This window comes from Cydia fagiglandana, chromosome 11 (assembly GCF_963556715.1).
Source record: "Cydia fagiglandana chromosome 11, ilCydFagi1.1, whole genome shotgun sequence".
Classification (NCBI taxonomy): Eukaryota; Metazoa; Arthropoda; class Insecta; order Lepidoptera; family Tortricidae; genus Cydia; species Cydia fagiglandana.
Genome location: NC_085942.1, coordinates 6080211 through 6926563, shown reverse-complemented (window position 1 = coordinate 6926563; position 846353 = coordinate 6080211). Strand labels below are relative to the sequence as shown.

Here is an 846353-nt window from a genome sequence, read left to right as displayed (position 1 = left end):
GAAGGCGCATACTTTTGAAGAGATGTTGGTATTCGAACAAAATGAGAGCGTCAATAATTTGAGTCATAAATTGCCTTAGTCTGAGTTAAGAATTATATTTTTTGTTTGAAATATATGTGTATTTTATAAAACATTTGCACACACTTTCACTAAACGGTCGAGGTAATAATCCCTTTTGTTATTGAATCGGTTGTTACATATTATGTATCAGAATAAAAACTATAAATATAACACAACCATTTTAAACCAAATTATGAATGCTAATCGTAAAAAAAATACTTGGAAAGTAAAACTTACTATTACTTTTAACCAGCTTCATACTACCCAAATGATTTTCACTGGGAACGAATCAGGGCGGCGATTTTTGAATTTCGATCGCTCGATTTCGTCACACGAAAATCGGTGGAAAACGGTGATGTGCTAATTTTTGAAATGACCACTCGTTTTCAATTCTATTAGTATTAATTTAAAGGCCTAGTAGTGGAGATATTATTGAACGAAATACACGAAATCGAGCGGTCGAAATTCTAAAATCGGCCCGTCCGTGGAATCAATTTGGTTCCATCAAACCGAGCTTTAATCAGCTAATTTTAATTACCAAGTGCGTCCGCTAAACGCAGCACATACAGAGAGTTTACCGCGAACCGCGTTCGACTTGTTGCCTCCCTGTCTCACTTAAGTACGAATTAACAAGTCCGACAGAGAGGCAACACGTCAAACGTGGTTCGCAGTAGGCTCTCAGATGTAGTGCATAATTGTTTTCCGTCGTACTTTCTCGGAAACGTTCGAATTTGTCATGCTACTTCAGTCAATCTCAGTACTTTTTGTACCGAGACTGACTGAAATAACAAGACGCGTTGGTCCATTTCCGTGAAAATTCGCTGGAAAATAATTAAGTCGCTTAACTTAAAACTCGGGTAAATCCATCTGGTTTTTGGTACAGTCGCCATCAGATATATCGGAGCGGCCAAGGTGCTCACAAATATCTTAACACGCCTCTATTGTCAATGCGTTAGAGTTCGTGTTCAGATATTGTGAACACCTTGGTCGCTCCGATATATCTGATGGCGACTGTACTAAGAAAAGGTAATAGGGTAGATGTTTGCTGAGAGGGTCGAATGGACTTGCTCGTGTTTGAAGTTAAGCGACACAATTATGCACTACAACTGTACTCAAAGCCTCACATGCAGTATGACGTAGGTAATCAAAGGTCCTTCCCATGCCTGTCCTACGGCAATCGAACGTAGGTGGACCTATTAGCGCGTAACTAAAAGCAACCCTTTTAACCAGAGTACGAATTACGAATGCATGCAGATAACAATGTCAATGGTACTAGAGTTCGACCAAGATAAGTCTGCAACGATTTTGATAGCACACGCAGTGCAGGTGTTCTTTATAAGTCGTAATTTCATAGAAGTTTGACGTTTAAAATAACAATTACTCTTCGTGCGCTATCAAAATCTTTGCAGACTTTTCTTAATCGTACTCTATTAGCGAATGAACTGAATCTAGTAAACATACAGACACACTTTTAAATCCAGCTTTAATGGCGTGAGTTTAAGTTCAAATTTGAATAGTGGCGTCAATGGCTCTAAATGCCGGAAACGCCGAAATAAATGGTGAAATGCCGGGACGACGCGAGGAGGTGAAGATGAGCGGAGTCAGTTGTTTGGAACTGTCAAAATTTTGTTCTAACTGACAGGCCGATACCGTCCGGCGGACTGTTAATCAGTGGGCCCCTTTAGATATATTTTCTATAAAATGTCGCTTGAAATAGAAACGTTACGCATAGTTAGTTACTATTTGAAAATATGTGAATGAAATTTAAATGTGCAGTCGCACTCGATTTTATGGTTATGGAACACAATCGATTGTAATTGAAGGGATGTTTACAAAAACAACATGACTGACTACACTGGTTGACACCTGAAACGATTGACAATGTTCTTAAAAAAGTGTCAACCGCTCTAAGCAGTTATGTTGCACAAGCGTAACTATAAATTTGCAAGTCTATTTAGTCTCCATGATTGAACAATGATTTGGCTCAGTCAATTTAGCTTGTAGAATGTGTTGTTAAATAAATAGGTAAATAAAAGTAAGATAATATCGCTTGTTGACGACTCTGCTTAGGAGGTACACAATAAATACAAAAACAATCGAACGTTGTTTCGTGAGCTTTTACAATACAATTAAATACAAATACTCTTTATTGCACACCTCATTACAGAAAACAATACAAATAGTACAGGAAGAAGAGGTTAAACAACAGGAGGTCTTATCGCTAAAAAGCGATCACTTCCAGACAACCTTTAGGTAGCGGAAATTAATCAGTAGCTTTTGTTATTTTAAAAGTAAATCATCATGAGTTCGGTTGAAAGTACTACACAGACAAGTGGTTAAACAACACCCCACTTCAGGAAAACTGAACAAAGTTAGATACTTTATTTTTTTAGTACGCAAAATCTAAATTAGTAAATTCAGCGACTGCAATAAACTAAAAGTTTAATCTCTGACACAAAACAGAATTATGGACACAAAGTTGTAATTATATTCTAAATTTAGTTGTATATTATTATTCTTTAATCTACTTCTACTGAATACAGAACAATCTATCTCTGAGCTACATTCGTATAATGCGTTAGATTAAAAAAAATATACAGGGTGTTTGGTACATCGTTCGCCAAATTAAAACGGCAGATAGGTTGAGTCATTTGCTATCTTCTCAGGCTTAGGAAAACCAAATTGACCATGGTTTTTTTACTACTATGCAAGTAAAAATTTTTAATGTACGAAAAACTGGCATAGAAGTGAAAAAAAATGTGCGCCAAATTAAAAATGTCTAGGCCTGAGGAGATAGCAAATGACTCAACCTATCTGCCGTTTTAATTTGGCAAACGATGTACCAAACACCCTGTATTTTACGATTTCGGGAGGCCTACTGCCTTAGGACTGGCGGTTTCGGGTTTAGTTCGATAAAGGCAAGTTGGTGCGACGAGCAGTCAATTCCTATTTACCTAAGTACCTGTTTATTTCTGAGATTATTTGATTTACTAGTTAATTCTACTTGTATAATTTTCCTAATTGTGATACTGATGATGTTTTCCTATTATTACCGTAGTAGTATGGGACCTCCTATACTAAGTAATTACTACCACACGTCTGAAAGTAGGGCGCTCCACGGGTTAAAGCCTGCCGGCCTAGCCAAGGTTACAATCGCTATCGCTTCGACAACGAAAAGCATTATGTCTCTCTATCACTCTTCCATATTAGTGCGAAAGTGACAGTTGCGTTTCGATCGCTACAGAGCGTAAGCGATCGGCATCTTGGCTACGCGGCCTGATCCCAATATTTGTGGATGAATATCTTAACCTCCTGAGTCTTGTTGTCATTTTCAAAGGACATATAAAATAAACAATTATGAACCTTATTGGCGTTTTTTTTTTCCTTTACATGCCGGGCCCAGTCCGTACGTACAACTATATAAGCATGACGGACGACTCTGGCTCGCTCCCGAGAGAAAAAAAAAACTCGGACACAATAAGGTTGGAATTTCAATTTCAATTAATTTGTGTCTGGGACTCAGTTAAGTCAGGAGGTTAAACATACTTGTGACAGTGTAACAACCTTTAATTTCCAATTTAATGCAAATTCTATTTGATTAGATTGGTACTCGGATCATCTTCAATTTTACATTTGGTTTAGCGTGTTACTATGTCGTCGGTGCGAATAAAAAAATCGCTATAGTACACATTACTGTACTGTACACATTGTGTACTATTTCTTAAATATGAAAAATAAACAGATCGTTCCGTGTCTTGTCCTAAATTATTAATAATATTAATAATTTAGCCTATTACGTCCTACTGCTGGACACAGGCCTCTTCCCAAGCATAAGAGAGTTTGGGCTAGTCCCCACGCTAGCCCAATAGCCTACATTATATTTCCAAAATAGTAAAATCTGATGCTTTGTAATAAATATAACCCACGTAATATGTGCACGTGTTATGTGCACGTAATATGTGCACGTATTATGTGCACGTAATATGTGCACGTATTAGGTGGGTACCTAAAGGTAGGACATAAGAATGAAAGCAGATTAATTCCAGTTGCATTTAGTAATAAATTAAAATCTAGGAACGTGAACAGAATAATGATTTAGCAGTTTAATATCGGATACGGCATGACTATCGATCAGAAATCATAAATTCAACTACGTGCCTCTATAATGTTGCAGTGATTGGCGATATTAAAAATACGGGAATATACCGGGTGTGGCATGTAACACGAGCAAATAATTAAAACATAGATTACAATCTATCCTCTCCTCTCTTCAAACGGTGACACTTTTGTTCAACAACTTTTAAAAATTTTGAAGTATTTAGACTCCCTATTTTTCATACAAAATAAATATTATCTTCAATGGACGCCATCGCCATGCAATATCATTGTGATTGGCGTTACTTGTCACGCCTAACAAAATTTGCAATACATTGCGTCTTAGAATAAACTTTAAAGTGTATTAAAAATTAAACCACAAGTTATTTTTAAAAGTCGCTGAACAAAGGTATAGGTATTGAGATCAGTTCTGCCCGTTCGTCGACAACTCTTGAGTTTACCTATTGTGAATGTAAAGAATAGAATAGAAAACATTTATTCACAACACAACACAATACAAATAACAATAGGTTACACTAACCGAGTAAAATTAAATACAAAATTACATTGGGAGAAATATAACTACTTATAAAATAAAAACAACTAAAACTAAACCTAACTAAAAAATAAAATTGCCTAAATCCTACCTTCTAAGCCTAGGCCCCTCGGCAAGGTGCCCATAACGCAGGCAACGTTCCCGCGCTGTAGAGAGATATCAATAATTTGCGCGAGAAAGCTGCCGGCTAGCATGGTCAACGGCGCTGGTTTTTTGTGGAGGCAGAGGGATGTGCGGGTGCATTTATTATTTTATTTTAATTAGAAAAAGGTAAGCATATTGCATACTACAGCAGATTTTTATAATGCAGAAAACTGAACAATAGGTAAATACCTAATCATGTTTTAAATGCTATTCTATCTGACAACACGTAGGTTCATACGTATAGGTTTATGTACTTATTTCATTTTTAACAGGTCATAAGTGACTTTACCGTACTCGTAAAAAGATGGTTACTTGGTAATTTGATTTATTCCTATATACGAAGAAAATTTAAATTCAAAATAGATCCGGCTGAATTTTCTATACACCTAGGCGGCTTACACCTTAGTCTAAGGCGAAATTTCTCTCTCAATGAGCAAAAAGATTACCTACACAAATAAGTTTCCAATTTCAACGATGAATCTGAAACTTTTTTATTTCATCACAATAGATTGGGTCGGTCCGTAAGTTGATTCTTCCAATTTGCATAAATATATACTTGTAGGTATCTAGGTACCATAGACTAGGAATCCTCTAGACCGAGTTTAGAGCAATTATTTCATGCAACTGATGATGCCAAAAATGCGGGGGTGCACGGGACGAGGTGAGCGAAGTCCTGCACACTTAGTAACTGATAATTGATCGATCACCGTCGTATTTAGGTGAAACAACCACACTTTTTCCTATTTTGTAACTTTTTGGCGAGGGCAAATGTAATTCTCTACAATCATGGTCACCCTACAAGACCTAATTAATAAACATAAAACCTCTTTAACCGTCATGACAGCATTTTGATTATGAAGAAAATAAACTGTCAAACGAGTGTGATAAGAGTTTACAAAAGTAACCGGACCGTGATGACATTCAATTTGACACAGAATATCGGTAGTTTACTTAGTATTCTAATTGTAGGGTGACCATGCATGTCGTAAATAAATTAATAACTTTTTTTTTCAACACGACTAGAAAATTAACGTTAACCTCACTAATACTGATACGAAACAGTTGCATATAATTTACGAAATGCGCAGTGTTAGTCCTGCTCATGTCTCCTGAATCACCCTGTATATTGAAACCCGTTAAAAACCCCTTTAAGGGGCCCACAAATTACCAGTTCACCGGACAATATCAGCCGTCAGTTGTTCAAAGCTGACAAATTTTGCGTTTAACTGACAGGCTGATATTCATTCATTCCTTTAAAATGGCTTCAGTCTATTGTCTATTTCGCCAGTATAAAGGTATTAGGAGCTAAATACGACGACTTTCGAATTTCGACGACCGGTCTGGCCTAGTGGGTATATAGTGACCCTGCCTATGAAGCCGATGGTCCCGGGTTCGAATCCTGGTAAGGGCATTTATTTGTATGGTGATACATATATTTGTTCCTGTGTCATGGTTGTTTTCTATGTATTTAAGTATTTATATATTATATATATCGTTGTCTGAGCACCCACAACACAAGCTTTCTTAAGCTTACCGTGGGGCTTAGTCAATTTGTGTAAAAATGTGTAAAAAAAAAATACGACGACGATTTTTCTCTGTCACTCTAATTACGCCTTCATTGGAGTAAAAGAGAAAGATCCCCGCAATTTGCGAATTTCGGTTTTCGCGGTAGCCGCTCTATGAGGTCGAGTCTTAATTAGCAGAACAATATCCGCTACGCAAATTAAAACTAAACTAATAAACTCAAGCACCGCTAAGAACAATACCTAGATCCTTATAAAATATATTTCAACTGTAGTATTCTGGCATTTAGTTGAGCGCCGTTGCCCGTTGTAGGTTGAAAGAAAACAACCTCGGGAACGGGAACCAGCCTCGAAGAGAGAGTTTTGAATAAAAACACTATACAGGGTGTGGCCTGTATCTGTAATATGAGCAAAAAATTAAACTGTAGGCTGTACTCCTCATACTGACCAACTTTTGTTCAGCGACTTTTAAAAATAACTTGTGGTTTGATTTTTCATACACTTTAAAGTTTATTCTAAGACGCAATTTATTGCGAATTTTGTTATGTTTAAGGCGTAACAAGCAACGTCAATCACAATGATATGGCATGGCGATGGCGTCCATTGAAGATAATATTTATTTTGTATGAAAAATAGGGAGTCTAAATACTTCATAATTTTTAAAAGTTGTTGAACAAAAGTGTCACCGTTTGAGGAGTACAATCTATGTTTTAATGATTTGCTCGTGTTACAGGCCACACCCGGTATAACAAGTTGTGCGTATCTAGTTAGAAATAACACTTGTCATATTCTACTGCGATCGCACTTTTTACATTTATTGCAGTAAAATAAAATGATTAAAATAAAGTGACATAAAAACACACTAACTTAACTTACAATTTCTCAAAAGTTATTTATAGTTGGGCGAGGTCGCCATGAAATAGTACTAAAATAACACAGTACACAATTTATTTACTTGTTAAATACAAGAATATATCATAAGAACTAAACTAGTGCCATAAAACTCAAGAAAAAGTTTGCCAGCACGATAAACAGTCGCTAATTAAAAATTCAGTTTCAAATTCCTATTCAAACATGAAATATTCATCTAAACTTTTTTTGCTCCTATATTTATGTATACTTGCAGTAAATGTCAGCTAATGAAGCTATGAAATCAAATACTTACACAACGTAAAAGAAACTTAATTGAGTCAATGCATTTGAAGTCCTGCTCAAGCCATAAACAAGACATTTATCAGTTCTAACAAGCTACTTTGTACAACAAAGATGTTATTAAAATTAACGAAATATACTCCATGTTCAAATAATTAAGTACATTATCGAAGAAACCGCATCGTACGGTAAATATTATGCCCATTGCTTACTCAGTGTGGGTGAGGCGAAAGCTCAAACTGACCAGTATAATGTGCACCCTCTGATATCATAGTTATTACGGATCCTAAAAAATCCTTTGACTGGTTTATTCCAAATCTTTTATCGTCCCGTTAACATTGGAATACGAGCTCAGGCCATCAGAAGGAGGCGAATATGTCACCTGGGATAAAATTAAACTAAATGTGCTTCTCAAATTGAATAATTTAGGGGCCATACGCGGGTGATTTTGTTCAATGCGATGTTTTTATTAGCGTAGGAGACGTCTTAAGAGCACTTTTGTATTTTGAAATTATAAATCCTACGTACGAAAATGGTTTATTTCTTATAGGAACGGTCGGTTTCTTATAGGAGTCGGTTACAAAAAAACAACTTTCGTGTACCCTGTACATAATTTGCATTTTCTGCATGACCATGTCACATGGGAGATACCTAGACGGCATTTCTTACTCTAATAGGTAAATTTATATGTACGATCGAGTTCACAGCATCTTTACAAGCCAATGTCCAAAATATATTATATAATTGCTGCAATTATATCTTTAAAAGGCAATGAACGGGTAAATCATATTTGGGTTATAGCCTACTTGGGTGCAAAAACAGAAAAGTACTAAGGTCGCCCCGAAAAAAATTAGATACTCTATACCTATTTGTTTGATATTGACAAGTTTTGTTTAAATTAAATTTACCCATTTTCAATAAAGGTAAATTTCATAAAATCATCATCTCGTTGCGTGTTATATTATTTAGGTATACCTACTTGGAGATTGAGTGCTTCTTGTTCAAGGTTACCTCTTAAAAATTGACTATAAAGCTTACTTTGGCCGTATACAGCGGAGACCAGGGTCTAAAGTAGTCTAAACGATGTACGGCCTTGTTAGCGGTACACGAAACACCACTCCTGAAGTAAATCGGTATCATTTTGAGGGTTAACTACATATACCTAGGTACAGTCTTGCTCTTGGTTTAGTTGCTAACTTAGTGGAAAATAATACTGAGAAACTATGTCCAATTTTGTTGAGAGCAAAATAAACATATAAAGTATCTTTTTTTTTTTAGTTAGCCACCTGTGAATAAAATAGAGAGTTTTCTTTTCACATAATTTACATCGAGACGTTTCTCATGAACCTGCTAACCGCAATGCAAGCATTGACTGCATCATAATATTAGCTTTGCGTTGTGCAAAACAGTGGAATTTAATGTGTGAGAAAATGGTAATACATATTTGAATGAGTTTTCGAATGTAAGATAGGGTATAATGTGCAATAACGCTGTTATATGCGTCTTATTAATACACTAAGTAGTAGTTCAACCCTATTTTCTAATTAATTTCCAAAAAAAACACAGCTTAAAATGTACGAGTATATAGCCTATACGAGTAAATTGCTGAAATCCTTGTCTCTTTTTGTCTACTTAATAAGCCGAATAGCGCTATCTCATAAAAAAATCCATTGCTAACTTATAAATATTTTAGTTTCTATAGCTAAGAGTTCCATTTTCAAAACCATTCGTTTTTGAGATAGCGCTATTTGGCTTAGGAGGGCAGTATTCTGCATCATCAATAAATGGTGTCACGACCTTCTAAGGCTTATGAAGCGTATCGGGAAAAATACTTCGAAGAAACGATACCACCTGAGACTTTAGGCTCGTTTACATGGGGATCGACTGACGCCTTCGATTCACTTTGCTCTAAAATGATCCACCTAGCTCGGCAAGAAGCAGAGAAAAAATCAAAAAAATCTAAAAATAGTGTATATTTTCTTTATAGTAAAAAAAATGGTGCGGGCGTTAACTATAATTTTCAATATACCTGTTTTTAAATCGCCTCCTAAACTTGCCAAGAAGAAAAAAGTGAAAAAAACAGTAATACAGGTGTATTTTCTCTTTGGGATCAAACAAATTCTCAAAATAAGGAATTGTAACTGTATATTTTTCATCTAATTTAATTCTTCAGTTTCAATCTACGAGGCTTGTTTGTCTTCGTGTGCTGAGTCACTCCTGTAGCATTCATTTGTTTCGTAAAAGGCCATCCTTATACTACAGCACCTTATTACAAAGACGGAATGTCTATTATCGATTGAATCAATTGATGCTAATAAACTGAAGTAGGCCAGTAAGAACATAATATTATTTCAGAATATCGGTAATACCGATAATGATATAGTTGGTGTAAACGCGGTCTCCATTATTCCCTCTTTAAACTGGAATATATAATAACTAAGAGTACATAATATATAAATGCCAATGGTAAAATAATACACCTAAATGTAAACATCGAATTTCCTACACACTCCATGTATAAATATATACAGGGTGCTTCCTGTAACAGGAGCAATAAATTAAACTAAAGGCTGTACTCCTCAAACTGACCAATATTTGTTCAGCAACTTTTAAAAATTATGAATCCTTTAGACTTCCTCTTTTTCATACAAAATAAATATTGCCTTCAATGTACGCTGACATCAGTGTGTTTGACGTTACTTGTCACGCTTTTCAAATTACCAAATTTGCAATACATTGCATCTTAGAATAAACTTTAAAGTGTAATAAAAATCAAACCATGAGTTATTTTCAAAAGTTGCTGAACAAATGTTGGTCAGTTTGAGGAGTACAGCCTACAGTTTAATTTATTGCTCCTGTTACAGAAAACACACTGTATATTTGTATTGAAATATACGATATTATTAAGTATATATAAGCCCTTTAACTAAAGTAACTGTCATCGTTATTTCGCTTATTAACTAATAAAGGCGGTTTACATGTGCCTTCTTAATGTAAGTCGATTGAACATTAAACCGCTTAAAGGCTCATTAAGAGTGACATTGTGTCTCCATTATTATCTCATACACGTGAAGATGTCACGATTTGGGCCTCTTATAATATTTACACTATAAGTAGGTAACTACAATAGGTACATAATTAATGACATCATTATTCATACTACCAAACAAAGAAAAAAAATAAAAAATAAAGCTGGCCCCGTCACATCTCCACGGAACCTCTGCGAGGGCGGCAGCTGCTGCGGAGGCGGCCGAAAACACAAAGGTTGGGAAGTATCGCGGTCTCGGCGCCGAATACATTTACGTTCCTTTCGGCGTCGAGACCCTGGGTCCGTGGGGTCCTGGCGCCCTGAGTCTCTTTGGAAACCTTTCATAGAGACTCAGGGACGCAACTGGGGACCCGAGAGCTGGCAGTTACCTCGCTCAACGCTTTAGTCTGGCAGTTCAGCGAGGTAACGCAGCCAGCATCTTGGGGACCTTGCCACAGGGGCCTTTTTTAGATTTAGTTTAGATTAGTTTTATTTTATTTTATAATAGTTTGTATTTAGTTTAATTTTAAGTTATTTTTATTTATTGTTTTTTGACTTGTTTTTGTACCATATATATGAATAACAAAGAATATGTAAGATGTGTAAATGGGCATTTCTATTTAAAGTTGTACCAAAATTGGGAATTTTTTATATTAGTATTTCTACTCAGAATCACAAGCATTTTGCATTTTTACTGAGAAAAAATGTGACGCCAAATTTTTTGGTCCGTTTGGTTACGGTTTTCAATAAGTACAACCTTTTTATGACCGTAACAAAACGGACAACATATGAAATTTTGGGGACACTTTTTTTAGGGTTCCGTACCCAAAGGGTAAAACGGGACCCTATTACTAAGACTTCGCTGTCCGTCCGTCCGTCCGTCCGTCCGTCCGTCCGTCCGTCCGTCCGTCCGTCCGTCCGTCCGTCCGTCTGTCACCAGGCTGTATCTCACGAACCGTGATAGCTAGACAGTTGGTATTTTCACAGATTATGTATTTCTGTTGCCGCTATAACAACAAATACTAAAAACAGAATAAAATAAAGATTTAAATGGGGCTCCCATACAACAAACGTGATTTTTGACCAAAGTTAAGCAACGTCGGGCGGGGTCAGTACTTGGATGGGTGACCGTTTTTTTTTGCTTTTTTTTTTGTTTTTTTTTTTGCATTGTGGTGCGGAACCCTTCGTGCGCGAGTCCGACTCGCACTTGCCCGGTTTTTTTGTCTTGTATTAGGATCTAAAGAGCTCGTGATCTTATGAGTGGAAATAATATAAAAATTCCAAAATAGAAATGCCCAAAACCTAACGACCTGATTCGAAATTGAAGATACACCAAAAAATTGCTAAAGATACGATATGGACCGGATATGTTAGTGACAAAAGGAAAGTTTGAAAAAAGTTACTTTTGAAGCATCGCCGAGGACAAATTCGTATCTAAATGTTTTATTTCCAATTGGGTGACGCAGATAAGACATGGCGCTGTACAACTCTGCTTGTCAAAAGTTGACGTTAGACAATTCAGTGACCACAAGACAAATGTCATCTATTTCGGATGACAAACAAAAGGGATCGGTTTTTTCTTAGATTTTGCTTTCATTATGATCAACAATATGCCTTTATTTATCTTAGGTCTTAGGTTAGGGGTTAGGTTTTATAATATAAATATAAAAGGGAAATATAACAACACAAAACAATAAAAAATACATATAAACACATTATAAAAAACCTAACCTAGGGTGCTGCCGACAACGGGGCAAGGCCCAAGCTGCCGGTGGTCAGGGTTGCAGAGAGAGGAACCGGCGGACTATCCACGCCGTGTCCAAGATCACCGCCTTCTGCATCCGGCCCTTGATCCAACCACCTAGCGAGGACAGATAATAGTTTTTGAGAACGACCCATTAATTAATTTGATTATTAAATATTTTATGGAAGCTGATGCAAAAAGATAAGTGTTATAAGTTTAAAGTCTATTTTTTTCTTTGTCGGTGACAAAAAGATGTTACACGATTTGAATTTGATTTGAATCCTGTGTTGTGTATACAAATACATACATTAGCAATATTATTTTGTTTTACTGTTATAATTCTGTCAGAGGTTTTAAAATTCAAAACGTATTAAGTGTAATAGTAAAAGTTGTATTTGCGTACACAAATAAATACAAAGAAATCAATACAAATGAGTGACGGTTGAATCGGTACGAAATTAGGCTAATTTCCTGCTTCGTACAATAACAAAGTCAAGTAAAGCTAAATTGGGACATCCTGCCTTTGTAATAGTTTCCTATAAAGCCTTATATGTATATTACATCGTATGAAGAGACCAATTCCAACTTATATTATGACATCAAAATTATACAGAGTGTTTGGTACATCGTTTGCCAAATTAAAACGGCAGATAGGTTGAGTTATTTGCTATCTGCTCATATATAGAAAAAAAAATTGGCCATGTTTTTTTTTACTACTGCTCAAGTAAAGATTTAAAATTTACGTTAAACTGCCATAGAACTTAAAAAAGATGTGCGCAAAATTAAAAATTTCTAGGCCTGAGAAGATAGCAAATGACTCAACCTATTTGCCGTTTTAATTTGGCAAACGATGTACCAAACACCCTGTATATTTAATTTAATGATGCCAGGCGCCCGTGCGTCAGTGCGTGCGTACGTGCGTGCGTGCGTGCCAGTAGTACTACGAAACACAGTACAAACTTACAAAGTAGTCGTACGAGCGAAATGCACGCACAATTTAAAATTTTAAAATAAATAGGTAGGTACTATGAATAGATAGGTAATAAATACTTATCATTTTTATGTCACAATGTAATTTTGAATTGGCCCCATGTCTTTGACATTTGATATTTTGCTAACGCAATGTCTATACCTACATCAGTTTTTAGGGTTCCGTACCCAAAGGGTAAAACGGGACCCTATTACTAAGACTTCGCTGTCCGTCCGTCCGTCCGTCCGTCCGTCCGTCCGTCTGTCACCAGTAGGGTTTGCAATCCGGATCCGAAATGTATGAAATTATCCGGATCTGGATCCGGATCCGCGGATCTTCCCATACATTTCGGATCCGTCGTGCAAACCCTAGTCACCAGGCTGTATCTCACGAACCGTGATAGCTAGACAGTTGAAATTTTCACAGATAATGTATTTCTGTTGCCGCTATAACAACAAATACTAAAAACAGAATAAAATAAAGATTTAAATGGGGCTCCCATACAACAAACGTGATTTTTGACCAAAGTTAAGCAACGTCGGGAGTGGTCAGTACTTGGATGGGTGACCGTTTTTTTTTCTTTTTTTTGTTTTTTTTTTGCATTATGGTACGGAACCCTTCGTGCGCGAGTCCAACTCGCACTTGCCCGGATTTTTTACTTGTACTTTTAGGCCAATCAAATTAGATCCAAAAAAGAAATTGTGGAATTAATTCCCAGCAAACTAGAAATAATTTTAATACCTTCATTAAGTAGGTCCTAAATTCGTATAATACGAGTTTGATCCATCCCAGAAGGTGTGGATAAATTTGGAGAGCCTTGGGAGATACATTTTACCTTGAATTGACCAAAACACTCGATGTAGAAGGAACCCACCGTCAAAGTCAATGTCACTACCAGCAAGGTGGCTGTAAATCAGACACTGGTAAAAAAAAACAGATTTTAATTCAAATCAAATCAAATCAAGTCAAAAAATATTTATTGTATGGTTATGGGTGAGGTTTACAAAGGTGGTACAAATTATTTATGTTCTCCATATCCTGCCTTACAAAAGCGTACAATATTAGTAAGTTGTCTTAGAACTAAATACTATTTTTAAACTTCAATAACACTTTTAACAATAAACTATGCTAGATAGACTCAATAATAATGAATAACGTGAACTAGCTCTGTAAAAAGTCATTTATGCTATAAAAGCACTGTTTGATTAGCCAGTCAAACAGGCTTTTTTTGAAAGGTAATGATGCCAATTTTTTAAGGTCTGTGGGAAGTTTGTTAAATATTTTTATACTCATACATATAACACTTTTTGAAAAGAGTGCCGATTTAGGGTTAGCGCGTATTATGTCATACATGTATTTGGTTCGGATTGGTTGAGTAGTAGAGTTTTTTACAGGAAACAAATCTGGACTATTTTTTACAAATATGCAGACTTCATATATATAAAGTGATGGGAAAGTAAGTATTCTGTTATTAATGAAATATGGTCTACATGATTCCATTTGATTCAATGTGGTGGTAATTTTTTACAATATTTGAGTACGACTTCATATTAAGGTATTTTTCGGATCCTCAATATCAATTTTTATATAATTATTTTTTTATAATAACAAAAATATTTATATGATTAGAGATTCCGTCGGACGTACCGTTTTTGAACTACAAGCAAAAAACTGAAATAGAGCAAAATTTTTTCCACTTCTCCTGGAATGGAGTAAACTCGGATTACGCTAATTTAGAACCAAATGAAGATATTAAGACAATTTCCAGCTTGCTGGTAATTAATTTCTGACAAAAAAATCTAATTTGATTGGCTTATTTAGCGATATTGAGAGTAATCTAAAATTAGCTAAAAATGTTGGTCGGTATTGATGATATTTTCAACACTGACCCGGTGGTTATATCAAAAGTCTACCATTATGCAAAAGGTGTTAAACAATTTGGCAATGTCGTAACTAATTACGAAGAGCGGCCTAGTTAGCAGCAAGTTTCGACGCTGAGATTGGTTGGTAATCGCGTTAATGGTTTTACAGGGGCCTACGCACGCAGGCCTATAACTTTATTAGGACTTTGGTGTGATTGATCATATATTATAGTGCTAGGCACATTTGATATGTATCTGCTGATTTTATTTCTCGAATAAAATTAATATGACGCCTCAGGTATAGGTAGAGTCGGACCAAAAAATGTCTGCAGTGGATTTGATAGCCCACGCAGTGCAAGTGTCATTTATACGTCATAGTTTCATAGAAGTTTGACGTTTAAAATAACACTGTCACTGCGTAGGCTATCAAATCCGCTGCAGACTATTCTTGGTCTGACTCTAGATTAAGTCCCCGCCGCCTCACCGATATTCTTAAAAAAGTTGACAGCTACGTTCCATTATACAAGTATATCAAAAATACAGTGTCGAAAATTTAAAGTCAAATGTGTTTTACTAAAATTACTAGTGCTTTAACTGCCATTTAACTATTTAATTAAGTGTTTAAACAAAAGTAAAATAATAAAGACTTGGCTTAAAGGACTCGCATTCCAGGCCATAATTGTAAAAATAAAAAACTGGTCAAGTGCGAGTTCGGACTCGCGTTTCAAGGGTTCCGTACATCACACAATTTTCAAATTTTTTTTTTGTACATGTAACGTGACGTGAGTGAAACGTCTTGAAAAACCCGATTGGGTCAATTACAAACCAGATGTAACATGAAGTTTTCTGGCGTGGTGGCTTATAGGTAGCTCTGCAACTATGCAAAGTAGCTTACATAGGAAGATTAAATGCCGAACAGTAGTACAAGTGTCCAAATACGAAGACTGAAGACCGAGCTCCGCCTAGGGCTAATAGCTCGGAGCGTCCGACGCACATAGGTTGGAAATCGCGATTTAGGCCGCCAAAAGTCAACTTTCTAAAAGTCGGCTTATCGCAAAACTAATTAGTTCTCGAAAAACACCACACTATCACGGAATTAATCCCACCCCACCACCACTCTTATCAGTTACGTAGGTAATCTACCAGGTTCTCAAACCTCAGTCATCACATACGTTGCACGCGCGGTTCTTAGCACTGTTATCCGAAGCAAACATTTCTAAGCCAATATTTATTTTTGTGGAGTTTATTTGTCAGTGAAAGTGATGGATATCAAAAATTCAGGTAAATTTCTATTATTTTAAATTATTTTGAATTAGAAATATTTATTCTATGATATATATATAACCCACTAAACATGACCCTTTTCTTGATGAAAATTTTGTTATTTTTTCTTATTCAATTGTGAAAATACTATACTTCCGGGCCCGTCCCAGTGATATTTTTTATGTCATTCTATAAATCAACTATATCTTTACATTTTATGAAAAAATTGGAGGGCACTTTGTAAAATATCGCGTTTCAAAAAAAAAATCGGAAATAGCAAATTATTACGTTTTTTTTCATTAGCGTTAAAATGTCTTTTCTGTTATTCTAGGTTCATCAAATGCCTCTGGTTTAAAAGTTGTGACTTGAAAATACCTGTCTGATAAGTTAAATGAACAGAATTTTCAGTCATAACTGAAAAATTTGACTTTTTGGAAAATTATCTCCTTATGCGCTCAGGTGACGGAGACGAAGAAAAAAAGAACATGACGAGTAAAATTTCACATTTTGGATCAGAATTTAAAAAGAGATGGATTAGATCACGTCGCATTGTGGAAAATTTTCTGATATCTAATGAATCTTGGTTGGAAAGAAGCGCCGCCGCTCCGCTCATACGCTCTGGAAACGGCAAAGCTTTATATAAATTTCTATGAGATGCATCCGATGATACCGACAATGCACAAAATACTGATCCATGGCAGAATTACGTATTATTGAAAACTTAATAGTTCCCTTTGGACAACTTTCGGACGAAGCTGCAGAAGCCCGTAACAAATAGTTTCGGCCATATCATGCTCGAAAGTTTTCTAGAAAATACTGCAATCTGGACATTTACCATAGGTTGCTTCTAACCTCTGATCCGCTTATCAGCAGTACTGGAAAAATAACGAAACCTCGAGTTAAATTATTTCTGTCAGAAACTATGCAGCTATTGATTTCTGCTGAGCCACATAAGGCGAGAGCGGAGAATGATCAATGCCACCCAAGCGATGAGGCGGATTTTTCTTTAAGATATGATGATGATTAAATGTGGCGAGGGTTTTATTTATTTATGTTAATCTTTTTGAGTAAATGTATCAATCGTATTAATATTAGATAACAACCTTTGTATATTTCTATTAGTTTCTGTAATACATATGTTACTCTTATACCTAAATATAATATATATGTATAAATATACGTGTATTTTATTATTTATATATTCAATGGAAGAAAATAAATATTAATTTACTATAATATATATCATTAATATATAAAATAATCAAGCGGGGGGAGCAAAATCAACATTTTTTGGAAAAAAAGGGCCATAAATTTAAAAATAATAATTGTAATTATCTAAAAATATGTTTTCTTAGTTCGAAATCGTATATAAAGCGCAAAAATGCAATAAAATATTTTTGGCGGCCTAAATCGTGATTTCCGACCTATGTGCACCGCGTGACTGTTCAGTAGAAGCGAAACAACTTAAAAGTACTTAGTTACAGAAAGTGTATCTGTAATTATATTCACAAGAATTACTCGTATAAAGGTATAAGATATATTTATTCGTTGTAAAATAGTTGTATTGCACAGGCAATGACAAATTATGGAGGTGGAACCATAAACGTCAAATGTCTATATGAAATCTACTGTACCTAAGTAGCACTTGCATAAGGTAAACGTACTGGTGCTCGACGCGGACCCAGTACATGTCATCTTGAAACTTAAGTCATTGTCAATAGAGGTGACAGCAAGGTGTCATCTATCGGGCATTAGCATGTCGAGCACTAGCCGGTTACCTTACTTTATCACTAAGAAATCGATGCAAAGTTAGCTTAGACAAACTCTAGAAATGAATTGATTTTTAAGTTTTTGCTGTGTTTCATTTTCCAATTCACAGTCAACTCGTTTTACATTTTTACTCCCAAAATAGACAACGATTCATAATTGAGTCGCTTAACATCAAACTCGGGTAAATCCATCTATCAGAGTATGCGATTTTGGTATTAAGAAAAGGTAATAGGCTAGATATTTGCTTAGAGGGTCGAATGGATTTACCCAAGTTTGAAGTTAAGCGACACAATTTTAACTATCATCAACATCAATGTTTCAAATTTGATGTTTCTCGCCAACTTCTCAGAATTTGAATAATTCCATGACAAGTTCATTAGGAGTTCCCTCACTGTCCTGTGACAAAGTCCACTCCTCGCAGGAAAGAGTCTTTGTCCAACTTGCTGATTGTTTGTATCGTGACAGATAATTATTAAAGGCTGTACTTAACTTTTGAGTTTGAGTGTTTCCCTTAACCCTTAAGGCATAAAATGCTATAAAAGTTCAAATTTAAACAAAATAAATGCTTTTATTACATCCAGTAATAGTACTTAAAACCTATATCATTGTCGTTTTTTCGCCAAAAATGTTAAGTTTTAAGTTAATCCCATTATAAATCTAAGCAAATTAAGTCATGTTAACATGGCTAATTAAAACCTATATGTTTGTTAAGTACACGGGCTAATTATCGGGTTAGTATTAGCCATAGCCGAGGTTCTGATCTGCTTTACGACGGTCTGTCTCGCCACGTGCCAGTTTTATTGTGCAGACTGCACGGTATATGTCCGATGCACAGATAATAAACGGTGGGTGCATGGAAAAATAAAATATTTTTTAATATTAACTGAAACTTATAAAGTTTTTTTTAATTTATTTATCATAAAGTACACAGTTTTAAGTTTTAAGTTTTAAGTTGTTCTATAATGATAAAGGAATATAGGTATACAAAAAAAATACTTACATGTGACTGACGCGTTAGGCCACTGACATAATATCAAAGATTCACGTGGGTTTAAGCGGTTGTCTGAATGAAATAACTTTTTAGGGATAAGACCGCCCAGTGTTTTACCTCTACCCTTAACATTTGTAACTTATAGTGAACTTATTTAATTTTTGAGGTGTGCAATAAACCCTATTTACTTATGTTTGACATCGATGGCTCAGTTTAAGTCTTGCCCACAGGCACAGAATAAATAATAGTACTAGGTACAGAAGACTCACTCTCTAACAAAACGCGTCTGTCACGATCAGCACAGATATGGCCGCTAGGTGGCGACAGCGCCACGCGCGGCTTATGGCAAACCCCAAAATTTGGGTAGAACGGATGGAGTTTTAGCTACCTGTAGCAAAGCGACGAAATCGCGGAGTGAGCCACGCTTGCCACAGGCGTGAATTTGTAAATTTTTCCGTTAATACTCTTCAACTCTTTTGTGGTGCGCGTGCCGCGACCGCTGCAGGGGACCATCGAGTGCGCCGACTTTTGGCCGAAAGGTGTCGTGTTTCGGAGGTTCCGGGGCAAACTGCCCAATCCAACACAAGAGCAACAAGATGCAACGGAGCCACGCGGTTTTGACGACTAAATAGTGTTTAGATTTAAGTTTATTACAAGCTTTTATTTATTTCATCTGTCCCGTTAATACCTACTATGAACTGTAGGTAATATGGGATTTGCTTGATTTAAATTTCTAAATAAATATAATACAAAAAATAGTGTGCCATATCTGTATTGAGCGCACTGTGGCAACATCCAGCCAGCGATGCAATTACACACGGCCAATAAACGCGAATGAACTCGATTACCTGGACATAATGCTCTATTGTTTCCATTTTTAAGAGACCTCATTAGTAATAAGTGCCATTAGGATTGGTTGGTAAGTATGGCCATTGACTTATTAAGTGTGTTTGTTTTTTATTTGCCTTTTGTTAATCATTATTAGATTTATTAGAGGACATAAGTATCATTTTATTTGATAGTATGACTTTAAAAAAAATATGGGCATCGATGTGATCCAATTCAGCACTGATAATGACACATTGTCAATTAAAAGGACAGGCACCTACTGCGATAGCAAAGGACGCTGATTCGATTCCAGCCTGGGGCACTGGAGGCCGTGGTCGCTTTTTCTTAGTAAGTATATAACAAGTATTTCAGTATGAGTCACCATTATTTTTAAGTTTTAATATTTGTACGCCAATAGGCAAAACACAGAGCTTTATTAATTTTTTTATATATAAGACCTTAACTGTACCTGTGTTCCACAAATAAATTTTTACTTTACTTACTTTACTTTAAAATTTCGTTACATATCGGAATAATGCTATCTAAGCAGGGGGCTGACAATCGTACAGTGAATAGTCACCATACCGGATAGGTATGACATTTAAGGTTCTTGCTAAATTAGAAATTCTATAGGTAGCGCAAGAATTGAGGAACGAATTTAGCTAGGACACTAAGGGTCGGTTGCACCAAACTGTTCGTATCGTTAAAGAGTTCGCTAAATTTTTATGTATGGAAAGTTTCATAGTAAAGGCGCGGGGCGCGCCGGCTGACGATGATCAGTCTGTCAAATGTGGTTGGTGCAACTGACCCTTAATGGCGTAACAATTCGCGGAGCGTGATGGTAGGTACATCGACAAATGCCAAACGAAAATAAAAAATGTATCGGACTGTCCGGTACTGTGTACTACGTGACTATATTTACATGTAATGTACAGTTAGCAGCAAAAGTTGATAAGCGGGCGAGGTGTTCAAAATTACCTTGACACGCTCTTATTCTCATAACAATAAAGTCGCGTCAAGATCATTTTGAACACCTCGCCTGCTTAGCAACCTCTGCTGCTGACTGTACATTATTTAAGTTTCAATTGCCGTTTTCTATCAACTATTGTCATGTTGGCTAGGCCTCCAGATCATAAGAAAACAATTCGAAGTAACGCATCCTATCCCAATTTAGTTTTGAATTACCGCTTATAGACAAGACCTCACAATAATTATGAAGAAACATTATTTAGCTTGTGAAAAGCGTAGTAATAAAAATAGGTAGCTAAACAATAAATGTATTTGAACACGACTCATACATTAGCTTTAACATGAACCCGGTAAACTTGTAGAAATTTTAAAAATAAAACCGGTCAAGTGCGAGTCTGCCTCGCGCACGAAGGGTTGCGTACCATTTACGCAAAAACGGAAAAAAATCACGTTTATCGTATACGAGCCTCACGTAAATCTTTTTTTAATTTGTTGTTATAGCCGCAACAGAAATACACCATCTGTAAAAATGTCATCTGCCTAGCTGTCACGGTTCATGAGATACAGCCTGGTGACAGACAGAGGGATAGTTGGACAGACGGACTGCGTAGTTTTAGTAATAGGGTCCCGTTTTTACCCTTTGGGTGCGGTACCCTAAAAACACGGAAACACTTTTCCGGGTTTATGTTCATGAATTGTGGGTGGAAATCGCTGTTTATACAGTAGGTAGGGGAAATTGAATATAAAAAATGTTTGAACATCGACATTTCCTGATATTTTTCAAGGAGCAACATTTTTAGGTTTTAAGTTAGTTAGCCAATACATGTACGGTCAAGCACGAACAAAGTGCACGCGCAAATGATAGCTAACTAAATGACATCATTTAGATACAAAAATGAACATTAAAATGATATCTAAATTGCCCCAATAGGGGCAAACAACCTCTACCTATTTATTCTGTCAAACTATAGTTCGTTTTTTTTAGCATTAGAAAGAACTTGCAAGAAGGTAAGCGATCTTGACATGTCTTTTAAATGAAAAACGCTTAAAAATCAAAAAGTATTACTTATGAAAGCAGAACAATATAAATGATCGTATTAGATTCAGAATTGTTACATATTTGCCGTAATTTATTTTTAAAACGTGTTTTTCAATTAAAAGACACATCAAGATTGTTTACCTTATTTCTAATGCTAAAAAAAACGAAGTATAGTTTATTATTTGAAGAAGCGAGAGGCTCTCATCTCAACCGTATTTTTTGTCATTTCTTAGATATTGTCTTTTATAGTTGTTTTGATCGAGTTTACAAAGATAAACATAATATACAATTTATTTATTGTTTTTTGACTTGTTTTTGTACCATATATATGAATATACTATACGAATTAGACATAAATTACAAATAAAAACATTCTTAATATTATGAAGAAAAAAAATATACAAATTAAAAGTACACTAAACCTATCTTAATAGTGGTCTATATTATAGCTACAAATATCTCCTATTATATGCCGTATTATATTAATCCGTAATATCATGCAGTACCGTCTTTATCATAAGGGCACACGTGGCTCGTCCCCAGGGCCCCCATCCTCAGGGGGCCCCGAAGGACAGACAATAACAGTATATTTTTGATAACTCATAATAAATAGATCATAGAAGAAAAAATGTTAGTTTAGTTCGCTTTCTTTACTTTCCAAAAGAGCCCCAAATTCTTCAGTGCCCAGGGGCCCCAGCATAGTTATATTTTTCCGTAATGATCCGTTTAATTGTGTATTTTAAATGAGGCGCCGCATTGGCGCCGGCGCCTTTCAATAGCATCTATTCTACTTCAGCAGATGAGCCGCTATCAGTACGTTTACTGCCCAATCAGCGTAAGAGCATCGATTAGCCACCAGACAGCCGGCCTAGCCAAAGTGACTAGAATTTTGACTGGACACTGCAAGTTGAACAAACACATGTTCCAAATAGGGAAAAAACAAGCTGCGACATGCAGGTTCTGCCAGGAGTCAGGGGAGACTGCTATGCACATTCGCTGTTCCTGCCGACCACTATGACCAAAAGAAGTACCTACCTAGTGCGACACATACTGGACTCTATGAGGTCCAGAGCAAAAACACCCCAAATATCCCATTATCCAGTCCATCCAACTTGCAAACTTTAAGACGAAACAACAGCTGAGTTTTAAATATTTTAGGTAAATATACCCGTCTCGCTAACGGAAGCGGCTCCTAAAACTAGTGCGATAAGGACAAGGCGAAAAATCCTGCGTAAAAATCTCAAAAATCGAGGTTTCGTACTGTACTGTTTCCTCCTCCAAAACTTAACCAATCCTAACCAAACTTGGAAAATGATTATGAAATGTGTTGAAAAAATCATTGCTCTATCTACTTATAGAGCAATGATTTTTTCAATGATTTTGTCGTTAGCGAGACCTCAAGAGAGATTTACCTAAAATATTTAAACTCAGCTCGCGTTTCGTCTTAAAATTTGCAAGTTGGATGGACTGGATAATGGGATATTTATAGCATCAAAACCCACGGAGAAAACAGTCGAGTACGTTTGTATGGAGAAATGACCACTCCTGTTGGCTCTTACGGCCCAAAGAATCTAGAATTTCCTGGATTTAATTGGCATTAGTAGTGAACTTTACATAAAGGGCCGTCACAATAGATCACAGCTTGGTCGAAGTGGCAATCAAAGCCCCACAACACCCCAATAACAACAAGGTGACAATCGCTATCATTACGGCAACGAAACGCTTTGTGTTTCTTTATCACTCTTCAATATTAGTGCGACAGTGACAGTAGCGCTTCGATCGCTACGGAGCGTAAGCGATTGGTATGTTGGCTACGCGGCCAGATGAGTAGAAGACGGCCAATATTCATGTCGTGCTGATATTTAAGTGTATCGGTGGCCTAAGTATAACTTTTGCATTGTGTAAAATTAACGTCACGAAAATATATAAATTATGAAATTATTTACTACAAAAAGAACTATATTTTAATCAAACATGAAAACAAAACTAAAATAGGTACGGTTAAGTCGCAGCAAAGTTCACGCGCAAATGATAGTTAACTAAATGACATTTAGATATAAAAATATACATCAATATCTATTTACCCCAATAGGCGCAAGTAGTGCGTCCCAGTACTCGTAGTGCGTCTTGCTCTTGCACGGGCAAATTATAACTAAATGACGTTATTTTGATGTCAAAATTTAAGTTTAAATTCGCCTCCAGTTCTTAACACATTCATTGCTAGTAACTGCTACGGGTTACGCTCGTAGCACGTAGTCACGGTTTCGCCGTATACATGTAGCGCGTAGTCGCTACGACCAGTGTACGCGACAGTCGGGTTCTTGGCCCTGAATGTGGTAAAAAACAAACCAGTTTGCAAGCAGGGAATCTGAATAGTGTTCATTTTTAAGACGAACCACAGAAGTCAGCCACGTCGCACCCACCTGGCGTGTGATCGATGTCTTTTCGCGGAAACTGGAAGTTGATTCTGAAGTACCGGTTTAGAAACTGTTTATTTAAGCGTTAACAAGAATAGTATAGAATACGAGTAGGTACTATAACTGATATTCAGCCGTATTCGAACAATGAGATACGTCAAATACTAGATATTGAAACGATATGGATTAGATATGTCAGTATCAAACAAGTGTCAAAAGTGACGTTTTTGTTTGAGGAAACGTCAATGTTGACACTGGTTTGACACTGACATATCTAATCCATATCGTTTCAATAACTATCTAGTATTTGACGTATCTCATTGGTCGAATACGGCTGATTGGGGTTTTTCACTCGATAATGGCGGAACCCCTGTCTGATACTACGAAATTTGTGTACCTATAGTTTCTTTGATATCTAGTAATACATTGAAACTCTAGGCCCAACGGAGCCGACATGTCTCATTGATAAAGGCTTCTTTTAAATATGTAGATTAAAAAGAGTAACTACTAAAGTAAGCCCTTAAAAGACTTAAGAAGAAACCAGTTTTCGAACAGGGGAGGGGAATTGGGTTCATCTTTAAGATACAGCAATCAGCTACGTGGGTCAAACTCAAAACCATGTTCAGCCGGCGTATTATGGATAGCTTTATCCATCTTTATCCACGTGATAAAATAACTGTCACTTTTTAACACCGTGGATTAGAAAGTGACAGACACCGTTTTATCACGCTATCACGTACAAAAGAACGACCATCATATCCGTACAGGTCATTAATAGTAGATCGTTAACCAAGGGATGAAAGACAGTCATTTCTGCTTCGAGGTAGTTTGGCGCTCGAACACAGTGATAGCGCCAATAGTCCGAGGCTGAAGGATAGTTATTTATGGAATGGGGAGATAAATATCACAATGAAAATTGTATAACTAATCCATTTAAACCCAAATTTCAATTGCTTCTCGTAAAGAAACCGGATAAGTGCGAGTCGGACTCGCCCACCGAGGGTTCCGTACTTTTTAGTATTTGTTGTTATAGCGGCAACAGAAATACATCATCTGTGAAAATTTTAACTGTCTGGCTATCACGGTTCGTGACACAGCCTGGTGACAGACGGACGGACGGACGGACGGACAGCGGAGTCTTAGTAATAGGGTCCCGTTTTACCCTTTGGGTACGGAACCCTAAAAATTTATAAGTCGTACTTGGAACGTCTAGTGCAGAAACGTATATCATATTCTGCACACCTTTTAGAACAACAATGACCCTCTTTCAGAGCATGAGAAATGAAAAAATCAATACCTACATGCCCATATGCTGTTAACTATTGGCCACAGGAGAAAAAACTTGTGTGTTCATCCGAACTGTAATGTTTTTTTTTCTCTATCTAAGTGCCCCTTTAGTAAAACTGCCAGAATACGTTCGGTATTAATATCAATGTACCAATAATAAACGCAGCTCACCTGTTGCGTGGGTGACAGCTCATGTGTAAACATTAGCGTTAATTAATCCAGTAATGTTCTCATTTCTTACCGTGGGGCAAAATGTTACCGATCTTCTTATTTGATGCTTACATTTGTAGCAAGATGTAGATAGTATGAACTAACCTAATAACCAGTAACTATAGTACTATAAAAGTCGCACCCAACAAAGTCTGCAGCGGATTTGATAGCCCACGCAGTGTAAGTGTTATGTACCTATACGTCATAATTTCATAGAAGTTTAACGTTTAACATGACACTTGCAGTGCGTGGGCTATCAAAATCGCTGCAGACTTTTTACGGTCTGACTATATGTTCTGTAGCGGTATCATGGTCGCATTTTGTTCACCTGTAATGCGTCACTTTTGCACTTCCATAATTGTTAGTGACAGGCATGGTGACAAAAGATAAAAAGCTAGACTACCATATTAGACCTACATACTGTATAGGGTATATGACTCTAAGTCAAATCAGTTTCTTTTTTCGAACTGTCAAAACGATTTTGCTACTTTAAAATTTATATGAAACAATAGCGTGTGACGGTTCAATCAAATTACCTCTTCTTTATAGTTTTTTAAACTTCATGTGTTTTATTTCATGCATGGTGTAAAATAATTTATTTTAAATACAGTGAAATACCCTATTTTGGATGTTCATGACCTTTATCATCTTTTTAACCTTTAAGTTGTCTACGTCAATATTGTTACGCTTGACTGTAGTACTGGAGTCAGTTATGTAACGCTGCCATACATGACCCAAAAATTTTTTATTAAGCTATGAGCTTCATCACATCTGATATTTGAGTAATTCTAAGCATTTCTAGCCTAGGGTGGGGGGGAGGGTGGGTTACAAAGACGGCCGCCACCCGTCATCTTTAAAAAAAATCTATTCTGATCTTGGTGGATACTAGGGCAAGTTTGGTATCATTTTCGTATAAACCAAAGACGTAGAATTCATTGCTGATATTTGTTTTTTTTCAGTTTCATAGTAATTTTACAAGAAAAACGTAAAAAGGTGAAAAATTTGGTTGGAGATTTTTGCTACCCGGAGCCGAAACTACAAATGATAGAAAGTTGAAATTTGCACACTAGATTACATTTATAAAGTGTACAAGAGATAAGAAGCGATTTTGAGAAATTCAACCCCTAAGGGGGTTAAAAAGGGGATGAAAGTTTGTATGGGGTTCAAGTTTTATTTTAAGCTAGGAATTAGAAACTTCGTAAAACGATATATTATTAAAATAAAAGAAAACTAATTTCAGCGTTTTTGAAAATTCATTCCCTAAGGTGGTGAAAAAGGGGTTGAAAGTTTGTATGGATATCAAAAAAATTTTCGAACGCGGGACTTGAATCTTTGTATTTGGGGATATTATTAAAAGACAGGAAAAGTAATTTCAGCGTTTTGTAAAATTCATCCCCTAACAGGGTTAAAAAGAGGTTGAAAGTTTGAATCCATTACAAATCCGAGTAGACACACATTTCTTATTGCCTCCCAGGCTTGAAATGCTTAGAATTACTCAAGGAACATATGTGATGAAGCTCATAGCTTAATAAAAAATTTTTGGGTCAACTTTATAACTGCTTCCGCTATAGCTTTTCCGGATGCTTCTAGCATTCCTTTGGTTCCGGGTAAGACCCAGGTACCACTGATAAGTGTTGTCATGTACGTAGCCCTGCCGGTGAAGTTTGATACCGTATCTTATCGCGTGTCGATTTCTTATTGTTGCCTTTGAGATTGTCCTAACCTTTGAGAGATCCCACAGGCACGGAGGCTGTGTTCGACAGCGAGACTGAGACTAGCTAGACCACTGTATTGCTATTTAGGACTGCATAAATGGACGGGTTAAAACTTTAATAGGATAGTAAATCAAAATGAAATCATATGTTAGATGTCATCTAAGGAGAAGATCGCACCACTGGATTTATAAAATAATTAATAAATAATTTTGTAAGTCGCTTATCATATTATATAGGTAAATACGGATTTTGGTACTTGGTATTATTATAAAGTTTGGTAATTTTCGTTATAAACAAACTTAAATGTTGAAGTTCGGATGTCAAGAGGCATTAAGCAAATGCCTCCTCTGAAATCAAAACAAGTATAAGAATCTTAACAAGTTTTATTTTTAAACAAAACGAATACCCGTGCTTGAAAACTCGCATATTCGCAATTTATTTCATAAACAAAAAGTACCTACTTAAAAGTTAAAAAACAATAGCAAAGCTGAGAAGAAATAAACTTTTCATTTATTTCCTTATTACATTAGGATTTAGATTGTTATGACATCATGTAAAGAAACATTAAAAGATTTCATAAAAGTTATACAAGAACATAATAACAAAAAAACGAGGAGTAAATAACATCAGAGTAACAATAATTTATCGACTTATGTGAATCAAAAGTAAAAATGTATCGGGATGAAACGACATGCGACGTATTTTAAGTACTTATCCCTTTTGAGCCCAAGGCATTGACGTTAACATATTGACAATGACAAGGAAATCCAATTGAATCTGTCATTGGTTTATTTCCCGTGATTTATATCAGCCAAAACCACCCCCTAAGTAGTTTTGTATTCAAACGCTGGCATTTCTCTCGCAAATTTTAGTAATTTTCGAGAACGAGAAAACACGACACAAATTATGAACTAAATTAATTTTTTTGTGTTGATTATTTATGGCATGATAAGATTATAATTTCCATCGTGACCTTGTTTTAACATACAATAAAACAGTTGTAAATTGGCATTTCTATCTGGCTAACAATATACACCGGGATGGTTTTCACATTTCCTCAAATGCGAATATTTTTGGGCGAGATTAATATTATTAAGCAAGTTACGATGTACAAAATTTTGTGCAAAAAATAAACGGCTGGCAAGTTTTCTTTATAGGCCAGTAAAGTAAGCTCAAAGTTTGCTTTTAATATTTTAAAAGTAATTATTTTTTAAATGCGAGAAGTAAATTCTCCGCGTCTACAAATTATTTAATCCACCTAAATTTTGTTTTGTGATTTTCTTTCGCTGCCAAAAGTTTGGGAGCTAATCTGTCTTTCGCGGATTAAGATTGGATTAATTAATCTGTATATCCTAATTTGTCACGTCAGCTTAAAATGTTTTTATTCTGTCAACAGAGATGTTTCTAAACAAACACTAACTGAATGACGCATCGCTGTTGTTGCTATTGTTTTTGATAAATCACGTGTTTTAATGAAATAAATCAAACCGTTTAAGGTATTAACAGAGATATAATATAACTATAAGAAAAAACGTGCCTAGGAAATCAAGGAAAAGTCATTCTCGAATAGATGGCGCACACACCTTTGGCCTATTCTCGGCTAGATGGCGTTGACACCGTTTCAATTTTAACACATACCAGTGAAAGAACATGGGTCAGTATGGAACAATAAAAATTAAAAATCATTTATCCGTAAACATATTTTGATTAATTTATACATTTTCAATTTTATTTTAAGTTTTAATCGTGTGTCGATAGATGGCAGTAAATGTACCGTGACTACAAAATTTACTTTGGCAATAGCCCTCTATACTATCTATTCTCTTTGGTATTAATAACCTTTTACATCATATTATTTAAAATAAAATAAGATACATTGGGATAGTTTATACGGTTTAGACTCACTTGTTTTTAGTCACTTACGTGACATGTTTCGGAGTGACAAGTGAGTAGGTATAAACCGTAAAATGATTCAATGTTAAGTATGTCTCCGAACAGTTTAAAATCATTGGGGTAACTTCAAAATCGGGGTAATTTTGAAGATTGCTTAACTAAGCATTTTTTACTCTAGTAACAGTTAGGCAATAAATATTGTTAAGTATTACAATACCGTAAGTAGGTACGCTTCCGGGTCACTAACAGGTCTATTCGGATTTTGAGATAATCACAAGATCTAGAGACGATTTAGAGATCAACTAGATCTGCATTAGATATCGACTAGATGTGACTTGGATATCTAAGTCATAACTTGTCGAAATCGTTCAAGAGGACCTCCAGAATCGCGGTAACGTCAAATTTGACATATCTATCTTACAAAATGTCTTTAAATTATCCATATCGTAACTTGTTGAAGTCTAGTAGAAATCTAATTCATTTTCCGAATCGAGCCGTAAAGCCTATTTTTTTATTCCATAGACTAAAATGACATTTCCTAGTATGAACATAAAATGTCATTTCATAGTATGAAATGTCATTTTAGTCTACTGAATAAAAAAATAGGCTTTAATACTTACTTATTAGCGAATTTCGAAATCACTCAGCTAGTTGCCCAATGTATGGCCGAAGTAAAGTTTGCTGAAGTTAGACCAAAAAAGTCTGCAGCGATTTTCATAACCCACGCAGTGCAAGTGTTATTTTAAACGCCAAACTTCTATGAAACTATGACGTATAAATAACACTTGCACTGCGTGGGCTATCAAAATCGCTGCAGGTTTTTCTCGGTCTAACCCTATCGTAAGCGATACAGCAGTATTTATTAGGCTTCAAATTATTTATAGCTTTGTGAATTGAGGATTATTTTTTCCTTTTAAGTTGAAAAGTTACAACTGAATCGCCGCAAAACCAATAGAGAAAGCAGGCTATTATTCATAAGTTAGAAGAACTTAATAACTGAAGAAGTTGGATTGCTGTTGGAGTATTTAAGTAGATACCTACCTATATAATTTAATTTCGCGTTACATTGTAATTATGTATTGCTTAAGGAAACTCTGCTTCACTAAAGTTCTGCAGTATTATGAGTTTAGTAGCTTGTTAACCTTACAAGGGACGAAAAGGTACCCATTTAAGTCGAGGTAGTTTGGAACCAGCACGCGTTGAGAGCGCCAATAGTCTTATTAGTGACTTGACCAGTTAGACCAGCATAATATAACCCATACTATGCTACAGTCACCTGCAATAATATGTTACCCAACAAAGGTCGCAAAAATATCTAACACCATCTTATTTGTAGAGCCATTAGAGCATGTTACATATTTTTGCGGCCTTCGAAGAATAAACATACCTACTATAATATTGCAGGTGACTGTACCATTCGTTGTCGCGGTTGTTGATTACCTACTGATTTTGTTACAAATTACGGATCCGTAGAAGTAAATGAGTATCCCCCCCTCCCTTTTTTTATTGAGAGCATAATATATCATGACTTTGGCTCGTGCCTACGCTTACATCTGTACAGATCTTTCACGAATAAGAGTACATTATCTAATCGCTGACCATCAAAACCTGTTCGTTTTATCTTTCAACGGCATTCAAATTATGTAATGTTGGAATATTCAGTGTGTTTACACTTATGGCTAAATAATGTAATAATAATAAAGTTAAATACCTAAAGGATGACTCACGCTAGACCGGACCGCAGGCCGTGCCCGGGCCGATGTGTCCGACACGTTTTAAACAACATTTGTGTAAAAAAATGTCCTAATATAATATTTATTTATTTATTTATTTTATATTTATAACATCTAGGTATACTAGAAATAATTGCACGAATGAGTGCCCAATGGCCGATGTCACCATGGAATTATTATTTATTTTAATTTTATTTATTAAGTACAACCACATCGTATGTATTACATATGTTGCATTACTATAGAGCCAAAGTACTTCACCTGATACAATACGACTAGGGTTTCTGGTTTCTCGACCTATTTTATTTCTCGAGGCACGGGAATTCTCGACCACGATTTCTCGAGTTTCTCGAGTATCTCGAGAAATTTTGAAAGTTTCAAAAAGCACCTTGTTATTTTAATTTTTTGCTTTAATACAAATCAGACTCATAGCAGTCGTAGATGAGATCAATAATCAAACAAATGGAAAGTTTTTAGCTACCATAAATTGCACTTAATAATCAGAATTCAACAACAAACAAAAAAACCTATAGGTGCAGGCTTGCGCGCCGGCGATGTTAATGCTATAGTGTATTTCTTTAGGTATTTCCTAAAATGTAAACAAACCACAATAAGGTATTTAATAAGGCAGGTATATTCAAGTTTTCTAAGTAATATGAATACTTAGGTACTCAACGTATCAATGAAGCTGCTAATATTGTGCTATTTTGCTAATAGGAATATATCGGGATGATTTGATTTCCCTATCAATAGTAATTTAGTTTTGTAATATTTGTTATTACATGGCCCTATAATTCATTTTTTTAGCATGCGAAAGAAGATAAGCGATCGTGACAAATAAGAAAACACTTTTGAAAAATAAGTCACTGCAAATATGAATCATATACGATCATATTTATGTTATTTGGCTTTCATAAGTAAGTGTTACCAATGTTTTAAAGAGTTTTGCAATAAGGACTCGTCAAGATTGTTGACCTTTTTTCTAGTGCTAAAAAACAAATTATAGTAATGAACCTAAAACAAGACGAATTATTTAGATAGGTATTTGAGGGTAAGAGTTTAAATTTTCAAAACATGAAAATCGATTGAAGCCAGATCGATAGGGGATGGATCAACGCAGTTTTTTATTTGGTTGGTTAATTCAAAATATTTTAAGTTTTTTAACTACATATGTATATTTAACTGCTTATAGAAATACACTAGAGTATAGACACATCACGTCTTTATACGCGTGTTTTTTTGTTACTTATTACAAGAGATTTATTTCTCGAGGCATTGAGATTTTTTTTCCCGTCTCGACGAATTACAAATTTCTCGAGATTTCTCGCCTCGAGAATTCTCGAGCAGAAACCCTAAATACGACAATTATGGAGTACATAGCCGTTGTCTAAGTATAATATTGGGAACGAGATTTTAAACTATGAAACATAAAAAACATTAAATTTTAAAATTATCGATATTCCTTTTATTTTTGCACTAGGTAACGTTTTCCTTCTATATATTGCTTTTTTGGTCGTATCCGACATCCGATTTCGGATCGGATAATGTGAAAACGCGTATAAGATTCAAGATGAATCTTGGTTTTAATCAAGCAGTCAAAATAATGAAGAAACAAGAAATAGCAAAAGATTTATTTGCGGCCTGCCTATTGTCTTTCCTATAGGAATATTAAGAAGTGTCTTACTTTCTTAGAAGGAAACAATACCTACTGTAAATAAATAGTCCAAAAAACAATGCTAAAGCATTTCTTAAACTGTAGGTATAGTGGGCCCTGAAGCTACTAGGGAATCTGAGTGCTACCAATTATTTACATACATGCATTGGGCAGTTTTTGTTTTGTGGGTCTCCGACCCCACTTATTTAACTTTGGGAAGCACTGTCATCTAGGTTATTTTATTTTCGGTTTTTCTTTTTACCTGCCTGCATTCCTGAAAACCTGCTTTATTCAAATTATTAGGTAATAATCACAGATTTAGATTAGATTTGGATTTATTTATTTCATAATATGAAATTACAATATTACGTTAATATTAACCTTAATTTACCACACTTGACCTGCTAGCACGAGTTGCGTTCTTGCGCGCGACTTCAAATAGGTACCTATAGACTGATAGATATGCTAGTCGAATATAATTAGAGTTAATTTTGAATTACAGTTAATTTTATTTGTAATATTTTTAGGTAGGTAATTATACTAATTATGACAAAGAAATAGGGACTTGATAACTTTGAGGTAATTAAATATCTGGCATTATGTTTGTGACATTATTTTGGTACGAGTACCTAATACTTAAGTAACTAGTTCAGATTAAATATTCAATCATTCATTCATCAACGGGCTATTCAAGTTACACGTAATTCGGGTTTTCTGCTATAAAAAAACTCGACATGAAATGACAACGACAACAACAACAACTAATAACAAGCTAACAACAACACACAAGTTGTGTTAACAAGCTAAGCAGGCCAATTCAATAAAAACTTACTTACATATAGACATCAAAATGATTTCATTTTATTCTCATCCGCCATCCCGTCCATCCGTGCGATTCGCTTACGCCAATACATGTACGGACAAGTACGAGCGAATGCACCTGCGAATGATCACTGAATGACATAATAAAAATATACCATTTTAATGTCAAAATGTACGTTCGAATTCGCCTCAGGACCTTTTAAGATCCTACTGAAAGATACACCCGGTCGCGATTTTGTTTGTATGAGAGTTTGATTGAAGGCTCGTATATTATCGATAATTTTTATAACACTCGAACTTTCAAAAACTTACATACTTAGTGCATTAAAGTTAAAGTGCATCAAGTAGCACAATAGACAGTTTATAGGAAATACATACTTATTACCAGATATCGTAAATTTTATAACATTTTTGGTGCAGCAGAGTGGTGTTAACGGAATCGGTATAGATAATTCCAACTGAAATGGTAAATTAAGGTTAATATTAACGTAATTAACGCTAATTAATCATTACGGTTGAAATTGTTTATACCAATTCCGTTGACACCACTCCGCTGCACCGAAAATGTTATAATATTTACGATGTCTGCATATTACCATAGAGTAATTATTACAAAGTGCTCGAGTGGAGACCACGGACTAGCAAGCGCAGCGTAGGACGTCCACCCACAAGATGAACGGACGACCTTGTTAAGGTCGCCGGAAGACGCTGGATGCGGGTCGCTTCCAACCGGTAGGAATGGAGGTCCAAGGGGGAGGCCTATGTTCAGCAGTGGACGTCTCATGGCTGAGATGATGATGATGATGATGAATTATTACAAAGGTGACACGAGCTGTCTGACGTGGTTATCACACTGATGCGTATTCGCGCATCGCTCTGTTGTATAAGCACAGTGGTATGTACGTACATAGCGATGTTCCGCTTGCACGTCAGACGACGTGCGAATTCGCATTCAATGTGAACTTGTGAAGACCGCGTCAGTGGCGAGCGTTGAGCGGAGCGTTTGGCGGGGCGTGTAGCGTGGCGTCAAACTCCTAAATCCTTGGAGCGGCCTGCACTGAGGCTGCTCACATACTTTTGTATAACATACAAATTTATAACATGCATCTTCACCTTCAGATTGAAGAGATAACTAACCCATTATTTGAGATATTTTCTAGAATCGACGCACTGTAACAGTGATGTTGGAAAAACTTAATATCTTTAAGTGTGCTGCTTATCAAAGCGACAACCTTATCGTAGTCAAATTACGTGAAATGAATTTGTTGTCATGTTCAAAAAATTTTCACAAATGTAGTATCTAAGTATGATCGTCTCATCTTACTCGCGTTGTCCCGGCATTTTGCCACGGCTCATGGGAGCCTGGGGTCCGCTTGACAACTTATCCCAAGAATTGGCATAGGCACTAGTTTCTTACGAAAGCGACTGCCATCTGACCTTCCAACCCAGAGGGTAAACTAGCTAGGCCTTATTCGGATTAGTCCGGTTTCCTCACGGTGTTTTCCTTCACCGAAAAGCGACTGGTAAATATCAAATGATATTTCGTACATAAGTTCCGAAAAACTCATTGGTACGAGCCGACGTTTGAACCCGCGACCTCCAGATTGCAAGTCGCGCGCTCTTACCGCTAGGCCACCAGCGCTGTAGTATCTAAGTATGATATTCCATTTAATTATCTAAAGTTGTATAAAGGGTTAGTACCTACAGATTGTAGTGCATAGGTAATTGTTTTCCATCGTATTTTCTCGGAAACGTTCGTATTTATCATGCTCTTTCAGTCAACCTCAGTACTTTCTGTAACGAGACTGACTGGAATAGCAAGACACGTTCGTACGTTTCTCTATATAAATATGATGGAAAATAATTATACACTACATGTGTAAGTACCTATTGTTTATGTTTATTAATTAGGTACTAAAATCCAGAGGCATTTATTTTAGTTTTTAATTTAGAAGTTTACTCAATAAAAGTTGAGAAAATGTAGGTACATAGAAGGTTAAACTACTCCAAATTTTTTAACAAGCGAACGCGTCTGCTTTCTTTAATAGATGTTGCAATATTTTACCTACCTACCAAACTAAAACTAATACTTAAAAAATAAATAAAACATAACATGCGGCCTAGCCCAATAATATTGCATTTTTTTATTTTGCGTTTTCAAAGGACAGAAAACAGAAAAGAAGGTTTTCAGGAAGAAGGAGGGTAGGAGGTATTAAAGAATACAAACAAAATTGGTTAAACTACTATAATGCAAAGGTAGGTACGGTCAGCCAAGAAAGTGGTCTACCACTTTTCGACTCTATTAATCAGATGATAGAGTAGAAAAGTGGTAGACCACTTTCTTGGCTGACCGTACCTACCGTTGCACAATACATCAATGATTACTTGAAGTGGCTTAGGAAAACTGCATTGATAAGTGAGATTATCGTATGTAGGAATTCCCAATTTGTCATTTTAGACAAATATTTGTTCCTGAGTCATGGGTGTTTCCTATGCATATAAGTACCTATGAACTTATCGTTATAAATATGTATATTGTTTACGTTGAATTTACTTACTTTTTATTGTAATATGAAATGAATGTTAAATGGCCTACATTGTAGATTTATTTGGTCAATTATTTATATTGCTTACTTTTGTCTAATAAACTCATATTACCTTGTATATCGTCGCCTAGCACCCATAGTACAAGCTTTGCCTATAGTCAGCATCTTTAGGTACATATTTAAATAAAAAATAAAACACACAATTTGTATATGTATTTTCGGGTAGGTATAACATTTATTGGTTAACCAACCAAATACAAAACCGCCTAGATCAGTCGCTGAACGACCTGACTTTAATTAAACTATAGGTATACATTATTTGATCATGTAATGTTTTCATCTACCCTCAACTGGATTAAGAAGCCATTTGAGGGTAGATTTTGTTTACTTTTATTGAAATACCTAAAGATACAGAGTATATAGTTCGTTTTTTTTAGCATTAGAAAGAACTTTAAAGAAGGTTAGCGATCTTGACATGTCTTTTAATTGAAAAATGCTTTTTATAAATCAGTACATATGAAACTACTACTACTACTTATGAAAGCAGAAGAATATAAATGATCGTATTAGATTCATAATTGTTACATATTTTTAAAATAACTCATAACAGCCGTAACTTATTTTTAAAATGTGTTTTTCAATTAAAAGACACATCAAGATTGTTTACCTTATTTCTAATGCTTAAGAAAACTAACTACTTAAGTTTGGGGCTAGATGTAAAATGTGAATGTGTGGCTACTGTAAGATGGGAAAGTTTATACATACCTACATAATAAACTTATCTTAACTAATATTTTGATGTTCAGATCTGATGTCGGGGCCAAATTCGACATGTACAACTGTCAGATTTCGCATCCACGTCAAATCAACAGTTGATTTTATTGCATACTGAGTGTTGATTCCATCAACGGTGGATATTATCATTTCATCATCATCATCATCATTTCAGCCTATATACGTCCCACTGCTGAGCACAGGCCTCCTCTCATGCGCGAGAGGGCTTGGGCTATATAGTCCCCACGCTAGCCCACTGCGGATTGGGGACTTCACATACACCTTTGAATTTCTTTGCAGATGTATGCAGGTTTCCTCACGATGTTTTCCTTCACCGAAAAGCTAGTGGTAAATATCAAATGATATTTCGTACATAAGTTCCGAATTATCATTTGGTACAACCAAAACTCCACTCTAAACTAGGGGTGGTTCAGTTTGGTTTGCTTGTCACCCTAACTGTGGTTTGTTAATGTCTAATTTTGACATTGTACGTATTCGAGAACTTATGATTTTTTCCCACATCAACGGGAGATCAATACGATACGTCAAACGTCGCTTGTCGAATAGGGGTCCTGTACCTATGTTGTTGTTTTTCCGTTATACTGCTGTACCGTAATCCTGTAAGAGATTTGCTTATGGGGTTGTATGAGCAAATGGGCCCAGCTTTTCAAACATGGCATATTTGCATTGCATTGCATATTTGATTAATTTCTACCGGTATAGTACCATGAGTGCCCAGTAGTTTTAGCATCTGCCGCGAATGCGAAAGATGCTGGTTCGATCTTAGCTCTGGGCACTGGAAGCCTTGATCACTTTTTCATGTGCATTGCATCTATTTCAGTTTATGATATTCTATTATATACTTATTATTTGGATTTAATTATTAAGCAACACACAAAAACAACTTATACCTATATTACGTAGGTATACATCCTTTCATGAATGTATTCTGGTTAATGGATTGCATTAATATGATTGTTGAACAAAAGAGACCTCAGGGGACGGAGAAAACGGAAACACGGGTATAAATAACAGGTTAAAGAAGACGAAGTATATTTTTAAGACGAAACAGGAGATGAGTTTTAAATATTTTAGGTAAATATAGGGTGTCTCGCTAACGGAAGCGGCTCCAAAAACTAGTGCGATACGGACAAGGCGAAAAATCTCCAAAATCGAGGTTTCGTACTCGACTGTTTACTCCTCCAAAACTTAACCAATCCTAACCAAACTTGGAAATCTAAATGATTATGAAATTATCTGTGTCGGACCGTTTTGCTTTTTTGACTAATTGATATCAGTTTTGAATACTACGCCTCTCATTGCGGCATAGTCAATTAGGCCATTTTGGCCATTTTTGACGGGCTCTAGCGTCTTAAAAAACAAAAATATCAAAAAAGTAAAACGGTCCGACTCAGATAATGACAATATTAATCTGTGTTGAAAAAAGCATCTAACATCAAAACTCACGCATCAAAACCCACGGAAGAAACAGTCGAGTACGTTTGTATGGAGAATTGACCACTCCTGTGGGCTCTTAACTCTTTAGACTAAGAGCTAGCCCGCTAGCCCCAAAAAATGCACCGTAAAATCTGGGGTGTTCAACAAAATCAACATGTAAATAACAATAAACAATTTTCAATAATTGGCTATGAATTCATCTATAAAGGTATACACATGGTGTTAATATCTTAAACTTCTTAAAGTTTTAAATTGTGTACTTATTTATTAAGAACTTTGCTTTGCTTTTTTTTTATTACTTGCATATGGTGTTTGCCAGTAATTAGTTTAGATTCAGCATGTTATTATTGTTTGTATGTATATGTATATGTAATCTTCAATGTAGGTAATGTTGGTGAACCTTTGAATAAAATAAAACAAAAATAAAAGAACGATATTATACTTATTACTTATTCCTAATAGTGCTGTGTAGCAGCACCATTCTTATTACCAAATACTTTTCTCTTTCTCTCTCATCTTATCCTCATCCTCTATCTGCTGCCTAAGAACTTATTTTTACTATGAAGGAAATAGTATTTCCCATAGGAAATAGTAAAGAACCCGTTTTTGTTTCTTGTTACTTGTTGGTTATGTATTTATTTAGTAGATAGGTACTTTGTTATTTAAATACTATGAGTTTTCCTTTTTGCTTAAAGCCGAAGAGTAATCGAATTTTCCTAAGAAACACGGCTAGACCTATTCAATCTATTGAAGCTCCTTTTACCTACCTACCTACCTACGTCATGAAACACAAGTTCAAGGAAGTTGAAGTATTAGATTAGGCCGGCTTAACGCCGCTAACGTGGGCAAATCATGTCTATGACACATGATGACTGTATGTCATGATTGCTCCAAGGTCATCAAACTGCGCCTGATGCTTGCACGATGGCCGATCACTGAAATTGGTTTAGGCGGGCGTTTCTTTATTGCGACTTACCTACATGGTGTCACGTTCAGTACAAAGGGATTATTATTTCGTCAGGTGACTACCATACCTTACTTCACAAAAATTTTATCTTTACTCAAGGCACCCTCCGCAATCATGGCCATAATAATGTGCAAGCATAATGATGTGTGAGAAGATTCAGATTTGTTCAGCTTTGTTGTATAAAATATTACATAAAAAAACACAGGTTATTATTTCTGGACGTGGTGTATGGGTTTTTTGTCGAAGTAATCGGCTTGTTGGAAAAGTCACTAAGCTCAAAAAATATATAAAATTGTATTAAAGTAGTTCAAATAAAAAAATACAAAATACACTACATGAAACTTAAGTTCTTACTCAGCGACTTGAATATAATTGGTACAAAAACGCAATCTGATCAACTACAAAGACCAATACCACAGCAACTAATACCGGACGCTAGTGCGTCCTGCTCCACGTGAGTCCTGCTACTAACATTTTAATTAATATCACTATTCATTGCATCGCTGGCTCTATCCAACCTCAGACTTTTACCATCCTGAAAGCCGCGACTTCCGTCCAGTCGCAAAACTACGAAACGGTCGCAACTATTCAGTTGCATTCAGACCCCGGGCTAAACAGATAGCGGTGATCGACAGTATCGGAGTATCTGCTCTGACGTTATCAGCCTCTTGTGATATAATGATCTCGATAAAATTCACCTCCTCCATCCGTTTAGCTTATTTCAGCCGCGGATCGCTCAGGGGTGTATTGCGGTCGAAATGAGTTGTAAGTATTGATTATTTATATTTTATTCACTTTTTAATTTGCATTAGAAGAAAATTGATTACAATAACTTTTATTAAGTGCAAACGGAGAAAATGTTTATTTGGTGCAACGAAACAAGTGGGTAAAACACAATAAAACACTTAAATTAAAACTTATAAGTAAATAAATTTCGTCGGGTGTTCAGAAGTGAGTGAAATGTCTGGGGCACCCCGCACACGAATCCTTTATAAGGCGCTGTGACAACTCCTTATAGAGGCGACGCGTGCTAGGCCTCCACGGCCCCAGGGTTTCCACTAGGGATGCCACGAATAATCGGCGTATTCGGGAATATTCGGCAACTATTCGATATTCGGGCTATTCGGCCACTTTGCCGAATATTCGGTATTCGGTCGAATGTTGGCTACTCCTCACTCGACTCAAAATGTTCACATTTCATGCCGAATATTCGGTATTCGGCCGAGAGATGGGCCGAATATTCGGCATTCGGTATTCGGCCAAATTCACTATTCGGGGCATCTCTAGTTTCAACCCCAAACGCCGCAAATATACATGTAGCTTCTACCAATGATGACATACCTGGTCGCGACGCCTGACGGTTGAACTAAAAGTGAATGCCAGTCAAATTAGCATTTTAAAATTTTATTAACATAGGCTTGAAGGATCCATACAAATTTAGAAATTCGCATCTTTTTCTACTGGCAAAATTGGCTTGCCAGAGTAGGTATATGAATATGTCTCATACCTACGTGAACATATGTGACGTTCCACGACAAAAGGTACTTTATGGCGGCTAGCGCTTACGTCGCATAGCGCCGCAATAATATTGGCGCGACGTTAATAATAGTGTAAGCGCTAACCGCCATAAGGTACCTTTACCATGGGACGTCACATATAGGGTAAAGGCACCAGTGCTCAGCCGTGCACCAGTAGTCAGCCTTTCTTGCCTATTTTTGGTTGTAACTAATAAAGTTTTTCTAATTTTCATGTGAAAACTAGGTAATATTATAGATTGATAAGCTATTCATTGAAAAATACCTTAATTTTTAAACGAATACTCTACGATGATCCACAAAAAAATTTCAAAGTGGTGGTGTCTTCTGACATGAAAGGTTAAGACATATGCGCCATTTTTTTTGGAATGTCACATGGTATTTTGATAAGACGATAGCAGCTGAATTGTGATTTATTTTTAAAATAATATGGACTGCTTTGCCTAATTAATACCTAAACTATCTGAAAAACGTAAAATATTAATATTAATCCATGTGGAAGTAATATTTTTACGGCGGCTGATTATTGGAAACTACTTTTTTGTACAAAATCCAATAGTCAGCCTCCCCTGGCTGACTACTGGGTTTGAAGCAGTAATTTTAAAAAGGTCGTAAACCCAGAAGTCAGCCGGGGGAGGTTGACCATAGGATTTAGGATTTATTATTATTTTAAAATGAAGTGTAAGTCGTTAAATCAAGCCGCTTTAAAAAATTACGTTATTATGAATTTATTTGATTGAAATACATTAAATACCTGGTAGTCAGCCTGTGGCTGACCACTGGTCTATAAGCTTACTCTATTCGAACCCACTAATCAGCCATTAGAATAGGATGGCTGGGCACTGGGTACCTAAAGGCTGTGTATTGGTATACAGGGGGCTGATTACTGGCAAAAATGCCCTTTTATTATATTTAATTAAATATTTCCAAAAGTTGAATTCAATTAAGTTTTATTCTTTACAAAAATTTAACTTTATTAAATTCTTGAACAGAAAAAACATTGATAATACCTATTGGTCCATAAGTGTGCAAATTATACGATTTTGAACATAGAAATTTCGTTATAAGGCTGACTACTGGTGCTTTTACCCTACCTATAGCTAAGTTTTAAGGAATTATGCCCGTTGTCCCCTTGAATATCAAATACTGTCGAATAACTCTCAAATCACTCAATTACTCTCTAAATCGTTCATTATCCTTGCTATCATTATGTAATTCAAAAACAGCCAATACTAGATAAAAGCCGCACCAACTTTGGTACCTATAGTATAGGTACCTACATCAAAATACGCTTTAGAATTCACTAAGTAGGTATTTAGGTACTGTAGGTAAGTAACAAATTGTTAAAAATATCTAAAGGTATTTCACACAATCTACTCGTAGCTACTGTAAGTTTTATCTTTGAAGCAACAATTTCGCATTGTACATATCTTGGCATTTTTTTATCTGAGTGCGTTACATCTTGAAAGAATCGGATGATGAAACAAGCAAAAGTAGGATATTTATGATAATATTTTTTGATACTACTTATTTCTATGTATTTGCGGGTTTACAAAAATAATGTTTTTTCTAATTACCTCAATTCTATTTCCGCTCCAAACCATATCTTTGATCTATCAAAACCACTTCTTTGATCTATCATGTGAAAGATACCATAATAACTTGGCTACTTTGCACTTTGTAACAAACTTCTTGGCATTTGCAAAGCTAAAAGTTTATACTTTCACAAAGAACGTTGTGCTAATTCAGAGGCTATGGTTTACGTATTTTTAATTTACATATTATGGAACTTTAATGTTAAGGAAAATTCTTTCATTCTTATAGTTTAATTAACACGCTTGGTTGCATTCCTACCTATTAACTAGATAAACGTAAATGAGCATACACTTGTTCTTAAATAGTTATTCAATTTTGTTTTTAAGTCTTACAATGGCATGCTTTTATGCAAAGGTATCTTTAAAGAAACGGATGACTTTATCTTCTAATTGTCTCATGTAATTTATTGGCAACTTTATCGGTATTTCTTCGGAGATTTTGTGAAACCTACCGACAAATAATTTAATAATAGTTTGAGGGTTTGAAACCGGACATCTCGCCTTCTCGACAGTGCCCTTCCAAATAAACCGAAGTCACGTACTTAATGTACATATTTATTTAGGGTTGGCTAAGCCTACTCAATTGTTGCCACTCGTGCAAAATATGAATAATAAAGCAATATCGGTGACAATCACAATCTTGAATACCTAAACAGGGTGCCTATGATAGGTGTCAAATTAGGGATACCTATTACCTAAGTTTAAGACCGCCTGTTGTTACCGGGTTCTATTGTTCCACTAAAATTTCTTTGTAATTTTACATGTATGTAAGATGTGTGATTATTGGTGCAATAAAGAATATTTACTTACTTACTTACTTACTTACTTACTTACCTAAGTTTACCTATTTATAACCTACACAAGCTTAGAAAAGCAAAGTGTAGAAAATTTACTTCTATAGGAATGTACACAGGGATAGAAGTTTCCATAAAAATAACGCTACAAGAAACGGGCAAACTCACAGGGAAAAAGCAGTAGGTATTCTTTTTTCTTAGATCATGTTTTCCACTTGACGTAGGTACTTGGCTGAAATTTCAATATCTTTCTTTACAATGTGCAGCAGTACGCGTACCATAGATTAGGTAGTGGTCTCCACAGACAATTAACATATATTATTTTACCTTCCAGTAGCCTTAAGACTAGTCCTGTGCGCTCTGGCGGCGGCCAGCGCCTCCGCTCTCTCAATCACCTTGAGACAAGACCCGGAGACACTATGCGCGGGACAGGAGAACTTCCTACGTATAGCCAGCACCGAAGGCTGCAAGGCCTACTACCAATGCTACGCCGGCCGAGCTTACCTGATGGAATGTCCCGATGAATCCTGGTTCGACGAACAGGAACAGGTATACATGTGTTAATCTTATTCAAATAATGTTGTTGTATTGTTGTTATATTCATGATACCTCTCGTGATTGTTTCACGGATGGTCTCATCGAAAGATCAGCGCTGGAAGTCGCCAGCAACATGCTGAGGTGAGACCATTTCGTGGCACTCTCTCCTATTTTATGATTCTCTGCTTGTATAATTTTCTTTTTTGTGTTTGTGCTCACGAATAAAAATATTTTTATTCTATTCTAATAACCTTAAATTTAATACTTATATAGTATAGCGCAACAAGGAATAAATTGTTAGATTTATTAAAAGATAAATAGAGCCCGTCTGCTAACTTTGCACCGATTTGAACACAACAAAGTAATAACAACGTAAGAGTCATTGTAAATGACATGTTTTCTTAGAAATTTGACTTAAATGATAGAATTGCCACACACTGTAATTGCTAATGCCATGCAAAATTACTTTGGTCCGATTCAACCTAATTTTGATCACTCTTTTCAGGTGTGCGTTTGGTCAGAGCCACCAGCAACCTGCCGGACCGACCCAGAACCGGAACCAGAACCAGAACCAGAGCCAGAACCTCAACCAGAACCGGAACCAGAACCAGAACCTGAACCTCAACCAGAACCGGAACCAGAACCGGAACCAGAGCCAGAACCGGAACCAGAATCTGAACCTCAACCAGAGCCTGAGCCAGAACCTCAACCAGAATCAGAACCTGAAACAGAAGCGGAACCCCTACCAGAGCCTGAACTACAACCCGAACAAGAAAATGAGCTAGAATCTGAAGACCAAGTGGAAGAACCGGGCTCTGGTGAAGATTGGGAAGTAGATGCTATCATCAAATTCTTGAAGGCGAGATTACAAGACGAAACTGAAGAGAAGCTGATCGAAGAAATAGAGGAGCGACTCGATGAGGATGAACATCATCACCACCAGCACGGCCATGACGACGATCACCACCATCATCACGGCCACGGCCATGACTATGATGCCGAAGAGGCACTCAGAGAGGAGCGACTCGACGAGGATGACCATCACGACCACGAACACGACCATGAACATGACCACGCTCCCGATCATGATCATGACCATGATCACGATGGTGACCACGTTCACGATGATGACCACGAGCACGACCACGTTCCAGATCATGACCATGAACATAATCACGCTCCCGAACATGATCATGACCATGCTCCCGATCATGATCATGACCATGATCACGACCGTGATGATCACGATGATGACCACGTTCACGATGATGACCACGAGCACGATCACGACCACGTTCCTGATCATGACCTTGAGCACGATCACAACCACGATGATGTCGAAGACTATGAACGCAACCACGCGCTTAAATTCCAGGAAGAGCTTGACGAGGAATCTGAACAAGAAGAACTAGAGACCTCAATGCGTGCTCAAGAGGAAACTGAGGATGTCGACGGTGAGGATCTTGAAGAAGAAAGCCTTAAAAAATGCCAAGAAGAGATCGAGGAGGAGATTAACGAAGAAGAAGCTCTAAAGAGGCAGGAAGATGTAGAAGATGATGAAGAAGACGAGGAAGCTCTTAAGAGGCAAGAAGAGGTTGAGGAAGAGGTTGAAGAAGAAGATAATCTAAGGAGGCAAGAAGAAGTGGAGAATGTAGAAAACGAGGAAGAACAGGAAGAAAATCGGAAGAAGCGGTCAGCGCAAGAGGAATTAGAAAATGAAGAAGTTGATGATGAGGAAGCTCTAAAGAGGCAAGAAGAGGTTGAGGAAGAGGTTGAAGAAGAAGAAAGTCTTAGGAGGCAAGAAGAAGTGGAGTATGAAGAAAACGAAGAAGAACAGGAAGAAAGTCGTAAGAAACGGTCAGTGCAAGAGGAATTAGAAAATGAAGAAGTTGATGATAAGGAAGCTCTAAAGAGGCAAGAAGAGGTTGAGGAAGAGGTTGAAGAAGAAGAGAATCTAAGGAGGCAAGAAGAAGTGGAGAATGTAGAAAACGAGGAAGAACAGGAAGAAAATCGGAAAAAGCGGTCAGCGCAAGAGGAATTAGAAAATGAAGAAGTTGATGATGAGGAAGCTCTAAAGAGGCAAGAAGAGGTTGAGGAAGAGGTTGAAGAAGAAGAAAGTCTTAGGAGGCAAGAAGAAGTGGAGAATGAAGAAAACGAAGAAGAACAGGAAGAAAGTCGTAAGAAACGGTCAGTGCAAGAGGAATTAGAAAATGAAGAAGTTGATGATGAGGAAGCTCTAAAGAGGCAAGAAGAGGTTGAAGAAGAAGAAAGTCTTAGGAGGCAAAAAGAAGTGGAGAATGAAGAAAACGAAGAAGAACAGGAAGAAAGTCGCAAGAAACGGTCAGTGCAAGAGGGATTAGAAAATGAAGCAGTTGATGATGAGGAAGCTCTAAAGAGGCAAGAAGAGGTTGAGGAAGAGGTTGAAGAAGAAGAAAGTCTTAGGAGGCAAGAAGAAGTGGAGAATGAAGAAAACGAAGAAGAACAAGAAGAAAGTCGTAAGAAACGGTCAGTGCAAGAGGAATTAGAAAATGAAGAAGTTGATGACGAGGAAGCCTTGAAAAGGCAAGAAGATGTAGAGGATGAAGAAGCTGAAGATGGGACAGAAAGTCGCAAAAAGCGGTCTGCACAAGATGAATTAGAAGATGAAGTCTTTGAAAATGAGGAAGTCATGATAAGGCAAGAAGAGGTCGAAGATGAAATCGAAGATCAGGAAGAAAGCCGCAAAAAGCGGTCAGCGCAAGAGGAAACAGAAGATCAAGAGGTGGAGGATGAGGAAGCCTTGAATAGGCAAGAAGATGTAGATGATGAAGAAGATGAGGAAGCTCTAAAGAGGCAAGAAGAGGTCGAAGATGATATCGAAGATCAGGAAGAAACTCGCAAGAAGCGGTCAGTGCAAGAGGAAACAGAAGATCAGGAATTAGAAGACGAGGAAGTCGTTTACAGACAAGAAAAAGACGATGTAGAAGAGACTGAAGACCAGGAAGAAAGCCGCAGGAAGCGGTCCCTACAATACGACTACGACGAACAAGACGAAGAATGGCAGAGGGCACAAGAAGAAGCAAATATCCTCGAGAGCGACGAAGAGGAGGAAATCAAGAGGCAAGAAGAAGTAATAGAAGAGAATGAGGATTCAGAAGAATCTGAGGAAGGTTTCTTCCGACGCTTTTTCTTTTAATATCCTGGCCTTCAAAAGCACTTCCTAATGGAGTGTCCTTTTTGCATGCCGTAGAAAGCTCTATTTAATTTTATTTATTAATGTAAATAAGTTGTGTGTGTAAGTTAAGATCACTTTGTGCAATTTTGTAAATATTACTTTGAGATAGTAAATGAGAACTACAACTACCATGTTTTCGTTTATTTCTTTTCACCATAACTATATTAACATCGAAGGCAAACTACGTAACAAATGTTATGAGATATCTTAGTACTCCAAGAACAGAAATTTTGTTTCGATACTTCAGCCGAAGGCGTACCCATAGTGGTTATATTCTCTTTGGGCGTAACTACTTTTCACTAAAATCTAATAACCTTTTTTTACTCGTCGACTATAATTCTTGAATTAAGATTTCTTATACCAAACTTCAATTGGGTATTTTTAATGTATGGGCTCCCATCTAAACTATAATATTCATATCGATACAGTTTAGTCAATTATAATGAAATTGACATCAGAGCTCGCCGCGGACGAAAGGACGAAACAAAATCATAGATCAAAAATTCAAAATTAATTAATTATTTTAGGTTGTATAGTAGAAACAATTGGTTCATAAGTCAGAAACGCGCATGTGACACCCTTAATATAGCAACATCCATAGACTACGAAAACCACTTGGTGTTGCTTGTTAGTCTCCATAGGCTACGGTAGCCAAAATCGAGAAAACAACTGTCTAAAAATTTAATTTAGCGCAGAGCAAGTACCAGGGCCTCATGAGTTATGAGAAGGTGACGTTGACCAACTCACCGGGCGCGGCAGCCGGGGCGCGTAGTATGAATAAGGTATCGCGGCTGCTCGCGTACCATCTTAGCTGCATACTTTTGGTTTAGTTTGTTTGTATGATTCTACTAGTTTAAAGTATTATTTTTGTTGACTCGTAGAAAAAGTATTGTATACAATAGTCATATAATCAAGCTTTTCAATCTCGTACCTGACTTAAACACGGTACTCGACTGAAAAGCTCTCTATTATATCACGATTTTATAAAATGCTATTTCGGCAGTGTCAAACACAAAAGCTGTCACGCGGACGCCACGTCACCGAACTGTCAAAACTGAAAATAAACTTTATGCATATGCACGTAGGTCTGTGTTGCTCTGTGGTCTGTGACGGATTGGACCTACGGTGCAATATCGGTCAGTGGCGTCCAAAAGGTATACAGTCACCTTCCTTTAACCTTCCGAGTGACAGCTTTTGGGTTTGACACGGCGTCGAAAGGACAATCAAGCCAAAATGTTATCAATGTTATCATATTTTTACTTTGATTTATGCATTGCAGGCTAACCTGTGACAAACTGTTTGCATATTGTAGTTTTATAGTTAGTTGTAGGGAGAAATGTAAAAACACAAATCAATTTTATCAATTTATTACACCATTATTATACAAAATAAATCTCAAATACAATAATAATATTATAAGTAACACAACCAAAGCAAAACATTAAACATTGGATTTGAGAGATACGTCTATGTCACGGTAGGCCCGCAGAGTACCGGCCGTAAATGCATCTGACAATACATGGCGACAGAATATTCCGTAGATCCAAATATGTAGTTCATTAAAGTATGACTCGATCAGAGTTACTCTATTCATTGGCAGAAACCGACTTCATTACAAATACTGGCATATTTTTCAGTCGAGACCCAGTAAATATCACAAGTCGCTCAGATGGTTCACCATTTAAAAATACATTTACGTACGTAATAAAGCTAGATATAAAAAATAAACTTCTAAAATTGTACACAACATAGCAACAGCGTTAAAATTAAAGTACAAACCTTAATCGTTCGAAAGACAAAATTTTAGTCGAATTCGTTTCATTTCGCGCTTTTTGGCAACAGAAAGTCAAATCTACGTCAATGTAATGGTCGAGTACAGTCAGTTAACTACAAGCTAAGCCAAAAGCACGGAAATTAAGGGAACGTTATAAGATTAGTAATATTAAAACGGTTTACAATGGTCCACCTAACAGCACGGTATAAAAGAGTAAGCTAATGAGTAGATTAGATATGTGATGTATTAAAATATAGCCTGCAGGGGCGGAGGCGCGTACCGATATATCAACAATTCGCGGGCGAATCAACGGTATACAAGTTAATATCACAATGCCGAGAGCCACGCCTCCGCCGACGCAGGATCCTACCCTAAAGCGTATAATAGTAGTAGAAATACGTTGTATACCTAGCGATTTATAACCGATAACCATACTTGACCAGAAAAACCGCCTCGTGGTTATGACCGTCGTACGAGCTCAAACTCTTTGGCAAAACGCACTGACACAACGCTAACTTATCGTAAATATCACTGCTAACAATTCGATGCCCTCTCTCGTCGTCGGTTAAACGTAACAATAATTAAGGAATCCGATTAAAAATACTGTTAATCAATTACAAATTCATATAAAATTAAAAAGTGAATATTGCGTTCCTAATAATTCATAATATTAAACAAAATTTAAAAATAAATATGGAATAAAACAATTATTTACACGAAGAGGCCACGACACCGGCCGATAAGCAATTCCGATACAAATCCGTGTTTCAAACCTACTCTACGGTCTACGGCGGTTACATCAAAATATCACGAGACAGAATACATAGTTTTCATTCCATTAGTATAAAATTACGACACTCGGAACTACAGACTTAAAGCGTGCCATTACGATTATTGTATCAAATCCTTCAACGATATTCGGTACGAGTAGAAAAGTACGAAATAACTGTGGTTGTACAAAATTACTAGTCTATTGCGATCGGTAACCTATACATATTTCGAAATATTTTTCTCCAATGTTAACTTTTCAATTTTTTTAAGGTGATTTGTGATCCTTTTGAAAATTTATCTTCCGACAAAAATTGTTCGAAAGTATGATAGGTGACCGCCGCGGTTAGTTTTAGTCCGGCTGGTCGTCCGGGTCCGGAGTCCGGTCCGGGTCCGGTCCGGGACGGCATCAGCCGGCGCGCGCGCCGCCGGGTCAAAACAGGCCGATGTCCTTCTTCAAGTTGGTCTGCTTCCACGCCGGTAGCACAGTGAACTCCTCTTTGGTCATGCCGAAAGCCTCCTGGAATGATAACACGTATGTTACTGTTTAATCTAACTGCAAAGCAAGCAACTGAAAAGCGTGAGAGCGCGGCCACACTAGCGATTTGCGATCGAGTTGAAAGGGATTTCGGTTTCAATAGTAATCGAATCTATCACCAATGAGACTGTTATTCGTCTAGAGCCCGCTTTTCGTGTTCAAGTACGGTGGGGCCAAAGTTAACGTACCGGCAATAAAAATAAAGTGAGAAAGCCGCAAAACACATCGCCACTCGTAACATCCCTCTAACCCGGGGTTAAACGACTACGAGTTACCGTGGTTACCAGTACAATTTGACACTGGGTTAACGCTTTAACCAGCTATCCCCGGGTTAGTGGGATGGTGTAAGTGGCGGTTAATGGTTTACAATGCAAGCACGTCGATTTTGACCCTACAATACTGCCCTACTAAGCCGAATAGCGCTATTTCAAAAGAAAATTCATTGCTAACTTATACTTTAGTTCCTATAGCTGATAGTTCCATTTTGAAAATCATTTGTTATTGAGACAGCACTGTTTGGCTTAGGGCCACTTGGGATGGTGATCCCACTAACCCGGGGTTAAGCGGTTTAACCGTCAACCCAGTGTCAAATTGTACTGGTAACTATGGTAACTCCAGATTTAACCGGTTAACCCCGGGTTAGTGCAATAGTGCAAGTGGGCCATGAGGGCAGAATAGTTAATGTACAAAATATACACCCTGGTGAATTAACTTTTTCTTGTCACTAGTTACCATGGTTACGGTCTCCTGGGTCACTCTTAAAATACAAGTTTTTTCGTATTTAGATGATCCAAACTTGAATTTTATGGTAGTTATAAGGCCTTTCCATTATGGGACATGTACTAAGCACGTTTGTAGAACATGGTACAGCAGTTCTTCTAACAAACTATGCTACTGGCAGGAGACAATCCTGGCTGATGGGACAGAATAACAACAAGAAATAGTTGATCGACCCACCCCCATCCCACCACCGTACATACCAAGAAGTCAGGCGACGATAGATGGCGCTCCAGATGGTGTGGATCCACGTGGTCGGGCAGCGGGCGGCGCTGCAGCGCGGCCAGCGGCAGCTCGGCCTGGCGCGCCTCCAGCCGCGACAGCTCGCCCGCGCCGCGCAGCGCCTCGCCCGCCTTGTAGCCGTGCTGCAAGCGGAGTGCGTGTAGGTACAGTGTGCCAAGCGGGTTAGCCGTGTCTTTATACATGGTGTGATATAGAAGGTTATACGTGGGCCATACTGGAAATTTCTGGATTTAGATATATGAGAAAACTTATTTTTTCCAAGTGGCCAGCCCAGGAATTTTCAGTATGCCCTAAGTAGCCAGCGGTCACCAATTGGTTTTTCCATGGGTCCAGTTTTTAAAATAAAATGATATCGCGGTCCGTTTCTACTTGAGTTTATTAACCCTATGACTGATGAAGACGTCAACTGACGCACGCGGCTCCAGCCCATTATCAACCTACGTGCATTCCGACAAGGTTAGCGATGACTTCTGGCGGACGATAGGAGTGACGTTCAAAAGGTTATAAGCAAACATAATGTACAGTCAATTGTAAAAATATGGGTGCACTAATCATCTCAAAAACATGTCCCATAGCTCTTATATCAGCGAATTAAGAACTATGGAACATATTTTTGAATAACTTGGCTATACCCATATTTTTACAGTTGACTGTACAGCAGAAAATACCGCGAACCGCAATCCGCCATTTGATGACCTCTGGTTATAGCTTTAAGTTTAGAATAGATCTCAACCGACCCCGGCCTATTATCGCCTATCGGTATTTCATAAAGCCCCATTTAAAATTTCGAGAACTCGCATGCGATATTCAATACGTAGATAACTATTATACAGAGTGCAATGAATTTAGACAATCGACCATATAACAGCAAAGTAACGAAAATCACATACGAATTTTTAGACCGTCTAAACGGGGCTTAAAGAAAGCCGGACATTCGTAAGTTTATACAAAAATGTTATATCGAGTCGGGTTTAAAGCATAATATGTACAATGTTTATTGAATAGACTTTTGAGACATCAGCGCCGACCCCTTTACATTTTATCACCTCAATATCACCATAATATACAAACTTATCATCTCAATATACAAGTTTTAAAGTTCTAAGTACCATCACCCTATACAAGCTAACCACCAATAAATAATCGCATTCATCGCCATGCTCGTACTCTGCCTGGGTGTCGAATAATTCTGTAAGGGCTTGAAACTCGAGGCCGAAGGCCTTTTGTTATGAAGCCCTATAAGTTTTACTTTTCACTTATAGGTAGATAGATGAACTGATACTACACTACTGATACTGGTATACTGATAGACATACTGATGATGAAATCATGGGATTAGTTGTCAAGCGGACCCCAGGCTCCTATGTGAGCCGTGGCAAAATGCCGGGATAACGCGAGGGAGAAGAAGAGGTAAATAGATGAACCGAATAAGGTCTTTTTAAGATTTTTAGGTCTATAGGTCTACGCTAGCTACATATCTGACCATCCCTATACTTACATAGCATTTTTCAAACTTGATGGGTAGGGTAACAGGTCCATATAATTTATAACCTAAGACGCCAAATCTAGCAAAATTGTATTGAGATGACATCTGTCAGCGTATGTATACACCGGTTTGAAAAATACTATAACCACCTATGTATACAAAACCACATATGCACTTAAAAGTACCACCACCGTATACAAACATGATTAAGGCTTACCGCAATATTGGCCTCAGCGGCGTCATCGTGCTCAGCCCAGGTGTCGAAGAGGTCGGTGAAGGGCTGCGGCTCGAGGCCGGCGGCCACGACCTTGACGTCAGGTCGGGTGCGGCGCGAGGCCGCCCAGTAGGCCTCCGCGGTGCGCAGGGCCGCTGCGCGGAGCGCTTGCCAGCGCGCTGCGAATGCTCCTACACCTATAAATACAAACTCAACTCAACTTATGTAACTCATAATATGTACAAGCGAATGCCTCATTTCAATTCAGTTTATTACAAGCTTTTGTTTCATCCGCTAGAACTGTGCCAACCAATATGCGGCGTGAATTTCGGGTTGATCAAAAAGTTTGAAAACAGTTCCGATCTAAGATTAATTCTACGGTAAATTAACATATCAGCTACGAAGCGACTATTGTAAGTATTAACCTTTTAGACGCCAATGGCCGATATATTAGCAGCGCAGGTTCAACGCCAAAGACAGATTAATCGATCACAGACCACAGAGCAACAGAGACCTACGTGCATATGCATAAAGTTCAATTTCAGTTTTGACACTTCGGTGACGTGGCGTTCGAGTGACAGCGTTTGAGTTTGATGGAAAAGGTAAATTAAGAAAAAAGGGTGTTTTGAAACACTAACCAGTATTTCGCTCCGCGGGTTCCAGTTCCCCGTCCTCCCCGCGCGGCCACCAGCCCTGCCACAGCCACACCGACGCTCCGTCGTCCATCAGGAACAGGGCTGAAAAATACATTACTATAAGCAAAAACATAGATAGTATAGAGGGGTCCTGTCATAGTAAATGTTGTAGTCACTGTAAATTTACTGCCATCTATCGACACACGATTATAACACAAAATAAACACGTATAAAATTATCACAAAAAAATGAATATATATGGATAAATGGTTTTATTATTTTTATATCATTTTGACCCATGTTCAGTCACTGATATCTATGTGTTAAGATTGTTAAATATGAAACGGTGTCGTCACGCCATCTAGCCGAGAATAGGGTAAACGCGTGTGCGCCATCTATCCGAGAATGACTATTTCTTGATATCCGAGGCACGTTTTTTTCTTACAAGGAAGGGTACCCAACTGTCCGACTCCGATTTGATTTATTTTGATATATATTATAGAGTAGTCTAAAACAACGGACACGTATTTTTTTTAGCTGCCCAAACTCAACCAGTTAGGAGAAAATGGCCTTCAAGGTACTGAAAATTGACCAAACCTTCTAATTTCTATGAAAATCTTTTTTCAAAAAAATTGATAATTAATGACTGGTTTCGTTATATGTTGGAGAACATGAATAAAGAATGGGGACGTGTTTTGTCATTTCACCACAAACTCATTTTTTATATAAAAATATATTTATTATATTTATTTATTATATATATATATATATATATTTTATAGATTACTACCGTTATTTTAGACTACTCTATAACATATATCAAAATAAATCAAATCGGAGTCGGACAGTTGGGTACCTTTCCTTGTTAGACTTTATTCATCTTATACGAAGTTACATATGTCTTTGCTATAAGATAAGTGCCGCCGATTTACTCAGTAAAGGGCTCATTTAGACGATGCGAGAATTCGCATGCAAGCTTCATTACATTGCGGGTTTTGATCGGTCAGTTGCCAAACGTAACCAACAGTCCGCAATGTAACTAAAATCGCATGCATAATTCGCGCGCCGTCTAAATCAGCCCAAAGCAAAAAATGTGTGCTTCAAAAGACGCATTTGGTTATCATTCCGCTTGGGTCGGGGTTGGACTATAATTCACATCTGTGAGAGGTCTTTTGTTATTATATTATAGCGTCCACCAAGTTGTGATTGTGTTGTGCCTGAGGGGTGTTTACTGGCCATTACGGGGTCAAAGGAATTCTGGCCAAGATGGGGCACTCTACACTCTAAAAAATGAAGACCAACTAAGAGCAGTTTCTTCTTAGTTGACGTTAAGTTAATTACAACAATTACGATCTTATATAAATCAATGAAAGCTGATTACTTAAAACAATAAGTGTATCTGTGATTGAACTAATAAAGTAGGTATTGATTAATCCTAACAATTGTATACCTTGCATCTATTATTAACTTGTTGACATAATTATGTAACGTAGGTTGATTCAATAAATATCAAGCTTAGTTGATCTTACTAGGGTCAATTAGTTACCATAATTCTTTTTCATGTATATATTGAACAAGATCTTAGTTGGCTCAGTTACATAGCAATAGTAAGATCAATCAGAATTACCTTATTTGAAATGTCGAAGTCCTTGTTAGGCTCGTATGGAATCAAGATGCTTGATTACGACTATCAAAATATTGATAGGGCCAACCAAATTTTTTTTAGAGTGTAACAACACTAATTGTCGTGTGTGTGGCGAAGAGGAAGAGATAGTAAAACACCTAATGTGTGAATGTCACGCCCCAGCTAGACAAATAATGAAGGACTTTGGAGCAGGATATCTGGAACCAAAGGACTTTAAAATGCTACCCATGAGCTCCATCATCCGGCACATGGATGGTGGGAAAAGCTCTTGAGTAGTTGACGGATATTCTCTAGGGGGTAATTGCACAAAAGATACCCTATTGGTCGAAGTGTATCCGCAAGGGCCCCCGAAAACAATAAGATATAGGTCTGATGGCGACAGAAAAAAATATTTAAAAATATTACCTGGCTGCGACGCCGAATACAACTCCTTTTGTTCAAAAGGGAAGGGTGTCACCAGCCGCTCGTGCCGCAGCGGCGACAGCACCTCGTGCGCATCGAACTGCCCGCCCAGATCCGTGAAATGGAACAATCTAGGGGTCACATCCCCACCCGACTCCTTCCCCCCACTTAGTACAGAGTTATAGTACTGCTTATTCGCTACGCCTAGCGCTTCCAACACCTCTTTTGGTTCCTCGCTCTCTTTAACCTCAGTGATAATCACGTTAGACACATTAGCGCCGAAGAGGTAACTAGATTTTCTCGCGATCAGCTTGTTAGCTAATTCTATGGCTATGCTCTTGGTGTGTTTGAGGCTGCGGGATCCGTGCCAGATGTATAGGCGGCCTTTTTCTGTGTCCACAAGAAGTAGAGAGCCTCGACTGCGAAGCTGTCTGACTGAGCACGGAACTTGAAGTAAGTAAGCTTCGTTGGAGAGGTTTCCTCGTGTCACGAATAGCTTGAATCTGTTTTTATCTGTGTTTTTCTTTCCTTGATGGACCACCAGATTCCCTTGGAAGAGATTCAAGAACGCTGGTGGCTCGTTGCCCTGAGCTACCCTCACTTGGGGTCCCTTTTCTTTATCTAATTCGACTGTAAGCAGCGCGGCGGCACCTTTTTCGTTGGATGACGCATCTTTTCCCTGCCAGCAGAAATAAGCGCAGCGATCTCTCCCAGTCACAGCATGTTTCGACGGTTTCCCATTCAGCTCCCTACCAGAAACTGTAATCTGGTACTCCCATCTGATAATATAACTGTCCCCGGAGAAAAACTCGCCGATTTCAGCCTGGCTTTCAACTTTTTGGTAATCGTTATCTTGGATTAGCCATTTGGAGACCGATTTGGTTTTGATTTCGTAATGTCTCATGTTTTCCTTATCGTAGTATTGCGTGCCGCGGCCGACGTGGGATCCTTCTAAAATGAGATCTGGATCCTGGTACTCATTCGACCACATTTCTTCGGCGTCGCATGGAGTTATTTCTATGCTATTCGTTTTGTTCTCTTGGGGCTTCACTTGGATGACTCTAGTATAATCGGGCCAATCGAGGAATTTCTCTTTAAATAGTATAGTTTCCATGTGCTGAGTGACTTTGGACATGATCGCCCATTCCGGTCTAGTTTTCGATGTTTTCTCTGGACTACTCCTATCTTCTCTAGCACCTTGATATGTAGCTGCGTTTAAAGGATTGATATGGCATTCTTCATAATTGTAGCCCTCATCGAATAACTCTTGGGCGAGTTGGGCAGCGCGTCTCCGGCTTTCTAGCGGGACATTTTTCCCGTACCAAATGTACATTTCTGATCCAAAATCGAACACTATCGTTTTTGATTGGTTCAACATAGCAATCTTCGGCATCTGTCCCCAGTATTCTTTGATAGGTATTAATTCATCGTCAATAACCTCATAGCACATGTTGGTTTGTACAATGCAGGACTCGAATATCTCGTCCTCATCGGGGTGTCCTGTCTCGACAGGTTTGTAGTCCTCGACGCCCTCGGTGAGGCCGAGGAGCGACCAGAACTGGTTCCAGTGCTTGTTGGAGTAGTTCTTGGTCTGCTCGTCGATCTTGATGATGGCTGGGGAGTTCTTGCAACCGAGGTCTTTGGTGTTCTGGATGTGCTGGGCCACGTCGGTACTGCGGTTCCTAGAAAAAAGGTTAATCATGAGAAATTTATAGTAGATACTCAACTCCTAATGGGTTACTTTGTTATGCTTTACGTTGTCTTCGCCATATAAACAAATAGGAAAGACTAAACACAGTCGTGGAAAAAAATTATAAACTGAATGATTTTTCTATTAATAATATCAACTTTTACTATTTAATGGAAACCCGGGTTTAATGGTGACGAGCATATTTAAACAAATGAAATAATTAATAATTTCATTCCACAATTCCAATCACCAATGATTGGTCCAGGCTAGACAATTAGGTACTCTTAAGGCTGATTTAGACGGCGCGCGAAGTCGTATGCGATTTTAGCTACATTGCGGACTGTTGGTTAAGTCCAACTCAACCGACCGATCAAAAACCGCAATGTAATGAAACTCGCATGCGAGTTCTCGCATCGTCTAAATGGGCTTTTATTTTGAAAGCGAAGTCAAGGCCTTTTAGTGGTAACACATCCTTTCAAAGGGTGGTATACCATCTGTCCAATATCTTGGTCCAATGATATTGTATCTCACTTTTTCAGCAAGCAAAATGTGGGACAAAATACACATGCGACTAAAAAATTGGACAGGTGGAATACCACAAAAACCAGCAGAGGAAGGTTAGTTTGTTTTAACATTTGTTTTATTTTATAAAAGTGGCGTCGGCGATAACACAAATTATTTATTACAGTACAGTATACAAATAAACTTACCTCTCAATGACATTGGCATACTGTCCAATGTAGAGGAACAGCTGATCAGGCGTGATTAAGACGAAGCAGTCGCCACGGTTCACGTTCGTGTGGACGGGCTCCACCAATCTTGTCTGCAACAAACATAACATATATTTATACTTAGGTACAATCTTACAAAATTCGACCTAGTTTCACACTGTGTAAAATTTGTAGTACATAAATAATGCATCTTAGAAAATCTATACACATGAGAATAGTCGTTTACTAAATTTAGTTAATTCTTATTTCCATTATTGTTTATAGTTGAGTCCTTAGGGACTTTAGCTCTGTCAAAGTTACAATCCAGCTCGGTTGGGCGCATTCAATAAATTAGCGGACATCCTGAAACCTGGTAACATTCCACAATGCCTGAAGACTCGCCTCTTTAACCAATGTGTCCTGCCCACCATGAGCTATGGTGCCGAGACATGGACGCTCACTAAGTGGGCTGTGCATAAAATCACAGTCGTAACATCATGATCGCGTAGCACAGAGAGCCATGGAGCGCGCCATGCTCGGTATCAAGCTTCAAGATCGAGTAAGAAATGTCGAGATCCGTCGCCGCACCAACGTGCATGACGTGGGTTCCGTCATTACCAAACTAAATTGGGCAGGACATGTTGCTAGGCAGGGTGATGGCAGGTGGACTAAAATGTTAACAGAATGGTGGCCTCTTTCAAATGAAAGAAGCGCCTGGCGTCCGTTGGCTCGTTCTCGTTGGGTGGAAGACATCCGGAAAATTGCGGGTCACTTCTGGATGAGGTTAGCTCAGGACCTGGACAAGTGGCGTACTAGAAAAGAGGCCTATGCTCAGCAGTGGGCGATAAAGGGCTGATATGATGATCATGATGATGATGATGATGATGATGATGATGATGATGATGATGATGATGATGATGAAAGTTACAATCTGAATATATTTCAGCAACATCTAAATGCGCCCTGGCTGGAGATAACGGTGGAGGAGGCGCTTCGAAGCGCCGCGTTTGAGAAGTCCTCCTTAGTTGCCAGGGCCGCTAACGCTTCTGCCGCCAAGCCGCAGTTGGCTGTCACTATAAGTGATGAAGCAGACGTACCTGCACCCGTCGCCGGCCCTTGACGTGCAGCAGCATGACGGACTTGGTGCACTGGCTTGGGATGACGGTGGAGGAGGCGCTTCGAAGCGCCACGTTTGAGAAGTCCTCCTTAGTTGCCAGGGCCGCTAACGCTTCTGCCGCTAAGCCGCAGTTGGCTGTTACTATAAGTGATGAAGCAGACGTACCTGCACCCGTCGCAGGCCCTTGACGTGCAGCAGCATGACGGACTTGGTGCCCTGGCTGGGGATGACGGTGGAGGAGGCGCTTCGTAGCGCCACGTTTGAGAAGTCCTCCTTAGTTGCCAGGGCCGCTAACGCTTCTGCCGCTAAGCCGCAGTTGGCTGTTAGTATAAGTGATGAAGCAGACGTACCTGCACCCGTCGCCGGCCCTTGACGTGCAGCAGCATGACGGACTTGGTGCCCTGGCTGGGGATGACGGTGGAGGAGGCGCTTCGTAGCGCCACGTTTGAGAAGTCCTCCTTAGTTGCCAGGGCCGCTAACGCTTCTGCCGCCAAGCCGCAGTTGGCCGTTGCTGTAAAAAAAAAACATTAATAAGGGTGGTATTCCACCTGTCCAATTACTTTGTCCAATGTGCATTGTGTCTCACTCTCTCGTTAAGCAAAATGTGAGACGCAAATACACATGGGACCAATATATTGGACAAATGGAATACCACCGTTAGTTAATATTATTATTCTTGCTTAAATTGCTTAGCGAACCCCAACCGAAGAAGATACAAAGTGCAATTTTTTCTCTTCAAAATATTTAAAAAGATAATCAGATTAAGTATTTTTTGCATCTCCAGTAAAATTAGGGATTAATCTAACAGTCAGCCCACAAGCCCCACAGTATGTTGATGAACCTAAGATTGACAACTGAAAGAACGCTACGCTAGAGTGGTGCTTGTAACATGGCATGCCATTAACACCTTTAGGTTACCACCTTTAGACTGCCAAACGACGGTTACTGTGCAATTTAAACCTTCGTGAATTCCAATAAGTTTATTGTATTGTATACCCGTATGTCCCTGTCATTTTGACATTTGTCAGGAAAAATAAAAATTTACAAGATGTTTGCAAAGTTTTAAGAATAATGATGGGTTTCGTTCGATACCTCCCTTAAGGAAGGTATGAGTGGCCGGGTCCGCTTTCCGGCTGCGACGGCTGTGGCGAGTCGCTCCCCATCCTGTGGGGAGGTCAGTCATCGTCGATGTATGGACAATTGTGTAGCTGGTGTAAGAGTAATGTGGCTCGAGCGACCATTACTAGCCAGCCTCACCTTTCTCCTTGATGAGTTGGTCCCTGATGTGGGTGGAGGGCGGCGGGGAGTACTCCTGGCGCAGGTCGGTGCGCGCCGCCAGCGCCCGCAGCGGGTTCCGCGACGCCGCGTGGCGCCGCTCCCTCTTCGCTCGCCGAGCCCAGTCGTTGGCCAACCTGCAACAAATAAAGGTACATTTAGAATTTAAAACATCGAACCGATAAAAAAATTATTTGTAAAAAAAATCACTGAATGGTATAAATAATTTATTCCGATTTTTTTTATGAATATTTTTTATTCGTGCATGCACAATGAGCATATTATGTAACAAACTATACAGCCTCGGTTCCCTTAGACCGAGATTTCATTATAAAATTAACCTTAGTACATTTTCATAAAATTTACTAGGTATTGTATGTATTTATAAAATGTTAAACACAACGAGACATTATTTAATTCCTCGGAAATAATAGATGATTTCAGAATTTAAATATGTATGCTAGGATTAAATTTTTCAATTGTTTGAAGTTTGAATAGTACAATGTACTATGTATATATAAAATGTACTACATTTTAAAATACGATAGCTCGTTAATCATTATAATCATTGTTTCAAGGGTCGCGACAGTGAAATGATAAAAAAACAAAAATAAAAAATACAAAAAGTTGAACCACTGGTAGGCCCCGACGAGATTCGAACTCGTGATCTCCTGTTTACTAGACAGGCGCTTTAACCAACTAAGCCACGGCGCCACACACCCATCGTGCGAAATTGTTTACTACCAGCCCCACATAGTTGAAAGTGCTGATAGTGGATACAATGTTGCTTACTCGTGAGTTGCAAGTACGATAGTTTATTCGGATTAATTTTATTATCATATCACAATGAACATGTACAGATTATAATGCTGACTTCAATGAGAACCAAAAATAGTGTTCATTAAAAATAGTTTTAACGAAAATTCTGCTTATTAACTAGCTTATTTAGTGAATATGTAGGTACTGAAAAAATGTGAAATGGTTAGCTTAAATATTATTTTTGCGATGATGGCTACTTTCAAAACATACCGCCTGTGTTCTATTACTGGAGTAAAGAACCTCTGAATAGTTTAACCGTTGGCGCGCGATCCCTCTGAGTAAAATACGAGTATTATAGCCTTTAACTTTAACACAATAAGGTCTAGATTAACAGTAGTTACTCACATCTGCCGCGAGCTGCTATCGATAGCGTCGAGGTCGACGTCCACACCGTTGTCAGCCGTTCGTTCTTTTTCCATTACTGGTGTAAATAACGTCAGGAAAGTTTCATATCGGCGCGCGATCCCCCAGAGTAAAATACGACTATAACCTTTAACTTTAACACAATAAGGTCTAGATTAGTAGTACTCACATCTGCCGCGAGCTGCTATCGATAGCGTCAAGGTCAACGTCCACGCCGTTGTCGGCCGTTCGTTCTTTTTCCATTACTATAGTTCGTTTTTTTTAGCATTAGAAAGAACTTGCAAGAAGGTAAGCGTACATATTTGCCGTGACTTATTTTTAAAACGTGTTTTTCAATTAAAAGACACATCAAGATTGTTCACCTTTTTTCTAATGCTAAAAAAAACGAACTATAGTGAACGAAGAAGCGCTGGTGGCCTAGCGGTAAGAGCGTGCGACTTGCAATCCGGAGGTCGCGGGTTCAAACCCCGGCTCGTACCAATGAGTTTTTCGGAACTTATGTACGAAATATCATTTGATATTTACTAGTCGCTTTTCGGTGAAGGAAAACATCGTGAGGAAACCGGACTAATCCCAATAAGGCCTAGTTTCTCCTCTGGGTTGGAAGGTCAGATGGCAGTCGCTTTCGTAAAAACTAGTGCCTACGTCAAATCATGGGATTAGTTGTCAAGCGGACCCCAGGCTCCTGTGTGAGCCGTGGCAAAAATGCCGGGATAACGCGAGGAAGAAGAAGAAGAGTGTAAATAACGTCTGGAATTTTTTTATATCGGCGCGCGATCCCCAAGAGTAAAATACGATTATAACCTTTAACTTTAACCCAATAAGGTCTAGATTAGTATAAGTTAGTCACATCTGCCGCGAGCTGCTATCGATAGCGTCGAGGTCGACGCCCACTCCGTTGTCAGCCGTTCGGTCTTTTTCCATAATCGGAGTAAAGAACGCGTAGAAGGACACATCGTCGGCGCGCGATCCCCCAGAGTAAAATACGAGTATAATCTTTAACTTTAACACAATAAGGTCTAGATTAGTATTAATTACTCACATCTGCCGCGAGCTGCTATCGATAGCATCCAAATCCACGTCCACTCCGTTGTCGGCCGTTCGTTCTTTTTCCATAACCGGAGTAAAGAACGCGTGGAAGGTCTCATCGTCGGCGCGCGGCACTCGGACCGGGCAACCGGACTTTTCGGCGCCGGGCGATTCTTCTTCTGTTTCAATTAAAAAAAAACTAGTAAAAAAAATGCACGGTTTGCAGGATGATTAATAAAAATAAAGTGAGGAGGACGTAAAATAATAGTTTGGGCACTGAAAGCAGAAAATTCAAATTATTATTTTAATTTCAAATTATTTGTAATAAAGAATCTAGGATCTCCATGATCCAAGGTGGTTTACCTGACAATATTTAAAAAAATACCCACACAAATTGTATCATATAAAATCTACTATAATACAATTTGTGTGGGTATTTTTTAAGAAATTGTCAGGTAAATCACATTTTAAGTTTTCTCCTCCTCCTTCTTTCTCCACCCCGGTTGACATTCTACATATTTAATTATTATAAAAATATGTCAGACGTATCTGCTTGTTTAAAAATTGTTTTAATTATGTATTGTACTCACTCTCATCAAGTCGGCTGCTTATGCTTTCGCTAACGCTGTGACTGCGTTTGAAGGACTCCCGGTCCGGTTTCCTGGGTTCCTCCTTCGGTTGCTTGTCCGGGCAGACGACGGCGCACGACGCGGAACGGAGAGGGCCCGAGAGGAAACCGTTGGTCGGGGAGCCTTGCTTGCGAGATCTGAAATGAGAATTAAAAAAAGTTTCAGGCAAAAAATAAACATTTGTGGTACTAGCTTTTATCGCTGCCTATACTTTTCTTGGTGGATGGCAAGAAGCCGAGAGGACGGTCACCCACCCGTTGGTCCGTTCAAGTAAGAAACATTACCTACAGGACTTACTGTCACTACTGCCGTTAGACAAGCCGAAGACAGGGTGAAATGGAAGCAGCTCGTCGAGGCCTCGGTGAAGGCATTTCAAGACAGGCACGACCTTCAGTAATGAAGAACACGAAGAAGATACTTTTCTTTCCACAATCATTATTGGTACAGTCGACGTCAAAGATATATTTACACTTTTGTACATTGTTCCTTTGTAATATGGCGAATAGACTGCCGTATTGAGTTTGATTGAAACACGACGTACAAAGAAGCAAGCAGTGGAAAACCCTTTATTTTAATCATACGCGAAACGACTAATATAGATATAGATTAGAATAAAAAAATATATAAATATGATCTCACCATGCATAAATGTCATCTAATCTGTACGATATCATCCAATATTTTTATCTACTTTCATTTCCTGCGTAAACACGTCAGAATATACGTAATCATACAGAATCGTCTGTGACTGTAGGAATTATTAAATATTCTAGGGGGATATTGCGCCATCGCTAGGGGGATATTTACGGACGAGCTCCCAAAGCTTAAGCCATATGGCTCAAAATGTTTTTTATTACGCTAAGTATTTCTGTTTTATACAAAACACCCACGGCTCCGCATGGTATGTTGTGGTGCAAAATGAAAATAATCGTGTGTTATGCGACTTAATTTGTGAAAAATATGCAAACTTACCTGAACTTGTTGGCGACAGGGATGCCAGGTGATGACGGCGTCATCCGCGCTGGGGTGGAGACAGGTGGCGGAGTGAGCGGCGGTGTGGTGGTAACTTTATCCCTGCTAATTTACCTGAACTTGTTGGCGACAGGGATGCCAGGTGATGACGGCGTCATCCGCGCTGGGGTGGAGACAGGTGGCGGAGTGAGCGGCGGTGTGGTGGTAACTTTATCCCAGCTAATTTACCTGAACTTGTTGGCGACAGGGATGCCGGGTGATGACGGCGTCATCGGCGCTGGGGTGGAGACAGGTGGCGGAGTGAGCGGCGGTGTGGTGGTAACTTTATCCCTGCTAATTTACCTGAACTTGTTGGCGACAGGGATGCCGGGTGATGACGGCGTCATCGGCGCTGGGGTGGAGACAGGTGGCGGAGTGAGCGGCGGTGTGGTGGTAACTTTGTCCCGCTCCAGCCGGCCCGCCACCGTGAATAGGGACGCATCGGTTTGCGGCACGCGTTTGCGCCATCCCTGAAAATTAAAGAAATTGAAACTAAATTAAAGACAGCGACATATGGAGGATGGGAGATGGATTGTATTGGACCTTAGATAAAATGTTAGGGTTAAATCTAGTTTTATTGGAAATATGGTTGAATTTCTTTTTAGAATGAAAAAGAATCAATGTAACGTAAGAAATGTATTTTTTGTGATTAAGTACTAATGTATTTTTTGAGATTATTTTGACCTGTGTTTATTGGGCCTAAAAATAATGAAATAGAAGGGTAATAAATAACGTCTATATTAAAGTATCAAAAGAGTTTTCTGCCTTTGCGTCTGCAATGACACAAAAGAAGACATAATAGTGATTCATCAGAATGAACAACGTTTCTTTAGTATCGTTAGCATTTGAAGAAGCAGAATTGAAATAAGAGCCTTTTATGTGTACCTAACAATTTCACGTCGCATGATGATTCATAAAAGTAAACACATGAATATAGATACTAAAACTATCATTGAAACAAAACCACAGGTTCAGGGTCCAATGCCTTATGAGTCTGACCCAGACCTACAGATACCTACATCCTCTATGTGACGCATCGGAGAACTTTCTTTGTAAAATGTCATATATGTGGGTAGGTAAGTTTGTGTTGTGTGTTCCACTGTAGCGTCAGAACTACTGACCCGATTTTGTTCAAAACAAATAGTTTTTATGACACAGGTGGCATAGACCATATTTTTAATACATATTGAAAGAGAAAAAAAGCTATTTATGTAAACTTTTTTACTTGTGCTGTTCATTTAAAATCCATTGACGCACCGTTGACCGCATTTTATGCATATGAAGATGCAACTCATAGGACACGTCACAGCGAATACGCTGCGTCAAGTGTAACTCTGAATGGTCCCTTATGCGGTTACTAAGTATTTACGTAAACAATTGACTGCCGGCGCGTCTCAACAAATTCGCGCACTAATTGAATGATAAATGTGAATCACCGGTAGCACTTACTCACGCAACTCCGCATATCCATGGCACTTCCGAGAGCTGAGTGTTGCAAGACTTCTGCTAAAGTATACTTTTGTGGACCTTATCTCGGTGTAGTAAGGTGTATGAACGGTCATATAAGGCATAACAGGTATGTAATCCTATTAAATTACATTCACGGCGAGCTGACATTGCAGCTTTATCAATTGGCTGTTTGCGATTACAGATTACTGGATTACTTATCGGAAGAACTGAATATTCTAATACGAAACGTTCAACAATTTTAAGCACGAACAATCGTGTTAAAGTTGTAGGTCATCATCTTCCTCGCGTTATCCCGGCATTTTGCCACGGTTCACGGGAGCTTGAGGTCCGCTTAGCAAGTAATCCCAATAATTGGCATAGGCACTAGTAGTTTTTACGAAAGCGACTGCCATCTGACCTCCAACCCAGAGGTTAAACTAGGCCTTATTGGGATAAGTCCGGTTTTCTCACGATGTTTTGTTTCACCGAAAAGCAACTGGTAAATATCAAATGATATTTCGTACATAAGTTCCGAAAAACTCATTGTTACGAGCCGGGGTTCGAACCCGCGACCTCCAGATTGAAAGTCGCATGCTCTTACCGCTAGGTACTACGGTGTACGGCTTACGGTAAAATCGCTCAGTTCTACCCAATTGCTTTCTCATAAAGGCTTGGCCACACACAGAGCGCGACGCAGCGCCGCGTCCGCGCCGCGTCCGCGCCGCGTCCACGCCGCGCGACCGCGGCACATGCTAACAGGTTACCGACGTCAAACAAACTGCGTCCCGCCGGTATCACGCCCCCCTTCTGTCGCGCCCCGCGCCGCGCGGCCCCTTGCGTCCGCGCGGCGCGGGCGCAGCGCTGCGCCGAGCGAACGCGGCGGCCCGCCGCGTCGCGCAAGGTCACATCAGTAGGATCGGACGTTAGGCAGCGAGCGGTGCGCCGCGTTCCCGCGCGGCCGCGCCGCGTTCACGCGCGCGATGAGGGCGTGTTGAGAGCGTGAGGCCGGCGCGATCGGCGCGCGCCCTGTTTGACCAGGCATCACGCGGCGCGGACGCGGCGCTGCGTCGCGCTCTGTGTTTGGCCAGGCCTTAATAATAAATCTGTTTAAAACTTGCCCCACTCCATTCGTGTGGCCATGGCCTTAGTTTTTGTCATTTTACCATGACTTAAAGGAGAGCGTGTCACCGTCATAATGTTACGCCCTTTATGCAAAACCGGAAAACCTTTAAGATTTATTGTCATAGTACAAATACCCATTAATTATAGCCCTTGAACTTAAAGAATTACCTTTTAAAGTGGTAAGGATAAAATCATTATCGCTGGAAACGCGTTTCATTGAAAAGCAGGACTGGCTAAGGTCGGTGGTATTAGGGTTGCCATATGAAGTGGAATATCTTGACAAAAGTAGTCCGGATGTCACACTAAAAATCGTGACGTTTCCTACAGGCGAAGTGGATAGCGGACTGATTGAATTCTTTAAATTGTATACTTCTAGGTATATTTACGAAGCTTATATCCGTCAGAGCAGCAGTTGTCCCATTCATACTCTCTCTATCACTCTCGGGTTTGCAAACAAGAAAAGTGAAATCATTTTATAAAAATCTCCTATTTCGTAATTTTGGTTGGTTAGATCTTTAACTACTCATTTCCCTACACCTCCCTTTTCAAACGTCCAGCTAGCTTCCAAGCTTGAATTCTAAAAAAATCTCGCCAGTCCGACCGTAATCCTGACGAATAACCAAAAATCCTGACAGGATTTCTCCTAAACTAAGGGATCTAACTAAACCCTTAGGGCCACCGCACACTAGCGTCTAGTCAGCGGTATAGAAAATGGCGTCGCTGCGCATTTCCGCCAAAGTTGCGTCGAGCCGCAGCCATAGAGGTAAGCAGAAGCTCGGGAGATGCTCGTGTGGCCCTTAAGGGAATAACGTCACAACACCACGTCACACAGTGCAACCGAACCTCACAGACCTCACACATTAGGCGAATACGTGCGCGTACGTATGGCAACCCTAGTGTTAATTCAATAATTCAACTGCATTCCTACTCGACACCGTTTTGTGTTCGACTTGCGTAACTTGGATTTGTAGTTTAATTGCCGCATAAATCGTATTGGATTAGCCAAGGTAAGTGCGAGTACGTTATGCTCGCTATGTTTAGTATCATTTACGTATTTAATTAGCATATCCACCGTAGTGGAGTACAGTTTTAGAAAGATAGTAAACATGCGTCTGCAATGGACAGATTAAAGATTTTTTTATAGCCAATAAAATAATTTTTGATACAAGCTTTTATCACTGACTGTACTTTTCTTTTTCAAAGGGTAAACTATAGGTTCTCATCGTGATAATTCTAAAAAACCCAAAAACTTAATTAGGTTGCGTTACTACTGTTGTTTTATCACAGAGTTCCTATGGCGACCACCTGTGTCCATTATCATATCAGCTCTATGGCATCATAATGTTGCATATTATTAGTTGACTGTTGAAAACCAAACTATAGTCAGTGATAAAAGCTTGCATCAAAAATGATATTCTTGTCAAAAGACCAATTTAATTTGAGGCTTGCAATAAAAAGTTGTAGATTAGGTAATATTTACCTGTGCAGCAGTTTCTAGTTTATTCCTCCTGTCAGCAAGGATGTTGTTCCCAAGCTCGTCGTCTATCGGCACTTTCTTTTTCTCGTCGACAGCGGCGCTTAGAGAGTCCTAGAACAAAAGAAATACCACGATTAACCTCTTGGGGTTCAATGTCCTAATACTAGTACAAATTAGGTACCTCCAATGATATTTAAATCTTAATGAAATGGAATAGAGTTTCTTTTATTTCCTTTCGCTCGAATTTAAAACAAAACAAATTCAACTCTATTTTCTAATACCGTTGATTCAAATTCGATTGCCAATTTTCCTTGTATGGTGGGCCGCTAGAGATTTTACAAACAAAACTGAGAGAGAAATGGAGAATAAACTGTCAGTTCCTCGACTAATTTAATAGCTGTTAATTTAATTAGGTTATGCTGCTTGAGAAACGGTATGATAGTAATCTCTTTGCGCACGCATTAGCTTCTTATATTTAAACGTATACATCCACAAATGAGCGGGAAGTTTATACATACGTAGTAAATAATGTACAAACTGTCTATTATTAATCATACAGTCAACAGTGGTTAAGAATGCGAGATGGTCAAAATTATCCGAGAACAACATTACTGCTGAATAGATAAAAGGGTGTGCAGGGCTATAACCGCGAAAATCGAAGTTCGCAAATTGCGGGCACCTTTCTCTGTCACTCTAATTACGCCTTCATTGGAGTAAAAGAAAAAGATCCCCACAATTTGCGAATTTCACGTTTCGCGGTAGCCCCTCTGGTCATAAGGGTGCTGGGTATAAGGACATCCTTCTCACACGATTAGTTATTTTCAGTCAACTGTCCACATAAAGATAAGGACATAAGTCTGAAAGGTCATAAAAATCCTTGTTAAGTGGTTACATATCATAATAAACAACTTGACCTTTTTTAGAACAGACATAAGTCAACAGGTTCAAGGCAATTATGATACAATACAAATAGCAATACTCTTAATTGTCCATCGGTGGACCTTAAGCCTTTTGTAATAAGATTTACCGATGGACAGTAAAGTTACGAGTAACAGTGTGCGCGATGGTACAACATAAATTATTATTCACTTCGTAGTAGCTATACAGTGTGGAAAGATAAGTCGGGCCCTGGAGGTAAACTACCTTAAATCCTTAAGCTGGCTCATTTTACTTAAAGGAAACATTCCTTTATTTTTAAAAAGAAACAAAACTGCATTCAAAGATTTTCTAAAACTCGCTTTCCTCGCCCGGGACTCGAACCGACTAAAAATTCCAAAAAATAAAATCTCGCAATTTTATTGTACTAGTCGATAAAGTTAATGTTAATGATAACATATCTCCAGGAAACATTAGGTCTTACACTCGTCTGTCGTACAAAATATCCATAAAATCTAATATTTAGTACTCTAGATTTTTTTAAGACGCAAATTTGAAGAAAAAAAGAAAAAATCTTTGAATGCAGTTTTGTTTCTTTTTAAAAATAAAGGAATGTCTCCTTTAAGTAAAATGAGCCAGCTTAAGGATTTAAGGTAGTTTCCCTCCAGGGCCCGACTTATCTTTCCACCCTGTATATTCATTCATTAGAGATATTTTTATATTTTTTATTGATCTCATAACAACATCAATGCAATGGTTGCATAAACTATGAACTTGTTGATTTATGCAAAAAAGTGGCAACGGAAACGAGATCTAAACGGGAGTAAAGATCGTTACGTCTGATATACCAGTCATCTGTCTGTGAAATCAGAACAGAAAATGGTGTGAATTACAATAAGACCAATTTCTTCCTAGCTAGACGCTAACACCTATTGTTACGTAGAGCAACATCTGATCCACATTTGCGGTTCTGTCACGCTATATTGCGTAAGTTGTTATATATTATAACGACGCACGATCAAATGTAATATAAGCATGAGTTATTACAGTTGTACTTAAGTCATAATAGAACATGTACTGAAATAGATGTGATATATTCATTAAAGAAAAAGAGGCCAAGCCCTCCAGTGCTGCAGTGGCAGATGCCAGATGGTTTGGTCACTTTTTAATTTAATAAGTGTAACTAGTAAAAAAAATCAAAACAAAAAATTCCAATAAAATAATTTGATTTGTTCCATATCAGGATTTCGAATGTCATAAGCCCGGTTGCTACTCATCTCAAATTAAGAATCTATCTAAGATTTATATTTAAAACGTGATATTTACCATATACCACAATCGCGTGATGTTATATGTTAAGAAGTATGTAAAAAATGAAAAACTGAAATGTCGAGTAAGTAAACATAAAGAGAAAATCATCTAAGACAACATTAAAAACCGAGGTTTTCGCAAACCGGAAAGTAAACTCGTTAAAATACTTTTATTTTGTTAATTTTGCTCAACTTCCTGCGTCCCTGTATTAAAATAAGTAAAAGTACCTTGAACAAAATTTGCTTAACGTCTTTATTTCATAATTATACGTGCCTTGTCGTTTTCGGCGGCCTCCGGATCAAACTTCCTGAACACAGGCTTCAAACCGCCGTTCTTCGTTTTATTTTTCAGTTCGCCTATAACTGATCCAAAATTAAGACCAGTTGGGAACCCGGATTGTTTTTGTAAACGTTTCAAAAAAGGTTTCTCTTCTAGGTTCACCTCATCACACACATCTTGTTCGATGACAGGCTCTTTAGTCAAATTAATAGTATTCAACTGTTTTATTCTGTCAGATGCTTTGTCAATTGATTCTTGCAATTGTAATGCCCTATCACTTATAGTTGGCTTAACTGGTTTCAAATCTACAGGCGTTATGTTAAAATCCAGTATTTGGGGTTCGTGTTCGGCCTCTGCTTTATCTAGAGACAGGTTTTGTATAATCGTTTGTATTTTGTCATCATTTAAAATAGTTTTCTCGAGGAACTCAGTCAATCGTTCCTTTGGTGGACTCTCGCGCTTGAATATTCTATCGTTAAGAAGTTTTGCTTGTTGTTGCTTTAGTAACGTGCTTGGTGAAAATTTGTCTTCTATCTTCAAACTGGCTATATTTAAATTTTGCAACTGGTTGATGCCATTATTGTTATCTTCTAAATGTGTAACTTCTTCGATAATTTTTGCGGGAGGCACTTCTGGCAGTTTATTTTCACCTTCTTCGTTAATTTTATCCTGGCTTGCCGGTTCGACATCTTGCTCTTTTGGTATTAACGTTGTATTGATCACATTATCTTCAATAGCTTCTTTTATTTCAGGTGGCTGTTTCGACACCAAAATCTTCCATACCATGTACGCCAGCAAGCACAATCCAAGCAACACTTCGTAAAACATTTTGAGCAATCCCCACAAATCACATCACTGACTAGAATTTGTTTTACGTGGCGACACCACAATTAACGCACTATTAACGCTCCATTTGTAATAAAGTTCCAATGAAGCAATCAAAGTTACCTGCAATCTTCACAGTTATGCACCGCACCTAATTCAAAAATTGAATAATCATTAGGCTAAGCAATTGATAGGCTAGCGTAATGGGCGGAACGGAAAACAATAACAAAGCGGTTGATGTTACAGCTGGTCAGACACGCACTGGTTGAACAAGTGCGTTATCACCTGGCAGCGGACACGACTACTCTAGTGACTCACGCGCACCCCGCGCGTGTAAACACAGCCGCGGTAGCCGCAACCTTATGACACATCTCGGATGTATACATTCCGAGTTGTAGGTGCGCCGAGATGGACCTTGACTCGAAAATGTCGAAGCAAAGATGATATATTGACCTTCAGTTTAATTGGCTAGCAACCGACTTTATAAAATCGTAACGATATTGATAGGGTATATTAAACGACCAAACAAAGCAATCGATTACAACGCAATAGTTTATTTATTGATGGCCGCAACACGAATCATAAACTCGTGCGATCTATTCAAGGATCAATTATATAGTAGGTAAGCTAACATCAACAACGCAGAAACTACTTTTAACTCAGACGAAATGACACCTACTTAAAAGCAAACGAACACGTAGTTCATAAAAGCGGATTTATCATGCTAATTAATTTAAGTTTCGACAGCTCGTCAATTATTTAACAGTGTTCTGTTTCCTTATTCGGTTAAAACCATTGTGATATAACATAAACTGTCATCGAGTTTTTAATATTAAATGTAATGTTAAATAAATACAGTAGTTTTCCTCACTCTGACGGCATTCCGTTTATCTGCTTGGATAAAATACGCAACAAAGTCGACTGAGGCTCGCGCACACCAAATATGTCAACCTGTCCGAACCTAATGTGTATACCAGCAAAAACTTATGGAGAGCTTAATTGAAGCTATTCAAATTTACATGAGATGGTTTGGACTGATACTGGCCAAAGCAAAAACATTACAGATAATTATATTAGCATAGGTGATGAAATCATTCCAAACATAGGATGAGGATGTCCATAGTGACGCTTTTTTCATCTTATTGGTAAATTGATTAAAGATAATGACTAACCGACACAAAAAAATATCAAAATACGCTAATTAAAGTGCAAAATAATACCACAGACCATAATTCAGATCAATCAAAGCAAGACGCTAGTCTAATAAGTTTCAATAGAGAACGATAAGGGCGATGCGATGTAGGACGAATCCATTAAATAATTGTAATGTCTGTTAGCACCACGCAATCGGAGATTGAAACGTGCTTGTCATACGCATGGGGACATTAGAAAACGACCTGATTATTGATGACCCTAACTGCTATGCATACTGATGATTGTAGAATGTAAACACTATGCCAAATATAGCAAATGATATAAGAAAGTTAATTCCGACGAGGCTTATAAGAGTTATAATAAGAAACAAGGTCGTGAGATAGATAAATTTGATAAGGAACGATAATGATCCGCTTCAAGCATCTCACGATGTACACTAATATGAAAATCGTTAGTTTCAATTTCAAAATTGAACTGGAGCAAACGAAACACTTGTATAAATCGTAAACAATGAGTCCATGATTAAAGAAACAAGCGAGCAATAAATACAATCTTAAACACGTCACATAATCCGAAAATATCACAAAGATTTCCACTGGTTTACGACGCGTTGCGTCTTAGAGAAAGCGATTTTTCAAATTAAAAATTCGCAAAAGACGGTACGCGCGGCGCGGGCGCAGTGCGCGAGTCTGCCAAAACAACTGACGGTGCCGCCGCGTCTCGTTGACCAGTTGGGTCACTGTCGGGTGCAATGCAAAATAGCTTTTTACCACACCGCGGCGAAGTCAAAAGGCAGGGTTATGATTTTAACAGTCTACATGTGGGTGGAAATGATATGTTAGCGTGAAATCTATTAAGCTGATATTGATGAATGGGTTGTCATCGATTTTTTCTTATGACCTGGGCTATGTTGGAACAAACTTGTCAAAAAGAGTACGGTCTATATAAAAAAAAAAACAAACGTCGAGTTAGTTTTTTAAAGTCGGTTATAAGGAAGCTTCAATGCCGGTTAAAACCTAACTATACATCCTAGTATTTTTGTAAGTATGAATTATTATTTTTATTGGATTACCTAGTGGCAATCACTTCATAAATATGCATTAAAACATTTGTAAAAGCAGCGAACGAAAAATAAACAACAAATACCTATCGATAGGGTAATAATTATATGATATGACTAATTTATAAGTCTCATATGGAGGTGTCAGACAATGTAAACAAAGAATATACTGCGCATACAAAGATTAAGGTAATCAAAATGATTACGCCGCATTACAATGTATTTATGCAAATGCCGGAAGCTAAATCCGTTCGAAGTAATTATAATTCAGCATAGCACTTGAAATGTGAATGTGCGCATTCTATTATAGGCCTTCTAAGTAAAATCGTTCACACTTAATACTGACAGACAATTCGTAAACCTTAATGCAAAGCCATAAGGTTCAACAAAGGTCAGATAATTGTCGATGTTAGTTACAGGAGCGAGCGTAATCAGAAAACTTTATTTCAATATCATTTTCTGATTACGCGATTTAGAGCGCAGTTTTAGGTCTAACTTTTTAAGAAAAAGCGAATCACACAAACAAGTAAAGAAGTATAGAAATAGTTAACCTAAATTGGAAATGCCTTTTACATCTACCTACTACTTATACTGTCTTGATATAAAAAAAATTGGCATAATATTTTGTCATTGCACAAAGGAAAACGATACTGTGTTGAATTTCATGTGAAATTAAGTCTTATTATTACTGGAGTCAGTTATGTAACGCTGCCATACATGACCCAAAAATTTTTTATTAAGCTATGAGCTTCATCACATCTGATATTTGAGTAATTCTAAGCATTTCTAGCCTGAAGTGGGGGGGAGGGTGGGGTACAAAGACGGCCGCCATCCGTCATCTTTAAAAAAAATCTACTCTGATCCTGGTGGGTACTAGGGCAAGTTTGGTATCATTTTCGTATAAACCAAAGACGTAGAATTCATTGCTGATATTTGTTTTTTCAATTTCATAGTAATTTTACAAGAAAAACGTAAAAAGGTGAAAAATTTGGTTGGAGATTTTTGCTACGCGGAGCCGAAACTACAAAAGATAGAAAGTTGAAATTTGCACACTAGATTACATTTATAAAGTGTACAAGAGATAAGAAGCGATTTTGAGAAATTCAACCCCTAAGGGGGTTAAAAAGGGGATGAAAGTTTGTATGGGGTTCAAGTTTTATTTTAAGCTAGGAATTTGAAACTTCGTAAAACGATATATTATTAAAATACAAGAAAACTAATTTCAGCGTTTTTGAAAATTCATCCCCTAAGGTGGTGAAAAAGGAGTTGTAAGTTTGTATGGATATCAAAAAAATTTTCGAACGCGGGACTTGAATCTTTGTATTTGGGGATATTATTAAAAGACAGGAAAAGTAATTTCAGCGTTTTGTAAAATTCATCCCCTAACAGGGTTAAAAAGGGGTTGAAAGTTTGAATCCATTACAAATCCGAGTAGACACACATTTCTTATTGGCTCCCAGGCTTGAAATGCTTAGAATTACTCAAGGAACATATGTGATGAAGCTCATAGCTTAATAAAAAATTTTTGGGTCAACTTTATAACTGCTTCCGCTATATGATACATACTCGTAATGAAATTTTAATATTTTTTTTATTGGTGTCTGTTCCTTGATAGAAGTTGGTTCACAGACATGTGTTACACAGACTCATTAAAGTAATTGATTTAAATCGTCACCGCTCTGGATTTTCTAGTAATTTGTCTATCTGTCTGTCTGATTTGTCTAGTCAGTAGTAGAAACTGTCAAATTTTGCTAGTCAGAATGTGCCATGACAAGTTAAAGTAAAGATATTTGCCATATTTCTCATGGCCCTTCAATTTCATTGAATCAAGGATAAGTCATTTATTTGCTCAATATTTATTCCTTGTCTCCTTTAACACACACAGACTAAAAGCGTATACGACATTAAAAGGTCAATACGCGAACAAAACAAAAGAATCACTGGAACAAGCCGCCAGTCCTTTTTAATAAATAACCGGGCAAGTGCGAGTCGGACTCGCGCACGAAGGGTTCCGTACCATAATAAAAAAAATAAAAGCAAAAAAAAAAACGGTAACCCATCCAATAAGTACTGACTACTCCCGACGTTGCTTAACTTTGATCAAAAATCACGTTTGTTGTATGGGAGCCCCATTTAAATCTTTATTTTATTCTGTTTTTAGTATTTGTTGTTATAGCGGCAACAGAAATACATCATCTGTGAAAATTTCAACTGTCTAGCTATCACGGTTCGTGAGATACAGCCTGGTGACAGACGGACGGACGGACAGCGAAGTCTTAGTAATAGGGTCCCGTTTTACCCTTTGGGTACGGAACCCTAATAAAAGCAATAACCAAACAGAATAAAGATACAGAATGACGATGATAAATCTGACAGACAGATATTTAGTTCAAAAATCATTTTGGTCAGGTGCATTTGTCCAGCGACGCTTCGCGGGGGCCAAATGATATTATTAGACTTCGCTCTAACGCCAATCTTTATGTAGGGCACTTTCATAACTCGCTGGCAACTGTTTTAGCTCGTTCAAATCGTTCAGTGTCATTTAAAATGATTGATCTAATTATCTACCTGCAATTAGCCAATTAGAACATATTTATTTCCATTAAATACAAGGAGAAGCTGGTAGATATTGTTATAATTGGGTCTTTTTCTATAGATACATTATTTAACAGCGGTCAATGAAATAAAATTTACCTAAATCAATTGAATGAACAAGTTTTTACGCTTTCAATTGTTTTTTTATAAAGATTCCTGTTACGTTGAAATGCTTTGACAGGTTCTGTTTAGAATATCTCTAGATACCTATTACAGTATTACATATAATAGAGGTTGTTAATGTAACCTTTTGAATAATTAACCTTCTTAACCTATTCCGGTAGTATTCTCCTTCGATAACCAATGTGCATATATAATTTATAATTAATAATAATTAATCATAATTACGAGTAAACAAATGATAATGCTATCAGGAGTACCCTCATTATACATTGTAAATATTATCAGAATTATGGTCTCGTTTATAGAAATATATCCGTCCTTTTCTAACAAGTAGGGAAGTGAGAAACGGATGCTTTATCTATAACTTAAAATAAAACCACAGTGAACACGTTTAAAACAATAAAAAAACCAGACAAGTGCGAGACCGTACTTTTTGGTATTTGATGTTATACGTATAGCGGCATGAAATATAAAAATATCACGGCTCACAGTGGAGTCTTAGTAATAATAGGATCCCGTTTTTACCCTTTGGGCACGGAACCCTAAAAATAAATAACATACAAAATAAACAAACCAAAAAACATTACGAAGTCATCATTAGGTATATAAAATATTTAAATGCAGAGAAAAAGCTTAAACACCGGTAAATAGGTGATGTTAAAATAAGAAACCGGGCAAGTGCGAGTCGGACTCGCGCACGAAGGGTTCCGTACCATAATGCAAAAAAAAAAGCAAAAAGAAAACGGTCACCCATCCAAGTACTGACCCCTCCCGACGTTGCTTAACTTTGGTCAAAAATCACGTTTGTTGTATGGGAGCCCCATTTAAATCTTTATTATATTCTGTTTTTAGTATTTGTTGTTATAGCGGCAACAGAAATACATCATCTGTGAAAATTTCAACTGTCTAGCTATCACGGTTCGTGAGATACAGCCTGGTGACAGACGGACGGACGGACGGACGGACGGACAGACGGACGGACGGACGGACGGACGGACGGACAGCGAAGTCTTAGTAATAGGGTCCCGTTTTACCCTTTGGGTACGGAACTCTAAAAAAAGACGTTACTTTATGCCAAAATAATTTAGAATTAGTATTTAAACGTATTATTTTCAGTCCGTTGAACATGTGATGAGAGATAAGGAGAAGTATTCGTTTTTTACAATCCATAGTAAGTCTTATAAGCAATTATGCTCTTGCCATGCATTTCGTTAACAGTACAGTGTACGGAATGATAACAGTATGTTAATATATAACACACATATAGCGCGGCAATGCCGCGAGTATTATGGGCACTTTTGCACCAGAACCGTCTAGGATCGGCAGCAATGTTTAGTTAGTAACTTGTGTGTGTTTAGTTTGTAAGTATGACTGACTGTATGTATATTTTGTGCAATTTATATAATGAAACCTATTCAATAGTCGTCTTAAACTGCTTCGGTGCCCTCCATAAAAGCACACACATACATTACGGTTAGGTATCTACTAAGTTTTTGCATAACAGTTTGTTACCAAGTTTTTTGTAAGTACCTATATACTTACAAATATATTCATTGTACTTATTTTTGCATACCATTTACTACAAACCTACCTCCTATTGCATGAGCACCTAATGTATCTATGTATACTTTGGTAATATTTATTACAAATAAATACATACATTAATTTAGACGATGTAGTGCGCTAAATATGTAGACTGTGCGCGCGATGTGCGCCGTATACGCAGATAAGTCGGAGCCTGCGTTGCGTCACGACGCAAACTGGTTTGACCAATGGCTAACATTACATTACGCTGCGCTTTTGCGCTTATTGCATTCCCGTTCCTGTCGGCTGGTGTCGTACTAAAGTTCAATATACAGTATACAGGGTGGAAAGATAAGTCGGGCCCTGGAGGGAAACTACCTTAAATCCTTAAGCTGGCTCATTTTACTTAAAGGAGACATTCCTTTATTTTTAAAAAGAAACAAAACTGCATTCAAAGTATTTTTCTTTTTTTCTTCAATTTGGCTTGTCTAAAAAATCTTAAGTTCTAAATATTAGATTTTATGGATATTTTGTACGACAGACGAGTGTAAGACCTAATGTTTCTTGAAGAAATGTTATCATTAACATTAACTGTATCAACTAGTAGAATAAAATTACGAGTTTTTATTTTTTTGAATTTTTAGTCGGTTCGAGTCCCGGGCGAGGCAAGCGAGTTTTAGAAAATCTTTGAATGCAGTTTTGTTTCTTTTTAAAAATCAAGGAATGTCTCCTTTAAGTAAAATGAGCCAGCTTAAGGATTTAAGGTAGTTTCCCTCCAGGGCCCGACTTATCTTTCCACCCTGTATACTGTATACTGTATGTATATACACTGTATATACACTTAGCGCCACTTGCACCATTCCACTAACCCGGGTTAACCGGTTAAACCTGGAGTTACTATGGTTACCAGTACAATTTGACACGGTTAACTGTTTAACCGCTGAACCCCTGGGTTAGTGGTGTAGTAATCGGAGTTCTATACCGATACATTTGTTTCGGATACTAATACCACAGATATTACAAGTGGGATGGTGGCCCTTAGGAAAATATTCTGAGACATCATCATAAATCCCCTTAAGCCCACTTGCACCCTTCCACTAACCCGGGGTTAACCGGTTAAACCTAAAGTTACCAGTACAATTTGACAATGGGTTGACGGTTAAACCGCTTAACCCCGGGTTAGTGGGATGGTGCAAGTGGGCCTTACCTATTCATAAAACTTAGTACACCTTTGTTAAATTTTGTGTGATTTTGTCTCTTTCCAACAAACGCAAATGTAAAAATGACATATAGGGACGAACAGTACTTTTAAGAAAGCTACTTTGTACTAATGTCCTTAGCGTATGCGTGACTTTTTTAGATCAAAAGATCAACCAAATACCTACGGCGCGATTCGGGAAATGAATTAGAGCTTCACTAGATATGAAATAGTAAAGATATGTGACGTGCCACGGCAAAAGGTACCTAATCTCTAATTCATTTCCCGAATCGCGCCGGTTTTTTGATCAACAGATTAACCAAATAGTCAATCTAACTAAACCAAAATGTACTGGATACTTCCAAACCATTTTCCAAGGCGATTCCTAAGAGGACCTTAAGCGGCAACCTTTTAACTATCCGAGGCTGCAAGCGCATGCGTCGACCTCCTTCCGCGACCGCATATGGCACGGGTTTCGAACCTGACTATTGACGTTTCAATAGCTGCGCGTGATTCGTTCTTAGATAAACCAGTGTAACCAGATCCTTAGACCAGGCCTTTCACAGCAGCCAAGCTATTAAATTAATAAAGTGAACTTATTCCAACCCTTATGACCCGTATCAAGTCGTATAGCGCATGGCACACGAAATGTACTGACTTTATGTCAAGTCAATGGCTGCGAAAAGGTTAATAACAATTGTCTGGCTGTCTGCGAGCCCTTTCTGTGACTAAAAACATTCGAAAGTCAAAATTGTATTGTATGATCAACCATTCCACGTTACTTTTTAGGGTTCCGTAGCCAAATGGCAAAAAACGGAACCCTTATGGATTCGTCTGTCTGTCTGTCCGTCCGTATGTCACAGCCACTTTTTTCCGAAACTATAAGAACTATAATGTTGAAACTTGGTAAGTAGATGTATTCTGTGAACCGCATTAAGTTTTTTTCTAAACTGAATAACTGTACAGACACTTCAACGCCAACGAGGGACGCATTTATGCGTTAGAGGGAGCAAGTGATATTGCTATTTCATTCTACCGCATGGCTGCGTCCCTCGTTGGCGTTGGCCCAACGTGAAGAGGAGCCTTAAAATGTGTGTCGTCGTCGCCCCCCCCCCCCCTGTAACTTCTTAAATAAGAGAATTGATAAAAAAATATATATATGATGTAACATTACCATGCAAACTTCCACCGAAAATTGGTGTTTTGACTTAATACGTCATAAATCGTAAACCGCAATTTTTAATTTATGTTACTTGCTGCTACGGAACCCTTCATGGGCGAGTCCGACTCGCACTTGGCCGCTTTTATTTTTATTTTGTTCAATTTATTAATGACAGAAATAATTAATTAAATAGTTGGCCAGACTAATGTAATGGACGTGTCTCGTCATGCGTACAGCCGGCGTATTATGGATGGCTTTATCCATCTTTATCCACGTGATAAAATAACTGTCACTTTTTAACGCAGTGGGTTAGAAAGTGACGGACATCGTTTTATCTCGCTGTCACGTAGACAAGAACGACCATTATATCCTTACTGAGCTCGGCAAGCGAAGTTAATGGTGATGCCGCGTATGGCAAGGAATGGAAACGGAAAGGTAATGTGGGGCTGTGTGTGAACCGCATGGTTACGAAAATAAGGCCAAATATGCAGCGGAGGCTAGGCATAAGGAAAATGTGGTTAATTGGAAGGCTTTAGGTCGGTGGGCATATGCGAGTGCCCAAAGGAAATAAAATAAATAAATAATAAATAAATATTGGGGACATCTTACACAGATCAACCTAGCCCCAAACTAAGCAAAGCTTGTACTATGGGTGCAAGGCGACGATATACATACTTATATAGATAAATACATACTTATATACATAGAAAACACCCATGACTCAGGAACAAATATTAGTGCAGTGGTCATCACACAAATAAATGCCCTTACTGGGATTCGAACCCAGGACCATATTCAACATATTCGTATTATATTATAGAGGAACATATTCTTGTTTATTTATTTGTTACCCTATTGTGTCCCACTGCTGAGCAAAGGCCCGCGAACCTCTCACTTGCGGCCCGCGAGCCTCCCTGGCTAAGTATTTAGTAGAGGATGTAATATTGATAAATGACAATGTCTGATAAAAGTGATAAATATTAACAAAATGCGGCCCGCGGCCACTTCGTTAACTGCTATGTGGCCCTTGGCTGCTAAAAGGTTGCCGACCGCTGTTATAGAGGAACATATTCTAGTTTATTTATTTGTTACCCTATTGTGTCCCACTGCTGAGCCAAGGCTTATATCTCCCATGTGTCTCGTTCTAGGGCAATATTAGGCCAATCTTTCCGAAAGACATCAAGATTGTGCCGCCATCTCCTTCGAGGTCTGCCTTGAATTAATAAGTAAGTGATGGCTAGAAGAAAATCTAATCTCAAAACTGAAATGGGGCCCACTGATTAATAGTCCGCCGGACGGTATCGGCCTGTCAGTTGTTCGGAACTGTCAAAATTTTGTTCTAACTGACAGGCCGGATACCGTCCGGCGGACTGTTAATCAGTGGGCCCCTTTAGGCGTTTAGAAAAGTAAAATGTGGTATCAATAGAAGCGTTGCACTCGCTTTTTAGTGGATGAGTGTACAGCGAGAGTCCATTTCATTTTATATACTCGTAAAGTGGCTGTGCCCAGAGCGGCTACCGCGAAAACCGAAATTCGCAAATTGCGGGGATCTTTCTCTTTTACTCCAACGAAGGCGTAATTAGAGTGACAGAGAAAAATCCCCGCAATTTGCAAACTTCGATTTTCGCGGTTATAGCCCAGAACAGACCAGAACACAGAAGTGTTCGTATTCGTACTAAGTTCATCATCATCTTCCTCGCGTTATCCAGGCATTTTGCCACGGCTCATGGATGCCTGGGGTCCGCTTGACAACTAATCCTAAGAATTGACATAGACACTACTTTTTTCGAAAGCGACTGCCATCTGACCTTCCAACCCAGAGGAGAAACTAGGCCTTATTAGAATTAGTCCGGTTTCCTCACGATGTTTTCCTTTTTGACGCAGTATTGTGGTAAATTATCTATTTTTGTATAAATACAAGAAAAATTCTTTATTTTCCTTTTGTTATCATAAGAAAGTAATACGAAAGGACTATAGGAAATAAACGCACACATTTTGACGCCATCATGAAAATACTATGGTATATTATTCAAATATACACACTCTTATATTCATATCTTATGCGTTGCGTACATATTATTGCGAGAATAATCGTGTTGCTCTCGAGAAAAAGGAAGACCGAGAATAAAATACTAAATGTAAATAAAGTAAAAGATGGCAGCCATAAGGAAATCCTGGAGGCGACGCTTTATTAACTACTAAAGTAATTTCTTTAATTTACTATTATGATGTCGGTAAGTCGGTATTGACATATATTGTTGATTCGACACGGAAAATATTTACGTATTGAAATAAACTCAACGATTTTCCTGTCAAATAACGCCATCTGCCGCCTCGAGGCGCAACCGTCGACTATTTAATTTCCGCCGTCACACATAGATGGCGCTGTCACCAGATCTAATAAACGTTAGCTCCGGAAAAGCGCAAATCCAATTTCTCGCGCCAATAAATATGGAACAGCTTTTGGTACGATTGGAAGGAAAAAATTGGATGCCTATATTGGGATATTTGTCTAAGTGTGCGGGAATCGAAATCTATTTCGTATTTATGGGAAGTTTGTTTAGGGGTGGATTACTGTTTTTGTTCTCCGTTTTATTGCCTACAAAGGCCCGAGGATTACATTGGAACTTTGTATAAAATAAAAGGCACTCAATGCCGTAATATATAATGTAAAGTGTTATTTGATGTATCTGAACATTTATGTATTTATTAGATTGTTGTCTTCTGGCGGATTAAGTACCTAATAGCCGCAGGGGTCGGACAAAAAGTGCGGATGACGTAAAAATGACGTAATCTTGCACACAGGATGATGTTTGAGTTTGTATTTAAACTTCCGTGTGACATGTAGTAACAAAATAATCGTAAATAAATCCATGGAATTAATAATACAGGTGGTAGGGTGATGTAGTGAATAAAATAAATTTCACGAATATGTAAATGTCTTTTAATATTGCTTACCTTCGTTGCTATATCTTGATTACAGCAAGAGCAGTATACGTGTTTGTCACGTACCTCCAAAAACGGAAAATTGCCACAATATTCGAGTAAAGATGACATTTTAGAGCGTTTTCTTATACATTAGTAAATATAAATTTTAGCTAAATATAATCGTGAAGATACAATAGCTAAACAATAACGAAGTCAATTTATTGTTCATCTGATTGACAATGTGTCAGTCAAAAACGTACTTACTCATTTCAAGTGGCGATATCGTTTAATAAAGAGGTTGATAAATGATAAGTGATAATTGTTTATGAAAATCAAAAATACTATTTGAAATCATCCTATAAGTGGTTTGACGTCATCCGCACTTTTTGTACGACCCCTGCTAATAGGTGTTCTAACTACACTTAACTGAATGCTAAAAACTACTCGCATAGATCTGGCTAACTGCTATCGATGCAGCCTCATTCATAATAGGAATATAGTTTTGAATTTTTGCCTCAAAATATAATACATCATTTCTGAATTAATGTCACAGGTTTCAAGCAAAAGGTCGAGGTGATTGGCATTTTCAGGTTCTTTTTATAGCCGTGTCATTTGGCTAAGAATAGACTAAACTTTCCGCGAGCCGTGCCTTACTGTTGCTACCTTTACGCTATTCGCTAAACATTCTGTCTCTGTTGAATCTTCACCAGCAAAAGAAGATCTTGAAGTTTTTAACAATTTATACATAGATAACCAGTACGGCTACCATCAGCGTTTATGTCAACTGATGGTAGCCGTACAGAATACGAGTACACTTAGAGAGATCTCACACTATTAGCGTCTTACGGTCGATATAAGTCTATTGAAGCTAACCGTGAATCATTCAAAACTAACTCTATGGCTGCTGCTCGACGCAGCGTTGGCGCAACTGCGCAGCGACGCCATTTTTCATAGCGTTGACTACTCGCAGACGCCGACGCTCAAAAGACGCTAGTGTGGGGTAGTCATTAAGCTGGTTTGCTTGAAGCAACGCGCCCGGTAAAGCTTCGTGAATAAAAAACAGATGGGTATTATCATTAGTGGTGCGAGTCGTATTCCCAAACGCCACTATAACGAGACCTCCAGAACTATCACAGCTAAGCTTTATCGAAAAGAGTTTATACTGGTTTTTCTGAGCCTTTTACAATTTTGACATAGGTGAGCAAGTTGAATGCATTTCGGCTGACCAGGCAGCCCTGAACGTGACATTAACATTCTGCCCTTTAGTTACCTGGTGGAAGTTTGAGAGGTCATTCGTATTACTTTTGGATATAGGGTAAGTAAACTTGGAAAGGAGGAAACCCGAAAAGTTGGTAAAGGCCATCAAAATACTACCTGTAATTACCAGGAATCGGAAATTCGGATGCTTTTGTACCTAAACTTCGGCCTCAGTACCTACACCGCGTTGTTGTTGTGTTGTTGAGTAGTATGGAGGCGGATTCAATTTAATTTTGCTAATAAATTTACCGGGATTTCCCGGAATACCGGCAATTAGCATATTTATTACGGCAAATTAAAGTATTTAAATAATATATTTCAGCCGTTTCTTTTTACAAAATATGTGGTATGCGGTAATTTTTTTGTTACACCTTGTTTGTAGTTAAAACTGTTTACCAACGTGTAGGTATGTTAACAAAATCGCTGAAAATAGTCATAAACTAAATATTTTGACAGTTAACACTATTTCGTGATGTTTTATACGATCCCGGAATCCCGGAACTTAAATAATTGAAACAATATTTTTCAGAAGGCGACTCCAAACTTGCTGAACTTATTCCGGGAATTTGCTAAGTTTAGGTATAAAAGCATCCGAATTTCCGATTCCTGGTAATTACACAATTTTTATTCAACTTGTACCGCAGTGTTAAGTTGTGTAAATGTAGTGGTGTACTATTTACATTTCTTTTGTTTAGAAAATCTTCCTTTTTGGAACCAAGTATCGTATTTTCTACAGAGTCTACAGGGAACTTTAATTAATGACGTTTTAAAGAAAACACAAAAAATACACGTGGAGCCCAGCTGACATCAGACATATTTTTTTAACGAATTGCAAAAAGCAAGTAAATGAAAGAAATCAGTAGTCGGGTTATAGTTTTTCTAACGTTTAACAAATCAACAACGCCATCTCTTGTCAATCGGTTAATACAACATCTCCGCAAAACTGCGCTGAAACTACATCATTTAGAGTCACGGCCCTAAATAAAACAAAAACGTCACCGCACTAAGTCTCTTATCATATCACATCGTAACATTCCTTAATTTGGTGCCTACACGGCCACTTCCCTCGTAAACCACACATGGCCGAACTTACCCCTTAAGGCAGGAAAGTAGGTGGAAAATTGCGGCCACTGGACTCGTGTAACGATGACATAGCAATAAAGAGAATTTGCGGGCAGGTAAGTAATAGATGGAATGCTGGGGAATCTTCGATATTGGTTTAGGATGGTCCCTTCGGAGCAAACTAATATTTGGGGGATATGATAAACGCTTGAATATGGGCGAGATTTTTTCGTTTTATAGATCATACAGAGGTTTAGATTCGTGGCCTTCTTGTAGACAAGACATAGGCAAAGTGCTTTTGGCTTTTAGATGGTTTCATATTTACGAGTATCATTATTATACGAAGGTCTCAGATGGAAAAGTGATTTTTTCGAATTTTATGGCTATCTCGTCATGACGAATTTTATCATGAAACATTTTATTGTATGATAAATTTCTTACTTCAACGTTTCCTCCTTTTTTGCTTATAAGTACGTTATTACACTTTCTTCACTTCTTATTACTTAAAGCTAGTAATGAAACGTTCAAAGTGAGTATTTAACATAGATTGATTTGATTTATCTTACAAACTTCTGAAGACAAATTGAAAGCGAACCGTAAATGATCGAGAAACGAAAGCTTTTATCGAGATTTACAAAGCAAATATAATTAATCACTCTTCAATTAATACGCCAATGGTTGGCGACGGATGAACTAAAACAAAAGGGTGATTTAGGTTAACGCGCTCCAGGGGTAGGAATAGGAAACTAGATCGTGACCTGTCAATATTAACTTTTCCTTGGACCTAATCAACTCTTTAATGTACCAACAGCGACCTTAATTAAATAGATATAAAGATTATATTTAAACGTGCATGATAGGGATGTGTGATCTCACGCCATTTTGGTATTCGTGTTAAAGTTAGCAAAGGCGTGGTGTTGTAATTATGTAACACTCCCTGCTGGAAAGCGACATAAAGTAATTTTAGTCAGTAGTAAAATTTTTACGTGGAAATTAAGCCAAATGAATGAAATGTAGTTCAAATAGTAGAACCACAAACTAGACTAGGATTAGTATAGTAAATTCTTATCTTACACACTTTTTATTTAGGTTAAAGGTCAAAGTTTTGCCATTATCACTGTTAACAACTTGCAAAACGGAACAGGAAGCGCCATGTTTAATTGATAAATAATCGTACGTCATTTATCACACTATGTTAAAAAAGTGTTTTTTGGTCTATTAAAAAGTGTAGCGTAGATTTTAGTAATATTTGAATAACGTACTTAGGTACCTACTTCAGCAGTAGAAGCAGAAGCAGCTTCAAACTTTATTGCACTTCAACAAAAAAGTACAAAAGGCGGACTTAATGCCGTGTGGTATTTTCTGGCATTCTCTACCAGTCAACCATAGGGCCAAACAAAATTGTCAAGGTGGGTGCAGTGAAAACCAAAGCAAACAAAATATTACAGAATACATAGCTATTCCTTCACCTCTAAATTACACAACTCGCTTCACTTGTTTCACTTGTTTGGATTTCATTCCGTTGTAAATTTGTACACGCACATTTAAAAAAATGGTCAAATCGTCACGCAACTTTTTCAACTTCGCAGTGAAAAGAGACCAATTTTTGGTGTGAAAGCAGCCAACGAGGTTGTTTAGTGTCAAAACCAAGATTAACCTAGGTCACGCGACGTAGATAAGAATCGACCTCGGAGGGCCTAGCGCGACCCACGTTCGACGTGTTGCCTCCCCGTCACACTTACGTACGAATTTACAAGTGCGACAGAGTGGCAACACGTCGAACGTGGTTCGCGGTAGGCCCTCATCAGATTCGTACGAGATTAGTCACGACATCATTATTGGATGATCATCGCTTGCTAGGGGTGTGGTTAGGTTTGTCAGTGACGTTATGATTATGATAACGCGTTTAACGCAGAACGGTTATAGGATAATATTATGGATTTAACCGAAAATTTAACAATCTACACGTAGCTAACGGTAGATAAAATCGATGAGTCAATTTAACTAAGATCGGTTATATGTATGTTATATGTTAGACCGAAGTACAAGTAATATCAATTTAAAATGTAACAACAAAAAGGGGTTATGTATTATCAATATACGACCGCTTAAACCAAATCCTAGGATAGTAATGTAGGTAAAAGACTTTCCAATTTTTAGCACCGCAAAATTGTAGTTTAATCAACGACGCGAAAAAGGTTGTGAACCCCTGATAAACATACTAGAAATGCGACTATTTTACTATTCGACTCACTATCACCAAAACAAGTCACAACTACTCGTTTAATAGAGCCTTTTCCGCACGCTTCCCTCGAGTTTCGAACTCTGGCTGTCTATTACTTCCCATCGGGCGCAAAGTGACAGGCGGCGATGCTGTGACATCAGGTACGGTGGAAACGGATGGAAAGCTGAAACTTACTGAGCCACTGTTCGTGGCAATTTATTGATTGTTTGAGGTATCTCTGAGTCACCTGCACTTTTCTCGTCGCGAGTTTGAGCAATTTCCATAAGTGTTAATATTTTTTTACCTCCGGAATTTCAACTTTTCAATTTAGAGTTACACTTGACTCACTAGTGTATCGCTTCTGCATCTGTTTAGTGGTTAATTTAACCTTTTAACCGAGCGTGCTCGTGTCGCCACCGACAGTAATTGTACCACGCGGAGTAAGGTTGGCATAGTTACGGGAGTTATAAATGTGCTGTAAAAAACCAAATCAGATCTTTGTCTTATTTATCAGACTTTGGCGAAATGAGCTGGATATGTAATGTCTTATATATCAGACTCTGGCGGTTAAAGGGTTAATGTATTCTCGATGGAATGGATCGGTTGATGTTTATCTTGTAACGTAGACATTTTCTTAGATTTTTAATTAATATTTTTGGGTTGAATTCCTTTTCTTATTTCAACGTTTTTAACAATATCCCAAACTAACTCGATTGATTGCACTTCTTTGCATAATCTGTTGCATTCAGATGCACCTTTTGATGCTTATCTGTTGTCGGGGTTGTCATATGAGTAAAAATAATTAAAACTTGAGATATTTATGTTGTCACTCCAGGAAAACTTTGTATGATTTAGGTGACTTTTTTTAGATAAAAAATAATATTGATGTAAAACAAAACATAGAAATGACAGACTGACAAAGTGGCTCTGAAATGAAACATTATTAGATTTAATGATAAAATATATTTCTTAGGCTCAAGAAAGAGTTCTCTAGATTAATCAGTTCAGAAATTTCGAAGGATTTGTGTCTTCAGGGATTGGCACCCTACTTTTGTTTTTTTGCCTTTTGTTCTCAAGATATGAGGAGGTCATTCTGAGGTGACATGCACTTTTGATGTGTGGACCCCTCCGGGGACGCACGCTCGCATGAGCCCTATTTTGTGATAAGTCCACACATTCCACATGGTGGTCAAAATGGTGGAAGCAGTTCGAGTCCTTCGGTGTGTTCCACTGAGTAAGTATAAATGGAATTTAGTTGTGATCAATTCCACAATGGCGCGAAACATTGTGGGTTTGTTCTTAACCAAGTTTTGGTTCTTTACAGAGTTGACTCCTGCTCGAGGGAAGGGAGCGCTCCGCCAGAAGTCCTAACAGCTTCCAGTGCGGTGAGCTAAATTTCCAATTGTTTCATTTTTTCTCTAGCGGCCATAAAGGGCATCGGCTAATATATCCTTTTCTCGCTTTGCAGGAGCCGGGATGTTTCTAGATGTTTCTAGAAGCTTTTGATGTTTCTAGAAGTTTCAAGATGTTTCGAATTTGAAGTTTTAAAATGATGCTGTGGGATCTGTCCCACGTCATCTGCACTGGCCGGCTCCAACCAGGTTAGCAGTCAGCTTCCCGGGGATAGGCGAGGTCACTCCCCGCTGCTCCAGGTCCGGTAGCAGTTTTTGAGGTCGGTCCGATGCATCTTTAATTTTCAAATTGCGTCTGCGCTCGGCTACAAATTTAAAATGTGATTTAGAGCAATAGTTATTCTAATTTAAAGTTTTGAAAGTTCTGGTGCATAAAACTTAGGTATTTCGAAATTTAGTCTTTAGTAATTAATTAATTGGTGTAAACCTTATGACATGAACCTGTGAAGCGACCCAGCTATACCACTGAGCTTTTACACTATAACTTTAGGTTAATAAAGTTTGTTAGATTTAAATTTGTTTAATTGTTTCTCCTCCTAGCTTTCCTACAGCAAGGTTTCCATTTAGTTTATTTTATTTAATTTTATTTTGTTAACATGGCTGTTTTTATTTTTGACAAGCCGGAGCTTTCCATTCATTTATTTTACCCCCTTTCAAAACACCCGTGTTACAATGGCGCCCAAGGATATACATGTTTTTTAGATATAATTACTTGCTGCAGGAAAAGTCTAGACTTACTTTTATGCACCAGAAAATAATTTTGTTTAACTCACCTTTTGTAGAGTATTTTGTTACATTTCAAAGATTTTTTGGGTATTGCATACCATAATTTGGGCATTTGCTCACATTTATGCTGTTTTCTGCACATTTACATGTAATTATTTTCGAAAATCATAGAATTTTGTGTGATACATTTAGAGGTTATGAAATTTTGCTGACTTGACAGATGTCAATAACACGTGTTGCATTTTTAGTAAATTTGGATACTATTTTGAAGTTTTGGCACTAGTTTTCATTTGCTTTCACATTTAATATTTAATTTAAATTAAAAAATAAGGATTTTGTATTTTGTAACATAAGAGTACACAATTTTGCCACTTGGGATCACTTGTAGTAACCTATATTTAGTCCTAAATTTCATATTCTACGAGAAAAATGTGTGAATTTTAGTAGAATGTTGTTTGTGATTTTTATAGATTTGATGGAACTGCACTTTCATAAATATTTATAGTGAATTTTGTACATTTTTATGTTTTAACAGTTAAGCCGGAAGGCATAATAATTTCACCACATTTCAAGTATTGTTAAGGAAAACAATAGTTATATTAACATAATTTAATTTCATTTTCTTACACAGCACAGTTTTTGTAAACATGAAGCACCAGAAATTTCAATGCAGTAGCATATTTAGTTTATTAAAGTCGAAACGCAACACTCAATTTCACAGCTTATGGATAGGTACATGTATTTAGGGTGGTCAAGCCAATCAGGAGCACATCCTAGGTCCAAGGAGCTGTGGAAGCAGTGTCGGCATTTTATTTTTCAGAACTCTCCGCATAGCCGCAGGGGAAACAGTTTAGTATGGAAGTCTGGTCTGGCAGTAGTGTCCGGCGAGAGGCTTGTGGTGTTTCATGATCATTTAACTTCTTAAAGGAAGATATTCTTCTTCGGCGTGTTAGCGCTTATAGTTCCAGAACAATGGACATGATTTCATTTTCAAATTTAGAAATTCCTGTGATCCGGCAGTCCAGTTGTAGAAATGGCTGGATGCTTTTCGTTTTTGTAGTGGTAATATCCAAATTCAGCACGGTTTTGATGTAATCTGTAACAAGTTCACTTCAATTTGGAGGTATGCAATACAAATTTTTGGTTAGTTTATTTTATTTGAATTTGAAATGAAATTTAGCGTTTAGGTATTTTGAAATGAGAGGGATAATCGGATGAAATAAGATGACCCCTGATCTCATGATTTAGTGTTTTACCTGTATTTTTGGTAGTTTTCGGTTAACTCTGTGTAGTTTTGAGTCGCTGATTTAGCGTTTTTAATATTTACCGTAATTCGAGTTTTTAACGGTACTTCACACAACGTAAGACTTGTTTCATATTAGATGGTAGTTTTCCAAATTAAAATGGTATTTGCAACCAAAGTTTGTTCTTTGTAGTTTAAAGTGCAAAGTAAGGTTAAGTCATGAAATTGTTTTTTTTTTTGACACAGAGTAAGGTGCGTTCGGAAACGCGTAAACATTAGTAGTGTTTTCTTTAATTCGTAACGAGTTCAGCGTTTATAAAAACGCTCGTTTTTGGAAAATCATTTTGTAATTTGTTTAAATATTGATATTTATTTAGTTAAATACAATATTACTATAGTATTTTTGGTTTATAACGTTACGAGATTTGGTTTTTTAGTACTCAAATTTAATGTGATATATTAATTTGAAGTAGTTTTTTTTAATTTAGACCTTATTTCGCCAAGAATACAGTTTGTAATCTCGGTTTGAGAATTGGCGGGAATTTCGAATAAGGCTGGCATGTTTAGGATTTTGACACAAGTTTTGGTAGGTTTTCAAGAAGGTGGTATTTTCCAAGGCCTCGCCTACACGAGAACGTTTTGCTTCACGGTTGTCTCGTATGGAGTGTTGGGTATTATGGTAAAATATCCAATCACGACTTTATGCACGGTACGTGGTGAACAGCACTGACTGTATTCACTACTAATTTTGTTGCGGAGATGGAAGAACGGGATTTGTAATGCGTGAAGTATGGTAGGGGCGACAGATGAGATATGAACGGTATGATGAAGTGCGTGATGTATAAATGGGGCGAAACAACTTGCTCACTTTTCAAGGTCAGAGCGAATCCTTAACATAGCTAAGGGTTTGTATTTCGGTAGTAGGTTTCGAGTGCTTACCACACTCGAGCACGGTTTTGTGCAATTTTGCGTATTTGTGGCTACGCTTTTGGTCGGTATGGGGTGCATACCCAGCAGTTACCATTTTTGAGGGGCTGTTTTAAATTGGGTTCTTGCTTTTTTGGACATATCGACCGCGGTACCCCTTTTGGTTTGGTACCTTTTGTTTATCGTGTTGACGATCCAATGAGCCATTTTTTGAAGGCATTGGAACGGCACTCGGTGTCTCCGCCACCTTTTTCATGCCTGCTACCGCAATGCAACTCAGCCAAATGGTTGAAATTTTTTCGGTTTAGTATGGTTTTAGAGTTTAGGGGAGTTATCCTTGGACGCACGACCCCTCGTCTGGTACCAGTCGTCGTGCCGCCAAGGACGACAAACCACTCACCTGCTATATACCTCGTTTTGTTTAGGTATACCTTGTTTTGTTTTGGTTTTTGATTCCGGAGAGTTGGGGGAACAGGTGTACCTCATCAACTCAAAGGGCCGTTTTGGATTTTTTAGGTTTGATTTGATCATTGTTGTCTACCTGAAGGGTTGGGACAGGCCCTAGTGTCCTCACCGGTAGGGTTACAACAAAGGTTTTCGTTGGAAGCTTATAGTAGGGGACTATAGGTCTCATTTCCGCCCGGTCTAGCTGAGTTTTTTTTAGGAATGCTGAACATCGGTCCTGGCGGTTGGTTTTTGGCTTTTTCAGCACAACAAGCTTTTATCGCGTTGTGCTGAGAAGGCCAACGGTTTGTTTACGGGTTGGAAGGATAGACGGAGGTTTTTTTCTATGTGCAGCACAGTTGGCCGCATAGTTTTTTTTCACCTTCCGTGGTACTGACGTGGGTTCGAGATTATTATTTAGATTTTTTTTTGTTCGGTCAGAACAGCAGTATTTTTAAATTGTTTAACGTTAGTATGATTTTACTTTTAGATTTTTTGGGGGTTAGTTAGAGCATTTTTGGTATGTTTTGAATCTCGAAGTTGCGTCAGAATTTTTGTTTAGATTCTAGGTTTTCTAGATCAGTTTGAATAGGTTAGTTTTCTGGCCTTCACTTTGTTTTAAATTTTGTGTTAGGATGAAAGTCGCTGAGGACAGCGAGCGGTTCACCTACGTTGAACCTTAAAATCGGGAAGGGGGGTATTGTAACGTAGACATTTTCTTAGATTTTTAATTAATATTTTTGGGTTGAATTCCTTTTCTTATTTCAACGTTTTTAACAATATCCCAAACTAACTCGATTGATTGCACTTCTTTGCATAATCTGTTGCATTCAGATGCACCTTTTGATGCTTATCTGTTGTCGGGGTTGTCATATGAGTAAAAATAATTAAAACTTGAGATATTTATGTTGTCACTCCAGGAAAACTTTGTATGATTTAGGTGACTTTTTTTAGATAAAAAATAATATTGATGTAAAACAAAACATAGAAATGACAGACTGACAAAGTGGCTCTGAAATGAAACATTATTAGATTTAATGATAAAATATATTTCTTAGGCTCAAGAAAGAGTTCTCTAGATTAATCAGTTCAGAAATTTCGAAGGATTTGTGTCTTCAGGGATTGGCACCCTACTTTTGTTTTTTTGCCTTTTGTTCTCAAGATATGAGGAGGTCATTCTGAGGTGACATGCACTTTTGATGTGTGGACCCCTCCGGGGACGCACGCTCGCATGAGCCCTATTTTGTGATAAGTCCACACATTCCACATGGTGGTCAAAATGGTGGAAGCAGTTCGAGTCCTTCGGTGTGTTCCACTGAGTAAGTATAAATGGAATTTAGTTGTGATCAATTCCACAATGGCGCGAAACATTGTGGGTTTGTTCTTAACCAAGTTTTGGTTCTTTACAGAGTTGACTCCTGCTCGAGGGAAGGGAGCGCTCCGCCAGAAGTCCTAACAGCTTCCAGTGCGGTGAGCTAAATTTCCAATTGTTTCATTTTTTCTCTAGCGGCCATAAAGGGCATCGGCTAATATATCCTTTTCTCGCTTTGCAGGAGCCGGGATGTTTCTAGATGTTTCTAGAAGCTTTTGATGTTTCTAGAAGTTTCAAGATGTTTCGAATTTGAAGTTTTAAAATGATGCTGTGGGATCTGTCCCACGTCATCTGCACTGGCCGGCTCCAACCAGGTTAGCAGTCAGCTTCCCGGGGATAGGCGAGGTCACTCCCCGCTGCTCCAGGTCCGGTAGCAGTTTTTGAGGTCGGTCCGATGCATCTTTAATTTTCAAATTGCGTCTGCGCTCGGCTACAAATTTAAAATGTGATTTAGAGCAATAGTTATTCTAATTTAAAGTTTTGAAAGTTCTGGTGCATAAAACTTAGGTATTTCGAAATTTAGTCTTTAGTAATTAATTAATTGGTGTAAACCTTATGACATGAACCTGTGAAGCGACCCAGCTATACCACTGAGCTTTTACACTATAACTTTAGGTTAATAAAGTTTGTTAGATTTAAATTTGTTTAATTGTTTCTCCTCCTAGCTTTCCTACAGCAAGGTTTCCATTTAGTTTATTTTATTTAATTTTATTTTGTTAACATGGCTGTTTTTATTTTTGACAAGCCGGAGCTTTCCATTCATTTATTTTACCCCCTTTCAAAACACCCGTGTTACAATCTACAAATACGAACAAGTATATTCCCCTTCAATCGACAAAAGACAGAGATATCTCGGCCTAACACTGTGCCCTTGACAATAGCTATTGATTTTGAGCGCCGAATTTAGTTACGGAAATACCTTGCCTGTATTACCTACCTACTTCTAAATTCACGGTGTATTTCTCATTAAAAAAAAAATACACGTTTTCTTTTTTGGCGTACCTAATTTTTTAATTACAAAATATGTAACGAATTAAAAACTTATCCTCATAAATTATACTAGATTTTTCTTCTACAGTATGTATAGTAACTGTGGAAAATACAGTTGTTACGCCCTTTTAAAACTCTCTAGGGCAATGATAGGAAAAATCCCATATTGGTTCAAGCTGACAGCACCTCGCGCCATTCAGCGACGGGCATAGAGTGGGCTGCTCATATTTTAATTTTTGCGCGATCTTTTAGAAAAAAAGCTATCCGTTGAGAACTTATTTTCTTAAATTTTATTTTCTGTCATAGCAACTCTGTTATGCCACCATCAGAATAACATTACACGTACTTTTGAAGCCCCTCGATACGTAAGGTAATGATAGGAAAAATGCCATATGGTTATAAGCTGACAGCACTTCGCGCCACAATAGTTTTCAAGCAGCACTCACCTAATACGGGGCATAAATAAAGCAGAGTTATTTATTTCTGCGCGATCTTTTGGAAATTAATTATCCGTTAAGAACTAATTTACTTAAATTTTATTTTATCTCATAGCATCTCTGTTATGCCACTATCAGACCAATACATATATACTCACTTTTAAGGCTCTTACTACACTGCATAACGATAGGAAAAATGCTATATGGGTATAAGCTGACAGCACTTCGCGCCACTATAGTTTTCGAGGGGCACTCAGCGACGGGGCAAAACTGCAAGGTCTGCACTCTACTCTAGTGAGCTATTTTTATTTCGACGCTGTTGGAAAATAACGATCAGTTTGGTACCAAAGTTTTTAGTACCAAACAATTGATTTAGTACAAACAGAAAATGGTACGTAAAGAAAGGATCATGTCAAATAATATTTTAACCGGTGTGCATAAGCTCTTCTCAGAATATTTTCTAAGGTTCTTCCATAATGTTTAAAAAAAGAAAACTCATAATCGATTAATGACGTAATTTAGGGGAAAGGATCCTATTCACAATAATCTGTCATTAAAATTTTAACTTTCTGTCAAAAGGCAATAATTTAAATGACATGATGGAGCCCTTTCGTTAAACTACTTCCTATACTTCTAGTGCATAGAATAGTTTAATTTTACACGACAACACAATCTACTTTGACCGCATGACGGCACGAGTGTCGTAGAAGAGCGTAATATTTACATGATTTAAAAAATTTATTGAAAGATAGACAAGCCAATACTTACATTGATCATGTTCTTGGCACGCTCTATGGCCTTCGTATCCTCCTTCTCAGGACTGAGCCGGCATACTCTGGCGCGCCAGTCGTTGGCACCCGCCGCTTGCAGAGCGGCGAGCCTGCAAGCAAACACAATAGTCACTATTATTATTACTTACATGACCACTAAAGGAGTACCTACTTAAGGTGGCACATATTGAGACCTTATGAGGTACAGATACAGCACATTACAGCCCACCGAATATGCAAATTCCTAGATTCAACGGGCATTAGTAATGGACTTTAAAAAGGCGCGACAATAGATCACTTGGTCGATGTGGCCCACTAGGTATTCAATAATAATAAATAAATACTACTCTTTATTTATTTTTCACCTTAAGGTAGGTTGTTTATAACATGAATATAAAAGTAAAATACAAAAGCACATAAAAACAATAAAAAATACATATAAACAAATTATATATATTTATACATATATATAATAAATATTACTTCCATACACCAGTCAATTTTAGTATCATAATCACCACATTATTAACACGTTATTCTAAACATGTTATTTAATCCTTTAACTTGCTACAGACAACAAAAGGTCCCTAGGACCTTTACCCGACTGGGTCTTATCAGCTCATTAGTAATCACTTTTCTTAATTATTTCAAAGGTTAACAAACGTACCTACTGTACCATCTAAACTGGTAGCTGACAAATCGTATGCCTTATCACAAAGCCATAAGATCCATCGCTGGTCAGATAAGAATCAAGTGTTATTAGTACTTCTAACGTAATCTATTCTAGTTCAATATTTGTTATGAATGGAGGTTTGAGCCTAAAGTTTTATTGTTGAATAGAGCTTAGTCAAACGTTATCGTTAGTCAGTCGTCTTTATAAGCTTTAACGAATAACGAACCATGAGAGTGGAATGAATAATTTCACGAGATAAATAGTTTTGTGTTGTCAATCCGCTCTTTATTAACACGATTATAATGTTGACTGTTTTTTAAACAGAGTTCTATTAAATAGATAGAATTTAAATTTTAGTAATGTAGCCAATTTTATAAGTATTCTGCTTCTTGAGGTGAGAGGTCGGCAAACGGCAGGTACAAATGTGACTCTCCATTCTTCAAGCCGCCCAAAAATAAACGAGTTGTTACCACTGAATACCATTTTTGCGTCTATGATATTCCTAGAACTGCTGGTACATATATCATGGTCGTTGGTGTGACAGCGCGATAAAAACATTATTCGTCACTTTCAGGCGCTCGGTGTTAAAAAGTGACGATTATTTTATCACGTCGATAAAATCATACATGATAAGCATGCTGATTTATACAAATTGTTGGGTACTGGGTAGGTCTAATAAAGTATAATAAGTATGAGTATGTTATCATTATAATGAGCAGTATATGACATTGTATAACTACTTAGTGCGAATGACCTAATAGGACGATACGGTATTACGGGAACAATAAGGAAACGACTGTAATAATTAATGTAAGTACCTGCCTATAGGTGCGACGGAGCAATATATGCATTTATTTATGTGTTTTTAGGGTTCCGTACCCAAAGGGTAAAACGGGACCCTATTACTAAGACTTCGCTGTCCGTCCGTCCGTCCGTCCGTCCGTCCGTCCGTCCGTCCGTCCGTCTGTCACCAGGCTGTATCTCACGAACCGTGATAGCTAGACAGTTGAAATTTTCACAGATGATGTATTTCTGTTGCCGCTATAACAACAAATACTAAAAACAGAATAAAAGAAAGATTTAAATGGGGCTCCCATACAAGAAACGTGATTTTTGACCAAAGTTAAGCAACGTCGGGAGTGGTCAGTACTTGGATGGGTGACCGTTTTTTTTTTGCTTTTTTTTTCGTTTTTTTTTTGCATTATGGATGTACGGAACCCTTCGTGCGCGAGTCCGACTCGCACTTGCCCGGTTTTTTTACAGTTGTGTATCTAAGCGCCACTTGAACCATCTCACTAACCCGGGTTTAACCGGGTAAATCATTAACCCAGTGTCAAATTGTACTGGTAACTATCATAGCAACTCCAGGTTTAACCAGCAGTTAACCTCGGGTTAGTGAATGGTGCAAGTGGCCCTTATTAGACTAATTCATTACAAAGACATCAAACATGATGAAATGATGAAGAAAGAAGCGTATTAATAGGTTTATACACCTGATAATGATAAGACAGGATTTAGTAGTGTGTTTATTTTTTTTGCGGATTTTTTGTTTGGATTTTAATGAGGTAAAGAAGCTTGAATCGTGTATTTTTTTAAATCGGGACTGTTATAGGGTTGAAATAAAATATATATATTTACCTTTCGGCAATGGTGCTTCCTCGGTGCGGCATCTCGGCGTGCGTGGCGCTCCGCTGCACGCCGCCGCCGAGCCTGAAAACAAACAACAACAACAATAAGAACTATTGTTTACACATAACGATGATACATATTACATATTGGAGCATTCCATGGGATTGAATCGTGCCAACGCACCTTAACACTTTCAGTGACGGGCGCCCCATTTCGAATTAAATGAACACACCTAACGTGTTCTAAGCAGTGAACAACCTAACGTGTTCTAGGCAGTGAACGTGTTAATGTCTGCGTTATTAATCGGTGACACTACCTATATTTTGTACACAAGTATTTTTTGACATAAATAAATCCTGTACAAATTCTTCATAAAATTCGCAAAAGTACGAGATACAGGATAGAATACCCTGCCGCTGAATACTCATACCAGTATTATCCGTCCATGATTGAATAAAAATGAATATTGTTGTAAAAATTGTTCATCGAGTGCCGGTATTAGATATAGAAGCTCTTCTAAAAGCAGTTGAATGTAAATGCTACCATTCTCAACTCAGTCTCGTAGCTTTTTAACTGCTATTGTAAAAAAATAATCAAGTACGTTATGTAACGAATACTATCAGTTTAAAATTCAGTTACACAAAACTATTGGAAAATCTTTACAAAATAGAGAGTTTATATAAGAATTATTCTTTCCATAGAATGACTCAGAATTATCCTAGTGTATAGATTCAGGTTATAAATACTCCCTTAAGGAGGTCCCACTTAAGGAGCGATAATCTTAAAAAAATAGAGAGTTTATAATAATTAAAGGATTATTCTTCCATAGAATGACTGAGAATTATCCTAGTTTATAGATGCAGGTTATAGGTACTCTTATTAATAGATAACACTTAAGGAGTGATTCCTTCAATACTCAAACAGATATTTAAACATACTCAACCACACTTCAATGTACTTTATTAAGAATTAAGTACGCTTTAATTCTCAACAAAATACTCAAAACAATATTAATGTAATGAACAAAATGTACTTCAATAATGAGGTTACCACAAATGTTGGTAGCAGGAAAACTACATACGGTTCTTTGTTACTACATTTAAATACAAATAAAACAGCAACCAAATTACCTCAGGTGCTCAAATTTTTCTTTCAACGACTTAAAACTATAAAGTCTATCCTCCATAGACCTCACTGATATCATGACCTCCATTTTCGCCACAAAATAAACAAATCTAAAACACTACTACACTTCTAAACACTTCAAACATTCGATTTAAATTGTAAATAAATAAAATAGTAAATTGAAATCGTCTGTGTCCACTGGCGACTGAATTGACAATGACAGAATGACAGATAGTGACAGCAGTACATTTAGAATGCGTTCGGTTCTGATAACGCTTGTGCTTGTAAAGAGGACAAACTAATATCCTGTTAGGATAATAATAGCAAAGATACATTGATAGAGTAAGATGCGTAAAATCTAAGACAATCTCGTGCTTCAAATTTGACAGGTAAACGAGATGGCGCTGTACAGATTCATACATTTTGCGGTAACTCTGATTGTCAAAAGTTGACGTTTGACAATACAGTGACCGCAAAACATATGGCGCGGTACAGCGCCATCTGTTTTGGATGTCAAACTAAGGGGAACGTTTTTTTCTTAGACTTTACCTCTCTATTAAATTCAATTCTCTTTGATAATAGGTAAATAATGTTTGTTGTTGTACTTATTGTGGTGGCTGAGACATGGCTACAAGGAATAGGTAAAAATATTTTGATAAAATATTAAAATTGGGTACATCCTACTTAAGCCGTCGTATACCGGAGCGCGGATCCGCGTACGAGGAAAATATTAGAAAAAAATAATCACGGCACATGAGAGATTAATTCGATTTGCCGATTTCGTGGATAAAATATGACGTCACACCAGGGGGGAGGCGTTTGCCAAATGTGACCAAGTGTGACAATGGGGAGGGCGGGAGGGGTAAAAAAACCTAGAAATTCGTGTGGAGTAATTAATGGACGACCCCTAGAGAGCAATCTTTTTCAGTCAACCTTACGAGTACTTTCTCTAAGTGGATATTTTAAAGCGCGTATTAAGTATAATAAAATTTACATTAAGTAGGTATGATAAGAGAATATATGGGTATGAAACCAATTAACAATAACTTTAACTTAACTTTTCTTACTTCCAATAAAATAATACGAACAAAGAGAAGTTAAGTCCTTCAAAACACGAAAAGTCCATTAAAATTTACGTAATGAAGTTAAGTTTGTCCACTAGCAATGTTATTAAATTAAAGTTATGAAACTAATATTTCATACAAATATTGTTGGAAAGAAAATTAATTAGTTTTTCTGTGATGATGATTTTTTGAGGATTTTATCAATACCCTTGTTTAAAATTTTCAAAATGATTATTACCCATTCCTCAAGATAACTATATTTCACAATACAATTATAAAATGCCGTTAAATATTGTCTAAAAATATTCACGCTCTGTACTACCTACTTATTTTTTTACTAAATTAAAAATATATATTCATTAAAAGCAGTCTCTGTCCAAAGAAAGTGCTATCTTAAAAATAATAATACGAACCGGCAACCGTAGTCCGACAACAAAGAATCCGCAAGGCTTTCGGGGTTTTCAGGAGGCTGTAAGCGAGCGCGCCTAGCGGAGGCCGCGACGCGACTGTAGGGCGGGCGGGCGATGGGCGCTTGGGCGCCTACTACAGAGAAATGCGAGTCGCGTTCGAGTCGTATAGTCACATTCGAGTTGGGGGCAAGATCGCAAGGTGTACCTATTTACATTACAGCGCGTAAAGACACGCCACGTATTTTAATTAAGGTTTTGTAATATATTTTTACCTATTAGAAGAACTTGGAGCTTATTGGGCAGTTCAAGCTGGCAATCGTTTCCCAAAAAGAAAATTAATCAGTTTTCGTTTTCCGTAAGCGACTAGAAGACTAGATTTGTTGGCAAACCACGCACATCAAGCAAAAAAAAGAAAAGGAAAATAAAACAATTTAAAAACGAAAAACAACACGTCTAACTTTCGCTCCTTTCAGAGACTCATACGCAAAAGTTAAAGTGAAAACCTATAGTTCGGCCTGAATGCACCGCACAATGTACATGCGAAAAAGCCACCTTGCAGCCAAACGCAGCTTTTACCGGCTTCACTGTTTACACCGCGCAACCTCGCATTTGTTTATCGCTCGTTTTTCCAATTTCAACTTTATCCCCCTCTAAACTCGGTATGTTTTGCACTGGAGCCAGATAGGAGGTTCCAAAAGTAAAGTGGATGCAATTAATCGTAATCCGACCCGCGGTATTATGTTTCGGTAGTAAGTTTTATTACACAGCTCGCATTACGGGATATAATTGTCAGGAAGTGCTGGAATTAAAACGGAGCACCGCTTAGACAGCATAGTTTACATAAATGTAAAGTGAGATATTACACGATGAAACGGCAACAAAACGGAATATTTGCAGGAAGACAACTCTTCAAAAGATCGAATTTCCTTGCAAATTAGTTTAAAACCTCACGAATTCAGGAGTACTGTGCATTTGCGAGCCAAAGAAGCAAGAACTAAGCTCCTAGAACGAAGGCGAGGAGTTGGGGTAACAGGGCTCCCCTGTGATTTCTTGAAACCTAGCGAACCTATTCGTCTGGCACTATCGCCTCCATTTATACCTAAAGTAAGAGGCTTAACAATATGTGCTAGTTTCCTTGTATATCTAGAACTCTCTCAATTAAGAGGAGGCACGTTATCCCATTAATAGATTCCTTCCTTCTAAAGTTACATAAACATTCCGTGACTCAAACTATTAACTACAAATTTATTGATTAAACTATCAAACAATCAATCAGTTACCAACTTTGATCCTCCTCACTCCAAACTAGACATTTAAACCATCAAACTCGCAATAAGGGCTGCTTACCAACCATCAAACTTGCAATAAGGGTGAACGCTTAACTAACGCTGTCCAAACACAGCTAACAAGGCAAGTTGAGTACACTCAGACTGTGTTTGGGGTAAACAAAGGGTCTGAAAACTAAACAAATTCGAACGACTGTACACCATGACGCGGATTTTGGCGAGTAAAAATCTGGAGAGCGGCAGAGATAATATAATATTCAGAGGCATGACTGGCAAGGTGTACGCAGAAATTCATTCCTGTCTGGTTGTCTCTTGACAGTCGAGCGCCTTAAGGGGCCCACTGATTAACAGTCCGCCGGACGGTATCGGCCTGTCAGTTAGAACAAAATTTTGACAATTCCGAACAACTGACAGGCCGATACCGTCCGGCGGACTGTTAATCAGTGGGCCACTTTATCCATAAAAATTCCAGCGAATTCTGAGAGCCTATTGCCAACATCGAAAATCCAAATTACGTTACATGCCTCTCTATTCCTCTTGCATATTCATACGATAGGGAGGCCCGAAAATAGCTATGTATATGTCATGATATTAAACATAATTCTCCAGCGAGAATGAAGCTGCTAATGACCAAAAACATGCAGGCGTAATTACTAGCTCGTTTAGTTTAGGTTTGGACGAATGAGTTTTGCATTTGGGAGTATTTGAGATAATTATGCAGTTAGGTAAATATAATAATGCTGAATAAGACAATAAGTATTAAGGTAAATTAAATATTTGTTGAAAACGATTCAGATGTAAATCGCGTATGCGTAGATATACTATATTACCTTTTTAACCAAAACCACCTCGAATGTGTAGTCAACGGCAAAAATAGCTAAGCGGTCGAGGCGTTCAAAACAATCTACACGCAGAATGTGTGCAGATAGTTTGAACAACCTATGTCCGCTTAAGTATTTCTGCTATTGACAGTATCCGCTCGTTCACCAAAGAAATATCAGAAATTTTGCCCCATGTTGTAATTCCAAAAAGGCATCCCATCTCCTAGTTTACACATGAACGGCTAGTAGGTACAGTCTGCCGCCATTGTCGGCAAACAAAGGGCGTCGAGCCCGAAAGCCCGCCAAGCGTCGGGACTGACTGTACAATACATGCGCGGTGTTGGCGCGATATTAAAAATAACAATACGATATTAAAAAAAGTGTAGGTTTGTTGTGTTGTGCAAAATATTTAAAATTTTATTGTACGATGTACGTTCTGTATATTTGTGCCTCGGATTTGAATCTATTTTATTACAATCATAAAGGATCTGTAGACCTAAAGGGAAGTCTATTCCTAGGAGTGGGGCCCAATTTAGAAATATATAGACCAGTATCTAATAATACCTAACGAATAGAACCTATACCTATATTTTACGGCATTACGTAGCCAAGCACATTTTCGATTCGTTTAGGATGGAAAATCCAAACAAAATTAAATATAATTCTATATGTAAATGAAATCTCGCTTTTCCAGCTTCATGTTCCTAATTTCTCCTTTACAGATTATATCAGACAGATACGCAAATCAATTAAACAATGTTTACCTACCTATAAACTGCTTTGCAAAAACAAGGCTAAAAATGAAACCGCAGTAAGTAAAAATAAAACCAACCGACGACGTACAAAACGCAGTGAATGCAGAAAACGAAGTAATAAAATATTACTGACGAGCTTTTAAATAAGCAGAGTGCGCACAAATTATCAATAAACGATCGCAGGTATATTCATTCAATATTTATTTCTCTTTGAAGTATTTCCCATAAATAAAAGGACGAGACCCGAGACCTAAACTGCGTTTTCATGTTTCATTCCATTATCGACTATTAGAATTCCTGTTAAACATTATCGACATGATTTTTAAAGTGAATTTAAAATGGAAATGCGAAATCTGCATTTTTATGCAAATTTTGGTAAGAGGTACTAGAAACACTTGGTAGTGCGGTGCAGAGTTTTAGTGATCCTATCAGACCATACCGCAGTCGAATATTGCAACCTGCGCATATATTCTCAACGCTTACCGAGTCCAAACGAATCGAAAGCTCATGAAAACCAGTTTAACGTTTACCCTAAGATCCTTATCAAGAAAGCGCAGTTATACTGGCTTGCCTCAGCCTTCGCCTCTGTAAGCGATTGGACACATTCAAACACACACTAGCGCAACCTCGTATTTCCCTTCGCGGAAATAGCTAAATTTCCACGGACGCACACATGCAAAGCGCAGGACGTCGCCCGTCTGGGGCGATACCTAGAGGCTAAGCTAATGTGCTTAATGAATAGTGTCCACTTGGGTAAGTTTAATCAGCGGACTTTAACAATAATGAGGGTCGGTGAACGCTTCCGCCTGCACATATGTCTGATCAAAAGGAAACCAAGTGGCGAGGAATTGTGATAATCAATTTATAGGACTTAGTGTCGAGAATTTTCGCCAATAAATAAGTTTTTTAAGCGTAAACAGCGTTGGTACCTATTTGGCGTGTTCCGGTTAGATGTTAGATTCTCACAACTACTTCAACATTAGAAACCATGATATTTTCCTACGTTTTATTTCCTCATTTCGTACGCTTTTCTACATCATGACCAAACCCACAGCCTATTTTTCCGATTAACAATGTCAAGGTGTGTTATCATAAATTATCACTTCCAAAAAATCTTTTCCCTGGATTTCATTTTGATCATCAAATCGTAAACCAAAGAAAAAGTTTTCCACAAATTAGCCGTAAGTGGATGCTAGGCTTGATGCGCATATAATCCTTTTCAAAATAATCCCCGACGATCGATATGCCGTACCTAAATAGGGTAGATATTCTCAAAATATGCATATGAAGTGAATTCATATTACACAAACAATAGACCCCACCCGAGTCCCAAAATCGAATTAAGGTAATTAATATGCAGCGAGACTCATCTACGTCGTGACTCAGGTGTTGTAAATTGAGTTAGTTAAAATGATGTTGGACTAACTTTCGGAAATAAGAAAATGTTGGTTAAAGCTTCATGCTGAAAGTTTAGGTAAATAGTTAGTAGTGTCTGGTGATATAATGGATAGTGAAGCTTGTGTATATGTAAAGGTTTGCAACGTTTACAGTACTTACTTCCTGGCATAAACTATGCTTGAAGTTAACTCTATTGAAAAGTGAAATATTTAGAATTACAGTATCGGTTTATTCGAGATGTTGTATGGCAAAAAACAGCATTACTACGTCGAAATATAAACTTTCTCGAGAAGCTCGAAAGATTTTACGAGGAGAAACTTAAATTAATATAATCGTTATTTATATAAACTCCTCTACCATCAGTTTTCAATGACTCATCGTCTGATGTCAGAAAAGCCGTAAATCTAGCGCGGGACGTCCCAAAAGGTTTCGATATCGCTCGGCCGCCGGTAAAGCCTGGAGTTTGCCCATACTTCAGGCTCCAAAGGAAACTCAGCTGTTGTGCACAACTCATAAATACTGTATTTTAAATTAATTTAAACATTTTGTGAGCTCTCCACCAGTTTTCAATGAATGCTCGGCGAATCCTTTATCATCCATGTCCGGGCGGTCGTAAATCTAACGACGTTCCGACCAGTTTCGATATCGGCCGTCCGCCGGAAAAGCCTGGAGTTTGGCCGTATTTCAGGCTCTAACTTACGTATATATAATTGTTGTAAAGCTATGTACTCGTTAATACTGTATTTTAAACTCATCTCAACATTGCTTGTAAGCCTTTCACCGCCAGTTTTCAATGAATTCTTTATAGTCTGATTTCTGGATAGTCGTATATTGAAAGCGGAGCGTTCGGATATGATGGTCGTTTTTGTCTACGTGACAACGTTATAATAATGTGTCGGTCTCTTTCTATTCCGTGGGGTTAAAAAGTGACAGTTTGCTATTTACATATCGGCCTGCGCAGGAAAATCCTCGAGTGTGTCCATATTTCAGACTAAAATTTGGACGCAACGGTTGTACAGCTAGTTAAACACTGTGTTTTGATATATCGATTATGAAGTTCCTGTATTCATGGCGCCTAATCTGTGCTACGTAAGTTACACGGTAGCAACTATAACTTATGGTAATAACGCACATTGTTTAAATACCGTAAAATTAATGTTTTCTGTTCATAACTTTGTTTTCCTTCCCTCCTACTACTATTGTCCTAGGGCTTTGTTTTATCAAACCAGTTCTCCGGCAGATAACAATATTTCAGTGCGCAATTCCCGCCATACATAGACAAATTTGTCCACCAGCCTTATATATCAGCCAGATAGAAACATACCTCCCAAAGAGATCTGAACGAACACAACTGCACGTATATCCCAAGTGCAGAGTGTATGTACTCCTAACTTTATCTAAAAGGGCGCTCTTTATTAATGAAGGATCGACTCTGAAAATAAACAACCAGTCACAAATAACGCAAATAAAAATATATCCCAAACCCTTATATACAGTCCCAATAAAAATGTCGTTAGCGCGATGTAGAAATCGCCGCTCCTGGTGCAGCGCCATCTCTCGTGATATTTAGTAAACATCTTTGTACGAAAGCTATTCTATGGTAGTACGGCCGCGAACGCAGAGTATTCCCGAATTTCTCTCTCCCAACAGTAACTCAACGTGAAGTTATTCGCCCGCACGCGAGCCGTAGATTTACTGGCCTCCGCGCCACTGAACGATAAAGGTTTTGATGAATATGAAAGTGGATGAATGCAGGGGAAGTTTGCGTTTAGCTTTGCTGACGTTGACAGAATATGACAAAGAGCTATTGGAGTATAAATCAATGTCACACACTTTTGAAGTTTGCGATTACTTTCAGATCCCGAAATGGATAACACACCTTTGTTACCATAAGAATAAGGATTGCGATATATTTTTTCACCTTGTCTGTCCCTATCCATTGGTTGCTGATAGTAGCTTGAAACGAGTATACATCAGTTAAAAAAATAACGTTAATATCAATTGAAACTGAAACTACTAGGCGCATGTCAAAAACAAATCATCAATTTTAAAGCGCTTATTTAATGCTGACTTTCGTCAGGAGAAAATGCACTTTGAAACCACTGTATTAAGATTGAAATTGCACAATCATAGCATCCAATAAACATTGTCAGACCATCAAGCGCATTGGTGTAATTGGATCGAATCGGTTACGCGTGTCATCGGATGCGTTCGAAACGTAAATTATAGGACCCTCATTGATTTATACTGATTGTGGTTGTTACATAGGTATAGTACTGAGTAATAGGCAATCATACATACATATTGCGTCGAATAGCAGGGTAGGTATTTAATTCCCATAGACGCCCAAAGTGACCAAATATATCGGAGCACATTATTATTTCTAAGGTAACAATGGTCTGTTACGATATATTTCATGACTGGCCGACACTACCTATTTGATACTGATACTACACAGAGCATGTTCTCCCGAATATTTGGGAGGCGTGCGCCAAACTGAATACAACACGTAATGTTCTTTTCGTCAATGCTGGTCAATGTAACAAAGTAGAAGAGAGTAACATAATATGTATTATTAACAATATTTTTAACGACAGATCCAATCTATAGGCACCTACAAATCAAGATAATGATTAGCAATCGCGATGCATTAACTGTTAATCTATCGAAAATATCAACATACTTGTGCTCAAGTACAACGGATATATTTGATTACTTTATAACAATGCAGCTAAGTGTATGAATTGTAAAACTTTTTCTCAGTAAGAAGTTACACAACGAGTGCATTGGACAAGCCATCAAGTGCAGAGAGCTAACTTTGCCATCGACCAACGCTCGCATTGTCTGGAATTTTAGCCAACAATATCTCTAGACTGCAAAGTACTCCATTATGTGATTGGTATGTAGTCAAAAATATAAAAAAAAATAAAAAAATCGTAACTAAAACTGGCTCAAAATATATACGTTATTAATTATAATGGCATAGAATTAAACGCATTTATTTTAGTATCGCCCGATTTAAATGCTAAGACGAATAAGATAAATTGTCTAAGAAAGGCTTAAATCTAGTTCATTCCAGGGTTTACAATTTTACCAGAAAAGAACACTATTAGACTTCCAATAGAATCTTATTACGAACGCAATATTTCGCCCCTTGAAATGTATGTGACTCAAACAAATGCAAGCCGATTATGACAATTGCATACTACCATTACTGCATCGCTATGGAGACGTTATAGACTGTCACAATGGTAGTATCATTAATAACAATTCACTTACTTGACATCGCCTATCAGTTGTAATGTAGGAGTATTAGTGGAACCAATGCCTTAATATTGTGAAGCAGTGTGAGATGTCTATAATATAACCTCTTCTAGAGAGACTTACCCCCTTATTCATAAAGCTTAGCAAATCTCCTTGAATAGAATACAATAGAAATGTTTTCATTCGTAATAAAAACATAAACGAAATAAATTACAAATATAAGAAAAACGTACAAAGAAAGTGCTACGAAATATTGTATATTTCTAGTAAACACAGAAAATCAAAATGACAGATAAGCACTAACGATTATCAACGACATTATAGATTTGACAAAAATCCATGAATAATGCCATAAATTTACTAAATCTTGATACAGGACCTAAGCACTTATAGCTATTACTAGTATACATACTGTCAACTGGTATAAAAATATGAACCAATATGATTGAATAATTTTACGGTCAAGACTCACTTGTTTTTAGTCACTCGCGCGACATGTTTCAGTGAGCCTAGGTCTCCTTTCTCAAGCACTAACAGTGCGAGCACAACACAACAAGTGAGTCTACGCCGTAAAATTGTACAATGTAAGCATGTCTCACAACAGTTTTGAATTCGAACCAATATGATGTGGGAAAAGGGTAAGCATCATTAGAAAACCGAACGCATTCAAATTAGAGCTCAAAACACATTTACGCAATCACAATTAAACTGTTACATTAAAAAACTGCTACTATTGTAATATTGGCACGATGTCATATCACCACGCGATATACATATTAGACTAAACCTTCAAAACAAAATTAACGCCAGATATTGATAACGATATTGATATTTGATAAGCGGGGAGTACAATTTTTTAGCCAAGTATGTCTTCTGACATTGTATGTATGTATGTAAACACTTTATTGTACATCAGACAGGTTAAATTAGAATGAAACAAAATATATATCATTGTACAAAGGCGAACTTATCCCTATAAGGGGTCTCTTCCAGTCAACCTTTGAGCAATTAAGAGTAAATTAACACACACATTAATTAATTCACATTGTCTTTGCATTTTACGAGTATGTAGAACGAGAAATATTTTGTATGTAAGTATTAAGTATAAATACAATTGATATAAAATATTCTATCGTTACACCTTTATACACTGTGGTAAGATAAAAAAGTAATTAAATTTTTGTATGTTGTGGTAAAAACGTAAACTTTCATAGGACGATATCTTCGTAGTATTATAAAACTGTCAACTGTAGTATTATATATGTATTAAGTATAACTGAAAGGGTACCGAGTAGAGAAAAAAATTGTCTAGGTTCTCGAACACGAAGTAATGTATAAATATCACAAAACAAATTAAAACAGAACACCAAACACAATCTAATGATAATACAATATAATTATTAAAACAATGGAAAGTTTCCACAAACAAACATACTTTTCATTACTCATAGGATGCGCATAATGCACTAAATCTTTGTACGGTTTATCGTAACCTTAATTCAGAACGATAAGTTATCAATTTCCATTAAGAATCGAACGATTAATTTAATTGATATGATAGCCAGTAGTAAAACACTTGTAAGACTTCTAAGTAATAACTAATTATTATACGTAATTTAAAGAATTGTGTGTTACTCAAATATCAAGTGATTTTTAATAATGAACGCCGTGTTTTTGGTTAACGGCCTCATGGAAAAGAGGAAGTTAATTAAAGCGAGCCAAATTAAACTGAATTGCGCTTGAAATGCCAATAATTTGTGATTTACCTAATTACGCTAACGAAGAAAAAAATTCTAGCAAGCTCAGCAACTCAACGAATTTAATATTTAAAAAGTCTTCTTCTTCTTTTTGGAACTTTCTTTAAGGGTATTTCATAGGCACATACTTTACATCAATCTGATGTTATGTTACATAATTTAAAGCCATGGAAGTGGTTTGAACGCCATACAGCGGGAAACAGGGCATTACCGGCATGAAAAGCATAATGACGGAGCCTACCTCCGAGTCTGTATATTCCAGTAACTTGCTAAGCAAACGCAAGCAGTTGTCTCAAGAGAACCATGATTATCATGAATCTAGTCACACATAAAAACTAATATATTAATCACTCGCAATATAGTATTTCCAATAGTAATTAACATACCTATACCTACATGTTTCACAGCAGCCATCCATAGATCTACTTAATATTTTATTGTGTCTAACTGATGATGTGTAATACCTTGAAAATGATTCTTTATTTTTAGAGTTTTCAATTCCTAAAGCTCACGTACATAATTCGTGTCATTATCCACCGCCCTATCCTACCCTACCCTAGTTAGGCCCTCATACCACGAAAAACGAAAAATTTCAATTTTCGTTTTGCACGGTAGTTATGACCTCAGGCCATACATGGGCCCGATTCGGATTTTGAAATAGACATCTATTAGATATCTTTTAGACATCACCGAGATACGATAACGATATTTTTAAGATCTAACCTGTCAAATTTGACATTTGCGCGATTCTGGAGATACTCTTGAACGATTTCCACAGGATATGACTTAGAGATCCAATTCACATCTAATAGATATCTCTATCTAACGTAAAAGTGTCATTGGTTGCCCGAATTGCGCTGCAAAAGAGAACTAGTTGATATCTAAACTATAACGTACCTATCTAGAATGGATCTAGTACGTGTCGTCTCTTGTGAATATCTTGAAGTTCGAATACGGCAGCATATCCTGAAAAATCGGCCCGACTGATGCAAGCACTCGCGCTAGGCAAGCGATGATAAAATACCTCCTAGTAATAACGACGTCAAAGGCATACATCACGTATTAAACACCCCTGTAATTTAGGTGCGTTTTATCGTTCGGAAACCGGCGATACGTTCCCCCACGGACTAAATAAAGGACGGCATAAATAGCCGCCATTATCAACGGTTGGGATAATAACAGGCACTGTAACCATATTTATAGGTTACGGGGTATATGTTTAAGGAAAATTTGAGTTTTATAAGTCTCAGAGGACAGTGACGCCACTTAGCAAATAATTACTGTGCTATTTACACAACAAATTCTTCGTAAATGTAATATTAGAGAATTTACCCAAACAGTAAAAAAGCTTACTGCCATGGCGTTCTTATAAGACTCGACTCAATGTTTGGCGTCGTTACAAAATGTCTAGTGGGCTTTCTTTATACCATTGTATTTTCTAAAAGCAAAAACTCACAATTAACAACAACTCTGTATGCGTTTCACATCTGTTTCGTAGTAGCTAAATGTGTAGGTACATTTAATAATTCTAAAGACTTCAGCCTATTCATAACCTGCCATTTAACGTGAATATTTCCTAGACCGTCTGTCTAAGCTGAACATTGAATGTAATCGCACATCGTTCGGATCCTTCCCAACTTGTGACGAGGGTAACACGTTTGAACAAATAAATAACAACATATAAAACATATCGACAGAACATACTGTGACTGCTTTCCGTTGGAGAATAAGCTGTAATATACGGACGTGTATATGTGTAACATCGAGTAGAAATCATAGCTTATTTTTGATATCGTTTACAGTGTAGCTTTTACTCAAATACTGGGTAGATCAGCATCGTACCTATAATTATACTTAACAAGAGCTTAATGCCCCATTTAGACGGATCGAGAACTAGCATAAAATTTTCATTACATTGCAGTATTCGGTCGATCGTTTAAATTCATTGTACTCTGTATCAAATATTGTACTTACTATTTTTAGTTTGTGGAATGTATCAAATATTGCATGCAAGTTTTCGCGCCGTGTAAAAACAGAACTTGCCGTGACAAGACTGCCAATATGCCAATGTCAAAACGCTAGTCGCCCACAAACATGAAAACACGTTAAATAAAATTGTTACTGGTAAGTATCACATTCTGCACATAAGTTGCACTCACAATGGAATCATTACACCTTCCACCAAACACTCACGTGCTCACTCTCATCATCAATCACTTTTCAACTAAACTCCTTTCCCTACAACATCCTCAACTCCTAATTGGCGTATTTCAGAATGCTCAAACTCGTATCCCCGTCCCAGATAATGTAAAAGCTTTTCCCGCAACTCTCACACACTCCGGTAACTGTTTGCCGACAATGGCAACTGGGACGCGACTACGCTTCCGTACTAACTTCCATGCCATACAGTTGGAACTAATGCACTTTGCTCGTCTAAATGGATTCAAGTCATGTGTGTAACGTATTGAAATAGGACATTTCGAATGAGGGATGAATAGGAGTAAGTTTAGATGCCAAAGTGGTATGTTAAGTGTGACGGGTAAGTGAATGATTGGATTTAGTGAAGAGCAAGCAACGTGCTTACTTTTGGCATTATGTATTTAGAAACACAGGTATTTTGGAAAAGGTTTATTAACCCTCTAACCGCTAAAGACGTGAATTGGCGCGGTTAAAACTCAATATCGAGCTTCGATGCATAGCGAAAAGTTTCATGGTGACGCGCCGCACCGCACTCGATAAGTGAATGGCGTTCAAAGGCTTAATAAAGTTTATAATTTAGCCATCATACCTTATATACACCGTGTTTTTTTTGTTTTCCGTTAATTTCAAGAGTGCATTCCTGAGCTTAAATCAAGTAACTTTCCCAAAGACAACGATATTCTAATTAACTCCATTTCGGAAATAATCGATAAATTATTTTTTTCCTATAAGGCCTCTACAAACGTGTACACTTGTCTTAGGGCGGGTTTACATATTGATTAGTGTTTAGAATGCGTTCATACATTTGCTACTAAACCTAAGTACAATCTCGGTCGATCGATGTTCGAAATGACACTGACAAGTCACAGATTTCAATTGTTTGGTTGAGTTAAATGTAATGCCCGTGTTACAACAACGCTATATGCTACATTTAATTACTTTTAAAACTTAAAATTTTTCAAAAAAAAAAAAACAAAACAAATAGTATTTTTTTTAAATTAACTTAGCCATTTAGTTCTCGTAAACGTACTTAACCATACCCCGAAGTTAACGGAATTCAATATAAACACGGTGTATAAGCTCACCTCAAAGCTAAAAAATACAAAAAACACATGTAAAATTATTATTTTCCCATACAAAGTTAAGCTAACAAAAATACATTGAAGTCACCGGTGGTTTGCCAACCTTGTATTGTCCGGTATAATAATTATATTTGGTTTTTTTTCATCCACATAGAGTACATACACTCACGTTCACACGGATTTTTAATCAACATCCACATCATTAGCACAGCCAAAGCAAAAAGACAACTCATCAAGCACACATTCGTTTGTTTATGTTTACAAGTCTCATCCATCTTCCATCCCCATATGGTAATGCCGGGTGTTAATTACCTCTCCCCATGCAAGCCAATAACTTAGAAAGCACATTTATCCTCTAGGGTTCTTATTTTCTGCTACTTGGTTGTGTGGAGGTTACAGAGGTTTCTAATCAGGGGATTCGGTAGGGTGTGCCTTTCTGGAAGGGTGCAGTATACCTAGTGTAGTTAATTATGGAAAATGACGCGAAAAGATAAAGAGTACAGTACATCACTATTAGAAGAAATGAAATTACTTTTAGAAAATATTCTTCGTAGTAAATATATGTCATTTATTTCAGTTTATAATTTATATAGTACATACATTATTTATATACAAGATTATGCGTAGAATTTTCAGAATGCCTGCGCTTGTAGAGTTTGTTAAAATATGACAGATCTGATCATTTTCACACATCGTAAATATGATATAATAGTCTATTCCTTTAGGCATGTCTTTTCGTTAAAATGATGAAAAGATTTTATTTCCAAAACACAAATTTAGAAAGGAAGCGTGATTTTATTTTTACGTAAACGTTCAACTGCTTTAAGAGATTTGGAAAAAGAACAAGAAAACTTAAGCCGCATAAACCGGCAGGAAACGTGTAATGACGAGGAAAACACGGAGGGTACGGAACATTTTATAAAGCAAAATATAATAATACGGCAACAGCGAATTCAGCAACCAGTCTAGACGGGGGAAAATAGCAAGAATAATCCCTACGCTTTCTTTTATCCGCCAAAACAATCGTTTGAAGTGAGCAACCCACTCCGGTTGAGAAACTAACATGAGGAAAATTGAAACTACTCGGAAATATAGTGAAGTAGCTGAATATGCGAATTATGTCTAACGTGTACATTCCTCGATTGTTCAGCAAGACTGGCTAGCGACAAGATTTCCGGAATATTCCTTGGATTTCAGTTTATTTTACATAAAGCGACGTCAGGCGTTCCCGGCAGTCACGATCGTTATTACTGAGGTATTGAAAGACGTGGTCTGTATGTTGAGGCAACTAATGATACATTCAGACGTTCCTAATGACTGTCTGCCTCTGCACCCTCTGAGCTCTGTAGGGATTTATCGAGACGAGCGGAAACGTGTTTCAATTATGGCTTGACGCCTGTTGCAAAGGTGCACAATATTTTGTGACAGATGACTTATTGCTCTTATATTTTATCAGGCGTTGCTGTTAATGAGTAAGTAAGGGTTTACGGCGCGTAGCAAGCACATTTACAAAGTATATGCATTAGTAATCTTATTTAATTGATTTCGTGTTAAGTAAAACCATCTGAACAATGCTTAGAAATAAAAGAAAGAAAGAAGCCCTGTCTCTGTGAGTTCAAGTCTCGCCAAAGTTTTTCAATTTTTCCATTATTTGTAATCATCGTCTTATTCAATTGTTTACCTTATTCTACAGCAATAGCTCATTGCAGTTATTTTTAAAGCAAATAGTTACGGTAAATAAGCTAGACGCATAAGTGCTCCACTCATGTCTGCATTTGAGCTCCTAATTTACGACTTGTTAAAAGATTCATGGCTCAACGGCTAAAATAGCACAAAAAGACTTGAAAGATAACGCCAAGCTTTAAGGTACGTCTTTACAAAGACCTACAGAGCGTATGTAAGCAAGTCCCAAAGAAACGTAGCGGTGAATATAGGTATATTCTTAAACGCCTACACCTCGGGATGCGTGCCTGAGCACAGGTTGCCCCGAGGGCCCTTGATTAAGATGGCCGCCATCTAGAAAATGAGGAAAAGCAGAGATTAAAAACCCCCAGACGTCTACTCAGCCTCGCAATGAAAGATAAGTCTACTCCTTATATCTTTCGCATTTAAAGAAACCTTATTGCAGTGAAAGATAAGGGTGTTTTTGCTGTATTTTAGAGAGATAGTTGAAAAGGACATGTCTTCCGGACGAAGAGTTGGCAGTTTATTAAAAGTGACAGGTTATTAGTGGGTTTTACTTTAGGAAGCCAGGGAAGGATTGAAAAGGATTTATAATTAAAAACGTCTTGCTGTTTATGATTTAAATTACGCGGTGTGAAAGACGGTTAATTTTAGACAGCAGTAAAAATAATGAATTATGATTATGCGTACGAATGTCATAAAAAAGTTAATGATCGTTAGCGTTCTGATCCTGTATTAAAATTTGAAATCATTCATAAAAATCGTAATAACCAAAGATTTACATTAGTGTGTATATTTGCATACTGCTTGCATAAGTATTGTCTAGGTAGGTATATACAAATACAAATCGTTTGAAGCTGTACAATATAATATTTTAGCGTATTCAAATCTTCATTGTGGAATTACATTCTTAACTTACAGCATACTTACAGATTTAAAAAAAAAACTGTATATCCCAGAATTATAGTCAGAATCTGATTAGTATGAAAGGTTTATTGATTCTTATTTCTTTCGTAATATCTATTCACGTAAAGCGTACATTAATTCACCGATAATTCGATAGGAAATGGAAAGCTGGCATTAAACCAGTAGGGCTTGTTGGCAGCGGGTTGTCAGGGCGATAAGTTGATTTCTAGCGCTCCGCCGCACCGGAAGCCCGAAGGCGTCATTCCAACAACCTTTGGTTAACCATTTTAACCAGTATCGACACAGACCAAGTGCCAAAAATATATGGTATGTATATGGTTTTGTAGAATGATGCTGCCTTCGAGCAACACCGGGCAGGGAGACGTCAACGGCATTCATACTATTTCCCCTCTGCCGAAGCATAGGTACCTACGGCGGTGCGGGTTGTGACTTGTGACTCATCCGTACACAAAAAGAGATCGAGGTCTGCAAGATTTGTCTTTGACGTGTGTCATTTTTTATGTATTTGTGTCGTTATTACAGATTGGATTTTGTATGTAGTGAGTGAGAAGTGCGACTGTGTGCAAAAAATGGCAGAATGATTTATACGGCAAGATATTGCTTGGGCTCCTCCCTTCCGACATGTCGGAAGCCGGCGTTGCTCGAAGGATGCTACCTTCTACCTTCTCAAAGACAGGCGCCTATTATTACGGCAGAACATAGGTATAGTTATCGGATCTTGAGGACACTAATCAAATAGACGGTTACTCTAAAGTCTAAGCGTAAGCGGAATACACATCGAAGCCCTGTATTTTCATGTTTAACGGACGCAGACGAGCGTTCGACTGCGGTAACTAGTCTAACCGCGATTGCAATCCGTAACAGATACTCGTAACCGGAGATCATACTACACCAGTCAATTCGAGGCGAATAAGGACTGTTCAGTTTACTAAGCGGACACTCTTACACCTCTTTTAATCGGCGAATTTAAAATCAATTGACGTACAGCTCATAACAATATAATTAACAATCCCTTATTTATCAATTGCTACATATTTGTTCCCATAATAGTCAAATATTTTTCCCGAAGGACCGAACAAATTTGGAACATAGCAAGTTAGTTCTGCAATAAGGATGCACAGGCTAGTATTCACTGCGAAAAATCGTAAATATGTACAAATTTTCCAAGTTAAACGTGAATAAAATAATTAAAACATTTGCAGAGCATCATATGCTTGAAGATTTTACAAAATCCCGGCACAGAAGCGGCCCGGCCAATCCAGAAACAAAAGTATTGTCATGCGGCTGTTAAAATCAATGAATTACTTATCGGTTCGCGAAATTCCTAAGACAGCAGGCGTTAGAGTAGGCACAGATTAAAATATAAGAAGTATGTACAATAAATGGACCCATAGAAAGAAAAAAATGGACATAAGAATTACAGAACAGCGAAAGCAATTGAAAAATAGAAGCGTCAAACTGTACTACATTTTACATTAAGATAAATTTCGTAGCATTTTAATGAACAACGGAAAATGCGTAAAATGTTGCTGTAGTACGTTACCAAAGGCCCTGATGCTACCATGCCGTTGTAGAAGATCATATATTCGACGAGGAGAGTAACATCAAAATTGACCAATTCATGAAGAAAGTCCTTGTCTGGCAGGCAATTGGTTCCTGTGGCCTTAAAAAGTTTGTTCTATTTTGCGACATGAACTTTGGTTGCGACATTTACAGAAAATAATGCATCTAATAACGAGTACTTTCCGTCTATCAGACGCATAATATCACCTCTTCATTTCGGCCTGATTTGACAAGTGCCCACTATGCTGGTCAGAAAGTGAAGCTACTGAATTTGAAAAACATTGATTTCGTTCAAAAACAAGTCAACTCATCTAATTGCCCGGAGCTCCACTCCATCGAGTGGCACTAGACCAATGTGAAGATGCACTTAAAAAAGGGTAGATGAGAAGCTAAAATATTGAAAGAATTCAAACGAATGTTGTTTACAACTTGTCAAAAAGTGTCAAAAATTGATGTGCAGGCACTTGAACGGCGCAACCGTGTAAAAGTACGAAAATCTTACCGATGTTATTATATTATACTATATTTACATTAAAATGTTTTGCGTTGGTTTCCGTTTTTATTATATTTATCTAAATAAAGCGATTCCAGAATTAGAAAAATGTAATTTATACTTTTTTGTGTGTCCGCTTAATAAAATGAACAGTCCTTAGTAGGTAGTCTGCATTCATTAAAAGATTAAAACACGGGAGTTATAGCCGCGGGCAGGCTTGCTAACCAATTACGTGGCCTGATATTAACTGTTGCGTGTAATAACGTTAGTATAACATTAATTTACCTTGAGAAAACCATAAGGTTTGGAAAATTACGATACGGAAAAGTGTGCTGCAGAAACATTATAAGTATTTTCGGCATGGAACAATATTAAGAACAAATTTCGCAACTTAAGTAAGACTTTATGTACGGTCAGCCAAGAAAGTGGTCTACCACTTTTCGACTCTATCATCTGATTGTGGTTTGTGGTAGACCTCCTGTCTTGGCTGACTGTATCTACACTTAACAAAATTCATTTTCATTAGTTTTCTACGAATTATAGATAAGACTCAACTTGTAGTTGTAGTACCTAACGTAACAATTTGAAATTGCGGACAAACTTTGAAAAGCAGTCCCATAGCGGAAACAACAGACCGTCACAACACCGGACATAGGAACAAAGCGCGTCTCGCCGAGATAGCAGCCGATGCCTATTATACTGACGTTAACATTAACTGACGCTACCGTTTGCATTGTCGTTTTGGTTGGATGCAGTAGATGGTATCAGCTATGGTAAGCGCAGTTGGAATTGTTATGCGATTGCGGATGTGTTATTTGAATATTTGTCCCTAATACACTACTGTTAGTACCTACTGTTAACCTTTGGGTGCAGAAAACAACAACAAGCCCTAATTTCTCCTCTAGGTTCAAAGCTATCTGACGATAACTGTGGCTTTTATAAAAAAACTAGTAGGTATACCGGGTGTGGCCTGGAATATGAGCAAAAATTTAAACTGTAGGCTGTGCTCCTTATACTGACCAACATTTGTTCAGCGACTTTTAAAAATAACTTGTGGTTTGATTTTAAATACACTTTAAAGTTTATTTTATGACGCAATGTATTGCGAATTTTGTTATGTTTAAGGCGTGACAAGCAACGTCAATCACAATGATATGGCGTGGCGATGGCGTCTATTGAAGATAATATTTATCTTGTATGAAAAATAGGGAGTCTAAATACTTCATAATTTTTAAAAGTTGTTGAACTAAAGTGTCACCGTTTGAGGAGTGCAATCTATGTTTTAATTATTTGCTCATGTTACAGGTAGTGATTGCAATCCGGATTATTCGAAGTTCAAAAATCCGGATTTCGGAGCGTTTAAAAATCCGTTTTAAAATCCGGATTTTGAAAAGAAAAAACCGGTTTTTCGGATTTTTTCCCACCAGTACTAATTTGCTCAAAATTAATGCTACTGCGAAATAAAAAGCGGTGCACATGAAGCGGTAACGCGGGAGAGCTATTGCCAGCCGGGCATTGCGCGTCGCGCACTCACTCGCACCTGTATGCTTGCCCCGCGTCCGCCGCCCCTGCCGCCCGCTACCCGCCAAGTCACCGTCATCTGCACCATGGCCGCGACATCGACTCCGACTTCTCCTCTTTCCTCGGTGGCTTCCACGAGTGCAATGACAACTGTTAATGGTAAACTACAGAGACAAGACCAACGAGAGCTAAGTTTTAAAGAACAATTAAATCAGCAGCTGTCTTTGCTCGACCAAAATAATCCAGGAGTTGCCAAGATTGCCTCACCAGATGCCCCGGATTAGCTACTCTAATCCACATAGAGCACGAAGGCGATTCCATTGCAAAGAGGCGTAAGGCAGGGAGACGTTATCTCTCCGAAACTGTTTACTGCCGTAATGGAAGACGCCTTCAAGCTCCTGGAATGGCAAGGACTTGGCATCAACATCAACGGCGAATACATCACTCACGTTCGGTTTGCCGACGATATAGTAGTCATGGCAAAGTCGATGGAGGAACTCAGCATGATGCTCGATGACCTCAACCGAGTTTCACAACGGGTGGGCTTGAAAATGAACATGGACAAGACGAAACTTATGTCAAATGCCAATGTTGTGCCCATCCCACTCTGTTGGGAACTCGGTACTCGAAGTTGTTGACTCGTACATCTACCTAGGACAAGTAGTCCAATTAGGTAGGTCCAACTTCGAGAAGGAGGTCAACCGCCGAATCCAATTCGGTTGGGCAGCGTTCGGGAAACTACGCAATGTCTTTTCGTCCGACATACCTCAGTGCCTCAAGAGGAAAGTCTTTAATCAATGTGTGTTACCAATGATGACTTACGGCTCCGAAACGTGGTCTTTCACTATCGGCCTCATCTCAAAATTCAAAGTCACTCAACGAGCTATGGAGAGGGCTATGCTCGGAATTTCTCTGCGTGATCGAATCAGAAATGAGGAGATCCGTAGATGAACTAAAGTCACCGACGTAAAGATGCTCGAGTGGAGACCACGGACTAGCAAGCGCAGCGTAGGACGTCCACCCACAAGATGGACGGACGACCTTGTTAAGGCCGCCGGAAAACGCTGGATGCGGGTCGCTTCCAACCGGTACGAATGGAGGTCCAAGGGCCTATGTTCAGCAGTGGACGTCTTATGGTTGAGATGATGATGATGAATCCACATAGAAATGGCCGTCCACGAGGGCGGAGGAAAAATCGGTAGCATTTTATCCTCCGTATACAATCAGCTATTATCAATACCACCAACAAGTGTGGAGTCGGAAAGGGAATTTCGGCAGCAGGAGTGTTCTGTAACCGTATGAGGGCGAGGTTAAGTGACGAATCTCTTGATGCGATGATGTTTCTTTATTGGCGTAGCAGTGTACGCATTCTGTTTTTGTTATTTTTAATAAAAACAACTTAATTTGATTGTTTGTTTCACTTTGCTTTTATGCCACATATTCCTTTCTTAAAATCCGGATTGAATCCGAACTTCGGATTTCGGTCAAACCAAAATCCGAAAATCCGGATTTGAAAAAATGTTCACGGATTTGCAATCGCTAGTTACAGGCCACACCCGGCATAACAAAAGGATTTCCCTTTGATGATGGCTATGATGAGGAGACGGTATATTCTGATCGGATTTGAGTATTTTTATGGCTGTCTCAGATCATACCAAAATTAAATATACTGGATAATGGGTACACGCACAGGGATTTAAATGACATCTCATCGAGATACCAGTCCTATTATACTGACATTACTGACGTTAACATTAATCGGTGCTACCGCTCGTTTATGCAGTTTTGGTTAGGTGCAATGTGATTATTCCCCATGGATACGAAACCAAGCATAGAGGAACCAATATAAGTATGACCGCAGTCACACAGGTATTGCAAAAGTAGGGGTTTCATAGTAAGAGACAGAGTCGAGTGTCAGATAGAATCAAACATGTAAGCGCACATAATGGCCCAGATGGAACTATTAAACGAATGATGCATTTTTGAAAATTATAGTAAAAACATAAGCAATTATGCTTTAAATGTGGCATTATGGAGACATGAGTATTACTAGTCGTAGCCTCTATTTTATGCTGAAACTCACTAGGTAAATGGCAATCCCTTCACATATTTACGACAGTTTGCAAGTAGTAAAACAGATATAAAATTGAAGGCTACATAGTTATTACCAACTTTAGAGTTAAAGCTATCTAAAATGAACGCTTTTATGCAAATGTGTGTAAAAGCTTTGCAATACAGATTTTCAGATGCAAATGATTTTTCATACAATCATATTGAAATAGAGCAAACCCTAGTGGACGAGCGTTCATTTTATACTTTAGATTTTTACACAAGGGACATAAAATACCATTTTAACGTATAGCTCGATCCAAGTACAATATTTTTCCTCCGACTTATTTACCAGTTATGTCATCGGTGTAAAAATTAACTACATCACTATCTAAAGAATGTACTTCCTGTGGAAATCTCTTAAAATATGCAGACTTGTGATTGCTATCTTTAGAATTACGCTGATATGTATGCAAATATAAAAGTGTCTTTAAAAAGCCGACAAGAAAATAATATGACACCCTTCTGCCTGGCGGTATCCCGGCATTTTGCCACGGCTCATGGGAGCTTGACAATTAATCCCATGATTTGACGTAGGCACTAGTTTTTACGAAAGCGACTGCCAGCGCTTCAGAAAATAATATGACACAAATGCAGTAAAATACGAGTAAAGTGAGCATGGTAAAATCACAAGCGTAACTAACTCTTAGTATCATAATGATGACATTATTACGTAATGCTGTAATCGTCGCCTTTTAGTCACGCCTCGATCTTTAACTAAGCAGTATTCATTATTTTCTGCACCACATATTTACAGTAAAGTCAGCAGCAGAAGTTGCTAAGCGGGCCAGGTGTTCAAAATGATCTTGACGCGACTTTATTGTTTGTTAGAACAAGAGCGTGTCAAGGTAATTTTAAATACCTCGCCGGTTTGGCAACTTCTGCTGCTGACTGTACGTATCTTGTTATTGAGTCATTTTCGGTTTTTATTAAGGTTTAATCTATACTCAATCATTAACCGGTATAGTTTTCCAATATGCAGAGAAAGTATAGGAACTGCATTCTGGCTGGATTTTCCAGTTTGATTAACTTTTCGATGAATTGGATGGCGATATCGTTGCTTATCATGAACAGTGGTACAACTAAAAATGAAATGCTATTGCATTTAATATTCTATCTTTTACTGGTAAGATTTAAAGTCGAATGGCATTTCATTTTGTTTTGTGTCACTATTCATTATAAGCGTCGATATGTTAAATACTTTCCATACGTACACGCAACAGTATGTAGATATTCAAGCAACAAATCATTTTCTGATTTCGGTTTAAATAATCAATATTGCTTACCATTTGGGAAAAAGATGCAGCATGAATGCTTGAGCAAATCTCGGGATACGAAACCATCTCTCGAGATGTGAGGCATACAGCAATACCAGAAACTACATCTTCGTGGTTTCGTGAAATACTTAACTGCTTATAGGTAAAACTCGGGTATCTGTCAGGATTTTCCCCTGGTTGTAAGCCAGTAAAATGTTTTGGATGCATTTTTCTGGCGCTCAGTATAACTTATTAATATGGTCCTATAGTTTTAATAGCAAATCGTATAATCATGTAATCACGTCATATACTCTAAGTAAAGTATGGTATGAATGCATATCACAGTCGTAATACTCATAATCATAATATTCATAATGCAAAGCAACGCCCAATGCGATTATCGTAATCGGATATAAATGGGTCAGCACTAGTGGGGTTTGATTTATGCGTATGCAATCCATACATGCACTTATCATACCGCCTACAATGTGGTGGGTGAATCTGCATGCGATTTTAACTTTAGACTAGTTTCTTAACGAAAATGTAGGTTCCCGTTTATTCGCTTAGCAACCAAAATCGTCCTTTCAGACAATACATATGTATTACTTACTATACTATAATTTGTCACTAATAGCAGTAATAGCAATTTACATTTTTGACATATTTTACATAAGAAGAGGGTCATATGTATTGTGGTAAAGAATAGGCGCATAAATACTGCGGAGACCGCAGTGCTGATCTTCCGTCAGAACCTTAAATAAACCTACAGTAATGAACGACTACACGTACAGTAATGAACGAATAATTTTTTTTTTGGAAACATATATTAACAGCCTTAACATAATACACTACTGATTATCAAAGTAATGGCATGGTCTGTAAGAAAATTGGTCAGCAGAGAAATCATAGTAAGTTTGAGTTTTGAAAAATCGCCAGTCTGTTGTCATTGTCATGTTACATTTAGATAACCATTTGCTATAAGTAAATCACTAACAAAATACGATTCAGTAAAATCACACAGTATGAGACCTAGATTGACATAAGAATGTATGTTAAACAAGCATGATGTAACGATGGGTCTACGAACCCAGATGTAAACAAGCATGATGTAACGATGGGTCTACGAACCCAGATGTAAACAGCGCCGACCTGCTTCGCCACTAATTAATTTGTATGACCGATGTGTGTACGCCTGTCGATCTGTCATACTCCATTAAGTTGCACAATCGAGGCTAATCGGTGGATCTTCATCAATGTCCATAGTTTTATACATTTGACTTACTTACCTTTCGGACTGAAATGACCACTTAAGAATCTTAAGGAGTAAGAACTGGACATACCTGTAACAATAACAAGGAAACATTATTAATAAAGTAAAAAAAAGTAAAAAGTAAAGTAAAAAATATTTTATTGCACAGAAAGAATACAGTGGTAACATAACAACACGAGTTTCTGATAAGAGTTGTGCATAACCAACTTGACATTCGGAGATTCCAGGAGTCCCCATACTAGGCTAGGCCTGTATCGCAATAGACACAAACATTGTAAACATTAGCCGGATAATCAGATATATCGGACCGGCTAAGATGCTCAAAAAATCTGAACATGCACTGTAACGTTTTAATAATAGAAGCTTTATACAGATATTTGTGGCGACTGTATTATGTACTGTATAATATATTATGCTGTTTATCTAAAGGTGTAGGAAGGTAAATAATTCTTATCGTTAGTGTCATTAGCAGGAAACCTTATGACATGCATATGTTACATCCACACGGATGTCGCACCAACTTAGCGCGTAGCGTAGTGTGTAATATGTTAGGGCGTTTGAGGCGACGACTTATTGCATTCGCCAGTGCTTGCAGTCGTATGGTTTGGCAATAAGAAAACTTAAGCTATGGCATTTTTACTGAATGTAAACGGAATATGTGTAGGTAGCTATACATAAACATAGTAAAATATCACGTTATTATTCATTACAATAGTAGTAAAAGATTACTACTATTGTACTAGCGTACCTATACAATATTAAACATAAATGTCTGTACATTCACTTGCTTGCTAATCGTAAAACGTAAAGATCTGACTGAATGGTAAATATTATATATATGTACAATAAAAATGTACTATATCACCCAAGTATTCAAGATTAATTAAGAACTAATTTCACGAGAATCACGTTTTGCTTCGGTCTTCTTTCGACACGATAACGTAGAGTTATCGATAGTAGAATCGACAGTGCTCAAGTGCCCTAACTCTTCAACACAAGTGCATAGCAACTAAGTCCTTGCACGGTGCCGGCTTCACGATCGGCACCCTGCACTCCGATGCACCGAGAACATGAGACTTTGTCGCTAACGCGTTCATTGTGAATGTAATATGAGGAAACTATACGATGCGAACGTTTTCAGGGTTTTCAGAGTTATTCATGTGAAAGCTAAAGGTCGCAAACTTTCTGATCTAAAATGAATACCTAGTATAAAGTTATAATATGGTTACAAAACCAAGTCGCTTCAAAAATCGTGGCCTAATTATTTTTTGATTGGAAATTTTTGTCATTTCAAGATTCATGACCTCTTTCGATCCTATTAGGAGAAAAAGCTATTTAAAGGTTTTTTGTATACCTTTCCGTTACCTTTTTCCATAGACGGGAAGTATTGGTAATTACAAAAAGACCGCAAATACCGAAATATTACAAATTTTCTACAAGTCCGGAGTAGACGACAGAATTCGTAGCTTTTTATGTATTCCATCCCCGCCCAGTCAGGCGGGGCCTAAAATGTAACAAATGATTCTAAATACTTGGTTTCCCCAAAAAGGTACATAGAAGTTGTATTGTCAGAGATATTCCAATCTCGTGTACCAGTTGCGTCAAGAATGCCCTGCATCTCATCATTATACGAGGGGCGGCTGAATAGTAATCTCCTTGGTCAAAAAAATATTAAAATATGTTACTGGTTGCAATGCAATTTTATTCGTTATTTATTCTTTTTTCAAATTTTGTGACATTCATTTGTTTCCGTAAATGCCATTTGTGTACAATTTTCGAATTTATGCAAGATGTCGGGTGAAAAAATCAAAATAGTTAAAATTGAGCACCGTGCAGTGATCAAATTCTTAACAAAAGAAGGAAATACGCCCTCGCATATCCGAGAGCGTATGTTGCGTGTGTTTGGTGATTCGTGCCCTTCAGAATTCACTATAAAATTTTGGTCCAAGCAATTTAAAATTGGTCGTGAAAGCTTGGAGGATGACCCCCGTAGTGGAAGGCCGATTTTTGCGGTTACGGAGGAAAATGTAGCCAAAGTAAAAAAAATAATTCTAGAAGACCGACGGGTGAAGCAGTGGGAGATAGCCCGAGATGTGGGCATAAGTAAAGAGAGAGTTAATGAAATAATTCATACACATTTGAACATGTCTAAGGTGAGTGCGCGCTGGGTCCCCAGAATGTTAACGCCTTTTGACATGGACAGACGGGTGAAATGTTGTAAGGACTTTTTGAACATGAGTCGGGGGAAAGAAGAAGAAATTATGTCAAAAGTAGTGACGTGTGATGAGACCTGGATCAGACAGTGGGACCCAGAAAGTAAGCAAGAGTCTTTACAATGGAAGTTCAAAGACGAGAAGCCTCCTAGGAAGTTTAAAGTTCGACCGTCAGCTGGCAAACTTATGGCTACGGTGTTCTGGGATATAGAAGGAATATTAATGATTGATTATTTACCAAAAAGAACTACCATGAATGCCGAATATTATTCTAACCTGCTACGCCAGTTAAGGGATGCAATAAAAGAAAAAAGGAGAGGCAAATTAAGCAAAGGAATTTTGATGTTACACGATAACGCACCTGTCCATACTGCCCGCACAACGCAGCTGGTTATGAAAGAATTAGGCTTCGGTACCATTGACCACCCACCGTATAGTCCAGACCTAGCCCCCTGCGACTATTTTCTCTTCCGAAATCTGAAGAAAGACCTCCGAGGCAGAAAATTTTCTACTGATGATGAGATGAAGGCTGCTGTAACGGACTTTTTTGACGACAAACCAAAAGATTTTTTTTTTCATGGGTTAATGTCATTATTTGACAAATGTAATAAGTGCATTTCCCTCGAAGGGGACTACATAGAAAAATAAAATAAAACTGGACACTACAGTCTTTTATTTCATACTTAGGTAGATTACTATTCAGCCGCCCCTCGTAAGTCTGATCTCTGATCTGATCATACACAATTTACGGATCACCAGGTCGCAATTCCACTGGATTTCCTCTGTCTAACGCCTGGGAATGCAGGCCCGGTCAACCACAAGCACGTCGTAACAGCGTCCATTAAATTCAAAATGCGAATTCCCTTTCCCAATTCTCCGTTGATACAATTAGGAGCCGGTGGACCGCGCCGTTCGAACGTGGTATTTGATCATTTCCCGCCATTTTCCCTCGGCCGTTATCCACCCGTATTCCGTTGCCGCAAAATAGATTAGTCGCGTTCCGATTGGAGATTTGTGTTTATGCTAAATTATGTTTACAAAATAACGCTTTATTAAGGTAGGACAATTTTACAAAAAATTACTTCATTCTGTGAACACTGCAAAAGCCTTGGTAGTGACGGATTTCATATTCGATTTACATAAAAAAAGTAGTGTAGCCAAGTATAAGAAGCTATTTAGCTGCCATTAATGTTTTGTTTATTCCAAGTTGGTTTTTCATTAACGGATACCAATCGTTCAATGAATATAAACACTTATAAGTACAACATTGTTCGTTTATGTACCTTGAGGTACCTTCTTACCTTCTTACATTTACAATCCTCACAAAAAGAACACCTTAAAATGCATTCACATAAAGTTATACCGCTCTAATAAGCCACGGATTATGCATATTTTTAATGCAAACTTCAAGTTGGTTTACGTTCAAACGAGATTAAAGTTACATTGTTGCAACTACACGGCAAGCCGCAGCAGGTGCCCGACAATATTCCATGGCAGACATCGCGGTAATAAATAACGAAGGGAATCTATTAACATTCGAAAGCACTAAACTATACATCGAGCCACAAATGCAACGGACATTAATAATCGAACGATAACTATTGCGCATGCGGCCTTGCATCCACTGCAGTTCAAAATTTTACGAACGCTGAAGTTCTTTTGGGCGTTACAGAAGGTTTACAATCCCTTAACCTAAGTGCAATATTTCTATGGTTTTGCCAGTAAAATAGTAAAGCCTACCTAAAATGCGATTAGAGGCTTTATTATCAGGTGCAAAAGGCCTTCCTGCGAGCAATGCATCTGAAAACCTAAGTACAACGTTGGCGCAATGCGGATAAAATGAGAAGTTGTTGTCGCGAATACTTTCAGGGAGTTTCAGGGGTTATTCAAATTAGTCGAAGCAGATTACTCAAGTTGAGTCATAGATTGCGGTAATAGTCACTTAGCGGAGTCAGTTCAAGTGTTGTGATAAGATCAAAGTGGAGTTAAACAGGTTGGGAGATAAGGCTAATGATTTGCGGCTGTTTAAATTCAGAAAGAGCTTAGTCATTTTGCGTGCGTAAGCTACGCAAGGATATCCCCAACCCGGGCTCTGATAAAGTTCAATAAATCCTGCTTCCACCCTCCTTTATAATAAGCTCTTATACCTACATGACGCGCAGTTTAATATAGCACAGTCCTTCGGTGTACTTCGAATTGAAATTTACAGAAAAAGCTCATGTTTAATAGATCGAGTTTCATTTTTAAACATCAAGTTTATTTTCTTTGGATACACCTGTCTCGAATACTGAGAAATGTAGAAATACCAGTTAGTTCCGTGTACGACATCGAGACTTTTAGAGCAGCTATTTGTGTTTGTCCAACGCAGTATTGGGAAACAAATATTTGAACGGGAACAAGTGTCTACTCCGAACACGGGTATACCGGATCCATCCCGATTCGATTTATTTGAAATGTTGAAACGCCACTTTAAAGCTATTTCGTCATGTCAACCGGGGAGTTTTCTCGACGTACGGAAAAATTCAACCATGCAGTATTTCCTTTTGAAGAATATTGAGCCACTACTCTAGAAAGCGGGTTAGGCGTATAAGGAGTATAATGGGAAATAGAACGCCAATCTGGATCGAGTATGGCTGCATTCTCGCACGAGCCCTCAGTTGCGAGATCCTACGCGAATGTCGCAACCAGCTTGGCTCCTTTCAACTATTAACAATTCTATTGACACCTACAGTAATCTTAGGCGTTTGTCCTCGTCCCTAATGCAAAGTACGAGTAAATGGTATTTCAGGAGATCTATAATCATAGATAATATACATCAATAGTATTTACTGCTTGTCTATGTTAGTGTAGTCACTAGTCAGGGATTATGAAGGGTCAGACGACGGTGAAAGCTACTAAGTAAGGACTGGTTATGGTGAAAGGGATTAACGTCGGATGTACTTTGCTTACGCTTGAAGATACCAAGTTGATGCGGCAATTCGTTATTAATTTCAAGAGAACTTAAGTTCTTTTTTATACACAGTTAAGCATTGTGAAGCATAATTACCATAGCAAAAAACCTCATCTTCGTAGAGCAAAAACCTAACACAACATTTCGCACCTGCGATCATTTACGAGTTTATCGCAACCATCTATTCAAATGTGGCATCCATGAGTAACACCGACCATTACTTTCATACATACAGCATTAATTCTTTACCAGTTTATCATATCGCAACCAGCCAGGCTTCACACCTCACCGCAGGTGGTCGGGCTGGATATGATACATGACAGGATATCGAGGTAATGATCCCTTCTTGTTAATATAATACTAACTTTATTCCTCCGTAACAAAGTTGCTTTTGTGATTGGGGAATTGAGCAAGATATGAGGTTTTAAAAGCAAACTGTCGATATCGTGGTAATGATCGGTTAGCAACATTGTTTACGGCCGTAATAAGTGGCCATCTTTATGCTTTCGTTGTTTTATTGTCAACAGTTTAGACGCGCCTGTCCTTTCTCGGATAGAAGCGAAAGCGTCTCGCAATAATTAGTGACATAACCTCCATAGAACAAAAACAGATTCGTAACAGGTTTAATAGCAAAACATTTTGTCATTCAATCACGTTATGGCAGGCAGATGGTGAGTTTATCAACACTAGGTATAATTACCAGTCATTAAAATCACCATGTGTTACTTTAAAAACATCTGATGTCAATTAAAAGAAATTTATGCCATATCAATGGCTATCCCACCATGACGTGAGACATGACGCAATCTAGCGTCCATTTGAGACCTCTTGACTGCTTATTATCCATTCCTTTATGCCTTTTAAACTCAAAGGCCACCTCCCACGAGCCCTTTTACTTCAATATTCAAGTACAACGTCTAGCTTGTTCTAAAATCTCAAATAGCCGTGAGGTGTCGCGCAAGGGACGCTTTTGTCACCGATGCTTCAAAAGCTGTTTTCAAAACAGTTGAATTTCAAATGACCGTTTAAGTATGCGTTGCTTTAGATGTAAGGCACGACAGTAAGTGGAAGAATCGTTAATGACGTACCTAGAAGAGGTGACGATAACGAAATAACTTAACGGGTGCTTGCAATACAATTATGTGAAATGTTTTTTTTGTTTTATTTTGAGATTACGTCTTTGTAACTTTGAAAATCATTAATATCTTCCAAACTAAAAGCACCTTCTACTGCTGCAACAGTAAACAAGATGCTTTATAGGCGTTGCAGTAGCGTGAGTCTTGCTAAAATATGAAGCGTTTTTAGTTTAAAAGATATCACCGATTTTCAAAATAAATCCGTTGTTGAAGCTACCCCAATTACGTTAAAATTTCCTGTGATCCAAAGAAACTGCCGAACAGTTTTAACACCTTTTTCATAGTTATACAACCGTCTTGTTGAAGTACATCTAACTGCTACCTTAATACGTAACCGCCAATGACCACTAACTATTGCTCAGACTCAAAATAATGTTGGTCTTTATAAAGAAAATTATACAGTGGGCTAACGATTCTGACATAACATAAGAAGCGAAACAAAAGACCATATAAGTTAAGATTTGAGTAAATCACACGTATTGTTAATTCAAATGGGATTAGGAACTCTGTGTACTTATTTACGCAATATCACGGGCAATATCTTAAATAATTGCAATTCATTGCGACAGACAACGACAGACACTTCCCAACAAACAATTAGGCGACACTTAGCACTTATGTTATCACCTAAAGACATATAACGGCTGTAGAATAGCTATATACTCTAAGCTTACAGGCTCTGGTGACATCAAGGTCTTTAAGAGGTCCATGTGTAGCTTTAAGATTTACAATAGCCGTTTTGGCCGCTATAATGGATCTTAAGCAGCTAGTGTTATAGCTCAAAGTGAATTCTACCACCTTAACATCTATATGAGTAATAAGCAGCTGCAATTTTCACTTAAGGTTCTAAACAGGCGATAAAAACTCTTTTATAGCTCCGTTACTCGCAATCGCTTCTTAACTCTCTTGTCTCACTTACAGTCGAAATGAGAAGTTATGAGTCACTTTTATAGATCATGTAGTCGCAGACGGGCGTTATTCAATACCTTAGTACATCTTATAGTGTTATTAGAGTCTTACTTACAACCTAAGCCTATAGCGCCATGTTAATATGACCGATGAATCAATAAGCAAAACAAAAACTGTTAATTAGAACGTAAATACTTAATAAAAATCGATACTTTTACTCAATATAGACATAATGTTAGTATTGTTGTATTTAAAACCGGACTTCACGTATATTGTGTAATTTTGCGAAAATTAAATACGGTGGACCACAATTTAAAAAATATTATATTCAGATAAATATGCAAAGGATCAGAGGCCCTTTAAAATTTTGTTAGTAATACATATAGTTATTGACAGTGTAATTAATTTCGCCATCATAAATCCGCAGATAACACCGGCATCGGTGAACTAAAATAATTATTTGCTTTTATTTATCCGCCATTACATTTCACTTCAAGCTGTCACAGTGCAAGCTTACAAATAATAATACAAAATGGAAACATCTGCAACCAAAGCAGGCAGGGCTAAGGAAAAAATGTGCAATTACCTTCTTGAGTGTTACAAATATTGACTTTAAATGCTAATATACCATCTAAAGCTGAAAGTATCATCTATATAGCTCTACACTACTACTCAAACAGTTAGTAGTCGCTTATTTGGCACCCTTTTAAATCCTAAGTTGTTAATCAACGCTATTACAGCACTACTTTAGCGCTCTTCTACTACAACAGTTTGTAGTCACCTATGTGCAACCCATATAGCTCCTAAAGAATTAATTAACACTATTGTAGCTCCACTATACCGCTCTTATGTCCCTTTTTTTATCCGCTAACCCTACTGTAGCACTGTTATAAATCTTACGGTGATAAAATTTGTGCCCAATCCGGGGTTAAAACGGGGTTATAGCCGGCTATAACTCCTATTTTTAGAGTACTAACAACACCTAAAGAGTAAATAGGCCCTTATATAAATCTCTTGTAACCCTTAAATTTAGCGCCTAATGTTAGTTGGGTTTCGTTTTAAAAGCTACATCCACATAACATAAAACACTGAGTATAAATTATAATGAAATTTATAAAATCACTAACAACAAAGTAGAATAGGAAGTCGGTGATTTTATCGGTAAACAAATACTCCAACAATAGGTAGTAACAATCAATAACAATAATACTCAGGAGCAATGAAGAGAATATAAATACTCGTTCTTTATTTGATCTTGTCATAAATTACGAAAGCCCTACATAACAGTATGATGGCAGCAAAATAAAACAGATGAAACTGTTAGATCAGTAAACTATATTAATGTTTATAAATAATACATATCGTAATTTGGTATTTACCTCTACAATACAGGCGACTGGTTTTAATGCTTAAGTAAGTATAATATTCCTTCCGCGTTTTGAATACATATTAACTCACATTATAGACGGGTCTAACGCGAATTATATTCAATTACCTTGATTTACCGACGTTTCGACACAGGTTTCACTGGTCGTGGTCGCGGCTGACTGATGTCCCAGCAAAATGTCAAAACAGAGATTTGTGCATCTACCCGACGAAAAGTGTATGGAAAAGTTTGGGGTTGAAAATGTGATGTCTAATAATAATATTCCTTTATGTCAACAGGACGTATCATTTCTAACAATTCTGACCTAAAATACGGATCAATATTGTTCCGGGTGGCCCGAAATCTTTTAACCAAAGAGATGCTTACTGTAATAGATGGAAATCTAAGAAAAAAACCCTAATTTGCCAGCCAAAAGAGATGATCGTGCCATGTTTTGTGGTCACTGAATTGTCAAACGTCAACTTTTGACAACCAAAATTAGGTATCGCATAATGTATGGAGCCATACAGTGCCATCTCGTGTAGCTGTCAAATTCTTGTCTTAGACTTTCCATATCATTTCGTTTTCAATGAATCTTTGTTATAGCTAATTTCGATAGCTCGTCTATTGGTAAAGTGATTTCTAAATTTTCAAGAGTAAAAGTTACTTGTCTTGGTTCATTGCTTTAATTTATCTCACCTTGTGATCACGGGAAAATGACTCGACCATTTTCTTAATGAGCCGATATAAATTTCGAAGCGGCTGCGAAAATACTGAAGATTGCTAAAAAGACGTAAGAGAGCTTGAGTCAAATGAATAAAAGTTCCTTTTATGGTTTACCTCCAAGATTTATCGTCGACTACGATTTTACGTAACGATTGTAATCGTTTGTAACGAAGTTGGGAAATGAAGACAATTGTAAATGTGATTTATGTAATAATCTTAAAATAAGTGTGAAATAGTGCGTTAGACGTAAATCGTTCTACATGATATGTAGTACATTAAGATTTCATGCATGATACCTCCAGAGAATTCAAGTTTTACATTGTACATATAAGTGATGTGTACTTAAACAACAAACGATATTTATACCTCAAAAAGAAAATAAAACGGAACTCTTATAGCTCGTATGTCTGTCCGTCTATTCGTCCGTATGTTTCAGCCGATTTGCTACGAAACTACTGAGCCGATCAAGTTGAAACATATGTAAATCGGAATCCTAGACGGACGTAACCGTAACATATATTAATACATTTTCAATGTGTCACATTTGGAAGGTTAAATAGTACTTTACGTATAGTCGCCATCAGATATATCAGAGCGGCCAAAGTCTCCACAAATATCTGAACAAAGCTTCTATTATGAAGATGTTAAAGTGCATGTCCAGATATTTTTGAGTACCTATCTTGGCTGCTCCGATATATCTGTACCTACGTGAGTATTTTTATATCAACACCGAAGATATATGCGGCACTCCATGTCAAAATGTACATTATGGTAACTGCATTAGGTACCTTCTCATATAGAAAACCATAGACAATCAACACAGTAGGGGACAGTCGTACGATATAACCGACTCTCCACTAATTAGTTATTGTTATTAGGTAACATTGTTTGCTACAAATAGCATAACAAGATTATCTCCAGTGAGCCGTAAATAATGGACCCTTTGACCTCTCATACAACACTGTAGGTATCAGAGAAAGCGGCTTTCACACGTAGGTACAAGGAATAGACAAAGGCAACACTTTTTATGAAGGCACTGACCGGTATGAGCACAAACACAGATGTCTTACCTTTTAGACGGAACATGTAAGAAATTTTACGTCACGCTACGCGAGGAGAAAATCTCACTTCCTGGCCAAGGCAAGACTTAAAAGTTTAGACAAACCACGGGCGGTATTTCGTAAAGCCCCAGATCGTATACATATTTATGGGCCTCATCTTCGGTTCGGGCCACAAACACCTGCGATCTGGAGCATTCACGAAATCACCTCCCTAGGTATGTAATGTACTATTACGGTCCAGTTGCATACTAACCTTATTATTCATAAAACTTTACGAGCCTTTAGATAAATTATGTTTTATCGCTTTCTTACAAATACATCCGTCAAAATGACAGATAAAGACAAACTATTCATAGCGTATTTAGGCCAGTAACGCGTTTATGAATAACGCCATAAGTATTCTAAGTAACTTAAACTTCTAACCGCCCAGAGGCCTATTAAAATGGTCTTTTACAGTACCTACATATGGTCCTATTTTTCCGCACTAGTGCGTAAAATAGCACTTTTCGTGCGATGTCAAAAGTTTAAAGGGCCATATGTACTGTAAAACGTTGTACGATACACGTGCGAATAGGTAATTCGCAACTCGTGTCGATTTAAAACACTCCCTTCGGTCGTGTTTTAATTTATCGCCACTTGTTTCGAATTTCCACTTTTTCGCACTTGTATCGTAAATAACTATTATTCCGTTATATTTCGAAACTTTATTTTGACAGATCAAAATTGCATTTTCTCGGCACATTTTAATTTGTTGGTAAGTTGGCAGGCTAGAGGATAAGAAAGAGCGTGCCTTGTGCGCATGGCGTAATTTAAAATATCACGAATTATTAAGTTTCATTGAGAAATTCGGGCTGTTGTAGTACATGGTACATGGTGTGGGATGCAACTGCGTACTTTTTGATGCACAAGAATGGCCTATTGATCCCGCATTGGGCGCAAGTCTACGTATACGCTTTATTATGTGGTATCTACGGGAGACGGTCTATGTACACAATGAAATAAACTAGAGCATCTAGCACACAGAGAACAAAAAAACTTTGTTCATTTCAAACAAACTCATACCTACTGGGTTTATGTTATGAGCAATTTTATAAAAATTTCTTTGTTATACCTAGTGTACTTTTATTTTCCTTATATTCGTAGTATCATGTCATGTCACACGTGACCACGTGATGAATTAAGTTAAATTACCTAAGGCGTTTGTCATTGTGGTCATTGTCAAATATGTATTTAAATTATGTTAAGTACTATGTAGTTTTATTTTGTGTCATTGACTCATTGTACAACTAGTTTAGTTTAAATATGGATTTTAACAAAATTCCCAAGGTTGTACTCGTAAAGTTAGCTGACGAAATGACGAAAAAGATCCAGTAATATTTATGATTAAAACAGATAAAGCTCTGCGTTATAAACTTTTCTTATGTGAATAAATGTTTCGATTAAGTAACAAATTAATAATATATTCTTGTTCTTCAATTGTATCCAACGTTAAAATGGATTTAATTACATTTAGATTAAAAATATTCTTGTTGAACCTCCATCACGACCAAAGTAGGGTCTCACTTGAACGTTGCTTCAAGCATCCCAGTGACTGACTGCTGCTAGCTTAAGATCAAGTATGATATGACGTTGCAACGCAGATGACGCATAGGCAATTATTTTGAAAGTTAAACCTTAGCACAGAATAAATAATAGTACTAGGTACAGCATACTCACTCTCTAACAAAACGCGTCTGTCACGATCAGCACAGATATGGCCGCTAGGTGGCGACAGGGCCACGCGCGGCTTATGGCAAACCCCAAAATTGGGGTCGAACGGATGGACTTTTAGCTACCTGTAGCTAAGCGACGAAATCGCGGAGTGAGTCACGCCTGACCTTAGCAAAGAGAAAGAGATCGCATTATGCGTCAGAGGCGCTAAGCGTGATTATCATGACCTTTGCAGTCATAAAACGTTTTTGTTAGACGGATAACCTTCTGTACGTCACTTACAATTACTCCGTGTTTAATACTACCGTTCTCCTGAAGTACCTTCATGTTCTAAGTGCTAAATACTTAGCATTCCGCCTTCTTATCATTAAATAGACTTCCTTTATATTATATAAAGATGGGTGGTCCTAGTCAGGCGAAGTCCATCCCTCGGGTAATAATGGAATCATTGAATGAACACCCATTGATATTTGCTATGCCGTAATGAGGTTATTCTTCTTGAATTATTTTATTCTGCTAAGCGCCACTTAGCAAGCAGTGGTGGCCGAGTGGATATGACGCCCGACTTTCAATCCGGAGGTCGCGGGTTCAAATCCTGGCTCGTACCAATGAGTTTTTGGGAACTTATGTACGAAATATCATTTGATAATTACCACTAGCTTTTCGGTGAAGGAAAACATCGTGAGGAAACCTGCATACATCTGCGAAGAAATTCTTAGGTGTATGTGAAGTCCCCAATCCGCATTGGGCTAGCGTGGGGACTATAGCCCAAGCCCTCTCGCGCATGAGGAGGCCTGTGCTCAGCAGTGGGACGTATATAGGCTGAAATGATGAAGCGCCACTTGCTAAGAACTATATAGGTAACAGAAGAGGAAAGATGCTTGGGCACCTGATACGACACGACGAAATTATCAAGAACATCATAGAAGGGAAAGTTGAAGCAAATAGGAAGAAGGGAAGACCAAGGAGAGCGTATACATAAAGGAAATAAAAGAAAAGATCAACGTCGTGTCGTATCAGGCTGTCAAAGAGAAGGCAGAGAACCGCCAAACATGGAAATTGCTCCACCGACAAGAGACATATTCTTAAATATATGATGATAACCTTACAATAATGAGTATTCAATTTGTTATTGATGTTATTGTATCGCGTGAATGGTAAATGATTAAGTAGGTAAGGTAGCTTCCATTCTTAATCGAATTGACAAAGATGTACTCGTATGCCGCAATTTTGCTAGGTTTTCTAAACATTCGTTTGTGTTGTTTTCTTTATTGAGTTATTCGAGGGCAGTTTTTTGTTATAGAAAAAGAACCGTATAAAACAGCTCAAAACAAAAGCGTACATGCATTAATAGCAATACAGTTTTATTTTGAATGATACGATGGATGTGCATACGATTTTTGTCAATTGAGTCATCATTTTACGACTCCCGTGCTCGTCAAAGGCATGAGTTCGCATCTCTATAAAGTTTGACGCCTGACCTCTTTAACTATACAGCAAGCAACAAATACTCTGGTCAAGCTTGTAAAAACATTTGAACGGGACTCTATTGCAAGGGCCACAAAGGTGAAGTTCACCGTTGTTGCGATATGTTTCGCTTACTGTACACCGTAGTACTCGGGGCGATATTCCAATAGCTCAACCTGTGGAGGCGAACGCTGCACTTCCCATGATCCAGTTTAAAAGTGACATCGATACTCCCAACAGTCATGGGTAGTCGGAGACCAGATTTATATTGGTCGGTATGAAGCCAACGCTTAGTGTTCAATAGTAATGCCTGTAAATGTGGCCCTATTCTCACGTTTCACGTACAAACCGTTACTTTTCGCTCGAGTTGTTTCCGTGCGATTTTCGTACATTAAATAAACTATTTAAATTGAATCACGTTTGTTACAGACAATTAGATGTCGTTTGCTCTCTACTTGTTATGGACCCCTGTTGTTAAGAATAAATGTGTCAGGTCAGGTCGGAGGTCAAACGCCAAATTTGTAAAATGTTTGCATGCATTGAACATGACACAGATGAAAGACACTAAAAGATAAATTGTAAAAATACGAGTATATATCTATCTAGACAATTTTTAGGGTTCCGTACCCAAAGGGTAAAACGGGACCCTATTACTAAGACTTCGCTGTCCGTCCGTCCGTCCGTCTGTCACCAGGCTGTATCTCGCGAACCGTGATAGCTAGATAGTTGAAATTTTCACAGATGATGTATTTCTGTTGCCGCTATAACAACAAATACTAAAAACAGAATAAAATAAAGACACAAAACAGATAAGTACAGAAGTCAATCACATGTATGTACTTTACTTTTCATACCTACGCTCGGCGGTCGCTCTAGGGTTGCGATTGTTGCGAACTATGACTTATGCACAAAAAACTATCGTGGTAGTGGCACTCGTATCCCTCGTATCGTATCTCGTATCTAGTTGTTTGATTTATTGTTGAGGATGAAACGGGAAGAATGGAAATATAAATTAATAATAACATTAATAACTCAAATAGGTATTTTCATTTTAATGTCATTGTTATATTACAAATTTGCCACAGAAAATATCTTGCGATGATTTCGAGATTGGCGAAATGCACGATTATTATCTTTTAAATTGTAATAAATTCGCATTATCATGTACAATGTAATAAATTCGCATACGCATTCTCTCTGAAACCACTGGTAGCTTAAAAAACGACAATTCACCGGTTAATGTTGAATTTAAACAACCGTCCACTGTACAGTTATAACAACTTTTTGTTTTGTTTCTCCATTATTGCACAAAAAAGTTCACAGACGCGTGTCTCAAGCGGATGGCACTCGCGCTCGCACTGGTCCCAACTGGTCCGAGATATCGTGTCCGTGAGCGGTGTCTATGTGTGCGTTGCTCGAGCGCGCTTTGTATGTTGATTGATTTCTGTACCTATCTCTTTTGTGATAAAGATTTAAATGGGGCTCCCATACAACAAACGTGATTTTTGACCAAAGTTAAGCAACGTCGGAAGTGGTCAGTACTTGGATGGGTGACCGTTTTTTTTGCTTTTTTTTTGTTTTTTTTTTGCATTATGGTACGGAACCCTTCGTGCGCGAGTCCGACTCGCACTTGCCCGGTTTTTTACTTCATACTAAATATTTACCTATACGGGGCGGTTTCGCATACACTTTAAATCATATGACAGACATTATGCTTCACATCACATGACAACAAAATTTAAAAAGGTAACCCGTAGCACAAGTCTAAAAAGAAAATGTTTACACTGAAAGAACAAAAGTTAAATTTAGATGCCCTAATAGTACTTTTATGCATCAACAAAAATTTATTATATTAAAACAATCATAAGTACATAGGCAAAGGGTTAGGTAATACATATGTGGGTAGGGTAGAAAAGTGGTTTCAATCGATGTGTGGAAGGGCAGCACCGTCGTCGAACCCAAGCCACCTGGCGGTCGACTTAAAACGGTGGCGTGTGCCTCGGATACACATGCTGGTGGCGCGTATAACGGCGATACTGATCCTACATCTCAGCCAGCCCAGTATGGTGCTTAGAGAACGGTTCCACCGTTGAGATATGGTTTCTGCCATATGTTTTATAAAGGAGGACATTTGGGGTGCATACTGTGCATAGACGCTGTCAACAGATGTTACAAGTGGGGTGAACGTTGCATGTCGCATTTCACAGGCCGTGGAATATTTTCTCTGCTTTTCGTCTTCAGCTGATTTTAGTACAGATGTGACGGGTCGTGAGAGGTAAGAAGGAGCGTCAGTGTCGACGACACGGATATCAAACAACGCCTCCCTCTGCGCATCCCAAACGCCACGACAAGATAGATCTGCACGTAGGCCGCAGTCATTTTCCGAGATTATTGGTTCTTTTGTTACGTTGCCCCACGCGTGTTGACAAAGTTCACAGAATAAATCTCTAATCTCATTGTGCCGCCTTGTGATTAGGCCTCCAGTTTTACAGCAGAGCGCGTGGTCGATGTTGAAGCTGCCGTTGCCACAGCCGTCGCATGATTGCGGCATGGCGTTTGGTGTTCTATGGTAGCGTATTGACAGCGCATCTCTGAATTCGTATGGGGATAGATCGAAGTGATCTTTTTTTGTTGGAATAACCGAGAGCCAATTTGAGGCCTTCGTTTTCATCTTGGCTGCGATGGATCTCTCGATTGCTCGTTTTTTGTTAGGTGTAAATTTTGCTAGGGTAGATTCTAGAAGTTTATTATCAAGGTCTTCTTTTCTTTGCGGCCATCTTTGCGAGCATCTTTTATGAATGTATAGTGATCTGAAAGAACAATCTCTTTATTTTCGATAAGGGCTTCCGTGAGACCTGTGCAGCTTTTTTTCGAAATTTCATAATTTAAATTAGTAGCATTAAAAGGGTCGCTAATAGCCAAACCGCCTTTATTTATAGGTAGGGAGAATACGTCGGCTTCAATAGGGGAGACGTCGCTTCCAAAGAGCGTTGGGAGGAAGATAGTGCGTAGGGCATGTGTTAGTGGTTCAAAGAATTCGTGGGAGTTTTTCAGGACACGTAGTAAGTATGACCATTTGAATTGAATTGCTTTGGTGAGGGCAGTGTAGGCAGCTTGCGGAGAATCCTTGCAGATAAGAGATATTTTTTCAACGGTGGAGACGAATTTATTTACATTATTTTTTATGAAATCCTCTTTTCCTTCACCAATGTAGCTTCCCAGGAAGCGAGATCCGGTGACAATAGTTAGATTAGTACCCTTGAAGATCTGATGAGCTATTTGTTTGTCAGATTCAGATACTATGAGCAATGTCTTTTTGGCTTGCGGAAAGTAGCCAAAGGATGGTCCTGTCATATTTATATTGTTCCACCAATTTCGTAGATTTTTTAGGCTACCCTGTGCTGAGGAATCGTCTGCATACCAAGATTGTATGGTATTTTCATCTTTCATTTTGTTTATGATGGGCAGAGTTGCAAGGGCATACAGAGGCATGCCCAGTGGGTCTCCTTGAGTTACTCCTTCTCTGCTGTATAGTCTCATGTCGGAATCGCGAATAACCAGTTCCGCGTGACCATTGTATGTATTATACAGAAACCGGGCGCAGTGTGGCCAATATATTCTTGCTTGCCAAAGAGCCAGTTGTCTATTGACAGCATTAAATGCATTATTTGCATCAACAAGAAGCATTCCCCAGTTTGAGTTGGGTTGACAATTATTTTGAAAGATGTCATTCATTGCGTGTATTGCACCTTCAATGCCGCTACTGAGGCCACTACAGAGTTGTGACTGGCCACATGCTTCCGTTACCTCGGAGCCGGTAGCTAAGATCATACATTTTGATAAGATTCGACGCAAACATTCGCCGATGCCGATGGGTCTCACTCCTGGGGATTTATCTAGGGCTACGAGACGACTTGACATTAGTGCTTGTATTTGATTCCAAGGAATGTATTCGTTATTCAGTTTCATGGTTAAGTGTGCTACAGAATTTCTGAGATTTAAACTTGCTTCTCCAAATCTTAGGAGGAAATCCTTCCAGTTTTCAGAGGTTGTACCGGTTGGGCCTCCGCCACCATGTAGCTTTCTGGCAACTTGTTCCACGTGATAGTTAGTTATGTCGACTTCGAGTAGTGGCGGCATTTCCTTGAGGTCCTCTGGAAGAGTAAATAAATGAGGATCGGGCGTTATGGAGGGTGGGTGTTTGTCTTTCAAGACATCGCCAACGGTTTTTCCTGTGTTGTCTATTTCATCGTCGGTGTTAAGGATTTTGCTGGAGTCTTTCGTTAATAACCAGTTTACGGCTTCGCGTATTTTGCCTCTTAAAATTAAGCGTGTAAACATTTGTGTTACATCGTCATTATGTTTCTTTCGGTTGTATGAATTGCGAAGAGAGTTGTCAGATTTTGTTGATTCGGCTAGTAAGATCTCGTAGTGTTCATCTGTCCATAACTTTAAGCGGCGCTCAAGCAACCGGTTTATGTCTTTCGTTTGTTTAACAATCTTGTCTCTTTGTAACATGACTGCTATAAAAATTAGTACCCGTTCTGACGGATATACGGAGTTGGTTAGCAGATCTATTTCGTCGGCAAGAGTGTGAATAAATTTCCTGCTAACGGTACTAGAGGAAGGGAGATCGTAAAGCTTGCCGCGGAGAGTACATACTTTGTCCCAACGTGTTTGCCAGATGCCGTTTTTCGCGCCTCTGTCATTGAAGTACGGGGAGTCAAAGGCTTCTTCGAGTGGAGATCTTGGTAACTGTTGTTGTAGTGGAGGCACTTGAGACGAATGTTGTGGCTGAGGTGAGTTTTGAGAGCCGTGAGCGGAGCGTATGTGGCGTTGTAGACCTTTGCTTTTGAACGTTTTGGAGCAGGTTGGGCATGTTGCCATGTCGGCGTTCTCTTCCTGACATGTAGGATTATTGCGCGTGGTATGCATTTTACTAATTTCAATATTACAAAGTCATTTTGTCTGTATAAGTCCACTTGATCCAAAGAATATAATAATATTGTTAATTTTGTAAATGTATCGAAAATGTCACGGATGTAAATATGTCAAAGGAAAATTTATTTTTAAGACGTCAAGTATGGCAAAGCGTTGTCAGATTTGTTGTGGAATTTTATAATTTGATTTTAATTAGGTTTTAGGTAATATTAGTTGAGGAATTCACATACACTGGAAATTTAGAGATTAATTTTAACTTTTTTAAACAGCCTGCCCCGAAAATAGCTAAGTTTCTTGAGAATTAGAATATATTTATGACGACGACAGTAGTGACGTTTCTATTTCTTCTTCTTTTTTCTATAGTACTTTTATGCTCGACATTACTGAGCGCGTTTGGTATTATTTCTTTAAGGTGGTTCTCCTTGCTCGATTTTCATACAACTTTCTTGGCACCCTAGCTCCTATTATATAGGGTTTCTTCACTTGTATATGTAATGTTTGGGTAGTATATATATTTCTGTCTTCGCTTAACGTAAAAAAATACTAGATTTTGATTAAAATTATTAAGAAAAAAGCCTTTGAATATTGGTAAAATTTTGCCTCATTGCTTGTTTGTGTGAGTGATGCTTATAGTATCGGTGTAATTCTAACATGGCGACTTCATTTGACAAGTAATCATTTTTAATTTGTCAAAGGTGTAACAGATGGCACTTTAAAACCGCAACACAGATTACCTGTGTATTTTGTTTTATTTTCACTCAATAGAGGGAGGTATATTTAATGCACAAAGCATGTTACGAGTATACCTACTCATTTAAGAATCTCCTTTCTGATATAATTTCATTCCCAGATTTAATATAACTTAATAATTATTTATAAATATTATTACACAATAAAATACATTTATATATTTATAGAAAGGTCAGTCCAAACAATCATTCGCGTTACGGTCGTCCACCGAAAACCCTTGTGAATTCTGCTTTCGTTTCGGTAGAAATATAAATGTTCTCTGGAAAAGCCTATATTTATTGTAACAATGATTTTAAAACTAAAATACCTAGCTATATTTTTCTCAAAAATATAATTATAGGTATGTGGAGAAAAACGTCATCTTCTTGTAAATAAACAAGATTCTATAATATCTTCTGCTTGTGCATAACAATAACATTATTAGATGATATTTTTAGGGTTCCGTACCCAAAGGGTAAAACGGGACCCTATTACTAAGACTTCGCTGTCCGTCCGTCTGTCCGTCTGTCTGTCACCAGGCTGTATCTCACGAACCGTGATAGCTAGACAGTTGAAATTTTCACAGATGATGTATTTCTGTTGCCGCTATAACAACAAATACTAAAAACAGAATAAAATAAAGATTTAAATGGGGCTCCCATACAACAAACGTGATTTTTGACCAAAGTTAAGCAACGTCGGGAGTGGTCAGTACTTGGATGGGTGACCGTTTTTTTTTGCTTTTTATTTGTTTTTGTTTTTTTGCATTATGGTACGGAACCCTTCGTGCGCGAGTCCGACTCGCACTTGCCTGGTTTTTTTCAAAAATGCTGCCTTTCACCCGAGTTAAAACACTCTACTTTTCATTTCGCATACGAGGAAAGTAAAATGCATGTGTTTTTTTAAATACATTTTTATAGTAGGTATTTTTGAGAGTAGGTATTTTCAGTTAACAATTTGGCCAAAAGTATCGTTATTTATGGAATGGGGAGTCAAATATCAGAATGGAAATTGTATAACAAATCCATTTATACCCAAATTTCAATTGCTTATTGTAAAAAGAATAATAAAATCGTACTTGGAATTGGAACCTAAACTGCTCTAGTGCAGAAACGTATCATTTTCTGCACACCTTTTACAACAACAATGACCCTCTTTCATATATTCGGTCAAATTGTGCTTTTTGAAAAACTAATTATAGCCAGCCTTTTATGAATGTAGTATGATACCTTAGGGTATGGTGCTTTACGCACACTAGCGTCTCTTCCCCTCCCCCTGACGCAACCCCCCCTTTTTGCATGAAATATGTCCCGGTTCACAGTTTTTTAAATTTTTTGAGGAAAGTATACATTTTAGGAAAAAAGTGTCAATGAAAGAAATAATCCTAAATAAATTCTTAATAAAAAAGGTCATATTCATTTTTTTATATGATGCACCTTATTCATGTATTAGCTTGTCAAAATTCGAAATAACATGGTTTTTACTTAGGGTTCGAAACTCATTTATTATACACGGTGTAACATGAGGAAACCGAATAATTTTAACAGCGTATTCCTGATCACATTTTGAGACAAAAATGTCCTATAAACTTTTTGAAATTCGCCTAGTTTCAGAGTTAATACCAATTAAAAAAAAAAACAAGTTTCTAGTGTTACATAGTTCAAAACGCCTTTTTGATGGCGATGTTGCTACTATGGGATTTAGTCTAAATATCCTTATTGATATGTCAAAAAGTGACAAGTAACACTTTGCAAAAACTAAGTTTTACGAAAAAAAAACATTTTAAGTGACAAGTTTACCAATAGCATTTAATTTTTATGTACAAATTCATTCATAAAATTAAAAAAAAAACCAAACAAAAACTTTTTTTTTGGCGAAATTGACCTAAACACATATTACATCTTTTCCTTTTTTTGACCTCATGTATACATTTTAGGATAAAAGTGTCAATGAAAGAAATAGTTCCTTATTAAATTCTTAGTAAAAAAGGTTATATTCATTTTATAACACTTATTATACAAGGTGTCCTCAAGAAATGCGAAAGATTTTATTTCTGAGGTCAAAAGAAGGAAAAAATGTATGTATGAGTTTAGGTCAATTTCGCCGAAAACATTTTTTTTTACTGTTTTTAGGGTTCCGTACCTCAAAAGGAAAAAACGGAATCCTTATAGGATCACTCGTGCGTCTGTCTGTCTGTCCGTCTGTCACAGCCGATTTTCTCCGGAACTACTGGACCAATCAAGTTGAAATCTGATACACATATGTAAGTTTGTAAACAAATGAATTTTAAACATGGGGGCCACTTTTGGGGGTAAATGAAAAAAAATCAAAAATAAAAATTTTCAAACTATATCATGTTACATATCAAATGAAAGAGCTTATTGTAAGGATCTCAAATATATATTTTTTATAATTTTCAAATAAACAGTTTAGAAGTTATTCAAGAAAATAGGCAAAAAATGACTATTCCCCCCCCCCCCCTTTATCTCCGAAACTACTAGGTTTAAAATTTTGAAAAAATACATAAAATAGGTCATACCTATAGATGACAGGAAAACCTATTAGAAATCTACAGTCAAGCGTGAGTCGGACTTAATTACAGTTTTTGATCCGACTCCTACGGATTTTTTAAAGATTTCACTCACGTTTCGCATAAATAATGTTTAGTTTTAAGTTTATAAAATACATATGTATGTTAGTCTGTAAGGTATTTGTAATATGGGCCTTGTTCCCTGAATTAAATATCTAAATAATTAAATAAATAAAATAAAAAATACATTGTTAAAAATTGTGTCATATACGGAACCCTTGGAACGCGAGTCCGACTCGCACTTGGCCGCTTTTTTTTTAATTTTTTGAATATATATGTATGTACATAAAAAGTAAATGTTATTGGTAAACTTGTCAGTTAACATGGATTTTTACTTTTTTTTCGTAAAACAGTTTTTGCAACGTGTTACTTAATTGTCACTTTTTGACATATCAATAAGGATATTGAGACTAAATCCCATAGTAACAACATCGCCATCAAAAAGGCGTTTTGAACTATGTAACAATAGAAACTTGTTTTTTTTTTTAAACTGGTATTAACTCTGAAACTAGCCGCATTTCAAAAAAGTTTATAGGACATTTTTGTCTCTAAATATGATCAGGAATACGCTGTCAAAATTATTCGGTTTCCTCGTGTTACACCGTGTATAATAAATGAGTTTCGAATCCTAAGTAAAAACTATGTTATTTCGAATTTTAACAAGCTAATACATGAATATGGTGCATCATGTAAAAAAATTAATATGACCATTTTTTTTAAGAATTTATTAAGGATTATTTCTTTCATTGACACTTTTTTCCTAAAATATATACTTTCCTCAAAAAATGTAAAAATCTGTGAACCGGGATAATATTTCATGCAAAAAGGGGGGGTTGCGTCAGGGGAGGGGAAGGGACGCTAGTGTGCGTAAAGCACCATACCCTAAGGTATCATACTACATTCATAAAAGGCTGGCTATAATTAGTTTGTCTTCCCCATACATTAGAACACAATTTAACCGAATCAATAGCATGAGAAATGAAACGGATATTTCTTGTTTTCTTTGCATTAGCATTTTTCTCTCGATAATTTAATCAATTTGCAACATACTTATATTAGAAGAATCGTCATAAATTCATAAATAACAAAATATAAACGGACATACATTTATAGAAGGTTTCCCCGCGCGACGTTGCCAATTGGTTTAAAGGGCAACATGCTCGCAACGTTTGGATGTCAATAAGTCGACAATGAAAAATTATATTTCAAATCAATTCAAACTTGATATTTTTGACAGTAATGGGTTACTTAAATAAGAAGGCATTTTTCGCCCGGGTCTACTATGGTCAAATGGTCTAGTGGCTTTTAGCTACTGAGTATAAGTCTAACAAGTTGAACAGCATGACAGGGTTCAAACCACGAACAAAGACTCATTTCTTTTTGTATTTATTTATTTATTTTGTTTCATCTTTTTGGTAATTTTATATGCCTTATTTTAAAAGTTATTTTAAGTAAATGTGTTGTATTTGATTATTTCATGTAGGTATATCATTTCAATAAAATTTTGGAAACTTTTATTTTATACCTGGTCAAGCAAATCTTGTCAGTAAAAAACCGGGCAAGTGCGAGTCAGACTCGCGCACGAAGGGTTCCGTACCATAATGCAAAAAAAAAAAACGGTCACCCATCCAAGTACTGACCACTCCCGACGTTGCTTAACTTTGGTCAAAAATCACGTTTGTTGTATGGGAGCCCCATTTAAATCTTTATTTTATTCTGTTTTTAGTATTTGTTGTTATAGCGGCAACAGAAATACATCATCTGTGAAAATTTCAACTGTCTAGCTATCACGGTTCGTGAGATACAGCCTGGTGACAGACGGACGGACGGACGGACGGACGGACAGCGAAGTCTTAGTAATAGGGTCCCGTTTTACCCTTTGGGTACGGAACCCTAAAAAGGCGCGAAATCCAAATGTTCTATGAACGATATCCCTTCGCGCCTACATTTTTCAAATTTGCCGCCTTTTTCTACTGACAAGATCTGCTTGACCAGCTATACTTTGTCGATAGTTGACTTCTTATGTACCTATTCTGCGATCCTAATTAGCCTCATGCATGACTTTTTTTTAATTATTTTAATCATTATTTATATCCTTTGAAAACCGGAAAATAAAAATACTTTTCCCATAATATTATTAAAAAATAATTAAAATACTGAAAATATTTTACTCACGTAAGTTTAGTTTCGAAGAATAACATACGCTTAAAATAATTCAAAAGAGAATGCTAAAATTATAAAATAAAATAAAAACTGGCATTGTCGGGGTTTGAACCATGTATCTTAGCTACAATCTGATTTTTTTCAAAATAGAGGCTACGGGTGCCACGAGCACATGACAGTTGATGGTCGAAAACATTAGTTGCTTCTGAATGCCTTGTAATTCTTAATCGTTGCTCAAACAAGAATTTATTATTTAATTTCCAATCTTTTTTCAACAATAAACATTTCATCCGCTGCGCCCTCTAGGTTACTTTACTGTAACATTACGAATCTGCTGACATTTGACACTGACTTTAAGGTGACTTTAAGTACGTAAGTGTGCGTGAATGCAAGAAATTGCAATATTTTGCAGTTGGATTCCGGTAATAACGAAATGAGACAATGTTGAGTTGAACATGTCTCGATTTGGATGTAGTATTTTTTATAGTTTTCGCACATATCAACACATCTTATGAAACTTTGTATTTTGGGAGAAATAGTGAAAATCCACAATTCGTGCACAGTGACGCCATCTTTTGGCTGATAATCGGCATCCCATCCCTAGACATCCACCTTAAAAGGGGATTTTTACAACAGACTTAAACATAAATAGAAACATCAAGCCTTACAGACCTTGCACAATGCACAACATGGCACTTAAATAGTTAAGGCCCATAGACATATTGAGTAAGCTTGTGCATTCAACTTAACAAATTGCCTCGCTTGCTTAGCGAATAGTGCTATTAATAAAAGTCTTGCACGTAATAGTATCACTTAGAGTTCAATGCCATCATGGCTGTAGACCTTGAACATGTAGGTACTTAGATTATATTGCGTTATTGACAGATCAAAGTGAAGGTCTTCGTTTCAGATGGGCAAAAATGCTTTAAAGTGTCCGAATGTTCTCGTCTACAGGTCCCATTTTAGCAGAAGTTCTAAGGTCCTGTTTTCTAAGGGGACCTTGCATTTTGGAGACAAAGCAAACCGCTTGGAACAGGTGTTTCTGGGGGTGATCTGAGCCGATTAAGCCCGGTTGCCAAGAGGTTCCACCCAGCAGGTGGGCAGGGGAGGGGGGGCAAATGTGGCTCCGGCGCGCCTCACTCTAAGCTATATATCTGCATACATCTAGCAACTATATCAAGTTTGGTGTCTTTTTCGTGTAATTCGAGGATGAAGAATTCATTTCTGTGACTAAATTTTCAGTCTTCCATACAAAAAAATCGAGAAATTAAAAATTCCAAAAAAATCTTTTCACTTATTTTTTCGAAAATCTTCTACAAAATGAAAACTATGAGGATTTGCTCTAGAAAAAAAATACCTGTGAATAGCCCAGTTATCCTACTATATAGAATAGTAAGCTTGTTAAACATTTTTTTTTCATAACTCTGATAAAAAAAATGTTTTGTGTCGCGCGGCGTACCTGCATTGTAAGAGCGGTATGCAGCGTTTAGGATTTTTAAGTATGTTTCGATGGTTTCTGATAAGTTGTTATTCTTCTGGTTGTAGAAAATTACTTCTGGACGTGATATATATACAAATATAAATTAAACGTATAAATATAGATGTTGGGAAAACTTTCGCCAATAGAGTTATTATAAATGTGATAAAATTAACAAAGCAGATGTTTGATTAAAATGCGGGTTAAAATACGAGTAAGATATATATTGTTCGCAATTGCCACTACATGCCCATGGGTCCGTGCATTTTAGTTTTTTCTTAACGCAGTTGCACCTCCCTGTCCATTTTGTTTTGCAGCGGCAACGAATAAGCTCTAAACAAGCAGCAGCCGCCGCAGGTAGGCTTGTAAATATGGGCTCCCAATAACCATTTTGTTTGGACCAGCTCCAGTCAGCAGGACATGGAAGCTGTTGCTGAGGGGCTATAATCTGTCCCCAAACATAGCCTCCTTGGTAAACTGCACGGAGAAATATGTTTACGTGGGTAGGGCATCTTCCATTGGATGCAGATTCTCTAACTGAAGATTTTTTTTTGTAAAAAGTACTTTTCGGCACTCTTTTGCACTCGTACTTGTACCTGATGTACTCGTAAAATCAGTAACAAAATACTATGCATTTTGTTAAAATAACGTCTAGGGGCCAATTCACACCTCGTAATTCAAATCTGTCCATACTTACTATTGTAAGACTCTTACTTGCCATACAAGACATCCACACAATTTTTATCAATATTGGCAATGCCTGCTCAATATTGCCTTGTTTGCCGTATTTAAACCCCTCCGTTACGGCAGGATATGCGCTCCAAGCTTGAAATACGCTTTTTTCCCTGTCCATACAAAAAAGAAACAGTGTCGCAACCTGAAAAGGTGTGGAAGAATGACAAGACTTCTGACCTTTCTGGTCCTGTAAAATAAATTATATATCTATGCGTTACAAATAAAATCATATATTTAAAGAAAGTTTGCAGCACTTGACCAATTGCCCTGGTGAGCTGTCTCGTATACTGCGGTGACATATTTATTTTATTTACAATTAATGGAGGATTGGCACAGGAAAGAATCACCTGTTCCTCTCGTGCCATGCTATTGCATTTTCTTAAGCTAACGTTTGTAGTTCTTCCATTAATTGTAAATAAAATAAATAAATATGTCACCGCAATAAGAGACAGGTCAACTGGGCTAATGGTCACGTGCTGCAAACTTTCTTTAAATATATGATTTTATTTGTAACTCATAGATATATGATTTATTTTACAGGACCAGAAAGGATAGTAGTCTTGCCATTCTTCCACGCCTTTTCAGGTTACAACACAGTTTCTTTTGTGTGTGGAAAGGGAAAAAAAGCGTATTTCAAGCTTAAAGCGCATATCCTGCTGTAACGGAGGGCCTTCTTCTTCGTTACACTCTTGATAGAGTGGTCGTGGCCATTATGAAAACTTTTGAGCGACTCATTTAACGACACGTCGCCATTCCTCCCGTAGAGCTGCTTTTCGTAAGCATTCGCTTACTGTGACCGACACACTGATTTGGTTTGGTCAGTACATCTCATTAGAGATCTTCCCCTAGCCCTGTCACCTCCTACTCTTTCTTGCACAACTAGACGTTCTGTAGAGGTTCCGTCTCGACGAGACACGTGTCGAAAGAAGTTGAGTACCGAGTTTTGCCCGTAGAAAGCAACCGCTCTTTAATGCCAAGCTCCTCAATAATTGATGCTCAGTCCATGATATGCCCAGCATTCGTCTCCAGCACCACATCTCTAGTGCATTCACTTTCTGTTTTTCGGATGCCCTTAGTGTCCATGTGAGACATACAGCATACAGAAAAGTGGGAAATATGAGGGATCTGACAATCCTGGTTTTAGTGGTCCTTGTAATGTTCCGGAGGGATTTAAATACGGTAAACAAAACAACATTGAGCAGCCAATTTTGGAAAAAAATGTTATTGTCTTGTATGACAAGTAAGAGTCTTACAATATTAAATCTGAACAGATTTGAATTACGAGATGTGAATTGGTCCTTAGACATTATTTTGATACTATGCATTGTGTTACAGTGTTCGGATCAGGTACAAGTACAAGTGTAAAAGAGTGCCGAAAAGTACTTTTTACAAAAAATAATCTTCAGTTAGAGAATCTGCCTCCAATGGAAGATGCGCTACCTACGTAAACATATTCTCCGTGCAGTTTACCAAGGAGGCTATGTTTGGGGACAGATTATAGCCCCTCAGCAACAGCTTCCATGTCCTGCTGACTGGAGCTGGTCCAAACAAAATGGTTATTGGGAGCCCATATGTACAAGCCTACCTGCGGCGGCTGCTGCTTGTTTAGAGCTTATTCGTTGCCGCTGCAAAACAAAATGGACAGGGAGGTGCAACTGCGTTAAGAAAAAACTAAAATGCACGGACCCATGGGCATGTAGTGGCAATTGCGAACAATATATATCTTACTCGTATTTTAACCCGCATTTTAATCAAACATCTGCTTTGTTAATTTTATCACATTTATAATAACTCTATTGGCGAAAGTTTTCCCAACATCTATATTTATACGTTTAATTTATATTTGTATATATATCACGTCCAGAAGTAATTTTCTACAACCAGAAGAATAACAACTTATCAGAAACCATCGAAACATACTTAAAAATCCTAAACGCTGCATACCGCTCTCACAATGCAGGTACGCCGCGCGACACAAAACATTTTTTTTATCAGAGTTATGAAAAAAAAATGTTTAACAAGTTTACTATTCTATATAGTAAGATAACTGGGCTATTCACAGGTATTTTTTTTCTAGAGCAAATCCTCATAGTTTTAATTTTGTAGAGGATTTTCGAAAAAAAAAGTGAAAAGATTTTTTTGGAATTTTTAATTTCTCGATTTTTTTGTATGGAAGAGTGAAAATTTAGTCACAGAAATGAATTTTTCATCCTCGAATTACACGAAAAAGACACCAAACTTGATATACTTGCTAGATGTATGCAGATATATAGCTTAGAGTGAGGCGCGCCGGAGCCACATTTGCCCCCCCTCCCCTGCCCACCTGCTGGGTGGAACCTCTTGGCAACCGGGCTTAATCGGCTCAGATCATCCCCAGGAACACCTGTTCCAAGCGGTTTGCTTTGTCTCCAAAATGCAAGGTGGTGGACCTTAGAACCCCAGCTATTTCTCAACCGATTCTCGTGAAATTTTATGAGCCACTTCACTAGACTTTATAAAATAAAGTCCCTCGCCGCGTTTGTGTGTCTTCGTATGTTCGCAATAAACTCAAAAACTACTGAACGGATTTTCATGCGTAATAAAAATAAGTAAAAGAGTAATTAGGAAGGTTTGCGTAATGGTACGGAACCCTTCGTGCGCGAATCCGACTCGCCCTTGGCCGGTTTTTACTCACAAATAACGTTAAAGCGTGTTTGAATTGTGACGTAACTAATGTGCACAGGTGAACATGAACAAATTAAAAAGAAAATGCCATGTAACAGACCGTAAATATTGGTACAGTTTTTCATACCATTCATAATCTTCACTGGTGCATCAAATTTGAACTTAATTGCTTCGTCACAGGGTTGGAATTGCTTTGGCCTGTTGTGGCTAGTATTTTCATTTGCGGTGTTTGGTGTTTTGAATGGTGCATGGTGTGTGGGAAGGCAGGATGGAATCGTGATTGGACGAAATTGGAATCGTGGGACGATATTTGTATAATTTGACAATATATTCTTACAACCGACACAGTTGTCTGAAACTGGAGCAATTTGTGTCATTATAATGAAGAAAGATTAATACTGTATTACGCCCTTAATAAGCTCCTAGGGAAAGTGCATTAAGTTCTCTTTTATTACAAGCCTTTATTTAACTTCCAATATAAGTATGTATATATCTATGCTTCGGTGAAATCTTGCAAGATAAATTAGACCCACTTTCCCATTATTCGATTCGCTGAAACCTCACCTACATATGTAAGTTGGATGATAACGCAATATTATGGTAACATTGAGCTGATCTGATGATGGACACAGGAGATGGCCATAGGAACTCTGTGATAAAACGACGCTAATTGTGTTTGGGTTTGTTAGATTCGTCTCGAGTATTAGTTGCTTGTTGAAAGATAACTACAGTCAGCGATAAAAGCTTGTATCAATAACGATTTTGTTTTGACAATAAACTTGTATTAAACAGGTCACGTTATTGACAAGTCCGCTTATTACTAATACAAACATATCGCACCTTATCTACAAAGTAAACATAATAACAATACAGATAACTAATTACCATTACCGCCACCGCTACGCTATATCATTATCGTGAATCGATTTAAAGGTGCACTCAATAAGTACCCGTCGAAATGTCGCGCGCAATTAAACTGAAATTACACGAAACCCACAACCCTATCGGGATCTCGGTTAACGAGATGCGCGCACGCCTGTGCTATTCACAAAACCCACCAATCGCAGCGCCTCAATAAACCAGTATAAGTGTATTACCTTGATTATTGGATATAGTTGGATTTCAAGATCAAGTTATGCTAGCGAACATATAGTAGAGAAAAAAAAAGAATTTGGTAGGTGTGGTTCTCAATTCGAATAAACCATTTTTTGCCTTTAAGTGGATCATTAAAGATTCACTAATATTAATTGGCAATTACGCTGGACAGCAAGATACATTGGCCAGTATAAAGACAATAACAGTAAAAGATCGCTTTACTGTTATTTTGTATATAGGGCTGCTACTGTCAACTTTCATTTTCGGAAATGAAAACTGGTTCTGAACAAAAGCCAAGTTACCTTTGAGGTTAATAGTTATTTGTGTTACAAGGGGGCAAAGTTGTTGTTTAACCGCTCGTGCTAATATTGATACCCGAGCAAGCGAAAGATTCCAAAATTGAACCACGAGCGTAGCGAGCAAGCTGGTGTGGTGAAAAGAAAATTGTAGGGTTTAAATTAAGTAGGCCAAGAGTCGTATTGTTTCAGTGTGCATTGTAATTTGTGTGTAGTACTCAAGTATAGGTAACTGACTCAAAACAAAACATTTTGCATAGGTACTAGGTATGTACATTAAATTAAACTAGTATCTACGTGTAGGTACAGTCAACTGTAAAAATATGGGTGTAGCCAACTTATTCAAAAATATGCCCCATAGTTCTTAATTCGCTGACATAAGAGCTATGGGACATATTTTTGAGATGATATGTGCACCCATATTTTTACAGTTGAACATACAACAATATGTGACGTCCCACGGTCAAAGGTACCTTATGGCGGGTATGGAGTTATGCATACCCCAGTAATCTACAATAAATAAGCTATCGATAACACAAAAGATCAACCTCCTAAGTTGCGTAGTTACAGAGATATGATTTTTTGAAAATAATGTTGTGAAATGAGCAACTTTACGATAGAGAAGTTTTAAGTTTAGCCGCCTAAAAAACTATGTTCCTGAAGTAAGTTACATAGTTGACTACAAATAATAATACCTTATATATCTGAGATTAAAAAAATGTTGCGACTTGTTCTGTAATGCAAATAGAAACCTTTGATATCGACTGATTTTTGTGTATACTAACCAGTCTCTTGAAAATAAAGTTTTATTTCATTTTCACGATTGATTGCAATGAGCTCTCAAGATTTAAATTTTATCTATTAGAAAACGACACTGAGAGACAGTTTAAGCAAAAAACAATACCGATTTAGAGGTGAAAATGTATTTTCTGACTTTTTCATATAAAATCAGAAAATTGAATATTTATACTTTTAATGTAACACACAATCAATTTTTCTGAGCACATATGAAAGAAATTCTGTCATTCAAATGAAATAAATCCTAAAACCCCAACTAAATACTATATTTAACCCCTTATGCCACTTTAAACTTACATAACAATAACAGTATTTGCTCCATACATTTACGAAAAGGTACCTTATGGAAATAAATCTAATAATACATCACTACAAAACATCAATCACATTGAAGCTTTTATCTTTTATGAATAGAAAATATTAATTTACATTAAACTGCCACAAATTTAATTGGTTCTTCGTCATAATAATCTTAAAAAAGACCAATAATTTGTATGTAATGAAAAGGTACCTTGTGGTTAAGTTACATGATGAGGCATGATGATGATGGAACAGTTAGGATAAACTAATAATATTTTGGGGTAAAGATGTTATAAATCGTCTATTTCTTATCAATAATATATTTTGGTTGCCATTGAAGACAAGCGGCATTGGGGTTCAATGACCTTAGATATTCCATAAGGTAATGCGTCGGGTATTGGCATTTTTCAGCAAACCAATGGCTGATTTATTGCATGCGACCAAACTAAATGAAGATTATTCTAGTTAAGAAAGACTTGACGAGAGTAACTTTAGTATAATAGCAGGCTACTTGGATTTATAATGTCGGTCGATGTACGGTTATAATATTTGCTAGGCGCCCCAACCAGAACTGAAATTATCAAATTAGTTTTGCAGAATGCTAATACAGTTCTCTACCAAACTTCTTTTCCCGTATTGACTAGTTTTTTTGGAAATTTTCAACCTTTTTTCCATAAGGTACCTTTTTACTAAACTCTGAGACGACGTTACTAGGCTTTTAACTAACTTATAACAAAAATAAAAACAGGTAAACAAACGTTACGCATTAAGGTTTGAGATCACACAATAAAAAAAAATTGAGCATTTTTTCACCTCTTTACAAAACATTTCATATCTCCGAAACTAGAAACCCTCATAAGGTACCTTTTCCCGTGGAACGTCACATATAGGTATACACATGTAAGTAAAAAGAGATGTGGTCACACTGATACCTGCAAATTATCGCTGTATAATACAATACAACAAAATTACACACACACACAAATAAAATTACAAAATTGCAACAAAATTGTCACTACGCGATCATAATATTTCGATCCGAATGAGTCCCCACATTCTGTACTATAGAAGATATTCATAATAATTATAAATATCTGAACATCTACTACATAATATGAGTTTTATAAAAAAAAACTGGCTAAGCACTATGTCTAAATATGAGGCTTTTTCCTGAATTATCAACAAATACCTTAATCGTTTTTGCCACACGTGCAATTCTGACTCACAATGTACTCGTACTTGATAATTGCGACAAAAGTGAAATATTATCAGTAATGTTAGCGATAACTCGATAAGATAAAGTGATAGCGGTTGAGGTAGCACTTTCACTTTTACAAATACTTCATTGTCACTGTCATGCGTTGCATAATAGTATTAAGAGTACGGAAAGAGAGATTAATAAAAACCGGGCAAGTGCGAGTCGGACTCGCGCACGAAGGGTTCCGTACCATAAAGCAAAAAAAACGCAAAAAAAATGCAAAAAGAAAACGGTTACCCATCCAAGTACTGACCACGCCCGACGTTGCTTAACTTTGGTCAAAAATCACGTTTGCTGTATGGGAGCCCCACTTAAATCTTTATTTTATTCTGTTTTTAGTATTTGTTGTTATAGCGGCAACAGAAATACATCATCTGTGAAAATTTCAACTGTCTAGCTATAACGGTTCGTGAGATACAGCCTGGTGACAGACAGACGGACGGACGGACGGACGGACGGACGGACGGACGGACAGCGAAGTCTTAGTAATAGGGTCCCGTTTTACCCTTTGGGTACGGAACCCTAAAAAGCAAGATTGTTTGCAGTGCACATAATGTACAGAGTTAAGAAGTAGTACGACGAGTATAGGTACAGTCGCCATCAGATATATCGGAGCGGTCAAGACACTCACAAATATCTGAACACGCCTCTATTGTCAAGGCGTCAGAGTGCGTGTTCAGATATTGTGAACACCTTGGGCGCTCCGATATATCTGATGGCGACTGTACAACGAAACGAGATTTTGGATTATTATTATAATGTACAAATTAAATAAACCTGTAATTTTAAATGCGAAACTGAGAAGTAAGTATAAATAATATTTTGTGCTAGCTTCTGTTTTGAAATACATATTGAATATCTGGGAATAGTTATTTACGATACAAGTGCGAAAAAGAGGAAATTCGAAACGAGTGGCGATAAATTAAAACACGACCGAAGGGAGTGTTTTAAATCGACACGAGTTGCGAATTACCTATTCGCACGTGTATCGTACAACGTTTTACAGTACATATGGCCCTTTAAACTTTTGACATCGCACGAAAAGTGCTATTTTACGCACTAGTGCGGAAAAATAGGACCATATGTACTGTAAACATATTTCTATCTATCTATCTATCTTCCAACCCAGAGGGTAAACTAGGCCTTATTGGGATTAGTCCGGTTTCCTCACGATGTTTTCCATCACCGAAAAGCGACTGGTAAATATCAAATTATATTTCGTACATAAGTTCCGAAAAACTCATTGGTACGAGCCGGGGTTTGAACCCGCGACCTCCAGATTGCAAGTCGCACGCTCTCACCGCTAGGCCACCAGCGCTTTTTCGTAATATTTACTTATGGAATATAAATAGAAAAGAGTCATTTATTCGATAAAGCACACATACACAGGACAAAAAGATGAAAAACAAAGAAAAAGAAAAGGATAACAACAACAATGCAAAGACAGCAGTAACAATTTTAATTGGCGAAGCAATTCATGTACGACACCTTTAGCAAGAAAATGTCACATTTCGAGTAGGGTGTCCATCATAGAGGTACAATAATATAGAGAAGACACAGGGGAGGGGCCAAATGACCGAACGAGATACACTTATAGAACTTTCAGTAGGAGTAGCAGAGAAAGCGGTACCATTGCTTGTCCTTGTCACAGTCTCACTTTTTGTTTGTTCCCCACCTTTTTGTTAGTATGGGCTATGGTGGGCAACAAATAACCCGACCGAATTACGAAGATTGTTTTTGGTATATTGTCAGGAATGTCAAAACGTGTTTTTAATATTGTCGCATTGCGTATGTTTTGTCCCTAACGGAGGCACGCGCACACCACTTCTATAGGATGCTACTTCTATGGTGTCCATAAATTCCCGCCGCTATTTCGGGACAATCGATCAGCGGTTGGAAATAGTCCCGGAAGCCCCGGGGCTCGCCTCTAATTGCCGTGACAACAACGCAGGCGCTCATTATCCTAAATTTGGACCACACCTTCCCGACTTATTAGTCATAGACTGCCGTTCATAGACACATCATACAAAGGTTGTCCTGCTATCCTATAGAAAGCATTGACACCTAAATAGTAATTAGGGTTCCGTGCCTCAAAAGGATAAAGCGGAACCCTTATAGGATCACTCGTGCGTTTGTTTGTGTCTGTCCGTCTGTCACAGCCCATTTTCTCGGAACAATTAATTTGAAATTTGGTACACATATGTAAATTAGTGACCCAAAGACGGACATGTTACTTAAACAATAGTACATTATTGTCGAGGCTCGGAAGTAGCTACTTGCAGGCTGAGGATTCGTTTTAAACGGACGACCTTGGGAGTCCGTTTAATTGAATCCGAAGCCAGCAAGTAGCCTTCCAGCCGAGTCATATATAGTGCTTTTCTCAAAAATGGTGCAAGAAATATAAATATTATAGAAATATTTTACAAAAGCAACGTTCTTACGTAGGTATATATTTTCACAGAAAAAACCCTTGCCGCCTTTTTATTTTTTTAATAAAAAAATAGAAGTGTATTTTTCTGCCGAAAATGCGCCAACCTATTTGAGACACCTAAATAGTCGCGGTACTAATCATCTGTTTGGCTGTTTAATGGGCCTGTGCCTTCATTTGATATGGCCATTTCAACTTTTAAAAAGTTTGGAACTCTGTCGAATAATGGAATTTGTATGCAACATTGCAGTCCCGAAATCGAGACTGCAATGTTTTTAACTTTTTAATTTTTGACTGACCATAAACTACGCGCTTCGCGACCTATTTTTTAGACGGCAAAGTCGACTTTGCCGTCCATTTTTGAGAAAATGAATTTTAATCATGGGGCCACTTATGGGGGGTAAATCAGAAGTTAAAAGTTATATTTACAGTGAGCTGCGAAATTACTATTGCAGTGCGAAATTACTATTGCAGAAGTGCTGAGCTAATAGTTTTGCTGACTGTACATAAATCTTAGAATTATGGTAACAACACATAGCCGCTTTTAAGGTGGCCACTGACGAGCCTTCCAACAGTCCAAATAGCGTGGCTGCAATCCAAAATCGGTCCGTGAATGTCAAAAACGTACAATGTTTAATATTAGGATGCCGTCCATTTGGATGAATCCATTGTAACGGCATCCGTTTGGAAGGCTCGTCAGTGGCCTGCTTTACACTTATATCTTATTATATGTTGTAAGCCCTGAGCCACAACAATTAATAGCACCGTTTATCTTTGAAAATGTATATACCTACGTTTGCTCTTATAATTTACAAGCGTCAAGCGTCAAGTCGTCAACGTGCATCAATGCAGGTATGTACAAACAAAAATCATAATGAAGGTAAATAAAATGTACACTCTCGTACTATTCAAATCGTATACACGTACTCCATCTAGTAGACTGATCTGTGTAACTAATGGACTCCACTTGAAATATATTAAGGTTAAGATGTTCCTCTTGAGACACTTATAACCTTTAAGTAAATACTAGTGTTTTTGTCCATTCTATATTCAGAAATACCGGTCAAATAGTCTCATTAATTGCTTGGAATTGCTTGAGAAACAATTGGGCTTCAACTGTTTATTTATAAAACTGCATTTATAAATGCGGAACTGAAGATGTGAAAAAACCGGCCAAGTGCGAGTCAGACTCGCGCACGAAGGGTTCCGTACCATTACGCAAACAACGCTAAATAAAAATCACGTTTGTTGTTTCGGAGCCCCACTTAAATATTTGTTTTATTCTGTTTTTATTATTTGTTGTTATAGTGGCAACAGAAATACATTAGGTATCTGTGAAAATTTCAACTGCCTAGCTATCACGGTTCATGAGATACAGCGTGGTGACAGTCAGACTGACGGCACACAGATGGACAGCGAAGTCTTAGTAATGGGGTCCCGTTTTTACCCTTTGTGTACGGAACCCTAAAAAGTCATTCTAAAATAACAGAGTCGAGAAACAATTGCGCTTCAACTATTTACTTACTTATAACTGCATTTATGAATGCGGAACTCAAGAAGATGAGAAAAAAAAGTAATTTAAAAATAACAGAGTCGTAATGGAATTTGCACGAGATAATAAGGGACGTGACAGAGCCTCGCTACGTGGCTTATTATATGCTAGTCACGGCTGACGGTAGATATACCTTATTTCTTCGAAACAAGGGTTATGACCAGTCAGCTAACTGTATCTACATTACAATACTTCTGGCTAACCATTGGTAGACTTAATTCCCTTGCTAATAAGGTTCACGATCGGTTAGTTGTTGGCAGTACATGCTTCTGATTAACCGCAACTGATGCAGCGGTCACAAAAAATGGTGAAGGTCGACAACATACTGCAAAGTAAGAAGGATAGATGAAGAGATAATATATTATTATGCTTTTATAACGAAGGGTATATTTTAGTTTGATTGATTATTTGTTCAGAAAACTAATACTAAACTTAGATCCGAGATTTTTAAGGCAAGAGTGAATAGACATTGTCAGAACCAGTAAAACTACATCGGTCCTAATGTCACTTTCTGATCGTGGTGAATACAATCAGTTGGTATTAAGACAAAAAGTTGCAATAGTAACTCTAGAACACCTGGATTACCTTGTCATGACACTTAAATGAAAGGTATGGCAAACCAATTTTCGGCATAAATTCGCAAGTTAACCTGCTGACACATTGGTTTGTCGGGCTATATGAGAGATATCATATCACTCTTGAGTAGCCAACAAAGAATTTCAATTGGTCTGGTTTACAATATGGCAATCACTGAGTAATGTTTATAGGCCAATCTCTTTACTTGGAGCTTTTTCTAAGATTCTAGAGAAAATAATAAGCAAACGTTTAATTAGCTTCATAGAAACCAATAATATCATCTCAGATTGCCAGTTCGGTTTTCGTAAAAACAAATCCACTGGAGACGCAGTCGAACTCACGACTAACCTAATTTCAAATTACGTCGATAGAAATAAGGCATGCATTGGAGTGTTCCTCGACCTTGCCAGGGCCTTCGATACTGTATCAATTCCGATTCTGCTCAGGAAGTTGGAACTTGTGGGAATCAGAGGAATCGCCTTGGATTGGTTCAGGAGTTATTTATCTAATAGGAAGCAATGTTTAAAACTTGAGAAAAATTTCAGTGACTGTGCGGCTGTGGAGTTTGGAGTCCCTCAGGGAAGTGTGTTAGGGCCAACCTTATTCATTTTGTATATTAATGATATTCGGAGCATCGTTCCCCCCAAAGCGGACATTATATCTTACGCTGACGATACAGCTATCATTTTCCATGACAACTCTTGGCCCGACTTGGAAAAAACGGTAGAATTAGGTATGAGCACAGTGGCGGAATGGCTCAAACACAATTTACTAACCTTGAACATTACTAAGACTAAATTCCTTTGTTTTTATAAAACCAAGGCATCTGCGCCGACTGCTTTATCTAACATTGGCTTACACACTTGTACTCCTCAATCGCAATCGACATTTTCAACTTGTACATGTGCGAAAATTAACAGAGCTTCCGCAGTAATGTACCTCGGCATTATGATCGACGAAAACCTCGACTTTAAAGAAACATATCCAAGTAATGGCAAATCGGGTTCGCAAACTTATATATATATATTTAAGAATCTGCGCAACTCCGCGGAACAACGGTTACTGAGAATGGTTTACATATCTATTTGTCAGTCGGTCATAGCTTATTGTATAACCGTGTGGGGAGGGGCAGCAAAATCACATATGCTCCTGCTGGAGAGAGCACAACGGGCAGTTCTAAAGGTCATCCTTAGAGAACGTTCACGGTATCCAACTGTTCTAGTATATAAGAACATGGACGTACTCAGAGTTCGTGGACTCTTTGTTGTGCATATCGTGTCGAAGGTGCACTCTGAGGTATTGAACTCACCTAACTATGTAAGCCTTACACAAGAATATTCGGGTAGAGAAGCAAAACTCAAATTGGAAGCATGGCTCAAAACCCTTTATTACGAGGATATTGAGAGCTTACTGAGTATAACTCAATAAAAACACAACTCTTACACATACCCACACACAGATACACACACACACACACACACACACACACATACACACACACATACACACACCCACACATAAACACATTTACATACACCCTGCATGGACATTCACTCCGCTTTCCTTGTATTATAGTTAGTGTTAGATTGTTAAATAAGTGTTTTATTAGTTGTATTTTTATATTCTTATACGTATTTTTAGCTTCAATTTTTAACTGTATTCTGTTATATCGTTTATGTAACCTTTTAGGCTAATTTATATTTTCGCGCATTATGTGTAATTTTTTCTGTTGTATTGGTTACCTACGACACAGGCAAGGCCTAGTGTAGGAACCAGCTCTGTATGATAATGTGGAATATGTTGTGTAAATTAATAAATAATAAATAAAAATAATAAATAAACAAATCCCATAAGGAAACAACTGCAGAAACGCGTCGTAGAATCGATTGACATGCGCCCGTCATGTCGTATTTGAATAAAAAACGTAAGTCACGCCCGAGAGCACACGACCATGGAGAACGAGTACTTATACACAAACATGTATTTTGTACCTTATTCCCATAGTGATAAGGTTGTAGTTATAGATATCTAGGATGTCAATTTACACAAACCAAACGATCCAGGCGATCGCAATGTAGATAACGTGGAAATAGTAAGAAATGTAAGCTAACCAGAACAATTGCTTTGAGGAACTAAAGTACCTACAGATAGCCACTGTAAGTACCATCGTGGACAGAGTAAATAGACCATTCGTAGATCTTATTGTAATGGAATAAGTACTACCAATGGTCAATTTAGTTACTATGGTGTTATAACGCGTTCTGACATAACATAACGTTTCCCCAGTGGGCGGCGCCAATTAAACAAGACTAATGGTTACAAGGTACCGAGATGACGGAAAAGTTGACTTCGAAATTTTAAAAATAAATACAACTAGAAGCACTTAATACTTTAGCAATACTTACGCTACTGCAATACCTACCAAAGCATTAGGTATGCTTACTGTTACTAATAAATGCGCCAGAGAAGCATATGCCAGGGAGAACTGGCGTAGAATCGTTCGTCGTTCAACGTGACGACGACTGCTCTGCCAAGAGTAATTCGATGGAGAAGAAGACTGTTACTAAAGTAGAAAGCGCTTTTGGTTTATTAGATATTTGCCATTTTCAGAATTATCCCGCTTTTAAAGTTACAACAATGCACCTAACGTATGTCTTTGCACCTTATCTTCGGGAAATGCACTTTCTTAAGCTAAAGAACGCTTCCCGGAATACAAAAGAAGGTGAAACTAAGAATAAATTCTACAAATCTGACCGCTTTCCGTTGAACGAGTGAAAATAAAAGTAACTTGACGCGTGAGGCGAATGATAATCAATTTCTACTGAGATGGGATATCTGTTGACAGCCAATTTGCGGTAATTGTCTTCTCTTCAACTTACCAAGTAGGTGTTAATACTCGTAACTTTTTATTTGCTATTTATAAAGCATTGAACTTTAAAGAAGATCGATAATCAGTGTTGCTTTCTTTTTCGATTTAATCGATACGCATTCAATCTGTTATGTTACCGGCTTAAATGATAAAGAAGCCAATCCTGAAGAACGAAATGGACCAGTTTTTGGCACTTTGCAAATCGATAGTGAAAGTCCAGACAGAATAGGTACTGTTAGACACAATGTCATTCGACAACAATAGTTCGCAGCTAACAAAACGAGTCCTAGATATTAATGTTGAATAAGTTATTCTAAATAAAACGCAGATGTTACAGACTAATTACTACATATCGATTAAAAGAATTGATATCACCAGTTGGATTGCTTTCGTAATTAAATCGATAAGGAATACACATGAACGGCGCATCAAACGAAATAGTTAAATCTTGTATCTCTCTGACAAATCGTATACCTTATTACAAACGTATAAAGTCTAAAAGCAGTCGAGAGTTGTACAAAAGCGAGATTCACAATAGTGGAGGATGGGCGTCGTCTCCATTCACAGACGGAGGGTAGAGGGTAACGCACCCCCAAGTTCACAGACAGACCCGGCCGGCGAGCAACCCCGCTCAAGGGCGGAACGACAAACCGGGCGAATTGATTTGTAAATAAGTTTGTATCTTAAATTTAATTGTTGATACACAATATTTGTACTACTTACTATGAATTTACGTTGAGACTATTAAAATGCTCAAAGTCGAGGGTTCTTGTTGCGTGTATCCGCCTTCTTGAGTACATCATCAGAGTATTTAACTCCATGGAAGGAGCCCTAATAAATATTGCCACCAAAGGATACAAATATTCAGTTTGACCACCGAGCAATGGTTTAAATTTAGCTTACAAGTTAAGTCAAATATGTAGTGTCAAAATCTTATCTTAAAACACAATCACACACATATACATGATCATAATTTAGTCAGATTAATAATTTTATTGACATACACAATGATTCTCAGCACAATGATAAACATAAACAGGAGGTGCTAGTGTAAATATTATGAGTACTCACTTTACTTAAAACAATGTCGCTAAAGATGCACAACCCGACACCACAGTCAATCAAGGAAATCCATTCTCACGGACACAGCACTTGTAAAACAAACAGTTGAAACTTGTGTAAACTTAAATTTTAATTATTGCAGCTGAGTATTGCACCAAAATATTGAGCTCTATCGCGGGTCGCGCGTTTTCGGGATATCGATCTGTCACGGTGCGATGCAGTCGCGAAATCTTGATTGTACCTCTTCGGTTACCACTGGAAACGGGTTTTAAATTGAGTATGATGTATTAGAGTCATAGTTTTTGTGATGTTTTGTTTATGTGGTACGAAAGGTCGCGATCAGCTGTTGCGTGGTGCGGAGCGACACAGTGCGAGCGGGCGAGCGGGCCGCGCGCGACTGACGGCTGGGGCTGCCTCAGCGGCCGGTGTAAGCGACCCGCGATTAACGGATCACTACCTACATGCCGTACTACGATCATATGTAAACAAACATTCGATTCTACGCTCAGTTTTTAGGCTACAAGCTCGTCTCATTTTAATAACAATAAACAGTGTCTTAGGTATTCAAAAGATCTTGCTACAGTGCCTACAATAGGCAATGTATGTCAGCGATGATCTCATCAACGTAAAGTAGGTACATATTACGTTTACTCTGTTACACCGGAAGGTATAATCATTTATCAAGCTAATACATTTGTAATAGCTAGATTGGGTAATATGGCAAACAATAGCTAAATCTCACGGATTACCGAAAGTAGAAACCTCATTTTCACGGTGTCGCCATATCGGGCACTGTTGGTCTTACGCCACACCAAGTTAAAACATGGTCATCAACACAACGATGTGCCTATTTAGAACTGCGTAATTCTTAGAAACTTTATATTACCAACAATGGTACAATGAGCTCCCAGCAAACATTTTTGGCCAATATTCCGATAAAGGCACCTATTTGCGACCTGATATAGGTGCCTTTATCGGAATATTGACCAAAAATGTTTGCTGGGAGGTACTTATTGTCCTAGTAAAGAAACGATATAAAAACGAAACTAAAAGGTTCAAACGTTATCGGTACGGCAAGATGTATCAATACCAGCTTCCTGGTATTATTATCCCATTGCATCACATCTGCCGATCTATTCACCGACTGACCTTTTATCGTTCCGCCATTGCAGGGCCGAGGAAGATATTATAAAATGGCAGCTCACTGACATTTCATATTGAAAACATGTGTAATTGTGTAGGTATACTAGAATGCTTGACCCGGATTGCGTAGAGATGCTAAATCTCGTTTAGCTAAAGTTAGTGTAATGCAATTATCATGTTTATCAGTGCAAGCTTTAACTATGACGAAATGTGTGTAGCTCGAATACTTGAATTTATCACAATCTCGTTTCTTTAAACAATAACGTCACTTTTTGACACTGAAATACCTATCCGGTCCATATCGTACCCTTAGCGCATTTTTGACGTATCTCAAAGTTCGAATCAAGCCGTATGAGTGTTTTCACACTGTCCGTTCCAATATCGGATATCTGATGATCTTTGGAGAAAAGCAGCTGCTAGAAAGTGCCCTTTAGCATCAAGTCCTTCTTTTCTGGCATATGGTTATCTTTTGAACTTTAAACAATTAACAACTAAGTTTAAAAATGCGCTTTATAAATTTACACTTGTTTGTGGTCGTATCCGACATCCGATATCCGATCAGACAATGTGAAAACCCTCTAATGATGAATATCTGTTGGATAAGTTAAGTTCAACTACCTTCGGTAAGATAGTTTTATTGTAAAATATGGAACAAGTTGGTTTATTTCGGTATCTGAAGAGATAAATGTCAAAACCCTCTAATGTTTAATATGTCGTGGATAAGTTAAGTTCAACTAGCTTCGGTAAGATAGTTTTATTGTAAAATATGGAACAAGTTAACTTTATTTTGGTATCTGAAGAGATAAATAATTAAAAACGTGACTCCAGGAATCGTGGGAAAAATGCGTGGGGACGGCGCAAGAGCACTGTCACGATTGATTTTTTATTGACGCTCGGGTAAATCTGAACCCATAATGGGTCCCGTTTTTATAGCACGGCCGGATAGAACACGGTACTATCAACATTTGTAGTGCTTCGTTTAGAAACGGAATCAATGAATAACTTAATTTTATTATTATCACCTGCACAGTGGGGCTTTTTATGCATTTAACGGTTTGACAGTTATATAAAAACATTTTATATCAAACAACGGCCTTCCGGTAGTGACCCTGCCTACGAAGCAGGTTCCGGGTTTATTCATATTTTAATCATTTACAATAATATATTTCTCGTAGGAGTTAATATTGACGTGTTTAAGTCCTCTCAAATTATTAGTGGCCAAAGAAGGAAATGAAACGATACTACTTGGTTCTATAGTCCGTTTTTTTAGCATTAGAAAGAACTTCGCAGAAGTTCGCTTGTGGTTCTAAATCTGGCACTTTTAGCGGTAACAATTTGAAGTAAATTATATGTATTGACCATGCTACATTAGATAATTCAATAATGCCGAGTTCTTTCTAATGCTAAAAAAAACGAACTATAGCCAGCAGCCATTTCTAAATAAAATAAAATATAATGCTCAGTTTCTAAGCTTCGGCATATAATTATCTCAACGACCAACGACGCCACCATCACTTCGAAAATCAATACCACGCAATATTAAAGGGTCGCGGTAAACCGTGTCTATTTGTTTGTAGGTTACGGATACCTATTTTCCATAAAATAACGCTACTTTTACGCTAACCTATCATATATTTTCGTTGAAGTTCTCCATATAATTTGATTACCGCAGTCTAAGGTGATGAAATAAGTTTAAAACGGTATTTTAAACCTCCCATTCATAAGTAAACACGCGCAGACCCACATAAACGTACAGCTATTCAATAAAACGGCAAGTATAACTAAAGACCGTAGTAAACGCACTAAAATTGCTGGTCCATCAACTGCCACTGTTATCTCAGAAGGCATTAACCTACATATTAATCGTAACTCATAAATATTGCGCGTACGAAATCGAAACGAAACGAAACCGGTGCAGCGGGCGCTTATTTCTGTTGAAAGCGAGCGTTTGTAAAATAATAAACGTAAATTTTTATAGTTATGTTAGAAATTATAGTGTTGCGTAACGAACTCACGCATGTAACTACAGAAAGGGTCAATTGCAGTGCCTCAGATGTTTGACGCATATAAAAAGCAATCCCGACTTTTCAATTGACTTCAAAAAACTCTTCATTCAACTGGTTTATTTTTGTGTTACGAGATATCTCGGTCAGATTTCCTAAGTACTTATTTAATAGACTTCGAGGGAGGTCCCCTATTGATTTGGCCCGAGTCGGATGTTTTGAAAACGATAATTATAAATTTGGAATCAAGTAGGTTATTGCTTATCGAAAAACGAATGTTTAATGTTTACATCACAGCGCTATGACTAAATAAGAATACAATTTAACATCGCTTATCGCATCGTAATGATTATATTTGGTACTTACACACATACTTGCATGCATACTTTAAAATACATAATACAAAGACCAAATTATGTAAAAAAGTTGAACCGGACCCGGACGTAACAGCCAAGAAAATGACCAAATTAGTTTTTAGTACAAAAGGCAATATCGAGCGTTACACATTTCGATAGATCACATTGTGACGTAACTTTAATTCTGGGTTGACCGGCGGCATGGTTTATTGACTTTGGCAGTTTTTGTGACAGGTCCGAAACGGTAGCCGGATTACGAAAAACGAGGTTTTTGGTATCAGATGACACAACGCTGGTCTAGCCACTGGTTTTGTTGGTCAAAGTCAAAACTGTGGTATAAACTGGCGCTTGCGATGTTTCCGGACCGATTCGACATTCAAATCGTCAAGAAAAGAGCGTATTTACATCTTATAGACCTGCAATGCATTTGCAATCCCTCTGGCGTTGCAGGTATCCAAGGCCGCTGGTTTTAATCAAGTCAATTAGGGGATTCGTCGTTTGCCTTCTATCATAAAGCGGAATGCTCAATAAGCGACTGAACATCTCCAATGGAACTGGTTTTTATCTGCTGCTACGTGTAGGTATCTATCGATCTCGACTTAGGACCCTAGATCGTAAACCAGACTCCCCAGTCGTTACCGGAGTCTAGACTAAGTCTAGACTTACTTTATTGTTCCATTCTGCATCTCGGGAAATTGCTTTGCTTAATCCGAAACTTTTTAAAACCTGTAGTACTGCTACATATGTCTGTATCTTTAGGTATTTAAATAAAAGTAAACAAGATCTATTCTCGCTCCTTTAAGATATGAAAACATTACTTCATCAAATAATATAGGTAAAGTCAGGTCGTTAATTCAGTGACTGATCCAGGCGGTTTTGTATTTGGTTGGTTAACCAATAAATGTTATAACCACCCGATAATGTACAAATTATTTGTTTACTTTTATTTAAATACCTAAAGAAGTAAAGATACAGTGTATATGTGAAGGCCTTTTTGCATTAACACAAAGCATTCTTCTCTACGCCTAGATAAATAACAGTATTGTCAGTGTTATTTGTACTTCCTATAGCCCTAAATAGGTATAGCGGAAGCGAACACTGGTTTCTTTGAACCAACATAATTGCCTGTTCACGAACGTCGGTGTGGTTAACGAGCCAGATGGAGTGTAAGGATATTTGATACTGTACCTACTACACTTTATTAGAAGCACAAATAATAGAATGGTAAGTACTTAGTTTAGGGATGAGATTCGATTCTGAAAGCAAATTATTATCTCTAAATAGAGAAAACACACATACAGGGTGGAAAGATAAGTCGGGCCCTGGAGGGAAGGGAAACTACCTTAAATCCTTAAGCTGGCTCATTTTACTTAAAGGAGACCTTCCTTTATTTTTAAAAAGAAACAGAACTGCATTCAAAGTATTTTTCTTTATTTCTTCAATTTGGCTCGTCTAAAAAAATCTTAAGTACTTAATATTAGATTTTATGGATATTTTGTACGACAGACGAGTGTAAGACCTAATGTTTCTTGGAGAAATGTTATCATTAACATTAACTGTATCGACTAGTAGAATAAAATTGCGAGTTTTTATTTTTTTGAATTTTTAGTCGGTTCGAGTCCCGGGCGAGGCAAGCGAGTTTTAGAAAATCTTTGAATGCAGTTTTGTTTCTTTTTAAAAATAAAGGAATGTCTCCTTTAAGTAAAATGAGCCAGCTTAAGGATTTTAAGGTAGTTTCCCTCCAGGGCCCGACTTATCTTTCCACCCTGTATATGACATACCTACAAAAAGGTCATGTCTGTCCGGGAGGGCTAAGATGGCCGGCTCTTTATCATTTGTCACCATGCCAGTCACGTTCTAACAAGTATGTAAGTGCGAAAGTGACACATGACACATGACATGACAGGTGATAAAAACGCTACCTTGATACCGCTGCAGGCAGCGTTTGATAATGTTAATGTAACAGAAAAGCGAATCTTATGACAATGAAGAAAATGTGTCACCGGTTCAAAAATTAAAAACACTCGAGCAATCCTTTTGATTGTGAGAAATTGTCATTAAAAACTTCAAACGTAGTTCTCCGCCTTTGTTAAAATTTTATTTTCCCATACTTTTGAACTTATAGAACAGGAAAATGACAAAAACCCTTTAAACAATGATAAGTTTACAACTTGCCGGTGTCAAAGTATTCAAAGAAATATCGTTGTAATCCATCCATAAGCTGTATAATTGTAGAATAAGTGTTAATTTTGAGCCTGTTAGCATCAACTACAGCATGAATCATTTCAATCTCTGTATACTTATCCAATCCACTACTAAAAGTCCTAAAATAAATGCGTAATCAATACGGTAAGCTCAGGTAACTATAGTCCTATACCTAACACAATTATGTTCCAGTTTTTGACGTTGATTTAATTATTAATAGATACATTATATGTATTACAAATTAAAGATATCTTATTGATACTGTTTTAACAACCCCTGGCACTGATTAAAATAACCGACTTGGTTTCACATTACATCTCAAAACTTTTTAGTAGTAGAAGTGTTGCGAGACTTGCACCTTTTTACATGTAATGTTTTTGATGGGATCTCATCTCTTTTTGTAGACAGTCCTTGTTTTCGGGTACTTACACCCATACTATGAATACATTTATCATAACTAAACACATCTTCATTCATACTCACATCGTACATCGTAGTGTACCTTTACTTTACCTACTATTAGTAGGAACTGCAACAGTAACTTTGTAATAGCATACATTTACATGGAATTACAATCTTACTTATGCAGTTCTTAGATCTTTAAAACGTGACTGATATTGCAATATTTTTAGGTTTTCTATGGCTTAATATGATGAAAACTACCTATGTTTAAAATTTGAAGCTTGTGGGTATGCTAGAAGTACCTTAGAATTATGATGATCGGTGAGTATGTCAGTGTCGAAATTAAGGAACTTTGACGTAAAATAATTTTTAAACTACAAGTTCAAATTGAATGTTTTTGAGATTATATGTAAAGCATGTTAAGCCCTATATGTCACTGAAAATTCAGGGTTCTAGCTTTAGCCAGCACAAAATTACAGGACGTCGAAAATGGCCTGAATCGCTTCGAGAAAAGGATGGTACGGCCGTGCCTCTTTGTTTTGCTCGACTTGGCGGGGGCACTGCCGTGCCCCCAGATACTCAATATAATTTGAAATTATTTTACTAACACCTACTTGAACCATAATTGTAAGTTGTGGACTAAAGTCACCTGATTCTACGGTATCAAAATTTATACGAAAATCGCTTTTTTCGTAATCTTTACCTACGAGTATATTAGTGTTAATTCCACACCCGTTACCAGACAAGTGTAATAACCTCTCGCCTCTTGTTAAAGCGCTTCCGCTGCTGACCTTTGATGCTTGTTTCTTTATTTTAGACCCGTCTCTTATTAGACATGCAGTTACTAAGCCCTTATAGTCTCAACAATAAAGTCAAGTTTTGATTGAACTAGGCGTAGTTAAGATTGCGACGAGTGAGTTTAACGCATGATTTACTGCACAAAAATGTGATAATGTGAAAGAGTTCAGTAGCAGCTGTAGAATTTCTTAATAACATGATAATTGGACATTCGCAGGCAGGATTCCTCCTATATCGTTGACTTGAACTTGAACCGAAAAAGCACTAAGTAAAAAATACATATTTAAAGCAGAATTTGTTTTTATGTCTAGGCAGCATACAGTTTTGAGGACATTAAAATTTGTTATTGACTTTTTATTGTCAACTAAAGATAAAAAATCGACGAATTATACATTGCTAAATAGGTACCATTAACCTCTCCGCTATATTCAGCCAATTTGCATTAAATTGAAAATAATCGTAAACCGTACACAAAAAGCTACGTTTAGGACAAGAATCGAATACATTATCATAGGAATGTGATGATGTGAAAAGAAATAAAAATACTAGACAGTTGAGAAACTTGTTATTGACAGTAAGGATAGATAAGACGAAACAAGACTTGGAACCAAATTCCGAGACGCCAACATTCTTTATGAAAAATAAGTGAGAATGGGAAAGATAACAAAGCAATATGTAATTATGTAGGTACATACTGTCGTATAGATTGTCTAATAGTCAATTACAGACAAACAATATAAAAAAAAAACATTTAGAACGCAAGGTTGCTTTTATACATAAAATTAATTATGTAGTTAAAACATTACATGACAAATAAAATTAGTACTTATGTCTAAACCTATGTCGTGTAGACTTAAACGATAACAGAAACGTTAAAAATTTAAGTTATCGTACCCAAATCTTCTATGAAAAGGTATCCACTGCATTCTCGTCGAAAAAAATAATGATTAAATCTTTGAATACTTCGCGGTTGTTAATTTTTAATACGAAAGTGTTTATACACAACAAAGTCCAACTAACGGTAAGTCCGTAAAGCATCAGGAAATACTCATCACCGCACAACGAAAACATACAAACTAGATGAATAAAACTAGATAATTACACCGATACAAAAGCTAGGTATGTGGGACACCCGCGCGCATACAACTTTGTACTCGCGGTGTGTGTATCTATTGTGTTGTGTTGTGTTGTGTAATGTTTAATTGCACGTTACAGTGGTCTAGTAAAAGCCGTAGTCGAGGTATAAATATGTATATTGCACACATTATAATTTTATTTAAATGGCATAAGATTGACGAGTTTGTGTATTGTGATTGTTTTTGTTTACTTTTACTGATAGGTACTATTTATGCTAACATGACTTTGTTTACCATCGTGATGAAAATTTTGCCACGCACAAGTCACGCAAGCGGTGTGCCATCTCTCTTAAGCATTTGTATATTACAACCTACACGCATCCGATGTGCACATCAGATGAGTATTGAGTTTAATTTACTAACCTATCATACATATGAAGTAACGCAACATTATTAACGATATTCAAATGAACTATTCACGTTCCTATTGACATAATGGAGAGCCACTCGAGAGGAAAGCCCATAGATGACTCATGACCACGTGGGTAGAGAAAGCTCGTGCGTCAGTTCGACAGCAAACAACTATGAATATGTTCATTAAGCAACTTAACTCATCGAGGGACCTTGTGTCTTTGCAGTAAGATTTGTGATCAGTTAATAGAGTAGGTAGATCAGCGGTCGGCAACCTTCTAGCAGCCAAGGGCCAAATAGTAGTTAACCGAGGTGACGCGGGCCGTATTTTGTTAATATTTATGACTTTATGAGACATTGTCGTTTGTCACTATTACATACAAAATAACCAAGGCGGCTCTTGGGCCGCAAGTGACAGGTTCACGAGCCAGGTTGCCGACCGCTGGTGTAGATGATGGTTCATTTAGCAACGTGTGTTGTGCTGTAATCAATGACGCGTTTGAAGTTTCTTTTTTAGTTAGTAAAATTACATCTTTTCCGCAAATGTATTTTTTTTTAATATTATAGGACATTTTTTACACAAATTGACTAAGCCCCACGGTAAGCTCAAGAAGCTTGTGTTGTGGGTACTCAGACAACGATATATATAATATATATAAATATTTAAATACATAGAAAACAACCATGACTCAGGAACAAATATCTGTATCATCCACATCATACAAATAAATGCCCTTACCAGGATTCGAACCCGGGACCATCGGCTTCATAGGCAGTGTCACGGCTAGACCGGTCGTCAAAAGATTGGCAGCAAAAGATGGAATATAGGCAAAAATCAAATAGGTATGTAATTAGCGTACGCGTATTGAATAAATACTGCGATAAGAAGGCCAAGAAGCTAAGCTTCGTTTTCGTTTAACTTTACCTTGAAGCTTGGTTACGTTAAAAAAATCAAAAATATACGTTTAAATAAAAAAAAAGAGCCATCGGAATTGGGTTATAAAAATCATTGTCACAACACATTACCTAATTTTTTTATGAAATTTAAATATGCAGTTTTAAATATGCAATTATAAAATCAATCTATAGTTCGTTTTTTTTTAGCATTAGATTTTAGAAATAAGGTAAACAATCTTGATGTGTCTTTTAATTGAAAAACACATTTTAAAAATAAGTTAAGGAAAATATGTAACAATTATGAATCTAATACTATAATTTATATTCTTCTGCTTTCATAAGTAATCGTTTTTGATTTTTAAAAAGCGTTTTTCAATTAAAAGACATGTTAAGATCGCTTACCTTCTTGCAAGTTCTTTCTAATGCTAAAAAAACGAACTATAGATCCTTTGAAACACTGCTACATGTTTGAAACACCGCTTTCAATACAATATGCATACGTACATTACAAATAAATATACAATGCATAATTAACTCTAAACAATGTAAGCAAAACATGTCTCAACGTTGCTCATAACGAAATATGCAGCAACTGCCATTGCAAAGCTGAATAAAATCCACCACACTGATGTCACTCGTAGATGAAATCAGCAACACAGTTGCTGCACTATTGTGCGGTGAGCATCGAACGAGACGTACTTACCTAGTTGAAATACGGTAATTTCATTAGCAAAATTATACGAAAACGAGAAACGTCATTGTTGTTAGAGCATCTTCAACTTGGTGAATCACTATTCTGTTTATATTATAGCACGCAAACCTATTGCATTTGACATAACAAACCTATACAAACTATACATAGACTGGCTTATGGACAAATACAAAAAAATATTTGCTTTCTAATGTATTGGTAACCTTTGACATTTATTTGCTGGGTTCTCAAAGACTTAAAAGATTGTTTATCCTTTGTCACATAAATAGGAGTCCTTACATCTGCCAATCTTCAGAAAATTCGCGTTTGTACAGGACAAAGGTAGACAATTTCGTGGAATCCTGCGGAGTCCCTTCAATCTTACACTATTTGGACAAATTAACTGATTTAGCTCTAGTTTTTACTAATGCGAATGCCATCTGACCTTAACATCCAGAAAGGGAAACTAAAGCCTTTTTATCACATGTTTTTCTATATACAAAAAATAGAAACTGGCACGTTCTATATCAATTTCATCATCGATACGAATCACACTTTAGAATTAAAAGGCCGCACACAATAGATTGTATTTGCAAATCGCAAAAAGTAACAATAGGTTAGTGTTGGCCAACGTCACATAGCCTGAATTGTTGACTGATATGAATAACATAGCATTGAAATTGAGATATTTAATACCTAGAGTTAGGCTTGACTGGTTTGATCTAATCTAAAAACCACATTTACGTCGAAGGTGAATAGTGGTCGATAAAATTTGACTGCGAAAGTGCGGCATTGAAGATCACTTTATATTACGTTGTATAATTTTTAACTTAAAAGTCTTAGTCATAAGGTCACAGTTTGAATCAGTGTGTAATGGTAAACGCAAAACAAAGTATGCATTCTGTACTTGACCTGCATTTACACCATACATGGAACTTGGCTTCCTATCCGCAAACCAATCTGACGACCGAGATTATATTACCATCTCTTTCATTCCTGCTACGACTAGACAAAGTGTGAATGAGAAGTATTACGATGCCATAAGTCAGTTTGATTTGCGGATAGCCGTTTCGCAAGGAAGCAACTATGCCAGTCGGCCGATTTGCTTCCGGGCACTCGAGATTGAATCTTACAATACATACTCATAAGACCTACCATAGATTGGATCGTAGCACGTGCGGCGGAGTAACGCGCTTCCATTTTTGGTAATATGGTTTTCATGGTAATATATAATAGTAATAACATTACACGGTGATAAACCGCACAAGATGTATAGAACCATTAGAAACGAACTAGATGAGTCTTTATTATATGGTTATGACTGTATGAATGTACTTAGAGAGATAACAATTAATGTGTTCATTTATCGCTGAACTTATGACATGTATTAAACGCAGTCAATTTTTCCATGAATAAAGTTATCAAACGATCAAACCGCAGACACTTAATGGAAATTGGTCCATTATTAATTTCTACTACCATTAGTAAACCAAACTAGCGATTATGCACGATTCTAGCGGTTTCGCCACAAAAGAAAATTTCCCCAAGTGGGCCAGATTTACCGCGTCGTCGGCTCGGTTTCCAGGCATGTTTACTATCTAGTGAGTAATTGATAGCTTTCTTTAACCTCTGCTGGTGTAGAAAAGCTAGCGACAAAATGCCGTTCCAAGGTGCTGATTTGTTGGTGGTCGGGTTGAAGTTACAATAGATTTGCCAAGCAAAAGGAAGGAAGCTACTACGCAGTATTGAATATTTATCATTATTTATCAATAACTTGAATTCAGAAGCGCTGGTAGCCTAGCGGTAAGAGCGTGCGACTTTCAATCCGGCTCGTACCAATGAGTTTTTCGGAACTTATGTACGTTATATCGTTTGATATTTACCAGTTGCTTTTCGGTAAAGGAAAACATTGTGAGGAAACCGGACTAAGCCCAATAAGGCCTAGTTTCCCCTATGGGTTGCAAGGGCAGATAGCAGTCGCTTTCGTAAACACTAGTGCCTACGACAAATCATGGGATTAGTTGTCAAGCGGACCCCAGGCTCCCATGAGCCGTAGCAAAATGCCGTGATATCGCAAGGAAGAACTTGAATTCAGATGAAACATAATCATGCCCCTCCTTTAAGTTTCATACCATATACACCGTGTTTTTTTTTATTTCCGTTAATTTCAGGGGTGCATTCCTGAGCTTAAATCAAGTAACTTTCTCAAAGACACCGATATTCCAATTAACTCCATTTCGGAGATAATCAATAATTTATTTTTTTCCTATAAGGTCTCTACAAGCGTGTACACTTGCCTTAAGGCCGGTTTACATATTGATTAGTGTTAAGAATGAGTTCATGCATTTGCTACTAAACTTAAGTACAATCTCGGCCGATCGATGTTCGAAATGACATTGATATGTCACAGATTTCAATTGTTTGGTTGAGTTAAATGCAATGCCCGTGTTACAACAACGCTATATGCTACATTTAATTACTTTTTAAACTTAATTTTTTTTTTCGAAAAAGCAAAGCAAAAATATTTTTTTTGAAAATTAACTATGCCATTTAGTTCTCTTAAACGTACTTAACCATACCCCGAAGTTAACGGAATTCAATAAAAACACGGTGTATACGTACCTATCATAACCTTCCCTTTTATATTTGCCGTTATATCGGGATAGAGAATCGATCGAAACCATTGAATAGCCATCGAACTTATCTCAGAAGTCTCGTAAAAGTTGAACACGTATTATTTCACAGGACAAAATAAATATCAGTTCCCAACTATCTAACACCGACCATTATACCACGAGTTTTCTTAGAAGCGAGTACGGTCGCCATCAGATATATCGGAGCGGCCAACCTGTTCACAAATATCTGAACTAAGCCTCTGTTACCAAGGCGTTAAAGTGCATGTTCAGATGTTTTTGAAGAGCTCAGCCGGTTCGATATATGTGGTGAGTGTATCGTACGATCGCTGCATCGATAGGGTAAAACACTGTTATTTGCGACACAGAGTACGGAACCTTACATTAAACAAACACTCGGGCCATCAGATTACGTTACTTTGTTTGTAACAAGCTGAGGATGATATCGGAACGATCTTAGGTGTGCATGGGTGTGGGTAAACTGGAATCAACCGGTTTAGTAAAAACATATAGAAATAAGTAGTAAGCTTAGAGTGTTCACTCCATACATTGATTATAATTATAACCCATTTATAATAAATTTTAAGAAAGATGGCATTAATTTAAATATTAACAAATCATCACATATCAGTGAAAGAATAAGGATCATAGTCAAATGGCGTTCTATCAGTTTTAATCTTCTGTCGAAAGATGGCAGTAAATGTACTGTGCCTACATAATTTACCATGACAGTAACTCTCTATACACTCTATTCTCTTTGCCTTCCATACAACTTCTTATTATTACGTAAGGAAACGGCTGTACCTATGGAGTGAGCACTCTAAGCTTAGTAGTTCTCTTTGGTAAAACTAATAAAAAAGAATACGCTAGTACCACGAGTTGACACTTGACGTTTACGTTAGCGACTGCGTCAACTCGCATTCGCAGTCCATCTCGCTCGCACTGATGTATTGGTGCGATAGAGGGAATGAGATCGAGTTCACGCAGACGCTAACGTAAACGTCAAGTGTCAACTGATGGCATCTAAGTATACAGGGTCATTTTGTGACCGTTAGCCATATTGTGCGAGGTGATTAGGTACCTAGGTCATACTGAACAACTTTTTCTATGGGACCAACTCCGAATACCAAAAAAAATTTGGCTTTTCCATAGAAAAAGTCAACATCCACTCGACCAAAATGTATGAAACAGCCAAAAAAAATTTTATGATTTCGGAGTTGGTCCCATAGAAAAAGTTGTTCAGTATGGCCTACCTAATCACCTCGCACAATATGGCTAACGGTCCAAAAATGACCCTGTATATGCTGAGCAAAATAACTAACATGAATTATTAACTGTCGGCGTTTGACAAAAAAAGACGACTCAATTTGATTTCCAAAAAAAATTGAATTATATATAATAAATTGCCTATATATCAATCGCTATAAAACAACGCCGCTACCGAGTCTAAACAGGTACAGTCAACAAAAAAGTGATTGAAGTAACGCAATTGCTTTTAAAGTAGGCGGTTAAGGGGTTAAGCTATTCGAGTAAGTAACCAGTTTGTTTAAAAAGGAAGTACGCCGGGAAAGAACCAGATATGGTAGGGATCGTGGGTTGATCGACGTTGACGTTTGTACATGTAATTAGAGTCAGGTCGACGTCGACGACCGATTTGGCTTAGTGGACCCTGCCTGTGAAGCCGATGGGCCTGGGTTCGAATCCGGGTAAGGGCATTTATTTGTGTGAGGAACACAATTATTTGTTCCTGTTTTGTTTGTAAGTATGCTAAGTGCTAAGTTATAAGTATGCTATGTAGTGTACCTACTCGAGAAACTAAAAACGGTGAAGAATAGAGATACTACTCCTACGACAAATACGAACGTTTCCGAGAAAATACTTACGATGGAAAACAATTACGCACTACATCTGTAATACTGTTTAACCTCCATTACGATTATCATCACTGATTGACATCAATTATTTGGTAACATAAGAATTGCTAAGAAATTCTCGTGTTTGGGTAAACGCGAAACGTCATATTCATTACTGGCGACCTTGGCTGTTATTCCGACTGCTACTGCATTCTCAAGCGAACCAGAATAACTAAATTCCGATTACGTAAAGTTAGTAAACACTAGCATGTGTTACTCCGCAATTTGTGATAAAGATGTAGTGCATAATTGTTTTCCTTCATATTTTCACGGAAACGTACGAACGTGGCTTTCTATAGGCCCCGTGCATTAACTATAGGGGGCAGCATAGGAGCCGTCAGATTTTTGGCGCGGGGCGTAAATGTGACGTTTATGCTTCCGATGTAGCCCACAAGATGGCAGAACCTACTATGCACAAGGAAACGTACCGACGAGAACGTTAGATGGTAGCACATGCTTGGCAATGTACATGTGCACATGTTTCCGATTCAGGCCACAAGACGGCAGACCCTCCAACGCGCACGGTCCCTATTACAAGTACAATCTTCTAACCGGTTGCCTTTCCTTTATAAAGGCAAGGATTCATTGTATGTGTGTAAAATTTCCAAGAAAAATATCCCTCGAGGTAAAAATGAGTGATCCCCGCGTTACACACACACTATTCAAGTTCAAGCGCGAAAATATATAGGATTCGATGGGTCACTTTCAACCCTCGCTTAAAAATCAACAATTTTATCTCAATCTTCGTCTACTTTCAACCGCAAAATTTTATACGCATAAAATAGTAGTTTTCGATATAAGTGCAAGAAGTATGTCATTTTGCACGAGTGAAAATGACACTTCCGTACGTGTGTCGAACAACGTTTTTTAATACAATTGCGAAAAATGTTCATAGACAGCAATGTATAATGCTTTCGATTTTTCCGGTAATATACTGTCACTTGCAACGGATACCTTTGCTTTGTTATCTGGTCGCGTTAAATTCTCTCCAAAATCGTCTGAATCACTCATTTTTATTTAATAACTGATACGTAATATGATACGTTCGTGGCAATTACAAACATAAATCACTTAAATGTTGAATAAAAAAGGCGGGAAGAGAATAAAAAAGTTTTACTTTTAATTGCGATTTTTTTTTCAATGGGGATTCTGTTGTCACTGTTGTCAGCATTATGCAAATTGAAGAGAAATTGTATTATTATTTCAGAACATATAATTTTGGAAAAAAACATGAAGCTTTTTTTATTTCTTTATATTGATATACTATCTAATTAATTACATTTATATTCTTAAGTGCAGTGTACGAACGACAGCTTCATTCAATCGCGCGTTGTTCAAGTAATACTATTTATTGGGTCTCGATTAATACTCCTTTATGCCCAATCGCACGTTGTTCAGGTGGGTCATTTATAAGCGGGTCTCGAATAATACTCATTTATTTAAAAAGTATCAATCAGATTACTTTTTAGCACTAGTGTAAAAAAATCAAACTTTACGCACGATTTGCAGCTACAAAAACTAAACTTTTTGAGCAATTGTATTAAAAAGTGAACTTTTCGAACAGGAGGAATGAAACATCATAGCTGTACCAGCTATTCTGAATTAGGCATAGGGAATATTACGCAAAACTCTGCGTAGGGGGCGCCACTATCCATCACAATCTGCGAGTCTACCGCGAAACAAGTAAATCGAAATTTGGTTATCTAACCTCTCTATCAATTTTCGCTTTTCCCGGTAGGCCCTTGTTAACAAACCGCCTTGATGGATCAATCTTATTGTCTGTGAAAACTTGTCAAAAAACAGTTTTAAGGCACAGTATGTATAAGTTACTCTATGGTTTACCAGAGGCGCTGGTGCTGCATTCTGGCTGCAGAACATTGCAATGATAGCCCCTATTGAAATAGAAATTAGTCACTGACCTGTTATGGCGCACTCTGGTGTTGATGTGCCTGACCTCTCTGCCGCCGCTGCTTTCCCCGTCGCTGCCAGAGCCGGTCAGCTCGATGGTGTGCACTGACATGGACTTGCTCACCTGTTGATTAAATATATGATTGAAGGACAGTTTTGGATGGAAGTATTTTAAATGAATGGATCAACACTTTTTCGTCTATTATAGAACTGAAAAAAAAATGCTAGGATCGCCACCACAATCGCCTCTGCGTCCATTTTGTTTCTTTTCTTTATTCACTTTAGAAATGGAGCATTCCACGGCCTGTCCCGTACAAACGCATTTTATTTCCTGTGTTGCGACTTTTTTCTCGGCATTTAAAGCAGGCGATTATTTTTCTGTGCATATTTTTGACCATTTGTCATAGAAAAGGAAACTCTTATACCTGCAAATGTTCAGAAATTCGCGTTTGTACGGGACAGACGGTAGACAATTTCATGGAATGCTCCGAATATACACGAACGCAAACCAGTACGGATATGATGGTCGTTCTTGTCTACATGACAGCGTGATAAAACGGTGTCCGTTACTTTCTATCTCACGGTGTTAAATAGTGACAGTTATTTTATCACGTGGATAAAGATGGATACAGCCATGCATAATACGCTGGCAGGCAAAGCCTTGCGTGATTGTTATTCGTAATGGTTTTCCACCTTTACGCCTTTCCACCTTTACTTTACATAAGATACGAACAAATCTTATCCGATATATGTTCACGAATCGCATACAGATGTAGTGCATAATCATTTGCCATCGTATTTTCTGGGAAATGTACTTATTCGTCACGAGACCTCAGCATAACACGCTCGTACGTTTCCGTGAAACCACACCGATAAAAGATTATGCACTACATCTGTAAAGCTCTGGTTTAAAAGGATAACGGTGCCGTCATATAGCGTCCGTCTCCATATAAAATACTACACCATCCATATTTAGCCGTAAAATGTTTTATGACTGTTTTGTATCCTAGGAAAACAAAGTTTTACGTTATGAAAATACTTACAGGTGGAATGTATTTCCTAACCGCCGCCGTCAACTCATCAAGACTCTTCTTCTTTGGCTCCAACCCGAAGAACTTATTCTTCGCCTCCTGATTCAAAGCGGATATCTTCAGCACCTGCGGAGGTTTCTGGTCCATCTTCAACGGACTCGTCATTTTACTCTCCGGCCTCCTCAATTTACCTAACTGTATAGGTTCTTCGATTTTCTTCACAAATCTGCTGTACGGTTTCTCGTCTTCGCTTTTCACTTCTACAGATGGTTTTCTACCGAGTTTGCCAAGTAGTGGTTTAGGTTCGTTGTTCATCTGGGTTAACCTCTCCTTTAATTCATTGGCTCCTGGTAATTGTATTTTTCTAGGGTCGTTTGCTGGGACTATTTTTCTCGGGAAAGGCTCCTGAAGGACCTTGGGAAGATCAGAATCAGTCCTGGAGGATTTCAGCTTGTTGTTCTTCCTCTGGAACCGCCTGGGCTTGGGGCCAGGGATCTCGTCAGAGCTCTCCGATGATGAACAGCTTTTTTCTGATGATGAAACGCTGGACGCGGTGGATTCGTCATCGGAGGAGCTGTCGATGCCTTCGTCCTTAAGACCCTGGAATTGAGAAATGAGAAAGATTACAATTGATATCATATATACCTAACTTTGCCGAATATTGCTATGTATGAAGTGCGTAATACGGTGAAAAACATTTAACGAAAACGCAAAGCGTATATAAAATGTGAACGTTCATGGCGTAACATTTGAGATACACAATATTTGTCAGATGATTACAACAATTATACTAAAGAACCAAAAAAATCGGCGAAGTGCGAGTCGGACTCGCGCACGAAGGGTTCCATACCATTACGCAAAAAATGACAAAAAAATCACGTTTGTTGTATGGGGTATTTGTTCTTATAGCGGCAACAGAAACACATCATCTGTGAAAATTTCAAATCACGGTTCTCGAGTTACCTGGTGACAGACTGACGGACAGACGGACCTTTTGGGTACGGAACCCTAAAAAAACCGATTGTGCATACTTTAATATTTCCACTGGGTAGTAATTAAAACCAACTCACCTCAGAACTTTCTCCTTTCGCCAAGGTCTTAGTTTTGGGCACGACTGTCGCCCCGGCCTTGAGGATGCCCCTGACTTCCGGGGTGATCATTCTCTGCGCCCGCTCCGCTGGCGAATCTTCGTCGAGATCTGAAACATTGCCAAAGTGAATTAACCTTTAGTGCAATAGCATTGAAGCTATATTTGTAAGATCGACGTCAAAGATACGAGCTTTAAAGAATCATGGCATTTTTTTTCGTATTTCTGGTTTTGCTCATTATATTTCCGTAAGGTACTTTTAAAATAGGCCAGTTTAAACTATTTTTCCAATATTTTTTTGTTGATAAATTAAGGTATAACTATAGACTGAAACTGACTTTTTATTCGATGAAGCCAAAACAAACTTGTTTTTGATAAAAACTGATGGGGAACTGCTAAGATGGGGATACGTAAAAATAAGAGCCAATCTTTTGCTTAGGATAGTACGAGTATTCTACATTTCTAATTTCTTTGTCCATGTATATTGCGTCTCACATTTTGCTTAATGAGAGACTAAGACGTAATGACATTGGACAAAGAAATTGGACAGGTGGAATACCATCCTTAGAAGTGGAATACTCGAGGCATTCAAAAATGAAATATGAATACAATTTATCTTTCATAAGCTTACCACAATGCTTTATGGTGGAAAAATATCCTTCAACGTCGACCGTACAATGGAAATTTTTGTTAACAATGAAATTCATCACTCTGAAAAATGTGCAATGAAGTTGTTTATGTACATTTTTATAGTTTATGGCAATATCAAGAAAATATGAAAGTTATTGAAGGAGACTAACAGATTTAGTAAGCATGTGAGTAACTGCTCCAAATATAATTTCAAGTACACATTGGTTGTTAAAAGATGATTTCGTTCGTTCGTTGCGCTTGTAAATCCACTATTTGAGAGAAAACCCAAGGTTCAGGTTTTCATTTTTTTTTTAATTGTACACATTTCGGAATTTAATAGTGCAGCGACGATATATACAATGTCCAGTTTTAAGGGTGACTAAATACTTGGTTTGACATGCAGATTAAATAAAATCAGTATTATATTATTTCAGAAGTGCAATTAGTAAGTGTAAATATTGAATCTTCCAATCAATCGGGTAACACCTGTAAACTAGCATCTACGAAATCCAACGCAAGACTTTTAATCTCAGGCACCTCATGCAACTAAGGTTATCACCAACTTACCTTCAAATCTAACAACTACGAAAACTCGAGGATTAGTACCCATGAAGCGGCGACTCAAGCAAAACAACGAACCAAAAAAAGAACAAAATCAGACCTAAGCTCCTAAACTTTGCGTTCTGCCTCATCAGATACTCTAGCGACGTATTCTTGGCGCTCGCTGATCTGAACAGTTCCATTTTCAACGCAAAGTCTGGGTTACGCGGGACCTCATTGTGTGTAAAAGACTTCGTCAGTCTTTCGTTTTGCTCCATCGCCTCTTGCACTTGGCTGGCTAATACTGGCATAGTCTTCAGTCGCGACGTCCGAGGTACTCTTTCCTCCTTGGGTCTAGGTAACCCGGCCACGGGAGGTTTGTGGGTCAGCTTAGAGTTGAACATCTTCATCTTCTCCATGAGTGACATCTTCGCTGGGTCGTCCTCGTCTAACTTAGCTGCCACCGGTGAGTGTGTGCGTATATACATTATAATTGTGCATTTGTGTTTACGATAGAGCCCGGGACATACACATAGTAGAGTAGTCGAGGACATGCAAAAAAGAAACAGCCGACAATCAAAAGAAAGGAAGCTTTTTGAATTTTTGAAACTAATGCAATTTACATGCCAATATCAAAAACTTTGAAGAATTGACGATTTCACAAACTTATTTCAATTTAAAAAACTACACACGTAATAAAAAGGAACAAAAATTGACTTTTGTAGTATGACCAAAAACTAAGAAAGGCTTCTTAAGAAAGATGTTGTATGCTTACCATCTTCGTCTCTGTCCAACACATTGGCGGTGCTTTTGGACTGAGAGAGAGGAGGCAGTTCCTTCGGAGGTTCGGCCGGCGGCGGTGGTAGTGGTGGTTGTGTGGGTGAGAAGGAGATGGGCTGCGTTTTGTACCGATCCGAGATCGAGCCATCCATGTTCTTCGATCGGTTGTGGCGGATCAACGGTTTTGGGGTACCTGGAATTTTCGGAAAACATTATTAGTTACTATGTTGTGGGTGTACACTTAGCCCCTTATTTGTGACGTCCCACGGGTAAAGATACCTTATGGCGGTTGGCGCTTACGCTATTATTAACGCCGCTCTAATATTATTGCGGCGCTATGCGACGTAAGCGCCAGCCGCCATAAGGTACATTTTGCCGTGGAACGTCACATTTATAAAGCTATACAGGCTTGATTTAGGTAAATTATGTTTTATCCCTTTCTTACAAATACATAAATCAAAATTACAGACAAAGACAAACGTTTATTAGCTAATTGAGGTTTGTAGCGCGTTTATGAATAAGAAGGGAGTTAATACCTAATATTAGGTATCGTATCAGATTTACAAATTTTGACGATTAATATTAGTTAAATCCACCAGTGTTATTTATCGCGCAAAAACAGCTTTTTAACATCTCGTTTCCAAGATAAATAATCGACAAACGCCAATCAATAAGAATAAATGTATATCGGGATGTCAAATGCGACCGTAACGCCACGTTATTTACATTCGTTATTTAAGTTTTATTGGCGTTCTCTACAAAAAAATTGCCCCCGATTTGAATAAAATTAAGCATACAGGAGGCGGACGCATTTGAACGAAATAAAAAAATATCAATAACTAGAACTCGTACAGACACATTTCTCAATTCTCTCTAGAAAAATATAAATGCGCAACGGAAATTGTAGAATACAAAAAAATAAACATCAAAAGCATCGCAATTTCAATCAAAATGAGGGACAGGGAATTTCTCATAGGTACCATCGGATGTCGTGAGTGTTATGTGTAGGCAAAGTGACAACCCTAGTGTAGGCACAGAATAAATAATAGTACTAGGTACAGAAGACTCACTCTCTAACAAAACGCGTCTGTCACGATCAGCACAGATATGGCCGCTAGGTGGCGACAGCGCCACGCGCGGCTTATGGCAAACCCCAAAATTGGGGTCGAACGGATGTACTTTTAGCTACCTGTAGCAAAGCGACGAAATCGCGGAATGAGCCACGCCTGGTGTAGGTACAAGTGAATAATCAAGACCAAGTGCGGGTAGTTCGCAAAACCCGCGCAGCTAAGATATTGATACAATTCCTCGCCAGTCTGCCTGTGACCACGAACGTAACGTCACGCTCGAAACGTCAGGCCATAAATAAACGTAAGTTTTACGGGATTAAGTCCCGTGTTAGTTATAAAAGTATGGAAATTGTAGATCTACCTAAGTAGGTATATCAAACGGATCGAGAAAATGTCCAGTCCATCGTTTTATCAAGCGTCCCTGTGACTGTGTCAATGGAATTTAAATCAATTTGTTTGGAGAGAGAATAAATTTCTTTTGTTCTACGATATAAAGGGAAAACAAATGCCATTCTGCTCCTTAGGAGAGAGTTGAGAATTTCTGTTGAAATTGATATAGGTATAAACAGCAACACTCTTAAGTCTTACTGTCCATCGGTGGACCTTATGCCTTTTGTAATAAGGTTTACCGATGGACAATTGGCAGTGTGGACGATGGCTCACTCAACAAAAATTACGTAGTTTTTGTTGAGTGAGATGTGAGATCTCGGTTGACGACAGAGTGATTGAATAAAGAAACGTTTTAAGGACCGACCGCGCCGGTAACTGATGATAAATTACGCAGGGCTTTCGCAGTAAATGACGAAAATATAATGTCCAAGCACTAGTCACTCCGTATACCTACGCTACTTCACAGTATATAGGATCGGTCGATCATTTTATTCATATTGAAAACACTGAAAAAACTGTGACTGATAAAAACTACCGTCGCATCTTTTTTTATAAAAAATACTAAGTTTTAAAAGCTATTATCACAGATATTCAACACAAACACAACCTTAGTATTCAGTTTACCGAATATGATTTGCACGTATTATGGGCACAAGCTATTGCTGAATTGCTGCAAATAACATGGACGCGTTCGGCACGTGTATGCAATACTCTCTTGTCATTTCGATAGCTTCACAAACTTTGCGTGGCGAAAACCTAGGGCGCGCGTTGTCTCAAGGACGTTGGGAAGCTTTTAATTCCACAGCTCTTTGAGCTACGCGCACTTTTACCACAAAAATGGGAACTCTGTGATAGGGTAAAAATACAAGTCGGATCCTCAACTTCTTAGGACACGTGTGTCGGCGAGACAGGACATCAATAGAACGTCTGGTTGTGCAAGGAAGAGTAGGAGGTGGCAGGGCTAGAGGACGATCGCCAATGAGATGGACCGACCAAATCTAAGCCAGCATGTCGGCCACAGTAAGCGAATGCTCACGGAAAGCAGCTCTACGAGAGGAATGGCAACGTGTCGTTAAGCGAGTCACTCAAAAGTTTACATAATGGACACGACCACTCTGTAGAGTGCAACGACGAAGAAGAAGAAGAAGAAAGATACAAGAACTGCATTTACCTTTCGCTTGCTGCTGCAGCTGCTGCCACATGCTTGCTCGGGCCACAACACTGTTGCTCTTAACGAGCCCCAGGTTAAAGCCGGTCTGCTCCCTCTCATCGTCACTCTCAGGGCTCTGCCCTTCGGTCTCTGTCGACTTCCTCTGTCTGTCCATCGCGATCAGGCCCTGCTCGATGGACGATGGAGACCAGTCGTTGCTGCTGTTCGTTGCGTGGTTTTCTTTGATCTCTTGGCTCTCGATTAAGCCTAGTTCTTCGCCTAGAATTTAGAAAAAAACTACGGTTTAACTCACATATATACATACATTTGTTGCCGGTCCCATATAGGGATACCCTACTCCAATTGAGGGGGAAATTTAAATCTTCTTGGCATAGCTTTATTTGACGTTCATAAGCTCATTGTAATATGCCTACTTGAATAAACTACTTATTTTTTATCTTTATCTCTATCTTATACAAACATGAACGCTGAAAACAGTACACTCCTTTTTTTGGCCAGTCGTGTAATAACAGGCACAGTGACCGAGATGAATCAGTACTTTTTAAATGACTAATACACGATAAATGAGATGTCGGAAAAAAATAAAGCAAAAAGTAACAAACACCTGAGATATGACAAACGGAATGTTGTCAAACGTCACATTGACCCAAATACTAGGGCCCGAGGCACGTGCAAGGTTACAGAAAGTGTTTATTTTCAAAACCGTCCCTATATTCATAACGGCGTATCCCCAAATCTAAAATTATCAAGCACAAACATAAACAAACGCAAGTTAATGCAAGCCGGCGCTGGCTGGAACTAGCTCGTGTATACTTTATGACACTGTTGCTATTAGTTTTGATTGCTCCGCTTGCTAAATAAGTCACCGATTACGCTAAACTTCGGGGAGTAAAAATAAACCTATATGACCTCATACAGCATGAGCAAAGCTTGGATTAACATAACATGATGAAATACTAACCTGAATGCGGGCCGGAGTCTCTGGAAGATGCACGGTTATACACGCCACTGTCACAAGAGACGTTCAGACTCCAATTGTCACCTTCCTGACGCTCGTCTTCCAAGTTTTCCAAGGCGCGACTGTCCTCGTCTAATGCAATTTGGACTTTGTTCACTTCCTGCTCGATCTCATCCAAGGTCGACTGCTTTCTTTCGAGGTTCGCAATCGCAGCAATGTTTTCGAAGTCTAGGAAAGTGGCCTCGCCGAAGCTGTCGTCCTTGACTGCCGGATCGGTGAAGCCGTTGAATGTTGTAGGATTGTGGGCACTGAAGCTCGTAAAGGGTGGCGAGTGTGGGGTTGCGAAGGTTGCGAAGTTTGCAAAGTTTGCAAAGGGCCGGTCTGGTTCTCCCGCGCTCCTGGCCGTCAGAGGAGCACCGGACTCGACGGGCTGACTCGGAAAACTACAGCCCGCGGGGCCGAACACTTGGAAACTCGCTTGGCCCGGCTCCAAACTGCAGAATGAGAAAAGAAACGCGTTAATGTAGAACACAGCCGTACACAAGACAGAGACGGTCGCTTCAGTGCGCCTTCGTAAATATCGACGAATTATGGCTCGAGTGATTTGAATTGGCATTGCTGATCTATCGATTAAAGAAAGTTTGACAGAGTCTAAATATAAACGTCTGATAGCGGTGCCCGAGTTATCGATCGGGTTTCAGTCACCTGATGACTCATGGTTGTTTGAAGGGACTTAATAATGTAGACACAATGGCATGTACAGGTCATTTGTTTGTTTTTAGTCTCTCATAACTAAATAAGGTAACCTTCCTAAATAAGTTATTATGGGATAATTACAATATTCGTACATACGTGTTCCAAATCGTTATTCTCAAATAATTACCATTCGACATCGAAAGTTTAACTGAACCTAGAAAAAGTCAAATATATTTTACAAGCCAGCTTTGAGCAGCGGATTTCCAAACCAATAAATACACTGCCATGGAAGGACATTTTAAATAGGTGTAAAAAAAATGTTTTTAAATTAATAATATTCCATATTAACAAGAGCTTCTGAACAACGATCAAAGTTTAAACGCAGCAGATGCGTCCAGTTGCATCGGATTCATCGTAATTAAGGGCATCGAAATCGTATCGTTCGGTCATAACATTTGATGTATGCGAACACAACAGATACAGAAATAGTGTTTGACCCACTAACGGCTGGAGTGTATTTCCGTCATCAAAATGCCGTTTCAGCTACCGTACTAGCGGCGATGTTAATCATGCACTAGATTAATGCAATCGGCTTAATTTAGGACGAATAAATTAATGAGTCTGCGCGTCAGGAACAATACGCAGATACAGACTATTATTAGGCTACATTTAATGCATCCGCATTAATTTATTTGCAGACTGTGGCTACATGACTGGGTTAGTGGGTGTCCTTTCCAACAAATGTGACGTAATTTAACTTATTTGCTATCTACTATTGCACAACACATAACATTTAACATACACACGCACATACACATAACACAACATTTTTGTAACATTTATGTCACCTAATACTATCAAATCGTATACCCTGTCCTGTGCAAAAGCTGAGGATCCAACCAAGATTAATACATAGATAAGATAAATTTCAAATTAAATTTATGTATATATAATTATATATCTCCTCTGTACGCATGTATTTTCCAACGAGTTATTTGTTAGCAGATAATAGACAAACTTACAAATTCTTTTTGCAACCGTTTTCAATGCCGGTTACTGCAAACATTTACATTTGTAAAAAGTTCATTGAAGTCGCATTGTGACACAATAACATTATTACTGCGCTGCCAAAGACCTATTATGCAATTGTATGAAAACAATTCAATCGTAACATGAAATGGAACTCAGTTGGGTTGGCGACCAATTAGTCACCTTGTATTTGGAGTTATTTATACTTTAGCTTCCAAGGTCACATATATACGTATACCCTTTAAGAAAAGCGAACTAGACAAAAGAAATCAGTGTAAAAGACAAACAACTTATAAATAGCAGTAAAAGTAAAACACATTTGCAAAAACTAAATTACCTTTGTCTAGTGAGAACTTGTATGAAAACGTTTACGATAGTTTTTAATACTGTTAATAAAATATTAAGCAAGATACCCAAGTTCGACATGAGTTTCAAAGGTGAAAATCTACACTGGTATGGGTACAGATATCTATTACTAAGACTAATTTCCGGCATCCATAAATCATAAAATATAGATACTATCTACCTAATACTACTACTATAGTAACGCTACACAATGAGCGCCAAATATTACAATGTGTCATAGCAAGACAAAGCGAGCCTCATCTGAAAGCTATCAAGAAAAATCCGCTTGGAAAAATCCCAATACGGTTCATTGTATCCCTTTGTGTGTGTCCAGCAAGTCATTATCCAAATTATTTTCCTGTACACCATTCAGAGGAAAATATCATATTAAAGGAAGATATTTCATTATCTCCACTTGCGATCACAATATCACTTACAATATAATATAGGATAAATATTCATGGAGAAATTACGAGCGCTCATCTTCCTTGTTAAGGTGCTATTAATTTTCTTCGTTCACGTTACAATGTTAGAAGTTAAAAGAGAAATGAGCTTGTAATATGATAAATAAATATATAATGTCACTTACAATTCCGCAAGGTTATGCCGCGATGTGTAACTCATGGTGTTTTATAACGGAAACAGATGAAAGGAAAACAATTTTTATTATTGCCAGTTGGTGTCATTAAACAGAACTGGCCAAAATTAATGCTGACGGTCTCTACGAGCAGCACAATACTAATGCTCTGGCCGGAGATGATATCAGCACACGGGAAATCAAATTAACACAAATTACGCGCGGCATTGATAGATTACCAATTCCGAAAAGAACTTGATCTTAAGAGAAAATCGAATAGAAAATTCTTGTACAAACTAAAGTGTACATTCTAAGAGAAAATTAAAGCAAGAGAAAATGTAATAATGCTAGCGGTTGCAAGAAATTAGTTTCCGTTCTTTGTTACATTTTAAATTTACTCCTGTAACTTGTACTGTACGAATCCGACCGTAACTTAATGTATTAAGCGAAAACCCGGAAGAAAATTAAGGTAATTATTTACATTGAGTATCAAACAAGCCCGCAAATTTACAGAACAAAACATTCAATAGCAGCCCACGCCACGCGTGTGCCCATCAAAATAATGGCAGATAGCCAAAATTCGGCATCCAGCGGCTAAGCGGCCATTACAAAGCACAATCACCTTTACACAAGAAAACTCGTAAATAAAGGACGCCGCACATGTGGGGAAGAAAAATTACCGGCAGTAAACAACATGCGAACTTTCTAGTGACATCATAATCGCATTTTTACAATAAATATAAAATAAACACATGAATTATGTTGCGTCAAAAGCAACTTCCTTACAGTTAGCATACTTCCTATATAACGGGACATTCTTTAAGCGCTTAAAACTCTTCATTCCCGGCTGGCAAAGGCATGGTAAGTTTCGTGTAGACTCGACTGGCAATTTCTCAAATTCTTTTAAAATAATGCAGTAATTATCTTATATTGTAAAGTTTAATAACCAAGATTTACATACCTGGAAGTTATAGACCGCATTTCTTCGACAGTGATGGGCTGCGTCTTGTAACGGTCGCGGTCGCGCTGTTTTGATCTTGACGTCGAAGGCTGGTCTCTGGGAGAAAACTCTTTAGTGAGAGCTTGCTCCATACTTTTTATACGCGCAGCAATTGAAGGAAACGGTTTAGGATTACTACCTTCAACTTCCTGCGAGTTTTCTTGACCCCACAGATCAAAACGTGCGTTTTCACTATTTTCGTCGACTTTTAATCGGCGATTGTTTAATATCGATAGGAGTTCATCGTTGACGTCTCCGATTAAGCTTTTAGATCGAGGGTTCGTTTTCGGTCGGAGATTTCTTCGTCTAAGCACAGCACTCGGGTAAGGATTTTTAGCACTCTCTTCCGGCTCGAGCGAGAGATTCAACACGCGTCGCGGTCCAGCCGCCAACAAGTCGTTCGCATCGCGACTGAAATTCGTGACACTGATGTTCGCATCGTTGTCCGCACAAAATGAGAGCCGTGGGCGCGGCGATTGGCTACGTTCCCTAGTGAGACTCGAACCTCTCTGCTTTAAAATAGGCCTTACAGTAGCTTCACATTCCGACCCAGAATGATCTGACGTGCGTGACCTAAGGAGCGAGGACCGGCGAGAGCTTCTGTCGTCTTCACTGAGATCGAAACTTGAAGTGTGTCCCTCATCACCTGACAATTTTCTGCATGATTTCAAAATTGGCTTTTTCGGAAGTTCAAAGTCATATTCTTCGTGTTCCACCGATTTTTTCTTCAAAATAGGCCTGGGTGTGTCGGAAATAGGTATATCAACACATGGCCGCTCTTCAGAAAAACTCGTTTTCTTTAAGATTGGTCTAACAGTTTCCTTATCATCGTCAACTATCTCGGCGCCGCCAGCGGCTGCCAATAAAACTGCTTGAGCAATTGAAACGTGAGACGACGTTGTGCTGCTACTGGAACTAGAATTTGATTTCCGTTTCAAAATGCCGTGCGGTTCAGGGGAGCTGTGAGACAAATCGTCGTTGACATTTTCTTCTTCTCTGCTCATTTTTCTCTTTAGTATTCCCTGTATTTGTCCATCAGGTGATCTGTTTCTAACAACATCTTCTAAAGATGATCTGCGGTTTTTTAATATTGGTTTGTTCGTGTCCGGTGATCCGTCTTCGGCGAATGATACTTCTGGGCTGCAGGATCGCCTTCTAGCGACCTGAGATTCATCTAAGCTGCGACGCTTCTTCAGTATCCCTTGTCGTTGTCGGTCAGAGCGACATTGACGTGGTTCGATAACGCTCGGAGAAAATGTAACCGGTGGAGAAGCAATCGCGTGATTAGAAGCATTATTAATTGCACTGTCATCATTGATAGATTTTCGTTTCAAAATAGACACAGGTGTATGATTACAGGACGTCGACGTTGCATCAAGACGGCGGAATTGACTAGAAGTATCATTATTGAGATCAGAAAACATTGCACTTTGTTTTTCAAAGTCGATCAACCTCTGAGCTGCCGTGTCAATGTCCCTCAACCTTTCAGTTACACCTCTGTTCTGTGTTAGTTTCTCGCTAGTATGACCAAAAGTGAAAGCAGGACCATTATCTTTGTGTTGAGAAGTCGATGCAAATAACGTTGTGTCAAAACGTGGCTCAGACGAGTCTAAATTTATTTTATTACTATTTAAGTTATTCGATAATTTGTTAACCCTATCTAAAGTTTGTTTCGTCAATGCAGCTAAGCTATCCATCTCCTGCGAAAGTCTAGAGCTACCAGTGTGTGGTCTCATGGTTTCATGTAGTGTCGACATTTTCGTAGAATCTTTGCAATTTTCTAGGCTAGTTCCGACTTTCGCCTCAGGCTTAGCAACTTGTAAATTGTCATTTAATATATTTTTACTAGGCGATGCGTTTTTAGCAACATTCGTGTCTCCTGAAGATTTATTCTCTAAACTAGTCAGTCTTTTCTTTGAATGATATTTTTCACTAAGACTTTCAAATTCTTTTTGAGCTCGATGTCTTCTATCGTTACGATTACTTTCGGTATCACTTTTTGCCTTCTCCGGGCTTTTACTTAAGGACTTGCGCCTCAATGGCTCCGCCTTTGATTTATTTTCAGCTTTCGACGTCTGTTTTTTGGGTTCTTGTTTTATCGGTGATATGGAGGTTCTGGTTTGTTTTTCAACAGATTTCTTGGAAAGAGGTATACAGCTAGGCTTAGTGACGGTTTCAGAACTTCTTCTCCTTTCTGTCGATTTCTGAGTTGAAACGGTAGGAGGAGAGGATTTAGGTGGCGAGGTTTTGATTCCGAAAGATAAATTAAAATTAGTTTTAGGAGATAGTTTGGAAGACGGCAGTGAGTTCTCAGTCTTGGTGGGCGGTGCTTCGAGGGATCGACGGTTTCTTGTTTTCGCGACAGTTCCTGAAACAAGCATAGAATACTGGTTAGATTATATATAAAAAACCTAAACCAGCATGAATAATTCGGATATAGTTGGAGCGGAAGCGGACGTTATTGACCTACACGAGTGTATTGTTCAACGCAAGTTCACTGACAGCTGCGCAAACGCCTATAGCCATGACGTTTCGCGCGATATGGCAACCGGGGGCTATTGTTACAAACGCTATGCCCGTTGTATTGTGTAATACATGTGAGTAGAATAATGCCTACAGGGCAAGATTAACATAAATACCGGTCATGGCCCCATACTTAAATACGGGAAAAAGTATCCACAATGGCAAATAACTAAATACAAATCTAAAACCATTCATTAATAAACGTTTGATTAATAGTTATTGCACTGCATCTCACACACGATTATTCAAATAGATTATTCCAGGATGCTCATAACGTGCAGTAAAAAACAGATATTTCACTGGACATGATTTTTTGCGGCTCGATTGACGCACGAGGCAAACGTGTTTGTAGGTTGGTACTGAAGCGTGAATATATGACAAAAAACAGTACCTATACCTAGACTGAAATCTCCAATAGCGAGAATAAAGCGATTCAATCACGTGCGAATCGTCGAAGGCTGTGGTCTATGTGGTTTTCAACCGCGACCGTGGTGTTCCGAGCGACAACATGATTTCTATTACGGACATTAAGATATCGGATATCAGTTGAGTGCACTTGACATTTTTTTTAGCTTTTTTTAGCGAGAATATGCGATAAAATGCAAGGACAGTTACACGATTGACGGATAGATATTGCGACATTTAGAAGACGAATTTTGCTTATAAAAGTAAACGAATACGACTTTTGTCATCGCGAAAAACGGTCGTTAAACGTAAATACTGTTTTCTTACATTACCTACTTGACATTGAAAGAAATGTCGCAGCGCAATTATCAACAACTATGCCGGAATTTTAATAGTACATTATTGTCGAGGCTCGGAAGTAGCTACTTGCAGGCTGAGGATTCGTTTTAAACGGACGACCTTGGGAGTCCGTTTAATTGAATCCGAAGCCAGCAAGTAGCCTTCCAGCCGAGTCATATATAGTGCTTTTCTCAAAAATGGTGCAAGAAATATAAATATCATAGAAATATTTTACAAAAGCAACGTTGTTACGTATATATTTTCACAGAAAAAAGCCCTTGCCGCCTTTTTATTTTTTTAATAAAAAAATAGAAGTGTATTTTTCTGCCGAAAATACGCCAACCTATTTGAGACAACTAAATAGTCGCGGTACTAATCATCTGTTTGGCTGTTTAATGGGCCTGTGCCTTCATTTGATATGGCCATTTCAACTTTTAAAAAGTTTGGAACTCGACAAATAATGGAATTTGTATGCAACATTGCAGTCCCAAAAAATCGAGACTGCAATGTTTTTAACTTTTTAATTTTTGACTGACCATAAACTACGCGCTTCGCGACCTATTTTTTAAATGGCAAAGTCGACTTTGCCGTCCATTTTTGAGAAAATGAAATTTCAGTAGACTTATACTTTGCTTTTAAATATTTCCTAGTGGGGTCACACGACTTGTCCTACATTCCATCCTAATTCGCCTAGTGAGCCATGACGTCACTACAGTTAATGTAGGGTTGAACTCTCGGGTTGAACTGGTCGATTTTCTAGGTATTTTGTTGACTATAACGTGACTCAGCAATTATCCTACGCCAGTCAACGGAAAAGGTCAACCTTACCTTTTGTTTACTCTAATCCTTTCGAAATTAGTCTATTTTATTTTATTGAATCACTTTGATATCAACCTTAGTGAAATTGATTACATTTCAGATTTCTCCATTAGTTAACAGTAGCATTTACTGCAAAATGGTTTGCTCAATTTCAGCGAAATAATCAAATTACACTGAATATTTAAAAATGACCTCAGCGAGCTAGACTAACAATTACATAAAACAATACAATTCGTGTTTTACTGCGAACTAGCAGTCTGTGAAAGTTATTTCAGCGTGATTAGTTCGAATCAAATAATTAATCGTTTTCTCATTGTTCCAATTGTGCTTCGTTTTTAATGAAATAATCCTACTTTATTGAATTCATGTTTATTATTTTTGTCTTAGCGTTCAATTGCCAATGACAAACTCTCATTATTGGCACTAGACTAGGTATACAAAGATGTATGTTTGTATTCAGTGTGTGTAAGTTTATCAATAGTTTTATATTCATCTATAGTACTGGTTACAATTTCATTTATTTTAAAAGCTATTTAGTTACTTTTGTACAATAACTAATTGTACCAATTCAAACAGAGTAGGTACCACATTGAATACATAGAGAATGCGAATAGAGAATATTTAAAAAACCATTCACAGCTACATATCAAAACACCTCTTTCACACGTACAGAACAATGGAGTGTTATACTAACACGATTCGAGCAATAACAAGTTGCACCGATTGTAATGTAATGACACTAATGATCGTATACCTATGACGAAAATCTACTGTCACTATTTTTACAACAAATTCAAACATGTGGTCACACTATTCAAGCCTTCATCATCATCATCTCAGCCATAAGACGTTCACTGCTGAATATAGCCCCCCCCCCTTTTTTGGGGGGTGAATGCCATAATCGCCACGCTTGGCAGGCGGGTTGGCGATCGCAATCGAGTACACCGAATTTGAAGGACGCTGCTGCCCGTCCACCGGTGGTCTTGGACGTGGTTTAAGGACATACCCGGGTCCCCACCGGTGGTCTTGGACGTGGCCAATCAATTCAAGCCTTACTCTGTGGCAATGATTGTGTCAACATGTTTTTATCCTTGTCAATCAATCCATCTTGATTACTAAACCTTTTGATTGGCTGTTTACACGACACCCTAAGAAAAAAAACTTAACTCAGGATCGCAATTAGTCATAAATTGCGATCTTAAAAAAAAAAATAGAGTTACACCAAGAAAATTCTGCAGAGGTTTTGTCAGATAGTAAGCAAGCTTCCATGAAATTATGACGCACCACTGGCACTACGTGTGCTGTCGAGATCTCTGCAGACTTTTCTTGGTCTAACTCTACTTGTTCCGTACTCAAAATTCGAATGAAAAATACTGCGTGAGAAATAATGAAGGTGTAGGGATGGATTAACTCAAAAACTGGGTAATTTTTGGAGGCTCCTGCCGAACAGCTGAACATTTACCCAAGGCTGAAATTTTCTGAAAGGCTTATATTGTTAAACAAAACAATAAACGACTTATTTCTATTCATAGAATTAGAACTCTTGTAAGTATAGAAAGGTTATCAAGACATTCGCTTAGTTTTAGAATTTTCCCTTAAAGTATTTAACTAAGAATATCTTCCTTAATTTTACCTAAGAATTTGGTAACAGAGAAATATTATCACGAGTCACGTTAAATAATCGCGAATGCTCAAGCCGCCTACGAAATAGTAACCTGAGTATTAGACCTTCTTAGAGTTAATTAAGCAGCACTTGTGAATGTTAAACAGATACAAAGATGGTGATAAAGTTTCAAAGCAGTGTAATCTTTCGTCAACTTACCCTTAATACGCTTTGAACTGAGTGTTTGGAAACATTAACATTATGTTGAAAGCCTCACTGCGGTATACTTAACATCAAAGATCAGGTGATATTACGATAGATAGGGCACTTTAAACGAAAGAGCATCCTAGAATTAGGGTGTCATTCTGAATCCCTAATAACGTTTGTCCTAAAGTCACTTGCCCTAACTGGTTTGTCCTAATGGGCACATGCCCTAAAGATCAATTGTCATAACGATTATTTTCCATAATGTAAGGTTCTGAAAAATGATTAGGTTTTAGAACTTACTGCCACGAAAGTAGGTTAGGTTAGGGTTAGAACTGCGACCCTCGCAAAAAAGAAAATATGCTTAATATAATTAGAATAAGTAATCATTAGGCATTTTGAAATTAGGGTTTTTAGTGTTAGGACAACTGATCATTATGACAATAATATTAGGGAATGCAAAGATAGGAGAAAAGACTTTAGGGATTCAGATATAGATCCTAGAATTATTGTTACAATTCTTTGACCAATGCCATTGTTGGTGCGATTCAGTCAAGTGGAATTTACTTGAAGGTGCAGCGGTAGATTAATAATAACAATAAAATACTACTCAGGTTCTTGTAAACCAATAAACTACCGGGTGTGGCCTGTAATATGAGCAAAAAATTAAACTGTAGGCTGTACTCCTCATACTGACCAACATTTGTTCAGCGACTTTTAAAAATAACTTGTGGTTTAATTTTTAATACATTTTAAAGTTTATTCTAAGACGCAATGTATTGCGAATTTTGTTATCTTTAAAGCGTGACAAGCAACGTCAGTCACAATGATATGACGTGGCGATGGCGTCCATTGAAGCTAATATTTATTTTGTATGAAATATAGCGAGTCTAAATACTTCATAATTTTTAAAAGTTGTTGAACAAAAGTATCACCGTTTGCGGAGTACAATCTATGTTTTAATTATTAGCTCATGTTACAGGCCACACCCGGTATAATAAAGTTAATTACAATTGCCAGCCTTCGTAGGAATTTCTTGTCATAATTAATCCTTCTGATGTTTCGAAGTATTTTAAAAGCCGTAATAGGCGCGACTCTTATCATTATCATTATGGTTGAATTACGCTTGTCAAGTTACTTTCGTTTAAAAGTTTTTATACTGTACTTAATGCTTAGTAATATTAAATGCGAGGATTATAACTTGACGTTGAAAGCCGTCGTAATGAATTTTATAACCAGATTAGTAATTATAGACTAGGTATAAATTATAATGGCATATAATTTCCTATATTAACCATGATAGGATATAAAGTCGTATTACTATAACCCTCTTTTACCTCCTAATAGCGTAATAACTAGCATTATATAACTACGGGATTACTTATACGTTAATTAAGTTCATGATATGTTATTGCGTTGTGAGATGTATATCTCTTACCTTAATATAGGAAACGAAAGTGACGCATCCATACAACGCGATAAGAAACGACAATGTTTTAATAATGTAAGACCGGACAAGTGCGAGTCGGACTCGCCCACCGAGGGTTCCGTACTTTTTAGTTTTTGTTGTTATAGCGGCAACATCATCAGTGAAAATTTCAACTGTCTAGCTATCACGGTTCGTGTGATACAGCCTGGGGGCCGATTTTTGAATTTCGAACGTTCGAATTTAAAAGCGTGTGGTCGAAAATAATCGTACACGAAAATTTGTCACGATTTTTTTCGCATGATCCTAATAAAACTTATTTTTGAAAGTCACCATTCGACTGTGTAGTGATTGACTATCGATATTTTGCATTTCATTGTACGCAGAAAGTCGATAATTACCGGTTATTTTAAATTTACTTAAAAACTAAAATTAAGGGGTATACCCTTATTGAAATTGGTGTTTGGTGTAATATTTGTAATAAATAAACATTTTGGGGTATTTTACGCTTGACAGTACAAAAAAAAACTTATTTTTATTTTATGCTACTATGGAATGAAACGTTTAGTTTCCTTCGTTAATGAGTCTATGGTTGGTTATGGTAAATATTGTGGCGGCCAGTCGCCCCTCTCGGCAGTATTTGGAATTTCATATTAGTTTACTTTGTTTGTTTAGAATTCGTTTGTATTTGCGCCCGCAAAGTGTTCAGAAATGTCTGAAAATAAACATAACATGTCGAGTACCCAAAAAAAAAGGCCTAGCCGATATCATGGCTTCGAGAACAGAGCTGAGATCAGGCAAGTTTACCTCCAGCTTCACACACAAAAAAGCACAAAAAGAATGGGAGGAGATAACAACTATATTAAACGCCATGCCAGGTGCTACTAAGACCTGGCAGCAATGGAGGAAGGTAATAAATTCTATATGATGATGTAGCACAGCAATTTTTTTCAGTCATGGCAAGATCTGTTGAGCAAAACCAAATCTAAAAAAGGTGCCATTAACAAGGACCTACACAGAACGGGAGGAGGCCGGCCTCTGCAAGCTCTAACAGAGGTGGAAACGAACATTGCTTCCCTTATCGACCCAAGAACTATTTCGGGCCACCGAGACTCACAAGAGTCAGAAGTCACCTTCGACTGTAAGTAGTAACAGAATGAAAATACTTTTCGGTTTATAGAAATGGAAATACAGATTTACATCATGTTCATTATTGTTATTGTGGAATTGGTGTTTAAGTTTTCATTGTTTTTTTTTAGTTGATGCACATATGATAAGTCATATGGAGGCAGAGTCAGAGGAAGAGGTGACTACGGTGGTACAAATTGGTAAGTGACAGAAAGAGAAAAGATTTATTATCGTTCAGTTTAGGCTTGCGGCTCAGTGACTACTCTCGGTCAATCGGTCCGGACGGTCGGTATCTATATATTATCGATATTATATCGTCGTCTAGTACCCACAACACAAGCCTTATTGAGCTTGATTGTGTGTGAAGGTTGATTTGTGTAAGAGTGTCCTATAATATTTATTTATTTAAATGAACTAGTTCAGTCTTTTAGTTCCTTTAGTTCAGTTGGGTCATTAAGATCTAGGAATGAATAGGAATATGTTATTCATTGGATTTTTTCCAATCTTTGGTAACTGAATACAATTCACCTTGTACAATAACAAAATTTGCTTAGTTTGTCATTAGGTTGATACAAGTAAGAGAGGTATTCCCTAATATTTGTTATTATTTATTTATAACTAAAGGTTGTAAAATAAATCGTTTTTAGTTTCAGATGATGATGCTGATGCTGCACTGCCCAAACCGAAAGAAAAGGTCAAACAAAAAAAAATAAACCTAAGAACTTTGATGCAACAAAAATTGGATTTAAAAAAACAGGCAGTTGAAGCTGAGATTAATTTTTACAGGGAGTTCCTTGACAATATGAGAAAGCAAACTGCTGCACTGGAGCAGATTGCTTTATCTGTAAGAGGAAGAGAGCGAAGCAATCTGCTCTAGTGGTTAATACCCAAGTACCTACCTGCCGTCCTGACCCTGTTTGTTGAATAATATGGATCATAGTATTATTAAAACATAAGTAAGGCCATATAAGGCTAAGTACTAAGGCTATCCTATGACTGATAATTTTAAATGAGTCCAAAGACTTTTTCAGAGAAAGATTTATTTTATTTGTTAAAAGTTAAATACTTTAGTTGATTTGTTTGTTAGAAGTGTAAACAAAAATCGTTTTTATTTAAGATAGGAATTTTCGGTCTACCACTTATCTCAGGTGGTGGAAGTTGTACAGTAGAGGGTAGCTGAGAAGATAGTGCTAGAAGAGTTTGTTAAGTAGAAAATGTAATACATAGTATGACATACTACATAGACATGTAGTGTACATGTGTAATACCATAGAGAAATATAATAAGACAAGAGTGCTCGCTCCATACATCAGTTAGACTATTAATTTCAGTGTCTACATCTCGCATCGAGTAGCGGAACTATCAGTACTGTTACTTGACAATAGATGTAGCACCGACCGGAAAGTCTTATCTCAACAGCATAAGACTTTCCGGTCGGTGCTACATCTATTGTCAAGAAGCAGTACTGATAGTTCCGCTACTCGAGGCTAATAGTCTTTTTGGTACTAAAACTGATGTATGAGCAATCTATGTATTTTTTTCTCTATGGTAATACACTCTTCTCGGCTACCCTCTAAGTTGATTTTTTGGTTTTGTTTCAATATGTTGGTTCATTATCAAGGAACAAACGTATTACTCATGTAAATTTAGTTATGTAAGCACATTGTTCATGTAAATTTAGTTGTTGACTAATATGGTTTAAAGTATATTTTATTAAAACTAGTACCTATTTGTTATTTTTAGACTGATAATTTAATCAAGCCCAAAGACTTAATTCGTTTGTGTGATTAAATATGTATCTAAGTGTTTTTTTTTAAGAAAATAATTTATACCTAATACTGTTGATTGAATCGTTCAGAGGTTATTAGTATGCATATTATTGTCTAAGTATGCGTCAACTCGGCATCAACAAAACAAGGTGCGATAGCACCATGTTTTCTTACTAATTTAGACATACTAAACTTTGTTCCCGCCTAGTCATTCGTGGTATAGGATCAATAGGACCAAAATTGTTGATTATTTTGTTACAGTAAACTTAGCACGAGTGCACCGCGAGGTAGATAAACTAAACGTCCATTCTAACTGTATTAATAAGAAAGAGATAGTCTATCTCTTGTCGCAGCGCACTAATGCTAAGGCTACTGAATAAAAGGAACCAAACCATTGTTGATTCATCTTATAGGTTTGAATAAAAACTTACAAGAGATTGAGTTTTTTTATTCAAAAGTAATTATTAATTATATAATTCTGCATGGCCTGACCACGCAAAAGGTCTTGGTTTAGCCTTCCTCTTGGATGATTGGGAGGAGGGGGAGGAAGCAATTCCATCCCAAGGTCTCTATAATCTTCTTCCTCTTCGTCTTCATCTAGTGCCACATTATTCATGACGCAGATGTTGTGCAGTACAACACAGGCGTTTATAATTTTTGTGGCCTTCTCTGGATCGTAATGTAGTCCTCGTTCTTTTTTCAAGCAACGGAACCTGCCTTTCAGCAGTCCGTTACAGCGCTCGATAGTTGCTCGAGCAACTTTAAATGTTTCGTTGTAACGGTATGCCGGGGTTCCCTCGGCAGGCTCCGTCACAGGTACATGAAGCCAGGGCCTTAGTGCATATCCACTGTCACCTGTAAATATTTCGGAGTATAAATTAATTACACTCTAAAAAGGTGAGTACAACCAAGACAACATAATAAAGAATAAAATGTAAGTAAAATATTCACCTATGAGGTAGTAACTAGTGTGCCCATTGTTGTGCAACCCTTCCACCAGTGGCAGCACAGCACTTTGGTTCCAGATGTATGAGTCGTGGGTACTCCCCGGAAACAATACATTTACATTTGTAACACGCATTCACAAATCTGAAAAGGCAGTTGTAATTATCAATATATTATTTTACTAACGAGGTAATGGGGTTCTTCTGACATTGTAGATTGTGCATACCAGTTGTGTATTAATAGTGTGCACTCCTTTTCTGTTTACATATGACCTCTCGTCAAATTCGTCACTGTTGGGGGGAACAATGGCCACATGGGTACAGTCGATGCATCCTATGACGCCTGGCAGCCCATAGAGATTGAAAAATCTGTAAACAAATACAAAATACTTATTATCAATTACGGAACTTAACTGGCTCAACTTTAGTGCAAAATTTTCAGGCACATATTAGAAAAGTCTGAGTAGTTATCTATGTGTAGGTACCTTCATTTACATGTATTATTTTTGTACATATAAAAGTGGTGGTAGCGGAGTGGTAGGCAAAGGTCTGCAAATTTCAATCCAGAGGTGGTGGGGCCAAATCCGGGCATATTTTACACTCAGTGTACAATATGTATATCATCTGATATTTACCAGTTGCTTTCGGGTAATAGAAAACATTATGAGGATAGCTCCCTCTGGGTGCTGGAAGGTTAGTTGGCTAACTGCCGACTTATATGCAAGCTGAGATTATATGCAAGAGCCTGATTGCAATACAGTTCAAATTACTAGGTCCTTAGATGTTAATAACATACTACTCACGGTTAAATACAACTTTTTTAAACAAAAAAATATTAATTCTTACTGCTGGGTTATTTGGTTCAACTCTGCTAAATTAGCTGGGAACTTGACGAACTGTCCAAATATATCCCTATGATTGAGTGCTGCAACCACTTCTGATATGGAATTTGACACAGCTGATTGTGATACTTTTCTGGACAAGTGTTGGCCCACGGGTGTTTGGTATGACCCTGTGGCTAAAAAATTCAGCGCAATTAGTACCTGCAAAAAGAAGAAAGGGTACAATTATAACGGTTTATTACAGAAATCAGAATAGCACATTGCACCCTTACTAGGGGCCAATTGCACCATCCCACTAAACCGGGGTTTACCGGTTAAACCTGGAGTTACCTTGGTTACCAGTACAATTAGACACTGGGTTAATGGTTTAACTGGTTAACCCCGGATTAGTGGAATGGTGAAAGTGGCCCTAGGAATCAATTCATGACTAACAAACCTTTATTTCGACATTTAAATCAGATGTCCTTTCGGCATCCTTTATGTAGGGTTTCAATTTCTCTATAAGGTCTCTACACAGCCCCTTTGTAAGCCTGTAGCTTTTCTTGAACTTTTGTTCAGTTTGCTGGAAAGCTGCAATGACTGCTTGAGCCGGCACCTGAGGCCGCCTCGCTAATGGCGCGGGTAAATTGTTCTCATCTTCACTATCTTCTTCACTGTTTAATAAGTTGAATAATAGATATTCCTCTAAACTGGCCATCTTAGATTGGTTGGATATATTATAATGTAGTTGACCCGTAACCGTAAATTGTAATATTATTCAATTAATTTGACACTGACACTGACAGTCACTGTTGTTTTTATCACTTTTACCGCCACTAGAGTAATTTTTCAAAAAAATAAGGACTTAATATAAATATTTATTTTCAATCAAAAACTAGCTAATCTAATAAACACAAAAAATTTAATAAATTAATTCCTTTGAGATATATGTTTTTATTGGCGTCATATAATACAAATGTGACTAAAATTGTGGATTCCTACTTTCTACTGATAGAATTTAATACGAGTGGTCAATACCACTCGATTCTCAAATTCTATCAATAGAATTTCAAAAATAGCATTTCATCGTTTTCCACTGATTTTCGAGTGACGAAATCGAATGGTCGAGATTCAAAAATCGGCCCCCTGGTGACAGACGGACGAACGGACAGCGGAGTCTTATAGTAGACTCAAACCAAACGGACGACCGGGTTCATATCGCTATCTCTCTCACCCTACCTTCGTCTACGCGAGCGCGAATGAGAAGTTTTACGACCCCGGTCGTCCGTTTGGTTTGGGTCTACTATAGTATTAGGGTCCCGTTTTACCCTTTGGGTACGGAGCCCTAAAAATCGACTTTACCGGCTCCAAGGTTTTATTTGAAGGTAAAGATTGCGTTGTGATTTTCTAGTAGAAAGTAGGAGTGTTTTTTAACTAAAAACAATTGTTAGACTTGTTAGTTTACAAAGCCACTCGTTTATTTTAAGTTATAGGTATGTTATTAATAGTCCACTTAATTGCCACATCTGTGATAGTTGTTAAAAGTTCGACTTTTCCAGCCATATCAGGAGCATTCCATGAAATTGTCTACCGTTTGTCCCGTACAAACGCGAATTCTCTGAAGATTTGCAGGTATTGGAGTTTCCTTTTCTATGACAAAGGTCAAAAATATGCATAGCAAAATAATCGTCTGCTTTAAATGCCGAGAAAAGAGTCGCAACACAGGAAATAAAATGCGTTTGTACGGGACAGCCCGCGGAATGCTCTATCAGAGCTCACGATCGTCATTAGCCAGGGTCGCCGTTGCCGATCACGGCTATATATTTTATTATAAGTTACTTAGGCACAGTCAATGTTACGAATGTTTCATTTATTGATTCAAACGTAAACGTAGGCAACAAACACATCGCCACACGAAACCAGAGGAAAGCCGCCAATGTTCGTGACTTATCGTCATTTCAGAGCAGATGTGCTCAAAGTAAATAAAAAGGTTTTACTGCTGTGCTTTTGGTGTATGCTGTTTTTCAATATTTCTTCACAGCGAACGATTATGATGACAAATGTCCTGTACCAATGCCTAAATCAATGGATAGGAAATGAAATATTTTTATGCAGAAAAACTTGATATACTTAAATACCTATTACAAAGTTTGATGGGTACCATAAATTCTAGCATCTAAAGAACAAATGACCTAATATGAATAAATAAAATATATGGACAATTACGTATGTTGTGGTAACATTATGGCACCATAGGTTTCTATGGCACGAAGCCTGATGCTGATTAAGTAGCATTTTTAGACAACTAACACAGTCAGTGCACATGTGTAAACAGTGTGAGGTCTGTAATAAATAAAGAATAAATAAATGTTATTGGACATTCTTATATACACAGATTGACTAAGTCCCACAGTAAGCTCAAGAAGGCTTGTGTTGTGGGTACTCAGACAACGATATATATAATACACAAATACTTAAATACATAGAAAACACCCATGACTCAGGAAAAAATATCTGTATCGTCATACAAATAAATGCCCTTACTGGGATTCGAACCCAGGACCATCGGCTTCGCAGGCAGGGTCACTACCCACTAGGCCAGACCGGTCGTCATAAAGAGTATTGTATTCGCCTTGGTTCTTTACATTTATAAAATGTATATTCTAACTGTTTTATAAAACAAACTTTCAGTGCTAAATAAAAATTTAATTAAAAGTCTGAATTCTCTCCCAACTTTCGTGTAGTGAAACAATTTGTATTAAACAAGGTACGTGTCTAGACGAAGGTATTGTTAGACAAAACTCGTTAGCCACGCTGCGCGGTCCTCAAAGGACATCATATTCGGTCCAGCTGGTTTCTATGCAACCTGTGTGGCAACGATCTATACTACGACGAACGATGACGTAATATGTACATGCCAATGCCAAACCTCTCGGCCTGAGATACCTATACTAATTAATTAATTAAGTACAACGAACTGTAAAAACTTGACACAATATTCAAATTACATCGGTACATTTCGCACCCCTATTTGTACAGTCTGGGGCGATGACATTGCACGTCAATGTGCTAACTCTTCACGCTATGCGTGTCGGATAGTACTAACACCAACAATAATTAACTGTAAGTGGATCTTATACCTTTGAAATAAGGCAGTCAGCGATATGCAAAAACATTCACCCTGTTATTTCAAAACTTTCAAAAGGCGTCACTAATTTATTAATTGTAAACATATTTAATTACTATTTGTTTATTGTGTCTATATATTCGCTACAACATAGTACATAAAGAAAAAGAGGACATAAAAAAAACATAGGACGCTAAAATAGGATCCCATATTAACAAAATAGAATAAGTGACATCGTATTCACTCAAATAAACCGACTCGATACAACCACCATTGATTTTAGTATTCAAACAGTAAGCCCAAACTGAACGTCTGGTTTCAAAATGAATATGTAATGAAATATGAAAGGGAAAGTACGAAAAGAAAAAATGGAGCATTGAAAAGGAAAGAGAATAAGTTGAGTTTGAATAAGAAATAATATTCAACTTATAACAGACTTAGCGGACATTGAAAACAGATGCACAAAGTTACAAAATATTAGCTGAAACCCAGAACTCTGTGAAATGGCTGACGCAGCTACAAAGAAAAAGACTTCAAAAAATCTAGCAAACATTTTTCCGACTTTGATACATTTTGCTGCGAAACGTTAGCTGTTTATTTTGTTCTTTAGACGTCGAAATAAGCAGTCTTTAACGTCTAGCCGAATTAAATAATGGCCACTTTCACTTCGGGTCAACAGTTCGAAGCCCGCGCTTCGACGGCCGACAACCTTTGAGTAATTTAGCAAAGCGTTGTCACCTTAATCCTAATGATATCCTCCTTTTGAAGAAGAAACGTCATTAATTTCGTTAGATTAATTTGGTTCAATAAAAAAAACTACCGGATTTGGACTTGAATGCTTCGGTACAGTCATAAAATAAGAGCCTTTGGGATGAATCTCATTAGTAAACCAATTTCATTAAGACAAACCCCTAGGTCAATGAACTCGAGTTGAAAACAATTCTGGGAACGTCAAGTTCAAATCCTTTTCCAGTAATTTACCTTTATAGATTTTTTTGTGAATAAATTCACAAAGGGAGGCTGATAGATACATTCATTGGCATTTGTGTAAGAGCGCAAAATGACAATGAGATAATAATGTAACGTGAGTGTCGACAATGCAGGCTGACGTAAGTTTATTACGTGATATTATTTCATTTTACTGCGGTACAAAATGTTTCTATTAAAGGTAATGAGATGTTCATCATCATCATCATCAGGCTATATTAGTCCACTGCTGGACATAGCCCTCCCCTAAAGAGCGCCATAGCGCCCTGTCTTCAGCTTGCCGCATCCAGCATCTGCCTGCAGTCTTTCGCAGATCGTCATCCCACCTGGCCGGAGGGCGTCCTACACTACGTTTGCCGAGTCGCGGTCTCCACTCAAGAACACGTTTCCCCCAGCGGTTCAGCAGCAGCAGCAGCCCACTGCCACTTCAGCTTGCTAATTCTTTGAGCTATGTCGATAACTTTGGTTCTCTGTCGAATGTATTCGTTACGAATCTTATCCTTCAGAGAAACTCCGAGCATAGCTCTCTTCATAGCTCGCTGAGCGACTTTGAACTGGTGGACCAACCCTACCGTGAGTGTCCATGTCTCGGCTCCGTAGGTCATGACGGGTAGGACGCACTGATTGAAAACTTTTGTTTTCAAGCATTGCGGTATGGATGACGAGAAGACTCGGCGTAGTTTCCCAAATGCTGCCCAGCCCAGCTGGATCCTCCTCTTGGCCTCCTTCTCGAAATTGTTTTTACCTAACTGTAGAATCTGCCCGAGGTAAGTATATTCCGAAACGATTTCGAGAAGGTGGCCATTTACGACTATCGGTATTGGATCAATGTGGCCATTGATCATGACTTTAGTTTTATCCAAATTCATGCCAAGACCGATGCGTCGCGAGGCCGCAGCTAGGCTGTCCAGCGTCCGGTTCAGCTCCTCTAGCGACTCCGCCACTATGACTAAGGACTGTTCAGTTTACTAAGCGGACACTCTTACACCTCTTTTAATCGGCGAATTTAAAATCAATTGACGTACAGCTCATAACAATATAATTAACAATCCCTTATTTATCAATTGCTACATATTTGTTCCCATAATAGTCAAATATTTTTCCCGAAGGACCGAACAAATTTGGAACATAGCAAGTTAGTTCTGCAATAAGGATGCACAGGCTAGTATTCACTGCGAAAAATCGTAAATATGTACAAATTTTCCAAGTTAAACGTGAATAAAATTATTAAAACATTTGCAGGGCATCATATGCTTGAAGATTTTACAAAATCCCGGCACAGAAGCGGCCCGGCCAATCCAGAAACAAAAGTATTGTCATGCGGCTGTTAAAATCAATAAATTACTTATCGGTTCGCGAAATTCCTAAGACAGCAGGCGTTAGAGTAGGCACAGATTAAAATATAAGAAGTATGTACAATAAATGGACCCATAGAAAGAAAAAAATGGACAAAAGAATTACAGAGCAGCGAAAGCAATCGAAAAAAAGAAGCGTCAAACTGTACTACATTTTACATTAAGATAAATTTCGTAGCATTTTAATGGACAACGGAAAATGCGTAAAATGTTGCTGTAGTACGTTACCAATGGCCCTGATGCTACCATGCCGTTGTAGAAGATCATATATTCGACGAGGAGAGTAACATCAAAATTGACCAATTCATGAAGAAAGTCCTTGTCTGGCAGGCAATTGGTTCCTGTGGCCTTAAAAAGTTTGTTCTATTTTGCGACATGAACTTTGGTTGCGACATTTACAGAAAATAATGCATCTAATAACGAGTACTTTCCGTCTATCAGACGCATAATGTCACCTCTTCATTTCGGCCTGATTTGGCAAGTGCCCACTATGCTGGTCAGAAAGTGAAGCTACTGAATTTGAAAAACATTGATTTCGTTCAAAAACAAGTCAACTCATCTAATTGCCCGGAGCTCCACTCCATCGAGTGGCACTAGACCAATGTGAAGATGCACTTAAAAAAGGGTAGATGAGAAGCTAAAACATTGAAAGAATTCAAACGAATGTTGTTTACAACTTGTCAAAAAGTGTCAAAAATTTATGTGCAGGCACTTGAACGGCGCAACCGTGTAAAAGTACGAAAATCTTACCGATGTTATTATATTATACTATATTTACATTAAAATGTTTTGCGTTGGTTTCCGTTTTTATTATATTTATCTAAATAAAGCGATTCCAGAATTAGAAAAATGTAATTTATACTTTTTTGTGTGTCCGCTTAATAAAATGAACAGTCCTTATGTCATCTGCGAATCGTAGGTGTGAGATGTAGTCGCCGTTTATGTTAATGCCCTTACCTTTCCAGTCCAGCGTCTTAAACATATCTTCCAACGCGCTTGTGAACAGTTTCGGGGATATAACATCCCCCAGTCAATGAGATGTTGCGTACCAATAAGTAAATCTCTTTTCGATTAATAATTAAATAAGTAGGAATACAATTACAATTTTAAAATAAATCTGAATATTTTTGACGATGCCTGTGTCTGGATTTTACATTTGTGAAATATTGGACGAAGTTCGTTACAGGTGCTCTTTGTGCACTTTGGACGAAACCATCGCTGTAGTGTAGATTTTGCTCTGGTTATCGAACAAAGTTTACAAGTTGCAAAGAAAATCAAGTCGCCAAAAAATAAAGCCATAGGCGAAATAGGTACCTAATAATACAGAGTAAGATTGATACCCGAAAAGGTGAATAGGTACCCTTGAAACTTAACTTTTGCGTAGCCATTATCACCAACACCCACATAGACTATTAATCAAAGCCGAGTCAAAGTTAATCCGACCCCCGGCTTTTGTTTGCGACAATTCTTAATTTTACGCACCGTCGCGATCCAACTTTCTTATTATTATTAACTTTTCTGGTCAACTTGTCTATCCGTCTTAGTAAACCCGTGACGACGAGCCGTGGAGCGATAAGTTCTTAAGAGAAGTAAGTAATAACGACTGTTAATTAATGTTCCTCAAAGGAGTGTTCCTCATATTAGTTATAGAAAGCTGGCGTCACGTTAGCAAGGTCTCAGGCACATTTTTATAGTGTTTTTTTTCTTAGCTTAGGTACCTTCATTCTAAACGCCATCTCGTAAGCGTTGTACAAAAGTGAAAAAAGGTCCGCAATACGGTCAACAAACTTATAAAATATATAATGATAACTAATCTACAACGATGTTGAGGGACGCACCTTTATATGAAGCTCCAGTTGTTCATTTTCATTACTTATTTCTGGCTCCCGCAAATTAACTCATTCATTAACATTTGCACCCACTTCCAAGAAAATTACTTCACCATAAACGCACGACGGGTATTTTTCCTAATGCCTGTAACCTAGATTTCCCAAGGGGCTTACGCTGTAGCTCTGCGGGTGCGGGCAAGCCAATATTTATGAAAACATTAAGGTTGATTGATTGAGGAGTCGCGCCAGAAGAGCCTGTAGCAAATTTTCAGAACAAAGTATAATACGTGTTCTGGGAATTTAGGTTCATGACCGCAGTTTGCAACTAGGGTTAACGGACGTTGGGATGTTTCTTGAAATGTCGGAAATTTTGTACCTACGCTTGCAGGTTTTTCAACAAAATACATATTCATTGTACGTTGTTACAGAATAACCGTCTGAAAAACGTACATTTTCCGATCGGTGAGCGAGCTGAGACCACAAAAATTGTTTTGTAACTTTATACGCCCTCCTTTACTTACAATTTTTCTACGTAAAACGTCAATCATTACAAGGGCAATTATGTCAGAATTTTATGATTAAAAAATGGCAACATTAACACCGCTACAAAGGACAGAGTCATTCTTAGAAACACAAATTTTCCGACGCACATCCAACTATAAATAACAAAATTATTCATTTCACAATGACTTCATATCCGCATGAAGAAAGGGTAAGTAAAAGTTATACAGAAACTTCCAAGAACGCGGGCACAACGACCGAAAAATAAAAAGTCCAGAGCAATGAGAACACCAGAAATTTTCACACTAACGGACCTTTTTCAATAGGTACCATTGTGTGGCCATTGGCCAATGGAGACTGCTAGTTTTGTCAAGAAATTTCCATATAGTGACCCGTGCTCATTGGTTTTGTGTGTATTATTCTGTTAACATCGTTATGATTGAAACGATTGTTCAAGTCCTCGGACGTCACAAGGAAAACAACATGGACGTGTGTAAGTGGTGCGACACGACAAACAAAATATCGAGCTGTGCAAACACAGACGGTATTGAATACTTACAGGGATGCTATTGCCATTGGTTACTGATCGCAGGCGAGTCGATGTCACAAACGAACAATAGGAAATTTTCCTATGTACAGTATGTACACCACAGGCCATATTCATTCATTCATTCATTCATTATTTATTCATAAAACATAATATTTTACATGTCAAATAAGGTAGGTACATAGACAATTTGTACATTAGGTCTTAGGTAGATAAGTATTTAACTATCAGGTAAGCAAGTACTTAAGATTACTAATTTATTTATGCATGTGTTGCATTATTTTGTGAGTAAGTTTGAAAACACAGTTCATAACTTAGATCTAAATATTTGGGTCACTACACGCCTCGACAAATTCGTCAATAGTATAGCAAGCAAGGTTTATGAGTAATGTTTTTAGGCGATTTGCAAATACAACGTCGCTTTGTACTAATTTTATCTCCACAGGTAGTGAGTTATATAATCTTGCACCCGTGACACCGAGCGACCCTCGAGTTTTTGCAAATCTGCAACGCGGCACGACCAAAACATTACTTCGCCGGGTACTGGAATGAGTAGTATATGTGTTCAGGTTTGCTCTCACATATTTGCAGGCGTTCAGTATATATGCGCTAGGCAGGGTGATGATTTTCGACTCCCTAAAAAGATCCTTAGCGGGATAGTCGTATGCCTTTCTCATTATAATTCGAACAGCTCGTTTCTGCATCCTAAAAGCCCTGTCTCGATCGGCCGCGGTGGCCCACAAATCGACACCTTGGATTAGTAAGGCGTGGAAATATCCATAGTATGCCTTTTTAACATTTTTAAACGACAAACTCGGTGCAAGTCTCGAGAGCGCATAGCATGCTGACGATAACTTTTCGCATAAGAGGTCAATGTGAGGAGACCATGTTAGTCCGGAATCGATTGTGAAGCCTAAGTATTTTGCCCTGTCAACTTGAGGTACCCTGGTGTTGTTAAGCGTGATGTCAAACTGATTTTTGTTGTGGTGCCTAAGTTGAAAGTGCATTATGTTGGTTTTTTCTAAGTTTAACATCATACCATTTGCGGTAAACCACTGGGATATCTGGTACATTGACTTATTTACCTTCGATTTCAAAATTTCAAAGTTATCGGCGCTCACCAGTAGGCATGTGTCATCCGCAAATGTCACGAATTCAATATCCGAACAGGCGGTCGAGACGTCGTTTACTAAAACTAAAAACAGGCAATTACCCATTGACGAGCCTTGGGGGACAGCAGAATCGCCTATCAGTTCCAGGTTACTCTTTGACGTTAAGACATGCGTACTCTGCTTTCTGCTTTTTAAAAACGAACCTATCGTGTGTAGGAAAGATCCATTTACACCGTATCGCGATAGTTTTCCCAGGAGCAGAGAGTGGTCGATCATAAGTACGGAAACAACGTTATTTTCTCATGTTTCTATTATTATCAAAAACGTGCACAACATAATTTAATTAATACTTCAAATTATAATCTTTACAAACCGATTCAAGTAACACAAAAAAGGAAAATTAAATTTAAATTCACGTTAATGATTATTTCGTATAATTATGTATACGACTCGCAACGGCATATGCCATTGTCTGACGTCATTAGATACAATACGAAATATAATAGGTTAAACCCATGACCAGTCAAATATATTTATATACATATTTGTCCTACTGACACGTGACGTCCGACGACCAACAGGTGTTTTCGCATTACCTTTACGGCGCGTGCTCAAATCGCATGCAATTTTAGTTACATTGCGGATTATTGAGGTTTCATTCAATGCAGCCTACCGATCAAATATCGCAATGTAATGAAACTCGCATGCGAGTTTTCGCACCGTCTTAATGAGCCCAATCGTCTCCTACTATTTCTAGTTGTATCTTGAAGTTACAGATCCACTGGTCGACCTCGCCGTCCGATTTGTCTGCATTCGGTAATCACAGAACGTCACAGCCAGAAAGCACAACACAAAACCAAATTACGCAAGCATGACCCGTGACAGATGTTATCTTCATTGGAGTTTTTCCAACGCAAATTGCGCAGGATTATGAGAGGCATTATGTCCCTGCTTTCCATTTTTATTAAACAATCAGTGTCCGGATTTGGGACCGTTATGAACTTGATTGATTTAGAAAATTCGAGCCTCTATCGAATATTCAACGATTTTTCTCCGATAACCGATAGGGGGAAGACGCGTGGGAAAGTCCCTAATCAAGTCAACGATTAGGTCAAGAATACAGGAAGGAAATCGCTGAATGAGGGCACATTCACGCGTTGTGGTGATCAGGAACCGTAGCCAAGACTACAATAGTTTACTGATAAACTCCAATCATCATCATAATCATAGAAGGGAAAATAAATGGAAGGGAGGGAGGGCAAGACTAAGGAAAAGTTATATGAGCCAAGTAAAGGAGCATGTACCTAGGGGCCGTGTCGTACCAGGACACTTAAAGGGCTGGGTTCGGACCAACCAAGGTGGAGACAACTTCATCACGCTGCACCGATAATAGCCTAGCTCTTAAATTGAATAATGATGAAACTCCAATCGAAAAGTAAAAATGTATCGAGGGAAAAGTCACGTGATTATTTCGATATGTTATTTAAGTTTGGATGGCGTAGACATAAAAAAATCCTTTCCAACGATGGACTTCTTTCGGCTGATATGATAATTGAAGCTGATTGAAGACTTGTGACCTTCGAGCAACACCGGCTTCCGACACGTCGGAAGGGAGGGGCCCAAGCGATATCTCGCCGTACAAATCTTTCTGCCATTTTTCGCGGGGGGAAAGGTGAACACAGTCGCATTTCTCACACACTTACATACAAAATCCAATCTGTAATGACGACACAAATACACAGAAAATGACACACGTCAAAGACAAATCTTGCAAACCTCGATCTCTTTTTGTGTACGGACGAGTGACTAGTGTCACAACACGCACACTAACACATTTTCGTTGAAGTATGTCATTGTATTCTGAGAGATGTGAAGTCGGATTTGTCGCTCGACCGATCCGCAATTTGCACTGAGCGAGCAAAATCGATAAATCCAACAATGTAACTTAACGTATGATATGTAAAAAAAAAATTTACATGTGAAATGTAACACTTTCTTTTTGTAAATTTGATGTCCCCAACCTCTTTTTATAACAAAAAACCGAGCAAACAGGCATTTTTGTGCAGCAGTGTTCACGCGCGCGTCTGGACTCTGTCTAGTGAAAAATCCAAGTGCAACTAGTTTTATTACCCGCGCTAGATTAAATTGACGCGCTAATCTTGTACCTCGGCAGAGGGGAAATAGTGCGAATGCCGCCTCCCTTCCGTGTTGCTCGAAGCTTGTGACAGTCTAAGTTACAAGTAATACGGTAGCTTCTCGAATTTAAACTGCGAGTGACTAAAAACAAGTGAGTCTAAACCGTAAAATTATTCAACGGTAGCTTCTTTCGCGATCATTTAGTCATAGGGCTCGTGATACGTTTCATACAGCCTGTACAGTCACCACACGGGATTGTTATGACATTTAGGGTTCTTGCTAAATTGGAAATTCTAAGTATTAAGCAACCAATTTAGCTAGGACCCTAAATGGCGCAACATTCGCGGAGCGTGATGGTACAAGTGTATATCGGGAATCTACGACGCATCTTTCTCCTAAGGTTATAACAAAATGACCTACCTCATTAAAATGGTGAGGCAACATAAACATGATCGGCGAAATAGCAAAATATTTACATACTGTAGCGTGTTGAATATCAAAAAGGGATATAAATCTATTAATATAACGTTACGCTCACTATAGCAGTTGCGGCGAAGGAAAACATGGTTGTTCATACGAGCTATGAATGCGAGAATAGGGTATTGTGAACATTATGGTATGCATAAAATACACTATATGTATGATTAGTTCTCTTTCACGAGCATTATGGAACCTATAAAAGCCATATGAGATTCAAAACAAGTACCTATTTGCAATACCACTTTAAAATGGAACATTTTCTTACAAACTAAATTGATCGAGACGTCTTAAATGTCTTCTTTAAATGCACCCAACTGGAATATACCTACCATTTAACTAATGTATTTTACTAACGATGAAAGGCCTGCTCTGAAGATGTCTCTTAGGAAAATGTAATTAATGAAAAAGATGTTAGTAGACACGTAAAAACAACTGAATTCTAGCACTTAATTAGAGATAACATGAGCACTGAAGTAATTACTTAATGAAAATTCTACTTTCATTTTAATGAAGCCATCGTATTGTGAATTTTTTGGAACAGTCAGCCGCATTCCTTTTTGTGCTCCATGACTTAAGTTTTAAATCTCCTAGTGAAACTCCGAATGATCCATTTTGAATGATTGAAATCTAAAGTTAGTCTGTTTAATTTTCAACTTAGTTCGTCTAGTAACTTTAATCGTGTCCTGTTCAAATTCCAAGAGGCAAAATTATTCATAAGTCATTACAGTTTCATTCCATCACCAATTCGCCGTCTAGACGCGAAGCTAAGAGCTCAGTAGATGCGACGTCAAGCCGAGTTAAAACATAGTTTGTTACACTTCTGAATGCTCTGTGAAGGAACTAGAGTAACAATTAGAGAGAGTAGTCATAATTGCATAGAAGTTTCACGTTTAAAATAACACTTGCATTGCGTGTGCTATTATCAATATCGTTGCAGACTTGTCATGCTCTAACTCTAGCCTAATTTCAACCGCATTTTCAACCCCTTATTTGAAGAATATATGGTCACAAACTTTAAGATCCTAAATGTTTAAATAATTACATGGTTGAACTGGACGTTGTCGGACAACGCACAGTAAATATTCGTTGTATTTTAACTAGAAGCAAACCAAATAAAAAAGCAATATTATAAATACATTTCGTGAAAACATCGAAGTTGGCAACGAAATTCTATTAATATTATGAACGAATTGATATTTTCCTCGTAATATTTAAGCATTATTGGCTTTCAGATCGTCATTTTTTCTGCTACGTCAAGAGTCTTGAACTTTCAAAGGAAGATATTTCGGTTTTATTTGTCTGAGAAGTTCTCTGGAATTCATAAAAGTTCCAAGAGACCTCCGCACCATCGTTAGAGAAAAGGAAAATTCTAAATAAACTAAGCCACTCCAATTTTCTTTTGTAAAAAAACTTTTAAGGATACGCTCTTTTCGACTGAGCGTTTAGATATTATAGGAAAGATCCAAGATATTCGGCATATTTGAGATCATAAACGTAAATCTTTCTTATAATAACGGATTTCCTATGCATTTAGCTCCGAGGAATCGCATTCCGAACAATCCAATTCGGTATAAAATAAACAACGACCTTTCTTACATTTAATGTAACGTTCAAAAGAAACGCAGCTTGGCGAGAGCATTGAAATGATTTGGTTGTTTATTTTATTAATTAAATCAAAAATGCATGAAACCCGTTCACTCATTCTAAAACGATGCGTAATCATATTACATCAAAATAGGCCAAATATGATCACATGATTTCTGGACGTCTGGACGACCCCTTACAGTGCATTTAAAAAAATGCCATCAAATCGTCCCCACTCTTGAACAAAAAGGGTTTTTGGACATAAATATTGCATGTCCACGTACTATGCATATGCGTCCCGTACCAGGACTAAATAAGGAAACAAAAGTTGGCGTACTGACATTCTCCGATTGGCATGCGCAGCGTTCATCCATTTCAACGTTTTGGCGTACTTTGATATCCAGTTTTAAACCTTATTCCAAAGACATAAGGTCCATCTCCGGTCAGTTATTGTGACGCCAAAACGTGAACTCATATAGCATGCGATTAATTGGAGCTCAGTGTTTTCCCTTTGTGAATGAGTTATTGCTCACAACACAAACGATGTCTGTGTGAAACAACAAGCATGCCAAAACGTCAAGAAGTGCTCCAATCTAACATTGAAATTCGAGATATTCATGATGATAATATGTTCGATAAATACGTTTTATGATTTCATGCTGTATTTTAGAGTGTTAAAATATTCACTGACATATTTTAGGTAGGTACTGGAAAAAAAAGGAGCGAAGTAAATAAGGCCGGAATATAAAAGGTTATACTTACTTTAAAAAACGTACCGTTACTTCTTTGTGTAACTAGCAACATATCTTCGTTATTGTATAAAATCGTTCGTCATTAGGATATGTGCAATAAATAAAATAGCCTTAGAAGTTAAAAGAAAGAGAATAGGTACATAGGTTGGCTAAAATATAACTGCATTCCTGTCCGCAGGGAGGTTTTGGGATTACACTGAGCAACTTTTACTATGGGACCAAACCCGAGATCGCGAAAAATTTACTCTCCCATAGAAAATGGACAAGCCCAAATGTAAGAAACAGCCATTTTTCTTTTTTGCGATTTCGGTGTTGGTCCCAAAGTTCAAGTTGCTCAGTACAATACCAAAACCTCTCTGGCAACGGGAATGCAGTTATTTTCTTGCCACCCTGTATAGCGAAGAAAATACAGTAATGTATGCCTCTCACATTTAGTACCTATACCTACTTCTCAGAATAAGATTGATGCTTATTCTATGATAATAAGCAAACCATAGGTCTGGACGTTGAATAAGTATGAGCCGAAAATACATAGCACGGCAGGAGGAAGCAGAAAACTTCGGTTTCATTCGGTATTAATATCAGATTCATTTCAGAGCGGGACGCAGATATAAATAGCATATTTGTTTATTCTGAATACACCTACAGGAAAGAATAGCGTTACCTATTTAACTTTTTCTTGATAAGCAAGGGGAAACATTATTCATGAAAAAGTTCGCGCACTGAATAATCCGTCGAAATTAAATAAAGTAAAACGAGACCAGGAAAAACATGACGATTTATTAACATAAAAAATTACTACAAGCGGCAACTTGTTTAGTCTTAATTAAAAGTTTTCTTTTTAGGTATACAAATCTGACCGCGGCGGGACTCTATTTAATAAAGTTTCTGGTTACAATTATACCTACCAGTTGAAACTCTCAGCACTAGGTTCGTCGTGCGTCAAATGTTGTTTTAAGGGGCCCACTGATAGTTAGAACATAATTTTGACAGTTCCGAGCAACTGACAGGCCGATACCGTCCGGCGGACTGTTAATCAGTGGGCCCCTAAAAACAAGATTTGACACACGACGAACTTAGTGCTGAGAGTAGGCTAAGACGTCTAAGTAGTCATGTCGCTAAGTAGACATGTTTCTAAGATATAAGTGAAAAACCGAAAAACGAGACCTTCTTACACCCCTCTGCCATGTGATACGCATGCGAGCCCTAACATTGATGGAACATCTCGCGTGTCACAGTAGATAAATACAGTAATCCAATTAACACTTTACGGCACAATAATAACAAAGAGCACGTTTAATCCGCTGCCCATACACGGACGGGTCAATGTCACACAAAACGATGACTAACGGCATGTTTTTACAACATAATGGCCTATGTGATGCGTGGTCGTAGACTATACAACATAGACTGAGCACCGTTTCGGAAGGATATCGAATAATCTAGAAAATCTTGGGAGTTAGAATCACATGAACCTAGCCGACGCCTTACAATGGAAGCTCCCATATACTTATTAAAACGAATTCAACATTCTGCATTAACATGTAATTTGACATGAACATTCAAGTAACATCTATCATTCTCGTATGTCTATATATTTAGGTATTTAAGCATAAGTAAACAAACAATTGGTACATTTTCGGGTAGATAAAATTTATTGGTTAACCAACCAAATACAAAACCGCCTGGATCTGTCACTAGATACAGAGTTAGTTTCCTTTGATAGAAGCACAAATAGTGTTACATGCAATCGCTCTATTTTCTTTGTACTTATATCAATTTTTAGCACCAGACAGATATATGTTTGTTATGTTATGTACATGCCAACTGTCGTTTTAAAATAAAAGCGTAACTTTGATTGTATAGGAGCGCCTTTTTGGAGGTGGGTTTGTGACACTCTTCAGAGGTTGCGTTCAAACTAATACTAATTTAGCACCAATGGGAACGCTAAAGTGTGGTGATTGGTGATCACAAGTCGTCTTATATGCTCCGTTTAAGAGAAGTAATCTGAGTATGTAATGTACAGTACAGACAATAAACATAATTGATGGACAGTTTGAATCCTCAAACTCACTGACTCACTCACTCACTCACTCACCCACTCACTCACTCACTGACTGACTCACTGAGATCATTCGGACTATGCAATCCGAATGTTATGTAACAACAGAGAACAATTGCGATGGGCTTCAACAAAACTGAACAATAAACGTCTTCTGGATTTACGGAATACGGAAAATATCAATTTAAAACGCCTTGAGGTCGAAAAATGATGTTATGCAATATGTTAAGCTTGATAAATTGTTATAAAGACAAGAGCATGAACAATTTATTATAGTAGCAATAAAAAAAAACATTCATTTCATAATGTGCAGTTAAAAATACCACCAATTTTTTTTATCATGCGAACAGCTAAGACACTTCCTGCAAATCTCTTCCCAGTCCACTATAACTTGGATCTCTTTAAATCAAGAGTAAATAGACATCTCTTAGGTAAGCATGTTCCATCCTAGACTGCATCGGCACTTAGCATCAGGTGGATTGTGGTCAAATGTTTACCTTTTTCCAATAAAAAATAATAATTAATGATTTAATCCATAAGTACCTAGGCATAATTACATACTTTTCCTACAAGTGTTATAGATAAATATTTCATTAAAAAGGTGGAATAAATTATTTTTAATAACAATTATAGCTGTTTATTCGAAAAAACTCTTTTTTTACATAATTGTCGTAAAATTTTTTTACTGCAATATTCAACACTGAATTCAGTTTTCCGCGAATTAAGCAGTGTCTTTTCTTAACATCAATATTTATCCAGGATAAGTTAAGTCTGAAAGTGCACAGACTAAAATATTGTAGGTCGTAGTAGAGTAGCGCTCGGACGGAAATGAACTCGAATCGATACTGTGGTCTGCTCTATTTAGAACCTAGTACCTCGTGTATTATGCATGCGACTCCCACATTCTCGAGCTGGTTGTATCAGGTTGAGACACGTTTTGAGGTCATTACCTTCCAATGTAATTTGCACACTTTTACCATGCTAACTTATGTAATTTACATTGTGAGCAATTGCTTATACTGCAAATTATATCGTATCTTGACACTTTGAAGTCGATTTTTATCTATTTCTATATTATCACTGATAATTAATGCTGTCATTTCAATGTGAAAAGCTGACACTAAAGGCCGCGTGCACTGCACTAAACCGTCTATAAACGTTATCATAGTTTATTAAAATGTGCTCGTGTGAAAAATTTTGACAAATGTCACGGCCATATTTAACGTTGTGATCAGATCAAGTTTGTGTGTGACGAATATTTTTCCACCAAAGATGTGCACGCTTTGTCATACGACTTAAGGTCCAAGCAAAGCTCGGAAATCTTTTCAGTGCTAAGTTAAGACGGTAACGATGGTAATGAAATAACGTACAAAGTTCATCTCAAATGTCGCTTCCAAGAATAAAAGGCTGGTTTTTAATGTGTATCCGGAATTGTTATGGAAATGTTAGTTTGTCAGTGTTATAACTGACATTTCTCCAACCAGTAAAGTCTCTTTGATTTGATTGACCCTGAGAAAGCCATAACAGATCTAGATTAAATTCATAACTTGTTTATGACAATCAGAATACTCTTCCAGATTCCACTGACTGGTGAGATTTCGAGTTTTCGTCTATTTTTGAGACGTAAATGATTTTACTAAAAAACAGATTTCAACATAGCAGTAGATAAGTAGATACCTCTAGTAAACACATATTCAAATCGCACCGTACCTATACGGAGGTAGAGTAAATACTTTAGCAGACCCTTTATTCAAATTATCCCAACTTCAATTGGATACAGCCTTTATTTTAATGGGTTCCGAATAGTGTTGGTTAAGACCCAAGTCTTTTGAGTCCTCTGCATTTAAGACTCGACGTTATTCATTGAGTCTAAACTTCAGTTCTTATAGTAGACCTGAGTCTTTTGTAATGACTCGAGTTCATTGGCCAAAATTTTTCTAAAACTCGTTTTCTTCACATGAAATGCATCGGTTAGGTATGTTCACATCATCAGTAACGCCCATTTTCATTAGGGTTCATTTAGACAAAACAATCAAAACATACAACACTATTGACGAAGTCTTTACCTTAAGTCTCGATTCCTTTTTAAGATGCCCTTAAAAGACTCAGTAAAGGAACTCGGAAGTGTTTTAAGCGCAGAGCGCGTAAAAACAAGTCGATGTCTTCAAATTTAGACTCATAAGACTCGAGTTCTATTCCTACCAACACTAATTCCGAGTGAGAATGAACACGAAACTCTCGGAATGTTAACGCGTGCCACACGGGTGGGCAACATTTTCAATATTCGGCAATATTAATCCCGGGTGGATAAACTCGTGCGCTTGGATGATTCGGTATGCCTACTTAACTTACTCGTGTTATGGTTTTGTTAGAGATACGTGCTCTATCACGAGGATCAACGTATCAACGAAACAAAACGATCGAAAAGAAGAAAAATGTTATGTATTTACCTATTGTAGAAATCTTTTGCCATGTCTTGTGCTTTGCATGGGTTAACAAAATACACTTGACTAAACCTTCCTCAAGAATCACTCTATTGATAGGTGAAAACCGCATGAAAATCCGTTCAGCAGTTTGAGTTTATCGCGAACATACCTTTTTACCTAAAGTGGAAGAGCGGTATTCTCTTAATACAAGTATTTACAATACTTAAAAAGAGATACTAGCCCATTACCTAAACATTGTATGCTACCAAATAAATATTGTTTATTATTGTTTATACCAACGAACTGACTGACTGACAGACGCGGCCGGGGACTTCGTTTTATAAGGTGAGTAGTTGTTATACAGGTCATTGACATTAATACAAAAAAATGTTTAGGGATTTGTGTTAACTATTTTTATTGTTTTATTTTTAAGTATTTTGATATCTTAAATTAAAAGACTGGTCATTACTACAAAATTTAGACTAAGCTACGAAATAGCACACAAATCCACTGTATTTTCGAGTATTTTCGTTCCATTTTATTAGAGCTATGCATATAAATAAATATTATAACCATTTTCATAAACCTTTTGGTCCTAATCGCAGGCTCGCAGCCGAAGTGTTTCTAATCATATATACGTTCATCAGCCCGACTTACTAAACGGGACAAAACCCAAACCCTCGGCATATTATCGCAATCCATTCGCGCTTTACCGATTTTGTTAAATGAAAATATTTTCAGGCTTAAAAATTCGAGTATTAATATGTCATGGTTTCCTGCAATTTAATTTATGGGGCTGAGATAAAAAAAATGTTATATTCGAAAGCAATACGTTATCTAAAAATGGTACAGGATTTAAAATATCTTCCTGAAGCGCGGTTTCTAACCGGTCAGTGTATATTTAATTCAAAGAAAGAAAGATTCAGGCCGTAAACGATTTACCGTTACCGAGTCTAGAAACGGACAAAAGAACAGACAGACGAACGTACTTCGTCGCCATAGTAACACCTGATACCCTTTGAATAGGGCTTGCCTAAGTCTAGGCACAGAATAAATAATAGTACTAGGTACAGAAGACTCACTCTCTAACAAAACGCGTCTGTTACGATTAGGACAGATATGGCCGCTAGGTGGCGACAGCGAGTGAGACACGCCTGGACTAGGGTTGCCATACGTCAGGATTCCTCCTGACATGTCAGGATTTTTGGTCCTTTGTCAGGATTACGGGGGGGACTTGCCGAATGTCAGGGTTTACCTAACCGCTAGAAGTTAGTTAAAAGTTTGTGCAGGAAAGAGCAGGTTATGCTAAAGAAGAGACGATTTGCACATAGATGCACGTACATTGACCTGTTGACATCTCTAATTGCACTCGCTTTATATTGCTGTCAAGCTCGCATAGTGACATTGACAACCGGCATCATGGGCGGGACAGCGATATAATTATGCGCGTGCAATAGGGATAGCAACAGGCGGGTCAATGAACGAAAATCCATATAAAAGAGTCTCTGCTTTAGCTACAGCGTATTGTGGCGGAAGATTTTGGATTAAGGGATTCACTTAATGGGCGAATTTTTGAAGAAATAACCGATGATGTCCGGTCTTTTGTCACGACATTAAATTTGAGAACATGTCAACCCTACCTAAGACTACTCCTATTCTCCTACACTGTAAACAGGTAGAAGTATAGAGGAACCAATACCTAGGGACTCCGTGCACATTGAAGGAGGCAGTTAGCAACCTGAAGACACTGCTAGGTTTCATGGAGGAGCTGGGGTGGCTATAGCAGTGCTACCTCTAGGCATAATGATTGTCGACTCGCAGTAAATGCACAGTATAACTAACTAACCTACCTAAGACTGCTTTTTTACTCGTATACTAGATATTCATCATCATAGGCCTTTCAGTCTATAGCAGACTATACAAACAGTGTCGGGCAGGGCGACAACGTTTTTCATATTTTTTTATTTTTTTTAGATATTAGCGAGTTAGTACTTAAATAAACGGTTTCCAATAATGTTAAGCTTCTTTACAACATGGTGGTACCAAATAAGTACACGACCGCGTAATGGTTGGCTTTTATAGGAAGGCATTCAATCAAATCAAATTACGCCTACAAGTTTAGTCTAAGCTTAACCAATTACATCGAGGTTTGACTTTACATTGACACTGACGATCAATTGAAAGTACTTACTTACCTATAGTGGTCAAAGAGAATATTAGTCTCTATTATAATTACTTTATAACTTAATAAATTAGATATCACGCTTCGAATTTTAATTAATATTGAGAGGGCCAATGACTTTTCAATTAAATAGCAAAATTAGTTGTTTTATTATAATACACTTTGATTGCTCACAATTAATGAGATTGTCATGGCTATATTTCGCAATCAATATAATATCATACTTTTGGTTTTAACATATGAAATAACAGCTGACAAATAAATCATCATCATCATATCAGCCTTTAATCGCCCACTACTGAGCATAGGGTTCTCTTCGAGTAGGTACGCCACTTATCCCGGTTCGGTCGGTAGGACAAATAAATACTATTAGCAATCATGTAACCTATAAAAATACTAAAATAAAAGATAAGTATAGAAGCGATCAAGTAGATTATATAAGGAATACCTCGACCGAGCTTAGTTCAAAAGGGATTAAATGAGATGAGATACCGTTCAAAGAAATAGTTAATCCCTTCCCATCATTGCATTTAAAGCTGGTTTTACTTAAATCAATAGTAATTTAAGTATAAAATGTAGGTACTGTACTACAATAAGCCACGTAGGTACCTAGTGGATACATAGGTATGTCTAGTTTCACTTTACGTCAAAGTAACACTGGGTGACTTAGTTTAAAAAAATCAATACAAAGTGAGTGATGTTTTCATAAATCCTGAGTTTAAAACACACCACTACGTTCACGTTAAAACTAGACACACATCAAAATTTTACTTACAACACTTACGAGTTAATAGCATGCCCCTGTTTCACCAACGTGACAGGTGCGACGAATTGTAAAATCACTGTTGCTGACGTCACAGGCATCCATGGGCTACGGTTACCGCTTACCATCGGGCGGGCCGTATTCCTGTTTGCCACCACCATTGTATTATTAAAAAAAACTTTATGATATCGGAAAAAAACAGATATTTCTCTTGCTAAGTTTATGACAATTGTCACAAGAAACACTACAATTGTCACGAAATTCCGACATATAACTCATTACCTGTCAAGAATTACCTACAATTCTTCTAAATCTTTGACAATTGTCAGAAACTTCGCAGGAGAAATATCTGTTTTTTTCCGATATAATAAAGTTTTTTTTAAATAATACAATGATGGTGGCAAACAGGAATACGGCTCGCACGATGGTAAGTGGTAATCGTAGCCCATGGATGGCTGTGACGTCAGCAATAGTGATTTTACAATTCGTCGCACCTGTCACCGATGTGAAATTGGGGCCAGGTGCTACGCCGTCTCCGCTTACATAAAAAGCAATTAGTATAATTACGAAAATACACCTTTGTCGCGCTAGACTACTATTATTACGATTTCATTATACAAATAAGATAAAGTTAATTACGAACGACTAAAATAGTAACGAGCGTAAAGGTTTTGAATGGAAATTAAGTTTTTTAAATAATATTAAAAAGTATGAAACTAATTAGAAGACATTACTTACCTACAATAAAGACAATAAAATATCATCAGGCGTAAAACTTAAGAGTAGTAAGTGCTTTGCGTTATATTATGCCGGCTAGATAAATAATCTTGTACGTCTTTACAAAACTCAATTTTAACGAGTACCTTTTCGACTTGATTTTTGCCGCCGTTGAAATATTCGTTTTCCTTTCCGTTATATTAAATCTCTTCATTAATGAAATCTCAAAAAGGAGCGTCATTTTCCGAGCTCGACCCGCGTGTAACGTCTATGCACGTGTATTGTAACGTCGTAAGAGAAAACAAGGGAGGGAGAAAACATATCGACACGTGTTCTGTAATATGAATTATACACAGACACACTATACAGCTTGACTTTGTCCGATATTACTCAGAAACATGAGCGCTAAAAACATTACACTCCCTTCTGCATTATGTAAAAAGGAAATTATTGTTAATTTGTATCATTTGTAGAAATGTTACACATTGTTATACCACTTTTATATAAACGGAACTTGAATTAAATCTCGAGAATATCATGATTTATGTTCATTACGTTTCAAACGTCAAAGCGTAAATAAAATATATATAAACTAAACTCTATTAGTAGGTACATAATATCCCGTATAACTGAAACAATATGTATTTTAACACATATTGTTATAATGCGATAAAAGCCTTGCATAAAAATGCAGTTTTCACACATATATAGTTACTGTTATAAATACCAAGGGCCAATCCATGGAGAATCAAAGTTAACCTATGCAGTTAAATACAATTAAGTAAATTGACAAATATACTTAAGTACTTGATAAAGTTCTAACAAATTCACAGCTAGTCAAGATAAACAAACTCACCTTAAATCACAAAGCACATCCCGGCATCGAAGAGATTCGAAACTTCCTCAGTGCACTTTTGATTTAAAAACCACACGAGGTTTCCGTGAACTAAAAATATTCGTTCCCTTTTTAGAGATGGGGTCGCGGGCAATAAAAAGGGCGTGCGGCAGCCTCGACGGCTGGCGGATGACTGACTTGAAGAGTGGCAAGAATGCAGCCGTATCAGGCAGCTTGAGCATATAGTGTTTGTATAATATGCATTGATAACACAAGCTAATCAACAGTGAATATGCTTGCCCACGCAGTGTAGGTGCAACGTTATCTCAGTTATGTCATCTATTGTTGCTGGCTTCGATTCAAATTAATTGGTTGCAGATAATAGTTAATTAGATAAGTTTATTTATAAGTCTATTTATATGATTATTTTAAGTTTTATATTCCATGTAGTTTAGTTTTATTATTGTTTAGTTTGTATTTTTTGTCCCAATAAAGTCTAATTTTATTGCATTAGATAAAGGGTTGGAGCTATTAGTAGTTAAATAGTAGCGCTGGCAAATAAATTACTTTAATTTCATTTACAACGAAGAATAACGAAGTGAATAAATTTCCATCGTCATTTTTAGAACAATACAAAAAGTAAGTTATTCATAATTAGACAATTATTTTACAGAAAAGTAACGAGTCAAATATTTAAAACAATGGTTCGTTATAGAAGATTTTTAACATTTTCTTTAGCGAAAAGATAACACAAACCATTTACCTAGTACAGATTTCATTAACCACGAAAGCGTGTGGGCTCCAAAGCTTATAGGGCAGATATAAAGAATAGTAAGCCACAATACGACCAAAAGGACCGGAGTAATGTGTTATCCTTCTCAAAGGGTTACACCCAATTTCATAGAATTAGGGTTACCATATTGTCTATACAGTCATAAAAACGAAGTAAATACTTTTTGTTATCATCTTATACTTATTTAGGAAGATCACATCACAAACTGAAGTGATTTAACCGCGTTAAAATCAGGTACTTAAGACATTTCCTTTGTTTGAACTATAAGTAAACCTGAATGAATGATCATAACAAGATTTTGAAAGCATCTTTAAAGTGGCCCACTGATTAACAGTCCCCCGGACGGTATCGGCCTGACAGTTAGGAAAAAATGTTGACAGTTCCGAACAACTGACAGGTCGATACCGTCCGGCGGACTGTTAATCAGTTAGTTAAGGTTGATTGGTAAATAAATGCGCATGTTTGTTTACTCTTTTTCTTCCTTTCCTTGTCCCACCTACGTGGGGCCACCTCCCTGTCACTGGTAAATTCGTATGTTCACTATGCAAACATATATTAATTTACTTGTTGACGCATTGCCCAGATATTTTTATTCGTAGGCAAGACGAGTTTTTCAGCACCGACGTAACCGAATGCAAAACAAATGAGATTGTCATTTGAAAGCATCCGGGCTCTTTGGAACTTCCACAAGCTCTCATCTTACACAGGAACGCCATTGGAAAACTGAGCTTATTACAACTAGAGAAAGTTTAATTTGGAATCATAACAGATGATCGTATAATGTTGACTATATCTGATGTCAGTTTGCAGTTAATTTACAAACATGATGTAAGAAGGCATGATGTATGATCGACATGATCGTTATTATGTGTCATTCGTTTTAAAAAGGGACTTAAGGGAAATTGGTGCTTACGTCACAATGATATCTGCGTCGCATAACTCGTATCGCATATTACGCGTCTGCCACATGCCACACTAAGCTAGCTTATCATGAAACAAGTATGTATTTATGAACACACTTAGGTTGTTTTACGGTTCATGTTTCATAATGACGACTCTAATTTTGGGGGCGTAAAGTAAATGTCATTATTGGAGGCGTAAAGTTAATGTGATGTATAGTTCGTTTTTAGTAGCATTAGAAAAAACGTAAACAATCATGACGTGTCTTTTTATTGAAAATGATTGATACGCTTTTAAAAATTAGTTTATATTCCTTATGGAAGCAAAAGAACGTAAATAATCGTATATGATTTATAATTGTTACAGATTTGCTGCGACTTATTTAAAAAAATATATTAAAAAGACACGTCAAGATCGCTTACCTTCTTTCTAAAGGGGCCCACTGATTAACAGTCCGCCGGGCGGCATCGGCCTGTGAGAACAAAATTTTGACAGTTCCGAACAACTGACAGGCCGATAATAAAATGGACTACAGAAACGTCACATGAATATGTAGTATCACTGACGTATATCGATGCAACCAGTTTCTACAGCGCTAGTCGTACGGTGGTATCGACTGCCCTAAATATGAACTAATTCTGTTTGGCCTAAAATAGAAAGTTAATTTACTACATGATGGATGTTAATTTTCCGGGCTAACGTTTGATGTGACTTTATACGTAAAAAGTGTGACGTTTATAATTGGTTGGTTTATCTTATAGAGTAAAATTTTAGACATAGAACAATATATTATGAAAATTTCTTTATAACATCTTAGATAAGATAAAACTCCTTTTGATACTAAAAATACTTAAAAATATGCTATGGTTGTATAGACGCAATATGTCATTATCAATAAATCAGATTAAAAATATCTAGTCATGCACATACATATAAACATCCGCGCAGGCAAACTATATTAGTATTCGACTATCGGTACCTACTCCACATCTTTCCTCACATCACATCACACACACACACACATCACACATCACATCTTTCCTGTGGCATAAGACAGTGAAGCCGAGAGGGTAATGCAGGTGCTGGGCATCCCTGCGTTTCCTTAATTCCGTCCCAGGCGGTGTAATGTATGTTACACCATAAATCGTCTGCAATAGACGTAAAGGCCAATGTGTGTGATCGGTACCTACGTACAAAACTTTAGTTCAGTAAAGTAGATTGGTGTTTATACGTAAAAAAAATTGTAAAAAAGGCACCTTAAACTTGGTACACCTTAGTACTTTATCTAGAATAGCCACCAAGCAAGCACTTATACATACTTAATAGCTAGGTAACCCTACCACTGCAGGCTGCAGTAATAACGTGCTGCACCCGACCGTGCCACTTGTGGATTAGTTTTATAACTGCTGTCCCTGAGCTTTAATCGGGCAAGATTTTAACAATAATCATTGTATCCCGATTCTTCATGTCTTAATAGCTACTCCTACTAGGTATAGGTAGACCAAGGACCGGGACCGGTTAATACCGGTTTATCTCGGTGCCACTCCTTAATAGAAAACTCAAACAGTGCCGGTAACCATGGTAACTCCAGGTTTAACCAGTTAACCCCGGGCTAAGAAAATCAAATGATAACCCTATTCATACGGCCGCATTGAGTCTGCAGTAAAAGCTCGTTATTCCGTCCCTGATTAACTTTACAGCGGGGCTTTTCACAGGATTTGTTCAGTTATAATGTGCGCTGAGACGTTTTTTAGTCTCAGTCTGAGCTTAGAGAAAGATAATAGTTAAGTAAATTATATTCTCGGTGGAGAAATATTAAAAACGGAGTCCCGTTTTCAGTACAACTCAGCCGCTTCACCGAGATTGATAGGGATTTGAATGACACTGAGTATAAAATGAATTTATGGGCTTCAGGGCCCTTTACATCGTTTTCTCAGCTCAGTTTTTCCAACTTTATAGCTCAATTCAATAATTAAAAGAAACCGTTTTTTTATCTTCCTACACACACCTTACACAACCGTTTTGACGCAATATAAAAAAATACCGCTCATAATTTACCATTATTCTTGACATATATATCGATATTATATACCTATATACATTACGCTGCAGAAAGTAAAAACACGATTCATACCTGTAACAAAAGAAAAAACATTATTAATAATAAAATCAATCCCAACTATGCGGTACTAACCACATAATGTTCTGTGAATAGAGATGGGTAGTGAGTAAATACTCACGGGTAAATACCGAGTAAATACTCAGTATTTACTCAATATACCCGTATTTACTCGTTTATACCCAAATTGGTGGGTATAAACTATTTAGAGTGCAGAAAGGGGCATATAAATTTGAAATATAGGTGTATTTTGTAAGCCGCTACTGGATTAAGTACTCAAAATTGTAAGAAATTTATTTTTAAGAGGGGCACTCCATACATGTAACTAATTATAGCAAAAAAAAATTTCAGAAACCACCAACGAGTTGCACATCATTAAATGGGTCTTTAAAAATAACTGGAATGTTTCTAAGAACATTTTTGGATAAATTGAATGTTTTTGGAAAAAAAACCGTTTCGAAAGTCAAAATAATGTTTATCTCTCTATAACTTTAGAACCAAAGTTCAGAAAAAATATGAAAACATATCGGGAGATTGGGCTATAATAGAGTACAAAAAACAATATTTTGGACATCATCGGTTGAGCCATTTTTGAGTTTTCTTTAAAAAACCCTTAATAAAAGGTCGTAAGTGCCGCGTAAACACGCACTTTTGCGCGACATGCAGTTATCTAGATCATCGATAGAATTTAAGTACCATATTTTTAAAGTAAATACCTTCTTATTTAAAACAAAATTGTTAAATATTCACTATCACATTTTACCTCTCACTAATAATTACCTTTTTTTCCTAAATTAAGCGTCCTATATGCTTTTTATTTTATAGATATTGTTAATACACGTTAGCACTCTTCAATAAAAGACAATTCTGTTCTTAAATCTCACTTTTTGAATATTTTATAAGCAATCGTTTTTACCCACCTAAATGAGTAAATACTGGTATTTATCGGGTGCTTTGAGTAAATACTCAGTATTTACTCACCCCTACCCATCTCTATCTGTGAATATAAAAACTTTTTACAAAAAAAAGAAAACCGACTTCAAAAAGGATGAAATCAAATATTATCCTTTTTAAGTCTATGCGTTACCAACTGATATGTTTGAAGTCGGTGCCAAGCCAACTTTTGAAGCATACCATGATTTTGGTGCGAATTGATAAGGATGTACGTTGGATTGCCTTACAATGAACGTACTTTCTTTAGGTACAGTCGACGTTAAAAATATGTTTACACTTTTCGTCTTATTACAAAGGAGTAAGGTGCAAAAGTGTATAATACATATCTTTGACGTCGATTGTACCTAAGAACTAAGAACACACCTCAGAACACATGATCAAACCTTCTTGGCACAGTCCGTACCATGTTTGTCGGCACGCAAGCGTGGGATTGGGACTGAAGTTATTTCCCGTCCCTTATTTAGAGGACTACATTTCAAAATATAAAACAATTCAAGGAATTTACGTTCTTGCCAAATTTCACCTAAAGCGGTTCAGTTGTTTAGCCATGAAAAGGCGACAAAGAGGCAGACAGAATTACTTACACATTTATAATAGTTCTAATGGTACAGTTCTAATGGGATTTATAGTCATAAAGCTGATTATTTTTGACGGGTATTCTTTACTACTTGGCTTGGCACCGACTTCAAACATATCAGTTGGTAATGCATAGACTTAAAAAGGATAATATTTTATTTCATCCTTTTTGAAGTCGGTGTTCTTTTTTTTGTAAAAAGTTTTTATTTTTCCATTTTTAGTTTTAACGCATTGTTAATAGCGCGACGCGTGAATGAAAAACAACATCATGATTGACACTAAATTCGTGTATCTACTTTAATAAATGTGTAATCTGGAATTTTCTCGAGTCCGTCTGGGAAATTATAATTCCTGTCACTACACTAAATCCATCCTCCGCCCCGCCACTGACCCAATCCCTCAACCCCCCCCCCCCCCTCTTCAACCACCACTACCCGACCCCTTAACTCCTAACCCTAACCCCCGATCAGTAGCCTTACCACTCTTACCAGCTTACCAAGAGTTTGACATTGATTTATTCGCTAGCGTGTGTGTAACTTATTTTCTTTGCATCTCGCTCGTACTGGCATATTAGTGCGAGCGAGATGCATAAAAAGTAAGTTACGAAGACGTTAGCGTCGCTAACTTAGCGAATATGTCAATGTCAAACTCGTGGTAAGGCTACACTTGCACTACATCAAATTGGCGGTGTTCGGAAGCAAATGCTCGAGTTACTTTAGAAAACACCGAAATCACTTTACACGTGCCTTTAAAAACTGAGGAGTTCCCTCAATTCCTCATGGGTTCCATCATCAGACCAGAACCAAAAATAATACGGAAACACCTTGGAGGAAACTCCTTCCAAACAAAAAAAGAATTACTCAAATCGGATCACAGGTGCCGGAGTAATCGCTGAACATACTACATTTAATAAATCATCATCATTATCATCAAAACAATCATCATCATCAGATCTACTTCATCAAAGTGGTGGTTTTCGGGAGAAAATGCTCGAGTTGCTTAAGAAAACACACAAATCACCATGCATGTGCCTTTAAAAATTGAGGAGTTCCCTCAATTCCTCATGGATCACATCATCAGAACAGAACCAAATTAAAATGGGACCAACTCGGAGGTAGCTCCTTTCAAACAAAAAAAGAATTACTCAAATCGGACTACGGATGTCGGAGTAATCGGTGAACGTACATAGAAAAAAAAAAAAAATAGCCACAACCGAATACAGAACCTCCTCCTTCTATGAAATGGAAGTCGGTTAAAAATACAATAACCACATTCCCAGTACGTATCATCTGATGTCTAGTACATACAGTCAGCAGCAATAGTTGCTAAGCGAGCGAGGTGATCACAATGATCTTGACGCGACTTTATTGTTAAGAGAATAAGAGCGCGTCAAGGTAATTTTGAACACCTCGCCCGCTTAGCAACTTCTGCTGCTGATTGTACATAGGAAAAACACGAGTGAGATTTTAATTATTTTTACTCCTGGTGGTTTGTTGAGTTTTGCGTATTTCTTTTTGCGGTAGGACGGTAATGTTACAACATGCAAAAATTGCAAGAATCGTAAGTAATTGTCTCTAACTAAACATGCTGCTAAATAAAACGGAAAAGCAAAGGCAGAGTGTTTTTAAAGGTATAGGTCATGAATTAAATACCACTGTAGGTATAATCTGATGATGGTCCATACATATTATATAAATCATAGACCTAATACTACGAGGTACATAATTGGTATTTGTGTATTGAGAAAACTTAAAATTAATTTTGATAAAAGAAATTTATCCCAACAAAGAGATAATCTATGTAAATTCCAAAATTATTCCACAGTTTCACTTAGAATATAGTCGTTATTGTTAAGTTTTAAGAGATTACAATTCCTAATGGGATTATTTTCATGAAAACAAAACTAAAAGCATCTACGGAGCTTCGCTTAGTAATCCAAACACCACTCAAGAGATAACCCCGCCATATTCTTTTATCTAGCTAATAGGTAGATTAAGAAAACTAAACCTTACTTGTAGGAATGACATGGATTGTTTTACCACTTGTAACTCGATTCGATAAGAGCTTGAAAGAGCTATCAATAAGGTGTCATATTTCAAGGACTCGGAAAAGCGTTCTAAATACTCCCAATGACACAGATTTCATTGACCTTACAGTACCTACGCGAAAGGCCCAGACATCTGTTGCTGAGGCCCGTAATTCTAACGTTAACCCCTGAAATATTATCTTCCTTGAGTAACTAAAACCAGTATAAATGTGACCCTTATAGTTCGTTTTTTTTAGCATTAGAAAGAACTTCATAGAAGTAAGCTTGTGGTTCCAAATTCGGCACTTTTAGCGGTAATAATTTGAAGTAAATTATATGTATAGACCATGCTACATTAGATAATTCAATAATTATTAACAATTAAAGGGCCAGATAAAAACTGCATGCTTGCTTCTGTGAAGTTCTTTCTAATGCTAAAAAAAACGAACTATAGATCCGTATCAATTGTACGTTATCAGGTACGCATATACTGGTACTCTTTTGCGCTTGGTAGTTAAGTGAAGAAAATAAGACGGGTTTCAATGTGAAGCTCAGCACAAAAACTCGGTGGAGTGTTTAATTTTAATTAGAAATGCGGAGGCCTGGCAGTAATTGAGTGAAAAACAGCTACTTGACAAAATTTACGCATGGAATCGCGAAAAGCGATCTAATTAAGGTTTCTAGGGAATCGGTAAACATCTCAGTGTGGGGATTAACGGGGGATTGTAGACATGTGGTTGAGGACGTTCACTCGAACGATCGCTTTGTCTGTTTCAACAAGTTGCAGAGCGTCTGAGGGCACTCCACTTATCGCACTTGTAAATTTGTACGTAAGTGTGACAGGGAGGCAATACGTCGAACGTCGCGGCAGGCCCTCTGAGACGCTTACGCTACGTCTTACGTAGGCGAACAACGCGTGAACGCGGCGCGGCGCGGCGCGGCGAAAGCGGCCGCCGCCGCGCCGCGCCGCGCCGCGCCGCCTGACATTCGCGTGCAAATCGCGCCGCACCGCGTTCGCAACGAGATCGCTTACGTAGGACACTTCTATGGGCATCAAAGGATTGATTTCGCCGCGCCGCGCCGCGCCGCGTTCGCGCGTTGTTCGCCTACGTAAGACGTAGCGTTATACTATAAACTCTTTAGAGTAAAGCTTGAACACGCCAAAACGTGGGCACATAAAATTACAAATAAATAGAAAATAAAGGTCTAATGGAGCGAAATATATATTGAATATAATTGAAAATATTATAGTTTATCATGCTAATATACTAGACTATCATTTCAGCCTCAGGATTTGACATGTCACAGACTTCGTGATGACCAGGACACAGGCACTTTGCACGACATGATTACTGTATGCTTAAGTAGTCCAAGCCAGAGTTATTTGCGGATAAGTTGATAATATAACTTTAACGGGTGTCTTTTTCAAATATTCATTGATATGGGCCCAGTCCATTGCCATCCGCCTTCATTTATTACCATCCGCCAAAAGTACCCTTTTGGCATTGTCAGCATGTCCATCATGTTAATACCCCTTCGTCACTGTTATAGTGTAATGACAACACGATGAATGCTACCAAAATAGTAACTGTGAGCTGTGGCTTCTTTAAAATAGGTTTAGGTCATTTTCGCAAATGTTTCTTGCATACATTTCTATAGTCAATGTCCCTTATGCGAATCAATTAACGGCGTCGCTTGATGCAATCACAAGTAGCTGGCTCAACCAATAAATAATGGGGATACTTAGCATTATTTTTATCTTGCAATCTTCGGGAATGTATTAGCAACTCATACAAGTCAAACTTTTTATTTTGTGTATTGCTTGAAGTATGTATTTCTATAGAACCATCGTCTAACACCTAACACGCTCAAATACGTTAAAAATGATCAAACGTTTTAATATCCTACATTTTGCATACAAATTTCATTTAGCACCACTATTTTGGGAGCAGATAAGCTCTTGCTAGCTCTTAATTTAACTTGACTTCTCTTTTTGTACATAAATTTGAGATATTTGTACGTTTTTTGCAACAAGAAAAATTTGGTTTCGGTCTTTATGTAAGAACGCTGTATTTTCCTAGTTTCTTTTTTTTTTCTCATTTGTATCTCGTGTTATTCTGCTTTCTGGTTGTCTTTCCATTCATTGACGTCTCCGCAACATTTCAAAAACACAAAAACTAATCGATCCTCGATATATTAACATTTTCACAAGGTTCTTTAGCCTAATCGACTTTTCCAATTCTATTGGTGCAAAGTGATTTCGCTCAGTTATTGTTTAAAGCTCGTTATCATGAAAACGAATCATACAATTGACAACTATTGTGGTATCATATATTCCTCATACTATAGCGATTTTAATTTAAGTAAAGTAATAAAATTTAACCACCCTTTCCAAAATGTATAAGCAAAAATGTGTGCCCACGTTTTGGCGTGTTCAAGCTTTACTATCTAGCTTTTGTTCGTTACATAAGTAATTGAACATGCTGTATTACCCCCTTATTCATAAAACTTTACGGGCTTTGATTTAGTTAAATTATATTTTATCCCTTTCTTACTAATACATAAGTCAATATGACAGAAGAAGACATATAAAGAATAACTAATTGAGGGTTTGTAGCGCGGTTATGAATAAGGGGGTTACTCGTTAAACTCACTCCTGTACTAACTCCTGGAATAACAAGTATATTGTGTATTAATAAAAGGGTATTAAATGTTTAATAATAATCATAATCGTAAAAAGAACAACAATATTCCGAATTCCAAACTTTCGTCCATCAACACTATCACGTTTAGATATAATATTAATAGTAATATTAGCACCTCTTCAAAATAAAGTAAGTACCTACCTAATCCATTTTTGTAGCTACTTCGTCAACACAGTTGTGATTTTTAATTTACAGTTATCTTATCTTATTAGATACAATTAGAAGGTAGGTACATAAGGAACTGAATGCGTATTTTCGAATTGCCCGTTTCCAGATTCGGAGCGGCAGACGAGCGGCAAACACACAAATGCTATTAAAATTTCAGGAATACGGATTCAGAATGCGACGGGAGGACTAAAATATCGTTTCGGATATATCGTCAGCGGCCTGATTCTGTCCGATCACGTTTGATTACAATTCCGTTTCTGTTTTATTGTGCCAAGTCAAGATTAACAAGAATTGGCATCTCACGTTCCTGAACGAGTTCCACGAAATAAAGGGAACACATTGGACTTAACTTTGAACACTTTGAAAACTACACAAGGACTCGGCATAACTATTTCGTTTACTTAAAACAAAAGAGCAAGCCTGGAATCGTTTTATATGTATTTATATCTCCAATAGATACAGACTTACTTAAGTCTAAATTGCGTCAGACCGTTATAGTTAATACCTAAGTAAATACATTAAACTGCGAACAATTGCAGATATTTATTTTATTTCATTTCATTTGCATTGTCATTCCGTTATAACTATCATGAATGGATATCGAAGACTTCTTCAGATAGTCTATAGACTATAGATATTAAAATAGTATTAGCTCTAATGCCTAGACATTTCTAGAAGGCTTTGGAGAGTGCTACTTATTTATTTAATGGAAATTGATGTGGGTAGGAAATCTTACCCTTGACGGAATGAACGGAGCATTAAGCCGATAATGGTCGATAATGAAGCTTTATTCGACCTCTACTCAGCGCCATTTACTTGGGAAGCGATAATTGAGGGTATACCATTATAATTATGACAAAAGATAAATATTGATGACAGTTTATATCGCGTTAAATACTTAGCCGCTTTTGTATTACTTTTATAATGGTTTAGAATTAGATTAGTTACTCAGTTTCAGATTATATGCGAATACAATCTGCACGATGTTTTTGTACGCTGTATTATGGCGCATTTCTATTTAAAAGTTTCTGAATAGAAATAATATGATTATTCCTAATTCTATATAAGACAAAAGTTGGGGATAGACAACTTCAAATAGAAATGTCTTTATACGAAGTTCTACATCGCGCTGTCGAAGTTTCTAAAGTTGATAAGGAAAAAAGCAAATAAAGCAAAGCAAAAAGTAAAGCAGAAGTAAGAAGTAAAGCAGATAAGAGTAGATTTTATTATAGGTACTATGTGAATATTTGGACAAGGTATATCGTGTACGACTGAATAAACTGACTGCATAATGCTTAGTGGAGCAGAAAATGCATGATCATTTTCCAATGCAACCGCTTTATTATTAATGCATTAATGATCATCAATATTCCACTAAACACGGTTTAAACATTGATTCGAATTCGCACGTCGCTGCGGTAGGTATGTTTACGTTATTTAGGGGTTGGTCACATAGTAAAAGTTACTCAGTATGGCCCTCTAAATGGGTTTAGCGGTTTAGGCGTGAAGAGGAATAAAAAAAAGTATTCTTTTTATATTTTATGTGTTTTTACTTCGGAATGGTGTCATTATGATATCATAAATGAATTAGGCATTCCCGATTTATACGAAAACGATACTAAACTTGGCCTAGTAGCTTAAATGACATAGATATCAAGATCAAGTTGAGAGCCCCCCCCCCCCTAAAAAATTACATCAATAATCTCGGTGGCTCCACTTCTTAAATCCATCCTTGGGTCCTAAGGCAACCCATACCAATACCATCTAGCAAGATATTACTATGGTTAATAAACGTTCTGTATTACGCAGTCTTGCTGCCCACTGGAGCGATGAAAAACACTATAAAGCTCCTACCTACAAAAAAGACCGAGAAAGGAGACCTAGGCTTTTCGAAACATGTCGCGCGGTATAGACTCCCTTGTTTTAGTCAAAACAAGGGAGTCTAAAACGTAAAATTATTTAATGTTAATATGTCTCACAAAAGTTTAAATTCGACTATAAAGCTGTGCGCTGAATAAGGACACGAGCGCGTTGACGGCGGTAATCCCTTCATCCTACATGCTAACGGTTATCGTTAACTGGAACACCGTCCACATTGTTGACTGACAATGTTTAATCCTTATTGTAAGGGCATAAGGTACACTGATGGTCAGCTTTGTTACTGTTAGAATTTCGGACGAAATTGGATCGCCACGTCCGAATTGTAAACGTAATTTTGTTCCATTCACTAATGTTTAAAAGTATATAAAATAGACAAAACAGGAGGCTTTATTTATCCCTTCTTCATAAATATACCCCGCCCGTAGCTTTAAGTACCCAGCCATGCATAATTTTCCGTTATTAAAAAAAATATGATTCGTTACTAAAAGTTTATATTGGCTAAAATAAAATTCTAAATGTCTCTACGGCATTACAATATTTGTCCTTGTCAAACTGCACGCTGTACACAAAGAGAATATAACCACTAAGGCTCACTTGCACCATTCCACTAACCGGGGGTTAACTGGTTAAACCTGGAGTTATCATGATTACCAGTACAATTTGACACTGGGTTAACGGTTCAACCGCTTAGCCCCGGGTTATTGCGATGGTGCAAGGTCATTTTTGAGCTCTGAGGCTTCTTTAGTTATTATATGTAGTTGGTTATATAACATTGAAGTCCTGGTGCATTTTCCGCCACCTTATTAAAGTAACGGCACAGAGGTCATTACACGCGGCCGTGTCCATGCGTGAACGGAAATCCTAGACACCCCACACGTCATATGGACCGGTTTATGATACATATGATATAGGTACAGGGTTTATTGCCCGCTATTATTTTCTTTATGGACGGTTAATGATACTTGGCGTATTCGGGAATGTTGGATGAGATATCAATTTGATAATCAATGTTAGTATATCCCGCCGCATATGCTAAACAACAAGCGCTACCCGTTGATATTGATATAATAGGTATATACATATTTTCTATACCGGGTATGGCCTGTAATATGAGCAAAAAATTAAACTGTAGGCTGTACACCTCATACTGACTAACATTTGTTCAGCGACATTTAAAAACAACTTGTGGTTTGATTTTTAATACACTTTAAAGTTTATTCTAAGACGCAATGTATTGCGAATTTTGTTTTGTTTAAGGCGTGACAAGCAACGTCAATCACAATGATATGGCGTGGCGATGACGTCCATTGAAGATAATATTTATTTTGTATGAAAAAAAAAATAGGGAGTCTAAATAATTCATAATTTTTAAAAGTTGTAGAACATAAGTGTCACCATTTGAGGAGTACAATCTATGTTTTAATTATTTGCTCATGTTACAGGCTACACTCGGTATATGTATCGTAAAACATTATGTAATTTTTTTTCTTGCCAACGAATAACGCTCCAAGGGATTCGCTAGAAGCGTGACAGATAACATCTGGATTGACAACAATGGAGTTAACACGTCCTACATTAAATACCTTCACCGGGATTCAAACCCAGGACCGTCGGCTTCCTAGGCAGGATCACTAACCAACTAAGGGCCGGTACAGACGGACTGCTACTTGTATGGGAACTGCACGCCGACGTTGCAGTTGACATGCAGTTCCCATACAAATTGCAGTCGGGTTGCAGTCCGTCTGTATCGGCCCTAAGCCAGACCGGTCGTCGATAAATTAAACGGAAACCAGCCAAAAACCCAAACTTGCAACTTTTCACCAACTCCCAAAACAATAACGCTGTTCCAAGGTTCCGTACAACATTTCCAAGTAAACAATTACATCCTTTTCACACTAAGCCAACATGAAAACAGTCTTTATCACCATCGAATAAGGACCAAGTAATGTTTTATATAACATTATTAAGCTGTTCACGTTCGTATTTGCAAAGTGGTTTATATTTAATAACGTTAATGCTACTTAATGTTACATGAAAGCGTGTTGAAGGACTTTCGTGCTTCAACTACTGATGTGATCGCTATCAAATACACTAAGGGGTTATATACAAAGTTAAGTATATTTGCCATTAACCTATTCACCTATAATGTTATAAGGTAATCAATTTATTGACTATGTGCGAAGTGCGCAGTGAGAGGACTAAATATTTGATTTAGTTGTAGTTTTTTTTTTCGACGGTTTTTGATAAAATTTGGTAAGTTTGAAGAGCTAATACTCATTCTGGGAGGAATAAATACGAAATATCCCTACCAACTTATATATATCCCAATTTGGGACATATATAAGTAATTTTCCGTTGCGTTACGAAAGAAAATGGTATTTTCTTTAGCTGAACGCTTAAGTTACATCACATTACATTCTTTTGAAATCGGAAATTAATTATAGTACCTACTGGATTATCGTTTTATTAATAATGATTTATTCAATTTATAAATAAATAGAGAAAAACACATGTCTTATATTTTACTTCCATTCGATATCAGATCGGGCATAATGTGGAAACGCTCTCATGCGGAACCAATTTTTTTTAGTTATTATTATTATGACATGAATATTCGGTACCTGACTTATAAAACGTATAAAATAAGTACCTACTTCTGTCCATATGCCGAGATATAAAAAGATATAAAATAGTTTAATTCGCGACTAAAAAACTTCAATCCTATTTTGCTTTTTATGATCCGGCCTGGATAGTCGCAAATAAAAGTGCTCCGTGACGGCGTTTCGTGAATGGTTTTAATGCTATTGGTTTAAAACATCAAATGGATTCTGGTGGCACGTGCAAAGTAAACCGAAGCAGAGCTTATGGCCTGGTCATGAAAGTACAGTCGCGCATCAAAGTGCACTTCAGCCGAAACTGGACGAATCGGACCTTCACGAGCCGTCTTTAAAGTTGAAATTGAAATGAGTAACAATATTAAATCTTGCACGATTGCGTTTTGAGTCGAAAATAGCTTACTTTGTGGTTTGATGCTGTTTTGTTTTTTATCACAATGCATAAGTTAGGAGAGCAAAGTACGAGTAAGCGCCAGATGTGCAAGCAAAAGATATTAGGAGTACATATTTAGTGAGTCAAAATAAGGCTACACGTATTTGTTTCATTTACTTTGAGAAACGAATAATATAAATGGATATTTCTAGACTTTGATGTTCTTACGCAAGGGTTTTTTTAACATATTTCAATCATATTCATATAAGTAGACAAGTAACAAGCACGCCTTTACTGCTGTCAGTTGTCATGAAGCTAAATTTGCTGATTATTTTCGTGCCCTCAAAGGATTTTTTCTCTATTCTAGACAGACGCTAGACGTGGTATACGTAGTTCATATATTTCATAATAATCATAATACTAATGTTTATGCGCAGACTATTAGGTAACTATACGTAGTAAACATTTGCGAAAATGTTATTAATTAACGTAAGAAATGTGATATTAAAAGATAGTCTTCAGTGGCGGGGCTAAATCTAAATTAAGTGTCGATAATGTGGCACTTCGCGTGGATCTCTGGAGGTTCCCCCACCTCACCCCATACTCAACCCCGGGGTTGTACTATTGGTACGGGGAATGTTATACTAGTACCGGTACTAGTATAAAATTCGAGGTGTGAGGTCCCTTTGGCCAGTTAGTATTTAGATACATATCTACGTCAGTGTCACCATTTCATATGTCCAAATAGTTACAAGTAATGACATACCTACTTACTGTCTTTGTTTTTTCTGCAAAATGATTATTTTTACTAGAAAATTATCATCAAACCGAAGCTCGCATTAACCGAAGCCGTAAGAAACATAATATAAACCAAGTTTACACTACTCCATCAACTGCATGCCATACAAAATGTAGCCAGTATTTTTAGAGAGACCCATTTAGCTATTTGATACCGGTAGTAACTCGTATAGAGTATTGCATTATTGACAGCGCAAGTTTGTACTGGCAATACTGCTCCACATTCATTATTAAAAATACTTGGAAACTACTGGTACCAGTTTTGAACTAGTAGGCGTTCCAGAATAATATTTTTGTACAACTATTATTTAAGGCGCTCTTATACTGGAGTTTTACGTTTTCAAGGGGGTGAAGCAGACGCAGCGATAGAATAGACAGGGGGGCACCCCGCGCGCCCCACCGCACGATTCCCGCGCAACACATCTACTTCCTTATTCTGTCGCCATCCGTATTCTGGTTTGTTAGTTCCGAAATTTTTTCGGAAATTTATATTGAATATTTTTTATATATTGACGAAATAAATAAAATTAAGATTGTTTATAGGTTAATTCGTATTTTGATGAGTATTTAATGAAATTTACTATGGTGGTAAGTATAGATAATTATATGTAGAGTATTCCACAGTAAAATAATAAAAATCAATCATTTCTAATCACGTTTAATTCCACGTTGTTTTATAATTCATGTATTCTTGTGTGATATAATAAGCTTTAGAAATTGATACTTTTGGGTTCAATTGGCGTAAAGGACATTTTGGCGAAAATGAGTTATATACAGGGTGAAATTTAAATCACTGGCCATATTCATTCCCGGCACTAGGTTACACTTAAGGAATCTATTTAGCGAAAAAAAGAGTACATTTTTTTTTTAATTTTCATTTTTCAATTTTTAAATATTTTCCACGAGTCGTGGTCAGTGGAACGAAGTTTTTTTGTTTTATATCAACGAGTTAGTGTAGCCGAGCTCATGCAATGACAGAAATAATTAAATTACACACAAACAACCACTTCCACTGCTCAGGGATAAATAATAACAGGCATAACATATCCCTGCGCCCGATCAAGCTGTATCTCCGATGAGAATCGGGATAGCGAGGCGATGGGCAGTCGCTTATACACTTGTCTTGTTCTCTTAATCAACAAAAAATGCGAATCAGAAAGGTACAGAGTGTATTATGTACAGGCCAGTATGTTGTCGCAGGGCTATAAGAGATTCCACTGCGAGTAAAATAACGATAGTTGCTGAAAAAATTTGAGCTGAGGTTTCTAAGTTAAAGGGCAAACATTACATTTTAGTAATAAAGGGCCCATAAAACTATTTAATAATTTGGTATTATAGACCTTTACGCCCATGAATAAAGATAACTGCGGAAAAACTCTTAGCGTAAATGCTTTCAAATTTAAGGACATTATAGTAATAAAGGTCCCAGGAAACTTTTTATTTGATATTATACACCGCTACGTCCATGCTATTTGTTTTGAATTTAGAGTTTAGAAACTAATTGGTGGTAGTAAAAGACACATTATCAAAACATAATATTAAGACACATTAATATTAGAAAAGTCCTGTACAACCTGGTTCGCTTCATATACTTATGGTAAAATCATTTTTAGGGCGGGTTGTAAAGGGCAAGTAAAATAATATCAATACTAAAATATGTCCTTTATGACCATCTTGACCATACGATATGAAAAATCATCAAGAAAAATAAAGGGCTTAAAGGACAACAAAAGACATAATGTGAGTCATTTACAACAATATTTATATTTAGCGGTAACCTTTACGATAACATCTATGAACATGTAATTTTTATAAATGTCTGTTCATTTACGGTCTCTGAGCTAAGGTGTTTTTGCAAAATCATAGTAAAAAATTGGATCGTGAAGGCAACTTTTTAAAAGATATCGAAATTTTAACTATGCAGGACGAAAGCGCTTGGAATTCTGAATAAAACTGCATATATATAGACGGTCAAGCAAATCTTGTCAGTAGAAAAAGGCGCGAAATTCAAATTTTCTATGGGACGCTGTCCCTTTGCGCCTACATTTTTCAAATTTGCCGCCTTTTTCTACTGACAAGATCAGCTTGACCAAGTATAACTAATTTTCGCCAAAATGTCCTTTACGCCAATTGAACCCAAAGGTATCGATAGGTATTATGAATGTCACAAATTTTCCTAAAATTAACAATATTTTTATGTACCTATATACAGAATATTCTGAGGTATAATAATATTATATTACTTTTTTTTTTTTATTCACGGGTATATACATCCCGGTCATTTGATAGGCGTGCGTGGGGATACAGATCCAACACGTAGAGGCCCTTTGGAGAAGTTTGCTGTTATGTAATACACCTGCTAGAACCCATTCACGGGTACAAATAGATACCCGTAAATCGGTCCCAACAGGCGTAGGGGCTATTGTAAATATAGTGGAGAAAAAGTGCTGCTTATGGTAATGAATGTTGGCTGGTTAAAAGATTGGGCTATTGCTGAGAGGTCCGGACACCTGCCATAACAATGTTAGTACACGTTATCGAGGCAGGTGGTGACTCGCCGCTTACTAGATGGGCCCCTGAAACTGCCGTCGTAAAGACGACCAGGGGCAACACCGGTGTGAGCGACTCAGGGGTGTCGAGAGGTGTGCGCCGCTTTCTACCCAGTGGCTGTTACCAGCCACTGTGCCAACTCGCGTCTTATGCATCTTTCACTTCCACCCCTGGAGCATATAGCTCTAACGACTCCTCTCTGGACGGCCAATGAAGGCAAGCCAGAGCTGAGAGTCCTGTGGGTCCCCTTGGGGTCCACTCCGACCGACGAAGACACGCCGGAGACGGAGACCCTGACCGACTCTCGGGAGCACTCGGGTCCGTGGGGTCGTTACTCCCCAACAGCTCGCCACAAGCTGCCCTTTATATTATATTATTATACAGAATATTCTAATAAATGTATTGACAGTACGCTGTTATTATGTAAATTTAATGAAATTTATCTCTAAGTAAGTCTCTATGGTTCATTTTATATATTGCTTGAATAGCCCTCTTCTGGAGAACAAAAATGGTATTTAGAGTTAGACGAAGAAAAGTCTGCAGCGGATTTGATAGCCCACGCAGTGCAAGTGTTATTTTAAATGTCAAACTTCTATGAAATTATGAGTGTAAATAATACTTGCACTGCGTGGGCTATCAAAATCGCCTAAAGACTTTTCTTAGTTTAACTCTAGTAACTATTCGGTCGTATCAATGTTACATAGTATCTGAACGGTTGCTCCTTCTGTCTTATGATGACATAATGCTATGGCAGTTATGAAAATATATACTGATCGAGTTGTTTACACATAGGTTAGCAAACGTTTTACTCACTGTAAAAGCTGCAGAACTCAGTCTATTTGAAATAGCAGAAATATGGGGACCCCACTTGAGTTTAGAATCTAGAGTTATACCATGAAAAACTGTAGGTACTATCAGCCAATCGTAATATGGAGCGCTTCAAAAATTGGCAAGCGTCCGACCTCCAACGCGTCCCGCTTGGGACTGAGCGGTGAGATGGCAGCGGGGGCGCGAGTAAATGGTGCCGTGAATTCGTAAATTTCGAGTTTAAAGTTATATGTGTTACGAAATTAACAAGATTAAACCCGACGGACATTACATCTTTACAGACGTTTATTTTGATGTGATTTTCAATACATAAAGTAGTATAATATTTAAATGAAATGAGTTTTAAGGTGGAAAATAAGGGTATGTTTGGATTTTTTTTCTATCGAGCGAAGTTTGTCCAATTATGTTACGAGTACCCGACGTACTTAGATAAAGGTCTCAAAAACAACATATATTTTTTTCACGTGTTTAATCTTTGCCGTTTCTTAATAAAATGGCATTAAAATTACGTTTCTAAGAGCTTACCTCGCCTTAATCGATGTTGCTTGCAACTTTGGACTCCCACACACTCTCATACAGTCAGCAGCAGAAGTTGCTAAGCGGGCCAGGTTTTCAAAATTACCTTGACACACTCTTATTCGCTTATACCAAGAAAGTCGCGTCAAGATCATTTTGAACACCTAGCCCGCTTAGCAACTTCTGCTGCTGACTGTACAATGTACACTGTACCAGGTATAGGTTAGGTAAAGGCTTTTGAGGGTCACCCTTTACAGATATTTTTCGGAATGTTAAAGTCATCTTAGGTGCTAAAATATGTACTAGCGATAGCGTGCTCTTATCTAAATTCGTACATGCTCTTGTGTGGATGAGTAAAAATAACAAACATATAGGTACATTTTGCCATTTAAATATAAGTCGAATCCTTGAAAAGGTGGAACAGGAGCACCTTGGCATTTTGAAACTAGAACAACTCTTCAACGATGACATTGTGTAAAGTTTGATGCTACAAAGTACTTAAAGTTTTCTTTCGTTGACCGTAGGTGTCCGTGAGACTTGCCCAGGTGAGGAGTCTTGAACTGTGTTATAATAAAGTTCGAAAATAACAATATTAGAAACGACAAGACGTTGTTGCCGCTTAAATACTCAGATGCTGGGTGGGATTGTTTGAAAAACGTTGCGCGCTCGGCGCGTTTTCTATACTCGCAAATCGCCGATGTGAAAGGGCCTTACATGCATACTTCAAGAAAAATAATATACTCGGTGGCCAAAAAATTTGTGCATTCCCCTTGCCAGAGAGGTTTTGGGATTATGCTGAGCAACTTTTACCATGGGACCAACCCCTGTATTTTGCAATAAAAATAAAAAGTTCAAGATGGAAATTTTGAAATGATACATCGGTTTATATCTGCCACCCTTTCTATAGTAGCGGCTGAGCATTTTCAGCGGAAAATGCTAAGCGGGCGAGGAGATCACAATGAACTGAACACATTATTGTTTAGAAAATAAGAGCGTGTGAAGGTCATTTTGAACACCTCACCCGCTTAGCTACTTCTGCTGCTGACTGTACCTACACTCTGTATCTTTAGGTATATAATAAAAGTAAACAAATAATCTGTATATTTTCGAATAGTTATAACATTTGTTGGTTAACCAACCAAATAACAAAACAGCCTGGATCTGTCACTGAACGACGTGGCTTTAACCTACATTATTTGATCAGGTAATGTTTTCATCTACCCTTAACTGGCTTAAGGAGATTTTTAGATACAGACTATAATTGTGGTTCTGCCCTATACGTGTTTTATCAAAATGAACCCCCTCGATAATCCGATAGGGGATGATCAATGACAAATTACCGCATGCAGAATAGGTCAAACGCGATCACACGGCATTAAGCATGATATTTTAATGGCCGCTGCAGTTGAACTAGGTCACCTGGTTTCTGAACTAGAATACTATTAAAGTGAAATTAAATGGAGAGCAATATAAAGTACTAAAATATATACAAAGATATTCAAAAGACCGGTTTGCTTAGTTAGTTTATACCCTGTCTACGAAGTTCGCAGATAAAGGTTGGAACCGCGGTAAAGGCAAATGTTTTTGTGATGTATATTTTTGAGTAAAATCTCTGCACACCTTACTAGCAAGGTGTGCAGAGTAATTTAAAGGGCGACAGAGAGGTACTCGTATGGAGGAAAAAATGTTTCACAAGAGTACGATACATATAATGACTTTATTAGTGAGTCCTCAAGTGTCAAAGATTATATTCTAGGTTCCGCTAGCAATATAGCATCCTCGTGGCAAAGAACCCTAACAATACCTACTAGAAAAAATCAGTTACGTACAAAGTATAACAAAGATTGTATTCCCCAGAGGCCGGATTGTATGCCACTCGGACTCCAAAATTTTTCTGTGATATTGTAGTACTAACGAATAATTGACCTTTGTCAGACCTTAGCGTGTTGCAATAATATTTACAAATAATCAATTATCTGGACCAAAAGTGGTTCTAGTTTCGATTCGCTCGATTCCTGTGAGCAGTTGGAATTAGAGTCCTGTCCAATTTTCCACAAAGAGGACGAAACTACAGCCAGAGATATATATAACTCCGTATAAGATAAATAAAGTCTAAGAAAAAAACGTGCCTCGGATGTCAAGCAAAAGTCACTGTCGAATAGATGGCGCCATATACCTTTGGCCTATTGTCGTTTAGATGGCGTTGGCGACACCGTTTGATATTTAACAATTTTAACACGTATCAGTGAAAGAACATGGGTCATTGTGGAACAATAAAAATTAATAATCATATATCCGTAAACATATTTTAATTCATTTATACATTTTCAATTTTATTTTAAGTTTTAATCGTGTGTCGATAGATGGCAGTAAATGTACCGTGACTACAAAATTTACTTTGACAGGACCCCTCTATACTATCTATTCTTTTTGCTACAGCGTAATGATGAATCAAGTGTCACCGCTCGAGCTAGTTCAGTTTTGTGGCAGTTTTCCTGTTCAGGAAAGGCAATTGCGTTTTAAGGTCTAGCTTTGTAACGGTCTGAGGTTCATAATTCTGTATTTTTTGTGAAAGGAAACATATTGGTAGAATTTAATGATGTCTGAAGAAAAACCTACACATCTAAGCGACGCATCACAAAGCAACTAAATCTTGGCGAAGAGTTTTATAAAACCTTTCTTCAATGATGGAGACATTTTGCAAGATAGACAACGATATAATTCAGTCACATTTCACTTAAGTGTCACGCCTAAAATGGTAATGGTATGCATCTGAATCTTCTAAGTACCTATATCAAGATTGAGTCCCTAAAATAACGAAACTAACCAGTACGCAATAAACCATTCAGTCTAAATTCAAGTTCCGTTTATGACTTAAACACATGGCACATAACAATTAGAACGGCACTATACAGTTCCCCAGCAGACGCGGAATATAGGCCAAACTGCTATAAAATGGTTTAACTATGTGCGTCCATCGATTGTAGGGCATTAACTATGTATTGCAGCTTACATTGCTGCTGGGTTATATTTTGTAGTTCAATACCCTACTGAGGAAGAGTATGTCTATGTATATGTGTGTATGTAAGTAAGAGTATTTTGTGTAGGTATGTTTTATTTAGGTATTTATTTATACAAGGAATCCCAAGAGCTACGAATGATACATTTAACATTTTAAATAGCATTGCCAATTACAGGAACTCGCAAATAGAATTATATGTATACCTACAATTTGTTTGTTTATATGTGCCTACTCATTTACTTTGAGACTTCGTATAGCAGCACAGTCGGTGCAGAGCTAGCTTAGACGGATTCTATAAAAAAATTCAAAAAAAAGCTTTTTTATCTGTACATTACAACACTAATGTTTTGGGCTATTCGCGATAACAAACTACAAATTTGCGCCTTTGCATCTGAAACAAGTAATACAAGTTCGTATTCGATTAGTTTTGATTGTGGAACTCAATATCTTTATTTTCCGTCGCACATTTTAACATTATTTTTTAAAAGTACTGTGAAACAAAAGCTTCTACCTAAAACCAGGAATATGAAAATAGTTTTCCGTTAACATGCCTTTTTTGCTGTGAAATAATTTCAAGCGGTCTTCATACGAAGATTTTATTAAGAAATGTTACAAAGTAAGAACGATAACACTGTTTGAGCTAGATTCACGAGGCTTTTAGTGTAAGAGAAAAGTTACCGTTACTTTGTAACCCTCATCACAAGATAATCTGATAGTGGAAAAAATAGGTTATCAATTTTTCAATAGGTTTTGATATTTTATTATGGATTTTCATCTATCAGATTTGAAGGTTTGTATACTTATCTGCAATGTAGTGCCGTAGTGCACCTTTACTTATTCTTACTAATTCTTGGTGTATATTATATATGTATTCATGTGTCCTCCGTCTGTCTGTTACCAACGAGTCCTGAGCTATTTTGGACATATTGCTCGAAGGCAGCCAGATAACCTAGAGAAACTGGTTGCTGTTGGAAAAGTGGATGGCAAGAGGCCGAGAGGACGGTCACCCACCCGTTGGTCCGATCAAGTAAGGAACATAACATGACTTACTGTTACTACTGCCCTTAGACAAGCCGAAGACAGGGTGAAATGGAAGCAGCTAGTCGAGGCCTCGGTGAAGGCATTTCAAGACAGGCACGACCTTCAGTAATGAAGAACACAAAGAAGAAGAGTCCTCCGTTTATGGCGTTTTCCAATAATTGACCACTGAGCCTTCCAAACAATAGGCAGGTACATACTCGTATCTGGACCGTCACACGACTGATACGGGCATGTCAACAATTGACAAAGGTCAACGATGATTGACGTGGAAAAGCATTTTGGTGTAAAAGCACGTCTGCTATACCTAGAGTATAGGTATATACCACGCGTTCGCCTGTAAGGAACACAGTCAGTGTCAAATATATAATATATAAGACTAAGCTCCACGGTAAGGTCAAGAAGGCTTGTGTTGTGTATATAGTATAATATATAGCGACGGGCTGAGAGGCCAAACACATCTTTGTTACCATAGAAATACATGTAATGTTAACGTGTTAAAATAAACATGAAACGTTTGTGCACCCATCTAAAGCAGTAACGAATATTTGACGGCATCAATTAACACTACAATGTAAGAAAAAATACGGCAAATTGTTGAGCAATTTTAGACAAAAACAGCATTAAATAAAAAACGACTATAATGGCTACATTTTAATGATTTTAGTAGTACGTTTACCCAATTTCATTTGAATTAGAACAAATTTACTTAAGTAATTGAGTATCAAACTATCTTCTGACAGTTCAGCTTAAAAACATCGAAATGCCGGGACGTGCCGCTAGCCAGCCTCGTGTTCCAAGTCGAATGTAAGAACTTCGCTTCGCTTCGCTCGCTCGTTCGATAATAATTGTGTGTAGTTTTTGTAAGGTTTTTTTTTTAATTGAAGTAATTATAATTGAATTCTTAATGAGTATGTATGTATTATGAATAATTGTCCTAGTATACACCTAAGCGACTTGGTTTTTATTGACTGTAATGCTTAAATATTTTGTAAATAATATATATTTATTCCATTATCTTCATCCATTCCTTTCATCCATTCATCCATTCCAGGTCCATTATCTGATTTATTAGTCGCAAAAACAATGGAGTGAAAACCGATAACAACGCTTTCCAGCTGTCATCGACAGTACCGGCTTCAATACAATCGCGAGCTTTTGTTTGTCAATAATGAAAACTACATTTTGAAAACGGAATTGTTGAAACGACGTTCTAATGTTTTTCTTTAAAATTCAGGTTACAACGGCACAGCTGTTATCAACATGAGGGTCTAAGGATCCCGTCCATAACCGCGAAAATTGAAGTTCGCAAATAACGGGCACTTTTCTGTGCCACTCTAATTACGCCTTCATTGGAGTAAAAGAGAAAGATCCCCGCAATTTGCGAATTTCGGTTTTCACGGTAGCCCCTCTGTCTTGTTAGTAAATAAGAAATAACTAAGTCGTATCGCACACGAAGGATTCCTCACCATTACGCAAAAACGGTAAAACATATTTATTGTATGGGAGCCCCACTTAAATATTAATTTTATTCTGTTTTTAGTACTATTTGTTGTTATAGCGGCAACAGAAATACATCATCTGTGAAAATTTCAACTGTCTAGCTATCACGGTTGATGAGATACAGCTGGTGACAGACAGACGGACAGCGGAGTCTTAGTAATAGGGTCCCGTTAACCCTTTGGGTACGGAAACCTAAAACCGAGTGAGGAAAAAGAATACCCTCAGCGGCGAAGTAAAGAATAGTGAGAATTTTCAAATTAAAATCAGTGATCAGCGCCATTTTATTCCACTAACATAAACATTCATTCAGGAAGACACCTACTCGTTTCCCGCCATTACATGGTTTCTGCAAATGTTAATGTTTAACTAAAATATGATTATCGGCAAATTGCACATCGAATTCTTCTAATAGTTATTCGGTATAACGTAAAATATCTACTATTTAGTTTACTTTGATTGGTATTTATGATTGAGCCATTTTAATATATAAGGAAACAAACATAAAAGACAATACAATCTATTTTTAGGGTTCCGTACCCAAAGGGTAAAACGGGACCCTATTACTAAGACTTCGCTGTCCGTCCGTCCGTCCGTCTGTCCGTCTGTCCGTCTGTCCGTCTGTCTGTCACCAGGCTGTATCTCACGAACCGTGATAGCTAGACAGTTGAAATTTTCACAGATGATGTATTTCTGTTGCCAGAATAAAATAAAGATTTAAGTGGGGCTCCCATACAGCAAACGTGATTTTTGACCAAAGTTAAGCAACGTCGGGCGTGGTCAGTACTTGGATGGGTGACCGTTTTCTTTTTGCATTTTTTTCCGTTTTTTTTTTGCTTTATGGCACGGAACCCTTCGTGCGCGAGTCCGACTCGCACTTGCCCGGTTTTTTATAACAGGTACCTAAGGTACATTTATGCGTACTTGTTAAAAAATGTCTCAACTTTTGCTTTGCTTATAAGTTACTTACTTTTACTTTATAAGTTACTTAAGTAATTAGTTACTTTTGACTTGTATGCAGATCAATTATTAGCAATTAAAACCAGGACTAAAAACGACAGGCAATTTAACCTAATGGTTATTATACTTACCATATGTCGTCGCACCAATCTGATAATAGCACCTGAATATAAGCCATATAAACACAATCCACGAGATCACTATAGGTCCATCCTGTACCATCAACTCCATCACAGATCGATACACTTACACACCAAACTTGGTACCAAATACCATGTAAATATAACCAAAGATTGTCCCAGTCCAGTATTGGTTTGCACACCCAAAAGAACCAACGAATCCTCTGCCACAGTCCAAAATGATAACCAAGGAATTGTTTTTAGCACCGCATGCCGGACGCGTGAATTTACACTGAATGTATACAAAAGAGCATGTGGGTAGGCATTAAAGCCGGGTCGATGTCATGAGTTGACTTTAGAGACACGCGCGTTTGGCACATGCGCGAGCGGCGCGATCCAATTGAAGATTTATAAAAACTCTTTACGTTAGTAATTACTAAAAAGTCTTAGGAACTTTGTTATTTTGAACACATTTTTATTTACAGACTTATCTTCCTCATATACCAAAAGTCTATTAACAAAATGTTTTTTTTTTCACAAACTACGCTCAAAAACGATTTTAAATATTTGTTTACATTATAAACCGAAATATTTTGCTAAAAACGTAACGATCGATATATAGATCGTTGATCTGTCCGCGCCGAACTCATCGCCCCGACTGACATCGCATGCGCACTGTACCGCACGTGTGTAGGTACAATACTTCTTTAATGATAATCTAAAATAAACACACCTCCCATGGAGTTATAAAAACAAGCTTTCTTATTCTAATTTTAATGGCTCAACATTCAAGTTCAAACATTTGATATTTATAGAACACCTAAAGTACGCCCTGTACGGATATGATGGTAGTTCTTGTCTACGTGACAGCGTGATAAAACGGTGACCGTCCTTGTCTATCCCACGGTGTAAAAAAGTGACAGTTATTTTATCACGTGGATAAATATAGATAAAGCCATCCATAATACGCCGGCTGGAAATATGAGCATAAGTTGGTATTTATTTTCAAAACTGGTTGAAAACAGAGGACCTACCGCGAATATCGAAAAGTCGATGTCTTTATATCTAAATATTGATAGAAGAACGAACGTACGATGTAATTAGATAATACTTTTAGTCTAGTGACCTAACTGCTTAAAGATTCATCGCAATTCGTAGTCATATCTCTCGAAAAAGAAATAAGCAATGTTTTTTTCCATGAACGTGTGGGAATGGTAACATTCTAACATTGATACATCTGTTGTTTGGACAGTAACAGCCAACAGAAGCGGAAAACAAAATAGTTACAAAAGAAAACTGTCTACATTTATTACAACTTACTGATGAGGGTAACCACGATTGTATCGCGGCACAGAATAAATAATAGTACTAGGTACAGAAGACTTACTCTCGAACAAAACGCGTCTGTTACGATCAGGACAGATATGGCCTTATGGCAAACCCCAAAATTGGGGTCGAACGGATGTACTTTTAGCTACCTGTAGCAAAGCGACAAAATCGCGGAGTGAGACACGCCTGATCGCGGTTAGTTAGTACACTAGATTTTGCCCGCAACTTCGTCTGGGTGGAATTAGTGACAGCAGCTAAAGTAGGTATAGCGCCTGGATAATGCTTATAGGAATCATTCAATTCGCACATTGCTTACTTCAATTATTAGGCAATTCATTAACTCTTTCAACCCCCCTTTGCAAGTTTGCACTCTCTTCAGGGATAATTTCCGACATAAAAACTATCCTTTGTCCTTCACCGGGACTCAAACTTTCTCTATACCAAATTTTAACTAAATCGGTTCAGCGGCTTAAGCGTGAAGAGGTAACAGACAGACAGACACACTTTCGCCTTTATAATATTAGTATGGATTTTAGTCTCTAGGTCAGCATATTATATTTACTTATACAGTTTAGTATTTATAAGCTATAGTGTATAATAGTTGCTACCGAGTCCACGGTTCTTTCATAGATTAAAAACTTGGCTACTAGGTATCATCTCTTTTATTCACCGCAACGCAAAGTTCAAGGAAGTGGCTGGGAGTTTCTAAGAAGAGTTCAGAACTATCACCGGGAATTTAAACTTGTAAATCACTTATAAACTTTGCTTCGATGCACTGAATATGAAAAGTTTTATAGTAGTACACGTTACGTTTTCGATGTAGTTTAAAAATTGATATAAAATTTCTCGATATAAAGTCTATTTCTTTCTTTTTTGTTAAAATTTGTATATATGTACGTACAACGTTAGCGTAAATCGATTGACTCGTTAAGTCACCAACTAATGTGAGCTAAGAGTGCGCAATAAACGAGCGTTTTATGTTGTACATGTGCTTACTAGAAATAATAGCTTTCATTGCTTTTTGTATTACAATCTTTACTATAAAACTTTTTCTAGAAAGTACTTTTAAGTATTCTTAACTATGTAGGATAGATTTACAAATGTTAACATTTTTTCGCTTCCTCAGGCATACCATTGTTATCACACAATAACGTAGTTTCACTAGTATAATAATGTAGACTTGAAGAAAAATTGCTAACCCTTTACCACATACAGAATAAACTAATCGGCCGACTCATTAAGCCACCAACTAAGGTAACCTAAGAGTGCGCAGTTAAAGAGCAACCGTTTGATGTTTGCATCCGCTTGAAAGAGCTCGCCAAGTGTGCGCAACCCTTTCGAGTGAATGGCCCTCAAAGTTGGAGATAGGGGCTTGCATTGCAAGTCTGCGAACTGGCGATTTTGTGTACTTACTTTTAAACAAGGGTAAAGGATTAATGAGTGGTTTTTGCAATTTAAACTTACTGCTCGTGTACACTAATTGGAAAATTGTATGGAAACTCGTGTCAAGAGTTCATCTTGTGAACATGACCTTTAAATAATTAAGTGGACGTTTCATAAAGGTAAAGATGTTTAAATAATGTGGCATTATTTAAAAAAATATATTTAATTAACGTTTGGTACGGGTGCATAAAAATAATTTGGTAAATAGAAAAGAAAATTAGTCTTGATCATTTCATTATCTTACAAAATAATGAGGAATAATTATAAAATAGTAGATTTATAAAGGTATATTAGGTACGTACACGAAGTGTAAGTGCTCAAATATTTCTACAAAGAAAATAATAATCATCATCATTATTTTATGCGGCATAAAAAAATATGGATTATCGAAATATACGTATTCATAGACAGACGGATACATCGAAGCCCGGGTGCTCAAAACTGTTTGAAGACGACCTTAAACTCAAGGATTTAGAGTGTATAATTCTGTATACAGATATTATTTAAGTAGCCATTAAACAAAAAGGTTCCATGAAACCTTTTTCCAAGATATTTATTACACAAATCTGCCTACACACGAGAAAAATAAATATTCATCATTGTTTATCTCATAGTTAGCCCCAGGGACCCGAGACGATCTTGACCTCTGTGGAAGGACGTTTAATACCGGATCATAAACAGGATGTTAGTTCAGTCCTTCTAAAATAAATAAGCATTAGCACAGGAACATTTTCATTAATAGGATTCGTGTTAAGGACGGAGGCTGGCCTTGAATGAGCGCTCGGAACTAGGCAAGTGAGGCCTGAAATACAGATTACAGTAAATGTTATTTTCCTCATCTCCTGATCAGTGTTGCCAACTTGGCATAAATGATGCCAGACCTGGCATATTTTCACTCGCTTTGGCACCAAAATTTTCCATTTAGCATCTGGCATATTTTTTAGCATAATTTAGTTTAAGCCAAGTTTGCACCAACTTGGCAGCAACAATATGCGCCATCGCCTTATGTGGTTCATATTTTCATATGAATTTTGACTTTTGCGGACGGATGGACGTCAACGGACTATATAAAGTTGGTCAAGCAGATCTTGTCAGTAGAAAAAGGCAGTAAATTTGAAAAAAGTGTGTGTTTTAAGTGTCTAATTTCAAGTGATATTTTAGCATTTTTTTAGCATAGGTGTTTCAAAAATCTTTGGCATAATTTTGGCATAATCTAGACATTAGTCTAGCATTTTTTCAAAATCCGAGTTGGCAACACTGCTCCTGATAGCTTCGGAAGTAGGTAGTTCAAAACAAAAACGCCGTAATACGCCTTAATAACGCCTTCCAACTACATAATAGGCAGCGTTCTCGACTGTCTCCTAGGCATCTTCAATGATCGTCTACTTGCCCCAAAAATAGAAGATATTTATCAAGTAGTGATCAGCTACAGTTCACATGGCTCTCCACACCGACATGGACAGAAACAGCTGGAGAAAGATAAAAAGATAAGAGAGAAAGGGATACAAAAGGGAGGTCACGAGTCACGACCTCACGACCCTCAATATTGAGGAATGCGATGCAAGGAGGAGGAATGGTCGGCTGGTCAACCTGTCCGTACATGTGTGACATATGACAAGATAGACGATGTAAGCGCAACCATCCTACCCGTATTTTTGGGGAAAACTGGTTTTGACCGAGGGCTTTCGGAAAACTAGTTTAATTAAATAGAGAAAACGCGTTTTCCCTAAAAACGGATAATATTTAACGGTAACATATATGTATCAACAATTAAGAATTAACTTGCATAATATATGAAGCTCCAATTATTAATACCTCCAATTATAAAATATAATAGATACAGGCGTGGCGTAAACTCAGCAAAGTTCTGAAACAACATCAATCAAGACACTTGGGAAGGCATAATTTAATAAGAACACACACGTGATGTTACTGCATAATACTATCCACGAGAGAGAAGACTTTGAGATCTAGAAGACTTCATTAGACGAAGTTGTCAATGAAAGAATTTAATCGGTAAGTTAAACGTGTAGAAACTATACTCAAGGGCAATGCAAGTAGCCCGTTTTCATTGTTGAGGAATGTAAAGCGTGGTAATTTAGGTTGACTATATTTTAGAATTAATTCGATTAAAAACGAAATAAGTTTGTCCCAAGAATTGTGCAAAACTATATCCAATATATTTTTATGATAGACTAGCAACTTTTCCTGTCAGGTCAGACTACAGTCATCCTTCGCTTGCATTCTTACCATGACTTGGGGTCAGCACAGCATGTCCTTTTCCTCCATACCTCTCTGTAGTTCTTCATCACTCACCTTTTTTCTTTTTATATCATCTCTCACACAGCCCATCCACTTTTTCCTTGATTTTAGTTTCTTTTTACATCTCTCCACATTCATTCCTAATGTAATGAGTACAGCACGAATAGATATTTATTTTGAACAAGTGCGATTCTATAGAAACGTTGCTAACCCACCCTAAAGGTTAGCGATGTTAGATAACACAAAACTGAGTTCCAATGTAATATTCAGTCCCCGTGACCGACAAGTTCCATCAGAATTTATATTTGAATAGAAAACACAAACTTGGCGGCGGGGAGCACTAAAATCTTATTCAATCTATACGATTGATATTTGCTGTTGACACGCGGAATAACTGAATATGTATTTGACAGGCTTTGTAGCAGGAAAATAAACAATTAACTTGGCGTTTTATGAACAACTAGACGGGCCCGCAGCTCCGCTCGCGTAAATGAAACAAAGAGTTCGTCTTATGTTTAGTTAAATACCGACATTATTATGTATTCAACCCTGCCATGGTTTAAAACTGTGATAGGGATTTCTTATTTGTAGCCGTTATTTGGATAACTCAATTCGCAAATTTGTCAAAAGATGATGTTATTTGATAAAAGGCAAGATTGTATTTTTTCATCTACACGTATTTATTTAAAACTTGTTTCTAGATAAAATTATTATTTGTTCTTATAAGCCTAGTTGCAAAAACGTTCATTAGATTCATTTTCGCCTTAAGACGAATATGGACGACCACCGCCCTTAAATCGCCTTTTCATACAAACATAGGTAGTCTAGTCCTCTCGGTCTTGCGATAGCTCTCGCCAGTCGCCATGGCCGAGGTTGAGCAGGTCTTGAGCAACTACGTCGTTTCAGCGGTACCTAGGACGTCCACTCGGGCGTCTCCCATTTTGTTGTCCCAAGTACCTGCGCTCTCTTCACGGCACGATCCTCTCCCATTCTCTCTAAGTGTCCGAGCCACCACTGAATTTAGCCGCTTTTGTCTCTCAATATTTCGCTACTATATCGGACCACATCCTTATTTCTATGGCAACAAAATTATATTATGATATTTGGCTGACTGCTGACTGTATATTTGCTTATTTTTATCAGGTCGCTCAATAATATCTGAACATGCACTTTACTCTACCTACATAACTTACTATCAAAGTTTGTATTTTTGGCCCATATCAGCATTCTTAGCCCGTTCCCCGGACGAATGGAAATGTTTGCCGAAGCCGTGAAAGTCAATCTGAATAATATAACTCAAAAATAAATTTAAAACAACAAAATACAAATTGATAACAATAATATAGTAATTACTTTGATTGATAAGAATAATAAGTCATATATGACATAAATCACTCGTATGGGCTCTATAGACTAAGGTTAAGGTTGGCAGCACTTTTTATTTTACTTCGTGTAAAAAAACTCAGAAATACCTGTATACCAACATGACAAACATAATTTAGTTTACTTTAACTTACGGATTTTTTGGTCTACTCTGTAGCACCGCCAAACGAAAGCAACCGAGAGTTGCCGAGAGATGGCCGAATAAAGTTATTTTGAAAATTTCATTTGCTTATTGTAAATTAAATACGCATCGAAAGCGAAAAATTTTATGTTCTAGTTATATTCTCATATTTAGATAATAGATTGGAACAGTTTTTTCTTATCATACGTGCGTCGTATTCGAGAAACGTGTCAAAAACTTTTTTAGAAATTTGTAAGGCGCCATCTCGCTTCTTCTCTCGTTTTTTATCCCGTTCTGGTTTTTCAATTTTATATATATGATGATATTTAATTAAGAAAAATCTTTCAAAGATACAATAAAATCCACAGAAAAAAACTTGTGCTAAAAAAGCTATGTGGAAAGGAATAGGTAACGCTATACGGATATTTGTCGTATTATGGTATAATCTATTCTATGTACTTATAGATATTAACTAATACAACGCTGAAATTCTAGATAAAATAGCTTGCGTAATATTATGTTGTTATGTCAAAAATTCTGTTGCGAAAATACCTTTTGAAGAAGCGTTTAACACGGGTTTTTGTTCACAATTTCCAGACACGACATTTTCTCTATCGCATCACTATAACCTCCAAACTTTCGACCCGCACACCAATATCAGTTAACTAGGAAACCTACCCTGTGGCACAACTTTCCCGAGCAACCTAGCGTACCTAGCCAACCTTGCCCCATATTCCGCAGCCAGGGGCATTTCGTATAAATACCTTATATTTCAGCGCGACGGTTCCCAGTCGACTTGTAAATAATTCATAACGTTGCCTGTAGGTAACCCATAATAAATATAGACAGGATACTGGCAGTGGGAATTTTATTCTCGTTTTACGCAGATCGGAGTAACATTAACATCGAATAAATTGGTAACAACAATACTTGTCCCAAAATATATAAAAATACAGATCGATTCAAATTCTCATATTGCTATTTGTCCATATATTTAAATTGTCTATCACCTGTTAGTGTTTGATCCTTTCGCATTTTCTCAATGGTTAGCTGGAAGAGATCCCTTTTAGGGATAAGTTCGCCTTTGTACATAATATTTTTATTTTTGTTTTGTTTTGTCAATTTCATGTAATAAAGGTCCTGGCCGCGTAGCCAACATGCTAATCGCTTACGCTTCGTAACGATCGAAACGCAACTGTCACTGTCGCACTAATATGAAAGAGTGATAGAGAGACACAAAGCGTTTCGTTATCGAAGCGATAGCGATTGTCACCTTGGCTAGGCCAGCTGATTATGTGCAATAAAGTGACATACATACATACATCAATTTATTAAGTGGGTAAAAAAATCTAGTTACGGAAGGTAAGGCCAGCGAGGGCGAGTCTTATGTGATTATGTGTACCTACTGTTCAAAATTGACATTCTTGACTTAGTTTTACGAGACGCCGCGTTGAAACGACGTCACGTGTCACGTAACGACGACGAGTCACGTGGACATACATTTTAAGAGTCAATCTAAAATAAAACATGGAAATCGTCGTCTTAAAATGTAACGAATTAATGTTTTCTAGAAAAGATTCCTCAAGACTCAAGTTTTAAAATACTCAACCCAATCCTCGACTTAACGACTATCGTAAAAACCTGAGTCCACCCGTCGACAGAATTTATTGTTTATTAATTTATTTAAACTTTATTGTACAAAATATATACAACTATGTACAAATGGCGGACTTAAAGAAAGAATTAGTCATAAAACCAGTACGGTGAGAAGGTATGGTCAGTTTGAGAACGCGGGAGGTACGCAGCGCCCATCCTGGACGAGGAGTATCGAAGACGAATTTACTTTTGAGATATCCAGGAGCAGAATTTGTACATAAAAGAAATTATCCAAACACTGATTTTTTCCATCACTATCTGTGTTACTTTGAGGATAAAGCGCCAAAATAATCTTATCCCCTATTCTCGATTAGTATTTATTTATACGAAGGAATGCCGAAGCTGAAAACAACAATAAATAAATCTCAATCACCATTTCACTTTTACTAGTAACCCGTGCAAAAAGTCAGTTTCACGTTACATTCGATGGCGCTAAGGGCTCATTTAGACGGCACGCGAACTCGTATGCAATTTTAGTTACATTACGGACTGTTGGTTACGTTCAATTCAACCGACCGATCAAAAACCGCAATGTAATTAAACTCGTATGCGAGTTCTCGCATCGTCTAAATCAGCCCTAATTGATACGTCGACGGACCGAGAATAATAGACACGCATTTGATTCCTACCAATTTTATACATTCACTTTTCAGACCAATTATCTTTGACAATTAGTCGGCATCGTTGCCCGGCTTTTGACTTAATTTCATTGCATTTTGTGTCAGAAGTACCTTGACACATAATGTTACGAAGAAAGGACAGTTTTTCAAATTAACTTACCTTATCCCGTCCCAGTGGTCCAGCCTACGGAGGGAAGCTATAGTGGTCGTGTATTCGAATACCAGAAAGGGCATTATTTGTGTGACGAGCACTTTTGAGCACGAATATATGCTTGTACAATGTACAAGCCGTGCAGTAGGGTATGACCGCGGATATATACAATTATACATATCGATATAATAGACAGATACGAGTATGTAACACATTAATAAACTCTCGCGTTTTGTACACATATTTAATTACACAAACGGGTCCACCGCGACCAGTGTACGGATACTGTGAGTGTTGCGTGTCATGCCGTGGACAATAAACATTACACTTTAACGGGTAGCTGCAATTTCTTTGTCTACCCCGAACATTTTTATAAACTAATTTCGGGTAGTTCAGTGTTGCTTTAAAAAGAAACAATTGATTAAATATAAGTTGCATTTAAATTATAATGAATTAATGATACAAGGCCCGTGACACGTGCCAATACCTGCACAGGTGTGTGATATTTCGCAACTCGGTCGCTAAACAAAAGAACAACTATAAATAGGCAAAGGGCGGTCGCAATTTTCATTCATGCGAAGCGAGAGTCAATCTAAAGATGAATGGTTTCAAGGGACGCCCAAAGGCTTGTAAATCTTGCATAACCGAGTAGGACGCGGGAAATGTGAGGATAAGCTGGAAACAGGACAGGCAATCATAAAGGAATATTCCACAGACATTTGTGAAGAAAGGGAATAGGACAAAGATGAAATCTTCACCTGCAGGCGTATTATGGATAGTTTTATCCACGTGATAAAATAACCGTCACTCTTTAACACTGTGGGATTGAAAGTGACTGACACCGTTTTATCTCGCTGTCACGAAGACAAGAACGACCATCATGTCCATGCTGCTGCGGTATCATGATCGCATTTTTATCACTTGTCATGCCATGCGTCACTTTTGCACTTACATACTTGTTACAACAATACAATACAATTTAATCTGGATTTTATATGGATATGATCTGTCAGTGTCAAAAGTGACGTTGAAGAAATGTCAGTGTCACTTTTGACACTAGCTGATCATATCCATAACAAATGCGAATCAAATTCATAACCTGTGATTACAACCAGAATACGCCCCCGTGTGTCTACCCTTCTCTCAAATATTTCAGCTTAAAACGAGCAAAACGACACATTGTTATTGTTTTTTAACCGTTGCAAATGCAAGGTATGAGTAACGTTAAAACCATTCCTGAGGCGAAGCATTCAGATAATTTGGAGAATAACAAAATGATTTATAAAGCAAGTTACTCAACGTTCCATGCGTTTTGTGACTACGGAGCGAATTAACTACAAGCTACAAGATAAATGGTGACAATAAGAATTTGTACAGCGATATTAAGCGCCATTTAACAAGCTAAAGCATTAGAGGTATTCAAAAGTTGGACCAAACTAACTCTACATGGAATTTGGAATGACAAAGTGTGAACATGTCATCATTAATGTCAAATTTCTATGAAAATATGATGTTTATAATGACACTCCTTCGCTTTCTGTTCAAGTTGGTGCAAAGTTAACACAGACTCTTTATACTACGAACTACAAGGATGTTTAGGATTATAATATTTATAATGAGAAATAAATGAAATAAACATTATGCCTTAACTTTCATAATTGCCAGACACCTATTGTTATCGGCCAAATTATACGGCAGCCTTTCCACTAAGATAGAGGAGACGTGCTATTGCTATGCTATATGCTATTGGTTAATTCCTCCACGCCTCATCTCCACCTCAGAGAAAAGACAACCTAATAAGTGTAGGTATAGAATACGCCACTTAAAAAAATATTTTGTGTGAATTTAGCAATAATGTCTTCAATCTATCAATCTTTAACGTCGCCGTGTAGAAATCGCAATGACATAACAGTGATTTACGAACGTGCATGCGCATGCCTCGTCAGCTTTAATAAATAAATCTTCTCAGTAAAAAATATAACGATAAATCCTTAAATCAACGTAATAAAAGCTATTTTTCAGCGTCGGAAATACTAATTTGAAATTTTACGATAATATGAAAGAAAAACTACCGTATAAAGCGTTTTTATGGAGTGAAAATTTTCCAGTCGGTTTGGCAATAGCAGTTCAACTGCTGATGATCACGATGACAATAAACATTATGCAAGTGTTTTAATAGTACATTGTGTATTAATAGCGGTAAACAAGAACTTACGAACGAGTGTGAATTGAAGCCCGAAGCCGAGGTCTTAATTAACACGAGTTCGTAATTCCTGTACCTCCCGTACAAGGGGAATATAAGGTAATTGTCCTTATAATTTGTGCCCTAATGCACCCTTTATTAGTGATAATATGGCGCATATAAGAATATTATTTTTAGCATTTTAAGCCACTACAGGAGGAATTTTTGTTTGTTGGGGTGGAACGCACAAAGTTTGTCATCACACTTGTGAAGAAAAAAAAATGGAAATAAATAAAACTTCTGCCTGATTTCGTGGACATGATGTACATTACAGCCTTAGATGGAAATTTAGGATTTATGGACCGCATCGCCTAGCAAATGTGATCTGATGAAATAGTACATTACGATAGTAGATATCCGAAGTGCCGCTAGTGCGGTAAAGTAACATCTTATGTAGGTACTGTAAAATAATATTTTAACTATACATGCTAATATGTAGTATGTATGAAGTAGTATGTATGTATGAAGCACTGGTGGCTTAGCGGTAAGAGCGTGCGACTTGCAATCCGGAGGTCGCGGGTTCAAACCCCGGCTCGTACCAATGAGTTTGTCGGAACTTATGTACGAAATATCATTTGATATTTACTAGTCGCTTTTCGGTGAAGGAAAACATCGTGAGGAAACCGGACTAATCCCAATAAGGCCCAGTTTCCCCTCTGGGTTGGAAGGTCAGATGGCTGTCGCTTTCGTAAAAACTAGTGCATAAGTCAAATCATGGGATTAGTGTCAAGCGGACCCCAGGCTCCTATGTGAGCCGTGGCAAAATGCCGGGATAACGCGAGGAAGAAGATATGCTAATATGTAGTAGTATAAACCTAACGTCTATGCGTATAACCTTAAGACCTCTAGACCTGTTTCATCGTAAAGTTTCTGAAGGTATGCATAATTGAAAGAAGGGATTCAAAACCCTACGGTTCTCAGAACCCATTTAAAATACAAAAAACATTACGAGCTTATTTGAACTTTTAAAATACTTTCTACAGTAAATTAATATTTAAATAGGAGGAAATGAAAAGTTCTCGGAATGGTAATTAGGGTTCTCAGTGCAATAAGAACTACATTTTACTAGGAGTCAAGGCTGCATTTGACATTTTAAGTCGTGTTATTTAGAGAGTTAATAAATATGTAAAATCAGGGGACCGAGTTTTGTAAAGCGCCGAGTTATGTTTAATATGTATAAAGTTGCTCGTATTATAATTTTAGGCGTTACTACTTGCATTCTATGTGGGATCACAGTGAAAGAATTTTCCTTAGAATGAAACCTACCTAGTTCAATTTGCGTCTTTGAAACGACTCTACATTACCTTTATATATGTATAAATACTACTGTTAACATAATAGAACATGAGAATCGTAAATTAATTGGCATTAGGCATAGTAGGAACAAAACTATACGTCATTTAACTAAATTATTTTTATTCGATCACAACACGTCGGTGATTCACACCGACTGAGTCATCGTAACATAGGTACAACCTTTCTTGAGATGTCTCACGTACGTAATTATGTGTTTCCTGACTTAACATATCAACAATGAAGGTATTGAAGGTACATATATATTATATTACTCACATAACCTTACCTAACATGTAACGAATTAAAGATAAAACGTTTTGTTTTGCAATTTGGTAAAAGACGCGTAATAGGAAAATAAAATACTCCTAAAATGAATTGTCAAGTAATTTTGGGCCACTCTGTAAGAGGCAAGTGGACGATCGATCCTTCTCCTTACATACATAGTCTCCACATTCTTCCTTTTCTATATTTCGTCAATAACACTATCCCCATAGCACGAAAAGGGTTAAAAAACACTATCAATTCAGTCTACTTACCAGCATCGTTGGCGACGACGGTTTGCGCCGGCGCACGCTTCGGCGTGCTGCTGACGCGCGGGGAGAGTTGCGCGCGACGACACGGCGCCGTGCATTCTGGTGGCGACGGCCGCTGGAAACAACACATAGTTGTATAGCTAACTATGATTACATGGGGTTGGCCAGTCGAAGTATTTAGCAGATGGCGCCACTCGCCACCATAGCTTACCCTGTCAATCCCTAGAATTTTTATACCCTGGATGCCAGCCCTTTAAGCCAAATCTCATAGAATAAGGGTAAAGTTATGATGGCGCCACCTATGCAAACCATTGACAGTCGTCAACCGCATTAAACGGGAAGAGTCATATTAAGGGTTTACAGGATATCCTCTAGTCGCCCAGAGGCCTGTAAAAAGGTCTCCCGTTCCAATGTTTCGAATCATTACTTTAACAAATCAAAATTGCATTTGTCTTACAGGTCAATTCGAACGTATACTGACATCAGAATGAATTCTGATGTCAATGTCAGTATACAATCACCTGCGCTCACGGTGTTCCACACTTAGGGCGATACTCGTTTGAACGCCTTGCAAGTAGCAGTAGGTAGTACGGATTAAGGCAATTTTTTTCTTAACTGGAACACCGCGAGCGTAGGTGATTGTACGTTCGAATTGGCCTGTGTGTACGTACGTACTGTAGAAAATAAATAGGTAATAAAATGAGTAGCTCTAAAATAAACGTTTTTTTTAACAGGGTATTCAATTTATTTCAACGAAATTGCACGGTTTAAGTGCAATAGTTTATTTATAGAGTAAATACCTGTTTCAAATAAAACGCTGCATTGAACTCAACAACGCTTTTTAAACACACCCATATGAATTACGTATTTTTAACGTTGAAACTGTTTTTATCGTGAATACTCGATCAAAATCCAACACTGCAATGAAACCTAAAACCCACTGTGTTGAAAATTCCTTTTAGTGGCATTTTGAGCCTAGTAGGTGTTAGTCCCCCAGTTTTCGTAAAAGAAAAGTCGAAGGCAATATACGATGGCACATACGTCCGTTATCTTTTAAAAAGACTCCGATATGACGTTATGAGGCGGAAGGTGAAACTTTCTCAGAAAGGTTGCCACTGACAAGCGTTCCAACAATCCAAATAGCGTGGCTGCAATCCAAAATCGGTCCGTGAATGTCAAAAACGTACAATGTTTAATATTAGGATGCCGTCCATTTGGATGGATCCATTGTAACGGCATCCAAGGCTCGTCAGTGGCCTGCTTAAGGGCCTATTTCCAAAAACAGAATTCCAACTATGAACTGTGATAAAACTTGACTTAGGATTCGTAAGAACTACACTAATTGCAGCCCAATTGGTTGGTCTCTACATGTCCACTTGCTTGTAATATGTACAAGCGCCAAAACTTGCCTCATAGTAACCGGGAATACACAGGCTCAGCTAGCCTACTAGTTTCGACCACAACCGGGTCAAAGCATATTTCAAAGCGCTCCCGGGTCCAAAGATTACAACAATACAAACAGCTCGGCTTAGCGCCATTGTTCCTAGTTCCCAACTGGGAAACACTAGGCTTCTCAGTTCGGTACCTCAGTAGAGAGGTAACAAGGATAAAGTTAGCTGAACCTTTCAGCATAATGTTTGTTTGTGTGTCACATTTACATTGTTTGTGTGTGTGAAAATTTCGAAGACCACAAGTTTTAAAATTGATTGCAGGCAGTAGAAATAACATGAATGATAATGGGGCAAGCAACTGTCAAAGGTTTTTGTACAGTCGCCATCAGATATATCGAAGCGGCCAAGGTGTTCACAATATCTGAACACGCACTCTAACGCCTTGACAATAGAGGCGTGTTCAGATATTTGTGAGCACCTTGGCCGCTCCGATATATCTGATGGCGACTGTACATGGAGCCAGCCAGCCGATGGCTAGCATCCAGGATCCAGGCAATAAAATATGTCAGATAAGTTGGTGTCAGTCATGTGGTCAGTTGTTCGAAGTCAGAAATGTATTGAGAACTTCTTCTATCTAATATGTAAACTAAATATACCTATGAGATGCTTGGGCATAAAACAGTAGCTTCACTGTATTCTATTAAATCCCCACGTGTATCAGCTAACCGTAAAATAATCATAACATAACCCGTACCCTACACAAATACAGAACGGGAGTTATTACATCGACCGTCTATTACCATAGTGATGCGGTTGCCGAAGTGATTTTCCAGGCCCTTAGGGTCACCCCACACGAGCGTCACCCGAATGTCGGCGTCTATAGTCTATTGATTATAGAAATTTGATATTGGCTGAGTGTAATAGCTGTCATAGACAGCGCTTTAATTTTTAGGTTTAGTTCCTAAGTAAAAATGGCCATGTGGCACTAGGCTAGTAGTACGATGGTGGACGTTCGGGCGTATGCGTTTACTTACCGGTGTTATTCGATCTAGTATATTGATTACCTATTTACAAAATTCTTATTTCCTTATAGGGATGGCTCTAAGGGCCACCCCACACTAGCGTTCAGGGTCGGCGTCTAGTCAACTCTATGGTTGCTGCTCGACGCAACGTTGGGGCAACAGCGCAGCGACGCCATTTTCCATAGCGTCGTCTAGACGCCGACGCTCAAAAGGCGATAGTGTGGGGTGGCCCTTACGCCTTTAACCCGTTACCTGCGCTCGTTTTGCGAGTTTATCCGAAAGGAAAACAGTAAAGTTAGAAAATAGAAGGTACCTTTTAGGTCTTTAATTCTGAACCGTTGCCAAGCGATGGACTCGAGCATCCAGTATAACTTTGATATTGAGATCATAATTTATACCTACTGGTAAAACGGTTTTATTAGATTGATATCAGCTGTCAAATAAATAATGTGGCCAATAGCCGCTCCAATATGCACCAAAACAAAGACTGCGCTTTACGAATGGGCCTAAGTCTTGGTTGCCCGCTGCGCGAAGCCACTTGCAGGTCTTACCTCTTGGCAATAAGGTGTACTAGTGGGCAGTTAACAGATCAAAGCCTACCTAAATATTGCTACAGATCGAGGTCATTTTACACTAGTACATTCGACTCTGCTCGTTCGCACAACTTGAGAACACAAGACCAAGAGATAATCGCCTCCCTCACGGCTGGAAGCGTTAGTACTCTCGCAGGCGATTAATTCTTTAGTGGATCAAATGGAAACATGTAGTTCTAGACTATGCGACCTTCTGTTGTATAATAATATGTAGTAGCTTTGTGCGAAGTTCGTGATGAGAAAGCTAAAAGCGATGAACGCGTGGAAAATATATAAATCTACGTTAGCCCATTTTTTTATATTTTTTCACATCTATCAACACACGCAGTAAAAGAACGGGTGAAATATACGTTATGATATATAATATAAGGCAGATAATACGGCTCATTTGTTTTTAGTCTAAAAAACTTCCTTTCGTGGCCTTTTCTATTATTTCATTAATTATTTACGCTTTAAATCATATAACTATACAATTTTAATGATATAGTAGGCATTTGGTACCTATTGTTAAGGTGACTTAGCAAGTTTTAACGGTAAAATAGCGTTTAAATTGAAGTCACAATGAATGTTTTGAACTGAAATGTCATTAGTAGAACCTAGAAATGGGTCTATTGTTGTGGGACAAATTACAAATATACGATTTTCATTATCATTGAACGATGACTGTTACAACGCCAAAACAGCTATTGCAGTCGTATGGTTTGCCTAAAAGTAATAATCAGAATTGGCTAATGTATGACGGCCATGAACGAATTTTCCGAAGAAACACAAGTAAAAAGCAATTTAACGTAAACTTACCACTTTGATTTTGTAATCCTTGAAGTAAATCCGCATGTTGCGTCAACGCAACTGTTCGGCTCTTGAAGTTTATGATCTCACATAAATATCAAGATCGTGCGAATATCAGGACACTTTATTTGTTCTTTTCTTTATAGCAGTCAAATAATTATTTACGATTCGTTGGTATTGTTATTGAAATTAAGAGCAAAATCATGTTAACAGATATATAAATATAATTAAAATATAACATTGAACATCTTCAAAGATTTGTAACGGGCCAATTCGAGTCAAAAGTGACATTAGATTTCTTCAACCAAAAACGTCACTTTTGAGAGTGTCAGATCAGTATCGTATCTAAATCAGATCGCACAACTAAAACTCCAATTGGCCCGTAAGTCTGCATAGCAAATATTAATCAATTTTGTTCCATAAACATCTATATGTATTACTAATACAATCATAAATTTAATCACTAGAAGTGGACCATAATCAAAATCAACCGCCTAATATACGAGTATTAAGTTACGAGTACGTAATCAATGAAGTATATATTCCTTTTGTTTGATATTTACTTCTATATTACCTATGCCTAATATTATAATTACGTTCAAAGTTACCTAATAACATCAAACCTCAATAATAAGCCAGTCGGGCTAGATTAAGATCAAAACTACATTATTGCGAAACTGTGATTTAGGTTCTAAACCTAGATGGTAGGCCGCAAAACGGCCTTCAAGGATAGAATGTCGTCTAGGCAGCCTAAGACTCCTACGCTATGTAAATTCGACAAAGTCAATACATTAATGTCACAGGGACATCGTATATTATGACGGTGGATTATATAAACAAAGTGTTAATTGTGTATATTCATTTTACACCATTGGTTTTTACACTGTGTTTTCTTGTTCGATCATAACGTAACAACAACCTATGGATTATTTTATTAGCGTTAACGGACACGTGGTTAAATCAGATCTATATAGTAGATGTCAAGTCTTGCCAATAATTTTAATACTACGACGATTAAAGTTGTGATCATCAGCAAAAGTAATTCTTTGCGTTTTTTTTTACCATGAAGCCAAATAATCGCTTAGGCGTTACAGTCACCCAAAAAGTCGTTCAATACTGCTTGACATGTCTACAAATGCACCTGTTGATCCAAATACCAATTTACTGTAACTTCTTAGCCATTTACTTACAAGTCGAAATACTGGATAACATCTTTAACATTGTCGAAATTTCTATTTACAATACAATATCGTACGATCTCTGATTCCAGTTGGAATATTATGTCTCGATTGCTGACGGGACGGTGCAGAAGATAAAGCGAAATTCCTAACCATGCTCGATGGAGCGTTCCGTCTAGACTAGGTAAGGAAAAATGTGAAATTATTTCATAAAAAACATAGGTATTACTTCGCAGAAATGAAACTTTATGCTTTTAAAAGCTACCGTGGGAGTAACATTTATTCTTAATCCTGGAGGAGTTATTTTTTATTAAAAATAATGAATAGGTAATTCCTTTTAACGATGTCTAGCCGTCACGAACTTTTTGGATCGACTAAAGTTACCAAGTTTGATATTGTTAAACAGAAATGATGATTAACCTATAGAAATGCCAGATAATCGCTTCGCTGGCGAGTAAGTAGGACACTTTTTTCCCATGTTAATTTTCTACACGGAGCGTCGCATAGTTTTCTCTTGCGAAAAGTAGAGGCTGGAGCGACGTTTCATTAAAAAACCGGCCAAGTGCGAGTAGGGCTCGCCTTTCTAGGGTTCCGTGCATAAGTCCGACTCACGCTTGACTGCACATTTCTAATAGGTTTTCCTGTCATCTATAGGTAAAGAACTATTTTGAGTATTTTTTTCAAAATTTTAGACCCAGTGGTTTCGGAGATAAAGAGGGGGGGAATGGTCATTTCTTGGCTATTTTCTTAAATAACTTCGAACCTATGTATTTTAAAATTATAAAAAAAAATATGTCCATCTTTGGGTCACTAATTTACATATGTGTACCAAATTTCAACTTAATTGGTCCAGTAGTTTCAGAGAAAATAGGCTGTGACAGACGGACAGACAGACGCACGAGTGATCCTATAAGGGTTCCGTTTTTTCCTTTTGAGGTACGGAACCCTAAAAATAATTGCTATTCAAAGTGTCATGGTTATATGTACTTAGGTTTACTTTAGGTATCTACCCCGCAAATGGAATCACATTTCCAAATATTAATGAAGTAAATTCTGGTCATGGTCCGGGCCTTCATTAATTTCGTATGCAAATGCGGGTCTGATAAATTTAATTATGTACTAGACCTCTAGACTGGTTTTAGTAGGTCCCATCATGCGCTGAATAATAATATAATTAGGTCTGTTTTGGACGAGTCAAAATTACATACGTGTATATTTTTGTAACAAAAAATAAAATAAAAAATACGATACTCGTACTATTTATTCCTCAAGGAGATTATCTGAAAGGAGTGAGATTTTAATTACCAGCGGGGGCTGTCACGAAATCTGTAATACAACCGTCTCTTTTTCACTTCTTATGTTAGAAGGGAGTTTTTGAACTACAAAGTTTTTCTATTGTATTGCTCCCGTGCTTTCTCGAATGACACGTGTTTTACTAAACAGGATCGCATATCACTAGCGCTCATTAACATAAAAAACCTAAAAATCAGCTAAAAGTACAATGAGCAACAAATTGAAGACCTTAATTCATTACAATAAGGTCTAGGAATAGGCGGACAGGTCAGACAAGTCTCCATGGACGACGGTACTACATATTAGTATTATCTGATTACGTCCAGATCTATCCAATTTCCCAAGTCACTTAACCAGCATCATCGTGATAAACTATTTCGATAATGATATAGCTTTAGCATGGCTTTTTGTCATATTGAATCTCTCATAATCGCAACCCTTATTAGGTTTTATTCAATCCTGCGAAAGTTTGACATTTCGAATTGAGTTTTTGTATGTATAACCGACGACGGAACGGAGTTTAGGTTGAGAAGTTGTTTATCATACGTTTGTCTACAATTGCCAATATTTTTGAACTACAGATTGATTGTTACTTTGCCAATTTTTGTTAAGGATTTGATACATTGGCCAATACTTAAGCCGCCACTTAGGAAAAATTAAGCAGACGTAAAGTATACCTACCTACAAATTAAGTTCATTGCCCTTTAAGCAATTAAATCATTATGTATTAATTTATACATTATACTCTTTATAGTAAAGCAACCTTGACTTTGACATACGTAACCAATTCTATACAATCTATTAAAAAACCTATTATGAAGTCAGCGTGTGTACAGACTTTTTAAAAGGAAATCGCCTACACAAAATGGCGCATTAAAGGAAATTGACTCATCAATGTAAAAAAAAACTTTTAAACGGCTAAATGGTTACGATTATTAGCTCAGTATTTTTTCTATGTAGTTAATATGATATTTTAATACGTTTGTTAAAACTTTAAAGGGGGTTAAATGTGAGAGACTATCGTCACAAGAATTAGCTGTAGGTAGAAATTGGTCAGTCTATCGAGATATTTTATTACTATTATTTTATTTGATACACTAGAAGCTTTTGGAGCTGATGCGTGCTATCACGGTTCCTGAGATATACCAGACAGACAGACAGAATGACAGACACGGACAGTGGTGTCCTGTTATTATACCCTTTGGGTACGGAACCCTAGAAATGCAAATGCTAGAAGCGTAAATACTAGAAAACGCAATAACCGATAACATAGAAACACTTACTCGTAAAAGCCTATCAACTTCCGATTCTTAGCTATAAATATAAACAACAATTATGAGAGCAAAGGCCTGGCATAAAGGCTGGCTATATAAGGCTCGATCGGATACGAAACACGAGGTTACAGGGCTTATGATTATGTACAATACATATACATATACTGCCGTAACAATGTTCTCCTTTTCTAATTACTTTTAATGAAAAGTACACTTATAATTTCTTACCCACTGAATTAAAATGAAAACACGACTTTAGTGGGATTTTTTGTGGGCATTTCGATTCTAAAAGCGTGTAGCCAATTTTCAGAATATAATTTGTTTTAGCGAAACTCCCTTCTAGGCTTAGGATTACAACATTTGCAATGACGTAAAGACAAGTAACCTACAGTCCTATACTAATGCATTTTTTGAAAAAATAATACCAAGAGAAAGCCACCGTAATAACTTCAAAATATAAAAATTCACACAGTCACGCACTCTTTACAAATCTATCTTAATTACATAACCTTATACAATTTACAACACAACCATTTTGCGGGCTATATATTACATAAATCATATTAGTAACAATATCAATAACAATACCAACACAATAGATCGCGATGCGCGTAAGCAAGCGCGCGTCGTCAATGCAACTGCCAGCCGACGCCGGCGCAACCTTCTTTCACCGATCGATTTCTGCGATAATCTTATTTGGAACCCTGTTGATTCAAGGTTGGCTGATATATGCACGATGTGCAAGTACTTATTGAGAGTAACTTTGAAATTAATTCTGACGTAATGCATTTCACACGGCTACTTCCATGTTTTGGAAGTCATGCCAAGATTTGTCGTGATCAGAAAGTTACACAGCGTAGTGTGCCCTACCACAACAAGTGTGATGGAAAAAAGTAGTACTAGAGAATTGCTAAAGTTTTGATTACGGGAGTAAATGCGTCTTTAATAATTAATCACGTGACAATAAGTCAATACATACACGGTGTAACATGAGGAAACCGAATAATTTTAACCACGCATTTCTGAGGTCAAAAGAAGGAAAAAATTTAATATGAGTTTAGGTCAATTTTGCCAAAAAAAAAAACATTTTTTTGTTTAGTTTTTTCAATTTTTTGAATGTATGTGTACATAAAAAATAAATGTTATTGGTAAACTTGTCACTTAAAATTGATTTTTACTTTTTTTTCGTAAAACATACTTTTTGCAAAGTGTTTGTCACTTTTTGACATCTATCAATTAAGGATATTTAGACTACGTCTCATAGCAGCAACATCACCGTCAAAAAGGCCTTTTACACTATGTAACAATAAAAACTTGTTATTTTTTTAATTAATATTATCTCTGAAACTAGGCGAATTTCAAAAAAGTTTATAGGACATTTTTGTCTCTAAATATGACCAGGAATACGCTGTTAAAATTATTCGATTTCCTCATGTTACACGTGTATATTAATAGGTAAAAAAAACCTCAGTTAAATGGTAGACCCATGTAGTTTGATGTTTTCGTTATTATACTGATTAATTTGAGTATCGTTACTTTTGGTGCCATTTTTTAAGTTTGTGTAGGTTAAACATTTAAAGCACTTTTAACAAGAGAAGTACGTATGAGAGAGAAGTGAGAAGTACGGGTCGTTCTGTGCTAAAGTTTAATTAAGGTGTTAGGATAAAACATACATATTATATGTTCATCATCGCCATCTACTAATATGCAACGTTTTTAGTTACAAACTTGCTAATATTAGTGAAAAGCAATCTTGGAAAGATTATAACTTTACTTGAGCCTGAAGTTGGAACAAACTTTACATCTAGTCTGCGAAGTTTTGATCTTTCGAAAGAATCAAGGAGAAGTAATAACTAAAGCGATTTGCACAATAGACTGTTATGTCGTAGTCAGACATTTGTTAATTATGTGGTTTGAGAAGATAGTTATTACTGGACTAAGTTTTAAATCATATTGCATAATATATCATTCACTGCATTCACAAATCTGTTCGCAATTGAAACTAAGTGCAGTCAACTTTAATATAAGGTAACAAGTTGCTTTCCAAATAAATAAAATAAAATAAACACGGGGTAACACTAACATAGTTTATTGGTGATAGTCTTACCTTACCTTATAGTATTTTATAAGTAATTTATTTGTGGGAACTATCAAAAGAATCAAATGGAGCAATTTTTGACTTAAAAACGTGAGTGACATGTTTTAATATAATATATATATAGAACCATACAATCTATAAGTACCAACAAAAAATATAATTAGAACAGATGACTCTTATTTATTACACATAGGTATAGGTATTTAGAAGTACCATAGAAGTAATTAGATATATTGGGGTAATGGCCGATGTAAATGATTAACACAATGTAATCATGTAGTTAATAAAAAACCGGGCAAGTGCGAGTCGGACTCGCGCACGAAGGGTTCCGTACCATAATGAAAAAAAAAACGGAAAAAAATGCAAAAAAACGGTCACCCATCCAAGTAATGACCACGCCCGACATTGCTTAACTTTGGTCAAAAATCACGTTTGTTGTATGGGAGCCCTATTTAAATCTTTATTTTAATCTGTTTTTAGTATTTGTTGTTATAGTACATCATCTGTGAAAATTTCAACTGTCTAGCTATCACGGTTCGTGAGATACAGCCTGTTGACAGACAGACAGACGGACGGACGGACGGACAGCGAAGTCTTAGTAATAGGGTCCCGTTTTACCTTTTGGGTACGGAACCCTAAAAAGCACAGTAGGTGTAGTAAGAGTAAAAAAGTATGTTAAACAATGGCGTGTTTTTGCCCTCGTTCAATAACACAATTTAATTTTTAATAGCATTGCAAATCAATATTTTGTATGTGGGTTTGGTTGTACATCGAAATACTGTTATACAGATTTTAAAGCGGGGATATAATAATAATAACATAGTAAGTACTGTAGGGCTCTAATATGGTCGGTTTTTAGTGTTCCGTACCCAAAGTGTAAAACGGGACCCTATTACTAAGACTTCGCTGTCCGTCCGTCCGTCCGTCCGTCTGTCTGTCACCAGGCTGTATCTCACGAACCGTGATAGCTAGTCAGTTGAAATTTTCACAGATGATGTATTTCTGTTGCCGCTATAACAACAAATACTAAAAACAGAATAAAATAAAGATTTAAGTGGGGCTCCCATACAGCAAACGTGATTTTTGACCAAAGTTAAGCAACGTCGGGCGTGGTCAGTACTTGGATGGGTGACCGTTTTCTTTTTGCATTTTTTTCCGTTTTTTCTTGCTTTATGGTACGGAACCCTTCGTGCGCGAGTCCGACTCGCACTTGCCCGGTTTTTTTATCATCTGTCATCAGGCCTGTCACGTTCTCACAAGTTTGTATATGTAAGTTTGAAAGATGACGCATGACATGACAAGTGATAAAAATGCGACCATGATACCGCCGCTGTACTTCACAGTGCTGACAGAAATCGACATACGTAAAAGACAAAATGAATTATGTATATTAAGGCCCAGTTGCACCAATCACAGTTGACGGACTGATCAACATCAGTCAGCAGAGAACTATGAATGAAACTTTCGAACTTTTAATCAACGGTGACTGACGGTACGGTATGGTGCAACCGACCCTAAATCTAGCATAAATACCAGAAGTACTTACCATTTTTCGAGTATTACTACATTTACTACATTATCTATTAATAACACTGAAGTATGCGACATTGCGACATATCAGTAAAACCCATATTTAAAGAAATATGAATAAATGGGAGTTTTCAGATAAGTTTTCTCGAATGACTAATCAGATCCAGAATTAAAATAATTTAGGTACTTGCTTAAAAATGCGTAACAACTTCTCGCGAACTGCCTAATTCAGCGCATATATAAATCATTTTAATTACGGTCTATACTAAGCCTAATACTAAGTTAAAATATAATATATTGTCAATTTAATGAAGAATAAATAATAAGAGAAAACTATCGCATCTCTCAGAGGCACTGTCAAAACTAATCCTTTTTCTTCTAATAAATTATATCTATCCTCTCTCTATAACAACATCGCAAGTTCTGTGTCGCATCGCATCGCAAGTACATAAGGCATTTAAAGGCGGTTTTTCCAGTTAATGACAGGACAGTCAAACAGTATAAATAATTGATCATAGCTCCACGCGACATACTTCAAATAATCCGTATGTGTGAGCATTGATTAAAATGCTTCTTTAGACAGTTCTGCTGCCTTAATCGGTGGCGAGTAAAAGTATGGGATGATTGCAGCAAATGCGCATGCGATGGTTTAATAGCAATCCAATTAGTAACTATTTAGATAATCACATAAGCCGTTGGTGTACACATGTTAATCACTTAATCAGCAGCGTAGCTGACATCTTGATATTGAATTTCTTATTAGGTAAAAAATGGCAACTGTCGAAATTAAAATGAGCCATCGTCATCATCTTTCTTGGGTCATTAAAAATTAGCGTTGGCATTAGTATTTAAGAGCCAACAGGAGTGGTCATTTCTCCATACAAACGTACTCGACTGTTTCCTCAATGGGTTTTGATGCTAGAGCAATGATTTTTTCAACACAGATTAATATTGTCAATATTTGTGTCGGACCGTTTTGCTTTTTTTGATATTTTTGTTTTTTAAGCTAGAACCCTTATATGGCCAAAATAGCCTCATTGACTATGCCGCAAGGCGTAGTATTCAAAACTGATATCAATTAGCCAAAAAAGCAAAACGGTCCGATATAGATAATTTCATAATCACTTAGATTTCCAAATTTGGTTACGATTGGTTAAATTTTCGAGTACGAAACCTCGATTTTTGAGATTTTTACCCAGGATTTTTCGCCTTGTCCTTATCGCACTAGTTTTAGGATCCACTTCCGTTAGCGAGACGGGTATATTTACCCAAAATATTTAAAACTCAGCTCCTGTTTCGTCTTAAGAAAGCGACTGAAATCAGCCCTTCCAACTCAGAGGCGAATCTATGGCATATTAGGGTTAGTCCAGTTTCATCACGATGCCGATGTTTTCCTTCACCGAAAAGAAACTATATATCGTAGGTACATATTAGTTCCGAAAAACTCATTGGTAGCCGGGGACCCGACACTTCTGGATTAAAAGTTACACGCTCTTACGACTAGGCTAAGGCTCTCTATCGTACGAATATGGATGAGCCATACTCGTAGGGACGCAGATAACGAAATTCGATTTCCGTTTTTCGCGGTAGACCTTCAGATAACGAGTTATATTGAGCAGTTGACTCTGTAAGCAATTCGCGGTGAGCTTTATCGCTTTATTCATCAGATAAAAAGGATCGAGTTCGCGACGATCATGCCCAAATACGCAGACCAGCCGATTTGGAAACGAGGCCAGCGGCAAGTCAAATACCTACAATGCAACCGATTAATACAGTCCGCTACCAAAATAGTCGAACTTGACCGTACTTATCGATACCTCCGTACACCCGACCAAATACAAAAGGTAAGGTACCTGTAAGAAGCTTCAATAAGATACTGTGTTATTCAACTGGGCAGCACAGCAATTGCACCTCCACCAGAAACGTATTTAAGTAACCCAAATAAGTAACGCTTTTGAGGATTCAGGGTTGCCAGCAAAACCTTTAGCAGCTGGGAGGTCTTAAATTAAAAATAAACATGTAAAGGTCTGCTTAAGGAAAATATTTTTGTTTAATACAGTGTTCTCAATATGTTTACTGAAGGTTTCAGAATCAAGGTAGGCAGCATATGCTAATACTGACAATGGACGTAATAATACCCCGCTGGCGAAGACGAAGATACGGCGTTTTTGCAGTCATAGGGGTCAAGAACGCGGTTGTTTAAGTGTTACCGCATTAAAGATGGATGACTTGACAAGTGTCAGTAAATAAATGACCATGACTACCAGCCGTGCTAAAATTATAAACGCAAAAGTAAATTTGTCTGTCTGTTACCTCTACACACTTACCGAGTTAGATGAAAGTTGGTACGAAGACAGTTTGAGGCACGAGAAAAGACGTCATAAGGTAATTTTAATTAATCATCATCATCATTCTATGCAGACAAAGTTGCGGGCAGAAGCTAGGCAAAACAAACTTGTATTATAAAGATTGAATAGTAGATATAGAATAGTAGGTAATTATAATTATACCTATCATAAGCGCTTAATGGAAAATCTATGCAACGTACTTTTCTACTCAGGCAAGGAATTTAGAAATCAAGCGAAGTTATATAAAGAAGAATTTACGTGTTATAATACAATTTGCACAGCTTATTATCTGACTGATATCTAAATAATTAGCTAAATGCCACACGCGAAAATTTTAATTGAAATATTGTGCAATAGAAAAAACAATTCGCAAAGATTATTTGACGCAAAAATAAGATAATGCCAATAGTCAAATACCAATAGCTTCCATTATCAGTTTTTATATTTTACGTCTAGCCAATATTGTCTTTCTTAGGCTTAATATAGTAACAAAAGGTACATATCTATATCTGTGTAATAAAAAGAATAGATATTTTGGGAAGAGAAGCGACTTGCAATCTGGAGGTCGCGGGTTCAAACCCCGGCTCGTACCAATGAGTTTTTCGGAACTTATGTACGAAATATAATTTGATATTTACCAGTCGCTTTTCGTTGAAAGAAAACATCGTGAGGAAACCGGACTAATCCCAATAAGACCTAGTTTACCCTCTGGGTTGGAAGGTCAGATGGCAGTCGCTTTCGTAAAAACTAGTGCCTACGTCAAATCATGGGATTAGTTGTCAAGCGGACCCCAGGCTCTCATGAGCCATGGCGAAATGCCAGGATAACGCAAGGAATAAGGGAGAGATATTTTGGGAAGACTATTAAACTTTTAGAGAGGACCTTTTGGGTAGGCTCTCAATCCCAACCACACAGTTTGGAGATACTTTTTTGCTACTACAATTACTAAAGTAGAGCCAGGCGTGGCTCACTCCGCGAGTTCGTCGCTTTGCTACAGGCAGCTAAACGAACATCCGTTCCGCCCCAATTTTGGGGAAAGCCATAAGCCGCGCGTGGCGCTGTCGCCACCTAGCGGCCATATCTGTGCTGATCGTAACAGACGCGTTTTGTTAGAGAGTGACTCTTCTGTACCTAGTACTATTATTTATTCTGTGGTAGAGCGAAAATTGCATCCCAATATAGTTAACAGCCTTTTAAAAACATTTCCCATCACAACATTGCACAACTAACCAATTTAACATGCACAAGCACATCCTTCATCGGGACATGACAGCTACACAGTTGATCGATGTTGATTGATGCAAGTTTCGGACATGTACGGAAGCCATTACAATTTGGTACAGGTAGTGATTAACCAATTTGCTTGTTATGGACGTTGTTCGTTAATTAATTACTTGTGACATGTTCTAATGGAGCTATGTATACAAGACACACACTGATACAGTGAACTGTTCGTAAACCTTATTTAAACGAGATATAGTACATTATTGCAGAGGCCGGGAAAGGGCAATTCGTGGATGAGTTTCGATTTTGTCGGACGACGCGAAGCGGAGTCCGACAAAGAAGACGAATCCACGAATTGCTATTCCTGCCGAGGCATATATAGTGCTTTTCTCCAAACATGCGAGGAAATAAGCTAAAATAATTATTATTTAAGCATCAAGCATCACTTAAATCAAACCTTCACATCCAAAATGTCAAAAACAATTTCCCTCTTTAATTAATTTTTAAAAGTTAAAGGCACAAACTTATTCTGCCATTCAGTACCATTCAATATTCGTTCATTCAATATAATTGCGCAATATAGTTGGTCAAACCAACTTTTCAGTCAGTAAGAACCAGGAAAACTATACCCATCCTTTTCTTTTGGGTGCTAGTACTAGTGTAAGACAAAGATAGTATGATTCTCTTTGTCTATGTTTGAAATGAGAAAGTCCTTTGACAAACTATGTAAGCTTTATGAACACGGATGAGATTAAAAAAAAAAAAAATAATCTTTGATTTTATTAAGCAGTATTCGCACGATCATACACGTGAAATGATAGCTGATCGGGTCGTGTAGAAGCAGCTCGCGGCAATAATAATTAGCTGTTTGCGTTTTTTATTATTAAAAAGTAAAAAACACTACAGTTAATAAGTTAATAAGTTATTATGTAGTGTTTTTTTACTTCCCGTCCGCTAGAACAGGACAGCGATAGTTTGATGTTTTTTAGTTAGAGTTTGACATTAACGAAGAACTTCCCGTACTATTTTTGCTACAGTAAGGTGAACATTTCCGAGCATATTGGAGAAAAAGTTTATTATTAGTCAGTTTAATGTGCTTGTGAACTATTCACGCTCAGAAGCATTTGTAGTTTTTCGTTACTACTACTTTTTGCGAGGCAGAGGCAGTACAAAGATGGCGGGACAACATCGACGCATATTTCAGCGATTGGTGGGAGCATGTACCAAACCGTGATGAGTAGCGGACGAAAGGGGAGGCCTTGCCCAGCAGTGGGACAAAGAATACACTATAAAAAATATTTTTTGGAGTTTACCTGGTTGCATTTTGAAGAAACTCTGGGTCCACATGGCAACCCCATTTTATGAAATGGCACTATTTTTTACGACAGTGACAATCTTAGCTTACAACTTAGAGGAAATTCGATTTTCCATACAGACGAAGTGCGGACAGAAGCTAGGAATATACAATACCACTAATAGTTAGTAGCTCAAACTCCTTTGGAATCTAGTAAGATGCGCTTCGAACCAACCTGTAATTCCAAATCATTAAAAAAATCCTAAAATCTCATTTGTCGGAGGCAAGACTCGCGAAGGGTTTTAAAATCGTGCATGTTAAAGCACCCTTATTCATAAAGACCCATTTAAACCATAAATCATTCGGCATGACAAAACGAAATAGCTCGAAACAATGCTATGCCATGTAAGCATTGCCACCGTAAGTGGTATGAAATTGAAGCGCTCGATGTTTTACATACAATATCACGACATCTCCTTATCCGCGGAACTCTTGACCCTATTACATCCGATAAGTTGTACAACAAGTCTTACAAGACTTAGATACAGAGCTGTTTTGTCTAGCCTTCTAAGGTATCGTGTGCAAAAACGTGTACATGCGTAAATACAAAATGTACTTGTCCTTAACTTCTAACATTAAGTAGGAACATTAAGCCGGAAAATGCGTGCCTACAATTTGATATCTAATTTTACATCCTACAATGTCTGTGAAGGTTTTCAGGCAAAACAAACTACTATGTTGGATGTAGTTAACTGGTGAAGGTTAATTTCTAATACACCCTTGAATACAAGACAATGACAATGATGTAACGGTTAGATGATGTGTTCTTCATAGTTGGGTGACGGCCTGACGGGGCGTAGATTTTTCAGCATATGCATAGGCGGGACGACCTGGACACATTTCTCAGCAACTGGACAGATGCTGCACTTAATCGGGAGGATTGGAGGTCTAGGGGGGAGGCCTTTGCCCAGCAGTGGGACACATTATGAGCTTTAAATAAAAATGCTATCCTCAGAGGCTCAGACCCCTAAATTACACCCTACCCCCTAAATTAAAGCGACTGATCTACAAAATACCAAGGTATCTCCATAGCTGTGTACTCTTGACCTAGTTGCATTGCATCCAATAAGTTCTCTGTTCTAGTCTAATTGGATTGGTTGATATAGCACAAAGATTATCTAACATCTAACCCTCAAGAGTACTGCAAACATATTGATTTCAAAACAATCAAAAACGTTTGCAAGACGTTGCGAATGGCCGTGATGTGTGGCCGTTTATACGTCAATAGACATCTTTGTCAAATTAATGAATGGGCAAATTAAGAGGATGTTAAGCCAGAAAACTATGATTTTAAATCGATGCTGGGAAATTAGAAGGGAACAATAGATATGCCGCGCCGATACCGATTTTGGTTCTTGCAAATATACATAGTATTGTTTCCGTGTGTTCCGATATTTTGTGGCTTTTACTCGGGATTAAAACATGTAAGGATTCAATATTAACTACGATTTTGCATTACCTCCTTTACGTCCTATTTACTGGAATACGTCAAACGGCAGTGAAGTATGGAATATCCCATACAAAAAATAAAATTGCGAACGCTTTAACGGTGACAGACGGTTTGATGGTGGAGGGTCGGTACCCTTAGTCGAGAGTAAAGTAGAATAACATCTTTCACCCTCAAGATTTTACGGCAAAATTAAAGCAATAAGCCCCTGCTGCGTCTCCAATATCTTTATTAAAGCCAATAAGACTTTATTGGCAATAATAAATAGCTAATAAAGCGATATTTATTTACTGTGTAACAATCTTTAAAAGATATTGTTGTTGACAGCAATAAAATGCGTTCAATCAGAATAAAGAATTTTCAAACTCAGATTTTTTTAGATTAGTAATATATTTTTGAGAGTAATCATGGATTTCACAAGGGCATGGAAGCACAGAAATAGTACTAGAATTAATCTTATAGTGTTAGGAAATTAATGTTAATTGTTGGTATACAAAAATGAACTTTAAATCCTTTCTTTTTGTCTTGGCTTTAATTGTGCCATTACATTACACAATTTACGTTTAAATTCATTAAATTACGTTGCTATCATTTTTAGATTTTTTTTATGATATTTTAATTCCGACTGGTACTTTCTGGAGATAAAGCCCAATGACAGAGGACAAACAAATATCGGAATAAGTAAGATGAACGTATTAAAAATCCTTAACATTATCATCTCTCAAGGAATAATGTTTAGTAAGTCCTTTAATTCAACTACGCTGCGCCGATATTGCTACAACATTTACGATGTCTGGATATTATTTACCCTCGGTGGCCCCTGTACAAACGGCTGTGTATCATCAAAATAATATCAAGGGAAAAATGGATACATTAACATAAATACCATAGGGCTAACACAAACAAAATATAGCGAAACCCAGGTCACGTATTGAGGCTGTTTATGAAGTCAAACTGTGGTGCATAAAATATCCGCAATGTAGGTATGAACCTTATTTGCTTAAGTAGTTTCACCTTCCGCCCTATTTTTACGTTATTAATACTTCGGCTACTCAAATACAGTAGCGAAGGAAAAGGTTAATGTGCAAATTATAATAAGTAAATAAAATAAAATAAACGACAACTTTTCTCAATTATACCATCACGATATAAGCAAAATTCTGGATCGAAAGTCGTGTGCAGAGCCAAAACCCCTTTTGAATAAGCTAGCGCACAATACAATGGAGTATCAGCAACGAACTCTATGATGCAGTATCGCTGCAAAAAGTCACGTGTACAAGCTCTTAAACGCAATTGACAAATACCTAAGCTTAACTTTAAACACAAATGGATCATGTTTTTTGGCATTTTAGTTTGTCATTTCAATGTTGTATCTGTTGGTAAACCTTAAATAAATAAGAATATTGGGAGCTCAGGATTATTTACTTACCGATTCACCGCCAGAGTCGATCCCGTTTTCAACTAAGATGTCTTCAAATAAAACGTCGGCTTCACAAGGGGAACAAAGATTACTGAGCAATTCACTGAACCGTTCAACTTTACGAACACACACAGCCCCCAACAAACCCCCCACTTCCACATCCTTAACCATTGGCACTACTACACTATCTTCTAGTTTCATAATAACGTCTAACTTCTTAATCGCAGGTTCTTTCATAATAGGAATGTTACTTTTGTGACTATTATTGAGCACATTGGTTAAATTATTATCCAAATAATTATCGTTATTATTCAGCGGTTTCTTCTGAACTTTCTCCTCTTCGACGACACATCTATTAAATAAATCTTCAAATTTTTCCTTTTCCAAACTAGGAGAAATGGTTTTATCAAGTAAAACTTCATTCAAAATTTCCTCTCCGCTGACATGTAAGTCAGTTGTTACGTTTTCTTTACTTTCTACATCACTATCTTTAGATTCAATGTCTTCAATTTCAAATTGAGTTTTTTCTAACTTCAAACCACTGTTTTCGTCAACATTAATTTCTTTAGGACTACTGACTAATAAATTAAGTTTGTCTTTTTCTAAAATATTTTTACTGGAATGTTTAGGTTTCGATCTAATAGCACCAATTTCCTTATCAGAAAGGCATGTGTCAGGAATGGCTTTCTGATTCTCCTTCTGATTACTAGTCCTTTTGTTGGGAGTGGACTTAGTTTTATCTCTATCTATTATTTTCGAGCTCTTGGGCGATTTTTTATTATCTTCTAGAAGAGATTGAACGGAAGAACTTCTCGTGGATTTTCTAGGAGAGGACGAGGAATCAGCATGGTTGGCGGCGGCAGCTCTTAAGCGTGAAGTACGTGTAGTTCTAATAGGCACTGAAGTAGAAATGGAGTTGAGGTTTAATTCTGAAGAGGATTTAAGATTAGCAGCCGGTTCCTCCAAAGGCGTCCGTTCCGCTCTTCTCGGGCGCCTGAAAACAAAGTAATATCGAATGTTAAGTTCATTTAGAAAATAGCTTTGTTATTAACTAAAATAAATTATCACTTCTATTGAGAAAATTCTGATCAGATGAGATGAGGTCAGATGGCAGTCGCTTTCGTAAAACTAGTGCCTACGTCAAATCATGGGATTAGTTGTCAAGCGAACCCCAGGCTCTCATGAGCCGTGGCGAAATGCCGGGATAACGCTAGGAAGAAGAGATTGAGAAAATTCTGAGCAGGGATTCTCAGAATAGACATAAAATTGTGCTGTGGTTGTGTGTGTACTGTGAATGAAACGAGAAACGACAAATAAAATCTTGTCCATTCATAATTGTGAAATGTATGTCTGTGCAAATCAGTAACGGGATGAAATAATAGGAGGTTATGGATATGGATGTGTCATGTGTCCGGCAAAGGCAGATAGTCCAAGTCATATAGAAGTGGACAATGGTCAATGTTCTGTCTACCAACTTCCTAGTCAGATATTCGGCAGATAGCGACTCATGAACATGACTGACAGAAGTGACCAGAAAAAGTGGTCTTTCATATTCATCATCATCGTTATCAGCCTGGATCAAATATACAGCAGGACAAAGTCCTTTATCATGTTACGCCACTAAGGCTTTGACTCATCAACAAGTGCAAGAAGGTCGATATTGAACTCACCTTTGCGTGACATTTTCCGAGAAAAGCGTCGCAGTTCTCGCCGTCAGCTGCTTCCTCCTCTCTTCTTTATACTTCTGTATCCTGGCCGCTCGGGCCTCGTCCTGAGGCTGACTCATGACGCTCGTGCTGTGACGTCACGTGCGCCAACAACCCAGTTTCCTGGCTCGGTCTTTCGATTTAACATGGATCGCGTCTATCATGGCGACATGAAGCGCGTAGGGCGGAATAGTTGGCAGTGATGAATACAGGCTAAGGCTGGAGGTAGGTGAAGAAGGCGCGCGTGGTGATGACCTGGAAAAGACAAAATAAACTTTACATAAAAGTACACAAGTCGTGTTAAGGGTATATATGGGGCTATCCATAAATTACGTCATCGATTTATGACGATTTTTGACCCCCCCCCCCCCACCTAAAATCATTCAAAAATCATGCTTCGAATGACGTAGGAGAAAACGGTCCTACGTCATGCTACCATCAATACCATCATCCGATGTCCAGACCCCCCCCCCCCCCTAGTTTGAAATGACGTAATTTATGAATAGCCCCTATGCTATACGGATAGTGTGGCTACGAAGTAATACGAATTCGATACAACAGCATTGTTCTGTTTATGCAGTTTGATAATTGATATTTCGTCTGATATAAAAACTGACCTGGCAGGGCCACCTCTTTTGTAAAAATACATGATATTAGGTTCAGTGCCACAGACACTTTTTAGGCATACATTAATCTATGTATCGATATTATAAGTGCAGCTTTGTTGAACACAATGCAATATCAATCCTATCTTTAATTGCTTGATATTGGGAAACGATCAATCGAAGTTAAATAAAGCCGGTACGTATAGGAAGTGGATATTCATTACAAACAAGTTACATAAGTTTCCTTTGATTTATTACATTTTCTCTTTCTGCTTAGCATTACTAAGTTTCCGCGAGTTTGCTGGCTGCAGCGTCGCATTCTATAGAAATCTTGCCGTTTCCAACAAAGTTGGTGTGTGACCATATGTGAGAATGTGACACGGTATGCAGCGTACGGGTCATCAGAGACCAAGACCTAAGAATTATGCGTACCTACGGAAATCGAACTTACGGGTATACCAGTTATAGCCGAGCCAGGCATGCAATTTCCAAACCAGTGGTCGAAAGATCGAAGTTCTAAGATAGTTATTACTATCTTGGCTCGGAATTTTAAGTTTGTCTTACTCTTATCATTTGACATTTACCACAAGCTTTTTGCAAAAAGAGATTTTTGTGAGGTAATCCTCTTGTATTTGAGTTGAATAGGATTAAGCAATACTCTTACATAAAATCTAGTGTATCGTATCAGTCAACACTCGGGATTACCCAGAACCTGACCCAGGTTGACTGAGCTCCTATAGAATGCAATCGGGAAATGGCTAAATGATTCCCACTAGAATCATCGCCGTCAGAATCGAAACGAAACGAATGACATTTGTATATCTCTCATGTCAAGACTATTTCGGACAGGCTTTAGACCAGCGGTCGACAACCTTTTAGCAGCCAAGGGCCAAATAGTAGTTAACGAAGTTGACGCGGGCCGCACTTTGGTAATATTTGTGACTTTAGCAGACATTGTAGGTTGTCAATATTACATACAAAATAGCCAGGGAGGCTCGCGGGCCGCTTGTTGCCGACCACTGCTTTAGACGATTCAGTGTCGACAAATGTGGTGAGTAGCAAAGCGGCCCCTTTCCCACGGCCTGGCAAACAAGGGGGCCCCGCAAAGCTTAGGAATACACAATGAAATAAAAGGGCCTCGCAGATGAGACTTCGTCCACGACTAGATTAGTACACGCTACACCGATGACAAACTTCGGACACGGTAAGCGTTTGTAATATCACACACACAGTTCACGTGAGTTTAGAGGTCGAAGGTAAGCTCGCAGAGCGCGAACAATGAATGTTTAATTTATTGACACACGTATAGCGGGACGTTACGATAAGTGAGACATCAAAGCCTTTGTTCCATTGTAATGTTGCCGGTAACCGTAACGAGATTATTAGATGCTTTGAGAAGAAAGGGTGATTACGATGTCTGTTGTCTTACGAGGGTTCGAGAAATTGGTATTACACTATATCCAGAAAGTGCGATATTACGAAGCAATAACTATTGCATGTGTTGCTCCTATTTTTAACCTGGGTTTTAAAAAAATTTATTCATCATAAGGCTCTATGGCTCTAACCATGGGAATGGTGGACGATACATACACAATACACACTAGGTAAAAGCGACTAGCGATTTCCGTAAATTCCAAGTTAATTTTATCAGAGATTCAACCAGTCCGTAGAATCTTATAACATAAACGGTAGAAATTTAATTTTTACTGTTCTACTGAAGAAGACATAAAATTGTCAAGTCAAAACGCTTCAATATTGAAAGTGACAGATGTTCCCGAAAGCTCGCCATTTTCATATAAATGCAAAAGACTTTAGAAGTCTGGAGTTAATCAGCGTACTTTACTACCATCCTTGATTTCAAGCAGTCAGCGCCCAACGAAGTAGATTTTTTGAAATGAACCATATTTTCTAGAGGTAGATAATCTAGAATAATCTAGATCATACGGTTTTGTATACTTTTGGGAGATTAGGTGTTAATCCAGTCGCTTACAGAGGATAGGCGGGTTCAACGCTAAAGCGAAGTGCTATGTGTCTAGCCAATGTGCCTATCGTTCGCTCCGTAGCGAGACATTATTATCTGTCGCACTAATATGGAAGATAGAGAAAGATTACCGCTACGGCGCAAACGATTGGGATCTTGGCTTGGCCCTCTGGTCTTTATAGACAATGAATATAGACTATCGATGGTCAGTCACATCGGTTTTGGTCGATCGTTTACGTTATGCATTAGATAGTAATAACAGTCCTTATGCTGTTCACTGCCTCTGGTGATGACTGCACTCAGAGCATAGATAACGTCTATTAGTTAGTATCCACATTATGAAAAGCATTAATGATTCGCGCTTATCTAACGGTCTCATAAAATACTTGACGCTGTCATAACATTCAGTTGCATCATACCACACTTTATACCATAACTTAATTGAATTTAATTTATACTACGAAAGACTGTTATTTATTCATTTTGTAGACACCTGAGTTTTTCATTTGTGTATTTGCAGCATAATTTGTAAATGTCTATTCTGAACTGGAGCCGCTGGAGCGGTCATACACGAGTGATTTATTTCAGTGCCCGGTATAAAAAAAAAACTTAATAATTAATCAACAAGAAAAACATAACCGAAATATGCTTTGGACTTGGTTATTTTTTCCTTCGTATATGACATTTCTTTCGATTTGTAATTTATTTAGTAATGTGTCTACTTGAAATAACACAAATTAAAACATTTTCATAGAAAGTAATTTATTTGCTCTTAGAGGAAAAAAACATAGTTACAATAGACAAAAGTTACATATGGTCAGGCGTGGCTCACTCCGCGATTTCGTCGGTTTGCAACAGGTAGCTACAAGTACATCCGTTCCACACCAACAATTTATTTGGTGGCTAGCTATAAGCCGCGCGTAGCGCTGTCGCCACCTAGCGGCCATATCTGTCCTGATCGTAACAGACGCGTTTTGTTAGAGAGTGAGTCTTCTAAGTACCTAGTACTATTATTTATTCTGTAATATGGTGAACTAAAGATATACTGCATCTAAAGGGTGATCTGAGACTTTGAGCTAGATCAGAGGCCACATTAGTTATTCACTGCACCAGCTGCTACCTGCTACCGTATAATAAACTTACTCTTATACATACGAAGCTTAGACAGCAATTTGAATAATTAATTGACTATTACAAGAAACTTGTTTCCAGACAATCCGAATACAAATGAGGGTAAAATATTAATGTCACATCTATTATGCATTTAAGTTGACGTTTGACACTTTAATGTTAGTTGTTATATCAATGCCAGTCGTACATAATGGAATGGAATAAATGAAATTTCATTGGAAATTTATATGATGGCTCCTCTACACGATGGGCCAGCGCAGCGCCGACCACTCCAAAGGACGCAGCCATGCGGTAGAATGAGATAGCAATATCACTTGCTCCCTCTAATGCATAAATGCGTCCCTTGAAGTGGCCGGCGCTGGCCCATCGTGACGAGGAGCCATGAAAGGGGCTGTCATCTGACCTTCCAATCAAGAAAGAAAACTAAAGTCTGGCCAGCGAAATGTGATAGGTACCTACTGAAAATAACTGCAAAATCAAAAGAATGTAGAAATGGTATTTTTAAAGCAATTCTGATGCTTTTGCATCTTGATCCATAACGGAACCAAGATTTCATAAAGTTAGTTTATAATTTTACCTTACAACATACATTTACAAACATTACATCTAGTGCCAAATCGCTGATAAACTATATTAGTACATTACGATAAAAGGGCGAAAACTAGGAAATTCGCACACACGACGGAATGGAGGGTTTTAAATCGACACGAGTTGCGAATTATCTTTTCGAATGTGTGTATTGAACAATGTTTTACAGTACATAACTACATATGGCCCTTTAAATTTATGACATCTTAGGCACGTATTGTCCTTAATCCCACCCTAGGCGGTAAAGTAGCACGATATGTACTGTAAACTATATTTGGTTTACAATTTGAAACAAATGTACTTTACGTCAAACTAATTATGTATGCTTCATAATAATCCTAATGGATCGTAGTCAGGGTTCCATTTAGGTCAGATGAGGTTCCATTTAGGAAAGATCTAATCTACCGACATACATCCTTATTCCACTTATTACGTAAACAGCCTCGACGCAAAGTACTTATCTAAACTACATTATATCAGTCGTCAGCACAACGTAAAACGTCTTACATGGTCTTTATACAAATTAAATTATACACAATGTCAATACCAATTACAGTTTGCTATGCAAACAGAAATATTTCTTAAGGCAGGCGGGGGCGGATCAAGTTATATGGCTAAGTAGAACCTTAACATACTTTATTTAGATTCGAAATTACCTTGTACCTTGCTTGTAAAAGAAGCGTTAAGGATCTGTTTAAGTAAGGTATGAATCGTCATTAAAATATATGAGATATTTGAAAAAGTGCTTTATTTTGGCGAGAAGTAATGAAATACGTGATGCGCTCGAATGTTGTTACGGTCTTTATTGGATCTTTGGAATCCTAGACGGGTACGAAAGCGTCAGAATGAATTGTACAATATAACGAGTGTATCTACTGTAAGAAAAAAAAATCTAGTGAGAAGTAAATTTCCCTCTAACATCTGTTGGTGCAGACTAGAGAATCACAGAGATAAGGGTTATCGATTCGTATTTCTCTTTAAAGAGAAAATACTCAGAGACGTCCTTTAGTATTAAAGGAGACGATGTCTTTGTTTAAGAAAAGAAATTTAAGCAATTGGCAATTGTGAACACTTGGACCGCACGACAAAAGGAATCACAAAGTTTGTACCAGAAGAGATGAGACGAAAATTGCAATAATGCTCTGGAGCCCTTAAGGATTTTGTAACAGCTTTTGTTCCTTACCGTAAGTCAGACAGAAGACCCAGTTGTATATTTAGTTATTTACCCTGTATCCGTTTGGTTATATTTTGGATATTTGCGTGGATATGTCGCAAACATGTCGTGGAGTACATGAAGCAATATATGACACCCACAACCCACATATAGAGTTATTTTCTAGCAACGGGATACTTCCCGCCATAAAGGGCAGGCAATTCCCCAACGTGACACAGGAAAGCGTAGGTTTAGTCTAGTCAGAAAGTCAGTGAGTCAAGAAATTAGCTTTCTCATTTTGCCGCGTGGCGTAACTCGTTAGTAAAATTGCATTTCGCAGAAAACAAGATCAGACGATTCTCAGTAATTGAAGTTGCAACAAAAAGGAAATTGGATTGGCTTGACTCCTTTCCTATTTCACAGTGTTATTGTTTTCTATATTAGCTAGTTATTAAGTTGGCTACAAAGTTATATAACGGAGTTATGAGAGAGCGCAATCTTTCTCTCAGATCACAATCGGAAGCGAAGAACTTCCTTTTGAATCGACATGATTTTGACAAGGTAAGTCAAGTACCGCCCTTTAAAACCGGCATAGAATGGAAAGAAGTGCCTGGAGTTCCAATTTTATTAAAGGTAAAACATCTTGCGTGCTCTCGCACTCTGATTCACGTGATTACGTCGAGTTTGCGTCAAGCAACACGATTAACCAGCCAGAGAAATCTAGTTCCTAATAGCATGTATTAAGGTCGTCGAACATCCCATTTTGCGGATACCAACCACGCACGGATCCGCATAGCTAACGCACTGCAAAAACGTTGCGATTAATAGCGCAGAAAATAAAAGTGGTCCACGGTATCGATGTACGAGTATAATTCAGTTGGGACGTTGACACGGTAATTTCTTCTTTATTTCTTTTTCCCACGTTACTTAAGATTTGTCAGTCTAACATTTTTGTACCTGGGTAAGTAAGCTATCTTTAAATAAGTTTAATATATGCAGTAAGAGGACCATCTACTTCGGAGGTTCGGAGGTGCCCTGCCAAAACAATAGCAAACGTGATTTGTTGAATAAAATACCATCCGAGACACACTTTGCAACTCCAAAAAAAACTCACAATGCGTACTTGACATCAGACTAATAGAATTGAAAGTTAATCTTAAACGTATTGGAAATTGAATATCGACACGCCAAGACCACGACATACCCATGTAAGAAGATCTGAATTTATCGCAATAAATTCCAAGTCCCTTTGAAATCGTGGTGATAATCAAATCAGCATTCGATTCGCACCGCCGCTTTCACGATATTCACATTGAGCTAACATGAATTCATCTCGCAGACCGCGTAAACTATTCAATATTTGCGAAGTATAGATATATCAAGTGTTAATATGCAGAATATAAATGTCGATATGATTCGAACTGTTTGCTTTATATAAGCAAGGAACTTTCCGTTTGAGATAAACGATATGTCCCGTGATCGATAGTTTTATTAAAGTCAGGTGGGTCAGGATTTGATGGATACTGATTGATAGTAAATTAGTTGTGATTGTATATGTGCGGTGCTATTTAGTTTGGACGAGACATTATTTGACAAACAAAATATCATGTACTATTTGGTTTTGGAATTTAGGCTTCGATGCATATTTAAATATAATTTGATAGAAGACAAAAGTTCTAGCCCATAAGTATTGGATATTAAATTCTTGGGAGCTTTTAAAATAACACTATAATCAAAAACAACATGGTATCGTATCGTAAGCATGGTATTCTGTACTTCCCTAGTTGATCTGTTCAAAATACGAGAAGAATGACATTTCGGTGTACCGTACCCCTGCTGGAGTTGACGTAAGGGGTCATCCATTAATTACATCACACGTTTAGGGGGAGGGAGGGGGTCAAGAAAATGTGACATATTGTGACATGGGGGAGGGGGGAGACACAAACTTTGTGACGTCACTTTAACTTCAACACTAACCGAAAATTTATTTAAATTATTTTATTCGCTGTACATTTAAATAACAAGTTTTTAAAACGATAATCGTTTTTATTCATTTAATTTTCTTTCCTAAGCAGTTTTGGGTTATAAAATTACTATAATTTATATCGTCAAAAATATTTTGATAAAATATTAATAATACTTAGGTACTTAATTCGATTTGGCGATTTCGTAGAAAAATGTGACGTCACACTAGGGGCGAGGGGTTTGCCAAATGTGACCAAGTGTCACAAGGAGGGGGGGAGGGGTCAAAAAACCTAGAAATTCGTGTGACGTAATTAATGGATGACCCCTAAGCCGATAATTTATTAATGAGGCAACTTTGTTGCAAGGATGTAGCAAATGCTTAAGGTTATCGCGATCACCATTATGTGTCGTTGGTTCAGTACCCTCTCTGTCAGAGACAAGTAAATGGTAAAGACCACTACAAAACGTAACTTCATAAGTTACTGACTACGAAGCAGGAGGTCCCAGGTTCGAATCCTGGTAAGGGCATTTCTTTGTGTTTTCATCACAAATATTTGTTCCTGAGTTATGGATGTTTTCTAAGTATATAAGTATTATATATATGTGTAATATGTGTATATTATGTATATCGTCGTCTAGTACCCACAACACAAGCCTTATTGAACTTACTGTGTAAAATTGTCCTATAATATTTAATATTTATTAATATATCTGTTGCTATAGGAGTATAGGTAGTCACGCTCCGTGGTTGTTGAGCCATTTAGGGTTCTAGCTAAATTCAACATTCCATAGCGTAAGTATTGAACAACCAATTTAGCTACGACTCTAAATGGCTCAACAATTACGGAGCGTGACTGAACATGCAGCCAAATTAGAGGTTTTTGCGATTTTGTGCCACATTTCATTTCCATTCCACATTTCATAACACATTTATAAAAAAAACGTTACTAGTAGTTCTAATATCCCAGATACCTGCGGCATAAGTAAAAACAGTGCAAAACAAAATGTATCTAAGACTTAGATAAGTGGCTAACAGTTGCGTCATCTCCTCATCTCCAATATAGTGACATGTTGTCAGTGTTTATCTTTTCCATGTCGCTGCCTCTATCACGACGAGAAAGTGGTATGTTCGAAATAGCACACGTAACTCGCGATAATGCCCCCGTCAATATTTGCTATGACGCGAACGACCCGGCAATGGACTTTCCTCTCGCTATCTACAGTTTACATGTAAATAATAAATATAATATGTATAACATGTCAACATAATTAAATGGATTCACTTGTCTGCCCAGCTTGATCTTATTATCTTTTTTCTTTGTTGATTTTGAACCGAGCGGAACTGAGGATTTTGAGTCTGTATAATAGTACGTCTTGGTTTTTTAGCCATTATAATGTGTAGCTGTAATTTTTCTGCTATTTTTCTTTTAATTGTTAACTTTCTTTATTTTATTTCTTAGGTAAGGTTATTTATAAAAGTAAAATAAATCAGAAGTATCAAATAACTTTATCGACCAATATATAAACAACAAAGCTGTCATTATGCCATTTTGATTTGAGTCATAAGGGCTCTTTCCATCACTATTTAAAAATGGTAGTCAAAGGTCAACAAACGCTTGACTTTTTCACTTGTTGACTTAACCATGCCTTATTAAAGCTTATTATGATGGTGCTGACATCATCACGCCAAGTATGTTATTGTGAAGTTTATTTCCTAGTAATTGCAAAACCCTGTATATGCTAAACTGAACAATACAAAGTAAACGATCTGTGAGTGACACATAGATAAAGGCGTGACACAAGGTCGTAATGACAATGGAATATATTTTTTTTTTTAACTATTATTATAGTTGTAGGTCCTCGCTTTCAATACGGGCGGCCTATAACTTTTATTACTTAGTTTCATTAGTTTTTATGAATGTATTATTATGCAGTTTATTTAGGTATATAAAATATTATATATAATTATATGTGTATATATATTGGGCACTTTATTTACGTATATAACATATTATATATGTTTATGTGTTATTAAATTTTTTAAGTGTGTTTATTATTTTACTTATAAATTTTTCGAACGATGTTTTTGTTACTTCTTTTTCTATTATTTTAGATATATCATACGGGTCTATTTGATGTAGTTCACAGAGAAACTCGTGGTCACAGCGGAAGTATGAATATTTGGGACAGTGTTTGAGGAGATGGTCGATAGTTTGTGGTGTTGTGTCATCGCATGGGCAGGTATCAGTGTCGGTGATGTGGAAGCGTGCTAGATAGGCTTTGTGATATCCATGACCGGTAAGTATTTGAGTGAGTTCGAAGGTGAGTGACATATGCTTGCGAAGTGTTGTTACATGTGTAAGTGTAGGCAGATGTTGCTTTGTGTGGGTTCCTGTTGTACTGTTTACGTACATTTGTTCATGTTTTCCTACTATTGTATTATGTAGGTTCTTTTTATGAAAGGATAGGGGAAATCTGCAGAAATCAGGACTTCTGTGTAATGATGCCGCGTGTTTGGCGGCTGTGTCTGCTGCCTCATTGCCGTGAAGGCCGGCGTGGGCTTTAATCCAACAAAAATGGATTTCTCCTGCTTGTTGGATTTGGCGTATTAATTTATGGATACTGTTTATTATTCTGTTTGTGCTGCTGCGATTTGCAACTTCTTGCAGCGCAGACTTCGAGCCCGAGAAAATTGTGATTTTTTCAAGGCCCAGTATGATGCATTCATGACACGCTCCTTCTATAGCCACGCATTCAGCCTGAAAAACTGTACAGCTCTTATGTAGCTTAAATTTTTTAGTTCTGTCACTTCCATCAGGATAGTCTATAACGAATGCCGCTCCTACTCCTGCATCGTGCTTGCTTCCATCAGTGTAGATTCTATGCATATCTGACGTATAATAAGGTTCTAAGTCGTTTTCAGTAAGTATGTCGGTTATATTTATAGTAATTCTGTCTGCGGGGTGTAATAAGCCAGTCACTGGTACTCTTTTGTCATATGTTATGTCGTCTGGTAGGTATTCTGTCAGTCTGGTTCGTTTAACAGTTTCGATGGAAGCAATTTCTTGCACTTTCAGCGGAAGGGGCGTGAGTCCAGCTAATGCGATCGATTGTATGGTTGGGAGAGTTCGAAAACCATGTATAATTTTGATAGCGAACCCACGTTGCAAGCTTAGAAGTGCTTTGTTCACTTTTTTATATTTAATGGCGTGATGCCATACCTCAGCCGCGTATGTTATTGTGGGTTCAATGACTTGTCGGTAGATTGTGCTAACATTTTCAGAATGGACTCCCCATGTAGGTCTTACATACATACACATTTTTTTGTAAATATGTTGTGCCTTATTAATTATGTATTCTACATGTTGAATGAATGTTAAACGCTGGTCTATAATTACTCCGAGTAGTTTGAAATGTTTATTAAATGGGATTTGGATATTGTTAAAAAATATTTTGGCGTTTTTGGCTTTCGGATATAATATTTTAAAGCACTTTAAATTATCTTTTTCGGTTGCCGTCTGCTTTCGTAGTTTCGCAGTCATCATGGCTAGTATTTGAACCAGGGAATGAATACCGGTATATTTTTCATACAAATAAGGGGTCATCCATTAATTACATCACACGTTTAGAGGGAGGGAGGGGGTCAAGAAAATGTGACATATTGTGACATGGGGGAGGGGGGGACACACAAACTTTGTGACGTCACTATAACTTCATTAGTAACCGAAAATTTATTTAAATTATTTTATCCGGTGTACATTTTAATAACAAGTTTTTAAAACGATAATCGATTTTATTCGTTTAATTTTCTTTCCTTGGGTTATAAAATTACTAATACAATATTAATAATACTTAGGTACTTACTTAATTCGATTTGGCGATTTCGTAGAAAAAATGTGACGTCACACTAGGGGGGGGGGGGGGTTGCCAAATGTGACAAGGAGGGGGGGAGGGGTCAAAAAACCTAGAAATTCGTGTGACGTAATTAATGGATGACCCCTAAACCGGTATTCAATTTGAGTATCACGGTTGTTTATGTATATTTAATATATTTATGCACTAAATTTAGCCAATGGATCATTATGCTTACCTAGATATGTACAATTCTATAATACCTATCAAAGAAATATTGTGAAAGCTATGGTATTTTGATTTTTAGTTATACCGGTAACGTTCTCTGATTTGAACCTTTGACGCAGCAGCTCTAAAAAGAGATCAAGTTCTTTTTAGGGTTCCGTGCCCAACGGTAAAAACGGGACCCTATTACTAAGACTCCACTGTGCGTCTATCTGTCTGTCCGTCTGTCTGTTACCAGCCTGTATCACATGAACCGTGATAGCTAGACAGTTGAATTTTTCATAGATGATATTTCTGTTGCCGCTATAACAACAAATACTAAATAGTATATAACTGTCTAAAATTCTAAATTCACACGTACCTGTCGACGTAAAGTTTATAATATAAAACGAGAGAATGGATAGCGTAGAAAATCGCAAGTTTCTTCTTAAACAGGCAAGAAGCACTTTATACTTTAGCAACACTTACGTATTTGCAAAGCTTATCAAAGCAACTCGGTAAGGGTTGTTAACTTGTTAGAACTTAACCGCCTTATTCATAAACGTTTACTAAAGTTGACAAGCCGATAATAATAGTTTGTCCCTTTCCATCATACCAATACGTCGGAAAGGGACAAACGATTTTTATCGGCTTGTCAACTTTAGTAAACGTTTATGAATAAGGGGGTAAGAGTATAAAGTGTTATTTATAGGTCGTTTTTTTTAGCATTAGAAAGAACTCCACAGAAGCAAGCGTGCAGTTTTTATCAGGCTCTTTAATTGTTAATAATTATTCAATTATCTAAAGTAGCATGGTCATTACATAAAATTTACTTCAAATTATTACCGCTAAAAGTGCCAGATTCGGAACCACAAGCTTACTTCTGCGAAGTTCTTTCTAATGCTTCCAAAGCGTAACGCTGCAGACATCCTCTGACATACACAAAAAAAGGTTGTTCTTATGAAAGGTATCTTAACAAAAATATCAAAAAAATACGAACACCCCCGACTTCACTAAATATTCCATAGAGTTACCTCATAGACACGTTACAAATATAGGAAATGAACCCGAAAAGAAGTGATCAGATTTTTATAATAGACATTTACCCTAATGCACCGTACCGTACCCTACAAAAACTGCATCAGTGACGTCAGCCGCACAAATGGTGCATTATTCAATTAAGTTTTGTTTGTCAAAAAATGATGAGACATATGTATGTACTGTATGTAACTATTTCAAAAGATCAAATACGATTTGGTCGACGAGTAACGTCAATTCTGTTACCAAAACAATCCGTTCCCTACATCAACATTTAACACCGTTTTGAAACATAAAAATTTCAAGAATTTTCAAATTCATTATTCCTAAGAGCCTGCATGGCTCTTGTCGGTGGAGTAATCGCCATTCCGCTCTTCTCTCAGCCACTGTTTATTATTAAGAATCATATGTAATATTGTTTATAAAACAGAAACATACAAGTGAAGAACAATAAAGGTACGAGTAGAATACGGGTATTACGTAACGTATATAGTATATTTATTCAACATATTATAAACAAGATTAAAACCTACCCACTACAAGAAAGGTTCGCCATGACGTAAGCAACTTGACATTAACGTCCTACGCGTCCTAGTAATGATGATCGAGATGAAACCAAAACCGACAGGCATTAAATAGGACAAATTCCTTTCTTATCGCAATCCTAAAGCCAGAGAGCGCTCAAATGCGGGCGCCCATTTACAGCTGATAAGTGATAAGCCTACGATTCAGATTGGTACGGTATTTATGAAAAAGTCGATAAAATTGACAAAGGTAATAAATACAGGAGCTTCCAACCAGTAGAGTGCCTTAGGAGGGTAATAGAGAGACGGCAAGACGACGTGAACTGACAAACTGCTATCTCGATATTACTCGTAATTGTATATTTATATTACAACTAACATTCTAATTATAACTTGTTTCCATTTCGTTTCGTATTATTCCGCTATGTTCTTTTGTCACAGTACAAGACAATAATTATTAAAAAGGAAAATGTAGGTTCAATTTATGAAAGTATAATAACATAGAACCGCTTTGTGTATTTTAAATGTCAGTTCTAAAGACAGAAGACATTAAAATCCACATCCCTGACAATCCTGACATGTTATGTGAAACAACACAACATCTAGAAAAGGCAGACAGAAAAACCTAGTATCACAATTTCTGTAACTCCAGCCACTTGGCGTGTAAATTAAATTGCGACAGAGTTGTTTAGACTTGTTTGCTAGGTTTTTACTGTGCTCCGAGCCCATTACTTAGATCTATGACCATGTAGGTATAAGGCACTAGTTGAGAGTAGAGACGTAAACAGAGTAACAACAATATAATTTCCTAAGCAGTATTATTTAAAATCAAAAACTAGAAATCTTGTTTTTATTTTAATCACATTTCATGACTTGGTTCAGTTATGCACTTAAGATATGACGTCCAGGACCGCTCTATGAAGACTGGAAAAGCAAGCTCAAGTATCATGTGATGGTACCTACTCTTAATTTTGAGATGTGTAGCTGGCGTCGAATGTCTAAGATCAGTTGGACGGAAGAGAGAACCAACGAAGAGGTTTTACGTATATTAGGAAAGAAAAGAAGTTTGTTGAGAGTTGAGAACCATAGAGAGCAGAAGAGGAAAAATGCTTCGACACCTGCTACGGCAAAACGAAGTAATCAAAAACATTATAGGGAGACCAAGGAGACCGTACATGGATCAAGTAAAGGAATCTTTAACTCAACGTCGTGTCGTATCAGGCTGTTAAGAAGAAGGCAGAGGACCGACGGGGTGGAAAGGGGGATGGAATGTCCCCCATGAACATGAACATGGAAATCGCTCCACCGACAAGAGTAAACTAACTAATAAATACATAATATGATGATGATGATGTACCTAATGTCAAGCCTTAACCTCATCTGCTTTTAGTGGTAGACCTATATAAGTAGTAGGTATGTTCATTAAGTAGTTACTCTAGTTACATTTCTTACTCTTGGTTCGCAGGTTTGCAAATGCTTTCAAACGCAATATGGTGCGAACAAAAACCTAAACACCGTCTACAAGTCGTTTTTGTGAACTATGAGAATGGATGTCAGTTCTAAACAATGTGTACTTAGTTGGACAATGCAGAACAAACAGCAAAAAATTAATGAATACCTAAACAAATAGAATTTGAGACTACTGATTTTTTCTTTTAAATATTATTGTATGAAGTTACGGATCCCTCCAAACTAATCATAAATATTTTAAAGTAAAGTAGGACTGTGCAAGGCACGTCTGCCAAATGCACCCGAAACGCTGGGTCAAACTAACCCCAGGCCAGATCTCAGGGCAGAGGAAGACCAAACGGAGATGGCGAACGACCTTGACGCATTTTGTAAAGAGTGACAGGAGTTTGCTTTGCCAAGCGGGACATTCTTATAGGCTAGTTAAAAAATATATCTTACTCAATAACAAACATAACTCACCTACTAATAACTGCGTATAACTTAAGCTGCATGTTAAATTATTTATTAGATAGTAGGTTTACATAAGAACTCGTTCACTGAACTCGAAGTTACCATAAATAAACGAACTAAATCGAGAAAGCTAGTTCGTTTTTGAAAACTAATTTAATCAAATTGGAATTTCAAACGTCACTGATGGAACTCAACTACTCAGTTACATAGTTTTATTCTATTATTTAACTATTCAAAATTCATTAGAAATAGATGAAATTCATTCATTGCTCTTCGTAGATTTGAAATTGTAAGCATTTTCTGATTTTCTAAAGCAGTCCGAGCATTTCACATCGAACTTCGAACGATTTATCAGTCTAGATTACTAAAACACAGTACTTAAATTACCTTAAGTCAGACCCTAGCATTGCTAGCATTCGGTAGACCTAATGAGCGAACTGCGTTATATACTCAGGTGATTTCTCACCACTAGATGAAGCATTTCAACCCGATCTATAGAGAGCTCTTTAGCTTTCACACTACTATTTGATATTAACAAATGCACGATTTTACACATTCATAGTAAAACTATTTCTATTTGTAATTTAAACACATATTCCATGCCTAGTATTCAAAACACTAAAATATTACCTATACCAATTTGATGTACAGGTGTGATGTGAAGATGTTTTGTGTGTGCAAATAGATTCGCTGATAATGATATTTAAATCATATTCATAACTAAATATGTGCACATCACAGAGCATTCAAATCGCGGCTACCACTCGCGGATGAGTGGCAAGCACAAGTCAAGACTTCACTAATAAATATATTCATACTAATCTTAAAAAATGCAAGATCGGCTACATCAGCCACTTGCGAGCACACCAGCAACAGCAACGGAGTTGACAACAGTCGCCGTGGCAGCAACAGTCTTTAGCCGCACAGAAATCAAAACTTGCCAAGACAAATGCTATTTTGATTTGAGAAAATAAAGATTTAATATCAAACGGGAGACCTTTTTTTAGGCCTCTGAATGGATAGGGGGTAAAAAATACTAAATTAAAGTCTCTCACACTCACAATGTTGTATGTAGTGCATGGTAAATTATATCCGTACATCAGCCTTCTCGCCACCACAAATAAAAGTATGTAAAGCCAGACCGGATTTCAACGAAAGCCAGCTTCGCCTTGCCTCGATTAATTTATACGGCAGATAACTTACACAAGCTCATATAAACAGCCTTGTATGTTGGATTATAAACCTTATTAACGCGTAATAAAGTTGAAGGGAAACGAGACGCGAGCTTGCGATAATTTTCCAGTCTTTAACCATGAGGTGGACACGGCTTTTTTGGCACACGACATTGAAGCCATGGACCTCTAAAGCTTATTCATGGATAAAAAGGCTCAACTCAGAGCAGCCAAGGTGATCATAAATACCTGAACAAACAAACGTCTTAGCAATAGAGGCTTTGTTCAGAAATTTGGCGACTTTCCAGCAGAAAAAGTGTCTTATTCAGTGGTAATATGCGTGTAGAATAAGTTCCTAATGTGACTAAATGCATATTATAAAATCGAATGCTTCAAAAATATTTGTTTTCGTCAACAGACCTCGTATTTGGTTACCCGACTATAAATTAATGGGAGAACCTAATCCATTCACTTACAGGTTCATTCCATTAACCTGGAATTCTCATTTTTATGATAATATATAGGCTATTGAGGTGTTCAAAGCCAATAGCTTTTACAAAATGAAACAGTTTTGTTATGTTAATGGTCTCTGTATTGTTAATGTTGCTTCTTTTCAATTGCGAAATAGATCAAAACAAAAATAGCGATGACAATGAATAATTGCCTCTCAATTATTCATCTGAAAACTACAAGAAAGATCGAGACATTTTAATGACATCATTAGTATATTTAGACGAAAGCCGTTGACGTACTATTAGCAAATTAAATTAATCTTGTGAAAATAATAATAATTAATAAATTATAAACCGAAAGATATGTTATATGTATAATATACGAAAGAATAGAAACGCCGTAAGCCCTAAGAAAATTAGATCGTGGCCTGTGTGGCTGAACGGCCCATACAGGGTGGCCAAAAAACAAGTGATTCCCGTTGCCAAGGAGGTTTTGGGATTATACTGAGCAACTTTTACTATGGGACAGCCCCGAAATCGCGAAATTTACTTATGTTATTTTATTTATTTAGATTCCGTACATCGGTTCTAATTCTAAGAAGCATGGTTATACTTCGTTTTTTAGCATCACAAAGAACTCCACAGAAGTAAGCGTGTAGTTTTTATCAGGCTCTTTACCTATGTTTCAATTTACTTCAAAATTCACTTGTGGTAATGTATTAAGAACAACATGCGGTTTGGCTATAAAATGCTCCAGACAATATATTTTTTGAAATGTAAAAAGTATAATAGTCACAACGGTTTATAATTCCACGAAAAATATAAAACAACACACGTTTTTAAAAAGCGCAACAGACTGGAATGTTTTTGTCTGAGCGCTCCGTAAAACCGTATTACGATAAAGCTTTTATAATTTCTTTACACTAAAGTTATTTGAAATAAATGAAAATGTTATCTTCTTATTTCCACTAAGTGGGACCCATTTTCCCGAGATCTACTGCTCACAAAGTCACTATAAGTAGATAGTTGGTATTAATATGTCCAAAGCAGCTGAGGAGGCTACCCGAAAACCGAAATTCACAAATTGCGGGGATCTTTCTCTTTAACTCCAATGAAGGCGTAATTGAGAGTGACAGAGAAAAATGCCCGCCATTTGCGAACTTCGATTTTCGCGGTCATAGCCCTGTTTATTGTATACAAATTGCACTTATCAGACGATTCAGAAATGACAAAACATCTAATAGTGAAAACTGTTAAACCCAACAGCCTTGAATGAGGTATAGAGGAAGATAGTAGTTGTAAAACTTTTACTATTTCCTCAGACCGTCCTTTGTCTTTAAGTGATAAAAGCATTTATGACGTTTCCTGCTTTCAAGACCGAGGGACCGGAAGTAAGTACCAGCTTGAGATATGTTGGAATAGTGAAAATTGCTGAAAGGAAATGTTTTGGTATCTTTTCACAATATCCTATAGAGAATGAAATTTCCTATTTCGAAAACCTAAACTTCCTTTATATCTTAATACTTTTTTTAAATTTTATAGCAACTTACACATTACCAATGTATGTTGAATTATTTAAAATATGTATATCTGTTCTCAGTATATACGAACATTTAATACCTAATTACTTACGTTAAATTCTGTTATGAACCACAATTTCTGTTTTCTTTTAATTTTATTTTATAATTGTTATTTTCTACATGGTGCATAAAAAATATATTAAAGAAAATGTACTTATATGATTATACCTAAACATTCTCACTATTTACATAAATTTCTATCAAATCAACAATATAGTATTAAAGTAAGCAGCAAGTTGAACCCGCTAGTCTAACAAACCGGAATCATCGATATTTTTAGTCTTGTTACGTCAATAAGTATTAAATTAGTGACAACCGATCGTGTTAAATATCTAATATGACATAGCTATTAAGGTTGCACGTGTCAACCCGATATATTATATATTTTTATTACTCAAGTGTAATTGGACTCTATAATGCTTTTAGCAAAAACTTTATTGCATTATTATTATGAAACTTTTTACCTCGGCAGGCTCAAGGCTCAACTAAGTACATATAAATATGTAAGTACATAACTAGCTTATGCCCTCACGGGCAATACGGGCATGTGCGTAGAATGATGATGACTGATAAAAACGATCTCATGTCCTTCCCCGGGCCTCAAACTATTCCCAGACCTTATACTAAATTTCATTTAAATCGATTCAGCGGTTTAAGCGTCTTCACCGTTAAGTACTTAGGTAACAGACAGACAAGAGTAAATTTCGCATTTATAACATTAGTAGGGAATTAGAAGGAGCCTATAGTGGAGTTGTTCCCATGTTTAATCACTTTAATTAAGATTAATTTCCGTATCTCTCTGGTACATTAAGTTCAATGGCCGTTGGAAACAGTACGGTATTTAGTTTCGCTAAACACAATGCAACTTTCGAGATATTATACCGAATATCTTGCACGCTTTCGACAATATTGTTAATTTACAGATGGTAACAATAAAGATCGGAAGACACGAAGAAAACGGCTCAATTTTACCTCTGAACTATTTTGGAAATTTGTTAAACAAAATGCCACTTACAAAAATAAAACGTGCAAGTTACAATATTTCTACCATTAACAATTTAATCTATGTAGTTGACCATAAACACTGCTGGTTTAAAAAGTAACTCGTTAAATCTGGCAGGCAAGAGCTAATAAGCTTGAGAAATTCGGAGCGGGAAGCGTCAGCGTCAACCTCAATTAGGCTGGAGGGCTTTCGACTAGCTGTCTGAAGCGCTCAAGGGATTACTCAACCGTGGCGTCAAATATAGCGCACTGCACCGTCTGTTATTGTAGTTAGTTTTAAGGCTTGGCCACACACAGAGCGCGACGCAGCGCCGCGTCCGCGCCGCGTGATGCCGACGCGAAGCCTGGTCAAACAGGGCGCGCGCCGATCGCGCCGGCCTCACGCTCTCAACACGCCCTCAAGGCGCGCGTGAACGCGGCGCGGCCGCGCGGGAACGCGGCGCACCGCTCGCTGCCTAACGTCCGATCCTACTGATGTGACCTTGCGCGACGCGGCGGGCCGCCGCGTTCGCTCGGCGCAGCGCTGCGAACGCGCCGCGCGGACGCAAGGGGCCGCGCGGCGCGGGGCGCGACAGAAGCGGGGCGTGATACCGGCGGGACGCAGTCTGTTTGACGTCGGTAACCTGTTAGCATGTGCCGCGGTCGCGCGGCGTGGACGCGGCGCGGACGCGGCGCTGCGTCGCGCTCTGTATGTGGCCAAGCCTTTAATATACTTGTATGGAGAGTTTGACATGCGCCTTTTTTACCAATTCGATAATTCAAATTGTCACCTGACAAAGACAAATACCTGAACATTTCTGGATCGATAAGTAACGAGGAAACGCATCAGCGTCAAGCAATGTATGAAACTTATAAAAGTTAGAAACATACAAAGAGCGCCGCTATTTTAAGCTTCGTCATTTCGCTCGGAAAAAAAGTAACTCATTTGAGTCATGATCTGCCAGGCACTAAATGATCTGAGCGCGGAGCGTCAGCGTCAGCGCCTCACCTCAATTAGGCTTTGGGGCTTTCGACAAGCTGTCTGATGCGCTCAAGGGATTACTCAGCCGTTAGGCGTCAGATTTAGGGCCGCGCTAAATCGTTTGTAATCGTATTACGTTTTAATTTGCTCGTAGACAAAGTTTTATTTCACCGCCTATTTCACCAATTCGTCAATTGCCGTCGATCTATATAAGTAATGATGGTAACCAACAGCAATGTATGGAACTTAAGACACAGCAAAACTTTTTAGCCCTAGCTTAACTTGAACCAAATTTTTGTTCAAGAATCAGAAATTTGGTCAGTACTTTAAGACCGGTTACACAAGAGGCGACTTTTTGCAACGTCTCGACTGCATCACGACATTCGTGCAGCTTAATCGACACTAACGCATGCTTGTATCGATGCAAACACAAGTGTGTCACGATAGTTATTTTTCCTTCAAAGTTAACTTGGCGACCATCTCGCTGCAAAAAGTCGCTATGACTAACTGCCGTTAATAAGTAGTAGCCTCTAGTAAGATTCAGCCATGAGCACCTATCTATCATGACTCGATATAGGAGTTAGACTTCGACATATCATATCAGATATGATATAGCTTACACATCGGCCTAGATTTTCTAACTGTAGGTATATGATTTGAGACAGAACAAAATTGAAACAATCAATGAAAAGAAAGCCAAAATAGATTGAAATGATCATATTCAAATATTCATAAAGTATCTATAGCTTAATTCAAATTGACCACTTAAGCGTAGGCAGATTATTATTAAAATAGACTGACGACCTAGCTAAGCTAACGGTAACAAATTTTTAACACTCCTGCGATATTCAAAATGAGCTTTATGGAATATCTAATATACTTATATTAGATATAAAAGAGAAAGAACTTATTAAAACTTAAAGCCGACCACTGACTAACAGGCTGCCGGACGATATCGGCCTGTCAGTTAGAACAAAAATTTGACAGTTCCGAACAACTGACCGGCCGATATCGTCCGGCGGACTGTTAGTCAGTGGTCGGCTTAAGAAACAAATAGTAACATAGATAAACACTTTCTAGACGATGCTTCATTTAGACAACACTTGATAATGTAATGATCTTAGTTTTATAAATCACATTGGAAACTTCATAAGTACTTACAATCTATCAGTAGCATGTGTTTCAAGTTCAATGACATAAGTTAAATAGACATCGTGTAGCCTTGTTTATCGTAACCATTGGGGCCTGTGCTAGGCTATATTGCCGGCTATAATATAGCGTACATATTATGTACGTTATTCAGTTAACATAGTTTGTTACTCCTTCAATGTAAATCCAATGATGACCTAGGGCACTTTTTTGAAAATGTCTATATTTGCTGAACTGTCTTCTATCTCAGGCGCTACAATAATTTCGAATCAAAAAAATGACAAGGATTGAAATTAATGGAGTTTCCAAGTAATTTAAACTTTTACGTGTCAAATATCTTGAATATAAGTTCTTATTCATAAAAAGAAAATTGACCTGAATGTCGAACAAAGTTATGATAATCAAACGCTTTTTAAATTTATGTTCTAAAATTACTAAGCATCAAGAATTGTTAATTTAAGGTTAGCTTCTTGATTGCTACAACTTTCTCTGAATGAAAAGGGATTAATGCTAATAAACATGCATATAAACAAAGTGTCTACAATGGAGAGGCTTACAAACAATGTAGGTATTGAAAAATAAAAACACTACCTATTTTAAATCCAGACCAAAGCAGCCTATATACAGTATATACAGTTTTTTATAACACACACAAACACAAACAACGGTACAAAGTTTCTCGTTCACGAAAAAAGTACCAGGGCACCAGAATAACGCTAGAGGTACGAGCGCACCTGTTGGTGCGGCGCGAAGAGCATTACTGGCCCGACGCGGCCCATTAGTCGCGCGAACACGTCATGCGGAAGCCGGTTCTGGACACCGATGACTTGGAAGAAATTCGCGGCAACCGATGCATTTCCGAAATACCGTTTCGCGTCTAAGAAAAATGCGAATAAACACTTCTAATGTTAACTTTGCTTCTTGGCGTATAACAGAAGCAACTGGTTAGCCCATCTAAGAATGTTCATGTGAAGAATGAAACTGCTGGTAGAAGTTCATTTTCAGGATATAGAGTTAGTAAGGCCAGTGGCCTACTTTCTAGAGATACATTTTCTTAAGGAACTATAACACCTATCCATATAATACTACTTCCATATTGAACTGCTGAACGTTAAATTTGATAAATGATATTTTTTGACTCTCACAATGTTGTCACAAAAACGAGAGAAGCCCATTAAACTAGGACTACCGTGGGATTCATCGAGCTTACAATGAGATTTTGGAGACAGATTTGCTTTGAAGTGACGATAGACGAAATTGCGATATAATCGCAACCAACAGTTATGAACTTAATGCAAAAGAGCATGCAAGAATAAATAACAACAACTAGTCCATTTAGGACAGGTCAAACGCCGAAATTGCGGATTAAATTGTGGTGAAAGTAGATGTCTTAATGGTCTAAGTTTAGCACAGAAATTATACCTACATGTTATTTAGCAATAGATATAAGACTGGTTTGGATGTGTGGGATGAATGTGCAATAAAACGGTCAAAGTCATTCATTCAAGGTATAAAAGAACTATTGAAGTTCAGGCACGTGATTATAAATAGCGAAAATTATGCTTCGCGAAGAAAGTACTTAAATCAGGTTTGCTAGTTATTAATAATGAGATCATTGTCATCGATTATTAGTAATAAATCGAAGTGTGTCCAGAATTTGGCACTAATAATTATGATATACGCATAAATAAGACAATTGTCTTCTCATCGGCATAAACGAGAGTTATATTATTTAGAGATTAACACGCCTTTTAGATAGAAACAATATATTTGACCTCTTTTCCTTAATTACAGACACTCATATTAGATTCACTGTTAACTTAAAATCTCTTGGTCTTACATTACTAGTTTAATACTGTGACATCATTAAGGAATTTTATGTAGCGCGATGCACATAACGAGGTAAGTTACAGTGAATGCGGGCGCACATTGCAAAAGGTTTCAATGTAGAAAACCTACAGCAGATTGGACGAGGCAATGCTATTTCGTTTCTCGCTTACGTTTTGCATATTGAAACGAGAAATCGCACATTGTTGCGTTTGTGAAACTGACTGGAATCCCCAGAGGGACTCATTTGTAGTGCTAACTGTAGTCCTTTGAGCGTTCCTTGCAAAGAGTTTCATATTTCAGAGCAAGAAATATTCTACAATTTTTATCAGCATATTTGCTATACAGTGTTAGTCCAGTCCATTACAAATATTGGTATTACAGCAGTCTAATATCTAACTCAAACAAGATCTAAAAAAAGCAAATCACGTGTATGACCAAGTATTAGCTACTGTACATGCAATACTAATTAACATAAAGTGTCAAGTTGTGATGACAGGCTTCGTGATAATGTAATAACATGTCATTAAGATTGTGTGTAATCATGTGCACTTTTCTGTAATAGATACAACTAAGTAGCGTAGTGACATCACAATCTATAGGTAAATAACACAAGAAGATCTACCTATACATTCTACGACACTCTCTCTTCTCTTTCCCCACAGACTCTACTAGATGATTCCGAGGTTCATGATCAAAAATGACAAAATGAGGAAGAATATCATACTTGCTAAAAAAAACTAAAACAGCATTTACAAGTGAAAACCCCAAAAGCTCATAAGTAGTAGGTGAAACGTGGGGCGGGGCTAGCGAAACCCTTTTTCGCGGTTTTCATATTGGTCCTAGAAGATAAGTTGTTCAGTCATGATCCGAATGACCCGAAGGATGACCCTGAATAACCCGGTGTCAAAACCAACTCGAGATAAAAAGCCTGTACCTATACATAACATATAGCTGAATTACTAAAGCATCTCACCGCGGCTAGGCAGAAAAAATCGGAGTCAAATCCTTCAAAGTTGATTACTGTGCTTCTGCCCGCAAATTCGTTTCCGTGGAGTGATAATGATGGCTGATAAAATATGGCCTGTCCTTCCTAAATAAGGTCTCAAACTATCTCCATACCAAATGTTACCTAAATCGGTTCAGTGTGAAGAGGTAACAGACAGAAACACGACAAGGGTCACTTTCGCATTTATTTATAATATATTAGTAGGGACTGTTCATCTTTATTCGAACAACAGCTGCAAAGAATCTCAAGATAAGTGTCCAGAAGCCGAATTTGATAAGTAACTTGATATAATCAAACACATTTTTCCTCCGTTACTCTGAAGACGCCTGACCTTATAACCTACTTTCTTCGATAGAATCCGAGAAACAATTGATTATGTTCCCATGCGAAAGACTTAAAGTACATAAACATCTGGTTCGAGGAACGAGGTAATGAGAGCTATGTAATGATCATATTACGGTTCAGATTTAATTCTCAGGTTCTATTAATGAGTTGTAAATGTAATGCCGAAATGCAGATCGCAAACGCGTGTTACGATTAACGCGTTAGCTGACTTTATATGGAACTCCGCAACAGGGTATGGTCTTAGAATGATATAAGCATCAAAAAGAGTACTTATATTGACGTTTGTGGACGTATATTTTATGCGATTACTGCTATTTAACTTTTTGTTCCCCTCCTTTTTACAAATATTTTCACGAAATAATATGACTGTAGACTGTAGGTACTCGTACGTGTCTGGTGCAAGAATCTAAATCTAGAGTTCTGAAACGTTGAAACTGCAGTGAGAGTGTGACTTAATAATACATACTTAAACTAACTAAACTATTAACCCGTTTAAAAAATATGTTTGAATCTCTCTCTATAGTTAAAACTTCTAAAACGACTTAATTAAAATTTCGTAATCTTACATCGTTAACTATTGACAACAAAGTAGAAACAGTGATTATTCTTAAAAGTTGTTGTTATTTAACAAATGCGAAACATTTAAGTTTTACAACGAAGTATACAAGTTACTTTAGTCTGCAAAGTTGTATTGGAATCTTCAAGTATCTGCTCTCTGTCTATTATGGATGCAATTTGCGGTCATTAGAAATCTTGCAAAAGTGATTTGAGCAAAACGCCTTTTATTACGGTGTATGGAAATCACTTTCACGGCGATTAGATAGATCTGAGGCTTTTAGCTGGTGCGATCACACCTTGAGACGCATTCAGATTTTTTAAATATTATTATCAGGTTGATACCAATGCGTCTCGCTCGCACTTACATATTGGTGCGAAAGGGTAGCAGTGAGATTAATAGCAGTGCTATATTGTAATAGTTTAAAAGTTTGAATGTGTCCACTAAGCGATTTGGTAACGCATCCATTACTGTCATGACGACAATTTACGCATTTTACTTTCTCGTTTCAATGATAAACAGAAGACAAAATTGTAGAACACAAATTGTAATGGTCATTACATAAATTAGAAGATATTTCAAGTTTCACTATTCAATATGCAGTGATATAAAGTAGTTCTAAGTGCCGGAGTGAAGTCAACAATATATAAGTGTGATTGGGAGGCAACACGTCGAACGTGGTTCGCGGTAGGCCTTCAGAGCCAATCCGATCCAACCGGACTTCCGTAAAATTTAGAGCATAATTACAAACTGGAGGCGAAACCATAATGGTATAGTATAGACTAATTCTAGCGGTTCGTTAGCCAATTATCACGTGTCTCAAGACCGACGTTTGGAAACTGGTAAACAACGGAAAAGGCAATTATTGCCCAGCGAACAAGTATGAGTACACGGTCCGTTGACTATTGCGAGCGTTGCACTGACCGAAGCTAAGAACCATCGCACACGGCTGTGCAGTCGCGAAACAGTAGCGATGCACTCGAATAGATGTTACAAATCTTGATGTCTAAGCATACTTTAATAGGTGAATATGTCCCTGCATATTCAGTATGACATACTGAACAACTTTTACTATGGTATGGAACCAACCACGACATCGCGAAAAGTCTGCTGCTCCATAGCCCCCTAAATCCCAAGGTCCTACCTATAGTACCTCTTCAGTTCGATGAAATGTAAACCATATTCAATTGGAACAGAGTTGCATTTCTTTTGCTTTGTTAAATTTTCTAAGAATTAAAAATCAACTTATTCCCTGCATTCAAATTCTTCAAACAGTGGCAAATTTTGGGTTTTTCATTTGTACGGCTGAGCCTTACTAGGATATATCGATTGAGGATCGAGGAGGAGGATGGACATAGCGATTTGGATACAAGACCGTGCAGAATTCATTTTTTCTTTACCCATAGTCACCCGGTAGTCGATCCGTCTGGACCACCTGACGAAATTTTTATATAGTTGTAAAATTTATCTACCAATGATTTCATATTTTTGCAAAATGAGCAAAAGTAGCGATTGAAATGCACCATTTGCGTACGAAACGCTGATGAACATCGCTGTGTGCGGTTGCTTAAGCATGTAGCTATAATCTGTAACATCAGTAACATGGCTGTCTCAATCATTAGGGGAATGTTACGGTGTTCGATTTTATTATAGACAGCTGGGCCTAATTTTATAAAGCTACAAGTTACAATTTACAAGCGGAAGTCTCTTTCTAACACATAGGGTCACTAGGTGTACTAGGTTTCTAACACTTTCCGCTTGTAAATTGTAACTTGTAGCTTTATAAAATAGGCCACTGGTTGTAAACAAATTAAGCACCTGACTGGAGAGTGATTTCTCTTAAACAATAAAGTTGGAAAATCGATCAAAAAGTACACGTTTTTAACAATCGGTCGGGATTGGTTTGCGGTTTTGGAAGCTTCTCGAATGAAAAGCTGCTTTCGATGAAGACATGCGTCGCGAGTCGCAAATAAACTGATGTATATTAACCGACTTTAAAAAGGAGGTTCTAAATTCATAAGATTCATCCCCAAGTAATTCGTAATAGTACATTATTGCAGAGGCCGGGAAAGGGCAATTCGTGGATGAGTTTCGATTTTGTCGGACGACGCGAAGCGGAGTCCGACAAAGAAGACGAATCCACGAATTGCTATTCCTGCCGAGGCATATATAGTGCTTTTCTCCAAACATGCGAGGAAATAAGCTAAAATAATTATTATTTAAGCATCAAGCATCACTCAAATCAAACCTTCACATCCAAAATGTCAAAAACAATTTCCCTCTTTAATTAATTTTTAAAAGTTAAAGGCACAAACTTATTCTGCCATTCAGTACCATTCAATATTCGTTCATTCAATATAATTGCGCAATATAGTTTGTCAAACCAACTTTTCAGTCAGTAAGAACCAGGAAAACTACACCCATCCTTTTCTTTTGGGTGCTAGTACTAGTGTAAGACAAAGATAGTATGATTCTCTTTGTCTATGTTTGAACTGAGAAAGTCCTTTGACAAACTATGTAAGCTTTATGAACACGGATGAGATTAAAAAAAAATATAAAGATTATTATCTTTGATTTTATTAAGCAGTATTCGCACGATCATACACGTGAAATGATAGCTGATCGGGTCGTGTAGAAGCGGCTCGCGGCAATAATAATTGGCTGTTTGCGTTTTTTATTATTAAAAAGTAAAAAACACTACAGTAATAAGTTATTACTGTAGTGTTTTTTTACTTCCCGTCCGCTAGAACAGGACAGCGATAGTTTGATGTTTTTTAGTTAGAGTTTGACATTAACGAAGAACTTCCCGTACTATTTTTGCTACAGTAAGGTGAACAATTCCGAGCATATTGGAGAAAAAAATATTACTGAATTTAGCCTTGATATTTTGCACGCCGCTATGTGTATGTTAGATTAGAAGTTTAGAACGCTTTGAGACCACTCTGCGCGCGCGGGCAATGCAAAAACGACATCCCAGTTATATTGTAAAAACCGGGCAAGTGCGAGTCGGACTCGCGCACGAAGGGTTCCGTACCGCAATGCAAAAAAAAACAAAAAAGCAAAAAAAAAAACGGTTATCACGGTTCGTGAGATACAGCCTGGTGACGGACGGACGGACGGACGGACGGACGGACGGACGGACAGCGAAGTCTTAGTAATAGGGTCCCGTTTTACCCTTTGGGTACGGAACCCTAAAAAACACACATAAATAGAGGTTTATCAGTTCTCTAAAAATCTAAATAACGCCAAATTCCAAGGAACGTTCGCTTATCGGTAACCCCGTTACTACTTATGTAGGTATCCATTTGCAATGATTGACATTATCTGCGGGCAATATAGTTTTTGGTGATAAAACTTTGGTTAACGATATTTTCTCAAACATGCAATGAAATATTGATGTTATGTTCCTTATAATAGGCTGCGAAGTATGACGTTTCAGGTGCGGCTAGGACAAAAGGTATTTAATGGAATTTCATACAAATCTTGCAGGCCTAGGCCGGCAAAGTCCTCTTTTTTAATTTTCATTTCACAGATATTTGTGACACAGCATCGTGGCATTCATCCATAAAAAAAAACTAGAGGCAGTATTGGCTTTATGGTTCGTAATGACACTGCCACTACACTACGCCTATAAAAAAAAAAACAAAAAACAATGTTTGCTATAATTTGCAGTTTTATTTGTATAAAATCAACATGAACTTAATAAATAATACATTATTAACCAAATTTTAAATTATAAATTTAACTACACAAATAAAAACATTTAAAATATTTCATCTAAACGTTAGCGGTAAAAAGGTCTACTCAAACACGCGTAGTTATTTTTTTTTAAATTGTTATGGAGGTAAAGTTGAAAAATATTCATTCTGTTTTATTGGATTTATGGTGCGTTGTTGATTTTTTTACTTTAATATGCGTTCCGACGAAATAATGAAATTAATTGTAATCGTAGGTGTTGGAATTGGCAACGTAAGTAGAATTGATTTTAAATAACTTGCTGCCTCTGCCGCCAAGTCAAAGACGAAGTATGTATATGGTTGCTTATGGCAATATTATTATTTGATAAACTAAGAAAATGGCTTACAGTTTATTATAAACAGTTTTGTGGCATATTTTAAATGAATGTAACTACAAATTCGTCAACACTGTGGAAATTATACTTATTTACTCCATGCATAAAGCAACGATGTATGTGAAACATGATATCAATATGAAAGACTATGTAAACTTATGTGACGAAAACGACAGTCAGACGGATACAAGGCGAAAAAATCAAACATACATGAAAATATAAGGGTAGTAAAAATACACGACTCGTGTAAAACATACGCGTGATAATGATATAGGTACGTGTTGGTTATATTTAGGGTGTAGTTTACTTTTAGTTTTTTCTATAAATAAAACTTGGGTTTCGTGGATTTTTTATTTTATTTATTTCATTGCATGTTTGAGAAAAGCACTATACATACCTCGGCGGGAAATGGGGTTGCCCGCGCTCAGACCTATCCAGCCTCGCTTCGCTCGGCCGTCTATGTCTTCGGCCGGCAACCCCTTTTGTCCCGGCCTCTGTAGTAATGTACTATTTTAGCCGGCCATGGCCATCGAAAGGAGGATGCACGATGTAAGGTTTTGGGAGTGTCTAGATGTTTGAATTTTTTATATTACATATTTAGCTATATCATCATGAGGCCTTAACCTAAGGGATCCACTGATTACCAGTTCGCCGGGCGATATTAGACTGTCAGTTAAACGCAAAATTTGACAGCTCGGAACAACTGACTGGTTGATATCGTCCAGCGAACTGGCAATCTGTGGGCCCCTTTTAACATTTTAACAGCATGGTCAGTGGCCTGATAGACTAGAGTATTTGCAATGACAAAGTGAAATGTCATCATTAATGTCAAATTTATATGAAAATTTGTCGTATACAAAGACACTCCCTTACTGTTCAAAAGAAGCTTAAACGGACTCTCCTTTTTCCGATAACAACCATGACACGTAAATACTTTCCTTGAAATAAAAAAAAAAATAAGAAAGTGGACATGTATGTATGAATAAATTTTGAGACATTGTAACTAAACTTGATTTTGCACATATTGGAAACGACGACATCGGAACGCAACTGAATCATCGACAACTATGTTGAGCCAAAGCAATATGATACAAATATTATTTTTACATTAGCTGATATGAAAAATCCTAGTTACTTAACAGACTGGAACAGAAGGCATAAATCAAAGGAAATAACGCAAGAAAAAGCTAAAAGAAATCGATAATTTGACACCGGAAGCATTGTTTCTATATCGTGAACAGCGGGATATAAATTTAGCGTTACCGGTTTCCAAATACCTTTGTAAGATATTTTAAAGCAAAATATTGTTTCTTTTAGACATAAATATGAGGAATGTAGAAGACGTATGCAAGATTTAAGATTGCGAAAAGAAAATTTTCTTTTTAAACTTTTTATTTACAGTACTATAAGCAATAAAAGAGCACAAGCTGCAAGTAACGGTTTTACTGCACGTGACCTTGCAGTTTTGTCGCAAGATGCCGCTTTGGCACGAAGGTTTCTTGGTTTATACAGGAATTCAGTTGATTAAGATAGATCGATAAGAGAGTCGACTTAGATATGGAAATACAGTGGAACCTCCATAACTCGAACCTCGATAAGGCGAAATCCTCGTTAACACGAAATAAAATGCCATTCCCTTCCCTTCAAACCCTAGAACCTCCATAAATCGAAATATCTAACCTCATTAACACGAAGTAACCAACCTGTGTACGGGATAACCCTTCTGTACATTTGTTTTTTACCTCTATAACTCTGTTTAGTTTGATATTCAAATTTCCTAAGAGATGGCGCTGTTACAAACGCAAACTAGATAACAGTAGTCCATCATAGAAAATACATATATGTCAATAAATGATTGGTAATTGGTATTGGTAACTAAGCAACTTATTCAAGCAAAGTGGTCCTTCGAGTTGAGAAGTGAAACGACTTAAGTGACATAGACAGTGCATTCAAAAGTGAACTTTAATCACAGTACAATAGAATCTAAAATCGAACTTAAGTGTCAGTGAGTTAGAACATTTAGAAATATTCCGAGAAGCCGTCAGTCAAAATTGTCATCTAAATTACAAAATTATAATTAAAGATTTCGGGGAGATAAGATAAATAAAATATATGTTAAGACCTACGAGTAAACTCAGAAAATTCGCCGCTATAAATCAGTGCTATTTACAAGATAAGAATTTGTTGAGTTGGAAAAAACAAGATTTCAGAAATAGAACAATAAATAGAACACGTCAAAATTTTTTCCATGTCAAACAAAACAATCATGATTTCGGTGTGAATTTTCATAGTTTCAAAGAATAGTTATCTCAAAAATCTCAAAATGTCTCAAGAATTACCTGGTTTATTAGCCGAGCAAGAAAATATTTGTGGCCTAATTCTCAAAGCGCAAGCGAACTTCAAGAAAACACCAAAAGCGAGATTAACAAGAGGATACATCAAGACAAGAAAAGAATCCATAGAACAATATTTTAGTCAGTTCGTAGAAAACAATCGAGCCTTGATAAAAATATCTACACCGTCAGACAAAGCGAAGTACGAGTATTTCAAAGACGATCTATATTCAGCGTGCGAAGAAATGTTTCTAGATTTGAAAGCAGAGATGACAGATATGCTTGAGAGTTCGACGACGGGTGGTACGAGTACAAGCAGCACTAATCCAACACCAAGCACAAGCAGGGATGACGTGAAGCTACCGAAAATAGATATAGCGAAGTTTACCGGTAACTACCAAGATTGGACTTCGTTTTACGACATGTTTACATCACTCATCCACAACAAAGAGAACTTGAGCAGCGTCCAAAAGATGCACTATTTAAAAAGCTACTTGTCTGGAGAACCTGCTCAACTGTTGGATCACCTAGCCGTCACTGAAACAAACTACGAATTGGCATGGCTCACGCTGCAGAACAGGTACAACAACAAGAGAGTTATAGTTAATTCCATCTTAAGCAAGTTAATGAATCAAAAGAAAATTCACACAGGCACTGCTAAAGCGATTCGAGAGATATTAGATACAACTATGGAGTGCCTTAACAAGCTGAAAGTACAAAACATCAATACAAGTTCATGTGATACACTTATTATACACATCATTGTTGAGAAGTTAGAAACCGAGACACATAAAGAGTGGGAGGAAGAAGCAAGTAACCTGAACCTCACAGAGTTACCTACAATGGTCATGTTCAACAAGTTCTTAGAAAAGAGATTCCGAGTTTTAGAGATGATGCAACCTAGCCAAACAACGAACATGAACATGAAGAGTACCTACCGAAGCACCCAGAGAGAACCTAACGTCACTGTCGTGTCTAAGTCATTTCACGTGTCACCAGCTATCAAGTGTGGTTTTTGCAAGCTAAACCATCATTTGAACCAATGTAAAGAGTTTCAAGAGCTAACACTAGAAAAGAAAACAGAGTTCATTCAAAACCAACAACTCTGCTTTAACTGCCTAATCCATGGTCATGCTGTCCGCTTCTGTAAGAGCAAGTTTTCATGTCAAAAGTGCGGAAGAAGACATCACACACTGTTGCACAATAATACATACCAATCCAAAGAGAAAGAGCACAAAGAAGAAACAAAACAAGAGAGAGAACCCAAAGATTTCAAGCGAGAGAGAGAAACTAAACTAGAACCCAAGCAAGACATGAAGAATAAGAGAGAGATAGTTGCCCACCTAACAACAGGAAGCATGACAGGATTATTATCTACAGCACAAATTAACGTGACGAACCATCAAGGAAGAGAATTCGTTTTAAGAGCCTTGTTGGATCCATGTTCTCAAGAGTCTTTCCTGAACGAGTCTGCAGCCCAAACTATGGGGCTTAAGAGAAAACGCGTAAACGGAAACGTATCAGGTCTTGATCAGATGAGCACACCCATCCGATTTGCTGCAGATATCGAGATTTCATCACGTCATAATCCTGAAAAGAAAATGAGTTTAACAACCTACATAGTAAAGCGAGTAACAAACATCATGCCTTCAGAGAAACTTACCATCGACAACTGGGTTCACCTAAAAGACTTACAACTAGCTGATCCGACTTACCACCAGCCAAGTTCTATAGATATTCTATTGGGAGTAGAAGTTTACAACGAGATGATACAGCCTGGTCTGATCAAAGGCGTTCCAGGCTCTCCCATAGCTTTACAAACACATTTGGGTTGGATAATATCAGGAAAAGTCACAGTCGGAACAGAACAAGAGCGAGAAGAGAAACCATTCATTAGCATGCATTTAAATGTCGAGTTGAACCATATGCTAAAGAGATTCTGGGAGCTAGAGACAATAGATGAAGAAAAACACAAGCTAACAGCAGAAGAGATCAAAGTAGAAGAAATATACGAAAAAACTACCACTAGAGACGAAGACGGACGTTACATAGTAGATCTGCCAATGAGACATGACCCACCAGTTCTACCATCTAACAGCCGAGAGATTGCACTGAAACGCTGGAAGTCTACAGAGAACAGACTTAAGAGTAAACCACACCTATTAGAAGAATACAACAAAGTTCTAGAAGAGTACATAACGCTAAACCACATGAAGAAAATAGAAAACAAAGATGAAGATAATGGTGTGTGGCTAGCTCAATTTGCTGTGATTAAATGGAAGCCTTTTGTAAAGAATAGAGTCTTAGAAATCACAGAGATACTCGATGCTAATCACTGGTTCTACGTAAACACTAAGCAGAACCCTGCTGATCCTGCTTCAAGAGGAGTGATGCCTTCAAAACTTATGTCCACAGAGATATGGTGGAACGGACCTGAAATGCTGAAAGAGAAAGAAATAAGATTAGAAAAAGGAACTCCACTAGACACAGCAATAGAAAAGAGAAAGAATATAGTAACGATGGTAGTAACCAATGAGAATGAGGAACAACTTACCTTATTGAAGAAGTTTTCATCACTGGAGAAACTTACCCGTGTTATTGCATACTGCAGACGCTGGCTGAAAATTATAGATAGAGAGAAAAGTAACTTACCTTCTTACCTGACGTACGAAGAAAGAAACGATGCACTTACAATATGTATAAGGATGTCACAAGAAGTGGAATTTTCAGAAGAGATAGAAGACCTGAAAGGAAACAGAAACTTAAAACCTAAGAGTAACCTACTAGCTCTATCCCCTTTCCTTGACGACAAGAATGTTCTAAGAGTCGGTGGTCGATTGAAGCACGCAGATATGGAATTCATACGAAAACACCCGATCATCATTTCAAAGAACAATGTATTACTACCGTTAATATTGAGAGAAGCTCATGCCAAAACACTACACGGCCCTCCGCAAATGATGATTACATACTTACGAGGCAAATATTGGCTGATTAACGCAGCAAGCCGCGTTAAGCGTTTTGTGCGGGAGTGCGTTACATGTATAAGACAGAATGCGAAGAACAGAGAACAAAAGATGGGAGATTTACCTGATTCTAGAGTCAAGCCATGTAGACCATTCTTGGTCACCGGAACGGACTTTGCGGGACCAATACATGTCAGAATGAGCAAGGGTAGAGGTGCCAAATCCTACAAGGCCTACATATGTTTATTCGTTTGTATGTGCACGAAGGCACTACATATAGAGGTTGTAAGTGACATGACGACACAAGCCTTTCTGGCAGCATTTAAAAGATTCGTTTCAAGGCGAGGCCATGTGGCAGAAATGTGGAGTGATCACGGAACTTCATTCATTGGCACTGAGAAAGAGTTACTAGAGATGTGGAGTCAAGGGAAATCCAGTGTACCAGATGAGTTTATTTCGATGCTAGATAGAGAAGGGACGAAATGAAAATATATCCCTCCAGGCGCTCCCAATTTCGGCGGATTATGGGAGGCAGGTGTCAAGTCGACCAAATACCACCTGAAACGTATAGTTGGAGATACTACACTTACATTTGAGCAATTAAGCACGGTCCTGGCAGAAATTGAAGCTTGTCTAAATTCTAGACCCATTTCACCCATCAGCGATCATCCAGACGATTTGAACCCCTTAACCCTGGCCATTTTCTCATCGGAGAACCCACTAATGTTATACCATCTGAATACCTAGGAGATGTAAAGATGAATAGACTCGATCAATGGCAAGTGACAACCAGAATGGTACAAGATTTTTGGCGAAGATGGCAATCCGAATATTTAAGTAGAATGCAACAGAGACCTAAATGGAGAAAGTCTACTCGAGAATTCCAAGAAGGAGATTTAGTTCTAATAAAGGACCAGAGGCTACCTCCTGGTCGTTGGCCTATGGGAAGAATTATAAAGAAGTACCCTGGAAAAGACCAACTTACCAGAATGTATGACCTGCGAACCTCGTCAGGAGTGTTACAACGTTCAATTTCAAAATTGTGTCCTTTATTATGTGATGTAGAAAAATAGTTTGCGTCCGTAACAAGCTATTAATTTATGTTTGATTATTTGCAAGATTGAATCTTAATTTATTTTATTATTTTATAATGACGTCACGTCATTAAAGGCGGGAGTATGTTTAGTTTGATATTCAAATTTCCTAAGAGATGGCGCTGTTACAAACGCAAACTAGATAACAGTAGTCCATCATAGAAAATACATATATAATGTCAAATATGTCAATAAATGATTGGTAATTGGTATTGGTAACTAAGCAACTTATTCAAATTTGACTTCTACAGCTCGAAAAAATAGGCGTAGGACCGTAGGTACTACTATTTTACCACATTTTTTATCTCTAAGTTATTTGCTAACTAACCTCTTTATGCGTTTGTATAATTACCTCTCTCACAAATTTTCATACGTTTTGCCACAAAATTTAGGGCCCTTTGTAAACAAACCGCCATAATGCATCATCATGTCATATTATCTGTGAAAACTTGTCAAAATAACTGTTTAAGGCACAGTATAAGTTACTCTATGGTTTATTTACGATAGGTACTAGTGCTGCACTCTGGCGGCAGAACATTACAGTAATACCCCCTATTACATTCGTGGAAAACTGGCAAATAAAAAAATAACCTAGATAAACAAAAGCGCATGCCCAAACGAGGAAAAACCCAATGAAAAATAAATAGAGGATAGATTAAATGACAATATTAGGGGCTGGGACTGCAAAAACACAATATCGGAGCGGCCGAGGTGCTCAAAAATGTCTGGACACGCACTCTAACGCCTTGATAATAGAGGCGTGTTCAGATATTTGTGAGCGCCTTGGCCGCTACGATATATCTGATGGCGACTGTACTTTAATTATAAACCCAGCGAAGTTGCTTTGCTCACCTAGAATGAAAAGTAAACAATCGAAGAACATATTAGGATTTTTTTTAAGTGCGTGTTTATTTTGTATATTATCTTGCGACGGCTTATTGGATCCAAAGATAAAGAGATAAAAATGATAATCATAATCCTGTGATGAGTAAGGTAGGTTGTTTTATATAATACGTTGTGTACTGAAATGTGCCCTGATTTTTTTTTAATACCTATCAATTGTACTGTGTATAGCACTTGCGACGCATTACGCAGTATGTTAGGCAAGCCGGAGTTACTCCTTTAAATTAGAAAAAGCCGGAGGGAATCGCGTTCTATCACCCCGCCACTGGTGCATAAGTACTTTTATATAACCCTATAAGATTCTCAGACTGTTCAATCTATTAATAAACCGGTTTCCACTGAACTGAGACGGGCTCTGATATGATTTGACCTTAACATTCGTAACAACAATATTATATGTAATTTGAGGGCAGTAAAAGGCTTGCTACACGGTCGCCGACAAGCCTTCTAACCGTCTGACCTTGGTCTGTCCTTGGTCAGTTTTGGTCAAATTTTGTTGGTAACAACTGTCTACACGGTCCGGGACCGGCCAAGGCCACGCGGTCTGGGGGCTTGTCGGCGACCGTGTAGCAAGCCTTTAATGATCAAATAGATAAAGCCCAGGGGATCAAGTATCAGAGAAGAAAAATATCCGAAAAATTGTATGGCGAGGTTTAAATGAACACCCGTCTCAGTAAAAAGTATAAACTTTTGATTAATCGAGGAGAAGAGGGGGTAGAGGTAGAGGAAGGAGACGATATAGGGGGAGGTTTGTTCGTCTTAGGCCCACTTGCACCATGCCACTAACCCGGCGTTAACCGGTTAAACCTGGAGTTTCCATGGTTACCAGTACAATTTGACACTAGGTTAACGGATTAACGCTTAACCCCGGATTAGTGGGTTGGCGCAAGTGGGCCTTGAAGAGGTAAAAATAATGAAAAAATCGCATTAGAGTAAATTTCGTGCTAACGATTTCGCCTAATCGACATCCTAGTTATCGAGGTTCCACTGTATTAATTACTTTTATCTCCATTTTCCGATGATTTTCTCTTCTATTTCAGGCAAGTGCCCTACCTACAGTTTTATCGCTATCAGTATCAGTATCAGGGGAGACACTACCGAGTTCGGGCTCCGTTCGGCTCAGCATTACTCCGAGCAATTATTTGGGTTGGCACCACTCGACTTCCTTGTGCGTGCACGACCACAGACAAGATAATCACTTGAATTTTGACAACCCTAAATAGCCGAAAGGGATAGTGCTATATATTAGAAAGGGATAGCATGATTCCACCCTGAATCGCAGTCAAACTTCGGGTTTGAAGGAAGCAGTGGCGGCGGGTCCATAAAAGCTGATTCCCACCGGCTTGCCTGTTTTTGGACGTTTGAGCAGAGTTGTAAAGTAAATATGTAAGCCAAATTAGCCCCGGCTTGCCTATGGATATCTTTGACGCGCCGCCACTGGTAGGAAGTATCCTTTCTGTACGGTAGTACTATTATTTTTTCTGTGTCGCTATCGTCGGATTATTCGGATTAGCTTATCGTCTATCGCTGTACAGTAACTGCATAGTGCATGAAAGTGGCTCGGTGTAACGAGGTCTAAAGGTCAAGACTTTAGCGGGTCAAGGCCGATTGTAGAGGAAGTTTGGTTGGTAATAATGGACCTAATGTTGCGTATGACTTGATCTTATTGGAACAAACAGTTGGTCATCCCTGGCGAAAATAATGTAAATAATGTAGTGGTCCCTTGTCACTGAAAGGTTAAGAACCACTGGCTTGTACCTATCGACTCTAATAATACCTTCTAAACTGAAAATCGTAGTTCAAGACCAAAAAAGTAAGACAATGTTGCCACTTATTACTAGCGCGTCTTGTATTTATGTAAAAATAAGTAAATAAAAGTACTTTTTTAAATCGTAGGAGTAAAATTACCAATAAATAAATTGTCTTAGCGTGTTTATTTATAAAAACAGAACTTACTATTTTACAAACAATATACATTGCAGTGGCAGCATTATTTTACTTTTTTTGGTCTTACCAAAGTACGATTTTCACTTTAGTGAGTCTTAATACCTATCCTAAAACCTTTTAATGTCCTAAAGTGGAATGACAAAATAACTGCAGTCTATATCAATCAATCTATCAAGGTTGATTATGATTAGTTGATTACTTACCTCACTCAAAAGTATTTATAGGTATTGAATAAAAATAGGTGTAGGTATGACATAGTCAATGTCATGAGTCATGGATTCAGACTTGAAGTAATATAAAAATAACAACATCTACACTAGGGTTACCAGATGGCAGGAATTTTGGCCTTTTGGTAGGAATGGGGACGGAACACGAATGTCAGGAATTTTTTGAATTGATAGACTTTTTTATAAAGTACCATTTTATTTACTTAAATTAATCCAAAAACATTGTATAAAAATTATAAATGAGATCCACTCAACTTATCAATAACTTCGTTCGTCAACAATATGAATGTCAGGAAAAATATTTGGAAGACAGGAATTTTGTCAGGAAATTCTAAATTTATATCTGGTAACCCTAACCTACACTGACACTGGCCACAACAACAATAATAAAAATTAGCCTTTATCTTATCTGCTGTAATAAAGGCACAAAATTAGTAAATAACCTCACTCAAATACATGTTACAACTTGAAATAAGTCTGACATCACTATTATGTCTTGGAAAAATACTTTAAGGGGGGCGTAAAGCCAGGAAATTGGAAGGGAACAAAAGATACAGCGTGCCGTGAGAGACTTGCGACGGAAGATATGGCTATTCTGCGGGTTTTGATACAGATATCTCTGAAACTATACTTCTGTTTCAAATTTCGCTCATCAGATCCCTCAGGTATAGTTTGCCAAAGGATTGTCTCATTTTAATCATAGACTGAGAGAATCATACTATCTTTGTCTTTCACTAGTACTGGCACCCAAAAGAAAAGGATGAGTATATTTTTCCTGGTTGTTACTGACTGACAAATTGGTTTGACCAACTATACACCGTGTTTTTATTGAATTCCGTTAACTTTGGGGTATGGTTAAGTACGTTTAAGAGAACTAATTGACATAGTTAATTTTCAAAAAAAATTTCTTTTTTGCATTAAAAAAAAATTAAGAGTAAAAAGTTATTAAATGTAGCATATAGCGTTGTTGTAACACGGGTATTACATTTAACTCAACCAAACAATAAAATTGAAATCTGTCACATATCAATGTCATTTCGAACATCGATCGACCGAGATTGTACTTTAGTTTAGGAGCAAATGTATGAACTCATTCTAAACACTAATCAATATGTAAACCGGCCCTAAGGCAAGTGTACACGCTTGTAGAGGCCTTATAGGAAAAAAAAATAATTATTGAATATCTCCGAAATGGAGTTAATTAGAATATCGGTGTCTTTGAGAAAGTTACTCAATTTAAGCTCAGGAATGCACCCTCGAAATTAACGGAAATCAAAAAAAACACGGTGTATAACTAGCTATTTTATTTTACACTAGTTATACCACTGTAGTATGAATGGTCAGATATTCATGCAATTTCTATTGTATATTATTACAATAGAAATTGCATGAATATCTGACAAGTTTTCAAGATTTTCTTCTATTAAACCAACTTAATCTTGTAGTGTTTTGGTTGGATTCTTCCTTAGCAATATAATTTAGTTTCGATGTGAATATTTTCATGGAATTTGCCTTTATATAAATGTGTAACAATTCAATATGAACACTACAATTTTGCGTTAGCCCGGTCTTAATGTACAAAACTTTAGCCGCCCAGAGGCGCGTAAAAAGGTCTCCCATTCTATTAAATTTTATATCTTCATTAAAAACAAAATTGCATTTGTCTTCCAAGTTTTGATATGTGAGCGGATAGAGTATAAAAAATAAAACCGGGCAAGTGCGAGTCGGACTCGCGCACGAAGGGTTCCATACCATAATGCAAAAAAAAACAGAAAAAAAAGCAAAAAAAAAACGGTCACCCATCCAAGTACTGACCACGCCCGACGTTGCTTAACTTTGGTCAAAAATCACGTTTGTTGTATGGGAGCCCCATTTAAATCTTTATTTTATTCTGTTTTTATAGCGTTGTATTTGTTGTTATAGCGGCAACAGAAATACATCATCTGTGAAAATTTCAACTGTCTAGCTATCACGGTTCGTGAGATACAGCCTGGTGACAGACAGACGGACGGACGGACAGACAGCGAAGTCTTAGTAATGGGGTCCCGTTTTACCCTTTGGGTACGGAACCCTAAAAACCACAAACAAACTTAAGAAGGATGTAAACAAAAAACAAGCTTAAATCGACCGCTGACTTCCAAATTGATGCATATGATTTACCGGTCCGTCACATTCAAATCAAACAATTACCGAGTGACAGTCCAGGAAGACCTATGAGTTATATATAGAAGGGGTCAGAGGATAGAGGAAGCGGTCAAGATTCATTTCCTTGGTCTGTGTCCGTGACCTAAAAGAGTTATTTTGTATTTTTTGTAGCAAATGTCGGTTTATCTGCTCGTTTACTGACCATCACATAAATAAAAAAAAAAGAAAATTTTAGTGTGGATCAATGAGGCCAACTTTTCATTATTATTACTACTCTCTTGTGCTCTTTAAGTATTTTCTTTACCCTCATAGCAACTTTTGCTGCTGACTATTATCAGTTTTTTTTATGATTTATGATATAGGGGGCAAACAAGGAAACAAAACCGCCTGAAAGTAAGATTACATTAAAAGGAGTTTAAAAATATCTTGATACAGTTGTTTTTAGGGTTTCGTACCCAAAGGGTAAAAACGAGACCCTGTTAGAAGACTCCACTGTCCATCTGTCTGTCACCAGGCTGTATATCATGAACCGTGATGGCTAGACAGTTGAAATTTTGACAGATGATGTATTTCTGTTGCCGCTATAACAACAAATACTAAAAAGTACGAAACCCTCGGTGGGCGAGTCCTACTCGCACTTGTCCGATTTTTTAATATTAAGCACAACAGTCAAGCATGTTATTAGCTATTAAACATTTTCAAGACAAAGAAATTCATTTTTTTTCAATATACTTATCTATCTCGTTAGAGATTATTTTATGGTTATATGAGTTTAGATATATCATTAACATTCCATGTTATTTATTATACATTGCATGTCCATTGTTGTTTTGAAGCATTAGAAGGTCATAAAACTTCAAGGTATCATTGAAAATGCATCTATCCAATAGTCAAGTTTATCAGCCGGTGAACAAAAACATATTCCACAGGAAGATGAGTCAGTAATGGACAGAACTGATAAAGATTCAGTATCACACAGTCAACAGATTTATCTGGCAAAACTGATACGAAAATGGTACATACCGCGATACTAGTCAAGCACGCACTACGAGATAAGCTTGCTTAGTATAGCGCCCATCATAATTATATTCTAGAATTTTTATTGCAAATCATAAATAAATAAACCGTTACCTTTTTAAAATCACGGTCGAAGCAGGTCAACTCGAACAGGCTGATGTTTCAAATGCTATGCAACAAACGCACGCTGATACAATAGAGTAACATTGGTAAAAACACTAAACACTAAAAATCCCACAACAACGAGGTATCACAAGCCCAAAAATATGAACTAATTCAAAAATAATCAACAATTCGTTTGCAAAATATTCACAACACGCTCGATTCTTACAAATCTTACAATATGACAGTTAATTTGGTGTTGCCATAGCTGCGAATAGGCAGATTAGTGTTGCTATAAAAATAAATATGAGAAAAAAATAATTTGCGAAACATTTAAATATAAGATTACTATGTTGTAACACTTAAAAAGGTTGATTCATCTATTGAATTTATTGATTAATTTTATTAATAATCGTCATTACAAGCATGGTTCTCGACATTTTATATTCATTTTATTGAAGCATACCGTTAGCGCCATCTATTGGGTACTAAGAGGTTTAATTGGCTCCCATGTAAACATCAAGATTGTGTTTTACGACAATGAAACTAATATCTGCATCAATTGATAGGTGGCGCGCAAGCCATAATCTATGTAATACTATCAACAGCTCCTAGATGGCGTGCTTAATCATCTTGGAATTTCTTTAGGACCTAATTTGTTACTTTATCTCATTTTATTGTATGTCTATTATGAACCATTGAACCTTATTGTTATGAACACCTACTACTAGATAACTACTTCATAGGGATTAACCTCTCGAGTCCCAGAGGCCCTTATAAGTAAAGGCGGTATTCCAAAAGTTTTTTTACTTACCAATATATTAAATAAGACAAGGTTCCTAATTCAAAAACAAAACTTAAAGGCTTGCTACACGGTCGCCAACAAGCCCCCAGATCGCGTGGCCTTGGTCTGTCCCGGACATTATCCTATTCGGTCATTTCCTCCCACCCCTCATGCCTGTTCCTGTTATAGGTACTTACCTATACTAGATTCATATGCCAGAATTCCCGATTATGGTAGGCAACAAATAAATTCGACCAATCATAGCGTCGTATTGCGTATGTTTTGTCCCTCACGGAGGCACGCGTTTGTATGTCACTTGTATAGGATTTTACCTTGCACCCTCTATGAGTTCTGGGCTTCTGGGACTTAGGTTAGGAGGATTGGAAAATCGGAATAAAACAACTCAATAATAAAACTGAAACTTTTATTCAACTTATAACTCTCTCATATAAATAACGCTCTTCTTAAAAATAACTGGAAGCCTCTACATACAAAGATAGATTAAAATGTCACTTAATGGGATAGATTACAGAAATAATTTCAAAACATCGACATTATGGTGTGTATTTAAAGAGACAAATAAATAATAAATACTGTCAATGTCCATACTCCATACTAGTAGTATATATTACTGTCCCATAGATGGCGTTGGTCAACCAGTCCAAGGTCCCACTCAGATTGTCAGAACGTTTTGATTTACACTTTTAACACCAAAATAAGCCGTAATCAAAAATCAAAGTATGTAGGTACAATATAATTTAATATTTTATAGATTAACGCATCGTTAATGTGAAAGTACATATTTTTTTACCAAGTACCCGTAGGTAACATGAGTCACTGACATTGTCAACACAAACACACTCAGCACTGACATATACGCCACAACGTCTACGTAATATACTTTCTATACATCTCACTCGCACTAATGTCGGTACGAGCGAGATGCATAGAAAATTAGTTACGTTCACGCTAGCCTTTAAATGTCAGTGCCAAAGTGTACGGCTACCATCAGTTTGGCATTGACATAAACGCTACCGTGAACGTAATTTACTTTCTATGCATCTCGCTCGTACTGACATATTAGTGCGAAAGAGATATATAGAAAGTAAATTACGTTCACGATATCGTTTATGTCAATGCCAAACTGATGGTAGCCGTACTGGTGGTAGCCGCATAGAAGTGTTTATTATTTATTTACCTCTTACAGTCATAACTTTACTGAATTAATGATATACCGAAGTGCTAGTCGGACTGTGGCGAGATCTCCGTACCCATATCACGAGAAATTAATGCAGTGACATTTAAACTAGAATAATTTAATTAATAATATAATGTGGGGATATCGTTTAATAAATGATAGGTAAGTATCAATGCTAAGGGCAGTCATTATAGTTCGTTTTTTTAGCATTAGAAAGAACTTGAAAGAAGGTAAGCGATCTTGACATGTCTTTTAATTGAAAAACGCTTTTTAAAAATCAGTAACTATTACTTATGAAAGCAGAAGAATATAAATGATCGTATTAGATTCATAATTGTTACATATTTGCCGTAACTTATTTTTAAAATGTGTTTTTCACTTAAAAGACACATCAAGATTGTTTACCTTATTTCTAATGCTAAAACGAACTATAGTAGGAATCTGTAGGTTACAGGTCCATTTTCCATTTGAAAGGGACAATTCTCAAATAATTTTACATGTTAGTTCAAAAAAGGGTAGAATAAAATCAATAAAAAAATTTAAATTATTCATTTCAAAATTAAGTGTATAACTTTAGCATCTTCAGACTCTGTCAAGTTACACCAAATACATCAATATAATACACATTTTTCTTTGCAATATAAGCAGCGATATCTCCTATACTCGTCAATCTGTACAACATAAGCTTCAATACAATACAAAATGTTAAGGTAACAAACAATTAAAATTAGACTTTACATTTTGGTACGGAATCTCGTGTGTCTTACAAACTATATGTGCCAAAGGAGTCTATATTATCTTATACGTAAGCAGTTGGCAGAGTTCTTGCAGGCATCAGTTTTCACCTAGAAATAGACCATAAAGTTATAGAAAACTCGCTACTTTTAACTCTCTATTGCTCTTTAGCATTCGAGCGATAGAGAGACAGGGATAGAAATTTCGTTTTTCGTTTTTAGCGGTAGTGCCTCTGACATTCCTAAATCGCGCTATCAATGACAATGAAGACATACTCCTTTTAAGGGCAATAACCAGTCTTTATAGTTACTTGTCTCTTTCGTAGCCAACATTTTTAAATGGGAACTATTTAACGGTTTAGACTGGGATTGAAGTTATATTTTTCTTGACACCAAAGTTAAAGATTTAGGTACAGTCAGCTCAAAAATATCTGCACAGCTCTTCTTTCATTATGTAGGTATGTGTTTACCTGCGTCGTTAAAGAGTTTGATACATCATAAGAATTTTCCTAAACGAAAGTGGCCAAGAGTCACATATAACACATATTATTGAATTTATTAGGTAATCTTAAGTGACATGTGTGGTCGTGTGCTGATCATAAAGGAAGTTAAGGAAGACTCACGTTAGACCGGGCCGTGTCCGGGCCGGAGCTTCCGGCGCATCGTTTTCTATAGCAAGCATCACGTGATCGCCTGTCATGTCATAGAAAAGTAAGCTCCGGAAGCTCCGGCCCGGCCACGGTCCGGTCTAACGTGAGTCATCCTTTAACCCTTTGAACGGCACGGCTAAAATGCGCAGCGCGTCATCCTGAACCTTGTGGGAATGCACGAAAGTTGATGTTGGGCTGTAGTCGCGCGCTTCAGGACATTATTTGCGGTCAAAGGGTTAAAGAGTTAAGGATTGCTTTTATTCTCAGTTTGATGAACTCTTGACCACTGTCGATCAATTAAAAATAATAACATAAATTACATTACCTCAAAATACATGCAAAATACATGCTCTAAAATACTAAAAGCCAAAATCGATATTAAAACTAACCTAGTTTTGATTATAGATTTATCTTGATATTAGGCAGTTAAGTAAAACTAATATTAACACATAAAATTCACTGATACATTCATTAATAGTATGTAAAAGACATCACAGCTAAAATACTAAGTAGCTATAGCTAGGAAAAATAATATAAATAGGTGAACTGAACGAAATATATTATTTATGTTTGATGAACAAATATGTTTAAAAATTAAAAAGAAAATCACGCTTGCAAAATTGTTTCAATTTGATTTTGTTATTAAAATGATAGTATCATATTTTTTTTATATGTAAATTGATGTATTAAATGAATAAATGTTTGGTTAATTAGCAATTACAAAAAAAACGATTAAAAATATTTTGCTTAGCGTCATATTTTAAAGCATTGGTTGGTTAAATGCGTCTAATGATTTTCTATAATATTTGCGTGATGTTCGTATTCATAATTATTGTGTTTTTTTTACAGCTCTATATCTTAAACTAAAGCATTTCATAACTGTTAGATATATATGTTTCGGGGATATTGTAAAATAGTTTTTAAAGTAGCCAACGTGTATTTTTTACAAATAATTAATATGTTTCCAATCAAAAATAGCTTTTTTTTGTAAGTTTTTGACTAAAAAGGAAACAAAACATTTCGTGGTATGACGAGATTAACCCTCTGAACCCCATGCCTATCGCGCATGGCGCGTTATCGTGAACCTTATCGTTAAAAAAATTGAATTGAATGCACGACGGTTGACATTACTCTGTAGCCGCGCGTGTCAATTGACCTCTTGGCGGTCAAATGGTTAAAATGCCTGGTTAAAAGGGTTAAAAGGTTTACAGTATCCCCTAACACTAAATAATTAGCATAGCGATGATAGTGACGACGGCGAGCAGCAATCCCAGCAACGTCAGCCAGTCCAGCTCGGCCAGGTGCTGGGATATCATCAGCGTGTAGGTACAAGCTAACATCAACGTGCCATCGTGCCAATCGCGCTTCTGCGCGTCGCCTGCCAAAACAGAGGGGCTTAGAAAAATCAAAATTGGTGCGGGGATAGGGCTTACCCCACACAAGCGTCTTAGCGTCGGCGTCGCTGGGCAGTTGCGCCGACGTTAAGTAGGCTCTAGATCAGCAACCATAGAGTTGACTTAGACGTCGGCGCTTGGGTGACGCTAGTGTGGGGTCTCTCTATGTAAGTAAGTATCTACAGCGCGTTTTCTTAACGCGACTCGACACGGTTCATCCTCGTCTGCGCTTCATACGTTCATACGGTGTGCTCGTCGAAGGTGCGTTAAAAAAACGCGGTGTGCGTACACGTATAGGACCATACTTTTGCAAGAACCAATACTTTTGACTTTGACTTTAGCAAACACAATGTTTTAGGTGTTGGGATACTTTTTGATACTTATAGATAAATGTATGTCACACGTCGCACTCGATGAACCGTAAAAACACTCAATTACTTACTTAACTATATTATCTATAGTCCAAAAGCTCTCAACTATGGTGCAAAATTAATTTGAAAAACTTCGTTTAAGTGGGACTATTATTTGAATATAGTTCTATGGCTAAATATTTGTTTAAATGGAATAAAAAGCCCAATCGCAACCGGACCAGACCTAATCATACTTAATTAAGACTTCTAATTTTTAGACCATAGTACTGGGTTGGTTGGGTGGTTATACAGAATTTTAGTATAAGACTAATGAGAAACAGTTGGAAAAATAACTGCTACAGTTTTTGAATTAAAGAAGATTTTGTCATTTCGTGATTTCCGTAATTTCATTGTAGTGTTTTGTTTAGTGTGACCTACACGATTATCATCAAAATATCATGCCTAATTTATTTAGCGGTTTTCTTATTCTGCTGGTATGATTGGTGCTTGCGAAAGTTACATCTAATGTGAGACACAAAAAGCGATGGTTAAAATGAAAACCAAACACCATGCATGATAATGGGCCACATACCTCGTGATTCGCTTTGTGAATTGTTTTCCCTCTTTGCTCGCCACGGTACTACGTTAGTTGGCAGGTCTTGGCTCGCTGGCTCGTCTATCCGATCTACGGACAACCGCCCTAATTGCTGATTCATAGTCTGAACTAGTTTTGGTGAGCTTAGCTCATCTCTCACTTTCTCAGGTTCTTTCTGATCAACACTATGCAGTTTTAGATTGCCATCTAAATTGAATATTGTCGCCAACTCTTCGGATGAATTGTATTCAGCAGAATCGGCGGCATCTTTCTTTACTTCTAAATCGTCTTCGTAAATGGATAAATTAACAGATGCTCTATTAGGTACTGGTTTTGGCACTTCTTGAGTCACTTGGCTCAATTGCTTACTAGCCTCAGTTATACCCGTTACTTTGGGTTTATTGCTATCGTCATCTTTTGGTAATTTAGGAACAAATAACTTGTCATTTACTTGCGATATTCCAGCAATCAAATCAGAAATGCCGTCTTTCAATTCCTTGAAGGCATTTATTTCATTAATTTCTTGTAATTTTTCATCTGAATTCAAGAAAGGATTGGTCGATTTCATTTTAGGTGGAGATAATTTTCGCTCATTATTATAATCAAAATCGTTCTGATTCTTTAATTCAACTTTAATAGAGTCATTCTGCACTGTTAATGGAAAAACATCTGGTACCAGCTTTTTCTCTGGAGTCATAACTGTGGTTTCTTGGGCTTTTAACGGCTCTTCGGTTTTATCGATATAACTTGAAAGCCTTAAACTTTCGTCATCAAAATTCAACTCTTTCTCATGGCTATGCTTAAGTTGATCTTCTACTCTGTGTAACTGATTTGATATTGCAAGAAGGCTGACTTCAGTTTTTTGGCCTTTAGTTTGTTCGTTATCTGACTTCACAAGCCTATTAGTGGGTTCACTCACAACCTCAGAGTGTACGTTGACTAATTTTATTTCTGGTTGAGAATTATCATAAGAGTCACTGGTTAGGCCGTTCAAGAAATGTGACCTACTGTCTGATATCCTGGTATTTATATCAGGTCTTTTCTCCGTGTTATTATTCCTATTTTTATCTAGTTCAGCTAAAGCTACACCTAACTTATTACTAGTGTCCATTGCTTCTTGTGCGAGCATAGTGAGGACCTGTTGAAATTCGTCTTTAGATGACCGCTTAGATGCTTGTGGTGATCGATTTGATGGGGATGAACTTTTGGACTTATCACAAGATGCAGGTTTGGGGAGGTATTTATCGTCACTATGAATGCATGAATCGTCTTTTGCGAAATGATGATTTTGCGAGTGCGAGTTATTGACGAAGAGACCAACAGTATTATGCCTTTGCTTTACCTTATTTCGAGGATAGTGCTCTGGCTCGTTGTCGTTGTTTTCGAAAGTGTCCCGCAAGCGCCTCATGACATCACTGTTGCTATGAGTTTTTTGCAACGTTGCCACTTTGCTCATATTAAGCGCGTCGTCGATTTCTTTTTGAATCATAGTAAAAATGTTAGCTGAAAGAGACCTAACTGCTCGTTTCTTTTTAAGATTAGCTGCAGAATCTTTATTGTAAGGATACTCGTTGTAATTGTGATTGTTATTTATGTGACCATAATCCTCTCCGTTAAACAACGATGAATGTCTAGCATCTTTTCTTAAACTTCTGTATGCTAAATCATCTGATACAAGATCCGGTGATCTTCTAGGAATAAAGCGCGAGCGTCCCTTACTTTCAGGTGTCGCGTGTAGATAGTCACTTTGAGGAGCAGGAGATACTGGTCCTAGAGGAATACCAAAAGGTGGTTGGGGTTCAAGAGTTTTCAAACGGTTGTTAGTTTGTTTTATATTTCTGTAAACAACATCGTCATGGACAATATCTGGTTCGTCCCGCCCCGAATATCTTTCGTCATCTGAAGCATAAGGTACGTACACCGGTGAAGCAAGCATGTAACTGATCTGTGCTTGTGCATCCTTCAAATTTGGTTTTTCTTTTGAGAAGGAATTCATTCTACGGAATGCCATATCGTCTTGTAATTTATCGGGCAGTGTTGATCTCCTTGATATCCGCCGAAGCGGCGTTGATGGTTGACTTCTCAACTGGACCTCGTCATCGTTTCCATTCCAGTCATTGAAGTGATCATTGTATTTCGGAGTCATTGACTCTCGTCTTTCAGCCCTGTCTAGCAGGTCTTCGTCTCCTAATCCTAAGCTATTGTAAATTGCCTCAAGTTCGTTGAGAGCGTCATCGAGGTTCGTTGATTTGCGTCGTTCTGAGCTCTTATCCTCGTCTGAAGGTATTTGATAGCTGTTAGTTACAAAGGTGTCAGATTTATGACGAACGTGTGTTTTAGATGTCGGGGAAGTGACCACTTTAGGCGGTTCAACGGTGATCGACCTCTTATACTCGGTCGTTGCTTTCCACATTTTGGAACCATCTATAACATCTCGTGACTGATCAACGCTTGTTGCCCTATTCTTATTTTGCATGTCAATATTCTCTGTATGACTCGGTATACTATTACTTCCCTCTGAATAATGGTGCATTCGTGGTGTATTCCTGACATGCTCACTGTTGCTTCTAGAGTTGGCATAGATGTTCTGTTGTTTCTTCTGCCTTTCGGCATCGTCTAATTTCTTCCAAAATTCAGAAGCGTTTCTCGGTCTACGATAAACACTCTCAGCGACGTTAACTGATGTTTGTGAATCACTAAGGTATTGATTTTCGTAGCCGTTTTGACTAGTTTTTATGCTTATAGGTCTACGAGATCTGGGACTGTGGTCAGCATAGTAGAGGAAATCATTCCTGGATTGGACTGGTTCGGGTTTAACTACATTGGGTTGTTCGATTTTATTTCTCCATGGTGGTGTGAAAGCATAAATTCCATAGTGATTAGGTTCAGCGGAAACTGATGCTGGCCTTCTTGGCTGCTCAGTTTTCTGATATAGATGTTGTAAGTATTCGTTGTTTTGTATAGCAAGGTGATCTTCAGAGTTCGAAATCGGTCGACGTAGTCCATTAGGCCCATGATTATTCGTTCTCTCTTGACTCCGCCTCATTACTCGTTCGAAGTCGTTGTTAGGTACGCCATGCGTAATGTTTTGGTTGCTGCCCATCCTATCGGATACTACTGAATGGTTTTCATAATACATCGATACAGGGGTTGCGACTTTTCTATGCATATCTCGAGGGGGTGGCACTGGTGGAGCTCGCTCTTCCCTTTTAATATTAGTAACATTTCCTAGAGGGAACTTGACGTACATGACTTTATCTGTGTTTTCATCCGGACGCGGCATAGATTTTTCCCTGTTATTATTAGCGTAAAGCGGTTCTTTGACAAAGTTACCTTGAAACGGTATGGAATAGTTAATATGTTCGTTGTTAATTTTGGCATTAAAATTAATAGTTGAAGGGTAACTTTGAGTTGATGGAAATGAAGATATCGACTCGGATTTGATTGGCCGTCGGGTTAAATCATTGCCAAGTTCAGGTTTTTGTTTATTTTGTTCTCGTTTGCAGGTGCCGTAACCACTGCTTTGGCTTGTGGGGGTTCGTGTAAGCATTTCCACTTCAGCTTTCGTGTATCCCTGCTGCAGCAGTTCGGCTTCCTTGTTCAGCTGGTTCTCCTCGTCTCTCGAGAGTCTTTTGATGTAGCGTTCGTTTCGAGCGCTTCGTGACCTCTTACTCAGCGAACTGTCACGAGAACGCATCAATGAGTCGTCGCTCCTGAATCGGACCATTGAAGATGAATTCGACGACTTCAACGATTCTTCGTCGCTGCTCGATTCCCCTCTCATGCTGTTCCGCAACGCTTCAACTCGGGCTTTTAGACGGCCCTTCCTCGTCTTTCTCATAGTAGGTTCTAGACTGACTCTTCCGGACCTGGTAGAAACGTCATCCCTTAAGCTCAGCGACTCCTTTGACGCTTGAACTTCTCTGGTTTTAGGCCTGTAGTTTATAAAGCCAGCGGATGGGTCGGAAAGCACTCCATCGTCAGTGAAATCACGACCGACAGGTTTAGCTAAGCTCTGGGCCCGCCTGGTTTCTCTTATAACTATATGGTCGAAGTTGTTGACTGCAGGTGTCCTTTTCTTCTTTTTATTAGATTTCCTCTTAGACGTGGAGCGCAAAGTGCCGCCCTCTTCGCTTTCTGATGAAGATCCGCTTTCCTCATCCTTCTTTTTTCGCCTGAAGAGCTTCCCGATGGACCACTTCTTGTCTTTCTTCCGTTCTGGGTCGGCCGGCTGAGCTCTGATGACTTGGTTCTGTGGGGCGCCATGGTCGCCGTTGTAGGGGCGGTAGGCCGCCGTGGAAGCCCCCGAGATGTCTCGGTGCGGCACCGGAGGTGAGTTGACTGCCTGTAAAACCAAAAGCAAACGATAAATAAAATTAAATAGGTATCTAAAAAGTTAGGTTAAATAAATGTTCAACAAATTCATGACGATAAAATTGTCTTATGGAAATAACACATAATTCACATAACCAACGACAGTTGTTACGAACTATGAACGAAAAACTCGCCTTGCTGTCTAGAAGATAAATTAGTCAAGGGCAATTGTGTTGGCTGCTATTCAATTTTATGAATTTTATGAATAGTTTCTTTGTTTCTGACGCAGCGTAATAAGGAATTTAATATTGATTTATGTATACCTACTTCCTAAAATGCGATATCATTAGTGTATCGGTGGATATCTGAGGTTAAAAGTTCAAAGTCAGTTTCAGATCCATTTGTTTACGTCTTTCTGCCAGCTAATAAAATGGGCACGGTGACTGACCAGTTAACATAAATCAAGATTTTTGTTCAGTTTTAGGTACATGTAGTTAGACTTCTTTTGTATTAGTTAGACTTATATAATGTTAGAACTCACAGGCAGGAATGATCTGAAAAAGTTGTTATTCGGTCGTTCCGCTACCTCAATCATGGCCACCATAATTCACACATAAGCACATAACACTGTATTCAAAATTAATGTATTCCTAACCCCCACATTATTTTTTTTAAAATCACGAATCAAAATCACGTTTTTATACACAATTTTATTATTGACCAAATTATCTGAAATCAAATTGGCGACACATAATCCTCTGTTAAATTTAACACTATCACGTCACATTTAACACACTGATTAACCTCAGCAGGTTCGATAACTAGTCCCTATTCCAAAATACTACACATTATTTGTTAGAAAAACAAACGCGTAAGTATTTATAGACATTTTCCGCGCGCTTGCTGCGCGTGCGTCTCGGTCCGCTCGGCCCGTCGACTCGTGAAATCTCTACATTATTTCAGTCTCGAATTCTGTACACTTATACCAGATTAAAACAACCTTTATATCTATGGAATACGGGTTATAATGCGTAAATCGGTGGATTAAGGTGCGTGAAATCCATGTTATCCTATATTCCGTAGCTATAATAACACAGACGGCTCCATTGGGCATCGGCTCCACAATCTTAATTATTTATAAACTCACGAGCGGTTATTTATTTTTATTTTGTATGCAATTCTCAGTTGGGAACGCATGGAATCCACAGCTGAACTAATTTATAGAGGTTGGTAATGTTTAGTGAAATAAGAGTGATTTATTCGGTGTGTTTAGTTTTTAATAGATATGTAAATCGTAAACGAGGTTTTATGTGCATTGACAGATGAATGAAGAGTAAGTAGTTGTTTGTCCATTGGTGACAGGACTTGGCAGCTTGACTTGAGTCTGTAATTAGGGAACATTGACATGTTATTATTACCCTTCGTTATTTATATCCCGTTTATTTTTGTTTCGTCAGTAATAAGTTCATTATAAACGATAACTAAGATAGAGTCTGTTCGGAAAGAGAAGAGTCGTAGAATGTATTGGGCCCCATACTCTTCTCTTTCGCACAGATTCTACATTATAATGCATTCCAAATTTTAGGAACAACGTTAACCTGTGCATTTAATTAATTATCTATAAAATCTGCGACATGGTTTTCGACGGATTATGTTCACAACTGTAGATCTTATTTACCTATATAAACGGGTCAAAACAGGACGTTCCAATAGGGATGTTTCATGTACCTACTTAAAATAAATGATTTCAAACCGTGCACGAAATAAAGCACCAGATAATTATTACAAAAACATAGATAGCAGCTATTTTTAAACACAATTTGTAATTAATAAATCGGATTGAAATATAAAGAGTAGGTGAGTTTACCGTGACGTCACTATATTCGTTTTCATATAAATTCCATATTAGCAAATCGTTTTGAAAGTTCTAAAAAAGAAGCTGATTTGTCTATTAGGAATGTAGCGTATTGTTATACCCATCCATGTTGGAATACAGTCTATGTTATTTAGGACTTAACAACTTTTAATTTTTTTTCTAGGACGGTGGTGAATAAGCATACCGCTCATCTGATAGCAATTACTGTAACCTATAGATTGAAACTCCAGAGGTTTCAAATGCGCGTTTTCACCCTTTACCTAGGTACTCGTCAAACTTCTAAGCTCCATTCTTCAGCCCCATCTTTAAATCAGTGTATTATCGTAAAATTAATGTATTTTCTTTCCCACTCTAATCTCCTAATGAGTCGTTAGTGTCTCCCTCTAACTATAACAGCTAATGTGCCACTTCGGCTAATGGCGATGCAAGTTAATGCGAGAAAGCTTTTACAGGAGCGCTGCATTTGCCGACTGTATCGAACAGATCACTCTCACTAGATGGAAAATATTTTTTTATATGTATTATTTTTTATTATTAGCCTACATTGTCCCACTGTTGGGCAAAGGCCTCCCTCTTATTCTTCCACGTATCCCTATCCTCAGAAGTCTCCCACCAATCTCTGTCGAAAGCGTCAAGCTCGTCCCGCCATCTCCGACGAGGTCTACCGTGACGCCTTACAATTTGTGGGAAATATACAAATATTTTATGACATTGTGTTGTGGTTGACTGGTAGAGAACGCCTCAAGGCATTAAGTCCGCCTTTTGTACTTCTTACTTGTTGTTGTGCAATAAAGTTTAAAATAAATAAATAATTGTTAGGTACAATAATTTACTAAGCCCCACAGTAAGCTCAAGAAGGCTTGTGTTGTGGGTACTCAGACAACGATATACATCTATTATATACAAATCCTTATACATAGAAAACACCTGACTCAGGAACAAATATCAGTGTTCATCAGTCATCATACAAATAAATGCCCTTACCGGGATTCCAACCCAGGACCATCGGCTTCATAGGCAAGGTCACTACCGACAAGGCCAAAACAGTGGTCAAGCAAGACGTATATACATAAATAGATAAACGAATCTTCCTAGATATTTAGCATTTTCATTACATTACTCCCTCTGCCTAAAGTTTGTTTGGAAGAGATCGCTCTCCTTTGTCCTTGTACTATGTGTTTCAACAAAATCGGTTTTAGGATATTGATCAACATTTATTGCTTTTTACTTATACTTAACTTCAGTATTTTTTTCTTAATTATACTCAATGAACTCGGCAATTTTTTTTGCGGCGTCTGTATGTGGTCTATGATCGAAGGTCAATCTTCGCTTGACGTATCAAGGAAATGCTCTCGACATTTTCTAAGCCAATCTAAATCTCGTATAAAGTGCATTTCGCATTTCGTTTCCATCTTAGAAAATTCAGATCGAAAAGACGATTTCTAGATTCGAGTAGGTGCGCATTGCATCACGTCACGTTCAATATCTATCCCACCAAAAACATTTGCAACTAAAATAGCCAAGAGGAAACCATAAGGCTCGCACTGTCAAAAAGTTAGATCTCTTGTAGAGCCAAGCTTCTAACTCTAAAAGCCCTAACTTCACAAACCTTACACCTTAGTCAAAATATGTGACTTGGCTGTTTCGCTACCTTCACATGGGCGTAAGGTGAAAAATTTATTCACTATTCATTATTTTTTATCAAACAATAGTTCTTGTAGTAGCCCTTAAGCTAACTCTGCGTCGTTACGTTACGTAAGCGAACAACTCGCGAACGCGGCGCGGCGCGGTGGGCCCAACGCGTTCGCGTTCGCAACGAGATGGCCCACGTAGGACACTTGTATCCACTCACATGATAGATATTTTTCAGTGACCTCTATTATTATGTGAAAATAAGGGTGACAGCTTGTACTTAACTACAGTTGCATGAATCATGTGAGTGGTAATAGGTATCAAAGGATTGATTCGCCCCGCGCCGCATCGCTTCGCCTCGCGTTCGTTACATAGTACGCTAAGTAGACAAGCTCTGTCCGTCCCTACAGTATATCGAGAAAACGGTGTATCAAAGGCTACTCCGAATATAACTCGAGATGAGTCAAGTGCACGTGTCGATTTTGAAACTATTTTAGGGTTCCTTTGTACAGGCGAACCTATTTGTAAGTCTACTGAAATAAATACCGATAAATTAGTCCGAGAGATGTCTAGTTATTATTAGGCGTGTGTAGGTGAAGTAACAATGTAGTTTTGCCATTAATAATATAATGTATATATGTAGTTATGACAGCTATATTTTTGACAGCTGAAAAAGCTCTGCAACTGTAAAGGTGACAGTCCATTTCCAACGACAGCTGCATTACTGTTCATTTTACTATGGAAATTGACAATAACAGCGACGCGTTCAGTACCTACTAGGAGTGCAGCTGCGGTTAGAAATGGAATGTTACCATAATACCAACAACTGAAGCATTGCCTGATAGAATTAGACCAAGAAATGTCTGCAGCGATTATGATAGCACACGCAGTGCAACCGTTATTTTAAACGTCAAACCTCTATGAATTTAAGACGTATAGATAACACTTGCACTGCGTGGACTATCAACATCGCTGCTGACTTTTCTTGGTCTAACTCTACGCTACTTTTAGTATCGACTGCACTCCAAAATTCAGATAAATAAATTAAACAGTCTGTCAATTTTTTTTTTCACATTGAGTGTAAATTTTACTTTTCTTAGCTAATATTGTGGTATTTAAGTATTTAATTATAAGCGAAAAGGTATTCCAACTAAAATTAAAGAGGCATAATCCGTATAATATAAGGATAATATGTGTTATATGTGTATATTAATAAATGTGTACCAAAAGCGCGCGCCTATTAGAGATTCATTTTTAACATCAACAACTCACCTAACTACGTCATTTTAGTCAGCTAAATTAAAACTAAAACCAAAACAACCAAAATATCAGTCTCCAATATTTATAGTTTTAAATAAATAAATCGAGTTTTCCGTGCCTTATAATAGTTACTCATATTTCCTTGAACCGCGAGGACTCTTGGCGAGGGGCCAATTCAGCTATTAGTAATGTGTCGACGCAATACAGTAATTACTGGGTTTCAGTGTAATCTTTCCTTGTTAAAGTGGAAATACTGATGGATAATTTTTTGTAATGTTACGAACCAGAGAGAAAAGTATATTTTTAACTTAATACATATTTAAATAGACTTAAAAAATATTTAGGGACAAGGATTATTTTACCTAAACATTTAAAGATAATTACAAAATACCTTATTAACCATAACTGAGATATATCCTCTATTCTCACCTCTATTAATGGGACCTTCTGTAAATGAGACAGAAATTTATTTGTACCTGGCTAACTGAGAGCCTGGATAAGTGGAATACCTCTTTAAATGAGAGAAATCTGCTCGTCCCTTGAAGTCTCACTTATCCAGTGTTGGCGACTGGCTGGCACGCGGCCTCCTTCGAACGTATTGTTTGTGAAATATTTTAATTTGTGTTTGACAATCAGTCTGCCTGTCACCGCCGATCTATTAAGTTCTTGTTGTTCTTTTATAAATAAATTATTTATAATATTTGTATAAAATCTGCGTGTTTCCATTGTATCATCAATTCAATCATACAGTCCACTTCACTAGCTATCATCCAGGTTTCACTGTATATAATAAATCTTACCAAGCAAGGTGTACAGTCACCTGCAATAATATGTTACACAACGAAGGGGGAAAAATTATCGACACGATGTTATTTGTAGAGCCATAAGAACGTGTCACATATTTTTGCGGCCTTCAAAGAACATATTTTAATGCAGGTGTACAGTACACTAAAATTTATATCAAATTACTATAATATTTTTTTATATTTGTTGTGGCAGAAGGAGATTGAATGGTGACATACTGAAATGACAGTAACTTTCGAAAAAAATTAGTGCTACGCTCGTAGCGCTACACCTTAGCCTGTCGCCATAATGTATCAGCGTCATCCGTAGAAGATTGTAAACAAAATAATTTATACAAAAAAAAATACTGAAAAATAACAATAAAAACTGAAATGTAATCATGTTACTAGTAGTTCTGAGAGCGTCTTCACATTGTAATAACACGGTATGAATTTGATCTGGGTTTGATATGGATATGATCTGTGAATAGTGAGATTGCGTCAACCAGAAACAGAAGCAAATCCATATCAATGTATCACCCGCTATTACAATCAGAATACGCCTCCTGATCTCCATTTTGTCGTCACTTGTTATCCAGGATAGTCCGTTTGCCCGTTCTGAATAAAATTGGCGGCGATTGGCCCGTCCATTTCCTCATTGCCTCATATAACATATAAATTCCCCGTCCCTACCTGTAAAACTTACCGTACATATTGCTCACAAGAATTATACGGAACCTCGTCCACTTTTTAAACGTCTGTGCCACTTAAAAGTTCATACTAACGACGGGAGATACGGCCGAGTGGCAGGGTTCACGACTAACATACTCGGCTCGTTTTTAATCTATTTTCATCCGTGATTGAACGCCCGTACCAGAGCAAATGTAAAAAGAGTAGTTAATCTTCGAACAAAGCTTCGTGCAGGCGTAAAAAGCAAGTGACGATCGTCACGAGGCAGCTGTCCTAAAGGCGGCGAAAAACAATAAGCAATAAACGAAAAAACCAGGCAAGTGCGAGTCGGACTCGCGCACGAAGGGTTCCGTACCATAAAGCAAAAAAAAAACGGAAAAAAATGCAAAAAGAAAACGGTCACCCATCCAAGTACTGACCACGCCCGACGTTGCTTAACTTTGGTCAAAAATCACGTTTGCTGTATGGGAGCCCCACTTAAATCTTTATTTTATACTGTTTTTAGTATTTGTTGTTATAGCGGCAACAGAAATACATCATCTGTGAAAATTTCAACTGTCTAGCTATCACGGTTCGTGAGATACAGCCTGGTGACAGACAGACGGACAGACGGACGGACGGACAGCGAAGTCTTAGTAATAGGGTCCCGTTTTACCCTTTGGGTACGGAACCCTAAAAAAGAAAGAGAGTCATGAAATGTATGGGGCCCAATGCATTCCACGACTCTTCTCTTTCCGAAGAGGCTCTATAAGATAGTTTTCTTTGTGGCCAAAATGTCCTCACCGGCAATCAACGGGCCGCCAGTCGGACATCTGCCAATTGGTACTAGAAACGAGTAGAGGATGCGTGCAAGATGTAAACGTCGAACCTGCCTTACCTGCCTATGTTAAGAGATAGAAGTACTCACATTTATTTTACATATTTATAGACGGGTCTATCGCGAATTTAATTTATTAATTATTACCTATATTTACCGACGTTTCGACACAGGTTTCACTGGTGGAGTTAGCCGCCGCGCGAAAGTTTTAAATATTAGATAGATTACTGTCATTTCCCCTACACTCTGCCAGTATTCTTTAATGAGATGTGGATGCTGTGGTGTGATTTATATTAATGTGCCGTGATAGCGTTGTTTATTGGGTGAAGGTTCAGTTAACTGCTTATGAATATGATTTAAGGACTTGCGAACAATGATTGAATATCATTAACAGGTGCAGACTTAAGGTAAACGTACTAGTGCTTGACATGCTAATGGCCAATAAATCAAACCTTGCTGTCACCTCTTTCCACCACCATAACATGGTGCAACTCAGCTGAAACGTCAGTATTTAAGGTAAAAACAATGAAAATATATCGCATTAGACCCGTTAGTGTAATTAAATATGTGTACAAAACGCGAGAGTTTAAAGAGGTGCAGACTGTTATTAAGGATGACTGTCGGTAGACCCGGCCGTGCCCGGGCCGAGACGTCCCACATATTATTTTCTATGACGACTGATCGGTGATCACGTGATGCTTTCCACAGAAAACGAAGCTCTAGAAACTCCGGCTCGGCCTCGGCCCGGTCTAGCGTGACTCAACTTTTACTTATAAGGGCCCACCACCTTCTTTTGAGCGCCGGCGTTTAGTCAGCGCTATGGAAAATGGCGTCGCTGTGCAGTTGCGCTTACGTTGCGTCGAGCCGCTGCCATAGAATTGACTAAGCGCCGACGCTCAGGAGACGCTATTGTGGAGTGGCCCATAAGGTAAATTTTATCTCCCATTCTGGGACCTATCAGAGATGAAGATGAAAGTTATGGTAACATTCCATTTCTAATCGCAGCTGCACTACCGGTACTGAACGCGTCGCTGTCATTGTCAATTGCCATAGCAAATGAACAGTAGTGCAGCTGTCGTTGGAAATGGACTGTCACCTTTAGAGGCGTAGGACTGCGATCGAGTTCACGCAATTGCTAACGTAAACGTCAACTCCTGGTACGGCCACGGAAGTAAGATTTCAAACGTGCCAAAATTAAATTTAATTCCGTCGACTTTATTACCCAACTCCTGATACTTCGCGACATCCGCGAAACGAACTTCATTATAATGGCCGATAAAATACTCAAACGGGTATTTCATTCACGAGCTAACTTTTAAAGTACCATAATTACTGTTATGAGTAAATATATTTCCGTTTTATTGTGAGCGAGCTCGAATATGATTAAAGCCTGACCAGTACGGCTATGATGGTTGTTCTTTTTTACGTGACAGCGTGATAAAAGGGTGTCTGTCACTTTCTATCCCACGGTGTTAAAAGGTGACAGTTATTTTATCACGTGGATAAAGATGGATAAAGCCATCCGTAATACGCTGGCAGGAATATATGATCACGCGCCATGTTGCGGAATTTCACTGGAACTAATTTTTCCATACTTGAATTGAAGAATTGTTTGTAAAGTCAAGTGTAAAAATATGGGTGTAGACAACTTACTCAAAAATATGTCCCATAGTTCTTAATTCGCTGCCGTAAGAACTATGGGATATATGAAATTATTGGTGCACCCATATTTTTACACTTGACTGTACCTGTTTAAAATAAACAACGACCGAATTGTCCTTAATTATGTCTAACAATTACGAAAGCGAATTTCCTAAAGGGGCCCACTACTTAATGTCCGACGGACGGTATCGGCCTCTCAGTTAGAACAAAATGTTGACAGCCCGATACCGTCCGGCGGACTGTTAATCAGTGGGCCCTTTAAACCGTGGAGCGCCCCAAAATTACCGCATTATGGAACTCCTATACTAGTTACCAGCACACGTGTGACAGTTAAGTAGGGCGCTCCAGGGGTTAACACAATCTCTAACAACACGCAAGATTAAGTGCGAATACGTTTCATTCCCGGAAACATTTTACTCATTAATGTCGATTTAAATAACAATTAATCTTGTAAACCGCGGAATTCCAAGTAAAGCCGATTAACCAACTTATAAAGGCACTGGTCCCACCGCGAGCTAGTAAGCTATGAGCTATCGTCTATAAACACGAACAAAAGATAAGCACTCTCGTGTAAATAAAAGAGACACGGCGATATTTATAGCTCACCGCTGGGCGAGTAACTATAAATATCGCCGTGTCTCTTTTATTTACACGGGAGTGCTTATCTTTTGTTCGTGTTTATAGCCGATAGCTCATAGCTTACTAGCTCGCGGTGGGACCAGTGCCTTAACACAATCTCTAACAACACGCAAGATTAGGTGCGAATTCTTTTCATTCCCGGAAACATTTTACTCATTAATGTCGATTTAAATAACAATTAATCTTGTAAACCACGGAATTCCAAGTAAAGCCGATTAACCAACTTATAAAAGATTCACGTATATTCTTTTGACAGATAACGAATGAGTTTACGTCAGGGCAAACTTAAACTATTTAATTAAAGCTGAAAAATGGTGGGGTTCCGTCATGATATAAATATTATCAACAGTATAAAGACTTGAAGCATCGCGTGTGTTAGAGCTCAACAGAAATCAACCTACATACAAAGCGCGCTCGAGCAACGCACACATAGACACTGCTCACGGACACGATATCTCGGACCAGTTGGGACCAGTGCGAGCGCGAGTGCCATCCGCTTGAGACACGCGTCTGTGAATTTTTTTGTGCAATAATGGAGAAACAAAACAAAAAGTTATTATAACTGTACAGTGGACGGTTGTTTAAATTCAACATTAAACGGTGAATTGTCGTTTTTTAAGCTACCAGTGGTTTCAGAGAGAATGCGTATGCGAATTTATTACATTGTACATGAGAATGCGAATTTATTACACTTAAAAATATAATAATCGTGTATTTCGCCAATCTCGGAATCATCGCAAGATATTTTCTGTGGCAAATTTGTAATATAACAATGACATTAAAATTAAAATACCTATTTGAGTTATTAATGTTATTATTATTAATTAAAATACCTATTTGAGTTATTAATGTTATTATTTTTGGGCTACGGAAATTTGACCATGTCTCCAGCTTCCGGTCTCAGCTCAGGTGGTTACCGATTCGCTTCCGACGTAATGCTCATATCCTTTCTCTTCTCTACAGCATTTTATTTATTCCCAACACTCCTGGTTACCTTAAAAAGCGGTTTAGTTTTCTTTCGTCTGTTAGGTGTTCTCAAAATCTTCTTCTTGCTCCCCCTCGGTCATCTAGTAAGTTTTACATCAAATCGTTTACTTTCCAGTCTGTGCGGATGTGGAATGCTTTGCCCATTGACATAAGGCGTGCTCAATCCTTACCCATTTTTAAAAAACGTCTAAAAGAGCACTATTTATCTCTTTCTTAGTCTTGGTCATTTAATTCATATAAGTTAATTCCCCTTTATATTTTCGCTACCTGGTCGTTACTTCTCTCGCTTGAATGCTTAGCATTTATCTATGTAGTTTATGTAGTGTATTATTGGCAGTTAAATAATTTATGTAGTTTAAGTAGTGTATGTTTCATTGTTTTTAGTCTATAATTTAAAGTAAGCGTATCATATGGATATATAGGTACATATATTTTATTTTTCTGTTGTTGTTTTGCACTGCCCAATAGCTTACTTCTTGCCACTGTTTCGCTATCTGAAGGTTGTCTGGAAGATATCGCTTTATAGCGATAAGTCCGCCTGTTGTTACCTACTCATTTAAGTCCTGTTTTTTTTTCTATTATGTACTTTTCTTTAGTAGTGCACAATAAAGAATTTTATTATTATTATTTGTATGTCTTTTCCATATCTCGGGACCATGGGGTCCCGGTCCTTTGGGAGGCGTACGTGGGGCCGAAGCCAACAGCGCAGAGGCCCTTTAAGACACTTTAATTTAAGAGCAAGGGATACACATGGCGGATACCATCCCCGAACGCACAATGTGATACATCCGGAGATGGTCCCCGCCAGGTGCAAAGACTATTGCAGTGCAGCACTTTTGTACTGCGATGGGAACGAAGGTCATGGGCTATAGATTTGAAAGTTGGATGGACTGGATAATGGGCTATGGGAGAGACTAGCGGACACCTGCCGTGACAATCAGTCTCAAAATTGTATAAGACAGGTGGTGACTCGCCAACTCATTGAGTGGGCCCCGCAATGGCCGCACGCACAGTGCGACAACAGGGCAACACTTTGGAGCGGCTGTGAGGTTGTCGAGAGGTGAGTCTGCGGTAGCCAGATCCCGGTAATCCGTTCAAGGGCCGCCGGCGTTATGACATTTTACACTTCCAACCTGGAGCAATAGGTCCCGCTCTTGCGACTCCACTCTGGCCGGCCAATCAAGGCAAGCACAGAGGCAAGGGCCAGATGAAAGTGCCCTCTGGAATAGGGGTCCGCGGTGTCGCCACTCACCGTCAGCTCGCCACATAATTATTATTATTAATTTATATTTCCATTCTTCCCGTTTCATCCTCAACAATAAATCAAACAACTAAATACTAGATACGATACATGATAGATACGAGTGCCACTACCACGATAGTTTTTGTGCATAAGTCATAGTTCGCAACAATCGCAACCCTAGAGCGACCGCCGAGCGTAGGTATGAAAAATAAAGTACATACATGTGATTGACTTCTGTACTTATCTATTTTGTGCTTATGTGCACTAACTACGACACACATACGCTAAACAAAAAAGTAGTTTATTTTAGGCCTACATAGTACATTTACATAGAGTCAGACCAAGAATAGTCTGCAGCGGATTTGATTCCGCTGCAGACTTTTTTTGGTCCGACTCTTCAACTGTTCAGGAAAACAGGACAAGTTGTAGATATGTCTAGTAATATGTATTAAATGCTGATTAGATGGCCATGTTCAAGTATTATTTAAACTATGATTTTTCTTTATTTTCAATGCAGTTTCTACCAATCTAATCACCTTCCAATAAGACTATTAAAACTAAATACATTTAACCAACATTAGTTTCATAGGATGATGATGATGAGTTTCATAGTTAATTAAACAACAAGGTTGATTTTTGTTGTTACACAAACTTCTTGAAAAATAAACATTTTGTATGTGTGAATATTCTTTGTTCATTACAAATGGAACTTAGTCATACTCACGTATTAATTAATGCATATAAGTAATTTGAATTGTGTAAACAACATATCACTTGTCACATCATCATAGTTTACACAGTACCACAGAATAAATAATAGTACTAGGTACAGAAGACTCACTCTCTAACAAAACGCGTCTGTCACGATCAGCACAGGCTTATGGCAAACCCCAAAATTGGGGCCGAACGAATGCACTTTTAGTTACTTGTAGCAAAGCGACGAAATCGCGGAGTGAGACACGCCTGACAGTACAGATGTTTTTTACATCTATCGAGTTTTAAAATACTGCCGATCATAAAATGGTCGTGGTTACATTGAACGTTGGGGTAAAAATAGCACATCCGTTTTACTTTGGCGGGGTAATTCGGGCGGGGTGACCATTCGTCAAGGATTAATTGGGATATCCGGTAGACGCACCCATTTTTGGAAATATAGGTTAAAACGGGCGGGTTTAATAAGCAGAGGTTAGGCATAAATATACCTGCTGCAAAGCAGTCTTCTTTAGCTTAAAGCATATAATATACATTACTTACACAGTTAAAAAAGCAGACATTATTTTAATTTAAAAATAAATTTAAATTGCATTCATAGATTAAATAATTACATGGTTGAACCGGGAATCGAACCCGCTACACGAGAAAAAAAAACACCCTGTAACTTTATCATACCGATCGAAAGGCTTCATCATAAGGATAATTTCTTGCTAAATAACATAGTGTCAGAAGCAAAAGGAAGACCATGAATTTTAACATTTGATGTGAAATTTAGCGAAACTAGTTTAGTCGCACTAATGGACTGCAAGCCAACAACAGATTTTTATGATAATATTTTTGCCGGGTGACAAACTCGTAAAGTGGTTACGGAGAAGTACCTGTATAGCAGTGGCGGCGCGTCAAAAATATCCATAGGCAAGCCGGGGCTAATTAGGCTTACATATTTCCTTTACAACTCTGCTCAAACGCCCAAAAAGAGGCAAGCAGGTGGGAATCGGCTTTTAGGGACGCGCCGCCACTGCTGTATAGGTACATAATGAAGCCTAGCCACCAGTATTGTTCCTCAACCTAGCAACGGATCGACAGCTGACAGACACAAGGCATCATAATACATTAACAACCTTACGAGTTTTTTTTCTTTTTTTTTTAGTTAGCCTGTTGTGGTGTCTCACTGCTGGGCAAAGGCCTCTCCCCCCGATTTCCATGACTCCCGTTGTAGTGCCTTCTCCGGCCAGCCACTGATGAAGGCGTCCAAGTCATCCCGACGAGTTATAGAGAAAAAAATGCTAGCTAGCTAACAAATACAGAACTTGCTTTTTCTCTTAAAAAATGAACTTTTTTGACTTTTTTGTCATACAATATGTGCCAAAACCAAGTAGGTGTAACAAGCAATAAGTATAACATTTTATCTATTATATCTAACTAAACGGCCAACGCATCTGGCTCGCCATGACGCCCGTGACGAGATTCTGCGGCTGGATGCAGTGACGGCAGAAATAGACTAGACTAATGGTCGAATAATCGTGGTTGGGTTACTGATCTAATTACAGTGCTGTTTAGTAGTTTCATATATTGTATGTTTATGTATGTCTATTTCTATTCTTCTTACATATGTATGCTTATTTACCTTAATTGAGTGTAGGAAAAAAAACGCATAATTCATTCACTAGAAAATAAACGCATAATTCAAAATTTCTATGGGACTAATAACCTACGCACCAATTCTTTTAAATTTGCCTCTTTTTTTCTACTGACGGAAATAGCTTGACAGACTATAGAACCTATACAGTGTGTCTCTGACCATGGGGCTTTAAATCCAGGGCTTGATTTTACTCGCTAAAACTGAGCTACTTTTACTATGGGACCAACTCTAATATCGGGGAAAATTTTTTGGCTTTTCCATAGAAAACGTCGACATCTGATCAGCCAAAATATAATATGAAAAAGTAAAAAAATATTTGGGGATTTCGGGGTTGGTGCCATAATAAAAGTAGCTCAGTTTAGCGAGTACAATCGAGCCCTGGATTTAAAGCCCCATGGTCGGAGACACACTGTATTGGCCCCTCTACACGATTGACCAGCGCCGGCCACTCCAAGGGACGCAGTCATGCGGTAGAATGAGATAGCAATATCACTTGCTCCCTCTAACGCATAAATGCGTCCCTTGGAGTGGCCGGCGTTGGCCCATCGTGTAGAGGAGCCTTATACAACTTGCCACATCATTTAATGTTACAATTTAATTCAATCTTGAAACACTATCCCACGAGCAACATTCACATTCAAAATATGATGTTTCCGGCGCACATGTACAATATCCTTGCATTAGACATTAGACTAAAACATGCATACATTATTGTTTACACATGTGCACAACTTCCTGCAATTAGGGATGAATGTTGTGTATCAATAAAGCTGAATGGCGGGAAATTGTTTTTGTCCAGTGGTGAGGCTTTTTAGGCCATTAAAAATATACTTGATTTTAAATATTTCACTTCATCATTCATAATTTGAAGTTGCAGTTATTACTGCCAGGTGAATCATATATAAAAACCACAAAGAGGCAAACGGTTGTTCCTAAAATTATTTAAAAAAAATTAACCCGAATCAGATTTCTTTGGTAAAAACACCTCCTCCTCTTTCAGATTATGGTAATATTCCATTTCTAACCACAGCTGCACTACCGGTACTGAACGCGTCGCTGTCATTGTCAATTTCCATAGTAAAATTGACAGTATTGCAGCTGTCGTTGGAAATGGAATGTTACCCTTATTTTCTTTCAAAAATATAGCCTTTACAAGTCAAGTCAAAGTCAAAAATACTTTATTCATGTAGGCCTAGTAACAAGCACTTATGAACGTTTTACATAATAATATATTATCTTAAGCTAATTATCAGAGCAATTTATTGAAGTTAATATTATTCCATAGTAATATTGGATTATTATACAGATCAAATTTAATACTAAGAATTTCACAAAAAGATCGTCAAACATAAAAAAAAATTGTATAAAAAATACTAGTCTAGAATGTTTCTAGAATAAAATCTAAATGTCAATAACAAATGTCAATAAAACTTAACAAAGAAGTACATACATTGAATTATCTATTTCGAGTCACAATTAATCCCACGTTGTTTTATCACTCATGTAGTCTTGTGTGGTATAATAAGCTTTAGAAATAAGTTTACGCTTTACATAATTTTTAAATTTATTAATTGATAATTCAGTAATATGGTTTGGAAGTTTATTATAAAATCTTACACAATTACCCATGAATGATTTTTTAATTTTATGGAGCCGTGTGAAGGGCACTGCGAGCTTATGTTTATTTCTAGTATTAATATTATGAATGTCACAATTTTTCCTAAAATTAACAATATTTTTATGTACATACAGAATATTCTCATAAATATATTGACAGTGCACTGTCATTATGTCAATTTCCTTGAATTTATCTCTAAGTGAGTCTCTATGGTTCAATTTATATATTGCTCGAATAGCCCGCTTCTGCAGAACAAAAATGGTATTTATCTCTGAAGCACCGCCCCACAGTAAAATACCATATGCCATAATGCTATGGAAGTAACTAAAATATACTAATCGAGCTGTTTTCACATCAGTTAACTGACGGATTTTGCTCACTGCAAAAGCTGCAGAACTCAGTCTACTCGAAAGAGTAGCAATATGGGGACCCCACTGAAGTTTAGAATCTAAAGTTATACCAAGAAAAACTGTACTATCAACTAATTCCAATTCCTCATCCTTCACAATGACACTTGTTTGCACATGCCTTACGTTACTACTAGTGACAAACTGAATACATTTAGTCTTTTTCTCATTTAACAATAAATTATTAACATTGAACCAATTTACTACCTTTGAAATAGCATCGTTTACATCATTGTACGCTTGTTGCTGTCGTTTGACTTTGAAAATAAGTGAGGTGTCGTCTGCAAACAATACTATGTCATGGTGGGTCTTAACAAGGAATGGCAAGTCATTTATGTAGATAAGGAACAGGAAAGGCCCCAATATTGACCCCTGTGGTACACCCATAGAGACCAATGACCCCGGTGATCGCTGTCCACTCACATCGACCCTTTGTATTCTACCATTTAAGTAGGACTTAAGTAAATTCAGTGCCGATCCTCTAACTCCATAATAGTGTAGTTTCCTGATCAATGTTTCATGACAAACGCAGTCGAACGCCTTAGACAAATCACAGAAGACACCTAAAGCATCTCGTGACTCCTCCCAGGCATCGAAAATATGCTTAATTAGCTCAACTTCATTTGTCACCTTCGTCATAAATATCGATTGACACCTTGAAAATTAACTAAAATGGGCTAACATGCATAAATATACAAACTGCACGACTGATAAAAACATAATCAGAACTATTCTTGTATCTACTCGGGTAAAAGTAGGTATATACAACATACACAGAAAATTGCAACCAAATCGAAACACAATTTAAACACATCGAGAAAAACGAAAGCAAATTGACAAATTCAAACAATACACGGCAAATTGATTTTAGTGCGAAATACGAAACAAGCGAACATCGGGCCGCATAACGAATTGCAGTTTCAAAAGAACGAAACTGAATTTTGCTACGAGTGGTGTCGGTAATGGAAATGGAAATGTGGAAATAAACGTTTACTTTATTACCTCGTGTTCTTATACATATCTATTGTTGTTTTTGTTGGTATGTATGAGGTCTCTTTGCAATTGCCATCCGTTTTATTGTCTTTCTTTTTCCTTTTATCTGAAGTCACAAATATATATTTTCTTTTTATAGGGATTGTAGAAAGTTAGGTTACATCTACATCGAGAAATAATTTTAGGAAAAGTTCCGTATATAATTGAATATCCGATTTCATAACCAAATCAATAGATATCAATATATAGAAGGCTCCGGGAATGAGCCGTGGCAAAATGTCGGGATAACGCGAAGAAGAAGATATAGAAGAAGTTTTGATGAATAAAAATAGTATCTAGTCTCCTAAATTAAAAAAAATATAGGTAACTTAATTTTGTACAAATATAATTAAAAGCGCTAAATTAGCCTAGACTAGGAAACCAGTCATTTATTTAACGAAATGCTACACATTCTTTAACAAACATTGATATCGGGAGGGCCGTCAAAGTCGCAGCGAGCACTGATGGGGCTGACACCGCATCCGTCAATGTGACGTATTGGACGTATGGTGACTGCTCTATAGTTACCGTATATTTCTCTCTCACTTGACAAAGCAAGATCAATTGGCACAAATATATTGCTGTTATTAACTGATTTTTCCCAAAAGCTTTACTTACATTTTTCAATTAACATTGGTGTAGGCAGTGACGGAGGGCCGTCAAAGTCACAGCGTGCACAGCGTGCACCACATCCGTCAATGTGACGGATCGGACGGTGCATCTATGGTGACAGCTCTATAGTTACCGTATATTTCTCTCTCATTTGATATATAAAAAGATTGCATTGGACACCAATTCAAAAATCTTACAATCGAATTAAGTTAATGTAATATTGATTTCCTCAGTGCATCTTGGTAAACTTAGGTACATATACAGGATGTTTGGTACATCGTTTGCCAAATTAAAACGGCAGATAGGTTGAGTCATTTGCTATCTTCTCAGGCCTAGAAATTTTTAATTTGACGTACAAATTTTTTTTTTCACTTCTATGCCAGATTTTCGTAAATTTAAAATTTTTACTTACGTAGTAGTAAAAAAACCATGGCTAATTTTGTTTTTCTAGGCACGAGAAGATAGCAAATGACTCAACCTATCTGCCGTTTTAATTTGGCAAGCGATGTACCAAACATCCTGTATATGTTTCGCCGTCTCGAGAGTGGGGCACACGCACACAATATGTCGTGTATAGACGTAGCACTTTTAACGTCCGTAAAATCCGTTCAGAAGTTTTTGAGTTTATCGCCAACATACATACACACAAACAGTCAAACAGACAGCGCGGCGGGGGACTTTGTTTTATAAGGCGTAGTGGTAATTAATCTATATAAATATAAACGTGAAAGACCTGACTGACTGACTGACTGACTTAAATCAACGCACAGCCCAAACCACTAGGACTAGAAAGTCCAAATTTGGCAACTAGATTCCTTATAAGGTCTAGGGATCCACTAAGAAAGGATTTTTCAAAATTCATCCCCTAAGGGGGTTAAAAAGGGGATGAAAGTTTGTATGGGGTTAAAGTTTTCTTTTAAGCTAGGAATTTGAAACTTCGTAAAAAGATATATTAATAAAATACAAGAAAACTAATTTCAGCGTTTTTGAAAATTCATCCCCTAAGGTGGTGAAAAAGGGGTTGAAAGTTTGTATGAATATCAAAAAAAATTTCAAGTGGTGGACTTGAATCTTTGTATTTAGGGTTATTATTAGAAGAAAGGAAAAGTTATTTCAGCGTTTTGTAAAATTCATCCCCTAACAGGGTTAAAAAGGGGTTGAAAATTTTAATCCATTACAAATGCTTTGAAACTTCGTAGAAAGGCATAATAGCCAATTAGAAAAAAAGTGATTGCAACGTTTTTGGAAATTCAACCCCTAAGGGGGTTAAAAAGGGGATGAAAGTTCGTCTTCGGGTGCAAATTTTATTTTAAGTTAGGAACTTGAAACTTTGTAAAAAAGTATCAAATTCAACTACAAGAAAACTAATTTCAGCGTTTCAGAAAATTCATCCCCAAGGTGGTGAAAAAGGGGTTGAAAGTTTGTATGGATATCAAAAAATTTTTCGAGCGCGGGACTTGAATCTTTGTATTTGGGGATATTATTAGAAAACAATAAAAGTAATTTCAGCGTTTTGTAAAATTCATCCCCTAACAGGGTTAAAAAGGGGATGAAAGTTTGTATGGGGTTCAAGTTTTCTTTTCAGCTACGAATTTGAAACTTCTTTAAAAGATATATTATCAAAATACAAGAAAACTAATTTCAACATTTTTGAAAATTCAACCCGTAAGGTGGTGAAAAAGGGGTTGAAAGTTTGTATGGATATCAAACATTTTTTCGAGTGTGGGACTTGAATCTTTGTATTTAGGGATATTATTAGAAGACAGGAAAAGTGATTTCAGCGTTTTTTAAAATTCATCCCCTAACAGGGTTAAAAAGGGGTTGAAAGTTTAAATCCATTACAAATGCTTTGAAAATTCTTAGAAAGGCATAATAGCCGATTACAAAAAAAAAAGTAATTGCAACGTTCTTGGAAATTCAACCCCTAAGGGGGTTAAAAAGGGGATGAAAGTTTGTATGTATATCAAACATTTTTTCGAGCGCGGGACTTGAATCTTTGTATTTAGGTATATTATTAAAAGACAATAAAAGTAATTTCAGCGTTTTGTACAATTCATCCCCTAACATGGTTAAAATGGGGTTCAAAGTTTGAATCCATTACAAATGCTTTGAAGTTTCTTAGAAAGACATAATAGCCGATTACAAAAAAAAGTAATTGCAACGTTTTTGGAAATTCAATCCCTAAGGGGGCTAATTAGGGGATGAAAATTCGTCTTGGGGTGTAAATTTAATTTTAAGCTAGGAACTTTAACTTTTTGGAAAAAAAGGTAATAAATTAAAAAACATGAAAACTAATTCAAGTATTTTTGAAAATCATCCCCCAAGGTGGTGAGAAAGGGGTTGAAAGTTTGTATGGAGATCAGATATTTTGTGAGTGCGGAATGCGGAACTTGAATCTTTGTATAAGGGCATAGGTAAGTACCTATTATGAGAATACAAGAAAAGTAATTTCAGCAACCAACATCAAAATCCACTTGACTTAAAACTTCATACAACTTGCTAAAAAAGAAAAGTACTTAATTTCAACATTGCTTGGATATGAAAATTATAGGTACCTACTAAAGATGTAAAATGTTGAAGATAAGATTCCACGCGGACGAAGTCGCGGGCAACAGCTAGTAACACTATATTAACACTATAATAGCGTCATTGTCTCCCGACTAAGAATGTTGTCAACATTGTCGCACTAATGTAAGTACGTCGTCCGGTGCATTACGACACATTGTCGTACTAGGACTGCAAAGAGCACCGTGGGAACTCTGCTAGGATGGAACTAACAGACGGTATCTAAGGAGATATATACTCTTTGCATGCACTACTTGTAATATACCGGGTGTTTCCTGTAACACGAGCAAATAATTAAAACATATATTGTACTCCTTAAACTATAACTTTAGATTAACAACTTGAAAAAAATTATGAAATCTTTCGATTTTCTCTTTTTTATACAAATTCAATATTATTTACAGTACATATGGTCCTATTTTCCTGCACCAGTGCATAAAATAGCACTTTTCATGCGTATGTCAAAAGTTTAAAGGGCCATATGTACTGTAAAACGTTGTACGATACATGTGCGAATAGGTAATTCGCAACTCGTGTCGATTTAAAACACTCCCTTCGGTCGTGTTATAATTTATCGCCACTCGTTTCGATTTTTTTTTTTTTTTATTATGCATGGGTTTACTCATGGCCACAGACTAGCCGAGGCGTAGACGTGGCCTACGATGGAGCGAGCTCGCCCAGAAGGTGCCTGTACACTCTTGATTTGAAGGTTGCCGGGTTATAAGAGCACGGAAATATAGACGCCGGCAAGGAATTCCATTCCTTGGCAGTGCGCATAAGGAAAGTAGAAGCAAAGCGCTTAGTGCGAATTGGCGGAATATCTACCAAGTAAGGATGGAAACCGGCCGTGCGTCTAAAAGTCCGATGGTAGAATGGGGACGGTGGAATGAGCTCGTGTAGCTCTTGGGCACACTCCCCGAAGTGCAACCTGTAGAATACCGACAGGCTGGCGACTTTCCGCCGATGGGCCAAAGTCTGAAGCTTAGCCGTTAGCTTCTTGTCGCCAATCATCCTCCTGGCTCTGCGCTCCACTGAGTCCAAAGCGGCGAGTTGGTATTTAGCTGAGCCATCCCACAGGTGGCTGCAATACTCCATACACGACCGGACTTGAGCTTTGTAAAGTGTTAGAAGCTGTCCAGGTGTGAAGTATCGCTTCACCTTATTTATAGTTCGTTTTTTTTAGCATTAGAAAGAACTCCACAGAAGTAAGCGTACAGTTTCTATCAGCCTCTTTAATTCTTAATAATTATTGAATTATCTAATGTAGCACGGTCAATACATATAATTTACTTCAATTTATTACCGTTAAAAGTGCCGGATTTGGAACCACAAGCTTACTTCTGCGAAGTTCTTTCTAATGCTAAAAAAACGAACTATAGGACGCCCAGCTTTCTGGCCGCAGTTTGTGCTTTAGACTCAATGAAGCTGCCGAAGCCGAGGACTGAACTCAGCTCCATGCCGAGGAGTTCCAGGCTGTCGGTAATAGGTACAGATGCACCCCGGAAAGAAGGAGTCAGGTCGAATGGACTCCGTTTAGCGGAAAATAGACACGCCTGCGTTTTGGAGGCATTGAACGTGACCAGATTGTCATCACCCCACTGGGAAACGAGACTAAGGGTCAAGTTTTTCGGTCAACCATGGCCTTTCTCTGTGAACGTATATCCTCCCTGCTGTCCCTTGCACTAGCCAAATATCTCTCAACAACCGTACTGTCATCTGCATAACCTACAATGCTGGGTTGCAGCATGTCGTTAATGTGGAGCAGGAAAAGGGTTGCGGAGAGAACAGACCCCTGAGGAACACCGGCGTCAATGGCCATGAGGTCCGAAGAGCAGCCATCAATAACTACTCTGATCGACCGTTCACTCAAGAAATCAGATAGCCAGCTACAAAAATCAGCAGGGATGCCGTAAGCAGGAAGCTTGCTAAGGAGACTTGCGTGCCAAACCCTGTCAAAGGCCTTCGAGATGTCCAGTGAAACAGCAAGCGCTTCACCGTTCCTCTCGATGGCCTCGCCGCAGCAGTGCGTGACATACGCTAAAAGATCCCCAGTAGACCGACCTCGGCGAAAGCCATATTGACGGTCACTGAGCAGATCATTTGCTTCGAGGTATGGCAGCAGTTTGCCGTTAAGTACCCTTTCCATGACTTTACAGAGCATGGAGGTAATGGCGATTGGTCGGTAATTGCAGGGATCAGCACGACTACCCTTCTTGGGTACTGGCTGCACGTTTGCAAGCTTCCAGGATTTCGGCACCGTTCTTGTTTGGAGAGAGAGGCGGTACAGGCGTGTCAGTACAGGAGACAACTCAGGCGCACACTGCTTTAGTACACGTGCAGGTATACCGTCTGGTCCATTGGCCTTATTCACGTCAAGATTCAGCAGAGCTCGGCGTACCTCTTTTTGATGTATAGCAATTCTCTGCATAGAGGAACTGCAATGAGGTAGCGTAGGTGGAAGTTTTGAGCCTGCATCTAGACGTGAATTGCTCGCAAACAGAGAAGCAAACAAGTTAGCTTTCTCTGTCGCGGAGTGGGCCAGTGTCCCATCAGGTTTCTGCAGAGGTGGCAATGTGGGTCGGCAGAAGTTGGATTCGACCGCTTTCGACAGGGACCAGAACCGCTTGCTACCAGGAGGGTAGGAGGCGAGTTTGGCCCCTATTCGACTGACGTGGTCGAATCGAGCCTTTCGAAGCACCCGTTTGCAGGACTTGGCAGCTGAGTTAAAGGCTTTTTTCTTCGCGCGAACCCTCTGTGCTCCAGCTTTGGTATCGCGGGCTAGTACCCAAGCCTGGTGTGCAGACTGCTTAAGAGCCTCGGCTCGAGCACAGTCCGAATTGTACCATGCTCGGGTCTTGTGATCGAGCGATAGGTCGGAGAACGGAATGAAATATTCCATTCCCTGCCGAATCACATCCGCAACAGCCTCAGCAGAACACGAGGGGTCACCCGAAGAAAAACAGACCTGCTGCCAGGGGAAAGACGCAAAGAAATGCCGCATCTCATCCCAGTCCGCTGACTCGTATCGCCATACTCTCCTCGTGCCCCTAGGGCAGAGATCAGGAGGAGAGTGGATCGACACGGATTTCACCAGACAGTGATCGGACGATCCTAGCGGAGCTGAGACCGAAACCGAGTGCCTGTCTGGATCAGTTGTCAGCAGAAGGTCAAGGCAATTGGGTGTATGGTCAGTAACATCCGGTATCCGCGTCGCAACATTTACCAGCTGCAACATTTCCTCTTTTCCGCACTTGCATCGTAAATAACTATTTCAATGTACGCTGTAATCAGTGTTTTTGACGTTGCCTGTCACCCTTGAAACATAACAAAATTTGCAATGCATTGCGTCTTAGAATAAACTTTAAAGTGTAATAAAAATCAAACACAAGTTATTTATAAAAGTCGCAGAAAAAATGTTAGTCAGTTTGAGGAGTAGGTAGCCTACACTTTAATTTATTGCTCCTGTTATAGGCAACACCCAGTATAAGGGAATGTTAGGACCATATGTCACCACTTCCAAAGACATAATTATTCGCCGATGGTCAATCAAGAATGTTATTCTTAGTTCAGTAAATAAATAAATACTTGAACGTCCACAGTAAATCAAAGAACCATTCTCCAGCGACGACATTCCCTTATGAATTATCCTTTTTATTTTACTACATTTCTCACAACATGGGAACCAGGAAGCCAGGACCATTACAGTGACGTCACAATAATGGCGGCTTCATTCGTCACCTCTGTTGTGAGATTCCTTTCCGTTTAGACGTATTCGTTGCTTTTTATTACGTCATTCGAACGTTTTTAGCAGTGGCGTAGCGAGCAATCTAGCCGTGGGCGAAAACCACATATTCGAGGCCCTTTTCAATGTGTTTTCACAAGGAAAAAAGAGGTTCCCTTTGCGAGGCCGCTAAGTGCGACGCCGTGGGCGAAGGCCCCATTCGCCCACGCCTAGCTACGCCACTGGTTTTCAGCCCCGAAAGAACCGATACGGTATAGAGAAAGCCCGAAAGACTTGCCCAGGTGGGAGACTTGAACCATTTCATAAAATATCTGAATGAGTGGAAGTCTAGGGGAGCCTTTGCCCACTTGCTCAGTAGCGGGATAACTATAAGATATGGGATATGTAAACTTACATACACCCTTAATTTGGCACAAAAAGTTAAGGTAATTCAAGACTCAATACTTCTAATTATTCTGAAAAAATACAAAAAGTGGGTCAGAGGTTCGGTATGCATGTCCTAATATACACCAAAATGCTACAATGCCAAATGAAATGTTAAAAATGTATATTTTTAGGGTTCCGTACCCAAAGGGTAAAAACGGGACCCTATTACTAAGACTCCACTGTCCATCTGTCCGTCTGTCTGTCACCGGACTGTATCACATGAACCGTGATAGCTAGACAGTTGAAATTTTCACAGATAATGTATTGCTGTTGCCGCTAGGACTATAATAAGTATAATAACAAATAGATACCAAAAACAAAATAAAATAAACACTTAAGTGGGGCTCCCATTTAACAAACGTGATTTTTTGCCGTTTTTTGCGTAATGGTACGGAACCCTTCGTGCGCGAGGTCGACTCGGACTTGGTCGGTTTTTATTTTAAAAGTGATAATAACTATAATGAACACATCGTTGCTTGTTGATTTCAGCCTTGTAAGGCTTGTTAATCTAAAAATGTAAAAACTTCAGAGAAATAACAAAAACAACCTATTTCGTTAAAATGTAAACAAAAGCAAGGAAAAGTAGAACACGTAGAGAACAAAGGACAGGAATGAGTTTTGTTTCGTGTGCACCTAAGAGAGATGAGAATTGGTTTCCGTTCAGTACATGAGTTCAAACAAAGTAATGGAAATTGACAATTACTGCACCAGGGAACTAAGAGACGCCTTTTTAGAGACACTTAACGCCACTGCTAAATAATCGTGATTATTTGAATTTAAAAAAGGGGGCTGTTACGTACTGTATTTTGTATTTAAGTACCTTTTGAATACATCAAACTAGTTTTTGTTGCAGGATTCGTCGATCTATGAACTCAAAACAAAAACGGCCGTTTTAACTTTTGACGCATAGATTGACGAATCCAGCAACATACACGTTGATAGGCTCTTAACTTACCTGACTAAAGATTGGACTGAAAGAGATCCTTTATAGGGATAACGAGGCGTATTCTGATTGTATTCTGGATATTAAATGTGAAATTGAAGAATAGGGAAACTGACTATATATATATACACGTTTTTCCAGGGTGGAGACCTGGAGACTTATTGTAAAAAATAAACAAAAACTCCCCTATTGGATTGTGTAATATTATTCAACTGAACATTGTTAAATGAACAATTGAGGACGACTTCGATATACGTTTTCATAAAATATTCATTCCTTTCCAGCGTTACGGAGTAGGCAAACATAAAAACACAAAAAAAAAAACTTTTTTGGCAACGCTAAACGCTATCGTTCTGTAACGGGAAATCTAAAAATAAATTAATTGAAGTTATTTAAAATAGAACTGTCATCGTTCCCCGTCTACCGATTTAAAAACAAAGACCGTGACGTACTACAGCTTCGCTTTTAATTAAACTTCCATGGACCTTATGACTTTGAAATAGGGTTCACAATTTATCAGTTAACAGTATAATGGTATAAACAAAGAAACTTACAAACGGGAGGGCCGGGAATCGAACCTGGATTCCTGGAAGATGGCGACATTGACGCGCTTGGCACTTGGCACTCGGTCTGTTGCCGCAAGGGAACAAAGTCTTTGTTTTGCTTTTAATTCAAGTTTATTGCACTCTGATGCACACTAAGTGCTGTTCAGTCGTTTTTCGTGTTGTTTTTACTACGTTACAGAGATTTATTTTTAAGCAGTATTTGTCCATTTTTCTCTGTTGTATCTTTTTGGCATTTAATAGTAATCATGCAAAAAAGGGGAAAAAGGGTACTTTTTAGGGTTCCGTACCCAAAGGGTAAAACGGGACCCTATTACTAAGACTCTGCTGTCCGTCCGTCCGCCCGTCTGTCTGTCTGTCTGTCCGTCCGTCCGTCCGTCCGTCCGTCCGTCCGTCTGTCACCAGGCTGTATCTCACGAACCGTGATAGCTAGACAGTTGAAATTTTCACAGATGATGTATTTCTGTTGCCGCTATAACAACAAATACTAAAAACAGAATAAAATAAAGATGTAAGTGGGGCTCCCATACAACAAACGTGATTTTTGACCGAAGTTAAGCAACGTCGGGCGGGGTCAGTACTTGGATGGGTGACCGTTTTTAGGGTTCCGTACCCAAAGGGTAAAACGGGACCCTATTACTAAGACTTCGCTGTCCGTCCGTCCGTCCGTCCGTCCGTCCGTCCGTCTGTCACCAGGCTGTATCTCACGAACCGTGAGAGCTAGACAGTTGAAATTTTCACAGATGATGTATTTCTGTTGGCGCTATAACAACAAATACTAAAAACAGAATAAAATAAAGATTTAAATGGGGCTACCATACAACAAACGTGATTTTTGACCGAAGTTAAGCAACGTCGGGCGGGGTCAGTACTTGGATGGGTGACCGTTTTTTTTGCCTTTTTTTGCATTATGGTACGGAACCCTTCGTGCGCGAGTCCGACTCGCACTTGCCCGGTTTTTTCTTAATGTATATAGACTTGTAACAAAGTGTATCATTCCATAAGGCATTATATATTAATTAATACGGGGATTTAAGATTCATTCACTTGAATATTATATCAGTTGGAAAATATCAATCGGCTTAACATTTCCAATTCACAATGTCCTGCTACCTAAAAATGATTAAAGATACTACTCCAAAACGATTTATTGTACCAACGCTAATATTTACTCTCAGTCCACAATTTCCGTCCCTGAAAAGTCTTTCTCAACCTACAATTCATAGGTTCATACTACATTTATCGTCCAATGGGCCGAGGATCTAGTATAGGGTTGAAAATTCTAGAAAAAAACCGAATCGCGTTTTTAGGACGTTTTGAAATTTTCGTTTTTTTTCCGTATTTTTCAGTTGTTTTTGGGAAAGAAATGAAACTTTTTCAAACTAACGACAGCGTCAAAGTCAATAGACATTTTCACAAACGATCGCCAGCCAGCATTTTGCTAAAAGGTTGCCGACCGCTGACCTAAACTATGGATAAAATTTAAATGGAAAAATTCACAAGCTCTTGTCAACTTTTCCGATTTTTTTGTTTTTTCCGGAATAAAAAACATGGCTTTTAGAATAAAACGGGAATATTTCCGGCTTTTTTCCCCTCCGGCCGTTTTGGCAACCAAGTTTCGTAACCAGTTGTCAAAAAAGAATATATCATCGTGTTAGGCAACTAGTTGCCTAAAAAGAAATTCTATTCCTGTTTGACATCCAGTTGCCAACGAAGAATAGAGCTCAGACACTTAGAGAAAATGTGGCTAGTTTCCAAGGCTTCAAAAACAAATGTACATATAAAAGTACTTACATACAGTGTTGGGCATTCAAGAATAAAATCATTATTTGAATAAGAATTTGCAAGAATAAAATCACGGTGATTTTATTCGGGAATAATTCGTCCGGAATAATTTTGTCTGGAATAATTCGTAGATGAGAAAATTTTATGGGAATAAGTTATTCTTAGTCAAATAAAAATAATCATGATTTTTTAGCTAATTTAGCTAAAAACAGCTATATATCTGACTTTAATAATTAAAGCCAGATAAATAAGCTATTCTTAGTAAGCTATAAAGCTTACCTAGGGGCTATTCATAAATTACGTCATTTCAAATTAGGGCGGTGGGGTCTGGACATCGGATGATGGTAGCATGACGTAGGAGGAAACGGGGCCATTCGAAGCATGATTTTTGGATGATTTTAGGGGGGGGGGGGCTCAAAAATCGTCAAAAATCGATGACGTAATTTATGGACAGCCCCCTAGTTGAGTGGTAGTACAAATACCATGGCTGCGATTTACTAAATTTCACAAAAAATACAAAATAACGCGTACAGGTTAATATTTTATAAAAAAATATTTTAGTCCACAACATTGCTTAACATATTTGACACCACGGAATTCACCATCTCTAACGAGAACCTAAGCAGATCAGCAATATCCTGTGCGTGGCGGGCGTCGAAATCGGTGCGGTTGTTGGGGCATATAAATACTTGTGTCCACCCATTTTCCCCTACTCCGCAATGTTGACTGCAAATGTTCGTTCCAGGTGATTTTAGGATATTCTAGATGTCACGTAATGTCTAGCTGTGAAATGAGATATGAAAGTCTTATTTGGTAACCAGTTGTAAACAAAGACATTTAATTCCTTTCCGACAACTGGTTGCGAAACTCCACTGTCATCTACGGTAGTTGTGGATCAGGAATAGAATTTCTTTTTGGGCAACTAGTTGCGTAACAAGATTATTTTATATTTTTCAACAACTGGTTGCGAAACTTGATTGCCAAAACGGCCGGAGGGCTTTTTCCCTCCGGCCGTTTTGGCAACCAAGTTTCGTAACCAGTTGTCAAAAAAGAATATATCATCGTGTTAGGCAACTAGTTGCCTAAAAAGAAATTCTATTCCTGTTTGACATCCAGTTGCCAACGAAGAATAGAGCTCAGACACTTAGAGAAAATGTGGCTAGTTTCCAAGGCTTCAAAAACAAATGTACATATAAAAGTACTTACATACAGTGTTGGGCATTCAAGAATAAAATCATTATTTGAATAAGAATTTGCAAGAATAAAATCACGGTGATTTTATTCGGGAATAATTCGTCCGGAATAATTTTGTCTGGAATAATTCGTAGATGAGAAAATTTTATGGGAATAAGTTATTCTTAGTCAAATAAAAATAATCATGATTTTTTAGCTAATTTTGCTAAAAACAGCTATATATCTGACTTTAATAATTAAAGCCAGATAAATAAGCTATTCTTAGTAAGCTATAAAGCTTACCTAGGGGCTATTCATAAATTACGTCATTTCAAATTAGGGCGGTGGGGTCTGGACATCGGATGATGGTAGCATGACGTAGGAGGAAACGGGGCCATTCGAAGCATGATTTTTGGATGATTTTAGGGGGGGGGGGGCTCAAAAATCGTCAAAAATCGATGACGTAATTTATGGACAGCCCCCTAGTTGAGTGGTAGTACAAATACCATGGCTGCGATTTACTAAATTTCACAAAAAATACAAAATAACGCGTACAGGTTAATATTTTATAAAAAAATATTTTAGTCCACAACATTGCTTAACATATTTGACACCACGGAATTCACCATCTCTAACGAGAACCTAAGCAGATCAGCAATATCCTGTGCGTGGCGGGCGTCGAAATCGGTGCGGTTGTTGGGGCATATAAATACTTGTGTCCACCCATTTTCCCCTACTCCGCAATGTTGACTGCAAATGTTCGTTCCAGGTGATTTTAGGATATTCTAGATGTCACGTAATGTCTAGCTGTGAAATGAGATATGAAAGTCTTATTTGGTAACCAGTTGTAAACAAAGACATTTAATTCCTTTCCGACAACTGGTTGCGAAACTCCACTGTCATCTACGGTAGTTGTGGATCAGGAATAGAATTTCTTTTTGGGCAACTAGTTGCGTAACAAGATTATTTCTTATTTTTCAACAACTGGTTGCGAAACTTGGTTGCCAAAACGGCCGCAGGGCTTTTTTCAACCCTAATCTAGTATCGCACATTTTAATTTGTAGAAATCGATAAACACCAACGGGAAAGGTCGCCACGATCCGTTGGGCCCCCACCGAGCCCGGTTAATTCCAGAGAGTGGACCCAACTTCAACATACAATAAATTGAGTAGGCACAGTTTATAGCAAAATGTTTCTGGGCCCGCTTTGATTTTCCGCTGTAGTATAATCGGACGTAATTTGGGAAAGAGATATGAATCCACTAAAATCTGACAGTAAACTAAAATTTTCTGTCATAAAGATAGGGTCAAAGACGTTCTGGATAACCGGCGTCTTTTCTGTGGACAGTGAAAAAGTTAATTTGGATAGATTTTACGATTATTTCATTAGGTAGGTATTTATATAACTTTTAAGAAAAAGAGGGGTTTATTAACATGCTTATACGTATAAGGATAAAGTAAGAAAATTAGGCTTCAAAGTCCGTTAATTTATGAAAAAGGTTTGGACCCTTAGGCAGGCGTGTCTCACTCCGCGATTTCGTCGCTTTGCTACAGGTAACTAAAAGTACATCCGTTCGGCCCCAATTTTGGGGTTTTCCATAAGCCGCACGTGGCGCTGTCGCCACCTAGCGGCCATATCTGTGCTGACCGTAACAGACGCGTTTTGTTAGAGAGTGAGTCTTCTGTACTTAGTACTATTATTTATTCTGTGCCTTAGGTAGGCAAATACATTTTTTTGAGGACGAATCCTTTTAACTAAACTACGTCGTTGTACCAGGCGTGAAACCAAGTACAATCTACGACTCGTCGTCCTTTTATTACTACATACATACAAAATAAAGAATACACGATAGCAGAAATAAGGTACTTTAACCTGTATTATACCAAAGATATACAGGATGATTTCGGGGTCGTGCAGCAAGAGAGCCAAACATCATACAGAATCCAAAGATGAGCCTAATGATGTTGTTAATTATTGTTTATCAACCAATAATGATGATTATTTTCCAGATGACAAGTAGGAAAAAACATTTTTGCATACAATTTGGTGACCCTACTCAATGTGACGTCTTGTCGCTTTCCATACAGCGTAATGTCAAAAGTCATAGGGTTACCATCATCATCTCAGCCATAAGACGTCCACTGCTGAACATAGGCCTCCCCCTTCCACCATGGGTGACCATAATTACTTAGTATAACATACATTTTACTTGAAAAATAAGAATAATTAAAGTAATTATCTTTTAATCAAATACTACCATATGATAATGTGGATCATTTACAGCAGCAGTCGGCAACCTTTTAGCAGCCAAGGGCCACATAGTAGTTAACGAAGATGACGCGGGCCGCTAGCGAGAGGTTGGCGGGCCGCATACGACCCGCGGGCCGCTGGTTGCCGACCGCTGATTTACAGAGTCAGAAAAAGTGGTTCTTGATCACGACCCAGAAATCACCCTGTATACAGGGTGATTCCGGGGTCGTGGAGCAAGCGATCAAGGCATGATACACAAGCCCATACTGAACAACTTTTACTATGGGACCAACTCCGAAATCGCGAAAAAAAAAATTGGTAGTTTCATACATTTCGGCCGATCACATGTTGTCGTGTTCTATGGGAAGGCCAGTTTTTTTTCGCGATTTCGGATTTGGTCCCATAGTAAAGCCAGCGATCAAGGCATAATACAGTGATCGGCCGAAATGTATGAAACTACCAATGTGATCGGCCGAAATGTATGAAACTACCAATTTTTTTTTCGCGATTTCGGAGTTGGTCCCATAGTAAAAGTTGTTCAGTATGGGCTTGTGTATCATGCCTTGATCGCTTGCTCCACGACCCCGGAATCACCCTGTATAACTCCGTACACTAAGTATATCCTCTCTGATTATACTTAGGCCTTTCTAGGTTATCTCTGTAATAGTGCGGAAAATTCCTGGGATAAATATCTATTTGGCCCAGGAATTTTGGAATGGGACCTGAGATCTCCCATCAGGTCCCATTTCGAGGATAGCGGGAATAGCCGGGATTTTTGTTTACGCATTCCGGACGCGCGGCAGAAATAAAGGTGAGATGATTATTTTCAACACGATGACGGCTCGCGACAGTTTAGTGATGAAACCAGTATCGATAGTTTATGAGTTACATTTAAAGTGAGTACCTACTCGTGTAGATTTTTAGAACATCCGTATGACGCTTATAGGTACAATTAAAATGCTAATTCCGTTTGCGATGAAGTTGCCCTGTTAATTGAAAGAATAGTTAAGTGATATTTGAAGAAGTGAATAACATGAATTATTATGCTTAGACGTATAACATGGTTTGCGCTCAAGTGTAACTTTCGTAGTATTAGGTACTCGTATCAACTGTGGGCGAGTGGTCACCAATAAAGCAATAACACAAAGCCAGTCACGTTCCTTATGAAAGTTCCTGCTTCCACCTACATTTTAAATCTATTTCGGTCCCGTATCTTGGACGTGGGTATGCGTCGTGACCCACTGCACTACGGAGCGCATACTTCAGCTCGGCTAACGAAAGGAAAACTCCATTTATTATTTAGCCCAGGCTTTCCAGTAGGTTAACCTAATTTGCTAGCAAAAGGTAGGTCTCGGGAATTGAATGCGTGTGGGGAACCTAATTGGTTGTTTTACTGTTGACCGTCGGCAACTTGTTAGTAAAAGGTTGGCTTTCAGTGTTTCATTATAAGACACAACTAATGAACGGTACATGTGTGGTATAATGATGAGGTTAAGAGCGCTCTTACAAGAAAAGTCGAAATAATGCAAAATTGATGATACTAGTCGACGAAATTCAGGACTTTGTGCTCATTATTAGAAACAATGAGTACTTGTTCCAGTAAAAGCGTCTTCTTATCTTTTTAAATATCGTTGTAAATATTAGAAAAAGGACTTATTAAATTAGTAATGAATTTTTTTCTGATGGTCGTTTCCGAAAAACCGCGTGAAGCACTGAACGGCAAGCTCTTATTTGGAAATGTTGAGAAGTTTACTCTGCTAAACCTGGCTATTTTGTATTACTAATACCCTGTACTTTAGGCATATCAAACGATATTTTTCCTACATACCTTTGAGAAAGAGAAAATCAAAGTAAAACGAACTCAATTTTCTCTCCGAAACAAGTGTCAATTTCTACGAAAATCTACTTAATATCGAAGTCATTTTCATACTCAAGCAATCTGCAACGTTTGCTTATATTGTTGGTATACATTAGTGTTTATGAAATTCTACTATAATTTTTTGGCAATTTTTTGAAAACTACTCTATATTACCGATGACGCGCGCTCGCCAGCTCAGTGCCGCGGCAGAGCTTGTACAGGCAGGACGTGTGTCGGTCGGCTCCGCACATTTTCAACGGCGACGACGAGGTTTTTTATCATTGTGTGCGGCGGGCGCCGTGTAAAACGCTATACTGTGTGCGTGTAAACCGCAACGAGAGACTTTGATCCTAGCACTGTTTTTATAGTATTATAATTTATAATGGTACAGTTTAATAAACTACCGGACAGAATTAAAAATATTTGAAACGACCTGACATTCTATATGTATTTATTTGACTCAAGATAGTACTCAGGGTCTCATGATGGAGCCGGAAGGTGGTCACCGGTACCAATCAACCATGCAACTAAACCACTTTGTGTTTAGGCTCGTTTTATTCATCTCAACAAGATCTTTGACACAAAATAGTACTCAGGGTCTGATGATGGAGCCGGAAGGTGGTCACCGGTACCAATCAACCATGCAAATAAACCACTTCGTGTTTGGGCACGTTTGATTCGGCTCAACAAGATCTTTGACTTAAGATAGTACTCAGGGTCTGATGATGGAGCCGGAAGGTGGTCACCAGTACCAGTCAACCATGCAACTAAACCACTTCGTGTTTGGGCTCGTTTGATTCGTCTCAACAAGATCTTTGACACAAGATAGTACTCAGGGTCTGATGATGGAGCCGGAAGGTGGTCACCGGTACCAATTAACCATGCAACTAAACCACTTCGTGTTTAGGCTCGTTTGATTCGTCTCAACAAGATCTTTGACACAAGATAGTACTCAGGGTCTGATGATGGAGCTGGAAGGTGGTCACCGGTACCAATCAACCATGCAACTAAACCACTTCGTGTTTAGGTTCGTTTTATTCGTCTCAACAAGATCTTTGACACAAGATAGTACTCAGGGTCTGATGATGGAGCCGGAAGGTGGTCACCGGTACCAATCAACCATGCAACTAAACCACTTCGTGTTTGGGCTCGTTTGATTCGTCGCAACAAGATCTTTGACACAAGATACTACTCAGGGTCTGATGATGGAGCTCGAAGGTGGCGACGGGTACCAGTCTATCACATAACTGAACCACTTCGTGTTTGGGCTTCGTGTTTGGGCTTCGTGTTTGGTTTATCACCTAGTGTCAAAGATCTTGTTGAGACGAATCAAACGAGCCTAAACACGAAGTGGTTTAGTTGCATGGTTGATTGGTACCGGTGACCACCTTCCAGCTCCATCATCAGACTCTGAGTATCACCTAGTGTCAAAGATCTTGTTGAGACTAATCAAACGAGCCTAAACATGAAGTGGTTTAGTTGCATGGTTGATTGGTACCAGTAACCAACTTCCAGCTCCATCATCAGACTCTGAGTATCACCTATATAGTGTCAAAGATCTTGTTGAGATGAATAAAACGAGCCTAAACACGATGTGGTTTAGTTGTATGGTTGATTGGTAATGGTGACCACCTTCCAGCTCCATCATCAGACCCTGAGTACTGTCTTGTGTCAAAGATCTTGTTGAGACGAATCAAACGAGCCCAAACACGAAATTGTTTAGTTACATGAGAGACTGGTACCCGTGGCCACCTTCCAGCTCCATCATCAGACCCTGTGTATCTTCAGTGTCAAAGATCTTGTTGAGACGAATCAAACGAGCCCAAACACGAAGTGGTTTAGTTACATGATAGACTGGTACCCGTGGCCACCTTCCAGCTCCATCATCAGACCCTGTGTATCTTCAGTTTCTTGTAACTTGTTTCTTGTAAATAAGCCAGTAAATAAGCCAGTACCTATAATTTCTTTCGAGTAATATACGTTCATAAGTACGAGTAGGGGGCTATTCATAAATTACGTCGTTTCAAATGGGAGGAGGGGGGAGGGGGTCTGGACATCGGATGATGGTAGCACGACGTTGGAGGAAACAGAGTCATCCGAAGCATGATTTTTGGATGATTTGAGGGATGGGGGGGTCAAAAATAGATGACGTAATTTATGAACAGCCCCTATGTACATTTGCACTGCATTTAGTATTTTCGTACTTACCAAATAACAGTTTTAGGACTTATAAGTTAAGTACAGTTAGTGTTGTTATATTTCAATATGCTTCGCGAAGGATCAAGAATGTTTAATCCATCATTGTAGTGCGAGTGTGGTAGAAGGGATCGGAATACTGAGCTCGCACGGCCTGCCGCAGCGCGTAAAATACCTAAACTCGCTCAACCCCGAAATGTAATAGCACTCTTAAGCAAACATAATAATATACAAGTACTTTTTTTTCTATTTAAAATGTAGGTACATTTTGTTTTGAATTCTCTTTACTGTAGACCTCAAAAATTTACAGTTTCATAAAAACAATGAACAATTTATTTAGGGAGTCGAAACATAATCCTTACATCATCCTTGTTTTTACTTCTTTGTAAAACACTTGAATTATTTTAGCTAATAGTGACACTTAGTCAAAGAAGCTGGCTGGACGTGATAGCCGACATGGAAGAGAACAATCTCACACCTGAGGATGCCGAAAGTGGAGAAGATTGAGTAGGAAAGCGGACCCTGGCACTATAGTCTGTATCTTTAGGTATGTATTTAAATAAAAGTAAACAAGCAATTTTCGGGTAGTTCAAACATTTATTGGTTAACCAACCAAATACAAAACCGCGTTGATCTGTCACTGAATGGCCTGACTTTAACCTACATTATTTGATAATGTAATGTTTTCATCTTCCCTCAACTGGCTAAAGGAGCCATTTGAGGGTAGATTTTGTTTACTTTTATTTAAATACCTGAAGATACAGAGTATAGGCCGTGAAAACGCTAGGTTGAAGAAGAAGAATAGTGGCAATTGTAAATTTTATCGATAATTACATAAATGTTTTCCCATCACTACCAAGATGGATGGAACCCCGTCACTAATGAGTATTACTCGCGTGTCGTGTCACCTGCCCGGGGCTCCATAACATGTAGAAAAATATCAAAGAAAATGATTCAAAGGAAAACGGAAGAGAATTTCGACGCGCCCGTTCTTGTCCCAAAAGGATGACTCACGCTAGACCGGGCCGGGGCCGTGCCGGAGCTTCCAGGGCTTCGTTTTCTATGGAAAGCACCACGTGATCACCGATCAGCCGTAATAGAAAATGATATGTTGGACGCCTCGCCCCGGGCCCGGCCCGGTCTAGCGTGAGTCGATCTTAATGAGACGATAAAGGTTTCTTGTTTACGGATCGTATGCGGGAAAGAAAGAAAATTATAACAAGATTTAATCGAACCTTTAGTAGGTAATAAAAAGCTTCTGCAGTAATGATTATGCCAAATTATATTGGCATAGCTTCAGTCAGTTCAGTCTTTTAAAGCAGATATTGTAGATAATATGACGGCTATAAATGCCAAATTTGATTGTTATCGTAAAATCACCTTTTTCTTTTGGTTGAGTAAATAGGCTACCTCAGTACTTCTGTACCGAGACCAACTGAAATAGCAAGACGCGTTCGTAAGTTTCCATAAAAATACGATGTAAAATAATTATGCACTGTACTACATCTATATTTGATATCTTAAAGTCAATACCTCAATCTCTTCAGTAGTTATATTGAATATCTACTAGGATTATCAAACTGCACAACGGGACTTAATCGCGTATTTAAGTTTTAAGATTTACCTTCGACGTTTCGAGGACGGCGTTGTCCCCGTGGTCTCGGAGAAGACTGGCTCAAGTTGACATCAACATCTTCTAGCCGCGCGAGTTTTTCGAACTACCCGCACTTGGTCTTGTTTATCAGTTTGAACGTTTTGCGCACTAGGGATGTCACTCTGTCGACACACAACACTAACGATATTCGATTTATCGACTGTCGATATTCGTTTCCGCTTACATTTACTAATGACTGGATTCCATGTGTGTGTGTGTGTGGATAATTTTAATCGGGACGAGGGTTTTAAGATCTCATCCACATGGAATCCAGTCATTAGTAAATGTAAGCGGAAACGAATATCGACAGTCGATAAATCGAATATCGTTAGTGTTGTGTGTCGACAGAGTGACATCCCTAGTGCGCAAAACGTTCAAACTGATAAACAAGACCAAGTGCGGGTAGTTCGAAAAACTCGCGCGGCTAGAAGATGTTGATGTCAACTTGAGCCAGTCTTCTCCGAGACCACGGGGACAACGCCGTCCTCGAAACGTCGGAGGTAAATCTTAAAACTTAAATACGCGATTAAGTCCCGTTGTGCAGTTTGATAATGTTTAATAATCGTGAAAGTTTAAATCAGTGATCTACTAGGATTATTTGTAGAGTAACAAAACTGAATATCCCAACCTAAAATATGAAAGTTTTTATGAATAGATGGATTATTCCCAAAAACGCCTAAATAACCCACGCATGGTCCAGGCCATAATTGTTAAAAAAAAAAACCCACGCATGGACTGTACAATAAGAGTACTAAAGCCATAAAGTTATAAAACATAAGAACGCCTCTGGTTCATATGACTTTTTGAAATAGGAACGTTAGAATAAAACGGCCGTTGTCCCACAAACCGTACGTTTAACGTTCTACGTTTAAATTTTGATCGCCCACGCCCGACCTAGAACGTCGATATTCGACGTGTGACAGGAATAAACAAAGAGGGCAATGCCTTGGTATTAATATCTTTTTTATGGGTGCTTTCTCCCATTCAGTTGTAGGGGAAATTGAATTGCTGAAGAAAATATGCGATAGGTTTAGGCAGATTAGGTTCTAGCTGAGAGGTCGCTAAACTACTACGGGTCTCGTCTCAAGAGTAAACTTAAGAGGATACGGGAGCTGAGACTTAAATATTTAACGGAAGCGGCTCCTAAAACTAGTGCGATACGGACAAGGCGAAAAATTCTGCGTAACAATCTCGAAAAAAAACCGGGCAAGTGCGAGTCGGACTCGCGCACGAAGGGTTCCGCACCACAATGCAAAAAAACAAAAAAAAGCAAAAAAAAAACGGTCACCCATCCAAGTACTGACCCCGCCCGACGTTGCTTAACTTTGGTCAAAAATCACGTTTGTTGTATGGGAGCCCCATTTAAATCTTTATTTTATTCTGTTTTTAGTATTTGTTGTTATAGCGGCAACAGAAATACATAATCTGTGAAAATTTCAACTGTCTAGCTATCACGGTTCGTGAGATACAGCCTGGTGACAGACGGACGGACGAACGGACGGACGGACGGACGGATGGACGGACGGACGGACGGACGGACAGCGAAGTCTTAATAATAGGGTCCCGTTTTACCCTTTGGGTACGGAACCCTAAAAACGAGGTTTCTTACTCGACTGTTTCCTCCTCCAAAACTTACCCTAATGTAACGAAATTTTTATATCTAAATGGTAATTAAATTATCTGTCAGACTTTTTTGATATTTAGGCTAATTGATTTCAATTTTTAATACCATGCTTCTCTTTGTGGCTTAGTAAATTAGGCCGTTTTTGCGAATATTTGAAGTGATCTTAGCGTCTTTAAAATCAAATATATTTTTTATTGTTTTGTAAATGTTTATATTTTACTTTTATATTCATATTATAAAGACCCTAGCCTAAGAAGAATAATGAATAAAGAGAATAATCTGTGTTGAAAAAAATCATTACTCTTTAGCTTTTAAAACCACGGAGGAAACAGTCCAGTACGTTTGTATGAAGAAATGACCACTCCCATTGCCTCTTAAGCCCCATTTAGACCGAGAGCTTCGCAAGGTTCGGAATACTGTTCCAAAACTATCTAGATAGAATATTTACCTAAGTATATGGCATTACTATAAGTTATTTTATTATTAGTTACAAAGGTACGTACGTATCTCTCATTTCAACCACGTACAAAAACGGATCATTAGCTAATCCCTATAGATAGCGAATCCAAGATACGGAACTAACTGCCGAACTAACTACCGGACGGGACTAAATACGTTCAAACTAAAACGACAAATATGAACTAAAAAATAAGCCACTTTCGACGTTTTGAATTAGCCGATTGAATTCCGGACTTTCACTGATCAGATTTGATTAAACCTTCAAAGAAATATCCTCCTATCTTCCATACAAATGAAAAATCCAGAATTTACCACTGAAATTTGACACTTTAGTGCAGGGAATAGAGTTGATTTTGGTTTTGTTGAAAAAAATTTAACGAACAAAACAAATGCGACTCTGTTCCAATTGAATATGATTAAAATTTCATCAAACTGAATAAATACTATAGGTAGGACCTTGGGACTTAGGAGGATAGGATAAGTTTCAATGTGTGTACGTTACTAACGGCTCGATTCGGGAAATGAATTAGAGACTCACTAGATATGAAATAGCTAAGATATGTGACGTTCCACTGCAATAGGTACCTTATGGCGGCTGGCGCCGCGATTCGGGAAATGAATTAGAGATTCACTAGATATGAAATAGTGAAGATATGTGACGTTCCACGGAAAAAGGTCCCTTATGGCCGCCGGCGCTTACGTCGCATAGCGCCTTAATAATATTGGAGCGGCGTTAATAATAGCGTAAACGCCAACCGCCATAATGTACCTTTACCCGTGGGACGTCACATATCTTTACTTTATCGTATCTAGTTAATCTCTAATTCATTTCCCGAATCGCGCCCTAAATATCTAGTTAGAGTTCCGTACCCAAAGGGTAAAACGGGACCCTATTAAGACTTCGCTGTCCGTCCGTCCGTCCGTCTGTCACCAGGCTGTATCTCACGAACCGTGATAGCTCCCATACAACAAACGTGATTTTTGACCAAAGTTAAGCAACGTCGGGAGTGGTCAGTACTTGGATGGGTGACCGTTTTTTTTTGCTTTTTTTTGTTTTTTTTTTTGCATTATGGTACGGAACCCTTCGTGCGCGAGTCCGACTCGCACTTGCCCGGTTTTTAAAGAACGTAACGATTGAGATGATGGATTGTGATGAATTGGTAGAGTAACCAATTTAGAGAGTAAGTACTTACTAGTGAAATATGATATGATGATGGATCGACTGACCGGTTTTAATTACTGGATAGTATTTGTAAATGGTCAGCAACTACTGCATTCATAGTTTCATACATACAAAGATTAGTTTATGATTAGATTGGGTTCAGAGCAAAATAAATGAACTAAATGTGGTTTTCCTAGCAATGTACAAGTTGCAGAACATTCTCAAAAATTCAGTAACATTCTCGGGTATTTCCGGAAACTTACACGAGAATTTAAATTACATTTCCAATGAGAACATTCCCTATGAGAGTTATTAAAAAATGTACTACATATTAGTATTATTTTAATAAACTCGTAAATAAGACAGTCAGTTAAAACGGCGGTGTCCACCGACTTCCTGAATAATTTTTATGGTTCGTAAAATTTAAGTTCTGAGAACATTTCGTATGGAAAATTTCGCAACTTTGGAAACTTCTCCTTGGTGCATTGCTAGGTTTTCCTGTACTATATCCGTATTTTTGTGAATTTTCTGAGAGTTACTTGGATTTAATTAAGTGCATTGCGTATATGTTCTTTGTTCTATGGACTTACCTAGGTATCTGAAAATCATGAACAATTCATTGTTTTTTTTTTTTCATAATACATGAGAGGTCTCTTTAGCTAGTGGACAAAACGAAGGATAATATTTGTAAATGTTTTTTTACAGTACAGTAAAAAATTTTACAGTACATCTGGTGCTACATTGTATATTTGGGCCATATGTACTGAAGAATTAGTGATTCGCAACGAATGGCGATAAATTAAAACACGACCGAAGGGAGTCCAACCGATCCTATTTTTCGCACTTATATCGTAATAATGTAATGTACTATTAAAAAAGGCTTTTAAAACATTTAATTTCAATAGAAAAGAATACCATCCAGGAAAATGTCTTCATTTGCTGTGCGGTTAGCTCGTCAAGTGTTTTCACGATGTCTTTATTCCCCTAATGATTCCGGAACGTCAAAGCGGCCCGTATGTTACGCGTAATTGACTTACAGTGCATAAACGTGGTGCTTTTTACAAGAAACGTCACTTTAAGGGGATGCATAGCAGCTTTAACGTAATTATGGAGTCATGTTTTATTACTCAGGTTTACGCATAACTTGTATGCGTAACGAAAAAATATTTTTGGACAAAATAAAACTTTGCCACATGATTATGCCAAAATGGTATTGATCTTGATGGTATTGACGTGATTACTTTTATAGTATTAAACTGAAATACATGTATTACTAAAGAAAAAGCGGCCAATCCGGACGATACTTGCCGGATATGAACCGGCGTCTTCAGTTCACGCGGCGAACTTTAGCTATATCAACATTATCATTATCAACTTAAGGTAAATCTGTTAAACAAAGTCACTTGAAGTCAGTGGTCAATTCTAAACCGCAAGAAAAATTACTATAATTGAAGCGACTTTCATTTTCCACAAACACTCGAATGGAAATCTCGTCGCGTGTCCGCTCTCATCCAGAGATAACCTTCGCAACATTCAAAATGGCGTATGCGTCCTTACAAATGTAGAAAACACACATCAATTTAAATCTTATGCACTGGGCCTACGTTCTAAAATTTATTGTTTAGATTTGCTGGGTTTAAGTTTGAATGACGTTTTCGATTGGACTTTTCGCATTAATGCGGCGACAGCTGGTAATATAATGTGGCTAAAACACGAAACACTCTTGACATAAATTACTATGATTGCGGTAGAGACGAATAAAAATAATGAGTACAAAGTCAACTCATTATTTAGCTAAATAGCGTCAGATATTAACGTCCCGATTCTAACTTTAAGATACGCCAATTAATACAGACGATATGGATTAGATATGTCGGAGTCAAATGTGACGTTTCTTCAAACGAAAACATCACTTTTGACACTGACTCATCTAATCCATATCGTTTCTAGATCTATTAATTGACGTATCTTAAAGTTCGAATCCGGCAGTAAGTCCTCAGTTACATAGAGACCTTAGAGACGAACCAATCTATGCAGACTCAAATAAAGATTTAAAAAAAAAAAAAGGTTACGTAGACGTTTCTCTTCAAAAGGCTATCTAAATCCAATAGAGACGAGGACCGACGGATTCTATTTTTCGGGGTATGAAACCCGGAAGAAAATTTTTATCTTAAATTAGGAATTATCAGAAGTTTTAAGATCTTTTTTTTTACCAGCGTCTATAATCAGTCACTTAAGTAATATCAAAAAGTAAAATCTGTTTCAGAATACACAATCAATGCCATATATGGAGCTTTCATCCTATCTTCTTCTTCCTCGTTCCCTCAATGCTGAGGATCGCGACCACATGCAACATCTCTCCATTGATTGCGGTCATAAGCCAAGTGGACCGCACGGTGCAGGCTGCCGCCACTCGTCTTCTTCATGGCGTCAGACCATCAACACACACCTATTTCATCCTATAGTAAACTGTCAATCTTTATGTACAAATATGCTTGTAATGAATCAGTTCGGTGCAATCGGCCCTTAAGCCGCGTACAATTTCGTCTAAAGGCGAAGACAGATTGTAGGCACAAAAGCAGAATCACAAACGAACCTTTACCCATCTCACGAGCTACCTTCATCAGGTTGAAATTTTAATTTAATTTTAATTTTAATTTTAATATATAATATACCTCTACACTTACATTAGATTACCTACGTAGAAATAAAGTAAATAAACAAACAAAATAAAAAATACGCATAAAAATAAAAATACTGCATAATAAAATTACGGGTAATAAATATTTGTCTCAAACCATCATAAACTGTTCACAATAATCCTAAATAAATAAATAATAATTAACCATTCATTAACTGTTCAGTAAAATACACATACAATATAAAACTACTCAACTTACTAGTTAATTTAACTCGGCAAATGCAATGTACGTACGCACTTATTATTAAGACACTTCCAAACTCCTTATATCCGTGTAAAACTTATCTACTACGCTCGCATGACGCATCACACAGTGCTGAGCGCTGCGCGCGCTCCAAGTAGACAGCGATCGTGTTCACCTTTAAACTTGTTTTGTATGCTTTTATAATCCTACCGGCAAATTGTAACTTTTATGGTTTTGTGATTGTATTAATGTTTACGCTCGCTAGCTTAGATTAAGCATAGATTAAGTATCATAGCTAAAAAATTATGCATGTTGTTTTCTCTTCTCAAATAAGTGAATTATTGTTATTCTTTTGGGAAATAAAGATCTTTAAACCGAATTTGGCGAAGAAAACAAATTCAAATCAGCGCAGTGAGCAGACAAAGGGGCCATTCCCGGCGCCATCTCATTACTAACTCATTGCCGGCCGGCGGTGATGTGAGTACGAGTATTTTACTTTGCGGATACGCATTGCACTTGGTATATACTTTTGGTTAATACTTTTTTATGTAATACTTGTTATTTAAAATATATTTTGACCTCCTTGACCTGATTGGGATAGAAATTGATTTAGGGATCGTAAACGTAGGGGAAGTATGGGATACCTAATGAGATCTATCATAATTTTCATAATAATTTTTTGTATATTGAAAAGCAGTAATGATTTACCTAATATGTTTTTTTTACTGAGTTTTCTAGACTATGTTTCAACATTCTGGTCGTATATTCTAAATGTACAGCAATATTCTTATAGTCAAAAAATCCTTGTTTTGTATTGCGATTTATCTCATCACCTTATTTAACACCTAATCCTAATCTGTATTACACAGTGTAAACGCAATTCATGTGCATAATAAAGCGTAAACGGACGCTAATTAATCTATGCTTTCTAATTAACAATAAATCCGTCACCTCAATCTAACACGCATGACTAGTTCTAGTAGCGAAAGTTGGCCTAAGAAAAACCTGCTCGCTCAACAAATATCGTTTCATTTTGTAGACAGAACAAAAAGAAGACAGTTACTATAATTTAGAGAGAACTTTATTAAAACAACAATTGAAAAACAAAAATTAGGTATAAAGTACAAAAAAAAACAGTGAGAGTTCAAAAGGTTAAATAAAATTGCACGATAAATTTTTAAACAGGGTAGTGAATGAGCTCTATAACTTAATGAATTTAAGTTTGTAGCCATTTTCTCATTTCCCAATGTAGACTTTAATTGAAAATGATAATAAAAACATATATTATTCGATATTCTGACCAACTAAATACTTACGGCGCGATTCGGGAAATGAAATAGAGATGCACTAGATAAGATATAGTAAAGATATGTGACGTTCCACGGCAAAAGGTACCATTGCCCCGACTGAATATTGGAGCGGCTTTAATAATAAGCGTAAACGCCAGCCGTCATAAGGTACCTTTTTCCGTGGAACGTCACATATCTTTACTATTTCATATCTAGTGAATGTCTAACGGCGCGATATCTTAAAGTTCGAATCGCGGCGTTAGTTACAGGTTATATGTGAAATGTAGTAAATATCAAACCACACAGTAACGGTTGTAAGTTAAAATGTGTTTATATTCTTCACTCCACCTAGTATTTTATACCTGTGCCTGCCAAAATTAGCCCCAGCGTTATCTCCTAAAATTAAATTACCCTCAAGATTTACAGCAAGCGTTAGATATAATTAGGTAACAAATTTCAGGGAATAGAGTGGTAACATTGCTATGCTTTTATCTTTTTAACTTTCGGCCCTATTCGAGCTTTAAGATACGTCAGCTAATAGATCTTGAAACGATATGGATTAGATATGTCAGTGTCAAATGTGACGTTTCTTCAAAGAAAAATGTCACATTTGACACTGACACATCTAATCCATATCGTTTCAAGATCTATCAGCTGACGTATGTTAAAGTTCGAATAGGGCAGTTTCCTTTTGTAAAGTAGGTAAGTTGTACGGTCGACGTCAAAGATATGTTTACATTTTTCGCCTTATTACAAAGCAGTAAGGTGCAAAAGTGTAAACATATTTTTGACTTCGACTGTACCAACATGTTGACGTGTAGGCCATTTTATATTTTCTCTTTAACAAACTAACTTTTATCAAGACAATTTAGTACTTAAAAAATTATGTAATGTTCCCTACATTACAGGGGCCAAAAATACATATCCACAATTTCTTGTTTACCTTTTTTTCCTCGTATTCTCGCAAGACGTTCAGTAATGTTACTTACCTGTAACAAAAACATGATAATAGTTAGCATATGTATGTCGGCGGCCGATCGTAAGATCAGGCAGATCGTAATGTTCCTGTATAATGTTTTTACAATAGACACATTAAACCAATATATAGGTAGGATAGGTTCGTTAGGTTGCTTCATATGCCCGAAAGGCAAAGTGCCCAGAAATAGGAGCCCCGCGTAGCGGGGCTCCGTCGACTCAGAGAACCAGGGGTCGGAAACCGGTATTTGCTCCTGTAAGGATCATTATTTATTAATAGCTTATATTTTGATCATTCTTACTTTTGGTTATGATTAATTTATAAAAGAGTATCAATTGATTCATACTTGTCACTGGTTCCCGCCATGTTGAATTATTATAAAAGGCGGGTACCTCAATGACAAGTGGCCAGTTCGAGTACGGACAAGTTAGAGTGAAGACGTCTTGAATAATTTATTGTAAATTGATTGTTATTATGTTTGTAACAAATGAATAAAGTTAAAATATTGGTACAAGTAATAGTTTTCATCATCAACCCGGTAATAGTCCAACAACTCAGAAGTTGGATCCAACAAAAATCGATAGGATTTTTGTCCACGCCGCACGAACGTAAGGTTTTCTTTTCTTATTCGTTTGTATCAGTAAGTAAACTATGTTTACCGGAAAGTGTATTTAATTATGGTAAGTCAGTTCTTTATATTTCTTTTTTTACTCCCTTTTATTTTAAATAAAATTGATAACCTACCGTCAACGTCATGTCTGTATTAAATATACGATATATATCATTAAAGATAATGATGATGATTTGCCCAATTTTGGTATATGTATGTGTAGAAAGAACGTACGAACGGATGACGGGTAATCTCGCTTATAATAAAAATACGGAATATAAAATCTACAGTTGTCATTTAAGCGTTTCTGAATATTACATATGAGTTAGTGAAAATCCGATCAAATGTCATTATAATGCTTCTATCTTATCAAACTCAATTGTATGATGGTGTACCACATCGATTATATCAAACTCAGGCTAAGGACTCATTATTTAGTTTTATTGCGTAGCAAGATAGCATAGTACAACTGTAGTAGCGGACTACAGTAGGATATTGTTTTATGTACATTAAGATTTACGATCTGCTGCACCTTTTGAGGTCAGTTTGCGTTACTAAAATTGTATGAATACACTGGCTTTGTAACCGTGAAACCGATGAGTAAACTAAAAATAAAATCTTGCCAATTGAATACCTCTGAAGTAAACCCCTGATACGTTTGTATTAGCAATGCCTCTAGTACGAAGCTTTTAAACGCGATTTGCGCCAGTGTATAACTTAGTATTGTTACGAATGCATCTAAGAGATTGCTTTTATTAAAATGTTGGGCATTATAATATATGACCTTTCGGAACTCCACTTTAAAATTCTTCTGATCACTATGTAAGTTTATTCATAATATTGGGATTCCATGCGCACAATACCGACAAGATTGATACATTATTTAAAAGAAAGTGACGTGTCGATCTAAGTTCAAATTGGAAACCATAATGCAGGGTTACGTTATGTAACTTGTGTACCTAGTGCTATTAGCTATTAATGTTTTTTTTAACCTAGTGGTTTTATGCTGATGTCGGTTTTCATTCAGCGACGCTGCCTAACGCAGCATTACTTATAAAAGCCTCAATGAAGCTAAATGACTAGAACACGTATTTATAATTATCTCCCTCTTGTATGGAAATACAACATCTCTATGACATGTTGGATGTTAAACGTAATAATAGTATGAATCAGAGTTGGGCACTTATAATTGCAATCTGTGATTAAACTAAAATAAAGCTTAGTCAAATGATTTCATAAGGAGTAAAGTAGCGGTCGTAAAACGAACCTTATTTTAACTGTATCAACTAAAACATTCGTTTGAATAACCATGATAACCATTTGCTCGAATAATTAAAATAATTTCAAACCCGTGATCGATGATAAAATCATAAGTGTCATATCGAATTCAAGCTAATTGATAAACTCATAATAAATTTACAAAATAAGCTGCCGTTATTAAAACTAACGTTACCATTCTCATTTTTTAATTTAACTAATTTTGCCCAACTCTGGTATGGACATACCTACATCTATATTAAATCTCCATGTTATGGGGCGTATGTCGTTTGTTGAATATACGAGTAGTAACTCGTTAACGAATGTACTTATGTAATATGATCTTATTGTTTTTCTATTGCACACTCCTCAAGATACTCGTAACTTTGTGCGCTGAGCATTAAAGTATTTTTTGTGTCAATTTATCAATTAATATATATAGATATCGTGAACTTGAATCTCAATGGATTCAATTTGATAACCGGTCACCTTTTGTTTAGACTGTATAACTGTATGTCATCACGCCTAAATTCTATGACTAACGAATGTAATCAGTTTCATCATAACAACCTTGTAAGGGCCAGTAATTTTGGCACGAGTACTTAATCAATGTATATAAATCTATGTGTTACCATGATGATCATGGAGAAATAAGAGGTCGGTGGGAAATCGATATGCTTAACTATTTGATATAATATTTGATTGCGAGGTACGCATACTTTAAACATTTAGAAACTCATTTACCCCTTTATTTATAGGATGTGAATATTTTGAATGACGTTAAAGTAAAATCATATTCATAATTGCAGTGTTTTATCTGACAGTAACGTTTGCTACATTTTATTATTTTCGTTTGTTTTTATAATAGTAGTAAATCATACTTACCTAAATGAAAAAACAAAGGACCTTAATTGGAATAATAGTGTATTCTGTGGATATCTCTGAAGTTGCGTGTAGTACTGTAAGTGTAAAGTTGTAACTTAAAACTACGCTTATGCATAATATGTAGAGTCATATGTAGAGTCATATGTAGAGTCATATGTAGAGTCATATGTAGAGTCATATGTAGAGTCATATGTAGAGTCATATGTAGAGTCATATGTAGAGTCATATGTAGAGTCATATGTAGAGTCATATGTAGAGTCATATGTAGAGTCATATGTAGAGTCATATGTAGAGTCATATGTAGAGTCATATGTAGAGTCATATGTAGAGTCATATGTAGAGTCATATGTAGAGTCATATGTAGAGTCATATGTAGAGTCATATGTAGAGTCATATGTAGAGTCATATGTAGTCAGAGCTATACATAGCTATACGTTGAGTGGTTTTCATATAAAGAATCGATGACGTATGTGCAGACGCTAGTATCAGTAGATAGGAAGCGCCATGATAATCGATGTGTTTGTGTAGGTATACACAATATGTAACGCACGTGGATGGACGTGTGAGACTTTAATGCACGTGGATGAACGTGCGAGACTTTTAACGCACGTGGATGAACGTGTGAGACTTTGACGCGCGTGGATGAATGCGCTAGACTTTTGTTCCAACTTTCATAAATATATTTACAACAATTTAAAATAATTAGTCAACCATATATCAGTATAATTTAATCATAAAAACATAATCAACAGTAATAATAATAAGCAAAGAAATTTCACACCTCTATTACTAATATGTTGAGTGGTCATCTGAGTGCAGTTTAGATTAAAGCGGTATGAAATATCATATTATGTGTGTTATACACGAGTTGGTAAAATCCTAAGATAGTAATAATACTTTAATATTCACTAAAAAAAGAGACGAAGGAATTAGATACCGACACTTGATTAATAAAAGGGAATAACGATTATCGCTCGTTCGTAAATATAAAATTACATGTAATGGAGATCGATACACTCATAGATTAATGATACCTGTTGTCTTAATGTTTAACTTGAACTTAGCTGGGCGCGTGAGCCATAGAGATTAGACATTCATAATGTAAAATATATATAAAACCAATGGTTATTAACGAGGAATATACGGTAAATTCTCTGCAAAAGAAATAAAAGGTTCTTATGTTTAATTCATAAGTAAAGCTTTTAAATTTACACAGGAAGTCATTTTTCCAGTATTTCGATCACCATAGTCCAACATTATTATGAACTTTTATATATCAAATAATAATTGATAAGGTTATTCGCTTTTAATATACTGTCAAACTGTTCAATATTACTTGACAATTAAACATGATTATTATGCATATGTGAATTTACATATTTCGATAATGAATAATTCATAAGAAAGTCCCATTTATTTGAATGGCAATTTCAATATAAGTTATAAAGTTACAAAAATTAAATATATAGTTTTTATTTAATGAGGCTTCAGAAAACGGTTCTTAATTTGTCTCACATTAATTATTTACGAATATCTCGATCTAATAAAGTAAAATGGTATTATAAATAATATGCAAGATAAACTGTATTCTATATACCCACACTTTATTGTGTTCAGGGTTTTATACGTGAATTATAACAATAATAATATTTTCCTTGTGACTAACGAATTAATTTATTAATAAGTCTTATTTTCGTAAAGCCAGAATAATTTTAATAATAAACATACTCCAAGCATACATACATAATTACATGCATTAATTGTCGAATATGATTTAATTAGTATTATCATTAATTATTTAGATATGTCCGAAGCAATAACGAATTAGGATAACAAAATGCACCGTAATACCTATTAGACTTGTTTCAAAAAAAAAAACACGACTATAGCTGGAAATTAAATATTTCGTATCAACTACAATAATAAACTTGTTAGTTCAGATAAAACCTGTTGAAAAAAAACAAACATAATATTTCTTAGTCACTTGGTAACATGAATATTATCCGATCTAGATTCGCTAAGACTGTTATAATAACCAAATACTTTTTAAAATAAATCACAATGTAGATATTCATCATTCATATGGAATAATCAATTGACTAGTTTATGTCTGATGTTTAAATCCATTTTATGTGATGAGGAATTTGTTCTCTTAATGAAGTTATGAACTTCTGTGATAAAATTATTCATTCGTTCATTTAAATTTACAAAACCTAACGGCTACTTAGTTTATGTTCTTATACCTACTTGATGGATCTTTAATGGCTATATTTATGACCTAAGGCGTGTAAATAGTTCAAATGAGGATTAGTCGGTCGCATTCATATAAAATATAAAACTTTGACTGTTGATAATAGCAGGTTAAAGGACAATAAAACTACCTCTAAAATAAGATTAATTTCTTATCAATTAAACTCTTCAAACGGGTTCAGACATAAATATCTTTAAAAAAAATCGTTGGCAACAGGTAACGTTCGAAGTAATATCAAAAGTTTAATTAAAAGGAAATTATCATATAACCTAATACTGAAACTTCACTTAATCGTGTGCACTTGTGTTTATTACGTTTATGAAATTAAAACGTGTTATTTTAAATCAACATATTATATAATCAGATAATCTGTAGCCCAAACAAAAAAAAACATAATCAGTCACTTATATTATTATTATCAAGATGTTTATATATCTCGGCATAATTATGATTGCATTCATGTCAACTACGGGCTGGGCCCGAAGATATAAAATCAGAACCATGCATTCTTTATAGCCTCTTGGGGTTCAATGTCCTAATACTAGTACAAATTACCTCCAATGAAATTTAAATCTTAATGAAATGGAATAGAGTTTATTTTATTTTGTTTCGTTCGATTTTAAAACAAAACAAATTCAACTTTATTTTCTAATACCGTTGATTCAAATTCGATTGCCAATTTTCCTTGTATGGTGGGCCGCTAGAGGATAGAGATGTGACACTTATGTCCTATTTTCATTATTAAACTTTACTGCGCAATACATGATATAGTGAACTATGGACTATTTTAATTGCAAATATAATAATAATTAATACAACTCAGGTACAATATTTGGTAGTCATGTCGTTTATGTACTAAAATATTTGAAACGTGAAAAATAAATTCATAACATGCTTAAATCGATATAACGATTAAAATATAAAGATGAATAATAATAAAATAAATCAATGAAATAAAACCACGAGTCTTATGCATTCAATAATAATTTAAAAAAAAGTAAGTGTTAATTTCATATATCTAAAGAAAGTCTTAAAAGTTTCAGAACGACCCAGGAGCGTCCAGGTGAAAGGGCCAGGGTTTGGTATTCCATTACCACCCAGGAGTGCCCAGGTAAGAGGGTCGGGGTGTGGAATCACTTCCGACCCAGGAGTGCCTAGGTGAGATGGCCAGGGTGATGACATTCCTGTTCCTTAGCAGAACTAAGGTGCTTCTACGCAGAAATACGATCGTTGACTATACCGCAGAGTCTTAGAATACTGGCATCATGGCAAGCAAAGCTGCGGCTAGTAGCGGCGCGAGATCCGGTGCCCCGTGTTACGCAGCATCAGCGTGGTCGGTGGCACCATTGCAGTTAATGAGAACGTGGCGTCGGTTAGGCAGACGGCGCAACCCGCGGTGACGCAACTATCCTCTGTTGATGAAGTGATCCGTGTATAGCGGTTTGAATATTTACGTGTAAAAGTGAATAGTGTTGTGTACCTATATTATATTTCTTGATCATAGTTATTGAAATTTAACAAGTGTTAAAGAAAATTTAATAATGCTAGATTGCGTAATCTTACTATTACATAATGAATTTTCTGTTGTTTAATATTTTATTATGTTTCTGCAGGTCGAACTAATTAAATTCATTCGTTGCTATGATGACATATAGTTTCTTCAACCTTGATAACAGACTTGTGAAAATTCTTCGAAAACCATAATTTGAACGATTCATAATATGTATTATGTTTTGGTATTGGCCAACTATTTCCTAGTTATCATTAATTATCATTTTATTAATGCCTAATAATTAACGATAATACACATTATAATTATAATCCTATTAATAGTAGATATCGTATTACATGTTTGTAATTTTATTTTCTCTTGTTACTTATTATTATTTAATATGCATATTATGTGCATAAATATCATTCACATAGTAATATTGGATCAGTGAATCTTGGTATGTTTTAATGTATACATTTTAATTTAATTCATTATTTTCATAAATTGGTCTTTTGTTTTTATCATTTTAACTATTTTATATTAAGGTTTGGCGAAGGGTCTCGCCTCGAACAGGATGGCCGAGCTGTAAGGATCATTATTTATTAATAGCTTATATTTTGATCATTCTTACTTTTGGTTATGATTAATTTATAAAAAAGTATCAATTGATTCATACTTGTCACTGGTTCCCGCCATGTTGAATTATTATAAAAGGCGGGTACCTCAATGACAAGTGGCCAGTTCGAGTACGGACAAGTTAGAGTGAAGACGTCTTGAATAATTTATTGTAAATTGATTGTTATTATGTTTGTAACAAATGAATAAAGTTAAAATATTGGTACAAGTAATAGTTTTCATCATCAACCCGGTAATAGTCCAACACTCCATACAAAAATACCGGTATTATTACGTTCGTTTTCGTTCTTTGGTTTATTATTTCATTTTTAATGGGACAATCTAATAATACGAAGTTTTTATCTAAATACATGATTCAGCCCTACATAAAATAAAAAAAAATATTGCATAAAATAATTCAAAATATTGGGCTATTTCGGGGTTTTTTTAAAAATACCGGTTCCGAGCCCTGCAGAGAACGGGTCAAAGATTTTCACGTTTCACGATATGCCTAGGAATTTCACGATATGCCTGATCTTACGATCGACCGCCGACATGTATATGTCACCGTAAAATTGTCAACACTCGTCAGTTTATAATTAATAACCGCGGAGAAATAAAGTATCAGGGTTATTGCTGATGAAATATAATATGCACCAATAGGACATAGGCAACTTTTTTTTGACATAGGCACTAACAAGTTGTTCAAATTATATTTCGTCAGCCATATTGATGGACTACTACATTTTATGAGCACATGGTTTATCAGTTTTATTTTATTTGTCATCAGAGATAATCAGTCAAATGTTCAAAAATTTTATCCGGTAAGATAAATTGAAGGGATGTTTACAAAAACAACATAACTGACTACACTGGTTGACACCTGAAACGATTGACAATGTTCTTAAAAAAGTGTCAACCGCTCTAAGCAGTCATGTTGTTTTTGTCAATTGATATCCCAGTCCAAATCGTTTTCTAGAATTAAACAGTCGTTTATTCATTACCACATTTTAATAACCCAAACAAGCCTGACATCATAATAAGAGATGTGATAGCTTGTTTGTCAGTTCCCGGCCTGAATTCATGAATTGAAACGTTGTAACCAATTTAGTTGCCGCAACGCAATCCAATGCAAATTGGGAACAATCTGCGCGGGCGCCTCGTGTGATTAGAGAGGTCGTTGCCCTTTGAAGAACTGAATCTTTGATTGATATCTTGATATGTTTTATGTTGTTATTTTCAGCGCTTCAAAGCCATCAGTTTTTCGAAAGGCAGATGTCAATTTCTTTGATAAATAGGGAATATTACGCAAACCTCTGCATAGGGGGCGCCACTACCACTATCCATCACGATCTGGGGTCTACCGCGCAACAAGAAAATCGAAATTTCGTTATCTAACCTCTCTATCACTCTTGCATATTCGAGCGATAAAGATATTTACGCTATTTTCGCGTTTCCCGGTAGGCCCTTGTTTGTTGTCTGTGAAAACTTGACAAAAATCAGTTTAAGGCACAGTATGTATAAGTTACTATATGCCTTAATACTAGCTAGCTTAGTGCTGCACTCTGGCGGCAGAACATTTTTATTGCGTTGGTGTTATTACCGCATAACGTAAATTTTACCTTTTTCAGTCTCCGCCCAAGCATCGCTCACAGGCAAGTTAAGTCAAAATAAGATGATTTTGACATCTACCTAGCTATTTTAAGCTCGTATCAGCCCTCCATAGTACCTAGGTACTGGAATAGGTAGTTAGATTATGGTTATTGGTATCATATAGCGATAAGGGAACGACTATGAAAGTACGCAGTTAACGTAAAGGGGTGAGACACCCTAAGTTGGCTGGGTATGATATGACGGAGTAGTCGGAGTAGTATTTACGTAATGGCTCCTCTACACGATGGGCCAACGCCGGCCACTCCAAGGGACGCATTTATGCGTTAGAGGGAGCAAGTGATATTGCTATCTCATTCTACCGCATGGCTGCGTCCCTTGGAGTGGCCGACGCTGGCCCATCGTGTAGAGGAGCCATAAGATGTGCTTAACTTTGTCACATGGTTATCTGAGATATGTTAGTTTTATTTATCTTCGGTATCCAACTATCTATACGACCCACATTGGAAAAAACATAAAACCTTTGCGTTATATTTTTCAGTAATATGTCCTGTTTGTTTCTATTTTGAAGTCAAAAATTATGACTTTGAATACATCCTAACCTCGGCTGGAATCAAAAAGTGTAGGTGACAATTTTGATTCAAAATAAAAATGCAAAAAGATGATCGATGGTGGTGGAAGGCTATTACAGGCAATCTTGCAGAGGCGCTACCGAGTATCTACCTATGTTAAAATATCTTTTTGTACAAGATATCGTAAATAAGTACTATGATTTTATTATATAAAATTATAGTACTGGAATTACCGAATATATTATATTCATGGAACCGGTGCCAGTGACACGTTGAACGTGTAGTACCTACATAACATACAATGCGTAGATAAGGCTACGCCGACGACGGAAGGCTCCGTCCGGCGGCTGACGGCCACGGCTTTCAAAGTAGAATATGTTTAATACGTAAAGTATGTTTATGTTAACATCTTTAGAGTACCTTTTTTTACTGGAGTCAGTTATGTAATGCTGCCATACATGACCCAAAAATTTTTTATTAAGCTATGAGCTTCATCACATCTGATATTTGAGTAATTCTAAGCATTTCTAGCCTGAAGTGGGGGGGAGGGTGGGGTACAAAGACGGCCGCCATCCGTCATCTTTAAAAAAAATCTACTCTGATCCTGGTGGGTACTAGGGCAAGTTTGGTATCATTTTCGTATAAACCAAAGACGTAGAATTCATTGCTGATATTTGTTTTTTCAATTTCATAGTAATTTTACAAGAAAAACGTAAAAAGGTGAAAAATTTGGTTGGAGATTTTTGCTACGCGGAGCCGAAACTACAAAAGATAGAAAGTTGAAATTTGCACACTAGATTACATTTATAAAGTGTACAAGAGATAAGAAGCGATTTTGAGAAATTCAACCCCTAAGGGGGTTAAAAAGGGGATGAAAGTTTGTATGGGGTTCAAGTTTTATTTTAAGCTAGGAATTTGAAACTTCGTAAAACGATATATTATTAAAATACAAGAAAACTAATTTCAGCGTTTTTGAAAATTCATCCCCTAAGGTGGTGAAAAAGGAGTTGAAAGTTTGTATGGATATCAAAAAAATTTTCGAACGCGGGACTTGAATCTTTGTATTTGGGGATATTATTAAAAGACAGGAAAAGTAATTTCAGCGTTTTGTAAAATTCATCCCCTAACAGGGTTAAAAAGGGGTTGAAAGTTTGAATCCATTACAAATCCGAGTAGACACACATTTCTTATTGCCTCCCAGGCTTGAAATGCTTAGAATTACTCAAGGAACATATGTGATGAAGCTCATAGCTTAATAAAAAATTTTTGGGTCAACTTTATAACTGCTTCCGCTATTTAGTTCAAACGTTGCTCAAAGTGAAATGGAACACGCTTTGCGGAGTTTCCCTGCGGCGATCAAAGTATAAATGACACTGACACTGTATAAGGTATTTTTCTATGACATGACAGCGATCACGTGATGCTTTCCATAGAAAACGATGCGCCGAAGGCTCCGGCCTAGACACGGCTCGGTCTAACGACAGTCATATGGAACAAGCTTAGCTGAGTTTCCTTGCGGCGATCAAAGTATTATATGACATAATCATAACAACATGTGACAATAATAATAATTCCCGTGCGTGCGGTTCCGCGCCCAGTTCTTTATGCGATCTTTTTCATGCTGCGTATTACAAACGTAACCACGGCCACGATTTATTTTTTTATCGCTACTATTTATTATTTGTAGCTTTTTCTGCATATTACGTGTATCACATAACAGTAATTTAACATACCCTTGTAAGTACCAACCAATTATCTAATACAATAGTTATCTTACGTAACAACATAAGTTACAATACTTGCCTAACCCAACGCGAGCGTGAGAAACCCTCCTCCCTCCTCCAACTCCTGCTCCCTCCTCCTCCCTCCTCTCGCCTCGGAATGACACTGGTGACTTTTTGAAGTAAGTACTTCAGGGTGAGTCGATCTAACATGCATCAGGGGAACCAGTGGAGGTACTTACTTAGGGGTTTCCTAATCATGCATCATTCGTTATCAGCAGAGGCTGTTTGCTTCATTCTAAGCTGAGGGCCTACCACGAAGATCGAAATAAAGAAATTACCTCTCTATCGCTCGTATGTGCATCGAACTTCTATTTTAGATGTTCGCGGTAGGATGGGATATAGCTGTCATAATCCCCTACGACCAAGGCGGCTATTTACAAAGTTTTGCCACTACGCTACGAGCACAAACTTCATACTTGTTGCGAGTGCAAGGATCAAAATAAACTAGTCACGGCTTTGCAACTTTGTTCCGTGAATAGACAGACAGACAAGTCCCGCTCAAGTTTGTATCACAAAGTTACGAGAGTCATCTGTTGTTACAAAAGAAGACGCAGCTTTATGCGGAAACATGCATATTTTAAACTGCACGTGAGAATACGGGCCCGATTCGGATCTAAAATAAGCCCGGAAATCTAAAATAGGCCCCTGAGGCATTGTACCAAGGATGCTGGCAGCATTTCCTCGCTGTATCGCAATGCTAATACGTTGTGCGATGTAGCCGACAGCTCTTCGGTCACCAGTTACGTCACCAGGCAGGTACCAGACGCTTCGCTTCTGCGAACAACTTATGCGACCCGGGACCCCATGGACCTAGAGGTTCGACTCCAAATGGTACAAAATGGTACTCTCTACCGATGCTCTTATATTTGTTACGTTTTTTGTTTCAAGTGACGTCACATTTAACACTGACATATCTAATCCGTACCGTTTCCAGATCTATTAACTGACGTATCTTAAAGCTCGAATCGGGCCGAGTGAGTAATTTTCGTAGAGTGTGTCGTCAAAACTGGGGGTAAGGTGGTGGAATCTTGCGGGCGCTGCATTCCATTTTTATCGCCTGTCACTATGCCCGTCATTTTCACACGTATATACTTGTTAACGTAACAAGCGATAAAAATGCTACCGTCTTGGCTTATGTTTTCTTTTATCTACCTGCAATGTTGCACCTGCTGCAACATGTTATATCTGTCGGCGGCCGATCGTAAGATCAGGCATATCGTGAAATTCCTAGGCTTATCGTGAAACGTGAAAATCTTTGACTCGTTCCCTGAGTCGACGGACATTTTTGCCTATTTCTGGGCAGTTTGCCCTTCGGGCATCTGAAGCAACCGAACGAACCTATCTTACCTATATTGGTTTAATGTGACTATCCTTAAAACAATACACACACAGGAACATTACGATCTGCCTGATCTTACGATCGGCCGCCGACATATCAACTGCTGACAGCAGACTATAATATTCATTAATAGGTACACTTTAGGAACGTAGCATAAATTTATAAATGATACAGCGAGTTGCAAAAGAGCACATTAATTTTATGAATGGAATTCATTCAAATAGGTAGTGGGTAAGCACTATTGCTGACGCACTTCACGATGACAGCACACTAGCACAGTTTCCATACAAATTGCAACCTGTTATCCGTGTGTACCGGGTCTCAACGGTGTCTTTGATGGTGATTAATTGATTATTAATATTAATTTCGTATGTATCTCTCTCAGTTAATCAAACGTTAGCTGGAAGAGATCCCTTAACGGGATAAGTTCGCTTTTGTACACATTTGTGTCTTCGGTTTGTTTAAATGTATCGGCACTACCCGTTCAAAGCTGTTAAGTAGGTACTTAACTTTCCTGCTACCCAAAGGTTGTCTGAAAGAGATCGCTTTTTAGCGATAAGACCGCCTGTAGTTACCTAGTCTTAAGCTTGTATTTCACTTTTTGTATTTTTTTTTTACTTTATGGTGTAATAAAGAATATTTACTAAACGGTGGGGTCGTCATTTCATCGGTGTTTGACATCACTACGGTAACCGGCAAGGTCACATCACTAGAGGTGGTCGTCCATCTTAGATTGGTTTTACGCGAGAGCGTCCTTGCATATTATTTTCAGAACTATATTCTAATATTTGTGATTCCCTAATAAATGTTGTTATAAAGTGGTGTCTGGTGTTTTTACTCTTACAGCTTCAGAAGTGCGATAGTGATTCCTCGCCTACTATGATATGATTTGTCGGAAAAGTCATTCTTTGTTTCATTGTTGTGAACGTTATCGTTATATAAAATAATTACTCTGATTGTAATGAGTAAACGCATCAACACCACTCATCAGCTAGGGATTAAAATATACAAGGTCTTACCGTCTAAGACCTACAAGGATAAACTTACAAAACTAACCTAACTAAACGAACCTACTAAACTACTGCCGCCTATCTTTTCCTTGTGTTGTGTATGTGTTTACGTTGCATCATGACTGTCAAAAAAAAATACATATGGAGAGTGTAAATACAGCTGACTCCAAGATGATGATGAATGATGATGATGGAGATTACAATATTCACAGCAGAAGTTTACAAGACATAGACTGACAGTATGGTGTAATGTATAACAAAATAAATCCTTGGGATTACAAAGTAAGAATTAAAGTTGACTCAGGTAAGCAGTCGTTGATCCAACACCTAAGAATGCTCCGGGGCCAAAGTGGTAAAATATTCACTGCCTCTCTTATATGTTGTGTTATTTTTGTGATTCATGTGCTTTCAGATACATAACATAATGTGATTATATACACCTGACACATTAACACAATGCTATAATCATTTTCTAAGATTTGTATTCCGGTGTGAGAATTATATTCAAGTAAAAGTCATACAAAACAAATTTGGTAATATAAATTTAGCCTTGATTGATACTATGTGTATGGTAATATTATGCTTTCACAATTAACAATGGGCGCTACTTAATACTTTCCCTTTACAGTCAAATTAAAATAGATTCCAAGTTTTCAAAATACAAACCGGTAAGGAAAGTGAATTGTTGTTTCACATATGTGTGTGTGTGTGTGTGTGCTTATTGCAACTGAAATAATGCTTTCTTAGTATGTTTTTGAGTTGTGTAATTTCCAGAAATTTGACAGCAATGATTCTTGAAGTGAATTACCATACCGTTGAAGGCATTAAAGCGCCTATCAGCTCAGACCTCTATAATGAACCCAAATCGCCATGGATAATATTTCAAAGTTAGTTGGTTATGGATGCCAGTTATATTATGTTCAGGTAATTCATTATATGCAGAAAATGTTGATAAGTGACTAATCTCTGATGTCATGGAAAATGAGGTATTTATTTAGAAATAAAATGATTGTTCATGTTTTACATGGATACTAATGGTTAGTATGTGTTACATGGACTGGGTTGGTAAAATGCGCTTTGTGAATAAGCAAAAGGAGTTATTGGCATCTATTTGTAGCTGGTTAGTATTGTCTGTGACAGGTTTAGTCGCTCCATGTTTCCGGAGCCTCCTCGGGCTGAATATTGTAAAAGATGTTTCATATCTCATATAACCTCATACATCCTTGCGATTCATATTAAGTTGGAGACATACTGATATATATTATAAGGTAGTATCTCAGTAGAAGTGTCAAGAAAATTAACAAGGATAATTTCTGTCTGTACATATTATTTTATTAATTATGAATAAAATGTTTATCCAACCGTTGCATACAACTAGTATGTTGTGTTGTGATTGTTTTGTTCATAGGGATGTTGGTTTATGTTTGCAATGCAAATATTTTTCACAAAATGTCATGTTATAAAATGTACCAAAGACATATATTTAAACAGACTTACCAAATAAAGAGAATGTTATTGCTATGACATTGTCAAGTGTTTGAGTTATTGACAATGATTATCTTTGGTGTTCTAGCAGTATTTTTCAGATGCATTTCCTTATAACAAAACTTGATTGCTGGTGAAGTTTTGACCATAAGTTGTAATCATATACTTGCACTTATGAATTATGATTACAGGAGATTCCAATGTTTAAATCTTATCGAAGAGATGGACATATTGAACTAGATATTTATTTACTGAGCTGAATATGACACTGGTAAAGCCAGTTGATGCTAATGGTAAGCAAGGTGAATTCTTTCAGGAGTCAATATAGACTTTGACGGTCTACATGATGTACATGTCTTTTACATACAATTGCTACTGGACTCTAAACGTACCGGTCAGTTAAATGTTAAATGGATGAATATCAAACGAAGGTAAATAGCTTGGTTAAAGCTTTCTAAGTAACTATTTTAACCCGTTCACTGCTGCTGAACATTGACCGAAGGATATCATGTCATCATGAGCTACTGTTTGAAGTTATTAACGGTTTTCGTCTGAACTTGTAGTGTGTTATGGTACTGTTTGCATTATAAAACAGTACACTTTTATTGCTTCTGGGTTTCATAAATCAGAAGTTAAAAATAATAATAATAATAATGTTTCACAAATTTTGTGGGTTCACTAAGTATCTATTTCATTGTTTTGCAAACTGCATAAATTGTGGTTTATTATGTTATGAACTCATTTACTTTTAAATGTGTGCTTGCATGGCATTTAACAAAATTATTTAGTTTTGTGCAGGTATAAGATGATGTGATGAGTTACCTACACATAAAATGCACATATACAGCTGAAGAAAATCAACCTTGTGTCTTGGGATTGAAAGCTTTATGGTTTAAGCATATGTGCCATTGATTCGGCTGATTGATCATTATCAATATACACTTTCATGATGGTTGAAAATACAAATTTGTGAAACCTCGGTAAGACGAACCTGGGTAACAGAGGAACCTCGATAACGTGAACTTCTGTTCAGGCTCTACTGTAGTTCAACCGTGGTATAGTAAGAGTGTTGCCTTTATTTAGGGGCACGGAAGAGGCACGCCAAGTTGCACATGATCATTTACATTGGTTGCATAGTAGCAACTGCTTATTATTTTATATTTTCCATGTTCACGCCAAATGCTGTTATTTCAGGTACCGTTTTCAGATTAAGAACTGACGACGAGTATATTCTCAGATTAAGAACTGAGATATAATTTTATTAGACACTCGGATTAAGAACTGAGTTATTATATTATTTATATTACTTACTCTCGGATTAGGAACCGAGTTGTGATTTTGTTTTATTCCAGATTTAGAACTGGGTTACTGTTGTCATACTAATGTGTTTTGTTAACGGGTTTGCCGACTAATGAAGGCAAGTGCTGTTATTTCAGGTACCGTTTTCAGATAAAAAAACTGACTATATTTTCAGACTAAGACTGAGTTATACTTTTATTGAATACTCGGAGAACTGAGTTATTATTTATATTACTTACTCTCGGATTAGGAACCGAGTTGTGATTTTGTTTTATTCCAGATTTAGATCTGGGTTACTGTTGTCATACTAATGTGTTTTGTTAACAGGTTGCCGGCTAAACCTAGAAAATAAACACATTTGCGCTTGATTAAATATTGTAGTAACCGTGGTAATGCTTGCGATATGTTATTATATGCCACCTCACTGTTAGCCATTTTAATCGAAAGGCTGGTTCATAATTCTACCGGTTGCTTCAATGTCTGCTATAGAGCTTAAATTATTGTGTGCTCTTTAAGAAGGGCTGTTACTTCGTCATGGCAAGGGATACTATCCTTAAGAGGCTAGTTCCTGGCGCCGGTAATAGCAACAAAGGCTTTAAGGAGCGGTCTGTTGCTTGTCACTATCCTTAAGAGGCTAATTGTTTTTGGTTTCTGCAGTGTAGGCCTTAAGAGGCGGTCCATTGCTGATGACATAATACTAACCTTAAGAGGCTAGTTGTTTTTGGTTTCTGCAGTGTAGGCCTTAAGAGGCGGTCCATTGCTGATGACATAATACTAACCTTAAGAGGCTAGTTGTTTTTGGTTTCTGCAGTGTAGGCCTTAAGAGGCGGTCCATTGCTGATGACAATTATGTCATAGTATTAACTATCCTTAAGAGGCTAGTTGTTTTTGGTTTCTGCAGTGTAGGCCTTAAGAGGCGGTCCATTGCTGATGACATAATACTAACCTTAAGAGGCTAGTTGTTTTTGGTTTCTGCAGTGTAGGCCTTAAGAGGCGGTCCATTGCTGATGACATAATACTAACCTTAAGAGGCTAGTTGTTTTTGGTTTCTGCAGTGTAGGCCTTAAGAGGCGGTCCATTGCTGATGACATAATACTAACCTTAAGAGGCTAGTTGTTTTTGGTTTCTGCAGTGTAGGCCTTAAGAGGCGGTCCATTGCTGATGACAATTATGTCATAGTATTAACTATCCTTAAGAGGCTAGTTGTTTTTGGTTTCTGCAGTGTAGGCCTTAAGAGGCGGTCCATTGCTGATGACATAATACTATCCTTAAGTGGCTAGTTGTTTTTGGTTTCTGCAGTGTAGGCCTTAAGAGGCGGTCCATTGCTGATGTCATAATACTATCCTTAAGAGGCTAGTTGTTTTTGGTTTCTGCAGTGTAGGCCTTAAGAGGCGGTCCATTGCTGATGACATAATACTAACCTTAAGAGGCTAGTTGTTTCTGGTTTCTGCAGTGTAGGCCTTAAGAGGCGGTCCATTGCTTATAACATAGTACTATCCTTAAGAGGCTAGTTTGTTCCTGGTATCTGCAGTGTAGGCCTTAAGAGGCGGTCCATTGTATGTGATATGAGATTATCCTTAAGAGGACCATTATTTCTACTACCGATAACTGTTTTATCTATATCGTACTATTTGTTGTTGACCTTGAGAGGTTGGCTTGAGACTGTTTACAAAAGGATATTTAAATGACCTTAAGACTGATGATCTCAAGGTTACCTTGAAAGGGTTGCTTGCACTAATACCTTCTAGAGATCGCTGGCGCAGTTCCGGATCCAGTAGACGTTGAGGTAGTGCCTGTTCAAGATGCCCAGTAGAACGAGTGCGTGCAATGGGCTCCGTGACAGACAGCCTTATCGTGAAGGGCTGACTTCTACGGTCGTTGCCCCTACAAGGGCAGTGATATTCTAGCCTGCATGTGGTATTTTAACACGGTAATGTTTTCTTTTTGTCCAATAATCAAATCTGTGGTTATATGCCATTAGTCACGATGCTAGAAAGCGGTGACATGAAGTACCTACTTGATTACGTCGCCATTAAGGGTGATTATGTAATTTATTAACAATGTTGCTAAAGAGTGCTCATGAGTTCTGTCCAATCATAACTGCATCTTTCTCATGTATTTACAGAAGTAGACCTTTTGACTGTGATGGTTATTACGGTATAATTTTATGGCTATCAAGCCGGACCTGTGATCAAAGGGTCTAACTGTGCCATTTGCGCATTAATATATCGTCGAAACCTTATCATGATTATTTTGAACAACATTGTGGTATGCTAATGCAAAGCCTATCGATGGCGCTAGGGTGAATTATAACGCCTTAGTTATATTAAGGAACTGAGGCTTTTCACATGTATGTTATAGAGTTTCGTGAATAAGAGTTTGTACTGTTTACATGTGCTGTATCGGAGGGCACCTATGCACATGCATGAGACGTGTCCCACATTAGCCTCCCACCAGTTGAGGAGCCAACTCAACGGAGGAGCCAACCAGTAATGAACTGGTGGAGGCTACCGCCACCTGGTGAAGGCCCAGCTTGCTGCGACTGCGTTGGCTGCGGCAGTCTTCAGTGGCGGCCTTGATAACGGTGACCTGACGGGACGTAGGTCGGGTCAGAAGATGGCCGAGCTAAACGGTGGGGTCGTCATTTCATCGGTGTTTGACATCACTACGGTAACCGGCAAGGTCACATCACTAGAGGTGGTCGTCCATCTTAGATTGGTTTTACGCGAGAGCGTCCTTGCATATTATTTTCAGAACTATATTCTAATATTTGTGATTCCCTAATAAATGTTGTTATAAAGTGGTGTCTGGTGTTTTTACTCTTACATTACTTACTTACATAAAATTAAGCCGATTATTAGATAAATGCCCCTATATGGTAGCGAAACATGTGATAGCCAATTAGGTACATAGATATTATAAAATGTAAGTATTTAAAGAATGATCGTGACTCCATAACGCACGATCTTACCTTATACGGTTCAATCCAACATGTTCATACAATCAATACGCATGTGTATTGTGGTAATGAATGCGCGACGTATGTATAATTCAGCGCACGCTTTATAGATAATCGTATTGGAACTTTCACAATCTCGACTTAATTTGATATTACTATGATATGACACACTCGGTTGTGCTTCATATTAGCAGTGCGCGCAAGACGCTCCGAATAATGTCAACCTCAATATTAATCAAGTTGAGACTTTTAAATTTCGAACGCGGCTCAAGACGTGTGCGCGTACGCATTGCGTTTATATGGGCACGTTATGAGCGTGAGTCGGGGTCCCTTTGTTTGACATAAAGTTTTAAGTCATAATGCATTGTTAGGTTTGTTTTATGGCAATCCTGAAAAGTAACGCGTTTCTGAACCTAACAAATGATGACTAACGAAAATACGGACAAACAATACATTATGACTTAAAACATTTAGGAAACAATAGATCCACGTGAGCGATCCTAAAATAATTTCTTATGAGGCATAACATGCTTTCGACTACAAAGTTTTCATTACTGGGTGGACATAATTGTACCTTCGCCTTTCAAGAGCGCTATCATTATTTTTTATTAATGTGAAATGCTCAAAAGCCCCGCTTCTTTGCGTTTAATAATACCTGCCTTTAAATTTACCTACTCCATAATCATAACACTAGTATTCGTTCAATATAAAATAATCATTGAAAAAAAAATCCACGTTCTAACAATCGTCACAACTCGAAACACTAGGGATTCGATCCACATCAGGTTCCATTGTTCCACAGAATGGCTCGAAAACGAACTGGAAATTTAATTAGTACTGGCTTTCAAATAAAATCCTAAAAACCTAGTCTAGAAATATAGGACAGAAGCTTTGAATATAATACAGAAGTTAATTTAGCATTCAGTTTCATATAATCAAAGAGAATTTGAAATAGAATAATATAGTCAAAGTAAATTATGTAGTCAGTACGTTTACTGCCATCTTTTGACGCACATGATTAACACTTTTAGAACGAATAAGAGTGACATTCCATTTCCAACTGCAGCTGCAATACTGTTCATTTTACTATGGAAATTGACAATTACAGCGACGCGTTTCCATAGTAAAATGAACAGTATTGCAGCTGCAGTTGGAAATGGAATGTCACTTTAAGGATCAAAGTCAAATGGCGTTCTAAAAGCGTTAGTAATCATCTGTAAGCATGATTATTCTTAATTTATTGTTTAAAGCTTTGCTATTCTTATTCAAAACACTGAACATGAACAATAATATTTTGTTTGTGCTAAAATTATGAGATATCTTTTTAAGTAAGTAGAATTAAGAAAAAAAAGGATAAATAATAACAGAGATAAACATTCAAAGAGTGTTAACGAGAGTGTCGTGATCAATTTGAGAAGCCTTTCAGAATCACGACAACGTGTCGTGATTAGAACTGAATGAGCAATTTATTTCGTCGTAAAAAATAAACTAAAGAAAATATACTATAGGTATGTTACGCCTTAGTTAATTATTCTGTAGGTCTGCTTAGTTTTACGAGTACATAATATAGCATCTAACTAAAACGTAAGCGGCCGTAACTTTCTGGTCACTCCCTAATAAACTCCGAGGACTCTTCTTTAATCTTGGTGCAGGAAAAGGATGACAAGCGTGAAGCCATACATTTGTGTCTAGTGAAAACATTTACCCAGTATTTTAAGTTATATAACGCGCATTTTCCCAATTAAATCTCAACGAATCGAATTCGCTCCATGCATGACTGTAGCGCTGCCCTGTCTACTGAGTGTGGGACATATTGCTTATTTGACAGTAGGCAGCTGTCAAATAGTAAGAAGATGTCGTCCCAGGAACTTCGCACATAGCCAATATATAACTGAAGTAGAAGGAACCACAGGAACGCAGACCGAACACAAAATCCCGCCTTAGCAAATCAGAATCAAAATCGCTATTGCAAGTAGTAAATAATAAAGCTAAACTAAAGAAAACAATGATTAACAGACAAACTAAAAAAAAATAATGATCACTTAACATCAATTCAACAATTAACTTGGGCTACAGACGCGTTTTATCATACTTTCAACCGTTGATAATATTCTAAATTTAAATTTAATCAAAATTCCTCGTTCAAGCCACGTTTAAACTTACGAGCATCTATTGAGTCAAGCAACTGTATTAACCTAACCGCGACCAAACACACTAGCTCTAAACCCCGCTCACATTTTCCCTTCTAAAAGATTTTATGTAGCCTTCAGTTGTAAAACATATAAGCCTTTATATATATTAAACTGGGCACCATTACCACGCTGAAAAAGTCGTATGTTTATACAAATCTCAAAGTGACTTAAAACCTTTTGGATAAGAATGACAGTATAATACGGCTCGGAAAAATGCCACCAGCTCTATCACAATTTCCCGCTAATCCAATTACGACATCGGCCCACATGTGAGACAATAGCACGTGGTGTAACATACTATAGTTGGTGCATTTATCCGTAGAGAAATAGAATAGAAACATTTTCATTTATTTCATAGAGGCTAACATAAGCCCCATAAGATTATATAACCAAGAAAGCTTTCTTGAACTTTAAGTATAGTAATAAACATTAACATGTGCTTAATAAATTTATATAAATGTATCTCTGTTGCCGCTATAACAGCAAATACTAAAAAACCGGGCAAGTGAGAGTCGGACTCGCGCACGAAGGGTTCCGTACCATAATGCAAAAAAAAAAAAACAAAAAAAGCAAAAAAAAACGGTCACCCATCCAAGTACTGACCACTCGTGCACTCCCGACATTGCTTAACTTTGGTCAAAAATCACGTTTTTAGCGTAATGGTACGGAACCCTACGTGCGCGAGTCCGACTCGCACTTGGCCGCTTTATTATTATTAATATTGATATTCACCTTTCATATGGAACACACTGGGCGCCCACATACCTATGCCCTATTGGCACAGATTATATAATAGTTCTTACGAACAGATACTTATCTCTCAAACAAAACGCAAATACCTACCGTTTTGATACCTACACAAAAATACAATGGAGTGACCTTCAGCGCGCCGCTCCCCGCACCGCGCGCACCGGCACAACGCTAGGGTTGCTGACGCTTAGAAATGATAAATAAATACCTACGTAAACAGCGGAGTGAAATAAAAGGAAAGCTAAATCTTAAATTATACCTAATATTCCAATTATGCGTTAGTGTTTGCGAAATAGTCTTTTTAAAAGGTCATATGTCCCTGCAGTAACCGCAGTGTTTACGCCGTTTTATAAGCCGCGCAATAATCCCAGCAAGAATTAGTTTTAAAACTTCGTGTAATTTAAAACCAGATAGAGATAAATGTTATACTATAAAGAAAAATAATAGAAACCCCATCAATACAGTTAATTAATTATAAGTTTACCAGAGCAAAAATGAGTAGGCACTTTCCGGTGTAAAGTTAACTTACTGTCGTTAAAATAAACATTTACCAAAATAAATTAAAAAATTGCTACCTATTTCAAATAGATAGATATCTAAAACTATACATTTGTCATACATAATAAACACTACATGTTTAATTAAAGAAATTCAATAGTAGGTAGGCACCTACTACGTGGCTTGTATTGTAACTATCGTAAGAATTTACAGTGCGGTGCGCGGTGACGTGCGTACGTGAGCGCGTGTGGCAACCAACTGGCTTGCCTATCTACCGTGAACGGGAGCCGACTCGTAGGTATTAATCCGAGCTCGCGCGGAGAGTTCCATAGGCCTGCTATTGGCACGTACAGTGTACACATTTAAAGTATTGCACGTCACCGTGACTCACATCTGTCGCACTTTGGGATGCTATTGTATGCAAATGGCCGCGAATTCAAATTCAGGCTGACAAAACTATAATGAGATTTTAATTGAGCTACACAATGTGTGTCCTAATAAAAGATAGTTGGCTGTTAAATATTAATATTCATAGTAGCAATCGAATTATAGTCGCCTGGTACCGAGCCTTATTAAGATTAATGGGATTTTTATTAGTGTAAGATTAACTAGGTATCAAAAATGTATTTATCTCTAGAAATTAACGGGCGCCTTTATCCCGACAATTTACCTAAAATCTGTCTAGTTTTTAGTTCAGTTTTCAAAGGAAACATGACAACTTTGTCTACTTTTCACATTTTATATCAAAATCAAAAATGGGTTCTTCAGACTGCATGGACGCTTTGTCAATATCTAATAAGTTAGGTACGTAATGTTGACACACTTAGTACAAGTTTAGCCACTATTATTATATTTTATATTTTATTCCGTTTTTTTACTAAATTAAAAACTTGACATTGAATAATACACTATAATTTATACACCTAGATTATAATTTTAATATATTTTTATAAAATAGGTCTTAAATTAAACTCTACAGACTCCATGACGACAATTCTGACATAGTCACATTACCAAATGTTCTCTCTTATATGTCTGGACTTCCATGTGGGTGGGTGTGAAGGTCAACAGTTTCATAGAATTTTAATTAGTGTTTCCCACGTGGTTCTTAAACAATCGTTTTAGGTAGTGACGAGGATGGGAACTGCAAACAGAGGAACCCAACTAAATCCTCCTAACTGTTTGCTGTCCGCTTTGCTTATTTAGCTTATAAATATATATTATAGGGACATTCATACACAAATTGACTAAGTTCCACGGTAAGCTCAAGAAGGCTTGTGATGTGGGTACTCAGACAACGATATATATAACATACAAATACTTAAATACATAGAAAACATCCATGACTCAGGAACACACAAATAAATGCCCTTACCGGAATTCGAACCCAGGGCCACCTCTAGGCCAGACCGGTCGTCTGTTACAGGTATTTAATTATTTCAATCGAAAATGTGAGTTCTTAATAAATGTAAGTAATATACTTAATGTGCTTAGAATACTAACTACTTAGGTGTTTCTAATTATTTTTAAATTAACCGTTTTCTTACAAAGGGCCCGATAAGTTACAACCGATTCTACGCAACCGTTCGTCTGTAATGCGTTTTAAATGGTTTTGCGAGGGTCGAATAAGTTTGTTATAATGTCAAAAATATTTGGGTTTGGAAAAATATTAGGGTAACTAGGTCACTAGAGACATATAACCCATTCGGAAGACTTAGGAAGACACCCACAAATGTCAATGGATATTTGTTAGTTTTTAGTTTCAATCTTACTTAGTAGGTTATTACAACCTGTTTCTAGGTGAGTGTGTATGGTAATTACCCTATACAGTTATTGAATTCAGGCTTATTAATGTACTTATAGTATAATATTTCGTTTTACACTACACACTGTTTGCGAGGTGTAATCAAATCAGAGATTTAGCATTCAGCTATCTTCCTACTTGTTTTAAATTGACCATGTTTAAACCTCATTGCTAAGACAAGGATTTTCCAGTAACGGACAGTCGAATACGAATGTTGCTTTACTTTACCTAAGGTCCGTTACGATGAAATGAAGCTACTCTTTACAACAAAAGCGCCTGTGCCCCGCTTCCCAAACTGTGCCATAGCGCACGTAGCAGGGATCACTTATGAAATTCCTCTCAGATTGCCCGCTGCGAACCGAGCCGGAAAAGTTAAACGCTGGATAAATCGCCTATTGGGCCGGAAATACTTGAATTGTTTGTTATTAGGCGTTTTAAAACGTATTTTGAATGTTGAACTTATCGGACTCAGATGAAAGCTATGTGTAGATAGGTCTCTATTGTTTCCCAAATAGTTTTAAGTCATAGTGTATTGTTTGTTTTTCTCAGAAACGATTAACTTTTCAGGATTGCCATAAAACAAACCTAGCCTAACCTAACCTATCTACAGAAAAACCTGCACATTGCATTGCTGCATATTGTAGATGCACTTCGAAGACACATTCGTTTGTGGCAGGCATACCTGTAACAAAAACATAAATATTTAATAAAATGTACGTTTTGTAAAGTAGAATAATTACATTACGGAATGCATTGTTCTAAGTATCGAGCGAATTAAAACTACCTATGTACATTTCACAATAAGTCAGGCAGTTAGCAATCAACTATGTATAAGAATTATAATGGAAGAGATGTTTATTAATAGGTAATAGAATATATATTTTTGCAGCTGATTTGTATACAAAAGCGAAATTCCTCTGAATCTATAGGTAAAAGGAAACAAACAGCCAAGTTGTATGGCCGTAAGAACCGCTGAGTTAGGTTACGAGGACAAACGCAACTTCTCTCAAGACAAAAATGTTATAAGTGCCAAAGAAACTCATACGTATATACGACCGTTTGACTTCAACAGGTAAAAGCTGTTCCAAGCGAAATCGTCGTAAGTCACAAAGAAAGACATGGAGCAAAGGCGTTTTGGAATATCGTGGTAGCAGATGTGCTTTACTATTGTTTTATTGCCTACTGCATACACTTTGAGATTTATTGGACCATACTGCCATTTCGTTCGATACCTATGAAATAATGTTTAATCCCCTAGGGATCGGTTCTGTGACCTATTTATTTTTCGAACATTTATTGAACATATATTATACCGGGTTCCTTTATTTTCATTCAGTGTTATTACGTTTTTTAATATACCCTATGACTTGCTTAGTATTTCATTTTTTTGTCATGATCAGACGTAAGGTGCAAATGGGTAACTCGGAACAAACACAATTTACATGATTTGACACAAAAAATGACAAGAGACAAAAAGAAAGTTGACAAGAGTCAAAAAAAGAAAAGGCAAAGTACGTCACGTAGCACGGCATTTAGTATAGGAGCGGGTTAATAATAGCGTAAGTGCCAACCGGCTTAAGGTACCTTTAGCCGTGGAACGTCACATATACGAAGATCATTAACCTTAATTGACCAAATAAATAAACTTCATTCATTTCTGAAAGACGCAATACCGTATATAAGTAAAAAAATCGGAAAAAATGTAAAAGCAAAATAGGAAGGCGTAAAATTTTATACCCTTGTATCGAGACGTCTCAAATGCGCTCTTTGTATGACTACGGCAGGGTTGCCACCTGCCGACATGTGATACCGGCGAAATGAGATGCCAGTTTACGATTTTCCGGATGTTTTCTTAGGAACTTAGTTGTGCATATGTTGAATGTTGGTTAAAATACGGAGCACACTACCCTACCCTATTTTTTATGTTAGTTATTTCATTGTTGTACTCAAATCACCAAAATGAATGGTAGAATTAGTTGGGGATCTGTTATCAATCCCAAAAATACCTAAAGACAATTGTTAACCCATGTTGAGACATATACAGGAATAGGTATTTCAATTAATTATATTCATATACAGAATGGGCTCAAATCCGATTAACTAATTAACTTTAACCATTGATTTGAATGAGCTAAATAACATTTATTATTATGTAGGTATATCAGTTATATGCTAAAAATAAAGGATTTATAAAGTATCGCCAGAATAGCATTATAGTAATAAAATCTTTATGATTCTTTCATTTTAATCTTACGCTTATCAGTCCATAAAGAAAAGTCAAGACTCAAGACTGAACAAAGTTATTTTTTATTCATGGTCATGAATCCCAGTGGCCGAGTGCCAACCCTAAGTATGGCATTTGGAAGGAAGTCCCTTTTTATACCAGAACGATTTGTAAGTTCGGGACGTGTTTCACGTTTATTAGCCTCTCTCGTCCTTTATTTTATTATAAAGTTTTGTTAAATTATTATGAATACGGAGTTTCCATTTACTTACAAGATTTCGTTACGTTGAATTTCGTTTCTTTTCTATTTGTAAATTTTGTGGGAATGTTTGATTATTTTCTGATTCAACTCTCGAAGTAGAAATATTTATAATGGTCTTCGTGGTACGCAAAAAACATCCGAGCAGATAATTTACTCCCTCATAGAAAAACGACCAGCCATAATGTATGAAACAGCCAAATTTTTTTCACGAATTCGGAGTTGATCGTTGATCCCATAGCAATAGTTGCTCAGTATAATCTCAAAACCTCCCTGGCAACGGGAATGCAGTAATTTTTTTAGCCACCCCGTACTGTATGCTTCAACCTGTGGTGTGGGGTGTCGTGTAGTTCGATAGGTCTTTCAAGGCGAACAGGGGTCTTCGACAATCATTTTAATCTAGACACGCGGCAGCGTGTCAAGCCAAGTTCAAGCAAAGGAACTGGCTAGCCAGCGCCAAGTGTAATATTACACGAACCACTTGGTGCCACTTTTGACCCTTCTATAACTCAAAACATCTTTAACGTAAACACATAAAACTACGTGTGTTTAATTATATCCATAAGGACATCTAGAAGCCCAAATTTCATGAAGCTAGCTCAAACGGTTATAAAGATATGAAGGTCAAAAAGTCGTAAATTTTAAGACTGACTGACATACCTATAGTACCTAAACCTAACCTACTTCCAGATGACCTAGAAGGATGAAATTTGGAATCCAGCTCAGTTATTGTGTGAAAGCGTAGGAAAAAATCTAAAAATTAAAAAAAGTTATAAAATAGGGGGGGTCCCCATACAAAAAAAACATTTTTTATTGTGACTGACATATAAGTACCTAAACCTAACCTACTTCCAGATGACCTAGAAGGATGAAATTTGGAACCCAGCTCAGTTATTGTGTGAAAGCGTAGGAAAAAATCTAAAAATTAAAAAAAGTTATAAAATAGGGGGGGTCCCCATACAAAAAACCATTTTTTATTGTGACTGACATATAAGTACCTAAACCTAACCTACTTCCAGATGACCTAGAAGGATGAAATTTGGAATCCAGCTCGGTTATTGTGTGTAAGCGTGTAAGCGTAGGAAAAAATCTAAAAACAAAAAAACGTTAATAAATAGGGGGGGTTCCCATACAAATTTCTTTTTTATTGTGACTGACATATACTTAGTACCTAAACCTAACCTACTTCCAGATGACCTAGAAGGATGAAATTTGGAATCCAGCTCGGTAATTGTGTGTAAGCGTAGGAAAAAATCTAAAAATAAAAAAAGTTAAAAAATAGGGGGGGTCCCCATACAAAAAACCTGTAATACGCGCTAAACAACCGGCCAACGGTGTGTCGTTGGCGGCGCGCGGCACCACATAATTAATACAAAGAACAGAAGTAAAAAACATGCAGCGGAAACACAAGAAAAAACATTAAATCTCAATACCTGCCTAGTTTTCTTTACAAAAAGTATTGATATCCCATCAAAAACATAAATGTAAAAAAGGAGAGCCAAGTTCAATACAAAAATTATGCTTGGCTGTGGGGTTCGCCGCAAAAAGAATGGAGATTTAAATGAGTGCCAAGTTCTATGCAAAATCCAAATATGTATTTATAGGAACAAAATAACATTATAAACAAGTATTAAACTCTATTTCTTTGCTTTATTGGATACCTATAACAATTGCTGTTATTTAAAAAAAATGTGAGATCTTAAAGTAGGTTAGATTTGGCTTGGCCAGTTTTTATCAGAATTACAAAATATATATGTTGAATAACTTTATAAAATGACTGATGTAATGAAAACTGGCCAAGTCAAATCTAACCTGCTTTAAGATCTCGTATTTTTTTTAAATAACAGCAATTGTTATAGGTATCCAATAAAGCAAAGAAATAGAGTTTAATACTTGTTTATAATGTTATTTTGTTCCTATAAATACATATTTGGATTTTGCATAGAACTTGGCACTCATTTAAATCTCCATTCTTTTTGCGGCGAACCCCACAGCCAAGCATAATTTTTGTATTGAACTTGGCTCTCCTTTTTTACATTTATGTTTTTGATGGGATTCTTTATACCATACTTGCCTGTACATATAAACACACAACCCAGCTGCGTCCGACCCGTATCCTCCCATTTTAGCTTGGGGCTCATTATGCTTAATTTCGTTTAAAAAAACGTCATTAACGCGTCTGTCCCATAAATTTGCAAGAGCCGGGTAATTAAGTCACAGTGCGTCGTGCAAAACAACTGGATTAAGATTATTAAGAAAACTGCCTGAGGCCCTGAAGCTAACCAGGATTTTGTTGTTATTTTGAAAGAATAATTTTATATTAAGGAGCATGTTTCTTAATTAGTTTTTTCTAGTACTTAATGTAAGTAGAGTAGACATTAGGAAAGTTTTGTTTTTAAAGAGTTTTCTACCGGCAACCTTCTTATCGAGCTACTTTTGAAGAAAAAGAATCGTTTGACTCTCGGGAGACCCGCATCAGGTGCAATATGTGATGCCATATGTTTTTGCTATCGGGGCAGAGATGAATCCAACAAACAAAAAAATCATTAAACACGGTTCAGCCATTTTTGAGTAATAAATGTTGTAACTAACTTTGTATTATACACCTATACATATATACCTATGCACATATGCATGTGTGTAAAACTAACGCTCACTTGGTCAGTGGACACTTAATAGTTATAGCGAAGTCACAGAAAGTGGGACATGGGAAAATTAGGGTTATCTTGAGTACGGAACCTTAAAAACGGGTAAAATTTCATAAAGTTAAGTGCGAGTTTGGCTGCCGGCATAAGCTAGGTATTAACTTGTAAAGTCGAGTTCAACTCTAATTAGCAAACTATCCAGAGTTCTTTGAAATGAAAAATAGGAAGCAGAGTTAAAGTTCAGCTAGCTAGATTTATAAAGTTTGAAATATTCGTAGGTATTTCCTTAGTATGTACAGTCGAAAAGTTAATTTTTAACGCAGAATATCACAAAGTATATACCGTACATTGTTTTAGACTTTTTAGTCTTACCTCACCTGATGAAAATAGGCTACTGGCTTAAAATTAAGCTTACTAGTCCAGAAATAATAGCCTATTTACTCTATTAAAAAAAAAGTTTCAATATCAAGAGATATGATATTAAGTTAATACCAAAGTGGAGATAATTATCGGTATAAAAGTACAAATTATGTGTTAAAACTGAAATATTTTCGAAATATATTTTATAGACAACTCTTTAATAAATTAAAACTATGGGTATGTACTTCATTTTATCTGCAGCCGGCATTAGAGAGAGCAATAGATCAATTATGACCGCAGACAGAAATCATAGCTTACTAGCGAAATGGCCGTTCCTAGTTAGAAACGTAATAAATCCTGATTTGCTCACCTTTAGCTAAGTAATGATGTATATCCATTATCTGTTCAATTTCTGCTATAAAATCAACGTAAGGTTTACTCGGGTAATTCCGAATGTCAAAAACTGTCGGATAATTCCGAAAGGAGACTTTTATTATGATGGAATTAAGGGTGATTTTCATCTGAATTTCGGAACTATCCGACATTCGGTATTACCCGAATGCACCTTATCCCATATCTGATCCTAATCTATTTGTCTATGTCGGCGGCCGATCGTAAGGACAGGCATATCGTGAAATTCCTAGGCATATCGTGAAACGTGAAAATCTTTGACTCGATCTCTGAGTCGACGGAGCCCCGCTACGCGGGGCTCCTATTTCTGGGCAGTTTGCCCTTCGGGCATCTGAAGCAACCTAACGAACCTCATCATCATCATCTCAGCCATAAGACGTCCACTGCTGAACATAGGCCTCCCCCTTAACATAGGCCTCCCTCTTAACATAAGCCTCCCCCTTAACATAGGCCTAACGAACCTATCTTACCTATATATTGGTTTGATGTGACTATCCTCAAAACAATACACAGGAACATTACGATCTGCCTGATCTTACGATTGGCCGCCGACATCTATAACTTCTCTCATAAATTCAATAAGACATAAAACTTCATCGATAATTTCATATTTCAATACAGTAAGCAAGTCGTTAAAGTATTGCTCTTTACAATTTCCAAGTTAGACAAAGCTTCTCGAAATCTGAAGAAGTTAATTAAGCCGTAATTAATTAGTACAGTCTTCGCTTGTTAAATTTTTAGAAATAAAATCCAATTTATGTCAGAATACACTTAGTGCTTTGTAAAAAATAAATAATGGCTACCATATTTTTCGTTGACACATAAAAGAAGTGGGAGTTATGATTAAGTGCTTATTATTGTTTTTTCAAAGTTTTGTGAATTAATCATTTGTTGGTAAGTATAGCCTGACTGATTTCTAAGATCAAGTTCGCCGTACATATTTATTATGGCATAGGTACTTGATCTTAAATAAAAAAAACCGGACAAGTGCGAGTCGGATTCGCCTACCGATGGTTCCATACTTTTTAGTGTTTGTTGTTATAGCGGCAACAGAAATACATCATCTCTGTGAAACTTTCAACTGTCACCAGGCTGTAACTCATGAACTGTGATAGCTAGACAGTTGATATTTTCACAGATGATGTATTTATGTGGCCGATATAACAACAAATAGTAAAAACAATATAAATTAAATATTTAAGTGGGGCTCCCATTAAAAAAAACGTGTTTTTTTGCCGTTCTTTGCGTAATGGTATGGAACCCTTTGCGCGCGAGTCCGACCGAGTGGTTTTTGAACTTCACACAAACCTATACGCTCAACGTTGCCGTCGCACGGGCCCATAAAAACAACGGCTCGATATTGCAGCCGCATTAGCACTAATGGGCTTATGCTGTCCCTTCCTTCCGTCCCTGTTCACGAGACTCATGACATGAGCCGGACATTCGCCTCACCGACTACTTCATAACTACACCTGGCGGCAGTATCCATCTTTGCTGCCGGCCTATTATGGATGGTTTTATCCATCTTTATCCACGTGATACAATAACTGTCACTTTTTAACACCGTGGGATAGAAAGTGACGGACACCGTTTTATCACGCTGTCACGTAAATAAGAACGACCATCATATCCGTACTGGGTCGTATTTATATCACCTCACCTGTCATGCCATGCGTCACTTTCCCACTTACACAGTGCCGGATTAACCAATAAGCAAAACAAGCACGTGCTTAGGGCACCACCTACAGGGGGGGCACCAAAATGCCAGGTTGAAAAAGGTAAACAAATTTTAAAATTAGGGACAGACACATCGTTTTTACCACACGATTTTTTTAGCTGTCCAAAAGCTAATTTGCAAAAATAATGGCGCGTAATTCTTTGGGAAACAATCGGTAGCCGAACAGCATAGATTACATGCATAAGATTCGATTTCAACCCACTTTTTTGCGGTTCGGCGTTAGGTCTTAGGGGTCATCCATTAATTACGTCACACCAATTTCTAGGTTTTTTGACCCCTCCCCCCCCCCCCTTGTCACACTTGGTCACATTTGGCAAACCCCTCCCCCCCTAGTGTGACGTCACATTTTTTCTACGAAATCGCCAAATCGAATTAAGTAAGGTAAACCGGGGTTACTTTGATCAATTTTAGAGTTTGGCACCATTTTTTGACGATCCTAATATACGTAAAAATATGAATTAAAAACATAATAATCGGTTTTTTCTCTTCTTTCCGCCTGCCAAATAAAAAAAAATTACGACTTATACTTTTTTCAGAAAAAAATAAAAACAAAGCGATCAAAGGTATATTGAGAATGGGGTTAATTTGAAACCACTTATTTTTTTGCTGACATTCTAAAGTAGACCCGCTAAAAAGCCCGAAAAAAATAAAAAAATAAAAATCGGTAAAGTACTTTTTTAGTTATTTATATTTTTAAGGTGTGGGGTTACTTTGATATCATACAAAATGATACAAATTAGCAAAATTAAGCGCTTGTTTACTATAAATAGGTAACGTAGGAATTTAAGTTATCATCGCACTTAGCAACAGATATTTGAATTGCAAGCTTTTCCGTTTCAGTAAATTTGGTCTGTGCACCCGGGGTTTTGATATGTTGTACCTTTATACTTATTGTATAAAGTTCTATAAAAAATATTGTGTGCTTTCAATGCGGCACGAATAGATTTTGTGCCAATGTTTGCGAATGCATCATTAAGTTGTTCTACTTGGTATTTTTTGTAGTCTCGTTACCCGATATTTTTTTTTGTAATCTATGGCATTATTTCTATAAAAAAACAATGCATATTTATTTATTGTAGAATTAATGTCCTGGTGGGCTGGTGGCCTTACGCACGTATAATAAAACACTTAAAGCAAAGCCGCAGGATAAAATATAGCCAAATTCCACCCAGAAACTTAATTCCATACGACAACGGTATGGAAGAAACGGGTAAAAGAATATTTATAATCAGATAAGCAGTTTCAGAGATCAACTCCTAGATACAAATTTATAATTCTACAACCTCTAACTCTTCCACAGACTCAAACGATGCCTATTTATTACATTACTATTGAAAATAATACATAAAAATTATCGTAAACTGTCAAAATAATTCTTTAATCTTTTGATCAATTTCACCACGTATAAGTGATCAAAGACACCCCGACCCATGGATTCCCCGGCTAAGTGCGCATGAGGAGGTTGTCGAATTCAGGTATTTTTTTATAAACTCTCGAATCAACACTGATTAACGTAAGACACTATAAAATTACATGTATTAATTATTGCCACAAATACAGTCAAAGTTTTTCAACCAATAAAATCAGGAAGAAAAGCGTACCCGCCATTAATATTTTTTTTCTAGACGAAATAATAATATTACACTCGCATCCGCTTACTGCGCGGTGAAACAACTATCAGTGTTGCCAATAAAGAAAAAATTACTGCGAAGTTTTTGTTCAACTCGTTAAAACAAGGACTTTAGTAGCGGAGAGAAGTTGCTATCAAAGTCGACCCGCAAATCAAAGTAACCCCGGTTTACGTACCTAAGTATTATTAATATTTTATCAAAATATTTTTGACGATATACTTAAATATTAGTAATTTTATAACCCAAAACTGCTTAGGAAAGAAAATTAAACGATTAAAAACTATTTTCGTTTTAAAAACTTGTTATTTAAATGTACAGCGAACTAAATAATTTAAATAAATTTTCGGTTATTGATGAAGTTAAAGTGACGTCACAAAGTTTGTGTCTCCCCCTCCCCCATGTCACAATATGTCACATTTTCTTGACCCCCTCCCTCCCCTTAAACGTGTGACGTAATTAATGGATGACCCCTTATGTGAGGCCTTCTGCCTTACGGCAAAGTTGATCTTCTGCCTTAATTATACTTGGGCGTGGATCCAAATCCAAGCTTTCCTCTTTCGCAGCTGGGCCTACTGCCTTGCTCACACTTCGCCAATTCAATTCACTTGGTCAATTCCAAGCTCTGCTTTCTTGCATCTTTTATGCATGAAAACAACCTCGCTGAGACCCTTAAATATCGAGCCCTATTATGCGAAGCTAGGCTGATAGAAAACTGTCCCATCCCTTTTGTATGAAATCCTAGATTCGCGCCTGGTTGGGACTAAAAGTAAAATTGCGTTTTTTATATCGAAAAATTTTCGCGCTCGCTTCGCTCGCGTTTTCAATCATTTTCTAAGATATGATAAAGGTGACATTCGGGTTGCAACATTACTCTGTTGCAACGTTACTGCTGCAGCACTGTCAATTTTCGTGATAAAATGATGTGACTGATTTCCATTCTCAGCTGTAATGCGGCAATGAACTTCTCCCAATTTACCAAAAAAATCAATGTAATCTTGATGACCCTAGGGAGAGGGGGCACCATGGTCTAGAAATGCTTAGGGCATCAAAATATCTTAATCCGGCACTGCACTTACATGTTTGTTACAACGTGATATGACAGGCTTGGTACAAATGATAAAGAGCCGACCCCCCATGCAGCCTCCCAGGTATTTTACTCTACAACACCATGCTATTTTACACCACAGATACTATATTCTAGCTCTGCTATTCTACTCAACCTCCACACCGACACTAGTACGTAGGTAATATACGCGTAGGTAAAGGTTCGCGCTCGAAAGGGGGCTACCGCGAAAACAGAAATTCGCAAATTGCGGGGATCTTTCTATTTTACTCCTATGAAGGCGTAATAGAGTGACAGAGAAAAATGCCCGTAATTTGCGAACTTCGATTTTCGCGGTTATAGCCCAAGTCAAGCAGGTAAAGACAATGCAATCCGCTGAAGTAATGGTTCCATTAGCACTATCTGTTCTGTACATCTCAACGAGGAAATTAACTGTAGGTACACTGGCGTTCAAAAGTGCATGGAGATGTTTCAACCGTCATATTAAGTCATTACGGTCGACATCTATCCATGCACTTTTGAACGCCATTGTACGTACTCACGTCTGTCTAATGTACATTTCAGGGTTCCGTACCAAAAAGGTACAAACCTTATGGTGCGACTCTGTCCGTCTGTCACATCGTTAAATATCTCGAGAACTACTGAAGCTATTTACCTTTTACTTACAAACATTATTTACGTTTTGATTTTTTATTGTCTTCTAACCTAGTCCTCGGCACCATGCCAAAGGGGCCCAATTACTTAGATATATTTTTATTTTATTTTATTTAGTATTCGTTTTTAGTTTTAATTTAGTTTTATTTTATTTTATAGATAAGTTAGTTTATTTTAACCCATCAAAAACATAAATGTAAAAAAGGAGAGCCAAGTTCAATACAAAAATTATGCTTGGCTGTGGGGTTCGCCGCAAAAAGAATGGAGATTTAAATTGCCAAGTTCTATGCAAAATCCAAATATGTATTTATAGGAACAAAATAAGATTATAAACAAGTATTAAACTCTATTTATTTGCTTTATTGGATACTTATAACAATTGCTGCTATTTAAAAAAAATGCGAGATCTTAAAGCAGGTTAGATTTGACTTGGCCAGTTTTCATTACATCAGTCATTTTATAAAGTTATTCAACATATATATTTTGTAATTCTGATAAAAACTGGCCAAGCCAAATCTAACCTACTTTAAGATCTCACATTTTTTTTAAATAACAGCAATTGTTATAGGTATCCAATAAAGCAAAGAAATAGAGTTTAATACTTGTTTATAATCTTATTTTGTTCCTATAAATACATATTTGGATTTTGCATAGAACTTGGCAATTTAAATCTCCATTCTTTTTGCGGCGAACCCCACAGCCAAGCATAATTTTTGTATTGAACTTGGCTCTCCTTTTTTACATTTATGTTTTTGATGGGATATCAATACTTTTTGTAAAGAAAACTAGGCAGGTATTGAGATTTAATGTTTGTTCTTGTGTTTCCGCTGCATGTTTTTTACTTCTGTTCTTTGTATTAATTATGTGGTGCCGCGCGCCGTCAACGACACACCGTTGGCCGGTTGTTTAGCGCGTATTACAGGTTTTTTGTATGGGGACCCCCCCTATTTTTTAATTTTTTTTATTTTTAGAATTTTTTCCGACGCTTACACACAATTACCGAGCTGGATTCCAAATTTCATCCTTCTAGGTCATCTGGAAGTAGGTTAGGTTTAGGTACTATATGTCAGTCACAATAAAAAAGAAATTTGTATGGGAACCCCCCCTATTTATTAACTTTTTTTTGTTTTTAGATTTTTTCCTACGCTTACACACAATAACCGAGCTGGATTCCAAATTTCATCCTTCTAGGTCATCTGGAAGTAGGTTAGGTTTAGGTACTTATATGTCAGTCACAATAAAAAATGGTTTTTTTTGTATGGGGACCCCCCCTATATTATAACTTTTTTTAATTTTTAGATTTTTTCCTACGCTTTCACACAATAACTGAGCTGGATTCCAAATTTCATCCTTCTAGGTCATCTGGAAGTAGGTTAGGTTTAGGTACTATAGGTATGTCAGTCAGTCTTAAAATTTACGACTTTTTGACCTTCATATCTTTATAACCGTTTGAGCTAGCTTCATGAAATTTGGGCTCCTAGATGTCCTTATGGATATAATTAAACACACGTAGTTTTATGTGTTTACGTTAAACATGTTTTGAGTTATAGAAGGGTCAAAAGTGGCACCAAGTGGTTCGTGTAATATTACACTTGGCGCTGGCTAGCCAGTTCCTTTGCTTGAACTTGGCTTGACACGCTGCCGCGTGTCTAGATTTTAATATTTGTATCTACCTTGTATCTACCTTATCAATAAAACGACACACCTGGTCGGTAGTGATCTTAATTTCCTACGAAGCAGGACCCGCGGGTTCGATCGAATGCACCAATTGATTGATTGATTTGTGTGCTTATAACAGATTTGTTCCTGAGTTATGGATGTTTACTACTACTACTACAAAAAATACAAATACAAAATCCTTTATTTCTTTTAAATACACGTGGCCATGGTTTAGGGGATGGAGCCGCCCGGTAAGCAAAGAATTGCCTGTGTTGGGAGGCACCGCTCTTCCCTAGGTTAACAACAAACTTTTTATCTTAACATAAATACCTAAAAATATAATTTCTAAAACTAAAATAACAACAATGACCATTTTTAGCTTACACGTTATATGCTTATAATTAGGTGTTAAATTTTAACAGATTTATTTTATTGTAAGTAGCTTAAATATAATAATAAATGTAAATGCATGTAAAACGCTCGCGCGTGTGCGTGTGTGTGTGTGTGTGTGTGTGTGTGTGTGTGTGTGTGTGTGTGTGTGTGTGTGTGTGTGTGTGTGTGTGTGTGTGTGTGTGTATATATATATATGACAGAGACTATTCTGTCCGATTGCCATTTTTTATTTGTGTTATTTAGTATTCTAAGATTAGTAGTTTTTCCGTTTCCTCATATGATTTCGTTTTTAGCCACTGAGTAAGGAGCGTTTTGCAATCTCGGTGTGACTTTGAGTGGATGTCTAATTCTTTATTTATTTTATTATATAAATAGGCAGACTTTGCGTTAAATTGCGACCTTGCAAAGTGCGATCTTGTACGTGAAGTTGTAGCTACATGAATAATACGTCTATTATTTTTGTAGTTAGGGTTATAAGGTAATAATTTGTGTGTTTTTAGTGTTGTTTGTAATATATATAACTTCCTGACCGAAAGTAGGCCACTAGTTTGATATAATAAGTCGGTGGGGAATCTAATTTTTTTGAAAAACATGACTTTTAACAGAGCACGTTGAGCTCGTTCCAGATCAATGAGACGACTTTTTGCTGCGCCTCCCCACACAGGTATACAATACACTATTATAGATTGTACCAAGGACATATAAATTTCATTTAAAACATTGCGGGAGTTGGTTAAAGTTGTGCTCATTTTACATGGAACAATGTACCTCAGCGTCTTAAATATCCAGATCATTTTCCTAACTCTACTAGTGATTTGGTCAATGTGAGAATACCAGTTCAAGTTTTGATCCAAGAGTACACCTAGGTATTTTGTTTCAGCTACTTTTTCTATAACCGGACAATTACAGACAGAAGAGTTAGATCGTTGGCACGAGTGAATTTTAAGGTCCATTTGAAAGGGAGGCTGAGTGGAATTTGTTATACTAAAGCATATATATTTTGTTTTATTCGTGTTCAGTGTTAACAAATTTATCCTTAGCCAATTCGAGATTTTAGCCATACCAATTTCAGCGTTGACCTTCACCTCATCCCATGATTTTCCAGAAAATATAACAGCTGTGTCATCAGCGTAGGAGAATATGTTAGCTTTAGGAATGGTCATGTCACAGAGGTCGTTAATATAGACTAAAAATAAAGTTGGGCCTAAAACACTTCCCTGGGGCACGCCGTACAGCACGTCCTCATCTTCACTACTATATTCGCCCAGCTTAACCCGTTGCTGCCTACCGTACAGGTAATCTATAAAGAGTGCGAGTGGTGTACCCCTGACACCTTTTTTTTCCAGCTTTTGCACAAGAATGGGAAGAGAGACTGTGTCAAACGCCTTTTTTAAATCTAGAAAGACCGCTAAGTTCTTTTTGTTGCTGTCCAGGTGATCTACAACTATCGAGGTAAGAGAATTTATTGCGTCTTCGGTTGATTTACCGCGTCTAAATCCAAACTGCGATGTAGACAGAAGGTTGAATTTGTCTAAATAGTTCAACAGTCTGCTATTTAGTAGCTTTTCTAAGATTTTAGAGATCACCGGTAGAACTGAAATAGGCCTGTAGTTGTTAACGTTGTCTTTATCCCCACCCTTGTACACAGGCGTTATTAGGTACTACTTACTTACTCGGTTGGCGTGATGACCCAAAATGAGTCCTGGCCTCCAACACAAGAGCTCGCCACTTTGATCGGTCCAGAGAGGTATCCCGCCAGCTTTCGCCGACGCCGAGCTCACGGAGATCTGCCTCCACTCTATCTGCCCAACGGTATTTAGGATGACCAAATGGAGGTGTGATGTCTATCCAATCGATATTTAAATTTTAAACTTCATCATCATCATCATCCCAGCCATAAGACGTCCACTGCTGAACATAGGCCTCCCCCTTTTATGGGCCTTTTATTTTTTTTATTTTTTTTATTAATCGAGTTTAATCAACATGCTCCACTCACAAACATTCTCGATAATCCACTTGACCCACTCCCGCTATTAATTTGCCTCTAATATTTTAGCACTCTTATGACGTCAGCTAATAGCACTCCTATTAAATTTAATATACTTCCCTTGTCCCACGTTTACCTTATTAAAGAATAACAAATACCCTTTACGGCTAAAGAAATAAGATTCATTTTCGCGTGATACTTACCTATAACTGTACGAGTAGAAACAAAAGGTCGTGAAATCCATAATCAGTGACTGCAAAATCCAACTTAATGCCAATAGGGTTAAGGTTGAAATTGCTTTGTTTGATTTGAGCTAAATACCATTTAGTGTCAAAGGTCGACGCTTGACCAGGTGCGTTCTTCCAGTCGCGTACCGAACGAAGGCGACGGTAACTTAATCTATTTAATGTCTTCATTAATGTCAAAATTCAATGAAAATATGACGTTTATAAAGACACTCCTTCACTTTGTTTCACCTTTACTTACTTGTTCAAATCGATGCATAGTTAGCTTGGACGGACTCTAATACGCTCGCGCAGGTCAGTGCGTGAGGTCACGCCCTCGCAGGGCTTCGATATCTAATACTGCACTTCGATTCTGCTGGTCGCTTGTAACTACCTTAAGGCGCACCCTCTGCGTCATTTGACAAATTATGGTAACATTCCATTTCTGACCGCGGCTGCACTATACATCATTACAAGATAAATGATGTCCACTCAAAGTCAGAGTGCAAAGCAACACCAATCTATCCGCGAATCTGACGGGCGGGGCGAATTAGCACGTCTTCAAGTGAGTTATTCCCAGGATTAAGTGATTATCCCAAATCACCCCGCTTTCAGGGGCAACGGCTTGAAAAGGCAACAAAGTGTTTTATCGCTAGCCTCATTCTAGAGATGTTTAATGTACTGTCTGCAAATCTATTAGCTTTACCCTCTTGTATAACCAGTATTGTTGGAGCTTCACACCTCTTTATAATAACCGATAATGAGACTGTCTCGACTGTCGATCGGTATTGGAAATGATCACATCCATTGACGTCAATGGCCACATCCATTGACGTATATATCAGGACGTGCCTTAAGCTGGAAACAAATTATCGGACGCGGCTGACGGACGCGGCTCACAGCCGCGACTTATAGGTATAATGAATATATACTGAACTGTGCAAACTATCGGAGGTAAGCCGTGGACGTAACCTTGTGCTGACCTTGAGCCTTCGGACGTCCGACAGAAATCTGGCGCGCTGGATGTTCCTGTCAGCCGAAAACGTCCGCGGACGGTATGCAGCAGTATGCACGGGGTGCGGGACGCGTCACTGCGCCAGAAGGACGCGGACTACGCGAGAGCTTGGACGTGCGTACGGTAAAAATGGAGGAAAGAATTATCGAGTGTGTTCGCAACAAGGAATTACTACAACAAGGAAGTATAATCTCAAATTAAAGGATTACAAAAATAAGCGTTGTTGCGCGTCCGCAAGCCACGTCCCGAAAACTGTGCACACTTTTATGTCGCGCCCGTCAGCCGCGTCCGTCAGCCGCGTCCGATAATTTGTTTCCAGCTTTACGGCCACTAAAAATGGTACTAGTTCAGCGGTGTCACTCACGAGTTCGAGCCAATCGTGCAGTGTAACGCAACTAGTTGCGACCAATCGCGCGCGTGGCGAAGCAGTGGTGGCCGAGTGGATATGACGCCCGACTTTCAATCCGGAGGTCGCGGGTTCAAATCCCGGCTCGTACCAATGAGTTTTTCGGAACTTATGTACGAAATATCATTTGATATTTACCACTAGCTTTTCGGTGAAGGAAAACATCGTGAGGAAACCTGCATACATCTGCGAAGAAATTCAAATGTGTGTGTGAAGTCCCCAATCCGCATTGGGCTAGCGTGGGGACTATAGCCCAAGCCCTCTCGCGCATGAGAGGAGGCCTGTGCTCAGCAGTGGGACGTATATAGGCTGAAATGATGATGATGATGATGAATCGCGCGCGTGATGCGAACTCATCATCTCATCAACCAATCGCGTAGTAGCCACGGTTGTAGCGGTGTCTTGAGATATAAGTCAATGTTCACATCACTATAGCGCGGCAAGGACTGACAGAAGAGCATCGCCGCAATGGCGGCGTTGTAGTGGAGTTTGCCAAGTTAGGTCTGTTTTCCGTGTTTTAGTATTAAACACTTTATTTGACGATGATTGGTGTAGTTAAACAATACAAATACGTACACTGCCGGCGTATTACAATTACATTTCATCACGTGGATAAAGATGGATAAAGCCATCCTTATCCATCTTTATCCACGTGATGAAATAACTGTCACTTTTTAACACCGTGGGATAGAAAGTGACGGACACCGTTTTATCACGCTGTCACGTAGACAAGAACGACCATCATAACCGTACTGTACAAGTGTACATTCAGCATCAAAAGTAATGTGTCAGCGGGTCAGTAACTCGTCGAAAGTATCTACCATGTTCTGAAACCACAACCAAAATCTATCTGACACAGGTCATATTTATTTATTTATTTTTAAACTTTATTGCACATACAAAAAGTACAAAAGGCAAACTTAATGCCGTCATAGGCATTCTGGGTCTTTTAATTAAACCAATCAGCAAAGTAACGACACTACATACATTTTATCCCAATCACAGTAAACGATCGAGTAAAACTGCGCTAATTGATATACGACTAAGCCCGACCTTTTTGTGCCACTAAATTGATGTAAATGGTCGGCGGCAGTGATTTTCTGACCGTAGTTAACCCCTGATTGAAACAAATTCTCTGGAGGACTCCGCTATTTACAACGCTTGTAAGGACGACGGCCTGTGTTACGTCATTGCTCTATAAATATACTGAGTGGAGTCCCTGATTAAACAAATTAAAAATTAACAAGATACTTCTTATATAATTTAGTAAGTCTTCTTCGTCGTAACCTCATGACTGAGGGTCGTGACCGCCATAAGTTGCGTTTTCTTGGATTGCTCTCCAACCTGGCCGATCTTCTGCCTTCCGCATAGAGCCCTGGAACTTGACGCGTGTGACTGCCTCAATGGCATCAAACCAGCGTGTAGGTATTCTGCCTCTGCCTCTTCTGCCCTCAACCTGGCCACCGATCATCAACTTCTCTAGACTGTCGGGTTCCCGCCGGGCCAAGTGTCCAAAGAAGCCGAGGATTCTCCTGAGACAGATAGTAGATAGACGGGTTTTTATGTTGAGCTCGTTCAGAATAGACACGTTGGTGCGATGCGCTGTCCATGAGATGCCCAACATTTTGCGCCAGCACCACATTTCGAACGCGTCTATTCTTGCCCTTGTGCGAGCTTTTAGGGTCCAAGTTTCCGCTGCATAGAGAAATATGGAGAAAACGAGAGTGCGCATGAGGCGTATTTTTGTGTTGCGCTTGATGTTTCTGTTTTTCCATATTTTCCCCAGCCGGTTGACAGCTGATTTGGCCATTTGCCCACGCCTTATCACTTCCTTATCGCAGTCCCCGTTATTACAAATTAGTGACCCCAGGTACACAAATTCCTGCACCGTATCCAGGTCACGCAGTTCGTAAGTCCTCTGCATCTGGTCCGCTCGGTCCACAAACATAAGTTTGGTCTTGCTCCTATTGATGAGAAGTCCATATTCTGCGCTGACATCCTCGATCCTGCGCAATAACTCCGAGAGTTCAGCTTCATTGGTGCCAATAATGGTGGTGTCATCGGCAAACCGAAGGTTGCTTATTAATTGGCCGCCAACCCTTACACCTCTCTTCCAGCCGTCCAGTACACGGCGCATTATATGTTCTCCGACCAGATTAAAAAGCTGAGGGGAGAGTATGCAGCCTTGCCTGACGCCTCTTTCTGTTTTGAAGGGATGGGAAATGTCGTCATCTAACCGCACTCTAGTGCTACCGTTCAAATAGAGGTTCTGCACTAGGAATACTAGGTGTTCTGGTATACCCATTTCCTTCATTACTCCGAACATTTTGTGCCAGCTGATGCAGTCGAAGGCTTTTGCGTAGTCGATGAAGCAGAGCACCATCGGTACATTCAATTCTCTGCATTTCTCTATGAGCTGCCTAATGTTCAAGATTTGCTCACGCGTCCCTTTGCACTTAACAAACCCGGCCTGTTCTTTCGCGATTTGTTTTTGAATGAAGTGCTCCAGTCGTTTGTTGATAATGCTGAGCAAAACCTTGCCTGCATGAGAAATGAGCGAAATGGTCCTATAGTTTTCACATTTAAGGGTGGAACCTTTCTTGTGCAGAATTTAATCTTTATCTTGTAATTTAGTAAGTAAAGAGGATTAATAAAGCTTGTGCAGCACAGTACAAGTAAAGGACCCCGGACCTAAAGCAAGCGTGCAGTTTTTATCAGGCTCTTTAATTGTTAATAATTATTGAATTATCTAATGTAGCATGGTCAATACATATAATTTACTTCAAATTATTACCGCGGTAAAAGAGCGGATTTGGAACCGCAAGCTTACTTCTGCGAAGATCTTTCTAATGCTAAAAAAACGAACTATAGGGCACTTCACTCCGTCAATAACGCCTACTACGTTCCTGGCTACTCTAGCGCTACTCTGGAGAGATTTGGAACTATTAGATATTTATGGCCATAAGAGATTGTCGTCCTTCCTCTACCGTCCATAATATTAAGTAGTTTCGTCGATTGTTTAAGTTTTATGAATCAAAGATCCGCCTTTGCAGTAACAACCACAGAAATAAGAATAAGGTAACTTTTTAATCTGTTCTGTGGTAATATAGTTCGTAGTTTCGTAACTGAGCCCGAGCTAATCCTATTGTCTATTGTTAAGTAAAACCGCTCGTGCCACGTGCCACAACCACCTGCATGAAAACCTGCGTAATTCGGTTACTAAATGCCGGCGAGTCGAACACTACAGAACCAGTCTAAAATGTGTCATCGAGATGCGTAACAAAGGCGCGTTATCGGAGAGCGCACCTACACTGGTTTTTTGAGCGTTGGACTAGCCGGCGCTCAGGTGCCAAATAGAATGAGTATGACCCTATTTTGCAGGTAAGTAGCACGTGCGGTTTTACTTAACAATAGACAATAGGATTAGCCTCTGTTACAAATCTACGAACTATATAAGCTACTGTTACACATGCTCTAAAATAGCATGCTAAAAAGCGTGCTATTGAGTATGCTCAATACGAGCATGATTATGAGCAATTTACATTTGCTAGCAATAGGCATGCTAGTTTTAAGTATGCTCTTGAATAAGCATGCTCAAAGCAAACACTTCATTTACACATGCCATTTTATAGCGTGCTCTCTCGCTCTCTGTCAGTTCAAATAACGCCATGGACAGTCAAAAAGCTATCCGTAATAAGATCATCCTTTTGCTGGCGATGCAATGCATCCACAAGCTTATATCAGCTCGACAAAAAAAAAAAAGAAAGAGAAAGATTTGGGTCCGTGATTGGATATCTAGAAGACAGGACTTTGGACCAAGTGCTCATTGCTTACAGAAATGCGAGAAGATGCTGCGGATTATAAAAATTATTTGCGGATGCTACCGCATCAATTTGACTTTTTACTCTCTCAAGTTGAAAGCGCTATACAGAAACAAGATAAGATGCTCAATAAGCAAACCTGTTCACACGCGCTAAAAGCACGCCCCCCTCCACCCGCGCTGCAGGTAGCATGACCAAAAATCGCACGACCGTTGATTTTTGAGCAAACTCAAAACGAGCATGCTCATTCTTAGCAATGTTTCGACACACATACTACTAAGTAGCAATTGCTCAATAGTGGCATGCTTTCGTGCTAGAAATCAGCATGTGTAACAGTAGCTTAACAACGATCCTGTCACACCTTTTCGGTTCATCACTTCCCGTTCTCCACACAGACTCTTCAGTTAAGTGCGCTCTTGACCTGACCTGTCTTTACACCTTCCGCGGTTTAACTCGAAAATGTTGACTGAGTTCTAATAATAGATTCAAAAGACATGTTTAAGCAGTAAATTAGACCTAACACCATTGTCGAAACCTGCGAAATTAAAAAGACATGATAACTGAGCTTTAAATCAAAACGATTAAGGGTCATTTTCAAGTAACAGTAAGAAGTTTCCAAGAATACTTATAACTTTAATGGTAAACAATAGTTGTCGTGTTAGTTTAGGTTGTGACCCGCGACTAACGAGTAACCGCTACCACAGTACACAAAACTTTGTTTATATTGACCATGGTCCCATAGTCATATCGCTTTGCTACATTCGTGGGGCACTTTCTACTAACACGGTGGCTAAAAAATAACTACATTCCCATTGCCAAGGAGGGTTTGGGATTATACTGAGCAACTTTTACTACGCCACCAACCCCAAAATCGCGAATCACGCTTTGGCATAGAGAAAACAATACGTAGAGTGCTCACTCTATCTATACCAGTGGCGGCGCGTCTAGTTTGTTCGTAGGCAAGCCGTAGCTGAGTTGCCCTTCCTTTTCTTCAGAAGTTTAAAGAAAATGGCCCAAGAGCCTGAATATCAGACAAGCCGATGGCAATCGAGTTCTATGGACGCTCCGCCACTGCTCTATACATCAGTTTTAGTACCAAAACGGCTATTATGTTCATAGTCGACATCTAGTATCGAGTAGCGGAATTATCAGTAGGTACTGCTACTTGACAATAGATGTTCCACGACCGAAAAGTCTAATGCTCAACAATTTTTTAAGTTGTAAATTGTTGTTCATTACTATTTTCGTGAGTCGCGACACTAGAGAATTCTAGTATCAAGTAGCGGTACTGATAATTCCGCTGCTCGATGCTAGATGTCGACTGCGAAAATAATAGTCGTTTTGTATCGAAACTGATGTATAAAGTGAGCAATCTATTCTTACTATATCTCTATGGCTTTGGCAAGGAAACGTAGTTATCGCAATAATACTGAAATATCTTCGTAACAAGCAAGTAGTGTAGTGTAACCCATCGTAAGTACATATTAGAGCTCCCCCACATCTGGCGTCTTTCGAGCGTCGGCGTCTACAATTCTATGGCCGACGTCAACGCAACGTCGACGCAGCGTCGACGCAACTGCGCAGCGACGTCATTTTCCATAGCGCTGGACCGACGCCGACAGACGCCGACGCTCGAAAGACGCCAGATGTGGGGGGGCCTTATATCGTCTTCCTTAAAATGGCAGGCATAAGAAAATGTATATTCTTGGAAGTATGAACCGTGGATCAAGTTGCGAAATTGTTTACGTTTACGTCGCGATATTTAGCACCGGCGGGTCTTGTTTGCATTCCTGGTGCATGTGCAAGCGCGCCTTGCGCTGGATGCAATATCATATTGATTGACGAAACGCAACATGGGCTCGAAGAAATACCAGCAGAGACATGTAGGTCGTAAAGATTGGCAGTTACACGAATAGTCGCGTTCCTCGCTAGTTCTGTAGATGGCTCCACCACTCATTATCTTCATCCGGCCTGTTAACGAAACCGTATAGAGCCTATATACCATACCCATTTTACTTAAAGTTGTAAACACCGTATTTTTTAAATTTGTAAATTTTTGTTATTTTTACTCAGAATTACACTCTTTCAATGCTAATAGGAGAAAAAATGGGTCCCAATATTTAAATTTTTTATACACTTTGTATGATGGCAACGGAATGGAAAGAATGAAGAATGTATTAAAACTTTGCGTCTTTTTTCCCCCTAACAGGATTGAAAGAGCTCGTGTTTCTGAATAGAAATACCGCAAAAAAAGTCCAACTTTAAAATAAAATGGAACACACCTAATTCTATGTATATTAATAGTTACACTATTGTCTCATAGTTACGCTATCAGGTTTACCTGTAAAAATAGTAGTAAGTGTGGAAATTAATAAAATAAAATATGACCAGTTGCACCGAAGTGTCTGCAATCGTAATAAAATGTAGGTAATATAGACTATTATTGTAGGGAAAATACCATCAGGCCGTCGATTGTGGTTTCTCTTTAACATTATCTTGTCTCTCCATTCGCTAGCACTCTCGGCGCCGACTCGCCGACTGACCGACTGTTACTCAGTAACTTTAACCATTTCCAACTCCAAACTGAACCACTTAGCAACTTCCACCAGCAACGTGGCGGAGTGGGAACGGTATGAATTTGTAATATTGTTATTACCGTTACTTTTCAGCTTCTGACTTTGAACTGGAAAAACGTTGAATCCCTTTCGTCCATAAATTCTAAAATGTTGAAGATTTAGAATTTATGTCTGAGGAACCGGGTTTCAGTTTTCAGTTTCAGTTTTCAGTTTCATTTATTTTGTTAAACATAGGTTACATGAAAGATGGTAGGTACATAAATATACATTGGTCTCTATGTTTTACCCACTATGCAGGTGTACAAAATTGTCTCGCGCGGTTATCAAATAAACGCATGCTGTCTAAAAAACCTACTTATCTGAAAACATAGTCATACATTAACATTAATACTTCTACAAATTTCACTTAAAATACAAACTGAAATATTGTCTTACAATAACACTTATTTACTTATTTATTAATATTAAATACTTTTTTCTTTAGATGTATTTTTTGCTTCTCCTAAACACGTTAAGTTGCAGTGGGTTCAGCCAGCAGTCTTTACAAAATCGTGGTGACTTTTGAGATCATATTACGGCTTTAATAACAAATCTTCCGTGAGACAAAAACATTAAATATATTAAACGGATCACTCACGTAGTTTAAGTCGAAAATCGCTCTACCGAAGGGCATCACAAGCTTTTATAGTGTCACACTTCACACGTACTCAAAAGAAAACCGCAAACCGCAAGGAAATTTTGTCATTTTTCAAAATATTTATTAGCAAAAACTTTAGACACTAGTACAAGTATGAAAACGTATAAAAACCTTTACTTTTCTAACGCAGCAACACGTTACTTTTCTAACGAGATTTTACGGAAATACCGTTTTCAACTAGATTTCAAGGGTAATACCTATCCGATCTTCCATCATGAGTTGCCATGTATGGCCAGTTGCGTTTTTATTAATCCGACACTCAATATCCCTTTTAATTGCGGATTTCCTAAGTTTGAAATAAGTTCAGTTACATTTTATTTCGTGTTAACGAGGATTTCGCCTTTAGGTTCAAGTTATCGGACTTTATTAAGATCGCATGTTCTCGAATAAAGAATACCAGTAAGATAGTTGCGTTTGAAAATCGCTAGAATGCAGGAATGCCACAGATGAGCGGCGAGATGATGTGCAATCGTTTCTTTTAATGAATTCGTTCATTATACTTGGATTCTATCGAATTAAAAAAGGTATTTGAAAAATCATGCAAAAAATTTTTTTATAAGTGATTGATATCATATTTGCTCTCGTTGTTTCTTAGAAAAAAAATATTACTCTTGTGACAAATAGTGAAGTCATATTTAATTCTCTACATAAACGTTTCAATTATAATTTATTGTATTTTTAGGTTTATTCATTGAGACAGAATTTGAATCATCCTTGCCATTGCTTAGGTACCGAAAAAAGTATGAGCATCGGAACATTTCAATTAAAAATGTTACTCATTGTAGTGTAGTCATGTTTAGGTAGATATGCAGCATACCGTATGGTTGTAACACTTTAAACTCTCGCATTTTGTACACATATTTAATTAAGAGTTAAGACTTTTTGGTCATGAGTCTTTCCGTGACCACAGCTGGTGCAACTCAGCTGAAACGTCGGAATTTAAGGTAAAAACAATGAAATTTGAAATTTTGAATTTATGTAATAAAAAATAATTCCCAATTGACCACATGGACCACATCTCTTCTTAAATGAACCCATTTAAAATTTTCAAACACTTATTCTAACCTAAATGGAAACGTAGAATAAAACTACTCATGAGAGGCTTATTTTCATAATGTGTAATGTAATTATGTAAATGTTAGTATCTAGATTGCAATCTATACTCCATTATTTCTCCAACTATTCAAGTGTAACATGCAAATGTGGTCAGTTTATCATTCTAGTTTTTATTATGCAAGTTATGGGAACCTAGGTATAGCAATAACCATGAATATTTATGCTTCAAATTCGTATAATATTTATTTTCATCACTGTTCGTCGTGTCGTACATACTATCTGCAGTGTCGTTATGAATAATATCAAGCACAATTGATTGAAACTGTTTTAAATTTTAAATCCAAATGTTTAGAAGAAAAACAAGGATTTGTCGGTAATATCACTAATATCATTTGGAATGGTAATATCACTAATATCAAGGTGGAGGCATATGTTCACTTGTTCAGCAGTGGACGTCTTATGGCTGAGATGATGATGATAATTTCGAATGTATTTTAATCGTTTCGCAGAGAAAACCTTGCCTTGATCTGGTTACATGTTAAAGTTACTAAAAAAATGTAATCTACTTGTTATTTAACTTTCGAACAGGTTAATTAAGCGCCGTAGGTGGCTGGAAAGCGTGCGCAGACGCACGCTAGACGGTAATTAGATCCGGAGGCGTATTCAGCCCGGCTAGCACATGATTGGCGCGACAGTATCTCGCGGCGAGATAGACTACCTGTCTTTTACTTACTATGTTAACAAAAGAGGGACGGGTAGTCTATGTCGCCGCGAGATAATGTCGCGCCAATCATGTGCTTGAGGTGCAGATTTAAATATAACAATAACTATAATTATATGGATCGTGTGGAGGGATCCATATTCAAATTAAAACCAAAATATTACTTGCTAATCCGCGAAAAGATAACGTGCTAGTCAATCAGTGATAATCCGTTATACTTACTTGCGTATTTTTTACATGCAATTAATGTTCCCACCCCGTCCACCGCAAAAATAAATATAATAACAAACCACCACCAAAAGAACAATACTCGACACGTGTTTCGCCTCTCTACGAGGCACCCTCGAAAAGTAACCAAGTAAATAGTAGTCGAGGGGAAAGTAACGCCTAAATATATACGCTATTTGGATCCACATTCATTTCTAATACCTATCGCGTGATTGTCGGCCCAAGTCGCAAACCTCGTAACTCCTCCGGAGGAGTTACAAGGTTTGCGACTTTAAGTATTGCTATCCAAGGTAGCAATTACTAATTTCCTTGAAATGGAGTTACGAGGTTTGCGACTTAAGCACTACTACTACGCCTATGACTTTCATCCCTCTCTTTATAGTAGGAAACGAGCTTGCGACAGTTATTCCCCAGCACGCTAACATCTTGGTTTAACGTGAGATAGCCAGACAGCTATACTGTATCTAGTCCAAGGTGAAATATAATTTAGCGGTTCCCGTAATAGCAGGTGTTGCGTGCCAATTAGCAACTATCTCGATTTGGTAATTCGTTCAGACCAGCGTATTAGCACCCGTGAATCGATTTAGCTGTTATCTATGATAAAGCTGAATCATAGAGAACAATACCTAGATGTAGCACCGACCGGAAAGTCTAACGCTCAACAACATAAGACTTTCGGTGCTACATCTATTGTCACTTGACAGTACTGCTACTTAGCAGTGCTGATAATTCCGCTATTCAATGCTAGATGTCAACTATGGAAATATTAGTCTTTTTGGTACCAAAACTGATTTACTGATGAGTGAGCACTCTTGTCTTACTATATTTCTCTATGGTTGAATTATTTTTTCTACGCTATGAAGTCTGTAGGTACGGATATTTAAACCAAAATTACCAATCCTAAATGAAGTACCTACCTGCCAAAGTAAATTTGAAAGTAAAAATGTAAAAATTTTGATTATTTGGATTTTTGAATTTTTTGAATTAAAGTTGATTGATGTTGCTTAAAAAAAAATTACCACCAGAGTTTTTACATTAAGTACCAATGTTATTTTTGATAAGCCACAGTTCCGAAAGAAAGATGGCAGGAAGACAATTCGTTTTCACTTTTACGTTGACGGGATAATAACATGGTAAGACAATACTAAATTATATATGTACGTAGCTTTGCAACCAGACTTACACGCAGATAACATACCTAAAGTACAATCTTTCCCGACAGATTTAAAACAATTATATACCTGATGTTATGAGTCTGTGGCATGAACTTGGTGTATGAGGCGTGTTTTATGATAACTATTGACCATGTTGTTGTTTGTTTTTGAGATAAATTTTGCCATTTATGATGTTTTGTTGATTGGTGACATGACATTCGTGCATCGTCTATCAAAGATAACGTGTAATAGAATTCATGTTAAAAAGTGGTTTCTTTGTTGAGAATTCAGGTTTTTTTAAGTGTGGCGCCTAAGGAAGTGTGCGTATCTGAGTTTTACATTATATCAGTAATTGCACTAATTGTATAATAATAAGATTAATAAGGTTCCTGTGTCCTGCAGGCGCAGCACGGTTTCAATTTTATCGCCTATGCGCGTCCTTTCGCACTTACATAAATACTTGTTAGAACGTGACAGGCATGGTGACAAGAGATAAAAACGGGATCGTGCTACGGGGGCTGTGTCCAGCACTGGGACGTATTTATAGGCTGGTGATAAGTGACTAATTAGACAATGCAACGGAAGTGTATCGGCGCCGGCGCCGGCGGTGAGTAAGCTGGATTAAGTCTAGACACCGTATTTATATCGCAACTTTGTACAAGAAATGTGTCATTTTGCGGCTTAGGCCTATAATATTGCTTGGCATTTATAAGTGTCTAGTCGACGTTTACCTACCTAATACTAATTTGCAGAAGTTGACAGTAAGCTGCTTAGTAGTTTAGCAGGTTATAACTTGTAACATTTAGTTTAGGATGCAATTTCACTGAATTAATGCTTTGATTACTTGTACAATGATACCAGAGAATACGTATTATTATTTATTAAGTTTTTCCTCTTCTGTTCCAAAATGACAAGTGTCCGTACCTGTAACAAATAAAAATCAATATTACAAAATTGTTACATTAACATATATTGTATTATCATGCCCTATCTCTAAGATAAAATTAACAGATTGAACTTACAAGTAAATCTTACTCAAAAAAATCAAAATTTAAAGAAATACATCTTGATATAAATCTGGTGCCCCGATAGCGTCAGCGTGATAAATCCATCACTCCTTTAATAAAATCTTCACGCCAACCGCTACCTACTAAATAACTTACACTACACGAACACTAAATATATAACCAAGCTATTTTAGTTTCGACGAGGGTACAGATAAACGGTTAAAGACAACTAATGTAAAGTGTCATTTTACGGCGCTACTCAATCGTTGCAGCTATAATTTAAGTTGGACAAATTAAATGTTGGATACTGAACAGTGATGGTTTTACTGTTGATTTCATTAGGAGGGGAAACGCATTTAATTTTATTGAGAAATATCAAAATTCTAATCAAAATTAGGATCAACTCACGTTAGACCGGGCTTCCGGCGCTTAATTTTCTATGACATGACAGGCGATCACGTGATGCTTTCTATAGAAAGCGATGCTCCGGAAGCTCCGGCCCGGACACGGCCCGGTCTAACGTGAGTCATCCTTTACTACGCTTAAGGGTGCCAGAAATATAATTGTTGGATGATACATGATCATAAGGCTGCGGACTGGAGGCACGCGGCTTTAAGCAGGGGAGGGAATTTTTTTAACATAAATAGGTGAAAAGATAGGATTTGGGCACCCTATACTGCACGATAGTTATACAACTATCCTACCTTTAGGATAGAACGACTATACTATGAAACATTTTTAGTGAATTATTTTCTTTTAATTAATACTTTTCTAGGCAAACACATGTACGAGCATACCTATATACTTAGTACTTACAAGGCACACATTTTAGGATATTTTTTTTGTTATTAATTAATTCTAGCTAGTCCAGTTATGTATAGGTACCTATTGTGATTTATTGGTTCAAGAAAAATATGATTAATTTTGCGTATTAGGTACAATTACAATTTTACAAGTAATTTCTGACGTCTCCCTTGGTCCTTAAGTTACTTCGCGTAGGTAATCAAGCGGTAATAATTAATTAATTATCGGTTATAATTATCAGTAAATACATATAAACTTAATTACAATCGAATCAAAACACAAACTCTGAACGTGCTACAAACTGCCCATTAAACGGCAGAACAATCCCAAATTAATTAAATTACATTGAAATAAATGTCCCGCCCTAATTAAACATTATGGCGATTATTACTGCGCGCGAGAATGGCTTTCGATTTGTTCCGATTTTAATTCGATTCCGAGCGGGTAATCGATTTATATAGCGGATGTTAATTGAAATTAACAAATTTAAAGTACCATTAAATAAGTGAGTAAGCAGAAGGGGAAACACAATTGTATAATTTTGATTATACCTATACACAAATTTAATTATTGAAATTTTTGTTTTTCAAAGTTTATCCGTATAAATACGAGTACAATTAGTCATATGATAAAATACAGACTGTAATGCGAAATAGGAGTAAAAGTAAATAGTTCATCGTTCAGTAACTACCAATCTTATTATAGTATGGTGTACCTACTTATAATTAATATAAATTCATTACTTTACAACATCGTTAAAACTAACTATAAATTAAAGATTTAAAAACTAAACTAAAATTAAAATATAACTACTTAAAAATTAAACTAATACTTATAATATTATATAAAAACTAAAATATACTAATAAAATATATGAAAATAAAAAGAAGTTATAAAGAGAATACACCTTCTAAAATCTCTGCCTGCGGCATTGAGCCCATAACGCTGGCTGCGTTACCTCTCTGTATTGCCAGCGATATGCGCTGGGAGAGGTAAGCACCAGCCCTACGGTCCCCCGAGGCGTCGACCAGCCGTGTCGACAGGTCCCCCATGAAAGTTTTCATGTCCGCCGACCAAGGACCCATTGTTTCCACTGCAAGCGCCGCAAACTCATAATCCTGCAGTAAGGATGAGTATTTGCGGCGCTTGAGTAGTTGGGCCTGGTCGGCAGCAGCGCCAGCTTGTGCCCGGGTAGCCCGGATGTGGGACTGCGCAAAGGTGTCTACGCATGTCGCGTCCCACACCAAAGGCCTACCCAGTCTCCACGGCACCAGTGTGGCTCCGTCCGGTCGCTTACCATCGTCTCTCGCCATACCTGAGGGTTCTAAAGTAGCAGGCACAGAGACGGTAGCAAGCGACCGCCGAACCAAATCATTAATGGTGCCGTGGCGATATAAGCGGCCGGCGCTTTTAATGCAAGAGAGGCCATGTCGACCCAGCTGGTCCACGTCCTTGCCGCAAGCACAGGTATGGGCGGAGCATATTTTGGCCCCAATTCGCAGGCAAACTGATATTCTCAGCGTGTTTTTTTCTAAAACAGTTCCAATATTGCGTGATGGTAAGGCGTTCAGCCAGTGACCCGATTCGTAACTAGAGACAGCTAATAGGCGGGCGCGATCTGAGTCGTCCAGACTATTTTGTATGAGAGACGCGTGAGTGGCTTTAAGGCCGGGGATATCCCAGGCTCTCTGGACATGTTTTGTGGCCGGGACGGTCACCCCTGGGCACTTGTCACACCAAGCGGACTCAGCCTCCGCCAAGCTCGCTATCTCAGCGCCGGAAATCTGAGGGAGATTTAAGATTTTACCGACGAGAGACAGCGAACAGTAAGCGGAAGACAAGAAGGCAGGCAAGGCGACGCTGGTCGAGGAGCGAACACCCAGGCCACCAAATCGAACAGGGAGAACCGCCTGGGTCCATGATCTGAGGTCAAAATTAACATTTAAAATCTTAGATAGAGTGGTTTGGAGACTGTTGTCAATTGATGAAAGTATGGCGGGGTATTTCCATATCGGACAGGATCGTACCTACTTATAATAGTGTAATTACCATTTCAGGACTATTCAATTAGAACATTTAAAAGCCACAGCTAAAAGTTAATCGATTATACCAAGTTCACTCAAAATAAAATCGAATCAAAAATACCAAAAGCGTCGTATTCCCGCTTCTCAGAAAATGATCTTTAATCTGTTTACGACTTTAACAAACCTTATTACTCGTACACATTATAAGTAAGTAATATCGCAGTTTTCTTTCATCTTATAACTATCAACTGTGCTCCGTCTTAATTCTTCATAGAAGCATTAGATGGTGTTGCATTGCCATCACTTGATGAAAATAGGCGAGCTTTAGCCACCAGTATAAGTTGGGCTTATTACCCGTACCTAGTCAACAAAACAGTAACTCGTCAGGTGCTAAGCTGGCAACTTATAAAGAGGTCTAGCATCAAAAGATTGCCACCCTGGCAACATTTACCTTAGTATTCAAAAATATGTCCAAAGAAAATTGACAAAGTTTGCACCGACTTAGTAGTGACACTGACATCATGCATATTTGGACCGTTAGCCAAATTGTGCGAGGTGATTAGGTAGGCCCTACTTAACAACTTTTTCTATGGGACCAACCCCGAAATCCCAAAAAAAAATTTGGCCTTTCCATAGAAAACGTCGACATCCACTCGACCAAAATGTATTTATGAAACAGCCAAAAAAATGTGTGATTTCGGAGTTGGTCCCATAGAAAAAGTTGTTCAGTATGGCCTACCTAATCACCTCGCACAATATGGCTAACGGTCCAAAAATGACCCTGTATAATTAATTATACCATAGGAGCACTTGGCATGGTCGAAATATAGCAACTATTTGTTGCTAAATTGGCATCACTCCTGTTATAAATGTCACTGTAGACTGGTTAGTCTGAAGACATGGGAATAGCAATGTTGGCAATAATGGGGAATCCACGTTGGTGGCGGCTCACACGTTTTTCTGCCACATAATAATGCCACGCTACAATGGATTAGGGCGATAGAAAAGGAAAGTGTGATAAGTAGGGTTCCGTTAAATAAATGTTTATGGCACATAACAGGGTCAACTTTTATTCTTCTCTTTAATTCATAAGTTAAGGGTATAACGTCTTTACTGTTGAGATCATAAAATAAATGTGCTTTCAAAGTCTTATTTTCTTGCTGTACCTACCTACTCTTATAGTTAGGATTGTTCAAACCTTCTACTTCTTAAAAGTTGTAAAGCTTGAAAAATTTACCCAATTGTAAATTTTTCTAATGTCTACAGAAAATATTTACGCCCGTTTTCCAACATTTTTGACCCTATAAGATTATATACAGTGGGCAAGGTTCATAGAAACTAATCGTTACGCTGTTTTTATTTGACACTTTATTTACGATTTTACACTCTCAATAATGCATGTGTTTATAACCGTACATTTGCATTTATCATCTCATCTATCTAGAGAAGAGACGGGTTGTAGATGATCTATAATTTTTTGGGGATGTTGGGTTACTTTAAAACGCTAATTTATATCAGTTCAATTTTAATTTTTAATTTTCGTCTATTACGCATCTATTTTAATAACAGTTTTTATGTGCGGTAATAAATGTAACATTTTAATCGTTCATTACTTTCAGTTCAAAGCGTCATGATTGCAACGCGATGTTTTCAGGTTGAGCGGCGTTCATTGAGCAAGATAAATATATTCACAAACACCGCATTTTAAACGTTTCTGCAAACGACACGGAAATATATGTAAATGAATTTAACTCGTTGTAAAAAAAGTGTTTTTACACGTTTCTTTTATTTTTTGTCATATATATTGTGACCTTTTTTGCTACTTTTGTGTTATTTCTAGTCAGGATCGCGAGCCCTTTTCATCCGTATAGGAGAAAAAGTGTCCTAATATTTCCATATATTTATTAATTTTTGTTACCGCCATACAAAGTATATGGGGAAATGGTAACACAATAGGAAAAAAACTCTGGGACGTTTTTTATCTCATTAGGATAGAAATAGCTCGTGATTCTGAGTAGAAATATGTAACACAAAAGATGGCATAAAAGTTCACATTAAGTATATAAAAATGGCAAAAAATAAAAGAAACGCTCTTCTAATGTATTTACTGGGTACAGACAGAGTTTACACGGGTTATAAATCGATTGAATTCTAATTAATTATTCCTTTTGCTAACGTGCGTGTGTATGTTAGCGAATAGCTATTAATGTTTTATTAGAACATCCTGGGGCCAAATTCGACATGTACAACTGTCAGATTTCGCATCCACGTCAAATCAACAGTTGATTTTATTGCATACTGAGTGTTGATTCCACCAACGGTGGATATCATTTGGTACCTACAGCCAAAATTCAACTCTAAACTAAGGGTGGTTCGGTTTGGTTTGTCTGTCACCCTAACTGTGGATTGTTAATGTCAAATTTTGACATTGTACGTATTCGAGAACTTATGATTTTTCCCACATCAACGGGAGATCAACACGATACGTCAAACGTCGCTTGTCGAATAGGGGTCCTGAATCCCTAAATCTTAAACGCGGTTTCATCTTAGTTTCCAAAGCATTTATAATGCATACGGATTATAATTTGAAATATTGAATATTTAACACAAAATTGCTATTACGACCATCTTGCCACTAACATGAGGAAAATGTAATGAACATATTAAGGGAACCCTAAAATAAGGATTTTCTATGTAATTAGACCTGTCACAGAACGGATTACAATTATATTTCGCGAAGGTATAAAGAGAATGAGGTGTTATTAAGTATTAGCTCAAATAAGGATTTTTCTTATTTTGTAAGATTGCTGAAAGCAACATTTATTTATTGAAAGAGATTTAGAAGTTTAGGATTCTATGCATGGTTTTTAATAACTATTTATCCTTGTATTTGATGATCAAATTATCTATTTGCGATTATACAATATCTGTGAAACATATTTTGCCTTGTAATGCGATAAAATTTGTATTTAATAAGGATCTGAGATTTTACTACACTAACATTTTACATAAGTGGTATTAAGCGTTGGTAATCACGACCCTCAGCAATGAGGATACGACTGGAAAGAAGAACATTTTACATAAGTAATTTAATCTTTTCTACCGGTAGCCGAAAATATCAAAACAAGAACATTCAAAATACAAGAAAGCATAACAATTTTTTTTTAATAAATAGCTAACCGCTAAATATACAGCTGTACAATAAATATTCAACTCTTGTCAGTAATTATTAACACATGTGATTCAAACACCGCCGCCAAATAAGGAGGCATGAGTGCTCAAGGGCATGGCACTCACGCAAAAACTGTTTTGATGGACCATTAATTTTGTTTTTTGCACAACGCGTCACTTACAGGTGAATATTTAACGAATTAATTGTATACGTTAGTTTTATTTATGACTATGAAAATGACATAGTATCGTAGATTTAGAGAGTTGGTGATGTGACAGTAGAAAGTTCTGTTCTGTATTTTATGATTGATAAATTGATAATAGGTATCTAAATCATTGTGTATTCTAATTATCGTTACACCTTAAATTTTGATCAGAATAACGTATCAGTATCATAGTTATTTTAGACAATTGACGCATGGAGTATACAAGGGTAATGTTTATAATTTTGAAATGTAGGCATATATTTTATTATTTATCTATTATCTTTGGTAGGTACGATCTTCAACAGCTCAAACAGTTTCTGTGGGAATGTAAACTTTGTAATATGTGTAATTTATTTAGTTTTTTTTTAAACACTATGAATAACACTTATTGAACTGTTGTTGAAAACATATTTTTGAGACAACTCCGCGCATCGCATGATATTAGCTCAAAAAACACAGTTAAACATATATATTTCCCAGTGAAATATATAAACACTTTTGTCTATATTCTACAGAGCGGTAATTCGAAAGTACTTTAATATTCAATATGTACGTTATCTAGGCGAGAGTGATACAGTTATAGCTCACTGGCTGCGATAATAAGCGAGGCCTTCACCACAATATCTGTTATTTATTGGGTGACAATATTGGCTAATATTCTGTCACTCCTGTCACTTTTCAACTGCTAATTATTTCGCTTTTGTTTATGTAACTGACAACTTTTTAGCACGCTAATTACTTAGAGAAATTGTAGATAATTATAGTACTCATACCTATGTAAATATATTGAGTAGGTAACGAGTTTCTAGTAGTTTTTAGAAAAATATGTCTCAATAATGTCTAATAAGGTACCTACCTACAGATGTAGTGCATAATTGTTTTCCATCGTATTTTCTCGGAAACATTCGTATTTGTCATGGTACTTCAGTCAACCTCAGTACTTTTCATACCGAGACTGACTGAAATAGCAAGACACGTTCGTAGGTTTCCGTGAAAATACGATTCCAAAGAATTATGCACTACATCTGTACATAAGTAGGTACTTTAAATATTTTTTTAAGTAAGTAGTTAAAAGAGCACGATTATTTTGATTTTCCTGGGACCAAAAAGCACCTTGTTTCGTCTTCGTTGTTGATCTAATAAAATACCCTTACGCGTTGTGTGTCCGATTCTAATCATTCTAGAACCTTATCACTCTCACGATTTAGTACGCTCTGACTCCCCACAGTATCTTTATTACTATGGCAAAGGGGGACTTTGACGAGTGAGTAACATTGACTATACCAACATATGTAACAGCCATTGAAAAACCAGTTTGAATTTGGAATTGAACCACTACCACAGAATAAGTAATAGTATAATCATACAGAACGGACACGCTCCGCCCCGCCCCGACTCGGATTACCTCGCCCCGCAACTGAGTTCTGACGGACTCCTGACGTACGCTCAGTTCGGCTAGCGACGCCGCGACGCGATGACGCAACGTTCAAAATGCCGGTGTATTGTGCGATTTACGGGTAGTACGGATACCTACTTATGGTAGAAATGAATAATAATATAGTTTTCCAAAGAGACGAAATATGTATCAGTAAATAAGGCTATATTTTTGCGTAAAAGTAATAATATCATATGAATTAAAACCCGTTCGTTGAATTTGTGAATGTAATAAAAATGTAATGTTAAGCCAACATTTAATATTTAAAGTACCTAAGGTAACTAGACCTTCTACACAGATATTTCTGGTAAATGTTTTTTTTTAGTTTAACACTCTTTTCACAAAAAAGAACTTGTTGGTCGCGGGACATTCGCGTTTGATTTTTAATTTAATTTTAAGAATTTAAGAAATAATTTACATAATTATTTCTTGAAATGTTATATAAAATAATCAATAGGCATCAACAATAAGGTACATTTAATAATGGCGTGTTGAAAGTCAAGTACGTGCAGGACTATAAACTGACAAAGCCAATTCAACAATTGGAGCGAAATAAAACATAAACCTATATTTTGTTTTTTTTACGTATTTCGGTCGAATTATGCAACGCAGCGGGCCGCTCGTCGTGTCCTTCGGCCGGCCTCGGCAAACCTCGGCTTCGCCTTCCCCGCGCGCCGCACGAGTCAGCCCTAAGTAGGGTTTCTGCTCGAGTATTCCCGAGGCGAGAAATCTCGAGAAATTTGTCCTAAGTCGAGACGGGAAAAAATATTCGATGCCTCGAGAACTCGAGAAATAAATCTCTCGTGATAAGTTAAAAAAAAACACGCGTATAACACATGATGTGTCTATAATGTATTTCTTTAGGTAGTTAAATAAAATATATGAACAATGTTTAACGAATTATAGGACCATATAATAAGTGTGATAACAAATATTACAAAACTAAATTACTATTGATAAATTAAATCATCCCGATATATTCCTATTTCGGAAATAAAATTACAACAATATTACATAATGCACTATAGCACATAACACATCGCCGCTGGTGCGTACGCCTGCACGTATAGTTTTCTTTTTTGTTGTTGTATTTTTGATTATTAAGTGCAATTTACGGTGACTAAAAATGTACCATATGTTTGATTATTGATCTCACCTACGATTTCTACGAGTCTGATTTGTAAAAAAAAAATATAGTGTTTTTTGGAGCTTTAAAAATTTCTCGAGATACTCGAGAAACTCGAGAAATCTTGGTCGAGAATTCCCGTGCCTCGAGAAATTAAAAAGGTCGAGAAACCAGAAACCCTAGCCCTAAGCCACTTACTCACACAATGACGCGTGTACAGACGTGCCGTGCACACATAAACGCAAATGATTTTCGATGGCGTGTCCGCCCTGTGCCACTACCACCAGTTTTCACATTGACAGATACGCTCGCGTCTAAGTAACTTTTTTTTTTTTTTTATTATGAATGGGCTTACTCATGGCCACAGACTAGCCGAGGCGTAGACGTGGCCTACGATGGAGCGAGCTCGCCCAGAAGGTGCCTGTTCACTCTTGATTTGAAGGTTGCCGGGTTATAAGAACACGGAAATATAGACGCCGGCAGGGAATTCCATTCCTTGGCAGTTCGCATAAGGAAAGTAGAAGCAAAGCGCTTCGTGCGAATTGGTGGAATATTTACCATGTAAGGATGGAAACCGGCCGTGCGTCTAAAAGTCCGATGGTAGAATGGGGACGGTGGTATAAGCTCGTGTAGCTCTTGGGCACACTCCCCGAAGTGCAGCCTGTAGAATACCGACAGGCTGGCGACTTTTCGCCGATGGGCCAAAGACTGAAGCTTAGCCGTTAGCTTCTTGTCGCCAATCATCCTCCTGGCTCTGCGCTCCACTGAGTCCAAAGCGGCGAGTTGGTATTTAGCTGAGCCATCCCACAGGTGGCTGCAATACTCCATACACGACCGGACTTGAGCTTTGTAAAGTGTTAGAAGCTGTCCAGGTGTGAAGTATCGCTTCACCTTATTTAGGACGCCCAGCTTTCTGGCCGCAGTTTGAGCGTTAGACTCAACCTCAAATTACTTTCTATGCATGTCGCTCGTACTCACATATTACGTGACGCGAGCGTATCTGTCAATGTCAAAAGTGGTGATAGCCGTATTGGTTTCGTTTGGTCCTAACGTTCTAAAGGCGGCAATCATGTGGCTACGACGTGTACGAAATTAACAGTGACAGCGTCCGCTTCAACTCCGCAGCAGGGCCTATGGCGAACCAAATTCGACGTGTTGCCTATGTCACACTTACGAACAAATTAACAAGTGCTACAGAGAGGCAACACGTCGAACGTGGTTCGCGGTAGGTAGGCCCTCAGTAAAGGTGACAGTCCATTTCCAACAACAGTAACGCAGCTGCAGTCGCGACCCAAATGTCACCTTCAGGTCCATTTTCACCATCCCACTAACTGGGCTAAGCGGTTTAACCGTCAATCCATTGTCAAATTGTACTGGTAACTATGGTAACTGTAGGTTTAACCGGTTAACCCTGGGTTAGTGCAATGGTGCAAGTGGGCTTTAGGGTAACATTCCATTTCTGTCGCGTTTCTGTCGTTCATTCCAACGCGTCGGTGTTATTGTCAATTTCCATAGTAAAATGAACAGTAGTGCAGCTGTCGTTGGAAATGGACTGTCACCTTAATGCGTGATGGGGCATTATAGTAGGCTGACCAGTAATAGACCCCAAGGGCACAGTTAACAAGGTACGTCCGATATTAATACCATTCAAATTGCTGAATAGCCGTGTCACTACTATTACGGCCTCCATTATTTTTATGAACTTCACGGTGTGATTATTTTAATTGAACATTTTATATTCGTAAAGGTCTTTTGTCAGTTGAGATTTCAAGTAGCCGAATCGATGTCTCATCAAATTATTGGTATTTCGAATAAGTCCTCAATAAGTCCTATGATTGTGTTGAAAATTAAGATTATTAATGTGAAAATATTAAAATATAATTTGCGTTTCATTTGGTACCTACAATACATCAAAATTCAATATATTAGACTAACATAGTGACTAACCTATTGTAAATCACATACTTGTGAAAAGGATTATTTTTGCCATTAAATGCTACTATAAAGTATTTATTTATGGGCCAAAAGTTGCAAACAAATAACGATTTTTAATTTTTTCATTAAATATCACATCAATAAATCGCATTATGACTAAGTAACTCTAAAAACGACGGAAGAACTAACACTACAAACCATAACAATAAATAACCGTTTATGTAAATGCGACCTTTATTTTTCCACTAACCATGGCAATGGCATTGAAAATCTAGTCTGACCGGTAACACATGACATAATTTTTCCACCAAGAAAACAAAACATTATTGTTACGTCTTATATTTTCGTACTTACGAGTATAAGAGTGGTAGATAACAAAACTTAAATTTTAGAAGTACACTGGTTCTTGAAGATGATGTTGATGTGGTGTTATGTTGGTATTAGTATAAACTAATACTCGGTAGAGCCAACTTATAGATTTTAAGGGCTCATCTAGACGATGCGAGAACTCGCATAAGAGTTTCATTATATTGCTGTTTTTGATCGGTTGATTGAATTGGACGTAACCAATGTTAAGCCTCCTCCACACTCGTGCGCGAATCGCGGCGCGAAGCCGCGAACGCGAGTGTGCCACACTCCACACTCGCGTTCGCGGCTTCGCCCGCGATTCACGCGCATCGTTTGCGAATTCGCGCGCCGTCTCAGTCCTCAGTTACAAAGTCCGTTTTTTTTAGCATTAGAAAGAACTTCGCAGAAGTAAGCCTGTGGTTCCAAATCCGGCACTTTTAGCTCTAATAATTTGAAGTAAATTGTATGTATTGACCATGCTACATTAGATAATTCAATAATTATTAACAATTAAAGAGCCTGATAAAAACTGCACGCTTGCTTCTGTGGAGTTCTTTCTAATGCTAAAAAAAACGAACTAGAGTCTGCCCTCGTTGCCCTCGCAAATATTGTCGAGTTTGCGTGTGAATTTTTCATGGCATTGTACTTAATTAAACCGTGTATAAACTCATACTACAATTTTGTGTTTGCAGAGACCTTAACTGATCATTTGCAAGCCTTATTGCTACGAAATAAGGTCTGCCAAAGATCTATTGACCAAGTTTTGACGGATTCGTGTTGTTGACGCACATCTAGGTGAAGGTTAATGGGGACGCCTACGAAGTTAGTCTGAATTATTTAATGGCAGTTTGTAGCAGGTTGTTCGGCTATTGATTCACTGACTGCCATCAGTCAGCAGCGGAAATGGCTAATGGCTCCTCTACACGATGGGCCAACGCCGGCCACTCCAAGGGACGCATTTATGCGTTAGAGGGAGCAAGTGATATTGCTATCCCATTCTACCGCATGGCTGCGTCCCTTGGAGTGGCCGGCGTTGGCCCATCGTGTAGAGGAGCCATAAGAAGTACCCCAACGTTTTCACATTGTCCGATCCACAAGATCCGATATCAAAGGTCCGATAAGACCAGGAAGAAGTAAAAGTAAAAAAAGTTCCTTTTATAATGTATTTATTTATTACTAGCTGTGCCCGCGGCTCCGCCCGCGTGGAATTCGGTCTGTTCTATTTCTCTCCCTCTCCCCTGGAGGCGGAACTTGAAGTAAAGTTGACAGATGGATATGCTAGAGGACTGTAGCCCAGATAAAATATTTTACAATTAGGTACCACTAAATAAAACTACACTCCAAAATCAATAGCTTTTTTCACCCTTATTTAAATTTTACACGTGATTTAAACGACAGAGTAATAGGTGTATATCGGACGATACAGTAAGGTATACGCGCGCGAGCAAAAGCGAAGCGGCTTGCCTGGCTAAAGCGCCACTCACCGTGGTCTTCTTCAGACTCCTGAGGAAAACCACGTGCCCTTTGTAACCTCAATGCGTTGCGAGACTTTCGCGAATCATTCGATGGGGAAGGCATGGTAATGCGTATTAAATGTGAGTCCCAAATCGTTTGACTCCGCAAACGACCAGTGCCGGATTAAGATATTTTGATGCCCTAAGCATTTCTAGACCATGGTGCCCCCTCTCGCTAGGGTCGTCAAGATTATATTGAATTTTATTTTGGTCAATTGAGTGACGTTCATTGCCGTATTACAGCTGGATATGGAAATCAGTCACATCATTTTATCACGAAAATTGACAGTCCTACAGCAATAACGTTGCAACAGAGTAATGCTGCTGTAGTCGCCACCTGATTATCACCTTTATCATATCTCAGAATGTAATTGAAAACGCGAGCGAAGCGAGCATGAAAATTTTTCAATATAAAAATGCAATTTAATAGACAGTTGGTCATTTTTACTTTTAGTATGGAAATCAGTCACATCATTTTTGCACAAAAATTGACAGCGCTGCAACAGTAACGTTGCAACACAGTAATGCTGCTGCAGTTGCCACCCGAATATCACCTTTATCACATCTTAAAATGTTATTGAAAACGCGAGCGAAGCGAGCGCGAAAATTTTTCGATATAAAAACACAATTTGATAGAGAGTTGTACATTTTTACTTTTAGTATAGAAATCAGACACATCATTTTATCACGAAAATTGACAGTACTGTAGCAGTAACGTTGCAACAGAGTACTATTTTCGATATATAAAACGCAATTTGATAGACAGTTGTACATTTTTACTTTTAGTCCCAACCAGGCGCAAATCCAGGATTTCATACAGAGAAGGGATGTGACAGTTTTCTATCAGCCTAGCTTGGCAATAGGGCTCGATATTTAAGGGTCTCAGCGAGGTTGTTTTCATACTGAAAAGATGCAAGAAAGCAGAGCTTGGAATTGACCAAGTGAATTGTATTGGTGAAATGTGAGCAAGGCAGAAGGCCCAGCTGCGAAAGAGGAAAGCTTGGATTTGGATCCACGCTCAAGTGTAATTAAGGCAGAAAATCAACTTTGCCGTAAGGGAGAATGCCTTGCATATAAGACCTCACGCCGAACTGCAAAAGAGTGGCTTGAACTTGAATCTATGCATGTAATCACGACTCTTCTACTGCTCGCTCTTTGGCTTCACTCGAAAGCGCTACTTGATAGGATGCTTTTAGTTTTCGGCTTTCACGGGGCCCTTGAGACCTAACTGCCAAAGTGTTATCACTTTGACAGTTAGGTCTCAGGATTGCGGCTAAGTAGCAACTCGCCTTGGCCGACAAATCTGCCGTGCAAGAGAGCAAAATTCGCTATAAAATCGGTAACCTATGTCGAAAAAATCGGCTGGCCGCAAGCCCGAAAGCAAGATTTTTTCCATGACTTTAAGGGCGTCCGCGTAAGGTCAAATCGAATGCCTACGTTGGAAATTTTCATACGTACCCTCACTCTCTTACTTTTAGTATGGAAGTCAGTCACATCATTTTATGACGAAAATTGACAGTGCCGGAGCAGTAACGTTGCAACAGAGTAATGCTGCTGCAGTTGCCAACCGAATATCATCTTTATCATATCATAGAATGGTTTTGAAAACGCGAGCGAAGCGAGCGCGAAAATTTTTCGATATAAAAAACGCCATTTGATAGATAGTTGTACATTTTTAGGGTTCCGTACCCAAAGGGTAAAACGGGACCCTATTACTAAGACTGCTGTCCGTCCGTCCGTCTGTCACCAGGCTGTATCTCACGCAGTGTTGGCATCAATCTGAACTAAATCAATCCGGATTGATCAATCGAATTGACGCGTCAATCCGAATTGATCAATCCGGATTGATCAATTCGAATTGAATCAATTCTGATTGACGCGTCAATCCGATTGAATCAATTTGAATTAACGCATCAATCCTCAATTCGGATTAAATCAATTCTCAATCTAGATTAACCATAGTCCCTAAGATTACTTTTCAAAGGTGTAAGTTTTTGGGACTTACTTACTGGACTTAAATTCGATATCTGAGGTTCCCAGAGGTTCGAAAACATGTTCCTGATGTCAGTATTGATTTATTTTATTTATTTTATTTATTTTATTTATTTTATTTATTTTATTTATTTTATTTATTTTATTTATTTTATTTATATTATTTATTTTATTTATTTTATTTATTTTATTTATTTTATTTATTTTATTTATTTTATTTATTTTATTTATTTTATTTATTTTATTTATTTTATTTATTTTATTTATTTTATTTATTTTATTTATTTTATTTATTTTATTTATTTTATTTATTTTATTTATTTTATTTATTTTATTTATTTTATTTATTTTATTTATTTTATTTATTTTATTTATTTTATTTATTTTATTTATTTTATTTATTTTATTTATTTTATTTATTTTATTTATTTTATTTATTTTATTTATTTTATTTATTTTATTTATTTTATTTATTTTATTTATTTTATTTATTTTATTTATTTTATTTATTTTATTTATTTTATTTATTTTATTTATTTTATTTATTTTATTTATTTTATTTATTTTATTTATTTTATTTATTTTATTTATTTTATTTATTTTATTTATTTTATTTATTTTATTTATTTTATTTATTTTATTTATTTTATTTATTTTATTTATTTTATTTATTTTATTTATTTTATTTATTTTATTTATTTTATTTATTTTATTTATTTTATTTATTTTATTTATTTTATTTATTTTATTTATTTTATTTATTTTATTTATTTTATTTATTTTATTTATTTTATTTATTTTATTTATTTTATTTATTTTATTTATTTTATTTATTTTATTTGTTTTATGTTTTATTTGTTTTATTTGTTTTATTTGTTTTATTTGTTTTATTTGTTTTATTTGTTTTATTTGTTTTATTTGTTTTATTTGTTTTATTTGTTTTATTTGTTTTATTTGTTTTATTTGTTTTATTTGTTTTATTTGTTTTATTTGTTTTATTTGTTTTATTTGTTTTATTTGTTTTATTTGTTTTATTTGTTTTATTTGTTTTATTTGTTTTATTTGTTTTATTTGTTTTATTTGTTTTATTTGTTTTATTTGTTTTATTTATTTTATTTATTTTATTAATTTTATTTATTTATTTTTTTTTTTTTTTATTTTTTTTATTTATTTTATTTATCTTATTTATTTTATTTATCTTATTTTTTTTTTTTTTTATTTTTTTTTTTTTATTAATTTTTTTTTTATTTATATTATTTACATTACTTATTTCTTTTACTTTATTTATTTTAACTATTTTATTTATAATATAATAAGATTAAATAATGAAATCATTTATTTACAAACAATATATATACATACAGTGGTACAACTATAAGATTTATAATAAGAAGTAATAAGAACACACCACACAGGTAGATATAAAGATAAACAGAGGAACGGCAAAAAAACTTGTTTATGCCAACCAACCTCGGTTATTCAATAACAACTTGAATTTAAGTGTGCGTAAAGATTACAATCGTTTGAACTGGTCAAAAACTTTATAATGAGGTAACTGAATAGACTTGGTTTTTATTTCGGTTACCGGTAACAGAGGTTAACCGTATCTGATACGGTTACCGAATCAAAGTGTTACCTTATCAGACGGTTACCGTTATGGTAGGGGTTTTTACAACCGCTTCTAAAATAACTCTATGAAAAACCCCGGTTAAGGTAACCGGTTCCTGTCCCTGGTAGAATCTAAATATTGCCATTGAAACCATGTTTTGCACCTTAGATATCGATTTTGAATGCAAGCAATCACTTTCAAAAAATGTTACTTAAATGTCCCGAAACAGGACACCTTTCAATATTGCAGTCGAAAAGATGTTTAGAAACCTCTGGCTACCTCAGATATCGATTTTAAACGCAATCGGGTAATTTCTAGAAATGTCCCAAAAAAGGGCATCTCTCAATATTTCCCTCGGAAACAAGTTTCGAAACCTTTGGGCACCTCAGATATCGATTTTGAACGCTATCGGTTAATTTCAAGGAAAGTCCCGAAAATGTTCCAAAAAGGACATCCTTCATAATGCCGTCAGAAACATGTTTCGGAACCTTTGGTAAACTCGGACACCACTTCGGAACGCATTTGGTCAGTTTCAAAAAATGGCCTAAATAAAAAGGACATTAGGTGTACATACAAAGTAATCGTCAATCCGAATTGACGATTGAGGATTGAGGATTGACCGGTCAATTCGAATTAACGATTAGTCATCGTCAATCTTCAATCAGTAGATTTAGAATTAGTTTCGTCAATCGTCAATCGTCAATTCGAATTGATCGGTCAATCCTCAATCGTCAATCGTCAATTCGAATTGATATTTTGCCAACACTGATCTCACGTAACCGTGATAGCTAGACAGTTGAAATTTTCACAGATGATGTATTTCTGTTGCCGCTATAACAACAAATACTAAAAACTGAATAAAATAAAGATTTAAGTGGGGCTCCCATACAACAAACGTGATTTTATAGACCGTAGTTAAGCAATTTCGGGCGGGGACTTGGATGGAGGACCGTTTTATTTTTGCCTGTTTTTGCATTATGGTACGGAACCCTTCGTGCGCGAGTCCGACTCGCACTTGCCCGGTTTTTTACTTTTAGTCCCAACCAGGCGCGAAAAAGTTTGCCCCTCCTTCCTAAGTAGCGCCATAAGATTCAGGGGCAAACTTAAATCAAGCGAGTATTGTGGCTACCCCCCCTTATATGGGTTGAATTTTTATAGCCTATAACCTGGCCGGAGATTTTCTCGACAGATTAGTAAAGTTTTCATCAAAATCCGTCCAGCCGTTTTCACGTGATGCGCGTTCAAATAAACAGACAAACAGATAAACAGATAAACAGACAAACAGATAAAAATTCTAAAAACTGTTGGAACGTGTTCTGTTATCGATTCTAAGTATCCCCAGCCAACTTTTTTTCAAATATCTTCCATGTACAGACTTTCGACCGTCTACAGCTTTATTATATGTATAGATAGATAGAAGAAGATTTAAATTATGTTGTACAAAAGAAGATTTTCACCCAAAAAAGAACTTACGAAATACCTAAGATACAAGTGTTAAGTTACTTACCTACTTAGTTTAGGTATTGATGTAAAATATTTTAGAGCCAGTTACAATTTTTGCTTACAAGATCTTTTATTTTATGTTTACTTTTCTAAACCATGATTGTACACTTAATAATATTAAGTAACTATTTAAGCGTATTATTATTGTTGTTTTAATTTTTGGATATTATCAATGAAATAAATTTTATCTTATTTTAACTTGATGCCATACTGCATCGGCACTCCGTACGACAAAGTTATGTTTACATTGATTAACACCTCGGCCGCTTAACTGCAGCTTTTAGACCCACCCATGCCTACCACTATGAATAAAAGGAATGACATCACAATTCCCTACTGTTTGCTTAGTACCGAATTAACCTTGACATTAGAGACCCCGCCCAAGGACCCCTAGGCATTCCGCATAGCAAAGCGTACAACAAAAATTAATATGATGAAGCCTGGACCAGCAAAAACGGAACGAGACGTGATCCAGCCGATATTGCGTTTCATACTGCTTTTATTGCGCTCTGTCATAGAGAAAACAATACATAGAGCGCTCACTCCATACATTAATTTTAGTCCCAAAACGACTATTATTTTCGTATTCGACATCTAGCATAGCAATGTACAAATTGCAGAACATTCCCAAAAAGCGGAAACGTTCTCGAGAATGTTCTCAGAACATTCCTGCAACATGGAAATTATTGTTTAAACAAGAGAATATACTTGAAATAAAGTTTAAATAGGCATAACTTAAAACTAAATGTTCTTATGCATATATTATTGTCTATTACAGTTAGCTATTTTGTTGATGTGATAAATTTACCACATCAGAGATGTATATCAGAGAGCATTTCGACTTTGGACAATATTTTCCAAAAATTTTTTTTTGTTTAATTAGAATCTAGAGTAGGGTTGCCATAAATGTGGGGGCCCAGACCGGGACATTTAAAGAAAACCGGCCAAGTGCGAGTCGGACTCGCCTTCCAAGGGTTCCGTACATTACACAATTTTCAACAATGTATATTTTGATGTGAAACGTGAGTGAAATGTTTAAAAAAGACCCGTAAGGGACGATCAAAAACTAAGTAATAAGTCCGACGCACGCTTGACTGCATATTTCTAATAGGTTTTTCTGTCATCTATAGGTAAGGAACTATTTAGTATTTTTTTTTTAATTTTGTAGTTTCGGAGATAAAGAGGGGAAGTGGTAATTTTTAGAATAGAATAGAATAGAATTGAATGTTTTTATTCGTGACAATTTTTTTTGTCTATATACTTAAATTACTTCTAAACTATTAATCTTAAAATTATGAATAAAATATATTTGAGATTCCCACAGCTCTATCACTTGATATATAACACCATATAGTCTGCAAAACTTTGTTTATTAACTGTCTCATTTACCCCCCCAATAAGTACCCCCTATGTTTAAAATTCATTTTATTTACGTTACATGTCCGTCTTCGGGTTATAGATTGACATAATATATGTATACCAAATTTCAACTGTCACAAAATATTAATAATGTAGGTACCTAAATGAAAACGCGAGCGAAGCGAGCGCGAAATTTTTTCGAGATAATAGTAGGTAGATTTTTAGGATTTCGTACTTCAAAAGGAAAAAGCGGAGCCCATATAGGATCACTTTGTTGACCGTCCGGCCGTCTGTCTGTCTCAATGCCCCCTACTAAATAACTATGATTTATAAACCGGGACATTTGCTTATGGGCCGGGACACCGGGACATCATGCTTCAAACCAGGACATGTCCCGGCGTACCGGGACGTATGGCAACCCTAATCTAGAGGCCTCTATCTCCTCCATGCCAAATCTCAGCGCGCTCGGACCAACTTGAAATTTTTTTTTTTTAAAGTCGGCCATTTTGATTTTTTTTAATGCAGATTGTTTTGTCTTGGGGCCCTCTATGACATTTGGTCGAGCACCCCCCACCTATCACGCACCGTTTAAAAGTTGCCATACAAAATAAAAGTGGCCTGTTTTCCCACAATTGTAGCATTTTTCCAAAAAACAATTTTTCATAGGTGTCTAGGGGACCCCGAGATTCCGTGACCAAAATTTCAGCGCGCTAGGACAAAATTAAAAAAGTTTAAAAAAAATGTCGGCCATATTGAAAAAAAATGGCGGCGTCAAAAACTGCCAGGGTCCCTCTATGACATTTGGTCGAGCACCCCCCAGCTAAGTCTGACCGTTTGGCCGGGCCGTCATACATTTTTCTGACCGGAAGCGGACGACCAAAAGTCGGAATTTTCTGGGGGTAAGGACTACACCTAAACTATCGTGAATATTCATGGTATAAACGATAAATAAATAAATTCTCGTTCTCGAGAACATTCTCAGAAGTTACCGAGAATTTCTCATGTGGAAAGTTTCGCAACTTTGGAAAGTTCTCGTGCGTGCATTGCTATCTAGCATCGAGTACCAGATTTACCAGTACTGCTACTTGATGACAATAGATGTTCTGATGACCGAAAAGTCTATTGCTCAACAAATTTCGGCTAGTATAACAACCGGATTAACCGAAACTATTTTCAACGCCTTCTGCTTTTAATATTAGTTGTAAATTGTTGATCAATACAATTTTCGTGACCGTGAGTCGCGGAACTAGAGAATTGTAGTAATAAGTAGCGGTACTGATAATTCCGCTACTCGATGCTAGATGTCGACTGCGAAAATAATAGTCGTTTTGGTACCAAAACTGATGTATGGAGTGAGCACTCTATTCTTACTTCTCTATGGCTCTGTTGACTTAAATATTCAGTATTGCAGATATTATTATAGCGTGGCATTCAGAATAAATAGAGTGAGACTTGTGTTTTTACCTATTTATACAGTACCTACAAATAGGCGACTATTACTTGTATATATACAATGAAAACTGGATTTCTATCCAAAGAAGCACGACGAGTTAAATTCTTGCCGAAGTGCAAATTCATGAGAACCCTAAAGAGTTTTGTTCTACAAAACTGACCAATGTCATTGACCACTAAGATAGATAGCAGTCCTCGACTGTGCGTTTCTCCAGAAACTTCCTATCTCGCACAGCTAAACTAGCTAAACTAAGGATTAAACCTGCAGCATTTCCGGAGCGATACGATCTTCAAGAAAAGAGCGTACTCCGGCCCATCTTAAAGCCGGCAATGCGCTTACAACCGCTTTGGTGTTGCGGGTGTCCATGAGCGACGGTAATCGCTTAACATCAGGTGATTCGTCTGCTCGTTTGCCTCCTATTATCTATATCATAAAAAAAACCGAAAAAACCGAACAAGTGCGAGTCGGACTCAGGGTTCCGTATTTTTTAGTATTTGTTGTTATAGCGGCGACAGAAATACATCATCTGTGAAAATTTCAACTTTCTAGCTATCACGGTTCATGGGATACAGCCTGGTGATAGACAGACGGACAGACGGACGGTGGAGTCTTAGTAATAGGGTCCCGTTTTTACCCTTTGGGTACGGAACCCTAAAAAACATTGAACTTTTTCTTATGACCCAAGTTGCGAATGAGTTTCGTGCTTCGCTCGTCGCAATTCATCCATGTAATTGTAAACAAAAACACAACTTTCTAGGGCAGTCGGTTAAAAACATTCGTACAATGACATTGACACTTAACAGTGTTCCGATTACAATGACGCGCACGTACATTCGTACAAAGCCCCGACGTGAGTGGATTTATTCCCTTCGACGTTCGTGTCGGCGCTCTCACGGTCCTTCAAATTATTCTCGCAAATATGGCACATGAGGTTTGTCAAGAATGTTCCACATAAGTATAAAAAATTGGCACAATCTATATAAAATGCCAAACATATATATACTTATTGGAAATCAAACAGCAGCGTTTCATCAAAACACTGAAGAAGTACAATGTTTACTTTATCACTTCACCGTATAAAACAAAGTCCCCCGCCGCGTCTGTCTGTTTGTGTATATGTATGGTCGCGATAAACTCAAAAACTACAGATTTTTATACTATAAAATACAGACGGTGAACCGCGTGAAAGTTTCCTCAGGGGGGCCATTTATGAATTTCGACCGCTTGGTTTCGTGTATTCATGGTTTCGTGTTTCGTTCAATAATATCTCCACTACTAGGCATTTAAATTCTACTAATAGAATTGAAAACGAGTGGTCAATACATACCACTCGGCTCCAAATTTAGCATTTCGCCGATTTTCGAGTGGCGAAATCGAGCGATCGAAATTCAAAAATCGCCCTCCAGGTAAAAAAGTTTGGAGATCCCTGCATAGATAGACCACCAAACATATGTAGAGCGATCCTTCATGTCACGAAGACTCTAGCATTCCACGTAGGAATCTAGCATCCCTGGTAGAAAGGTACCCTTTACGTGTAGCAGTGTGTTATTGAATATTTATCAGCGTGTTTCGCATTCAGCGCTCCCAAGGCGCATCTGTCACTTCTCATTTATCTGTCGCTGTTTGAATAGAAAAGTGTTCACTACAGTACGGCAACAGCAGATAGCTGAGTGGACGTGAATTTTACTGTCAAGGAGTACACATGTACACACTCTGTATATTAACAGTAATAATCAATTAGACTTATGATGAAATTGCATATAAATAAATAATTTAGCCTATATACGTTGGGACGTATATAGGCTAAATTATTTATTTATTTATATGCGTGGTGGGCCACGCGTACGCGTTATACCCACAGCTGGGCACAGGCCTCCTCTCAAGCACGAGAGGGGTTGGGCTATAGTCCCCAGGCTAGCCCAATGCAGATTGGGGACTTCACATACACCTTTGAATTTCTTCGCAGATGTATGCAGCAATCTCAATCACTTAAGGTGACAGTCCATTTCCAACGACAGCTGCACTACTGTTCATTTTACTATGGAAATTGACAATGACAGCGACGCGTTCAGTACCGGTAGTGCAGCTGCGGTTAGAAATGGAATGTTACCATTATTTATGCAATTGCATATGCTTTTGCATAAATAAGTGATTGAGAATCATATCCAACTTACATCATATTTTGAAAACGGAAATCTCGCAGTTCTATGATAATTTCCAAAATAAAATTAGGCCTCTCCCTCGTTCAAATTCCTCGAGTAAGTACTGTAAGTACGCTGTAACCGGGTGCCCTAATGTTGTTACACGCACTTAACCTCACAGCATGATAGGCTAAACTGATTTATTTATAATTTAATCTAAATAAGTTTCGTTTTAATATTTATGACCTACAATAATCTATGTCTGATTGACTTAACTATCGCGCAACTTATCGTTTGAATACTCGTAACTGTGTCGGCTACCTACAGGACAGGCACAGCCTAGTGTAGGAACCATGTATAATCTACTCTTGGTTTATGTGATTCGAGTACCTGCTTATGCCCGATGTTTAATACTTATGCTCAATATCAAATATGTACTGAAATAAAGATTTACTTTACTTTACTTTACTTTACTTTACTTTACTTTACTTTACTTTACTTTACTTTACTTTACTTTACTTTACTTGGCCATACGTGCCCCGGTTGCCAATGTCTGACCGATTTGCGATTGTTTGTTTCACTAACTTCCTTTATTCTTTAACTTGAGAATCTTATCTTTACCTCGGCTGCACCAAAGTGATGATATAATTGTAGACGTCTACGTGCATCTTCCTCACACAAATTGATGCAAACGAGATGCATAGTTATTGATCTTCTTAGATTTCTTCTTAGGTCTTTTTTATTTAGGATGAGTTGAGGTAATGAGGTAATGTGTCTTTCCTGTGGACATTATAAAATAACTAAACGGACACTAAAGCCTAATTTTCCCATTTTATCTTTTATACGGATGTTACAACCGTCTATTTCTTGTTTGTATAATGAAAATCTTCGATCAATGTACCCAAATCTTTAACTACGGTAATGTTTATCCTTTATTCACCTATGGCATCATATTCTGGGGTAGGTCAGTGCCTCTAATGTGCACATAAATGACGCCGGTTTTCCTGAATGTTTTGACCGATTTACTATACATAGATGCTATATAAATATTTCTGAAGTTATTTGCTAAAGGCGTTAGTGGTTTAAGAAGATTCGCGTTTGAAGCTTTTGAGTTCAAAGGTTGAGGAAGTCTTGGGTAAGGTTGTTAACCTGATTAGCTTTGTTTTTCGACTTGTATGAATATTTTAAGGGTTGGAGGAATTTGATGGATAAAGTAAAGCTAAAGCTCTTCTACTCGTATTTACGACGTTTGGTGAGATGGTTGCGCAGTAGTTTTTTTTTTATGTCTATACTTAAATCAGGCGGTTTGCAAAGCAGCAGTTTACTAGTGAAATATAACTTCAAATTTATTTTATGAATATCATTCAAACGTGCTACGCCAAGGAGGCATATTCTGATTGTAATATTAACAGATTTTATTTAAGTTTCATCTGGATTTGTTATGGAATCTGTCAGTGTCAAAAGTGAGGATTCTGGTTGAAAAATGTCACGTTTGGTCATATCACGTTTGGTTAACCGTAACAAATCCACATCAAATTCATAACCTGTTATAACAATCAGAATATGCCTCAAAGAATTTGCCACAACGCAAAATAAATAAAATTTACAGAAATAGTGAAACGTCCATAATTATTACTAAAACTTCATTTTTTTCCCCAGTACAAAACTGTTTTTTAATTCCTGGTGATGATTTTTCTCTCAGTGTACATCATATTTAACAAAAAAAACACAAAATATAAAGAACAAATGAATCTCAATGCAATAAAGAAACTAATACTTTAATTAAGTCTCAGTCCCCAGTAGAGACGCTCTTTACAGCTACAATTTTTTACTTTAAACTTTTTTCCAAGATAAGAAGTTTCTGGAACAATGAACCAACATACATCGAGGACGCCCTTTACGCGCTGACATTTTCAAATGGCGGTATAAGGCAGACGTGATAAGATTTGGAACTAGCGCGGATTCCAAGGGTGTGGATTTGGTGCTTGCGGAAGAGTTTTTGTTTCGCTTAACTGATAACGGTTCTAATAAAGAGATTAATATTGTACTCGAACAACATATGATATGTGCCTCAATCATAGCAGACATGAGCATGGAGGCCAATTCCAACGTACACTGACATCAAAACGTATTTTCTTTAGATTCGCTACTTTTGATTGATGCTGACTGTACCTTCTTTGAGATGTTCAACTGTCCAGTATTCATCGAATAAAAAACCCAATCAATGTCACGAAGAAGGTCTAGGAAGATCCTTATACACTATTCAGTGTATGTTTCAGCTTTAGGACCTTCTGAATAAACTATGCAAACTGATGCTAAGGTGAAAATTGGATCACATAAGATACATTAGGGTTGGAGCGTGATATTCCAATCCCTTCGTTCCCAAGACAGATATAGCAATATAAGTAGGTACGCTTAAAAGTGACATTCCATTTCCAACTGCAGCTGCAATACTGTTCATTTTACTATGGAAACGCGTCGCTGTCATTGTCAATTTCCATTGTAAAATGAACAGTATTGCAGCTGCAGTTGGAAATGGAATGTCACTCTTAAGATGACATATGCATACTGGTCACGAAGAGCTGTGCTCGTAGTTTCTTTGAAAAAAATTGAGAAATGAGAGAATTAAGGTCGTCGATAACTTGAAACTCAGAGATATCAAACTAAATAAGCAGAATCGCATACCTACTGATAGCCATATTGCTCGTGGAATCGATGGGCAGAAGATTTTTCAGTGACAACTGTGAATCGGAGGAAGATGCTAGACCTCCCAACAATAACAACCGAAATACCGGGTAATCTCGTATGGAATGAGGACAGAGCCACCGGTCGTAGAGATCTTAGGGTTATGTACAGCAGTGGAAGTTTTTGGTGTGCAAGATAAGTGGAAGCTCGAGGTGCATGCGGTATTCATAGCAAACAAATGCATAAGTATGCGAACGGTTTCAGTGCACTACTTAGGGGTCATCCATTAATTACGTCACACGTTTAGGGGGTGGGAGGGGGTCAAGAAAATGTGACATGTTGTGACATGGGCGAGGGGGGAGTTACAAACATTGTGAAGTCATTTTAACTTCATCACTATTCATCAGTAACCGAAAATTAATTTATATTTTTTTATTCGCTGTACATTTAAATAATCAGGTTTTGGAAGTAGGTAATTTTCGTTCCTAATTGGTTTTGTGTTATAAAATTACTAATATTTCTTTTACCAAAAATATTTTTTTATTAAAAAAATAATGCCGAGTTAGTTTTGCCGATTTCTTTGAAAACAAAATTGCCTAAAATGTGACGTCACACCAGGTGGGGAGGGATTTGCAAAATGTGACCAAGTGTGACAAGGAGGGGGGGAGGGGTCAAAAAACCTAGAAATTCGTGTGACTTAATTTAATGGATGATCCCTTAGAACTCTTTGTCGCTTGACGCCACGCTGCCCGCCCCGCCGAACGCTCCGCTAGACGCATGATGATAGTGTACACATGCAGCGCATAATAATTTTCCATCGTTTGTTTACGGAAACGCACGAACGTGTATTGCTATTTCAGTCAGTCTTGGTACAAAAAGTACTAAGGTTGACTGAAGTAGCATGACAAATACGAACGTTACCGAGAAAATACGATGGAAAACAATTACGAGTATGTACTGCATTTTTATACGGCAGGATAGATCATTATACACTGGCATTTGAAGATTGGAATCGCTTGCTGTCGCAGATAATGAATGTAGGTACCCGTTGGTTGTAAGTCGTACCCTTGCCGTAGAGGGTCAAAAAAGGCGTTTCAATGGCCTGAATAAAGATATAGGGGTTTATTCAGACAAATAAAAGACATTACTTTGTGTAACTAGTATATTTATTACGGACTCGAAGGTTCCCTTGGAATATAAGAACGTAATTGGAGTTGAAATATTTGAAGCAGAAAATGTGATAAAATTCGATATTTTTTGTCAACGAACATTTAAATGAATGTAAGCTTTTTTATCAAAAATAATGAGCGTTATTTTAGTTAGGTATTTCATTTTTTTGCACGATATTATTATCAAAAACAATTTAAAAGAAGTAAGATTCATCAATAGATTTTTATTTCTACGCACAGAAAATGAACGCGTATCTTTCATCGTTAACTTAATTTGCCACTTAATTTTTGGTTATAAAATAAATAAATGAATATTATAGGACATTCTTACACAGATTGACTAAGTCCCACAGTAAGCTCAAGGAGGCTTGTGTTGTGCTTACTTAGACAACGATATATTTAATACTAGCTGTGCCCGCGGCTCCGCCCGCGTGGAATTCAGTCTGTGTCAGTAAGCGGCTTTGGTAGGCGTACACTGCGTACAGCGTGGCACGTATCGTACGTCGGTCTATACCCGACTCTTTTAGTATGAGGGCGCCGACGGCGCCCGGCTTTGGAACACGTACAGCGAGCCACGTACGTCGGATTACGCCCGACGCTTTGAGTATGAGGGCGCCCGGTAGGCGTTCAGCGTGGCACGTACGTCGGTCTACTCCCGACTCTTTTAGTATGAGGGCGCCGAAGGCGCCCGGCTTTGGAAAGCAAACAGCGCGCCACGTACGTCGGGCTACGCCTGACGCTTTGGGTATGAGGGCGCCGAAGGCGCCCGGCTATGGGACGCGTACAGCGCGCCACGTACGTCGGGCTACGACCGCCTCTTTGAGTATGAGGGCGCCGAAGGCGCCCGACTTTGGAAAGCGTACAGCGCGCCACGTACGACGGGCTACGCCCGACGTTTTGGATATGAGGGCGCCGAAGGCGCCTGGCTTTGGGACGCGTACAGCGAGCCACGTACGTCGGATTACGCCCGACACTTTGAGTATGAGGGCGCTGAAGGCCCCCGGCTTTGGTAGGCGTACAGCGTGGCACGTACATCGGTCTACGTCCGACTCTTTTAGTATAAGGGCGCCTAAGGCGCCCGGCTTTGGAAAGCGTACAGCGCGCCACGTACGTCGGGCTACGCCCGACGCTTTGGGTATTCGGCGCCTGGCTTTGGAACTGGTACAGCGCGCCACGTGCGTCGAGTTACGCCCGATGCTTTGACTATGAGGGCGCCGACGACGCCCGGATTTGGTAAGCGTACAGCGTGGCACGTACGTCGGTCTACGCCCGACTCTTTTAGTATGAGGGCGCCGAAGGCGCCCGGCTATGGAACGCGTACAGTGCGCCACGTACGTCAGGCTACGCCCGCCGCTTTGAGTATGAGTGCATCGGGCTACGCCCGACTCTTTTAGTATGAGGGCTCCGAAGGCGCCCGGAGTAGGTAAGCGTATAGCGTGGCACGTACGTCGGTCTACGCCCGACTCTTTGAGTATGAGTGCATCGGGCTATGCCCGACTCTCCTAGTATGAGGGCGCCGAAGGCGCCCGGCTTTGGAACTGGCACAGCGCGCCGCGTGCTTCGGGTTACGCCCAATCCTTTGAGTATGAGGGCGCCGAAGGCGCCCGGCTTCGGTAAGCGTACAGCGTGACACGTACGTCGGGCTACGCCTGACACTTTTAGTATGAGGGCGCCTAAGGCACCCGGCTTTGGAACTGGTACAGTGCGCCACGTGCGTGGGGTTACGCCCGATGCTTCGAGTATGAGGGCGCGAGGGTACGTCTAAATCGGTTAAGGCATTCAGAAGTTAATACGTCGGGCTACGCCTGACACTTTTAGTATGAGGGCGCCTAAGGCGCCCGGCTTTGGAACTGGTACAGTGCGCCACGTGCGTGGGGTTACGCCCGATGCTTCGAGTATGAGGGCGCGAGGGTACGTCTAAATCGGTTAAGGCATTCAGAAGTTAAGGCGGAATAAAGAAACTCACATAAATAAATATATACCTACATACACTCGTCTTTCTTTTGGGCAGTCGTGAAGTGTAAAAAGACGGCACTGTGCAATTAGGGGCAATTAATTTGTTTAATTTTGTTGTATTATTAAATCAACATAATTATTCAATTAAATTTGTTGATACCCGGTCTTCTAAACATAGAGTTAATTTGGCAAAATCCTTCCTCGGTGGCTTATTCGTGTCACTACGTATTAAATTCAGCGCCATCTGTTAGTTTTCCAGGGTACTCAATAGTGGTAGCACATATTTGAAAAAAGTTTGCCCCTCTTTCCTAAGTAGCGCCATAAGATTCAGGGGCAAACTTAAATCAAGCGGGTGTTGTGGCGTTCCCCCCTTTTAGGGGTTGAATTTTTATAGCCTATAACCTGACCGGAGATTTTCTCGACAGATTAGTAAAGTTTGCATCAGAATCCGTTCAGCCGTTTTCACGTGATGCGCGTTCAAATAAACAGACAAACAGATAAACAGACAAAAATTCTAAAAACTGTTGGAACGTGTTCTGTTATCGATTCTAAGCATCCCCAGCCAACTTTTTTTCAAATATCTTCCATGTACAGACTTTCGACCCTCTACAGCTTTATTATATGTATAGATAGATATAAATACTTAAATACATAGAAAACAACCATGACACAGGAACAAATATCTGTGTCATCACAGAAATAAATGCCCTTACTGGGATTCGAACCCAGGACCATCGGCTTCACAGGCAGGGTCACTACCCACTAGGTCAGACCGGTCGTCACCTAGTTACTTTTCCCAGCGGTCAGCCTAAGGAGATTACTAAAGAGGAAAACCATGTATTGCGTTGTTTCCGTAGTGTCCAAGAAAATTGACATCCATAATTTTTTCACAGGAAAAACACGTCCGGTAACAAGTACCGTAATTGCTATAGTTGCTGCAATACCAATTGGCGGATTGGTTATAATACCATCTCCTTCACACTTACTGAGACCTGCTACAGTGAAAAAGAGGCACCATTATAACCTCAGTTGTCAGTTGCTATTGAGGCTGCTATAAACAGTACATTAGTATGTTTGTAGTGGTCTTGGCCTACTATTTAGCAGATCATTATAGTACGAGTATTTTTCAAATAACTTGGATACAGGGTTATAACCGCGAAAATCGAAGTTCGCAAATTGCGGGCATTTTTCTCTGTCACTCTAATTATGCCTTCATTGGAGTAAAGAGAAAGATCCCCGCAATTTGCGAATTTCGGGTTTCGCGGTAGCCCCTCAGATCTACGCAAGCAGATCACTAAATATAAATATTTAATTAAATAGTATATAGGTACTCAGTCGTCTCGTATACTTACAGTAAATTGTACGAAATGGAACATTAAACGCCACTTGCACCATCCCATTAACCCAGGGTTATCCGGTTAAACCAGGAGTTACCATGGTTACCAGTACAATTTGACACTGGGTTAACGGTTTAACCGCTTAACCCCGGGTTATTGGGATGGTACAAGTGGCCCTAAGTGGCATATCATATCACAAATCTATATTTATTTGTCGCTGCATATAAATTTAAAAGTAAAACAAACACATGGTCATAAAACGAATTGTTAAAAGAAACGAAAGTAACAACACTCCATTATTGCTTTCTTTCCATTATTGTTTCTTGTTAGCCTTTAACTGTGTTATTATAAGGGTCATAATTGCTTGCAATAAAGTCTAGACGTACTAAAAGGCGAGACCAATTAATTCGAAAACGATCATAAAACCCAAAGAGACAAACAAAAGAGTAACGCTTCATGTCGAACTCATTTCGTTGCGATAGTTGCATCTCGTTCGTCAATATGGGGTCATCCATTAATTACATCACACGTTTAGGGGGAGGGAGGGGGTCAAGAAAATGTGACATATTGTGACATGGGGGAGGGGGGAGACACAAACTTTGTGACGTCACTTTAACTTCATCAGTAACCGAAAATTTATTTAAATTATTTTATTCGCTGTGCATTTAAATAACAAGTTTTTAAATCGATAATCGTTTTTATTCGTTTAATTTTCTTTCCCAAGCAGTTTTGGGTTATAAAATTACTAATATTTATATCGTCAAAAATATTTTGATAAAATATTAATAATACTTAGGTACTTACTTAATTCGATTTGGCGATTTCGTAGAAAAAATGTGACGTCACACTAGGGGGGAGGGGTTTGCCAAATGTGACCAAGTGTGACAAGGGGGGGGAGGGGTCAAAAAACCTAGAAATTCGTGTGACGTAATTAATGGATGACCCCTATGTAAAACGAAAGTGACAACAGCGATATCAAAATAAGCTTGAAAAACATAATGGCTGGTCACGGCTAATAGAAATGAAATGAGCTGCAGTTGTCGACAACCTTTACGAGCAAGGGTAGACACAAGCTTTTGTTATAAATACTCATTTGAAGGTTTTTGTAGGAGGTTTTTCGGAAATAAATATGAATAATTGTAATTTTTAACAAGCAGAAACGTCTGCGAACGATGCTATTAAGCTTAGAATAAATTGGAAAGTGGAAAAATTACTATCTTGGGTGAGACTTGAACTCGAACTGGAGTATCTATCCAGAGGCCGTGAGTTCAAGTCTCACCCAAGACAGTAATTTTTCCACTTTTAAATAAATATATATATATATATATATATATATATATATATGAATATTATTTGAAACAGGGCGTAATCATGTATAACTAAAATGACGTATCGCGTCTTGCAACGTCCATACTATAGTCCCGAGAACGTCAGGGTTCACTGCACGTGCACTCCTTCGAAGAGTTACGGAATGATCACATTGTAAGCAAATAAGTTAGGATTATAAAATCAACTTTTTTTTTATATACCATATCGGTGGCACGCACTTTTTTTTAAAATTATAAACTGATCGGCGATTGGCTCTAGTCACACCTGATGGAAAGTGAAGACAGAGCCTAAGATGGAGCTCACCGGTTCAGTAATAGCCTATTCACTCTAGCTTTAAAGAGACCGAGGTCATATTAATGGATGTCACTTATGGATGAACTTATGTTATTTATATATGTTATATGCGTTTAATACTGTACGATCAGGTCTGTAACATTCTTCTAAAAATTTGGTTAGACGCCAAATGAACTTTAAATTATTCTAAGTTATCTGCATATATGATTTTTCTCTCATTTATATGTCAATTTCTCTATCGGTGAAGTAATATTGAACTGGGTTCTCATATGATTGACGTTACTAGAACACTGTTAGTATCGCACGCGCCGCTTGATCCGACGTCGAGAACAGATGCGGTGCGCCAAGCCAATATGCAAGCCCGATAGTCGCACGCGCAGTCGCGCAGTGAAAGTGCAACCATTGGAAGTTCGCTCATTAAGTTCCATAAATATGTATGTTATGTTATGTAATAAATATATATACTGAAAATCATAATTAGATTCCAAAAAAAGTAAGAAATGTTGCCACTTTTTTACTAGCGCGTCTTGTATTTATGTAAAAATAAGTAAATAAAAGTACTTTTTTAAACAGTAGGAGTAAAATTACCATTAAATAAATTATCTTAGCGTGTTTATTTATAAAAAGGAATTTACTATTTTACAAACAAATTATTGCAGTCGCAACTTTTTTTGGAATCTAATTACGATTTTCAGTTTAGGTGTTGTTACTACAATATGATGAATAATATATTTTACTTAAGTATATTATTATTTTGCGTACACGAATACTCCTTTAGGAAAACAAAAGACTTTCAACTCTAATCACAGTTCATTAGTTCAGAATCCAATGAAACAAGATACATTTGTGCATACTAATTACTTTGTATCATGTTATCAGTCATTATGGACCAATGCACGATAAATTAATCTACAAGGACATACGAGTACACTGCATACAATGATTTAGTATTGTAAATTACTACATGTGGCAAGTTATATATACTTAAGGTCATTTGCACCATCCCACTAACCCAGGGTTAACCGGAACTGTTAACCCAGTGTCAAATTGTACTGGTAACCATGTTAACTCCAGGTTTAACCGGTTAGAAGAGGCGCTTAGAGTATTTTGCGTTAAACCTAGCTTTAGATGCATCCATAAAAAAGTTTGCACTAAATTCACTTGCCTTTAAAGGGAAGTTAATCTAAACAAGAACTCTATAAAAGAAAACAGACAGTCGTTCTGTCTTAACTTCTCTACAGTTTTCTACACATCTATGATCTCAGTTAAGCTTACAACATAAGACTTAGAAAAAACTCAACCAACGCACGTATCCAGCAAAAAACTCCAAGTACCTAAGTACCGAGCCAAGCGGGTTAGGCGGCCGTTCACCTCTCCACCTAGGGGCTATAATATTATATACAAATACGTAATATACTCGGTAGATAACTATACGACTACAGCGATAACAATTGAGCGAGGTGATTACTCCCGCACGCTTTACTTTTGTTTTGAGTAAGAAATTGGAATGTTTGGATGAGGTAGATTTGAGCGGTCAACAGAAAATTCTGGAACACTTCTGATCTTGTCCCAATGAAAATAAATGTTACTGTGACTGTGAAAAGGTACATAGACAATGGACCGAAAGTCAATTTGATTTGGTTCAGTACATGATTAGCTGATAGAATTGTCCTACAGCAGGCGTGTCTCACTCCGCGATTTCATCGCTTTGCTACAGGTAGCTAAAAGTACATCCGCTCGACCCCAATTTTGGGGTTTGCCATAAGCCGCGCGTGGCGCTGTCGCCACCTAGCGGCCATATCTGTCCTAATCGTAACAGATGCGTTTTGTTAGAGAGTGATGAGTCTTCTGTACCTAGTACTATTATTTATTCTGTGCCCACAGTCCTTCCTGTCCGCTAAAAGGATTATATTTAGGTTGTTAGAGTTAGACCCAGAAAAGACTGCAGTGATTTTGATAGCCCACGCAGTGCAAGTGTTATTTATACGTCATAATTTCATAGAAGTTTGACGTTTAAAATATCGCACTATAAAAATCGCAGACTTTTCTCGGTGTAACTCTATCTTAGAATAGAAGTAGAAGAAGAAAATTAATTTAATCAGGATATTGCTAAAAACTAATATAACATTATGGCCGCATGCGGCCCGCGCACCTCTCACTTGCGGCCCGCAAGCCTCCCTGGCTACTTTGTATGTAATATTGACAAATGACAATGTCTGATATTCATAAATATTAACAAAGTACGGCCCGCGTTCACTTCGTTAACTGCTATGTGGCCCTTGGCTGCTAAAAGGTTGCCAACCGCCGCTTTATAGAATACAGAACAAACTGCCGCCTCCAAGGCGTACCTTGTTCGCGGGCCGACATCTGGCCCGTGGCATTGAAACACCGCGTGACGGATGTAATAATCACATCCAGCCAACTTCATTGTAATCATTACGTTTGGAAGCCATTTTGTCTCATAAAACTTTTGGTTTCATCTATAAATAAGAGCACCGTGAACAAAGTTTTGTACGGTGCTCTAAAAATGAGTATAATTTCCATTTACTTAGTTTCCTGAATACACAAACATACGAGTTCCTATATAAATATGTATACTTATGGCTGTTGACTGTATATATATATAAATGCAGTAAATAGCAGAAGTTGCTAAGCGGTGGAGGTGTTCAAAATGAACTCAAACTACTTTATTGTTAAGAAAATAAAATATTTGAGAAAGTATGTGTGCAACTGTGCATGTTATTCAGCGATGTTATGTGATTCTAAGAATTTTGATAAAAGAGATGATGTGACACTGCGTAAATACCTACATATATAGATTAATAAATAAATGTTATAATTTGTATATAGAGTCAAAAACAATGAACACAAATACTTAAAGTTAGCGCAGAAAAGTTAAAAACCCCATTTTTTACCCTTGAGAGTAAATAAATTGCCTCCATGAAACGAGATAACGGACCAAATTACCCACGCATTGTTTTCGCCAATAAAATACTGATAGAGCAGGGATCGCCAATTAGTTTCTTCAGGGGTCCGATTTTTAATGTGACAATCGCGGTCCGTTTCTACTTGAGTTTATTAAATAAGTATTAAAATTATATTGGTGGCGGTCCGCCATTTAGTGACCCCTGTGATAGAGGATATTTACATCTATTGAACCATCGGTGAACCTTTGACTGACATTTTAGATGCTATGCCAGTGTAGACCTTCACCTATGCCTCTATAAGCTTTGAGTAGTAGTATATAAATCATCAATAAGTCCTTATGTGAAGGCCTACCTATTTCATCATTAGTAAATCAACAAAAACAAGCCGTATTTTCTCGTCTCTTTGCAAAATAGATGATAAGTATTAGTTTTATTCTTTTTATAACTTATAAGTATGGTGGACACTACGCCAGATACAATAGAAAAAACAATAGTACGCCTTTAGCCCCCTCCCCCCCCCACACACATTTAGCGTCTTTCGAGCGTCGGCGTCTACAACTCTATGGCTGCTGCTCGACGCAACGTCGACGCAACTGCGCAGCGACGTCATTTTCCATAGCGCTAACCAGACGCCGACGCTCGATAGACGCTAAATGTGGGGTGGCCCTTAGGGGTCTATTGTCCACCAAGGTGTTAACTAATTAACATACCAGTGAACTGATTTATGTATTTATGAACACACGGGAACATACCTGCAACAATAACAGAAGTTATTAATAAAATGCGTTATGATAAAAGTGGAAGATGATGTAATAAGCAAAAGATATACATCATTTTTAGTGATTAACTTTACTGGAGCAAAACAGTAGTATTCAAAAACGTAAACTTTAGGTGCTATGTAGTAGTTCAATTAGATATTTTAGAACTCAATTTATCCCTTTAAACTCTTTAGAAGTTAAATCTTCAGAAGCGATAAAACAAGAGCCAAGGGGTTCTTTTGTTAAACTTAACCCAGGATTTATTTCAATTGCGCGCAGATTACGAGAATCGAACGCAGCCCAACAATTTTAACTTGAAACAACGTATTTTTCTACAATTTACCAAGAAACGTTTCTTTTTCTAATTTACGAGTATATCAAGCAGATACACCTGCGAGCGATACTACGAATTTTTACATGTATTTTTCAGGGGTAGTATTCGACAAGCGACGTTTGACGTATCGTGTTGATCTCCCGTTGATGTGGGAAAAATCATAAGTTCTCGAATACGTACAATGTCAAAATTTGACATTAACAATCCACAGTTAGGGCGACAAGCAAACCAAACCGAACCACCCTTAGTTTAGAGTTGAGTTTTGGATGGTTTTGGTTGTACCAAATGATATTATCCACCGTTGATGGAATCAACACTCAGTATGCAATAAAGTCAACTGTTGATTTGACATGGATGCGAAATCTGACAGTTGTACGTGTCGAATTTGGCCCCAGGATAAAATTAAAAATTCATCGTTTCGGGCAATGGCTCTATCATAAGACGTGGAAACAAAAAGGAAGAAATGGAATAATTTGCACGCTTCTGGTGTGCTTCGGTAGCGTAGTTGGTAGAGCGATCGGACCGGTGTTTCGAAAGGTCACAAGTTGAAGCGATGAATTGTTCCAATTTTCGTTTAATATGAAAAATAAACGTGTCCTTTTTTCATTACCATTGAGTTAAGGATAACTCACGCTAGACCGGGCCGTGTGTCCGACGTGGTGTTTTCCGTAGAAAACGAAGCGCTGGAAGCTCCGGCTCGGCCCCGGCCCGGTCTAGCGTGAGTCATCCTTTAAACGACGTATTTCTGACTAGTTACAAAGACATGCGTCCTTCTGTTATTTGTGTCCGATCGGGTATCGTAAGCCACGGGTGTCATATATTTAGGTCTTTAGCCTTGACCCAACTTTTGTTCCAATGCGGTGATGACTCAAGCTCCTTTAAAGTGTCGACTGACTTTGTTTCAGGATTTTTAATGTATGGTTATACATTAGAGTTATAACATGAAATATATTGGAGAGGCGATATTGTAACTTTGACATGTTATTTAGAAATAGATATACCTCATGTCATTGTATGTGCAAAGTTTAATTTACAACACGTAGTTTTAAAATGAGAATGAAATTCTATTTGTATGGGAAGGTGAAATTAATTAAATGATACGATAAAAATTAAATAACTGATTTACAAAACCGAAGTGATCTTATAAGTGTTCCGTGAATAAAGTTATGCACGGAACACTAAAAATAAAACCTATTAAAAAGGATATTAGTGATTGTCTACAATCTACATAAGCACTGACATGTAAGGGAGTGCCAATCAGCGTATTCTTACCTACTTAATAAGACCCATACGGCCTATGATCGCACAATGTGGAGGCGTAGCATACATGGTCGTTGGTCGCGTTCCTCAGCAATGAGGGACCGAGGAAGAAGAGATGAATTAAATGAATTGAATAAGTAACCATTCTGTTTTACACAATTTGAAGTTGATCATAGTATTGCAATACAATCAGACGTAGCGGTAGGAGAACCCCTGCTTTAGGCACTGAAATGATTAAGTAGATGTTGCAAATTTTCAATCGTGCGAGTTCTTACTTAAAGATTTTTCTCAAGACATCTTTTGTACGAAAGATTCGGTTAAGTTTAAACAGCACCACATAACTCATATAATGCACAATCCGTCATAAAATGCAGCTACGAGCAGTAATAGTAAGTTAAGGAGTAGAACTACTCATGTTGCATATAACCGGCCACCGCCGCCCAAAATACTTCACTACTCTGATACAAATCTCATACTTGTATAACAGCTATCAAAGCTATATCAAAACTTAATTTCAAGCACACGTTCGCAGTCGAGATTAAATTCCTACCTCGAGATACCACACGAACATGACAGCTACCTCGAACGCATGTGACGTATCAAATGGTATCGAAAATGTGATTGAGTGTGCTCGCTCTCTCTGGAGTTAAATGTGTTGGAGCGTGATGAACCGATATTCTTTTTAATTGGTATTAAATGATCGCTACTAAATACGGTCCGGTTCAGAAAATGAACCACACGTATGATGAGATGATAGTCGTGCTGCAGGCGAATTCCACTTGTTTCGACAACAACTTGGGACATGCCGAAATTGTGCATATTGCTATTTTAGCGCCCTTGCTAGCCAGTTACTTAGTTAGCTACCTACTTGGTCGCCCCAAGTGGCCATTCTTATGAAAAGTGACGACTGTGTTCGAGTTTGATGTTTCTCAGCTAGTGCCAAAGAAAACGTAATTACCTAAACGCAGTTATTAAATTTTAGGTGCTATATTTCACATACATGTCGCCGGTGACATTACCATTTTTACATATGCTTGGCTATGTCATAAGTTGTCATTATAAAATGTCGAATTTACCTTCAGTAAACTACAGCGGCGAGAGTTGGACATAACTAGACCATCACGAACATAACTATAATTACAGAACGGCAAATTAAAAATATAAATCAGCTGCCGACGATGATTGATAATTGCTTAGTCATCAAGATTTCACGTCAAATTTGATGGGGCTACCACTAAAAGTGGATGATATTAAACAGAAGTGTGACAACCTATTTAAAAATAGCATTATTTTATTACACGGATTAAAAGTTGTGTTTAAATACACGGACTACTTCGCCTTCGCTTTCCTTGAAAGCAATATTCCCCCTGCCTGTGCCTATAATATCGTCGAGAATGTCATCTCGGGCCATATTCCCAAGCTGACCAGTTCATTAAGTTCTGGTCATCAGAATGCAAGAATGCAATTATACTCTGATACGCGTACCAATAAATGAATGTCGCAAATTAAGCCCGCCCTATATAGTATAGAGTGTATTGTCGGCGGCGCGAACAGGCGCGAGTAGTGGAGAACCAGTGTAAACTGCCCTGCAGGGCTAAGCTAGTCGGCTCTTTATCATTTGTCACCATGTCTGTCACGTTCTAACAAATATGTAAGTGCGAAAGTGACGCATGGCATGACAAAGTGATAACGGAGCATTCCATGAAATTGTCTACCGTTGTTCCGTACAAACGCGAAGTTTCTGAAGATTTAAAGGTATAAGAGATTCCTTTTCTATGACAAATGGTCAAAAATATGCACAGAAAAATAATCGCCTACTTTAAATGCCGAGAAAAAAGTCGCAACACAGGAAATAAAATGCGTTTGTACGGGACAGCCCGTGGAATGCTCCTAACAATGCGACCATGATGCCGCTTCTGGAGACCGTTACAACTATGTGAAAAGGCCATGGCTAGGTAGAAGAAGTAAACTATATAATTTAAAAATGTTGAATATACGAAAAAATTTTAAACTTATGCAGCACAAGAAAAATAAGTTACATTTATGCAATGGTCAATGAAGAAGAGATCGCACTCGCAGTGGTGACAGTTAAATATATGTAACGTCACAGATAGAACTACGCTATGTGTATTCAAAGAGTGATCTTGTATTTTTTTTTTATTATGAATGAGCTTACTCATGGCCACAGACTAGCCGAGGCGTAGACGTGGCCTACGATGTAGCGAGCTCGCCCAGAAGGTGCCTGATCACTCTTGATTTGAAGGTTGCCGGGTATTGGTATTGATTTGTCCAAGTAGTAGTATGATTACTAAGGGATTAAAGGGATAGTCATCCAAAGAGGACGAGCTTCGTGTGACAAGGGTGAACATAAACAGATTAAAGGTGACATTTGGATGACGACTGCTGACGCGGGCATGTCACTGCAGCAGTAATGCCGCAACAATAATGCTGCTACAGTTGTTGACCGAATGTCACTTGAAGAAAGGTTTAAAGTTTGCAGGAACGTCCTCATAGAATTACACGGAAAAAGTAAGACACAGGGCGAAGCAGAATCTGAAGATGTAGTCAGGTTAAACTGTAAACTGTACCTGACATGAAAGAGAGAGCTAAGGGTGTACTTCGCTTTTACTGGTTTGCCTGTACCAAGTTATCGATAGGCCACTTGAATGACAGTCCTGGAAGCAAAAACTGACAGATTAATGTGGGAAAGTGACCCCTGTCCCTTTCTGAACCTTGGAAGACCAAACCGGTCACACCACACACCATACTCGGATGATCCCACGGACCCTCCTACTAGTTTGCTGTAGATTCATTCAAGTTGGTATCTTGTCCTGACAATGATAAGGTCTAATTTAGAATAACAAAAACGAACGGAAAAGAAATTGATAAAATAAATTGTCAGTCGAACGAAAGCGCAATAACAGCTTAAATGCTATCTCGTTTCATTAAATTCGATTTTAAAAAGCCACATCTGCAGTTTTTGCAATTCTAAATGTGCAAATATTGGTCATAATCATATCTGTTTTTTGCGTTAATGCAGTGAAACTCTAACTGCTGGTTTTATAGTCTGATTTTGGTTAAATTCGCCAATCTAACTTTACTAAATAAACTTTCGTTTTCTATAAGCATTATAGAAGTAAGAATATTAAAAACCATTCCAAAGTTGATTATTCATTTCTCGTAATTTCTCATTAAAAATTCTGCCTTCTTCATCTAAAACTAAATTAAATGAATATAAACTATCCTTTAGCTTCGGTGGTTCATACGCCTGGGGCGTTCTGAACGAAAAGTTTGGCTTATGGTTAATTTCGTTTCTATCATAAATTTTTAATTAAAGGCACGATCCAATTTGGGAGTCTGTTAGGAATAGAAATTAAAACTGAACAAGTTTGAGTGAACAATGCAGTTCTAATTTGTGCGGCAAGATACTAATTGGAATCTTAAAAGTTTTTCCTTTTAGTTTAGTTTAGTTCAATTTGTAGTTTTTAGTTTTAACCGACAGTCTTTTACCAAAGTCACCAAGATACATGTATAATTTATACACTGCAGGATATATTGGGACACATTGAGAAAATCGACGGATTTCTATAAAAGTACAAAAAGTTCAACGAAGACTTCGAAACCTACATACATATTAATACAATTCAAACAAGAAAACCTACGGAAAATATTCAAGCATTAAACCCACCTTTTTACGAAAAATACGAGTCCAAAATTTTTAACAGGATAAAACAAATCTCCCCTACCACCTGTTTACAGGTAGCTACTTAATAACCCCCACGCTGAACTCTCATTACCAACCAGCATTTCAAAAATCGAATCCCATCAATCGAAAGTGCAGAAGCAGGTTTCCGCGTTCGATTTAAAAATCCTTTTCGAAATCGATTCGCTGTCGAATTTTTTTGGTCACGTGCGACTGAAATTATCGAGAGGAATTTTCGCCAGGGGTCCACGCGCTTGGAAATAGAGATGAGGACGACTCGAGTCTAATGAGTTTAAAACAGAACTCAAATAAATTTTACGAGACTGTCCTCAAAATGCTTCACAGATTTTGGAGCTCACTTAAATATTTTTAAGAAAGATATATCTCTTCAATTAAATTAAAGACTCCGACATTGATTTGAAGAAATCTGTTGTTTGCAGAAATTGCGAAGCGTCTGGTTGACGTAACTGATGACCGAAGAGTTGACGGCTACGCACAACGTATCAGCATTGCGATACAACGAGGAAATGTAGCCTACATCCTTAGTACAATACGACATTTAGATTTAAGCTAGTTATTAATTAAGCTACGGCACCTTGCCGACAGGTAATTACTGATTATTTATTGTAGTTTAGTTTAAGTTATTATTTAGTTTAGTAGTACCACTGTAAATATCTCTGTAAATAAATGCCTGAAATTTTGAGAATGTTTTCTAATTAAGAGTAATTAAAGTAAAGTTAATAACTATCTAAACTGTGAATTTGAATGGTATGTGATACCAAAAAATTTCAATCAACTTAAGAAAGAATCACAGAAGGTTTAAGTTAACAAGTGAAGTCTCTACATAATGACCACACTCTAAAATTCCAATCGAGTCTACAGATTAATACTCTATTGAAATAGGTACTTTAATTATCTAAACTGTGAATTTTAATGGTCTGCGAATCCAAAAAATGTTAAGTCTTCTTAAGAAAGAATCACAGAAGGTGTTAACAAGTGAAGTCTCTACATAATGATCAGACTCTAAAATTCCGGTCGAGTCTACAGATCAAGACTCTAAACAGTCGAGTCTTTACCAACACTGCTTGGAAATGTAATTTTAATTTATTGGGATGCAAATTTTGGTTCCCCTTAGGCCGTGAATTCGCCAAGATTGGTTTTCGCCCCTTAAGATTTTGGTCACGCCATTATGAAGTTTGTATGGATGTATACGTATATAAGTTAGTTACAGTTTCAAAGACAGTGGAACTTATTGACCGATCGGAGTAAAGGTCTCCGTTTCAGGTTAGATAAAAATGGTTACGAATGTCCGAATTTGAAAATATACTTGTGTTTAAAATTTTACTTATCATATCCCTCGGATATATGTATCACTAGTTACTTTACACTAAAATGTTCCTGCTATGATAATAATATGGGTAATTAATGTCGGTACGTCACTGTGGTATGATATTAGACATGTTATCGTATTTTTTTCTGTCGAACCAACCTTAAACTTTTAAGGTTTATTTGAAGTCTGGCCTAGCAAATAAGTATACACCTAGTTTAGTTTCCACGTAATTTTTCAAGGCATTATCCCGTCTAAAACATGTGAAAATTCAATATATAAACAACTGTACCACTGTGCTGAACAGAATGTCGGCCGCTGTCGATTGCAGACTCAGGGATGAACAGAGTGGATTCAGAACGGGACGATCGTGTACGGATCAGATTAACGTCCTGCGCATGATCCTAGAGCAGTGTCATGAGATGAAAAGCGAGCTCCATGTCCTGTTCGTAGACTTCGAAAAGGCTTTTGATAGGGTAAAGTGGAGAAGCATATGGCGAATACTGAAGCAAAGGGGAATACCAGTCAAGGTCATAGAAATAATCAAGTGCCTTTATGAGGGATCCACTTGTCGAATAATGCACAGGGGCCAATTGTCAGATCCGATACCCGTCACTGCTGGAGTTAAACAGGGCTGTTTGCTGTCACCATTGCTGTTCCTGATTGTCTTGGACGATGTGATGCGCAGAGTTACCAGTCAAGGGGAAAGGGGGCTGCCCTGGGTCAATGGCAAAACCCTTGAAGATATTGACTTCGCTGATGACCTGTGCTTACTCGCTACGACACAAGACTATCTGCAGTCGAAGACCGATGACCTGGCCGATGCCGCAGGAAGAGAGGGATTGCGTATCAACTGTGCTAAAACGAAAGCTATGCGCCTGCACGCCCAGAATGCAACGCCTATTCTAGTAAACGGGGAGCCAGTTGAAGAAGTAACAAAATTTACATATCTGGGAAGTGTTATGAACCCCCTGGGAGGTGCAGAAGCGGATGTTGAAGCTCGCATCAATAAAGCCCGCGCCGCATATGCGCAGTTGAAACCCGTATGGACTTCCACAGTCATCACTCGCCGCACCAAGCTAAGGGTTTTCAACTCGAACGTAAAGTCGGTCCTCCTATATGGATGCGAGACATGGCCCGTCAAGCAAGACATAACCAGTAGACTCCAGGTGTTTGTAAACAAATGTTTGCGGCGAATCGTAGGAGTCTACTGGCCACGGACCATCTCCAATGTTAAACTATGGGAACTGACTGGCCAAAACCCTTTAGCTAAGGAGATACTTCTGCGGAAATGGCGCTGGATAGGACATGTTTTACGAAGGCCAAACAATCACCTATCCAAGCAAGGGCTGACCTGGAAAATTCCCGGAAAAAGAGGACAAGGTCGCCCACGTACCACCTGGAGGCGCACAGTGGAAAAAGAGGCGGCATCAGTTGGCCTCGGCTGGGCGGAGCTGGAAGAGGCCGCGCTGGACCGCGAAGAATGGAAATCCCTTCTGAGAGCCCTATGTCCCTGATGAGGGATAACAGGATATCATCATCGTAATTACGGTGAAACACATGAGATAAAAGAAACATACTAGCGAGGTACACAACTAAATAGTGTAAATACCAACTAAACCTCTAAAATAACCTTACGGTTACAAGAGTTCATGTACCTAAAAATTAGTAAGAAGTTCAAAATTCCAGATGTAATATTTATAAGTATATGTAAGGCCTGTAGTTTAATGTTTATATTACTTTATTAAGTGTCTTGTCTTCGTTACTAACATATTTGTAAGTTTTGTGTAATACTAATAACCCTATGGACAACAAAGTCTGAAATCAAGAAATACAATACAATACAAAATTGTATTCTGAGCTATTTGCTCTCCTTTGTACTAGTTAAACTTATTAAAAACAATAGTAATCGTAGCAAATCTCACAAGTGAAACATGACATTAAAACCGCCAAGTGTTTCTATGAGAAATGTCCCATATTTCGCACAACTATGTCTTATATCATATTACTTAACTTACTTCATACCAATTTACATGAGAAATCCTGAAGCTACCTAATGACACAAATCCATTGCGGTTTTCTACTTGGTTATGCTACACTTTCAAAAAACAAAGCACGCAATGTACTCTGGACATTGTATTGTGTGTATATTTCTACGCGACAAGTGAGTGGAAGTGACAGTATCGTGTTACATGCAGGCAAAGTCCGCGACGGCATACAGTCAGCAGCAGAAGTTTCTAAGCGGGCCAGCTGTTCAAAATTATCTTGACGCGACTTTATCGTTAAGAGAATAAGAGCGTGTCAAGGTAGTTTTGAACACCTCGCCCGCTTCGCAACTTCTGCTGCTGGCTGTACAATGCGTCCAATAACATACCGCGGCCAACACCTTGTTACTATAGGATTATGAGCTCAAATAGCTACTAGAAATAGGAACTAGCAAAATGTACCAGACAGTTTATTTCAAACAACAAGGATTTTATGTACATATGTGTGTTTAAATATGTTTTTCTGGGTTTCTTAATAGGTAAATATCAATATCATGCTACCTATTTAAGTCTATAATGCTCGGAATTAGATTTTTCAATGACTAGGAGTTGAACACTTAAGTAAGTAACTAACATTTATTACATACCTACAACTGAACTGAATCGATTAATAATAATAGGTAGTTACTTCTTTATCATTAGACAAAGGACAAGACAAAAAATTTGTGACTTTTTCGAGAAAAAGTGAAGAGGATTATAGGAACGTCTATATAACTAGTTACGTGTAAATATTGTATAGGTACTTTCGACATATAAAACAAGACTTACGATGCGGCCCGAACCATATAACATTGTGACGTTTATATGACTTCCCGAGTCCAAAAAAATATTCCTTCCATTTAAAAGTGCGTGAATAATTTATTATATAACGTGTAATACGGGTAATACTACTCTTAGTAAGTTCATGCGACTTAGCATATATTTGCATTAATGCCAGCTTGTCTAATCCTGGGTAAGCGCTAGATTACAGCTAGATTAGTGACTGTAACACTAACTTTGCATTTAGGACACCTATAGTAAGAAGCTTCATAATGAAACTATAGGTACTGACATCCATATTTAACAATGACATCAATATGATAACAATGAATCCATTATATAGACATCATTACTTAAATATTGTACCAAATGTCTAAAATAATTGCCGGAGCCAATACTGGGAGCCAAATATAAAATGGCCAAATGCTCAAGTACTTTGAACTGTATCCAATCTAACCTACAATTAATGAGTTGCACTGGCTCCTGGGTGCCGATAAATCGCGATAACGACGCCGCTGGCTCCAGAACACTCTAATAATACACCAGAAGTACACAAATCAGAACACGAACTAGAATTGCTGTACTGTGGGAACTTGCGATGCAATACGAACTACAATCACGTTTCAACACCAGCCTGCGTTCCCATCGCTGGGCACAGGTTTCCTCTTATTGGGCAAAGGGTTTGGGCTACTATTCATTTATAATGCCAAAGCGGATTAAAATCTTCACAACCTCTGAATTTCTTTTCAGATATTTATGCAGACGATGTTATTCATCGTCGAGAAGCAATCGGTGAATTTCAAGAGGGAAATTCATTGGTAAAGTAAATTCAACATTAGTATGTTTTTCGCCTTATCTTAAAGAAGTTAGGTGCATCTTTGACGTGGACTGTACGAACGAGATTTGAACTTTTTGAAATTTTTAAGGTTATACACTAATTACAGAATAGTTTTTACGTAGTGCTAACGTATAATTTATTAAGATCCACTGTCTTACAAGGTCAATAAGCTTAATGAACCGTATCGACGACCCTTCCAAGGTCGCCCTAACATCTATTATTTAAAACTAAGCCCACCTAACTCCATTAAGCCCAACTCCATTATGTAACATTTAAAACTTTAATTCCCGAGCGTGAACTCCAGGCATGTGGGGCGGGTACGCAGTGACATGACACCGTGACGTAAGTACACGTGCATATAGCGTGAAAGTAACGCGTGAATACCTGGGCCAACCCTAGAATAATCTCGTTTGAATTCTTTGGGACATAGCACAAGAATGTACATACAATATGCAGTCGGCATTTGTGTAGAATTTTCTCGGCGAATTATTAATCCAGTAACTTTGTCGAATTTTGTAACCTGGCTCTTTTGCGTCAAATCCGGTAGTTCTGATTTTTTGCAGGCATGTTTATGATGTTGGCCCAATGAATAATCCAAGTTTGTGACCTCGAGCGCCGAACGCAACTTTGTCAAAAATCTAATAAACCGCATTTTTTTTTAGATTTGGGCGATAATAACCCTAAAGTACTAGTTTTTGATAGTAACTTCCTTAGGGCGTTTTTAAAGTAGACTAAATTTGCTACAATAAGACACTAGAATTGTCTCTGTACATCTAATATTTTCCTTTCAAAATTTTATAATTTTACATCAGTTCTTAGCTATAATATAATTTTTTTTTTGGAAAATAAATATTTTGTAGGACGTGGCGGTGATGAATTCCATATAAATTACCTACCTAACCCATATATTATACCTAAGAACTGATGTAAAATTATAAAATTTTGAAAGGCTTTATCTCGGAAAATATTAAATGTACAGAGACAATTCTAGTGTCTTATTGTAGCAAATTTAGTCTACTTTAAAAACGCCCTAGGAAGTTACTATCAAAAACTAGTACTTTAGGGTTATAATCGCCCAAATTAAAAAAAAATTGCGGTTTATTCGATTTTTGACAAAGTTGCGTTCGGCGCTCGAGGTCACAAACTTGGATTGTTCATTGGGCCAACATCATAAACATGCCTGCAAAAAATCAGAACTACCGGATTTGACGCAAATGCAAAATGTATAATTTTACTGTATTATATATCTAAAGTGAAGATTTAAATTTTACTAAAACGAGTCACTAAAGTTTTTTCAGGAAAAAATATTCGATATATTTCGCTCTAATCTAAATGAGTAAGAAAAGCGTCTTTATCCAAGTGGTTTTAGTGGTTGTTATATTTAGTATGCTTAATAACATAATAAGTATGTTATTTTTTTATTGTCGGTATTGCTCTATGCGGCATAATCATTGGGACAGGGGTGCTGTTGATGTGAAAGTAAATATAAATATAAGATAACTTTCTATCAAGACAAAACCGAATAGCATCTTAACATGCTTCTGAAACTTATGTACAGTCAACTGTAAAAATATGGATGTAGACAACTTAAAAATATGTCCCATAGCATAGTTCTGAATTCACTGACATATAAGAGTTGTGGGAAACATATTTTTGAAATGATTTGTACAAACATATTTTTACAGTTGACTGTACAGTGAATTTTGAACTTCCTTATAAATAGAGCATAGCGAGTGCTTCAGTTTTAAAGAGAAGGCAAGCGATCAAACTTTTGCAAATTAAACCGTTTTTTCTTGAGAAGTGGGCACGCTTTAATATTAAAAGTTACTGAATAAGTAACTAAAAGCTACAGAACAAGAAAAGTTAGTAGAATCAAGGCCAAGAAAATTATCTTCTATTAGGTAGGAACTAAAAAAACCGGCCAAGTGCGAGTCGGACTCGCGCACGAAGGGTTCCGCACCATTACGCAAAAGACGGCAAAAAAATCACGTTGTATGGAAGCCCCACTTAAATATTTATTATATTCAGTTTTTAGTATTTGTTGTTATAGCGGCAACAGAAATACATCATCTGTGAAAATTTCAACTGCCAAGCTACCACGGTTCATGAGATACAGCCTGGTGACAGACAGCCAGACGGACAGCGGAGTCTTAGTAATATTACTATTTAGGGATTATACCCTTTGGGTACGAAACCCTGAAAGAAACTTTCCTTCATGTAAAAACCCACTAATTTTTATAATCCTTTTTATAAGGTACCCAAGCATAGCAAGTTAAAGTAAAATGTTACTTTGGAAAACATACGATGCAATTGTTACAAGATATGTGCACGAAAACAAAGCCTGCATTTCTACTAAACATGATAAATGTGTTTTCATAAGACGAGTGAAAATACGTTCAATAAATCACACAACTTTCCTTGAACACGAAACATCCGCAATCTCTAGCAATATGGCGGACTAGAGTTAAAAACTTTAAACAAATAAAATGTTAGACTTCAAAAGTTGAAAGCTTTTTGTTTATTCCGATTCACAATTTACAACGACGGTATACCTACCAGTGGCGGCGCGTCCATAAAAGCCGATTCCCGCCGGCTTGCCTGTTTTTGGACGTTTGAGCAGAGTTGTAAAGGAAATATGTAAGCCAAAGTAGGGGCGGCTTGCCTATGGATATGTTTGACGCGCCGCCACTGATACCTACTTAAATATGTTGCAACTGAGATCCAATTCAGGGCCCGATTCGGATTATGAAATAGACATCTATTAGACATCTTTTAGACATCACCAAGATACGATAACGATATGTTTAAGATCTAACCTTATGAAATTAGACATTTGCGCGATTCTGGAGATACTCTTGAACGATTTCCACGGGATATGACTTAGAGATCCAATTCACATCTAATAGATATCTTACTCTATCTAACGTAAAAGTGACATTGGTTACCCGAATTGCGCTGCAAAAGAGAACTAGTTGATCTAAACTATAACGTATCTAGTACGTGTCGTCTCTTGTGAATATCTTGAAGTTTGAATACGGCAGTCAGTCCATAGGTATTTGCTGAAAAGCGTATACTAAAATGTACGCTTATTTACAAACGTATTTTTGAAAAACATTACCCTCCCAGTCGGGCTAAAGTTACCTACTCAACTTACAACAACACACCAGAAATATAACCATAAACAAACGCACACATACACAAAGTTGTAAGCAAAACAAGGGAGCGGAGTAAAATAGTAGAAACAAAGTATACTTGCCGTATTTTAACGTTAAGTCTTTAAAGCGCGGTAAAATGGGTCATTTTCCGTCGTTTTACATCTAAGTAGGTTCCTAGGTACGTATAAACAGGGTGATATAGTACGACAGGGCCATAAAGTACGCCTGGAAGCCGGGGTTCATTCATAAAGCTGTAACCATGAATGAGTTAGCAGTTGAGAAGTTACGGGCCCCGCTTAAATTATAAGCGATGCAAATCAATGTTTATTTTATTTGAACGGCGTGGGGCACATTTTGTTTAATATTTATGAAGAGTGTTCGGTAATTGGGTTATTTTATGAACATTCCGATTATTTTTGTCATGTCTCCGTTGCTTTTAGGTAAGTGGCTACAATTAGATAAGTGGGATTATGTCTGACAGTATTATATATCACGACGAATAACGAACTTAAAACATAGTACTTTTATTCTCTTTGATCTCGAATGGAATGGCATGTTAGAGCCAACCAACACTAGCGTCTTTCGAGCGTCGCCGTCTAGTCAACGCTATGGAAAATGGCGTCACAGCGCACACTTGCGCAGCCGCGCTAACGTTGCATCGAGCAGCAGCCGTAGAGTTGACTATGACTAGACGCTGACACTCAAAAGACGCTAGTGTGGGATGGCCCTTAGGCGGTCAAATGGTTAATGACTTGCTAACCTAACCTTACAAGTCACAAGCGATCCTGACCGTACGAATCTCTAGATCGCGCTACACTGTTTTTTCAATGTAGTTCAACGCGCTCGCGCAAGTAGCAACGCGGCCTGATTCAAGCCAGTAATCTATATCGTATCAAAGTTAATTATCTGTAGTTACCACTGAGTAGCCTTAATGATCTTGCTGAACACGTGCCAAAGGTCAGAGTAGCTTTCAAAGCAGGTATGTGTATCGATATCTGTAACACTTATCACTTGAGTACTAGGTGTGTAGAAGGTAAAAGGTTTTATGTTTATCGATATTACTTGTCACTTGAGTACTAGATGTGTAGAAGGAAAAAGGTTTTACATATGAATATCAATATTAGGTATCGCTTGAGAGTACTAGGCTCGTAGAAGGTATACAGGTATACATAGAATATGTTGAGCATTTTTACTAGCGAAGCTTTCACTAAAGAGGTGAGTTGTGTTTCCATTGCATTCTCCGCGTAAATCACACCATTAACAATACCATGTTTTATTGCCGACGCAAATGACCCATGATAGCTAAAGTATACCTATGTTACATCTGGGCGTAAAAGGAAACTACGAGAAGTTCATACGATTCCATAGAAAGCGTCGACATCCACTCGACCAAAATGTATGAATCAAACAAAAAAAAATTTGTGATTTCACAACTTTTTCTATGGGATCCACTCGATCCCATAGAACAAGTTGTTCAGTATGGCCTACCTAATCACCTCGCACAATATGGCTAACGGTCCAAAAATGACCCTGTATATTGTCTAAAGAACAAGCACTGATACAAATTCTATTCAGCAGCAAGGTCGAAAGAAAGTGACGGGATCACGCACGCGAACAAAAGCTGTATACATATTATTCAAACATTTAAACTTGTTCCACGTGCGTTTATGCTGTTACCTATAAAACAATATTCTTTCAGTTTAAGAAGACACTTTCCAACAACCTATTGGTGGTATTAGTCAAGCTAATAGTAACATAATGGACTTTGTATGTACCCTTTAGCATACATAACTACCATAATCAGGTTTATAATATTGTTCGTGGTTAAAACACCTCAAATTACCGTCGGATGTATTGTTGGCAAAATACCATAAATGAAACAAAATAAACATAAATTAAACACATTCAAATGTTTTTGATAAACTAATTAATATTTTACTTTCTTTAGGATTATTTTAATAAGCAGAAGAATTCGATTAATAGCTTGGTCAATGAATCACAAAACAATAAATAAGTAATTAGTATAATTAATAACTAATAACTATAAAATAGTTTATATCTATTTTGCTTTTTAAAATTAATTAAGGTAGGAAATCCGCCCAATATGCTCAAAACCAGCTTTTTTAAAATATTGAAGAAACAACGCTAGCAATGTGTTTACTCCGGAAAGCATCTTATCTCAGCCCACTGATCCGCTAAAGGCAGATCGTTACTCCTAACTTTCAGAACTCCTTTGATCATATCACATTTGAGCAGGCGTGGATATAGAATGTCTTCGTTAGTAAGTAATGTTATCTATCGGTAATGTAAATAATTAGGGCCAATTATATAATTTAGATAACTTTTAAAAGATAAAAAAACTATATTATTAAAATCATAAAATTTACATAACGATAAATAAGCCAGGCATTTATCACATTCATTTTTAGGGAATAAATAAAACTCCTCTTTGATAAACTACGATAAACCTACAAGTCCATCCATCACGGTTATCATGAATCTCCCATCATTTGACAATTAATCAAACGTCAAAATGAACGAGACGACAAATTTTCATAGACAATAACAGATAAATTAACGATGGCCTGCCCACACCGCATAAGTCGCTATTACTAAAAAGAATAGATAGTATAGAGGGGTCATAGTAAATTTTGTAGTCACAGTAAATTTACTGCCATCTATCGACACACGACTAAAACTCAAAACGAAAACGTATAAAATTATCAACAAAATGTATGTATATATGGATAAATGGTTTTATTATTTTTATATCATTTCGATCCATGTTCATTCACTGATATCCATGTGTTAAAAATTGTTAAATATGAAACGGTGTCGTCACGCCATCTAGCCGAGAATAGGCTAAAGGTGTGTAGGCACGTTTTTTCCTTAGACTTTATTCATCTTATACGAAGTTACATATGTCTTTGCTATTACTTAGCTACTTACCTATAATACATTTTAAGGTTTAAAAAGGTATTTATTTCATCGGACCTATAGTAATTATAACTATGGAGATGTTAAAGGTAAACACTAAAGCCCTCCGTCTACCCGCTATAACATGATAAGCAAAATGTTAATGTCAAATATGCAGTTGTTTCGACATAATTAAATATGGAGTCTTAATGTATGGTTACCTACCAATAATCCACGACTCTTCTCTTTCCGCACAGCCAAGATGCCGATCGCTTACGCTCCGTAGCGATCGAAAAGCAACTGTCACTGTCGCACTAATATGGATGAGTGATAGAGAGACATTATACTTTTCGTTGTCGAAGCGATAGCAATTGTAACCTTGGCTAGGCCGGCAGGCTCTATAAATAAGTCTACAATATGCATTAGTCACTTTGAAAAGTTTTATGACTTGAAATCCTTCTCGAAATTAACTATTTAAATATCGAATAAATACAATACAGTCAACAATATTAAGTATATCCATTAACAAATAAATGGCAACACAATTTTGTTAATTTCAAGAAAAGAGAGTAAAATTATTTTCCGATTTTACGTAAATATACAAGATTCCCGATATTCGAAAAGCCGCCAAAGCTGAGCAAATATTGACGTCCGGAAATTATCCCTAGCTTGCTCAGGCAGACTATACAGGGTGAGCGTTTGAAAAGTGACAAAATGACAGCGAGGGGAACCCGAAACTGAGAGAGTTGAGATTGGAAACCTGAAACTTGCCTACGTCAGTCAAGAAAATTCCGGTTTTCGTATGGTCGAACAACCTGTATGACGAATTGTTGCAAATTGTATTTCGTCAACTATACATTTTATTTTTGCAAAAGGCATATCTACTTACTGGGAATTGGGATCCACGAGTAGGGTGTCGAAATGAGTCAGTGCTAGTTTTTAACGATATTTTTTAACTTTCTTTATTTGTTGTTCGACGCCTATATTCAAACTTCAAACATTCGCATACTAACAAATTCGCGCTCTTAACCGATCTGACAGTTGGAAGCGACGTCACTAGTGATGTAACAGGGTCTTTATTGTTTCCCAAATAGGTAGTTATAGTCATAAAGTATTGTTTGTCCGAATTTTGGTTAGTCATAATTGGTTTTTCTCAGAAACGCGTAACTTTTTAGGATTGCCATAAAACACACCTATCTATAGAATAACCTTACAAAAATCCTGAAAAGTTGACGGTTTTAGTTTTATGACTAACGATAATAATTATGGCAAACAAATACATTATGACTTAAAACTTTATGGGAAACAAAGGGACCCCGATGTAACACGGAATCATTCCAGCCAATCCAGCCTGTGTTGCAGCCTCTTACTAACTTAATCTTCTTAATTGCACACCCTGTATTTACTAACATTACCTCCTTCTAGGTCCTTTTGAGAGCCGACATCGTGGCTGCTGGCTGATTGACACGGGTCTCCAATCTCAAGGCTTGTGTGGGTTCCGTTCGAGACCAAAATCGACTTAAACATGTCACGTTAAATACAGGGTGGGCCCGGACGGCCCGACCTACTTTTAACCACACAACCCAGGCGGAATCATGAAATTGATGATGTATCATTATATATAACGTCCAATTTTTGAATGTTATTTTTGGGCATGAAATAAATCAGTTCAATCTTCAGTAAAAACGCCTTGCTTTTTAGGGTTCCGTACCCAAAGGGTAAAACGGGACCCTATTACTAAGACTCTGCTGTCCGTCCGTCCGTCTGTCACCAGGCTGTATCTCACGAACCGTGATAGCTAGACAGTTGAAATTTTCACAGATGATGTATTTCTGTTGCCGCTATAACAACAAATACTAAAAACAGAATAAAATAAAGATTTAAGTGGGGCTCCCATACAACAAATGTGTTTTTTGACCGAAGTTAAGCAACGTCGGGCTGGGTCAGTGCTTGGATGGGTGACCGTTTTTTTGCCTTTTTTTTGCATTATGGTACGGAACCCTTCGTGTGCGAGTCCGACTCCCACTTCCCCGGTTTTTTATTAGATTTCAGATGATAATGTTCATATTTCTCCTATAGGTATCCGTTTCAAATACAAGTAGGCTGACATCCTAAAAACAAACCAGACGACATGCGGTTTGTTCTTACTAGTTATATCAATATGTATGAGCATTTACAAAGTTTACATCAAAAGTACCATCTCCCATTCCGTTTTTATTATAATCCTTACATAGGTAACCGTAACGCACCTTATAAAACCGCAATTCCAATTTAAGCCAACTCAGCACTCAGCAATGACCTGCCGGAAACATTTGCCTACCTGCAGTATCGCGAATTCGCGACCAACTTTTTGATTTATTTACCAAGCAAAACTCTCGCAAAATAGCCCTAACAAACCCTAGTTACGCAAGTATGTATCTACCTTTACATCTGCTAAAGTATTCTAAAGCTTAATCTATATAAGCTGTTTCAAAGCTTCGTTTTATGCGTTACGCTCGCTGGCGTTGTAACCGCAGTAACTTTAGGTCTTTTTCATGACAAAAAAACACGTAATTTTAAACCCTATCAACTAAGCATTTAAACTTCTTTTTGCGTGTCTTTACTCTCGTAAATTGATCTTGGTTAGCTCACTGTCCTGTCGTCTCAATTGACGGTTATAGTAAAACTCTTCCTTTTATGATCCCTCGCAAATTGTATGGCACCGAATGTAGCTAAAGTGCGCAAAGTCGAAGATATTGGGGAACCATTCCTCGTATTCGGACCCTGCTGGTAAGAAATTGCCAAATTATGCGACTGTAATTTTATGCGTCTCGTCCCGATACAACTTTTTTGTCCGTGGTCTCTATTTTAACATTTTGCATGTACAGAAAAGAAATTCAGAAAGTTATGATAAATCACTAAAGGATAACGATGACTTTAGAAAGTTAAAAGATTTAGTATAAACGAGAAATCTATATTTATCGTTAATTATATTTGTTCGAGGAGTGGCAGTGGGCTGGCCATATCGCACGAAGAACCGACAACCGCTGGGGGAAACGTGTTCTTGAGTGGAGACCGCGACTCGGCAAACGTAGTGTAGGACGCCCTCCGGCCAGGTGGGATGACGATCTGCGAAAGACTGCAGGCAGATGCTGGATGCGACAAGCTGAAGACAGGGCGCTATGGCGCTCTTTAGGGGAGGGCTATGTCCAGCAGTGGACTAATATAGCCTGATGATGATGATGATGATGATGATATTTGTTCGTTTATTGAGTAAAAGAAAAAGATTAGGTCAGTGTTAAACTTGGTCATATTTAAAATATTGTTTAGGTACTATAAACGATGCGTATAATCAGTTTAATGTTTCATAAACCATTTTAATCGAAACAAATAAATTGTTTACTTTTCATAACAGTGAAACAATAAAGTTACGGCTTATTGGTACACAATACATGAATAAACAAAATAAATATGACAACATTTGCGTAATCAACAGGACATTTCAAATATTCCTTTATCAGATATTCATGATGTCGTAATTTGAAAAAAATATGGTAATATCTCTGTATGCATTTTTCTCCAGCCCAATCTTTTCAATGTAACTTCTGTCACCTTATATGGAAAGCCATGCTATTTTAGTCAGCCTCAGTACTTTTTACTGAGACTGGCTGAAATAGCATGACCCGTTCAAACGTTGCTGAAATAGCATGACACGTTAGAACGTTGCTGAAATAGCATGACCCGTTCAAACGTTGCTGAAATAGCATGACACGTTAGAACGTTGCTGAAATAGCATGACACGTTCGAACGTTGTTGAAATAGCATGACACGTTAGAACGTTGCTGAAATAGCATGACACGTTAGAACGTTGTTGAAATAGCATGACACGTTAGAACGTTGTTGAAATAGCATGACACGTTAGAACGTTGCTGAAATAGCATGACACGTTAGAACGTTGTTGAAATAGCATGACACGTTAGAACGTTGCTGAAATAGCATGACACGTTCGAACGTTGTTGAAATAGCATGACACGTTAGAACGTTGCTGAAATAGCATGACACGTTAGAACGTTGTTGAAATAGCATGACACGTTAGAACGTTGTTGAAATAGCATGACACGTTAGAACGTTGCTGAAATAGCATGACACGTTAGAACGTTGTTGAAATAGCATGACACGTTAGAACGTTGTTGAAATAGCATGACACGTTAGAACGTTGCTGAAATAGCATGACACGTTAGAACGTTGTTGAAATAGCATGACACGTTAGAACGTTGTTGAAATAGCATGACACGTTAGAACGTTGCTGAAATAGCATGACACGTTCGAACGTTGTTGAAATAGCATGACACGTTAGAACGTTGTTGAAATAGCATGACACGTTAGAACGTTGTTGAAATAGCATGACACGTTCGAACGTTGTTGAAATAGCATGACACGTTCGAACGTTGTTGAAATAGCATGACACGTTCGAACGTTGCAGAAATAGCATGACATGTTAGAACGTTGTTGAAATAGCATGACACGTTCGAACGTTGTTGAAATAGCATGACACGTTCGAACGTTGCAGAAATAGCATGACACGTTCGAACGTTGCAGAAATAGCATGACACGTTAGAACGTTGTTGAAATAGCATGACACGTTAGAACGTTGTTGAAATAGCATGACACGTTAGAACGTTGTTGAAATAGCATGACACGTTAGAACGTTGTTGAAATAGCATGACACGTTCGAACGTTGCTGAAATAGCATGACACGTTAGAACGTTGTTGAAATAGCATGATACGTTAGAACGTTGTTGAAATAGCATAACACGTTAGAACGTTGTTGAAATAGCATGACACGTTAGAACGTTGCTGAAATAGCATGACACGTTAGAACGTTGTTGAAATAGCATGACACGTTAGAACGTTGTTGAAATAGCATGACACGTTCGAACGCTTCCAAGGGAAAGCATACGATGGGAAAGGATTATTCAGTAACCTTGAAATAAAGTTTATCTACGGCCGGCCAGCGCACATTTAAGGCTTTTAGTGCTTTTACACATTTTTCGGCATAATTACACATTTTAGAGAATTGTTGGCTAAGAACTAAGAAAGAGCAACGAAATTGCCGCAATGTATTGAAATGGCATGCGAGTATCAGTGGCATTTCGAGAGGCCATTACTCTAAGATGCGAAAGTCACGGCAAATTAGCGAATCCCACCGAACCGGTGTTTCGCAAGAAATCGGAACTTCATAAATATTGATACAACTGCCGACCTTTGCTCGGAACGTGACACATTTTAAACTTGTTTTAACTACGAGTTTTTTTTTTATTTTGCGACCGCTTATACGTGAGGTGAAAATTAAATACAGGATGGACCGAAATAGCCCGATAACCTTTAACCACCTGACGGTATTGGGTACAAGTAATAGGTCAAGTTACAATGAATTTGTAGTTAGGAAGTTACAAAAAATTAGTAGGGAAGGGAGTTAAAATTTTAAAAAATAACATCGGTATAATAAGACACTTAATATAATGCTCGACCAAAACAACAAAAAATATAGAATAGAATAGAAAAAGTTTATTCACAGGAAAACTAGTTAAAGAAAGAAAGCTTTTTCTTTCGAATAAAGTAAAGAAAACATCCCAAAAACTAAACTCTCCCTTTGTTACGTTTTAACGTTAAAACTTTAATGCCCTTCACAGAGCACACAGTATCTATTCATCTACACTATTGAACTTTTAAAGATAATCTAGTTAAGGCGCCTCCCTACCACAACGACCTTGATATAAATTTAGGCCGCAATGCGTCTTTCTGATATCGCTCACCTACCTAATTTACATTATAATGTTACAAAAAATGTGGTTTCTAAATGCGAACACCTTGTTTTACTAAACACTAATAGCTTCGTGCTAAGAGGCGCGTCATCACGGCAATGTACCTATACATCAAGATTATATATTATGTATAACAATAAAACATTAAGCTAGTTCTTTAAAGACTAATTCGTAATAACAACAAAACAACTGAGCATCGGTAGACCATAAGGTTTAAAATAAGGTTTACAAATTATCAGTTAACTGTGTGGACGATGGTATATTATAAGCAAAAAATACGGCAAGCAATAATAGCGTGCTGCAAAACTTCCCTATGTACAACTCCTAAGTCCTAAAGCCGAAGTGCGAACTCTGAATAAGTAAAGTAAGAGCCACCGTTAGGGACGCCGCTTAAAATGGAAATCGCGGGTCAGGCGCAATATATTCAATTCAATTTTAAATATACATTAGAATGCGTTGCAGTTTAAGAGCACGCTTTAGCAAAAGTGAATTTCCTTTTTACTTTCCTAAATATAGGAAGGCCTGGCTGCTTATTATGTACACACCCTCGGTCGTAACTGTAACATGCTACCAACCCTATTTTTATTCTGATCCTAAACCAAACAGTTGTTGAAGTAAACCAGTATTAGAGTGACCTCCTATGGTGCATGGTTTTTACCTATCTCAAGGTCATAATCAGACTGGAGCGCCTTAAGTGATGTAAGCGATGTGAATGAGCATAGTAGATACAGGAAGGGAATTCCTAAACAAATTGTACAAAGAAAACAACATAAGCCAAGCCAGTCGCGGGTTCTGCCACAGACGAGAGAAATACAAAGGGCCTATATTTACTCGTATTATTTAACTGAGTAATAAAACCCAAGCGATTATCAAATTATTTTTTATACTCGTAGTTTCAATGTAAACTATATGTAAATTTTACATAAACGAGGTGGGGCGATTATGATCACGAACATCAGAAAACGATTCACAGAAAGTTACATGTTATTATAGTTGAATTTTTTTTAGCTGAGTTTTTTTTGTTTTATGTGAGCTCATAATTCTACACGATCAGCTTAAAAAAAAATAACTATGCAACATATGTAGATATATAAGATAAATAGTAGTATTTATAAACGAAGTCAACAGAAGAATCAGCCAAATCTACATAGTAACCCTCACAAGAACGTTCTGTAATGCAAAGTTTCTGTGCCAAGCCCTGCCCCGAAGGCGCGGGTAGTATTTTATTCAGCCTGCACCGTTAATGAAATATTCAGGCACAACCCTAATAACGCCCTGACGGGTTTATACTCGACACTATGTTTACAGGAGCACTAGGATTGTTTGCGATAAAAGTAACACTATCATCTAATTCATGACGTCACGACAAGACCTGATAAGGTTAACAAATGAATCTGCTAAATCTACATACGACTATATCACCCGGAGAAACCTTACTGAAACGTTCAGTTATGCGTAGTTTCTGTGCCAATCCCTGCTCCGAAGGCGCGGGTACCTAGTATTTTATTTAGCTTGCTTGATGATTCAGGCACAACACTAATAACGCCCTAACGGGTTTATACTATTCGACACTATGTTTACAGGAGCACTAGGATTGTTTGCAATGAAAGTACAGAAGCGGTATCATGGTCGCATTTTTATCACTTGTCATGCCATGCGTCACTTTCACACTTACATGTTTGTTAAAACGTGACAGAAATGGTGACAAATTATAAAGAGCCGACCATCTTAGCCCTACAGATATGCCGACGGAATGTTTCCGGAAATGCGGAACCTTTCCGTGTCTTTGTTTCTAGTAAAATATAACTGAAATTTTCGAGAAGATTTCTAACTTTTTGAAAACTCCGCAACTTAAATAAGTATCAAGCATATCTATTATGCATCTTTAAATTGATTTGGAAAAAATGAGACTGGTCACAGTCCATTTCCAACGACAGCCGCACTAGCATTCATCAATTTGTCGGTATCCCCGAAGACTTTTGAAAAATTAAATTTTAAAGAAGAGACTTATACAAAATCATTAAATACATTATATTGTAAAAGATATATTAATTTGTAATTAAAAGAAACCATGTTCTGCTAAACCACTATCAGTCCTAATGAACGAAAGAGCCAAAAACCGCATTCCGTCATTTTAAACTAGCCCTTATCGGAACGTTGATTGATTCGCAATCACCAGCATAACCTGGCCTTCATTACTCCACTCTAACTACTCTTAACTTTCCAAGTAAGGGTAACATTTAGAGATGCACTGAATATCCAGTTACTGTCCGGTATCCGGCCTATCCGGCCTTTAATTACTATCCGGCCGGATACTGGATAGTGACCTACTATCCGGCCGGATACCGGATAGTAACGTTGCTTGATTTCGGAGTAAACAAATTGGATTTAAGAATCAGACACGGTCATAATCGTACTTGTTTATTATTTTAAAACAATTTTATCATTCCACTGACTTGCACGCGCACTCATTTCGAATCTAGAAATGAGTCCGCGCGAACGTTTACTAGGAAACAGGTCAAACCATCAGAATGCGCACCTGAAAATCCGAAATGTAGGTATAGTTCCGCTGGCCGAATATTCGGCGGCCTGATACCGGATATTCGGCCGATGGTCAGGCCGGTCCGGTATCCGGCCAAATAACTATCCGTTGCATCTCTAGTAACATTCCATTTCTGACCGCAGCTACACTACTGGTAGGTAGGTACAAACGCGTCGGTGTTACTGTCAATTTCCATAGTAAAATGATTGGTAGCGCTGCTGTCGTTGGAAATGGACTGTCACCTTTACACGCGCAGAGATTCTGCACATGCTAAATGTAGCATTTTTTTTGCGGACGCATTTTTGTATAGAAAAGGTTTCCACGGGTGTTAGATGTCTTTAAAACTTGCTAAATTTAGCACGTCTAAAATGATAGAAGATGCATGCAGAAGATCTGTATGAAAAGAAGTTGACATTTGGGTGTACTACCTACTATGTACCTTTTTAATTACTAAAATATTTGGGGTCCCATCACATGGCATGTCAAAAAAAATTGCTCCTTGGTTTCTATCTGGCTTTAAACTCACTAAATTTTGTACCTAAAATGTTTAACGACACTTTGGGTGCGAAAAAAAGGTTGCCAATTGAGTGTTTGGCGTCTTCAAAACATGCTGAATTTAGCAATTAAGTCTGGTACGAGAATCACGGTCCGCCCGAATTGTAGCTGACAATTTCTCGTAGGTCAGGGTACGATGGTCACGGAATATCGGTCAATAGGGGCAGAAAGGGCCACATTAAATTGTGATTGATTGTTGTGGGCGCCTCGGGGCCCCTTTCGATTGGGGCTTGATAAAAGTGCATTAGTTTTATTAGGGAAAATCGGGCGTGAACTGTTCATCTAAATTAAAGCGTGAACTGTTCATCTAAATTAAACCGTGGAAGTTATTGAGCATATTGATGAAAATGTCAACATGTAAAGGGTTTAATAGTTATTTGTTTTACAAGGGGGCAAAGCTGTTGTTTAACCGCTCGTGCTAATATTGATACCCGAGCAAGCAAAAGATTCCAAAATTGAACCACGAGCGTAGCGAGTGGTTCGAAAAATGGAATCGTAAGCGTTGCGAGGGTTTCAAAGCACGAGGGTTAAACAAAATTTGCCCCCGAGTGAAACACAAAATTTTTCACCACACCAACCCGAGGCAAATATTAAATGTAAAATATCATACAAAATGAAACCAAATCAAATCCAAATGAATGTTATTAAATATTTATCATCCGTAATCATCATTTATAAACGTCAATTCTACTAGCCAACATAAGAAAACAACTCAAAATTTGCATTTGATTACTTTGCCTCACATGTGAATAAAATGCAACTTTGCTATCAGTTCTTGAAGTGCAAAGTAAGCCTTTCCGAGCTGGTGTGGTGAAAAATTGTTTTAAATATTGGTATCAATTTATTTCAAAAATTAGAAGTGCTGGTAGGTACGTATTCAGCAGTTTTAATACTTTTAATAACAAAACTTCCTTGAGACAATTAGATTAGAGATAATAGCTATATTAAAACGGATCACTCACGTATTTGAAGTTGAAGATTGCTGGACATGTTTTTGATGAGCATTCAGCATTTAAACATTTTCAAATAGTTAAAACATGATAGTTTCTAAAACAATATAGCCTACCAAAGAACTTTGTCTACATTTTTTAAATTTGTCTCTTTTTTTCTACAGTCGGAAATAGCTTGACAGACTCATCATCATCATTGGCCTTTACGTCTATTGCAGACGATTTATGGTGTAACATACATTACACCGCCTGGGACGGAATTAAGGAAACGCAGGGATGCCCAGCACCTGCATTACCCTCTCGGCTTCATTGTCTTATGCCACAGGAAAGGCGAGCCAATACGTGTGGAGACAGGTCAGCTGCAGGAATCTGCCGCATATTTCAGGACAGACACACACATACAGACTATGCTACTACATGTACAAGCCCTTATTTTTTGTGTATTATGTCTGAAAATGTCACGTCGCGTCTAGCCTAGATTATATATTTTTAAAAGTTTTTGTGTTTTTTTTTGGCCAAGTTACCTACTGCCTAATGAGTAAATAGAAAAGTACCCATAAAACATTTACAGCAAGGAATGAAAAGGGTACTTTGGTACCATCAAGTTGGAATCAAATATTCAGTACAAATTGCAAAGACAGCAAATATTCGCGTTACGACGGCACTCGAGGGAATTATATTTGGTTAAAAGGACACCCCTAATGAGGGTCCAGAACTCTTAATATCATCACTTACCAGATGTTTTTCTAATGTGACCAGTATAAGCATGAACTTCGATTACGAATGATTGCTACCAATGTCCGGGACATAGATATGCTGGTTTAGTTAGGTGAGTGGTTGGTAAGTGGTAGGCCAAGGCCCAAAGGAACCATTTCACGACCCACCGCCCTTATGGAGTGCGTTAAAATTTAATTCGTTCCGAAGATGTCGACGTCCAGCGTTCTGTAAGTGCTTATTAAGTTTTTAGGGGATATTTATTGATATAAGGTATATGTAGCCACACTTAAGGGTGCCTCTAGATATAGCGAGTATTTGTTTCAGATTATATCTTGAGACTGACACAAACAAATCTGTCGCTAAAAAGCTGATCCCGTATAATCGAAGTTATGTACGCTCCCATTTTAAAAGAACATGCTTATTACACGACCTTGACCATTTATATCCTTATCGTAGTCGCCATCAGATATATTGGAGCGGCCAAGGTGCCCAAGGTGTTCACAATATCTGGACACGCACTCTAACGCCTTGACAATAGAGGCGTGTTCAGATATTTGTGAGCGCCTTGACCGCTCCGATATATCTGATGGCGACACAAGTTTCAGTCAGACAAAGAAGTAATCTGTGAAATAATGCCTCAGACATTTTACAAGTGTTTGTACGGGGTCCCTTTGTTTCCCATAAAGTTTTAAGTCATAATGTTTTGTTTGTCATATTATCGATAGTCATAAAACTGAAACCGTTAACTTTTCAGGATTTTCGTAAGGTTATTCTATAGATAGGTTAGGTTAGGTTTGTTTTATGGCAATCCTGTAAAGTTACGCGTTTCTGAGAAAAACCAATTATGACTAACGAAAATTCGGACAAACAATACATTATGACTTAAAACTAAGTATTTGGGACACAATAGAGACCCGTGCTTGTACATATTGGACAATCGCCAGTTTATCTTCGTGAGTGATATGATATGGGCTTTATCTGACATTATCGATATGAATGAAGGTGTCTGCCTGATTAATCCGTTCAATAACTGTATTTGAACGTTTTTAAGTACTTGAGTTTTTAAGAATTTCTGAAGAGATGTTACAAATAGAACAAACCTATTTTAGTAATAAAAAATAAGTTTAAAAACTAAAACCCGACTACTGCAAATCGCGCTCTAAAAAGTATGAAACAAGATAGAATTTGTGGCAACAATAAATACTTCTTGTTTACATAAAGCTATAGCTAGTCTATGGCCATTGGGACAGTGCTGTCAGTGTTTGAGTTGTCAGTTTATGTTTTGTGAAATAAACGGTCTTGTGTTTTCGAAATGGTGTATTAATTAATTACATCCATAAAAGTACAAATATAACAATCTGGCGACGAGACGACTACGAACAACGTGTGATCACTGATAACATAAATAATAGTAAAAAGTGAATGTGTTGAATTTCGAGTGTTTATTTTTGAGGTTATGAAAAAAAACAAACGCCAAACGGTAATAGGCGAACTTTTAAAATCAAGAGGAACTAATAATAATTGCGAATAAGTTATTGAGTGACGAAGTTATTCAGTATAAATAATAATCCGGTAGAGGAGATTCGACGGTTCTTTCGGGATATTGATGAACGAGAGGAATATCGAGATTGCACTGCAGATAAGCACGCAAATTTATAAAATGTACTTAATTTCGAACCTGGAAGTTTTTACCGGAGGCAGCTGGAATGCATACAAACAACAACTAGAGTGTTTCTTCATTTTAAACGACATTGATGCAAGTAAGAAAGTACCGCTACTTATCACAAAGCTTGGGGCGAGTGTCTACGAGCTTCTTACAATTATATGCACTCCAGACTCACCAGTGACTCTCACATATGAGCAAATTTGTGAAAAATTAGAGAAACATTACCATCCTGTTAAAAATTATGCACTGGAACAAGCTGAATTCAGAAAGAGAGACCAGAAAAAAGACGAAAATTTAGACAAATACATACTTGAACTAAAGAAGTTGTCCAAAAATTGTAATTTTAAAAATCTTAATGAAGAGCTCAAAGAACGGCTTCTAAATGGCACTTTGTATGAAGCAGTGAAGTTCGAATTGCTTAAACACGCAGACCTACCATTGGAAAAATTATTGGAAATTGGAAAAACTGTGGAGACCGCATATAATTTAACCTACAAGATTCAGAAAAAAGAGACCCAACCACAAATGTTCAAGGTAGAAAGGGACGGAGGCTATGGTCCGCGACATGAGGAGACCAAATTTAAACCACAGGCAAGAGAGAGCGCTGGAGTTTGTTTTTGTTGCGGAAAACAGGGGCACATGAGAGCTGAATGCACTTTGCGTGGGAAATTCTGTAGCGAATGTGGTATGAAGGGTCACATTTTCAAAATGTGTAACCGAAATAAAGGTAATTGGAGGATGAAAACCTTAAATATGGCTGATGAGGTGACAACTTACAATTCAACTGTTACTGTTACTCAGGAAAAGTGTGAGCAGAAAAATAACACTCCGGGCCCGGAACTCTATGATATGTTTTGTATTAGTGAACAAGAGAGGATCCCATCAGCAAAGCTAAGTATCCAAGTAAGTGGCAATTCGTTGGAGTTTGAGGTTGATACCGGACCAGATGTAAGTAACATTACCTTTTCTATTAAGGAGCAATATTTTCCAAATTTAGAAATAAAGCAACCGAATGTAATTTCTACAAAATTTGACCAATCAACCTCAACACCATTGAGTGCTTTGGAAGACTTAAGTTTGCCGTATGAAACTGTTAATGTAGAAAAACCAATATTTTATATTGTCAAGGATGGATTACCTAGAATTATTGGAAAAAAATGGCTCTCTGTACTTAAACTTTGTCTTTACTATATTATATTGTGTAACATCATTCAATTCTGTAGAGATGGATGGCCTGAGAGCAATAATTTAGGAATAGAATATGATTATTTTTCTAGAAATAACGAAATTACCATGGACCAGGGGTGTGTGTTGTGGGGTTATCGAGTTATTATACCTTGTTCGCTAACTGATGAAATAATGTTAGAGCTGCATGCCTCCCATCTGGGTATAACTAGAATAAAGGAGATAGCGCGCTCCTACTTTTGGTGGTTAGATTTCGATAAGGACATTAATGAGATATCTAAAAATTGTAAGGTTTGTCTACAATGTAATATACAATGTATAATGTTTGGCAGGGAGCTGAGGTGCCGTTTCTCACTGCTTAGGCCTCACCCAGTAGCTGGCTTAATTGATAAAAGATACTTACAACAGGCATTGAAAAATAATAATGATAGTGAAATATTTCTGTCCGGGGAGAAGGGGTAGAGGTTATGGGTTTAAGGTTATTTATTACACATGTTATTGTTCCTGTTGTAACTGAGGTCGAAGTGGAGGGGCAAAGTTGGAAACGGCATACTAATCAGCTACTAAAATGTAGTCAGCGTTTAGAATAGATTTTTACTAAGTGGGGAAGAGTGTGGCAACAATAAATACTTCTTGTTTACATAAAGCTATAGCTAGTCTATGGCCATTGGGACAGTGCTGTCAGTGTTTGAGTTGTCAGTTTATGTTTTGTGAAATAAACGGTCTTGTGTTTTCGAAATGGTGTATTAATTAATTACATCCATAAAAGTACAAATATAACAGAATTCTTATGTAAAATTATCAAGCAGGAAATATTATAAATGTTACCATTTTTTTTATAAAAATATAACGTAATATAATTTACTGAATTTTTTATATATTCACAGAGATTCAGAGGATCGCCGTGGTCGTATGCCACGATTATAAACTTAAAAGTAATGTGGCATACGACCACGGCGATCTTCTGAATCTCTGTAAATATATAAAAAATTCAGTAAATTATATTACGTTATATTTTTATAAAAAAAATGGTAACATTTATAATATTTCCTGCTTGATAATTTTACATAAGAATTCTATCTTGTTTCATACTTTTTAGAGCGCGATTTGCAGTAGTCGGGTTTTAGTTTTTAAACTTATTTTTTATTTAATTAATTTTGGGGTCATGATTTCGTTACTAACTTTTTGAAGTCACTTTATATTAATTTTGCGAGGGCGTCCTCAGTACAGAAATGCACGCAGAGCGCCGCCTATATCGGGCTACGCCCGACTCCTTTAGTGCCTATGAGGGCGCCGATGGCGGCCGTTTTTGGAACGCGTACGTCGGGTTACACTCGACACTTTTAGTATAAGGGCGCCCGGTTTTGGAACGCGTACGTCGGGCTACGCCCGACTCTTTTGGTATGAGGGCGCCGAAGGCGCCCGGATTTGGAACGCGTACGTCGGGCTACGCCCGACTCTTTCAGTATGAGGGCGCCGAAGGCGCCCGATTTTGGAACGCGTACGTCGGGCTACGCCCGACTCTTTTAGTATGAGGGCGCCGAAGGCGCCCGGCTTTGGAATGCGTATGTCGGGCTACGCCCGACTCTTTTAGTATGAGGGCGCCGAAGGCGCCCGGCTTTGGAACGCGTATTTCGGGCTACGCCTGACTCTTTTAGTCTGGGGGCTAAGAAGGTGCCCGGCTTTGGAACGCGTACGTCGGGCTACGCCCGACACTTTTAGTATGGGGGCGCCAAAGGCGCCCGGCTTTGGAACGCGTGCGTCGGGCTACGCCCAACTCTTTTAGTATGAGGGCGCCGAAGGCGCCCGGCTTTGCAACGCGTACGTCGGGCTCCGCCCGACTCTTTTAGTATGAGGGCGTCGAAGACGCCCGGATTTGGAACGCGTACGTCGGGCTACGCCCGACTCTTTCAGTATGAGGGCGCCGCAGGCGCCCGGTTTTGGAAAGCGTACGTCGGGCTACGCCCGACTCTTTTAGTATGAGGGCGCCGAAGGCGCCCGGCTTTGGAACGCGTACGCCGGCTACGCTCGACACTTTTAGTATGAGGGCGCCGAAGGCACCCGGCTTTGGAACGCGTGCGTCGGGCTACGCCCGACCCTTTTAGTATGAGGGCGCCGAAGGCGCCCGGCTCTGGAATGCGTATGTCGGGCTACGCCCGACTCTTTTAGTCTGGGGGCGAAGAAGGTGCCCGGCTTTGGAACGCGTACGTCGGGCTACGCCCGACACTTTTAGTATGAGGGCCGCCTTCGGCGCCCGGCTTTGCAACGCGTACGTCGGGCTCCGCCCGACTCTTTTAATATGAGGGCGCCGAAGGCGCCCGGCTTGGGAACGCGTATGTCGGGCTACGCCCGACTCTTTTAGTATCAGGGCGCCGAAGGCGCCCGGCTTTGAAACGCGTACGTCGGGCTACGCCCGACTCTTTTAGTCTGGGGGCGAAGAAGGTGCCCGGCTTTGGAACGCGTACGTCGGGCTACGCCCGACACTTTTAGTATGAGGGCGCCGAAGGCGCCCGGCTTTGCAACGCGTACGTCGGGCTCCGCCCGACCGTTTTAGTATGAGGGCGCCGAAGGCGCCAGGCTTCGGAACGCGTACGTATCTTGTAAAAAAATTGACTGTTTCATACATTTTGGCTGATCAGGACTTCTATACCTATTCACGTTATAAAATGTTGCAGGACTTTAAAAAAACACCATGTATAGCGGCCAAACAAATTTCTTTTGCAAAAACCTTCTTGTATCGCCGTAGTCGCGTAACACGCGGATAGAAAGACCAGAGCGCTTGTAGCTAACCGAAAATTTTATGTTTTATCTGGCGCATGCAAGCAAAGACTACGGCAACGCAAAAGGAGGGTTATGATTTTGACCGGTATGTATGTGGGTATGTATGTATGTATGTATGTATGTTCATCTGTTCCCTCATAACTTCTAAAGTACTTATTATAATTTAACAAACGATGTGTCATTCGAATCGTCTTAATCGTCCGCTGGTTATAGGCTATATGGCGTCCCAAACAAATGAACACTGCGCCCTCTAGAGGTCATAAAGTCACGAACCAAAAAACCAAAATTAAGTAATGATGATGTGTTATACATCATTGGAAAGAGCTCAATTAGCACATTTCAAATATATAAATATTGTTAGTGTTTGCACCCGGCTTTGCTTGCATGCGCCAGATAAAACATTAAATTTTCGGTTAGCTACAAGCGCTCTGGTTTCTATCCGCGTGTTACGCGACTACGGCGATACAAGAAGGTTTTTGCAAAAGAAATTTGTTTGGCCGCTATACATGGTGTTTTTTTAATGTCCTGCAACATTTTATAACGTGAATAGGTATAGAAGTCCTGATCAGCCAAAATGTATGAAACAGTCAATTTTTTTTACAAGATACATACGCATTCCAAAGCCGGGCGCCGAAGGCGCCTTCATACTAAAAGTGTCGGGCGTAGCCCGACGTACGCGTTCCAAAGCCGGGCACCTTCTTCGCCCCCAGACTAAAAGAGTCGGGCGTAGCCCGACATACGCGTTCCAAATCCGGGCGCCTTCGGCGCCCTCATAATAAAAGTGTCGAGCGTAACCCGACGTACGCGTTGCAAAGCCGGGCGCCTTCGGCACCCTCATACTAAAAGTGTCGGGCGTAGGCCGACGTACGCGTTCCAAAGCCGGGCGCCTTCGGCGCCCTCATACTAAATGAGTCGGGCGTAGCCCGACATACGCGTTCCAAAGCCGGGCGCCTTCGGCGCCCTCATACTAAAAGAGTCGGGCGTAGCCCGACGTACGCGTTCCAAAGCCGGGCACCTTCTTCGCCCCCAGATTAAAAGAGTCGGGCGTAGCCCGACATCCGCGTTCCAAAGCCGGGCGCCTTCGGCGCCCTCATACTAAAAGAGTCGGGCGTAGCCCGACATACGCGTTCCAAAGCCGGGCGCCTTCGGCGCCCTCATACTAAATGTGTCGGGCGTAGCCCGACGTACGCGTTCCAAAGCCGGGCGCCTTCGGCGCCCTCATACTAAAAGAGTCGGGCGTAGCCCGACGCACGCGTTCCAAAGCCGGGCGCCTTCGGCGCCCTCATACTAAAAGTGTCGAGCGTAACCCGACGCACGCGTTCCAAAGCCGGGCGCCTTCGGCGCCCTCATACTAAAAGTGTCGAGCGTAACCCGACGTACGCGTTCCAAAGCCGGGCGCCTTTGGCGCCCTCACACTAAAAGAGTCGGGCGTAGCCCGACGTACGCGTTCCAAATCCGGGCGCCTTCGGCGCCCTGATACTAAAAGAGTCGGGCGTAGCCCGACGTACGCGTTCCAAAACCGGGCGCCTTCGGCGCCCTCATACTAAAAGGGTCGGGCGTAGCCCGACGTACGCGTTCCAAATCCGGGCGCTTACGGCGCCCTCATACTAAAAGAGTCGGGCGTAGCCCGACGTACACGTTCCAACACCGGGCGCCTTCGGCGCCCTTATATTAAAAGTGTCGAGCGTAACCCGACGTACGCGTTCCAAAGACGGCCGCCATCGGCGCCCTCATAGGCACTAAAGGAGTCGGGCGTAGCCCGATATAGGCGGCGCTCTGCGTGCATTTCTGTACTGAGGACGCCCTCGCAAAAGTAATATAAAGTGACTTCAAAAAGTTAGTAACGAAATCATGACCCCAAAATTAATTAAATAAAAAATAAGTTTAAAAACTAAAACCCGACTACTGCAAATCGCGCTCTAAAAAGTATGAAACAAGATAGAATTCTTATCTAAAATTATCAAGCAGGAAATATTATAAATGTTACCATTTTTTTTTATAAAAATATAACGTAATATAATTTACTGAATTTTTTATATATTTACAGAGATTCAGAGGATAGCCGTGGTCGTATGCCACATTACTTTTAAGTTTATAATCGTGGCATACGACCACGGCGATACTCTGAATCTCTGTAAATATATAAAAAATTCAGTAAATTATATTACGTTATATTTTTATAAAAAAAAATGGTAACATATAATATTTCCTGCTTGATAATTTTAGATAAGAATTCTATCTTGTTTCATACTTTTTAGAGCGCGATTTGCAGTAGTCGGGTTTTAGTTTTTAAACTTATTTTTTTACCCTTTGGGTACGGAACCGTCCGGAAAAATCAACTGCTGCCAACCATCACTTCTCACTCGAAATATGTTTTTACACATTTTTCTCCTCCTTTTAAACACTTTCCTTTAAGAGTAAGTGTAAAAGAGAGAACAATATGAAAACATACGTCCTTCTCACTCGCTCTGAATAATCAATTTGAAATAATCCCGTCAATCCGTCAGGTAGACTCAAATAGAATGTACTGAACAGGAAGCGAGATGAAATATGAATAGACCGCAATTTATACGATTCAATAGGACAAATAAATGTAATTTAATGAAGGAATAATAAATTCACCTTGTAACGCAATGAACTCATTGACTATACAGGATGCAAACGGAGTCGTAATCTTTTTTTCTGCCCGAATTAGAATTGCTATGTCAATATTCTTAATAGGTAGAGTTAGATCAAGAAAAGTCTGCAACAATTTTGGGTAAACCACTTACTTAGTGCGAACGTGACATACAATCAGCTTTTATTTTTTAATATTCAAATTTAAATACCTAAATCACTTATACTACAATAACGGTCACTGTTTTTTTATGTCGCAGTGAAGGAGACAAAATACTATTCAAATATCTTTCTATTTCTAATTTGTTTAAAAAATATCATATCTATAAACATTGAAAATACAAACTTAAAAACTTCCCCTTCTTGTTGCTATTTTTAACCATGTTAAGTTAATTCTGATCACGTCTCAAATGACATCCTGTATACGTACATTAAATAATCCGTTTACGATATTCCCTTTAAGGGGCCCACTGATTAACAGTCCGCCGGACGTTATCGGCCTGTCAGTTAGAACAAAATTTTGACAGTTCCGAACAACTGACAGGCCGATACCGTCAGGCGGACGGCGGACTGTTAATCAGTGGGCCCCTTTATGTGTGCCAATTAGCAATGCACGCACGAGAACTTTCCAAAGTTGCGAAACTTTCCACATGAGAAATTCTCGGTAACTTCTGAGAATGTTCTCGAGAACGAGAATTTATTTATTTATCGTAGTTTATACCATGAATATTCACGATAGTTTAGGTGTAGTCCTTACCCCCAGAAAATTCCGACTTTTGGTCGTCCGCTTCCGGTCAGAAAAATGTATGACGGCCCGGCCAAACGGTCAGACTTAGGTGCGGGGTGCTCGACCAAATGTCATAGACGGACCCTGGCAGTTTTTGACGCCGCCATTTTTTTTTCAATATGGCCGACTTTTTTTTTTACTTTTTTAATTTTGTCCTAGCGTGCTGAAATTTTGGTCACGGAATCTCGGGGTCCCCTAGATACGTATAAAAATTTTTTTTTTGGAAAAATGCTACATTTGCGGGAAAACTGGCCACTTTTATTTTGTATGGCAACTTTTAAACGGTGCGTGATAGGTGGGGGGTGCTCGACCAAATGTCATAGAGGGCCCCGAGACAAAATAAACTGCATTAAAAAAAATTGAAATGGCCGATTTTTTTTTTTTTTTCAAGTTGGTCCGAGCGCGCTGAGATTTGGCATCGCGGGAGACAGAGGCCTCTAGATTCTAATGAAATAAAAAAAAAATTTGGAAAAAATTGTCGAAAGTCGAAATGTTCTCTGAAATACAGTGAGAATTTAAGCAACTTATTGGTAAACTTATCACATCAACAAAATAGCTAACTGTAATAGACAATAATATATGCATAATAACATTTAGTTTTAAGTTATGCCTATTTAAACTTTATTTCAAGTATATTCTCTTGTTTAAACAATAATTTCCATGTTGCAGGAATGTTCTGAGAACATTCTCGAGAACGTTTCCGTTTTTTGGGAATGTTCTGCAATTTGTACATTGCTAGTGCCAATACATTCCAATGCATATTTTCTGGATTCCATCCATCGTCTTGATCTTTGATCGATTTAATGGATCAATAAAAAGTTTCACAGCTTGGAAAAACTAGCCTGCTCGGGATCAGATCTACATCAGGATTTCCTGTTCATTTGCAGAGTCGCAGTTATGAATCCGTGAAAAATTTATTATTATGATATTATTTAGTTTGTATACGCAATGAAAATTATTATATATTTTAGTTTATATGTGTGCCATGTATGCATTTAGAAATAAAAAATAAGTTTAAAAACTAAAACCCGACTACTGCAAATCGCGCTCTAAAAAGTATGAAACAAGATAGAATTCTTATGTAAAATTATCAAGCAGGAAATATTATAAATGTTACCATTTTTTTTATAAAAATATAACGTAATATAATTTACTGAATTTTTTATATATTCACAGAGATTCAGAGGATCGCCGTGGTCGTATGCCACGATTATAAACTTAAAAGTAATGTGGCATACGACCACGGCGATCCTCTGAATCTCTGTAAATATATAAAAAATTCAGTAAATTATATTACGTTATATTTTTATAAAAAAAATGGTAACATTTATAATATTTCCTGCTTGATAATTTTACATAAGAATTCTATCTTGTTTCATACTTTGTAGAGCGCGATTTGCAGTAGTCGGGTTTTAGTTTTTAAACTTATTTTTTATTTAATTAATTTTGGGGTCATGATTTCGTTACTAACTTTTTGAAGTCACTTTATATTAATTTTGCGAGGGCGTCCTCAGTACAGAAATGCACGCAGAGCGCCGCCTATATCGGGCTACGCCCGACTCCTTTAGTGCCTATGAGGGCGCCGATGGCGGCCGTTTTTGGAACGCGTACGTCGGGTTACACTCGACACTTTTAGTATAAGGGCGCCCGGTTTTGGAACGCGTACGTCGGGCTACGCCCGACTCTTTTGGTATGAGGGCGCCGAAGGCGCCCGGATTTGGAACGCGTACGTCGGGCTACGCCCGACTCTTTCAGTATGAGGGCGCCGAAGGCGCCCGGTTTTGGAACGCGTACGTCGGGCTACGCCCGACTCTTTTAGTATGAGGGCGCCGAAGGCGCCCGGCTTTGGAATGCGTATGTCGGGCTACGCCCGACTCTTTTAGTATGAGGGCGCCGAAGGCGCCCGGCTTTGGAACGCGTATTTCGGGCTACGCCTGACTCTTTTAGTCTGGGGGCTAAGAAGGTGCCCGGCTTTGGAACGCGTACGTCGGGCTACGCCCGACACTTTTAGTATGGGGGCGCCAAAGGCGCCCGGCTTTGGAACGCGTGCGTCGGGCTACGCCCGACTCTTTTAGTATGAGGGCGCCGAAGGCGCCCGGCTTTGCAACGCGTACGTCGGGCTCCGCCCGACTCTTTTAGTATGAGGGCGTCGAAGGCGCCCGGATTTGGAACGCGTACGTCGGGCTACGCCCGACTCTTTCAGTATGAGGGCGCCGAAGGCGCCCGGTTTTGGAAAGCGTACGTCGGGCTACGCCCGACTCTTTTAGTATGAGGGCGCCGAAGGCGCCCGGCTTTGGAACGCGTACGCCGGCTACGCTCGACACTTTTAGTATGAGGGCGCCGAAGGCACCCGGCTTTGGAACGCGTGCGTCGGGCTACGCCCGACCCTTTTAGTATGAGGGCGCCGAAGGCGCCCGGCTCTGGAATGCGTATGTCGGGCTACGCCCGACTCTTTTAGTCTGGGGGCGAAGAAGGTGCCCGGCTTTGGAACGCGTACGTCGGGCTACGCCCGACACTTTTAGTATGAGGGCCGCCTTCGGCGCCCGGCTTTGCAACGCGTACGTCGGGCTCCGCCCGACTCTTTTAATATGAGGGCGCCGAAGGCGCCCGGCTTGGGAACGCGTATGTCGGGCTACGCCCGACTCTTTTAGTATCAGGGCGCCGAAGGCGCCCGGCTTTGAAACGCGTACGTCGGGCTACGCCCGACTCTTTTAGTCTGGGGGCGAAGAAGGTGCCCGGCTTTGGAACGCGTACGTCGGGCTACGCCCGACACTTTTAGTATGAGGGCGCCGAAGGCGCCCGGCTTTGCAACGCGTACGTCGGGCTCCGCCCGACCGTTTTAGTATGAGGGCGCCGAAGGCGCCAGGCTTCGGAACGCGTACGTATCTTGTAAAAAAATTGACTGTTTCATACATTTTGGCTGATCAGGACTTCTATACCTATTCACGTTATAAAATGTTGCAGGACATTAAAAAAACACCATGTATAGCGGCCAAACAAATTTCTTTTGCAAAAACCTTCTTGTATCGCCGTAGTCGCGTAACACGCGGATAGAAAAACCAGAGCGCTTGTAGCTAACCGAAAATTTAATGTTTTATCTGGCGCATGCAAGCAAAGCCGGGTGCAAACGCTAACAATATTTATATATTTGAAATGTGCTAATTGAGCTCTTTCCAATGATGTATAACACATCATCATTACTTAATTTTGGTTTTTTGGTTCGTGACTTTATGTCCTCTAGAGGGCGCAGTGTTCATTTGTTTGGGACGCCATATAGCCTATAACCAGCGGACGATTAAGACGATTCGAATGACACATCGTTTGTTAAATTATAATAAGTACTTTAGAAGTTATGAGGGAACAGATGAACATACATACATACATACATACATACCCACATACATACCGGTCAAAATCATAACCCTCCTTTTGCGTTGCCGTAGTCGGGTAAAAAAGCCTGTTGCTTATTTGAGGTATAGCGTCAAAAGGTGGCCTTAAGGATGACTCACGCTAGACCGGGCCGAGGCCGGGCCGGAGCTTCCGGCGCTTCGTTTTCAATGGAAAGCACCACGTGATCACCGATCAGCCGTCGTTCAGTATACCTACTCAAAGTAATACAAAGTTTCATAATACATACTAACTTAAATGTAGTAAATCTTCTCCCCTACTTTGTCCATCTTTATCTAAATCTCACTAAACTATCTAAGCTACTGATTTCATCGAGTCATTAAAATCTAATAACAAATTTAACCCTTCCTCGATGGACATGAGAGGGTTAATGATCCCTATCGGGCCTTCGTATCTAAACCTTGGCCATCAAGTACGTGCTTAGCCGGCTGTGGATATAATAAGGATGATTGAGAAAGTTATAAGTGCTGATAATCGTATTAATTATTTGGAGTATGAACAGGCGTGGCTCACTCCGCGATTTCGTCGCTTTGCTACAGGTACCTAGCTAAAAGGGGATTCTATCTCGTCGCATAATTGATTGTCATAATGTAATGTTACGCATAAAACTCTTTTCGCATATTTTTTCTCCAGCTGAAACAGAAAGTATTTTTGAAAATATTTTGCATAGGTTGTGTAGAATAGGGTAGTTTAGGTTAGGTTTGTATTATAATTTCTCAGAAATGTTAATATTTCCAGCACAGTAACAATTATGCGAAATGAGTTTTATGCGTAACATTACATTAGGACAATCAATTATATGCGACCCAATATGGACCCAGCTAAAAGTACATCCGTCCCACCTCAATTTTGGGGAAAGCCATAAGCCGCGCGTGGTGCTGTCGCCACCTAGCGGCCATATCTGTGCTGATAGTAACAGACGCGCTTTGTTAGAGAGTGAGTCTTCTGTACCTAGTACTAATTATTTATTCTGTGTAGGGTTTCTGGTTTCTCGACCTTTTTAATTTCTCGAGGCACGGGAATTCTCGACCAAGATTTCTCGAGTTTCTCGAGTATCTCGAGAAATTTAGAAAGCTCCTAAAAACACCATGTTATTTAATTTTCTTTTGCTTTTTTTACAAATCCGACTCGTAGGAATCGTAGGTGAGATCAATAATCAAACATATGGTACATTTTTAGTCACCATAAATTGCACTTAATAATCAAAAATACAACAAAAAAAACTATAGGTGCAGGCGTGCGCACCGGCGATGTGTTATGCTATAGTGTATTTCTTTAGGTATTCAACAAAATGTAAACAAACCACAATATGGTATTTTATTAGGCAGCAATATTAAAATTAACTCGATGTGACAAAACTTACAGAAGTTTTACTACGTAATATTAATTACTCGTACTTACTCAACGTAGCAATAAAGCTGCTAAAATTGTAATATTTACAAATTGGAATATATCGGGATGATTTGATTTATCAATAGTAATCTAGTTTTGTAATACATATTTGTTATTTCACTTATTACATGGTCCTATAAGTCGTTACAAATTTTTTAAAGCGTTTTTCAATAAAAAGACACTATTTGAATGTCATGAATCATGATAGTTCAAAAGTTTCAAAACATGAGAATCGGTTAAAGCTAGAACGATAGGGGACGAATCAAGGTAGTTTTTTATTTGGTTGGTAATAAGTGTTTTAAGTTAGTTCCTACCTGAAAATATAAAAAAAGAATATTGTTCATATTTATTTAACTACCTAAAGAAATACATTATAGACACACCATGTGTTATAACGCGTGTTTTCTTTTTACTTATCACAAGAGATTTATTTCTCGAGTTCTCAAGGCATTGAATATTTTTTTCCCGTCTCGACTTAGGACAAATTTCTCGAGATTTCTCGCCTCGGGAATTTTCGAGCAGAAACCCTAATTCTGTGGTATGAAGAAAGGCATTCCGTGAGTATTGAAGTGTTCCATACCAAAAAAAATTAAAACCTACAGGATTCACTCGAAAATTATTTGCCGATCTATGCTCCTGAGTCCCTGAGACCCTTATAAAGGATTTAATCCAAATCAAATTTTGAATTAAAATGGAATTATAGGTACTTGAAGTTTCCAAATTCAGAACTGCAATAATGACGTGCGGGGCACCTTTACGGGAACTTTTCTTCAGAAAACACTTCTAAGATATGCAAATGTGTGCGACTGTCTTTAAGTGCCCGATGATGTTTAGGCGCCATTAAATTGTAATGATTAGTTTGAGAACCTTCTACTTGTATGGTATTTCTAGAAACAGGGAAATGCTCTATAAAGAATAACATTTTTGTATATAGATACTTAAATGTTTTCATTCTTTTATTTCAGCGTTTATTTATTTCAAGTTAAGGGGCCAAGTAATGAAAATTATTTAAAATTCGGTGTCGATGTCGCCGACGTCGACTTGCAGTGTCAACGATTTCCTAATACATACATTCATACTAAATTCTTGCAATTTTAACCATACTTTTTTCATACAGCCTTAGCCTTCTCGTTTACATAATTCAGCTAATACCTTCTTGCTTTTTTACTCTCAGGCCCACTTGCACCATTCCACTAACCCGGGATTAACCGGTTAAACCTGGCGTTACCATGGTTACCAGTACAATTTGACATTAGGTTAACGGTTTAACTGATTAATCCCGGGTTAGCGGAATGGTGCAAGTGGGCCTCAGAGGGCCTATCGCGAACCACTTTTGACGTGTTGCCTCCCTTTCACACGTACGTACGAATTTACAAGTGCGACAGAGAGGCAAGAGGCCCTCAGTTCTCACACTCCTCACGCTAGGCAAACGCGGTGCTAAAAGTACGGACGGAAACGGGTCAAGCATACCTTTACTTTGCGACCCTCGGGATAGGGATGATAGGTATACGGGTTAGCTTTAAGGTGGTGTTACACTTAGTCACTTACCCAACTATAAACGTGTGACAACCAAATGCTGGGTACTAGATGGCACAGATCGGGCGTGGAGTGGGTGTCTACGTTAACCTTTAAGCCATTTGGTTTTATTTAACTTGTAAAAAATAACTTAACCTTTAAATCGCTACTGGCTTAAAAGTATTCAGGAATATAGCGCTAGCTTACTTTGTAGTAGCGATGCATCTTCATAAATGTTTACATACCTGAAACAGAAATATTTTTTTGATTACGTACTCGTATTATACGCACACATACATACATAGGGCTGAATGCATCGAACCAGAAAAACTTTCATTCCCTTTAACTGCTTATTACTGATAAAAGTACTTCGAACAAAGCAGTATTTTTATGCTCAGTGTGCTGTAAAATTGTACCTACACAGATAAAACTCATACAATAACCGTATTTGTGCATTGTTTTCTTTTTCTAAGTTATTTGTGCTAAAACATGCAGTAAAGTGAGACATTAGTGACATTACACTCTATTTCGAGGTTGCGTCCAGGACGCCAATCTAAACTTGATTTTTATGGAAATAGTCACATATTATGTCATCTGACTCATCTGACATCACTATATATTGTTTCTTTTCGTTTGGCGTTTGTCAATGTAGTTACCATTGTCATCTTAGTTACCCCATGAGGGCAAGGCAAGCCTAGTGACTATCTATTATAGAAAACGCTTAACAAAACTTAAACACGTGTAAGAAAATAGTAACATGACTTTTCGTTGCATCGGTCATCTCACACATTCTTAATGTCACATTTTTAATTTTCGAATTGCGACTGTCACGATTGTATCTTGACTACAGCCCTACACATTTCCCTAATATAATTTTACGAGCGTATTTTAGTGACATTCCGGTCAGCCAGCGAGCCGGCTAACCTACATGCGACCAGTTTCGGCGCACTGACCTATGCCATGGATCATAAGTAGCCGAGTAGGTGAGCGTTAACCATTAAAACTGTGGAAATTATTGACGTATTTCCGGTTGTATTTAGTTTGTAGGTTATTAGAATAATCATTAATTCTGTAAGTATATTTCTCTTTTTTATCAGATGGACGAAGACACATATCATATTGCAAGAAACAATTTACAAAAGTAGTCCTTTCACTAATAAAATCCTATACGGTATAATTGTTTTTAATGTACAATGTAAATTACTAATAACTTAATTTAAACTTTAATCTTTATGTAGATTATTTATATATTTAAAAGTAATCATCAATCAATAAATAAAAAACAACACACCTCATATCATTATACATATGTACATAAACGTGCCTAATGTAGCGAGTAATTAGTAGTTTATCTAACTACTCAACATACTAGCACACTTCCTCGCATTGTCTAGTTTCGTTATCGCCCGGTCTGACTTACAATACACTATACAGGACTAGACAAATAATGGACTAAATTTAAAACAAAACTTTGTCACAAACAAAGGATTCAAACTATTGCATAAACAAATAATTTGGATCTTTTTGCTTTAACTAATTTCATAACAAAGCATTATAGAAGAGAGTATTAAAAGATTAAAAGATATTAAAAGGATAAGGATATTAAAAGATTTTTGGATTTCTTTCAACTTCAGGTACATACCTATTTCTAAAAACTACTGCAATTACACTGATCATCATCATCAGGCTATAGTAGTCCACTGTTGGACATAGCCCTCCCCTAAAGAGCGCCATAGCGCCCTGTCCTCAGCTTGCCCCATCCAGCATCTGCCTGCAGTCTTTCGCAGATCGTCACATTGATGCCAATACCTAGAATAAGCCATTTCCGAAGATGTCACCAAAGTCACCCTGTATTCGTACCTGTAATGTATACCTATGTACATAGTATGTATACTTATAGTACGTAGGTATTCCACCGAATGATAACGTATTGGGGACGCGAACACCGAACATCCTCCGTCGTATACGGCCGCAAAGCGTTGTTCCTGGCCTATTTGTAGAGTGATTAATATTCGCATTCCTGACACTAATTAAGCCTAATAAAACTACGAATAGGTATGTGCAGGTCGTGGTTAGTAATGAAAAAATATACGTCGGAGTCAATTTTAAATAAATCATTTTTTAAATTATTAACTGTGCGCACTGCGCATATCCATGCATACATACATACCTATCGGTAATAGGTATTGCAATTACACACATTTGAAATAAATGTAAGAGCTAGTTTACTTCCTTTACTTAAAGCCTATATTTCGGTCACAGATGTATTAGTACACCATTATTTTACATTTTATCCTATCTGTAACTACTCATAAGTAATTTTGCTTTTACTGAAATGTGACGCGGTGGGCAAAGTTATGTTAAAGGGCAAAGTTTTATACTTTTACGGTAAGTAATCGGTGAACCCCAGAATACTCGTTCCCACATCTCATCACGTGTGGCTAAGTGCACTGCACTGTGCAAACTCCCTTATCTCTGTTTGATAATTATGCAAGAGCTTTGCTTGTAACTAGGGTTGCCAGATGGTCGGGATTTGGCGGGATTCTCCCGATTTTTAGCATGTGTTCCCGATTCCCGACAAAGTGAAACTTGTCCCGAAAAACAGCTTCACGTTATAAAACAATAATTTCAAGTTCCGAACTGTCGCCGAGCAAGCGAGCTGACTTAGTGCCAATAATGTGAAATATCGTTGTTTTTAATATAATCACTTTAATATGAATGTATTTTTTTTTTCCCAAATTAAGTCCCAAAATCCCGAAAAATTTATATTGTTTTCCGATATTAGCGCCTTTCAATCTGGCAACCCTACTTGTAACCTACTTAGGGCCATATTTCACGAGACATGTTTACCTTATTTGGAAATTTCTTGAAGCTGGTTTGACATGGTCCCAGCTAGGGCTTTCGTATGCTAAGCATACTTATAGGTACCTAGATCAATTTTAAATACTTCACCGTAACTTATAGGACGAGTTAAGTTACCTAATATACTTAGTTTAACACTGGGGAGACACATAAGTTAGTAAGGGATATCTTGATTCGACCCTGAATTGCAGTCAAACTTCGGTTTTGTAGGATGTATCCTTTTGACCCCCCCCCCCCCAAACCAATTTGAAGTGACGTAATTTATGAATAGCTCCCTATGTCAAACATCGTAATATTGAGTAGGTATTTAGGTCTATTGGTGTCTATATGAAAGATCTTGGAAAGACGTTAGGTGCATAAATAAGACATAAGTGCCACTGATCTTACATGTAGAGCAAGTTGAAATATTTTTTTAATGTAATATCAAAAGTATCTGCACCTGCATATTACAAATGGTACAAAATTGGATAAAAACACAACAGGTGTATAATAAGAAGTCGTACAACTCGTCAGTCGTGACCCGGCGATAAGATCCTCGCGGTATTCGTGTCAATGCGAGCCTCGCTCGGAAACATGCTCTAACATTTGAATCACATTCCATTATGTTCATTCCTTATAAGACATTAAATACTCGTAAGAGCAAGAAAGCTAAGAAGCATACACCGTTGTTACAAACAACAATAATTATTCTGTAATCTCAGACCACCATTGTTCTGGGTACGAGTAAGTACTAGCAAGACATTTATAAATATATTTTGTCTGTAAAGGTAATTTAATAAATATCGTCCATAAAATAATGGCCATTGATGCAGGTAAATCTAGATTTTCTTCGACATTTAAATATATAATATGTACTTTAAACTCTCGCATTTTGTACACATACATATTTAATTACACAATTGGGTCTACCGCGATCTAATTTCATTGTTTTTACCTTTAATTCCGACGTTTCAGCCGAGTTGCACCAGCTGTGGTCACGGAAAGACTGACGTCCCAACAAATGTCAACGGAGATATTAATAAAACACCACCACAGCTGATGCAAAGTCAGCTGAAACGTCGGGATTAAAGGTAAAAACAATGAAATTATATCGCGGTAGACCCGTTTGTGTAATTAAATATTTAAATATATGTCGAAGAGACATTTTAAGATTTTAGGTGTCTGGCATTTTTCGTAGGATTTACGAAACCCTTTCCAAAAGCATCTGTGGGTCCCAGGAGTTAAAGCTCCTCTCAAATCAAAAATCTTGAATCCACCACAGATTTCAACCACGATTACTTAATATCAGGTCAAGACACGGTAGCATTCTCAAGACAAGCTTACCGCACATTATCATTATGATTGCATTGTTCTCCTCACGGTGCAAGTGCAAGACTGCAACCACTTTCGCTCGTAATGACTCCATTCATGCGGCGCCATCAGATCTAACTTCGGACTTAAGTGTATAATTATGTCACTGCGTAAGTGGAGAGAGAGATACTGTATGGAATGGACCACTATGTAAATCGTTAGATGCAATAAATATATATTTTCTCTCTCTAACATTTCTATTCGCAGTAGAAGTAGCTAAGCAGGTTAAAATAGGTCCAAAATAATCTAGGCATTACTTTAGAAATAATTTAAATAAACTTCACAACTTTGGCTACAAATTGTACATAATTATATTAATTATAGTCGTACGTCTTTGGGGCTGTCCAGAAATTACGTCATCTATTTTTGTCGATTTTTTACTTCCCCCCCCTAAAATCCTCCAAAAATCATGCTTCGAATGACCCTGTTTCCTACTTCATGCTACCATCATCCGATGTCCAGACCCCCCCCCCTAATTTGAAATGACGTAATTTATGACTAGCCCCTTTGTTAAAATTAAAATCTGACACACACGACTTATTATTAAGTTAGTTTTTTATTAAGTTTTGACTCATAAACATTATCGTCCATCTACACTAAGTTCGCACATGCTGGCAGTTAGCGCCATATTTCATCATCATCATCATCATTAGGCCTTGTGCATCTTTACAGATGATTTAAGCAGCATCTATGACTTATTAACTAGCGACAGCGTCGCTCGTGGCTATATAACCCGATCCTTGAACGGCACAGTCGCCCACATTTGTGACAAATAAAAGTGCATTGAGGATCCGCATCGAGGCGACCCTCATCGTGCATGTGTTTCATTGCCCGTTTTCGGGCCAAGTCTTGAAACCAGGACCTATCATGGGTTTCGCGACCTCTTAGAAGGCTGTTTCTCCACTCCACGCGGTTTAGATCTAGGTCTTCCCATGAGTCGCAGTTGATGTTAAACGCAACCATGTCGCGCTTTGCGCAGTCCTTAAAGCGGACATATTTGACGTCGTACAAATAGGCATGGTGGGACTTTATAAACTTTAACTAATGAATTACTTCGATGGTTAGCGCCGTACTTGACGTCGCACTAATCGCACTTGGCGTGGTGGGACTTTATTAACTTTAACTAATTAATTACTTCGATGGTTATAGCGCCATACTTGACGTCGCACTTGGCGTGGTGGGACTTTATTAACTTTAACTAATGAATTACTTCGATGGTTAGCGCCATACTTGACGTCGCACTTGGCGTGGTGGGACTTTATTAATTATAATGAATTTCAATGACGTCAGTTTGCTCAGCTGTTCCAAGTGCATCTAACTGCAAACTGCTTTCACTCGCGTGTAATGGCTCCATTCAAGCGGCACCTTATGACTTTACTTGGCTTGAAGCGTATAATTATTTGGAGAACATTCCATGTTAATGAGGGTTTTCGTGAGACATGTGATGTTAAATATGTACTTAAAAAAATTATATGATTAATGTTGGATACTAAGTTTATCTACTCGTTGCACAATGTACCTGTTCTTCAATCAATTTGTGTGTTAATTAATAAGTAATAACTACATAACTCTTTGACTGCTAAAGACGTCAACTGACGCGAGCAGCTGCCAACTACAGCCCAATATCAACCTTCGTACATTACAACAAGGTTCACTATATATTGATTTAAACTAACACAATTTTCACCCATACCTACTTTTTTTAGTCTGCCTGTGACCACGAACGTAACGTCACGTTCGAAACGGCCATAAATAAACGTAAGTTTTACGCGATTAAGTCCCGTGTTAGCAGGTTAGTTATAAAAGCAAGGTTCACTATGACTCGCCGCGCACGATATGCGTGTCGTTCAAAGGGTCATTAATAAGTAATCGTTTGATAATTTCGCTATTGTGAATTACTGTGAAAATATTCGCTACTTTTTATGTTTTTTATACGAAAGTTTCGGTAGGTGCCACTTATACTAATTTTTACAATTGGTTGCTAATTGTCCAGAAGAGTCGAATTCTACCAACAATTGGAATAACACGCTAGGTTGAAGAGCGGTGAAATCGAGCGTTCGTGAAATGATGCATTCAGGATGCACCACAGACATATTTTAATGATTCCACTGACATTTAGAAGTTATACGAGTATGCTGTTTTAACATTTAATCCAAATCGTACACAATATTGAATTAAAAATTCAGACAAATCGAAGGAGACGGATATAAATCACTCACGGTTTGTTGTTTTCCCTCGCATTAATCTTCTCTAACAATCTCGATTTTGCCATATGATAAAATCGATTACCTAATGAAATCGAAATCGCCTATAGAAGGTAAGTATTTAAATATACATATATCTGTGGCATGCCCGCTTCGTGCGGTGCATGGGAGCATGCATACGAAATGCATGCAGGTGTATGCGTCGCATTTCTAGATCGAGCCACGATATATTGGGGTTTAAATCTTTACTGAAGGAAATTTCGATACAATGCTTTGCATTGAAAAGATCCGCATTTTCTTTAATGGCTCCACAGTAACGTATATTATAAATTCGGATGTCATTTACTAAAATACAGGGTGATTCATGAGACGTGAGCAGGACTAATCCTGCACACTCAGTAACTGATAATTGATCGATCACCGTCGTATTTAGGTGAAACAACTACACTTTGTCCTATTTTTTAACTTTTTGGTGAGGACAATTTTAATTCTCTACAATCATTGTCACCCTACAAGACCTAATTAATAAACATAAAACCTCTTTTACGAAGAAAATAAGATGTCAAACCTGAGTGAGATACGAGTTTTCAAAAGTAACCAGACCGTGATGACAGTGATGACATTCAATTTGACACAGAATATCGATAGTTTAGTATTCTAATGTTAGGGTGACCATCCATGTCGTAAATAAATTAATAACTTTTTTTTTCAACACGACTAGAAAATTAACGTTAACCTCACTAATATTGATAGGAAACAGTTGCTTGTAATTTACTAAATGCGCAGTGTTAGTCCTGCTCACGTCTCCTGAATCACCCTGTATAGACCTAGAATGGTTTTTCTATTTAATTACATTTTAAAATTACGCAAGTCAAAATATTTAAATAAAATAATTAACATTTGCCTAAGGAATATGGACTTTGGTTTAGTCTCGAAAAGAATTTGTAGGCGGAAATCTTGAATAGTTCTCAGAAAACTAACAGGAAACATTATAAATGTTAGTTTTATGTTTAAAACCTTGGACACGGACAACTGTATGCCGACCGTAAGTTCTGTTACCACTCTTATATTTGTATATCCCGAAATATATCGTAAAACTTACATGGTAATTACATACATACATTTTGATGAGCTACATCACAAGTAAGTACCTAATGATCGTGTTCTATCGTAGTGGAATACGTAAAATCCACACCTATTTTCTAAAAGGTCAATTAGCAGCCCTAATAATTACACTGCGAAGTCTGTCTGCGCGTTAGTCTGCGGCTGATAATTGAATTGGCACCCGCGGCGAAGTACAAGGGTGCAGCACTGTCTCACCGACCGTTGCACTACTTATAATGAACGGACCAAGATATACTGCCGTGTTCGAACTTCAAGATATACCTACAAGAGACGACACGTACTAGATCCATTCTAGATACGTTATACTTTAAATATCAACTAGTTCTCTTTTGCAGCGCAATTCGGGCAACCGATGTCACTTTTACGTTAGATAGAGTAAGATACCTATCTACTAGGTGTGAATTGGATCTCGTAAGTCATATCCTGTGGAAATCGTTCAAGAGTATCTCCAGAATCGAACAAATGTCAAATTTGACAGGTTAGATCTTAAACATATCGTTATCGTATCTTGGTGATGTCTAAAAGATATCTAATAGATGTCTATTTCAAAATTCGAATCGGGCCCATACTTATGATAATACCTATAACTCTGAGGCGCAGTGGTAGTGACCAGGGGTGGGAAACTCCTGACTTCGGCCAAAGTCGGCTCCGCTCGGCTCAGCTTTGCTCCGAGCAATTATTAGGGTTGACACAACTTGACGTCCTTTTGCGTGCATGACCACAGATATGATAATGGCTTGAAATTTGACAACCCTAAATAGCAGAAAGGGATAGTGCCATATATTAGAAAGGGACAACATGATCCGACCCTGAACCGCTGTCAAACTTCGGTAGGAAGTTTCCTTTCTGTACGGCAGTACTATTACTTATTCTGTGACACTATTTTTTTATGGCCGACAGGGCGCCGGTCGTATTATAGCCACACACAAATCATAATCATAATCGTCCGATGAGTCGTACCGGGCGGGCAAAACTGTCAGTGTCAACGTATAGCTGTCGGCGGCCGATCGTAAAATCAGGCAGATCGTAATGTTCCTGTGTAATGTTTTGACGATAGTCACATTAAACCAATATATAGGTAGGATAGATTCGTTAGGTTGCTTCATATGCCCGAAGGGCTAACTGCCCAGAAATAGGAGCCCCGCGTAACGGGGCTCCGTCGACTCAGAGAACGGTTCTAAGGTTTTCACGTTTCACGATATGCCTTTGCCTAGGAATTTCACGGTATGCCTGATCTTACGATCGGCCGCCGAAATAGCGATGAAGCCGAAATAGCACACACTGAAATAAATATGCAGTGACAATAATATACAGGGTGTTTGGTACATCGTTTGCCAAATTGAAACGGCAGATAGGTTGAGTCATTTGCTATCTACTCATGCCTAGAAAAACAAAATTGGCCATGTTTTTAGGGTTCCGTACCTCAAAAGGAAAAAACGGAACCCTTATAGGATCACTCGTGCGTCTGTCTGTCCGTCCGTCTGTCACAGCCAATTTGCTCCGAAACTACTGGACCAATTAGGTTGAAATTTGGTACACATATGTAAGTCTGTGACCCAAAGACGGATATGTAACGTCAACAAATGAATTTTAAACATAAGGGCTACTTTTAGGGGGTTAAAGATAAAATTTAAAAACCTAGTTTTGCAAACTATATCGTGTTACATATCAAACGAAAGAGCTCATTGTGAGAATCACAAATATTTTTTTTTTATAAATTTATGATAAAAAGTTTAGAAGTTATTCAAGAAAATAGACAAAAAATGACCATTCCCACCCCTCTATCTCCGAAACTACAGGGTCTAAAATTCGGAAAAAAATACACAAAATAGTCCTTTACCTAAAGATGACAGGAAAACCTATTAGAAATCTACAGTCAAGCGTGAGTCGGATTTAAGAACAAAAATGCTGTTTAGGTTTTTTAGGGACACAGCCGCAATGGTTTAAGTGAAACGTGATGTAGACAGCTATTGCGAAGGCCCTAGGCCGATATCCGCATAAGGCCGAAAGCCCGAAGCGTCCCGAAGAAGCGTGCTTTTAGCTTCAAGCGTGAGTCGGAATGACGACAAGAAATGCGACTATAGGCTGTATCTGGCACACAGCCGCATTGGTACTTGTAGTACTGATGGATTAGGCTACTATTGTTACGTGTTTTAAAAAAAGCACTATACACGGTGGCCAAAAAATTAACTAAGTGTATTCCCGTTGCCAACGTGCAACTCCGAAATCGCGAGGAAAAATTTGGCTGTTTCATACATTTTGGCTGGTCTGTTTTCTATGGGAAGATACACTTTTTTTTTTTCGCTATTTCGGGGTTGGTCCCATAGTAAAAGTTGTAAAGCTCAGTATAATGCTAAAACCGCCCCGGCTACGGGAATGTACTTATTTTTTGGCTATCCTGTAGGTATTATCTCTCTTCGACCCGGCGGAGGCGGAGCTCGGTCTTCAGTCTTCGCATTTGGACACTTGTACTTTGTAGTACTGTTCGGCATTTAATCTTCCTGTCTAAGCTACTTTAAATCTTCTCGGGGCAGAGGTGTACGGTTGGAGCCGGTAAAGGTTTATTTGATGTTCATAAGCGCATTGTAATATGCATACTTGAATAAACTATTTTTTATCTTTTCATCTTTATCTTTTTACTTTGCATAGTTGCAGAGATATAAGCCACCACGCCAGAAAACTTCATGTTACATCTGGTTTTTGATTGAGCCATTCGGGTTATTCAAGACGTTTCACTCACGTCACGTTTCATATACTTACAAAAAAAAAGTTGAAAATTGTGTGATGTACGGAACCCTTGAAACGCGAGTCCGAACTCGCACTTGACCAGTTTTTTTTTTACTAAATACTACGCATGTAAAAATTCGAAAATTACCAAAAACTGCCATAGAAGTGAAAAAAAATTATGCACCAAATTAAAAATTTTTAGGCCTAAAAAGATAGCAAATGACTCAACCTATCTGCCGTTTTAATTTGGCAAACGATGTACCAAACACCCTGTATTTACTTAAACAAAAATTGGGACTCTGATTGGGTGGGTTCGTCGCAACAAAATCGGTTATTACTTAAGTTCAATTACTTTTTCAATTTCTCAATGAGTTCGCCTACTTTTTTTTCAGTCAGGTTTGTACAAGTTGTGTACAGTCTCGTTCGGATCATTGATCGTAGCTCACATTATAGTTAGTTTTTTAGCATTAGAAAGAACTTGAAAGAAGGTAAGCGATCTTGAAATGTGTTTTAATTGAAAAACGCTTTTTAAAAATCAGTAACTATTACTTATGAAAGCAGAAGAATATAAATAATCGTATTAGATTCATAATTGTTACATATTTACCGTAAATTATTTTTAAAATGTGCTTTTCGGTAAAAAGACATCAAGATTATTTACCTTATTTCTAATGCTAAAAAAAAACGAACTATAGAATCGGAAACCATGTCTCACCCAGCCGTTAATCCCAAACAAACTGTTTACGCAGTCCACCGTCGCGTCGTCTGTCTGTGTGTGTGTTCCCATTACTTATAACGATCCGATATAGTCCGGTACTTAAAGTGAAAGAGCCCTTGAGGCATTACGGAATAGATTTTTCAATTAAAAAACCGGGCAAGTGCGAGTCGGACTCGCGCACGAAGGGTTCCGTACCATAATGCAAAAAAAAAATCAAAAAAAAGCAAAAAGAAAACGGTCACCCATCCAAGTACTGACCCCTCCCGACATTGCTTAACTTTGGTCAAAAATCACGTTTGTTGTATGGGAGCCCCATATAAATCTTTATTTTATTCTGTTTTTAGTATTTGTTGTTATAGCGGCAACAGAAATACATAATCTGTGAAAATTTCAACTGTCTAGCTATCACGGTTCGTGAGATACAGTCTGGTGACAGACGGACGGACGGACGGACGGACGGACGGACAGCGAAGTCTTAGTAATAGGGTCCCGTTTTACCCTTTGGGTACGGAACCCTAAAAACCGTTGTTTATATAAAAGGGGTTGTTATTCTGTCCCGTAGCCAGGACAGCAAAATGTATAAGATAAATAGTTATCAGTAGCTGAATTATGGGTAGCATATAAAATTATAAAGTGTGGCATCAGAGACATACCAAAAAAAAGTTACTCCGCCCAGAGACAATTATGCAATTAAAAAGTCAAAAATTAAACCTATGAAGACGATTTTTTTTTTCCGTAAGCGATCGGAATGGAATAGCACCCCTGACGTGACGCGTTAATTTTAGCCGCGCACGCGCATCCGTCCGCTTCACACGTCGATGTTTTGGGACATAACCGTGGCAGGAAGCGAGAATTACCATTTTTTTATACAAACATGCATGAAAGTGGTTTGTCAACTGTGCTTGTAACACACTTTGACGTTATGGTGTCAATCACTGGCAATAGTGGCAAGGCAATCTATAAGCCTGAGAGTGTGACACAAAGTTATTCTTCAAATTCTTTCGAACGCGAACTGTAGAGTAGAGATATAACTATTTGGAAATTTATTTCCACTAAATCTATAGTACCATAAAACGGGGTGAGTAGGTTTCGCGGAGAGAGGTGGGTTATGAATGGGGAGAGAAGGTTTGAGAGGGGGGTGAGAAGGGATTTTAAGGCTACTTCTACAAAAATAATGTAAGTATTCCAATTTAAAAAGGAGCTATAGTAATACGCATAATAAAAAAGAATCGATCCAACAATCTTCCAAAATCACCTTTGTATGAAAACCCCTCACCCCAAATACGAGTACGAGGCACTACGGGGTGAGGTGGGTTTTCCTCTTTATCGTCAAAGTTATGAAATGGAACTACCCAAAATAAAATAAAAACTAAAATACAAACGTCCGGAACATTTATTATATACACCATTCAGTTTTCATATGTAATAATTTTTAAGAAAAAAAAACCGACTTCTATGGGGGCCGGTGAAAGATTATTGTAGATGGTACACTATGTAGAAAAGAAGGTAAAACCACCCACTTTTCTACTAGCATTTCGCTTCTGTAAGGGTCGTAGTTCTAGCCTAACCTAACCCACTTCTCTGATAGCAGTTCGGTTCTGTGAGGATCGCAGTTCAAACCTAACCTTAACGGCGCATGCGGTGCGGTGTACGGGGGTTTAAGCGGGAGGGGCTAGTAAGATTGGCATCATCATACTTATATACTTACACATTTTATGGTAGGTAATCATAGTGGTTTATTTAGTTAAGGTATCATAGTGGTTTTACGGGTCAAGGTCCGGGTCCGAGTCCGGGTCTGAGTCCGGGTCCGAGTCCGGGTCCGAGCCCGGGTTCGAGTCCAGGTCCGGGTCCGGGTCCGAACCGGATCCGGGTATGAGTCCGGTTCTGGGTCCGAGTCCGGGACCCAGTCCAAGTCAAAATCGAAATTCGTAATCACCAAATGTGTACTATGCGTTGTTGAAGAGTTCTATTCTGGTCATCATCAGCAGTTCCATTTCATCAAATGCGACAGTTTTTAATGTAAATGCTTGATTTTCTGAGGTAAATACAAAAATCTCTATGCGTATGCCTTTAATATTTGAGGAGTTCCCTCGATTCCTTATGGATCCCATCATCAGAACTCGAGCTTGACAAAAATGTGGCTTAAAAACTTAACTTGCTTAACAAACATAACGAAGAGGAAAAATCGCCAAACGTGAACTATGCGTCGTTGAAGAGTTCTGTTCTGATCATCATCAGCAGTTCCACTTCATCAAATGCGACAGTTTTTAATGAAAATGCTTAATTTTCTGAGGTAAATACAAAAATCTCTATACGCATGCCTTTAATATTTGAGGAGTTCCCTCGATTCCTTATGGATCCCATCATCAGAAGTCGAGCTTGACAAAAATGTGCTTTAAAAACTTAACTTGCTTAACAAACATAACGAAGAGGAAAAATCTCGAAACGTGAACTATGCGTCGTTGAAGAGTTCTGTTCTGATCATCATCAGCAGTTCCACTTCATCAAATGCGACAGTTTTTAATGAAAATGCTTAATTTTCTGATGTAAATACAAAAATCTCTATACGCATGCCTTTAAGATTTGAGGAGTTCTCTCGATTCCTCATGAATCCCATCATCAGAACTCGAGCTTGACAAAAATGTGCATTAAAAACTGAACTTGCTTAACAAACATAACGAAGAGGACAAATCGCCAACCGTGAACTATGCGTCGTTGAGGAGTTCCGTTCTGATCATCATCAGCAGTTCCACTTCATCAAATGTCACTCTTTTGGATGTATATGCTTGATTTGATGATAAAAACCCAAAAATCACTATATGTATGCCTTTAAGATTTGAGGAGTTCCCTCGATTCCTCATGGAACCCATCATCAGAACTGGGTTTTGACAGAAATGGGACCAATCTGTATGCATATACATTCAATCAAAAAAATAATTTTCAAAATCGGTCCAGTAATGACGGAGATATGGAGTAACAAACATAAAAAATAAAAAAAATTAAAATAAAAAACATACAACCGAATTGATAACCTCCTCCTTTGGGATTTGGAAGTCGGTTAAAAATAAAATGTTATCGCGGTTTGAATTTCAGTTTTGACCCTACTCACCATTTTACGGTACCCTGACTTCATTCATCCGCTAAATCAGAAAATATTATGCTCTCTATGCTTCTGCACGGATTTGAACCTCAAAAACAATGTTTTTCGTACCAAGTTAGAAAAAAATTACTTTCTTGTAAAATCATCATAAAGCTTGATCTCCAATATACCTACATTCTACTCCAGTTTTTCTTTGATTCCACTGACTATTAGATGAAGACACGTTTGTTGTTTCCTTAGGTTAATTCATCGATGACCAGGCACTTCTGGCTGCAATGTTAATCGGGCCAGCGTATAAATAGATGCGCCAGATTACATATAACTCATTGTGATGAAAGAGAACTCAGGGCACAACACCGCTATTAACTGATTTAAGGTACTACATTCTAATTAGTAATAATCCATACTAAACAACCTTTAATCCTCTAGCTTCCTTGCCCTTTCAAGAAAATGGGGGGAATACACAAGTACCATAATTCTTCTAGCATTCTTGGTTGCCGCCTTTCAAGAAAATTGGGGGAATACAAAAGTACCATAATTCTTCTAGCATTCATGGTTGCCGCCTTTCAAGTAAATGGGGGGAATAAACAAGTGCTAATTCTTCTAGCATTCATGGTTGCCGACATTCAAGAAAATGGGGGAATACACAAGTACATAATTCTTATAGCATTCTTGGTTGCAGCTTTTCAAGAAAATAGTACACAAGTAATAAAATATCGAGCAGGAGCGTCATCGTAATCTCGCCAATGCTCTACCCTCTTCGATCCTGATTATCATTTCCAAAATTAGGGTTATTTACAAAATTGAGGCTTGAGGCTGTAATTGTTCGAGAGCGTGTCACTCCTCATTTTGTGCCCTTTGGTATGCCAACTGGTCTGGAGCAGGCTTGCCCCTGGCTGTGTGTGGTGCCAATGTTATTCATGCTGTATTTATGCCGTGTGGGGGGGCCACATCTGGCGTCTTTCGAGCGTCGGCGTCTGTCGGCGTCGGTCCAGCGCTATGGAAAATGACGTCGCTGCGCAGTTGTGTCGACGCTGCGTCGACGTTGCGTCGACGTCGGCCATAGAATTGTAGACGCCGACGCTCGAAAGACGCCAGATGTGGGGGGGCCCTTAGTCCTCGATAACAGCTATGAAGTCCTTCCTGATTATCCTGGCAGCTGTCTTTCATATTTTATTATAGATATATTTACATTAGCTACAATTTGAATTATTTATTTGTATACAGTGGTGGACCCTGTTAAAAGAGGAGCGTCTGATAGAGCTTGAAAACGCTCTGGAAAACGTAAAATGGGACATTATAGGCTTGTCAGAGGTGAGAAGACCAGGCGAAGAGACGGAAGAAAGAAATAGTACAATATTCTACCACTTTGGAAATACCGGCGGACAGGGCGGCGTGGGTTTCCTTGTAGCTAAAAAGTGGAAGGATAACATAATAGAATTTTGTAGCTACTCTGATAGGATCGCAATTCTCAAGTTTCAGTTGACAACAAACCAAACCCTGACGGTGATACAGGTATACGCACCTACATCTGCGCATTGCGACGACGAAGTAGAGGACTTTTACGACCTTCTCAATAAGGCCTGTGACGATCATCGAGGATCTTGGAACATTATCCTCGGTGACTTCAACGCCAAGATAGGTCTCAGGCAAGAGCTGGACAACGATCAAATTCTAGGGCCATACGGGTTGGGTAACCGAAACATACGTGGCTCTCGTCTGATCCAGTTCGCGTTTGGTCAAAGCCTGAAGGTTTGTAATAGTTTCTTTCTCAAGAAACAACATCGTCGATGGACCTGGGTGTCACCCGATGGGGAAACCAAAAACGAAATTGATTTTGTACTCGCATCAAATAATGACATAGTCAGAAATGTAGGCATTCTAAATAAAGTAAAATTCAGCTCAGACCACCGACCACTTAGAACTACGTTAACCTTCAATTTCAAACTACATCGCAAGAACATATTTTCAAAACGCTACATAAAACTGGACCGAGCCACATTAACAGCTAATTATGATCGATTTAACTTAGAACTTCAAAACAAATTCAGCACTTTAAAGCTAGATGACGTCGACACAGAGACCCAGTACAACAATATTATAGACGCGGTTACATCAGCAAGTAAAAAAGTCACAGCCACTCGAAAGAAACAGACATTACTATCGACCAATTCAATAAATTTAATAGAGCAACGAACTAAATTCAAAATAGGCTCAGCGGAATATCGTGCAATAGATAGAAAAACTAAACGTAGCATACGAACTGATATCCGAAACTACAACACTAATTTAGTCAAAACAGCATTAACCAAGAACAGATCACTCAGAGTAGCTAGAAATGGAATATCTAAAGGTCAAAAATGGATATCCAGTCTGAAAGATGAAAATGGTAACAAGCATGGCAATAGAAATAAAATAATGGACATATGCACAAAATTCTATACTTCCCTTTACTCCGACCCCCAAACTATACATAGCAATAGCACTGAAGAATACTTCTGTGCTGATACCATCCCTCCTGTAACAGCCGACGAAGTGGCAAAAGTCTTGTCCACAATGAAGCTGGACAAGAGCCCCGGGACCGATGGTATAAGCACAGAGGCGCTTGTTTTTGGCAAACAAAATCTTTTACTCCCTTTATGCAAATTTTTCAATGATATATTAAAAACAGGACAAATTCCCCAGAAACTACTTCATTCCAATATTATACTGCTCCACAAAAAAGGGGATAAAAGTGACATAGCCAACTATCGACCAATTAGCCTGGTGTCTCACATCTACAAGACATTTATTAAAGTGATAGAGGGTCGCATTGCTGGGCAACTAGACCGCCACCAGCCTCCCACACAAGCTGGATTTCGCCCTGGATTCTCCACAGTTGATCATCTCCACACAGTCAACCAGATCATCGAAAAATATACTGAATTTAAACTCCCTTTATACTTGGCATTTGTTGATTATACTAAAGCTTTCGATAGCATCACCCATTCCTCCATAATAACCGCACTACACAACCAAAACATCGAACAGACCTACATTAATCTTATCAAAACCATATATAAGAACAGCACAGCAGACATTAAACTCCAGTCTTCCGGACCAACGTTTCGGGTACAGCGAGGTGTCAAGCAAGGGGACCCGTTATCTCCAAAACTTTTTACGAGCACGCTCGAAGAAGTTTTCAGGAGCCTGGCGGTCTCTTGGGAGGAGAATGGTATAGTCGTCGGCAACAGGAGGTTGTCAAACCTTCGCTTTGCCGACGACATAGTTCTCTTTGCCTCTTCTGCCACAGAACTTCAGCAAATGCTCCAAGATCTGAGCAACGCAAGCCTTCAAGTTGGACTTCAAATGAATCGTGCAAAGACTCAGGTGATGACTAATAGCACGAAACGTACGATCGAGGTAGACGGGCAGATTATACAATATGTCAACGAGTATATATACTTGGGCCAGTTAGTCTCTTTCAGTGACCGGCAAGACAAGGAAGTTGAGCGCCGTGTTCAAAATGCCTGGAAGAGCTACTGGTCCATGAAGGAGCTAATGAAGGGCGACCTTCCTATGTCACTGAAGCGTAAACTCGTTGACATGTGTATTCTGCCTGTCTTAACCTACGGTGCCCAAGCATGGTCGCTCACTGAGGGTCAGAAGTCCAAATTGAAGGTTTGCCAGCGAGCAATGGAGCGCAGTATTCTAGGTGTCAAAAGGACGGATCGCATCCGAAACACCACATTGCGCTCCAAAACACGCATAGCTGACGTGGGGGAGAAGACCGCCAGGCTGAAGTGGGACTGGGCGGGTCACGTCTGCCGCATGCATCCGGATAGGTGGGCTAGTATAGCCACCAAGTGGATGCCGCAAAAGAAGCGCGGACGTGGCAGGCCCAGACGGAGATGGCGGGATGACTTGGACGCCTTCATCAGTGGCTGGCCGGAGAAGGCACTACAACGGGAGTCATGGAAATCAGGGGGAGAGGCCTTTGCCCAGCAGTGGGACACCACAACAGGCTAACTAAAAAAAAAAAAATACAGTGGTACTACTAAACGAAAATAATAACTAGCTTAAATATAAAATAGGCCGTTGAGGCATTGTACCAACGATGCTGGCGGCATTTTCTCGCTGTATCGCAATGCTGATACGTTGTGCGAGTTAGCCGCCAGCGTTTCGGTCACCAGTTCCAGACGCTTCGCGATTTCTGAGAACAACTTGTGCGCGCTAGATTAGATTAATTGAATAGGTAAAGATATAAGATGACATGACGGGAGTTAGGTTTGCCTCTTCTGCTGTCGTGGACTATAAAATAGATTAATTTTACGTTTTAAAACTTCGTTTTCAATATAAACGTCTAAGGAAGAATTCGTTCTTATATTCAGTTTCCTCCTTTGAAAATACTATTAAGTTCCTTATTTCTTTCAAAGCAAAAGTAAACAGACAGCTTTCCGGTTCTTGAATCTTTTAAAGGATCCATTTATTTTCAAATTATAGAAATTCCGATCGGATAGGTACTCTGCGCAAAGGTTACGAAATAGGTTATATATTAGGTATTTCCGTCAGATAATAATAATACGTACAAGTATAACGAGTCATGTCAATCATCAATTTAAAAAAAAATAACAATCTATGTGTATTTAGAGTTAGACAAGATAAGTCTGCAAGTTTGACATTTAAAATACTTAACACTTATTTACACTTGTATGGTTAAATCGTTGCAGACTTCTCTTGGTCTAACTTTAACACGCTGGATGAACACAATATTGATAACATTTAACATAAAAAAGTTATATCCAAATAAGTATATTTGTTTTAGACAAGACTGTCAGATATCGGATAAGTATCGATAAATATTAGGCGGCGTCAAGGACGCGTCAATACAAAATGATTACTGTTTCTTATCGTATCGATAAAGAAATTATAGGTAAACAGTAAACTGAGGCAATACGTTATCAAGTGCATTCACTTTAAGGAAGGATAATGGGTTAATAATGTTTCAATCTATACCTTAAGCAAACAGAGTGTTGAAAGCAATTTCTTACTGACATTTCGTACCACATATATAATATAAAATAGTTTTTTATCTAGAACAGAAATATTTTCCAAATTCCCAAATATTTGCGGGAATGGTAACCAATAATCTTACTTATTTCAAGAAATATCGAGTAATTTATATAGGCCAGTCAAATTGGAGCCAAAGAAAGCGTTTTGAGGAATTAATTCCCAGCAAGCTGGAAATCATTTTAATACCTTCATTGGGTCCTAAATTCATATAATCCGAGTTTTCTCCATCCTAGAAGGTGTGGATAAATTTTGGGAGGCTTGGGAGATACATTTTAACTTGGATTGTCCAAACCACTCGATGTAGAAGGAACCCACCATCATTTCCAATGTCACTAGTAGCAAGGTTGTTGTGCATCAGACACAGGTTAAAATAATTTCGGATTTTAACATGATTTAACATGATGAACCAAAAATAAAGAAAGTGGCGGCCATTTTTTACAATCTTTGACTACAATTCATATTAAGGTACCTTTCGGATCCTCAGATGACAATTTTTATCATGATTAGAGCAAATTTTCCGTCGGACATACCATTTTTGAACTATGTACGAGCTAAAAACTGAAATGAGCAAATTTTTTTGCCTATTTTCAGTTTACTCCTGTAAAGAATGACTTACGTTAGACCGGGCCGTCCGGGCCGTGTCCGGGCCGGAGCTTCCGATGCTTACTTTTCTATGACAGATGACAGGTGATCACGTGATGCCTTCCATAGAAAATGAAGTGCCGGAAGCTCCTGCCCGGCATGGCCCGGTCTAACCTGAGTCATCCTCAATGGAGCAAACTCGGATTACACTCATATAGAACCAAATAAAGGTATTAAGACGATTTCCAGCTTGCTGGGAATTCATTCCTGAAATAATTTAATTTGATTAGCCTATACATATAAGACAAAAGCCAAACCTATAGATATACGCATTTTGGCACGATATTCCGAACAAAAGGATCTGCCTTGCCTTACAAATAGCACATTCCATTGTATGGATCGGATTCCGAACCGTCACATGACAGCCTTGGTGAGACAAAGTCGTAAGAACCGATACTCTCTACTCAGTTAGGACTTTGTTGTCGCAAAGGATAGTATTGTCATCCGAGCTCTTGATAAAGCCCTGGTGTACTGTTTGTATAGATAAGTTTAGAGATAAACTGCCTCGCTCAACAAAAGGTACGAGAAAGGTACCTAATTGTCAGATAACAAGGCAAGACCAAAATGCCAATTAGGCTTGGGCTCAGTTATTCGGTGAGTAATTAGTGCTATTTGCAGAAGGACGAAGGAATTTTAGGGACTATAGTTGTCTGTAAAGTTGGTACAAGAAAAACCTGCGGAGACGAAAGCTATAAGAGTTAAGTGCATTTAAAAAGTTGTACGAGTATGAAATTTGTTTTTCGCCCCAAATTTTTTCACTTATCAAAAAATCGGAAAAAGTCATACGTAGGGGCATAGCTATGGTTAATATACATCAAGAGGAGAATGGGAACTACGTTTGCATTACAATTTCCGGCAATACTAAAAGTTCTCCGACTATAATAAAGTCTCGAATGCTAAGTAAGGCTGAAATATGGATAGATTTCCATATATATAAATGGCAGGTGATTTCGTTGATTCATGATATTGCCCCTCCTCCATATTTCAGACTTACTTCTATTGGGTATGGTCCACTTTATATTCATTCCAATCATTTTATTTTCATCAAATATTTATAGGTGAAAACAAAGAAATGGTTTCCATATTACAGGTAATACATTTACTTATAGATACCTACTGTAGATTATTCCGGCCTTCTAGAATAAAATAATAATTATTGTTATGGGTAAGTATGTATGGACAGTAAAGTATAGAAAAGATCTAATAAGCGTTTTGTTTTTGTAAATATTTTCATATCAATTGAGTTAAGAACGAGTAAATAATTGACTAAATATTGAGTATAACAACGGTCTTTACAGCTGCCAGGCCGCTGTTTCACCACTGTGACAATTGTCATCTGACAATGCCAATTCGCTGTACATTTAAGGTGACAGTCTATTTCCAACGACAGCTGCACTACTGTCCATTTTACTATGGAAATTGACAATGACAGCGGCGCGTTCAGTACCGGTAGTGCAGCTGCGGTTAGATATGGAATGTTACCATTAAGGTCCTATTTATTTATTTATTTATTGTCAGATTCAAGTATCAGGTCAATATATCATATATCAGAGTGGTTAAAGGCGCCGATCCAATAACGTGAACTGATAAAAACAGTTCAATCATTGCATGAGACAATTTAATCTCAATATTATTCGCATGTTTCATAATAGCTACCATCTCCCGTTACAAGCATATCTTATTTCAATATCACTGCAAACAGAATTGCTTATCGATTACCACAAATGTATATCAGTAGGTATGACCAATCGCTGGCCCTGGCCGCGATTTACTTTACTTGAAATGGAATCTTTAACGCCGTAGAAGGAACTGAAGACAGACATTAAAAATGGTTTTTCCTCGTAAACAAATGTTGTAAAACATGAAATATATAGAAATTTTATACGAGTATAGTATGCATGTGTTGTGGTGCGAGGAAAAGCACCCACGAGATGGTCTGATGTTGTGAAGAGAGTGGTTGGCGGCAACATGCAGTGCGTGACCCATATGGCTTATGATCGCACACTGTGGAGACGTAGCATACATGGTCGCGATCCTCAGCAATGAGGGACCGAGGAAGAAGAAGAGAAGAGATAGTATGCATGTGCAGATTATCAGATCAAAATCCCTGAAACATATGACTATTTTATTTTATTTTATTCATTTACTAACTATAAAGATAAATACATTTATTTGCAATAACGTAGTCGTAAACATAGTTGCAAGGTGGTGATACCTAGTTGTATTAATAAATAAACAATTAGCTTTTGTCATTGTCAAAACGGAGTCCAAAGTAACGAATCATACCCGTCACATCCAAGTCGTTTTGGTTCTAATGCGTGCAAAAAATTAGAGATGCAACGGATAGTTGTTTGGCCGGATACCGGATATCCGGCCTGGACACTGGCCGAATTTCCGGTATCCGGCCGCCGGATATTCGGCCGGCGGAACTATACCTACATTTCGGTTTTTCAGGTGCGCATTCTGCAGGTTTGACCTGTTTCCTAGTAAACGTTCGTGCGGACTCATTTCTAGGTTCGAAATGAGTGCGCGTGCAAGTCAGTGGAATGATTAAATTGTTTTAAAATAATAAACAAGTACGATTATGACCGTGTCTGTTTCTTAAATCCAATTTGTTTACTCCGAAATCAAGCAATGTTACTATCCGGTATCCGGCCGGATAGAAGGTCACTATCCGGTATCCGGCCGGATAGTAAAATAATGGCCGGATAGGCCGAATACCGGATAGTAACCGGATATCCGGTGCATCTCTACAAAAAATACTAACTTACAGATGTAGTGCATAATTGTTTCCCATTGTATTTTCACGGAAACGTACGTACGTGTCTATTTCAGTCAGTCTCGGTACAAAAAGTACTGAGGTTGACTGAAGTATCATGAAAATGCGAACGTTTCCGATGGAAAACAATTATGCACTACATCAGTACAAGCATACATGCAAATGGGTAAAAATGTGACTTGTCTACAGCTACACGAAGACACACTCCACTCGTCCCAAATGTACCTACATGTCAAAGTTAGTAAACTGGGCAGTTAATATTCTTGTCCGAGGGGAGAACCTTGCGCGCTCCCTATAATAATTATACATATTGCATATTTTTTGGGTCCCTCGTATTATTAAAGAACCTTTACAAAAGATCGCTCTTCTTTCCATATTTTTTGACACATGTTTTGATAAATAACGAGTGTTAGCGAAGTATTGCATACAGGGTTTCGGTTAACCTAGATATTGCATTTTTTATAGGTTGATTGGCATTATTTTATTAACGTCTGTAGAAACACTTGGTAATCTAACGCTGTACGCAACATTTTACAATTTCGAAGTAAATATCAAACGACTTGATTTTTGTCAGTGTTTATTGGTTTTCCTTAGAACGACAGCAAAGTGAGGACGTACAATAACAAATAATACAAGATAATTACCTATTAATTATAATATAAGCTACCTGCTATGTAAACCCTACCGTTAATCCGAAAGATGCCCCAATATAGTCGCACTATTATTGACCATTCAATAATGTATTATAATACAATACAATACAATACTCTTTATTGCACACCTCACATACACGTAGTACAATAAATGTACAATAACATAAACAAAGACAATACAGGTAACAACAGGCGGTCTTATCGCTTAAGAGCGATCTCTTCCAGACAAGCTTTGGTTATAGGAGACATAAGAATTAGAATATACGGTAGGTGGCGCAAAGAAAAAATATGAAAAGTCGAATTGAATATAACCAAACAATACAAAACATTAATATAGATAAACATACTTTAATAATAACAATGTAATACTAAAGGTACTAAAGGTACATCAGTTATAATATAAAATCTTGACAATACTAGGTACCGATCAGAGGTCATGTTTCCCGGAAAAATCTTAACATGGTGAACTAGGATTTTCCATGCCCGGTACAGCGACATCTAGTAGCTAATTCAAAAACTGAAATTAACTCCTTGCAAATAAAACCAGGAAATACAGATACACACAGAAGTTGGACACCGACTCCATCTTAACGGTGTTTTTATACTCGCAGCATCATAAGGTAAGGTATCAATTTCATTTTCTGGATGCGCGTTATTACCGGGAATACCGGTGCTTTAGGCTGAATTATAAATACATTTGCGCTCCGTTATGCAGGTTCAATTCCCTTATGAGTATGTATTGATAATCCAATTGGTTCTGGTGTATTTACGTTGGTTGCGCAAACGCAGTCGAGTCGAGTTCTTAGTTGTGAGATACCAATGTAACGTGACTTTTAGTCTTTTAAGTCGAAAACTAGGCGTAATCAGAGAACGCATATTGGCATGGTGAAATTGGTGAAGTGCGTGGTGAGGCAAGTTATAACTGCATATAAATTTAAAATTCAAAATCTTGCAATGTAATGAAACGTATTAAGATATTTTGATAAAATATGTCTAACATCGAGCACTAATAGAAAACCTGCTTTAAAATAAAAAAAGCGGCCAAGTGCGAGTCGGACTCGCCCATGATTCCCATGAAGGGTTCCGTAACAGCAAGTAACATAATAAAATTGCGGTTTACGGTTTATGACGTATTAAAAAAAAACTACTAACCAAATCTTGTTCAAACCAATTTTCGGTGGAAGTTTGCATGGTAATGTACATCATATATTTTTTTTAGTTTTATCATACTCTTATTCTAGAAGTTACAGAGGGGGGACACACATTTTACCACTTTGGAAGCGTCTCTCGCGCAAACTATTCAGTTTAGAAGAAAATGATATTAGAAACCTCAATATCATTTTCGAAGACCTATCCCTATACCCCACACGTATGGGTTTGATGAAAAAAAAAAATTGAGTTTCAGTTCTATGTATGGGGAACCCTAAAAATTTATTGTTTTTTTTCTATTTTTGTATGAAAATCTTAATGCGGTTCACAGAATACATCTACTTACCAAGTTTCAACAGTATAGTGTTTATAGTTTCGGAACAAAGTGGCTGTGACATACGGACGGACAGACAGACAGACATGACGAATCTATAAGGGTTCCGTTTTTTGCCATTTGGCTACGGAACCCTAAAAACGCATCCAAATCGGTTCACCACTTTAAGATCTATCTTTTATCTATGTTTTTTGCATCGAGGTTTAAAAATGATATGATTTACAACGGGGTAAAAATATGAACTTCAAAGGGCTTAAATCATCATTATAATAATCACGTGGTAAATGATTTTGTCTAAACTTTCTACTCATACTCGCTTTTGCGGGCGAATTAGCTTTTAGACCAACACTTTTCTCGCCTCTATCTAAATATATCTAGAGTTACCAAGAAGATCTATTATTTTATTAAAAACCTTTAGAATAAAACAGATTAAACAAACAAATTATAAACTAAAATAAACCTAAGAATGAGTAAAACTAACTTAAGAAGATACGTTTCTAATTTAATGATTTGTGTCGGTCTATAAGTTGATCCGCCTCTCTATAAGTTTGTAATGACATCCAACGTATTGCCAAAGCTTACCGAGAGCATGTCAAGCGAACCAACGTGACACTGCATAGTTCTATACAAGACCCTACTGAGCTATATAGACTTTATATCGTTGCAATAAGTTAGATAATTGTGTAATCGTTGGTACGTAGTTCGAGCTCATTTAATACTAAGTTCACAATTTAATGTTTTGTGAATTAGATAAGCACTTCAAGTTTGTGTTCGCTTCATTAGGTATGATAACGTTGGTGAATAAACGTAGTTAGAAACCGTTTAAGGCAAATACTTGCAGGAATACAGACTGAATCTCACAGTTTGGATGCTTATCGGCATCGTTACTAGTATTAGTAGAAGAAAATTTTGCTACGTGCTAGTATAGTTGATATCAGAGATATGATATTGAGTACATTATAGGCCAAATTGCGAGTACCTAGCTATTTACTGTATATAGAGATTATAGTTATGTAAATTTCTGTAATATTACTTTAGTTTAACCGCGTTTAACTTTAAAGGACTGCCACTACTAGTGGTATATAGTCGTATATTTAGCTAGTGGCCCACTAGCTAAATATACGACTATATACCACAAGCTAAATATACTATTTACAACAAAATCGACTCGGTATTTATACCTACGCAAAGTAGGTACTTAAGTTCAGGAATTATATGGAAACATTGGAAACCTAAATTACCTGCATTTACATGTAAAAAACGTTTCTATGGATAAGATTACACCGAAAAAACATAAGTTTTATTGAAAATTCCGAATAGAAGCAAAATACGATCGGAATGTCAATAAAAAGTTACGCCAACAAAAAATCTCGGATCAGTCCTCCGACTCCTACGCCACGGGCCTTGAGTCTTGAGACGTTACGACGGACAAAAAACTATTGTTAGGTTTGCTTTGAACTCATTACTTTAATAGAGTGGGGCCCTGACACGTATTATATATTTGAAACTTTAAATATATTGTAATATGTGTCATATTTGTTTGTAATTTTATTGTAACAATCTAAGGTGTACAAAACTGGGTGTACTTTGACCATACGTGTTTTATAATATGTAGATGTAACGCAAGATTTAACTGTTCGAAAGATGAGTCTCCAAAATAATAAAATTTGTGTCTTTTGGGTGTAAGTGTTAATTTATAAATAGATAATAAAGGAAGTTAAAATAATTTTCCGTATTTTTTTCCTTACAAAGACGGAAGAAATACGCAACTAAAATGTATTTAATTCTGTAGTAAGTAATAGTGGTGTAGAATGTTAGTTTAATTAAACATTAATTATGTAATGACATACTATAGCTATGTCACTAATGAAAACGTATACTTATTTCTTTAAGTTTATCACGTAAACATTAATTAATACCTACACGTAACTAACACGCACATTTCAGTAAGTAGGCATTAGGAAGAAATAAGTTTGAACATAAGGGGTCATCCATTAATTACGTCACACGAATTTCAAGGTTTTTTGACCCCTCCCCCCCTTGTCACACTTGGTCACATTTGGCAAACCCCTCCCCCCCTGGTGTGACGTCACATTTTTTCAGCGAAATCGGAAAATCGAATTAAGTATTATTATTTTTTGTCATAATATTAGTAAATTTATAACCCAAAACTGATTATGAAAAAAAATTAAACTAATAAAAACGATTAAGTATCGTTCCAAAAACTTGTTTTAAACTGTTAAGTAGGTAATTAAAATGATTAAAATAAATTTTGGTTACTGATGAAGTTAAAGTGACGTCACAAAGTTTGTGACCACCCTCTCCCCCTTGTCACAACATGTCACATTTTCTTGACCCCTCCCCCCCCCCTAAACGTGTGATGTAATTAATGGATGACCCCTAAGAAAGTTGATTAAACTTTTTACGTAGGTGTATTGTATATTAAGTGGAACCACAGTGGTACAACAGTATTTTCAGTGTCTAATATGTAATAAGTAGTTCTTGATAAGAATTAGTGCCCATGTAATAGTTCTTGATAAGAAAATTTTTCGACCGTAAAAACTAACATAAGAGTGAGTGATTATGTGTAGGCAAGACCAAGACCATTTCTAGTTACGTATAATTATTTTGTCTGAACATAAATAGGTACCTACCTAAAACAATATCTAGGGGTCATCCATTAATTACGTCACACCAATTTCTAGGTTTTTTGACCCCTCCCCCCCCTTGTCACACTTGGTCACATTTGGCAAACCCCTCCCCCCCTAGTGTGACGTCACATTTTTTTCTACGAAATCGCCAAATCGAATTAAGTAAGTACCTAAGTATTATTAATATTTTATCAAAATATTTTTGACGATATAAATATTAGTAATTTTATAACCCAAAACTGCTTAGGAAAGAAAATTAAACGATTAAAAACTATTTTCGTTTTAAAAACTTGTTATTTAAATGTACAGCGAACTAAATAATTTAAATACATTTTCGGTTACAGATGAAGTTAAAGTGACGTCACAAAGTTTGTGTCTCCCCCCTCCCCCATGTCACAATATGTCACATTTTCTTGACCCCCTCCCTCCCCCTAAACGTGTGACGTAATTAATGGATGACCCCCTACATGTAAACAGTATGTAGGTATGTATGATACAATGCAACACAATGAATCCATTGAGCAGACGAGACGTCGTAAAACTAAATTTGATAGGCATGGTATGTCATAATTTTCAACCGTCAATAAAAAATAATAATAAGGATGAAGGATTATGAGATGGCTTGAAAGAAGTCAGACTGATACGAGCCCCGATGCATATGTTTTCGTCAGGTGACCCCATTTTTTGAGGTTCTCGCGTTTGTTCAAAACTAATGTTTTTGTTTAATAATTACTAATATTTAATGCTTATACTAATGTAATTTAATTTTATATGGTAATACTCTGCAATAACTAAATCAAAATACAAGAAATACCGTTTGTACTGAAAGATAAACAATAATGATTTTATATTTTTTTTTTGACGGGTAGGATTACAACTTATTATGTGAAAAGGGCTATTACCAGGGAAAACAATAGGGCTCTGTCAATGTACTGACAATTTTGTTTCGAGCCCATGCATGCCGCAGTGCTGTAAGAGAGGACAATATGATTTGGACAACGTTTTTGAAAAGTCCTTTTTTTCAGCAATAAAAGTCTTATGCAATTTTATTATACGATCAAAATAAACTACAATAAACATTGCTATTATGGTTCCCATTACTGGGTCATTATATGTTCATGTGTAAAATTTATTAAAATAAACAAAATTGTTGCGCGGTACTAGACGAAAACATATGCATCGGGGCTCGTAGATAAGTAGCTAAGCCGTTGTGATCTTAAAAAAACCGGGCAAGTGCGAGTCGGACTCGCGCACGAAGGGTTCCGTACCATAATGCAAAAAAAAAAAGAAAAACAAAAAAAAGCAAAAAGAAAACGGTCACCCATCCAAGTACTGACCCCTCCCGACGTTGCTTAACTTTGGTCAAAAATCACGTTTGTTGTATGGGAGCCCCATTTAAATCTTTATTTTATTCTGTTTTTAGTATTTGTTGTTATAGCGGCAACAGAAATACATCATCTGTGAAAATTTCAACTGTCTAGCTATCACGGTTCGTGAGATACAGCCTGGTGACAGACGGACGGACGGACGGACGGACGGACGGACGGACGGATGGACGGACGGACAGCGAAGTCTTAGTAATAGGGTACCGTTTTACCCTTTGGGTACGGAACCCTAAAAATATAGTTACAGATCCCATTAAAGTTTCTAAGGCAGTGTGTTTTTAGGGTTCCGTACCCAAAGGGTAAAACGGGACCCTATTACTAAGACTTCGCTGTCCGTCCGTCCGTCCGTCCGTCTGTCACCAGGCTGTATCTCACGAACCGTGATAGCTAGACAGTTGAAATTTTCACAGATGATGTATTTCTGTTGCCGCTATAACAACAAATACTAAAAACAGAATAAAATAAAGATTTAAATAGGGCTCCCATACAACAAACGTGATTTTTAACCAAAGTTAAGCAACGTCGGGAGTGGTCAGTACTTGGATGACCGTTTTTTTTTGCTTTTTTTTTGTTTTTTTTTTTGCATTATGGTACGGAACCCTTCGTGCGCGAGTCCGGCTCGCACTTGCCCGGTTTTTTAATTAAGTCAATAAATTCGTTGGCAAACGGCACAGTTCAAAACAAACCTAATTTCCATTTGTTTTATACCCAGATGTTTGTATGAGACAGAAACGGCGGACGTAATGGGTAGTCGTCACAGCATGGGAACGGCCTTGCACCTGAATGGTGTTAATTCAAACGATTACACACTCGTTACGGATAGAGTTACGGGGCCAGATGTCCGTGGGACGTGTTATATAACTATTCGTAATATGAAAATGAATCTAACTAAACTTATCTAGGTAATAACACTGTAAATTACTAGGAAGTATAACCTACTAGTTTTATTTAAATATACGGACCCCTAAAAAGTTATTGGTGTGATTTTACTCATGGGTAACTTAACTTACTTACTTTTGATATCAGTTTAGTTTGAAGTTTTTTGAATAATTAAGTAGGTACATTATTTACAAATATCGTCTGAGTAGTGGGTACACTTAACGATTACACCCTGTTACAGTGGCGGATTTGCCCTAAGGCACAGTAGGCCCGGGCCTAGGGCGGCAAGATATTTAGGGGCGGCAAATTGTGACAAAAAATTCGCTGATGGTAACAAAAAATAACTCAAAATGTAGTCAATATTATGGGTGCCTTGAAAGGGGCGGCTACAGGGCCTGGGGCCTAGGGCGGCAAAGACTGCAAATCTGCCACTGCCCTGTTAAGGTTTTAGGCTATTTACTTATTTAGTAATCCACAAAGTTTAGTAAGTGCTACTACTACTTGAATTACTAATTGAATAGGTTACTCTTGAACTAAAACAACATTCCTCTTTTATGTTACGTAACTATAGGTAGGGTTAAAGTACTACATATTTAGTAATCCACGAAGTTTAAGTGCTGAGTTACTAATTGAATACGTTACTCTTGAACTAAAACGACATTCTATGTATAGAAAATTAGGTTCCTAGGTATAATTTATTGCAAATGATAAAATTCAGCTGTGTGGATTTCATAGGTACCTGCCTATTGTGCAAACTCGCGAATAGAAAGAAACAACAATGGCATAAACATCCAATACCTAATCCACAGAATAAATAATACTGCCGTACAGAAAGGAAACTTCCTACAAAACCGAAGTTTGACAGCGGTTCAGGGTCGAATCATGCTATCCCTTTCTAACATATGGCACTATCCCTTTCGGCTATTTAGGGTTGTCAAAATTCAAGTGATTATCTTATCTGTGGTCGTGCACGCAAAAGGAAGTCAAGTGGTGCCAACCCTAAAAATTGCTCGGAGCAATGCTGAGCCGAGCGGGCGGAGCCGAGTTTGGCCAAAATCAGGAATTTCGCACCCCTGCCTAAAGTGCCTAATGTTCCAATTCCCACCCTTGTTTTGGTACTAGCGTATCATACGCAGTAGCGTATTTCACATAGGTATAATTAAGTAGGTAATAAATAATTAATAACTATAGAGCAGTGGTTCCTAACCTATTCAGTCCGGTCACCCCTATGACTAACTAGGGAACCTGATTTTACCCCTCCTCCCAACGGTAATAAAAAATAAAACATGTACTTACTTACTTACTTACTTTGTTGGCGCGGTGACCCAAAATGAGTCTTGGCCTCCAACACAAGAGCACGCCACTTTGATCGGTCCAGAGCGGTATCCCGCCAGCTTTCGCCGACGCCGAGCTCACGGAGATCTGCCTCCACTCTATCTGCCCAACGGTATTTAGGACGACCAACAGGACGGCGCCCAGTTGGTCGACCCAGGTAGGCCCATTTGGCTGCCCGATCTTCACCCATCCTTTCGAGATGGCCAAGCCAGCGGAGACGATGCGCTTTGGTCTCACCTATTATGTTCGGCTCGGCTATCAGGTGTTCTATTTCGGCATTCTTTTGGATCCTCCAACTGCCATCGTCTCTTTTGACGGGTCCCAGAATCTTCCTTAACACCTTACGTTCTGTGACTAAAAGGCTGTTCTCCTCCTTGAGTGTTAGTGTTCAAGCCTCACACCCATACATCAGAATGGGGCGGATCACGGTCTTGTAGATCCGTAGCTTAGTACGTCTACTAAGAAGCTTAGACACCAAAACCTTATGGAGCGCAGCACTGCAGCGTAAGGCGTTATGAGTTCGGATGTTGATTTCGTCCTCCCTTGTGTATGTATCCGTGACAGTGCAAAACATGTACGTTTGTTGTATTGTTATATGAGGTTAGCTTATACCCCCGTAAAATAACAGTTTCACCCCCACGGGGGTAATTACCCCCATATTAGGAACCACTGCTATAGAGGCTTCTAAAGTCTATTTCAATAGAACTTGCTAACTATGTAAACAAACCGCCATATTGAAATTGTCTCTGAATGATCAATTTACTAGTGATGGGCAAGACCCCTACTTACTACTTTACTAATGTCAAACCATATCAAATAATAAAATACCAAAAGTAAAAAACAAGTATTTACTTATTTTTAATTTGTTTAATCACGATCAGAAGACAAATTAGTACTTAAGAATGATGTATTGATGTATTTTATATCCGTGACGGTAGATACAGTGCCTGGGTTGGGTAGTGTGTAGCGGGTTTATATTACAAACTTTACTCACAACACTACCCATCATAGACAATTGTAGAATTTAAAAGAAACAAAATCGCCATTCCATCAGGTCCTAATAACCTAACTTATGGAACCATTTTAAACTTTTAATTAAATATCCAAGATACAGTTACATATTTATGTATTTTACGGAACGGACCGTTTCAATAGTGTGTATGTGTATGGTTTCAATGGTATTTGATGAGATAGTGTGAAAATTCAAAGAGAAACAGTGATAAAACAAAATTACGTTGTTTGTTTACAAAGTTAGCAAGTTCTATTGGAATAGACTTTACAGTAATCTGAGACGATGGTAGAAGTAGTTGCCCACTTTCAAGTGTTGTTCCAAGTTATTGCCTGTTATGCACGTACGTTCGTAATATGTGCCTCGCCTATGCAATTTAGTACATTAAGCACCTGTATTATTAAACAAGTTTTCATATTTCTAAAGCTAGGTATAGGTACCTAGGTATAGGTGTCTAGAAAGTTTGCGGATCCGGTTAAGGAACCTAGGTATTAAGGAAGACATGAGTGCTTACCTGTACTCTGTACCTATCTCCTTTTGGCACCTATGTGTACATACCTATTAATGTGTATTTTAAGGGTAAGTAGGTACCTACCCACACAGACACAGCAATATGTACAAATGGCGGACTTAATGCCAACAGGCATCCAAGTAAATTAACATTCATCTACAGTCAGTTAAAAAACTACAATGCATATCAGAAAATTTACATACGGTACTTTACCTAGCCTGGAAAACAGTAATTACCTACTGCAATTAGACATGCATTTTAAAAGTAACCTACTTCATTGTTTACTTATTCTAACATGCCGATAACTATTGTTGTGCGAAGAGATCCCTTATATTACGAGTATAGGCTTATACAATAGGGATAAGTTCGCCTTTGAACTTCCATTACTGTAATTTATTTTAGTAAACCTGTGTTGTGTACAATAAAGTGATTACTACTACTATTACTACTACTACTACTATTGTTTTAGCCACATACCATCATCATAGACGTGTGCATCGTATCTCAGCACCACAGCATCCTCGGGAACAACCCAAGACCTCCGGCGGCTTACATCACTCAACAATCAACACAAGGTTGCACCACACTCAAATTAAAACAATAAACGAACCAAAACAAACGAGAAAACTTATAGAAACAAATCACGAACGTTTCCACATTTATGCGTTCCGCACTTGTTTGAATGTTCGCGTTCCGTTATCAAAACATATACGATAAAGTTTGTCAATATACGTTTCTTTGAAAAGTCGTCGACACGTCCGTCCGCCACTGCGATACTACACTAACTGAGGTATTACGATACGATACGCACACCGCACAGTGCGTCGAGCAGAAACAAAAACCAGTACGATAAAAAGAGACGGTTATATAAAAACTTGATCCGCCTGCGGGGCTGCATTCATTGCACTTGGAAATTAATACGACAGGGTTCTAAGTAAACTTAGAGTTAGAACTACCAGTTAGTAGAGTTTACGTTGTGGTTGCGACCCTGTCGGTTTACGGTCGGGTGTATTTTGGGAGATTACCGGCTATCAAGCCGGCCGGTTATTTTGAAAGATCCGCGTGCCTCAATTAATTATAAACGGGATTTATTGTTTATGGCGTAAAGTGAGGTAGCTCGCGGTTTGGTTATTAGGTTAGGTCCCGAGGTGTTAAGGTGACGTTCGGATTAAGACTGCCCCAGCGTTACTGCAGCAGTATGTCAATGCAGTCAGTAGTAGTGCCGCACTGCAATCTGCATTACTGCAGGAAACGTCAGAATATCAATTTAACGGGAAATTTATTTTAAATTTCACGTTGTCTTCAGTAATGTACCTAAATATCCAGCTGCAATAAAATTCTGCTGCTGTCGCCTGCAAAGGGTGATAGAAGAAAACAGATAACGTGACCTAACAGTTGGCGACTTAAGGATGACCCACGCTAGACCGGGCCGGGGCCATTCGGCGCTTCGTTTTCTGTGGAAAGTACCACGTCATCACATATCAGCCGTCATGGAAAATGACATGTCGAACGCCTCGGCCCGGTCTAGAGTGAGTCCTTTAAGTAGTCATCGTTGTGGATCAGAACTTCCCCAGAGGAACCTGGCTACGGGGCTGCGTTGTTGCATTCCCTAACAAAGATGGAGTGGTCATAGGGCCTACCGCGAACCACGTTCGAAGTCCTGCCTCTCTGCCGCACTTGCCAAATTCGTACGTAAGTGTGACAAGGAGGTAACACATCGAACGTGGTTCGCGGTAGGCCCTTAGGAGCTCAGGACCCGCACGGCCGGTCGGTGGAAATACCCTTACTCTCCCCCACAGCTCCCACCATCGACTCTCTGTCCATAGGATATAAGTATAATACATACGATTAAACAGCAAACTATATGTACCAATTTATTTCTTAAACAATATTACTTGATACATATTAATAACACATTTGTATTTTCCATTTCAGACAACACAAACACCGCTACTGTAACCTTTCCCCTTACATTCTGCGTCGCACTTCGCATTACGACGATGCTTCAAGGAGGAGAATCCCTGGAACTGGCGGCAAGTGCATGAGGAATCACTTCATTCACTTCAACATCCTTCGGTGGCTTGGCTGAAGACTCCGGCAATGTCGCGATGACTAAAAATGCCACGCAAACTATCAGGCACATCTTTATTTTGTTCATTTTCACGTAGTTCACGTAACTCTTTTCTATTACGTACTTCGGTTTTTAGGCTTCCAAACCAAAAAGGTACAAAAGGAACCCTTACTTAAGGAACGTTACCAGTACTGTGTCAAGAAATGACTGTGGCGCAAGTAATGGTAATTCGGCATTTATATCCTAAAATTTTAATTATGTTTCTCGAGATATTTTAAAGAAACCTGTTTGGTTATCATTTTCGATGTAATTATAGCTTCCCTTCTTTAAATATGTGTTGATAATTACGAGGATTTTAACGAGCTTTTTTATCATTTGATAAAAATAATATGGCGATGAGGAAATGAAAATGTAAGTAATTAAAGGAACAATTAATTGGCGTTGCTTTGATAATGTAAACTTGGTAGGTACCTACCTAATGTTTTTTTATGGATCACCTGATACAAGTTGCTGTCATAAATAAGTTACATTACAGGTAATGTCTTCAATGAACGTTAAAATTAATACAAAACACCTGTAAAGAGTATTGATAATTGAACCATAGAACAAAATGTACACCTACAATTAAATACTGCAACAGTAAAATTCAGCTGCAGTTTATCAACTGCAGCTGAATTTTCCAAACATCATGACGTTTTTTTGGTCCACGCTGTAAAGAAACAATATTGGTACCATTTTCCAAAACGGTACTTCTTCTTCTTTTACGTCGGTCCCTAACTGCTGAGGATCGTGACTCCGCTTGCTAACTACTCCTATGGCAGCTCTCCACTTCTCCCTGTCGGTTGCTTTGTGGAAAGCGTTGCTTAGAGTGATATGTCCATCTGGGCGGATATTTGGTCACACCATCTTGTTGGACTTGGTCCTCTAGGCCATCTACCGTGCACCTACGGCGGACACGGTACTTAGACAGAAGCCATGGATTTATTTTACGAGTAACCATAGGTTGATTAATAAGAGCAGGCTTATGATTAGTACCATCGCCCACACTGTTACATAACAGTTCGTAAACCTAGAGGCATAAGATAAGATCCACCGAAGGACAGTTAAGAGTGTCAGAACATAAGCAGATGGGCAGGATTTATTCCTGACTTTAATAAATAAATAATAAATAAATATTATAGGACATTCTTACACAGATTGACTAAGTCCCACAGTAAGCTCAAGAAGGCTTGTGTTGTGGGTACTCAAACAACGATATATATAATATACAAATATTTAAATACATAGAAAACACCCATGACTCAGGAACAAATATCTGTATCATCATACAAATAAATGCCCTTACTGGGATTCGAACCCAGGACCATCGGCTTCGCAGGCAGGGTCACTGCTAGGGTTGCCAGATGGTCGGGATTTGGCGGGATTCTCCCGATTTTTAGCATGTGTTCCCGATTCCCGACAAAGTGTAAACTGTCCCGAAAAACAGCTTCACGTTATAAAACAATAATTTCAAGTTCCGAACTGTCGTCGAGCAAGCGAGCTGACGTAATGCCAATAAAGTAAAATATCGTTGTTTTTAATACAATTACTTTAATTTGAATGAATTTTTTTTCCCGACTTAAGTCCCAAAATCCCGAAAACTTGATATTGTTTCCCGATAATAGCGCCTTTCGATCTGGCAACCCTAGTCACTGCCCACTAGGCCAGACCGGTCGTCAAAATGACTTTGAGGTAATAAAGCTCGGGATCATGATACCCAATACTATTAGAATGAGATGGAATGACAAAACATTCATAGAGCATAACCTGCAGAGGTATCATGATTATGATGATGGTATCCTGTTATCCCTCATCAGGCACATAGGGCTCTCAGAGGGGTTCTCCGCTGTTGGCTGCTTTTTTTTTCTGAAAAAATCAGATCTGTCTGTCAATCTGAAAAAAACAGATACAGGCCAATAATATTTACATGCAAAATTACTAAATTTTGATCTAGCCTACATCCTAAGACACTTCCCACTAGGATGTACGACAATAGTTTTGGCTGTTGTTGTTGGTCTGTTGTTGTCCAGAGGTATCATGGTAGCGTTTTTATCACCTGTCATGTCATGCGTCACTTTCGCACTTACATACTTGTTAGAACTTAACAGCATGGTGACAAATGATAAAGAACCCGGCCATCTTAGCCCTTCTGCATAACCGATACTTCTTTATTGTACGAGTCTACAACTTAACACCTTTTATACATTTTAATTATAATAAATGGCGCGGACGTCTTTTGAAAAATACGGGTATTCTTCTATTCATTCAATGCAAATAGGCAATGTATCTAGCCAACCCTTTTAATGCCCAGCTGCTCAATCTCTATCCGGTTGGAAGGACCAGAATATTTTTTATAAAATATTCTTAGCTATTACAGAATTGAATTTAATATTTATAAACTTCATGGGCACGAAAAACACAAATTAAATATTAAAAGAAACGGTTATGTCTTACAGCGGATATTAAGATAATATTTTCATTTTTATCCGTTTAACGAAATTGTTATAATTATATTTAATCGATTATACATTATACTTATGACACATACAATAACTTAGGCAAGGCATTGACGTATATACTTCAGGACTGGCCTTACGGGTAATAAGAATGGGGCCAGTACAGTCATGGTATATGTACATATACCATGCAAGGTGCAAGGTGTATGCATAGGTATATGTTGTAAAAAGAGGTGACCATTGCAAACATGAAGATATCCTAGACCACTCAAAAATAATACCAAATTTCTTTCACCTGTTAAATAATTGGCCCAAAATTGCACGAAATAACCGAGGTCACATCAGCTATGCTTAACTAACCAACTGTTTCTCGTCTGTATTATTTTAAAACATGGACCTTTTCCTCAAAGTAGTTAGGTTGATTTTCCACTGGCATTATTTTTCAAGATACGAGGTTTGGAAATGAAAGGCTGCAATATCCTGAGCCCACCGATTCATTCCACTTTGCCACGCGACACAAAGCATTTATTTTCTCCATGTAATTTAACACATAACCTTACATCCTGTGTGCTTTTCTTTTTATGTAAGCGCAAAACCTACACAAAGGTTTTGGTGAATCTATACTTTCGCTGGTTACATACCTACATACATAGAAATATTTGGTGAAATGAACGCGTGAATAGCAGCTAACTGATATGATTCCAATATGATTCAAATATCGGTTTGACGTCGGTGGCAGCATGGTTGCATTTTTATCACCAGTCTAGGTCTGTCACTTTCGCACTTACGTATAGTTGTCAGGACGAGGGCGTGATGGTGATAGCCGATAAAAAAACGACCGTCCTACCGCCGGTGTATTTCGAGTTAAAGGACTTATGCGAAGTCTGTGTCAAAACAACAAGCTAATATCCACTCTCATCTCCAAAGGTTTCGGATACAAAAAGATACCAGATACGCCGCAAGTGTGCCGAAACAAAAGCCGAGCGGCGCGGGCAAATACGACGCACTAAAATAACCGCGTTTCGTAACGAAACGTAAATATTTTAACTTTTTCACGGCCGACCCGTAATGAGCCCGGAGCCGGGTTTGAGCCGCATTTACACTTCAGTGCTGATGGGAGAACTGAAGTTTTCAAGGCTTAGCGTCTGCTAATCGATGTCTTATTTTATCCCTTTAAGAGTTACAGGAACTTTTTTTTCAGCCTACTTTTGTGTCCCACTGCTGGGCAAAGGCCTTCCCTCGTTTTCTCCACTCGACCCTGTCATCGGCATATATGATGTACTTACAGGAACTTACATGTAGTATTTTCTAAACTGGATTCGAGTAGGCGTTATGTAAGCTGGACTGTAATTCAGACCTGCCTTTTCTTTGAAAATTACAAGATGAAGTGAGTGACTGGTGACAAGACAAAACTTAAATTTCATGATCCACGCCCAACGGAGAACGCAATGCTACATGTTACAAGCATACCTATAGAATAAATTATAATAAGCTACAGACCAAAGGACACAGCGACGCTACGACTCAAATTAGATCTGAGTTTCTAATAAAAGCTTTCAGTAAAAGCAACAAATACCGTACCGTGTATAGTTCGTAGGTTTCTAATAGAGCCCGACGGCTAATCCTAATGTATATTGTTAGGTAAAACTGCACGTGCTACTTACCTGCGAAAAAGGGTCAAAAAAAGCGGTTTTACTTAACAATAAACAATAGGATTAGCCCTCGGGCTCTATTAGAAACCTACGACCTATATCGACTCTGTCGATCGGCAGTGTTCTAAACTCGCAGATTCCCAATACTCCCACAAAAACAAAAGACTTGATAAAGTAACACACGCAGCATAAAATTTGGGTAAACGTACCGACGCGGGGAAATTGAATCACCCAAGTAGCGTATTTAGAGTTGTACAATATGATTGCAATTTGATTTTGAGGCCAACCCACTGTGAACATAAGCACTTTTGTAAAAAAAAACTTCCTAATGGTAACATTCCATTTCTAACCGCAGCTGCACTACCGGTACTGAACGCGTCGCTGTCATTGTCAATTTCCATAGTAAAATGAACAGTAATGCAGCTGTCGTTGGAAATGGACTGTCACCTTAAGTTCTAACTGCTACAAGTCCTGGGTGTTAAGTCGTGACAATTTTTCACACAATCCGATTAAATTGTTAGTTTAATTGATATCAAAGACTGAGCATGACGCACTTGTATTGAAGTCAAATTGGGATGATATTGTAACAATCTGGATTCGCATCCATAGCCAAACGTGGCTCGTTTAAATTCTGAAGACGACGGTTAGTTATGACACCTTCGCAGCTAGTAGCATATAAATCGAGTATATCGGAGAGAAAGAAATACGAAATGTATGGATTAGCAAATTTTTGACGTACCTTAGTTATAGTTCGAATGAGGCCGAGATTTCTTCGCTCTCTTGCAAGTAGGTACTTAAAGTATACATAACACAGGCAAAGATAAACAAATTCTAATCTTCCATGTTTGTTTAAGAGCCTCTGTCCATCCAGACAGGATAATTTTAAGTACAGTCGACCAGTCGACGTCAAAGATATGTTTACACTTTTGCACCTTATTCCTTTGTAATAAGGCGAAAAATGTAAACATAATTACGTATCTTTGGCGTCGACTGTACATTCATACACGTAGATAACTGATATGTAGATGACTTGGTAACAATTTTTATGTGTACTCCGCCCCGCAGTCCAAAAACTGCATCCTTGGCAGTTTTCTGGCAACTTTGTATTACTTAATCCTTGCTTTTAACATATTAACCATCCCAACCCTACTGTCAACGTTCAACAGTGACACATGGGGTGTTGTTTGTCTCAGTTTAAATGTCCCACAGATGGGTCCATGTGGCTAATTTAACACAATGCCCTTGCGTCGGGACGTATGATGTCAACTCAGTAGGGGCTGAATTGACATTATTTGAACTAAAAAAACTTTCTACTGAGAGAAGGGACTTAATAATGAGTGTTGGTTTCGGTGCGAGTATTAGATTTTGAAGGCCTTTCCGGTTATTTGAGTGTTTCTTGTATTTTTTGCCATTCTTATATATTGTGACCTTTTTTGCCACTTTTGTGTTATTTCTAGACAGGATCGCGAGCCCTTTTCATTCTTATACGAGAGAAAAAAAGTGTTCCAAAATTTCCATACATTTTTCAAACTTTCCTTTTTACCGCCATTCAAACTATATGGGGAAATGGTAACACAATAGGGAAAAACTCTGGGACATTTTCTATCCCATTAGGATCGAAAGAGCTCGTGATCCTGAGTAGAAATAACACAAAAGTGGCAAAAAAGGTCACTATAATTATATAAAAGTGGCAAAAAAAAACAAAAGAAACGCTCATTTGATAGAAGTACCTACCAAGTCCATAAGTAAGTCGCATCGTTGGAGGGACTGCTCCCAGTTCTCCCAGAGAGTTAACAATACATAGATATTTTTATTTATTATTCGGCCTAGACGGCGGCATCGTATCCGCTGGGATCAGAAATATACCCTGAATCTAGCTTGTAGGACGTGTAAATATTTAGACAAGAAATTATTGGTTCACTTTCTCATATGTCATGTGGGTTGGCAATCTAATAAAACATATTTTTATTTACTTTATGAATAAGTGCAATGCATATTGGACACATATTGGAAAAACGATAAATAAAATATAGTCTGTTAAGCCATTTCCGTCAGTAGAAAAAAAAACGGCAGATTTAAAAAATGTAGGTGCGAGCGAAGGGTAATCGCCGTTCCATAGAAAATTTTAATTTCGCGCCTTTTTCTACTCACAATGTTTTTAGACTCGATATAAATACTTTCAACAGCAAATGAAATTATTGGCATTTTACAGAAGCGGTGATCAACTTTTTTGTTGAAACATTCATGTATGTACCTACTTAATTGTACATACTTAATCGTAAAATGTTCATGGTTTGTATCATGATGGCAGAGAAATTGTTGTAGTTACACTTCGCATTAATTTCCAACACAAATACTTGTAACATCGCCATTTTCACAACCTTTTTTTTTGGCTTTTTTGTTTTTGTTTTCTTTTTTTTATTGTTATCTTATTTTTTTATCTATCTCAATTTGACCAGCAATTGACCCCAAGTGATGACAGAGCCAAAGCTCTAGGGCACTATTTACTTTGTCTTAGAGAAACCTAGATCTAGAAATCTAGATAAATCCCAGCTTCACTAGTTCGATTGCCCCGGTTGTACCTAAACTTGAGTTTTCTTCGGATTTATTACATCCTCGGGACGCATAGCCCCGCTGAATTATGTGATGTGACCGAGCTAGGTAAGTGGCAGCCTGGTTTTGTGTCTAGGATACTTTAACGAAAACTGTGGGAGAATTTTGCCCTCGTCGACAATTTAGCTAAAAGTATCCTTACATGAATTGAGGTTTTGCCACTGACTAAAGCTAGTTTTTTTTAGATAAAATGCTTATTCTAGAATACCTGTATTTTTCACTGCAGTGAAAATAAGTAGCCGGGCAGAAACACAATATTGACAGCCGGTCACAACGGCGGAAAGATAACTGGATCAGTCGATGACAAAAACACAGCTCACAATGGAAAATAAACGGGTGGAAGACAGAGAATCCGAAAACCGACTTGGTAGCTGGTAGCTGTCGATTACAGAGCCAAATTACACAGTCTGTAAGGCATGCAAAGGAGAAGCCAAGAAGGCAAACGACTCTGTAAATAATACTCTCAATATTTTGGCTGTTTGCTATTTGAGCTGGCTTTGGGTTTCGTGTGAGCTATTTGTGATCCATGCGGGCTATTTGTAACTTGGAAGTCGAAATATGTACTTAATCTGAATATTTTTCACCATTTACCTAAATATTTTCAATGGCATAATCTATGTGATCTCACATCATTTAGTTCTCGAAATTCCAAATGGCTTCAAAAGTCTCCGACTGCCTTACGGTTGTTAGTCGGTTCCCTAATAACATAAGTATCCACTTTTCTATACCAATAAGTATAGCAACTTGGGTACTTAAGTTGGGGCACCGACCGTACCTTCATTTTCAAATGTTCGTACAATGTGTCTCGATCAAAAAGGCTTGTATATGCCAAATGCTAACTTGTAAGAACCAATATTCAAAATTTGTTTTCTCTCCATAAAATGGTAGGCAATCAGTTACGTTTAGCGCTGCCGTAGCGGCTAAGAGCTTCCTAGGGACCTGGCTGTTTATTAAACAGATACTTTATTTACCTGAATAAACTCCTTTGGTACGACAAAGACCTATCTGGCTACAACCATCAGATAGAGATAAGCCTTTGTGTGAGGAAAAATAAAAAGTGCCCGGGTTTTGTGTAAGTTGTAGCGGCAAACGAGAAATATAGCGAACATTTATTTTTTTGTACTTCATTTTGTGGTCTTAAGAGAATAAAGGATGTAGCTATATTATCAATTTATCATATGTAGAGAAATATAAGTAAAGAAGAGAAGAGGTAACTCCAAACATCAAGTTTACTTACCAAAACGCGTGTTATTTCGTCAAACCGGTATTACAGATTTGGTGCATAATTTTTTCCATCGAATTTTCTCGGAAACGTTCGTATTTGTCATACTCTTCCGTCAACCTCAGTACTTTTTGTACCGAGACTGACTGAAATAGCAAAACACTTACGTAAATACGTTTCCGTGAAAATACGATGGAAAATAATTATGCACTAACTTCTGTGTGTTGAAAACTTGATAAGGCTTGTGAAAAGCCAAGGATTAGTTGATGTATCAAGTATTGTTAATCTTCCGTGTTGTTCACATTCAACGAAAACGCAAATGCAATTTTCCAACACAATTTATTTGCCATAAAAAGAAGACATCTATTAAAAGTACAATCTTATTATATCTAATTAACAAAGTAATGTCGTTATCTAGTTTGTAACCGGTACAACGACATCTAGCGATAAATTAGAACATTAAAAATAATATTAAGCATGCTGGTACATTTTTCGATAACAGGTCGTTAGCTAGTTTGCCGGGGGAACAGCGACATCTAGCGAACGATTAGGGCAGGGATATACCTTGTAAGCGCCAGTTTGTGGCTGGTACAGCGACATCTAGCACAGGATCTTATTACTAAACAATCATTAATCTTAACACTTTAACATTCCGCCCACCAAGGACAGAATGTCCTTCTTTAGAGAGACCGCCCACCGTGACGGTCTTCTTTTAGGGAAATATTTAGTTTGTGTAATAAATCATATTTTAGTTTTATAAACATGCAGAATACAAGCAGTTAACTAGAGACAGGTAATACACACAATTTAGAGGTAGGTCGTTTAATTATAGAGTTCCCACATTTCAAGGACACGACTCTGGTCAGGTTATCTGACCCGGGGAACTTCTGCACGATTCTACCAAATAGCCATTTGGTTGGCGGCAAATCATCCTCCTTCACTAAAACGATATCCCCAACTTCTGGCTCAGGGGTTTTGAACGCCCATTTATAGCGATGCAATAGATGGACTAAGTATTCATTAGACCATCTTCGCCAGAAGCATTGCAGCATTCTCTGAGTCAGCTGCCATCGCTTTAAAGAACTGACATTAGACTCTTCATAGTTAATCTCTGGTATTGTTACTAGAGCCTCTCCCACAAGAAAATGGCCAGGAGTCAATGGACTTGGATCATTGGGATTGCTAGGTAGCACTGATATTGGCCTAGAATTCAAGCAAGCCTCAACTTGGCTAAGAAGAGTGGCCATTTCTTCATATGTTAGAGTTGACTCACCGATGACTCGCTTTATATGAAATTTGGTGGATTTTATCCCCGCCTCCCATAATCCACCAAAGTTGGGCGCTCGAGGTGGTATAAAATGCCACGTTGTTCCTTGCGTGGCCAGGGCTTCCGAAATTTCTTGAACCATGGCTGATTGTTCTGACCGAAATAAGTCTCTCAACTCTTTTGAGGCACCCACAAAATTCGTGCCATTATCACTATAGAGTTCAGCACAATAGCCACGACGCGCAACGAAGCGTTTGAACGTCTCGATGAAGCCTCTAGAAGTTAAATCACTAACAACATCAATATGCACGGCCTTTGTTACCATGCATACAAAAAGACAGATATAGGCCTTATAAGCTTTGTGACCTCTGCCTTTGGACGTCCTTAAATGAATAGGTCCAGCATAGTCTACGCCGCTCCGGTAGAAGGGTCTAGCTGGAGTAATTCTAACTCGTGGTAAGGAGCCCATAAGTTGTGTTTGTGCATTTGCTTTGTTTCTTACACATGTAATGCATTTATGCACATAGGCTTTTACTAGATTCTTTGCACCTGTGATGCAGTATGCAGCTCGTAGATAATTAAGCATCAACCGCTCTCCCCCGTGCAGAGTTTTATTATGTGCATCGGCAACTAATAATTTTGACAAGGGTGACGTATGTGGCAGGAGAATTGGATGTTTGATATCCTCTTCATCCAATTTTGCTAATCTGCCTCCCACTCTAAGCACTCCCTTAATGTCTAAGAACGGTGTGAATGACAAAATTTTTGACGTCTTAGTTTTAATACAACCGTGTTTCTCTATTTGAGAAATTTCTAATTTAAATTCATTATTTTGAGCTATTTTAATGCAGGTGCTTAGAGCTTCGTTCAATTCGGAAGCACTTAAATGATTACGTCGCTCTCTCGACTTCTCCGATTTCTCACTTCTTGGTCTCAGAAATCTCCTGCAATAAGCTATTACTCTTATGAGTTTTTGAAGTGACGAATATTTACTAAGTATACATTCATCAACCAAACGCTGAGCGTAATGAGATTTAATAGTTTCCTCCAGGTGTGTTTCGTTGTCAGTTGGCTTGTTGTATATAATAACCTGTTGTTGTAAGAACTGAGGACCATTTTGCCATAACGAATTGCTGATTAGTTCTGCTGGACGAACTCCACGAGATGCACAATCCGCTGGATTCTCCTTTGTCGAAACATGGGACCACTGACAGGGTTCAAGCAGACACAGAATTTCGGAAACTCTGTTGGCAACGAATGTCTTCCAGTGGCTAGGGTGCTTATTTAGCCATGCAAGAACGACGGTTGAATCCGTCCAGGCTCTTAGGTTGCTCTTCGGAACGTTTAACACCTGTGCGACCTCCGTTAACAGTTTAGCTAGCAGTACGGCACCGCATAGTTCTAAGCGCGGTATGCTGACTTGTTTTACTGGAGCAACTCGAGTTTTGGCCGCAACCAGCTGAACTTTAATATCTCCTGATCTATTGATAACTCGAAGGTACACTGCAGCAGCGAACGCCTGCTTAGAAGCATCTGAAAACCCATGCAACTCCACTCGGGTATCACCTGCTTGCGTGTTAAGCCATCTAGGAATGATGAAGCCAGACAATTGACTCAATTCCTCTCGGTAAGTATACCAATCATGTAATATTTCTCTTGTTGGTTCTTCGTCCCACCCTGTACCGGCTAACCATAACTGCTGAATAAATATTTTTGCTTTTATAACACATGGGGTGATCCAACCCAAAGGATCGAAAAGTCGTGCGACGTCTGATACAATCTTCCTTTTGGTTACAGGAGCAGATACAGGCGGCAGCGTGACTGAGTACTGAAACTCATCCTTCTTTTTATTCCAGGTAAGTCCTAAAATCTTAACTATATTATCTTGTTTTATTTCCAGATCCCTTTCTTCCCTTTCCAGCACTCTTTCTCCCTTCTCATATAAATCTATAGTTCTCTGTACGTCCTCCTTATTACTTACCCATTTTTGTAAAGTAAAACCTCCTTTCTTAAGTAGAGCCTTCATTTCTTTATAAAGTTCTATACCCTCTTCTATAGTTTCACATCCTGTCATTAGGTCATCCATATAAAAGCTACCAGCAACTCTCTTTGCTGCCATTGGGTGTTCGTTCGCATGGTCAATGGCGACCTGATTAAGTGTTTTCACAGCGAGATATGGGGCCGATGCTGTTCCAAACGTTACTGTCAGTAATTTATAATCCTGTATTTCTTCGGTTTGGTTATCTCTCCATACAATACGTTGGTAGTCAGCGTCCTGATCAGTCACTCTTACCATGCGATACATCTTCACGATGTCTGCAATCAGACATACGGGATGTATCCTCCATTGCATAATGAGATGACGCAATTCCGGCTGTAGCGTAGGCCCAACCATTAAACTATCGTTTAAGGATATACCTTTCTCATTTTTACAGGACGCGTCGAATACTACCCGGACCTTGCTAGTTGACTTATCCTCCCTAATAACAGCGTGATGGGGTAAATACACAGACTGGTTTTCACTTTCTCTAGCCGCAGGTACTAACACCATGTGGTCCAACTGTAAGTATTCTTTTACAACCGCTGTATACTTTTCTTTTAGATTGCTGTCTTTAGTAAATTTCCTTTCCAGTGACTTTAACCTCTTAATAGCAATTTCTCTTGAATTTCCTTCTTTACAGGCCGGATTCTCGTCACGAAATGGCAATTTAACTACGTATCTGCCCAGGCTATCTCGTGTAGTCGTAGCTGAAAAGATGTCTTCACATCGCTGTTCTTCGGTCGTCAACATCTTTTTTGAGTTTAAATAAGGTTCTTATTCCATCTCCCAAAACCATTTTATTATTTCGTTGTCCGTGTCCACTTGTGCATGCAATACAGTTTTCCTTTCGTTATGATCTGCTGAACCTCCAGACAATATCCATCCGAAACTAGTACACTGCGCTATTGGAGTTCCAATAGGACCCTTTTTTACACCCTCCTCCAGTATCTGGCCATATACTACTACTCCCAATAAAATATCAATTTTATTTGGTGTGTCGTAGCCAGGGTCAGCTAGAACTAAATTCTGTAAATGTGGCCATTCCGACGCGTCTACCTTGCGTGCAGGAAGATTCGTTGTAATTTTTGGTAACACGTGTGCCATCAACTGCACATTGAAATCCGGATTTATCAATGATTTTAGTTTCAGTAATACCATGTAACCTGTCGTTACCGTCGCTTCCTCTAACATTGTTATTGTGGACTTGATGGGAATCTTTTTTAGGCCTAATCCTTGTACTGTAGCCTCGGTGATGAATGAGGATTCAGACCCTGGATCTATAAAAGCTCTATAAATTTGAGATTGACCTGTTTTAGACTCGGCTTTCACCAAAGCTGTAGCTAAGAGAACTTGCTTCTTTACCTTTCCTTTTGCAAAAAGAGTTACTTGTGGTGATTGCGATGTAATATCATTAGATGAACTACCAGACTCAGTCTCTATCTCAGCGATTTCCTCAGAGGATGCTGCAACTGCTTGATCTACGTTCCTTACATGAGCAGTTGTAGTTGAAATCCCCTTCGGATGAAGGAGTGAATGATGCCGTTTATTACAAATGCGACAATTCATGGTATTTTGGCAGAACCGTACAGAATGATTGGCCCCTAAACAATTATAGCATATACGATTGTTTGCTACGAATTCGTGTCTTTTTTCATAATCTTCTGCAGCAAATTTCTTACAGAAACATAATTTATGATTCTCACTGCAGAATTCACACACTAAATTTACAGAATCGTTAGTATAAAACGTTTTCGAGCTGATCGTATTCGAAGTTGATGGCTTGACATACATGTTTTTCCCTTTACTTCCAGGCTCAAGAAACTCTAAAGCTCGATACCTACTAGCCAAAAAATCTTTGAATTGTGTGAATGTGGGCAAATCATTAGGGTTTAAATTCGACGTGACACTTAATTCCCATTGCTTACGAGATTCTGGGTCCAATTTTGACGATAATAAATATATAACAATAATATCCCAAGTAGATACATCAATCCCTAAATTAGTCAACGCGCTCAAGCAATCGGAAGACGTATCCAACAGTTCTTTTAAGTGATTAGCCGATTCCGTACTAGCGGTACGTTGGTTTAATAAACGTTTCAAAATGTTATATGAAAGGTACTTTTTATTACTATATCGCTCTTCCAATAGCTTCCAGCACGTCGTGTAATTTGCTTCTGTTGTCGGTGTAAACCTAATTATTTGTTCTGCCTCCCCGGTCAAGTACCCCTTGAGATAATGCAACTTTTGAACGTTATCTAGTGCTCTATTGTTGTGGATTAAGGATACAAAGAGATCTCTAAATGTTATCCACTCGGTGTACTTGCCTGAGAAGTTTGGTATACTAATCTTTGGTAGACGAATATGACTTTGGTCATTATTCACAACACTAAGTTCACTTGATTTAATTATGGTTTCTGGCTGAAGTTTAGCCAAAACAAGTTTTAACTCACACCTATATTCCATATAAATCTCTTCGGTTGTATCATAAACATCCTTCTTAATGTAGTCTTGAGATTTTAACAACGTTTTGTCTATTGTTTGTGATAGTTCTTTATGCCCAACTCTAAATTCTGACCACAATTGTTCTAACAGTTCTAATCTTCCTTCCACATAAATTTTTGTAATCCGATCCTTTGGTGACTTTTTGAAATTAACCTTTGCCTTAGAAATACGGTCTGAGATTTCCTCCTGATAAGAGATTAATGACTCCATAGCAAACACCAAATGTTTAACTTAACTTACAATTTTTAAATATAGCAATTCTCAGAACTTGCAAACAAAACGCCACCAATATACCTAATAACATAGACGTTCTAAGTACAATTTAAAATCCGCAAATTTTACAAGTGTTTAAACCCATACAAACAACTCTAAGTTCAATTCAACCTATCTAAATTTTACAAGTGTTTAGGACTCTGTATAAAATCGGGCATGGATTCCCCGTACCTCCGTTTTTACTGTAACTATTCTAAGTCCTTAAGTTAAAGTTAGTAAATTTTCTAAGTCCAAATAAATTATCAAGAAATAGTTAAAGTCCCAAATTCACTAGATGTTAAAGTTGAAATTAGCTTGACACTCTTCTTTTTTCTCTAAGTTTTAATCTTCACTGAATTAAGGTTCAATTTTGCATAATATTATGATAATCTAAGAGTACTCACGGTTTTCACTATGGAAGGTAGAGATGAGGAAAACAATCTTCATGTATTAAAAAGTGTCCCTCAAAAACATTAAATAGGCCGCGCCGCGGCGCCACTGTGCATCGCGAACCAATTTTTGACGGTCTTTTAGCCTTGTCGGTAGTGACCCCGCTTATGAAGCAGGAGGTCCCGGGTTCGAATCCCGATAAGAGTATTTATTAGCTTTTTATTATTTGTATTTGTAGGTATTTAATACCAATATATAAATTAATATTGATATACATATGTAAGTTGAAAAAGATAGAGAACAGAAATTGTGATGACCAGCATCACTGGAGGAGGCCTTCACCCTCACAGGAGGGGTTGTTGCAGAATAAATTACAAGAAAAAAATATAATTACTTACTACTTATTACATAACCAAGCATAATAGAACATTGATTTGAGGAATATTAAATATTATTGTAATACTAAACCTAATGTAAATTTAAGTTTATAATATTGTGTTTGTTTTACCGGCGAGAAATAAAAGGCTCTTTTTGTTTTTCGTTTTTAATATTAATATAAAAGTAAAATATAAAAACACTTACAAAACAAAAAAAAACACCCGAACACATTTTTATATATGTATAATGTAGTGGCGGATTTGCAGTCTTTGCCGCCCTAGGCCCCAGGCCCTGTAGCCGCCCCTTTCTCAGCACCCATCATATTGACTACATTTTGAGTTATTTCTTGTTAACATCAGCGAATGTTTTGTCACAATTTGCCTGCATCTGACCCTTGATCCAGTCTCTAGGTGTTGGTCGAGACTCTTCGCTATGAGACCGTCCGCTGAGACGACTATCGCAACAATGATCGTCGAGTCAACATCCCACATGGCGGTAATCTCGTATATAAAGTATTACTTACCTAAGTATCACTAGTGAGATTGAGTTGGAAATCAAAACCTGAGTGTGCGCGCTGCGCGGTAGTTTTCAGCGAATGCGAGTTCTTAGTTCGGGGCGAACTATTAGTAATTAAGACAATAACTTGGCATTTTTCCTATTCATTTTAGTTTTGGTTTTGGCTGCGGCGTAACGTTTATTTTTATATTTTGCCAGAAAGTGGGCTCGCATAACTACGTACATATCGATAACATTTTTTAATATATGTTTGAAATGGTCGACACATCCAACTTTTATCAATGCTCCTTTTAGTCATTCTTGCGTAATTTCACTGATCGTCTCCATATTGGTTAAAGCTTTGCTTATTACTCTTAACATACATTTCTCTATCATTTTGGTCAGATTGAATAGATCGTCACTAGCATAAATTAACCCGCCGTATAAATCCATTTTATCGATTACGTCGTTTCTCACTAACAGTTTTCCCTCATTAGGACTCATTTGTATGAGTTTTAAACAATTATTGCATTTTACGATTTTTCGCAATTTGCGGACGATGTACCCAGCAATGTAAGACTGAACCGCGTCACTGGTTTACAGCCTCGTTGTAATCATGGTCTTCATAACCATGAATCAATGGTTACCAGATCCTTCGCTCCTAGTAAGTTCTTCAGCAAATCCTTGCCGGAAACATTACAACCGGGCGTATTAGGGAAAAACGAGACGCCAATCGGTAAACTTGTGCAAACATTTTGGGATCAGGGTGATCGTTTCCTCCACACGAATATCTCATGACGGAAAAAAAACCGAGACGACTATCGCAACAATGATCGTCGAGTCAACATCCCACGTGGCGGTAATCTCGTATATAAAGTATTACTTACCTAAGTATCACTAGTGAGATTGAGTTGGAAATCAAAACCTGAGTGTGCGCGCTGCGCGGTAGTTTTCAGCGAATACGAGTTCTTAGTTCGGGGCGAACTACTAGTAATTAAGACAATAACTTGGCATTTTTCCTGTTCATTTTAGTTTTGGTTTTGGCTGCGTCGTAACGTTTATTTTCATATTTTGCCAGAAAGTGGGCTCGCATAACTACGTACATATCGATATTTTTTTTTGATACTTGTTTGGAATGGTCGGCACATCCAACTTTTATCAATGTTTCTTTTTGTAATTCTTGCGTAATTTCACTGATCGTCTCCATATTGGTTAAAGCTTTGCTTATTGCTCTTAACACACATTTCTCTATCATTTTGGTCAGATTGAATAGATCGTCACTAGCATAAATTAACCCGCCGTATAAATCCATTTTATCGATTACGTCGTTTCTCATTAACATTTTTCCCTCATTGGGACTCATTTGTATGAGTTTCAAACAATTATTGCATTTTACGATTTTTCGCAATTTGCGGACGATGTACCCAGCAATGTAAGACTGCACCGCGTCACTGGTGACAGCCTCGTTGTAGTCATGGTCTTCATAACCATCAATCAATGGTTCACCATTATCTAGTATATGGTCGAGGCTTTCCAGCCATGCTTGCTTAGCCTCGTTTGAACCAGTTACCATATCCTTTGCTCCTAGTAAGTTCTTCAGCAAATCTTTGCCGGAAACGTTACAACCTTTCGGAGGGCGTATTAGGGAAAAACAAGACGCCAATCGGTAAACTTGTGCAAACATTTTGGGATCAGGGTGATCGTTTCCTCCACACGAATATCTCATGACGGAGAAAAATCTCTGAAAACAAGTCAAAATTATTATTCAATAAAAAATATAGGACCTCGGGTCTCAAACTATCTCCATAATTTTATCTAAATTGGTTCAGCGGTTTAAGCGTAAAGAGGTAACAGACACACTTTTGCATTTATAATAGTACTAATATTTGTATGGCTATGTTCGTTTTTTTAGCATTAGAAAGAAGGTAAGCGATAAAAAACGTCCACAGCCCAAAGTTACGCCTCATTTCAAAAGAATTAAACCCAAAAACACCAGGAAGAAATATATTGATGGGTACATTAAGTATATGGACTAGGTAGGAACTGTATCCTAAAAAAATATGTGCCACCTGTCATGCTTAACGGAGCTCTCTTAGACAGAGTACAGAGTTTCAAGTACCTAGGGCATATTGTTACTGCGGACCTCAAGGATGATGTGGATATGGAGCGGGAGCGGAGGGCGTTGTGCGTAAGGGCGAACATGTTGGCTCGCAGGTTTGCTCGTTGTAGTAGTGACGTGGAGATAACGCTTTTCAAAGCGTACTGCACGTCGCTGTACACGTGTGGCCTGTGGGCGGACTACACGCAAAGAGCGTACAACGCGCTCCGCGTCCAGTACAATAACGCATTCAGGGCGGTGTTGGGGCTGCCCCGCTACTGTAGCGCTTCGGGCATGTTCGCGGGGGCCCACACGGCCTGTTTCCACGCCACCATGCGCGTGCGCGCAGCTGCGCTGGTGCGGCGCGTGCGGGCCAGCGCCAACACTGTCCTGGCGATGATCGCAGATCGGCTTGACTGTCCTTATATTGTGCACTGTTGCAACAGGCATGTAAGGACAGGTGTAGGTTAGTTTTGTATGTATTGTTGTGTTTTTGTGTATATATTGTATATCATTATTCTTTAATGTGATTTGTAAATTTTTAAATTTTATTGTTAATTTTAGTAGATTATATTTAAATGTAATGTTATTAATGTTGTGTAATCAAAATGTAAATAATGTAAAAATATGAGTATAATTAGCTTGAATTAATGAATTTTAATTTATTTTTTATTTTTAAAAAGGCTTTCTGGACTTTCTCCAAAAGTAAGGCAGCATACATGATGCAGATTCCATACAAGCAGATTCATATTCATTGGATTACATAATTAGTAATTATTAATTACCTCCAACGGATCTTGAGATAGGGTTGCTGTCATCAAATACTTGTAATCACATGCAACATTCAGCATATCCAAAATTTTAAGTGTTGCCCGTAAAGTTACTTTTAATCCAGTTAACGTGCTCCTTGACACAGGTATTTTTTTTTCGAGCTTTTCCCAGTCTGCAAGGAATTCTAAAAATTCCTGGATTGCCTGAAAAAAGTATTTCTTCATTAAGTAAACAAGCTTCAAAGCTATACAATGAAATATTAAGAGGAAAGGGGACGGCCGCTTCTCTACACAAAAGTATAGTCAGTAGATTAGATTTATGGTGATATTAGAGCCCTCTACATTGAAAAAATCCAGAAATGGTATCCAGACTGGCCTCACAAATTGGTATTCTTGCATCTGCACTTCATTTTATCGGTAATATCGGTCATTATCGGCGGTTGAATTCGGCGAGCCAAATTGGTATTTGCATCCGCACTTCGATCCTGATTCGATCGGGCAATTGAATCAGATTGGCGAAAAATTTACTAATCTGGATACGCCTTAAGGGACTTCGAAATGATTTCGAAAAATATGTATGAAAACTTCTTGCTCAAGTTTCTTTTTGTATTATTTTACGTCTTCAATTATACAAATACAGTATATTATAGCGTCGCCTAGTACCCATAGTACAACTTTTGCTTAATTTGGGGCTAGGTTGACCTGTGTAAAGGCCAATACACAATGGGCCAGCGTGGGCTAGTCTGGGGGACGCATTTATGCGTTAGAGGGAGCAAGTGATATTGCTATCTCATTCTACCGCATGGCAGCGTCCCTTGGCCTGGCCGGCGCTGGCCCATTGTGTACAGGGGCCTTTAGATCTTGTTAATACAGGCTACGAAGGCATGTATTCCCCTATTATATAAATAGTTATTAAAAGATGTATGTATACTTATCGCTATTCTGCTTTGTGCTGTAATTAATGCTTATTGCCTTTATATAGGGTGGTTGACTGTCAAGTCAAATCAAGTTCTCTTTTTTTTTTTGCGACGTGTCGGAACGGTTAGCGACTATGGAGTGTATATGAACGCACACACGACACGATGTCACGTTAAAATTACATTCTCCTTGTATATCTCGTTAATTAAATATATTCTATATTTTATATACAGTCAACAACCCTATCGGACTTTAACCTTATAATGTAAGCTGTAACCTTTTTTGTTTTCTCTTTGTTCGATTTGTTGCTGTAAGTTTTGTTGCGACAATAAATGACTTTTTATTTATTTATTTATTTAGATGTCCCCTAATATTTATTTATTTAATATGTTTTTGATAAAAAGCCGTAACAGACTACCGCACCATACCGCGACTTTAGTGCGGTGCGGCGCACGTATCGATAGTCGTAAGGTGGTCGCCGTACGTGCGTTAAGAGCCCCCTCCAGACTATGCGCGTGAATCGCGGGCGAAGCCGCGAACGCGAGTGTGGAGTCCAGAACGCAGACCTGCGAAATCGACTCCACACTCGCGTTCGCGGCTTCGCCCGCGATTCACGCGCATAGTCTGGAGGGGGCTAAGGATGTAGCTATAATTTGGAGCGTGAAAGAGATATTTTAACCGCACCATCAAGGTCGTGGCGCGGTGCGGTAGTCTGTTACGGCTTTAATGCCGGCTACATACGTAACGATAAATCGTTGCGATAAAACTGTGCAGTCCGATTGTCCGATTGTCGATTATCGTAACGATTTGTCATACACACGGTTCGATTTATCTGCACAGTCGGACTGCACAGTTTTATCGTTACGTATGTAGCCGGCATAAGACTTACCGTCCTCTTCAGACGCTTGCATTTATGTACAAGATTTGAAGCGCGCCGTTTAGCTTCTGCCATTTTTTGTAATAGAGTTGAAGTGGAATTACGGTTCTGCAAACGATTTCGTAATATTCGACAAGATTTACATCTTGGGTACTGTTGATTTCTTTCGTAAGTATCATCACCAATAATCACACCTTTACAAAATCTGAAAATTGATGTAATTATTAGATAAATTCGTTTTTATCTTTTATTATTCTCCTGTACCATTGTTTATGTATAAATAGTGCTTTAATCTACAGGTACCTACATAATAAGGGTTCTTAAAATACACATAAAAGTCGAGTTTTAATAGGATAGGTTCAAGAATTAAGACCTATTTAATGTACCGTTACATACAATATTTTTAATGACAAAAATGTTAAATAAAATCAAAGTTAGGCTTACGAGTTATCCTTTTATTTTAAATACAACTGTTACATTATGGTATATATATTCATAAGACGACTGCAAACAGTTGTATTATCGCCTACACCCATAGTACAAGCTTTGGGGCTAGGTTCCTCGTATTCGAAATGAAAAGTAGAGTGTTTAACTCGGGTGAATGGCATCATTTTAGCCTCGGACTATACTCTCACTGCGTTCATCCCTTGGTTAACAATCTACCAAAACTTACTTATTGTCGTCAATCTGAGTACCAACGCACAAAGGCCATCTTTCAACCGATTTTAAGTAATCGTAGGTGTTGTCATATGAATTAATTTTCTCCTTTAGTGGCAATTGTTCATTATTGGGAAAAATTACCTGCAATTAAATAGCAATTATGTTTCGTTACAAATTCAAATCATGCCAACCGAATTTTATTGTTACATTAATAAACACTTACAGTGACAGTTAGATCATCGTTTAAACGTATATGATGTTTAATCTTCTGAGTTTTTGGATCCATTCGCATAAATTCCAGCCCATTAGGATTTTCTGCATGTAGCCAAAAAGGCGGCAACAACGAAAATGCCCGAAACTTACTTTTAAAATTCTCTATTGGATTTATTGTTACATTAGTATCCTGATATTGACTAAACAATGGTTCCGCAAAGTCCTGTTGTATCATTTCATAATCCATTAAATAATTAGAATCATTTTGATCTTCTGATAATTCCTGTTGCTCGGCATTGATTTGTTGTTGCTGCTCGTCCTTAGGTTGATTGGGGTATGGTTCGAAAGATTCCTCTATGTGAATAGTATTGGCTTGGAGTTCATGTTCGGGAATGGGAATAAACTGATGCTCAATCGTGGGCACAGCTTCTTCCTTAAGCGTTTTTCTTTGTGTAGGAATATATTTGAGCTCTCCTTTAATAGTTAACTTTTCGTACATATTTATATTTTCTTCTTTAAAATGAAGATGGCAAATATAATCATTTGCTTTTAATGCAATTCCTAACGACTTTTTCCAACTTTCCAACCGTGCCGGAGTCTGAGAATTAATAGAAAAATGAAGAATTGTTGAAGTGAAATTGTGAAATATATAAGAAAAATATAAAAATCACAATATAATATTTTATTAAATAACTAGCGACCGGCTTCGCACTAGTCAACAAATTATATAAGTAAACCTTCCTCAAGAATCACTCTATTGATAGGTGAAAACCGCATGAAAATCGAACTGAAACCGTCCAGTAGTTTGTTTATCGCAAAGATACATTCAAACCCACGAACAGACAGTCGCGGCGGGGGACTTTGTTTTATAAGGTGTAGTGAAAATTACATACTTACCGTTGGTTGGAAAAAAGATACGGATTTCGTAACATTTTTCTGTTTTTTCCTCTTACGCCCACTTTGGCAACTGTTTACGATGCAAACTTTTCCCATTTTTACTATAGAAAATATATCCTATAGCGGTGGATTTGCCCTAAAGCCCCACATTCACACTCCTACCTTGTAGGCCGCCTCGTAGTCCACGTCGTTGGGTAGGATTGTGTATGGGGGTTGCGGACTACGAGCCGTCCTACCGTTTAGCCGTTTGTAGGACGGCTCGTAGTCCGCAACCCCCATACACAATCCTACCCAACGAGGCGGACTACGAGGCGGCCTACAAGGTAGGAGTGTGAATGTGGGGCTTAAGGCCTGGTAAGCCCAGGCCCGAGGTGGCTAGATAACAGAGGTGGCAGTCTATATGATGCGTACTGAGACAGGGGCGGCTAGTTTTACTACACAAGGAAATCCTAAATTTAATAAATCAATTTATGAAAATTTTAAATAAAATTTCAAAAAACTGACAGCGCACTTCACTCAGTCAATAAGGTCTAAATTCATGTTAGTTCCCAGTACTACCTACTAGCGCCACCGGAGAGATTTCGAACTATTCTTTATACTGACAGCTGGACACTTTTACAACCGTCTTATCATAAAAGATAGCTCTCCTTTACTTCTACACTCCATAGTTTTCACTTTACATCACTCAACTGAACATAAACAACACTGTGACGTAGGAGCTCCTTCCTCGATGACCTCTCCTGACGAATGCGTCCTTGCCGCACCGCCTGTGACTCAGCCTGGACACCGCTAGATGGCGCCACTGCACGCTGCTTCACTGCACTAGTTCTCGTCTTCGTCGTATCCCTCTGAACAGCGATCCACTGCTACTATGGGAACGAAGCGAAGAATGGCTCCACGCACTGACTTTAATTTAGTCGCAACTAGCGCCAAACTGTCCGATTCGTAGGACCATGTTAATCTTCCGTGTTGTTCACATTCAACGAAAACGCAAATGCAATTTTTCAACACAATTTATTTGCCATAAAAAGAAGACATCTATTAAAAGTACAATCTTATTATATCTAATTAACAAAGTAATGTCGTTATCTAGTTTGTAACCGGTACAACGACATCTAGCGATAAATTAGAACATTAAAAATAATATTAAGCATGCTGGTACATTTTTCGATAACAGGTCGTTAGCTAGTTTGCCGGGGGAACAGCGACATCTAGCGAACGATTAGGGCAGGGATATACCTTGTAAGCGCCAGTTTGTGGCTGGTACAGCGACATCTAGCACAGGATCTTATTACTAAACAATCATTAATCTTAACACTTTAACAAGTATGTAAATCCGAGCCATTTTTCAGTCTACGTGAAGCACTGAACTTCCGTCGTTCAATGTAAACTTTGCTCGTAAAATTTCGCGGTCCCAAACATGGAAGGTTTACTTATTTACCTATTTTACGTTTTGGGTAATATGTGGCTGGTGGCCTAGCAGAGCCTGCGACTTGCAATCCGGAGGTCGCGGGTTCAAACCCCGGCTCGTACCAATGAATTTTTCGGAACTTATGTTCGAAATATCATTTCATCTTTTCGGTGAAGAAAAACTCGTGAGGAAATCGGCCTGATTCCAATAAGGCCTAGTTTACCTACCTTCTGGGTTGAAATGGGTCAGATGGCAGTCGCTTTCGTAAAAACGCATATGCCAATTCTTGGGATTAGTTGCGAAGAAGACCCTAGGCTCCCATGAGCCTGAGCGTGCGTAGAGTGGCATGGCGTAGTGGCGAGTCAATATTCGAGCCAACAAACATTGCAAGCCTGAATATTTCTATAGAAATATGAGAAAATATTGAATGTAAATCTATATTTACATTCAATATTTTCTCATATTTCTATTGTTCAATTGTTCAATTTTGCAAAGATTGTTATTTATTTACTTGTACGATCATATACTAGCGGACATTGGATTGTTTCTATAAAATTGAACAATTCGATATCGCTACCAAGTTTCCAAAGTCGTAAAATGAGATTAAAAAGCGGAGTTTGGTACATATTGCAACGTCTGATGTCACAACAAGGATAGGTACGGTCACCATCAGATATATCGGACCGGCCAAGGTGCTCACAAATATTTGAAGTCGTCTTTTGTCAAAATAAAACTTCTGTAAGTTTTGTCATGCCCAATCAAATACCTAATTGTGGTTTGTTAACATTCTTTTAAATACCTAAAGATATATACAGACAATGTTTAATATCCACACAGGCGATAGGACTCGAAATAATCTCCCAGACTCCACAAAACGCAATGCATGTTCTCCATAAAATGCAAAACTGCATTAACAATGGCATTGTGTCCTTGGGGATTAGCCAACAAGTGCAGAGTAAATTAACCCTCGCCAGCCGATGAATGGATCTGAACACATGCGAGTTTTTTGTACCCAGCCGGCGGCGGAGGGGTTAAGTCTGAACAAATAAGTAATCATACAGAAAGTCCGTTTGATGCAACATGCGTTTTAATTAAAGCAGATAGATGTTAAAAACTGGCTGGCGACCGATTTTTTTAAAATCCTCTAAGGACCTGATGGAGTTGTCAGTGCAATTTGACACTGGGTTAACGGTTTAACCGGTTAACCCCAGGTTAGAGGGATGGTGCAAGTGCAAGTTTGAATACCTACAAAACCCAAGTTGCAATTTCAATCTTAAACAATATTGTTCACACCATAGCGATTAAAAATATACCGTAAAACCTTACAAATCAAATCCAAATTTTTATCATTCAAAATTATCACTTATTAGTCAAATCCACCAAAGGAAACAATTAAAAATTTGCACCAAATTACTGTGTCACTCTTGTGGATAAAATGCAACTCGTAATAATTGTAAATAAAATAACATGTCCCTTATTTAAAGTTCGTTTTTTTAGCATTAGAAAGAACTTCGCAGAAGTAAGCTTGTGGTTCCAAATCCGACACTTTAAAGCGGTAATAATTTGAAGTAGCTACTTACTTAAATTATATGTATTGACCATGCTACATTAGATAATTCAATATTTCTAATGCTAAAAAAAACGAACTATAGGTATAAGAATAATGAATATCGCATATTCAATGAGTCTCTTTTCGTACGCAACGGACTCTCTGTACATAGTTACATACACATGTTCTACCGAAGTCGGTAACTAAAGCCAAAAGACCAATACACTCATATGGACCCTAAACGGAATTACATCATTTTTGCTCAGCAGGCCAATCTGGGGTCCATACAATGGTTCTCACAATAATTTCTGAGCGTATTATTTAACACCCTCCAGCGACCGATTTACGTTTTCTTTTGTTTCGTAAATCTCGGTCGATTATGTAACTTATTATAAAGTGATAAGGTATATAATTGAATGAGATTTTAAAGGTAGATACGTCGGATATGCTTAGGGTTGATGCCTGGGGCTTAAGAACATTGTTATGGCATTATTTGTTTCTAATAAAAATGTCGTTTAATCGTACGTAATGTTTATTATTATTTGTGTTCGTTTTATTAATAAAATCCTTTGTTGGCTTACCGATTTAATGTAAGTCTTAGCGGATATATATAGGGTGACTAAAAAATAACTGCTTTCCCGTTGCTAGGGAGGTTTTGGATTATACTGTGCAACTTTTATACTATGAGACTAATAGGACCAACCTCGAAATCGCGAAAAACATTGGCTGATTCATACTGGTCCATTTTCTATGGGAGGGTACCTAAATATTATTTTCGCGATTTCCGGGTTCGTCCCATAATAAAAGTGGCTTAAGGACTGTTCATTTTATTAAGCGGACACACAAAAAAGTATAAATTACATTTTTCTAATTCTGGAATCGCTTTAAATATAATAAAAACGGAAACCAACGCAAAACATTTTAATGTAAATATAGTATAATATAATAACATCGGTAAGATTTTCGTACTTTTACACGGTTGCGCCGTTCAAGTGCCTGCACATCAATTTTTGACACTTTTTGACAAGTTGTAAACAACATTCGTTTGAATTCTTTCAATGTTTTAGCTTCTCATCTACCCTTTTTTAAGTGCATCTTCACATTGGTCTAGTGTCACTCGATGGAGTGGAGCTCCGGGCAATTAGATGAGTTGACTTGTTTTTGAACGAAATCAATGTTTTTCAAATTCAGTAGCTTTACTTTCTGACCAGCATAGTGGGCACTTGCCAAATCAGGCCGAAATGAAGAGGTGACATTATGCGTCTGATAGACGGAAAGTACTCGTTATTATAGATGCATTATTTTCTGTAAATGTCGCAACCAAAGTTCATGTCGCAAAATAGAACAAACTTTTTAAGGCCACAGGAACCAATTGCCTGCCAGACAAGGACTTTCTTCATGAATTGGTTAATTTTGATGTTACTCTCCTCGTCGAATATATGATCTTCTACAACGGCATGGTAGCATCAGGGCCATTGGTAACGTACTACAGCAACATTTTACGCATTTTCCGTTGTCCATTAAAATGCTACGAAATTTATCTTAATGTAAAATGTAGTACAGTTTGACGCTTCTTTTTTTCGATTGCTTTCGCTGCTCTGTAATTATTTTGTCCATTTTTTTCTTTCTATGGGTCCATTTATTGTACATACTTCTTATATTTTAATCTGTGCCTACTCTAACGCCTGCTGTCTTAGGAATTTCGCGAACCGATAAGTAATTTATTGATTTTAACAGCCGCATGACAATACTTTTGTTTCTGGATTGGCCGGGCCGCTTCTGTGCCGGGATTTTGTAAAATCTTCAAGCATATGATGCTCTGCAAATGTTTTAATAATTTTATTCACGTTTAACTTGGAAAATTTGTACATATTTACGATTTTTCGCAGTGAATACTAGCCTGTGCATCCTTATTGCAGAACTAACTTGCTATGTTCCAAATTTGTTCGGTCCTTCGGGAAAAATATTTGACTATTATGGGAACAAATATGTAGCAATTGATAAATAAGGGATTGTTAATTATATTGTTATGAGCTGTACGTCAATTGATTTTAAATTCGCCGATTAAAAGAGGTGTAAGAGTGTCCGCTTAGTAAACTGAACAGTCCTTAGTATGATCCCAAAACCTCCCTGGCAACAGTAATGCAGTTATTTTTTAGCCACCGTGTTTAAAAATATAAACGATCAATCTTATTGCTTATATTGCAGGTTTCAATATACAAACTAAAACCAAACAGCGCATTACTTTACTCCAGTAATCCAGTAATACGACATTAACTAGCACAGACCCACAATACCCACATGTTACTTGCTGAATTTTGACTTTAGAACAGGCACAGTCAAAAGGAGTAAAGTGTAACCCGTTTTTAGGGTTCCGTACCCAAAGGGTAAAACGGGACCCTATTACTAAGACTTCGCTGTCCGTCCGTCCGTCCGTCCGTCTGTCACCAGGCTGTATCTCACGAACCGTGATAGCTAGATAGTTGACATTTTCACAGATTATGTATTTCTGTTGCCGCTATAACAACAAATACTAAACACAGAATAAAATAAAGATTTAAATGGGGCTCCCATACAACAAACGTGATTTTTGACCAAAGTTAAGCAACGTCGGGAGTGGTCAGTACTTGGATGGTTGACCGTTTGTTTTTAGTGCTTTTTTTTGCTTTTTTTTTTGCATTGTGGTACGGAACCCTTCGTGCGAGAGTCCGACTCGCACTTGCCCGGTTTTTGTACAACTTATGACATTTTGCAGTAAATATTTCGAATTCGCGAGAAAGTCTTGGAAAATTCGCCCGCACGTTTATTCCTAGAAATATTTTAACGAAATATTTCCTGAGACGAGTGAAGTAGACTGACACTATTATTTTAGTAGCTGTGCGAGCAATCGCCTTTACTGAACCAATATTATTGTAATTCCTGGTTATTAACCCCTTTTTATGAGTTTTCTTCTTCATTGTAATTCCCGGTTATTATCCCGTTTTGTTGGTTTTCTTCTTCGTTAAGGTAATACTTTTAGTGGCGAGATCTATTTATTACCATTTCAAAATTACAGGGACTCATAAATTATTGAAAAAAGGTTGCAATTTTAATGCTCACGTCGGTACCTCGCAACACGTCACATCCTTTAGGTACTGGTTTTGTACGCACAAAAACCTAAGATAAGGACAAAACAAGAGTGACCCAGTACGGATATGATGGTCGTTCTGTCTACGTGACAGCGTGATAAAACAGTGTCCGTCACAAGGGCCCAACCTTTTCTGTTCTCTTTCACGACGCAGCAACTAGTATCATTTCTCTCTACTCGCTCTTTTAAAATGCCGTTTGTCAAAAAAGGACAACCATACTGTTGACAAGGTGGACTTCAAATCAAGTGTTGCCTTTCTTGATGCGCCCAGGCTGTGTATGTGTGCGTAATATCGTGTATGTGTGCTCTTTTAGGGATGTGAAAAGTCGATTTTAATCATGTTATATATCGATAAACGCTACACAGCGGAACGAAATAGCGATTAAGTGAAGCTTCAATATCTTCGTTAAACATAAACATAATTGAAATGCTAATGGATAATGAATATATTATAATATAATAATATAATTCAATTATTGCGGAACACCTATTGTAGGAGGTATTTATGTATTTTAATTAAATATCTGAACTTTCCCTTGGTTTCCTGCTGGGGCGTGACTATAAAATTGTGATCTGATAACCACAATAAAGAATAAAAGCGTTTTTGGTCATTTTAGGTATCGTTAAGCCTTTGAAGTAAAATTAAAATTGCAAGAAATGTCGATAGTTTATCGATATGACTTTATCGACATGGCTACAGCAACGTGGGCCTTATTGTTAATCGTACACTAAACAAAAGTGGCAACAGTGACAGCTCGCTGAGACTACGTCTTTATATATTATAAGTCTATGGTCCGTCACTTTCTATCTCGCGGTGTCAAAAGGTGACAGTTATTTTATCACGTGGATAAAATCATCCATAATAGGCCGGCAAGGAGATGTAACTATGGCAACGTGCGACAAGACTGATGATCCTTTAGGATCCTAAAGTATCTCTATAAGGACATAAGTGAGTGGAAGTTATCCGAGGACGATGTCGTGGACAGGGTGAGGTGGAGAAAGTTAAGCAGGAAAGCTGACCCCACCACCATATGGGATAGATAGCTAGGAAGAGAGAGACTGGTCTACAAGTTTTTATACCTGAGACGAGTGCTCGGTAAGCGATACGAATGGAGCCTGGAAAATGTGATGTTTCACGAAGCTTCAAGGAAACCAGCTCGGTGAACCCGAGTTTAAGGAAACGTTGCACATTTCCGTCCGTATGAGTGAATGCAGCTTCTGAAATTGTAGTTTTAATTTGAAAATTGTTTTCTTCCAAAAAAATTAAACAGTTTAGACACGAGCTACGAGTATTATAGTTGTAGTTAATCTTGTACAGTCAGCAGCAGAAGTTTCTAAGCGGGCGAGGTGCATGTTCACAATTTGCTTGACACGCTCCTAATCTCTTAACAATAAAGTCGCGTCAAGATAATTTTGAACAACCCGCCCGCTTAGCAACTTCTGCTGCTGACTGTATTACTTGCACAAGTTCTACACCGGTACAAGATTACGACGGAAGGACGACGGATTAAGAGTAGGTACAGTACGTACGGACGTACCTCCAATTGTAGAGGTACATGGGGCAACGGTAGGGTTACCAGACGTTAAAATTCCTGACATGTCAGGAATTTTGGCAGTTTGTCAGGAATTCGGCCGGAATTTTAGTGAATTACTTAGCAGACTTTTTATTATGTAACTAAAAAGGTACATTATTCAAATTTACATAAATCCAAAACAAATCAAATTCATTAAACAATGTATCAAGCACACATGGATATCGCTTACGGCCGGCCGCCATATGGTACCTTTTCCCAAGGAACGTCACATTTAATGGCATATTTAATGACAGGTTCTATTTTGTATATTGTACTTTTATGTTATCGTAGATCGTAGGTATTGGGTTTGTTGTAAAAGGGCCTGCATTTGCCCCTTAACCTGTCACGACAGTTAACATTTGCATTTTTTTATAAAATAAATACAATTTCAAAAAGGATTGAAATGTTTAAAACAAAAAAATGTCTGTCGCTTAATGCCATCTAGCGACGAATTTTGGGATTAATATGTACTGTCGCGCACAACATTTGCAAGTTCCTCTCACAGGCTGGCTCTCTCGAGTCTCTTATACTTACAAATGCAGGAACTGTTTCATAGATGGCGCCAGAAACTGATGTCAGTAAGTGTAAAATAACTCTCAAATTCTCAGGGTGACTTTCAGACATTTGATGTTATGTTATGTACTGATTGTAAAACCGATGGATAGTTTATTATCTTATTGTTATTATTATGGTATTATGCACTCAATTTTTATTCGATAGGTTAGTAATTGATTGCGGAAAGTTCAACAGGAAAATGTATTTAAGTAAATAGATTAGAACTAAATGCATCCGCATTGAACATAAAAATAGAGCAAAACGGCGACTCAAATGGCGGACTTAACGCAAGTGACATTCTGTGCTAGTCAACAATAGGATCAAACAACGACATGTTAAAAATGCTGAAATGGTGCAAAACTGCGAAGTGAATATTTGAGCAGATCAATAAAAAAATTAAAAGTCGAATTAAGTAACATCACAAATGATTACTTTATACTACTATATTTACACGAAGACATAAAATGTTCTGAGGTAAATTAATCGATTTGAAAAGTGAAGGATACCAGTCTGACTAACAAAATCGTTGGTTTATAACAATTATAACATCCACTCGCATATAGTAAATACGACCTTGAAAAAAAAGTGAAACCAAATACAGTAATTTATTGCTAACAAATTAATTGAACAAACACATTATGTCAACGCGTAATGAAATTTAAACTGTCGGTAAGTACAATGTTAAGGCTCTGTCGTTTCCGGTCACGAGGTAAATACTTCCTCTTCAAACGTACTTCCCGTTCCCCATAACTATATCTGAAACCTGATATATGATGTATTATCTATAAAATTACAATATAATAATTATTGTACACCTCTCTACATAATGTCGAAAACACTTCCTCCTATGAACGCTTCGATTGTAGAACGAGTTCTCTGACGAAGTTTTAAAAAACCTCTACAGTTAATAAGGTTTTCAAAAAGTACAGTTAGGTTTAAAGGTTTAAGAAATCGGCCAATTGTGAGTCGGACTCGCCCAAATGGGCTCCGTACATCACACAATTTTTTATCAACTTTTTTTTTTAGTGCGGCTTACGCTTGGTCTATAATTTTTATAGGTTTTCCTTTAATGTGTAGGTATAAATAAAGAACTATTTATAATTTTTTTTGTCCTGTAATTTCAGTGATGATCAGTTTGATCCATTTTCCTAAACGAGTACAAAATGTTTAAGTATATTATCCTAAAATTATAAAAAATAAACAAAAATGAAACTTATCGCAACAAGCCCTTCAATTTGAAACGTACCTAAATAATTAGTTTGCAAAACGTTTTTTTTTTCTACGTTATATCACCCCTGGAGTTCCATACCTTCTTACGATAATATAAAATTGTCACCAGAGGGCCTGTACGCTTATAACCGTCAAAATAAATCATGGAAACCAAGTGAATAAAATCCACAATACCGCAACCTTGACAGTGACATCTCGGCAACCTAGGGCCCTATTAAGAATCATTGAGATATTGCAAAATCCAATTATTGTCATGACAACTCTGTCCGACACTCCAACATCATTGACATTTAGTTCCGTGTCTCTATACTTGCAAGCACTAGGAATACACGCACGCAATTTTTGCTACCGCTCTGATGTTGTAGGTATCTCCGTTGCTCATGGTCAATGAGGTCGAGTTTAAGGATTTTCAGACAGTGTCTGCTTATGCCTACAAATAGCACAAATGCCTATTTGTGCTAGCTAATATGCTATTAACGGAGGAATTTAGCATAGCGAGCGATTAGTCTGAAGATGTGAAAAGTTTAAAGTAAGTATCTTCAGAAAATTATTTTAATGAACATAGATGCATCTTTTGTGTTTATATAAAAATATATTATTTTAATTCTCATTACTCCGATTAGGTAGTAGGTACCACATAGATGATAAAAGAGGTATGAGCACAGAGCACAGGTCAATGGATTTCAAGTGTCATACATAATGTAAAGTAGGTAAGTAAGCAAAACAACACAAGGTGTACATTGTTGTTATGTTGTTTGAACACGTGCCATTTTTTCATGAATTTTCTAAATTTATCATTTAATTTTGTTTCGAAAAATGAGACTTGAAGTAAATACCTGCAGAAATGCACATATTAGAACCTACCTAATCATTGTCATTAGTAATTAATTTGCTTTCAATTTAGCACTGCAGTAGATTGAATGAATATTTTTGGCACCAAACTATATACACCTGGCCATATATCATCCGAGGTGTTTTGACTGTGACTGTGTGACACATAGCCATTAACAAAATAAATACAAACATAAAAAGTGGTCCTTCAGTTGACCATCACTTAGTTCGCCGTAATTTAGTTATGTTATGAAGGTAAATAACTTCGTGGCCTTCTAACTTTAGCTATGTTGTAAGGGTAAAGGAAAACATTATTATCAGATGTCAGGCGGAGCCGGTAGTTATAATTTAATTAGGCCAAAACCTGTAATAGCAAGCTAATCATTAGGTAGTTATCATTTCCGAAGTTCCGAACGGCCTCCTACGCTGAGATCGCGATAAGACAGATATGCCGCATGCGCGATTGCACGAACGCGAAACTTCTTCAATGAACCTATTGTCGTTCTTGCCAGTACTGTGCAACCGGTGACCGCGATTCACCAGTTTCGGTCGAGCACGCGGCGCGAGCGGTCGTGCCGCCCTCTATCAGCCATTCCGCTGAAACTCGCCACTTATTTCCGATCCAAATGTGCTTTTGAATGAGACTGTACCAAAATTTATGAGACAAAATGTGCAACGCGCTGTGTTTCGCCCTATTCGCGCTTTCTGTCAACCTCGTTAAATCATGGGGTGAGTAGTAAAATCAGCTGATACGCGGGAGACACGTGCGTTTTTTTTCTGTGTTATATAATATATGAAGGTTATTGTTGAACTGAAAAGTGTTAATAATGACAGTGGGGTTCGTTCTCCATTCAGTTAATTGTGATATTTGATTAAATAACATCAATAGGTTGTCAATTTATTTGGCGCCACGGCACCATTGCCGGGGGACCGCTAGTCACGTAGGCCACTTCGGTGCTAACCGGCCATGTTAGAAAGGCGCTAACTCGGTGGATGCTCGATGATAAACAGTGCAACACAACTTAGTAACGTAGCGTTTCTGCAATGTGGAAAACTGGAAAAGCGGCTTAGAGCGTGAACGTTATCTTAAGGGCATGTAAACATAGCGATCATATTGAAGAGATCAATACAAATATTCAGATGATAATGCTTGTTTGTTGTAGAACGCATGACGTTTTAATTATCAACATGCGTGTGCTATTAGCATGTTAAGTACTTTACAGTCATTCCATACAGCTGAATATTTACGATTAGGTATTTACTCCTACATACGTGCATACCTACCTACGTAAACCGTGAAAACATACCTACAAGGTCTTGTCGCCAGTGAAAATTAAGAGACAATAATTTTCGCTGTCATGTTATATAAATGTATTGTATAATTCAGTCTTTTGATATACCTCGTGTGTTTTAAAGGTCTTAAACTGGCCCAATTACATATAGGAGGTACGATCAAGAAATTTAATTTCAGTACCTACCATGTCACAATGACAACTGTAGGTAGGTATGATATCCCTCGCGACTTTCATATTGATTGTCACTGTGACAAGGTACCTAAGTACTTACGAAATGGTACTGAAATGAAATTCTTTTACTGTACATTATTTATACCTAGTTACAGAAATTGTTGTTGAAACTGTTTCAGTGTATAGGTAGGTACTTACTTTATTTCTGAGTTAAAGAAATCGGCTAAAACCAATTTCAGAAAAGTAGTACTTTGATATCTTAGCAGGGAAAAAAGCCCTTTTTCGAATAGGTGTAAGTTCTTTGTGAAAATTGTTTTGCATATAGAGACAGGTGAATACATTTTTTCTACCACACCAGCAGGTAAAGGCTCTCTTTATTCTTCAAAAACTGATTAAAAAGTTGCATTTTATCCACAAGAGTGACAAAGTTCATGTACACTATTGAATTGACTTTTAAGTTGATCGATAAATATTCAATACCTAACGTTCTTAACGTTATTTGGACTTGATTTGTACTTAATTTTTTAAAGTTCGTATTTTCCTTTGGTATGTTGAAAAAATTGGTATTTTAAGGATGACTTACGTTAGACCGGGCCGTGTCCGGGCCTACGTGACGTGAGTCATCCTTTACTCGGTAGCAAAGTTCAAGCAAGCTTCAATTTTGGAGTATTTTGCTTGTACGGGTAGGTATCAACATTGCTTGAGATGTTAAACAACAACTTTGATCCCTTGTAAAACAAATAGGTAAGGTTTACTCGGGTAATTCCGAATGTCGAAAACTGTCGGATAATTCCGAAAAGAGACTTTTATTATGATGGAATTAAGGGTGATTTTCATCTGAATTTCGGAATTATCCGACATTCGGTATTACCCGAATACACCTTAACTATTTTAAAACTAACTAAACTATTGATAATTAAGTAGGTACTGTAGATAGGTAGGTACATATCTTCAAAGAAAATAAACCTTCAAGTTTCAAGTTCTTTATTTGCATTCATGTTGTACTTACATTGGGTATTAAATAAAATTTTATTTATTTATTTATATTTATTTATTTAAACATGAGCCCTGCAAGGGCATAGCAATTACTTAACCTAACGTATACCTAATACAAATAAAAATGTAAAATTGTAATCTTATTAGAATACATCTTAAAACTTATCATTTAAATATTCGTTGACATTGTAGTATAGCTTTTGTTTATAAGGGTTTCTCTTCATTTTCTTACAAATAAATGTCAGATTTTTTCTCTTCCTTTATATTTTGTGGTATTTTTTTGGTAATATATAGGTACCTTCATCGAAAACTGTTTATTTGCAATGTTACACGATGTCAGGAGATGTTAATTGTACACTTATGTTTTATCTGATGTTACCAATATTCCTTTCTCTTCGTACAATACAGTGTTTACATTATATGTACTTACCTATTATAATTAGCTTGAAAGCCTTGACGAAATAATTAATTGCTATCATCAAGTAAGATATCGCTCTGACTTGATTTATTTTGCATTATCAATACATACAATTGACAATTAATAGCGTTTTCTCCGAGATAAAAGTGAAATGCCCATGTCACCCTTTAATGAGAAACATGAATAATAACAATAGTACATTTAAATTTGCATAGGGTCATTCACGGTAATCAGATTCACGGAAAGCCTAAGGTCAATAATGAAAAAAAAAATGAAAGTGGCGAATACCACATATTATTAAGAGCCCATCAACGTGCACACTAGCGCCACTGCTAATTAATCGAGATTATTTTAATTTAACGACAGGTATTTAAAAAAGCGGCCAAGTGCGAGTCGGACTCGCCCAAGAAGGGTTCCGTAACAGCAAGTAACAATAAAATTGCGGTTTACGGTTTATGACGTATTAAAAAAAAAACTACTTACCAAATCTTGTTCAAACCAATTTTCGGTGGAAGTTTGCATGGTAATGTACATCATATATTTTTTTTAGTTTTATCATTCTCTTAGTTTAGAAGTTACAGGGGGGGGGGGACACATTTTATCACTTTGTAAGTGTCTCTCGCGCAAACTGTTCAGTTTAGAAGAAAATGATATTAAAAACATCAATATCATTTTTGAAGACCTATCCATAGATACCCCACACGTATGGGTTTGATGAAAAAAAAAAATTGAGTTTCAGTTCTATGTATGGGGAACCCTAAAAATTTATTATTATTTTTCTTTTTTTGTATGAAAATCTTAATGCGGTTCACAGAATACATCTACTTACCAAGTTTCAACAGTATAGTGCTTATAGTTTCGGAAAAAAGTGGCTGTGACATACGGACGGACAGACAGACAGACATGACGAATCTATAAGGGTTCCGTTTTTTGCCATTTGGTTACGGTTCCCTAATTCCGTTTTTTTTGCCATTTGGCTACGGAACCCTAAAAAGGGGGCCGCTATATATTGTGTATTTCAGTACCTTTTGAATACATCAAACTAGTTTTTATGTTGCTGGATTCGTCAATCTAAGCGTCCAAAGTTAAAACGGCCGTTTTTGTTTTGAGGTCCTAGTTCGACGAGTCCATAAAAACAAGTTTGATTTATTCAAAAGGTACTTAAATACTACACACAATACAGTACGTAGCGCCCCTTTTTAAATTACCTGTCGTTAAATTTAAATAATCACAATTATTTAGCAGTGGCTAACTGGCACTACACTGAGAGAAAAATCATCACCAGGAATTAAAAAACAGTTCTGTACTGGGGGAAAAAATTAAGTTTTAGTAATAATTATGGACGTTTCATTATTTCTGTAGAGTTTATTTATTTCTACAAACAGCTCAGTAATCCCAAATATAATTTCAACAAAAAGACAATAGAAATTGCAAGAACTAATAGAAATTACAAAAGTCAATTTGTTCCTATTAAGGCTTGGCCACACACAGAGCGCGACGCAGCGCCGCGTCCGCGCCGCGTCCACGCCGCGCGACCGCGGCACATGCTAACAGGTTACCGACGTCAAACAGACTGCGTCCCGCCGGTATCACGCCCCGCTTCTGTCGCGCCCCGCGCCGCACGGCCCCTTGCGTCCGCGCGGCGCGTGCGCAGCGCTGCGCCGAGCGAACGCGGCGGCCCGCCGCGTCGCGCAAGGTCACATCAGTAGGATCGGACGTTAGGCAGCGAGCGGTGCGCCGCGTTCCCGCGCGGCCGCGCCGCGTCCACGCGCGCGTTGAGGGCGTGTTGAGAGCGTAAGGCCGGCGCGATCGGCGCGCGCCCTGTTTGACCAGGCATCACGCGGCGCGGACGCGGCGCTGCGTCGCGCTCTGTGTGTGGCCAAGCCTTTAGTTAACTCTCCTTGTCCCCGGATTAAGTTTATTTTTGTAATTCTAAGTGTATTTTTGTTGTACTTTTCTCTCAGTGTAGTGTGCACGTTGATGGGCTCTTAATATTACATTCCTCTAGACTAGATTGGCCAATGGAAAACCTCCTGTCATTACCTAATGATTTTTAAATTTGGGCATTAGGGCATCAACACATTATTAGGGCGCCATTCAATTCATTGGCCGATGAGGTCAAGCGCATACGTTTCAACATTCTATTCAAATGTATCACAAGTAACTGTAAAAATATTTTTTATACACTGCAGTTTTATTGCCGATTGTACTTTCTTTCCTTTGCATTTGCATGTCTATCAAGTATTTCTCGAGACCTTTCAAATGAGCCTAAACTCAATGTCATGTTCATGTCTTTCCATCATATATAATTAAAAAAACCGGTCAAGTGCGAGTCGGACTCGCGCACGAAGGGTTCCGTACCATTACGCAATAAACGGCAAAAATTTACGTTTGTCGTCTTGGGAGCCCCACTTAGATATTTATTATATTCTGTTTTTAGTATTTTTTGTTATAGCGGCAACAGAAATACGTCATCTGTGAAAATATCAATTGCCTAGCTATCACGCCTCATGAGATAAAGCTTCGTGACGGACAGACGGACAGTTGGAGTCTTATTAATTGGGTCCCGTTTTTACCCTTTGGGTACGGAACCCTAAAAATGAATAGTCTGGCTACTGAAATATTACACAAATTTTTGGCGGGAAATTTAAAAAATCTTGGGCTTGTCACACTTTGTGTAGTAGGAATTATAGTTTTGATACTAGAAAATATTTTAGATTTTCTGTGCACACCTACCTAAGGAAATAAGTTAATTATTATATATTTCAACCTCTTGTTTCTAATTCAACCTCTGTCATCTTTACTGACCATCGACAATAGCTTCTAACTAGGGCAAACGAAACTGGGACACGGCCGGCATATTCGGACATATAAGAATTATAAGACATTTTATTTAATAATGATTATGTACTTGAAACAGTTTTCGCGAGGTAACGGCTACGGAGCGTGACCACAAGTTATCTTCGTCCATCTACTGTAGGAGGCTATTGTACAAATAATACTTCATTTTTAGGGTTCCGTACCCAAAGACCCTATTACTAAGACTCTGCTGTCCGTCCGTCCGTCTGTCACCAGGCTGTACGTATCTCACGAACCGTGATAGCTAGACAGTTGAAATTTTCACAGATGATGTATTTCTGTTGCCGCTATAGCAACAAATACTAAAATAAAGATGTAAGTGGGGCTCCCATACAACAAACGTGATTTTTGACTGAAGTTAAATAACGTCGGGCGGGGTCAGTACTTGGATGGGTGACCGTTTTTTTTTCCTTTTTTTGCATTATGGTACGGAACCCTTCGTGCGCGAGTCCGACTCGCACCTCGCACTTGCCCGGTTTTTTTAATTTACAATAAAAAAAAACTGATTTGCAAGACCGAAGTGATCCCATAAGTGTTCCGTGGACAAAGTTATGCATGGAACACTAAAAAGGAACAATTGGAGTTGATGTATTTTTATGAGATCTCATGTGACTTGTCATGTTGAAAATAATAAACTTTTAGGTACTTATTTTTTCAAATATTTGTGTTGAACATTAATATATAATATTTGTGTCAAAAATTATCCCCGGAAATATACAGGTCGTACAGAGTTACAGACACAGAAAAACGAATGTTTTCTTCGGTTCCCAAAATTCAATACTTACAAGGGCTCTGATCTGAAACCTATTCTCTGTAACTAGAGGAATCAAAAGACAGATTAGAAATGTGTGTGTGTGTTTTTAATGTCGCAACGACGACGAGGCTTCTATTATTTTAATTATTATTTGGAGCCTATATTGTCCCACTTTTGGGCAAAGAAAGATCCTTCCCCCAATTTCTCCATTGTTCTGTATCCAGTGCTGTTTCTGGCCACTCCTTCAAGGAGTCCAGTTCATCCTGTCATAGCCATCGGGGGCTGCCACATCCCCGATTCGCGATTCGGGCTTCCACTCCCAAGTGATTTTGCTCACAACTCCCTACTTTTTACTCCAGGCGCGTGAGCTTGCGTCAATCCGTTGGCAAAATTCGCAGATCATTAACCTTACACAGCTGTTATTTCTGCACACTGACCACATGAGAATAATCGCCTCGCCTGATCCAGTATTACCATGACATTGAGATCCGTAACAAATATGCGTAACCGGAGATCGCACTATACTGGTTCCCGTGAAGAACGGGAAGCGATGTCGATTGTGATTCGGGACCGTTATAAAAAATCCACTAGGAAAGAGGAAATGTTGTTTATAGGGCATTAAAATTCAATGACCTATTTCCAATCAACTACTAGTTTGAGATTTTGAGCTATATTATTTAGCAGAATTGTGCGAACGTTCGTTCACTACAAGGCACCCAAAATACTCAAATATAGTTGGAATCCCTAATCTGTATTGAGGTGTGTTGAGAGCAGATTGTAGTGAAAGATCAACTGATCAAATCAGTTAAAATATTTTTTTAGGGTTCTGTACCCAAAGGGTAAAACGGGACCCTATTACTAAGACTTCGCTGTCCGTCCGTCCGTCTGTCACCAGGCTGTAACTCACGAACCGTGATAGCTAGACAGTTGAAATTTTCACAGATGATGTATTTCTGTTGCCGCTATAACAACAAATACTAAAAACAGAATAAAATAAAGATTTAAATGGGGCTCCCATACAACAAACGTGATTTTTGACCAAAGTTAAGCAACGTCGGGAGTGGTCAGTACTTGGATGGGTGACCGTTTTTTGTTTGCTATTTTTTGTTTTTTTTTGCATTATGGTACGGAACCCTTCGTGCGCGAGTCCGACTCGCACTTGCCCGGTTTTTTTTACGTTCATCTAATCAAATAATTAACCATATTGGAACATTCCTGGGAAGGAACTCTCTCTACTCGAGATCTCGGCCAATGTCTAGAGAGTAGAGAAATGTATGTATGAATTAGACAGGTTCCGATAGTGCAGTGTAGGTACAGGTAGATGCTAGAAATTAGGCACAATGTCAAAGAAATTACCTTGGTCACGTAGCACAACGTAAATATAGTTACATGCGTAGGTATGTAGCAGCCAGCAGGCAATGTATATATGTATTCAACCAACAATTCAAATATTTATATACAGACAGTCATGATAACATTATCGTTGTTTCTAGATATTATTTTGAATTCCCATTAGATAATTGTCAAAACTTCACAGTCAGATATCGCTTATGAAGATATGGCGCACATAAGTGCACTGATTACTTGTAGGTACCTACATATGTATTATCTTTTTTATTAAATGATAAAAAACGGACAGACTAGATTTTTGACGGATTAAGATTAAAATAAAACCAAAAAGATTAAGTACCTACGTACATAAAATCGATTTTTTTTCTTATTGTTTAAAGCTTTACATTTATTAAGATAAATATAGAGTTTCTGTCCTCAATCAATCCTTTATCTTAAATAAATAAGTTTGGCTTTCCACCAGAGAAGGGTCCTTATGCTTCATCTGCTATAAGGACATTTTTATTAGAATTTATATTGGAATTTCATATAGAAACGTCCTTATTGCACTTGAACCATAAGGTTCCTGTGATGGAAAGCGACAAAAATTGTTTTACTGAGTAATAATGTTTTGATAATTGAGCGTTTCTTTTATTTTTTGCCATTTTCTCTTTCGATCAATGGGATAAAAAAATGTCCCAGAGTTTTTTCCTATTGTGTTACCCCATGTATTTCCCCATATACTTTGTATGGCGGTAACAAAAAGGAAACTTTGAAAAATCTATGGAAATTTTAGGACACGTTTTTTCTTCTATAAGGATGAAGTTAAATAAGGGCTCGCGATCCTGACTTGAAATAACACAAAAGTGGCAAAAAAGTCACAATATATAAAAACCGGGCAAGTGCGAGTCGGACTCGCGCACGAAGGGTTCCGTACCATAATGCAAAAAAAAACAAAAAAAAAGCAAAAAAGAAAACGGTCACCCATCCAAGTACTGACCCCTCCCGACGTTGCTTAACTTTGGTCAAAAATCACGTTTGTTGTATGGGAGCCCCATTTAAATCTTTATTTTATTCTGTTTTTAGTATTTGTTATAGCGGCAACAGAAATACATCATCTGTGAAAATTTCAACTGTCTAGCTATCACGGTTGCCTACTAGCCTGGTGACAGACGGACGGACGGACGGACGGACGGACAGCGAAGTCTTTGTAATTGGGTCCCGTTTTACCCTTTGGGTACGGAATCCTAAAAATGGCAAAAAATAAAAGAAACGCTCAATTAATATCCGAGTTAAGTACAATAACCATTGTACTTATCTGGCAAGAAGTATCATGTTAAAATAAATGGAAACTTCCAGTCCTGATTTCAATGGGCTGGTTTGTTTGCATCAATAATTATTGATGTTCAATTCAACATCCACAAGCATTTAACTAGCTGTTGTTATTTACAAACAATTGGACTGTAATTTCGGAAGAACAATTGTTTTCGAATGTTCTTTTATTTAAAACAAGAATGTTCACGTGTTGAATTCACGTGACAACATCGCAGTAATGACAATGATGCAAAATAACCTTTGCCATTTTTTATAATTATCACGTTTTCACGCGAGATTCTTCTCTGATATAACTCCAACCGGATTACTAACTCACGTTAGACCGGGCCGGGGTTGAGTCGGAGCTTCCGTAGCTTCGTTTTCTATGGAAAGCACCATGTGATCACCGATTAGCCGACATAGAAAATGATCTGTCGGACGCCTCGCCCCGGGCCCGGGCCGGTCTAGCGTATGTCATCCTTTAGTCTGTTTCCCGAAAACACAGGAGGGCGAATAATAATTATATGCTTTTGGTGAATGAATGTTATTGTGTGAAGACTATTTTTACATCAGTGTTATTATTATACAAACAAACCTAATATGCGTGACAATAGTTATTTTTCTAATGTGCAGAAGAACAGTTGGCAAGTATCGGTTTTGATAAAAGCTCAATCCAGTGAGCCGAAATAAGTACACGACATATTTCAGTTTGCCTAGGAAATTCTTTGTGTTGTAAGATTTAATGCACATATATAAATATTATCACACTTATAAGTTTCAGAAGGCATTCCATACTTCCCATTATCAGTAGTAATAACGTATGTAGTAGTTGTAGTACCTATTATCAATAGGTAATAGACGTACTTGCGCACATAATTTCAAGCGTGAAAGTTTGAAACGTGATAATTTTATTAAACTACATAAACATGAAGCCCTTGATCACAATAGAAAAGATTTTTCCGTGAAATTATATTTATATCGCGTGAAATTATCTACTACCCTGTATTCATCGTTTTCATGAATATTCAGTAATATTCACTGTACATTGTAATTGTAACCTTTCCTATCATTATTTCACAGTTATCTAGATCACAAGATCAGGTGAGGTGCATTGGGGTAATTTCTAATGGGTAATTTCGAAAATGGCAAATATGTACTAAACTATAAGAACTTTCTACGGTAGCAATCAGGAATGACCACGTCAAATTAAGCCGAATATAGGCATTCAGCGGTAATAATTCGAGTAGTTTTGAAAATTGGTACAGTTATATCAAAAAGAATAGATAGTATAGAGGGGTCCTGTCATTGTCAATTTTGTAGACACGGTACATTTACCCACGACACACACACACGACTCACGACACACGACTAAAACTTAAAATAAAATTGAAAATGTATAAAATAATCAAAATATGTTTACGGATAAATGATTCTTAATTTTTATTGTTCCCATGTTCGTTCTCTGATATGTGTTAAAATTGTTAAATACCAAACGGTGTCGTTAACGCCAACTAGCCGAGAATAGGCCAAAGGTAATGGCGCCATCTATTCGAGAATGACTTTTCCTTGGCCGTCCGAGGCACGTTTTTTTCTTAGACTTTATTTATCTTATACGGAGTTATATATATCTCTGGTTATACCATGTGGTGTCCAGATAAACACACAAAAGTCCTCGAGGGTAGGGGGTGTGCTGAGAGTGTAGGGGGATTGAAGGTACCTTTTTTCATATTTTTGCTCATATCTCAAATATTTGTACGAATAGCATTGTAAGTAAGTGTTGCTAAGTACCTATGAAGTGATTCTGGTTTTATTTATTGTACGTAATCGCGGTGATAAAAATCAACTAACTTCATGTTGGATCGTCTGAACCGATAAATGTAGAAGAAAAATCTATGTTAGATAAGGAAATAAATTTTGTGCAGCCATAGGCAAAACACAGAATTTCTATTTATATATTAACACCTTTTGTATCACTTGTGTTATACAAATAAATTATATTCTATTCTATTTCTATTCTAAGATAAGTATGTAGGTACATGTATAGTTGTATACATACTTATGTTAAAATCTCCGTAAGTCCTTGACAACGCAGCAAAAAAATGATGCTAATCGGTTAACCATGGATAAGAATACCATAAATATATTTACGTCAATTACCGAATTCTCTCGATAATTATATCATGCAGCGACCTATGGTTGTTTTTATGCTTATATCGCCTCACACCATGTTGATATGGCGATAGATAACCCATGCCATGGAATGTTACGTGCAGAGCGGCATGATCCAATGTCAAGGAGATAAGAGTTCAAACAGATAATTGTATCATAATTATAGGTAGGTACCTACAGAAATTATTATAGATAGGTACAGCGCCTTATCGCGAATCTGTTAATGTCGCGAATACCTTACGAATTACTTCACTGTAAAAGCAATCGAGGGATCACGAAATGATAATTTTTGCCATAGATTGTAAATTTTCTAAATAGTGGGTGAAAGCAGTGGAAGTGTACTGATATGGTGCTACTGCTACTTATAGAAGTGTCTGTATGTTGATTAGGGTTTTTTTTCAAGGATATAATAAAAAACGATTTACATCTCACAAAACAGGAAAAAAATTGCCAAGATGAGACAAAAGACATTGCCTATAATTTCATGAAGCGTTCCTTCTAATTTTCACACCCTCATAATTTCTATTTAATTAATTAAAGGATGACTCACAGTAGACCGGGCCGGGCTCGGGCCGAGGCGTCTGACATGTCATTTTTTATAACGGCTGATCGGTCATCAGTGTCATCACTTCGTGCTTTCCATAGAAAACGAAGCGCCGGAAGCTACAGTTGCATATAACCCTATTACTCCTGCATGTTATTCTACACTACTAACTTTTCTTTCTTATACCATCCATACGAGACCTTATTCACTTTCCACATAAATAGGTACCAATTAGTTATAATTTCTAAAACCAGTTATGTTATTGATCAAAACTTGCAAAATTGTCAATAAAATGTAAGTGAAACTGACCCCGCTTTTACCGGTTTGCGACATCGAAAAATAGGTACGAAAATAGAATTGAACATCAATTTGCTACTGCCTTTACTATTACTTTTTAATGCCACGTCGGTGACAAACAAGCAGTCTGCCCGCCTGATGGTAAGAGGTTATCGTAGCATATTGATGCTTGTAAGTCCAGGGCCAGGGTTGTCATATACTCGTAGTTGTGGATTCCAGACCCATCCAGAATGAACGGTAAAGGAATTTGATTTCCGTACCGTTTTTGTATAGTCGAGTTCACAAACATCTTTAGGTACAAGCCAACGTTCCCAAAATATATTTACACGACCTTGTTGTCAGTATTTTTGGATCGTTGGCTTGTATAGATGTTTGTGAACTCGAGTGTACCTTGTCACTGCGGCACAGAAGTCTAATTTCGTGATTGCACTTACACTATTTTTTTGGAAAACTCCAAACTATAATCCATAACTTAGTTGGCGTCACTTGCACCATTCCACTAACCCTGGGTTAACCCGTTAAACTTGGAGTTACCACGGTTACCAGTACAATTTGACACTGGGTTAACGGCTTAACCGCTTAACCTCGGGTTAGTTGGAAGGTACAACTGGTACAAGTGGCTGTCACGATCAATTTGAATACAAACACCTGCAGTTGCAATAATTGTAATTAAGTATCTTTAACTAGTATTTTGTAATTACCTAACCCTTGGACCCGAAGCGTGTGAATGCGTCAAAACAATTATAGCTGATTCAATTAAAGCCATTCAAAGTTGATATTGTGCGTATTTACTTTTCTAGCTACGTATTTCGTATTGTTTACAAGAAAAAAAAGTTATACAAATACAACTAGGTGTCCACCTACGTACCTTATATTATTATTATTTTTAACGCTGAATAATTAACAATGTCAGATTTTTCGGTTGGTACTATGTAATACACACTACAAATTAAAAAAAATCAATAGTTTTTTATGGAACATTTCACCAACAAGGATATTTTATTATTTTATTTATTCCGTTTTCTAGTAAAAATGTTATAGTCAGTCAATACTGTCAATAGTCAAAAACGCACAAACGCTATAAAAATAAAATTACAAATCAATCTTTTCTACACACACAAAGGCACCTTTTGACTGTTATACGTCACATGTTTTTATGGCATACCTACTGTTTAATACAGCTTTCTTAGTATATATATTTAGTAGGTACTAATAGCACAAAGAGAAATGAAATTGTGGTACCATGATGATCTGATGATACCTACTTTTAACCAACTTTCATATTAAATTTCACATCGTAATGCTCGAGTACCTATTCTGAACATGATCCGTAACAATAGCTAATATCATGCGCCGGCGCAATTGACCCCGTACAGAATTTGCTGCAAAAGCTATTGAAAGGTGACGCCGAAAGTTTCCCGACGTGGTCTGTGTCACGTACGCCATACAGAGTGAAATTGGCAACTTTAGCAATTTTGCTATTCGGTAATTTAATCGCGATTATGATGCTTCAGAGAAAAGGTACATGAAATAAAAATAAATTTTACTTACATTATTTGGAAAATAAGATGGTTACTTTTAAACTTTACCGCATAGAAGTACAAATTAGTCACTTCTGAATTAGGAATTTTCTACCAGTCTACTATTGGGTAAAACAACAAGGGTGTGGTGCAACAATCGCAAAAAGCATGTTAGAGAATCGCAGAAATCGCAGAACCCAACTTCAGAAATGTAGGTATACTTACATACATAAATCTATTTTTAAAATGTACTCGTATAGGTAGGGTAGGTACATACATACCATTACATTTTCCTTTCAATAAGTACATATTTAGGTGGATCTACTTTTTTAACTTATATGCTAGAGTCTGGCTACTGAAATTTTACCTAAGTTATTGGCGGGAAATTCAAAAAATCTCGGGCTGGTCACACTTTGTGTAGTAGGAATTATAGGTTTGATACTAGACAATATTTTCGACAAGTAAGGTACCTAAGGAAATAAGTTTAATAAACGTTTACGTGGTCTCAAAGTCAGCTCACATGATTTCTACCACTATTTAAAGTACAGTCAATGACAAACACATATGTTTACGTTCCAATATTTAGATTTTATAGATATATTTCAGAACTTTTAGTTTATCCGTTTCTTTATACACTTGTCCTGTTTCTGAGATTCAGGCATTAATAAATTCACGTACTTAATCAAAGTAATAGGCAAATGTTAGAACTAGTATTTAAAGTATCAAAATATTTATAGAGCACCAACCTCATAATTTGTTTACATTTGGTTAGGAGTTGTAAACATTGCAGTTTTTCGTTATACAACGCTACACATCGAGTTCGCACATTGTCGTAATTATTTACGTGTTTAAATAATAGTTTGCGAACCTCACTCAGTATAGAAATTATTAATATTATTTAAAATAAACCCCTTAAATCCAGCAAACAATTTGAATGAATGACATAAATTGACAACTGATTTTTACCTTTTTTTTTAAATCATAGACAATTGGTGATACAACAACGAAATATATGTCAACAATTTTTGGCTAGCCAGACTCTAACTAAATGACCTTAATGGAAAAAATTTACCAACCGTAACCATGGCAACAAGGACAAGAAAAAGTCGATTCACCTGCCTTACTTCCAAGCACGTCTCCAATGCCGCCCTGTATGTTGTATATGCTACTATTGCTACTAGATAAGTCTAAATATAATCCAAAGACAGATGCCTGAAATTGATACATAACTCAGGTCGTAATATTGCGTGTGGGCGAACTCTAATGTAAACAACTGGTATCAATTACCTACTACTAGTGCTGTAAATTAACTAACACATTTAAGTACACGTGAAATCATAAAACCTACCGCTGGAAATCCATACTGTTAATTTATGTGTAAAGTTTAATAAATAAAATAAAAATAACAAGTGCGAGTCGGACTCGCGCACGAAGGGTTCCGTACCATAATGCAAAAAAAAGGCAAAGAAAAAAACGGTCACCCATCCAAGTACCTACTGACCCCGCCCGACGTTGCTTAACTTCGGTCAAAAATCACGTTTGTTGTATGGGAGCCCCACTTAAATCTTTATTTTATTCTGTTTTTAGTATTTGTTGTTATAGCGGCAACAGAAATATATCACCTGTGAAAATTTCAACTGTCTAGCTATCACGGTTCGTGAGATACAGCCTGGTGACAGACGGACAGACGGACGGACGGACACTACGGACAGCAGAGTCTTAGTAATAGGGTCCCGTTTTACCCTTTGGGTACGGAACCAGTTACAGTGATGTTAATACTTAGAAGAAATTTAACCAAACGCACCCCGAAAACAAAATTATGAACTAATCGTCAAATAAAGGAAATATATCGAACTGCTCAAATTTTTTTAATGAAATCTATAGAGTCTCGATTTATAGAGGATATCAGCCCTTTTGGCCAAACTGGAAATGGAGACGTTTTTCACTCGCTATCGCTAGGTTGTATGACCAAAGAGCATACATATAATCACTACGTTATGTACAATTTTTTGTCTTTGTATCTAGTATATGACTGTCATTTAAACATTTGTATTTAATAGAACGAAAGGCAAAAAACATTCAAACTGCCATGCTTTAATACGCGTATAAAGATATGGCTTTTCATATGTTTTTACGTTTGAGATAACCTCACAGTGTGCTATCTCATGTCAAACAAATTATGTAGTGGTTTTGGAGGTCATAGTTTCTTCATTATGTTGCGTAATAATGCTGGTAAACAATATACGTAATCTAATTAATTTGTTGTTACGGTAATTTGATTACATCGTTAAATGTTAGTTCACTGGTTCTTAATTGTTTGACAGCATAGAATAATCTCATCTCGGTCAAGAATAATATCAACTAGAGAAACACTTCGACATTTCAGTAGCTGAGTATCTATGAATTGGGGATAACGCTGAGAAGATACATAAATATTCAAAATTAGCGGTTGAAACAAACGTTCCAAAAGAATCTGCCATCCTGGAATTGTTTTCCAAGTATCCATCACAGTCTAATTGAGACATATAGAGAAAGATATCTTTTTGTTAAGGTATTAGTGGGTGCTATGTACCTAAACGCCGGCATGGTCGGCCTAAGAGGAGATGGCGGGACGACCTGTGTCCTGTTTATCAAAAGCTTGTAACTTGTAATATAAGTGGAAGTCCCTTTCTAACAAAAACTGTAAAAAGGGACTTTCACTTGTATTACAAGTTACAAGCTTTTGTTAAGAGCCAACAGGAGTGGTCATTCCTCCATACAAACGTACTCCTCGTTTTCCTCCGTGGTTTTTGAAGCTAGAACAATGATTTTTTCAACACAGATTAATATTATCAATATTAGACCAGCGGTGGAACAAAAATGGGTTTTGATAGCATTAAAGTTTTTTCTTTTTTGATATGTTATTGTAAGCATGTTAAATAACATTCATGTAAAAAGTTAGAAAATTCTAGGTGGAGCGTTCGGCCATATTTAAATATTTCAATTTTTGCTAAATAACTATGTAAATATAAAATTAAAGTTACAAAAAACTTTAACATATTCAATAACACTTTAATTTATTCACAATATTCGGTTTTTAGAAATCTGGAACAGCTGCTTTCTGGTGAACGTAAAAACACGAATTATTATGTAAATACAGAATTAGAGTAGCTGATATTGCAAAATTACGATATTACCTATCAACTTAGTATACATGTAAAAAGTTAGAAATGTAGACAATGTGCTTGTCTAGATATTGATTTCTGGTTAAGCAGTATAGCCAATATTGAATTAAAGTTTGTAGAGTTAATACTACACGGTCATAATAAAGATCTTACTTCTCACACAAAAGATTAGAAATATAAAATCACGGCGACACTAAATACTGATACGTAAGTATGCATTCCGAGCTTATATTAAGTTACATTTCAAACGCGCGGCGTTTTCGCGCGCCGCGCTGTGCGCCGGGGCAGGAGGCAGCGATCGACGGTCGCGGGCTAGCGGTTAGCGCGGTGACCTTAAAAATACGCAAAGCGTTTATAAAATTATTATCAATGGTAAACAGTTATTTTACACAGTACACTAATGGAAACTTACCTTTCCTTATTTATTTCTATATGTACTAGGGATTGCCCGCGGTTTCGTTTACGTAGAATTCGTTATCGTGTTAAGTATAGAAATAATAGATACATTTGAAAATTATTTTAGGTGCATTGTCATACAGATAACTACCCTTGTTAAAGTATTCTTCAAATTCAATACACAGGTGTCATTTCAATATAATTTTGCGTAATTTGGCGCTTTTAGGTTATAAATGACTAGCGACATATATTTTTTAAGAGCGATCATCTCCGATAATATTTACTTTATCATAAAATCAATTTCAAACTAACGATATTTATCATTTTAAAGTCAATATTACCAACCAACTGATCCAATTTACCTACGGAAACAACTCAAAATTTGCATCAAATTAAATGCCACTTTTCTTATCCGTTTGGAACAATCAAGAGGGCCTTTACGAGCTGATGTGATGAAAATTTTATTTAACCTTCGTCCCTCGAAACCTTCACTACGCTCAAGGTTCAATTTTACGAACCACTCGCTACGCTCGTGCTTCAATTTTAGAATGTTTGAATTTGTGAATGTACTTCCTGCCTCGCACAGCCAAACAGTGGAATGAACTGTCCGATACGACCTTCAAACCTTAAAAGACCCCCATCTTAAACGCGCGTCGGCAACGCGCTTGCAACCCTTCTGGTGTTGCGGGTGTCCATGGGCGGCGGTAATCGCTAACCACCAGGTGATCCATCTGCTCGTTTGCCTTCTATTTAACAAAAAAAATGTTTCGCTTGTTTGGGTATCAATATTAGCACGAGCGGTTAATCAACAACTTTTCCCCTTGTAAAACAAATAAGGTAGGTGAAGTGCAGGCATATGAGGCCCGGCGGGTAACAAGGCCCAGCATTCAAAAATAACAGTTGCTCCCTATTATTCCCAATTATTCTGAATTTGTACTTGTTGCTAAGAAGGCCCACTGTCAGTGCAGGTAAAAAGGTCCAGTCCCGGGCCTTATTGAACGTATGAGATGAAATATTAGATTAAAATATTTTAAGATAATTTTGAGTATTTTTAATCTCTTATTAATAAGGTCGATTTGAAGAAACTTCTATAAAATTATGACTTATAAATAACACTTGCACTGCGTGGGCTGTCAAAATTGCTGCAGACTTTTCTTGGTCTAACTCTAATAATTTATCACTTGCTTTATTGACCTAAAGACGTTTATAGAATCAAAAAGTCTAATAACATTGAGGCACTTATACTTTTTAAAGGCAGTAACTATTTACAAGTGACTTTTTTTGTTAATACATAGGTAGGTATTTACGATAGAAGTGCGAAAAATAGATATTTTGCAACGAGTGACAAATTTTAACACACGGCCAAAGGGAGTGTTTTAATGTGCTTATTATAGCACCGGTGTCGTAATGTAGCACCAGATGTACTGTAAAAATTATGTTAAAAGATAATACTTATTTGTTACGAATAAATATTTATACTGTAAAAAATTATCCCACCAAACACATTTTCATGTAAATTGTTGCTAAGACGAAACCATAAGACTCGCACTGTCAAAAAGTTGTCAGATCTCTTGTCGAGCCAAGCTTCAAACTCTACAAGCCCTAACTTCACTAACTCTACACCTTAGTCAAAATATGTGGCTTGGCTGTTTCGCTACCGCCACATGGGCATAAGGTGAAAATTTTATTAAATTCATTATTTTTAGGGTTCCGTACCTCAAAAGGAAAAATACTGAACCCTTATAGGATCACTCGTGTGTCTGGCTGTCCGTCTGTCACAGCCTATTTGCTCCGTAACTACTGCACCAATAAGTTGAAATTTGGTATACACATGTAAGTCTATAACCCAAGAACATACATGTAAAGTAAATAATAGAAATTCAAATAAAGGGGTCACTTTTGAGATGAATGATAAATAGAAGAAAAAAACACTATATCTTGTTATATATCAAATTAAGGGGCTCATTGTGAGAACCTCAGATATGTTTTTTAATAATTTTAAAATAAATAGTTTAGAAGTTATTTAAGAAAATACGCAAAAAATGACCATTCCCCCCCCTTATCTCCGAAACTACTGGGTCTAAAATTATGAAAAAAATACACATATTAGCTCTTTTCCTATAGATGCCAGAAAAACCTATTAGATATGTGCAGTCAAGCGTGAGTCGGACTTAAGTACCTAGTTTTCCGATCCCTACGGGTTTTTTAAAGACATTTTTCTCACTTTTCTCTAAAAAAAAATATATTGTTAAAATTGTGTAATGTACGGAACCCTTGGAACGCGAGTCCGACTCGCATTTGGGCGGTTTTTGTATTATACTTACAATAGTTCTTGTAGAAACGAAACGACCAAGCCACATACTTTTGGTGTAGAGCTAGTAAAGTTAGAGGGCTTGTAGAGTTAGAAGCTTGGCAAGAGATCTGATAACTTTTTGACAGTGGTTTCGTTTGGGCAACATTTTACATCAAAATGTTTTTAGTGGGATTTCACTTCTTTTTGTAAGATGCTTATGACAATCTTCCATGCCCTAATTTAAAGGGTTGGGGGTGATTTACTATTAAAAATCCTGAAATAAGTATCTGGGGGCATCTGTTACACAATGTACTTCTTACTGATTCCCTATATAAACCCTTCACCCCATAAGGGTAAACTTTGGGGTTGAAATCTGCCTTCACCCCGTAAGGGTAAACTTTGAGGTTGAAATCTATTCTATATCCTTCCCCATAACAATACCTATCTACATACCAAATTTCAACAAAATCGGTTCAGCGATTATTGATTCCCCATACAAAATTAAACCCCCTCTTCATCCCCTTAGGGATAAAAAATTAATTTCAAGATTTTGAATTTATTTGTTGTTTGTGTACTAAAACTATCTTACATACCAAATTTCAGCTTCTTAGAGGACTTAAGGAAGTAGCCGGTATTGATGATCATCAAGTGAGTGAGTCAGTGACGAAATCGAAGTTTTTAGATATGAATAAAATCTAAAGTATAAGAGCTATGCAATTGATATGCTTAATAAGTCCGAGAACTTTGTTTATCTGGTATAATCCAACCCCAAGTTATGAGGGTTCCAAAACACGACGAAGCGCTTCGAGAAAAGGTAGATAGTGCCCTTATGCTTTGCTCGTCTTGGCAGGGGCACTGCCGTGCCCCCAGATGTTAAAAGATGATACTACTGTAAGTAATAAAGATTTATGTTTAGTTACCTACTATTTTCGCGTAAACTAGACAATTTTTATATCTTTAGTTATTAAGGCCCAAAATAATTATTTTCACTTATTATAAATAAATCCTCCTGTTATGAAGTATCAAATATTGTTATTTGTATATGTATAACTCTTAAGTTAAAAACAATAAAATCTGTTATTACCTACTGTCGAAATGATTATTTTTTGCGGGATTAAGTAATACACTGCTAGTGTTCAATAAGGCCCATAATAGGACTTTTAAGGTATATTTTCCAAGAGTATCGTAATATTTTTATAACTATTTTGGTATAATGAAGAAACTTAAATAAATGAGAAACCTATTTGAGTGAGTTTTTCATACTTCATATCCTGTTTATTAAAAAAAACCATTTTAATTTAAGGTGGGCTCTATCTATATAGGCATATACGGCCCACACGGAATATACAATAAGGTAAGTGGCCTCACTTACCTTATTGTATATTCAGGATGTATACCGTGTAATATTGAGCAGTTGGTTTATAATATACATATTATGATATTGACCTTGAATAGGACAGGACATGACAATAGGAACCAGAAGAAACCATTTGTCAGTAAATAAAAACAAAAAAACTATATTCATCCTTTTCTTTTGGGTGCTAGTACTAGTGTAAGTCAAAGATAGTATGATGATTCTCTCTGTCTATGTTTGAAATGAGACATTCCTTTGACAAACTATGTATAGTAAAAAATAGTTGTGAATATTTTGTACATTTTTATTACAATATTAGTCAAGATAATGAAATATAGCTGGTCAAGCAAATCTTGTCACAAAAAAAAGGCGCGAAACACAAATTTTCTATGGGACGATATCCCTTCGCGCCTACATTTTTCAAATTTGCCGCCTCTTTCTACTGCCAAGATCTGATTGACCAGCTGTAGCTATTTTTACGTAATAAGATATTTTAATTTCACGTAATGTCCGCATTTAATTTATATATGTGCACGGTAAACAAACAAATGAATGATAAGAAAAGACAGACAGTGTTACTGAGCGGGAGGTGGGGCGAGGGGCGAAGTATAGGTAGGCTATGATAGGCTCTCGAGCGCCGCGCCGGCGACTGACGAACCAGCGCGGCGTATGTATGAATTTCGCGCCTTTTTAACTAGATTTTACTATTACAATGCAAGCTACACGCAGAAATTTCTTACTTTCCATAATATGGCTGCGTATATTATTTTATAGTAATAGACTTATTTTTACAGACTCTAATTCAATATTGGATCTTATAGGACAAAAAACGCATATTAATTCTAGAGCATATATCTTATTCTTCTAGCTTTTTAGCGTGCCTATTAACTTAAAAAATGAGATATGTTGTTGTGGATTTATTAAACTTTAATTCAATATTGACAAAATAATAAGCTAATTTGTAGTTTGACAAAGAAGCACGTTAAAAAAATTTCTAATAATTTTACATTATAAAGCGTCATACATATTATAAACAATGGAACTTAAACATTGCACTTTAATTCAATATTAAAAAATCATTACTAAAAATATATAAATACCTAATTTATATCTAACGCTCGTTCTAACTTTTCATCATATATTGCAAATATGCTTAAAAATATGTCCCATATCAGATAAGTATCACTTTTTCAACTTTAGAATTATCAAAACTTATAGTGCAAAAATCCGGTCCCACTATTGAGCTATATCTGTGTCGGACCGTTTTGCTTTTTTTGATATTTTTGTTTTTTAAGGCGCTAGAGCCGATTAAAAATGGCCAAAATGGCCTAATTGACTATGCCGCAATGAGAGGCGTGGTATTCAAAACTGATATCAATTAGCCAAAAAAGCAAAACGGTCCGACACAGATAATTTCATAGTCATTTAGATTTCCAAATTTGGTTACGATTAGTTAAGTTTTGGAGGAGGAAACAGAGGAGTACGAAACCTCGATTTTTGACATTTTTACGCAGGATTTTTCGCCTTGTCCTTATCGTACTTGTTTTAGGGGCCGCTTCCGTTAGCGAGACGGATATATTTACCTAAAATATTTAAAACTCAGCTCCTGTTTCGTCTTAAATAGGGCACTGGACGCATTCTCAGCAACAGGACGGATGCTGCAGTTAATCGAGCAGATTGGAAGTCTAGAAGGGAGGCAAAGGCCCAGCAGTGGGACACTTTATAGGCTCGTTAAAAAAATAGAAAATGTACTTTTGACCCGTAGTCTGTACAAAAGTTGCTTGGTAAACTATACTTGTTTTCCAAACAGACCGTGTCCTTGCAGCTGCCCTTCTTATTTATGGCCGTTAGTGTCACTCGTGTCCATTATCACACACATAAATCAGTCCGTGTCCGTCAAGCCTTGAGGCTGCCCTTTGGCTTGAAAGTCGTCACTTAGTACAGTTAGTACTTAGTATACCTACTTACCCACTTACTTGACGACAAAGTAACGTGATCGCACGTGACTCGTTGGAGCTTTCCTTGAAATTGTCTACCGAATTATCCGAAGATTTGCAGGTAGGCAAAAAATATACACAGAAAAATAATCGCCTGCTTTTCCGAAAAAAAGTCGCAACACAGGAAATAAAATGCGTCTGTACAAGACATCCCGTGGAATGCTCCACTTGCGCTTGATGGATTGAGTCGCACGCGAGAACACAAGGTCTGGTATTAGAAAATCACCACAATTAAATAAAATTATAAAGTTATACGGTTAGGTCTTGTATTCGAATCGCCAATAAGCTGCTTTAAGCGACGCTGCATAAAGGTAATTCTTTATTGTTTAGCTAAATTGTGGCGTGTGTAAATATATTAAGTAGGTATATACTTTACTTCCTAGTCAAGTTTATTATCAAGGATTTGTGTCACGATTGATCGATAATATCAACAGACTTAATAATTGAATCAGCGTAATACGTATAAACCGCTTTTCACCGATATCGTAGGTTTTTTATTAGTGTTTGATAATTATTTTGGCAATGAGCAGGTAACACTTTTACCTATCTTGGACCGAAGGTCGCAATCTCGTCATCAAAGTGAGATATAAACCATCAATCCTAAATAAGTATTTATATGTAGAAACAGATTATTTTGTATGATTATATTGTAATTAAATTAAAATGTAGGGAATGTAGATGTCACTTAAGTTAGTAAGTTTAGTTTTGGAGCCTTATAGTTTTTTTTTGAGATAGCATATGACAGTCACATATTGACAACATTTAAGTAGCTACTCTACTCTATAGTTACAATTGACAAGCTTATATAAATTACTAGCGACCCGCCCCGGCTTCGCACGGGTTAACAAATTATACACCTAAACCTTCTTCAAGAACCACTCTATTAATAGGTGAAAACCGCATGAAAATACGTTCAGTAGTTTTAGAGTTTATCGCGAACTAACACACAGACAGACGCGGTTTGTTTTATAAGGTGTAGTGATACAGAACTATTTACATTTTATACCTATTCTATTTCTGAAGCACCTCATGCTGACAACAGTGACTACTAAAACGAAACAAAGGCCTTCAATGATAACTTTTATCATGCACTTGCATTTAGCGTCTTACATAACAGCTTTTACTGATTAGACTACATAATAACGTTGCCAGGCGCAAGCAACTGTTAACATTGTAACAGCATAATTAACACATTAAACATTATACAATGTTTTTACATATAAATAATCTAAGTATTATTTATACTTACATATACAATATACTTATACATATTTCACAGTAAGTCTATGATTACTAAGGTAAACGTACTAGTGCTCGACATGCTAATGCCCAATAGATGACACCTTGCTGTCACCTCTATTGACAATGACTTAAGTTTCAAGATGAAATGTACTGGGAACGCGTCGAGCACCGGTACGTTTACCTTATGTCATCGGTGACAACTTGTAATTACCTCTCTTGTTTCTAACCTAAGTTCAGAATATTATTCTGACTATAGTTCGTTTTTTTAGCATTAGAAAGAACTCCACAGAAGCAAGCGTGCAGTTTTTATCAGGCTCGTTATTTGTTAATAATTATTGAATTATCTAATGTAGCATGGTCAATACATATAATTTACTTCAAATTATTACCGCTAATAGTGCCGGATTTGGAACCACAAGCTTACTTCTGCGAAGTTCTTTCTAATGCTAAAAAAAACGGACTGTAGTTATGATATGAACAGTCAAGAACCGCTACGAAGGTTAAGCTACCTAACTGTATACAGGGTGTCCCAGAATTCGACGTCAAGCCGTAAACGGATGATAGACCAAGTCATAACAGTTATCATAAAAATACAAAAAAAAATCCAACTCATGTTCTTTAAAAATTATGGTCACTTTAAAAATTCACTAAAAAATCCACAGCCTATAATTATTCAAGATTACACAATAATTAAAAAAAATAGAATAAATTATGGAATTTGTAGTAACAAGAGTTAAAGAACCATTACATCAGGGTGTGGATTTTTTAGGTGAATTTTTAAAGTGACCATAATTTTAAAAAAACATGAGTTGGATTTTTTTTTTGTATTTTTATGATAACTGTTATGACTTGGTCTATCATCCGTTTACGGCTTGACGTCGAATTCTGGGACACCCTGTATGTATAATTCAATTCATTAGTTTTGGTGACATGATCACATGACTGACATCCGGTCGGTTCCTTATCCTGGTTCCGCATTTTTTGTATAAAATCCCATATTTGTGATCTAATCTACCTATCGGTTCTAATTAGGCCCAATATCCGTATGTGTCACAGATATATGATAAGCGGCATGTTTTGATAATTGAATAACATGGTATATGTACTAACAGTGACATTCTGACCATCTGTGGACCTTACGCCCTTGCAATAATGTTTACAATTTGTCAGTAGTAAGCTGTGTGGACGACCGTAGGTGCAGAGGGCCTACCGCGAACACCGAAGTTCGCAAATTATGGACATCTTTCTCTTTTACTCCAAATTAAAACGTAATTACAGTGACAGAGAAAGATGCCCGCAATCTGCTAACTTCGGTGTTAGCGGTAGGCCTGTCAGCTCTTCCAAATTGTTAAACCACGACGCGTAATCGATAGTTGCCGCCATAACAACAAACAAACACACATAACATTGAACCGTGTTACCATTGCAGTAGAGTTCACAATGCCTCCATCCCATTGTGTTCGTGAACTTAAATTCCACCTAATGCTGGTTTCAATTGGGTGTTTTCCAACAAGTCTCATAATAACAGTCTCCTCGACTGCGCTTGCATAGTTTCTTTTTGAACGTTTTATTTTTAGAGAAAAACGATCTTAACCTTAGTGATTATCGGTTTAGCTTTTTCGCATAAAAATAGACGCTTTTCACTTACTTTTGTAAATAGCGGGAGATCTGAACACGATTTTATGGTCTAGGGCCTAGACTCTAGAGTATAGGTATTTTTGAGCGACTTTTTGTATAAGTTCGTTTCTGGGCATTCCGTTTTTTAATGATTTTTTAACTGCTGATCAGGAGACCTGGAAAATTGTGTGGAAACGGAAATAATAATAGTATAATACATGTACTTGTATTATATTTTATCTAGATATACACATAGGTATCATATACCCGCTACAATGCGTTCTGAAACCGCATATCACGACCAGCATAAAAATAAACTATTAAGTTCGTTAATTCATTTCATAAATCTACACTTGTATTTGAATGCCTTTCAATATGTGACACTATTATATTATATTATAAGGAATTATTTATGTACCATTTCGTATCTTGTTACAATGATAATAGATATAAAAGCCTCTAGAGATCTCATCATTGATTGTCACTGTGACAAACGAAATGGTACATAAACCGACCGTATATTTGATAGCGATTGAACTATAGAATAATCAAAATATTTTTTTCACTTAACCTGAACCCAATTAAACAAGATAGTGACGTTTTGATAGCGTTACGCAAGATATGACTAAACTCTGCATTCACCTTGTCGCGGTCACGGGACGCGGCCGCCGCGCCGCGCCGCCAAACATCTGAAAATATTGGCACTAGCGTTTTTTACTCGAACTCGAGTGTTATCTTTTACGTTTACCATTATGTCAATAGAGAAACGAAAATAATTAAGCTAACTGTGTAAATTTTGCAGTGACAGAATGTGAGAGGGCCACCATAAATGTTAAATTTCTATGAAAATAATGATAATGACGTGTAAAGGCACTCCAACACTTTGTCACTACGAGTACATAACTTTGTTAGATTAGATGTAGTTAGTCTAATTTGTTTTGAATGTTCACTTACTCTCAGGCCAAGTTAATGTTTAAAATAATGGTATTTGAATTATAATAATACGATGGGGGCTCGTATTATTCATTTAGGTATGCTACACATACATAGCCGAATTCAATATATTTTACTTTAATACCTGTAGCATAATTAAAAGACTACCTACGGCAATAAGTTGTACAGACGCAATTTGGCAATTACATTCAAAGACTCTTTATACTTATTTACTTATGTTTTTTTTTATATACCTACGTAATATGTTTTCATGTCAAGTACCTATAGAGTAAGTCAAGCATTGTAAAATGCAATTCACGTTTCACATTATCTTTCAAGTGAGAATAATTACTTTGGTTAGGCACATGCCTACCTTTTATGTGTACACAGTGTAGGACAGTATGTCAAAGACAGCCATCATAGTTATGTACCTATTGCATTTTATTATACCTACACGACTTAGTTTAAACCAAAACATGATGTTGCGGGGTTCATGATGGATCTATCTATCTGAAAAATATTTTAGACTTCGACTAATTCATCATCTCTTTGTTACAGACATCGCTGTCACCTCAGGAGACCAACTCGAGTTCTACACAGGCTCCAACAAAACCGGGTCCGAAAGCGGCCGGCTGCGGGACCTCACCGCCCTGGCCTACGATGCCGTTCACAACATGCTGCTCTTCGTCGACAAACAGAACGACAACGCCTCCATCTTCAGCTACAACCTGGCCACCAAGAAATACCAGCCCCTCGTCCGTAAGGGCCCCACCGAAAACATCCAGGGCCTCGCTTTCGATCCAGTGCAGAGCCTTCTTTTCTGGACCGATTTCCAAAAGAGGAGCATTTACTGGATCGATCTGAAACCGGGATCCAAAAATAGCGATTACGGAAACCTCCTAATCAACCTAGGTGACCAACTGCCGAGGGCTATAGCAGTAGACAGTTGTAGAGGCTACATATACTGGACCAACACTAACGTTGCATCCGGCGCATCCATTGAACGAGCTCGTTTTGATGGATCCGAGAGAAAAACGATTATATCTACAAACATTCATCTGCCAACCAGCATATTTGTGGACCAACAGACGCAGAGACTTTACTGGGCTGATGACAAAGAAGGCATCCACTATTCGATCGAGAGCTCCGATTTGGATGGTACTCCGGAAAGCAGACAGACTTTGCACAGCGGCACGGAACATCAGCCGAATGCGTTAACCGTCTCTAATGACAGTCTGTATTGGGTAGACTGGGGCTTTAGGAAAGTGTGGAAATTGCCAAAGAATGCTCGGCAGAACGCGGAACCGGAGGACTTGATTGATTTCAAGACCACGCCCTTTGGAATTGTCGCTAACTACTTAATATCGGATCAGGCTGCCGGAATTCCTGAATGCAACAATTTACTTCGTCTGTCGCAGAATACGTCGGCTATCGACAACTCGTTTGCCGTGCCACAGGACGCGGGGTTGTTCTGCTTGCATGGCCGCAAGATCGAGGGACAGGATGCGTGTACGTGCTCTCCTGGTTACATCGGTGATCGATGCGAGACCTCCGTTTGTCAGAACTTCTGCCTCAAAGGAGAATGCACGTTTGACGCTAATAATGGGGAACCGACTTGCAGGTATGTAACTAATTATTTTCTGCTAATATTATTTTTTACCAATTTTAAAACTAGCCAAACTTACACTTTCTTATAAACATTCTGTGCACGTTCATCTAGTCTAGTGTACCGCGAATGCGCATGTATATGAACGGCTCGTAATTGAAATTATCTAAAGTAGCACAGTATGGATATGATGGTCGTTTTTGTTTACGTGAAAGCGTGATAATTTGATAAAACGGCGTCATTCATTTATCCCACGAAGTTAAAATTGACAGTTATTTTATCAAGTGGATAAAGCGCCTGCAATACGCGCGGTTTGTGTGGTTCTACCGGTGGTTCATGCGAGCAGATCACTAGCTTCACTTCAAATAAATTAGCACAATTTCATATAATCTTTTGTGCAGGTGTCAAAAAGGCTTCACAGGAGCGCGTTGCGAGGTGGACATGTGCGAAGGTTTCTGCCTGAACAACGGCATCTGTTCTGTGGAGACCAACTCGCCAGTCTGCACGTGCATCGGAGACCACACCGGGCATCGATGCGAAAAGACCGTTGAGGCTCCACGTGTGGTCACTGTTAATGAGCCTTGCAAGTGAGTTCACTTTATTATCTAGTAATTCTAGTACGTACCTATCAGAAATGGTCTGATACCAGAAATGTCTGACCCTCTTTCATCCAAACTTCTGTGAACAAGGCGTCAGATGTTTCTGCAGCTTTCAAAATAAATAAGGTGCATTGGGTTAACTTCGAAAGTGGGGTAATTTTTAAAATCGCTAATATGTAGGTACTTGTCTAAAAAAACAGAAACTCTTCATAGGTACACATTTACAACAACATTTACGTTACTGCAACACTTTTACTATGGCATCTTGCGTACTGTTGCTACAGTAGAAAGTTGTTCTAGTTTAGTTGACGTTTTCCGTTTTCGAACCCCGCTTTTGATTGAAGTTACCACAATGCACTTCATGAATTGTTCTTTGATAACTTTTAATGCAAAGAAAGTACGCGTAACTAAGTACCGCAAAACCAATAGGCAAAATAAAGTAACGTAACTAAATCCAAAAATTTTCAGTTGCACCAAAGACAAGACAACAAAGCTATCCGCGTTAGAAGTCAGCGATGAATTCGTGACTGTCCCCTGCAATGACGGCTGGGATTCCGTACGAGACCCCATCCTCATGGTGCTGGGGATCCTATGTGGGCTCCTGTGTCTGGTCTGCGCTGTGCTGGTGACGAAGATCCTGCATTTGAAGAAGCGGCCGAGGTAAGGATGGAACAGTTATGCACGGTTTTAAAAGTAGACCTTTAACACTGCTTTTGTTTTTGTAGGGTAGTTGTACATATTTAGTGATCCTTACAGGCAAATTCACGGAATGGGTCGAACAAAAACACAAAGCAGATCAGAACAGTAGAAAATAATTATAATACAAAAGATTGATTATGAGTTTATGACAGGAACGCACTGACGCTTACCTAATTATGGTTAAAAATTTCATCTTTTCGTTCAGTACAGTTGCGACCAATTTCGTGAATTTACCTGCCAAGTAAAGCATCTAAGGTCAACCGGGATAAATGCGTCTCTTGAGGTAAATGCGTCTTTGGAACTTTTCGTCTAAACGGAAGATTTTAGAACTATTGCAACCCTCCCTGTTCGGAGTGTGGTCACTGAAATTTTGGTGTAGACGGCTACAATAGTTGTAATATGTTGGGTTTGAAAGATATCTTCAAAAGACGCATTTACCACAAGAGACGCATTTACCCCGGTTGACCTTACCTGTATTGTAATAACGATAGAAACTACAAACATTTCGCGCAATTTACAATAAGTACTCCTCAAGGTATTCTCCAAGGCTCCGTCAGTTCATGTGTAAAAACAATAACCGCAATATATAACCTCCATACTCGATTGGTTCACTGAACTTTGCTACTGTTATGAAACAGTAAAAGTGGTATTGCCTTCATAATATTGTCTACCATTCAGGTGCCTTTGGAGCAGCGGTCCGAGTTACTTCCGTTCTTTTAACGGGTACGATAATTTGGAGGCACAAACGAGTCCCTAGGTATTATGTTTTTTTATACGCCCTTCATTTTGTGATCGTTTGTGTGTTCAACTAATGGGTGCATCCGTTTGCAGTTCAATTAAATATTGGTTGTTTACTCTTGGAAAGCGCACCGCCCCAGGTGAACCTGTAAGTTTGATACTTGATTTTAAATACTTCTTACTGGTATCGAAATCAAACATTTTTACTGGATCTCTTGAGGCGATGTTCTCGTAAAGCGAAGGGAATATACGCTCAGCAAAGCGTGGCAAGCATGATAATAAGTAGTCCTGTTAAAAAATTTGCATACTTAATCGTAGATAATTTTTTTAATTACTGGACCGTTCAAGTATTAGGTATATAACAACAATTGTGTTATTTTGATCCCTTTACTCGTATATCTGAACAGCCCAATAATTGCAAAAATACTATGAATCTTGACTGCCAACTAATTTGTTTACGTTTAGTCCGAAATTGACTGGATTGGAAATATGACTTAATGTTACAAATTTGCTTCTAATTTCACTGGGTGTTCATCTATGTAAAGGAATTTCTATATCATCCATAACATCGGGTTGGTAGACAAAACTAAATTAATATAAGTAGGTACGAAAAAACCCCTTTTAAATAGTGGGTACATATATTTATAGTGTAGCTAACTTAACCCATTATTACGCTATATAGGTCAAAAACAACACCTTTATTGATCCTGTATGGGTCCTGTTTTCCAATTACATACAGAATCATTAATCTTCTTCTATCTATATATATAAATGCAAGTGTCCTGACTGACTGATTCATCAACGCACAGCCGAAACTGCAAAAGCCAGAAAGTTGAAATTTGCACACCAGATTGCATTTATAAAGTGTACAAGAGATAAGAAGCGATTTTGAGAAATTCAACCCCTAAGGGGGTTAAAAAGGGGATGAAAGTTTGTATGGAGTTAAAGTTTTCTTTCAAGCTAGGCATTTGAAACTTCGTAAAAAGATGTACTATTAAAATACAAGAAAACTAATTTCAGCGTTTTTGAAAATTCATCCCCTAAGGTGGTGAAAAAGGGGTTGAAAGTTTATATGGATATCAAAAATTTTTTCGAGTGGTGGACTTGAATCTTTGTATTTGGAGATATTATTAAAAGATAAGAAAAGTAATTTCAGCGTTTTGTAAAATTCATCCCCTAACCGGGTTAAAAAGGGGTTGAAAATTTTAATCCATTACAAATGCTTTGAAACTTCTTAGAAAGGCATAATAGCCGATTATAAAAAAAAATTATTGCTACGTTTTTGGAAATTCAACCCTTAAGGGGGTTAAAAAGGGGATGAAAGTTCGTCTTCGGGTGCAAATTTTATTTTAAGCTAGGAACTTGAAACTTTGTAAAAAAGTATCAAATTTAAATACAAGAAAACTAATTTCAGCGTTTTAGAAAATTCATCCCCCAAGGTGGTGAAAAAGGGGTTGAAAGTTTGTATGGATATCAAAAATTCTTTTGAGCACGGGACTTGAATCTTTGTATTTGGGGATATTATTAGAAGACAATAAAAGTAATTTCAGCGTTTTGTAAAATTCATCCCCTAACAGGGTTAAAAAGGGGATGAAAGTTTGTATGGGGTTAAAGTTTTCTTTTGAGCTAGGAATTTGAAACTTCGTTAAAAGATATATTATTAAAATACAAGAAAACTAATTTCAGCGTTTTTGAAAATTCATCCCCTAAGGTGGTGAAAACGAGGTTGAAAGTTTGTATGGATATCAAACATTTTTTCGAGTGTGGGACTTGAATCTTTGTATTTAGGGATATTATTAGAAGACAGGAAAAGTAATTTCAGCGTTTTGTAAAATTCTTCCCCTAACAGGGTTGAAAGTTTGAATCCATTACAAATGGTTTTGAAACTTCTTAGAAAGGCATAATAGCCGATTACAAAAAAAGTAATTGCGACGTTTTTGGAAATACAACCCCTAAGGGGCTTAAAAAGGGGATGAAAGTTCGTCTGCGGGTGCAAATTTTATTTCAAGCAAGGAACTTGAAACTTTGTAAAAACGTTTTAAATTAAAGTACAAGAAAACTAATTTCAGCGTTTTAGAAAATTCATCCCCTAAGGTGGTGAAAAAGGGGTTGAAAGTTTGTATGGATATCAAACATTTTTTCGAGCGCGGGACTTGAATCTTTGTATTTGGGAATACTATTAGAAGACAATAAAAGTGATTTCAGCGTTTTGTAAAATGCATCGTAACAGGGTTAAAATGGGTTTCAAAGTTTGAAACCATTACAAATGCTTTGAAACTTCTTAGAAAGGCATAATAGCCTATTACAAAAAAAGTAATTGCAACGTTTTTGGAAAGTCAACCCCTAAGGGGGTTAAAAAGGGGATGAAATTCATCTTGGAGTGTAAATTTAATTTTAAGCTAGGAACATGAACTTTTTGCAAAAAAAGGTATGAAATATATAAAAAACATGAAAACTAATTCAAGTATTTTTGAAAATCATCCCCCAAGGTGCTGAGAAAGGGGTTGAAAGTTTGTATGGAGATCAGATATTTTGTGAGTGCGGAACTTGAATCTTTGTATAAAAGGGCATAGGTACCTAATATTATGAGAATACAAAAAAAGTAATTTCTGCAACCAACATCAAAATCCACTTGACTTAAAACTTCATACAACGTGCTAAAAAAGAAAGGTACTTAATTTCAACTTTTCAACAAAAATTATAGGTACTAAAGATGTAAAATGTTGAAGATAAGATTCCACGCGGACGAAGTCGCGGGCAACAGCTAGTAATAATACAATTGAGCGTCAAGAAGGCTTGAGCGTGCTTTTTAGGTAATATTAAATAAGTATTAAGGGTTTAAGCAGGTAAGAAGGTAGGTACTTATTGTTATTATCAGGTATCTTCGGTATAAATAAGGCGTATCCCAAGCGTTACATTGTTTCAAATTGAATACAAGTTTACAAACAAAAGTGATCAATACAATAGTGCATAAAGTAAACTTATTAATGTACATGTACACACCCGCTTAATTTAATTTACATGTCCTCTAAAACCTGTTATTTTGCGTATGACATGACGTATCAGTCTTGGTATAACCTATTATGCTAATTGGGTAAATCACATTTAAATCTCGTGTAGCACAGCGTATTAGCATAGCATTTCGAGCCCTCCGAAAACCAATACGTCACTACGTACGTCAGGGGTAAATACGGAGTATCTCATGCGTACTTTTGAAATCTTATCAGTAATTTCGCAAAATGTCACATAGTTACCTAGTTACAAACACGCTACGTACACGTTGATATGAAAAAACTATGTCAACAAGGTCTTAGAATTAATATAAAATTCCGCATTATTCAGTAAATTTCAACTGTCTTTAAACAGATTGACGACCGATCTGGCCTAGTGGGTAGTGACCCTGCCTGCGAAGTCGATGGTCCTGGGTTCGAATCCCGGTTAGGACATTTATTTGTGTGATGAACACAGATATTTGTTATTCATGGTTGTTTTCCATGTATATAAGTATGTATTTATCTATATAAGTATATGTTTATATCGTCGCCTAATACCCATAGTACAAGCTATGATTAGTTTGGGGCTAGGTCGATCTGTGTAAGATGTTCGCAATATTTTTCATGCTAGCTCAAAACGTGTATTACTGACGCGGTGAAATTATTGTTTGCATGCATAACAAATCCAAAATAATAACATTATGTCTGGGAAATTGTTGAGGATAGATTATATGGTTACAAATATTACTTACACATACCAATATATGTATTGGCTACGAAGCATTAAATTGCGGTGTTAATGATTTGTACGCATGCCATTGATAATGTAATCGCAGATATAATTACATAAGTAACTGGGTAGTTAAGTAGTTACCTACTGTAATCTTTTATGAATTCACATCATACACAAACTGATTAAAAATAACATGGTGTATCAAATGGATTATCGACTGCCTGTTTCATTGTCAATTTAGCGGAAACCAGAGTTGGGCAAAAATTAACTTGAATAAGAATAAGAATAAAAACAGAAATTTTATTCTTATTCCAATCGATTTCAATAAGAATTATTCCTGCACTCGTTATTTTAGAATAAAATGAAAGTGAATAATTCATGTCACTTTTATTTTAAATTAAGAATAAAAAACGGAATAATTATTCCAGTTGTAGGATTATTTTAAATAACGTTTTATTCAATTAAAATGTTATTCTGAATTAAGTTAACTTTTGTAGGACAATTGGTTATAGTTTGTGAAATGAATTTCGCCCCTTTTCAATGGTCGGATTGATTTGAATTTTTTGAGCGTAAATAGATTTTATTGTGATAGATAAGTAAATTTTTTGGTGCCTTCGAAATGGTGATAATAATTTGATAATGAAGCTAAATTGCGATTTTCTATGATGGTTCAATGTATATTCCTTTGCGTATTAAGTACATATTTAGTTTATTATTCCTATCAACCTTAAGGTCTTACGTATGATATGTCTTTCACACCTACGGAAGGGAATGAGATAGTAAATAATAGCAGGTAAGAAAAGAGTTCACGCTTATTGCTAGATTTGCAGAAAGTTGAAGGTCGCAGCATGAATTGTATTGTATTATTTGGCGTGTTTCCACTTGAGACCGTCATTTATTACTCATTGGCAATAACAATAGGATTAAGTCGTGTCGTGGTGAATTGTGAGCATTTGCTAAACACGTGCGGCAGGCGGTGTGTCAAACGATTTTAATACCTACTGTTCATTTCCGTCTAATAATAAATGCAAATATTAAATATCAGAAGGACTTTTAAAAACAACATAAGTCTCGGTAGAGTTAGACCAAGAAAAGTCTGCAGCGATTTTGATAGCCCACGCAGTGCATGTGTTACTTATACGTCATAATTTCATCATGGCTGGAGGAGGCGGCCGAGGTGGCGCGCGTGCAGGCCCAAACGGAGATGGCGAGATGACCTGGACAGCTTCCTGAACAACAGGCCGGAGGAAGCACCAAATCGGGAGTCGTGGAAATTAAGGGGAGAGGCCTTTGCCCAGCAGTGGGACACTGAAATAGGCTAGGAAAAAATTTTTTTTTTCATAGAAGTTTGACATTTAAAATAACACTTGCACTGCGACGGGCTATCAAAATCGTTGCAGTCTTTTCTTGGTCTAACTCTAGTAACTCGGACCCTGAAACTACTAAACATAATTCGAAAACAGAAAAAAATCATGAGTGTATTCCCCATTTGTTCCTACCCCACGTGACCGCCGCGATACATGAGGCGGGGACATATGGGAATAATTTATATGAAGCGCCTATTCACATCTGTGCCCGGCGGGGAGAAATAGGAATACACCATATCGAGCCATTTTTCATCATACCTTTAAAAACATCTTTTTTTATTTGTTACACTATTTTAGGTACAGTGAGCCATTCAAGAGTTTCGCTATCCACCATCCGATCAGATCAGCTGATTTGTACCTGATGATTTAGTTATCACATTAAAAGCAATAAGCATACTAATACCAAGACTATATTGTGGCAGTAAATTAAATTTGTAAGATTTTAGTCCATAAAAATCGGTATAAGTTAGAGAAGAAACTACTATTATTTACTTCTATCTATACGTAACGCCTAAACGGCACTCGGACTAGATTTTTAATCCAGGAATATTATTTAGAATATAAAATCATGATTACATTAATTGGATTAAGAATAAGATTATTCTTATTCAATTTTTTCACATACGAATTATTCCCGACCAAAATTATTTGAATAATTTTGACGGGAATAAAATCAACATGATTTTATTCTTAGAAATTCTTATTCAAATAATGATTTTATTCTTGAATGCCCAACACTGGCGGAAACCTAGATATTGTTTAAATGAGTCACGAGTCGCAGTACGTATCATATAAATTTGTCTTATTCTTCTTCGTTACACTCTTGACAGAGTGGTCGTGGCCATTATGTAGACTTTTGAGCGACTTGTTTAACGACACGTCGCCATTCCTCCCGTAGAGCTGCTTTCAGTGAGCATTCGCTTACTGTGGCCGACACTTTTTTGGACACGTGTCTCGGTGAGATGGAGCATCCATAGAACGCCTAGTTGTGCAAGGAAGAGTGGGAGGTGACAGGGCTAGAGGAAGATCGCCAATGAGATGGACCGACCAAATCATAAATCCACAAACCCACAATACTTTTTTGGGCCATACGGCCGATTTTGCGACTCATGTGGTAAGATCTTAAACGCGCCTTATGTTGACGTTTCCATTGCATTGTTCCAGAATAAAGAAGCGCATTATAGTGAACAAGAACGTAACGCCGCTGACGGCGCGGCCCGACCAGTGCGAGATCACTATTGAAAACTGCTGCAACATGAATATTTGCGAAACTGTAAGTACATACATACTAGAAGTTTGAGGTTTAAATAACACTTGCACTGTCTGCGTGGGCTATCAAAATCTCTGCAGACTTTTCTTGATCTAATTCTAGATTATTGGAACGCTAAATAACTAAAATATTCCATTCAAATGATAAAAATATATTATTGAATCATTATTTTGTACCACGTAACCATTTTTACACAGGTAAATAGAATCGAGCAAGCATTCGACAATGAATAACAGTCGTCATTTAAGGTTAAAATTTCGATCACTTTAGCTTTTCTGCCAAGGGTCACGCGTACTAACAAGTAACAACTAACATAACAGAATCGATTTATGAGTTTTCTATCGATAAATCACGCTAATCAGAAAACAGCAGTAGCATATTTCAGTGCTAGAAAAAGAAACACATAGATCGAACTGCTGATAGTTAACTGTAGATAACTTTGTAAAACCCTTGGGAGGTATGCTTGTGACGTACATGCTTTCATTCAAGCTACAACATGGTAGAATAAATGATACATTGATATCATAACATCACTGCTCTGACTGAAAAGTCAAGTGTACACTACTAGTTACGTTGAAAAGTTTGTCCAATCACGAGGTGCCTTTTATAACCAATGTATTTCTTTGATAGTAGAATACTAACTTCCAGCTTCTTAAACGAAGCACTAAAAATAAACCACCTAGTTAAAGAAACTGTTCAATTTACGTTTTTTTTTGTTACAGCCGTGCTTCGAACCCAGAAGCACAATACGGCCAACATTACTCGACGCAAAACCCGGCAAAGAAGAGAAGAGGAACCTAATCGCTAATATGGAGCATCCGGACGACTTCTAAATTTGGTGTGCTTACCTAGGAGGCGGCAGGTTAAACTTTCCAAAAAAGTCATACTCATACGGAGAAAAAGATTAATATGGTACTTACGTCCTATTTCTGAAAGTAAAGACACAGGAGTCGAGTTTTTGGTTGTGAATTATGGCAGCGTATACCGTTCCTAATAGATTGTCCTGTGTTTTTAACTTTCTGGAAAAGACACACTTTAGATACTTAGTATCCGTATGACTGACTGTCAGTGTTGAGTTCAGCACAGTTCTACAACATTTTATTGAGTGGAAGTCGCTTTAGGAATATAAGTCCGTATTTGACGCATGAAACTTTCAACCAAAACGAAGGTGGAGAGCTTCAGCGACTGTTTATATGCTGTATCTCCATCGGTACGCACTATTCCACTTCCGCACATAGGGGTACCATATGCGACCAATTACTCCGCCAACTTTTCAACTCTATGTAAGTAGGTATTTTTAAGCCAATAGTGACGGTTAGGGCCATCCCACACTAGCGTCTCCCGAGCGTCGGCGTATAGTCAACTCTACGGCCGCTGCTCGACGCAACTGCGCAGCGACGCCATTTTCCATAGCGTTTACAAGACGCTGACGCTCAAAATACGGTGTGGGGTGGTCCTTAAAACCAATATGGCGCCTCCTAGGTTTATTAACTGGATTATGTTTTTGGCGGAGTCAAAAATATTGTGATAAGGGATGCGCTGTTGGATTATGTTAATCTGTGGCCATCGCAGGGCTGTGTTTTGTGAGATGATTATAATCGGAGTGAGGAACAGTTGCACAAGGCCCTAAGAGACATTAAAAGATGTCTTATTTATTTTGCGAATCTCTCTAATAATTGCAAACACTTTAAATGGAGCTAAAAAAATACGTCTCAGTGTTGCCACCTAAAGTGTCATTCTATGGAACTTGCCAACTATGTAAACAAAAGTCACTAGTAAATTCATCATTCAGAGACAATATCAATATGCCGGTTGGTTTACATAGTTAGCAAGGTCCATAGAATGGCACTTTAGGTCTAATGATGACGTTAGTTTCGATGATTTCCATCTCTGTTGCTTATATGAATTAAGTTACAGAATTGGAGATACCGAATAGATTTCCGTTTTTTTGTGACCAAGGCCTGTATCTGACGTGTTAGAGAGGCCCTACACTAGCGTCTTCCAAGCGTATGCTTCTAATCAACGCGATGGCTGCTAGTTACTTGACACAACGTTGGTGCAAATGCGCAGCGCCACTAGTTTCCATAGCGCTGACTAGATTCCATAAACGGTCAAAGGACGCTAGTCTGGGGTTTCATTTAGTGTTGCCATGTAGCATTCTAAAAAATATTATTTTGAAATCAGTGAAACTTAACTAACTAACTAATATTCATGAATTATTTTATTTATTTGAGTGTTTCCCTTTTAATTTGCAGAGCCCAGTCTCTTTAGGGCCTTGTGTGTGAACTGTGAGTGGAAAGTAGGTTAGGCCTATTCGCAGCGTGGGTTCTACTGAATTTTATATTCAGACATTTGGGCCATGAAAAAAATCTCAAGTAAAAACTGTTTTTACTTATTGGATCTTTTCAAGGCTCTGTTACAAAGCTAGCATGTTTAGGCAAAAATAATGCAGAGCTAAGCCATAGTGCCTTTTAAAAAATAAGAAGCAAGAATGAATTACGCCTTACAAGTAATCTACGGTAAGTTTTTTTACACGATTTTTTTTTATTCTTGCCAAAACATGCTGAGCAGTTTCATGTGCGTGATTTGTGAACGTTCCATTTTCTTTGGTGCCAAATATCGAGTAACTTTATTTTCCTAATTTGGTTACCACCAACCGAGGGTTAGTAGTACATAAATAGAGCATTTATAAATTAATTGTATGATAACGAGCACATACAAAGTATGTCTAGTTTAATATTACGGAAAAATAATTATTAAATTGTGTTCCTTTACCTTCTCTATGTGCAACACTGCCGGTGCATTATTTGCCTTTTTCCGAGACTTAAAAACTTTTTTATTTAAATAATTAGACATAAAACGATTAATAATTTAGTAAATTATTATACCCAATCGTTATTTGTGAGTGTTGCCTATTGATTAATTTTGACATTTCATTTCATTTTGTATGTATTTATTATACTAAAATCTTAACGGCCATTTATGGTTTATTTTCATCAGATTATTATAAATTGACATGCACAATAAAAAAATGTTTTTCGTTCCTTTTATATTTGACAATTATCTGTTCGTTTTGACACCATCCAATTTGCGAAAAATTTAAAATTGTTTTTATTGGCCATAAACATTTAAAAAGATCAGTCAGTAATCATCATGTATATCTCCTAAGATTTTTATATTATTGATTATCGTACATAATATACCTATGAAGGGTTTCGGTGTACTTTAATTTGTACATTTTACGTCATTTGTAACTATAAACTAAGCCTAATGTAACACTTAGCCACCACAAAACCATGTCTAATTGACACATAGTGTTGTGATTAGAGTTAGATCAAGAAAAGTCTGCAGCGATTTTGAAAGCCACACGGAGTGCGAGTGTCATTTTAAACGTCAAAGTTCTATGAAATTGTGACGTATTAATAACACTTGCATGGGCTATCAAAATCGCTGCATACTTTTCTTGGTCTAACTTAGTTCGATTTGACATAGTTCAATCATGGCGTAGTGTTATATCAGGTTGACTGTACGTTGTTGACTATTTGTAATACCGATGATTGAGTTTAAATGTGTAGCAAAAAAATATTCTATTATCATTAGTTCGTAGGAAATGTCGCAAGCATGGCTCATACTGTCCTATTTTCTAGTACAATACAGAAAAGAACATAACTCTTCTATGGACTACAAAGTTTATAAATTACAAAATTTACCACGTGATGGATAAATTTCGTAACTTCACACAATTTCGTATGGGAATTACATATTCCATTTCAAAAACTTGAAACTTTTTACTGGTTATAAGAGAAGAAAATTATTTTTGGAAACTTTCCGGAACGTGCTTACGTACTCTATGGACTAATGATATTTATGTGTTATGTGTACTTTTCTTCAGAACATGCCTCTCTTATAGAAAATGTCTTATTTACCGATACATAGTCATAACTCGGCTTGAAAATACAAAAAAAAAATTGTGCTTATTTGCAGCTTTTTGTAGGTCTAAGTACTTAAACGAACAAAGCCCATATGTTGTTAAATAAAAAAGAGAATATCGTATTCCTATCTTAGGTGCTTAGATCAACCTACCTATAGGTACCTACATAGGTATCTGTCTCTGAATACATGTTATATAACAATAAGTAATTGTCTTAAAATTTCAAAAGACCCATTAAATACTCATATTCCGATCGTGTATTCAAGTGTATTACAAGGCATATAATAGTTTGTTGACTATAAAACGCATTGTCTTAATAGTCAATAGATTTGTCACGTATTTCAATGCCTTGTATGAAACTACAAAATATCAGAATATGTTTTTTCTGTATAAAATGGTACCTACGCCAAAATATTTACCTAACATGACTCATATAAATTTCGAAAATAGGTCAATAAAATTTTAACATTCTCGAGTTTTAAAACTTGTATAAACCAAAGTCTACACAGAATAAGGCCCAAATCTAGTATGTTTTGTGAAAAGAACAATAAAATTGTATATGTTTCTACAGTACAAGTAGAGAATATACATCTCTACGAAGTGCCTAAGACTTGTACTGTGACGATAATCATGCTAACTTACAGTTTATTTCTATGGGCCTTATAACTTACCTAATTATTAACTGTCTCCTTTTCGGTTTACAATTTAAGAAATAATGTTCCTATAACTTAAATTTATTTATCAAGTTACCTCCGTATAATATTTATTGAAACAATGAATTCTAAAACGGAATTTAAACTAATTTTAGAATCTCAGTTGCTGCTACTTATAAAATGTACTTACGTTTTGTTTTCATTTTCGAAGAGGCACTTGAGATGCAGTGATAAGGTTAGGATGCTACACAGCCTAAAACTTATTGTTGGTACTTAGTGGCAAATAATAGGGTAGTTTTAGTATTAGTTTAGTTCGTGGATTGATAATATCCACATCAGAAATGTGATATTATTGAGTCTTTGTATAAGCCTCCATTAGAGTAATGTTTTATTATAAAGAAATAAAAGTGCTTTTAAATATGATTGTCTTTATATGTTCTCCCAAATGTATTGCCTGGTTTCCTACATTTAAATATTGGTCCAACAACATTGCACAGTAAAATATGATGTAATGTAATCATTCGAAAACAATCTGAAGGGTATATTTACATATCCATTTTATTTCACCTTACATGCTCATGTCAGGGCTCTTAACCGGTATTTTTAAAACACCCCGAAATGTACCAATATACTGACTTATTTTATGCTCTTTACGTAGGACTGAATCATGTATTTAGGTAACGACTTTGTGTTATAAGATTGTCCAATTGAAAATGAAATAATAAACCAAAGAACGAAAAAGAACTTAATAATACCGGTATTTTTGTATGGAGCAAATACCGGTTTCCGACCCCTGGCTCATGTAGTTAATTAAATATTCTTATAATATAAACAATTTTAAACAAAGATACGAATTAATGTATTAATTTGCTACTTTAAAAATAAGTTTAGGGGGGTATTTTTATAAAGAATAGATATGATTGATATACTTCTCTTTTTATTGTTATCAGCCATGCAACAGTATAAAATTAACTAGGTTTATCACATTGGAAAAATTTCGATCACATTTGGTAATAAATAATAACTACACGAACATGTTCAGTACTTACTTGTAACAATAATTCATTCATAAATTACCTACAAAATGACCAAAATGAACACGCAAGCATCCACCTAAGATGATGGATTTTGTACTTTTTTCATATTATTTTTTATATATTAGGTATACAACATATTAACTAATATGTAAGCCAGTACTATACATATAGGTAATATATTTATTTATTTAATTTATTTATTATAGTTATTTATTATACTAGAAGTTACAACATTATTGTTACATACAATGCTCCACAAAACTACATTTAGTTTGACTGTGGAGTCTCTTTAGACTTATTTAAGGATATAACAAAGAAACGAGTATGACAAGAAAAACTGACCTTAAACCCGTTCTGCGCCATGCCGGGTCCAAAGAACCCCATCACACTAGCAGCGTTGCTCGCCGTATGGCGATATGGGGGCCATTGGTCTTTTCCCTAAGCCGCCTGTCTAGCTCTAGGAAGAGCTCGCGCGTCTCCCGTCCCCAGTACTTGCAGGTCTTATTTTTATAATAAGTTTTTGGCAAAAATTTCATTTTTGGTACAAGCTTTTATCGCTGACTGTACTTTTCTTACGACAGACAACTAATACTTATCGAGACAATTCTAAAAACCCCTAACACAATTAGGTTGCGTTGTTTCATCACATACCGCCCTCTCTGCCAGACTAATGACCGTCGTTTGCCGTCTGATCGAGAACTCAATAGTCTCATTTAGAATTAACATACACACACAAGACATAATAATTCCTCTAAATTTGTTAATAAATAAACAATATTCATACATAGGAAAAACAAACAAATTGATGTAAAATATTTCAACTACTTAATATATTATAATACCCCTTGACTCCTAATTCCCAACCCCGCAACTCCTAACTCCCAACCTTTCGACGCCTCAGTCTCATACCCATGAACTTGATCAACTCCCCCTCAACCATCCAGCCCTTCAAACCCGTCAAGCCCCAACTTCTCGAACACCACCCTACCTCATCACCCGGGACCGGCGAGCAGAGCGGTGAGCTCACCGACGCGGTCGCGGTGCTCGCGCATGTATGCCTGCGTCTCCCACAACATGCGCACCAGCAGCTCGTCCGAACGCTCGTCCATGGCTACATCGTTCGACATTGATGGTGAGAAGCGGTAGTATGAGACGCCCAGTGAGGCGCACCAGGCGCGGGCGCGGTCTACTACTCGACCGTCAGATTGTGTTGCCTGAAAGCAATTTCAATTAATGTTCTAAGGCTGTTCTGGAACTAAGGCCTTGTGCACAAATCACGCGAGCCGTTTTTACGAAATTATGGCGTGTGTGGCCTTGGCCGGTCGAATAGAAAAATAAAAAAAATACACGTGAGGTTATGGGGAGGGGGGTAGTCAAAATCCTTCACCAAATATCACCAAGGTTGGGTCAAAAAGTAGCCGAAAACACCTCGCGTGATTTGTGTCCATTTAACCTGATCAACTAGAAGGTTTCCAATGGCGAAGTCCCCAGGCTTAAGAGATTATACCTGATTATCCAGAAGGGTCCCAATGTTGGAGAGTCCAAAGGCCAACTTGGCCATGCCCCATGCGGGTTCACACACTTGAACACGAAGTCTTTGATCTAGCAGAGCTGGTTTATATCTGCAATAAACTTAGGCTAAAAGGGAAGTAAGAGATTTTACCTAATCAACCAGAAGGGTCGACATGTTGGAGAGTCCAAAGGCCAGCTTGGCCGTGCCCCACACGGTCTCTGGCTTGGACACGAAGTGTTTGATCAAGCACAGCGGGTTTATATCGGCAATAAACTTAGCTTAAGAGGGAAGCAAGAGATTTTACCTGATCAACCAGAAGGGTCCCGATGTTGGAGAGTCCAAAGGCCAGCTTGGCCATGCCCCACACAGTCTCGGGCTTGGACACGTCGATCTCTCTGATCTTGCACAGCGGGTTAATACCTGAGGATTTAAAAGAGATCTTATTGTACATCATTTCTATACAAAAATTCTTCAGGAAGTATCTTGAGGAATAAGCATAGGTTTGACTATCCTATGAGCCATATGACTATGCTGGCAACAGTAGTCCTCATCATGGCGCCGGGTGTTACGGGCGCACTGTTATATGTATACGGAGATTACGGAGCACGTATGAACTGTAGGCTACTATCGGGTACACCCCACACTCTGAACTGTCCATCGGTGGACCTTATGCCTTTTGTAATAAGGTCAGTTAAGAGTTAAGAGTGTTGCTGTTTGTACAAGGTGTCCAAATCTATGAGAAGTTTGAGAGTTTTACCTGTGCCACACGAAACAACAACTTTCAAGTCACTCTTGCGAGCTTCCTCGATTTGTCCCGTAGCTGTGAGAGCTAGCCGCATCTCCGTGAGCTCTGATAATGCGTCTAGCGTAGGATTGTTCGCCATTAAGCCGCCGTCGAGATATCTATGAACGAAATAGTTAGGGCAGACCATGGCGAATCGGATCACATGCAGGGCGAATCGAATCAGACAAAAAAATTGTTGATATTTAAAATATTGCTTATGACTGGCATCGCAAGTTAAAAAAGAGACGCACGGAACAATTTTTGTGCACCCATATCAATGCAATATTTCAAATATCAACGGATCTTTCATCATGAACCCGGTCTACTATATTTATAGACTTTTTACCATTTGAACACGGATTCGTTTGTCTCACAACAAAATCGAAGTTTCAAGGTACAGCGAGTATAAAATTGCATGCACACATTATACCTACTTACCTAAATGCTTCTATTTGAGAACAGTATTTTCAAAAGGGCTTATTTCTTTATGTTCACCATACAAAAATAACCCCTTTTGAAAAGACATTCCTCAGCTGTAGAGGTTATACGGGTAGTCGGGTATACCTGCCCGAGGCGGTGAAGTATGAGGGCGCAGCGCCGGTGGCGCGCGCCGCCTGCCACACCAGCTGCTGGCTCGGCGGCGGCGGCGGCGCCAGCCCTATCGCGTCGCCCGCCTCGCTCACACGCGCTGCATGTGTAATGTAACAGAGTGAGCTCGCCACGTTACCTGCCCGAGGCGGTGAAGTATGAGGGCGCAGCGCCGGTGGCGCGCGCCGCCTGCCACACCAGCTGCTGGCTCGGCGGCGGCGGCGGCGCCAGCCCTATCGCGTCGCCCGCCTCGCTCACACGCGCTGCATGTGTAATGTAACAGAGTGAGCTCGCCACGTTACCTGCCCGAGGCGGTGAAGTATGAGGGCGCAGCGCCGGTGGCGCGCGCCGCCTGCCACACCAGCTGCTGGCTCGGCGGCGGCGGCGGCGCCAGCCCTATCGCGTCGCCCGCCTCGCTCACACGCGCTGCATGTGTAATGTAACAGAGTGAGCTCGCCACGTTACCTGCCCGAGGCGGTGAAGTATGAGGGCGCAGCGCCGGTGGCGCGCGCCGCCTGCCACACCAGCTGCTGGCTCGGCGGCGGCGGCGGCGCCAGCCCTATCGCGTCGCCCGCCTCGCTCACACGCGCTGCATGTGTAATGTAACAGAGTGAGCTCGCCACGTTACCTGCCCGAGGCGGTGAAGTATGAGGGCGCAGCGCCGGTGGCGCGCGCCGCCTGCCACACCAGCTGCTGGCTCGGCGGCGGCGGCGGCGCCAGCCCTATCGCGTCGCCCGCCTCGCTCACACGCGCTGCATGTGTAATGTAACAGAGTGAGCTCGCCACGTTACCTGCCCGAGGCGGTGAAGTATGAGGGCGCAGCGCCGGTGGCGCGCGCCGCCTGCCACACCAGCTGCTGGCTCGGCGGCGGCGGCGGCGCCAGCCCTATCGCGTCGCCCGCCTCGCTCACACGCGCTGCATGTGTAATGTAACAGAGTGAGCTCGCCACGTTACCTGCCCGAGGCGGTGAAGTATGAGGGCGCAGCGCCGGTGGCGCGCGCCGCCTGCCACACCAGCTGCTGGCTCGGCGGCGGCGGCGGCGCCAGCCCTATCGCGTCGCCCGCCTCGCTCACACGCGCTGCATGTGTAATGTAACAGAGTGAGCTCGCCACGTTACCTGCCCGAGGCGGTGAAGTATGAGGGCGCAGCGCCGGTGGCGCGCGCCGCCTGCCACACCAGCTGCTGGCTCGGCGGCGGCGGCGGCGCCAGCCCTATCGCGTCGCCCGCCTCGCTCACACGCGCTGCATGTGTAATGTAACAGAGTGAGCTCGCCACGTTACCTGCCCGAGGCGGTGAAGTATGAGGGCGCAGCGCCGGTGGCGCGCGCCGCCTGCCACACCAGCTGCTGGCTCGGCGGCGGCGGCGGCGCCAGCCCTATCGCGTCGCCCGCCTCGCTCACACGCGCTGCATGTGTAATGTAACAGAGTGAGCTCGCCACGTTACCTGCCCGAGGCGGTGAAGTATGAGGGCGCGGCGCCGGTGGCGCGCGCCGCCTGCCACACCAGCTGCTGGCTCGGCGGCGGCGGCGGCGCCAGCCCTATCGCGTCGCCCGCCTCGCTCACACGCGCTGCATGTGTAATGTAACAGAGTGAGCTCGCCACGTTACCTGCCCGAGGCGGTGAAGTATGAGGGCGCGGCGCCGGTGGCGCGCGCCGCCTGCCACACCAGCTGCTGGCTCGGCGGCGGGGGTGGCACCAGGCCTATCCCTTCGCGTCCTTCGCTCACACGCGCTGAAACCACGAAACTTGGTCAAATATCAAAACCAATAAAAAAATTACTGGAATAATTCGCAACCTCCCGAAACGGTCGGCAACCTTTTAGCAGCAACGGGCCACTTAGTACTTAAGGAAGTTGACGCGGGCAGCACTTTTGCTAATGTGTGACTTTATCAGACATATATTTGACAATATTACATACAAAATAGCCAGGGCGGCTCGCGGGGCGCACGTGAGAGGTTAAATTTGTTTGTTGCCGACCGCTGGAATAAACGAACCTCTAAAGTCACCACACCAGCAAATGCGGGGAACGTTGGCCGTCGACATGTTACTATTTACTTACTGTTAAACTTATTATGCGCGATCAGGATTTCCTCTGCTGACTGATAGTTCCTGAATATATGCAGGTCCACTGGCTTCCTGTCTGCCAACAACGCGAGGATCATCAGCTTCGGATGAGTCAGGTCCGCCATCACGGTTTCCGTACCTATAAAATGCCACCAAAAACATTTCATGTAAAATTGGCGGCCAAGACTCACTATCTTTCACTGTAAAAAAATTATCAGATGTCAGCATAAGCCAAGCACCTGGCTTAACTAATACTTCAAAAAATCTGGCTTGATCATTTCACAGATCTTGTATTGCATTATCACAATATTGAAGACAAACTTAATTTCTTACCATATGTGCCAGACTATCCGATGGACTTACGGAAGGAAAAGTTTCGCGCGCTCTTGCTTACAGGGCGCTTGCGGCGCCCTATAAGCTAACAGATGTCAGAAGCTCGGCATTCGGAGCTCGCTTCGCGCGCTCCTACTTACAGGGCGCCTGCGTGATTAATAGGGGTTGGAGGGTGAAAATTACAGATTACTTCATTTTTCTCCTCCCTCTTCTTCTTCCTCGCGTTATACCGGCATTTTGCCACGGCTCACATAGGAGCCTGGGCCCCGCTTGACAACGAATCCCATGATTTGACGTAGGCACTAGTTTTTACGAAAGCGACTGCCATCTGACCTTCCAACCCAGAGGGGAAACTAAGCCTTGTTGGGATTAGTCTGGTTTCCTCACGATGTTTTCCTTCACCGAAAAGCGACTAGTAAATATCAAATTACCTATATATTTCGTACATAAGTTCCGAAAAACTCATAGGTACGAGCCGGGGTTTGAACCCGCGACCTCCAGATTGCAAGTCGCACGCTCTTACCGCCAGGCCACCAGCGCTTCATTTCTCCTCCCTAAAAAAATTTAATCCTAATCCGCCATCACGGTCACCGTATACCTATAAAATACATAAGTGAGCCCAAAATTGCATCCTGGCTCTACTACATATATGCCGGGTAGATCAACTTTCTTGCGTTGTTATTCTTTCTCGCTGTCTGTTTCTCAATCGAGATAGAGATATGTTTTCCCGCTGGACAACTAGCCGTAACCTTGGTAACGAGTGATACTAAAAGTTGATTCACCCATATACTTACAACTTGCTGGTTCTGTAATTTCCAGCAAGCGGGAATTAATTCCTCAGAACGCTATTTTTGGATCTATTTTGATTGGCCTATCAGGGCCGCTCTTTTTTTCATAATTTTCTTCAAGAGCAAGGATAGCACATGAAGCTAGCACCATTTATTCAGTCGAAAAAGTAGATACCCATCTGATAATATATGCTTACCTAAATTCTCCTTCAATATGGTCTCCAACCCTTCTGACGGATACGGACGAGTACCAACGAACGCATATTCCTTCATTCGGAAATACAGCCTTTGGCATTCTCTCAAATTCTTCCCACTGGCGAGGGCTAAAGCTAAGATGCCTCCAGTGCTGGTGCCAGCTACCCAGTCGAAGCAGTGTATGATGGGGCGGCCGATGGCAGCCTCTACGTTGATTAGTATTTGGACTAGGACTAGACCGCGGATACCCCCGCCGTCGAGGCAGAGGAGGCTGTAAATAATAGAAAGAAAGAAAATAAATTTATTCAGAACAAAAATCTATAATAAACACAGCTATGAAAGTAGTAGGGAAGGAATTTCAACAGAGTTTTAATGAGCGTTTAATAAAGATAAAGATCATTTATTTGCATTAAACATTACCAGTTACAAAGGTGTTCATAAAAGTTATGGTGGTAGGTTTACATGTTTAACCTCATTTCGTATGCAAAAGGGTAACTTAAAAAAGGGGTAACTTAAAAAAACTTAAAGATAAAGATACTTTATTTTTCAAGTGGGCATATTCCAATGAACGTCAAATAAAGCTATGCCGGCTCTAACCCTACCCCTCTGACCTGAGAAGATTCAAATCCCGCCTAAATAGTATGAGGGTATCCCAATATGTCCTATATTGCCAATCCCAATAAACGGCATCAGTACTAACCGTCCCTGCTTGCGGCTAGTGTGTGAGCTGGCGGCCGCGAGGCTGAGCATGTGACTGATGACGTCACGGCAGGCGGGCTGCGGCACGCGGGGCGGAGGCACACCGTTATAGTCCCCGCGGGCTGCGCAGCCGGGCTCGCAGCCGGCCACTTCTGCCGAACACCTGGGAGACGAGAAGATTGCCTTTCTTTTTTTATTTGATCGAATAAAAATGGAAAAAGATAGAGGAGACTATACCCTGGATCCTGGTACGAAGTTCCTTAAGGATGGAGACATTAGTTCGAAAGTTGGTCCAGGATAACCCTAGCATTCTCCTCCAGCACCACGTCATTATCAAGTTATCATCTTTACTATTAAACATTTCACAGGGATATTCTGACGCTGTAGCCAAAATTATTGAGATTTTACCGTTTTTAGGGTTCCGTACCCAAAGGGTAAAACGGGACCCTATTACTAAGACTTCGCTGTCCGTCCGTCTGTCCGTCTGTCTGTCACCAGGCTGTATCTCACGAACCGTGATAGCTAGACAGTTGAAATTTTCACAGATGATTTATTTCTGTTGCCGCTATAACACGAATACTAAAAACAGAATAAAATAAAGATTTAAGTGGGGCTCCCATACAACAAACGTGATTTTTGACCAAAGTTAAGCAACGTCGGGCGTGGTCAGTACTTGGATGGGTGACCGTTTTTTTGCATTTTTCGTGCGCGAGTCCGACTCGCACTTGCGCGGTTTTTTTTCATACCGTTAACTCACCTCTGAGCTCCTACAGCGTGTAGTACATACAATATCTTGTCATAGTTACTACCGGACATTTCATAGGGCACCATATGTCGGGCGGTGTAGCCAAAATTATTTAGCGCTTCCAAATCTGCGCCGAACACTATTAGTGCTTCGACCAAAGATATGTTCGTCTGTGTCACTGCTAAGTGTAGGGGGGTGTTTCCTTCGTTATCTGTTATGGAGAGTTCCGCGCCTGAAACAAAATTGGACATCAACCCACTGGGACCAAACTATGTGTATGTCCAACAAATATTTACCAACAGCCAAGATATGTTCTAAAACAAACATACATACCTCTAGATAACAGCGCCATAGCACACTCCAGGCGCCCCCTGAACACCATGACATGCAACGCGGTTCGACCGTCAAAGTTCAACGCGTTGATGTCACAGTTCTTGTCCACCAAGGCTTCGATTACTTCGCGAGACACGGACCAGTGGAGAGGCGTGCCGCCGTGTTTCATGTCTTGTTGGTAGAGTTTGGGTTGGTTTGCACCATGAAGTACGTCGCCGACGATACCTTAAAACGACGGGATATTGTTAGTTATTTACTTCCAGTTGTTCTCACCGTCTCAGGCAAGTTTTCTGATAAAATACTGCGGTCCCGGTATCCGCACGACGGGTGGCTCCTGCCCTTCTGTCTTCTGTTGTCTGGCCACAGCAATCTCAGCCTTCAGCCTCATTGGTGGTAATTTGCGTTTACCTTCAACCTCTGATGTCTCGATGGCGTGCCTGGCGGTCGCTGAATCAGCCTGGGTCGCGAACCACCCCGGAGGGAAAAAGCCAATGAAGCAGCCTGGGATACCGCAAGCGTCAAGACACAACACGAGCCTTTGATTCAAAGCTTGGAAAACCACTTTGAACGTGCTAGGCTTCTGTATCCGAGTTTGAAACGGGCCATTGGCTGTGAGCAGTGCCTTTGTGAAACATTGCGGGAAAGTGTATTATCAGTTAACAGTGTAGTGTAGACTGTAGACGATGATTTTAGTTAGTACAGTCAGCAGCAATAGTTGCTTAGCGGGCGAGCCGGGCAAGGTGTTCAAAATGATCTTGACGCGACTTTATTGTTAAGAGAATAAGAACGCGTCAAGGTAATTTTGAACACCTCGTCCGCTTAGCAACTTCTGCTGCTGACTATATAGCATTGACCACTAACCAGGTATAGCACTTAAATTAGCAGTCGACTGCCGCTTAGCCGGCAGATTGACATCGGCCCCGGCCAATAGCAACGCTCGCACGCAGTCGGGCGCGTTGGCGAGGCAGCCCATGTGTAATGGCGTGTATCCTTGCTTGTTGTACACGTTGAGGGACGACGCTGATTTGCTTGCGAGCACCTGGATATTGAAATAAGAGTACAATGTATATTTTTGATATACAGTCAAGGTATTAAATATTCAGACCCTTAAGCCCTACGCTGAGTCAGAGGCTACGGAGCCACGCTGTTACGTCATCGCCCAAATCTAGTTGTTTTAGTTTAATGTGTGTTGTTCTGTCTTTGTCTTTTATTGTGTAGTTTCACAGTGCCTTGGTTTTATACTGTAATGATGTGTTAGGTACTTATTTGATCAATAACTAAAATGATATCGTGTGTACAGATGGTGTCGTCACTTAAGTAGTCACTTTTCTATACAGCTAATAGTATGGCGATGGTATTTGCATGACGAAGAGAACGAATAATGTTTTTGAGTGTTCGAATGAATGTTCTTTTTTCTACTGACGGAAATGGCTTGACAGACTATACTTACATTGATAATCTCCTTATTGCTAGCCGCAGCGTAATGGAACACTGTGTTGCCATCTAGATCGACAGTGTCCAGGGAACATTGTAGGGAGACCAGGCTTTGGACCATGCGGACGTTACACGATTTCACTGCCACCTGACAACAATATTTAAAAAAAAAAGTTCTGTATAAACATAAGACAAATAGAACATAACACACATAACATACGACAGTTGAAAAAGTAAGAGCGAATCATGTGAAGTGGAGGGATAAAAGTCATGTGACGAGAAAGGTATCACGAATGAATGTGGAGGGAATTAACGAGAGGAAAACCGAGAAAAAGGTGGATGGACTGTGTGACAGATGATATGAAACGAACGCAAGTGAATGATAAGATGACGGGCGTGAGACAGGTACCTATGGAAGAAACAGACATGCTGCGCCGACCCCGAATGAATGAGACAAGCGAATGATGATGATAAACATAAGACAATATATACTTAGAGAAGAAAAGGCAAAAGGAAAAGAGTGTGTTAATGTCAAATTCATGATAAATCTTTACCATTAATGGCGTAGCTCCAGTGAGCGGGTCCGCCTCATTCATATGCGACTGGACCTCAGGGTCATTAAACATCTCGCAAAGTCCAAAGTGAGCTGCCAGGTGGGCTATGGACCATGTGTGGTGTTTGGACAGTGTGTCGCATAGTTTTTGGAGACTTGCTATTGTGCACTGAAAAAAAGTTATTTTAGCAAGTTATAATTTGTTAACAAATTTTGCCTTAAACTAACATATTAACAAATAAATAATACTTACCTAAACCTAAGTTTTGTTCTGTAATAATAATAAAGTACCTACTTACCTACATATAAAATTTAAGAGTGCACTATTCGCCAATTAACTGTCTTCAGTTTGGCGAAAATATTAAACATAGCAAATCTTGTCAGTAGAAAACGGCGGCAAATCTATAAAATGTATGCGCGAAGGGTTATGGTCCCGTAGAAAATTATTATTACGCGCCTTTTTCTACTGACAAGATTTGCTTGACTAACTATATTTAGTTCTAAGTGTTTTTTTTTTTTAATAAAAAAAAGGTGAAAAAAAAATGCCTCGTATACGCATTTGGCCAAGCTTAACGCAATAACATGTTAGAGAAAGGAAATTATAAGTTAGGTACCCTCGTCCGAGAACGCTTGACGCAGTGCGATGCTCGTGTATATACGTATCACCACAAACCTAAAGAATCAAAGTACCTATCGTGTAGGTATACTCTCGTGCGCGAGAGGGCTTTGGCTACAGTCCCCACGCTAGCCCAATGTGGGTTGGAGACTACACATGAAAATTTGAATGTTTGAATTTGAGGAGGTATGAGATAACTTGAACTAAATTTCATAAATTTATGAATAGTAGTACATTTAAATCAAACTGTCATTCTATAGAACTGGTATTCATACTTACATCTTTAGTTATTTTGATGTAAACTGGTATTCTCTCTTTGTATACCATAAACTTCTGCTCTGCAATTTTTTGATTTTCTGACCGAAATAAGCTAGGAAAGTTATAAAAAATAATAATTAAATTGTGTATAATGAAGCATACCTACTTAATAATATATTAGGGTCACCATCAGCTATATAGCTATACAAAATATCCTGGGAGTTCTTGTGAAATGGCATTGTTTTTTTAAGTTATTTATGAATAACTATTTGGCAAAAAATAGTATTGATGCACAATTTCAAGATTCCCCTATTTTCCCTTCATGGGGGAATATTCCCGGGAAGGTTTCCGAGAATAATCCCACCTAGAAAATTTTCCCGGGAACGGTAGGCACATCTCTAATTAAAGAATCAAGATTACCTACCTGTACATTTGAGGTGTGCTCTCTGTGGATGGCTTGTATAGAATAATATCAAAATATTTGTCCCTCGAATTATTCCTTCCATCCTGGATTTTAGGGCCGTATAATAACATGGAGTCTTCTCTGTAGTGTATCGGCCTCGAAACATAATTGTCTGGACGTACTTCTATTACCTTTGTCGGGGACTCTTCAGTGCCCAATAGGCCTCTAAAAACTGTAATTAACATTGAAATCAACCCCCGAAAAAAAAATGTATCGAAAATGTAATAAATATTTTTTTACACAAATACAAGTTCGATTTAGGCACTTACATGAATTGAACATTCTCTCAGTTTATGCGATTTATATTCCCACACATAAACACATGTCTACACAGACACATAAACGAGTAATAATTAGGGCTATTTCACTTAGAACGTAGTGATTATACGCTCTTTGCTTAGAACTGCGACGCAGAGTTATGTTGTATTGAGCGAAAACACAATTACACGATGCGACGTCGTGTCGTGTGACGAAATCAGAGGGCCACCGTGAACCACGTTCGACGTGTTGCCTCTCTGTCGCACTTGTAAATTCGTACGTAAGCGAGAGTGGTTCGCGGCCCTCTAATTCCCTGTGGGAGAGTAGCGCAGGTTCGGATCCTACCGACTGCGCCATGTAAAATATGTATTGTGACGGAGGACTGACACACGTAAGCTGGTTATAACACTGAATCTTTATTCCTCTACCCAGACACAATGCGACGTCGTATTACGATTATTGATCAAATATGATTGTCCGTGCAAATTGGATTAATGACAAAGGTAGAATTCTACATAATTTATCCTATCAATAATCCTTTTTTTCGGGCACTTTTTTTAAAAGGGATTTCCTTTATATTTGGGGTCATCATCAACATATCAGCCCTTTATCGCCCACTGCTGAGCATAGTCCTCTCTTCTAGTATATTTGGGGTATGGTATGAATCCAAAAGCTTAAAGTCGTAGATTTCCACGACGAGACATCGCAACGTGACATGATGTCGCGACGTGTCGTGCCATGACACAACGTCGCATCGTGTAATTGTGTTTTGGCTCTCAGATTTCCACTGCACGACGTCGCAACGTATCACGTAGCACGATGCGTCGTGTGTAATTGCGCTTTGGCCCTTTGACCTTGACCTTAAAGTACGCGTAAAATAAAACCGGACCTAGATCACTAGAGGGCACCATAGTCGCTGTGGGAAAAATGCATATACTTACTAGACGGGACGTGTTTGTTCTCTTTGACGACGCAAGTCAACTACTGTCACTTCTTCCTACTCGCTCTTAGTACAAAATGCCATGTTGTTAAAAAAAAACAACCATACTTTAGGCAAGACGTGCACATTGGCGCACCGCATCCCTAATTGCTTTTGTATGTGCAAATGGTTTGTGCATAAGGGATGGCCGATGGGCACGTATTAACCCTTTACCAGGCTGACATTTCAAAAATGACAATCGAATGTCAGTCATTCCCATCGAAAATAGATCACATGTTTGAAGTGCCGTATGTGGGAAATATATATCCCTTAGCCTGGTAAAGGGTTAAAGGAGACTGATCTCTATGCTGTGTAACTTAGTAAGTTAACTCTTAACTCTATGCTGTGTAAGTGGTAAGCTGTTTTTATTTGAGGAGTGCAATAGGGGTCATTCATTAATTCACACGAATTTCTAGGTTTTTTGACCCCCCCCTCCCTCATTTTCACATTTGACAAACCCCCTGGTGTGACCTCACATTTTTTCAAAATTTTCATCATAACGGCAAATTGAATTAAAAGTAGGTAGGTTATTTACCTATTATTAATAATTTATCAAAGTAGTTTTGAAAAAAAATGAAATATTAGTCATTTTATAACTCAAAACTGATTAGGAAACAAAATTTAACAAATGAAAATGATTATAGTTCCAAAACACTTGTTATTTAACTGTACAGCGAATTGAATAATAAGTTAAAGTGACGTAACAAAGTTTGTCCCCCCTGTCACAACAAATCCCCCCCCTAAACGTGTGATGTAATCAATGGATGACCCCTACAGAGAACTTATTGTATTGAATGTCTTTTCAATATCTCGGGACCATACGGACCTTTGAGAGGCGTACGTGGGGCCAAAACCAACAGCGCAGAGGGCCTTTTAAAAGTTGGATGGACTGGATAATGGGATATTTGGGGTGTTTTTAAAAATAATAGAAATTATTGAGAGTTCAGTTTTTATTGTTATCAGCCGAGGAACAGTATAAAATTAACTAGGTTTATCACATTTGCTCCTTGAAATATTTTTAATCTTATGACTACAAATTAATTTCGATATTATTTGGTAATAAATAAAAATAAATAAATTTAAACTAAACAAGCATTATGAAACTACACAACGGGACTTAATCGCGTATTTTAAGTTTTAAGATAGTAGTTCGAAAAACTCGCGCGGCTAGAAGATGTTGATGTCAACTTAAGCCAGCCTTCTCCGAGACCACGGGGACAACGCCGTCCTCGAAACGTCGGAGGTAAATCTTAAAACTTAAATACGCGATTAAGTCCCGTTGTGTAGTTTCATAATGTTAAATAATCGTGAAAGTTTAAATCAGTGTTAAACAAGCATGTTCAGTGCTTACTCGAGCTTATATACAGTAATAAGTCCATATAATAGGTATGTACCTAAAAAAATTACAAGCGTGTCTGTTCGACAGTAATAAACATCGATTTTTCAAATTAACTTATTTGAATCGTTATTTAACTAACTTAGGTCCACTTGCACCATCCCACTTACCCGGAATTAAGTGGTTAACCCGTTAACCCAGTGGCAAATTGTACTGGTAACCATGGTAACTCCAAGTTGAACCGGTTAACCCCGGGTTAGTGGAATGGTGCAAGTGGCGTTTAGTGTCATGGATATAAGTCAATCAAGAGACATTATAATTTCTCTAAATGAATTAATCAATTTAAAAAATTCGCATCTAGGAGAAACGAACAAACTGTAAAATATTTCAACGTACTTATATATTACTTATAAATAATATACTTGCAGTTAACTATTGTCCGATATTATACATATGTAATATCTGTATACTTTATAGCAAATAACGGTACATTTGTGCCAAAAATATTTATACGTTAGTATGTGATTACAATTTGTATTTTCAACCTAAGAATATGAAGTATAAAATCTATTGCCTGTGATTAGTATGATTATTAGTTACATAGTGAATTGTCTAACAAAGTAGTTGTTGATGGGAAATCAATACTTTAAACTAATTTGTTTACATACATATATTTCTTCATTTATTAATTTGATACAATAAGGCTGTATACACAAAATGCACATAGACAAATCATATTTGTGCTAGCCATACGTACAAACTTAGTACATATACAAGAGCTACAATTGCTTTATTCTTAAGCCGGGTCCAAACGGCTGTAAAATGTAATGTAATCCATCGTGTAATGTAATACGAATTCTGCGTGTGGACACAGAATAAATTATAGTACTAGGTACAGAAGACTCACTCCCTAACAAAACGCGTCTGTTACGATCAGCACAGATATGGCCGCTACGTGGCGACAGCGCCACGCGCGGCTTATGGCTTTCTCCAAAATTGGGGTGCGAACGGTTGTACTTTTAGCTACCTGTAGCAAAGCGACGAAATCGCGGAGTGAGACACGCCTGGTGTGGACGGCACTACGAACATTTAACGCTCGTGCCGGATTCATCGCCGGTCGGTTCTTAGCGCGCGTCCACACGTTGACGCTATATTACACGTAATGTTACATTACACGTTACACCCGTCTAGATCCGGCTTTATTGTCAAATACACCGTGTTTTTATTGAATTCCGTTAACTTGGGGGTATGGTTAAGTACGTTTAAGAGAACTAAATGGCATAGTTAATTTTCAAAAAAAAACAGTTTAAAAAGTAATTAAATGTAGCATGTAGCGTTGTTGTAAGACGGGCATTACATTTAACTCAACCAAACAATTGAAATCTGTGACACATCAATGTCATTTCGAACATCGATCGACCGAGATTGTACTTAAGTTTAGTAGCAAATGTATGAACTCATTCTAAACACTAATCAATATGTAAACCGGCCCTAAGGCAAGTGTACACGCTTGTAGAAGCCTTATAGGAAAAAAATTAAATAATGATTATCTTCTAAATGGAGTTAATTAGAATATCGGTGTCTTTGACAAAGTTACTTGATTTAAGCTCAGGAATGCACCCTTAAAATTAACGGAAATTAAACAAAAACATGGTGTAGATAAAGATGAGTTTCATAAGTTATTACATTGTGTCAAGTCAATAGTTATAATATCCTCCTTCATCTTCGATATTTCATATATTTTATTTAGAATACGTGTGTAATAAATATTTCATTGGTCGGTAAGAAGTAAGAATATACTTTACACTGTTTTTCATAATATTCTGGTATAATTCGTGAAAAATGCTAAACTAAAGTTATTCCTATACTAGTTTAATAACTACCCATTATATACAAGGTGTTTGGTACATCGTTTGCCAAATTAAAACGGCAGATAGGTTGAGTCATTTGCTATCTGCTCATGCCTAGAAAAAAAATGGCTATGTTTTTTTTACTACTGCGCAAGTAAAAATTTGAAATTTACGAAAAACTGGCATAGAACTGAAAAAAAAAAGTGCGCAAAATCAAAAATTTCTAGGCCTGGGAAGATAGCAAATAACTTAACCTCTCTGCCGTTTTAATTTGGCAAACGATGTAGCACAAACATCCTGTATAAAATAAATAAAATATCATAACTGTGTATTATCTACTAAACAACAAGTCATAAAATAATAAATTAAATTAACAGATTTGTACGTTTACGTACGAGCTATGAAACTAAAACGAAAATTAACGGAGAATCAATATAGTTGAATAAATACTTAACGCCAAAAATAGGAAGCTTTGAAAAGCTTTAACTTAACCTGCAAATACTTGAACTACAAAGGATTTCAACTTTCTGTATTTATTAGATGTTTTATGCAGTTCATGTCACATGCAAAAATTTGAAAATTAAAATGTTACATTTAACACAGCACAACAGAGATCTGCTACCTACTATTAAATACCCGAACGAATACACTAAACAAAATGTTATGCGAAAGCTACCTGTAACTAAGGGCCCATTTAGACGATGCGAGAACTCGCATGCGAGTTTCATTACATTGCGGGTTTTGATCGGTCGGTTGAATTGGACGTAACCACCAGTCTGCGATGGAACTAAAATCGCATGCGAGTTCACGCGCCGTCTAAATCAGCCTTTATACAAACATACAACATTGAATTTAAACTGTTGTGAGTCATACTAACTTAAACCAAAAAACACGTAATTTTTGTCAGTGCGTTAAACCGTATTTGTTGGCTGAACATACAACATAGCTAAAATATGTATCATATATCATTGATATAGCAATAAAATACATTTCACTAAACGTATTGTATGTATAACTTTCCTATATACATAAATAATCTATAATATTTAAGTTAATCTATTCCGCCAGCTAGTTATAATTCACCTGTTAAGTATTTATGGTACTTACACGATTGCAGACTAACATTATTTTGCCGCTTGTTTCTCTGAAACAAAAAAAATAAAGATGTAATAAGCAACTAATATTTGAAACAGCAGTGCCCTGTTTATCAAAAGCTTGTAACTTGTAATGCAAGTGGAAGTCCCTTTCTAACACAAGCTGTCAAAAAGGGACTTCCACTTGTATTACAAGTAACAAGCTTTTGATAAACAAGGCACAGCTCGTCTGAGCGCGACTGTCATTGTCAACTGGGTCAACAGCGCCATCTAGCAATAAACCGGGTCCCTACCTCGGTAGTCGGGCTCGGCGAGCAGCGCGGCCAGCTCGGCGACGCGGTCGCGGTGCTCGCGCATGTACGCGTGCGTCTCCCACAACATGCGCACTAGCAGCTCGTCCGACCGCTCGTCCATAGCGACGTCCTTGGACATGGGCGGCGAGAAACGGTAGTAGGGGACGCCGAGTGTGGAACACCAGGCGCGGGCGCGTTCGACTACGCGACCGTCGGATTGTGTTGCCTGAAAACGTGAGATCAAATTATTTTCATGGAAAAATTAAACCCTTTATCGAATGGTTTTGGTAGGTACTGCGTTAAGAAAAACCTCTCCGAAAACTCTGAAAGTAGGTACCTATACCGGATCTGACCTTTCCCTGTTTTGAACACCAAGGTTTTTGAGTGTGCGTAGAATAAAGAAAGAGGTCTAGTAAGCTTTGGTGGTTTCGTTGTTCAGAGGTGTTGCTCTAATTTTTAGGGTTCCGTACCTCAAAAGGAAATTCCGGCCATTCCTTCTCATTCACGTTCCACATAGGTAATGTACGGAACGCGATTCCGACTCGCACTTGACCGGTTTTTTTAACGATATATGAGGCAAACGAGCAGACGAATCGCCTAATGGTAAGCGATTACCGCCGCCCATGGACACCTGCAACTCCACCGATATCTGTGAGAATGGAGAAGTGGAGTTTTTACCTGATCAACCAGAAGATTGCTAATGGCGGAGAGTCCCCAGGCTATCTTTCTTGGCCACGCCCCATACACTCTCCCACGTCCAAATCTTTGATCTCGCACAACTTGGCCTAAGAGAGATGGAAGTCAGATTTTACGTGATCAACCAGGTTTCCAATGGCGGAGTCCCCAAGCTAGCTTTATTTCTCTCTTCAATCGGTCCTTCATTGCTGAGGATCGTGACTCCTTTTGATTCCGTCAACTAGTTGTCTCCATCGGTCCCGTTCTGTAGCTTGGTGGAGTGCATCGCTGACAGGTATTTTTAGTTCCTCCGCTATTTGGTTCGACCATCGTTTGGGACTTCTACCCCTAGGCCTTCTTCCCTCTATTTTTAGCTTTATTCATACCTGCAATAAACCTAGCGTAAAAGGGAAGGTAGGAAGTAGTTACCTGATCAACCAGAAGATTGCCAATGGCGGATAGTCCCCAGGCCAGCTTGGCCACGCCCCACACGCTCTCCGGCTTGAAAACGTCGAAGTCTTTGATCTTGGTCAGCGGGTTTCTACCTGCACAAGATTTAGCCTGTTTGATAAATTAAATAATATCTCGGAGACCGAGCTTCGCTCGGAAAACTTATAAAAACTCAAAAAATGCGCGTTTTCCCAGAGATAAGACCTAGCTTGATCGATTTTTCGGCCCCGAAAACCGTTTATTTGCATGGTATCATCGAGCTGATCTGATGAGACAGGTGGCCATAGGAACTCTGTGATAGAACAACGCAACCTAATTGTGTTTGGGGTTTTTGGGGTTCTCGATGTTTTTTAGTTGCTTGTGGAAAGAAAAGTACAGCCAGCGATAAGAACTTGTACCAAAACTGAAATTTTTGCCAAAAACTTATTTAATTGTCTATATTTCATATCATTAATTACTGACCTGTTCCACACGAAACCACAACTTTCAAGTCAGTTTTGCGAGCTTCCTCTATTTGCCCGGTGGCTCGCAGCGCTAGTCGCATTTCTGCGAGCTCTGACAAAGCGTCTAACGTGGGATTGTTCCCCATTAAACCACCGTCGAGATATCTGTAAACGAGAAAGTTTAAGTTATAGATGTTTAGAAATAGTACATTGTGATACGACCGTGCTCCGTTGGTCATGAGACGATATTATGCGCGCGAACCATTAACGTATATCTCAGGACTGGCCGTAAGGCAATAAGAATGGGGCATCAATGGGCCCAGTACAGCGGTGTGACACCGCTACAACGCGATTGGTTGACGAGCTCGCATCACGCGCGCGATTGGTCGCAACTAGTTGCGTTACACTGCACGATTAGCTCTAATTCGTGAGTGACACCGCTCTACTAGTACCATTTTTAGTGCCCGTAAGGCTACTCCTGAGATATAATATGCAATGGCGCGAGCAAAAAGCGAGCGCGCAATAAGAAAGCCTATGTGTATAATGAAATGACCAATGCACATGTGTTTCATACGACGTTTTTCAACACACTTGCGAGGGAAAACACGATCATTACATATTAATCAAATTTTAATTTTAAAACAGTAATAGTCCAAAATCTGTCATACTGCCTGCCGGCCCCTCGACCCTGCCGCTGGCGGCCCAGCCGGCGCTCTCCAGTCCTTGTTGTAAAATCTACTCGACCAATTTAAGAAGGCTCCGTCTCCATACATATTGTTAGCAATTAGTTACAATCTGCACTCGATTGAATTATCACATATTACCGCACGAGTGCCATAATAAAATGATAAAGCACGCGTGTTTAATATCTAAGATCTGAGCCTAAAAGCGGTTCAATATCGTCCACATTACAAGCAAGTGTGTCGATACTAATATCTAATGTAACCTTGTGAGTGGGACACGTTACCTGCCCGAGGCGGTGAAGTATGAGGGCGCGGCGCCGGTGGCGCGCGCCGCCTGCCACACCAGCTGCTGGCTCGGCGGCGGCGGCGGCGCCAGCCCTATCGCGTCGCCCGCCTCGCTCACACGCGCTGCATGTGTAATGTAACAGAGTGAGCTCGCCACGTTACCTGCCCGAGGCGGTGAAGTATGAGGGCGCAGCGCCGGTGGCGCGCGCCGCCTGCCACACCAGCTGCTGGCTCGGCGGCGGCGGCGGCGCCAGCCCTATCGCGTCGCCCGCCTCGCTCACACGCGCTGCATGTGTAATGTAACAGAGTGAGCTCGCCACGTTACCTGCCCGAGGCGGTGAAGTATGAGGGCGCAGCGCCGGTGGCGCGCGCCGCCTGCCACACCAGCTGCTGGCTCGGCGGCGGCGGCGGCGCCAGCCCTATCGCGTCGCCCGCCTCGCTCACACGCGCTGCATGTGTAATGTAACAGAGTGAGCTCGCCACGTTACCTGCCCGAGGCGGTGAAGTATGAGGGCGCAGCGCCGGTGGCGCGCGCCGCCTGCCACACCAGCTGCTGGCTCGGCGGCGGCGGCGGCGCCAGCCCTATCGCGTCGCCCGCCTCGCTCACACGCGCTGCATGTGTAATGTAACAGAGTGAGCTCGCCACGTTACCTGCCCGAGGCGGTGAAGTATGAGGGCGCAGCGCCGGTGGCGCGCGCCGCCTGCCACACCAGCTGCTGGCTCGGCGGCGGCGGCGGCGCCAGCCCTATCGCGTCGCCCGCCTCGCTCACACGCGCTGCATGTGTAATGTAACAGAGTGAGCTCGCCACGTTACCTGCCCGAGGCGGTGAAGTATGAGGGCGCAGCGCCGGTGGCGCGCGCCGCCTGCCACACCAGCTGCTGGCTCGGCGGCGGCGGCGGCGCCAGCCCTATCGCGTCGCCCGCCTCGCTCACACGCGCTGCATGTGTAATGTAACAGAGTGAGCTCGCCACGTTACCTGCCCGAGGCGGTGAAGTATGAGGGCGCAGCGCCGGTGGCGCGCGCCGCCTGCCACACCAGCTGCTGGCTCGGCGGCGGCGGCGGCGCCAGCCCTATCGCGTCGCCCGCCTCGCTCACACGCGCTGCATGTGTAATGTAACAGAGTGAGCTCGCCACGTTACCTGCCCGAGGCGGTGAAGTATGAGGGCGCAGCGCCGGTGGCGCGCGCCGCCTGCCACACCAGCTGCTGGCTCGGCGGCGGCGGCGGCGCCAGCCCTATCGCGTCGCCCGCCTCGCTCACACGCGCTGCATGTGTAATGTAACAGAGTGAGCTCGCCACGTTACCTGCCCGAGGCGGTGAAGTATGAGGGCGCAGCGCCGGTGGCGCGCGCCGCCTGCCACACCAGCTGCTGGCTCGGCGGCGGCGGCGGCGCCAGCCCTATCGCGTCGCCCGCCTCGCTCACACGCGCTGCATGTGTAATGTAACAGAGTGAGCTCGCCACGTTACCTGCCCGAGGCGGTGAAGTATGAGGGCGCAGCGCCGGTGGCGCGCGCCGCCTGCCACACCAGCTGCTGGCTCGGCGGCGGCGGCGGCGCCAGCCCTATCGCGTCGCCCGCCTCGCTCACACGCGCTGCATGTGTAATGTAACAGAGTGAGCTCGCCACGTTACCTGCCCGAGGCGGTGAAGTATGAGGGCGCAGCGCCGGTGGCGCGCGCCGCCTGCCACACCAGCTGCTGGCTCGGCGGCGGCGGCGGCGCCAGCCCTATCGCGTCGCCCGCCTCGCTCACACGCGCTGCATGTGTAATGTAACAGAGTGAGCTCGCCACGTTACCTGCCCGAGGCGGTGAAGTATGAGGGCGCAGCGCCGGTGGCGCGCGCCGCCTGCCACACCAGCTGCTGGCTCGGCGGCGGCGGCGGCGCCAGCCCTATCGCGTCGCCCGCCTCGCTCACACGCGCTGCATGTGTAATGTAACAGAGTGAGCTCGCCACGTTACCTGCCCGAGGCGGTGAAGTATGAGGGCGCAGCGCCGGTGGCGCGCGCCGCCTGCCACACCAGCTGCTGGCTCGGCGGCGGCGGCGGCGCCAGCCCTATCGCGTCGCCCGCCTCGCTCACACGCGCTGCATGTGTAATGTAACAGAGTGAGCTCGCCACGTTACCTGCCCGAGGCGGTGAAGTATGAGGGCGCAGCGCCGGTGGCGCGCGCCGCCTGCCACACCAGCTGCTGGCTCGGCGGCGGCGGCGGCGCCAGCCCTATCGCGTCGCCCGCCTCGCTCACACGCGCTGCATGTGTAATGTAACAGAGTGAGCTCGCCACGTTACCTGCCCGAGGCGGTGAAGTATGAGGGCGCAGCGCCGGTGGCGCGCGCCGCCTGCCACACCAGCTGCTGGCTCGGCGGCGGCGGCGGCGCCAGCCCTATCGCGTCGCCCGCCTCGCTCACACGCGCTGCATGTGTAATGTAACAGAGTGAGCTCGCCACGTTACCTGCCCGAGGCGGTGAAGTATGAGGGCGCAGCGCCGGTGGCGCGCGCCGCCTGCCACACCAGCTGCTGGCTCGGCGGCGGCGGCGGCGCCAGCCCTATCGCGTCGCCCGCCTCGCTCACACGCGCTGCATGTGTAATGTAACAGAGTGAGCTCGCCACGTTACCTGCCCGAGGCGGTGAAGTATGAGGGCGCAGCGCCGGTGGCGCGCGCCGCCTGCCACACCAGCTGCTGGCTCGGCGGCGGCGGCGGCGCCAGCCCTATCGCGTCGCCCGCCTCGCTCACACGCGCTGCATGTGTAATGTAACAGAGTGAGCTCGCCACGTTACCTGCCCGAGGCGGTGAAGTATGAGGGCGCAGCGCCGGTGGCGCGCGCCGCCTGCCACACCAGCTGCTGGCTCGGCGGCGGCGGCGGCGCCAGCCCTATCGCGTCGCCCGCCTCGCTCACACGCGCTGCATGTGTAATGTAACAGAGTGAGCTCGCCACGTTACCTGCCCGAGGCGGTGAAGTATGAGGGCGCAGCGCCGGTGGCGCGCGCCGCCTGCCACACCAGCTGCTGGCTCGGCGGCGGCGGCGGCGCCAGCCCTATCGCGTCGCCCGCCTCGCTCACACGCGCTGCATGTGTAATGTAACAGAGTGAGCTCGCCACGTTACCTGCCCGAGGCGGTGAAGTATGAGGGCGCAGCGCCGGTGGCGCGCGCCGCCTGCCACACCAGCTGCTGGCTCGGCGGCGGCGGCGGCGCCAGCCCTATCGCGTCGCCCGCCTCGCTCACACGCGCTGAAAATACCAAGCATGGTCAAACATGGCATAACCCAGGGGTCGACCATAAACTAGGAATCCTCTAGACGGAGTTTAGAGCAATTATTACATGGAACCGATGCTGCCAAAAATACTGGGGTGCAGGGGACGAGGTGAGCGAGGCCCGTTCCGTGATAAGTCCGTTCAAAAACACGGGCGTTACACAAAGACACTTGACTCGAATATGGAGTAAAACTACCGTATATTTGTGGTAGTGGGGTAGCGCTACTATGCTCAGTCTGAAGGATGTCTTGTCTGTGGGGTCGGCAAATCGCGGCTCGCAAGCCGCATGCGGCACTTTAAGTCACCTATAATATGAACCCTTGAGAGTACTTGGCAACCCCGGCTGTCAAACGATAAGCAGCTGATTTTGCTAGGTCCCTTGTAATTATTTTAATTTTAATGATATTTCATGTAATATTAGGCATTATAAGTGTGAATTAAATAGTTTTAACATTAAGTTTTATGTATACATAATAAGTGAAGTGCTTTAGTGGCGTTTACTAGTGTCTTGTTTTCAGATTTGTAGCCGTTACAGGTTATGAATTTGAAACCTGTTGTTCGCCTTTGAATCCTTTCTGGGTTTTTTTATCATTAATATTTACTAAGTGTGTTTATAATAAAGCGTTAATCATTGTACAGGGTTAGAACACAGTGTAGATACAGTCAATCGTCACTATTTCACGTAAGTACGTATCTAAATATCACTTAGCTTGAGTGAGCGATTCCTTGTTTATTTTTGGGTATAATTTCAATTGCAAAACTGTCTACAATGCTTACCCGCAGAGCAGCCGCAGCGGCTCGCCAGCAGGAGACTGATAAACTCCAACTTACCTTGCTGGAGTTGAAAATATCCAAGGAATCTTGTGCTCAATTGCTCAGTGAAAGGGAAGACAGTGAGAAGGAACTATTATTAGTACTTAATAGCAATGATAAGCTTAAAAAGGAACTGTGCTCATTAGAAGCTGACTACAATAATGTAAATTCAGAGCGGGCCCGGCTTCAGGAGACGGTTGACAGGTTCACTGAGTGTAGTGCTGCGTATGAGCAGGCCCTGAAGGACATCAACTCATTGGAGAGAGCACTGCACGACGCCCACGAACAAATCTATGAGCTACAGGAGGCCCAACACAATGCAGCAGCGGCACACTCTCAGAGCTTGTTCGAAGAACTGGTCCGGCCCGACTCTCAGTTGGTTGCCGCACCAATTGAAAACCTTTTGGCCACTACAGATTTAGCCTATCATACCACCACACCAAGGTTAGTAAATTGCAGCGGAAACAAACTAAAGAAATATATTAAATTAAATAGACTCATAAAAAAAAACCAGAACTTGTCAAAAATAAATAAATTGTTTTTTAAAAAATTGAGATTTTGTAAAATTAATGTTAATTTAGTGGATAAGTTAGATTTGTATTCTGCCCAGTTAGAAAATAGTCAATTGCAATATGAAACCGACACACAGACTTTGAAATTAAAAATTCAGAGTTTGGAGGACTCCATACAATCCTTAGAAACAATAAATGAGAGTTCTAAAAAGGTGATTAATGAATATTCTTTGGCCATGGATGATTTAATATCCCAGATTAAGCATAATTCAGAGCGGTTTGAGTCACTGACCAATGCCCAGTCATGTGCTTGTAAGCAAGTGACTGAACATTTGTCGACCAGTTTACTCGACCTAAGCCTGTGTGACGGTTTACCACAACAGCATGTAAATGATAATAGCTCCTTCCACACTACACAACAAAGCACACCTAAACCTAATGTTATTATGTATTCTGATGAAATTGGAAGCAATATGAGCTCATTTTTAAACTTTTACCTAAAGGGACTTAGTACAATCAGCAATTGCCTGCCTCACAGTAGCTTTGAAAATATCATAAAACAAATTTTAAATGACAGTAATATTAATTCTAAGACAACACTGCTTATTCTTATGGGGAATAGGGGTAATGTGAACAAAAATAATTTAGTTAAATACTTTGAACAGTTAAACTCACTTGCAGTGCATGAAATTATTTTTTTCACGTTCCCCTATTGTGAGCAAATGTCAGAGGCAGAAAACAACACTAGACATAAGTTAAATATATCTCTATATAATCTTTGTACATATAGTAGTAAGTTTAGCATAATTGACATTAACAAATTTGTTAGTAAATACCATATGCCTATGGTGTTTTTGAGTAAAGGCAACTGTTGCCTTTCAAATTATTACAAAAGACAAATAGCTTTATCGCTATCCTATTTACTTGACATTTCTGCCAAGAATTTGGCAGATAATTCTGCTCCTATTGAGCAGCCTAGCATGAACTTGGAATTGGTTCCAGTCATAACCAATGATTTAATTGATTTAAACTAGCTGTTAAGACAAAGGATTCTGTCTCTGGCAATTTAGAATTAAATAAATATAATGAAAAATACTGCAAAAATGGAAAGTATATCCACCTGGTGCATCAAAATATTCAATGTATTAGAGGAAAAGATTTACAGATTGAACTTTTTTTGAATGATTTCAATATTGATATTTTATGCGTTACTGAACACTGGTTAAATAATAATGAATTAATGCCTCAATTTAATAATCACCAGGTGGGAAGTTCGTTCACCAGACTTAGTTCCATACATGGTGGGTCATTAATTATTTTAAATAGTCAGTTAAAATCTAAGGAACGTAAGGACATTGTATCCATGTCTGTTGAACGGACTATAGAACTAAGTGCAGTAGAATTGGAGCAATTTATTGTTGTCTGTGTGTATAGGCCGCCATTAAATAATTTTGAAATATTTGAAAGAACAATGGAATCTGTCCTACTTAAACTATCACCTTCTAGTAAGAAATTACTTATATGCGGCGACTTTAATATAAATATTTTGGAACATTCAACAATGTCTTGTAGATTGTTGAATCTTTTCAAATCGTTTAATCTCAACCACATGTTTATGGAGCCTACTAGAGTGACTGCTACTAGTGCCACCTGTATAGATAATATTTTCAGTGATATTTTTCCTATTACTAAAAAAGTTATCAGCAATTTAGAATCAGACCACTTAGGCCAATTAATGGTATTTGAGGCCTTAAGGAAAAATACATTGAGAAAACAAATTACTTTTGTACCAGTAACCTCGGACCGCGTGGAAAGAATGAAGCAAAGTCTAGTTCAGGCGCTACCCTTTTTGTCTTCCGATATGAGTCCTAATAGTATGTATAATTCATTCTTTCACACTTTTATGGAACATTATAACGCGATATTTACTTCAAAATCGGTCGTAGTTAGTGGTGCATCTGTTTTTAGTGAGTGGGCTACTGCGGACTTACATCAACGGAGACGTGAACTGTATGCTTTGTATGAGGAACGGCGGTTTAATACGAGTGATGAATTTAAAGAACTGATATCAGGCACAGATGTTGCTTGCCGTGCGATTTCTCGCCATTTTCCGCGGTTGGAGGTCATTCTGGCAAATGCGTTCATGATGATGAGAGGACTTACACCACTGAAAACAATATTTACGGCTCTTTCACCTTCCTAAAACTGGTGGTCTACTGCAGTTGGCTCTTCTTCTCAAAAGGTTGCCGACCCCTGACGTAAACAACTGGTTCGCAATGGGGTATAGACATGTGCGCCACGCCTGCGCCTCCGTTGTGGGTAGTTTGTTACCAAATTATATTCCGTGACCTTGGATGGTTGGAAGCACGGTTGCCAGCCGTTAAAAAGGTAACTTCAGGGCTTACCTCAAAAATTGCCCGACATATTTCGCTCCGTAACGAGGAGCTTCATCGCAAGTCACTTTTCCTTGTCGAAAATACCAATAACTTAGTAAAATATTAAAAAAAAACTTACGACTAATCTTATTATGCGCGTCCAGGATTTCCTGCGCTGACTGGTAGTTCCTGAATATATGCAAGTCCACCGGTTTCCTGTCTGCCAACAACGCGAGGATCATCAGCTTCGGATGAGTCAGGTCGGCCATCACGGTTTCCGTACCTATGAAATGTATAAAAATGAGTTCATCTTGTACAAAAGCGAGTCAACAAGTAAAACGTTCGAAAACATTAATCCAATTACAGTTTCATCCTCTAGCCGCCCAGACATCAAAACTTGCCAATACAAATGCAATTTTGATTTGTCACAATAAAGATTCAAATTTGAATGGTACGGGAGACCTTTTTATAGGGCTCTGGGCGGCTAAGGGTTAAATAAAATAAAACAAACTAAAATCGTCAAAAATATGCGGTAACATAGCGAGAAAATGAGTCAGACGAGAGCGTTCATAATTAAATATTTGCTTGGCTCTACTGCACATAGCAGACTGAAAGAAAATCCCTATTGACAGTTTTAGAGTCTCTTAATTTTAGTCCAAGTCTCCTGAAGAGCATGGCCTCATACCAACGAAAGCATACTCTTTTATCCGAAAATACAGCCTTTGGCAGTCTCGCAGTTTTAGTGAAGGATAAAGTTAAGATCTCTCCAGTACTAGTACCGACCACCCTGTCTGAACGATAGATATATACCTTATAAAATACTTACCTAAATTATCCTTCAAGATGGTTTCCAAAGCTTCCGAAGGGTATGGCCTCATACCGACGAAAGCGTATTCCTTCATACGAAAATACAGTTTTTGGCAGTCTCTCAGAGTTTTCCCACTAGCGAAGGCTAAAGCTAATATCCCTCCAGTACTATTACCGACCACCATGTCTGAACAATAGATATATACCTTATAAAATACTTACCTAAATTATCCTTCAAGATGGTTTCCAAAGCTTCCGAAGGGTATGGCCTCATACCGACGAAAGCATACTCCTTCATACGGAAGTACAGCCTTTGGCAGTCTCTAAGAGTCTTCCCACTAGCGAAGGCTAAAACTAAGATCCCTAAAGTACTAGTACCGACCACTCTGTCTCATCATCATCATCATCACAGGCCTTTGCGTCTATTGCAGACAATTTATGAATTGCTGTTTAGACAACGGGTTTGGTGACTGTGGAGGCCGATGCGTGAGTGCCTGTCTAAAAGTGGATATAATGGAGTGGATATCTTGTAAATTTTACCTAAATTATCCTTTAAGATGGTCTCTAAAGCTTCTGAAGGGTATGGCCTCATACCGACGAAAGCGTATTCCTTCATACGGAAATACAGTCTTTGACAGTCTCTCAGCGTCTTTCCACTGGCCAGAGCTAAAGCGAGGATCCCTCCAGTGCTGGTGCCAGCTACCCAGTCGAAGCAGTGTATGATGGGGCGGCCGATAGCGGCCTCTAGGTTGATCAGGATCTGGACTAGGACTAGACCGCGGATACCGCCGCCGTCGAGGCAGAGGAGGCTGTAATGAAAAAGATATTTTACAAATGAACTGACTTCAAATTGTTTATACGACAACGGTTTCACTCACTTGAATTTTTAGTCGCTATTGTTATTAAGTTTAATATCGATTATTGAACTGACTTCAGTGACTTCACAAGACAGTTGAATAGAACATGCCATAATTTTATGTTCTTCATCATTTTGGTGAAATGAAACCATTTCACTAAATGAGTCATTTCTTTGTATGTAACCAGGCTATATCTCATGCACCGTGATAGCTAGACAGTTGAAATTTTCACAGATGATGTATTTCTGTTGCCGCTATAACTACAAACACTAAAAACAGAGTAAAATAAATATTTAAGTGGGGCTCCCATACAACAAAAGTGATTTTTTTGCCGTTGTTTGCGTAATGGTACGGAACCCTTCGTGCGCGAGTCCGACTCGCACTTGGCCGGTTTTTTTGAAGAACGCCACGCTGTAATCCCTCGAGATAACCTCAGCAGGGAGCTCATACACTTGTTTTATTTAATCTTTTGAACGCAACATACGGGCGTTTGGCGTTCAAAAGGTTAACCAACCGAGCGCGCGTTTCGTGACCTCCGGGTAAGAGTACTGACCGTCCCTGCTTGCCGCTAGTGGGCAGGCTGGCGGCGCGCTCCATGGCGGCGACGCTGAGCATGTGGCTGATGACGTCACGCGAGGCGGGCCGCGGCACGCTGGGCGGGGGGACGCCGTTGTAGTCCCCGCGGGCCGCGCAGCCCGGCCCGCACCCGGCAACTTCTGCTGGACATCTGAGAGCACGGAGACATTTATCTTTATGTGTCAATCGTTACATAATGGCTCCTCTACGCGATGGCCCAGCGCCGGCCACTCCAAGGGACGCAGCCATGCGGTAGAATGAGATAGCAATATCACTTGCTCCCTCTAACGCATAAATGCGTCCCTTGGAGTGGCCGGCGCTAGGCCATCGTGTAGAGGAGCCATAATATGTAATTAATGGTTGAACACAGAAAGGAACAAGGGCTTTATATAGCCAATTAAAAAAATTAAATTAAATGGCCAAGTCAACTCACCTCTGAGCTCCTACAGCGTGTAGCACATACAATATCTTGTCATAGTTACTACTGGACATCTCACAAGGCACCATATGTCGGGCGGTGTAGCCAGAATTATTTAGCGCTTCTAAGTCAGCACCGAACACTATCAGTGCTTCGACTAAAGATATGTTCGTCTGTTTCACTGCTAAGTGTAGGGGGGTGTTTCCTTCGTTATCTGTTATGGAGTGTTCCGCGCCTGAAATTAAATAATATAAATCAAAATCGGTCAAAAATGTCAGTGCAATAAAAAATAGTATCAAACGGTCAAAACATACACACACAAAAGCAAGAGTAAAACCAAGTTTTGGTCAGGACATCAAACTTGGCTATTAATTCGACTTCTGTACGGTAGTTTCCTTCTCAATCCCAGCATCTGTGACCAATTCAAACTTACATTTTGACGTCAAAATGATATCAAAATAATGTAATTCCCGTGCGTCTCGCTTGTGCCAATATAGGGACGGACAAGTACCAGCGAAATGCACGCGCGAAAATTATCTAAATGACTAAATGTGACGTTCCACGGTAAAAGGTACCTTATAGCGGCTGGCGCTTACGTCGCATAGCGCCGCAATAATATTGGAGCGGCGTCAATAATAGCGTAAGCGCCAACCGTCATAAGGTACCTTTAGCCGTGGGACGTCACAAATGACATCAATTCGATGTAATTTTGTTGTTAGAATGCAAGTTTGAATCCGTCCTAGTAAGCGGGGTTAGGCACTCCGCACCTTAGAAGGGCAAAGGTGTACGGATGGTTCGGTTGGGGACCCAGTACTGCGGGGTACGCGGTTCCCTGTGCAGGGTTACGTGAAGACCCCAACGTGACCCCAACGTGAAAGAGCCCTTGAGGCCTACTGCAGAATATTTTTTTGAATTTTGAACGGCGATAAAGTAAAAATACATACCTCTAGACAACAGCGCTATAGCGCACTCCAATCTCCCCCTTAAAACCATGATATGTAACGCGGTCCGACCGTCAAAGTTCAACGCGTTGATGTCACAGTTCTTGTCCACCAAGGCTTCGATGACTTCGCGAGAGACGGACCAGTGCAGAGGCGTGCCGCCGTACTTCATGTCTTGCTGGTATAGTTTGGGAAGGTTGTCTTGTAGTACGTCGCCGACGATACCTGGAAACGCCAGGATATTGTTATAATGTCGTGGCCACACTAACGGGAAACGCCGTTGGTTAGCGCGATAATCCCAGTGTGGCCGTATGAAAAGTGTCAATCATGGTGATAATAAACAGCGTTACCGTTAGTGTGGCCCCGGCGTAAGTAACTGCCGCTAGTAGGAAGAAGGGCATGCATCAAATAATTTTGAACACTAATACTACGAGGCATCCTCAGGAGTTGTTGACGATCTGACGCCCGGCAACGGAGCACAACAACGGAACGGGAACGGGCAGGAGTTCCGTTGCCGGGCGTCAGACCGTCAACAACTCCTGAGGATGCCTCGTAGAGAGGCGAAATACTTGACGAGTATTATTCTTTTGGTGGTGGTTTGTTGTATTTATTTGCGTATTTATTCTTGCGGTGGGAGGGTGGGAACATTAATTGCATGTAAAAATACGCAAGTAAGTATAACGGGTTAGTACTGATTGACTAGCACGTTATCTTTTCGCGGATTAGCAAAGTAAAATTTTGGTTTTAATTGGCTTCTTAGTAGACGTACTAACAATAAGCTACGGATCTACAAGACCGTGATCCGCCCCATTCTGATGTATGGGTGTGAGGCTTGGGCACTAACACTCAAGGAGGAGAACAGCCTTTTAGTCACAGAACGTAAGGTGTTAAGGAAGATTCTGGGACCCGTCAAAAGAGACGATGGCAGTTGGAAGATCCAAAAGAATGCCGAAATAGAACACCTGATAGCCGAGCCGAACATATTCGGTGAGACCAAAGCGCATCGTCTCCGCTGACTTGGCCATCTCGAAAGGATGGGTGAAGATCGGGCAGCCAGAAGGGCCTACTTGGGTCGACCAACTGGGCTCCGTCCTGTTGGTCGTCCTAAATACCGTTGGGCAGATAGAGTGGAGGCAGATCTCCGTGAGCTCGGCGTCGGCGAAAGCTGGCGGGATACCGCTCTGGACCGATCAAAGTGGCGTGCTCTTGTGTTGGAGGCCAAGACTCATTTTGGGTCACCGCGCCAACCAAGTAAGTAAGTAAGTAATTGGTTTCAAAAACAGCTGAAACACGTACCCGGTATCGGTATTGCGGTGGTGGTATTAGCAGTCGACTGCCGCTTAGCCGGCAGATTGACATCGGCCCCGGCCAATAGCAACGCCCGCACGCAGTCGGGCGCGTTGGCGAGGCAGCCCATGTGTAGTGGCGTGTATCCTTGCTTGTTGTACACGTTGAGGGACGACGCTGATTTGCTGGCAAGCGCCTGTTTGGAAATAAATGTATATTTTACAGCTCGGCAAAAAAGAGTAGAAATTAAAAAGTGGCAACACTGTAGTGTCGTCCCGTTTTCTTATATACCGGTTTGAAAGGGACGAATTTACAGTGTTGCCACTTTTTAATTTCTACTCTTTTTTCCCAAGCTGTACGTCTGGTCGAGAGCTTCTCGGCGAGAGTCTCGGCACCGCTCCGACCCAATCGGAGAAGCGCGAGATGAGACAAGGAAGAGCGAGACGAGAAGGGAGCAGCATGTATTTCTCGATCTCGCCCTGTCTCTCATCTCTCTATCGACGAGTGTGTACAGCCCACATTAGATATAGATAGTCTCAATTTCAAAAATGTAGGCACGAAGGTTGATTTCCCATACAAATTTTAAATATCGCGCCTATTTTGTTTGTCGTAGTTAAAGCATAGGTTGACAAAAATAATAACTCGAGCATCTAATCTAAAAAGCGTGATGTGGTCATTAAATTTGTAGCAACTAGTAGGTAAACACTGTCTACCGAAAAACCGAATGTTGAATTAACCTTCACGAAATATGTACAGGCAATATTTGCATGGCGAAGAGAACTGATGTTTGTTTGTTGAGTGTATTAAACTTCGTAAAAGTCATCACAAATGGTCACCATTTTACCAATGGAATGGTTTGTTTCTCGGACATGCTACTGCTAAAACTAGTTTAGGGCATTTCCCGCATTTACAACGTGCCAAAAGATCAGCCGGGCTAGCACAAGATTGGCGCGACCTTAGAGAATAACCAAACGGAGTGGTCATTAACAGGCGTTCCCCTCTGTCGAAAATAGGCGGCCAATGGTCAACGACATGTCAACCACATGTATGGACTGACGTTTATCTGACATGGCTATGTTTACGTTACGTATACATTTGATGTGCCCCTCCCCCGCAAAAAACGGCAGACTACACTGAGAGAAAAATCATCACCAGGAATTAAAAAACAGTTCTGTACTGGGGGAAAAAATGAAGTTTTAGTAATAATTATGGACGTTTCACTATTTCTGTAAAGTTTATTTATTTCTACAAACAGCTCAGTAATCCCAAATATAATTTCAACAAACAGATAATAGAAATTGCAAGAACTAATGCAACTAAATTGCAAAAGTCAATTTGTTCCTATTAGTTAACTCTCCTTGTCCCCGGATTAAGTTTATTTTTGTAATTCTAAGTGTGTTTTTGTTGTACTTTTCTCTCAGTGTATTTTGTACCGAAAATTATAGACATGGCGTCTCCGTTGGTTATATCCTCTAAGGGCGCGACAGTCGAGGCGGAGGTAATTAACACAGTTAGAAAAAAAGACGGGTAGTCTATCTCGCCGCGAGATATTGTAGCGCCAATCATGTGCTAGGCTTAGAGGCTAAATAAATACACTCACAAAGGATAATTTCAGTATAGCTACTTAGAAAATGTCATGTCCAATTAAGGAATCATCAATGTATGTCATTGAATATCACATGCTAAGTTTATCAAGACCTACCTATTAAAATTCCAACATTGGCCAACCGCACTCATTGAACCATGTAGGCTCAAGCTGTACATGTACCATCACGCTCCGCGATGGTTCCGCCATTTAGGGTCCTAACTAAATTGGTAGCTCAATGCTTACACTATAGAATTTCTAATTTAACAAGAATCCTAAATGGCATAAGGGATTGTGACTGCACATACTGTACATAGGTACATTGAAGCATACCATATCTACTACCAAAAAGAATAGATAGTATAGAGGGGTCCTGTCATAGTAAATGTTGTAGTCACTTTAAAACTGCCATCTATCGACACACGACTATAACTCAATATAAACACGTATAAAATTATCAAAAAAATGAATAATGAATATACTATATGGATAAATGATAGTATTATTTTTATATCATTTTGACCCATGTTTATTCACTGATGTGTTAAAATTGTTTAATATGTAACGGTGTCGTCACGCCATCTAGCCGAGAATAGGCCAAAGGTGTGTGCGCCATCTATGCGAGAATGACTTTTTCCGAGGCACGTTGTTTTTTTAGACTTTATTCATCTTATACGAAGTTACATATGTCTTTGGTACTACTTACATTGATGATCTCCTTGTTGCTGGCCGCAGCGTAATGGAACACTGTGTTGCCATCTAGATCGACAGTGTCCAGGGAACATTGTAGGGAGACCAGGCTTTGGACCATGCGGACGTTGCACGACTTTACCGCCACCTGGTAACAACGTTCGAAACTACAAAATTATATTTGGAATGGGGTAAAGGCAGAAAAGGAAATGGCGGGACGAATTGGATGCATTCTACGGCGAATGGTGGGAAATGGCAAGCGACAGGACCGAATGGAGAAAAAGAGGTGCTGGTGTATACGTAAAAGCACGTCAAGACGAGAGGTTTACGTGCAGTTTCCATTTAAAAAAGGAGCTACTTATTCGTAATATCTTTCGCGTTTTGCCTGTACACGTCACTTCATCACTTCATAGTCGGTATCATTAGTATATTATGCACTTTTGTACTTTGTAGCTTAATCAATGACATTACTACGAATTGTTATCCTTATTTTTTTACGTAGGTACTTACTTAGTTTTTCAGGTGATATGCAAACAGAAAAAAGTGCTCAAGGTTTATATTAATTATATTTTAAAATCTCCTAAAACCAGGGCTCGGAAACCGGTTTTTGCTCCATACAAAAATACCGGTATTATTACGTTCTTTTTCGTTCTTTGGTTTATTATTTCTTTTTTAATTGGACAATCTGATAACACAAATTCGTTACCTTAATACATGATCCAGTCTTACGTAAAGAGCATAAAATAATTCAAAATATTGGTCTATTTGGGGGTTTTATAAAAATACCGGTTCCGAGCCCTGCCTAAAACAATGGCAGTGCTTAGTAATTATTGCCGCCGTTAATTATCATTCGTACTTCTTAACTCTGACCTACCCGCAAGGATCACATTAAAATTAGGACACATACTCGTTACTCTACAAAATTAGTCCACAACCTAAAGTACAGACACGTCTAAAAATATAAATAAATATTGGGGACATCTTACACAGATCAACCTAGCCCCAAACTAAGCAAAGCTTGTACTATGGGTGCTAGGCGACGATATACATACTTATATAGATAAATACATAGAAAACACCCATGACTGAGGAACAAATATTAGTGTTCATCACACAAATAAATGCCCTTACTGGGATTCGAACCCAGGACCATCGGCTTCGCAGGCAGGGTCACTAGGTCACTACCCACTAGGCCAGACCGGTCGTCAATATAGAATAAATACCTAAATATTGAAGAATACCAAGATGACAGATGCTTTAAAACCGTTGTTTGATCAGCTTTGGATCCGCTACTAGTGATACTGACTGTACGACTATTATGAATATCAACTTCATGCACAGATATATAGAATAAAAAACCTTATCATATGTGACTAGGCAATTTCATTGCAGTGAGTTTGTTGCCGGTCCCATATTGGGATACCCTACTCCAATTGAGGGGGGACTTAAATCTTCTCGAGGCAGAGGTGTAGGGTTGGAGCCGGTGTAGCTTTATTTGACGTTTATAAGCGCATTGTAATATGCCTACTTGAATAATAAACTATCTTTATCATTCTTACCATCAACGGTGTAGCTCCAGTGGCCGGGTCCACCTCATTCAGATGCCCCTGGACCTCGGGGTCATTAAACAGCTCGTAGAGTCCAAAGTGGGCGGCTAAGTGAGCTATGGACCATGACTGGTGCTCGGATAGTGTGTCGCATAGTTTTTGGAGACTTGCTATTGTGCACTGAAAAAAAAAGGTAATTTATAGGAAATTATATTGCCGAGAATACATGTTGGCCCAAGCCTATGCCATGAAAAACATGCAAATATAGCGAGCCACCCCGCACTAGCGTCTCCCGAGCGTCGGCGTCTAGTCAACTCTATGGCCGCTGCTCGACGCAACGTTGAGGCAACTGCGCAGCGACGCCATTTTCCATAGCGCTGACTAGACGCCGACGTTAAAAAGACGCTAGTGTGGGGTGGCCCTTACAAGAAGCAAGATGTATGAAGATGAAGATGTATGAAGTAATGAAATAAATGCATTTGTATTTGTACTTGTGTACAGTCATCAACAAAAGTTGCTAAGCGGGTGAGGAACCAAACTTAACGTTATTTTAACCACATTATATGGCATTAGAGTTCCGAAAATGCTTCCCGAATTTGGCGCAGTGTAATAATTATAATTACAATTATATAATTATCTTATTTATTTATATATCTTATCTTAGTTATTATCTAGACACTAAGCGACATAATAGCATATTATCTCTATCGTATAATTAGGGGTGAACTGTAAAACTAGCGCTGTGACAGCTAGTCTGTAACACAGCAAATGCTGAGTCCATCCCTATTGTCACACTATTGGTTGTATATAAGTTTTATAACATAAGAACGATTAATGTTAAACTATGTTAATTTCATTGTTGCTGGTTCAACATGTAGGTATTTGTGTATTTTTTGTTTGTTTTGTTTTTATCGTCTTGTGTTGTTTTCTTGTATGTAAGTAATTCTTATTCTTATCTTACGTATCCTATTTGACATGATTCATCAACATACTAGTGGGTCAAAGTTCATCGCAGATTTTCTTTAAAGAAAACTTTCCGTTGCTATTAAAACTATTATTTCATTCACTGACTAATAGGATAAACCAATAAAAAATATTTAATTGTTTGGAATTTACCATTGTGGTGAACTTAGTACTTAGTAACTCAAGTAAATCAATGAATCATAAGGTCTTGAACAATTTCTATGAAACAGTTGTCCTTGTATCAAATGACGTATGGACTGGACTTTTCACACCTGCTTTGCAAAGTAGGGTAATCCTTTTTAGGGTTCCGTAGCCAAATGGCAAAGAACTGAAACTTGGATATTTTTTTTATCAAACCCATACCTGTGGGGGATGGATGTCTTCAAAAATGATATTGAAGTTTCTAATATCATTTTTTTCTAAACTGAATACTTTGCGCGAGAGACACTTCCAAAGTGGTAAAATGTGTGCCCCCCCCCCCTGTAACTTCTAAAATAAGAGAATGATAAAACTAAAAAAAATATATGATATACAAAACCATGCAAACTTCCACCGAAAATTGGTTTGAACGAGATCTAGTAAGTAGTTTTCTTTTTATCGTCATAAATCGTAAGCCGCAATTTTATTATGTTACTTGCTGCTACGGAATCCTTCATGGGCGAGTCCGACTCGCACTTGGCCGCTTTTTTTTGGTTAAGTAAGAATGCATTGCGTGGAAATATTCAAAGATAAAGATTATGTGGCTGATAATTTTACTACAGGATGTCATATATTAAGGATTACTGATATCATTATGTTATTTTTAAGGTACCTATTGGACTGAAGCCTAAATATGTCAAGATGTTTTGGAGTAAAGCCCAAGACATATAATTCCAAATAAAAAATATTCATTGCATTATGATTTTCCATATTTTAAGAAGTTCGCAATATAATACTTTTATTTTCTGTTTCACCAGTTTCACCAGTAAAATGTGTGAGTAAATTCTATTTGAACTCTTATATGATTATTGGTAACTAGAACATTTCATTGGAATGATCCCAAAATACCAATTAAACATTATTTAAAAAGTCATAAAAAAAAAAGAACAGTACCTAATTAAGTAGTTATTCTGTCGAAAAGAATCCCTACTATTAAATTAGTCAATTCATATCTTGTATAAATAGTGTCACACATACTACTATCTTATTTATTCTATGAAATGTCACTGATTGCTGATAAGAGCAATGTTAGGAAACATTTTATAGGTCAAAGAGTGAGTTGATGGTATTAGCTACTTCCCAACTGTTTGTATGAGTCTACTAGTTTAAAGTATTATTTTTGTTGATTCATAGAAAAAGTATTGTATATAATAGTGATATAAACAAGCTTTCCAATCTCGTACCTCACTTAGGCAACTCAGCAAGCTTTGTTGCCTAAACACGGTATTCGACTGAAAAGCTCTCTATTATATGATTATTGTGTAAAATACTATTTAAATATGTATGGAAGCTGACAGACCGCCCCGTTGGTCCGCCCCGGGTGTCACCCATTTAGGGGTGGCACCCGACCGTAAACATCAGTAGTGCCACCTATAAAAATTCGTAAAATGAAAGCGATGGAGTAAATCCCGAGCTATTTAACAAAAATTACAATTACTCTTCTTAAATATATTTTACAATTTTGATTGAATTTTGGGGTGACACCCACAATTTCCGCACCGGGTGCCACCCATGCTAGCTACGCCACTGCGTAAAACTTTCATTTATACTTACTTCTTTAGTTATTTTGATGTAAACTGGTATTCTCTCTTTGTACACAATAAACTTCTCCTCTGCACTTTCTTGGCTTTCCGACCGAAACAAACTAGAAATGGTAAAAAACCAATGTTTAGCTCTCTAAATCATTGGTTAAGTTTAGTCAAGAATAGGGTCACCATCACATATGTTGCCAATACTGAATAAATAGTTAAATAATCCTTAGTGTTTCTGCATTTTCTTTTTATGTTAGAAATTATATTTCAAAAATAAAGTTTATTAAAACTGGAACCTGAACAAAAAGGTCTATGTTTTAACCAGATGCAAGAGGAGTCTAACTAAAAGCTTTTAAAAATCTCCAATCCAAGAAAAATTTAGTAAACCATGACACACTACACTACTTAACCCTTTACTACATACTATGCCATATATGGCGGATATGATATTTAACTATTGACAGCTATTAAAGTTCGAGTTTAGACAAATATTTTTTTATTACATGCAGTACGGGGTTAAAAATAGTACACAGAGACTTGTAGCAACCAGAGAAATATTTTCTTGGACAAAAGTGCAACAGACCACAACTATTTAAGATGCCTTCATCATCAATCAGTTTTGTTATGAATTTAAAGTTGGCAGCATTTCATCATATTGACATCATCATATTACAATAGATAATTAAAGTCAATACCTGTACATCTGATGTGTGCTCTCTGTGAATGGCTTGTATAGAATAATTTCAAAAAACTTGTCCTTCGAATTATTCTTCCCATCCTGGATTTTAGGGCCGTATAATAACATAGAATCTTCTCTGTAGTGTATCGGTCTTGAAACATAATTGTCTGAACGCACTTCTATTACCTTTGTCGGGGACTCTTCAGTGCCCAATAGGCCTCTAAAAACTGTAAATAACTTTGATATAAACCACCGAAAACATATATATAAAAAAATCCATATACAATTACTTATATTTACATGTTGAATTTAGGCACTTACATGAATTTAACATTTTTATTCAATTTATGGGCTTAATATTCCTACACATACACATTAAACGAGTTGCAATCGATAACAGTGAAATTTAAAATTGTTAGAAAATTATGACACCCCACTTCATCTGTTCGAATCACGGAAGAAAGAATGAGCGCGCCGCGCTCTGACGGGAAACGGCATGTGCCTGGATTAGTATGAGAACCTATGTCGCCAAAACGCTGTCACAGAAATTGGCCATATTTTCTTATTTCGAAAGGAATTATGAGCCCTTGCCCATCACAGTAATTTGAACTTTACAGTCAAGAAAATTATGTCAAAATTGCACTACGATTTTTATTTTTTGTAAAAATACACAAATCATTGACAAATTGTCATTTATGCTCTATCCCTTTTACACTTGCATGGTTTTTCCAAGAGTGAATGCGATAGGATAAAATATTCGACTATGAGGTTGACACATGCGATAGGGATGTGCATGATTCGGTGTGATATCGATAAACGCTTATTAATTATCAATGTACACGTAAACTATTCAGTTTTTTTATACATATGTATTACTTTATTTTCGACGATTAGGTACTTACCTACTTACTTTTTAATAAAAAAAATCTCGTATTGAAAGTAATCACGCCACCAACCACGCATATAACTGTAAGCGAGTAGGTATATAATAAAAACTGTTACTCTTTAGCACACCCCAGAACAATATTGCTTTGTAATGACGCGAAATAATAACCTGCTAGCCAATTAGTGCTAACCCGGTGTGTACTTATAGTTTTTTTTAATTAAATCAAATTTCTTACCCTCCCACCGCGATGCGTGTGTGCGTGCGTGAAAAATACGCGAGATGCGTATTTTTTACCTGCAATTAATATTCTCACTAGATGCGTGCGTAAAAAATACGCAAGTAAGTGTAAGTGTAGTTAATAAGGCCCCGTTCGCACGGCAGCTATTTCAACGCGCGTTAAAAAAGCGTTTGAATGACACAAATGGATAACCATGTATGTATTCACACGAAGGCTTTTAAGCCGAAGAAGTTTTTAAGCGCGGCGCTTTTTTATCGAGCACTGTTCGATTTTCGGCGTTGAGCGTTGGCGTCAAATTGAATAGAGCATACGGAACTCCGTGTATCTGTTCTCACAAGCGTTTAAAAAAGCCGGCGCTGCTGTCAGTTGGCTGTCAAGTGTCAATTTTTGGTGTCAATCGTCAAGATTATTATTAGTTTCACTTTAAAAATGTCAACTTATGCTTACAAATTCCTGAAATATTCAAGCTATATTCAAATAATACGTCGAATTAGCAAATAAAGTATGGCTTTGCTGAGATGCGTACGTGGCAGTACGACTCACAAGTGATTTTTAAGCGTTCATATGAACACAAATATTGGAAACGGTAAAAAAGCGCCAACGTCGGGTTTTAACGCAACGCTTTTTAAGCTGTCGTGCGAATGGGGCCTAAGTGTTAACAATACTTATTAACTAGCACGTTATTATTTTAAGGCAAAACAAAGCAATAATGTTGTGTCATACATCAATATGAATCTCCGATATAAGCTCGTATGCAAAATTATTAAAAAATGCTAATTATAAACAATAGAAATATTAACAATATTTTTTGCACTTAGACGGTTATCAACTTATCGCAATAATGCGGATAGAAATGCCGCTCTGATGTACGAGCGAGATAGCACTATGCACGTTTTTACCGGAGCATGGTGTGTACTCGCATCCAATGTGAAGAACGCTTCAAGTTTTGTGCAAGCTTGTGGAGCGGGCTTTAGACTGGCCAGCAAATACCCGGCAGTAAAATTATGTGACAGCTTAAAACTGACACCTTACCTACTCGTATTTAATAGAGAAAATTGACAAATATGTATGGATACTAGATACTATACTATAAGAAAAACTTAAAATCAAATAATCCATTGAATTGGAATAAATAAGTAAGAACATATTTTGTACCTACACAATATAAAATGTGCATAAGCGACGACTTTTTTGATATGATCATCCAGAGGCAAAACAAAAATAAATTATTAAGAACATGTATGAACATAAACAAACCGAACTGTGTATATTTATACGAACATCGACATCGATAACTTTTTTGATATGGTCCTCGCACTGTGGGCGAATAGCGCACCCGTACATGACTTTTACGCTAAGTAGATATCAACCTTATCTCATTTACATAAATCTGATTTTTGTACTAAACAATCCAGAAATCCTTGCGGAAACCGAAAATGTAAAAAATATTGAAATATTACATAAAATAATACTTACCGATGATATGAAATGCCTCCATATCTAATATTTTTTGTCCCGCTAGTGTTTTTACACTCCAAAATGGAGCAGCACGGCATATTCGTAATTATTTCTAATTTTTACTGGAATCGTTTTCACATCTGACATGTCAAAAGCGCCATGCTGAACTGTCACACGACTGACAATAGTCTGTGCTGAAAGTGTATGCAGCTAACCATAATCTTGCCACACGCTATAGACATACGTTTCACTTCTATTACTTCTTTGTTTTGTGGTTCGAATACAAATGAATGAATTTTTGACAATTTCGACTTTTCACCAAATGTCATTAAGAAAAAAATTAAATAAGGTTGTACTTAATGAGTGAATGTAGTTATCGACAACGACTACGATTTAAATATTTATAAGTCTGGCAAACAAGTTATATATGTAAATAAAGAAACTATACTCATTCGCCTACTATGAATTATAATACGAGCCTAATAATGCCTAATATGAAAAATGCGGTTCTTAACTTTTGCCGATATTAATATTGTACATCACTATCGATTGTCACCTTCCACAGATTACAAAATATGAACCTTGCGGCCATCAAAATCATCAAATTAATATAGCTACGTTGATATGTTGGCTAACATGTATTACTATTATATTTCATTAGAAACCTAAAATAATGTTGGTCAGGCAAATCTTATCAATAGAAAATGGCGGCAAATTTAAAAAGTGTAGGCGCTAAGGGTTATCGTCCCATAGAAAATTCGAATTTTGCGCCTTTTTCTACACCTTGACAAGATTTGCTTGACCAACTATAATAATAATATATTATATTTTCACAAAAAATAGACAATCGTATCCATTTTTTAAAATTCATATTTCAATAAAGGCCAGTCAAATTGCCAGTTAAATTTATGATCAAATTGGCAATATGATTGTACCGACTGGCATCATCCAAATTCCAAACACGGCAAAAAATAGTATAGAATATGTGACTAGGTATGTTTTTACTTGTAGAGGTCCATGGTTTGTACACATACACTTACAGAAGGTCGGTAGAGCAGGTCTTCTCCATATGACCTTATTTATGTTATACGGTACGTCTCTGGACTGGAGCGCCGACTTACATAATACAGAATTGTACCAAATTTCAACTAAATCCGTCCAGCCAGTAGCTTCAAAGTAAATTGACTGTGATAGAAGGATGGACAGACACACCAGAGGGCCTACGCCGAAAATCTAAGATTCACGGTAGGTATACCCTAAAAGTGATCCCATATCCTATTAAATGGCTCATCATTACCGGAGTGTTTCGCTAAAGCGCTTGCAACCAGTAACATGATCTTAGAAGATAAGAAAAGAGAATAAACATTATAAAGTATCGCGAATAAATAAAAATCCTTCCACAAAGCAATTTTTAGACCCCGCCTCGGGTAATGGGAGCACGAGGTAAATTACGTTCCTCCTGCATTTCAGCACAGGATAGTTGCAGCTATAAATTTCGCTACACTTAACGGCCGTACATTGTGCGCGGCAAACTGACTACCAAAGACCAATACATGACACAGACTGTCAGTCTCTAATATCGAAAATCGTAGATATGTAGGTATCTAGACTACGGCAAAAGTTTTCGAATCTCTATGTTCGAGGTAGCTCTCCAGCCGGCCTAGCCAAGGTTACAATCGCTATCGCTTCGACAACGAAAAGCATTATGTTTCTTTATCACTCTTCCATATTAGTGCGACAGTGACAGTTGCGTTTCGATCGCTACGGAGCGTAAGCGATCGGCATCTTAGCTACGCGGCCTGGTCGAGCTATTGTATGCCACGCCTTTTGGTAACATTGTCAAAACCTGACATTGAATAAACTGAGGGCGTACCGCGAACCACGTTCGACGTGTTGCCTCTCTGTCGCACTTATACATTCGTGCATAAGTGTGACAGAGAGGCGACACGTCGAACGTGGTTCGCGGTAGGCCCTCTGGGCTATAACCGCAAAAATCGAAGTTCGCAAATTGCGGGCATTTTTCTTTGTCACTCTTATTACGCCTTTATTGGAGTGAAAGGGAATATTTTTATTAAGATTTGCGAATATCGGTTCTCGCGGTAGTCGAACAGATTGCTCACAAAAAACGGGGAGTGTTCTTGGGATTTAATTAGCATTATTCTAGTAGCAGCACATTTTCTGGTCTCTGCCCGCGATGTTTCATGGAGGAAACTAAATTATATAGGTCTTAGATTTAAGAGGCAACCTTTTAAATTTTGGGGCTGGGGCTTTTAAATTTTACAGCATATAAGCAGGTACTTATATAGGTAGATACCTATAGTATACCAAGCCATCTTAGGTTGATAATAATAGAAGCATGGGATGGTGTTTTACCATCGAGGAGCGAGTTTTTATTGCTAACCATTTATTCTACGGAATCTTTTTTTTCACGTTTACTTTTTATTATCGCTTGTTATTATATATTATGTTATTGTTGTAGTATTCGTAACATATCACACACACACTACTACGTTACATACTGTATTTCCGTTTATAGGCATATATTTTATTTCATTTGTACTCTAAGTTTGTACTTGGCGTGGTTGCATTGACCATACAGGGTGGTTTTGGAATGGAATACAAATTTGAATATAATGAAACATCTGCAATGAGATTATATAGGTAATATGTTTTTTATTTCAGATAAATCACAAAAAAATAAAGCTGTAACATTTACACAATACGTGACAAATTAAAAATATAATATTGATATATTTCATAATCATAAACATATTTAAGTACGTTTTATTCGTATAACATAATAAATAAAATCAAAGTGCAATACATGTCAATACAATTTTGTAAAACATTCTGTTTAATATAATTTGTCTTAAAATCTATAAATAAACAAAAGCAATCAAAACAATTATCAGTAAAAAAAATCATATAATTTTTGGTATGTATAGTATCAGAAACAGATCAGATCTTTGCTAAACTTTTTAGGATTGTGATATCATCATATAATTTACACAGATCTCTCTCAAACAAATCGATGCAGGCTATATTTTCATCATCTTCATGTATCATGTCACACGAAATCGTATTTTAGAAAAGCACAAATGTATAATTTTAAACTAGGCAAATCGGCCTTCAGATTGGGGCTCGTTTTCATATTGATTAGTTATTATTGCGAGTTCATACATTTGCTACTTGCGTTTAGTGGCAAAAATGTATAAACTCTGACTAAACACTGCGTATTTGTGTAAACAGGCCAGTTACGCTCAGAGGCGTAACTAGGGGGGGGTTGGAGGGGGCACGTGCCCCGGGCGCCGTCCAAGGGGGGGGCGCCAAAATGAGCAAAAGACCTGTACCTCTCCGCCTTGCTAAAAGGCAGCAGCGAAACTTTTGTCAGTCATATTTACCACCACTGTGAAGTGTGAAATGCGGATGGTATTCTGGCCCACAGCGCAAAAGAGAAAGCCGATCTTTTACTCTTACTCTTTTTGCCTCGAACTCGACCTTGACAGACGACGGTAGCGCCCTACCGCCCACCATCCCGCAGTGCGAATATCTATGCAAGAAACTTCCATCAAGGCGGGAGTTGCTATGCTTTCGTTTTATAAGGCGAGCGGGCCGAGTGCTTCAGAGTTGTGTCCCGTGTTAGCGCGTCTTTTCCGTTAGGGGTCTCCTGTCGAAGTTACCATCTTATGGACTCTCCAAGAGACTACCTATGCGAATGGATCGCTAGCCCTTTGTCCGGCAGGCGCATATGAGCCGTAGTAGACGGAACCTGGCCGCGTAGCCAAGATGCCAATCGCTTACGCTCTGTAGCGATCGAAACGCAACTGTCACTGTCACACTAATAAGGAAGAGTGATAGAGAGACATAATGCTTTTCGTTGTCGAAGCGATAGCGATTTTGTAACCTTGGCTAGGCCGGCTGCTTCAATAGCTGCTGCATATCTGTGACATGTTGTCAATCGACAACATTCATCGATATGCGGACGACAGTACTATACAAGGATGGCTAAAAAATAACTAAATTCCCGTTGCCAGGGAGGTTTTGGGTTTTGGGACTGAGTAACTTTTACTACGGGACTAACCCCGAAATCGCGAAAAAAAAAGTTTACCCTCCCATAGAAAATGGACCAGCCAAAATGTAGGAAAAAGCCAATTTTTTTTCGCGACTTAGGGGTTGGACTAATAGTAAAAGTTGCTCAGTATAATCCAAAAACCTGCCTGGCAACGAAAATGCAGTTATTTTTTAGCCACCCTGTATACCTACAGGCTGGTCCAAACCTTGACGCCCATAATTTTTTTTTAGAATCCTCGTCGTGGGTTATCAGAATATACCCCATTTACCAGATGTTAGCCGATTTTTCGTAGTTTTCGAGACTTATAACTTTTGTTAAGAAATTCTGGAGTGAAGCTTTGCTTTGCTTTTCTGCCTTGTTCGTGGTATTTGCACTGATAACTGAACTGGACTGAACTGAAATAGCGATGGGGAAGTGACCCCATAAAATAATAGTAGAAATAACTGTGTCAGGTATCGAGGCATTCTATCCAGAGTTTCGGTGTGGGATCAGGACAATTTAATCCGATTCAATCCTACCATGACTCAAATTTGCGCGTTTACCGCTAAGAAAACCTCATTTTTCTAGGCACAACCCTTCCCATGTCAGGGAGTATTGGGAGCCTAGCTCGATCGGTGTTGACATCTCCATCAGTGACGTCCAATAATTTCGTAGCCACCTTGCCGGGTAGGCTGCGCTCGTATCAAAAAAAACTCGGTGTGCTCAATAAAGGGAGGCCACCGCCATACTTTACTCTGGGGTAGACTGATCCCATATATTGAGTACTGCTGTCACCTTTGGACAGGAGCACCTGGATGCCGCCTTGGGTCCTTCAAATCAGTCCAAAGCCGCGCTGTACCTATGAATAGAGATCTCCAAAAAAGAAGTTTATAAGTTTTAAAACGGTCGGCAACGCGCATGTAACACCCCTGGAGTGTAGACGTCCATAGGATGCGGTGACCGCTTACCATCAGGTGGGTCGAAAGCTTGTTGGCCACCGATGGACTAAAAAAACAAAGGTACCTACACTGTATTTGTCTACATTAAAAGTAAACTTATGCAAAAAATAACCCTTTCGTTTCGTTAAGCAGGCCACTGACGAGCCTTCCAAATGGATGCCGTTACAATGGATTCATCCAAATGGACGGCATCCTAATATTAAACATTTAAACATTGTACGTTTTTGACATTCACGGACCGATTTTGGATTGCAGCCACGCTATTTGGACTGTTGGAAGGCTTGTCAGTGACCACCTTACGTTCATTTCGTTTGGGGGGGGGGGGGGGCGCAAATTTGGTGTCTGCCCCGGGCGCCATATCCTCTAGCTACGCCTCTGGTTACGCTTATACTGCAGCCACACTAAACCATATTGACCGTATATCCCTTTTTGTTTGGGTATTCGACCATGCTAAACGCAATTTAATGACTAAGTATGTATGTATAATTGTATATTTGCTTTGGTAAAATAAGAGAGCAGCATCTTACTTATCTAAACACTAAAATACAAATGGAACGATATTAAACTATGAGCTAAAAGGAATGCTAATAACTAAACCAAGAATGCCATGGATTGCCTGTGTCTATTATAAATAAGTATGAAACGATTTAGATACATGTAGGAAATAACATACATAACTATAAGAAGTACTTACACTGGATTGATAACAATGATTTCGTTGATAGCTTTTTAGCGTAGGATACGTATAAATATATACTAATACTAATACAAGTATTACCCACGTTAGAAATGTGTTTGCAATTGTTGCAACTAATGATACGCTATTCCACAAAAATCTGCCGTTTACACAAATCAAATACATAGATGCTAATTTTGACTAGATATGGAATTGAAATAAAATATTAAGAATACTTATTGTCAAGTCTTTCTACATGACGGAAATACAATTTTTGAGACAACAATTAATTATACAATAATTTGTAATGTCACTTATGACTATCGAGCGGCTGAAGGCTACAAAGCCGTTTTTATTTTCGACTTAAATCATTACATAATTTATTCACGCAATCATTGACATTATATTATGGGCGTGCATACAGAAAAAATTTTTTACGCCAAAACATAGTTTACAAAAGCGTCTTTAGATTATGAATGGTAAGACATATTAAAATGGACAGCGCAAACAACATTCTCGAAAAGTCATCTTACTCATCTTATAACTACTGGACCAATATCAATTAGACTATAATTATTCATTTATAAACACTTGATTGATGTTTGATTTCAGATCATATCGAAACTAATAAATGTGAGAATAATAAGAAAAAAAGCACTAGAAACTTTTTGGTATAACTGTGGCGGAACTAGGCATCACGCAGCGTTGTTATCAGTCAAATATGAGGTCAAATACAATAAAGTATAATTTATATTACTAGCTATACAAATTCAGTATGATTAAAATTAGTGAATAGAATAAGAGAAAAAAGTAAATAAAATAGAAACTACATTTTCTGAAAGTTTAAATAATATACAAGTACAACATTATTTGTTTTCTTCAGAAAATAAATAAATAAAAAAATAATGACAAATTCATGGTAAGCTATTATTGATCATCATTTGGATATCGATATCACCCTGTATATTTTATTTTTTATTAAGGTCTTGTCAAGGAAAAAAACTACGGTACATTAACGCCAAACGCGTGCATTATTTACACAGTTTTAAAAATAACATACAATATCACATAAGTTACAATATGAAACTAAATAATTATAAATGGAAAATTATACACCCATTAAATCTTGCCAGCAATGTATATTATGGAGGTTATGATTTTTTTATTGTAAGATTACCACAGGCGACAATGAAGTATAAAGATTAGGTGTATGCTAAACAGTATCCTTGTAAGGCCCAATGTGCATTACAATGTACACTCTGTCTCAATCTAATTTGAACCTTTCAAAAACGAAATAAAGTAGCATTTCTTTTGTTTCATTGTTTTCTAAAACAAACGAAAGTCACCCTAATGAATTATACAACTAGGTTCAAATTAAAAATAGGTAGACTTTATATGGTGGGCCTTACGAGGGTATGGTTATTGTACTCTGGCAAGCCAGCTTTGTCAGTACAAATGGGCGGCAAATTTGAATGCAGGCCCGAAAGATAGATCCCCCACTAACATTTTTAAATTCGCGCTTTTTTTCTACTGACAAGGCATGTTGCTTGTCAGGTTGGATACCCATAATTGTATTTTATTGGTTTTTACACCGCCATCATGTCTTATATTACAGGAACATTCACTGAAGAAAATCTTGAACCACCATAAAACTAGGAGTCTCCTCACAATTTTCTTTTATACCATTACTTCCATAGTAGGTATCTTAATCTTTCAGTTGAGTGTTCAAAGTGAATAAGACTACCTCCATGGCTAGGCATTTTATCAAAACAAGTAGGTAGAAACACTAGAAACAGCAACACTGCTAACTGTACATCGGTGGACCTTATGCCTCTTGCAATAAGGTCCACCGATGTACAGTTAGCTTACTTACTTCCATAGTATCATAATCTTTCAGTTGAGTGTTCAAAGTGAATAAGTCTACCTCAATGGCTAGGCATTTTATCAAAACAAGTAGGTAGAAACACTAGAAACAGCAACACTGTTAACTGTACTTCGGTGGACCTTATTACAATAGGCATAAGGTCCACCGATGTACAGTTAACAATTTGGGCGATGGTACAAGAATTTTTCAAAAACAGACTTTACTTATACAGCAGCAAGGTGCAGAATCAAATGCAGTAAAATCTTTGTCACCTACCTTTGGACTGTATGCCTAAGCTGCATGACTCTGGTTATTATTAGAGCCCAAAAGGCTGTCTGGGTTCGCAAGAGGGTCCAGCTCTGCAAAAAGCTTGAACCAAGCGGCCTTGTCTTCCTTCTTCTGATTAATCTTTGGTTTGGAGGCATTCGGCTCAGTTGATTCGGGGAGCTGGCTCTTTTCAGGATTCACTGGTATGAGGGTTTCCTCAATTAAACTGGGTGTGTTCATATCCTGGAATGATTAAGGAATTTATTTATTATTTATTTTATTTAAGCTTTAATTATTCTTCAGAGTATTGTTTAGAAATGTTAAGTAAAAAAAATGTGAGGTTATTTTTATTATTTCGTTTTAGACAGGCACCTGATGCTGGTAAAGTCTCATTCTATGGAACTTGCTAACTATGTAAACAAGTCACTAGTAAATTTTTCATTCAGAGACAATTTCAATATGGCGGTTTGTTTACATAGTTAGCAAGTTCCATACAATGACACTTTACGTCTAAACTAAATCATAGTTCACTTAGCAATTAATTTTGTTTATTTTTCATCTGTAGAGTAGACCATAGATCCCTTCTGTGTAAAACCCTCCTCCAGCTGTTTCCATCTAACTGTCAAGTGATAGGCAGCCTATTCTAGACTAGGCTTTGTCATTCTTTGCCTGCAGAGGCAACTATTTTATCCTGCCACCTGTATAGTGGATCTCCTATATTGGGGCCCTTGCCATACTAAATGTGGCTTTCCATCAGCCACAAATGGATAAGGAAGTAATAAACACCTAAGTCAAACTTTCATATAATCAAAATCAGAAGTGATAAGATAATCTTGCCTATTTATTTGAATTTTTATCAACTGCATAACAATCCGAGGTTTACTGGTAGATAATGCCATATGGAATTATTTCCTCATCATGTAGGTTAAGATTTTTTTTTTGTGAAATAAATATAAATACCTGTAACAGCTGGGAAGGCATGAACATCCCAAAGTTGCCGGCCACGTCACCACAATCCATCCTCAACCCGGCCAGATCAGCACTGATACTTTCTTCGGTTGACTCCACAACATCTATAAGATTTGCGGAATCTGGTGGAGCCTCGACTTTGTCTGGGTTAGGTTTGGCCTCGTCTCTTTGGTCACTCTTGTTGGCCTCTGTTGGTTTTGGCTTTCGGTTGTTGTCATTGTTATCTTTGTATTCGTCCTGTATTTAAAAAAAAATTCTTAGTAAAATCCATTTAATTTTTAATTTAACGTTATGTCTGCTACAAATATTATATCTTATGAATTGCATATACCCAGCAGACCCCAGACTCCCATGAGCCGTGGCAAAAAGCCAGAATAACGTGAGAAACATACCCCATTAATTTTTTTTAAATGTATTAATATTCTAGCCGCATTCTAGAAGCAAATGGAAACACCTATGAATATGTGAGTGAATATGTCTACTTGGGACAAATTATTTCCCCTAAAGACTCAATGGCCAAGGAAGTTAACAAAAGAATAGCTTGTGGATGGAAAAAGTACTGGTCTTTAAAAGAAATAATGAAAAACAAAGATATGAGTATGCACATTAAGAGAAAGACTTTCAACACCTGTATTCTACCATGCATAACCTATGGATGTGAGACATGGTCACTTACAGCCAAGGATAGAGAAAAATTGGCAAAATGTCAAAGGGCAATTGAGAGAAGTATCCTAGGAGTCAAGCTAAAGGACAAAATCTCAAACTCAGCGATAAGAAGTAAAACCAAGGTTATGGACACACTAAGTCAGATAGACCATCTAAAGTGGGGGTGGACAGGACACATGCTGAGATGCAAATTAGACAAATGGAGCAAACAAGTTGCCCTATGGTACCCAAGAGATGGAAGAAGAAAACAAAAACATCCAAAAACAAGATGGGTAGATGAAATCCGCTTAACCTTGGGGCCCTACTGGTCCAGAGTTGCAGAAGACAGAGTACAGTGGAGAAGGTTGGAGGAGGCCTATGCCAAGAGGCACACCGAACTGCGGGACATTTTGTAGAAAACATGATAACATTTAAAAAAAAAAAGCTTTTAAACCCAAGGATCGGAAACAAAAGGCTATATAGATAGATAGATAATATTCTAGCCATCTGCCCATATTAATCATAACAAAACCAGGGCCTCAGATTGCCGAGGCATTATGCTGAGTCCTATTTTAACGTCCTATGTTTCTTTTATGTAATCATGTCAACTTATCTTTATGTATAAGTTGTGGCGTTAAATAAATGTATTTCCTTTATTAAAATGGGAAGGAAATAAACAAATAGCGAAAATTTGTTTTTTTTTTTACTTGAAGTATTCCTCACCTGGAAAAATAACATTTGATCCTTATCCTGCGGTACTATCTCCTCTTGTTTCTGTTCTCCATCTCCCTCCCCCAAGTTCTGGGACAACTCCTTAAGTATACAGAACTCGTACATAGGCTTAGCGTTCATCGTGTCAGCTGTGGCCAAGAGAGTTTGGGACACTTTTGTGCCAAATGTTAAAAAGGAGCTTTGGTAGTTTGTTAGGACATGGGAGAACATGTTGCATCGCGCTGCAGCTAGAAGATCAATCTGAAATTGAAATGATTAGATTTTATGATAATGTCATTTAAATATATGTGACGCTTCACAGGTAAAGATAACAATTTTTTTTTTAGGTTTCCACTGAACTAGAAAAAATTTATGTGTAACTTCAACATGCTAGTTTACTATAAGCAAAGGGAACTTCCTAATATGTTAAAATAAATTAGTTAATAAGGCACTATGTATTATTTCTTTATTGCACAATACATGAAGGTACAAATGGAGGACTTAATGTCTTAAGGCATTCTCTACCAGTCCATTACCAGTAGATTATATTAGGGTTAAAGCAAGCCCTGCATCCTTAGTTGCTAAATATAATAAATAAAATAAACATAATAATAAGTTTTAGAACTAAAAAAAGAGCCAGAAAATAAATGCAACAATTAATAACTACAGTACAATGGGGTTAAATTTATAAGCTAGATAAGAATCAAAACTGTCAACATGATTACCTTTTGCAGCACATCAAGTGTTAGCTTATCAAAAACCTTTTTACTTTCTCGCACTTGTCTCTGGGCCTTCCTGAAGTTGTCTAGCCCGCGGCCCGTGTCCGGGTCCAGCTGCGCACTTGTAGATTTCATCCAACTCAATGCAGCTCTGTATTCGATGCGGGCCTTCTCCATAGCAGATACCGTCGCCCTCATATCGCTCACTGCGCGCCCTCTGAACGTTTCCACTTCATGGTACAACCTTAACAAAGGCGCTCTCACAGACAGACGCTGCTGACCCGAGTACGATATCGCCTTGCCAGCCGACACCATGTGTTTACCAGCTGCATCATTACTCTTACCCGAATCCCGCAAAAACTTCCCTAATGCGTTCTCCTCTTGCGCTAACACGCACAAACGCTCCTGATATTGGTCTAAAACCCTTTGTAATTGCAAACAACTATCTGATATTGATCGAAACAACTCCAGTTTCGCGTCTAACTCGGCATCGGACGAAACTATACACTCGTCTTCTTTGGTTCCTAGTTTTTTCAACACAGTCTTCTTAGTTACCCAATACTGGTGCTGCATCATTTTGAAACAGCTGAATTAAAACATCAATGCGTGGCAGCAAAATTTGAATACATTAACAATTGTTTGAGCCGAGTACTGTATCTGAAAGAAAATTATCGCTGAAAATGCCAAAGCTTTTTGCTTTATCTGTCAAATGTCAAACACCTGAAACAGATTAGATATCGAAGAAAAATTTTGTGTACGAACTCACTCAGCAGAGGGCGTTTAGTTAGCGCCTTTAACCTGAAGTAAGATCGAAAGTCTCTTTCTGACCAAATAACATTAGAAAGAGACTTTTGCTTAAGTTAAAGGCGCTTATAAAACAGCTCCCAGAGAATATGGAACAAATATACACTACCAACATAACAATCTGTCAAGTGTACAAAATTCCATTTAATATTTTATTAATTTCATAATCTGTGGTGCGATATTTACAACCGGAATGTGCAATGGCCGCCGCGTTTCGCGTGACGTGCGAGTGTATAGTGATATTATAAAAAATCGACTATAAGTTAAAAACATGCTTGTATTTGTTAGGTGAGAGTTAATATTAAGCACAAGTTAGCGGACTACATTACAATGCAATGTGCTACTGATAAAACGATACCCGGAGTGTCATCTTCCCAATCTTCGAAGAATGTCAAAGAAGGTAAGTTTGTTCCTGTCATACCTATTTACTATTTTGTAACGGGCAAAACAACGGTTATTATCGGCAATGATTGTTTTTTCTAAATGTTCTCATTATGGTGTATGAAGCAGGCTATTTGTGGCTCTTTCTCAAACACCTTTGTTGTCTTTTAAGTGTGTAATTCAAACTTTCTGTGGTATTAACTTTTATTATGTTATAACCATAAAATCAACACAATATTATATTAACACTCATTAAAATTTCCATATATGTAATCAGAAACCGTTATTTACATGTTGGAAATAGCTTTCATTCATGGTATTCATCTACCCACTGATTGTTAGCTTAGTCTAGAAAGCATTTTTAGTCGTGTCCTAGATTATGTTTAGACATTTCGTTTGAGAGATTAATTTACATTTACCGCTTCTTTGTATTGGGTGCTGAAACTGTTAAAATTACAGTGCAAGTACAGACGGGGATATTTAAAATAACATATTCGGCTTTGCCAATTTCAGGTTTCAGGTTTTCAGGAAAATTTTACTACATTTTTAATCCTTCTAAAAACTGGTTATAATATAAGTTTGTCTTCCGTTTTGGATTTAACTTAAACCACCGGTTTCTCGTTACTAAAATTTTCATGGAATGAATGTACAAAATTTCATTTGATTTTTCCCACTAGCTTTATGTAAAGTATGGAAAATATTCTGAGGGAACTAGCATACATATATACAGAAATATATAATTTAATGTGTAAGTGAAGTCCCCGATTAAGATTAATTAAGGAGGCCTATGTTCAGCAGTGCGGCAAAAGACCGAAAAAGGTGGAAAGATTTGGAGGAGGCCTATACCCGAAAGGGGTCCTTAATATAGTAAAATAAACAACAACATCATAATGAAATACTATTTAAGGAAAAATAAAGGCTTAAATAAAAATAAATAAATAAATAATGTTCAGCAGTGGACGTCTTATGGCTGAGATGATGATGATGATGATGATGAAGTCCCTGATACACTCTGGGCTAGGATGGGACAACAGGTCAATTCAATCCATCGCTGGCATGAGAGAAAGCATGATATTATTAGTTTAGTTTTCCTCTAGACTCATCATATATTTGAATGATGAAAAAAAACAGATTTATATTAGTGTCCAACCGAAACATATTTTCTGGCCGAAACTGAAGGTACGGCTTTGACTCTAGTTTCGGCTGAAACCGAAGCTGAAACTCTTGTGGACTTGTTAAAATCATTGAAAAAATTTAAAAATGTCATAAAACCGCTTTTATGCACATATTAAGACTGCGTTGACCGTCCAGTTGCACTCCCATTAGGGGAATGGTGTTTTCTAATAGGTAAACAAATTAATTTCATTTTCATTTTTTCATTCATTACATGACCAGTCAAAATTGTGAAATGTACCTGCTACCGCTCAATGAGTGCGGGTTTCTGCAAAAAATGGATGTGCAATTGTGCACCTAAAAGGGTCGACGCGACACGTCACACGTCACATGTGAGACGTCTGGAGTTGCAAGCATCCATAGGCTACACAAGTGAGAAGACTACTACTACAGTAGTATCAGGCGAGAATATGAAAAACATACCTAATTTGGTATTCTGGCATGTCATTGCTTGTAATTCTTTAGTCTTCTATAATGCGTGTAGGTATGCGTACGTTTGTCTTATCATTCCTGGAGTACTGCGGCGGTGCGGCGTATTACATATATTGATCGTTATTAGCAATTTATGAAGCTAAAGGACTCCCAAGACAGCCAGGTCAAGGTTGCTTTGGCTTGATTCGCGATTCGCGTGTCTATTATTCATGAATTTACATTATTTACGAGTATCGATCGGAATCCGGGCGAACGTCGATCTTCGTTTATTGGTACAATTCTGTGTTCCAATTTCTTACCATGACGAATTTCAAAGGTTTATTTTGAAATCAGTAATAAGAGAGCACATTCGATGGTTCGATGAAATTTAAGGTTTTAAAAGCCTATGTAGCCGACTGTTCTACGCACGGCTGAAGACAGAACCGTAAGAGCGTTTTTACATTGTCCGATCGGATATCGGATGACCCTTGGAGAAAAACAGCCGCTTATAGAGAGTGCCCTATGGGCTGGTATTAAGTCTTTGTTTTATATTTAAGATTATCTTTTGAACAATAAACATTTAAAGAAAGAATATATACATATTAATATTTTACTTCTTTGTGGTCGTATACGACATTACACCCGATATCGGGTCGGACAATTAGCCCAAGAAAGGTACGGTCGGCTAGTATGGCGGAATGGAAATAATTAGTAATAGCTGAACTATTCGGTGTATGGGACAGACAATAAATCTAGTGATTACGTCGACACATAATCCAAATAAATATATTACATTTAGGTATTTAAAAAAAAATGTAAAAATATAAAAAATCACAGAAAATTAGTAAAAAATATTAATAACATTTTTTAAATTAATACTCATAGAGAAATATTTGATTTATAACATTAAGCATGAATCACACAAAAAATAATTATGTATCCTACATTTAAAGTAAGTAACCTACGGTTATTATTAAATTCAGTATATTTCCGTCCTCAAAAATGGTAATAGGCTATTTTTTCTCTAATTATTTCCAAATTATAATAAGTACAAGCGTTGCAATTTAATCGTACACTAAATAATACCGTATGGTGGGTTTTATGGGGTTGTGCTTTAATTTCCTGGTTAAAAATGGTAATAGATCAATATCATATGGGATTTTCGTTATGAGTTCTCGATCGTCGAATACTGTAAAAATCGGCTTGAAATATGATTCATAACACAAAAAACCATCAAAAACGTTATCGTTGCTTTAAAATTGCCGCGCACGAGCCAGCGAGCTAACGCGATTGGTCGTTGCATGGAGCGGGCGGCGGAACGATGAAACTTCCCCCCGCCCCGAGCGCGAATATTTAAAAAAGTATTTAGTATATTTACTATTTACTCGGTCAAGACATATGTACCAGTGAAATTAAAAAATATGGGAGACTAGATTCGAACTACTTATCAGCTTTAATCTGGGCAAGAGTGCTGTAAATAAGAAAGTAAATTTTATATAATTGCAGGCTTTCCGTCTTTGCGTGCGCGTTAAATTTAATACAATAATAGGCCAATTATATTGGGCTATTATACCGAAACACACATAATTTGATAGCAGAAAAAGACGCGAAATTAAAATTTTCTTAGGGATTTCAAATCTTCGCGCCTATAAGTTTAAACCATTTAAGGTTTCAATAGCGGTCATTTAAGTACCACCCCTCACCACTAAAATGTAATTATCAAAAACGACAGTTGCTAATGTTCCCCAAAGTAAGCATTTCTAGTTATTGCTGCAATACAGTGGTACCGGGCACCTTACGACGCAAGGCCGAGCAGGAATCGCAAACCTTAAAATATTTGCACTAATTAATTGAGTTAGGATTTTGTTAGTACTCTTTAATTAAATAGCAAAAAATATAAGTTAAGTATTAGAAATACCGTTTTTACTCGATTTTTAACTAAGTAATTATTGTTAAACTTATTTTTACCGTGTGGTGTCGGTTAAAATTTCACAAAGTAACATCATTTATTTTGGCGACTAGGGCAATAAAAGTCGACACCATAACCAACAAATTAACAAACAACAAAAATTTGCAGTAATATTCCAAAACTCGACTGAACGCAAGCGCACCCGAACATGGAATGACTGACTAAAATGGCGGACCAAGTGTGCCACTCCCCTGACTCAGAGTCCTGTCATAAAACGTAAGGCCGTGGTATTCGTCAGGGGGTAGCTGAGCGGCGAGCGGTGAATGCAGGTAGCAATAAGGTGTTCAGTTAATGTTTTTATAATTTGAAATGACTTCGTTTCCAATGTAGAAATAATCAAACAGACTTTAGAAGCATTTAATATTTTATTTGTGGCCGTATAAATTATGTTTTGTAAATTAACTACAATTGTTCATATTTGTGGATAAAACAATATACATATATTTACTATATAATTCATACTAAATTAACATTAAATAAATACATTATTTTTGACATAAAAATACATTGCGCGTATTTAGCTACTTAGCAAGCACTTTGTTTGATTACGATACCTGCAAGCAAGTAGTAAGTCTATGGCTCCATCCTATCCTGTACCACGATATACAAGCGATAACATTTTTGCGACAGTTTTGTCACAGAATAAGTAATAGTATTATCATACAGAACGGACACGCACCGCCCCGCCCCGACTCGGATTACCTCGCCCCGCGACTGAGTTCTGACGGACTCCTGACATACGCTCAGTTCGGCTAGCGACGCCGCGACGCGATGACGCAACGTTCAAAATGCCGGTGTATTGTGCGATGTACGGGCACCTACTTATTGTAGAAATGAATAATAATATGGTTTTCCAAAGAGACGAAATATGTATCAGTAAATAAGGCTATACTTTTGCGTAAAAATAATAATATCATATGAATTAAAACCCGTTCGTTGAATTTGTGAATGTTAAGCCAACATTTAATATTTAAAGTACCTAAGGTAACTGGACCTTCTACAAAGATATTCCTCGTAAATGTTTTATTTTTAGTTTAACACTCTTTTCACAAAAAAGAACTTGTTGGTCGCGGGACATTAGCGTTTGATTTTTAATTTAATTTTAAGAATTTAAGAATTAATTATGTATGTTATATAAAATAATCAATAGGCATCAACAATAAGGTACATTTAATAATGGCGTGTTGAAAGTCAAAGTACGTGCAGGACTATAAACTGACAAAGCCAATTCAACAATTGGAGCGAAATAAAACATAAACCTTTATTTTGTTTTTTTACGTATTTCGGTCGAATTATGCAACGCAGCGGGCCGCTCCGTTCGTCGTGTCCTTCGGCCGGCCTCGGCAAACCTCGGCTTCGCCTTCCCCGCGCGCCGCATGAGTCAGCCCTAAGCCACTTACTCACACAATGACGCGTGTACAGACGTGCCGTGCACACATATAAACGCAAATGATTTTCGATGTATGGCGTGTCCGCCCTGTGGTTTTGTATAGATAATGGGTTTGTCGCTAGAAAATTACGATATCGAGATAAAAGTCAGGTCTATGAGGGCTATTGAAACCTTAAATGGTTTTTACATACATGTTTTAAATTTGCCGCGCTTTTTCAAGTCATGCTGATTCACTATAGAATAGTAATCGAATTGGTTCAGATTTAACGTTCAATGCATATATTGCATATAAATAACATAATTTTGGACTAAGTACATACCTACATGACATCAGGCTATGGTTTGGCGCACCGTGTTACGCGCGCGCGCTAATGTGTTACGGCTGTTAAGTGGAGTCCAGACGGGATGATCAAATCGACCGATTTGATCAGAAATGAAATTGGGGTCAATCTCCAAATTAAGCAACAATTAAACAACTGTACCGATATTTGGAACCTCAGAATAATATTGAGAGTAGAGATGCACCGGATAGTGACATTAGTGACCCACTATCCGGCCGAATACCGGATATTAACTTTGCTAGATTTCAGAGTAAACAAATTGGATTTAAGAAACAGTCACGGTCATATTGTACTTACTCGTTTATTATTTCAAAACAATTTAAAAATCCACATCCACTCACTTGCACGCGTAGGTACCTACTCATTTCGAACATAGAAATGAGTCCGCGCCAACGTTCACCACGGAACAGGTTAAAACCTGCACAATGCGCACCTAAAAACCGAAATGTAGGTATTGTTCCGCCGGCCGATGGTCAGGCCGAATACCCGGTATCCGACCAAACAACTATCCATTGCATCTCAAATTGAGAGTGGCAACACTGTCGTAGGTCGTATTGCTCCTTTCTAGCATATACGTCCCTCGCTCCTACACTCCCACCACACAGGCAGGTTGCTTTGTCAGTTATTCAAGGCAAATTTTCAAGTCATTGGCTTGCTGTTTTTCCATCTAGAAGGTCGTGAAGCTAAATTACTGGTGAGTTTTTGAATTTGTACCTCAGTTTAGCTGACTATATTGAAATAGTTATTTATTTTACAAGGGGGCAAAGTTATTGTTTAACCGCTCGTGCTAATATTGCGAGTATCAATATTCGAAACATGGAATCTTGAGCGTTGCGAGGGTTTCAAAGCACGAGGGTTAAACAAAATTTGCCCCAATTGAAACACAAAATCTTTCACTACATCAACCTGAAGCAAATATTAAATGTAATAATCAAATACAAATGAATGTTATTAAATATTTATCATCCAAAATCATGATTTAAAAGTCAATTCTACCAGCAAACATAACAAAACAACTCAAAATTTGCATTTGATTACTTTGCCTCACTTGTGATTAAAATGTAAGTTTGCTCTTAGTTTTTGAAGTGCAAAGTAAGCCTTTCCGAACTGGTGTGGTGAAAAACAGTTTCTAACGGCTTATGCCATGATATGACGTGAAAGTGTTTTCAAAGGCTGCCTGCGTGCACCGTGGCTATGCCAATGAAAATACTGAAGTACATATCTTTAAAAACACATCGAGTTAGTAAAGCGTGCACGTGTTACCATTACATACTACATGAAGTCTCTTCTGAGTCTTGTTAGTTTAAATCTTTCTGTGTGTATAATAAGGTTTGAAATTTGAATACTTAAATGGTGAATGGCATACCCTTCAGTTTTCAAGTGATTTGTGTTTTCGAATACGAATGGTACGGCTAGTTAATACGCGTTACGTAGAACCTACGTATTAAGGTAGACTATGATATGGCGAGGAGGTTTCATCTGTCTAAGTATCTATCAGCAATTTGTCTTTTTATCCCGTTCAGGGTTAGTATAATATAGCAGAATGTGACATCCTGCGGATAAAGGTACCTTATGGCGATTGGCGCTTACGCTATTATTAACGCCGCTCCAATATTATTGCAACGCTATGCGGCATAAGCGCCAGCCGCCATAAGGTACCTTTATCGCGGGACGTCACAAATAAACTTTTAGTAATAAAAGTGCTGATAAAAAGAGATACAAGGTAACGAACAAACCTACATCCCATTGTGGGTTAGTACTTCGGCAATTCATAATTCATATACTTAAATTTGACTAGAAACAGAGAGAGATTAGCATGGCTCTGCGCAAGAATGACATACGAAATCGTGAAATATTTCACTCTTTATCTACCTACTTATTTCTTTCCAACTAGATGTTTGATTTTGAATAAAATATTGGTAAAAATGTAGGTAGGTACTTAAATAAATAATTTAGCAGGTACTTACTTACCTATAGCTTAAAAGATTAAGGAAAAGAACTTTTGCATGTAGTTGTTATTTTGGATTTAATTACACTTCACATATATATAATTTTTTATCTAAGTCTTTATTTAACATCTATAAAAATATGATCAAATTTTTAGGTAGGATATCCACAACGCAGGCTTCGTCAGGTGGTCACAAATGCAAATCATATATATAAAATCGAAAAACCAGAACGGGATAAAAAACGAGGGAAGAAGAGAGATGGCACCTTACAAATTTCTAAAAAAGTTTTTGACACGTTTCACGAATAAGACGCACGTATGATAAGAAAAAGCTGTTCTAATCTATTATCTAAATATGAGAATATAACTAGAGCATAAAAACTATCGCTTTCGATGCGTATTTAACTTACAATAAGCAAAAGAAATTTTCATAACATTCTTCATTTTACGACTATCGGCCATTTTCGGAAACTCTGTTGGTTTCGTTTCGATCTTCAAATAACAAAATTATGTTTGTTATGTTGGTATGCAGTGATTTCGGCTTTTTTTATTCGAAGTAAAATAAAAAGTGCTGTCAATGTCAACCTTCGTAGCCACCATACGAATGACTTCTGTCATATTACTAATAATTTGCATTTCGTTGTTTTAAATTTCTTTTCGAGTTATATTATTCAGATGACTTTTATGGCTTCGGCAACCATTGCCATTCGTCCGGGGAACGGGCTGCCGAGAAAGCCCAAAAATAAAAAGTTGATACGTTAATATGAAGTCCATCAGTTCAAGGGATGACTTTAGAGATATAATCAATTCGGGAATTGTTTTCTCGCGTAATAAGATACGACTCGACCAGGTAAGATTTTTCTTCTTGCTGAAAGTCACCATCAGATATATCGGAGCGGATGAGGTATTCACAAATATCTGAACCATGTAAATTATGTATAATGTAATCAAAGTGTATGTTCAGATATTTTTGAGCGACCTTGGTGGCTACGATATATATCTAATGGCGACTACACATTCATAAAGCAAATGTACAGTCAGTATGAAATAGATAGTGACGGCTAAAGTAGCCAAATATATCGTAATATAACTTTGTTGCCATAGAAATAATAAAAATGTGTTCCGATATATTTGGCGATATATTTGGGTATTGGAGAGACCAAAGCGGCTGAGCTTCCGTGGCTCGGACACAAAGAGAATGGGAGAGGATCGTGCCGAGAGCGTACTTGGGACAACGAAGTGGGAGACAGCCGATGGACGTCCTAGGTACCGCTGAAACGACGTAGTTGCTCTAGACCTGCCCAACCTCCGCCATGCTGACTGGCGAGAGCTATCGCAAGACCGAGAAACATGGCGTGATCTGGAGTCGGAGGCCAGGACTCACTTTGGGTCGTTGCATCACCGTAGCCGTAGTAAGTAATGTTAATATCCAGAAAGGGAAATGGGGACTACGTTTGTATGAAAAGGCGATTATCGATTTATGGGCGGTGATCGTCCATATTATTCTTAAGGCGGAAATTAATCTAATGAACGTTTTGGAACTAGGCTTATAAAAATAAAGAATAATTTTATGTTGAAACAAGTTGTTATAAATGTGACGTCCCACAGGTAAACGTACCTTATGGTGGTTGGCGCTTACGCTATTATTCGTTAATAATAGCATCGCTCCAATATTATTGCGGCGCTATGCGACGTAATCGGCAGCCGCCATAAAGTACCTTTTGCCGTGGAACGTCACAAATACCTACGTAGATGAAAAGATACAATCTTGCCTTTTATTCATCAAATCACATCATTTTTTGAGAAATTTGCGAATTAAGTTATCCAAGTAACGACTACAATTAAATAAGAAATGGGATATCACAGTTATAAACCCTGGCAAGGTTGCATATATATCCAACCCTGTCTGACTGTGTTATTAATTATTATGTACATAGTAATGTCGGCAGTTAAATAAACATAAGATAAACTCTATATTTCATTTACGCGAGCGGAGCCGCGGGCCCGTCTAGTTTATAGATATGTGTATATTATATATTTCGTCGTCTAGTACCCACAACACAAGCCTTATTGAGCTTACTGTGGGACTAGGTCAATCTGTGTAAAATTGTCCTATAGTATTTATTTATTTATTTAATGGCATATATACCTATGTTAATTATACAAAATGTACCTATCAAAAATTGTATACTTTACTAAATATCTCTCTCCTCATTGGTGTTACAATAAAGGGTGTACTACATTTATAATATAATTATATTACATACACATAATAAGTATATCATAGGATATGTATAATCACATTGGTTTGGCGTCTTCCCACCACCAGGCGATAACAAACATGCTTCAATATTATTCTTAGGTTCCGAATATCGGTACAGCTGTTTAATGACAGCGTTTACACAAAAATAAAACGCTAATTAAATAACTTACCATATTCGGAACTACAGATGCAACGGATAGTTGTTTGGCCGCATACAGGATACCGGATATACGGCCTGACCATAGGCCGAATATTCGGTATTCGGGCGCCGAATATTCGGCCGGCGGAAATATACCTACATTCCGATTTTTCAGGTGAGCATTGTGGAAGTTTTGCCCTGTTTCGTAATGAACTTTTGCACGAACTCATATAGGTCTATCACTACGAAATTAGTGCGCGAGCTAGTGAATGGAACGTTCAAATTGTTTGAAAATAATAATCGAGTACGATTATATTCCGATATCAAGCATAGTTACTATCCGGTATCCGGCCGGATATTAAAATAAGGGCGAGATAGGATACCGGATAATAACCGAATATCCGGTGCATCTCTATTCGGAACCTAAAGTTTTAATCCTGCATGGTGCACATATGTATAATTTTGAGACAATGACTTGAAAATTTATCTTGTATAACTGACAAAGCAACCTGCCTGTGTGGTAGGAGTGTGGGGGAGAGAGGGACGTATATGCTAGAAAAAGACAATACGACCTAGGGGCTGTCCATAAATGACGTCATCTATTTTTGACGATTTTTGCCCCCTGCCCCAAATTTGAAATGACGTAATTTATGAATAGCCTCCTGTGACAGTGTTGCCACTCTCAATATTGTTCTTAGGTTCCGAATATGGTAAGTTATGTAATTAGCGTTTTATTTTTGTGTAAAACGTTGTCATTTTAAAGCCGTACTTTTGGCCTTATTACAAAGGAATAAGGTGCAAAAGTGTAAACATATCTTTGGCGTCGACTATTATTATACTATGTTATACTTATTAAGCCTCCTCCACACTCGTGCGCGAATCGCGGCGTGAAGCCGCGAACGCGAGTGTGGCGTCGATTTTCGCAGACAGCGAGAGGGGGCTTTCTGAAACTTAGGAACGTAAACTAGTTATGAATAGAAAGAGCACGAAATAGTCAATATAATACGTTTGTTGAAAAAAAAAGTCTACAGACGCTTAGGCGCGAAAGGTTATTGTCTCATAGAAAATTTGAATTTCGCGCCTTTTTCTACTGACAAAGTTGTTGGATAGACTTTAATATAAAATTAAAGAGTGGGCCTACACACTTCGCTGTGACAGAATGTGAAAGTGTCACCAAAACTGTCAAATGACTACGATAATAAGTATTCCTTTTATAATGCCACTCCACACTATGCCATTCTGAAATTAAATAAGAACGATAGTCATGCGAAATTTTTATTTTTGTAGTGGGTCATAACGTTGACGACTGACGTGTATAATTTGAACATCAACCAATATTAAAATAATGTTGGAAATTATATCAGTTATTTTTAATTAGCTATCATTCACGCGCGCGTTCATTTCGCTCAGACTTGGCCGCACAAATATTTGGTGCGAGCGGGACGCCCGCGCACGTTCGAATTGGCCTGTCACTTGTAGCAACTTGTAGTTAAGTACATACTTACCTACATACTATCCACGCGTCCTTGGCACGAACTCCCGCCACCGCCCGCATTGAAACTGTACCCGCGCGCCGCAAGGAAATGTAATCCTTAGCATTAGCGCACAGAGTTCAAATTTGGTAGTTTCATTTAGCGAATTTGTTAAATTGCTCTTATTTATTACATTGACCATGTTTTAGTGTGATTATGTATTGAATATCACTTTGAACGTTATCAGAACAAAGTCTGCTAGAAATTATATCTATAACCATTTTTTCAAGCACGTTTAAGGCGTAAATATATATACAAGTGATACAAATAATATTGATGTTGGATTCTCGGATAAATAGCTTAATGAAGTAGTTTTATGGTAATTAAATCAAAGACTTAATTATAACTTTTTTTTTATATCAAGTTACGACGTATATCCGTGAGGTCCCGCAATTTATTGAATTAGTTATTTTTCGTGTAAATATTTTGACCGATTCCATTGTCGACTCATTATATATATTATTTTCGTCACGTTTACGAACTAAAAATACTATTACTATTTTTAACAAACAAGAACGGCTCTTTTTTTAAACTATTTTTTTTTTACCTACTTCCGGAGGGAAAGTTGGTTGGATTCGAAAATAAAGTATCTTAAAATGATCTAAAGAACAGGAATAAAAAAAAAATTGCCTATTACTAATTAATGTTTAACGTAAGCGTATCTTTCCTGGAGTAAATGTGAAAACCCTCTTCTAAGGAAGTCCATTATCAAGAATGTAGCAGAAACCTTAAGCAATAAAGAATATCTACTAAGACGAAGAATGAGTCGTAGTAAGTAGTAGAAGTAAACTCTGTACTAACTACTAACTAACTAATATCAGCGACCCAAAGAGGGTCTTGGCCTTCGAAACGAGAGCACGCCACTTTTCCCGATCCTGTGTCGTTTTCTGCCAATTATCAGCTTGAAGCTGACGCAGATCCGCTTCCACCATCGCCAAACCCCCACAACTCTCCTTCTTCATTCTTGAAACTCTGTACAAAAACACACAATAGAAGTAATATACAATTAGGAAATGGTAAATACAAAGGCGAAGTTATCCCTTTGAAGGATCTTTGAGGGATGAGATAATCCGTTTTTTTTTGCTTGAGCGCTCGTCTCGCCCATCTTTGGTAAGCGATTGAAACATCAAAATGTCGATTTCCATATGAAGTTATGAACCGTGTAGGTACAGGCTTATTGTTCCCCTGAGGCTTGTAATATGACATGTACCTTGCCGTACATGCTTTTATGCTTAGAGTGAATGACGGGTGATGTGCGAGTAACCGTCTTAGCGACGTGCCGTTCTCGAAACTTTACCTAGAACAGAGAAATCTATCGGAAACGTTCTCGGAAATGTTCTCTGAGAGTTATACTAGTAGGAGATAAGACAAATACCATGGAAGTTTAAAAGCAAATACTTGGCACCATTCATAGCAATATAAAAAATAACACTAATTGATAAAATCTTCAATAGTAAAACAACACAAAATTGCCCAAACAAGTTAATGAGACAAAAGGTATAATCTTAACAAAAGTAAATATATCATTCCATTAAAAAAATAAGATTGTTCATAACTTATTTATGCTAATAAGAGAACGTTCTCTAGAAAGTTGGAAATATTCTGGAAATTCGAAAAAGAATGCTCAGAAACGAGAACGTTCTCATCGGCACATCACTAAACCGTCTACATCAGAAACTGTAAGTACTGTAGGTAGCGCTGTCTTCCTCGCGTTGTCCCGCCTTTAGCTTGGGTTCCGCTTAGCGATTAACCCCAAGAATTGGCTAAGGCACTCTTCTTAGGAAAGTGACTGCCATCCGACCTTCCAACCCAGAGGGTAATCTAGGCTTTGTTGGGATTAGTCCGATTTCCGCAAGTTTTCCTTCACCGAAAAGTGACTGGTTAAATATCAAATTATTATTCGTACATAAGTTCCGAAAAATTCATTGGTACGAGGCGGGGTTAGAACCCGCGACCTCTGGAATGAAAGTCACACGCTCTTACCGCTAGGCCATCCATTAGCTCTTTGCAGAAGCATATGATATAAATACGGTTGTTTGGTATGAAGGCAGTGTGAGTCAAGTATGTCGAGTTAAGTTTTAAATTAATCGCTGATCTAATTGATACTTGTCTCTGTGTATTATTGTGTATGTATATTTTCAGAACAGGTAAGTACATTAGGGCTGCAGGACACCTTAACAATTTGAAAGTAAAGCTGAAAACATTACTAACTTTACTCTTTTGTGTTTTACATTTATGCAATTAAGACCTCGCCTATTACACCTCGCCTGGCTAGAGAAAATTGAAAACCTAAACACGCGCTCTAATGAAAAAAGTTTTCAGCATTCGCATAACTTAACTTTAACTTTTTATCTGGAAGTATTCCAAATAACAATCATGGGAAGAATCGCAAGAAAAATTAATCCACATTCAGAGAATTTAGTTTTTTTTAAATAAAAAAGCTTTCATATTACTGAGAAAAATAAATTTGAAATATTTCTTATCTTCAATCTCGTTGACCTAGCTTAAGATTTTTCTCTTTAATACAAGCACTACTTGCCCCAGTTCGGAATAACATTTCCAGGTTATGGGCGTAATGTGCTCAAATGTCAGGGGTCGATCTGCGTTTACGATAGCAGCTGCCTAATTCACAGTCGGGACTCTACGACTTCCAAGGCTCTAGTATATCTTGACCTGGAGATCTTTTACAGTTTTATAATATTAGCTGAAAGAAAGAAAGGGTTCAGGTCGTGTCATACCAGAAGGTTAAGGAGTTGGCAGAGGACCGGACGAGTTGGAGATTGCTCCACCGACAAGAGCACAGCTCTTAAATATAAAGAAGAAGAAGAAGAATATTAGCTGAAATGATGTTCACTGTAGGACATAGCATAGTCGAAATAGTGTCTAAATAGTGTTTAGTTTTAAGTTTATAAAATACATATGTATGTTAGTCTGTAAGGTATTTGTAATATGGGCCTTGTTGCCTGAATTAAATATCTAAATAAATAAATAAATAGGCCTGTCCCAAGAAATTCTAGAACCAATGGTCACGACCATTCGACGCCCTTATTCGACGATTCCCTGCGATGGCTGCGATCTTTGCCAGATCATCATTAACTCGTCTCGTTGGTTGCCTAATTTGCCTGCATCCCCCGGTTGGCGCCACTAAAGAACCTTTCTGTTTCAGCGGCCATCGGTCCTACGAACAAAGGTGTTTGTGCGGTTTCGGAACAATTGACAGACGTATAATACTTTAAACTCTCGCTGTTATACACATATTTAATTACACAAGTTTCATTGTTATTACCTTTAATTCCGACGTTTCAGCTGAGTTGACTAGCTGTGGTCACGGAAAGACTGACGTCCCAGCAAATGTCACTCAACTCAGCTGAAACGTCGGAATTAAAGGTAAAAACAATGAAATTATATCGCGGTATAGACCCGTTTGTGTAATTGACTGACGTAGTTGTGGAGTTCCGCAGAGTGCTATGAAATTTCTCATACTTACCATAAATTTTGACAAACGTTTTTACGGTGACAGATAATTTGATGCAACTGACCCAAAGTCTGGTATTCTGAGATCACATAATACTGGTTTATTTGAAGCGATGCGCTTGGTAAAGGTTGTAATTAACAGCCCTGAAGCTTTCCCTGAGCTTATCTATTTGCAAAACTTCCACTGAGTATATTCCCAGTAAAATTAGACCCCGAGATTTGTGAAATATTTTTATTCGTGAGCACAAACACAAAAAAGAAAATTATACAGTGAAACATAAAAAAAGGATAAAGTGCCTCGAAAATGTCTCACCTCAGCATATGTTGCTGGCGACTTCCAGCGCTGTTTCTGTCGGAAACCAGTCTTACGCTAGTTCGTCTGTTGCAAATTAGTGGTTAAACGTTGTGAATAACACGGTAGATAGTCCAACTATACGTAAAGTGGAAGTCAGGATTCATTTAGCTATCTCTGGATGAGAATCGGGTGCATGTGTTGGACATTTGCTTTGACTGTTTGAGCCAACGCGTTTAATATCTGTTATTAAGCATTTCCATTTAAACGTACGGTATATCTCAACTTTGGTTATTAATTTAACAAAAGCAATCTGTCGGAGGACACTCGGCTGCAATGAGATCTTGCTTAACGAGCGTGCAAAAATATGTGACATAAACATAATATACTTGTAAAAACATACTAGGGTGTCATACTTCATTGTGTATTGTGCAAGAATATTGAAGGAGCAAAACTCCCGTGAGCCTCACACATATTAAAATTACTAGCGATTCGCACGGGTTAACAAATTATACACCTAAACCTTCCTCAAGAATAACCCAATTGATAGGCGAAAACCGCATGAAAATCCGTTCAGTAGTTTTTGAGTTTATCGTGAACATACAAGCAGACAGACGCGGCGGGGGACTTTGTTTTATAAGGTGTAGTGAAGTAAAAATGGGTCACTCTAGTAATTTTAGTTGTTTATACTATACGTGTTGCTCGAGTTGACGATAATTTATTGAAATTGCAGCAATTTTAATGTTATTGCAGGAGACTGTCGTTATTTTATCTATACTTAGGTGAGTGAATCTATTAGAGACAATGAGCATTATTTCGACGTGTTTTGGCTATTTATTACCCAATTGTTAGAAGGGTAAATCTTCTAAGTTTAGATTTCGTTCGGAGATCAAAAAACTAACGAGTTTACTGACATACCTTTAATGTATACGGAAAAAATGCGAAGTATATCAAGCCCTAATGTAAATAGACTTTCAAGTAAAGATAACTAATTTTACTACCCAATTATACCAATGTTTATGGGCTAACTGGAGTGGACTATAAAATCGCGTATTGAAGGGGCGTGGAACAGTCGTATTTTATGCAGCTCCCGCTATGTTTCCGGGCTGTAAAATTGATCATAATGTTACATATACCAATTACATTCTCAATATTTAAAGTACCTGAATTTAGTCCCACTGGAATATTCATATTCTCCTCAAAAATTTGCGCACCCAAAGGCCCGGTTCTTAAGCTAACTTCTAAAATTTCATTTTATAAGTGCGTATGGGTTCATATTTTGTGTCCATATTCCTTAGTACTACAGAAAAAATAACGATGGGCCTTCTTTGGTGGAATTTCTCGGATATATACCTATGCCTTAAGTAATAAGTATATACCCGAAAAATGCGAATTAAAAGATTAGCTTTACAACTATGATTCTGGGAAAAACGAATGAGATATACATATAACCGAGCATTTTAAATGTATATGGGACTAATTTTGGATCAAACTCTATACATGTTTGATTGAATTGACGCCTGGTTAGCTAGAATCTGAATCCCCCAGCCAATACGAGCAAGTGTTCCAATATTCCAATTTAACACCTTAATTTCACCCGGACATTCCCCGTAAACGCGTAAGCAATTACGTACAATTTCCCTTGCATCCTATACCGTAACGAATGTATTGATGCGTCAAGCATAGGTGTATTCATGGAGGCCGGGGTGCTACGGGCGCCGCGTCTGCTGACACAGTTCTGGTCATACATTCTACATACTTACCGAGCGCACGGTTTCAAACTCTGAGACAAACTAGTGTAACTCGGACCTGAAGAATTGTAGCAACTACGCATGGCAGGAAAGATACCTTAAACTGGTTGGCTTCAGAGCAGGATTTGCTAAAGTTCGGTAGGTGGTTGGAACCCTCTTGGGCGCCGGCGCGGCGAGAGGGGCGACTGCAACCCGGCCAGACGACACGCGGCCGCCCTAACGAGCACTCCCGCCCACCACCAACTCGCGAACGCGCGCGATCTCAGAATCACAATTCTGCAAATCGCACTTCGATCCGAACCCATTGTTACATGACAATAGCGAGCTGTGTAAATAAATAAACATTCACCAGAAAAGTTTGCGTTGGATTGACGTTTGTGGAACTTTGTTTTCGATTCGAGTGTAAATAACGGGGTTTGAAGACTTTGAAGGACTCTAGTAGTCGCTAGTTTTTGAAGGAGGTCTATAAAAGCCGGCAAGCTGTATTCCTTCGACAGTTTCAAGGAGTATGGGTATGACGACGACAGGTGCAATGGGCACGATGACGATGGCTTCGGCACCGCCAAGAGAAGTGAGTTTGTTTATTATAAACTTTGCTAATAAGTTACTTTCATTTACTAAAAGAATGACAGAATGAGGGTTTTTTGCCTGAATCCAAACAACTAGACCGTGTGAGTTGTCATTGGATTATTATGTAGTTTTAAATTCCATTAAGCATTAAGTTTTCTTGTAGTTTCGAAGTAGCTGCTCTGTCTCTCGTTATTGAATGGTTATGAGATTAATATAATTACTAAAATTAGTAAGGGCACAGCCCGCCTTGATTTCTTGTCTCCGAAATTTTATTTTAAACCGGAAACAATTACGCAATTTTCCTCATTTACCATAAAATTCACTCAAGAATCCGAACAATAAAATGAATGCCATCACGTCAACCTTGGCGTCATGGAAATCGAAGCGTGTGAAGCGGCACGACTGGCCACTTATCGATTGTGGACTTCAATATACCATCGTCATTAAAGTTTCATGAAGCGAGCGCATAATGTTCTTAGTCTTCAGGTTGGGTCGTTTGTTCAACAACGGTGCGTTTACCCATGCATTAAGTACCAAATATAATTTTAAAAAGTGCGTTGGGAAAAGCCGTATACTTGATTTTTAGGATTCCGCACCCAAAGGGTAAAACCGACCGGCCGGGACCCTATTACTACGACTCCCCTGTCCGTCCGTCTTGTCTGTTTGTCACTAGGCTGTATCTCATGAACCGTAATAGACAGTTGAAATTTTCACAGATGATGTATTTCTGTTGCCGCTATAACAACAAATTTAATACTAAAAAGTAATGCTGAACCTTCAGTGTGCGAGTCCAACTCGCACTTATCTGGTTTTTCTTGTTTAATTAGTTGAATGATTTTTGACAATTTATAAAATTTTCAATTTTGACTTAATCGCCCGTGTCCCGGCTTCCTGTCACTCCAACGGCTCTTTACCGGGATGTCTAATGATAATACGGAGGATAAGAACTGACCATATGTTTAAATTGTCTGATTTGATGACTATTCAGTAAACCCTCGTCATTTCATGAAGCGAGTTCTAGCGCACGATGCAGTCCATTCAGCTGAACAAACACAGGTTCCTTTTTTACAAATGCATTTTTAACTTCAGTATTATCTGGATTCCGAAAGGCAATATTGAGAATGATAAAATTGACCGTAATATTTAAATTGTCTGATTCGATTATCAGCTATTCTTTAAACGGTAATAATAACGGTATATGTCATTAGTTCATTGATTATCATCGCGGTATCGGTTAGTCGGTTAGAAAATTTTGCAGTCGCCTCTTCTACTATTAAAGAGAAGACGTTTTAGTAAAAGTAAGATTTATTTAGAAGCAGGAGCGCTTAACTCCTCACAAGATACACTAATTTGTTGTACACATATAGGATTCTCGGAATTTCTGACCAATTCCAGCAAACATAATGAGGTTCATCTTATCATACTGTCTTCGCCGTTCTGGAATCTGGAAGTGCAATTACTGGACGTAGTAATGTTACTGGCAAGGTTAGACCTAAGTTTATCTAGTTCAAATATACCGTAGAACTTGCAGACAAGTGAAATTAAACATCAATTGAACTTTACCAACAATTCGACCGAGTTGAGACGTACGATCAGTTGCTACATACAGAGCAAACGAAAGAGCACGGTCGATAGAACACTCTGAAGTTTTTTTATGTCTTTTATAAGTAACAGAAACTGACCATGTTGTATGGAGATTTTTTTCGGCAGCATTACTCACAGGTACTCATTCCATTTTATTCGCGAAAACTGGCTTTATGTGCTATTACTTCTTCTTCTCGGGCCGATGGTTTCAGATTATGCGGGACCAGAAGTAACACTTATATCGACTTTTTTCCTTAATTAAGTCGCTATTTCGCGACCGAATGGGCACCACAGATCACCCGAGAGACAGGCCAATAACGAGATGGCGAAACGACCTGGACTCATTTTGTGGCGACTGGCGGGAGCATGCACAAAGCCGTGACGAGTGGCGGAATACAGGGGAGGCCTTTGCCCAGCAGTGGGACACAATAACAGACAATAAAAAACAAGTATAAGCCCAACTTGTGACTAGTAGAAGTACCTCTTTTGTCATTGAAGTTATTCACCCGCCCAATGTCTATTATCAGGGATACAGTCATGATTTGTTTGCGTTGTAGTTTCCGGTCATTGTACTACGAAATGATAGGTTTCGTGTACTGTTATCGTTGGCAGTGTAATCCAAGCTATAAATACACAATTTATTAAATGAAATAACACATTATTTTCCTTGATTATCTTTTGATTCGTGTTACCTGAAACGATGAAGTCGTACAAAGCCTAAAAGTTGCTGATTAAAAACTATACCTCACCATGATTCCGTGAATTGGAAGGAAGAAAACTTAAAATCACGTCATGATTCAAACTCTGCAAATTGAAACTCTAACTAGTACATAGTATGTACTTCAGATAAAAGTACGCACCGCATATTTTAGCCTACGATTATCAATAAACTTAACGATAAATTAGTGATTTGTGGTCCAAGATTAGTCCCTACAATTTTACTTTTAATCTCTGATTAGTCCTTATTCCAATTTCATTAAATCTGGCCAAAGCTTTGAATTACGAGATTATGGATTATGGAGTCCCCTGTGGGTTTACCTCAATGGTAGTTAAATTATTAACAGTAAGTATTATGTTATGTGTGTCAAATTGAACTGCATCAGCAAAACAACATCATATTTGTTTATAGACGTGCAAAACAATTTGCGTCGCCTGGAGTATGTGTAACTCCCATTATAAAAGTAAATTGTCGCCAGGAGTATGTGTAACTCCCATTATGAAAGTAAATTATATGGTTAGTTTTTTCATTTACCGCCGCACCTTGAAATCTAACTACTTTGTCGTATTCATCATTTACTTAGTATTTACATAGGTAATTATTTCCGCTGTAAATTGTATGGTCGCTATTTGGAGAGTTACATTTCTAATTTAACCTCTGTAACGATTAAATGTCCTATATAGAGTAATAATGGCGTGAACATGAACAAGTTAATTTCTATTAACGGATCTTTCAATTGTATCTTTATTATTAACTTCCCTTTGTCTCGAAAGTCGTATGCTAGATACCTTCACAGCACGAGTACGTTATTCACATATAATATAAACAATACACTTTATACAGACAATAACTTGAATGTAATATCATACGTTATTGACAAGTCTTTGTGTCATTTCCTCACAAGTGCAATGTGGTCAAGCGTTAAGCGTGACCTCGCGTAATCTGCGATGGATGATCGATAGACGTCAATAGTTCAACGTCAGTTATTGTGTTCGTGACTAAGGGCGAGCATAAGGATCGTGCACGGAAAACAGAAGAATGCATGTTTCAAGTAGGTGCCTACCTATTATCAGGAAGTGTTGTTCGAAGAAATTTTATGTTATATTCCACCATCATGCAGTGTGTCTTTCTGGGCGTGTTGATCATAATAATCAAGACTATTCGTATTGACAAACATGCTTTAAATGTTGTTAGGATAAATCAAAATGTATGAATACTTTGCGCGATGGCTGAATATTATAACAACATTAGTCAAAACCATCGCTTTATTGTAGTGAAATACTTACGATAAAGTGGTTTGTTGTTGATTTAATTCGTAAAATGTTTACACTTGGCAATTTCTTGTTTATTTAATAAATCGTGCGTAAAAGCTATAGTAGAAGAGCCGGCCGCAAATTTTCTAACCGACTTGATACCACGATGAAATACACAATGGGAAACCATAAAAGTGATGCTAAGTCCGAATTCGATAGTCTGCCACGGCGGAACTTGCCGAAAGTACGAAAAAGAAGGCCACTTCCGGTGCGAAAAAAGGGGGCTGATTTAACCCATCTGATACCGAAATAATAGTTATGGCAGCAGTTAGAAATTTACATGTAGACACATAAAAGCGAAGTCTGCCAGTATTTTTTTTGCCGGAAGTGCTTGGCAGACGCTCTCAAAGGTGGCCAGCGGGACCCCTAATTTAACCCATCTGATACCACCATGAAACCAATTCCAGTCGGTAGGTATGAACCCTCATGTCAGGAATATATAAGTCTGCCAAGGCTTTTCCTGCCGAAACACCTTGGCAGACGAGATTATGTAAGCAAGGTCGGCATCGGTTACCCTACACTAACCCATCTGATACCACCATGAAACCAATTCCAGTCGGTAGGTACGAACCCCCGTTTTAGGAATATATAAGTCTGCCAAGGTTTTTCCTGCCGAAACACCTTGGCAGACGAGATTATAAACAAGATGACCATCGGTTACCGTACACTAACCCATCTGATACCGCCATGAAACCAATTCCAGTCGGTAGGTATGAACCCTCATTTCAGGAATATATAAGTCTGCCAAGGCTTTTCCTGCCGTAACACCATGGCAGACGAGATTATGTAAGCAAGGTCGGCATCGGTTACCCTACACTAACCCATCTGATACCACCATGAAACCAATTCCAGTTGGTAGATATGAACCCCCATTTTAGAAATATATAAGTCTGCCAAGGTTTTTCCTGCCGAAACACCTTGGCAGACGAGATTATAAGCAAGATGACCATCGGTTACCGTACAGTAACCCATCTGATACCACCATGAAACCAATTCTAGTCGGTAGGTATGAACCCTCATTTCAGGAATTTATAAGTCTGCCAAGGCCTTTCCTGCCGAAACACCTTGACAGACGAGATTATGTAAGCAGCATCCACATACGAGGGATCCGTATTTTGGGATTATACAGATTACGGACATTATTAATAGCTGTAGGCTTATTTATTACTTTATGCTTATACATATTTGTATATTATTATGTTATTAATAAAATATATTTATATTTTATTAAACCTAAACTTAATACATTGGGAATTCATTACCTGCTTACGGCAGTAGTAGGGATAAGTGGGTCAGTTCTGGCTCACTGAGCCAGGCCAACAGTCCCTCCCCCTTTTTTCCCTTGTTGAGGCCCTGCAACCTTGCCTTGAACCCAAACTAATGTCATTGTAGCTCGAATCTAACCTAATCTATTTTTATTGCTTTTAGAATATTTCAATTATCTACTTTTGCAAAGTTAAAGGTTGAAATCTCTATTTCGCAAAATGGAATTTTAATGTGACTTTAATGTATGTGCTGTCTACTTAGTAATTGGGTTTAAAGATATAAAAACACACATTTATTTCCTATCCTAAGTATCCTATCCTAAGTTTATTCAAATAATATTCTGAACATATATAGTAATTAGACTGGTCATATTTTTCATAAAATCTATTTCGACTGGCAAAGCATATAACTTTTTGGCAACCGGGTTTTTTAACCTAATTAGATCCCGCTGAATCCGAATTTGCCGGTTGCTCGATCGAAATCTTGACCGGAAGTGAGATATTTGACATTAAAGGTCCCTTTTTTTCGTTTTTCGTAAATAACTCTTAAACGGTGGCACATAGCAAAAAATGTTCTATAACATAAGTATTCTGCATAAAATTGCCTACAAGAAAGATTCAGTACAATTTTTCGCTAGGATCAATATTCAAAGAGATTTTAACGCGGGAAATTTAATTATAATCACTTCTAAGGTCCCGTTTTTTAGGTTTTCGTAAATAACTCATAAACGGTGGCCAATATCAAAAAATGTTGTTAGACGTTAATAATCTACACAAAATTTTGAACAAAAAAGATTCAGTATACTTTTCGCAGGGATCAATATTTAAAAAGATAATAAAGAGGGAAAGTTAATTATAATAAATTCTAAGGTTCCTTGTTTTTATTTTTTCGTTAATAATTTGAAAAGTATGACTCATAGCAAAATAAAAACTTATACATAAATAATAAACGTAAAATTTCCTACAAGAAACATGCAGAACACTTTTCGCTAGGATCAATATTTAAAAAGACAAAGCAGCGGATAAGTTAATTATAATCAATTTTAAAGTCCCTTTTTAGTTTTTTGTAAATAACTCGTAAACGGTGTCCCATAGCGAAATAGGTTTTTAAGAATAAATTATCTACATAAAATTTCCTCCAAAAAACATCTAGAACACTTTTCTCTAGGATCAATATTTCAAGCGATATTAAAGGAAGAAAGTTAATTACAATCAGTTCACAGGTCACTTTTTTTAGTTTTTCGTTAATAACTCGTAAACGGTGGCCCGTTGCAAAACAATATTCTACATAAAATTGTCCACAAAAAAGGTTCTGTACATTTTTTCGCTACGATCAATATTTAAAGAGATATTAAAGGGGGTAAGTTAATTATAATCAATTTCCAGGTCCCTATTTTTAGGATTTCGCAAATGACTCGTAAAATAAGCCTCATAGCAAAATAAGTTCTTAATGTTCTTGTAAATAAATAATCGATATAAAATTTTCTACGAAAGACATATGGAACGCTTTTCTCTTTTTAGGGTTCCGTACCTCAAAATGAATAAAAACCGGCCAAGCGCGAGTCGGACTCGCCTTGCAAGGGTTCCGTACATTACCCAATTTTTAACAGTGTATTTTATATGTTAAACGCGAGTGAATTGCCTTTAAAAAACCTGTAGGGATCGGTTCAAAAACTAAGTAATGTCCGACTCGCGCTTGACTACATAATTCTAATAGGTTTTTCTGTCATCTATAGATTCTATTCTGTATATCTTTTCAAAATTTTAGACCCAGTAGTATCGGAGATAAAGCCCCCTTCCCCAAAATAAAACATTAAAATACAAAAAATACCCCCCCCCCTTTATCTCCGAAACTACTGGGTCTAAATTTTGAAAATAAAATAAAATAAAATAGTTCTTTACCTATATAGACGTAAACCTAAAAATAGGGACCTGGAAATTGATTATAATTAACTTACCCCCTTTAATACCTCTTTAAATATTGATCGTAGCGAAAAAGTGTACAGAACCTTTTTTGTGGACAATTTTATGTTTAATATTTATGTAGAATATTGTTTTGCAACGGGCCACCGTTTACGAGTTATTTACGAAAAACTAAAAAAAGTGACCTGTGAACTGATTGTAATTAACTTTCTTCCTTTAATATCGCTTGAAATATTGATCCTAGAGAAAAGTGTTCTAGATGTTTTTTGGAGGAAATTTTATGTAGATAATTTATTCTTAAAAACCTATTTCGCTATGGGACACCGTTTACGAGTTATTTACAAAAAACTAAAAAGGGACTTTAAAATTGATTATAATTAACTTACCCGCTGCTTTGTCTTTTTGAATATTGATCCTAGCGAAAAGTGTACTGCATGTTTCTTGTAGGAAATTTTACGTTTATTATTTATGTATAAGTTTTTATTTTGCTATGAGTCATACTTTTCAAATTATTAACGAAAAAATAAAAACAAGGAACCTTAGAATTTAGTATAATTAACTTTCCCTCTTTATTATCTTTTTAAATATTGATCCCTGCAAAAAGTGTACTGAATCTTTTTTGTTCAAAATTTTGTGTAGATTATTATCGTCTAACAACATTTTTTGATATTGGCCACCGTTTATGAGTTATTTACGAAAACCTAAAAAACTGGACCTTAGAAGTGATTATAATTAAATTTCCCGCGTTAAAATCTCTTTTAATATTGATCCTAGCGAAAAATTGTACTGAATCTTTCTTGTAGGCAATTTTATGCATATTACTTATGTAATAGAACATTTTTTGCTATACACCACCGTTTAAGAGTTATTTGCGAGTATAAAACGAAAAAAACGGACCTTTAATGTCAAATATCTCACTTCCGGTCAAGATTTCGATCGAGCAACCGGATCGGATTCAGCGGGGTCTAATTAGGTTAAAAAACCCGGTTTCCAAAAAGTAATATGATTTGCCAGTCGCATCAAGAAGGAGAGCGATTTTGAATTTTTTTGTCTAGTCTAAATATCATTACTTATTCTGTGTACAGTGGAGAAAACGAATGAAATTATGCAATTTGATTTTGCTATTTTTAAATAAAGAGTAACTAAACAGTATTTTCCACAGTTGTTGGTAATGATACCATCTCTTACAATTTCTCTTCATGAACATTTTATGATACCTAACCTTCCAGTTTTCGCCCGAATTGATCAAAAAATTCACCAACTCCATTTACACCAACCAAATAGAAAACGGGTCCGTGTCCGAATTCGTGATCTCGAGTCCGGGTCCGCGTCCGGGTCCAGGTTCAGGTAGAAGTCGAATTCAAAATCTTGCTTGTTTTGCCAGTGGGGTAACTTGCTTAACAATCAATTAGAAAAAGACAAGTCGTCGAGGAGTTCCGTTCTGATCACCATCAGCAATACCACTTCATCAAATGCCACTGTTCTTAATGTAAATCCTTGTTTGCCTGATGAAAATACAAGAGTCACTATACAATGCCATTAAGATTTGTAGAGTTCCCTCGATTCCTTATGGATCCCATCATCAGAACTTGAGCTTCACGAAAATATGACTTAAAAATCTAACGTGCTTAACAAACATAACGAAGACACATCCCCAAACATGAGCTATGCGTCGTTGAAGAGTTCCATTCTGATCATCATCAGCAGTTTCACTTCATCAAATGTCACAATTCTGAATGTAAATGCTTGGTTTGTTTAAAATACACCAGTATCACTATATGTTAGGGTGGTTCAAAAAACATTTTTTTTTCCTAAGGGGCACCCCCTTATTTTGTTAGACTTATTATGTTGATAAATTGAGATTATAGTTGAGATAAATTAAGAAACTTGGTGTAAAAGTTTCTTAATTTATCTCAACTTTACTTCGTTTTTTTTAGCATTAGAAATTAGGTAAACAATCTTGATGTGTCGTCTGCTTTCATAAGTAATAGTTTTTGAATTTTGAAAAGCGTTTTTCAATTAAAAGACATGCTAAGATCGCTTACCTTCTTGCAAGTTCTTTCTAATGCTAAAAAAAACGGACTATACAATGGGTAGGACATCAATTTTAAATGAGTTTGTATGAGTACCTCATTTTCTAAAATGAGGTGTTACAATGTCGACGCTGAAAATATGCTAGTACCTCACCTCATTTGAAGTAAGCTTCAAATGAGGTGAGGTACTAGCATATTTTCAGCGTCGACTATTCTATTAATCCAACGGGCCAATGGTGACAAAAATATTTAATAAATATACATATTAATGTATTCATCACTTCCTTTGTAAATTAATAAATAATAATAATTAAGGAGTGCAATTCTGGAGGTAGAAGGTAAGAATAGAACTTATAGGAGAAAGATCCCACATAGTAACTTAATTTGCTGCTTTTATGAAACTTTTTCTAATTTAGCTCTTTAGATTGTTAGATTGTTTTGTCCTCCTCCTTGCTACTTGATATAGTTTTAAGTATAATAATCACTAGCGAGAGCGACCCGCTCCGGCTTCGTACGGGTTAACAAATTATACATACACCTAAACCTTCCTGAAGAATCACTCTATTGATAGGTGAAAACCGCATGAAAATCCGTCCAATCGTTTTTGAGTTTATCGCGAACATACAAACAAACACACATACAGACAGACGCGGCGGGGGACTTTGTTTCATAATATGTAGTGATATATTTCATAACCATAAAACTACCACATTTTTAACAAACTAAGGAGAACAAATTCAATATTTTCACAAGTCATTATTATATAGAAGTGACTAACTTACCACTTCAGATAATTTAACAGTAATATCATCAATATGATATTAAACAAAGCACCATTCGCTCCGGCCGCCGCCGGCTACATTTACATTTCATTTTTTCATGCAAAAGGCACCAAGGAAGATCCGCGGGTAAATTTAATGGCGAAAACGATGTCCATATTTTGTTATTTTGGTATAATTATAAGAATTATCACTAGGTATTAGGTATTAGAGAACTAAAATTAGCTACAGCGACGTACGAACGAACAAAATAAATAAAAATATGTCACAATCATAATTTGTCAGTCCGAAGTCGTTTACAAATAATGTTAATAAAAAGTATTGCAAATTCAAATCGTTATAATTTACATCTACATGTTTATTTTACCTATGCAAATTATACTTACTTTTTATTTAATAAACTTGAAACTTATTGAAATGATCATATATTGTGTACGCTACAGTATTATATTTCAATAATATTTTAGTCACTAAAGGATTACTGTTTATAAGCAAGCTTCGTAAATGCCTGTCTGGTATACAGAGTGCGTACCGCGATCCATGTTCGTCATGTTGCCTTCCTGTCACACTTACGTACAAATTTACAAGTGCAACAGAGAAGCAACACGACGAACTTCCTTTTGGTGACTGATTTCTCGCGCCATTTTGACAAGTAAGTTAGGATCAAAAAGGCTTAAGATGTATGAAAGCTTGCAGCGCTTACGCTTGTTGTCTTTCGTGTTTAATTTTTAACGTATTTTCGGTGGTGACGCGAGGCGATATTGAAGTACGGCGCGTGTCTGTCTTACTCCCTCTTTGGGTATTTCTAATTCATTGTTTCATTTTGAAAGGATTTTTGAGGTGTTGACGTCACAGCGAGGCAGTGAATGGTACAAACTCAACGCATTTCTCGGTGGACCTTTTGTCGTTGCAATAAGGTTTGTAGTTCGGCAGTTGACAGTGTGGGCCATTACTCGTTTCTTCATTTGAGACATTTTGAATTTTGTATGTCGGCGAGCAGGCGAGCACCTAGCGCCTCGTGCCATCCAGGGACTCTTTTGCAAGTTGTGAGGAGCGTTGAGTTTTTGAGGTTCGCGAGTGAATTTGAAAGGATAAGAGTTTTTTTGAAATTTGAAGTGTGTGAATGATTTGTGTGGCAAGAGGTGTTTGTGATGCGCGCGAGTAAATGAGTAAAATGAATAGAGGAGTGAAGTAAGACATTTTTGCGGTATGAAGTACTGCGACAAATTAACAAAATGAGTGGTACAAATGAGGTGCCTCGCGAGTGAGCGACTCAACACTAATTTCAACGTGGTTAAGCACCACCTTGTATAGTATACAAGGTGGTGCTTAACCACGTTGAAATTTTGTATGTTGTTTGAAACCCAACAAAAAGAGTAATTATGATTCAGAATTTTATTTAAAATATCTGGTTTCACACTATTTGCACATGTGATGTATAAGTTTTGAAGTAGAAAAACATTTTCTTTCAAAATAATATCTTTTAAATCACACTTTCAAATAATGTGAAAACTACTACTTACATAAAAATCAAAAAAAATAGTAACTTATTTATTTTTTTGATTTCATACAATTTGAAAAATTTCAAAGTGTTTGAGCACCCCCTTGTAGTTAAGATTGCAAGATGCTTGGCGTATTTTGTCAACATAATAAGTGTAACAAAATGAGGGGGTGCCGCTTCTTCTAGCTAGAGTTTGAATTTTTCCCATACAAACGTGAACCACCCTTACAAGATTTGAAGAGTGCCCTCGATTCCTCATAAATCTCACCATCAGAACTGGGTTTTGACAAAGACGGAACCAATCTGTATGTATATACTTACAAGTTACAACTCAACTAAAAAAATATTTTTCAATATCGATCCCAAAATGACGGAGATATCAAACATTAAAAAACCGAATTAATATCTCCTTTTTAGGGTTCCGTAGCCAAATGGCAAAAAACGGAACCCTTATAGATTTGTCATGTCTGTCTGTCTGTCCGTCCGTATGTCACAGCCACTTTTTTCCGAAACTATAAGAACTGTTGAAACTTGGTAAGTAGATGTATTCTGTGAACCGCATTAAGATTTAAACACAAAAATAGAAAAAAAAAACAATAAATTTATTTTAGAAGTTAAAGGGGGAGAGGGTGCACACATTTTACCACTTTGGAAGTGTCTCTCGCGCAAACTATTCAGTTTAGAAATAAATGATATTAGAAACCTCAATATCATAAGCGATAAGACCGCCTGTTGTTACCTCTATTGTCTTTTTTTATGTTATTGTCCATTTATTGTAAACTAAGTGTATGTGAGGCGTGCAATAAAAAGTATTGTATTGTATTGTATCATTTTTGAAGACCTATCCATAGATACCTCACACGTATGGGTTTAATGAAAAAGACATTTTAAGTTTCAGTTCTAAGTATGGGGTCCCCCCCAAAATTTATTGTTTTTTTTTTTCTATTTTTGTGTTTAAATCTTAATGCGGTTCACAGAATACATCTACTTACCAAGTTTCAACAGTTCTTATAGTTTCGGAAAAAAGTGGCTGTGACATACGGACGGACAGACAGACAGACATGACAAATCTATAAGGGTTCCGTTTTTTGCCATTTGGCTACGGAACCCTAAAAAGGAGATATTAATTCGGTTTTTTAATGTTTGATATCTCCGTCATTTTGGGATCGATATTGAAAAATATTTTTTTAGTTGAGTTGTAACTTGTAAGTATATACATACAGATTGGTTCCGTCTTTGTCAAAACCCAGTTCTGATGGTGAGATTTATGAGGAATCGAGGGCACTCTTCAAATCTTGTAAGGGTGGTTCACGTTTGTATGGGAAAAATTCAAACTCTAGCTAGAAGAAGCGGCACCCCCTCATTTTGTTACACTTATTATGTTGACAAAATACGCCAAGCATCTTGCAATCTTAACTACAAGGGGGTGCTCAAACACTTTGAAATTTTTCAAATTGTATGAAATCAAAAAAATAAATAAGTTACTATTTTTTTTGATTTTTATGTAAGTAGTAGTTTTCACATTATTTGAAAGTGTGATTTAAAAGATATTTTCTCCAATATGCTCGGAAATGTTCACCTTACTGTAGCAAAAATACTACGGGAAGTTCTTTGTTAATGTCAAACTCAAATTAAAAAACATCAAACTATCGCTGTCCTGTTCTAGCGGACGGGAAGTAAAAAAACACTACAGTAATAACTTATTACTGTAGTGTTTTTTACTTTTTAATAATAAAAAACGCAAACGGCCAATTATTATTGCCGCGAGCCGCTTCTACACGACCCGATCAGCTATCATTTCACGTGTATGATCGTGCAAATACTGCTTAATAAAATCAAAGATTATTTTTATATTTTTTTTAAATCTCATCCGTGTTCATAAAGCTTATATAGTTTGTCAAAGGACTTTCTCATTTCAAACATAGAATAAGAGAATCATACTATCTTTGTCTTACACTAGTACTAGCACCCAAAAGAAAAGGATGGGTATAGTTTTCCTGGTTCTTACTGACTGAAAAGTTGGTTTGACCAACTATATTGCACAATTATATTGAATGAACGAATACTGAATGGCAGAATAAGTTTGTAACTTTAACTTTTAAAAATTAATTAAAGAGGGAAATTGTTTTTGACATTTTGGATGTGAAGGTTTGATTTGAGTGATGCTTGATGGTTAAATAATAATTATTTTAGCTTATTTCCTCGCATATTTGGAGAAAAGCACTATATATGCCTCGGCAGGAATAGCTATTCGTGGATTCGTCTTCTTTGTCGGACTCCGCTTCGCGTCGTCCGACAAAATCGAATCTCATCCACAAATTGCCCTTTCCCGGCCTCTGCAATAATGTACTATATTTTGAAAGAAAATGTTTTTCTACTTCAAAACTTATACATCACATGTGCAAATAGTGTGAAACCAGATATTTTAAATAAAATTCTGAATCATAATTACTCTTTTTGTTGGGTTTCAAACAACATACAAAATTTCAACGTGGTTAAGCACCACCTTGTATACTATACAAGGTGGTGCTTAACCACGTTGAAATTAGTGTTGAGTCGCTCACTCGCGAGGCACCTCATTTGTACCACTCATTTTGTTAATTTGTCGCAGTACTTCATACCGCAAAAATGTCTTACTTCACTCCTCTATTCATTTTACTCATTTACTCGCGCGCATCACAAACACCTCTTGCCACACAAATCATTCACACACTTCAAATTTCAAAAAAACTCTTATCCTTTCAAATTCACTCGCGAACCTCAAAAACTCAACGCTCCTCACAACTTGCAAAAGAGTCCCTGGATGGCACGAGGCGCTAGGTGCTCGCCTGCTCGCCGACATACAAAATTCAAAATGTCTCAAATGAAGAAACGAGTAATGGCCCACACTGTCAACTGCCGAACTACAAACCTTATTGCAACGACAAAAGGTCCACCGAGAAATGCGTTGAGTTTGTACCATTCACTGCCTCGCTGTGACGTCAACACCTCAAAAATCCTTTCAAAATGAAACAATGAATTAGAAATACCCAAAGAGGGAGTAAGACAGACACGCGCCGTACTTCAATATCGCCTCGCGTCACCACCGAAAATACGTTAAAAATTAAACACGAAAGACAACAAGCGTAAGCGCTGCAAGCTTTCATACATCTTAAGCCTTTTTGATCCTAACTTACTTGTCAAAATGGCGCGAGAAATCAGTCACCAAAAGGAAGTTCGTCGTGTTGCTTCTCTGTTGCACTTGTAAATTTGTACGTAAGTGTGACAGGAAGGCAACATGACGAACATGGATCGCGGTACGCACTCTGTATACCAGACAGGCATTTACGAAGCTTGCTTATAAACAGTAATCCTTTAGTGACTAAAATATTATTGAAATATAATACTGTAGCGTACACAATATATGATCATTTCAATAAGTTTCAAGTTTATTAAATAAAAAGTAAGTATAATTTGCATAGGTAAAATAAACATGTAGATGTAAATTATAACGATTTGAATTTGCAATACTTTTTATTAACATTATTTGTAAACGACTTCGGACTGACAAATTATGATTGTGACATATTTTTATTTATTTTGTTCGTTCGTACGTCGCTGTAGCTAATTTTAGTTCTCTAATACCTAATACCTAGTGATAATTCTTATAATTATACCAAAATAACAAAATATGGACATCGTTTTCGCCATTAAATTTACCCGCGGATCTTCCTTGGTGCCTTTTGCATGAAAAAATGAAATGTAAATGTAGCCGGCGGCGGCCGGAGCGAATGGTGCTTTGTTTAATATCATATTGATGATATTACTGTTAAATTATCTGAAGTGGTAAGTTAGTCACTTCTATATAATAATGACTTGTGAAAATATTGAATTTGTTCTCCTTAGTTTGTTAAAAATGTGGTAGTTTTATGGTTATGAAATATATCACTACATATTATGAAACAAAGTCCCCCGCCGCGTCTGTCTGTATGTGTGTTTGTTTGTATGTTCGCGATAAACTCAAAAACGATTGGACGGATTTTCATGCGGTTTTCACCTATCAATAGAGTGATTCTTCAGGAAGGTTTAGGTGTATGTATAATTTGTTAACCCGTACGAAGCCGGAGCGGGTCGCTCTCGCTAGTGATTATTATACTTAAAACTATATCAAGTAGCAAGGAGGAGGACAAAACAATCTAACAATCTAAAGAGCTAAATTAGAAAAAGTTTCATAAAAGCAGCAAATTAAGTTACTATGTGGGATCTTTCTCCTATAAGTTCTATTCTTACCTTCTACCTCCAGAATTGCACTCCTTAATTATTATTATTTATTAATTTACAAAGGAAGTGATGAATACATTAATATGTATATTTATTAAATATTTTTGTCACCATTGGCCCGTTGGATTAATAGAATAGTCGACGCTGAAAATATGCTAGTACCTCACCTCATTTGAAGCTTACTTCAAATGAGGTGAGGTACTAGCATATTTTCAGCGTCGACATTGTAACACCTCATTTTAGAAAATGAGGTACTCATACAAACTCATTTAAAATTGATGTCCTACCCATTGTATAGTCCGTTTTTTTAGCATTAGAAAGAACTTGCAAGAAGGTAAGCGATCTTAGCATGTCTTTTAATTGAAAAACGCTTTTCAAAATTCAAAAACTATTACTTATGAAAGCAGACGACACATCAAGATTGTTTACCTAATTTCTAATGCTAAAAAAAACGAAGTAAAGTTGAGATAAATTAAGAAACTTTTACACCAAGTTTCTTAATTTATCTCAACTATAATCTCAATTTATCAACATAATAAGTCTAACAAAATAAGGGGGTGCCCCTTAGGAAAAAAAAAATGTTTTTTGAACCACCCTAACATATAGTGATACTGGTGTATTTTAAACAAACCAAGCATTTACATTCAGAATTGTGACATTTGATGAAGTGAAACTGCTGATGATGATCAGAATGGAACTCTTCAACGACGCATAGCTCATGTTTGGGGATGTGTCTTCGTTATGTTTGTTAAGCACGTTAGATTTTTAAGTCATATTTTCGTGAAGCTCAAGTTCTGATGATGGGATCCATAAGGAATCGAGGGAACTCTACAAATCTTAATGGCATTGTATAGTGACTCTTGTATTTTCATCAGGCAAACAAGGATTTACATTAAGAACAGTGGCATTTGATGAAGTGGTATTGCTGATGGTGATCAGAACGGAACTCCTCGACGACTTGTCTTTTTCTAATTGATTGTTAAGCAAGTTACCCCACTGGCAAAACAAGCAAGATTTTGAATTCGACTTCTACCTGAACCTGGACCCGGACGCGGACCCGGACTCGAGATCACGAATTCGGACACGGACCCGTTTTCTATTTGGTTGGTGTAAATGGAGTTGGTGAATTTTTTGATCAATTCGGGCGAAAACTGGAAGGTTAGGTATCATAAAATGTTCATGAAGAGAAATTGTAAGAGATGGTATCATTACCAACAACTGTGGAAAATACTGTTTAGTTACTCTTTATTTAAAAATAGCAAAATCAAATTGCATAATTTCATTCGTTTTCTCCACTGTACACAGAATAAGTAATGATATTTAGACTAGACAAAAAAATTCAAAATCGCTCTCCTTCTTGATGCGACTGGCAAATCATATTACTTTTTGGAAACCGGGTTTTTTAACCTAATTAGACCCCGCTGAATCCGATCCGGTTGCTCGATCGAAATCTTGACCGGAAGTGAGATATTTGACATTAAAGGTCCGTTTTTTTCGTTTTATACTCGTAAATAACTCTTAAACGGTGGTGTATAGCAAAAAATGTTCTATTACATAAGTAATATGCATAAAATTGCCTACAAGAAAGATTCAGTACAATTTTTCGCTAGGATCAATATTAAAAGAGATTTTAACGCGGGAAATTTAATTATAATCACTTCTAAGGTCCAGTTTTTTAGGTTTTCGTAAATAACTCATAAACGGTGGCCAATATCAAAAAATGTTTTTAGACGATAATAATCTACACAAAATTTTGAACAAAAAAGATTCAGTACACTTTTTGCAGGGATCAATATTTAAAAAGATAATAAAGAGGGAAAGTTAATTATACTAAATTCTAAGGTTCCTTGTTTTTATTTTTTCGTTAATAATTTGAAAAGTATGACTCATAGCAAAATAAAAACTTATACATAAATAATAAACGTAAAATTTCCTACAAGAAACATGCAGTACACTTTTCGCTAGGATCAATATTCAAAAAGACAAAGCAGCGGGTAAGTTAATTATAATCAATTTTAAAGTCCCTTTTTAGTTTTTTGTAAATAACTCGTAAACGGTGTCCCATAGCGAAATAGGTTTTTAAGAATAAATTATCTACATAAAATTTCCTCCAAAAAACATCTAGAACACTTTTCTCTAGGATCAATATTTCAAGCGATATTAAAGGAAGAAAGTTAATTACAATCAGTTCACAGGTCACTTTTTTTAGTTTTTCGTAAATAACTCGTAAACGGTGGCCCGTTGCAAAACAATATTCTACATAAATATTAAACATAAAATTGTCCACAAAAAAGGTTCTGTACACTTTTTCGCTAGTGATTATTATACTTAAAACTATATCAAGTAGCAAGGAGGAGGACAAAACAATCTAACAATCTAAAGAGCTAAATTAGAAAAAGTTTCATAAAAGCAGCAAATTAAGTTACTATGTGGGATCTTTCTCCTATAAGTTCTATTCTTACCTTCTACCTCCAGAATTGCACTCCTTAATTATTATTATTTATTAATTTACAAAGGAAGTGATGAATACATTAATATGTATATTTATTAAATATTTTTGTCACCATTGGCCCGTTGGATTAATAGAATAGTCGACGCTGAAAATATGCTAGTACCTCACCTCATTTGAAGCTTACTTCAAATGAGGTGAGGTACTAGCATATTTTCAGCGTCGACATTGTAACACCTCATTTTAGAAAATGAGGTACTCATACAAACTCATTTAAAATTGATGTCCTACCCATTGTATAGTCCGTTTTTTTAGCATTAGAAAGAACTTGCAAGAAGGTAAGCGATCTTAGCATGTCTTTTAATTGAAAAACGCTTTTCAAAATTCAAAAACTATTACTTATGAAAGCAGACGACACATCAAGATTGTTTACCTAATTTCTAATGCTAAAAAAAACGAAGTAAAGTTGAGATAAATTAAGAAACTTTTACACCAAGTTTCTTAATTTATCTCAACTATAATCTCAATTTATCAACATAATAAGTCTAACAAAATAAGGGGGTGCCCCTTAGGAAAAAAAAATGTTTTTTGAACCACCCTAACATATAGTGATACTGGTGTATTTTAAACAAACCAAGCATTTACATTCAGAATTGTGACATTTGATGAAGTGAAACTGCTGATGATGATCAGAATGGAACTCTTCAACGACGCATAGCTCATGTTTGGGGATGTGTCTTCGTTATGTTTGTTAAGCACGTTAGATTTTTAAGTCATATTTTCGTGAAGCTCAAGTTCTGATGATGGGATCCATAAGGAATCGAGGGAACTCTACAAATCTTAATGGCATTGTATAGTGACTCTTGTATTTTCATCAGGCAAACAAGGATTTACATTAAGAACAGTGGCATTTGATGAAGTGGTATTGCTGATGGTGATCAGAACGGAACTCCTCGACGACTTGTCTTTTTCTAATTGATTGTTAAGCAAGTTACCCCACTGGCAAAACAAGCAAGATTTTGAATTCGACTTCTACCTGAACCTGGACCCGGACGCGGACCCGGACTCGAGATCACGAATTCGGACACGGACCCGTTTTCTATTTGGTTGGTGTAAATGGAGTTGGTGAATTTTTTGATCAATTCGGGCGAAAACTGGAAGGTTAGGTATCATAAAATGTTCATGAAGAGAAATTGTAAGAGATGGTATCATTACCAACAACTGTGGAAAATACTGTTTAGTTACTCTTTATTTAAAAATAGCAAAATCAAATTGCATAATTTCATTCGTTTTCTCCACTGTACACAGAATAAGTAATGATATTTAGACTAGACAAAAAAATTCAAAATCGCTCTCCTTCTTGATGCGACTGGCAAATCATATTACTTTTTGGAAACCGGGTTTTTTAACCTAATTAGACCCCGCTGAATCCGATCCGGTTGCTCGATCGAAATCTTGACCGGAAGTGAGATATTTGACATTAAAGGTCCGTTTTTTTCGTTTTATACTCGTAAATAACTCTTAAACGGTGGTGTATAGCAAAAAATGTTCTATTACATAAGTAATATGCATAAAATTGCCTACAAGAAAGATTCAGTACAATTTTTCGCTAGGATCAATATTAAAAGAGATTTTAACGCGGGAAATTTAATTATAATCACTTCTAAGGTCCAGTTTTTTAGGTTTTCGTAAATAACTCATAAACGGTGGCCAATATCAAAAAATGTTGTTAGACGATAATAATCTACACAAAATTTTGAACAAAAAAGATTCAGTACACTTTTTGCAGGGATCAATATTTAAAAAGATAATAAAGAGGGAAAGTTAATTATACTAAATTCTAAGGTTCCTTGTTTTTATTTTTTCGTTAATAATTTGAAAAGTATGACTCATAGCAAAATAAAAACTTATACATAAATAATAAACGTAAAATTTCCTACAAGAAACATGCAGTACACTTTTCGCTAGGATCAATATTCAAAAAGACAAAGCAGCGGGTAAGTTAATTATAATCAATTTTAAAGTCCCTTTTTAGTTTTTTGTAAATAACTCGTAAACGGTGTCCCATAGCGAAATAGGTTTTTAAGAATAAATTATCTACATAAAATTTCCTCCAAAAAACATCTAGAACACTTTTCTCTAGGATCAATATTTCAAGCGATATTAAAGGAAGAAAGTTAATTACAATCAGTTCACAGGTCACTTTTTTTAGTTTTTCGTAAATAACTCGTAAACGGTGGCCCGTTGCAAAACAATATTCTACATAAATATTAAACATAAAATTGTCCACAAAAAAGGTTCTGTACACTTTTTCGCTACGATCAATATTTAAAGAGGTATTAAAGGGGGTAAGTTAATTATAATCAATTTCCAGGTCCCTATTTTTAGGTTTACGTCTATATAGGTAAAGAACTATTTTATTTTATTTTATTTTCAAAATTTAGACCCAGTAGTTTCGGAGATAAAGGGGGGGGGGTATTTTTTGTATTTTAATGTTTTATTTTGGGGAAGGGGGCTTTATCTCCGATACTACTGGGTCTAAAATTTTGAAAAGATATACAGAATAGAATCTATAGATGACAGAAAAACCTATTAGAATTATGTAGTCAAGCGCGAGTCGGACATTACTTAGTTTTTGAACCGATCCCTACAGGTTTTTTAAAGGCAATTCACTCGCGTTTAACATATAAAATACACTGTTAAAAATTGGGTAATGTACGGAACCCTTGCAAGGCGAGTCCGACTCGCGCTTGGCCGGTTTTTATTCATTTTGAGGTACGGAACCCTAAAAAGAGAAAAGCGTTCCATATGTCTTTCGTAGAAAATTTTATATCGATTATTTATTTACAAGAACATTAAGAACTTATTTTGCTATGAGGCTTATTTTACGAGTCATTTGCGAAATCCTAAAAATAGGGACCTGGAAATTGATTATAATTAACTTACCCCCTTTAATATCTCTTTAAATATTGATCGTAGCGAAAAAATGTACAGAACCTTTTTTGTGGACAATTTTATGTAGAATATTGTTTTGCAACGGGCCACCGTTTACGAGTTATTAACGAAAAACTAAAAAAAGTGACCTGTGAACTGATTGTAATTAACTTTCTTCCTTTAATATCGCTTGAAATATTGATCCTAGAGAAAAGTGTTCTAGATGTTTTTTGGAGGAAATTTTATGTAGATAATTTATTCTTAAAAACCTATTTCGCTATGGGACACCGTTTACGAGTTATTTACAAAAAACTAAAAAGGGACTTTAAAATTGATTATAATTAACTTATCCGCTGCTTTGTCTTTTTAAATATTGATCCTAGCGAAAAGTGTTCTGCATGTTTCTTGTAGGAAATTTTACGTTTATTATTTATGTATAAGTTTTTATTTTGCTATGAGTCATACTTTTCAAATTATTAACGAAAAAATAAAAACAAGGAACCTTAGAATTTATTATAATTAACTTTCCCTCTTTATTATCTTTTTAAATATTGATCCCTGCGAAAAGTATACTGAATCTTTTTTGTTCAAAATTTTGTGTAGATTATTAACGTCTAACAACATTTTTTGATATTGGCCACCGTTTATGAGTTATTTACGAAAACCTAAAAAACGGGACCTTAGAAGTGATTATAATTAAATTTCCCGCGTTAAAATCTCTTTGAATATTGATCCTAGCGAAAAATTGTACTGAATCTTTCTTGTAGGCAATTTTATGCAGAATACTTATGTTATAGAACATTTTTTGCTATGTGCCACCGTTTAAGAGTTATTTACGAAAAACGAAAAAAAGGGACCTTTAATGTCAAATATCTCACTTCCGGTCAAGATTTCGATCGAGCAACCGGCAAATTCGGATTCAGCGGGATCTAATTAGGTTAAAAAACCCGGTTGCCAAAAAGTTATATGCTTTGCCAGTCGAAATAGATTTTATGAAAAATATGACCAGTCTAATTACTATATATGTTCAGAATATTATTTGAATAAACTTAGGATAGGATACTTAGGATAGGAAATAAATGTGTGTTTTTATATCTTTAAACCCAATTACTAAGTAGACAGCACATACATTAAAGTCACATTAAAATTCCATTTTGCGAAATAGAGATTTCAACCTTTAACTTTGCAAAAGTAGATAATTGAAATATTCTAAAAGCAATAAAAATAGATTAGGTTAGATTCGAGCTACAATGACATTAGTTTGGGTTCAAGGCAAGGTTGCAGGGCCTCAACAAGGGAAAAAAGGGGGAGGGACTGTTGGCCTGGCTCAGTGAGCCAGAACTGACCCACTTATCCCTACTACTGCCGTAAGCAGGTAATGAATTCCCAATGTATTAAGTTTAGGTTTAATAAAATATAAATATATTTTATTAATAACATAATAATATACAAATATGTATAAGCATAAAGTAATAAATAAGCCTACAGCTATTAATAATGTCCGTAATCTGTATAATCCCAAAATACGGATCCCTCGTATGTGGATGCTGCTTACATAATCTCGTCTGTCAAGGTGTTTCGGCAGGAAAGGCCTTGGCAGACTTATAAATTCCTGAAATGAGGGTTCATACCTACCGACTAGAATTGGTTTCATGGTGGTATCAGATGGGTTACTGTACGGTAACCGATGGTCATCTTGCTTATAATCTCGTCTGCCAAGGTGTTTCGGCAGGAAAAACCTTGGCAGACTTATATATTTCTAAAATGGGGGTTCATATCTACCAACTGGAATTGGTTTCATGGTGGTATCAGATGGGTTAGTGTAGGGTAACCGATGCCGACCTTGCTTACATAATCTCGTCTGCCATGGTGTTACGGCAGGAAAAGCCTTGGCAGACTTATATATTCCTGAAATGAGGGTTCATACCTACCGACTGGAATTGGTTTCATGGCGGTATCAGATGGGTTAGTGTACGGTAACCGATGGTCATCTTGTTTATAATCTCGTCTGCCAAGGTGTTTCGGCAGGAAAAACCTTGGCAGACTTATATATTCCTAAAACGGGGGTTCGTACCTACCGACTGGAATTGGTTTCATGGTGGTATCAGATGGGTTAGTGTAGGGTAACCGATGCCGACCTTGCTTACATAATCTCGTCTGCCAAGGTGTTTCGGCAGGAAAAGCCTTGGCAGACTTATATATTCCTGACATGAGGGTTCATACCTACCGACTGGAATTGGTTTCATGGTGGTATCAGATGGGTTAAATTAGGGGTCCCGCTGGCCACCTTTGAGAGCGTCTGCCAAGCACTTCCGGCAAAAAAAATACTGGCAGACTTCGCTTTTATGTGTCTACATGTAAATTTCTAACTGCTGCCATAACTATTATTTCGGTATCAGATGGGTTAAATCAGCCCCCTTTTTTCGCACCGGAAGTGGCCTTCTTTTTCGTACTTTCGGCAAGTTCCGCCGTGGCAGACTATCGAATTCGGACTTAGCATCACTTTTATGGTTTCCCATTGTGTATTTCATCGTGGTATCAAGTCGGTTAGAAAATTTGCGGCCGGCTCTTCTACTACTAGTATAAATCACGTATTACGTAGATTCAAGTAATATCATTGCTCTATTGTAAACAATACATAATCTTACTAAACTTGTTCTTATTAAAATTATTACGCTTGTCGCACAAGTCAACATTGTTTGGGTATTTCCTCTTTTATCGTGTTGTTATGTAGACATTGTATAACAGGCCTTAAATTGTAGGTAATTCCGAAAGATTAGTAACATAAGATAATACTATTACGAGTAGAAATATCTAGTTTCAAGGGCAGTAAACCTACACTTACCCGAAACAGATTTTTAATTTACTCCTTTAATGTAAAAAAATGTAGTATCGCGTGCAGATCGCAGACGTATCTGCTTGGTTAAAAATAGTTTATACATACTCTTATCAAATCATTTATTTTGTAAAAGTGTGCTCTAGTGTAGATGACAATAAAACAACAAATTCAACTATTGGTGTGCATTTATATTAGACTGACTATAAAATATAGACTTAAATTATCGTTCTAGTTCAATCGTAAGTTTCAGCGCTAACTGTACCCCTTTGTCCTGCACGACCGTGCTGCTGCGCCAGTATTACCATAAACCATTCGGTGCAGTCGCACGCGCAACCAGTATGACAAGTAAGCGCAGCGCCGCAAGCCAGTGCAGCGTCATCGAGAGATAAGAGTAGGTGAACGGGCGTAGGCCTGTCTGTCTACCGCCAGTCAGTAGGCCCCCGCGGTTTCACACCGAACGACGCGCGTACGCATTTATTAAAAAAAAAAACAGGTTGTCCCGCGATATATCACATTAGCAGGCGGTATATAATGGAAACAGTACACAGAGTGACAGTTTGAAGATTATAACGGCTTTATCGATGCTTACGTCATCGTTGTGATTTGATTTCTGCAATCTGAAGTGCCAAAAACTTAATTTCCCATATCTATGTGGGCTACGATAAGTGATAAGTGTGTAACGGTATTGTTTTGCCTTTTGTTTTTCCAGTGAATCCGTTCTGTCAGGTAGTCGGTTCTTGGAAGATCGGTTTGAATCGGTTTTTGTGAATGAGTCAGCTAACAGGCGTCGGGATTGTTAATTTCGTCAACGTGCTGCCGACCATATCCGAAGGTATTGAACTATTAAGTAAATTCCTATTCGGTCTGACTCATTTTTATAACATTTTAATGTTCGAACGCTTTATTTTTAAAGTCTACGGAGACGTGTTGATGACTAAGTAAATTGTTATTATGATATTAGTGTAACAACTGTTACAACTATCATAATAACATTTTACGGCGTACTTGCTCTTTGTTTTGAATGTGTTCCGTTTGATAATAACAGCCTGCCTTTATTTTTAAACACACAGACACTAGTAGGTACAGCATAGGATCGATGCACTTGTAGTGTTTCAAAACTTTCAAATAGACAATACTTATCTCATTACAAATGTGGTGTAAAAGTACCTTTTTTATGTACTTACTGTTTGCTCGTTTAACAATACCATTGACCATTGGTGCACCATCTTACTTTTCGATATTGAATAATTACATTGTTTGGCGATGCTCGTTTGTCGGTGTAACATAGGCAAAGAAAATCATACTGTCTTTGAGTAATTTTGTTATTCTACTACTTAGTTTATTCCAAATATCAACGCAGAGAATTGCAATAAATCAGGAAATAAACCTAAAGACTTAAAACAATACCACTTCTAATGAATGAATACCATTCGGCATGATGTCACGGCCTCACGGCTGACGGCAAGCCACGACATTAATTTTCAGTGGCGACTTATAAAACAATAATAAATGGCCTACTTAAGAGTGTTTCAACTATGAGTAACTATTTAAACTGTGCGTCATTTTAGTTACAAATTCATAGATATCTGCAGCAAGTGCAATATCATTTAAAACTTGATTGATAAAATACCTATTGCAATACCTGACGTTTCTCGATTTCACCTCGATTTCGACTGTTTCTCGGTGCGTTATTTATTACTCGCAATAAAGATTTATTCATATCTCTGTGAAATTTGTATCATACCGAAGATATCTCTTACTCAATTGTGTCTTGTGAAAGTATACTTTCTTTTTTGCAAACAGCGCTAATTTATTACCGCCTACCGAGAGAGTGTAGTCTTTAAAAATTGCTTCCATATTTGCATACTATGGAACGCATGATTTAACTATGTTGTGTGCAGTGGACATCGAACATATATTTACACTTTTGCACCTTAGTCCTTTGTAATAAGACGGAGACTCTGAAAGAGAAGAAGAACTTACACACATTACTTAGGTGAAGTCTTTCCACACGCTAGACCGACCGTTGTCACAGTAGAGAGTAAAATGCAACGGCAGGTTAGACATATCCTGCCCGATTAGAACTTTAAGATACGTCAATTAATAGATCTAGAAGTGATATGGATTAGATGTGTCAGTGTCAAAAGTGTCGTTTTTGTTTGAAGAAACGTCACATTTGATACTGACATATCTAATCCATATCGTTTTTAGATCTACTTATTGACGTATCTGAGTTCGAATCAGGCCGATCAACTCTAATTATGAGTCTAGCTACTTGAAGTTCGCTTGTGTTCTTCAACAATGCAAATTTGAATTTTCGCGCCGGACGCTGAACAGCTTTGTTATATTTGTATACAAAAGCCAAATCAGACCCTTAAAAGCCTGAGGCCTTGACGGCATCCGCCAATTCTGGTATTCGTAGCAGCAGGTGCGTCGGCGCCGGGGTCATTGAACTGTGAACGTGAACGATTAATTCCTACATGTTGTAAATTCAATCAGGGGCATCGTAAGTCCAGTCTTGAGCTATGCGACGCGGGCTTTGTAAAAGTGACGATTTTTATAAGAGTTTTAGTTCAGTTTCGATAGATGTTCCATGACGGCTTTACCTGTACCTTGGAATGTCAATAAAATAAATATCATTTCCAAATCTGTAAAAATATTAGTCATAGGTATTGTACACTGTGCATGTATGTACTTAGGAACATGGTGGGTTATCATTTATTTAGATTTTGTGAAAATAGTCGCGGTAGTTGGTGTTAAAGGTGTTCTGTAAAAATTTCCTATTCCAAGTTACAAGCCAGAAAGATAAAGAGGGGTATAAATATGTAAGAATATACTTAACCATGTCATGTCATGCAGGGGGGCCATTTCGACTGAGAATTTCGATAAGTTGAAACCCCCCCTGCACCTTACAAAAAAAGTCAGGGGCTTTCATTAAATCCTTATGAATTTCGCATCCTTTTAGTGGTTATCGTAAATGTAAGAATAAGATAAAATTGCAACAGAGATCCAAACAAGCCCTTTCCTCAACAACCTTGCAAAACCTTCGCTTTTTTTTAGAAAATATCTCGATCTTCTGAACTTGAACCTGTTTCTGCAGCGATTGTCTTCGTTTGCATATTATGTATGCACCATTAAATGCACAGTATGGCGGATGGTGTGCGTGCGAAAACCTACTTAAGTCGCACTGTTCCGACAACAGTGCACGCATTCCGGTCTTACATTTCTAACTACGTTGCTGTTAAGACGCTGTTGATAGTAATGACCTTGAAATACTAAAAACTTAGGCCCGAATTAATTTAGTTTGACGAAGTAAGAAAAACATATAATTAGTTTTCAGAACATAGTTAGTAATATAGTTGTTGCAAAAAATATTACCTAGTCGAAATCGTCTCATTTGCAGAAGATTTCCGAATTGCATCAAAAACGTTCTTCAACACAATCAGTTCTGTATTTTTTTAATACAGTTGCTCAAAAAGTGCTACTTTACGTAGCTGTTTAGCGTGCGGAAAGTTGGTTATCTCGAACTAGTGCTTTTTACTTTTCCAATTTTTTTAAATTTATACCTGTTCCAATTCACGACTACTTATTGATGAGTGTTAATATTAGTTTCCTTTAAACGTCGTTATCAGCATAAAAACCTACCGTTAATGTAAGAATACGAAAAATATTACATATTTCATATTTAATTACTTACCTCTTCATCATTATAACACGTTTATTTTTTAATATTCAATATTGAAAATTCCGTTCTTAATAAGTTGACTGAATGGAACGGAATAGCTGCCAAACGCCCATAGATATAATATACTTAAAGACGACGTCTAACCGAGCTGTCACTGTTACCACTTTTGTTTAGTGTACGATTAACAATGTTTTTCTTATTTTTTCGCAACTGTATTAAAAAACGTCGTTCGATACACGTGCGGAAATGTCATTCTTCACTCGTCCCGAGTCTTGCCACTCGCCTGCGGCTCGTGGCAAGATATCTCGGTACTCGTGAAGTAATGACATACCTTCCGCACTAGCATCGAAATGTACTATTCTTTCTAACTTATAAATCTGTAACTAATGACAAAGCAACATGTATACGAAGTATGTTTTATTCTTCACATACCAATTTCATAGTAGTTACTTTTCTGATTTTGTGATGGCATCGTACAATTGATGCTATACTGATTCTTGTTCAATACGGTGAAATCAGAGTGTGCGAGATGTGTAAATTATTATTAGCCTCTTCATATGTATCTACCTAGTTTTTACGCTGTCTATCTCGCCTGGCAACTTCAAGTAATCTAACAAGTTCAAGTAATCAGGCAAGTTTGTCCCATACTTGGCCCTGTTTGATGATGAAGGGACTAGTTGTCGACAACCATTGTGCCTATTTTGCATGAAGACGAGGTATAGCACTACTCTAGCCACTCCAGCTCCTCCATGAAACCTAGCAGTGTCTTCAGGTTGCTAACTGCGTCCTTCAGTGTGCATGGAGTCCCTAGGTATTGGTTCCTGTATACTTCTACCTATTTAAGTACAGTGTAGGAGCATATGTTTTGCTGCAGTAATCTAACAAGTCAAGTAATCAGGCAAGTTCGTCCCATGCTTGGCCCTGTTTGATGATGAAGGGACCAAGTCGGCAAGTGTTTATACAGGCATTATATGCAAATTGTGCCAACCACGCCTAAATACGCATACATTTCAATATGTAAGCGTCGTGTATGTACCTCATTAGTATCATTACGTTCATTAACGCTTGGTGCAGAGGTATTTATAGAACTGTTTATATAGTTTTATTACTTTTGATTGATGTTATTGGTAAACCTCTCCCATCTTTCGCCATTCAATACAATTCTCTCCCTCTCCAGAACTGGAACTGGCTAGTGGCAAGTTATCAACCATTTTTTGCAGTCTCTAAACCAACAGTAACAGTGAAATGCCAATCCCGTAGTTGATACAGCTTCAGCAGAAGACTAAAACCAACCATCTGGCATAGTCATTCCACTTAGGTTAACGTGTCCCACCACACTTATCGATCCATAACCACCTCTACTTGAGACCATATCTACCCCATCGGTTATTGGTTTTGCGGCCAATATGGCTATTGCCACTTAACTTTGCTTGCTAAAGATAAGCTCAATCAGCTTATCTTTGTAGTAGTACTATTAGTTATTCTGTGTCTTTGTCTCCGCTGATGTCTTTATATGTACTTTTATATATACAAACAATTAAAACTGGCTTCCGTTTCTAGATAATAGACGCGGTTGAGTAAACTCGTACCCCGCCTGTACAATTACCATGAACCTTGAGTCTACGTATCACTCCTAATGGCTTGACGTACATGCGTATGCTAGGAAGTCATTAAGGCCAATTACGGGGTAATTTCACGAAGGCAAAAAGATGCATCGGCTCTCGTCATTACTATCACAGTTATCTCCTTGGAGCCGTTAGTTTTGTTTCCGCAGATACGCTGGACCTTCCTTGATACCACTATGATTAGAATCCGTTTTAATATCTTAATGTATTGTTTACGCGTTATTCCCATTTGGAATAACCCCTTCGTTCACGCGATAAGTAACTTTCCTTTTGTTTTGTTTAGTATTTTAATTGTACCTACGAGAAATGGAAGACGTTATTACTGTTATTAAGTATGTCTCGCTCAACAAATGTTTCATGGATATTTCTAAGTTACTAACTCTGCAACTCAATAATTTGTTCGGTTTCTTTCATGTCACGTCGTTATAACTGCAGTTTTGCAAACGCCAACTTGATACATGAACCGACCGCAGACATAATACATTAGGTCGAGGTAACAAGAACATAACTATTAGAAGTTTCTAAATACACCGCATTCGGTCGGTTGAGGCAAGGTCTTAATACGCTTACGTAAGCCTGGAGTTTCGAAGCTAGGTTTAATCCTATCTGAATCCGGGGGGAGAGAACGCTTGGCTGGCCGCAGCCGCGGCGGCCACGCCTCGGCGAGCGCGTTGATACCATAATGTAAAAGCACTAGCATTCATACCACTGCCTTACTACCAAAAATAACCTGCCCCGCTGCACGTTGCGTCTTGAGACGTGGAGCGACTGCGAACGCTCTGGCGAACGTGATTTGTTTCAAACATTATAGTAATTATCTCCGTTCTCTGCCTGTCCAGTTTAATTGCGTATTGTTAAACGATGGAGCCGGTTAAGATTAAGTCCTGGCTGTTTCACGGTTTAATGAAACGTTAATTATCGACGCAATACTGTGTTGTGATATAACGTTCAAGTTATTGTTTGTATGTGTAGGTATATGCGCTACCATGGCAACAGAACTGTACCGTAAAACACTATAACATTACCCTTTTAACATAACTTTGCCCACTGCGTCACAGTTCAGTACAAGCGAAATAATTAAAAAGTAGTTACAGATACACTTTCTGAAGAAATATGTTGAAAGGGCAATGTTATAAGGTTTTACGGTATGTACGTGGTTTTCATAAGATAAGTATAAACGACATCCAAAAGAAAATTAATAGTATATTACTACAGAGGCCGGGACAAAAGGGGTTGCCGGCCGAAGACATATAGGATAGGTCTGAGCGCGGGCAACCCCATTTCCCGCCGAGGTATGTATAGTGCTTTTCTCAAACATGCAATGAAATAAATAAAATAAAAAATCCACGAAACCCAAGTTTTATTTATAGAAAAAACTAAAAGTAAACTACACCCAAAATATAATCAACACGTACCTATATCATTATCACGCGTATGTTTTACACGAGTCGTGTATTTTTACTACCCGTATATTTTCATGTATCTTTGATTTTTTCGCCTTGTATCCGTCTGACTGTCGTTTTCGTCACATAAGTTTACATAGTCTTTCATGTTGATATCATGTTTCACATACATCTTTGCTTTATGCATGGAGTAAATAAGTATAATTTCCACAGTGTTGACGAATGTGTAGTTACATTCATTTAAAATATGCCACAAAACTGTTTCTAATAAACTGTAAGCCATTTTTCTTAGTTTCTCAAATAATAAAATTGCCATAAGCAACCATTATACATACTTCGTCTTTGATTTGGCGGCAGAGGCAGCAAGTTATTTAAAATCAATTCTGCTTACGCTGCCAATTCCAACACCTACGATATTACAACACCAATACAATTAATATTAATTTCATTATTTCGTCGGAACTCATATTAAAGTCAAAAAATCAACAACGCACCATAAATCCAATAAAACAGAATGAATAATTTCAACTTTACCTCCATAACAATTAAAAAATATAACTACGCGTGTTTGAGTAGACCTTTTTACCGCTAACGTTTAAATGAAATATTTTAAATGTTTTTATTTGTGTAGTTAAATTTATAAAATTATAGAATGTATTATTTATTAAGTTCATGTTGATTTTATACAAATAAAACTGCAAATTATAGCAAACATTGTTTTTAGTTTTTTTTTTATAGGCGTAGTGGCAGAGTGTCATTACGAACCATAAAGCAAATACTGCCTCTAATTTTTTTTAATGGATGAATGCTACGATGCTGTGTCACAAATATCTGTGAAATGAAAATTAAAAAAGAGGACTTTGCCGGCCTAGGCCTGCAAGATGTGTATGAAATTCCATTAACGACCTTTTGTCCTAGCCGCACCTGAAACGTCATACTTCGCAGCCTATTATAAGGAACATAACATCAATATTTCATTGCATGTTTGAGAAAATTAAGTTGTGATTGAGTTCTGAGGTCCTACCGCAAAACATGTTCGACGTGTTGCCTCCCTGTCACACTTACTTACGAATTTACAAGTGCGACAGAGAGGCAACACGTCGAACGCGGTTCGCCGTAGGCCCTCAGACTTTTACATATCAAACGTGTCTTTATATGGTGGCATTGGTTGACAAAAGTGACTGTCACTTTTATTAGTCGACAAAAACGACAAATTGAAATGTGTACGTAAAGGAAAGTTAAATGCCAATGACGGTGAACAGTGAACTACTTATTCATCCAATTTTTGCCGGTCACTGGAGAAAAATAAACACGGCACACTTTTAAGTTATGCTCTCCGTATAATTAATTGTATACTAATTTCTCTGGCGTGGTACATAATGGCTTATCTTGAATAACGGCCGTATACACGTTGTCTCGCTTTCTTGCGTCTCTCGTGATCATACGTGTTGGACTGCATTATTTATTTTAATTATATGGTTTTGGTCATATCCTGAATAGCATGTGCTGTTAGTGGCGCGCGCGCCATGGCTTTTCACTTGAACGATCGCGTTAACTTGGCTGCACTTTTTTGGGGCTTTCCTCTGGCGCAACCGATGTAAAAGTTAGATACTCATATAGAGCGCAGCGTTATGTTACCCAATATTAAAAATAAAAAGCCGGAAGAGAACGTGTTATGTGTCAGAGACGAAAATCATGATCTGTAGCATCAGTTTAGTTAGAGAGTGTATATATTATTCTGTACGTAAAACTCTTTTGTCTTTTCTTTAGTGCCATTTTCAAAAGCTTGATTTATTAGATCTTTTAGTGCTAGTCGTTAGGCTGTGATGCGACGGTGATTTTCTAGCTTCTTGCTTATACAATCGTTATCATCCATCATGTCTACTTTTAAGAATAAAGCGCTTGTTTTGCTATTACTCATTTCCTTTGAAAATATATGGTAGGTACCAGTGGCGGCGCGTCAAACATATCCATAGGCAAGACGGGGCTAATTTGGCTTACATATTTCCTTTACAACTCTGCTCAAATGTCCAAAAATAGGCAAGCCGGTGGGAATCGGCTTTTATGGAGGCGCCGCCACTGGTAGGTACGTTGTGGTCTAAATAGATGCCAATAAGTTATTTTTTATTGTATCTGTTGAACTATGCTGTTCGTTCGTTCTTTCTACACCTATGTACATATTATTCAATAACCACAATCCAATGCCGATTGTAAGTTTATACAGTAGGAAAAACACCGTCAAGTGAGTGCGAGAAATTGTCTCCTGCATAAAATATGAAGCGGAAATGCTCGTTTTGTTTACGGCGAACCATCGAGGGCAAGGTGACGAATGGCCCGCACAATGTTCGCGACGAAACGGCCTGACACGAATACTACTGACTCACTTCGGAGACCTAGAAAAAATGCAGCCATATGTATCAGAGGCCTGTTTACTTACAGATTGATTAGTGTTTATTACGAGTTCAAACATTTATCACTAAACGCAAGTAGCATATGTATAAACTCGCAGTAGACACTAATAGATGTGTAAACAGGCCCCAATGTGAAGGCCAACCACACTTACCTGTATTGACCTCAAGTAGTGTTTGGAGCTATAGGAAAGTCGAAAGTTGTTGTTCCTATTTTAGAAAATTAGGGACAAAACGGATGGTATAGTCGCGGACGGTCTGGAACGCAAAATGACTAGTGTAATATTTTGCCTATATCGCTTTTAGTCTACATCGCGAACGGTCTAGAACGCAAAATGACCACTTTTATTTTATATCACACAGGTAGGTTAGGTTCGTTAGTTATCTTCAAATGGCCGAAGGCCAAACCGCACAGAATAGGAGCCCCGCGGCAGCGGGGCTTCGTCGACATCGCTAACGTAAAGATAAAACGACGGAAAATGATGTAGGAATTTTGCGTTCTGGACCATTTGCGATGTAGACTAAGAGCGATATAGGCAAAATGTTACACTAGTCATTTTGCGTTCTAGACCGTCCCCGAATAACCCTTCGTCATCAGTCTGGTGGGCTAATTAGCTCTGTTAATTTTATTTTAAGCGAAGTTAGCAGGGGCATAGTATAATGGTTGCGATATGACAAGGGCCAGTAATCCGAGTATTATACTTGAAAGGCCTTTACGGCTACCACCAGTGTTGACGTTGACATAGCTTGCCTTGCACTAATATGCCGTACTTTTCCTAGATGTTCTATATATTTAATACAGCTTCGTTAGATACGCCATTACAATATCGTATCGTCCCAGTAGATGCGACACGGCCTCGAACCTGCAACCCCCGCACAATGAACACAATTGTGATGTAAATGCGTACACAGACGCAGTGCCAACCGTACCATGGTCCCTATTGTAGAGACGCTTGAATGCTTACAGGCACTTATTGTGAGGCGCCAGAAATAGATAGTTAACTAGTTTTACTGAACAGTATATGAGCCCTTGACATTGGTACTGTCAATATCAAATAGATAGTAACGGCCAAAGTGGCTTAACAAATTCTTTGATCATTCCAACTACAAATCGAACTCAGTTTGATCCCATTGCATCCCTAAGAGTTATTTATTAGTTTTTAAAGCTTTTTTGCGTAGTCTAAAAAAGTCAAACTACTAGAAATAAAAGTTAACTTTTTTTTCGAAGGACCTACTTACACGGATAAGTCAATCAATTTTTATTTCGTCATCACAGGTGTAAGTACATTAGTACAGGTGATAGGGTGTTTTACAATGCAGCTGCTATGATGTCCCTTCCGGCTTACAATATTTAAAATATAGCCAAGTAATACAATTATTTACAATTAAACTACTAATTAAGTATATCACTTACCCCATCCGTCTATGTGTAGAGAGCTCTTCTTACTCGAATTTCAACGTAAGTATCTTCAATTTTCGTTTACCATTTAGCACATACTGCTATTAAATATTTTAACTTATTGTACATAACTTGTAAGAAACAACGGTTCTTGTCTGAATCATCCATACAATCGCGAAGTAACTTTCACTGTTAGCGAAGGAAAGATAAACTCGTGCTAATCAGATTTCGTGCGAGCGAATACTTAACGCGATTGCAGCGCTAATTAGAGACTCTTGAGCGGATATAAATATTGCTGAAGTAATTATTATGAACTTTGTGATGATTTTCCGTGAAAGGGACGGGGCATTGGCAACTAATATATCGTTAGTGTCTTTAATTGGGTTATTGAAAAGATGTTTGTGTTTTCTGTGTATGTTTATTTACAACATATTTATAGAGCGGCACGCGTGAAAAGCATATTCATGTACGAGTATATTTTCGGCATAAAACATACCCGAACCGATGATAGTTTTGACTAAATATCAAAGGTTTATTTATATTGCTCGACGCTACTAGAATTGAAACTAACTACATTGTAGAAGTTGTGACTGTATTGCTATAAAAATTGTCTTGAAGGCAACTGTCATTACTTAATAACTTTCGCCAATAATTAAAATGCATACCTAAATTAAAACTTCATAACATTTTCAATGTCAACTTAAATACAATTAACGTTACTATATTCATTATGAGTTGGCGTTCATAAATTACTCTATGAACGTCATTAGAATAATATGATGTCATCAAGATCGATACAGTAACGAGTTCGCGGAATTATTTATCTCTTGAATCATCAATTTGATCTGATTATTTGAATACTTACTCGTATACGTAATTCATCCGGAAATATCAAAATTCGCTAACGGGCTGTGGCTAGTTGGCAATGTTTACTGTCATGAGTAGCATTAAAAACCTTAATGTACGAAGATGAAGATGATGATGATATCCTGTTATCCCTCATCACCATCAGGGATCATCAGGGGGACCATCAGGGGCTCTCAGAAGGGACTTCCATTTTTAGCGGTCCAGCGCGGTCTTCTCCAACCCTAATGTAGGTATACGATCTGCAAATGTTTTGATGTTGATATATCAGTAAAATAAATGTGGAGTCTGTCTAGCCCATACCGGTTTGGGTCAAACATAGTTTAGAAAAAGGTGTGGACAATACAATTAAACTTAACGACTCTAGTACATATATTCCGTTCGTTTTATTCGAGACTCAAGTACTGATGTATCCCGCCTGTAAGAGTGCAGTATAAAAATAGCTTTAGATGCCTTTAACTTTGCGATGTCTACAGGAAAGACGCGGACGAGCCAAGTATACTATAAAATGTATACAGATTCATACGAACCTTTATTATCTTAAGATAATTGTTGACTAGCGAATCTACCAATACATTTTTTAACTCATAAGTTTGAATAAATGCACCAATTTAATTACGCGTCGAAGTAAAACCTGCGATATTTTGACAATCTAAAATTCCTTCTCAAACACGCGTATTCGGGAAACGAGATAATCACAAGATCTAAAAACGATATAGAGATCAACTAGATTTACATTAGATATCGACTAGATGTGACTTGGATATCTAAGTCATAACTTGTCGAAATCGTTTAAGAGGACCTCCAGAATCGCGGAAACGTCAAATTTGACATATCTATCTTGTCAAAATCGTTCAAGAGGGCCTCCAGAATCGCGGAAACGTCAAATTTGACATATCTATCTTATAAATATCTTTAAATTATCCATATCGTAACTTGTTGAGGTCTAGTAGAGATCTAATACATTTTTAGAATCGAGCCGTAAGTCGGTCACAAGTCACACATTTGGCTCTCTCTCAATTCTGATCGTAACTGTCTAATAGCTCATCATAAATAATTTAATATTTCCTTGTCCCGTGCACAATTTAGTGGAATGCAGGATGGACAGTGGAAACGCATTCTTGGCGGCGGTTCAAATTGTTCCAGTGAGTTGCATCAACACTGTCATCAGCTTAGAAGCCACTTGATACCGGCCTGTTAATATTATAAAAACCTAACTACTAGCGGAAACGCTTTAATAACCAACGTTAGACCTCATTTTGTTGGAATAAGGTTTACTTAAAGGGACCCACTGATTATCAGTCCGCCGGACGGTATCGGCCTGTCAGTTGCAACAAATTTTTGACAGCTCCGAACAACTGACAGGCCGATACCGTCCGGCGGACTGATAGTCAGTGGGCCCCTTTATGGTATATAACTAGTTATATATTTACCTAAACATTAATTTTTACATTTTATAGAGGAGTCGTTATTATATTTTGTCTGGACGTATCTGTTTCTTAAGTCGTAGTTTTGATTAGCTGTAGTGAACACAGATGTTAATAAATTAAAATAAATTCGTAGATTTAATAAAAAACTGTAGAGCAAGTGATACTACAGTTACTTTAATTGATGAAAATTATTCTCAATGGCTTCTAATTCAGAGTAGTAAATTCAAGTACAAGTAGGTACTGTTATAATACTAATAGTCTGACGCATCTCTCGTGTGGGTAGCTTGTGATTGGCAATCAAAACAAGTAATTCGTCATTCATTAGACGCTGTGATTGTTTCATTATTCTTTGTTTACTATGGCAGTCTCGTATTTCTTTGCGATGTTGGATAGTAGATCAAACTTCAATTGACCAACGCACAGTATAGTTACTCAATATTCTTAATAATCTATTACTCAATCTCATTAAAGGTGCTATGCATTAAATACACGTCAAGCAAGAATGTAGTAACAAACTAAACCACGACATGTATAACATGTGCACTAGTTCTGCATTGTATTGCAATGCGCAATAGGTGGGGCGTGCGCGGACGCAAGGTCGACGAACGACATTCGCACGCCGAGAGGTAATACCCCCTACCTAGTCTGCGGGCTAGGTTTCATCCGTACTCCGTACGAGCTGATTGAGGTCAGACTTATCGAAAGTAATGTCGAATACGTATTTGAATAATAATTTCTCGTAACTATCCTTTTCCGTTTGAAGGAAATCGTTTAGTTTACTATATCAGTCTCAAAAATTATACAGCTACAAATATACAGTAATCTTTTAAAAATGATACGTCTACGATGAGTGACGCGAAAGGCATCCCTTTCTTTTACGAAACATAATTTAATCGACTGCGAGACATGCGGCCATGCTCCGCATTGTTCTGCACGAAGCGTCTGTATGTACAGATAACAATAGGATAGCTGGAATAGGATGAAAGAAAGCTTTCCAGGATCAGAACTAAGCATGGCTCCAACTTGAATGAACTGCGATATTTGGGTTATCTCGTCCGGTATCTGTCCATTCGCTGACCGGCATATTGCAATTGGTATCTCGAATGTGTGGGTGTATCTGGAGGCACCCACGTGAATACCTCAATTGTGTCAGCTCTATTTTAGTTACCATCTACGGTATGTGTAGTGTTGAAATTGCAACCTTCTCACATTTTAATGTTTGTTGAATAAAAATAGCGCGACTATTTTCGAATAAACTTGTTTTCAGTCCAAGGTAGAGTCGATTCAAGGCGCAAGGTTTCAATGCAACTTTAAATACACATGGCGCTATTTTTAGCCCTGATTCATTTAATTTTGCGATTATTTCATAATTGGGTCACAAATTAATTTCTTCCTCCTAAATATATCCAACATTTGCTTCACTTGTTATATTTTTAATTCGTCATTCAAATATAGGTTACGAAAACATTGAATCATCTTTCGAAATTGCCGAAACCTCCAAACGAGTTGTCAATTATCCGCTGCATCTGAATGTGTCCTCTCGATCAAGTTGACAGAGGGCTGTTACACGTCTCTTGGCTCGTTTGGCAATTCCCCCACGTTTGATTAAAAAGTCCTAAGCGCTTAGGAGTGATAAAAGTTTATTAGTCCTTTTGGATTTAGTGTGAAGTGTTCGGGCGCCGCAGCGCGACGCGTTATGAGAGTGGGCGCCAGAGTTATAATTCTCAACGTATAATGAACGTATTCTTTATGAGTAACCAGTTTAAATGTAATCTCTTATACACAGACCTTGAGTCAACGCTTATGCTGGTTCTTAAGACGGTGAGCTATGAATGTAAAGGGAATTACAACCCAGGAATGAGTTCATTGGACAATCCCGGTATGCGGAACTAGCTTTCATCTTCGCAACTATATTTTTTCCCTTGGATTACATGTCAAAGAATGGAACAGTTGGGCGGATCACGTAGTGTAGCGTGGGCTAATATATGACAAACTCAATTTAGTTTCAATGCCCCTAGCTATGAATGTATAAATAAAACATTGTGTGGACTTAAATTCCTTTCACAATTAAAATTCCATTGCCTTTTTTAATCACACAAAGAGACAGAATGAAAATAATGCATTTAATTAATATTGACTCCCCGTTTTGCAGGTAAACCTCGACTGCTGTAAAAGCCAATTTACAATCAAATATTTCACAATGCATTTGCATTTATTGTACCGTTTCACTTTATTAAACCCATCACTTTCGAATTGTATTGATAACACCCTGTGTCCCGTTGCACAATCTGGCAGTTTACGAGCAATCGAACGCATTTACCAACCAATGTAACCGAGACCCCTACATTCAGAATATCTACTCGTAAATAGAGATCGCCTTACGCTGGTTTTCCTGAATGTTCGACTCACGAGGAAGGTAACCCCACTTAGCTGGGGTGCGATTTATGAATCGTAAATTGGTGTATGAAACCTTTGTGGAATCGCTTTATGAGCTCCGCATTAATAAGTGGATAATCTTGTTAATTCGGCTGCTGAAACGTTCTGCATGATCGTCTTTATGGCCAAAACGCTACCGTTGATTTGCATATTTCAGGATATTATATTCAGGTATGTTAAGTATGATACCGATTGTAAGTAATTCAATATCAACGCTGTTTTATAAGAATTGTAGTATTAAAATAATTTTTAAGAAAAAAAAACCGACTTCTATGGGGGCCGGTGAAAGATTATTGTAGATGGTACACTATGTAGAAAATGAGGTAAAACCACCCACTTTTTTACTAGCATTTCGCTTCTGTAAGGGTCGTAGTTCTAGCCTAACCTAACCCACTTCTCTGATAGCAGTTCAGTTCTGTGAGGATCGCAGTTCAAACCTAACCTAACCCACTTAACGGCCCATGCGGTGCGGTGTACGGGGGTTTAAGCGGGAGGGGCTAGTAAGATTGGCATCATCATACTTATATACTTACACATTTTATGGTAGGTAATCATAGTGGTTTATTTAGTTAAGGTATCCTAGTGGTTTTCCGGGTCAAGGTCCGGGTTCGAGTCCGGGTCTGAGTCCGGGTCCGAGTCCGGGTCCGAGCCCGGGTTCGAGTCCAGGTCCGGGTCCGGGTCCGAACCGGATCCGGGTATGAGTCCGGTTCTGGGTCCGAGTCCGGGACCCAGTCCAAGTCAAAATCGAAATTCGTAATCACCAAATGTGTACTATGCGTTGTTGAAGAGTTCTATTCTGGTCATCATCAGCAGTTCCATTTCATCAAATGCGACAGTTTTTAATGTAAATGCTTGATTTTATGATGAAAATACAAAAAAATCTATGCGTATGCCTTTAATATTTGAGGAGTTCCCTCGATTCCTTATGGATCCCATCATCAGAACTCGAGCTTGACAAAAATGTGGCTTAAAAACTTAACTTGCTTAACAAACATAACGAAGAGGAAAAATCGCCAAACGTGAACTATGCGTCGTTGAAGAGTTCTGTTCTGATCATCATCAGCAGTTCCATTTCATCAAATGCGACAGTTTTTAATGAAAATGCTTAATTTTCTGATGTAAATACAAAAATCTCTATACGCATGCCTTTAATATTTGAGGAGTTCCCTCGATTCCTTATGGATCCCATCATCAGAACTCGAGCTTGACAAAAATGTGCCTTAAAAACTTAACTTGCTTAACAAACATAACGAAGAGGAAAAATCTCGAAACGTGAACTATGCGTCGTTGAAGAGTTCTGTTCTGATCATCATCAGCAGTTCCACTTCATCAAATGCGACAGTTTTTAATGAAAATGCTTAATTTTCTGATGTAAATACAAAAATCTCTATACGCATGCCTTTAAGATTTGAGGAGTTCTCTCGATTCCTCATGGATCCCATCATCAGAACTCGAGCTTGACAAAAATGTGGCTTAAAAACTTAACTTGCTTAACAAACATAACGAAGAGGAAAAATCGCCAAACGTGAACTATGCGTCGTTGAAGAGTTCTGTTCTGATCATCATCAGCAGTTCCACTTCATCAAATGCGACAGTTTTTAATGAAAATGCTTAATTTTCTGATGTAAATACAAAAATCTCTATACGCATGCCTTTAATATTTGAGGAGTTCCCTCGATTCCTTATGGATCCCATCATCAGAACTCGAGCTTGACAAAAATGTGCATTAAAAACTTAACTTGCTTAACAAACATAACGAAGAGGAAAAATCTCGAAACGTGAACTATGCGTCGTTGAAGAGTTCTGTTCTGATCATCATCAGCAGTTCAACTTCATCAAATGCGACAGTTTTTAATGAAAATGCTTAATTTTCTGATGTAAATACAAAAATCTCTATACGCATGCCTTTAAGATTTGAGGAGTTCTCTCGATTCCTCATGGATCCCATCATCAGAACTCGAGCTTGACAAAAATGTGCATTAAAAACTGAACTTGCTTAACAAACATAACGAAGAGGACAAATCGCAAACCGTGAACTATGCGTCGTTGAGGAGTTCCGTTCTGATCATCATCAGCAGTTCCACTTCATCAAATGTCACTCTTTTGGATGTATATGCTTGATTTGATGATAAAAACCCAAAAATCACTATATGTATGCCTTTAACATTTGAGGAGTTCCCTCGATTCCTCATGGAACCCATCATCAGAACTGGGTTCTGACAGAAACGGGACCAATCTGTATGCATATACATTCAATCAAAAAAATAATTTTCAAAATCGGTCCAGTAATGACGGAGATATGAAGTAACAAACATAAAACATAAAAAAAATAAAAAAAATAAAAAACATACAACCGAATTGATAACCTCCTCCTTTGGGATTTGGAAGTCGGTTAAAAATATTAATATAGGTAAGAAGACTCCTTCGTGTGCTATAGAGAGAATAGTTATTCTAATTTGTCCGATAAAAAATGCATGAAGTTTTTAAGAGGTCCGAAAATACCTTAACGTTTTATCCATACGTTTATATGGCTCGGTGAATAAAAATGTAGGACATTGGGGAGGAACTCCACAAGAAATATTATTGACAGTCATGTTCCAAATGTTCCAATGTAACAAATAAAGATCGGCATTATCTGTCCGACTGTATTAGACTAACGCTATTAACGGTATTATTAAAACCAAATCATATTTTGCAGGTATAATATGATTAATATGCCTCCAGCTAAATATACTATGATTTTTGAACCCTTTGTTTCAACAGGTCATTTATGTGTTGTCTGATTTGATGCAATGAGTGTAATAGTACCTTATCAATGTTACCAAACAACTTGTTAGTCTTATCGATTTTGTATTTGTAATTAATTATGTCGACTATTAGAAACTTTATCAGCGTGTGGTAACAAAATAACGTGCGTGCTCTAAGTTGGTAGGTATAGATATTCGACGCTTGCTCTTGTACAGTCGACGTCGAAGATATGTTTACACTTTTGCACCTTACTCCTTAGTAATAAGGCGAAAAGTGGAAACATATCTTTGAGGTCGACAGCAATATAGCCACACATTTTTTATAGTTTGTCCTTTCAGCGGTCATATACAAGTTATATAACCCTAAGTTATTGTCCCTGTCGCTTTCCAGATTAGATACTGCCGACAGTGTGAATGTTTGCTCATGGTGGTTGTTTGCTCTAGCTTTAGGCCTGTTGACTGTGGCGCCACCGGCGCCGAATTAGACCAACGCACATTCGATTTTGTACTCTAATCATTGATAACAAGACTGGTTTTTGGGTGGACGCTATAGCTCGCAGGTGACTCGTCGCACATGTGTAAACATTGATAAATGAATTTATTTGATTCGTTGTATCAGAGGTCTTATTTGGATCAACTTCATTTGGGAGAGTGTACAGCATTTCACGGGCATGACTGAATTTAACATTCCTCGTTCTATCATCTTAGCCAGGCGTGAGGAGCGAAAATATTCTGGCATGAAGATTTTTATTCGATCCAAAGTTTTGGGATTCCGCGCTACCTAAAAAAACTGATCTCTACAAGATTAAGTAGATTATTTGAATCATGGAGTTTAAATTTGGCGACCTCCCATCAGTTATCGCCTCATAGTATGGCGGGGGTCACGTGAGGCGCGGACAAATGGGATTACACCTAAAATTTGACTCTTGTGGTGACTTTCCGACACATAAACATGATCCTTTGATCGTCAAGGACGTCCTCATACGCGCGCGGCTACCGTATATTAAATTTCATTAAAAAATTGGAATGCAAAATAGTCGTATTAATATCGGCCTCCCTAAACCAATAAATATACTACGAGTATCTTTGTCTACCCCAATGCAGTGCTACAATACTATTACATTCCTCTACATCGTACATAACAGTGCATTTCCATTCACGATTGCAACGCAAAGTGCAATAAATCCACCTATCTGGCCATTATAATGGGAATGTTTTGAAACCTGGAGCACAGACACGACGCGTCGACCTGGCGCCGTGGAGAGTTTGGCAGGCCATCGCCAGTGTACGTCATATATATAGTTACACTTTCGTACCTTATTCCTTTGTAATAAGACTGAATGTGTATACATATATTTGGCGTTGATCATACACTCATTATGGAATTTCGTAATCTACGGTTGAAAAGCTGAATTACCGGCTGGTTTTTCGAGTTACGGGTGCTTGACTTAGTGGTCTTACTAGTAGTGTGATTAATTTTTCTGCATCTGGAGTGTCTGGGTGGGAAAGATGGGTAATGAACTTTCAATACAATTGATCTTGAATTGTTACTGCGGTCGGTAAAGATACAACATCTTTAATGTTTGAATTTAATGCTTTGCACACAACACTAAACAAATTTAACTAGTAAGATGATAACAAAGAAAGGCTTTGAATGCAACTGTGTTATGTTGATGTCTTCAATGTCACTTTGTAATCCATTAATGAATGGTTTTTCCTATTGGCTGATATGATAAATTCGATATGAACCAGTATAACATTCGATACTTAACGTCAGACACTTGCGAGCACACCCGAGACAGCAACAGAGTTGATAGCAGTCGCCGTGGTTGAATCGGTCGTGGAGTTATTACATATTATTAACTAGTAGGGCTAAGATGTTCGGCTCTTTATCATTTGTCACCATGGCTGTCACATTCTAATAGGTATGTACGTGCGAATGTGACGCATGACATGACAGGTGCTAAAAATGTGACTATGATACCGCTGCAGGAATGCGACAGCGGTGCAAATGTCCTAACAACTGCTCAACTGGTAAGAATTTGTAATACCTAGATGTACCTATATCTAATAGTGATAAGGATAATGTTTTACTACCTGTCATCGATATCAATTAGATATGAAGTAACCAGGTCGCGTGCTGAGGGCATTGAACGGGCATTAGCTACTTCTTACGTGTTTGTCGGAACTGCTCTTTCATAATTACTTCGGACTTCGGAGCTTCGGTAACAAAAACAAACGCATTATGTATCTGTTCAAACTTTCGGGCTTTGTTAGGACACTACTTAACGTTTCTCTCTTCGTTGAACATAATTTATTTTACTAGGTACATTTATTTTGTTATCAAAGGACCTGCCTGTAACATTTTAGTTTGTAAATATTTTTATACATCATTAAACATTATTGAACCTTATATAGACGGGTTTATCACGAATTTATTTTATTATCATTATTTACCGATGTTTATGATTGTGTTCACCATAAGTTTTAAATATTATATTATTGAAGCGTTTAGCTTGTTTATTAAGGTTCTAAACTAAACAAATGAGTACTTTCGTGGGATCGGTATATAGCGTAACTTTGACCATTTCTCTCCATGTGTCAGCCCTTAATTTGTATGCTGCTATAAATAGACCGCAGAAAGTTTCTATTTCTGTATCCATTCGTTCCCATTAAATTTGATAGATGCCGCTGCTACGAACCTTAAAGATTATTTAAAAATTGACTACCGATATTTATTATAGTCGTGTTTAATATATTAATTGTTATTGCTATGAGTTGTGAAAGTGAAATTTATTGATCACAATTTACTGGCATAGTTATTTGGAAGGAACCATGAACTCACGACTTGATCATTTGACATCAATAATCTAATGTGATGAGTGAAGTTGTTCACGAGCATGCCTCATGGTTTATTGCGTGATCGCTGATCACAAGGTTAGTTTCACCCACGTTTTCTACAATAGACTACGTACTATATGTTTATTTTCATAAACGCCCCTGACTGTGACGACATAATGCTTTTAGCCTTTTTATACAAGATTATTCACTCGGAAATGTAAAGTTACAGCCAAGGTGTCTTCCTTATTGATATTTATAATACTATTCGCTGCTAAATTGATGTAGGTCTGTAGGAAAGCAATAAAATATGTTAAGCTAAGCTTTCTTTGAAGAGTTTCATCGGTATGACGGACTTGGCAGTAACGCGACGACATTACGCGTCTATATCCTCTTTTAAACACTTTTCATCTGGCAGCTTTATGGCACTATTGCTGTCTTGAATGTCTCTATACGTGCATTTGGGATTCCGCCCTGGAAATGTGGAATAACGGTCATTCAATTACAGTTACGGGTTTATACGTCACCGGGGTGTAGTTCTTATTTCGAAAATAGTCTGGCGTGAATAATACAACGCTCAGAACGATTTATTGTAAGGAATATCCTGGGGAAACTTCATTCCTCTTCTAGTAGGCACGTCCTAGTTTGGAGGCCTTTATTAGTCTGTCTTATCTGCTCGTCTAGCTAGGCCTTTTCCCTTGAGCCCTAATCCTCTGTCCCGTGCGAGTCTAATCCAGCAATTAATTTTGCCTTGCGTGAAACAATTTCGTGCACAAAATCGAAATTCCATCCGCACAAATTGGGATGGAAATACTGTAGAAGCCATACTCCAAATTTTCGGCAAATTTTCTTTCACACGCTAAGCCACTGTTTAAACTGTCTAAACGGGAAAATATGTTAGGAATTATGAAGCTGAAACATTGTTAGCACCTTTTTCCTCTGAAAGGTCGTGTATATCGGTTATAAAGGAGGGCCTGGCGTGACTGCGACGTATAAATTGTGTAATTAATTACGGCACAACACTTGTTACTTCCCGCTGTATTCGTGTACATAACGCTGGCGGGCTATTGGGTTATTACCTACTGGTTACTGTTATTTAGAACCTATTGGCGTTCATTATTAACGCTTTTATTTCACACTTGTGTGCAGAATGTTTATTGTTTACTAGGTATATGTTATGTTTACTATATATGTTTACTATGATGGTTAATTGAAAATCGCTTCTGTCTGCATGTGAAACAGGCTGTTTATCTGTAAGGCTAATCTGATTTTGATAATACTGGCATGTAGGAAGTTTTAGCTTTGAGTGATGACATATACTACTTTTTTGAAATCAACATCTTGAGGGGAAAGGGGAAACGACATACCCGGCCAAATCACACGGGGATAGAGAGCTTTTTTTATAAAATTCAACAAATGGCAACAATCCTATTCATCTGTGTCTGTCATTCCGATATAATGATTCTGTCAAACCGAATTATCGTTGTCGAGATGTGTAAACAACCGCATTTCTTCTCATTCTCGGCTTTTATTAATTTGCTTCGAGTTATATTTAGCTTCTGGCAGATTTATACGCATATAATCTTATACATAAGTGTTATTTTTAAATGGAATGCGCGTGAGTGGTCATTCAAATGGCGCCAATGTCGATAACCTCTGCGATATCGCCGAGTTCAATAAGTTGTCAACACGATTAGGAACAAGTCATTGTCTTAGGCCACTCGCATACTATCCGATCTGAAGAATATGCATCTTATCAAAAATATACCCCTAGCTCTTATGTCGGTGGGTTAAGAACTATGGGACATATTTTTGAGTAAGTTGTAGGCACCCATATTTTATACTTCACGTGACTTGACTGTACCTGAATCCACATTCGTATACGCTGTTCCGGGCTTGTATTTTGAAGATTATAGCGATATGATAGTGGACGATAGCAGTACTCAAATTATATAAAATATATTTTAAAATGTTAATACTCAGAGAGGAAAATGGCGACTACGTTCGTATGGAGAAGCGACCGCTTTCCCTTTCGTCTTAAGGTGTAAATCTTATACGGTTTTATGAAATGAATCATAGTTACTTTTATTTTGATGGTTCTATTTACGTCTAAGCCATTTCACTTCTGAATAGAAGCCGCATTAGGCTGATGGCACGTAAAACGCCCGTGTTTTTTTTTAACAAAACGGTTACACTGTTTCTCAATTAAGTTAACGATGTTTTTTTTTGTTGCAGGCGTGACAATGAGAGAAAAAAGGGGAGGCGCAATGAGCAAAATGCAAAAGCTCAGGAAGCGCCTATCCCTTAGCTTCGGTAGATTATGTAAGTATATTATCCCGTAACAAATGACTTGGAATATTATTTTCCTTATAACTAATTACAAGGAAACATCTATTTATGTAATTGCACCGTTTGCTCCGAATGGGAAACACAAGGAAAAAAAGATTACCAAGCTTGAGCCTACAAATGCGCACTTCGACGATTTCGTGATAACTAACCACCTAATATGCAATTTGTCACATATTGTATTATTTATTTACTAAGCCAAGGGTGATACTTCGAAATAAAATCGTTCCATGCAAAATTGTTTGCACAGTCAAAGAATTTAATTTCCGACCCATTTCGGACCTTGTCACCATTTCGGACACAGTAACAATCAATATGAAAGTCGCTAGAGACCTCATATTATTGTCACTGTGACAAAGTACGAAATGAAATTCTTTGACTGTACAGCCACATCACCTTCAATCTGGGCCACTGACTTACATTTTGACAACACATCAACATCGTAGCAGGTAGGATTACTATAGATGGTCAAGCAAATCTTGTCAGTAGAAAAAGGCGCGAAATTCAAATTTTCTATGAGACGATATCCCTTCGCGCCTACATTTTCAAATTTACCGCCTTTTTCTACTGACGAGATCGGCTTGACCAACTATAGTAACTTTCCCGTTCTATGTGTAATGTAACTCAGGGAAATTGTTTCCGTTATACACTGCTGATCTTTATTTATAACCGTGACGCAGCCTCGCCATTTTAAATTAAAAAACTTCGCGTGTAACATTGATATCATGCAAATCGTGCTCGTAAATTTCTATCACATTTTTTCTATTAGAAGTAGGTACTAAGAAAAAAGCAGCAAGAATGTGCTTAAGAACATTAAAAGTAAGTCACTTTGTATGGATATTACATATACAGTGAAACCTGGATAAGTGAGATCTCAAGGGACGAGCAAATTTGTCTCACTTAAAGAGGTTTTCCACTTACCCAGGTTCCCAGTTAGCCAGGTACAGATAAAGTTCTGTCTCATTTACAGAGGTTTCCATTAATAGAGGTGAGAATAGAGTATATTTCAGTTATAGAGGTGGTTAATAAGGTATTTAATAATTAATATCTTTAAAACTAAATAAGGTAAAATAACCCTTGTCCCTAAATATGTTTTAAGCCTGTATAAATATTTCTTGAATTTATTTTGAATGATTCTCCAATGGATAGATATATCAAAATTAAATTAAATTTGATACGGACTTCATTGCGTATTAGAAATTTAATAAATGAAAATTAATTTTTTCGTGTTACTTATCAAAATTTCAGCTTTCGTTTCGGTAGTTTTAGCTACTTAGATAAATTAACTAAATCAAAGTTTGAAGTTGTTTAGACACAATTAGGCAAATGCGGAATTTGTGGATAGACTAAAAGTTAGTAAGAATACGGAAATCGTTCAATGAAATCCAAGTTATAGAGGTCATAGATTGACGTTATCTCAGATACAGAAGTCAATTCCCTATAAAATTCTAAAAAACAATTAGGAAAATGTAATCTTATAAATATAGTATCAGTAAAAGAGGTAAAATACACTCTCCGTCTCACTTATAGAGGTAAATGTGACTATAAAATCACAACAACGAATCCCAGTTATAGAGGTTCGTTTTTTCTCAGTAACAGAGGTAATTCAGTGCTAAAGTGTCGGGACCGCACCATGAGTCCCAGCTATAGAGGTTTCTCACTTATCCAGGTCCCACTTAACCAGGTTTCACTGTATATAGATGGACATAAAGACCCGATTTTGTTGTATGTGAGTCTACATACACCAGTATTCGATCATGCGAAGTGGCTGTCACAAAATCAATAAGTAATCTAATAATAGTTATTCCACAAATAGACTCTTATATCGCGTGATCATCGGATCTTGGCGATTGTTGCATTCACTTCTAATTGATTACAAAACCAGAACTAATCTAAAAACGTGACAGGGTTATTTTTATTAAAATAATTCGATAAAATGACATTCTCAATTTAGTTAGGTTTTTATTTAAGTCGCTTATAAGTTATAATATTTCTATCTCAATACCTACCTAACATTGTACATACTACCTGAACTATTAAATACAAATAAATAAATTAAATATAAATAATTATAATTTATTATCATATCCTTTATATTTGTTATATAATTTAGCAAAGATGATGATTACAATTTCTTTGTATTACCAAATTTCTGATATCCGGAAAATGAAGGAAGTGGTTTAAATGAAATCAGCCTACCGAGTACAAAACATGTTTAGATTTAGATAGGTACCACATTATACGAAATTATCATTTGCAAATGCTTAATATGTATATCAATATTGTATTTCCTTAATTGAATTCGCTACTAACATTAGCATAATCGGCTTACTTAGAATAATACCCAAAATAGATCAAGACTGTTATAATAATAAATAGCTATTAAATAAACTAAACAACATTATTATCTCCTTAAATATATGTATCATAATTAAATAATTATATATGATTTCGTACGTTTGGGTACACTGAGAGAAAAGTACAACAAAAATACACTTAGAATTACAAAAATAATCTTAATCCGGGGACAAGGAGGGGTAATAGGAACAAATTGACTTTTGCAATTTCTATTAGTTCTTGCAATTTCTATTATCTGTTTGTTGAAATTATATTTGGGATTACTGAGCTGTTTGTAGAAATAAATAAACTTTACAGAAATAGTGAAATGTCCATAATTATTACTAAAACTTCATTTTTTCCCCCAGTACAGAACTGTTGATGATTTTTACGTTTAATTCCTGGTGATGATTTTTCTCTCAGTGTATCATATAGATTTTGATATGTGTTCTTTAGGATAAATAAATACAATTTAGATGAAGTTATTATAAAACACATCTTCATTTAACAATCAAGATTATTCCTAAGACAATAATATCGAGTAAGATACGTACTCAATAAAGTAAACAAAATACATTATCTATAAGCAATCGTATTCTATACGCAATCTATACGCCTACGCTAGAGTTACATGCAAACTTGTATGCGTTCCGTAACTCGATATGAAACAGGTATATTGCGTTGTAACAACAGTCTTACCATCGGTCGACTTTATGTCTCAGAAATAAGGTATACGGACTGTCAAATAACAGTGTTAAGTCGCCATAAATATATTGGAGCAGCCGAGGTGCTCAAAAATATCTGAACACACAATAGCGTCTTAACAATAGAGGCGTTTTCAGATTTGTTAGCACCTTGGCCGCTCCGATGTATCTGATTGCGACTAGACCGTCATCTACACGGTTACCTGAACATTTGTAATCCTTATTACAAGGAGTTTAGGTCTATAATTGGTCAAATAAGATTGTTGCTGTTAATGATACAACCGCATGCCTGTGTCTTCGCGGTAATGATTCCTATACTTTATTAGCTGCGATTCAGCTCGCTGCATCGCTTCTTCCTACTTATTGGTGACAATAATGTGTTCGAATTGAAGATAAGTGCAGTGCGAAGAGCAATTTAAGAGGACGTTTAACGATCGTTCTGAAGTTATAGAAATTGATATAGCAAACTGTAGTTTGTAATTCTAACCATACCTACAGATGGTAACTGTAATGTAACAATAGACTGAAGATTAAACAATCCAAAAGAGCGCAATAACGTCTTCAAGAACCAGAACGGATGTCAAATATTATTTTATCCTTTAAGATAACAATTAAATAAACCCGAGTCAAATAAATATTCATTCCTGTAAGTAACCCGTACTTTGAGATGCTAAAGGATTACATCCTTCAGATCGCGCATTCTTAAGTACTCGTTATGACACTCGCTATCACCACACACCTATAGGAGACCTTTTGCTTGTAAAATACTTTACCGCTGTAAAAAACTACTACCAAGTTGAACACTACGCCTACAATAGGCCACAGTCATGTAACTCTTAAACTTTTTTTTTTTATTAGTCTACTTAAATCTCATGATTAACGTGAAAGTTCACGTGCTGTCCCAATTGTTGCCAACTTCAAAATTTTATTGCAAATATTTATAAGTGGAATTAGGTTTTGAATCACCTGGATGCTTAAGACATATTGGATAGGTATGTGTTGTAAACTAGTTTCTATGCCGTTCAGTTTCGGCTTTCGGTTGAAGTCGAAACTTCTATCGGCTTGTTAAATTCGTTAAATAAAATGTCAGTGGGATTTTCATACTAGACAGTGGACGTATGAACATTGAAAGTGTAAATTTTAAACTTCTACCGCAACATCGTTTTTAATTTTTATACTGAAACCGAAACTTCGGTCAGATGGTGGGCCCGGCTTGTCTTATACGCTCCATCTAGTTGGTAACACATCTGTGGCAGGGCCTAATGTTTATTCTGCCGTCTTCTGTTGGCGAACTTTTTGTTGCTCGTCCTCCCATCCGTTCCCTTTTTCCTCAAGCTTGGGTTATTCCAAACTAGAGACTACTTACTGAGTCCAACGCTCAGCGTAATCAACGTAAGATGGCCATTCGATTAGGCAGGTAGTTTTTATGGGTCTCACCTGCTGATATCAGCGGAAAGACGTATGGGAGCATTCCACAAAAAGATCTACTTTGTCGGGGACATTACATGTATGTACCTTCATCATCATCATCATCATCTCAGCCATAAGACGTCCACTGCTGAACATAGGCCTCCTTCCCCTTGGACCTCCATACGTGCGGGTTGGAAGCGACCCGCATCCAGCGTCTTCCGGCGACCTTAACAAGGTCGTCTATCCATCTTGTGGGTGGACGTCCTACGCTGCGATTGCTAGTTCGTGGGCTCCACTCGAGTACTTTTCGACCCCTTCGGCCATCTTCTCTGCGTGCAATGTGGCCTGCCCATATACATAGGCATATGTACCTTAATAAAATCGAATTTAATTTGTCCAATATGTTTTTGTAAATTTCTGATCGTGACTGGCTCTTCTTTTATCTAAACAACATTGCAAATCATAACTTTAAAAAATAATTTCACTATCAGACTGGTTTCATCTGAATAAAATACCGCATTGCAAATTAAAGCAACACTCAAACCGCAGCTTGTCACGAGCACACACGATCAGCAAACCAAACCAATGTATTTATTACACACTGGCAATTTAACTTTTACGCTGTTATTTCAATGCAAAGCTGTACGATGAAAGCAATTCAATCTTCAAAAGCGTTTTGTTGCTCAAGGAAAATCGATTAACACCGTTCTAGTCGTTTCCGTAAGCAAATTTGTTTGTAAACGCAATTCCCTAACGCGTTAACGGCCTATCCCGGCAATATTGATTATTTGGAATAGCTTATATTTCCCTGGTCCCTTATTTAACTTGGGTCTTAAGACCGCTTGCATGCATCAGTGTACTCGTAATGAAGTAATTTGCTAACATTTTATTTTATATGAAGACCTCTAATTGTGTCGATTTTTGTTTGTTCTACTTTTTGAAAAAAAAAAATCTTAAAATCATTGTTTAAACCGAAAAACAATAAATCGTAATATTGGCCAACTGTTTGACGCCCTGCAAGTACCCTAAAAAGAAATTCAGTCTGCAACTGGATTAAACAACTACTTATCTGCTCCAAAACAGCAGATCTAGCAGAATTTGACAAAAGACTCAACCAACGTAATTGCAAACATAAACATCGGTTGGTTATCTAGTTACCTTTGTTTGATTTATACGAGTATCGAAAGAAAACACTCAATAAAATCAATATCCAAATCCTTGGATACTACCTGAGCAAGACGCATGTCTTTCAATGCAAACAAAAGATTGTTGTCAGAAATCCCGCTATCCGGGATCACTAGTGTCACATTCCCTGCAATACCCGGGAATATCACGGATTTTTAGCTTTCCACGTCTATTACACTCACTCATACTCTTATCAGTTTAATAGTGGCTTCTAGGTCCCAAAAACTGCGTCATCGGGAATCTTACCCAGGTATACTATAACATGCTGCTTTGCGCAGAACACGATGGAAGTAACATACAAAGATAAAGAGAAAATAGATTATATATCTCTTTCAACCATCGAGTAGGGTCCCGATTGGACCTTATTGACGCACGCAGGAAATCATCTGTTACTGAAAATGATATCAAGTACGAATCGTTTATTTAATGAGTGTAACTGGATCACGTGAGACAGGCGTTGCGGTGAGTCAGGGGGAACGAGAATTAATGCAGATTTAATTTTCAGGGCAAGCCTTTCATTTAGATTTGTTTATGAGTCCATCCGCGCGGACTGTCTGGATTGACAACGAATATTATGCGTTGTCTTATATTCCGATTGTGTTTCTGTGGCATTACATGAGAATGCCACAGAAACACAATCGTAACCGACCACTTTCGTCTATGGGGTAGGCAACTGTCAAAGGTTATACCTAGATGGTGCCATCATAGGTTTTTCCTGTTTCTAGTTTTAATATATGCGATTTTTCTTAATGGGTTAGGATTCGAGTCTCAGCCCTCAGGTAACATAAAAAAAACAAGAATTTGACACTATTAGTAGGATTGACAGGTAAAACCTTAGCAGGCCCCATGCAGGCCTGGTTCCTTTTGGGAAATACATAGTACAACATACTGACCTTCCAATCCTACAAAGGTTAATTTTCTTGATCATATGTTTGAAATAATTCTAACTGCTCGTAACTGATACGTTTGCCATTATAAACGTTGTCGTCATATTATTTCAGAAATAAATTTCGTATTCCTTATCGATGAATCATTCTTGTTTCGCGAAGCCATATCAACAACTGTAACTCTGTGGAATTTAATACATTGCTGGTTAATTCGGATAGACTATTTATAAACACACACTCATAAATCCGTTGTATGACAGGCTACAAATGTCACGTAAGCCATGCAAACTTGTACAAAACCCAAAAAGTATGACGAAGGTATCGGAGAATGTATAAACTATCAACTTTAAGTGAATCAATTTTTACTTGTTTGTAATCCAGCGGAGCGGAGAAGATATCTGGATTACAAATTACAACCAGTGCCATTGGTTGATTCCTCTCATCTCCGTCTTAGGGGAAAGGCAGTCTTACAGAGACAATATCCCTCAGGGTTTAATTGGCATTAGTTTAAATTAAACTTGACCTAGAATATACATTGACTTGTCTGTATGCTTATATTTCGTAATGGTTCAATGACTTTATAGTCTACATTCCTGTCCTGAGCCCTGGTATACATAGATGACCACAAGGTTAGAAGTGATCGTCAATAAACTAGTTCTGCTATTAGTCTTAGGTCAAATTATCGGGCACTGATTTACCGTCTGCAAGCTGCGAATAAATTGCAGCTTAGCGAAGAGTTAATTCCACATAATTTTCTCCGTCCACCCTCGTAATAAGCGCTCAAGAGATTTTTGCGTAATCTCAAGTTTTCAAGCGGCGGAGAACAGGAAAGTTCTATTTATAGCGCTTTTAAGGATCGAAGATAGTAAAATTAAAAGGAACACTTACCTTCTTGTTAACATAAAAGTTTAACACGATGTTTTCTTGCGGTCAGGACGCTTTATCCAAGTTACGTTGCGCCTTTCTGAGGAACAAGAAGGATTAATGTTCATCGAGTTTTTAAAATGCGTCAAGCGATGAAATTTTTTAAGGTATAACCTCTTTAATCTCTTGTCTGTGTATGATAAAGATAAGTCTTCTTTTTGCATTTTCCGACAACGATTTTGTCTGTTCCTTACAGATTAACGACGATTTTTGACCACCACATATTACATAATTATTTTCCATCGAATTTTCAGGGAAACTTATGAACGTGTTTTGTTATTTCAGTTAGTCTCGGTATAAGAAGTACTGAGGGTGACTGAAGTAGAATGACAAATACGAAAGCTTCCGAGAAAATACGATGGAAAACAATTATGCACTACATCTGTATCACATATTATTAATGTATGTTATCTATCGACATAGCAAGTATAATAAAGCCAAAACAACAAGCCAAATATCAATATTTGGTTGGGATTGTCGTATTATTAAAGTTGATACAGTTGTTACTATATTCGTACCATTTCCAACAACTTTCTTTCATCCTCTTATAACTGACATTTAAGTAATTGTTTTCCCTTTTACCTTTACCACGATAACGTTACTGAATGTCGTAAATATATTATTCATACCAATATCTGCGTTTTACAGGTACTAAAGTGTTTCATTTCGATGTAATGCGAGACCAGTTTAACATACTAAAAGTATACGAGTATGGAAATATTAGTACTTACCTCGTCTCCATAAATATGCAATATTCCTGTCGCATGACTCAGGCTTATGTAAGCAAAACATTGCTTATATCGACTTACCCTTAGTACTTACTGCAATTTGAACCCAATTTTATACTACGTAAAGTTGTATTTGCTTATCCACATTCATGTAAGATACGAGCATGTTAAAGTTAGTTATTTACTTTTGTTGTAGAGTTGGGAGTTAGGTTATCCGCCGGGCAGACGTGTCCGGTGTGCCCGGGACGCAATATGGAACTATTGTTGTTTGATTTTACTCTGCTCCCGGTAAAGTTTTCCAGTTTATCCATTTACTGAGATTCAATAGATACGCTCATTGTTGCTAGAAAAGTGGCGTTCGAACGTAACACTAATTAATACCTGTATTCTCTTCCAACTAAAGATATCAATTCATGTACGAACCCCGCAAGAATAAGGTTATATAGGGTACGGAAGAACATCAACTGTTTAGCGTACAAAGATCTCCTGTGATTCTGTGATACTACTACGAAGAAAGAGAAGAGAACCGGGGGTCTATTCTAGTTTCAAAGTCATATTATTTGTCTCTCTTAAAAACTCACGGGTATATACATCCCGGTCATTTGATAGGCGTGCGTGGGGATACAGATCCAACACGTAGAGGCCCTTTGGAGAAGTTTGCTGTTATGTAATACACCTGCTAGAACCCATTCACGGGTACAAATAGATACCCGTCAATCGGTCCCAACAGGCGTAGGGGCTATTGTAAATATAGTGGAGAAAAGTGCTGGTTATAGTGATGAATTTTGGCTGGTCAAAAGATTGGGCTATTGCTGAGAGGTCCGGACACCTGCCATAACAATGTTAGTACACGTTATCGAGGCAGGTGGTGACTCGCCGCTTACTAGATGGGCCCCTGTAACTGCCGTCGTAAAGACGACCAGAGGCAACACCGGTGTGAGCGGCTCAGGGGTGTCGAGAGGTGTGCGCCGCTTTCTACCCAGTGGCTGTTAACAGCCACTGTGCCAACTCGCGTCTTATGCATCTTTCACTTCCACCCCTGGAGCATACAGCTCTAGCGACTCCTCTCTGGACGGCCAATTAAGGCAAGCCAGAGCTGAGAGTCCTGCGGGTCCCCTTGGGGTCCACTCCGACCGACGAAGACACGCCGGAGACGGAGACCCTGACCGACTCTCGGGAGCACTCGGGTCCGTGGGGTCGTTACTCCCCAACAGCTCGCCACAAGCTGCCCTGCGGGCTCATATTATTTATTATTATTGTATGTATATGTTAGTTTTTAAGGTATGTATCTATGGGCCTTAGTAGCCTGAAAATAAATGCTTTGATTGATTGATTGATTGATAACATTTTATTACAATTTTAGAATAAGCCTCCCGTAAGCTTCGTGATATTCCAAAAATCGCAGTAGTGTGAAATTTAAAGTAGCGCCGATATTATTTAACAGTATAGAGCCGTTATATTATAAGGCAAGATCGAAGCTAGGAGAGGAAGAGGAAAACCACGAGCAAGCTATACACAGCAACTGAAAGCAAAAGAAAATATCGTGTCTTACTGGGACCTAAAGAACCTGGCTGAGGACCACGAAAACTGGCGCATACTCCAGCGACAAGAGCCATGTTCTTAAATTATGATGATGAGCCGTTCTATACATAACAATATGTAATAATAAACTGTAAATATGATATGTCCCTGGCATACTATTTTGTGATTAAGTTAGATAACATGTAAATAAACGATTGTTATGCCACGCCGCACCGTACAATTATGTGACACGAACCATCTACGGATCACACACGCAACGCAACACCGGTCATGACTCAGTGACTGCACAATCACAAATAAATACGTTACTAATATTGGCATATACAACGCAATAAAGTTTATGATATGAGTAAACAATCGTGTATTATATCGTCCTTCTTTTGATGCTAATTCGGGAAATATATACGAAACGTCGAATGAGGGATTGGTAATGGAATTGACATTTGAAGTAAATGAAAACACATGAGACTAATAGATTTCTCGAGTATAACAGGGGTAAGGCTAATACTTAAAAACAGATCTTAAAACTTTTATCAGATCAAAAGAAGTTGTAGTAGGTATAGTTAGCGTCAAATAGTGACAGTCAAATATATCTATCGCTACACGTTATTCCGATGTTAACAAAGGTAGGTTGCAGTACTTGCAGTATATTTAGTAGTTCACTTTCGACTTATTTAATGAGAACCCACGTAAAATAAAACACAAACGGATTATAAAGTATTATATATTACATACTACGATTACTACGTTTTTAAAAATAAACTCGTAGCAAAAACGAAACCTCACTAATCAACGTCTCCGCCGAATAAGAAATAAATTCGGATACTTTCCGTATTGTAAGAAAAGTTAACTTGTTTACATTCTTCCCGACATTCTCGCTTGACAAGAAAGTAAACAACGTAAGCGGTGGCAATTTATTTATCGAAAAAGCATTGCGGAATACGCGTTCCGCATTAGATTACTAGAGTTGTTTATATACACTTCAAAAATATCTATACATTTCCAGTCTAATTATAAAGGAGTAAGTTTACAAGAACGTCAACATATATTTGATCTTGTCAGTACTAATACTGGAATTTACGAAGCACGTCTCTGTACGTTGGGAAGGCACGCGTCAAGCGACATCTCCAAGTATGTGATGCGGTACTGTTAACGAGAGTATTCCCAATTTAGCGTTGTATGAGTACAGTATGTACCTCGTACACACGGCAATTGTCGATGGACAATTTTCGCCGATGGGTGAACCTTATTACAAAAGGCCTTAAAGTTTCACCGATGCCATGGACAGTTAAGAGTGTGGGCAAAGGTACCTCTATTCCCTGATTACCTTCGATGACGAGATGACGGTCGAATGTTTAATGTCGCACATGTACCCAGCAAGTGCTGACTTCTTCAAGTCCTCAACTTCGTTTTCCCTGCATCTTAAAGCCGAAGTTCACTTGGCTTAGCACAATCCTGATTGAAAGATCCGCCAAAGATCTAAGTGATGTACGACTACAACTAAGATTAAAAGCTTAATGTACGGTAACAGAAGTTGCTAAGCGGGCCAGGTGTTCAAAATGATCTTGACGCGACTTTATTGTTAAGAGAATAAGAGCGTGTCAAGGTCATTTTGAACACCTGGCCCGCTTAGCAACTTCTGCTGCTGACTGTACCTCCCAAAGTAAGCAAAGGGTTCACTATCAGCCATTAAGTGACCCAGACCGACATTGCGAAATATACAAGCTTCACTAAGCCACGAGCACTTGGAGCGTTTCTAGTCTCCATTACCTGATGTCTCGTTTAGTATAAATCACACCACATCTACATCCTTGTAAGCCATAAATAGTTTGCGCGCGGTCTATTATCAACTCAAGATAAGTGTCGCAGATCGGGGCCACCGCCAAACAAGCGGTTTCTCCTTGGCTCAGATCAGGGGTGTCATATCAATCGCTGTCCGACCAAGGCTTTAGAATACCAACATAAGAATGTTCTCCCTTATAATGCATAGTTGCCACTGAATGGATTCACGTTACGTTGGTCTGCTCAAGAACTCGACTCGCATGCGCTAATATATGAACACACAGCTCGCAGGTTACCGGTCCTAATTACCCTCGTGCTGCTGTCACAGATCGATCATGCTCGCCTAGTACTTTATTAACCTAATCTGTGTTAATCTGTAATCTGTAACTAAGTGCCAGTAACACCATGCATCAATGAAGTATTACAGTCAACAAACTTAAAACTAGGTTTTGTTTACCTAATCTAATTCCAAAGTGAACTAATTGTAAGTGCGATGCTCTTGCACCAAATTAGACCAAACTGATGTCACAAACTAATGTGATACGTCAAAGTTCGACCTTTTTACAAGCTAACATATTGCGTCTTCTATCTTGGTTCAGCAAAACCGTCCTTTAATACAGCCACTGTCATTATGCCTGGTCCTCATCTAAAAACAATTTATGTAAAACAATGAGTAATCACAACGGAAGTACTACACCCGTAGACGGGTGGGAGCGACCTTCAAGCGGTGAATCAGCTCGCGCGCTACTTAACAGACACGCCGTATATGGCTCCTGTTAACTTCTTGTCTCCTGGTACTTGCGCCGTAGATTTTAATCCCACTGTCACGTTGATTCATACATTATTGATGTCATTTTTGTTCCATAATTCATACAAGAACCAATGAATAATATCTTCCTCGTGTTCTTCATAGTACATTATTTCTCATGTAATTACCGTTACCTAAATAGCTAGTGAATAGAGCTTCTTGAACCATAACTTAAACCACAGACAAAGGAATACTAAAACGCTTAAACTAGTCTAGAGCAAAATATTGTAGCCCTAAATTTGACACCTGAAGAAGTGCTCCGGCTATACGTTTTGTAGTAAATGTATTGTCAAATGTTAGCGCCGTAATACCGGATCCTGTGTGTCTTTCAAGTAAGGCTAGAGCTAACGAATAATGTAAGCAGGAATATACTTACTGTTAAACGTGTCTTGAATGTAACTTTGAATAAAACGTGTGAAAGATGTTTTTAAAAGCACGATCCCCAAGGCCATGTTGCATAACGACCAAAATATGACAAGCGAGTCACATTATATCGTCGCCGCGCCGTGATGAATCCATTGAACCCACGCAATATCGCACCGTGTCATCTCCAATATCCTCAAATCAGGTTTTTCCGGCCACGGTTCAACGTCTACATTATCGCAGTTGAATCAGTTGATTGATAGCAGACTTCCGTCGATAACGATGAGGCAGTCCTGACCGTGTAACCAGGCGAGTCCAACGCACGGGCAAACCAAGGGAAAATGCATTTTATAAAGAGGATACCCTATTGAGTTTCTCATTATGAATTACAATAACATCGATAATAGACTGAAAAGGTCCACTTTTATCTCAGTACACAAAAATTCGTCTTTGAATTCCATTCAAGCCTTTGAAGAAGGTAGGTAAACTAGTAAACATTTATATAAAACAGTACTGCATCAAGCGGAGACCAAGGTTTAAGCTTTTGACTCTCGTTTCATAAAAGGTTGGAATAACAGCCAGCAAATACGTTCCCTACAAATAACTTATTTGCAACTGGGGCCCATTTGGACACTTAAGTCAATGCGAATAAGGTTTACCAATAGCCAGGTTGCTGTTTGTAGAATGCGAACCCTGCCGTTATTGTTTCATTGGCACGAACACGTATCAAGTTGCATCTATTTTCGTCCCCATTTGTAACTCTATAGTTGCATTGGAACTTAGGTTGAAATGGTTGGTTATAATTTGTTAGCTTTTGGTAACATAAGTTGTATACCCATAGTATGGTTTGTTTCTAAACTTGCATACCTACGTTCTGCTTCTAAGTTGTGTACATTTTGCAATCTCGTGGTCGTTATTTTTTTATATTTCGAGTTTACCAGTTGTGAGTGCCTTTAGATGCTTTTAATGATATCAATTTAATTCATTATCTTGGTCGCCACGATAATTTTAATAAGACTTAATTAATCGCTTCGAAGTCCCACCGTGACCCATGGGAAAAAAGATAAATACATTTCGAGCGAGTATGCTTAATTTACACTTTCGCAATATAAATCAGCAATGACTTATTACTTTTTATTACGGAGGACAATAACGCTTACTTACGAACTTAGCAACGAAGCTTAATAACGAATAATGGCTGGACAAAAGAGCGATTAGTAGAAAGTGAAAATGTAAAGCAGCCTCGGAGAAATGGCGCAGAAGCGATTTATAACCTTAACATCTGCATTTAAATTTATTTACGATGTCCTGTCTGCTTTATTTTGTTAATTGTCTAGGAAATGAAACCAGCGTAATTAAATTTTCAGTAGTTAATGTCGGTTTTGCCAGCAAACAAAAGTCTTCTTCACATAAAGAGAAAAAAAGATTAAAAGTTAATTATTCCTAAGACGCTCACATCTCCTTTTAATATTATTGCTGTTGCAATTAATATTGTAGTTATATGAAAAAAGTTAGCCAAACAACAAACTAAACATAAACAAATTGTCAAAGTAAAAATTTCGGCTTGTCAGGATGTATTTAAAAGGTGGCTAAAAATGTTTTATATTGTAGGTACACTTCACTGCTTGCCAAGTAACAGCTAAAACTATGATATAATGAGGCATGCGGGCATACGTCAGATCACTCGACCGCACAGGAACATTGTATTGTTTTCCTACCCTTGTGTTACTATTGCCTCCTGATTGCATATCGAGTCGGATACTGGGACCAACTACCGTAGTAAATACTGCGAGAGTGTTGTACCTTACCAAGTTTTAGAACTGTGATATAATAAAGTATGCGGGTACGAAATCACTCGACCGCACATGAATATTGTATTGTTTCCCTGCTCGTGTTATTAACATTGCATACTGACTGTATAGCGAGTAGGAAGGATACTTAGACCAACCAGTGACTTAGGATTTCTAGAGTAAGAGTATTATGTACTCCGCTTACCTAGTTACAGCACTATGATACATATAATCACACATATATGATACATATGATCTCTTACTGTAATGCTGTGTTACTTATTTGACTAATAAATAAATAAATAATAAGGCATGCGGGTACATCACTCGACCAACCAGTATTACTCGTACTTACAATTCTAATCTATGTTTATCAAGTTACAGAACTATTATATAAGTATGCGTAGGTATAAATTTGTTGAATCACTCGACCAGACAGGAACTTTGTATTGTTTTGCTCATGCAATTCACCAAAAAAGGGCGTTTAAATTGTTATTTATTACAACCAGTGCAACTTTGAGATATATATTTAATGAATAAACAGTTGATCATAGTATTCTTGATCGTCTACAATCTACATAAATAGACTTCTACACGACACGATAAGTAAATATCACGATATTTCTTTAAGATCTGTATTCTGTATTCTGAGGAGTTACAGTAAATTTATGGCAACGGGTCATCGCAAATGTCTGTACCCGTAACTCCAAATTTCCAGGAGCTAGAGAGATGGATTTAGATCAATGTGGCGAATACCGTCGATCAGGTAAGACCGTCTACAAGCTCTTTCGTCACTTCTATCTCTTGAGTTTGTACTCATACTCCACTTACAGGTCGGTAGAGCAGAAGGAGCGAAGCTCTTCCTTTCTGTCTGTGTCTGAGCGAAGTACGTATTCAAATACGAGAGTTCTTGCTCTTGGTCTTCCCAACCAAAAATGGCCTTTGATTCGGTTGAGCGTTCGACTCTGCTCTAGAATTAAAGGGACGAACGGCCGAGCATCACAGTCGCGGCTTGGTCGAACGGCTTTTTGCCGACCCGCCCCATTGTGCTCCCTCCCATTCAAATACCGCGTAAAGGCGTACTTTTGTACGATTCTTTTTGAATTTTCCGACGGTTCATCTTCTTTACAACACATTTTGATTGCCTTCAACACACTATTCATATAAACTGCGTGAAGCTGTTTATATCTTATCTCCGTTATTATAATAAAACATGACACGTTAAGAAGCCTAGATGCCTTTCATTGAATATCTCGTTATAATTTAGACTAATACTTCTAACTTAGCACATTGTTTCTGCTAAAATTCCTCTGTTCGTTGAATAAAATATTTGTGATATTATTTTGTTCTGTTGTTTTTTTTTCATATTTTAAGTATTTAGTTAGAGAAAAATCAGACTATTTTACTACGATCGTGGTATATTATTTTTATTATTTTGAACAACATAAATATGTAAAAAATAATCATCAATAAATAAACCATGAAATGATTATATTTCAGTGAAATTCCTGAAACCGACGCTGACTTATCGTGGACATTATTACCATTAAAGTAACATTAATAGCGATCGTCCACTTGAGCGCTTTCGTCTTATTGCTTCAATTGTCTGTTGCCCAACCGCGGTTCCATGTCCCATTACGTAATCGTCTTGTAATGTGTAGGTTCGTTGCTCTTATGTAGTGATGTCATTCCCGGGAATGTTCCTCAGGCTGGAATGTTCCCACTTGAGTTTTTCCCGTGTCTGTTCTTAAACGTGGTTTTATTCTATGTTATTTATTTATTTAAACTTTATTGCACAAAATATATACAACAATGTACAAATGGCGGACTTAATGCCAAATGGCATTCTCTACCAGTCAACCATAGGTGTTACATTGCATATTCCTCTTGTAATGTTAAGGGCTGTAAGGCTTCGTTGCAATATTGAGACTTTTTTAATATTTCCCTTTGATCCTTTAGGTCTAACTAATGTCAAAAAACATATTTCTAATAATTCTAATTTTCTTCATGTCTCCAAATGCAATAAAAAGTAAAATAAATGCAAATACTATTTTCATATTTAATTTCATGTGATATGTATTCTCTCTGAGAATTATGTAGAGAAATACTTTTAAAGGGAATGTATCCCATCACTAATCTGCCGCATATCTACTCGTTTTGATGTCTAAATAATTATGACAATAAACCCTTTACTGACCAGACACCAAAGCATCACAGTTAAATTGTTGATATGATTTCCGTATCGTCCAATTCCTAAAATTATGTCGTCGCTATAAAAGCAGCTGCTGCAAGCAAATGCATTCTAGGAACGAGCCATTTATTATAGCACGGAGGCGTGTAATGCCTACGACTGCTCCTTACTTCAACGACAAAATTAATCGACTATTTGTACCCGTTTATCCTGATTAATTTAACATCGTGCGGTGTCTTATTTCTATGTATGTTCTTGGTTTGAACTACTAGATTTAATTAATTATAACCGCAGACAAAATTACGCAATGTCTCACATGATAGGTCATTGGACTGTTCTATTGTTTTCGCTTTCACTGTACGTTATCTATGCGTTTGGCAAGTCATCAAGACACGTAAATAATCTTAACTTCTGATGTTAATAGATACTTTTCACACGATACTAGTTAACCCAATTAATCCTCGGTTAAATCAGTTTAAGTACTCGATGTTATTCCAATTCTTATTACGACTGAATAAGGTACTTTATCTGTTTCCCACAGCTTTATCTTTTTCACGCAGTAACGCGGTGAAGTGGTCCACTTAAAAGTACGTTTTACGAGTGTAACTTTATTGTTTGCATGAGTCACACACGTCTGTCTGTTGGCTGTGTCATGTGTCAGTTTGTTTGTTTACTGTCCCCATCGTCTGATATGGCCTGAATTGTTTAACGACGGGTAAATGACTGGCCCTGACTCCCGCTTGAGAAAATCTGTTGACATACTTTTTGCCGTCCGTTAATGGCGCGTCTATCGTCAAATTATTGCTTGGAAAATTTATTTTTAGCACAGGTGGTTGTTATAAACTTCCTTCGCTTTTTAGGTTATTAGTTACGTGTACATCATCTCGTATATGCGTTCATCTCCGATACATTATCAGCGACGAGTTTCCGATTCAGCGGAGCGTTAAGGCAATGTAAATAATCTTAGGCTGTTAAGATACTACTATTATATTATATGCATAAGTAAAATGTCCTCGGCCTGTAGCTGTCTTGAGTTGTGACCTTTTGGTGGATCGATATTTAACCTGCCGCTGTTGTGTCTGTAGTTGTAGCGTCGGTATACCCTAATGGGAAGGTCACTTTAAATAATATAGTCTAGTCGAGAGTAATGGCGGAGGTATAGTTTGCACGGAATTTTAGGATGAATGTAGTCTTTCACTGGTGGGTAAATCAACTCTGGAAAATCTATCAGTCTGTTGCGAAACTTGCGAATGTTTGGCTCTACGGACAATTGTCTGGTGCCTTTGGAACCCCGTTGATTATTTAACAGTTAACATAGGATGATTAATGATGCTCGAATGATCATAACATAAATTCAGTGCGGAGAAGTTCATATTGTGCCGTGCTTAATCGGTTTGATTTCCTCTTCCAGCCAGGCACTGAACCTCACAAGATACTCTAGAATAGTTATTACACGATCCATTCGAATGAAACTTAAGTCGTGCATCAAATCTTCCGAACTTGGCTTCTAGTATTCAATTTTATTGTAGTATAAAATGCTCCACAAACTCGCGGATCACCCTGAAATGTCCCGATATAAATTCAAACCCCTTCCGACTAAGATATACGATATGCATAACCTCGTAACGTAACAGTCTCGGAAGTTTTGAAGATTATGGTAATCATAGCAGGCCGGAGTCGTAACACTAGAGTAGGCGTCACAACGGACTTGGACTTATTCCAATGGCTTAATAAAATCCAGTATAAGTGCGCCCACTACAATAGTCCACAATTTTTGGGAGTCTGAGATCTTACACTGGTTCATCAGAGTTTCCCTCTTGTGCTTTGTAAGCATTGGAAATACACGTCCTTGTGTTGTATATTGTTGTGTATATACGGAGTTTGCAGTTTAACCTTTTCGGAGGACGGCTTTGGTCACCCCGGCGGGGGAAGTGGGTCGCTTACATTACGTAATAGATTCAGAACTACAGGAGCTCGACGGATCAGTTCTTGATGTAAGTTGTTTTAAATCGAATTTCTGCAGAGATTACTGCCCGTCCCAGGGGGCCGTAATACGCTTTATATCGATCTTACTATGGGGACACGATAATAATAGGGTACTTGTTATTTGTTCCATGATGTCAAGTTCGGACATATAGTTTTTCCATTGGAAGTAAAGTAAGTTAATGAAATGCCTATCTAGGTTCGTGTGTTGGCATTTAACTTAGATTATGACAAAAGCGTTTGACTTTGTAAGGCCTGTAATATTTTAAGGTCGCTATTTAAGGAACCGTTCGTAAATTAATAAAATGAGCTGTGTTAACAAATAAGGCACAATGATACGGTGTTAGGTACACTACAAGGAAGCATGTTTGAAACTTGTTATTCTTAGTTTATATGAATGGCCATACCTACATCAAGAAAAAATATGACGCAGCTGTTAAAGGCCGACAAAGCCATAAATCACGTAGCATTGCAAGAAACAGCGACAAAAGCTAGCAAATTACCATGCAAATACCCACTGGTCATGAACGTGGAATATTTCAAAGCAGATTTCCCTAATGTCAATAACGGACAGGAGCGACGAACTGCGAATGTGAGAAGGGTTAGACACACGTCATCATGTCATGAATGGAGGTCCAAGATTTTCTCATTTTACAACACGGCTCATGTATGTACGTTACACTGTTTGTATGGATAACCTCAAAAGATCCTGCATAATTAAGCATTATATGCGGACAACTCGCGCTGCGCGCTTATCATCGCTTTTGCATCATAAATCGAGTGAGAGGTAATCTGCACCGCAGCGAATGACGTGATTTCGGAATGGTAATGTCAACGACTTATACTTACCCGAGGAGAGTTTTAGTTTTCGGCTTAGGGAAAGATTAATTCGCTCGGATTTCGTTCACCTCTACGTGTTCATTGGAGGGAGATTGGGCGCAGGCCTCGAATGCCTCTGTCAAAGTTGACGAGGGTAGGGTCAGCAGTGCTTGCGATGGCTTATCGACGCTTTGTGGTATCGCTACGGTTCAAGGACTTATTGTTTCACCTGTAGCTCCGATGTTATGGTTTCGTGGCAGATTTGCAATTGCAGTAAATTTGCATTCATCATAGATAGGGCTTCATAGATTTTATTTCGTCAGAAAGACGATAGTTAAAGACGACATTTGCTTTCGTTATTTCCTTTGCCTTCTAAAATGTAAAATATTGCGTCTATATTCTCCTTATTAATAAATATATACATACCTAATTGAATCTTCCAATGCTTAACAAACTAAGCGACGATTAGCGTTTGACTCCCTATACTTAAATAATCCTATAAGGTATGTTATTAGCGAAAGTACTACAAAATAAAAATAACTTTATTCCCAACAAAAGCGAACATTTCCAGAAAAGGCTCAGTACAAAAATATCCCGACTTTACCGGCTTAGCGTCTCAATTGGGTGACACAAAAAGGCACGAAACATTTAGCGACGCCGAGGGCGGGATGTAGGTCACACCTTCCAGGCTAGTGTGCCTGGATGGGCTGTATGCGGCTCACTTACCACCATTATGGAAACTAACCCCTTGTGCTCCGTAACAGTCGACGTCAAAGATATGTACACACTTTTGCACCTTACTCCTTTGTAATAAGCGGAACATTGTAAACATATCTTTGATGTTGACTGAACAAAGGCATGTTTAGGGGATCCAGAGCACGACGTTTTAAATTAAAATAGAGGTTATGTTTTCACCTGCTATTAAATATCTGAGGAGAGCACGAAATACCTAAGCTGATGTCGACAAAACAGCCGAAATTTGAATCTGTTTGATGATTCATTCAGTTCGTTTTCGTATCAAGTCACGATAGACGGCCTCTTAAGATACGTCAAAAAATTGCTTAAAATTACGTCATGGATCGGATATCTCAGTGTCAAAAGTGACGTTTCTTCAAATAAAAACGTTACTTTTGACACTGACATATCCGATCCATATCGTATCTTTAGCAAATTGTTGACGTAAGTATCTTAAATTCCGGATCAGGCCGAGAATGTTTGTTATCTTTGACTGTTACTGAAAATTTGTAATTTTTTAAAGATGTTATTATGTGAGTTGTTGACTGACAAACATATATTATTCTTCTTCTTTGTCGTCACACTCTTGTCAGAGTGGTCGTGAAGCCTATATTAAGAATAAGAATATGTATTAAGATCACGCATTTATGAATTTGCCGTCCCATTTAAAGTGGACTAAGTGATATAAGGAAAAAGGTGCGTCGCCAGACGCACCTTTTAACGAGTCCATTAACAAACGGAATTTAATAAGCTTCCTTCGCCACCAGCCGGCAAATCACTTTCCCGTAACGAATGGCTGGCTCAGAAACCACTGACTGTGAACGCGACGAAAAGGGAACCGAAACACTTACAACCGTCGAAATAAATATAAATAAGCGATAAAGGTTCAAAACGCATAATTACAAATCTAGTGCTAAGAAAGCGGAATTAATACGTCAGTTCAGTTTCGAACGATTGCAAATAATATATAACTATATATAAGCGTTTGTTTACTATACTCCCTGACATATATTCCCTGATCGGTACCATGCATGAGTAAGAAATTTCACAAATCTCATCGAAAAATACCGTATCGACTGTAGTAGGTACCTAACTAAAAGGGCGGGCTATTAGTTATTAAAAGAACAGACGAATGACAAGATGAAGTATTAATAACTTAACTCGACTTACTTTAACAAGACTGTCAAAGCCGGCAATTTAAGGCTTAAGTTAAATTAAGCAGAATTTATTGACGCTTAACGGCTACCTAGAGACTATTTTTTTTCCTTATAAAAAAGTGCCTACTTTTCTGTTTTGTTTTATGGAAGGAAACAACAGTGAATAACACAATGTTTCCAAATCCAGGAAATCTCTCTAGAGGTCGACACATTATTTTATTTTGTCCTGTCCTTTTCCTGCATATACTCGTAAACGTGACCCTATAAAGAGTATAAAGTATCCTCAGAACCGTGGGATGCAATGTGTATTTATAAACCCGAGTATATTTTTACGGTTATTTATCACTTATTCTGTAGACTTGCTTATAATCATTGTGAATTCTTTTCAAAAAAGGACTTAAGTTGTTTAGAATTCTACAACTATATTCTTACCTCAAGTGAGATAAGACGTCGCAGACAATAAATTACGTAATTATATGTTCCTATTGTTACCAGTGGGCATATCATTGCAAGTATCATCATATCCTCTCAGGAATTCAAGAGCCGGTTCCTTGACTTCTCTATTCCTAGCAGCACTTATAGTTGTGCACGGTGGTACATTACCTACATTATATGACATGCTATATATTATTTCTTAAGTAGCATCCTCGGTCTTCCCCTTATTTACATGCCTTCCATCTTCCCTCTCACGAAATCGTCATGTCCTACAATATGGTGTTCAACATTCTACCTCTCCTATTTTCTGTCGCTATAACCGTTATTGATAAAGACTAGAGATGCAACGGATAGTTGTTTGGCCGAATACCGGATATTCGGCCTGACCATCGGCCGAATATCCGGTATCCGGTCGCCGAATATTCGGCCAGCGGAACTATACTTTCATTTCGGTTTTTCAGGTGCGCATTCTGCAGGTTTGACCTGTTTCCTAGTAAACGTTCCTGCGGAAACATTTCTAGGTTCGAAATGAGTGCGCGTGCAAGTATGTGGAATTATTAAATTGTTTTAAAATAATAAACAAGTACGATTATTACCGTATCTGTTTCTTAAATCCAATTTGTTTACTCCGAAATCAAGCAATGTTACTATCCGGTATCGGGCCGGATAGTAAAATAATGGACGGATAGGCCGGATACCGGATAGTAACCGGATATCCGGTGCATCTCTAATAAAGACCTCATAAAATCAAGGATAGGTTTAACCAAGCCGTTAATCCATGAGTGTTTTCAACGTGCATTCTTCAACCGCAATCTCGGCGAGGTCGTTGCTCATGCGATTAATTTCCGGAACCCGACACCGGCTCCACTTGAAGTCAAAGCTTGTTGAATGCAGTTTTATGATCTACAGTAGCGATAAAAGTCCAGTAAACTGCTTTGAAAGATTTAAGGCATTTTATGTCAAACAAACATTTCACGAGGCAAAGAGTCCCGGTATATAGCAGTGGAGTATGTGTCACTGGCACACTGGTTTGAACCCACGAATTCTGAGGAATTCCAGGGCAGATCCGCTAGCATCCGCACTCGGTTAGTACACAAAACACCCTTCTTCTACAACTCAAAACTTCCTTGGGAGCTCGAGTGCATACTGTACGGTTTTTCTAACACTTGACCGCCGATACCGTAATTCTAGCTAGCCAGCCAGAAGTGCGCAGTTCCCGAAAAAGGGCAACCGTTTATCACTGTCAATGTTCAGATACCTACTCTTTTCCGACCATTTGCACGCCTTGCCGGTCGAACATAGATTTTCCCAGACTATAGAGTCTCTGCACTATATTCTGTGGCTGTAGGTACTTGGAGTTTAATCTCGCCCGCGGTAAAAGAGTGTGTGTTGGTCCACACGAGTCGTCTGCGTTATGGCATTCCTCGTATTCTCCCGCGCGATATTGGAATCGGAGCGCTCGATTTTTTATCGACCGCAGTCCCGGGCAAATACCTATCTTAGCCAACGTTCATGAAAGAATCTCTACTGAATGTACGAAGGCATCTCGAGTTTTATTCCGCTTTTTAAAGGCAATACCAAAACTTAGATTTCAAGGTTTCCTCCGTATATAGTTATTGTACTTTCATCAATAATTATTCGTAGAGGATGGAATGCCGAAGGTTATTAAATCGTTAGGTATATCTTGCTTTTATTCATTCTTGCTTACCTTAACAGAAAATATCTCGTGCAATGTTCCTGTGTTCCAAATATAACATGAATAAGGAAAACCTTTGCGTAACGGGGACAGCAGAAACACCTAAATTGTTTCCCTGCGCTTATGAACAAATGGCAACAGGTGAGCAAGAAAATTTTATAAGAATTCCCTGTTTTCACCGTAAATCCCACCGTGAACTAACTGAACATTTGTAGACCGTATTCCAACGAGATAAGGTGTACTTATGATCACCTAAGTGTTACTGATACTACTTACTGATCCACGCAACATGAGTCACTAACGTCAAGACAGCTGTGTTTATAAAACAGTCACTGTTATGGGGTTAGCCTGAGTCATAACAACGTGACCCGTACAATACTTCTCTGTGTGACAGACACTTGTTTATATTTACATATTAAAAGTCATGCTGCAGTGTTTTTTAAATTGTATACTTAACCCTAAAAACGAGGTGAAAAAAAGTGAAAAGCCTTTGTTTGTGATATCGTAGTTTTTTTACACTCTTTTGTTAAGTTTTATTTTAAAAATAGATTCGAAACGTGCCGCGTTAACACGTGTCTTTATGTTGAAAGACATCATTAAAGGTTAAAAGGTTATATTGAGCGGTTATATTTACCATACAAAATAATTTCATTGTGTGCCTTACAAAAGCAATCTACCCAGTTAAATGTGTGACTAATTTGCATGGACATCATGAACAATGGAGTTCAAGTTGTAGAAAATTGGGGCTCAATTAACACTTAGCTTTCCTTTAGTACGTATATGATATCACTGAAAACAAATTGATATTAACAGTTTTGTCCTGAATAAACTAAATGATTGTCTCAATTGATATTAACCCCCAAAATGCTCGCAACATGTCACCAAAAATAACACAAACGCTCTTACTAACTTTGACGCGATTAACACAAGCATTCTAGGAGTATGGCGTAAACGCTGTCACTTGTATATTTTACACAATCCTCTTTAATCTCTAACAACACACACACATTAATCTCTATTTAATCTATAACAAACTACGTAACTCTATAATAATTATTATCCGAACTCTTTTCCTTAATCCGTCAAATAATTCAATGAGTTTTTACCCACCACCTCGATGCTGATCTTTTCGCGTGATACTGTTTCGCTGCCGGCATCAGGTGACGTGGAAACAACGAAACAAAAGCTGTTATCTAATTGCATCTAGACGAGCCGCGGAACTTCAGACAACTAGTCTCTTCAATTGTTATACAGCTGTCCTCTTCCTTAACACCCTGTTAGAGCTAGATAGCAGTTTTCTGCAGCCCAGAGCAAAAAGACAATATCTTTTTATTAAGCTCATACATTTATAAAAGTATTTCTGCGTTAGCTTAGGCACCAAATTGAATAGAGGTTTACAGAACCTTCATCATATCCGCTTGTGTAAAATAGATTCTTTGTTGCTTTAACATTGTAGGGAAACATTCCCACTGCAGAATATTGTTTTAAATAGAGATAAACATTTTGCTTCCGAATCAAGTTCTTAAATTTAATCCAGTCTCTTTCAAAACAACTCGGCACTAACTTTGCAGCTTGTTTTTTTAATTACAAACTTTTAACTTCGTTTTAATGCCCACTTTGAGCATCCCTCCCTGTTATGTATCTTGCTATGCCAGCAAAATGTAAAGTTTTATTTAAGTCAGGAGTATCTTTCATTTATGAAGATCCTTTTAGCGGCACGATGCACGATTGAAATAAATAGCTCTAGTTGTTTTATATCTAGTGGCTTCACCAGTGTTGCTCGACTATTTTTCTTCCATTTCTCCAGGGCATAAAGTACATTGCAAATGTCGTTTTTCATGATCAACGTATAAAAATAAAACCTTTGCTTCGTTGCATTAGTGTGAAAGGATCTGCAAATAGACATAAAGTTAGAGTTTAGAAAGAGCCTTATCATCGAAACAACAAAGCGTGTTGATCCTCCTGAGACTAAATGTACATTACAATGTACATAATCGTGCAATCTAATTTGAACCTTTCATGAACCACATAAAGTAGCATTTCTTTTATTTCATTGCTTTTTAAAACAAACGAAATTAGTTCCTATTAACTTATAGAATAAGGTTAAATTTAAAAATTTGAAATCTTTATATGCTGGGTCTTACGAGGTTAAATCCCACACGGCAAGCTGTATGCACTCGCCATCTCGCCCCACGTCCCCCTAATCCTACCTTAATCCAACACGGAAAAGAACCGATAACCATTGTTTTACGCCGATAAACACTGCATGTTTGCGCACCACGTGAACACGTCCTTATATAAAGTCGTAACTGCACGGCTTACCTCTAAACATGTGGCCTTTCATAATAGTAGGGGTGGTATTTAATAACGTAATCAGATTTCCGCGGTCTGCGGAACTTTCTGAACGCCTCTTCAGTTTTAGTGAAGCTGAGTTATGGACGGTACGTGTGTAGTGTGATAAGTAGTTGGAAACATTTTGTTTCTTTTTTCGGTGTTGGTCTCAACGCTGTTGGGGTTACTTTGTTTTGTTACCTTTTAACGTGTTTACCGTCGAATAGTTCAAATACGTACTAGGGCATTGACGAAAAAAAAGCATTACCTAAATATTTCTGCTTTTTGGTTTATTACGTTGTCATTTTATTCGGCTGTAGTTTCCTTATTCAATACTCGATTTAGTCCTGTTAGAGCACTTATTGCAATAAAATCGATAATCTAACATTTTCGACGTCTTTTGTTCAGTGCTCTCCCACGAGATTTCGGTAAGAATTCTTCCAACCGCAAAGTTAAATCTGTCGCCGGGTGTCTCATATTGTCTGCGTCCTCACAGCTGGCGTAGCCGCTGCATGAACTTTCAACTTGTGACGTCACAACCTCTACTACCTTATTATAGACGAAGCACAGACCATTTACTTTTACCCACTAGAATCTACATGCGGCAAATACGTTACCATGCCAATGCATGCGCCAATGCGCGTGCATGAATTTCAGCTGCATTAAGATTTGCGAACATTATTTAATAATTGAAATATAAAAAACCGGGCAAGTGCGAGTCGGACTCGCGCACGAAGGGTTCCGTACCATAATGCAAAAAAAAACAAAACAAAGCAAAAAGAAAACGGTCACCCCTCCCGACGTTGCTTAACTTTGGTCAAAAATCACGTTTGTTGTATGGGAGCCCCATTTAAATCTTTATTTTATTCTGTTTTTAGTATTTGTTGTTATAGCCCTTGCAGGGTGTCACATGTAAACCCACCTACTTATAAGCTCCACCTAATAATGTGTAATGTGATTTGCAATAAACATTTTGAATTTGAATTTTGAATTAGCGGCAACAGAAATACATCATCTGTGAAAATTTCAACTGTCTAGCTATCACGGTTCGTGAGATACAGCCTGGTGACAGACGGACGGACGGACGGACGGACAGCGAAGTCTTAGTAATAGGGTCCCGTTATACCCTTTGGGTACGGAACCCTAAAAAAGTTCAAGACCTGTTGTGGTATAAAATGTTACTTAATACGAATAAGAATGCTTACCTCTGATCACGATTCTTCTTATATACGGATCTGACGGGTCGGATGTAAACGTGCTGCACATGAGCTACCAACTTGTGACGTCATAACTTCCTCTAATTTATTGCACACGAACTCTCAACAAAGTGCGCTCCACAAAACTCGCGCCAGCATCACACACCTGCTGAATTCAAACTTCTCGAAAACCTCTCGGAGAAACGGAAATCTCGTTTAAATTTATCATAACGTAAAACAGCGCATTTACGGTACGTGATTTTAATCATTATAAAGAACGCTTACCGCCTCGGAATAATAAGTAGGCAATTTTGCCTTCGCGAAAGAAAGGACATATTAATGGAGTTCAGCTGCTTATGGAGATACACGATTCGGTGCATAATTAATTACAAGGAATGTGCATTTAATTAAGCAATTTGCAAAGCTGGCCAGGCTACCCTTGGCGACACGAAACGAATGCATTTTCGCAAAGGCTAAGTATCATTCCAACCGCTTGCCGAGCGTGAAAGAGTAGATCCTTTTAGGCTAACCAGTGTAAGAGAGGTATTTGATATCGCATAGTTTCAATGGATCCCGTTACACGTTACGTTACACTGGCGCTTATAAATACCTAGTGCTCTAGTAAGCAATCAGAATACATGGCCTTGTATCTAGAACGACTCTAAGAAAATAAGAAAATAGTGAACAATGCAGCAATTTACACATCTAGACCATTGTTACGGCATTTAGGTCTTGTAGACTTTTTGATAATCTCGCATTGCAGATGTTTTTGAGATTAGAGATTTGCAATTCAAATATCTTCTTTGAATTGAGATCATTTTGCTGTGTGCGGATGATAACACCCGGTTGGCTGCTCATCTTTATTTATTTACTTGTATTATTTTATTTTATACTCGTATATACATAGTTTGTCCTTAGACCTTTTGTGGTAAAGTAAAAAAGTGGAGAAATATTGCCTGCTTAACTTGCTAAGTGATTTTCACCCATAAACTTAAAAAGCGCATAATGAGTAGTAGGTTTTACATTAGTATTAACGTGTGACGGGTAGGTATATGTAAATACATACCACTTTAATCGAAACATTTTAGGTATATGTAAATACTCTTACCTACAAATACAACCTGCCAAATTAACCTCCTTCCGCGCAAATCTGGCAAATAGTTACAACTTTAAAACGTAACCTTAAGTACTGTCAATGAATTAATTAATAATGCAAATGTTCATTTTCATTATTCATGACTTCCTAACTTTAACTTATCAGCTGCTTAAAATAGTTTCCATTCACTAATTCCGACGCGCACTTGCGGTGCGTGGGAGTTGTAGCTAATTAAACTTGTGTCCCGGAGCGTCGGTTGTCACCTTCCTGTCTTTTGAGGCAACTACTATAAGCCCGGTAGCAAGAGGATGTCATTCTCTATGCTCTAAGGAGCGAACTCTGCGCGCGCCGTAAACATACTTTCTATAATGTTAATACTCGTATCTAGAGAGGAAAAGGTTTGTATAGAGCAACGGTCGTCCCATTTCCTCTCAAAAGGCTTCTAGTGTACTGACACCACACCTATACACGGTCGTGTCAAAATATTCCACCACTAGGTAGTTATAAAAATAAAACGTATTAATACGAGTTAAAAAAGCTTGTAAAACGAAAGCTGAAAGTAAATCCTTTGTTATTTTTTTCACATCGTTCATTCCCGTTTTATTTTTCATGAGTGAACTAAAATTTGTTAAAGCGTCAGCTTTTAAGCGCTCTGTATTGCTGAATAATTTAGACAGACTAAATTTAGGATTTAAAAGTCCCTTTGAGTTAAAATTTTACTGTTTATTACCAAAAGGTTGGTAATAAACAGTACAATTTTCTCGTCGTCCTTTAATACGCACACAGTTTTCACAGCGTGATACTGATAACGCTTTTACGAATCATTAGGTCACAATAACTGATCCACCTGATCGGCTGATCGTCCAACTCGGCTAGTGATAACAATACACGTTTTGTTCAATGATGTAGATTCAATTAATTAAGCTCGCAAAACGAACCGCGCACGAGACAATCGAGTTGCCGCTCGTGACGTCACACCGTAATCAGATTAGCGCACGGTGGAATTATCAAATCGAGTTTTGTATAAAAAATCTTTCACGGGGAATGTGCAGATGTGCAGTTCTAGTCGACCGTTTTAATTCAATAAAGGCATTGTTTTTTACAGTTTGGTAAGCATAACTTAAGTTAATGCAGCAATAACGTAAGAGTTTGACATTTATTGTCAGTGTTTTGTGACTAGCGCTGAATGGGTGAAATAAAAATTACTCTGAAAGATACATGACATGAAAGATAGATTTTGTATACGCAAAAATATTAATATACTTACATCAATATGAGTTATATTCATAAAGGGCCGTAAGAACCCCTTAATATTTTTGTCACTGGTAATGCTCTCAAGTATACACTCAGACGGTCTCCTCGACTGTAACGACTAAGTGGGGACAAGAACACTTCTGTGTTTGTATTAACGTCTCAATGCCGCTTTTGATAATAAATTTAACATATTAATATAGGTAGAGCTAGACCAAGAAAAGTCTGCAACGATTTTAGGAGACGCGGTTATTATAAACGTCATAATTTCATAGAAGATTCACGTTTAAAATAACACTTGCACTGCGTCTCCTATTAAAGTCGTATAATTAAGGTCTCAGTGAAATGAAGAGCCAAGATGTTGCCACATATTATACCAAAAAAATATATTTGAAATTATACTTAATCGCAATTATCGCAAATCGAACAGGTTTATAAATAAGAAAGTATAAAAGTAGTACCTAAGTATAATAGTAAAGATTTATAAGAAAACTGCGTGTTAGATTTGCATTGCATGCATGTTTTTACTTTCACCACTTCAATAATATGGAATACCTACTTTATGTTCCATTATTTATGTTTTCCTAACATTTCTTTCGTGAAAACTATCCGGGTAGCCGTGATTGATCGCTTCATGGTAACCTTTGGACAAACTATTTTTCATTCAGCTGTTTATTTATATTATGTGATGATGGATGCTGGAACTGAATTACATTAGCACTTGCTAGTTTCGTTACGCTTCAATAAATATTGGCTATTTATATTGTACTGTTACAACCGAGATTATTCGCTACCTAATTAATTTATGTTGTAATCTTATGTGACGTGTATTTTTCTATTATTAGGTCTCTTTTTTCTTAAAACTTTTTTAATACCTCAATGCAGTCATAAACATAACACTCAAGAGCGTTGTACAATTCGAACGTTGCCTGTTTAAAGTAGTTGAATGTCGTTAGGCTTCGTATGTCAGATTAACATGACATGGCTAATTTGATCTTTTCTAACTAGTCTGCAATGACTAAATTAATTTTGACAGTTTGTTACGTTACAAATTTTGTGACATAACTCTGTCATCTATCGCGAAATTTGCTATATCCTCTTGTTTACAAGCTTTTATTTACTTTCACCTGACCGTTGTCTGTCTGTCTGTCTGTAATCAAATCTTGCAAGTTACATTTGATCCACTTCCCGGTTTCCGATTGAGCTGAAATTTTGCATGCATGTATAAATCGGATGACAATGTAATATTATGGTACCATCGAGCTGATCTGATGATGGAGACAGGAGTTGCCCATATGAACTCTGAGATGAAACAACGCAACCTAATTATGTTAGGGGTTTTTAGAATTGTCTCGATGAGTATTAGTTGTCTGTTGTAAGAAAAGTACAGTCAGCGATAAAAGTTTGTACCAAAAATGAATTTATTGCCAAAGACTTATTACATTCGAATTAATTTCCCAAAACATGAAACTATGGTGACAATGCCAGGATTTGCAAAATAATATTCAAATGAAATGATCACTTAGGACACTTAGATGTTTTGAGATTTGTCATGAAAGCAGATTCCTAAAATAATTATCGCCAATTATTCCAAATTGCCAATTCCAAACTGCTAACGCATTCAAAGTTGGATCTCCCGCCATTTATCCGCTGCGTTTAATGGCCACTTCCCGAAGACAACATCGCACCATTGTTCAATGTCTCGGCGCGATTAATTTCACGTGCCGCAAATGTGCCCCGAACTTTGTTTAATCGATACAGGGGCGTCTGTCAGTCGGTAATGATACTAATGATGTCTCATTTGAATGATTTGAATTCGTTGAGGATTATTTTGTGTCAGTCTCAATGGATTCTGAGGCTGAGTGTTGTCGGTTGTACCGCGAAAGGGCATAACTGTATAACATAACTAATGGTAACATTCCATTTCTAACCGCAGCTGCACTACCGGTACTGAACGCGTCGCTGTCATTGTCAATTTCCATAGTAAAATGAACAGTAATGCAGCTGTCGTTGGAAATGGACTGTCACCTTTAAAAGTTTAATTAAAAAAAATAGTAATGAGGCTCTGGATGAACGCGGTGTTGTTATGGAGGTAGTTAGTCTTGAATATTTACTGGTCTATGCTCATGATCAGTTATGTTTTTTGCTACATATTAACGTATAAAAAAAGATTACAATTCCAACAGTAGTAAATATATTGTACACATTGCGTGTAATCTATCGACCGAGAAGAATAAAGAGAAGAAAGTTATTTACGGTAGTAATTAATATGTCCAGCTTTAGTTTATGGGTTTCTTTTAATTCGGTTCGACAAAGAAGTTTTTGATTTTTCTTTACCACTATTTCGGCATAAGTAATGTAGGTTGTCGAAAGCATTGGTGCAAGCCTGCGAGTATACAATCCCACCAAATTCGTTGGCACTAGGTTAGGCTAGGTTTTCTATAATTTTATCGCGGACGGACAGATACCAAGATTGCCATATTTTAATAGTTCCTGATTAACTACTGAACCCGTAAAACGAGTTGATCTGACAAAAGCTCTAACGGATGTTTAATAAAACCCAGCCCCAGCAAAGCTGACAGGGATTATCACTGTAAATGTCAGATACACGCCATTGCGGCATCGCCCGCGATATTCTTTGACTGTAAAGCCACAAGCGTCTCGTTGTTCCCCGTCCGCCCCCCTCCGCTCCGCTTCGCGACAAAGGACGAAATCGCGAGAACCTGTCTGCTGCCATTATTCTAAGGGCCTACTCGACTCCACTTCCTACAGAAATTGTTTTTCTTGTTAATCCTAGAAGATTTAGATACAGTCTAGTGCGTTTCTCGACGATATTGCTCAGTTTAATTGGAATTATTCGTCCAAGGCACGTTTAACAAGTCTGTGACTAGTAATGAGATTTTATTATATGTTTTCCAATTTTCTTTGCAATCTCTCTTTTATCATTCTGATAATATGTAATACGTTTACTTATTCTAGCTTTATTTATACAAACTTTCTGCGTGGGTAAGGTAATATATTCGCGTTACGCCAGCTCTACCACAAAAATAGCATATACGTCGTAAGTTTTCGTATCACAAAAGTTGCGCGCGGTCTATGCATTTCAGTACTGTTTTACAGTAAGCTTGCCAAACATGTGAACTGAACATTTAATTTATCTACTTTTTAACTCATTTTCTTTTTGTTACAGCAACTAAAGACGAGCCGGACGGGGACGCCAGCGAGTGCCGCGGGCGGCAGAACGGCGAGCGCGGCAAGCTCACCTACAACGGCTACTCCGAGGAGTGCCTCGACCGGCTCGAGCCCAACGGGAACATACCGCACGACAAGGACTCGCATTACGGTCAGTACATCCAACAAGTCATACATCCAACTAGAGAGGGCAGGGACGCCAGCGAGTGCCGCGGGCGGCAGAACGGCGAGCGCGGCAAGCTCACCTACAACGGCTACTCCGAGGAGTGTCTCGACCGGCTCGAGCCCAACGGGAACATACCGCACGACAAGGACTCGCATTACGGTCAGTACATCCAACAAGTCATACATCCAACTAGAGAGGGCGGGGACGCCAGCGAGTGCCGCGGGCGGCAGAACGGCGAACGCGGCAAGCTCACCTACAACGGCTACTCCGAGGAGTGCCTCGATCGGCTCGAGCCCAACGGGAACATACCGCACGACAAGGACTCGCATTACGGTCAGTACATCCAACAAGTCATACATCCAACTAGAGAGGGCAGGGACGCCAGCGAGTGCCGCGGGCGGCAGAACGGCGAGCGCGGCAAGCTCACCTACAACGGCTACTCCGAGGAGTGCCTCGACCGGCTCGAGCCCAACGGGAACATACCGCACGACAAGGACTCGCATTACGGTCAGTACATCCAACAAGTCATACATCCAACTAGAGAGGGCAGGGACGCCAGCGAGTGCCGCGGGCGGCAGAACGGCGAGCGCGGCAAGCTCACCTACAGCGGCTACTCCGAGGAGTGCCTCGACCGGCTCGAGCCCAACGGGAACATACCGCACGACAAGGACTCGCATTACGGTCAGTACATCCAACAAGTCATACATCCAACTAGAGAGGCCAGGTACTCCGAGGAGTGCCTCGACCGGCTCGAGCCCAACGGGAACATACCGCACGATAAGGACTCGCATTACGGTCAGTACGTCACAACACTGATTTTTAAACTTATCACAACACTGATTTAAACTTTCACGATTTTCACACTTGATTAAATTGTACAACGAGACTTGATCGCGCACCCCTTGACATTTACCCCGACGTTTCGAGGACGGCGTTGTCCCCGTGGTCTCGGAGAAGACTGGCTAAAGTTGACATCAACATCTTCTAGCCGCGAGTTTTACAAGTCATATCACACATCACAAGTCGTCAATTACTTCTCGTTACCTGACTGCGGCCAGACAGGTGGCTTAAAACAGCAACGGTCCCAGTTTTAGAAAAAGGACACAGGGCACAGTGACGGAAGTTAAGCCCATACAGGTAAATTACCCATCACTTTTACAAATGTACAGACCATCTGGTCACATACTAATCAAAACTACAAAGTCCGCGTAAGTAATTAGGACTAAAACTACTTCCCAGACATACAGTGTTGCCAATAAAAACCGTAATCATCACTAACGACATACGCGTCATTAGTGATCTCTTTAATGCCGCGCTAATCATCGTTAATCATCACTAATTGCATCTTTCTCGAGTGCGGGCATCATTGCGAGCCGTGTCGTGTAGTGTCGTACGCATAAACTTAGACCCCTACCCATTAGATAGCACGTTCCTCACCCTAAGTTACCTTCTGATAAAGATACCTATTTGGAAAAATACTTCAAATGGCTTTAGAATCATTGACAGAAAGGACACCGTTACTCTTGCTGGAATATTTACCTCCCTGTCTGTTAATTTGAGCCCGAAATCCTCCAACGCATTTACTCAAAATTGCTGGAATTTTTGCCTGTTTGTCGGTCAATTTGGGCCCGAAATCCTTGGAAATCTTTGGAGGACCAACTCGATTGTTCAAAACTGCAGACAGGACGGACGTCTAGCATTCACCACTTATTCTGAATAGGTGGTTTCATTCCAATTAAGTATGTGAGCTTGACCGCTCAGTCAATTAGAAATGAAATGACTTGTAGTAAGTACAAAATGTTCACGGCTCAATTCGTCAACATTTCTAAGTATCGAAGCATTTATGTGTGGTGTGTATATTATGTACTTTATACTTAACATTTTCATATTGTCAATATTATCATAGTATGGATTGCGTGCGCATGAAGCGATGATAAAATTTCATTTTTTTCGCGAAAATGAGTAGAACTATTTAAAAAACCCATCTAGAACTGTAGAACTATTAGGGATGCTACTAGAACTCTCAAAAAAGATCTGAGATGCTAGATATCACTTGATATGCTAGGTTCACTGACACACGCTTCATACGGAATCTTTCGGATGTAGTCTACGCGCACGCATTAGCTTCGTCGCATTGCGGCGTTATCGTGCCCTTGTCGTTATTGCTCATTTCCCGCTGTATTGTCGTTTGAGGTTCGGAGAAATGTCTTGGCGGTTCGTGAAAATCGTTATCGTTACCAATGGTAATAATGTTTACACCCTTCTTAGGTCTTAAGAATACAACACAAACAAAAGGCCTGCGAATTTTTCTCGAATTGTTCCGAACCTTGTATCAAGTGCCTTGGAAAGATTACCTTTTTCCGATAGAACATAACTAGGTATAACAAACGCTCTCAATTTCGATACAATCTAGAACTACATTAAACACAACCTGATATTAGACTTCTGGCCCCGTAGACAAGATGCCAATCGCTAACGCTCCGTAGCGAACGAAACCCAACTGTCACTGTCACACTAATGTGGAAGAGTGATAGAGAGACTGAGCGATTTGATGGCGAAGCGCAAGCGATTGTCACCTTGGCTAGGCCGCCTGTATCCTGAACTTTATGGAACAGAAGAGACTAGTCGTATCTTTAATAATAAGGACTGTTCATTTTATTAAGCGGACACACAAAAAAGTATAAATTACATTTTTTTTATTCTGGAATCGCTTTATTTAGATAAATATAATAAAAACGGAAACCAACGCAAAACATTTTAATGTAAATATAGTATAATATAATAACATCGGTAAGATTTTCGTACTTTTACACGGTTGCGCCGTTCAAGTGCCTGCACATCAATTTTTGACACTTTTTGACAAGTTGTAAACAACATTCGTTTGAATTCTTTCAATGTTTTAGCTTCTCATCTACCCTTTTTTAAGTGCATCTTCACATTGGTCTAGTGCCACTCGATGGAGTGGAGCTCCGGGCAATTAGATGAGTTGACTTGTTTTTGAACGAAATCAATGTTTTTCAAATTCAGTAGCTTCACTTTCTGACCAGCATAGTGGGCACTTGCCAAATCAGGCCGAAATGAAGAGGTGACATTATGCGTCTGATAGACGGAAAGTACTCGTTATTAGATGCATTATTTTCTGTAAATGTCGCAACCAAAGTTCATGTCGCAAAATAGAACAAACTTTTTAAGGCCACAGGAACCAATTGCCTGCCAGACAAGGACTTTCTTCATGAATTGGTCAATTTTGATGTTACTCTCCTCGTCGAATATATGATCTTCTACAACGGCATGGTAGCATCAGGGCCATTGGTAACGTACTACAGCAACATTTTACGCATTTTCCGTTGTCCATTAAAATGCTACGAAATTTATCTTAATGTAAAATGTAGTACAGTTTGACGCTTCTTTTTTTCGATTGCTTTCGCTGCTCTGTAATTCTTTTGTCCATTTTTTTCTTTCTATGGGTCCATTTATTGTACATACTTCTTATATTTTAATCTGTGCCTACTCTAACGCCTGCTGTCTTAGAAATTTCGCGAACCGATAAGTAATTTATTGATTTTAACAGCCGCATGACAATACTTTTGTTTCTGGATTGGCCGGGCCGCTTCTGTGCCGGGATTTTGTAAAATCTTCAAGCATATGATGCTCTGCAAATGTTTTAATTATTTTATTCACGTTTAACTTGGAAAATTTGTACATATTTACGATTTTTCGCAGTGAATACTAGCCTGTGCATCCTTATTGCAGAACTAACTTGCTATGTTCCAAATTTGTTCGGTCCTTCGGGAAAAATATTTGACTATTATGGGAACAAATATGTAGCAATTGATAAATGAGGGATTGTTAATTATATTGTTATGAGCTGTACGTCAATTGATTTTAAATTCGCCGATTAAAAGAGGTGTAAGAGTGTCCGCTTAGTAAACTGAACAGTCCTTATGCGTGTGTATGACCAAACATTACCCCTTACACTGTCCACAAATGTTCACTCAAAATTGAAAACTTTTACCTGAATGTGGGAATAAACTAAAAGCAAAAGCGCTGAAAAATTTCCGTTGAACAGGTGAGCGTAGTTTAAAGCAATTAAGCAGTTCCACAAATGTACTTAAACTAATTTAATTACACAATGTTTAAAACACGTACAAAAAGCATTAAAAACAATCTCTGAACTTCGCTACTAAAGTTAGGCCCGAAATTACCAACAATTTCGTTCAGAAGAGTGTTGTTTTAGTTAAATCATCAATTATCATTAGCGGTCGCCCTTTATTGGGATCGCGGCACTTGTACAGGCGACACGACAAAAAAGCAATTAAGACCTTTGATCTAGATGAAACGGTAGAATTATAAATTATAATGAACAGAAATTTGATTCGAATAATAAAATTATTATTGACCCGAGCGAAGTATGAGCGTTACGACGCGCAAGGGACGTAGTCGTAGGTAAAAATGTTTTTATTTAACCCTTTACCAAAAATGTTTTTATTTAACCCTTTTACCAGGTTGACAGTTCAAAAATGACAATCTAAGGGGTCATCCATTAATTACATCACACGTTTAGGGGGAGGGAGGGGGTCATGAAAATGTGACATATTGTGACATGGGGGAGGGGGGAGACACAAACTTTGTGACGTCACTTTAACTTTATCAGTAACCGAAAATTTATTTAAATTATTTTATTCGCTGTACATTTAAATAACAAGTTTTTAAAACGATAATCGTTTTTATTCGTTTAATTATCTTTCCTAAGCAGTTTTAGGTTATAAAATTACTAATATTTATGTCGTTAAAATATTTTGATAAAATATTAATAATACTTAGGTAATTACTTAATTCGATTTGGCGATTTCGTAGAAAAAATGTGACGTCACACTAGGGGGGAGGGGTTTGCCAAATGTGACCAAGTGTGACAAGGAGGGGGGAGGGGTCAAAAAACCTAGAAATTCGTGTGACGTAATTAATGGATGACCCCTAATGTCGAGTCGAGAAAAGTAAATGTTTGAAGTGCCGTATGTGGGAAATATATATCCCTTAGCCTGGTAAAGGGTTAAACGAGAATTAAAGCCGTATTTCGTCAAAAGTAGTCTAAGTAATAGGAAAGTGAAAGTATAAAGGTAAATTTGTGACAGGTTAGTGACTTGTGTCATTAAAATTATTATTCGCTATTTATATTTTAATCAGCATGACTGTGCTAGTATTATTTGCAATTATGTGAAATCCGCTTAGAAACATAGATTGGTATATGTTATTTACAATCGGAATCTCTTCTCTCTGTCAACGCACTATTCATAGTGTTTAATACTTGATACTGTTAGGTTCAGTCATTTCATCTCTTTCCCTCGTTCAGCAAAATTACTTGTGAGTAATTATGAAGTCAAGTTATGTACTGCTTAAATATTTCATTGTAACTTAGGGTTACCAGATGTCAGGAATTTTCCTGACATGTCAGGAATTTTGGCTGTTTGTAAGGAATGCGGACGGAATACGAAAATGTCAGGAATTTCAATGAATGATACATTATTCAAATTTACTTGCATAAATCCGAAACAAATCAAATTTAAACAATGTATCAAGCATACATAGATAGATACGCTTACGGTTAGCCCCTCCTCCCTCCCCGTTACCGTTATGAGCGCCAGGAAAAATATTAGCTAATCAAGAATTTTGTCAGGAAATCCCAAATTTGGATCTGGTAACCCTTTGCAACAAAGACACTTGCTAAGGGCCCGATTCGGATTTTGAAATAGATATCGATTAGATATCTTTTAGACATCACCAAGATACGATAACGATATGTTTAAGATCTAACCTGTCAAATTTGACATTTGCGCGATTCTGGAGATACTCTTGAACGATTTCCTCAGGATATGACTTAGAGATCCAATTCATATCTAATACAATCTTACGCTATCTAACGTAAAAGTGACATTAGCTGCCCGAATTTCGCTGCAAAAGAGAACTAGTTGATATCTAAACTATAACGTATCTAGAATGGATCTAGTACGTGTCGTGTCTTGTGAATATCTTGAAGTTCAAATACAGCAGTAAGATTCAGTCATTTCCTCTCCGCACTTTCAGCTAAAGGACCCACAATGGCCTCCCTCGATTATGTTATCTCGTTTCTCAAGGAAAATTGTTTTTATCCCGGCCCCTGCATACAATATAAGATTTACCAGAGTAAATTCTTAATAGAAGCTGTAATGAAAGTGTAAACAGGCTTGCGGAGATAAACAAGGGTTTATCTACGTATTTGAGATAACTCGGTTGTTTACTACGAGTTAACTTATCTCATTCGCTGCTAAGTTAGATACACTTGATTCTCTATATAAGTATAGTCCGACTGTCTGTCTGTCTGTCAACAGGCTGTAACTCGAGATCCGTGATAGCTAGACAGTTGAAAATTTCACAGATGATGGTATTTTTGTTAACAACAAATACTAAAAACGAGATAAAATAAATACTTAAGCAGGGCTCCCATACAACAAACGTGATTTTTGTCGCTTCTTGCGTAATGGTACGGAACCCTTCGTGCGCGAGTCCGACTCGCGCTTGGCCGGTGTTATTTATTATCTTCTCCTTTAGCCCCCTCCAGACTATGCGCGTGAATCGCGGGCGAAGCCGCGAACGCGAGTGTGGAGTCCAGAACGCAGACCTGCGAAATCGACTCCACACTCGCGTTCGCGGCTTCGCCCGCGATTCACGCGCATAGTCTGGAGGGGGCTTTTCACGCAAGCTTTGATGAATCAACGTGAACGCTCGTAGCAGTCGTAGCGCTACGCCGTAGCCCCGTAGTACTTATCTTTCCTGCGCTTATCGACAAACGCCAAATACGCAAAAAGTAAAAATGTATCTGGATGACAGATGCGATGAAGTCATGTCTTCATTTCCATACAAAATTTGACAGGCGAACTTATTCGAATTATAGTTATTCGATCTATCTCCGATATGCTACCGATCAGTTGCTAAAGTGACATTTCTTCAACCAATTACGTCACTTTTGACTCTGACAGATCAGGGCTATAACCGCGAAAATGGAAGTTCGCAAATTGCGGGCATCTTTCTCTGTCACTCTAATTACGCCTTCATTGGAGTAAAAGAGAAAGATCCCCGCAATTTGCGAATTGCGAATTTCGGTAGCCCCTCAGAGTCATATCGCAAACAGATGGAATAACTGAAATTCAAATATACTTTCGCCAAAATTTCGTAAAATAGAGTGGCTATTTTGAAATGCCGAGTGAAGATGTATGTTTAACGAAACCGAGAAAAAGTTTCTACTCATGTGGTAGGTATTTTTTCTTAGTTTCGTTCACTGTAGAAAAATACACGTGATGTTTCCTTATACCCCCTTCTCCAACGTGATCTGTCGTGATTTTTCGTGTTCCCAATATCGAACCTCGCGTGATTTGTGCACAAGCCCTTTTCACGCGTAACCTGATCCGCTACTTTTGACGCTGACTGTACCATCCGCAGCATACTTATAGGTATATATACTCATATTCATCGACGATTCGTCTAAAAGTTGGCTCAGAGCGCTCACTAATTCTCCTCGTTATTGAGAAAAAAACCGGGCAAGTGCGAGTCGGACTCGCGCACGAAGGGTTCCGTACCATAAAGCAAAAAAAAAACGGAAAAAATGCAAAAAGAAAACGGTCACCCATCCAAGTACTGACCACTCCCGACGTTGCTTAACTTTGGTCAAAAATCACGTTTGTTGTATGGGAGCCCTAAAGATTTAAATCTTTATTTTATTCTGTTTTTAGTATTTGTTGTTATAGCGGCAACAGAAATACATCATCTGTGAAAATTTCAACTATCTAGCTATCACGGTTCGTGAGATACAGCCTGGTGACAGACGGACGGACAGCGAAGTCTTAGTAATAGGGTCCCGTTTTACCCTTTGGGTACGGAACCCTAAAAAAGTAAATCCTTTTGATCGTACGTTCCATTTGGATTAGTGCGGCAGAATGAACTCCCAAATAGTTTCTGTTAGTATACGAAGCTGAAGCTTAATTCAACTCTAAGCATTTCTAGCCTAAAGTGGCTTACGAACTTTCGAATTAGGACCTAAAACCTTACGAATTAGGTATTTGTCGAAAATATTTGTTCAGTAATTCCCAATACGACACTGCCGTATTCGAACTTCAAGATATTCACAAGAGACGACACGTTCTAGATCCATTCCAGATACGTTATAGTTTAGATATCAACTAGTTCTCTTTTGCAGCGCAATTCGGGCAACCAATGTCACTTTTACGTTAGATAGAGTAATATATCTATTAGATGTGAATTAGATCTCTAAGTCATATCCTGTGGAAATCGTTCAAGAATCGCGCAAATGTCAAATTTGACAGGTTAGATCTTAAACATATCGTTATCGTATCTTGGTGATGTCTTAAAGATGTCTAATAGATGTCTATTTCATAATCCGAATCGGGCCCTTAATCTCCATTGCCGATTGACAAACATATGTTTACCATTATGTACCTTATTCCTTCGTAATAAGGCGCAACGTGAAAATACGCAGCTTCATTTAATAAGCAACCCCAATCCTGTCAACACTCGATAAACGTACAGTCAGCAGCAGAAGTTGCTAAGCGGGCCAGGTGTTCAAAATTACTAGAGTTGCAACGGATAGTTGTTTGGCCGGATACCGGATACCGGATATTCAGCCTGACTATCGGCCGAATATCCGGTATCTGGCCGCCGAATATTCGGCCAGCGGAACTATTACCTACATTTCGGTTTTACAGGTGCGCATTCTGCAGGTTTGACCTGTTTCCTAGTGAACGTTCGCGCGGACACATTTCTAGGTTCGAAATGAGTGCGCGTGCAAGTCAGTGGAATGTTTAAATTGTTTTAAAATAATAAACAAGTACGATTATGATCAAGACTGTTTCTTAAATCCAATTATATTACTCCGAAACCAAGCAATATTACTATCCGGTATCCGGCCGGATAGTATGTTACTATGCGGTATCCCGGCCGGATAGGCCGGATACCGGATAGTAACCGAATATCCGGTGCATCTCTAAAAATTACCTTGACGCGACTTTATTTGTTAAGATAATAAGAGCGTGTCAATGTAAGTTTGAACACCTCGCCCGAGTCGCCCGCTTCGCCGCTGCTGACTGTACAGCCCTAACAAGTGACGGTTAAGTCAACCATAACATACGTTCGCGTATAGTACAATTTGAAAGCAGTACTTTGACTTTATAGGCCAGTACGAAGGTAATTCACCCTTTTGTGACCTGCGTTGTAAATGTAATGTAACCGTAGAGTACATCGTGGAAAAACTGTGGCGCAATACTCAAAACATAAACAGAGATCACTTTGATGTGTTAGGTTTATGCTTTGATATATTGCATAATATTCATTCATCAAACATTGCATTATAAATTATATGTAGACAGGGTTAGGCTATTTGCCGCTTTCTTAAAGACTATAGTTGACGAAATATAAGTGGCGCCTATTCGCCATATAAGTTGAGAGATCGGTGCTAAACTTATATTTAGACTTAGAGGATATAACCAAACGGAGACGCCATGTCTGTAATTTTCGGTACAAAATAGTCTGCCGATTTGTGCGGGGGGAGGGGCACGTCAAATGTATACGTAACGTAAAAATAGCCATGTCAGATAAACGTCAGTCCATGCAATGTGTATGACCATTGGTCGCCTATTTTCGGCAGAGGGGAACGCCTGTTAATGGCTACTCCGTTTGGCTAAATATTTAGATCTACGTTGCTAATTCAAATATCTCGTTTTATAGTATTCCGTGAATTACTGAGGATAGTATAAAGTTAAACAACTGATTAACAATAACTTTACTACATGTAAGTACGGTTGACGCTTGTTGCCCGTATTGGTCTATGGCATGAGCAAATAAACACAGCATGAATATTTATCGACCAATCACGCGGCTCGTACAATTTGGACTTGATTATACGTCGGGGCATCGCCTTTGTTTATGAGACGGACTACATATGCGGCTGAAACATTTAATTGATATAACAATGACGCGTATTCTGATTGCAATGACAGGTTATGAATTTGATCTGGATTGATTGTGTACGTGATCTGTCCAGTGTCAAAAGTGACGTTTCTGGTTGAATAAATATCACTTTGATCATTCGTTATCGAATCCATATCTAATTCATAACCTGCTGTTACGATCAGAATACCGTCATTACTACTAATACCTATTCTTAGCAGATTTATGTGTCATACGCATTTGGATCCCTATTCTGAATAAATATTTCGTAATTTATTTCACAATATATGGGCTTATACAAAAATCCTTACTTATACATATTATGCGAATGTGTCTGTATGTCTGTCTGTTACCTCTTCATTGTTGTGAAATTTGGTGCGTTCAAACGTTTCAGTCCCGGTAAAAGATTGCATAGTTTTTTTTCGGAAATCAACCCTCGAGGAGATGTAATGGGGGTAGGAATTTACTATTGTATTCGGATATGGAAGGTAGCTACTTATTCTACGCAGACGGACGAAGACGGGGGCAGCTAGTAACATAATATTTCAAACCATGTTTCCCGTTTCCCGCTTTCCTCAACAAAGCGGGTAAACGCTGGGATCAGAGGGCCTACTGCGTACCTCGTTCGACGTGTTACCTCCCTGTCACACTTACGTACGTATTCACAAGTGCGACAGAGTGGCAACACGTCGAACGTGGTTCGCGGTAGGCCCTCTGCTACGAGCGTAGCGCTACGAAAACGCGGCAGTGAATGTGTTACAATAAAGGGCGAGTCTGCACAGTTACATCTTGCCTAAAATGAGTAGAAATTAAAGCAACATTGTAGTGTCATCCCGTTTTCTTATATATATTGGTTTGAAAGGGACGAGACTACAGTGTTGCCACTTTTTAGGGTTCCGTACCCAAAGGGTAAAACGGGACCCTATTACTAAGACTTCGCTGTCCGTCCGTCCGTCCGTCCGTCCGTCCGTCCGTCCGTCTGTCACCAGGCTGTATCTCACGAACCGTAATAGCTAGACAGTTGAAATTTTCACAGATGATGTATTTCTGTTGCCGCTATAACAACAAATACTAAAAACAGAATAAAATAAAGATTTAAATGGGGCTCCCATACAACAAACGTGATTTTTGACCAAAGTTAAGCAACGTCGGGAGGGGTCAGTACTTGGATGGGTGACCGTTTTTATTTTTGCTTTTTTTTTGTTTTTTTTTTTTGCATTATGGTACGGAACCCTTCGTGTGCGAGTCCGACTCGCACTTGCCCGGTTTTTAATTTCTACTCTTTTTTGGCAAGCTGTAATAGTCCGACTACTCATAATTAAAATAAACAATGCCTCACATTAGGTCACTCAACTGTTAATGACACTTTTGAACTCTATTTATATAGCGACAAAGGTTAATTTCGCGACTAGTTCCCCTGGGATTAATCGGACTACCAACGAGCCTGCTTAGTATGTAAACAAGTTATTGTTTCACTGCCAAGGGGAATCTTATAAAATTCCATGAATGAATAAACAAGCAATTTGTGGTTGTGTTTGTTTTGCTTGGACACGGCTGTTTGGTTTTTTGAGGAGACAAATACAGGGTGTCGGGTTCAGAAAAAAAAAGGGTGTCGGGTTCAGTAAGGATCAGATCAAGGACCATGACAGTAGGCAGTTTGCGCAAACTTGAATTACACGAATTTTGGACCAAATAGAGTGAATAGGCTATTACTGAACCGGTGAGCTCCATCTTAGGCCCTGTCTTCACTTTCCATCAGGTGTGATGGATGTGACTAGGGCCAATCGCCGATCAGTTTATAAAAAAAGGAATTGGGTCGATCAACTATTTCTTGTTGGTATTCTGTCCCATCAGCCAGGAGACAATAGTATCATTGTTTCTTAGAAGAGCTGCTATACCATGTTCTACAAACGTGCTTAGTAGATGTCCTATTATGGAAAGGCCTTATACTCGTAACTACCAAAAAATTCAAGTTTGGTTCATTTAAATACGAAATAACTAGTATTTTAAGAGTGGTCACTCTCAGGAGACCGTAACCATGGCAACTAGTGACAAGAAAAAGTGGATCCACCCAATTAAAACGATTTCTGGTAATTCGTTATTGGAAAAAATCTAATTTAATTATAATTGGCCTACATATATTCCATCGATATTGGAAGTACCTACATTATTAATATTATTATTCCCAATATTGGACTTTACCTTATTAAAACATAATTTTAGTGTGTTTGATCAGTGAAATAGGGAAAATATATTTTGGGCTAAATCTGTACATTTTGGCGTGTTTGATCAGTGAAATATTTTGGGATAAAATTAATATATCTGTACCCGAATTTATGTTCTGGGAAATATATTTTATGCTTATATTCGTTGTTATATTTGATCAACTAGAATACCTGGCGTGTGTATTAAAATTCCTTGTAACGATCGAATATTTTGACCAAACGGACGCAATCATAATAATGGAATAAATGGATTGGCATTCCATCCACTCTAGACGTTTAGGTGCCATGTGAAACCTTACTTTGTCCTTCGTAGTGTCAGTTTGTACAACTATCTCTATTTTTATATAGTCTCACGGTTGTTGCATACATTGCATTATTACAACAAAACTCCATTCAAAGATTTTCTAAAACTCGCTTGCCTCGCCCGGGACTCGAACCGACTAAATATTCCAAAAAATAAACACTTGCAATTTTATTCTACTAGTCGATACAGTTAACGTTAATGATAACATTTCTCCAAGAAACATTAGGTCTTAAACTCGTCTGTCGTACAAAATATCCATAAAATCTAACATTTAGTACTCAAGATTTTTTTAGACAAGCCAAATTGATGAAAAAAAGAAAAATCTTTAAATGCAGTTTTGTTTCTTTTTAAAAATAAAGGAATGTCCTTTATGTAAAATGAGCTACGTACTTTATCCAGGACCCGACTTATTTTTCCACACTGTATACCTGGTTAACAAAACAACTAAATTACTAATTCAATATCAATAAAATGTGCATGCATCGCCAACCTTTTTACCTGTATTCACCACTAACAAACGATTAACAAATGTCACACTGAGCACGCACAATTTCAAAGCTTTGTGTGTTAATAATAATTTAGGCTAATTGCCATTTGTTCGGGCCTCACAACGAAAGACGCCTGTCCATTTTAATTAGTGACACACTGCGGAACTCTGAAATGACGCAGTATTTTCAGGGGTAATAAACATTTTTATTTGGTTATGAAAGGGCCCGATTCGGATTTTGAAATAGAGATCTATTAGATATCTTTTAGACATCACCAAGATACGATAACGATATGTTTAAGATCTAACCTGTCAAATTTGACATTTGCGCGATTCTGGAGATACTCTTGAACGATTTCCACAGGATATGACTTAGAGATCCAATTCACATCTAATAGATATCTTACTATATCTAACGTAAAAGTGACATTCGTTGCCCGAATTGCGCTGCAAAAGAGAACTAGTATCAAATATCAAATATCAAATATCAACATTTATTCAGCAAATAGGCCACAAGGGCACTTTTACACGTCAACATTGAATTTACATAAAAGCAAAAATAATAGTTGATATCTAAACTATAACGTATCTAGAATGGATCTAGTACGTGTCGTCTCTTTTGAATATCTTGAAGTTCAAATACGGCAGAAAGACACGGGCCTGTACGTCAGTATGACGGATAGCTACGTGCATTCAAACCGTCAAAAGCCTATCGTAAAACACCCCACCCCTGACATGAAAGTAATGGCGATAGTAAAGCGATCGTACATTTTGATAATATGTGGATGAAATAGGTTTTTATGTCGGCCAGGAGATTAAATTAGGTCAATTGAAGATAAATTTTTTTTATTGAACTTTTATTAAGACTTGTGGAAATGGTTATCTATTGACATTTGAAATATATAGTTATGGTGACATCTTTAAATATATCGACACGCCCCTTTTCATTCTTATTCATTCACATTCTTCCATCTCGCTCACTCTTTTTCTCATAAATATATTCGATCTCATTTTCATGTCACCCGCATTTTTGCCGGCCTACTTTAAAAGCAAATTAAAAAATATCTGTCATTGGTAAAAATGTCAACCCCTGCAAAATTTACTGAGGTGAGGTCGGCCACATTAATTCGTAATTAGTAGCCATAACCCCTTTTTATCTTCGCGCTGCGCTCTCTCTGGTCCAGTCGCCATCAGATATATATGAGCGGTCAAGGCGCTCACAAATATCTGAACACGCGTCTATTGTCAAGGCGTTAGAGTGCGTGTTCAGATATTGTGAACGCCTTGGCAGCTCCGATATATCTGATGGCGACTGTCCTTCGATATCGCTTCTTCAGATGAACTGCTTAATTTACTGAGCCATTCAAGTTCGTCATGCAGGTGATTGTCATATTACACCGAGCGTTTTATTGTTCATTTTGCAAGTAAGTATGTTTATTTATGTAGAATGACTAATTTCATTATCACCATAGGTGTCGTTAGATTCGTCTCAGTTGTACTATATTACAAAAGTTGGAAAGTTTTTGTGATCAAGTATACATACATATTATAATGCTTATGCTATAATAGGAGTATTCTGATTGTAATCATTGGCCTTTACGTCTATTGCAGACGATTTATGGTGTAACATACATTACACCGCCTGGGACGGAATTAAGGAAACGCAGGGATGCCCAGCACCTGCATTACCCTCTCGGCTTCACTGTCTTATGCCACAGGAAAGGCGAGCCAATACGTGTGGAGACAGGTCAGCTGCAGGAATCTGCCGCATATTTCAGGTTGGACCCTACTCGCGCCTTACGGAAACTCCATTCCGGGTTTTATTTTGGAGTATCCTTCTCCTAGATGGATTGCAAAACAATGCTAAGAGGACCATCTCCCCTGTGACAAAATAGCTTCTTACTTCGTTTGTGGACTTAGTCGCCTCGTACGACACCCTATCCTATGTGAAGGTTGGCGCTATTCTAAAAGCCGGCCACCACACGTAACGGCACAACTCGGCACTGTGATACGTGCCAATCGATAACGTGTTATGATCTGGATTTGTTATGGATACATATGATCTGTCTGTGTCTTATTCTGGTTAAATAATCAAGTTCAAAACGTTCAAATACCCAAAATATTTTTTGAAGAGATAAAAAAAAATAAAGGAAGATTTTTCGCTGAAATGTTTCCACTTGAAGCGAGTGCATATTACCCGTATGAGCGAAGAGACGGGTAATAAGCGGAGTCCTTATTATGCCATCCCGTCGCTCCCTCAACCGTCACGAGGTGCTCAGTCAAGCGAATAGCCCGATTTCTATACTAATTTCCAATATATGTAGTACCTTTAATCTTTAAACATAAAAAAAAACTTTATGATTTATAACAGTATTTATAAAATGGTAACTAATTGATTAGTGTTATTTTTTAACCTACGTTATACTTTACTAGGTACTCAAAAATATAAAAGCGCCCTTACACTGAGAGAAAAATCATCACCAGGAATTAAAAAACAGTTCTGTACTGGGGGAAAAAATGAAGTTTTAGTAATAATTATGGACGTTTCACTATTTCTGTAAAGTTTATTTATTTCTACAAACAGCTCAGTAATCCCAAATATAATTTCAACAAACAGATAATAGAAATTGCAAGAACTAATAGAAATTGCAAAAGTCAATTTGTTCCTATTAGTTAACTCTCCTTGTCCCCGGATTAAGTTTATTTTTGTAATTCTAAGTGTATTTTTGTTGTACTTTTCTCTCAGTGTACGGCCTATTTGAATATATGAAATATAAGGATCGTCACATTCAAAATCGACAGTCCAAACATTCCCATTTATAAATTATTAGCAAGACCACGGTCTAAATAACGATATGAATTACTACTAATTGCGGCTTGTGGCCAATCAATCATTAAAATTTAATTAACTGATAGCTAATTGATGGGTTTAATTACGTTATGTATTTGCGAGCTAACATATGCCTTGATAAGGTACCTATAGTATCAGTAGGTACAAAATAAACCTTCATTCATCACTACACCTTATTAACGAAAGTCCCCCGCCGGTTTTGTGTATTTATGTGTTTCTAATGTTCGCGATAAACTTATAAACTACTGAACGGATTTTCATGCGGCTTTCACCTATCAATAGAGTGATTCTTGAGGAAGGTTTAAAGTGTATTTGTTAACCCGTGCGAAGCCGGGGCGGGTGGCTAATAAGTATATAAGTGTTTTCTGTAATTTGGCACGTTCAGCCATAACGAAGGGTCCTCGGGGTCCTCAGGCCACCCCAGTCACCTACATGCTCGCTCTACTATAAAAATAATCAACTCGCACGCGAGCCTCACGTTCCATCACTCATCCGTTATTGCCTATGTAATCGTTATCGTTATGGCTACTATTAAGTTTGCTACGTATTTGATAAGTTATTATTAATTTCGCAAGTTTCTGAGAGACGAGTCTCGGGCAAGTCGGGTGGAAGTTACTGGATCTGTTCAATTTCAACAATACTCGTAGTTCTATTGATGTCTAAACTTCCCTAGCGAAGAGACTTGTGGTCCGAATTGCTACAATATTAATTGTTGAGAACTACTTTTAATAAGTACTAAAGTAATTATTTGCGATAGGTCTTAGGAGACACCAAGATTTTAAAAAGTGAAAATGGTAGCAAAATTCTATTGTTAAAACCCAGTTTTACTTAGATACATTACGAAGGGTAAAAGTCGTTTTTCTAAAGTTTAAAGAGTGAAAATATTTTAAAATATAGACTCATATTTATTAAAACCTGTCACGTAGTATTCGTACAATCATTCTGTTGGTAATTGGAGGATTCCGTGGCCTTAATTGGATTTGAGCCAATAATTCCCAGTATTCCCATATTGATTGAGTTGATCACGTATATTCACAGCGACCCGACTGGATTTTCTTTTGCGAACACAAATATATCCGCGAAAGGGTAACTAAGTATAAACATCGGAATTGCCTACGTGATTTCCATAAGTTTCTCTTTGATCGCGGACAAATCATATTCTCTGGGGCTTAATGAAGTATATTCAGATAACTCGGTAGTGATTCGTTTATCATTGAAAAAGATTTATTTGAGTCCTGGATATGCCTGATTCCACATACCAATACTATTTTACTAGTCTAAAAGATAGTTGGCACAGATTTTATTAGTGGAATTTTGGACTTATGCAGCAGAATTTTACGTTTCTAACTATTTTAAAGTTAAAGTTCAAGTAGAGGTCTGTTGTCTGCACAGTCCAATATTCCTTCTAAAACAATGATGGCATATACTGAGTTACGATCATACATATACAATAAGCTATTTCATAAAACGTATCAAGTGAAGTGACTTAAAAGGCATCCTAATGCTTAAATTACATCCCTAAAAGGTTATTTCTGAATCGATTATAGCGCCGCTGTGCTATCAGCCAGTGATTTATTCACTCGGTGTTTACTCCGCGCATCGATATCTCGTCTTTGTGACGCTAACGCGTATCCAGGCTTATTTCTCATCACTTACAGATCAGTTGCTTCGGGCAAACCAGTGTAGAAGTTTCCTAGATCTTTATGAAAAAATCTGCTGGTTTCCTAAAAGGAATGTGAGTTTGGGAAGTGTTTGGAATAACCAGAAAGTGCCCCTTGACGCGAATATCGAGACGTGAAAAATAGCTTCTAAGCAACGTCGCGGTTCAGTCGACGCGTTTTTATCCTGAATTAATTTGCTCACTAAGTGCTCGGGAGAAATTGTGTCAGGAGCTCCAGCCAGTCATTGCCGAGCCTCCCAATGTTTGTATTCTAGAGTGCTTTGATAATTTATTGGCGAAATATGAGGGAAAAAAGTGTGCCAAGTGAATTGAGATTCGTTGAATGAGCTTTTATTTATGTTGTCATCATCAGGCGCCTTTATCTCGGAGCGAACAAATGTCTTTTCGAACTTTTATTGCTGACAGAGTTCCGATGTTTCAACGTTGCGTACAAAACTGTGATAAAATGCTTGGAATGGAGGATTTTATCAGTTCATAGCGATTTATTCGTGTTTACTTTGAATCGTAACTTGTTAGTACGCTGGCAACATGACAGAGTAAGTGCCACTTGTTGCATCTGTCATCCAAATGGTGTAGTTACGTCCTATGCTGTGTAATGTTTGAATGCTCACGAAATAGCGTCGTTGCATTTTATGTCATCATACTATTTCTTAAATCAGCTTGTTTCTCTTAGTTTCTTAAGATAATATTTTAAGAACGTCTCCTTAACTTGTTAAAAATAAATATGAGAGATGAATAAATAATAATAGCTTCATTTCATATACTGGCATGAATCATGTCTTAAGTTTTATTCCCCGACCCGAAATATCTGTCTTTCTGTTTTTATTTAGTTTGGGTCGTTCCGAAGACTATTTTGTTGAAGGAACTAGTTTTCCTTAAGAAGATTTAAGTGATGAAGGACAAAACGCCAGAATCAGTTTTGTGTAAATGTTTAAGTTTTTCCTTTTAGCTTTAACTTGTTTTTTCTTTTCAACAGAATGGAGTAGCGGTGCCAACGGGGAGTACCGGGTACGGAGACAACTGTCAGTCTCGTCTGACTCCAAACTATTGGACGAGGGGGCGCGGGAGGACGCGCGGGTAGTCATGAGGCCGAAACGGCCCCCTAGACCCAAGTCCGAAGCGTTCCTCGCGCACGACCACTCCAACCGACGCACGAAGCGGTTTAGTGCCTTTGGGGTTAGTATTCTACAATCCCTTTTACTACTGTTTCTGTTACATTATTCAAAGCAAAATTTATTGATTTGAGGAATAGCGCACGAGGTAGTCATGAGGCCCAAATAACCTCCTAGGCGTTCCTCGCGCATCACGACCACTTCAATCTACGTACGAAACGGTTTAGTGCCTTTGGGATTAGTATCTTAAATCCGCATTTGACTCTACTCATTTTAATGGAAGTTGCTTGATGAAATGTCGCGCAGATAATCATGAGGCCGAAGCGGCCTCCTAAAATTAACTGAAGGATTTTTCGCGCACGAAAAACCACACGAACTTATTCATTTTGAAATCTTGTTCTGGTTAAGTAAATGAAGATATACTACTACGACGTAAATAGTAGGTCTTATAAATCACTTTAAGGTGGGGATTTCACGGACACGTGTATCGATCAACAGAAACTATATAAGGCGTTAAGAAAATAACAGGAAAACTTATATTTATCGTTCTAATAAAGTTTTATCCTGTGAAATATATCGCGCGCACTCTTAGCCAGTTATCCGTGAGTGCGGTCGTTTGTAATGAAAGTCCCGTATTACAGAATGGTGATAGATGGAACTTTGGCCTCCCCTATATTAGAGACGAGTGAATGGTAAAGACTATCTAAGGTTGCCACGGTCCCCTGGTCCGTGTTGACAGTGACTACAGTGAGGGACCGGTTTTTGTCCCTTAAGCTACTATAATTGTATACCTACGTAATCAGTTGTTGCACATTGGTGGCCCTTTACCACCAATTTGCATGCAGCACTTCTAAAGTGGCAAGCGTGCTTAAGACTACGGTTTCGCTGACCATCGGGGCCTCACCAAACTGACAATTGTCGCTTGACATTGAAAATTCACCGTACATTGCTGTTCCAACAAGTAATCATTGACGCTATGTGTGTCGCTTAAATTCAAACTCGACCCTCTCAGCAAATATCTACTACCTATTGCCTTTTCTTAATACCAAAATTGCCTAATCTGACACATGGATTTACCCGAATTTGAAGTTAGCGACTCATGTACCGTCGTTGCTTACCGACCCAGAAATGTAACAGGAAATTATCAGTGTCAGGTGTCAATTGTCAACATGGTAAAATATGCGCGAAGCGTACGCACGTACTTTTTTGTGGCGCTACCTCAATCAAGAACGATGGGTATCGTCTTGGATCGTCCCATTCGTTTTTCGTCATGTTCTTAAATTAGTCCTATTCTGCTTTCGTCGCTCATGCTACATTCGTCACAAACGTCGGTGGCTTTCAATGTAGAATGAGTGACGAAAGCAGAATAGGACTAATTTAAGAACTTGACGAAAAACGAATGGGACGACCCAAGACGAGACCGAACGATGAGCATGATTTTTATTACGATTGACACATTGACAGTCTTTATGATTGACTTGTGTCTGCTTATACAAATAGGCCGAGTAAGGACCATGGTGACGTTGATCGATCACGGAGTTCGGTCCAATTTGCACTAAATGCGGATTGTCGCTACAATCTTGAACAATCCCCGCGTAAACGATAGCATATGGGAAACCAGTGTGGGTGGGTGTAAGCCGCCTTGAAGGAATTGTGGTTATCGTACACTACAGAACAGATGGGTGGATACGTGCACTCGTACATATCGGCCCGATTCGAACTTTAAGATACGGCAGTTAATAGATCTAGAAACGATATAGTAGAAGAGCCGGCCGCAAATTTTCTAACCGACTTGATACCACGATGAAATGCACAATGGTTTCCCATAAAAGTGATGCTAAGTCCGAATTCGATAGTCTGCCACGGCGGAACTTGCCGAAAGTACGAAAAAGAAGGCCACTTCCGGTGCGAAAAAAGGGGGCTGATTTAACCCATCTGATACCGAAATAATAGTTATGGCAGCAGTTAGAAATTTACATGTAGACACATAAAAGCGAAGTCTGCCAGTATTTTTTTTGCCGGAAGTGCTTGGCAGACGCTCTCAAAGGTGGCCAGCGGGACCCCTAATTTAACCCATCTGATACCACCATGAAACCAATTCCAGTCGGTAGGTATGAACCCTCATGTCAGGAATATATAAGTCTGCCAAGGCTTTTCCTGCCGAAACACCTTGGCAGACGAGATTATGTAAGCAAGGTCGGCATCGGTTACTCTACACTAACCCATCTGATACCACCATGAAACCAATTCCAGTCGGTAGGTACGAACCCCCATTTTAGGAATATATAAGTCTGCCAAGGTTTTTCCTGCCGAAACACCTTGGCAGACGAGATTATAAACAAGATGACCATCGGTTACCGTACACTAACCCATCTGATACCGCCATGAAACCAATTCCAGTCGGTAGGTATGAACCCTCATTTCAGGAATATATAAGTCTGCCAAGGCTTTTCCTGCCGTAACACCAAGGCAGACGAGATTATGTAAGCAAGGTCGGCATCGGTTACCCTACACTAACCCATTTGATACCACCATGAAACCAATTCCAGTTGGTAGGTATGAACCCCCATTTTAGAAATATATAAGTCTGCCAAGGTTTTTCCTGCCGAAACACCTTGGCAGACGAGATTATAAGCAAGATGACCATCGGTTACCGTACAGTAACCCATCTGATACCACCATGAAACCAATTCTAGTCGGTAGGTATGAACCCTCATTTCAGGAATTTATAAGTCTGCCAAGGCCTTTCCTGCCGAAACACCTTGACAGACGAGATTATGTAAGCAGCATCCACATACGAGGGATCCGTATTTTGGGATTATACAGATTACGGACGGACATTATTAATAGCTGTAGGCTTATTTATTACTTTATGCTTATACATATTTGTATATTATTATGTTATTAATAAAATATATTTATAATTTATTAAACCTAAACTTAATACATTGGGAATTCATTACCTGCTTACGGCAGTAGTAGGGATAAGTGGGTCAGTTCTGGCTCACTGAGCCAGGCCAACAGTCCCTCCCCCTTTTTTCCCTTGTTGAGGCCCTGCAACCTTACCTTGAACCCAAACTAATGTCATTGTAGCTCGAATCTAACCTAATCTATTTTTATTGCTTTTAGAATATTTCAATTATCTACTTTTGCAAAGTTAAAGGTTGAAATCTCTATTTCGCAAAATGGAATTTTAATATGACTTTAATGTATGTGCAGTCTACTTAGTAATTGGGTTTAAAGATATAAAAACACACATTTATTTCCTATCCTAAGTATCCTATCCTAAGTTTATTCAAATAATATTTTGAACATATATAGTAATTAGACTGGTCATATTTTTCATAAAATCGATTTCGACTGGCAAAGCATATAACGTTTTGGCAACCGGGTTTTTTAACCTAATTAGACCCCGCTGAATCCGAATTTGCCGGTTGCTCAATCGAAATCTTGACCGGAAGTGAGATATTTGACATTAAAGGTCCGTTTTTTTCGTTTTTCGTAAATAACTCTTAAACGGTGGTGTATAGCAAAAAATGTTCTATTACATAAGTATTCTGCATAAAATTGCCTACAAGAAAGATTCAGTACAATTTTTCGCTAGGATCAATATTCAAAGAGATTTTAACGCGGGAAATTTAATTATAATCACTTCTAAGGTCCCGTTTTTTAGGTTTTCGTAAATAACTCATAAACGGTGGCCAATATCAAAAAATGTTGTTAGACGTTAATAATCTACACAATATTTTGAACAAGAAAGATCCAGTATACTTTTCGCAGGGATCAATATTTAAAAAGATAATAAAGAGGGAAAGTTAATTATAATATATTCTAAGGTTCCTTGTTTTTATTTTTTCGTTAATAATTTGAAAAGTATGACTCATAGCAAAAAAAAAATCTTATACATAAATAATAAACGTAAAATTTCCTACAAGAAACATGCAGAACACTTTTCGCTAGGATCAATATTTAAAAAAACAAAGCAGCGGGTAAGTTAATTATACTCAATTTTAAAGTCCCTTTTTAGTTTTTTGTAAATAACTCGTAAACGGTGTCCCATAGCGAAATAGGTTTTTAAGAATAAATTATCTACATAAAATTTCCTCCAAAAAACATCTAGAACACTTTTCTCTAGGATCAATATTTCAAGCGATATTAAAGGAAGAAAGTTAATTACAATCAGTTCACAGGTCACTTTTTTTTAGTTTTTCGTAAATAACTCGTAAACGGTGGCCCGTTGCAAAACAATATTCTACATAAATATTAAACATAAAATTGTCCACAAAAAAGGTTCTGTACACTTTTTCGCTACGATCAATATTTAAAGGGATATTAAAGGGGGTAAGTTAATTATAATCAATTTCCAGGTCCCTATTTTTAGGATTTCGCAAATGACTCGTAAAATAAGGCTCATAGCAAAATAAGTTTTTAATGTTCTTGTAAATAAATAATCGATATAAAATTTTATATGGAACACTTTTCTCTTTTTAGGGTTCCGTACCTCAAAATGAATAAAAACCGGCCAAGCGCGAGTCGGACTCGCGTTGCAAGGGTTCCGTACATTACCCAATTTTTAACAGTGTATTTTATATATGTTAAACGCGAGTGAATTGCCTTTAAAAAACCTGTAGGGATCGGTTCAAAAACTAAGTAATGTCCGACTCGCGCTTGACTGCATAATTCTAATAGGTTTTCCTGTCATCTATAGATTCTATTTTGTATATCTTTTCAAAATTTTAGACCCAGTAGTATCGGAGATAAAGCCCCCTTCCCCAAAATAAAACATTAAAATACAAAAAAATACCACCCCCCCCCCCCCTTTATCTCCGAAACTACAGGGTCTAAATTTTGAAAATAAAATAAAATAAAATAGTTATTTCCCTATATAGACGTAAACCTAAAAATAGGGACCTGGAAATTGATTATAATTAACTTACCCCCTTTAATACCTCTTTAAATATTGATCGTAGCGAAAAAGTGTACAGAACCTTTTTTGTGGACAATTTTATGTTTAATATTTATGTAGAATATTGTTTTGCAACGGGCCACCGTTTACGATTTATTTACGAAAAACTAAAAAAAAGTGACCCGCGAACTGATTGTAATTAACTTTCTTCCTTTAATATCGCTTGAAATATTGATCCTAGAGAAAAGTGTTCTAGATATTTTTTGGAGGAAATTTTATGTAGATAATTTATTCTTAAAAACCTATTTCGCTATGGGACACCGTTTACGAGTTATTTACAAAAAACTAAAAAGGGAGTTTAAAATTGATTATAATTAACTTACCCGCTGCTTTGTCTTTTTAAATATTGATCCTAGCGAAAACTGTACTGCATTATTCTTGTAGGAAATTTTACGTTTATTATTTATGTATAAGATTTTTTTTTGCTATGAGTCATACTTTTCAAATTATTAACGAAAAAATAAAAACAAGGAACCTTAGAATTTAGTATAATTAACTTTCCCTCTTTATTATCTTTTTAAATATTGATCCCTGCAAAAAGTGTACTTAATCTTTTTTGTTCAAAATTTTGTGTAGATTATTAACGTCTAACAACATTTTTTGATATTGGCCACCGTTTATGAGTTATTTACGAAAACCTAAAAAACGGGACCTTAGAAGTGATTATAATTAAATTTCCCGCGTTAAAATCTCTTTTAATATTGATCCTAGCGAAAAATTGTACTGAATCTTTCTTGTAGGCAATTTTATGCATATTACTTATGTAATAGAAAATTTTTTGCTATGCACCACCGTTTAAGAGTTATTTACGAAAAACGAAAAAAAACGGACCTTTAATGTCAAATATCTCACTTCCGGTCAAGATTTCGATCGAGCAACCGGATCCGATTCAGCGGGGTCTAATTAGGTTAAAAAACCCGGTTTCCAAAAAGTAATATGATTTGCCAGTCGCATCAAGAAGGAGAGCGATTTTGAATTTTTTTGTCTTGTCTAAATATCATTACTTATTCTGTGTACAGTGGAGAAAACGAATGAAATCATGCAATTTGATTTTGCTATTTTTAAATAAAGAGTAACTAAACAGTATTTTCCACAGTTGTTGGTAATGATACCATCTCTTACAATTTCTCTTCATGAACATTTTATGATACCAAACCTTCCAGTTTTCGCCCGAATTAATCAAAAAATTCACCAACTCCATTTACACCAACCAAATAGAAAACGGGTCCGTGTCCGAATTCGCGATCTCGAGTCCGGGTCCGCGTCCGGGTCCAGGTTCAGGTAGAAGTCGAATTCAAAATCTTGCTTGTTTTGCCAGTGGGGTAACTTGCTTAACAATCAATTAGAAAAAGACAAGTCGTCGAGGAGTTCCGTTCTGATCACCATCAGCAATACCACTTCATCAAATGCCACTGTTCTTAATGTAAATCCTTGTTTGCCTGATGAAAATACAAGAGTCACTATACAATGCCATTAAGATTTGTAGAGTTCCCTCGATTCCTTATGGATCCCATCATCAGAACTTGAGCTTCACGAAAATATGACTTAAAAATCTAACGTGCTTAACAAACATAACGAAGAGGACAAATCCCCAAACATGAGCTATGCGTCGTTGAAGAGTTCCATTCTGATCATCATCAGCAGTTTCACTTCATCAAATGTCACAATTCTGAATGTAAATGCTTGGTTTGTTTAAAATACACCAGTATCACTATACAGGGTTACTTTTTTACCGGTACAATAAATTTTACCACATCATTGGTATCGATAATAGATCACATTGCACAAATAAAAAATATTTTTTTTTTATTTCGCATCAATTAATTTATCCTTCACCAATTTAGTAACTTCTGGTTGCACTAATTACAAGGTGTCAACGGTATGACGTAAAAGGGGCGGGGCGGGGCGAGCGGCCGGCGGCGCACGATTTGACAACAAAGCATCCGGGAAACTGCGAATGCAAGGTGCAACCCTTTGACCGATAAGATAGACTAGTCCGCGCGAATCGTCCTTCGTGAGTGCACGCACGCAGTTTCTATTCCTACCCTACAGTCGAAAGTTACGCGCGCGACACGATTAGCGATGTTTACAAACCGCGAGTACTACGAAATGGTTCGTAGTTACTTTCTTAGTGGTGAAAATACAGTGGCAGCTCAGCGGATGTGAATTAGTACGATAAATGGACTCCATTAATTAGGTATGTAGGGTAGATTTCAATCATTGTACATAGTTGATTCCAATTTTTTAAATACGCCTCAATGAAAAATGTTGCAGACTTACTTCGTAATTTTATCAGATTTCGAGACCTTTTGTCATACTTCACACAAAGCAACATCTTCATTTTGACGGTCCTAATACCGTGCAAGTATGAAGGAAGAATTGGGATCAAGTAGTATTTTTTTATGTCAATACGTGCGCCGCCGCCGCTCGCTAAATCGCGCGCGATGATGTAAACAAACAGTTGCCAGTTCGTGCGTTTGCTAATTGATGCCTAAGGCATCCACATTTTCTAGTACTTTAGCGGATAAGTTCGGGCATTGGTATTTTTGTTTTTTTGTTCCCAAATAGTAGTAACAAAGAATGCTAGTATTTTTTATTTTTGGCAACAATTACGTATGTTGATTTATTGTACTGGTAAAAAAGTAACCCTGTATGTTAGGGTGGTTCAAAAAACATTTTTTTTCCTAAGGGGCACCCCCTTATTTTGTTACACTTATTATGTTGATAAATTGAGATTATAGTTGAGATAAATTAAGAAACTTGGTGTATAAGTTTCTTAATTTATCTCAACTATACTTTGTTTTTTTTTAGCATTAGAAATTAGGTAAACAATCTTGATGTGTCTTTTAATTGAAAAACACATTTTAAAAATAAGTTACGGCAAATATGTAACAATTATTAATCTAGTACGATCATTTATGAAATGAAATGAAATGAAAATGAAATGAAATGAAAACGTTTATTTTCAGGCAACTATTGGCCCATAGATAAATACCTTAAAACTAGCATACATATTAATACAAAACATATCTTAAAACTAAAAATTCAATTATGGCTGCGATGTAGTTATTTATATTCGTCTGCTTTCATAAGTAACAGTTTTTGAATTTTGAAAAGCGTTTTTCAATTAAAAGACATGCTAAGATCGCTTACCTTCTTGCAAGTTCTTTCTAATGCTAAAAAAACGAACTATACATTATACAAGGTGGTGCTTAACCACGTTGAAATTTTGTATGTCGTATGAAACCCAACAAAAAGAGTAATTATGATTCAGAATTTTATTTAAAATATCTGGTTTCACACTATTTGCACATGTGATGTATAAGTTTTGAAGTAGAAAAACATTTTCTTTCAAAATAATATCTTTTAAATCACACTTTCAAATAATGTGAAAACTACTACTTACATAAAAATCAAAAAAATAGTAACTTATTTATTTTTTTGATTTCATACAATTTGAAAAATTTCAGTGTTTGAGCACCCCCTTGTAGTTAAGATTGTAAGATGCTTGGCGTATTTTGTCAACATAATAAGTGTAACAAAATGAGGGGGTGCCGCTTCTTCTAGCTAGAGTTTGAATTTTTCCCATACAAACGTGAACCACCCTTACAAGATTTGAAGAGTGCCCTCGATTCCTCATAAATCTCACCATCAGAACTGGGTTTTGACAAAGACGGAACCAATCTGTATGTATATACTTACAAGTTACAACTCAACTAAAAAAATAATTTTCAAAATCGATCCCAAAATGACGGAGATATCAAACATTAAAAAACCGAATTAATACCTCCTTTTTAGGGTTCCGTAGCCAAATGGCAAACAAACGGAACCCTTATAGATTTGTCATGTCTGTCTGTCTGTCCGTCCGTATGTCACAGCCACTTTTTTCCGAAACTATAAGAACTGTTGAAACTTGGTAAGTAGATGTATTCTGTGAACCGCATTAAGATTTCAACACAAAAATAGAAAAAAAAGACAATAAATTTTGGGGGTCCCCCATACTTAGAACTGAAACTTAAAATGTCTTTTTCATTAAACCCATACGTGTGGGGTATCTATGGATAGGTCTTCAAAAATGATACAATACAATACAATACTTTTTATTGCACGCCTCACATACACTTAGTTTACAATAAATGGACAATAACATAAAAAAAGACAATAGAGGTAACAACAGGCGGTCTTATCGCTTATGATATTGAGGTTTCTAATATCATTTATTTCTAAACTGAATAGTTTGCGCGAGAGACACTTCCAAAGTGGTAAAATGTGTGCACCCTCCCCCTTTAACTTCTAAAATAAATTTAACTTCGCACTGAATGATGACATCGTACGGGGCTTAAAGCCCCCGTAACGCAGTGAACGTGTTAAAGTCACATTAAAATTCCATTTTGCTAAATAGAGATTTCAACCTTTAACTTTGCAAAAGTAGATAATTGAAATATTCTAAAAGCAATAAAAATTGATTAGGTTAGATTCGAGCTACAATGACATTAGTTTGGGTTCAAGGCAAGGTTGCAGGGCCTCAACAAGGGAAAAAAGGGGGAGGGACTGTTGGCCTGGCTCAGTGAGCCAGAACTCACCCACTTATCCCTACTACTGCCGTAAGCAGGTAATGAATTCCCAATGTATTAAGTTTAAATTTAATAAATTATAAATATATTTTATTAATAACATAATAATATACAAATATGTATAAGCATAAAGTAATAAATAAGCCTACAGCTATTAATAATGTCCGTAATCTGTATAATCCCAAAATACGGATCCCTCGTATGTGGATGCTGCTTACATAATCTCGTCTGTCAAGGTGTTTCGGCAGGAAAGGCCTTGGCAGACTTATAAATTCCTGAAATGAGGGTTCATACCTACCGACTAGAATTGGTTTCATGGTGGTATCAGATGGGTTACTGTACGGTAACCGATGGTCATCTTGCTTATAATCTCGTCTGCCAAGGTGTTTCGGCAGGAAAAACCTTGGCAGACTTATATATGTCTAAAATGGGGGTTCATACCTACCAACTGGAATTGGTTTCATGGTGGTATCAGATGGGTTAGTGTAGGGTAACCGATGCCGACCTTGCTTACATAATCTCGTCTGCCATGGTGTTACGGCAGGAAAAGCCTTGGCAGACTTATATATTCCTGAAATGAGGGTTCATACCTACCGACTGGAATTGGTTTCATGGCGGTATCAGATGGGTTAGTGTACGGTAACCGATGGTCATCTTGTTTATAATCTCGTCTGCCAAGGTGTTTCGGCAGGAAAAACCTTGGCAGACTTATATATTCCTAAAATGGGGGTTCGTACCTACCGACTGGAATTGGTTTCATGGTGGTATCAGATGGGTTAGTGTAGGGTAACCGATGCCGACCTTGCTTACATAATCTCGTCTGCCAAGGTGTTTCGGCAGGAAAAGCCTTGGCAGACTTATATATTCCTGACATGAGGGTTCATACCTACCGACTGGAATTGGTTTCATGGTGGTATCAGATGGGTTAAATTAGGGGTCCCGCTGGCCACCTTTGAGAGCGTCTGCCAAGCACTTCCGGCAAAAAAAATACTGGCAGACTTCGCTTTTATGTGTCTACATGTAAATTTCTAACTGCTGCCATAACTATTATTTCGGTATCAGATGGGTTAAATCAGCCCCCTTTTTTCGCACCGGAAGTGGCCTTCTTTTTCGTACTTTCGGCAAGTTCCGCCGTGGCAGACTATCGAATTCGGACTTAGCATCACTTTTATGGGAAACCATTGTGCATTTCATCGTGGTATCAAGTCGGTTAGAAAATTTGCGGCCGGCTCTTCTACTAATATGGATTAGATATGTCAGTGTCAAATGTGACGATTCTTCAAACAAAAACGTCACGTTTGACGCTGACACATCTAAACCGTATCGTTTCTAGATCTATTAGGTATCGTCTTTGGTCGTCCCATTCGTTTTTCGCCAAGTTCTTAAATTAGTCCTATTCTGCTTTCGTCACTCATTCTACATATTCGTCAAAATCGTCGGTGGCTTTCAATGTAGAATGAGTGACGAAAGCAGAATAGGACTAATTTAAGAACTTGACGAAAAACGAATGGGACGCCCCAAGACGATACCATCTATTAATTGACGTATGATGTGCGAGATTTGCTTGTATGTTTGCTTTTGAAAATATATATGTCGACATACCGTTACCGCAATATTATAAAGTTACAAACAAGCTAAAACACTTACGAGAAGCAATTACCGTACCAACATACGAGACTGTACTTTCCAAAGTGCATCCACATACCCATTAGGCAATTCAAATATTTAGACAGACGCTACCAAGAAAGCGAAACAGTGTTGGGAACCGTTTCCGTAATTTATACCGACAAACAAACATACTGTATGACTTAACTGTCTTATAAAACTCGGAGACACGAAATAGATTTTAGCTGAAATCTTCCTTAAATTATCATAATAATGGTTTTTAAACTGTGTATTGCTTAACATTTGTATAGTTATAATCAATTGTTATTTTCCTACTTGACGATCATAATATAAATAATTCTAATTCTAATCTTCCTTAAATTATCATAACAATGGTTTTTAAATTGTGTATTGCTTGACATTTGTATAATTACAATCAATTGTTATTTTCCTACTTGACGATCAGAATATAAATTCGTATAGATTAGTGTAAAATAATTTATATTGTAATTTCATATTATGAAATAAATAAATCTAAATCTATGCCATTTGAGTGCGCTTTTCAGTAATCATAAATTCTGTTACGAAACCAGGGGCAAGTTTTTAAACACGTATGATAAAGCTAAGAAACCGATCCTATTTGGCATCACAAAGTTTGATAATGATAACTCATATGTAAATTCAATGGTATATAATACACAGTACTGTAGGTATAAGGTACCTGCCATACACGTGACGTCCCCATCAAAGTAGACCTTTTTGTGGAATGCCCGGGGTCTCTATTGTTACCCGAAAAGTTTTAAGTCATAATGTATTGTTTGTCCGCATTTTCGTTAATCATAATTTGTTTGGTTTAGAAATGGTTACAGGATTGCCATAAAACAAACCTAACATAAACCTATCTAAAGGATAACCTTACGAAAATCCTGAAAAGTTAACGGTTTCAGTTTTAAGACTAATGATAATATCGTCGGGTGACAAGTAAAACTCACTAAGTACCTACTATCAAAAAATTAAAGTAACAATGCACTTTATTACACTTGTAACACGGTTTATTGTCCAATAATTTCAATGACGTTAGTTAGTGACTTGTGCTTGTCACCCGACGATATGACAAACATTACGACATTTATTATGACATTTATGACTTAAAACTTTATGTCAAACAAAGGGAGCCCGGAATGCCCCACCAGACTAATTCAAGCCATAGCTTTCCCTCTGTGTTGGACGAGACGGGATGGCATGGTAGTCGATTTCGTAAAAACTAGTGCCTGTTCCAATTATTGGTATGATGTTGTCGAGTAAGCTACCTAACTGAATCTACCTAAGTTCCGGAGATATGCTAAGAATGTTTAAGAACTTTTGCCATTTGACTTAAGAAACAAACTTTGGAAGATGATATTTCTTGTTTATCATCGCTCGGCTTTCTTTAAACTGTTTTCGGTTCACTTCGCAAGATTTTTGTTACTGGAATATTGTTGTGTTGTTGCTCAAAATAATGATTTTCCTTACCCATCAGTTACCGTTTGTCATCAAAAAATACTACCTCCTGTTTTAAGATTTTTTATATAAACTTTACGCTTGCTGTTTCGGGTCAAAGAGGCGGAAATGACGTATTTTTTAAAAGGTTGCTGTTTTCATTTTCATTATAATTAAGCTCCTCGCGAAAAAGCGGTCATCTTAAAATACGTATCCATTATTACCCAGTAGGTACCATAGAAAGTTTTCTGTCAGTTCAGTACCTATACCTCGTTTTGTTTTAGCATTAGATATAAGGTAAACAATCTTGATGTGTCTTTTAATTGAAAAACACATTTTAAAAATAAGTTACGGCAAATATGTAACATTTATGAATCTAATACGATCATTTATGTTCTTCTGCTTTCATAAGTAATAGTTTTTGATTTTTAAAAAGCGTTTTTCAATTAAAAGACATGTCAAGATCGCTTACCTTTTTGCAAGTTCTTTCTAATGCAAAAAAAACGAACTATAGTTTATCTCACGGGGGGAATGCTGTCGCGGCACTCCTGGGCTAAGCCTAATTAATACTGTACTTCAATGTAGTTCAATTAAAAAAAAACAGCCGCAGTATGTTTATAAATCAAATGATATTTGCTTAGAAATTGACAGTTGTAGATATGACTCAAATGAATACTTAAATATATTTAACAACTAATATAACAACAAAACTGTTACTGGTGTTTCCATCGGGCTTTCGGAGCTTCCCTTCTAGACCGAGTATCAACCAGTCTACTTTTAAACCTTAGGGCAAAGACTTGATGGTGAGATTGGACCATTAGGCTCTTAATTAGTATAAAGTGGTCCATATAATGGACAAAGGTCTGATCCACGTACCACTTAATATGTGTTAAGTGGCTTGCGCTCCCTACTTAGGATTACTTAAAAAAAAAAAAATTAAAATTTAATCTGTTTATTTCATAAAAAAAGCATGCATATTTACAATCTTAACTACTAATCTTAAATTAAAAAGATTTTTTGAGTGAGATTTGTTGTGTGGTTCACCCTTAATTCTCATTAACTAAAGAATGCTTCCATTACACGGATGGCTTTATATTGTTTACTGGAAAAAGGCTTTCGAAAACGAGGCAGGGATTTACCCTCCGCGAGAGGATATGCATTTTTTTTCTAGCCTTTAGTGCCCCACTGCTGGGCAAAAGGCTTCCTCGTTTTCTTAGGTAGAATGCGTCCAAGTACTCCCGACATCTCCTTTTCGGCTTGCCTGCACATCGGCCTGCACCATTTATGGATTCTATGGTGTTCCGCGTGACCCACTCGGTAACCATTTTGGCCCTCATTTCCTGTATAGTTTTGGTAAAGATATCAGGGGTATAATTATAGTCCTATAGTTAAAATTACCTACATATTCGAAGCGTAAATTTACTTAGCACATAAAGTACCGAATACTGTCAAAGTTCATTCATGTCGGTGAGCTCTGATACTGATCAGTACGGGTATGATGGTCGTATTTGTCTACGTGACAGCGTGATAAAACGGTGTCCGTCCCTTTCTATCCCGCAGAGTTAAAAAGTGACAGTTATTTTATCACGTGGATAAATGTGGATAAAGCGATCCATAATAGGCTTGCTGTACATCAATGTTTTTGCACACGAACGACACGAATTGAAACAACCGAGCCGTGTGATTGTCCTGTCATGATAACTAAATATAGATTGATTCATAAAAGTTCTGAACTATCAACATTTTCATATAAAAACCGCGCCAGCTTTCGTGAATCCTATACAATATACGTAATACATGAGTTACATACCATTGATACATTATAAGTGGGTTATTAAAAGTAATGAGAACGGATGGCTCCGACAATACCTACCTACAGCTTGCAGGGATTGAGTTTTATACAATATCATTTCTCCAAATATTGGTTTTCGAAGTATTCTTTTCATACAAAATCCTCCTAAGAGACCATTGTTTTTGTTTTTAGATTGTTTTATCGCAAATATACTCAGAGTCCGTCTAATCTAACTTTGAACTGACTTGAGTTTAACAAAGTGAGGGAGTGTCATTATAAACGTAACATTTCCATAGACATTTTACATTAATGATGACATTACTACACTTTATCATTGCAAATGCTATGCAGAGTTCGTTAGATCCGACTCTTTCTAAATTTACAGGATGACCTTTTCAAAACATAAATAATAATACGATTTCAATAATCGTTGATCAGAAACATGTCTAATTAGTAAAAGCGGCCAAGTGCGAGTCGGACTCGCCCATGAAGGGTTCCGCAGCAGCAAGTAACATAATAAAATTGCGGTTTACGATTTATAACGATTAAAAAAAACTACTTACTAGATCTCGTTCAAACCAATTTTCGGTGGAAGTTTGCATGGTAATGTATATCATATATTTTTTTTAGTTTTATCATTCTCTTATTTTAGAAGTTACAGGGGGGGGGGAGGGGCACACATTTTACCACTTTGGAAGTGTCTCTCGCGCAAACTATTCAGTTTAGAAAAAAATGATATTAGAAACCTCAATATCATTTTTGAAGACCTATCCATAGATACCCCACACGTATGGGTTTGATGAAAAAAAAAATTTTTGTGTTTCAGTTCTAAGTATGGGGGACCCCCAAAATTAATTCTTTTTTTTCTATTTTTGTGTGAAAATCTTAATGCGGTTCACAGAATACATCTACTTACCAAGTTTCAACAGTATAGTTCTTATAGATTCGGAAAAAAGTGGCTGTGACATACGGACGGACAGACAGACAGACAGACAGACATGACGAATCTATAAGGGTTCCGTTTTTTGCCATTTGGCTACGGAACCCTAAAAACCGGGCAAGTGCGAGTCGGACTCGCGCACGAAGGGTTCCGTACCATAATGCAAAAAGAGCCAAAAAAAAACGGTCACCCATCCAAGTACTGACCCCGCCCGATGTTGCTTAACTTCGGTCAAAAATCACGTTTGTTGTATGGGAGCCCCACTTAAATCTTTATTTTATTCTGTTTTTAGTATTTGTTGTTATAGCGGCAACAGAAATAATCATCTGTGAAAATTTCAACTGTCTAGCTAAAACGGTTCGTGAGATACAGTCCGGAGGGACGGACGGACGGACGGACGGACAGCAGAGTCTTAGTAATAGGGTCCCGTTTTACCCTTTGGGTACGGAACCCTAAAAATGAACAAAACCTGCTCTATCCACAACAACAACACCGCTAACACTATCCATCACTAAGGCCCACTTGCACCATCCCAATAACCCGGGGTTAAGCGGTTAAACCAATAACCTAGTGTCAAATTGTACTGGTAACCATGGTAACTGCAGGTTTATCCGGTTAACCTCGGGTTAGTAGAATGGTGCAAGTGGGCCTTAGTAAATATTATTTGTTCGGCATACCATTGTGATAAGTCAAGTCATATTAGCTAATTAAATTAAAAAAGTGGCAACACTAACTGACGTCCTCGGGGCGTCGTAAATTATCGGCTTTCCAGGGTTCGCTGATAAATGGTTATTTTTGTTTTCGTCGGCACCCGCGGGTGACTCCGTCCGGGAAATCTGGAAGGCAATTTGACCTTACAAATTGTGTCAAAGCACGATGGGCCAACGCCGGCCACTCCAAGGGACGCATTTATGCGTTATGCGTTATACTTCTTTTAAATATAGATACCTACTTATACAACAATAGGTTAAAGAAATTATATGTTGATACAATTTTTTAACGCCCAAATGTGTTGCCTTGAAGAGAACGCTTTTTAGCGATAATACCGTCTGTTTCCTACCATAGTTAAGTTTGTATGCTTTATTTGTATGTACTGTTTCTTTGGTTATCGGTGAGAAATAGATAATATTTTTATTGTATTGTATACAAAATACACGATTTCATACGTTTACTTTTTGATTATGTTATTTATTATCAACGAATAAAGCTGATTTAAACGGCGCGCGAACTCGCATGCGATTTTAGTTACATTGCGGATTGTTGGTTACGTCCAATTCAACCGGCAGATCAAAAACGCAATGTAATGAAACTCGCATGCGAGTTCTCGCACCGTCTAAATGAGCCCTTGAATGATAATGTAAATAAACAGCTTGATAACCAGCAGATGGGTCATAAATAGCCGGCTTTTCCGTCTCCAGTGATAAACGGGTGTTTTTTGCCGGCAGGGTGACTCTCCGTTCGGCAAATCCGAAGCCTACATAAAGCTGGAGCAGCTCGGGGAGGGCTCCTACGCCACGGTTTATAAAGGGTATAGCAAGTAAGTATCTTATTTTATTCACTTTTTAATATAATGTATAGAAAATTAGCAGAACTGGCTGAGCAAAAAAAAAAGCTAAATATTTAAACTCTTTTTGTCTAAGATCTAAGATTTCGACCCCATTCTGTCATTTTATTCAAGACATATATTAGATATAACATGCATTTATTGGTAATTCCTAAAATGCACATAACCCATGATAAGAGCAAGTGCTTTTTTTGAAGCTGTTTACTTCTTTTTCTTGATAGTAAAAGGATTTTCTTTGAAGAAATATTATGCGGTACAGTAAGGCGGGATCCCGCCTTTTCTTCCACTCTGCCATAGAACTAATCCATCTACAATAAACAATCTTGGTCTGAATCAAACACCACATAAGGGCAGAAAATCCTTATACAGTATATTTTATCATATCTTTCCCTATTTACTAAATGCCCGCTAGAAAGCACTCTACGCGACAAAAGAACGCCCATAAGTTAAAGCATTGTACGTGTATCTCATCTGCTGAGTCGGAAACGCCTATTTTGTATTAGGTACTTGCGTCTTTCACTTTACCCAGTATCTAACGAGACTTAGTCGTGAGTAGGTAAGTATATTGTAAGGTAAATGATAAAATATGTGCCATAAGATATTAGCATGAAGTTAGGATGTAGTTATCTATGCTAAAATCCTCTTCCAGTTGAGCTATCACAAGAGCAAAACGTAGGTACACATTGTTAAAAAAATATTCCATTCGAAAAATAGTGTGTACTTATACGAAAAACAAAACTGAATCCAACAAAAGGTATAAAACCCGGCGCGGCGGGCGCGGTCGAAAGCCCGCACGCAATCGGACCCGACTGCGAACTTTTTAACAAACCCGGTGGACTCCGCAAGCTAGGGAGGCCTTGGTCCTCTCAGGTCGTTTCCCTGGGGCCAAAAAATGGATCGCAGATGTGTGTGATGCTGTAGATCTCTAACTTTTTTACAAGCTTTTATTAGTTTCACCTGGCCCCTGTTTCACCAACGTGACAGGTGCGACGAATTGTAAAATCACTGTTGCTGACGTCACAGGCATCCATGAACTACGGTTACCGCTTACCATCGGGCGGGCCGTATTCCTGTTTGCCACCATCATTGTATTATTAAAAAAAACTTTATGATATCGGAAAAAAACAGATATTTCTCTTGCTAAGTTTATGACTATTGTCACAAGAAACACTACAATTGTCACGAAATTCCGACATATAACTCATTACCTGTCAAGAATTACCTACAATTCTTCTAAATCTTTGACAATTGTCAGAAACTTCGCAGGAGTAATGTCTGTTTTTTTCCGATATAATAAAGTTTTTTTAAATAATACAATGATGGTGGCAAACAGGAATACGGCCCGCCTGATGGTAAGTGGTAATCGTAGCCCATGGATGCCTGTGACGTCAGCAATAGTGATTTTACAATTCGTCGCACCTGTCACCGATGTGAAATTGGGGCCTGACCGTTGTCTGTCCGTAATCAAATCTTGCAAGTTAAATTTGATCCACTTCCCGGCTTCCGATTGAGTTGAAATTTTGCATGCATGTATAAATCGGATGACAATGCAATATTATGGTACTATCGAGCTGATCTGATGATGGAGACAGGAGGTGGCTATAGGAACTCTGTGATGAAACAACGCAAACTAATTGTGTTAGGGGTTTTTAGAATTGTCTCGATGAGTATTAATTGTCTGTCGAAAGAAAATTACAGTCAGCGATAAAAGCTTGTGCCAAAAATATTTTTTTTGCAATAAACTTATTACTGTTTTGTTTCAATCATTTGTCAACTTGTAGAGACAAAATATTGAACTTATGACAGTACGTGATTTTTGATAAATGATCAATTTTTATTATTTGGTTAAAATTTTTGTTTCCAATCAAAAATTACTCATGTAAGATTGAAATATCGCTAACTAGTAACTATGGCAGGCCTGCCAGTTCTTGAGATTAGGCTGCTAAAGCTAACCCCAAAATCCTTGAGGATAACAACTGGAAAAAACGCTAAGGCGCGCGATAATAGTTACTTAAGTCACTCAGCACCACTTGCACCATCCCTGAGGTTGACTGGTTAAACCGTTACCCAGTGTCCAATTGTACTGGTAACCATGATAACTCCAGGTTTAACCAGTTAATCCCGGGTTAGTGAATGGTCCTAGTGGCCTTTAAGGGCATTGAATATAAATAAGTACAGCATGGCAAAAAAGAGTAGAAATTAAAAAGTGGCAACACTGTAGTCTCGTCCCTTTCAAATCAATTTATATAAGAGAACGGGACGACACTACAGTGTTCCCACTTTTGCCAGGCTGTACCTAGTTTTAATAATAATAACAATTGCTTATGCATGAATGACGCACGCGTTCGCTTGCTGCACTGAACTTGTGGACAGTACTTGTGACGTCCGCCGTATTGTAATCTGGCAACAATGTAACCATTCAATCAAATTCAATGTTACCGGCCGTTATGGTAGCCTGATGACATTCCTCTATTGATTGTAATCATTATCATACGCCTTTTGTTACATATTCAAAAGCTGGTTGCAGCTTGCCATAGATAATGACTGATGGTGTTATTCATTAGCGCGCTACAAACCTCATTTAGATATTTATCATTTGTCTTATAGTTATTTTAACTTATTTAACAAAATACCAAACACGGAAGTCCTGCGTCGGGTCAAGATGCCTGGTATCGAGGCATTTATCATCAAACACCAGCTGAAGTGGGGTGGCCACGTCGTGCGCATGGACAATAACAGATTACCCAAAGCTGTATTCTATTCAGAACTCTCCAGCGGAAAAAGGAAACAGGGGGGTCAGTACCTGCGCCACAAAGACGTCCTCAAGCGTCACCTAATAACTTGCGGTATACCGAGTGATTCCTGGGAGGAGATTGCGTTGCAAAGAACGGAATGGCGCGCAACTGTTCATAAAACAGTAGACCGATACGAGCAGCGGCGTTTAGAAGACCTAGATGCTAAGCGCCATCTCCGTAAGACGCGACCGAAGCCCTCGTATACCTACACCTACAACTCAGCCGGCCAGCTCCACTGCGGACCTTGCGATCGCATCTTCAAAACCAAGTTTGGCTTCGCAAGTCACATAAGAGCGTTCCATCGTCCTAATTAAAACATTTGGAGGAGTCGCCATCGTCGGACACGGCGAGGAGGACTATATATATCTATATATTAACTTATTTAAGTATTTGAAAGAAAGGGATAAAACATGAATTAACTTAATGAGACTTGTAAAATTTTATGAATAAGGTGGTTGTTAAGATGGTGGTACTGGTGCTCGACGCGGTCCCAGTACATCTCATCTAGAAAGTTTTAAGTCATTGTCAATAGAGGTGACAGCAGGGTTTCATCTATTGAGCATTAGCATGTCAACCACCTTCATCACATCATCAGTCGTTCCCTCAATGCTGAGGATCGTGACATCATGTCCTAATGTTGCTGACCAGCCTCTTCCATAGGCTTCTGTCACCCGCCATATGTACGGCTTCCTGCAGATGTAGATGCAACGATGTAGTAACTTGTGCGCTCCATCTAGCGGGTGGTCTGCCGCGAGTCCTCTGGCCCACCCTTCAACCCGTCAACCACCTTACTACATATGAAATATTAGTCTCTGTCGCAACTTTCGCGTAGAAGTAAATGCATGCACTTCTCATCCTTCTACAAGTATTGTCAGTCTATTTAGGTACAATGCTGACATTCAGTAATCTGCATTAATGCCGTTAAACTCCATGCAACGTCAAGCAATCATCACCGGCACTGTATGCTCGCATGCCTCAAACTAAGCTCGCACTAATTAGGCTGTCTGCTCGTCGCGCTCTTGTGTGATGCTATCCTGGTTGATAACGACTTTAGCAGGCTAGGCCGTTTTGAAAATGGTCTGGAAATTTGGCCTCGCAGAAAGTTGACAACAACCTTTGACATGACAATAAGCACTATCGAGAGTTTTCTGAATAATTAGAATTACTATCCGTAGCTTTGCCGTAGTCTGGTGAAATGTTAATTGTTGAGTAAGTTTATTATGCCATTGATGTTGGGATTCGGAGTGTCACTCTTGATTGAAAAGCATTGGAGAATACAAAATGCGCTTTTATGTTTTAATGAACTTTTATTGAGCTCAAAATTAATTTAATTTACGAAGGTGATCGCAGGACGTGCCGGTTAGTTCGGATCGAGAAAGAAGAGAGAGAGAGTTGCCATATACAAATTTTAAGGCAACTATAAAATATGTTGCTATAGTTCGTTTTTTTTAGCATTAGAAATAAGGTAAACAATCTTGATGGGTCTTTTAATTGAAAAACATATTTTAAAAATAAGTTACGGCAAATATGTAACAATTATGAATCTAATACGATCATCGATATTCTTCTGCTTTCATAAGTAATGGTTTTTGATTTTTAAAAAGCGTTTTTCAATTAAAAGATATGTCAAGATCGCTTACCTTCTTGCAAGTTCTTTCTAATGCTAAAAAAAACGAACCATATATAAAAAAATACTTAAGCTAAGTTTACACTCTATATGTTTTGTATTAAACAAGCATCTTAAACCAAGTATTTTCACTAAATACGCTTATAATATAGTATTGGTTATGTAAGAAGCTCGTCTGACGTCAGGCTAGGGTTGCCAGATCGAAAGGCGCTATTATCGGGAAAAAATAATTTTTTTTCGGGATTTTGGGAATTAAGTCGGGAAAAAGTAATTGTATTAAAAACGACTATATTTCACATTATTGGCACTACGTCAGCTGCTCTGCTCATAGACGTTTTTATATAAAAATAGTAGAAATTCGTCTCGGTCATCGCTCGACGCGGGTCGCTCGCTTGCCCGACGATAGTTCGGAACTTGAAATTATTGTTTTATAACGTGAAGCTGTTTTTCCGGACAGTTTTCACTTTGTCGGGAATCGGGAACACATGCTAAAGGCTCCTCTTCACGTTGGGCAACGCCAACGCCAACGAGGGACGCAGCCATGCGGTAGAATGAGATAGCAATATCACTTGCTCCCTCTAACGCATAAATGCGTCCCTCGTTGGCGTTGGCGTTGGCCCAACGTGAAGAGGAGCCTTAAAAATCGGGAGAATCCCGCCAAATCCCGACCATCTGGCAACCCTACGTTAGGCGTATGTAAAACGAAACGTGTTGCGGAGGAGTTGAATATAAATGCATGTTTTATGTGCGAAGTTAAGTGATTAAGGGGAGGGCGTCCGAAATTCGAGATGGATGAGATAGAGGAAAGAAAGAAACACTTAAGACATACGTATTGTATATGTACAGAATATATTGATTCTCTTATTTAAAATTAACGCATTCAGTGCCAGCGCGACGCTTGTAGCTGATATACGTTTTTTTCCGCTTTGTAAAGAAAATCATCTATGATCTACGAACAGAGAACGTGACGGGTCGCTGGCAGTGAATATGGAAATTAATTTGATAAATCTCTATTTATTTTTGTTTAAGAGCTTTGATCCTAAACAAATTGGAACAAAAACTCAGGCTGATTTTATACACTAAATTAGTATAATCTTGGAGAAAAGTTATTTCTTTGTTTAAGATAATGTTCAGAATTCCATATTTTTAGTCTACCTGTAAATAAAAGGAATATAGGTAACAATAAAAGATTCCTGCGAATTGAGTAACTTCTTTATTGAAGTCTTAATAATAACCGTAACGTAATGTAGTGTTAAATAGCTATATATATGTATACCTAGTTCCAGAATAGCATACGATAAGAATAGCAAAAAAAAAAAACGCCTAAAGTAAAGTAGTCAAATAGCTATAGGTACATCTTAAATGCTTACGTATTCATCCAAAGTCTGGGATGTGACGTCAATGAAATCTGATTCCCATCTATTTATCCAGAGACAACCCCTTTCCATTACACAACTGGTATTCGGCATCTATTTTTAGAGGCTCAAAAGGTCAACATTTATCAATCGTGTCTCTCCGCCGAGCATTTTTGAACTTTGCCAACACAAACTAATCGCTCAATCCAAAGAGATGGGCCAAATAGATTTTTATTTTATTTAAACTTTATTGCACAATAAATGAAGTGTACAAGATTTTGCCGAATACGAATGTTTGGTCGAATGTTCGGTTCAGATATTACCGAACCGAATATTCCGCTGAATTATTCAGTTCGTCTGTATCATTCTAAATAATAAACCATGATGGATCGCTTCCTCGGCAATTCCCTAGAAACAAACAGGTCAAATGGCAAGGGAATAAATGTTTACTCTCCAAATCAAAACATGTTATAATGACAACAGGAAAACGTCACCTGATTGAAGAGATTACTTGAAAAGTTTTATGAGGATCTTACATACAGTATTACAACATGACAAACATGCCAAATGGTATTTGCCATTCGGCATTTTAACCGAATAACTCGGCCGAATACGAACACTGGAAAACTTACCGAATATTCGGCCCATCTCTAACCGAAACTATTCTCAAAGTGATTTATCCCCCTCATTCCACTACATGGTAAAGTTCCACACAAAGGACTGAAAGTTGCCGAGGGCATGAATACGACAAAATACAGCTTGGTTAGTTGCTAGCTCATTAACGTTGTACGTACGTATCGTACGGGAACACTTCGTGCAATATTCACGGTCCCTTGCCTTCTGAACGAGAAATGAACTATGAATGAAACTACATTGTTGCTCTTGTGAAGGTTTTTGCCGCTCCTGACCCGTATAGGGTTACTGATTTTTATTGTCGAAGTTGCTGACTAAATCCCTGACTATTAAAATGTAACTTTACTTTTATTATTAATAAGTTACCGAACGTTTCCGAGCAAAATGGCAAAATAGCTGGATTGAGGTAGATTATTCAGAAGTCAATTACAATCATTGAAAGTAGCTCGATCCACTCCAAATCGAAACAAAACCTACCTATAAACATTCTCTTTGTTATTCTTAAATGGCAACACAAGGTTGATCGACATTAATATCGTATTCTAGCTCTTTGTTATTTGTGTTTGTGATTGACAGATGATTCTAATCTACATATTTGGTTTTAAAAGCAAACAAAAGAAAATCTATATTTAAACTAATCTATGAATATGAAAATTACAACAGGATAAAAAATTTAATGCAAATTACGACAAGGAAAAAATTTTTATGCATTATACATCTTTCAGACACAAATTAAAGGGGTACCTTTAATAGGCATTGTATTTACACCTCTAAAATATGTCGCATTTGACAAACGATGAAAATTCCCGACATATCAGTTGTAATCAATCCTACGCCTGAGAACCCTAAGTCGATCCTCAACTCTGACCTTACTGACTGTTTCTGGGTCGGCGTGTAAAATTCAGCAGTGTTAACATTGCACTCACACGGTATCGATTGCTAAAGCATTATGCGCTCGGTTATTTGATAATTCCACTGTTTAGGCGAGAGTTTCTATAAGAAATTTGAGCAATTAATCACTGAATATTGACGCGTATTTGTAGTATCGACTTTTTGTGTTAGGGTAGGTAAACTACCTAACGATTGGCCTTTTGAAGTACCGTCATTGGCCCTTGGTTTTGTAGATAAGTTAGCACTGCTCCCAAAGTAAGACTGAATAAGCCGATCATTGGTGGGGCGACATTAATGTAGCTCTATGTCATACGAAAAGAACAAGATATCGCGTCTTGTCATTATGCGTATTAAATGTAAATAATAAACTCATAAGAACTAGGTATACTAGGTCATTGTTTATCTTATGAAAACATTCCCTTATGAAGAGCCTGGATTCTGAGCGGCTAGTAATAAGGTAAGGCGTAATAAGAGTGACAGAGAAAAATCCCCGCAATTTGCGAACTTCGATTTTCGCTGTTATAGCCCTGGATAGTGGATACTCACCGTCTCTGGCCCACTTGTACAATACAGCCGAATCAACATTGGGCTCACATAGAATGGTTGGATTGGTTGGTCAGCATAGCTCATACGCTCAGGTATTCGGGCGGACTACGGATTTCAGGCAAACGGAGGCAAAGAGGGGAATTTGAACAGTGGAATCGTGGACTAATATCGATGTAATATTGTGACTGATATTGCATCGACTAAGGTCCCTTATTTACGTACAGTTAAACCCGCTTATGAAGAATATATTCAAGCAGAGAATATCAAAACACGCCTTAAGCAAAAAAGCCTATTAACTGTGAAAAATGTATGAAAACAAATTTCAGGGATCAGTGTCAAATGTCATATTAGTCATATTACCACAAAACAATCTGTTTTGTGATGTTACGCAGAAAATCTTATCGGGTTAAACTGTACATACATATACGTATGCTCTGTAGTATTTATACATATACCTACCGCAACGGCTCTTGTTATACACACACCTTTATAAAACAAAGTCCCCCGCCGCGTCGGTATGTTTGTGTGTTTGTATGTTCGCGATAAACTCGAAAACTAAACGGATTTTCATGCGGTGTTCACTTATCAATAGAGTGATTTTTGAGGAAGGTTAATAGGTGCATTATTTGTTAACCCGTGCGAAGCCGGGGCGGGTCGTTAGTTATATTCTGAACCAACTTCAGGATCATTATTAATTCAATCTAGTTCCAATAAATTAGAGATCAAATACGTTCATTGCAATCGCACACGCGAGAACTGATTTCCCCATTAGTGGATTACCGAAATAAATTCAGCGCGATTTAGTTTTCGATTTAATGAATTAATTATACAAGGATCAATGACCGGACATTATTTAGCATTTTGTAGTTATATTCGTATGTTTCTTAGATTGCACATTTATACACATTCAATGAAGATATCGCATTCTGCATATTTACGATACGCAATCAAATTAACATTTATGTTCTCCAGTGGCATTTTATAGTGTAAATTTGCCTGGCATCATAAAGATTTTATGGCACATATTTTGTATATTAACTGGGTATTTAAACTGTAGAAAGTGTATACTCTATGAAATAAAATTAATTAATATCGTTTAAAAGGTAAAAAATATATTTCTGTGAGAAGCTTCTGCTATTGAATATTATACATAAAACATGAGCAGCATGTATTGTTTAATGCGACACAATACAAATGATGGGCATAAACATTGATTTATCTACAGAGTATTAGCTTGTAAATGAATAAATTATTGAATGAGTAAATAAGTAATATGAATCAAAATATTGGCAAATGTGAAGCAAAATACCTGTTATGCACATCGAAGGCTTGCCTTTTGCATTGAGGTGCGCCATTATTTGAATGGAACTCCTATCTAGTACCTACACAGTTTACTGTCTTAATTTCATACGTTTAAAGAGTAACTGACCGCAGTATCCAATTACGAGATTAATTAGCTAATCGAGGTATAGAACCTCAAACCCATCTATAATGTGACTTTTCTTCCTCAGTTTAACGCAACAAGTGGTAGCACTGAAAGAGATCCGACTGCAAGAAGAAGAAGGCGCGCCGTTCACCGCCATCAGGGAGGCGTCGCTACTCAAAGAGCTTAAGCACGCCAACATCGTCACCCTACACGACATCGTGCACACCAGGGAAACTCTCACGTTCGTGTTCGAGTTTGTGGTAAGTAGTACCGATCACCGTCCGGGAGGCATCGCTACTCAAAGAGCTCAAGCACGCCAACATCGTCACCCTACACGACATCGTGCACACCAGGGAAACGCTCACATTCGTGTTCGAGTTTGTGGTAAGTAGTATCGATCACCGTCAGGGAGGCGTCGCTGCTCAAAGACTTGAAAGAGCTCAAGCACGCCAACATCGTCACCTTACACGACATCGACACCTTACACACACCAGGGAAACGCTCACATTCATCTTTGAGTTTGTGGTAAGAATCACTTTTAGCCTTGACGCGGTTGACAGCGAAAGGAAAAATACTTTAAAGAATTTCTAGTTTTCAAACTTTCAAATTATACAAGATATGTAGTTAGTTGTATTAATACACAGCCACCTATGATGGACGCTGCTATACACGTAATAGCAATGTGACTTTAACATTGTGCGATTGAATGTAATAGACACTGTCATAATCACGCTGTCGCATAAGACGTCTAATCATATCCGTCATGACAAGACGACGCTGAACGATTTATATTTTGTCGCAAGCACAATGCGGTCTACAAAAGTGACATTTATCAGAATCGGAAATAAATACAAAACGCACCCTATCTATTAGGACTAAGTAGCTAGTCTTATAAGGAAAATGGCATAACACATACCCCTAAACGGAGTACTAACGCCCCCCCCCCTTTTATCTATCCAAACTCATTTCTTTCCCGAACTTTCTTCCTAATTCCGGTCTAACTTGGAAGTTCGATGTTGTTTAAATTGAGTACTCGTGTTCACCGTTCACGGATCCATCTCAAAGGCGGAATACGTGAAAATTGTTTTCCGACGAGTCGTTTCTATGGAAAATCCGATAACTCATTCAAACTCGTTATCTAACTTTAGCGTTTTAATTGAGTACTCTCGTTCGGGATACGGATCTGTTTACCTTTGTTTAATACTTGTTATACACTCTCGAATCTATTATATATCTGTGTTTATTGGTACATTTATTATGGCACTCAGGCTTTATTTATACTACACCTACGTTCAAGCATCAGAAACATATTACAATAAACTCAAATGCGACGCTTGGCTGATTTAGGTATGAAATGTTTACGTGAGTCACTTATACTGAAACTACATTAGCATATCCGTCGCTTAATATCCTCCTAAGGCCCGGCCATACAAATGAAAAACCCATTGAAATTTGAACCTAGAGTGCAGGTAACTTTTATATGTTGGAAAATTTTACGAAATAAAAGAAATGCGACTCTGTTCTAATTGAATATGGTTTAAATTTCATCGAGCTGAAAAAGTACTATAGGTAGGACCTTGGGCCTTATAAGGATATATCAGTTCACGCGAAGATTTACTCAATATCAATACGGAGTGATATTCATTTTTTCTATCCCACTGGAGTTAATGGATTGGCTGCGGGAAAATAATTCCTATTCCGTTCCATAATATCTGTCTTATCACGATTACGTAGAACAAACGGGAATGACTCGGAAATTATCTATTAATGCGGACAAAACCAGAGTAGATATCTATGTCTTTATATTGAAACTAATCGCCGCCTCGCTCACACACCTGAGCGGCGTGCGGTTATGCATGATGACCGCAAAAAGTTATCGATCTTCAAGCAAAGGTAATCACGCTTCGCGATTGTTAAGAGCGCTATTACATTTCGGGGTTGAGCGAGTTTAGGTATTTTACGCGCTGCGGCAGGCCGTGCGAGCTCAGTATTCCGATCCCTTCTACCACACTCGCACTACAATGATGGATTAAACATTCTTGATCCTTCGCGAAGCATATTGAAATCAACCATAACAACACTAACTGTACTTAACTTTTAAAGTCCTAAAACTGTTATTTGGTAAGTACGAAAATATTAAATGCAGTGCAAATGTACATAGGGGCTGTTCATAAATTACGTCATCTATTTTTGACGATTTTTGACCGGGGCCCCACCCCTCAAATCATCCAAAAATCATGCTTCGGATGACTCTGTTTCCTCCTACGTCATGCTACCATCATCCGATGTCCAGACCCCCCCCCCCCCCTCCTTCCATTTGAAACGACGTAATTTATGAATAGCCCCATACTCGTACTTATGAAGGTATATTACTCGAAAGAAATTATAGGTACTCGCTTATTTACATGTTTCGTCATTGCATTTGGTACCTATAGGTTGTAAAGTTTGTATCAACGAGGGTTTAAAAACGAACTGGTATGACCACCACCTTAATCATCATCATTATCATCAGATCCTCAGATCTGATGATAATGGTGATGATTAAGGTGGTCACGGATACCAATCAACCATGTAGTAACATGATTAGGCTCGTTTGATTCGTCTCAATAAGATCTTTGACACTGAAGATACACAGGGTCTGATGATGGAGCTGGAAGGTGGCCACGGGTACCAGTCTATCATGTAACTAAACAACTTGGTGTTTGGGCTCGTTTGATTCGTCTTAACAAGATCTTTGACACAAGACAGTACTCAGGGTCTGATGATGGAGCTGGAAGGTGGTCACCATTACCAATCAACCATGCAACTAAACCACATCGTGTTTAGGCTCGTTTGATTCGTCTCAACAAGATCTTTGACTCTAGGTGATACTCAGACTCTGATGATGGAGCTGGAAGGTGATCACCGGTACCAATCAACCATGCAACTAAACCACTTCGTGTTTAGGCTCGTTTTATTCGTCTCAACAAGATCTTTGACACAAGATAGTACTCAGGGTCTGATGATGGAGCCGGAAGGTGGTCACCGGTACCAATCAACCATGCAACTAAACCACTTCGTGTTTGGGCTCGTTTGATTCATCTCAACAAGATCTTTGACACAAGATAGTACTCAAGGTCTGATGATGGAGCCGGAATGTGGTCACCGGTACCAATCAACCATGCAATTAAATCACTTAAAACGAGCCTAAACATGAAGTGGTTTAGTTGCATGTTTGATTGGTACTGGTGACCACCTTCCGGCTGCATCATCAGACCCTGAGTACTATCTCAAGTCAAAGATCTTGTTGAGCCGAATCAAACGAGCCCAAACACGAAGTGGTTTAGTTGCATGGTTGATTGGTACCGGTGACCACCTTCCGGCTCCATCATCAGACCCTGTGTACTATCTTGTGTCAAAGATCTTGTTGAGACAAATAAAACGAGCCTAAAGACGAAGTGGTTTAGTTGCATGGTTGATTGGTACTGGTGACCACCTTCCGGCTCCATCATCAGACCTTGAGTACTATCTTGTGTCAAAGATCTTGTTGAGACGAATAAAACGAGCCTAAACACGAAGTGGTTTAGTTGCATGGTTGACTGGTACTGGTGACCACCTTCCGGCTGCATCATCAGACCCTGAATACTATCTTAAGTCAAAGATCTTGTTGAGACGAATAAAACGAGCCTAAACATGAAGTGGTTCAGTTGCATGGTTGATTGGTACTGGTGACCACCTTCCGGCTCCATCATCAGACCCTGAGTACTATCTTAAGTCAAAGATCTTGTTGAGCCGAATCAAACGAGCCCAAACACGAAGTGGTTTAGTTGCATGGTTGATTGGTACCGGTGACCACCTTCCGGCTCCATCATCAGACCCTGAGTACTATCTTGTGTCAAAGATCTTGTTGAGACAAATGAAACAAGCCTAAACACGAAGTGGTTTAGTTGCATGGTTGATTGGTACTGGTGACCACCTTCCGACTCCATCATCAGACCTTGAGTACTATCTTGTGTCAAAGATCTTGTTGAGACGAATAAAACGAGCCTAAACACGAAGTGGTTTAGTTGCATGGTTGATTAGTACTGGTGACCACCTTCCGGCTCCATCATCAGACCCTGAGTACTATCTTAAGTCAAAGATCTTGTTGAGCCGAATCAAACGAGCCCAAACACGAAGTGGTTTAGTTGCATGGTTGATTGGTACCGGTGACCACCTTCCGGCTCCATCATCAGACCCTGAGTACTATCTTGTATCAAAGATCTTGTTGAGACGAATAAAACGAGCCTAAACACGAAGTGGTTTAGTTGCATGGTTGATTGGTACTGGTGACCACTTTACGGCTCCATCATCAGACCCTGAGTACTATCTTGAGTCAAAATTAATACATATAGAATGTCAGGTCGTTTCATATATTTTTAATCCTGCCCGGTAGTTTATTAAACAGTACCATTATAAATTATAATACTATAAAAACAGTGCTAGGATCAAAGTCTCTCGTTGCGGTTTACACGCACACAGTATAGCGTTTTACACGGCGCCCGCCGCACACAATGATAAAAAATCTCGTCGTCGCCGTTGAAAATGTGCGGAGCGGACCGACACACGTCCTACCTCTACAAGCTTTGCCGCGGCACTGAGCTGGCGCAGCGCGCGTCATCGGTAATATAGAGTAGTTTTCAAAAAATTGCCAAAAAATTATAGTAGAATTTCATAAACACTAATGTATACCAACAGTATAAGCAAACGTTGCAGATTGTTTGAGTATGAAAATGACTTCGATATTAAGTAGATTTTCGTAGGAATTGACACTTGTTTCGGAGAGAAAATTGAGTTCGTTTTACTTTGATTTTCTCTTTCTCAAAGGTATGTAGGAAAAATATCGTTTGATATGCCTAAAGTACAGGGTATTAGTAATACAAAATAGCCAGGTTTAGCAGAGTAAACTTCTCAACATTTCCAAATAAGAGCTTGCCGTTCAGTGCTTCATAGTGCCATGCCTTATGGGAAACGGTTGCAGAGATAGTTCAGAGCCGGAAACCGCTACCAACTTTTATTATGTTGTTAGGCATGGCATTGGGTCTCCAAAACTGCCAGGAGACGGCGGCGCCGGCCATCTACTTCAGCGGAATGACGTCGTCAAAATGACTCCCGCTTAGACGTGTGCGCCGCGCCGGCGCGCCGCCGCCGCCGGGCTTTTTGACCACGCCGCCGCCGCCGATAAATGATCAGCGTGAAATCGGCGTGACCTTGAGTGTTGTGAATTAGCTATTCCAAGTTGGTTTTTGGATTACAATATGGTTTTTTTTGTAATATTTATGTTACAGTTGTCAAATACCTATACATCAATTTTTCATTAAATGAAACTGAATAGCCAGTTGCAGAAACTATTTGACACACCAATTAAAGTAACTGAGTAATCCTAAGTATTCACCGTCAGCTGTTAACGAACGAACGAAGACTGCTGCTAGTGCTGCTTATGCTTTGGACAGCTAGAAGAACAAACCCCTCCATTCTCAAAGAGTTCTATATCGCCACTCATCTCTTCCCAATATGCCACGGCGCATGATGTGGAAAAACACATGAATTTAATCCGAATGAATGGCAAACATGCTTGGAGCATGTGTGAGATGGTCGAACGCTATGAAGAGGTCGGCTTGCGGCAGTCTGCATCGTGCAGTCCATACGGCTTATGACCGCGAAATGGAAACAAATTACATGTGGTCGCAAGCCTCAGCAATGAGAAAACGAGAAAAAAGATACGTCTCAGTGAGCCTGGTGCTTGTACGAGAAAAAAACCATTAAAAAGAGGTCATGTCATAGCAGTCCATTATGTCTAGCAAATGTCAAGGATGTGTGGAGTTCTGTTTTATTAAAGTACGTCATTTTTAATAGGATAAGCCATGGACAGCTTGAAAAAACGGAGAGTTACAGATCGGATCGAAGGTCATTGGGACTAGGTAACCTCTTAATGCAAGCCAGTTACTAGGGAAATCAAGTTATTACACCTATCCTATATTCATTTACAAACCCTATTTTACTCAAAGCATTTTCAAACTATACGTAGTTCACTGACCAGCAACCTGCATTGATCAAATTTTCAAGAAAAACAACGAATTAATGATGTTTCTTAAGAAACCTAAAAGTCAAGGTCACGCCGATTTCACGCCGGAAACACGCCGCCGCCGCTATTTTTTTGGCAAACGCCGCCGCCGATCATTTTTTAATCGGCGCACACGTCTACTCCCGCTTCGTTGCGAATATTGCATACTGCACCCAAATTATGCATAGCACATACACGTGTGGGGTATTAAATGAAAGCCAATTAAATAAACTATATTTTATTTATACAAAGTGTATCAAAATCTGCAACAGTTTAAGAGAAATTTACAAAATAATAAAAATTACGTAAAAAAATATTCGATTATTTGGGTTTTACAACCAAACCAAAAGTCGGACGATAAAGCAATGTACTACAACATTAAAGATGACTTCTCAAGCCATACACTGATATCAATAAAATCAAAATTGGACCAAATATGTGGAAATTATGCATCAAAATGTAGATATTCGCCCATACAAATGCATAAAAGTTAAAAAAATCAAAATTGGTCATTTTCAGGATAATCCGCATAAGCTTCTAGTATGTTATTGCCAATATGACATGGAGTCTAAAACTGCCGGGAGACCATCGCTGTTGTTCCTCAGTTACAAATAATGACGTCATATAAATAGTCACTGCCGAATTTCGTAAAATGTAAATTATAGCTATACCACGAGTCTCACATACACGTGAGTTACATGTAACGAAAGGTTATTAAATGTATTATGATTCACCTAAACATTGTTTGTAAAAAAAATGTACGGTTTCAGAGCTAGAAACAACGAAATACCACTTTTTATGGAAAAAGTAGATATGTATCAATTTTATAGCTAAACTAAAACCGTCAAAAAAAATTTGCGTATAATATTTGAAAAACTTGTTATTCAACTATATATCACAATTTAAATTTTACATTTCCGACAAAAACTGTGGAATTTGTGGAAAAAAAACTAAAGCGCCCCAACAATTCTACCTTAATGCGCTCATATTATGCAAAGAATAGTTCTATTTATCGAGTATTAAATGAATGAACATTACATAAAATACATGAAAACGACATTTTCGAATGGAACCATAATTAAAAAAATAATAATTTACTTGATAAGTAAGCAAAATACTGTTTCTTTAAGTACCTAATCTCCTCCTTTCAAAGTCGGTTAAAATGTAGCTTTTGTGACCTCGGCTACAAAGACAAATAAATTGACACCTCATTTATCAAAATCAGTTCAGTAGTTTCATGCAAACGGTACCTACACATGCACGCATAGATAGCAAATTCTGCCGTAGTCGGACAAAAAATAAAAATTCAATAATTAGACCTTTACTATTAAGGCCTGGCGTGGCTTGGCATCTAACGTTGAAACTCTCAGGCCGTAGATGTTAGCAGGCCTAGCGGGCGTCGCCTCGATGAGTTAGCAAGATGGCTTATGGAGGCTTCGAATGATCAGAGGGGTGACCTGTATTTCGGAGGATCAGAGGGAAAATTCTGCCAGCCTTCTCAGCTCAGCCTTGAAACCCTTGCACCACTCAAGATTCCACTTTTATAAGAATACCCAACTGGCGCGAAGTGGCGCAGAATAGGGCAGAGTGACGCTCTTTTGTGCCAGAGGCCAAGATCCTCTTTGCTTTGGGTCACTGAGCCAGTGATGTATGTATGTACAAGGCTAATCGAGGCTTAAATATATAATTATGTATCGCATTAAGTGAACTGATAGGGCATTTACCTCGACAAGGCATTTTGTATTAGGCATGTACCTACTTACTGGCATGTAACTTTACATTTCTCTAATAATGTAGCGTTAGGCCATGACAATAAGAGTCTATTTCATATTAATATTTACCGCAACTACAGCAGGAACTGCTATCTACGTATGTAATTATGTATTTTTTACATGAAACAACTGAACTGATTTTGATAAATGAGGTGTCAATTTATTTGTCTTTGTAGCCCAGGTCACAAAAGCCACATTTTAACCGACTTTGAAAGGAGGAGATTAGGTACTTAAAGAAACAGTATTTTGCTTACTTATCAACTAAATTATTATTTTTTTAATTAAGGTTCCATTTGAAAATGTCGTTTTCATGTATTTTATGTAATGTTCATTCATTTAATACTCGATAAATAGAACTATTCTTTGCATAATATGAGCTCGTTAAGGTAGAATTGTTGGGGCGCTTTAGTTTTTTTTCCACAACTTCCACAGTTTTTGTCGGAAATGTAAAATTTAAATTGTGATATATAGTTGAATAACAAGTTTTTCAAATGTTATACGCAAAATTTTTTTGACGGTTTTAGTTTAGCTATAAAATTGATACATATCTACTTTTTCCATAAAAAGTGGTATTTCGTTGTTTCTAGCTCTGAAACCGTAAATTTTTTTACAAACAATGTTTAGGTGAATCATAATACATTTAATAACCTTTCATTACATGTAACTCACGTGTATGTGAGACTCGTGGTATAGCTATAATTTACATTTTACGAAATTCGGCAGTGATTATTTATATGACGTCATTATTTGTAACTGAGGAACAACAGCGATGGTCTCCCGGCAGTTTTAGACTCCAGGTCATATTGCTAATAACATACTAGAAGCTTATGCGGATTACCCTGAAAATGACCAATTTTGATTTTTTTAACTTTTATGCCTTTGTATGGGCGAATATCTACATTTTGATGCATAATTTCCACATATTTAGTCCAATTTTGATTTTATTGATATCAGTGTATGGCTTGAGAAGTCATCTTTAATGTTGTAGTACATTGTTTTATCGTCCGACTTTTGGTTTGGTTGTAAAACCCAAATAATCGAATATTTTTTTACGTGATTTTTATTATTTTGTAAATTTCTCTTAAACTGTTGCATATTTTGATACACTTTATACAAACAAAATATAGTATATTTAATTGGCTTTCATTTAATACCCCACACGTGTATGTGCTATGCATAATTTGGGTGCAGTATGCAATATTCGCAACGAAGCGGGAGTCATTTTGATGACGTCATTCCGCTGAAGTAGATGGCCGGCGCCGCCGTCTCCCGGCAGTTTTGGAGACCCAATGCCATGCCCAACAACATACTAAAAGTTGGTAGCGGTTTCCGGCTCTGAACTATATTCCCATAAGGCATATGACTATCACGGGGTTTTTCGGAAACGACCATCAGAAAATAATTCATTACTAATTTAATAAGTCCTTTTTCTAATATTTACAACGATATTTAAAAAGATAAGAAGACGCTTTTACTGGAACAAGTACTCATTGTTTCTAATAATGAGCACAAAGTCCTGAATTTCGTCGACTAGTATCATCAATTTTGCATTATTTCGACTTTTCTTGTAAGAGCGCTCTTAAGCCATGCAGGGTGCTAGCTAAATTGCTTAATCAATACTTACGCTATGGAATGTTGATTTAGCTAGAACCCTGAATGGCATAACAATCACTGTACATGCGTAAAAAACAAGTGACGATACACGCTACGACGGTATCACAAGCCTTTAATTATTAGGGAATAAGCAGTATAGAACGTCAAATCATGGGAATAGTTGTCAAGCGGACCCCAGGCTCCCATGAGCCGTGGCAAAATGCCGGGATAACGCCAGGAAGAAGGAAGCAGTATAGAACGGTGACGTAATTTTTAAACCGATGAAAATATGTAACTAAACAAATTAATAAATAGATAATAAAATAAATAAAGACATCCATAACTCAGGAACAAATATTTGTGATGAATACACAAATAAATGCCCTTACCAGGATTCGACCCCGGGACCTCCTGCTTCGACGGCAGGGTCACTACCGACTGGGCTAGGAGGCCGTCATGACTGCGCCGGATGTAACTGTGTGATAAGACCAATTTTGTAACTTTATGCTTATTGTACAGGACACGGACTTATCGCAGTACATGGAGAGGCACCCCGGCGGGCTCAACCACCACAACGTCAGCCTATTCATGTTCCAGCTACTGCGGGGGCTGTCCTACTGCCATAGGAGAAGAGTTTTACACAGGTATCTATTATATTCGTCGGGGCCCCTTTGTTTCCTTATAAACTTTAAGTCATAATGTATTGTTTGTCATAAAACTGAAACCGTTAACTTTTCAGGATTTTCGTAATAGTAGTAGTTTTTCGTAGTAGGATTCTATAGATAGGTTAGGTTAGGTTTGTTTTATGGCAATCCTGATAAGTTACACGTTTCTGAGAAAAACCAATTATCAAATTCGGACAAACAACACATTAAGACTTAAAACTATTTTGGAAACAATAGAAACCCATATTCGTCGTTTGCGGTGATATTTGATAGTTTGTGAACGCAACCACACAGTTTGAGAGATGCTGAGGGGCATTCCACGAGAATATCGCTTACGTACAGTCAGCAGCAAAAGTTGCTAAGCGGGCGAGGTGTTCTAAATTACCCTGACAAAAGTCGCATCAAGATAATTTTAAACACCTGGCCCGCTTAGCAACTTCTGCTGCTGACTGTACCTAACGCTATACTTGTAATAGTTCTAAAAATTCTGAGTAAAAGGATCCTATTAAGCCAGTTCAGGTTATTGTAAGTTAACATAGAAGACAGGATGTTATGGAAGTTCTGAATATGCAAAGATAAAATGTACCTTTATTGAAACGTACCTAGCAGATTTAATCGTAACTGACCTTTTGCGTTTAGTTTGCTCTTTGCAAAATTAATTTTATGATAAGCGGTGTAGCGAGATTGTTTTTGTTATTACCTACCGCATCTTAATAGAATTTCTCTAGTATACAGGTGCGTCCATATCGCCATTCGCGAAATATTTGTGAAAAGGTGCGTTCTAGAGTGCGTACGCATACTTGCTAAAGTAAGGACGATAAGCACGAAGAATTTAGAACATTGACCCGTTGTTCCTATCTCTATCGCACACGCATAGTTATATTGCTGGCCCGCTCGCACAGTGGCATTGACCGCCGGAATCATCGACGGTACAACAATATAATTATGTGTGCGATAGAGATTGGAACAGGCGAGTTCTTACTTTATACATTGCGCGCTTTATGTTTGAACTAACTTAATCTACTTAACCTATAAAAAAGATTATTGACCAAAAAACATATTAATAACAGCATAGGTACCTTCAGATCCACAGCGCAGGCTTCGTCATCATGCGATAGATCATCTACCTCAGGTTTTGTCAATATAATATTCACAATAAAACGTACATTTTAACCCATTATGTAACTTCTTTCTCGCGTATTCTGTTCTCTGCATGCAATTAATTCCTGATTTATTTGTTTGTTGTCACAGGGACGTGAAGCCACAAAACCTTCTAATAAGTTTACAAGGGGAGCTGAAGCTCGCTGATTTCGGTCTGGCGCGGGCCAAGTCGGTGCCAAGCCACACATACTCGCACGAAGTCGTCACGCTGTGGTATAGGCCACCAGGTAAGATTACAGATTCCTATACGGCCACTGGACTTTCTAGCGACCGCTGGAGAGACGAAGTGCAAAAAGACCTTACACACAGAGACGTGAAGCCACAAAACCTTCTAATAAGTTTACAAGGAACCAAGGAATAGATACCTGAAGCTCGCGGATTTCGGTCTAGCTCGAGCCAAGTCGGTGCCCGCAGCCACACATACTCGCACGAAGTCGTCGAGGTACAGGCCACCAGGTAAGGTTACATTTTTCTATCTGACCTCTAGTTGCCCTAGGTACCGCTGGAGAGGCCACAAGGTAAGATTACTGATTTCTATATATGTAATGTAAATGAAAATTTGTAGGGTAGAGCATAAATGGTCTTCCATTGTGAAATCGTGGTGAAAATAATGATGAAAAATGCGCGGTTAGAACGCGCGAATATTCAATTACATACCCATAACATTTAGATCTTTTTTTTTTATTATTATGAATGGGCTTACTCATGACCACAGACTAGCCGAGGCGTAGACGTGGCCTACGATGGAGCGAGCTCGCCCAGAAGGTGCCTGTTCACTCTTGATTTGAAGGTTGCCGGGTTATAAGAACACGGAAATATAGACGCCGGCAAGGAATTCCATTGTGGAATATCTACCAAGTAAGGATGGAAACCGGCCGTGCGTCTAAAGTCCGATGGTAGAATGGGGACGGTGGAATGAGCTCGTGTAGCTCTTGGGCACACTCCCCGAAGTGCAACCTGTAGAATACCGACAGGCTGGCGACTTTCCGCCGATGGGCCAAAGACTGAAGCTTAGCCGTTAGCTTCTTGTCGCCAATCATCCTCCTGGCTCTGCGCTCCACTGAGTCCAAAGCGGCGAGTTGGTATTTAGTATCTTACTTTGGTTGGTATCTTACTCGCGATTCATCTTAATATATTATTGTGCAGCAGACACAGACAGACAAGCAGTTAGACTGGCATAGTGCAAATGCTGGCAATAGTATCACGCATATTGCATTGTTACTGTACTTGCAGTTAAAACGAGACTATATGACATTCGGAAATGCAAACCATTTGGCAGATTTTTTTAATTCAAGGATTAAAATGAATTAATCAACGAAGCGTTTTCTAAAATGGTCGTGTTCAAACAGCTTATTATTGTCCACAGATGTCCTACTAGGCAGCACAGAGTACTCGACGTCGCTAGACATGTGGGGCGTTGGCTGCATATTCGTGGAGATGCTGTGCGGCGTGCCGACCTTCCCCGGCGTGCGGGACACGCACGACCAGCTCGACAAGATATTCAAGGTATACATCTGTCTCAGTCTAGGGTTCATTCAGGTATCCTTAGTTGCAGATTGCAGAGTTCACACACGCACAAGGAGTACTCGACTTGGCTAGACATCTCATGTCTCTCTGATATCCTAGCGTTTAGGCTGTGGTCTCTGGTGGTCGTGGACCTTTCGCTACGCATAAGGTCAGGTTTAGAAATATTGCGCGAAGATCCAGGCATTCTGGTGGCACGCTTCGCTTCGCAGACAAGGATCTGTTTTCAGTAATTTTTCTTCTACGCGTAGTTTCTGCTTTTATAAGACTATTGGTATATGATTCTTGGAGAATATAAGGCAGTATTTCTTAGGCCTGCCCCATCTATATTCATAACATTCTTATATTGTCCACCAGGTCGTCGGAACCCCAACCGAAGAAAGCTGGCCGGGCGTCTCCCGGCTCCCCGGCCTTCGGTCCCACATAGCCCGATGGGGCACCTGCCCCGCGCGGTCACTCGGCGCCGCCTTCCCGCGCCTAAGAGATGGCGGGAGGAATGCGGAGAGACTCGCCGCCGCGTTACTACAGCCCGACCCGAGGAGAAGACTGGCGGCGCCGCGGGCGATACACCACAGTTACTTCGCGCATCTACCGCCGCGGCTCAACGAGTTGCCTGATGGTGAGTGATGCGTACTAGTTGATTGCCTATTGAGCTTAGCGCCTTACCGTGCTTAAGAGATGATGGAAGGAACGCGGAGCGACTCGCCGCCGCCTTACTACAGCCCGACCCCAGGAGAAGACTGACGGCGCCGCGGGCGATACACCACAGTTACTACGCGCATCTACCGCCGCGGCTCAACGAGTTGCCTGATGGTGAGTGACGCGTATAGATACCTGACTATCGAACTTGGCGTCTTCTTGGCCTACGCGTCACATCTCCGACACAGTAGACCTTTTTGTGGAATACCCTATTAACCCGATGGTAAATATCACACATACTTTGACTAAAGTGACTTCGGCGCATTCCCGGGATGATGAAACTATGAAATTGTAGGCCTCAGTGTAATTATTCAGGTAATCATGTTTTCAGTTATGTCCATTAGTAGGCAGGTATATAGCGATTCCTAAATGACTTGAAAGTAAAAATAAACAAATACTTAATTAATAATTACATTCAGATAGCGGTTAAGTTCGGTAATGAGAATCTGATATCCATAGCCAATTTAACAGATATCTATAACAAAGCCATTAGTTAATTGGCAAGATTTAAAAACGGAATCGATTGGCCACTCTTCTCGTCGAAACTAATTACCGTTTAGACTGGAGTTTTTACTTTTTATCGGTTTCTAATAATGAATGGATTCGTAGCGTATTTGATGGGTAATGCTAATGACTAATGAAGTAATGATGGATCCGATGAAAGTTAACGGACGAAAATACTTATGGCGTCATCTCATGAACGTGTGTCAAATCTAACAAACTGTTCATAATCGTTTGTCCCTATCCGATATGTTGATATTCCCATTTGTTACAAGAGACAAAATTTTACAGGGGTTCGCTAAGTTTTATGAATAAGGGGGTGAAATGGTATATTTCGAGTGACGACAGTCACTCGAAAAATAAGCCATGTATGTGATTATTTCCTTATTTCATCAGGTGACAAGCAAATGTCACTAATTAGTAATTACAAAAAATTTTTTTTACAATAATCGACCTTCTTTTAGTACCTACTAATATGGTTCACTATGGCTATGTACTTAGTGACTTTTGCTTGTCACCTGGCGATTTTAACTCTTATTTCGATTTATCAATAAAAACATTGCAAATATAACTAATTATAAAGGGGTCTGAAACACAAGAACAAGAGCATAATCATTGAGTCACGTATACCTACTATAAATTGGCGTGTAAGGCATAAGATCGTAACATTCAGTCGTATAAACATAAATTTAGGTACATTTTATACCCAGGAGACGTGTCAAGTTTTGCATATATTGTCTGTGACATTCCGCAGGGGAATCGCATCGTAATCGTCTAGGGGCGTCAACTTTGCTAAGTCAATTCAGCCACCTTAATTGAGTAACTATTGAAGTCTTCACACGTATGACACGAGAAATTCCTTTAGCATATTCAATTGCAAGCTTTTACGAGAATATCCGAGGAAAGTAGAATAAATGCAAAAGCTAAGCTATATAAACTTTTTTTACACTTCTTTAGAAAAATATAAAAAAAAACTGATACTGATACTGGATAGAAAACTGTCGGGAAACGGCACAGAACCGGGATCAGTGGCGAGCAGTCGTGTTGGAAGCCAAGACACACTTTGGGTCGCTGCGCCAGAGGAGTAGTAGTAGTATATAGTCTTTAGAAAAATGCACTAGAATTTACACAATACATTTACCTAACCTATTGACAGAGGTAACACCAGTCGGTTTTAATATAGTTATCGCTATTGCGTGATCTTCCGTACAACCTTCTGGTAGCAGACAAAAAAAAGTAGGAAAATTAACCTATTAAAAAGTTAATATACACTAATATATAAATCTTCTATACTGTTCTTCTTCTTCCTCGCGTTATCCCGGCATTTTGCCACGGCTCATGGGAGCCTGGGGTTCGCTTGACAACTAATCCCAAGAATTGACATAGGCACTAGTTTGTACGAAAGCGATTGCCATCTGACCTTCCAACGCATAGGGGAAACTAGGCCTTATTGGGATTAGTCCGGTTTCATCACGATGTTATCCTTCACCGAAAAGAAACTGGTAAATAACTCTTCATTCATTAACTTCCGAATAACTCATTGGTACGAGCAGGGGTTTGAACCCGCGACCTCCGGATTGAAAGTCGCACGCTCATACCGCTAGGCCACCAGCGCTCCTTACCTTAATTTTCTTCTATACTGTTACGGTCACGTAACATCATCCCTTTAAGGATGAACCGACCGGCCATAGACTCGAAATATTATTTTGTTGTTGCAGAAGTATCGATATTCACAGTGGAGGGCGTCGCGCTCTACCCGGAGACGCGGTACAAGCCTAGTCTCGAAATCAAGTACAAGTAGCGCCGGTCTGCCGTCTGCGAACATGATTGAGGTGGTACATACATTATATCCTCGTAACAGGGCTTTAAATACCGTTAAAAAGTTGGTATCGTTACCACGAGGTGACAGATTTAACGTTAAGTTGTAACTAACGTTAGACCAGGTACCGTTAGTTATACTACTCTTTACCGGTAATAAAATGGTAACGTTAGCAGCTGTCAATTTGAGCTAACGTTAAGTCAAAGGTATCGATACACCATTTTTAACGTTAGTTGGTAACGTTAACAACTGCTTATTACCCGTTTGATTAACTGATAGATGTCTTCATCGTTGACAATCGAGCGAATATTCATTCACTCTCAAGCTCAAGCAGAGATGGGCATTTCGTAATTGATTCCTGATTCTACGATTACTCGAAATTACTTTGTAATCTGATCACTTGAATCAGGAATCATCTTTTCTAATATTACAATTACTACTAATTGGAATCAATGTCGATTCCTCACTACAGGAATGTATTAATTGATTTCTTTCAGATTACATTTCGTACTACTACTATCAAAAGGACCCGGGTATGTCCTTAAACCACGTCCAAGACCACCGGTGGACGGGCAGCAGCGTCCCTCAAATTCGGTGTTCTCGACTGCGATCGCCAACCCGCCTGCCAAGCGTGGCGATTATGGCATTCACCCCCCAAAAAAGGGGGAGGCCTATGTTCAGCAGTGGACGTCTTATGGCTGAGATGATGATGATGATGATGACTATCAAAAGTACATTTCGACTGTAAATATGTATAGATGTTGTTGATGTTGGCTTACTAGATATAAATGCACCTTATTTGAATCAGGTGTGCAGATTTCGAAAATGACCATTTTGGAGTCCAAGATGCCTGCCGTGTGCTTTGACATAAAAGTCATCATGGGTGTCGTTTTATAGGTTTTAGAGAGTGATACGAAGCCGGTAAGATCTTTTCACGGCTAGGCATGTATAGTGCTTTTCTCAAACATGCAATGAAATAATAATAATGTCCTTAAAATATTACTATAATAATGTCCTAATGTGATAGGTTGTTCAGTGCGTGTGGTTCTAAAGAAGAACGAAAATTTTATTATTTTCGCGTGACGACGCACGGTTTAGGAGATTTAAAGATTTTTCTTTAATTTTTTTTCTTCTTTTTATTCGTTTTTTTCTGTTCTTGTGTTTTTTAAATGTTATCAAGGGGTTTTCTAAAGGGGTTTTCCGTTGTTTTTGCGCTACGACGTACAGTTTAGGATATTTTAGGAGATACACAGCATTATAAAGTAAGTTTTTGATTTTATTTTTCTTTTTTGTTTTTTTTTTTTAATATTAATTAGGGGTTTCTTACAGGGGAACGAACATTTTATTATTTTTGCGCTACGACTCACGGTTTAGGACATACAGACCTATAAATATTTTTTTGCTTTTGTTTTTTTTTCCTATTTTTGTGATTTTAAAATATTACTTAGGGGTTTCCGAAAGGGGAACGAAAATTTGATTATTTTTGCGCTACGACATACGGTTTAAGAGATACAGCATTATAAAGTTTTTTTGTTAATTTTTTTATTTACGATTAGGGGTTTATTTATTTATTTATTTATTTATTTATTTATTTTAAACTTTATTGCACATACAAAAAGTACAACAGGCGGGTTTCATACAGAGAAACGAATATCTTATTATCTTTGCGCTACGACACACGGTTTAGGAGATACAGACTTATAAATATTTTTTTTGCTTCTTTTTCCTATTTTTGTGATTTAAAAATATTACTTAGAGGTTTCCGAACGGGGAACGAACATTTTATTATTTTTGCGTTACGACGCACGGTTTAGGAGATACAGACCTATAAATTTTTTTTTGCTTCTTATTTCCTATTTTTGTGATTTTTAAATATTACTTACGAGTGTCTTAAAGGGGAACGAAAATTTGATTATTTTTGAGCTACTACGTACGGTTTAGGACATACAGACCTATAAATATTTTTTTGCTTTTTTCTTTTTTTCCTATTTTTGTGATTTTTAAATATTACTTAGGGGTTTTCTAAAGGGTGACGAAAATTTGAATATTTTTGCGCTACTTCGTACGGTTTAGGAGATACAGCATTATAAAGTTTTGTCGTTATTTTTTTTATTACCAAGTAGGGGTTTCTTACAGGGGAACGAACATTTTATTATTTTTGCGTTATGACGCACGGTTTAGGAGATACATACCTATAAATATTTTTCTTGCTTGTTTTCTTTTTCTTTATTTTTTCTTTTTTTGTGTTTTTTAGATATTACTTTGGGGTTTCCTAAAGGGAAACAAAAATTTGTTTAGTTTTGCGCTAAAATAAAAATAATAAATAAATAAATTAAATAATAATAAATAAAAAAATTATGCAGCGTCGTGATTTGAACCCAGAATCATTGTCACTAGCTAATTTTTTTTCAAAACAGATGTAGTGGGTGCCACAAGCACATGACAATCAACGTCTGAAAATATCTGTTGGTTCTAAGTAGGGGTAGGGGGTAGGGGTACTTGTGAGTTCAAAAGCTGCCCCCTCCAAAATAACTAAAAAAATCCAATTCTTGTTTGTAAAACAGCACGACTACTTCTTTTTTCAAACAAAAGGTATGCCGGGTAAAATACCGGTGTCAAAATTGCCACGGCTATTTTATTGCATGTGCCGCCCGCAAACCATTATTATCTTAATCTACACGTGCATTTCCATGAACTTCGTACGAAATAAAAAAACCGGGCAAGTGCGAGTCGGACTCGCGCACGAAGGGTTCCGTACCATAATGCAAAAAAAAACGGTCACCCATCCAAGTACTGACCACTCCCGACGTTGCTTAGTTTTGGTCAAAAATCACGTTTGTTGTATGGGAGCCCCATTTAAATCTTTATTTTATTCTGTTTTTAGTATTTGTTGTTATAGCGGCAACAGAAATACATCATCTGTGAAAATTTCAACTGTCTAGCTATCACGGTTCGTGAGATACAGCCTGGTGACAGACGGACGGACGGACGGACAGCGAAGTCTTAGTAAGTCTAATAACATGTGAATAAAATGCAACTTTGCTATCAGTTTTCGAAGTGCAAAGTAAGACTTTCCGAGCTGGTGTGGTGAAAAAATTAAAGATATCTTATTGATACGGTTTAACTACTAAAACTTTTTTGTAGTAGAAGAATTGCATTGTGAGACTTGCATCTTTTTACAATGTTTTTGATGGAATCATTTTTACAAACAAGCAATGACATCAATAAACAGGTGTCTCATTTAATATAATCCGACTAAATTACATTTCAGTAACACCTCCATATTTCACAAAATAAATCAAGACATTATCCAACCTATATAATCTTGACGTATTTTATATCAAAGACGCCTGTACCTAATATAAACCGACCAAGTAACGAATTAGCTATACCATCATATTTAACAAACAAAATTATGACGTTTTGCAACCTCCTTATTTTGGCAAATACATATATTACGACACAGCCGGGTGGTATTCTATCTGTCCAATCTCGGTCCAATGTGTATTCGCGTCTCACATTTTGCATAATGAGAGAGGGAGACGCATTGCATATTAGACAAAGATCTTAAACAAGTAGAATACACCTCTTTCATTTGATAAACATGAAGAATAATGACAAAAGACTATGAACTCTAACTACTAGAATTAAAGTTGAGTTTTACTAACGTACATAATTATCTTTAATGTATTTTAACTGATTTAAATTTGACAGAAGCCCTACCGTATTTATGGTCAATAAGGTCTACTGGCCTTAAAATTGTATATGAAATTACAAGCAAATATCAGCTTAATGAATCATAGTGTTAACGTTAGTTGGGTAACGTTAGTTTATAATGGGAATTGGGTAACGTTAAGAAGCCCTGCAATAAAAAGTAGATTTACCGGTAAAATTAACGTTAACTAGCTAACGTTATAATAATGTTAAGTTACCAAGTATCGTTACCATTTACTACCGGTAATAAGGTATATTTATGATTTTAACGTTAAGTAACGTTACTTTATAATGTGAATTGGTAACGTTAACAAGCCCTGCCTCGTAAGGCCCACCATACAAAGTTTCCATATTTTTAATTTGAACCTTGTTGTATAGTAGATTAGGGTGACTTTCGTTTGTTTTAGAAAACAGTGAAACAAAGGAAATGCTACCTTATGTAGTTTTTTAAAGGTTCTAATTAGATTGAAACGGAGTGTACACTATAATGCACATTGAGCCTTACGAGGATATCATTCTCATTCTCTCTTCAATTGGCAGATGCTGAAAACTCTCGACACTAAATATGTTATCAATTCCTCATCTTTAAATCTGTAAATTGAAATGCGCGTCATATTGACAGGGACTGTTGTATGTTGGTTACGTATGTAAGACTCTCCGATTTGGACTTATAGTTTGGGGTATTTGCTTGTCGTCATTAGTGCCTTCGCGAGCACAGTCTCTTGTGTAAGGGCTTTTCTCTGGTCGAGATAGTATTTACCAGCTTGCTTCAATAACAAACAAGTATTGAAAATCTTAGTTCGTAAGAGGAACTCCTATTTTAAAGCGCGAAAGTTATGGGTCTGATAAATGAATCTGATCTGTTGCCCATTTCGAAATTATAACATGTTTATAACATGTATACTTCTTACTTTCCTGAATTATTTGAATAAGTAAATAAATTCCCACAAACACTTATCGATGTAAGAATAAATATGTAAAGTATGTTTTGTATTGTTACAGAGGTATCAATATTCACAGTGGAAGGCGTGGCGCCGTGCTCGGAGACGCGGCACGTCGTCAAGTGAGCCACCAAGCCTAGTTCAATCCGTTCTGTTCTGCCGCGCCCGCGCCCCACGCGTGCGAGCGCGGACCCTAGCGTAGGCAAGTTTCAATTCCTATAGTTTTAATCGACAGAAATATGGTTGACTCGTATTCGGTGGACCAACGTTTCGTGATGTCTAGGTTAAGAGCCGACGAACGGGCATCGAATGCCGGGCAGTATTCGTTCCGACCCGAGGCGTATTATTTGTCGATCCGACGATTGTTTGTCGAATATTATATTAGCGCTTGTTAAGCTTCTAACGTAATATCCATCCATATAATTCAATTATTCTATGGTGACAAGGTAAACTGATAGGTATCGAGTGTATGAATTTAATGTATAAATATATAAACAGAGCAGTGTGCCATATACCTATAGGTAGGTATATCTATAATTGAGAAGAGTATGACGTGTTATTTTAAAAGATTTTTATGCTGGATATATGCTCATAATTTGAGAAAAATTTTGAAGATGTTTATTTATATTTACAAAATGGATAATATCGATGTGATTTAACTCTTGATGCACTGTTCAATGCTTATCCTGTTAAAACGCGGGGCCGCCAAATCTATCAACATACCGAGCGATATAAACTCACGCAACGAATAGCGAAACCATTCGAACGTGACGTTTTTCTGTCGCACTATTACCCTGTTTTATTTCTACTAATTTCTAACTATGCCATACTAGCGGTTTAAAAGTAAGCGTGTCTCAGAAAAACGCCACGTATCAAAGGTGTAAGGAAACTAAGGCCCCGCGGCACCCTGGCTGTCTAAGTCTTATGCACACTCATTCCTTCCACGGTGCTCAAATAGTTTGATAGGGTCGGGGTGGTGGCGTCACAACACGCTAGCTTCGCCGCGCACCCGTCTTCGGTTGCGGGCTGCGAGACGCTCCAGTGATACAATGTGAATTGAACGGAGATAGCTTATCTATTACCAAAATTTGTATAATATCACGACAGATCTCAAATTTATGATGTGTGGGACCGTCCTACTGTAAATTGTGATAGGGGATTTGACGATTTGTAAAAACTATACTAAATTTAATACTTTTGTTCTGTTGATGAGAGAGTTAGGCGTAGATAAAATGTAGTTTCCGTCTCGCTTGAAGACTAGTGAATTAACCAGTTTAGTCGAATTTTAGGTCCCTCACGGTAAGGATAGGAGTGCGAAGGTAGTACGCACCGGCACATTGGCAGCGCGCATTAGTACAAACCTACTTTTAAATAATCGAATGTAAGGACTGAAGATCACAGCTATGGCCGACCAGTGTGGAAGTGGTACGCATAGATACTGTAAGCACTATCCCACTAGCTCCACGATAGCTGGGGATCCGAGTCAATACTTATTTGTAATAGAATGCGACGCCCAATCGTCTTGTCTAGTTTAGTGAATTTTGAATAACGTCTGTGATTAAAAGTAGAGTTTAGGCCAATTAAGCAGTAACACCAATTTGTGCCAACAGTTTGTTAAACGCTTATAAAATATCCGGTATATCTATCTCAAGACGCTTCGGGGGTCGCATTCGAGTCCGTTTCTTATTTGCCTCGGCGGGCGTCCCTCACTCGGCAAAATATGCAAATCTAGTCCAGCGGTCGCCCGACGTCGCCGCGGCAAATATGAAAAGGGCCTTATTGACTTAAATAGCAATAATGTCGCTCTCGGCTCTAGTAAATTAAAAGTAGGAGTTGTCGTTTCGTATTAAGTTGTAAATCTGTAGCTGTGTTTGTATCGCAGCGCCATTATACTTCGTTTTTTTAGCATTAGAAATAAGGTAAACAATCTTGATGTGTCTTTTAATTGAAAAACACATTTTAAAAATAAGTTACGGCAAATATGTAACAATTATGAATCTAATACGATCATTTATATTCTTATGCTTTCATAAGTAATAGTTACTGATTTTTAAAAAGCGTTTTTCAATTAAAAGACTTGTCAAGATCGCATACCTTCTTTCAAGTTCTTTCTAATGCTAAAAAAAACGAACTATAGATAACTTAAATATACCATGCCTTGTACGACATAAGTTTCTTAAAGACTCAGTGTCTAATTCGCAAACTCACTGCCAATAAAAACAAGCTGTTAGAAAGGTAGCCGAGTTGTCAGTGTGTCCGGAACATCTATTGAGCGTAGATCAAATTGTTAGCGTAGAATACTTTGTACTGAGCTTTAGATACTTATACGATTTCAGCGCAGCGGGGCAGGCGCTAATAAAAACACAACTCTAAGCTATACACATGCTCGGTTCATTTGTACATACAGTATGAAAACTTGGTTCACTTTGCCGCCTGTACAGAGTGGGTTGCTAAATCCCAAATCCAGTTTGTCTAGGAACAGTTCCAACTTTAACCACTGACTTCCTGTGAGCCGCATACTGATTGTACTGAAGTTGAATGTCAAATATAGACTGGTCATATTTTTCATAAAAACGATTTCGACTGGCAAAGCATATTACTTTTTGGCAACCGGGTTTTTTAACCTAATTAGACCCCGCTGAATCTGAATTTGCCGGTTGCTTGATCGAATTCTTGACCGGAAGTGAGATATTTGACATTAAAGGTCCCTTTTTTTCGTTTTTCGTAAATAACTCTTAAACGGTGGCGCATAGCAAAAAATTTTCTATTACATAAGTAATCTGCATAAAATTACGTACAAGAAACATTCAGTACAATTTTTCGCTAGGATCAATATTCAAAGAGATTTCAACGCGGGAAATTTAATTATAATCACTTCTAAGGTCCCGTTTTTTAGGTTTTCGTAAATAACTCATAAACGGTGGCCAATATCAAAAAATGTTGTTAGACTTTAATAATCTACACAAAATTTTGAATAAAAAAGATTCAGTACACTTTTCGCAGGGATCAATATTTAAAAAGATAATAAAGAGGGAAAGTTAATTATAATAAATTCTAAGGTTCTTTGTTTTTATTTTTTCGTTAATAATTTGAAAAGTATGACTCATAGCAAAAAAAATCTTATACATAAATAATAAAGGTAAAATTTCCTACAAGAAACATTTAGAACACTTTTCGCTAGGATCAATATTTAAAAAGACAAAGCAGCGGGTAAGTTCATTATAATCAATGTTAAAGTCCCTTTTTAGTTTTTTGTAAATAACTCGTAAACGGTGTCCCATAGCAAAATAGGTTTTTAAGAACAAATTATCTACATAAAATTTCCTCCAAGAAACATCTAGAACACTTTTCTCTAGGATCAATATTTCAAGCGATATTAAAGGAAGAAAGTTAATTACAATCAGTTCACAGGTCACTTTTTTTTAGAGTTTCGTAAATAACTTGTAAACGGTGACCCGTTGCAAAACAATATTCTACATAAATACTAAACATAAAATTGTCCACAAAAAAGGTTCTGTACACTTTTTCGCTACGATCAATATTCAAAGAGGTATTAAAGGGGGTAAGTTAATTGTAATCAATTTTCAGGTCCCTATTTTTAGGTTTTCGTAAATGACTCGTAAAATAAGGCTCATAGCAAAATAAGTTCTTAATGTTCTTGTAAATAAATAATCGATATAAAATTTTCTACGAAAAACATATGGAACACTTTTCTCTTTTTAGGGTTCCGTACCTCAAAATGAAAATAAACCGGCTACACGCGAGTCAGACTCGCGTTGCAAGGGTTCCGTACATTACCCAATTTTTAACAATGTATTTTGTATATGTGAAACGCGAGTGATTGCCTTTAAAAAACCTGTCGGGATCGGTTCAAAAACTAAGTAATGCCCGACTCGCCCTTGACTGCATAATTCTAATAGGTTTTCCTGTCATCTATAGAGGTTCTATTTTGTATATTTTTTCAAAATTTTAGACCCAATAGTTTCGGAGATAAAGCCCCTCCCCCTAAAATAAAACATTAAAATACAAAAAATTACCATCGGGGGGATGGTCTGGCCTTTATCTCCGAAACTACTGGGTCTACATTTTTAAAATAAAATAAAATAAAATAGTTCTTTACCTATATAGACGAAAACCTAAAAATAGGGACCTGGAAATTAAATACAATTAACTTACCCCCTTTATAATATTTTAAACTTTCGCGTTTTGAATACATATTAACTCACATTATAGACGGGTCTAACGCGAATTATATTCAATTACCTTTATTTACCGACGTTTCGACACAGGTTTCACTACAAATACAAAAATACTAAAATAGGTTTATAAGAACAAATTATCTACATAAAATTTCCTCCAAGAAACATCTAGAACACTTTTCTCTAGGATCGGAAAGGAAGAAAGTTAATTACAATCAGTCAGCCGCGACCACGACCAGTGAAACCTGTGTCGAAACGTCGGTAAATAAAGGTAATTGAATATAATTCGCGTTACCCCCTTTAATACCTCTTTAAATATTGATCGTAGCGAAAAAGTGTACAGAACCTTTTTTGTGGACAATTTTATGTTTAGTATTTATGTAGAATATTGTTTTGCAACGGGCCACCGTTTAAGAGTTATTTACGAAAAACTAAAAAAAAGTGACCTGTGAACTGATTGTAATTAACTTTCTTCCTTTCCGATCCTAGAGAAAAGTGTTCTAGATGTTTCTTGGAGGAAATTTTATGTAGATAATTTGTTCTTATAAACCTATTTTGCTATGGGACACCGTTTACGAGTTATTTACAAAAAACTAAAAAGGGACTTTAAAATTGATTATAATGAACTTACCCGCTGCTTTGTCTTTTTAAATATTGATCCTAGCGAAAAGTGTTCCAAATGTTTCTTGTAGGAAATTTTACGTTTATTATTTATGTATAAGATTTTTTTTGCTATGAGTCATACTTTTCAAATTATTAACGAAAAAATAAAAACAAAGAACCTTAGAATTTATTATAATTAACTTTCCCTCTTTATTATCTTTTTAAATATTGATCCCTGTGAAAAGTGTACTGAATCTTTTTTATTCAAAATGTTGTGTAGATTATTAAAGTCTAACAACATTTTTTGATATTGGCCACCGTTTATGAGTTATTTACGAAAACCTAAAAAAAGGGACCTTAGAAGTGATTATAGTTAAATTTCCCGCGTTGAAATCTCTTTGAATATTGATCCTAGCGAAAAATTGTACTGAATCTTTCTTGTAGGCAATTTTATGTAGATTACTTATGTAATAGAACATTTTTTGCTATGCGCCACCGTTTAAGAGTTATTTACGAAAAACGAAAAAAAGGGACCTTTAATGTCAAATATCTCACTTCCGGTCAAGATTTCGATCGAGCAACCGGCAAATTCGGATTCAGCGGGGTCTAGTTAGGTTAAAAAACCCGGTTGCCAAAAAGTAATATGATTTGCCAGTCGCATCAAGAAGGAGAGCGATTTTGAATCTTTTTGTCTAGTCTAATATACGTGAGAGAGTTTAAGAGTGTCCAGTCACAAACCCGCCGCCCCGCGCGCGTCTCAAAATCGGTACCGAACACCAAAATAGTACGTAAATTGTATAGTTCGTGAAACGCAATATGTTCAGTGTAAATGATTTGTTGAATTTTTACCTAAGTTAAATATAAGGAGAGAGGCAAAGTAAATATTTCACCCGTTGAGTGAGGCACCGCACCTCGTGCGTCAACTTGAATATAAATGTGTAATACACGGAGCATTTATATGAGGGATAGTGAAAATTCTATTGTATAATAATAATTTGCATTTGTATAATGAAGAACTGATGTTGATGTCGTGGCTACGGAACGAATTGTGTAAATAGAAGTAAAGGATCAGTTACAGTTTGGTTCACGACTGTCCCATGAGTTGCCATTGCGTTGCCCCGCGGGCCCTGAGATTTCGTTTAGGTACTATAATGTTTATCTAGACTTTAATTCTTATTATTTCACTTTAATTTGTCCTGCTGATCCAATTTATGACATTTTAATAATTTTTGAGTCGGGTTCCCAATGCGGCGCGCGCTACGCACGATTACATCAAATATAAGCTTAAGTCCAGGCCACACCGGATGCGTATGCAAGGCTCTGTGCATAGTAGAGTCGCCATCAGATATTGGGGCGGGCAAGGTGCTGAAAAATACCAAAACATGCACTTTAACGTCTTGATCAGATATTTGTGAACACCTTGAACGCTCCGATATATTTGATGGTGTCTGTACATCGCTTTCGTTGCGTGCCGCATTCGTTACAAGTACCTAGAGCATCGCAATCGATGTACATATTGTAAAGGTACGCTGCGATACGCTTGCTATGTGTATCGGCATTCAGATGGCTACAATTAGTAGCATGCGCGTTGTGCGCCGCAGTGGGATCCCGGCCGTATGTAATAAACAATGTGCTTTTACTCTTTTAAAAGAATGTAAATACGATATTTGAACTGATAATAATAAAAGTTTTTATTTCTTAATGAATTTATGTGTTTTCTTTAATCTTTATCTACTAAGATCAATGTGGAGAAAATCGTCTATAAGGGAAGACCGTCTAGAA

At 37.9% G+C, this 846353-nt stretch overlaps 13 protein-coding genes, 1 long non-coding RNA gene and 2 other non-coding genes across 21 annotated transcripts; 6 read left to right on the top strand and 10 right to left on the bottom strand.

The window, feature by feature from the left end:
* Positions 1-40034: 40034 nt before the first annotated feature.
* On the top strand, positions 40035-47273 carry LOC134668811 (trichohyalin-like). Its single transcript, XM_063526266.1, has 6 exons — positions 40035-40235; positions 43729-43943; positions 44437-44617; positions 44723-44790; positions 45466-45738; positions 45802-47273. Exons 1-6 carry the CDS (start codon positions 40229-40231, stop codon positions 47104-47106), a joined length of 2049 nt encoding a protein of 682 aa, XP_063382336.1. The 5' UTR covers positions 40035-40228; the 3' UTR covers positions 47107-47273.
* Positions 47274-48496: 1223 nt separating this feature from the next.
* LOC134668655 (uncharacterized) lies at positions 48497-330859 on the bottom strand. Its single transcript, XM_063526097.1, has 29 exons — positions 330667-330859; positions 288799-289089; positions 287138-288122; positions 268171-268282; positions 193276-195682; positions 189671-190161; positions 188710-188967; positions 186074-186271; positions 185420-185755; positions 184112-184239; positions 183054-183641; positions 182022-182134; positions 98530-98601; positions 96217-96328; positions 68322-68429; positions 64574-64740; positions 64232-64333; positions 63221-63396; positions 62644-62809; positions 61584-61721; positions 60402-60556; positions 59495-59655; positions 59125-59364; positions 58028-58140; positions 55631-57309; positions 53584-53682; positions 52949-53142; positions 51206-51367; positions 48497-50207 (listed from the first exon to the last, which is right to left on the bottom strand). Exons 2-29 carry the CDS (start codon positions 288912-288914, stop codon positions 50121-50123), a joined length of 9663 nt encoding a protein of 3220 aa, XP_063382167.1. The 5' UTR covers positions 288915-289089; positions 330667-330859; the 3' UTR covers positions 48497-50120.
* Positions 61060-61133, bottom strand: Trnat-agu (transfer RNA threonine (anticodon AGU)). Its single transcript has one exon. It is a non-coding gene; the product is annotated as a tRNA-Thr (tRNA).
* Positions 200855-202638, top strand: LOC134668611 (uncharacterized). Its single transcript, XM_063526050.1, has 4 exons — positions 200855-201543; positions 201588-201774; positions 201893-201961; positions 202409-202638. The coding sequence occupies exons 1-4, from the start codon at positions 201214-201216 to the stop codon at positions 202636-202638; spliced, it is 816 nt and encodes a 271-aa protein (XP_063382120.1). The 5' UTR covers positions 200855-201213.
* On the bottom strand, positions 205285-206127 carry LOC134668844 (uncharacterized). The gene is made up of 2 exons (XM_063526315.1): positions 205753-206127; positions 205285-205517 (listed from the first exon to the last, which is right to left on the bottom strand). Exons 1-2 carry the CDS (start codon positions 206011-206013, stop codon positions 205317-205319), a joined length of 462 nt encoding a protein of 153 aa, XP_063382385.1. The 5' UTR covers positions 206014-206127; the 3' UTR covers positions 205285-205316.
* LOC134668654 (uncharacterized) lies at positions 320244-323705 on the top strand. The gene has a single exon (XM_063526096.1). It carries the CDS (start codon positions 320244-320246, stop codon positions 323703-323705), a length of 3462 nt encoding a protein of 1153 aa, XP_063382166.1.
* A 986-nt stretch (positions 330860-331845) lies between the features above and the next one.
* On the bottom strand, positions 331846-548752 carry LOC134668825 (uncharacterized). Of its 3 annotated transcripts, none has more exons than XM_063526286.1 (3): positions 341215-341370; positions 336357-340704; positions 331846-333481 (listed from the first exon to the last, which is right to left on the bottom strand). In XM_063526286.1, the coding sequence occupies exons 1-3, from the start codon at positions 341275-341277 to the stop codon at positions 333471-333473; spliced, it is 4422 nt and encodes a 1473-aa protein (XP_063382356.1). In that variant the 5' UTR covers positions 341278-341370; the 3' UTR covers positions 331846-333470. The 3 variants fall into 3 exon arrangements, with proteins under 3 accessions (XP_063382356.1, XP_063382355.1, XP_063382354.1); XM_063526285.1 differs by lacking the exons at positions 331846-333481; positions 341215-341370 and adding exons at positions 334445-335398; positions 548451-548752; XM_063526284.1 differs by lacking the exon at positions 331846-333481 and adding an exon at positions 334445-335398.
* A 13356-nt stretch (positions 548753-562108) lies between these two features.
* Positions 562109-573113, bottom strand: LOC134668610 (uncharacterized). The gene is made up of 2 exons (XM_063526049.1): positions 572446-573113; positions 562109-564487 (listed from the first exon to the last, which is right to left on the bottom strand). Exon 2 carries the CDS (start codon positions 564044-564046, stop codon positions 562109-562111), a length of 1938 nt encoding a protein of 645 aa, XP_063382119.1. The 5' UTR covers positions 564047-564487; positions 572446-573113.
* LOC134668512 (uncharacterized) lies at positions 569790-571455 on the bottom strand. Of its 2 annotated transcripts, XM_063525956.1 has the most exons (3): positions 570898-571455; positions 570688-570815; positions 569790-570219 (listed from the first exon to the last, which is right to left on the bottom strand). In XM_063525956.1, the coding sequence occupies exons 1-3, from the start codon at positions 571384-571386 to the stop codon at positions 569871-569873; spliced, it is 966 nt and encodes a 321-aa protein (XP_063382026.1). In that variant the 5' UTR covers positions 571387-571455; the 3' UTR covers positions 569790-569870. The 2 variants fall into 2 exon arrangements, with proteins under 2 accessions (XP_063382026.1, XP_063382027.1); XM_063525957.1 differs by lacking the exon at positions 569790-570219 and having other exon boundaries at positions 570226-570815.
* Positions 573114-582569: 9456 nt separating the features above from the next.
* LOC134668831 (protein cueball) lies at positions 582570-660084 on the top strand. 3 transcript variants are annotated; one of them, XR_010098832.1, is made up of 7 exons: positions 582572-582790; positions 609282-610344; positions 610731-610916; positions 611397-611588; positions 618623-618731; positions 619451-620064; positions 659999-660084. XR_010098832.1 is itself a non-coding variant. In XM_063526298.1 (6 exons), the coding sequence occupies exons 1-5, from the start codon at positions 582730-582732 to the stop codon at positions 612382-612384; spliced, it is 1581 nt and encodes a 526-aa protein (XP_063382368.1). In that variant the 5' UTR covers positions 582570-582729; the 3' UTR covers positions 618623-618731. The 3 variants fall into 3 exon arrangements, 2 of the variants coding, with proteins under 2 accessions (XP_063382368.1, XP_063382367.1); XM_063526298.1 differs by lacking the exons at positions 619451-620064; positions 659999-660084 and adding an exon at positions 612306-612384 and having other exon boundaries at positions 582570-582790; XM_063526297.1 differs by lacking the exon at positions 659999-660084 and having other exon boundaries at positions 619451-621388.
* LOC134668852 (uncharacterized) lies at positions 585387-808667 on the bottom strand. The gene is made up of 2 exons (XR_010098836.1): positions 808055-808667; positions 585387-585682 (listed from the first exon to the last, which is right to left on the bottom strand). It is a non-coding gene; the product is annotated as an uncharacterized LOC134668852 (long non-coding RNA).
* On the bottom strand, positions 625340-635899 carry LOC134668846 (85/88 kDa calcium-independent phospholipase A2-like). The gene is made up of 14 exons (XM_063526317.1): positions 635676-635899; positions 635273-635363; positions 634379-634546; positions 633841-633972; positions 633252-633429; positions 632391-632615; positions 632070-632289; positions 631314-631475; positions 630616-630884; positions 629293-629436; positions 628678-628801; positions 626620-626765; positions 626167-626282; positions 625340-625563 (listed from the first exon to the last, which is right to left on the bottom strand). Exons 1-14 carry the CDS (start codon positions 635897-635899, stop codon positions 625342-625344), a joined length of 2421 nt encoding a protein of 806 aa, XP_063382387.1. The 3' UTR covers positions 625340-625341.
* Positions 637899-663530, bottom strand: LOC134668845 (85/88 kDa calcium-independent phospholipase A2-like). Its single transcript, XM_063526316.1, has 16 exons — positions 663406-663530; positions 663101-663311; positions 662428-662518; positions 659725-659892; positions 658182-658313; positions 655900-656086; positions 654607-654828; positions 653678-653897; positions 653222-653395; positions 652352-652620; positions 651144-651287; positions 647157-647280; positions 643112-643257; positions 642629-642744; positions 641525-641750; positions 637899-641281 (listed from the first exon to the last, which is right to left on the bottom strand). Exons 1-16 carry the CDS (start codon positions 663416-663418, stop codon positions 641262-641264), a joined length of 2463 nt encoding a protein of 820 aa, XP_063382386.1. The 5' UTR covers positions 663419-663530; the 3' UTR covers positions 637899-641261.
* LOC134668837 (islet cell autoantigen 1) lies at positions 673254-677210 on the bottom strand. The gene is made up of 4 exons (XM_063526307.1): positions 676534-677210; positions 675821-676069; positions 674444-674689; positions 673254-673726 (listed from the first exon to the last, which is right to left on the bottom strand). Exons 1-4 carry the CDS (start codon positions 677101-677103, stop codon positions 673508-673510), a joined length of 1284 nt encoding a protein of 427 aa, XP_063382377.1. The 5' UTR covers positions 677104-677210; the 3' UTR covers positions 673254-673507.
* LOC134668850 (cyclin-dependent kinase 14) lies at positions 677511-842037 on the top strand. The gene is made up of 13 exons (XM_063526320.1): positions 677511-677731; positions 741634-741720; positions 774285-774334; positions 774680-774959; positions 792970-793169; positions 809907-809998; positions 819384-819558; positions 829265-829389; positions 830662-830798; positions 831938-832077; positions 832453-832714; positions 835014-835127; positions 839831-842037. Exons 1-12 carry the CDS (start codon positions 677662-677664, stop codon positions 835094-835096), a joined length of 1701 nt encoding a protein of 566 aa, XP_063382390.1. The 5' UTR covers positions 677511-677661; the 3' UTR covers positions 835097-835127; positions 839831-842037.
* Positions 684753-684863, top strand: LOC134669162 (U6 spliceosomal RNA). The gene has a single exon (XR_010098865.1). It is a non-coding gene; the product is annotated as a U6 spliceosomal RNA (small nuclear RNA).
* Positions 842038-846353: the final 4316 nt, after the last annotated feature.

What these genes read in the sequence shown, in the direction of transcription:
- LOC134668611 (XM_063526050.1), top strand. Translation starts at nt 201,214, where the DNA reads ATGAGTCTATGGTTGGTTATGGTAAATATTGTGGCGGCCAGTCGCCCC. An exon ending in GTCAGAAGTCACCTTCGACT is followed by an intron (nt 201,775 to 201,892) that starts GTAAGTAGTAAC and finishes GTTTTTTTTTAG; the next exon opens with TTGATGCACATATGATAAGT. An exon ending in GACTACGGTGGTACAAATTG is followed by an intron (nt 201,962 to 202,408) that starts GTAAGTGACAGA and finishes AATCGTTTTTAG; the next exon opens with TTTCAGATGATGATGCTGAT.
- LOC134668831 (XM_063526297.1), top strand. Translation starts at nt 582,730, where the DNA reads ATGTGCAACGCGCTGTGTTTCGCCCTATTCGCGCTTTCTGTCAACCTC. An exon ending in CATTTGAAGAAGCGGCCGAG is followed by an intron (nt 611,589 to 618,622) that starts GTAAGGATGGAA and finishes GCATTGTTCCAG; the next exon opens with AATAAAGAAGCGCATTATAG. An exon ending in ACATGAATATTTGCGAAACT is followed by an intron (nt 618,732 to 619,450) that starts GTAAGTACATAC and finishes TTTTTGTTACAG; the next exon opens with CCGTGCTTCGAACCCAGAAG.
- LOC134668610 (XM_063526049.1), bottom strand. Translation starts at nt 564,046, where the DNA reads ATGGAGTCATTAATCTCTTATCAGGAGGAAATCTCAGACCGTATTTCT.
- LOC134668811 (XM_063526266.1), top strand. An exon ending in GGTTCGACGAACAGGAACAG is followed by an intron (nt 43,944 to 44,436) that starts GTATACATGTGT and finishes CACTCTTTTCAG; the next exon opens with GTGTGCGTTTGGTCAGAGCC. An exon ending in CTATCATCAAATTCTTGAAG is followed by an intron (nt 44,791 to 45,465) that starts GCGAGATTACAA and finishes GAAGCTCTAAAG; the next exon opens with AGGCAGGAAGATGTAGAAGA.
- LOC134668512 (XM_063525956.1), bottom strand. Translation starts at nt 571,386, where the DNA reads ATGTACGAAAAGTTAACTATTAAAGGAGAGCTCAAATATATTCCTACA. An exon ending in ACGATGATCTAACTGTCACT is followed by an intron (nt 570,816 to 570,897) that starts GTAAGTGTTTAT and finishes ATTTAATTGCAG; the next exon opens with GTAATTTTTCCCAATAATGA. An exon ending in ACTCAGATTGACGACAATAA is followed by an intron (nt 570,220 to 570,687) that starts GTAAGTTTTGGT and finishes ATCAATTTTCAG; the next exon opens with ATTTTGTAAAGGTGTGATTA.
- LOC134668655 (XM_063526097.1), bottom strand. Translation starts at nt 288,914, where the DNA reads ATGAGTCAGCCTCAGGACGAGGCCCGAGCGGCCAGGATACAGAAGTAT. An exon ending in GCTGCAGCAGCAAGCGAAAG is followed by an intron (nt 186,272 to 188,709) that starts GTAAATGCAGTT and finishes CGAAAATTCCAG; the next exon opens with GTACCCCAAAACCGTTGATC. An exon ending in GTATTCGGCGTCGCAGCCAG is followed by an intron (nt 53,683 to 55,630) that starts GTAATATTTTTA and finishes TGTATTTTTCAG; the next exon opens with CCCTGTTCCTGATGGACGAC.
- LOC134668850 (XM_063526320.1), top strand. Translation starts at nt 677,662, where the DNA reads ATGCAATGTGCTACTGATAAAACGATACCCGGAGTGTCATCTTCCCAA. An exon ending in GCGAGTGCCGCGGGCGGCAG is followed by an intron (nt 774,335 to 774,679) that starts AACGGCGAGCGC and finishes TGCCGCGGGCGG; the next exon opens with CAGAACGGCGAACGCGGCAA. An exon ending in AGGAGAAGAGTTTTACACAG is followed by an intron (nt 829,390 to 830,661) that starts GTATCTATTATA and finishes TTGTTGTCACAG; the next exon opens with GGACGTGAAGCCACAAAACC.
- LOC134668845 (XM_063526316.1), bottom strand. An exon ending in CTGGAGCTACACCGTTGATG is followed by an intron (nt 658,314 to 659,724) that starts GTAAGAATGATA and finishes CGTTGTTACCAG; the next exon opens with GTGGCGGTAAAGTCGTGCAA. An exon ending in TATAGCGCTGTTGTCTAGAG is followed by an intron (nt 653,898 to 654,606) that starts GTATGTATTTTT and finishes ATTTAATTTCAG; the next exon opens with GCGCGGAACACTCCATAACA.
- LOC134668825 (XM_063526284.1), bottom strand. Translation starts at nt 341,277, where the DNA reads ATGGTGGCCATGATTGAGGTAGCGGAACGACCGAATAACAACTTTTTC. An exon ending in TTTTCAGATCATTCCTGCCT is followed by an intron (nt 340,705 to 341,214) that starts GTGAGTTCTAAC and finishes TTGGTTTTACAG; the next exon opens with GCAGTCAACTCACCTCCGGT. An exon ending in TTCACAAAGCGAATCACGAG is followed by an intron (nt 335,399 to 336,356) that starts GTATGTGGCCCA and finishes CTGTTTTGGCAG; the next exon opens with GCGACGCGCAGAAGCGCGAT.
- LOC134668844 (XM_063526315.1), bottom strand. Translation starts at nt 206,013, where the DNA reads ATGGCCAGTTTAGAGGAATATCTATTATTCAACTTATTAAACAGTGAA. An exon ending in ATTTAAATGTCGAAATAAAG is followed by an intron (nt 205,518 to 205,752) that starts GTTTGTTAGTCA and finishes TTCTTTTTGCAG; the next exon opens with GTACTAATTGCGCTGAATTT.
- LOC134668654 (XM_063526096.1), top strand. Translation starts at nt 320,244, where the DNA reads ATGTCTCAAGAATTACCTGGTTTATTAGCCGAGCAAGAAAATATTTGT.
- LOC134668837 (XM_063526307.1), bottom strand. Translation starts at nt 677,103, where the DNA reads ATGATGCAGCACCAGTATTGGGTAACTAAGAAGACTGTGTTGAAAAAA. An exon ending in ATCAAATGTTATTTTTCCAG is followed by an intron (nt 674,690 to 675,820) that starts GTGAGGAATACT and finishes TTTTAAATACAG; the next exon opens with GACGAATACAAAGATAACAA. An exon ending in TGCCTTCCCAGCTGTTACAG is followed by an intron (nt 673,727 to 674,443) that starts GTATTTATATTT and finishes TAATCATTCCAG; the next exon opens with GATATGAACACACCCAGTTT.
- LOC134668846 (XM_063526317.1), bottom strand. Translation starts at nt 635,899, where the DNA reads ATGTTAATTACAGTTTTTAGAGGCCTATTGGGCACTGAAGAGTCCCCG. An exon ending in GCAATAAGGAGATTATCAAT is followed by an intron (nt 633,430 to 633,840) that starts GTAAGTATAGTC and finishes TTCAATATCCAG; the next exon opens with GTGCTCGCAAGCAAATCAGC. An exon ending in CGCGCATAATAAGTTTAACA is followed by an intron (nt 628,802 to 629,292) that starts GTAAGTAAATAG and finishes TTACACATGCAG; the next exon opens with CGCGTGTGAGCGAGGCGGGC.